This window comes from Lissotriton vulgaris, chromosome 10 (assembly GCF_964263255.1).
Source record: "Lissotriton vulgaris chromosome 10, aLisVul1.2, whole genome shotgun sequence".
NCBI lineage: Eukaryota > Metazoa > Chordata > Amphibia > Caudata > Salamandridae > Lissotriton > Lissotriton vulgaris.
The window spans coordinates 677377659-678531091 of record NC_141698.1 but is presented as its reverse complement, the minus strand read 5'-3'; the positions used below and the strand labels follow the sequence as shown (position 1 = coordinate 678531091).

Below are 1153433 nucleotides of genomic sequence, written 5' to 3'. Positions count from 1 at the left end.
CACCTACAGCTGTGATATTTTTCACCAACAAAATGAAAATGTTGATCTACAGGCCTGGGGACCGGTTGATGCAAGTTGCACCAAAATTGCAAACAGTGCAGGAGTATTAATTAAAAAGATTGCCAGAGCTTGTGTAGTCAATGTAATCTGGTAGCTTGAAGTCGAGTAACACAACCCCTCTCCAGGCTTTACTTCTTATATTGTATAAAACACTGAATGACTCTGTTGTGCTTATCACTTTTTGTGTAGTCAAAGTTCCTTCAACGTGTCAGCCAGCATTTTAGATTTGAGAGTGTTCACTTGAAAACCATCTGTTTCCATGAATCATCTCATTGCTTAAGACAAGTGAGATATTTCATCACACCACCTGCAAAGATTAAGCTTTGTGCATCCATTCACATGCGTCCCCTAGAGATTGTGGCAAGCTGTCTAATCAGTACTGCTGAAATGTAATTACAAGGTCACTTCAGGTCACTGTAGGTCATCAGTTAATCTCTTCTGTGAATAGGTCTTTCAAAGTGACTGCAGGAGATTATTCTTTAGATCCATTCTTGCTCTTTATGATGTCCCAGAGGTGTTTACTCGGAAGATGTCAGGGTCAGGATGTGGGTGTCACTGCAAATGAATGCAGATGACCCTCACATGATTTGTGTGGGCTTTATGGAGCCTTCTGTGGGTGGGCTTGAGAGAGGTTATGCTGCAAATATTAACATTGATCCTACACCTTGACAGCCTCCCCAGAGCCTATGAATTTTGTTCATTAACTTGAGGAAACCTGCAGGTTTGTCAGCTTCCCTCTCCTTATGGTGTAGCCCCCTCTTGTTGTCAGGAAGCTCACTATTACTTAAATGAATTCACAAAAAGCAATTCGCAAAAAAATACGTTGTTTTTCCTTGATTTTGCATTGTTTTGCGCAATTAGTGTACTTTTAGTATGGAAAAAGGGGCCCCGTAAAGACCCATTCTAAGTTTATAAATGCACTCGTACAAATATGAGTCATAATTTGCATTGAAAACATACAGCCCAAGGCAAATCCAGGCTTTGTCTAGTGCACTTGATAGTCTGTAAACTTTATAAATTGAGTGGCATGAAAGAGTAGTCTGCTTGCAAAGAAATGCTGCTTTATGGCTCTTGTTTTACTGAGGTGGGTCAATTCACTGTTTAAAAATTCCAACCACTACTTGAATTTGAATTGAACTGAATTTGCATTTTTCTAAAGCTTGCGAATGTCCTGGCGCAAGAATCCTGAGACCAACTAACCAAGGAACATGTGGGGTTAAAAAGATAAAGAAAACAGCCATGACTTTAACTGTTTATTAAACCTGGAAAGATTCAACTGACTTTTGATATATAATGGAAGATTATTCCATAGCTGACAAGAGGTGTATACAAAGCTGCGGCCGCTCAAAGAGACTTTCTTTATCCTGGAGACAGAAACTGAATATAAAGTAGCAGATCTCAAACTTCTATTGGGTTGAGACCTCCTGCATCTACTTGCAAGCTAGTCAGGTCCTGTACCGTGCAAGGCCTTATGTGCCAGGCAAAGTGCCTTTAATTTGACCCTTTTCTTTACAGGAGGCCAATGAAGTTCCACCAGGGTGTTAGATACCTACTCACGTTTGGGAAGTTTTTTGAGGAGGCGGCGGCAGCATTCTGCAGCGTCTGAAGCTTTTTGAGTGCCAGTTGTTTAATATCCATGTAAAGGGAATTATAATAACCTTCCTTAGAGACCTCAGCATCAAGAAACAAGAAAATGTCACTTTATCAAGTTGTTCCCTGAAGGACAGGTCCGCATCTGTAACTACTTCAAGATCTCTCACCTTAGAGACTGGGTCAGGAAGAGAGCCAAGGGAGTGTGGCCACCATGAAAAGATCCAGAAGCTGTTCTCCTCCCAAAAAATAAGAACCTCTGTTTGGTCTGAATTTAACTTCAGACAGTTAGTGGTCATCCAGTTAACAATTGCATTCATACATTTATTGAATCTCATCAACCTCCTCCAAGTTGCTCAAGATTGATACCACAATCTGGTTATTGGCTGCATAAGCTACTGTGGCAAACCCTTAAGAGTGAATCAGCTTAGCCAGCGGTGGCACATAAATGGTAAAAAGCGTGGGCTAAGTGATGACCCCGGATGGACCCCACAGCGAAGGGAGAAGGGCTTCCATTTGAACTCCCCTAGTGCCACAGTCTACTCCCTGTCCCTCAAAAATGATTAAAAGAGATCATGCAGTGAACCAGTGAGTCAGGCGCTCTTACAGAACAATGTGACTGACCATATCAAAAGCGGTGAAGAGTTCTAGAAGAATGACCGCAGCGCTCCCTCCATAGTCCTTAATGGATTTAATCCCTACTATTTACATTCAACAAAGTTGTTAAGACTGGGGCAAGACTATCTGCATCGTCTTGCACTAACTTAGGCAGGCAGGGATCGGAGGAGGTTCCTGACCTATTAGCTAGTGGAAAATTGCACAGTTCATGCATGCTTGGAGTGAGGGTCGATGAGCCTTGGCTGGGATGGAATGGGGAACAGGTGGAATCAAATTCCCTGAGTACCACTTCAACTTTATTTTGGAAGAATACAGCCAATTTATTGCAAAAAGCTTGACTTGGGGTGGAGCTGGTAGAAGGATTAGAACTCGAAAGAGACTGAACTACTATAAAAAGGTATTTCAAGGAATTAGGTTACATTTTAAGATATTTAAACTGCTTAATTGGGTAATACATTTTTTGTTTGAGAGGTTTGTCATATGGTCCTGTAGATGTCCTACTCTTTGAACTCAGTGCTCAATTGAAATAATGACACAATGAAATAATGTAGCAGTTAGTGTCTGGTGGTGAATTAAAGAGACACTAGGTGGAATCAATTCTAGTTTTGGTATTTGGCATCCTCTGCTATTTCGGCGGATTATGAAATCTGTTAAAGAACATCTCAAGAGCAACTGAATCTTTTAAGGTGGGGAAGAGCTGTTGAAATATGTCTTGGGTTGTTCATGCTGCCCATGGACTTCTGAAGTGGGTCATTGAATGCTGCTATGATGATGCAGTGCTCACAAGACTGGAAAGTTAAATCCGAAGACAAGCTCAAGACTTGTGAAATTGTGCAAGAAGGGGATGTGTAGGCAAACATCCAGAAATAGTGCAAGCAACCACAGAACAGTTGATGTACCGAAGACTTAGCGTCAATGAGCAATAGGGGCAGTGGCGTAGCTAGGGAAGGCGGTGGGTCATCCACCCCGGATGGCATTGTTTTCGGAGGCAGTATTAGTTGTGTCTGTTGACTACCACCTCCCCCGGAAAAACAAACCGTCCATTGGCTGCCACCCTCTCACCCCCGTTTTTACCTGCACCAAACTTAGGAGCTGCCCCGGGCAGCAATACCACTAGCTATATCACTGAATGGAGGACCTTAAAAAGAGCACTTTAGAGTAACAGGAAAAGCTCGATCATGAGTGGTAGTGAAAAGAATAATTTTGTGTATATGGTCCAAGTTAGGTGAGATTCCAGATTAAAAGGGGAGCACGGTGGGGACGTGGGCATATAAAAGGCAAAGTACTAGACAGTGCACTATGCAATGGATTTTTACACATAGTAACTTGGAGATACAATTTTTTGCCAAGAATCTCACAATGCTTTTGGTTTGTTCCTGGAGATTATGAGCACTGTTTTCAAACGCAAGACTGTTTCATCAATCCATTTGGCCAACCACATTGTCTCTTTGCTAAGCAGAGATGCACGAACATCTGTATGTTTAATCTGAAGAAGCAAAGAAGGAGCTACTCCAGTACCGAATTAAACATGTCTGAGATGCAGCAAAAACAAGGAGTTTATTGGCGTATTAAGCAGAAATATAAAGCCTACATTATTTTGACTGACTCCACTGACAATTAGCTGTTTTAATAACTGCTGAACACAAATTCTGTGAACTGTCTCAAACTTGTCTAATTCTGTGCCTAATCGTGTTTGGGCTTATCCCAAGCTTGCTTTGGCACCAAATGCAGGTACAATTATATTTTTAAAAAGTATTTTAAAAAATTGGTAATGAGACCAACTCAGCCCGATAGAATACTCATCTAAATATTGATCAATACTTTTAGAAACATTTTTTATCACAGTCCTTGGTAAAAAAAACACTCCTCCTCAGTAATAATTTGTTAATTGCCTGTTAGGAACCTTGGATGCCGTAGTCCTTAGAGGCCTCAAATTCTTTTTTGTGCATAAGGAAATCAGTATAGATATAAACATCACGGTATTGATATTTTTTCTTCAGGTTCATTAATAAAGGTTGTGTCCAGTCTTGTACACGGACAGTAAAGATGTGTTGCAGGTTTCACGGCATGCGCCTCTGACTAGTGGTACTTTTTCCCTTCCTTTTTCCTTAACATTTTCTTATTAGATGAGATCCATTTGGACTCACTCAACTTTAAGTACCTACCTCTTATCAACTGTCATGCTCTTCAATAAATTGCAATCCTGATACTTTTAGATCTGTCCGCAGCCTTCGACACGGTCGATCATGCCACACTGATCGACCGTGTCGCGGCTATAGGAATAAAAGATAAAGCCAAGGAGCTTCTCGCCTCATTTCTGTCCAACCGCCCACAAACGGTGAAGTTGGGACAATACACTTCCCAGACCTTCTCTTTGCCTTGCGGTGTACCACAGGGATCCTCGCTAAGCCCGACACTGTTTAATATATACGTGTCCGACTTAGCGAGGGTCATCAAATCCCACGGAATCTCCCTCACTACATACGCAGACGACACACAACTGGTGTTGTCCGTATACGATGATGGCAAAGCAGTAGCTGCGAATTTCCAAACTGGTATGAAGGCAATAAGCTCCTGGATGTCATCAAACTGCCTCAAGCTAAATTCTGACAAAACAGAAGTGATGACATTCGGGAGACTTCAACCAATCTGGTCTCCACAATGGTGGCCCCAACAGATGGGACAACCTCCAGAACCAGTAGCCAAGGTACGAAATCTGGGGGTTATCTTTGATAACAAATTGTCCTTCCAGCAGCATGCCAATTCGGTGGTTTCATCCTCCTTCCACATCTTAAAAAAGATCAAAAAACTCATCCCTTACTTACCATCTTCTGCAGGCAAAACTTTAGTCAGCACATTAGTTTTTTCCAAAACTGACTATTGTAATGCCTTGCTTCTAAATGCACAACAAAAGGTCCTCAACAAATTACAGACAGTACAGAATGCAGCAGCCAGGACCCTGCTATCCATTCCCAAATTTGCATCTGTCTCCCCCTACATCCAACAGCTACACTGGCTGCCGGTGAGGAGCCGCATCAAATTTAAAGCTTTATGCATAGCTTACAAAGCTATCCACAACCATGGCCCCCTATTCCTAAAATAAGCCTTCCGCCCGCTCGAACAGCAAAGGACACTACGTTCATCCTCGGCTCACCTGCTAACAGTCCCCCGCACAAGAAGGGCCAACTGGGGAGACAAACGTTTCACTGTTGCCACAGCCAGATTGTGGAACACACTCCCTCTCCACATCAAATGTGCACCAACTCTGCTCAACTTCAGAAAAAAACTGAAAACTTGGTTGTTTCAAGCCTAACTCCCCCCCTTCTCCGACAGAGAGTTCTGCAACAATAGCGCCGAGACACCATCGGGTATTTGCGCGCTCTAAAAATCGATATAATAAATAAATAAATAAATGTAGCAGGCCTGGTGATCACCAGGAGACTTTTCTGTCAAAGAGGATCAAAATGTCAACTAATTGTAGTGAGACAAAGAGCAGTCAATAATCTTGAAGGGGTACTCTTATAGGTGTGTGCACAATTTGAGTAATATGCTGTTGTGTAATTATGCAAAATGTCCTGCAAAATGACATGAAATTACCTGTAATTACATGAAACACTAAGCAGCCATTTGGCTCTGTATTTTAGCATGAAATGCGTACTTACGCCCACTTCGGACGCATGGATGCATTTTGTGCTAAATAGGAAAAAAACACCTGACATAACAGCCATTCGCATTCTGTTATTCATATTGGTTTAATGTATTTGCGGAAAATTTTGCAGTGAATTGGATGTAGTTACAAAATGTGGAAAATAGTGCAATTTCAGGAATTGCGCTAAAAATAAATAACGTAAGATTACTCTAATGACGCCGGCATCATGTACACATGCATACTTGGGCACAGCATCATATCTTTCTATTGAATCAAAACCTTATAAGTAATATTTAAATTAAGTTCGCTATAGTGTCATTCTTATTCATTTATTGTAATACATATTTCTTTTGGGAGATGTACTAAGAGTAACTTGTTCCAGATAAACTAATGTATTTGTTAAAATATTTATAGAGTTTGGAAGCACCCATTGTTTTGTGCACAAAGTTTTAACTTGATTACAGAAATCTGATAGTTCTGCACCACATAGTTATCTTGACATAATCTTGTTAGTCAAGTGCCTTTTTTCAAGGTCAACAGACATTTAAGTTATGAAGAGCCTCACACATGAATAGCTGAAGGACAATAAAATGATCTGTTAATGTATCATAATGGCCTAGTGATGTAGTATTTTTCACCAAATTGAACGTCAGCAAAAGACAACTCTAGGTGTGACCTCTTGAATACTTATCTAGCTAACTAATTCAGTGAGACATCTGATGAAGTGAAAAATGTATTTTCATTTATAGGGGTGCATTATAATCACGCGCTTAGAGCGCATCTGCATATAATCCTTTGTCGTGTTAACCTAAGTGTTAGGATCTTGTAATGTGATAACATAAAACTTGATGTGTTTAGGCCCTTAGGTAAAATACATGAGGAATTAATGTGGAAAATAAAATGTAACCAGCAGAAAACACCAACAGAAGCACTTGTGTTGTGCAAATGACAACAATTCATTATTGAATGTGTTTATTAATTTTGTCATTTTATACGCATATAGGAATATTAATCGAATATGCCTTATTTTCTATGCAATTTCTTTAAGGTCATGCTTAATTTCTCTTATGTTAGCTGAATTTGTAGGCCTGGAATACATTTCTCTGGAAGCTCTTGCATTAGAATTAATAGTTTAAATTTCATGTGCATGTTGGATTTTGTTCCTTCTCACATTTGTGTTGCAAGTGGAAAAAACACCCTTATTAGTTAGTATAATGGCTTTGTTTTAGGTGCTGGGCAAGGATAGTATAAAATACATTGGGAGTTAATGCGAATATGGAGAACTGTTGTATTTTCTCACTGGAGAGGGCCTGGGAATCAAGGTACTCTTGTTGCTGTTCAGGAGCATTGCCTTCCTCTGGAAAACTACCTTTGAGAATGTGGTCTGATTGAATGACTTGACCTGAAAGGAATCCTGGGAAGACACTGGTGATATTAGAACATTGCAAGAAGGAAAAGAGCCCCACCTCTTCTTTGCCTTTGGAGAGAGAGCATCTCAGGACGAGCTCCGTCTCAGTAACTTAGTGCTACTTGACTCATTGAAGTGGATAGGCTTCTAGGGAAGACTCCACATGCTGACACCTTTACCTATCCTGCCCCGAAGAATGCGTAAGTAGGGATGTCACATTAGTGTCAGTGTAGGGATAGATTAATGCTTTATAGCCAACAACCCATGATGCAGGGGAACTTGGACTCATGCTTTTTGATTCTCTGCATCCTATTTCTTGAATTAATAGTCTTGTGCATTCTGCCCCGACTCAACTTTATTCGCAGATTTTGCTTTATGTTTGTTCCAATGTACTTCTACACCACTGTCTTTTTTAGTGTATGTATGCTCAAGTTATTTTTGGATTTGTAATAAATCAACTAAACTTATTTCGTGGTCTGTGGTTACTATGGGTCTAGAGAAACTGCGATTGAATTGATTTACATTGTTAACGACTTCTCTCCCCTCCAAGCTTTTATGCTGAGAAAAAGTACAGTTGACTAGTGGTTCTAGAACAGATCTAGAAAATATGGGCCCGGCACCATCACATGTATTCTGGTATAGCTAGTTTAATATAGCACTAATTGTAGATTAAGTGTTAAGTGAAACTGATTCAGACCCTCTCACAGAAACATTACTCACACAGTGACCAGCTAATGCAGATCTACTCTCAGGATGAGCAGTTCAAGGTATCAAATTGAATGTATGCAATCTCGTAATATCATTAATCTCAGAGCAGCTATAGTCATACTGATAAATTCATGAAAATGAGACCCTAAGCCGGACTAAGTTAGTGAAGAATACATTTGTGAGGAAAATTGACCAGATTTTAGTGCAAAACAGATTTGTTAGATCGACCAAATTTGCAGTACAATTTTGAACCCACATTTTAAATGCCCACCGAGCAAAACCAATATATGCTTAAACTGATATATGAAAAAGTTATAGTTTCATATTGCTTGTCAGTCTAAAGGTTGGTGCAAAATTGTACTGCATTAGTTTTCCAGGTTTTTATTTTGTGTCGTGTCACTGCGGACAGAAGCTAAGTGGCCCTATGTGACAGCATTTTAAGAAAGGTTCTTGGCCCACTTCATAAGTCTGGATTATCCCTGAAATGGTGTTACTTGGTGTTACTACTTCCTTCCCTTTGCCATTATTGGAATATGTTTGACCAGCAGTCCAATCTGCAAGAGATAATTAGTTCAACAGAATCACTATTGAAGGCTGATTGTTGCTGGAGGGTAACAACTGTTTTTCATGGACTGCCGTTTGCTTGGTTGCTACAGAGGATAAAAAACGTTCTCATAGAGGCCAAGGGCCATATTATGTATACGGCACACATTCCCTGATTTCACCCTGGCATGCCTTTCGAATGGTGAGCTGGGTGCTAACAGGAGCAGTGAGCCATGTTAGAAAATATGTGCGTCACCCAGAGTAGTCGCAAACTCGTGCTGCTCAAGTGAAACAGTGGGCGGCTGCTTCAAAGCTGTTCTGTGTTTGACAATGCAGGCTGCATGCCACCTAAATGGTGAAGAGGGAAGAGAGATCCCTTGGCAGGCGGTTGCAGTGAGACACTGCACCAGCCTGCCAGGTGATTGCTCAGAAGTCCGTGGGACCCTGTTTCTACCCTCTAGTAGGCAGTCTTTAGGATGCACACTGAAAGTGCATTACTTTTTTGTGGTGCACTTACAGTGTGTCTCCTAAGGGCATGTTTGCCTCTGCGCCCGTGTCTGTAATACGGTGTGGGTGCAGAGGCAAAGTGATTCTCTAATTTGCATTGTTAAGCTCCCCTATCCAAATGAGGGAATGCATCTCATGATAGTGCTGACAGTACATTGCAACAGCACATTCAGTACCACAGAAGGGATGCACAAGCGTCTGCTGTCCTTCTGTAATACCATTGTGGCCCGGAAGTGCACATAGTGGGTGCACACTACTGTTGTGGCCCTGGGCACAATGTATCGAATTATCCCAGGTGGGCCGAAGAATCTTCATCTACTGAGAAAAACACTGAATCTGCATTGGCTATGTATGCATGTACACAAAGTTTCACACAAACATCTCCTTGAGCACCTTCTACAAAAAGAAAGTTGGTACTGTAATTGGTTCATAGCAACATTTACTTCATTTTAAAGCAGTATTTTCTGTTTACATATTTCAGAACCATACTTGTACATATGACAGCATTTTATTAAGTACAAGCACTCCCTTTAAGCCAGATCTTTACATGTAAACTCTTCAGTTAACAGACATGGGAAACAACATAAGCATGTGTGTGTTTTCACTCCCTACCTGATTCTAAGTTCCAGAAAGATGGAAATTCATACCATAGAATAATGTACAACCTCTGTAGACTACTGATACAACTTCTAACACTTGGACCCATCTCCAGAGTTTCTTAGCAAAAAATAATAGTTAAACATTGGCCTGAAACAAAGATGCACAGTAGCTCTATTTTGGTCCTTTCATTCTGATTTCTCTATCTTTTATCAGTTGGTGGTTTGGCTCCAACAGCTATGACACGCCACATCCCATACTCGTCTACTCTGATGATTCGCTCTCCCAGAATCTAAGGGGGTTGCCATGATGTATAGATGTTACATTTGTTTGTGCAAAAGTAAATGAAAGAACTATACTTTTTTTCCACAAGACGTAAACAGTTGTCATGAGATTTGGATTGAAGTACTTAATGGAAAATGGACCTTAAACTTAGTTAGATTGGAGGAGGTCCCTAAATTGAACTTCCTTGGGAAGCTTTTATGGTGCAGTGGGTGGTGGGGTTTCTATGTAAAGGTGCCAGTGTAAAATAGAATTAAATTTGTCCTAACTGGTACCTAAATCCTAACACAGGCAGAGGAAAAGTTCTATCATAGCCATATTGAGTTTCCACATGGGTAAGGTCTCTTCCGTTGCAATCTATGGCCCTTATTATTTGTGTCCCAGGAAATGGACAGTTTTTTCTTATCCTGAAGAATTACCAATACCAGATGTAATAGTAGCTTCGGGGTTTGGGAAAATCAAGCCTATTACGAGATGAACCGTGAGGGGAAACAAATTAATAATAATTCATGAGAAAATATGTAGTTTGAATCCAATTCTCCTGGAAATTGCTAATTTTTGACCTCACATTAGGCTTTTAGCAGTTGAAGTTACCAGGTGAATGGTAAGAAATCTGTACTGTTCCTGCGGAACTCATAATACTGCTGGGGCCAGTAACTGCTATTACTTACAGTATCGGAATTAAGAGGCCACTCTAGGGGAAAAAGTCTAACAGTCGAAACTATTGAAAAAAGTTCCATCTAATGGACAGATCCTTGTCAGACAGAAGGGGAAGTTTTGGTGGTCAGTCCTGAGCTTGCGAAATGGTATCCCAGCTGTGGCAATTTTCTGCGAGTTCAACTTATGGTCACTCAAAAGCAAGACTTCATACACCACGGTGGTCTTAAAGCCCAAAATATGGTTTTCAAATGACTATTCCTTGCATTGCCCAACTCTTTGAGACAATTCTGTATAAGGCAAAGTATTTTGAGCTTTTGTGATGCTGGGCTAAGCAGGAAACTTGAGCACAAAATTAGTGAAGCCAAGGAACGTCATAATGCAACATCAACAGATTGAGGCATTTTTAAAAGCTGCAATCAAAATCCACCATTGTAAAAGCTAGCCTGAATAAACTCTCTAGTCAGAAAGACTTGGAAGGTTTAGGTAAGCTATCCACCAGGCAAAATAAGCACTATCCCAATGAGCTCCTAAGAATAAGTATGTGCTTTTTGAAAATAGATATCTTATAGGGAAATTTCTGGATTCAAGGTTGGGACAATAAAAGTTGGGGATAGATTCCACAAACTGGGATGGGTGATATAAAAATGTGAGGATGCTTTGTCCTTGCAAATCTGCTGCCAAACTGGAAATCATATTGTGGGGCCTTCTCCATTATATAATAAGTATGGGATAGCATTATGAGCTGGCTATCATCCCCATATTCGGATGCTAAGCAAGAGTAACATGGCTGAGCAATTAAAACAAATATTGGTTCTATTTTATGCTATATTGTTTCCTAAATGTGCTTTCAAGTTACATATAAAATTTGTGCTTTAAACAGTTGTTGTTTTGCCTATGGCTTTAAACTGTCTGCTTTGTTCATATGCTAACTTGCGAACTTGTTCCAGTGGAAAACAACCATACTGGAAAATCAATGGCCTGAATATTCAGAACGTGTGAGCGTATGAATTGTCACCAATGATCTAGGTTGGATAATCAGACTGTGGGCAGTGGCATATCAAAGGGAGAGGGGCAGTCCACCCCGGGTGGCATGAGTTTTGGGGGCGGTGGCCTCCACCTCCCCTTACCTGCGGCAATCGTGGGGCAGCAAACGCAGGAATCGCCAGCACCCTCCAAACCCCCCGGCTCTTACATGTGGCTGTTGAGGGGCAGCAAACACAGGCACTGCTCCTGGGTGGCCTCAGGCCTAGCTATGCCACTGACTGTGGGGCACACATCACATGGTGTCAGGCTGTACAAATGCAATACTCTGGTAGTCACTCGACCTATAATTATTGAAAGCTAATAGTAGAGGCACAGTGGTCATGCTATTGGGCAGCTTGATCTGAACACAGAAACTCACTAGAAGACAAGATGAAGCTCAGAGAGTGGGGCTAGTACCTTCAAAGTGAAAAGAAATCACTGTATTTGAGGATTCCCGTTGTGCGCAGGAGCAACTCTCTACACAAAACCATTAGGATTGTGCTAGTGAATTCTGTTTTGAACACATTTTATTTGAAATGCATATATGACAGATGTGTGTGAAGTCAGGGAGGATTCAGCACTTTTGAAAGAATTTAAAAAATCTCCCTAGCATTTTCCCAACACTGATTCCTCGTCTGTCAGTATCCAGCTGCTTTTTAATGGACCTGATAAATAAGGATACCTTGAGGTACACTGTTTACCAAGTGTGATAACTAGCAGCTATTAGGAGTTTATAGAGAATAATATGTGGATTAAAGCAGCGGTCCATGCAGGTAAGCCCGGCGGGCGGCGGGGATGAGGACAGACGACAGAATAGGAATTATTTAGTTATTTAATCTTTCCTATTCTGTCATCTGTCAACTTCCCCCCACTCCAGTCCCGTCTCACTGCGCTTATCTGCACGGACCTCCACTGATGGATTTTTGGGCTTACTGTACTAAAATCCATATGGTACAATAAATACCATACACATTTCCCCTGTTAAGTTCAGGGTGAGATATTTAACAGAACCTGTATTCAACAGATTAGGTAAATACCACTGAGCAAACGGGGTTATTTAGGGGTCAGAACACAAAGACCCCCTCATAATCAGGGCCACATTTATTTATTTATTCATTCATTTTTTTGTCCTCATTTTTAAGAATTTAGCAGGTAGAACATTCAGTAGATGTGGTGTTTTCCTATGGAAAAACTGCAAGAGCTACTTTTTTCCAAGATAATTCTCTGCAAACTAGTTTTGTTGGAAATATCTCCTTTGAGCCACTAATGTAAGTTTAAGAGGAGAGTGGGAGGAGATGCAGCACCCATTGACAGTGGTGAACATGAAGCTTCAGTGTATTGCTATGTTCACCAAAGTGGCAAATGATGCACATATCAACCATCCTGATTCAGTAGCGGCTCCTAGAGGGAGTGCTGTAGGGCGGCGGGGGCGGGGAGGGGGCAGGGTGGGGGGTAGTAAACTAAAACAAAAAACTCAAACAAATTAAATTGTGCACAATTTGATTTATTTATTTATTTCTTTACCTAACTCCGATCGGCCGAATGCCGGAGTTTACTACCCCCCACCCTGCCCCTTCCCCACCCTTCCCTACAGCCTGCAACACTCCCACCAGGAGCCGCTACTGTCCTGATTTCAATGCCCTTCAAGAGCATCTGCATGTTGCCTCTTGCGTTGCCCCAGTTAGTAGCCTATAGTGATCCTTCTATGCGTTGACGCAGCCTTTTGTTATTTTTTTACTCTCTCCACCAGTAACAATGAAAACGCTGTGGACTCCTATCTGTGCTTTCATGTGTTTTAAGCTCTGTGAGACATATTTTGCTGGACCTCAGATCCTATCTCTTGTAAAATATCCTGCTGTTCTTGAAGCTGACTCTCGCTGTCTACAGCTCTGGGCAGGCTCAGAAGCCAGTTTAGCTGGCACTGTTGAGTCGTAAGGGAAGGCAGTGCTTGGTGCTAACATCTTTTGAAAGTAGGTTTCTGGTGGGGGTCCAGTGTGAGGACAATGTTATGCCTATTTGTTGTGTCATTTTGTTGTGGCAGTGGTATGTTCTGTTATTTTGTGTGCTTTGTTTTTTGTGCTGCATTAATGCACTTTGATGTTGTTGTGGGATGCAGTGCCTGTTGTATTTCGTTCTGTTTTGACAGTCGTATTGTGTTGTGACCAGTTATGTTTTGATTGTGATGTTACATTATTTTGCGTTGTTATTTTCTCTTATTTGGTTTAGATAAGCCAAAAAATACTGCAATGTGTCCAGCCATAAGTAGCAGATGCTTTTAAAGTTCCCATGACAGGCAGCAATGTACCTCTGTCTAAGGCAGAAAAATAGCGCTGCTACAGCTCTTCAAATATTTGACACAAGTCATCCCAAAACTGTGGCCGAGCCTTTGTCTAAAACTAGCACTTGCAGTGCTCACTTTATGTGATACGGCCCCCTAATGTGAAAAATGCATTAACATCGCCGCTTTTATGCTGCATCAGTTCTGTTTCAGGAAAGCAGTTGAGTATAATGTATTTCATGTGGTCATGCTTTGTGAGGTATTGGGGTTACAGCAGAGCTTTTTGGTCTGTTCTGGACAGCATGACCAAATGATAGGCATTAGCTACCCACTGGCCTTGCACAGTGTATTAATCTTTTTTTACTGCTCTGTCACATGAATTGATATCCTCATTTTTCCAGCCCATGGGCTACAGTGCTGCAAAGTGACTCCTATTTTCATTGAGATCCATACAGGGAGAAAAATTACATGCATAATACATTATTGATTTTTGGCTAAAATATATAATATCACATTTGATGGATTGCAGTTGGCTTAACGCCAGAGCAGTGCAGGCAAGCAAGTTGTGGAGCGCCGCCACAGTTACTTGGGCACTATTCTAGGAGTAGGGATTGATTGTGGTGCTAGGGGAGGTGTCCCACCTATCAGCAAATTATAAAATATGATGTTCCAAGGTCTCCTGGGTGGTCTTTAATGTAAGGAATGGTGGGAATCTTGCAATGTTTAATGCAAATTCAAATGTTGTACATCTCAGTCTGCAAATAATCATACTATCTACTCTCATCGCATTACCTGGAGGGTGAAAATTCAGTGGGAATTACCCAAAACACACAATAAGAAAATGTGTTAACCACGTAGCCTAATGAATATATTGCATATTCACATTTAATTTGTAATCATGTAAATGTCGTAATGTTATATTTGGCCATTTAGTTTGTATAAATGCATAGGTCAGGTTTGAAATATGTACCAAATAAAGCTTTGCCACGAAGGGCCTGATCACAAGTGTGCGCTTATGCTGTGGTCGCTTCGAAAATACTTATTTCTGCAGGGATCTCCACTGCAAGTGGTGCAAAGTTTATCACACCTGATAATAATCAGGTGCAATAAAGTTTGCATCTTGCATTAAATTTCGGCATGTCAAACATTTCAGGAATTAATGGGGAGAAAAGTCCCATTATTCACCGGGACATGCATATTTTGGTACTGACTTACAACTCCAACTCTTTTACAACTCTCCAAAAAGTAATGTGATAATCATCACACATGAGTAATTCTGAATCACCTGAAAAGCTACTCCAGGTGCAGGCTTTGTGGTGTACTCCTAGGAAGGTCTGATGACTTTTCCAGCAGGCTCCTGTTGCCGTAGTTCTTCAATTAAGAGAACTCAGCAAAGAGAGAACAGGGTCCCCTGTGCAAATGGACATTTTATCCCACAGAAGGAAAAATATTTATATTGTGGAGAAATCTTGTACTCTAATCCATTTCCCTTTCCTGAAGTAAATCTTCAACCATTTTCCGGATGGAAAAAGGGTCCTATTGGAGTTTTGGAATATATCCCCACAAACCTACGTGAACCACACCTTGTAACCCCCACTTGCCTTCTAGGATCTGTTTGTGAATTGCAGATGTATAAAGGTAACTGGGCTACAAGCTGGACTCTCATGATCAAATTTACTGTTGACTTTAAATATGAGTCTACAAGGAGTAAAAGATTTCTTAGATGAAACAAAAGTTTAATTGTGATGCATTTCCTTTTAGGTTCTTAAAAACATTTCCACGCATTTGTTTTTGCTAATATCCACCTTTGACTTATGTATCAAAATACTACCCCCTCGATTTTGTTTTCTCCAATGACTAGGCATCACCTGAGGTTTTACATCCACTGTCTGAAATCTACAATATTGGCTTGCCATTAAACACAAAGTTCTGCATCACAACTTAGGCTGCAACTCCATCAACTCCACTACATCTGCCAGGTACCACATTGCATCCACTATAATTACACTATTAGGCCATCTAGGGTGCTTAATAAGGTTGGGGAAGAGCTAGAGTTTAGCTTAGGTCGGGATCATGTTTAGGGATGTCGAAGGAGTACAGTAAAGATTAGCGTACAGTTTATTTGTAGGGTGAGATTTAAGTGTAAAATAAAATAAATAGCTTTAGGGATAAGATTAGATGTAACAAATTGGTGTGATTCAGAATTAGTCCTATGGGTAATGTAAGTGAGGAATTTATGGTTAAGGGTAGGGTTAAAATTGGACTTGTTAAGGTTATGGTGAGCGGCAGTGTTAGTGTAATGTTTTGGGCTTGGATGTGGGTATTTAGGTTTAGAATTATGGTTAGGACTAGAGTAAGGGATAAGATTAGGATTCAGTTTAGGTTTAGCATTATGGTGATAGTTAGAGTTAAAATTACGGCATAGGTGCACGGCAAGATGTGGAGGTATGGATATGAGCTAGGGTAGCTTTATAGCAACTGGTAGTCTATGGGTTGGTGTACCTGTTCTCCTGCTGCTATGGTGTTGGAACAGTGTCTAATTAAGTAATATATCTACTGATTCAATGTAGTTGTTGGTGCAACTAGTGGTTTCTATCTACTGGTATATCATTGTAGTAGTAGTTATAATATTATCAAACTATAGGAGGTCACCAGTTACTCTCTTAATAGCAAGAAGCCTATTTCCATCTTTGTTCTTCTTTTGGGGATTACAATTAAAGAGGTTAGGGTCTGGGACTGGAGTAAACAATTTTATGAATGTAGTTTCTTAACATGAAATATTGGACTATAACGGTAACCCTGAAAAGTGGTTTCTTACTCTGTTGACATATTCAAAAATGAATATTGGCAGGATGCTCTTAGTAGTAATTGGGATTTCGGCTGATAAGCATCTTAACTCCCTATCTCTGAATGTTCTCCCTCCCAATCCAATGTTTTCCAATCTATTGTTGTACAGTTCTATAAATTATAGATTTTACTGAATTTCTGTGATATCACATTGACTTAATGTAAGAGATATGAGGCGCTATGACAGGGCAACCACCAGCCCCCATAAATAAGCAGTATTGTCAACAAAGAAGCAAAGCACTTCTAGAGGAAATTGTTCATCATTATGTAGTTGTTAGTAACTGAACATCCCACGTATATCTTTCTCAGGTTTAAACTGTCTACACAAAACATCATCTTGCTTTTCGTGTCTCTTCAAACGTTTCAAAGTGGCAATTTATTATGAATTGTAAGAGTTTTCATGAATAGCATTATTTAGCTTTTTTGTGACAATGTTGACGTGAAAGAAATTGACAAAAAGAATTGCAGTGCGAATGCACTGTGAAAGGCTTCATGCAGCAATGGATCGGTGTAGTATTTTAGTGCTGACAGTCTAGATGCACTGAGCTGATCAGAGACAAAATACACTGGTGATCCATCTCTAGAAACTCTAGAACCACCTGTGAGGTCCCTAATTCACTGTATGTATCCTTGTGCTATTCAGTTGTTATCCATCCACATTCCATTTTTGCTCTTCCCTTGTTTTCCTAAAACTATGATCACATGTATCATTATCAATTGTATACTGTATTTTTCAATATCTTCTCTTTTGGCTGATCGCCCAGTGGCCTATTATCCTTTCTATATCATGGAAGTGGATCCGGTCATATGATTAAAGAAGCACTAAGCTACAGTGTTAGCTTTGAAACGATATTATGTCAACTTGCAATGCCACCCTAACAAGAAATGGAAAAATCATACTAGGAGTCATACTTAGAAATTGCAGGCAGATAGGCAGGATTCATTACCAAGGCAGCTCAATTTCAGTCTTCAGAAGCCTTGGATGGAATAAGCCACCAACTCCTTCTTGTTTAGGTACTAAATATCAGAACTAAGTGGTGTTCTAACACTGTCAGGCTGAAAGCTCCAATGAAAACAATAACGTGGATCAGGGCCAATAATGGCTGGTACAGACCTTTACTCCAATATTTCAATGTTTGTTTTTCTGTTTGTCCCTGTGTGTGTTGAATTTTTTTTTCCTCAGTGGATGGAATGTTCTAATAGCTATATAGCCCTTCTGCCCCGACATATGCTGATTAATAATGGCCCTCACCCTTGTTACAGGACTCACCTGTTGCCCTGGCCAGTTTCAGGACCTTTAAACAGTGGTATAACACTTGGTTCTAATTTATTCTTCTAAAATATATTTTGGTAATCTATCTTCTTGACTGGTTTGTTAACCATACAGAAGACAGTGCTTGTTCATTGTGGAAGGTAGGAAGGTGTTGGGGTCTCTATTTGACAGTGTGTTTTCACCATGTTGACATAGGGTAAGTAAGTTTCACATAAAGATAACCCCTGCTCACCCCCTTGGTAGGTTGGAACAGAGCAGTTAGGCTTATCCCACAGGTAATGTGTAAAGTATTTCTACATACAAACACAGTAACAGAGTGAAAACATTACAAAAGGACTCCACCCCAGTTTAGAATCATAGCCAATATTTTTCTGCATAAAAACAAGACCAAAATGACAAAAATCCAACATACATAAGGCAAGATGTGAATTTTCAAAAAATTAATTAAAGTAGTAGTTCTTAAAAATCAATGGCTGTGCGTGATCAGGACAATGTACCTTAGATGCATAAAACATCAAAGATGATGTGTGACACAAGGGAGATGAGAGGTTGAAAAGCGGGTGATGCTTCTGTTCCTTACTACCACAGGGGAGTTGATGTGTCATTTCCATACTGCTACAGGGGAGGTGATGCTTTGTTTTTGGCCACGATGTCTCGGTTCTTTGCTGTGGTGCGGTGTCAATGAAGAAATATGCTAAATTGATTTTTGCGAATTGCTGCACCGATTTCGGACAATACTTGTAGTCGATGCCTGACTTTTCTTCATTGTGTCACCAGAACTCTTTTTCAAGGGCCCAGGAATTGGATTTGGCCCCACGTGGTAGAGTAGGACTCAGAGCAGCATTGTCCAGGTAATTGCAAGTGAGGTCTTTGATGGCCTTGAGACTTCTTAACAGGAGGAAAGCTCAAATCAAGCCTTTGGAGAAACTGGAAGCAGGATGTGGAAACCAAAGTCCAGTCCTGGTAATTACTGATTTTGTGTTCTGAGACCTTGCAAATGAGAAGGCCTCCAGTCCTCAATCCATTATTTGCCCTACATTAATAAGCTGTTTTGTGTTCAAGACCTTCCAGGACTGGGCAAGGCGAAGACAACATTCACCTGGGACACATTGAGGGCTATCTATTTTATTTATTTGTACAGCATGCAAGTGAACAAAATAGCTTTAAAGCACTTGACAATACTACTAAAACAGAGAAAGTTGCAGCACAGAGATCAAGGTTCATTGACGAGAAAGTGCTTAAGTTGATTAAGTGGGAACAAGTGTGGGCCTTATACTCCAATGCCCGGGATCTTGAACTGCAAACCTCCATACATGGCAATGCTTTATAGCAAAGATAATTTTTAGCAAGTATGCTAAGAGTCTGGCAGTGAGTAAAGGCTCAGGCATACGTTTGATAAGTACCCGCTGAATATAATATGACTGGGATAAATTAATCAATCTTTTGCTCAACATGCCAGCCCAGTTTGGAGCTCATCATATGCAAATCAGTCTTGACCCTGCTCCCCATGGGAGCAGTCCAGCCCGAACTGCCAGCCCATGTCCTCCCTGGACCTGAAAACAAGCATCCTAGGACTGGTCTCACAGTATTAGTGCTCATCAGCCAAGCTAGCTTGAATCCAGTGACACAGCGAGCATTGACCTATGTCTGGGAATACCCTGGTCACTTAGAGCAAACATAGTAACACAAGATGATGGACAGAGTGCTGAAACTTTTCAAACACTCGCTCCATCACAGATCTGGGTTGAAACTATTATTCTTTTGTTCACCATGCCATCCCCGGTTTGGACTGGACTGTTCCCATGGAGAGCAAGGTCAAGAATGATTTGCTGGCTGGGTCCAAACTGGGGTGACTTGGTGAACAAAAAATGATGGATTTAACCCTGATCAGTGACTGGGGGTGAATGTTTGACAATGTTCAGCATTCAGTTCATCTTCTTTTTGTGTTGCTATAAGTTGCCCTGAGTGGGAAGGGTATGCCCAGACATGTGCCCGTGCTTGCTATGAAACTGGATTCAAGCTAGCCTGGCTGATTAGAGGTGATACCCTGAAAATGGTCCCAGTATGCTTGTTTCCAGTCCAGGGAGTACCTGGCTTGGCAGTTCGGCTGGGTCAACACTGGGCAGGGTCAAGACTGATTTCCATATGGTTGGATCCAAACTGGTGTAGCGTGCAAAAAAACCAATGGATTTAACCCAGATCTGTGACTGGGGGTGAGTGATTGGTAATGTTCAGCATTCCGCCCATCATCTTTTTGTGTTGCTACAAAAAGGCATCTATTCCATGGTTTCCATAGAGGCACTTTATTCTCCTAATACAACTGCTGTCTTGTTCCGGGCAGAACTGCCTAGTTAAGAAAAAATTATCTGGGTGATTATGTAAATTCAAGGAATGCTGAAGGTTTCTTTTATCATTAATGAAAGTTTTTCAGTCTGTTTGTTCAAACTTGCATTTAGCACCTCTAAATCTAAGGACATCCAATATGGGGAAAATCATCACTGCTGTGTGTCCCTGAACAACCGAAGTGCACTCTCCTGGGGCACTCATTGGTATGCTTTTCCACAGCGACCTGCAGGAAAGCCATGATGCCGATGCACATGTGCCTAGTGTTACCTTGTCCCACAGGCTCTTTGAGTTTTTTTCACTTATCTGTGCTTACCTAACATGACTGCATACTGCTTGAGATGTTTGTTGCATGTCTGTTTTCTCATGAAAGATGAGAATGCGCGGAGATAGACGCACAGCAACCCGCTGAAGAGCGATGCGTTGACCTCAAAGTACCGTGCCTGCATTATGCAGAGAAGCCCATATTTTGGATTGCCATGCTTTGAAGGTTCCCGCAGATTAGATGAGATGAAGTAAATTGCAGTGCTATCTTCCATCATAATAGAAACTATAAATTTAGCACAGCTCTGATGTGTGAGCCAATAAGTTAACCAGGCGTCCCCTCCCCATAAGTGCTAATGATGAATAAAAGTTCCCAATTACACTAAAGAAAATATTCATACAATTCTGCGGTTCCTTTTGATTAATTTCTGCTGAAGCCTATCATTTCAGAGACGTATTGCATTTCATAATTTAAAGCCTGTCATTTTCTCTCACTGAATAAAGTTTGTGAAGTGTCTCTTTGCCAAACAATCTTAGAAGAGCAAAGATAGTTCTTTATATTAACAGGGGAGGCTATTTTTAGGGTGAAAACAGCATTGAGCTAAACTGTACCAGAAAACCACGCCTTCCACATCTGTATGTGCACTAGTTACTGGTACGATCTGTAAGCATGTGCTAACAGAAAAAAATCTTTAAGATGAAATGAGATATTATTAGCAGTATATTTAGTTGATAGTGTACAAAGAATAACAACAGTGTCTACAAACAGGTTACTTAGTTGCAGGTAATTCTGCAGCTAGGGGAAGAGCAAGGCTGGGGTGCCACTTTGAGGGTGTTAAGGGTCGCACATTGTAACAACAATCTACTAGCTGCCACCTCAGTAGACTTATTTGTTACAAAAGTGATTTCATTAAATGGAATTATTGATCAATTAGAAGTGAGAATTAGGTTACATGTTCCTATCGGTAGTAGCTCATTATTTTAACTCTTAATCATCATTAAAGACTGCAGCCCCTCACTTGGAGAAGCATTATTTAAATTAAATATAACAGTAATTTTTGTGATGTCCTGTCACGTCTGAGGATCAAAGAGTAGATGATGCCACTGCCATTGTCATTATGGGGAACTGATTCCACTGAGTCAGGCAAAAACAGCAACCACAATCCTAGCCAGGGTAAGGGACAAGCAAACAATAAATTAACCTGTGCTTAACTCCCTGGTAGCTTGGCACAGAGCAGTCAAACTTAACTTGGAGGGAATGTCTAAAGTATTTGTGCATCATTTCAAACAGTAAAACAGTGAAAACACCACACACAAAGATGACACACCAGGTTAGAAACATAGAGCAAATTGTAATAAATATAACAATGCCAAACCAACAAAACTCCAATCAGTAGAACTGGAGTTATGCATTTTTAATGATTAAAGTGAAAAGTAGCACCAAAAAGCATAAAGCGCCAACCTCGACTATCTGGTCTCGTTGGACCAAGTCAAGTCAAAATTTCAGGTTGACCACAATGGAGCATGTGTCGGATACATTGCCAGAGTAATCTCAATGAAGATTTACCTTCTCAAGTTTTATGCCAAGAGTCCCATTCGCGTTATAGAGGATTGCAGGGAAAAAGGAGACCATTGGGTGTGGTGTTGGGTGTGGTGCGAATAATAGACCAAGCGTCACGGACAGGCAGGCTGGAGCTTCATGGTGGTGGTCTTCCATGGGAAAACAATGCTTGCTGGGCACATAGAATTGCTGGTGGCAGCTCACACTGAGTTTCGCTGTGAACGGCGTGGTTGCAGTGCAAATGCGCCCATTCACAGTTATGAAGAGCCCAAAAGCTTGATTTCAAGAAATCGAGAGCCACACGAATGTCCAGGACCTGTGAGCCACCACTTGATGATTAGGAACATGCTGAAGATGAACCCAGATGTTGGGAATCCTTCTATGTCCCTGAGGCTTTGATCAGAAGGCCAGCAGGCTAGCCCTTTGAGATACTCTTGTGACATGGGTTTAAGATGAAGTTGCAAGTCCAGTTCTACCTACCTAGGCAAGAGGACAGCAGGCTGTAGGTCGGCACAACAGGGCAGCAATTCCTTCACATCAGAAATCAAGTACAGTACCAGTCCTTACAGCAGCACAGCAGTCCTTCTTCCTGGCAGAGTATCCACAGGTCCAGCAGAGTACTGAGGAGTTTGTATCCAAGGTCCAGTATTTATACCCAGTTGTGCCTTTGAAAGGGGTAGAAGTTTCTAGAGGTTTCCCTTTGAAGTCCCCAGGCATCCTGCATTCCCTGCCCTGGCTCCACACTAACTACAGGGGGTATGCAGCCCTTTGTGTGGAGGTAGGACACAGTCTATTCAGGAGTAATTGGAGATGTGCCCAGCTCCTCCCTGCCATCCTGCCAGTGATGGCCCATCCAGGCACACCTACATTCCCTATTGTGTGTGGCTGTCTACGAGGAGCACGCAAAGCCCAACTCTGAGCTACATCCAGTCATGTGACCAAATATAGGCTACAGGTGCTAAATGATTATGGTAAAAAGAAATGCCAGCTTGCTCACTGTGCCACTGGATTCAAGCTAGCCTGGCTGAAGAAGGGTGGCATACCCTGAAACCGGTCCCAGGATGCTTGTTTCCAGTCCTGGCAGGACCTGGCCTGGCAGTTCGGTCTGGACTGTTCCCATGGGGCACATGGTCAAGACTGATTTGCATATGGCTTGGTCCAAACTGGGGTGGCGTATTGGGCAAATTTGTTTGCTGTAACACATCGCCCTAAGTGGGATGGGTATGCCCAGATGTGGGTCCCTTGCTTACTGTGCCACTGGATTCAAGCTAGCCTGGCTGAAGAAGAGTGACATACCCTGAAACCGGTCCCAAGATGCTTGTTTCCCGTCCAAGGAGGAACTGCCATCGCAGTTCTGTCTGGGCTGTTACTATGGGGCCAGGGTCAAGATGATTTGCATATTGCTTGGTCAAAACTGGGGTGGCGTAGTGGGCAAAAGAACGATGGATTTAAACCAGATCTTTTGACTGCGGGAGAATGTTTGCATTGTCAGCATTCTGTCCATCATTTGCTTGCTTTAAAGGTTTCTAAAAGTGGCATTGTTGTAATTCAACTTCGCCATAAATTAGGATTTGAAATTGTGATTCAAGAGACACCAATCATGAAGTGATTATCTCTTCCCAGTTGGAAATTGCACGTATAAAATGTAATAAGACAATTCTAAAATTATTCTATGGGACAGATAGGCCTTGCAGTCTTGAAAAACAAATGTAAGTGTTTTTCACTACCAGGACACAAAGTTAAAAGTAAATGTTCTACTTTTTAAATACATTGCATCCTGCCCTCTGGGCTGTGTGGGGCTACCCTGGGGGTGACTTATATGTATATAAAGGGAAGCTTTGGGCCTGGCAAAAGTTTTATTTTGCCAGGTAGAAATGACAGTTTGCAACCTGTACACACAGGCTGCACTGGCAGGCTCGAGACATGTTTAAAGGGCTACTTGAGTGGGTGGCAAGTGGTTCCACTTTATTAGGGTCTTAAAATTAATTTAAATATGCCATTTTGGTGTTAGCCAATTGTAACATGCTTTAACAATAGCGCACAAGCACTTAGCACTGGCTAGCAGTGGGAAAGAGAACAGGCCAACACAAAGCATTCAGCAAAAATGGGAGGACTGTTAACCCGAAACCGGTCCCAGGGTGCTTGTTTCTGGTTCAGGGAAGACCTGGCTTGGCAGTTCGGGCTGGACTGTTCCAATGAGGCACAGGGTCAAGACTGATTTGCATAAAGCTATGTTTGAACTGAGGTGGCGAAGTGAGCTAAAGAACGATGACAGATTCAACCCAGATCTGTGACTGGGGGTGAGTGTCTGAAAAGTTTCAGCGCTCTGTCCATCATCGTCGTGTGTTTGTTTTGTTTGCCCTAAGTTGGCAGGGTCTGTTCAGACGTGGGTCCCTTGCTCACTTTGCCACTGCATTCAAGCTAGCCTGGCTGATGAGGGGTGTTACCCCGAAACCGGTCCCAGGATGCATGTTTCTGATTCAGGCAGGACCTGGCTTGGCAGTTCAGGCTGGATTGTTCCCATGAGGCACAGGGTCAAGACTGATTTGCATAAAGCTGGGTCTGAACTGAGGTGGCAAAGTGAGCTAAAGAACGACGATGGACTCAACCCAGATCTGTGACTGGGGATGAGTGTCTGAAAAGTTTTAGTGCTCTGTCCATCATCTTCTTGTGTTTGCATAGTTATGCTCTTCGGCCTTTCTTTCACCCTGAATGTTGGCAGAAGGGATTATGACATTAGAAGTCAAATGTAATATCCAATTACAGTTGACCTGCTATGCAATTACTTTATTACAGGCCACATGATTCATTAGAAGTTGCAAAGAAAATTTGAGACAGGCTTTTATGTACAAATTGCAGGATCACATGAATTATAAAGATATAATACATGGGATTCTGTAATCCCTGTATAAAAACCCTGCTCCTAATTTCTCATGATGCACCCAGTCCCCTATCATAAAGAAATTAAGTTAAAACTTAACAGTAATACCATTACTGTTGAGTTCTTACATCACCATGCCAGAGCCAGCAGCAGAAGGGAAAAGGCAGGTCAGGCCACATAGCATAATGAAAGCAGCCATTTAACAGAACAGAAATGAAACCTGGCTTTTCTTTTCATCTGCTCTGTGTTTCTTGCTGTCCAGTGACATGCAAAAAGGAGATATTTCTGGCAACATGTTTATTTTTTTACACTCCGTAGGTATTTATAGAAAAGTTAGAATCTTTCTGCATGTTTCTACACATTTTGAGCTACTGCTCCTATAAACGAATTCTAATATCTCCTTGGAAGAACTATCTACCTGCTTTTTTGACGTGCTTTCTTTTTCACTGGAGATTCTACTTTTAATCTTCATGTTTGCAAACATACTCTTCCTTTCATATGAAAGAGCTGCACACCAAGGATTTAAGTAGTTTGTGGGAAAGGTGATGGTATAACCATGTATCATAATGGTTAAAGTACTACCTGCCATACATGATAAGAATATTGCAAGTCACCTTAGAGTTCCATATCCTTATGAAGGAACTCACCTTCTGCCTTGTTCCTTGATGTGGCCATGACACTCTGTAGCGACTTGCAATATCCTTACAATGTACAGCAGGGAGTACTTTATGTCATATATCATCACTCGTAGCACTCAGGAGGCAGCATATTAATGTTTAGCATGTTTATGATGTTTATAAAGCCTAACTTATATGTCTCAAAGGCAGTCAAATATACAAGACACTAGATAGATCAGCGTTTTGCTAAGGGCATGTCTGGCACAGCTGATTGGTTGACTGAACATTTCCTGCAGTTAAATGCGGCCAAAACCAAAATCTTGTTGTTTGGTCCTGCATTGACCTCCTGGTCGCCTGCATGGTGGCCGATAGTGCTAGGCCCCGCCCCCTCTCCTACCTTGATGGCAAAAAATCTAGGGGTCTGGCTATCAATGAAAGACCAAATAATGACCACTGCTGGGACCTGTTATTACACCCTGAGCCTTTTGCGCAGAGTGTTCATATGGCCGCCCCTTGCAGTACGCAGAACCCTAGTTTAAGCTCTGATTATAGGTCCCCTCGACTATTGTAATGCCTTACTGGTCTCTGAAAATGTGGCCGCACGCTTAGTCCTTAATAAACCACCTTGTACCACCTCTGGGCCATTATTAAAGACTCTTCATTGGCTTCCTATTCGCCGGAGAACCAAGTCGAAGCTCTGTTGCTTTGCCCACAGAGACGTCTTTGGCAAATGCCCTAGTTATAAGGCGGATAAGTTTAAATTGTATTGCCCGAACCGGTGTCTTAGATCGGAAGGCAAAGGGCTGCTGGCGGTCCCCCGTTTTAAGAAAACTCGAAATGGAGGTAAAACAGTTGCCTTCCTGGCTCAAGGCCTGGGTTATGGAAATATATGTCAGCCTGCTCTATTTTATATGCTTGCGCAGAGATACCCATGCTGGGATGATTCCTGTGCTTTACAAATGCCCTACATACATACATACATACATACATACATACATACATACATACATACATACATACATACATACATACATACATGTAAACAATTCAATTAGTGGGAAAACAATTCTTTCACAATACAATAATGCCTAAAGTAAACTTGATAAATATTTAGATAAAAGTAGAAGCAGTTAGCAGCATTTAAGCAGAAAGAAGGCAACACTAATGGTTTCGATAGAACTGAAATAAACATCTGCAGAAAAAAGAAGAAAATGCAGCAAAATTGCATTTAAAAAATAGCAGCATGCAGTAAAATTAGAAGAAAATAGTCCATCCATCAGCAGCAGAGAGAACAAGCAATGATAAAATGAGGCAAATGTTGCAAAAATATAAATATAAGAGCAATGTTAAAAGGAAAAAGTGAATCTTACACTATTTGGTTGAAGAAAGTACATTAGTACATTGCAAAGGGAGTGGAATACCCGGAGTCTAAGAGGGATGGGAGCTTCCTCAGCCAACTAACCTGGCAGTGACAACCACCCCTTTCTGGGCACCAGCCTTTGAGGATAGCTTGCTCAAGGTGTTGCAAGTCAGAATTATTTAAAGGCTAGTGTTTATGTAAGGCTGGTAAGACCTTGGAAGTGCCAGTCAAATGCTGCTCTGCCTATAGGCCCACCATGCTCTGATACCCATTGATTCTCTTCTTTAAATAGATTCTTTAAAATTGGTCACATGCCTAATAATCTAGATACTTGATACTAGAGGGCATAGGTAGATCCTAAGATATTGAGACTAAGAAATATAGAGGTGTCCTTTTAAGGTGGTGTGGCTAATGCTAAAGATGGAGATGGTGAGAGCAACCCAGAAATTCTACCTAGGCTGGCATCCTGTACTGGGCAGAGAGTCGGAGCCCTGGAGGGCTGTATCCTGGAAGTTCTTAGCTCCATGGTATATCTTTGCTATGATGTCCTACTCAAACATGAGGAACTATACATTTAGAGAAGTTTTTGCTTTCTGCTTGTTCCTTTGCGGTGATTATGTCTGTTTCTAAAATGAACGGTTGGCGATCCCTATTGGGTGAAAGCGGACAGCGCCCACGTGCAGCCCCGCAGTGCTATAGTGCAAGCCTGAATCAGTCTAGAAGAGAAAGAGCGAAGGTGCAGCATTCAGAATGTACCAAGCCCAGGGTGCAAACATATCATAAGGAGACCCTGGGCTTGGCCTTACACCGTACTGTTTATCAACTCTCCTCTATAACTGGCACACATTCAAGATTGTGGTTGTATGTTATGTATGCTGACCTGCAGGCTTGCAGTACTATGCAGGGGATTGGACCAGTCCTAGACAGGCATGTTGCAGGTCAATACAGTACTGAGCTGGCAATTAACAGGAAGTAGCAAAGCAGCGATGCAAAGACAGAGGAATGCGTGTGGTCTCGTGACTGTCTCCCACAACAAAGCTACTGTCTGTTTCACAGTGGCAGCTCCTCTGCTAAGGCGGAGGAACGTTGCCCCACGGCTTTCAGCAGTAGAATTAAAAGAAAATGATAATAACTCGTTGTTTTTATCATTTTTTTTTGTTCCCGCTGCGGCACCTTTGCGAGGGGGGCTGCTCCGCTCTCAGAGCAGAGGGGAGGAGTGGCTGGCACACAGTTAGTGCGCAATGAGTAGTTGGCCTCATGCGTACTTTGCATGTTCTCCACCCAGGCTGCATTACAGTTTGGGTGGAGAACATGTCCGGGTTCCCATTACCCGGCTGAGCGCCGAACCACGGCCGCCACTGCTGTTTCATAGTCCTCTTTCTCTGACTCTGCAAAGAGGCACGCGCTACTCCGTTCTCCAGCAAACAAAAAAGTTAACTCCTGGGATCTGCCACTGTTCACGTTACATCCCAACTGTTTGTTAAACCTCTAATTATCATCTTTCCTCGTGGGTTAAACGGTACTGTTCAATTCTGCATTTTTGTTCACTTGTCAGCTGCAAAAAAAAAAAACATATTAATTATCCCTGCTTTTCAACACAGCAACAATAACAAATATTCTGCAAATTGCTTGCTAAATAGAGTTACTTCAGACCTAATATCTTTCTGCAGACGAGGAACAATTGTGTGTTGCTATGGTGCAGGGAAATTATTGAAGTTAGATATTTCAATTATTTGATTTGCATAATGCCATTTTGTTGTCTGGATTCCCTTGCCTCGGTCGGTGTAGGTGCCTCAGCTTGATAGAATGAGCATCATAGAGCAAAAACATCTTCTCAGCCTCCATAAAACAAAATGCAGCATCACCAAATGGATTATGTATTAAAACTCATATGATAAATGTTTGCCTGAATAGGAGGACATCAATTTTAAGAGGATTAAAGTAAAGATTCTTAAATACGTCAGTGCACAAGCACAACTCATTTGGGCCTGGTTATGAGCATATCAGAATATTGGTGGTTTTAATGCACCCAGTAAATGCCAATACTGCAGGGCAAGGTATAAATCAAGTTCTGTAACGAGCTCCTACTCTCTGTTTTGGGCCTGTTTGGTACTTACTGCACCAAAAATATGAACAGTTTGGCCTTTTACTGGGCCGTCTGCCAGGCTTCATCACACAACTCGGAATTCCAACCCCCTTGGACACACTTGTTTGCGCAGGAATTGAAATTGAACCACACAGTCATAGCCAGGGCATAGTTGTTCTCTTTGTACTCTAACACTGCACTGCCAATTCAAAAATTCGGGCCGCATCATTTATTCACTATGCAGATGCTGTTTTGTACTGTTTGCTTATTGAGTCTGATGGCAAACGACCTCAACATCTGAATTCATGCATCTCCTAAATCCAGTCATTTTGTTGCCAAAGGGGAGGCAGAATGTTAAATAGAAGAAAGCAAAATACCTACAGTAAAATGAACAGGAATTTTGTAACACAAATATGCAGGCAGTGTGCTGAAGATACTGGGGACATTCACTTTTGATTTGTCTGAGATATTTGGTCCTTTTAATTTACCTAGTGAGGTAGCATATGACTAAATTAAGGAAGCTATTAGGAGTTTTTGGGACCAATAACACGTGGTAAATGAGAAATTTTGTGTGTGTGTGTGGCTATGTGTTTGTGGTCTGTCTGTATGTGTGTGTGTGTGTGTGTGTGTGTGTGTGTGTGTGCGCGCGTGCTTGTGCATGTGTGTGTGTCTCTCAAATGACAGTAGGAAAAACACCTGCCATGTGTTTCCTGCTATTACTGAGGAAGGCGCGGTTAAGATCAAACATGCAGCAAGTGGGTAGCTGGCTGATGAAATGCTGAGATTCTGGACTAAACGTTATTATAGAGCCTGCAGGCGGTGCAGAAGATACTGCATCACCATTGGGAGTAAGTTTTAGTACTAGGATGCTGTACAGCACAGTGATGGACTAAAGGTGTTGCTGACACACGTCAAGACTGCTTTTTTGGCCTATTGCGGAATGCGAACCTCCACAGGGCTAAATGATGCAGGACACTAACTAATACAATAGCCAATGATTAATGCAACCAGCACATAAGCATTTGATACCTGTTGATGGCAACAATGGACCTCAGGGTGTCTCTATGCAATGCCTACTAGCTCAAAGTCACTAATTTATATTGGACATTAAAGCAAATGTGGGTTGCAGTGTCGCTCTTGTGCGTGGAAAATCATATTCTGAAGTAATGGTGGCCTACACCTTAAGTGGGCAGTGCTTGTACTTGTAGGTGAATAAAAAAATCCACATTAGCAGTGTCAAGAAATCAATATTTCATATGATTTGACGAAACTTCTTTTGATTCTCTCGTCAGAGAGTAACATGACTGAGCTAAGCAAACATAAATGCAAGTTTACCTCAAAGGAACTGAAACAGCAGAAAGTGCTAAGGGGCAGATGTGGGTCGCCAAATACCGGTCGGTAACGGCCGATTTCGGCCGTTACCGACCGGTATTTGGTGATTGAGATGTAGGGGGCCTAAATCTTACAGAATCTGTAAATTTACCGATTCAGTAAATTTACCGATTCTGTAAAATACAGATTCGGTAAATTTACCGAATCGGTAAATCTATATGTAGGTGGCAGTGCAAACAGTGCCACAAGCCCCTAAGAAATCGTTATTTACCATGTAATACTATTGCATGGTAAATAATGAATTCCTGTGTACATGCACATCTGTGCATGTACACCTGTGCCATGTGGCACACAGACATGCTCTAAGGGTGTCATATGGCACACAAGCCAGAATCAGGGGTGCAACAGGGTGTCAAAGTGACACCCTGTCCCCCTTGTCAATTCGGTAATTTTGCCATAGGTTCCTATGGGCCTCAAAGCCCATAGGAATCAATGGCAATTACCGAATTGGTAAATACCGATTCGGTAATTACCCAATCATTCTGATTTGGTAAAAATTAACGAATAATTACCTACATCTTATTTACCGAATCTAAAATACCGAATCGGTAAAATTCGGTATTTTAGAGTCGGTAAATAAGATTTACCTACATCTGGCCCTAAATATTCTCCCTGCTCTCTATGTACACACATTCTAGTACACTATATTAGAAATAAATAGAACTGTCCAGGGACAGAATCAGTAAGTTTAGAGCAGTGTGTAAGCATAAGGCTTTGTTACTACATTTGGGCACAGTTAAGATGATGCTGATAGCATAAGGCATTATCAAATCATTGAAGCCGTAAATTAAGGGACTGATGCTTGATCCTCCAAGGGCAGAAATAACTGATACATTTGGTGAAAGGTGTTGTGAGGCAAATAGATCTCTTAGCAAATAAACAAACATATAAAAGTGCATCAAAAAGACATATATTCCAGGTCTGATGGAAATTTCTTTACTCCAGTTTATGAAATGCCTAAAGATTGTGGTATAGAGTCAAACTTGTCATATGGGCATAAAACTGACTGTGAATAATAGACACAAGGGGTGGAGATATCAAATGCAGATAAAATCTATCAGGGATGTAATGAATTGAAGGTGTTATCAGGTGTATGCCCGTCCATACCTCAGGTCCACTATGTGGGGTCTCTATCAAGTTGAGCATTGTAATGAGGTTCTTGCGGGCCATATGGTAATAATCATTGAATATAGGGCAATGTAGGATCAAGCATGGCAAATTTACGGAGTTTCAAGGTTTCCTAACTCAAAAACAGACCATAACCAATGAGCAAATTTGCTTGCAGTATCCTCAATGCAAATTTTATTAGGTCCCCTTACTCGGTGGTAAATGTAATGCTCACTAAATTAAATAATGTGACGAAAGACCTCTGTGGCTTACGATTAATGAGCATTGATGTGAACCGTCAGACAGAGTTAGATATAACCCCGTGATGGAATTTGCACAGAAGCCACTGGATTTTGTAGATATCATGCAGATGAATTCAGGTTTCCAACTTTCCACCATGGTACATTTTATATTAAATAGCAGCATATCAGTTCAGCAAGCTTCTTGGCTGTGTACCTCATCAGGGATAGTAAGCGCAATATAAATGCAATGACAGTGCACTACAACTTACAATGATTTCAGTTTTTCAGTCTCAGCCACTCGCTTTCTGCCCTTTCCATGCATTCAAGGTAATTGTGCATGTTCAGTAACTTTTTACAGCAAATGACATGTAATTATATGAAGTGGTTTAATGGCATTATTTTGAAAAATTTGTGTAACGTGAGCAATGAAAAATTGCAGAGATTATGCAACTTACGCTGGTGTTTTTTACATTTTGCCCAGACCTATCTTAAATGTATGCACCTTAGAATGTGCAAACTCATAAAAGCTGGCTTACAGATGGATCCTGCATAAATGCACACCTGTATAAATGCACACCGTCAGCGACGCGGAGTGGGGCGCCTGCTCCGGAGAGCCGACTGCATTGGGCCTCGGTACACCGGCAAAGCGAAGGAGTGCGAGCCTGCAGCTGATATTCCTGACCTGAACAGTCCAGAGAGCTGAAGTGCTGTACCTGAGAGGCCTGTGAGGACCTGGGCACCCTGGGTGAACCCAAGTAGCCCTTGGAGTGAGCGCTGATCCCCTGTTGGAGTGAGAGCTGATCCCAAGACCGAGACCAAGGTAGGGACTACCCTGTCAGAGAAGAGCAGTGGGAGCCGTGAGCATTGGAGGGCCCGATGGCCATGAATAAAAGTGACCCTGGAGGGGTGAGTTGGCTTCTGGAGCCCCCGGGACTCACCAGTGCCGGGCATATTCCACCGTAGTGCAGGGGATAAAACAACACAGCCACAGTAAAGGAGGTTATAGCACATATCTCGGCCCGCCTGACACCAAAATGCGGGCATCATACCTCACTCAGGAGGAGTCCAGGAGGCTTCCCTGTTGTCCCATGGGGACAAGGTGGACGGAATTAAGGCTCCCTGCAATGTCTAGGCCAGATTTGAATTGAATGCACAGGATCACAGATACACGGGAGCCCATAGTCATTGCCTGACCTTAAGGTGGTCGCCATGTTACACTATTACCTCAAAAGGTCTTCCATTTCAGGCACTAATCGTACCTGATAGGCGCTCATTGTTTATCTGCAGCCTTTATCTGCCATACAGCCCTGGGCTGACTCAGACAGGATGGCGCCGATGCGGAGGACCTGTAGCTTCGGAGCTGCTGCAAGACCGTGGCCGTACTCTACCCGCAAGCACGCTTTAGTATGTCACCTGGCCTCCACATCTTAAAGATTTCCCCCCAGGGACCCATTTCAAACAATTTCAAATAAGACGCTGAGATGACCCCAGCACTGTGTTTGAAATTGGCAATAGACCAAGTGACCATATGATCCCACCTGGGTTATGGTCCTGATTACACTAACATGTAGGGCCCCCATGAGGTATTTTTCTTCCACTGCCAGTCTACCAGAATCTGATCTGCTTCACAACCCCCTGTTTCTACTCTACTCCCATATTTCCTCTATCCGCTATTGGGGACCTGTTACTCTATGTTTTATTATGCAACTGTAACTAACTTAACTATGCAAAAAAGTTATTCTTGTTATTTCTGACAGCGGAAACCTGAGCAACATGGCTGATGCCCGGTGGAGCTGCTAGTCAGCTATAGAGGAGATCAGCCCTGGTTCACCCCCTCGGCCTTCACCTACCCAGACGGACATTGGGCACAGTTCTCTTCATCTCCCCGCTATGGATCCTTTCTTCCCCTCCCTACAACAAACTAACGTAACATTGTTTTCTTTGTCCTGTATGTTACATTGCTCTTGTAATGGATGTAAATTGTAACTTGTAACTCAACGATCCTCATGTAAAGCGCTCTGATACCTCCGGGTCTAGCTAGCGCTATATAAAACTCGTCAAATAAATATATAATGTGCAAGCCGCAGCAACGTTAAAGTACATGGAAAGCGTGATGTGAATGGCATTTGCCCCACCAGCCCAGTAAGGGAAAACAAACATTACAATGTGGTCATTACACTGTAATACCTTTTCAACGTGGTCGTTACAACGACCGAGTTGTTAGTACGCGATACATTTATATTGCAAGTCTTCACAACGAATTCCACTAGGGGGCGCTGAGGTATTAGAAATTAATTCCAACACCTTTTCTACTGTTGCGCAAACTGGAGGAGGAATAGTATATAATACTATTCCTAAATTCAGTGTGCCGCCTTTGGGAAGTCGTTGTAAAGACTTGCAATGTAAATGCATTGCGTACTGACAACGCGGTTGTTGTAATGACCGCGTTGTAATACCACGCGATGTAATGCATCGCGTATAAAAGTGCTATATTCATGCAGTAACAAGTGCAAAGTTATTTGGAGCATTCCAGTGTCAAGTGCATTTAGGCCCAGATGTACTAAACTTTTTTGCGTTTGCAAAAGGACTGTTTCACAGAATCAGTCCGTTTATGAATTCAAGAAAGCATTTTGGTTGAATGAAACCCAAACTGCGATTCAGTGATACATTACCAAATCACAATTTCGGTTTGAGGCCAATTACTGATTTAGTATTTGGAAGGGGCATGTTTAGGGCATCCTTTCCCCATACCAAATCAGAATGGTATGTATTAATGTTTTGCGACCGAATTCCAGTCGCAAAACATTAATACCTAATCGACTACAAACATGTAGTGGTAACCCATTCTCAAATGGGAAGGAGTCTTCTTGGGTCACTTCCTCCTTTGAGAATGTGAAAAAAAAATTGTTTAAGAGGAGCCAATGCGTCCTCGTAAACAAGCAAAAAAAAATCCCCCAAAAAATTCTTTTAACACTGAGTTCTGTTTCCTTTGAGGGAAACTAGCTGCAATAAAAAAGTTTCTTTTTTAAAGATAGCTTAATTAAAAAGCAATAGTAGACATGGTGGTCCCCAGCAGACCACCATCTGTTTGATGGCTGTGGCTCAAAGTGGGTTGCAATTTGCAACTTAAATAATTAATATTCATGGGGTAGGCTGAATTGCAAATCAGCAGTTTGCGAACGGACCATATGTATTAAGCCTTTTGCGAATCGCAAAAGGCTTTTTTGCATGTTTTGGTATGTGTGAAATATTCGCAAAATAAGGAATAGCAAAGATTTGCGATTCCCTATTTTGCCATAGCATTTAAGGAATCGCAATTTTGCGATTCCTTAAATGCTATGTATGTAGCATTTTTGGGTTGCTAATTATGGTTAAGAATTCGCAAATTACCACCAACTTGTAGTTGATGGTAACTTCCGAATTCTTCAAAAAATGCACAATTTGGCATTTTTGAAGGTGGCATGTGATGCACACACATGCCCATAGGGCATGTATGTGCGCCATATGCACACTTATGTACATTTCAGGGGTGCAGCAGGGTGTCTTTGAGACACCCCTGCACCCTTGAAATAATTCTCAAATTGCGATTAGCAAATTGCGAATTCGCAATTTGAGAATTATTTCGCAATCATTCCTATGGGCCTCCTGGCCCATAGGAATGCATTGGAAATTATTCCTTAATTGCGAATTTGCAAAATGCAAATTTGCAAATAAGGAAGATTAAGGAATCGCTAAAAAAAAGCGAATTTCTTCATACATACCATTTTGCGATTCCTAAATAGCGAATCCTTAAAAATCGCTCTTTAGGAATCGCAAAAGGGTGTGTTGATACATATGGCCCATAGCTCGGTTCACAAATTACCACACTGGCCGCATTAATAATGGTCACAAATTGCGACCAGTATTTTGCAACCCGTTGTGCGTACATCTGGCCCTTAGTTCTGCACTTTTTGCATGAAAGGTTACACTAACCCATTGCTTTGGGAAAATGTGCTTGGTGTTCTGAGCAAACCATGGGGGAATACAGCAATTTAATGAACAGTCGCTAGAGGAGTGTAAGAGAAAACATCCTCATGTGTCATTTCGAAAAATAACTCGGTAGAGTCTGTTGACCTGTCCTTAGCCACATGACAGATGACGCTCTGATTTATATTGACTGAGAAGAGACAGCGAGGGGTCAGAGACAAGGAGATTCAGTGAGGCCAGCCTGGCAGGAGGCAAGTCACACCTCATTAGCAGGAGAGCAGGTACTGGTTCCAGACCCCTTGCAAAGGTTCCCCGACAGCTTGAGTTATGTTGACAGCTTCCCCTCAAAGGGAAGGAGAGTGTCGTGCCAGTGAGATGAAACATGTTTCACTGTCACCCTCCGCGCAGAATAAATCGACGTCCTAGAATCTTGCTATCAGCGACATCCCCGTCTGGGGAAAAATGGAGGGCCGGAGTTTGATGTTATAAATCACCATAATTTGTTACAATTTCCAAAGACAAATATGACAGGGTGGAATTACTTTGCCGCGCCGAGACAGTCATTTGTAGGAGCCATAAAGTGCCTGTATAAATCTGAGCGCGAGCTCCGTTTAATCTGAGGAAACACCGCACAAGAGCACCCCAGAACCTTGTGTTTACCAAGGGCTTAACGACTGAGATAATTGCACTGGCAGCACAGCGGGTTCATTTCTGCCAATTTTTACCAATCAAACTGCTATTGTGGTATTTAACTACCTTCAGTGCAAGCAAAGAGATATGCTTTTACGTTGCAATAGGAAAGCTTGTCCGTGAGCACTGATTGGAAGAGAGGGGCGATTCAAAACGCTTCACAGAGAGATTATTAGAGTTTGTGTGGCTCTGCGTGGCCAGAAAAACGTCGCCCAGGAGGAGCAACCACAACTGCACAAACCAGAACTGGCCAGACTGCCCACAAACCAAGCAGTTTGGGAGCAGTCCATTGCCTGCATCCCGCCTTTTTTTCATCTGTGACAAAAGGAAGTGAATTGTGGATTCTCACCACTACATATGCTTAATGTGGAATGAGCTTATCCAATGTCTACACAAAGACCTCGAGCCATGCAAAATACTCTATCACTCCTTATTTATTTAAGAACCTTCAGGCGTTTTGGACTCTCGGATGGAATTTCAGGTGAGTCAGATTTCACATATTTACCCTTGTATTCCTGGCAAATCACTCAGGATAGCTGTATCATCGTAAGTATTTTTTTTGGGGGGGAGGGGCTGGCAAAATACATTTTAAGCCCCCCTATGTGGAATAACTTTGAAGTTTATTGCCCACTTTCTGTTTGTTCAAGACTGAAAAATGCAATACCACACTGAATTACAGATTACATTATGTGAAATAGTTTAAAGTAAGAACAGATAACTTATGGATGTGCTGGGGCCCCAAAATGCTTTGAATGACACTGGGTAGAGAGTGATCAAGACTGAGGAAGAGGTAGGCAGACGGAAGGGAAGAGGTTGATAGCAGTCCATCACTTTTTGTGAGATGCCCTAGTACTGCTTGGCAATCCACATTTACTTGGTTATTTTTCTAGAAGTGGTCTATTTTTGTGCTATATGGTTTAACTGGAGGCTGACCTACTTCTAGAGCCCTATTTGCCTCTTGTTCCCTTCTCAGGTCTGTACCTGAGTTCTTGTGGTTTCCCACACTCCTGATTGACACATTTAATTTATTAATAAGGCCTTAGTATACTGTTACAAGTGAACCGAGAGCCTGTAAATGAAGGGCTACCAGAGGGCTGCAGCATTCATTCTGCCACCAACTGCAGTAGCACTGTAAACCTTGTCAACAGGCCTACCATAGTATCCTGGCTGTACAGTTTAAAAACTGCAAATTGAAGCTGTTAAAATAGCTCCTTTTGCCAAGCCTAACGCTTGCTTTTAAATATAAAAAACTCACCCTAAGTATGATGTGTTGCCCATAAGGCAGGGTGCACGTTAGTTAAAAGTAGGACATGTAAAGTTTACCATTAAGCATGTCCTTTCAATAAAAAAGTTGAACAAGTGTTATCTCAGTCTAGGAAACTGCTACAATTTACATTTTTGGAACTTTTTGAAATATTTGTTACGAGCCCAAATCACTAGTGAAGTTGGCTTTGTAATACATATTTTTGGAAGATGACTTTTAGAAAGTTACCTTTGCCCTGCCTGAAGTCCCTGGAAGCGAAATCTGCATTTTGCTTCCCTTCTCTGCCAGCCAGTAATTAGCATTGCAATATGCATGAATGAGGTGTAAACTTGCTCCCAGGAATGGGCCAACAAGTCTAGGGTATGGGGACATATTGTGCCCTTGACAGGGTGGCCTGTGGGCTGGGCCCTAGATATGATTAACTTCAATGAGGCTTACCCTGTCACAAGCAGATGTGCAGATGTAGCTAGCAAGTAGGCTACACCCTTCTTTTGCCCCCGGAGCCAGACAGTCCTCCATGACAGTGGGACTCGTTTTGACATTACAGTGTCACAGCCTGTTTGAGAATACTGCTGAGCCTACATACAGCAGTTGGAGTACACCTCAAAGGACTAAGGCAGAATTCCATAACAGTCCACGTCTGTTTGATAAAAACTCAGCCTTGTTCTACCAGATGTCTATTTCTAATATTGTTGTGAGTACAGGGACTGCCACAAATTGGAATTTGGATTCAAATGTGGGAGGAACTTGGATTGCCATAGAAAACTCATCTCACACATACCCAGCCCTCAAAGCCTAAGATTAGTATGGTTGAAGACTTTGGCCATCTTGAAAATGCTCAACGTTGATAGGGCTAGCCCTGGGAACCTTTACCACATTTGTTCGGGCATCCTCAAGAGTCATTCCCACCCAATAGCTCATATCAAGAATAAATGTGGCACCTGCAGGAACCCACTTCAGAATACTCCTGCACCTGTGACAGTTCAGAAGAGGACTAAACTGGGTGTATAAGAAAAGTATTTGAGGACTGGACCTGCTCTCTCTTCCTCTTGTACCAAGGACAAAGAAGTCAGCTCCAAGGTCATAACGCTGACCCCCTTTCGAGCTACAGGGGCCTTTTCCTGCAACTGCCCAGTTGACCAGTTGCTACTGGATCTGGACTGGACTCTCCTGTTGGTCTCTGCCTGCCATCTTGTGGGATTCTAAGGCTCGCCCCTGGGTTCCTGGGGGGACCTTTGAAGTGTACTCCTGTGGTGGATTGGGACTCAAAGCCCTAAAGTGAGAAAGTAAAATCGTTGACCAGGACAAACCTGGTTGGTGTATCCGACCTGTGCTCTATCATAGTCAGGGTCAAATTGCACCTATGTTCTAATTTACCACCACCAATGACTATCTTTGGCACTCTGTGCTTCTTAGTGCTATTTTTACTTAAAATTAAAAAACTCAAATCTCTGGCTCCCCGCAATACATTTTTGTCATTTTTCTTTCATTGGTGTCATTTTGTTTATTAAATTGTACTCTATTTTTCTGTTTGGGATTTTTATTGTTTTGCATTTTGACTTTATCATTTAGTACTTCATAAATACTTTACACATTACTTCTAAGATAATCCTGTCTGCTTTGTGCCATTGCTACTAGTTCCTTGGCCTCAGGTTAATTTAGTGACTTTGAATATTCACCCTGACAAAGGTTGTGATTATTACTTGAGTGGGCACTTAACCCCCTTAACTATGAATCCACTTTCTTAGAGAAACACTTAGTATTGACCAGCATATGGACTCAATATTACAGATATGGTGTTCAGTGACTTGAATTATAACATGATCTATATATCTAGTAATTTTGAGAGTTTCACATTTGGCACAAAGGTGATGTAGGCATTATACAGGGGTCTAGACTGTCTCAAAGCAAACAAACCACAAAGGTGGCCCATTCTACGTCTGAATAACCTTTGCGCAACATGCCGTTTGTTTTCATCGCAGTGCTATTTTAGAGGAACTATCATTCCATTTTCAGTCATCTCTGTTTATTGATTGACAAAAAGCGCAGTGTGACAGTTTGTGAAGATTAGAATTATAGTACTGAACCTCGGGCACAGCCGTTATGACCTAATTAAGATGAGGTATCCAGCACTCGAAGGCCTTCAAAGACAGTATGGGCAGAAATTGTTGATTAAATCATATCCAGCCCAACAACGAGAAATCTAAAGTGACTTTTCTTTCTAAACCAAAATAGCCTGCTTGGTTTGTATCAGGTTTTCTCAAAATGAAATTTTAAAAAAGTAATGGTCCCAATGCAGGTCTTTTAAGCTGTGAAGCTCGAGGAGAAGAAACCTTTTGACATATATTAGGTGCCAATATATATATGGCCCCAAACAACAACTTTTGGAGGAAGTGGGTATAATGAAAGTGGAGAATTACCTCATTTCCCCAAAGTATCGCCACCACATAAACAAAAGAGGTAAGCTTCTAGACCCACAGATTATCTCATATTGAGGGAAAAGAACCCCTCATTTCTGAATAGTCTAGGATGTTGCCCCTCTTTTTCATGTGATCACAGTATATTTGGACCTGTGTACCATACATTACGGAATGCTTTTTACAAGTTGATTGTCAATCACATATTGTTGACCCACTAAAATATATTGCCTATTTCAGTTAGTTAACAATTGCTGACCGATGAAAAGATGTGTGTCTTGGTTAGTGAAGAATGTTCAGTTGAGAAAAAACAGTTAGGTTTTCTTCAAGCTGTAATAGATATAAAGATTCCTAACAGCTTTCAGTGTTATTTGTGAGAACTATACGCCTCAAAATACCAGTATATTATTTTTCAAAATTCTGTTTCAGTCTCACATCAAATTGTGCTACAGAAGGAGGGTGGCCTTACGTAGGCAATATTGTCAAGAGATTGCAGATGTATCTCATAATATTTCTATATCTGTTGTTACTTGAAGCCAAGAAATACTACTGAAAGGCATTTCTGGCCAAAACAAAGATAGGAACCCAAAGAGAGGGACTAGGGCTTAGGTCCAGCATATGTGTCCCTAAATGTCATTAGCAAGAACAAGTTCCTAATGGTGGCAGGACGATGGGATGTGGTGGGGGAGGTTTTTTTTTCACCGGGTGTACAAAGAAAAGAAGAATAGAGGGGGAGTAGCTCCTTTAGGAGCAAGGGTCCTCACACACCCCAAAACGGGTCATGCTTCATCATTGGGCAGCTCCGCATTGAGCCGGTGCTGCAATGCTCAATGGGCCCCGCGAGGGGGCTCTTTGCCGGAGGTCTTTTCTTTCTGCTGATGTGAGAGGAAAGGGGTGGGGGGTATAATTGTTCGAAGTAGTATGATTCTTCTTCTTCGTACACCTGATAAAGAAAACCCTTCCTTTCCCTCCCCCCACCACATCCCATCGTCCTCCACCTTTAGGAATGGCATACCCTTGTTCTGGCTACAAAACAAAGATAACTCACAGATAGCATCTTTTAGATGTATAGTTTGCTGCACAAACAAAAAGCTCTTGTTTAAGTTGAAAAAATGTCAACCATTTTTTAAACAGTTACTCAATATTTTTTTAAGTATGCACTCCACTAACTTTAAATGTTTGTTATTTTGTTCATAGGATTTCTTGGAAACCAAGAAAAACACAATAAAATCCTGCTCCGTGATTATTGAGCCTTTCTTGGGATATTGTACTCTCTTGCTATTATTTATAGCCTCTATTTTCCCAAACTGAAATTTTGCAATGTGCATATTTGCAGAATTTGACCTGTACTTCAAATTTTTAACAGCTTTAATGAACAGCAGAAATGTTAACATATCCAAAAGCGTCTTGTTGGAAAATCCAATTGTCAATGTTTTTGTGAAGAAATGCGACACTATAGTCTTTTAGCCCGCTGACAAGGGCTATACTGGTTACTAAAGGTCCTGCTCCTGAGTTACAGGCATGAGACACAGACAAGGACCTACAATGAGGCAGAGGACCTTTAACCACAGTTATAGCCCAAGGCAGAAGGGCTATAAGACTGCTAGAACATTCCACCCACTGAGGGTAGAATGTTCTAGATTAAAAATGGTGAAACAGAAAGAAAAACATTGTAATGATACAGGCGAAGGATTAAACCAGTCATTATTAGCCTTGAGCATCTTCAATGGAGCGCCCAACATTCCAATGTTTTAATCAGCGCTATCCCAGAGGGTAATGCCCAGTGTAGGCAAACCAAATTCGTGAACACATTCCTGTGGTACTCAGGAGAAGTTTGCCCTACTCCTAACTTCTCATTCTTTCTAGAAGATATGGGTGATCTACTGAAAGCATGCGGGCTTCCATGCTACAAGCCTAAGAATATGTTATTCTTATTGGAAATCCAAGGTTATGTGAACCTTCAGTTTTTTATTAGTTTTAAGAACAAAGAGCCCGGATGGTCACATTGTGTACAATGCATGTATTAGAGCAATAATAGAGGAATGGGCCCATGTGTATACCTTTACAAGCGGGCCTTCCATTAGCAAATGCATTACTACGGAAATGACCTTCCTCTGTGCTTTTCTGTGCACGATTTCTATTTCTTCAAATCCTTTCATGCTTTTTTCGGTGCCTATGAAAAGCCGCATGTTTAGGAGCCATTCTGTAGAAATGCTTTTATTAGCAATCCAAACATTTATATACAGCCATTATTCCTAAAAGCATGGCTAAAGAAAGACTAGGGAATCATGTAAATAATTTGGTTCATTAAAACATTTACGAATTAGACAGACAATAATATACTTTCCAATGCTAATCACTCAAACGGGAGGGCTTTGCATGGTTATAATATTATATGTATATCTTAGGAGACATCTGTCAAGAAGAGTTTTTGGTGTAACAGTACCTAACTAACATGGAACATTTAAAGAGCCATGCAGATGACGTTTAGCTATGTCCATGGAGTATGATGCGACGTAAACTGGTCCTTGCTCTGAGACAAACTGTGAATAGTAGTGGGGTAATCAAGTTTTAACTGGAACAAAATTTTTATATCTGGTGTCAACTAGGCTGGGTGTAATATTTCAGCTATACCAACATAATATTCCATTCAAAATTCGCAAAATTATCACGTCAATATCAGTTGGCCATTTGCTGTGGGTACATTTCATGATATTATCCTCATGTCATTTTAGGCCGTACTGATGCCAAATCGAACTAATTTTATGCATCAATTAATGGTCGAAGAGTGAGCTATAGAAGGCTAATGTAATTAAATAAACATAATACTAATATTTGAGTAGCACAGCAAAACCCATGAAGCCCCAGTGAGCCAACTCCCTTCAGATTTTAACTTCCCATATTTTTGAAGGTAAGTTTCTAAAACTGAAAGAACAGCACATTAAAGATGTTTAATGTCATTCAAACGAAATACAAATTACATCATAAAGACAATCAGATAGAAAAACAATTTAGGACAACTAGAAACAAGTATATTCATACATGGACATGTAATTCCTTATCAACATTGTGACCCCACAGTTCTTTACATTGAAAGTGAGTAAGCACATGGGCTCAAGACAGCATAATTCCTTTTCCCTATCTCCTACTCTGTAATTTCTAGGTATCGAGTCTATCACAAAATATTTCAAATTCATAACATCCCCCTTGTACAACCCATGGAAGCAACGTGTAATATGATGTCTTCTCTAACCGCTACAAAGCGCTGAAAACTTCTTTTGAGCACCAGCAACATAATACTCCCTATTTATACTTTGCTATACAAATGTACATAAACCACAATGTCACTTCTGCAGTTAGAGTAGAGAGGCCTTCAAGGGATATAATTCAGGAAAGAAATCAGTTATTCAATATACTTTTAGGATAAAGTTAAATAACCTAATGTATGAATCATATAGTTAAATACACACAATCAGTTTGTAAAACACATAAAAACATATAAACATATAAACAACAAAACACAAAAGTGTATCAAAAAAGAATTTTATCAAAAAGTTAATTGAGTCAGCAATAAATCAAAGAAGCAGGTAAGGAGATGCTGGTATGAATAGCCTAGTAGCAAATAATCAATAATACAGCAAAACCTAGAAAAAACATCTATCTCAGAAAGCAAAGTGAATCAAACACTGTAGAGATAAGATGAAGGTCGACGTTTCGGTCTCTCTACAACACAATTATCGAGACCATCCTCAGGACTGTTGTCATTAAAACACTGCTGTAAGCTGTGCTGTGATCCAAATTGAATGAGATACCACAATGTTGGTCTCAAGGCAAAGTTTAGGCGATGGAAACCGGACGGGTGCCTATGAAAAGAACACAATCGTCCACAGGTCAACGCGCCAAGAATACACTGGTCGATCGATTCTGGATGGCAAATGGCTCAAAAAAGTGAAGGATGCTTAAAAATCTCTGTGATATGGAACTTGGGGACCAGAGATCCTTTTTAGCATACAATATCTGTGTCCATGGATATGGAATCTTATGAGCTGGTGCAGTTATCCAAATAGTAGTTACTGGGCGCTTGACAGCTTCGTTTCTATGTTTGCTGGGATACAGAAGTCGGGTCAAAGTTAATTTGACTGGAAACACGGGGAAAGCCGAGTTTCCAGTCAAATTAACTTTGACCCGACTTCTGTATCCCAGCAAACATAGAAACGAAGCTGTCAAGCGCCCAGTAACTACTATTTGGATAACTGCACCAGCTCATAAGATTCCATATCCATGGACACAGATATTGTATGCTAAAAAGGATCTCTGGTCCCCAAGTTCCATATCACAGAGATTTTTAAGCATCCTTCACTTTTTTGAGCCATTTGCCATCCAGAATCGATCGACCAGTGTATTCTTGGCGCGTTGACCTGTGGACGATTGTGTTCTTTTCATAGGCACCCGTCCGGTTTCCATCGCCTAAACTTTGCCTTGAGACCAACATTGTGGTATCTCATTCAATTTGGATCACAGCACAGCTTACAGCAGTGTTTTAATGACAACAGTCCTGAGGATGGTCTCGATAATTGTGTTGTAGAGAGACCGAAACGTCGACCTTCATCTTATCTCTACAGTGTTTGATTCACTTTGCTTTCTGAGATAGATGTTTTTTCTAGGTTTTGCTGTATTATTGATTATTTGCTACTAGGCTATTCATACCAGCATCTCCTTACCTGCTTCTTTGATTTATTGCTGACTCAATGAACTTTTTGATAAAATTCTTTTTTGATACACTTTTGTGTTTTGTTGTTTATATGTTTATATGTTTTTATGTGTTTTACAAACTGATTGTGTGTATTTAACTATATGATTCATACATTAGGTTATTTAACTTTATCCTAAAAGTATATTGAATAACTGATTTCTTTCCTGAATTATATCCCTTGAAGGCCTCTCTACCCTTTCATTTAACTACCCAAGCCCTCAAGGGTTTAACTGGGTTGCTCACTCTCTGTGAACCACTTCTGCAGTTAGAACATCCCCAAATAACCAATAATTTCTTCATTGGGAGTTCTAAACTATTAGTGTTTTTATCAAGTTTGCAAGCTTTGCACTTAACATTTAATAAATCCTTCCTTGGATGTCTACAAAGACATTTATACCTTTTTCACTTCATTCTAACTAAACAGTCCTTCATCAATTGTGCTCCCCTGTTACATTTCTGGGGTCCTCTTGCCATAACTGAGAATATGGTAGGATCACTTTTTATGAGATGCCATTGTCTTCTCACCATCCCTCATATAGCACCATGTTATTTGCTAGAAGTGGTGATAAACCTACAAGTATTGCTTTGTTTAGTTGATGTAGATCTCACAGCTTGGAACAAAATAGTTTATCACTATTTATTCTTTACTCTACTTTTCATTCCCTGAGGATCTGATCGGGAGGCCAGTCAACAAGCTTTTGGAGTCACACTCAAAGTATTGGGTTCAAACAGGAAAGCTGGCCTCAAGCAGTAGGGCAGTCCTCTGAGGACACAGGGCAAGCTTCAGGAAGGAGGGCAGCCCTTGTGGTGCAGTAGGGACATCCTCTGAAGTACACAGAAGGTCACAAGCAGCGGGGCAGTCCTCTGGGAGTCCTCTGCAGGTCCAAAAGTGAATTCAAGAGTGGGTCTGAGAGTCCTATTTTTATACCTGCTGCCAAATTAGAAGTGGAAGAAATTTGTGGAGGTTTCTCCCTATAGGCGTGCCTGAAATTTCTTGCCTCTGTGCGCAAGCACAATAGGCTGGTGTGCAGTTCTTTGTGTGTGTGATGTGGCAGCTGCTTCGAATTGTAAGTGGGACTCTGCACAAATCAGCTTCCCATCTTGACAGGATGGCCCATCCTGCCAGCACCCAGTCCTCCTATTGTGTGGCTGTCTGGGAGGAATACACAAAGGCCAATTGCCAACTAATCCTAGTCATGTGACCCAGGAAACAGGCTGCAGACATCAAATGGGTAAGACAAGAAAATGACACCTTTTTAAAAGTAGCATTTCCTGAATTTGCCTTAAATTCTGACTTTCCCATTAAAGAGGATTTCAAATTACTGTTCTTTAGACACCAAACATGACATCTCTCCCTGTTGGCAAACAACACTTATTACTTGTTAAATGTAAGAAGGTAACTCATTGTTATCCGATGGTAGAGGTAGGCCTCACAGTTGTGAAAAACAATTTTGTGAGTATTCCGCCAACAGGACAAGTAAAACTTAAAACTACATGCCCAACTTTTTAAATACAAAGCACTCTCCTTAAAGTATGTTTAGGGCCTACCCTAGGGGTTACATATGTGCTAAAAAAAGGGATGTTTAGGTGTGGCATGGGGTTTGTTTTTCTAGGTCGAATTGGCATAGTAAAACTGCTCATAAGCTTCAATGGCAGACCTAAGACGTGTTTTATAGGCTACTTAAATGGGTGGCACAATAAGTGCTGCAGGCCCGATAGTACCATTTAATTTACTGGCCCAGGGTATATATGTTATACCACTTTACTATGGATTTATAAGTAAATTAAATAGGCCAATCAAGTGTCACCCAATGTTACCATGCTTAAGGAAATGAGCACAGGCACTTTTGCACTGTTTAGAAGTAGTAAAGTGCACATTGGCAAAACGTTTTACAGAAGACAACCCTGAGACTGACTGGTCTAACAGTAGGTCTTCTAATAATAATAAACAAGTTTAAAACCAACAAATTGTGAAATTCACCAGTTACACCTAAATAACCTAAGTATAACTTGTATTGCCATATATTTCAGAAGTAATTTTTGCTCAGATAGGAATTTGCCGTAAAGAAATTAAAAGACAAGAACGTTTGGCCCAACCGGAACAAGTTGGTTTAATTAAATGCAGCGGCCCGGGAGAGTCTTGACAGAATGCATCTGAGAAAAGTCTTGTATACAAAGTTTGGCTGACATTATATACATCATGTGAGGTCATTTCTGCATTCCTGAAAAGCATCTCAGTCATAAATTTGAAAAGTCTGGGCATCTGTAAAGGATACAGATGGCTCTTGTCCTTGGGGAGAGCTAGGGTGGGCCAGTGTGGATGCGTCCTGATTTCCATCATCAGTAGGCCTGGACAGTAAACTCGGCATCACTTGAAGGAGTTGTGTCGCTTTTCCCCCTCCGCACACAGCGTAAAGTGCAAAATTCTGAAAGAGTTCACATGGCGGCATAAAGCGGAATTTTCCCTCCCTCGCAGCTCGCAAATGTTAAGTTGGCAAACGCAAGTGAGGAAAATCCAACAAGCGACCACCTCCCGACGAGATTTCTCAAAGTGGGCGGTTGCGGCAGGTTGAGAAACCTGCTGTTCGCATTGAGGAAGCTGCCGCTCAAGCAGAACATCTATTCGAGCAGCAGAAAAAAGCTGCACCCTCTTGCGCTTCACGTGGTGCCATTCGCACTGATTTTACAGCATGGGGCAAACACCCAGCACTAATAATCAGGGCAACTTACCTCACTCCGCGGCTTGCAGAACTCCACGGAGCACGGCGGAGTTTTTTGTCACACAGAACTCCGTGAACTCACCTCAGGGCTAGTCATGGGAAGCATGTGATCACTACGTGTGGTGGGCATGTAATGTTCTGATTGGCTGAGTGTTCCTATCTTCATGTGGTATGTAGCTTTGTGGTATTTTAGGGGAATCGCTAGCCTTTGACCAAACTTGTTTTATTAGGCCCAATTTCCTTGAACTTCTTTGTGTAGGTGTGGCTTGACCAGGTATTTCTGATTCAGGGTTGAGGGAGAGGTCACATTGGGTAAATCTGACAGCAATGATATGAGTTCATTGGAACTCCTGAATTTTTTTATGGCAGTCACTGTTATCATTTTATCGTCATTCTCAACATTGTGTGTACAGTTGTCATACCGTACATCAGCATTGTCTTTACTGAAATTGACACAGTTATACTTGCCTGGGTCATAACATACATCGACATTGTTTCTACCGGTAACTAAATTGTCATTTGTGCATGGATTATGGAAATCATTGACATCATTACTGCTGGTATTGGCACTGTTGTGTGGGCATAGATTATGGCATACATTTACATTGCATTTATGGGCATTGATATTAAATAATATTAATAGAATTTGTATAGCGCAACAGCTACCTCAAGCATAGGTGTCCCTGTGCTTCACAGTCACTGCAAGTGAGAGAGGTCCAACCGAGGTGCCAGTCTTGACTGAAAACATTGTTATGCAGGCACCGGTTATGGCATACATTGACATTGCATTTATTGGTATTGGCGTTGCCGGACCTGAACATATCATGTCATTCATTGACATCATATTTACCCATTCCAACATCATCAGTGATGTAATATGTAATGTCATAAGTGGTGTATTCTAGTAGTGCAAATTATATGTGGCTCATTACATATAACTGGACCTAATCAGACCTATAGCCTTTATCGATGGCTTGTCATCATAACCAAACCTGTTTTATTGAGCATAAGTGTTCCTATAAGGCAACTATCAGTCACACAGGAATAAAAGTACAAATATGTACAAAGTTTACAGTTGTGAAGACATATCAAATCCCTCCTCTGAGGTCCTAATGAGGATTATAACATTGCAAATCTTCTCTCCCCTCTGTTTTTTTGAGTAGATCACCAACACCCTTGACTCCCATATTAATCTGTGAGATTTCATGTATCAAAATACCTGTCTACAGCCTGTAACACAGTATAATATCAATCCCCTGTTAAAGGTCTGTTGGCTACTGTAAATGTGTTTCACAATAAATAGGCAAATCCTACTTCCTTTGTCATAAGGAGATCACACCTATAACTTCACATAAAACTTTAACCAGTGGACCAATCAGGCCTTATGAGTCACAAAATGAGAAATGTAAACAATGTTACCATTGGCAAACCTCAATACATGGTCTCCTAAAATGGATTCACAGGGATTATCAAAGTGCAAATCTTCCATATGGCTTGCTAGTGGAGGTAACCAACACTAAAAACTCACGCCGAAAAGAGTAGTCTGTGAGTCCTTGGAACAAAATACATCTTCATAAATTCTAGAAGAATAATAACAATCCACTCAAAAAACCCTGTTGGCTTTAACATTTTTTTCACAATCAACATGTAAGGCCCACTGACTATATTGTAACTTTTCATAATAAACAGATCTAGCTTTTAGCCTTGGTCATTGACTTGCCACCATAACCAACAAAGGGGTCGATTATGATGGCGGACGGACTTGCGTCGGTCCGCCACCCCTGAGGTGAAGGGACTGTCCGCAGGAGCAGCGGCGTTCTCTCCATTAGTATTAGGATGTGACCGCCACCCTGGTGGTCACCTCCCGTATATTTAACATTACGGCGAGTGCTGCTTTATGCAGCACCCGCTGCAAACTTAAAAATGCATGCTGTGCATTTACGTGCACAAAGCAGCAGGCACTGCGCGGTGCCTGCCGCATTGTGCATGCAAATGCAGGGGGGTACCATAGGTACCCCCCATGTGCACCCCCCACATCCTTCACCATGGGGGCCCGCAACAGGCCCCCAAAGCAGGAACAGTATGCCTTTTCGTGGCGGCATTGCTGCCACGGAAAGGCATTCCTCCAAGGCCATCCTAATATGGCTGGCGGTGTCTGATAGACATCGCCACCATATCAGGCCTTTTCCGCCGCGGTCGCAAGGCAACCGTGGCGGAAAAGCGGCGGACGGTATTCCCCTCCGCCACAGTCTATTGTAATATGGCGGGGGGAAGAAAGGTGGCGGACGGGCAAGTATGGCGGACGGATCGCCACCGCCTGCATGGCGGTGGCGATCCGTCCGCCATCCTAATGGACCCCAAAGTCCTGCTGTGTTGAGCATAAGCTTTCATAAATAGCAACCACAGACGAACAAACACCATAAGCATCCAAGTATCTAAGAAAATGTGTTTACTAGCAAATTAGTGGTATTTGGGTGACCTTGTAGGGCAGTCTCTATCTATCCCAGTGACGTGTTTGACCAAAAGGTCAAAATACTATAGCTTTTCTTGATAATTAAATGGCCACATCTGCTTGAAGGAGAACTTCTTTGGAAACACACAGATTTAGACAAATAAAATCTTTTCTCAGATGAATCAAAATCTGGGCAGAGCCACACCCCCTCTCAGAACTCCTTAAAACTCCTGTTGTGAACATATAAGGTCTAGCGACAGTTGCACTGTCAAGTCAGACCTAAAAGTAAGGGCATTTAAAGCACTTCATCATCCAGTACACACCACTTACATTTACTTTGATGACATGGAATCACCTCAATGCGCATGACGCGTTATCAAACACAGAAAAGTATGAGCAATGCAACCCCACTCTTCATAATTTCAAAAGATATACCTATGAACCCACTATCCAGATATACCCCCACCAAAAAACCCAAATACTAATTCTGACAGATTCAGTGATGTTCAATATCTATATGGAAGAGAGTGGAATGTTGTCTGCACCATTGGAGTTAAGGTGGAGCAAAGTAAAATGGAACAATTTGTCTCACTTGCCTCAGGTAATCAACATTAAGCGTTTCTTTCTACTCTTTATTCTTCCTCAGATTGCATCCCACTTTACCATTCCAAAAAACACTGCATCAAATTCAACTGATAGTTAGGGATGATTCTGTCTCCTGCCTTCCTGTTAGAAAGATAATACATTCCATTCTCTGCTTGCCTTAGTGCCTCTGAGTTTGAGCCTGGACATGCCTGCTGCCTTAATCTCTACTAAACTTCAATAAAATATACCCCTCCTTACAAAGTGTAAAGTTGCCTTCGGAATATGTTCCTGCAACACCAAAACATCTATCCCATCCACACATCCCTCCGCCATAGACACAGTGTTCCATTCTGTGTAGCCTCCCGATTGGTATCTCACAGAAATTTAAATCCTTCACCCTATCACCTCACCCCTCTTTTCCACTTACCTTAACCAGTACTTAATTTGAAAAAGAAAGAGTGCCAGTGCTTGAGCTCTTTCAGAAGCCAGCAGTAGGTGCAATTAAACGTCGGGCACAAAATACTGAGACTGGTAGTCTTAAATTCATCTCCTTCCTCTTTAATCCACTGCCATACACCCCCTGCCCCTTCATATCACTCGTGCAGATTCTATCTCCCTTTGTGATAGATATCCATCTTTCTCTTCCTCTGTCTTTTTGAAGTGTGTGTTTTCCATTACTTGCTCTCAGTAAATATTTCATGTGGACAAATATGTGCAAGTCTCCAAAAATAAGGGCCAGTGGCTCCAACTGGCAACTGCCCACTCAAGTTAAGCTCTTAGTTTAATGTACTCGTAATTTACTCTAATAATTACAACTAACTCATATTAAGGTAATATGTCGCAACTTGGAAATAGAGAAGATTCTTCAATTTCCTTAGATCACAAAAGTAGCTCAATAATCAACAAATGTACAACAATAATTAATAACCACCGGATTAGCCACTACCTTTGGGCTACAGAATAGCGTGCTACCCCCATAAAGCACTTTATGACCTCATCAGGAGTAGTATGTACTATTTAAATGCAATGACAGTATAAAAATATCCTTCTCAATCAAAATATCAGACTAACATATCCACTGCTCAAATTACTTTCCTATTTCAACATACTAATTCACCACAAATCCTTTATGGGTTCTGAAGTAGTGTGCTACTCGCCGAAAAAGCGCTTTGACGTCTCTTCAGGGGTAGCAAGTGCTAATTAAATGCAAACCTTTTCCCTCTTCTATCCCTCCACTATCCTTCTCATTCCAAACAACAGACTTATATATTCACCACTCAAATTACTATTTCACTATACTAATTCACCACTAACCCTTTACGGGTTCCGGAGTAGCGTGCTACGTGCTGAAAAAGCGCTTTGACTTCTCTTCAGGGGTAGCGGTATATAAATGCAATTACAATGCAATGCAATACTTGAGGTAGGCTCACGTTTTAGAGTGCAATCAGTGCGATAAAAGTGATTATACATTTTTTTGAACACCCATAAAGTTACAGCTTTGAATGTTAGCTCTATGCTTTGCCACTTGGACCACTCATTTTCTTCGCCCACCAGGAACACGTTTTAAAGTGATGAGTGCCAAATGCGTCATCTAAAAAATGCAGAGCTTCATTCTCTAAATCAAGAGCAGTGACTTCCGGTGGCAGATCTCACTTTTTGTGCACATTATTGTGAACTGCCTTCACAAAAAACAGTTGTAGACTCACGCTGCTATGGAGGCTGTGATTTCGCATGTGCACTGCCTTTGTGAATCAACTTAAGTGAACTTTGGGTCTAGTTAGTGGTAGCTCCGTATGCAAGCCACAAATGTTGGAAAGATCTTACTAAGGTGCGCATTAACCCTTCAGACGCTAATTGGCAGGTTGTTGCTTGACAAGCGGCTCTACCTGCTGCAGCCCGAAATAACAAAGGGCATGATTGCTATGTTTAGGTCCGCGCTGGCTTGTTCCCAATGCCTCCTGCAAATATTAAACAAGCATGTGCATGCGTCTGTGATTGTGACTCCATGTTCCTTCGGTGCTAATGAAAGGGCTTCTCGGGGCCGTAATTGCTGCCTGCCACTGCCCGCCGAGGCCTATAAATTGCAAGAAGCAGCTCCCGTGCACAGGTAATAAGGTGCGTAAGGGGTGCCGTGCCCTCTGCAATTAAATCGGATATCCGGTTCCCTTCTACGCGCTGCGCGAGCGCTGATGGAGACTGATGCGGCCATTAGACGGCCAGCACGATAGTACAGGGCGCAGTTTTGCATACCGTTGTCAGCTAGGCCAAAGTCTGGTCGTAATGAAAAGCTTCTGCAAAATGTACAAAAGGACCAGATGCAGACACACACATTTTTTTCAGGTAAGCACGCGCGCTCAAAATCCTCCAAAGCAGCCCATCGAAAAAAATATATATGCCTGGTACTCACAGGGAAGTGTTTTTACCTTAGGCTGAAATGGAAAGCGAAAATAACGAGATCCTTCCTCACATTGAAAAACGACGTTTGTATTTTTCTGCTCCCTGTGGTATGAAGAGTGAACATTCGAGAAAGAGAAGCATTGAATTATGGAAATATGTTTTTAACTGATTCACTCCAAGCCTTTGATTAAAAAGTCTGCTGTAACGTCAGCACATCCAGGCATGGTTTGTCTTGAAGTAAGTGAAGCCAACACTCACTAACTACAACTATTCACCTTTAAATAATGAACAAATACCGTATTGGATGTTAAGGCCTCACTGACTTTATAGCTGCATTTATCTTTCGCTCCACTATTGCTTCATGCGCTGTTGGGCACCTGCCCCATACCTTGAGGTGGAACATCTTTTGCCCAGTTTTTCATCACTCCACCGGCACTAACTATGTTGTACAAAGGATAGATATCCTGACATGGTCTAACCTATCATTACTTTGACTGATCATTATAGGGTGGGCACATGTTTTGTTTGCAAGCACAATTCCTCTTTATGACCAAGTATTGACTTGCACATAGTCCAGAGAATTTCCTGGTGATCCTATGCCGATGTACCCATGTTGTTTTCTTTTGGGGATGTTGGTTGGTGCTGGTACCTGAAGGACATTTTGCATGAGAGAGCTTGGTTTGTGTGGCTTTTCCTCACAAAGTGCCTCAAACTAAACTATATTTGCATAGAAAATACTGTCAAAAGTTCTGATTGTGACACGAAGACCCAACCCATGTCGATCTTTCCAACCTTCACATATTTTTCAATGTTTTGGTGAGAAACACCCAAGGTTTGTGAGACAGTGAGTTAAGCATTATTTCGCCTATGGGCGTTGCATCAACTCTGAGATTGCTCTAGCTCTCCAGTTGTTATTACTCAAATAATAATAATAATAATAAAGGAATTTCTAAAGCGCCTGGTGACGCCATCTCGGCGTGTCCCCGCGCTGTGGAGAAAGAGTCATAGAGGAGGAGGAACAACTATCCCTCCTTAGCAAACAGATGTGTTTTCAACAGTTTTCGGAACATGGTTTCATTGTTGGCCATTCTAATCCCAAGTGGAAGGCTGTTCCACTGGGTAGTGGCCAGCACCCGAAAAGAGCGGCCTCCCATCCTGGCCTTTCTAACATGAGGAACTTTCAGGAGACCCTTGCCCGCCGAGCGAAGTGCTCTTTGGGGACAATAGGGGATGGCCAGATCCTTCAGATACCCAGGCGCTTCTGCAGAGGTTATTCTGTAACAGAACAGGAGGGCTTTAAAAAGGATTCTTTTCCTTACCGGCAGCCAATGGAGGGCAGCCAAAGTAGGCTTGGAAGCTGTTCTTTTAGGGAGTCTGAGGGCTAACCGGGCCGCCGTATTTTGCAGCACTTGAAGTCTCCTCAGGTTCTTCTCCGTAGTGCCTAATAGCAGCACATTCGCATAGTCCATGCGAGAGGTGACCAGGGCTTGGATCATAATACGTCTGGCCTCCAGAGGCAGTAGGTCCAGAGTGCGATTCAGGGTCTTCATAACCCCAAAGCATTTTCCCACCACCTTGTTCACGTGACTCTCAAGCGAGAGTTTAGGGTCCACCCAGACCCCCAGGTTCTTAGCCTCATTGCAAGGGATGGGCAGGGAGCCAAGGCAAGGCGGCCACCATTCATGAGACCAGCTCGCCCCATCTCCCCCTATCACCAACACCTCCGTTTTAGCCCCATTGAGCTTAAGGCAGTGCTGATTCATCCATCCAGCAAGCTCCTGCATGCAGGTTTTAAAGTTCGCCGCTGCTAGTTTCGGAGACTGAGACAGGGAGATGAGCAGCTGCGTGTCATCGGCATAGGATACAAGATCTATGCCGTATGACTGAACAACCGCTGCCAGTGGAGCCATATACAGGTTAAACAGGGTGGGGCTCAGGGCAGAGCCCTGAGGCACCCCCTGTTCCAAGGCCACACTGTCGGAGAGGAACATACCTCTCTGCACCTGGAAACTACGGCCCAAGAGAAAATCCTTGAGCCATCTCCAAGCAGCCTTTGTAACCCCGGCGCTGCTCAGACACCGTAGCAAGGTGGAGTGTGCTACGGTGTCGAACGCGGCGCTGAGGTCTAGCATGATAAGTGCCATGGTGTTTCCCTCATCGGCACCCATCCGTAAAGTTTCGGTTGCTCTCAGCAGGGCAGTCTCAGTGGAGTAGTTCTTGCGAAAGCCAGACTGAGAGCCATGAAACATGTTGTTAGACTCTAGATATTCCATTAACTGAGTATTTACCAATTTTTCCGTCACTTTAGCTAAGTATGGAAGAAGGGATATTGGGCGGAGATTTTCCATTATATCCTGACTTATATTAGGTTTTTTTTTTATTGGTAAAACTATGGCTTTCTTCCAGTCGCCCGGCAAAGTGGCCGAAGAGAAAGACAGCTGGATAACATATCTGAACAGCGGCTCTAGCGCATCCAGACTGGCATTAAGTATTTTGGGGGGGGCCGGATCACGGGGGGAGCCTGATTTAACTTTCTTGCATATAGTAACAAGTGTTTCCGCAGCAGGGACATAGAAGGTGGGTAATTCAGAATCAGATGATTCTGCCACCCAGCTGCAGGCAAGATCAGGGTCATTGGTCAAATTCCCCGTAAAGCTGGCATAGATGTTCGAAATTTTGCCTGCAAAGTAGTGAGCAATATTGTTACAGGTTTCCACCGAGTCTGCGGACGGCCCACTATTGTTCGAGACTACCGAGATCTCTTTAAAAATTTTAAAAAGTTCCTTCGAAGAATTTTCAGCCTCCACAATACGCTTTTTATAATGTGTGGCTTTAGAGACCCTAATAGCCTTATAATACTCTTTTTGCTTTTCCTTATAATCTGTTTTAATCTTTGGGCAGAATCTGACTCGCCACTCACGTTCCAACTGCTTGCAGACAGATTTCGCAAGCTGAAGTTCCGGAGTAAACCAAGGGGCCGTTTTCCTCACCTTCTTCGTGTTTCTCTCAGTACGCATAGGGGCCGTTTTATCCAGTGCACCTAAAATGCGGTTATGAAGCTCGTGATGGGCTATTTCACAATCCATCCCTCCTAAAGGGCCGCCTGCAGTAATTAGTTCGCTGAAGGTGGACTGCGAAAAGCTTTTCCATTTCCGTCGCTGATACCTTTGCTCAGAATCTCTCTTAGACTCCGCCTCTGAAATCTCAATCCGGAACGGAATCACAAAGTGATCCGACCAGGGGACTGGAATCGGAGTAAGAGGTTGGACCTCAGAGCGATGACCAAAGATGGGGTCTAAAAGGTTACCTAATCTATGCGTAGGGTCCTGATTGATAAGCTCAAGCTGAAGGGAATGGAGATTGGAGCAGATGTCCTTAGCATCCATATCCGTAGGGTCATTGAAATGAGCGTTCATGTCACCGAGCACGAGGAAGCTCCTTTTCCTGATGGCTAGATGAGTAGAAGCCTCCATGAGGCTGGAGCTAAACTCAAACATCCTACCAGGCGGTCTATAAACCAAAATGCCTGAGAGAGAGGTTTGGGGTCCCAAGGTGATGTTAAAAGCACCAGCTTCAGCATTGTTAATGGTGAGGGGTGTTAAGGAGCATTGGAAAGGCAGTCTGGTCGCGATAGCAATCCCACCCCCCCTGCCATTCCTATCCAATCTAACCAAGGAAAAGCCGGTGGGCAGGGATTCTATGACATCAGGGTCAGATGAGCCCCCAAGCCACGTCTCAGTGAAGAACATGATGTCATAATCCTCATCCTCAAGTAGATGGTAAATTTGAGTGCTATGCTTACTGAGCGAGCGACAGTTGACCATACCTGCCTTAATCTGCCGATTGCCCTGCGCCTTCCTAGCCGTGGAATAGGGCTTGAAAGAGCACCATGAGCAGTCCCGTAGGGATAGAACATCCGAGGTGTGTAAACACTGAGGGGCAACCTCGGGACAGAGAGCTACCAACTCCCTACTATCATATTGTATCCTGGGGGCCGTTAAGTGGCCAGAGTCCTTAGCCCCTCGCCCCGTCCTGTCGCGGACGGGCGCAGACGGGCTGGACTTTGGCTCGACTTCGGCGAGCTTCCGGCGCGCCCGCTGCACGCGTCCGCTGCGCGGACGCGGGCCTACACACATTTAAAGTTGACCTAGGGGAAAACTAGAGCGCTGAACTCTCCGACCTAGCCCGGAAGTGCTGGGCTCCTCCTCCACCCTCCGCAGCAAACGCCCACAGAGGACGCGGCGGACCGGGGCGGGAGTGATCAGGTAACTCAAGTTACAATAATATATCTGCTGAGAGCCAGCAAGGGCAGATAAAGGCTATGGCCATCGCCTTTGTAATAGATAAGGTCATACTAATGCTCAGTCGAAGTCATGTCCTTTGAAATGGAAGTCATTGTTGAAGTGATCACATACATCCTTTCAGACAAAGAGCATTGAAAAGATGCTAATGACTTGATTTTTTAGCTTCAAAGTCCAACACTGCACTTCACCATTTTGCCATGTATGGGCCTCCTACCTCTTGAGTGTACCTCTGCTATACCGGAGGCTGATATCTGCTCCTGACTTCACCAGCAGGGAAATGCAACACTGATATTTTGCCAACATTGTTTAACACACAGATATTCAGATATGATTGGTTTGCAATGGTGCTAAAGCAGGAGTAATGCAATGCTGCAGAAACTGCACACTCACAACTGTGCTGTTTGAAATTGTAAAAGTGCTCCTTTCCTCTACCTGGACTGTTAACATTTATCTCTTGGCTTCTGTGCAATCTGTACTTTTAAAACTCGTGACTGTTTACATATCGCTCCTGTTTTTCTCCAAAACTGTGTTAAGGCCACCAGAATTCTACCTTCCACACTCTTTGTGCAAACTAAAACAGCAAAATACACCATTAACCCTAACCAGATTGTGTAAAAGAGATCGCTTTATCTGCTGTGTTGATTGAATTGTGTTTGGAAAGTGTATTTAGCGCTCAGTTTATTTTCTACGCCTGTGAAAACGCAATATTTTAGTGGCTTTAGATGTGGGCCTTACTCGCAAGGTTGAACAGGAACTACAAAGTGTTATTGGGTCTGTCTGTATCCAAGGAGGTTCTGACTTCAGGATCACCTCTTTGCCCCGTGCACTCCAGTTTGTGTTTAAGGTTACATGAGGTTTACATAAGGTGATTAATGGTTGTTGCATCCATGCTCTGACTGGTTCCCAGGGCTATTGGAAGTAGAGCTTAGGGTGTAGTTATGATTGGCTGATAGGAACAGGGTTCTGATTAGTTTCTAGGTCAAGGGTTTCTAATGGACTTTGATTGGCTGATAAGGATAGGTTTTTGATTGGTATCTAGGGCTAGGGAGTCTACTTGACTTAGAACTTAGTGTTTGGGGTTTGTTTGGCTGATAGGGCTAGAGTTCTGATTGGTTCCTCAGGCTAGGGCTAGGGTTTCTATTGGACCTAGGGTTTAGGGTTTGGTGTTTTGCTTGGCTGATAGGGCTGTGATTGGTTAATAGGACCAAGGCTCCCATTGGCTTTAGTGTTTAGGGCTAGGGTTCTAACTGAAGGAAGATCACCTGACCTAGGGCTTTCAAACAATATGGCCACGGGCAGAGAGGACAAAGGCAGTTGCCTGTTCGGGGCGGGTATGATGCTGTAATGTTTTCCATTTGCCAGCTACCACCTTGAGCAATCCATATTCTAAAACAAATATACAGAGCCACAGCAAACAAGCACTGCTCATTTATCACATAAAAACATTAACCACATTTCAATGCCTCAGCAGTCATTACAAAACCCCACATACCACATCTATACTCCCTTCTGCCCCTACTGCCACACAATGGCACCTTCACTCTCACACAAACCACCACTCTGTCCTATTCAACTAGCAAATCCACACAACACCAACAGTGTTCTCACTCACATTATACCTAACCTTAATCTCTTCAAACACACACTCCCTGTCGATTCAAAACTTCAGCTATACTCTCTACTCAGTCCTAACAGATCGCTTCCCATCACCACCAACCCTATACTCAACCCTCTCTCATATCATCCACCAGCAACACCCTCCTCTTCTTTTTTGCCCAAAATACACAACCAAGCAATGCTTACTCTCCACTCCACCACACATATTACCTCTTCCTGCTACCAAATCAAATACAAACACACAACCCCTTTCTATCTCTTCTCACACACCACACTATTGGTACCCTGATACAGTTAGTACCAACTCCAATAATACGCCTGCTATTAGTTCGAAGAGTACTACTCACTCTTCCAGAAAACAAAGACATACAGCCACCAAACCACAATCTCTAGACTGCCTACTAATAAATGCTCGATCGTGCTCTAAAAACAAGTACCACATCTACCTCCTACTCACTGACACACAACCTGACTTACTCTTCATAACTGAATCATGGTTGGGAGAGGATATGGCTACAGTTTTGCATGAAGATGTTCCTCCAGGCTATCAAACTGTTATGCAAAACCGTATAGGCAAAACAGAAGGTGAACTAGATGTTATATTTAAAGAAGCAGTAAATCTCACCAAAGATGACAATGTTCCCATACAATGTAGTGAGACTCTCATCACAACATTCAACCCTACGCCAACTTACTCTTGTAACTTCCTCCTTGTTTACAGGCCTCCACCTAGCAAAGCAGCATTCCCAGATATGTTTCTGGCCACTGAATCAAAACTTATGACACTACATTCCAACCTATGCACCCTTTGCTTCCTTGTATGACAAACCCAATATGCCCCATCCAAGACCTATCATCACTGTCCAAGACACATTGAACCTACAACAGATCGTCCACAAACCCACAAACATCACTGGACATATACTAGAGATAATTTTTGCAAATCAAGAATTAGTTACCATTCAAAGTATTACTCCAGCCACATGGTCGGGCCACCATCGGCTAGCTTTCCAACACAAAACACCACAAATCACCACATCTAAGGCCACTTTACATGCAACCATTTATCGACTGTGAAAACAACCTTCATTTTGAATACTAAGAAACACAACCAACAGCACAGATTAATACATAATAAGGTCCATTCAAAAACTCTCTGTGGCTCCTATTACCACTAAAAACAACAAAACAAGACAAAAGATAACAAGTAACTTAGATGAATACAGAACTAAAAAAGATAAAACAACACATTGCAAAGCTCCAATGCAAAGGCTCCAAACAAATAGCAATCAAAACAAATTTCACCTACCCAAACTTAACAGAATGTACAAGTTAACCATCAAAAAAGCAAAAAAATGTACCACTCAAATAGATTACAAAATGCTAAATTTGTAAATAAAGAATTGGATAACATTTTCACTGAATTTCGTAAGCCTAAATGCACAGAAGGAACTCATTCAATTTCTCAAGAATTAACTGACAAACTGGCTCATCATTAAACAACCAAATCAGACATGTTTGACTCCTATTTAAAAGAAAGGGAAACCAGAAGCACCAACCTATTTCCAACAATCCCCTCCAAGAGTAAGCTAACCCAGCCTGAAAATTAATTTAAACAACTATCAGAAACTGAATTTATGGATCTTGTCCAAGCAAGCGGACCAGCCGGCTGCCCTTTTGAACCTTGTTTACCACAAATCTTTAAGAACATTCTTTTAACCACCTTTGCCTCTACACAGTTAGAACAATCATCAATAATTCTTTAAGTACCTGTGTCATTCCAGAAGACTAAAAAAAGACACATATATGCCCATTATTAAAGAAAACAAACCTGGACCCACAATACCCCAACAACTACATAACGATTACAAATGGACCTTTTGTGGACAAACAGATAGAAAGAGTATCATTCACCCAGATGGCACAATTCAATGAAGACAACTCCACACTTTCTGACTTCCAAATAGTATTCTGTCCAGGAAGAGGCAAAAAGTTTGCCATCATCGTCATCTGGCATAACCTTAAAAACACAGTAGACTGGAACGGGGTCGTGCTCTACTTCTCTTGGACCTTTAAGCTGCCTTCAACACAGTTGCTCATGACACTGTAATCCAAAAACTCCATAGAGGGGACTGCTCACATTCTACCTTCAAAACAGAACAAATATCATCCATACTCCCTCCCTTCCCATCCAAACCGTACTGCACAGCAGAAGGTGTCCCTGAAAGATATAGATTCTCACCTATTCTTTATCTGCATCTACATGAAGTATTTACCAGCAATGATCAATGAATTTTAGCTCACATGCCATGACTATGCAGATGACATACAAATACTTCTTAAACTGGAAAGCCCCAAATACATAGGAAACTCGAAAATCTTCAATTGCATCAAAGCTGTTGGTCAGTGGATGGAATAAAGCTCTCTCAAACTGATTGTGTCCAAAACTGAAATACCCACATGTGGCGATTGGAAAAAGTATGACCCTATATAAACACCATGCTCAAAACACAACTGTTCAGTATATGCCTGTGTATGTAAACATGTATCATCTGATTATATGTATGTAGTAAGATATGGCCATTTCTTGGTACAAATATATATATGTACTACTTTTGGTTTAAAAACATATAGATATTCTTTTATGTCTGCTTAACAAATGCATACATTACTTATGGTTAAAATATATATATATATATATTATTTTATGTTTAACATGTATTTAGAGCACTGCATAGTGTTTTTAGAACTTAAGCTTATAGGTGTCTGTTTTATTGTATTTTATCTATCATAATGTGTAAATATTTGTATCTATAACTGCTTCAGTGTTGAAATATTGGTAAAATATAAAATAGCAATATATAAAAAAAGAAAAAACATATTTCCTAAACAAAATACATTAAAAAATTACTTTATGTTCCACAATACTAGAAAGTCTGAGTTCCTAAATTTGTATCTATACTTGTGCATATGGGAACTTATATAATACAACTTTATATCTGTTTATTATTTTTAATATGCATTCATACCTTTCTATGAAGTAATATATCTATATATTTGTTACTCTACTCCTACTGTCGAAACATAATAAATTAATGGGGAAAAAAATCTTCATCTCTCTCCAATTCACTACTCTGTCTCGTCCTATGCCTCTTTCAATATATCCTCTACCTCCACTTTCTGACTTATCCCAAACCTCATTGTACCACCATGATCTCCCTTACAACCCTTCTAGACTCTTCACTCCTCTATTGCTCCTTTAACTAATCCAAAATCTCACTGTACCACTATGATCTCCCTAATAGTACTTTCTAGACTCTTCCCTCCTCTATCCCTCCTTAGATTATTTCCAAACCTCATTTTACAACAATGATCTCCCAAAAATATCTTCTAGACTTTCCCCTCCTTCATCCTTTCTTTGACTCATTCCGAACCTAATTTCCCTATGATCTCCCTAATAACTCTTTCTAAAGTCTTTCCTCCTCTATCCCTCATTTGACTCATCCCAAACCTCTTTTTACTGCTATGATCTTCCAAATAACAATTTCTAGACTCTTTCTTTCTCTATCCTTTTTTATCCTATTCAATCCAACTAACAGACTCAAATTTCCACTACTCAAATTAACAACTTAGCTTTCTCTATACTAATTCATCACTAATCCACTTTGGGTTCCAGAGTAGCATGCTACTCACTGAAAAGAGCTTCAAAGCTTTGTCAGGAGTAGTAAGCAATATATAAATGCAATTACAATTAAAATTAAAACCACAAATCAGTAAACATAAACAGTACTAGTTATTCACTAATTCCACTGCTCATCATTAGTAAATTTGGAACTTCTCTACGTGTATTGCTATAACACAATGCATACTTTAATGACATTTCTCTGACAAAATTGGGGCAACACTACTTGTTCATACAGGAAGTAACATTTTGCAAAGCAGATGTAGTCTGTGCTTGATTATTCCACTTTGTTTCATGACTGGAGAACTTTTTAATTGTCTACAGGCTGCTTTTCCCTTTCTCCGATATCTGTTTTTCTTGTTCGAATTTCATAAATATTATTAGCTGTTAGCCAATTCTTCTTCAGTAAACCTAAATCCTTTGTTGTCAGTGGCGAGATGGCAGCTTGAGAAAGTATTTAGCTTCTTACTTCATCCACTGTTTGCCCTTTGAGTTGATTTTACTGTGAACGTATTCTTCAAAGCCGATGTCTACTAAGGGGTTCCTCTGAGAATCTTCTTTTAACTGCGTAGATACCAGCAAAGAACCTTCCCCTGTGTTTTCACATTATTGATGTACGAAAAACGGAAAGGTGTCAAACAGCTCATACCATTCACACAGAACTTTGGAACGATTTGAGGGCCACTAATAATGGGATATGTGCCAAAAAGCAGAGGTGCTATATGCCCTCTTCTGTGGTTCCATGACTTGATTTTCGGCTCAGTCACAGGAACTTCCGTTTTGAGGACATGCAATATATTGCATTAACTCATCCCAGTTTGGGTGAGGGATGGTAGTAGGGTGGCTGAATCGTGCCGGAGGAAGCTATAGATAGATGAGCTCTGGAGGAATATGACACTGGGGCTAGCCATGGGGTGCTGAGAGATGGACTGTCTCATTTCCACTGCAGTAGTTGGACTTCTGCATGTGAAAAACATCCACCAGTGTGTCAGGAATGTCTATTATTGGCAGCATGCAAAACAGTAATTATTTATAGATTAGTTCAGGTATTTATTTATGTCTCTATTTATTTACCTATTTGTTAATCTATGTATTTATTTATACCAGCTGTTCCCTACAGCATTGATCTGACCCAATGAATGAGGCCATTAAAGCTGAAGTGATATGCTAATTGGAATTCTTCTTTGTATAAAACTGAAAGACATTATAACTTAGAAATGGGGGTGTCTAGTTGGCGGTGGTGTACACCCTGTCCAAGTAGGGACCCTTCCTTATAGTCAGGAAGAGTAAAGTACACACCTAAGTTTGCCTCTGCTCACCCTCTGGTAGCTTGGCACAGAGCAGGCAGGCTAAACTCCAGAGGTATTGTGTAAAGCATTTGTATATAACCCACAGTAACACAGTGGAAGCACCACAAATGGGCTCCACACCTAATTAGAAAAATAAAGTATCTTCATGTAAACCAAAACAACAAAAACCAATGTACACAACTCAAAATATAATTTGTAAGAGGTTTCTTGCAAAAATAATGCTCTTAGAAAGTGATAGATCCAACTGGGGCCATCTCAACATCGTGGCAGGTACACATCCAAAGTACGGCACTTCCAGAGAGGTGCATAGGCCGGCCAAGGAGTCACAAGGGCCCCCAGAGAAACAGTACATTTTATGGTGATCCAAATAACATTGTCGCACAGTGGTGGGGAGGTGATGCGTTGCCTGTGCTGAGAATTGATTGTTCCATACTGCCGCAGGAAGGTGAGAAGTTGGTTCCTTACTGCCACAGGGGAGGTAATGTCTTGGTTCCTTACTGTTGCAAAGGAGGTGAGGTGTTGGTTCCTAACTTTTGCAAAGGAGGTGAGGTGTTGGTTCCTAACTGTGCAGGGGAGATGATGAGACGTTGGTGCGTCAGTTTCTTATGACGGTGTGGCCTTGGGCAGTCATCCACATTGGTTATTGACTCCGCGATGGTGTGCAAGAGATGCTGGTGTTGGTCACCTTTGAGCAGTGTTTCATGCACTCCACGAATGGTGCCCTTGGCACAGGTGCTGGCAGCGGCCTCGAGGTCGATGCAGGGACAGCGTCGGCAGGCGGCAGGACTGCGGCTTTGTCGCGGCAGTGCTGTGCTCACCCAGTGAGTGGTGACCACCTTGTGGGTTCTGGTAACGGTGTTGGAGAATCTTGGGGTTTGCAGCCCGCAAATACCTCCAGTGGTCCAGAACTAGGAGAGGCACAGCTAGGCAGGTCAGAACTCCCAGCAGTAGAGTTCAGGGATGCAGTGAGTGCAGTCTTTGTGTCCCTGAGACTTTACAACAGGAGGCAAGCTCCACGTGAAACCCTTGGAGAGCTTCTCAAGCAGGATTCACAGCAAAGTTCAGACTTTGCCCTATCCTTGACGGGAGCAGCAACTGCAAGCCAACCAAGCAAAGCAACACACAGCAAAGGGGCATTACTCCTCACAGCTTTTCAGCTCTTCTCCTTGGCAGAGGATCCCCTTGATTCCAGAAGTAATCTAACGTCCTGGGTTTTCAGGTCTACTACTTATGGTCCTTTTTCCCTTTGAAGTCTTTGTTCAGAAATTCTCTCATGCTCCGTAAAACCAGCTCAGTCGTCCCTGGTCCAGCTTCACTACAGGATCTAAATGCAGAAAGGTCTATTCAGCCTGGCTATGAGTCATCCAGGAAAGGCAGGACACACCTCACCCCCCCTTGTGACTGTCTAGAGTGAATGGACATCCCCAACTCCGGTCACTCCAAAACGATACAGTGAATACACAACCATGCAGAGGCACACAGGATGGCTAGGCAAGAAAATGTCCTCTTTCCAAAAATTACATTTTCAAACACACAATTTAAAAAACACATTTATTAAAAGGTGTGTAATTAAATTTTGAGTATAGCAAGCCTAAACTCCATTTCTCCATCTTGTCCTAACGGTTATTTACACTTGTAAGATGGTACAAGGCGGCTTCATTGTTAACCTATGGGACAGACAGCCTTTCACTAGTGAAAAACTAAATACACAGTATTTCACTATCAGGACATGTAACACACACCAGTACATGTCCTACCTTTAACATACACTGCATCCTTCCCATGGGGGTACATTGGATTTACCTTAGAGGTGACTTACATGTAAGAAAAGGGAAGACTACGGCCCGAAAATGGTTGCAGTTGTCAGGCCGACATGGCAGTTAAAAACTGTGTGCATAGACACTACGGTTGCAGGTTGAGACACATTTGCAATCCTACTTGTGTGGGTGGCTCAATCAGTGATGCAGACCCACTAGTAGCATTTGATGTACAGGCCCTGGGCCCATATAGTGCACTTTACTAGGGATTTACCAGTGAATCCAATATGTCGATCGTGGGTAACCAATCACAATTTACACAGAGAGTCCATACACTATAGCACTGATCAGCAGTGGTAAAGTGCCCAGAGTCCTATAGCCAACGAAAACAGGGTAGTAACAAGCATTGGAAATGCAATAGGTCTCGCATTAGAAAAGTTGGAGCTATTGGTCTTGTAAATGACAAATATTTTATTTATTTGTTGGTTTTTAAAATAGCTAAATTGATAGCTTTGTCATTTACAATGCCAATAGTTATAACTTTTGCGAATGTGGCACCTATAGCATTTGGAATGCAACATTGCTAGCCATAAGTGAAGGACTCTAAAGGAGTGCAGGAGTAAGGGACCGTGAGAGAGGCTTACCGGTGGAATGAAGCTGAGAGGAGTTCAGCGCTGTATGCAAAGTATAACAAGTGTCTAAGGGGAAAGGAATTAGACAGTTAATTACGGTCATATTGCCCAAAAAAGGGGCTGCCATTATTGCGGAAAAAACTTACCACGAGGTGGGGCCAAGGGGAGTATTGAAGACGTCTGTGGGGAGAGAGGGGAGAGTGAACTGGGGTATCAATTACCGAGTGTGCAGTGAAAAAAGGGTGCTCTAATAAACGAGCTTACCAGCGGGAACAGTGCCCTTGATGGATAATCTGCGGGAAGGGAAAGTGCACATAAACAATTGACACATAAAAATTGAAGGCGGGTTCAAATAAATAAAGCATGTCTGGAGCCTCGAATATGTCGCGCATCTATAAGGGCTTACCCCACAGGAAGAATTGCAGGCCCGCAATGGGGGTCCTTGCTAGGCGTGAGAGATCTTCACGATACGCCCTCAGGAATGTGTTGTCATAATAAGAAAGCCGCTCGCGGTCACATGGAAGCAAATGACCAATGGGCGCGCGGCAGAAAGTGTCGGCCATTTTGGGTTGGGAGTGTAATGAAACAATATATGGACAGACCAAAGGTGCATGCAGAGCGTCTGCGGCAGCCCTCTTGAGGGAACTGGAGCCAAGGGGTCCACAATATGGATTGAGGGCATACAGAAGAAAGAGCTTGGAAGCTCTGAGAGTAAGAGTGGTGCAATTTGAGATACCGCAGTGCACAATCACGCAGTGAACAATTTCAAATGGGCCAAGCAACATTTAGGCAATGTCATAATTGAGTGACATTAGTAATTTGAAAAAAAACAATTTACAGTGAACCTGATAAGGTGAAATTCGTAGTAGAAATAAAAACCATGAATAAATTGAAAATAACCAGTCAGAGTCATGTACAGCTTTCCAAAAGTCAGTAGTTGTCCAGTTACACCAATGGACATAAAAGAAAAGTTCCAATAAGCAGGACAACGCTGTAGCCTAGATCTGGGAGGTCAAGTCTTCGGTACAATTCAGGCCAGTGTGCAGGGGGCGGAGCGGGGAGAGGGGAGAGGTGCGACACGGCAGGCAGAGTAGGAGGAGGAGGGGGGAGGAGAGTAGGGGAGGCACGGCCTAGCGGCCGTGCAATCAAGAAGTGAGGGGGCGGAGCTGGGGGAGGCAGTGAGAGAGAGAGTAGGCAAGGCAGGCGGCTGGGGGCATGTGCACGCGCTTTTAAGCTCAATGCGCATGCGCATTGAGCTTAAATTTCTCGTGCACTGCAAGGAATCGCCACGATTCCTTGCAAGTTGGTTAAAGAGTGGATAAGCCCCCATAGTCTCGCAAGCTCGATGCGCATGCGCATCGACAGGCGAGACCTAAAAATAGGAGGCAAAAGTCAAATGTTTTGGGGAAACACCTGCAAAAAGGGCCAGGTCTAACAATGACAATGCCATCAAGTACAGTACATGATACATAATGATTGTATTTCACAATAGAATAGAGAAACATGGATGTTTTAACCACCTTTAAAACACAAACCGTGATCTGTGCAAATTTAGGTTACATTGGCATTATACATATGCAAGTATATAACATTTATTTAAGACAATTCCTTCTATAATTTAATAAACAGAAAGTGTCATAATTACCTTCCAAGCAGGCACCAGTAAGGTGTGGCAGGTAGGGCCTTCAAGTTGACTGCAAGAATGAAAGCGCTTTGACCAAAGCCCTATTAGACTGATAAGAAATCTCTAGATGAAAGTATTCCTGTGCAGTTTGTCCTCCTGCCTCTCTCCTAGCCAGAACAAAATGAATTCAAAACAATACATATAACCCCGATAGTAGGAACTGCCACTACAGACACTAGAAATTGGGATGCAAAACACTAGAAATTGGGATGCAAAACACTAGAAATTGGGATGCAAATTATCTCTCAAACATCCTATAAATTTAATAGGGATTACTTCAGGGCATATGTTGCTTTGTCTGTTCTGGCCCATGGTCCCCCATCACTTGTAATTCAACAGCTCACAACATCCCCCACGATATGTAACCCTTATCTTACCATTTCAGAAATTCAACAGCTCAGGATAATCGGGAAAAACATGCTGTGGAAGTGCTTCCTCCGCGCTTTTTCGTGGTATCCTAAAAATGAAATGAGTAATGGATTGGGTGTTTGCTTCCGGTGAAAATTATTTGTCTCGTTTGGCTGACTTGATACCCAGATAATAGGAAGTGCAAATCACCCGCCTAATGTGAAAAAAACTGACTGTGCTGAACGTAAACAACAAGCAATGTCAAAGACAATATGTTAGGCTTGCATTGTGAAGCCCTAAAATGTTTTTTGAAGGCCTGCTGCAGTGAAAGACTGACGCAAACATGAACGTGTTTCGTCTAAAATGCATCTATGAGATAAAGGATTACCAGGTACATGCATCATTGTAGTCATTTGCGATTTCTTAATTGCGATTTTTAAGGAATCGCAAATAAAAAATCACAAATTCCTATGCATGTAGAAATCGCTGAAAATGTGCGATTTCTAAACATTCCTGTATTGCGACTCGCAAATTGCGAGTCGCAATTAAGGAATCCCTCCCCATTCATTCCTATGGGCCTGGAGGCCCATAGGAATGAATGGAATCGCAAATAAAAAAATCACAAATTCCTATGCATGTAGAAATCGCTGAAAATGTGCGATTTCTAAACATTCCTGTATTGCGACTCGCAAATTGCGAGTCGCAATTAAGGAATCCCTCCCCATTCATTCCTATGGGCCTGGAGGCCCATAGGAATGAATGGGAAGACATTCTCATTTTGCGAATCGCAATTAGCGATTCGCAAATGGAGAATGCGATTTCAAGGGTGCAGGGGTTTCCAAAGGACACTCTGTTGCACCCCTGAAATTGATATGTGCACCCATGTTACGCACACACATGCCCCAGGGGCATGTTTGTGCGTAACATGGGACTTTTAAAAATACACTTTGATTTGACTTTTTTCAAGAAAATCGCAATTTACCATCACCTTACATGTGATTGTAAATTGTGATTCTTAATTGCAAAATCGCAAATCTTTTTATTTTCTTGCATTGCATTTAAGGAATCACAAATTACGATTCCTTAAATGCAATTGCAATTTAAGAAATCGCAAATTTTGCGATTTCTTAAATTGCGAGGGGCTTCTTGTTTCATGCATTCCAAAAGCAATTTTTGCGATCGGTAACGGCCGATTTTTGCGATTCGCACCGTTGCGATCGCAAAATGCATTGATGCATGTGCCTGTACATTTGAAAGGTGTCTGTGTATTTTTTGAGTTGTGTTTTAGTACCTCGTGTTTTGCCTTCAAACTCCATCTGAGTCCAAATCATACAGCAAACAATGTGATGAGAGAGAGATATAATGCTCTGGGGGAGCCAAATGTTAACTGTGGACGGAGAGCTCCACTCCGCCCGTGGAGTGTGCGGAGTTTTGCCTACTCTACGTTCCACAAAGTAGGCGGTGTAGGGAAAACTCTGCACGCTCCGCGGGTGGAGCAGAGTTGGCTAGCCCCCGCCTCCCTCCCGCCCGCTTAACAATTACATCAAAGCAGCGCATGCGCGAGCTCCGCAAGCACAGTTTTGATGAAGAAGTTGCAATGAAGGAGGAAAAGGGAGCCCCATGACGCCGCAGCTCAGGTAAGCCGTTTTTTTCCTTACTTTTAAATTGTTTTTAACGCTTATAATTTAATTGTTAAACGGGCGGGAGGGAGGCAGGTGGCTCTTAGTGGTGCTTCGCATAGTGTGCGGAGTTTGTTTTCCACTCCGTGGCACTCCGCGTAGCCCCACTACGCACACTACCCCCACCCATACCAAATATTACATTCTAGTTATATTAATTAATTAGTAACAATAGGTATGCAAAGAAAATGATTATTAAGCAAGACCTAAAAATTTCTATAAACGACTCCAGATTATTACACAGATTTTCTTTATATAAATCAAGTGAATATAAAGAATTCAATTTTAGGAGTTTGCATTCTACTCTTATCAGGTGTGATTCTGCTTGTTATATGTTATACACCGATTACTACATTATAGCACATCGGTCACCACATATAATTTCTGATGAAAACAATTTATAACAAGAGTGTAAAACACAGTTTGCTTTCAAAGCTAGGCAATGTAATGAGTAAATAAAACAAATAAAGCCAGCAAGGATAAAGCAAGTAACTGTGAGTTACAAACCACAAAGCCAATGGTAAGCAATGGGCGGAATGAGAGGCCCCCCTGCATCTAGGGAGAGGGGCCTTTAGTGGCATTTCAGGCGAGAGGCGGCGAGAAAGAGGCTGGGCCAGTGGACATGTGGTCAAGGGGAGTGGGAGGGGTCAACAGGAAATGCGAGGAGGTAGGACGAGCTCTTAGTGCGTCACCTAGGTGCGACCCCCCGCAGGGAAAGGGATAAGAGCACTGTCCACGAGGGAGAAGCCCTCTTTGTCCTCTTGCCCCGGGCGCCACGGGTCACAGCTAGAAGGAAGTTGCGGCGGGCACCGGGGTGAGGGGGCCTCACAGCGTAGCAAGGCAAGGTTCGTATTTAGGGCCGTTTTGTTGTCGCTTAGTAATATTATTTTGATAATGTGGAATTGAGTAGGGGGGCGGGCGGGGGCCTTGAGACAAAAGGTTTTGAAGGCTGTACCCGGCGTAGCTCACCGGGTAGGAGCAGGCGGTATTTCCTTATTGAGTGTGGGGTTCGAGGCCAGGGCCTGACCTGTTTCAAGTATTTTTGGGAATTAGCTATGGAATGGGGAGGGTCCGTTAAAGGTTCCCGAGTAGAGCGTGACGATTTCATGGCATCATGGGAGCAGAGGCTATTAAGGAGTAGGCGTGTTTAGGCAGCGCTTTGTGGGTAAACTTCTTGGCACACAGCTCCACTCAGTGCTATTATCAGTTATGTCTCCGACGAGAAGGTGCAGTAACCCTTTATAGCATTTGGCTTGACACAGCCATTATTTATGACTATTTTAAAACAGATGGCAGGGAAATCCTAATAGAAATAGAGGCTTACTCTCCGATAAAGCGCAGTAAGGGAACACACTGTCAGGGCAGAGGAAGCAAACACAGATAGTTAACATTTCAGACGGGGTCTCTGATGTGGCATATCACTTCACGCGTCATGGGAACGGCGAAAAACATTGTTCACGTTACTAGGAAAATCCCTCTAATTCCTCCTTACACAGGAAGCTCTTCTCACGGCTCACTGACAACTAGACAATTTAGACAATTGCTAATATTTGATGTACGTGAAAACAATGTATGGGGTGATAATCTCCCAAATAACATTGGTGTTCGGGTGTTAGATAATTTTCTCCTCATGTATCATTACTGTCCTATTGTGAAGCGCTTTGACACCTTCAGTAAAGTCCGCGCTATATAAAAACGCATAAAATAAATAAAATAAAAAACCTGTACTGTGCAACATTCAGCCTAAGGGGATATTTTGAACACACTCTGGGGTGGTAGTGGAGCAAAGCGCGCTCTTTAGCATTCAAAAGGAAGCGGGGAACGAAGGCGAATATCTAAGGCGCGATGCACCTGTGAGGAAAAATCAAGGCAAGAATGTGGGAAGCACGGAGGCGGCAGGCAGGGCTGCGAGCGTTCCTGCGGTGTGGTTGGGGACCTTGGATGCATAAGTTGCTGATGCAAATCTTAGGTAACCAGGGGGCGGGGTTTGTGGGTTTTTCCGTTAACAGTGTGCATGCTTCAATATGGGGATGCTTTACTTGTAGTTCATTGGTGGCAAACGGGTTGGGCTTCTCACTTAGAATAACTGCATTGCGAAAGGACTGACGTGGCAGTCCGGGCTGGACTGTTACCAGGTGGGCACAGGGTCAAGACTGATTTACATATGGCAGGGTTCAAAGTGGAATAGCATGGTGAGCAAAAAGAAAACGGAATTATGCCCAGATCTCTGTACTGGGGTGAATGTATGACATTGTTCTGTGTTCTATCCATCAACTGTTGTTGTGCAGTTGCAAAGGAGCAGGGCTTCCGGGAGTGGTCGAAGTAGGCTCTCGGGCTGGCAGCAGGACATGTGATGGGGTGGTGGGGGAGAGATTTCGCAGATTTCCCTTGCGTATGAGAGGGATGGGACATTATTATGTGGAGAAGATGTGGTTTAATGGCCAGAGCTGCAGATGTTGCAACAGGTGTCACCGGTGGTAAACGAGCTTAAAGGTGGCCGGGTTGTTGGCAGTCCAAAATTGGTGTCAGACGATTTCACATTTAATAAACTGTGTGTGAATGAGTCACTGCAGCCTCGTGGTTAAGGTCTCTGACTCTCACTCCAAAGATTATGCGTTCCAATCATGTCATTTTGAGTTCACATTTTCAGTATTACTTCAAAAGGGGTTACTGGTGGCAATTTTTATGAACAAGTAAGATTCCGAAAGAATTGTGTAGAGAGTTAAGGTTTTGGGGATGCACAGTTATATACACATCTGCATGTGCTTGGCTTCAGATGGCAGATGCCCTATGAGATCTGCTGCACTTCTCAGTTGTCTCAATGAATTGGTTGGGAGGTAATTCTGTGATAGCAAGATACTTTATCACTGCCACCAGTGGTAAACGAGTTCAAAGGTTGACTGTTTGGTGGCAGTCATATTGGGGTGGCAGACGAGGGCACAATTAATCAACAGTCTGTTCAAATAAGTCACGGTGGCCTCGTGGTTAAGGTCCCGGATTCTAACTCCAAAGTTATGAGTTCAAATCCTGTCGTTTTGAGGTCACATTTTCAATATTACGTCAAAAGGGGTTGCTGGTTACATTTTTAAGAACAAAGGGAAAATTCCGAAAGGATGGTGTAGCAGACTGAGGTTCGGGGATGCATAGTGATGCACACATCTACATGCTCGGTAGTGCAATAATTGTAAGCGGCGTCAAATTACGGATGCCATTTAGAACCTGCTGCACTCCTCAGTTGTTTCAATGAATTGGTTTTGATGTCATTTGGGATAGCATGACAGTTCATCACTGCCTTTGGAAACGGAGTTGGGGGGTTCTGTTAATAATTGACAAGAATGTGTTTGCATGTTAAGCGGACACCTTTACTGTTCACTCATGGGTATTTTGGAACTGAGTAGCATCGGTTTGTCGTAACCCAACTTAAGGGTACTCATGTTGTCGACCTCAGGTGGATGAAAGGCTGAGGGGACCCGTCGGGATGGCATTGGTTCATGGAGCCTCCAGACCTGGCTTAATGATTGCTCGTGTATCTTGCGGCACAATTAACACCCAAACTGGAGAGGTTTAGGTTCTATTATTTGAGGCGAAGAACAGGGCTGGGCACAAACAGCAGACGTGCCAGCCTTTGCTAGTGGAGCAGCGTGGTAATCCGTGTTACTTCATAGTTAATTGGATTCAGTGTATAAGAAGACGTAGGGCATTTGTGAAAGGGGCACTGTTCCGGTACTTTGGGTGTCAAGAAATCAGTTGGACTGTTTTGCTCTTTAACTTTTGAGCATGGATGGATGTTCATTCACTGGATTCTTCAATAATTAAAAAAAAAAAGACGCGCATTTAGATTTTGATTCTACTTCATTCTCAATAGTAGGAAGCTAAGCAGCAAGTAACATGTCCCTTGTTTGCCAGGAGGGAGCTGAAAGGTTCAGTTGGATTTTTATTTTGCTCGGCAATAACCGTTTGGTTATGTATACATACGCGAGTAAAGGTTTTATAAACCGTTGTTTCTTTCTCAATGCCAAAGGGGGCACTTACATTAAATGGCGGGCTAGTCAGCAGGTTACTCCCAAAAACAAGTTGGGCACTTTCATTAAATGGCTGGCAGGTCGGCAGATTACTCCAAATATCAGTTGGGGCAGTTACATTAAATGGCTGACAGGCCGGCAGGTTAGACTTGGGGCCAATGGCAGTTTTGGAAACAAGTAACTTAATCGCTGCTTTGCAGGAGGCACAATTATTGCAGGGGTTAAGGCATGCCAAACATGCAGGGTGAGGTCTTCAAAGGTGTGATTTAAGCACGGGTGTGGGTGATGCAGAAGGTGCTTACATAGCTCACGCTTGGGGAGGAGCAGCTGCAGAGTGTACTGGAACTGCAGCTTTCTTGCCAGGGAGCTGCTCATGGGTTTATACAAATGTACTGTCTACTATATAAGTGCGCCTTCAAAGGGGTGGATCTCCGAACACTGACTGCTCGTTTTCTTTTTCTCCACATGCTGGTGGGAGGCGCATGGCGCTGACGTGGCGGTAACATGATCTCCGGATGGCAACTGGCAGAACCTTCAGGATAGCCAGCATTCAGTACCGGCATACAAGGGTGGAGGACTTTGTGTTTGGTGCGGTAGTGCTTTAACAGTAATGTGTCCTGTCATGGGTTAGGCTATAGTGCAGCTCACCATCCTAAGGGAGAAAAATAAACAAAGGGTAGCGCTTACCATCAAGGGAGTAAGGATTGTTGCAAGGTAATCGCTCTGGCATAGCCACATGTATGTAGAATTTGGTGGATACGGGACAAAAGTGGAAGCTTCCCCCTGGGCGCTAACACAGTAACGGTTCTGTGCAGGCAATACTGGATGGGGAATCCGCCTTGGGGCCGGGAGAGCGGAGCAGGCTCAGTTAGCCTGGTGTTGGGTATTGGGAATTACCATGGATAGAGCAGGTACCAGTACTACTTGCACTTCAATTGCAATTTCTACCTGGTTTAAGCAGTGCTGCCTATACTGCAGTGTTAATTGTTCAGCTGTGCTGAATTCATGGTCCATGTGGGCGCAGGATGTGGCATAGGCTAGGTATTCTGTCCTGCAGGCCAGATTAAGTTTATTGAGCACTAATTTCCAGGAAAGGTCAGGTATTAGTACAGTGGGTGGAAAGCGCCGTACAGGGGGCTGATATGGTCTGGATCAATTTTGCACATGTTACCTGGTTACATAATTTTCTAGGGGGATGTGATGCCACTGCTTAGTTTAATGAGTGAAAAGGTTACCTATTAGCAACAGGGGGCAGTTTGGGAGCCGGTACCTCCGTCAAGGGATATAAAACATATGCATCGCGTTGCAGCAGGATTGCACTCCCCATAAATAAGCCAACAATAACAGATTGGGGCGAGTACCAAAATGGTTATTTGCAGGAGTCTCCTGTGATCAGGAAGGCAGGGTTGGTATCATCCATCCACACTAAATTGGGGGCCTTAGAGCCAGATCTGGAAGGGAAGCAGTTAATGGGGGGGGGGGGGTGGCGAGAGCGCCAGTTGGCTCCTCGCCCTGTGGCGGGGTCCCGGGCAAGAAAAATGTCAGGGACTCCTTTTTTGGCGAGGACTGGCTCATCCTGGAACAAGGAGGGCAGTCAATGGGGCTCCGGGCTGGCGGGAGAGGGCGCTATTCTGCTGGTGGTCCTGGACTCTCCGGCCCTACCCGAGATGCCGGGGCTTGGAAGAAGCAATTCGGGGAAAGCTGGGGCGCAAGGAAAGGCGCAAAGCAGTAGCCGGTGGCCGCGTCTAGGGGGTAGACGACGGGTAGTTACCTGGAATGGAAGCAATGGAGATAGGTTGTGGCCTGCTGGTACAACCCACATCCAAGGTGGATCTGGAGATCCTGAATTGTAAATACAATTGTAACCTGTGGTGCAAACGAATACTGCACGACCCTATGTTTATCAATGTGTGTTGGATTGGTTTAATAAAGTTGGTCTAATGTTGACAATGCATCAACAAATAAAGAGGGCGTTATCTGAGAGAATTAATAAAGACTACGCAGTGAAGACCAGCCACTTTGTATGGTGCCTTTTGTGGGGGGCAAAGTACGGTGGGACGAATCGCACGTTATATGCCTACTATGGATTCTTAGGTCAGCTTTCAGATTGCCCTCAAGAAGTTGTTAACAATCGGAGGGCTGCTCTCTCCAGTAGACTTCGATCTGAGAAGAGTGGAATCAGCACCAGTGAAGGTGGAGGGTGTATTAGCGGTTTTTCTTTACTTAGAGCTTGTCAAGCAATAATCAAAAGCACTTTTGCAAGAAAGTTGTTAAATAGCAATAAATGGCTAAGTACACATTGATCGTGGCTAAGGGCTGCCAACGGAATGTTTTGTGCACATTTCTGTTCCAACTTAATTCCCTGCTGCGGCACCATGGTATTTAAGGAGCCTCTGTGTATTTGCTCTAATGTTTTAAATTCTCTGATGAGTATAAACCTTTATTCTTATTAATATTCAGCTAGAACGAGGTCCCCGGTGAGTACAAGCATTTATTTCAAATATTTGCAATTAAGAGTCCTCTGATGAAGGGGTCCTACTTCAAATGCATTGTTGCATTATTTTTATTGTCCTGAAAAAATATTCTTTGAAGAGCGATCAGCTACACTAGTAGTGTCGGAATCTAGCTGTGCTCTAGGAGACAAATCTCAGTGTTTGATTTGTCCCATTTGGGTTCGACAGAAGGTCACAAGACAAATCCCCCTTTTAAACACCCCTCCATTTGGACAAACCACATGCTCAATGATCACATGCACACAGGTTTGTTCGGGATTAACATACCTCTCCCACAGTTTGAAGTGTCATCCGGACCCGACACACATTGTATAGTACAATGGCATGTCCAAATCATGCTGACAAAAGTTTACTCCTGCGACTCCGATCAGTGCCAAGTGGTCAAGGAATTGACAAACAGTACTATAAGGCAGATGGACATACAAAATGTTACTACCTGATCCTCTGCATTGCCCTTTGTGAATCAGGTCCCCAGTGATCACCAGTCTTTTCCGCTGTCTTAGGTAGTCAGAAGGTGTCAAATGAGGAGAGGAGTCAATAGGCAACAGATGAGCTCCACTCCTCCCAAACCCAGGGATCTCAAAGGAGTACAGAGAAGATCTTGCTTATTTTCAAGTATTAAGAACACAGCACTTTGCGCTGCTGTCTTTAGGAACACATTAGCATCTGCTGATTGTGGCCTTAATTCATCACTGGTTAAGAGCAATTAGTGATCTAATAAAGGCGCTGGTGAATGCCAGGTGAACCTCTGGTGTCCAGCTGAGCAGAGCTGTTTTCAGTTTCAGTTTGCTGCATTAATGTAAACACCAAGAAACCCATGCTTGGAAGCCCTCAGTTTAACAACACATAACACTACCCAGGGATTTAAGTAGGAGGAAAAAACTTGGGGTCACTCAAAGGGGCACAGCCCAAGTAATTTAGGATACGGCTTAAAACCTTGTAAACTAAACATCTGTGCTTAGCATAGTGTGCCACCCAGCTTGTATTTTGCTATTTCTGTCATTGCATCCAGATGTGATACAACAAGTAACATCATACCTACAACAAGTCAGGACTATTCACTTTGTCAATGGCTGTTAGTTGCATAAGATAAATAGGCAGCAACTATGGCTTGTATATAATATTGAAAAAGCTTCCACTTGAAGCCCTGGTGACACCACGACAATGTTGCTGCTCTTAAGTTTCAAAAAGAGAAAGAGAATTCAGAGAGAAAATGACTCTCTTTAAAGGATTTCCCTCCCTACAATGCTCACCTGGCATTACATCATGCAGTAACTTCTCCACTAGTGAGAAGTAAGCAGCATGTGTAGCGCACATCCATGTGCCTGCTGTCATTGCAGTCTGGAAAAAACTGACAGCCTGTGCCAGGGCACAAAACAAAGCCGGATAAAGACCCGTTTCGTGGCCTCCTTCAAAAAACTACTGGTGCTCAGCACCGGTACGACCCGGCCCACTTAAAGCCCTGACACTACCTGTTAGGACTCCCCTTTGGCTTTGAAACTGTGTGCCCCTCACACGAGCACATTCACAGCCCCCCATCAGGTGCAAGGAGGCAGACTCAGGCCAGCTGAAGGCCCCTCAGAATCCACCTAAATACAGTTTAACAAAAAAACATGCGAAAATAAAGAGTTCCATTGGTCACCACCTCCACCCTTTGAAGGGGTAGAGGAAAAAACTCTTTACTCAGTCTGGCTCCCTCAACAATCGCCAAAAAAAGGCATTCTAGAATGTTCGTTTGACTGATGATGTTAGATTGGGTTTTGAGGTGTCTTGAGCCATCATTCATCGACAGTCCCCTTTAAAAAATATAAAAATAGCATTAATCAATAAGAAGTATAATAACCTAATTTGTCAATGTTATTTCTATACTCTCAATAACATTGACAAATGTATCCTACAGTATGAATAATAATGATGCGCACATAACTCTTTATTACCTGCTGTGCTTCAAGTTTTCCCTGTTTTTGTGTTCTGCTGGTTTGTAATAGCTTCCACATCGCTTACGGGCACTGTTCAGCACCGTAATATTTTCCACGTAATATTCATAACCTTTCCGAAGCACTTCAAAGTGCTCACGCAATAAAAAATCTAAATACGTCAGGTTGAATCGAATGATAGGCACGCCGCCTCGCGCGCAGTTTCGAACGCACGCCGCGGACGTGCATCTCCAAGGCCTCATGCAAAAACAAGCATCAAGCTGATTGTTTGCTTGCAGCACACATTAGGCAGTCCTGTGGACGGCTGAAATATACTGCAGGGAACTCATCTCCGCATAATGTTCAATATTTACCATCTAATGGCGAAATCTCATTCCGGGCAGTGTCTACATGTTTTTAAACCGGCTTCCCAGATTGCCTATGGAGAATCTGGGTGCTTTTGATTTATTTTTTTAGGCACATTTTCGTTTTTTTAGCTTTCTCTGCCGTGTGAGATCTTAAGGCCTGGGCATTTATGCTTTTCCGAAAACGCCAAAGTGCTTGTGTGTGTGTGAGAGAGAGAGTCGATTAGAATCACAACGCATTTCTGGGACGTATTAGGGCTTCAAGGGAGTGGATAATATTTTATGGACCTTTCATAACCTTGATTTCGTAAAGTACAAAACATCCAATCTTAGGTAGGCGGCCATATTAAGGAACTTCAAAGCGACGGCGCTGCTTGCGTGAGCACGCACGCCGTAATAGCGCATGACAGCCATTGTGTCACAGTATATTCAGTACAAAGTCCTGATTTCCGCATAAGAAGCTAAGTCAGCCTGGACTTCAAAAGACACTCGGAAGTGATGGGTTTATAGGCGTGGGTTTTGACAGTCAGCATTGGCCCGGTCTTGGATTAGGAGGCCTGGAGCTGTTTTAGAATGGTGATCAGAGTCTGGTTTAAAAGCCTGCTGTATTTTATGCCAGCACAGTTGATGGCGTACTGAATTCATGCACCTTTTACTTTTGCTAAGCGTACTACAAAGTCCTCTTGTGTGTTGTGTCACATTCAGCATGCAATAATGTGAAGCCTGTTCGCTCTCATTAACTCACCTATGAGCTGACCATGCATTCATTCATTCATCCATTCATATTTTCTTTTAGACTGTATTTCGAATTGGAATTAGCTGAGAAAAAGATAAAATATGACCACCCAAGAAGACAAGTTCCCTGCTCACACTGCGCGATACTGGCGGGGTGGTAAATACACACGAGTTAAAACCGGTAGCGTGCGCTACCATCCCACTAGTACCATGTAATTACAAGCTTATCTTCATGGGCTGAGGAATAACCGTGCAGATTCTGTTTTACCAGGCAGAGTTCTGCACAGCATTTATTTTTCTGTAGAAATTATCGTTCACAATTACCACCTGCTAATGGAGGTCAGCAAGGAAAGAGGTTCGGGTCAATGAGGGGGGTAACTTGGGGAGGGGGTGTTTGGATTGTTACATTCCACTGATAAATGTATTTTCTAGTAAATAGTTGAGTGCAGGTGCTTTCAGTTGGCTATGGTGAGGTGTCTGTCGGATTTCACAAGGAATGTTTACATAAACAGACAAAAATGCACACACACACTCTCCCTCTCTGCTTTAAAAATCGTCAAAAATGCTGTTTTTTCACAAAATATTGTGTTTTCTCTCACTTAAAACCCCTACCAATTCACATTCGTCTCCCTTTCCAGTGCCCCCTTATCCCCTCTCATGTGCCCTGCTTGTCGTATAATATTTTTTGACATTATACACCAGAGAGATTGTTGGAAAATCTGAAGCTCACCCTCCCCGCACCCACCCAAAAAAATCTTTCTATCCAAGGTAGGCCCTTGAACGCAGTCCACACCGAAGCGGTTGGCTGGTTTGTTCAGATTGTAACATCAGATCTGTTGTTACTGCACTAGGTAAAATCTGGGTGCTGGATTAAAAGCCCACTCATGATTGAGTGGAGTAGAATTCTGTAGGGTGTACAGCTCTGCTCAACTCATAATTGGAGCCATAGTGTTGTACCGTGTCTCGAACCCAGGATTATTATTTATTTATTTATTATTTATTATTTATTTTTTTATAAAGCGCAATAGTCACCCGGAGGTATCCCAGCGCTGAAAGAACCCTAATTCACCAGATCTGAGGAGCGGGAGCTGAGAGCAGAAGAGAGGAAGGGTGAAAAATCAACACAGAGGGGGCGCGAAGGCTAGGGAAAAAGATGTGTTTTTAGCAGCTTCCTGAAGCGCAGATATTGTGGTTCAAGCCGTAAGTCATGAGGGAGTGAATTCCAAAGACGGGCGGCTTGTATCGAGAAGCGTCTTCCTCCTGATCGGGTTTTCCTGAATCTTGGGGTATTGATAAGGTTTTCTGCATTGGAACGGAGGGATCTAGAAGTTATGTAAGGGGTGACAAAATTGCTGAGGGCTGGGGGGCCTTGGTTATGCAGAGTTTTGTGGACGAGACACAAGGCCTTGAATTTGACTCTCTCCCTTATGGGGAGCCAATGGAGGAGTTTGAGAGCGGGTTTAGCAGATGATCTGGCCGGGGTGTTTGTGATAATCCGGGCGGCAGTGTTCTGAATTCTCTGCAGTTTATTAAGGGTCGCTTCGGGAGCGCCCAGATAAATCACGTTACTGTAATCTAGTCTCGATATTATGAGACCTTGGATTAGTAGTTTTTGGGATTTAGGGGGGAGAAGGGGCAGGACTTTCCTCAAAGATTTTAAGAGACCAAAGCAGGTCCCTGCCACCTTCTTTGCTTGCGAGGTGAATGAGAGATCGGAATCGATCCATACACCCAGACTTTTCACCTCTGTTTTTGGGTCAGGGGGAGGACCAAGACAGGCTGGCCAACTGTCCAGGGGGAGTGAGGTTCCTTTCGGGCCAAGTATAAGGACCTCGGTTTTTGTCCCATTTAGCTTTAGGGCTGATCTATTCATCCAATGATGGACCTGCGTAAGGCAGTTGAAGAGATCAGCTTTCTGTTGTTTGGGATGGGACAGAGACACCACTAATTGTGTGTCGTCAGCGTAGCTGACGACGCTCACTCCGAATGGGGTGATAACCTCCTCCAATGTGGACATATAGATATTAAATAATGTAGGGCTCAGGGAAGAGCCCTGAGGCACACCACATTGGAGGGGCATTTCGGAGGAGCAGGCGTTCTTCTCCCAAATCTGATAGGACCGTTGGGCCAGGAAAGATGAAAGCCAAGATAAGGCTGTACCTTCCACTCCAACTCTTGCCAATCTTTCGATGAGGAGTTGGTGGTCAACGGTATCGAACGCCGCGCTAAGGTCGAGGAGGATCACAGCCACTGATCCTCCCCCATCCAATAGCGCTCTGGCCTCCTCTACCGCTGCCAGGAGGGCGATGTCCGTGCCCTGTCCTGGTCGGAAACCCGTCTGGGAACTTTTTAATTTGTTATTGGCCTCTAGAAACTGCGAGAGTTTCCTGTTGACTAACTTTTCCGCGATCTTGCTAACTCCTGGGAGTAGGGAAATGGGCCTGTAGTTCGCCAGGTTCTCGGGATCGAGAGCAGGTTTCTTCAGTAGGGCTTTTACCACAGCCTTCTTCCAGCTCGAGGGTACAACTCCTTGTTGGAGTGAAGTATTAATCAGATGGGTAAGGGAGGGGATGATAGTGGGAGCTACCTCCTTAAGGATCCGAAGAGGAGCAGGGTCCCTAGGGGAGCCGCTCTTCATGGAGTTGAACGTATTTCTCACCTCGTCTATCGTGACCTGGCCCCACGTGGACAGACAGGTGGAAGTGTGTGGGAAAGCGATTTCTTCCTCCGGGCTAGAGGGGGGAATAGAGTCCAGAATTAGTCGGATTTTATCATGGAAGAAATTAGCCAATTGTTGGCATTTCTCCTGGTCGGCTTTAGGATCGGAGGGAGGTCCTAGTCCTTGTTCTGGGGGCTTTGAGAGCTCTTTAAGGATGGCGTATGCTTCCTTACTGGAGCATCCCGCTTTCTCTATTCTCTCCAGAAAGAACACGCTTTTGGTTTTGCGAATAGCGGTTTTGTAGGTCAGAAGAGAAATAGAGTAGATGTTCTTATTGGTTCCTGATTTGTCGCGTCTCCAAGAGCGTTCGGTTTTTTTGCACTCTTGACGCAGAGCTTTAAGCTCTGGAGTGTACCATGAAGCGGGGGATATTCTTTTAGGTTGTTTAAAGGTGGTAGTTTTCGGGAGCAACGTATCAAGGGATGAAGTAATCCAATCGCTAAATTGTTTGTCAGCCGTGTTGGAGTCAGAGGAGAGCTCGGGGATGGATTCTGCAAGGGAGGAAGCCCATTTCTCAGGTGACAGTTTGCGCCATTGTCGGTCGGTAACCTGGGTTTTAGGGGTTGAGTGAGTAGGTGTGGGGATTTCCCAGGAAAAAGGGACCAGAAAGTGGTCCGTCCATGGTAGGGTCACAGGTAAGTTGGTGGTCACCGTTGCTATATTGGTAAGGATAGGGTCCAATAGGTGGCCCTTCTCATGGGTAGGCTCGTTGTTCACTAGATGAATCTTTAAAGATGTTAAATCGTGTCTAATGTCCGAGGCTGCTCGATCCGTGGGGTCCAGGAAGTGGAAGTTCAAGTCACCTAGTATAAGGAAGTTGGAGGTGGAGGAAGCTAGTTGTGATACAGATTCGAATACGGCGTTGATAAAATTACCTGGGGCCCCTGGGGGGCGGTAGATCAAAAGCCCTGCGAGGGTAAGAGCTGGGGAGATTTGGATGGAGAATTGGCCGCTCTCGCAATCCTCGATACCAGCGTTGGCCATCCGACAGGTAAATTGTTCCCTGTGAATTATAGCTACCCCGCCTCCTCTCCCTCTGGGTCTATTTAAGGCTTGACAGACATATCCAGTGGGGAGGGCCGCGACGACGTCCGGGTCGGTATTGTCTGATAGCCATGTTTCCGTTATGAACAGTAGGTCAAGCTCCTGATTCTGGATCAAAAGATTTACTTCGGTAGCATGTTTGGGGAGGGAGCGGCAGTTAAGAAGTCCCAGCTTCAAAGCGAGTGTAGTAGATTTCAGGGGGGGAGTCGGATTGCAACGTGGACAGATCGAAAATGCATTACCTGCGGTAAGCGTGTGGTGGCAGGCAAGGATGTTCTTAGGTCGTAGGGCGCGTAATGTATCTGCTGTATACATCACTCGATCCTGAGGGCCACCCGGCAGAGTAACGGGGACTGGGGCCGTCTGGGTCCGGACGGGCCCAGACGGGCTTGCCTTTGGCGCGCCTTCGGCGCGCTGACGGCGCGCCCGCTGCGCCCGTCCGCTGCGCGTCCGGTGATTACACATCCTTATGGGTAGAAAAGGGGGCGGGTGGGCGTGGCCTCAGGTGGGCGTGGCCTCGCTTCCTCGCCGTGAATGGCGGCGAAAAGTGGTTTCCTGGCTATCTTCGTTGCAGCGAAGGGGTCGCTGTTTGAGCGTGACTCTAGCCCGCTGCTGGGGTGCTTGCCGGGTGAGTGCGCTTTTTAAAATACAATTTTACGTTGTGACACAAACAAGTAAGAAAAGTGACAGTTTTTAAAATAATCGTCGGTCTCCCGGCTTCCGCCTCAGGAGATTTCAAGGGTTCTGGTCGCTTAGCGCTGTCAGCAGCGTATTTATACTGTGGGAGTGGGCGTGGCCTCAGGTGGGCGTGGCCTCGCTTCCTCGCCGTGAATGGCGGCGAAAAGTGGTTTCCTGGCTATCTTCGTTGCAGTGAAGGGGTCGCTGTTTGAGCGTGACTCTAGCCCGCTGCTGGGGTGCTTGCCGGGTGAGTGCGCTTTTTAAAATACAATTTTACGTTGTGACACAAACAAGTAAGAAAAGTGACAGTTTTTAAAATAATCGTCGGTCTCCCGGCTTCCGCCTCAGGAGATTTCAAGGGTTCTGGTCGCTTAGCGCTGTCAGCAGCGTATTTATACTGTGGGAGTGGGCGTGGCCTCAGGTGGGCGTGGCCTCGCTTCCTCGCCGTGAATGGCGGCGAAAAGTGGTTTCCTGGCTATCTTCGTTGCAGCGAAGGGGTCGCTGTTTGAGCGTGACTCTAGCCCGCTGCTGGGGTGCTTGCCGGGTGAGTGCGCTTTTTAAAATACAATTTTACGTTGTGACACAAACAAGTAAGAAAAGTGACAGTTTTTAAAATAATCGTCGGTCTCCCGGCTTCCGCCTCAGGAGATTTCAAGGATAAGCTGTATTACCCAATATATCATACAAACCTCTTCCATACAGACCAGTCTTAAAATCTGAAGCTCTGCCCACCAGAGCTCGAGCACAATATTTCCATGAGCACATTTTAAATGATATTAGGGTAGTTCTATTAGGTACCATTTGTTTACACATGCAACATGGTTTGGTTGTTTTCAAGTACTAAAAAAATATGTTTTTGTATCTTGTTCTTGGTGTCCCTGGGAGAAAGGCTGTTTGAATACCACTTATGTTTTTTTCCTATCCCCTTTTCAAATGAGCTAATTGGCACCATTATGAGGGGGCATTGATTATTGATAAGTCTCCCCATGATTCTTGATCCCATTCAGCCATATTGCCTTTCATGCAAGCTAGCAAAGAGACAGCGCCAAAGACGTCATACCGAAAACATTAACAAATATACCAGTAAAGGAAATGTGCCTTGTTTGACATCTGTAACCAGCCTCGCTGACCAATGACGAATGAAGAATGCATATGACTTTCACTGCTCCCATGTTCAGGCACAAATACACAATCCAAGTGTGCATTTCAACCAGACACCTAGTGCATTTAAATGTACAATAATATGCAAAACCTCCAGTTCCCCAACCAGATCATGCCCCGGTGTCTCCCTCCAGCAACCAGTACGTCTACAACCTATAATGTCACTGTTTCGCATTATGCCCCCATATTAGAATCACCAATATCAAAAATAAAAAAAATAATTATACATTTCTTCCTACAGCACATTCCTCTTAATGGTGATACCATACAGAACTCATTGCTACACTTTAAAGGTTTCTGAACTCAATTAAAGGCCAAACTTCCTCGGCCAGGGTCTCAGCAGCAGTCTCACTAAAAGGTTTTCAAGTGGTGCATAGGCAACCTTCCAGCGTGCAATACACCTATGCCATATTGGAGTCGCTATGCTCTCAGACGAACAATCTACATAAAGCATATGTATTCTGTTGTCACACCCTAAACTAGTGTTTCTTCTTTCTATTTAGCTGATGCTTTCTCTCTCCTACCTTCACAGAAGGAACTGCTAAACTCATTTTCAGCTGCACCGCCTCCAAAGAGAAACGTTTGCAGGCACTCTCCTTCATCTGGCCTTTTCTTTGTTAATAAGTCCCCTAAGCCATCTTCTTCTTTGCCCAGAGGCTATATGATCAGCACTTTCCTTCAAGCAACATTCTCTGAATCAACACACTGTCACCTTCACCTACAGGAGACATGGGTGGCATTGAGCTACAGTTTATAACCTCAGGGGCAATGTTCTCTGGAGACTGTGCAAGCTGATCAGGTCTCTTCATCTGCTGTCCTCTTCCCGTCTGGTGAGCATCCTTCTTCTCACACTTCCTGGGTCCTCTGGATCATGCAAGACTTCCACTTGTGTGGAGGAAAAGACAGTTGTGTGGTGCACAGTATGTTCTGCCTCCTCTTGTTCTCAAAATGCATAGTTTCTTTTAGACTCATCATTAGTATAAAAAAGAAGGTTATCTAGAACTTGGTGAATGGAGGGCAACAGCCAAAAAATGGGGGCTGTCCCTTCCACTCTGTTTAGGTTGTATACTCTGCTATACACTCTATACAGGATAGATAAGACATCTGACAATTCTTTGTGGGTATTCCACATCTGCCAAACTCTAAATAACTCCAAAGTGTGCCCTAACAAGTTGTAGTCCGAACATAACAAGTTACATAAAAATATTCTCAAAGTAGATTAGAAGTAGTGAAGGAGATCCGCTGACCCGTATCAGAATCTATCCAAATGATCCATCCCCTCTCCCTGACCTGTAGTTCTCACACTATGCTATTGCCAGCATCCCACAAAAACTCACCCACCCAATGGAGTCTAGCAGTATCAACATACGAGTACGCATATTGGTACACTTTGGTACTGTGAAATTCAATAGCATGCACGCCAACTATGATCACGTTGGAAAGTATCTCCATATGTACTAATGATATATGATTTTGTGAATGCTGCAACATATCAAATTGAAACATGCTGAATTGCTCAGTGTAGTTTTTCGGAATTGTTTGTACATTGAACAATAATTGCCTCTTCAGTCTACATATATATTAAATGTGGTCAGGCCGGTTTAAAAAAAAATGTTTTTGAAAGGTACTGGAAGAGAAAATGGTAATCACCGAATCAGTCAGAGATCTCTCAATTTGACTTTTCAAAAAAACAATATATATTAATTAAACACATGTCTGTGTATTAGTGCTTGTTTGTGTCAGGGGACAATGCTTACATTACCATTGAAAGCTTCCTCACAACCCTTTGCAAATGTTAATTAAGACACCTGTCTAGAGTGATGAAAAAATAGAAAATAAATTACTGATACAAAAGTTGTTAAGTTCTTGACTTCTTGGGTGAGAATTCAAAGCGACTCAGAGATACTCAAAGCAGAGCTTAAATCCAAATGAATCCACATTCTTCACAGAACAACGGCCCGACAACAATGACTTTATATCGCTATTGCGACTTGCTGGTCTTGAGCCTGAGACCAGGAGAGAGGTGAGAGTCTCTCACATAATGTGCCAACCCTGTTGAGCAATAAAAACTAACAATTTTCTTTTGAACTAATGCCCAGTGTCATGATTCCCTCAAGTAAATGCCTGTAGAGCTTTCAACGTAAATGTTCCGCTTTTTTCAAAGGGCTTCATACTAAGTCTGATGCGGAGCTGGCTAATTTCTAAGCACACAGAAATAATAAGAAACTGTGCCTTAAGTTTGATTCAATTCCCTCTTTGGCTCTTGGAAATAGAGCATGTTGAATTGACACAGCTGAACCCATTGAATGCAAACAATCAACCAATGCTGTAAATCCTTTGATACACACTGTTCTGTCTAAATGACATTTAACAGTATTAGAGCTCTAAGCGCAAATAAAACAGTATACGAACAGCTCCTAAACCTTTGTCCCATGGTGGATATCATTTTCAATATCTTGAGCAAATCTTTGGGCATATTTCCACCTATGCTGCCTTGGAGGATCTTCTCAGAATTTGTTAACAGCAAGCATATATCAACAAGAATGTATGCGTTATTAGAACATTGGAAAGTTGGGAGCTCTCTTGAAGACAACGGAGTGGCTCATGGCTTCCAATGCTGGTATAAGCCTGAAGCTCCAACATTCCAATGCTTCTCTTCCTGTTTCTCCCGCTTCAATTTAGAACATTCTACTCTTAGTAGATGGAATGTTCTAATAATCTTATAGCCCTTCTGCCTCGGGCTATACCGCTTATGAAAGGCCCTCTCCCTAGTTTCAGGCCCTCGCCTGCGGCTCTGGCCTATAACTCAGGTTCAGGGCCTTTAGCAATCAGCATGGCCCTCAACAGCGTGCTAAAATGCTTAATTGTCTCCTATGACCACCTAAGAAATGGAACGAAAGGCACCCTCTGAAGCACACTTCACCAGGCTTGGCCTTGGCATTAACTGAGTCAGTAAGGTGATAAAAGCATGTTAGCGATCCCTGACAACACGTGTTTAGCGCGTGGAAGCCCGGGAGATTGAACCCCCTCCCATGAAGCGGTGTATTAGTGTGGCCCACAGTCACCGTAGATGGCAAAAGGTCGGCGAAAAGAATCAGCTGCAAACGATAAATACAATAGAAGCAGAAAACTAACACGACCTGTAACACATGCCTAGCTGCTGAAGGCTGCTGCCTAGCCATGAACAGCCTCGTTGTCAGTAAAAGAGGGACAGGAGGCGTGGCTACCAAGCCAGACAAGTTTCATTACAAGAGACAAGCGTTCAGGATGTATTCAAAGGCGCCATTAACATTCAGGCCGACCAGCACTCCCACATTATTCAACCACAGGAGCAGCGAGCCTCCTCCCCCCAGCATGCTTGGGCTTCACCGGCCTGCGAGGCCTTCCTTTTAAACCTGCCTCCTTCCCCATTTATACACATCTCGTTGCCCGGCCGATGACAGGGGGTCAGTGTGTGTTGTAATGCATTACAAGAACTAAACAGCAGAAAGCGCAAGCAAGCGATAGGGAAGGAATTCTAGTTAGAAAAAAAAGGACAGTGGCAACCGGAAAATAAATGAATCATTGATTCGGAACTTGTTCAGCCAGGAGAGAGCAGCACACAGAGACAGATAAGGGCAGACCAGGAGCTGAGGCTAAGGAGACTTTCGAGTTAACAAATTGGGCTTATTTTCGTCAAGGAGGAAATAGATGATCGGAAATTGCTGAAACACAAGCCGCGGCAGAGGTTTATTTTATAACACTGATCGAATTTTGCTCATGAATTTATTATAGGAAAAAGAGGGTGGGAGAAAGCATGTGAGAAGTGCCTATCTACCACCGAAAGTAGGAAGTTATTATCATTATTTTCTTTAAAAAATATTCATTATCAAATTTTAACACATGGTACACCATTTATATATAGCTATAGTGTGTATAAAAATATAAATAAGTGAAAAATCATATTTAAAAATAAAATAATATTTTGGCATGGATGTAAAGATGGAAGGATGTATAAAACACATTACTTGCCCTTTTTCATAGGAATTAAGCTTCTGTAAAGACCCATATATTATATTGCAATATATCACTCCCTTGTGGTTCAGTCTGTCATGTTCTTGGAAGAAACCTGTCATACCAGTCGCCCTCATTGCTCTCATATCGGTGTGACAGGCTCTATAGTATCAGTGGCAAGTGCACAGGTTGAATAGAAGTTGAGGATTCATCAAAAACTTTTATAAAGCTCAGTCTTACCCAGCGCTAACTGTCACAGGGTTGTATAGAGTGAGGCCATTACCAGGCTGGGTAGCTTGCTTGGTATGTTGTGGTGAAGAGAAAAACAGAGAAAGTTCCAGGCAGGGAAATATGTCTGTCTGCCAGCGGCGGCTAGCACTGATCGGAAGTAAGGAGGTGGAGGCGGGTGGGGAGAGGACACGGAAGGTAGAGTTCGGGGGCAGGGGGGTGGGGACGAAGGGGAAGCAGGAATAAAAAACTTTTTTTAAACTTACCTTCTCGCCTCTTCCTCGCCTCCGTGGTCCTCCCTCGCTCTGCCTTTCCGGAAACACACCCAGGCAACCAGAGAGCAAATCACAATGCTGCCTTAGCAGCATCGTGATTGGTCAGAGCTCAGTGTTTCGGCGCTCAGACGTTGACTGGGGGCCTGGGCATGTTCTCCCTGCAGGCTGTAATGCATGGAGAACATACAAAGTGCGCAAGACAGTTTTGGGTGGCCCGAGAGGGCCGGCCAAGCAGTCACTGCGCACGTTAGGAGGGTGCTACCACTCCTCCCCTGCCCCCGCCCTCAAACGCAAAGCAGGTGGTAGTAGTAGAAAATACAATGATGATAACATGCTTTATTATCATTTTATTTTCCTTTAGTGTCACTGCAATAAAGCAGTGTCGTGACGCTCCTCCGCCACTGCTGCTGCAGCTAGCCTGGACAAAAGACGAAGGGATGTGGTGACTGGGCTCCCTTGGTTACCCCTTCTTTTTACATAGCTGTCAATAATTTCCTCCTCTAGACAGGGCGGTTCACAGGCTAAAACTTGTAACATTTGACAATGGAAAATATTCGAAAAGATGTAAAATTTTTGAGCAGGACCAAGACCTTGTGAAGTTGTGTCCTTCCTAGACTTGTGCTTGAGCTTTGGCTGCTTGTTCTAGTTAATCGGCAGATACATTTGAAAGGACTTAGGCAGTGAAGCTTTACTGTTGGCAGTGTTAGGCGACCTTCAGATTCTGTCCTCCACAATAACAAATCCTTTGTTTTGCAGGATTTATAGTTCAACTAAAATGTGTAGATCTCCTAATAACTGATGACCATGTGGCCAAGCCCTAGCATTGCTTTGCATGACATGTGTACACTAATCTCTTATTACTGCTGACCCTGGCTGGGACAGACTTTGAAAAGGTAAGTTCTTAGCTACCTCTGAAGTCCTGGTGTTGTATTGGAGTTGGACTAGTAAATGCAAACTACCCCCACCCCCCTGTTTACACTTTCTCCCATGTTTGTTACATTTTAATCAGAACAGTCAATCTTCCCCACCCTCCTTCAAAGTGTGGAGATTCTCCTATGTTTTTTGGATTGGAACTAGATTAGTTCATCTGCCCACCCAACCCCATGTTTACACGTTCTCCAATGGTTTTTGGACTGGAGTTACAACAGTAAATCCGACCCTCATCAAAGTTTTCCCTTTTCTCAATATTTGTTAGACTGCAGATAGATTAGTACATCTGCCCCGCACCCCATGTATACCACTCCCCAGGTTTTGTTGGATTGGAGGTTGAATAGTCAACCCCACCCCACCAATGTTTACAGATTGTTTAATGTTTACTAGGCTGGATTTAGAATATTAAATCTGACCATCTCAGTGTTTACACATTCCTATATATTTGCTGGACTTAAGTTTGAATAGTAAATTGCAACCCCCTCAATGTATGCATTTTCTCAACATTTGCTAGAATTGAATTTGAATAATAAATGTGACCACTCTCTAATGTTTACAGTTTTGTAATGTCTGTTGGACCGTAGTTAGAATAGCTTGTTAAAATATATATTACTTACCTATTTATTATGGTATGTATGATAGAGGCACTCATGGCTAAACCATGTGTGCCTGTACACGTCTGCTCTTAACATAAATGCATCTGAACAACACATTCCTTTACCATGCATGCCTTTGCCAGACAATTTTGTGGTAATGGCATGAATGGTAAAGGGATATGTATAGTAAAGTTCATACCTCAGGCCCAAGTCCTAAAAACTACCCCGGTTCCCCCTGAGCTCTAAAAACTACCCTTCCTCCACTGAGAACTAAAATTTAAACCAACCTCCCCAAGCCCTAAAAACCTACCCGACTACCCCAACCTCCTTCCATAAAAAAACTTCCTGATCACCCTGAGCCCTAAAAACTACCCCAACCCCGTCATAGCACCTTTTCTATTTCCATATTATTGAGTTGCAAGTGATAGCCATCCAATTAAGCTTCTTTATTTTTTAGAGCATAAACCCAAAATGGTGTAAAATGAGTTTATGACTGTTAAACTCCATGATGTTCATCAAGCATCCTGGAGGACGTATCATTATTTAGTGAAAATATGAATTTCAGCAACTTGTACCCGTGACTTTATTTTAGTGGGAAATCTCTGCAATAAAGATCAAAATGCTGCTGTGTGCTTAGCAAATTATCCTAAATAAAATCTAATTTATATTGTCTTTTTTCCCTCACATTGGCACCTATATATTTATTTCGAGAATATCTGTTTTCTCCCTTCTGTCATTCCCTATAACATGGGTAAGTAACAGACAGGAGGGGCAGTTATGTGTTGGATTTTCATGATATTCAAATAAGACATATTTTTATGCAATTCTGCGAAATGGAACTGATTTACACAGTCCCTGGATATCTTGAAAATGTGGCTTGGATCCAGTCCTCCTGGGCCTCTGCTAGACATATCCCTTCTACTGGCCCTTTACTCAGATTGAAGCCAGCCATGTCCATTTTGAGAACAGTTGCGTCCCCCATCCTAATTTCTTATATAGTGGCTGCTGCCGTCCTTGAGGGCTGGCTCATAGGCAGATTTTAACCCCTTAGCTGCGGCAGCTATTCCGCCGCAGCGCTAAGGGGGAGGCGGGGCTGCGCGGCGCTCCCGTACTCATGACGGAACCGCTCCGTATACGGTCCTCGGGTGTGCTGTCCTTGTGACGGAACGGTTCCGTCACGGCCCTGCCGGCTCCTTAGAACCTCAGCGTAGGCACAGAATTCGCACCGCGCAGGAGCGGCGAGCAAGCCCTGACGGAACCGTTCCGTCACCAGCACAGCCCACCCGAGGCTCGTGATGGAACGGTTCCGTCACGAGCACGGAAAGGGTAGAGGATATACATATGGGATTTATCTATGCAATTAATGCAAGTAATCTAAAAGCACCCTATTTACATCAGTCCACCTGGACCTATGTTGAATATTCGACATATGCTGGGCTGCCTCTGTGCTATCAAAATAAATGTAAAAATAATAACTTTTTCACTTCCTCCTCCAAACACATCTCTCTCTTGGATCTCTTGAACCCTGAAGCCTTTGCCAACACAGGCCTTTTTTCAGATCAGGTGACACAGCCGTACAAACCCACAGGACGAACAATATTGCACCTAGCATAGGAGCTCAGCAAACTAGACAGGTTCTTAGAGTGACTAAATGTAATACAAAGAATTCTGTCACGCAGCAGGAGAAAACGACTGGCCCTTTTTTTGCTGGGTTTTGTAGGCTATCAATGTTGTTTATTATGCTGCCGGGAGTGTGCAGATGGCTGCCGCAGTGCTATGCAACGCTGTACCCGATGACAGGCCATCACGCGGTAAACAGAGCACATCGGTTATGTGGTATTAACTCAATTCGTGCTGAGTTCATTTTCGTTCTTTCAGCCTCGCCTCTCAGGCAGTTTTTCCATTTGTTCCTCAAGGTACACTACAAGATTGGGCTTAAGGCCGAAGGGAAACAATTAACTGTACACAACTATTTTAATCTGCATAGCTACTAAGATCTTTCTCAAGACTTAAACTCCTGTTTTTATAACTTAGTTTTTTCAGTTTGCTCACTGTTATTTCTATGCCATTCTCTGCAAAGCTCTCTGCCACCCCCTATCAAGGATTCCAATGTACTATATCAAGAACTTAAATAAATATATAAAGAACTGTCATACCTTGGTAAAGAATATTAATTTCCCAAAGGTGAATGACAGTCAAGCGAGGAGTAGTCCAGGGGCCCTATTAGACATAGAGCGCACTTTCCTTGTTTGGGCAAGGGCACACCTTGAAATAGGTGCACCGGACGCAAGCAGGGCAGCTGCTCCCTACTACATTCAATGCGCTGCTCCCAGGGCAACGGCAAAGTCACGCTGCTTTGGTGGCCGAACGTTCAAGTGGAAAACGGAGCAGCTTTGAAACAGCCACTCTGTGTTTCACTGTGCGGACGGCAAACCCGCCTGCACTTTTAAGAGGGGAGAGAGATGCAGGTGGGTGCAGTGAGTCGCTGGACCTGCCTGCAATGGGATCTCTGGGGGGTCCGTAGGATCCACTTCCCCCTCCCTCCAAAGGGCTGCTATCAGGGGGCGCACTGACAGTGAACACCTTTTAGGTGGTGCGCTGTCACTGCATTTCCGGACAGCTTCTTTGCCTCTGCGGCTGTGTCCATAATACGGTGTGGACGCAGAGAAAAGGGATTCCCTCATTTGCATGGGGCGGCACCCCCATTCAAATGAGGGAACACCCTCTGGTATGTGGACCAGCGCTATCTGTATTACAGAAAGGACAGCACAAGCGCCTGCAGACCTTTATATAAATTCAAAGTGCACAGGCACGCAAAGCGGGCAATCATGCCCGTTTGCTCCCCTGGGGCACTTTCCATAATATGCCCCACTGGCGTAACAAAACTTGAGGGGGCCTCCCTGCAAGGTATGTGGATGGGCCCCCTCTGGAATTAATCAGGAGCTCTATGCCAAAGTACTGTGCTGAGGGGGGCCACCTGGAGCTTGCCCTGCATCGCAGGGGCTGCAGGGGCCTGTGTTACACCACTGATACGCCCCCTGGTCTCTATATTGTAACACTTTTTCCCGTAGGGCTTTGTCTTCAGATTTTCATTCAGTGCTCTCAATGGCTAATTATCGAACTTTTGCGGTGACCGATGGGAGCTCACACTTGAGAATATGGCTGGCGCGCAGAGAAAAGTATTAACTGAAAAAAGCAACTCAAAATGTAAAAATGCAACAGAGTCCCTTTTTGTGCAACTGCACTATTTTTAAGTGTGGTAGGTGGAAATGCTAAAATATCTGGGCGAAATGTACATCCTGTGAAACGGGAAGAGTTTTTTTTCTTTTTTGGGGTTAAGGCCTCACTCTCCAGCACATATTTATTTTATTTTCGTTTGCTTACAATCCTTTTGAGTTCTGTACCCCTTAGAAGAAAAATGTACGGTTGCAATTTCGGAGCTAATCTATCCTATTTTTGCCCCTTTTTCAATCACTTGACCAAACGTTGGCCTCGAAGTCATGAATGGTTTACAATGTAATAAATATGCCCTCCTTGCTTATTACTTTTACACACTGGACAGGCATAATACTATTTAACAGTTACACTTTACAGGACTATTTGTGCAGATTTCCAATCAAAGAGAAATAACATAACATGCAAAGAAAACGTATGGGTAAGGGAAAACAGTGAATCAAAAAAAAGAAAATATTGGAAAGAAATGCTTTGGGGGTTTAGTGCACGGTCTAAAGAATGAATGCATGAATTAACTAATTAGTGAATTCAGAAAATAATTGAGCCCAACATCACATCATGAGCATCAACATTCATGTCCTTCAGATGCTCTTAGGACCAGCATTGCTCCATAAGTTTGCATGTGCCACCATTATTGTCAACTTGCCCAATGCCCTGAGGCCACTGCCACTCTACTTCTTGCTCAGTCAGAAGCCCTTTGTATGCTTGAGGCTGTAGTTTTGCTTTTTCCTTTCCTACTGAGATCTAATAAGCCCCAACATGTAAAATGCTGCAAGCCTAACAGTATGCAATGGCAACAGGCAACAATGAAGGAGACCGCCATAATATTGGTCAGTTAGCCACTATGATGCTACAGTGTTGCCAGTAAAATGTTAAAGGGTTTTGCACCCACGGATTAACGTTTGCCAGTCACTGCTCTGTAATTGTAAGAGAAAAAGGAACTATAAATTGCAAAGGTGGACTACAGCTCACTAGTCCCTTAAATAAGGACATTCTTGCAGTGTTGAAAATGTGTACATGGAATTTTAATCAGCGGCTGGCACAGGAAAATGCAGTGCGGCGGTGGAGCAGGGCGGCGCTGGGTGGTTCGTGCTGGGAAGCTGACAGGTGACGGAACAGGTATAAATAAATAAATAAATAACACCTATTCTGTCGTCTGTCGGCTTCCCCTCCTGCCGCACCCAGCCCCGCCTCACTGTGCTTACCTGTGCTGGCCGCCGATGATTATAATTAAGCATAATAGCCCACTGCTCAGTGCAATAACGGCTGTTAAAAATTCCAAATATGAGCAGATCAGGCTTATATTAAGGATAGGGACCTTTAACTACCATTATTTCCTGAGGTGGAATGGCTATAATACTTTCCACACACTTAGGGTAAGATGTTCTAAATTAAAAATGGGGAAACACAGAGACAAACATTGGAATGTTGGAGCTGAAGGCCTGTACCAGACATTATTGTCCCTGGATTCATCCACTCTTCTAAATGGAGTTACCAGCAGTCCACTTTCTAATCTTTTTTGAGGCATCTAATTTCATTTGACTTGTAGATTCTAAAAGGTCTTCCCAGGTGATTTGGTAAACTAGAAGCAGTTTCTAGATTGGTGGTACTTCTTTCAAAATGTATGAGAGTAGTCTCACTCTAAAGCAGAACTTTTAGCTGAGGAGATAGACCTCATCTTGTGAAAGAAAAATGTAGACCGTGGAGAAATTTCAATTACTCCAGAGAAATTGGAGCAATTTTGGTAATTCCACGTTACTCTTTGATGCGAAATTACATGTCATAATAAGAATACGCCCCCTCACAAAATTAAGAGTAATTTGGCGGGGGCATCCTACCATGAGAACACTTTAAGCAAGAGCGAGCAGTTGCTCCCTCTACTGTTTATTTTCTGTTGCATTTAGCACAAAAAGCATCTGCGTGTCTATTTTGTATGTCAGGGGTATTTTTGGGCTAAGAAAATAGCGCTAAGTGTATAATTACTCTTCTCACTTAATTCTGCATAATCTCATGTAACTTTTGGGTAAATCTGCACGACTACGCTACACAGAGTTATGCAAGTTAAGCCCGTCCCTAGTAATGTGTTTTCTCTAGATTTGTTTTGGGATTTTATCTGATCCCATTGTCTTTATTACATTTTCTATTGGTAGAGAGTGCAGTGGTCGTGATGGGTTTGTGAGTGAGTAAACCCCCATCTCTGGTTTCATGGCATTAATCTACTGTCAAAGTTTATTCCAATTTAACCTAATTATGAAAAAGAAGGGAAAATAGACCTGCAGTGCTTTCTTTCTATGCAAACTCAGTTTATAAATGTAACACTATTTTGTAACAAGCGTATTCATTTCATTTCATAAAGCTTTATTCGGAACATTTGAAAACATGTCCATAAAAGCACGGTGATACAGGCAAGTCATACATTACTTAGAGGCAAACATAATATACATAAAAACATCATCTAACATAATACACATATAACACTATATCCAGAGAGGGGTGGAATAAATATTTAAGAAATATACAAAAATATTAATTTAAAAACTCATACTTTTCCTGGCGCTAATCGCTTTATACATAAAAGATGCAGTAAAAAAACAAATGTCGGCATGATTCAGGTTAAAAATCAATTTCATGGCCTCTGTTATGTCTCTCACTCCAAATCTTAAGAATAAAGGCTTCAGATAGAGTTTCCTTAACTCAGTATACAGATCACAGGTTAACAAAAAGTGCTTAGTGCATTGTTTGGACTTGTTGTCACATTTACAGGGGCCAACAGGGCGCGATTTAATGTTAGGCCACGCGACCAAATGGTGTGCTGTACCCATCCTCATTCTAGTCAGTACAAACTGGTGTGAGGATCTAGTCACCTGTGATAAGTAAGGTTTAAAACCAGGGAATTCATCCATGTCATTATATAGTACACAGGTTATTAGTTTGGAATCCTCCAAATGGTGCCTTTCATTACAGTTATTCAAAAAAATAGTTTTGACGTCAGATTTGGAGATTTCAGAAAGTTTATACGGGTCCTTTAGAGCATTAAAGCCAAATAGTTTTTGTACATGATCAATAATGTAGCCAATCCAGGGGATCTTCATGTGTTGGTCCAATAGAAGGCAGTCCTCAATAATTGCTCTGTTCAGAGTAGTACCTTCACTGATCCAGATCGACCGCCACAATAAAATTGGCCTTAACATAATCAAATCATTTAGGGGTTGGGTCCCTGTTTCGTTGTAAACCAAGGAATTGGAAATAGACCTGGGTAGGCATAGGAGCCTCTTCAGGAAGAGGTTTTCCTCTACCTGTAAGCTCTTAGCAGATGTCACACCCCATACTCCTGCCCCATACAGGGCAGCCGAGCGGCATTTAGATTTATAGATGTTTAACATATCTTTGATCCGTCTATTCCCCAGTTTCTTGGCGAACAGAAATACCCCGTTAGCGCTCCTAGTCATCTTGGTTCTAACCGCCTTATGTTCAGTGACCCAGCTCCCATTATGCGAAAAAGTTATTCCTAAATAGCAAAAATTTTCAACTTTTTTCACAGGTTCACCATCAATAACATAGTGCGTTTTCCCTTTTCTTTTAACTTTTCCGGAGCTGCATTCCATTACATAAGTCTTAGCCTTATTGATCACCAGTTTCCTATTATTAATAAAGGATACAAAGCAGTCTATTAAGCGTTGGAGACCCAATGGTGTCCTTGACAGTAGCACGGCGTCGTCCGCATAGAGTAATACTGGTATGTTAAAATTATTAACTCTAGGGGCGTCTGCCGCGACTGCCTGTAGGGCAGAATCAACCTCATTAATAAAAAGGGTAAAAAGCAGGGGGGCGAGAACGCATCCCTGCCTTATTCCCCTTCCTATCCCAAACTTAGTGGAACACTCTCCATTGGGTCCATAACGAACACTGGTGCGAAGTTTTTCATACAAACGTGCTAAGAAGTAAATAATCCCCTCCGGGGCACCCATCTCCAATAATTTGGCCCATAGTATTGCATGATCTACCAGATCAAAGGCACTACTAAGGTCGGCGAAACAGAGATACAGCGACCCATTTTTTGCCTTGGTGTATTTACCCACCAATAGCTCTAAATTCAGACACTGTTCTATGGTTCCACGGCCTTTTCTAAAGCCGAACTGGCAATTACTTAAAATCTCGTTAGATTCAGCCCATTCTTCTAACCTTACAAGGAGGACCCTACTCATGATTTTAACCGACGAATCTAACAGGGATATCGGTCTATAGTTTTTGGCATCCCTGCAATCTCCTTTTTTAAAAATGGGGATGATTATTGACTCTTCCCATGTAGACGGTACATTACCGCTAACAGCAATATTAAAAATTTTGGTGAGCAAAGGCCCCCAAATATCTGGAGCGGTTTTGTACACGTCTATGGGCACGCCATCTGGCCCCTGTGCCTTGCCTCCTTTACTGGCTCTAATGCTAGCCATGGTTTCACTAATAGTTATATCTAATGGAAGGATGGGCCACTTATCCCCATTAGTATTTTTTAAATTACATGAATCGAAGATTTTAGAAAAATGTTGAATCCATGAGTCCATGCTCACGTTAGAAGTGAGTTCAGGAACCCTCTCATCTTTTAGAAATGGGCTGTTTACCGTGGACCAAAAAAGGGTACAATTATTTGTGTCTGCTGCTAAGGTAAGGTTATCCCAAGCCTCTTGCTGTAGCTCAGCTTTCCTACGTTTCAGGGCACAATTGAAACCCTGTCTAAGCTGGACCACCAAAATTTTGTCCCTCGGTTTAGCAGCAAGGGCCTCTTTAAGCTCTTTGCGGGCATTGGTACAGACATGATCAAACCAGCCTCTTGGGCACCTTGAATTGGACCCCGCCTTTTTAGTGAATTTTAGGTTAATAATGGAGTTAATGTTGTTGAAGTGATCAATACTGTCAGATGAGGTTTCTACACACTCTAGGATTGCCGCTATATCCGATACACAACTGGAGATAACTAAATCTGATGTTATAGCGGCTTTATCTTCTTTCCACCTCAATCTATAACCATTCTGTCTATGGGGTTCAATGTTGTTAATAGTACCATTTTCACAAACATGATTTTTTACCCAGAAGGTTAATTCCGTAGTTAAACAGTTATGATCACTCAGCATATTATCAATCACATTAGGCGTTGGACATAACCGGGCGATTGTTGCTGACATACATATAAAATCAATAACGGTGTTAGCGCCCCTTCCTTTAAAAGTTGGAATATTACCACCGGAGTCATTTTTAACATTATCCAAGATTTCCATATCGTACTGAATCATAAAGTTATTCAAAGCTTCCCCATAAGAGTGGTGTGGAAAGTGGGCTTCGGCTTCCCCCTGACGATTGTACACACCACATACTTTCTGGGTGGATAATGGACATACGGATACATTAAAATCCCCCACGAAAATAAATTCGAATACACTATTAAAATTCCTCACAAAATTATTCACTGCCACATCTAATTCATTTATCACCAAGTGCCTAGTGTTGTCGAATACATTATTATAGAAATTTATCAGAAGGATGTTCCTGCCTGGATCTTGTGTAAGCCATAGGATTTGTGAATGCGTACCCACATTTACAAATCTTTTAACAAGAATAGGTAGTTTGACAGAAATTAACACCAACAGACCCCCTTTAGCTCTACCATGGGGGGAGGGTAGTGCTGGTAGCTCGTAGGGCACATACCCATCAATACCATTACATTTTTTACTCCATGTTTCCTGGAAACATAGAATGTCAAACAAATGCACAAAATCTTTCCAGCCTAGGGCATCCTCCTTGGCCACAATTCCCGCAATGTTCCAACTAGCAATGTGGCATGTAATATTCTCTCTTTCATTGCTAGCGTTTGACAGATCCACGCTAGAAATGGACATGTTGTTATCGATATTAAAAAGCTCTATGCTAGGTAAAATGTCTCCCCCATTCATCGTACAATTCAAACTTACATTACTTATTCCATTATTTAACAATACTGCCGCTTCATTAGAATTCCTAAACTCTAAGTCCCTAAATGGTTCAATCTCATGTCAATCATTCTGATCTAGGTGACTCAGGGATTGAAATCTATTTTGAATAGGGACCTGGTACACCATTCTATTGTCAAACAGAGGGGAGTTACAAAATGGGCCATAAGGGTTGGGTGTATGCATTAAAGGTGGATTCCCCCCAAACATAGGGTTCCCCATATGTAGCGACGGGATAAAAGAAGGGCCAGATGGGGGTCCAAAGAAGGGGTTAGGCAACAATGGCCTATTTACCAGATGAGGGAGGGTAGGATTACTCAGGCCTTTTTCCTTGCTGTTAGATAACGGTTGCCTGCCGAGGTGATTATAAAAATACCCCAATGGCCTAGCAATCACTTCAGTCTCGGACTGTGTAATTGAGGCTGCTCTAAGCAGAACCGTTGCCACGTGTTGAGGATGTTTAAAATTTATAATCACGCAGTCCCCACCCCCTATTTTTCTGGTGTTGCCTATCCAGTTTACTCTCCTAATGGAAATTATTTGGTCAGCATAGCCAACTGGATAGCCACAATGAAGATTTAACCAGGAGATGGTTTTATTTCTCAAAGAATCTGGTGCCTCATATTCATTTGGGGACTGAGTAAGACTAGGGACGTTAGTTAAAACCACCACGTAAGGTACACAGTCGGGTGGTAGATCAACAGGGCGTCTACAAATCCTACTAGGCTCCCCATTTAGTCCTCCCGTCGTATCTGTTGGAGTTGACACCGTGGGTGTTGATGTTAACATGGGGGCTTGCATGGGTGTAGATGGTTTAGCACTCGTTGGATTACCTGTAACCCCTTGGTTAGATCGATTTGTGGAACTCCCTCCCACTTGTGGCAAAGTGGGTGGATGCCTTGGTAATATTGTCGTATCTTTATCTCTACTAGAGTGTTTCCTGACCGTAGTAGAGCTGACACTAGTAGAGACTTGTGGCTGCTCCTTGTCTCTGGTTGAGGCAGTGACTGGACCAATAGACTGTTTAATGTCAGCTAGGGACTTTTCCATGTTATCTACGCGGTTACCCACCGTGCCCCTTAATCTAATTATTTCCTCCTGGAGGTCTCCTATCTTGGTTATTAGTGGATCTATAATCGCACTAAGTTTATTAAGAATAACATTTGTTAAGGAGTCGATTTGATCTGGCTTCAGAGAAACATAATTATCAAGGTTCACAGATACTAAATCATTGGTGTTTTCCACTTGAATAGTGTCCTTTTTCTTTCTAGAGGTATGACTATATCTCTTAGGAATTTGTTTTCTGCAGGCACGCATGTATTTAGAAGCCCTCCCAAATTGCTGAGGTGTCCCCTCATGATTGATGCCTTGGTCTTCCGCCCCCGTTATAGACTGGTCTATAGTGTTGGATACTTCAACATTAGTACTAGTGGTGCTATTGTCAAGTTCCACCGGTGCGGCCATCTCATGAACAATATTGTTAGGATTTTCAGGATTGGCTACAACAGTTACAACAGCGGGAGGAGGGTCAACAGTAATACTTTTCCCCAATGACTTCCTCCTATCACTGTTGATTTTAGACACCACTTTCAATAAGTAATTATCCGGTAATGTACTTTGGATTGACATGATAGGGGTTTCAATGACAGTAATCCTTAAAAGTCAAATAAAACTTTTGGGGCAACAATAGCTAGTACGGAATTTGTCCTTCTATCGTACTCACAGTTCAGGCCAAAGGGGGTGGCCCTGCCCGGCCTCCTCTGGCCCCTGATGGCCACAGATGGCCCCGCCCTTGTCCCGGGCTTCTCCCGGTCGCTCCCGCGCGCGCCTCGCGGGGCGAGGGGGGGTGTCAGCGTTTAAACAGCGCCTCCGGCGCTCTCTGCGCGTCACGGGCGCGCCGGTCGCCGAGAATGCTGGGAGGTGTGGTCCTGTGTCGCGGGACGCCTCCCCGCTCTGCTGCTGCTCACGGCCGTTCCCCTCACGGCAATGCCCGATGGCAGGACGCTTCGGTAAGTGAGCCTGTATTCATTTTACTAACAAGGAAATAATTGGGGATTTAGAAGGGAGCAAGCAATCTTATTAGTTGTTTCACAATTCAGGTGTGGTTGTATGTGCTTTAATAAAATAACCTTTGATGTACCGTAGCCTCGTTTTTAAGATAATTTCAATGTCATTTTAATTCCAACAGCCTGATGAAGGAAGTTAACTTTGTATAAATTTATGATAGTTTTAGACTGTCTGGCATCCACACTCTGTGTATGAACACGTGCTCAACAAACATATCAAAGACCAGTGCTTAATTTGAGCCAGTGATTTCCGGTGCTCTGTACTGGCACTTAATTGTCAGCACCAGGACTTTTGACAGTCTGCCACATGGTGGCACTATATATCTCATTTACAGATCAGCACAAGAACAGTTGTTTATTCATTCAATATAATGTAAACATGATTAATACCTGCCACCCATATCATTCTTATAGCAATGGGGGCCTGGAATAGTCTGAATTGTCACACTTGTAACAGTGTGCTGGTGTGCAGTTATGTGGGTACTGTCATTTTGACAGCGCTAGTAACGTTAATAGGTGTTGCAAATTGCAGTTGCTTCCTGTCGATGGCCCTGGCGCTTATTTATTTACAAATTAGGCACTGCCAAAGTCCCTCCTCACAGAGTAAAGGACAATGGAGACACTTTTGTCAACAGATTCCACAAATCAGTACAAACAGACCTGTTTTTTGTGCATTTTCCAGTTGTTCCACCCACTTTGAAGAATCTGGGATGCATATTTGAACTCTGGTATCTGACGTTACGTCCGCACATTAAAGAGCTTGTGTTACACAATAAAAGTTAAAAGTTGCGTACAATAATATAGGGAATGCAGATAAAAGCAGAGAAGCTCAGACACGGACTCAATGAACCATTGCAATGTTTGCATTCTTTAGTCTTACCTATAGTACCAACAGTGTTTACTTGCCACAATATTTCATTGTTATAACGTTGAATATTATATTCAGTTATAACATTCGAAATGTAGTCCTCAAGTCGAGATGTTCAAAAGGGAAAACTGACTGAAACGGACATTTGGTAACATTTCATTTCTTCAAGTAAGTTTGAGGAGGGGCTATCATTTAAAAGCTGGTCTTCTGTGGGTGTGTGGCTGTGATGGGCAGCCGGCTGGCAGGGTGGGGGGTGGAATTGGCGGTTGGGTTCTTGTTTATTACTTACAATGCGCACCTTGGACTCCAATTCTAATGTTGCATCCCAAAACATTTTTTTTCTAAGGGCGATCTTAAATAGAATTATATTGCAAAAGATTACACTAACTCACTACATATATAAATATGATCACAGACACCAAAGTAGACTATTTAGTGCATTCCATAGTAGTAGTCGGTCTTTTTGATGCTGAGGACTCAAAGGGGGTCCCCGCTCTGCCCAAAATATGCGGCAAACCCTGCATCGAAATCCTTTTTGAAATTACTGGGCACAGAGCAGTAATGAGGAATAGGGCAGACACGGGCACTGATGTTGAGGAAGGGATGTAGGCGAAGCAGTGGGGTGAGTTGGTGCTATGCAAAGAGTGCGGTATGCCAAGTTAGTGTCTAAGGGTGGAATAGAGAAGGGAACTGCCAAATGAAACAGTGAAGGGCACTGATATAGGCAGCAATGGGGCAAAGCAATCACATATGTTCATCAATGAATGGAGGGATGAGGAAAAATAGTGTCCGTTTCTTTCCCCTAGGTATGAGACAGATTTAATCAAAAGTGAAAAATGGACACTAGTTACACCTTCTAACCTTCGGTTTGAAAGGTGAAGAGTACCCTCAAAAACTCAATGCATATGGAGGTGCGGTATATATGGTTCATCCGCCCCGCAGTTTCCCCACTATACACAGTTCGAAAATTGACAAACTGATACTGCACAAATAGTGTGAGTATAATCTCTATGTTTGTGTGTCTTTTTTGTGCAAGTCCTGACGAAAGCTCCATAGACCCGCATGGCCCAAGGAGCTGAAACATGTCGACGCTTACTTACCAAATACTTGTAGACCCAGAGCAACTCGTTCTACGTAAAGTACAGACTTTTTTTAAACCATAGTGGAAATATACCCCTTAAATAAATCCTCGGGGTCATTTCCCTTTTTTAAAATAATTTTTTGCACATCACTTTTTTCTTTGTTTGCACTGTGTATAGTGGGGAAACCCTCATATCTCTGGACACTGCACCATATAACCCAGAGGTGCCTCGGGTGAGGCTGGCAGTTCACACAAGGAAGATCAACCCGATGATAACTGCCACAACTACAATGCGGGGCGGATGAACCATATATACCGCACCTCCATATGCATTGAGTTTTTGAGGGTACTCTTCACCTTTCAAACCGAAGGTTAGAAGGTGTAACTAGTGTCCATTTTTCACTTTTGATTAAATCTGCAAAGCAATCACATGCAGGGTGGCCGAAGTACTGGAGGGTAGTCGGCAGAGCAGGTCATAATTGGGAGCTACATGGGGTACAGCACCAGCAGAGAAGAACCCGGAGTGGGACATTGGCATGTGACGATCATCCAATTGATTTCCATGCAAGAGTGTGACAGCCTTTTACCGCCTGGAAAAAACTCTGAATCCTCTACAATTTCTGTTTTTAGATATTCAGCTGATCCAACAAGGCCTGATGTGGTCCCAGACATACAACTCAGTTTTTACACATTGTTCTTATGTGCCCTACCTATATCATCCAGGGTAACATTTATTATAACTTTGGCTAGTGTGGATCTAGACACGTTTATTTATTGGGTAAGTCACTCTAGTAATATCTTATTGGGAAATTATATACCCCCACACTTTCTTTAGTCAAGTGAATAAGTCCATTTTATGGTGGCACGTGCCCACCACATTGTGTAAGACCTTCACCTGCCTGTCGAAGGTCCCTTAAGGGGAAAGTCATTGTCATTGCAGAACACCCCTGTCTCTGAAAAGTTTAGAAGACTGGATTGTTCGCATGATTAACCCAATTTGAATTCAGCTCTCCTATCTCAGTTTAGAAGCTTGATAAATTTGCAGAAAATAAGATGGGTATTTATTCATACCTGGAAAAGAAAACGTGAAAGGGATATGATTGCTTGCCCGTCATTCAGAGGAACAGTATTCAAGCCATTTAATATTTAATATGGTGTGTGGTAAGCTCCATTACACCTTGATTTTTACAAAGTGGTCAGGTAAATATATGCGAATGAGGGTCGCCACTTGGTGACTTAAGTTAAATAACTCTGCATTCTTCTCTTCTGTGACACCAACCAATGTTCTAGAGAGCATAGAAGCATGTTATTCAATGAACAGTGAGGGGCAAAAATAGCGCTATGAAATGAAACTATGGCACTTTTACCTTTAGGAATAATATCCAAGATGGCTTTGCAAATGATCAAGTTATTTATTTTGATAATACTGCAGCAAATCCACATCAGGCATCCTTCAAGATCAGTCTCTGCCCTCATAATTCCGGGAATTATTCATCATAATCTGGCCATGCACTTAGATTTGTAGGATCTGCTCTGGAATACTAATTTTTGAAGTGACATCAGAATATTCTGCCCATAGATTGTATAATAATGATGCCTGGCTTCATAAACCTGTTCAGAATTGTTTTTTAAATTATTTTAAATCGATTATGGAACCTGTATTTTGCTACAGCAACAAGGGCAATTGTGCAAAAATAGAACTTCCAATTTATGCCACTGTGTGTGACACCAAATTGGCACTCTACAGTAAGGCAGATGGTGATTTGTGCTTGTTTTCTTTCTGTGCCCAAGATCGTTTTTCTACTGTTTTTCCCCCGTTTTGACCTGAATTGTTGCCTGTTTTTTCTGTGCCGTTTTCTCTCCGTGTTTTGACCTGTATTATTGCCTGTTTTTTCTGTGCCATTTCCTCTTCGTGTTTTTGACCTCCATTGTGCCTGTCTCCTTCCTGCTTGCCCGCCTACCTCGCCGCCCTCCGCTCTCCCTCCCCGCTCCCGCTTCCCGCCACCGCCATTAGCCCGCCCCTTTTTCTTCTGTACCCTCCCCGCTCCCGCCTCCCAGCTGCTCCGCCCACCCGCGCACTTCGCCTTAAATGGCGACCGTGCGAACGCGCAGCGGTCACGCGCAGCGGGCGCGCCGATTGTGCGCCGAAGGCGCGCCAAAGGTAAGCCCGTCTACGCCCGTCCGCGCCTGGACCGCGCCCAGTGCCAGGACCCCTGGCCCCCGAAGAGCCCGACCGACCCGCCTGACGTACTCCGCCGCCACCCTCACCGCACTCAACACCGGCCGACTCCCAGAATGCCACCTAGCCGCTCCACGAGGTACCCACGGACCTTTCAGCTGCCACGCCTGCAAGTTCTCCTGCATCCGGACCAGCCTCGCACCAGCACCCGCCAAGACGAACACCAGCAGCACCCACCTCAAGTGCATCCTGCTCAACACCCGCTCCGTCCACAGACACGCCATCGAACTCTGGAACCTCCTAGACGCCACAGCCCCTGACGTTGCCTTCCTCACGGAGACCTGGATGAACGCCTCTTCAGCTCCCGACATCGCCATCGCTATCCCAGAGGGCTACAAGATCGTCCGGAGGGACCAAAACGCCAACCAGATGGGAGGAGGCATCGCCATCGTCCACAGGAGCACCATCCGTCTCACGACCAGCACCGACAACACCCTGACCAGCGCCGAACACCTGCATTTCCAGATCCACACCAACCCGAACACCACCCTCAGAGGCACCCTGATCTACCGACCCCCTGGACCACGCACGCAATTCAGCGAGGACATCGCCGACTTCGTCAGCCCGCATGCCCTCCCCTCCGCCGACTACATCCTCCTGGGAGACCTCAACTTCCATCTGGAGAACAACAACGACCGCAACACCAGCACCCTGCTCGACAACCTCGCCAACCTGGGACTCAAGCAACTGGTGTCCACCCCCACCCACCTCGCCGGACACACACTCGACGCAGTCTTCTCTTCCAGCACAGACATCAACTTCAGCCACGCCACAGAGCTTCAATGGACGGACCACAGCTGCGTCCACTTCACCTTCAAGAGAACGACGTCCCACCACCACCAGAAACAGGCCGCCCGCAGATGCTGGAACAAGATCACAGCAGACCAGCTCGCCACCTCCCTGAGCCAGCACCCTCCTGCCAGCTCAGCGAACCCCAGCCAGGCCGCAGACAACCTCACGAAGTGGATCAACAACTGCGCGGACGAACTCGCCCCACTGAGGACCCCGCCCAGCAGACCCGGCAGCAAGAAGGCCCCATGGTTCACCGACGAACTCAAGAGCTCCAAGAAGAACTGCCGAGCCCTCGAGAAAGTCTGGAGAAGGGAACCGACACCGGACAACAGGACCTCCTTCAAACTTGCCACCCGGAAACACCACCAGCTGATCCGCGCCGCCAAGAAAACAGCTTTCAAGGACCGGTTGGACAACAACGCACACAACTGCAAGGAACTCTTCAACATCGTGAAAGAGCTTTCCAACCCCAGCACAGGAAACAACGACATCACCCCATCGCAAGACCTCTGCAACTCCCTCGCTTCATACTTCCACAACAAGATCGCCGACATACACAACAGCTTCAACAACCAACCAACGCACACCATGACCGAACAACCACCCCCCACCACCACCCTCCACGCCTGGACCCCGATCAGCACCGAAGACACCATCCGCACGATGAACTCCATCCACTCCGGATCACCGACCGACCCCTGCCCTCACCACGTCTTCAACAAGGCCGACGCTGTCATCGCACCCCACCTGCGAGACATCATCAACACATCCTTCGACACCGCCACCTTCCCCGAGAGCTGGAAGCACGCCGAACTCAGCGCTCTTCTCAAGAAACCCACAGCGGACCCCACCGAACTCAAGAATTACCGCCCCATCTCGCTCCTCCCGTTTCCAGCCAAAGTCATCGAGAAGACCGTCAACAAGCAGATGGCCGCCTTCCTCGAGACGAACGGATCCCTCGACCCCTCACAGTCCGGCTTCAGAGCCAACCACAGCACCGAGACCGCCCTCATCGCCGCCACCGATGACATCCGAGCCCTGATGGACAATGGAGAAACAGCGGCCCTCATCCTCCTAGACCTCTCCGCGGCATTCGACACGGTCTGCCACCGCACCCTAGTACGGCGCCTCAGCAACATCGGCATCCAGGACAAGGCGCTGGAATGGATCATCTCCTTCCTCGACGGAAGAACACAGAGAGTCCGCCTACCACCGTACAAGTCAGAGGCCTCCGAAGTCATCTGCGGCGTCCCCCAAGGATCATCTCTGAGCCCCACCCTCTTCAACGTCTACATGAGCCCCCTCGCGGCCATCGTACGCAAACACAACCTCAGCATAATCTCCTACGCCGACGACACCCAGCTGATCCTCTCCCTGACCAACGACCCCGCCGCCGCCAGAGCCAACCTGCACGAAGGGATGAAAGAGGTAGCCGAGTGGATGACGACCAGCCGCCTGAAACTGAACTCGGACAAGACGGAGGTCCTCATCCTGGGCTCCTCACCCTCCGCCTGGGACGACTCCTGGTGGCCTCCCGCCCTGGGCACCGCACCCAAACCGACTGACCATGCACGAAACCTGGGCGTCATCCTGGACACCTCCCTCTCCATGACCAGGCAAGTCAACAACGTCTCCTCGGCGTGCTTCAACATCCTACGCATGCTACGGAAGATCTTCTGGTGGATCCCCACCGAGACCAGGAAGACCGTTACCCAGGCCCTCGTCACCAGCCGACTGGACTACGGCAACGCCCTCTACGCCGGTACCACCGCCAAGCTCCAGAAGAGACTCCAGCGGATCCAGAACGCCTCAGCCAGACTCATCCTCGACATCCCACGAACCAGTCACATCTCCGGACATCTGAAAGACCTTCACTGGCTCCCCGTCAACAAAAGAATCACCTTCCGCCTCCTCACCCACGCACACAAAGCCCTACACGACCAAGGCCCGAGCTACCTCAACAGCCGAGTCAACTTCTACGCTCCCAAACGCCACCTCCGATCAGCCAACCACGCCCTCGCCGCCGTCCCCCGCATCCGAAGAGCGACTACAGGAGGAAGGTCCTTCTCCTACCTGGCCGCCAAGACCTGGAACTCCCTCCCGACCGACCTGCGCCTGACCCAAGACCACCTCTCCTTCAGGAAGAAGCTGAAGACCTGGCTGTTCGAGCAGTAGCGGCACCCCCCCCCCCCCCCCAGCGCCTTGAGACCCTACGGGTATGTAGCGCGCTTTATAAGTGTCAATGATTGATTGATTGATTGATTGAACATACAACTGGGTTCATTTAGACCCTGGCAGGAGACCTACCAGGTCAGTAAGTTTTATGGTTTACGCTGACCTTGAAGATGACCTCCGCCACCATATTCAGAGATCCCTGCCTTGAAGGTGGGGATCTCTGTGCCTTAAGCAGAGCTTCTATTCTGGCAGATCTACAATACCAAATGAAGAAATGTTTGATGAGTCCACTCAGCAAAGTTATGGTTTACAATCAACAAACTCCCAAATCCAGAGTTTGTGTCTCAAAAACAAGAAAAGGCCCCAACCTTCAGAAAGCTTGAATGCAAGTGGGTGCAACTTGAGGTTTTTGCTACCTGGGGACATCTATGTCTGGTACGGTGGTCCCTGGCGGGAAAAACAAGTGCTGATCACTCCACCCTACATTGGGAAGGGTGACTGTCACTTTGACAGGGCAAACCTGTGGCAGACTGGCCTTCAGGTCAATGATTTGTGCCAGGGGAGCCAGTGGGGTCTCATCCAGCTTAAACAGGAAGCTTCCAGAACTTCACCCAAATGCGATGCAGCTCGCGCAACAACATTCTTTTTATTTATTTTTTTGTTACTTACCTGAAATCGTCCGTTTCCCGCATTTTACACCGCCCCACGCTGCTCCTCCCCCGCCCCACGTCACCGCCCGGTGGCACGCCCTACACGGGCCGTGCCTGGTACTGTAAAATAATTTCAATTTAAGGCAACTGTTGCATTGCACCGCACCCAAGCCTTGAGATTTTGATGATCAAAATAATCAACTTTTTTCGCAATTTTTATAATTATTTTAAAGTGTCTGTGCTCTGCAGTCGCGAGTTTAAATCTTATTACACAACCGTATTTTTGTAAATTCACAGTTTAATCTTTGAACACTATTATCTATTTAATTACACACTTTCACTTTTATTGAACATGCATTACTTTATAAAGAAATGTGCATTTCATTATTGTTTCCAGTTTGTTCTTGTTTTTCTTTGTGGTACTTTTGTAATTCGTTTTTTTTCCTGATCTCTAATCGTTATTTTTTTTTAGTATAGTTTGTCTTTTCAGCTGAGCTTTTATCAAAAGATGTGGCTTCCAGGACCTCAGATAACATTTTATATATTGTTTTTATCAGAAGATTCTCCAAGAAAGATTTTCCCTTTGAACAGTTTTTTAAAAAATGTGAAAATATTTTACAGCGTGTTTGTTTGTGGGCAGCATGTTCTGCGTTTGCTGCGGAGAGCTAATTCCACGTGCATTTTGCACTTTGGAATTAAAGCTGACCCCACTTCGTATTTCAATCCAGAGACTTACTAAATAGACACAACTCTGTAGGAGGTGCACTAGCCCAATGGTAAGCAGGCAAACCTACGCCCATTGACCAGTATGAAATGGCAATGTTTGAGGTATACACTGCCATCTCCTACACAAAAATTCAGACTCTTAACAGGAGATTTTGTAGCACCCAGGATATTGTGTTGCATGGCTAAACACTTATGAGGTTCCCAAGGCCAGATCTATTGGCTATGCCAATGCTTGTTAACTCTCTCTATGTGTGCTAACATAGAAAGAGGAAAATGCCTCCGAGGATTGTTTTAGCCCCTTCTTGCTAAAAACAATTCTGCCTGCACAAAAATAAACCTGCCTACAATGCAGGCAGCCTTGCACTATAATGCACGGGTGCTTGCGTTGCCGCAAGGCAGCACATTGTCCACTAGCGCAAGGAAAGGACAAGAATGCACCATACAATGACAAATATGGTGCATTCCTGCCCTTTCCTTTTTCGTGCAGCGTAGCAAGGAGCAGTGGCGGCCGGCATGACTCGCAGTGGGGGGCGGGGGTCCCGTGGGGTGAAGGGGTTGGGTGTGGAGGGATGTCGCACGGGGGTGTTAATTTTAAATAAATAAAAAAATAAAAACCTACCATTGGCGGTCAGGTACTGCATCACGTCGTCCTTGCAGGAACCAGCCGCAAGAAGCCTCCCTCCCCTAAGCCAATCACAATGCTGCAATGGCAACGTTGTGATTAGCTGGGCCGCCGGCCGCACAGGCATCTATAGGGAGGCCATTTTCTCCCTGCAGGCTGCATGCAGCCTACATGGAGAAAAAGGAGTGTGTGCATGACTGATAGGCCGGCCTGAGGCCAACCAAATAGTCAGCGCCCACAACATTGGGCAAGCCATTCCTCTCCTGGACTCCAACAGACCCGCCCGCCTCCAACCAAACCCTTCTGCTTTCTCACTTCGTGACGCTCCTCCGCCCATATGGAGGAGCCGCCCCTGACAAGGTGTCTTCCTACGTTGCACTGCGTAAACGTATGATAAATATGCACCCTAATTGACACCAATGCCCATCTATCCACCCCACCCCTCCAAGCACCCAATCTTCCCTGAATTTGACCTGGAACATGTTTTGTAATTAACTTCCAAAACTTAATCCAGAAAAAAAAATGTGTTCCTCATAAAATAAAGTCACTTTGTGATTTGCCTGTAAGTGTATTTTAAGCTATTTCAAAGTCCAAGAAGAAATTGTACAGGATTTTTACACAACCTACTCTGAAGGTGAAATGGCCCTTATGTGCTAACACATTTCCCCATAGAAACAGGATGGGAAATCCCTTTGAAACATCAGACCCTATGCCACAGAAGGCCTTTCGGCCATGAATCTACAGAATGCGCATTACTGGGGGAAGAGCTCTGTTCTGCTGTACTTTCCTCACCAAGTCGCATTGGCAGAAGACAGTTGTCACCTTCGCCGACATCCTGACTGTTCCAGTAAGAAGCGCACACTCTATTTTTGTCTGGCTAAAAGGATTTTACTTTTTATTAAAAAGACCAGAAGACACAACTTTGCAAATCTGTTTTTTTCCAATTCCACCTTAATTTCATACAACAGAATTCAAAAGGCAACATCTGTGCATTGAAATTCTGACAACAAATAAAATCCTGATAAAATTGGACGATATATTTCTTTAAACTTGGTGAATTTACGACAGTCAGAAAATGAGGCCATATTGTACTTAGTCAGTAGGAACCGATTGTATGCAGTAAATGATATGGAAAATGACTTTGTAATCGGTAGCATTCATTTCTAACGCCCGGCTCCACAACTGACATGGAAATATTTTGCATACTATGGAGCGACATTATGCATTTCAATGCAGGGTCCTAACAGTTTGTATTAAGAGCATCAACATGTTCTTGCATTTACAACCCATGCATTGACAGGTCTGCTAAAGATTACCAGCCAACACATGATGCCTTATTCAGCAGCACAGGCCTGTGAAGGTCTATCTAAAGAAAGATATGCACAAGAACCACACATTCATGAACCCAGACCATTTCTTGATTGAATAATTCTGTGGAAAAGCAGTTAATCGTTCCTTTTTGAAAAATAAGGCCTATCTGAGAATCTTAAGAGAGGGGTTAGCTATTCCCAAAGTCTTTATGGCTGAGTTTTAGACATTCGTGCATGCAAACAGAGGGCCCTTGGGGCATATTAACAAGATGAAGTATCACCGCTTTCTCGGCACAATTCGCCGAGAAAGTGGCGATACTTCCAGCGTCCTATTAACAAGGGCTTTGCAACGCCTACCACAAGCCCACTTTGCATGTCAGCGCTAAACATTGCTAATGACATGCGAAGTGGGCGTTCCCACGTCCAACCACATGTAAAATGTGGTTGGAGGTGGGAACACCCTATCACCAAGGCAGGCGTTGGGAGGAAAAGACCCGACTTGTTTATCGCAGGTCTCCCAACACCTGCTGTGACCAGGTGTTAGGCATTGTTAACATGGGGGTGTGGATCATAAAGCTGAATCCACCCCCCATATTAACAAGGCACACATTAGCGTGTGAAAACAACGCTTGTTTTCACTCGCTAATGTTCACTATCGCCGCTATCGCAGGATTTAATATCGCCTATGTGTTGCGAGTTGATAATAACGCACTAACACGGCGAAAAAATCCGGCGATAGTGACATGTGCGTTGTGCGTTTTTTAACGCACATCTTGTTAATATGCCCCCTTGTTCGTTTGACTGCTGTGTCTCATAGATATGGGAAGGACACAATGTCCCTGATTAACAGAGTGCTGTCCTATAAGATACACAGCACAAGGTGGGTCCACAGATCTACATACACAGTGCTCCTGCAAACAGAAAGAGACACATTACAAAATACTTCGAATCCTCTTTCGACCAATGATAAGCTGGAGAGATTGAGTGAAATTCCAAAGGGAGCAGACATAGACAGGGGATAAGGAGTGGCATTTTTATTCCTTGGTAATCCCCTATTTTAATTATTTCCTGCATGATGCACACTTAATACCCAGTTATCCTGCCCTCCTCTGGCGTTATTGACTCCCCCGCAATCAGTAACCCCATAGAGGTGAAGTTATTGGGTGTATCTACAGGGACCTCGGAATGGGGATCTGAGATGTCCTTGTGTATTGTGATTGTGGCTTCTGCCCTACACATGTGGATGATGCAGTCCTCATAATTATTGTGTATTGCTGTAGTGCGTGCCCACAGTGAAAGCATGAAAAAAATCTGGGGGTGTATTTACAAGGGGATAGTGCCACCAGAAAGCCACTCTTAGCGACGTTCTGGTGGCACTAGGCCCTTCTCCAAATTTACAAAGCGGCATTAAGCCACTTTTCATTTCTTAACGCCACCTTGTAAATAGGGCCCTTTTACACGCATCACTTTGCACGAAAGAGGCCTGCAATGAGTGTTGCTGTGGGTGTTCCACTGCAACACCCATTGCTTTTTGTCGCAGCCCCAGATTTACAAGGATGTGTAAATCTGAGGTAGTGCCAAAAACATGCAATAGCAGGCCTGGGTAAGTTGGCGTACACTAACCCTAGATTATAAACAAGGAGGATTCGGGGTGCCGGATATTTTTGGGTATTATTTGTGCGCACACGGGCAATTCGTGCATTTTTGGTTCACTGATCACAACTTCATCCCACATGTGGCGGTGGAACACTGGGCTGCACATCCCATCCCGTTAAGCTCTATTTTAACACACAATAGTACATTCACGCCCGCACTACTTTCAACACTATTAACACGACGATCACAGCCTGGAAGGCACTGGGCAGATTGGCCGGGAAACTATCATTGTACTCTCCGCTACTACCTATTGCCTATCACGAGAACCTGTCGGTGACACATGAGAAGGGAGCTATGCGCATACTGGCTCAGGCAGGCCTTGACAAAATGCAGCATCTCTGCCCTAATGGCACTTTCTTGACATCCACTGACACAGATTATATTCAACATCAGACTGTACTATTCACATTCTCAATACATAGATTTAAGAAAGCAGCAGCCTATTATCCAATGTTCCCGGCGATGCCTCCAGAATCCCTTGCATTACATGCCTTACTTACTAGTCCCACTCGACACAAACTTGTCCCTAAATTATATCGCGCCATTAGAGAAGATAGGGCCTTCCCTGATGATAAAAGTCTGGAAAAATAGAACGAATATTTGGACCCTCCGATCTCGCAGGACGATTGGGTGCGCTGCTGTGGCCTGACTGGGGCCCTCACGTCCAATAGGAATTTGCGCATTATACACTTTAATTTCTGCATCAGGTTTATCATACGCCTCACAGACTTTTTAAGTTCGGACTACGCGACACAGACGCATGTACACGATGTGGCGCATCGAGTGCAGACTTCTGGCACTTATCCTGGGCCTGTAGGCGGGTTTGGGCGTATTGGGCTGTGGTGATTATTCATTATCAAACATCCTTGGGGTGGATGTGCCCTGCTCACCACAGGTGTGCTTATTGGGTTTACTCCCTTTTCTGAAAGGTGCAAGGGCTAAGCTGGCAAGTGTAGCACTACTTATTGCTAAGCGACCTGATATATTGCAGGGAGAACTTAGTCCTATGCCTGTGACCTCTCGTCCGAATGATATTTGGGAGCCTTTACTGACTTATTTGCGCACAGATGTATCACCTCCTACCCCAGATACTGTGTCTACGTAAACAGCGATCAGAGTTAATGTATGTGATGTTGGTAAATTGTAACTATATGGAATCTACCTCTATATTTGTAAGATATGGCCACGGGGTTCTTGATTGTGATGTATTTGTTTTCTATTTTGCCATTTGACATCATGTTTTCATATAACAGACGTGAACTATATGAGACTTTATGAAAAGCCACAATAAATAAAAAAAAAAACAAAAAAAAAAACAACATGCAATAGCAGGTGTTAGAATGGCAAAAGGAGGAGAAATACTTTTATTTCTCCTCGTTTTTGCTTTTTCTATGTGTGCGGCATTCTACAAAATGCCATTAATGATTGTTTATGTGCAGGAAGGTGTCCCTTCCTGCACAAAAACAGTCATTACATAACGAGGTTGTGCTACTTCCATGTCTGCTGCATTCTGAAGCCTACCTAGAAGTAACAAATCACCATTATTGCTTGTTTATGTGCAGGAAGGGACACCTTCCTGTACTTAAACAATCACTCCCTGCAGTGCAGGCACCCTTGCACAATGGCGCAAGGGTGCGTGCGTTGGCGCTAGCTAGCTAATTTTAGAGCCAGCACTAGGGAAAACACAAGGGTGCACCGTATTCTTGTAAATAAGGTGCATCCCTCCGTTTTGGAAATGCCGGGGCACAGCTTTACCAAATTTGGCGCACCTCCGCGCTCTGATATTTCCTTGTAAATATGCCCCCTGGTGTTCTCCTATACTTTCCAAGCACAGAGGCAAGAACCAAGACAACATTTACAATGCACCGGTAATCACTGCCTTGGATCTTGTCTGGGACTCTTTGAGCACTTCTTTACGCTTAACTCTAATGAGGTCCAATAGCCACAGCCATATTAGCATTCAGTGTGTACAGTTCTTTCATCACTCTAAGACTGCACATTACTGCATCACATGGCATTGCAAATGTGCAATATTTCCAAGAAAACAGACCTTAAGGGTAAGCTAAGGTTTGGTGTTCTGCCAAGCTGAAAATAACACTTAACAACCTTTTAATCTACAGCGCAGGCTATTGTCCCCAAGGGTGCTGTAATAGTGCGTAGATAAGAAAAATGAGAACAAAGGGTTATTTGCACTTAGCGAGCACCAGCTGATAATATTATGACCGCGCCATTAGCAGCCGCGCAGAGGTGCACGCGGAACCGCATCCCTGAGCACGGCTGAGCAGTAAATACTGATTGCTTTAAAGTAAACAGGTAGTTTAATTAGAACACCATACTTCAAAATGGAGTTGCAGCATGGGAATAGCTGTCCAACAAATGCATTGCTCTCAGTTGAATGAGGTTGCAAAGTAGCTTGATGAGTCTTAGTGTTGTAAAGGGTCATGTCATTAACATCAGCATAAGCAAGGGGGTGAATGCTTGGTTGATCCAGGGTTAGGGAGGATTCCACTGTCCGATGCAGCTAAAGTGAAAGGTTGAGCATGTATTCGTGGGCTATGCAATGATTTGTTTGGCTCAGTCAATTTAGATCGGGGCAAGGGTCAACAGCTGCTAAATGACGACAATAATTGGAAATCTTGTTAGCCGCCTAATCAGACGGCCATAGAATTGAATTAGTAGGGCCAGGGAAAAAATGCATTGTCAAGAATAATAGATCTGGTCCTGGAACATGAACAATGTTTTAATTCTAGTTTGCTAACATATACAATATGCAATCAATTAGAAATATTTATATGTGTGTCCCAAAAGCTCATGTGCACATCACCCATGGCATTGAGGTGTTCCCATTTTCAAGTGGCTGTACACATGCGTTCATGTACAATAAAATCAGTCATGGTGCAAAACTGCCAGTGGATGAGGTGGGCTGACCCATTGCCCCATGCGGTATGCTGTTTTGGGCAGACACAAAATGTGAATTACACGTGAACAGAACAATGAATAAAGTGGACTCACAAAAAAAACTAATTGCATTTATATTTGTATGTATTTTTAATTAAGATTTTTTTTGCAAAACAGTTCAAACTGTCTGTAGGCCAGAGCTAAAACCTTCTCTGTGCACACATGGATAACTGTAATTGTTCATTGAGTGAACAATAATAACAAACAGAAACTGTGATTATGCTAATCCATTATTTGCATTTGATTTGCCTTGGGTCTGTGAAATCATTATGGAAGGTTCATTGCACAAACACAGTGATAGCACAAACCACTGGATCATAGCCAAATGGGATGCAAACTGCAGCCATTTCCAATCTTTCCAGTGGTGATGGGCACCTGGTAGCTTATCACAGAGAGCTCCTGTAAGAAATATTTGCACTGTGAATTGTTATTGTAGTGCATGTTGTAGTAAAAGTGAGCCCAGTGTCTATCTTTCAGAACAGTGCTTAAATTGAGGAGGCGTTTGTCTGGGCTCAGCAGCAGAACTAAATTGGAAAGCTTGTATTAATCATTTAATCGATCATGCAATGATCAGAAGGTCCCATATTTTGCAAGAAAGAACTGCTTCTGTGCAGCTGTTGCATGCACCAATTTTTTATTTCATGAATGGCTCCAGTACAACAGAAAAGGGGCACTTGCACCAGCGGCTTACAAGGCCTCTCCCAGGCCCTGTCAACTCTCAAGAAGGGTAAGTCACCAGCTCCCTTCCCATTGGTCATCCGTGGACGTCCTAAACCGTTTGCATGCTTCGTGTTGAACAATCCAGCGGTGTAGAATCACAGCTGATTTGGCCTCGGTGTGGCCATATTTTAAGTTCGATTTAGAACCCCAGGAAAACTAAACCAAAGAACTCAAATTAACCCAATATATGTATTTATTATGTATGTTCTTTTATTGAATGCTAGAACTTGTAGCTTCCATTATTAATAATGGACTACAAATACTAGAAAAGAAAAACAAGACTGAACAAGCAACTCACACTAGATATTGAATATCTCATGAACAACTTACCTCTGCCTGGGTGTTGGAAAGAGTCTGAGAATAGACACAGTTGTCATAATTGCAGTTGCTTACCATCAATTCTGGACCACTATCTAGTAGAAAACAAGCATTTGCAATGCAATAGGTCTCGCAGCATTAAAGTTTGAGTTACTGGCATTAATTTTGTTCTTTAATTTGCAATTGGTATATAAACATTGTTTGTGAATGGTTAGCTGTTGCTCATGCTAAGCGAAGTTGGCAGTATTATAGAGTGCTAGTCTTGCTTGTTATAAGCATGCTGATTTAAAGCACTCTGATACCTGCGGGTAAAGTTTGAGCCATATAAAAGTGAAAACTAATAAATAAATTAAAAAAAGCCTACCTGTACCACGTCCACCAGACCATAAATAACGTGCAAAAAGAAAAGACCATTCACCATCTCCTGCTAGGAATGGGGCTGCCAGGCCATAGACAATAAAATCCATTAACACCCAGGCACAAACGCAATTAACTGTAATTGTTTTATTCGTGGTGTCCCAGAGTGATGTGGTGGTGTTCCCAAGTGATGTGGTGGTGTCCCCGAGTGATGTGGTGGTGTCCCCGAGTGATGTGGAGGTGTCCCCGACTGATGTGGTGGTGTTCCCGACTGATGTGGTGGTGTCCCCGAGTGATGATGTGGTGGTGTCCCCAAGTAATGCGGTGGTGCCCCCGAGTGATGCGTGGTATCCCCTAGTGATGCGGTGGAGTCCCTGAGTGATGGGGTGGTGTCCCCGAGTGATGTGGTGGTACCCCTGAGTGATGTGGTGGTGCCCCTGAGTTATGTGGTGGTACCCCTGAGTGGTGCCCCTGAGTGATGTGGGGGTGGCCCTGAGTGATGTGGTGGTGTCCCAGAGTGATGTGGTGGTGTCCCCGAGTGATGTGGTGGTGTCCCAGTGTGATGTGGAGGTGTCCCCGACTGATGTGGTGGTGTTCTTGAGTGATGTGGTGGTGTCCCCGACTGATGTGGTGGTGTCCCCGAGTGATGTGGTGGTGTCCCCGAGTGATGTGGTGGTGTCCCTGAATGGTGCCCCTGAGTGATGTGGTGGTGCCCCTGAGTGATGTGGTGGTGCCCCTGAGTGATGTGCTGGTGTCCCCGAGTGATGAGTGGTGGTGTCCCCGAGTGATGTGGTGGTGTCCCCGAGTGATGAGTGGTGGTGTCCCCGAGTGATGTGGTGGTGTCCCTGAGTGATGTGGTGGTGTCCCCAAGTGATGTGGTGGTGTTCCCGAGTGATGTGGTGGTGTTCCCGAGTGATGTGTTGGTGTCCCGAGTGATGTGGTGGTGTCCCCGAGTGATGTGGTGGTGTCCCCGAGTGATGTGGTGGTGTCCCCGAGTGATGTGGTAGTGCCCCGGAGTGGTGCCCCTGAGTGATGTGGTGGTGTCCCTGAGTGATGTGGTGGTGCCCCTAAGTGATGTGGTGGTGCCCCTGAGTGATGTGGTGGTGTCCCCGAGTGATGTGGTGGTGTCCCCGAGTGATATTGTGGTGCCCCTGAGTGATGTGGTGGTGTCCCCTAGTGATGTGATGGTGACCCCGAGTGATGTGTAAAGAAAAAAAATGTATGAATGTACAAGATGCATGGTTGTAAACGGGTGTAGATGGTGACAGGCAGCATGAGTTTGGCTGCTTAATTTGCTAACGTGTGGCAGGCCTCATGCATGTTTATCACTTAAATAAATAAGGAAATATAAAATGTTACGACTCCATTCCTCCTCAAAACACTAAATAAATATTGAGACCTAGCAATAAGATGGACAGAGAATATAGACGGATAAATGCAGACGGAAAAAAATACCATAAACCTGTGAGCCCTAATTACAAACTCGCTAGTCCCTCCTTCGTTTTCATATACTTACTTATCCCTGTATTTTTTCCGTAAGACTAGGTTATGGTGTATGAAACTCATAGTCCTTCCTTTGTTTTAGTATTTTTCCCATACGAGTATAGAGCCTCTTGCTCAATCGGGTTCGGGAAATGCCGGTCACTGCAGGGCTTCCCAAATCAGATAGAGATTCCGACGGGGGCCTCTCAGGAATGCCGCTTACTTGGGAAAACAAAACCTGCTGTGAACTCTCAACATAGAGCGCAACTCAGAATGCACCGCAAGGGACCTCGCTAACCGCCGTGTCCAGGTAACCACTAAAGCAGTCGGTCATTTTACACCCCCACCCCCTTGTAAATGGTATGCGAGCGCTGCATGCACAAAGACGGTGTTTGAATAACTAAGCAGGACCTTCGTGTGGTCCGTTGATAGAGGTGACGTCGCCGGTCGTTCCTGTTGGCCAAGCATACTCCTCTGTCCCCTATCGCCCCATGTTGTGTGAAATCTGTGCTTTCCATTTACAGGGCGTACAATACAGCTCATGTTCGTTGAATACATGACTACGCACCGCAGCTTCCGGAGTGCGCTGATTCGTTCCATTTAAGCCCGTACCCAGAAACCTGGCGGGCACACGGACGAGCACCCCCTCTCACTCTTATGGCATTGTTCAAGTTCGTGGTGGGCGCAACGTTTAAACACAGTGTGTGTGCAGACAAAATTGGTGTGTGTGTGTGTGTGCGCGGCGGGGGGGAGCGGTGTGTGTGTCTCTGGTGTGCATGCGTGCATGTGCGCTCGTGTGTGTGTGTGTCTCTGTGTGTGCGCAAGCGTGTGCGAAAGCAGGGGGAGGTGGGACTGTGTGTTTTGGAGATTCCCAGGAGACAGAAGATGTGCACACGTGTGCGCGGCCCGCTCCGATCCCATTCTTGAAGATGTGCGTGGCCATCTCTTGTCTCCTGGGAAGCTGAGCCGGTGACTATAGGTCTCTGGGGAGACTGCGCTTTCGCGCGGTAATCGCCACGAGACCTAAAAGTTGATGTGCCACAAAAATATCTCTACACAATACACTGACACATGTTACGAATGCACTGAATGCATACGTACAATTTACGGACATTTAAGTGAGGAAGTAAAATGTATATGCATATATGTTGTTTAGTCTGTGTGTAGCATATGCATGTTCCACTTTTCTTTTTGAATCTAGCTATAAGTGCATTTTGATTTTATGAACATTGAGCTTGTCATGACATCAGATGGAAAGAAAGAGTTCAAGTGAAGAAGTTAAAATGTCTGTTCTCATATATTGGGAACATGATGTATATCGTCAATAGTAATTGCCAAGTTGTAAATTAAGATTCCATATTCTAATTATTTAATCACCATTTCCATAAAAAAACACAACAATGGCAATCGATATTCAATTTGTTAAAATAACATTTCAAATATGGTCTCCTTGAACAAAAGTCATGTGTCTGCTGTGGAAATTCGAGCACTTTGCAATACTCCGGCAAATCTATATTGACATTGAATAAGTGGTGTAAGTTAATTTAAGTTATTCATTTTGTTCACTTATTTTGATTTATTATTTTGATTTATGGATCACACTTATGGAGCATATTATTGATTTATGGAAATCGTGAATTAGAAATACAGTCCTAGACCTCAAGCTTCAAATTACATTTTGCTTACTTCTTGACCACTTAACAGAATTATAGGTTGTGGAAAAAAATATTGTATTTGTTTAGAACTATTGTGAAAAAGCAGTTATCTAAATGAATGAAAGTTCACTTTAAGAGTATATTATCAATCAATCATAATGACTTGTGACTTATTCGGAAAAAGAATCCATAACTTTAGTGCAACATACATAAAAACAAATCGTTCCTAGTCAATAACGCTAAACTATAAATCTATATGAGTTTTTTTTTTAAAAGGACGTGAAAAAAATTAAGATGAAGGTCTGTTTCTCTTAAAAGATCCCAAAATCTCAATACATAACATTCTTCATCTGTCCTAAAGATCAATCTGTAATACAAAGACTATTAAAACTATTAAGGTTTCATTTTATGCAAACATGCATTGCTAATTTAGCAGCAGCTCTTTTTAACATACCCAAATCCAACTATTTACTGATAATTTAATAGCTACACTCATTGAAGATAAGGGCTTAGATTATATGTGCAACCTTACAGCTCGAGCCCTACATGATTTGAAGTAATTACCTTACCAAAGTTACTCTGCAGGCAGGGCTTTGATATGGAAATTCAGCTTTTCACTTCAAACTTTTTGTCTTGATTCCTGAAAAACAAATAACAAGCAACAACAATAGAAACGAAAAGGCTGGAAATTATACTAATATTCATATTACTCTAATGTTATTATTTGAGAAGAATTTTGAAAAATCCAGAAATTCTCATGAGTTTACTAGTACCATTTGCATTGATTTACAGCTCTGAGGGAATTTACAAAATTATTTGAGTGCACGCAGAAATGTCCTGAAGTTGGAGATTTGCATGCACACTCCTACTGCCACATACTTTCCTCATTAATTTGGACTAGGATTTTTTTTGTACACATGCAGAAGTCGTTACCTACTGTCCAGTTTTCACATTTATCCATGTTTTGGAAGGGTGATACCCTGAAACCGGTCCCAGGAAGCTTGTTTCTGGTCCAGGAAGGACCTGGCCTGGCAATTCGGACTGGTTTGTTTCCAGGGGGAGATGGGTCAAAACTGATTTGCATATAGTTGAGTCCAAACTGGGGTGGCATGGTGGGCAAAGAAAATATGGTTTGGTATGCCCTCCAAGCAATTACCAGTGGCTGAGATCAATTTGAGCATTCCATCCATCACCTTGTTGTTTTTGCACGTGCCTCCCTGAGTGCACCAGGTATGCCCAGATGTGGGCCCTGGGCTCACTGAGCAACTGGAGTCATACTAGCCTGGTTGATGTGGGGTGATACCTCGGTCCCAGGATGCTTGTTTTCAGTCCAGGGAGGACCTGGCCTAGCAGTTTGGGCCGGACTGTTCCCATAGGGAGCATGTTCAAGACTGATTTGCACATGCCTGGGTCAAACCTGGGGAGGTATGGGAGGCAACAAAACAATGGATTTGGATGTGGCCCGAGCGCTTGGCAGTGGCTGAGATTAATTCAGGCATTCCATCCATCACCTTGTTGTTTTTGCAATAGTGGACCTGCAGCACTGATTGTGCCACCCATACAAGTAGCCTTTCAAACCTGTCTCAAGCCTGCCACTGCAGTGCCTCTGTGTGCAATTTACTGCCACTTTGACTTTCATTCAAAACTGCTTGCCAAGCCTTAAACACCCCTTTTATTATGTGTAATTCACCCCATAAGGTAGGCCCTACTTACATAGAACCCTGCCTAAGGGCAGGGTGCTATGCAAGTAAAAGTTAGGACATGTACTTTTAAGTTTTGCATATCCTGATAGTGACAAATAGCCTATTTCATTTTTCACTACTATAAGGCCTACCCCTCTTATAGGCCAGCATTGCAAATTCCTTAATATACCTTTAAGCTGTAATTCCTGATTAGAGAGGAATATCTTGTTCATGTTTGATATGTTTGGGGTGGTAATGATAAATCCTCCTTATTGATGAAGTTGGATTTAACAGTACTGTTTTTGAAACATCACTTCTAGAAGGCGGACATTTCTCTGTATTTACTGCTGTTTGTGTCTGACAGCCTGTCTCCAATACACGTCTGGGCTGGGAGGCAGCTACACTTTGTGCATTCCCTCTAGAGAGCCACAAATACTGTAAGGGCTTTGTGTGACTGAGCACTCGTCTGCATTCATCTGCATTCTGAAAGCCTTTCTGGGCAGGAAGGAAGAGATGTGGCTCACACTTATGTCTGAATAGGCTGTGTCTTGTCCTCACACAAACCACTGATTTACCCAGAGGGTTAGATTGGCAGACATGACTGGGATGAAAGGGATCCTTGTGCACTTCAGACAGTTCCTTTGCAATCACCCCTACATCAAAGGGACGATTCAGTATAAGTACTTGGCCTTTGACCCTCTGAAATCAGACACTTCAGTATCTTGATCTGAATCATAGTCAGGAGGACTGCTGAGCTGCTTAAAGCACACAACTGGACTTTGCTGGAAGGACTTCTTTTCAGCGTGATTGCCTGCTGCACCCTGAATCTGTTGAAAGGAGAGCTGAACTCTGAGTTCCCTCCAAGTGATCTCCAAGGGCTTGCTGGCGTGCCTCCTGTTTTCTGAAATCTCAAGGACAAAAGACTTCCTAAAATTCTGCTTGTGCTCCTCGACTCTGCCTTCTGTGAGTCCTACCCTTGCCTGAGGTGTCCCTGCCACTGTCTGGTCCTTGGAAGTGTGTTCTGCAGCTGTTTTCTTCACACACATTTCCTGGGCCCCTGAAATCAACCTTTTGAGATCTTCATGACCACGAATGGGCCCGTTAGCACTGGGACTGCGCCGCTTGTTCGAAGGATCAGCACAAGTTGCAGCATTCTAGTCTCCTCGGACAGAAAGCATCACCACCCATGACTGGGAGGCCCCGTCTGCAACACCCAGCGGATTCTTAACACCTGCAGGATCATCACTGGCGATGCTTTACTTACTCCCAGTACCGTCTCCCCAGCGAACATGGCTCTTCGCTCAGCTTGCGAAGGTAAAACTTCATTGGGACACGTTTGGAACTGTATCTGACCCACGCTCCATCGCTTACGGCTTGAATTTGATTTACCCCAGGCCAGCGCAACCAAAAGTAACCTTATAGTGCTATTGATTTCTAAGAACTGTTTTTGGTTTATTATTTAAAAAATCATAACTCCGGTTCTACCTATTGAATATGTGCTGTTTTGGTCTTGTTTTTTTAATAAAAATGTAATCTGTATTTTTAAACCTGTGTGGACTCTTTTTGTGGTGTATTTAATGTGTTACTGTGTGCGTTGCAATTTACACATTGCCTTTGTAGATACGCCTGACTGCTCTGTGGTAAGATACCAGAGGGGGAGCACAGGTTATCTTATTGTGTATCTAGCTTATCCTGACTAGAGTGATGGTTCCTGCCTGGCCTGGGTGCATATCTCAGCCAATATTGGAATCCCATTTCTGACAGATAGTGAATACCCCGAAAATGACACCTTCTGGGTGTTTACTATCTTTCAGATGACTACCCTACTACCAAATCCTTTGTAACAACTATTTTCCTGTTCCTAAATATGTGTTTACAGAAATTCACCAATACATTAAGGATTTCCCCTCGTTGTAAATGAAGGTTAAAATGAGAAATGTTTGTTAATACATTTTATGTGAGGTAAGATTTGTCGTATGCAACTACAAATTAACATTTGTGTGCATCAAAGTCATATCGGTGGAGAAAAGTGTTGTGTTTCAAGTCGGTCAACCTCAAAGATGAAAGGAATTTCCAAAAAGAGCACTTTTTAAAATCCGTGACTGATCTTTGAAAGAATGATTGATTTGAAATGACCCAGTTATGCATGGTGGTGCAAATGCAACTGAGAAAAGGCAAAATATGTGTTTGCAGAGTTCACATACAGAGGGATTTTCACCCACAAGATTCACTTCAAACTATCACCAAAAAAATGAAGATGTATCATCCATGGTTTTGCGATTATTATATGGCACAAACTCAACCAGAAGTTATTTGAGTAATGTACATGAGCGCCAGTTACATTATGCAAAGCCGCATTAACTTTTTTACGCTTTGGGAGTTTGAGTGAGATGCCCAGAAACATGATGTTGAGCCGACGTGGAGACTCGAACCTGGTTCCCCAGTTCTAAAGTCACCAGCTCTAGACGTACTGAGACAGAGCCCTCCCAAAAAGGGGAAACACATACTCAGAAACATTGTACCCTAACTCTGCCAACAGAAAAAGCTAAACATAGATGTTCAACCCACTTGGAACCCCAAATATAGCCTTAATGCAAAATAAAATGTTAAAAACCTATATAGAGAACCTACAACCTAGAAAAGTACGCTGTTGTAGTAAAAAATCCCAACAGATAGCTAAACATAAAATACAAGTCTGTGATAACAGAGTGGAGGTACAACGCCAGCAGACTATACAGACCTGCAAAGCAATACAAGACTGGATTGATTGATTTTTTCAAAAGGTTTTATATAGTACAAACTTGGCCCTAGAATATCTGAGCACTTCACATGAGCACCAGTTTGTATTACCCAAGATCAAATAATTTTTCCTTTTTTTTGGCGCAGGGAGATTACATGACCACAGGATGTTGAGCCAACTCAGGATGTCAAACCTTGTACCTGAGCTTTGAAGTTGCTTACTTTGGCCTTTATACCACATCTCTTCAAGCAACAATTTGATCTAGGCCTCTTCGTAAAAGTGGTACGTACACTTTTCTTGCATTCCCCCAAATATGAGGAAACCCTTAACTTGCCAACAGGTTTACCAATTTCTTTATGCCTGAAGGCGAGATCCAAATTTACATTCTGGGCATCATTTATAAGGTTTTGACTTAGGGCAGTACTGCAAGGAAATCTTGCAGCACTGCCCTTTGTCAAATCAAGAGGGCAGGAATGCATCCTATTTATGTGATTCGGTGTATTCCTGTCCTTTTCCCTAGCGCTGGTGCTCAATGAGCTGCTATGCGCCAACGCAGGCCCCTTTGCACCACGGTGTAAGGGTGCCTCCATTGCGGGCTGATTGATTTTGTGCAGGGAGGGATACATTCCTGCACAAAATCAATCTTTCAGGCGATTTCCTCTTTCTATGTGTGCTGCATTCTGCAGCGCACATAGAACAAGCATTTGCAATACAATAGGTTTCACATTTGCGAGAGTTTAGGCTCTTGGCATTGTAAATAACAATGCCTTTTATTTATGTGTTTTGATAATAAACACATAAGCAAAAGGCATTGCCATTTACAGTGCCAAAAACTCAAATCTCTTGTCAATGCGAGAACTGTTTCACTTCAAAGAAGCATCCGCCATTGTCCCGGGCTGCTTGGAAAGTGAAAGCATGCATGGTGCACTAAATGTTGCTGGAACGCATGTCGTGCCTACAGTAGGAGAAACTCATTAAAGAAAATATTGCTTACATACTAAATAAGACATACTGTGTAACAACAGAAGTAAAAGGGCCATTCCTCATAGGAGGTTACAAATGAGGACAAGACGGTACTAAGGAGGGACTACCAAGCCTGTGAACGAATCAGAAGCTAGCATTTACAAAGGACAATGACTCAAGCCAATGAAAAATATGGTAGAGAATGCCACTGTATTCAAGTATGTCAAGTCCATACTCCAATACAGCATGCCTCACAGAGCAGCGCATGCGCTGCCCAGGCTCAACCTAAAAAGTAAAAAAACGAGGAGAAATGAAAACAATGCTTCAGATTCCATGGGTATTGCAAGGGAACACCCACAGCAACAACCATGGAACGCCCTTTTCACGCAGTGTTCTGCGTGAAAGAGGCACATATTTACAAGGCCATGAAAAGCCACGTAAAAGTGGCTTTACGTGGCCTTGTAAATATGCCGGGCCACATTGCCCCCAGAACATCAAAAAAGTGACGTTACGTGCTGCTGTTTGCAGAAAATCCAGCGGTAGCATACATAAGGGTAAAATACGAGTTTAGGCCACCATTAGAAACTCGAACATTGATTGGCAAAGTCATTGGAATACCCTTTAAAACATATACATCAGTAACATATTGTCAACACTCTAAACAGCGCAGTTATCGAAAGTCATTGATGGAAAGCAGTGATGAAAGGAAACAGAGACTGAAAGAGAAATTATACTCCAGTTTGGTGGGAAATATTTTCTTTCAGAGAAGGATTTCCTGAGAGAACAGTACCGATATTTCAATGAATAACTCATATGCACTTTTAAAAGTCCCTCCCTGAGGCTGTACTAAAACATTTTAACATTTGGATACAATATAAGAGAGGACGAAAACGCCAAGACAGAGGAACTAACACAATACAAAGCTTTGCACAGGCTGCACAAACTAGAATTAAAGACTTTAAAACAACCCAAGACACCACCAAGACAATAACAGTTATTACTGGAACATCACATACATGGCTTGAAAGAACATTTCGCTTTTGTGATGCTCTGAAAATCTGAGGTGGCGCTCAGCAGCGGAAATTAAGTTCAATTATGGAACCAGAAGAAGTGCAAATAAATATGATTCAGATTTGACTCGTTTTAAATTTCACGCACTGTACATCTGTGAACGTATCAGCGAATACGAATCCACTCTATAAAATGCCTTGTTAATCCATTTTGCTGCTCAGGCAACCTAACAGTAGATGTTACTCAGCACGGATCAGCACTCAGAGGGTTAATGGCTACCACTTGGACTCCCTGCAGAGAAATGTAAAAAAAAAGGTCTGTGATATGTTGAGTTTCAAGTGAGATTAGCCCCCAGACACGTCTTGTTGAACTTTGCAAGAATGAAATAATATTTTCTCAAGGATGAATTGTTCTTGAGAAATTCCTCCGAAGGCGCATTCTTTGGAAGCATGCTGGCTTACAAATGGCAGAACCCAGACACTTCTTTTGAAAAGCAAACTTCAACATCTTGTTTGTGAACTGTACGTGCTTTCTGTGCATTCACAGCATACCAAGGTCTTCTACCTATGTTCCAGAAATGAATATTAATCACAGACATTAAATATCTCGCTTTTGAATTCACTCACAAATCTAGCATAGCTTTGCACTATGCAATATTTTATATCCACACAGTTTGTTCTGGAAGAATTCCAGTGTTTGCTACAGAGCTCTGTGGAATAAAAGAGCGAAGAACCTTCTTCACACTCAGATCTTGTCCATATACTCGCTTGCAAGACTGCAATGCCCCGGAGAGCTCACTACATTATAATTACTAACTGAACCAATGTAATCAGACTGTTGTGTACAGTGATAAGCGTAACAGTGGCTTATTAGAGGCTGCGCTGTCTCATGAGCGTGCAATGCAAACAGCATAATGTAGGGTTGAAGCGTTCTCTTTATTCTTTCTCACCAGTAGAAATTATTTCTACTCATGGCGCAACATTGACAGCAGTCTGACTGATTTTTAATTAACCACACACAAAAGATAAGGGGTAGGAATAAAAAACTCCCCACTTACACACACATGTAGAAGGAGGGCTTTGCACTTGAAATGGCTGGCTTCTAGGGGTGAGAAAACTACCCTCACCCACAGAAATCTGTGACTTGCTTCATCATAGGGCTGCTAACACACCTCCGCGCAGACCAATGCTGAAGGTGGAGCAATAGCGGAGGGGAAGACAATACAACACATAGAGAAACAGTGTGGGATCACAAGTGCATATGGCACAGAAAAACAATTTAAAACTGACCACGGGAATTCCAAATGTAACTTTAATGTTGGATTCCCTAACCAGAGTAAAAGGTCATTAACGGACCAGTAGATGATGGTTTGGTAGGCTATAATGAACCCCCTACCCATCCACTCTGCGAAACGTTGACATGTTTCAGCCGAGTACCGTAAATACCCCAGCTTTTATCAGGACTAACAAGAAAAACATCCCATAGTTATTACCCCTACCCCCTCACTCTTAGGGTAGAGTGTAGACACACACACTTCTGAGTGAAGGCTCAGAGTAAATATGGAAGAGCAACTTGCTCTCCGCGGGAAACTGGGTTTATTAAAATCAAAGCTTGAACTGACGGAGGAGCAAGGACAGCTCCCTAAAGTCACACGTTCGTCCAGGTGAGCAACTGCACGGCGCCGGGAGAGACAATTAGTCTGAAAACAGCTCACCTTGACGAACATGTGACTATAGGGAGCAGTCCTCGCTCCCCCGCCAGTTCAAGCTTTGATTTTAATAAACTTGGTTTCCCTCGGAGAGCAAGTTGCTCATCCATATTTACTCTGAGCATTCACTCAGATGTGTGTCTACACTCTACCCTAAGAGTGAGGAGTTAGGGGTAGTACCTAGCCGGTAGCCGGTTGAAACATGTCGATGTTTTGCAGAGTGGAGGGGTAGGGGGTTCATTATAGCCTACCATACCATCATCCACTGGTCCGTTAACCCCTTTCACGCAGGGCTAATTCCCCCGCGGTGCGGGGGGGAGGGGCCGCACGAGGCGCCGCAGTGCTTGTGACGAGCCCAGCTCGTCATGCTGCACAGAGGACCTGAGCTCGTCACGACTCTGCCCACTCCCATGGAACGTCCGCACAGGCAGGGAATTATCCCAGCGTGGCCCGTCCGCGGCCGTTATGATGAGCTCAGCGCGTTCTGAGCACAGCTCCACTGTGCCTCATGACGAGCTGAGCTCATCATAAGCATGCAAGGGATTAATGACCTTTTACTCTGATCAGGGAATCCAGCATTAAAGTTACATTTGGAATGCCCATAGTCAGTTTTAAATTGTTTTTCTGCACCATATCTACTTGTGATCCCACACTGTTTCTCTATGTGTTGTATTGTCTTCCCCTCCCCTATTGCTCCACCTCCAGCGTTGGTCTGCGCGGAGGTGTGTTAGCAGCCCTATGATGATGGGTGCCACAGATTTCTGTGGGTGAGGGCCGTTTAAAATCTTGGTGTGTTTTCTCATCCCAGATCACAGCGATTTCAAGTGCAAAGCCCCCCATCTGCATGTGTGTGTGACTTTTTTTTAACTCTTCTTTCACTGCTTTTAGTGTTTAACATCATCAGTGGTGGTCCGTGCAGGTAAGCGCAGTGGGGCAGGGTTGCGGGGATGAAAGTGACATATGATGGAATAAGGAATATAACAAATAAAAAAGATTAAAACCACTTACCTTGAGCTCGCCGCATTGCAGTGAAGATGCAATGTTGTTTGCGACACAAACTACTGTAGGTGTGTTTTTTTTTTTGCTAGAGTAGATTGAAAATGGGTTACAGGCCAAAAGAGCGTGCCTTGTAAAAACACTTGAAAAAACACATCTATCTTTCAATGATAGCGTAAGAATGTGGTGTGCAAAGCAGGGCCGAGTTTGCAACAGCTCTACAAAACACAAAAGTATCTGTAACGCTTCTGAAGTCAACACATTTACAAAGTGGTGATGTTGAAAATCTGGTATGGATTGGGCCCTGTCAGTCAATCGTTAGATATGTATCTAACTAAAAGGAAGGGACTTGGAGAAGTAGTTGATCAGATGACCTTCAATTCTAATAAGCGAAAAAGGTTGCCTAGCAGCATTCCATGCTTCCTAATGCTGCAGAAAAAAATCTGTAGCATTGTGAAAAAACTAAACAACTGAGAAAAAACATATCCCATTCACCCACTGGTGACAAAGTACCAGTGGTTAATTTGTAAAATAAAAAGTGCAGAGGCTCTCCTCAGGAGGCAGCACTAACAGGAGAAATGTGGTGGTGTAAACTGCCTCCGAACTAGAGCCCCGGCACTTATTATTCTGGAGAGGACTTTGCCTAATGGCTAGAGCTGCTGATTTTAGAGCTGGGGAACCAGGTTCGAGTCTCAGCGTGGCTCAACATCCTGTGATTCTGTGGAAAACCAGGCTGCCTTCCAAATGAGCGTGTCCCTATCTGGTGCTATAAGCACCGGTGCTGAGGATTCGGTGCCGGTGCTGAGCACCTACTCAAATTAAGCACTACAAAGTACTAGAAATCAGGTCCAGCTTATGAACCTTCGACTCAGCTCCATAATAATACGCATTTCTGTGATCCCAATATAATACAACAATGGTTATCATTGAAACTATTAGTATGTTACTAAAGCAAATCCTAAATCTAAATGTGCTTGCATATAAAGCACATGTCAAAGCTGCATTTAAAAATTGCTGTTTTTAATGGAACATTGAAAAAATATAGTTCTGCACAAAGCGATGTTGGAGCTCCCTGAAAATGAAGAAAAGGCATCAAATAGACAGAAACTTCATTGAAGCCACATTAAAGAAACCCCTTTTTAAAGAATCACCCTACTGGAGAATAACCAAGTCTATAAAAATTACTTATTCACGAAAATAACGTAAAAAAGGCAAGAATTAATTGTTAAAAATTAGCTCGACAAAAAGGGAATTGGTCAGACAGGTTTACATTGAATACGCGTGCAACAGAGGTTTGATATATCATTCTTTTGAACAGTGAATACGTGTTTCAAATTCCGACCTTGATTGATTTCTGAAGGTCAAATGCAACATATTCCATTAAAATATATTTTTTAATATATTTAAAATGACAACTTTTTGAACCTAACAATGTTGCTGTGTAGCCATTTGTCTGTTTCTACCGCAATTCGGTAATGCAGAGCCTGAAGGTCGCTCTTTGGAGACGGCCTTAATTAAGATTTCTGCCTGCAGCAAACTGCAGCAACTCCAATACATCACACTGTAGCAGTCCAGATACAGATCATTGGCTGCCCCGATCTAGTCATGTGCTATGAGCAAATATTACCATTTTCATTTTCCTGAAGATCATTTTGTAATATGATTAAAAATGTAGTGCCAAGGTTTTCTTAAACGCCAATACAGAAAAATTAAGCATGTGAAATGATTTCCTTGTTCCAAGCGAGGCATTCTTTTATGTCCTACAACTTTCAGAAGGGATTGTGGGTGCAATGTAATGATCAAAAATGATAGTGCTAAAATAACTAACTTCTTTGTGCAGAATGTTAATTTTTCTTCTTTCTCTTTTTCCTTACCGTCCCCCTGGAGTTACCATTGCAAGGTCTGTCCTTGTAGTTCCAAGGGCAGACTCCTCATCTCTGACAGACCAGCAGGCTAATGCTTGAAACCTGCACAAATCTTTTTTACCTACCTCATATTCCTTGGTCTATAAAGGCACATTATCATTTGAATACGCCACAGATGTGTGTTAAATAATATTAAAAGAGTATGCTTAACAATTGTGTGTGTGTGTGTTGCGTGTGCATACATATATGTGTTAAAGCGAAATAGGGAACGCTGGGTGGGTCATGATGTTTAGGTGGAGAGCCAATGCTCAATTTGAGCCGATGGTTTCCGGTGCTCGGCACCGGCACTTAATTGTCAGCACCGGCGGTTGTGACAGCCAGCCACAAGGTGGCACTGTCTAGCTAGTTTAGAGATTACCAAAACAACAGTTAATTATTAATACTATCTTCATGAAAAATTAATGTTACTTGCTGCCCAAGCCATTCTTATATCTTTGGGGGCCTGAAATAATCTAAATTATCACACTTGTAGGAGTGTGATAGTTAGCAGTTGTGTTGTTATTACCACTGGCAGCATAGCAGGGCAATGGTGGAAGCTGCAGTGGCCTACTGACGAGAGCCCTGGCACTTCTTTTTTTACAAATTAGGCACTGAGGAGAGCTGGTCTTTTATGTGGAGTTCATCTATAAAACCACTCATACTCTAAATCAGCTCACCTCGTGTCTGTTTTTAGCAGACGTTTTTAAGCATACTGTAAGCCCAATGCCACTCATGCAGAGCTAGAAATCTGATAAAGCCTTATGCAATTTATTTTTAGAAATGTCTTTAAGTGTAGGATTAGCTAGGGCTATCCAAGCTCTGCCAAAAACATCAACACCATTTACCATTCCAGACATAGAAGTACAGCTATGGATTGATAAAATGCCATCCAAGCTAGCCTGGAATATGTAAAAGCATCTCCTGACACATGTGTTTCACTCTTATTAGAGCTCATCAGGGAGGCATTATTTGTCCAGACATGAGGGGGCATCCAGAAAAAGTCCATACCATATCCAAACAATGTAGCACAGAAACACTAACGGAGTGTCTGCTTTCAAGATAAGATCAATGAACAGGAATCATATACACATCTTTGACCTTCTCCTGATAACTGCAATGGACCTCACTTTCATTTCTCAAACCTGGATCTGTAACAGTGGCACCTACAAATGTGTAAAACCACTCCCCTTGAATAATGCATCATCGAAAGAAACCACACCAGTAGGGTAAGAGGAGGTGTAGCGCTCATCTGTAGGAAATCCATGAAAATCATGCACATGGAAGACCTTGTAATGAATGATTGTCGATCCATGCTAGTACTGTGCTACCCACCTCCAAGGAATGGAAAATGTAAGGCTGCCCTACTGGATTCAGTGATGAAAACTCTTTCTGCTAAATTATCCCAACCTGTACATTCAGACATCATAGGAGACTTTACCATCTAGTTTGACAAAAAGTGTGTCCCAAAAAAACAAAATGTGGAGAACTAGGACTGTTGGATGGCCGTCCTCGTCCCTAGAAGTATTTAATAACCAAAGAAGACGTCCAAAAACCTTGTACTGCAAAAACACCAGATATCCACCATCAGTACTGGCAATATTCATGGAATGAATCTAATGTTTTCTTAACTATTGGACTGTACCATATTGTCTTGCCTTACAGGTACTTGACAATTTCTGAGGACGCTCATACGGTCAGTCCTCTACGCATATATAGCACTCTTTAGCTCAAGTGCTAAAAAATGCTTTATACGTGGTAGCTATTTTTACCACTCTCTTTTTCATGTCACTCACCTTTGTTTTGAGAGGTCCTGAAGAAAGCCCCAACATTTTTTCAAGAGGGCTGAAACATGTCGACCACCATAGGGTAATAATAAGCTAGTATCTGTAGCCCATTATCCACTCTCCTGTTTTTAAACGTACCCCAGATCACCTGGAATAAATTAACAGGTAGAATTCTGGATGTATTTTTACATTTACACTCACTTCATCACATTCACTTACACCTCAACCAGCTCAATTGTAAACAGGTGTTGCAGCACAGCTGGGTAGCATTTGGCTACCCGGCTGGGACCCGATGATGAAGCATGACACCAAGCAGGTTGGTGTGTGAGGGCTTTCTTATCAAACCTTTGAGGTGCCAGACACTCTAGTGTCAGACAGTCATTCATTTTGGCCGTCTTCTTTGGTTAATAAAAAGTGTGTCCCAACAACTACGTTCATAACATCAAACTTTGGAGGCCTCACCGTCCAGAGCGAACAAATTGTTGCTAGAGCCACTCATTGCGTGCAACACATGCTAAAAGTCCCTTTCTTCACTATTGGAGATGCCTTGGTAACCAGTAGCTCACCAGTGATCAGGAGCGAACATCATGTAATTGCCTTCGGACCAACGCGCAAAGGGATTTGTCTGCATTTTACAACTGGCCATCCGCAGGTCTACATACCATTAAAGACATCAAGAAAACCTAAATGCAAGAAACAAAAATGACATGGAGCAACTATAATGAAATGAAAACAGAACTTTGCAACATAAAATGCAATTGGAGGACATTGTTGCATGAGAAAGACAAAATTCAACTACATTTTTATAGCAGACCCTATAAAGTCACAATCAGAAGTACAAAAAGCAACACTGCTCTAAATACATAAAGGATTCAGACTGCCCAGTGAAGGGGCTGAGTAACATCCTGACAGAGACCAGACTCTTAGGCCTTCTGTGATAAAATCTCCAAATAGGTCATCCCAAAAATGTAATAACTAGAAGCTCACCTTAAGACAAAAACTGCTTGCACTGCTGTCTAAAGAATAGGACCACAATAGACACAGCCACAAGTGATCAACCATCTTTTAATACCCTGAATATGCTCTCTGAAAAGGAAGTATGTTTACATGTCAAGGCAATTGGGATCACTGTGAGCCCTTGCCCCCAATGGTTATAGATACATCTCTGATAACGGTGGATAAGTAATCAGATGCTTACTAAATAAATCCATCTGAGTTAAAGACCTCCTGCCTCAATACGAAGAATCTTGAATCATTTAACCTAGCAAACTAGAGATCAAATTCCAATGGCACATTAATGGGTGAACTTAATAAGAATGGTCTTTAGCCACCTTTTCAAGGAAAACAACCTGTTATCAGGTCAATAGCCTAGATTCAGATGAGGCACAGTAACAGAATCAGCTATCATATTCATGTAGGATTACCTTAAACATAGGCTTGACAAGATTGTTGTTGTAGCATTACTAATACTGGACTCATCAGCTGAGTTCAACATGTTCCACCACTACACACAGACTACAATACCTTAGCTTATGTGACAATGCTCTAAAATGGATTGCCCCGTAACTCAAATACAGACAATGCCTGGTATTCCTGCCACCCTTAACGTTGGTACCTTGCACTGCAGTGTCCCCTAAGGGTCCATTATCTCTCCTCTTTTATTCAATGTCTACCTAACCCCCTTTCCGGATCTGATTAAATCTCTCACACTGGCGTGCTACAACAATGCAGATTGCACTCGGTCACCCTAAACGTCGGCACTCCACAGGACCTCCAATGTCATATCCTGAGGAATGCCGAATTGCATGTGGCTGATGAATAATTACCTAAAACTCAAAGCAGCAAAAAAAGACAGACCTGTAGACAGTAGCATGAACACCAACATATGACCATATGACTCGACTAACTTGATGCCGCGCCACAAGAGGAATTTTGAGGTAACCATTGACGCACACCTGTCCCTTATTCCACATGTCATTGATTTTACTAGGAGGAGCCTCTATGCAATGGAGCATTGAAATGCATCTTACCATAACTTGCACACCAACAACAGCTGCAAACTAGTGATCTTCATGGGCGACTATACCAAGAGCCTGTATCTAAAGGAGGCCAGCGGATCCCTAGACAGAAACCACAGCTCTCGACAGGCTTTAAATTCTGACCATTTCCAGGATCGGGTAAGGCTGAGAAAAAGTTTGTATGCTTAGACTGACTTACAGGTTTGCAGATGTGCACCTACCTTCCGGGTTATTCCAGCCATAAAACTACACTCCTTGTTCATGGGAGCAGATTTACTGGACTAATCAACACTTATTAGTAAACATGCCTCGGAGTGTAAATTCGTGTTTTGTGAATACATGTGTTAATATTGTCACATAAATCATGTCATTTCCACATGACAGTTAAACATACATGTTTGTATGACATTAGGAATTGGACACTGCACGTTTATTCTTGCCCAACATGCACGCATCCAATAGGCGTACTTTCGACCCTAGATATATTTCACACTAATGCGGTAATTTAAGTACTAAAAAAGGCATGAAAAATGTTCTTCTTCTTCTAAATTACCTCCCCTTTGCCTTTTTGAGATGGAAGTGTTTAACCCCTTAATTAAAATAGAACATGCATGTGCTCATTAGTTCTTGTTCAGTGTACTCTTCATTAACGTGACGTATTTATTCACCCTGTAAAGTGCTTTCATCAAGCACTACTTTGAGAAGTGTCATAACGGTAGTGTAGTTTACCGACGCAGCATTCCTATAAAAGAGGCATGAATATGCCCATGCAAATCCTTCAAAAGATGATTAAAAGCAGTTTTCTGATTTTCCCATGAACAATATTTGATCCACGATTCTACACCTTGTTTTCTCTCTTCCCTTTTATCATATTCAAATTTCCCTGCAAACAAAAGCAAGAGGCATCATCACGCTTTCAGCTGCAAACAAGATGTATTCATGTTTCACATCAGTCAACATTTCAAAGACTTTCGTAGTCTCTGATAAAGAGCATTCCGTCTTCCCCTGACTTCCCCAGACAGGGTTGCCTGAAAAAACATCTCTGCGGCTGAGCCGCTCGGCAAGAGCCCTGCCAGAAGAACAATTAGCCTTTGCGACTGTCAATTTGTCAAACACCAATCATGTCGCAGGGTTTTTGCTCAGTTGTGCAGTGTGACCTTGCTGCTATTCAGCCTGGTTCATTCCGAGTGACATTCAGAAGGCATCTGTAATCTCGCTCTAAAGCGCCTTGGCTAATGTACCCTTGGTCCCTTCTAGGAGACATACAATCGGACCCTGATAACGAACCTACATTAGAAATCTTTAGCTCACTTCTAGAAAAACAAGCATTTGCAATGCAACAGGTTTTGCATTTGTGAGAGTTAGAGCCAATGGTGCTGACAATGATAATGTCTGTTACCCATGTGTTTTGTTTTGGGGTGGGCGGCAATGAAAAAAAACATTACTGCAGGGTAGCATTGCTCACATGTATTTTTTAGAATAATGACGTCACCAGCTGAAGATAATCGCCACAGCACAGGGAAGATGTTTGGTGATTGTATATATATATGCACGTGTAAAGCAGGCACTGGGGATGCCTACTTGCCTTCCTGTGCAGTGATGAGGGAACATGCCCTGAAGTGTGTTTTCTAAACCCTTTATGTCATGACGATTCGGATAGTGTCTTCTGCTTAGTCGTGTTAGAGTGCCAGAGATGTACATGAGATGTTGGTATGTCACAGTTATACATGTCATGTTAGTATGTCTGAGATGTGCATGATATGTAGAGATCTCACAGTTATAAAAATAATGTTAATGTGCCAAAAGTGTGCATGCTTGCTAAGTTGGTGTGTCACAGCTATTTATGTTATATTTTGTATTGATTGAAACAGTCACACAACGTCAACACAGTTTGAGATCAGGGCGTATAAGCCCCCAACAGTGCAATACAGTGCACTAAGGAGGGGGGAGAAGAGAAAAGAAAGATGGGGTATGGAGGGGAATCAAGGTGCAAATGAAACTAGTATCTTATTTTATTGCAAGTGAGCTATTATACCGTGTTGGTGTGTCCCAGTTCTTGTGCCACAGCTAAGCATGCCATGTTTGTGCAATCTGGCTTTCTTTGCACTATGGACGTTGTGTTTCCAATATCCGACCATTGTCTGTCAGTTAGCAAACCAACAAATATCACATGTGTAGAACGTATTATGCATATCTGATTCGCACAAAAATTAGTAGACCAGTAACAATTATTGAAGAACTAAGCGATACCATGAGGTAGTCAGACCCATGGAAGAGGGCAGTTCTCAACAAGAGTAAAAGGCTCTTCAGAGAAAGATTGTTGGTAATGGACAACCCAACAAAATATGTCTGAAGTGTTGCGTATATCATGGTGATCTAAGTAAGCCAGAGAACCCAACAATCTCACTGCTACAGATTTGAGCTTCACATACTCACAATAATTATGTAGTAACCGTAAGATGGTGAATATGTTTACCACAAGTTAGGATATTAGATAAGCGGTCTGATTCATTTATTTGAAACTGCTAATGAGCACTGGCAAAACTAACAGGTGTGGCTTGTTTTAGGCGTGTGTCTGTTGTTGTGTTATAGGTTTAGTTGAATAGCAGAAAACTGACAGAGAAGCATCAACATACTGGATACGTGGCATGCTGGGTGTAGCACAGGATTTCAGTTTACATGTTTAAGCCATGCTCTTAAATATATGTAGCCCATGCCTCTTTGAAGAAATTGCTAGTTACACTACTTTGGCCACGCCCCTTTTAGAGACCCTTTTTCATCCCACCTAAAGCACTGGGTATGACCTATATCGATATATATGAATTAATGACTCCAATAGCATAGAGTTTCGTGCCTACATTAATAAATGCAGCAAGCTGAACTCAGAAATTGTGATGTCATATGGCTTAAGGTCATGTGACATAACCTTGGTGGAAAATTCAGGTTCAAAGGTTATGTGATGTCACACCTGTGATATTATTATGGTCAAATGACGTATAATTTCCCTTCTGCTATCCCTAGCATTTTGGTGAATCACATGCATAGAGCCAAGTAAAATTATCTTGACTTCACAACAAAATGTAACCTGCCTGCATATTAATAACCCCAACTCGAAATCCTGCACGTACTTGGATGTAAATTAACAAATCCACGATTCAAACAATCCTCCACATCACTACAGATCACGTATGTCTAGGCGAAAAAGACTTGCTCTCAGTAGTATTAGCCCATTAAATGGTGCATTGCAATTTTAGGTATGATCTTAATAAACGTATCGGATCCAATCAGTGCTTGAAATAAAATATAAAAGTGTCGGTACTCACTATCCCAGAGCGTCTGTTTGCTATTGAGAAGTGCCAGCATGCTACAGTTAAAAAGTATTGCACCCCTGCTGAGAAGTGCCTTTGAAATTAAAGTGCAGTTACTCTGCCTGACCACTTTAAGCACAGGCTTTGCGATCCTGTGTGCCCTGGAAACGTATTTGCGACTCTGCAGAATTGATCTGAGAAATAGAGAGTAGATACATGCATCATGTGAGTGATCCTGCCAAAGTCTTGTTGCAGTGTCATGTGCCTTCACTCACAGCAGCTGATCTGTCATGGAAATAGTAGTGGTTACTCATAGCAAAAGCCATGTGCCCATGGTGCCCATGCACACTGCAAGGAAGCAAGCAATGGCAGCTCTTTATTTCCCCAGCACTTCTACATATGTTGTAGCAGAGCCTACCTCCGAGGAATACACACAGGTAACTTCCCACCTGCAAGCACAGCTGACAGGAGGCTGCAAACAGACAAAGAAACAGAGACACATCTTGTCCACAGAAGTCCCAGATTCTGTAGCTCACCAAGGGTCTGAAAGTTTGCCTCTTCCCTAGGGGTCTGCTTCACCTTCCGGCAGCCATCCCTATTCCATCTTGCCCCACTGCTGATTCCCCACCCACTACTCGGTGCCTCACCACGCACGGTGCCTCCTGCATCAGAAACCCCTTCACGTTGGGTAACAAAATAACTTTAAAGAATGCCAACCTCAAAATGGCCACCTCTGTCATCCACCCCACACCTATTGCCATGTTGTGGTTGGCAACTCCTGTACGTATATTTAAATGCCCTTTCATGTGCTGAAGTAATGATATTGATGTTGAATTGGGTTGCGTTTGACAGAGAGCAAGAGTTGAGGTAGTTTCATGCTTTTAACATCGCATTTTTTAAATGATTGTACAGGCAAGACTTTTTTCAGGCACCGAAGTACATGCTTGACTTAATGTAATTATGATTTTTACAGCCAATGCAAAAATATTTCAAAATATAAGACATGTTAGGTGATCGATTACAGCCAGATCGCGAGAGAGAAGGATTGCTACCTCACCTGAAATGTTACATATGCAGCATTGAGGGGATTTAGCCTCTCATCATTTCCATGCTATGGTAAATTAAGTTTCAGTGGATCTCATACTTGAAGCGGTGGTGTGGCGGGCAAGCACTGTCGTGCGAAGGGTGTGAGGTGGTTTGGGGAATGGCACAAGGAGATTAAGAGATTAAACAAGAGGGAGGGGGAAGTGTACCGGCACCCCCATCTGCTGAGATGCAAATGCCTTGTGTCACTATAGGAGTGGGAAGTGCAGAGGCGCTCTAGGAAGTATCTGATGAGTCAGGGTTGGAGGGATGTGCCTAATTGTACCTCCTGCTTGGCAAACAGAGCTGCTGGCTTTGGTCCTGGGGCACCGGGTTCGAGTCTCAGCGTCAGCTCTACAAAAAACAAGCCAATACAAATAAATAAAATTAAACTCCTAACAAATAAATTGAAACAGTGTCAAAGTTGAAACAGATTGTGGGAAGAATCCAGCAAGAGCAATTCAAAGTAAACAAGTCAGCCACACAGTAAACATAAATGAGGAGGGCGAAGTGCATGAACAGACGTCCTTGGTCTGATGAGTAGGAAATCAAGAAATGCAAATGCCAAGTTTGTTAGGCAGAAAGCGGCAGCCATTACTGAGGCTGCCATCGCGTGAGTGCTGTGTACATTACTTAAATAAATAGTTCCCGAACTGCTAATAAAAGCTCCCAAGTAAGGACACATGTAAAAGGGCCAGTCCTCATGGAAGATAACAACAGAGTAAAGGGAGGTACTAAGGACGGACTAATAAGCATATTAACAAATCAGAAGCTAACATTTACAAAAGACAATGACACAAGCAAATGAAAAATATGGACAGAGAGTAGGCGGAACTTCAAGTCCATCCCTGAATACAGGATGTCTCAAAGAGACAGCGCAAGCGCTGCCTAGACGAGAGCTAAACAATGGCACTAATAAAATAAATGTGAGCAATGACAGACTGTTCATTACTTTATTTTAAAGTGTGTAGCATTGTGCATATCAGCCCCAACCAATAAAGCGCTTGTTAATATAATACCCAGAGATGCAGTATTTTTTAAATTTTATTTATTGCTTCGGATAAGACATAGTGGGAGGCCCGATGTATAGGAGCCCACAAATCACTGATACTGTAAAGTTCGATGGGATACGCAATGTTTTCAAAGCATACCTTGGGCTGAAAATGTCTAGTTCTGTAATTTTGGTTTTGAAATTAATTATAGGGCACAAGCCATTAACGGCAGTGCAAGTGGGGACAGAGTACCAATGCCCTTTCTCCCACCCACACTTTGGGACATATTTACCAGAAAATGACGGAGTGCGGAGCTGCAGCAAATTTTGCAGTGCCACGCTTCTCCATTTCCAAAATTCAGGAATGCCCCGTATTAACGACAATATGGCGCACCCCTGTGTTTTCCATAGTGCTGGCTCTAAAAGTAGATAGCTGCCTAGTGCCAACACAGACACCCTTGCACCATAGTGAACGGGGCTTGCGTTGCAAGGAATGATTGTACATATGCAAGAAAGTATTCTTTCCTTTCATAAACAATGAATAATGGCAATTTGCTACTTCTATGGTGTGCATTCTGCAGCACACACAGAAGTAGCAAATCGCCATTATTTAATGATTGTTTAAGTGCAGGAAGGGAAACCTTCCTGCACATAAACAGTCATTAATGGTATTTTGCTCTTTCTATGTGTGCTGCAAGATGCTGCACAGATAGAAAAAGAAACACGTATTTCTCCTCGTTGTGCAATACTAATGCCTGCCTTTAAATGGTGTTAGTTTTTGGTGCTGCCTCAGATATACTCCTCCTTGTGAATCTGGGGCAGCGACAAAAAGCAATGGGTGTTGTGGTGAAACGCCAACAGCAACACCCATTGCATGGCCCTTTCATGGAGATACCTGCGCGAAAGGATATCATATTTGGAAAGTTGTGTTAAGCCACAAAAAGTGGCTTAAAGCCCCTTTGTAAATATGGCCCTTTTTTCTTGTCTATGAGATTGTCTTACTTTTATTAAACTGAAATAATCTACTAAGGCCATCATTACAGGGATATCACTATTGAAATAGGGTGGGTGGGGTATTTACCAAACATGGCAAATACCATCACCACAAGGTGAGGTATTTTCCATATGTTGTAAATACCTCTTATTCTGAGTTTTTAACAGGAAATGAGACTTAGCATTAGCCCCGGACAGAGACCTCCGCCTGTGGAGTGTGCAGAGATTTGCCTCCTCAGAGAACGATGCTGAGAAGGCAAATCTCCACATACTCCGCAGCGTAGCGGAGTTGGCCAGCCCCTGCCTCCACCCCCCTATATTAACAATGAATTGTGGCTCAGGGGTTAGAGGCGGCAGACCCAGAAGCTGAGATCGGCCCTGGAGCAGGGTTCAATTCCCCGCCCCGACGGGGGTTGGGCTCAATAATTCCACGGACTCGATAATTCTCGCTCCGGTGCCTACTCGACTCACGGGTTCACACTCTGCAACTCTGGGCAATAGCTTGCTTAATCTCCACAACGGCCCCTCGCGGCGGGATGCCTGGCTTTCACCTTGTGGATACCCTGCCGGGGTATCTCACAGGGGAATACCAGGACGGGTTCCCTAAGCAAGCGCATAGATGCCTGCGATGTGGGCAATTTGCGCTATATAAATACATGTACATTTACATTTACAATTATACAGCTAAAAAGTAAATTTAAACCACTCACCTGAGCTGCGGCGTCCCCGGGCTGGCCTCCTCCTCTTTATCGCCGTTTCTGCTAATTCTTGCAAAAACGGTGCATGTGCTCACGTCCGCGATTGCATCTGTGCATGCCCATTTCTTGTATGCCCTCCTTGCCTCAATGGGGTGCTGGTAGCATGTGTTCAGTGTAGGGGTGATGGTGACTAAGCGATTGAAGAGTTGAGCGTCAACGTCAGAGGGACTAGGTCCATTCTAAGAATGCCCATTGCTAGCACGTTGCTGTAGTGTAGGTCCACACTCAAGGGAGCCCTTGGGGCCAGTGCTCCAAGGCCCTGTGGGGAGAGGTGATCCTCAAGCATACTGGGGACAAACCACACTCTTTCCCCCCTCTCCCTGCCTCAGAGGAGCTGAAAAGCAGGAGGCGGTGGTTTTTACCCATCCAAGATCGGCAGAGTGCTGAGTTAAAGTGGAGAACTGCAATACCATGCAGTCTTGGGCCCACTACATGGTCCTGCAGATGTGAGTGGGCCCAGCTCATTCTTTCTCATTTTTTCCATTTTGGATCTCTTTAACATTCACAACCTCACTTTTAATTCCTTTAGGCATGTTATCCCACTCCCTATCAATTTTGTTACTGTTTTTTTTTATTTTTTTAATCTATTATCAATCTGTCCCATTCACCGTTTTTTTTCACCAATGTCTAGTTGTCCCCGCTTTGTTTTTCTAATATAAATGAAAAAGGAGGGGGTCATGGTGCATACTTCCTAAAGTGGTTATACATTCCAGTCCTTAAGTTCTGTTTAATGCCAAGCCAGGAGTCATGAAAATTCTTTCCTGAATTATTAAATTTTCCCCTTTAAAGTCTGACAACGAGTGTTGTTTACTTGAAAGATTATGCGGAATTATATTTTAATATCACAAATATTGTGCCAGTGTAATACACTTGTATAACGATTATAAAGGGTCTTGCAATTAATTAGTTACTGATAAAAATGGTCAGATTGATTAACCATAACGTGGCTTTTATGACTTTTTAATGTTCAATTAATGTAAAATTTCCGATTGCTGCTTGGATGTTCTAAAAGGACAATATGTTTCGTCTGTATTCACTGCTAAATAACAAAGGAAATAAGGAATCAAGATTTGCAAAGCCGAATGTTCCAGGCAGGCACGTTCATTATCAAAAAAGTAATTGCTCGCCTCTTTCGGCTCTACAGTTAAACTCATCCAATCGGAGCTGACAAAAAAAGAGAACATGCAAATACTCCTCATGATTTTAAATTGTTAAATGGTCCATGTGAACTAGAGAGTCGACTGCTGTGGCGTTTTGTGTAAGAGCCTGGCATCCATCAATGGAAGCTGACAGAGAAGCAATGTACAAGTTAGTGTTTTAGCCTTGTGGGTCACGCGGGGCCAGCTATCAACTCCTGCGAGCAATAGGTTTTGCAGAGTTTAATATTCCACCTTGATGGTGCTGCAATGAATGTGGCCTTGCAGCCCGGAAGTGGCAAAGATCAGGTTCCCTTTTATCTTCCCTCAGAGTAATCTAATGTGCCAATAACGTTCATATTGAATTCAACCGTGCTTCGGCACCACAATCTACTTCCTTTAACAGAGGAAAAGAGATGTGTCTTCCCTTGCCTGCTGCCTCTGGAAGTTTACATGGTCGTAAAATTAGCCTACATAGTAACACGCATTATAGTCTGTGCGTGCGCGCACTTTTTACGCCTCCTCCAAATATAAATGGGATTAAGGCTGATGTGAACAACAATTATATCTGATTTCAGCTTGGTCACAGCTCTTTTTCTCGACTCAGAAAAGATGCAATTTTTTTTTTAGACCAACACGTGGTTATGAAACTTTTGTATTTTTCTTAATTTAAGTGCAGCGGGAGGGGGCGGAAGTGACATGCGCACACATACACACTCACAGCCACACATTCACGCACACATCCATTCACAACACTCATTACCAAACATTCATACATGCACTCACCAAACATTAATAAAAAAAAACATACACACTTACCTGCAGCTCTGCCTCGGAGGTCCCAGGAGGCTTGGGACTGCTGCCTTCCCTCGTTGGCTGACTTAATGAGGGAAGGCAGCAGTCCCAATGCCATCACAGAGTGGGATGGGGTCAGTGAGACTGCTGACCCCACCCCACTCTGTGATAAAGTGTCACTGATTGACACTCGACCCTGGGCATTTCAGGGCTTACAACTGAATCGCCCAGGGCGAGGCAATCAGTGACGCTAAGCCTCGTCACTGAGGGGAGGGCCTCAGGGACCTTTCCTGAGCTGAGGAGGTCATGTCCACAGGAGCTGTGACTTCCTCAGCCCAGCAAAGTTCAGCTCAGGCAGCCAGGAGCCAGACATGCTCAGGCAGCCAGGAGCCTGCGCATTTAGCGTATGTCTGGCTCCTGGCTGCCTGACCTGAAAACAAACAGTGTCTGTCAGGCCGACCTTTGCTCAGCCTGACAGACACTGTTCATGAAGGTCAAAATGTGGGGAAGCGTGGCCCCTCAGCCCCAGTGGATCGGCAGCGGCTGGCAGTATTCAAACATTACATGATACACTGTGAACACACAATTACGTGATATATACGTGCCACTCAGAAGCGTGTTGACAACTTGATGGTGCATACTCTAAGATGCCATCTGCCTATAAGTGGAAACCGTGACCAAGCTTGATCCCCCCACCACCTCCACCCCAGCCCACCAAAGGAAAGTAGAATGCAGGCATATCTTCAGCAGTGAGCAACCCCATGGTAGGGCTAGAAGGCCATGACCGGGACAAGTCTACCCTTTTTAGCCAACTCCAAACCCTTAGTCACAGTCTTTGTAGACACAGTTATAATTCTAGATAAGGCACCAAACATTAGACCATCCTGTTGGTTTTCCAGGCTTTCAGCCCACCACTGCAGTCATAGCCTAGACCTTCAGCTTAAAAATGGGGGATACATGAGTGGCAATTTGCCGGCGTTGCTTGTCGCAGGTGTCAGAGTCAAGTCAAGTCAAGTCATAAAATTTATATAGCGCACTACATACCCAGAGGGTTTCAAGGCGCTAAGGAAGGGGAGGAGGATTATTTGTCAAATATCCACGTTTTAAGCTGCTTTCTGAACGCTAGGTGATTCTGGGTGAGGCGAAGGTAAGCGGGGAGTGAGTTCCATGTTTTGGCAGCCAGGTAAGAGAAGGATCTGCCTCCCATGGTGGTCTTGTTGATGCGAGGTACAGTGGCGAAGGCTTGGCTGGAAGAGCGAAGTTGGCGGGAGGGGGTGTAGAAGGACAGTCGGGAGTTGAGGCAATCTGGTCCGATGTCGTAGAGTGATTTGTGTGCGTGGGTGAGCAGTCGGAAAGTAATCCTCTTATTGACGGGTAGCCAGTGGAGATCTTTAAGGTGACCAGAGATGTGTTCGTTGCGTGGGATGTCTAATATGAGCCTGGCTGAGGCGTTTTGGATTCGTTGTAGTTTCTTCTGGAGTTTAGCGGTGGTACCTGCGTAGAGGGTGTTTCCGTAGTCCAGTCGGCTCGTGACCAGAGCATGGGTTACTGTTTTCCTTGTTTCGGTGGGGATCCAGCGAAATGTTTTTCTGAGCATGCGAAGAATGTTAAAGCAGGAAGAGGATACGGCGCTGACTTGTCTGTTCATAGAGAGTGAAGAATCCAGGATGACGCCAAGGTTCCGTGCGTGGTCTGTCGGGATGGGTGCATTTCCGAGGGCTTCCGGCCACCAGGAGTTGTCCCATGCAGAGGGGGATTTACCTAAGATGAGGACTTCTGTTTTGTCTGAGTTCAGTTTCAGTCGGCTTTGTTTCATCCATTCGGCGACTTCTTTCATTCCTTCGTGAAGGTTAGTTTTGGCGGTGCTGGGGTCCTTGGTGAGAGATAGGATCAGTTGAGTGTCATCCGCGTAAGAGATGATGTTGAGGTTGTGTTGGCGGGCGATGGCCGCGAGGGGGCTCATGTATACGTTGAAGAGGGTGGGACTGAGTGAAGATCCTTGTGGTACGCCGCAGATGATTTCAGAGGCCTCGGACTTGAATGGTGGGAGGCGGACTCTCTGGGTTCTTCCGGTGAGGAACGAGGTGATCCATTCCAGTGCCTTTCCTTGGATTCCGATGTTTCTGAGGCGTTGTAAAAGGGTGCTGTGGCAGACTGTGTCGAAGGCTGCAGAAAGGTCGAGGAGGATGAGGGCGACTGTGTCTCCATTGTCCAGTAGAGTTCGAATGTCGTCTGTTGCTGCGATGAGAGCGGTCTCAGTGCTGTGTTTGGCTCGGAAGCCAGATTGTGAGGGGTCGAGTGAATTGTTGGCTTCGAGGAAGGCGGCGAGCTGGTTGTTGACAGCTTTCTCGATGACTTTGGCCGGGAATGGAAGAAGCGAGATGGGGCGGTAGTTTTTGAGTTCGGTGGGGTCTGCTGTTGGTTTTTTCAGAAGGGCGGTGAGTTCAGCGTGTTTCCAATCTTCTGGGAAGGTAGCGGAGTTGAAGGAGCAGTTGATGACGTCTCGGAGGTGCGGAGCTATGACGGAGTCTGCTTTGTTGAAGATGTGGTGAGGGCATGGGTCTGTGGGGGATCCAGAGTGGATGGAATTCATCAGGCGGATGGTGTCCTCAGTGGAGATTGGGTTCCAGGCGTTAAGGGTGTTAACGGGGGGAAGATGGTCAGCTGATGGTAGGGTGGGTTGGCTTCCGGGTTGGTTGTCAAAGCTGTTGTGGATGTCAGCAATCTTGTTGTGGAAAAAAGAGGCTAGGGAATCGCAGAGGGTTTGAGAGGGGGTGATGTCGTTGGAGTTGGCTGAGGGGTTGGAAAATTCCTTGACGATGTTGAAAAGTTCCTTGCTGTTGTGGGCGTTGTTGTCAAGTCGATCCTTGAATGCTGTTTTCTTGGCTTTTCGGATCAGTTGGTGGTGAGTACGGATGGCGCATTTGAAGGCGTCCTTGTTGCTGGTGGATGGGTCTTTTTTCCAGGCCTTTTCAAGGGAGCGGCACAGTTTCTTGGACTTCTTGAGGTCCTCGTTGAACCATGAGGCCTTCTTGATGCCAAGTTTGTGTTGACGTTTTTTCAGTGGTGCTAAGGTGTCGGCGGTGTTGGATAACCAAAGGGTGAGGTTGGAGGCGGCTTCGTTGGCGTTAGAAGAGAGGGCTGGGGAGGTTTGAAGGAGCGATGTGGAGATCTGCTCCGTGGTGATTTTGTTCCAGTTTCTTTGTAGAGTTGGTTGGAGGTGGATGATGGGTTTCGGTTTGTTGTAGGTGAAGTGAACGCAGCTGTGGTCAGTCCAGAGGAGATCCGTAGTGTGGCTGAAGGAGACATGGTTGCTGGAGGTGAAGATGGGGTCGAGAGTGTGACCTGCGATGTGGGTGGGGGAAGTGACCAGTTGTTTAAGTCCGAGGTTGGCGAGGTTGTCCAGGAGGGTGGCGGTGTTGCGGTCGTTGGTCTTTTCAAGGTGGAAGTTGAGGTCTCCCAGAAGGATGTAGTCTTTGGAGGGGAGCGCGTGTGGGGTGATGAAGTCCGTGATGTCTTCACTGAATTTTGCGCGGGGTCCTGGTGTTCTGTAGAGGAGGGTGCCTCTGAGTGTGGTCTTGGGGTCGATGTGGATCTGGAAGTGAAGGTGTTCGGAGTTGGCGAGGTTGGCGTCAGAGCTGGTTGAGATGCGGATTGATTTCTTATGGACGATAGCGATTCCACCTCCTGTATGGTCGGTGCGGTCCTTGCGAGTGATCTTATAGTCATCAGGGATGGCAATGGCGATGTCAGGGGCGGAGGACGCGTTCATCCATGTTTCCGTTAGGAAGGCGACGTCAGGAGAGATGGTGTCTAGTAGGTTCCAAAGGTCAATGGCGTGCCTGTGGACCGAGCGGGTGTTGAGAAGGATGCATTCTAGGTGGTTGGGGTCGGGAATCTGTGGAGTGGTCGTGGCGGAGATGTTGTCGGTGCCGATGAATGTGCAGGAACGGCAGGAGAACGGTCCATGGGTGCGTCCAGGAGCGACTTGGACGCAGTTGGGGGCGCGACCGGGGTTAAGGGCTAGGAGGGTGGCGGCATCGTAGGTAACGCGGGGGGGCTGGGCAGCGCGAGGGGCAGGGGGTCTGGCGCTGGGCGCGGTCCAGGCGCGGACGGGCGTAGACGGGCTTACCTTTGGCGCACCTTCGGCGTGGCCGAAGCGCGTGGACGCTGCGCGTGGGGGCATGTGGCCATAAATGGAGAGTGGAGGGGGCGGAGCGTGGGAGGGTCAGCTGGGAGGCGGGATCAGAGAGGCGGGTCAGGGGAGAAGAGAACGCAAAATGGAGGGCAAAAGTGAAAGCAAAAGCTGCAGCGAGGGCACAGCACAAAGATCGTCAACAGGCAGCTAAAGGCATACAATTTCACCACAATACCTCTGCCAATGCGCCACTTAGATATTACTGAAAGTTTAAACACAGCGCAGCAATGAGGTGCACGTAATCAACACAGAGCGCCAAATGTGATTATACAATGAGGGTTCTGAAGCGCTAATCAGTTACAGAGCGCTGATACACGCGGTAAGCTTTTAAAAATTGTGTGTTACAGAGCGGGATGCGGAAAATACAATAGCAACAGGCACAGTTCTATAAATGGCAAAAAAGAATTTTAAAGCGCTGCGCGAGTGAAAGTTTCTGAGCGCGATAGCGCTTGTAATGGTAACGATACCAGGCGCAGTCAGGGCTTCAGCTGCGGTGCAGGTGATGGCAATAATAATGGTTCTGGCAGGAGAGTCAGGGGAGCGACCGTTCAGGAAGGAATCCCGGCGGTCACAGCTGGGTACAGGCTGGGGAGAGTCTATTCTTCGTGTGTGGGAGGGTCAGCTGGGAGGCGGGATCAGAGAGGCGGGTCAGGGGAGAAGAGAACGCAAAATGGAGGGCAAAAGTGAAAGCAAAAGCTGCAGCGAGGGCACAGCACAAAGATCGTCAACAGGCAGCTAAAGGCATACAATTTCACCACAATACCTCTGCCAATGCGCCACTTAGATATTACTGAAAGTTTAAACACAGCGCAGCAATGAGGTGCACGTAATCAACACAGAGCGCCAAATGTGATTATACAATGAGGGTTCTGAAGCGCTAATCAGTTACAGAGCGCTGATACACGCGGTAAGCTTTTAAAAATTGTGTGTTACAGAGCGGGATGCGGAAAAATCTATAGATGTGCACTTATGGACCCTTTAAGGTTCCACAATGTGTATGGTGCTAACATGGGTAATGTAGGAGACATGCTTATATTTGCAAAGCTCTGTCCTTATGCAAAATGTGATCTTTAAGTCAATGTACATAGAATAGCGGGCACAAGCCTACTGATTTGTTATACAAAGAGGTCCGGGCCTATAACGAAAGCATGGCTTGTGCACTTGCTTTCTATCCTCTCACTGTCTGAATGGAGACTTGTGGCTAAAGGAAAGAAAATGGGGGCACACATTTTTTGTGGGTGGAATCTTACCCCTGCAAAGGTGCAGATGCCTATTTGTAAATCATGTCCTCTGAATCTTCACTGCAGTCAAATTAACATGTCCATTAACCCACCCCCATTCTCTCATTAGCATCGAAAAGAGAAATTTGCACATCCCTTTCCTGTATTTCATCAAAGCATTTAGGGGCATTAGAGATAGTACTACAAGAGAACATTTTACATACTCCTACATGCCTTTGTGACTTGGCCCAGAAACATCAAGCTCCACACTATTAAAAGTGGAAAGAGGGCAAATTCCTTTCAATCTATACTATTATACTATTTATCTCTGCATATTACATGAATACTCACATTTTATTCCCATTTTAGAGGATTTAGGCCAGTGTACACAGGTATGTAGGAGTACATAAAAGAGTACTGTAGAAGAACTACTTTAAATACTCCAAAATGATTTGGGGATGATAAACTCTTTGTTTTCCATTAGTCAAAATCATTGAACAAAGGTCCTCAAATAGTAGATTTCATTCTGACCTTAGGTAAATGGTGGCTAAGACCAACAACCAGGAAGAAGCCTTTAATATAGTTATGAAGGAGTTACAGCATTATTGGATGGCGATATGTCTCTTAATGGAACAGGCATCGGCTCAGCTTCTCTGCTTTGCAGGTAGCAGAGTAGAGAAGACACTCCAATTTGTACCCTTCTCCTTTATTCCTTATGATATTCTGATTCAATTCAGATTTGAGTGTAAAGCACTTAATAGATAACACATTTGTGGGTTATTGCAAGAAACCATTTTTTGCTATCCTAAGAGGTGTTGTTGCCCTTCATCAGTCATGAATAGTGCATGCAAAAATTCTATTGGATTTCTTATCCTCAGCAGACATTGTTTCTACAGAGGCACCCACCACCAAGGAGATACACCAATTGCATTATTACATGTTTCTTTGCATATCTCCTTTTGAGGACATATATTTCTCCTCTTCAAATTTTTGCCATATGTCTTATCTGTGTGAAGCATTAACATCTCTACAGGCGATTTTTTATTTCTCAAATGCCAATATTAATACTTTCTTTTATATCGACTATTATGTCATATAACAGTTCTTATAGTTTCTAAGTGTTGTAACTAACAGGTGTTACTCTTAGTCAATGTTGTATTGCTCAATATCTTGACCACAGAAGATCTGAAAGGATGAGATGCGAAATTCTCTCTAAAATGGGGTGTACAATTTGAATTTTGGTGCTTTCCACACCAAAATCCACATGTACCGGCATTTGCCAGGCATTTTCTTCTAATGAATAGTGGCAGGTTTATCCTGACAAAATGAATCCCATGGATGAGGACCTTATCACACTCAGTAATTAGCGGGTGAGATAGAATCTGAGCATCTCATAATTCTTACGAACAGGAGCTCGTGCAAGGGTTGAAATTGTTTTAGGCTTCTGGTAATGGAGACCCAGAAACCAGCAGCAAAAACTAAACCAACTGAGCTATTTTGAGGTTTCTTTTTTAAATCTGTTTGAGAATCTACAGAGTTCCTAATCTTGCCTCGCCACATTTCCACTGTACTCTCTGTCTTTTATATGACTCTCAAGGGACCATAAACTCATTCCCTCTTGTCCGCCTCCTATTTTCATGCTCCCTCTGCAAATTATTTCATAAGTGTGCCTCTTGTCAACTCTATACGTCAACAAGCATTCAATGCACTGTGATCCTAAAATGCACCCCACTCATGTTATGTTATGCTATGTTATGTTAAGCAATTTCTGCAGAAAGTTGTAGGTGGGATGGGGATGAAAGTTAGTAGAATCTTCAGGGTTTAGGCTTGGGTTTTTCAGAAGAGGCCGAAATAAAGAAGAGTCGTTTGTTTAAGGTCATCCTGAGTATTTATTTTATGATCATTTGCAGAATGTTTGTAGGTATCTTCCCTAGAGGCTAGATTTTGATTGGTGGCAAACTTCTGATAAATTTGGTCGACCATGTCAAAAACAGAGGGCAAGTGAGTTGCAAAAAAGTTGGCTAGTGCTTGTTCCTTTGTTGCCAGGAAGTTTGATGAGTTTAGTGATCACCTCTAATAATTCCCTGGAGGAATGTTTAGCTCATTCAATCCACTGCATACAGTAGGCCATTTTTCCTCTGTAAGTAGACATTTATACTTGGTTATAGAAAGTGTATATGTTTCTTTCTCACATGCACAGTAATGTGACCTCCATTTTCTTTCAAGCCTTCTATAGTTTTCTTTTTCCTGTCGGAGTGCATCTGTAAACCAAGGCATGGAGGGTTCTTTCCTACTGGCATTGGTTGATTTGAGGGGGACTACCTGAGAAATGGATGAGTTTAACCATACTGAGTGCTCCAGCATGGCTTGTTCAGGATCCTGGGAGAGTGTAGGCTGTGAGCATAACGGTTACCAAGTTAGGTGCCTGATGGCACAGATTTGATGCACATACACATATGGTGTCTAATTTATATCCAGAAGGTTCAAATCCATGGCAGATTTTGAGAGTATCCAAATGTAGAAAAATTCCATACAAAAACTCTAAATCGAATACATTTATCATAGACAGTACTTAACCTGAACATTTGGGATGAATACAATACCCCTGAATCTCATTGGATCCCCACATATGATCAGGGCCTATTCATAAAGGTAAATAAACATTTGTATATTTACTACTACACTTAAGTGTAACTCAACACTTTTGTGTTATTCACAATTTCCAAGTGTAGATTTACACCTAGGCGTAGATCTACATGCCTCCACCTCCGCAAGTAAAGGAGTAGAGCCTCGTATACCAGGATTTACACGTTTTAAGTTACTATTAGAAGCTTTGCACATGCAAATTGAGATGTCCTCCACTGTGGCCGAGATCTCTCTATGGAAATCGACAATGAGAATTATCAAAGTGTATTGCTTTACAAATAAAGTAATTACGATATTTTAATGTACAATATAAATGTAAACTCATTTAAAATATTTAATTTCAACCTAGTATTAAAAAAGTTACAGAACATTAACTTTTCACATTCGATATGTGTTAAATAATTATTCATGTAAATAGTTTAATTTAATTTATTAATCATAATTGTTAAGCCACTTTATTTTGATTATATACTATATTAAGCTAAAAATTGTGTTAAATTTATTTTAATTATTTTTATGTTTAAAAAAGTGTAAACTGTATTTTTATAAATTAAGTGTCTCATTAACTTTTAAAATTAAAAATTAAAAAAAAATTGGAAGTGTGTTGCCGTTCCTGTAAGTGGTCTTGTGCGGTGCTTATGTTATTCCATGGCTAGGCTGCAATACATTTGCTCCTGTTTTTATAGTAACTTTAGAATTTTTTGTTTGTGAATAGCAATGGTCTTACTCTTTTGTGGACATATGTTTGTATTAGCATATCACTCTCTAAAACCCCTCCTTTGATTTCTCTAAACCAATTTCATGCAGGAGGAAGTATTCCCATTTTTTCTGCCACTCCTCCTTGTCCCTCCCATATTTAATACAGAAACGCGTACCTACATTTGCAGAGACCGCCACCAGTGTGGCAAAGATCTCCACACAGAATAGAATAATGGGGTAGAAGTGTAGCTTTCTGCCCAGAGGGTTGTGCACAGCATGCTGTATTACAATAGTAATACTGTATTACTACTTTACGTACTACAAAATGCAATGTGTGAATTGTCCTCAATGTTGTTACTGTCACTGTTTCGAAACAGGTGCCAGAAATAAATGGCACCGGATAAGCACATTAGGAATTCACAGATCCAATTTTCACACTGTAAAATAAAAAGAGGTGAACCAATGAGAATGCTTTTGAATGCCAGTCTCTCCAGGAGTACCCTTCGGTACTGTGACTCTCCTTGTGTGTCACTTTTCAAGCACATTTCCAGGGATTTTGTCTGCTGCAATTGAAAGCGAGGAAGATCGCCTGCACACAGGAGATAATATTGTCATGGGAAATATGGAGTGGATTAATACGTTTCTAGTGAAGCAACCAGTAAATTGTGTTTCAGTTTGTGCTTATGGGCTTATGGAGGATACGTCATGTCAAGAACGATTTGTTAAACAAGAAATTCACAAAGTGCGCCCCAAAAAAAAGGAAACCAGAAAACTGTGATGTTATCTAGGGCTTGATGTGCATCTCAGATTATAAATACATCAAATAAATAAACCGAGCGCATCCCCAGTGCCCATGAGTGTTTGCTGTGTTTAATTTATAAAGCATAAGCTATTCCGGAAGCGGTGATTTGTGGAAAACCAAACAGCAGTTGAATGAAACAGCACTTCATTTAGTTGGATAATGTTCCAGCTATAATTCTGAACATAAATAGCATGTTTGTCCCGATTATTAGAAAACAACTACTTCAAAATCTATGCAAACACTTTTATGAAAAGGTAAGGAGGGGTTTCAAATCGTTTAAAGAGAATTGTGCGATTAAAAATTGCTCTGTTCTTTTCTCTCCCCCTATACCTATTGTGCTCTAAGTCTTTTTGTCTCTTTTGCTCTTTCTCCATCGCTTTGTCTCCATCTCTTGATCTCTGTAGTTTGTATGGGCCAGCTGTTAGAAAGTATTTTGCAATCCCAAACCCTGCATTTGCAAAATAACTGAGTTTGTGACCAGAAAATTATTTTATCTAATGCACAAAACCCATAAGGAACCGCAATTTGGAAGGTGCAAACAAACATTGGCAAGGTCAATAGCTCTCGCATATGCAAGAGCTTTTGGCTTTGGCAATGTGTTTTAGCCATTATCTGCAGTAGTGTGGCTGCTGTTCAGCATAGCCAAAGGTTAGTAGGGTGGCGTAGATTGGGGTAGAGCGGAATGGTGTAGATTGGAGTAGAGTGGAGTGGGGTAGGTTGGTGTAGAGTGGAGTGGGGTAAAGTGGGGTAGAATGGAGTCGGGTTGCTTGGAGTAGATTAGTGTAAATTGGAGAGGGGATATATTGGAGTAGGCGAGTTGAGTAGATTAGCATGGTAGATTAGAGTGAGGTAGATTGAACTGGGGTAGATTGGAGTAGAGTGGGTAAATAGAAGTGGAGAGTAGTAGAATGGAGTGGAGTGGGGTGGGTAGGGTAGGTTAGAGTGGGATAGATTGGGTGGGTTATGGTCGGGTAGACTGAAGTGCAGTGAAATAGATTGGAGTGGAATGTGGTAGATTGGAGTGATTTACATAGCAGTGGGGGGTAGTTTAGAGTTGGGTACATTGGAGTGGAATAGATTGGAGCAGAGCTGGATAGAGTAGAGAGGGGTAGATTGGGTTAGGGTGGGGTAGATTGCAGTGGGGTAGATTGGGAAAGATTGGAGTGGAGTAGATTGGAGTGTGGTGGATTGAATGGGGTAAATTGGAGTTGTGTGCTAGAAAAAGAAAAAACCTATCCTACACCCTCTCCTCTTACATGGATACTAAGCAGGATTGTCACATACGCCGACGACACCCAGCTTCTCTTCACCTGGAAAAAGGAGAACTTGTGCACCTCTGGAGTACGCCAGTGCCTATCCTCTGTATTTGCCTGGCTAGCTAAATCATGCCTCAAATGCAACGAGGAAAAAACAGAAATTCTGCTCTACGGCCAATTCCCCACTGACTTTAAGGAGTCTATTTGGCCCAGCGAATCAACATGCCCGACGGGAGAGAGTGGGATAGCCAAGAACCTGGGTATCTGGTTCGGAGCCGACTTATGTTTCCGCGACCAGATCTCGCGCTTGGCTGGGACGTGTTTTGGAACCCTGACCACTCTGCGCAAATTCTTTCCCCTCCTCCCACAAACGGCCAAAGAAACTGTAGCCAGAGCTCTGGTTCTCTCCCGTCTGGACTACTCAAACGCCCTTTATATAGGGGCTCCTGACTATATGATCAGAAAGTTACAGGTAATCCAGAATGCTACGGTGAGACTCATTTTCAACATCCCCAGGAGACTCAGCGTTCGCAAACAGTTGAAGGAGCTTCACTGGCTTCCTGTGGCACAAAGAGTGCGCTTTAAATCTTTGGTCATCGTCTATAAGGCCCTCAATGGTCCGTGCCCTTCCTATCTAGCCAAAAGATTCACTCTCTACCTCCCGACCCGTCAGTTGCGATCTACCTCCAGAAAGCAGGTGGTCGTCCCCAGATTCAGAAGAGTCCGCCTGGGTGGACAATCTCTAATGGTAAAGGGAGCTCAAATGTGGAACGCCCTACCAGACGCTCTTAGACACGCTCCCAATCTGACCAATTTTAAAAAACTGCTTAAAACTCACCTCTTTCAAGTTCATGATTAGCATACTCCTTTTTTACACTCTGATCCAGTTTCTTCCCCGCGCCAGGACAGTCTTGACTAACGGAGCGCGTTATAAATCCGCATATAACATAACATAACATAACATAAGTTCTCCCACTTTGAAGTCAGAGAAAGAAAAGTAAACACCAAGCTCCCTCTGAAGAGAGAGCTTGACATTTGACCTCTGTCACAGCAAATGTGACAAGATAAGAACAAGGTTTAAAGGCCTGTTTACAGAAAGTGAGTTCATGGAAGAAAACAGTAAACAAGATTGGGGCAACAGGAGGGACAAACTAAAGCTGAACAGCCAAAACAAACAAAGCCAGCGAATAGAAAGCCAGAAAATGTGGCTTATAAATCACACAGCCAAGTGCAAGCAACAGTGGAATGCATTCCTAGGTCAACTTTCTGAACGCCCCCAAGATGTCTTTAGAAAACCAGACTGATCCTTCCAAATTGTGATTTGGTATGCAATGCATCAATTTCAGTCCTCAATCTGTGAACAGTTACTTGCACACCAAAGGAGGTGGTAACTAATTTGCAAAGGGTGAGAAGTCTCATGGGGACCCCTTTGCCTTTGAAAATTGAGTTGGCATCCTCAGGGGTAGCCCTTGCTCCCTTTGAAATATTCCCAAATGGTAAACCTTAATTGTTTTGAAGTAGCACCAGTTCATATAGTAGTAGAACAAAGCTTTATTTCGATATAAAATATCTTTAAAAGCACATCACATTTAAAAAGTACATGTCCTTCCAACAGTAAACAAAGTTTAGAGCCAACAATCAATTATACAGTGCAATAATTAAAAGGGATATTAACTATTGAAAAGTTTTTCTGTACAACAGATATCATTAAAATATATTGGTTAAAAATATAGGAAAAAGTCTAAAACCAGTGACATCTTTACCGTGGAATATCAATACAGAATCATCATAAGGCCTTTGATCTTCTGATCTTAAAGCAGTCAGTTCATATAGGAAACACTGACTGCTTTAAAAAAGTTTCCCATTTAGAAATGCAGACACTGGGATCATAGGGTGCTGTTTCATCGAGGCCACTATCCCTGTGATTAATCATAGCAGGTCATAATTTGAGACATAATTAATATTCAATAGGCAGGTTGTTCTGCCATGCGCTGCAATAGTAATTTTGTGATGCAACCTATGAGTACACAGGCCATTTCCCAAAATCAGAGCCTGTTCTCAAAATATCGGTGTGCAATTTTTTATTATTTTTTTGCAATTTGACTCCTAGTAACTCAGGCCATAAGTCTTTTTAGCCCCACCCCTTACCAGCCATGGCCCATGCAGGTAAGAGCGATGGGGCAGTGGGGCCAGCTGGGGGGGGGGGAGTTTGACAAACGATGACGAGGGAAAATTATATAAATAATTAGTTTTCCCTCGCCATTGTCCGTTGAAATCCCCCCCACCCAGCCCCACCGCCCACTGCTCTTACCTGCATGTGCTGCGGCAGCCAGAAACTATACCACCATACATGTCACTCTGTCTTAATATCTGTCCATCAGTTCTCCTTGGTATAAAATTAAAACAATTTATTAATTTATAATGCTGCAATTGTTCAAGGTTTAGATAATCAGTGGCCACAGACTTAAACAAAGCACTCAAGAATAATAAAATAATAAAATGAAGCTAAGGCAGATAGCTATCCTGAAGGAAAGGTTCATGAACTATTAACATTTCACCCTAGAAAAGGTCTGAGTGAAACTAGTGGAGTGAAAGAAGGCCAACTATTGAGCTCCAACAACCATATCCAAAATAGCAGTTTATCACTGTCAAGTCTCCACACTTGTAGTTTGCCATTTTTTTTAACCTTAAACAGTCAAATCAACCATAACCAAAGACTGTATCAGAAGAAGGCTTAAGGAGGATGGAATGGCTTGGCAGGAGACATTGATGTATACAATTTGCAATAGTTGAAAATCTCTGAGCATAATCACTCAATGTGGCTATCTTAGATTTAGTAAAATGGATCCTCTCGGTTCACTCCAGTATTCCAGAACCCAGATTATGAATCTTGTACCCTTTCACAAGGCACAATACCCTCAATAAATGGTTCTTTAATAAAAATGGAAAGCCGTTTTACTGTTGTTTTTTTAGCGACTGGTCCCGGAGGCCTTAGTGATCGCAAATTAGTTCTAGTCCCCCATAGAACTTATGTATGTCTTTCTAATATTCCCAATGATCTACCAGTTAACAGGAGTACTGGGACGTTCGCAACAATCTTCTCTGTTGCAGGTCTTATCCATTTCAAGCACCTCAGGCTCTCAGGTGGCACATTTCATAGCAGATAGGCAGATGTAACTCCACTGCACAAGGATCCAAATGATGTAGACCTGGTCAACCAACCAGCTACTTTCTTGGAAGTAATCCTAGTGACAATGATTCACGAAGGAGATAGAAACAGCTCTTGTAATGCTTCTCTCTTTAACATCTCATCCGCCATGCCCACTGTTCTTTGTTTTGGAATCCTGATAGGAATGCCTTAGGTCACAGAAGAGATTGAACAAAAACAAAAAATTGCACAACAAAGTAAGCAGATGGAATTCCTCACCATAAGGCTAATAGTCATTTCTTACAAAAAGAGTTTGTTTTATACTATGATAACAAAGGGGGGAAAGATAAAAATGTCACAGACCTTTCCACCTAATGTACTCTACTTGGAGGAAAATGTTGCCCATACTTGCATAAGTGTTCACTGACAATGGCAGGGGTTATGGGGAGTAGACCCGTATTAGATGAAGTTGAACTCGACAGAGATGGAACCAGAGGGAACACTTTCTACAAGAGGCTCATACACCTGTGCTTAATGTTTGAGAAAAATGTAGTTTAGCCAGTGGGTAGACATGGTGGTTAATAACGTAAATATTCTTGCTGCTTTTGGAGACATAGTGAGTCACATGTCTAGCCAGACCAGTAATGCTAATCAAAGCTTGCTAGGTAAAATTCTATTTAAAATGGGGGTTGGAGTCTCTCCATAAAGTTTCAAATGGAAATGTTATGTTACATATACGCAATTGAAATCCTATTAGGTAGATGCAGATCTAAGGACCATAGGATCTAAAGCAGTGATACTCAGAGTAAGGCTCGGGGGCCGCATATGGCCCTCCTGACCTTTACATGACCTTTACATGAGGAAGTAACTAGGGTGTACTGCACCTCAGGTTGTCCAGTTCCATAATGTGCAATTCTGTTCAGCCACTAGATGTACTTGCTTCGCTTCCACTACATGCATTTTACACCTCCCCCACCCCCTCCACCGCCCTGCTGGCATTAGTGCAGCCCTCGGTCACACCAAAGACCAAACCTTTTGGGCCCGGAAAAATGTTTGTGAGTACCCATGATCTAAAGACTACTTCACAATGGGATAAAATAAACAATTCTCTTCCACTCCCAATATGAGCATTTTGCAAACTGCATAAACAGCAAGCAATACACTTGTAAAGTGAATTATCTGTGCATATGGACGTGTAAAACTTTGCCAAATCAGTGATAAAAATGCCAAGAGGTGTGATGCAAGGATAATGCAAGGCCTTAATTGGGATTTACTAAGCCATGCAAAACCACATTGCATGGCTCTGAGTGGTTTAGTAAATCTAAAGTAATGCAAGGCAGTACATTCCTGCGTTATCCTGCCTAAGGGAGGTGTTCCATCAGTGGAGTGTGGGCGTTCTCTAGCATGGTTATTGACACGATCCCAGGTTTACAATGACCTGTAAACATGTGATTACACCAAAACGGTGTGCCCCGCCCACGGCATAACAAGGAGAAATATCTTTATTTCTCCTTATTACTTCCTCTTCGTATGTGTGCTGCATTCAGCAGCACATCTAAAAAGAGGTAAATTCTTTCCAGTATAGTTTTTGTGCAGGAAGGTGTCCATTTCTGCACAAAAACAATCCTGCGTATAATACAGGTGCCCTTGCACCAACACGCAAGGGTTTCTGCACTAGCATTAGGCAGCCGTAACTGCACAAGCACTAGGAGACAGAAGAAATGCACCTTATCTTATTAGATGTGGTGCATTTCTGCTTTCTCCCTTTCACGCAACGCACCACAGTGCAGTAAGTTGTCTTGCTGCATTGCATTGCATAGAATATTGGTAAATCTACCCCCTGCTGCCTTACCAATAGGAAGTGCTTTCCCTCTAGCTACTGCCCTGTTGGAAATTATTTAAAAATTCTTGTGGAAGAGTTTTGAAAGGCGACACCAAGACCTAAGCCACCTAAGAATACATTTTGGGTAGCAAAAGTTCAGGAAGTGGGAATTAGAGGCAGTGAAAAAAACAGAGGCATAGAAGGGTTGTCACACCAATGCCCATAACATTCCCAAACAAGACTAGACTAGACATATGGAAAAGCTTACCCACCAGAAAAAAATAAATTGTACTAATGCCATGTGCAGTGAGACCTCAGCTGGAGTGTTGTTTCTGGTATACGGGGTACAAGACCACATCTGTAGAAATCTGGAGAAAGGATAAACTGATTAAAGATAGACTGTGGTAAAAAAATCCCAAATATAGAGCAAGAGTGCACCATTAATGAAATGAAAAGAGATGCAAAAAACTACATGTTGATAACTTATAAAAAATAGGTTTCACTTTTTAGAAATTTCGGGCAATATTGAAACCAAATTTGAGCATGAGTTGATAGGGAGAGTCAATAACATAAATTTGAAAGCCTAGGAAATGTAAATGTAAATGTAAATGTACAGGAATTTATATAGCGCAAATCACCAACCGGTCTCTAAGCGCTTGCTTAGGGAACCCGTCCTGGTATTCCCCTGTGAGATAACCCCGGCAGGGTATCCGCAAGGTGAAAGCCAGGCATCCCGCCGCGAGGGGCCGTTGTGGAGATTAAGCAAGCTATTGCCCAGAGTCGCAGAGTGTGAACCCGTGAATCGAGTAGGCACCGGAGCGAGAATTGTCGAGTCCATGGACATTGTAGGACTCAAGACCCCGCCGAGCCGGGAATTGAGCCCTGGTCTCGGGCTGACCTCTGCTTCCAGGTCTGCCTCCTCTAACCAGTGAGGCACATTAGACAAAATGTGGCAAAAATACAAAATAGTTGTGAAGTGTGCAAGCTAAATAAATTATTCTGCACACAACAGCAGAATGAGACAGCGAGAGAGAAAGAAGAGACGAGGACAGAACTAGAAAGGATGAATGGAAAACAAAGAGCTAGTAATAAGTGAGGAAGGGAGCAGAGCTGGTTTGAACATTTTTGAGAGGGTTGCTATTGATTCCCTATCCGGCCTCGCACTGTCTAAAGTAATTAATGTGGACCTTTTGAGCATTTATTCTATGATGGCAGGCGGCTAGGTTACTGATTAAGCTACCCAAAATGCTGCCTTGATGTTTATTTTTTCCTAAATGTACATGTAGCTGTGCAACAGATTGATCATTCTCACTACATACACCAGATCCTCCTGAGACCAAGTGTTAGAAAACCAGATATTGAAAATAAAGCAATAACATCGGTTCCAGGGACTGCAGTAATCAGAGAAGCTCAATGTGAAGTAAACATCATAAAAGTCTAATAACGTCAGGAACACATCTTACAACTCGCCTAATACCATCAAATCTTGTGATCCGACATATGTCACACAAGAGACGGGACAGGAGTTGCCGGATCACAGATTTTGATTAAATTAAACTTGTGAGTTATCTTTTGCGTTCCTAGCTTTAATATTGAATAAAATGTACTACATAGCAAGCTTTTAGTATTCTACATGTATATTTACATCTGAAAGTGTACAAATAAGTCCAGATCTCAAAGTTTTTCTTAGGAGCTCTTTGAAACCTAGCCGATACAAAGGCTGTCTAACGTTGATTCCACCTCATGCCTTTTTCTTCCAGCACACTTTATCTCACTCTTGCAGGGTATTTTTCCATACTGCTTTCTCCCTTTGTTCCTGTTTTCCTTTCTTTGTCTTTATTCCTTTTCCCATTTTCTTGCTCTGACTCAAAGTCCTAGTTTAAAAAACGAGCCTAGGTCCACAAAAAAAAAAAAGGGTTCAGGTATTTATAAGGCTTAAGGGGTACTTATGGGTTGTTAGACTACAGTTAAATAAATTAAAGAATGCATGCAATAAAAACGACTTTTAAAATTCAACATGTTTCAAATTGTCATAGGTAATAATGAAGGTCACAGCATTATTACCTCAACAATTTCAACTCTATTTTACTGTAGTCAGCATTTTAAGTTGACTTTATTACATACATACATTTTATGCACAGGTAAAAGTTGCAAACGATAGAAAATCGCATTAGAAAAAAGTGCATTAGTGAAAGTGCTAAAAGGGTGTCAAAAAGCCAAGAGGTTAGCTGCTTTGGGTGAGGTTGAGGCAATTTGGATAAAGAATGTTTGTTTTGATGTCTATTCTAATTTTTTTTGTCACATGCCATTTAAATCTGATGTTTCCTTGTACTTTGGGGTTCTTGAGTCTTTGGGCCTGGTGTTGTTGTTCAATCAATCAATTAATCAGTCAAACCGGATTTGTATAGCACGGCTAATCACTTGTGAGAGTATTCAGGTGCTTATAATCCTGCTGCGGAGGCTCAGTTGAATAGCGAGGTCTCGAGTCCTTTCCTGAATTCCAGCAGATAGGGAGAGGTTCGTAGGTGAAAGGAAAGGCTGTTCCAGGATCTTGCCACCAGGTAGGAGTAGGAACGGCCTCCGCTGTAGCTTTGGCATATCCGAGGGGTGTGAGCGAGTTGAAGGGAGTCAGAGCACAGGTGTCTGGTGGGTTGGTGGAACTTCAGGTGGTAGTTGATGTATTCTGGTCCTTGGTTGTGCTGGGTCGCGTACTTGTGGATCAGCACAAGTGACATCTTTTCTGAATGAGGTGCCAGTGGAGTTTTCTCAGGTGGGAGGTGATGTGGATCGATTTGGGGGGATCGAGGATGAGTCTGGCTGTGGAATTCTGTATGATTTGAAGTCTCTTCAGGAGGTGTGAGGTGATTCCTAAATGGAGTGCCATGCCATAGTCCAGTCTACTGGTGACGAGGGCTTGTGTGACGGTTCATCTGGTGTTGACCGGGAGCCATTTGAAAATCCTGCAGAGCATGCAAAGAATGAGGAAGCAGGTGGAGACCTCATCGATCTGGTTTTTCAATGTGAGCTTACTGTTCAGGATGATGGCGAGGTTGTGGGCATGGTCTGTCGGCATGGGTAAGAATCCTAGTTTGGTGGGCCACGAGGAGTTGTTCCATAGTGAGGTGTTGTTTCGGAAGATCAGTTCTTCTGTTTTGTCACTATTGAGTTTCAGGCAGTTGTCTTTCATCTAGTGCACATTTGGAAGTTGTCCCTCGTGGTGGTGGGCTCTTCTGATAGCGAGAGGATGAGTTAGGTGTCATCAGCATAGGAAATGACGTTCAGTAGATGTGTTCTGATGATATTGGCTAAGGGGGTCATGTAGGTGTTGAACAGGGTAGGGCTGAAGGAAGAGTCATGAGGTAGGCTCATGATGTTTTATTTTTCAGAGGTGAAGGGGGGCAGATTCTCTGAGTTCTTCTGGTGAGGAATGAGTGATCTATCTGAGGGCATCTCCTTGAATTCCGATATGGTGTATCCTCTTGATAAGGGTGTGGTGGGATACGGTGTCAAAAACTGCTGAGCGGTTGAGGAGGATCAGAGCCTCGCATCTCATCATTCAAGGATGGCTCTGATGTCGTCAGGGGCAGAGATGAGGGTGGTCTTGGTGCTGTAGCCGGTGAGGAATCCAGACTTGGAGATGTCCAGGAGGTTGCTGTTTTCCAGGTGTTGCGTGAGTTGGCAGCTGATAGCTTTCTCGGGGCCCTTGGTGAGAAAGGGGAGCAGAGAGATGGGCCAGAAATTCTTGAGTTTGCTGTGGTCCAGGGATTGCTTTTTGAGAAGGGGTTTAACTTCAGCTTGTTTCCATTTATCGGGGAAGGTAACAGTGGAGATGGATTTGTTGTGGATGGTTGTAAGTTCGTTGCTGATCGATTTGTTTCCCAAACTGAAAATGTGGTGGGGACAGGGGTCCATAGGTGCTCCTGAGTGGATGAAGTTCATGATGGCAGTGGTGCTTTAAGTGGTGAGCTGGTCTCAGGTGGTTAGCAGGTGGTCGGGCTTGTATCTGTAGAAGCATCGAGGCTGAGGATGTCGGTGGCAGTGGGTTGGGGCTCAAAGATTTTGTAGAATTGTAGATGTCAGTGATCTTGTTGTGGAAGAAGTTTGCCAGGGTGTTGCAGAGTTCCTGGGAGGCGGTGATGAGGATTTCGGTGGCTGAGGAGTTGGAGAACTTCCTGATTATGTTGAATAGCTCTTTGCTGTGGTTGGGGCTGGCCTCAATGGGTTGGCAAGTGCATTCATACAATTCTAATAGGATTATCCAAGTTCACAATAGGCAATCTTTGGAGGGTGAGGTTCATAGAAATATTCTGAAACTTAGAAGCTTTTTTCCAATCTTAGTTCAAGTGAGATAAAGTTCAAGGTTTAGGCCCGTTTATCAGGAACACTTGAAGGAACTGAGATGCAACTTTTAGTTTTGTTATGGGAGTTTTTGGTTAATATTTTTTGCAGTTAAAAATGTTTTTTTCAAACATAATTTGGTGTGCTATAGTCACTGCTTTGACAGATATATTATGTTTAGCCATTGTTGATTCTTGAAAACCACAGATGCATTAACACACTATGGGGCACATTTATGAAAAAAACATGCAGGGCAAGAATGCACCATATTTAACATAATATGGTGTATTCCTGTCCTTTCCTTGTGCTGGTACACAATGTGCTGCCTAGCACCCACACAGGCACCCTTGCACCATGACGAAAGGGTGCCTGCTTTGTATGCAAAATATTTTTGTGCAGGAAGGGGAACCTTCATACATAAACAAAATCCTCTGAGGAATTTTCCTCTTTCTATTTGTTACGCAAAATGGTGCACACTAAATAACAAGGAGAAATAAAGATATTTCTCCTCGTTACATATCATCTAGAGAGGCATAGCATTTTGATGCATACCCAGGTTTACCGGTAATGGTAAATCTGGGAATGCACCAAAATCTATGGGTGGATGTACGGGAACACCCACGCTCCACCCTTGGAGCACCTCCCGGAGACAAGGTAAAGCAACGCTGCATTGTGTTACTCTAGATCTATCAAGCCATGCAAAGAGGCTGTGCATGGCTAGATAAATCCAACTTGAGATTTGCGTAGCTCTTGCAACATATTGCGTGGCACCAGTGTGACGCAACTCGTTAATAAACATGCCCCTTTGTGTTTACTGTAACGACTCTCAGCACATAGTCTTCAGGTTGTGGGTTATCAGTCCTTCAGATAACATATGTATAGGATTTATTGGTTATAAAAAGGCTCTGACTATGCTGCAATAACCATTCAATATGTCAAGATGCAGTAGACAGGAAATACTGTCAGTACATCTGTAAATACTAAAACAAGCATTGGCAAAACCAATAGGTCTCACTTATACGCGAATTAGAGCTATTGGCGTTGTAATGTCTTTTACCCATGTGTTATGGAGTGGGGTTGATGTATGTGGTGTGGAGTTCAATTATGTGGGTTGGGTTTGAATTGTTATTTGTGGAATTGTGTGGTATGGAATTGTCTAGTGTGGAGTGGATTTGTGTAGTGGAATGGTGTTCAGTGGAATTGTGTGCACAGTAATAATGTGGTATTGAGTGTACTGGAATTATGTGGAGTGGGATTGTGTGTTATGGAGTGTAATTATGTGGAATGGTATTTTGTGTTGTGAAGTGCTATGTAATGGTGTTTAATTATGTGGTATGCTGTAGAATTTTGTGACATGATGTGGAATTCTATGGTGTGGATTGGATGTATTTGGTGTGATGTGTAATGTTGAGTTGAAATATGTGTTTTGGTGTTGAATAATGTGATGTGGAATGGAAATGTGTGGAGCTGAATTGTGTGGCATGGAACTGTGTGGTGTTGAGACTGAAATGATGCTGATTGGCTGGCTGTGCAGGGTCCCAACACCAACATCTGATGCGGATTAAGTAACAGAATGAAAATATGCCAATAAAAATAAAAAATTGACTACCACTTTCTGTTCAATTCATATGCTTTATGAGGACTGACCCAAAGAAAAGTACGTTAGCCCGCCCTCCCTGGGGCCTTCAGTTGCAGGGCTGAATGTCTTGATAATTACAGTAGGGTAGTCAGCAACTAGCGCGTTGTATGGAAAAAGCAGGCTTCATTATAGTAGGGATCCTCTAGTACAGCATATATTTTGCCATACTTATGTCATAGTTGTAGGCATTATTCCTCTCAAGAGATATGTCTAAAAGCCTAGTTGATGTGAAATGCCAGCACTAGGGCACCAACTCAGGGAAGGCATGCACTTGAAAAAGAACATAACATTTTTCTGCCAACACACCAGAATCTCTAAACACCGACCTGAAGAATTCAGACTTGATCGATATTTAATATTAAATATTGAGAATGGATCCCCTTGAAATAGTTATCTTTTTTTCTGCTGTAATTCTCATATATTTATGCCATAAAAGTTCAAATAAAGTGTAACTGTACTATTGAATGCATATTCACCCATTTATTACTTCAGCGCAAAAGTCAAATTACAGTTTATTATGATAGTAGAGTGAGTGTGTTTGCTCCTCACAGATTGCTTATTACAGTTACTTAACACATGGAAGTGATATTTAAATAAATAATGAAACAATTAAATCTATACAATTTTCACACAAGTGCTCCATATGATGGTATTCAATTTTCACAGAATTTAAAAAACTAGTCCTAAATTCACTAAGCTTGCGCAGAGGTCACATGGTGATTTTTGTGCAGCACCTACAGGCTTTTAGTATGGTATGTAAATCAACATAATGGTTTGCGTCGCATTGTGCCTCGCATGTGCCAGTACATAACTTTAATAAATAACCCCTTTAGTGTCTCTTTCTGGTGCTTAAACCTGAGGCACTTTGATTTGTACTTGGTCAGCACTTAGCATTTTAACCAATGGACCCATCACAGTAGGCCCCAAAAATGTTTTAATATCACTGTCTGATCATGACTACAAAAATATTGAACACAGATGGCGTATGTTCTGCATGCAACACTTCTATACCATGTCTAATAAGTATGGTATGTTAAGATAGTATCACACGTGTCTGTAAGTAAATATAGAATTTTAAATCTTTGAAATTCACTGTAGGTGTTTTCCAAGATCCTGTGTGACAGCAGTGAATTATGGACTAGATTACGCCCTATGGCACTTACACATATCAGCTGGAAATATAACAGGGACTTCATTGGCATGTGTGACAGCCAGCAGGATGGATTGCCCTGCTGATGGTGCTTTATGAGCTAATTAACACCGTGGTGACAAAATGCACGGGGAAAACAAACATTTGAAGATCACCGTCCACAGGCATCTTACTAGTGGCTAAGTAAATGCCAGGTGATTACATCGGGTGCAAGTGAAGCAATACCACAGATTACTACATACTGTGCAAGGGCCCTATGTGTCTGTGTAAGAGATGTATAATTACTACCTACGACCAAAGTGCTGTCTTTTTACATGCATGAAAATATTCAGACACAAACTTTATTTGTAGAGCAGTCACCAGTGTCATTCATGTTATCCATTCCCATGCACTGGCATATTGCACAGGATCACACTATGCAGAAAGTTCAGACACGAAGACTCTGCTAGTGGTAAGACAGTAAGACAATAATACAATAAAGACATGTGGCCCGATCACGAGTGTGTTTCAAAAGGAAAGATGTGCACTTATTTTTGTGCCACTTCACTGTCTAAAGCATGTATATTTCTCAAGTTGTGTGCATGAATTGCAGGCAGCACAGGGCAGAAACAGTGAGCAGCGGCTACCTCTTTCTGGGGTATATTTACAAGCCCTTTGCTCCGCCAGTGCATCACTTTTTGTGGCGCATAGGCAGCGCACATTGCTGCCCCATATTTACAAGGACACGTGAAGCCACCCTGCATGGCTTTTCGCGTCCTTATAAATACGGCCCCTTTTTACACTGCACTTTACGTAAAAGGGTCATGCCATGGGTGTTGCTGTGGGTGTACCCACCCAACATCCCTGCTTCTGCCGCATTCCCATAGTTACAACCTTTCGCAAACCAGGGCATGAGTCAGACTGCTAAGCCTCCTCTCCTCGTTTTTTTCCTCTTTCTATGCGTGTTGTATTTTGCAGCACGCATAGAAAGGAAATCACCCCTAGTGATTGTTTTTTTTTGCAGAAAGATATCCCTTCCTTCACAAAAACAACCTCCCCTAAAACGCAGACACCCTTCCACCATGGTGCAAGAGTGCCTGCTTTGGTGCATGGCAGCCAATTGTGCGCCAGCGCTGGGAAAAGCACAGTGATGCGACATATCATTGCAAAGATGATGCATCCCTGTGCTTTGAAAGTGATTCAGAGCAGCGCAGCCAAATGGCTTGCAGTGCCGTGCTAGGTCACTTTCTTGTAGATAAGGCACTCTGTTTATGAGCTATGCTCTCTGCAGCTCATGGACAAATTCAGAGAAGTTCCAAGCAGTGTCCTGCTGGAACAGAAAATATGCCCGGGCATCAAATTAAAAGTGACCCATTAGTGAATTAGACAGTTTAAATAGTGGCCAATGTTTCCAAATTGGGGCAGTTTTAGACAGGCTGCATGCTGCAGGTGATGTTTGTTTTAATATCAGTAAAATCAACAATAACAACCCGCTCAGCAGACCCTATTAAACAGCCCCATAAACAGCCAATAATGTGGCCCACATAATAACCTGTCAGAGAAGCCCTTTGGGTACTGCCTGATCGTCCCATAGGCCAGTCCAAGCCTGATTCATGGCTCAGGGTATGCACTTCATCAAGTTTAATCACATAAAACAGGCTCATAGCTGTATTCTGTGGAAGCTCACAAATTTATGATGTAGTCCAATGGACTCTCGCCCAGTGGCACTTCAGAGTGAGGTATTTAATAATGATACTTGTTAGCATGAAGTGGGCAGAGAGGTGGACAGATGAAATAGAATGTCAAGTTGTTACTTCACAGTGGATTGCAACCAGCCTCGGTCGGCAGGAGAAGTTCCTGCAGGGCGGTGACGTGGGGAGGGGGAGGGGCAGGGTGGGGGTAGTAATGTATGGAATACGGAGTTTAACAGGTAAGTAAACATATAAAAGAATAAAACGAATTTTGTTGCGCGCACTGCATCGCATTTGGTGATGCAGTGCACGCAACGAAATTCGTTTTATTTATTTATATGTTTACTTACCTGTTAAACTCTGTAATCCATACATTACTACCCCCACCCTGCCCCTCTCCCTCCCCACGTCACCGTCCTGCAGGAACGCCTACTGTCGACCGCGGCTGGTTGCAACATTTGGTGACAAGCTGGTAGATCATGGAGGTGTGTGCAGGTCACTGCTTCAAAGGGTATTCAAACTTTGAATTAGTTTAAGCACAAAAATGGTAATTATCTGCCTCTTCCCCGAAGCCTGGCCTTTATTCAGAAGAATATGAAATGTAACAGCAGGATGCTGTCATTATAGGCCAAGGTTTAAAGTACAATGATACATGCTAACAGAGCATAGAGTAGCTTACCAGTATCAATGAGCCATTTGTTTCCCCTTTTGTGCGATTAACATTTTGGGTCTGTGAGCCTTTCACGCTTTTCTGCATTAGTTTTCTTTCTATTCATGCTCAGGTAACAGATTTGTTCTTGGCGTCGCACTCCGACCACAGATGTGATGGTGGAGACATTAACCTAATCATCTATGCCCCTTCCATTAATGGCAAGAGATATAGTGCACAGAGTTAACCGGAGAGAATCATTAGAAAGATAGACTTCAGCCTTACATGTATGAGGGCGATTCATGAAAGCATTTATGAGCACAGGAAGTAGTGCTACAGGAGTGCTGTTTTACATACTACTACACACCTTCGTGAATTGGTGCAAAAACATCAAAATACCTGTTAGTATAATTAGAAATAAAGCACAGTCCCTTGTGGTTAATGAATATGAGGTGAGCTGCCAAAACTGTGCAGACCATACCTCAAGACAAACTGTAGCATGCCTGAGTGCCATCTTGATGGATTCAAAGCTGTAAAATTGATAGCATTTCTTTTAGACATGAACAAAATAAGGGGGTTCTTCTAGTCATAGTAAGCATATTTTGTGCCCTAGAAAACTATTGAGGGGACACATTTTCTGTGAGTTCTTAAATATCTTCCTCATCCATTACGGTAAAACATTCTGACATGCAGACTGAAACATGTACTTTCACCCCAGCAGCATCCTGAGAGTTAACTCCCTGGTGATCAACTGCAGCTTTGCTGCAAATATTCTAAGGAGAAACTGGAGTGCTGACATTCTGAATTTATGACAAAAGTGTGGCACACCTAAACAACATCTTGATAGAATCAAAGCTGTAAAACTGAAAGCATGTCCTAATGACGACACTGCAGTAAATGAAAAAAACAATGGGTTCTTTTCTGTCATAGAAATTATAGTTAGTGCTCTAGAAAGCTAAAATGAGGTCACATTTTCTATGAGTTCTCATCCATTTCAGTAAAGCATTCTGATATGTAGTCAAATATGTATTTCCAATACCAGCAGCAAGGTCAATTAACTCCTTAGTAGTCTCATTTAGCATCACCACAAAGTTCTAATGAACAACTAGAGTTATAACATTGTGTATTCAAGACAAAAGTAAGCACCATTTTATTGGAATAGGAGCTATTGAATATAAAGTCTTACAAGAAGAGCCGGCTGAAGTAAATACTCATTGAGATGTTGATGCATGCATGAAACCAGGGACATTAAAATGAGGGGTGGTGTGGTCCTTTAAATCTTTGAGGCATAACGCATTTTTAAAGTGGTTAAAAATAGTTAAAGAGCGGGACATTTGCATAAGTACAGCTTCCATTTTCTACATGTTTTCTCAGCCTACCCATCTTCTCAGTTGCCTATCAGTTGACTAATTGTAAAGTAATAACATGGCAGACAAATACAAATATGTGTGTGTCGGACCTCGCATATTTAATCACTCATGACATGTTAAATGACACACCATTGATGAAATCACTGATGACATCTCAAATAACATCATTTATGGCATCACTTATGACATGACTGAAAACAACATACTCATATACAACATAGAGTTACTGAGTGTACATGTGTGAGTTGATAGCATTGGAATAGCATATGCCCTGGAGAGAAGGGTAATTTGTAATTGTGCATTTTAAAAGTTATATGGTACACAGTTTACAAATCACTAAAGTTTGTGGTGGAAACAGTACATGTTAAATAAGGTAAAGGTTAAGCATACCTGATGTGGGTTGCAGAGTTATGTCTGAACGCAGGTTATGGGTTAAAGACAAAGCCTGTTCTAAAAAATCTGTGGGAAAGTCTAAATCTGCTATTGATAACACAGTAACCACCAATGTATATCATGGCACTTTACCATGTTAAAAAGTTGTAATGCAGTTCTACAGACACATTCTATGTAGTGAGGACGTTTTTAAGATATGGCTGTTTATATCCAGATGATTTTGATTCATTTAAGTATGTTGGATAATGTAGACTGTAAGTGTGTCCCTTTTAGAGGCGGTTTATCTCACACTAACATTGTAAGCATGGTTCTATAGTGGTATTTTTGTGCCCATCTCAGGAACATGTTCAGTCTATTTTACAACATTATAGAAGGTTGTTCATAGGGTCTGGTAGAAAGGTGTTTTTTTTCAGTTACAAGTGCATACCTGTCAACCTCTTGACTTAAAATTGAGGGTCACTATGAAGTCTATTATGAGGGTAAGGCAATTAAGGTGAATAGAACATTAGTCTCGGTGTAGTGTGGGGAGATATTTCACATCCATAAACCCTACAGGACACTGTCATAATGACTAAATGATGTCATCAATAATGTCATAAAAGATTTCACTTGAAATGTCATCATTGATAGCATCAATGATGTCATTTAACGTCATGAGTGATGCAGTATGTGAGGTCATAAGCAGTGCATAAAGGGAGGACAAGTAATAATTGGTTCACTAAATTATAACTTGCAAATATCTGTGGTTTTCCAGTTTTTAAACTCTAGCTCTTATCTCATTTTAACACCTAATTACTATAACATCACTTAACATTTGTCTTCTCGATATAAAAAAATATATATGATGTATATCCTGATGTAAAAGACCTCGAGGTAACAACTGATATTCTTATATGAACATTACTTGATTATTACCATTTTATTCCCAATTAAATGTTTTGCAGCCATTTTACGAATGCTTTTAAGAGTATTAAAGAAGTTCCTTTTTACAAACCCCCAAATGCCTTTGTGAAACCGTCCCTGAGGAATTATTTCTTCACAGAGTCCCTTTCATTATGATTATTGATGTTGTTTGATTCCATTAGCAAGTATAAGTTTCTTGTGACGTTAGAAAAGCAATCCTATTAAGTATTCTCACTAAGGATTATATTTAAGCTTGGGAAAGAGTCGAAAAAGTTAAGGAAAGAATGAGTAGACAAAGCTAACAAGTTTGGCATTCAAACATAAAAAGATTATGTAATTCTGCAAAAGATCCTACTGTCACTCCTAACCAATTGTTTTCCCTGAATTTCTGCAGAATATCTTTTCTACATCTATGAAGAATCATTCAAGTTTCAACATGGCTACCTCTATGCTTTGCTTTTGTTATTTTGCTGTGTCTTCCAAATTTGATCAAGTGGGAAATAGAGATAAATAAAAGCCAGCATTGACAAAGCCAAAAGGAGTTTGTTTCAAACATAAAACCTGAGAACGATTACCTAAAGTTTCAAATATATTCTTGCAGAAACATATATGTTGTCCGCTTTTCACGTAGGGGATGCTTTCCACAGCTATTTAGAAACATCCCTAGTGCAACTTGACCACTTTATTAGCCATAGGTGTAGTGTTTTTTGTTGTTATGTGTATTTCTAAAAAAGCCAATTTTGTTTATAGCAAAAACATTTTTCAGCAGCCATGGTGTCTAGGGGCACATTGCTCTGAAGCAGAAGCATGAGATCCCCAGAGATACTGGAAGAAAGGTTAGCACAGCCATAACACAGAGCATGTTTGCAGTCACAGAGACAGTACTTGCAGGACTGGAAAAGATAGTTGTAACCTGTGAGGTGGACTAGGAGCAGACAGTTGTCCCTGGCCAATGACAGACTCAAAATGTCCAGCTCTGGCTAGTCACAAACTCACTCTTTAATAGAGCTAACCAGAGGTTCACACTAGAGGGTACTATCATTTTTCTAGAAGCCGGAAGTTACACCATGCAGAAACAGTGAGAGAATTTGAGGATATTGGTACAGAGAATGTGTGGTACTCCCTCCATTAGAGCATCAAAAGCAGACCTGCATGAGATAACCTCCCGCATACTTTTTTAAAGGAGGGGTTTTAAGAAGAACTTCTCAAACCAAGTATTGACACACATTGGACCTCATTTTGAGAGGGCATCAGCATGTGCAGCCTCCTGGGTGTCAATTGTGTTTCTGGTAATTAGTGAGTGTGGTTTGGTATTTATCAGGTGGAAATGATGTGCTCCATTCCCATTTACACACTTCGGAATGAATTATAATTAGGGGTGGGCAGAACTTGCATAATTTGCTGTCAAGTAATTAAACAAAATTATAGCAACATTATGTGGAATTATACAATGAGTGTAACCCAGGATTTATTGCTATTTGCATAATGCAAAATTCACCCTTGCATCCAAAATGGACCCAAGGCTGCATTTTGAGCTAGCAAAATAGTGCAAAATGCAACAGAACATTAACAGAAGCAGCCAGCAGCTAGCTACTTTCATTGGTCCTGTACTCCTGTTGTAGGATTTTGTGCCAAATTGGGTGTAATCTTGTACGTTTCGGTAATTTGGTGTCAAAAGAGTACCGCAAAAAAATAAAAATAAAAAATGTTACCTAAGTCTAATGATAAAGGACCAATTGTGCATGATAAACCACATTCTTAGGTCCACAAACTGTGCATGTGTGCTACATGTGATTTGCAGCAGACCTTATATAATGAAAATAGGGCTGAGAAAAACCCTCTACAATGTGCAACCTCGTTGTGTTCCCAATTCGACTGCAATCATTAACTTACAACTAAATTGAGATTTATGGGCATCTCATAATGAGGGATATTTTCTGTGACAGTGAGCTGAAGAAAATATTTTGTTCCTTTTTATTAAGGCTTTGCTCTATTGTGAAGCAACACAAAGAGATGTCAAATGTCGTAGTAGTATTTAATTTCCAAGGCAAAATTTATTTTCTGCTGGGAAGGTGCCTTTTTCTCATAGCAAATAGTTGTTTGCAATGCTTTGCATCACTTTGCATGAGGGAACATTAGTAGCCCGGATCACTGCAAACCCTTACCTGTCTTGATGCAAAGCCCAGTCTTCAGCATTCACCATTTTCAAAACAATGTGAATCACAAGCATTACCCGTAAATAACATGGGACATGTATTTGTGTGGAAGCAAATAACTGTATATTCATATTTTTGTAGGTTAAAAGGGCGGGTTATAGTTACACTGTCAAGCCAGACCTAAACATGCAAGTAGGTTAATGACTGCCTTCCTCCCATCTTTGCTACCTGAGAAAAACACCATAAATTAACTACTTGTCTAAGACACGTTAATCATATGACAATGGCACGTGGGTGCCCTTCAAATTTCAAATTTAGATGTCTGGATAAATAAAATTGATCACAGCTATGTGGACAGCAAGCACTTATTTGTGGAAGCACCCAACATCAGCCCAATCTAAACATGTAATCCTGGCTCCCAATAAAGGGTGGAGCCAAAACCACACTCTAGAGATGCTCACAAAATTGTCTGGCAACAGCTGCATTGTCAGATCAGACCATAACAAGTTGAACACCTCTTCAAATAACACCACCATTACCCATCCACAACCTAGCTTCCTCTCTTATTCCTTGTTGACTCTAAACTATTCTTTGACCATGTACAATACTCCACTGCCTTTTGGCTATGTTTGTGCTATAGAAATACCACAGACAATCATACAAGTTAACTAGACGTGGCTTTGCATTAAAAGTAAACACTTCCTTGAAGCAAGTGCCAACGAGCAGAACTGTTTTTATTTCTCAAAAAAACATGCACTGTATGTGCGCTGAAGTGCACACCACACACTCAATACATGGGACCATCCAGAGTTTATCTAAGCTTGAGAATTCATAATGGAAGGGCATGCCTCTAATTCAGATACTATGCTAGGCAACTCACACTGATCATTGTGAGTTTGTGCGTCATGCAAGGCGTCCTTTTTGTGCACCAGAGCAAGGGATGACATCAGCAGAAGGCCAGTCTCATTACTTATGGCTCTCAGCTGTGTTTCACCCCTTGAGAAACACAAGGCAGCAAATTTGGTAGCTGCACTGCACGGATATGTACTGAATCTTGCCCTAGGAAATAATAATGTTCATACTGACCCCCAAGTTGTACAATCTCACCCCTATCTCCCAACATATTTTTTTAAATTTGTAACTGATATTAATGTGAATTTTGTATTTTCAGTTGCTTCTCCACGAAGCTCTAGTTTTTGTGTCCACATCTTTGACAACTGAAAACGCCTAATTATTAGTACCCCCATTTTGTTGGAGTTAGTACTTGTGAAGCTGAAAATGGGACAAAACCAATCAACACTGTGCAATATTCTCCCAGATCTGATCTCATTGTAGCTCAGTACAACTGATTGTGATCCTGAGGACCAGAGTCTGATATAATAAACAGACCACAGGCAAGTGAACATAATTGGACAATAAATTCGATCTTGCTCAGTGACATCATGACCAAGTAGACCGAAGGTCAAATTGTTTATCGCTGTCAAGAGATAAACCACTCATCTTGAGTTTGGATTTACAGCGCCATTTTATGTATTCTTGCCCGCGGTGCATTTGTTGCGATTCATCACTCACGGGGTTCTCCTCATTGCAGCCACTCCCGCTCCGCGACTTCTGGCTCAGAGAATGAGTGCTGTTCTCTCCTGTGATGAAAAATACTGGTTTTCATCTCTGCTGCGCCTCCACCACATTTGGAGCAAATCACAGTTTTTGCTCTGTCAAATTCAAAAGATCCAACCGATAAAAGTACAGATTTATAGGACAAATAAATGCCTGAGGCAGTACAAATGCCACTGTACCATGGGAATTGGAAGCTATATCACCAGAACCTTGCTGACTTTTTTCTTTGTAAAGAGCTTTGTAGTTTTTCATCACTTGTTATAAATCAGTACAATAAATCTGAGAATTATTTTAAAACTACAAAGAGCAATGCCGTAGCATTTTCTATTGGGATAAGATTGTATAGTATTGTTTTTGTCATCATATTTTCCTTTTAATTGTTGAAGAAAGCAAGACAATCAACAAATACACATCTATTCTATATCTGCCCAGTACATAAATCTACTAAATTTTTAATTGTACAAAGTTTTTGGGGAGTAAGCATGGGTTTATTAAACATTCCAGTGGACTCCCAATTTTAAACGTTTTTGGTGAATACAAACTTGTCTGATGTCCATATGTGAAAATATCAACATTTCCCTTGTCCCATTAGCACACATACCAAAACCGGCGCTGGCAAAGTGCTTGGCCGGCCCCCCTCCCCAATCGGTGGGGGGAGGGGGGGATAGGGGGGAGGTTGGAGGTGCCGCCGGGCCGGTTTTCAACCGATTTTGGTACAGGGCCGATTTTGCAGGGGCCCAAAACTGGCCCCCACTTGTGTGGCGCACCGGGGGATTTCCCAGTGCCTGCTATAGCCAGTCCGGGCCTGGATTTAGCTCATACAAGAAGGAGGAACATGGTTTTGCCAGCAGGTAAAAAGCATGGTGCATTGTACACACACCTCCTCGTGGTCATGCATCAGGTTAACTGATTAGACTTTTCCAACCCTAGCATCTATTTGGCTGTTCAAGATAATCTTTCACAAATCTTTTGGTCATTCAGCCACCCGACTTTAGCAGATTTAGAGAAAGAGAACTCAATGTTCGAGGCGCCTCCCTCTGGAACAGGCGCGGCTGGTACAGGTAAGAACGGTGAGGCGGGCGGAGTCAACAGACAACGGGATAAGGAAAATTAAATAATAAAATAAATTTTAAAAAATTGATTTTTTCTTTCATTTTCCTGATCGTGTCAACTGTCAACTCCCTCCCTGCCCCCTTGCCCCACAATCAACCGCTCTCAACTGTACCAGCCGCACCTGCTCTGGAACACCATTCTCAATCATTGAGAATGTAAACAGTATTTCGCAAATTTAGAATAGGCCTATACAAGCACCATTTTGTACTTCTAGTGTGGCTTTGACTCCAAAGACCTCATGCAGACCTAAAGCCTACCTCTTCTACGCTTTTATTTTTGTATTCCCACCAACTCCACAGCTGAAGCTCTGAGATGGCATCATGTCGTTTTAGTACTTTACAAAAATGTTAAATTAAATACAATAAATTAATCTGTAACTTCCCTTTCCAGAACCCTTACCAGAATTTGGAGTCTAGACATATGTTTGTTACTACAGAGTCCATTGTAGCATATTTATTTAGGAGTAGTAGTATTCTATTTTAAAGTAGATGCATTACACTATCCCTCAATCAAAGATAGAACAATTTAGTCTAAATTACTTTCCCTTGATCAATGTCAGGGGAAAACACGTTTTTATAGATGGAAGTAGAGCTCAGCCAAATAGAAAAGTACCAGTTACTTCTCCTATTATAAAATAGTGAGGACTACATTGAAATTTGGTTTGCATTTGTGGACACATTTTCACAAAGGTTTAGTAGAATGAAATGAAGCAAATACATAATGCCCAATTTGTTCTTGCTGCCCTAGATCAGTATGTATGTTATTTTTGAAATGCTAGAGGTTTGTAAGACCGTAAAGTTGAGGCTTTTGCTGTGCACATTTGCAATTATAAAATGCAGTATTGCAACAGCATTTAGAATCTCTGTATGTTGGTAAGGAGGTATACAGTTTGCAGTGAACCTACCTCATCTGCAGTATTGAATGTGTTAGTGTGTGTCTGTGTCTGTTTGTGTGTGTGTGTATGTGTGTATGTGTGTGTGTGTGTGTGTGTGTGTGTGTGTGTGTGCACTTGTGCCCACAATTGGAGCCCAATTCCCAAAGGCTTTGTTGCATCTAAGTGACATTGATGTCAGCCAAATGTATTATCTGTTCTCATAAAACAATAGATTCTGAATCACAATCAGGACTGTGGATCCTTCCTGGTGCTTATGGCTGTTCTAACTTTGGAAAATCTGTTAGAAAGGTGCATTTGTCTCCCTTTTAAAAGACCCACAGGTGTAGGTTTATATCTAACAGACATTGAAAGGAAACTAGTCATAGCTTTAGTACACATGGGGTGATATCATGGGAAGAGCCCCGGGTGCGCAAGGAGCATGTGTGCTCTCTACCTGTGCCTGAGTGCATTTTGGTATTACAGATGAGGCCATGGACAGTTTTACAGACCTTTCTGTAATACAGATTGCAGGGCCCCAAATGTATGACTGGCATGATCCTAAAGGGGTATTTTTACATTTCCACTTTGTTCCTGCATCCATTATGCATTATAGAAGCAGGTGCAGAGGCAAAGGAGCTGTCAGGGAGTCTACCGGCTGGGTGCCATAAAGAGTTGGTGCACAATCAGTGTACCCTCACCCCCAGGTCCCACACTGAAAGGGAGAGAAGGGAGTGGTATGTATTGTGACATAGTTTGTCTTGCTAAACTGTGCACCAATGTCCCAATGTATTATTAGCAACTCTCCATAAAATTCCCATCGGTGCAAATGCCACCAAGTCTGCCTATCTCTGTGGTTCAAAGGATACTTTCCAACTGGTAATTTTCAGAGCTCAGCATTGTTCTCTAAGATGAGCCCATTGATAAACGCCTGACATGTACTAAAAACTAAATTTAAGTGTTACCCTTATTCCAGAACCTTCAGTTATAAAATACACAAATCTGAGTTTCTCAGACTCTTTAGCTATAAAAATAAACGTCATTTTCCATGAGACTGCTATGTCATACTCCAATGGCTTAGGACGTTGCCTTCCAATATGGCATTCCTTCAACCATGGTCATTATTTGGCTCATCTGCTATGAACAGGATCTCCTGCTGACAGCTGGATTTACCATCATTGTTAGGTTTAGAATTTTTCTGGTGTATTGTTGGCGTGCTGGGATTTCTTAATTGGCATCTATGCCATTTAATACCATTTTCAAATTGAAAAAAATGTGTGACACATTTCCAAAAGATGTACTCCATACCTGCCTCATGGTAGGTTACCCAATTATTGTACAGTGCTAAATAGCCAATGTGTTGATGTTGTTGGGATTGTCAGTGTTCAGACTGATAGCTGTAGGTGGCATGCATTTCCATGGCATGCAATCTGTGCATAGTGTGACCTTCCAGTGAATCGATGTGAGAGTAATCGCTGGGTCATCCATTTCAGAGGCTCTCTTGGTTACCTGAGAATGTGGTGTTGGTGCGTGCAGTGAGGAGGTTCTTTTCAGTTGGAAGCAATGATTTAGGATATAGATTCAATATTATGTCATGCTGGTGAGAGTGTAGTGCTTCATGCCCCAAGAGGTGGCTTCAAAATGCTGTGAGAAGCAGAATAGAGCAGTGGGTAAGAGAGCATAGATGCCCTCTAGAAAGAGGGAGAGTGTTCAATGCTCCAGGTCCCTTCTAAGCAATAGCCAGGTGCACTTGGAAACATGCTCTCTGCTAGAGTTCAGCACTATATAGTTAATGGGCATTTCAGTGATTTTTCACAGCTGGAAAAAACAATGCCTGACACATAATAAAAATACCAAATGGTGATGGTAGAAATGCTTGAAAGTAATCTGAGTTACTGACAATGGCTGTAGCTAACATTCCAGCCCATCATTTTTCACTCACTGTGTCAGTCTAGACAGAGATCCGCCTTATGCAAATCAGTACTTACACTGCTCCTCATGGGGACAGTCCATCTTGAACTGCTTGACGAGGTCCCCTCCAGAAGGGAACATAAGCAACCCCAGACTGGTTTCAGCCTTATTAGGTCTCATCAGTGAGGTATAGCTTGGATTCTTTAGCACAGCAAACAGGAGACACACATCTGGGCATTCTTCTTAGCCTCTACCTTGGTCTCTAACAAAATTGTTTTCTTCTAATCACTTCTTATCAAGTGCCTAAAATGCTCATTTTGATCACTGGCTAGTTGGCTAGTAAATTTTGCATAGTGAGAGCAACTGACTCCACAGAGTATAACTGGCTTAATATTCTAGGAAGGAGGCATCTGTGTTCCCACAAGAACTCTTTTTATTCAAATATCTGAATGCAGACTTTCTAGACAAGAAAGCCGCAGCCAAGGCGGCCTTGACAGCCGGCGAATTTGACATATTTTTTCAGTTGTACTAAAAACAGCGCAATGTTTACATTTTGGTGTCACGCGGCGTTTAGGGAAGCCATGTAAATGAAAGCTGCCTTTCTGACAGTCGTGCCACAGTGACATATTAAAGAACATATTGGCTGAGAAGTGACAATTGTAAATAGCTGGCGCGGTGGCTCAATACATTAGCGAGCTAGTCTTTTGATTCCGCTATAATTATAGCAGGAGCGCGTCCCTCCCCGCGGTGCTGCGCGCTCTATATTAGGGCCCAGGCAGTAGATGATTGGTACTCCGTGTGCCAGCCAGACAGACTGCTTTCAGATTATGAAGAGAGACTGCAAGCTTTATTGTACTCCCATTCCCATGGCAAGCTTTGTGCCTGTAATGTGAAGGTGCAAGAATTTGTAGAACATCCTTCAGCAGGCGAACACATACCTTTGTTTTATTTCCAGCAAGCACATTGTGCCAACATTGGCGGGGATTTCCTTGCATTATTTATAATGCTTTTAGCTCTTAAAGGGACCATGGGAACAAAGCCTGGCAGCAGATGGCAGGTCTTTTATTACTTTCACTGGACACAATTACAGCAGTAGGGTCAACCCTCGGTAGGACAGACAGGGCCTTTTCTATATGCCCTAGGATGTTTATAGGCCTCTAACTTAAGAGACTTTCTCTTCTCTTGACATACACTTAACGCAGTGGTACTGTTGCACAGAATAAGTACGCAAGCCATGCAATACATTCCTATAGACACAACTGGAAAGGATTGCGTCTTTTTTTAAGGATAGATTTCATTGTCAGAAGCATACAATGTAGTGTTGAAATAGCTCATAGGACACAGAAAGGGCAAAAGGGAAATTGTTGCTACCAAACTCAATGGTCACTGATAGGTTGACTCAAAGCACAGAGGACACGATGTGCGAATGTACCTAATCTCATAGAAAAGCAAATTCATAGAACACGAACTTTGAGAAACAATTTCACTTTAATTGTTTAATTAACATTGTCAAACGGCTTCCCATTTGGTAGACATGAATTCAATGCCCTTTCTGTTGCGAGACATATTGTGGGCTTACCACGAACAACGGGGGCTTGGGTCCCACCTTTACAATTGGTTGGCTTTCCTGTCACTCTCAGTTGTCTGCTTCAGCTTCACATCCCAGATTGTCAATACTATTGCCCCTTTACCATCCCTTATGATTTACTAACTTCTAGGCTTCCACTGCTTGCTTTTCAAGCATGACTTTTTTTCTCTTTTGTTTAAGAACTCAATGGGAATGCATGATTTTTCAAGTAACCCAACCCTCCTCATGTACTTTTCACCCCTTCCATTCTGCGTTGCTCTCTGTCATCTTTGTGCTTCCCAAACCTCCCCTGTGTTGCTCTCTGTAGTTTCCCTGCCGCTCTCTCACCCAGTGCTTTTCCTCACTGACCACTCCCTCTTCTCTTACCCTTTGCTTCTCCTCCCAACACCCAACTCCCCTAGTGTGCTTTTCCCGTGCCCCCTTCAAGTTGCTCTGTCACCCATTGTTTCTCCTCCCCCACTTGCACCCTCTGTCTTGCTTACCCCGCATTGCTTCTGCTTCCCAGGCGTCCCCCCCCGCCCCTGGTGTTTCCATCCCCTGTGCTTCCTTCTCCTGTTTTTTTTTAATAAATTGTTTTCATTTTATTTATTGATCCAACTTGAATCAGTAACTAAACAGAAAAAGTGTGCTCATCATTTTGCAGGCTTACGTGTGCATGGTTCACGTACCAACAAAACTAGTATGGGCGGCCATGGCAAAGGTTTCTTATTAATTTCTTAGCTATGCTACACAGCATAGAGAATGCTTTGCGGCATTGATAAAGACCAATAGCAAAGTCATTGCTTGTTACAGTTAATCTTCTCATTACAATTGTTTCCCTTTTTATGTTGTCAGGCCTCTTTCCATCCTCTCATTCCCCCTCTAATATTTTTCCTCAAAATGCCCACCTTACACTTATCTACTTTCCTCTTTAGTCCACTCCACTTCATTCATTATTCTTGTTTTTTGTTCCCACAAACTTCTGGTTTAAGGTGATGGTAGGCATGGAGACAGGACTATCCTGTTACTAAGCACTCTGCTTGCCTCTTGTTATGTAACACTCGTTTTAGAAACAAATCTGCATAAACTTTAAATTCGTCTTTAGACTTTGCAGAACTTTTAATGTCTGGAGAATTGTATAACTATCTTCCCTAACAAGTACTCCGCATGGGGCTTACAAATATGTTTTTTCTTCAAATTAAAATAATTATTTCGTTTTACTGTCATTTTTTATTTTTTTTGCAAACTATAGTTCTATTTATTTTTTCGTCCTCTACCTGGATTTTCTATCATTTTGTTTCTCATGAGTGGGTTTCCGTTATTTTGTTTTTCTATGATGTAACATACTGCAGTAAGCTGAAGTAAATGCACAGATCTTCATTTGTCAGCACTTGTTCATTTCCCTTAGTAACTAATTATTAGTGACTGGTTAAGGGTGTAGCAATGCAGGGCAGGTACACTGCAAGCAGTGATATGACTAAAAAGTATCATTCTAGGATATTGTGGACTCATGCATGTTTACAGTCTACTCCTATATTTCTAGGGCAAAGTTAATGTCCCGAAAGAACATCATACTCTGAGGAGATAGATACGGAATTGGAAAAAAGACCTTGACATAAGCTATCACAATGGACGTGATTACGTTTCAAAGACACTTTTCTACTGCTGCTCCTTATTTTTACCATTAGAGGTTTTCTCTCAACCGTTACGGCTCATATATTATCAGAGAAAGAAATGGCACCCTGAGATATGCCCCCATTATAAAATTATACAAGTTAGGTGACATTTTGATAAACACTGACAATGGGATATAGATGCCTCTTGACCGCCGCGCAACTGCCAGGGAACGCCGGTTCCCTGGAGGAGTCTGCAGTCCCAAGCCGGCACGACCACTAGGGACGTAATGTGATGGTCGCAAGACCATCACTGCTGAGCCACCACGAGTCTAGCGGTCCTCGGACCACCAGACTCGTAATTAGGCCCATAGTGATCTTAAACTCTTCTTTGCTTCTGGATTGCCATCTGAAGGGAGTATTACCTTTTGCATGAAGAGAGGAACGCTGTGTTCCTTTTTAGGTGCTTGTGAAATGGCTTATACAGATAAACGCTCACCACTGACATCCCTTGTTATCATTCTAAGATATTGTGGACTCATGTATGTTTACAGTTTGCTCTTACATTTCTAGGGCAAAGTTGATGTCCTGAAAGAACATCATACTCTAAGGAGATAGATATGGAACTGGAAAATGGAGCTTGACATAAGCTATCACAACGGACGTGATTATGTTTCAAATACATTTTTCTACCACCGCTCCTTATTTTTTCCTTTGGAGGTTTTCTCTCAACAGTTATGGCTATTATATAATCAGAGAAAGAAGTGACACTATGAGATATGACCCCATTATAAAATTATACAAGTTAGGTGAGATATTGATAGTCACTGAAAATGGGATATAGATGCCTCTTGACTGCAATGCAACTGCCAGGGAACTCTGGTTGCCTGGCGGAGTCGGCGGTCCCTGGCCGGCATGATCACTAGGAACACAATGTGGGAGTGGCAAGACCACCACCACCGAGCCACCATGACTCTGGTGGTCCTCGGACCGACAGACTCGTAATTAGTCCCATAGGGATCTTAAACTGTTCTCTGCTTCTGGATTGCCATCTGAAGGGAGCGCTACCTTTTCCATAAAGAGAGAAACGCGGCATCCATTTTAAGGTGCTTGTGAAATGGCTTATACTGTTAAACGCTAACCTCTGACATCGCTTTTCATCTGCAGGTCATAAGACTGAATACTATCAGGGAATATTCAGCTTTTCATTCTTATGAGTTAGTAGATTGAATGCCGTTATTTGGGAACTATTAATAGCCTTATTTTCAGTGCTAAAAAGCGTTGTAAGAAGCACGATATACATTAAAGCGTGTGCAGTTGAGCATATTATCAAACCCACATGAATATGTCAGCCGACAATATATACTATATAATACATTCATTCAATATATTGTCATCTATATCTCACTTTCTTTTTCAAAGGACGAAATGGGCATATATAACAACTACATTGTTTCGTAAATATATGTTATTTATTGACTACACAAAGGCATAATTATTTGAAACCCGTTGCCTGAGCATCACTATAGATGTCAGCACTGAGCGTTTACGTTGTCTAGTTCAACTTTCCTGCTTTACGGGCCGAAATACTTGCGACCATATATAACATCTAAACTGCCAGACTACACTTTAAAAAAGTCATCTGGATTTGTAATTGTCTGTGACATCTATTTAAGCACAATACCTGCTTAGAGAGCTAAATAGAAAGGTGGTGTACATTGTGAAATAATATTACAGGAATGGACCTATATGCTGTTTTATTATTTAATTATAGATACTTTCTTGATTACCGTTGGCAAATTGATCTCCTAAAAACTGTCTTGTTTGGTTAGCTCTGATATTCAGGGGCAGATTTACTAATGTTTGGTGAAACGCAACTTTGCTGGACAAATTGCTGTGTCAAATGGAGATGGTAGAATTGTGCCATATCTAGTATATGGTGTGTTTCTCCTCTCCCTCTGCACTAGCGCACTTGTGGCTGCCATTGTGCAAGGGTGCCTGTGTCACAGCCAGGATTGTTTTTGGGCGGGAAGGAACACCTTTCTGCACAAAAAAAATCCTCTGAGGCATTTTCCTTTTTCCATGTTTGCTGCAGAATGCTGCACACGTAAAACGAGGAAAGAACTAAGAGAAATAAACATATATCTCTCCTTGTTGCACCTAGCCCCCAGGCGGACCATTTTGACGCATTCCCAGGTTCACTAGTGTTAGTAAATCTGGGAATGCACAAAAAAACATAGGTTGATGCATGGGACACCCACACTCCACCCATGGAATGCCTTCCCAGAGCAGAGTAACACAAGGCTGCAATGCGTGACTCCAGATGTATTACGCCACGCAGACCCACGCAAGGTGGCCCGGCGTGGCATAGTGAATCTCGCTAAAGGCTTGCATTGGTTCTGGCGTCACCTTGCATGCTGCAAGGGCAACTCAAGCCCTTGATCAATTTGGCCCCCAGGCTTTAATATCTGACTTCTGATTATATATTCAGTTCCATAAAATGACTTTACTACAGAACTAACTCTGTTTACTTAGTATGTTTGGATTTTTTTACTTCCCTGTAGGCAAGATTATAAATATAACGTTCCTCAATGGAGCAAAATGGGTCACTACATTAATCATTTCTTCAATCACTTTCCTGGAAACAATGTATCCTTCAAATATTGTGTTTTTGTTGTGACTCATTAGCACGTTAACTAAGAATCTGTTGGTCCATTATGTAATGACTTGTCACTCTGAACTCAAACTGTTACAATGGAGGTCATTAGGATATTTAGCTGTGACTCATTTCTTCTTGGTATCAAACTACAATACATATTTTTGACACTTTCACCAAATAGTTATTTTATAATACATGCACAGTGAACTAATTCAATGACGCCATTGTTGGATTACAAATAATATTCTGTTGCTTCTGAAGGTATCATCATTATATTTAATATGTAAAAGCTCATCATATCTCCCTACTACACACTTGCTCAAAGCAAAGTTATACTTTCATAAATTAATTAATTTCCACCTAATCGATGCATCTGCAAAAAAAAATCATTTTCTTTAATTGCTCTGTTGGGAAAACACTTCTTTTTGAGAGCTCATTATTTTTTTAAATAAAAAAACTTGTCTTTTGTTGTTGAATTTTCTATGCATTGCAAATCTTCAAGCATGATAGTAATATCAATCTTCATTCAAATTGATTGGCTAGTTTATAAGGAATGGAGGAAAATCAAAAATGGAACAGGGCTAAAGCCCCAAACCAGAAGTGAAAGTGAGGAAATCCAAAATACGCCATTTGTACTGACAATATGAACAACGTTGTTGATAATTTTTCTGTTGTTGTTAGGTATCAGCGAACATCTTCAACAATCTGCATCTTGTGAGGTAGAACTTCCTTTCACAAAATGTAGAATTTTCCCAAAGAGTCACTAGGTACTTTTTATGCTGTATCAAAGCTGAAAAGATTTGCTATACAATAGACCACATCTGACTTATGTGCCCAAGTTGCACATTCCCATCATTAAATAGAGAGCCTGATTCACAAAACCTATAAAACAAAAACTTGGAAATGTACTCCTGAAAGCTTACGCATAAATTTAGAAACAATTTGAATTCCACAAGAATTCTCAGAGAATGACTGAGGTGCTTCTGAGGTTGTGCAACAGTTGTAGATTCTGCATTTGGAAATGTACCAGGACATTTCTAAGTTTAAAAAACACGTTACTCTAAAGTGCTTATGCCCTTGAATTAAAAAGAAAAATTATTTTAAACAGGCATATTTTTGTGTAGATGCCATTTCACTTACACCCACTTTATAACATGGTGCTGCCTCCCCATTCCTTTAAACACATTTAATCATGTCACTGAGAGATTTAAATGTGTATACATTTTTAAGGTGGGATTCTCTCTGGAAATGTTTGGCAATTACACATGAACTTGCTTGGTTGTGGGCGTTTACCAAATTTTCTACACATGAACATCCCCTATTTGGTCCTAGGAGCAGATATGCTCTCAAGTAAGTCACACTATACTGGCAAAATATTTTTGTGAGTAAGTATACTTTGCATCATGAATGGGATTTTGCTGTATTAAATTATATGTTAGGCGCACCTCGAGCCCGAAGAAATAGAAGTTCTTTTGTGAGATGGTGACTTTGAGTAATATACATTGATGACTTGGCCTACACTCCTTCTGCAAGGAATGGTTTCTTGCTTGAACAATGTTACATTTGAGTCATATTGGTTCCTCAAATTGAGGTGCTAATTTGCAAACATCCGCCCCGTGTTCTGAGAGACAAAGAATAAGACCTTCTAATCCACCATTTGATGGCGTCAGACTTCTCATATAGTGAAGGAAGTTGTTCCTTGTGGACCAGTAAACCAGCCTACAATTCTTCAGAGGAAGAGAGTTCAAAAGATAATTACAACTCTATAAATAACATGGCTGCTATATTGAGAATTTTAATTTCACCTGCATTGGATTTTATAGAAATGAATGAATCACTTGTGCTTTGATATTCAGAGTAATCCCAATGGACACATTCAGATAAGCAATCTAATGGTCCTGCTGCTGCCTGTTGCCCAGCAACCTTGAACATGATCGAATATAGGTTCTGTTTAGTGTAGATGCTTGAAAAAGTAGCTTTCAAAACATTTTTAATTAATAAAACTTTGTTTTGAAATTTTAGATGAAATTATCTTTAACTGCTAGTCTACCAATCTAGAAATATTTACTTTTAATTACAGAAGGTGTCACAGTCTTAGGAGATCACAAAGGACAAAACATTTATTTTAGGATCATTTCGAATATGACATTTCTGTTATTTTTCCATGTGTTTACACCAAAGAAAAATGAAGATTTTTGTGTATACTGATACATTTGTTCAAATTTAGTGCAATATCAACTGTTCATATTACATAGGAAATGCATGCAAACACCATGGACATTTACCCAATACATTTACCCAATTTTAATATTATTATTATTATTATTATTATTTTCTGAGGCCATGCTAGTGTATACTACAATGGTCCAAATATGCCATTGGTAATGTTCTAGTTGGCTCTTCAAAGTGTTGAGTGGCAGAATGAGGAGCATTATTTGTCAACATCACCTTTTTTACTGAAAACAGTATGCACATTCTACACAGCTGATGCCCATGCAGCGCTGTTTGCACAATCTACAAAGTTATCATGACCAGCACTCTTTGTGTCTGTAACTGGATGGCAAACGGATCATCTCTGGAGTCTTTTAGCTCATCCACAGCCAGAGGCGCAGCTTGGTCAGTTAATTTGGGGTGTGTGGGTTTCAGATTTTCCAACAATCACTCTGTCATAATGTTAAAATACTTTATAGGACAAACAGGGTGCATGAGAGTGGCTAATGGGGTAGTGGAAAGGAAGACAAATGAGGATTGGTAGGGTTACCAACTAAGTTGAGAAAAAACACAATATTTTCTAAAATAAACGAAATATTTGAAGACTTTCAAAACAGAGGGAGAGAGTGCATGTGGTTTGTTTTCTGTATATAGGTAGCAATTCCTGGTGGAATCTGACAGACACCTCACCATACTGACTGAAAGCACCTATACCCAACTATTTACCATAAAATACTTTTATTAGAGAGGTGTAACACTCCAAGCCCCTCGCAACTACACCCCTATCCATAGCCGGGACACCATTAGACTGAAAATGAAGAAGAGCAAAAAATTATAACAGCAAGACAACAGGCTATTTCTACGTATTGATCCAGAAACTGGAATAACAGTTTCAGTTCCTTCAGGAACACTTCAACCTTCTCCAATTTAGGAAATAATATATCACACACTTTTTTTACAAGCACTCTCAGAACACATATACTGTTCCAATCACTCATTAACTGTATATTTGATCATATACAGCGCTCCTACAAAAAACACAGATGCATACTTTCATACTTTAACTTTCTATGGTTCCTGACATAGATGTTGTTTCTTATCAATAAGCGTATAGCTGCTTACTTGCACAGTTCTGTATCTCTTGCCTGATTCATATATTTAAGGCATGCAAGGTGTTACCAATACGGGGTTCATGCACTTGCATGCATGTGTAGTACCATGGTTCTTGCTGGCCAGATGCAATGGCATTTCAATTGATCTTTTAAGAGCATAACTGAGAGTCTGGAGAGGTAGTTCTGTGTTTAATGGACAGTAAAGTAAGTAGTTTAATGGACTGTGTCATTCTTTTTCATAGTGAGTAAAAGGTGATTCGCAGTGCCTGTGTGGCAATGTAAAAGGGAACTTAAAGTGAAACCTCCCCCAAGTAGTAAAACTGAAGCTCTGGCGATACGTGTTAACTAAAAACAAGCACTGGCAACGTCAGTGGGATTGCTGCTTACACTTGAGTGCTGATACGAAAATACTCTTTGTACATAAACTACAGTTATGGGATAAAGAATAAAATGTGTTATGATAGGGTGTAGTTTTCAGATGTGAAATGGTCCTTCCTGCATTCCAACTGAAGCAGAAAGATGCACCTAAACAGCCAATTGGAAGAAGGTGAGATTACAATACCACTGTCGGCTGATCAAAGAAAGGATTGACAATATCTCGAGTCAATGGCTAAATGTCCCTCTGAAAATGTTTGGAATACAATAGCCCTCATTATGAGTGGCCTTGTTTTGTTGAGATAACTATCGCCTGGATACATTCTGACACCGCAAATGTAATAATTATCACCGAATATGGGTTTTTAAACTGAAATAGGGCGTGACATGCAGGTTTGAGACTCACTGCACCAAAATCCACATTTCCCGAAATTACAGAGCACCTTACTCTCTTTACGTTCCAGTCTGATCGGCCACAATATAACATGGGCTGCTTTTTTTATCACATCCGGCATATACTGGGTACAATAAAAATGCAAAACTCCTAATTCCAATGGGCTATAACATAAATTGCCCCACATATCAGTTATTTCTCTCCCACTCAAAAGTAGGGCCTGCATGTTCACAATGAAGCAAGTGTTACTTCTTGGATTTTTTCAGAGTCCAAGATTACAATGTAAATTAATTTGCTATGTAAAGGTACAGAGGACGTGAAACGGAAAGCTCGTGTGCGTGACACTACATTTGAGTGTATATGAATTTGTTGAATCTCAGGTTCCATTTGCTGTCTATTAGTAGTGTCTACAATGGTTACAATCCCAAATGTGCCTGTAATCATACATTCACCATTTATGATGTCAGAAAAAGTGCTTGTTTAAGCTCTAGTAATGCCATTATGCCACTAAAATAGCTATTTGTTAAAGTAAACTTCCACTTTGTGTGTCTCAAATTCACAAGCTAGACTGAGACTCTACTTGTAATGATGTATTTCACAATATCCAGTTCAGTAATTATCTTGAAGGACCTGCATTTATATATAAAAGATGTCAACAAAGCCTCGCTTTATAAAGGGCCTAATTTAGAGTTTGGTGATAGGATTCTCCAACACAAATAAGACAGATATCCAGTCCACCTTATTACAAATGCCAAAGGATACAATGCACTTGTACTGCAGCAGATGGAGTATCCCATACACCATAGTTGTTTGACTGGTGTCTGTATCAGTCAAAGCCTTATAGGTGTAACATTAAAAACACTGCAATGGCCATGTATTTAGTTTGAATCGTCATTTTGTATTCTTTTTTGCATTATTTCATCAAAATTGGTTTCCCCATGATCCAACTGATTTGAAGTCTTAAGCAAATACCGATGTGACAAGATGTTCTGTTCAATCACAGTGTTCTGCTCCAAGATAAACCTCTGACAATTACCATAGATACAGAATAAACATGTTAAGCTCAGATTGCAGATGTGGCCACATTCTATGAAAGTGTCTGCCACAGAGAACAAGCGAGACTAGATTCTAAGTCTGAACTTTCTAACCCTTCTCCAAACCACCACTGCTCATGCCCAAATTCTCTGAAAGTCTCTGCTACAGAGAACAAGTGAGACTAGATTCCAAATCTGAACTTTCTAACCCTTCCCCAAACCACCACTGCTCATGCATTCCCATGGGAAATCACAGCTATAGATGCGAGAAATTCCAGTCCTAGGGGAGACAAAATGCAGCAGTGGTTGGGAGGTGAAAAGCTGTTTCTGTCTTACCACAAAGCCCCACTCTGTGAGCCTTAAATCAATAAATTACATTGAAACTCTTTGCTTTACTCGTGACTATGTATTGACATTGTGAAGTGTATTCTTTATCACCAAGAGGTGCATTATTAATATTATAAGAATTTAATTGTGCTCTCTGGGAACTAAATCTCTCTATTATAACTGACCTCTGATCCCATAAATTGTGTCCTGTTTGTTCTGCACTGCACACACATGAACCCAGCCCCTTTCTTGACATGAAACCACACATTTGTTTTTTAGGGAAAAGACAAATTAGTAGCTTGTGTAAAATGTGCATAGGTATTCCCTGACATTCGTTGCATCCTAGTTAGGATCCAGATCATACAACATCATTGAACTTTGCAAGTTATGATGAGTTAAGCAGCCCTAATCTACTCAAGTGTATGATCCCACAAATTATATCATATACAACCTTATGTATGACCACTTTTAAGGACTTCTCATCTGACATCACTATACAGTATTGCCACTTCTAAGGACCTCTCATATAATATCACTATGCAGTATTAACACTTCCAAGGACCTCTCATATGACATCACTATGCAGTATTTTCACTTCCAAGGACCTCTCATATGACATCACTATGCAGTATTACCACTTCTCTGCAGAGGAATACTTAGACTGATGGGGCCCACCAAAAATAGTGCTAACAATCACATCTTTATGAACGGAAAAACATGAAGAACCTCTGATTATGCAAGTTTTTCTGATTTATAGCTAAATTTGTGGTAATTTCACACTTTTTAGGTGAGGTAACGCAATAACAGAATTGTGATATTAGAGCAAATACTCAAGGAGGCATTAATCTACTTCTACTGTTCAGTATTTGTCCAGTGTACATCATTTCCCCAGTTTCACCGTGAATGATTTCAAGGTCATCCCACCACACTAAAAGATGGCCTCTTCACTGAGTCACTGTGCGCGTACATATATCAAACAAAAAAAATCAGGGTTTTGAAACTTAACATTTGGCAGCTCCTGTCAGTCCAGGTGCATCTGTAAAAGGCACTGAAAAGCATCTGCTGTTTAATAAATAGCATTCTCTTCACCTGCACAACCTCGCTAATAAGCATCTGTTAGTTATATAAAAAAAGCAGGGATTTTTTGTCTTTCTGTTGCTAGACAGTAAATGACACTGGCGGAAACCATACTGCAGAGTAAAAGTACTTTTATCCTTTCAAAGCACTAAACTCCTTGACGGTAGGTTTTCCCAGGTAGTGTTGTGCTTATCGAAGCAACATGCCAGGATTACATTAAATTAGAATAGCAGTATCTGTAGTAAAATAATGTGTTAAACAACACTGCTTGTCAAGAATGGAATCATGTCCCTCAGTGGCGCAGCAGAGACTGGGGGCGGGCAGCCCCAGGCGGCACTTTTTTGGGGTCAGCAGCGAACCCAAGCTACGTTTTCTTCTTTTCAAATGTTATCCGTCTTCGTTATCTATTGACTCTCCCCCTGCCCTTACCTGCACCCCCCCCTCACTGGGTGTCAAATTCAGGGACCGCCCCAGGCGGCAAAAGCTCTTCTACCCCACTGATGCCCATGTGTTTTTGGGACAACAAATCGAAGGTACAGGAGTCTAGAAGATTGTCCCTTTCTGACAATACTTGTGCCCCCCCCCCCCCCCATTCACTAGAAATTGCATTCCACAACTATGTAGCATGGAGCACAGCCCCCTTCTTTCAGCTTCTGAGAAATAAATGAATATTCGTGCCAGAGTGTCTCAAAGATTTATCAAGGATTGTCGCAAACCTCTTAGTACATACTGAAGATTGATAGGACCGAGAAGCAGAGACATTCAAAACAACAAGGAGAAAGATCCTCAAGAAGGAAAAAATGTTCCCCATATATAAGTCCTAGCTTAACCATCCAGCCCTCAAAGTGTGTTTCAAGGTATCAAACCGTGACACCCCCAAAAAACTAAAAATCAAGATAGCATCAGTTTAACAAGCAAATGATTACCAATAGCTCAACTGATAGGACTTCACAAATGATAGGGCAAGAAGCAAAGAGAGGCAACTAAAACACTGGCTTTTAGTATAAATGTTAAGGAAAGCCAGTAAGGTAGGTTTAGTGGTAAGTTCATAGCAAAGTTCCAGGCCTGGGACTACGCAGTGTCGGATATCATACTGCCTACAGCACTTCACCAAAACCCATGGCAATCATTACAATTCACTTTGCCTCCCTATGCCTGAAATTGTAAAGATGGACATAGATTGCTACTATATGTAATGACCAAAGGTATGAGATGAAAGTGAGTTTTGGACATTATTGGCCTAAAGTGTGCAGTTCAAAGTGGATGGTTCATTTGTGGAACATGGGCGACGTGGTCCTATTCACGGGCAGCACTCCTGCTTTGGATGGCCACTACACCAACATTTTTGTTTTTTTACAGATTTGAAAGACTTGGGTACCCCTCCTCGGGATGTTATATGTCAGTAAAAGGTGTAATGTCACCAGGGGAGCTTCGTCACAACCCCATATTAGCTATGGGAGCCAAGACATATGGGCCCGGCTTGTTACATGTTTGTTAGGGAACTAGTATCGCAATCATTGGCGGAATGTCCAAGCACCTTAAAAGACACTAGTGCTTTTTAGTAAATCAGAGACTTGCACGATTATTTAGATGAGTAGATGTCTATGGAAATAGGTGGCACCTCTCTAAAAACAGGAGAGGTGGCTTTGGGTGTTTCTGTGACAAGGCCGCCCCTGACATTAAACATTGCGTGTATCTGTATTTGATGATATTCACCATGTTTATATTCAAAAAAGAGTTCACGCTACTACTAGCACCCTCTTTAAGAATTGGGCCGAAGAGAGTAAGGTAGTTGCCAATTCCTCAGTTTGCTGCATTTATTTGGTGTGGTAAATACCTCCTACTCTGAATTTCCAAACTGGAAATAAAGCATAATATGCAGGAACGCTTTTTTTCAAACTAAAGTTCACGTTTTGTTTTTGTTTCAGGCCTTAACCCAATCTAAATGCTGGCAGGTGTGCCCTGCCAGATTCTATCAGGTGAAAACTACACGATGATTGGCATAACATTGAATTAGTAATGAGGGTCAAGGTACGATTTTCTTCAGACTTCATCAATTTGAAGCTTGATGAGTTAATAATCCACACCACATCATGAGAGTTATTTTTTTCCAAAGTAAAAGTCAGTCAAACACCTCTATCACTAGTCCATGGGGCTCTTGCACTTCAAGGCAGCCATGCAAAATTGATGTTCAGTTCGCGAGTCAAAACATTTATGATAAATTGACATCTTTATGCTGAGCTTTCTGTTAACTTATTTACTATTCACGATAAGAACATGTACGCTAATTTCATTTACATTTGCTCAAAATAAATGTGAATGTTCCTTGTAAAACATGCATATATGATATTATTTATATTCTCACATAATTACCCCGTCTCCGTAAATGCCCTAGAAATGCCTGTCCACAACTGGATTGATTTATCTACTTTGCATATGGATCAAACTAATTAGCCAATGTATGCCCAACAAAAACACATTACATAGAGGAATCAATCTTCGCCATAAGACTATCGGTATTTGCTTTATGCATACCTTATTTTGGCCTTGGTGCGCATCAGGAGATCAGGATACACTTTTGTAAGTAAACAGTTGTTGCCTATGCTTAGTTAGGGCAGAGCCCGAAGGGGAGAGATTATTAGAAGGTGTGGTGCTGATAGATTTATCAGCAACAGGTTTCCATAAGAGTAAATTTACTCCACTAGGTGAAGAGGGGGTGTTCCTTCATAGAAATTAATTGAGAGTTTTCACATAGCCACAAACTCACATATTTGTGGGTTTTTGTGAACAATTTTCTTACCTCTTCAGACGCTGGCAAAGGTTGGAGATTTACTCCTGTCAGGGGTAGGAATGCACCACATTAAGGGTGGCAAAGAGGAAGGAACAGCCCCTAAAATCTCTGAGAGTGTAGGGAAAGAGTTTATATTTTTGATTTACACAAAAATAATAGCAAGCTTCTTTGTGCTTGATCTCTTTTGCTTCTCCAGCAAGACTATAAGCCTATACGCATTTACATTCTCATATGCAAAAACTGCACACACAAAAAGGTTTCCATGATGATGCTTAGAAAGTTGCAACTGCCGTGGGTATGCAGACATCACTAGGAAGATTTTTATAAATTCTTGAAGTCTACACCTACACAAGCCATCATCCATCAGTAACAGGTTTCCTCTTTCCAGAATGAGGGACCTGCATTTCACTTGCCTTGAAGTATGTTTACAACCCCTCAGCTACTGTGAGCTATAAAGTACTGATGTTGATCCATTTTAAGCATTTGGCAGATTTCTCATCTTCCTGATCTTCAAGTTTACTGGACTGCCAGAAAGAGTATGATACACTTGATGAATTATAAATCATTTGATTATGATTTGATATCATCAGAAGGGGCCAAGCTATTAGTGTAAAGCAGCGTTTCTATCATTTATGACAACATGCAAAATAAATGTGCAATGTGCAACATAGCATTTTTATGCTTTAGTGTAAAATTTAAAAGCACACACAGTTAATATAGCGCACACAGTTAATACAACACACACAGCAACATAGCCCCCTGTGTAGTGTTTGGTGCATTATTAATTCACACACATTATAAAAAGAGGTGTTATTAACTGAAAATATTTATCAAAATATGCAACAAGTCAAAGTCTCTTAAGATAGAAATAGTGAATTTAGACTGCAAAGGATGAGCTGGGAAGAGAGAAACACATTCTATTAATCTTGAAAGCTTAAAAGGCCACTTTTCTCTACACTGCAAAAACACATGTTAATTCAGCAAAAGCATTTCAGACTGAATAGGCCTCACTTTAATGTTTTTCATGTGCCATGTTTTTAACTTGCACCAAAATGTGCGTGGCAATTTAAATGCAGTCTGTCTGAAGCACAAAAAATAAAACAATGCCTGACTGCAGATGAAATCTGCTCCATCACACTACATAGGCCGAGAGGTAAGGATTACCTGGATTTCTGTCTCAATACCATCACATGGAATCCAATATAACATTCTTTTCCTATACACACACGTGGCTTTAACTTTTATAGAACTATACGCTCTCAACTTTGAATTTGCGTACATCTTTATTTGTGAAGTCGTTAATCTGTGTTTAACTCCTTAAGATGTTACAAAGCATAGTACAAATGTAAGACAAAATGTAAGTACAAATGTAAAGACGTGTGGATGAACAGAATGTTGACTGAAAAAAATTGTGGACAATGAACTTTACTGAAAAAATATTTTGTGCAGGTAAGTGTAACTTTTGTGCATAATATGGAATCTTGAATCCACAGTCTCAGGTTCTGATTTACAAAATCAAGGTCTGCAGATACTCATGTGCAAAGATTACACCGTATGTTGTGTTTGCTCAAGGGGTCTAGAAATGAGCTCTCCCATGCAAGGTTCAAGGAAGTATGAAATGTGCATGTGAAGTATACAAAAAACGGACTTTGTCAGTATTCACAAATGTTTACAATGTTCTTCCAACAATTACTTTACCATTCCATCGGTATAAAGCAGTTGTATGCTATGTGCTGATGGGTCTGCCCCATTACCCCCATTTTGGTAGAGAAGGCAACTTTTCACTTGTAAATAATGTTTCCCTCTAAAAGAGAAAATAGGGGCATGGCCAGGATGGCGGGCTGAGTGGACGCACTCGAGGTGAGCTCCGCCATCCCTGGACCCCAAGCCTGTTGTAAATGCGCTGCTTCTCCCCCCGGGACACCGCGATTTGCAGAGCGGGGGTGTGTGGCTGCGGAGCGGCTGCTGAGAGGCCGCTGACGCCTCCCGGAGCGCTGGACTGGCTCCGGAAGCGGCACTGTTGTGGAGAGTGAACGTGGCCTGGCACACGGCCTGGTGAGGAGGCGGACCCTGCCCGGCCTTAGACGCCGACCCGGGTACTCGTAGCGGGCTCACTGACCCTGCCCGCCGACCCCGGATCCCTACGCTCCGCACCGCTGCAGGTATCGGAGGCCTGCGCTGCCTGGCCCAGGGCCATAGAGACTCCGGTTCGGGGCCGGTGGCGGACTTCACGCAAGGCCGGGGCTCGGGCCTGGGTCCCGGGCCGCGCCTACCTTGGTGAGCCCTAGGAGGATCGGGAAGAGCTGTGGGCTCTGCCTGCCAGACCTGGACGGGCCGGATTGGTCCTGCGTGGTCCAGCGTTGCCCCATCAGAGTGTGGACCGGCTGGTGCGGTGGTGAGGAAGGAGCGGTACCGGACAAGGGGCCCCGCACTACGCGAGGCCGTGGCTTTGGCCTGCACCCCGGGCCTCGGAGGCGCTGCACGACGGTGGGCCCCCAGCCCAACAGTTGGGACTACGGAGCACGGAGCCGATCCCCTGGGTCGCCTGGGGACCCTGCGGTGAGTCAGGCAACTGGGGGTCGCTGGAGGGGAGAGTCGCGGCCGATGCCCCTGGGCACCACGAGGGGTCGGAAGCTGAGACGCAGAACTATTAGCCGCCATTGACCCTGGCCAATCTAGCACTGGGACGGTCGGTCCCTTAATTCAGGGGGACCTCTGGAGGCGTTTTGGGTCGGACTGTGAGGCGGCGCAGGGACCGGACATTACCGCGACTTCCACACGGTCCCTGAGGGCCTGCTGCGGCCTAGCTCAGAGGGGGATCCCGCAGGAGCGCTGGTGACACCGAACCCGAGGCCGAAGAGCAGCACCGGGCTGATTGGTGTCGTGGACCCCGGAGGGGCGGCCAGTGGGGCGGCTCGGTCCCACAGATCACCGGTGAGACGGCGCCGGAGACCACTAGCTCGGTTCCTGAGCTGCAACGGGGGTTGGTCTATTGACTTTCCGAGAGGCACACCTCGGTGGCAAACATGTCGAACAACAGAGGATCCCGGAAGGGGGACCGCACGCTACCGGAGATGCTGAACCGGGGCAATGCGAGACAGGACCGGGGACAGCCATCCCCTCCCCACCCGAGTGGTTCCCAGGGAGCGAGTGGAGGAGAACCGCCGGTTACAAGATCCTTCCTGGAGTCCCTTTTCAGCACATTGAGGGAAGACTTTCAGACGCTCAAGCAGGAGGTCGCAAGTGAGGTCCGCGAGATACGGAGGGAGGTGGACGGTCTGGGTGACAGGGTGTCCACAGTGGAAGAGGCGGGCCATGCTAGGGACGATGAAATCACACAGTTGCAGCAGGAGGTCATCCGGCTCCGGGAACAACACATTGACCTGCAATCGCACTCGGAGGACCTGGAAAATCGCTCCAGGAGAAACAACATCCGTGTCCGGGGAGTTCCGTCCCGAGAGGAAGGGGACGATGTAGCTGCATACCTTGGGGAACTGTTCCGAGAAGTGCTGGGGGAGCCGGCTGACTTTCCTATCCGGATAGACAGGGCGCACAGAGTAGGCCTACAGCGCCGGACTTCGGCGCCCCCTCCCGATTTCTTGGCCTTCTTGCCTGACTACCCCCTGAAGGAGCGGATACTACGGGAGGCTCGGAGAAGACCAGCCCTGGAGTTCCGGGGCCACCGGGTGGCTCTGTACCAAGATCTGGCTGCGACAACCCTGCAGAAGCGCAAAGCTTTTAAAATTGCGACTGACTTCCTCAGGGAGCATGGAACTCAGTATTCATGGGGTCATCCTTTACGGCTCATTTTTAGGTGGAATGGCACTTTGCACCAATTGCGCTCCCTTCAGGACACGTGTGGGGTTCTGGGAATCACCGCCACTGAGGACGGTACGCACACACCCCGCCGGAGCCGGGTCACCAGAGACGGATGGCAGACGATCCCCGGCCGACAGTCATCTACTTCTTCGACGCGACCGGGCTCTCCTGCGGCCCTAGTGGAGTCTGGCGCCGCGACGCAGGAAAGGGCAGATGATCCTGCAACGATGGTGGTGGCGCTGACAGCTTAAAGTGAACTCCGGGGGGAGACCGACATTGCTATCATGGAGCTACAGGTTTGAGGGACTGGGGGGGAGGGGGGAACGGGGAGGTGCGTAGTGGCTGGACGTCCACTTGTTTGACTTTCCGCAGGCTTGTCCGATAAGGACCGGACTGGGACACTGGGTTTGCAAGGTTCTTGGGGGGGTGAGAAGGGATGGGATTAGGGTTGTTGAACCAGTCCCGGTTGAGGGAGGGGACTGGGGGAGGGGGGTTGTTGGGGAAGACAGGGGACAGTTGGGGGGGCTGGGAGTTGGAAGTGGGGAGGGTGGGTTGTCCAGTGCACATGGGGTTTTTTTAGTCATTCTAGCAATGCCTATGTTTTTTGGTCTGCTTTCGCTTGGTTATGGCATTTGTAGTCTGGCCTGTCCACCTGCTTTGAATGTGGATTGGAATGGTATGGAGAGAAATGTGCGGAATTCCGGGCGGGTGGTGCGTCCCTGGGGGGTCTGTTTGCTCTTTAGTATATACCTCATCTGCGGCTCTTTGTGTCCCTGCTCCTTACTCTGTACTTGGCTGCACACCATGCCGGATAATGCCTCTGTCCTAACGCCTTTGCTGGGTGGGGGCCTTGTAGCTTTTTGCTGTGTTGCTGCTCATGCCTCCTGCTACGTTTAAGGTTGTAACCCTGAATGTTCGGGGTTTGAATAATCCCGTTAAGAGGAGGGCGGTCCTTTCACTCTTGGAGAACACTCAGGCAGATATTTGTCTCCTACAGGAGACGCACTTATTATCACAAGACACACACAGGCTTCGATCGCGTAAATTCCCCTCGCAATTCTTTTCCTCTTGCACTACTTAAGACGGCTGGGGTGGCGATTCTGGTGGCGCGACACTTCAAGGGGGAGATTCTCCACAAATTCACTGAACAAAAAGGTAGATTATTGGCTTATCGGTTTAGGATAGGGGGTCTTCTATTTACGATCGGGTCCCTGTACAGCCCCAATGAACGGCAGGACCGCTTTCTACAGGCGGCAATCGAGGAGGTCACCTCCACCCCAGATCGACACATCATACTCGGGGGGGACTTTAATATTGTCTTTGACTCTGCAATGGACAGGTCGGCGCAACGCTCCCCTCAAGTCGGAGAGCTATTCGCGGACCGCAAGGCCCAGCTAGAGGAGGTGGACCTCCTGGATCTGTGGCGACATCTACACCCGACTGATAGGGAATATTCGTATTATTCCCATGCACATAAGACATACGCACGGTTGGACCATCTTTTAGTTACCGCTCCGGTGAAAGCGCTAGCTTCGGGTTCGGAGATAGGAGTGATCTCCCTCTCTGACCATGCCCCGGTTGAGGTCCTGCTGAGTGTACCTCAGACGGCTCCCCGCCCTCGGACATGGCGCCTCCGAGACACACTGCTGCACAGAAAGGAAGTGGTTGCTCGCATTGAGAAGGTGATTCAAGAGTTTCAATCCCATAACGACAACACGGACACTACCCGGGCCACGCAATGGGCAGCCATGAAGGCTGTTATCAGAGGGGAATTTATTGCGATTTCCTCGGCAGATAATAAATTGCGGCAGGCCAAGAGAGAAGAACTGACGGATCGGGTTAGGGAGCTTGAGCAGATCCATCGCAGGACGGGGGCTCCCCGAATTTGGCGGCAGCTCAAGGAGGCCAGGAAGCTTCTGGCGGCCCTAGACCTTGACCGGGCGGAGTATGCGGCGTTGAGGTTGCGTCACACCTTTTACACCGGGGGGGATCGCTGTGGCAGGTTGTTGGCAAATAGACTACGAGTAGCGAGGCAGTCCCAGCTTGTTAAGGAGGTCTCGGACTCAACGGGGCAACTGGAAACAGAAGACGCTCGAATAGCAGCAGTCTTCCGCGGATTTTACGGGGAGCTCTATACGGGGGACCCCCCGGATGACGTGGCCATGGACGCTTATCTGGACTCTGTCACGTTGCCCTCTTTAGAGCCTTTCCAGGCGGAACATTTAGACAGAGACATTCGGATTGAGGAGGTGGTCTCCGCTATTGCCAGACTTAAGCATGGCAAAGCGCCGGGTCCGGATGGATACATAGCGCTTTACTATAAGACGTTTTGCACGACGTTAGCTCCCATTCTGACACGCCTCTTCAATTCGTTCGCGGAACCTGGAGCCATTCCGCCCGAGCTACTCCGGGCCACGATCTCGGTTATCCCCAAGCCTGGCAAGGACCCGAAACAATGCGGGTCGTATAGGCCGATCTCCCTCCTAAATATTGACCTGAAGCTGTATACGGGATCTTGGCCGCTAGACTGGCTCTCCATTTGCCGGGACTGGTCGATCCGGACCAGGCAGGTTTTGTCCCCGGGAGACAGACAGTGGACAATACAAAACGAATAGTTCACCTATTAGAGAAGGCCTTCCGGATCCCGGGAGAACGGATGATGTTGGCGGTAGATGCAGAAAAAGCATTCGACCGGGTCCATTGGCCTTACTTGGAGCGGGTGCTTAGGAGGGCGGGGATAGGGGAGAAGTTCCTCTCCATGGTCCTTAACTGTTACAGTCGCCCATCGGCAGTGGTCCGTGTCAACGGGCTCGCTTCTGACTCCTTTGCTATCGAACGCGGCACCAGGCAGGGCTGCCCGCTCTCGCCTCTGCTTTTCGCGCTCTACATGGAGCCGTTGGCCCAGCGGATGCGCGATAACCCGATGGTGACTGGCATCCGAATGGGAGGCTTCACTCATGCCATCAGCCTCTATGCTGATGATGTTATCCTGTCCATTGATAGGCCCCGCATGGCTCTACCGGCGTGCATGGAAGAACTGGCCTCTTTTGGCGCGGTTTCAGGGTTCAAGATGAACATGGGGAAGTCGGTGGCGTTGGATATCTCTCTTGAGCCGGACACCAGAGCCTGTCTGCAGCAGCGATTCCCCATGCTCTGGTCTTCAGGGGCGGTCCCATATCTGGGGATCCAGATTGCTCCTACCCTACCAGCTATGGTATCAGCGAACTACCGAGCCCTGGGTGCCAAGATTAAGGAGGAGCTGGGTCGGTGGAACCGGGGCATCCTTTCCGGGCTCGGCAGAATAGCCGCTGTCAAAATGACGATCTTGCCTCAGGTGCTGTACCTTTTTCGGGCCCTCCCACTCCAACCGCCGATGGGTTGGATCTCGCAACTACAGGCCGATGTCTCTCGGTTTGTCTGGCAGGGTAAGAAGCCTAGAATGCGTAGGGCTCTCTCGCTGCTAACTCCGGAGGCTGGTGGGCTGGGTATCCCAGATTTCCGCAAATACTATCAGGCGGCTCAGTTGCGCTATCTTGTGGAGTGGAGTAAGTGGGAATCGGATAAGCACTGGCTCTTTCAGGACCAGGCGGTGGCGGGGAGACCCCTGCAGGAGGTCCCGTTCCTGCGTCGTCAGCATCGGCCCAAAAATCTGTATGCCTCCTTTGTCACGAGGGTGCCCCTGCGGGTGTGGGACGCTACTAGCAGTTTGTGTGGCCTCACTACGTTTCCATCACCGCTTACTCCGCTGGTGGACAATCCAGACTTTACTCCAGGGATGGAGAGGGGGGCGTTCACGAGGTGGCGTCAGGCTGGGTGTAGAGCCTTATGTCACCTTTATGACCCGGAGGGAGTAGTCCCCTTTCACCAACTTCGTCAGGAGTTCTCCCTCCCAGAGACGGAGCGGCTCCATTACATGCAGGCTCGCCACTGGGCACTCCAGCCACAGGTGAGAGAGACGGCCGATCGGCTTTTTCTCCCCTATGAACGTTGGCTTATGACACGGACCTCTGACTCCAAACTAATTACCGACTTGTACAAACTACTACAGCCACCAGCGACACATCTTTATCACCCTGGGAGAGAGCGTTGGGAGAGGGAGTTGGGGAGGACACTGAGCCCTAGAGAATGGGAACACATATCCTACAGAGAGCGGCACTCACCTTACCACATGGGGCTCACAGACACACTGACTAAAGTCTCTACCTACTGGTATTATACACCTGAGCGAGTACATGAGCTTGATCGTAACAAGGATAACACATGCTGGCGGGGATGTGGGCACCGAGGTACTTTAACGCACATACTCTGGGACTGCCCGCTCTTGGGACCTTACTGGAAGGAGGTGTTGGATGAAATTGATTCTCACTTTGAAATTGAATTGCCACGCTTCCCTGCCTATACCTTGTTAGGGCTCCCCAATGATCTAATGTATCCCCTCCGTTCTCGCAGGGGCAGGCAGATAGCGATAGCATTGGGCTCCGCTGTTCAGAATATATTGATTCATTGGCACACTGCTGTAATACCGTCTATCACTGGCTGGCTTCACAGGTTGTGGCATGTGCTAGGTATTGAGAAAATGTCCCTCACCGTGGCGGGTGATGTGGAACAGTTTGGGGAGCTCTGGCAACCGTTTCACTCCCTGTTGCTTACTGAATTTAGGGAACTTACCTGCCCCAAGTACCTCCGCCTTTTGCGGCTCCCGGCCCCGGTGGGGTCTGCCCCGTGATCTCTCTCTGGATTTCTCCCCCTTGATATTGTGACCTGGATATGTGATGCGGCAAGGGATTGTGCACTGGACGGGGGGTGGGTGTGGGGGTGGACGTTGGGGGTTTGGTTGTTGGGAGGGGTTGTTGGGCGGGGTGGTTTCACGGGAAATATCATGACATGCTGAGACGACAGGTGCCTACTGCTATTGAATGGGCGGGATTTGTGGAATGTCGACTGTTGACAGCGCTTTTCGGTGCCGGCTTCTCCGCCCTGCCGTATATTACTGAGATGTCTGTTTGTCCCTCTGTGTTGTGATGAATAAAATACTTTAAACCTAAAAGAGAAAATAGAAACAAGAACTTGAAAATACTTTTTTGTAACTACTTACATATGTGTAACCCTCTGAAAAGAACTAGGGAAATCAGGCTCATGAATGGAAATGTACAGGACTCATAGATTTGCTTGGCGTGCATCAGGAAGCTTTAAGAACTGAACAAAAATGATAAATGTTAACAATTACTAGGCATTAGTTTATGCAGATTTGTATGTGTCTAGGACCCAGAATGTGTAATGTGATAAGAAAAAGTCAGAAAGAACCTGTTCACTGCACCCCAGATGATTTCATTTAGGATGCTTAAACAGTAACTGCAAAACACAATAAATGAAGTGCAACTCTTTCTCCAGCGGTTAAATTGTTGCAGTAGATGTAAATAGTGGGTTCAGGCTAGAAGTGGGCAGTAAACTCCGCTCCGCCAGGCAGAGGTTGTGTAGTTTGCCACTCCGTGCTCTGCTTGGAAAGCGGAGTTCGGCAAAAACTCCAGCAACCTCCTGTGGAGCGGAGTTTACTGGCGTTCTCTTACCTAGACTCCCCCTCCCCACAAGAATAGGGTGCCAATAGGCACATTTGCAGAGTGTTTGAGAAAGGAGGCTGGGCCCCCAACAACCCTCAGCAGCCAAGGGGACTTCATCCCCCAACCAATATTTTGCAATGAGGACCCTTTGCAGAGTGGGTGAGAAAGGGGACATGGCCTCCGATGTAATCTCAGTAATCCGTCTGTGGGGGACTTTTTCGTGGCAAAAATAAGTTCTTGGCCCCCAACGACCCTCAGAAGACAAGAGGACTTCATTCCGCAACCAGTTTTGTGCCAGTATGTCCCTTTGCAGAGTGGTTGGGAATGGGGGCAGGGCCTCCAACAAGGTCTCAGCAATCCGTTATGGGGGACAATAGGTGTTCTTAACCCCCAATGACCCTCATCAGCTAAGGGGAGTTCATCCCCCAGACAGTATTGTGCCAGGAGACCCCTATGCAGAGTCGTTGTGAAAGGGGCGTGGCCTCCAGCAATGTCTCAGCAATCCCCCTGTGCGGCACTTACTGATGGCAACAATAGGGGTTCTTGACCCCCAACGACCCTCAGATGCCAAGGGGAGTTCATCAACCAACCAGTAGTGCCGCATGATGCGTGTTTGCAGAGTGGTTGAGAAAGGGGGTGGGGCTTCCAATGAGGTCTCAGCAATCCCACTGGGACTTACTAATGATAATAGGCGGGGTTCTTGGACCCCAACTACTCTCACCATCCAAGAGGACTTCATTAGGAGTGGCTGAGGAACACTTCGCCTGCTCACGGAACTCCGCAGAATTTGGCGTAGTTATTTGGTAACTACACAGATTTCCGAAGAGTGAAACTCCTCAAGCTCCATCCAGGCCTAGTTCAGACACTCGTTTTTGAGGATCAGGATTTATTTTTTGTTTTCAGGGTTTAAACTAGAGTAGGAAAGAGAAAGACAAAAAGTGAGGTAGGAAAGAGGAACAAAAAGATAGAAATGACAGTGACACCGGGGGGAGGAAAGGCTGAATCATATCCTGCAATAGTGAAATAAGGAGATAGGTAGCATCGAGTGGTGGAAAAAAGAGGCATGAAGTGGAATCCATACTAGGTATCCTTCTTAGTTGGCAACAGCTGTCATTCAGTAGCTCAGCTAGTGGGTTCTTAAGAGCAACTTTGACAGGTCACATGTAATTATTATTATTTTTTTTATAAATAAAGCACTGAACTATCTTGCTCAAATTTTCAGTGGGTGACTGTGCTCAGGCAGTGAAAAGACCTATTAATTTTGAATTAGCACAGTAAATTGGACTCTGTATCGAATCTGTTTCCCTGGAAATTCCTAAAAGTGAAACAAGTTTATACACACTGAATCCGACCCAATCTTCCTTCTTTGTGAATAGTATGCTTTCGCTTAGGAGCACGCAGATTATGTTTCCAGGAATGGGGATGCATTTTTTTATGTTAGCCCTTCCTAACAGAAAGGTTTAACAATGGCTGCTAAGGAGCCATATCAGCAACATATCTGACCTGTGATACGCGACAAGACGAATATCCGCTGCCACTTGGCTCACTAAGTAATATGAGGGATGATGAACCACTTCCTTCGACAGCCAAATTGGAATCATCACATTCGGAAAGGAGGTGGATAACTCAGAGCACTGCATTTGCTAAACTGCGGTTGAACTGAAGAGGCTGCTTCTTAGAATCCAGAGAAGCAGGACATGAATTTAAATGAAGGCCTATTATCTCAGGAGTTCGCAAAAAATGAGCATTGTGCAATGGAGAAATGATACATTACAGAGAAAACAAAAAAAACACCCCCGCTTACACCATCCAGCCCTTATCGCGGAAGTGGTTGTGGAATACATTATTGAGGACTGTTTTTAATCCGATATATTAACAAAGCTTCCAATGCTTGAAAACTGCTTGAAAAAGAAAACTGTTCTGCTGCAAACATTAAACGTACAAGTCGGACAGCCTGGTTCCACATCCCAGCTGTTCGCTGTGTCCACGCGCAACCTACTCTAGCCATACCCGCTGCCAGCACTGCGTTGATGCATGGTCCTGGGATAATTAACTGGGTTATAACAAATGAAACAAGGTAACAAAGGCACGGCTTCAAATGCTTATATCTGTAGGACTTGACAGTCCTACTTAGTAGAGTGATGCACCTGACAGCACAACGAGATCTTAAAAACTACGCTGTCAAACAGCGTAGCAGGACTGTTTAATCATTATAGGCTATGGGAGGCGCATTTGTTACATCCAGGCTTCCCACACTGCACTGTCTTTCCATTTTTCCTGGTCGCACACCCTCAGATTATTAGATCTCTGGGTTTTCATTGCACAACTTTCAAGGGAACTTAGGACATACTTGTAAAAACAGAGTATAAATTGACCAAAACTGGATTTACTCACTCAGACCAGCATGTTGAAAAAAGTCAAATTATTTTTTCATGGTTTGCCTAGATTGCAAAATTCTATTACATTGTTTCCCATTTTAGATCCTGGGGAACCAGTATTAACAACTTATGTCACGGTGGGCTATTCTGATGTGTTGCTATGAAAATAGAAAAACAATTAATTGATGCTAAATATTCGAATAAAATAATCAGTAGCTTGTTCATCATCACTTAGTTAACATGCAGGCTCATAACAGGCATTGCTTACGTCGTATGTAGTATCCTGACTGGTTTCTTTCAAGGTTGATCATTTTTCTGACTTCTTTTGGTTGTTTGTTTGCCACATGGCCGATCACTTCAGCGAATGAATAAAGAATTTATGTCACAGAAAAGAGATGTGAAAACACACATTTGTTAGACATTATTTAAAACATAATGCAGCGTGGAGTACAAGATACTGAACAATTAATAATTTGAGAGTGACTTGCTAGCTGGAATTAACTATTCTTTCCTTTAAAAAAAACATTTCTGCCTGTACTGACAGAATGCCTAACGGGACTGTATGTTACTCCTAACACGTATGGGTTCTATGTCACTGACATTTTGGTTTACAAATTTGACCCACAATGCATTCTGCTATGCCATTTGATCTAGGTTAGTCAGTGTAATCCAAGATGAAGCTATCGTTAGTTAGTGGCAGTGGCTTCTACGGGGATGGGGGTAGACACGCGCATGTAAAATAAAATAAAACTTACCGAACTCGGTGAAGTCCTCGCTCCGAACCTCTTCTTTTGCCAAGACGGGAACTGAATGCTGGAACTCACTTGGCCAATCCTGGCGCTGTTCTCACAAGCATGAGAGCTGTGCTGGGATTGGTGGGAGCAGCCTAATTCGGCGCTCCACAGCGCTCAGGAGGCTTTGGCTTACTCTAACCAGCTGTCTTAAGACAGCTGGCTTAGAGATGTTAAAGTGTGCATGTGTGGCTGGCCGTGGCAAGACGGCTGGCCAAAAAGACATGCACACTTTAAACAGTGAAATACCATCTCACCCTCCTCCATGCTGCTGTCACTTAGCAGCGTCCCCCCCCCCCGTCCTGATGCTCGGCTCGGGATGGGGATTGAAAAATAAAATGGTAATTAATTGACATTTTGTATTTCATCAATGGAGCTTTGGGGGGATTATTAAGTGGGACAAGGCTCTGCCACTCAAATGGAGGAGCCGCCCCTGCTTTAAGTGATGAGAATTAGGGACAATGAGGAGAGGCAAACCAAACCTTCCAACCATACATTGTTTACTCTTAGGCTGCAAAGTTTAGGACGTGGTGCTTACTTACAGTGTTTTTAGGTCTTGCCTGAGCCAATGCGCTTGCGAATTGCTCCGGCGAGATTATAGTAAGCGGAAAAGAACAGTCTACCAAAACGGCTGCGGATCTCATACAGTTCATGTGATCTATGCGCGTGCACACATAATGGCAGTCACATAACATACCACCATTTGTCTGTGCCTCGGCATCAGACTTCAAAGGCTGCTGCTCCCCCGCCCCCCGCGTGTACATCGCGCACCACCATTTGTCGGTGCCTCGGCATCAGACTTCAGAGACTGCCGCTCCCCCGCCCCCCGCCACAGCAATGCCAAGAGCTTGTTTCTGGACGAAAGTGAAAGCCTACAGTGCTTGTTTACAGTAGCCTTGCTCCTCAATACTGCTGCTGTGTTGCCATCTCTCTAGGGACACTCAGATTTGCTAGCTGCAATGCTACATCCGCTATGCTTTGCCTCTAGACACGTTGATCCCTCGCAGACTGTGCTGACTCTGCCCCTCCTGATTCTGAAACTGACCAACGCGGTCACCGCGCAGTCTCTTCTCTATGTGTTATGATGTCTGCCCTGCCACCATTTACTTTGGACCCTCACCCTCAATCCTCTTCACCCTCACACCCCCTCACTCTAACACACCCTCACATTCACACACCCTCACCCCCATCACCCTCACCCCCGTCACCCTCACCCTCCCTCACCCTCACACACCCTCACACCCTCACCCACCCTCACACACCCTCACTCACCCTCACAACCTCACACCCTCACACCCTTACTCACCCTCACCCCTCACACCCCCACACACCCTCACCTTCACACACCACATCACTCAGGAACATCACCATATCACTGAGGGACACCACCACATCACTCAGGGGCACCACTCAGGGGCACCACCACATCACTCAGGGACACCACCACATCACTCAGGGACACCACCACATCACTCAGGAACACCACCACATCACTCAGGGGCACCACCACATCACTCAGGGACACCACCACATCACTCAGGGACACCACCACATCACTCGGGGACACCAACACATCACTCGGGGACACCACCACATCACTCAGGAACACCACCACATCACTCAGGGACACCACCACATCACTCAGGGGCACCACTCAGGGGCACCACCACATCACTCAGGGACACCACCACATCACTCAGGGACACCACCACATCACTCAGAAACACCACCACATATCTCAGGGACACCACCACATCACTCTGGGACACCACCACATCACTCAGGAACACCATCACATCACTCAGGTATACCGCCACATCATTCAGGGGCACCACCACATCACTCAGGGACACCACCAGATCACTCAGGAACACCACCACATCACTCGGGGACACCACCACATCACTCGGGGACACCACCACATCACTCAGGGACACCACCACATCACTCAGGGACACCACCACATCCCTCAGGGGCACCACCACATCACTCTGGGACACCACCATATCACTCAGGGACACCACCACATCACTCAGGGACACCACCACATCACTCAGGAACACCACCACATCACTCAGTGTCACCACCACATCACTCGGGGACACCACCACATCACTCGGGGACACCACCACATCACTCAGGAACACCACCACATCAGTCTGGGACACCACCACATCACTCTGGGACACCACCACATCACTCTGGGACACCACCACATCACTCTCATACACCACCACATCACTCAGCCCAACCACATCATCACTCAGCACCACAACAGCACTGTCCTTGCTTGCTACCAACAAGCATTGCCATAGCCAATAGTACTCGCATTAGGAAAGTGTAAGCTGTTGGCTTTGTGAATAACAATGCTATTAATTTATATATTTTCAAAGCCAACACATATTTAAAAGATTTGTCATTTACAATACCAATAGCTCACACTTTCCTAATGTGAGACCTATTGCATTGCAACTGCTTGTTTCTGTGTGTGGTTGTGCCTTACTCCAGCTTATGTGTGAATTACTCCTACACCTCCAGGCTAGCTTCATAGAGAGTGTTATTCCAGAAGCAGACATTACTTACTACTCCCAACCCTGCCCCTCCCACAGCCCACCGCCTGCACATTCCCTCCAGGAGTCGCTACTAGTTGCCTTTAATGACTAGATCCTTCGAAGAAAGATAATATAAGGTGAACTTACTCATCTTACTGGGTAGCAAATTAAAAATGAGCTTGTGTTGTCGAAATCGGGTCACATAAATATTATCAGCTGTGTCAAAAATGTTGCACATCTGACAACAATTATTGAAGGGTAACTTGCCAAACAGTTTACAGAATGATAAGAAAGAACTGTGGCAGCATTACATATGATGTTACAGCTGCTAAGCATATGTAAAATCACCTTCAACGTCGGTTTTCATGGTATTTATTTGCAGCAGATACATTAAATCAGGGCTTTCTCCATGGAGACACATACAGTAATTTAACTGCCGCTGTCCCCCGCACTGGGGGGAACCTTCTGCCCCCTGCCTAACTGAGATGCAAGTGTGCTTTGACATATACTCATTGGCTATTCTACCACTCATCCTCCTATGAGGCTTTGGTCTCACTGATGGTTCGAAAGCGCATCAGGGGTGGGATCAGTGTCTATAGGAACGGCAACAGACATCATGTGCTCTTTGGCATTCATTAACAGCATTCATAAAGAGCTCTATACCTTAAATATTTATGTGCTAGAAAAATGCATAATTCTTTGTGCATAAATATTCATACTATCTGATTTTAAATATTATTGTCCCTTGTGCTTACACTATGATTTCAAAGATTTCAAAGATGAGCTGTTTATAAAAGCCAACCCACACATGATCACTGTCAACTTTTGCACTGCCTCTTCTTTGAGTGCTAACTGCCTCAGAGATCATCCCTCTAATGGCCAAGGGCAAGAGGACAGAATTAAAGGTCCAAAACGTGCCTATTTCTGATGCACAAAATAGATTGGAATAGCCTTATATGCTTTAATAATTCCAAACTTGAGTCAAACTCTGTGACTGCCATGATTGAAGAGCAGAATTGAGTGTTACAACCTGCTTGAAATATATGCAAACCTTTCTCTTTAACAGTTAATATATAAACAAAACTTCCTAAGGAAATAGCATTTATCAGACGGAACAAAAGGAAAGGTATATTCCTATATGTCACATTTGTGTTATCTCAGGCTTTGCTGATCCCAGTGATGTATGCTGACACAGGCAGCTGCAGGACAATATGGAATTCAACCTATCATCATCAGCAGAAATGGATATAAATGCATGAAATGGTGGTCAGATGCAATCAATAAGAATGCAGTGCAAATAGCCAGTTTTTAATACTTGCTCAGTCCAGTCAATCCAGTGAATGACTGAAAAAGCCAATTACTTTTTCCAGTTCTGCCAAAAGAGCACAACATAGAGAGATTAATGGTAGCATAGTTATTCTCTTCAATGGGGCTTTTCTTTCTTATTTGTTCTCCTTGAAGAAGAAGGGATCAGAAAGGAGTTTGTGACTATCCATAAAGGTGGTATAAATTCACAAGATATTCAAGGCCTTGAATCTTCACTCCCTCCCTCCCCCTACCCCATCCTTGGAATATATTTACTGATGCAAAAACATGTTCAAGTGCGTATATCTTTTTACAAGTGCAAAATCAGCTTATGTGAATTGCACGGATAAAAAGGCTATTTGTATGTGTTACCCAAAACATTTCTGAGAATCATATCCAACCCTCCTGCCTCTACTTTTGTTTGGCATAGAACCCTAACACCTGGTAAGCATGATGATTGTGACTAACCTAAATGTTTTTTTTAAAGAATGAAACTTCAGAAGATCTGGACAAGCGTCTAGACTCATCATTTCCAGTTAACATCACTTCAGTCATTGTAAGAAAGTGAATTATTAGTCCAAAACAAGTAATAAAGTCACTAACTTGTTAGGTACTTCACAACAAGTTATAAAGTCACTATCATTTTAGGTCCAGGTAAAGCTTTCAGTAATTTATTCAAAGCGAGGGGGTGCACTTAAAAACACCCCAAGATATGGCTGAGATGGGCGGACTATCGTTTTCTATATCTGGAGCCCATGCCCCATACAAAAACAAATACAGAACTGTTGAGATAAAATGATGGTGGAGAGTTATATTGCAGCACAATTATACAATCATTTGGCTGGTGTGGCTAGAAACTGCTAATATCAGAGTCCATAATGTGTACACGGCACTGTTTTTCATTTGTTTAATAGTCAAGATATTTTCTGTTCTTAAATTATTCAATTTTGACACTATAAATGTTGACAGCAGTGCTGCAACTCTATTTTATACTGTTTCTCCTAAAACCCTGGGCATACTAGGTTGTGTACGGCTGTTGAGAAATAAAATTAGTTTTGAAAAAAAAAAAAGCTTTCAGTAATTTAAACCTGAGCTCAAACGCCGGTAGCTGTGGCATATAGCAGACAGTCTTAACGTAGAGAAAATCTAGAATTTAGAAGTAAAATATAATAAACAAAATGTCACCAAAAGTGCAAAATGTCAATATGGGGAACCAGAGGTATGGTTTTTTTGAAAGAATTGAGTAGAAAAAGCTCAGAGTGGGAAAAGTTCAAATTTCATGCCAAGTGGATCCGCTCACTGGCCTCATACTTTTCACTCATCTGCCAGGTCAAGCTTTCTATATTCTGACTTAGTTTCTATTTCAGAGCTCAGAATCCTCCATGGAGGCAAGGCTGCAGAATGTACTAAACGATGGATTCCATGAGGCTGGATGCCATGTCATTGAGGGCCACTGAAATGGGTTTGATACTGTTACAAAACTCCAAGCACAAGGAACCAGTCTCTTCAGCCCAGCAAAGTCACACCATGGCAGGATTAGCTCAGGTGGCTAGTTCCGGTACTCAGGAGCTGAAAGTCCAAAATGTTTTCTAAGTCCAAACTTTTCAGAGACTGTAGTAGAAATCCAGTTAGACACATCCAGGCATCCCAGGATCTCTGGGACAGCATGTAGGGGTCAAAACTGTCTACAGCAGGGTCTCATCCAGGTCCACTGGTCAGGTGGGCACTTCAGGGAAAAGGCATTTTGCAACTTGTTGTGTCCCTGTAGCCAGATAGAAGGAGAGTCAACTGACCTCTAGAATTCACTTTTTGTCCTTTTTACAAGTGGGTGCAGGAACAGCCTCACAGGTCTCAAATAGCAGGTGCAGTTCTTCTTCTGTGGTACCATGGGTCCAGAAATTGTTCTGAGGAGGGTGCCTTGCGGTGCCACATTTACAGTTGGCACTTCCTAGTGTCTCCTGGCTCCTTCCTAATCAATGGGGTAGAAGTTACCAGGAGCAAGTCTCCCCACTTTTTAGCGGTTTCACATTGTCCTACTGCAAACAATACCAAAGTCCTTCTTACTCGTTAAATCCAAGTTGGGGAAAAGCTTTCTTCCTTCTGCAGAGTCTGTGTTCCCCCCAGAAGGCACCCAGGCAAATGAGTAGGCCCATCCTTCGTGATCACTGTAAACTAGTCCTGAGGTAGCTTCCCTTCTACCAGGTTTGACGCAAGCCTGATTGGGAGAAAAAAGGTCTGCCTTCCTTTGGTCCCACCGTACATTTACAAGTGAAATGAAAAAGTTCTATACAGGTTAATGACTTCCAGGTCCACCCTAAACTGGTCTCCTGGCAAGGGATAGAAAAAGCCTGCTGCACACCCAGTCCACTGTTTCTGCTCTGGGATCAGTTTTCACATCTTATTAAGGTCAAGCACTAGCTGAGCAGCTGCTCTCAGGTTAATGAAAATTAGCCTCCAGGAGCTTCAGGCAGGAAAAAAGTAACTTTCTAAAAGTTACTTTCCCTAAATATTTATGAAAAATCAGACTTTCCAGTGAATTGAACTTTTGGTAATAATCAAAAACAGAGGTGCATCATTTTTCCAGCTGGTACCAAACCCAAGACAGCAGAACCAATATTTTAATCTGTACTCTAGTTTCCTTTGTAGTACACTGCAGGGACATGATAACATTACATTTCTGCAGTTAAAAAACAATCACCCTACCTTGTGGTCTGCAAGGCCTATGTACGGGTGACTGTTTAATATTTACAAGGAAAGTGTTTTCCCTGTCAAAAGGCTAATTTTGATTACTTGGGCTATTGATTTAAATTGTAGCAGTTAGGCTAAAATTGTAATCTTACTCCATGTTTTCCTATCACTCTAGGAGATGGTACAATATGTGCTGCAGTCCATGGGTGTAATGTAACTTTCCATGCCATGGATGTAGTTTCCACACAATATACTATGGTCTGAAAAGAGAGCTAAATATGCCTATCAGGCATAGCCAATTACCACCATTTTTTAGGTGTCTGAGCACATGCACTGGACATTAATCAATCAATTAATCAGGGAAATTAAAGTGCGCTACTCACCCGCGAGGGTCTCAAGGCACGGGGGTGGAGCAGCTCTGAGCCAGCCAAAAAGCTAGATCTTGAGGCTCTTCCTGAAGGTGTGCTGAGTAGGGGAGCGTCTGATGTTGACCGTGGGATCATTCCAGGCCTTAGCCATGATGTAGGAGAAGGCTCACCGACCTACTCTGGTACAGGCATTGTGCAGGGTTTCTGCTAGGGCGAGTTCGGCGGAGCGGAGGTTTCTTTTGGGTACGTGAAAGGAGACTCTTTTGTTGACATCAGTAGCCCAATGTGCAGAGTCGAAAAGCACCATTAAAATTCAGCAAGAAATGAGGGTGGCCATGCAGAAAGGGGCATTTTTTCACAGTTATGAAGTGAGATTTGAGATCTTTACAGACTATCCCCTAGTAAAAGTGTCACATGCAATACAGGCACTTGTGAATGATCTGAAAATTCATTTAAAGTCACTATTATGTCGAGGGTTACCCCTTCATAGCAAATCCTACAAAACATGATTTGTAACATACTTTTTACAATAAGTGGCCATTTTTCAAGTTATACATGAAATGCATTTCTAATATGAAAATGTAGGCTGCACATATAGTTGGTGCATTACTTACAGAGCATCTTTGTAGCTCTGATTTGGTCGTATTTGAATTGATTTGCTTTAATGTAACCAATGCTTTTGTATTGCAATGAATAGTGCATACCAAGGTTCAATGTTTTCAATAACTGCTGAATTATTATTTTAACCCAAAGGTGTGTTAAGGAAAGAGAACTAGGGGAGAATGTAATTAAACTGCATATAAATTATTAGCCAAATATTTTCACTTATTTAAATGCTATGTAACTTTTACATAAGTTCACAAATTGTTCAAAATTACGCCAACACATATTCAATAATTTATAAATTCCAGAAAAAAAAGTATTCATTCCTTTATGAAAACATACTCAATTCATGATTAATTGATCTGAACATAAACTCCAACACCTGCAAATCATCAAATAGGTGGAATCAGATCCTAAACATATGTCTGATTATAAGTTAGTGGGGGATGTATGTCCAAAACATGAATTATTGTTTACACTACTTTTATGTAAAACCAGCAAATTCCCTTCTCTTAAAGCAAACAGTAAAGTGTGACCAACTGGTCGTTAATTTAGTTAAAAACATGTAAACAAGTGCCAACCCTTAAATCCAGGTAAAACCATTAAAAAAAATTGCATTTTTAATTTTTGATATAAACTAGGGTGGCAACAAGGCTTTCTCTGACAAATATTCTCAATCCTCCTTACAAAACCAAAAGACGTAATTTGCAACCTGAATTTACATATTTTGTTTGAGACCTTAAAGTGTTGTAGTGGGTCTTCCACCTTTCATCTTTGACCATCTCCCAAACAAACATTATGAATGAAAACATTACCCTCAATTCGGAACCAGATTATACTGTCAGAGCCAGAAATATACCTTATCCTGCATGTATATATTCTATGTACTGAGAATTCAAGTTCCGAATCTATATCTTCTCAGAACAAACACCTGCTTAGTTTCCGTTCTCTAAATCTCATTGTATGGAACAATAACCAAGTAATGCAATGTAGGAGGCACCCGACACCCGACAACATATGACTTGTGTATGAAAAGCCTTCCTAGGCAAGGTAGTCACCAGACAAATGAATTCCCGCACTTGGACCATATCAGTGATGGCTCTCTTTACAAGCAAGTCTTCATCCCTCCTCTATCTTTTCTTTTTTCTATCTCATCTTCTAGCTCTCATTCTCTCTCATCTATCCTTTCCTCTCTTCTAACCTTTCCTGTGTCTCTCTTCTTGTATTGTCTCCCTCCTCCCATTGCAATCCTTCCTGTTTTAGCATTTCCCTCCTTATATTACCTCTTTGGTCCATTTCCTACTTCCACCTCCTCTTTTGCCCCCCGTTCATTGTCTCACCCTCTCTTATCCAATCACATTGTTCTCTATATGCCTATCTCTGCATCTCTCATCCATTTCGCTATTTCATTTATGTCTCCTCCCCTTTTCTCTCTTCTAAATCCTCTACCAATTTCTCTCTCTCTCGCTCTCTCCTTCTTATCCTTCCTGTTGTTCCCTCTCACTCCCGTCCTTCTTCTTTTTTTGTCTACCTATTTCACCCCATCTCTCATCTCATTTTTCTCTATTGGACAGTTTTCAATCCAAGAGTACATTTGTTTTGGTTAGCATGTTTTTAGAGTGAACAAAACAATCCATAATCATTTCTGTCACTATTATTGCAAAAGGGGTCAAACATTAATGCATATAATAAAAGAAAGTTAGATAAAAACTGCACGCACCTGAAAAGGGTTCACATCTTCATTCTACAGACACGTTTGGTGTTTTCCATTCTTAAAGTTCAATATTAATATAAACATGGTGTGCTTGAAAAAATTGATTTGACAAACTAGAAATGCTTTTAAAAGCTTTCTACTTTGAGTAAAATGCATTTTAATTTATAAAAATTATTATTTTCTGTAGAATTCAATGTCTACTACGGCGAGCAGTTTTCGGTTTTTGTTTTCTGTTATGTACTTTTAACTTGGAATACAAATTACATCAACATGTAGGAAATGCAGCTTTAGCAGCCTTCCAAAATGGACAAACTCTCCAGCAGAAGCAGATTATTGAAGAAGAGTGGGTAAAGAAAAGCAATTGGGATTTGCTCTACTAAACACAACTTTTGTCCAAACAGTATATGGATGTCTCACCTGCCATGGAACTGCTACGAATGGCAGGTCTCCCTGCCACAGTCTCTCACAGGAGTTGAAGCTCCCTGTAGAGGCCTTCTGAGGATTGTAGTTCAACTCAGGCATGTCACCAGCAAGAGAAACAGTCCTGTGGACTACACCCCCATGAAGATAAGACACTATAACGAACAAACAGAGCTGCTGCTGTAGAGCACACTAATAAGCTCCAGTTAGTTCGTCATCTTGTGCTGTGGGGGTCCAGTAAGGGTGGGCGTAAAATCCGTTTCGCCGGCGAATTTGCGGATTTTCCGCGATTTTGCGATCCGCGAATCTCGCAAAATCGCGGTAAAATCCGCTAATCAGCGGGGACGAATTTTCAGCCAAGCAAGGGTTACAGCAGCAGGTGCAAAAGTTGAACCTAATTTCTTTGTAACCTTTTACAAAAGGGTTACAAACAAATTAACTTCAACTTGGACACCTGCTGCTAATTGCTTCCTGGCGCCTCGTTGCTTACTTGCAACTATTCTCTGACCCTGCTCTGACCCTTGAAGCAGGGTCAGAGAATAGTTACAAGTAGGCAACGAGGCACCTGTCCAAGGAATTAAACCTCATCAGGAAGCACTTACAGATATAAAAAACAGGAAGAAGGGAGAGGAAGGCAAATACACCCATTTGAGTTGTCAGGAGGGGTTAAACTAAAAGAGACCTTTACAGCACAATTTTCATATGCATTTTGCTAAAAATAAAAAGCTGTATGTTCTGTAGGGGAAACTCAGGAATCTGGCCCTTCAGAGATCCGGCCTCTCTTTCTTTCTCTCGTTCTCTCTCTCCCTCTCTCTTTCCCTCTCTTTCTCTCTCTTTCTATCTATCTATCTATCTATCTATCTATCTATCTATCTATCTATCTATCTATATATCTATCTATCTATCTATCTCTCTCTCCCTCTCCCATAAACGACTGCATGGGTAACTTCGCTATGCAAGCAGCTCACGAAGACGCAAAAAGCCCCGCGAACACGCAAAAAACCCTGCAAACACGCAAAAAAGCCCACGAACACGCAAAAAAACAAAAATCCGCAAATTCGCGAATTTTGCGGATCGTGAATTCGCAAATCCGCAAATTCGCGGATCGCGAATTCGCAAAATTCACCCATGCTTAGGGTCCAGTAGCGCGTTCCCCCTCCTCCCCTAGCCCTGCTCAAGCTGCTAAATCTGAAGGTTCAGAGCCCACTGTTCCTAGGTGATGGTGTTGAAGGCCAGAGTAAAAGCCACAAATGCTCAACACAGTTGCACACAGCCAGAAACCAAGGCCCACTTGGCCACCTCCCAAGCATCACAACACTGCATTGTGCACACCTAAAGGAAAAAACTGCTCTCAAATTTGGAAGCCCCTTAACACTTTCTTCCCAGTCAACTAAATGAGAACTTAGACCCTTGGTCAAAAACATAGGAGCATATGTACAAGTCCCTATCGCCACAGGACCGTCACTTTTTGGACATTCACGTGGCGATAGGGGCCTAGCCTTATGTACATGGCAGAGTTAAGCCACTTAACGTGGCTTAACACTGCCTTGCACATAAGGCACCCTTTCCCGCTATATTTGGCGAGAAAGGGGCGTGCTGTGGGTGTTGTGGAGGGCGTTCCACAGCAACCCCAATTGTATTTGAGGGTGCCCCCTATGTACAAGGGTGACATACATAGGAGGAAGCGCCAAATTTAAGACTAGGAAAACCCTGGTCTTAAGGTGGTAAAACGAGGAGAAATGCATTATTTCTCCTCGTTTTTGCTTTTTCCATGCGTGCTGCCTTATGCAGCACACATGGAAAAAGCAAAATGCCATGGTTTGGTTATGTACAGGAAGGTGTCCCTTCCTGTACATAAACAAACGTTTTTGAAAATGCCATTTTGTAACTTCCATGTGTGCTGCATGAAGCAGCACACAAGAAAGTTACAAAATGGCATTTTATGATTGGTTATGTGCAGGAAGGGACACCTTCCTAAACATAACCAATCCTCCCCTGCACACAGACACCCTTGCCCTCTGTTGCGAGGGTGCCTGACTTAGCGCTAAGTTGTGAAACTTAGCGCCATTGCAGGGGGGAAGCGCAAGGCTCCACCACATTCTTGTAAATGTGGTGCGGCCTTGCGTTTCCGAAGTGGTGGAGCGTGTTGTTAAGCCCAGGAGGCTAACGATACGCTCCACCACTTCATCGTACCTACAGCTCATAGTTCCCACGATAGTCAAAAGGGCAGTCAGCTGATGATTAAAGAGATTGTTCATTACATTGTGTGTAGGAATCAGTATGAACATATGCTCATTTCCTAAGAGCTTCATAGTGCATTTAAGGAGGGAGAGTGACAAGAAATGCCTACCACATAGGTAAAGAAGAGCAAGAAAAATTATACTGAGCTTCAGGCCCAAGACTTTGAAAAGCTTCAAGTACTCAATATAAGAAACAATCGAATAGGAATTCCAACATCATTATTCTGACATAATATACCGGAAGCCCCCTCAAATATGGGGTTTCTCTATATGGGAGATACATGCAATCAAATCAGGTTGGTACCAACGTTTTTCTTATTAAGTCTTTATCATGCTCCTCAGGTCCTGTCATGACCTATTGCAAAGAGATAAAAATCTCTTTTTGTAAACAATTTGGAGCCTGAGCTCATAGTTCTCTTCCTTAGTGAGTGATTTCTTTAGTTTTGTCCAATGTTTATAGAACTGTTTATTTTTCTTATTTATACACACTGAATTTTACATGAATACCTAAGGGCACTTTGGAGTTTAAACATAACTCTTGTTAGTACTACCAATTGAACCACAGAGCTGATTTAAGCTTATTTATGGATGGGGTCATTTGATTGTTTTGGAGATTCCTAATAACTTAGTCAAAATGTACTAAATGATCCATATGGCTTAGCCATTGCCATGTCTTTGAACTTGGACAGTTTAACAGTACCAGTCTTGAACCCAGTTAATCTATAGCGTACTTGTCAGTATGCTTACAAGCTAACTGATGACTTCCTTTACATTTAGCTGATACTGAAAAAGGAGACTGAGATTGATCCTCGGTCAATTCATGTAATCAACTATTTTAGATCTAAGGTATTGTAATTGATGAAGATATAGTCAAAAAATTCTTATTTCAGTTCCTAGAGTGCAGCCAAGTGGTAGCCTCAGACGATTGTTAGGTTTGTAATATAGAGGTTAGCTGGTCTTCCCTAATCACACAAATTCATTAAATATTTTGAGTGGATAGAAGTTGGAATGCACATCTCCAGAGAAGCAGCATCAGCTGAACCTCTGACAATGTTGTGTCTAACCTCTTACAACAGACCCTTAGGGTTGATAGTGTTGCTCTATACAACTACTGGTTGATTGATTGAAGTATCTGGAGAGTTTCAACAGGCCATACATTTTGATGGGCAAGTACAAATCTCATTCAGATGTCTACTCTCATTTTCATGCGGTGTCCTTTCCATCGCTATCACTACCTTTGCTTCACACATCCTTTCGCTGCACCCCTCCCCTGTTCCGGCCCCCTTTGTTCCCCTCCTCCGCCATATATGTCACTCCCCTTTTTATAGACAAAAGCCTCAAACAACGGAATCTGAAAAGGCATTTAAATAGAATTGCTATCAAATATTCCACAAAGGGCAAGCATCATAAACTCACATTTCTGCACAATGGAACAATTATACCTGAATGAGAAATTGAGTTTTTTTTTATAAAAAAAAGAAAGATGTGCATGTGCAGCATATCGAAAATAATAGGAATTGTTAAAAGCAAGAAACATAACACTAAAAGCAAAATGCCTTCTGAGAGAATGTTGCTCTTCAAGGAGTGAGTAGATGATCATAAATCAACACGCTCCAGGGTTACATGAGAATCGGCATCTTCATCACAGAACGTAAAAGCGTTTTTTATTTAAATGAAATCGCTTCTTTCAAGCCAGAGTGTAAAACTTGTAATCACAGGCACAGTTCTCCATCCCCGGTGAAACTGCGGTGTATTGGTGCATTAAAAGTTTGCAACTTATTTTATTTTTATGTTGCCTGCACTTTTAGAATGAAGGTATTTTTTCTTAAAAATGTATTACATTTGGAGTGTTTTTAATACTGCTTCTTAATTTTAAGGGGTTGCAGACGGTTTAAGTTCTGTTCAGCCGGACGGAAATGTTAATTTAATTAAAAACAAATGCTAATTTAATCAAAACCACTAGATAATAGCTGCTTACATTGCCTAAGCAGGCAAACCTTCCATTGCACGTGCTGCAGGAATAAATAAGCCAATTACACTTATTCTAGACATGTTTCAAAGCCAGTTAAAGATGCTCCTCTAAAAGGTATGGTTGCTACAATTGTTACCTGAGTTGCAAACATTCAATACATTTATCAACAGTCTATTATTAAATGCTCGGTGTTTCTGAAGAGTTGTTCATATTTGCATAAAAAACTTTGTTCTATTTATAAAAAGGCTAGTTTTTGTAATATATCTATTCTCATCATAAAAAGAATGTTACATTACCAAGCATCATGATTGGTGCACTCAACCTGGTTTATTCTTTTTTTCATTTTTTGAGCTGCTAAATCATTTCAGTCAGTTTTGTTAACACTTATTTAAAATCTGACTCTAGCATTGAAATGTAGAGACCCAATCCTGGGGAAAAAATAAAATACCTGCTAATGAAAAGATATTGCGAAAACTGTATGTGAGAATTTTTGTTTCCCTAAGAACGAACAGTAAGTTCAAAAGTGGAAGCAAAAGTTCATTCAAAAATTGCTTTCAATGTGTTATCGCTAGATGGCTTCAATTGCAAAGTCCTGGATAGGTTCAGACCTTTACCTGTTCTTCAAATTTCCCTTTGTCCCTTGCTAGATTGAAAGGCATTAAGATGACATAGAGGAAAGAACTTAAAACTGGGCTTCCCAGCATGCATTGCGTACTGATACTTTTATCTGTCTTTTTTCACAAAGAGCCGCGCATGCAACAGAAGTGCACAATAGACCATTTCCTTAAATAACACACAGCCCTATTTTGTTCAACAAGCAGAGGATATGAAACCCTTTCTGCAGCTAATTCCCACCACAAGTAATCCCTGAAGGAAAAAGAAGGTTGCAAAATCTGTGTCACATCAAGTTTGCATTAGTGCAAACAGAACCAGACAAGTAGGGAATTTTCAAAGGAGGGCTTCTTTCGGCTGGACCTCCTGGCGTTTGTTCTACCTGACACAAAAATCTTGTGCAGGCGTGCGGTGTCTCCTTGAATATAAGTCAAATTTGTCAAAATTGTCAAAATGTTATATCAAGATCCTAATTTAAATGCATCATCTAACATACATGGGCACATAGAATGCTTTAATGCAAATTTCAAAATGTCTTGCATGATATGCCTCTTTGGGTTCTGACAATTGTTTCTTGTCAAATGAATTATACTAGCAAGCAAACTACATGGCAATGGTGCAATAAACTGAAGAATCTCAGGCCGGGGGTATAATGAAACCTTAGTGGGGTTCCCTGTGAATGAAGTGATGGGTCCCCCACCCACTCACACCAGGTCAGACTTTCAAGGAAAAGATCAACACTGACTTTTGAGGACAAGAGCCGCCCGTGCAGGTAAGAGTAGCTGGGCTAGGTTTGGGGGGATTCGACAGATGAAGGCAAGGGAAAATTAAATAACTAATTTTCCATTGTCATCTGTCAGAGTCCCCCACTGCCCTCCCACTCTTACCTGCATGGGCCGCTGCTGTTTGATGACCATCCAGGACCAGGAGGAAGAGGGACCCCTGCACAGCAATGGATGACAGTCCATGTTATGCCTCGTTCTATACCAAAACAATAGGGACCACATTGAATTACATGCACCAAGGACAAGTCAGAGCAAGGACACCCCTTACAATAGGAGCATGCTCTACAAATCAAATTCATTCATTCAATGATAGCTGGGTGGCACATGAAGCTGGTGTTGGGAGAGAATTCTCGATTTGAGGGGCTTCACTGATGGCTGTGCTTATTCAATGCAGAAAACAATTTGTAGACCATCCTTATGGAGAGCCAAAATCTGTGATTCACTTATTGCACATTCCTGTAGGTCAAGAAGAACAGACAGATCACTTGGGTACACACCTTACAGGGGTTAAGCCACAAAGCAGCGGTAAGAGTTTGTGGCCCTTCTCCAAGAGCTACTCCTCTGATTCTATGTGATGAGGACAAGGAGCATGTTGGATGTTGAGCCCTGATCTAACTCTTTCAATCCTGTCTCTCAGTAGCTATCCTGCTTTACCCGCAACCCAATCAACTATAGCGCCATGATGCTCCTAGGAGTGACAGATGCGCTCTATAAATACCACCTAACATAACATAACATACCCTGACTCTTTGCCATACCTAGGAAGTCAGAAATCTGACACTGGATTCCATGCTGACAAGTCCGGACTGGCCGTTGCAGGCATCGTACATTTGCCCGGGAGGCTGGAACAGTGGGGGCCGATTTTGGAACAGTGTGGGCCAGTTTTGGTACTGGAGGGCCGGTTTTGAACCGATGCTGCAATACTGGCCTCCAGTAACAAAAGCAGCAGTGATGGGAGCTGGTTTAATTTAGCAGTACTGCTTCACGCTGTGCCTCCCTCACCCCCGGTGGTAGGGTGAGGTCCTACAAAATTGCCAGGGCTGCTTTGGGTTCCGAGCCCGGCCCTACATCCTGAAGTATAGGTCTTGCAGAGGTTAGACACGCCATTACATAATATTGCCCAAGGCATTTTCTCTCTCATATGACCCTAAATTATTTTGAGTTAGGTTTTTCACGAGGTAGTGAAATAATTTTTGCTTTAATTTAATTGAAAACAGCTAAGTCCGGAAAATACATGCTGCCTTTTTTTCTGTGCAAGTTTACTTTCTATAAAGTTTTTATTGCAATATTGAATTGCAGTGGAAATGAACACACAGGCCCCTATTATAAAAGGTCAGGCAATCTTCAAAGGTAACTCCACCTGTGTCCCCATCTCCCTCCTCCGTGAAGTCATTGATTTGTGACACATATTCGCTGTATCTCCTACCTACTACAAAAACTATCCACTGACAGTGCCTCACAATTGGACTTTTAGACGGATCCGCAAAGAGATGCATATCGAGGGCCCTATTCCAAATTGGTGCAAAGTGGAAAAATGTTTTAAATGTATTTTTTCATTTTGCGTTATTTAAAATATGTTCAGAATCTGGAAAAGTTAAATTCAGTGATAATGGAAATATGAATATGAAAAAAAGGTGGTAAACAACATTTTCTCAGGTTATTCCTCATTTATTAACTGAAAACAGTTATAACTGGGCACAAAAATACTCCCGGCACCCATCACAAAAGCTATTTCCACAGGATTGTTTTTGTGCCCGTTGTAACTGACAAACAAAGTATGAGTCAGTGAATGTGTTACCCAAAAGAACTGGGTGACAGGGTTTGAGTCTCTGTGTCGGCTCAACAGCATGTAATTCTGGGGAAATCACTTAGGGTCCGATTTCCGATTCCGAGTTCGGAGCCCTTCTGACTGAACCGGAATGTGTGGCCCGGATTCCTTTCCGACCGATACATTCTAATGGGCTTGGTCGGAAAGGAATCCGACTCGCATTTCCGAATTGTGGATGACAGGCTCGGAGAGCCCGTCCGCCATCCGGAAATCCTCCAGTACTCCCCCGGCTTCCTCTTTGCGACCGAGGGAGTATGATGGCAGCTGTCTCTGGAGACCCCCAGCAGGGCCCCCATGGGAGTGAGGCTGCCGGATGGTGGCCTGGGAGCACCTATGATGCCCCTCTGTTGATCCCTGCACCCGGTGGCAGGCACCTTGGGGTGCTGGCCACAGGGTGCAGGGATGAACTGCACCCCTGCTTTCAACAATGCAGGCATCATACTAGCAGGGCTGTAACCGACAACAACAGGTCGGTCGGTTACAGCTCCTGGCCGATCCGTCCGACATCTGAATCGGCCCCTTAATCTCCCTGTGCCTACGAAAAATGAATGTGTCCTTGTGTAATGTAAATGTTGCTCATGTACAGTGCTCCAATACCTTCGAGTCAAGTTCAAGCTATATAAAACACGCCAAAAAAAAGAAAAAGACAATGCTCTGCTTGCTGTGTAGACAGGAGGTTAAAAGAAGTTACAAACTAATCTTACATGTGCTGCCTATGATGTCAGTGTACTAAGGCATAATATACTGCAAAAGGCCACTGTTGTGATGTTTCTTTCGTCGAGGAAAGCAGGAGACACGAGACGGAGGCCTTGTTCAGGTAAGTTTATTGGATGAAAGCAACCTGGCTGTTCCGTGTGGAACATCTGGTACACGACACTCGAGAGTTGACAGTTGTCCTGTGCTGTCGAGGTGGTCGGATGCCAGGTTGCTTTCTTCCAATAAACTTACCTGAACAAGGCCTCCGTCTCATGTCTCCTGCTTTCCTCGACAAAAGAAACATCACAACATTTTTGGCGACGCTTTCCGATGCTTGGATCTACTTTACTCGGCTTCTTCGTGTGAAAAGCAACCTGGTAATTCTGCGACATCTTCTCCAGCGCTGAGTTTGTCTTCGGCTGCCTTCGCCTGCCTTGCTGATTGGTTTTCCTCGATTTCGTCTGTTTGGCCACGTTTAAGGTACTGTTTCAAGTTTTATCCTCCGCGCTTGTTGAAATTCAACGTTCCAAGCTCTTCAGTTTGCCCCACGTCATTGCACCGCATCTGACGTCTTTGAAACGCTTCTGACGCTTTGCGTGTTGACGTTCTGGCATGTTGGCGTGTTGACGTTCTCACGTCTCTTGACACTCCTTCCTCGTCATTGAAACGCATCGTCAGTTTCCTTTGTTACGTCTTTAAGGAGTGAACGTTCTGCTGTCTCCCACGCAGTTCCCTTTGTTCGCTTTGTGACATCAACCCGACTGTCTTTCTGTGATTACGCTGGTCTACTCAACGTCGTGCAGACACTTTCACGGTGATTTGCACACCCTTACTTGCAAGTTTGAAGTTGACATTACTTTTTCATTTGTTTATCCATATCGTTTGCATTTGTTTTTACTATGGCCTCAAATATAGTTATGCCTCCTATGTTTCTGTCCTCTCCAGGCACACCATCAATAGATTGGGAGGACTGGGTTGAAATGTTAGACAATTACATCACTGCGCTTGATGGCAAAAACTTTCACCCTGAAAGGAAAAAAGCGCTCTTGTTAAGCACACTTGGTAATGAAGGCCAAAGAGTATTTAAATATTTACCAGTTGCTTTAGGTCCCAATGGCCAACCCATGGATGACGCATACAAGGAGGCTCTGAATAGACTAGAGACTAGATTTGCCAAGAAGGTCAACCTGGTTATGGCAAGATACCGTTTTTATACTCACCCTCAAGCTGAAAACGAGAGTATTGATGAATTTGTGTCCAGGTTACGTGAACTTTCCATCAAATGTCGCTTCGGTAACATGACTGATGAGTTAGTTCGTGATCAGCTTATAGTACAATGCCGCCATAGAAAAATTCAGGAAAGGTTATGGGCTGCCAAAGATCCCTCCTTAAAAGAGGCAATTGATATGGCGAAGGTTATCGAGGAATCTCAGAAATGTATCAAAGAATTGGAGCGTAGAGATAAATCTTCCTCTCAAATTGGCAGTGTTGAATATGAAGAATGTGTGGAAGGTTATGAAATTAATGCTGTCTCTAAACGCTTTAACAAGAATAACCCTAACAATTTTACTTCTAGGGTCAAGAGCAAAGAATGTTGGCGTTGTGGAAGCCAATTCCATTCAGGTGATTTTAAGAAATGTTATGCCCTTGACCAGATTTGCAGAAAATGTGGTCGCAAGGGTCATTATCTAAGAATGTGTAAACAGGGCGAGGGTTCTGATAAAGCTAAATCCTCTGAGACCTTCGACAAACTCAAATCTAAAGTGAATGTAATTGACAACAGAGTTTTAGTTATTCAACATTTCAATTGTGATTTGGTTAGTACCACAAGCGACTCTCCCAGGTTATCTAGACCTTCCGCAATATTTTCAATTTGTGGTCAAGATGTGTTACTTATGGTTGATTCTGGCTCTTTGTTTACCATAATTCCAGAATCCACCTTTTCTTCCTTGTGGCACAATATTTCTCTCACTGAAAAAGACATTGATCCTGTGGGATACCAAGGCAAACCCATTGATGTTCTGGGGTACATGTTTGGTGTCATCGCATTTAAATCCAGGAGTGTCAATGGGAAAGTGTATATAGCCAGAGAAGGTCCTCCAATCTTGGGGTGGATGCACCAGTTTGATTTGAATATTGTGATCAATCCCTGTTCACCTGATGTAGTTATGACAATTGAGCACGATGTTCAAGTTAAAGACATTTTAAATGCTGCTCATAGAGTATTTGCTGATAGATTAGGATGTGTTAAGGATTATTTCCATAAAATTGTTTTGAAGCCCAATGCTTCTCCTGTGCAACATAAACTAAGGAGGGTACCCCTTTCAGTTAGACAGGGCTTAAAGGATTTGTTGCATGACATGTTGTCTACCAAAGTGATTGAACCTGTTGAAGCTTCGCCCTGGATTTCTCTAGAATACCAGCATTGCAGATATTCTCCTTGATCTGTTGAAAGGAGTCCTCTTGGGCTTTATCCCAAATAAACTTGTTACCCTTCCTCAATAACAATCTCAAAGGTTCAGACAGACAAGCAAAGCCTTGAACAAATTTCGAATAATATTCGACTAAACCCAAGAAAGAGCGAAGCTGGTCTCTGTCACTGGGTGCTGGGGCTTGGCTGATGGCAAGTAAAAGATTCTTTTTTGGAGCAATTCCATCAGCGGAGATAGTATAGCCTAAGTACTCAATCTTTTCAGTTAAGAAAACACACTTATCCTTGTTTACAGTTAAACCGGTGTCTTCTAATTTGAAGAGGACCTGACGCAAAGCTAAATTGTGATCATTCACACTTTTCCCAGACACTAGAATGTCGTCTTGAAAGTAGACAACCCCAGACAGACCTTTAAGCATGTTAGACATCATCCGCTGAAAGACACTAGCAGCCGAGGCGAGGCCAAACGGCATGCGAGTGAACTGGAAGGTACCCTCGGTGGTAATGAAGGCAGTCAATGGTTTGGAGTCAAATCGATCTTTGAGAAGAATCTACCCCCCCCACAGATTGTAACAACTCATTGATATTGGGAAGGGGAAAAGTGTCAGTAATAATCTCTTGGTTGAGGGACCTGAGGTCAATGCAAAATCTCAACCGCCCATCGGATTTCAACGTGATTACGACGGGAGAAATCCAGGGCGAAGCTTCAACAGGTTCAATCACTTTGGTAGACAACATGTCATGCAACAAATCCTTTAAGCCCTGTCTAACTGAAAGGGGTACCCTCCTTAGTTTATGTTGCACAGGAGAAGCATTGGGCTTCAAAACAATTTTATGGAAATAATCCTTAACACATCCTAATCTATCAGCAAATACTCTATGAGCAGCATTTAAAATGTCTTTAACTTGAACATCGTGCTCAATTGTCATAACTACATCAGGTGAACAGGGATTGATCACAATATTCAAATCAAACTGGTGCATCCACCCCAAGATTGGAGGACCTTCTCTGGCTATATACACTTTCCCATTGACACTCCTGGATTTAAATGCGATGACACCAAACATGTACCCCAGAACATCAATGGGTTTGCCTTGGTATCCCACAGGATCAATGTCTTTTTCAGTGAGAGAAATGTTGTGCCACAAGGAAGAAAAGGTGGATTCTGGAATTATGGTAAACAAAGAGCCAGAATCAACCATAAGTAACACATCTTGACCACAAATAGAAAATATTGCGGAAGGTCTAGATAACCTGGCAGAGTCGCTTGTGGTACTAACCAAATCACAATTGAATTGTTGAATAACTAAAACTCTGTTGTCAATTACATTCACTTTAGATTTGAGTTTGTCGAAGGTCTCAATGGATTTAGCTTTATCAGAACCCTCGCCCTGTTTACACATTCTTAGATAATGACCCTTGCGACCACATTTTCTGCAAATCTGGTCAAGGGCATAACATTTCTTAAAATCACCTGAATGGAATTGGCTTTCACAACGCCAACATTCTTTGCTCTTGACCCTAGAAGTAAAATTGTTAGGGTTATTCTTGTTAAAGCGTTTAGAGACAGCATTAATTTCATAACCTTCCACACATTCTTCATATTCAACACTGCCAATTTGAGAGGAAGATTTATCTCTACGCTCCAATTCTTTGATACATTTCTGAGATTCCTCGATAACCTTCGCCATATCAATTGCCTCTTTTAAGGAGGGATCTTTGGCAGCCCATAACCTTTCCTGAATTTTTCTATGGCGGCATTGTACTATAAGCTGATCACGAACTAACTCATCAGTCATGTTACCGAAGCGACATTTGATGGAAAGTTCACGTAACCTGGACACAAATTCATCAATACTCTCGTTTTCAGCTTGAGGGTGAGTATAAAAACGGTATCTTGCCATAACCAGGTTGACCTCCTTGGCAAATCTAGTCTCTAGTCTTTTCAGAGCCTCCTTGTATGCGTCATCCATGGGTTGGCCATTGGGACCTAAAGCAACTGGTAAATATTTAAATACTCTTTGGCCTTCATTACCAAGTGTGCTTAACAAGAGCGCTTTTTTCCTTTCAGGGTGAAAGTTTTTGCCATCAAGCGCAGTGATGTAATTGTCTAACATTTCAACCCAGTCCTCCCAATCTATTGATGGTGTGCCTGGAGAGGACAGTAACATAGGAGGCATAACTATATTTGAGGCCATAGTAAAAACAAATGCAAACGATATGAATAAACAAATGAAAAAGTAATGTCAACTTCAAACTTGCAAGTAAGGGTGTGCAAATCACCGTGAAAGTGTCTGCACGACGTTGAGTAGACCAGCGTAATCATAGAAAGACAGTCGGGTTGATGTCACAAAGCGAACAAAGGGAACTGCGTGGGAGACAGCAGAACGTTCACTCCTTAAAGACGTAACAAAGGAAACTGACGATGCGTTTCAATGACGAGGAAGGAGTGTCAAGAGACGTGAGAACGTCAACACGCCAACATGCCAGAACGTCAACACGCAAAGCGTCAGAAGCGTTTCAAAGACGTCAGATGCGGTGCAATGACGTGGGGCAAACTGAAGAGCTTGGAACGTTGAAGTTCAACAAGCGCGGAGGATAAAACTTGAAACAGTACCTTAAACGTGGCCAAACAGACGAAATCGAGGAAAACCAATCAGCAAGGCAGGCGAAGGCAGCCGAAGACAAACTCAGCGCTGGAGAAGATGTCGCAGAATTACCAGGTTGCTTTTCACACGAAGAAGCCGAGTAAAGTAGATCCAAGCATCGGAAAGCGTCGCCAAAAATGTTGTGATGTTTCTTTCGTCGAGGAAAGCAGGAGACACGAGACGGAGGCCTTGTTCAGGTAAGTTTATTGGAAGAAAGCAACCTGGCATCCGACCACCTCGACAGCGCAGGACAACTGTCAACTCTCGAGTGTCGTGTACCAGATGTTCCACACGGAACACGGAGAAAGAGCAGAGCGAGGAGAGAATCTTAAGAACAGGTAAGATTCCAATATAACAGCCACCTGGGACAACAGATCTTCATTAGGTGCCACAGTGTATGTTTTTCTATTCGAGTCTTGACTAGGAGCAATTAGAGAGTGAGAAAATGAATTGGTGTGAGCTAGACTATAAAATGTATGCAAAGGGTCTCTCATGCCTTACTAAATGAACGGCGTTCGATATTGAGCATAAGCAGCAAAGCCGTTTAATTATGCAGCGGTTTTTAAATTATGAATTCACCCTTTTCCCAAGAATAATCTTTTATTTAAGAAAGTTGCACATTTCCAACCAAGCATATGCCTGCATGGAAGTATGTTTTCATATTACAGTCACTTGTGGAGAAGTGTGGCTCACTGGTTAGAGGAGGCAGACCTGGAAGCAGAGGTCAGCCCGGGACCAGAGTTCAATTCCCGGCTCGGCGGGGTCTTGAGTCCTAAAATGTCCATGGACTCGACAATTCTTGCTCCGGTGCCTACTCGATTCATGGGCTCACACTCTGCGACTCTGGGCAATAGCTTGCTTAATCTCCACAACGGCCCCTCGCGGCAGGATGCATGGCTTTCACCTTGCGGATACCCTGCCGGGGTTATCTCACAGGGGAATACCAGGACGGGTTCCCTAAGCAAGCGCTTAGAAACCGCTCGGTGATTTGCGCTATATAAATTCCTGTACATTTACATTTACTACAAAATATGGAATGCACAGATCGAATGAAGCGTCCTTCATGGAAAGATGCAGTCTCATAGACTCCGTCAGGGTATGCGGGACATACTACCTAGTTTCCCAGAGGAACCGGGAACGGTTCTGCCATTACATATCTTGCTCGTGTCGGATGGCAAACATTTGGTGTCGAAGCTGTACGCTGCAGTCCGTGAGCAGCGCCCACCGGTTCTGTCTGAAGCGAGAGTTGATTGGAGCTCTGAACTCAATACTGAGCTCACTGATGAGCAATGGAAGTATTGCTGCTCGGTCACGCCTAACGTCTCCTCCAGCTGTCGATTGAAAATCATTCACTACAAATTTGTGCAGAGGTATTATTACACACCAGTCAGGAAGCTGCGCTTTCGCCTCTCAGAGGACGATAGATGCGCGCGGTGCCGTGCGGAAGGCACGGGTTTTCTGCATTTGGCCTGGGAATGTGGGGCGATACAGGCATACTGGGTGCAGGTACATGCTGCGCTCCAGGTCATGATTGCTGGCCCTCTTCCTCTGGAACCGGTGGTGATGTTGCTGGGATATACCAGAGATGTACCCAAGTCGGACCGTAGATTTGTTGATCTCGCATTGTTGTTCGCTAAGAGGAGGATCGCTTGCAGATGGGGGAGAGGCAGGGCACCAAAATTTAAGGAATGGCTGGATGACCTCACGTACTGCCAAGACCAACAGGGCGTATATGCGGAATTGTTACCTGCCCGCTGTAAACCCAGTGACTTTTGGTCCCCCTTACAGATATACTGGATGTCTCAGGCGACTCACAGTGACTCCTCTGGAGATGAAGAACAGTTGCCAGGCCCGTGAGCGTATTGATGCTGTACACCACACTAGCCATGTTACATGTTCTACAATGGGTGGGGTCTTTCCCCTCCTTACTTGTATAGGAGGTTAGCTCACTGAAGGGGTGCTGGGGGGGAGTCTGGGATATGTGTGGGTCATGTGCTGCTACTTACAGGGTGTGCCTCTCTGGCCCTTTTGATGTCCTGACGTAGTGGTCCAGTCGGGATGGACATATACACTAGATCCTGCGATTCCACATCGGTAAAGGGGGCGTATGTTTCATTGAGCACTGCGCACCGCTTTCAGCTGTGTTGCATTCTGATGGCTGTTGCACTGGGCACTTGCTGTAGTGACGAGCGGAGCCATGCTCTGTGACACACAGTTGGCACACTACTGCACACGATGACATTACGGGTTGACTGGTGGGGATTGCGGGGGTCGTGGGTCGGGGGGTTCTGTGACACCTTTCCTTTCTACTGCATGCGCTGGCACAATGGTCTCCCTGATGCTTGCTTCCCTGACTATGTGGGGGGAGTGCTCCCTGTTGATGGTCCTCACACTACGGGATGCCTGGGGTTTCGTTGTTTACCAGCCTAACTGCGATGCGATAGCCCTTGTAGGAACTGATGCTTATCTACTGAATGTACCATGATTATTGCTTTATGTGACTGTCAATGCTGTTACTGTCATGAATCTCTGTTGACCGCAACTAATAAAGGTTTAAAAAAAAAAAAAAAGATGCAGTCTCATTTGCAAATGTTGTCAGGGGTAATTGAAGAAAGCTAATAAGTCAGCATGTGGAACGTGAATAGCTGAGTCAGAAACATGTGATATGAAGTGTCATATCCAAACAGCCCACTTCCGGTAAAAATCCTTGTAAACGTCCACTCTGTTACATGGGACATTGCGAATAAATGTCAGAATTTCAAGTAAATCGAGAATTTCTTTTGGGGTATGAAGCTGTTTCTTTCAACTAAACAAAATACTGTATAATTTTTCAACTTCTTTGCCAATTCCTTCAGATCCTAAATCCCACTATCACCAGTGCTTTAAATGGGGGGTACTCATCGGTAGCAAGTACCGGCCCTTCTGAATCTGAATTTTTTGCCCTTGACTACCGGAACTTCTCCTTAGCCAAAGACAGTACCGGTACCAGCCACGGCCCGTGTAGGGCGTGCCACCGGGCGGTGACATGGGGCGGGGGAGGGGCAGGGTGGGGGGTTGTAAAATGCGGGAAACGGACGATTTCAGGTAAGTACCGAAAAAAAATTATGAAACTAATTTTGTTGCACGCACGGCATCGCCAAATGTGATGCAGCGCTCGCAACGATTTTTTTTCGGTACTTACCTGAAATCGCCCGTTTCCCGCATTGTGCAACCCCCCAGCCTGCCCCTCCCCCGCCCCACGTCACCGCCCGGTGGCACGCCCTACACGGGCCGTGGCTGACCGGTACTCATGAGGTAGCAAGAGAAGCTTAGCGGAATGGATATATGCAGTAGCGTAGTTGCTTTTCACTAGCTGACAACAAATGAGTGTGTCCATTTTTATGCGGCACTCCAGACAATTGAGTGCCAATCTACCATTTCCCTGCGCTGCTTCTAACTAATTCAGCAGTGGATTATTTGCTTTTATTCTGAGCTGCCCGGCAGTATGGAATAGGCCTGTGTCACATGGTGTAATGGCGCTGGGTCCAATAATGCCATGAGGAGTCAGTCGCACGGTAGGAGTGTGACAGATCCTGCTGACTATCACATCTTGTGACTTGTATAAGTTGTAAGGGAAGACTACATGACGGTGTAGCAGAGTAAGCCGCAACTTGATTCGAGTCAGGATGAGGTGAAATTGGGCGACAGTGAGGCATGACGGATGGTAATCAAGGTGCATCAGAGCAGACATTAATGAATGTAAGCTTGTGTAGAAACAAATGCTTTAAATGCTGTGTGTGCATGCCTGAGGGCTTGTATATTACTGTGTGTACTTGCATGGGAGTGTGTTGTATGCAGTGTCCATTGATGTTAAACAGATGAGGCTTTTTGTTAAATAAAGTGATATCATGGTGTTTAATTTTGAGGTTTCTTCTTAAAGAGCTGACACTCTTTGCTATTGTGCATAATATAAAAATGTGAAATGTCTTTCAGAGGTAATCTATGCACATGCAAAATTTGAAAGATAATATTAAATTTACCCTTTTGTACACGTAAGGACAAAAAGAACACTCCAGAGATTCCAGAAATTCTTCTGTGTCATCATGCACATTTGCACACCAAGAACATCTCGATCCCATTAAATGTGCTCTCCAAAGACCTGCCTCTAAGCATCACCTGTAGCCCCACCCTTAGCCCCTCCCCAACCCCTACCCATAGTCTATGACTCCGTTTGGAGAGTACATGCACTTATTTTTCCCATTTAAAGCACTGACTATCACTACACCATCTTTCCCATCCCAAGTTTTCCCTGTCCATTTGAGTTTGAAATGACATGCAACCACAGATAATTTTGGAGGGAAATGAGAGGGAGTGTAAATGGGGGAAGTGTTCTTTGGGAAATCTGCAGTTGTGGAATGGGGACGTCATTTTACAGGAAGAGAAATGTCTTATCTGTGTTTTCAATGTCAGTCTTGGCAAACATCATACAGAGCATGTTGGGCCTTCTATACTGAATATCAGTCTTCTGTGCTGGCACCTATGTACTTCAGCTGCACTCCCTATAGAAAGTATTCACAATAATACTAATGTAGAAATGGCAATGAAAAACAGCTATATATTAAAATGAGCTAATATTTCTATTTTGCTATGGACGTATCGGAAGCCAAGGTGGAAAAATAGAGCTTCCGATAAACACGGAGGAGATGGAGAAAATAGATTTTACATTCCAAAGTACATTTATGCTATGTTACATTACAAGTTACATATTGACAATGGTATGGTCTTGAACCACTTCCACCAATCTGGTAACTTTCCATTTGGTTGCAGGTTAACATTGACAACCTAAGGCTGATTCAGATAGTAAAAATTTCAAATGAGTAATTATTGTAGAAAACTGGCTTGTTAAAAGAAGCGATTACTCAGTCTTGTGTGCCTGTGCTCCCACATAGTAAAACTGCTTAATCAAATTCCTAAGAAGTAAATATGCTTCTTTGAGGAATCCCACAGCTTACTTTTGGGAAATTAGCACAAGCAGCAAACCCTTCCCCAGTGAAACTTCCATGTTATATGTGAACAATAACACCGAAACAATATTAAAATTAAGATATATCCAAGTCAAAATTTCTATATCAATTCATTGATTTACTAAAACATCTGTAACTTCTCTCTTGGTGTTTCAAAAAACTAAATGGAAAATCATTTTGGACATCATATAAGTTCAAATGGGAAAAAGGCTTTTCCTCATTTCCCTCCAGATCAGCAGCCAAAGGTCCAGTCCAACAAGTCTTGCTGGCTTTCTTCCATGAAGAAATAGCATTCTCTTTTCATGGAGCTACCCTACACTTTCCCAGTCTCAGGAAAGCAGGCGGGCATGTCCATTCAAAGATTCATACTCATGTCTCTTTGTGGGTCAGTAAGAGGCTAGCTTTGCTAGACATCAAAGCAACATTTCAGGTCCATACTAAGGACGAAGCAGAAGGCAATTTCCACAGCAATTGCCTAGGCAGAAGGAATTCTTTCATCTTGAAATCTCCTTCTCTCTTCGTCTGTCCAAATCAGCTGCCTGCCTTAAAAGCGCAGAACATCTTTTAAAGGTTGCGCTATGCCGTGACTGGTGAAATTCCTCAGGCCACTCTGGCTAGAGCTCCCCAAAATTCTCCTTTTGATCTTTTTATAACACTATTACTCAGAACATGTTTCTAAAACTGACTCACTTAAAAAATCATCAATGTATTACTCCTCAGAACTGAGTGTGGCCTTTATTTCTCCTCCTCTCTCTCCTTGTCTCCTAATACATATCACTCCACACCCCTGAAAACCAAAGCAAAATCCTATTCCTTCTGGGTACATCTGCTTCTGCCCCCTCCTAGGGAAAGTGCTTCCTCCAGGTCTGCAATGTCCATTTTCTTCAAACAGGAAAAGTGCCATGAGATATACTGACCAGTGGAATCTGGAAGAGTTTCAATAGCAAGACATGATTTATTCAGATAGGGATTTGATCAGCGCCTATTGTTCAAGTATCCACAGATTTTATTTTTACTTTCCACTCGCCTTGTTTTTAGTTCAGTAACAGAATTATTCATTTGTGACATATGTAGCTTTATTGGTGAAGGTTGCAAAAAGGGTAATCTCTTTTGTTAGATTAACTTCCGATTTGTTTTTTCTTTTTTGCCTCTTGTGATTCTCGTGAATATACCAATTTAATGAAGACGGTAAAAAGATTCAACATAGAGGATCTTTGGAAACATATACGTAATTGAAAACATCAATAAATGTTGAATATAGAAACAGATTATAAAATAACTGATGAAATAATAAAAAGACTGGAAAAGTGTTAAACAAGTTTTGAAGTTGGCCCCTTATGTGCCTGTGCACAAGTGCAGAATTAAATTGTATGCCCCGCAGGCATTTATATTGCCATTGGAAACATTGTTTAAAGCAGTGCCTCCCAACCTTTTCAGAACCACGACCCAGTTATTAGAATTACAAACTTTCCCGACCCACCTTTCAAGGGACATTAGGCTAGGACAGTTGTTTAATGTAATAACAGCAATTGTTGTAAACATCACAACCTTGACCCCACCCTTGGATATCAGACTCAGGCCAAGATTTTGATCTGCCCATTAAAATGGCAGCTGGTGGTTTGCCTTGGAGTCTGGACCTCAAACGCTTTTCAGAGTAGGGTGCTGGCCTGAGGCATTCCTTCACTAAAATCACATGGCCTTTGACAATTGATTTGAGAAAATCTGGGAAACCCCTTCTGCAGCACAGTATGAGGCAATGCCTCATTCCATTTTATATATATATAGCATGAACATGGTCCAAGGACCTTGTGGAGCGCTTTGCATGAGCACCACTTTACAGTACAGAAGGTCAGATTTAATTTTGTTATGGGTAAAAGAAGGATAGGTCGACAGCATCGACCCCCATTCCAGCCGTACGGCCTTGGGAGCATATTGCGTGGGCAGCTCTTATATCTTGAAAATTAACCACCACGCAATCGCCCTCAAAAAGTTTTTTCCCGTGGCCAATCCAACTCACCCTGCGCACCCCAAGGATCAGGCCGTCTACACCCACTGGAAGAGGTCTATTAGTTTTCATCCAGTGGATGACTGTGATTCTTTTAGGAGGGGGACTTTGGTGAGGACAACAACATAAGGGTGACATTCTGGTGGGAGATTTACCGGAGGGCACTTGCGTGGCGGGATATGCTCAGGGGCCGCTAGGGGAGGATTTTTTGGCAAGGAAGGGATTTTAGACGGAGGCCGATTTTTGGGAGGAGAGGATGGTTTAGTAGCCCTAGCGGTAGGTGCTGCTCCGTTGGTTTTAACAGGCGCAGCAGTTGCCGAATGGGCACTTGGGCCAGTCCCTTTCTTCAGTGGGATCTTTTGAGCAGGGTTCGGCACAAGTGCCGTTGCTGCTGAGGGGGGAGTGCCATGTACCTGAGCTACGTGGGTGAGTTCACTAGTCGTCGGCCGCTTCGCACCAGCCACCGGGACAGGGGTAGTGGCTTTCCCTGAGGCAGGTGTATTTGCCGGCAAAGACGACTGGGCTCTAGTTGTTTGACCTGCTGGGACCTCCTTAACCGTAATCCTATCTGGGATAAATTCAGAAGGTCTAGATTGGACTTTCAACAGGGTTTTCAAAGAGAAAAAGTTATCCCTAGTGGCTTGTTCAAAGTTGTCGAGTCTAACCCCCAGGCTCCTAACTTGGTCAAGTAGCGGATTAAACAAGGATTTTAACAAGTTCTCGAGAGACTCGAGAGAAGTAATCTGATTTACTAGAGCCGGTGTGGCTGGGGGCAGAAGGGACGGTGTTGGGGGCTCGGCTGCATGCTGGGAGGGGCCTGCAGTCCTAAGGGGTTCCAGCTCCCCAGTGCCTTGGTGTGTAGTGCCCCTATTAAACTTTATCCTAGAACGCTTGTGGAGCATGGAATAGTTCCCCCTCCGAGTGTTGGTTCCCCTTTTCCTTTTCCTATGGACCCGCGGAGATGGAGTCTGGGGAAGAGGTGATGTGTGAGGTGAGGGAACAGTGGGATCCGCAATAGGCCTGATGTCGGGAGGACTAGCTGTGTATGAGGATGGGCCAGAAGCAATAGCCTCGATGCAGCGACTACCCGGAGAGGGAAGAGATATGAGGCTTTCTATCCTGTCTATTCCAGCCTCTAGCACTGCAATGTGATGCTCATCAGGTTGGAGCAAGATGGCAGAGGGGATAGGCGGCGATAGAGCATGAGCCACAGTTCCCAAGGAGGAGCGCTTAGATGGAAGGAGGTCAAGTGAAAGGCGGCGTTCCGTCATTGCGATCTCCTTTTCAATGACGTTAGCCACCCGGGTGATGAATTTGTCCATTGTCCCAATCATCGTGGAACCCCCTAAAGCACTTGCTCCGCCACCCCTCAAGGCTTTACCAGATCTGGTGGACATGGTGGATCCGAAGCCTGCAGATAGACTCGGGGGGGTAGAGGACGTGGAGGTCGATGAAAAAGGGGGGTGGCCCAGCCCAGCCTCTGACAGCCCCTGATTGCCACAGACTGCCCGCCCTTTGCTCGGGCTTCGCTCGGCGTCCCGCTCGCGTCCCGCTGAGCGTCAGGCTGATTGTTATGTAGTGGACGTTGCAGGCGGGGGGCGTGTCTCAAGGTGGGCGCGTCCGCTCTCAGGCCTGGGGAAGCAGGGACTCCTGGTCTACTGAGTCCCTGCGAGCGCCTGCGAGTTGTTCCTTCCAGGAGCCTCCCAGCTTTGGCGTGCTGCCTTCACCTCTCCCTCCTCTGTGCCTCCAAGCCGCGAAGCGGCAGAACAAGCAGACCCGGCACACCCCGGCAAGAGGTCAAGCTCGAAGCGCTGGGTCGGCAGCAACCTTCCAAACAAGTCCAGGTGGGTTTTGTTATGAGAAATAAACAGGAGTGTACTTGATTTTCCCAGTCAAAGGGTATTAAGCAAAGAGTAAGTGATTTGCCAAGAATCAAACCATGTCGAGTAGGTGTGGGCATATAACTCACAATATTCAGTGTAGTGTAATCACACAGAATTGTCCAAAAGTTATGTGAAAAGAGTAATTTTGCATTTAGTGCTATTTTCTTAGTACAGAAATGCCCCCTTGCATCCAAAATGGATGAAAGGATGCATTTTGCACTAAGATATATCACTAACGTCAATAGAACATGAATAGAGAGTGCGGACAGACGCTTTCACAAAGTAAATGTGCTCTTGGGTTAGGATTATCGCCTAACTTACTTCTGGCATTTAGCTCTAGTTCCTTGGCACAAAATGCACCCTTGCGCCCAATATGGACGGGAGGATGCATTTTGCTCTAAGTAAATAGCACTAATTATGCTGGGGGACATAAACAACAGTATGAGCAGCTCCTCGTGCTTGGTAAATGTACTCTTGTGGCAGGATTTTCCCCCCCAAATTACTCTTAATAAAGTGAGCGGGCGTAATGGCGGAATTATCGGTAATTCCACACCAAAGAGTAACGTGGCATTACCACAATTACTCCGATTACTCCTGCATAATTAAAATTCCAAGAGCCAACTCCAGGACTCGACTATGTCCAATGTTGGCAGCTTTGGCCTTTAGGCCACGTAAATATTTCTAAAGTTATTTGTGAAAGTCACATTACGTATAGAGATCGTTTTATGAAGGAAAAAAACATGGCAGCAATCAAAACAGAAAGTTTGACCCAGAGTCTTATTTGAGGGTACGTGCAAAGGTTTGTTTTAAAACTGATTTTCGGGACATTGCTCAGCAATTTTGCACTGACGCACAAACAGGGCAAATCTTTTGAAATATTACTTACACTTACATCAGGACTTTAGTGACCCACCAAATATTGCCTCGTTACCCAACAGTGGACCTGGACCCACAGTTTGGAAAATACTACTTTAGAGGGAGGTGGGTGCTGTGAATGACAGAAACTTATGCTTTTAATGCACAATTTGAAATATTCCAATCACATAGCTCATATCCATTTCAAGTCATATTCTTTAATGCCTTAATAATATTTCACTGAAATGCGTACAGAACACAATAAATGATTTTCTGCATGTTGTACATCATTGTTCGTTTCATTTATATTGATATTGCAGCACAGGCACCTATGCAACTTTGCGGCAGGGTGCCAATGCTGGTGCTAGGTAGGTTTTTTTGCTCCAGAACCAGGGGAAACACAGGTGTACGCCGTATTCTTGTGAATATGGCGTATCCCTGCATTTTGAAAAATGTCAGAGCTCTGCGCAGACAATTTATTCTAAATATGCCCCATTGTTTATAAAAAAAATATCGTCCCACTGCAGTTAATAAAGTTAGTAAACAATATTTAGGACACACTAATTATGTCAGCCAACATTTCTGTATTCGAACACGCCCTTTGATAGCTTTGGTTATTTAAGGAACCATGGTTCCTCAAATTCAACGTGGCAACACTTCACTTTTAAAAAAAAATCAGTATTTGTGGTATTTCAATGCCTTTACTAACTCTTCTCTGGCTAAACTCATGTCAGACATTTAGCCTCAAGTGCCCGGAAACATTTTCAGCATTTCAAACCATATGGCAAATTAGAGCAACGAATACATCCCTGACTGGATAAATACTTTGCCAAAAGCACATATCCAAAGTGAGATTTCACAGGACCTGTTTCTTTATTCCAATTATTACATTTATCCTCGATCACACCTTTAAATGCCTGAGGAGTGATTGCGATGCGATTGCAGCTTTTTTGTAAAAAAAAAAGAACTCCCTTTGATGTTAGTTAGAACAGCTGGTGGTTAAACAATTGTTCCCTTGTGGACAACAGTCACCGATTCTGACTCGCCTTGTCTTCAAACATCTCAGGGCAGCCAGCACGCGACAGGATGACAGATAGTCCTCTCGATGGAAACTGACAAACAAATTAGTGCAAAGTTGCTTTTCTTGCCGTACCAGATGTGTTGAGTTTTATCATATGGAACATGCTATGAAAAACTGTCCATGCCCCATCTGTGCTTTTTGTAAACACTGATGCTATAGCTGCGGAATCTGAGGCACAAACAATATGGGGCTCTGTGTTTATTAAACACTTGCATGCACAGTTTCAGGAAAGGACTAAAAAATGTCCTTAGAAAATTTGAAGTGCGTGTGCGACCACACTGCATTGTAAGCCATCAAGGTCCAAAGGTAGGGCAATAATAACTTATTGGTTATAGCTGATATAGCTATGGTGAAGGAGTTCCCAAACGTAATGCTCATAGATTAGCTACATCATGCCAGTGAAACCTCATAGCAGATATAGGCCGAGATTTACTGCCCTTTAACGTGTGTGCTCGCATGTCCCTGAGGCAATACATGCACCGCTGTTGAACTTCTATTCACAAAAGGATTTTTGTACCAAAAGTTGGCACAAACGCAGCATTGGCCTTCATCGTATCACCCCATGCTGAGATAATTCATGCCAATTTGTAATAACCACACGGGGTCCGCACAAACAAATTCTAGGATTCCGCGTAGATCCTATCACCTAAAATCACATGAAGATATAGGACAGGGCTTTGAAGGAACTACTAGCGCCAAATGAAACAAGGTGACCACTTTGGGGTAAAGGACTATCAAGTGATTTCCCTGTTTGTAATCAGTATAATTTCTCTAAATTTTAAGTTACTCAACGTACACTTAGGTAATTATCGGCACATAGAGGTTTCTACTGGAGGGCGTATTGATGGAGTGCAAATCTAATGCAAGACACCATTTCTCTGTTTAGCCCATAGTTCAATGCTAAATCATGTTGGCATCCTGAAAGCAAACAGTTTTTAGAGCAAGCATGATCAATAGCGTCATCGGTGTGTGAAAAGCTAATAATGACAGCACTAACCAATTTCTTTCCATTCTCTATGCACAACCGTGCAGATTTTCACACAATACTGTGCACTCTTTGTAAATCTTGGCAACAGTCTCCTTAAAGGAACATGAAAAAATGTACATGTAAAGGTGTGCCTCTTGATGTAGCCAATTGACAGGCTTAGGCGTATTTCTCTCTAATTTATCACAGAAGAACTAACGTCAAAAAATGACTCTCAAATAAAATTGGCTTTTACAGCATTTACATCTCGAATTTGAGAATTTGAAATGCTATTAGATATATATTTATTCTCTTTTATTACAGTCATATAGAGCATGAACTTGGCCTGAGGGCATCAGAGTGCTTTACGAGAGAATCAGACATAATATGTGATGTAGTGATTTGCTCAAAATCACGAAATGTTGAGCCAAGACAGGGATTTGAACATGCCCCGCTGACCCAAAAGTGGCAGCACTAGTCGTTTAGCCTTATCTCAAAACAAATAAATGTGATTAGGATTTATTAGTTTGAAAAATTAATCCTCTAGTCAATGTTCACAAAACAATGCAAAATGTAAACACTTTTATTGTCAACGATTCCTCCAATTATAGTTATATGCATATTCAGAACATATACACAAATATGTATATTTTTGAAGTAGAGTGGGAAAATAGAATAATAGTTTGAACAATTTACCCTCTAGCCAAAGTTCCTAAACTTTTGCTACTATTAAACAACTCTGGGCATAATTACGATGTTGTGTGGAGTTTCCTCTGCCCAACATCGTCTCGGTCAAGGGACCTTCTGACAGCCGGTCGGTGGTCCCGACCGACTAATTAGGAGCTCTCCTATACTTTACAATGGGAGCCTGCATTCCGGACAGAATGCAGGCTCCCATTGTAAAACTGCGAGGTGCAGTTCATCCCTGCACCCAGTGGCAGGCACCTCCAGGTGCCTGCCACAAGGTGCAGGGATCAACATGTGGGCACCATAGGTGCCCATGCACCTAAGGGAGCCATGCTGGGGGCCCCCAAAGTCGAGTTCCGACATCCTTTCTGTGTCGAAAAGGCCAGCAGGGAAAGGCTGTCTCCACTTGACACCGTAATCCCTCGGGCAGAAAGAGCCGCCCTTGTGATTACTGAAAGCATTCCGAATGGCGGACGAGCACTCCGAGCCCGTCTGAAGCCAGTCGGAATGACCGGTTGCATTCCTTTCCGACCAACTCCGTCCGTATCCCCCAGCATCGTAATCGGGCCCTCTGTTGTCAAATCACTATAGTTACATGCATATTCAAAATATACATTTTAAATTTATGTTTTTTGCAGCAGAATGATAAAATGTAGTGATGAATTTTAGATATTGAAAAATATAAATATGTTAACAATAACTGAGGGTAAAATCTGTGCAAATGCAGAAAATGCAACAATACGACTTAAATGTTTCTACACAAAAGTCGCACATTATGAATAAAGAGCGGATATTGCTTCTTTTGGTAGTATTCGAATAGTATGTAGCTTTGTTTGAATTTTGGGTTTAAAAATTCAAACAAACATTAATTAATAAATTAATATCACGCGTTACACAGAAAAAAAAGTAAAAACAATTCAAAACCTGTGAAAGAATCATCACTTACGATATCATGTAAAATTCAGCATGCCTATTAACCTAAAATGGGCATGTTTTTATTGAGAAGAGTTATGAGCTTGAAATATACTTTGAATATTTTAATACATTTTTGTAGTTCTCCAAAATGAACTACAAAGGCACTTTTGACAAAAGGAGTAAGACTACAATATATTCAGAAAAGTGTACTTTTCAATCATTTTAGTGAGCTAATGTGGGCTTAAATGTGAATATGGAGCATGTTCCAATTTGCTGTGTTACTACACATATGTTTTTAGTCAGCAATCTGGGGATCTGAAGAAGATTTTTTCTGGATGAGTGCAAAGTGCATTTTCCAGATGTAAGTTTAGAAAATGAGCCATTATAGGGGCAGTGAATGGAGTCCCAGGGTTTGCCACCAACTAAAGACTATGCTGCAGTGATTGAACGACCTGGAGATGAGAGACTTCATGTTTTGAAAGGGGAAGTACAGTGAATTGGCATGGCTGAGCTAGGTGATGTTGATGGGTTTCATTATAAGTGGACAGCCCTTAAAGACGAGAATGATAAGTAGGATGCTTTTGCGGAAGTAGTGTAGTCATTGACAGTCATTTCTAAGTTGAAAATGACTTCCAGGATTTTAAAATGGTATCTGTGTTGATTGTTTAACCCAGAATGAGTGGTGGAATATTAATGGATGGGAGTGTGTTGTTTCATTTGTCCTGAGGAACACTAGTTCAGTTTTGTTTCCAATGCCTTTCAGGAAAGCTTCATTCAATCAATAATTCATTGGAAGATAGGCACTTTTCTAGTTGGCTTTTTGTAATGTCTATTTAAAGTTGGTTAACATCAGCCTATGGTACTAGTATAGCTAGTATACGTGGAGAAGCGTGGCTCAGTGGTTAGAGGCGGCAGACCCAGAAGCTGAGATCGACCGTGGACCAGGGTTCGATTCCCCGCCTCGGCGGGTCTCGGGCTCAAAATTCCACGGACTCGACAATTCTCGCTCTGGTGCCTACTCAACTCACGGGGTCACACTCTGCGACTCTGGGCAATAGCTTGCTTAATCTCCACTACGGCCCCTCGTGGCGGGATGCCTGGCTTTCACCTTGTGGACACCCTGCCGTGGTTTCTCACAGGGGAATACCAGGACGGGTTCCCTAAGCAAGCGCCGGGACGCTTACGGGCAGCTGTGCGCTTTACAAGTCCAGCACATTTACATTTACATAGTGGTAATATATATTGTGGCCAGATGCAATCTTCAAGAAGGACAAATGTAGATGATATAGTGGTAATTGTTGTGCAATTGCAAACAAAACCTCATTGGAATTGGAAAAGAAGGATCCCACTCTGAATATTTGAGACTGGCCATAAAGAAAGGAAGAAAACTCATTGACATCGTCTGAGAAGAGATGGAGATTAAAAAGGAGTCTCAGGCAATTAGCACTCAATGATGGATTGAATTTTCTGGTTAACAGTTTTGCAGGCACTGCTTGTGTTAGGATGTACTAGTATAAATGTTCTGCATTGGTCAGATGCTTTATGGGCATTGTCCCAAAATTCCTAGTGGATTTGTTAGTGAAATGTTTTGGAGGAAGTTAGACTGCGGAGTGATGCGTGGATGTAACTGTTGAGTTGAGAATAGACTTGGACAATAAGTATTTTCTCAATGAGCTCAAATGTGTCATGAAGCCCAGAAATGAGCTTGTAGTCTTGGGAGATAGTCAATTTGTTGTTAATTTCTTTGGAATGAGCATAATGATGGCTTGGTCAGGAGTAAGTTAGACTTCTCCAAGGTGCCTGGCTAATACCTAAGGGTTTTTGTGTTTAAGATGTCTGGTGTTGGAACACTTAGGTGTTGACAACTAATGAAGCCTTTGTTGGTGTTTAAGATGATAAGTATGAAAGGAAAACTCGGGTATGAGGTGCCTGTTTGGTTTCTCTGTCAGATCATTTTCTGGGCATTTACTTTTAAAGTTGTTGCCTAGAAGCATCAGGGGATGAGGCTGATTAGGGATGTCTTTAGGCGATTAAGTGCTGTAATGTTTGATTAGTTAAATGAAGGGGCGGAATGTGAAGTTAACATCAGGGAAGACGGAGCAAGTGGAGTAGTTTGGATAGGGGTGAAATATGTGGTGTAATCAGTCGTGGGGCGAGATGAAGGGTGAACTGAGCTAACCACTAGAGAAACTACTAAAATCCACCCAATCCAAGTACAGTTTACTTTGTTAGTTCGTTTATTTTGGTTATTTTAAATTATGCAAACATACCTTATTAAAAATAGTAAATGAATAGCACCTGATCACTTCTCTCTGTTACCCCTGGGGTTGAGATAGTATTCCCCTTCCGAATTGAGAGTTAATGCAGCAGGATGACACAGTAAACACAGACCTTAAAATGCAGTATATTCATTAACTCTGCAGACTGCTAAAGCTTTGGGGCAGAGTTTGATGTTCTATAACTTGATGCCAACAGTGGCAAAAGTCATACTTTTCCAAGAATATCAGAAAGGCACTACTCCTCTCATTTTTTATGCCATTTTTCCTTTGGGGATGTCCTAAAAGATATTATCCGTGGAACACCAATTTTGAAGATGCACAACCAACGACAACCCATAATACTAAAGTTCACAAATACTATGGTGTGCAGGTTTTTGACCGGCACAAAACAGATGGAACTGAAGCTGATCAGATGTCTCGAAAAGTTTCTAAGTCTGAACGTAGAGGGCTTCACCAGGACCAATGCCGAGAAGCATCTGATTGAAGTCAAGGCCTTCCTGTGCATGGACTTCAGACTTCAGCCACTTGGAGGTATCCCGTCTTCATCAGTGACCCCACCAATACCCTGCTGTTCACCAATTATTCATTTACAGACACTTTTTTCCTCATGAAAGTCAGAAGATAAATTTTCCACCAGGAAGAACCTGGACCCTTTATCCTACCGGTGATCCATCATGGCAGCTTAACTTTTGACATTGACCAATTCTAACATGACCAGATACCCCCAAATGGTGCTTGATACTTTTTGGCACTATTTTGACTAATACTCCTTTTTCTGCACTAACATTGTGCTGGGTTAGAGGTAAAGGTTGGACTTTTTGCTCAAAGTATTTGGGGTTGAACCTAAAGTGTAGGCCTTCACTCCTAGAAGAACGTTAAAAACCTGAGTAGACAACAGCACAAAAGTAGTGGAGTGTGGGGTACTTCGCAGGCGGACTGCATCTCTTAAATCATGCTTGTCTGAAATTGAGCCATCACTAAAATTATCAATTCAGCTCCAGGAAAGTAAAAGTCTCCCTTAAAAAATGTATTTCCATAAAATGTACAACAGCCATGAATGTGCGCGAGTAATAGGAAGCGTTATCCCTGTAATATTCCAAAATAATTGCATTTACTTTTCTATTTCTAATCTACATTATGGCAAATACGGTTCATTGTATAATAAAATGTAGAGGAATATTCAGCTCCTCTGACTGCAAGTCTTTGAGGTTTAATGTGGCAATATATTCCGCATGTATACACAGCATATAAAGCATTCCTGTACCGGGCACTAGTACTGGGAGATGATGTGATATATTGTGCAGGTGTTTGCAGACACACTGACCTTTCCCATTTTCTCATTAAGCTCCTAAACATCTCGTGGTATCTGGCCGAATGAATTATGCGGTGGCAGATGATTGCACAGATAACCTCTGGCATCCGCATTTCCAGGTCCTGCACGATTCTAAATGTTAAATAACTGCCTGGTCGTTTTTCAGCACCACACCTGAAATGGTCATCGGATTTTGTATTTCAAAATACACAGTTTAAAACTCTTCAGATGAAACATCAGTCGCAGCAACTCTGCTGCGAATGTGAGGGCGGAGGGACACTTCCCGCCGACCAAATTGAAGTGTAAATTGCTGCGGGATGACTTTTAAGGAATAAAATGATTTTTACAATCCACCCGGCTTAAAAGAGCAATCTGGCTGGGGGAGATAAGTAAAATAAATTCCATAAAATCAATGTTTAACTAATCTGAGGCATGAAATTCAAACACTGTGGGAAGTGCTCACAATAACTCGGGCACACTCTTGCAAATGGCCAAATATCTTTCAGAAGAATAATGAAGGTTATAAAAAATGTAAAATGCGCCGTCATACATGTGTAATAATTCCCTACACTATAAAACACATATTCCTCGCGTGAAATCCTTTTATTCAAAGCTTACGCCGGGAACAATATCCGTGCGGTTCATGCAGGAACGCAGGCCCTCATCCCGGAAGCAGGGGAATCAGGCGTATTATTTCTGAGGGCATTTTCAACAAGCTGCCATCACCCAATTAGCATTAGTATAGTGCTGTCAACAAGTAATCTGGGCAGCGCATCTAATTAATGAGGCAGCGCACACATCTGAGGGGAGGATGATAGTCTGCGAGAGCTTTAGAAAAAAACTCCCATTTCAGCGGTTCTCCCATCTCCTAATACCAAGACCGGGCCTGCTTTCAAGCAACATTGATGCACCAGGCAGGGGAACATCCCTTATGCGTTGTGACAAGCCATCCTCACAAAGGAGTCAAAATGATATGTAAGGCAAATGAAGCATCATGTGACAGACATATGGAGCACGCGTTGCCTATGTATTTGAAGCGCCGTAATATGCTCACAAGCTGCCCGCGCTGTAGCAAGATGAGCGTCATCTGTAAAGAGGGAAGGGTTGGTAGGGAGTGCTGACAGCGGGCTGGCTCGCTCTTTTGCGGTGGCGTGTCGCAAGCAGGGCAGCTAGCCATGCAGTGCTCGAGTCGGTGTACCACGCTGGTGGACGGAGTCCCCCCACTTATTTTACCGGGTGGACGCCGTCCGCCCTGCCAAACAGCTGGACTTCACTGTTTGGCCTCTCTGGGACGAGTTCGGAGCTCACTCAGCAAGCTGCCCACGCGCTGGCTTCTCAGATGCAATCGCATCTAAGGGTTGAGCGAAGGGAGGCAATTAACCCGATGGTGCAAGCCACATTTCGTGACGTCACCTCCTGTCGTGACGTCACTTCCGGTGACAGCGTCCCCCACTTCTTTTTTTAGGACTTGTGCCCTGTAGCCATGACAAGGTGGAGAGTGACGGCTGGGGAGAGGTTTTAGCCTAACGGCTAGGGCAGTCGATCTCTAATCTGGGGAACCGGGTCCAAGACTTGGCAATGATACTCAACATCCGATGATTCTGGGCAAATCACTTAGGGCCAGATATAGGTCGGTCGGTAACGGCCGAAAATCGGTATTTTACCACACAATCCTATTGTGTGGTAAAATACCGATTTCAGGTGTGCATGCACATGTGTGCATGCACACCTAGCCATGTGACAGACAGACATGCCCTTAGGGCATGTCTGTGTGCCACATGGCGCACATGCCTATTTGTGGGGTGCCAGAGGGTGTCAAAGTGACACCCCCTGCACCCTTGCAAAATTCGGTATTTACCGATTCTGTAAATACAGAATCGGTATTTCCCATTGATCCCTATGGGCTTTGAAGCCCATAGGAATCAATGGGAAATACCGATTCTGTATTTACAGAATCGGTAAATACCGAATGTTACAGAATCGGTATTTCCACATCTGGAAATACCTACATGTCAACCACATTGATTTACTGATTTTCAATTACCGAATCGGTAAAATTCGGTAATTAAAAATCGGTAAATCAATATTACCTACATCGGGGCCTTAATCTCCCCATGCCTACTAAAAATGAATGTCTCCTTGTGTAACGCAACTTGAGCTCATGTAAATTGCTCTGATACCTTCGGGTCAAGCTACATAAAACTACGAGAAAAAAAAGGCATGCCAAGCATGCATACATACTAATTTTAACGATAGGGAAAAAACAACAGATCTTTGTCGCATATGTTTCTAAGTAAAATAAATCTACAGGATTTCCAGGAGGTGTAGGCTACAAATGAATCAATGATTTCACTCTCATTAGTAAGACATCACAAGTGTACACAGACACATAATGCTCAGCAAATTAGGCTCAACCTTCTACGCATAAGAACTCAAAAGATGCTCCATCAATGCTACGTTAGGCATTGCGCTCTTGAGTCAGGTGAGTACAGTGAAAAAAGTCTATATGTGTCCTCCCAAAGAAGTCAGTGCAAAGAATTACAATTACGGCCTAAGTTAGAAATGGGAATTCAATTTTATACTCTGCTGTTCATGCGTTTCATGAGCCGTGGAGTATGGAGCTCTGCAGTGATGCAAACAGTGAACATTTCTTAGCCCTGCTGGAGCCAAGTGTCTTCTTCTGAGGTAGTCTGGTACTGGATCCCGATAGCCACAGGGAAGAAGGTATGAGGAATGCACACAAATCTGGACCAACAACGTCGCCTGGCACACCTTCATACACAAAAGTTACACAAGAGCAGATGAATGGGGGGAGGATGAGGCCTAACAGCTAGAGTGGTCGACCTGAAGCTGGTGAACTGGGTTCAAGTCTTGGAAGGGACACTCAACATCCTGTGATTCTGGGCCAATCATTTAATCTCCCAGTGCCTAAAAAATTAATGTGTCCATCTGTAAGACAACTGATGCACATGTAAAGTTCTCTGATACCTTCTGGTGCTGTTCCCGCAATATATAAACACCACCCCAAAAAAATGGATGTAGAAGACAACTTGGCCCTACACAGAGATACAGCTCCATTTTGTTGAAGCACCATTTTTATATGGACTAGAGCAAACAAAAATGTGCAAGCCTTCTTTCTGTACACAGCACTGTTACCCCTGATATCTGTCACATAATCCATACACCTAAATACACCCCACTCACTATGGCGTGTCACAGTGTGTTTAACCCCTTCTGTGTTGCGCGAATTTTGCCCCGGTGCTGAACGTTCCATTAGGCCTATGGAACCATGACGGAACGGTTCCGTCATAAGCACAGGCCACCTTACGCTCATGATGGAACCGTTCCGTCATGAGCATGGAAGGGGTTAAGGCTAAGCCATAAACATTCCAAAGGGTGCGTCATGGAATGAAAAGAAAACAAACTATTCCAATTACGAAGGAAGCAGATTAGGGCATTGGGACCAGTTGACTTGCCCAATATGACCAATTCAAGAGTGTCCTGTGAAAGAGGCAGCTGCAGGGACAGCATCTAGAAGCACATTGCACTATTGATGATTTTTTCTTGATTGTTTTTGTTGATTAATTTGAAGAAACGAATAATGGTTCACTGGGACCCCCTAGTATATACCACATAGCACCCAGGTCCCTAGTGACTCGTTGGGAAAACCCCCCTTATACTTATCTTACCTAATCCTCTGAGTCACTTCTTGGGTCTTGGATTCAAGGCAAGAAGGTTCAGTCTTCCTCTAGGTGCTTCAGACAGCAGGGCAGGCCTTATAATTCTTCTCAGTTCAAGGAGTGTTCTGAGGACAGGTCCATGGGGTCCACATTTATGCCCAGTGCCAGTGTGTGGGTGGAGGGCAATGTTTTCTCCACCCCATACCAGTTATGGTCAGTTCCTTCCCTCCCACTGGGTTTGGAGCTAGCCTCACTAGAGAGACAAATGGAGGAGACCTATGTGTGAGCATTATCTGTCAATGACATAGGAGGCATCCTTTTATGCTCAGTAAGGATCTGGGTACAGCCACCAGGCCCCCTGTCAAGGGAGGAGACCCTCCCTCCCCACACTCAGAACCCTTTGTCCATTGCCAGGGAACATTACTCATCTCACCACAGGAAATGGTCATGGGTTATGTTACAGCTGGACATTGGCAAGATAGCCTTTTGGTCGTAGGCATGAAAACGACAACTTTCTAAAAATGTAATTTTGTAAACAGTAATATAAAATCCAAGTTACCATTACTTTGGCATTTTTATAACTAGTAAAATGAGTCCTTGGAATATTTTTCTAGCTACTCCCAAACTGAATTTAGCATTTATTAAATGTAAAAGTGTGAACCAGTGTTAATATATGGGAGAGCCAGCCATGCAACAATGAAAAACGACTTTTGAGATATATCTCTGCCAGTACATGTAAAGCATTCAAAACAAATTTCTCTTATTTAAATACCACACACTCTGCCTATGGGCTTTTCAGCCCATAGGACAACACTTGTATACTTGACTTGTAAATCATCCCTTAGGGATGAGTTACAAGTATTAAAAAGGTTAGCTTAGGCCTGGTACAAAATGTATTTTGACAGGTCGAAAGAGCAGTTTGTTGGCCAGTCAGGAGACGTGTTTTATAATGTTACTTTTGTGGGTGTTACAATGAGTGCTGCAGCCCATTAGTAGCATTTTGTTTGCAGGCCCTGGGTACAGGTGGTAATATGTACTAAGGACTTACAAACAAATTAAATGTGCCAATCAGGTGTATACCAGTTTTAACATGTTTGAGAGGAACAGAACAAGCACTTTGCCCCTGTTAAGTAGAGGTAAAGTGCACAGAACCATGTGACCAACAAAAACGGGTTTTGAAACAGAAGGCAAAAATCTAGGGGACTGCCAAATGAAAGATGGTCATTTTCAGCAGCTATCATGACGATGGCCGGGATTTTTACCAGGTCAACTAACCTCAAATTTACTAAAATACACCAAATGTTTCTGTGTGAAGCCAAGGGTAGTTCTTTGGCTCCTAACTACATTGCGATTCGAGTTACCGTTGTCTTGTATTCCTGAAAGAAAATGTCCAGAAAAGGACTCTGTGAGATAATCCCAGAGCATGTTGTAAGGTATTTGGCCACTCTCCCCCTTTCCCTCTAGCCCAGCAGGGGGATTTATTTTAGATTATATACTAATTAGGCTACACTGCTCCTCCGATTTGTTTCATACCCAATTCCAAAAACATCACCTGGGCTTTAGAAATACATCTCCTATATTTCTTGTTAGAAATCACCATTGAGTGTGCTGAATTATTCCACAGTGAAGGATATTCACTACTTAAGTGTCTTGTGGGACAATGCTAAAGCACTGTTCCTTTGGACTATGTCTCAGCAGCTTTAACTTGAAGAAAACTGTGAAGCTACTCTGAATAAAATAAATATGTGTTAAAAGCACATAGGCCTCCTAAACATTTATCAAACTAGCATTCTTCAAGTATGTGTTCAATACATTTCCACCTTTTGCTCCTCCGATTACCACCTTCCAAAAAATTGAGGCCATTTGTGTTTGGACGATGAACAAAATATGCATGCTTTTTAATTAATTGTCACATTATACCAAAATGCCATGTTTGCTAGTTATTTCCCCTGAAACATTGCAGAACAGAAAAAATCATTACTACAACCAATATTGTCTATTACAATCCTCCTTTAAAACAAATGCACTTTCTTGGTTTCTCATGGTACATCTTGAGGAGTATTTAATCCACATCCAAGGACTGCAAACCTGTTGAAAACTCTATCGGAGAACTCACTGTCAAAAGGGACAGTTCAAAAGAGTAGGGTCATCTTGTTACTGTACTTCAGTGGAGAGGGAAAATTGGATCTGGTGGGGTTCCACTCACGCTACATGAGTGAGACTCAGATGTATTATGACAGACATATGAATGTGAAGAAAACAGTTATACTATGGCACTAGAAAGGTTGAAACAGTTATATTATCTTAAAAGTAACAAGGTCAAAGTGTGCTAAGCTTTGCAAAGCAATCCCAAAGAACACATCACTATGGGTATAAGGTGAAAAGCAACACAAAAACAGCCAGTCTATGAATAAGTGATGATGTCCTTTTCATCTCCTAGGATTACATCCCTTGGCTCCAAGCTACATTGACTCGTTTTGCTGCATTTGACTTAGCTGACAATGACACCCATCTCAATTTCATTTTGTGTGTAAAAAGTACTCAGTTTAACCTCCGCTAAAAACTGTTCCTTCGTTGCTTGTTTGCAATTTTCTCTGGACTGCTCTAACTAGAGCAGGGTGAAGGCTGATTTGCATATGGCTGGTTCCACAATCAGGTGGCATGTTGTGTAAAATAACAATAGATTGGGATGTGGCCTGAGTAATTACCAGTGGCTTAGATTAATTCAACCATTCCATCCATCGCTTTTTTTGTATACTTTAGCACAATCCATTTCCGCTAACATCTTTTGTACTGTTGTATTCAGCTTTTCACTGCCTTCTGACTTGGCCTGACTTGTTGGTTTTGATTAACCTTTCCAATTGTTCCATCTTAATCCCACCTGTACTAAGTGCAACTTCTTTTCGCTTTAGGACAGTTCCAATTAACCTCTTCCATGCTGATGACGGAACCGCTCCGTCATCAGCTGCGGTGGCGCTGTGCTGATGACGGAGCGGTTCCGTCATGGCCCGCCCGCCGCTCATGCGCGGCGCGAATTCCGCGCCTGCGCTGAGCGTTCTATTGAGCGGGCGGGGCCATGACGGAACCGCTCCGTCATAAGCACAGGTCAACCGACGCTGGTGACGAAGCGGTTCCGTCACCAGCATGCGCCCGCCGCTCTTCCGCCCCGCCCCCTTAGCACTGCGGTGGAATAGCCGCAATGAAGGGGTTAATGGTTTAGACATCTCCTCCCTTGTGTAAACCTCTCTGGGATTTACACAATGTCACCTTCCACCCCAATGTCACCTTCCACCCCTTGCAAAAAGTAGCCAGTTTTTCAACCTTCTCCATGGACAACCTTGCCCGGTTCACTTTTAGCCCACCCATAAAGACATAAAACACAAAATCTTACAGAGTACTAAAGGGCCATAAATACATTACTCCTTCTAGTGTTCAAATCCAAATCACCAATCGCCCAACTCCATTGCCTCCAAACCTGACTTCAATCATACCTTTACACCTATTTGACTCATTCAACCACACCACCAACTCAGTATTCTTAAGCCCAAGCTTTACCTCATTTTAGATCATTTAAACAAATCATATTATATATATATATACACAAGCCAAAATAACAGATAAGGGCAACTAGATTTTCAGAATGTTGACCCTGGATGGCCGCAGACATAGAAATAGGACTAAATGCCATATATTAGGACCTATGAGGTCTTCTGATACAGATAGACATATATATTTTCAAAATTAAACATTTCCTTCCCTTACTCTGAAGAGTTCCAAGGTCAGGCTGATGGTAGGCCCTGACCTACGGGCTCTGCAACCCTGATTCACACCTCATTCAATCATGCTATGCTACTGGAATGAGACAGGGCAGCACAGCAAGTGGTCTAAACAAGTGAACTTCTGCCTTTGCTCTATTCCCAGTATGAGAGCAGCGCTGGGATTGGTCTGAGTGCCGTGGTTTGGCGCTCAGACAAGGACTGGGAGCCTGTGGCTTTTCTCCACCCGGCTGTACAACACAGCAGAGTGGAGAAATTGTAAGCACGCATCACCCCTCCTCCCCACTGCAGTTTCACAAAGTGCATTGACCCAACCTATGACGCGCTTGCTGTCAGCCGGAAGTAAGATGACAGATAAAATGATAATAAAATTGGTTTATTATCATATTATTTTTTAACTGTTGATCTCTGCTGCCACCTAGTGGGGCAGCACTCCTCCGCCATAATGGAGAAGCCGCCCCTGCCCCTGGGGAAGGCGGAACAGTCCTTGAAAAAACAGAGCTGTCCGGGTAAATCAGGGTTGTCTTGTCAACCTATACCAAAGACCCTTGGTTTAAAAAAAAAATGTAAATCAATAAAGAAAATTAAGAAGACTTCAGCAATATTCGAGAAAAAACACAAGCTTCAGTTTTGGGTTCAGTCCTTGCTGTGGTGTTCTAATGGTTTTGTTGACGGACAGTCAAATTATCATCAACAACGCCCTCAATTATTTGTCCTGGACTAAGACAGACACCTGACAGTGATCAGTAATGTTCTGGGTCCTCCATAAAACCATGTTACCTCCTTTCACAGGCTTGTGTTTATCAGAGCTTTAACCATAGGCTTCCCTGACAGCTCAAACATCATGCTCATTATTGTTTTCAATTTTTCATTGTTCTTCTGGAGTAGGAGGGGTTAGTGGAGGTCTCTGTGACATCTGTTTGTGGCTCTCACTGACAAGCCTGGCAATGTTTACCCAGGGCACATGTAGATGCTTTCTCTTAGACCGAGAACGGAGAATATTAATATTTAAAACGTAGGTGCTTACAAGGATTAGCACCAGCTCGCTTTGCATGATATGCAGCCGGCAGCTCCCCGGGCGCTGTTATTGTTTTTGCTGCATCAGATTAATGATTGCTCGTTATACTTCAGAAGTTGTAATTACAGCAGGGTAGAAAAGCACATGGACCTTCACGCGCATTAGACAATGGATGCCGGAGATCAGAAGCCTGTTTAATGTAGGATTTCAAGAAGTTTACTTTTTAATGTTAGCATTCCGCTCTCTGAGTTTAACGATTATGTAGACTTTAATGATTGGCCTGTAGTTTCCTTTCATAATATTTCATTGCAAATCTGAAAATCCAGAAAAATTGGGTTATACCAAATATGCTGACTATTACGGTTTCTGTATCGTGCATTGCAAAATGTATCTCATCTTATGTAGGGAGGGTTGAAATGTTTTCGTGTTTTGAATTCAGGAACAGCTTACGTATCCCTAATTTCGCATATCATATAGTCTTCAAGCTTGTCTGTTTTCCTGCTGCATATGTCAACATGTTAGGTCGCTATCGTGCTTCATCAGCTGTGATGGGATTGCGTAGCCTCCACTTGATTTTGGCGTTGCTTTACGTTTCTTCAATGCACTCAAACTTCCTTTAAGCAACTAATTTCCTCTCATTGCTGTTTTTATTCATTGAGTCGCTGTGTACAATATTTTGGGGCTTATTTACAAGTCCCGTGCACCGCCGCTTCGTCACTTTTTTGATGCAGCAGCGGCACAGTGTTGTGCTCCAAATTTACAAGGCCACGTAAAGCCACCCTGCACAGCTTTTCGTGGCCTTGTAAACATGGCTCCTTTTCACGCAGCACTTAGCTTGAAGAGGCCGTGCCTTGGGTGTCGATGTGGGTGTTCCCAAGAAACACCAATGGCAGGCACGGCCCGTGCAGGGCGTTATACTGGGGCGGTGACGTCAGGCAGGGGAGGGTCAGGGTGGGGAGTTGTAAAATGTGGGATATGGACCATTAGAGGTAAGAAAAAAAAAGAATAAAACGAATTTCGTTGCCCGCGCTGCATCGCCAAATGTGGTGCAGCGTGGGCAACGAAATTCGTTTTATTCATGTTTTTTTGGTACTTACCTCTAATGGTCCATATCCCGCATTTTACAACCCCCCACCCTGACCCTCCCCTGCCTGACGTCACCGCCCCAGTATAACGCCCTGCACGGGCCGTGCCTGACCAATGGATTCTGCCGTATTCCCAGACTTACAACATTTTGTAAACCTGGGAATGCGTCAGAATACTGCGCCTCCCAGGGGAGGCGTAAAGAGGCCCAATGAGGAGAAATACTTATATATTGCCTCGTTTTTTTTTTCTTTCTATGCCTGCTGTATACAGTACACAAAGAAAAAGGAAAACACCTCGTGATTGTTTTTGTGCAGGAAGGGGTCACTTTCTGCACAAAAACAATCTCAACTAAAATGCAGACACCCTTGCACCATGGCGCAAGGGTCCCAGCATTGGCGCATGACAGCCAATTGTGCCCCAGTGCAGGGGAAAGCACAGGGATGGACATATTGTTGTAAATAGGATGCATCCCTGTGCTCTGAAAGTGTAGCAGCGTGGTGCAGCCAAACGGCTTGAGGTGCCGCGCTGCGTCACTTTCTTATAACACCTTAGCAGCGTCGAACGTGCAGCGCCCAGTGCTGAACGTTCGAATAACGGGTGCTGGCCCGTCGGCCAACGGTCGTGCGCAGCACTGGCAAGGTAGTGCTCGCGACGACCTTTGGCCGACGGCAGCACTTAAAGGGCTATATAAGGCCCTTTGTTTTCAGATCTACCTGAATATGGTGTTGGTTTTTAAGTGTTACCTGCATGGCTTTTGTATAACATAAACAGAGGAAGAGATTCGTTGCAAGATAATTTTCGTGACATTAGAATAGCTCCTGAATTTAACTTTGTCAATTACGCTTTCGGCGGGACACCAAGCAGTACATGCAAAAAATTCGCAAATAATTTGCGTTTGGTCCGATCTAATTGTGCAAGTTAATTGCAAGTCTTCAGAAAACATGATCTACAAATGTAAATATCTCAAATGTAAATGAGATGAAGTCGCGCCTAGGTGTTAGGCAATTAAGAAAAGCTTTGCAGGTGTTGTGCAATCTCAGAGCAAAGTATGACATCAATTGCGCTATTTTTCTCTCTCTGTGATTACGAAATTCGTAGCATGATTAGCTTTGAACCCAATGAACAATGTGTCCATTGTGTAGGTTTAAGATGCACATTTTCACCAAAGTAATGAGCGTGAATTATCCCTTGGCCATTAAGCAGGTGTTTTTTAAAAGTCTATATTCATTTTGTAGCTTCGAATTAAGAGTGCGTGGCACCGATGAAAGCAAGGAATCACGTGTTTGCTTCATGTGGGAGAGCTTTATTCTGTTGCATGCGCACAGTAAAGGTAGACTAGCTGTCAAATATGTCTCTGTGCCGCTGCAGCTGCTTTTAGGGAAGACAGACACTGTACATCACACTGATGAGTTCCTAAAGGATGCAGTTTGTCTATGGTTTTTATTGCTGTCTGGGAACCTGGGGGCCTATCATGATTCAGTACAGTGCCTGGACAGAGAGGCATAGTGTGTGTGTGTGTGTGTGTGGGGGGGGGGGGGGTTATATTCACGTTTTTGAATAAATTATGCTGTCTCCAGAGCATGCACTAACTCAGTAACTGTGCAAATTAACAAGTGGTCTTCAGACAGCACAGCAAGGATGTCATTTAGGGGTCGCGGCTGCTGCAACCCCTGGGTTGCCCCCTGAGACCCCTAGCACTGCTTTGCGACCCCTGGTGTTGGAGGTGGGAAGATCAGTGCCAGTAATATAGGGTCAGCTCGTTCTTATCGACATCGGTTGGGGCTCAACTGTCCTTGTTTTCTAATTGTTAATTATACTATAAGAGAATATTAGCTTATTCGCTATTGGTGTAACAGAAATGGAGTAGAAATAGCTGAATCATGACCTTCTCTGGGCAGCTGAGGTTAGTAAAAAAAATGCCTTCAAATGTATGTTGTGTGCGTGCTTGCAGGTTTGAGTGAGTTTCTGTAAGAGTGTGTGTATGCCGGAATGTGTGTGTATGTATGTCTAGGCAGAGGGTGTGGATGTGTAAGCATATGTGTGTGTGTGTGAAAGTGAAGGTCAAAGGGCATATGATGTCACTTCCACTACCTCTGGCAATTTGGTGAATTGACCTCCATGCAGCACAGCTCAGAAACATGGAGCAGTGGTTGATGCTATGCCCAGAACTGGACTGGGCACCAAAAGCTGCCCTTGCAATACAGTTTTAACCTTCCCTAACAGTCCTCACTCCCTCCCTCTCCGTGTGTGTGTGTGTGTGTGTGTCTCTCTCTCGCTCTCTTTCTGGGTGGAGGGGGGCTATAATTCCCACTTAGAAAGCAGGACGTGGGAAAAAACAGCATAGAATCAGTTTGAAAGCACTTTGATGGCTGGGATTGTGCTTACCTTAATATTGACTGCAATAAGATAAATATATTGCCCGGGCCCCTGACGGTGCACTTCACAGGAAATTGCCCAGCAAGAAACTCTCTGTGAAGTGCCTGCCTGCAGTCCTCTTGTAGGCAGGTGGCAAACTCACGCTCCTTGAGTGTTTCTTTCAAGAGCACTGTCATTACCTCAAAGTAATTCCAATTGGTTCATTACAATGGTCAGCCCCTGACAGTGTTGCAGAAGAACTTCCTGTTTCCTTGCGCTCCTCAATGCCCATCATCAAGAATTCTTGTTCTGCACGGCATTTCACCTGCATTCCTCAATTGTTTCAATCCGGGTCAGGCGGATGCAGAAGCAGCAAATTTGCTAACTGTTTTGCGTGAGTTTACCATGGATAGGAAAAGGAGAGGTTCACCCACCCATAATTTGTCTTTCTCTCTCTATCACCTTCTCACACATCCTCCCTTTTCTACTCTTTCTCTTTCCCTTTTTCCCTTTGGTTCCTCCTGCAATAAACCCCAGGGAATTGCTGACCGAGGAAGCCGGACACTGTCAGTAACTGGCATCCAATAATTGCAGACCAAGAGGAAATGCCCAGTGGAATTAATAGACGCTTTTGACCCTGTGTGTTGCAACATCCAGAGCTCATGAACCAACTCATAAAGTTATCCAGTTAGCAAATTAGCAAATGATGCCATGATTTTTATAAAAAACTAAATCATGCCGCTTTTTCAGTAACGAGTGCACTTTCTGTACCTACCTGTCTGTAGATAAAGATAGGGCTCATATGGTCTAAAGTCTGTCAAAAAGTCTGGCTATCCATAAACCAAATATTTATACATTTGAAAAGTTATATGTACAGTTATGTAGTTTCCAAATGGATACACTGAGAAATTGCACTGATGGGAATAAAGATAACCTCTGTGATGCGGCATTTTTGAATTACCATGTACATAAGAATTGTTTTTTGCTTGAACCCACCAAAGTGAGCAAATAGAAATATGGAAAAAGTACTTTGAATGACTATTTATAAACCTAAAGGAGGCTCTAGATAACCTAACTTTAGAATCCTGAGAAACTGAGTTGAAAGCACTAAGAGTGACAAAAAAGATGTATTTTAATACACATTTCATCGGGAAACAGCCATTACAACGAGGCTGTTACTTCGCATGCCGTTATGTCGCATGCGTTATAACGCATGCAACGTAACCATGCGTACAGTTTACGACGCGGGCCATTACATCACATGTGCATTTAAAATACATATGATGTAATGGCGTCGGAGCACAGACAGCAACACAGGAACTGGGAGCAGAGACTCTGTGACGCTGGGAAAAGGACCGGACCACGAGGAAGGAGAGAAGTACGTGGGATTATGGTTTAGGGTAGTCTCAGGTGGTAGTAGTGTAGGTGTTAGGGCTTAGGGTAGTGTAAGGGGGTGGTATTGTATGCTAGTGTTTTAGACATTAGGGCTTAGGGTAGTGTAAGGGGGTTGTAGTGTATGCTAGTGTTTTAGAATTTAGGGCTTAGGGTAGTGTCAGGGGGTTGTAGTGTATGCTAGTGTTTAGACATTAGGGCTTAGGGTAGTGTCCGGGGGTTGTACTGTATGGTATTGGTTTAGGCTTTAGGACTTAGAGTAGTGTAAGGGGGTTGTAGTGTATGCTAGTGTTTTAGAATTTAGGGCTTAGTGTAGTGTAAGGGGGTGGTATTGTATGCTAGTGTTTAGACATTAGGGCTTAGGGTAGTATAAGGGAGTTGTAGTGTATGCTAGTGTTTTAGAATTTAGGGCTTAGGGTAGTGTAAGGGGGTTGTAGTGTATGCTAGTGTTTTAGAATTTAGGGCTTAGGGTAGTGTCAGGGGGTTGTACTGTATGGTATTGGTTTAGGCTTCAGGGCTTAGGGTAGTGTAAGGGGGTTGTAGTGTATGCTAGTGTTTTAGAATTTAGGGCTTAGGGTAGTGTAAGGGGGTTGTAGTGTATGCTAGTGTTTTAGAATTTAGGGCTTAGGGTAGTGTCATGGGGTTGTAATGTATGGTATTGGTTTAGGCTTTAGGGCTTGAGTAGTGTTAGGGGGTTGTAGTGTATGCTACTGTTTTAGAATTTAGGGCTTAGGGTAGTGTAAGGGGGTTGTAGTGTATGCTAGTGTTTTCGAATTTAGGGCTTAGGGTAGTGTCAGGGGTTTGTACTGTATGGTATTGGTTTAGGCTTTAGGGTTGTGTAAGCCGGTCCGGGTCAGACTGTGCGTAGGGGTAGGGTCGTGTTTTGAGTACTGTTTTGAGGTAGTTTTCAATTATTTACTGTAGGGTATTATTGTGGACTGTATGTTTGTAGGGTAGTGTGTTAGTGTTTAGGGGATATTTAGCGATTTAAATAAATGCAGGAAAGTTGGGTCCAATGTAAAGGCCTATAGTATGCATTTCAAAGGAAATGCGAACTAATGCCATGCGTTGAAAAAACATGCGTTGTGACGGTACATGCGAACTAAAAACCGCGTTGTAAAAACATGCGTTGTTTTCGTTTGCGATGTATCGTTATGCATCCCATTCCACCAGTAAGTTAATATAAATACTCTACAAATACACCTGAAATGCCCCCTAATAAATTCATGAACTGTTCAAATCAGCCTTGACATACCCCAGCCATGAAAATAATGTTTTCCCCTGTTTACACAAGGTCCATAATTATGATTTTTAAAGGTATTTAACACATTTGATAATGATCGGATGTATTAAATAACACAAACTCTGTTACATTTCAGCAGGTCAAATCTGCACAAAACGTAACGAGAGAAAAGTAAACAGTGTTTACCGTATGATGCGTATTTTGGTGTTTGTAACGAATCAATCAATCAGAATTTGTAGCGTATCTGGGCGTTGGGGTGCAAGGTCTCTGTCGAAAAGCCAGGTCTTGAGGAAACAGTGGGAAGAGGGAAGAAAAAAGCAGAAAAAGGCAAAACAGAGGGCAGAAAAATGAACGAGCAGAAAAGGCAAAACAGAGGGCAGAAAAACGAGCAGAGAAGGCAAAATTAAGCAGAAGAGGACAAAACAGATGGCAGAAAAGGCAAAACAGGGGGCAGAAAAATGAGCAGAAAAACAAAACCGAGGACAGAAAAACAAGCAGAAAAGGCGCAAAACAGAGGGTAGAAACATGAACAGAAAAGGCAAAACAGCAGAAGAAGCCAGAGATCAAAAAAACTAGCAGAAAAGGCAAAATGGAGGGCAAAAAAACTACAGAATAGGCAAAACAGAGCAGAAGAAGGCAAAACAGAGGGCAAAAAAGTACAGAAAAGACAAAACGGAAGGCAGAAAAGTTAGCAAAAAAGGCAAAACAGAGGGCAGGAAAAAGAGGAGGAAAGTCAAAACAGAGCAAGAAGGCAGCAGAGGAGGCACAAGCAGAGGGCAGCGGCAGACAGGCAGCAGAGGGTAATGGGCTGTGGGCAAGTTGGACAAAAGAACTGTCACAGGGGAGCTGGCATGAGGACCGGAACACCAAAATCTGCATGCTATTCCCCAATATCTTGTTATATATCACACCAATAAATAATGCACCCTGTTGTATTGTTATTTATCAGGTGCAATTAACAGCACCTACAGTCATAATCAAGCCCTAAACGAGTTTTGAAGACCAGCTATCTTAGTCTTCAAAACCAGGAGAAAAGTCTCCATCAAACTTCAAAGGGAATGTGACTCAGCACCCACACCTAATCAATGTTTTTGTTACTCACAGCAGTCATTGGACAGAAAAACGCACAGACTTCCAGAATTTTTTTCTTGATAAAAACAGATTCTTTATTCATCAATTCTTTCATTTAAAACATTTCATTTTCTTCTTGTATTTTGCTGTAGCCAGCCCGTTTTGTCCAATAGGACTTCTTTAGGGCTTGTTCAATGTATTTCCTTGGAGTGTAACTGATAGTTTTCCATTCAAAAGTCAAGAGCGCTGGGTCTGTATGTAAGCAAAAAGTTCCTGCAGACTGATCCTAAAGTGAAAGAAACTGGATGACCAGAGAGTAACCAGCCACCAAGTTCTAAGTTCCCTAATCAGCATTTTCAAACACTGGTTTACTGATCCATATATGGGTGGAGTTTTAGTGATAACACACAAGATGGGCCAAAGTCGGAACCCGTGAATCGTGGAGTATGGTGACTCCAGCAGAAAGTTGGAGCAACCACGAAGATGAAGATGATCTGTTACTGAGATGATGATCTGTTAGTGAGACACCACATAACAAATACCGCACTGCAATGCAGAACAGTCCAGAAGGCGGCGCTCTCAGCAGTCTGGCATTCTGAACACTGCATAAACTCCATGCAAACCTATTTACGGTAGACTCACCTTAACAGAGCGCAATGAAATAAAAATGTTGTATGACACATTTTCGTTGCGTCAAAAAAATTGTCTCCCATACTTGCAGTGAGAAAAAGTAGTAAAATATTTGTCTGTGCAATTTTCCTTGTATACATGCATGGATGTAGTGGGTCCTTATTTATCGTGCTGCATGCACCCTAGTGGCTTCATCAGAGGTTCCTGAAAACACTGAGAGGGATCAGCAGCGAGGGGAATGCCTAAGAAGAAGCGGTTACATCATCAAACGGCGTGGGGAAGAAAATTCTGCAGGAAGATACTGAAAGTAGGTACTTTTCTTTGCTAAATTAAACATTGGGTTTAGAGGAAATTAATTCCCTGAATTAATTCCCTGAACAAATCACATGAATTGATATTACTTTTAAAGTATGTAATTTAAATTGCCTTTTTACATTGAATAATATTCCTCAGGTCTGCCACCTGATTTGATCCTGCAATGCAACATAATTGTAGCACTCCGGGGCACAAACTTTACAAAAAAGATTCTTTTTTTAAACTAAATCCTCTGCTGCTAAGTTTCTCTGCTCATGTCATATGTTAATTTAGGTAAAGAAGAACTAGATTAATACATCCAGAATGGTGTGTGAACATCAGGCCAGTTCTGCGTGTGTGGCATTTTGTGCTATGGGACAGCGGTACTAACCATTTTAACAGTAACAAAAAAATGTAAATGTAAATTGATACTTGTATAGCGCACTACTCACCCGCAAGGGTCTCAAGGCACTTGTACGAATACCGCTGTGGAACCCATCCTGGCTTTCCCTGTGAGGCGTCCACTCCTGGACACCCCCAAGGTGGAGGCCAGGCATCCTTAGCGTTGTGGGGGCCGTTGTGGAGAATAAGCAAGCTATTGCCCAGAGTTGCAGAGTGGGACTCCATGATTGGAATAGGCACCGAGGTGAGAATTATCAGGTCCGTGAAATTTTGAGCCCAAGACCCGCCGAGGCAGGGAATTGAACCCTGGTCCCGGGCTAGACCTCTGCATCAGGGTCTGCCGCTCTAACCATTGAGCCACACTTCTCCACAAACAGTCCGAAACAGCATTTGCACAAGTTAAAATGATTCTTTTTAATGTACTCTTCATATTGTTTGAGTCTGAAAAGTGTTCTCGATTCCTAAATGGAATTCCAAATGGATATCTATTTGTTATTTGGAAGGTTCATGTTGTAGGCATTCCGACGAAATACTCAATCATTATTGTATGAACCAATGTTTTGTGAGCAAAACCAGTCCCTAAACACGGACCTTTTACTGACACCTCAAAGGAGGTAGTAATGCATTCACAATAGGAAAGGGGCCTGTTAATGCCCATTCCGCTTTGGGAATGTAAAAAGTTTTCGGTGAAGAATAGGCAGTAGTCCAAGGCGCCGCTACCTGCTCGTAAACAAACTTTAAAATTGCAGCCCTCTTTCCTTTAAGGGCTGTATTAAAAAAAAGTGTAATTTACTTATAAGCAATCACATACATGATTGTTTCTTACTCCAGCAGGCCACTATACCTGTGACGGCCTACAATTGCAGTAAGTCGCAATTTGAGACCGAGCTCATTAGTATTCATGAGGGAGATAGAATTGCAACCCACTACGATTCAGAACTTTAGGAACGGACCTATTATTTCATACGCTGAATCTTAAAATTCTTTACTGGTCGCAACAATAATGGTCAGAAATTGCAACCTGTATTTTTAACCAGCAAATGCTACATCTGGCCCAAAATGTTAGTGTGTACGTTTTGGCATCAGCAGATCTAGAGTACTTTCTTTCACCATCTGATCTGCTACAACCTTCAGCTGTTTCATCCAATGAAGAAGTTGAATGGCTTTCAAGATCTGCCATCTACACTATCATTGACATGACAAAGTGTCAAAAATCGTTCACGAGCCAGTGCTTTGCAAAACAATTCAATACATAACTGAAAAATTACATTACTACTATTGAACTTGTCCACCATTATTGCCACATGCTGATAATGTGATGCCGCAGCGTCCCTAGGCAGAAATCACTGGAATTCCGCTACCCACTCTCTGAATCAAGGTTACAACACAATCACACTTGCTTCTCAAGATTTGCCCAATATATTTTTGTCTGATCTGGCACTGGCGGTCATGCTCAGCTTCCAGTGTTGCAGGAGGTTAGGCAGGGTTACTTTATATGCAGTGTCTCCAGTTAACTGTTATAAAACGTGTAATTGCAAAGTGAGTGCGCTATTACCCTCAAGGGTTTCCAGGCGTTGAGCAGGTGTGTTTACCTAGCCCTGCCTATGATAGGCATGCAGCTTTTATTGTTTTTAATTGCACTAACATCACTAGAAAACTGATTCAGAGTGCTCAGAGGTCCAAACAGAAAAGTTGCAAGAAGCACAGATCACCGACAAAATATCAGAACCAAAAATATTGTGTGGACAGAATCTCATGTCAAAAATATCGAGAACCAAAATATTGAGAAGGTAAGTGAAAATAGGCAAGTATAGATTTACTATTCTTAACTCGACAGCTACGTGCTTTGAAGATATATATGTCGTCAAGGTTCATATATATATGGAGTTAACTATAGTTCAAACTTGCTTACCCATAGAAACATACCTTCACAATATTTTTGTCCTCGATATTCTTGACTCAATATTTTGTCCTACGATATTGTTGGTTCCGATATTCTGTGTAAACACCAAAAAAAGAACACATTGCCCTGGTACTAAACAGAGCTACTTTGTGTGAGGATGCGCTACTTGTGAATGAGCAGAACACCATCACTCTAAGTGAAGTTGACTTATGGCAGAAGAGCCTGACCCATTACCCCATGCTGTGGGGGAAGGGAGAAGAAAAAAAATGACAACACAACTGACCAATGGATTAAGAGGGGTGGCTAAAAGTCAGGCTAATAATTATGTTATATATATAAAAGCAGTACTGGCAATGAGGTGAATTACTTGCTCTTCGACGTCTGGGGCCCACTAAGGGTGAATAATTACAAGTGCGGGTTGCGCACACAGGACTTACTACAAGGAGAATTATTGTTCTGAACTGGACTACAAGTCCTATCATGCACTCAAATGGCGATGCACTAAGCAAGGTATAAATAAAGATGCATGAAGAACTTCCGGTGTGCCAGATTCATATGATGACCTTTGAGAAAGAGGTTGATCCTCGAAACGCGTCAGGTCTTAATTTCAAACCCAGAATCACAAGAGTGGGATGCCTTAAAGAGAAAACCGGATGGTTCGTTACCCGTGAGTGCGCTCCTGAGCTCAAGGGCAATTTGGTGAATAAAATATATATATAATTTTAATAAAATCAAAATGTCTTTTCTAATAGTAGATTCCAAAAGGGAGGTGATAGAGTGGCTCAGAAGGGAGTGCTTGAACAAGTTCAGTAATTTTGTCCATATGTGGAGTGGAGCAGGTGGGTCATTATCTCTCTTAGGAACAGCGTCACATGGTCTGGTATGAATTAGTGTGGCAGCTGTTGATAACTATGAGGAAAAGTCTTTGAAAGGAGAAATCTGCCACCAAAATACTTCCTCTGAATAATTATAGCTGGTTTTGAGAGGCTGACCTTTGCTGTATGATGTTTTTATGTATTGGGCAAACCTCGCTTTATTTCTCTACACTGGTGGACCCTTTAACTGGGGCATTTGTGTTCATCAAATATTTATGATGGTGCAGCAGAGAACTCACCCACTCTGCTGGTCATGTGCATAGTTCAGGAGAGACTAGTAAGTGAGAGCAAAGCAGTAGGTACATATATGCTGAAGTTTCAACTCATGATGAAAGAAACACATAGATCTTTTTCAAAGAGATTCAAGGGTATTCTTGCGATGTTATAACTGTCACCGCTACAGTGGAGTACTCACAGGAGTAAGCTTTATGAAACTATTAAGCATTTCGAAATAGAATAAGTATACATTATTAGCAAAATTCATAAATGTAATGCATCCATACATTTGCAACAAATAACTTTTTATGGGGAAAATATACCCCATGAAAATATCCTTTCCCTGCACTACTGATAATTTTCAGGCTATTCTCCCTCCCCTCCACCCCTTTTCCCTGTCTGCAAGTAGATGTGAGAGGAATAAAACTGAAAAATCTTTAAGGGTGACAAGTGCAAAATGTTTAGGAACACCAGCGGTGCTCAATTTGAGCCGATGGTTTCGGGTGCACAGCACAGGCACTTAATCATCCACACCCGTGCTTTCCATGAGCATCAGTTAAGGACATATTCATTTATGGTAGGCACGGGGAGATTAAGTGATTTGCCCAGAATCATAGGATTTTGAGCCAACGCCAAGATCCGTACCTGGTTCCCCAGCTCCGACAATACGCCACATCCTCTCCACATTTTCATGGTTAGCAACTTGATTCTGTCATAGGTGGTGCTAACAGGAGATATGGGCTGGTGCAAGCTGCCTCCTGATGAGAGCCCCGGCCCTTTTTTTTTTTTTTTTTTTAACAAATTAACCACTGAGGAGCACCAATAATCCTGTGAGTTGAGCTGGTCTCCCTACTCTGCAACAGCCACAAATCATCCTTTGGTTGAAAACATTTAGAAGTGCAGACTCGCATTTTATGAATCACTAAGACGTATTTTCACTCACAAGAGATGTTACCTGAACACCAAAGTTGTGTTGCACAAATAGCATCGTCCATCTGATCCATAATCTCCTGTCGACATTAGTAAAGGGGTGAATAAACTATTTTCACTCATTATTGATGTCAATTGAGCACTGAAGTGTCATTTAAGTGCAGAAATAGCTTTGTGCATCTGCCACATACCTCCTGCAAATATAAGTAAAGAGGTGAGTAAATCTATACACAAGTGCAGAATCGTGTTTTCACTCATTAATGATGTTACGTGAGCACCAAATATGTATTCAGTTACCCAAATAGTTCATCACCACCCACTTCTCTGAATCGTTTTTGGCCACAATAGGTGTGGCAGGGTATACTCAGACATGAGTCCCTTGCTCACTGCACCATCAGGATTCAAGCAAGCAGGGCCAACGACGGCTGAAATGCCAGAAACCGGTCCCCGGAAGCTTGTCTCCTTTCTGGTGAAGAATTGGCTTGGTAGTTTAGTCTGCCCTGTTCCCATGATGCACTGGGCCAGGGACAGACTGATTTGCATAAAGCCAGGTTCTGAGCTGGGATGGTGCAGTGAGCTAAATAACGGTGATGGATCAAGCCCTGATCTTTGGACTGGGTAAGAGTGGTCGGCTTAATTCAGACACTCTGTTCATCACCACCCCCTTTTTTGAATCGTTTTTGGCCACTATAGGTGTGGGAGGGTATACTCAGACATGAGTCTCTTGCTCACTGCACCATCAGGATTCAAGCAAGCCGGGCCGACGACGGCTGAAATGCCAGAAACCGGTCCCCAGAAGCTTGTCTCCTTTCTGGTGAAGAATTGGCTTGGTAGTTTAGTCTGCCCTGTTCCCATGATGCACTGGGCCAGGTACAGACTGATTTGCATATAGCCAGGTTCTGAGCTGGGATGGTGCAGTGAGCTAAATAACGGTGATGGATCAAGCCCTGATCTTTGGACTGGGTAAGAGTGGTCTGCTTAAGTCAGACACTCTGTTCATCACCACCCCCTTTTCTGAATCGGTTTTGGCCACTATAGGTGTGGGAGGGTATACTCAGACATGAGTCCCTTGCTCACTGCACCATCAGGATTCAAGCAAGCCGGGCCGACGACGGCTGAAATGCCAGAAACCGGTCCCCTGAAGCTTGTCTCCTTTCTGGTGAAGAATTGGCTTGGTAGTTTAGTCTGCCCTGTTCCCATGATGCACTGGGCCAGGGACAGACTGATTTGCATATAGCCAGGTTCTGAGCTGGGATGGTGCAGTGAGCTAAATAACGGTGATGGATCAAGCCCTGATCTTTGGACTGGGTAAGAGTGGTCTGCTTAATTCAGACACTCTGTTCATAACCACCCCCTTTTCTGAATCGTTTTTGGCCACTATAGGTGTGGGAGGGTATACTCAGACATGAGTCCCTTGCTCACTGCACATTCAGGATTCAAGCAAGCCGGGCCGACGACGGCTGAAATGCCAGAAACCGGTCCCCGGAAGCTTGTCTCCTTTCTGGTGAAGAATTGGCTTGGTAGTTTAGTCTGCCCTGTTCCCATGATGCACTGGGCCAGGGACAGACTGATTTGCATATAGCCAGGTTCTGAGCTGGGATGGTGCAGTGAGCTAAATAACGGTGATGGATCAAGCCCTGATCTTTGGACTGGGTAAGAGTGGTCTGCTTAATTCAGACACTCTGTTCATCACCACCCCCTTTTCTGAATCGATTTTGGCCACTATAGGTGTGGGAGGGTATACTCAGACATGAGTCCCTTGCTCACTGCACCATCAGGATTCAAGCAAGCCGGGCCGACGACGGCTGAAATGCCTGAAACCGGTCCCCTGAAGCTTGTCTCCTTTCTGGTGAAGAATTGGCTTGGTAGTTTAGTCTGCCCTGTTCCCATGATGCACTGGGCCAGGGACAGACTGATTTGCATATAGCCAGGTTCTGAGCTGGGATGGTGCAGTGAGCTAAATAACGGTGATGGATCAAGCCCTGATCTTTGGACTGGGTAAGAGTGGTCTGCTTAATTCAGACACTCTGTTCATAACCACCCCCTTTTCTGAATCGTTTTTGGCCACTATAGGTGTGGGAGGGTATACTCAGACATGAGTCCCTTGCTCACTGCACATTCAGGATTCAAGCAAGCCGGGCCGACGACGGCTGAAATGCCAGAAACCGGTCCCCGGAAGCTTGTCTCCTTTCTGGTGAAGAATTGGCTTGGTAGTTTAGTCTGCCCTGTTCCCATGATGCACTGGGCCAGGGACAGACTGATTTGCATATAGCCAGGTTCTGAGCTGGGATGGTGCAGTGAGCTAAATAACGGTGATGGATCAAGCCCTGATCTTTGGACTGGGTAAGAGTGGTCTGCTTAATTCAGACACTCTGTTCATCACCACCCCCTTTTCTGAACCATAATCTCCTGTCGACATTAGTAAAGGGGTGAATAAACTATTTTCACTCATTAATGATGTCAATTGAGCACTGAAGTGTCATTTAAGTGCAGAAATAGCTTTGTGCATCTGCCACATACCTCCTGCAAATATAAGTAAAGAGGTGAGTAAATCTATACACAAGTGCAGAATCGTGTTTTCACTCATTAATGATGTTACGTGAGCACCAAATATGTATTCAGTTACCCAAATAGTCAGTAGCGGCTCCTGGAGGGTGTGCTGCGAGACGGTGGGGCGGGGCGAGGCGGTGCGGGGGAGGGGAGGGGCAAGGTGGGGTGTAGTAAACTCCAGCATATGGCAGATCGGAGTTAGGTAAAGAAATAAAACAAATTAAATTGCGTGCAATGCAACGCATTTGGAGTGGCAGGGTGCGCAATTTAAATTTTTTTTTTTTTTTTTTTTTTTACCTAACTCTGATCTTGCCTTATGCCGGAGTTTACTACCCTCTACTCGGCCCCTCCCCACCCCACCCGAAAGCCCCACAGCACTCCCTCCAGAAGCCGCTACTGCTAATAGTATTGTGCATCTGACCCCTCAATCTTCTTCAGATATGATTAAAGAGCTCAATACATTATTTAAAAGTGCATATTCACATTTTTTGACTCATTAAAATGAATTTTCACTTATTCATGATGTAACTTGACCATTGAAACTTAGGTGCACAGATAAAGCTGTGCATAGGGCTCAAACACCCACATGCATCAAGGTATTTAGGAGTCGCAAACGGTGCGAATCGGTAAATTCGGCCGTTTGCTATTCCTAAATATCTTTTTTGGATGCATCAAACATTTTTTGGAAAATCGCTATTTTTAGCGAATTCCAAAAATGCGATTGCTTCTAAGTAATGGCAAATTTGCGATTCCTTAAAAGCAATGCATGATTGCATTTTAAATTGCGAATTCGCAATTAGGGGGTGCAAATTACCACGAGGTTGAACCTCGTGGTAATTTGCGAAAAAGTTTACAAATGCTCAAAATTGCATTTTAAACACTGTAATGTTACAGACACACATGTCCTTAGGACATGTGTGTGTGAAACATGCACTTAAAAATGCATTTCAGGGGTGCAGGGGGGGTCATTTGGACCCCCCCCTGCACCCATGTAATGCATTAACATTTTGCGAATCGCAAATAGAAATTCGCAAAATGTCAATGCCTTCCCATTGATTCCTATGGGCCTTTTGGCCCATAGGAATCAATGGGAATTGCAAAATCGCAATTTAGAATTCGCATAATCCTTGCAATTCGGTAAAAATTGCGATTTTTACTGAATCGCAAAAATTATGCGAATAAATTAATGCATCCCATTTTGCGATTCCGTATTTGCTTTTCCCTATTTTTCGCAAATAAGGAATCGCAAAATGTCCCGATGATGCATGTGGCCGATAATCTCCTGCAGATATGAGCAATGAGGTAAACTGAGGTAAATGCAAGGAATAAACAAAACACAAGCCCAGATAAGAGAAAAAAACAGTACTTGATTCGCGCAAGCCAAGTCGGGAGCACAGAAGGCTGCGTGGAATGAAAAGACATACAATTCTCTTCTCTAATAGTTATCAATTTGGACAGTTAGCGATGGTGTTTTCGCCTAAAGGGGTAGCTGACAACAGGCCTGTTTATCGCTCAGGCCTGCCCATCCATTTTAGCTTGAACGGTGGCGTCTGTGATCCGAGCGGCGGTAAGGGAGAGTCAACCATAGCAACGAGTTAAGGCTAATATGGGAACTGCTACTTGCAAAAGCACAGTCTGTCTAACTCACAAGTACAAAGGTGCACGCCGGGTAATTCATGGAACACTGCAGACACGCCTTCGGGGGAGCTCTGCTGGCCAAACAGGCAAATCATTTACAGCTTTAATGGAGACCGCTTAAGGGGGAGAGACATCACTTGTAAACCGCTTGTAAGGCCTCAGATTGAAGGTCCCCCTAGACAAGAATGTTGTTGGACTCCACACCGACTGAGATCAGAGGTCGCTACATGCAGAGGGCATTCCGGAAATAAAATGGGCCTAGACGGCGAAGACAGACCGAAAAAAAATGCACGAACACTGCAGGAATTGCTTTGCCGCTAAACTGCTCTGGTGTTGAGAAACAACAGCCCGGCGGGCCAGCTGCAAATCAATATGCAACAGCGGGTGGGGCCGGGGCGCTTATTGTTGCAATGGCAGCTGGAAATGAGGCATTTTTTCCAAATGTGTAAATAGCACATGTAATTTAATCCAATATCATAAATTATATGTGGGTCTTTGCGGAGGGAGGCTACGTTTTAATCATCTGAGATCTGTGTTCTGCAGTGTACAACTGTGACAAGTCTTTAAATACATTTCGAGTTGTTCCACGGAATGCACCAAAAATCCACTAACCATCAATCTGAAAGAATCTATTTTATCCAAAAAGGGTAAAAGAGCGTAACTGTTATATGTTTTCTGTGTATTAGAACCCCTTGCCTATTTCGATTTTTAACAAGCTTCACCACCAAGGGCCCAATTGACCAAACTTTTTGCATTTGTCAGTTTGGTTTACATGTGCAAAAAAGCATTTTTATTGTGGAAACCGCATTTGGAGTTCATGAAAATTCTTTTTTTAAACATTTTTTTATCTCAGCTAAAAACGGTGATGCATTTATGCTTTTTTAAATATGGAATTAAAGGATATTTCTAATATATGTCTTCTGCTCATGCATAGATCAGTAACAAAGCAATAGATTTCACTGCAAGGTAGAGCAGATGTTTTGCATAAAGTGAACTTTCTTTGTGCATTTCCCTCTGTCATGACCTTCAAAGTACATTGGGGATACTCTTTACTCTAATGGATTGCTGATGAACTTTTCATCCATCCAAAAGCAGCCCGCTTGTCCTCAGCCTACTGGTGTTTTCCTGGGTCCCATATGTTCTGTCCATCCCCGATGTCTTGTGATGTGTGGTAACTCACTGACTCCTTATATTTGGTGTATTTGTCACAATCAGAAGTTGTGTGGGGGCACTCTTTTTCTTAACAAGCTTCCCCTCACCATCAGCTTGACCAGATCTGTTCTTTAAATCAGAAAGAAGCTGAAAACCTTGCTTTTCTAATGGGACGTCCTCGGGTGAACCAGACTACACCTTCTGTCTGGCGCTAGGGTACCCTCACAAGTGATAACATAACATAACCAAGTATTATTCCTTGGTACACCATCCCACATTCCTTCTGCATCTGTAAGTTCCCAAGTTCTCCTAAAAAAGCCTTGTGACCAAGAATGACCATGTATTTGTGTTAAGGCTGTTCTGCATAGAGAAGGGTTTGTGTTTCTATAGAAGAGCAGGTGCCACCATGTCTTGCCATAGGATTGACTACAAAATGATACGGTCCCCTTAAACCATAAACATTGGAAAACCCACACCATGGTAAACCTCGAGATGGGCTGAAATGGAGAACTTGCCATTCCATCTTCCTTTAGACTGAGAGAAGCATGAAAGATTCCAAAGAAAAGAGAACATTGGATTGATCCACCTAGTCTCTAATCCAGGGGCCTCCAGCCTTTTCTGTAATAAGAGCTACTTATGTGCAACAAAAATCATTCCGAGCTACTGATGTTAGTGATGTGATAGTGAGCACCCCATCCAAGACTGTCAGCCGTGACGACATCAGTGCATTAGGCAGGATTGCCTGCCATAAAGTAAAACGGCATTATCAATTTTGAATATATATACAAGGGTAATACAAAACATCCATAGCTACAGCCACCCACACCAAAATCTTAACATGAGTAATAAATCTCTCCAACTCAAATTATTTCTTCACATTAATGTTGAAAATTAACTGTTTTTCTCCAATCATCATCTTATGAGGTCTGAAAATATACACATTTTCATCTCAGATACATGCTTTTTAATTTTGGTATACAAATAATAATTCAACCAAGCAAAAGCTTCTAATTTAGTAGTCTGGGCTGCACACAAGAGAACTACTCACAGGTAGCTGGAGAGCTACTGGTAGCTCACGAGCTACTTGTTGGATATGGCTGCTCTAATGCCAATCAGGAAAGTAAGCAGTGTTTAATTAAAGCTTGGTTTAAATGTCAGATAGAGAGTACCCATGGAGGTAACTGGATGGTAATGCAGATAATGCATTGGCTGCAGAGTGCAAAGAGACAGCCGGCAGAATTGTATTTATTTATTTATTTTATTTGCTTCTATAGCGCAAGAATCGAGCCCGGAAAGGTTATCTCCGCGCTTTGACTGCAACAACAGGTGACAAAACTACTATACAGATAGCCTGAGAATGCAAGAGGGGACAGCCATTAATTATATCTCCATAAACAGATTAGTTTTTAACATTTTCCTAAATGTAAGGTGATTGGAGGTCTGTCTGAGGCTGAGCGGCAGGTTATTCCACAAAGTCGGCCCCACTGAGGAGAGGGCTCGGCCGCCTTGTCTGTTTTTTTTAATAAAAGGTGGTTTAAGCAGGAGTTGGTTACTTGACCGTAGATCTCGTTCCGGTTTGTAAGGCTGTAGTAGTTGAGCTAGGTAGTTGGGGCCGTTTCCAAATAGACATTTGTGGACAGTACAGCAGATTTTAAATTTAACCCGTTGGCGTATTGGGAGCCAGTGTAGTTCTCTCAACAGGGGTCCAGAAGATGTTCTTGGGGGGGCATTCAGAATCAGTCTGGCCGCCGTGTTCTGGACCACCTGCAGTCGATTGATGGCATCCTCATTTGCTTGTATCAGAAGCCAATGAGGATGCAACAGAAACAGTTCAAGATCTGTTCAACGAAAGAGGTGCGCTTTGAATATGTGTACTTCTAAACAAATGCATAAAGAAGGATGAACTGAGGGTGAATGAAAGAGCTGAGTAAAGAGGAGCTTTGAGAATGTGTTAGAAGAGGCACTGGAAGTTGGGATATAAAAAGACAAGTATTGCCTGTGTGAACGTAGAGCTTGAGAGAAACTCCAAGTTGACAAGGATCCTTGCTGTAATAGTAGAGGTCAGGTTGAGACTGAGAATGACATCAAATACACCAGGACACACAAAGGCTATGAATTTAGAGAGTGCAACACCAGAATATCGAGTTTTTCGCATCTGCCTACAAAAACATAGACCTCAGAATATCAATGATCACTACATTATAGAGTACATATAGATAGGTAAGTATAGACATTCTATTCATAATGCCACATCTAGGCAGCTTGATGATATATATTTATCAATAGCTTCAAAATGCGTAGGAGTGCCTTATACTCTAAAGGCCTTGTAACTAACAGGAAGTATGCAGCACAAATCTGATGCATAGAATTCTTCTGGGTGTGTCTACACATAAGAATTTGTACTGGAAATGTACGCTTCTAGTCCAAATCCTATGTTAGAGAGCCCACACTCAACTCTGCACCATGGTGCAATGCTTCGAGTAGCACAACACAATGTTGTGTGAGCACCTGCACAGGGGATGACACCACCAGCCCTCTAATCTAAATAGATTTTGTTCTCTGTTGTGTTTTTCCCCTTCGACAACATAGTGGAACAACTTTAGATGTTCTGCTGCATTGCGTGAAAAGTTAGTAAACATGGGCCAGAGTGTCAGGTGACCCACCAATCCATATTTCTGTTACCTCCACCGTAGAGCTAACGAATACTACCTCTTTCTACAGTAACCCAGAGTAGGAACTTATAAGAAGCCTAGGGCCTCATTATGGTTGTATGACGATACAATGCATGCTTTTACCCCGCATGCCATTGCAATGCAATTTTTACCCCAATTTGCTGTCGGGGGTTCTCTGGAGTTTGGAATAGTATAATTTACCATTCCAACTCCAGTCTGTGCAACAGCAGGCAAGGTGTTGTAGTTAAACCCAACACCTTATACACACTAGAGTAAGCCATTTTTGTTGTAATGGCATGCAGGGTAAAAGCATGCGTAGTAATGCATGCGTTGTAATGGTTGTTTCCCCTCATTACGAGTGACGTGGTATTCAAAAATCAACCTGAGAAAAGGGCTGCTAACAGTCTACATTTCCAGGCAAGTTTCCAGGGAAAAACATTCAACAATCATTGAAGAACCACTCGCTATTGCATGTTTTTCCCAAAATCCAATATACAAGAGCACTCCTACCCCTGAAACTATTTATGCAAGCATGTTTGTCGTGGTATTTAAGCCTTAAATTGTTTTACATAGCCACAATCTGTGTTCTTTTTCTGATTATGTCTAAAAAAAGAACATAGGTGTTTTGAGAAATCTGTTCCCTCGATATTTCCTTTCAGCTGAGTATAGAACCAGCAGAAAGAACTAGGGTCTGCTCCTCCATAATGGCGGAGGAGCATCGCCCCACTGGTCAGAGTCCGTCACAGAAAAATAAAATATTTTTTAAAAATCATTTTATTTTTCTGGGTTTTTTTTGTCAGCCCATTTTAATCACAAGCCACCCAACAGTCCAGCCTAGCAACCATTTTCTAAAGCCAATCAGTGAAAACACCACATAAGCCAATCAGCCAAATCACCACAATATGCTTGAGAGCATCGTCCGCAAAAAAGCAAACGAAGTCATCTCAGCCATGATCAACATTCTCCACCCATTGGCAGAGCAAGTGCATAACTACGCTTGATCTTAGCCAAAGGGCCGAGAAGCGATCCATTTTATTTTTCTGCGAGGGGCTCTGGCTGACAGTGCGTGCATGCAGGGCGGGGCCAAGCCATGACAGGCAGGAGTGGTGGGCACCTAGAAGTGCGCATTTACGTTTGGCCTGCAGTATTAGGCCAGCAAAACAGACATGCACACTTCTATTTCTCCACCCACAGCCAGGTTAAAGAAAAGCCACAGGCTCCCAGGCAGTGTCTGAGCGGCAGACTAGACCACTCTGACCAATCCTGGCACTGCTCTCATAAAAGGAGAGCAGCAACTAGATTGGCTGGGCAGCCAGTGCCTTATTCGAGACTGCTGGGAGTGAAGTACTGAGTCAGGCGTCGGCGTTGGGCAGAAAGAGGTAAGTTTTTTTTATTTTTTATTTTAAGCTCAATTCCCCTGACCATAGCCCTCCCACTTTCGTTGTGCGGCGGCCGCCACTGAATAAAACCTGTTTTCATACGACTCACCAATATCCCCGGCAATATGAGTAGTTTCTGAAAGAACATCCAACCACTCTGGCAGGGGTGGCGCGAATACAGCATGAGAAAGGATGAATGCTGCCTCATGCCACAATTTGAGTTAAGTATTCAGCTTTGTCAAAGTGCCACTTGAGCGAGGTCAAACAGAACAAGCCATGCACGGCAGTGGATATGGAATCAGACCAAACGCTTTTGTCATATGTCCCTTAATGCACTCAGCAGTGCTCTGCAGTCATTACACAATTAAACAAACAGCAGCTCCAGCCTGTAGGAGCCCTAGAGTTAAAACATGATTAGAAAAGGAACAATGGAGCAGCTCTTTTGTGCATGGCAGCCACAGAGCGATCCGTAGAACGCGGATACCTGGAAGGAAAGTGCAGCTTTTTCACATGTAACCTGAACCCTGTCATTACCTACTTTACTTAAACAGCTTAATCATTGGTTTCAGCTGCCAGGGTGGACTCCACCGTATTTTGAGCAACAGAAATGGAAAGCATGGACAGCGGCGGTCTCGGAAAAAAGCTGATAAAATAGCGTGTGGTTTTGAAAGAAAACAATTAAAAAGTGGCTGCAATTTGTAATATTTTGCTGATGTGCCAGTCCACACAAAACAAAGAGCATCTGTTAATCCACCATGGTTTCTGTCAGCTGGAGCATTTTGTTTGAGATAATATAATAAATTACGAATGGCTGAGGCAGTGGGCGAAACTGACTGAGCGCAGCAGCCCATAGCTTCTGTGATATTTCTTTTTTCTATGTTTATGATAAATCAGCCGAGGCCCGTGCAAGTTGGGGGTGGGGGAAATTCAACAGACGACCACGAGGGAAAATAAAATAAATAATTAATTTTCCCCCATCGTTGTCGGTCGAAAAGGCCACACCGCCCAACTGCTCTTACCTGTACGGGCCGCGGCTGTGATAAAGTGATTGCCAACTGAGTTTCCGAATGACACTGATCCCTATCTGTAGCCTGGCCTTGCGCATTAGTAGACTGTAGTTCCTCCTACATCACTGATACCAGGCACCTGGAGGCACTTGCCATGATCATGAGCCACAGTCGACCCTCTTCAGATTTTACGAGCACACTTTACATCTTTAATACTAAAATTCTACTTACTGATGAGGGGAAGGATTAAATTATTGGGGGCTGACCAGACAACCTGAACATACCTTTGACACGGTGGATCATACCATCTTGCTTTCCCGTGTCAGAGCGGCCGGGATCGGGGGGACCGCCTTGGTCTGGCTATCATCCTTCCTGAGCGACCGCACCCAGGCCGTTCGCCTGGGTGACTTTACAGCGGACGTCCGAAAAGTCCAGTGCGGGGTTCCCCAAGGCTCCTCCCTTTCCCCCCTCTTGTTCAATCTCTATGTTGCCCCTCTTATCTTTTCTCTTCAACAAATGGAGGTCGCCGTATTTAATTATGCGGATGACCTCCAGCTGGTCTTTAACCTCTCCTCTTCCCCCTCTTCTGTCCTTAATTTTCAATCTGTCATGCTCCACATCCGGGACTGGATGAACCACAATCACCTTAAACTCAACCCCGACAAGACCGAGCTGGTGTTGACGGGTGGTTCATCCAGCCCCTGGTCCCCTCTCTTCTGGCCCCCTTCTCTTGGCCCCTCTCCGGAACCCTCTACCTCTGTTAAAACCCTCGGCATAAAACTCAACTCTCAACTCACCCTTCACTCCCAGGTTAGCTCTGTGGTATCTTCCTCTTTCCTTTCACTGCGCACTATACGCAGGGTGTCCCGTTTTTTCACCTTCTCAGCTCTCAAACTCATCACCTTAGCCATGGTGGTGTCCCGCCTGGACTACGGCAACGCCCTATATGCAGGTATCCCTGCATATAGCTTATGGCGTTTGCAGCAGATACAAAACCAGGCGGCCCGCCTGGTCTTCAATCTTCCCAAATTTCACCGTTCCTCCCCCCTCTTGAAATCCCTGCACTGGCTCCCTGTGCGAGCCCGAATCCAATTCAAGCTCGCCTCCATCACCTTCTTGGCCCGATTGGACCTGGCTCCAGCATTTATCTCCTCAGAGATCACCCCCTATGTACCCACTAGGGAACTTCGCTCGTCCTCCCAGTCCCTCCTCACTATCCCACGCTACCGGACAAAGAAGTGGGGAGGTTCGAAATTTGCTACCCTTGCCCCGATCCTCTGGAACTCCCTTCCCGTGGATCTGCGATCCATCACCCTGTACCCGCAATTTCGCAAACATCTCAAAGCCCATTTGTTCACAAAATCCTTTGATTAAATCCCCAGCAGTCTCCCCCGTTTTTTAGCCCTGGATCTGGTTAGCAGTAGCGCCAAGAAACCGCAGGTGTACGAGCGCTTTACAAGTATTTTAAAACTCAAACTCAAACATACAAGTGCTCACACTACCAACTATCGCCTCCAGAACGTCGTTTTGATTGTTCTGTCATCTGCTTATTCATATCCCTGTGATTCTAGTGGTCCACACTGTGTTTTGAGAGCCCGCATGGACACTGCGAGCTGGTGAGAACTTGTGTTACTAATGGACAGTTGTCCATTCCAACACGCAAACGTCCAGTCCCTTCTTACTCCCGGGTCTAAGTACCATCTCTTCCACACCCCATAGCAAATCAAGAAAAGCATGTATGTGTAAAAAAAGGGGGCAACCCAGTAACCTTGGGACCCGGGTAGTCTACTAATAAAGCAAAACAGTGGTCCCTAAGGGGATAGTGTGAACCTTTACTTCCTTGAAGAGACAAATGTTTATCATCAAGAGATTGGTTCTATTTCTCAATTGTACAGTTTTATTTTACAATCATTCAGTGGGGCTGTTTGCAGGAAAAAAGTTTTATACTTAAGCATGGAACTAAAGGGAAATCACCTGCCCAATGTATAGGATAAATGCAGAGATATTTTCTGAGTGCTATTGATGTATGGGATGCTTCAGAGTAAAATTGATGTATGGGCGACTTTGGAGACATTTTTAATTACATATGTTAATCCAAGCGTCACCAGCAGCAGGGGTTTTTGGCCACAGCGGCTGACCACCTCGGGACAAACAGGCTCCTTCTCTGGGCCGATTTTGGCTCCGCAGACCCGATCTCCTAGGGCCTGCATATTTTGTGTGTGAGGGGGGCACTTGTCCCCCTCCCTGGGCTGATTTTGGCCACGGGGACACCATCCTTTGGGGCCCAGCTTATTTTTGTAAGAGATTGGTATACGTAGCCCTCCTCCCCAGGCCGTTTTTGCCCCTGAGGACCCCTCCCCCATGGCCCATACTGTAATTATGTGATATGGCACGCAGACTGTCCGGGTCGATATCGCCCCAGGGATCCCATCCCCAGGAGCCTGACCAATTAGAAAAGAGGGACCATGGACCCCCTCCCCGGGCAAATTTCGGCCCTGGGGACCCCATCCCATGTGGCCAGGCCAACAAGGTTGGTGGCCTGGTGCCCACCGGGGCACCTACCACCTCCTTGTTGGGAGCTGAGGGGGGAGACCCAAGGTCCTCAAAGCCCCACCGTCGCCTGTCGCATCCTGCTCCCACCCACAGTCAGTATAAAAATACTGCTCCCTGCAGGAGGGAGCAATATTCAGATCTGTTTCCCTGCCTGCATCACTTTGGGCAGGCAAACAGATCTGAAGTCTGCTCTCAGCTGGCAGGAGTATTTTTAAAGGTCCCACCAGCTGGGAGCGGCCTTCATGTTTGCTCTCGCTTGGCAGGAGCTTTGAAATTGCTCCCAGCAAGACAGAGCAAACACTAGTTTCCCTGCCCGCACTTCAGGCAAAGAAAAGGTAACTTTATAAAAATTACTTTTCCTAAATATTTAATACCAATCAATCAATCAATCCATTCTTTCTTTATTCGTCCTTCTGAATACAAATCTAACTTCCCCATTGGATTGGGCTTTTAATAACCAATAAAAAAAATAGCTGTAGGACAATTTCTCTAGCTTGTACCAAACCCAAGACAGCAGAATTCATATTTTAATCTACACTCTAGTTTTTCTTGTTGGACAGCCAGAGTCATCGACAGTGAAAATAGCTTTTGGGGGCTATCATGCCAATATTACATTTCTATATGTCCCTCTTTTAAATGCTAGTCATCCTATCTTGTGGTCTACAAGGTCTACTTATGGCTGACCCATTAATATTTGAAAGGAACGTCAAAGGGTTATTTAACAGGTCGTACTGCTGATTTAAACGACAGTAGTCAAGCTACCTTGTCAGATCTGAAAATGTTTTTCCTTGTCACATTAGTGAATGCACAATAATTGCTGCAGTTTACTTGTGACTTTTAACTTTTCATGCAATGGGTGCATAATATAGCCTCATGGGAAAGTTAAATATACCAATCAGGCATTGGCCAGTTTCTAAATGTTTTATGGGTCAGAGTACATACACTGGACTCTAGATAGCTGTACCCCGGTGTGTACAGTCTAAAAACCAACAATACAATGGAGCAGAAAATGGGGTGACCACAAAAAAGGGACTTTTTTCATGTTAATAAATGCATATTCTTTGTTTGATGGCTTCTTGATAATCATATAGTTTAGTCTTCAGTAAAGTATTATTGTGCAATATTGCTACTGTGAGTACCTTAACCAAGACAGAGGTCATCTAAGGCTTACAGATGACATATGGTCTGTTGAAATCAGTTTGTAGAAAACCAGTTACAGTGCTGAATTGAACCTTTTGCTCCTAGGAGCCAGACACCTCTACAGTGTTTTAAAACCTAAAACATTAAAACGCACATGTCTCTCAGCGGCGGTCTGTGCAAGTAAACGCAGTGGGGCTGTGCGGGGGGGGTGAGTCGACAGATGACAGAAGAGGGATGTTTAAATAAATAAATAAATAAATCCTCTTCAGTTATCTGTCTACATTCCCATCCCCCTGTCCACCCCATCGTGCTTACCTGCACTTACAGCTTCTGATTGCCCTACTCACAAACAAATTAAAAAATACATCAGAGATGTATGCCTCTACCCTAGCATACATATCCATTTTATTCCCGGTTTCTAGGCATACGTCTGGGAACGCCCTGAGAAGTTTTTAAAAAGGCTCCTATTTCCACTGGGTGGCATTCTCAGCAGCAGAGAAGTTTGCATGAGGGCAATAGAGCTTTTCATATTTTTTTCTCTGCAGGGAATCATTTTTCTCATGGAGACATTCCTGTACATTTTTGTGGGTGTTTGTAATCTCAAATTTCAACGATAACTTGAAAAATGCCATGTTCCCATCCGTTGTGTGGGATTTATGAGTTCAGATTTCTCTGCACTTGTGGCAGAGAAATCCCCCATGGAGAAAACCATTGGCACCTGTCAGGTAGCACTTTGAGAATTTCTGCTATGCAAAAAGAAGGTAAAATACAGACAAATTCTGATGTTAACTTACCTTTGCAACTTATTTTGTCAGTTTGCGTAATTATGCGCCATTCACTGCTTTAGTTTAAATGTGTTCTCACATCAAAAGGTGATGCAAGGACGAATTTCGACCTGCAATATAGTGCAAAATGCAGGATTTAAATTTTGCGTACTTATGCGTAATGTCATGTCAATGTACCCTAATGTCACATAAATATGCAAATTACACATATTTGTCACGCCCCTCATGAAAACTTAAACTTGGAGCAACACACGCTGTCAAATTAAAATGACCCTAGAATACACACCATGGGTCACCCTGTGCATGTATTTCCACAGTCTCAGAAAAAAGCAAGATGAGAAATTCCACAATCCCCTGAAGTAACACAATCTACTACCTACTTGAATGGCCTAGAAAGCATTATTCACATTCAACATAAAACACTCTGCATGTGTTAGTGTGAGAACTTGCTGACATACCAAATTACAGCAAGGGAAGGTAGCCTACCCTAAATGGCCTACTTACCTTTGAATGGTTGTGGTAATTGTAAAATACCTTTATTGACATAATAGTACATCTAACTTAAAGAGCAATACAAAACATACTGTGTAGTTATTGTTATTGGGCTGGAATAAGGCGAAGACCTGATATGGTGATTTCGCATTGCGGGGAAGTAGACAGTAGACACACCCCTATGGAAAGCAAATGTATAAATGATGGTGATCAATCAGTGTTTACTTCAGAGACTGCACCCATGCCAGTTAGTTTGCACCAACACTTCTTGATTATGTAGATTGTGTGTGCCCAATTGTGCATCAACAGTTGGACCATGTTACAGTCAGTTCAAAAGGCACCTGTTGCCGCAAAATTTCCCTAGCACAACTGCAGTCTCTGCGAACTAGCCATCATTGCAGAAACACCATTAGAAATGGTGATGGCAGTGGCGGCTGGTGAAATTTCAAAGTGGTGAAGCATAAAACCTGGGGATGAATTTTACATAGTGAGCAAGTCTGGCCGTCATAAGGGCATTCAGCTCATGCATCATTTACTAAATCATCCCCCCATGTCTTCATCCATGTTTCCATCGTACACTGCATTCATCTGTTCATGCATACATACATCCATTCCTCTAAAGACTCTCCCATTCACTCACCCACCCACTCATCCATCCATGTATCCATTCACTAGAAAGTCATCCATTCATTTGTCCATCATATGGAGCATTCATCCATTAATTCATGAATTTACCCACTCATCCTTCAGGACACACTTTCCTGTAACTCTTCCTCAATCCCATCCATCCATGTGTCATTTCACCACTGGTGAATCACAAGAGCTTCTAGCCATCCCCAGCAGATCTCTCATTCATCCATCCATGTATCCACCCATCCATTCATCCATCTTTCCACGCACCAATCTAGGTAGCCTCAACTCATCTACACATGCTCCCCATAAAACCATCTACTCAGCCTACTATATCGAGAGGATAGATGCTTCAAATTGTCTTGCCATGCATCTTTTTTTTTGAGGTCACAAGAACTTTGCAGTTTGAAGAGCACTAATTGAAACCAACCCTTTTATGAGGTGCAGACAGATAGTGAGAACATTCATTATTGGTTCACAATTCCTCCTGCAAGCACGCTATTCGGATAGAATAATTCTAAAAGAGTACTTAAAAAACTGTAATGGCTGTTGTAAATCAAGGGAGAATTAAAACAACAAAATTGTAAATAAGTGCAGCCAAAGTAGACATTATGTTCCCATACCAGTTGTACAAAACAAAATCAGGCCCTAAACATACACAGCACATTGGTTAACAAGGGGCATATTAAACTGGCTTCTCTTCTTATACCCAGAACATGTTGAACTTTGTCTGCAAGAGAAAGATCGACTGCGATTGAAGGCGGACTGCACGACCTCGAGGAGATGAGCGCAGACATTTCCTGAAAATCAAGTTGAAGGGGGCTGTGGGGGCTCAACTGCTCGACGGACCCAGAAAGAGGTTTCACAGAGTCACACAGAGGGCTCTGTTGAGTTGACTGCTGTTAGAGCCTTTGTGAGGGAGTGCAGGAGCGAACCAGTTCTTGCACTGGGAACAGAGCATTAGTGAAAGGCAGACCAGCTGTTTGTAGCGACCGGTTCAAATTTCACTGTTCAGGCTGCAGCCCAGCCTGCATTTTGAAGAGGACAGAGATCTCCGTGTTGGCAGATACAGTAACTAACTGCACACACTTTTAGGGAGATGTCTGGTAAGTCCTCGGGGCCTACTATTCCAGTTCTGAGGGTACGCTCAGGGTGCATCGACTGCAGCGCAGTCAGTGCACCTTATGACAGCCTCTTTTCTTCTGTGCTGGCATTGATAGTATGGCCAGGCACAAGGGCTAATGATTCCCTCACTGCTCTGAAGTCACATATCTATGCAAATGAGGGAACGCCCCTTTGAAATTGTACCCGCACATATGTAGCGCTGGTGTGATCTGTATTGGAAACGGAGTTATACAGGTGGTTACAGACCCTTCTGTAATACCAAAGTGAACGGTACACCGCCAGGCCACTACGGATAATATGGCCCCAGGTTTCCACTGAATATATACTTATTGTTTAATTAATTTCCATTTAAAAAATACAATTATTATGTCTTATAATAAAGCTCCAAATAAAACATTGTCATTTACTGAATGTATAATTATAACAAGATTACAGAGCACAACACTCGTACAGTATTACAACTGACCTTGTAGTCAGTTTGTTTTTTAATAAACCCAAGTTGGTGTAATATTTACAATACAAAAGAAGTATTCATAGAAGTTTTCCAAAAAGCAAATATTCTTTGAAAGTCTTGATTCTGTTGACACGAAGTACGTATAGTAGATGAAGACAGCCGACACGTGTTTCATCGTTTATATGACTTTTTCAAGGCTTAGAAAAATTCCTGTGGCTCAGGATTTGAGAAACTTCTTCGAACTCTCAGATATTCGGAGAGAACTGTAATACGGAGTATGGACGCAAAGTTTAAGTCTTCTAGGACACACAATTCGACATGGAAATATTATTTCCAGCAATGAATATTTCTGTTGTAGGCGGTGTGTTAGAGATTGTAACTGAGATACATTGTAATGTGAGTTCCAAATATTGGTACTCTTATGTAGAAAAAATTGTAGCCCTCACTAACGCACGAATTACAGTTGATGCAGCGCTCCTAGTCCTCTATCAAGTAGTGCTCTATGCCAACATCTCGTACAAACAAACGCGTACCACTACATTGGGGAGATCCAGTTGTAATACGGTACAGTGTTTGTGCGATGTAATCTTTTTATAATTGTACTATATAAGGGCAGATCTTTCTCCATATAAGATAACACTGATAAATGGCACAGTGTTTTACATAGAGCACACCTAGATAACAATTAGATCTTTACAAACACTGAGGGAAGACATAACGGAGGTGCTGACTAAGTCCCTCTTTACCACTGTCATTTGTTCTAGAACCTTTCATTTACTAAATGTATATTTGGCTGTTCATGGCCTCCTACCACATGCCTTTTTAGTACTGATAGGCCACGTTGCTGTTTTGAGTGTGTCAGCCACAGTGCCCACACATAATAAGCTCTGATGGTTTCACGTTATGTCATAATTACATGTGTTGAATTTTAACAACGGGAATACTGTTTTCTTCTCATGTGTGTTGTTCAAAGGCCTAACTTGAAAGCGATACTTCTAAATGAGTTAAAACGGTTTCGCTGAAAGGCACAACAACACTGTGCTCAGCAGAATGCCTCCTCTTTGATTACTGAAGAACGGAGCATGGCCTGCGTCTTTTTCTCTCTCTCTTACTTAATTAGTTGTTTATAAAAAAACACATATGAGAATGCAAATTATTGTCAAAACAGCTCATTGCTCTTCTCAACAAGTTCTGCTTTACTGGCAGAAGCGTGCCTCAAATCATTACATATTTTTGACCTACACATCTTTTTTTCTTCCTTCACAGAACATTTAATTAATTTGTGCATGCCCATGCATCTGGCTAACTATGTGAGTGACTGTCTGACTCGCTCACTGAGTGATTGCATGCTTGAAGGGTTGACCAGGCAGGTGAGGGAAAGAGTGACTGAGGGGGTCTGTGAGTGAGTGGCTGAGCAGATCAGTTAATACGTGCTTAATTGGGTTGCGGAGAAGTTCAGTGAGTGTGTGAGGTATTTATTTATTTATGCATTGCAGTAGTACTCTCAACATTGTGGTATGAGCACGATGTAAAAGGAAACAAGCATTTACAATGCAATGGTTTCGCCTTTGGAAAAGTTAGAGCTATTGGCATTGTAAATGACAAATTTTGTATTTATGTGTTGGTTTTGAAAACAGATAAATAAATGGCATTGTCATTTACATTGCCATTAGCTTAATCTCTCGCAAATGTGAGACCTATTGTACCCTATGGACGAGCTCAGCAGACAGCAATTACTACCACACACACACACCCAGAGCCACACACACACACACACACACACACAGAGCCACACACACACCCAGAGCCACACACACACACCCAGAGCCACACACACACACACACACCCAGAGCCACACACACACCCACACACCCAGAGCCACACACAAACCCACACACCCAGAGCCACACACACACCCACACACCCAGAGTCACACACACACCCACACACCCAGAGCCACACACACACCCACACACTAAGAGCCACACACACCCACACCCAGAGCCACACCCACACCCACACATGCAGAGCTACACACACACCCACACACCCAGAGCCTCACACACACCCACACACCCAGAGCCACACACACTCAGAGCCACACACTCAGAGCCACACACACACACCCAGAGCCACACACACACACACACACCCAGAGCCACACACACCCATAGCCACACACACACACCCAGAGCCACACACACAAAAACGTCCCTAGTTACAGTTTAACTGGCTTGTATATGGCTTTGTACTAATGGAATATGTTAATGTAACAACTCACGGTATGATGTTTCATTGGGTTCTCTGCTTGTGATGCATAATTCTGTCCTCAGTAAAGTTAAGAAAGCCTACTGCCACCCAGAGCCGTCACTCCCGGCAAGCCTCATCCCAGCATATCCTCCTCTCCTGCCAAGGGAATAGTGACAAACATCTGCTGTGTATCGTGCAGCGGTACATCTGGTACAATAACAAAGCTTTTGTAGTGATTCACAAGTTCTTGAGAGTACGCCAGTAACTAAGTGAGCAAATGCATTCGCTGAAGATGTCTGTGTACAGTCAACCCCAAAACATATAAAATCCGGAGGGGTTAACTCCGTATTTAATCTTTGTGAGGATGACACAAGGAAGAACAGGTTGCGTTGGAAGCCAGAGTGCCTGTCCTCTGTGAGTCGGTCTTACATTTAGAAATCAAGAACCCAATTTGAAGGGTAATGCTGACATTCGTTGTGTGGAAAGAGTAACTTGTTAAAGAGCAGGTCGTCGCGTACGGAGGTCAGAGCCGTCCGTGGCAGGATGCGACCGAGTGCCCTTCGCCGAGATCTAGGTTTCCAGGGACCAACCTCCTCCATGGCGTGAACGCCGGCGGTCTGTGGGTGCTGCAAGAACACGTCAGAGGCAGGGACAGACACAAAATGGAGCGCGAGGTGGGCATTCCTTCTCATGGATTTCGCCACAGGCCCAGCTGTCCCTCCCCTCCCGCCGGCGCTCGGCCTCAGTGCGGTGCTTGGCTGGACAGTTGCCAGGTCAGTAGCCCACAGCCACCGCTAGAGTCCTGGGTGTAGTGACTCACCCCTCGGCAGGGTCTTCTACGAATGTTTGTTGTTGTGGTGAGTTGAGTCAAGGCTGGGTAGCAAGTATTTCAAGTTTGACAGCGGGGGAGGGGTACTCGTGTCAGCTTTTCCTGATGGGAAGAGTCCTGGGTGGAACCGTTTGGTTCGGGGCGGCCCAGAGCATTCCATATGCAAGGGCGGAGGTTTATTACAACTAGCCCACACTTCACAGTCGGGTGGCTGTTACATTTGCACTCCAGGCCTCGTCGTAGTTGTGATTGTTACAGTCCTGCGCTTTAGGGTTGCAACATCGAAGCACTGGGAGTCGAAGGGGTGGGGTGACACGAGGCATCGCTGGGAATGCAGGATCGTTACTCCCAGTATTAGAGCAGGCGGGGTAGTGGGTTGTCAGCCCAGAACTTAAGCATGGGGTGAAGGGTTCATTGCTGAACCTGCGGTTGATCACTACAGATCTGGTCTTTGGCACTGGTGGGACCCGCCTAGAGCTGCCAATGCACCGGTACTATGACATTGCACTTGTTACCACAGTACGAGAGCAGTTACTACAGCCCCGCATGAGATGACCGCTGGCTACCACAGCCATCTGCTTCTGGCTGGCGAATGGCCCTATAATCAGCACCCTACAATTATTTATTTATGTATGCGTTTTTTTTATAGCGCTGCGGACTTTACCCGAAGGTGTCAGAGCGCTCAATGATTCCAACATTCTATGCTGCCTCCTTAAACAGATGCCTCTTCACCCTTGAAACACTCTCTCAACACCCCCGCCCCTGCTATTAGTACCCCACATCTAACTTTTAACCCACCCATCTAAGATTCACCAATCACACAAAGAATTAGCTGCAGCTCTACTTGGCAGCCACGGTGGGCAGTACTTCAGGCACCCCCACATTCCATCGAGCGAGAGCACAACAGCTCCCTTTTCAGAAAGACATTCACCTAAGGATGGAATAAACCCTGCCACCACCCCCTTTCCAAAGGAACACCCCAGAAATCTCACGGGAATCTACAATAAACAAGAAAACGGTCTCAGACTCGGACGGGCACACGGACAGCGGGAGGAGGGACGGGGGGACGGGCACACGGACAGCAGGAGGGGGGGCGGGAAGGGGCTCAGGGACAGCGGGAGGGGGTCAGGAACAGACAGCGGGACATCACGCAACCCACCCCTGCAAAGGACACTTCCGAAATGGCGAAAACAAAGCTTAAAAAAAAAACACGCCCACAGCCCCATGACGTGGGCAAAAGCCTAAAGTTCTCGGGAACGCCCACGAATCTGCTCCGGCATTGACGGACAGATCTCTGTTCCAATGGCTAGCCTCCATTTATGGAGATAGCCAATGGAACAGAGGGGCGGGACTACACACACATACTTTAGACAAAAGATTTCGCCTGCGCGAAACGCTGGTTGCGCTAGGTGTAGGTGTAGGCCTCAATTTGCATAATTCTGTGTAGAATAATAATCTGGAATTACCTAAGAATTATGAGATTATGCTCAAATTATGTGAGAAGATTACTTCTGCATTTAGAACTATTTCTTAGTGCACAAAATGCCCCCTCATGTCAAAAATGAATGCTAGGATGATTTTGGTCTATGAAATAGCAACGGAACATGAATAGCAAGCACGAGCATCCACTAAATGTACTTTTGTGGTAGGATTTTTCACCAATTTACTATCAGCATTTAGTGCTATTTTTCTAGCACAAAAATGCATCTTCACGTCCAAAATGGATGTGAGTAATGCATTTAGTGTTAAGAAACAGCGCTAAATGCAGCAGAACATAAATAGGACAAGAGCACAAGCAGCTGCTTAAGCTCACTAAATGTGCTCTCACATTAGGATTTTTTTCCCCAATTTACTCTTAATTACACGAATGCAGGAGTATTTGTGCAATTATCTGTAAATCCACGTTACTCTTTGAAATAAGTCAAATTACTCCAGTGTAATCAAAATTCTACCAAGGCCTAAACAAGGCAAACACATGGAGATGATTGACAGAGTGCTGAACTTTTCAGACACTCGCCCCCAGTCACAGATCTGGGTGGAATCCGTCATCGTTCTTAAGCTCTCTTCACCACCCCCTTTCAGGCCCAGCCATATGCAAATCAGTCTTGAGCTTCTTCCTCATGGGCTCCTCCTAAGTTGGCAGGGTATGCCCAGATGTGGGTCCCTTGCTCACTTTCCTACTGGATTTAAGCTAACCTGGCTTATGAAGGGTGTTACCCGGAAACCGGCCCCAGGATGTTTGTTTCCAGTCCAGGGAAGACCTGGCTCAGCAGTTCAGGCTGGACTCTTCCTATGAGGCACAGGGTCAAGACTGATTTGCATATGGCTGGGGTAGCGAAGTGAGCTAAAGAACGATGATTAATTCAACCCGGATCTGTGACTGGGGGTGAGTGTCTGAAAAGTTTTAGTGCTCCGTCCATCATCTCCATGTGTTTTCTTTGTTCAGCCCTAAACAAAGGTTGACATGCTTCAATGTATATGAAATTAGAGGAAGGAAAACAGTACAAAAGGTGCTGGAACAGAGAATCCGGCAAAGTTCCATTACGTTGATTCCAGAAGTGGCCAAGGATGGGACAAGAAGCAGAGAAAGTCTCGGGTTGGCAAACAGAAGAAAAGAGGATAGAAAGTGAGGACAAAGGTCAGAGATGAAGTAGGTGCCAAGAAAGAGAAAGAGAGAGTTTGAAGGGATCAGGAGAACGTGTAAAGGATAGTAAATAGATAGACAAATCAGCTATAGTAAAGGGGGAATAATAAGACAGGGAAAACTGTGAAAGCAAAGACTTTTAACTGAGTGATTGAGTGGTTCAGCACATCGTCAGGGCCGGTGGGCCTTTTATTCCACCAGGCTGGAGCACTTGAAGGCTTGTTGAGAAAGCCAAGATCCCCTCCAGGTACCTCTGTCACTTTCCTAGGTCCCTGAGGTTAATTGCAGAAGGGAGGGGAAGATTCCAGAGAGAGAGAAAGAGCAGGAGGGTAGTGGACGTTGTAGAGATAATAATCAGAGAGGGTGAAGACCAAGAGAGGGAAGAAGGAGAGAAAGAGAGCTAATTGTTGGAATGAGAGAGATAGACAGAGGAGACAACAGCAGTGTGGCTGGTTTAATTGATTTTGAGAAGATGAATCGAGCGGTGCTGGTTTGAGCATTTTTACCAGGGCGGTTTTTGATTCCCTGATGTTACTAAAGTACTTCAAGGATTAAGCAGGTCAATGAGCGAGTGAGAGTTTTAATTCAAGGAAAACAACGCCTCCAAAGTGGTTTCAGGGTCCTCAACTGTGAAGGATCTCATAAAAGGAATGCAAAGACTCCTTTCTTTCAACTACTGTATTTATATGTATTTCTATGATTGCAATAATTCTTTTGCATAAATAAACTTTCTCTTTAAACTTAGAAATATTCTACTTGCATTTTTCATGCCTGTAATTATACCATCTCTTTCACATTAAAGAGCAAGGTATGAAAAATGTCAGTGGTTTGTGGAAAGGGTGATGGTAAAACCATGTATTATTTGGTATGAAATACGCTATACCTTTTATTGAAAGAGTATTTGCAAGCCACCACAGATTTCCAGGACCTTATGAAGAAACTCAACCTTCAAACCTTCAGGCTCATTCCTCCATACGGTTATGGGGCTTCTCTGTGATTTCTAATATTCTTATGATTACCGAATGGAGTAATTTATCCCATATATAGTATTCTCTAATTTCTGTTTATATCTTTAATACGAACTTATATTGTTGGGCATGTAGGATGATTGTCTGTTCAAGCTGTTCCTGAGGTTTTGTATTTACGCCTTTTTCTACCACTTTGCGGATGCAGGGAAGATTTCCAACCAGACTATAGTTGAACACATTTGAGGGTGTGCCATCTGTGTCTTGAGATGTTTGTTGATGACTACATTTTTCTGTGCGCATTTTAAGAGCAATGTATAGATAGTCTAGTGATGTCATTAGCGATTAACTGAATTATTTTAAGCAGGATTTAATACACAGTCTGTGGAAGTTTTGAATTTTTGAGTCACTATTAATTATCTTGATGACCTTTTAAAATAACTTTTCCACATACTTTGCATCATGTTTTGTCGATTTTGGACAGTAATTTGCTATATGTCCTCAGTTTGCAATTGGCTTGGTTTAGTTCGGCAAGTTCTTCATTAATCCACTTTTTGTTGACTTTTGGATCATGAGTTTTTTTTTTAGGTTTGACAAAAGCAAAAACACTCACTTCGATTTTTGGGTTTTGATGGATATTTTTTGGGTTGTAATGGATGTTTTTGTGAATTAGCTCAACATCTATGGTGTTGTGATAGTTTCGTAGTTTACCTCTAAATAATAACTATTTATGTTGTTCAAACAGTCTTCAATCAGGAATCGCTGTTTGGTTGAGCATGGTATTGAAGGTTATTTTTGGGGGTTTAATCTTGTGGGAGACTTTTATATTGACTGTGTGATCTCCTAGGTGAGCAGGGAAATTCACTATTTAATTAACTCCTTATACCTAGAGATTTGGTTGCTGGTTTGCTCACAGGATTCTTCACCACCAAGCACTGTTATCTATAAATATCAATTACTATGATACTACGTCTAAGTATTGTTGCAAAGTGAAAGTATTATGTGGTATGGGTGGGATGCCTTACCATGTGATACCAGTACAATACACTAAGATGGACCCAGGGTACTCTCTCAGTACACCTTCTCTCAGTCCTGGTAGAGTAGCAAAGAGCAGACAGGCTAATTAGAGGAACATGTTAAGCATTTCACATTCTCCAACATAGACGTTAAATAATTGACACAACTTGAGAGAAATCTGATGCCAATTCATAAAAATAGCTCTGAGTTTTACATATAACTGCAGGTATCAGTTTTCAAGCAATAAATAAATCAATACTTTGCAATGTGAAAAACATTAATGTTGTGGTCAATGGAAAAAACACATATATGCAATCGATACTTTAGAGAGTGAGTTAAGGTCTCGGGGAGACCTTAGATCAGTTCACAACAGAATTTTACCTGGCTCAGGAGAAGGGGGCGCAGAGGTGCACTTTCAGCTGTCAAATAAAGCTTTCAATCAGACTCACGTGTTGAAAAGATTACCTTAGCAAAAAGGTACTTGTAGCGTGAGTTGAGCAAAACCCTTTGGAAATAAAGCAAGGAGCTGGCCCTGGACCAGGATTCTCCAGGCAGATACAATCTACCTGGCCTTGGGAACTCGGGTGCAGAGGTGCTCTTGGCTATCCATGGTGCTGAACCATGGCCAGAGGAGCTGGCAGGAATGTCAAGAGAGGGTAAAAACAAGTACAAGAGTTTTATGATGGAGCAACAGGAGTGGTTGGTCGTTCAAACAGATGAATCTCTTTTCTTGAAGCATCAAATAAAGCAGGGAGTAGTCGGACTGACCACCAACAAGCCTTGGTACCTGAAAGCACTCTGGTTAAGGAGATCTTTATCCAGAAGACGAGGGGAACGTCGTAGGAAGTTGAACCTCACTAAGGGTTGGGACCACAGTTCCCAGAAGCCATATGCACAAGGACTTTGAGTGACCAGAAGCCACCTGCACAAGGACTTTGAAAAGCCATGCAGGGTGACTCAGAGTGTATGGCTTCAAGGTTGTGGGCTTTGTGATTTGCACCTGCCAACTACAGGGGACTAGTTTCTCTAGTCCAAGGGAGTTCTAGTGAATTCTGGAGTTTGCAGAGGGGTTCACCTTCCTTTTGGAACCAGTCTTTTGCCTTAGTCGAGTCGAAAGGCAGGGTGGCTGCCACAGCTGCAGAGATTGGCACCTATCTTCGTGGAGTCCTGCCTTGTCGTGAAAACTGGTATCACATTGAATCTGATGTTCTGGTGTCTGGGGTGTCCCTTAAATCCTAGATTTAGGGGGTGTTAGTTGGTATGAGGACTAGTAGCCAATGGGTATCTATTCATGCGGCTAATCCACCCCAGTAGTGACAACATCCTGTGACTGTATTTCACTAAAACTAGTTAGAAGCCTAAATTCAAGATGGTCAGAACCATCCTCAGCTGTACACCTCAGGTGCAACACCATACAGGTGTGGTCAGCCTTGTGGAGGTGGTTGCCTCCTCCATAGATAATTTCCACCTGCGCATGAAATATAGTGCATGGGGCACGGGAAGGCTTTGGCTTTGAGTAGGGGGCAAGTTCTTTTGTCTAGTGGCACCAGTGAAGACTTTGAGGCTCACCACTGCACCAGTCTAATCGCTAGCCATCCTGTGTGTAGGCGGATGTGTTACCTCACGCTCACACAGTTCTTTGTCTCTGGCCTCTAGGAGTAGCAGGCAGTTCCCAGCATGAGGTCAGACATCTGTTTTGATGGCCAAGCTTCGAAAAAGCCTGCTAAGACACAGGAACACTGGTTAAATTAGGTGGGCACTGTCTAAAGTGTCACTTGGGTACATGCTTGTTAAATCTCGTTACCACCAGTGTGTCAGGGGTTAAAAAGCATGGTGTTTGGCACCAAACATGAAAGAAATTGGCCGGGCCATCATGGAGCTGGACATATAGGTCTAATGCCAGCTCATGGTATCTTATGGACCACCAGTCACTTGTGGTAGAATTATGTTTAGAACATTACCACAGGCCGTATATGTTTGCACATATACTTACACACATGTAATATACTGCATTTTACCTTCTGGGCTGTAGGAGGCCTACCTTAGGGGTGACTGACATATATTAAATGCAGTGAGGTGACCCTGTCATAAATGGTGTGCAGGGTTGAATTCAATCCGGCAAGCTGATCGTGCAGGGCTGACATGGCAGACCTGCAGACTCGGGTCACTCAGGGTAGCACAATAAGCGCTGCAGCCCTGGTAACCCTTTCACCCCCCTGCCCTGGGTACCATTGGTACACTATACTAGGGCCTTACAAGGGTGTGAACGTACTTTGCCAATTAGGTGTACCAATTCACATTTACAGTTTATGTGAAAGAGCACTGGTGCTGGGCCTGGTTAGTAAGACCCAGCACACTCTCAGATCAATTACCACAGCATTTAACAGTCCAGAATAGGGCAAGAAGTGGGGGGCATTTGCAAGCAGCTCAGTTAACAAGTATGAAGCAGGTTTCAGTATTTTGTTTAAGTCAGTGATACGAGAGCTGGGAGGTCGTTAAATAAATGCTATAAGGAATAGGTTACTTAGGATTCTTCAGCATTGAGCAAATATGCACTACAACTGGATGAAACAATGCAGTAGTATTATTGAACGCAGAACGTGCCAATAATTCTAGTTATTGCTCCTTACCTGACTTTTGGGTATGAGTTACAGTTAACGGCACATAAGGAGGTTCAGGGACAATGAATAGCTTTATTAACTGGCTACAAAGTCAAGACACTCTGACTCTGCAGAGATTTCATAGCTGCAGACTACAGCAGCTGTACCGTGGAAATAGTCTGGGGAGCGATAGCAGCGGGTTGTGGCACATAGATTTTACTACTCCACGTATTCTGTGCAACAGAACACAGGATAGAGACCAATAACCTGTGTATATGATGCTTAATCTGTCCAGGAGTAAGGTGTGATGTGCAATGAACGTTGATGGTTACATCTTTAAGCTCACCAATATAGGATTAACAAACCCATGAGAAAATTAGACATTGATTTCCATACGTTTTCGTCCTATGTATGGAACAGATTTCTCACTCGTGTAGAATTCATAAAGAATTCCTGAGGTACTCCTCTATGCAAAGATATCCAGGAGTACTCCAATTCTTGATGTTTAGCCATACATATTTTCTAATATGTGAAATCCCCACAATGATAAATCATGTGAATTGTGTCCTATTTTCTTTCTCTATAAGGAAGACATTTTCCTAGTGTGCAAAGCTCTGTCTCTTAGCTTTGTTCTCTTCCCTTCCCCACCATGAAAAGGTATCTTTTTTTCACTTGAGTAAATTTGCTAGCATTTTGATGGTGGCAAGCTGTGTGTGAACACCCACATAAATAAGAGCTTGTATGTCTTTGCAGGGACTCCTACTGCCTGATGGTAAACTTCCCACTGCTGTACATGCAATTTATGTCTGAAAGAAAGCACAAATCCTAATTCTGTGCATCAGGAATTATACTTTATGATTCCGTTTTTTTTTCCAGCCCTAAGTAGCACAAAGGTGCACAAGCAGGTCTGCCAATGGGGCCCATAATATTTAGCAATTCATTCTATTTGCTCTAGTCAAATGTATCTAAAATGTTATGAAATCTCAGGTATCATGGATTTTCCAACCAACAAAATAATGCTAGCTAATATATAATGAATGGTGCTTATTTTGGAGCAAGGTTGTTAATAGGAGGACACTAACACAGATCAGTATTGATAGAAAAACATGCTCTCTACATTTCTAGCATCCATTACACAATTCTCAATGGATCTTAGAGGTGTCAACCACCTGCAGATGCCCCCAACACTTTATCACTTTGGACCGACAGAGCTACCAGTGAGGACATGTTGCTTTCAAAATCAGACCTGCCCTTTGGTCTGTCACTTCTGTATTCAAAATCAGTATTACCAAGCAACTGGGCACAGGGTAGCCTTTTTCTTGTCTGCTTTGTTTTTTCAGGGCTTCTAGCAGAGCGACAAGAGATGGGCTAGATGAACCTGTGGTTCAAGGACCCTGGGGTCCCTAAGGCCTACTCAGGGGTCTACAACTGTTTACACAATTAAATTAACTATACATAAACAAAGTAGCAAAACTGAACATTTGAAAACCTTTTTACATTTGCTTGTGAATTAAACAAAATATTTAAATATTTAGGCATTTGTTTGGGGCATACTTGCTTCTGTATTTTTGCGTATTGTTTAAGTTTCAAATCATAGAAATTGCTTAACCTTGGTGTCCTCTGCTTCCAATAGTGATTCAGTGGGGATCCCTGGGTGCCAGTGAGGATCCAGTGGGGGTCCTCAGAAGTAAAAAGGTTAAGAACCGCTGGGCTAGTGTTTGGGTGCAGATAGAGACTCTCATCGACTCGAAGTGGAGGACCCACGAGCCCTCCTTTTTGGAGTGGCCACCCCACAGCTCACCTTTGCAAGGCAATGTTGTTTCTGGTCAAATTTTATGTGGGCGGGCAGAATATTAGGCTTGTGTTTCAGGCAGAGCCAGAGATATCGATTACCTCTGGGTCTGCTCAGCCCAACGGTGCCAATCGGAGGAAATAATGGTCAGGCTAGGCTTTTTGTAATAAGTATTAAAGTGGTGAATAAGGTAGGTCAATCCAGTCTCTAAACTCTGCTCTGTAAAATATGTATCTGAAGATTCAAAACTAAGGGCATCATTAGAATCCGCCCGCCACCCTGACGTAGAAAGGGACCTCCCGCCATTAGTGCGAGTCCCGTGGGGTCATTAGGATGCGTCCGCCACACTGGCGGTGGCATCCTGCATTCTTGACATTGCGGCGGGTGGTGCTTTCAGCATCGCCCGCCTCGATGCCAAAAAGGCATGTTGTGCATTTTCATGCACAACGTTGCATGCACCGTGCGGTGCCTGTCATGTTGTGCCTGAAACTGCAGGGGGTACCATAGGTACCCCCCATGTGCACCCCTGACCCGCAAGACCACCCTGGGGGCCCGCAACAGGCCCCCAGAGACAAAACCACTTGCCTTTCCATTGCGGAGTCTCCGCCATGATGATAAGATAGAGGCACCGCCACCATATTCCTGGGCTTTTCCGGATTGCTTACCAGAGGAAAACCGGCCTACTTTCTTCCCTTCCGCCGTGGTCCCCCCCGCCATCGTAATGTGGCAAGGGGTAAAGTCATGAGGGCGGTGGATTTTGGCGGGCCCATATGGCGGTGGCTATCCGACCGCTATCATAATGACCCCCTAAGTATTTTGTTCAGTCAGTCATTCGCTTTCATCCAACACAGAGTGCCTCCCCCAAAAAATATATGTATATTTCAGGTTTCCAAAATATGTTGAATGCAAGGAAAAGAAGAGTCACTTCACTTTGAAATGTAGCAATGCTGATATTGGCAGTTGTGTGTTCACTTAAAAGTACAATAACCACATCTGGAGTAATGTTGTGGTTCAGCAACATCATACTCTTTTTTGTGCCAGAGGGTCTGCTGTTTCTAGGCATGCATAAAATGTGAAATAATAATTTGGTTTTAAAATAAATCAGTAAATCAAATTGCATCTAATCCTACTGGGACTAAAGAACTGTATCTGCCACTTCTAAAGTTGCTCTGTTTTAATTTGTGGTATTCAGCTGCCATCTTCATTGTATGGTTCCTTTTTAAATGAAAAGTGCATAAACGTTCACTTGCCCTAGAGCACTATTTAAGTCCTCTAAATAAATAAATACCGTGGCTGACTTGTTCGCCAAAACGTTTCTGACAGGAGTTTTGAGAGTAGATAAGCAGAAACATATGGAATGCAGCGATGACTGGAAAGAGAGCCATGAAGTAGAGAGAAGAGAATGCGAGAGGGGATAAATGAAAAATATAAGATTCAGGTGGATGAGAAAATGGAATAAGAGAGTGGATAAAAAGAAAAGAGGTCAAGAGAACAAGGGGACAAAGTTAAGAGGGATAAAATGAAGGAGCAAGGCGAGTTAGTCAACTAGTGAGGAGTGGTGAGCATGAGAGGTTTCAGTTAAAAAGTAGAGACAATAAGGCAAACAAATACAATTTATTAAATGAGGAAGGAAATGTGAAGGAATAAAATAAGATGTGAGACGGAAAGATACAGGAAAAGAGACACAGAGAGAAGGCATTCCACAGGGGTGCAAGTGAGAGAGAAAGCAACTTAATGTATTTACATTTAGTAAATGTGGCTTCTGAAGAAAAGATTTCAAAATCTGGGACACATCAATTGCATAAGTAAGATGAGGCATACAAAACCTTTAAAATGACTTATGTGTCAACAGGTAAAAATAGAAGAAAGTGAAATTGTTCCATATGAGGATTTGTGCACAAATCCTAAAGATCTACCCTTAATAGATGGAAATTGAATGACTCTGGTCCAAGGGGGCGAGGCGCTGAGCTCCCTCCAAGCTAACAACTACCCCCATACATTTTCAGCATCCTCCATGGTGCCCCGCCACCACCGTCAAGTGGATTGATAGTGATTCCAAGGAACGCGTTGACAAACATGGCTCCCGCTTGCAAAGTGGCGTATGGTTAGCAATTAGAATGCGAGAATCTAACTAATTCAGTAAAACATCACTAATTCGGCTCTGGCAAACCCATCCTTGGCCATCTGGCTAATCCTTGTTGTGCATTCAGAAGCTGCATTTCTAGCATAATTATTAATAGCGCTCATTAACCGACAAGCAGAGGAGCATACTGTAGGCATCATTGGGAGATTAGATCCCAAATATGTACCAAGATGTTCCCTGAAAAGATTTAATATCATTGGGTGCCTGCCATTCTTCTGCTCCACAGGGGGCGGCGCTTGATTTTTGTCCTTTGTTTATCTCTACTCATATTGCTATTGCCTTTGAAAGGCATTGACAGTAATGTGAATCCCTTGTTCACCATTGCCAGCTCGCTTTGCTGCAGACAGCCAATGAGCATCAAGGATGACCTTGACTTTTCATTAAAGCGATTGAGTCCATCTGCGCAGGATAAGCCTGATTGTGATGTGCATTAGTGTAATAGCCATGAAAGGCAGGTTGCATCAAGTCCACGTGACCCCGCAGGGCTTGAGTAGAGCGATGAAGTGGGCATTGTACAGCGGGCAATGAACTCCACGTCACCGTCTGCGAACTTAAGATACTGACTAAGAGAACTCCACGAGAAACTCCCTCCTGTTCCTTCCAACAATAGAGTCCTGATTCTCAGATTCCCTATTATTCTGCGATAGCTACAGCACGAGTATACTCACCGGCTATTCAATAGTACATCTTTTTTTTTTTTACTTTTTCAGTGCATGAACCATTTCAGTGCCAAACTACGAAAACAAAGCACTGAATATATATTTCGCCAGAAATGTAAAAATCCATGTTATATCTTAGTTATAAACATTGCTCAGTTTTTTTTTTGTCAAAAGTTCTCTTTCTGACCCTTCGGTGTACATATTTCATGTAAAAATGAAATATGCAAATATTAATTATTATCTGCATTTTCCACTCCTAATGAAGAAAATGTCATTCCTTGTTGAGTTTCTGGCGTGCCTCGGGCAGAATTGATTGATGGGATTTTTTGACACATACACTTTACTACTACCATGTAAAGTGCAAAAGAATAGGGATTGTGTCTGAATGAAGGCGAAAAAATGGACTGAATCTGTATATCTGGACACCTGAGTGTTAGCCATCTCAAGTTCTCATGATGTTCAAGCGATAGGGCAGGGATTCGCCATATTTAAACATGATACAGCACATTCCTGTCATTTCCCAGCGCTGGCTCACAATGTGCTGCCTAGCACTAACGCCGGCAACCTTGCACCATGGTACATGGGGGCCTGCCTTGTAAGCAGGATGTTTTTGTGCAGGAAAAGACACCTTCCCGTACAAAAACAATCTCCTGAGGCATTTCCCTCAGGACACATAGTAAGAGGAAAAAACAATGAGAAATAAGGATATTTCCCCTCGTTTCTCCTCCCCTGGGAATGCGTAGCATGTTGACACATTCTCAGGTCTACCACTAATGGTAAATCTGGAAATGAGCCAAAATCCACGGGTGGATGCATGGAAACACCCATGTTCCACCCATGGATCGCTGCCCTGGGGCAGAATAATGCAGTGCATCAATTTGCACTAATCTAGATATAGGGCCACCCAAGATTGGCTTCTGTGGCTTGATAAATCTAATTTATGAGTTGCGTCACTCTTACGCCCCATTGTGTGGTGCAAGGGGGACACAACTCTATGATAAATTTGGCCCTATGAGTTTTCATTTGCCATTGAACTGTGCTTGCTTTTTAAAACAATAAATAAAAGCCTCACTTCATTTTTATTTCACATTTGGTGCTACTAAGTGGTCACCAACTAGAAGCAGTGTGTTAAAAAGGTAAAGGAAGCGCTGACTAGGTGAAGTAGGTGATAAGATTTGTACTTTATTCTTCAGATCTCTTCTTAGTTACAAGTGACCAGATGTAATAAGATCCATAGGGATGTCCCACCAGGAGCAGGCTCCTCACTGCTCAGCCCATCCACACCAACTGACATAGTCATCCAAACCAACACAATCAACATTCCATCTAATGTCATCACTGGCTGAGCAGCAGGGAGAGAACCACAGTAAGGAAGGTGTATTAAGTAAAAGTACATTACAACACAGTGCATCACCGGTACATTTGAGAAGTAAAGTTAAATCTCACTACACAAATAAAAAAAAAATCCATGTTTCCCAGGACCTCAACAACATTTTATTTTTAGCTGCATTTTCAGATGAGGAAAAGCCACTGTCTGCTTAAAGTGTCTACTTCCCAGATGTACTAGTGGGCATGAGTGTGCCAGTGATATCCCTTATGAGTGCATATTCATGTCAGTGATTCAAAAGCGGGCATTTGCATTAATTAATGGAAGTACTCACACTTAAATTAATCCAGTATTTTTGATGTTTCTGAGAGAATAAATCTGCCCACATGGGTCGATCAGGGGTGTTCCATGGTGGGAGTATCTGCCAAAGTATCAAAAGACCCAACTTGAAAGTTAGTGGACATTTTTGCAGACATAATCAAACTCTGAATATGGTCAGCGACTTACTCCTTGTCAAGGGCAGAAGTAAGTTCATATCAAGAAATGAGACGGAGAGAAAACATATCCAAAATTAGTTTGGTACAAGGCAAGGGGAGGTTCTTCATAGGGATATTGTTTCATAAGGTGCAATAAAAAATATTTACACATGCAAATACACTTTAGATTTTATTTTCCGTATCCTATGATTACATTTGCTACATTTACCTAAACATGCATGTGCATTTGAATACTCCTGTAAATCTGAAAGTTACACAGGTTTCCAAGATCACTTTGTAGTTTATTGTTTGTCAATTCCAGGAAATAACGCATTTTACTCAGATCCACGGCATAGATCCAGGATTTCTATTTCCAACTTTCCAGTCAGGACTCTTCTGAATCGGGCAATGAAAGTGATGCGGGGATTCTGTGTGTTTTCTGTAATGTTGCCCATGAGGTCTGATAAAGCCAGTGTGAGCTGATGGCAGCCTATTATGAGAAATGCAACATTGCTTTGTATTGTTCTCATCTGGCAATATGTATGTAAGGCTTTGATTCAGATAAACAGATGCACTGTGATTCCTGTGCTTGTTTTCCTGTCACCAGGTTTTGTTGTACAGCAGAGTTACAGTGTGGGAGTGAGGGTGGTTACAAGTTGAAGGTGTGAATGGTCAGGTAATCCATTTGTCTGAAATAAATCTAGTGGAATCAGAGATTCCTTCCTTTTCATCCTTCCAGTTTCTTTTTTGAAATCAAGGAATGAAACATGAATTGAAAACAACCTTTTGGACCCATAGCTGAATTAATTAATTTCGAATTTTAACGGATAAGGTTGGGTGGATTCCTGGTAGGAGTACTGGGCCTCACTCTCCTGGACCATTCCCACTCATGTCCATCCTCTCCCAAATGTTGCAACTGTCTCTCAGTTTGTTGGAGGTTGTGAAGCGATGGGGAATGCCTGATAATGAAGCATGAGGAAGTGGGATAGTTCTACCCTGCCCTAAACCGCCAGGCCTGTTTAAAGGTATATTCTTCTCCTTCCGACAAGCCCCTTGATAGGCAAGTCACACCAGCAGCGGTCCGTGCAGGTAAGTGCGTTGGGGCGGTGGGGGATGTCGACAGACGACGTTATAGGATTTATTTATTTATTGCATTTTCCCTATTCCGTTGACTGTCGACTACCCCCACCCACTCCGGCCCCACCACACCACGTTTACCTGTACGGACCGTCACTGAGTCACACCCTCATCTATTCCTATCCAACTGACTGTCAGCATACAGTAAAGAAGGCAGTGAGTTTGTAAGCTCCACACCTGTTTAGCTCCGACAGGAATCCAGTGCGCATAAACCAGATCATTGAAATAAAAGTTATTTTTTGTAATTTTGTTTTAGCAGCAACAATCTGTTAGTAGATTGTTTTTCACGTGCAATTATGACTGTTCACTCTTTTGTTTAGGATGTCAGTAGGTTTCCAACTAGAGAATAACACTTTCATTGTGATTGTTTTTAAGAGTGTTTTTGGTGTAGCATTTATAGCTCAAGCAAATTTACCTTAATGGCGACGTGAAAATCTTAACAAACATTAAGAAAACATGTTAATTAGTCCACAAAAATCTATAAAGAAATTTAGTGAAATTGGGAGTAAACTGCATCTCCAATGCCACAGAAGCAAAACACAATTGCGACAGTCTCTTTCATAAAAACCTGATTTTTCTTAGATGATGATTAATTGTAGTATATATGTTTAAAATTTTGTTTTGTCATGTTTTCCAGAAAAAACAAGTGTGTTACCGAACTTCATCGCTTCATTCAAGCATGCAACTACAGGCACAACAAGTTTGGAAGATGAAGACAGTTTAAGTGAGTAATTTCCTTCTGTGTGCAGCAGAAATGTACTATTGCATGATATACAATTGAAAAATAATCAGTGCTAAGTTTGAGCTGGTGATAGAAGAAAGCCTTGGTATTGGATGTGCCAACATTTAATTGCACCGACTGCGGGCTTCCGAGCTGAGTTTTGGAAATGTATTCTTTTGCAAGCACCTAGCATAGTAAGATTTGTACAACTCATAATACTCTAGATATATTTGGGGGTCTACCAGAGAGCATTAACCGAGGCAGTGAATTATCACTTGTTAGAGCCTGGAATGTAGTTAATTTAAAATAATCCATGGTGTTTGTTTTTATTCAAAAACTACAGTTAACAGACTCATAAAGCTTCAAAATGTGGCTGCTTATTGCCTAACAAATGCCCTAATTTAGTCATCCAAATGTCCACAATTTTACTCATATATAAAAAAAACTGCTGTTTATTTTTTCTCCTGTTATCTTGAAAGTGCACCCAATTTGTTAGCAAGTCTCTTTCTCTTCTTCGCACGCCCACCCTTCCTCATATCCGCACTACTGCAGTTATATCATTGGTTGACGGTTTCTAGTGGAAACAACCATATTCAAACCATGAGATCCTGTTTGCTTGCTTACCAGATTGCATTTGCACTCCACATGCACTAGCATCCTGGGTCCTATCACAGAAAGGGAGCACTGCAAGAGCTAATTTAAGACATGAGGCAGGATGCCAAAACATTTTTGACTGGCACTATTTCATGTCCTTAGTGATAAGTTACAATCCTTGGTGCAGTTTTTGAAAAAAGGGGCCCCTGCCTAATGGGATGAACCCTGGCAAGGAAATGACACTTGGGGTAAAGAAGGGGCAAAATTGCACCGGGTTTTGTGCCTGTTGTATTAGAGAGAGAAAACTTAAAGCTAATGACTAAACTCACACTATAATTGTGTTGATATATGCTAATGTTTTATTACTTATTATATCATCTTTTTTTATCGAAGGTATTTTTTAGTCTTGTTATAATTTACTACATACAAAATTCCAATACATATAACATAATATGAAAAAACAGTTAAATAAATTTTTGTAAAATACAGAAGTGCATTCCCATTTCAACGCGTTTCGGCGAAAGCCTTCTTCAGGAAGTCTGTATTCATGCACAATTATATTAACTTATAACCGATGGAGCACAGTTGGCAACTGGAATCAGGGGTTTTATCGGTAATGGAAATCTCCCAACTGCGGTGTAGGATACCTGATATTTACTCTGGTGGAGGCCTATATGATTCCAGAAGGTGAACCCTGCACTTGTGGAGGGCAACGTTGGATAGGAAACTAACAACGCCCACTTGGGAATACTTGATAAAACGATGTGTTCTCGCCGAACAGAAGATAGATGTTGTAGTGTCGGACTGATGGCTGGGTGCATAGCGCGGGCGGCCGTCTGCAAGTCCGTCATGACGGACTTGCAGACGGCCGCCCGCGCTATGCATCCAGCCATCAGTTTTAGGATGGAGTACACTCTCTATTTTTGACGATTCGTAGTCGTCCGACACTACAACAGTATCTTCTGTTCAGCGAGAACACATCGTTTTATCAAGTATTCCCGAGTGGGCATTGTTAGTTTCCTATCCAACGTTGCCAACTGTGCTCCAATGTTATATGTATTGGAATTTTGTATGTAGTAAATTATAATAAGACTAAAAAATACCTTCTATAAAAAAAGATGATATAATAAGTAATAAAACATTAGAATATATCAACACAATTATAGGGTGAGTTTAGTCATTAGCTTTAAGTTTTCTCTCTCTAATACAACAGGCACAAAACCCGGTGCAATTTTGCCCCTTCTTTACCCCAAGTGACAATCCTTGGTGCAAACAGCTTTTAACACTATATTATGGAAAAAGGATTCTGCAGGTGGTAATGTTTTTCATGAATGTTTGTGCATTTTATAATTAGTGTCAGTTTATTATAATGGGGATTTTTTCTGTTTTGCTACATTTTGGTGAAATATTGAAATTTTATATTGTTGCGTTATATTTTTATTGTTGTGTTCTGTTCTGTTTTGAATGTTTTGTTGTGTTGGTCCCTGTTATGTTTACTTTTGTTGTTATCTGGCTTCCTATATGTTATTGTGTAAAGTTCTATTGCTTACTTTCGACATGCCAACAAATGCTACTATATTTTCAATCAAAACAGTAGCACGTGTCTTGAATTAGCACTTGCAGTTCTCATGGTCTCTGACACAGTTTTGGGCTGACTTGTTTCTTAAATAGTTGAACATCTGGAACAGCACAATTTTACCATATTAGTAAGTGGTAAGTGGTTTTTTTCTCACATACATTTTAAAAGCATATGCTGCTTGTGGAAATTTAGCAGCATTTGTTGTCATATCTAAAGTAAAAAACAGAACAAAAAACATAAACAAAGCAAAACAATTCAAACATGAACAGTCACAACATAACAAAACTGTCAACACAGAATGCAACACAACAACCACAAGACAACACAGCAAAATCATGTTGCAATAATGCAGCACAAAGTACAGCAACACAAAAAGCAACAAAACACATCCCCACCCCAACAAAATACCACATGGTAGAAATTGGGTTTCTGGTTGGCAGACTTATGCACCCTGTCCAAGCAGGAACCACAATCATAGTCAGGATAAGTCAGATGCACACCCTAAATTAACCTGTGCTCCCGCTCTGGTAGCTTGGTATAAACCAGTCAGGCTTAATTGAAGACTCAATGTGTAAAGTATTTATGCCAAACATAATACAGAAAAACAGTGAAACACCACACAACAATAAACCACACAAGGTTAGAAAAATAGAGATTAATTTATTGAACAAAACAAGACCAAAATGGCAAACAGCCAAGAAGTAGAACCAGAGTTATTAATTTTTAAAGAATATCTTTAATTACAGTGCTTAGAGTCATAAAGCACCAAACAGGGCTATCTGGTCATGCTGGACCGGGTCAAATCTGAAAAGTGAAGCCAACCGCGATGAAGCGCAGGTTGGATACAGGAGCCACGCAGAGCCTGCTGTAAACAGTTGAGGTTGAGGAGCAGCTGCAAGGAGCAGAGAAGACATTGCATCCTCATCGATCCTTCAGATTGTGGATGATGCGTCCGTTCTGAGTCGCGCAGTTCAGGGATGTATCGCGTCGAGCCCCTAGCAATGAAGGCAACGAGTCGTCGTGAAGCTGCGATGTAGGTGCTGCAGAGTCCTCGAAGTAGTGATGCATTGACATCTAAGGAGAATGCGTCAGCTCTGACCGGCGCAGAGCAGACAATGTGTGGATTCTGCAGGAAAACTGACAGAAAACCAACTTCCAACGGCCCAGGACTGGATTGGCACCTCTTGCCAGGGTAGGTCAGGACTCACAGTTGACAGAGTCCTGAGGCTGTAGCAGGGTTGAAGGAAGTCTTTGATGTCCCTGAGACGACAGAACAGGAAGCAAGCCAACAAACCCTTGTAGTCACTTGGTTCTGAGGATGTAGAGATTCAGGTCCAGTCCAGCATGCAACGTGCAGCAGGGCAGGCACAGCAGTCCAGGAAGTCCTACAGAGTCCAGCATAGTGTCAGTTCTTTCAGAAGCACCGCAGTCTTACCTCCCGGCAGAGTGTCCTCAGGTCCGGAGTGTGTTGAATTGGTGATGTCAGGAGTCCAGTACTTATACTCTGTTGTGTCTTTGAAGTGGGAGAGACTTCAAAGAGAGGCACGAGGTCCCTGCCCTTCCTGTTCTGGCTCCAGACTCACTACAGGGGGGTATGCCGCTCTTTGTGTGGGGACAGGGACAACCCTATTCCGGTACAAGTGTCTGCTCCTCCCTCCTTCTAGCTCAGGAAGACCCATCAGCCTGGTGATGGGGCATTAGGGTGTGAATGACAAAACCCAGCTCCCTTTGAGTGTGGCTGTCTAGAGGAAATACACAAAGCCCAGCTGTTACCCACCCCATTTGTGTATTCAGAGACAGACAGAAGCACAGAATGGGTAAAGTAAGAAAATGCCAACTTTTTAAAAGTGTCATTTTTCAGACTTACAATTTAAAATCTGACTTTACCATGAGTTGTGAGTCTAGAGAAACAAAACTCAAAATATCTATCTTGTCCCAATTGGAATTTACTCTTATAAAATGTAATAAGGTAATCCCTATGTTAACCTATTGGACAGATAGGCCTTGAAGTAGTGAACACAAATTTACTAGTGTTTCACTATCAAGACATGTAAAACTTAAAACTACATGTCCTACATTTTAAATACACAGCATCCTGCCCTTGAGGCCATCTAGGGGCTACCTTATGGGTGACTTATGTGTGTTAAAAAGGAAGGGTTGGACCTAGCAAGACAGCTAACTTGCTGGGTTGACATGGCAGTTTACAACTGCACACACATGCTCCCCAATGGCAGGCCTGAGACATGTTTTAAAGGGCTACTGAAGTGGGTGGCACAAGCAGTCCTGCAGGCCCACTAGTAGCATGTAATTTATAGGTCCTGGTTAATATAATGCATTATACTACGGACTAGTATGTAACTTAAATATGAGATTTGTAGATAGGGCAATGTTACCTTGTTTTAAGGAAAGAGCACATTCACTATAGCAGTAGTCAGTAGTTTTAAAGTGCCCAGAATCCTAAAGCCAGCAAAAATGAAGACAGCAAAGGAGGAGGTCAGAAACCAAAAACGTCAGGGGAAAGAAAGCCAAGAATGCAAGGTATGACACTACACAACGAAAGCACCAACATTCTTGTCAAATGTCGCAACCTTCAGAACCCTGCTTTCATACTACAATGGTAAAACATATTTTTTTAATCCTAAAACAATTGGAGGGCTTCTTATTTGTTGCCTTTTAACCACTTTATCCCAAATCCACATGCTTTCCATCCCAGAAACGTGTGGCTTTACAGTACCAGCACCACTAATGCAACTACATTCCTCACTCACAATAACCATCCTTTACCTTTTTCTTACTACTGCGCCGACATCCCAAATCATCCTTCACTAAAGAAACAACCAGACAACTAATTCCTATCCTTTTATCTATTACTACACTTATTAGCCTTACCTGACAATTCTATTTCAAGCCCTGTACTTGTCTTCCTCGCTTGATGGCTCAAGTGCTGCGTATAAGCTCGAAGTTCCTGCTCATAGGCCTGGCACTGTTTCTGAAATTCATAGTTTTACTAAAATCAATCAGCATAGGGAGCTTAGAGTTCCACAGTGAACAATATAAAGGTACACAAATATTATAGAAAGTGCCTAAGAGGAGTGACAAAATAAAGGAATTGTACTACATGCAGCCAGTGTGAATATAATTTATAAATCCAGTTTCATGCCAGCCACAGTCCCCCAGGCAGAAGCATCAGTAAAGGGTGGACTGTTTTACATTGCTACATTTTGGTTGTATGTAAGAATATTGTTGGCAGAAATATTGTGTGACATAAACTTTGTATCCTTACTATAATTTAAAAACAATTGTCCTGTTGTGGGGGAAGGGTGAAGACAAAGTGCATTGCAGAAATGGAAGGTGGAAGAAGGTACATTACTCACTGTGGTGAAGATAGCCCGAGGAGACATGACCCCTAAACGCAAGGGTGCAAATAATGGTGCAAACAAAGATGGGGCCTTGTAATAACTTTCAAAGAAAAGGCAAACTACGACACAAAATACAATAATTAACCCCTCTATTTCCTGAAAAAAGGTGGAACAAAAAATTAATTGGCATATAATGAGGCTAAAATCTGACCCTCATGGTCATACTTGCAATCAGGGCCGGACTAGGAACCAAAACCGGCCCCTGCAAAGTGCTTGGCTGGTCCCCTGGGGGGAGGTTGGGTGTGCGACCGAGCTCTTTTCCGGGGCCGGTTTTTGGACGATTTTGTTACAGGGACGTTTTTGCAGCTATGCTGCATAAACGGCCCTGTAACGAAAACGGCCCCTTCCCTTGCTGCTCACCGGGGGATTGCCCGGTGCCTGCAACGGCCAGTCCGGCCCTGCTTGCAATACTCTGCAACCACATCTCTTGGGGTTAGAACTAACTCTAGGAGCGGAGTTGACTGGAAGATAACAAGGATGTTGTTTTGAGGCTCAAGGTTTTTCGACGGAAACGTTCTTATTTCATCTCTCCTCGTCACTCCCAGCACAATTCTCCAGAACTGCTCATGTACTAGCAGTAATTATGATGGACTTATGTGGCCTAATCTTCCAAAATAAGGCCTCTCACTCACTATTGAGTAGAGGAATTGAACTGCAGCTAAAAAGAGTATAGGAGCCAGGCCAGGTTACCTTGTCATAATTGAGAGTTATCAGTAGTGGGCCAGACAGAGTTGCTCTCATTCACAGTTAGAGATTAGACGATCAGCTACAAGACTGAGTAGGACAACTGAAATAAAGCTCAGAGTTGGCCATGTTATAAATAAAAAACAATGTTTACCTATGCAAACAAAGTATCAATGCGTTGGCAGCCCCTGCTTTTAGGCTTGCTTGGAAGACTCCAGTACTATCAATGAAATGGATTACCAACTGTGGCAGCTCGTGACTTTAAAAAGTGGTGGGGCCATAATCTTTTGCTCGTGTTCAGTGAGTAAACGGAACTTCTCAGTGAGCTTGGGAGGCTCACTCAATTCAACTCTGACTCACTCTCATTCTCACTCTGACTCACTCATTTAGTCTCACTCCCTCTCAGTTAGTCTAACTCAGTCTCACTCATATAATTAATTCTCACTCTGTCCCACTCATTCTCACTCAATCAGTCTCACTCTAACTCACCTATCACTGAATCTCACTGTCACTGGCCTAGTCTCACTCAGTCTCGCTCGTTTCCACTCAGTCCCACTCATTCAGACTGACTCTGACTCACTCATTTTCTGACTCACTTGTCTCACACATTATTTGACTTATTCAGCCTGTGACTCTCTAAGTCTCACTCATTGTCTGTCAGTCTCTTTTAGTCCCTCTCATTTTGACCTATTCTCATTGAATCTGTCTCACTCATTCACTTTCCCTGACTCACCTAGTCTCAATCATTCTCACTCATTCCTACTCAGTCCCACTCATTCAGACTCTCTCTGACAAAATCTGTCTGACTGATTCTCAGTCTGTTTCACTCATTCTGTGTCAGACTGTGACTCAGTCTCACACACAGTAACACTCACTGCCATTCTCCCTCACAGTAACACTCACTATCATTTCCCTTGCAGCAACACTCACTGTCCTTCTCCCTCACAGGTACTCTCACAGTTGTTATCCCTCTCAGTAAAACTCACTGTCATTCTTCCTCACAGTTATCCTCATTGCCATTATCCCTCACAGTTACACTAACTGTAATTTCCCTTGCAGTAACACTCCTATCATTCTTCCTCTTAGTAACACTCACTATCATTCCAGCTCACAATGACATTCACTGTCATTTTCCCTCAAAGTTACACTCACTGTTATTCTCCCTCACAATAACACTCACTGTCATTCTCCCTCACTGTAACACTCAATGTCATTCTCCCTCACAATTACACTCACTGTCATTCTCCCTCACTGTAACACTCAATGTCATTCTCCCTCACAATTACATTCACTGTCATTCTCCCTCACAGTTACACTCGCTGTTATTCTCCCTCACAATCACAATAACATCCAGGGTCATTCTCCCTCACGGTAACATTCAATGTCATTCTCCCTCACATTTACACTCACTGTCATTCTCCCTCACAGAAAAACTCACAGTCATTGTCTCTTACTTACTAGTATTCGTTCACCCTCATACTCACTCTTCATATCACTCGTTGTCACTCACTGACTCCTTCCACTTATTCTCTCACTTTCTCACACACACCTCACATGCACATGCTATCTCTCTCAGACACACTCTTACCCACAATGACACACACCTACCCATATGCACAATGCAGGACTTTTAAAAGCTTTAAAGCTTTTTTCTTTTAACTTACCATGCTGCAGGTCCCGTTTGGACGCTTGTCCAGCGCGTGGGCATGAACCTGAAACTTCGAACCTGCGCATTGACAGATTTGAGGTTTTACTCTCTACTCTTTCGCCCCACTGTTACCAATTCTGTGACAAGTTGGAAAAGGGTGAGGTGACAGGATGATTGTCATGTAGTCATGGGCACTGCAGGACTTAAGCCAGCAGCATCCATTTCTACTTTTAGCTGTGATGCATAGCACATCACAAATTGGAGAGGCATAGAGGCATGCCAAGGCCACAAGGCCAGGTAGGAGATGTCTCCAGCCCTGTTGATCTCTCTCTGAAGGCTAGTGCAGGTGCCTTCATGCACCTGAGTCAGCCATCAGACAGAGACTGTTCCAGGACCCGAAGGAGGTTGACATTTTTATTAAACCAAGTGTGAACATTAGATAATTATTCACTCTTGGTATAATAAAAACAAAATAATCCAGAAAACAAGAGGGACATAGCCCATGAGCTCATTAGGAGGAGCTGCCACTGTTTAGCAAGCAGTTTTACCTCAGATCATCTTTAAATGTTGATGGGAATTTGCCTGACAAAATAGAGTTTAAGACCTGTGAATGATTCGTGTAAATGTGTACAGAAATATAGTGGTGTTAAAAACATTCCGTGAGAGGTGTTTTCTCATTTGTGTACCCAGGCAATTGAGGTGAGTGACTTTGACTCAGTGTATGCTTTCTATCAGATGTGAAGATCACACCACCTAGAAGGTGTGACATTTTCCCCTCTTCTTTCTACAGAACTCAACTTCGGATGGGGGTGCTTGGTCTGCTTCTTTCACTATCCCCCCTACCCCCCCAGTACACTAATGGTTGCCTCTCTTCCAAAATATGCATAGGTACTACTGTGCACATTTAAATGCTGTGTGCACATGGTGACGGCTGTAATGCCAGAAACCGGCCCCCGGAAGCTTGTTTCCTTTCCAGTAAAAGAATTGGCTTGGTAGTTTGGTCTGCCCTGTTCCCATGATGCACTGGGCCAGGGACAGACTAATTTGCATGTAGCCAGGTTCTGAGCTGGGATGGTGCAGTGAGCTAAAAAACAGTGATGGATCAGCCCGGATCTGTTGACTGGGTAGGAGTGCACTGCTTAATTCAGATACTCTGTCCATCACCACCCCCTTTTCTGAATCGTGTGCACATGGTAGCACAGACTGGCTCTGTGCAAGGTACACTGTTATCCTGCCTTTGAAAGGAGAGTGCTGGAAGTCACCACATGGAAAAGAGCAGTCAAAACTACACCCATCCTCAGGGGTTGCCAAGTCTTGTGGAATTATCTGAGTGGTCACAGGCTCAAAACAAGCATTTGCAATGCAATAGGTCTCGGCATTTGCAAGAGTTTAAGCTATTGGCATTGTAAATGAAAATGCAATTTCATTTATATGTTTTAAAAGCCAACACATAAATAAAAGGCATTGTCATTTGCAATGCCAATAGCTCAAACAATGGCAAATGCACCCCTAAACTCTCATTTTACTTGCGTGCATTTTCAACATTAATACTTACTTGTCTTGATGCCAATCGCATTTTCTCGATGTACAGCCCTGGTAAACACCTGAACTGATGGACGAACAGCTACAGCCATACTTTGCAGCTCATGTGGCAACACGCCATAACAAGACGTGCGACCCGCTATTATTCAATTACATTTTATTTTTACGGGTTGGGCAATCCGCCTGCAACAAGACGTGTGGCCGCCATGATTTATTGTTAAAGTAAAAAAAAACAAGTTGGGCGGCCCGCTTGCAACAAGACGCTTGGCCACCATGATTTAGTGTTAAAGTTAAAAAAACAAACGAGTTGGGCGACCCGCTGCAACAAGATGCGCAGCCGCCATTATTTAATATTTTTTTTAAAAAACAACGATTTGGGCAAGTTGCACACAAGAAGATGCGCGGCCGCTATAATTTAATGTAAATAAAATAATATAACAATATTAAAAGATGGACTTTACCATTAGTTTTTTTGTTTTGTTTTTCATTTTTATATAGCGCTAACTCGACCCAAAGGTGTCAGCGCACTTTACATAAGCACAAGTTTCATTACAGAGAGACACATTTTTCAGCACTGGTAATTGTGATTTCACTACAATCACAGGATGTTTGAGCCCTTCACCAGACTCGAACCTGGTCCCCAGCTTCAAAGTCGGCCGCCCCAACCGTAAACGAAAGTAAAGTGCATACCTGTTATTTCAATGTAGAAAACATGGTTGCATGATTTCATGTGAAGTCAAATACATGGAAACAGGGAATGCAACCTTGGCTTCACAAATCAAAACTGCTCGCCGAATGCAGCGGCCCCCAAGTTACAAATATGAAAGCAGTGCTGTGCTAACATATAAATGCAGAGTCCTTACATGTAAAATGTATGTGCATGGTGGCCCATGAAGCAGGTGCCATGACTAGCAGGAATTTAAAACAATAGTCCCTAAGGGACCACATAAACAGTTTACAGTGTAAGCAAACTGTAGTTGGTCGGTCCTGCTTGGTAAAAAACGGAAATCATGTATTAGGACCACAAACTAAAAGGGAGCCACTAAAGAAAAGCATTGGGAGAATGAACCAATGGCAAGCAGGAGGCAGGATTACTCTGCGTGTAAAGATTACTGCAGGTCTTGCAGACAGCACATGCACGCTGCTTAGGCTCGACCTAAAAAGAGAGATGAGACAGCAGCTTTCGTACTTTGTGCCACCATTTAGAAAGTGTCTGCATTTATGTCACTACTGGGAGCAATCTTGCCCTAGACACGTATTAAGTAGTATTGCCCCTACAACGCAAAACTACAATTACTTAAAACCCAGGATCTCATTAATACACATTACTCACTGAATAACGCACTTGATCGTACAAAAAACCTTTTGCTTTCCCTTTTCATGATGTCACAGGACAGTGAGCACAATGACATTTCCTAGTAATGTTATGTGTAGTGCGGAGAAACCATTAGCCGAAGACTGTTTGCAGGGAGCAGTGGAAGGTGGAAGATAATAGCAGCATGGTGCTTTCTGACCGGAAATTCAGTATGTGCACATATGCCCAATCATGTATATTTTAGAAAATTACATTATGCTGCTTAAAAGCCAGCATTAAGTGATTAGAACTGCTTTAAAGACATCACTGAGAGCTTATATTCAATGATGTGGGTCATTATATTACTTAACGGTGCTCTATCAACGCACTTTCTGTATCAACTGCATTATTTAACTAACAAGATTAGCACTTTTGTCACTGTGGGTGGGTAAAGGTTTAAAATACGAAGCACGTTTTAAAGTTGCAGCGCTGATACATAATATCTGTTTTTTCCCATTCATTTTGCATATGATCTAATTGCAGGAAGTTTCCCTTTGAAATCACTGTATAATCCTGATTCTGACAGTTTTTTTTAATACTAGAATGTGCTCACCTTATGTTCATTCCATATCCCTAGAATTTAAAAGGATCACTCCTTGACTCCACTCTTGTTTGTATCAGCTGCAATTTAACCCCTTCGCTGCAGCGGCTATTCCGCCGCAGCGCTAAGGGGGCGGGGCGGCCGCGCGGCGGGCCCATGCTGATGACGGAACCGCTCCGCCACCAGCCGCGGTTGAGCTGTGCTGATGACGAAGCGGTTCCGTCATGGCCCCGCCCGCTCAATAGAACGCCCAGCGCAGGCGCGGAATCCGCACCGCGCAGGCATGTCGGGCGGGCCATGACCGAACCCCTCCGTCATCTGCACAGTGCCACCGCGGCCGATGACGGAGCGGTTCCATCATCAGCACGGAAAAGGTTAAAGGAGAGTACCTTAAAAGTCAGAGGTGTGTTTCTACAGCCAAGCATTAGAAATCTGGCCACAAAAGATTCAGTTGAGCTACCTCGTGTGCTGCTCACTTCCGTTGACAAAGTAGCAGCTTTAATCTTGTTATGTGCTCTTGATTTTTACTTTATCCTTTCCATTTTATTTGATTCCCTGTAAAATAGCTTACCTGGACTCACTTTGTGTTTTTTTTTTGATACATGTACGATTCCGAAAATATATGAACTCTACCCTATCGTTTTTATTTGTTTTGTCATCCTTGTGTTTTTAAACTATGACTTCGGGTTACAGTAATTCGAAGACGATATTACCCTTTCTTTGATTCTGTGATGTGCATTGAAACTAAAAGGGTTTCTATCCCTTTTCAAAGTACACCTAGCTGGACACACCTATATTGCTCTTTCTACAAATATGTGTGGTGTTATTTTACTTTTTCATTTCAAATTTTCTTTGCAAAGCTACCACATTTAGGTGGCAGCATATTTTATTTTTAGGCCGATCATTCGAGGCCTCTTGTCTATACTTTAGTATATACTTTATATACTTATATGTGTATGTACTTTATGGGCTCTAGAAATCTGCCCTAGGACTTCGTCTGCTTCGGCTTAGGGACTTTTTTTTCTGTTCAACTGCCTCTATTTAACTGTCTTAATAGAAAACGATCAGCAGAGGTCAGTAAAGTAGCAGGATTGCTTTCTGCTTAGGGACATTCTTTTTTAAAATGTTCTTACCAATGCCTCTATTTAACTTTCTTGATAAAAAACCATCAGCAGAGATCAGTAAAATACCAAAATCACTTTAGCATTCTCTAGATTCCTGTCCATAAAAATTGTCTTCCACAAGCACCCGTAGACACTAATATTTTTTTAAAATATTGTATTTTCAGTGGTATGATCACGGAAGGCCCTGATTTTACATTAAAAACAGAGCTTAGGACTATACCATTTCCAGATGAAAGGGAATATTTCCATGTGTTCCCATACCTGGCTTGTCACGCAGTTTGCTGCTTATTTCCCCTACATGTTAAAGAACAGTAGGTGTTTCAGCACCCAGGATGTTGTGCTGCATAGCTTAATAGATATAAGGTCCCAAAGGCGAGACCAATTGCATTGCAAATGCATGTTTATTATTCTCATTCTGCAATAATTTAAAAAAGCACGTGACAGTACCTTACCACAGTCAGGCCTATTGGCTTTGCCAAAGCTTGTTTTACTTCTTGCAGTGTCACTCACATGGGATGGGTGACTTCAGTCTGTGTATCTATGAAGGACGGGGCCAAGCACATTCACCTGCTGACCATCTCGCAATCACTGTTCGAAAAAAAACTTGTGTCTAATTATTTTCAAACGTGGGTTACTGTGGTTCTTTTTATTGTATTTAATTATTTGTGAAATTGTTTTCCAAGGCTACATTTACACCCCATTTTGTTTTCTTTTCTTGTAATACATCAAGCATATCTGAACTCCAACTTATCATATGATCACATGTTTCTTCAAAGGCTTAAGTATCCCTGCATAGTCTACATCGGAGCTTTCCTCCCATATCCTTCTTCTAATGCCATCCTTGGTGAGTAGTCCGTAGACAGCTCCTAGGGGCATTTGCACATCTATATACTCCCAATAGATGCTTTGCATTCCTTATACTTTAGGAAATTAAACAGCTTTTATCTGTGTTAAGTTCTATTTCATTAATTTAGAAATCAACTTCAGAACTGTCCTCATATTCTTGCATCTGGATGATGGCAATACCCTGCTCCAAAGTTTCCCAGACTTTACATTGTTCCCACTAGCTAAGTGACACAGCTCATTAAAGAGGTAAATAAGCATGGCCCTTTCACCCCCTCCATATAGAACTCCAGTGGGTCCCCTTGCTACTCCACAGTATGTTCAAACCCTGCTGCATGATCTCAAAGCCATCGTGACTATCGCCCCAACTTACCTGGCTGACAGGCTCACCATTTTGATGGCTCTTAAGACATATGCAGATAGGGCACCACCAGAATTAAGATGAAGAAGATTAAATGAGAAATAAAATCCAATGACGTGTTTGGAATCTGAAACAACATCCCATTGTGCGACAGGACTGCCTCAACCGGTCTCCATTTTAGGAGTTAGCTGATCCAGACCTCGTTAAAGAACGCTCTATCATGCTGCAGTAGCAGTCAACCTTCACTCTTAGAAACAAGCTTGCCCTGTAAACACTTGTTCATTGCATGTTTGACTTTAACCCTGTACAGCTCTCTGCTGCCTTTCGGACAGGTTCATGCTATATAAATACCACATACATACCACAAACAATAGTTTACTTTACTCTTGCTATTTTAATTATTAATTGAAAAGTGGTCTTCTTAGACCCATTTTTTATTAATCTTTCTTTCTTTATGTAACTTTTTGAGCAACTTGGAGAATGCCTATGTTTTAATGTATTACATTTCATATGGGTGTTTTTAATACTCTTTAATATTGCAGTATGGCCAATCTCTGTGCAGGCCTTCACTTATCTTCTTCCATTGACAACCATGCCGAATGATCCTGCAACTCATGACTTGCTCTTCAGGACTTATTAAAGAAGAAGGTGGGATCATTTAGGCCTCTTAAACATCTTAAGAATCCAATTCTCCATTCAGTAGAGCTATGCAGAAATGTTGCCAATTCTTTCTTTCTTTCTTCCTTCCTTTCTTTCTTTTTCTTTTTTTTTCTTTCCTTCTTCCTTCCTTCCTTCCTTTATTTCTTTCCCATTCTATTTACCTATTAAAAGTATATATATATATATAGTGCTGACCTAGCCATATAGACAGCAGCATACTTTATTATAAGAGCAGGTACTAACATTTGTAGTATAGGACAGCAGTAGAAGGTTTGTCATGGAGCAGTAAGAACAGAATAGTGTTTTGTATGAGTTGAGGCTTGACAGCTTGGATCACACAAACCTTTTGTCTACTTTAGATTTTTTTAAATCTATGTTAATAAAAATCTATCAATGTATTAATAAATAGTAGACCTCTTCTCTCAACACAGATTTATGGCGTGTAAATTATAATTGAATAATAATTGTAAAGTCCTATGCTAGCACATTTCCAAGGACCAACTCACACTCTAGTGAAGGGAAGATAAAGGCTTTGGCTCGTTCCAAAAGTTTGTGGTTAAGCATTATAGAATGGATTTGTAGCCTAATTACCCATATAACACTGCTTCCCAAAAGACTACCTTCATTACTAATACATTTTCGCAATTTTTGCCCCATTTCAATGTTTTCATCAAAGTTCTTGGAAATAAGAGTTGAAATCAGTTACCTTTCTTTGTTGAGATCAATGACATATTGATTCAAGCAAATAATGTTTTCCTATCAGCATGTTCAGCTGGTATAACAGACTATTTTGTATGATCTCAAGATGAAATTATGTGGCAGAGTGAAGACTCTGATTCTGTTTGATGTTTTATAAATCTTCAACACACTTTACCACAATATCCTTTTTGAGTATCTCCTTTCAAGTAGGATATTCAAGGCTCAAGTGACTGACTCTTTTCTCACAGAGATGGCAGATGAAATCTCACTTTTCAGGGTATAAATTGAGCGATCCTGCATGTTTTAATATTATTGCCCCTCATTTCTCTTTTTTTAAATGAGATGCATGTGGCAACGATATTTACATTACTTGTTCATGATTTGAAGTTCAATCTAAAGATCAGTCAGCAACACAATAATCAATTAGCCTTCTTTTCCAAATTAGCACAGTGCCATCCATGCTGAGTTGTAAAATAACAAAAGCCTTTTAACACTCCAGTCACAGTATTACAGCTTTGGATTGGTATACCATCCAAGCCAACATGGAATGAATACAATCAATCCCTGACATGTGTAACATTATAGCACTTTAGAGATGTGTAGCTTTGTCCTGACTCAAGGGAGCATGCAGTATAAATATTCAGCACTCTATGCTTGAAAGGGTATTGTTTTGATTTATACTAGGTGTCATTTTACGGTTCGGCATGGATGGTTAATCTTATGCTTAAAGGCTGCTGTAGAAATGGAAAATATTTACCCCTTTCTAACTCAGTGTGGGCTAATCCTATGCTTAATAACTTTGATAGAAAAGCAGACATTTGAGGTGAGCAAATTCAGAGTGTCGGTGGTGTTGTAGGATGCTCTATACAGGAACTGCTCTCCACCTAAACTTGAGAACTAACCGGAGTTCTCTGCTTCTTTTCTGCATAATTTATCTGGCACTCTAACTGGCAGTCATCTAGAAGCGGGCAAACCACTTGTTTTTGCTGGTGGGCCATCTGGGTCTGCTGGTGGAATCCTTACACTGACTGCCCAATGGACTTTGGGCTGTCAATGTAAGCACCTCATGCTATCCTTGCTATTTAGGACGGATGCTCTCACATATTTTTTTTTAATTATTCTTGACTCCTAGAAAAGCTGGTGTTCCAGAACAGAAAACATATTACCCCAATGACCTGGGACAAATCTTCCATTATAGCAGGATATTTTTTTCCCGAAAAACCTTGCTTTGGTGCTTTATTTTTGAACAATAAATAAGTTTGCAAGTGGCAACATAAAACATGGAGGGTGCTCAGCAACATTTCAGTGCCTTCAGAGTAGCTGGCGGGGAGTTGGCTCCTCTGTAGGCATAGAGAGCTCAGCCAGGCAGGCAAAGATCTTTAACCATAGCAGTTGGAAATCTGTTGGGGTGGTGGAGTTATAACCTCTGCCCCCGGCAGGCCAATGGTCACTTTTCATACTTTAAATAACCCCAATAGTAGCTAAACACTGTCTTATACAAATAAGAAAGACCAGAATATGGCAGATTGCCTGCTTACAAAAGTTCGCAGAATTGAACACATCTTTCTCACTTTTAACTAATTGTTAGTGACATAGTGTATTTAATTATTTGTTTATTTATTTTTGTACAGCACTACACATAGTGGGTGCCATTTTGGGCAACCTGCATGTGATTATGATTAATTCACATTGTGCTCCACATATGAGGCCCTTTGTTTTCTTTCTAAGTGCACTCCGTGGCACATCTAGCTTTGACCTAAAGTTCCTTGCTTCAAGGATGGGTTTTTTCACTCAGTACCAGGGAATTTCATCCATCTTATCATACGTTCAGTGCATGATCACCTTACTATTTTAGAACTCTTAATAAGATTGCATCTCAGTGCTTCGAGTGTATTACTTCTCAATTGCATTTAACACTTTTATTTGTCATTTTATACTTTGTTTCGGCTTAACTTCTAGTTTATCTCTTCGAGTTTTCCCCCTCACCGCTTTAAGTAATTATTTGTAATCCTCTAACATACAGTATATGCACCATTTCCTCCCTTCCCATTTATAATGTGCTATGCCACAACCGAGGAAAATGAGGAAATTGTATGGTAGATAGAGGCATTAAATGCATTATTCCTTTTAATGCTACTAATTATTTACTGGGGAGTAGGAAGGGAGAATGTGTGCATATTTCTGCTCATACTTCCTTTCTCCTGCTGAGCTCACTCGATAAAACTGGTACTTTTGAAGAACAACTCTATGCCATTATTAGGTTGTTGAGAGGCAGGCATACAGAACACCATGGAGCAGTGAGAAATGTAATATGACCGTGTATGGTGAAGGCAATCATTTAATAAAAAACAGTGATAGCTAACACGCTCGTTAAGTGTACTTATAATAATAAAGAGAAACTATTTAAGTCTCAAACTCAGCATTCTCCAAATGCGTTATAGAGCCTTACATACAAGGTTTTTACAAGAAAATGCATTTTACTAAAGCAGTATAATGTTTCATAGTGCTGTGGGATGTTTTATTCTCTCTAAATCGAGGGTAATATACTGGAATACACCGCAGGGTGTTTGAAATATCTTCCTTTCATTTTTGCAGACGGAAGGATCTCTAAATATCATTACCACTACTAAGACATGAGCAGTTTGGGTTAGGTGCTGGGTTGATAGGATGCATTAGCGGTCCTCGCGGGGCAGCACCTGCAGAAGGTGCTGCCCCAGATCATGCAAGGTCACAGGCAGGTGCCCCACCTAAATCACACTGTCCTCTAGGCCAAGAATATGCTAGGGAAAATGGGTGTGGGAGTTGTTTTTCCTTTCTCTGTGTCTCTTCTGCTGGCATTGTTCTGGGAAACAATGTATTTTTCCTCTGCCATTACCCCCCCCACCACCAAGGATTGTTAATGTTAGCCTATTAACTGTGAGATATTTCTATTTACATTTGAAAGCCTATCTCTGCCCTCACAGAAAAAGGCAAAAAGGCAAAAACAAAATTTTATTCTACATTTTACAAGTATATCAAGAGCACAATGACATGTAAGCCATTCCTTGCTTTTCAGCCAACAGCATATTGCATAGCCAGACTTCTAACTTTGCCGTAACTCTTCTTTTATGTGTTCGAAGCCCCAGAATGCAAAGTAATGTTTGCCAAAATGCCCAAACTGGCTTAAAGTGTTATAAAAGACATGGGGCCACTTGTCAAATTTTACAGTCATGCAGTCCATTCCAGAAACTACTTACTGGACACTTGAAGCAACAACTAAACTCTGCTCACATATTTTGTGAGGTTCGCTCTTTCATTCACATCTTGCATTAAAACGAGACTGGCAACACAAATAGTTTTGTCCTTTGTGCAGTGGAAAGATTTATAACGAGCTTCACAACCAGTAGCGGCTGCTGTGCGGGAATATTGGCAGGGCGTGGTGGGGGCTGAGGGAGGACAGATGATACCTGCATGCGTAGATTCTCGGCTCCTGCAATTAGGAGCCCGTCCTGTGGAGTCGGTAGCCCCGAGTAAAACTGAGGATGTTTTCTGGATTTTGGGGCACACCAGTAGGTGATGGGGGATAAGCACTGACACAGACAACCAAAGTAGTGTGAAAAAGGCCGCTTTATTGGAATCAGGTGCACCTACAAAAATGTCCCACCTGGCCTGTGCCGAACAAAACTACTGCTCACTAAATAACAACTGCCTGACAGCCCCCCACCCCCACCCCTAAATTTAACCCCAACATTTCAACTTAAATACAACCATCCGCTCAGCAACCCATCCGCTCAGCAACCTACCCCTCGACTGAATGCCCCAGTGACCTCCATGACCTCACCCCCGCCTACCATACAGTCCCAGGCCTCCAGCAAAACCAACCTATCTCCTTAGGAAAGCGCCACTCGAAAGTCGCCTACGACTTTCAACCCCCCCCTAGGACTCCTGCCTCCTGGGATACCTGAACACCCCCAACGCCCCATCCAAAGCCTCCCTCAGCTGGACTAAGTACAACTCCATGCCATACCTGGACAGGTGAACCCCATACTCCCGGAAAAAATAGACTGCGCCATAGCGCAGTTCCGGGTGCTCCATCCTCCCCACCCCCTCCCTGGCACAGAAGTCACACATCTCCCGATTTATTTTCCTCCGTGCCCTGTCTATGGCTCCCGGGCGCTCCGCCCCCCTCCACACTCGCCTGGGAATAAACTCGGACCAGATGATATGACAGCCCGCCCATTGCTTCTTAACTTCCCTCAGGTCCCGCTTCATCTGTTTGAGCAGCGCCAACCCCTTGCACTGCACCAAATCGTTCTCGCCCAGATGAATCACCACCACATCCGGGCAGACCCCCCCTCTCACCAACGTGTTCAACAAAGGCAATAACTTGTGCCAACGTCTACCCCCTTTCCCCCTCCAATGACAACGGTACAACCCAGCATCCAATCCCAAATTGAGTGTCCGTTGCCTGTCCCACTCTGCCTGTTCTGCCCTCTTGACGAATGAGTGTCCCACAATGTATATATTCAACACCGCCACTTCCGTCCCTGCCACAGCACCTGAAAAAAAAACACATGTCAAACTCGGGAAACACTGTTACAACACCCCCTCCGCCTCCCTCAACCGCACGTACGTCCGGTAACAATCCGACTTCCACCGTCCCAGCTTCTGAATCTCCTCCTTACCCCAACCCCTCCGTGCCGCCTCCGTTGCCGCCCCGATCTGAAAGGAATGCGTCCCGAACGCCAGCGGGTCCTCACCCATGTACCGCAGGGCGCGCCGCAGAACCCACAAAGCCTGAGACGCTGACACTCCGTCCCCCCTCTTGACCAAAAACCTCCCCCTCCTTTTCGCTGCCGCCCGCCATCAACCTCCGCCCCCACGCCGCCGGGCACACCCCCTCCCAGCCGCCCGGGCCCAGTACCACCCAGGTCCCAACCCCCGCTGGTCCGTCTTCGAGCGCTGCAAACGCACCGCCACCTCCTGCGCTCACACCTCTACATCCCCCCACAACACCCCCGCCTCCCCTTTGCGCCCAGCAGCTCCGACACCCGAAACGCTCCAAAGAACAGACAGGACATCAGGGTAGAAAAACGCACCGCCTCGTCCTTGTCCCTGCACACCGCCGGAAGCGCGCCAATGACTCCCCCCAGCAATTCCACCGTGATGGGATGCCGCAGCCGCACATTCGCACCCCTCTCCCTCGCCCACCCCTTCAGCAGCCGGGTCCCCAATTTCCCCGCTGACGGGGGATAGCCCCACCACAACTTTCCCATGAACGCCACCGCCGACAACTTGCCCGCAATTAACACCCGCGACAGCCTTCTATCCATGAGCGCCAGCATAAACCTTACCACCTGTTCCTCGCGCTGCCACCGGTCCCCTTGCCTTACCGCACCTGACCTCAGGAAATCCTCCCACGCTAGCTCGTATGCCTTCCACGTGGACACAGCTACCAACGCTTTCACCAATTGAAAGAACCGGCCTCGCCCACCGACCACAGCTCCTCCGGCACCGGCGTTCTGACTTCCTCCACCGCCGTGGCTAACCCATGGAACCTCTCCCACTGTGAACGAGACAGGGCATCGGCAATGTCATTGTCCACACCTGGAACGTGGCGTGCCTGAAACAGTATGTCATTCTCCAAGCAACGCAAGACAAACACCCTCATCAACTTCAGAACCTGCGGGTCCCGAACCGACTGCCTGTTCACCACCTGCACGACGGCCATGTTGCCCACTCGAAACAGCACGCGCTTATGTGCCAGCGCCCTTGCCCACACCGTGACTGCCACCACCAACAGGAACAACTCCAAGAACGCGATGCTCCTCCCGCCCGCCTGCCACTGCTCCGGCCACTGCTCTGCGCACTATTTTCCGTCCCAATACAGACCGAAACCGAGTACATGGTGACGTCCCACTCCCAGTCCTCCACCGGCGCCATGGGTTAACCATTGAACCGTTCCAGGAACGCCCGCCACATGCGCAGATCCTCCTTCATTCCCGCCAAGAGGCGCACATGGTGATGCGGCAAAGTCAAACCGGACAACGCCAAACCCAAACGCCTGCAAAACGTCCGGCCCGCCCGCACCACGCGGCAAGCAAAATTCAAATGCCCCAACAACACCTGTACCTCTCGCACCATCACCTTGCTCTTGAACAACATTTCATCCACCAGAACCAGCATCGCTGACCTCTTATATTCCGGTAGGCGCGCTTCCATGGCGACCGAGTCGAGCTCGATACCGAGAAAGGACAACACCGTACTGGGACCGCACGTCTTCTCTGGCGCCAGGGGAACCCCAAAGTCCCCCGTCAACCCGGCCAAACCATCCAGCTGCCGCTGACAGTCCGCCGTTCCGGGCCGCCCCACCAGAAAGAAATCATCCAGGTAGTGCGTCACTGACTCCGAGCCTGTGCGCCTGGAAAAAACCCACTGAAGGAATGAGCTGAAACGCTCAAACAGCGCGCATGAAATGGAGCACCCCATCGGCAGCGCCTTGTCGACGAAGATGAGACCTTGAAACTGGATCCCCAGCAACTGGTGATCCGCCGGGTGCACCGGAAGGAGTCGGAAAGCCGACTTGACATCGCATTTCGCCATCAGCACGCCCTGTCCCGCCGCTGCGACGAGCCTCCGCGCCACGTCCACCGACGAGTAAGTCACCGACGCCAAATCTGCCGAAATGTAGGCGTTGACCGACTCCCCTTCCGGCCAAGACAAGTGCTGTCTCAGCCGGAACTGTCCCTCCTCCTTCTTGGGCACCACCCCGATGGGGGAGATGATCAAGCCCGGCAACGGCGGTGCCGTGAAGGGGCCCGCCATCCGACCTTCCCTGACCTCTTTGAACAGTTTCTAAATTCTCTCTTACAATGCCCTTGTGTGCGTTCACTGACTTCAGATTGTCCGCCCAGCGAGCAATCCGAGGGCCCTCGTACCCCAGCCTGAACCCCTCCCGGAAACCACGACGCAGCACTGCAGCATCCTCCGCCCGCGGATATGCCGCCAACCAGGGCTCCATCCGCTCGATCCTAACCGGCGTACGAGCCTTTTCCCATAGCCCCAGCACCACCCCCTCGGCACCCACCCCTCCCTCCAGCTTGTCCCCCTCTGGCTTGCACAGCCCCCTGCCCGGGCTGCTGCCCCGGGGTGCCACCGGGCCCCCAGCAATGCAACACTGGATGCCACCACCCGCATGACAAGCACTCGTGCGGGAATCAGCATGCCGCCCGCCCGCAGGCTCCTCTAATAAAGTCCCAGCAGGCCCCCACTGTGGCCTGGCCTCCAGAGTCCCCCTGCCCCACCCCCCCACGGGTGGGGCGGGCCGCAAAGGGGGGCGGCACCAGCGGCAAACCGCTTGCTGTGTAAATGGTGCGGCCAAACTTGGCTCCTCCCATCGTCTGCTGGTACAGATCCGAGTCCATTTCCCCCCATTGCGCTTCCGGGTCTGCCGCCATGCGCGCCCGGAATTCCTCATCGTAGTGTGACCACGCGAACCCGCCGTAAGTCACCTGTGCCCTCCGCACCACGTCCATATATTTGAAGAGCGCGACGGACCGGTCCGGGAACTTCTCGCAGTACACGCTCGCGTATATTAGGAAAGCCGCCGACCAGTTGTCTAACGTCAGGGGCACCTTTGGGCGCCTGGCTAACTCCTGCTCCTCTTCCTTTGACCCATACTTTGACGTCAAATCCCTGTGTAGCAGCTTCAAGATATCAATGTACTCCCTTTTCCATATCTTTTCTTTTGTCGCCGCCGAAAGGTGGGCCCCCAGCGGCTTGGTCAGCCCCATGTACGGTAACTTACGCACCGGCACCACACAACTCTCCTTCCTCCCCCCCGTCAGCTCCTTCTCTCCCACCGCCAACGACCCGCCGCCCGCGCTCGACCCCTCTCCGCCCGGCGCGATAACGTCCGTGCCCACTCCCGCGTCCTGCACGTACCGCCCCCGCACCAGCCGCCACCCATCTTCTCCATCGCCCTCCGTCCCCACCGACACATGCACACAGCGCCGCTTGCCACTCCCCGCTCCGTCACCCGTCTTACCTGGCGTCAAGGTCGGCGTCCTTGCTGGATCCCGCCACCTAACCAGTGAAGCTGAGGGGGCCGTCACTCTGGGCGCTTCTTGAATTGCTGGCACCTGCAATACACTGCTAACAACATTACAAGCCCCCCGTCCTCCCGAATCTCTCCTTCTTCCTCCGACTCTCCATCAGCCGGCTCCACACCACCCCGGCCCCCCACTTGGGGTTCCAGCCGGCTCAACACCGCACTCTTCCGACCCACCGACTCTCCATCAGCCGGCTCCACACCACCCCGGCCCCCCACTTGGGGTTCCAGCCGGCTCAACCCCGCTCTCTCATGACACACCCGCATCAAATCCATCAAGTCCACACTCGCCCTCCTATCCTCCATACTCCCAATCAAATCAGAAACATTCGCATCCATCCTCATTCCCCCACCCCCGGCGGCCGTAAAGACCCTTCGGGGAGGGGCCGGCGGAGACGCATCCCACCTCCAGTCGCCGTAGTCATGAGTTTGGTCCCTCGCTGGAGCTCGGCCGCCCGCACCAAACAGAGCCGGCCCATCCTCTCGGTGGGTGGGAGCCACATGCTGCTCCCCCGAGCGCCTCACCAACAGCTCCTGCCAAGGGAAAAAGGTGGAGTCCAGCGTGCAAGGGTGAAACCCCCACTTCCCCCCCACGCACCGCCCCCTCCCCCCCTCCCCCATCCCCTGGCCGCTCCCCTCCCCCATCCTGCCGAATGACCTCCTAGATCTCAATCCCCCTCCCCGGCCCAGCCCCCCGGCCCACCCCACCCCCCGAAACCCCAGCTCGGCCCGCACCCCCTCCACGCCCAACACCCCAAGCCCCCCCATGCCGCACCCCCGCTCTCCTCCCCCTCGCTGTAACCCCCCCTCCGACCGCCACTGCCCCCCACTCCCCCACTACCCCCTGCCTCCCCTCCACCCGTCTCCCCGATCCGACCCACCACTCCCGCCTGCCGCACCGCCGCCTCCGCGCACCCCCCCAACACCTTTGACCCGCCGTGCCCCTCCGCCTGGCCCCTCCCCCCACCCCTTCCCCGCTGCCCCAGCGCCGCCGTCCTGCCCCCGCCCCCCACGCCCTCCCCCTCCTCCCCCGAGGAAGAGCCCCAGTCCAGCTCCGTGTCCACCTCCCCTCGCCCCCACCTCCTCCTCCACATCAGTCTCCTCAATCAGCAGTGGGGACCCCGCCTCCCCATCCCCTCCCACCAACTGCCCCCTTGGCTCTACACGACTCGGCCCCCCTCCTCCTCCTGCACCACGCCCCCCCCTCCACCACCGATCCCTCACCACCCTCAGCCCCCCGACCCCCTTCCCCACCCCCCACACCCTTCCCCGGCAACACTACCTGGGCCCCCACCTCGGCCGCCCCCCCCTGCCCTCCCAGCTCAGCCACCACCTCGTGGGCCGCCCCCGGCCCCCCCCTCCCCCCACCTCCTCGACAAACTCCAGGGCCTGCTTCTTCCCCTTCCGCCCGGCCCGCTTGACGCCTCCCTTCGCCCTCCCACGCGGCGCAGCCTCCTTGCGCCATCCTCTGCCCTTTGCTCCTCCGCCCCCCCTCCCACCCCGCTGAGCCGACCACGGCCGCGACCGCGGCGGCTCACACGCCGCCACAGCCGCAGCGTCGCCGTTGGCAGCGCGCCGCTGTGGCCTTACCTTGAGGTCGGGCCGCACGATGTCCAAGCGGCCCGCCTCACTCAGCAGCCTCAACGCCTCGGCCACACGCGGATCGGAGCACTCCTCCATCACGTCTGCTACCATGCCGCCTGAACGACCACGCTCAACCCACACCAGCGACAAGTAGGGATCCACCCGCGGAACCCCGCAAACCGCCTACAGGCCGCCTCGCCACTCCGCAGAAGATCACGAAAAGGCCACGAACTGCCTATGTTAACCTGGCTGCTGTGTCACTGCCACAAACAATGTGCGGTGACACAAAATGGCCGCATTTATAATCAGCCAGCCCAAAACCAGCCCAAGGAGCCCAACCAGCCCAACCAGCCCAAAAACGCCAGCTACGGCGAGCCCTAAGGGTCAAACTTCCTCTCCCCCTCCCCTGGTGCCCCAAACTTCCCGGGGGGGGGAGCCTCCCGCTGGTCGGCCACCCCACAAATCCCCATTATGAAGGGGGCATGTCACGCTCTTTTGCGCTCCAAACAACGGACTGCCACAGGTATTGGTAGCGCTACTGAGAGAAAGGGAATAAGGGAGACGTTTCTCCTCTTGTAAGCTCCGCAGTGCAAACCCTTATCATGGATGGGGGCAGCATTATTGTGCACTTGCTGTAACTTCATTGTATGCACCCTACACTTTGTAATATTGTTGGGACATTGTTAAAATGACACTACTTTGGCAAATATGAACACTGTGCAATGCCTTGTGAATATAAAACAATTCTGGTGCATGCTGGGGCCTGTAGTTGTACCTAAAGACCTTGTGACCACATGGATAAATATTTAACACACCTGTGAGAAAGGCGTGGTGATGCCGAAACCAGTCAGGACTATGAGTTATTTAAATGCTGCCTCAGACTAATAAAGTGTTTTGTTTTGCACAGAAGTCGTAGTGGGGCTCTGTTTCTTTGGAATTCTATGCATGCAGGATTCTCCGCTCCTGCAATTAAGAGCCCGCCCTGTAGAGTCGGTGGTCCCAGTAAAACCGAGGATGTTTTCTGGTTATCTATATATATACATATATGAAGATATTTTCTTTATTCCATAAACAGCATTGGTTCAGAAATGAAGAGGCAGCACACCAGGAAACAGCACAATGATTTATTGTGCAATTAAATTCAAGGACGACACGTTTCGGCGTTAGCCTTTGTCAAGTTACTTCCTGGTCCCCTAATTCCCATAGAAATAGGTTGCTATGTTGTACTACACAGAGAAAAGACTTCCCGCACTCGTGACACATTAACATTCATACACGATAATTGAAAATCATTTCGAGATTGCATTTGCTGCATAAAAAAACTATGTAATTTTCCAGATTATACAATTTAGAATTTCATGATTTGATTTACATCATTACTGCTGTACGCTGCATATTGCCACGGGATAGTGTCTGAGTGGGGTCTTATGTAGGTGCATGAGTCTCTGAGTGGATCTGTGAGTTGATGTGTGATTCCCTGAGTGGGTCTGTGAGTATGTGCATGAGTCTCTGAGTAGGTTTGTCAGTGGGTACATGAGTATCTGAGTAGGCCTGTGCGTGGGCGTATGCGTGTCTAAGTGGGTCTGTGAGTGGGTGTGTGAGTGTCTAAGTGAGTCTGCTACTGGATGCATGAATCTCTGAGTGAATCTGTGACTGGATGTGTCAATCTCTGAGTGGGTCGGTGAGTGGGTGTTTGACTCCCTGAGTGGGTCTATGAGTGGGTGCATGAGTCTTTAACTAGCTCTGTGAGTTTGTGTGTGAGTCTATCAGTGAGTCTGTGAGTGGGTGCATAACTGACTGAATGGGTCTGTGAGTGGGTTTAGATTCTGTGTGGGTCTGTGAGTACATGCATTAGTGTGTCTCTGAATGTATAAATGTATATTTTTTGACAAGGTTTGTGACTCTGTCACAATGTTACACTGGGGCCGCGTTTAGCATCACAACGAGTCCACGACTCCAACCACGTGGAAAAAATACAGTTTGCAGCATTTTAAAACTCATAAGGGGGCCCTCCAGACACCCTTACGATGCACCCATTGGGTTAGGGTCCCTCTACCCTGACCCTTTCTATATTATTTAACCTCAGAACTCAACCCTGGGACACTGCACGTTTTAGAAAATGTCGGCGTAACTTTCTTCACATGATGCAGCCAACCAATAACAGAACATCACAAAGCTCCTCGGAGGTGTCACGAGGGGTTCACACCTCTAGATATCTAAATTTGTATTTCCTTTAATATCTCCAAAACTGCAAATGGATTTACACCAACTTACAAAAAGGTTGCTTTCTGGATCAACTTGTACATTAATTTGGCTGAATAGCTTAGGAAAGCACACCATGATCCTTGACTACCTCGGGGTACCTGAATTGTAGACATCTATTTCCCCTTCTAGGTAGTTAGCCTGGTTATTGTGATACACTGTAATATAGTATTTAGGGTGACCAACTGGCATGGGTGCAAATTCAGGACGGTCAGTGTAAAAATTCAGGACAAAGGGTCAAAATTCAGGACAAACATTCAGGACAGAAGGACAAAATTCAGGACAAACATTTGGGTCAAAACATGTTCTACAGACATATCAGAGGAGGTGGCACAATAATATATAAGTAAGTAAATCAACAACCAAAATAAATACAAGTAAAAATAAGTTTATATGAGGTTGAGACAATCGTGCACTTCACAGTTTTTCAGTATGCGCGCAGCTTTGCAAAGCAACATCAGGCCCTTTCTGCAATCAAGATTTGTGCTAATGTACCAATAAACATTAGCCCCTCTGCTGCGCCGAACTTTCCGCCCCAGTGCGGAACGTTCTATTATGCAGGCGGGCCGGAACGTTCAGAGGACGTGCCCAATACTACTAAGGTAGTGCACGCAATGTCCGCTGAACGTACTCTGCACGGAAGGGGTTAAATAGTATTTTTTATTTGTATGTTGAAATCTGACTTTTAATTGTAAAATGAAAATGCTGTTAATTATTTTATTTTTATTTTCTCCAGCATGGCGCCAAGACAAAAGCAGAATGCCTTGCCCTAGTCTGATGCAGGAGAAGGCACCCCACATGCTGTCACTACAATTGGACCCATTGTCATTCTATAAGTGCCAATCAGCTGCAGTCTCAGAATGACAATGGGCCACTCCAGACTCAGTGCGAGGTCTGGGAGGGGCCGCAGCAGGCAGCCTCTTCCGTTTAACCCCTTCGATGCTCATGACGAGCTCAGCTCGTCATGCAGTACACTGCTCGTTTGCTCATGACGAGCTGAGCTCGTCATGAACAATGGGAGTAAATGAGAGTCAGCACAGAGGGGGAATTGCTGCAGCACTGATGGTGTTAAAAGATAAATGCTAGAGGCCCAGAGTGAAAACCTTTAAACTCATGGGGATTCTCGCAGGGAAACAGCATACCTTATTGAAATTTCCCATTCAAATTTTAGTATGTCTGTAAAGCCAGATTACGGACGCCTGTGGACATCATACTAAAATAACGGACTGTCCGTGAAATTTACGGACGGTTGGTCACCCTATTGATATTGTGCAGCACATGCGCTCTGTGCTCATGCCCGAGCTACCCTGCATCTCTCGTGCCATGTTTGTGTTCGAATATACACATGCTGGCAGATGGAACGGCAGGCGAGGATTCCATCTGACTGTGTCAGATGTATTTGGGATCTGAGCTGGCCGGTCGCTGCCTGTCATGGGTGAGAATGCACGCTACAGTAAATCCTGCTACTACTTTAACTGCCTCTGCTTCATATCTGTCGCAGTTGAGCACAACATGAGCATTTTCCTGTTTTTTCAGCCTCCAGTATATCTTCCTTCGGCCAGGCTACAGAAGATAACCGCTGCTGACTTATCTTTATGCTAACCTCATTCTCCCCTCAGATGAGGAGAAAGAATACCTTCATTCGTAATTACCCACGATTTCTCTGTTTTGCACTTGTCCAAAGAAGGTATGTGCTAGCCAGTCAAGCCATGAGCTTAGTAAATAATGGAAGATAAGTAGAACAGACTCATTAAAAGGGATGTTTACCTGCCAGTGTGGACCTGATTTCCAGAAAATACGGGCGAGAAAAGGGCGAGGAAACCAATGCTTGCCTTGCAGGAATTCAGTAACATCATGGGAATGGAGAGTTGAGGGTAGAGATAAACTAAATCAGGATTGTCTCATAGCCAGTGACCAGGTGAAGCAGGTTAGGCATCATTTTCACACTGAGAGATTGATAGGAAGGGGTGCAAATGTTTAGGTAGGGAAGTAAATGCACAACAACCTGGAGGGTCTATGAGCAGGGTGTTCATGTTAAGCTCATGCAACGGTTACTAGCAGTAAATGTAGAATAAAAAGAAATAAAGCAGAGTAAATGAAACACTGGAACCAGAGGAAATAAATTAAAAAATCATTCCACTCCGCATAATAAAGACAGCATAAGTGATCCGGTGCTTCACACATAGCAAAGCCTGATCAAATGTTTGGAATGGATGTATGACGTTAAAACGCATACTTTTACATCGCATACCATTACAACACAATTTTTACAACGCAGGATCCTTTACAACGAATGCCTTTACAACGCATGACATTACATAGCAGATGCTATTACAACGCATGCCATTACAACGTAAGTATAGGTAAGTATATCATTTTTTTAAAAATTGTAAGTAATAAATATTTAATTAATTTAATTTATTTAAAGTAGTTTTTTTTAAACTGAACCCTTAAAATACCCCTGTACCCCTGTACCCCAAACCTATCCCTAATCCCTAAAGCTACCCCTGTACCCCCAAAACCCAAACCTAGCCCTGAACCCTAAAAATACCCCTGTACCCCATAACCCAAACCTAGTCCTGAACCCTAAAAATACCCCTGTACCGCATAACCCAAACCTAGCCCTGAACCCTAAAAATACCCCTGTACCCCAAAACCCAAACCTAGCCCTGAACCCTAAAAATACCCCTGTACCCCATAACCCAAACCTAGCCCTGAACCCTAAAAATACCCCTGTACCCCATAACCCAAACCTAGCCCTGAACCCTAAAAATACCCCTGTACCCCAAAACTCAAACCTAGCCCTGAACACTAAAAATACCCCTGTACCCCATAACCCAAACTTAGCCCTGAACCCTTAAAATACCCCTGTACCCCAAAACCCAAATTAAATAAATGTTTTAAAAAAGATAAACTTACCTATACTTACATTGTAATGGCATGCGTTGTAATAGCCTCTGCTATGTAATGTCATGCGTTGTAAAAGCATGCGTTGTAAAGGATCCTGCGTTGTAGTAGTTGCGTTGTAAAAGTATTCCGTTGTAATAGTTGTGTTGTAACTGTTGTTTCCCGTTTGGAATGGCTGGAGCTGATGCAGTTTTTTCAACTGGCCAAGTTAAAGTCATTAAGTGGAAGAGTAAACATTTTAATGCAAAAGCTTCCAGAGTTAGAATCCTGTCCTCTTCTGTGCAAGAAAACCTTGGTGTAGAAAGGGACAGTTGAGCTGGAGAGCTAAATATTCTGGTCAACCTAGTGAAAGCCAGCAGCAGCTGCTAACCAATAAAACTGAAGGAGCAAATATTTGAGGTACAGCACAGACAGGCACTCATACAAAATAGCATTGCCCTTAAGCTCAATGCTAAAGCTCTCAGTTGTGGTCCGTTTTTAACAATGTTCATAACAGGTCACTATTGAGAGCTCTGGAGTTGAGGCTGAAGGCACTGTGAGTTTATCATAGTGTCTGTCAATGAGGTAAATTCACTTTAAATTAAAACTAAACTGTTTTACTTACCTACTGACTCAGTGCTCCTCTCCGTCTCGTCGTCAGTTTGTGGCTCCAGCACAGGCTACCAGAGCCTCAGCCAGCTACCAATCCAGACTCTGCTCTCATGCTGCTCAGACTGGGGGCCTGTGCCCTCTCTTCACCCAGCGAGGTTTAAAGGGTGCATGACAGGCTGGCCGTCGCAAGACAGTCAACCAAAGTGGCATGCACACTCTAAACAGGAGTGAGCATCACCTCCCTGCTGCCAGTCATCAGCAGTGGCCCCGCTCCCAACATGGCTCGGCTGGGAGCAGTGAAAAATAAATTCACCTTTCAGTGGGTGGGGGGTGACGCTCCTTCACCCTAATGGAGGGCCACCGCTGGAGAAAGCTAAGGCCAACAAAGGAGTTAGGAGGGGGTTTGCTATTGGGAAAGCCCCTAAATTATGGGCACCTGAACCTTAAAAATCTCACATAGACCTTTCTCTGTTGTGTCTTGCTGAATTCAAATGAGGTTACTTTGTCAACCACAAATGGTACTTCTATAGTACATGTAACATGGGTTTGGTCTCTTGTTCCAGAGTTGGCCAAACCACTATAAAATTGCATTTCTAGGGACAATATTACATTTGCAGACCCTTTTTTACTGCAGACAGGGCACAATCATTAGGTAAGTAGCAATTAGGAGGTGGCATTTCAAATACAAATGTATTGTGTACAGGACCGTCTGTGTTCCTCTGTAGTGCACAATTCATTCTTTATGTCCACTCCTCGTATCTTTATCCCAGTCTACTGCAGGCACAGTAAAACCTGGTTCTCTCCTTGGTCTGTGCCGTGGATGTCAGCCAGGGACTCATCATCCGGATACCAATGCGTTGCTGTTGTTCAAGGGCAGTTCATAATCCTGTGTCCTCTGAGACAGACACATCCTCTCTGTCCCAATTAAGGGCATTGTTTAAGACTCCTACACTGCTCATAAAGAACTATGCCAGCTGATAAGCTTCTCGAGAGAAGTGGGAGGGAGGTGAAGCAACGCTAGCTTCAACGCATATAACACTGAAACATTTATAATAACTGGTTAGGGTCACTTTAATCATTCTGCCAACTTGTCTCTTTGATCCCATAGTGCAAAAAAGCAAAAATGCTCTACAAAATTAGTGATATTGATTCATTGATTTCATGTCCTATCACTTAATGGCCACAGACAGCATTGTGAAGAAAAGAGATTGCTGTAGGAAACTGGGTTACTGGTTGTGGGGGTGAAACCCTACTTAAGCAGCAGCCACAATTCTTGTCAGGGTGAATCACAAGCAAACCCTAAATCAACCTGTGCTTAATCCTCTGTTAACTTGGCACAAAGCAGTCAGACTTAACTTAGAGGCAATGTGTAAATTATTTATGCAGCTCTTCAAACAGTAATAAAGTAAAAACACAACACAAAAAAAATCTCACAACAATTTAGAAAAAAGTAGTACAAAATGTAATACATTATTTGACACCAAGATGACAAACAGAATATATTAAAAAAAACGGAGATATGCAAATAAAACAATTTAATTCAAAATAGTGCTTAAAAGCACAAAGCTTCAACAGCGGTAATCTGGTCACGCCGGACCGGAACAAAGTCACAGGTATAGGCCCACTTCAAAGGAGAACGGGCCAGGTACAAGGACCAAATTAGGCCTACTGAAAAAAGTACCTTTAATCCCGGTTGTGGGGGTTGCAAGATCCTGTGTTGAGGATGTGTCACACAACAGCAGCTCTAATGAGCTGCAGGCTGTGAAGCGAGGTCCTGCATTGAGGATGCACCAGGCAGCAGCATGACTAGTAGCTGCATAAGCTGGATGTGAGGTCCTGCATTGAGGAGGTGGTTCTGAAAAGCTGTGGGGTCCTGTGTTGGGGATGAGGTAGGGATGAATTGACACCGGTGGCTCCGATGTGGAGCTGCAAGAAGATATGTCACGCTGCATCAGTTCTGCCCAAAAAGTCCACAGCTGAACTGGCAGAGTACCTTTAGGCCCACCTACACGGGTCCAGGACTGGGGTATCACCACTTGGAAGGGTAAGACTCATAGCAGGCAGAGCCCAGGTGCAGGGTTTAAGGTGATTGGAGCCTTTTCTGTCCGTGAGACTCTGATCGGCAGGTCAGCCAACCTGCCCTTTGAGTCACTCTGGGGGTCCTGGGTTCAAGATGCAGGTCCAGTCCTTCTCACTCAGCCAGGAAGGCAGAGGAATAGCAGGGAGTTAGAGTAGCAGTCCATCTGGCAGCAGAGCAGAACAGCAGTCCTTTTTAGTCTTCCACAGGTACAGAGATGTACTGAGGAGTTGGGTCTCTGAGTCCAATACTTATACCTAGTGCCCACTTTGAAGCAGGAGGAACTTGTGAAGTCCTCCCCCTAAAGCGATGTTTGGAAAATCATGCCTCCCTACCCTCACCTCAGCTTGTCTGGAGGCACATAAGACTGGTGTGAAAGCCTTTGTGTTTGTGCTGAGGCAGAGCCTTTGTGATATGCAATCCTTGTAGGTGACATATCAGGCCCCCTATCAATTCAGACATTGCCCAACTTGCCAACACCTATTCCCCCTTTGTCTCACTGTCTGGGAGCAATACACAAAGACCAACTGCCATCTACGCCTAGTCATGTGACTCAGGATATCAGCTGCAGACACCAAAAGGTTACAACAAGAAAATGCCAACTTTCTAAAAGTGCAAATTTCAGAATTGTGACTTAAAATCCAACTTTATCCATAAATGAGGGTTTTAACTTGCAATTCTTTATTTACCAAACTCGATATTCCTACCTGCTCCCAATTGAAAGTCATCAAATATTAAATGTAATAAGGTAACACAATGTTATCCTATGGGAGAGGTAGGCCTCACAGTAGTGAGAAACTGATGTAAGCGTGCTTTTTTGCTACCAGGACATATAAAAGTTAGGAGTACATGTCCAACTTTTTAAATACACTAAACTCTGCCCTATGGGCTGCTTAGTGCCTACCCAAGGAGTGACTAATGTATTAAAATGATGGTTTATGCCTGGCAAAAGGAATGGCTGGCTAGGTGAGAATAGCAGTTTAAAATTGCACCCACTGGCTGAAATGGCAGGCCTGAGACATGTTTAAAAGGGCTATTTAAGTCAGTTACACAATCAGTGCTGCAGGACCACTAGTAGCATTTAACATACAGGCACTGGGTACAGGTGGTACCAATTCACTAGGGACTTACAAGTAAATGTAATGTACCAATTGGGTGGAAGCCATTGTTAACAAGTTTTAAATGCACTTTAGAACCGGCTAGTGTAGTAAAGTGTGAAGAGTCCTAAGGCCAGCAGAAATTAGATCAGCAAAAACAGGAGACTTGAAAGAAAAAAGTTGGGGAAAACAATGCCAGGGATGTCAGGTCCAATAATTGCCCTTCAAATAATGAAACCAGCTGCAAAGTCCTGAATTCCATAATGAATTAGGACAGATTTCCCAGAAAGTGAATAAGGAACAGATCTTGAAACTTTTACCAGCTTGTGGGTGACCTTGTATGGGTGCATGTACTGGTGTGAATGTGTTTGTGCATGTTTGGGAAATGAAACAATAAGACACTGATTATGAACATTCCAGAGTGTAATGGGATAAATATGCACCAATAAAATGAGATACCCTGTGGTTCAGAATTTTCAAATGGGGAATAACAGTCAAAAGTAAGTGCTATAGCAGAAACAAATGTGTCAGTATTTACCTGGCCTTTTTGCCAATAAATTTCAGAAGGTATGACCTGCAGAAGTTAATCCAGAGGTAAAAACCTGGTAATCGGAGAGTGCAATAAATTCAGAACTGCACGAAACTGAAATTCCTGAGTAAACAGGTATTTTGGGAGGGATCGTAAAAAAAATCAGTGTCTGGGGGTGTGGGGGTAGGAAGGCAAGAGATAGGTTTGGGCAAATTGGGTCTGTGAGGATCATGAAAGATAGGATGGAGAAAGAAGGGCCAAGAGAGAAGCCTTTGTACTCCATTGGTTTCCAAATGAGGAGATGAGGGAATCCGATTGTGCCTCTTCCCCTAATTAGGGTAGTTTAGAGGTCATGAATTCTTCAAGCAATGACTTGCTTGATTACTATAGGACCCAGAGCCAGCTATGACAACACCCTGAGTTCTATGTACCCTCCAATTGCTAGTATTATGCTTTAGTTCAGTGCCTCGAGTTATCGTCTTTATTATGTGAAGCAGCATAATTAAAAGCTCCACCCCATTAATAAGTATATGTTAATCAGTAAGCTCAATATGTGTTAACATGTCAGAATAATCGTACAATTAAGCCACAGTCATAAAATCAAGGTATGATCAATACATTACTTATGACATAGATGAAATCATAATCAAGATTTTTGACCATTAGCCTGGATGCAAGTACGCTTTAAGCCTGACCAGACCCCTTTAAAAGTCTTTCTTGTATTTAGAATGCAATGTTCTTGAACTGTTCTCGTGTTTTCTTTCAATTTCAGGTGTCATATTGACTTTGATAGTTAGAAAAGCCATTTGTTTATGCTGAAAAACCTTTAATTTAGAGAGCACTTATTGAAACTTGGCCGTGGACACACAGTGCGTGGGCATGGGAAAGAGCCTGCTGGTCCAAGTAGACCGGACTATTGATACTTTCCAAGGTCATGCAGCCTAGGTTTCTTTGTTCGGTGATACGAAAGTGGGGAGCTTTCCTACTGCCAGAAGATAGTGTTTTCTGATTGGCCCTATACAGAAGGAGTTGGTGGGGGGAAGCATCTAGAACCTTCCATTTCACATTAATTGAGTGTTTCCTAAATTAGTTTCAGCAGATCCTGACCTGACTACCCTGAAAGAAGACCCTTCCCCGAACTCTGCTGATATCCCTTAACCGTGGTATTAAACAGTTGTGCATATTTTACCCTGAACCTTAATTTGGTTCAACAGATGCTGAAACCTTCTGTAGTATCCTGCATTTGGTATGTAATGTTTTTAACACCTCCTGCTCAGACAGTGCCTGCGCTCTGCGCTCAATAGAATGTTGCTCCAGTGATGTCTTGGTGGAGAGCAAGACCTGCAGGCCATTCTGCACCATGCGCACTTTTTGTAGATTTGTTTTTTATGATTTTTTAAAACTTTTTCAAAGGTTTCCCCTTGCATCTTTCAATGCTTTATTTAGCTACGGGAAATGTTGTTATGCAATCTATCAATTCCTGTTTGTACTGTTTGTATATCATTATATTTTGCATATTTTTCTTCTTAATATACACATTTAGATTGCATGATCAAATAGACATATATGCTTATTTGATAAATTGATTTACTGTGTGATTAGTCTGTAACTTTGACTATATTTGTTAATAAAACCTTCATAGTTTGGACGCCTTCCTCTCTGTCGTTTCTGTGGAGCCAAATTGGTTTCACTGTAATGGAAATGTTATGCTGATGCTAGCTCCTTTCATACATTTCCAGTCGATAATCACAGGTCCATATGATCAGTGGTGCAACTTGATTGATGACTGCACCAGAGTTTTAAGATTCAGGAAATTACACCAGATCAGATGCAAACAGTAAACCTCACCATACACAATAGCTTTTAGGGACATACATAGTGAGCACCACACCAGCTTAGGGAATTCAAGGCTTTGCTATGCATTTTTCTTCATAGCATTAATGTGTTTATAGAGCATTTTCTGGGGTTATAATAAAAAAGCAAATCTATGTACTGTAACTTACATATTCCATCAGTCATTTTTTGTCTTTCAGCTCTAGGGTGACCACCTCACTCTAGGTCACTACATACACTGTTTCCCATTCCGAACTTTGATGGGATCACCCATTGCATTCTGAGTGTTGTAGGCTTGCTTTGTTTCCATTGAACTCATTAGACTACCAAACCTGAAAGCAGTTTGTAGATGAAAGACCTTAGTCAGTGTACATAATGACATGGACCAGGTGGTCACCCTATTCGCTTAATTGCTGATTTGCATTTTACATACAAATATAACAAACACATAGACATGTACATTTATGAATATAGTCAGAATCTATTGCGAGAAAATGAACTCTACCCAGAGACTTAAGCTAATATAGAGGACAACAGTCCTGGAGACTTCCCTCATTCTTTAAGCCCTGAATTACTTGCGGGGTAACATAAAAGTCAAAAAAAATTCTGTGATGCTCTACTTAATAGTTGTAAATAGTCTTACACATCATTATTTATTGAGTTAATGTTAGAAATGGGGTCGCTGGTTAGCTAGGAAATACACCTAAGCCAGGCAGAACCAACCACTCTAGTCAGGGCAAGGGAGTTACACACCAGAGATAAACCCTGCTCACCCCCTTTTGTAGCTTGGCAGAGCAGTGAGGCTTATCCCAGAGGCAATGTGTAAAGCATTTGCGTAACACACTCGCACAGCAGTGACACTAGGCACACCACAAACAAAACTCCACACAAGGTTACATAGAAATATCCTTTGTATTATCCATAAAAACACATTAGAACATAATCACATATATTACTGTGCCACTAGGCACTTGTCATGACTCACAGGGATTACATAAATCCTTTGGGCAATTGGGCCACTGTCATAAACATTACAGTTAGGGTCACCAAAAACTAGTGGCAGGATTGCACGTAGCATAAAACACTATGTATAAACCACATCTACAGTGTACTATCGTACACCTGTGTAAGATGCACACATTATAGTAACATCATGCCAACAGTAGGTATACCACCATTACTGCACTGTACATCGTATGCGACACATACAAATTGCCAGATGTCCACCAACCATCTAGGAACAACAGTCAGTGCTGCACCTAGGCTTTTGTGAGGGTACCTGGGGTCTTTCCGTAGGCTTCTGGGCCATGTGCCTGCCTACTCCAGGGAATGCAGTAATCCTAGCCAGGGGCCTCCATGGAGGTCTCACCCCGGGCTTCCCAAGACGCAACAATGTCTCTCCCCAAAAGCAAGGGCCCTGAGGATATGTGACGCTCCAGCAGCTGCCAGAAACCATGCGGGGCAGCTCCTGACACTGCCTTTGTATGTGTTCTCGGTGTGAGCAAGGATGGCTTAAGGCCGATCAGGCCTTACGTTGGGGCAATACCCCTTCCCGGGAGATCTTCCTCTAACTCCTGGTTCCACTGACCTGGCATCACACCAGTCATCCCATGGGCTTCCTCTTGGTGGAGACCACCTTCACTGGGGCAGAGCCTTCTGCTTTGGCACCCCGTGCTCCTTGAACGCCGGCTGCCTGGACCTATACATTACCGCCCTGCGGGTCAGGAAAGGGGAATGATGGCTGGCCACACACAAAGCGAAGTCTCCATTGACTCCGCTCTCTTCAGCCCTTTGAGGCTGGAGCAGCTGATGACACCAACACATCTCCAGCTGTTTGTGTTCACGTTGGTTGCAGGCAACGCTTTCCAGGCAGCTCCCTAATGTCGGACCTCAGATCTGCGGCTGATCCCCCCAGCGCAATTGCACTCCCCTGCGCCAGCCGCATTTAGAGAGTGAGCCTGAATCCCGAGGAACAAAAGTCAAAGTGCTCACCAGCGCTCTAGTTTGTGGCGATCCCTCTTGGAAAGGGAAGAGTGCTCCACGTACTGCACGGCATACATTTGGGCCCTCAGCAAAGTGCTTCCCAGGTGCTCCGATCTAGGACTTTACATCGCTCTGCTTGCCTGAGATAAGTAAAACAGGAATATGAAGCGCTCACCAGCGCTATATTTTCTCCAGCACAGAGCACCCCCCAGGGCAGTCCTACAGTATTCCTTTCATGCTGGGCTCCCTTAAGAGCACTGGTGCGGGGACAGGGCACATGCAGGCCAGCATACAGGGTCCCTTAGCAGGGCGGCAGTACCTTCAGCCATCCGGCAGGCAGCAGGTAGTCCCAGACAGCAGTTCCTCCTGGCATACAGCAGTGCTCTGGCAGTCCACACAATATCTTCTCCCTCTCATGGGGTCACAGCCCCTTTACTTATAGTACTCGTGTATTTGTTCTGGAGGCACTTTAAAGACATTTAAAAGTTCACAACACTTCCCATTCACATTGCAAGCCATGGCCCCTGACACACCATAGGGGATGGAGCCAGCATTGTAGAAGGCATGCGCAGCCCAATTCAGGTGCAGGTGCTACTCCTCCCACCATTCTCAATGACCAGGCCTTTTCAGGTGCAAGGGAAAACTCTTCCCACTACTCTAAATTCAATCCAGGTCTATTCAGCCTAGATCTGAGTCACCCAGGAAAGGCTGGACACACTTCAACCCCCCCAAAAGGACTGGCTGACTTGAATGCACATCCCCTCACCCCTGTCAGTCAGAACCAAATGATAAATACAGATCCAGACAGGGCACATAGAGGCAAGGCACAAAAGAATGCACACTTCTAAAAGTGGCATTTCCAAAATAGTAATAATAAATCTGCTTTCACCAATAAGCAGGATATATCACTACTATTCTAAACATACCAAACATGGTCATGTTACCCCTCTCATGTCAAAAATTACCACTGAAGCACATATCAGGGAATCCCCAATGCAACTTTATGAGAGGGCAGCCTCACAGCAGTGAGAAACCAAATAGGCTGTTTGTCACTACTAGGACATGCCACACAGTTAAGGCACATGTGCTACCTTTTACCTGCACCGCACGCTGCTCATAGGGCTAGCTAGGGCCTACCTTAGGGGTGACTGATATGTAGTAAAGGGGGAGTTGCAGACGTGGAAACCACTTTATATGCCACATCATGGCGGCAGTAAACTGCGCACGCAGGCCCTGTAGTGGCAGAGTCCTGAGACAGGTGTGAAAGGCTACTTAGGTGGGTGGTGCAAATAGAGCTGCAAACTCACCAGTAGCATTTAATTTACAGACCCAGGGTATATGGGATATGACTGTACAAGGGCGTTACAGGGCATCAGATAAGCTGAACAGTTGTAGACCAATATTAACAAGTTTACAAAATAGAGTGTGTGCCTTTAAGCACCAGTCAGCAGTGACAAAGTGCCCAGAGTCATACAACCACCAACAATAGATCAGAAAAAATACATGAGGAAGGCAAACATTTCTAGGAAAACCCTGTAAAAAGTGCCCAGTCAAACAGTTAAGACATGTGGTAGAAGTAAATGACCACCAGAGACCATTATTGATGTGTAATGCCACACTTAAAAAACATTGGTCTTGCTTATGCAAGAGCTATTGACATTGGCAATGTATTTTATCCATGTTGTACACCAGTGTGGCTGCTGTTCAGCATGACTAAAAGTGGCCTAGAGGAGAGTGTGTGGAGTTCCAAGTAGTGGAATGGCAAAGAGTGAAGTAGAGTGATGTAGAGTGGGGTGGCATAAAGTGTTGTATATTGGAGTGGTATAGAGTGAAGTTGTGTAGCGTGGCATACAATGGAGTAGTGTAGACTAGAGTGGACTTAAAGTGCATTGGCATAGAGTGTTACAGATTATATTGACGTAGAGTGCAGTGGTGTAGACAGAGTACAGTGGGATAGAATTCAGCGGCATACAATGCAACATCATAGAATGAAGTGGCATAGATTTAAATGTTGCATAGTAGGGTAAAGTGGCGTAGAGTGCACTGGTGCACTGTAGCGTGTCACAGAGATGCAGTGGCGTAGAGTGGTGCAGAGTAGCGTGGGGTAGAGTGATGCAGGGTAGAGTATGTTGCCGTAGAATGCCGTGGCATAGAGTGCAAGTGCGTGGAGTGGAGTGCTGCACAGTAGAGTGGAGTAATGCAGAGTAAAGTGGCATAGAGTTCATAGTCATACAGTGCAGTGTTGCAGAGCAAAGTGTTGTAGAGTGCAGTGGTGCAGAGTGGCATAGCATGCAGTTGCGAAGAGTAGAGTGGTGTAGAGTAGAGTGGCATAGAGTGTAGTGGCATAGAGAGCAGTGGCTTAGAGTGCAGTTGTGTACAGTGCAGTGGCATAGGTTAGAGTAGCATAGAGTGTAGTGTCATAGAGCAGAGAGTAGCATAGAGTGTAGTGTCATAGAGCAGAGAGGTGCAGAGTAGAGTACAGTGCAGTGGCGTGGAGTGGCATATAGTGGAGTGGCATAGAGTAAAGTGGACAGGTGTAGAGTGCAGTGGCATTAAGTGCAGTGGCATAGAGTGCAACAGCATAGAATTCAGTGGTATACAATGCAGCATTGTAGAATGCAGTGGTGTAGATTAGAGTTTTGCATAGTAGAGTACAATGATGTAGATTGCAGTGGTGCAGAATGCATTTGTTCAGAGTAGAGTGGCACACAGTGAAGTGGCATAGAGTGGTGAAGAACATAGTGACTTACAGTAGAGTGGCATTGAGTTGAGTGCTGCAGAGTGAATTGGCATTGAGTGCAGTGATGTAGAGTAGAATGGCATAGAGTGCATTGGCATAGAGTTCAGTGGTGGAGTGTACAGTGTTGGAGGGTAGAGTGTCGTAGAGTGCAGTGATGTAGAGTAGAATGGCATAGAGTGCATTGGCATAGAGTTCAGTGGTGGAGTGTACAGTGTTGGAGGGTAGAGTGTCGTAGAGTGCAGTGATGTAGAGTGGCGTAGAGTGCAGTGACATAGAGTGCATTGGCATCGAGTGCAAGTGGTGCAGAGTGCATTAGAGTAGAGTGGTGTAGAGTGCAGTGGCATAGAGTGGAATGGTGCAGAGTGGAGTAGAGTGGGGTAGATTGCTGTGGCATTGAGTAGATTGTTTCAGAGGAGAGTGAAATGGTGTAGAGAGGAGTGGTGCAGAGTAGAATTCAGTGACATAGAGTAGAGTGACATAAAGTGCAATGGTGTGAAGTAAAGTGGGGTAGAATGCAGTTAACATAGAGTGCAGTGGTGCAGAGTAGGCTGAAGTGGCGTACAGTGGATTAGCTCAGAGTGGAGCGGCATAGAGTAGAGTGATACATATTAGACTGCACCTGCGTCAAGTGTATTGGCTTAGAGTGCAGTGGCGTAGAATGCAGTGTTGCAGAGAGGCGTACAGTGGAATGGTGTAGAGTGAAGTTGTGCAGGGTAGAGAAGAGTGGCCTAGACTGGAGTCGTGTAAAGCGCAGTTGCGAACAGTTCAGTAGTGTAGAATAGAGTGGAGTAGACTGCATTGACATAGAGCAGAGAAGTGCAGAGTAGAGAGACGTTGAAGAAAGTGGCGTAAAGTGAAGTGGCATAGAGTGATGTGGTGTGGAATGCAGTGGCATAGAGTGGAGTAGTGCAGAGTGGAGTAGAGTGCAGTGGCGCAGAGTTCAGTGGCGTGGAGTGGTGTAAAGTGGAGTGGTCCAGAGTAGAGTGCAGTGGGTGGAGTGGAGTGGTGCAGAGTAGAGTGGAGTGTGGTGGAGTGTGGTGGAGCAGAGTAGAGTGGAGTGGCACAAAGTGGAGCAGGAATGGTGTAGTAGCACACTGCCATTACAGACAACACATTTCTAATTGAAATTACCATTACATTTGCACAGACATACAGTTTTACCAATAAAACTATACAGTACTCAAAGAATAATGTGTGGAAATGGCATTATTTTATGTATTGATTTCTTTTGATCAAGTATTTGATTTCAATGTGCTTCACAATTAACAAAGAATGTGCTTCATTTGTGCTCTCTGAATTCTACTATATTCTGAAATACTTGCACGGTTTATTTAAAGGTTGTTGTGTGCTTGAAAAACCCCTTTCTTACCCACTGTATCCAGCAAGAGCGGCACATAAATACTCTCACTTTGAAATCAGAGAAGGAAAAGTAAACACCAAGCTCTCTCGCAGTTGCGGCTGGCATGACTCATGGGTGGGGAGGGGCGGGGATCACACGGGTAAAGGGTCACGCTGGAGGGTGTTTATTTTAAATAAATAAAAACTTTCATTTGGCGGTCTGGTCCCATGTCGCATCGCCGTTCGTCTTTGCAGGAAGCAGCCGCAGGCAGCCTCCCTCTCTACCCCTAAGCCAATCACAACGCTGCAAAGGCAGCGTTGTGATTGGCTGGGATGCAGTCCGCACAGGCTTCTATGGGGAGGCCGTTTTCTCCATGCAGGCTGCATGCAGCCTGCATGGAGAAAACGGGGGAGTGCCCATGACTGGTTTGGTTGGCCCTGGGGCTGACCAAACAGTTAGCGCCCACAACATTGGGCTAGCCGCTCCTCCCGACCCTCCCGCCTCCAACCAAACCCTTCTTCTGCTTTCTTACAGTGTGAGAAGCAGAAACAATAAATGGTATTTATACCATTTTATGTTTCTGCTTCTCGCACTGTGAGAAAGAAGTGGGTCGACGCACCTCCACCCACTTGGAGAAGCCGCCCCTGCTCCCTCGGAAGACAGAGCCTGACATTTGACTTCTGTCTTTGAATGCACAGCAAATGTGACAAGATAAGAGCAAAAGTTATTGGCATTATGAGACCGGTATGGGTGAAGAGGTAGAGTTTCTATTATATGCTTCATCTGAGATAAGTCCTATTTCTTTCCAGACTCTTGAGACATTTACACCAAGAAGGTTTACCGCCAGTCTCATGGACAATATCAGACGTGCTTTGGCTAATTTACTATTAACCCTGCCCACTCTCAGGAAGAGCAGAGTGTTACTTGCCCTTGCTGGCATGTGCTCATATGTCAGACCAGTTATTCCGCAGTTTGATAGCTATTCTGCAGTTTTTTGCTATGTCGGGATATTTTTGACATGATCATAGAAACCTACATTACTGCCAGAAGCTCCTTCAAAGAGCTCTGATCCAAAATCCAATCACTCATCTTCATTAAGTGATGTCTCAAGCTTTTAACATCTCCATCTCTGTGCTGCTAACAACTGCTTCAACACATGCCTGCTCTGGTAATCATTTTAGAATCAGTGGCAGAATCTTAATGTTACTCATTTTAAGAACCTCAGAAAGATGAAAGGCTGAGATAACCCACTTTAATTTTCTTCGGTGACTTATGTTTTTGCATTGGATGCTTTCGTCCACTAAACCAACATTTCTGGCACACTTCTAGTTGAATATGCCGGTGCAGGCAGTCTAGACACTGCACACTCATTGGGAGAAGAGAGAGAGAGAGAGAGAGAGGGAGAGAGAGAGAGAGAGAGAGAGAGAGAGAGAGAGAGAGAGAGAGAGAGAGAGAGAAGGTTGGGGGATAGAGAGAGAGAACAGGGGGCTGAAAGAGAAAGGAGAAGGAGGTAGGAGATAGGAAGCAGAAAGCTAGAGAGAGGTGAAAATAGAGTGTAACGACTAATAAAGAAAGAGAGGAGGCGAAAAGAAAGGAGAGAGAAGCGAGAGAAGAAAAGGTGTACACAGGGAAACAATCATTGAAAAATAGGCAGGAGTCCTGTTTTGTATCTAACTCGGACCGAATTTTACCTAACAATAACCATAATTTTAGTTGTAAAATAGCAGGTGTCTCCTGTTCCACTCAAACTACAATTCCAATGAAGTCCCCCCTCCACGTGGATGGACATCAGTTTCAATATTTTGCACATCTGTTGACGCCTGCACATTTACAAATGATCATGAAGCGACCCTATTGGTGCATTAATCTGTTACATTCCCTCTGACGGCATCAGTGAAGGGCAGCATTGTTGCACCGGTCCTAAAATAACTGTGAGCGTAGGTCTGAACATTTCCATGAACTATTTATATCTGATTCACGTCAAGAAAGCAATGCATCCAGGGCCCAGAGAGGAAGTTTATAATAATGTGTTGTTATTATGTGCTGCCCTTGTTTCGCTCACCTATTCACTTTAGATTGAAAATTGTTGGTATCGGAGTGAAGGAAAGCTGCGCCTCGAACCCCCCTCACTCGATCTCACTCTGTTTCAGTTCCACTCCACTTCTCGCCTCTGAGTCGCTCTCCATTTATCTCCCAGGATTTAAGTTGATTTAATAAATATTTTGAGTGTGAAAAACATCGAACATGACAATACAAAAAAACGAAAATGGTATCTTAAAGACAAAAAACAACGTATACACAGGCAACTGACATTCCTCTTAAAAACAATGCGGTTCGATTTCGGGATCACACTGCTTAAAAAATTGCCAATTTTGGGGACAAAGGGCCAGATGTATCAAAGGGTTTTGCCCATTCTCTGTCTATGGGGAAATGTGTTGATACATATGGCCTATAATCTCTTGTTTTTAATAACTCTACAAAGTTCAAGGGTGCACTTCGTTATGTAAGTTTAATGCCATATTAAAATAAACTGCTTTAGTTCTTCGTTTAATGCTTTGCATGAAAATGAAATATGATTGTGCTTTATTTTCGAGATGCTATTGCATAACCAAAACCACCTCTGAAGGGCAGGAACGGGTGCAAGAACCCGCCCCTTCAATAAGAGGAAACTGATTATGTAGGTCCGCTCAAATCAGGATCCTTTGAAATGATACAGGAGGTAGGCAGTGATGTGGTGGCCTCCTACACTTTTCATCCTCTCTTGAGTGGGATGATGTGTGCGACCTTCTGATTTGGATTCAAGTTTTTAATTGGCTCACTCCCTACAGGCTGTTGGCTTTTCTTGAGTGGGTAGAAGAAATTCTCAATCTGATACTTTCATCCCATCCTATTAGATTTGCTGTTTGCATCAGATTTCACTTATGCCACTGAGAGACTTTGGAAATTAAAGCCCAGCACGTGCTCTTATAGGTAGGCATACACTGGAATACTTTGGCATGGGTATCACATAGGATTTCATGTACTTACTTCAGGGCAGTGAAGATCAGGGGAATAAGTTGTCCACAATGGCAGCTGCTTCTTAGCTAAAGTGTACAATGTGGACTGCTGCCAATTGTGGCGACTCACACATTCGTCAGAATACGAAGCTCGATAGTGGCCTACATCCAAAGGACAGGCCATTCATGGGCAACAAACCTATCTCTCAAAAGCTCGCAAATTATTTCCACTCAGTTACTCTAGTTATGCCCATGCAGTGCACTCTATTCAAATAATGCAGCGATTTAGGTTCATAATTACACTCCAGACTGCCGAAGAGAGGGAATAGTGTGTGATTTTACTCCATACATATCCAAAGAATTGATTTTAAACTCAGACTCAGCAATCAAACTTAGAGTATCTTTTTAATGCCTTAAGTTCCAACTCTACTCTGAATTGTCAGAGCGCATACCAGCGAGTGTGTCCAGCACGTCCAGGGAATCCAGCACAACCCACACGTTCAGTGTGTCCAGCATCCAGTGCATCCAACATGTCCACACTCACCACCCTCCTTTCCCTCAAGTTACAATGCTCACAACCTTCTTCACCTATAAAGGCCCATTTCTTCTGCCACTAATCACCTTGTCTCTTGACTTCTTGACTACATGGGTAATGAAGAAATGAAAAGGAAAGCAGCACACACCAGTAAACTGCACCGACACACCTCACCTCTTCCACTAACCGGGAGGAGCTGCTTGTCTACCCCTGCGTTTTTTCTGACTGTTACAAATTAATTCTAGAAGCTATTAATTCACCCCAGTATTATGCACACCTGTTTATTTCTGAATTCTATGTAATAAGTGGACACTTTCTGAAGGTATCCTGTCCCCTTTACCCTGAATGTCTTGGGCATGATGAACAGGATGGTGTGTTCAATTGAGAGCCAGGCTACTACTTTCAGGGCTTATTTTATGTGCTCTTGTTTATACATATTTAAGATCAATCTAGTCACCTGTTTCTGCTTTTCCAGAAGCCCCATATAGTTAAAATTCCAATAGACTCTACCTGACAAGACAGGGCATCTAACAAGTCCTACCCCTTGGTTGGCTTTGAATTTTTATAGGACCTTTCAGAACAACTATAGTTGGAAACTGGTGTCTTTAACCACTGCTATATACATAATGCATTTAGAACTTGTCTCAATATAGTAATCTTCTTGGCCATATTGCACATGCTCACCAAACTGCTCTCATGGGGTCCACTAACTCTTCACCATGGGTGTTATTTCTGCATCTTCCATAGAAACAAGGAGCGTTTTCCTGTACTGTATTTTGAGAAACAGAAGCAAATAACCCTGTTCCTGCACCTCAGGCTCAAGCACTGAGCAAAATCCACTTTGAAAGTTGTTTCTTCTTGTTCTCTGTAATAATGTGTATCCATGCACAGTCTGACCTTAAGTTCTTGAATCAGTTTGACATGTTTGAGGTACTCATTTACTGAGGCACGTTACATTTATATTTTGACACATAATCTTTCGACGTATATAGAGTATATTCTAACATGTGTAGCTGACCCTACTACGACACTTCTTGAGGTGTGGTGGAAGATTTAGAGGTAGCAGGTGGCACGCAAAAGAAAACAAGGGCGGACATATCCACGAGCAAAAGCAATGGGGTGTTTTTACACCTGTGAGGGTACAATAACTACAATTATTTGTTTTTGTTAAATTATAGGGACTCCCACAGGATACCAGAGGTTAAGAGAGGTTAATTGATTCCCTTCAGACTACAATGTCAAAGCCCAGATACCCAAACAGGGCGGTAATTTGGCCTTCCAAATTCCCCTTGTGTATAACAGTTGGCTCTGGGAGTGGATGGCATTATGAAAAGATGGCCTGCTGGAGACAGGGAAAAGGGCTGAAGTGCCATAGTGATGAGTAGGCAATCCAGCTGGTTTGGGACACCAACACATTCAGTTGACAGCAGTGATTGACAGGATGTCAGTCTTTCTCAGCTGCAGACTTTCACCCCATCTTCTAGTCCTTCATCAGTTTGAACTGACAGCAACAAATCACTGCACAAAACAACAGCAGTAAATAGCAGAGTTCCACTTTTTATCTTCTGCGGTCTTTCCACCCCACCACTGGCACGCCTTCATTTGGACTGGCAAATATGTTATTGTTAGGAGCTTAGACTTCCTGATGGTATCAGAACAGAAAGAAGGTTCGGCATGGCAGATTTACTGCTGATCTGTAAAGGGGGGTGTCGGTGCAGGTCCAAAAAAGAGTCTTTCCATTTTAACTACCCTATGAATCCTTCCTTCCTGATACTGAACAACATGCCCAGATTGAACTATGCCAAACTTGACCTGAAAATAGAACTTTATTCAAGGAAGAACCTTTGCCTAAATTGGTGTAAAAACATATGTTTTGAGAAATTAGCATTTAAAAAATGTTCTAGTAGGGTTGAAATGGTTCATACATTAGAGTTGGACCTTCCATGGGATACGATACAAAACAAATCAAATCTGATTGGATGAGAGAGTTTTTTTCCACCATCTATTTTGGGTCCACGAACTCAAAGCAGAATGTGCGGACCTGAAACATCTAGTTAGCTGCCTACAACCAGGGCCGGCCCTGTGCAATAGTCTTTGTGGGCACCCCCATCAATGACCTTCTGTAGTCTCTGCATCCCTGTCTACCACTCTCCAACTGAGTCTCCCATATTTATATGGCCATTCAATGCAAAGTAGTATGTCAGAGCACTTTACACCACACACACACATATTATACAGAGGTAATGAATCATGCTAGTGTGTTAATCAATGTATTGGAAACGTTACATAAGACATTGAGGGCTGCAAGGTGCAGGAGTTTAAATATCACCCATAATGGTAGCCATTATATGTTAAGAGTGCTTGGTTCGGAGAAACACAAAAACAGACTTTAAAATGTAACACAGTGGTTGGATTGTCTGCACTAGTAATAAGATCAACTATGTGTTACTACCCAAAGGAGTCAATTTAGCAACTTTAGAAAAAGGACCAATTCAGAAAAATAACAACAAAAGTCTCAACCTATACCTTGCAGTTTGCAAGCAGGTCTTTGATGTTGGTTTATTGCAATTTATGACGTGCGAGTAACAAAAATATCTCTGTGGCAAAAGCAGTAGCCCACTGGGCTATGTACATAAAACACACATCTGAAATCTGCATGTTGCATTATGCTTTGCAGCAGGAACATTAGCCTTCTATGCAACTTTATAGTACGTCAAAACTGTGGCTAGAGAAATCGGATCGCTACAGAAAGTACATTAATGACCAGAGATAGATATATATATATTACCTACTGGCGGTCGCCAGTAGGTATATATAGTTAGGATTTTTTCTCTATGGGATTTTTGAAAATTCTATGTCTAATAACTTTGGCGTTTGTGGACGGAATTGGCTGAAATTTTCAGGAAAATGGAACATTTTGTTTCTGAGCAGCCCCTGACAATTTGGGGGGGTTTCATCAAGGGGGGGCCGAGAAAAAAGGGGGGTCCCAAAACGCATTTTTCCCATGTTAATTTCCATAGGGCGGTTGGCCTCACTTTTAGCTCGAACGGCTGAATGGATTTGCACGAAACTTGGCAAAATTGTAGGGACTGTTAGCCTGATGTGCCTTTGCTAGGTCTCAATATATGTGCTCCAGTGGATTTTGAGTAATTTAGGTTCAAAAAAATATATATATCTGGGCGGAGCCTAACCACACATCTGATCTGATTGGCTGTCAGCACTTCATCCAAGAAGTGTTGGCAGCCATCTTGGGACCAATATACATGATAGCACCTCATTAAAAAGCATTGTAGTTAATAGAGGGTTTTAGGACTTTAGTTACATTATAAATCATTTGTTGATGGTACCATACTCGTTTTAGGAATTGTGGTGGGTTCTAAGGTGATTTTACCATGTGAAAAAACCTTCTGCTGTGATATCATGAATATTGTTTGAAAGAAAACTAATATCTCATGATTTTCCCACAGTGGTTTGGAAGGGGATCTATAAGCTAAACTGAAAGCATATTTTCTGTAAATTCACATTATCTTTCTCAGTCATGTGAAAATGAAGTCTGACATTCTCAGTAAAACATGTACATCCAACAAGGACAGAGACTGTCAGTTGATTCCTTTGTGTTCTACTGCAGCCTCCTAGAGTGTTCTAAAGAACAACTAGAGCGCTAACAGTCCTACTTATTACAAAGGTATGGCACACCTGAAGCCATCTTGATTGGAATAAAGTGGTAACTCTTAAAACATTTAATTTAAAAAGAAACAACATGAGGGGGTATATTTTGCCATAGAAAGTATGATTAGTGCTGCAGAATGAAAAATTAGGGCACATTTTGAGTGACTTCTCAAATCCTTTTCTATTTCATTAAAACATTCTGACATGCAGTCTCCCAAAATGGCCACCAGAGACAAAAGAGCCCAAATGTAGCCCAAATATCACCCAGATGTAGCCCAAGTATAGCCCAATGACAGAATGTCCCAGAGTGTTCTAAAGAACAACTAGAGCGCTAACAGTCCTACTTATTACAAAGGTATAGCACACCTGGAGCCATCGTGATGGGAATAAAGTGGTAACTCTTAAGACATTTAATTTAAAAAGGAACAAAATGAGGGGGTATATTATGCAATAGAAGTTATTATTAGTGCTGCAGAAAGAAAAATTAGGGCACATTTTGAGTGACTTTTCAAATCCTCTTCTATTTCATTAAAACATTCTGACATGCAGTCTCCCAAAATGGCCACCAGAGACAAAAGAGCCCAAATGTAGCCCAAATATCACCCAGATGTAGCCCAAGTATAGCCCAATGACAGAATGTCCCAGAGTGTTCTAAAGAACAACTAGAGCGCTAACAGTCCTACTTATTACAAAGGTATGGCACACCTGAAGCCATCTTGATTGGAATAAAGTGGTAACTCTTAAAACATTTAATTTAAAAAGGAACAAAATGAGGGGGTATATTTTGCCATATGAATTATGATTAGTGCTGCAGAAAGAAAAATTAGGGCACATTTTGAGTGACTTCTCAAACCCTCTTCAATTTCATTAAAAAATTCTGACATAGTCTCGCAAGATGGCCACCAGAGACAAAAGAGCCTAAATGTAGCCCAAATATCACCCAGATGTACCCCAAGTATAGCCCAATGACAGAATGTCCCAGAGTGTTCTAAAGAACAACTAGAGCGCTAACAGTCTTACTTATGACAAAAGTATGGCACACCAGAAGCCATCTTGATTGGAATGAAGTGGTAAGTCTGAAAACACTCAATGTAAAAAGGAACAACATGAGGGGGTTAATTTTGCCATAGAAAGTATGATTAGTGCTTCAGAAAGAAAAATTAGGGATAATTTTGAGTGACTTCTCAAATCCTCTTCTATTTCATTAAAAAAATTCTGACATGCAGACTGAAACATGCCCTTTGAATACCAGCAGCAGACGTCCCTGGTGAGCAGTAGCTTTACTACAGTGATCTAATGTGCAACTAGAGTGCTAACATTCAGAATTTATGGCAAATGTGTGACACATCTGAATGCCTTCTTGATGGAACCAAAGTAAACAAGCATTGAAAATGCAATAGATCTCGCCCTCATTTAAGTTAAAGCCATTCTGTTTGTAATGAGGTGGCTTTTTAGCTTTGCTTTTATTAGTGTTTTTTCAACTTTCATGTAAATAACGCACCGTTTTCACCAAATCGACTTTGCCCAAGCACACCCTTCCCTTCGGCCAACAAATCCCAAAAATTCGGCACACCTGCCGATCCAATCTCCCTACAGCTCACCCAAGCCCCGTCCCTCTAGCGCAACTGGAACACCCCAAATTCACCTTCTCCATGCGCACCAAAAACTCCCATTGAATAACATGACAATTCGCTACTCCGCACAAAAATTGCTCTTTAAAGCACTTCCACTGCTCCGATCCGCTTCAAGCTTGGCTGGACACTAGTTCCAGCTATTCCCTAACATCTCACCAAAAATCAGCCCAATCCATCCACTGGAACGGGGACGAATTTCAACCCGAATACGCGCCCCCCGCAAACACAAAAAAAAGCCATAAAACGGCCAAATCTCGACCAAAAACCGCCAAAATCCCTCAAAACCTTGCCAACACCAATACGCACGAAACTGAACCGGCCCCTCAGCCCTAGGCTCCGGGAACCCTACTTAATTGACCCAAAAGCCCTAAAAAAGCAACATAATACACACGAAAACGCCCTAACAACCCTAAAATGCATATAAGTATATGTATGCATGCATTTATGTTTGTATTTATATGTAGATATACAGATGATATATGTTTATATATGTATGTATATATATATATATTCATTGAAAAAACCATAGGCTATAGACCATATATAGTTAGGAATTAGCATTTACAAAACCTTGAAAATTCACTGAAAAAACCATAGGTTATAGACCATATATAGTTAGGAATTCGCATTTACAAAACCTTATTTTACTCACACAAAACCATTGAAATTCCATATATAGTTAGTTGCACTAACTATATATCGCGCACCCGCAATCCACTGCTGATGATGTCACATATTACATCATTCATGACATGGTCAGTGACATCACTGATGACATCACTGATGACATCTCAAATGACATCACTGATGACATCACTGATGACAACATCCAGTGACTGTATGGTTCTGTAAAGTTAAAATATGTCTTACATATTGAAGAATGAGTGGATGTATAAGTGTCTGGATGAAGGATTTAGTAGGTGCATGACTGACTGTATGAGTGAGTGATTAAATGTGTCTCACTGAGTGCATGGGTTAGTGACTAAACTGTCTTAATTTGTGCATCATTATGTCTGTTGTTCTGTAAACTGTTGCATGTGTTGATAAGTAGCTATATGAGTAACTATATGGGTTATTGATTGGTTGCCCAAGTATTTGTATGGGATACTGAGTGTGTGTGTGGGTGGCTGGGAGGTGTATGACTCTGTGCATAGATGTGTGAGCAGTTGATTCACTAGATGTATGGTTTCAAAAGTGCATGTGGAAACAGCTGTATGGGCGGTTGACTGTGTGCATGAGTGTATTGGTGAGTGAATGGATATCTCAGTGCTACATTGCTACATGTCAAAGTAAGTACATATGTAAAACACAGTTCATGTGAGAGTTGACATATATAAATAACTGTGCATAAGAGCCAGTGAATGTGTGAGTGGCTGTATGGATCATTGTGAACTTGTATCAGGGATTGTATAAGAGAGTTAATATGTGTTAGTATATGTTTGAATAAGTAAAGTTTGTATAACTGTATAGTTGAGGAAATGGAGGTGTGATTGATTCTTTGATTGACTGACTAGGTGTGTGAGTAACTCCATGGATGAGTGACAGTCTGTGAGTGTCTGTTTACACTGATTGTATCTAAGGTTATATTAGAGTCTGAAGAGGTTCATCGTATTATCACATGAATGATATCATCAGTGATGTGATCAGTAATGTCAAATGAGATGTCATCAGTGATGTCATCAGTGATGTCATTTGAGATGTCATCAGTGATGTCATTTGAGATGTCATCAGTGATGTCATCAGTGATGTCACTGACCATGTCATGAATGATGTAATATGTGACATCATCAGCAGTGGATTGCGGGTGCGCGATATATAGTTAGTGCAACTAACTATATATGGAATTTCAATGGTTTTGTGTGAGTAAAATAAGGTTTTGTAAATGCGAATTCCTAACTATATATGGTCTATAACCTATGGTTTTTTCAGTGAATATATATATATATATTTTCTTCACCAAGTTAATCCCGTTACCGAAGGCACTCCTTTAAACAGCCGGTGCGAGTTCCAGGGACGGGCTTTCCCTGCTGATTAATTTTTCACCAAGGAACCAATTATACTCGCACTCCACCAGGAAAATAGTTTATAGCAGGTTTATTTCTGTGCCATTACAGCACACAGCTTTACCAACAAAAAAAAAATATATATATAGATAGATAGATAGATAGATAGATAGATAGATAGATAGATAGATAGATTGATTCCTGAGACAGCATTCCCTCTGTGAATCCTTGTGAATGAATGTAAATGCAATGATGGCGCCCTGCCAGGGACAGTAGACCTCCAACCTTGCATTTGATATCACATTGCTGCCCCTTACATTGACAAGGGAAGCAATAACAAAAGCAAACTGTCTCACCATGCAAAGGGACATTGGGGGATTCTGCAGCAGTCTCATAGACAGCTATCAGCTTCCTCTGATGACTGTAGCTTTCATTAAATGTTAAATGTTGTATACTTGTAAAGCGCACAGCTGCCCCAGCAAAGGGGCGTCCCGGCGCTGTATACCGCTGGGGAACCCATCCTGGCTTTCCCTGTGAGATGGTCCCTCCTGGGGATCTCCAAGGTGAAGCCAGGCATCCCCGGCGCTGATGGGGCCGTTAGTAGAGATTAAGCAAGCTATTGCCCAGAGTTGCTGTGTGGGACCCATGGTTGGAGTACACACCGAGGCAAGAATTATCGAGTCCGCTGACCATGGCCCAAGACCCTGCCGCATCGGGAATCGAACCCTGGTCCTGGGCAGACCTCTACTTCCGGGTCTGCCGCCTCTAACCAGTGAGCCACACCACTCCACATTGTGGAAGCTGTCCCTAACCTACAGTTTCCATATAGCAAATGGTTACCAGCCAGTAGCGGGCGGTGTTGTCGAAGAGTATCGGGGTGGAAGGGGAAGAAGTGGTCAGGGGACAATGGATGATAAATGACAAAATTAAAAACACAAATTAAAAAAAAAAACTTACCTGCAGCAGGCTGTGTCACACTCTTCTTCTCCTCTCCTCTGCAGGCACAGGTTCCCAGACTCCACTGCAGCCAATACTGACGCTGCTCTCAGGCAGCTTGAGGCAGAGTCAAGATTGGCATGCGCACTCTGAATTTGCGCTCCCAGTGAGACTGGGAGCCTGTGCCTGCTGTCTCCAACCCAGCAACACAGCTTGGGTTGGAGACAGCTTCAGTATGCATGACGGTTTGGCCGGCCTGAGAAGGCTGGCCAAACCGCCATTCGCATTGATCACAGTGCACCTACCACTCCTACTGCATCCTGTAATCCCACAGGCAACTCCCCCAAGGATTTAGCAGGAAAGGAAAAAAACTGATGATAAAGCGTGTTCATTATCGTTTTATCGTGACGTTTTGATGCAGCTGGCAGGTGGGGCGACACTCCTCTGACCATAGCGGAGGAACCGCTGCTGATACCAGCTGCTTGCAAAAGTTAGTAATATTTCATGAATTTGCAGTCACAAACTTTTGACACATTTCCTTGCAAATTGCAAAGAAGGGGGCACCTTCTTTGCCAACCCTGGTGCTGGTGTTTCGCAGAGAGTCGCATTTTGGATATTGTGATTCGCAAAGCCATTTGCAACTCGCAATGTCACTTATGTACGTTGCAATTTGAAGTTTTGCAATTGCAAAGTTTGCGGAATAGTATGTTTCAGGGTTTGTAAGTTGCAATAAATGTCATACATCTTGGCGCGTGAATCAGTTTTGTCAAAAACACGCATTTCTCTTTTCTTAACGGATTTTTCTCAAATGTAGAAATAAATATGCTTATTGGTATAACAAAAAACAACATTGTTTACAGTGTTATATTCGTCACTGAATCTAAAGCATGCACTTTTTAGGGCTGTAGCCTGTAAAGAGACATTCATTGAAGCTGTAACCCTGCTCTGCAGTGACAGGACACACCTGGGAGAGCTGTTTGTTTCACACAAGTAGTCTGACATTTCCCTAAACGCTTTGACTGCTCTGTGGCTGAATAACCTTCAAGAGAAACAATATTATCTCTTCAAATGTAGCATGGAGTGCCGGATGGCTAGTTCCTCGCACCCCTTATGACCCAGAGATAAGGCGTCATCATTACTCTGGATGCATTATAGGCCTGAAAAGCTCCTGACAATGCAAACTAGTCAGGCTGGCAAAATGGCCGCGAGAGACGCAGAGTGAAATGGAATCGGAAAATGCCCAAGTAAATAAATGCGGTAATTGGCGTCTTCTAGGCTATTAATTTTGTGAGGAAGAAATAGATGGCCATAAGGCATAAAAGCTTCCGCGCTGCTTTCATATCCCACAGAGTGTTGAGAAATTTTATTTAAGGGGTGTAATACTTTTTTTCATGCTGGCATACATTAATACCAATCTTATGCCATCTATTAGTATGGTAATGACCTGCTTTCCTCAGACATGCATGTGTTTTTATCCCCCCTCCCTCTCGCCCACCTTCAATATCTGTTATCTTTCGCGCCTGTAAATCTCGAGTGCTGCATTTGATGACACCGTTTCCTCCAAATAAATGTTAAGCTCTTTGGGGAGTCGCGATAAGATCCGTGTGACAGATAACAAAAGAGAAAAAAAAAATAAAGCGAGCCTGCCGTTCATATTTCTTCTCTTTCTGTCTGACATGAATTCCATTTTGCTGCTCTGCTTTTTAAAATTGCTTATGATTGTTGGTATGCGCGCTTATTACATTTCCACACGGGTAAGCTTCTTGGCCAATCCGTGGCGCACTTCATAAAACCAGGTGTGCGGTCGCGTGCCAGCTTCTCAGATGCATTAAATGATATATTTTAAGTTATTGGATCTTGTTTGAGAAGTGTTCTGACAGCCTCAGCAGCACTTGAAATTTTCTCTGCTACCTATGTGGGTGCAGAGGGAAGATAAACATGGTTGTTTGCAAGATCTGCCATTGCTCCCCCCTTCCTCAGACATATCTTGTTTTTTCACCACCCGCCCCAAAGGTCTTATGTACGAAAACATTTTCCCATAGACACAGAATGGGTAAAACCCTTTGATACATCTGGCCCTAGGTCTGTTGGGATTTGAAGGCAAAATGCATAGAGGGGAAAGTGAAACTACAGCCCCCAGCAGGCTCAGTGCTTTAGCCTGACTTAGTATGACTGGCTGAAAGCTCCTGTCATGGCGCAGTGTCGAATGACCGCTACAATTCAGGGACACCAACACATTATTCTAATAGGAAGATGTATCGTCTCCCTAATTCACATCATCTGACAGCCAGAATTGTTACATATGCAAAAATAAAATATGGCAGCGCTATATCATTTTCATTATTAATACGAAGCCCGCCCTTTTCTCTCCTCACTGTCTTATTCAGTGGCCCGAGCATTCAACTAAACATACACTGACTTAATAGATGATCCTTCCAGTCTGAAAACCTTTTAGAAAAGAGGTCTCTTTGTTCCCCAGCTTCCAGCCTACAGTGTCATTGTGCATGATAATTGAGTGTGTAAGAAATGAACCTCAAGACAGGCGCCCTGTGGAGGCGTTTTCGAAGGTGCTGTGTTTTCTTTTTAAAGTCTATCTCTTGCAGAATCCAAGCCCTTATAAGCCAGTGAATAATTGCTTTTACAGGGAGCGGGAGCAAAATGTGACAGGGTTTGTTCAGCATGAGAGTGAGTGTGCTTGAGCGTCAAAGACAATGAGACAGAAAGAAAGAGAAAGAGAGGAGTCATCGCATGCTGTGGGCAATTGACATGCACACTGGGAGCAGTACACGGCTCACGTTTGGCATCCTCAGATATCTCAAGTGCATTTTGAAAGTATAGATTTCTAATTGTACTTCATCTCTGTTTTTGTAATGAGATGTGGTGTTTTGTGAAATGCTTTACACCACCTTGCAGTAGTCCTAGGCTACCTTGGGCCAAAGGATAAAAGATTTAAGCCCTCATTACAAGTCAGGTGGAACAGAATTACAGTGAAGAACTCTTCTGCAGCCTATCACAGGATGCCTGCTGTTCCCACACCCAGTTTTCTTGGGGTGCGGAAACATCAGACAAGGTTTTACCAGCTGGAAAACTGACTGATAAAATCACTTGAGACTTTGGCTTCCAAGTTTTTTTTTCAGAGGGGAGAGCTACACCACGCTCTTCTCAAGGCACTTTTTTCTCTTCCACGTACACCCTCAACAACCTTCCTTCTACCCCTGCCCTGCACCTTCTCACCAGGCTCAAATTTACAACCCGCTCAGAGTAGGTAATAAATGTGAGCATTAAACCCCAATTTCTATGCAGTTGTATGTCAGGTAAAACCTGGTCTGCACAGCTATTAACTATTCCATGGGTTTTAACAGTACATAAACTGTACTGGCAGGGTGTTTCTGCGCTGAACTGGTAATTATGGGTGCTGAGTTTACACCCCGCTAGTACTGTGCAATGAGTAATGAAGGCCATAGAGCTAGTCCTGGAGACTGAAGATGCCTTGAATTAGCCAGCAGATGTGGTCTGCTTGTGAGAGCTCCCAGATCCATTGGTCAATTATTTTAATAGTGCTAAAGCTTGGATGAGAGCCAAAAAAAGTCATAGCTAGCTTGAACTATAGAAGACAGTAGATAATCCTAGGGGTCTGGCTGGCATGGAAGTGGATGTAGATAGACTTATGGTGCTTTTGCCTCCCACATCGAGTGTGCATTTCAGAAACTGGATAAGCTATCACGGGGGTGAGCAGGGCTTATTTTAGAAGTGTATCCCCCTTACCCTGATTAGGAAGAAGGGTCCTTACGTGGACAAAGGTGCAAACCATTGCCAACTATAGACCCCCATTTCTAACAGACGCATTCAGATGACCTCATAAATTATTTTCTCAAATACCTATAAGTCCGCATTTGAAATCATAATGCACATTTACTAATTTCTGCAAAAATGCTGTACATTGTTATGATCAGTCATGCTAATTTGCACCCAGTCCTCGAAATGGTTATGCCTCAAATTTGGGAGTGAATGTGTACCTCTAAAGGCCAGCTGTGCCCCTCATTCTTTAATCTTGCCAGCCTAATTATTAAGTTGGGTCTAAGCATGCGCCTTACTGCCTCACCGTCATGGGGCGTGGCTTGAACCACAGCTGGTACAGCGGATTGCTGGAGACATCTAACCACAGTGCAGTGGTATAACAACTGGACTGTGAAACGTAGGTTTTATGTGCCTCTCTGTACAGGTTACATGAGCATGAATGAATGTTTACAGAAGCAATAACGTAGATTAGAGTTGTACTACAGTATTACAGGAGTAGTGTTACACCATTCGTTCGAGTTATCGGAAGTTTGTAATGTAGAGTGGGCAAGGCTGGTACATAAAATACATGTTTGCCAAGGTTGGCACTACAGAGTGGGGGACATCAGTAGTAGGGGAGATACACTGAAAAGAGGAGGTTCTAGGTTCCTTCCTTTCGGTCACGAGTGAGAGTGCCTTTCTCAAGAGGAGAGAGTCATTCCAGAGGGAAGGGCAAAAGAGGAGAATGAGGAGAATGTTTTTTTTCTCTTTCTTTGTTTTGGGCCTTCAGTTTTTCAAAGTGTCCGAGTTTAACTAGCAAAGGTAAGGTTGCCATTTATTTGCATTTCACCAAGACACAATCTTTCAATCTTTGCCTTTTCTCTTACAAATTATTATTAATAGTTGTGTCTGTCGAATTAGCTTTATGGAAGCACCCAATGGCAACATTCCCAGTACACATTCTATTGATAAATGTTATGTTATGCTATGCGATTTTAAGGAATTATAATGTCCAGTCCAACACTTGGGTGTCTAGATGGTCAATAATCAAATCCAGGAGAAGGAGAATCAACATTAAGGTAAGAGTCAAGCCTGAAGTTTCTTTCTAAAAGTAAAGGGTTTCATCTAGGCTTTTAATCATATAGGCAAATCACCCCACTCCTTTGCTGCAAAGAGCACTAAATGAATGGCATTCAGCCCTATATTTTTCTAAAAAGAGGACTAAAATAAAGTGTGCAGCTGAGGAATGAAAGCTGTGCGATGGAGAGTGACATACACATTTGGCTTGTAAGTCAGCTGGTCTGCTGTAGCAGGGACGACGAGTGATGAGTATGCTCTTAAATACAAATACAAACCTTTTGTCAATGGGGAGCCAATAAAAAATTATCAAAACCAGGCTCACATGGATCCTTCTAGGTAAAGCCATTGCTGTACAAATGGTGCACATGTCACAGAGAGCTAGGTGGCACCCCAGAAATCAGAGTGAGTTTTTCTGCTAAGTATTCAGGTTTTTCTGTGTAAATGGCATATGTGACGCAATGGAAATTAATTGAGGCGTATATATACAAGGGAAGTCCTTTAGGTTTCTGGGTGCTGTTGTAATATTTTAATTCCCTAGTCAAACCTATCCTTCACATTGTTGCATCTTTTTGGAACAAGAGGCCCAGGTGCTGACCACACCCAACATGTCTGCCTTCTTCAGTACTGTCAAAGCTACAAAAAGGAACATATTTGATGTGCTTAGTTGTAAGATCCCTTGTTTTACAAGTATGTAGCTATTTTGAGACTGGAGAATGGTGTTAGAGGTTCCAATTTGAGCATCTTTAATAAAAACCAGTGTCTGTTTTCTCAGAGATAAAGAAAGTGTTATCAAATATACTTAATCACTGTGACAATTAGTGTATCATTTATAGTTTGGTGAATGGGCGACTTGGCACACACGTGGACGACGTCCTACCCACTATATTACAAGTGCATCATAGCCTATGGCATTTGAAATACAGGGGATGATATATCGATCACATTTTGATGGAGTTTCCATCCACCAAACTATAAACATGGCCCTCATTAGTTAGATGTTTGCCATTTCTTTACTCTGTAAGTTAACTAAACAGAAGATGCACTTTCTTCAGCAACCACTGAAGGTTTGTTATCAACAGAGCAAGCCAACACTCTATACATTTCGAGAGGTTTCAATTTTTGTCAAAAAATGTTCATTGAAGTTTAGCTGCCAAGTGGCCTACTGTGATGTGTTACCACCTTCAGCTCTTCCTGACTTTAAAGCCCAGAGAATATTGCTTTCTGGGACCTGTTGTTTCACTTTCAACATTGTAAGCCTGGCCACTAGAGCCCAAAATGTAGAATAATGCTGGCTTATTTAGCTTGCAATTGTGGAAGGAGTCGGACATGACATGGGGCCCTTGATAGTTATGTTCAGGTTGAAACAATCAACATGCAGAGTTAGAGGCACACAGCAGTATTGGCAGCATGCAACACAACAGGTTATGTGTTATTTGTAAATGATTGATGGCACTGCATCAGAGACAAACCGTTATGTTAGGTCCATTTTTTTCCACTGATAAGATTGTCTCCTCAGGGGTACCTTGGGGCTCATCTTTGAGCCCTTTATTATTTAAGATAAATGTGGCCACCTGATCTTGCTGATCACTTCTTTTGGAATTGAAGTCACATCTTATGCCGATGATACGCAGCTGATCTTAGTGTTAGGCAAAACATCTACAGCCTGATTCATCATTCTCCCGTTTTGCGAGCCCCTAATAGCGATTAATAGCGAATCGCTATTAAGGACTCGCAAAATGGGATTCATGTAGAAATTGCATAAAGAAATGCGATTCCTACATATTCCTTATTTGCGATTCGCAAATTGCTAATCGCAAATAAGGAATAACTCGCCATTCATTCCTATGGGCCAAAAGGCCCATAGGAATGAATGGGGAGTATTCCTTATTTGCGATTAGCAATTTGCTAATCGCAAATAAGATAGCGATTTGAAGGGTGCCAGGGGTGTCCAAAGGACACCCTGTAGCACCCCTCAAATGAAATTTTACACAGGTGTTGCACACACACATGTCCAAAGGACATGTGTGTGTGGAACATGCAACTCAGAAAAATGCATTTAAATGCATTTTTCTGAGTTTTCGCAATTTACCACGAGGTCTGACCTCGCGGTAAATTGCGGCCAGAAATTGCGAATTCTCAAAAAAAAATGGATGATGAATTGCATTTAAGGAATCTCAAATAGAGATTCCTTAAATGTAATTCCTCGCAGAATTGCGAGATCGCAATTAGCGATTTTTTCATTTGGGATGCTGAATCCCAAATGCAAAAATCGCACTCGCAAAGGGCCAGATTCTCAGAATCTGGCCCTTTGCGAGCGCAATTTTGTTTGATGAATCGGGCGGCTAGTGCCTCTGAGCTAAATTAAAAAAACTGAAATGGTCTGGTGGATGCAACTCAATCATTTAAAATGCAACGTGGACAAGACAGAGATCATATTGCTCGGAAAATCCAATACCTTTGACCCTGCTTTATGGTGGCCTAGCTCTCTGCCTCCGGTGCCTGCCACAATATAGGTTGTATAAATATATGGGGACTGAAATTTGATGCTTCTTTGTAATTTTACCCACAAGCTCTTGCAGTGGCAGGAATGTGTTTCAAGTTGATCAAATCACTGGAATGTTCTTTTTTTGAGTACTTCCCTCTAGACGCAATAAAGTCAGTGGCCTTTGCATTAATAACATCTAGATTGGACTACTGTAATAGTTTGTAGGCTCGTTTTTCGAACAAACTATTCAGAAACAGCAGGTAGGACAACATGCTGCTGCCAGATTGGTTTTGGAGCTCCCCCGTAGATCTTTGGCCTCAGCAGCCTCAGCAAAGTATTACACTGATTGCCAGTACATAAGAGGGTCCTCTTCAAACTCTCTTATTTACTTTTAGGGCATGCAGCTCATCGGGGTCTCAATATTTAATCAGCAAATACATTTTCAATAATTCACTGCCCAAACGTTTAGTGAAGTCCTGTTTCCATCCACCAAACTATAAACATGGCCCTCATTAGTTAGATGTTTGCCATTTCTTTACTCTGTAAGTTAACTAAACAGAAGATGCACTTTCTTCAGCAACCACTGAAGGGTTGTTATCAACAGAGCAAACCAACACTGTATAGATTTCAAGAGGTTTCAATTTTTGTCAAAAAGTGTTCATTGAAATGTAGCTGCCAAGTGGCCTACTGTGATGTGTTACCACCTTCAGCTCTTCCTGACTTTAAAGCCCAGAGAATATTGCTTTCTGGGACCTGTTGTTTCACTTTCAACATTGTAAGCCTGGCCACTAGAGCCCAAAATGTACAATAATGCTGGCTTAATTAGCTTGCAATTGTGGAAGGAGTTGGACGTGGCATGGGGCCCTTGATAGTTATGTTCAGGTTGAAGCAATCAACATGCAGAGTTAGAGGCACACAGCAGTATTATCAGCATGCAACAACACAGGTTATGTGTTATTTGTGAATGATTGATGGCACTGCATCACAGACAAACCGTTATGTTAGGTCCATTTATTTCCACTGAAAAGATTGTCTCCTCGGGGGTACCTCGGGGCCCTTAAGTAGCTTGGCACTGAGGAGTCAGGCTTATCCTCAAGGCCTAAGTGTAAAGTTTTGGTACAACATCACTATCGCAACACACTGCATACACATCAAAAAGACTCCACACCATATGTCTAAAATACTTGTCTTTGTAGTATACACACACTGAAATGAAAACAAGATACACAATGTATATACACTTTACAGAACTATGCAATTGCCAAACTTCCCCATTGAAATCAAAAGGAGATACACATTGGAAATACACTTCACAGTTATATGCAATTGTTGAACTTTCCCAATCGCAGAAAGGAAAAATAGTCACAGGTCTACACCACATGACTCAACCCTTCAGTGATTCAGCTACACCCGCCAATGATACACATTCCCCCAGCTGGCGCCCCATTGACTAGACAGTTGGAACCGCCTAACATGGAAAGAAATAGTTACTTAGTTTCGTCCAGCTGGATTAGACCTCCAGGCACCAGACTGCACCTGCACGAGTGCAGGATCATGATCCCCCTCGTAGACAAAAGGTTGTTACCCACGAGGCAGGAGTGCTTCCAAGGGTAGAGAATTATTTCCCCTCCGGTGAAGGTGTAAACTGCCGTAGCCCCACTAAAGTCAGCTGCAGGTGCCCACAAGACATACAAAACCGCTCAGGATTTGTCACAATGTTCTCCACAACAAAGTACCTTGTGGCGTGGGTCCAGGGAAATAGAGCCAATGACCTTGGATAGAGGCAGCGATGTCAGGCCCTGTCATCCTCCCAATCTGGAGGTCGAAGGCAGTCTCAGCTCCTGGCTCAGGTTCCCCCAACATCCCTCGGACACAACACGCTCTGGAGGGCAAACTAGCACAGGTCCCTTAGGTTGCAAGCACAGGTCCCTCGGTCTCTGTAAGCTTTCCACCTCACTCCTTGAACTCCTCGCGTCTCTGCACCTCAGTTGGCTGCTGATCTTTATGAACACACTCTTATGCACAGCGTGATGATGGTGTACTTCAGGACAAACCTTGTCCTAGCCAACAATCACTTCCACCTGTTTTCGCCACACCCAGTGCGGTCCTTACGATTTTGTGGAAACCTGGGATCTTGTGGCCAGGAGGCCAGCTAACCATCATTTAGAGAGAACTTTTGGACCAGGGCCATGACAGTTGGCTCTTAGCTGCAAGCCAGCAACATCCAGGCAAAATCCAATAAGTGATAATCCCCTTCCTGGAGCACAACAAGCCCCAGGCCACCACAAGTCTGCAGATAGTCCAGTTGCAGCCCCACCTGCCCTAATGATTCCTCGTGTCGATGTACCAGGGTCTCTAACTGCTGAAGCGAGAGCTCCAGTAGTTATACCCACAATGGTCTTTGAAGATTCAATCAGTTCAAGGGGCCACCTCTGAAATGCACAGGCCCTCTCTAAATTCTGTCCTGTCTGCCATCCTTTTTTTTTTAAAACATTTTTATTGTTTGCAAGAAGTGACAATATTCATAACAAATCAATTCCATAAGTAACATACAATTACCATTGATACAAACAAAAAAATAAGATTGAGGAATGAAAACATTATAAAGTATTCCGTGAATCATACTTCACATTGATTCTACTATTAAAGTAATAAACTACTAGAACAGAAAAACCAGATTAGGCCTAATCACAGCTCTTGACCATCAAAAAATCTCTTCCATATCTTTTCTTTCCTCTGAAGGGCTTTAGGACCTCTTAGCTTAGCTAGAGAGAACTCCATAGTTCTAATTTCATATACCAATGATAGCCAATCTGCAACCTTGGAGGGTTCTTTAGAAATCCAGACCCTGGCTATAATTAATCTAGCACATGCTAGCAAAATCGTTAAGAGATCTTTATTGGGACAATTCCTATCTTGAATATCTAACAAAACCCATTGTGCCGTAAGATCCATTGAACTTATTTGATTGAATTGAAGATGGTAAGATATACGATTCCAAAAATTGGAAAGTGCGGGGCAGTAAAATAACATATGTTCAATTCCAGCCGCGACAGTATTACATTTAGCGCACTTGGATTTATCTGTCAAAGAGTTATCCTGTGACCAGCTGGATATTCTTTGTGGTGTATAATATAATTCCGTGACTGTCCTATATAGTTGCATTTTCAAGTTGGAAGAATGAACTATATCATTTAAGTGGGTTAGGGCATTACCAATATGGACTGAATTGATATTTTGATCTAATCTGCGAGACCATTTAACTGCGATTTGAGTTGTATTTTCTCCCTTCTCCTTAATGAGCCATTGATATCCCCATTTAATCAGTGATTTAGTTTTTTCTGAATAAATACCCTCAAGCATTTCAGATTGTTTGACTTCCATTATCTTCAATTTGTTACAAAAAAAATCTCTAAGTTGTCTATATTTAAAGTGCATATCATCCGTAAGCCCATTTGTAATTTTTAAAGTCTCAAAATCCATCAAACCATTGATACCATACAGGTCTCCTAGTGTGTTTATATCCAGTCTCATCCACCGATTACCCAAACCATCCGAAGAAATGCCAGGAAGGCCAGGATTATTCCATAACCTAAGCTCAGCGTTGTAAAATGTGCAATTGCTAATGTGCAGGATTTTGTCCCAAATTCTGATAGCATGGTTAGCCGTCTTGAATTTTACTCTTTTAAAGTAATTAGGGTCATGGACACGTAATAGAAATTGGTTGGCATCAGCCCCCAGCATATACTGATGAAAAAATAAAGGAGGAGTATTCTTTAATAAGCTCCTAATGCGCAAAAAAAAAGTAGCTAAAAAGTAGAGATTAAAATCCGGAAAGGTAAGTCCCCCCTTAGAAATAGGTAATGTCAAAAATTTTACCGCCCTTCGTGCCTTTTTATACCCCCAGATAAAGCTGCTACAGATGCCATCCAATTTCTTAAAAAACAGCTTATTTGGCTGTAGCGGTATAGCTCTACACAAATAGAGTAGCTTAGGTAAAATTTTCATTTTGATCAGATTTAATCTCCCTAGTAAACTCAAAGGTATCTTATGCCATTTTTTAAAGCTCGCAGTTGTTTCTTTGAGAAATGACCCATAGTTTATTTCAACAATTTTCTCCACTTTAGCCATGAGCTTTATACCTAAATATACGGCTTCTTTGCAGGTTTTATAGGTGCATGTAACCGGGGTGTAGTTAAGTATAATTTGGGTTTTGTTAACATTTAATTTATACCCAGAGACTTTCCCATACTTGTATGCTTCCTCTATAATTGCAGGCATAGCTTTACAAACATCCGATGTATATATTGCGATATCATCCGCGAAAGCAGTTAATTTAAGGGTTATGTCCCCATGCTGAGCTGGTATTATATTAGTTTGGGCATTTAACGCATTTAAAAAAGGTTCTAAGGATAAAGCAAATAATAATGGTGAGAGGGGGCATCCCTGTCTTGTACCTCTAGCAATCTTAAAATTATTAGAATCTGTGCCTCCATAGCTAATCACGGCCCGTGGTTCATCATAGATTGACTTAACCCAATCTAAGTAAGAGCCATTTATACCCATTTTACTTAATACTGTCCACAGATAATCCCACCCCACTCGGTCGAATGCCTTTTCCGCATCTAACATTATCATACCGAGTGGGGTGTTAGTGGTTTCTGCTACATCCAAAGCGGTTATTGAGGTATTGACATGCATGGTGGTATCTCTACCCATCACAAAGCCATGCTGTTGTGGATTTACAATATCTGGCATATGGGGCGCTAGCCGATTAGCTAGGATTTTAGCAAAAAATTTTACATCGGAATTTAGTAGAGATATGGGCCGATACGAGCCACACTCTTTTTCTGGCTTCCCCTTTTTCAGAAAAAAGGAGCTTGTTTAGAGACAATAATAGAGTTAATAACTGTTTGTAGTAATGGAGCCAACTCTTGATAGCAGAGTTTGTAGAATTCTCCTGGTATACAATCTTCACCAACCGCCTTACCTAAAGGTAAATGATCGATAGCTATTTTAATCTCTTCAATAGTAATGTTTGAATTTAGATGTTGAATTGTTTCATGTTTAAGTTCTCGCGTTGAGCCTAGATGTTGATCAAGATATTTTTCAATCTCTATTTTGCTCGGTAACTCCTCTGGAGTATATAAATGTTGGTAAAATTTAACAAATTGATGTAAAATTTGATCCTCTTGCCCATATACCACTAAATCTGACCCAATTATTTCCTTTATTCTAGTTTTCGCTTTCCTATCTGCAGTTTTAAAGGCTAGTATTTTTCCGATACAGTCGCCGCCTTCGTATTGATCTAATTTGTATTTATGTAATCTAGCTGCATATCTTTCCCTTAGCGTTTTCCTAAGTCCAGCTTGTAGCCCTGCTAATTGTGTTCTAATTAAATCAATATTATTTTTTGATTGCAATGTTGCTTCAGCCAGTTGGAATTCCAGATCTGACAGTTTAGATGTCATATCCTTATTCTTATTGCGATTTTCTGCATTAAGCCTATATACATACTGTTGGACACACCCTCTGATGCTACACTTGCAGGTGTCCCATACAGTATTGATGCTAGCTGAGTTAATATTTAGCACAATAAATTCCTGTATATGGTTTTTGATTAATGTAATGAATGTTGGGTCAACCAATAGGTGTCTAGGAAAAGTGAATTTTCTTAATTTTACATTCTGATTTTCAATAATAATTTCCACAAGAAGAGGATTATGGTCCGATGTTACTTTGGGACAGATTTCAATCATGCAGTTTTCTAAAATACGTTCAGAGGCCCATATCATATCAATCCTAGAACATGATCTGTGCGGGGCAGAATAATAAGTAAAACCTGGCACCTTTGGGTGTTTAGACCGCCATATGTCTCTAATATTATTTAGTCTTGCCAGTTCTAAAATTGCAGTTCTTACTTTGTACATTCTTTTATAATTCATTGGTCCCGTAGAATCCATTTTATAGTTCATCACACAATTAAAGTCTCCAGCAATAATAATTTCCCCTTCCCATTCTAGTAGTTCTAAACTTAAATCTTCATAGACTTTAGGCTTATCAATATTTGGGCCATATACCGCACAGAATACTAGTTTAGTGTTAGCACCTTGAATCTGTGCTATTGCCCATCTACCTCTATTATCTGTGGCAGTTTTCATTATGTCTAATTGAAGTGTTCTTTGTTTTAAAATAGCGACCCCCCTTATGGTCTCATTCAGCGAAGTACAGATAACCAATTCATAACCTAGTTGTGTTAGCAGTTTTCTATCTTGATATTTTATATGAGTTTCTGTCAGCAGCACTATGTTAGGGTTATACATTTTAATCTCTTCCTGTACTAAATTTCTTTTACTTTTATTGTTTAGGCCATCTACATTCCAACATAAGATTCTTAACTTAAGCATTTATTTAATATTGGTCTTATACATAATGTACTCCTATTCCTCCAGGTTTTAACCTTCATTAACATTACATTCCTACTTTTCTTAAACAAAAATAGAACGTCAAATCTTGCAAACACATTTTTCACTTTTATCACCACCCCCCACCCACGACTCCCGTTGCCACCCTTGCCCTTGTGGCAACCCCACCCCCTCCCTTGCACTGCCCCGTTCCTTGGGGGGGAGCTCCCCTCTAGCACTGCTGCCGCTGGAGTGGCAGCTCTGTGAAGAAGCATACATGAGTGGTTGCTCAAACCTATGTTGATTCATGCCTTTTGTATCTATATTTAACTCACATTCAAAATATCGCACTAAAGTAAAGGAGAAAAAAAAAAAAGAAAGAGGACAGAGGGTATACACATATGCCTGTATCTAACCTGCCTTCTTGTACTTAAACAAAAAAAAGAATAAAAGTATAGCACTAATTCTCTTTTTCTTTTTGCTTTCTTCTTTCATTATCACATGAGAATTTTTCCAAACATTGTTCCGCAGATAGAGGATCGGTGAAAAAGGCCACTTGTCCATCCCGAATGACCTTAAGGCGAGCAGGCTCTTGAAGATAGGCCAAACATCCTATATTTTTAAAGGCATCAATTAATTTCCGAAGTTCCCACCGTTTATCCATAGTTGCCTTAGTTAAATCAGACTTCACAAAAAAAGTAGGTTTAGATCATTATCTTTAGTGGGGCCAAGACCCTGCCCCTTGGAATGCAGGTGCCAATTCCTCCCTCACATAACCATCCCAGAAAGACCCCTAAGAGTCGGAGGTCTGCAGTTTCCATTGAGTCCCTACTTTATGGCCTCAATCAGGAATGTACACATATAACTGTCCCCCCAGCACCCAGATGTGAATTGGAGGAAGGCACACAGAGCCACGAGCATCAAAATGCCCACTTTCCCAAAAGTGACAAGTACACACGTGTAATGTTGGATCCTCTCACACTACTGGAGAGGATTAGCCATTACAAACTCATCTATATCAAACACAATACTGCTACTATTCCTGCCAATGAAATACTGCTCAATAGCCTTTCCCTACATTCCCTAATGCTAATCCAATGCGAGAAGCAGTCCCTACAGTCCCAAACACACCACCCGATGCCATTCATGAGCCTTACATGCACGCACACACACATACACTACCTCTTGCCAACACCGCAGCCTGTCACCAGGTGGAACTCTGTTATAGCAAGAGATATGCAGAATCTTGCAACATAGCTTTTTAAATGCCAAACCCAGTAACAGTAACCTGTGCACGCAGGCCCCACCAGGGCAAACCTGTGGCACAATCGATGAGCTAGCTCTGTGGATGCACAACCAGTGCTTCAGACCCAAAGAGGACCATTTGAGACTCATGCCCGGGGTATATGTTTTGCCCTTTGACAAGGGACATGCAGCTAAATCAAATCAGCCAATCATACATATGACGAGCACAGCACTTTGGCACTGAATGGCAGAGCCAAGCACGCTCAAAGTCCTAAGCCAGCAAAACAAGGTCCAAACAGGAGGTTGGCTGCCAAAAAGTTCAGGGGAGACCACACCAAATGATGTCCAGTCTGACAGTTTTCCTACTCAGAAGACATATATCTGGAGTTCACTAGCAATGTACGATAGGTTTTGGAACAGGTTGCTCATCAGCAGAGTAATCAACTCTGCTGGAGATGAAGTTCACTCTAAGTGGGTATTCTTTCAACATGGGTGGCAACAGCAGATGTCCAGGCCATGATATTTCTAACGGATGGTTGGCAGCTTATTAATAATCATGGAGCATAATTGTTTTACATTCACCCCCAGGTTTCATGCCAGCTGACCTTCCATGGTAAATCTGTTTAGTGTGTCATGCCTGGAATCCTTCATGTCTTGCAGATTGATGGGATGCATGTATTTATGTGGCATGCAGGGGAATACATGAGGGGTTGTGATGAAACAGTCTGGGGATCTCCAGTGTATATGTATCTCCATGAATGTGGTTTCTGTGTTAGATAGTAGCAGCCCACCTTGCCCTGTCATTGGTCCTTGCACTGTTTACACATCTATGCACAGTCCATTATAGCTACATTGTTTTATGTCAGGATTGGATCAACAAGGGCTTCGATGAAAAAGTATTACAACACTTCGGGCATTTTAGCCAGTGGCCCACAAAGAAGCAACAACTTGACAAACATTCTGATCAAGGTCATGGCGGATAGTGATATTTCCTGAACAAACAATATGTGCCGATTGCCCATCCCCACCCCTTGTTTTCATCTGTGGCAGAAGAGAGTAGAAGCCCGGTTTGGCTAGAGGACTATATAAGAGAATGACAATTCCCTAAGGGTGTCAAGGGATGTCTGCAATTATTAGGAGGCCATGAGATGTTTCTTAGCTAGCAACAGTCCTGACGAAGGATGTATTTCAACGTGATTGGTTACCACAACATTGCAAGCACTTCACCAGTTCTCAGTGTCTAGTTCAACTGATCCCCAAATGCCACTATTTATTAATATAAGCTGTCCTATGAGTGAGGAATTGAGGTAATCTTGTTCTGCTCTGTGTTCCAGAGACTCTCCGTGATCCTGCCAGAGGAACCAATAGCAGGCCAGAACCAATGGTAGGAAATGCAGCTGCACTCTGACAGAGCTGGAGCCAGACTGTTAGGATTGATTAATCAAAAGGCTGGCTGTTGCTGTGATCCGAAGAAGATGCATACTGTCCTGCTTACATAGAATATTCCTACATCAGCTCATGAATCATAGGTCTCCTCCTTCAAGTACTGATGTGAGGGCCAATACCTGCGCGAGAAGTTGGCCATGACCTGAGACCATCTCCTAGAGATAGATAGGAAAAAAGATTCTGTTGTGCCATAACTTCTAGAGTTAAAGGGAAGAACTAAACTATTATTTTGGGTGAACCAATGCTGTTGTGCCAGTTTCCAAAGCAACTCTTTCTCCAACTTTCAATAGCCCTACTCACCCAAAGGTGTAGATCACAAGGTTGTAGACCTTAGCATGCTCTCTTTGTGGCACCGAGGTTCGGCCCTATTTGATTTTGGAGGTTGTATTGTCTTCTTGAACCCCACTCTCTCCAAGTCAGTCATGTGCTCCTGCAACTAAGGACCACAGCAGCATGTTTATCCCAAGTGACCGGTTCACTTCCTTTCAGCTGCATCCCTATAGTGCACTATCCTCCACAACAACCATTTGAAGGGCTCTGAGTGTGTGCGCAGTGTCCAGTTGCTATACGGGGGCTCTAAAGCAGTGACTTACTTCCCCGTGGAACGCTGTAAGCACCTAAGCAGAACTCCTTGACTCATCCGCCGACATCTGACACTGACTCTATGCTGCATGGGCAGAACCACAGAGAATGTCCGCACAATTGCATGGCTTAGCATGCAGCCCACTAGGGAATCCAGAAGGCCGGATTGGCCAGTCCGGCAATACTACTACTCCAGAGTATATGTTTTCTGCAAATACTTTTTTATCCTTGATGCTAAAACATGCACTTCTAGCTTGATATTTCGTCTTTGTTTTTGTCATTGAGCATCTGGTTCTTATCTGGTTATTGAGAGACTCTGTCCCCCAAAAATTGGAGGGTATTTTAAATTACAAGTTGCAGGATGCAATCAATCATTGAATTGTACTGAACATCAATACTGCATTAAATGCTACATAAAATGCATGCGCCATAGTTTGTGAATTTTGGCCTGGAACAAAGAACAAAGAAGATGTATTTTACCCTATTCCTAGTGCATTTGTTCCATTTTCCACTAGTGCGCAGCTTACATAGTCCGTACCGCGGTGTTTAATTGTGCCTCTGCATTTATAATGTGTAAACAAAGAGACTTAAATACATTTTCAAAATATGCATATTTTGTATTTAAAAAAAGAAAATATGAATGTCCCTGTCTTTTAAAGCAACAGTAAGAACTATAGAGCATTATTCAATACAAAAAAAGATGCAATACATTTGCAAATGCTATGGGCACATTTTTTGCACTTTGCAGGTGGCATGAGAGCTTTATGCTATGGAATTTAAGAAAATTCTTTTGTGTTTTTTTGCACAGGTACAAGCAGCACTGAGGTGAAGGAAAACCGCCATGTTGGCAACATAGAAGATTATACCATGTCATCTGGAGACAGGGCGCGAGGAGGATCAGCCAGCATAAAACGAAAAAGGCCCCTAGAAGAAGGGAATAATGGTCATTTCTGCAAACTTCAACTTATCTGGAAGAAACTCTCCTGGTCAGTAACACCAAAGAATGCACTAGTGCAGCTGCATGAACTCAAACCAGGTTTACAATACAAAATTGTTTCCCAGACGGGCCCGGTGCACGCGCCTGTCTTCGCAGTGGCGGTGGAAGTAAATGGACTCACGTTCGAAGGTGAAGGACCCACAAAAAAGAAAGCAAAAATGAAAGCAGCAGAGCTTGCCCTGAAGTCATTTGTTCAGTTCCCGAATGCCTGCCAGGCTCACTTTGTCATGGGGAGCTGCATTAGCCCATCCACTGACTTCACATCTGACCAGGCAGACTTCCCCGACACGCTATTCAAGGAGTTTGAACCGTCGACACACAGCGAGGACTTCTCGGCCTGTAACCCTGTTAGTAATGAATTGCTTTCCACCGCCTATAGACATGGAAGGTTCCTCTGCCACACGTTGGACCTAATGGGCCGCGCCAAACAAAATAAGCACAAGATGGCGTCGCCAGCTGAGAGTGAGAAGAACCCAGTGGTGATGCTAAATGAGCTGCGACCCGGGCTGAGGTACGTCTGCCTCTCGGAGACCGTGGAGAAGCAGCACGTCAAGAATTTCGTGATGGCGATGAGAGTGGACGGCAGAACGTTCGAAGGCTCGGGGCGCAGCAAGAAGCTGGCAAAAACTCAGGCCGCGCAAGCCGCCCTGCAGGCCATCTTTAACATCCGGTTGACCAGTCACGTTCCCAGCAGGAGTAAATGCAACCAGCTGCCACAGGTGAGAGTGCCCCAGGGAGATGGCAAAAGGTTGAAAGGGCTGAGTGAGGAATGTTGCTTGTCTCATAACATTACCTGCTGGGGAGTCAGGCCAACCTCCTCAAGGTCTAGCAGAGAAGGAAAATCATGCATTAGCAAAAAAAGAAAAGCATGTCATTCTGTTATGTTTTAAAAAGTTCTATACTGTCATCATTTCACTCCTTAGGTACACGCCAGCGAACCTTGTCTTCAGACGAATAGCACAGTGTATAGGAATGGGTCCTGTTTTTATTGACCTTGTTCAAAAACGCCATTTTTAGCCATATTTTCGATATACTCTGCACTGCATTAGACCTACTAGCTTGCTGTCTGCAGACTCAACGCAAGAGCGGCCCGTGCAGGTAAGAGAGGTGGCGCGGCAGGGCCAGGTTGGGGGCGGGGGGATTTTGACTGAAGCCTAAGAGGAAACATTCTTTATTTAATTTTCCCTCTTGTACATCTATCGAAAAAAAACCACCCCCCAGCTGCACCGCCCCACCGCTCTTACCTGCACGGGCCGCTCCTGCTGCAGAGTTGTTTTTGCCTGTGCTTTTTAACTGTGCCTTTGTTAGGCTTGTTTTACTCTTTTGTTGTCCAAATTTATCTGCTTTCTAGGAAGCCACTATTTTCCTCATGAAGGATATTTTCCTTAAATATATTCGATGTCTATGATGTCATACTGTTTTCATAGGTGAAGAGCGAAGGAATACGCCTCCTTACTTCGATGTGAGAGAATTAATGGTGTGCCACTGTTTGTACATTTATTTGTGAGTAGGAGATTATTACAAAAATATGGCAAGGCTGTTAAATTTGTTAGAATACTTTGCCACATTTATTAGGCACATTTATTTTCCCCGCTGTGGCCTGGGGAACAGATAGGAAGATTGATGGAAATGTGCATGCTCATGACAAATGTTTTGAGGCTGGTTCTCCCTTTTTCAATTTACTACACACCAGGCCTCTCTTGATGGCTTGGAGGATTTGTTTATCTGTTGGCTCATCAAGTGACAGTGATGTTTTGACCATGCATAGGAAGAGACCAGGAGGAATAACTTTTATGTTTTTTCAGCCCTTCTCAGAGGCAACTCTTTCTTTCTATCTGTTTGTATTCTTTGTAGATCTTTGTTGGAGACTGGGGGCTTGATTTACAAAGGGCCTTCGCACTCGCGTCGGAGTCCCTGCAGTAGTGAGGGAATCCCTGCACTCGGACATAATCTCCACAATGAGAGCTCTCATTGCGGATATTCTGTCCTGAGTGCAGAGACTTCCCCACGGCAGCGGGGCCCCCACCATGAGTGCAAAGGCCCTTTGTGAATCAGGCCCTTTGACTTGGGCACTGCATGTTCACTGCCAATTTCAGGTTTATAAAGAACTAGCTTACCCGTCGCGCGTTGCTGCGATCTCATAAGAAAGGAAATTTAAGAAAACTTGTTATGATAACATTCAATTTACATTGTGTCATTTTTATTGAACCGTATTTATTTTAATATGGAAAAAATTTTAAAGTGTTTTAATTCTGTTTATTTATTTGAGTGCTTGTGGATACACAGTATTTTTTGTTTTTCCGTCTGGTGCGTACACAAATAAATCAGAAGATTTTCCGACGCGTGAGCTGGCCACATACAGTTGTCCATGTGAGAAGCACGGATTCTCCAAATCTAGTCCACACACTTCCAGCGATTGTCCTTGTGCTTTGTTGATGGTCATTGCAAAAGCGAGTCGCACCGTAAACTGTAAAAGTTCAGTATTGGAAAGATTATGAGGGCCCGGGGGGCGATATTTAATTTTATTTTTTTTTTGCCAGAAATCTTCCCAAAGTTTCATGGCGATCGGATGAATGGTGTAGTAATGCATAAAGGACAAACAGACATACTTTCGTTTTTATATATATAGATAGATGTCTGAACGGCATTTATCACTGCAAGTCAGTAACACCTTATTGAGAGGAAATGGCATTGTGGTTCGCCCACACCAGTGAAAGTGAAAGACTGAAAATCTGGGCCAACCTTGCCAACTTCGTGGTGATATTTAATTGTACATTTCTAGATATGCCACAAACACTGAGTCATCAGTAAAAGGCACTCGTGTTTTGTAATTATTATAGGAGGAGTCATGAAACACTATATTCATAATTTGTGACTCAACAGGCTTATTAGATGAAGTAAAAGAGGGTATGTTCCCAGCTGGCCCAAACTCAAATCATGTTCTAGCTTTGAAGATGCCTCACAGTATCTCTCTTGAAGCATTTTTGCCTTTTGTACCAGCATAAACATTTGCAATGTGGTGTATTAGGTATGACCTCCCACGGGATCAGGACAAGGGGGCCACCTCAGATTCCTTTGTGAGTACAGATGGCAAAGCTCTTTGAAATGTAAGTTTGGGCCAGGTACAGTCCTCCCAGTTATCCTGCCCGTATAGTCCATCCTGTCCACACCTATGCCCCCTTTGTGTGACTGTCTGTGAGCAGTACATAAACCTCAACAGTAGCCATTCACAGTCATGTGACCCAGGACACTGGCAAAAGGCACAAATGGCTAGGACAAAAAACGCCAACTTTTTAAAAGTGGCCTTTTTGAACTGTGACTCAAAATCTGACTTTACCTTTAAAGAGGATTGTAAATCACAATTCATTGGAGTGTAAACAGCATGTCTATATCTGCTCCCGATCTAAAGTTATTACTTTTTAATTGTAATAAGGCAACCCAGTGATAGTCCATTGGAGAGATACAGCTGTGCAAAACTGTTTTAGGAGTTTTTCGCTGGCAAGTCATGTAAAACTTAAGTACAAAGGCCATATCTTTTAAATATTATACACCCTAACTTATGAGCCTTTAACCCTACCTGAGAGGTGACAAATAAGTATTAAGACGGAAGGTTCAGGCTTTGCAAAAGGGTTTTTTTGGCAGGTCAAAATGGCAGTTTAAAACTCCACTGCAGTGGCAGGCCTGAGTCATGTTTTAAATTGATACTGTAGGGTGTGGCACAGAGTGCTGCAAGTTCACTAGTAGCATTTACTTTAGAGGCCCTGGGTACATGTAGTACCATTTACTAGGTACTTAAAAGAAAGTTACATGTGCCAAACAGGTGTAGGACAATTGTTTAATGTTTGAAGGAGAGGGCACAAGCACTTTAGCAGTGGTTGGGATGATGCATTTGGGAATGCTTCATCCCGAATGCAAAAATTGCAATTTAAGAAACCGCAAAATTGCGATTACTTGCATTTAAGGAATCTCAAATTGAGATTCCTTAAATGCAATGCATTAATGTTAAAAAATAGCGATTTCGCTAATAGGGGTCGCAAATTACCATCAAGTTGAACTTCATGCTAATTTGCAAAAGCTTTGAAGAATGCACTAAAGTGCATTTTTCAAAGTTCCATTTTACACACAAACATGCCCATAGGGCATGTGTGTGTGCAAGATGTACCCATATGCAGATTTCAGGGGTGCAACAGGGTGTCCTTTTGACACCCTGGCACCCTAGAAATTGCAATCTCAATTTGCGATTCTCTATTTGAGAATCACAAATTGAGATTGTCTTCCCATTTATTCCTATGGGCCTCTAGGCCCATAGGAATGAATGGGGAGGTATTCCTTAATTGCGACCCGCAATTTGCGAGTCGCAATTAAGGAATTTTAAGAAATCGCTATTTTTTAGTGATTTCTTCATGCATAGCCTTTTGCTATTCCTTATTAGCGAATCCTTATTTTTCGCTAATATGGAATCGCAAAACGGATGCTTGATGCATCTGGGGGTTAGACCTTAGATGTGCATTTATAAAATCGCATTGTGAGAAATGTTTGTATCTGTCAATGTACAGTAGCCCATCCACACAAGCAAACCATTGTCAATGAGCACAAACATGGCGCATCTGTGGAAGCTTTGTCAGAGCAATTAAGCAATTCGCAATTCTCTTTTTAAGTGCATGTAGATATGTAGTTAAAACTGATAAACATGTAATAAGACACAAGAAAAAACAAAAATGTCGAAAAGAGATAAAGCGTTCACATGTCTTCCAAAAGTATAAACCATGACCAGTAAAAATCAAAGGGAAAAAGTGTTGCTCATAGTATAGCATTTCTGTTGCATTTTATTCCATTCTTCAGGACCCAAAGTGCTTCTAGGGTACTTGAGTAAATTTGGTGCATATTTGTAGGGTGTGAGTTTATGTTGTGACTCAGGTGGAAAGCATTAGGTGTCTTGTGTGAGGTTCAGAAAGATATTCCAAAGTAGTGTGATTTACTTTGTGGCTGCACGTGGTCATGGAGTGCTGCCGAAAGGTGTAAAGCAGATAGTCACCTTTGCAGGTATTTACCATTCAATATTTATTATCCTTCTTGTCATATGTTTGAGAATAGCTAGGTTTTGCACCTCTCCTGAACTGGAAGACATGGAGCAATCTTATTCTCTGTATTAATAAATTCTAGAGATTGGCTGCCTGTATGGAAAACTTCACGAGACTGTGAAAGATTGGATGGTCAGGAAGGAGTCCGTCTGGAATGGAGAGTCCTTCTTTGGCAGTAGGTGCAAAGTTTGAGTCGAGGGAAGATTACGCAGCAATGGCTCGTCTGGTGGTTAATGCATAGCAACGGAATGAGATTGGTTTTACCACAGGCAGCTAGCATCAAGCTTGAAGGGCCGCACTGATGTGGGTGTGTTTTTTAGGGGTTATCTGACAGCTGCATTCTGTATTTGTTGGGGTCTGCAGGTTAAGTAGAGGGTGGTCCCAAGTTTCAGTTTGTTGGTATAAAATAGGTATGACATGATATATGTAAATGTATTCCTTGTTTATATCCTAAAACTCTTGCATGTATCAGGCTGTCGTTGACCCCATTGGGCAACACAGCCCAGGAACCATACCCGGAGCATCCATTCCAAGTGGTGCCTATAAAATCAAGTCCATGCCTAGCTTCCAATGCATGTTTTATGAGGAGCATGAGAAGTTTATACGGCACAGTCATACATACACATACATACTTGAGGGATGCTAATGGCTTTTCTTAATGACTGGTAGGTAGTAAATGTCCTAGACCTTGTTTAGAAATTGTTTACTTTCATTGTATGGAAATATGAGGTGTTGTGTGTGTTTATGAAAAGATCACTGCAAAGAAGTATACCTTTATGATCCATTGACCTATATGGACGCAATACAATACTCTGACCTGGCACACCTTATTTACCACTGTCCCATGGTTAAAAATGTTTGGGGTAAAATATTCACCTTCATAAACAAAACACTAGGATGCTCACTAAAAGATGACTTTGCTACACTTACCACCACATTCTTTACAAAGGAGCTAGACTCTCAACATGATAGAGACCTACTTAACCTCCTGCTGACAGCAGCGGTTAAAATTGTACTCACCAATTGGAAGGATACTTCCAAAGCAACCTTCAAGTGCTGGCTCAACTGGGTGACGTACCTCAGAGGAGCGGACAACACAGCTCTAAGTAACCCACCATGGAGACAACCACACAGGGGCATGTGGACGTCCCTGGACAAGATCCTGGACCCATACAAACCACCATGAATAGTCATATCAAACTGTAGACAAAGGGAGCGCAGCCACACCCCCCTCTGGACCAAGACCCCACCGAGATACTACGATATTGCGAGTATGCTACTCTCTTTCCTCTCCATCTTGATTTCCTACTTCTCCCCTTCTCACACCCTCCTTCTCCTCTTTGCGGGACAGTAGACAGGGGGACACCCACACATATATTCTAGAAACCACCAATACCAGTAATGTAACCAGGCTGGGCTGCTACCCTGTACCGATAAAGCGCTGATTGAATTTATGTTACATGTTTTATGTTTTTATGTTGTATGGGAAATAAATCCTATAAAAATATATATATATATATATAAAAACAAATCAGATTCTGAGCCAGAATGTACTACATTTGGAAAACATAGGGCCCCATTTAACAAAGTTTGCCCGTGCCTTGGTACATTACAATGAAATGTAGCACTTTGCATGGAGAACTTTAAAATGTTAAGTACATTGACCCTATCTTTTGCAACTCCGTGGGTCCCACAACACCAGCCAAAACTTTAGTAAATGAGGGTCCTACTATTAGTAAATTTGATTATGTTGCAAAATTCTGAACAATGACTCTCTCAGCACATCAGGCTACAGACCACACTTTAGACAAGGTATTTTGCGACAGTCATTGTATTCCATAGTTAAAGCCCCTTAGACTTTAAAAGACCCTATTCTTGGAACAGATACCATACACAGGACTGTTTTTAAATCCTAAAAGCTAGCCAGAAAACTGGAAATCCTGTTCAATATGTTTGTCAGTTTTTAATTAGCAGACAATATACATTATGTTGGGCGGCTTGAGCAATTCTACGGAAATATGTTACCTATCCGTGAGCTCAGGCTGCCATAAACCAAGGCAGCGTTTCTAAATTAATATGATTTTTCTAGTTTCAGCAGAATTAATGTTTATTGGCTCAGGAGAGGCCCGCAAAGGCTCTGGCAATTGCTTTTAATTGTTGAAGTAATTTTGTTTCCTTAATTACAACAACAGTGCTGAATCCTGTTGACTGTGTTCTTTTATGCCCCGAGGAAACAGGGCTCTGCCGCTCTTCTTTGTCACAGAAGTAAATGAGCGTTCAGATGAACACGCTCTTTCATTTCCAGCCACGCTGGGATTTGACGAGCGAACATGGAGCCGTTCTGTCTTTAGTTACAGGGACTTTATCAAGTCAAAATAATATTTGTGTCGCCCTCTGGATGAGGCAGTCCAAAGCTTGGTCCTGTCACACCAGCTGCTTGGAGCTTTCATGAATCCCAAAGAACACATGACACCTTGAAATGCTGCATAATGTACAGAATCAAATTCCCAGCTGTTACTGCATTTGTTTTTGTTTTGATGGATTTTAATATGTTCTTAAATATCCTGTTTTTGCCCCATGCAGTCAGGCACTAACACCCATTAGAACATTGGAATGTTGGGAGCTCCGTTGCAGACAATGGAGTGCTCCCTGCTTCTACGGGCCGGTAAAGGCCCGCAGAGCAACATCCCAATGTTCTACAAAGGCTTCTCGAAGCTCGAGGGGATTTATATCCCCTCGAGCTTCGAGAACCCTTTGTTTAATTTGTTAGAACATTCTGCCCTCTAGTGGCAGAATGTTCTAATAGCCTTATAGCCCTTCGTAGCAGGGCTATACCGGCAATTAAAGTCCTGCTGTCTCGTTAAAGTCCCTCGCCTTCGGCTCAGGGCCCGTCCAATCATTATATATCCCCTTCTTCAGCTTGGACCCATACATGTGGGCATGTAATTAACAGTAGTTAACTCACTCTATAAAGAGTGTTAAACACTGTTAATGCTTTTCAGCAGAGAGAAGCCTGGTGTAATTATTTTATTGCTATAAGGCACCCCCACGCGAGGTAGCCAAGTGCTGTAATAACAGATGCAACGGTTGCACTGATATTTGGGGGTAGGCTTTAGATTTGTTTCTCTTGTGGTGGCATGGTGGTACCTCTTTAAGAGAAGAGGGAGCAGACTTTTCTCCTGATAGTGGAGGGTGTACCAAGCTCTTTTGACATGTTATATGAGGCATCCCCACACATGAAAGGCATTGCCTCAGGCAGTGTTTCCTGAAAATTAAAGAAAAAAGATTTGTTTGCTTTGCTCTGTACATAATATGATGAAAAAACAAGGGAATTCAAGAGTGAATATGTTATCTCAGAGATAAATGGTTCTCCATCCATATTCATGAGTAACAGCAAGTACAGATGTCCCTCTATGACTATCACTAAGAGTCTCCTGGAAATTCTCATGAGGTCAGTAACATGAGTTGGAAGTGTAAATTCCCCGTCAGAATTACAAGCCGGGGAGGAACGCAGCGGAGTCGTTTTGTTCATTTCAGTATGCCAAAAGCAACTGAAATCCTGGCCTCCAACGCCAATTATAAATGAGGAATAATGGCGAAATTAGATTTGAAAAGATATATTCCCTGGGGAACTCATTTTTAAGGAGACCTTCAGGGTTCCACTAGTAGTCCCCCAGACCCTCCTCCACCAGCCCCTAGAGCTATTGATTATGCGGTATTAGTAAACTCAGGGGTGGGAGGGCAAAGTGACCAAGGGAAATAACAGAGAACTCAGACCGAAGTCCTGTCCATATAACCTCACTACGGAAAGACATTTTAATAGTTTTCATTAACCACTTTCAGCAACCTGGGCCTTTCGTGCACACAAATATTTGCAACAGCCATGTATCAGTGTACGAGTAAACATCAATCTTGCAATCCTTAGTAGCAGTGAAATATGGGAGGCTAAGGGACCCCTTAAATGAATGTACTGCACAATATAGTAGTGTGAAAACTTCAAATGCATAACGTGCAGTGCGTACAAGCACAATAAATGTGCACATGGAAACAATCTGTCAGCAAGTTACTGTGGGGTTGGTGGGTTAGGAACGTATGTTTTTTTACTGTATAAGGTTTCTCTTTCCTCAAACTGACCCCTGTCTTTTACGTTGGCTTCAGTTCTGTGCGGTTCTGTTTGGCTCTACACGCAGAATGACGCCATAGTAGGTTCTTTAATACCTTCTTTGCTTAGAATCAGGGATGCTTTAAGGCATGGGCAGAGTGGAATATTGCCCAGGGTCCCATCTTCCAGGGAGCCCCTTGGGAAAGTTAATTGTGTTTCTATATCAAATCTATTTGTCTATATCTACCTCTTTTGTTCTGTCTGCCTAATTGTACCCCAGAATCTAACTTTCGCTACCCAGTGTCATCTGAAGGATTTTGGAACGTCAGCCAAGGTGTGTTTTAGCTGTTTTTGTTTGACCCTGTTTCTGAAAATGTGCTGTATATTTCGGTACTGTTTGTCATCTAGCAGGCGCGTATTACCGGAAAGTGGGTAATTACATTCATAGTTATTCCAAACAGAGGGCCCCAAAATATATCTTGCCCTGGGCCCCAAAGATACTTAAGAGGACACTGCTTAGAATTGGGAGCAGTGCACTGTCTGGCATTGCCTTTGAAAAGGAAGGGCAGAAAAGAATGAAGCATGATAAGTCTGGGGGAGTAGTTATCATTCATGAAGCAAGTACAGTGCCATCAGCACCCAGGGGTATGAGTGCTCTAATGCACCCCATTTATGGTCGTCTTTTAGTACCCAGCATTTTCCTCATTGGATTCCTTTCTGCACAGGTATGTGCACTCAAACACTCATTTCCTCTGTGCTGGGAGTTCAAATAAGGAAATGCCACTAGCTCTAGGTTGTCTAAAGATTTTCTATCCTTGGTTTGGTCAAAACTATTTGATATGAGGAGGTATATTTTAGGATTTTAAATTACCACAAAATTATGGAATGCCTTCTTAAATGTAATTCTCCATTTGATCATTTGAAGTCAGCTGACATATTATCTCCATGCTCCAGCTGCCAGTTTCTCTTTTTGCTCCATATCTTGCAGAAGAATCTCTCACACCTGTTACAGAAGATTTAGATAGCACCTCTAATTTAAGAACCACAGTTGGAAAGCACTTTGGCAACACCAGAAAACCTTTTTATAAAATTCTCTCTCAGTGTCCCAAGCACTAGATACTTGTTCTTGAAGCCATGTTCCGACTATAAATAAGCTGTCCGAATAGAGTGAAAAGTACACAATCTATCAAGTGGCTAGACAAATGAGTATTTTACGAATTGAATAATACCTGATTCTAGCCCTGAAAGTTTTTCCTTACGGATGTGTACGCTAATTATGACATAGGGTTGTGTGTCTTGTGAGATGTACTCTCTTTCTGTTTTATTTTTATTTTTCCATATTGTTTCTTAACAAAAAGTGCTATTAGGTTTGTCTTTATGTGTTGTCAGAATTGTTTGTTGGACAATAATGCTATCATGTACTATAGTATTTAGGATCATTTGTGTATTTTAACTGTTTTTTAATCAATACACCGATTTTGTTCTTTATTGCATCTGATGTTGTCAGGATTATCTATTGGGAATATATGGTTTTACTTCCAATGAATGCAGGTGGTATGCGTGATTAAGAATGAGTGGAACAAATTGATGTAAGTGCTGATTTTTACAGCCACAGTCTTCTCTGTCACTCTGAGACCAATACTGTCCTCTCTCAGTCACTAAGTGAACTGCAACTACCCGAGCTGCTAACAACTTCTCAGGCACTTTCAATCTTGTGCAAAGTATGAACCAAAGGAATTTAGGGGCACTTTGTCCAATTATATTTCGAATCAACTCATGCATGTTCATTCACTTCACCAATTTAAAAAGAAGTGTCACTGAGAATGCATAGAACCTGCACTCTCCATCAAGGTACAGCAGCAGACATCATAATCCTAGTCATTCTTACATACCCCATGCAGGAAGGCTGCACTGGGACTGTGAGATCACATGTTGCTGCTTAGGTGCCCCATACAGAAACCAGAGCCCTGTTGTGACATTATATGACCAGACCCAAAGAGGAGAAACAAATGACGTGCTGGGCTGGTAAGCCATGCATGCCTACTAAAATAGAAAATAAATAAAAAAGTGTTTAATTAAAAATCAATAAATCTAGCTGTTGAAAAATGACCCACTCTGAAGGGTCATCCCAAGCTTTTTGCCTTCCTCCTCCTCTTTCTGGTCTTCTTTTTATCTTTTTTTAAAGATGGGCGCTGTATCACCGCTGACCAGTGCTAAGTGCATGTGCGCTCTCCTCTAAACATGTTGTAATTGGTTTACACCTGTTTGGCATATTTGATTTACTTGTATGTCTTTTGTAAAGTGGTATACCATATACCCAGGCCCTGCCTGTAAATTAAATGCAACTAGTGGCCCTGCAGCACTGATTGGCCATCCACAGAAGTAGTATTTAAAACCTGTCTGAGGCCTGCCACTGCAGGTCCTCTGTGTGCAGTTTACTGCCACTTCGACTAGGCATTTAAAACTACTTGGCAAACTTGAAGCTCCCCGTCTCTTACACATAAGATACCCCTAAGGTAGGTCCTAGGTAGGCCTAAGGGCAGGGGCTGTGTAAATGAAAGGTAGGATATGTGCTGGTATGTTTTGCATGTTCTGTTAGTTGCAAACAGCCTATTTCATTTTTCACTACTGTGAGGCCTACTCCTCTCATAGGTTAGCATTGGGAATTCCTTAATACACGTTTAAGCTGATCAGAGATGAGTAGCTTTTTCATGTTTCATTTGCTTGGAATGGTAATTTACAAATGCCACTTTTAGAAAGTGGACATTTATCTGTGCTTATAACTCTCTGTGTTTTGCATCCTGTCTCCAATACACATCTGGGCTGGGTGACACTACACTTTGTGCATTCCCTCCAGACAGCCACAACACAGGAAGGATTGGTGTGTCTGAGTACCCATCTCCATACATCTGCATTCTGATGGCCTTGCTTGGGCAGGACGGAATAGAAGGGCTAACACTTCACTTGAATAGGCTGTGTCCTGTTCCCACACAGAGGACTGATTACCCCACAGACTGCCTGGCAGACAGGACTGGGTTGAAAGGGATACTTGTGCACTTCCAAGAGTTGCTTTGAAGTCATGCCCACATGAAAAGCACTAATGGGTATATGTACTGGTCTCTGACCCCATCAAATCAGACAGTATTGGACTTGTAAATGAAGCTCTGCCAGAAGAACTGCTGTGTTGCTTAAATGACTCAACTGGAGTGCTGCTCTGAAGGGCCAACTTTTCTGTTTCTTGCCCTGGTGCCTGCTGCTCTCTGACTCTGCTGAAGGAGAGCTGGAATCTGACATCCCTCCAGGCGATCACCAAGGGCTTGTTGGCTTGCCTCATGTTGCTTGAGACTCAGGGATATCAAAACTCTACCCCTGAGCCTGGCTCACTAAAGAGGCCCAGATACTTGCAAAACAGATTTCAACATCCCTCCTGTCTGTGTGTAGCTGAACCGGTGCATCAACCTGGTTGCAGGAGTAAAATTGACACCTCACCTCAGAACCAGCGCTTTGCCTCCAGAGATTGATGCACTGGACACTGTATTGCCGCTGCTGCAGCTTGATGAGACAGACGCATCCCCTCAACTGCATAGCAGAATCCAGCGCATTGCTCAACACCTCTTGACTCTGGCACCCATCTTCAGAACTGATGCATCACCTTCACTTCATGGAGAAAATTCAAAGTATCCTGCATCTGCTGGCCTCGACACCAACACATCTTTCTGTTTGCAACCAGAAAAGGTACTTTGTTCAGTGGGGACTACATGGATCCTGTAGTCAGCTGGCGTTCCTTCGCGGTCAGCCAGAACTTTGATTTTGCCCCGATCCAGAGTGACCTAAATTAACCTTTTTAGAGCTACTTGCTTCTAAGCACTATACTGCATTTATTCCTTTAAAATTCTATATCCCAACTTCCATACGTTGGAGTTTTGTAACTTGGGGGTTGTTTTTTTCAGAATATAACAATCTATTTTTCTAAACCTGTATGGATGGAGTCTTTTTGCGGTCTATTCATTGTGTTACTGTGTGAGTATGTTGCGCAAATTGCCTTTTAGATAAATCTGTCTGCTCTGTGCCAAGGTACCAGTGGGTGAGCACCTGTTATCTTTTAGTGCGTATCTAGATTACCCTGACTAGGTTGGTGGTTTCAGCCTGGACTGGGTGCATACCGATTTCTAACACTAGCTGATAACATTTTGATTGTCCAAGTCAGTGTAACCAAATGAATCATTTTTTTAAGCGATAAAATGATGAGCTTGACAGAAAGGATTTTAAATTATAACATCCAGATAACAAAAAATTGTTAAACAGTGTATTTACAAACTGAGCTCTCTTTCTCAAAATATATTGACATGACCAAGTTATCGATTTCATTTCAAAGTAATGCAGCTTTTCTCTCAACACCCTTCACTTCATGAAACCACAAAGAGGAGTTTATGGTGGATAGAAAGTGTGTAAGTGCATCCTGTCTATTTGGAAAGTCTTTGTTGGTGTTTGAGTGTGGCAGAGGCTTCTCAATTCTAGTTCAGTAAGTATGGAGTTGCACCTATACATGAATGTAGAAGAATAAAATGACAAATGATGCGGTTGAGCGCGCCGAATAGGACGCCTAGCATACCACAGGCTCCTGGACTTATCAAGGTCTGATGGGCTATTTATGAGCCAACTATGGATTATGTGTTTTTCTTACACTGCCTCGACTACTTCTTTTCTACGCCTATATTTCAACACTGAGGATTAACTTCTGCCTTTACATGGGATGATGAGTTTTTTGAAATGAACATATGAATAATTTACAGAATTATATTTGGCAGTCACCATAATACTTGATACCATATTTTCTTTGAGCCTTGAAAAAGCCCTGTGGGCGAAACGCGCGTCGGCTGCTGCTTTGTCAAGATATATGTATTTGAAAATAAAGCACACAAGACCTGATTGAAAAGTGTGATTGAAGCAATTCTTGGAGGTGAATCTTGGGAAATTGGACTTAAAGATTTCTCTGGGATCTGTATTGTGTTGGAAAAGGACTTTCTGTGCCATTTGCTATTATGTGATATATGCCACAATTGGATTATAGGAATAATGATTGGGTGTGCCCGGGTGTAGTGTATAAAATATTGGGTCAGGATCTTTCAGATCTATAGACTGATTGACACCCCAGTGGGTGGGTGTAAAACAACTTTCAAGAGCACCTCTTACTAAGTGATGGATATAAAAATAATTTCTTCATGGACTTAGAGAGTCAGTAGATGTGTGGATCAAATTGAGCAAACCCACTTTTTTGTGTTTATAGTTTGGAGGGGTCTGTATCATACATTATGAAACCTCACTGCATGTGGAGCAATGGAAGTGCTCGGAGGGGAAGGGCTTTAGCTACCCATGGGAGATGCAATTCTGCATCTACTACATTAAATGCTCCGAAGTCTATACAGGAGTAGCAGAGCGACAACCCCTGGGAAAAGTGCATTTATACACCCATTTGTAGTACATGCTCTAATGAGTCCACTGCGAGGAGACAAAAGAGCAATCATTATATGACCATCATCATATACGTCGGCAGAGTCCATACAGGTATAGGGGAGGAGAAACCCATGACAGTGGGCAGTATGTAACCAATCAAATACTTGAATCTGTGAAGTCCCCCCAATAGGGATAGCAGTGCAACCTACTAGTGTGAATGACTTTAAAAAAGAGTGGTGTGATGTTAAAAGAGAACAGAGGTATACGATTCTGTAAGCAGAATGCATTTAATTTACACAATGAGAGGGTAGAGGCAAGGGGTGTGCATCAAGTAAGGATGGACACAAACTAGTGGGTCTTTCAAAATCCAAGCAGCACAATGTTATTTCCTAGAGGCTCATTCTAAAATGCTGAACAGGGGTTACTGTATGCACTGGACTCTTTCAGATGTACTTCTTTGTCAACCCTTCTTCACTGGGAATCAGTATAGAGGGGCTGTAGTGCTCAAGCTGAGAAGAGGAGGTTATATGGGAGCTGTGGAGGCCAAATCATGTGACCATGGAGTGGACCCCAGAGATCTGGAAAATAATGTTGTAGTTTTAGGAGGTGATCAAGGACAGGACTATCTGAGAAGGAGGAAGGTAAATGGAGGCACACCCTAAAAGGCAAGGAGGCAAAGCACAACGAGGCCCCGAATAATGAGAGTTGAAAGATACACTCACATGTAAAGTACAGAAATATGCATCTCAAAAAACACATTAAAACCATGCTGTTGTAGCAGGAATAATGTAATGTAAAATTAGCGGATGTAAAAATGTGCTCCTCTTGTTTTTTGTAAGGATTGGCTGCGGATGTGGTGAATCTTCATTCATCCAAAACTAGGCCGTTGCAAAGGGATATGATGGAGTTACCCAGAACCCCAACTTTAGCACTTGTAATATACTCAATACAAGGCTGTGCATTTGGCCAATGAACTCCATAGATGTAAACAACCCCATGCTCACTTTTCCACTTTCGTACTCTCGTTTACCGTTCTTAGTCTCTCTCCCTTTTCCACGTGTCTCTCCCTAATTCACTCTTTCCCTCTTTCAGTGATATCTGCCTTTCTAACTCACCCCCTTTCCTACTCTCTTTCTTGCTCTCTCATTCACCACTCTAACCTATATCCAGTCCCTCGCTCTCTCCTCTTGTCTCCCCTCAGTTTACTTCTGTTTCTGTCACTCTCTCCACAACTTCTGACACCACCTCCTTTTCCTTCTTTCCCATCTTTACATTTATCTTCCTTTCTCACTTTGACACTTTCACCTCACTCTCCCTTGCGCACGTTATGTCCATATCTCTTGCTCTTCATCTTCACCCTCTCCGACCTCTCACCTGTCTTACTCCTTTTCTCTCTCTGCACCCCACCTGTCTTCTCTCTCTAGTGTTAGGCCATACTTTCTCTGTCCTCTCTCAGTTCACTCTTTCACCCCTCTCTCTTTAATCCTCTCATCCACGTTATATCTCCGTTAGTCCCATTTGATGCAGTAATACTTCATTGACATGACTGTCAACATAAAGTTGTTACCAACTCTCAATGAGTTCACATTTATTAAAACAACACCACATGTGAGCCTGACAAATATTCTGTTGCCTTTTCAGCCAGCTTTAGGTTTTCACCCAACAAGATGCAAATCTTGTTGTCTGTCAAGCTGTGAGAAGTTAGTGGGATTCCAGATCAGTTCCACCTGCACACATCCCAAACTTACTCAGATTTGAGGCAGTGTCTAGTAGGCATATGTTGCATTTTTAACCAATCATTTTTATTACCCTGCTTTCCAATTATGAACTCTTTGTTATGATAACTCTGTATTTGTCTATTATTTTTTACATTGGTCTTCGCCAAAAATAGATTTTTGGTTATGATGTAGTTCCTGCCTACATTTTGCTTTGTTTCTGTGTTGGCCAGTTGGTTTTGGTTATTCCTTTATACCTCTCCTCTTATTTTAGCCACTTGAAGTCACTTCAAAAAGCCGGAAATCACTTACAGAGAACATTTTTATCACTCTAGAAACATCTTATCAGGTCATGTACAGAGAACCATATGGTAGATGCTGGTCAGGGTGAAACTAGATCACAGAAAACAGAAGGTGATGAGCAGGAGATAAGTAACATATAATTTGAAAGTTTTACATCATACATTTATGTTACATCTACAAACTAAGGCACTGGGAGATGAAGGGATTTGCCCATAATTTGTTGAACCCACAATTTTGCAACTGTTCTTTGTCAGGTAGTGTTAGGTGTCTTCTTACTTTTGCTGCACAGGCTTTGTTGAGTCACTTCTGTAAATTTTCAGCACTTGATTGCAGAACAGCAGAATATTTTTAGCTTGATTATTGTCCTACCTCTCATAATCCTTGTTGTGTGTCATACTCTTGATTTCTCTGCGATTGAGGAGCATTGGTCTAATAGCCTGGTGAAATATTGTTATCTGTAGTTTCTCTAGGTGGTTTCAACCTTGGAGGTTTGATTAATAGCATTGGATGCTGGCAGGGTCTTTCTTTTCAACATTTCATGGCTTGAGTGAATTGTTGCTAGGTATGGATATTGGGTTGTGTGTTCAGAATGTCTCCTGGTTTACATTACACTGACATTACCTGGTGCCTACTTTGATTTTTTTTGCAGGTCATTGTATTTTTTTGCTTGTTCATTTTCAAGGCCTATGCATTGCAATCGTTTTGAAAACTGTTAAAGTTATGCTGTAGGGGTTAATCTGTGGGGAACAGAAGAACCAGATCTTCTGCAAAGAACATTGTTTTAGTCTTTGCATCATTTAAAAGTAATCCAACAGTTTGGGGATTCTCTGTGTTGACTGCGCTGTCGTTCAAGTACATCTTGAGTAGACTGCGAATTGGGCACCATGACCATCTCATTCCTTGCTCTTGTTGAAGGAACCTATTTTTGAGCTGTGTTTTCATACTTGATGGAGTCAAACTCCTTCGGGAATAACTCAAGACATGTAACTATTTTCTTTTCTGTACTCTGTGGGCAATTTCACTTATTAATATTTGTGATTTCTATATATGGTTGGTTGATCTGCTATTTAGTTTTTGTGTTGGATCTCTTTCTCTCGGATGGAGTAGCTTCACAGTGAAGCTGCTTGTGTAGATACAGCTGTAGGAATTTGGCTCACTCAGACATCATTTTTTGCATGAAGGAGAAATAAATCCTTATGAGCAAAATTTAGAGAAGCACTGCTGATTGGAGTCTGAGAGTTTTGTATTTGAGGACTTCTGATTCTACATTTAGTGCATTTGTAATTCTGTTTTTGTCACTGGTGTAACTCGTGGTCTTTTAACATTACTAAGTATATGTTCCACTGTGTGTATCCAGTTAATAGTGTCAGTTTGGACTGGTTTGACTTGCTTCTTTGTCTTTGTTTTTAGAGGTTGAGAGCTGTTGTCTCTGAATACTTCCATCTGCAATAACAAGCTATTTTATTCCCTATACTTTATGTATATTCTTTCATTTTTTCAATAAAGTGCTTAAAAAGAATGCTTCTCTTAATTCATTAATTTCTCTTTTTTTCTGCAATTTATTTTTCGTCCATGTCAATGCCATATTTATTTATAGGTTTCCATTTGTAACTTCTTAAAACTGGTCATTAGGCTATATTTTTTGGGGGTTAGACAGTTTCCAAAGTTCACTGTGAATATGTTTCCATCAGCACTGGACCAGATACTCTGTGTTATCCTTCTGTTTTTTTAATGTTTCCCTCTGCTGGGTTTACTGATGATCTGATGGCTTTCTTTAACAGATTATGTATGGTGTTCATAGAGTCTTGACAGATCCTCTCTGAACTTTTACTGCTTTCTTTCAGGATTAGGAATTGTACTTGTTCCTGTATTGCAGTTGTTGCTGTTTTCTCAATTTCGCTGCAGTGATTCGTCTGTTTGTAATAGGCAGAGACTATGCAGGTTGTTTGATATTTTACTCATGTGTTGTCTACTGCAGGTTTTTCTAGGTATATGTTGCTTTTATCATGGTCAACCAGTGATTGCATTTTTTATCACACTGTTGCCTAAACAGGAGGTATGTGGAATTGTCCAAGTGAACCCCCTTTCGCTCTGGCATCAAGAATTTTAGACTCTCCGGTCTCTCTCAGGTCAGTCCTATCGTTTTATGTGTGGACACTCTGCAGTCATAAAGATACTACTAGTAAAATACATTTGTAAAAAGCAAACAATCGTAAACTTATACAAAAGTGTACTTTTACCTTGTGAATCAGGCTTTCAATCGCTGTGTCTTTCTATTTCTGTCTCTGTAGTTTTCACACATTCCTTCACTTTCATGCACACTCTTTTTCTCTCTCATCCATCCTTAAACGTCTCTTTCTCTCAGTCACTTTGACTCTTTGGTCCTCTCTATCTTCAACTTGTTTCCTCTCATACACACACTCACCCACACACACAGTCATGCAGACATACACTAACACAATCACACAGTCTTTCATTTCCCTCTAGTCATTTCTCTCTTTCTCCTTCCTCTAATTTACCTATGCTTCTAAAGTCTCTCACCTTCTTTCTCCTTCATATTTCTTTACTCGGTTAATAATTATGTCCTTCTTCGTCCCTTCTTTTGTATCCTGCCTTGTTTCTCACTCTTCCCACGTGCTCAAGAGCCCCCACCGCACCCCCCACAAACAACCTTCATCTCTAATATGCTTGTGATGCACAGAAGAGGACTGATATTGTTTTTTCTGAAGTTGGCTCATTTGAGAAATAACAAGGTGACCCCAACTGCTTCTGACCGGTTTACAAATTGTTTTTCTAATCTTGGACTCCTACTAATCCATCTCACTCTCTTTAAGCAGCATTGCAACTACTGTAAAGTAAAACCACTTAATTAATATTGGCATAGCAAATTAGTAATAGAGGGATGCTCACAATTTAAAGGGGCATAAATTAGAAACGAATAGGTGTAACATTCACATTAGTTCTGCTTGAGGATTGCTTAACACTGCTTATGCTGGCTCGCTTCATGCATTTAAAGCATGCTTTGATGTTCTTCCCAGTCCAAATTGATATTCAGCGTAGTGCAGAATTTCCAAAATTTCGGTAAATGGCGAAATGATGAGCAGGCACTGCTCCCAATGAGTGGGTCAGCCATTTAAATAATTGCAAATGGGGCCAGGCTATGTTCTAATTTTCGCTGAAAAACATACAAAGGATTGCCTTTATGATAAGGTCATATTATTTTCGACAATAGACATTAATGTCTATTTGTCAGATTCACGATGAATAGATAGTGGCAGTTGTTGGAGAAAAACAGAATTTGCGGGTTTTTTTGTGCTTTATTCCTATTGCACTTTTCCTCCAAGATTAGACTGCATTTGGAAATAGAGTTTTTTATTTTTTATTTTAGTTCTCCATGGCTCCTACTTTTGGCAGAGAGATGTGATGGTCTCTTTTTAGCATTGTCCCATCTCCCACCTTCCAGCCGCCATTTATAAGGCAGGGCCAGATCGGATGGGAGCATCAACTCCTCTGCTCCCCCACTAGCAGCCTGTCAAATGCTCACCATGTATGTTTCATAGGGATGGATTTTCACATGGGTAGATGGGGTGTAGTGACAGTGTTAGCATGATTGTTGAAAGTCACCAACTCTGAACTTGTGGTAGCCTCCCATATGTATCTCACCAGGTCTTTCGTAATCCCACCTAGCCCGGTGTGTACAAAAGGGAGTTGCCTTCCATCTCCTGAAACAGCCCAAGCCAATGTGGTTAAAAAGCACTGGCAAAACACAAATGTGCACAGCACCTGCGCTGAAGCTTAGAATATCATGCACTCTGAGTGCAACAAATGTTGACCTTCTACTGGGCCATAGGATAATTCTCAAAGTAAGCTTCAAGTTTGATGAAAATTGTCAGGCCTATATAGAAAGCATGGCCTAACAACTTTAAACAGGGATCCCTAACATGACGTGAGGGCTATGTTACTATGGGTGTGACAGAAGACTTGTGGACTATAATTGTGTCTGTGATGAATCCAGCGACGGCCCCTCCATTAGGGCGGAGGAGTCCCGGCCCCCTGCTACCACCTGCAAATAAAACGATAATAAACGAGTTTCTAACCCGTTTTATTATAATTTTAGTTTAATCTACCTGAACCTACCCTCAGGACTCTGACGAGTTTTGGGGCGGGTCGTGGGGGATGACACTATGGAGGGGGAGTGCTGGTGCACCCTTTTCCCTTCACTGCACATGAGGTGTTTGGCCGGCTGTTTCAGGCCAATCAAACACCTCATGCACAGTGAAGCTTTCTCCAGCCCCAGCCCAGCTGCGTTGCTGGGGCTGGAGAAAGCAGGCACGTTCTCCCAGTCAACCTGGGAGCGCAATGTTATAGCGCTCAGGCCAATCCTGACACTGCTTTCCTGCACCGTCATGATTGGCCGCAGTTCAGTCTGGGAGCGGGTCCCAGAAGCAGGAAGGAGTGGACGGTGGAGGCGGTCAGGTAAGTTATTTTTTTATTTTTCCTCGAAGCCCCCACCTCCCTAGCACCCTTCTCCGCCACCCCCCCATTGGCAGGGGAAAGGCCACGACTAGATGAATCCCTTGGTAAAAATGCTCCTTCACTGTAATAGTTACACATTTCTCCATGAACATACTGCATCCTCTTTCCACAACTGCATCCTAAAATATTCAATGTGTCCATGACTTAATTATAAAATCGTGAAAGTGGAACATTTGTGAAACACAACTAGTATATTTTCAGTTATCCATGTAAAGTAATTCAGTGCATTTGGCAAAGGGCAAGAAAGCTATTTGTGAAAATGACCAGTTTTGTAAATAAAGTGGTGGGATGGACAGTTCCTTCAAAAGACAAGGTATTTGGAGGTATTTCATTTTTCCTCCTTTCATCTCTCCTTCCAACTCTTTTATTCACCAACTTTTTTCCACACAGATGTGACTTACTCCTAGAAATGCATAAGTAAGGAAGGAATAATTCACGCCTATTCACAGAAAAAACCTTTGTGAATCATACCCTTTCTTTTTTCATTTTCACCCACAACCTTGAAAATGCAGTGACTAAAATATTTTGTTGTGGTAATAAACAATGGGGACAGAATGTTTAGGAACTGCATGAAATGATTTATGTAATTTCTAATTTCCATTCTGACAGAGGGTGGATATACTTCACTGTACAATGGTAACTACGCACATAGCAGTGCCCATCCAAAACATAACCAGTCTTGTAAGTCCTTCTTTAGGCTTTTACAAAATGGTGGCTTCCTATTTTGATAACATGCATTATCACAAGCTCACTTGCCACTCTATACCTAGTAATAAGTGCTCTTTCTACTGCTTGCATAATATATACAATATTCAGATCACTCGCGGGAACAACACTGCTTCCCAAAACACAATAACTAATCAAGTAATTAAATTCATGAGCAAATATGAAAAATATTCTTTAGTATTGTCACAAGCACAATGAATACTCTGCTGGAATTCAGAGTTTTAAGTACTTTTAAACACTTTCAACATTTACGACTCGGCGTGGAAAGCGAAGAATGTGTTGTGTCCTCTTCTACTGCTGATAGCACCTTGGAGCAGATCTTTGGGGAAGTGAAGGATTATAAAGCTACTTTCTCCAGCAGCATTTAAGAACCGGGATTTAAACCCAGCGGCGCCAGGGGCACGCCCAAAGTCTTCGGGTTCACCTGTCTTAGAATACAGAGACACAGGATACTTCTTGGTGGCGTCAAAGATCAAATGTATTGGCTGCAGCCAGTAACAGAGGTCCTAGAAGTACAACACGGTGTATGTTCTCAGGAGACTGCTCAACTTTACAAAGCAAGCCATCCCTTTTTATACAAAAAATTATGCTTCAGGCAAACATTCCTTATTTACAGTTTGACCACTCACATGTTTCCATGACAAAAAGCATTGCAAGATGACAAACCCATTTTTCAGTTTGTCCAGCCCATAATTAATCATCAAAGAAACCCAAGATAAACATTCTTCTTTTAGACAAGCCTGACAAACCCATAATAAAAGGACCACAACCCACATCATAAATAGACCATAAAGGAAGAAACACAAACAGATAGAAGTAGGATAAGGCATGTTTGTGTGTAGTAAAACTTTTCGATGTCCTGTGCTCTGATCCTTAATCTTGATCAGCTAAAGGGCAAGAACTGGTTTGGCAAGGTCAGCTTCAGGCAACAGGGTCAGTTAACTCAGGTCAAACAGAAGTCAGCACAAACTCAAGCTAAGGTGTACGTGTCCTAAAGACTTGTTCAGCCACAGTCATCGGCCTATGTGAGGGCAACCACAAAATGGCTGCCATGCACAAAATGGAACCCGAGGGTTCAGAACGAAATCTTCAAATACACAGTGAATCCATCGGTGTAACATTACGAAAACACTCATACTTGCTGAACTCACTGTTTACGGTTCGCTGTTACCAAAATCGTAACAGAACCACGACCTTTATGACCCAGGTTCAGAATTCACGGAACCTCAGCATGGCACTCTGGGCTAACCCATTCTCCCATCAATGTTGGTACTTTAATGGTTTCTTAGAACTCTGTTAGGTGGGGGCGACAGTTTAGGTGCTAGGGCAGCCTAGAAGGTCCTTGGTGCAGAAGTCTCATGATCCCTGGCGCCGATTCCCGAAAAAGCCACGAGATGCAAGAGTGGCATTATGCCACCTTTCACCCCATTGAGATAACAGGATTGGCTCCTTGTGCCCCCCTCAGCCCCTCAATAGTCTCCTATTTGCTGCTGAGGGGCTATAAGGAAGGGCACCGGGGTGGGTGGCGTGACGAAAGTAAAAATGGCTGTTTCACTTTTGTTCCTGCTGTTCCCTTCTGGACCCTTGAGTCTAGGGGTTTCAGTGGCAGAGTCCAAGGTACCAAAGGGCAAGCCAGGATTAGCAGCTGCAATCACTTTGCATCATAAGGGCCATCTCTTCTCAGATGAATGATGTCTATGTATCTTAGACTTGATAAATATGCTGAAAGTGTTTCTGTTTTGACCCCGTAGCTATGTACAATCATTTCAACCTGCACTGTCAATATGCCCTCAAAATACTTGGATCTAAAGACCTTTCATGCTTGCAAAATTAATAAACTGTAACATAGAAAGTAGAGAAGTTTTTGTCCCAGAGTGAGCAATGCTTTAACTGTAGCACCCCTATCTTGCCATTGCCTAGCTCTGAATGGTTTTACCCGTTTGTGAGCAGTGCATCAAGAGATGCCAAGGGCGTTCCAATATTAAACATATGATCCTGGGAAGCAAAAGAGGAGAAGGGAGCGTCATTTACCTGAGGAAAGGGTGATATGAACTCATTATTATCCATATGACAACCTATAATTGAACCTGTGTTTATACATATCAGGCTGTCACTCTTTTATGTACGTGCACATGTCTCCACTTTGCATACAGATCTAATGCAAATGTAATTTTTAAGGACGAACAAAGTCATCAGTGCAACCATTGGTCTCATATATTAATCATAAGCAATAACAACCAGCTTAAACCTGGATTATATTCTAACTTTTTATTACCTTTTAAACATAAAGCTATTAGTCTTTTCATGTAGGCAACCCTGCTTGACCTGTCCAAAGTTTAAATTGAAATGTTTTAAAAGCGTAAACTTTGGGCAAGTTGTTGCTTCAACTTGCTGTCACTTTACTTCAGAATAATATAAAGTATCCCTTTGGGTATAACTCCAAACCATTCACTTATATGGGGCAAAACCGAAATCTCAAAAGTGTTAATAAGGCATTGCTGTATATAACAAATAAATAAATCTTGGTGATTTCTAAGTAAGAATTCTACACAAAAACATAATTTTCATTTCCCTTAGGGTATATTCTGTGACTGAATCCCTTCCATATCTCGTAGTGTCCTTTCCATGCGGCGTGTATCCTTCTGCATCTGCTTCTGGAGTTAATTTAAGCACCTTCCAATCCGTCAGGAGAAATTCCCTTCTGTCCATTCTCTTCTCACTCTCTCTTAGCCCTACCTGTACATCCTCAGATTCAGCCATGTTACCAACTCTGTACCTAAACCCTACCAAAATATGGCATGCTGATGGTTCACCGAAGTTCTAGGTATCACAGGGCCCCCCCTCAACACGTCACTCTTAAAATGAGGAAATGAACTTGGCTCAGAGATGCTTTGGACATCTCCCCAGAGAGCCTGACAGCACTCCAAATATAAGAGCCACCCGGAAGCCACATGAAGGACCATTTCTTCAAGGACACTGAAAAGAATGCAGCTTCTGGCCTTAATCCCTTTGAGAGGTTAGAAACAAATCTTCGTTCTCGCTTATCTCCCTCACTTTGAATTCCTGTCGTGCTTACTTCCAAATCCTAGAGAATTTGATTTCTCTTTCACCCCATAGCATCAGCCTCAACATTCCATTGATAACGTTGCAGCTCTAACTTGCATCAGAACATATGGCAGAGCAGACCACATTCTGTACATAGAAACAGAGTTAACATTTACACATGATCTCCCTCGCCTGTTACAACTAAGGTCAATGTGCAGTGCCCTAGCCTCACTTCTTCTAAACATATATTCCTATGCAATAATCAGAATTATCAACCTTGCAGGTGCTGTGGAATAACCTTGGATTGCTATTGAATGGCAGAGAACGTTTCACCATCTATACATGAAACACTGTTCGGCTTGCAGAGCAGGAAAACTGTCAGATGAGCCCTACTTACTTCTTTCTATTTCTCACAGTTGGTTTGCGAAACACAGCACAACTGTTTCATAAGAGCATCTGTTCAGCCTAGGGCATGTTGTGTAGTCACTCAAATTTGTACTTTTTGTTTAATATCAGAAGTCACAATACTATGCGAAGTGACAAAGTCAGATAAAAAGATAATAATAACAAGTTATATTTTTTAGAGCTGCAAGAACCATGCACAACAGAAGTACTAAACAATGTATGGGGCCAATTTTGGCCTCAGAAAGATGGAATTAAGGTTAAGGCGACCCAGGATTCAACCCCGTGACCTTCAGATAACGTTCTGTGTCACCGAGGGTCATGTAACCCACCGAGCCACCCTGCTTGGTCCGTCTGCTGGCTTGTGTTTCACAATATGCTAGCTCTCTTCGACTTTTACCGTGAGTGTTCAGTTCTTTGCGGGGCCAGTGTTTATTCCAACAGTATTTCTCCCCTTAGATTGCAAAATAGCTTAATGGGCGACCTAAGAGCAGCTTTTAATGACTGCGAGCTCCCCCTAGTGGGCACTAAAGTGCAAATGCAGCGGAAACAGCAAGCCCGGGGGCTTATCAGGCACTATAACACTGAAAAGCAGGGCCTTCCGGAAGGTATCCCTGCAGTCACTCGCTGTTCTCAAGTTAAAAGGTTTTGCATACAAAAGCGCGCGCGTGGTGTGTGGCAGTGCCTGAGGGAAACACATTTTGAAGGGAAATGAAACGTTTTTTTGATATAATAATTTGCAATTAATTTACACTTACAATGTGCTACAGTTGCCAGAAGAAAATTGTTAACACGGCAGAGAATGAATACTGAGATTCCCCATTTCAACTGCTCACATCTGAAGTTTGAGAAGGTGCATAATATGAAGCAATTCTTAAAACAGTAAATTGATGAACGAAAACAAATTTGGCTACAGGTGTATTAGCTATGAGGCCTTACACTGTGCTATTAAATGTACAGAAAACCAACATTATTCAAACCCATTCCTCGGTACCAAAATATTTAAAAAAGGACGAGATTGGGAGGAGGTGAAAATGTTCTAACTTTAAAAATGTGTGAATGAACTTGATTGGGCCCCCCACCCAAAAAAAGGAAGGGATGGGGAGAAGAGGGTCAAAGAGAACAGGAGGGAAAAATCGCTGGATAGAAGAAATGGGGTCCAGTGCCCGCCCCTTGAACAGCAACTTTTTTATTAAAAAAAGATGAAATGTCAACCCGTGGCAGGACTTGGGAAAGAAGGAGGTGAAAGGAAAACGGATTTATGGCATTCTTGTAGCAAAACCACCCGAGAGAGCCCACTTTCAAGACTCACAGCTTTCGAACTTAAAAAATAAAGTATGTGAACAGCAGTTTTGAAAAGAAAACAAATTATATAAACCAAAATACAAGGAAAGTTGTGGACGTCATTATGAGAAGTGTTGCAGCAACAGCAGTAGTGGTACCGCTGGGACTGTTCTGTCTCCTACTTTCAAAGCACAATGTTGGGAATACATACCCCACATCTTATAAAAGCAAAATATTTAAGAAAAATGCAATTGGCAAGTGGTGGTAATTTAAAGTGACATTAATTGCAATATTTAGAGAAGGGCAGTCACTTAAATCCTCCAAAAATCAGCTGTAGCATAATTTTCTCCATTGACCGTAATGTTCATCTGGATATTATTTTCCAGAAGAATACCACTCCAAAGCTGTAGCACTGTAATGGTAAATACCTCAGCATACAATCGCTGAGACTTGCATTTTTAGGGGAAATTAAGGCAGCACTGCGTTTTGGGTGTTTATTGTTCACCGCCCTTCATCTCCTGTCTGGTTTTAAATAGGTTTAGAAACATTCCAGTTTTTGAGTCAAACAATGTAGCAAACGCAGCTCAGAGCTAAAGACAGAAATACGGTCAGGAGGAATGGGACATGCGCTACTCGGATGCAAAGGTGTAGTACAGTGCCCAGGATAAGGGTGACTCTTTTGGCATATGGTCAAGAAGACACCTTGCCCCACTTATAAACCAAGTGTTGTCTTAAAATCCCAAAGAAGATACATGGAAACCCCAAACTAAATGCAAAAGAGGGGGGGGGGTAACCCATCATCAACACAGGATGCTCTGATTGCTTCCAAAGTGCAGTTACATAGGGGTAAGCCTAATGCTATAGGCGGCATAGACTCTGGCAACACCCACATCCCGGCTCCTTAAGCAATGCCTACATGTTCATCAAATGGCAGGGCACGAGTACCATTCATGTTCAATTTATCTGCTTTTACTTCTATATTATTAGCAAAATGAGTGATAGATGCAAGGGTCAGCAGTGAGCACCTTACTCATATATAATTGACATCTCCTTACAGAAGGCACAGCTGTCGGCATACCACTATAGAGAATTATGGTTACATGAAGACAGGGTATCAAGCCTAGGTTCCAGGAAGGCAGGGTCTGGACTATATTTTCAGTAGGGCCAAATAAAATCAATTTATACACAGTGGATTTAAAAGGAACTCATTTTTATAGAAATTATCCTCACACTTTGGCTTGGACCTAGCCTCCAGAATCTCAATGAGGCATCTCTGCATTAAAGGTATGTAGACAAAAAAATGCCACATTAGTGAAGCAGTTAATTAAACCAATATTATAGTCCATCTTCTTGGGACTATACCAAATGTCAATGGCCCTTTCCTCGTTTTAGGCCTTAACCTTGGCCTATAATTCAGGCCAAGGACCTTTTGTCAATGTCATAAATTATATAGGAGAAGGAGAAAGACAATTATAGGAATGTTGGAGCAGAAGCTCTGTCCCTCTATCAGACCTTGCTTGTTCTCTGTCACTCCTCGTCTTCAGTGGAGCTCTCAACATTCTAATATAAAAATATATGCTACAAGAGATCTTTAAACTAGACATTTTCACTTTATTTGGGAACTCTAGTAATTTCATTATATCTGTAGAGTATAAGCGATGAAAATTATGTATCACTGATAGTGTAGAAAAGAAATCAGAGATCCGAAAGATTGAAAATACTGATTTTTTTTAAATTAATAGCAGCATCTGGTTTTTACCATGCCTAGAAAATGCAGGCTTGTGGTCTGAAGTACCATACCAAATAATGCCTTATTATAAAGATTGATTAAATGAGAAGTCATGAGGTATTTATTAATGAGCAAATGCTATAGCATGGTTAATAATAGAAAATGTATTCTAGAATCCAGGGCACAGTATTTAGGGCGTACTATATGTTTTTTTTAACATTAATTAAACTCGGAAGCCTGGAAAGTTTGAACCATTTTGGACATTTCAGGGTGAGTTGCGTTAACGACTCTAACATTGGAGCAAGTGAGGGCAAGATAGAACACATTTCCTCCACAGTATACACACAGCACATATTGCAATAGTGAGACACAACAATAGTGGCCATTGCAATATTAGAGAAGACGATCAAAGGATTTCATTTAGGCTACACACAGATCTCCACAATGGGTGAAAATGTGCCAACCTGTTAGCAAAAACACAAACATATGACAAAGTAACACTGAAAGTGGCGTGACGTCAGTTACCTTCAGAAGCATTGCCTCTTGACATCCATTCTGAGTCCATGTTACCACCTGGAGTTGATATGATGTCATAGTCAAGCAAAAGTTCACGCTGTGTTTCTGTCAGCGCGCGAATCCCCTCTATGGAAGGCATGGAAGCATATGCCCACAAAGGCGATTCCGTTCTGTAAAATTATCTCCTGTCATATGAACAAAATGGCGTCTCATAATTCTTGCTGATGCAGCAGTATTTCATAATAGTAGTTGACTCGGAGATATAGGTGGTACGTCAGGCTGATCTCTCATTGGGGCACTTTCCACCCATGCTTTCTTTGAGGGACTCAGTGCTCTTATACGTGAATTCCTAGAGAGGTGAAAGACAAGGGTGGCACTCGTGGGACTTCAGATGAGTGGAAGATACTCGGGGGATTCCGATGCCATTGGTGTGATGCTGTAGTGGTGTGCGTACATGTTTTTGTGGATACGAAGATAGAAAACAGTGCCCGCGGAAGTGCTCCTTAGGAAATTACAGCAGGCCTCAATGCAATGGCATTCATATCTCAAACACCCTGTTAGCTCCTCACTGAATGATAGAATATGAGTGCAGAATGTAAACTTTTGACTGTGGTACACAATGCCATGTACCATATGATGCTAGAATCTTTATCAGCCACTGGTTGGCGGGACCAGCGCGGGGAGGGGCGATGGGTGGGGTGTGACGAGGGGGACTGGTGGGGGTTGTGGGGGATGTCACACAGGTCACAACTAAAACAAAACACACTTACTTTCACGCCAGGTTCCGCATCTATGCTTCTGCGCTCATCTTCCAGGAACAGGTAGTACCCGGAACACAGGGCCCCCTGACCAATCACAACGCTGAAATGCTTGCAGCGTTGTGATTGGTATGAGTGAGGGGCTGTAGGGGTGGGCATGTTCTCCATGCTGGCTGTAACACAGCCTGGGTGGAGAACAGGGATAGTGTGCATGACTGTTTTGGGTAGCCCGAGAGGGCCAACAAAACAGTAATTCAGTGGCGGCTGGTGACATTTGAAAGTGGTGAGGCGAAAAATAATTTACATACTGCACTGTTGCGAGCGAGCCCCAACAACATAAGAGAGGAAAAATTGTGCATTTTCAAGCAAATTTGAGAAAGCAGGAAGGTTAATAAAGCAATTGCGAAAGTGCAGTTAGGCTCAGCTTGAAGGGAAAGGATGAGAGCGGTGTGTTGCCAGTGAAATTTCAGGATGAGCTGAGCAGTGGAATCGGCGTGAAAGGGAAGGGAACCATATGAAAGGGATTGGCACAGTCAGGGTAGTACAATTATAATAAAAGTGAGATAATAATAATGAAGGTCAGGGCATGGCTGAGAAGGCAGAGGAAGACGGCCGTGCAAGGAAGCAAGAAGCATGGCAGTGAGGTGGACTGAAGGGCAGTTAGTGATGGCAGAGCAAGATAGTGACGGTGGGCAGTGAAGGCCACTGAAGAGCTGTGCAAACAGAACAGTGAAAGGCAAGGCAGGATAGTTTAGGACAGTGAAGGGTAGGGCATTAAGGGACTGTCACAGGGTAGTGTGCTGTTGAGACTTGTAGGCAGCAGAATTGAGGGCTTGTGCTTTAGGTTATACGAGTAGGACAGGGCAACAAACCGGAAAGCCTTAAATGAAGACAAGAGAAATGAGTCAAACTGCAGAGGACAAGTGCAGGAGGTGGACTAACAATACTGTTATTGGGCAGAGACATCTGTTCTCAATATCTATAGGGGCAAATGATAAATGAACAGGCCCTGTCCGTTTAAACAAAGCTACAGTTTCTGGTAACACAAGAGAAAGCGTTTGCACTTCCTTGCTGCAAAAATGGATTTGCTCAAAGAAAGCAATAATTCCGGTTAGAAAGGAGATTCTACTACTCTCTTCTACCTGGAGTTTTCACCAGGACAATCAAGGAGTGTCAAAAAAGACTACTGCCCGTCACCTTCAGAGACTAGCAAGCAACTCTGTAAGCAAGGGCACCTATAGGCCAGGGCCCGTTGCATGTAATTACCCCTCAAAACTTACACAGAACACAACAGTTTCAATCTGAAGGCCCTTGCATACATATTCCATGCCTGAAATGCACCATCAAATTCAAAGTAAGTAAGTCACCCCAGAGTTATTTGATATACTGGTCTTAGATAAGTAGCTAACTCACCGAAATTAAATAACTAAAAAATCTCCCAAACATGACGTGGTACTTCCACAAATATGGCATCTCAGATACTGCAAGTCCCAAAAACTTTTCATCATGAATTATACATCAGCAACTCTTGCTCCTCAACAATTGTAGCATGAAGAATAAATAGTGCAATCAGAGAAGACAAAATACGCTGGAGCGTGTCACATACAACCCGCTTTAAAAACAAGGAGCATAGTCAGATAATGAATGCAGAACGTATGTACCTATATTTTTACAGCACAGCGTGCCTCTATGGGTTTCAGTTTATGTTAATTGATTTTACATGACCGTGTGATTAGGACCCAAAGCCGCACAGTTCTTTTATTTGAAATGGCATGCATGCCTTACTCACCTAAATGAAGAGCCATAGAGTGTCCAATGCTACACTGGCTTTGTGCGGTAATGTCACATTAAGCTTAATTGCAGTTGAAGGGACTTCCGACTTACAATACGCATCCGAGTCTGATCAGCGCTTGAGATTGGACCCTCACCCCCGTGGTACCTGGGCCAGGCCCATTATTCCAATTTACAACACACACTGCTGATATCGGGGCCTCTGCCCCAGGTGCATCACAAAGAGAAAACGCATGCACGTGACGTGTGATCCTCTGCACCCGAACCTGTGGCTCCGCGGCATGTCTTCCAGGAATCCTGGCTCCTCAGTCCTCAGTTGCACTTGCAGCTCGCAATACACGCAGGGGGGTCGCACGAGTTTGGGGCCGAGAGGGTGGGGGGTTAAAATAAAGTAAAAAAAATTAACTGACCGCAGTGACCGGGTCCGAGCCACCTCTGCTGTCTTCAATGGCGCCTTCGTCTTCTGTTCTGCTGGTGATTGGCCATACAGTGCGGGCCGACATCCTGCTGCAGTAGCCAATCCTGGTGCAGTGTTAACAGCGCCACTGCGCCAGAATTGGCTACGAGCAGGTACTAATCTGCCCATAATGAGGCCGAGGCCCCGGACCCTGCCACAGTCTCTCTTTTGCCATTAGGGGGGTGGGGAGGAGGTCTACCAGTCTACGCATGCGCGGGCCTGTCGAAATAATTAGTACTCCTGGATTTCACATGCGCAGGCTGCTCGCTGCTTCTACGCTACTCTGCTTTGGTTGCCTGTCATTCTCTGCCACAGCCCCGCCCCCAACGGCCCACTTTCTTGTGTAATGCCCGATTCTGTCAGGCTTGTCCCGGGGCGGTAGCGCACAGTGCGAGAGCCTGAGTCACTGCGCGCCGCTCAAATTTGATTATTTCAAAACCTTTTTTAATTCTTGACTGTGCGGTCGTCCAGCTAGTGGGGCAACGCCCCAACGCCCCCAATGGACGGACCGCCACTGCAGTAATTGCATGCTTAGGAGGGTTGCATCCTCCTCCCCTGCTCTTCAGCCCCTCCCCATCCACTCACACAAGCTGCCACAGCAGGAGAACAAAATAAAATGATAACTACAGTACATTATTATCATTTTATTTTTTCCTTTCTTTTCCTGCTTGATGGCAGTGGGGTGACGCTCCTCCGCCATAGCGGAGGAGCCATCACTGGATACCATTCCTTATTCTCTACAGAGGTGACCCTTGTTTTTCAAGTTTGCAAAGGCCCTGAACACGGTTTTGTTCCCAATGCAATGGAAAGATCGATAGATTTTATTGAGTTTCCTGTTTGTCGCATTTAGCACCAAGATACTTCAGTCACAGCGTGCTCTATAAATAGCAAATGACCCTACGTAATATCCCTCTTAATTAACCTACTGTGAGAATATATCATAATAGGGGATTCATGATTCACCATATCACCTTGTCTTCCCAATGCTACTAATTATGTTTGCCTCCTCCCAAAATCAGTGGCTAATTTGTAAAAAAAAGGTAAGTGCTGGGGCACTCGTCAGGAGGCAACTTGCACCAGCCCATTTCTCCTGTTAGCTCGGCCTCAAACAGAACCAACTACTAACCATGAAGCTGGGGAGAGGATGTGGCATAATGGCCAGAGCTATTCACTTCGGAGCCAGAGAACCAGGTTGGAGTTTTGATGTCTGCTGTGATTCTGGGCAAATCACTTAATCTCCCAGTGCCTACCATAAACAAATGTGTTATTTTCTGATGCTGTTGAAAAGTGCCAGTTTTGATGATTAAGTGCCAGTGCTGAACACCGGAGACCACCAGCTCAAATAATACATATTCCTGTATTTGGCAAGAGACATTTTTGCAGCCAGTAGTAGGCTAGGGCAGAATACCCCCCCCCCCCAATTAACGAGATTGCGCTGAATGCATTTTCTTAACGTACATGCTTCATCGGCACACTTCCTGTTTGAGTTTCATGTAACTGCAATTCTTCTCAGACAAAATTTCACAGTTGTGTGTTGGCATGAATGTGGCAGTCCAGGTACACGGATGTTTTACGCGGGGCCAGCAAGCATAGTATATTAGGATGTGTACACTTTAATGTAGGATGCTGGTTCACTCCAAACTCGTGATTGCAAGTAATGGCGGAGATTCTGACTGGAATTGTTAACTTCCACCCCCTTGAAATCATTGGTCACATACCTGCCAACCTGAACAAAAATCTTGCAGTGTGAGGAGAAGGTGGGGCCTTGGAGGGGTGTGGCCTAGCGCCACTGGATTCAAGCTAGCCTGGCTGATGAGGGGTGTTACCCCGAAACCAGTTCCAGGATGCTTTTTTCCAGTCCAGGGAAGACCTGGCTTGGCAGATCGCGCTGGACTGTTACCATAAGGAGCAGGGTCAAGACTGATTTGCATATAGCTGGGTCTGAACTGGGTTGGCAAAGTGAGCTAAAGAACAATGATGGACTCAACCAAGATCTGTGACTAGGGGTGAGTGTCTGAAAAGTTTCAACACTCCGTCCATCATCTCCTTGTGTTCGAGAAGTACCTAAGAGGCACTTTTGAATCCCACCCACCCCTATGTCCCTTCCTACTCTCCCCCCCCCAAAAAAAATCTTGCTACGGCTGGTGCCGATGTCCTGGTATGTTTTCACACCCCTTAATGGACACTGGCTGTTCAAAGCCTGGGAAAACGAGCTTGAAAACCGCTATTTGCAGCAGTTTTCAGCTTGTTTTCCCTGCCACTGTGTGAGATCGGCTCCTCGCGAGGTGACCGTGTGATGGGAGCTGATATTGTGTGTCACATAGTGAAACTGTGTGAGTTGGCAGGTATTGCATTGTGGGGTAATGTAATTGTATTTATATAGCGCGTACTATGGTCCTAAGTTACTAAGGCCCCAGGCTACACAATCTCAGAATTCAAAGTTATGTGTATTCGACGTCTGAAAGAAAGTACGTGCATGCTCACAGACCAAGATGCACCATTTATCGCTCATCAAACACGTGAGCATGGCACGCTCTTCCTCTCTTCTAGGTCACTGCTGTCTAAGGTTAAATACAATGGAGGACGCGCATCTCCGGGGTTTTCAAGCGAAGCGCGCATCCGCGTGCCCGATCCCAGCGAATGCACTGAAGAATAATTAGTTTTCATCTATATTAACTTTTTCACAGTCGCTCAGCTGATTCCACACAGGAATATTGTAAATATGCATTATCTATTCCCAGGCCTGGGCTCTCAAATAAATGCACCGGCTTCCAATTTAGTGAGGCATTAAGACAATAATATGGAACAATAGTTTGTAACAATAGAAGTGCAATTAACGAAATTAACAAAAGAGCTTTTCTAAATGTATGTTCTCGTGGGGAATTGAGAATTTACAGATGTCCTAAATCTGAGAGGGAACAGAATTGGCGTTACCATGGTGATAACAAGCATAAGGAAGGCGTGATTTTTGGAATACATTGCTGGATTTGGACTCAGTACGAACAATTACTTATGTAGGTGGTTGACAATTGTTTAAAAAATATATTTTTAGTTTCTGTATCCTATTGTTAAACTGTGCTGTTTTCAGTGCTGAGCAAATAGAATTGGGCCAGCTCCATCGGAAACTAGACGCAGCAAGCAAGAACTGAACATAAATTCCAGCCTTATGAAAGTACTAACAATATCTCCATGCACGTGCATGTTTATTGAGAACCTCCTAACTTAATACCTAGTGACAATACTTCTCATAGTTGTTGCCTTTTAATTGAAAAAAAATGTCCACTTTTAATTTATTCCGATTTCCACGGATCAAAAAAGGATATGATAAATATTTAGCAAGAATATAGTTAGAATCTCTCATGGTATGATTTTTGTAGGAATCTAATTGCACTATATGACTTGCATGTCCCGTTGGACTCAAGGTGTGCCAGTTGAACTTTAAAGAACATGGAAGAAGGCAGTGGCGTTACTTCCATCTGATCTTTTTCGGGTTTGGGCAGGGACATCAGTAATGACTCATAGAGTGAATGTGGAAGAGAGCACAGTTTGATACAGATTCAAGAGTTTAGGGACTAAAAGTGACTTATAAGCTTCATAGAATTCAACAGGTAATCCATCAAGGCCCGGAGTCCTTTGCATGGCTGCACCTCTGATGGCCCCTTGGATACCCTGTAGTGTGAGAGGGGTATTTATAGACTCTCTATCCAGAGGATCCAGGAGGGGCAACCCTATGTTGTGTAGGAACTCGTCATTATGTGCCTGCAGATCAGTGGGGGGAGGGTCATACCGAACACTCTAGTGCGCTATGTATTTCTGCTTGGGTTGTGAGTGTATGACTTAGGGATTCCCTGATCATAGCAATGAAAACTGCAGGTGTCCTGCTTTGCAGGAGCCACACCAACAACCGGCCTGACTTGACCCCCTCAGCATGCATTGTGGCTTGATATGCCTTAAAGTCCAGGTTGCACAGCTGTTCTATGAGGCGAGCATGATGCTCAAGAGCCACAGTCAGTGTTTGTTGTTCTGCAGGGTCGGAGTGGGCCGCTACTTCAAGTGGCCCCAGTGATGCCTCAGTGTGTACTCGGTCACTATGCAGTGCAGCTCGTGCCCCCACCACTGCCCAAATGCAATGGCCCTTGATTACCACCTTGAGCGCCTCCCATTCAAGTTGCTTGGAAGTGGCCCTACCCCAATTTTCCTCAAAATAATGTGTGATCATCTCTCTCATCTCTTCTATAAAGACCTGGTCTTCCAGTATAGTCGGTTGTAGCTGTCATGTGGGGAATGGGGCCTTGGCGTTCCCCCATCCTAGATGTATTTACAGTGGTTTATGGTCAGAGAATGTTTTCCTGAGGTACTCAGCATCTGCGACCTGCTTTTGGAGGGTGGAGTGGAGTGACATAGGTTATGGTCTAACCGCACTTGCAGGTTGTGTGGGGCAGAATAGTAGGAGTATTCCCAAACAATGGGATTCAGGACTCTCCAACTATTGTGTAGGGACCAATGATTTAGCCACTGAGTAAGGCAAGTGGCGGCTGTCATCACCAGTGAAGTTGGTAATGAAGGGTGTGATCGGTCCTTCTGTGGATCAAGGACACAGTTAAATTCATCCCACAGAATCAAGAGTATAGAAGACCAAAGTGTAGGAATTAGAGATAGATATGCTAAAAAAAACAACTGCGCCATGTTTGGTGCATAAATGCTCCCCAGCAACAATGGTTGGCCATGCAGTAGGTCTCCACCACTACATATCGCCTATCTGGGTCTCCCTCCATAGCCGTGTAATGATACAGGACCCCCAGTCGGATCCAAATGAGTGCCGCCCTCACTAATCCAGAATAAGTAGTGCTATAACATTGTCTTCGCCAGTGCATCTGTAAGTGGCTCTCCTTACGTTTGGCAATGTGGGTTTTCTGGAGAAGTGCTATTTGCACTCCTCATCGTCATATGTAGTGTTGCACTGTGTGTGGTTTAAGCGCTGTCCCCATTCCTTGCACATTTCATGTTAATATGCCAACTGCATCTGTATCCAAATACAATAGGAGGAGAGTGGGGGAAACAAGTCTGGGCAGTATCTTTGGGAAGCGTGGAAAGCAGTATGGGTGCTTTGTGTCTCACGGGGAAGCACCAGCATATAGCAGGTCCCCGCTCACTGTTCAACCGGAGTAATATGCACTAAAAAAAACCTCAACTCCCAACCCAGGGCAGTCTCCAAACATGGGACCACCAAAACAGTGAACCAAAAGACTAGCAATTGGGGAACTCTAAATCAGCCGCACATACACCAGTGTCGTTTCTGATGCGAAGGTGGGGGGCAAAAGAGTGTGGCCTTGTATAAGCCAATTCACACAGTCTGGGGTATGAGAGTGAACCAAACTAATGAAAGAAAAGTTGGGGGAAGATGTGCTAGACCTATTTCTACGATGCAAAAATGTTCATGTAAAAGAGACAAAGAATTAAGTCACACTCAGAATCACTTGTGAATGGCAGATAGGGTGCAGCAGCACAGCACTATTCCAATGGTGATATGAGTGGAGCATCCAGGTGTGGAGGAGACGTGTAAAGTGCGTCTACAGTTCCTCCAACAGTAGTTCCCATTTATGGGTTAATTCGGCCGCACCCGTTAGAGTCTATGAGCTTATATCAGAGTGTCAGCCGTCTGCGGAAGAACAATTGAGTCCGTCCTGTTGGCTGAAAACACAGGAGTCTGTCTCTGACCAGACGGTGGGGAGCACCTCTCTGCCCACCAGAAGATGGCTGTGGACAGTGCCAGAGCTTGGTTCTCCTTCGCCTTGGCCGGTGTGGGGGCACCATTCATCTGCACAGCACAACACCCCTTGTCCTGACACCTACCTCCTCTCCTGAGGCTGTCCACCCATGAGTTCTCTGACAATGAAGTTGGTATGCCTATGTCATATCGGTGCTGTCGTTCCCAGTCACAGGCATCTGTGGGTTTGGGAAAAAAATAGTTGGCCATAACTTTTAGCTTTGCTGGGAAAAGCAGAGCATAACGAAGACCAACTTGTTGGAGCTCTGCTTCACTACCAAGGAAAAGATCCTACGATGCTGCACTGCCACTGTGTAGTCCAGAAACAGAAATATTTGTGCATTGAGAGATGGATTTTGTTTTCTAAGTCTATGCTGTCCTGCATGTATCCAACACTCCCCCTTTTTACTGCTGGCATCAGATGTCTATTGGCAAAGTCGCTTTATCCACTAGCAGCAGGAGAAACGGCTTTGGGGTTATTAAAATGTAGCAAGGCCTCCATTAGGAGTTCACCCCGAATCAGCTCAGGTCCGCACCTCCCTTAAGGTCCAACTCAGGTCTCTCATCGCAGCCAGTGCCCATTATGCCTGCTCACTTTACAAATGCAAAGCTTTTAACTCTCTCCAGGCATGGCACAGGGGGCGTGGGTCACCCTCCGCAACGCCTGCGATCAACAGGACCTCAATGCCACCTAAAGACAGGGTGTAGCCCTCCCAGATCCCATGATCACAACAGGAACATTTGCACAGCAGGCACAGAAAAAAATCCCCCCTGTCCTGTCACCTCTTACCTATAGGCCGGGAGTAGGGAGCCAGCGCTGCAATCCACTTACCCTTGTCATCTCGGGGGGTTCCTTCCACCCCCCCCCCCCCCCCCCGGTACACCACCAGTGACAATCAGGATCCAGGAGTCTCACAGGGCGACTGCCAGGGGATGTGGGTTACTCAATGCATATATATATAACACAAGGGGGAGGTAAAATATTGTCTCTCATCCCAGCACAGTTCACCCTATTGCATTCTGGTAAATGCAGTAAGCTTACGTCAAATTTGCTGTAGTTTTTCATCACAATTGGAAGCAGATAGTGCTGTTATCTCTGGCCAAGTTTTTTTGGGTTTAGCCCTTCCTCAGTAGAGAGCAGAAGTAGTAGAGAGCAGAGAAAAGTCATCTGGGGTTGCTGAAATGTTGTCCAAGTCTTCACAGGTCACAGTACCACTCTACAGGCACCCAGGTGAATCCCAGGTGAACACAAAGGGGAGGGAACATACTCCCTCTCATCCCTGCACTGTTCGCCCCATTGCATTCTGACAAATGAGTATGTATATATAAATATATATATATATATATATATATATATATATATATATATATATATATATATATATATATATATATATATATATATATATATATATATATATATATATATATATTTACGAACTCCGTTCCCCACACGCTGCAGTTTCCCCAGACGTGGGGCAAGAACAGACACGGACCACAAGGTAGTAGATGCCGGTTTATTGCAGTGCTGTCGCCATAACGTTTCTGCTCTCAACGAGCCTTGATCACATGACAACGTGATAATGGTGTTGATTTCTTTTAAAGTGCTAGTGCCACATCATAAATACGTCACATGGGCTGGACATAGATAACAGACTAGTAAAATACATATAACGTCATTGATAAAAAGCAAATAAATACTTTAAAACATGACAGTTAAATAAGGCTTTCATGGGGATATAAATATATGTTAAAATAAATTCATACATATATAAATATCAACACTGTTTTTCCCAATAAATTGCTAAAAATATATGTGCAATATACAGCCAACCTGTAAACATAGACTCCTTATGTAAACATTTAAATCGCGTGGTATATAAATAAGTACCATTGAATTACTAGTCCTGAGACCAAATTAATCATCAATCACGGGATAAATCCCTATGAATGGATGCCAACCTAAGGGACATGTACCCAAACTTGTGCTTGAAAATAAAGTGCAAAAGTGTTTTGTGCTATGAAGTGAAAATCTAAGAATAAGAATGGATCAGGACTTGTTCCACTGGATCAAACTGAGCCCAGAATTGATCACAGAGGAACCGACCACACTGCTGGTTTTTATGTCAAAATAGCAACTAAATACCCGGATAATAATGGCATAGACTAATACTTGAGATTCAGAGACATATGTTAGCTTCAACTAGATACCAGAATGTACATCACTTTAGCAGCATAGATAATTTATACAGTACAGTGAGAATATGTGCAAATTGATATTCAAAGTTTATAAAACCATCCTGAAAGATAAAACAATAAATAACTAGTAAAAGTTAAAAACCGTTTAAGATTCATATATTACAACAATATATTTTGGCATTGTGACTGGGAAGCTTTAAATTTTATACCTGGAGGCCTTAGTGTAAACACGTATACATATCTTCCGTAAGATTTAAACCGTTAGGTTGTTTACTGTCTAATTGGAGAATGTATTTGGTCTCAAGTTTCCTTAATTGGGCCTCTCTGTTGCCTCCTCTTCTGCTTGCACATATCGAATCAATCACATAATACTGTAGCTGATTGCTATTACTTTGGTGGAATTCTTTAAAATGCCTTGCTACAGGATACGTGTTATCCTGGTTTGTGATGGCCCTAAGATGCTGTAGTATTCGTTTGTGTACCGGGAGTTTGGTACTCCCGATGTATCGCAGAGCACATGGACACTCGAGAATGTATATGGCAAATTCTGTTTTACATGTAAGGACCTTATTGATAGTATGATCCTTATTGCCAAAACCATCTCTAAAGGTCTTTTTGTTAATGCCATGTGCACAGGCCTTGCAAGTTTTGCATTTAAAGAAACCTTTGTTCGTCTGCCACCAAGAAGTTTTGTCAAGTACTTCAGGACTAGTATCTATTAATTTGTCCTTCATTGAGGGTGCACGGCTATATGTAATGGAAGCCTTACTGGGAAGCAAATCTCCTATTACGGCATCCTTCAATACAGTAGGCCAATTTCTATTGATAATCTTACGCAGTTCTGTATGTTGATTGCAAAAGCCCATTATGATTCTAAATGGCTCTATTGGTAAAGCACTGGAACTTGTAGATACCATCTGGAGATTAGTAGTATCCTGTGTAGTGCAATATTTACTAAGCAACTGGGATCGAGTTGTTAACATCGATTTTTGGATAGCCTTCTTGATAGTTTTTTTGGAATAGCCTCTTTCCAAGAATCTAGCCATGCTGGATTCCTGTGCCAATTGAAGCTCTTTGTCATTGCTACATAACCTTCTTAACCGGATCATTTCCCCATAGGGAATGCTTGCAATTAAATGAGCCGGATGTGCACTGCCTGCATGTAGCGTGGTATTACCTGCAGTGCTTTTTCTATATTGGCGTGTTTCAAGACCATTCGTAGTTACAAACACTTCTGTATCTAAAAAGGCTATTTTTTCTTGACTTAAAGTTGCTGTAAACTTAAGGTTACAGGAATTTATATTGATATTGGACACAAATTGTAGTGCATCTATTTCGCTGCCTCTCCAAATTACGAATAAATCATCAATATACCTGTACCAAGTAATCACATTGTCAGCCATGATTTCTTTGTGCTCAACCAAGAGGACCAGTTCCTCCCAAGCTCCCATGTGTAAACATGCGTAGCTTGGTGAGAAACTGGCCCCCATGGCTACTCCCTGGAGCTGTTTGTACAATAAATTATTATACATAAATACATTGTGATGTAGACAGTATTCCAGCATAGCAATCAACATTCCATTGTGATTTTCAAACATTTTGTCTCTGCGTGATAGGTAATATTTAATTGCCGCTATACCGTCTTGATGTATAATGCTAGTATATAGCGATGAGACGTCTAGCGCCATCAGCCAATCCCCCTCCTGCCATTCAACATTGCGTAATTTTGATAGAAAATCCCCAGTATCCTGGATATAAGAATCCAACAATTTTACAAAGCCTTGTAAAAAATAATCAATATAGACCGAGGTATTTTCCATCAGACCACCCCTGGCTGAAATAATAGGCCTGCCAGGAGGATTAGTACAGTCTTTGTGTATCTTGGGGATGTGATATAATTTCGGAATCACTGGATAGTCATTACAAAGAAATTTGAACTCTGCCTCCGAGAGTAATTTTTTATTTTGCCAACCCCACAGTTTCTGGTGATATTCAATTTGCATGGCTTTGGTGGAGGATGCATTGATGCGTTCATAATGTTCCCGATTGTTCAGTTGAGCATAGGCTTCCTTATCATATGCCGCTTTAGTCTGTAATACAATATTGCCTCCCTTGTCACTAGGGCGTATTACAATATTTTTATCATTACTCAACTTGTTAATCAGCGCTTCATAATCCATAGTCATTTTATCATATTTAAATTTTTTCATGCAGGTTTTACTGTGTAACCTTTTGATTTCATTAGTTACATTTTCATGAAAAATGTCCAAATTGTCTCTTGGCATAATGGGGATAAATGTAGATGGTGGCCTAAAGGGAGTGATTGAATTTGTTATTCTATTTTCACCTCTGCCAGTTGATGCTACATTATCAATTCCTTCATTATTCCACAGCTCTTCCATTTCTTGTGTCAGGGATTCCCCACTTGAATCTGAGGTATTCGACCGGGGTATGTCATTAGTCGCTTTTAGCAGATGGAATTTTTTTAATTTCAACTTACGAACAGCTTTATAAATATCAGTTCTAGTGGCAGCATAGTTCATATTTGTTTTAGGTGCATATGACAGGCCTAATTTTAAAATGTTTTCTTCATCTGGTGTCAAAGGTACGGTGGTTAGGTTCACAATAGTAAGTTGGGTCTTATTGTTAGCGTTTATTTCTTGGACCATTGTCCCCTGCCCCTTTTCCCATTTTGTCCTCCTCTGCCTTGCCCTGTACCTCTTCCTCCCCTTGTAGTTCCTGTATTTTCTTTGTAGTTCCGATGCACCAGCGGTCTTAAAGACGCCATGCGATTTTGGCATATAAAACTGATCTCTTCCCCCGGGGAGGGAACTTTTTGAATGTTAGTTGCTGCTATGTTTCGCATTTCTGATTCAGACTCACTCCCAGGACCGGAGCTGACATCAGAAATTGTAGAATCCGTCTGGTTTGCATTTTTCTTTTTGTTTCTCCATCCACCTGTTGAATTGGGTTGTTTGCCCCCAGTCGCTCCCCTCCAAGAATCATATTTTTTAGCAAAAGTAAATATTTGTCCAAGTTCATAATCCTGCCTATCGCGCTGAAACTTATAAGTTTTACGCTCTATGATTTTCTCTTCCACTTTCTTAAGTCTTGCTTTCATTTCATTGGTAAGTTTAAGCTTTTCATCCACCGAGCCCATTGCTTCTATTTCCTCATAGATAGTTGCAATTTCCGTGAGTAATTGGGCTCGATCTATATCTGCATATTTAATGAGGATTAACACCAGGCGCCTAGAAGCCTCCAGGTTGCTCTCTGCCCATTCCCTCATTAACTCGGGGTTGGGGTTTTCATAACTCGGCGCTGTGAGGATCCTTAAGCCACGGGGAATTCTGTTTACGTCAATATACTTTTGAAGTGACGTCGACTCCCACCATTTACTTTGTTCTGCTCGTGACTTTTTTTCTAATAGCTTAAACTTTTCTTGTAGTGTGCTATTTTTAGAACCAGCAGTGTCCAATCTATCACGGATGTTATTGGGTATAGGGAGGCTGTCGGAAAACATTGTGCTCGCCCGCGCCTCCCTTTCTCTCACGTTGTCGGCAGACATGTCAATTATGCACTTAATTATTTCTTGCACAGGTTTTCAAAATGCAATGTCCCAAAGTTCGTTTTGAGGTGAAGTCCTATGCGCATCCCAATTTCTCCCGACCCTTGAAATACCTGGTGTGTTGTTGGGTCCTGTAAATCGTCCCCGGCTTCTCGGCGTTTTGGTGCTCCGGTACAGCCGTCACGGAGCTTCGCCTTCGCCTCTTACGAAACACTACCAGGTCAGGGGGGTCAAGCGCCGTTCTTCCTGCCGGAAGTATCGAAATCCAAGCGTACCTGGATGTGGTTTCACCAAATGACGCTGACCTTGCTGAAAGTCTTCTTTGCTTGGGAGGGTCCCGTGTACAGCCAGGCAAAACCAAACTGCTGAAAATATTTACGAACTCCGTTCCCCACACGCTGCAGTTTCCCCAGACGTGGGGCAAGAACAGACACGGACCACAAGGTAGTAGATGCCGGTTTATTGCAGTGCTGTCGCCATAACGTTTCTGCTCTCAACGAGCCTTGATCACATGACAACGTGATAATGGTGTTGATTTCTTTACAGGCACCCAGGTGAATCCCAGGTGAACACAAAGGGGAGGGAACATACTCCCTCTCATCCCTGCACTGTTCGCCCCATTGCATTCTGACAAATGAGTATGTATATATAAATATATATATATATATATATATATATATATATATATATATATATATATATATATACAGAAACAGCAGTCTTTCACCACGCCGCCACCCAACAGGTAGAGATAGGAAGACCACGCAAGTCCAAACGTATTTTCGGCAAGATTTATTTCAAAGAGAGTTTACCAAATGTAATATATATATATATATATATATATATATATATATATATATATATATATATATATATATATATATATATATATATATATATATATATATATATATATATATATATATATATATATATATGTGTGTGTGTGTGTCTGTGTCTGTGTGTGTATATATATATATATATATATATATATATATAAATACATATATATATATGTATATATATATGTATATAGATAGATAGATAGATAGATAGATAGATAGATAGATAGATAGATAGATAGATAGATAGATAGATAGATAGATAGATAGATAGATAGATAGATAGATAGGTTTAGGGGTGGGTATGGGTATAGTGTGATGAGGTTTGGTTAATTAGGGTTGGGTACAAATTATGGGTTGCAAGGGTGTTTTGTGTTTTTAGGGTTAAGGGGTTGTTAGGGATATAGGGTGGTAAGGATATTTTAGTGTTTATGGGTAGGTAAGGGCATAGGGTAATAAAGGATTTTTAGGATTTAGGGATGGCCAGGGGTATATGGTTTTAAGGGTATTGTTGAGGTTTAGGGGAGGGTAGATGTATAAGGTGATATGGGTATTTTAGGGGTGGGTAGTGGCATAGGGTGGTGAGGTGGTAAGGATATTTTTAGGGGTTATGGGTGGTAGGGGCATATGGTGATAAAGGAATTTATAGGGCTTAGGGGTGGGAGGGCCATAGGATGGTTAGGGTAATTAATAAAGGGGTTTTGTGTGGTTTCCCCCAATATTAATGAGAATGTATTAGTATTTTTTAAGTGGGATGGCTTGGGCGGGTCTCCCCTACAAGAAAGCAATTTAAAATCTTATACACACACACATATATATATACTTACCTTATTACTACTTGCCTCCATGATAAAGGCATGCGTGGTAAAGGCATGCGTTGTCATGTCGTACAACCGCTATAGTTGCTCACTGTATAATAGCCATGGAATCTACTTCACAACAAATTCTAAATTATGATTTGAAGTTTCATCTCTACTGACATCTGCAAAATAAGTTCTCAAGATGTCTATTCTGTACCTCAGACTCCACAGAATTTCTCAGAAAGCAGTGGACGGATTTACACCAAATAGCAAAAAAAAAGCACACAAGAGATGGTCCTTTGTCTCTAAGTTTAATATTGGTCGGTTGCGTGTTTTTTCAGTACCGTTGAATAAAACAGCTATACAGTAATTTAGATTACACCGGGACAAAATGTAAACTATGCATGCAAAATGTAAAACAAAATCAGGAATTTCACTTTATGTGAATTTTTTTTTAAATATTGCATTACAGAATTTTAGAGCAGTTTACTAGTTCATGAAGGAAAATCTCACAGGCAGACATTTTCTGCTTGAACTAGTCTCCTGCCTGTATCTTGTGTGACTTTTAAATGCAAGGTATTCCTTAGCGTAAATAAAGTCACGCAAGATACTGTCAAACAGCATATCATTCTAAAAGTGTAGTCCAGCATTATTTCACATAATTTTGTGGAATTTTCATAGGATGTGAAATCATGTCACAGGAAAAATAGACACTTTTTCGCACACCCCTAAAATGGGAAAAGTAAGTTCTGGAATCCCTTTATAATTGCCCTCTGTCTTGCCCAATTTATGTGAAACCTTCTAGGATCATTCAAAAGTGTTGAATTGTTTGAGACCATTTTTGCGGATTCCACGAACAGGAGCAATGTCATTAGCAAAACAACAACATCATTTTTCCATGTACAGACCATCTGAGCCATAACTAGAGAGGCGATAGTTCTCCTTAGATAATGTATTCAGCGATAAATGAACTTGTTTTCAAAATGCTTAATTATAACCTACTGGCAATCACAAAGATATGCAGAGATGTACTATCGAAAATCCATAGAACATTCTGCCTTAGAGCTTTGTTCCAGATCTAAAGTAAATCATGTATCACCAAAGATGTCTGCAGGGCCCAAGGGGGTAATTTAACAATTAGCTCACTAGTGTTCTGTCAGAGTGCTTAGCCAGTAATTTGCTCTCAGAACACCGTGGCTTACATTTCAATGTGGAAAAAATTGCTGATAACATTTTTGTAGGGATCATGAATGCAACCCCTTGTACCAGAGTGCATTAATGACTGTTTAGAAATTATTTTCTTATTCTTGTCACATTCCTCTGATTCCTGTTCAACAGAATTTATTTTAGCGCATGTGTGGACTGCCTGCTATAAGCTATTGCAGAGGCAGAGTACTAGAATAAATTGACAGAAGATTTAGACAGCAACCAGAAAGAACAGACATGTTGTACAAAGTGCAGCAGATGTTATTTATGGAGAAGAGTAATATAGATGTATTTCCCACATTTATAATGTTAATGTTTATTGAATCATAACTTCACGTTTTCAGATTCTGGTGTCACCTTTATTTAGGCACTCATGGCGAGTTGTGATACTTCACCCGGAAGGATCATAATGCCGGCCCTTGTGTCCTACACCCTGCTAAACTTCGCTGTCTGGGAGAAACCAGTCCGCCTTCTCACTCCTTTCTGCGCCCCCTCTCGCCGCCACACAAAGGGATAATGTATACCACTCACCAGCTAAGGACATGCAAGAATCAGTGCCTTCATGAACCAGGCTGTCTTTTTGTTCACCCATTCAGGGTGGATTGTTGCGGTGTCATCATTTCGTGCCCATGTGAGGAGCAACTACCCGATGTGTTCTTGGGGTGTGCAGGTGACATTGCACTGGAACGCTTCTAGGAGCAATTTTCAAAAACATCTGTCCTTGCTCTCCAGCAAATGTTCACCAAATCTAGGGCAAAATCCAATTGCCCCATTCATGGGCATCACAAAAGATTCTGACTGGGACCCTTGCATGTTGCTAGTGTTGGATTTTTGCTTCCCCCATGGGATGGCAGGAGTGAAAAGTATGGAGAAGCCGCCACTATATCCATGAAGTACTGAGATTACATCAAACATTCAAAGGGATGTGTATTCTCTGACAGAAAAATTGAAAAATATGTCTTTAATGTATAGCTTTTCAAAAGAGCCAAAATAAGAATGTTTAAATACCAGACAGGTCCTTCCTTTTAGTAACTGTCACCATGCCTACACACTGATCTACTGATCTATACACTCCTTTATCTATTTGCAAAGTTAAAATAATCCCACCAGCACTAAGCTTTCAGCAGATCTCTTAAATGTAACTTCTTCAAAATGGCTGTATTGCCTGTAACTATTCATCAGACACCCCTTCTGCCAACCATGTCCACCACGTTACAATACTAGCGCATTAAAGGCTTCTGTCCTTACAGGCGTCCCCTGATGCAGAGGTCTAGCCCGGGACCAGGGTTCAATTCCCCGCCTCGGCGGGTCTTGGGCTCAAAATTCCACGGACCTGATAATTCTCGCCTCGGTGCCTATTCCAATCACGGGCCCCACTCTGCAACTCTGGGAAATAGGTTGCTTAATCTCCACAACTGCCCCCACAACGCTAAGAATGCCTGGCCTCCACCTTGGGGGTGCCCAGGAGTGGACGCCTCACAGGGAAAGCCAGGATGGGTTCCACAGCGGTATTTGTACAAGCGCCTTGAGACCCTTGCGGGTGAGTAGTGCGCTATACAAGTATCAATTTACATTTACATTTACACTACCTAAGGGAAGTGTAAGACCCTCTGTCACCCAAACTGAGCAAGCTGTCTAGATCCTATTTACACTAAGATAGGATCCAGCTTTCCCCAGGCATATGGGAGGACATAGCTAAGGTGTTTCCATTGGCACCAGGAGATACTAGTGTAGCCTGCAAAAAAGTCACCTGAGTTTACCTTGATTCCTTTAACACATATCTTGCCAACTGTGTTAACCCAGCATTCCCTTTCACACCATCCTATTCTTACATTGGTTTGACATGGGCAAACAGCATTAGAGAGTCACCCACTAGCACCAACCGGATGATCTCAATACCCTTTGAAGCAACAAATATGCTAGAATGTCGCCATTTGTTAATTTATATGCATTATAGTGAGTACCAAGGTGAAGGGAGTATACAGTGCAAATATATATCCCACCATATTGTGAGGACACAAACACTATTAGAGAACCTTGGACACCCCATGGGAAACAGATGTCATATCATCATAATCAACCTTGGCCTCAGACCAGTGTGATAAAACATGCCAGACTGGTAGCTCGATGTATAAAACCATTATGGGCACTACAAAATCAATCAATCAATCAATCAATCAATCAATCAATCAACCTGGGTTGGTAAAGTACAACTACCACCCGTGAGGGTCTCAAGGTGCTGGGGTAGGAGAGGCGGCTCTGTTGAGTGCTGGGGAAACCTGAAAAGCCAGGTCTTGAGGTCCTTCCTGAACTGGGGCATGTGGGAGATTGACAGAGGTGTCGGGAGGGTATTCCAGGCTTTTGCTGTGAGGTAAAAGAAGGACTTTTCTCCCATTCTAGTCTTGCTGAAACGTAGGAAAGTGTCCTGCGATGGGGGATGTTGACGATTAGTCTGGCTGTGATGTTCTGGACAGTCTGGAGTTTGCGAAGGAGTTCCTTCTTGATTTGGTGTAGAGAGTGTTGCCGTAGACCAGTCTGCTGCGGATGAGTGCATACGTGACAGTTTTTCTGGATTCAGTTGGGATCCATCTGAAGGTATTTCGAAGCATGTGAAGGGTGGTGAAGCAGGTCGAGGAGCTGGTGTTAATCTGGAGGTTCATTGTGAGTGATGAGTGAAGTATGATGCAGAGGTTCTGTAGGTGGTCCGTCGGGGTAGGGGAATTTCCGAGGGTGGAGGGCCACCAGGAGTCGTTCCATGCTGAGAGGCAGCCTCTGGCCTTTCTGCAGACAAAATCATTCATAGAACAATGCCTGAGACTTTTACAACACCAAGGAGAGACCTGACCTTGAGTACCCATTCTGGATGTAAGGACAGTTTCTGAACAGGGATACTCCTAAAGTCAAAGCCTGAAAAGGTGATAAGTATGAATGCTTCATACTAGCCAAATGTCTGCATCCATGCCACTGGCAACCAGGCATTCAGCTACCCCATAGGGTAAAATAATACAAGTACTAGTTAATCATTGAGCAGCACCCACTCATATCAACTGCACAGGCCCATCAGTAGAACAATACAGTCAAAAACATAATGAATGGTGAGAGATCAAACAGAAGTCTTCTCAACTGATAATGTTACTTCAACAGACAACATGTTTGGAACCTACAATGTCCTGGAAACACTGATACATGTTAATAAGCATCTTGCAAACTAATTCATACCAACCAATCTCTTGGCTATACCAAAAGTATTTCCTAAAGCTATACCATTTTGAGGTGATATTGGACTATACGGAGGTTAAAGCCCTTGAGGTTCAACACTGATTTCTTATGGGTTTCTTTATGAGAATGAAGGTTGAATGGATTTTCAACCTCATTTTTCTCTTGATTACTGGAACCACGCCTGTTAGGTCAGTAGATACAAGATTATTTTGTTTAATGTTATCAATTATATCTTGGCATTAACGCCTGGGGAAAAATATTAAAAGAAAAAACCCACATATCTAGATAATGGCTCTCATTCACTAATTCATCCATCCATAGATTGGCAATCTGAGAGTCTTGTTTATATCTGAAGGAAAAAGTCCCACTCATTCCCTCCCTCCAGACTCCAGACTCCAGACTCCCTCCAGCAGGAACAGACCTATTTATGCTTTGAGCTGACCTTAATAGAGGAAGAGGTGTGGCGCCGCGGCTAAGGCGACTGACTCCGGAATCTGGGATCACAGTTCGCTCCCCGGCTCCGGCGGCAGATTAGCCCAGCACCATGTGACTCTGGGCAATAGCTTGCTTAATCTTCCCGACGGCCCCCAGCGCCTAGAGACACTTACGGGTGATTGTGCGCTTTACAAATGTGGATTATTATTAATAGTAATACTCGGGCCTATGCAGTGCCATCTTAATGTATGGGCACGCTGGGCAGTTGCCTCTGGCCCCATGAGCATAGGGGTCCCCTGCAGACCAGAATTTAACACTAATTGTTCGGCAACATTTTTTTGTTCCTGTGAGTGGTTGTGTAGGCAGGACTCAGTGCACTGCCTTGCCCAGGGGCCTATAATGCTGTTAAGACAGCCCTGGGCCTATGATACTTCCACAATAAGAATGACATCTGCTGGGGAGGAGCTACGTGATGAGCTAAGATGGCCGCATAGACTCTCGGCTCTGCCAAGTCCGTCCGCCGGCCCTAACATCCTGAACAGTATTCTGTAAGCGAGCCCTGAAAACTGCACCGGAGGTCACGCAGAGCAAGTGGGGCTAACTCTGAGAACCGGGGGCCGCCGAATGCCGTAGCTGTGCCCATTTCAAATCCGGGCCTGCAGCGAGCTGAAACCAGGGACCAGAGTTATCGCGTCACCCGCTCTCGAATTGAACAGCAATGGTGGCCCATTCCGGAAGTTGCCGGTTTGGTCCGCCGAAGAAGCCGATTTTCCGGGTGCAGTGGCAGCGCATGGAGCCAGTGTGACCACGGAGACATCTTGCCTCCCCCCCTCCCTCCTTGACTCGCTAATGCCCCGTTGTATTGGGGAGCCCTGGACCCTGCGAGATTCCTACCGCCGGCAGAGGCTAACAGATTAAATCCTGAGCTTGGTGGAGGGTGCATGTAGATCAGGGCTTCGCTGTGCCCCCCTCCCCTGAATTCTTCACTGGGGCATTGGTGTCGCTGGCAAGGGGGAATCAACATAATTTGAAGACAGATCCCGTAATTGTCGAGTTTCGGGCCCCGTATCCGCAGGTGGGGACAGACTCCTCGGGCATTGAGTGCTTGAATGGCATGGCTGATCGCCCGAGGTGTTGAGAGCGGTGCAGTGTCTACCCTGGAACTGCCCTGCAAAGCGGCCCCAGAAGGAGACGTGGGAGGTGCGGAGCGTTTGGGGCAAGTGGCGGCCGACTTGGCTGAGTGGTTGATGGAGTGACGGCCCCCCCACTGGTGAGAAACCAGCCCTGAGACTCTCCTTGAAAGCAACTGAGCCTGAACATTGGAGTCCACTAGCGTCCGTTGTGGTGTGCTTGACCACAAGATTGTACCGGGAACTACACAACACGTGGGATGGCGTCCAAGCAGGATGGTGAGACGCATTCCTCCAGGTGACAGAGGGCCTCGAAACCAGTGCAGTCCAACAAGTGGGACTAGTATACCTTGCCTAAAGGCTCACCGACTGGAACGGGATCTCCTGCCATAGTTTCTGGTGTACTCCTGGACCGGGGGGAGGGGAATTATGCTGCATGATGTCATGGGAGCTATAGATGGCGTGAAATCCTCCCTGGGACAGCAAATGGTGACACTGGATACCAAACTGGATACAGTATCTATCGAAGTAAACCTCATACGAACAGACCTTACTAAAGTCAACGAGAAGGTCCAGTCGCTGGATATTAAGACGTCCAGCCTGGTGGATGATGTGGCCCAGCTTCAGCAGGACGTGCGTGTGCTCAAATCCTCACATGAACTGGCGGAACGCAGCTGGATGATTATGAAAGCAGGGCCCGGCAAAACAACGTCAGTATTCTGGGTGTACCCGAGAGGTCGGAGTGGCCCGCCCCTGATTTTTTTGTGGAGGATCTCATCCTTAAACACCTCAAGCCTAAAGGCCTCAGTAATTATTTTACAGTTGAACGGGCACACAGAGTTCCCGGGGGGAAACCGAAGCCTGGGGCCCGCCCCACCCTATGATTGCCAGAGTCTTAAATTTTAGGGATAGAGACATCATCCTGCAAACGGCAAGAGTTGGAGGCCCCATCCAGTTTGAGAATGCTACTCTTTACTTTTTCACGGATTTTACGCAGGCGGTACAGAAACAGCTTTGTAACTTTTTGGCAGTTAAGAAGAAACTGAGAGACAGGGGATTGAAATATGCTATGATGTTCCCCTCACAATTGAGGCTGGAGGTACGTGGGAAGGTCTGGTTCTTTGATAATCCGGATGTTGTGGCTGGTTGGCTTGACACTACCTCGCGATGGAGCGGAATCACAGAGCCGGTCGGAGGAGGAGGCGGCATTGGAACGGGAATGAGACTGTCTCTAATCCCTTCAGTGTAACTTTAATTTGTGAGTTATTGGGGATTGTGTGCACTTTGGGCTGCTGCGTGGCCTTCCGGAAGTTTGGTTGTTGACGTGATCACGGGCTCGGGGTGGGATTTGGGTATTTTTGGGGTTCAGGGCGGGGGGGTGAAGCGGGAACCTCTTCCAGTTTTTCTTTCTTTGAAGTGTTAGGGGCGACAGGCACTCTGCAGTTTTTGGTGGGCAGTTTTGAACCCAATGGGCAGGGCAGCGGGGTGGGGGGGATTTGGGGGGAAATGTTCATTTTTTATGTTCAGAGGTTTGTAGGTCTCATCAGCACTGTATATTGGTTTAATAGACGACATGTAGGGGTATGCAGACAGTACCGGGTAGATGATGGGGGGGTAGTGAAATAAAGGTATTGAGTTGGAACGTTAACGAGTTGGGGGATAAAATCAAACGGGGTGTTGTTCTTCAATTTCTCAAAAGGTAGGCGCCAGACGTGGTTCTGCTTCAGGAGACTCATCTAGTTGGTAACTCATGTAACGCACTACACAGAATGGGATATAACTTGTTCGTGCACAACAGGTTTACATCGGGTTCCAGAGGTGTAGGGGTTCTGGTTCGTAAGGCATTTCCACTGGCAGTTACCTCCACTTGGGAAGACGGGAGGGGCAGATATATCAGAGTCACGGGCACATGAGAGGGTCACCACATAACCTTCCTTTCCATTTATGTCCTTCCAGGACTAGAAGGCACAACCTTAGCAGATTTGGGGTTGGTCCTCCTCTGGCTCCCTGAAGGTCTTTTACTTTTGGGAGGCGACTTTATTGCGGTCGTCTCTGGACTGATGGACAGGCATCCCCCTCGAGAAATGGGGCGGGCGATGCGATGGCTACCTAACTTTATAGATACAATGGTCCTGGTTGAATGCTGGAGATTGCTCCACCCTGATCGGAAGGAATTTACTTTCCATTTTGGGGCCCATAATAGTCTCTCGCGACTGGACTACTGTTTGGTCCCGGCTGTACAGGCTTCATATGTAACAAAGGTTGCTTATTTGGCTAGAGGTATCTCGGACCATTCTCCACTGTGGATCCATATAGTTGTAAATCGTGGCCCAGCGGGGCGGGTGGCCCCGATAAACCCATGGTATCTACGCAATCCCAAGATTCGAAAAGACCTTATCGCCAGATTAGAAGAATATTTTGTTACTAATGTGGGTTCTGTCTCCTCTTTGGGGTTCCTTTGGAAGGCTTTTAAAACAGTCGTCAGGGGTCATGCCCTATCACCGATAGCGGGCTCTAAGAAGAATAGGAGGGAGGTGATAGAGTAGGAGGCTGAAATCGGGGGGTTGGAGATGGACTTGGAATGGGAAGTGACGCAGTGTAAGCTTCACCAGTTGCTCTGAAACAGCATGACTACAAAGCGATGGTCACGGACAGGGCCAGAGCTCTTGGTAGGGAGCAGCAGGGTAGGCTTTACGATTTGGGAGATAAGGCAGGAAAACTCATCGCATGGTTGTATAAGAAAGAATGGGTCTGCCGGCTGGTCCCTGAGCTTCTAACTGAGGAAGGGGAAAGACTCAGAGACCCACAGGATATTGTAGATGAATTTGCCAAACACTTCCAGGCGGTTTATACTTCGGTCTCTTCTTGCCCAGAAGCTGACTCTCGTCTGTTACTCCAAGACATACAACTTCCGCGTCTCTCCCTTGAAGATCAACATTTTATGGACAGTGAGCTGATGGCTAATGAGATTGCTCTGGCTATCGTTCTTTAAACTCTATCAAGGCTTTAGCCCCCAATGGACTCCCTATAGAACTCTATAAGCTTAAGCTGGATCGCCTTGCGACTTACCTGAAGGAAATGTTTTAGGAATCCGGAGAAAGAGGGACTCTCCCCAGAGAACAGAGGGTCGCATTGATACTCGTTATAAACAAGGAGGGCAAGATCAAAACTGATTGTGCCTCGTACAGACCTATCTCTCTGCTCAATGCAGAGCCCAAGATTTTGGCCAAACTTTGGCAAATAGACTGATCAAGGTCATCGCTGATCTAGTACACCCCGACCAGTCGGGCTTTATGCCCCATAGAAATACGACTTTAAATTTACGTAGACTACACAGAGTTTTGGCCAGGGCTCAGACATTGCTGGAGCCGGCTATAATTGCGTCACTCGATGAGACAATGGCATTTGACACGATTGAATGGACTTATTTATGGGCGGTGTTGGCTAAGTTTGGGTTTGGCCCCGGGTTTATTGGCTGGATTTGTCTGCTGTACTCTGAGCCACTTGCTCAGGTGGTGGTAAACAACAGAGTCTCACCTTCCTTCTTGTTGGGATTGGGTACCCAATAGGGTTGCCCGCTGCGCTGTCCCCCTTTCTTTTCTCTCTGGCTATAGAGCCCCTTGCAGCTTGGATACGTTGGGAGCCTTCGATCAGGGGTTTGCGGTGGTCCCCTGACTGGGAGGACCGCATATCTCTATGTGCGGATGACATTTTGCTTTATTTGTCCTTTATTTGTGGTTTTTGATGTCCTGGCCTCCTTCGGGAGAAATTCAGGACTTTCGATTAACTGGAAGAAATCTGTGTTGTTTGTATTAAATGGTGACCCCCCCCAGTACCTCCTAGAAACTGTCCTATACAGTTTAGTGTAGAAGGGTTTAAATATTTGGGGATTTTCGTGTCCCTAGAACCTTCGATTGGGTACTCTTGAAATCTTCTTCCCCCTCTTCAACAGCTTAGGAGTGAGTTCTCCAACTGGAAGAAGCTTCCTCTTTCATTATTGGGCAGAGCGGCCCTCTTTAAAAAGATGGCTCTCCCACGTTTTATTTATTCTCTGCAAAATACCTTGGATGTGGTACCATCAAGTTATTTCCGTGAAATTGAGAGTCTACAGCGGAGTCTGTTGTGGGAGGACAGGCCTTGCATTGCATTACACAAACTGACTCTTTCTTGGTACTACGGTGCCATTTCCCTCCCTGCTATCAAAAGATATTATTGGGCCGCCCAACTGGCGGTAATTAACCACTGCACCTATGGCTGGGTCGATGATCCTGGCTATGCCATGGATAAATGGCTTCTTCCCGGTAACAATTATAACAGAGCCCTATATTCTCGACCTAAAAGGGTGACATTAACAGGTCCCACTAAACACTCCGTACATGTCTGGCATGTGGCCACTGCCTCATTGGGTTGGAGAAATAGATTGGCGATGGCTACGCCGCTATGGGACTCCAAGCAGCTTGGCAAGCTGTGGAAGACGAAAGGCTTCGACAAGTGGGAACTCGTAGGCATCTCCACGGTTAAGGATGTCTGGGGAAAGGGGAGGATCAAATCATTTGAAGAAATGCAGATGGAATATAAACTCGCACACTCCGAGTACTTTGGGTATGGGCAGGTTCGGCATTCCCTCCTTTCATTATTGCCAAGTGAGACGGAACGTTCAGAAGCTTTTCCTCTGGAAGATAGAATACTGGACGGACACCTACCTGACAAAACGATCTCTCTGATATATAAAAAGCTCATTAATCATAGGACTGACTCCCTTGAGGCGATTAGAGACAAGTGGGCACAAGACGGCATAGAGCTAGATGAGGAAGATTGGCAGACAGCTGTTTCCTCACCTAGGGAAGTTGCAATCCCAGCTCGCCTTCGACTGGTTCAACTCAAGATTTTACATAGGATGTGCCTTACGGGACCCAGATTGGTGCATATGGGGCTTTCAGGCTCGGGCTGTGCAACAGACAATGTGGTCTAGTTGGCACCTTTATGCATATTATCTGGGAGTGTGAGCACGTCACCACATACTGGCGCAGCATACATAACACCATACATAGAGTACTTAGAGTTTCCCTGTCTCCGGAGGCAAGTAGATGTTTACTTAACATATGGGAACCAACTGACTTAAACACTTCGCAGACGCAATGGGTCACTCTATGTTATATGATCGCCAAGCGGAATATCGCTCAATTGTGGGGAGCGGAGAAGCCCCTCTCCCTGGAAGGGTGGGAAAAAATTTAGATTGGTGAATGTTTAGGGAGAAAACTACTTATCTTGCGAGGGGACGCCCTCGGAAATGGTAATTGATTTGGGGGCCTTGGAACGGTGCACAGACATAATATCGAGTCCAAAATATCGTTTGGACATAATATCGAATAAATAATATAGACTGGACAAAATATCGACTGGACAGAATATCGACTACAAGAATATCGTTTTTAAGGTAAGTGAAGTAATATCGACTGTAAAAAACTATAGATAGCAAAAATATCGATTTTTTAATAATATATAATATTTTATAGTGTATTTTTATGTAATAATATGTGTGAAAAGTGTGTATTTATGTTATAAATAATTTTATTAAATGATTTTTGTTTTTATAATTATTGCGTAATGTAATTCTGTAGCGGGTTGTGGGTTTATAGGGGAATAGGGTGGAAATTTACATATTTAATTATAATTAATTAAATATGTAAATGTATTAATTGATATTAATTTGTAATTAATTGTTAATTAATTTATATGTTTTAATTAATTTAATAGTAATTGCAAAATAATTATTAATAATTGATTAATTGGTAAATATGTAAATTTTACTAATTTAATGCAGTAGCGGGTTGTGGGATTATAGGGGAATAGGGTGGGAAGTAATTTAATTAATAATAATTAAATATGTAAATATATTTATTGATAGTAATTAGTAATAAATTGATAATTAAGTTATATGTGTTAATTTAATAATAATTGTTAATTATTTTATATTAATTGATTAATTGGTTATTATGTGATTTTTACTAATTTAATTTCTGTAGTGGGTTGTGAGTTTATAGGGGCATAGGGTGGAAAGTAATATATTAATAATTAATTAAATAATAAAATAAAATACACGTTATTTATTTGGAAATAATAGTGAAATAATTTTTAATTATTAAAAAATTAATTGGTTATGTTTAATTAATTAGTATTAATAGGTGAATAATTAAAAGAATTATTGTTAATTAGTAAATGTCAATTATTATTTATTCTATTACATAAAATTTTAATTTTCTTTTTAATAATTATTATTAGTTATTTCTTGTTAGATTTTTGATTTATATATGAAAGATTTACTTTCCCTAATGTTGTAGTCTCTGGAGTGTGAATTGTAATTTTTACAACTACGCTTTCCAACGCTTTCCTTACTGTTGCATCCAATGGAGTTGGAATAGTAATTTTAACCCCTACGCTATCCAACGCTTTCCCTACTGTTGCACCCACTGGAGTGGGAATAGTAATTTTAACCCCTACGCTATCCAATGCTTTCCCTAATGTTGCACCCACTGGAATGGGAATAGTAATTTTAACCCCTACGCTATCCAACACTTTCCCTACTGTTGCACTCTTTGGAGTGGGAATAGTAATTTTAACCCCTACGCTCTCCAACGCTTTCCCTACTGTTGCACCCACTGGAGTGGGAATAGTAATTTTAACCCCTACGCTATCCAACGCTTTCCCTACTTTTGCACCCACTGGAGTGGGAATAGTAATTTTAACCCCTACGCTATCCAACGCTTTCCCTACTGTAGCACCCACTGGAGTGGGAATAGTAATTGTAACCCCTTCGCTATCCAACGCTTTTCCTACTGTTGCACTCTTTGGAGTGGGAATAGTAATTTTAACCCCTACGCTATCCAACGCTTTCCCTACTGTTGCACCCACTGGAGTGGGAATAGTAATTTTAACCCCTACGCTATCCAACGCTTTCCCTACTTTTGCACCCACTGGAGTGGGAATAGTAATTTTAACCCCTACGCTATCCAACGCATTCCCTACTGTAGCACCCACTGGAGTGGGAATAGTAATTTTAACCCCTACGCTATCCAACCCTTTCCCTACTGTTGCACCCACTGGAGTGGGAATAGTAATTTTTACCCCTACGCTATCCAGCGCTTTCCCTACTGTTGCACCCACTGGAGTGGGAATAGTAAATTTAACCCCTACGCTATCCAACGCTTTCTCTACTGTTGCACCCACTGGAGGGGGAATAGTAAATTTTACCTCTACGCTATCCAACGCTTTAGCTATTGTAGAATTCACTACAGTTGTTACAATAATTGTTAACTATTTTGTTATGCTACGGTAAAATTATTATATATGTTTATTTAATATAAAAAAATTATATAAATATATATGTATTATTTTTTTAGATTTATTTTTATTTTAAAATAAATAATTATTAATATAACATTATTTTAATAATTTAAAGTAAGTTTAGACTAAACATATTTATTACTAAATTAGTATTAACTTAATTTAAAGACATTTAAAAAAAACGATATTTTTTACAGTCTATATTTTAGTAACTCGATATTTTAGAGTCGATATTTTTGTACTTACCTGTTTAAAAATAGCCAGTCGATATTTTGTCCATCGATATTTTGTCAACGATATTTTGTCACCTCGATATTTGTGAGGTCGATATTATTTCAGTGATCCCCTTGGAACTGCTACAGAGGAGAAATTTGTTCTCCACCCATGAACGCTGTCCCTGACGATTCCCCCTCTCCGTGAAGTTCCAATATAATTTCGAGTTTTGCTTATCCTGTGAACCCCACGATGTATGCTCGGCTGCCGTAATTGACCCTCTGAAATGTATATTTTTTTGCTTATGTTTTTTTCAATAAAAAGAAATATTAAAAAAAAGAATGACATCTGCTATCTGACCCAAGAATCCCTCAAAACCTGACAAGTTTAAAACTTCTTCTCCACTAGCAACAAAAGATCTTTGTTCAGATCCCTGATAGAATCCATCATAAACGTCTTTAAATCTATGAGCTGAAATATGCCAAAATGATCATAGTGCAATGCTTCTTCTTCACTTTCACATCACCCTTTATGTCCACCTAAGGGGTTCTCTGACATCATTGTCATCAGCCTTATCATGATGAACAGGGGCAAATCAACTTTCATCCGCTTTGTTCTACTAACCAGCACACAACTCTTCTGAAGTGTTTCTCATGCTTTACATATTGAAGCTGAAAACCAAGTCTTATGTATACAAGATCTGGCTTCAAGTGGCACGGGGTGCTTTTATTTGTCCTTTTTGGACCCAATACTATAGTCTTCAGATTTAATATTGCCATTGGAATGATAGCAACAAACTAAAACGTTAGCTCTCCTCTTGCTAAATTACTTTCCAGAGGTCCTCTCTGTTAATTGGCTATGTTTTCCTACAATGCCCATCTTCTACTGGGCCAGCTAAGCCCATTCAGGCCTTTCTGTCTTCTGCTCCCAAATCTAAGGGAAACAGCACATATCTTAGATTAAGAATTAGGCCTTGAAAAAAAAGAAAACAGTGGGGTATGCGCTCACGAACCTCAAAACCCGCAGGCTTAGCCTGAGCTTTGATTCCCTTAAAGGGCCATGCTGTCCTGCCTGCCAGCCCCTGCAAATACAACCCTTGGCCAGCCACAGCGATACTGCACCACACAACAGATGACTCATTGTTCTTTGACCTCATTGACATAAGCAGATGCCAACTCTGGAGGGTAAAAGGAAGGACAGGGTAAACCTTAATGGCTGTGACATTGTGCCAGCACCACAAGAACAAGCGAGGAAAGAAATGTCTGTTCCTTGCCCAGCACAGCTGTGGGACTCTGGCTGGGCTCAAGCAAAGCTTCTGTAAATATGTTGGAAAATGATGAGGGTGCTCTAAACAAGTGTGAGTGTGATGGGCAGTATAGAGGTAAATGTTAATTTAGTAAGCGGCTGGAGGTTATTGTACTGTCTGCTGAGCATGGGAGGGGAACTGAGGCTATTGCATTTTTGCTTTGTTTTGTGGCAATCACATAGGTAGAACCTTTGCTAACTTATCCTTGAGCGGGACCAGATTCTTACTTTGAGTTTATCAAGATAGTAGTTTTCTGGCAGGGCAGCTAGTAGAAGGTCTTTGTAGACTCAACATGCATCATAGGCAACTTTGTTTGTTGTGACATGCAGAAGATTTGCTTCTGAGTGTATTGATTTGATTGCAGTGTAGATAGTGACTACTGCACTTCAATGCTGAGTAAAGGCAGGATCAACAGTTATAATTCCACCCGCAATGTGTCCTTTTAGAATACGCTGCCAAATCTATGGAGATCATGAAATTCCCATCTGCTCCTCCAGTGGTATAGAAATGATGAGTATGCCCAAGGTTGAACAAGCGACACTCTCCAGATTACCTGCTGTGGTATCTTCATGTCTTTGCCATGCATTCTCTCCTTAGTTATATGTCCCCTGCTGCTCAGCCCTCGCATTACAACTGACTCTCAATCAAACCAGGCACACATCAGCATTCTATTACCTCACAGTCGCACTGCGCTCCACCGTTTTCCTCTCACTGCTTCAGACAAAGGGTAATTTTACATAATTCTAGGTAGAACCCCATGGAAGCCTCCTGTGCCTGCACTACGGCGTGGGTAAAAGCGCATGCGTCAAAGATGGAATTCACGCGCAGCACAAAACTCAACGTAGCTCTCATTTTTTATTACTTGGATGCAATGAATTACACTCAGTTGAGATGTAACACAAGTGAAAACTACAGCGGGGAATTGATGCGGTTTATAAGCATGTCACGCCATTTTGTTTGTAATAAGGTTGCAGAAGGGAAAAGTTTCAACAAAAAGAGATTTAATGTGAAAGGGAGGTATTGGACTAGGCTACATTAAAGGAATCAATTAAGTAATCATGGATTAGTGGCAAGACATACAGTAAACACAAACAGAGGCCAAGATTGATCAGCGGGATAAAAATAAAACTTTACAAGACAAGTCCAAGAGCTTCCTGCAAGCATTTCGCAAGCTATGATTTAGTGCATTACGATGTATTACCACAATGGCTTGTAAGATACGAACTTGAGTATGTAAACAGTGCTGTAAGAATATGCAGTAAAAAACCTGACTCAAAATATAGTTATGATGGAAACGATTTATCTTTTTCACTTTTAGACACAAACACACACACATAGATGTCTGTAAATAGATTTATATGTGTAGGTATATTGCATTTTGGTGCTATTGTTGCATACAATTCCTTGGTGTAAACCCCATATTTCAGTGGAGAGTATATCAAAGGTCTCAGTCAAACATTCGAAAATATTTTGCAGGTACCTTTGAAATATGGCATCCCTAACCACTCTACACAGCTTTACCATTCTCCATTATTTAACCAATATTCTGTTCATGAAAGGTAAAATGTGAACATTCTAGTTTCAATCAGTGCCCGTTGATAGCTGCACCTTGTAGAGAAAAGCGTCAATAATCTTATTTCACCGACAAAATGGATCATTTGCACAAAGGTCCTTTCAACTGTAAGCATAGGGTTACATCTAAAAATGCAACCATTTATGCCTGCCTCGAATTCACAAAATGACTCATGACTGGCATAAATGCATTTACTGCTGTGGATGTCTCTACCATGAATACAGAAGAATCCACTTTAGTACATCCCACTCAAGGCGCGGGAATGGGGTGTTTCAAGGCATAGTTTGTCTTCTTTGGGCCTGACTTAGAGTTTGGCAGATGGGTTACTACTTCACAAACTTGACTGTAATCCTGTCCGCCTTATATCCCATTTTACTTATAGTAATGCAGACGGGACATCCGTCACACTTGTGGCAGTGTACCCTTCCATCAAATTCTAAATCAGGCCCTTAGTTTAGATACACCTACCCAAATTAATTTTTGTGGGCGTTCTAAAACTCTGATATGACCCTTTCCCACCCTGGAAATTGTTGGAGACTTGCAACATCCAAGGGCTGGAGTAAATCCTCTCCAGGATGGGTACAGGAGTAGTTCACTCCCCATGTTTGTTGGTTTCGAAGGGGAAGAGGTTTCACCATGAAGAAAAATATTCTTCTTGTGCAGAATTGTGTGCTATGTAGAAGTAGAATTTTGCTCAAGAGAAATATGAACCCTCAGGATAAGTCATATGACATTTTCTAAGTCGTTTCCTGACAACCCTACACCAGGCACGGCTTTCCAAGAGTACATCTCTGAATCTTTATGAATAGGAAAAAACCCATAAAATGATGCTTAGTTAAAGATGTAAATCTCTGCCCAAACCTTTGCAGATTTGTTCCTGAATGGAGACCAATATTTTTTTAATAAAAAACAAAAAGTGCCCTTTTCTAAAATTCTACTTTCTAGAGAAAATGTATTTTCCACAAGAATCTAAAATGATCAGAAGATGGCCATTTTTAATTACTAAAGGCCATTCTCTCCAAAGGCAGGGAGACCACGCAGTGAACTGTTCTAAATCTCCCTGATTAAACAATATGCTTGAGATGCTACCAGGAAATTCAAAACACTTAATATGAAAGATTTTGCCAGTTTTTAGTAGCAGATATTTTGTACTATACAACAGATGGCCAGGGTCCACCGGGCCCCAATGTAGATGATTCATAAGCAGCAATGTGATGGATTCTTACTTGCTAGCTCAACAATTACAGGCGTGCACTTTTTTGCACCTCTTGCAACCTCTAGAACCGACTGACCGGTGGTTCCGCCCGCAAAGGTCTTGTGGAACCAAGGTGGGAGTTTCTAGGCCACTGAGGCATGGTTCTCTGTAGGGATAAAAGAAATAATATTTCTCAAAAACGTTATTCAGAAAAAAAAGGCTTGACCACCTCTCTCACATGAAAGGTGCTTCTGGGGCTCCTGTACTACTGAAACCTGAGACTTCAAAACATCTTTGAAATGGGAAAAATGATAGGAAAAGGTTGAAGCAGAAGCTAACTTTTTCAGTGAAGAATGATTTAATCTCCAAAACCTGCTTGAAATGGAATTGAACGATCGCTTAGATCACGCGGTCAGTATAACTTCAGAAATCAGATAAGTAGCATGGTGTAGCACTGAGTGCAATTTTTCTCTCGCTTTCATTTTGAACTGGCTTCTTTGTGAACTAGTATTATGGTTGAACGTCTATCATTGCTCACTGTGATGCTTAATGGGGACAAAAAACGAATCCACAACATGATAGAGCCTACAGACCTCACTAGAGATGCTGCCACCTAGAATCTGATTGCATAGCATGTCCTTGGTCACCTAAAATTTTGCCTGTCTTGATAGAACTGGCCCAAGAGGCTAGTAAAGTCTGTCCTCTCCGAGTGTGCATCGCTGCACCATGATCTACAAACAGTAGGCTGAAAAGGTAAAAGTGTGATGGGGTCAGCCAATGGAAGGCTCCAAAGGTACTTATCGAGCCCAGATTCGCTAATGCCCGTACATGCACAGACAGAAGGCTGAGAAGGGAAAGGGATGATTGTAGTAAGCCAAGGGAAGGGTAAAAGATGCATTGGTAGGCTCCCTCTCCACATGTGCATTAGGGCACCATGTGTGCACAGACAGATAGCTAAGGATGCAAAAAGCATGTTTGGCAAAGCCAATAAAAGAGTTCCAACGTTCCTCAGGAGGCCTCCCACTCCACATGTGCATCCACGCACCGTGCATGCACAGGCAGAATGCTCAGGAATAGAAACATATATTTGTAGTTATCCAGTAACTGGCCCAAGGGCTTTAGAAGGCACCCCACTGTTCACCTGTGCAGCAGTGCACTGTGCCCTGTGCATGCACAGAGAGCAGGCTGAGGAGCCTACGTGAACAAACACTACACCTGACGGTCTTAGTTATCCACTTAACTGCGCCACCATATGCAGACTATTGGGCGAAGCTGCAGTGAGCATTGAAAGCCTGTGCCTCCCGCCCATACACCTGTGCCCCTTGAGAAGCCAGTGTAGTATGATGGCCATCTACCAAAAAAACTGTAAAGATCTGTTCATGTGTATAACTTTGGAAACGTTCTTCTAACTCAGATCCACACCAATGCTACCCTGGTGTAGAAATCAATAAAATACCTCTTTTCTTACTGCCATTTGGATTTTCTATATCTATGTGCTAGTGAGAACATATTGAAGGAATACAGTTTTGGCAATGATTTTTCTGAGAATTATACCAAAAGAGATATATAGTGGTGTGCTAACTTTATCTAAAAATGAGCTGCTATTCTCACTTTACGTAATTCTGTGTAGCGTGGAATTATACGCATGGGAATGAATGCAGCTCTATCTGTCAATGTACATGTTTTTCCTTTTTTTTATTATCCAAAGAAAAGATTTTCCCTCCTGGAGAAAACTCCTGTCATACAGCCTTGAAAATCAGGAGGTCATCTGTTTCCCCATCCTACCTTAGAAGGGGAGTTGCTGCAGCCCTTTGATGGAGTCAATCTCTGAAAATTTTCAGGATGGCAACGGGTTAGATTTCAGTTGGTGAATGCCCAAAAATTTATGTTTTACCCACAATTTCAGTAGAAAAAAACTGGTGAAATGAGCAGCAGAGAAAGGCCTATTATTGAGGAAAAAATACCGGTTTTGGTGCAAAAACTAAATTCTTAATCATACCTTAGGGGAAAACTCATAACTGCACTGTAATACCACACCTCAGAATTCTGGGCCCCTACCATATCTGGAATTCCGGGTGTGGAACACTGTCTAAATGCAGGATGAGGTTTATGAGTGAGCTACTGTACAACTAAATATATGTTAACATTAATAGGTACTCTGAGTCCTAAGTGTGTCTGGAGGAAGTTACATGTGTGTGTGTGTTGTGTGCGTGTGTGCGCGCATGTGTGCGCATGTTTGTATGCATACATGTGGCGTGTTTGTGTTCGAATGAAGACCCTTAAAATATAATAATATTTATTGTGTTAACAAATTAATCACATAAATTACATTTTTGGCTGCATTCCTAAAAAAAAATAGCAAATGCATTCGTAAGGCCCTGTAGTATTTTTGATATCAAATGAGAAAATAAGAAGAAAACAAACCTGTCAGCCTTTTCTCTTTCCCATTATGCAGTTACTATTAATTAGACAATCCAGGCTCAATTCTATACATTTAATTTAAACAGCGGAAAAGTTTAGCTGCAGTATCTTCAACTGCTCTTTCCAATTGAATCACCAGTTCATTGCTTCTGCTTCTTAATAGCAACTGTTCAGATAAAGTCAGTTTTATTATACTTTTTGACATCCCTCATTTCTTTTCGTTCAAATCTGAATAAATCCTATTATTTCTTCAAAGGGAGAATAAGTTGGGTCTAACACGTGGAAATAGCTCATTCTTCGCACTTAGAATATTTTATCGGTCATACATTGGGAAACGTTTATGTCCCATAGGTATTATGCATGTGCAGCGCCTAAGCACTGGTAAATATGATTGCATGTGGCGGATGATAGCGGAATAGGAGCTTCTATTATTCAAAATTACACTCTTGCACTGACAACAAGAAAGCATCAGTTTCACCTCTGTGTGACCTTGCCGTTTAATGTGAATTTAAACTTGACTTGGCTAATGAAATGCCAAGCTGAGCGATAGAGCCGCTATGTTAAATGTACAATTGCCAGGTCTGTGTGCATAGCGCCTGTATAGAAACATGATCCTCTCATTGCGCTTTTCGGGATGTACCAGTCCAGCATATCCCAAGGCACTGGTCGTGTGGATTCACGGAAGTCCCTTCTCATCAATATTCATGAAGGGGATTCGTTTGTAGAATCTTTGTAAACAACTGTAAATACAGAGATGGAAGCCTCCAAGGGTCAGAAGACTGGGAACTCAAACAGTGGCATAGCAAGGGGAGTTTTGGGGGTGGCGGCCTCCACCCAGCTCCTACCTGCCGTCTCGGGCGGCATTCAACAGCACCCCCTCCCCCCAGCTCTTCAGTTCGGCTGTCAGGGAGCGGTAAAGGCCGAGGAATCCGCCAGCCCCGTTCCCCCCGCGCTTGAATACAGCCGCAGCGAGGCAGCAAACATAGGGACCACCCTGGGCGGTGTAAGGTCTACCTACGCCACTGAACTCAAAGCATCTATGGCAATTTTGTTGCGCCAGCTCCCCAGGGGGCTGCATGTGTGATGCACTGTTACTTTTGTTACTGGGGACCGATATTGCAGCACCACTGCAAAATCAGCCCCTAGTGACAAAACCGGCCCCCACCGCTGAAAAACCAGCCCCGCCCTTCCCGCCTCCTAGGGAAACGTTCGATGCCTGCTACAAGACCTATGGAACTTGACTGGCCCTGGGTGTTAGCGTATATATTGATCAGCAACTACGAACTAGTATCAATATCTAGTGAATTTGCATTTCATGAAACCCCTGGATGCATATTTACAGTGAGCTCCTAAGAGTAATGATACCAGATGCTGAACATATTGATATCACTGAGGTTTTGTTTTCTATCTGTGGATGGCCCAAGTTTTCACGGACAGTCTCATAGACTACTTAGAGCTCTTTGTCCTTGAAATGGCAGACCAGGACTGTCACAAACATAACAAAACTGGAGTTTCCAGCTTTTTCTTCCCTACCAAGCTATTGATTGGTGCAAGATTTGTTCTTCCTAGTTTTAATTTCCATGAGGTCATGAGGTCATGATATTTTCCACAAACATTTACATATCATGACATTTTCATCTTCCTCCCATGAAATGAAACCTGTATATTAATGGATGGCTGTATCTATGCATTTGCTGGGACCTATGAAATCACAGGTTTCTGACAAGCAGAGCCAATATCAAAGCAGTTAAAGTACAAAGACAGTAGTAACAATTATGTTCAACCATTTATTTATGGTAAGCATAAATAATCAGATTAGTGAAACTAAAAAATCAAAATATACACCTAATTGTAGATTTGCATTTCTCAACTCCCTCTGCTCAGGGATTGAAAACATCTAAGACTGAATTAACACATGTAAAGTTACTAGCAGTAACCTTTCACACCTAGTTGGAGATGTCCGCAAAGAGAAGATAAGTGAAGCAGAGGCCTCAGCCAACTGGGTTGTGAATGGCACTTTGTAGTGTATGAGCTGTACCTCTCTAGTACTATTTCAAAAACGTAAAAAATGAAGTTTGTGAATATGTCCCTATGAAGTGATTAACAAAATGAAATTAGATGTTAATTCATGTCAAAATTATGATCCATGACGCATGTTGGTACGAGGCAGCAAATTGTAGACCCCTAATAAAACATACAATGTGCAATACGATAATGCCCACAGATATTAAAGTGAAGTTGTTTGGAAGAATCTCCGGACATCCAACCTTTCACTTGGTCTGGTACATGGGGACTACCAGAAGTTTTTTTGTATGGGGTCTACAGCACTAATTCAACTGTCACAACTGGATGGATGGACCTCATATATTAACATTCAACCACAGAATCAATGTATGATGTCTGGCGACTCTTCCAAATAGCTACACTTTATTGTCTGTGGAAGGTATCATATTTCACATCGTCTATGATTTGCTGACATGTACCGACATGCGCCTTGGATCATAACTGATATTGTGTTCATGAAAATCATCTGATGAGATTATATTTGAGACCATTTTGCCCTGAAGAAGGCTATTGTCGTGAACAAAACGTGTTGACTGTTTCTGCTGTAAATTTGACGAAATACATTTTTTACAAAAATAAAAGAGAAGAATTGTATACACCTTGGAATTCCATTCTGAAATGTGTTTATATTGTTTTCATTGATGGTGCACCTTTACTTGGTTTCGATTTGAAATGTCCTTTCTTTAAGGCTGCACCAAGGTAGCAGGTGTTGATATTGTGTGCACACATAGGCTTGAATTTTGATATTAGGAATTGTTCAGAGACACAGGATAGGTGCAGTGAGCTGGGGTCCGCTGTCTTTATCTTGTTTCTAGTCATGTCAACATTATTTCAACAGTGAGTTCCTTTTGAAGGGTATGCTATGTAACCAATATGGTCTGGTTCAAATATTATGTCCTAAATATTTTTTTAAAAATGTAGCTCCACTGGAGTTAATAATATAAATTCTACATCCAAAGGGGGGATATTGTTGTAAATGCTTCATGCACCCCTTTCTAAACAATGTTATACTCCCACACAGAGATGTATGTGACTGCATATTCACAAAATATTATTTTAGCTTCCCCACCAGAACAGAAAGTAAGGATGGACCCCTCTGTAATTTCTATAGTTTTCATGCACTAGTCCTTTTCATAGCTACATGGCAGCTTATCAGATGGGCTGAAAGAGGAACGATGGATCAAACCTGTGATATCACCTGGTACAAACGTTGTGTGATGCCACTTCCTCTATCACTTCCAATTTGGTGAACCAACGTTCATGGGTGATACTATAAATGAGACCCACGTCCAAGTAAAACATTTATGTGGTGATTTTTCCTATCACTGACAACTTGCACCTCAACAAAGTGAATGAATAGTGTTAATAGTGGATACAAGTATATGTCTTACATGCAGCCGTCCACTTCCATACACGCTGTTTAGGCACATGAAATTAGTAGCAATTTTCAAGATCTTTAGACTCATCTAAGGCATCATCTCAAAATATATCAAATGTAGATTGCATTGCTAACTAAAGAGCGTTGCCATTCTTATTCAGGGAATGAGTTTCATGCTGTTAGGATAGTAGGCATTTCAGAGTCTAGTCGTGGGGAGCACCAGTATTTTTTATTCTGACAAAGCAGTTATTCTCATTTGGAAAAGGAGAATAGCAAGATCCAAGTGCGTGGTAGGAACTGAGTGTTTTCACTGTTGGTGAGAAAGACAAGTTTACATCTGAATAAATAAGAGTGTGTCTCAAATTTGGTGGGAAAAAAGCGAACCTCAGTTTGGGTAAGTTTGTGCTTCCAAGTATGAAGTTCACAGGTGTGTTAAGTTCAGTCCTGTTTACATGTGAATAACACACAAACTATCTATAACAACCTGTAGGTAAAATCCTCACTACAGTGTAAAATCTACCATTCTACAGCTCAAAGTTGCCATGTTATAATGCAAGTGCCAATGGCCTGTTTTGACAAATTCACGTCAGCACTCATCACCCTGTCATGTGATATTAGTGTGTTCTGATTTTGAAGGAACAGTTTATCAAATGTTTATCTTGATTGAGGGACTATGTACCATATATTTTAAGAAACACATTACCCCAAATCTCGTGCAAGATCAGGATATGTCACGCAAACGTGCAGTTCCACTCCTTATAGTGCTTTTACAATTCATTTTCAATCTCAACCCAATTAATTAACAGGTAGATTCATCAGAGACCCGTTTTGCGAGTCTTTAATAGCGATTCATAAGGAATCGCTATTACAGCCTCGCAAAACGGGATTCATGTAGGAATCGCAAAATAAATTGCGATTCCTACACATTCCTTATTTGCGATTAGCAAATTGCTAATCGCAAATAAGGAATAACTCCCCATTCATTCCTATGGGCCTAAAGGAATGAATGGGGAGTATTCCTTATTTGCGATTAGCAATTAGCCAATCGCAAATAAGATAGCAATTTCAAGGGTGCCAGGGGTGTCCAAAGGACACCCTCTAGCACCCCTGAAATGCAAATTTAAACAGGTGTTGCGCACACACATGTCCAAAGGACATGTTTGTGTGTAACATGCAACAGAAAAAAATGCACTAAAGTGCTTTTTACTATTTTTTCGCTATTTACCACGAAGTCAGACTTCGTGGTAAATAGCGACCAAATATTGCGAATTCCCAATTTCCAATTGGTTAATGAATTGCATTTAAGGAATCTCTAATAGAGATTCCTTAAATCCAATTCCTCGCAAATATGCAATTTCGCTGATAGCGATTTTTGCATTTGGGATGATGAATCCCAAATGCAAAAATCGCACTCGCAAAGGGCCTTTGCGAGCGCTATTTAGCTTCATGAATCGGGCTGTAAATTTGGAATTCTCAACTTGTTTGCACCTTCATTTCTTAAACCGCTCTTGCACTCATTCTTTTTATTATCATTTACACCACAGTTATTCTATTTTTCACACTGTTCACTGGTACACTTTTGTACTTTTCACGCTGATTTTCATTATCTCTTCATGTCAGCTCTATTATTTATCTGTTTTGAATGTGTTAATTTATGTATTCATATGTTGTAGCTCAGCTTGTTACCATCCTGCTGTTTTTTCTGTAATATTTCCCTTCATTGCATATTGATGCTGTGGCAGAAACATACTTTCATAATGACAAATACCTTCATTGATTACGTGCAACTAATTTCATATGTTGGCTGGAGACTTTTTCTTTCCTTGTTATCCAGCCCGTCATGATTCATAGTATTTGAATCGTACCTCTTTTCAGTGCTTTTAAGTCCTTTTTGGCTGCTTTATGTCATAGCCGCTGTGTGGAATATACAGACAATAGTCACTGGCCCATTAGGTCTGTACACTTTCCTGCTGTGGATGAAAGAAAATGATAGAATGGTGTTTTTCCCTCACTAGCTGCCTGATTATTCCTGAATTAAGCAGCTGTTCTGATGCTCCAATCTGCAGTTCTGCACAAACGTAAAACTTCGCAAGCTATTTTTTTTTTGTTAGAGGTTTTGTAAATAACGTTTGTAATTTGTGGTCGCTTAAAACGCAAACACACTGAAGTGTTGCACTGTCCTCTAATGTGTAATATTTATCATCAAAAGGCTGAAATAGGTGCCTTCTCACATCAGACTTCATTGATTGGATTTGGATGACCCAGAAAGGCTGGGCGGCCCAAGAGAGGCATACTTAGCAACACACACAGTTGGTTCAACAGTTACCCAACCACTCTGCAGGGCTCCTCCAGTGGCAGGACAATTATAATTATATGGTAAGAGGACCAAAAATGAAGCATGATTATCTAAAATATGTGCTGCATTCTCCTGCAATATTATTTTCATCCATTTCAGATAGAAACAACATTCTAGTGAACTTCTTTAAATATATGTTGTAAGAAATTGGGATACTGGTTTAGGGAGGTGAAACCCTTCTCAAACAGCAACCACAATCCTTCTAAGGGTGAAGTCAAAAGCAAACCCCAAATTAACCTGTGCTCAACCCCCTGGTAGCTTGGCACAGAGCAGTCAGGCTTAACTTAGACGCAATGTGTAATGTATTTGTGCAACTAATAGTAAAACTATGCTAACACCACACAAAAGACCCCACACCAGGTTAAAAGATTAGAGCTTAATTTAATTAATAAAAAAGACCAAAATGACCAAAACACAATCAGTAGAAACTGAAATATTCTTTTTGAAAGATTTTAGTAGAAATAGCACCAAAAAGCACAAAGCGCCACCTGTGGGTATTTGGTTGTGCTGGACCAGGACAAAGCCACAAGTTCAGGCCAACCACAATGGAGCGCAGGCCGGACTCAGGAACCCCGGTAGACTTGTTGAACAAAGCACCATAAAACCTGGTTTGCTGTGAGTTATGTGGATCTGTGACAAAGATGTTGTGCAGCCAAAGTAATACTTCGGTTCCAAGATGCGACGAGACAGCAATGCAAGGGCCTGCATAGTCCTCAAGAATCCCATCACCAGGGCTTGTGATGCAAAGTTCGGCTTCGAGAATGCAGAATGCATTTGAGGTGATAAATCAGTTCCGAATAGATGCGGGCCTTTGCAATGTGTCCAATCCATGCACAACAACGATGTATAGGTTCAGCTCAGGTTTGTGCTGCACAGCAGAGGAGAGGCATCAGTTCTGCTGGATCCACAGCGTCTAACAGAGCACCTTAAGCCCTCTTCCAAGGATCCAGGACAAGGATGGCCCCGGTTGGCAGGGTAGACTCACAGATGGCAAATGGCAGGGCAGATGCAAGGTTGTTGGAAGCCTTTCATGTCCCTGAGACTTCAGCTCAGGAGGCCAGCCAACTAGCCCTTGGTGTCATTCTGGGTTCAAGAGATGCAGGTCGAGTCTTTCTCACCCAGTCAAGAGGGCAGCATGCATCAATTCAGATTAGCAGGCAGCTGTTCCTTCAGAGCAGCACCAGAAGCGTACTGAAGTAGTAGTGTCTGAGGACCAGTAGTTATACCCTGCTGTGCCTTTGAAGTGGGGGAGAAGCTTCTAGAGCATGGGTATTCACAAACAGTTTCCCTAGGGCCACAAAGTTTGGTTTGTGATGTGACAGAGGGCTGCATCGATAACAGCAGCGTGGCAATCCGAGAGGTGGGGGCGGGGTGGAAGGGTGAGGCACTCAGTAAGGTGGGGATAGGGGAAGCAAAGCATAAACATCTAGTGGCTGAAATGCACAATGTGAAACCAGAAAACCTGGTATTAATCCCAGCTTCCCCACTTTACCAAATAGTGTGATCCTAGGCAATTGTTCATTTCACTTTCCCTCCTTTTCCTTGTATTATCACATAAACGAGGACCTCAACATAAATGACTTCAGGATGTGCACTGTACAAAACCTTCTCCTGTGTTTGATTTAATAAACTATAATGTTGTTCATGTATAATAGGAGGCCACCTTAAGAGTGCACATAACAATCGACTTACCTCTTAGTTCACTATTGGCATTGTTGTCAGGCAGTGTGGGGAAAGAATGTATGTTTCTAAAATCATATTTGAAAACTATCACTTAAAAATACTTCTCAATGCACTGATATAATCTGATATACTGAGGTGAAATGGTTCTTCATGTAAATGAAATACACTTTTTGAACTTTTGAGGAAACCGTATAATTTTACGTCTTTGCTGCTAGATGACTTTGAAAATAAAGGTCTTCCTAAAGTTTAGTGGTGCAGGACAACCTTGTTACTTCCATTCTTTAACTTGAATTAACCTTTAAATAAAGGCTTGCCTATATATTTAACATCATTGTAATGTTAATGCTGAGTGGCGTGAACAGCAGCCCAGTGATGCAGTTGATCAGGGGGCCGTGTGTAAAGGTCAGGAGGGCCCCAAGTGGCCCCCTGGCTGTACTTTGAGTACCACTGTTTTATAGTTTTCCTTCGGAGGTCCCCAGGCATCCTGCCTTACCTGTCCTTGCTCCAGACTAACTACAGGGGCTATGCAGCCCTTTGTGTGGAGGCACGACACAGCCTGTTCAGGTGTAAGTGGGGCTGTGCCCAGCTCCTCACTCCCATCCTACCAGTTATGGCCCATACAGGCACACCTAATCTCCCTATTGTCTGTGACTTTCTAGAAGGAATACACAAAGGCCAACTGTCAGCTACACCCTTTTGTGTGACCAGAGACAGGCTACAGGCACTAAATAGATAAGGAAGAAAAATGCCAACTTCCTAAAAGTTTGAGAGTGATTTTTTTGTTCAAATCAAAGGGACAGCCATGGGTTGTCCCTATGCACCGGAGTTGGCTGTGCTATACATGGCACAATATGAGGAGAGATTTGTCTTGAATGACAACCCGTTCTCAGGCCATATAATTCAATGGCTGAGATATATCGATGACGTCTGGCTCCTGTGGCAGGGGAGCCGGACGGACCTCGAGCACTTCCATCTGTGGTTGAACTCTAGGCACCCAGATATTCAATTCACTTTAAACTCCAGCCCCAAAGAAATGACATTCCTGGACGTTACCGTAGGCATCAGTGAGGCTAAGTTAATCACCTCCCTGCACAAAAAGGCAACTGACCGTAATACAATTTTGCATTATACCAGTTCTCATCCTCAATCATTAAAAAACAACTTGCCCTACGGGCAATTATTGAGGATCAGGCGAAATTGCACCAATCTATGTGACTTTGACTGCCATGCTACAAGATTCTGTAGTGAGATGGTAGAGAGAGGATACCCGAAAAAGCTGTTGAAACATTCCAAAAACAGAGCCAAATTCACCCCTAGGGAAACATTGTTTGAGAAAAAAGAAAAGAAAGACTTGGAACAATTGGTTTGTGTCACAACATTTGGGCAACATACAAACCAATTCAAGAATATAATCCGGAACAATTGGCACCTATTGGAGTCTTTGGACCATCCTCTCTCTAAACCCATCTTTGCTATGCGCAAAAATAGAAGCATAGGCCAACACTTAATCAAAGCAGACAGTCACATTAATGTACCCAAAAGCGACCTGGTTGCGCAGTGGAAGCTCAAACCTATTTGTGGGCACCACAAATGTGGCAACTGTGTGTCATGTTCTAATACGCTAGAAGGCGACACATTCATCAACAATGGTATCAGATGGAAGCATGAGTGCTTCACAAATTGCAAAACTCGGAATGTCGTTTATGCGGTGGTCTGCCCGTGTAATAGAGTTTATATAGGCAAAACTAATCAGCCCATCAGTGCGCGGATTACCCAGCATCGATCCCGCCTAAAGAGAAAAGTTCTGACTGCTCCCATGGTGGAACATTTTATCAGCAATGGCCACACTGAGAACGATTTTAAATGGACCACACTAGCATGGATTGATCACAAACGCTTCCAAGACGTGGACGCGATGTTGCTGCGTAAGGAAGCGTATTTAATCCTTAAATTTGACAGTGTGACTAAAGGTCTCAATAGTCTCAGCGAAATTAACAGGGCATAAACCCCCTTTTTTCTGTTCAGAGACTACATGCCCCAGAATGCAGTTTTAAGTCGTTCGAAAAACTGGAGCAGGTAGTCTCAAACTACAAGTCCCACAAAGCACCTCATGACGGGCAGTTGGTGTGATTGGTCCGTCAAGAACCACATGGTCTAGGATCCCCAAACCGGCTTAGCCAGGGACATTCAGATCTCTCTGCTGTTCTGTAGCGAGTACGCTCAGCGAAGGATTGGAGTAATTGCGGTAAGCAAGGAAACCAAAAACTATTATCTCTGCCGTCCCAAAGCATGGGAAGATAGCGCCCTAATAAACCCACATGTCCCCTTGTTTTTAACCCCATAGATCCACCAAACGGGTCACTATTGTGGACAAAAAATTAGCGGAACTAGAACCCCATCTACGGTCTTCGCGGACCGATGTCCAAGTAAGTGAACGCAGTCACGCTGGTTTTAATCCTTAACGCATTACTGCTCTACACGCGCTCAGTGTGTGCAACTGACTTACACGCGCACTGTTTACTTGTTGCAGAAAATGAAAATAATTCCTCCAGTGAACTAAGAAATCGCGCATATCCTTAAAGCGATCAAAGGTAAACAGATAGCAATTTGACAATCATGCTTCTGGCAGTACGCCTTGTGTTTACGCATAGGACTCAATATAGCTATTACTCTGTTACATTGCAGACCACAAAGCACAGACGACATTCCCTCCTAAACAAGACTGACCGTGGGCAGATTAAACATAAGGTATGCTTTATTCTGGCACTCGAGTCGGCTTAAGAGTAGTGGCTAGAGGACCCCCCCTTGTAACAAACATTTTTTGCTTTGTTCTTCATTTTTAAACAGTTCCCATGGACTAGACTAACACTGCCCTGAAGAGAATCCTGAAAATCCTTAATCAGGATTCGAAACGCGTCGGCACCCTCCTTCTTTCCTGGCCAGTGGGCCATTATTAGTGACGCAGAAATGGGCTCTATTCCTGATATTTTGTTGATTATATCTTGTTCAGGTTCTGGGAGTTGATTTAATGTTGGTAACAATTTGATTGTTCTTTGTTCTCCCCTTGTTTCAGCAATTGGTTGCAAAAAGTGCTCCTTCATTTATAAATGCATAAGGCTATTTAAGTCCATTTGCTCGAATTTGTTGTGTTGTTAAAAAGTCATTATTTTTTTGTCAAATGTCAAATGTGGAATACATGTTTGATTTACTGTTTGTTTTTCTCTAAATGTTTGTGAAATATATATGGCTAAGACGTAAAGTTGATAGCGATCTTGGCTCTGCTTATCTTGAACTTTTCCTTTGTGTTTACGAAGTAAATGTTATTGAAAAACATTAATTGTTTAGAGTAAACTAATAAATTGTGGTTTACTTGTATCTAAACTTGTGTGTACTTGAACTCAGCTGTGAGGCATAGGCAATTCTTTCTTATTCACAATAGTGTGGCCCTGCCTACCCTCCTTCCCATTGGGCCCAGCCACCCCTGTTTCTTTTGATTAACTTCCTAAAAGTGGCATTTTCAGTAAAATTCAAAATCCAACTTCACCATGAATTAGGATTTTAAATTGTGATTCCAGAGACACCAAACATGAATTGGTTATCTCTTATCCTTTGGAAATTACACGTATAAAATGTAATAAGGCAATCTCTAATGTTATCTTATGGGAGAGATAGACTTTGCAGTAGTGAAAAATGGATTTAAGTGTTTTTTACTACCAAGACATGTAAAACTTTAATTTGCATGCCCTACTTTTTAAATACATTCCCCTGCCTTCTGAGCTGTCCAGGGCCTACCCTAGGGGTGACTTATATGTACTAAAAAGGGCGGTTTGGGCCTGGAACATGGGTTATTTTGACAGGTCTTATTGGCAGTTTAAAACTGCACACAGTCAATCTGTAATGGCAAGCCTTAAACATATTTAATGTGCTACCTAAGTGGGTGGCACAATCAGTGATGCAGGCCACTAGTGTTACTGGTGGGACTTATAAGTAAATTAAATATGCCAATTGTGGATAAGGCAATATTACTATGCTTTGATGAGTGAGCATATGCACTATAGCACTGGTTAGCAGTGATAAAGTGCACAGAGTACTAAGGCCAGAAAAAAAAGGTCTGAAATAATGAAGGATGAAAACAAAATGTTTGGGGGAAGACCACCCTAAGGCTGGCAGTTCTAACATGTGGCAAATTAACAGGCAAATGTATGAAATACATAATTATGTGGTACATACCATTGCTACAGAAATACATAAATCTACTAGTCCTCACCATTGTCCATTCTTTTATCAACAGTTTATTCACAAAAGGTCAGCAAAATGGAAACATGCTATTGTTTGCCTCTTGCGGGTCGTGTTGCCCCTGCCCCTTCAGCGAAACTTATAAATATCATATATCTCTATGCACATCTGTGTCAATACACCATATATGCTATTTCAACGAAAATAACTTTTTTTTTAAATACGTATACTAATAAATGATCATTCACAGATTTATTTCGACTTTTTATTACCACACTACAGTATAGCTGACAGGGAATGTGAGTTAGAATGATTTACCAAAGGAAGAGAGTTCTACTAACAGATACACTGACTAATCAGTATAATTTTATCTTGATGCATGGATTTAACTCTTGGTATCCTGGTTATGGTTAAATTCATTTTCTTATATGATATATCCTATATATCACAAATAGATAAGTCATGAAAACTTTGAAACGAGCAACAGTATGTCTCCTTATCAGAAGTTTCCCATTGAGGTAATAACTGATATATTGCTGTACTGAAGAACTATAATACAGTTTCGATTGACTTTAGACACAGATATAATCCAAAATAATTGTCGAATTATGCACCTGGCTTCCTATTACAAACATGCAGGTGTCATCACTAAGTGTTTGAAGAAACAGGAGTATTTGAAAGAGAGAGTGTGGAATAGCACGTGTTAATGTTTAGTAGACTTTGGGAAATGCAAATCTTTTCGACAGAGTAATAAACTGTTAAGCAGTTGCTAGAAAGTGGCTGTTAAAGGCATTTGTAAGGGGGGTTTCTCTTCATTGTTTTTAATTTGCAAGAGCACAGATTCATACATGCACATAGTTAAGTATAAGCAGTGCTTAATTGCAAAAGAAAAATAAGTGCCAGGGCCCTCGGAGGCCACTATAGCTTTCCCCATCCATTGCCTCGGACAGTGCTACTAGTGACACCACAAGCACAATTACTAAACATCACACTCCTACAAGTGTAACAGTTCAGACTATTACAGGCCCCGAAAGCTATAACAATGGCTTGGAAGGCAGGTATTAGTCAGTTGTAATATATATTGAATGAATAAACAACTCTCATTGTCCTCATCATGTTTATTCTCTATATAGGATAAACAGTGCCACCATGTGGCAGACTGTCATAAGTGCCGGTGTTGAAAATTAAGTGCCAGTGCTAAGCACCAGAAACCACAGGCTCAAATTAAGCGCTGAGTATAAGAATAAAAAGGCTGGTCTGCAAGACAGGCAACTCCTCTCAGTCACACAGATCACCGAAACATGGTGCTCAGACACAATTACACCGCTGCATTGCAGAGCTTTGATTGGTTTTGGGAAGCTTGAGAGCCCGGGTGCTTCCTGTTGCTTCCTGCTGCCGTCAGAGACAGGAAGAAGGAAGAGGACTGAGGAGAGAGGGCGGCCGGCCCAGGTACGTTTTTTTTTTTTATTTCCTCCCTCCGCTCCTGCCTCACCACTCCTGTCTGGTAGCAGCCGCTGTATAATATAATGGATAAAGTTAAGCAGGAGACATCCTAGTTAAGCAGGAGACATCCTTACAGTCAATAGCTCAATCATTATGATGGTTCATTGTGATGGCATGAAGCATAGTACTGCTCCCCTTCAGAGAATCTGAAGCTGTTAACTGACTCAAAAACTATACTTACCTATATATACTTACCTTTATCATATTTGTATTGCTGATAGTGTTGTTATGATATTTTGAAGCACAATATTTTTGTGGTCAATATTCTAATATACAACACCACTATAAATATATAGTCTCCTTCCCCCCAAAAAATCACAGCTACCCTGCCACATTTAGAACAGGAGAGCCGCCTGCAGGGGTAGTTCCTCCATTGGAGCGGAGGAGTGTCGCCCCACTTAAGTGCCCCCCCAAGTCCCAGAGGTGAGAAATAAAATGGTAATCCATTACCATTTTATTTTTCATCGTCGCTTCCTGAACCAAGCGTCAGGATGGGTCGGGCCTGCTCAGTGACAGCATAGAGGAGTGATGGACAGACGGCGCTGTTTAAAATGCGCATATCTCTTTGGCCAGCCATCTTGCAACAGCCATCCAGACATGCACACTTTAAGCCTCTCAACCCAGCTGTCTTAAGACAACTGGGTTGAGAGCAAGTGCAGCTCTCAATGCACTAGGGAGCACCAAGGGAGGTCATTTCCTGCTCACGTCTTTTTCTTTTAAACACTTAATTGTGCCAGTGCAAATTTTTTATGCATTTTAATATGCTCACAATGTACAATTGGCAAAGTTAAACTCTTACTCTGTGATTTGAAAATACTGAAAAATTGCTGATAAATAATTGCTGTTCTTTTGTTTGCTTTTCGATTCACTCTTGTTACATACTTTAAAATGGATTTTTAAAAGACAGCTTGGAGGTTAGTTATAGAAGGGGGCCCAATTCCCAAAGGTAAACTTAGACTGAAAGTCTAAGTTTATGACTTTCGGTATTGACAAAGGTAAGTTACGAACAGTATGTTTACATTCGCACTCAGGGCAGAGATCTGCTACCAGAGTGAAATCTCCACACTGGGGGATCTCTGTCCCCAGTGCGGAGATTCCGCCCAGAGTGCGTGAATACCGAAAAGTAGTATAGCTAGACTTTTGGTCTAACTTTTGACCAAAAGTCTAACTTTACCTCTATGAATGAGGCCCAGGGTCACTGGATTTATACCACAGGGGGTGCACCAAATTATGTGCCGCTCGCTTAGAGGTTTGTGTTGTTTCCAGCATTCCAGCGTGATCCCAGCCCTACCTGACCTCGCTACAGGAGTAGCTGCCTGCTGACAAGAACTCTGTGTCCCTGAGGGAGGAGACGTGTGGCCGCAGAGGAGGTGAGAGGCGCGGCCCCGGGACTGCGAGGCACAGCGTTTCCAACACCAGCTGTTTCCTCTTCCCGCGTGAGCCGCGCCCCCTCCCAGTGCCCCGCCCCCTGCAAGGCGTACTTAACCTCTCGCGGCCCCCACTTCGCGGGTGCCGCTCGCTTAGAGGTTTGTGTTGTTTCCAGCATTCCAGCGTGATCCCAGCCCTACCTGACCTCGCTACAGGAGTAGCTGCCTGCTGACAAGAACTCTGTGTCCCTGAGGGAGGAGACGTGTGGCCGCAGAGGAGGTGAGAGGCGCGGCCCCGGGACTGCGAGGCACAGCGTTTCCAACACCAGCTGTTTCCTCTTCCCGCGTGAGCCGCGCCCCCTCCCAGTGCCCCGCCCCCTGCAAGGCGTACTTAACCTCTCGCGGCCCCCGCTTCGCGGGTGCCGCTCGCTTAGAGGTTTGTGTTGTTTCCAGCATTCCAGCGTGATCCCAGCCCTACCTGACCTCGCTACAGGAGTAGCTGCCTGCTGACAAGAACTCTGTGTCCCTGAGGGAGGAGACGTGTGGCCGCAGAGGAGGTGAGAGGCGCGGCCCCGGGACTGCGAGGCACAGCGTTTCCAACACCAGCTGTTTCCTCTTCCCGCGTGAGCCGCGCCCCCTCCCAGTGCCCTGCCCCTTCCTTACACTTCACTACAATTATAAAAACAGGGATAACTACGCGCACCGCGGGACGGGCGCGGGTCGACGCCCGGGCGAAGCCCGGGCCAAGGGCGGGCCCGTTTAAGCCCGTTCAAGCCAGGGCAAGTCTGGTCTGGGCCAACCCTCTTTCAACCGTATCTTCCCGCCTTGTACATTACCATCCGCACTGGGAGTCATCCACCACTATTGTTTTAGCTTTACACCCTAAGGGTGTTTCTCTGCTAACATGACTACCAGGGCTATGAGGAACAAAACGGCCCATGGAGTGGGTGAAGTAATTGGCCCAATCGACCAATTTATTACCAAAGCTAACGATGCTATCAATCAGGGAATTGTTTTGCTTGAAAGACGCGTCTCCCAGGACCTTGCTGCAGCACGGAGGTCTTCTATGGGCCTTCTCGCTCTAGCCAAAACACCCATCCACCAGGAAACCAACGCTCCTTTATTACAAGAAATTCGTGCTGAACTTCACACCATCCCAATGAGCGTCGACTTATCAGTCACTCATCTCTCACTAGGGGAAGCCTCTATGGATGACCTGGAGAAAACTCCTACTCTGGTGATCAGCCCCACTCAAACCGTGTCTTCAATTTTGATAGAGTCACAACCTCAGCCTTCACCCTTAGCTGTAGCCTCACCCCCGAAACCCGAGAAGGTGTCCAAGGAGGGAGCCATTCCCAAACAAACCAGTGTAAGGTCAATACCCAAGTCTAAGTTGCACTGTCCACCGAAGCGCACTAGGTCTAAAAAACCTCCACGTACTAACCTTCCAAAGATCTCTAGACAGTCATTGCCTGACAACGTGGATGACTCTTCTCTTTTGGCCGCCTCGACGGAGGAGACTCACAGGGGTCATGACACTGTTAAATCTAATCATCTAGAACTCACTGTACAAGTTTTTGACTCAATTAAGGATTTTATAAAATTGCAACTACTCCCAATCGAGCGAACGCTAAATAATATTGAGAAGCAGCTCGCTAGACTAACAAACCAGGTTAACCATCTCAAACCTTCTGTTACCACCGCAGTGCCACTAGCCTCTACGACCACCAAACATGTCCAGGCTGTTACTTTACAGAAACCAGCGCCTCAACCTACAATGCATAAAGCTCCCCCACCTATAGAAAAAAAAAAAAAAACTCCAACTATTAACCAAACTACTTCTACAGACACTAAGGGTTCCACCAAACAAGTACAGGGAAAACCAGCAACAAGTGTAGATCCCACCAGTAAGAACTCTAAGCCCCCATCACCTAAACCCTCGGCCACTCAACAGGCTGCTGAAGCACCCAATAAACCAGCTGGCCCAAAGAGACCAGTCCATCTTCCCCCTGAAGCAAGCCCCTACACCGTGATCCTTACAGGGGTACCAGAACTGGAAGAAAACATGAGTGAATCCACCTGGTCATTAAAAAACAAAGTCATGCAGTGGCTCCAGATTAAACAGACCCCTTCCTTCACACTGCAAAAGTAGACTGTCCATGGTACGAAGAGTCCCGTGGATAGGGGATACAAGGAAAAGAATAAAAGGGGATTGTATCATCATCAATTTTGATAACCCAGAGACAGTGAGTTATATATGTTCCTGGTCAACCCTGGAGAGAAAGGGAAGCATAGACACCAACCGTCTGTCCTTCTTTTACCCACCAAGGTTTCCACGTGAACAAGATTTCCCCCAAAATTGGGGCCAATCCCCAGGCTGGAGTTGGTCTCAAGTCGAAACACGTAATAGGAGGAGGGACTGGGATTACCCGCCCTGGAACCCAAGAAGAGATCATCCATACGAAGAGGGGTGGAGAGGGGTCCCAACTAGTAACTACTTTTCAACTTTAGAAATGGTCGACTGACCATTAAAAAATTACTTACCGTTTAACAACAAGCCAAGGTCCCCCAGGTCTCCTGCTAGCCCAGGGATGACCCCAAGCAAACATGGAAACCTTGCCCCTCCCCAACCCACTGAGGACTCCCTTAACCTGGCTCTGTCACACGGCCCTTCTGAACCGGAAAGCTCACAAACCAATGACTCCCAGATTTCTTTTTCAACCCCAACTTCTGACCTGAATCACCCAAACTGCACCCCAACACATTCCATCGAGGACAAATATCTCTCTATTTTATCTTGGAATATAGCCGGGCTTTCAAATAAAATAAATGACCCAACCTTCCTGAATTACATACACACTTTCGACATCTTAGCGTTCCAGGAATGTTGGGATCTGACGCCCGTAAATCTGGATGGTTATAGCACACATTTCACTCCCTCTACTCAGTCCCATAGAGGCAGATCCTCTGGAGGTCTTTGCTTGTACGTTTCAAATAGATTAAACGCATCATTAGAACGCGTTGACCTCCCGCAAACTGATCATAGCCCAAAGTCCTTTGGCCGCCTACTTCAGGCCTTTAAAATATCTGGGAAAGAGGTTGTCAACTCTCTCATAATTAATCTATACAACGGTGCACAGAGAGATGATCAAACAAAATTCATGGAGTTTCTTTCTACAGTAATAAAGAAGGGTATGGGAGGGTCCTCCTCAGACCAGCGCTTGATCATTCTAGGTGATTTCAACTGTCACTTATGCCCATATAGTGGAACTAGGGTTTGTGATCAAAGAGCCCCAAATGGAGAACACACCACCCATTTCGAACATTCAACCATGGGTACCCAACTGAACAACTTATTACACGAGTGGGATCTGGGTTTCTTCAACGATCTAACTGTGCCCCCGACTGATTTTTTACCCACATTCCATGGAAGGGGATCGCTCACGACAATAGACTTTTTCCTCTTGTCCCACACTCATCATGGAGACGCTTTAGAACTTAATAGAGAGGAGTTGGTTCTGAGCGATCACTACCCCATCAGCATTAAAATATATTCCCCCTCCAGTGGTACTAAGTCTAGGAGCATCGTGGAAAACCTTTTTTCACACATCATCTCACTTTCGTCAAGAAACGGATACACCTTAAAATGGGCTAAAATTGACACCTCGAAATTTCTTGAAAATCTGATCAAAACGGCTCCTGACCTTTTCCGGACCTGTTTAGAACTCCCATCCAACCCTTTGGAAATTATTTCTGCCTTCGATCAAATCGCCTCACAAATTAGAAAAAACTTGACCAGAAACAACAACAAAACCAACGCTCCTAAGAGCCAAAGTTGGTTCGATCACGAGTGTTCTAACACTCGCGACATCTTGAAGGCCAGCCTCAACAAAACTCCAACAAACCAGGTGGAAATCAGATCCGCCCGTGCCGCTTACAAACAGGCAATTAAGAACAGAAAAAAGGAACTGAAAAACGCGGCCTGGGAAGCTCTGTTGAAAGCCAGTACTTTAAGGGACAACACGGCATTCTGGAGGGAGGTGAACGCCCCTTTCTTTAGTGACAGGACAACCGACTGCATAGAAATTGCCATCACCGAAGATGTCTGGATAAACCACTTCACTGATCTCTATAAACTAGATGACCGAATTGAACCAATGGAGAGCAATGAATCGCTAATCAATAACCCAGAGCCGTTTCCACTCTCCATCTATTTTAACTACTCGGAAGTGGAACTGGCTATTCTTGAAAGTTCAAATGCCAAAGCGCCCGGCCCAGATGGAATCCCCATAGATTTATTTAAAGACAACATCCAATTATGGGCACCTATTCTTACCAACGTCCTTAATTCCTATGCCCGTAAAGGATTCCCTACAACATGGCAAGAAGCGATTATAATACCCATTTTCAAAAAAGGAGAAAGAACGGACCCAAAATGTTATAGACCTATCTCTTTATTGGACTCCATGATGAAGGTGGCCGGGAGAGTCCTTTTAAATCAACTACAAACATGGGCACAGGAGAATAACATTTTATCTAAATTTCAATATGGGTTCGTTTCTGGTCTCGGGACAGTGGAACAATGTTTAAATCTAGCTCTGATTATTGACAAACATGTGCTGGCAAAAAGAGGCAACCTATATATGACTTTTGTGGACTTAAGCTCTGCTTTTGATTGCCTCAACCATAGCTTACTCTGGTCTACCCTCAACAACATGGGCGTTGATCCAAACATCTTATCATTCATAAAAGAACTCTATCGTGGAGCTGGGGCCAAGGTTCGATATGGGAAGGACGGAGCATGCACCAACAAGTTCCCTATTAGAAAGGGGGTCAGGCAGGGCTGTATCCTTGCCCCCTTTCTTTTTAATCTGTATATCAACAGCGTCGCCGACTGCCTGGCCAAATTAGATGTGGATTACCCAAAAATAAACGGCCTTGCGGTTCCAATTCTTTTATACGCGGACGACGCCGTGATTATGTCCAGGACCCAACTAGGGCTTCAAAAAGCGCTGTCCGCCTTTTCTACCTTTATGGACATGAGAGGTCTCAAGATCAATGTAAGCAAAACTTTTACAATGTGTTGCAGCAACAAAAAAAACATCACTTGCAATACATACATTGATGCTAAAAAGATCAGTCTCACAAAAACTTTCACCTATTTAGGTATACTTTTTAGCAGGATAGGCACTTGGAAGAATGCTGTACACACCCGAAACCTGGCCTTTACCAGACAAATCGGAGCCTTAAAAAAATTTGCGACCAAATTAGGTGGGAAACCAGTAAGAATCCTGCTGGACATATATGCTGCCAAATGCGTCTCCACCGCAACATACGGAGCAGGTATCTGGGGCATGGCGGACTGCGGAGAGATCCAAATCAGTGAGAACGCGTTTTTAAGATTTCTGTTGGCTGTTCCCCGATCTATTTCAACCACAGTCTGCCACAATGAGTTAGCACGAGTATATATCTCTGACATAATTAAAACCGCTCCAATCCTGCTATGGCACAAAGTCTGGTCCTCGGATAAAACGGTGTTAAACCAGGATATAATTAAGGACTGTATGGCCCTAACCAACTCAAGGAAAATACCCTGGCTCGCCTATGTACAGAAATTTTTAACCTCCCTGGATCTAGCTGATATGTTTACCAACCCCACAACGTGCCAAACGATTTCCAAAAAAGACCTTAAAGCTCGCTGTTTAGGCTTACTTACAGACAGACGTTCCTATCTTGAAGGTAACAAACAATCGATTGCTAACCACAACCTCTTACTACATGATGACGGCATCCCATCCTATCTTTCCCCCTTCATCACCCCCTATACGAGAATGCTGCTGACAAGGATGAGGACAGACTGCTTCTTCCGCCTACTAACATTTCCCACTGTAAACGATTGGTCGGTTACACCGGCGGTCTGTCCTTGTGACAATGTCTCCAAACAATCCAACATTCACGTTATTTTATTCTGTAAATTCTATGACTGGGGTAGAAGGAAACATCTTCTCCCGCTTCTCAAATTGTGGGGCTTAAGACAGTGCCGGCCAGCCTTACTTAAGCTATATATGCTGGAAGACGAACTTGCAATCAATGCAGCTAGTAGCTTCTTGAAATTTGCAGTAAGGTGCAGAACATCAATGAATTAACTGTCTTCTGTTCCCCACCAGCCAAAAAACTTTACATGATTCTTTATAAACCTAAACTTTTAACCTGTTTTTAATATGTAGCATGTTTTTCGATCGTATTTCATAGTCATTTTATATTGTATTATATGTGCTTTTATGGTTTTCTCTGCAAAAATCGAATAAAGCTTTATTTGACTGACTGATGTGGCAGAAATTATGCGGCATATTGCTGCACATTTTTTCATAGTATTACTTCATTTTTTGTAATGTTTACACAGGCTAATACTGTCTCCTCATTAGTACCAGTTTAACAACCAAAAACAGAAATAAACAGCTGAAAGATGACCAGCTAACCTTTGCGAAGTGCCTTCCACTGCATACGGACACATCGCCACATTTTAGGTACATGTGATCCATTTGAGCTAGAAACAAAAAATAAATTTGCAAAAATCTGCAGATTGTGCAGCAGATGATGAATTATGTGGCAAATCCATACTTATGCAACAAAAAAAACCCTGGCTGCAGAATTGCAGTATTTAATTGGCCCTAGTTATAGAAGAGATGCTTGTTAGGTGGACCATGAGAAGATAAACACTGCAGCAACACAGAGAATGGTGTGAGTGTGCAATGCAGACACTTGGTTAATTAGATTAAACTAATGAAGACTGTTTTCTACAATGAGCGTTAACAGCTTACACTGTGATTGTGTCTGGCTGGGAACAGTGTTGCTGTGTCAGGGTTCAGGGGCACCTCTGTTTACCGGATTTCTTCTGTGTCAATGAAGATATTTCTGTTGCGGAAATGGTGCTATTGTGTTTGGGCGGATGTCGTGTTTTTCTCTCTTCTGCACTTGTGGCATGCGGAAGACAGTGGCGCTGAACGGCACAAAGCTTATGTACCAGCTGAAATTTAATTAGAGGCACCCTTTGACACTTCTTGAGAAGCTGTTTCATTCACCGATATGCCATGCTGCGAAGGACCCGCGAGACAGTCAAATGGGAGCACAGAAGGCGGGAGGAACCTAAGAGGGGGGTTGGCGGATGCGTTCCCCTACCTCCTGTTTCTTATGAAAAAATCTGCAAATTTCAAAGTCTGCGATGAGCTCGCGGATGGTGACAGGTTCAGGATTCCTCCAGCTGTGCAGCAATAATTTAGATCAGTCTTTTTTTTCCACATTGTTTCATTTGCACCCGGCTCAGCAGAATGTCTTCAAAGGGCGCCTTACACATGCTTGCACATCATAAAAATAACTTGAATACTGTAGCTGGAACTAGGGATATGCTAAAGGATTATGCTTTCTCTACACAAGAGGCCTTATGAGCAAGCGCAGCACCTTTCGATTCTACAATTTCCTACCACTAAAAAGCCAGCACCAATTTTTTCGGCACGTCAAAGTCCTATAAAGGGGGGGGGGGGCTGATGTTCAGAGAAGTCTGCTGTCCCTCAAAGTAACCTGTAAACTCAACATTTCCTTGGCCATTTTGACCATGGCATGTATATTTTGGCACATGGCATTTATGGTGAGTGAGAGAAAATAACCATCTTAAAAGGTACTCAGCACCTTTGACTTGGCCAAATCAAGTTCTTGCACTACTAACACTGGAGTATCCCGCTAGATCAAGAGACACTTACGGAAGGTGTACCGCGTACGTGTGTTTTGCAAGGATTCTGCATTATACGCCAGTCTGAGATGCATGATTGAAGTAGAGACAACACCAATGAGTGACAAGAATTGCTCACAAAGTGTAGCATGTGATTAGACACACACGTTTGGGAGGTGTGCAAGTCACATTTGAGAAGCCACTCGGTGGCACATTATCTTATGCCATGTAATTTGGATTTACTGCAATAATTCAGAGTGGCAAGTATTACTCTGCCTCACATGCTTTGAGTGAGTTTGCATGTCGCACAAAATCATGTAAAAAGTAGTCGCTGTTCTAACCACCAAACCATTGTTTTGAGAAAATCAAGTTCCTGCCTTAACCTCATGCCATCTCTTAAACCTCTCGCTCAGAAACTATCCCCTATAAACAGCTCTCTCCATACTCCTCCACACCCCACTACATCTCTGGCTGGTCTCACTGCCAGTGGCATGAAATTCTGTTTTTCCTCCAAACTATCTCAGATTAGAGCCACTGAATGCCATTCTCACTCACTCGCCTCCTCACTCATTCAACCCATTACTCCTCGGCAACCACTTCAGCCAACTTGACCTCTTTGCCTTGACGTCTCCCACAGAAGAGATGCCCATAATTCATTTCGGCACCTCATTCCACACTACATTAAAATCATTCACACTCCAGATCTTTAATTTAGTATCTGACTACCCTTCCTTTAGTCTTATCCCGAGTCCTTTAAATCTACAGCTGATCAGCCTTTGCTAAAAAACAAAGAAGACTTTTGACCACTTCCCTCTATCCATTTGCCACCCACTATCTCAGCGTTCCCTTTTTACAAATACTTGAAGTGGAGGATGTTTCCCAAACCGATTCGATTCGATTCGATTTCGATTTATACGTCTTTATTCAAATATTTCCTCATAAAAGACAGCCAATTAAAAAACACAAACATTAACATCATCAACATCCTGTGGCATTATTATGCATATTTATCAAAAGTAAGTAACCAATATGCCATAATAACATTACATACTGCATCATGTCATATTAAAACCATTGAGAAGTACAGCAATTAAAAGACTTGAAGTATAAATGTTAATTAAAAACATATATACAATCGTAATTCATGAGTATGGATTAACCTATATCTACTTTCTTGGATCTGATTATCCATGACCATCCCAAAAACTTTGCTACAGCGATTACTATATAATTCGTTGTGTCTGTCCTCATAATCCGCAGTGCCTCTAACCCCTCTCGTGTTCCCATATTTATACATTTACAGATTGGTTTGAGCCATTTGTTTCTTTTAGATCAGGATGGGCTGCCATGACCCACTCATGAAAGCTGCTATGGTCCCATTCTAGTCACAACCACCTGTGGGTTGGGGTGGGGCTGATTTGAACATTTTTGGCAGGAATGCTTTTGGTTTCCAGTTTGGTCTGCTCATTGCCTTCCTTTCAACTCAATACTTTATTTTGTCTTTTCATGGCCTCATTTTCTTCTCAGCAGTGTGGGATAATACCGTCTGCTAGTCCATTTTAATAATAACCGAACCTATCGGGCATTATTGCCAAAGAAACAGAACGGGGATCTCTTTCACAACCGCTTGTTCTCAGTCACCTGGTGTTCTTCACTTTCAATACCAAGTCTCCTAATGTTCACTGTGCACCCATGTTTAGTCCAGTGACCCCTCCTTCGTTTCCTTTGCACCTCTCCCCTCATTAACATCATCTACACCTTTGAGATTTCATTTAATCTAGACACCAGTGACACGAACATGTATTTTTGTGGTATTTGTATAGTACAACCTACCTAAAAAGGCAATACTGCGTCAAAGGCAAAACATTCAACAAGTGTTTGAATGGGTGGCTGGGTTCTGAGAGGGAAATGGACTGACACTTCACCAGGATCTAGTGTTCGTTAAGATGTGCGCCTTCAGCGCTTACCTAAAAAGGAACATGGTTGGGACTGGGCTCATGGACACTGGAATGTTGTTCTATGTCATGTATGTATAGACCGAGAACCTCTGTTGTCTAGTTTTTTTTTTCATTTTCTTCTCATTCCCTACTCCCACACCCACCCTTTAGCTGAATCTCAAAGTAGCTCACAGCCAACTGATGCTGGATAACCCCGCTTTCCCTAGTGCTTTACTCTTGTAAGATAGAAATCAGTGCTTAATTTGAGCCAGTGATTTCCGGTGCTCATCACCTGCACTTAATTGTTTTCAGGTGCTCGGTGCCGGCATTTAATTGTCAACTGCGCACTTAGGACAGTCTGCCACATGGTGGCGCTGCTCATCTACGGGAAACCTCCTTTACATTGCGGTGATTACACCGCAACGCATTTAGAACGCTGCCATTACAACGCAAGCGTTACACCGGCTTGCACTGGAGGGAACTATAATCTAAGGAATAGTAAGATGTACTATTCCAACACCTTCCCTAAATGTATGTAGAATGGTGTTGGAATAGTAAATCTTACTACTCCTAAGTCCAGCGCCCTCCAACGCAAGTATTGTAACGACATACGTTGTAAAAACTGTGATGTTACAGACCGCGATCATTTTGATCACGTTGTAACTTCACATATTCTAATCTACTTGGTCGTTTATGAATACAAAATACACTAAAATTACTAATACCTGCCTCCCCAGCCATTCCTTTAGCTTTGAGGGCCTGCATTAATCTGAACCGTCACACTTGCAGGTGATAGAGATGGTTAGTAGTTGTTTTGGCAGTGATGACAGGTGCGATGGGTGGTGCAAGCTACAGTGACCTCCAGGTCAGGGACCTAGCACTTAATATTTGACAAATTAAGCACTGATAGAAATGAATCTATATCCAAATTCAGTGGCTCTGACAATCTTCCTATCGCCTTCCTCTTAGACGTAATAACACCTTTACACTCTATCAGGAACCAAAGGATATAGCTCAATTTGAATACAAACTTCGATTCTTTCATCACCTCGACTACCACGGCAGCCAGGTTCCAGCTGAGGATATTTGGAATATGTGCCCGCTCCTTCTTTTGCAGGAACCAAAATCACTTTTCAACCAAACTGTCACAAGCAACTACTGTAATGGCATGCTGGTGGGGCCTGCCCATACACATTCTAACCCGGGCCGGACTAGCCATAGAGGGCATCAGGGGTTTCCCAGGGAAGCTGGAAGAGTGGGGACCGATTTTGCAGTGGTGGGGGCCGTTTTTGTTACTGGAGCACGTTTAGCAGCGGTGCTGCTATATCAGCCCTCAGTAACAAAAGCTGCAAGGGGGCTAGTACATCAAAATTGCCAGGGCTGGTTTGGTTTCAGTCCGGCCCTGATTCTAACCCCTTGACAAAGTCATTAACTGTGTCATATTGACCAGGGCCGGACTGAGAACAGCAACTGGCCCTGGGAGCACGAGGCAGGGGGGTGTAGCCGTGAAGCACCGCTCCCGCTTTTCTTACTGGGGGCCGATATTGCACCACTGCTGCAAAACCGGCACCCTGTAAGAAAAGCACCCCTGCTGCCACAAAACCACCCCCCACCCCCAGGCCCGAACAGGCCGTTGCGGGCACCGGGCAATCCCCCGGTGGGCCGCATGTTTGGGGGCCGGTTTTGGGCCCCTGGGGGCCGTTTTTGTTACAGGGCCGTTTTGGCAGCAAAAACGGCCCTGTAACAAAAACGGCCGAAAACCGGCCCTGGCACAGAGCGCTGTCGCGCCCCCCTTCCCCCTCCTCCTCCCGGAGGGGGGTGGGGGGGCTGGCCGAGCACTGTGCCAGGGCCGGTTCTGGTTCCCAGTCCGGCCCTGCCCACCCCTCCGGCCCACCGGGGAAATGCCTGCTGCCCACTACGGCCAGTCCGGCTCTGATTTTGACTTTTTGCAGTGTCCAAATTATTGCCTGCTGTGGGCCATTAGCGGCAAGCTGAAAGGCAATCACGTAAATACACAGTGTGTTACAGAATATTCACCCTAGTTATCAAAGGCATGCATGGCAAAGGCACCTCTGGTGTCCCTCTTTTAGCCATCACTGCATCCTTGCCAACTCCATAAGGCCTGTTAACGACGACCTCTACACCGTAGCCCGGTCTGCGACGGACCATCGAGATCCTATGCCTCCCCTGATAAGGTCAGTGCCACCCTCTTTCCTGAAAATGCCTAATTATGGCTACTTTGTGGTCATTTGTTTGAGGTTCATTTGAAGTTTCAAGAATAATTTGAGTTTCAATCCATGCTTTGTGCCTCTAAAGCTGATAATTTTAGTTACATCCTTTTTAAATTTGTATGCTACTTTACCAATGGAATTGATAAGGTCGCCCTAACACATTTCAAGAATAATTTGAGTTTCAATCCATGCTTTTTGCCTCTAAAGCTAATCATTTTAGTTGCATCCTATTTTAATTTGTATGCTTCCTTGCCAATGGATTTTTTGAGGTTGCCCTTACACTTTGCAATAATCCCATTGCCTAGTTCCACGCCTCATATAACTCCGCAGCGAATCCTAAAAAAATGGATTCGAAGACCCTTTCATTAACTGTAGCGATTTAGTTCCCCAGAGACTCCCCTTATCAATAACAGCATTGATTTTGTGCCTGGCAAATTGTACGACCAGCCCTGCAGCCGTTCAGTCCCGTTTTGCTGAGTTGTGAAGGAGACAGGTCCTTAAAACATGTTGCCCACGGAAAGCGAAGGATGCCGCATCCTTTAACAAAAGAAAAATGATGGTTGAGGGAAAGATAATTCTTGTCTCCTGTTTGGGTAATGCCGCCCATTTAACAACTGTCTGGGAAGAAGGTGTTTTTGGCCGTGAGTTATTCCGTAGCGACGCCATCTTGGGAATAACTGTCATCCCCGAGGGAGAATTCGAGCTATGATTTGCCGTCAGTTTGTCGCAGGCTGTAAAAGTCCATTCATTTCTTTCTTCAGCAGGCAAAGATAATGGAGGGATACAGTGGAAGAGATGAATGATCAAACAGCTTCTTTTCAAATAAAACAAAATAGCGAGACAGTGTCAGGAATGTATGATTAAATGTTCCATTTCCATTTTTTTAAGTACTATAATAAAGCATTTTTGAAGGGAAATGTGGCTTATGTATAGTAACTTGTAAAATATGGTTCTGATTCGGCGCACATTTGTTGCAAGGCAGGCAAGCCCGGGAACGCATTCTGCTGCTCTCAAGTGTTCAGGGTATCTGTCATTTTTCTTATCACCAGAAGTATTTACTGATAGGCAATTGGCATCATGGGAATATTTCTGTCACATTTTGAGCACAGTCCCCTCATCATCCAGTTATCTATTCCTTAACATTTGTAGAAATTGGATTAAAAGTCTGAAATGGGGAGTATATCTGCTTGCGAAAAATTATGGAACAACACTAATTTATCGAATGATCCACATCATTTTAGTTTCATTATTTCTCTTCAAACCGAAAAACAGGGTTATGTTGTCAGTCTTTGTGTTGCTTTATATAGTTGCATCAGCTAAATTCACGTTTTGAAACATTTGACGGACAATGATTGGCCTAAATAAAGATGAGTGCACATAAGAGGTTCAAATACCCAATTTTCGTATAACATTGGAGCCCTATTTACAGTGGTGGCCCTTAATGTGCAGGAGCAGTGGTGGGGCAGGCACACACAAGCACACACACGCACAGATCTACCGAAACTCAACCGCATGCACACTCACTCACTCACACAAATCCATTCTGTGCACACACCCATTCACAGCATGCATGTGCACACTTATATAGATTCATATAGTTACACATCTAACATTCAAAAAAAGACTTACCGGCCGCTGCTGTGACATCGGGTGGCAGAAGGGAGAAGCAGAAAGGACTTGGAGAATTCAGGAGGCTTCTGGGAAGGAAGGGACTTCCAGAAGATCCTAGTGCCTCCTTTAATTGGATGAACTTGCATTGGGTCAGCCAATGACAGGAGGACCTTTCCTACCTCCTCTCAATTGGCCCGCCCCACACTGTGATGAGGTATCATAATAGACAGCCCGGGGCTGTTCAAGGCTTAAATCTGTAGGTCCCAGGTTTGAGTCTCACAGTGATGTTCCCCCTCGTGATGAGGGCATGCCCTCAGGGCTGTGAAACTTCAGCCCGGTAAGGCTTGTCTCAGGCTGCTGGGCACCGTTACATTTTGTGCATGTAAATCGCCTGGATGCCTTACACAGTGAGTGTCTATCAGGCTGACATTTGCTCAGCCTGACAGACACTCATCATGCTTTGGAAAAAGCATGGGGGTCAGTCCCCTCCACCTTAATGACAAGCTGCTGCTGCTGCAAGTTACATCAAGTCCATATGAATGAGGAATAACATGCTCAAGTGGCAATTGTGTATGGATGTGTTGGTATGCAGCTGCGATTTACCTGGAGGTGCCCGGATTTGGACACTAACACCGCCCAGTCGTGCCTAGCATCGGTTTTCTGCTGGCTGGTCCAGACCTCTCTGAAGTGCAACGAGGACAAATCTGAGGTTCTCCTGTGCGGTCAGTTTCCCTTGGATTTCAGACAATGTCTATGGCCGCCTAACTTCCCCTGCCCTCGCTCAGAGGGGGGACCTGTAAAAAATTTGGGGGTGTGGTTTAGTGAGGACCTTCGGTTTACCGACCACGTTAAAAAACTGACAGGGGTCTGCTTTGGTACCCTCAAAACACTCAGAAGGATCTTCCCTCTGCTCCCGAGAGTGGCCAAAGAGACAGTTGCTCGTGCTCTGATCCTCTCTCGGCTAGACTATGCCAACGCCCTGTTTATAGGCATGCCTGGCTACCTGCTGCAAAAACTACAAAGTATAATGAATGCCGCAGCTAGACTTCTAATGCCGTGAGGAGATCCAGCGCTCGGCAATTTCTACGGGAGCTGCACTGGCTGCCGGTGGCGCAGCGTGTACAGTTTAAAGCCATTACCCTGACCCATCGGGCCCTCAATGGACACCATCACATCTATCTTAGGAAGTGTTTTGCCTTCTATGTGCCGAATTGACCTCTGTGGCCTGCTTCCTTCCGCCGGATGATTATCCCGCGCTTCCACAGAGTGCGTATGGGAGGCCAGTCGCTTTCTGTCAAAGCAGCAGCTTATCCAAGATCTTCAACCTTTTAAAAAACACCTTAAAACACATCTTTTTCGTCTGACCGTCTAACTGCCTTATACCTCTACCCCAGCACATATCCGCGCCAGGACACTCTAGAGTATTAGTGTGCGATATAAATTCTCTATAACATAACATAACATTGGTATGGACATAGCATAAACCCTACTAGAAAGCAACAATGTGTTGTACCTTAATGGGGGCTGGAGAGTGTGAGACAACACAGGACCATATGTAGAAAGTGGGAGTTATACATTTTGTAAATATTAATTAGATTTTATAATTACATTCAAGCTACACATATTTACGTTTTCTACACATGAAGATAAAGTAATTTGTTCAGATTCAGTCAAGTTCCAAAGCCAAGATTAGAACCGCAATCACTTGGTTCCAAAGTTGGCAAATTAAATTAGCTACTGGACTGCATCTCTGCATATTTGGATGTGCTATTATTTGTACATGACGTTACCTAAAGAAGTACCAGGTGACACAAATTGGTGGGACATGGTCATGCAAATACAAGAGTTAGCGAAATCTGCGCTCATCTCCTGATAGCCATTGGTACTAGAACGGGCACTAATTGAGTTTATGTGCATATTAGCACAAGAGCCTGGGTCTAAATGACCCATCAGTTCCCTTTCTCTTGTCTTTTTATAGTTGACCATTGCTGACATAGCTTCCAACCACCATTCTACCTGGAAGCACCATCTTGGCATTATGTTCACACCAGTGACTGAGAACAATATCTTGGATTGGTTTTGTTTCTTGACAGAGTCGGCAGAAGGCAGGCCCTTAGCTGTAAGGAGTGTCCGGTGCAGGTCTTGATGAAAGCTACAAGACCATCATGCCTGTTGGATTTTGGCATCCAGCAGCAGACCCGTACTGCACCAGCAGTAGTCAGAGAATTACACTTCCTACATGAGTAGTCTATGAAGCTGGTTTGTTCAGCACTGGCTGAAACAACTGGTCAAAGGCTAGAAAAAAGGGAATGCTTTTTTCTGCTTTTATGTCCAGCTTATTAATAATTTCTTCTTTATCTTATGGGTTTTAGGGGCCAAGCTTGGCACTGTATAAGCAAATTACTAATCAAATGGATGCAATTTTCAAGCCATCAATGCATTAATCGTGGCCTTTCTGTAGCCTGATCCCCTGCAACTTTTACTTCAGGGTGGCATACACTTATGTTGAGTTTTCGGTCTCTGCTTTCTACCAAGAGACACTTCTCACCTTTGAACATCTTACCTATTTCAAATGAAATGTCACTGGTGAGTCAGAACTGGCTTTGAGACAGCATTATGATGTGCCTGCTGTGACAAAAATAGGCATACCTCTCGATTTAATGCACAGGTTGATGGACCTTCCTAGGTTGCTCATCTCTGTCAAGCAAGACAAGGTAGGCAAGGCAACTAAGATGCAATGGCTTTCTGTAAACCGTACACAAGGCTGTGTGTATTGGACTCAACTGCCTAAATGAAAGCACAATTATTAACCGCGGTCACAATTAGAATTAAAAAAAGAAAAACACTAACTAATGTTAGATTCGCTAGTCTCATAAAATGATATATATACGAATTTTACTCCATATTTTAGCTTCATTTGACATAACTGTTGTGTTCTAAATGTCATTTACAACAAGTATTGGCAAAGCAGAAGATCTGGCCTTGGCAAGCTGTGTGATGGTTTACAGAAAAAACACAATTTAAAAACACAAAAAAATCTCTTGTATGCTAGAATTAAAAAAAAAAGAAGAGCATTAATCAATGTGGTATTTTTACTAGTGATTTTTATTAAATAACAAGTCTTTCAGTTGTGTCATTCATTTTTTTATTATCTGTGAAAAAGATAAGAATAAATAACCACATACCCAAGCACCCAAACAGGAGGCAGCTACAATGTTAACTGAACAATGCGTGACTCTAGCAACTAAAGAAGAGACAACAAATACATCTCCACATAACAAGGTAACTAAATTGCTGGCAGAATAAAATACTGATATTTAAAGTTAAAATAACAAATCAATAAAATAAAAAGCACACTTCAAAGAAGCTTTGCCACTGGCGAGAAAGGAACACTTTTTAGGCAGATAGAAACAATGCACATGTTTAAGCCAGTAATTAAAGAGGGGTAACTCAAGTCAAGTCAAAACTCATTACAACATGCTGTGGTGGGCGGAGGCAAAGTACGACAGACAATTTAACAGACCAATGAATGAAGCTTTCTGACTAAAAAGCCCCTCCAAGTATTTCAATTACGCTTGACTTTTTTCGGAAATCAGTAGTCTGACGAGACTGAGAAAACTGTCTAAAAGGCAAGACTTAAAGTATCGTACCACTGAATGTAGATGTTTTCTTTTATTAACTCCAATAGAATGACGTTTTTGTAGACAAAACCTAGGATACAATATTTAGGTCAGACAATACTCTGACAACATTATTACGATACCACACTTTACAGTGTCTGTGGAGACAAGCCTGTCAGTATCTTTGTAATGTAGCTAAATGCCATAATAAGGACTATATGTATATTTCTATACAAGTCCACTGTAAAAGTAGCACTATGTGCTACAAATGTTCCCGCCCAATGTTAAGAAACACATCCACTGGCGCATTTATACTAAAAGCAACATACTCATGTATAAAGCAATAGGCCTTACAGTCAAACTCCTCACTCTTGTTACCCGCGCAGCTCTGCAACATAAGAGAGCTTTGCACTTTTAACAGGGCATGCAGGATAGTGCAAACATATAGGCCTCAGTTCTCCAAGGAGATTCAAAATTTAATTTTTTAAGGATTCATCAACAGCAGATGGAATTCTTCCATGCACAATTTACAAAGAATCTGTCTAGAAAAAACTAGAAGATGCCCAGAGCATCCCAGAGTTTCATCAGCCTTTTATATTGCTTTCATAAGTAACTGTACGAGAGTAAATTCTGAGGAGGCCTGGATCATTTTTGGAGGCTGATGTGTAAATTAAAATAACAAACAATTGCTCAAGTGTATCTTGAAGATGTTCCAGGTGGCCCTAGATTCGCTCCAGTGTAGACATTTGTGAATTTGACCCATTGTTGTTGCCCTTTAAATGTTACATTTCAAGAGCTAACGAATATTCAGCCTCTAAGTGAAATCTCACTTGATAGAGATGCAAGGTTTTGGGTACATCATCAAGCCAGATTGCAAAAAAATGCATTGAATGTACATTACAACTGTATCCTCGAAAATGCTTCTGACCATGGTTAGCAGTACGCACCAGGTGGAAGACATAATTTTGAAATAACTAGCAGGACTCAGCAAACCCAAAAGAAAGGCTTGACTTTTGAGCCCTTGCTAAACCACTTAAAATAGTTCCTGATGCAGTGCAATGAAAGCACTAATATGAATCGAAATGACACACCAAACAGCCAATAGCATAAAGTGAGAGGGGAATCTACCTATATAGGCTGGAGCCAAAGCCCACTCTGTGTATAAATTAATTAGTAACAATAGGTTTTGCAAACAGCTTCATTTTGCAGCCAGACCTGTAAGCAACTTTTCCCTCAAGAACTTGCTTAGGATTCTGCTCAGGTTCAAAGGAAGCAGAAGAATGTAATCTCACACCACTGCTTAAAGCTAACCTGTTCTTATTTTCTGTCGCCTGAATATGATATTCTTTTAAGACCTTGAACTGAAAGCCTAGTGAGAGAGGAAAGGAAGGTGAGAGATAACTTCCTGTGATGCTAACTAATTTCCCCAAGAACAATGTGAGTGTTTCTGAGAGCAGGCGGATTTTGAATCTTTAGAGTGACTGCTGAAGAACAGAGGAGCCCTTTTCATTTTGCAAGCACATGCCTGGTCAATCAACTTCCAATGGAAAGTGGTGACCTTTACATGTACTGAATTTTACATGCACTGATCCCTTCACAGCATATCAAACGGTGCACTGCGGATCCTATTGAAACACCTGACACAGATGGTTAGAAGCGCTGTAAATAGCTCTGGGGAAAATGTACTTCTTTCCTTATGAATTGCAGCAATTCTGACATTTTATCTAAAGGGTGCAAGAGAATTCTTACTTGCTAACATTATACTTCAACATATAAAGGCATCATCTTGCATTTGTGAATGAATTATATCCCCTCAACTCCAGATGTTCCAAGGTTATGTTCAAAGTCACCTCAAATTTTCGATTGTTCATACTACATGCTCCTCTTAATAAATCAGTGTTTCTTCCAGCTGTATGGAAATCAACAGAGGTGCTGCTGGTTGTCAGAGGGAACAATAAGACCAGTGCTTAATTGGAGCCGGTGGTTTCCAGTGCTCGGCACCCGCACTTAATTGTCAGCACCAACGCCTGTGACAGTCTGCCACAAGGTGGCACTGTCTGTCTAATAAATAAATGACACAACAACAGTTAATTAGTAACTCAATATACATAAAAAATGAATATGACCTGCCTCCCGAGCCATTCTTATAGGGTTGGGGGCCTGAAATAGTCCAAACTGTCGCACTTGTAGGAATGTGAATGTCAGTACTTGTGTTGTTACTGTCATTGGCAGCATGGCTGGGACAATGTGTGGTAAATGCTGCAGTGGCCGCCGACCAGAGCCCTGGCACCTATTTTCTTGAAAATTAAGCACTGGATAAGACCATACTCTTTACATAGCCCTGATCCCTGAAAAACCACCTGACACTAACACAAGATTATAGCTATCAATAACGCAGCAACTGCAGTGGCGCTACACTCCAATTACAGATGCTTCTTACTACCTAACCTGAAAATATTGTGATTATTTATGTTGGTTCTATAGGGGCCCCTCGTAGCCATGGCATGCCCTTGCAGTGATACAAATGAAAAGACATGTGCCTCTTGCTCCAGTTGTGGAATTCCTTGGCCAGTATTGCGTAACAGTGGCAGGAAAAAAAATATCCACTAAAGATCTTAGAAAAGTTCTGACTTTCATTTCAAGACCCACATGAAGTGATGTTACAGGTGGGTTTCACCACCAACCCCTTACAGGAACTGTTTCAACACTAGCTATGGTCATTACTGTAAGTTTCTGCACGTTCTATCCATAACTGTGGGGCTCTGCTTGGCTAAGCGTGCAAACCCAACCTGCAGGAGAAAGACAATGTTATTAAAGTTGTAAAATGAGAACCAGTTGAGAAAAGCCATCAAGAGCATCTTACATCCTTGTGTCAACCATGCCCAAAGGCGAACGCCTTCCACGGGCTGAAAACCTTTTTGAGATTGGTTTTCTTCACTGGTATGTCCTAAACAGTATGTTCAACCTAATGGCAGCGATGCCAAAGATTCTCATTTTGCTTCAGAAAAGACATGAACAGACTTATGTAAAGCTGTGTTGGTAGAACTACCATACACCAGTGTGTAAGATCTAAGTTATTTGCCAGTGCTTAATTTGAGCCAGTGTTTTCCAGTGATCGGTACCATCACTTAATTGTCAACAGTAGCACTTATGACAGTCTGCCACAAGGTGACTCTGTCTGTCTATGTTAGAGATGAGCGCAACAACGGTTGTTTATTAACTAAATATGCATTAAAAAGACTAATGCCGGCTACCCAAGTTATTCTTATACCCTTGGGGAGCGAGGAATAGTATAAATTGTCACATATGTAGGCGTGTGATGGTCAATAGTTGTGGTGGTATGATGTTGGCACTGCTGGCAAGGGCAGTGAGTAGTGCGCGCTGCAGTGGCCTCCTGACGAGGGCCCCAGCACTAATTCTTTTTACAAATTAAGCACTGCATCTGCCCCATTTTCTGTGGAAGATCATTTGCTCAGGCAGTGGAGGTCTCCCAAGCAAAGTGGTTGTCTCCACTATGCAATAACTCACTTTAGGTGGGAGAAACTAACCTCTAGAAAAAAACTACATTGAGTACCATTAGCGAAATTTCTGCCACTTATTGGGGGGACTCCAAATGTTCCACCAAAGTGGGGTACGCTTTGAGTACCAACGTATCTTGTCTACATACCATGTTGTGGGGCTGGGATGGACAGAATGTTAGAGAAGCAATAGACATCTTTCTTGAAAGTCTACCAATCTTTTGTTTGTGGCCTTTCAGGTGCTAACTCTTTCAACCAGTGGGGTGAGTCTACCCCCTAGATGAGGCACCTGAGCACGCCCATCTTTGGTAGAGTTAGCATTGTACCATGATGAACCTGTTGTCAAGTAGAGTGGTGTATTTATGAGTAGGAAAACCTGCCACATGCAGTGCTCGAAACTGATTGGCTAAGCCACCAGAGGCACGAAAGAGGCTCCACCCTATTTGGATCGATTCAAAGTTACCAACTTTGGCTTAATCGCCGCCAAGTAACTTTGTTCAACGATTCTAAGGCTTCAGGCTATTTGACCAACTGCACTCTGGAGATGAACTGCAATTTACCCTGATCCATCTGTGAGGCCCCATGGAGGCAAAGTATTTATTTCCCCATCTTTATGTTTTCACATAGATTTTCATCGTGTTTTATAGCAGCCCATATTAATAGCCGCTCCTGTTGACTTTCACTGAACGGTAAATTCTGTTGTCCCTGGTGCCTTTTTATCGTTTTTCTTTGAAACTGACCTTCCACAGAGAAAAGTGCTATCACATTAAGGACCAACGAAAAGTTGCAGGAGTGTTGATTACTCACAGTACCTCTCATGGGTCACGGTCCTCCAATAATGCAGAGATGAAACAAACAATCCTACTTTCTTACTCAAAGCTGAACAGAAGCATCTTCCAAGGACTTACCTAGCAAGTTGACCTTGTCTTACTTCTGACAGAAATCGCTGTATTCATAAATCGGTGTTCAATGACTGACAGTTTAGTGTAAATCTTAAGGTGCATTATAAGATCTAGCTTTTTTTTAAATCACTGGACAGACTGTAGAGCTATATGTGTGTGATATACCAACTGTATATATTAATGTGACATAGTGTGCTTGATGTGGCAAACCATTTCTGAAAACAGTTCAAATTTGTGCTGTTTTTGAGGAGCATTCTGGGAAAGACATTGGCCGAGCAAATAGGACCACTTAATGTGTACCTCATTACCAGGGCCTACCTTTATTTATTTATTTATTTATTTATTTACAAGCTTATATAGCGCTGGAATCGACTCCTTCAGGAGTATCTCTGCGCTTTTGGGCCAGTCAACAAATACAGAAAAGAACACTAATAAGGGTTAGATCTCATTTTTAAATAAGACAGTTTTGAGAAGTTTTCTAAACTGTATGTGAGAGGTGCAGATCCTGAGATTTAAGGGGAGTCGATTCCATAGCTTGGGTCCCGCTATGGACAGTGCTTTGCCTCCGTGTCTGGTCTTTTTGACACGAGGAACCACCAGTTGGTGGTTTGTGCTGGATCTAAGTGGCCTGGACGGGATGTAGGGAATGAATTTCTGTTGCAGGTAGGTAGGGCCTTGTCCATTTATGTTTTTATGTATTATACAGCAGATTTTAAATTTTACTCGCTGTCGAATGGAGAGCCAATGGAGTTTTTGTAAAAGAGGTTTGGATGCTGTTCTTGGAGGGGCATTCAGAACCAGGCGCGCCGCTGTGTTCTGGACTACCTGAAGTCTGGCCAACACTCCCTCGTTGGCAGATAGGAGCAGGCCGTTGCAGTAGTCAATACGACTTAGAACCAGGGCTTGCACTAAGGTCTTCCTAAACGTGTCAGGCAGCAGAGGGAAAATTTTTCGTAGCATGCTGATGACATGAAAACATGAACCTGCAACAGTGTTAGTGTGTTGCTTTAATGACAAATCCTGATCGAGGCGGATCCCCAGGTTTTTCACGACCTGTTTAGGTTCTGGGACCGCACCAAGATCAGAAGGCCACCAGTCTGGAGCCCATAGAAGCTTGGCTTCGCCAAATAGCATGAGTTCTGTTTTGCTAACGTTGCACTGCAGATAGTTAGTGGACATCCACTGTGCGACGGCCTTCATACCAGCAGAAAAGGAGTTTTTTATTTCAGTAGTGAGAGTTTCAAAAGGGAAGAGGAGCTGCGTGTCGTCCGCGTAGGATACGGGGATGAAACCAAATCTTCGCATCACTCTTGCCAGGGGAGCCACATAGATGTTGAAGAGTGTTGGGCTCAAACAGGAGCCCTGTGGCACCCCTTTTGAAATCTCCACCTCTGCTGAGCGGTGAGCACCCATGGTGACAGTCTGGGTGCGCTCAGTTAGAAAACTCCTTATCCAATCAAGGGCTCTGTTCTTAACTCCTACGTTCGACAACCGGTCAATAAGGATGTTGTGTGACACGGTGTCGAACGCTGCCGACAGATCTAGTAACACTAGGATCACGGAGTAGCCTTTGTCTTGAAGTATATGTAAGTCATCGGTGACAGACAAGAGGGCAGATTCCGTGCTGTGTTTCGGCCTAAACCCAGATTGGGAATAATCAAGGCCTCCATTGTTTTCCACACACTGTGAAAGATGTTGATTTACATGTTTTTCAGTCAGCTTGCTCAAAAACGGAAGCAGAGAAATGGGCCTAAGGTTTGTTAGTTCCGTCCATGGAATAGCGGCATTTTTTCTATGAGGCCTGACTAACGCCTGTTTCCATTGTCTTGGGACAGTGCCTGATTCAAGGGAAAGATTAATACGTTTTTCCATAGTGGGGCCTAATACCTCCAGCAAAGAGGGCATAAGTCTGGCAGGGATAGTATCATTAGGACTACCACTTTTAATTTGAATGGTGAGTGCTGACAGCTCCTTGGAAGTTATAGGGGGAAAAATATCCAAAGAATGGTCATTATGGTTACTCTCTATGTCATATGAAGCAAAGTCTGCCTCACAAGTCATGATTTTGTTAGAGTGCATGATTTTCGTGTAGATCAGATCTATCTTGTTAGAGAAGAATTGGGATATCTCATCACAAAGTTTTTGAGATGAAATGTCAGGACTTTCGCTAGCTGTAGGTTTGACAAAGGACTGTAATATTTGGTACAAAACCCTGGGGGAATTATCTGCTTCAGAGATAAGAGATGTTATGTGGGTTTTCCTTGCAGTGCGAATAGCTTTGTGGTATGTGCTTAAAGATTCCCAATAGATGCTCCTATCGATATCTAAGTGAGAGCTTCTCCACTTTTTCTCTAACTTCCTAGCTGTTAGTTTTAATTTCCTAAGATTGTCAGAGAACCACACTTCCTGTTTTTTTGCTGGCCGTGGATTACACTTTTTCATGGGGGCTACAGCATCTATGGCAGATGTTAAGGCTTTTTCGAATTTATTAAGGGCATTTTCTATATGATCCATTGAGGTGAGGGATGGTTCAATGTATTTATTCGAAAAGGCAGTTTTGTTGACTTTGTGCCATTGTCTTCGTACACTAGGAAGAGACATTGACCCATGAGAGACAGGTTTTGGGTAAGGGGTATGGAACTCAATAATAAAGTGGTCGGTCCAACTGACTTGGGTGGGAGGGGAACAAATAACAGAAGAAAAATTAGCTAAAATAAGGTCTAAGGTATGCCCGGCTAAGTGAGTTGGGCCCTCATTGCATTGTTTCAGTCCTAATAGAAGAAGATCATTAAGAATAGATTGTGCTTCTGTGCAATCTTTCAGCTCACTATGTATGTTAAAATCTCCAATTAAAAGGAAATCTCTGTCATTACAGACATAAGGTGCGAGAGTCTCAAGTAAAATATTCGAGAAGTTAGTAGTGGGTCCAGGAGGGCGATATACTAGAGCACCCATTCTTGTATGTTTAGGGGATAAGGCAGATTTAAAAATAAGTATTTCAATATCCTGCGTACATAGTTCTGCCACTATAGTGCAATTGATTTCTTGTTTGTGAATTATCGCAATCCCCCCACCAATTTTAATGGGGCGATCTAATCGTAGAATTTTATATCCCATAGGTATGGCCAGAGCAATAGCAGGGGTTGAGTGGGGCTTGAGCCATGTCTCAGTGCAAAAGCAGAAGTCTGGCTGGATAGTGGAAATGAGATCCCACACCTCAGAAGTATGTCTAGGTAGGGATCTTAGGTTGCAGAGAATATTTTTCCCTCCAGTGAGACTGTCGGTATATACAGTTTTATCCTTCACTCTAGGGAGGTAAGGACATGCAGAAGCGTTTTCCTCAACCTTGACTTCCTGACATTGGGTGGTAAATACCGCTCTGCATTGAGTGCAAGCGAAAGGACCCTCAAGCGAGTAATTTGTGTCCACAATACAGGCATGTGTAGGACTCACTTGTAAGCTCCGAAGCGTTGTTGAAGAGTAGGTTATTCTGGAGGACTGTAGGTTGTGCATGATGTGCCAGAGTTTCGCCAAGCCCCTGGTCCCGTCCTGTCGCGGACGGGCGCAGACGGGCAGGTCTTTGGCTGGTCTTAGGCGCAGACTTAGGCGCCACCCTGCGTGCTAACGCTGCGCGCTAGAGCCGACGAGTGGCTAAATAGCCCTGTGTCCTAGAAGGCTAGAGCGCTAACCGCTCGCCTCGAGCTTTCAGGAAGTGCCTGGGCGTGTCACTCTGGCTCTTACCTGTCCCGCCCTCCGCTCAACGGTATTGGCTACCGAGTCGGACCGGGGCGGGCAGGCTGCAACATTGAGCAGAGACTGAAAAACGAGCCTGAATGACCCTTGCAGCTTCAGAGATCGTAACTGCGCAGTAAGTGCGTGTTTAAAAGAATTATTAAATCGATTTTTACACAAGTAACAGGTTTTAAAATCCGGTGTCAATTTTAAAAAAGAAGCATAACAGAGCTAAATTAGGAGAGAACAAAGCCAGCAGAGTCTTCAGCTCTGCAAATGTTTACCTGGCGCCAAGCGGGGTAGGGAGACACTGCCACTGTCTACCTTTACCGCGAAGCTCCTCGCCTCCTCGCAGCCTAAATAGCCCTGTGTCCTAGAAGGCTAGAGCGCTAACCGCTCGCCTCGAGCTTTCAGGAAGTGCCTGGGCGTGTCACTCTGGCTCTTACCTGTCCCGCCCTCCACTCAACGGTATTGGCTACCGAGTCGGACCGGGGCGGGCAGGCTGCAACATTGAGCAGAGACTGAAAAACGAGCCTGAATGACCCTTGCAGCTTCAGAGATCGTAACTGCGCAGTAAGTGCGTGTTTAAAAGAATTATTAAATCGATTTTTACACAAGTAACAGGTTTTAAAATCCGGTGTCAATTTTAAAAAAGAAGCATAACAGAGCTAAATTAGGAGAGAACAAAGCCAGCAGAGTCTTCAGCTCTGCAAATGTTTACCTGGCGCCAAGCGGGGTAGGGAGACACTGCCACTGTCTACCTTTACCGCGAAGCTCCTCGCCTCCTCGCAGCCTAAATAGCCCTGTGTCCTAGAAGGCTAGAGCGCTAACCGCTCGCCTCGAGCTTTCAGGAAGTGCCTGGGCGTGTCACTCTGGCTCTTACCTGTCCCGCCCTCCGCTCAACGGTATTGGCTACCGAGTCGGACCGGGGCGGGCAGGCTGCAACATTGAGCAGAGACTGAAAAACGAGCCTGAATGACCCTTGCAGCTTCAGAGATCGTAACTGCGCAGTAAGTGCGTGTTTAAAAGAATTATTAAATCGATTTTTACACAAGTAACAGGTTTTAAAATCCGGTGTCAATTTTAAAAAAGAAGCATAACAGAGCTAAATTAGGAGAGAACAAAGCCAGCAGAGTCTTCAGCTCTGCAAATGTTTACCTGGCGCCAAGCGGGGTAGGGAGACACTGCCACTGTCTACCTTTACCTTTGCTACTATAGCGCCCTGGGCGTGGTCGGAGAGAAATTTGGTGCCCTTGCTGATGGTAGTAAATTAAATGAGGCAGAAGGGGTCCCTTTTGTGCTCACTAGTCAGTGGCTGGATGAGCAGGGACTGGCCCCTGAACACAAGCATCCCGGCACACCCCCAGCTCATCATCATAGTGCACCAAGAATTTGGCATTCCATGCCACCTGAAATAAAACTGAATAATTCCACAGCTTCCTTCAAAAGGGATGTTAAAGAGATTCTGCTGAAGAAATTTCTGGGCTAGATCCCCAGTCACCCTAGGACTCCATATTTTACACTTGTCTTTATTGAAGTTATGATTGTTATGATCTGTTTTGTTCGTCTCTTGTCTGATTGTGCTATTGTATCCACTTCCTGTATCTTCATAACTACCAATCTGTACAGCGCTCTGATACCCCATTTTGTCTTGTTTATAAAGAAAACTTTTAAATAAATTCATTAATAAATCACCTAAACCACTGATAGCTTAGCTGCCTCGCGCAGATGATGGTTTTGTTGATGTGTGCCAGCAGGGGTGAGAGGGTGAAGAGAGGGCAAGGAAGGGGACTAAAGGGGTGCTAAAAACATCGCTGGGCCTCTGAAATTGACGGACTAAAGCCACTTTAACCCCTCCCATGCTCATGACGAGCTGAGCTCGTCATGACCGTTGGAACTCTCACACGTGGGGCTAATTCCCCTGCTGTGCTGAGCGTTCCACTAAACGAGCGTGGTCGTGATGAGCTCAGCTCGTCATGAGCACACGAGAACCGTGGCTCATGACGAGTTGAGCTCGTCATGAGCACCGGGGCGCTGTGCGCGCCCCCCCTTCCCCCAGCACAGCAGGGGAATGTGCCCCGCAGCCAAGGGGTTAAACTGGCAAACCAGACAGAAACAAACAGGCATGGACAAGTGCAAGTCTGGAGCAAGATGGGGAAGGTGCTGCTATTTGCATGCCCTTAATGCACCCAGCTCCATGCGCCTCTCAAAAAATGTGCACCCGGGCCTGGGCCCAGGTCGCCCATGCTAAAGGCAGGCCCTCATTACACCTGGCTTACAATCTGAGGTGGTAAAAGCGCACTATTGATACCACTGGGTGCGGTATTTAGAGGTGATATAATTCTGCACCACTCTGAATTTTTCTGCTCAGAGTGAGACATCAGTCGGAGTTTGGGCACTTGATGTGTGCATGCTTCACCACTATTTGAGCGTTTTTTCCCTTTCAGATTAAACAAGATCTAACCTGGTGCAATGTAAAATGGAAGCATTTCAGATGTGCGGTAATTATTACTATGAAACTCCGAATCCTAATTTGGGCCCATATGGGAATTTGCGTCCAAATGGAGATTTGCAGGCCAGCTGGGGTGAGGTCCTACGTTTCTATGCAAACCCCTGTCGTGTAACTTCAAACAGAATCAAAACAAAACCTGGTCTCCTAAAGAAAACAACTTCGCGCTACTTCTATTTCCCTTTTCGCTGCTGGCAGCATTGTTCATGATGACATGTGTGTGAAATTTTAATTCTGCTGCGAATCTTTGCGAAAGTGACAAACTTCACAACTCCATTAAATTGAGAAGTTTATCACCGATCACCCGTGAATAATGTTTCCTGTCCCAATTTTTTTTTCTTTCGAAGTGATCCTTACCTCTTGGAGGATATTACATCCGTTTTTTTCATACAATTATCAAAACTTTTGCACATGCATTTGCATCTACGGTGATGGAAGGCGGTACTTCTGTTATAAAATATCAGCTTCATGTGTGTAAGGGAGTCAGGGGGGCATACCTATGCTAATGGGGCACGCTGCAGAAGGGGACACAGTGAAATAACTCAGACTACACACTCTGGATACTAAGGTGGACCAGAAGCCACAAGCGATTTCCCTCCATTTATTTATAGCCTTCTGGCCACGCCTGGCCAGAAGGTGCTACATTGTGTGTGGGTGCTTCCGGGTCCCAGCCGAAACCCGTGAAGCACTAGACCGTCACATCCCTTCCCAACTTGGTATTTTAAATCAAACATAACCAACAGTCAACATGCAAAGTCTGCCAGTCTTTGGCTCGGCTGGGGGTTTGGCCTGAGGTTGTGATAACTCCTCCCTCTGGTTGGTATGGGCTCTGGTTCTCCTCTCGCCGGAGAAGACGGCACGATGACAGAGTCTATCCAAGACACCTGGCCAGTCGCATCTTCAGACTGATCAGCAGCTCCAGCTGTTGACTCGTCAACAGCCGTCGGGGCTTCAGGCACTGAAGGGATGCGCTTGAACCATGATATGTTCCTGGTTACTTCTTCTCCATTCCGCTGTACCGTTACCACAGTGCCATTCGTCGTCTTGATTGTCCATGGCTCTGCTTCATATGGGGTACGGAATTTTCCTCCAGGTCTTCGCGCTCGAATCAGCACTGCATCTCCTGGGGCTAGCTCCCTCTCTCGTGCCCGCCTTTTCCGGCTCACCCTATCATTGGTCTTTCTTCTTCTCTCTTGGGTGGCTGCAGGCATATACGGTTCCGGCGCCCAGTTATCTGACATGGGTAGCAGATCTCTCCAGGGCCCCATGAACATCAACGACCACGGGGATCTCTGGGTGGTGCTGTGTGGTGTGCTCCGATACTCCCTCAGGAAGTGTTGGAGGGCTCCTTCCGGGTCTGCGCCCTCTACCATGGCTATCCTCAGGGTCTTATTGACGGTCCTCATAGATCTTTCAGCCACACGGTTAGCCTGAGGCCACTGAGGTGTAATTCGATGGTGTTTCACTCTTAGGGTTTGTAAGAATTCTTTAAATTCGCTTCCTTGAAACGGTGGCCCATTGCCTGTTTTAATCATTTGTGGAATGCCAAACATCGCAAAGGTCTTGCTGAGGATCGGCTGCACATTTGCAAAACTGGTGGACGGCGCCACTTTGACCACTGGGTATTTGGTGTAACTCTCTATCAGTACCACCGTCACTCTTCCATCAGGAAAACTGCCAAAATCCAAACTGACCCAGGCCCAGGGTGATGGAGCAGGGTCTTCAGTAATAACTGGTGTGGGGGTATCCGGCAGGCTGGTCAGCTGGCATGCTCGGCAGTTCCGTACGATATTGTCCACTTTTTATTCCATGTTGGGAAACCACACCTTTTCCCTCATTCTGGCCTTCATCCTTCTCGTTCCTTGGTGTCCCTCATGGGCCAGTAAGGTTGCTTGGTCTTGAAGAGTCACAGGAATCACCACTCGGGATCCTCGAAGTATGAGGCCATTGTCCGCTCTGCTGAGCTCGTTGTGTACCTTCCAGAACTATGCTAATCACCCCGGTCTGCCTCATTCCATCCACTGACATTGCGCAGGAAGCTCTCCCACGATCCCACTTCTATCGACTCCTTGACTCTTTGAACCACTGCATCGTTATCATACTAGGCCACAATGTCTTCTGTGGCTAGCGCTTGGGGACAGGCCATCTGGGACAACATATTCACAAATTCTTCTGTTTGCGTCTCTTGCTCCAGCGCCACATTTTCTTCCACCGGTGGATGTTGTGACAAGAAATCCGCAGGGTTCCTTGCCCCCGGTCTGTACACCAGATCCATTTGGTAATGCTGGATCTGGATGGCCCATCTTTCAATTCGAGGCGGCGGATGTGGTGCAGTGCCTTTAAACAGGGGTATCAACGGCTGCTGATCCGTTACCATCCGGAATGGATGTTCAGTAATGTATAGGTGAAAGTGATTGCAGGCCCATTTCACCACTAACGCCTCTCTCTCTATCTGCGAATACCTCGCCTCTGTCGCTGTAAGGGCCTTGCTTGCGAAGGCTAGGGGAACCCACACTCCTGGCTCCGCTTCCTGTGTAAGCAGCGCACCTAGACCAACCAGGCTTGCATCCACCAATATCTCCGTCTGTCTTGCCGTGTCGAAATAGGCCATTGTTGTTCCGTCCAATAAGGCTGCTTTCACTATGTCGAATGCCTCGGACTCCGTATTGGACCACTTCCAGGGATTTTCTTTTTTCGTCAGATTCCGCAATGGCTCCGCAATGGTGGCTAGCTGAGGGATAAACCTGGCACAGTACTGCGCCATGCCCATGAAACTTCTTACTTCTGATGCTGTTGTTGGGGCTGGAGCACACTTGATGGCTGATGACTTCCGGGGATACACTTTGACTCCGTCCGAGTCAAACACATATCCAAAGAACTCTATTGATTGCTTAAAGAACTGGCATTTCTCTTTGTGTAATGTGACTCCATATTTCGCTAGCCTCCGAAGCGTAGCTTTCAGCCTCCGATGGTCTTCTTCACTCGTCTTGGCGTGTATGAGAATGTCATCGCTGACATTTAGCACCCCTTGCAACCCCGACAAGATCTCCATAATGGTGTTTTGAAATATTTCCGCGGCCGAGGTGATACCAAAATTTAGTCTCTTATATCTTCTCAAACCAAAATGCGTTGAAAATGTCGTGATGTAACGACTATCTTCAGCCAACCTCAGCTGGTGGTAACCCGCGTTTAGATCTAATTAGGAAAACCACTGGGCTCCATTCAGGTCTGTCAATATATCATCCACAGTGGGCGTGAGGTGCCTCTCTCTTTTTATCGCTTTGTTGGGCATCCACATATCAATACAGATCCGTATTTTGCCTGGCTGTCGGGGCTTCTCGGCGATCACCATCGGAGAGACCCACGGTGTCGGGCCCGTTACCTTCTCTATTACCCCTTGTTCTACTAGTTGCATCAGCTCTTGCTCGACTGCTGCTCAGAGGTGGAACGGAATCCTTCGATGCCTCAGTGCTATGGGCTGTATAGCCTTATCGATGTGTAGTTTGACTGGCGGTCTTTTGATGGTTCCCAGACCTTTAAATAGGGACGGAAACATCTGAAGTATTTCCTCCGTGTGGAGCGCTCTGACTGTGTTAGCAAAAGCAATTAGCTTGAGGTCTTCAGCCGTGTGACTTCCTACTAGCAGATCTGCCTCTTTGTCGACTACATGGAACGTTGTCGTCACCTCCTGATCTTCTGCTTTGACCTGTACTGTCATTTTTCCCCGTAGGGGTAACGGTTTTTGGCTACCATACGTTAGAATACGAACTTTGGAGGGTACCAGCTGCGGTCTTGGTTTTAGTGCCTTGTAGTGTTGAATGCCCATCACATTGATTGTGGCTCCCGTGTCTATGACTCCAGTCACTGTGGATCCAGCAATCTGACTTTGACATTTAGGTTGCGGTCTCCGCCTTCTCTTGAGCTCATTTGTAAACGAGACGTAGTAGCACTCCTCTTCGTCCTCGGTGGATGAGTCATCTAGCCACTGCTGATAGCGGGATTGTGGTTTGTCTACCCTTGAGGGTTGCATGTCATTTAGGGCGAGCTGCCTGATGGCTTTGGTTGCTGTCTTCCTTCCTGCTGCACCTTGTCCTCGGAAACTTCCTCGAGAACCGCCCCTGAAGACACTGGCAAAATGGTTTTGTCCTCCGCATTTGGCGCACGCCTTGCCACGTGCTTGGCAGCCATCTTGACTGTGTTCTTCATACCCGCAGTAACCACATGGTGCATGGCTCGGCGTTCTGGTCGGCCATCTTCCTCGTCCCCCTCGGCCACTGCTACGTACTGCATCTACTTTCTCGGTTTTTACTGTGACTCCAGTGGTCGCCATCGGATTGAGGGCAGCCTCCATCGCTGTCGCTCACGCATCTGACAACTCATGTGACCTCGCTAATATTATTATCTCATCTAATGTGATTCGGGGTTGTCTCAATATCAGTGTCCTTAGGTGTTTAGTTTCGACACCCTTGAATCAACTGCGCCGTCACCTCTTTTGTTTGGTCATCATCCGGGCATGGGCTTATCAACTCCCTTAGGCGCGCATGGAAGGCATCCATTGTCTCCCCTTCCTTTTGTCTTGACTGCCTAAATTTGAAACGCTCACAATGGGGATTTAATTGCGGGGCAAAGTGTGCTTTTAATGCTTGTATCGCAGCATTATAGTTTGTCGCAGCTCCAGTGTTCGGCAGGTGTGCAAAACAGTTTGTAAAGCTCATCACCACCAAATTGTAATAGCAAGGACCTTTATACCTCGTCATCCTTTTCTCTTGTCGTAGTAAAGTAGTTGTTCAACTGGCCCAACCACACTGTCCATCTCGGTGCCGCCATCCCCGGGTCAATCAGCTCACTAAATGGCGGTATTGGATGAATTTGTGAGTGGGGTGACTGCTGCACTACAGGCCCCGCTGCCTGCTGCACCACAGACCCTGCTAGCGGCGCCGGGGCTGCTGCCTGCTGTGCCCCTCCTGCAGCTGCATTGTTTGGTGGATTCGACATTGTTTTCCTTGCTCAACCTGTCGTGTGTCGGAATCTTCTCACACCTCTCACTTGCTGGTGCCAATGCTTCTTTCCTGCTCTGTTCTGTGCTCTATATCCTCAATTCACCCACTCTCATTCGTGACTTGCTCACTGCAATCATGAATCCGGGTCCCTTATTGTTTGTTGGCCAATGTTTATTTACTTTTCCCAGTTATTTGTGTGAACTCCACTCCTGAGTCTGTATACAATCTTGTGTGGGCCAATGCTTGTTTGCTCTTCCACTCGGTTGCGCCAGTTCTCTGCCGTCTCCTTGCATACGGCTGGCCCACTTATACGTTCCGGGGCTCTTCTCCACCCCTTGCTGGTGCCTCTGCCTCTGCGAAGCAGGGAGGCCTCTTCGCGCGTCTCTGGCGCTAGGGCTGGCCTCGCACTCCACTGCGCATACGCGCGCCTTGCCTTCCGTCAACCGGGCCTCTTTGGCGCTCTGCCTGTTCTTCGCCGCGTCTTCTCCTAGTATGGGCTTCACACTCGCCGGTTTCTCGTGCAGCTTCCCTCACGCTGCTTACCGGCCTACGATGACGCGACGGCTTCCGTTGGGGTAGTCACCAGCTTCACTCCCTCGTCGGCCCTCTCACAGATCGGCGGCCGCACTGCAGACGGCTCCGGTAAGGATTTCCCACTTCTCCTGCAGGGCTCACAATCGAAGTCCCAGCCTCGTCGCCAGTGTAAGGGAGTCAGTGGGGCATACCTATGCTAATGGGGCACGCTGCACAAGGGGACACAGTGAAATAACTCAGACTACACACTCTGGATACTAAGGTGGACCGGAAGCCTCCAGCGACTTCCCTCCATTTATTTATAGCCTTCTGGCCACGCCTGGCCAGAAGGTGCTACATTGTGTGTGGGTGCTTCCGGGTCCCAGTCGAGACCCGCGAAGCTCTAGACCGTCACAATGTGCAGCTGAAAGGATGCCATCGACTCTGTCTTCCTTTCTCATCTTAACCTTTTTATTCCTCTACCCCTCTTGGGTAACCTTCTGATGTTACTCGTTATTCGTTTTTCGACATGTGTGCTGTAAGCATCTTGTGTGTGTTCCGATATTTCCTTCTTCCCTGTACGCAAATCCTGCAGCTATACACTCACTTTTAATCACATATCACAATTGGCTGTGTAAAACACAACACAAACCCGAAGCCAAACTGTGGGTTTGTGTGTTGTTTAATCTGGAACCAGGATTAAAATACAAGATAGTAGTGGGTGAGTGAGTTCAGCCATAAAAAAAGAGAGAACACATAAGTGTACCAGCTTCGTAGGAGCCTATAGCAATATTGGAAAAAATAATGTCAACTTTTGTGCACTTATTCATTTGAGTGTGTTATATGTGTTCGCAGTGCTTTAAATGGGCCGGTACTGAGTAATGGCACTTTTTTACTTTGAGAGGGAGAGTACCTGCACTTCTCAAGAAAAACCTAATACTTTTAATTGAAGAGTGCTGGCAATTCTCAGAAACAAGCAGGTACTCTGCTACAGAGTAACTGCACTTTTATATCTCCCTTTTCACTGCTCGTATGGATGTAGTATGTGTATAGTACGAAACTAGCCAAAAAGCAGTGGAAGCAGATTAGGGTCAAACGCCAAAACCTATTTTGACAAGTGCTGGGAGAAGTGAGTGGAAGCGGCTGTTACTTCATTGAGATGTAGCGTTCTAATAAGAGGAGTGTCTTCAGCTCTCTCCCACATTGGAGCAGGACTTGAGTGGTCCTGGTGGACATGGAGGAGTTCTTCCAGAACCTGATTCATAAATGGAAAAGGCCTGCTGCTTTGCTTTTTTGTTTTTTGCACTTCCTCGTCTCCAGTCTGTTGGTGGCCTGGTTGTAGGTGTGACGAGAGCTACCAGAGACAGCGAGCTTGTCAGCGAGAAAGATGTAATGTTGGTCGCAATGGCTGTAGATGAAGCTGTGTTTTATTGGGCCCACAAGTTATTTTGTGTCATTTTCATTGCAATAGCAAACTATCAGGAAGAAGGGAATAGAGTGCCCTGATGCTGGATTTCAATTTTTGCACTAGAATGACAAATGTCGGCCATCGAGAAAATCACTATATTGTCATGATAGGTGAGTGTGATCACTGCCTGGTCAGCCATGGGACCCTATAGTAGTAAAGAGGCCTTTCCCCTTTGTCGTGGGGAGGAGGGTTTCACTATCCGTTGGGTGCCTCAGTAAGGCGTCCTTGAACAATCGGGTCTTAAGGGACATTTCTAAGGCCAGGAGTCTGGGGATTGCCCTTAGCTGGTGTTCAATTGATTTCAGAGGCTTGTGCACTGTGAGTATATAGTTTTCCACAAGTATTTCCTCTTTCTGAATATGGGTGGTTGGCCATCTTTAACCTGCCTGTTCTTAGATTCAACATAGGACGTGCTATTTCTGGAGGTATTACAGGCTGGTAAAAAATGGCCCTGTTGATTATGTCTAGAGTATTAAGTAAAGTAGGATAATGTGCTGCCCTAGGAGCTGGAAGAAAGTTGAACTCTTTTGGGACTAGAGTGAGAATTGTTTTCACTCAAAGCATAGCATTGCAGCTAACTCTGAATCCTTTGTACTGTATGGATGCCTTTTCATGCACCAGCATAGTTGATGTTCCAATATTCTACTCATGATAGTACTTTAATGCTGGCACAGCAGTGACAGGAACCTCTAGAGCATCATGAACTGGAAATGTGTGGTTTGCTGAGGGCTGAAGGGAGATTGGCAAATCACCATTGAAGCAGATGCCATTCATTGAGCCACAGAAAAAGGGAAGGGATGGAATGACAGATTCCTGGCAGCATGGGCAGTTAGTACTGAATCATTGGAGAGAGATATTGAATAGAAAAGATGCTCATTGAGAGGCCGAGGAATGAAAAAGCACTACAATGGCAAGATCCCTGAGAGTTCTATGGTAAATTGTTGTGGATATGGTTGTGCTTCAGACCTTTGGAAGCATGAGGTCATATAAATAGAATTACATCTAAAATGCCAAAGTCTCATACATTTCCTTAATTAGAGCAACAAGATGATCCATAAAAACTAAATGATTTACACGTTAACAGCACAGATGGATAGAAAAAAGAATGGCATCTCCCAGCAGTCAATCACCTGAGACACAGGGAAATGGATATTGGGGTGGAGCAGTATACTGCAAGGCACCATGGTGTACAGTTTGCTCCCTGTCACTGAGCCGTGACTCATGCTGAATCTATTGCTACTGCTGTCCTCCAGCCACCCCAAAGTCTACCTTTGGTCGTTGTCATGGGAACAGCCTAAGGGAGATGTAGTGTGTGACTGCACGTGCTGTGGCGGGCTCACAAGATCCAAATCAAACTCCGACATGTTACCCACCATGCTGTTAGGGTATGTTATTGTATGTAAATGGCACTGGATGCTGTTATAATGAAGTGATGTATCTGTGTGATTCAAGTAATGTGTTTTATTACAAAAAGACAAAAATTACGTGCACAAACCAAAGCACAAAGTTACTTTTTTTGGAGCCCTTTTTCGTAAAACAGCCAGGAGATTGCTAGCACAGGCTCCCAGCCAGGGCTGGACTGGGTACCACAACCGGCTATGGCAAAGTGCTCGGCCGGCTCCTCCCCTCCCCACTGGGGAGGGGGTTGGAGGTGCCGCTGAGCTCTTTGCTAGGGACGTTTTTTGGCCGATTTTGGTACAGGACCGATTTTGCAGCTGTGCTGCAAAAATGGCCTTGTAACAAAAACGGCCCCCATGGACCCAAAACCGGCCCCCACCCGTACGGTGCACCGGGTGATTGCTCTGTGCCCGCTATGGCCAGTCCGGTTCTGCTCCCAGCCTCAAAATGAGCGCTTTTGTAGCCTGCTCCCACCAATCCTGGAGCATGAGAGCAGCTCTAGGATTGGTTGGATTTGCATCAACAAGCAGGAAGGAAGTCCCTTTCCTGCTCGTGGGCACTATTGGGGTTAGTGGTGTTACACTGGTGGAAGCAGTGCTGGTGAGTCTGGGGCCATCGTGCCCCACCACATTTTTTTATTGGTAACCGCTACTGGATCCCACCACATTCTTTGAAATTCTGTCTTTTTTGAAATCACGATATATAATATTGTGTCACTGTCAAATGCAGAGAAAGATGATGGTATAAATATGGCAGAGGCGCAACTATAGTCAAATTTCGGGGGGCTAAGAAAACATTTCGGGGGGGCTGAATCTTTAGGCAATCGGCAGAGTCGAGCTGCAGGGGCTCTTAGAAGGAGTGAAACAACAACAAAGCCCCATTAACATGCACAAGGTCTATTAAAGACCTGTGAAGTGCTCGGGTGAGCAGGCCCGGGAAGTGTCTCATCCCGGGCTGCCACACACGACGGGGGGGGGCTGAAGCCCTTTGAGGCCAATGGGTTTTGCACGCCTGAAATAAGGTATGCCAATCATCTTGCATAAACTTCACTTACTATTTCGATTATACTATCAGAATGGATCTCTTTGTTACTCTATTCCGCATCCTCCTGAGTGGTCTTTTTTCTCACAGCAAAAACACAATATTTTTTACTTTGACTTAGATATTCACTCATTGTTACTGTGACGTTGCTCTGGGAGAATATATGTATGCCTCTCTTGACCTAAATAGTAAATAAGGATCCGTACCAGCAGGTGTTGGTGTTGCAGCCTGCTCAGAAAAACCACGAGGGCCCCCCTGTTCCTTGCTGTTCTATTTACTCCCAGGGGCGGCTCCACTACTTGAGCGGAGGAGTGTCGCCCACAAGCCCCAGAACTGAAAAATAAAATGTTAATAAAGTTTATTTATCACCGTTTTATTTTTCAGCTACCCGTACTGAACCAAGTATCAGGACGGGGTGGGGCCAGTGCTGCCGAGTAGCAGTAGCAGAGAGCTATGCGCTTTAAAATGCCCATGTCTCTTTGGACGGCTGTCTTGTGCCGGCCAGCTAGACATGCACATTTTAAAGTTCTCTAACCTAGCTGTCTTAGACAGCTGAATTCGAGAAAGCGCAGGCCTCAAGTGCTCCTAGGAGCGCAGAGAGAGGCCGCTCTATCCAATCCTGGCGCTGCTTTCATGCTGTGAAAGCAACTACAGGATTGGGTAGTGCAGTTTCCTGCTTCCGGGGACTACAGAAGACGCCGTAGGGAGGAGGACGTCGCGCTGCAAAGAAAGAAGGTACGTTCATTTTATTATTATTTTTTTGTTCTGCCCCCCGCACCCTCACCCTCGGTACATGCCAGATGCTGCTGGTAACTCCCCACACGTCACGGGCTGCAACCACTAGGCAAGTCATATACAGAGGGGGAAACAAACATGGACTCAAACACGACCGGCACGCATGTGCGACATCACATGTGTGAGAAATATTCAACTAGACCTTTTGCATTTTATACGTGTCCTCTGGGTGAAAACTGCGACTCTCGTGAATACTGCGGAGAATGTGCATTTGAAGACAGAAGTCATGCCACGAATTTATCCTTTTTACCTCTTTCCGGGGAAAAGCTTTTTTATTTTTTTATTTTAAGGCCAGGTCTGAAGAGCATCCTCACACCTCAGCGACGTGGCCATGTATTAGTTTAATAGCACATTATCTCCTGCACATCAGTGAACATTGAATCATCCGTGACATTTGCTGTCTGCCAGCCATGCACCAGTACACACAGCTCAGCTCTGAATATATCAAATAAAATTTAATTTAGCTATACCATCCCCAATATCCTGCTCAAAGGGTCTTTGCATGTTGTTTATAAAATCCCACACATTTTAAGGTTTCTACTCCTTGAGACAGCAATTTCCATTAAATGTAGCCTCCCTTAAGGAGCTTCAACGTGGAAATCTGCATATTAAAGACATTTCATAAATATGTTTACCTTTCAAATGATGCCTAGCTGAGCCCGTAAAATAAATGCTATTAAGTACACACATGGTACAGTAAAACCTTCTGCATTAATTGCTCCTGAACATTTGTGACTCTGAGTACCCAAAATCTTAACATAAAAGCTTTAATTTCTATGCAAAGTAGATAGGATGATTGAGGTGTAATTAAAATGGTAATTATACCCTTAATGCTCTATATTTGACTTTTCAAAAAATGTTATGCTCCAAGAAAAGCTATTTGAAGATCAGAAGCAAATGTTTGAAAATGAATGCATTCAAGATGCCTTAAATCTTTTTTAAAAATCCAGTTATTGATTCTTTCATGCTTTCATGTGCAGTCTGAAACATTTTCTTCATTTATTTCCGTCGATGGAAATAATAAAAAGGCATTGGAACGTGAACGGTTCCAAGGAAGGCAATATTCTGAAGGTTGATGCTTAATGTGATAAACTTTCGGAAACGCGAAGGAAAACCGCCGCCAAATGACTTCTCGCGTGGGCCTGGCACGCGGGAGAAACTTGGATTTACAGACGGAAATGAGGGGGAGTTAGTCCCCTCCCTCTCTCGTTTTTTTTTGTTTTTTTTTTACTTTTAAGGACATGTCACTGCTGTACTCAGAGCTCTGCAAATATGACATTTTCCTTTTGATCCCTCGTTGACTGTTTAGAATTAAAAAGGATGCCTGGAGCTATATATCAAATGTCAGGTGCGATAGTCTGGTGGAGCCGTATCAATATTTCATGATGTATGGCTTGCTTGGAGGCTTAGGAAACAGTGGCCGTGCCAAATTTGACACCCAGGGTGCTTTGCGCTCGCTCGGCCTGGATGCGTGCCTATGACTTCAGTAAATCACTGTGAGGATGATTTAGGTTTGGTAAGCCTTTACTTCAAAACTTAGAGCAGCTTCAACTAGTCCAAAGAGTAGACAGGATCCAGGAGATTTCCATAGTGGAAATTGATCTTTACTGTATTTTTAACTACTTCGACGCTACCGAACCGTTCCGTCACGCCCCTCGGGTGGGCTGTGCTCATGGCGGAACGGATCCGTCACTGCCTGGCCGCCGCGCCTGCGCGGCGCTGATTTCGCGCCTGCGCGGCGGGTTTCATTAAGCGGGCGGGGCCGTGACGGAACCGTTCCGTCACAAGCACAGCTCACCAGCGAGCCGTGACGGAACGGTTCTGTTACCAGCGCAGGTGAGCTGCTCGCCGGCCCGCGACTGTTAGCGCTGCGGCGGAATAGCCGCCGCAGCGAAGGAGTTAAAAGAACAGTGATTACTTCACTGAAAACTGATCAGAATGTTTGTGCTAAATGAAGATGGAAAATGCAAGGATTCTATCCACCACAATGCCTTCAGAAGGCACACACCATTGGGAAGTTCTCTGCTACTTTGCTGGAGCATTGCCACAAGTTGTGTTTATATAGTAAGATGGGAAGCTTGACCAATGTCTGCACCCAATGACTGGCCAAAAGTGCAACTAATGTATCTCATGAAGAATGAGTTGAAACCCTGATTAGGAAACTCTTAACTCCATAATGGATTTCATTCTCTGATCTCTCCACGGCTGGGGTGTAAGTGCTCTTCTTGTGGAGCAAATGCACAATCAGTGAGTAGTAGTGGAGTATAATTCAGTTGGCTTGACACTTTTGAGGCTTTAGTGAACATTTCCTAACCCTGTTGAAACCACTCATTATAAACAGTTATGATGGTAGAAGGTATTCAATTAGGAGTAGAAGTGGTGAAATGTTTGAAGTAACTTAATTTGTTCTTTTTTATCACTGCGTATGGCTAGGCACCGGATGTTTTCTATTGACAAATCTTTATTCTGTTCCCTTAATCAACTGTTCGTGTGCTGTTTCTGTTTTGTGGTTGATTCTTATTAAGAAGGCAGGTGAGCATGCCATGTAGCTGAATTGCCTTAGAATGTGTATACAGAGATAAAGGAAGGTAGTCTGGCAACAATGTTAATGTTAAATCTTTTTGTATAGTGCGCAGCTGCCTCAGCGAAGAGGCGTCCCAGCGCTGGTAGCAGTGTCAATAGAGAGGCTAGGGACTAAACTGAGGGAAAAAAGGTAGGTCATGGTGGCCTTGCGAAAGGACAACAAGCAATCCAGGCTGCGGATATGGGTAGGCAGAGAGTTCCACAGTTTAGCTTCTAGACACCGAAAGGACCGTCCCCCAACTCGGAGGCACTTCACTCGAGGGACCATAGCCAAATATTGCTCAGCCGAGCGTAACTGGCGGGTAGGTACATAAGGTACCAACAGATTGGACAGAATTCAGGGGCTGAGAGTTTTAGCAGTTTGAAAATCAGGTATAGGGTTTTAAATTCAATCCTTTTGGACATGGGTAACCAGTGTAGACGTTGAATAACCCCCATCGCGGAGCAGTTTCTAGGGAGCCTCAAAAGGACTCGGGCAGCTTCATTCTGGACTCGCTGTAAACGAATTACGTCTGCCTTGTTAACACCTCAAAGGAGCGAATTTGCATAGTCCTGTCTGGATAAAATAGCCGACTGGACTATCAACTGGCGGGTGGATGGATCAAAGAAACCCAGCAAAGGCCTCAATCCCCGGAGTAGGCCAAAGCAGGTGCCTGCAACCTTCTTAGTGTGCTCCTGAAACCCAAGAGTGGAGTCAAACCAGCCCCAAGATTATTAACAACCAACTTAGGGGTGGTGCGCAGCTCAAATTCACAGGCCACCATTGCTCACTCCAGAGCCCCTTATCTCTCCCCACCAACAACACCTCTGACTTATTGCAATTAAGCTGAAGACAGTTGGTGATTATCCACCACCCGACCGCCACTAGGCAGCTCCGAAATTTGGCGGCACCCCGCGTAGGGTCATCGGAGAGGGCCACCACCAACTGCGTATTGTCAGCATACGAGACCATGGTAAGGCCATAGTCCCTCGCCACCGCAGCTAGGGGTAGGATGTACAGATTGAAAAGTGCGGGATACAAGGCCGAGCTTTGGGGAACACCCTGCCAGATGGACTGGGCGGAGGAAAGAAAGGGGGGGCAGTTACTTGGAATGTTCTGTCAGACCATTCTAAGGCTAAACCTACCACCCTGGCCTCATCTAGACAATGTAGAAGGATCCAGTGAGAGACCATTTCCAACGTGGCGCTTAGAATGAGCAATATCAGGGTCGCGGTATGTCCCTCATCCAGAATGGTCTACAGATGATCGGTCACAGCTAAGAGCGCAGTCTCAGTGCTGTGACCAGGGTTGAAGCCATTCTGGGACTGATCAAAGACACCAGTGTTATTCAGAAAGCCTGAGAGGATGTTGTTGGTGTCTGCCTCAGCAACTTTAGCTACCCATGGCAATGGAGATATAGGGCGGACGTTTTCCAGTTTAGTCGCGTCCAGTGAGGGTTTTTTCAGCCGAGGGACTACCCTTGCTGGCTTCCATAGCAAAGGAACACTGCTGTGGTAAAAGAGGAGTTAATTACCTGGCACAATGGCGCAAGAAGTACAGGTAGAGAGTCCCTATATTGAGCAGGCCTCAGGGTATCCACAGGGGAGCCCGATTTAACGTTCTTGCTCAGCATGGGAAACTCATCCTGGGAAATGGGGGGATAGCTGCCAAGGTGAGAGGTGGGGAGGACCATGCGAAGCTGCAAGATCAATAGGGAACATAGGGAAGGACTTATAAATGGCCTTCACCTTCTTAACAAGGAAGGTGGCCAGGTCCTCGCATCGCTGCCCAGACGGGATCACCAGGGTAGAGGAGACTTTCCTGCTCTTAAGATCGTTAAGTATTGTAAAAATACATTTGGCTGGGTTCTTACTAGACTGGATTTCATTAGTAAAGTAGGCAGCTCGTGCCGAATGTATGCCTTGTGATAGCACTTGATCGCATCCTGGTAGGACTTCTTAGCCCCAAGGTCGTAGTCCCTTCTCCAGACCCGTTCCAGTTTTTTGCAAGTTCTGTGCATGGGGGCCAGAGAATAATTGAACCATGGATTAGAATTTGAGCAGCGGCCCTTGGACCATTTAGCTGGAATGGGAACGTCTAGGGCATGTAGGGTCCAGTCGCAAAGTGATTTATACGCCAAATCAGGGTTGGTGGCCAGAATAAGGGGACAAAGTGCCAGGATGGCATGTAAGTTCTCCAGTTTAAGTTTATGCCAGCGTCGTCGAAAGGAGGCCTTAGGATCAGCTCTATGAACAGGCTCTGACAAGGGAAAGAAGATGGCAACCATAAATTGGTCAGACCAACACACAGGGCTAGGTGTCTTGACTAAAAAGGAGGGAATGTTGAAAAAGATAGGGTCAAGCAGGTGGCCGGCAATATGGGTAGGGCCCACCACGAGCTGACTTAATTGGCAAGCGGCAAAATCCGCAAGCAAGCTGCTAATTTCAGGATCAGAGGAATGATGGAAGTGTAGATTTAAATCACCTATGATACTAAAGTTAGTGGCCGTCAACGCCAGGGAGCCAGCGGCCTCGATGATAGCAGATTTAAATTCCAAGGCCAGCCCCGGGGGGTAATAGACTAACAATCCTGTCATAGTGGAGTGAGCGCTAAAGGAAATTCTAAAACGGGCGCATTCGCAACCAGCCACATCCTCTTTGACAAATGAACAACAGTAGCAGGATTTAAAAATTACAGCTATGCCCCCACCCTTAGTCTCCCTGTTCACAGTCAAAATGCTGAAGCCCGGGGGAGCGCTAATCTCAGTTCAGCCACCATGACATCAGTCAACCAGGATTTGGTTAGAAAGAACACATCAGGTGATTTGTCCTCTATTAGGTCATAGATCTCCATGTAATTCTTAGCCAGAGAGCAGACATTGAGATATAGAATTTTCATGGAGGGCTTGGGTGGGGATAAGGGGTGACATGGGGGCAGCACGGAAAGGGAATCATAGCCGCAACTAGAGCAGCAAAAAGGCTCTTCCACAACATCCACCGAAAGCTGGCTGCATGGGCTTACCCGCCGGCTAATGGACAGCAAGGCCTCTCTGGTGTATAATGGCATACCTGACTTGATACTTCCAGTATTTCTGGTGTCGTCCAGGCACAGGCGGGCTTGCCTTTGGCACGCCGCCGGAGCGCCCGCAACGCACGTCCACTGAGTGCGTCTGTGGTGCTCCCGCGCCATGGGTAGCTTAAGTAGTGTGTCCGAAAGAAAAGGAGGTGGAAGACTAGCAAGATGGAGGCAGAGAACCGGCAACCGGAAATAGATTTCCACCGACTGGGGCTGTGCAGTACTCCCTCCACAACAAACAGCCCGCTAATGGCTGCGGTGGACCGGGGAGGTGCACAACCAAGCAAAACACCGTCTTCTCAATTAAGGTTAATTGGACCAGAAAGATACAACTAAGTGCCTCCGAATACAATTAGTTTTAAAATGTGCATCCCCATACAATTAAATAAAAAAATGTACAGTAAGGGTTAAAACACAATGCGAGCAGCTCACAAAGCATAAGTTTAACCGTCCGCTTCTTAAAGCTCATCAATTGCACTCCCGCGCCATGGGCAGCTTAAGTAGTGTGTCCGAAAGAAAAGGAGGTGGAAGACTAGACCGCCTCCCTTAACAAGATGGGGGCAGAGAACCGGCAACCGGAAGTAGATTTCCTCCAACAGTGGTACATTCACAAAAAAAGGTCATTGCTTTTCACCCTCTTGAGACGATATATGAAAAACAACAGTGAGAGGGAATGATTTTCTTGGTGTTCTATTTTTCAACTACTGCCCAGAATTTGTCTTGTTCATCAAATAGACTGCATTTGTGTAGTTGTATGTAAAACAAAGTAATCCTACTGATAGTATCACAACACCCTAACACATGCACTTCATTTCTGCCATTCAAGGGGAAGCCTTAGGAAGAGGATGGAAGTTCGATAGAGCCTTGTATCACACATATTCTTTAACCACTTGGCTGCTAAGGCTTTTCCCCCGTGCTGGATCCTTTGTTTTCCCATTGTTTCATGACGAGCTCAGCTCGTCATCAGCACAGCTCCAGTTTGCCACATGACGAGCTGAGCTCGTCATGAGCATGGAAGGGGTTAATTCTAAATGCAGTGCTTTGAATGGATTAAAAAGATGAGAGCTTCTAAAGGATACACAGCCTAAGAATTGTTAATAAGTGCTATCTGTAACAGGAGTGGTCTCTGTAAATAAGTGCCAAACCTAATACATGTGTCCTAGAATCATACAAGCCTTATCTTCCTCTTCTTCTTCTTGGTCTTTCCCTTCCTTCTATTCCTGCTTACGGTTCTCCTACATCTGGGCCAGATCCTCATCCTCCTGGTTTTTTGCCTTCCTCCTGCTAGCAATGTTCTTTATCTATCTAGTCCTGGCACTTCTGATCCTCCTTTTCTTCCTGGTGGTCCCCCTCATGCCTTTCTGATCCTGATATTTCTGGTCCTCGTCTGGCTGTTTCAGGTCTTCCAGGTTGTAGATCTCTTCATCATGGTACTTCTGGTTCTCCTCTGGGTTCTGCCCCTCCTGGTCCTCCTCTGGGTCTTGGTACACTTGTTTGTTCTTGGTCCTAGTCACACCTGTTTTGGTATTCCTGATGCTGGTAATCATGGTCTTGATCCTTTGATTCCTCCTGATCCAAGGTCTTCTAGTCCTCTGGACCTCTATCTTGTCCTCCACTACCTCCTCCTGCTCGTCCAATTCTTGGTCTTTCTACTCTTGGTCTTCCAAATACTCCAGGTCTTGATGCTCTTTGTCTTTCTTTCAGTCTAGGTGTTTTCACTCTTTCCTGCCTCTATTCCTCTGGGTCCTGGTTCTAGTCCTTCTGGCCTTCTTTGTCATCCTGGTTGAGGTCCTAATGCTACTGGTCCTCCTAGTGTTTTTTTGGTTCTACGTGTCCTCTGGTCATGGTTCTCCTGGTCATTATTCACCCAGTCTTTGTTGTTTTGTGCTGGTACTCTGCCTAGTCTTCATTCCCCTGATTCGCCTCCTAGTGCTGCTCCTCCCCTTCATTCACCTGGTTCTCCTCCTTCTCAACCTGATCCTCTATTTAACCTTCCTCGTCCTCTATCTCCCAAACACCCCCCCCCCCCCTAAATTCAGGAAGGTATGGTCTTCAAGCAGGAATTAATTGGGAAGCATCAAGTGCCTGGAGAGATGTCCCTCTTACAGATCTGCACACTGTGAACACTGTAAGCGGTGCAAAGATGCTGTAGAGCGGACCAGCATTTGTTTATAAGCCAACTGTTTGGGTATGGATGCAGCACAGAAGGTATCATGCACAATTTACCTCTAGCGGGACAGCTTCATCTTTTGAGATGCTAGTAAGGAGGAAAGTGAAGCAACCCTTAACCAGCAGGGAAAGGATATAAACCAGCATGCAACGAGCCACAGAAAGGTATTGGACAGAGTCTAAACACGCTTGTGGTCAAAATTCCCATTAAGATTTTTTGTTGGTTTTTCCCATTTTTGGATTTTATTATGAGAGTGTTGAGAGTGCTCGTCTCAGCACTCATTTCGTTATATCTTTGCCAGTACTGAACACTAGCAAGTGCTGGCACAAATGAAACACTAGCTAAAGTGTTGTCACTAAACTATAGTTGTGGAGTCGGTTTATTTCTCTATAATTAGACAGGACATCTATGAAGTTTTTTAATTAAGCATATGGTTCTGCAATTTAAATGTCTGCTATTTAAAAGTACTATTACATTATTGAACTCTTTAAACAGATGAGCAACATGTAATTTTGAACCATCCCTCAAAGCGTATCACTTTATGGAACACTCATTTTAACAATATCAGAAAGTCTTGTCTTCATTTTTATTTGGTATTCTTGTCAGTTTCTTCACCAAATCCCCGCCACCCAAAAGAGATTATACTCAGCAGTCATCATTATGTTTTTCAAACGAGCATGCTACCAATACAAATAAATACAAAATTAATCCTCAGTGGCAGTAAATGACATATTGTGAGATGTAGATTGGTTGGCACACACAGGCGCGGCCGGTACATGTAAGAGCTGGGGGGCAGGATGGGGAAGGGGCGGGGGGAAGTCGAGATACGAGATAGGGAAAATAAATAAATACAACCACTTACCTTGCGCTCGCCACAAAGCTGACTCGGCTAGTTGACTTAGTGGTTTTATTCATTTTATTTCCCCAAACCCGTCGCATGTCGACTCCCCCGCTGCCCCGGCCCGTCCCACCGCTCTTACCTATACCGGGCACACCTGGGCACACAACACAAAAGATCATGTGAACATTTATTTTTCAAAGAAGTGTGTTGCCCTCAAAGGCCATTTTCAAAACAGAAATCATGCATATTTTTTGACTCGAAGTAAGAATTTAAAATAACTAAGGATTTCTCCGTATTGTACGTGCTATGGGATATAATGCAATGTGTAATACGGCGAACTTTATATGCGTCACATCCATGACGAGTATCCCATATTCAAACTCTAAATCTGGCCCACAAGTTTAATACGGACCACAACACTAAAAACATTTGTAGGCATACGTCAGACGTACACCTGGACAAATTAAAACACTTATGTAAATGTAGTAAAGTACACTGAATATCGGTTGTTGAAATGTTTTTATGAAAGTGTGGATTTGTTCGTAAAAATGTCATTATATTTTATTGACTCTTTTAAAAGATTAGGGGCCCGATGTAGGTAGCCCTTTACCGATCGGAATCGGCCGAAAATACCGATTTTCGGCCGTTTCCGATCGGTAAAGGGCTATCGAGATGTAGGGGCACATTTTCGGTAATTTTACCGAATCGTTATCATTACCGAATCGGTAAATTTACCGAATCGGTAATATTTACCGATTCGGTAATGATACCGATTCAGTAAAATTACAGAAAATGCAATGTAGGTAGGCAATGTTCCATCAGCACATGGCTTACAGAATCGGTATTTTACCATGGAATACAAATCCATGGTAAAATACCGATTCCTGTGTACATGCACATCTGTGCATGTACACATGTGCCATGTGACAGACAGACGTGCCCTTAGGGCATGTCTGTGTGCCACATTGCACACATGCCCGTTTTGGGGGTGCTAGAGGGTGTCAAAGTGACACCCCCTGCACCCTTGTGAATTCTGTAATTACCGATTCGGAAAATACCGAATCAGTAATGCCTAATCATTCCTATGGGCTTCAAAGCCCATAGGAATGAATGGCCATTACCGATTCGGTATTTACCGAATCGGTAATTAAAGAATTGTTAAGGATTCGGTAACGAATCCAGATGTTGGGACCTACATCCCATTTACCGATTTTGAAATACCGATTCGGTAAAATTCGGTATTTCAAATTCGGTAAATGGGATTTACCTACATCGGGCCCTAAGAAACCAAAGAAGCAAGTATCTGTAGATGTCTTTATTAAAGCTGTTTTTATTGTTTAGCAGTACAAGAAAAGAAGGCTTCTTTCAAATATGTTGCTAATATCTTGTAAAACGCACAATTGCCTGGATGAAAAATTGATTTTCAAATTCACAACTCTGGGGACTGCTAACTAGTACCGCAGTGAAACACGTGAAAGCGTGTCTACCTCTGCGTTCAGTGGAGCCTCTCTGAAAAACAGGACAGGAGTAAATGTACTGAAATTTACAGGGAAAGACCCAAAAATATTGGGATTGTCCTGGCAAATGTTGGGTACCTAGTAACCCTTACAATGCCACTTTAAATACTTGTCCTGCATTCCTGGGTTTCTATTTTATGACGGCCTTCACATCATTGCAACTTCACTTGTGTAGGTTCTAGCAGTTTATCCTATTGCAGCTTGGGCCAATCAGTGAGATTTGAGCAGTTATTTTAATTTACTTGCCTACTAACAAATCACTGTAAATGAAGGTTAAGTGGTTGCTATTTGCCCAACTAACCTGTCTCCAATGCATTAAATTATGCTGGAAATGTGCCCTTTCTGCAAGATAGTCCCAGACAAAAAAATGTTTGCCTTTTTGCTGAACTCTTGTTGTGCTGGCTATAGAACTCTACACACTTTACTCCTGCTAACCAGTGGTAAAGTGCTTGTGCTTTTCCTTTCAACATGGTCACATTGGTGTGCACTTGATTAGTTTATTTAATTTGCCTAAAACTCCCTACTATATGGTATTACATGCACCCATGGCCTGTAAACTAAATGCTACCAGTGAACTGCAGCATTCACTATGCCATCCACTCCAGTGGCACTGTTAGGCACATGTCTTGGTCTGCCATTGTAGCCAAGCTGTGTACGTTTAAGCTTCAAATTCGGCCTCTCAAAATAACCCTTTTGATAGGTTTAAAACATTTTGGGAAATATTTCTGTCACCCGGAAGTAGTCCTTAGCTCCCATGAGGCAGGGCACATGGTATTTTAAAGTAGGACATGTAATCATTTAATGTTAGATATGTTCTTACAGTGACTAATACACCTAAGCTATTTTCACTGTAGCAAGGCTATCTATTCCATAGGAAAACAAGGAGATATATTAATAAATACTGGTTTTGTATCTTGGGAATGGGACTTGCTAGAAAAATAATTAATCATCTGTTTTTAATAAATATTAAAAATCTGATTTAATGATGAAGTCAGATCTTTTCTAACTATTACAGAAAAGTAACTTTTTGATAGTCCCTGGAAGCTAAATCTTCGTTTTGCCCTCCCACTCTTCCAGCCAGTAATTAGAATTTGAATAAGTGTGAACGAGGTTTGAACTTGGTCCCAGGATAAGGATTTGGTTGTGTGGGACTTGTTGTTGTGCTCTTAAATGGATGGCCCGTGGGCTGTCCCAAAAACTTGGTGAACTTCAAAGTGACCTATTCTGTCACAAGCAGGTGTAGAGGTGTAGCTAATACAGAGACTTATTTTGTCCCACCAGCTGGACAGGGCCAACCACAGTGGGCCTGTTGTTGATATCACATTGCCCAAATCTTGCTGGAGTGTCAAAACCTGCTTGACCGGTCAGTTGGGTTTTACGAATCCCACTTGGGACTTGCTTTAAAGGACGAGAGCTACATGTCAAAACAAATCTTGTGTACCCACTACCTGGTTGCTGATGTACCCTGCTCTGTTTTATCAGATTTCCATCTTTATATTTCTTGAAAGGATAGAGACTGCCTCAAATTGGATTTTAATGTTCGATGTGGGTAGACACTAGGACTACCACAGTACACATCCCACACACTCCCCAGCCCAGGGAGCACAAGTTCAGTGCAGTTGAAGACATCTTTGAACTGCCCAGAGTGGGTAAAGCTAGCTCCAGTAACTTTCATCCTATTGGTTAGGGTATGTCCAGGGGTGATTCCAGCAAAAAACAAAAGGAGGTACCCTCGAGATCCAATAGGGACGGGGTCAGGTATTTCAAATTTAACTGAGTCCCTACACTACTGACACATTATCATTATTTGCATATTGCTACTTCTCTAGGCGCAGACACATTTGATAATTAATGTAATACAAATCAACAGATCCAGCATGAATTAAACAATTCAAAAAAGTTACTTAAAAACATCAATTTATTAAATAAAAAACAGAGGATCAACCTCTACAAACAAAACCAGACAGTCGACGCAGCGTTTCTGTGATTCTATTGATGTAACACCTTCTTCAGGACGGTTTGTTCTACTTAAAAGAAATTATTTGAATTATTTACAGGTTCTATAACAACTGACGTACTCATGTCCACAATTCTGTTGTGGAAAAAATTACATATACATTCCAGGGGTGATTCCAGCCCGCTAACTCAGGCCTGGCATTAATGTGGAATCTCAGAGTACTGCTCATGGTCCGGAGCTCACAGCCCTCCTACTCATACTCTGGAGCTAACTACCCTACCTTTCACGTCTTCGTTTCTAACTCAGTATTATCGAACACATAAGGTGCTTCTCACATCCTTCCCCTTACCTCCAGGTTCTCTTTTACCTTTTACTCATTCTCTGGTGCTCTCTTACATTCACACCATGGACCCTACTTTTGTTCTAGACACCCTACAGAGCTCGCCTGTCCTCTGCTCATCTTCCAGAGTGCCCTTTCTCTGGTGTTCTTGCTTTTTTTTTACCTCTCATAGCCTGTGTTCCAATTGCACATGTTCCCAGTTTCCACCAGGCTATTATAGAAGCGGGCACTAGGACCCTGACGGGGAGCTCCACCAGCAGGAAGGGACGCAGGTTATCGGGCATGGCTGAAGGCAGAAGGCAAGTGACGTGGGAACAGGGGAAGCAGACTCAGTGAATACTTTAAGGAGGTATTTAGTTGGTTGCTTCTCAGGTGCTGTGTCTGTGTCGTCATTCACCAGTCAGCCGTCAGCCTTCGTGACAGTCATGAGATTTTACTGATTTCTCTCCACCGACCCTGCATTTCAACAAAGGAAAGAATAAACGCCAGATTGTATGTGCCATTAAGTTCCTCACATTAGCATATTATGCGACAGAATGGTGCAAACAAGTACAAATCGATGTTATTTAATTCTATATCATCAACACAGTCTTCTAAATGATGGCACCATATTGTCCCTGTTTTGATAAATGGTGGTGTTACCCCAACTCTGTTCTAAATATGCTCACTTTTGTAATGAAAAAGTAAGTATTGTACTTAGTATTTTATGACAAATAAAATGATTGCCCGAAATATTATTGCAAGTACACGAGTCAGATGAGCTTCTAATGCTAGGTGAAATTACGCATGAAAATAAAATAGTGACTCTGTCAGGCCCTCTTTAACTACAGGGCGGATCGACGTTCACCAACTGATGTCACTGAGACACTTTTCTATAAAAATTATGCATCCAGGCCCAGAATAAAAGCATATCTACATAAGAGGCCTTTTTTTGCATAAAGCTTTGTGAACTACAGGAAGTAAATGTCTGGTGTATGCAAAAACTATGGAAACTTCACATTTTCCAAGGATCAGGCTGGCATATAATGTTTAAATACTTTATAGACAAGCAGGATGAATGAGAGGGGACTATATGACCATGGAAAGGGAAAGGAATGTGGATTTGTAGGAGTACCAAGGGAAAAAAAAACAATATTTTGAGAACTTTCAAAATAGAGAGGGAGTGTGTCCCTCTACGCAGGAATCAACAGAACTCTCCTACACAAGCTCCAAACCATCCAGAACACCGCAGCCTGACTCGTCCTCGAAACCCCACAGCACGAACACATGACCCAACACCTACAAGGCCTCCAGTGGCTCCCCATCGAGAAGAGAGTAATCTTCAAGCTACTCACCCACGCCTACAAATCCCTCCACAACATCAGACCCAAATACCTCAACGAGAGAGTCTCCTTCCACGTAGCCAAAAGGAACCTCCACTCCACTGACCTCGCCCTGGCAGAGACCCCAAGCATTCGCAGAACCAGAGCAGATGGAAGAGCCTTCTCCTAAATCACAGCCAAGGCCTGGAATGAGCTCCCTGTCAACATCAGATGCTCCCCCTACTCTGCACACCTTCAGGAAGAACCTTAAGACCTGCCTCTATGGCTGAACCGGAGCTGTACCCCTACCAGCGCCTTGAGACCCTCACGGGTGAGTAGCACGCTTTATTAAACCCTGATTGATTGATTGATTGATTGATTGTGTATATGTTAAAAAACCTAATACAATCCGACTGACATCTTACAATACCCAAATAAAACCACCTGTAACCAACTATTTATCAGAAATACACCCTGCACACACCTGACTTTTTCTATTTCCGCATTTTCATCTGTTGGACTGACTTGCTTTTTCTAGTATGCCTGATTTACTCTTCATCCCTATGATATGCTTTTCATGTCCACTTCCTCTGTGTGTTTCGTCTCACTGGCTGACATGCATGGATGCCGCTCCTTCATCATACCCAACTGTCTAATTGTCTCTACCTTGCAATATCTTTCAGTGCTTCTCACTTCCTCTGCGGGTTCAAAGTCCCTCCTTCCCTATTCCCCGGTGTTGCAACTCCCCTCTTTCCCGTTTGTCTGATTGTCTGTCTTTCCTTGCCTCTTCTCCCCCTTCCCCGATGAAACTCCGTCCCCCACTTCTTTTAGTATATAGGTCGCCTTGCAAAGTGCATACCTAGCAGCAAACCAGTTGGTGTGAAAATGCACATCCCTGGTTTGTGAATGGGAATATACTATTCTGAATAGTACATCACAGACCTGCCAACTCACACAATGCCTCGTGTGTAACACGATTTCGGCTCCTTCACATGGTCATCCGGTGAGGAGCGGACACCACATGGTGGCAAGGAAAAGGAGCTGAAAACCACAATAAACAGTGGATTTCCAGCTTGTATTTGGTGGCAGTAACTAGCCGAAGTCCATGAAGATGTGTGAAAACACCCCAGCATACATTGGTGATAGGCTTAATGACCCTTTGATTTTATTTTTTGGGAAGGGGTTTGGGGAGTTGGTGAGGGCAGGGTGCCTCTTAGGTAGCTCTCAGTATGATGCCCAGCACCCTCCAAGGCCCGCCCCCTCCTCACATGATGGCATTACATTTGCAAATTGGCAGGTATGCATCAGACCCTTTTTTCAGTTAAGTCCATGGCATTTACCATGTTCGGACATGTTCACCATGAGTGCGTCAGATAGTTAAAATAGTGGCCCATGTTTAGAAATTGGGCCAATTTTGAACACGTGAAGATTGCTGGATAAGTGTTTTTCAAGATATGGTAGACTGCTGGTTGGCTTTGAACTTGCTGCAGGCAATGTTTGTTTTAATGTACAGTAAAACCAGTCCAGCAGCCCATAAAACAGGCCCACAAACAGCCAAAAAACGCCCCCCACACTACACTTTCTCACACTGCTTAGTTTAAAAAAAGCGGCTCCCTTTGGGTGTTTAATGAAATCTTGCCATTACCCTACCGGTGATTGGAATTTCGAGGCCTAAAATGTACTTTCTTCCTTGTGCCGTAACACAGAGCTGCAAATTGTCTTTGCTGTTGCTTTTTTTTCTTTCTAAAGGCACCTTTTTGTTGCACATTTCGCTGGCAGGCAGTGCCACGCTGACACGCCGGGAAGCATCAGTGAGCCGAGACTGCTCTGCAGTCTGCTGAGCCATCTGGACTTTCCGCGGGAAAGGTTGGACATGGTTTTAGGCAAGCTTTTGTCACAATGGGGAAAAAAAACACACACACACAATGTTCATCCTAGGACGGCGTCCGACGTCTTTTACCCTCACCCTCCTTCGCTCTCCATCCGTAGCAAAACACCTAACATGACAAACAGCTGGAAGCAGTAGGGCTGCAGATATAAATCTCTGGAGGAGGGGGGAGCAGCTATGCCAAGGGAGAAAAGTATAAACAAAAAAAAACGAGTTCTACTTTTATCAGAAAGTAGACGGGCAAATTTCCTTCTTCTTTTTTGTATTGTACTTGTTCTTTTTCATTTTGTCTTAAAACTTAATAAAATCTTTCTGAACAGAAAGTAGACGGGCTTGGATTTGTAGGACAGCTGGCCCTGGATTTCTGAGCCCTACTCAAGCCGCTCTTTGGTGAAAGGACATTCATTATAAAGAAAGCGAAAGCGCAGATTTCCTTTTTCAGTAGCTAAGATCTAGCAAGAAAGAATTGGGGAGAAATAAAAAAATATCACCAGGGACCATGATAATGAAAATCGTGCTGTTTTGAAATCCATATGGGATTTGTTTCAGAGGTCAGGGACCGGATCTCTGTTTTTCTTCAGGCAGTCTCAGGATAGCGCTTGTGGCATAAAAAAATATTTTACAGTGTGCTTGTGTACATGGAGCAAAATAAATCCGTGAAATAATTCCTTAACAATGAGTGTTGTGATAACAAGTGGTGAGTTGAGATGTAGGGCTTTTCATAGCTGCATTATTTGGTTCTTTGCTTTGAACATATGTAGATGTTGAAAAATAGTAACTGAAGCAGCCGCAAGCAGGCGTCATGTTATGTATTAGGGCGCACTTTCCCGGGTTGCGGCTGGCGCACCTTAAAACAGGTGCGTCGGGCACAAACCGAGAAAGTGCGCCCTATTAGAATGAGCTGCCCCCAGAGCAGCAACTAACTAGTGCTGCCTTGGGGCATCGCATTCAAGTGAAATATGCAGCGGATTTGAAGCAACCGCTCCTTGTTTCACTGTGCAGGCAGCACCCGCCTGCACTTTGAAGCGGGATTTGAAATCCCCTTGCAGGCGGGTGCAGTCATTGACTCCACCTGCCTGCAAGGGGATGTCTGGGGGTTCCATAGGACCCCCTTTAAATCCTGCAGCGGGCTTCTCTCAGGGGGTGCACTGACAGTGTGACACCTTTTAGTGCACGCCACAGCTTCTTTGCGTCTGCGCTCGCGTATGTAATTTGGCGCGGGCGATGAGGCAAAGGGATTCCCTCATAAGCATGGCGCAAATGAGGAAACTTCCTCTGCAGATAGCTATGGCACTTTATGTGCGCCAGCGCTATCGGTATTACAAATTACAGATTCTGTAATAGCAAAGTGCCTCGGGGTGCGCAAAGCGGACGCAAATGTCCGTTGACCCCCGGGGCACTCTCTCTAATATGGCTCCTTGTATATTATCACTTAGAGCTCTTTTAGGCCTTTAGTATGAGGGGACTGTTAATGCCATTCTGTATTGGAACATGTTTCTGCCCAAAATACTCTTATGAGATTTGTGGTATTTCCATATGTGTACGAATTGCAATGATTTTAATTAATTCTGCAAATAAAACACTTACTTACTTACTTACTTACTCATGTAGGGTGACGCGGCAACTAGCTGTGTTCCTCCCTTGGCTCTGGTCCCCGTTAGTTGTGTTTGCATATTGATATATTTGGAATACCACGTTCTGGCATCTGAGCACAACGACGCTAGAACATCAAATGAGGTGGCCATATTGGGGATAAACTTTATTGAGGATGACTTAACGCTACAGGCAGGCTTAGTGATTGCTCATGCTTGTTCATTTCACATGAAATGTTTGTATGATGCATAGTGGCTAGTGGCTAGTGGTTTTTAATACAGCAAAACCAATATTAAACAGCTTCTCTGATGTTGTTGTGCCCCCAACATAATTGAGATTATAAAAACGATAAAGGGAATGTCCGTTTGCTGAATAATGTCTAGTGGTTTTTGACAGTCATAGTCTATATTGAACAGCTTCTCTTATGTGATGTGGCCCTTAACCTTGTTGGGATTAATTAGATGCTAAAGGTGGGCATGGTGATTCTTAGTATAGCCCTTTAAAAATGTCCACTTGCTTGTCAAAACACAGACCACCCTGTGGCTGATGGTATAGGCTTTAACACAAATGATGGTACTCCACCAATTACATGTTCTAGCCACTCATATTACATTAAACCCCCTCCTATGTGACATACCGTCCCCAATTAAGGGGTGGGTGTATTGGGGCAAGCTGGGAAGGCGGGGCTGTGTGATATGCCACCACTGGTATGCAGTCAGGCGAGTGACAGGTTGAGTCCCCATAATCATCAAGCACAAGTACTTCCCCTTTGCTTCATAATTTGGCACCAAATGTGTATTATTACAAACTCCAATGCTTTATACTTTCTATAGCTTTTTTATGGAAATAGCAATGAAAAACTGTGATGATTTTCTGAATAATATGCCCTTAGCGGGAGTGCACTCCTACTGACAATAGGGTGTATGCAGAGTCCAACTGTTGCTCTTGTCTTGTGTTGTTTTCATGTAGACTCTGGGAGGAAAATGTAAGGACGTATATTTCCATTTGTTTCATAGATGTTCGTGAAGGTAGCTGGCAGCACCCGGATGGTGGACATGCTAGCTTGGCTTACTTACCAAGTGCCACAGTAGTCACAGTGTTCTGAACAGTGGCATAACACAAAATGATGGGACCCCACAGCAGAATGTGATGAGGGTCCCCCAAGTCTTCAATATCTTAAAGATTTTAATTGGCCCTGGGCTAAAAGGTTTCCCCTTGAAGGGTTGGGGGGCCCCAGGAGGGATAGGGGTTCCCCTGCTCCTTAGGGTCCTGTTTTACACATTTGGTTCTAAGGCCATTTTAGTTCCATGCAACTACATCGTAATGTAGCACTGGCACACAGCTAAAGGTGTTACTTCAATTACATGGGTCACACCCCTTGTAAAAAAAGGGAAAACCCACTTTGCATTGCACAGGCGCATTGCACAATAATCTTCTGACCAAAGTGTTCCATTGCTTTATACCATCAAATTAAATCATATGCACCAAAACCAGGACCTGCCTTACCTTATAAACACACAGACCCACACACACAGCATGGGGATCAGATTTGAACGTGTCTTCTCAGAGACTAGTAGCTGTGAAGCGGCTCAATTCCAGGTGTTACAACTTCAGCCCCCATCACTTTCGATCCATCACTTTCCATGCTAGGATTTTACCCAGCTCTTCTAATGGCAACATGAAAATAGATGTCCCAAAACACGAAGTGGCTAAAAAGCCAGGACTTGCAGGAGGTTAAAAAACTGAACAGCCTGGAAATTGCGGAGGCTTGAGTACCCAGTGTATTTCTCTGTATGTGCCTGTTCTTCCTTTTTTTATAAAGAAGAGTACCAGCACTTCTTAGCAGAAGTGCAATACGTATTATTAATTGAAAGATATCAGTGATTCTTTGTAGCGAGATGCTACTCTGCCATAGTGAGTACCTGCACATCTGTATTTATATTAAAAACACTGCCCCACTTCTTTAATGTTTTTAAGATGGACACAGGATGAAAATGTGTGTGTTAAACCTGTCAGCCTTAGGGAGGTCTTCCCCCAAACGTTTTGCCTTCTTCCCTCCTGTTTTGTTGACTTCAGTTTTATTGGCCCTAGGACTCTATACACCTTACCACTGCTAACCATGCTAAAGTGTTTGTGCCCACTCCCTAAAACATGGTAAGATTGGTTTAAATCTGGTCAGCATGTTTAATTTACTTATATGTTCCTAGTAAAGTGGTATACTATATGCAGGGCCGGTACATTAAATGCTACTAGTGGGCCTGCAGCACTTATTGTGCTACACACTTAAGTAGCCCTTTAAAGCATGTCTCAGGCCTCCCATCGCAGCCTGTCTGCAGTTTTAAACTGGCAATTCGATCTGACAAAATAAACCCCTTACCAGACCTAAACCTCTCTTTTTAATATATATGTTACCCCTAAAATAAACCCTAAACACCACATAGGGCAAGGTGCATTGAATTAAAAAAGTTAGAGACATGTACTTGTAAGTTTTACATGTCCTGGTAGCATTAAACTCACAAATTCGTTTTTCACTACTTTGAGGTCTACCTCTCTTACAGGAAAATATTGGGTCATCCTATTACATTTAATAAGTAATAACATTTGTTTGGAAACAGGTAGAAATATCATGTTTGGTGTCTAAGGAACTGCAATTTAAAACCTTCATGTTGGCATTTTAATGCCCTAACCATTTGGTGCCTTCCGTCTGGTTCCTGGGTCACATGACTAGATGTAGTTGGCAGTTGGCCTTTGTGTATTCCTCTCAGACAGTCACACATTAGGGGGACTAAGGGTTGGCAGGATGAGCCATTTTGTCAGGATGGCAGGGCCTGACCTGTGCACAGCCCCAATTGCACTTCAAAGAAGCTGGCTCAGTCCACACACAAAGAATTTCACACTAGTCTTTTTGAATCCCTAGACATCCCGGGACCAGGGCAGTGAGGAAGAAAATTCCAGCAGGCGCTAGGTATGAAATTCAGAGCCTCAATCCTACTCTTCAGTTAACTTATTGATCTGCTGTCTGTGGCCTTCTGTGTATTACAGAGGACTGCTTTGCTGTTCTAAGAGGACTGCCCTGCGGCCTGAAGCCTGTCTAATGCCCTCAGAAGACTGCCCCGCTGTTTGAAACCTGCTTTTCTGCTTGCACGTAGGACTTCCAGAGTGACTCCCAGCGCTAGTTGACTTGCCTCCCAATCAAAGCTTCTGGGACAGAGAAGGCTTCAACCATTTTGAACCCACAACTCGACTCAGCCTGATTGAGTTCTGACCCTCAAGGGGGCTCCTCCAGTCCCGGGCCCTTGGATATGCTGCTAAAGGTGCCCAAATAGCCCAAATCAAAAAAACATGGGTCTCAAAATTTTCAGTCAAAAAGTACCCTGAGAACTGAGAGACTGTGCTCTATCTGCTCACTGATCCGCCCAAGGTGCATCGCCAGTCAGCCGGACTTCACAGTAGCTCCTGCTGCGTTCTTGTCTGCAGGAGCAAACCTGGTTCAGCAACTCCACGCAGAAGGGCTATCCGGCCTCTTGAAGCCTTCGTCAGCCATAGACTGCAGCTTTGTCCTGCTGGAGATTTTCGACTTCCAAAAAAGAGATTAAGTTTGAACATAGAAATCACTGCAATTTCGTCCATCCACTTTGTGTATCTAAACCGTGCTCCATCGAAGTCAGACATAACTCTGCCACAGTCTTGCGTGGCTAGATGTCTGCGTTTTGCACTTTGATCTTTTAGGCGCTATTTTGCATTTTACACTTTAACAATTTATAACTCTTATTCTACTGATTAGATTTTTGTTGTTTTGGTGTCAAATAGTTTATTAGAATTTACAAATTGGTGTGGGATTTTTCTTGTGTTGTTTTTTTCACTTTATAGCTGTTTAATTGTTGTATAAATACTTTACACATTCCCTATAAGTTAAGCCTGACCGCTTTTGCGCCAAGATACCAGAGGGTTAAGCACCAGTTTTGTGACTTTTTGTGGTTCACCTTTAAAAGGATTGTGGCTGTTGCTTGAGTAGTGTTTCACCACCCTCAACCAACAAGCAATTTCTCACTGCATGTCAAATCAAATGTTTGGGTCCCAAAAGTGAGGCATCACTTTCTTAAAGAAGAATTTTCAGGATATAGCTTGCCAAATCAGCTGCTACTAATTAACATGCTTATGCTCAATCTCTGAAAACCAAGCATAATGTCAAACCCTGTACTGTGTGAGACTTTGCCACTTCTGTATCAAGGACACTTCAATAGGATAACAACGTTTATTACATAATACCTTGTTTTGATACAGATTTAAACCCACAAGTCTGCCTTTTTTAAGTACAGTAAATAACACTGTTACTGTTTGTAGATTTAATGGCATTCAGTTTACTGCAGTGAAGCTCTATGTTGTGATTGAAATGTCAACCTACAAAAGCATCACATCCACAATAGTAAATCTATTCTTACCTACTATATACTTATCTTGTTGACATAGTGGATGGCTTTCATAAAGAGGATAACCCTGCCATGCTACAATGATGCAGGTAATGGAAGAGCTGTGTTACAGGAATGCAGGAAGTGGTAGGGCTAGGATCCAGTGGTGTAACCAGAGGACCTCCTGCTTCCTCATATGGAAACACCAGAGCATCACATTGCCCCCAAGTGTTGCTAAGGCACACCAACACAGTAATATATGACAAGCATTGACAAAGCCAATAGGTCTTGCCCTTGCAACATATTGGCACTGCCAGTGCTTTTTTTTCCCTCCTGGATGACAGCCACAAATGTGCACACATCTGCAGCAGCCATCTTGGAATTATTTTCTTATATTTTTAGAGTCCACATTTAAAACTGGCTGCTGCGGAAGATCATGCATTCATGGTGCCCATCACTGAATGGGGTTTATTGAATACATTCAACGATGTCTGTCACACATGCATGCACAGGCAACCATCTTAGAACGGTTAAGGCAGCAGTGCACCAATAGTGCGGTGCATCGTGTGCAGAGTGCAAAAGGACTGAGGGACCTGGGGGGAAGTGGATGATGGGTGGGTGAATAATATTGAGCCTGAGTGGGAGAAGCATGGAGGAATGGAGAGGGAGAGAAAATAGTCCCTCATTTGCACTGCATTTCAAGCTCTGATCTCAACAGTGGATGGATACATGCCATGCCCCTGGGTGGGACAAACACATGAACAGGGAGGAAAGCCACTCAGTCCGAAGCAGGGATGGGCTAGGACAAAGCCCGCTCTATGTATTTTATTGTTCACAGTAAATCATCCACAACAGACATCTAAGGCTGTCTTTAGGCAAGACCTAGCAAATGTGATGTAAGAAGGAACATTTTTTCACCTAAAATGTGTGAAGCTCTGTCAGTTGCTGGCACCGGCCTGAGTACTGTTAAGAAACCTAAAACAGTTGTATATGGCCAATCTGAGTTACAAGACTTCCAGTTTACTAGGTTTGTGAGTCACATTTACATACTGTTGCTCAATACAAGATGCAGGGGACAGTTTACTGTAAGCTGTTTACACAGAGCAAGTGTGAATGCTTATATGGTGGAATTTACAAGTACATTCTTTATTTACAGACCAGATGAGAAAAGCAACTTGGAATCCACTCAGTGTGTAACGAGGGTTGCCTCCTATTGTAAAATCAACAATGAGACGTTGTCTCTGAATAAAGCCCCTACACTACCATAGTAGATTGTTTTCCTGCACTTCATCTGTCGAATTTGCTCATTAGCAGGACTGGAGAGGAACCACAAGCGTCATTAACCTGCCACTTTAGCAGCTTAAGCCGGGGTGGATGTCATTAGTCAATGCTATGTAAAATGAAACTTTTACGTTGTATTTATGGCTCCATTATCTATGATCGGGCTTTATGGTGTCCAAGGAGCTGATATAAAAATACCTCTTGCAGTCTGTGGACGGAAGGGTGAGGAGAGGAGAGGGAGAGAGAGATGATGAGAAAGAGAGAGGATGGATGAATGAAATAATGATTGGATGAAAAGCAGGATGGATAATGGACGGAATAATGGAGAGGAGGATGGATATGGATGGAATGAATGGAGAAAAGAATGAATGCATAGAAAGATGCGACTGACTGACTGATGGAAAGAGGGAAGGTAAGAAATGGATGGATGGATGGATGGATGGATGGATGGATGGATGGATGGATGGATGGATGGATGGATGGATGGATGGATGGATTGATGGATGGATGGATGGATGGATTATGGATGGAACAACGGATGGCTGATGGGTTAAGAATGAAGAAAAATGACAAAGAAGGACGTAGAGAAGAAATGATGGGTGAAAATAAAGAAAGATGGAGAGAGGTAAGGATGGGTGGATGGAAAAGACAGAAAGAAAGTTAATGGATGGATAGATGTATAGCTGTATGAGTCATTGGATGAATAAATGGATGTATGGATGGAGGGATGAAAGAAAGCACATAAAGGATGGAAAAAGAGAGAAAGGCAAGATGGAAAAAGACATGAAGAGTGACAGAGAGAGAGAGAGAGAGGAAGAAGGACTAGAAACGGAGCGAAGAATGAAAGGAAATTAGAGAATTTCAGAATTCCCTCCGGGCAGCAATTTCCTGAATTACTGCAGGATTCACTAGCCTCGCCCCTTCACTCAGATATATTTGGGAGATGGTTAAAAGTGTGTGTGTGTGTGGGTGGAGGGTGTGGGGGGATAATGTATTTTTCTGGATGCTCCCTTGAGAGGGACATTCACATTCACCAGACAAATGATAGGCCTTGATAGCACTAGTGCAGAAAGTTTGCAAGTAGGATTGTAGGATTTCAATCTTATTTTAAAATTGAAGAGTGTGCGTCATGATGCCTTATCAGGTGCATTGGTTTAGGTTAGATAAAAAGCATCATAGGCATTGATTGATACCCTAGCACATACTGGAAATCTGATGTAATACAGCAGGCATGTTATCCTTTACAGGAGAATCATGAGAATAAATTGATTCTTTTTCTGCATTCATTATTGACGTCCTACAGAATACTGACTACATGCTAGTCATATATTAATTCATATATTAATGATGGGAAACATCCATTACTATGAAGGCTTAAGCTCGAGAAGCCTTTTCATACGAATCCGGAAGTACGAGGGAGTCATTACAGCACCAGTTTTAACAACCAGTCTGCCATTATAACAAATGGCATTACTTCGGATCCACCCACCGAAACTGTTTGTAATTCCTCAAACTGACCCACCAGTTCCTGGGTGTGACTGTTATGATAAATATGAAAATCAATAAAAAAAGAATTAAAAAGTGACGCTTTTAGCACAAACCAGTATGAGAAATTTAAACGGAAAGAAGTTACCAAATATTTGATTAAGGGCCTCATATCATCTTGCATTAGGTGTAGAGTGGATTTCGTCTCACACTAAGGTGAGAGATGCAAATGTGAGCCTGTAAAGTAGCTGTAGAGAGCCTCAGGTGCTGCAGAGTGTGGGCAAATTACCTCTATCGTTGGGCAGGCAGGGTCAGAGGCTCGGCTGGACTGCAAAGGTGTGTGGTAGGCGAGTCAAAAGCCAAGCCTCCATTAGTTTGAATGTCCACCATCAGAAATATTCCACCCCACGTGACTTGAATTGAGACAGAGGGCATTTCTGGATATCGCCAAAAGGAGCTTGTGGGTGTGGAGGTGAACATAGGGCCCCATGGAAAGACAACAGGGTCGGGGGCTTCGCCGCTCACCCAGAGCTTTTCCTGGACACTCGTGTGGGTGGAGTGCTTGATGATCTGGTCCCGTATGAGGTTGTCGTGCAAGGTGCCAAACTTGCATTTGATGGCCAGTTTCTTGAGGGCTGCCACGTAGTCCTCCACTGACTCCGCTTCCACTTGTTTCCATTGGAAGAAGTTGTAATGGTCGATGGCCGTGCATATCACAGGCTGGTAGTGACTGCCAGATCTTCAAGGGTGTGTTGGAAGACATCGTCATCCATCGAGGCCCTGGTTTTCTTTACCATTTGGTCGTAGAAGTTCAGACCCTCCGGTCCTAGATTATGTAGCAGTGTCTTCTTCCGACGCTCACTGGAAAATTCCTCTTCGTCCTCCAGTGCTGAGAGGTAATTCAAAAAGTATCCTTTCCAATCAGCCCACTTCATGGCTGGTTCCCCCGGCTTGGGTAGGAAGGGCACGGGGTTGGTTAAAGAGAAGGTCTGGGGACACATGGTGTGTGTGGCGAGGACTGCTATGGCGTAGTGTGGTTCCAGTGGAGCTCCGGGTCACTCGCTGGCTGGGAGGATGGGGTCCTCCTTAATGGGCTGAGGAGGGTCCACTACTGAGGATGCAGGTCGCCTTGTGTGGGTAGTGACAGCAGCTGTGTGGCCTTGTGGTACCCTGGGTGGCAGGATGGCAGATCGTAGTCCCTCTGTGTAGGTAGGCATTGAGGAACCCTATCCTCTGGGAGTGCTGGCATGGTCGGCTGTGCACGCCGATATGCGCGGCGAGCTCTGCGACTGGCCAAATGCAGAGGCGAATGCCACGCAGAGGTTAGCTTGGGGCAGTTCCCTCATGCCCTGCTTCACACAGTAGGTTGTGGCTTTTTAAATGCCCAGGCCTGGTGATGGGTGCCTTTGGTGTGTACACTGTGTGGCTGGTTCATCTGACACTGGCCAGGAGGTGGCTGCTTGTGACCTCAGCTGCTCAGGGCAAGCTTGTTGATGCCCAGGTCTAGTGGTAGGTGCCTTTGGCGCCTACCTTGTGTGTGGCAGGTGCCCCCGACACTGGGGCCAGGAGGTGGCTGCACGTAATGCCAGCAGCGCAGGACAGGGCTTTGTAAGGCGTGCTTGGTGCCCCTCTCCTCCACAGGCCAAAATGCGCGCCGATGATCACGCAGTGGGGGAGGTGCGCTCAGTGCCTGCATACATTTTCACGCCACGAGGCGGAAAGGCTGCCTCAATGTGGAGTTTGCTGGCTGGAACGGGTGCCAGGAGGGGTGCAGAGGGTGGTACGTCACCCCTCCTCGCCACGAGCGCCGGCTCTCCTCTACCTTGCTTCAATTGCTGTGCCCCGGTCTGACCTCCTCGTCGCCACTGTGGAGGTGAACATAGGGCCCCATGGAAAGACAACAGGGTCGTGGAGGGTTCAATACTTTATTCCGATTACAATCTCCTTACAAGGGGAGAGCCGAGTCTCTCGCGATGCCATGCCCCTGCATCACGACCACTCACGATAGCAAGTGCAAGGTCACGTGACTCGAGGAGCTAGACCCCACACTACAGTGGGTCTCAGATTAATAACTGAAAAGGAGGTTGCCAAACAATGAAAGCCATTTACAATCAGGTAGCACGGAAAATAAATGGTAAAAAAAAGGTAGGACTAAAGGATAAAAAGATTAACTAGGGTAGTGTATTTGAAATGTTTTCACAGTTTAACTTGGAGAAATATAATTTCCATAGTTTTAATATTTCAGATTACTAAGACTGCTTATTTTTTCTTAAAATTGGCGTTTTACCCGTTTGGGTAGGAAAACTATGGGTGATATTTACATTTGTGATTACGTTAGTTTACATGATAACCTATGTGGCATGATAATGGCTTTCGTTATGTAAACTGGCTTTGTATGGTAATGTCGTTCTTCAGCAGCCGCTGTAGAAGCCTTTGCTGTGAAGGCTTTCTGTAGAAATCAATGAAGTCTGGTAGACAACTCTTGTAGTTGTAGTTTATTCTTCAAGTTACAGCTTAGTAAATTCCAATGTAAGTCTTAATATAAGCCCCACCAGGAGCAGCTCCACCTTCAAGTACAAACATCCATAACATTCCAAATAACATCATACATATAGCTAGAGCATCAGGCAGAGAACCAGTGCCAGGGAGATGCATTACATAAGAAGCAGATTACTACACATTCGTTGTTCTGTCATACATTCATTAACGTAACAACGCAAATACAGTCAATGCACTCATTGCGTACAAATAAGAGCCTGATTACGAGTGGTCCCTGTTGGATGCAATAAAGATCACCACCTTCATCAAAATCCAACACTGGGGGAGGTATAATCACAAGAACGTGTGATAACTACCGCAAGAGTAACGTAATGCAACTTTGAATAACGCAGCCTATCGTGGAAAACTAACCCCATGTCAACATGGAATTCACAACATGGCGGCAGCATGTGATAGTCTGCCGAAACCGTGGACAACGTCCGTGATACAACCACCTCGATGGCGACAAAAACACAAACCACAACACCAAAAAACCTGCAATGGGCCAAAGTGAGATGAGCAGTGCCAGGCCTGCAACACACACCTGGCAGGTCGGAAAAATCAACATAAAAGTAGAAAAAACCCCAAAATACAAACTGACCAACACCCTGGCACCCCCACACGCACCGTGGACGACCAGGCTGGGACAATGGGGACAGGGAAGGGCAAGGACAAGAAGAAGAGGAAGACGAAGTTCAGTCCACAGGCGAACAGGATCATAGTCACGGAGGTGATGGAACACCACCAACAACTGTTTGTCACCACTGGGCACAATGTGTCATTGGGCACCAAAAATGGAATATGGCGGGACATCGTGGACAAGGTGAATGCCGTCGGGGGGCACAAGAGGACAATGGACAAGGTCAAGAGGCGATGGAATGACATCAAGCGGCAGACCAAGGAGAAAATCTCCGGCAACCGGAAGGCAGCAACGCAGACTGGAGGTGCGGGTCCAGCGCCACAGCTCGAGCTGGATGACATGAAGAAGCTGGTGTCGACAGTCATCAGTGTGGAGACTGTGGCAGGAGTCAGGGGATCGGACACTGCTCAACAGGACACAACACAATCGCGACAGGGTGAGTGACCACAAGGTACTGGGGGGTTGGGAGGAGATGGGCACAATGGCACATATGCACAATCAAGCACAGCACAGTGCACACCCACAATGACTGGGTTCTCGCCCGGATCTACAGACTGTCACAATGTACAATGCCATGCTGTCTGAATGTCAACATGTGCCATGTGACTACATACATGTGGACACTTCATAATACACCATCTCCCCTTCACATCGCAGGGACACTGTCAACACCACCTGCAGAGCAGTCCCAGCCACTCTTCACTGATGATGAGGAGGACAACACCACCATCGACACCCAAGCCATCCAAGACATCATGGACCTCATCAGCAACTCACCTCCAGGATCAGGGCAGGCCAGCTGCATCGAGGAGACCCCACCCACTACCCAAACCACCATTCAGGTGCCTCCCACAGCCCTGCCCCCCCCCCAAGACCCCCAGGAACAACGCATGGTCTTACAACTCCGTGTGCTGGAGGGCCAGAGGGACACCACAGAGCAGGTGCAGTTGGGCTTTGGCAACATGGCAACCAAACTTGACGCCATCCTTGGGTGTGTAGCCCCGCTCCATGGTCTCCAATGAGCCCTGACTGACATCGCTGGAGTCATGACGCGGAGAGAAGAACACCTGTCCGCTCAGAGTGGCACCAGCGATAACAGCCATGAGCTGGCACACATGCTGAGTGTAGGAAGGTGGATATCTGACTATGGTTACCCCCAAACTTTTTGCCTGGTGTTTAGCTGGTTTTTGACTTAGTTGGCCTGGGATCCTGCTATTCAGGGACCCAGGCCGATTGCTCTCTCCTTAAAATGGACTCCATGTACCTTAGGTGCAGAAAACAATTGGAATTGGTTCACCTTATAGGCCCCTGTAACAGTGTACCATAGGTACCCAGGGCATAGGTGTAGCCAAGGCCTACCAGGGGCTGCAGCATGTATTGTGCCACCCCTGGCCTGGCCTCCATATTTGACACAACTGGCTGATCACTCAGCTGGGGTAAGTTGGTGTAATCACCTCTTGCTTAGATATAGTATCCCTATATCTAACCCTAAATTGGACACATATGTTCCTATCAGCCACTCCTATGGAAGGCCTCATCAATCCTGGAGGCAGAGTGCTTGGAAATATGTGAGATGGTGCTCTAGCGTGAGCTGAGCCTGTCTGCAGCTGTCGGGAACCACTCCCTAAGCTGTTCCGGGATATTGCCATACCATATACTCTTAAGTGCATTATAATCCTCGCGGTTATTTGCTATCTTTGGTTTGGCTTTATCAAAACATGTCGAGTAAGGTGTCATACGAATTGGAATACTAACCCCTCGCCAATTCTGGCGACGGGGATAGCATTCCACCCTTCTAGAGGGACACGACATGTGTGTAGCCTTAACCCCGGTTAAAGTTAAACAGAGCCTCAGCATCACAAAATGGATGCTGCCACCACAGACACGAGTCTGGCCTCCTGCTGCTGACCGAAACTCGGGAGATGGTGGCCTGGACAAAGGGTTTCCTGCCTTGGGAGGTGCGAGCACCACCCCAGACAGGATTTTGTGTATTGGGTAGGACAGGGCTGAATAGAATCAGACATGCCCGGGGCACACAAGGTGTCCCCGTGCATAGGCCAGTCCAAACCGGTTCTGGGGCCTTCCAGCCCCAGTCCTGGCGAGGAGCTGGACAAAGGAAAGGGGGTGTAGCCGCCCCCCTTCCTGGTTCCTCCCAGAGGAGGGACCTAGTAGGTGATCCACCCCTCAGATTGGGAATAAGAGTGGGAGCAGTGCCATTGCACAGCAGATCATCCTGAAATCAACTTTAAACAAGAAGAAGACTGGACTTCGACATTCTGCTGCACAGAAGACGGAAGAGAATCTCCCTTGTGGCCTAGGAGTGGCCACCCTGTGAACACAGGTACCAACCAGCAACTCAACGTCTGCTTTGCCGCCGCCTCCCGCCGGAGACCGAGCCCAGAGCCCGACAAGAACCAGACTCCCAGACCTCTCAGAGCCCGATCCACAGTCCCTGCAAAGAAGGGACCCGTGGAGGCACCGAGTGACGTGGGACCGGACCTCTTGGAAGACACTCGAAAAGCTGACTGCGCAGCTTCTGAGGCATTCTCGACGTTGTGCTTTGGGGACTGAGAACCCCCACCACCAAGCAGCCCTTGCACCGAAGATCAGCCCTCCAGCATCTCCACGATCTGCGTGGGGCCCTTTTGCATTGTGCCACTCGACGCGCCATCCCGGCCACTAGCCACGTGGTCAGCGGCCATCTTGGCGACGAAACCGAAGATTTACACAGCAGGTCTGGTTGCTCCAGACCTACCCAAGCTCCTGTGAAAAGGAGCACCCGCTCTGACCTTGCTGGTCCAAGTGTTAAGCATCTTTCAACTTCTGCCTGGCTTGCCTTTGCCAAGGCCTGTTTGCTCCGATCGAGGTGCCGACACCGCCAACAGCGAGAAGCCTGCGTGGGACAGCTCGTGACCGACTCCTGGACGTCCTCGACCCCGGGTATCCACGTGGCTGCAGAAAGAAGCTACCCGACAACGCCTGTTTGCACCCGACATCGGCTGGTTCCAATCTGGTTCCACGGTAGTCACTGGCTAGTGACTTTGAACACTGTCCCCTCTGCTTTCAGGTCTTCACATCTTCAGATCCACCCTTGGATCCACCGGAACTCTTCTCATCGAGCCGCCTGCAGCATCTTCAGCTCCAAGCACCATCGACCAGCGTGACGAAACCCGACACAACTTCGACCCTGTGCACCCGCTTCCTGTGGGTGAGGTAACTCAGCTCCGCCGGTGCTCCTGCACTGGTACACATCCCAAGGGCCTGTGGTTTAAGTTTCAGCTCCGTAGGTCACTCGGAAGGTTCCTAACTTTCTAACTTTGTACTTTTTACGCACCATAGACTTTGTATTGGAAAGTGCGTGCACTTTGAACACTGCACCCGAGTCCCGTGGGCCTCTCCCGACTTAGTCACAGCTAGTCTCGAATAGCTCCAGCGATTCCCAAGGCCCTAGGCCTCTTCACTTCCCTCCTGGTATCTCTTATACCACTTTCTTAGTATATGGTTTAGGTGGCCCCTAGGGCTCATCCATATTGTGCAACTTTTGTGTATTTTAAATTGTCTTGTGATTTAACGCTTGTGCTTCTGTGCTCATAAAGAGTCCAGGGGATTTTATAGTTAATAAATCAATATATATTTTCAATATATATCTGTGTGGTGTCCCTTTCATTTGGTATTCAAGGGGGTTGTGTATGGTATAACAGCTGGCTTCACATGCCTTTCAGAGTTTAGCCTAAGACTGCTTTGTCCACGTTACCACTAGGATAACTGGTCTACAAGGTTGAATTACAACCATCATCATAAGGGTTGCTTGGCATGGTACAAAGTGATCACTAGAATTAGTGAGCATTATATACCAGGCCAACTTCTCACATTGGTGGCAGCGGTGGGATCTGAGCTTGCTGTTGTTTTACCATTACAATCTTTGAGATTATCATTTGAAAGATCATACAGGTACCTGCTAGGTACATATAAAACAAGACTAGTATACTTAAGTTCTACTGAACTTAGTTGTTGTAGAGCAAAGGGAGTAGCACACCCTAGCTACAACTACTAGATAGGTTTAGTAGGTAAACACCAGTGTAGGTAGATTGCAACACATCCACCCACACTAGAGCAATGTCTGGAACAGAGGGGTCCAGTGGACTTACTCCTGTTGATAGTGACCCTCCAAGGGCACCATCCAAATTTGCTATTTTTTCCTTTAAGGAATTAAGACAGCTTTGTGTCTTAAGGGGTCTGAAGACAGGGCCTTCCCCTACTACAGACCACCTAAGAGAGCTCTTAGACCAGTCTGAGACTCTAAAGCCCTCTAAGGTAAACCCCACAGGGGATACTGAAGGAGGCCATCCTTCAGAGGATGACACTGTAGACACCCCTGCCCCTATCATCCTGGTAGATGAGGAAGCCGCCACCACTGGAGCTCCTCAGGTAGATGTAGAGGAAGAGGAGGAAGAGGAGGAGGTGGAAAGCAGTGAGTCAGATGATGACAGAGATAGTCAGGTGCTGGTCAGTAGACTGAACCAGGCTAACTTAAGCCAACTTGGGAATGAATCAGGTAACAACCCATTCAGACCCCCAGGTGGACTTAACCAGGAGCCTAGGAGGAGAAGGACTCACTCAGGTGACTCTGACAACTCCCATGCTTCTAGAGGTTCTCATGGTCACTCCAGAAGGAGGATGACTAGCCCTCAGAGAAGAGAACATGAGACCAAATTGAGAGAATCTCAAATTAGAGAGGCTGAATTGAGAGTCCAGAGACAAGAGTTAGAAATTGCCCTGGCCCAAGAGAAACTTGCTAGAGCAAGACAGCCTAGAGAGAGTGGATTAGGATCCACTGGTGGCAGCAATATCCAGAAGGATAAAGACAGGTCCTTTGATACAAGAAACCTGAGTAAGATTGTGCCCCCCTACAAAGCTGGGGATGATATCCACAAATGGATGACTGCACTTGAGAGAGCCTGCATGGTACAGCAGATCCCTCAGGAGCAGTGGGCAGCAATCTTGTGGCTCTCCTTTGAAGGTAGAGGCAGAGACAGACTCCTCACAGTTAGTGATGAGGATTCTAGAAACTACATGGTCCTGAAGAGTGCTCTGATTGATGGGTTAGGCTTAACCACTGAACAGTACAGGTTAATGTTCAGAGATACCCAGAAGACACAGACTCAGGACTGGTCTGAATTTGTTGAGTGTGCCACTAAGGCTCTGGAGGGCTGGTTGCTGGGAAGTAAGGTTACTGACTATACAGGATTGTATAATTTAATTATGAGAGAGCAAATCTTAAGTAATTGTCAAAATCAGCTTCTACATCAGCACCTGGTTGACTCTGATCTGACCTCCCCACAAGAATTGGGTAGGAGGGCAGACAAATGGGTCAGAACCAGGATCAGGCCTAAGAACCAGGGTGGTGACCAAAAGAAAGAGACTACCAAGCCTCAAGAGAAGGGTGGGGATAAAAGTAAGGAAAAGACTTCCCCAGGGCCCCAAAACTCCAAGAATGGGGGTGGGTCCCAAGACACTTCTACATCCCAGAAAAAGCCTTATTGTCATACCTGTAAACAGGTGGGGCATTACAAAACAGATAGCTGTTGTCCCAAGAATGGCAATAAGGAGAATATACCTCCAGGTAAGGCTCCAACACCTCCTGTCACTGTTAGCAGTGGTCCCCCAGGTGGTGGGAGCACCCCCAAGAATTTGGGTGGGTTTACTTTTGGAGGACAGGTGGACTCTGGCCTATCCAGGTCCCCTAACTCAGATACTCTTGTCTATGAGACTGGCATGGGGTTTGCCAATTTCACAGCTTGCCCAAACACTTTGAGCAAGTATAGACAGGAGCCCCTCATCAATGGCTTGAAAGTTGAGGCCTTCAGATACACAGGGGCTAGCATCACCATGGTGGCTGAATGTCTAGTCCCCTCAAGGCAACTTTTACCTGATGCCAGATATCAGGTGACAAACATTGATGGCATAGAAACCAATCATCCCATGGCAGTAGTCAATCTTAGCTGGGGAGGTGTCACTGGCCCAAAGAGAGTGGCAGTGTCAGCAAACTTGCCTGTAGATTGCCTACTGGGTAATGATTTGGAAATCTCAGCCTGGGCTGAGGTTGAACAGCAAACCCATTCTAGAATGGTAAATCTCCATGGAAAGGTTAGTGGGGCTGTAATGGCTATAGCCCCAATTCAAGATGTCCTTCCTGAAAAGGTTGGGAGGGCTGAGCAAACCTCAGCCCCATCTTTAGATAACTTCCCTCCAGGAAAGAGTAGCAGGGCTGTACTAGTAACAGCCCATACCCAAACTGAGTCTCCTCCTGAAAAGGTTGGTGGGGCTGTGATGGCCACAGCCCAAACTCAAACTGATACATGGGTAGTGAAGCCTGAAATGATGGATCACTCCACCCAAACAGAGAGCATTGAGGAGGAAGAGAAATCTCCCTCCCACCAGACTTTAGGAAAGGATCAGCCTCCTCAGGGAACTGATCTTACCCCTGATGAAGGAACTGTCCCAGAGGTTGTTAGGCCTGGCCTAACAGAGCCTCTGATGGCAGTGGACCCTTCTCAGGTGAGACCCAGTCTGGAGCAGGTAACCTGCCCCTCTCTACCTTGCCTTACTCAGCCCAGGGCTGCAGAGGACAAGAAGGACAGTGAGACCCAAAGGGCCCCCTGTCAAATAAAGCACCCCCATCAACAGATTAGGGGCACCGAAACTAGTAGCCCTAGTGAGGTGCAAGCTTTAAAAACTCCTGAAGGATCCCCCTTAAAAGTAGTTAGGGACCTCCCCCAGATGGATATTGTTGGGCACAGCCAAACCTGGGACCCTAAGGGCCCAAACCTGAACTGTCCCTCCAGTAAGCCAAACAGAGGGACTCAGCCTCCAGCTTTAGGTAGCCAGAGGTTGACCCTGAGAGCACAGTGCAACTCAGTCAAAGAAAGAAAGGCACACATGGTGGAGAGTGATTGGAGGAAGCTGAGTCCTACAGAGGAATCTCACTTCAGTACTCCATCCCAACACCAGCCTTTAACTTTGCAAAGACACACCACAGGTAGAGATTCCCTATGGTGGAGACCCTCAGATGCCCTTAGGGTGAGGGATTGCTTAGTGGACCATGAGACAGGGGGTTACCAAGCCAGAGCTGGTACTTCCTTATATGGCCACTTAGGCAATATAGGCTTACCTGGTCAAGGATAGCCTTATCTCCTTTCGTTTGGGGGGGGGGGGGGGTTATGTAGGAAGGTGGATATCTGACTATGGTTACCCCCAAACTTTTTGCCTGGTGTTTAGCTGGTTTTTGACTTAGTTGGCCTGGGATCCTGCTATTCAGGGCCCCAGGCCGATTGCTCTCTCCTTAAAATGGACTCCATGTACCTTAGGTGCATAAAACAATTGGAATTGGTTCACCTTATAGGCCCCTGTAACAGTGTACCATAGGTACCCAGGGCATAGGTGTAGCCAAGGCCTACCAGGGGCTGCAGCATGTATTGTGCCACCCCTGGCCTGGCCTCCATATTTGACACAACTGGCTGATCACTCAGCTGGGGTAAGTTGGTGTAATCACCTCTTGCTTAGATATAGTATCCCTATATCTAACCCTAAACTGGACACATATGTTCCTATCAGCCACTCCTATGGAAGGCCTCATCAATCCTGGAGGCAGAGTGCTTGGAAATATGTGAGATGGTGCTCTAGCGTGAGCTGAGCTTGTCTGCAGCTGTTGGGAACCACTCCCTAAGCTGTTCCGGGATATTGCCATACCATATACTCTTAAGTGCATTATAATCCTCGCGGTTATTTGCTATCTTTGGTTTGGCTTTATCAAAACATGTCGAGTAAGGTGTCATACGAATTGGAATACTAACCCCTCGCCAATTCTGGCGACGGGGATAGCATTCCACCCTTCTAGAGGGACACGACATGTGTGTAGCCTTAACCCCGGTTAAAGTTAAACAGAGCCTCAGCATCACAAAATGGATGCTGCCACCACAGACACGAGTCTGGCCTCCTGCTGCTGACCGAAACTCGGCAGATGGTGGCCTGGACAAAGGGTTTCCTGCCTTGGGAGGTGCGAGCACCACCCCAGACAGGATTTTGTGTATTGGGTAGGACAGGGCTGAATAGAATCAGACATGCCCGGGGCACACAAGGTGTCCCCGTGCATAGGCCAGTCCAAACCGGTTCTGGGGCCTTCCAGCCCCAGTCCTGGCAAGGAGCTGGACAAAGGAAAGGGGGTGTAGCCGCCCCCCTTCCTGGTTCCTCCCAGAGGAGGGACCTAGTAGGTGATCCACCCCTCAGATTGGGAATAAGAGTGGGAGCAGTGCCATTGCACAGCAGATCATCCTGAAATCAACTTTAAACAAGAAGAAGACTGGACTTCGACATTCTGCTGCACAGAAGACGGAAGAGAATCTCCCTTGTGGCCTAGGAGTGGCCACCCTGTGAACACAGGTACCAACCAGCAACTCGACGTCTGCTTTGCCGCCGCCTCCCGCCGGAGACCGAGCCCAGAGCCCAACAAGAACCAGACTCCCAGACCTCTCAGAGCCCGATCCACAGTCCCTGCAAAGAAGGGACCCGTGGAGGCACCGAGTGACGTGGGACCAGACCTCTTGGAAGACACTCGAAAAGCTGACTGCGCAGCTTCTGAGGCATCCTCGACGTTGTGCTTTGGGGACTGAGAACCCCCACCACCGAGCAGCCCTTGCACCGAAGATCAGCCCTCCAGCATCTCCACGATCTGCGTGGGGCCCTTTTGCATTGTGCCACTCGACGCGCCATCCCGGCCACTAGCCACGTGGTCAGCGGCCATCTTGGCGACGAAACCGAAGATTTACACAGCAGGTCTGGTTGCTCCAGACCTACCCAAGCTCCTGTGAAAAGGAGTTTCCGCTCTGACCTTGCTGGTCCGAGTGTTAAGCATCTTTCAACTTCTGCCTGGCTTGCCTTTGCCAAGGCCTGTTTGCTCCGATCGAGGTGCCGACACCGCCAACAGCGAGAAGCCTGCGTGGGACAGCTCGTGACCGACTCCTGGACGTCCTCGACCCCGGGTATCCACGTGGCTGCAGAAAGAAGCTACCCAACAACGCCTGTTTGCACCCGACATTGCCTGGTTCCAATCTGGTTCCACGGTAGTCACTGGCTAGTGACTTTGAACACTGTCCCCTCTGCTTTCAGGTCTTCACATCTTCAGATCCACCCTTGGATCCACCGGAACTCTTCTCATCGAGCCGCCTGCAGCATCTTCAGCTCCAAGCACCATCGACCAGCGTGACGAAACCCAACACGACTTCGACCCTGTGCACCCGCTTCCTGTGGGTGAGGTAACTCAGCTCCGCCGGTGCTCCTGCACTGGTACACATCCCAAGGGCCTGTGTTTTAAGTTTCAGCTCCGTAGGTCACTCGGAAGGTTCCTAACTTTCTAACTTTGTACTTTTTACGCACCATAGACTTTGTATTGGAAAGTGCGTGCACTTTGAACACTGCACCCGAGTCCCGTGGGCCTCTCCCGACTTAGTCACAGCTAGTCTCGAATAGCTCCAGCGATTCCCAAGGCCCTAGGCCTCTTCACTTTCCTCCTGGTATCTCTTATACCACTTTCTTAGTATATGGTTTAGGTGGCCCCTAGGGCTCATCCATATTGTGCAACTTTTGTGTATTTTAAATTGTCTTGTGATTTAACGTGTGTGCTTCTGTGCTCATAAAGAGTCCAGGGGATTTTATAGTTAATAAATCAATATATATTTTCAATATATATCTGTGTGGTGTCCCTTTCATTTGGTATTCAAGGGGGTTGTGTATGGTATAACAGCTGGCTTCACATGCCTTTCAGAGTTTAGCCTAAGACTGCTTTGTCCACGTTACCACTAGGATAACTGGTCTACAAGGTTGAATTACAACCATCATCATAAGGGTTGCTTGGCATGGTACAAAGTGATCACTAGAATTAGTGAGCATTATATACCAGGCCAACTTCTCACACTGAGGCTCATGGAGAACAGGATGCGGATGGAGGCGGAAAGGATGGCAGCCACTGCTGCACATCAGGGGAATGTAGCAAGAATCTACCATGCCCTGAAGATCCTTATCATGGCATTGCTGCCACAAGGCATGGCGATGTTGAATGCTGCTGCCCCTACACCATTCACATTTCCGCCCCCTGGTGTGGCTAGGCTTCCCTGTGTGGCAGGCCTAACTACTCCGGCTCCTGAGGTGTCTGTGCCCCACAGTGTGGCAGAAAGACGACCTCCGGCACCTGAGATGTCTGTGCCACACAGTGTGGCAGAAATACCACCTCCAGCACCTGAGGTGTCTGGTGTCTATGCCACACAGTGCCACAGCCTGCACAGCAACACCCACAGGTGGTGCAGGGCACATACCCGGGGACGAGGACGTGGATTGGCCTGTGATCTGAAGGGCTCAGTAGCATTCATTTCCGCCATCTGGCCTGTTTCTGCCTGGTCCCACACATGGCCTCATGACCTTCCACTGACCCTGATTCACTCAGATGCACTCACCTTGGACAGCGACATGGGCCGCCACATCCTGTTGGATGACCAATTACACGGCTACCAGACTGCGTACTGCACCTCTCCTCTTGCGCAGTACTTGTCTCCCACGGATGGACTCTGGCTGGCCCCCCACAGGCCCATGTAGTGTGGTGTATTCGCAGTGCCATGTACCACTCCAGCTGCGGAAAAGCACTGGATGTGCAATAAACATCCAGTGACGCACTGCTGTGTCATGTCTTTCATCATTCATGTATGTATGTGTAGATGAATGTAGGGACAGTGATTTCCCTTGCGTCAATGATGCTCATCATGTGGGATGCCAGTAAGAGGGTGCTAAATTGCAAATTGTGTCACGGGTCCCGTGGACACAACAACAGGGACACACGCAGCAGCCACTTTCTTGTCCGGACTTGGACTGAACCACTCCCAGTGCCCACAAGTCATTTTTGCAAGCCCTGCCCTGTTCCGGCAAATGGCAGGCCAGACCACTCCGCTCATGCTCCCAGTGGGGGGCTTCATCGCTACCCGTCGCAGGCGTACTCGCTGGTGGTGTGCAGGTCACTGGTCTAGCTGTCAGCATATCACAGCCACTCTCTGAGGGCAGGTTTGCACGCACACCACACCCACCCGGCACAGGCGTCACAGGCCATGTGACCCCGCAAATATAAGGGGCCGACGACGTCAGATACCCCTCTGTCGGTGGTGACTGGATGACAGACCCGAGGCCTTGAGACTGGCATGGGCCTACCTCCACGTGGAGCTGACTGGAGGTAGACAGGGTTTGTGGCAGATGCCGCATTGCGGCCTGCACAGGCCTACCACCACGTGGGGCCAACTGGGGTTATACAGGGTTTGTGGCAGATGCTGCATTGCGGCTGGCAAAGGCATCCCGCCACGGGACGCTGAATGGGGTTGGACAGGGTTTGTGGCAGACGCTGCATTGTGGCCGGCACAGGCACCCCGCCACGGGACGGTGACTTAGGGTGCACTGAGTCATTGGCACCTTGAGCTGCTGAGCGGGTGTGCTGCCTGCTATGATGGCCCGTCCTTGTGGTCCAGACTGCTCAGGATTTGTGTGCCTTGCTGGACCGCAGTGCAGGCCGCGCCAGTGGTCACAGAGTTAGTAACACCCATTGGGCTGAGCAGCTGTGCAGGCTGCAATGTTGCCGGGTGCCCTGGTATGTTCTATGCCATTGTGTGATCAAGTCCCAGCACCAGACATGTGACCTGGTTGCCTGCGCAATGTGGATGCATGGTGTGGAGGGTGCCATGTCTGCGGGCCCCGGGCTTGTGGCTTGCTGCTGCACATGGTGGGACCTGCAGTCTACACGCCGGTGGCAGAAGGTGAGCAGTGTTGCCCGGGTGTGCATGGAGGGACATGCTCCGATGGGTGGTGGGAGGGGCTGGAGGGCAGGTATGCTTCGATGGCCGGCGGGATGCGCTGGGGAGCCTCTGCCTGAGTGTGCATGGGCGGGCGATGTTGTCTGGTGCAACTGTGTGTACTGTGCCAGTCATGTCTCTGGACTCTGTTTCAGATGATGGCTCTGCCTCAGTCGTGGGACCTGGTGAGCTGCTATGCGTACTGGAAAGTGGTTGGAGACACACCGGTTGGAGCTCCTTCGTTCTATCTCTGTCCTTTGATGTGCGCAGGACACACCTTCTCATCATGTCTTTTTGCCGTGCAGGCTGTGACCTACGGATTGTGTCGAGTGGAGCCACCATGTAACTTCATTTAATTTCTGTTTTGTTTCAATAAAGTTTCATTGTTTGGTTCGAAAGTGAATGTGTGATGCTCATTTCTGTGACGACAGATACATGTCACCAGTTGTGATTGTGCGACATAATGCGGATTATTTCGTACATGTTTGGGTGTAGCTGATGTGGCATGTCTTTGCCGGGGGGATCCGGGGGTGATCCCGGGGGTGATCCTGGGGGTGGCGGTGGGTGTTGTGGCCCTCTTGGGTGTCTGACATGCATAATCAGTTGCTCCATGGCATCTTTTGCCCTTCTGATGACGCCCTGGGCTGGGGTCCCTTTTGTGGGGCAGGCTGCCGTCCGACTTTACACCAGGTCAGATCAGGTGTAAAATTCCTGCTGCTAACACGCACTATCGCGTGTTTTGTGTTCTTATCGCCGATCTTTTTGGTCATTGTGAATGTTGAGGTGTGGTGTTGTTGTGGCTTTTTGCATAGGAACGCCTACTTTGCATCTCATTAGCGATAGTTGCGAGGGTCCTATGTAGGAATGTTTTTTGTGGCTGCTATAGCTGGAAAACTGGTGCTGTGGGCTGTTAGCACCTGCTTGTGAATGGTGGGGTAATTCTACCACTACTTTGGCTGCAATAAAGTGCCGTTAATTCGGCAATAGCTCCTTGTGAATATGCCCCTGAGATGTTTGAAATTTATCAAATGCCATAATTAACACCTCTTCTGACTTTTTGTGAATTAACAGGTGTTGGTTGGTTACCACACAGAAATTTGCTTGCCCAGTAAATACTGCACCCTTTTCGCCTGTTAAATTCAGGTACATTTGACCTGCTGAAATTTAACGAAGGGTGCAGACTTCAAAGCACCTGGTAATAAGCGATTGCAGGAAACATGTGACCACTTATATCTGCAATCACAGGAATCGCAGTGTGGGCCGGGCCGTGGTACACTCCTTGATTAACCTCTCGCTGGAGTCGGGCACGGTACCCGCTAGCTGGAAGCGGGTGGTGGTCTCTCCCATTTTAAAGAAGCCTTCGCTGGATCCAGAGAAACCCGAGAACTATCGACCCATCTCCCTGCTCCCGTGGCCGACCAAAGTGTTGGAGGCCCATGTCAACAAAGTTCTATCGGCCCACCTCATCCAGGCTAACATCTTGGATCCCACCCAGAATGGGTTCCGTGCTGGCCACAGCACGGAGACCGCCCTTCTCTCCATGGCTGAACATCTTCGCACAGTGATGGATGCGGGGCAGACAGCGGCGCTCGTGTTATTAGATCTGAGCGCCGCATTCGATACCGTCTTGCATCCTATCCTGTTGCATCGCCTGGAGGAGATTGGGCTGGGTGGCCCTGCCCTCCAGTGGTTCCGGTCTTTCCTAGACGATCGTTTTTTTAGCGTTGCCATCCCACCGTTCCAGTCCCAATTCCATCCTCTGAAACAGGGGGTTCCGCAAGGCTCCTCGCTGAGTCCCACGTTGTTCAATCTTTACGTGAGACCGCTGGCTGAGGTCGTCAAGCAATGGGGCATGACCATGGTCTCATATGCTGACGACACTCAGCTAGCGGTTACGATCAGCGGGGATGCGGACCGGGATGCCCCCAGGTTTCAGAGTGGACTTAGAGCGGTGGCGAGCTGGATGAAGAACAACTGTCTCCAGCTCAACGCTAAGAAAATGGAGATCATGATCGTCGGAAGGAGGTCGGACCTTTGGGGGGACAGGTGGTGGCCTACGGAGCTGGGACCGGCCCCCATTCCGGTCACAGAACTAAAGAACTTGGGAGTATGGATGGATCCTGCTCTTAGTTTCGTGGGTCATACGAAGAGAACTGCGGCCTGCTGCTTTGGCATACTACGGTCACTGCGTTCCGTTCTGAAGTTTTTTGACCATCGTACCAGGCAGCTGATAGTCCAGGCTACAGTGTTATCTCGCCTGGACTATGCCAGCTCGCTTCTGGTAGGGACCAACTTAGCGGAGGTTACCCGCCTACAACGCGTCCAGAACGCCGCGGCGAGAGCCATTGTTGGCTTACCGCGTACCTGCTCTATCTCCGGCACTTTGAGATCTCTGCATTGGTTGCCTATCAGGGCAAGAATTCAGTTCAAAGTGCTGTGTCTGGCGTTCAAAATTTTGAGGGGTGTGGGCCCTCAAATTCTTGCAGACCTTTTGTCCTGGTATGTGCCTACCCGGTCCTTGAGATCGTTCGGTCAAGCACTCACAGTGATCCCCCGATACAGGCTGTGTCGGGTGGGTGGTCGATCTTTCCGGGTTAGAGCGGCCGAGCTCTGGAACTCCCTTCCAGTAGAGATGCGGTTGTTAGATATTCTTTTAGCTTTTCGCAAAGTTTTAAAAACTTTTCTGTTTTAATTAAATTGCCACTATCTTTTCATCTGTTGTGTTTCCTGTAGGTGTTGCATATTACCTGCCATGCGCCAGGACGCCCCTTAGCTGGGGCAGCTGTGCGCACTACAAATGTATGTAACATAACATAACATAACAATTGTCCACCTGTAATCAAGCCGTTCAACTTATGCAAAATGACTCAAGTCAAGGGTATGTCAATTCTACAGATCGCGGATGGCCAGACTAGATTGCTGGAGCCAGCCAACCATTAACTTGAGCAAACCTTCCTCTGTGCTCTGTTTACATGGTTGTTAAGTGTCCAAACTGTTTGATGCATCAGACTATAGGAGGAGTAACAGCTGTCTTGATCAGATATCAAAATGAGTTGACTTATTTTTGTGTCCAAAAAGAAAACATTTGTAGACCCACCTCTGTTGGTGTACACCAGGCCGGACTAACTGGGAACCATAATCAGCCCTGGCTAGCTAAATATTCACATCATCCACACACTGCAAGAGGCCACAACTAGTATGGGACGAATGTTGGGTCATGGCAGCCCTTCAGGGTCATATAGCATGTCCAGTAATGTAGTGTTGTCGCAGGGGTGGTTGCCCCGGGAGCAAAAATTCTTAGGGGCGCAAAATTTAAAAAGAAAAAAGTCTGAACACTAGATTGGTGGAAGAGCTAAAGGTCCATGGGTTAGGGGGCGCAATACTTGCTATGCCCAGGGTGTTGGTAAACCCATGCTACGCCGCTGAGCAGGTCCCCTGTTGGAAGACTATTGGGGAAACATCAGAGCGACAGAATGGCTAGGCCAGTCCCGGTGCACACTGCCAGGTAAATTCTCCTTTATGTGATTGTGTGTTTACCTTGGAGATGTTATGACAACTAAGGCACATGGCATCTAAAGAAGGCTACTTCATCCTGTTCTTTCACCTAAAAATAAATGTACCTACCTCTCTGTCTGGGCAATGGCTTTACCTTGCATAGCCATTTAAGCTCCCAAGGTTTCTTCACTGCCAATATGTCACCCATACACATTCACATTGTCTTTGAGAGAAACATCAGCGCAGTACAGTGAAGATACTTCCACGAAATAATCACATTTCTCCTAAAGAAGGCGCCCACCACGTTTTGAAATCAAATGTTTTAACCTGCACACAAGACTTTTATCATGTTGGATATTCACACTTGTCGGCGTCTACACAGAACTTTTACACAGTTAAAGAAAATGCGTCCCTTCTAATTTAATGCATGCAACCGTACAACAGCTTTTGACACCTGCGGCTTTGCTAGCAGCGGCCACAGGGCTGCGAACTGCGCGCGTGGCCTCGGCTATTTGAATTATTCAGCACGCGCAGCCGTCCTTACACACGCCTCCGCAGGAAACGGTTTTGGGGTTGAAGGATCAGTAAAGAACTTTCCTTTTTGGCATTCGCTACCAAGTGCAATATTGACTTTGAGAAGGATTCTGCAAAATTGCCATTGACGTTTTTTTTCATTACCTCAGCAATAAAACAGGAGTGGTATTTGAATTTAGCTTGAGCTGGGAAACAGAAGCCGCTGTACCTCAGGTTTTACATGGAATGCAATAAACTACTTTTTAATGCATTTTTATAGACTTAGATAATTCAACCAACCATAAATCAAATCCATCTGGGATGACTGGTGTGTTTATAGCCTAACTAGGTGTCTCAAACAGAGCACAAATACACAGAACACTTTGGTTTTTCTTATTTAAATGGAGGCATATTGACTCTAAAATATTATAAATCAAGATTTTCATGTCTGTAGAGTTAAATATTTGAAGCATTCGCGCCAGAAGCTCCCAGGGTACATATGTACAACTACTTGCACAGCTCTACACTATCTGGCTCAAAAAATACTATGGTGTTCCTGCAAAGACAATTCAGACAGTGAACTGAGTTTTAGATTTTGTATTTATTGAAGAAACCAATGAGATAAGAATACAATTTTAGGAGTATTGTTACAATTTGTATGGGTCCAGAAAAGCATTCCATCTGTAAGCAAAGCATTTTGTTAACAATGAAAATATATAACGACTAAAGAAAGGCTATTTGCTACACTGTACGTGGGCTCCTAATATTGGGTGTAAGGTGTAAAGACGTAGAAGTAGATTCTGGCACTGAGGGACACATTAGGAGTGTGCTTTAATCAGCCGTCGAAGTGCATAAAAAATATGGGAACTGTGTTCCTAAGTACAGTGTGGGCGGGGTCAGTAAGTGCAGGGATTGGGCGGAGATGTGGCTAAAATGACCAAAATATTCTCTATTTTTTTGGCCTTTCTCCTCCAGGTAATTGTATATAAAATATAATGCCCACACCTTAAAAGGATGTTATTACATCATGATGTAGTGTTTGCCAAAGGGGTCCTAAATTATCCCCTAGCTGGGGTAGTTCTTAAGGACACAGGGATGCCAGTTCAGATCCTGGGGGCATAAATTAAGAAGGCCTGTTTTCTTGGGAAGTTTTCTGTTTTGTTTTTTGCAGTTCTCCCTCTTCGGTCCGAAGCAAGCAGTAAAGGATCCTGATCCTATAACATCATGTACAATGATAGCGAGAACATTTTAACATCCTATTACTTGAAGATGTGCTGCTGCACTGTGTACAAAAGGTCTTCTTAAGATGCTAAGGCAGAACTTCATAGCTTGGAAGTTACACTGACGTGTTCATTTTTTCTTTCTTTTTTGCCAGAGGATGAGTAGTTCAAATGCATGAATACCATTAAAGTACCAACAAGGAATGAAAGGTGGACCACCCAGTTTACGCATACAGAAGACAGTCTTGATATTCATTTTGGCAGTAGCATGGGCTGTTTTACAACTGCCTCTAAGGATTCGTGGTAGCAACAAAGAAATTGGGTCATGTGGGGAAATGGAAACACTCATCAGCTTCCTGTCCTTCAAATAAATTGGATTGTCAGTATACTTCCTTTCACAGCACTCTCTTCCATCAGAACCGAATTCTCATTTATACTTTATCAAGGGCCCACATATTGTAAGCATCCACGCTGCAGTTATGGATGCAGATAACAGTGAATGCATTTGGTGACGTGATTTTTGTTTCAAATCGCAGATTCTCACATTTTCACGACTTCTCCCTTTTGCGTCAATTCATTTTTTAACTTGCTCCATCGGTGACCAGAGTCTTTTCTGGCACATCCAACCATTCACTGTTACTAATCTCCATATCAAGGTTATTTACCTAATAATGCACTAAATTCTGAGGGGTGGTTAATGATAAATTCAAACAAAGCAGAACACGTCACACTAGTCCTGAGATTTCTAAACTGACAACCACACAGACAAACACTACAGTGGGACATTTACTACGATTTTGCATGTAGTTGTGCCACTTTTGTAGCGCAGCCCTGATGCAAAATTATTTTTGTCATTTACTAAATCACACAAAGCCACCTGGCATGGCCTTGCTTGGTTTGGTAAATACAAAGTAGTGCTAAGCAGCGCTCAGGGCTGCCTTGCATCACTTTGCGTTGGGTGGGTGTAACACAAGTGGAGCATGGGCATTCCAATGCATCCACCCATAGCCCAGATTCACAAAGAGCTCTAAACCTGGATTTGTGCCAAAATGGTGTGCTTACCCCACAGAGGCAGAACGAGAATATATATCTTTATTTCTTCTCATTACTTCATCTCTCCAAGTGGGCTGCATTCTGCAGTAAACATAGACAAGCATTTGCAATGCAATAGGTCTCAAATTTACGCAAGTTTAGGCTATTGACATTGCGAATAACAATGCCTTTTATTTTTCTTTACGTTTTTAAAACAAATAAAAGGCATTGTCATTTGCAATGCCAATAGCTTAAACTTACGTAAATGCGAAACCTATTGCATTGGAAATGCTTGTTGAGACTGTGCACTACAGCCCCTCTTGTGCATTGAGGCAGAAAGGCGCAGAAAAAGTAGAACGGTCTCCTATACTCTGTCACCATCAGTTTAGCCTTAATAGCTGTTGTGAAGGACATGTGCTGTCTATGTGCACCACTGCCACATACTGCATAAGATGCAAACACTTTAGGCAGGCTCTTAAATCATCCTAGCACAAAGATTACAAGATCTAATGTTCCAAACCAAGAAGTAGCGTTTCAAAGCAGAGTGTGACACTGCTTGCATAGGTGAGCACCAACAACTCCAGACCATCAATTAACAGCAGTTGGGCTGGTGTGAACAACTTATTTACCTCTTCACACTATTTGTCGCAGATGAATCAGGATTTAGAGCCGATCTCAGAGCTTTTACTAGAAAGAACAATGGAGGGTCTCAAAACATTTAACAGAATAATGTTTGCTATACAAAAGCAGAATTTAAGATCCATTCACTGTTGAATAATATAGTGTCCAGCAGGTAATCTCACAATACAAAGAACATGCTGTCGCCATTGCGAGAATGAAAAAAAGAAAGTGCTTACTGACTTAATGAAGGAGACAGTGTAACGCTGCAAGTAAAAGATCCAGTCCTGATGGGCAGTCACAAAAGGAGACAGGGTGGTAATAAGGCATGACTAAGAAGCCTCATTATCAATCAGAAGCCAGCATTTACCATGGACGGGACGCCAGCCAATAAACAAAATATGGGCGGAGCTTCCCCTGAGCTTCCACATCTGTCCCTACTACAATATGACTCACAGAGCGTTCAGCGCATGCGCTGCAACGCTAGGCTCGACCTAAGGAATGTGCCTCTAAGGATTGTTTTTGTATGTTATGTCCTGTCCATAGTACAAGCACACGCACTATGGTGCAAGGGTTTTCGTATTGGTACTAAGCAGCTCAACTGTGCCAGCACAGTGAGAGAGCTGTAGAGCCTCATATCTTAGTAGATATGGTGCTTTTCAGCAGTCTCCATTCATAATGTGGCGCAGCAACTTGCCTTGCTGCACTGCGTTGGCCGAATACTAAGTACATTTGTCCCTATGTTCTTAGGACATCACTTATCTACAAAGCTGTAGACTACAAGAGACTAAGTTATTTAGTGCAAAATCTACATATGGAAGCGGAGTAGAGAAATTTCAGTGGCAAAGATGGACTGATGCTTGAAATTCGAAAATTCAAAAACCAAGGAAAGCAGTTACACAGAGTTGCAACGCAAGATCTGGAATAATATTCTTCCGGCCCTAAGGAAGGCCCTTCATACACTGTATTCAAAAGAGGAATTAAAGAACTTCTATTTCAACACTCTTGGTCACATTTACTTAGTCCTTGCATCACACAAGGCAATACAAGGTAACACAAGGGCCTAAGTGAAATTTACTTAGCCATGTAAAGCCCTCTTGTGTGACTCAGCTTGGCTTCGTAAATCCACAGTAACGCAAGGGATGCACAAACAGCAACCTTTCTTTATTCTGCATTTGGAAGGCGTTCCATGGGTGGAGCATGGGCATTGCAAACACAAGGAGATTCCCAGATTCCCATGCATCCATCCATGGATTCTGACACAAACCCACAATAACTAAGGGTAGTAAACCTGGGGCTGCGTCAAAATGGTACGCCTTCCCAACAGAGGTATAATGGGACAAATATCTTTATTTCTCCTTGTTATTTCCTCTTTCTACGTGTGCGGCACTTTGCAACATACAAAGAAAGAGGAAATTGCCTCTAAGGATTGGTTTTGTGCAGGAAAGTGCCTCTTCCTGCACAAAAACAATCCATCCTATAATGTAGGTACCCTTACACCATGGCACAAGGGTGCCTAAGTTGGCGCTAGGCAGCACTCAGTGCACAAGTGCAGGGAGAGAGCAGGAATGCGTCATATTTGAGCAGATATGGTGCAGTAGTCCCGCTTTCTTACTGTCATGCAGCGCAGCAGTTGTCTTGCTGCGTTGAGTGACATTTTGATAATTCTGACCTGAAATTTCCACTTTACTCCTTGTACATGGCATCTTATTAACTGTTGTCAAATTATACCCTACACAACTATTGTCATACTCACACCACATTTATAGATTAAACCGTAGCATGCAGGGACATCTTAAGTGCTTTGGGGATGAGGGCCAACCATATTTTGGAGGGGCCTGTTCAGAACAGATTTGAATTATGATCCATTTTCAGCTCTTTCATGATCTTTTTTGTTAGGCCACAGGCACACACTTCCTGATTCTAAATGTGTTTACATTTAATATTCAGAGATGGTGTCATGTGTTTTCAATATTATAACACAGAACCAGCTCATTAATATTATTACAAATGATCTCTGTGACACCCACCCATTTCTCATATCCGAGGTCCTGTTTTGATCAAAAAGAAACTTTTTTATGGTGGTTGCATGAAAGATGAACACAACATCTCTCTGCAAAATATTTGCAATACACTCCCACACATCACCCACATTAAAAATAAAGTAAAGGAAAAAGGTATTTAAAACAATCAGTTTAAGAAAAAATAAAGCCTATCAGTCTCTCTGATTATCAGAGTTATGGGGCCCCCTGAATGACTAGAGCCCTGTGCCAGAGCCCACGTGGCCCATGCCTTAAAACCTTTCTGCCAGCGTGAACACCTACACATATGTATGGGGGGAGTTTTGGGAGAAGCCAAGTTTTCCTTCTTGTACACTCGAGCAAAGGGCTCTTATTATTGCCTGCGCCAACGTAAAGCACTCTGACGTCAAATCGATGCTGTACGCTCTGCAAAAAAATCGAAAATGCGATTCATAAGTTTGTATGTTTCCTTAAAATATATCGGTATTAAAAACAACTGTGGGAGAATCCGACACAATTGAATTCACTGGTGCGGGAGTGTCAGTGGCAGCCCACCATAATGTTATTATGGTTATTGTAACATTTTTATAAGATGCTCATGCCCCAGCAAGGTTTCAGAACGCATAGCTGTGTCCCCACATGGAAAAACACAGTCACAGACTGAGAAACAAAAGCCAATTAAACCGAGCGTACAAAAACAACAATTATAGGGGAAACGCACAACTGCGAACAGGAGATCACGCTGGGAATTGAAGAAATATTTACCAATTTCGGCCATCAAATGACAGTGAGTGGAGAGCAACGTAATTTGAATAGAGCGCGGGGGGAACCGCGGAGAGCCGCGAGTGGGACAGGCGACGAGGAAATGCTAATCAGCGGGGAAAGCCATTGACATGGTAAAAGGCGGGAAGCGAAATGAGTCCGCGTGGCAGCGCCTGGATCTCGATGCCCGCGTGGGCTTTTAGGGACTCTTTTATGCAATCAGAGCATCAGTGGGGAATTCTGACATTAACATCTTGGGCCTCTGAGGTGTCACGTTCTCCCAGCATCCAATTCGAAACACAGTTTTCGGCTCCAACAATGGGAAGCCTCCCGACTGGGCAGCAGATGTCTAAACTGCATTAGCAGCCATTATGCAAACTCGTAAAATATGGTCTAGGCCGCTCTTCAGAACGCGTCTTCCTGCAATAAGAATATGCGTCAGATGAACGGTATTTTACATACAGCAAACGAGAACGTAAAAAGTCAAATTGGGTTGGTTTTCACCTGTGTTATTTTACATTGTTTCATCACGTTACCTGACTAATTAAATCCCCCAAATAAAAATAATTAAACAAAGCGGTAGTTTTAAATACCCCGAGTGCCAGCTGTTTTCAGCACTAATTTTCTGAATAATGAAAATAAATAAGGTGCACTCAGTTCCTTGCTGGCAGTCTTCTGGGTAAAACTGACATTCAGCAGCATTCGTGAAGATATTAAAATCAATATATTATAAAAGGGAAAGCGTTTAGTAAACATAATCTATTGAACTTCTGTCTTTGGGTTCCTGGGAAAGGAATATCAGAAAGGTTAGTTTTGCATATGGGTGGAGCGTCATATAATCCCACAGAACAGATGCCAGCAGGCTTCCGTTTTTCTCTTCCTGTTGTACTGTAAAGTGTGCTTTATATCAGTTGGCTCACTTTTCATTAAGAAAGAAAAATAGAGCTTTCTTACAGCACCCATTCATTAAAAAGAGTAGCTGTATGATAAGGGTAAATTATCAATCTATCTTAAACAAATTTGAATTTGAACAGTCTCTTCTTAATATTCACACATTGCTATCAGGGCCGGACTGGGACCAAAAACCGGCCCTGGCAAAGTGCTCGGCCGGCCCCCCCTCCCCACACGGGGGGTTGGAGGTGCTGCTGAGCGCTTTGCTAGGGCCGGTTTTCGGCCGATTTTGTTGCAGGGCCCTGTAACAAAATCGGCCCACAGGGGCTCAAAACCGGCCCCCACCCTTGCGGCACACCGGGGGATTGCCCGGTGCCCGCTATGGCCAGTCCGGGCATGATTGCTATGGATTTGCAGGCAGCAGGCGGGAGTCCTGGCAGTGTGCGATCGGATCACTTATCAAACGGCAGACTGAGCAAGTGCCGGATAAACCCCACTAAGATCCTCAGAGGCCATCTCACCTGCTTTGCCCTGCGAAACCCTGATTAATACAGACCTCCCAAGACGATCCCACATCACCTGGTGAGAGTGCCCCCATCATTCATAGGTACTATGGCTGCCCTCAATTCCGGAGGACACCTTGGCTACATAGATTAGGCTGACTCCCCTTCAGGTCCTGATGAAGACCCGTTTGATAACTTAACTGTGCGTTGTAAGGGTCGAAACGTCGACAATTCCACATGGTCCAAACCTACCAAGACTCTGGCTGAAAATCATTGAATAACTGCTCTATCTGCCAGAACCATTGCGTCCCTTTAGCTCTGACCATCTTCATTTCATTCTCTCTCCTCTGTATAAATTTTACATATTTCCACTGTACATATATGAGCACTGAGCACCCAAATGTCACCTTGAATATACACCTTGTTACACTGTACACTGTTTTGACAGCCTTATTGACAAATTTGCATTTGTATATGAATACTGAAATCTAAATAAATATTACCTATTTCAAGCATCTTTCTGTCTTGTGTTCCATTGCTTCCATGTTTTCATTTGAGGCTTGATTCAATTTATTATTTAAAGCAAATGTTCTTTCTAACGAAGTTGCTGTTTGCAAAGGTATTGTGTATTTCCGACAGAACCATTGTTGTTGTGCGTAAATCACTATTGAGGGCAACTTTTACTTTGGTGCCTGCGCATAATTTCTGTCGCAGTCTGACTCTAAATTCTGCATATTCTTGATTCCACTTTATGCCTTTTTCAATACTGAGTTGTAGGACGGGAGGTGTTATACCCTGGCTGACTCTTTACCAGCTCTTCTAGCTTTTCAGAGGTGCTGGCTGTAGGAAAGCCGTCATATTTCCCCAGGGGCCTCTGGATGACAGAGGGAAAGCAGACAGAGAGGACAGAGCGCTGTGTACATTAGGAGCAAAAGGAGTACATAACTCTTCGAATTAACCTCAAGAGAGGAGGCGAGCAGCAAGCAGGCACTTGCATTGAAAACCCTATGTACATTTTGGCTGCTCTGTGCTCGTCAGTGGGTAATTCTTTATCGATCCCAGTCAGACATTGCTGTTTCACGTTTTGTGAAACGCTTCACAGTGTGGGATTCACTGAATACGTTGCGGCTCTTTAAGCGGGAGACGGGATTGTGGGCATTTCTAATCCCAGAGAAGTAGAGAGGGCCATCTCGACCCCCAACCCTGCCCAGCTCCCTTTCCCAAAATGCTTTTATTTTCCAAATACCCCAAAATTAGCTCTACAGTTAGTGCCTATTACGAAATCATTACTTACCTACTGAAATTTGGTTTAAAACAGAGGCCTGCTGCTACGTGACACACTGCTTGCTTGTTCAGTCGACTAAGCGCTGCAGCTGCGCAATACGCTGGGTGAGTGAAATGTGGGGACACAGCTCTGCATTGGTCCAACTCTGGAGGCAACACTTGACGATTCAACGCTGTCAACGAGGAACGGGGTGGGCTAAAAATCCATTTTCAAGCAGTCTTTGGTAGCGCACTAGTGCTACTATGATTGCTGTTATGCTGAGGCAGGGACTTCAACATGCAGTTTCTGGCAGTGGGAGGGTGCCGTCCATGTGTCTCTTGCTAAGGCAGGCAGCGTCCAAATGTAAATATCTTACTCACCAATCCCCATCAGGCAACACTGAACCCAGGCAGGAATGGATTTATATGCAATATCAGCTCTACGTCGGGAGACAGTGTGACCTTAGTGAGCTGATATCACATTTAGACCCAGCCCTGAGAAATAAGTGATGGTGCTAAGCACCACCAAGCACCTGCACAAATTAAGCACTAAAGTGCGCATGACTGATTGGCTGGCCAAAACAGTCGGCCAAGCAGTCATGCGTACGTAGTGTGCATAGGCCACTCCTTTTCCCACCCTTAGCCTCCAGCCTGCCCTAACCCAGCCCACAGAAACCAAAAATAAATTGCTAATAACCTTGTTATTATCGTTTTATTTTATCCCTTTTACTGCTCTAAAAGCAGTAGGGCAAAGCTCCTCCGCCTTAGTGGAGGAGCCAGCACTCCATATGAGTTCTAGGTATGGAACCGGAATGTCAAGTTATAAAATACTAGCAGCCCGTCCCGACCTTGTCCGGGAGCAATCATGCTTCAGGACCCCCGCCCGCCCCGACGTTGTTCGTGGGTCCCCCAGATCCTTCCTTCATATATTGCAGTATTATTCCTCTATGTTTCCTTTGTACGCTTTTGTAACCTGCACACGTCACATTTTGCTTATGTAATGCACCGTTTGCTAGCTGTTGTATTTTGTTGGCTCACGATTCTCACTTTTGTAGTGCACTCACTTTTGTAATGCACGGTTTGCTACCTCTTTTGCTTCATTTAATGCTTACTGCTCCTCCCCGCCTGTATTTCACCTACGCTCACTGCTCCTACCCGCCACTTTCTCCTCATGTAATGCACTGTTTGTTACCTCTTGTATGTTGTTGGCTCACGATTCTAACTTTTGTACGATTCTCACATTTCTAATGCACTCACTTTTGTAATGTCCGTGGGTCCCCCGGAGCCTTCCTTCATATATTGCAGTAGTATACCTCTATGTTTCGTTTGTACGCTTTTGTAACCTGCACGTGTCATTTTTTCCTCATGTAATGCACCGTTTGCTAGCTCTTGTATTTTGTTGGCTCACAATTCTCACTTTTGTAATGCACGGTTTGCTACCTCCTTTGCTTCATTTAATGCTGAACGCTCCTCCCCGCCTGTATTTCACCTACGCTCACCGCTCCTCCCCGCATGTATTTCACCTACGCTGACCGCTCCTCTCCGCCTGTATGTCACCTACGCTCACCACTCCTCCTTGCCTGTAGCTTTTGTATTTCACCTACCTCATCCGCCGCTCACCGCTCCTCCCCGCCTGTCCGCCGCTCCTCACCGCCTGTCCGCCGCTCCTCCCCGGGCTGATGTCCGCCACTCCTCCCTGGCTCCTGATGTCAGCACGCACGTCAAGGCCGGCCGGCGCTACTTCCAAGGGACTACTTTTTTTTTTAGGTAAATATTTTAAATAACGTACATTTTTTTATTTTATATAGCATATGTCCATCTACAGACCCTGCCAATTACAACGATGTATCTGGTGTTTGGATTGGCGCTGTGGTTCCCGAGTTTACCCGCCTCAAAGGTTCAAAGTTCTTCCTTTATAATAGTAGTATAGATCTTGCTACAAAAATATGGCAACATTAACAAGGTGACGGATGGAATGCTTGAATAAGACACTGGCTACAGAAAGGTGCCACATCCCATCCTTTCGTTTTTCACCCAGCATTGCATCTCAGTTTGGACCCAGCAATATGCAAATCAGTCTTGACCCTGCTCCAATGGGACCAATCCAAATGAAACTGCCAAACCAGGTCCTCCCTGATCTGGAACACAAGCAACCGAGGACCTCTTTTGCCCTTATTAGGGATCATCTGCCTGGTATAGGTAACAAAAGTGCTCGGAGTAGTAAAAAGGGGTTAAGAAAAGGCATATATAGAATGTAGTTGTCCAGATATGCTCTGATTGGCTACTTTAATGGCATGCTAATCAATCCTGATTGGCAGGGCACTACATGAACACTATAAAAACATGGTTCCTGCATCCTGAAAATGCATGAAAAATATATGAGGGGAAGGATGAGGACTCCTGACACCCCCTTGTTTGCCTGACCACAACATCGACAAAATGTTTTAGCAGCCATTACAGGACTCCGAGCGTGGTCCTCATTGAAATGCATTGTAGTGAATTCCATCATTAGTTAGTGGTGTTCTACTCACTTTAGGAATTCTTGACCGGCTACGGGATTTGATTAACCATGTGGAGAAGTGTGGCTCAGTGGTTAGAGGCGGCAGACCCAGATGCTGGGATCGACCGTGGACCAGGGTTCGATTCCCCGCCTCAGCGGGTCTCGGGCTCAAAAATTCCACGGCCTCGACAATTCTCGCTCCGGTGCCTACTAGACTCACGGGGTCTCACTCTGCAACTCTGGGCAATAGCTTGCTTAATCTCTACAACGGTCCCTCGCGGCGGGATGCCTGGCTTTCACCCTGTGGACACCCTGCCGGGGCCTCTCACAGGGGAATACCAGGACGGGTTCCCTAAGCAAGCGCCAGGATGCCCTTTGGGTGACAGGTTGCGCTATATAAGTACATTTACATTTTACATTTACATGTTTAACCCCTTCACTGCGGCGGCTATTCCGCTGCAGTGCAAAGGGGGAGGGGGGGGCCGCGCGTGGTCCCGTGCTCGTGACGGAACCGCTCCTTCACGGCACGCGGGTGAGCTGTGCTTGTGACGGAACGGTTCCGTCACGGCCCCGCCAGCGCTAGAGAACGTTAGCGCAGGCGCTAAATTTGCGCCGCGCAGGCACGGAATTTGCGCCGCTCAGGTGCGGCGAGAGGGCCGTGACGGAACCGTTCCGTCACCAGCACAGCCCACCCGAGGCTCGTGACGGAACGGTTCCGTCACAAGCATGGGAGGGGTTAAGAAAATATGGTTTGTTTTCTCTTACGATGTTCTCATAGACGTCATGGAAGGTGCTCCAGAAGCTAAAATGATAGCACATTTTATATAAATTCAGATTATCTTCACCTGCCATGTGATATTATAGTCTGTTATTCTGGGTGAAACGTACTTCCAACAGCAGAATGTGATTTGTGCTGGAAAAAGGGACTCTCTGAAGGGTCAGCCCAAACGTTTTATCTTCCTACTCCTCTTTTCTGGACTTGTTTTTGTTGGCTTTAGGACTCAGAGCACTTTACCACTGAGCACGTTACCACTGCTATTCACTGCTGCAGTATATGTGTTCTCTCCTCTAAACTTAGGGGTCGATTAGGATCGCGGACGGACTTGCGTCCGTCCGCGACCCCAGAGCAGGAGGGAACCTCCGCATGGCATGCGGAGTTCCCTCCTGTGCAATTAGGATGTGACCGCCACCCTGGCGGTCACATCCTCTATTTTTAACATTGCCGTGGGTGCAGCTTCAAGCTGCACCCGCGGCAATGTTAAAAATGCACGCATTGCATTTGCATGCAGAAAGAGGCAGGCACCGCGCGGTGCCTGCCGCTTTCTGCATGCAAATGCAGGGGGGTACCACAGGTACCCCCCATGTGCACCCCCACCCCCCCTTCACCTAGGGAGCCCGCAACGGGCCCCGCAGTGAAGTTCCGTATGCTTTTCCACGGCGGAAAACCCGCCGCGGAAAAGCATAACTCACTGGCCATCCTAATATGGTGGACGGTGTCTGGAAGACACGTCACCATATTAGAGCTTTTCCGCCGTGGTTGTAATCCGACCGTGGCGGAAAAGCTGCGGACGGAAACCAGGACCCACCAGCCATCCTAATGTGGCGGTGGGTCTTGGTCAGTCCGCTGCGGTTTTTCCGCATCCTCGGGGCCGGCGGTGGCTTCCGCCGGCCCCGAGGATGCGGAAAAACCGCAATCGTAATGACCCCCATAGTTTGGTTGATCTATCCACCTGTTTGGAATATTTAATTTACCTATAAGTCCTTAGTAGCATACACTGCATGTGCCCAGGGCCTGTAAATTAAATGCTACTAGTGAGCCTACAGCAGTGATTGTGCCACCGCCACAAGTAGCACTTTAAATATGTCTCAGGCCTGCCACTGCACAGCCTGTGTGTGCAGTTTACATTGCTATGTCGACTTGGCATTTAAATGACCTTGCCAAGCCTTAAACTCTCCTTTTATTACATATGGGTCACCCCTTAGGTAGGCCCTAAGTAACCCATAGGACCGGGTGATGCGTAATTAAAAGTTAGGACATGTTCTTTTAAGTTTTACATGTTCTGGTTGTGAAAAATACCGAAATTTGTTTTTACTGATGTGAGGCCTACCCCTCTCATAGGTTAACATTGAGAATTCCTTATTACACTTATAGACTGTAATTCCTGTTGAGAAGGAGTAGCTCTGTCATGTTTCATATCACTGGAATGGTAATGATAAATCTTCTTTACTGGTTAAGATGATCACTACCCTTTTAAAAATTCCACATGCCAAGATTGAACTTTTCTGCTCTTATCCCTGTGTGCCAGCAATGTGTCTCCAATGCATGTCTGGGGTGGGTGACAGCTGGACTTTTTGTACATTCCCCCTGTACAGCCACACACAAAGGGAGAATAGGTGTGACTGATTGGCCATCCACATCCTGAGAGCTGATGAGCTAGGAGGGGAACCTCTGTGCACTACAAAGCCCCTCTTTGAAGTCATCTACACTTCCAAGGCACAACTATTTATAAATACTGTGTCTCTGAACCCACCAAATCAGACACTACTGGACCTGCAAAGAACTCTGCCAGTAGGAAGGAGTGTTGTGCTGCTCCAAAGACTGACACTCTACTGTACTGCTGCTCTGGAAGAACTGCTTTTCTGCTGTTTTACTCTGCTGCCTGCTACCCTCTTCCCAGCTGAGGAAAATCTGGACTAACTTACTTGAACCCAGAGTGATGTCCAAGGGCATACTGATGTGCCTCCTGTTTTAAGACTCAGGGATCTCAAAGTCTTACCCACTTATCAGGTGCCTGCTCCATAAGAAGGGGATCCAGGTGCTTGCTCGAGTGGAACTAATGCATCCTCTGCTCCTTGAGCAGAATCGATGCTTGGCAGCTGTTAGAAGAAGAGAACCAGCGCATCAGTCTTGGAACCAGCACATCACCATCAGACCTGACTCATCGGAACCACCCCATCAGCACCCCTGCAGAGAGATGATCGCTGCATCCGCTGCATCTCCTCAACTGTGTGGAGAAACTCAGGTGCATCAGCTTTGGAACTAATGCTTTTCTGAACCGGCACCTGGTCTTCGGAACCACATCATCACCATCATTACATGGAAAAAATCAGAGCATCACATCGACTGTGGGATTGACACCGATGCATCACTCGGCTGCAGCCCACATCTCGCTGTTGGTTTTATGATCAAGGTACTTTTGTTCAGGGGACCTTGCGTGGTGCATGTACCCGGCCTGCACTCCATCGCAGTAGGTCTGAACTCTGGACTTTGTCCCGGTTCAATGCGACCAGATAAACCTATAGGCACTCATTGTTTGCAAGTGCTATTTTTTACTTTTATTCTTTAAAAAATTCATATTTTGACTCCTACTTATTTGATGTTTGTCATTTTGGTCTTGTTTTATTTATAAAATCATAATATGATCTATTTTTCTATACTAGTGCGGAGTCGTTTTGTGGTGTTTTCACTGTGTTACTGTTTGAAGTCTTGCACAAATACTTTACACATTGCCTCTTACGTTAAGTCTGCCTGCTCTGTGCCAAGCTACCAGAGGGTGAGCATAGGTTAATTTATAATGTGTATCTGACTTACCCTAGTTTCCCCAGTGTTCTACTGCACCATGCCACAGTGTTCTAATGAACAAATAGATCACTAACGTTCCGTAATTATGAACAATATGTGGCATACCTAAAGCCATCTGGATGAAATGAAACCTATGAACCATAAATCATTTTCTTAAGAAATCAACAACATGAAGGTATTATTCTTTTAATAGAAATTATGGTTAGCACTCTGAAAAGCTAAAATGATGACACATTTTCAATGGTTTCTCAAATATCTTCCTCATTCATTTCAGTAAAACATTCTGAAATGTGAAAAGAAACGTACTTCCAACACTAGCAGCAGTCTGTCAGTTAACTCCCTAGTAATCAACTGAATCACAACAGAGTTCTAATAAATAACTGGAGAGCTAACATTCCGGATTCATGACAAGAATGAAGCATACCTGAAGCCAACTTGATGGATTAAAATCTGTAAAACCGCAAGCATTTTCTTTGGAAATTAACAAAATAAGAGGGTTCTTTTTGTCATAGAAAGTAGGGTTATTGCTATAGAAAACTAAAATGAAGACACATTTTCTATGATTTCTCAAATATCTTCTACATCCATTTCAGTAAAACATTCTGAACGGCAGAGAGAAGAATGTACTTCCAGCAGCAGCCTTAAAGTGAAATATGAGCTGTTGATTTAAAGCCTTTCAGGAAGAGCAGATTGAAATAAATGTGCATAGGGATGTTAAGGCATGCATGAAATCTGAGGGTTAAAAATGTGAAGGAAGGTATAGGTTTTCAGTTAACTTGAGACATAATATATTTTGAAAGGCGATTAAAATTGTGAAAGAGATAGATATTTGCATAGGTACAGCATTGCAGTTCCATATCTGTTTAGTCTGCCTACCCATCTTCTCAGTCGCTTAACAGCTCCATAGTTTTAAAAAGGTAACGTTTTCGTAGCTAAATATGAATATATATTTGTAGTTAGCTGTTGCGATGAGACTCAAGATAACATTAAAAAACTGAAAAAACACTCAATTATGCTGTAGCAAATGACTCTGCCCATTTAGTCCCTCGCGATTTTTCACCTGCCACTATTCATTTCTTTGAACTTTTACTGTGCATGAGTCTAGCTAAGTTTCACTCATGATAAACTCATGGTAAGATACGGCCGCTGCTGCACAGCTAGAGTAAGCGGCTCTGTCATAAATGTTTTCTCCCACAAGACGGTGAAAACTGACAAAACTTGCAACACTCTGCAATGCCATGAAGGCATGAGAGACAGTCAGACTTATTCATAAAGAAAAACAGAGGAGTTTCCTGTCATGTACTGCCATGCTATGCATTGTCTCCCTGGTTAAGAAAAAACATGGCGGATGTGGCTCTAAGTAAGGGTGGCCTTCTGATACCATGATAGGTGGTGGTTGAGCTGTGCACAGGGTGTTGCAAAAGTTAACATTTGCTTGGTTTGTAGCCTTTGAATGTGTGCTTTCAGTTTGAACAAACACCAGCAGGGATTTAAACTTCTGTTTATAAATGTTCCTAAATCTACTTTTTATAATGAGTCACGTCATGTTTAGAAAATAACAACACATATATGTAACATGTATTTTGTACTCCATAAACTTTGGAAATGCCATCCAGTACACATAATGAGTGATTGTAGCCAACTTCTTAGTTATTGACTCATACCTTTGCATCTGACTGCACAAAGCAGCAGCAGGATATGCAAATCAATTTTACTGTACTCTTTGCAGTTTTGCATCCCTGAGATCCTGTACTTTGACATCGGCACTGATACAATTCATTTAGCTAATGAATGTTTGATAAGGCTTTGACACCATTACTTTGACTGTAGGATTCTAATTTAGATATTGAATATTTTTGTATTTTCAGGATTTTGCAGATTCTGTCTATCAGCTGGTCACGCAGAAGTTCCAGCAACTAACAGAAAATATGACTTCCATGCACACGTGTCACAAAGCCCTTGCAGGAATTGTAATGACCAGAGGTAAGTTGTTTTTTGTTCATTTGTCTTGAATCTTATTGGACACAGAAGTGTTTACAGAGTCCAACAAATGAAAGATTCTTAGGGCTTCATTTAGAGTTTGGTGATCTGGCAGTCAAACGGCTGGCGCCCCTTCCGCCAACTGTCAGACTCCAAGTCGAGATTTCTCACTATCCGAACATGCATTTGTCTGCAACACAACTCACAACTCTATGGTGGGAGCCATTTTGTTAAAAAAAAAGAGTAAGGGCTTGCCTGCGATGCAGTGTTAGTAGCAGACCAGTCAGCACTTCAAAAACATTTCTGAAGACAAAGTCACAAAGTGGAAGGTTTTTTTCGGAAAATTAAAAATATGTGCTGTTGATGCACTGGGGGTTTTCTCCCAAGAAACATTTGAGAATTTACCACACCCTTGCGGTGAAGGCAAACTAACGGTTCAAATGGAAAAATGTGAGTGAGAATCAATGGATTGGCATAATGCTACCCAAGAGCAGCGGTGGCCGGCACAGGTAAGCACAGCGGGGCGGGCGGGGTGGGAGTGGGGGGAATTCGACAGACGACGGAATAGATATAATCAAATAAATAAATAACACCTATTCCGTCGTCTGTCAGCTTCCCCCCTGCCTTGCCCTTCCCTTCCCCTACTGCGCTTACCTGTGCCTGCCACTGCTGCCCAACAGAAAGCTCAGAGTGACATACTAGTTAGGCTGCTTGGCCTAATATTGGTTCCTCTTACTCACTTACCACCATAGTTCAAATTTCAATAGGAGGAGTTATAGTTTAAGTATATAAATCAATAATTAGATAGTGATGTAGTCTCAATTATCACCTGAGAAGAAATAAGGAAACATTACACATTTATTTTGCTGCTTGTGCAAACAGATTTTGGTTTCGTTCATAATACAAATAGATTTTACACCTAGGTATAGATGCAGGAGACACGTTTTACGACCATGTGTAGCACCGATATTATCAACATAAATGAATTATAGCGATGTTACCACTTGAATTCTATTTCAAGAATACATTTTAAGAAGAAAAATGGCGTTAAATGAGTTTGTATACAATTCCCATCACAGATTTGTGGGATTTCACAGGCTCTCAAGGCAAACCACGCCTTGATCCGCCCACCCCACAACCCCATATGAGGATTGACTACTGTAAACTTGTATACAGTTGTGGTGTACTATTCGTACTAGTAACCTATATATGGCAATCTGATATCCTTGTGTGGATTTCTGACAGGAGTAAATGGAGCTATTTCCATCCATAAACGTAGGCTGACGGCCATATGTGACTTTGTGTCAGTCAGTCAAACAAAACTTTATTTGATTTGTTAAAACCTTAAAAGTACATTCCACATTCCGTGATAAGAGAAAGGACAACAGCAAAACATGGTAATATTCAACAAGAAAAAGAGCAGCAGCATAACAAGATAATATTAAAACCACAATTAAACCTCAAGATACTTGAAATTAACTTCTCTTGTTCCTTTTAAAACGGAGTATTATAACATTTATTTGTTAAAATCGCTAAAATTTCCTATATATACCTTCTTCAGAATACAGTTTTTACTACTATTGTCCCTTAGTATCTCTACCTTTATTCAGGGATAAGGGCTACACTATACATGTTCTTCTGCGCATTTGAGGAACCACCTAACTTTATTCATATATTTCCCCAACGCGCAGGCTATATCTAAAGTCTCCATTTCCACCAAAAGAGTGGCAGCTTGCATTCTGTGCGTAATCTTATATTTTTTAAAAATCGGACATAAAAACTCCTTTCGAAAGTCTAAAAATCTCGTAAAATCTAATAAAATATGTGACATATCACAGGTGGTTCCTAAAGTGCAAGTGCATTTCCCATTACTTCCTATCATTAAATTTCGAACCCCGTTATTTGCATAGCATGGGTTTATGCCAATTCGCATTTTCAGGACTTCTCGCCTCAGACTATGGCTGGGTAACCGGTCCACGTAAGGGAAGTGTTGACTGCTCTCCCAAGCCACTTTCATGTGTGCTACCGAGGTCTTTTGAGCAAGGTATTCCCGGTCATAACTACGGGACATATTGACCCCCTGAGTCTTTAATTCTTTTTTCCCAAATATTATGGGGTCTTGCGGCAAACATACCTTCAAATCTAGCACCCCATAAGCCTTGCTTATTGAGGCTCTTACCTCTTTTGCCCAGGGGAGCTAACTATTGATAATTTCCTCCTTAGCCCATTGGGAGATTTTAGCAATTTCCCCTACTCCCAACCATTGCCAGAAGTGTACAAGGCTCATACAAACTGTAATAGCCCAGGAGGTTATGCCCAGCTTCAGTCGTGCTGCCTGCACCATAGAGGATTTTGGCAGAGCGAATAAGCTTTTTAATATATTTCCCTCTTCACTATCCCAGGAGGTCTTGCCACTGAGATAAGTAACCTCGGCTCCATACAGAAATTGTGGGGGGACCATTGCTTGATAAGCTTTTAAGACCGGTCTATCTGACCTTTCACCATAGGTGTTATTAAAGCTTTTTAGGCCTTTGAACGATGCCAGTGCCCTTATTTTTAATGCTTGCAGGTGTGTATGCCATTTCAGGTTACCTGAGAACCACATTTCCAAATATCTATAGTTGGTCACCCTCTCAAGCAAGGTTGTGCCAAGATACCACGAGAACTTCACTTTCCTTCTGTGGAAAATTAAAACAAACTTGGTGAACATTATCGGCGCCATCTTGCCCCTTTTCAAGCCCATTCGTGCGCGTAAGCGGCAGCCATTTTGAACACCATGGCCTCCCTGCCCCTCGCTGATAGCCAGCGCGTCTCTCTCTCTCTCTCTCTTAGCCTCGCAAGCATTCCCCCCCGCACACTGACAACCCCCGCTCTCTCATGCTTTGGGTCATAAACCCCTTCAGCGCAGCCTCACCACGGAATCCCATCCTGTTCCCAGCGCGACACCTCCCCTCATTCCTTTCATGGCCTCAGATCCTTTTGATGCAAACCCCTTTTTCCTGTGTCCCCGTTTGTCTTCCTTGTTCCCAGGCCGCCACCTGGCCCTGCGGATACTGTTTATTACCCCGTACAGTAGGAAGCTTCCCCTCCCCATCAAAAGACCCACGAACCGATCAAAGCCCCCACCCTATGAGATCCGATCAACCCCATGCATTCCGTGAATCGGTGGAATGCCCTGCTGTGCGGCAACCATCACCTGTTGTGACCGGGGTGGGGAATCCGACTGTAAATGTATGTGGGAACGGGCCTGAAGGGGAGATTCCGAGGATGTTCTTTCAACTATCGACGTGTTGCGAGAATGTGTTATGTGCAATAAAGGTCATAAACCCTAGTATAAGAGGCCAGGCCTCAGAGATGTGGTTAGAGCACCTCGTGACGATACTTGCTGTCTGAATTGATGTGTTCTCCTCCGGAGAGAATAAAATCCTCGTTTCCTGCCTTCCAGTCTCCAGCGCCTGCTTCTTCATTGATTAACATTGGTGGGTCATAGAGGCGATACCGCCGGGCAACATAAAAAGGGTCTTTGGTTACTGGTTGTCTTTGGAACCCTTTTTTACAATTGGCGTCCCAAACGTGGGGCCCATCAGCGACTCGTGGATCCAGTGGGAGAGGTCCTGACGACAGAGTGAACGACTGCAACGATCGGAAGGTACCCTGTCCGATAGACCCTCGTCTGACAGCCGATCATCCGAACTTCACTGGTTCCGAACAGACCTCTCTCGAGTGATCTGCGGTCCTGACTGGGAATCATCAGGAGTGCCACGAGAAGTACGAAGAAAAGAGGACGATCGGGCGCTGGATTCGGAAGACAAGAAACTGTCCATGCGGTCCGGGTAAGGTCGTGTAAACACGACGAATTGCGAAAGTGATAGATAATTGAAAGTGATTGATAATTGTTGAGAAAATACTAGTATTACTTTTTGTTAATTTATTGGAGATTCACTGTCTACAAACGGAGAAACAACAGGCTCTCCCTTTATAAACAGCGAAGGATAGGTACGCACCCGTCGGACCTATCTTTCTCCCCCACTGAACAATTGCCCCTTCCCCCCATTGATTAACTGTTATAGATTGTTTTCTGGAGATTCTCTGTCTGCAAACAGGGAAAAATAGGTCCCCTCTTTACAGATAGTGAAAGGGTAGGTGACGCGAACCTTTGCGAGCCTTCTTATTCTCCCCATTGACCATATTGATTTTTTATTTTTGACCTAACATTGATTGCTCAAGATTGGTTCATGAGGTATTCACTACGTGCAAACAACGTAGAATAGAAATATTCTGTCTAGTCTTTGCGCGCAGTGATAAGATAGGTAGTGCTGACTATTATCCCATTGTGATCCGTCATGCCTGTCTTCTCCCCACTGGTTAGTAGCCTGTTTAGCCCGGACCGCTTATTAGAGATGAACCATCCGGCTCCGCTGGAAGGCACCCCTAATAAGGACATGTTCATGAAGCATGGATTGATCGCTATAGCCTATAGTGAGCTGTGGCATAAATATACGAAAAAGGATCGAGAAAGTCAGTGGCCACTGAGAGGATCCTTTGATCTTGACAAAATAGAAACGGTAGAAATAGCCCTTCGTAGGAATGAAACAACACCTATTATGCTCGATAGTCTCGGTATGTGGCGCAAAGAAGCCACGCGACGAAGGGAAGGCGACGAATTCAGAAAAGGTGAAGGGACACGACGGACAACCCTCCAAACGTCTAGTAGGCAAAGGGAAGGGCCAGCGATGGCACAGTCCCGAGGAGTAGACATGGAAAGAGAACGGTGTAGAGGGATGTGCCGACAAGTCAACCCCGGGACACAACGACCCGAAGGTAATCCCACGACACTGCGCACAGGACGAATAGATTTAAAACAGAACCAATGTGCTTTCTGTAAATGCCTCGGGCACTGGAAAGCCCAATGCCCGACTTTGCAGAGCATAGGTAAGAACGGAGGGTCGACAGAAGGGACAGGCCGACAGAAAGGGAAAAGACGCGAAATAAAAACCAATCAGACTAGTGCGGACAGGACAGATAGAACCACCCCGTTTGATTATGCTCGATGGCACAGATTTCGTCAGACCAATTTTAACGACATGTTAGAGTTCTGGGACTGATTGCTCTCTGTTGCTCCCCCACTCTGAAAAGCAAACACAATTACAGACCAGTGTAAACAACCCCCGTTAGAGGAAAGACTCAAGGAAGCCAAGCATCTATTATATAACTTAGGATTTAATTACGGTAAAGAAAACACACAACTAACGGTAAATAGAATAACTAGTAGAACTCTCTCTAAAACAAACTTTACTAATAGGAAAAATACAAAACATATTATGCTCACTCCGGAAGTCCTCCAATGTAACAGTTCGATGGTTCCGCCCATCCGAAACACATAGCACGTGTGGGGCGGGGCCTGCCAGCAACCATGGGCCAAAAAGAGATCGCTGGCGAGAAGGTCCTGGAGGCTCCACCAAGCAGGCAATGAAATGGTCTTTCCATACTACCCTTCCAGGGATGGCGTCCCCCGGGCCGCGAGTAGGGAGGGGGCGGATGAAAATGACCCCCTCCCTTGTATCTCCTGGTCCGGCCATCACGAATTCCTCCATCGAACGGATGCAGGGTGGGCAGGGAGGAAGAGGCGACGCGGACGAGCCTCTTCCACCTCCACAGGTAGGAGGCTTCCCTGCCCTGGTCCGGCCCCGATGTCCTCCAGCCGGGCGACGGCCATATACCTACGCTGCACAGGAAATATAATGCCCGGCTGGTATATTTCCGCAACACAGGACATACAATGCCCGACTGGTATACTTGCATAGTACAGGACATACAATGTCCGAAGGGCATATTTACGGAGCACCGGATGTACAATGGTCCCCCAAGAGTCGGAATCAGGGGTGTAGGGTGGTCATCATGTGCGCCCCTGATTCAAAGGGACGGCGTAGGATGCGCCGGGAGAGGAAGGCGGCACGGACGAGCCTCCCTCACCTCCCCAGATGAAGGCTCCACTGCTGCACCCTGGCGCCCCGAACCAAAATGTCCTGCTCCAGCAGCATGATGCTCTGTCCTTCGCCATCACAAGAAGTTTCTTCCACTCCTGATGGATACGACGAAGGTGGCTGCCACAGGGTCTCAAAATGGCGTCTGGGCCCTCAAAAGGCGGGTCTAGGCCGCTGGAGTAACTTTGTCCGAAATTGCAACTCGGGCACTTGCCCACCTGGGCGCAAGCCCCCACCATCGACAAACGTCCCCTCGACTTTGAAGATTCTACCAAAGTCCCAAGAGCCCTCAGCCCCTTCAGGCTTCCGGTGAGGAACAGCTGCATTGATCTCAAATGAAATAACCACGGCACAGCAACAAGATGGCGGTGCTCTCGTGTCTGCTTCAGCTTCCGTCTGAACCACCCAGGAACATTATGGGCTAACGAACTCGAGTAAGTTCCGGCTGAACATCAACATGACCCGGTAAGAAAGACTCTACCCCCTCCCTCTCTTGATTGACGGTCCACACCACCAGCCCCTCTGTTAGCACAGTTTTCTTTTGAACTGCCGAAAGGGACCCTGGTCCAACCGCCAATCGTCGAGGATATTTTTTCCTCTGGTGCTACTTCCGGACTAAACCAGCCTCGCCCAAAATGGCGCCGGTATCAATGGAAACTAACGGACGCCTCGTGGTGTTCCTTAACTAATGAAACTTGATGTACTAAGATATATATATACGAACCATTGTGCATTCAATGGGAAAGGGAGGAGGGTTCACTTGGCGAACGTTTGAGAAGGGGTTCCGTAAAAATGTTGATTTCAATGAACGATTTATTTTTGATATTTATTGTAACTGGTTCATAACGTCGCTTATGATGCACACCCATGGTTTACATCTAGGAAATGTGATTCAAATGAGCTTGACTGTGTTTCCATTTATGAACTAAAATGCCCCCGATTCCCTCGTCATGCAATGAAATGTTTTTAGTTACTTGCAAATAATAAATTAGGCCTTTTTCTACATGTTCTTGTGCTACGAAATAACCCCCTACTGTATGTGCTTCCATCGACGACATGTCAGGCCAAATTATGATTGTGCTCTCACATTTTACGTACTGAATGATTATGCAAATAAAAGTCTTAAAAACTGTGAATAGGCATCGCATACTTTTGTAAATACGGGTATCGGTGGGAGGGTTTTTCTGTGCGCAACCGTTCTGCTCTTTTTTTCAAGGTTATCCGAGAAATGGTTGTTCGGCCCCGGATTGATGATCGGATCCCAGGTATGGTACGTTGCCTCCAAAATATGCGACTAAGCTCAGGAACTAACGTATGAAGAAGGACCTCGACTTCTGAGAATGGGTAAAGTAAAGCGGGGTGATTGATAAAATGTTATTAAGATATGGTGGTCGAAGGTACTAAGGTACCGGGTTAAACGAAGAACTGATATGCCTTAGAACCTCACAGCTTTGAGAATGATTTAAGGATCCCGAAGGCCGGATACATCTACAAAACCGGGTACCTCACGCTAGGCACCTCTGATTCCTTTTTAAGCGTTTCTCTACACACGATCCTTAATGCCATCCTCGAACCTCCCCATGAACCACCTATCACATTGCCCGCCCCCTTGACTTTCGGAAACCAAAACCCTAAGGGATTATATCCCGAAGAGATAAGTACGAGTATGCGGTAAGTAAAGGACTTTCGTGCCCGTACATTTGATGTGTTCGAATGTTGTCCCCCCACCTCCCCCTTTCCCTCCTTTTTCCCTCTGCAGGTTACATTAGAATCCCGATTTAGAGTGTCGTAAGGGATCTGGAACCACGCCACGCCCGATGCATGAAAACGGACTAGCGCTGCAAGACGACACAAAAAGGACGCCCTACCCAATGCACGACCTTTTTGTACCTGATCTAATGCTCTTCTGTCCCAAAACTGCATGCTTTCTACATCCTAACACAGACCCGAAACGTCTAACGTTGGGTAACGCACTGAATAGCCCAAACAATACACGGTCATTCTCCATGTCCCACGTGTACTGTTTGGCCTATTGTCTCTCTCTCTCTCCCTCTCTCTCTCTCTCTCCCTCTCTCTCTCTCTCTCTCTCTCTCTCTCTCTCTCTCACTCTTTCACCCCTCCACACTTTCCCTCTTCCTAGCGACTGGCACCTAATTGACGAACCTGGTGCACCTCTCGATTGGCCCCAAATACCACAAGTATTTGCACAAATTTGTCCTAAATAAAATTGTATCGGTACCACGTTACTACCTCTCCTTTTCTGCTAAATATGAATGAAATTTAAATTGGCCATTAGGAAAGGGACAGGTAAGACGACTGAGGTTCCCTAAATTTGACCCACAGCCAGGGAACTATTTGTCAGTGGCTTCTATGATAAAATATGTCTGTGGTAATGCGACCATCCCCATTCCAAATTGTCCCCATACCCCAAACAGTAAGATATGATCAAGACACCCCCGTCCTCCCAAAATGCCCCCAGTTTGGTGTCAGCTGCCCTGAACGAGAGCCTGAAAAACGTCCCCTGCTCTAATTCACTGTGTTCCCAATTGTTTTCCATAAGATCCCACCTTCCCCGAGGATAAGTTTACTAATTATCGCAAACCCCCCCCCCCCCCCGAGTTTTTGTAGTAACCAGGTTGCGAGGATTTATATAGAAAGTTAGAAAGGTGTGTGCGAAGTTGAAAATTAGATCGAAAATCGAAAGAACTTGTTGCAGTAAGCCTTGTTGAAAATAAGATGTTTTTATGTAATGCAGACTTGTTTAGCCTATGTTCACCCCTCAGAAGGATGCCTATCAGACTGTGGTGAATAGCACGTTGCACTTTTTTGTAAAATACAAGGCCCTGAAGGCCAGCCTGGCCTTGCAAGACTCGTACTAGGGAAATGGGTCTCTACCAGAAGAACTGACATCTACTATAATAGACGTATGCAATAAATGAGTACCAGACCTCGTACCTATTACAAATGAACGTAATAATCATCAAAGCGCCAAAGAATTAGCCAACAAAAGGAGGTTGTAAGGAATCCGGCAAACCCATCATCAATTGTTTATACGTTAGCCGCAAAAATCTCGAATGTAGCGAGTGCTTACCCCAGTTGCTTGGTGTTGGGAGAAAAATAGACTTATGTAATTACCTTCTTCTGCAATATCTCTAAAGACTGTCTTTTCAAAACTCATTTAAGGGTATCACTGTCGGAGGAGAAAGAGACCGGATGTGGGAGCACGCGGCCTGACTGCGGATTGTGGAACATCAACGATGGAGGCCGAGGCGAGACCACAGCAGTGAGGAGTCGCAGGACGGGGCACTGTTTCAGACAAAGCTAAGGAAAGGGCTGACCTGAAGCCCCTGCTCTATGATCAACGTGTGCCAAAAAGTCCCCGCTCTCTGAACGTGGTTACGGACCCGCCTGTCGCAAACTCTCCGCCCCCCTGATCTGTTCCCGACTTGGCCTTGCTCCATCCCCTCCTCCTCCGACCTACCATAAGGACTGTTCACACCCGCACCTTTCCACCCGAACTCCCAAGTTCCTCCAAATCCTACTGAGCTACCCAGAGAAGAGTACTCCCTGCGTCAGAAGGGAGGGAGCTCCGACTAAGTAGACCACGAACTATGTTAATCTTAGAACGGTGACCTAGAACTCCACCAAGGGTCGCCTCTAAAGAGAAGATGAACGAAGTATGTGGTTCTACCCGCTGCTGAACTCCTCGAAGATGATGGAAGCAACAGGAAATGCCCACCACACAGACTCAAGAAACAAACAGATCTCACAATTCTGGAACAATTGCATTTTCCATTGCAAATCTATGCTCTGCATTACGGAAGAAGGTGCACCTGCTCCAAAACCATAACGCATTTCTCCTATGAGGTCTGGCGAAACAAAACGAAATGTACCCCTGCCCGCAGACCTCCAACGACTCGATCCACATGAACATTCCTGTTGACAGACCGAGTTGTAATCCAGATACTTAACAGTGCCAACAGAAGACGACAAAAGACAACGAGAACTCTGATATTTTTACTGTATCTCCTTTCTCTCCCAATCACCATTGGACTAACTATGCACCCGCCGAATGCAAAAAGGACTTACTTATATAATAACTTACCAGTTCTTATTCCAAATGACTATAAGTATCAATGATCTGTACCCAACGCCCTCGCTACGTAATTCTAGTCTGATATTGCATTACGATGACTTTTTTTCTGCAAACAACTTAACGATGAACCCGCCCACTAGATGATGGGATTTTTCAATACGATGTTTATAATGTGATGTTTATGTACAGTTCTTTTGCCTAAGTCCCTTCTCCCTTACTTATGATCGCTGCATATCGGTATAGATAGGAAATAGGCCAGCAAGATGTCTTGGAAATGTTAAAGGGAGGACTGTGGAAAATTAAAGCAAACTTGGTGAACATTATCGGCGCCATCTTGCCCCTTTTCAAGCCCATTCGTGCGCGTAAGCGGCAGCCATTTTGAACACAATGGCCTCCCTGCCCCTCGCTGATAGCCAGCGCGTCTCTCTCTCTCTCTCTCTTAGCCTCGCAAGCATTCCCCCCCGCACACTGACAACCCCCGCTCTCTCATGCTTTGGGTCATAAACCCCTTCAGCGCAGCCTCACCACGGAATCCCATCCTGTTCCCAGCGCGACACCTCCCCTCATTCCTTTCATGGCCTCAGATCCTTTTGATGCAAACCCCTTTTTCCTGTGTCCCCGTTTGTCTTCCTTGTTCCCAGGCCGCCACCTGGCCCTGCGGATACTGTTTATTACCCCGTACAGTAGGAAGCTTCCCCTCCCCATCAAAAGACCCACGAACCGATCAAAGCCCCCACCCTATGAGATCCGATCAACCCCATGCATTCCGTGAATCGGCGGAATGCCCTGCTGTGCGGCAACCATCACCTGTTGTGACCGGGGTGGGGAATCCGACTGTAAATGTATGTGGGAACGGGCCTGAAGGGGAGATTCCGAGGATGTTCTTTCAACTATCGACGTGTTGCGAGAATGTGTTATGTGCAATAAAGGTCATAAACCCTAGTATAAGAGGCCAGGCCTCAGAGATGTGGTTAGAGCACCTCGTGACGATACTTGCTGTCTGAATTGATGTGTTCTCCTCCGGAGAGAATAAAATCCTCGTTTCCTGCCTTCCAGTCTCCAGCGCCTGCTTCTTCATTGATTAACATTGGTGGGTCATAGAGGCGATACCGCCGGGCAACATAAAAAGGGTCTTTGGTTACTGGTTGTCTTTGGAACCCTTTTTTACACTTCTCCCAAAACATACTATTTTGGTTTTATCCATATTTACCACTAGTTTTTTACTCGTACAGTAATCTTTAAACCTATTGAGTTTTCTCTGGAGGCCTATCTCCGTTTGATCCATTATTACTAGGTCATCGGCATAAAGGAGGCACGATATGTGCCTTCCTCCCAACTTCGGGTTCGCCCCTCTGACATCTCTTAATACTTGGGGTAGGTCAGCTAAAAACAGGGCGAACAGCAGGGGGGCTAGAACGCACTTTGTGAATCCTGAAGTAATTTTGCCTCTCACTTACAGCTATATTTAGAGCTTGGCAGACAAAGTACTCAGTACGACTTGTCAGATGTCCTGCCCGCCACATTTAGAGTGACATCGGCTGTAATGCACTTATAATGCAGCAGACGACGGGACATCCACCACCTTTGACGATGTACTCTGTCTGTTAAAGTCTAAACGAGTCCTATAGTCTTATCTTTCACATAGGAAAAGTGAAGAACATACGTGTTCCACTTCTTATTATGAAAAAAAAATGTGAATTCTCTTTCTTTTATATTCATCCTGTTACAAATATCGTTTTCTCTGTTCAGTATTACACAGCCAGCAAAAAAAAATGCATATGGATTTGTCCCATGTTTTTTAATCAGTCCAGTGTTTCTATAACGTGGTTCGTGGTTTGCATGTGATTGCTGCTGCAGTCTGCACGGGAGAAACAGTTCAGGTTGATTTTCTTTTTAGTACTGCCTTCCACACAACAAAGACTTTGATGATGGACTGTTTCCCTGCCAGCCACATGCCCCGTCTGATTCCATTTGATTGCTAACAAAGAGGTACCACTGTCAAGCAACATATGCGAGGAGGCCACAGTTTAAACACACAAGAAAATGTACCCAGTAACCCTTCACCCTGCATCACTGCAATGATGCTGCTAGGAGGTAATCGTTTGGATCATGTTGTTTTTAAAAACGATTAACCCCTTCTATGCTGATGACGGCCCCCGTCCGTCATGCACTGCGGTGGGCGTGTGCTGATGACGGCTGGGGGCCGTCATGAACCCGCCCACTTATTAAAAGCGCCGCAAAGGGCGCAGAATCGCGGCCGCGTCCAAGGGGTTATTATTGAAATATTTTTTTATATTTTCCGACAATAGCTTGCTATCTTTTATTGACTCATTGCCACATACATGGTCGGTGTGTGAAAAGAAGGGGGTATCCCCGACTACAGTTCCTAATTCGGGATATCTATATTATTTGGAAAGACAGGAAATTAGGAACAAGGGTATCACATAGACATAAACTGACATCAGACATAAACGACTATATATTGACAATATGCATGGTACAAAAAATATATATATATTTATTTTATTTGGAAACAGTCTTAAAAATGTTTTTTACTTCTTTTTTCATGTATATATGATATGTGGTCTATAAATACAGAATATTGTACACATTTGTTATTTGGAATCAACTGCGAATATTTTGATATACAATTTATAGTTTTTTTTTCTCCTTTTAGGTCACAGTATGTTATCATTCATTGTACAATAAAGAGTTAATCAAAAAAGTGCAAAAAATATACTAAATCTTAATCTGAAAGCATGGCTAGAAATTATTGGTAATGCTACCAATAATTTCTAGCCATGTTTTCAGATTAACTCTTCGCAGTTGATTCCAAATAACAAATGTGTACAATATTATGTATTTATAGACCACATATCATATATACATGAAAAAAGAAGAAAAAAAAATTTTTAAGACTGTGTCCAAATAAAATAAATATATATATATATTTTTCGTACCATGCATATTGTCAATATATAGTCGTTTATGTCTGATGTCAGTTTATGTCCATATGATACCCTTGTTCCTAATTTCCTGTCTTTCCACATACATGGCCGGATCATCATTTAGTGATGTTTAAAATCAAAATTGCAGCCCTTCCTGCGAAGCACGCAGTCCCACCTAAATCAAGAAAAATTCATCCATGGCACAAAATAGACTCCACTAACTTAGCAGAGATTATTATGACCTCTACACTGACCCCCTCCACAAGCCTTGATCACACCACCAGCAACTACCTCTCCTGGCTAGATCTGGCTATTGGACAGCTAGTCCCAGCAAAAATCACAACGAACCGGAAAGCCTCTTTGCCACAGCCCTGGCTCTCGGACAAACTGAGAGAATGTAAACAGGCCTATAGGAAGCAAAAGCGGAAATGGAGAGAACAGAAAAAGTAACAAAATAAACATTTGTGAATATAATGCCCTAATGCTCTAGAACGCTCAAATTAAGACAAATTTTATATGAGTTCTCAAATATCTTCCACATCCATTTGTAAAGAAAAAATCAGCCTACATTACTCACCAAATAAAAATGGCAAAAACTCGACCAAGGAGCTATTTACCATGACAAAAAACTATCAAACATTCAAGTCTCAAAAAAAGATCGAAAGTCATCAAGCTTTGAGTGACTCAATCATATCCTTCTTTGTTGCAAAGGTGGAAGACATTTATTTTATTTTAACATCATTTTTATTGCATCACCATTATAAATGTACAGACAATATATTCAGCAAAAAATAAATTAGCATGACATGAACCGATTCGATTGAAGACATTCGATCTTCATCCGGAGGGATCACCCCGCTCTTGACGCGGGTGGCTTCAGTTCCGTTCTGGTCCCGTACTTCTTACATTGTCTGACCTCTTTATTTTGCACATAACCCTGGAATGCTTTTGTGATTTACGCCCCTCCCCCTCCCCCAATTTCGGTACCCCAACATCCCTCCAAACCAGCTTCCCACCCGCCCTCCCCCGTGGTCGCGCTGCGCTTGAGTAACCATGTATTAGTGCCCGGTGTGTTGTAGGAGGAAGCAAACAATCGCTAAGGTGTGTTCTCCTGTATAGTGTTGGGGTCTGCTCCAGCTAGTTCGCTCTCGCCTTCCTGCCCCTCACCGTCCACTTCCCTGGGCGCCTGCACCATCACCTCCCATGCAGTCGCCCTTTCCAGTGCTTTCTCGTCATTCGACCTCCAAGCCATCTGGTACCGTAGGGTACTATCACACGCTGCCCATCTCAGACACTCCCCATACCATCTTTTATACGTGGGCCCCACTCTGGACTTCCAATTTCGTGTGATCTCCCGCTTGGCCAAGATAAGCCCTAAATCTATAAATTTACTTGACATCGTATTTCTAGGTGTATGTGGGAACCAGTGAAGGATGCCAACTGCTTTAGTATACTGGATATCCCTGTCCGTCGCGCCGTTAAGGGCCCGCCCAACTTCCTGCCAATAGTCGCCTAAAGAGGGGCAATCCCATAGCATATGACATAGATCGGCCCCCGCTGTATTACATCTGGGACAAGCAGCGTCGGTCGCCCCGAAGTACTGTTGGATTTTCCCGGGCGTGAGGTATGCCCTGTGGATAACATAAAAGTGGATCAATTGGAACCTGGCATTCCTCGAGCTCTTGCGCGCCCTCCTCAGCAGTTGGCCCCAGGTCGTGTCTGGTATCTCCACCTGGAGGTCCAGCTCCCACTTGGTCTTCAGGGCTGCCAAAGGTTGCAAGGCCTCCCGCTGCATCCTCGAGTACAGGCACGTGACGGCCTTAAAGGTTCCCGCCGCCATCATGGCGTACTGGCAAGCCATCGAGGTGCCTGGTTCCTGCAGCCCTTCCCCCCAGTGGGCTCGCATGGCGCCCGTGACTGCCGCGTGCAGCAGGTAGTCACCCCTCGGTAGGTCAAATCTCTCCTGCAGGTCCCGAAACGGCAGCAACACCCCATCTTCGTAGAGGTCACCCAGCACGTGCACTCCCGCCTCCTCCCATCCTAGCAAGCGTGACCAATCACCTCCATGTGGGAGGGCAGTGATCATTCCCAGCGGTATTTCGGGGGCATACATAAGGCGGACACCCGCCCGCTTACGGGCCCGGTCCCAACATAACCGGAAAGTCTGTTCCTCGACCGTCAGGTCTCCCACTCGGAGTTTCTGGTGCAGCGTAATATAAGCCAGAACGTGTCGCGGGGTGCCTTCGGCTCTCGCGTCCTCGGGACCTCTATAAACTCTCGCCACCTCCTGAGTAAAAGTCTGCAGCTGCGCGGCGAGGTAATATCCTTCGAAGTCCGGCACTGCCATACCTCCCTCATCTTTGGGGCGTAACAGCGTGTCGAGCGCTATGCGTCTCCTACCCGTGCCCCACAGGAACGCTATAGTCAGTGACCTCAGGCGTTTGAAAACCGAACTCGGGATCCATACCGGCAGTGTCCTAAAATAATACAAAAGCCTGGGCAGGGCTATCATTTTAAGCAGGGAAATTCTACCAGCCAGGGAGAGCGGTAGAGTCGCCCAGAAGTCCATAGATCCACGCAGGGCGTTAATACAGCGAATTATGTTGCCATCCAGCAGGTCGGACGGGGCGTGGTAAACATAAACCCCTAGATAATGTAGGCAGCGCGGCTCCCACCGGAGTTCCTGAGCGGTGAGTGGGCACTGCTCTCCCGGCCTCAGGGGAAACAGACAGGATTTAGGCCAGTTGACCCTCAGGCCCGATAACCTACCGAACTGCTCCAGTAGCCTCCGCGCCCCCTGAAGTTCGGCGCCGGCCAAAAACATCAACAAGTCATCCGCATATAGGGAGATGAGGTGTGGCCTCCCCCTAAAAGGCAAGCCTGCGTAGTGGCGGCCCAGCCTGGCTACCGCAGCAAAGGGTTCCATTGCCAACGCAAACAGTAGCGGAGAAAGGGAACAACCCTGTCTAGTGCCACGCCTAATCGGGTATTGTCTTGAGATCAGTGCGCCCACCCGGACCCTTGCTACCGCCTCAGTATAGAGGACCTTGGTCCACTGTATATATCCGTCTCCCAACCCGAAGCGACGCATCACCTCATACAGGTATCCCCATTCGAGGCTGTCAAATGCCTTCTCAATGTCGATGGACAGGACAAATGGGGAGACGGTGTCTGGCCAGTCCGCACCCATCAGTCTCGTAAGTCTACGGATGTTATGAGTGGTATTGCGCGTCGGTATGAAACCGCACTGGTCACCATGAACCAGGCCCGTCATGTGCACTAGTAATCTGTTGGCCAGAATTTTACTGAGGATCTTGTAGTCCGTCGTCAACATAGACAACGGGCGATACGAGGACAGCGCCGCACCCTCCCTGCCCGGCTTCAAAAGTGGGATCATAAGGGCCTCGCACATAGAGCCCGGGAGTCGGCCCTTCTCCTGCGCCTCATTGTATACCTCGCGCAGCCGCGGAGCAAGATGTTCTAGGTATTTGCTATAAAATTCGATCGGTAGACCGTCAAGGCCCGGGGTCTTGTTTCTAGCCATCTGTTTTATAGCACAACCTATTTCTCCTAGGGAGATGGGCCGCCCTAACTCTTCTGCCTCCGAGTCCTCCACTCGCGGCAACTCTAGCCCGTCTAAGAACTCCTCAAGCTCCTCCGTCCCTCCCGTATCACCACTCAGATAGAGCCCTTCATAATAAGCTCGAAACTTGTTCAGGATCCCGGGTTGGGAGTGGCAAGGCTCCTCCCCTGGCTCCTGGATCCTCATGATCGGCCCTCCCCCCCGGATAGGGTTAGCAAGCCAAGCCAACATCGCCCCCGCCTTCCGCATGCGCCCTCGTCACGTACGCCTTGTGGTCGAAGCTACGCAGCCGCTCCAGCTCCACCGCCAGCCCCTCCCGCGCCCCGCTAAGCCCCTCCTGCAGTTCAGGGTGATTCGGGCGCCTCTTCTCAAGATCCCTCAGCCGTGTCTCAGCCTTGTCCAAGTCATCCAACAGTGTCTTCCGCGCCCCTGCCGTGTGCCCAATACAGTGTCCCCGCACCACCACCTTGAAAGCATCCCATTCAACCGCCCTCGTGGAAGCCGAGCCACTGTTCTCCTCAAAATACCTCTCAATACGTTCACTCAGGGCCTCCCTGAACAACAAGTCGTCCAGGGTGTCAGGTTGCAGGCGCCATGTTGGCACGCAGTTAACAGTCACCATCCATTCCAGAGACATCAACAAGGGGTTGTGGTCCGATATCGTCCTGGCCAAGTATTCCGCCCCTCCCACCGCGGGGAGCACACATTCCGAACAAAGAAACGCATCCAGCCTCACATGTAAATCATGCAGGTGCGAGTGAAAGGAGTAGTCCCTGGTGGTGGGGTGCAACGCCCTCCATGCATCCGTGAGGGCCCAGCTCTCCTGCCATTCTGATCTACGCTTGGCGATCCTATGTGCTGGGGACGCGCGCAGCGGGGGATGGGACCTATCTAGTAGCACATCCTCAACTGAGTTGAAGTCCCCTCCCAAGAGGACCGGCCCTGCCAAATAACCCGCCAATTTGCCCGAGATGTTAGACAAGAAAGCGGGCAGATCTACATTAGGAGCATACACATTACAGAGAGAAATCATCCTGCCTCTCAGCCTTCCTTCCACCGCCACATATCTGCCCTCTGGGTCTATCGACGACTTCGAGACCTGGAAGGGGACCCCCGCCCGTATCCAAATCAATGTCCCCCTCGCAAATGCTGAAAATGTCGTATAGAATAATTGCCCCCTCCAGCGCCTTTGTAGAGCCGCCCCTTCCTGCTTGTTGAGGTGCGTCTCCTGCAAAAACGCTATGTGAACCCCCCTACGCTTGAGGTACGCCTGAACCTTATGTCTGCGCGTCATGGATTGCATACCCCGCACGTTCCAGGTCACACATTTCAACGCTCCAGTACTAGCCATTCCCCCCTACACAACCGGACCCCACAGCAAAGAACAGTGTTCGTATAAGTCCCGCGACCACGGGCCCCCCCCCCCACCCTCTCCAAACAGGAAGCCAAACCCCTCCAACAACTACAACCCCCTGAGCAACCCCAACTGCTCGCAACTCCCACCCCCCCAGGACAGGCCCCCCCGCAACTGGAAGTACCCCCATCCAAACCAACACTCCCGACCACCCCTCAAGGAAAGGTGGTAATATTCGCAGTCCCCACTGCGATGACCTTAGGGGCCAGTAAGGCGCGGCTCAATGCTATAAGACCTCCAACAAATCAGCCCCGCGCGCTCCACCCCACAATCCCCACATTACAGCTCCCCAAAACCTCAATCAATATCTTTCCACTGCTGCGGGTCCATCGCCCCGGTGTCCAACCAGCGAGTCCATTCCGCCATACCAGTTCAACACGCCTCCAGTATCTCTCCCGAGGTCTGCGGCGTCACAATAGGGCCCCGGGCTCCACCAAATTCCGATTGTCCTGTCTCTGAGCCCGTGCCCGGGGCCTCCGAATCCGTACCCTTCCCAGACTGAGTCCTGGCGGCTCTAGATAAGTCCACCACCGCCTGTAGGGCCGCCTGCCTCTCCGCCTCCGTCTGCGACATCGAAGGTTTCCCGGTCCTCTTGCGGTTCCTTCTGATCCGTTGGGACTGCCTGATCGGCTTTTCCACCTTAGCTTCTTCCTCCCTGGCCTTAGCACCGTCCGTTCCTGCCTTATAAGTGTCCCACCAGTCCCATGCGTCCGCGGAAGTCGTGAAGAATAAAGACTTCTCATCCACCACCACTCTTAGCTTGGCAGGAAACAACAGGGAATACTTGATGCCTTCCTGGCGGAGCTCCCGTTTGAGGGACAGGAAGTTTGCCCTGAGTCGCTGAGTCTCAAACGTGTAGTCCGGGAACATGGTGACTCTGTTGTTTTCCACTTGAAAGGGCCCTGCCTCTCTCGCCCTCTGCAAAAGCCAGTCTCTGTCCCGGTAATGGAGCAACTTGAACACCACCGGGCGAGGAGGAAGGCCCAAGGCTGGCGGACGCGCCGGAACTCTATGTGCCCGCTCCAGGGAGAAGAAGGGGGACAGACCTTCTGGTGCTACCTCCGTCCGCAGCCAGTTATCCAAATAGCCCACCATGTCGTCGCCTTCAATTTTCTCCGGCAGGCCCACTAGGCGTACGTTGTTGCGCCTGTTCCTGTTTTCTGCATCCTCGGCCCTCCTTTCCAGCACCTTCAGACGGTCCACCACGTCGGCCATCAGGGCCTTCACCGTTGCCTGGGCCGGGGCTAAGTCCTTAACCGTGGACTCCACTGATTTCACCATGTCCTTGAGTTTGTCGTGGTCGGCCTTCAGGAGGCCCAAGCCCGTTGCCACCTGAGCTATATCTTGCTGCAGGGCATCCTTTGTGGTGGCGATGGCTTCCAGGATACGATCCTGCATCCGCTGTAACGCCGCTTGGTCTCTCTCCGCTCCTTCCGCCGCCTCAGTGTCGGTCGCGCCATCTCCCTTCCCCTTCGGCTTCCCCATCTGGGCCGGGGTGGGCGGTGGTCCTCAAGTGTGTACCTGGTCGCCCTCCGAGCGTCGCCGGGCACCGTCCTCCGGCCGGGTTCTCAGGCCTAGAAATGTCACCAAGAAGCAGGAAGCACCGAGCGGTCGTGGCCCGGCCAGCGCCAGTTGCGCCAGATGTCTGGGGTCCTCGTCTCCGGGTCCCTGTCGCACCGTTGTTGCCCCAATCAGGAGACGGTCCTCAACCACCGCCCAAGGGCGCGCCAAAAGTCCATCTGGCACCTGGGGAGAGGCGCGACTCGGCCGCCAACACCTCTAGCGGGTCCGGGAGTGGTCTACAGTGGGTCTCCGGGCAGATGTCGCCGTCACAAGCTATCCCATGTTCTCGCCGCCATTTTGGGGTCCGCGACTTCTTGGCCGAGTTCAGCTTTCAAAGTTGAGTTACTGCTGTGGGAAGGCTCGGTGTCGTCCTCCGTGGGACCCGGACCCTCCGCAGTACCGTCCAGTACCGGATAGTGTCCTTTGTCTCGGGGTTCAAATGAGTTTTCAGGATATTTTCCGGGATCGGGCACGGAGCTCCGAGCTCACGCTGCCTACCTCCTCGGCATCCAAGCCACGCCCCCTTGTGGAAGACATTTATAATGTCTTCCCTGCAAAGAGTACACCAACACCGTCACCTTTGGGGTCAGATGATCGTGAGGGAAAATCAGAAGGCCCATCCGGGTCCCAAAATAGGAATGGTGACATCAGTTCTGATTCAGCACTCCTCTCATAATTTTCAACCCTATCGGTTGATCAAGTTCTGGACCTTTTCTTATCAATAAAGTCAGGTTCCCCTCCGGACCTCTGTCCTCCTAAGTTTGCGCAGATAGTTCTCAATGTATTAGCTAACCAACTGCGAGTAGTTTTCAACGAAATGATCAGCCAAGGCTACTTTCTGAAGGCATGAAATATAGCATCCTTCTTGTCACTACTTAAGAAACTGATTTTGTCTCCTTCGGGTCCAAAAATTATCGATCCAAGTCACGTCTCCCTTTCCCTGATTAGATTATAGAGAAGGCACTGAACTAAGAATTGGTAACAGTCCTTGAGTCTAACCATTTTCTGTTCCACTCACAGTGTGGCTTTAGGGGTGAACACAGTATGGAGTCTGCCTTGAAAGTTGAAGTTGCCTCGGAAGAGTTGAGAACTATTCTAGACTAAGGATCCAATGCAGCCTTGCTTCTGCTGGATTTTTCAGCTTCATTTGAAATGGGCAACCGTGTTATATTGATTGACTGGCTTCATTCTCTTGGCATCAGGGGTTCTGCATTGCCCATTTTAAAATCTTTCTCTCTGAGAGAAACAATTTGTGGCCCTGGATGTTTTCTCCTCCAACACCTTCTCTCTTCCATATGGGGTTCCACATGGCTCATTGTTGAGCCCTACGCTTTTTTATCTATATGCTACCACTCTGGTAATGCTAATAAAAAAGTTAGGATTCTGATGGTTAGCTATGCAAACGACACTCTGATAGTCGTATCAGTGGCTGGCAACCCGGAAGATACAGCAAGAAGATTCCATGGCTGCATGCTGGAGATTAGTCATTTGATATCCAATAATTTCCTAAAACTAAATCAAGGTGCTCCTGCTAGGCAACAATACATACTTCTGGTCCCCCAAATGGTGGCCACAGGAACTACAAGCCCTACCAACACCAGGTTATGAAGCTAAAAACCTTGGTATCATTTTCGATGACAAATTGTCATTAGACAAAAACATCAATGCAGTGACCTCCTCATCTTTTTTCGTTCCTAACATTCTGAGGAAGATCTTTCCAAAAATTCGACAGACGACGGAATAGGTATAATCAAATAAATAAATAACACCTATTCCGTCGTCTGTCAGCTTCCCCCCCCGCCGTGTCCTTCCCCTCCCATACTGCGCTTACCTGTGCCTGCCACTGCTGCCTAACAGAAAGCTCAGAGTGACATACTAGTTAGGTTGCTTGGCTTAATATTGGTTCCTCCTACTCACATACCACCATAGTTCAAATTTCAATAGGAGGAGTTATAGTTTAAGTATAGAAATCAATAATTAGATTGTGGTGTAGTCTCAATTATCACCTGAGAAGAAATAGGATGACATCACAGACATTTTGCACTAATGTAAAAAAGGAAACATTACAAATTTATTTTGCTGCTTGTGTAATACAGATTTGTGCAAACAGATTTTGGTTTTGTCCATAATACAAATAGATTTTACACCTAGGTATAGATGCAGGAGACACGTTTTACGACCATGTGTAGCACCGATATTATCAACATAAATGAATTATAGCGATGTTACCACTTGAATTCTATTTCAAGGATACATTTTAAGCAGAAAAATAGCGTTAAATGAGTTTGTATCCAATTCCCATCACAGATCTGTGGGATTTCACAGGCTCTCAAGGCAAACCACGCCTTGATCCGCCCACCCCACAACCCCAAATGAGGATTGACTACTGTATACTTGTATGCAGTTGTGGTGTACTATTCGTACTAGTAACCTATATATGGCAGTCAGATATCCTTGTGTGGATTTCTGACAGGAGTAAATGGAGCTATTTCCATCCATAAACGTAGGCTGACGGCCATATGTGACTTTGTGAATCCTGAAGTAATTTTGCCTCTCACTTACAGCTATATTTAGAGCTTGGCAGACAAAGTACTCGGTACGACTTGTCAGATGTCCTGCCCGCCACATTTAGAGTGACATCGGCTGTAATGCACTTATAATGCAGTAGACGACGCGAGACTTCCACCACTTTTTGACGATGTACTCTGTCTGTTAAACTCTAAACGAGCCCTATAGTCTTATCTTCCACATAGGAAAAGTGAAGAACATACACTTCTTATTATGAAAAAAAATATGTGAATTATCTTTCTTTTATATTCATCCTGTTGCAAATATCGTTTTCTCTATTCAGTGTTACACAGCCAGCAAAAAAAATGCATATGGATTTGTCCCATGTTTTTTAATCAGTCCAGTGTTTCTATAACATGGTTCATGGTTTGCATGTGATTCTGCTGCTGCAGTCTGCACGGGAGAAACGGTTCAGGTTGATTTTCTTTTTAGTACTGCCTTCCACACAACAAAGACTTTGATGATGGACTGTTTCCCTGCCAGCCACATGCCCCGTCTGATTCCATTTGATTGCTAACAAAGAGGTACCACTGTCAAGCAACATATGCGAGGAGGCCACAGTTTAAACACACAAGAAAATGTACCCAGTAATCCTTTACCCTACATCACTGCAATGATGCTGCTAGGAGGTAATTTTTTGGATCATGTTGTTTTTAAAAACGATTAACCCCTTCTATGCTGATGACGGCCCCCGTCCGTCATGCACTGCGGTGGGCGAGTGCTGATGACGGCTGGGGGCCGTCATGAGCCCGCCCACTTATTAAAAGCGCCGCATAGGCGCAGAATCGCGGCCGCTCCCAAGGGGTTAATATTGAATTTTTTTTTATATTTTCCGACAATAGCTTGCTATCTTCTATTGATTCATTGCCACATACATGGTCGGATCATCATACAGTGATGTTTAAAATCAAAATTGCAGCCCTTCCCGCGAAGTCCGCAGTCACACCTAAATCAAGAAAAATTCTTCCATAGCACAAAATAAACTACCCTAACTTAGCAGGGATTCTTACGACCTCTACACTGACCCCCTCCACAAGCCTTGATCACACCACCAGCAACTACCTCTCCTGGCTAGATCTGGCTATTGGACAGCTAGTCCCAGCAAAAATCACAACGAACAGGAAAGCCTCTTTGCCACAGCCCTGGCTCTCGGACAAACGGAGAGAATGTAAACAGGCCTATAGGAAGCAAAAGCGGAAATGGAGAGAACAGAAAAAGTAACAAAATAAACATTTGTGAATATAATGCCCTAATGCTCTAGAAAGCTCAAATTAAGACACATTTTATATGAGTTCTCACATATCTTCCACATCCATTTGTAAAGAAAAAATCAGCCTACATTACTCACCTAATAAAAATGGCAAAAACTCGACCATGGATCTATTTACCTTGACAAAAAAACTATCAAACATTCAAGTCTCAAAAAAGATCAAAAGTCATCAAGCTTTGAGTGACTCAATCATATCCTTCTTTGTTGCAAAGGTGGAAGACATTTATAATGTCTTCACTGCAAAGAGTATACCAACACCGTCACATTTGGGGTCAGATGATCGTGAGGGAAAATCAGAAGACCCATCCGGGTCTCAAAATAAGAATGGTGACATCAGTTCTGAGTCAGCACTCCTCTCATCATTTTCAACCCTATCGGTTGATCAAGTTCTGAACCTTTTCTTATCAATAAAGTCAGGTTCTCCTCCGGACCTCTGTCCTCCTAAGTTTGCGCAGCTAGTTCTCAATGCATTAGCTAACCAACTGCGAGTTGTTTCAGCGAAATGATCAGCCAAGGCTACTTTCTGAAGGCATGAAATATAGCATCTTTCTTGTCACTACTTAAGAAACTGAATTTGTCTCCTTCCGGTCCAAATCATTATTGGTCCATGTCACGTCTCCCTTTCCCTGATTAGATTATAGAGAAGGCACTGAACTAAGAATTGGTAACAGTCATTGAGTCTAACCATTTTCTGGACCACTCACAGTGTGGCATTAGGGGTGAACACAGTATGGAGTCTGCCTTGAAAGTTGCGTCGGAAGAGTTGAGAACTATTCTAGACTAAGGATCAAATGTAGCCTTGCTCCTGCTGGATTTTTCAGCTTCATTTGAAATGGGCAACTGTGTTATATTGATTGACTGGCTTCATTCTCTTGGCATCAGGGGTTCTGCATTGGCCATTTTAAAATATTTCTCTCTGAGAGAAATAATTTGTGGCCTGGATGTTTTCTCCTCCAACACCTTCTCTCTTCCATTTGGGGTTCCACAGGGCTCATTGTTGAACCCTACGCTTTTTTATCTATATGCTACCAGTCTGGTAATGCTAATAAAAAAGTTAGGATTCTCAGTGGTTAGCTATGCAAACGACACTCTGATAGTCGTATTAGTGGCTGGAAACCCGGAAGATACAGAAAGAAGATTCCATGGCTGCATGCTGGAGATTAGTAATTTGATGTCTAATAATTGCCTAAAACTAAATCAAGGTGCTCCTGCTAGGCAACAATACATACTTCTGGTCCCCCACATGGTGGCCACAGGAACTACAAGCCCTACCAACACCAGGTTATGAAGCTAAAAACCTTGGTATCATTTTCGATGACAAATTGTCATTAGACAAAAACATCAATGCAGTGACCTCCTCACCTTTTTTTTCGTTCCTAACATTCTGAGGAAGATCTTTCTATTAATTCCACAAGACATGCAGAAACTGGTGGTTGCCGCACTCGTGCTTTCGATGACGAGGGAAAATGTATTATTTATTTTGTTTTCCCTTGTCATCGTCCGTCGAAGTCACCCCATTTCCCACCCATACCCCCCACCGGACCCCACCGCACCACCGTTCTTATCTACACGGGCTACGGCTGACTCCTAGAACAGAAACAAACAACCGCTTGGGCCTAGGCCTAGGCCTATTAGTCCTTCAAAAAATCGGTATGCTACTACCACTGTTTCGTTTCAACACCCCAGAGCATGGGCAGTAGGCCCATGACATCAAAGAGGACGTGTGATGTGCCCTACCAGATGGCAGAAAAGGGTTCTGGACCTTGGTTTTACTATGGACAGGCATAGGCTTCCACACACGCTTGATTAGTGCAATACCGTTGGTGAATAAAAAGTCAGCCGATAAGTTTCACATGTAGCCGGGTCACTCTGGGCAGGGGCACAGACCTATATACCATGCGAGGGACATTCCTGTCCACACAACATGTGTTCTAACTTTTATACTGTTTGTGAGGTAGCCAATATAGTTCAGCACAATAAAGACTAACTACCCTCCTTGCAGTCAAGGACCTGAGCAGCTGGTGAAAGTGCATATCACCAGGCCGGGGGCTGATAAACAGCCATTATGGTCCTGTTGGTAAAGGCAACAAAGCTATTAGCACTCCTCCAACCAATCCCAAAACAGGAAATGCAGTAGGAGCAGAAGCTTCCTCTTGCCTGAAACACAGGGTGAAAAAACTGCTCCATTCTCCAGTGGCACTCACTCAGCCTCTTGCTCTGAAGTAGCCCTTTCAGACACACTGGGCCAGGCTATTGTCCTTGGTGTGCTGAGGAGGAGTATATGCCCAATCAGCCAAAGAAAAGTAGAAACAAATAAACAAGCATGCACGTGTGTTCATTTTATGCCCCATATTGAGCCTACTTCAAGTGATTCAGAACTCGGCAGCCAGAGCCATTTTCTTGACTGGTTCTAGAACCCATACGGCCCAGCTCTTGTCTTCTCTTCATTGGCTTCCAGTACGGAAAATAATTCTGTTAAAAGCCCTGGTCCTGGTTTTTAAGGCTTTCCATAAGATCGGAGCCCCGTATCTTAATGATAGATTTCAGCCTTATCTCCCTCAGCGCACTTTGAGGCCTTCTTCCCAACCCCTGATCATCACTCCTCTCCTAGAGTGGTACGTGCCCGGATAGGAGTCAGATCTTTTCATCCAACTGCCTCACAGCTGTGGAACAGCCTTCTGTTTGCGATCAGACAGAGTCCGGATCTTCTTTCCTTTAGGAAAAGTCTTAAGAGATGGGTCTTTCAGCTGTGAGTCAGTAGCAGTGGATCGGTTGTGTTTTATGTGACGTGACATCTGGATGTTTTAGCGCCGGGACACTCCTGGGAGTAGCCACGCGCTTATTAAATAAACGTTAACATAACATATTTAAGGTGAGAGTAAAGCTCCTGCTGTGCTCCCTATTTTCCCCACCACTTGTTTTTATGCTGGATGGGTCCAAAGGCACACAATAAGACAGGGAGGAACAGAACACTGTGCCCTATTACTTTGCCAGTAGCAGTTGTAATATCCCACAAAGGGTGCATCATGATTGGCTGGTCAGCTCTCAGTGTTCCTTCCAGGGTGCTAATATAAGATAACCTATGTGCAAGTATAAGAATTCCATGATTCATGATGCTGTGAACTCTGTTTGGGCCTATTACATAGGAAGCAGCAACAACTCATAATATCAAAATTATTGCAGTGATGAATCTGTAAAGCAGTCTATTTACTATTTCATTATGTTTGAAGTGGCCTGGCCTGAGTGGCAATTACTACCTAGGTAACCTACATGGCATAGTGGCCCCCTCCCTCTCTGCATACCTTCCTTCCTCATTCCCTCTCAACCCCTTCCATAGCTGCCAGGTTTCCCAGGTAAACGCATGATGTGATGCTCCAGTCCAGGTTTATTTTCTTTGAATTCAGAGACTTTTAGTCCTGTTATAAAAAGAAATACACAAGACTACAAGTCCCAGAATTCAAAGAATAAACCTGAACTGGAGCAGCAGATTGCGTGTGAACCTGGGAACCTTGACGGGCTGCCCTTCCATCTTCGCTGCTTCCTTCCTCTCCTGCACCACTTAATGGCACCATCTGATGTCTGAGAGACCTACATGCAATCCAGTTACATTAAGCACCTGAGCAGTGCACATATTTAAATCATGTTAATCTTTAAAATCAAAGAAGAATAAGCCTTATTCATCCCATCACAAGAGTACAAGGGTGTGTAGCTGCTATTGTGATGATGTTTATTTGTGATGTTCATCGCTTCTAGGGAGGTAGTGTGGGATTGCACTTACATATGATATATGTCCTACCCTTAATTAGTCTTTGACAGGTCCAATGGATCAAATTTACATCCTTGTTCCCTTATAGGATATATTACATTCATAGAAGGCGAATTATACGAGAAATAGGCATGAAATAAATAGGATGCATAACTATAATAGATCAAGGGGTTTTGCTGACATGATAATTAACCAAGAGGCCAAAGGCAAAACCATTAGTAAATGTCAGCAGAACCAGGAGTGGGTTAGATCCACTTGTGCCATGTCTTTGCCTCACCCTCTTACTCCAGGGCCACGCTGTTCAAATGCACGTTACCCGGATCAGAACACCAGCTATAGGAAGAAGAGTAAAATAATACTAAGATTAATGTTATCATTAGAATTGTTACTATCACTAAGAGAAGTGTAGTAATTGTGGTAGCTGCACTAGTATTATTATTAATTTCATGATTACAAATGTATTATTAACCCCTTCAGTGCAGATGACGATCCCAGGCTCGTCATGCAGCACGGGGCTCGTGTGCTCATGACGAGCCTGGGCTCGTCATGAGCCGTGGAACGCTCACACGCGGGGCTAATTCCCCCGCTGTGCTGAGCGTTCCATTGCGCGGGCGGGTTCATGACGAGCCCAGGCTCGTCATGAGCACACGAGCACCGTGCTGCATGACGAGCCTGGGCTCGTCATCAGCACAGCGGCGCCATGCGCGGCCTCCCTCCCCCCCGGCACCGCAGGGAAATTAGCCCCGCAGTGAAGGGGTTAATACTATGCTTAGTGTATTATTGTTATTATTATTATTGTTATTATTATTATTATTATTATTATTATTATTATTAGTATTATTAGTATTATTATTGTTGTTATTATTAATATTATTATTGTTGTTATCATTAATATTATTATTATTATTATTACTACTATTTTACCAATATTGTTGTTGTTATGAATATTGTTGTTATTTACATCAGCATTATTATTGTTATTATTAATAATGATAAAAATATAACAACAAATATAGAATCATGATAATGACCATGATAGTAAAAATAACAAAAATAAGAATAATGATACTACTGGTGCTACCACTACAAGTAGTAATATTATTACTATTATGATCAGTAGTATAATGATGCTAATAGAATAGTAATAATGACATCAATAATAAAAAAAATCATACTTACATTTATTATGATGATGATGATGATTATGGATATGATAATAATAATAATAATAATAATAATAATTATTATTATTATTATTTATTATTTATTATTTATTATTGTTGTTATTGTTAATAATGCTAATATTTAGGCCCAGGTTCGACGAGCATTATAGCACTTCACAGACCTATTTTAGGGTTGTGTAAAATAAAAAAAATAACGCAAGAGATGAAGTTCGCTTATTTCCAGTTAGCAAATCTGATAGGCAGGAGGATGTAAATCGCCAGACCTTGTAAGGGTTTAGGGTACATATTTACATTCAGGGTGAAAACTGACTTGTTTAAATGATTAGAAGGAAACCTTTTTTAGCTGGAGCTGACTTGTTGGGGTGAAGGCGTGTTTTGGCAGGTGTAGTTAAAGAGTAGTGCAACAGGAGTCGGAGTTAAGGGCTGAGGGTGAATTGTCGCTGGTAGAAGTTGATTGAGAGTTCCTTTCTGAACTGATGAGTGATGGAGTGATGGAGCCAGAGTCTCAGCTCCCTTCAGAGCGTAGATGCAGTGTTAGCATCATCTCCCACTCACCAGTAAATAATCCACACTCAGGCAGTGCAGAATGAGGATGGAATCATTTTCCCAGCTGATTATAATTACATTTTTACTGTAATATTTGGAATATAGCAACCTTCTTCCCATTCCCAATCTTACCCTCAACTTCAGTCAAGATTTGATTTGTGCCTCTTCGGTGCTGATGTGCCAGTTATACTGCCTCCACTTTTGGGCAGCCCGGGGCCAGGGCTGGACTGGGAACCCAAAGCAGCCCAGGCAAATTTCTGCAGACCAGCCCCCGCACGGTGCATAGCGTGCGAACGCAGAAAGCAAATCTGTCCACTGCAAAGAGGGTTTGGGGGGAGGGACTCTATCCCCAAGAAAATGTAGGAAAAAAATTACAAAAATGGTGCATTCAACAACACATTTTCATTATATATTCAATTGTATTAGCTTTTAGAGCACAGTAAATGATGACCTTACAGTGCACCAATAGATGACAATCTTCTTGGGGCCCTTCAATGATTCCCTCACTATCGTCCTCCAACAGTACCCCTCATCTCTCCATAGCCCCTCGCACATGTATTTCATTTGCTTTATAGGGCCTCTTATAGCAGTGTAGGGAGTCGGAGCACTTTACATCACACACACAGAGAGAGACAATGAATCATACGTGTGTAAATCAGTGTATAGAAAATGTAACATAAGTCAAAGGGGACTACAAGGTGTAGGATTCACATGTCATCCATACTGGTAAGCATTTTTGGAGTTCTTGGTCTGGAAAAGCACAAACTCAGAATTCAAACCTTAACACAGTGGTTGGATTTACTTATAAGAATGTATTTCTACCCAAACAACCCATTTTAGCAACATTAGGATATTGAAAGGCTTGGGACAAAACATAACTTTCGAACCTGTACCATGCAGTTTACATGCAGCTCTTTGATGGCAGTTCATAGTTCACTGTGCTAGTTTTATTACGATTGTAAGTTATGTATTGCAAGTAACTAAACGACCCCTGTGGTAAAAGCAGGAATCCACTAATCTATGCACATTAAATACAGTTTTGTGAACTGTATGGTACACTTTCTTTTCAGCAGGCATGTTAACCCTCTGCACTAAATCAGATGAGTCAAAGCTTCCAATAGACAATAACTCTGATCACTCTCTGGCAGAAAGAATAAACCACCACAGATATCAATCTTGACCCTTTTATTGTTGCCTGAAAACTGCTGGGTATACAAGGAACTCTGCAGTGAGAGTGAGAAGTGAGTCATTATGCCGGAAAGTCATGCTGATTTTGTTACTGGGGGGTCGACATTGGAACGCTGCTGCAAAACCAGCTTTCAGTAACAAAACCAGCCTCCCAGGGAAACGCCTGATGCTGTGTATAGCCAGTCCGGCCTTGCCTGGGGTGGTCACTGAATTTTGTGGTAATACTGTAGCAAGTCATCCCATTAACCTATTTGCTATTTCCAATTGTTTTACCTTTCTATCTCAATCCCTGACCGCCAGTGCTGAATATGACTGATTTTCTGTGCAAAATTAAGGGCACTGGATTAAAAACAGAAAAACATGGTTTATGGCCGGATGAACTTCCATAATGCACAACATTATTTCTAAATACACGTCGTTTGGGTCAGTGTCTGTCTGCATACACTGAGCATGGCTTGGGATACCAAATTGTAATTTTTTTACATGAATTCTGATTTTTTTCCACAATAATTGTCATTATTATGGCATAAGTGAACTGAATGCAGAATGCAGCTGGCATGCTCAATTGATTTTATACAAATTAGGAAAGGTAGCTCCAAAGTACGAAATAGAATAATAATGGCAAAATTAGAAGGACCATTAATCAGTTAAGGGCAGATTTTGCCTGTAGGTTTTTCCAACCACATCATGCTCCTTATCGGCCTGTTAGCATTCGACTTCGCTAGCACTTAAGTATGCAGGCGTTTTCAATTTATTCTGCATACTGAATTATGCATCAGTGTGAACTTCTCTGGATTACACTGTGGTATATAATGTGTGTTGTGTTCAGTAAAGTGATCTGCCACAAAACCTCGATTTAAGGAGATCAGTTATAGCCTATGTTCATTACAAAATCATGTCTACATGTATGCAGCTATCTATGTATATATAGTGCTGCGTATTTTTGGGTAGAAATCGGTTGGATTGGTGCACCAAGATCAGTGCCAGTTGAATTAGGCACCCAGATTGTACCAAATTATGCAACAGAGTTGACTAAATTTGAAAGAAAATGGAATTTATGCAGCGTAATGCAGAACATTTTGCAATAGTAGTACATTATTTTGACATATGTTAATACTGTCTGGGCAAAGGTGTAACCTCATTAATTCTAGTTCACCACCGGATCCAACAATAAGTAATTGAGAGGTGACTGTCTGTTCGACCTTTGCAAAGGGCCTTTGATTGCAGGGTAACACATATCTCAGTGATGTTAGTTACTTTTGATCTTTCTGAGTTTGAAACTTTTTTTTTTTATTCTGCCGATTATGCAGAAGATGACGGATTATGTGGTAAATGTGTCAAATCCATAATTATGTGGAAATGCTGCAGCCACAGAATGGTATCATTCCAGTGGCCCTGAACGAGCTACAAATATAGTTTCTTTACGGCTGGGAACAACTAGTGTTCTGCTTTTCAACCACCAAAGGAGAAAATCCGATCAGATTTTCAGGATATCCTCAAAGAATATGTAGTACAAAAATGTGCACAACAAGAACTAGTGTGGGGATTATTTGCTCACTCTGACAACTGGACTGAGTTTTGCAATTTGGTTGGTCCACATGCCTAGATTTAGAAAGAACAGTGGACAGGGCTTCTGGGATTCGTTGGCTGCCTCTTTAAGTCCTATACAGTTGGCTGTCAAATAATGCTAATATTGAGAAAGTCGATGCCAATATGAATAACGATACATTCAAGTATAAAAATAAAATGTGCCCGCCACAATTCCACGTCAATCCCGACTCAGAAATACGTAGTCGGGCAGGCTCTGAGACCTAAGCCGGAGGTCACTGATTGACAGGTCACAGGTGGGGCAGCACGTAACCGGCAGACAAATGCATGAACAGGAAATTCCAGATCAATTCCACAGATAGGCACAGTGACACCACAATGATCCAGGGAGATTGGCCCCAATAAAGCACAAATGGCCAGAAGGGTACGCACACTTCCCAAACACCATAAAGTCAGATGCTACATATGTTAGGAACATATAGCCAATCAGGACACAGCACACACCATACACACAGTGATCATGAGCTCCCCATGGCAGACGTCTGGACACAGTACTCACTGGTCGCATTGTGTCCACGTGAAGATCGAAACCTACCTGGATTCACCATCGAGTAGATTTATTTATTAATCCAAAGACAACGGTTCACATTCCTCACCAATTGGGAATCACTAGAACTGTTAATAGCAATAAAAAAATTGTATATAAACCCATTTTAGATTGATTGTAAGTTGAGACAGTCCTCATACACTATGCCTGTAACTGTTCTCTCTGCTGCATTGCTTAATTAAATGAACTGTTCCTGTTTTGCCAAACGCCTTTTGTGTTTTTCAAGGTATTTCATGTTCAAACAACAGTAATATATTTAGTGACAGGATACTCCTGATCTACTGAGCTTTTGGGGAAATGTAATTGGGTGAGCCCCACTGTTCCACCACAGAAAGTGCATTAGCACCCAGCTCTACACGCATTATTGTTATATATAGAAGGCGATGATCCGACCATGGAGCAGAATTTGCTTGAAAGCAATTTCCACACAGTGACGAAGATCCTGTTCTTGAGTCTCCAGTCTCCAGTGATGTCTCAATTGCAATTTTACCATACTCCTATAGCCTTCTAAAAAGTAAGATGAGGACACACTTTTAGAGTTTGCTCCGGGATACGCTAGGGGTCATCAGTTTAACCCCTCCCACGCTTGTGACGGAACCGTTCCGTCACGCCCCTCAGGTGGGCTGTGCTGGTGACAGGACGGTTCCGTCACGGCCCGCTCGCCGCGCCTGTGTGGCGCTGATTTTGCGCCTGCGCAGCGTGTTCTGTTGAGTGGACGGGGCCGTGACGGAACCGTTCCGTCACAAGCACAGCTCACCCAAGGGGCGTGACGAAGCTGTTCCATCACCAGCGCGGGAGTGCCGCACGGCCCCCCGCCCCTTAGCACTGCGGCGGAATAGCGCCGCAGTGAAATGGTTAAGGACAAAGTCATGAGCTAATCTTGATATGTTTGGACTAAATTGGGAATTCAGTGTCTTATTGTGGAATCAATAGACCCCAGGGCTAACGCCTATTAGAAGCACCGCCAGACAGCCATATCAGCACAACTGCCAGCCAGTGGGCTCTTGCTGATTACCATTATCTTGAGCATTTGTATTCTGTGTTTTCTACTGTGGTGGGATCAGAAAACATTCAACTTTCCCTATAGAGTATGGTATGAACTGTCAATACTGCATCTAACAGGCCTTGTGAAGCTAAACGTCAGTGTGGGGCTCAGGTTGCCCTCCCCACAGAAATTGGTCCTGCGATAATCCATAGAGTACTCGTTAGGCTGAGGTTTTCTTTTCTAATCTATTTTAGACTAAGGTTTTCAGGCCCAATGTATTCTTTTGGTCTTCATTGAAATGTTCTTCAGCATGAGACCTAAGGTGCGATTCTACTCTCTGATAGGATTATGGTTTTCTATATTCAGTTGTTGCTAAAGCTTTAAATATACTCAATCCATCCATCCTGCAGCATCTTTTATCATTTTAAATATTCTCTGTCTGCTTCAAGTAGGAGTCTCTCTCCAAAATTCATGCCTGTGAGAAGGCTGCAAAGAAACCTAAAATCTTTCCACCATTGTCAATAAGTGTACTAACACCGCGAGGTGCCGAAAGAGGGGAGTCAGAGGTGACTGTACTTCATACAAATATGCGGGGATGCTGTATAATTCCCATACAAACTGGTTGCCCAGTTTGTCTGGCAAAGTGCACGGATGACTTGTGATTGCCAAATTTGTGCCTTGAAGTATGGCAGTTTTATCTCACTTGCTTCTTTTTCCCTTTATTCAATGTAAGGGAGAGTTAATAAATCCAGGTTCTAGTTGCCACAATAGAGCTCTGGGTTATAATTGTGTCTGACAGTTTTGTAAGATTTTTTAAAACTGCTAAAATATTGTATCACGTTGTATTGCTATTTGTTCAGTGCTTTGCATAGCACTTGCGACAAACAGCGTCGTAGTTGTTTGATAATCTTTACACAGTCTCTAGTGTTATCCGTCTGTGGTTGATGCCAAATGGTTAAACATTCCTGCTAGGACCTTCGTCTCAAGTGAAGTAATTTTCCCACAGTAGTAGTTCAATGATTGGTGTAAAATTACCAATATCAGAGGGATCAGTAATTTTGGGATTCGAAATTACACAGCCATCAGTAGTTTCCTCACACATTTGCCAGGTTTTTCCTAGTAAAATGTACATGGGTATAAGAAATCAGGAGTGTGGCTTTTCCACACAACTTGGAATTACAATTCGATCGCAAACACGTTTATGCAGAATCTTAATTACTGCAAATCTCATAATAGGGTTCTAGTAGTACCTAAGTGCTCTTAGTTTATTTGCTCATTGATTCCCTGATGTATTAAATTTACTAAGCATCATCACATCTGCACTTTTGTGGACCATATGTACCCATTCTGGGCCTTGTATTCTTTGTTTAAGTTGAACTCAACAAACTAGACTAATGGATAGATAATGATATGTGAAAGGAACTTCAGAACTGCCTACCTGAGAAATGTCCAGCACTGTTCCAGGCGGGACAAATCTCTTCTAGATTTTCAGTAATACTGGCTGCATTATAGGATTGAATCACCCAGTTTTGGTTGCAGTAATATTAGCCAGCCACGGCCCGTGGAGGGAGTTCCGTGGGGCAGGAAGGCGGGGCGGGGGAGGGGCAGGGTGGGGGGTGCTAAACACCGGAAACTGGATAATTGGAGGTAAGTAAACAATTTAATAAATAAAACACATTTCGTAGCGTGCCCTGCATCGCATTTTGCAATGCAGGGCAAATCCAGTGTTTAGCACCCCCCACCCTGCCCCTCCCCCGCCCCGCCTTCCTGCCCCACGGAACTCCCTCCGGGGGCCGCGGCTGATATTAGCGAAAGATTCCTGATTTTCTTGGACTATAGAAGATGTAGATTATGATGATGAGTCGGAGTTGCAGAGTGCACAGCTGCTCCTAGTAGTGTCCCTGCACAGGTCTTCTAGTAATTCGATTAAGTCAGAGTGAAAAGTTATGTTTTCAGCTTCTTTTTGAAAAATTCCTCCGAGCTCACCAGCCCAAGGTGCAAGAGAAGTTAATTCCACTCGGATGGACCAAAAAAGGAGAAAGAGCGCACCCCGGTCCTAGCCCGGAGAATTCTTGGTACCTTGGCTAAGGCCCTATTTGAGGACCGAAGGTTTCTGGCAGAGCAATAGAAATGGATTCTGGTGGGCAAGTGAATTTGGGCCAATCTGGCGTGGAGCTTGGTAAATTAGCACCAGAGTCTTAAACAAAATTAATTTCCTCATGGGGAGCCAATACAAAGTATAAAGATGATTTGAGACACGCGCTCTCTGCAGAAGATTAAGTATTAATCATACCACTGCATTTTGAACCACCTGTAATCTGTGAATGACGTAGTCCGGCAGTTCGAGTTACAAAGCATTGGCATAGTCAAACTGAGAGGTAATGAGGGCCTGAATCAAAGTTTTTGTGGCTGGATCAGACAAGAACACAGAAACATCTTCAGTGCACGGAGGAGTCCAAAACCGGTTCCAACCACAGATCTAACTTGCAGCTGGAATGATTATCAGTTGTCAAATTTAACTCTCTAGATACCCTCTAGGGTCATGTTTGCGCTATACAAAACTTTTTTAATAAATAAACTCCTAAATTCTGAACCACCTCAGATTGAGAAGCCGGAAAAGGAGCTCCCTCTGGCCAACTAGCTGACTAATTAGTAGGTGCTGGTGTACCAAAGAAGAGTATTTCCGTCTTGTCGTCAATACAGCTGAATCTGATGCATCCAGGAGAACATTGCTGCCAGACAAGGCCTAAGTGAGTCAAGGGCAATGTCTTCACCTTTATGAACAAACTACCCCTCCGCCCCCCGTCACCCACACCCCTGTAAACATGTTTTGCTTTAGGAAGCCTTGGGAGCCTTATAGGCTGAAGCCGGGGTACAGGAGGACCGAACATCTGGGAAACGTGTGTTGCTAACTCAGGGGCTCATAGCGGGGGATGCAAGAGACTGCTGCTGGGCAGCACCAGTCCTCCCACTGCCCTGTCGTCACCACTGATTCTGCCCTTCATTTTGTGTAGGAGCTATGCATTATACGAAAATCTCCAAATTAAAAATGTTTTGAGTCTACAGACCTCCTAACTTTACCCATCCATAAATTTAAGGCGTAACAGATTTTCAATAAAACCTTGCATGGATCCAGTCCTCCTAAACCCACGGTGAACACCGATGGGCAATATGGTAGTGACATGTGGAAATATGGCAACCATACAATAATGTGCCCTCTTTATAATTGACCCCGACCACTAGGTGAACTAAACCCACGGTGAACACCGATGGGCAATATGGTAGTGACATGTGGAAATATGGCAACCCTACAATAATGTGCCCTCTTTATAATTGACCCCGACCACTAGGAATGCTACGTATACAGCCATGCTTCTGATCAGGGGATTAAGTGGGATCAAAAAACTGGGTTTAGAGCCTGGCTTAAAAGCACGTAAGCTAAAAATCTGTGCTTAGCATAGTGTGCCGCCCCACTAGTATGTTGTTGCTTCTGTCATTGCCTGCAGATATATAATACAACAAGTAACAATACAGCTACAACAAGCCAGGACTATTGGCTTTGTCAATGCTTGTTAGTTGCATAAGATCAATAAGCAACAACTATGACTTTGTTGTACATAACATTGAAAATGCTTCAGTTGTGACATGGTGAGACTGTGAAAGAAACATAACAAGTATCTTTGAAGTTACATCAATGGCAGTGAAGGGTGTTAATGCTGCAGAATTAAGAATTTATTTTTTCACGCTGAGGATGAGGCCAAAAATGGAGAGCCCGATAGAGACGGGTCTCGGCACTTACTTTTCAGAACTGCCGGTACTGAGCACTGGCAGGAGCCGGCACACTTAAAGCCCTGCTTTTGATTAGCCCAACGAACTAACACAACACATGATGCCTTTGGCCACCACGGCGGGCTATTTAGAGACAGGTCGAGGGAAGTGGAAACAATGGCTTGACAAAAGCTATTTGCTCCGAAACATTTTCTCACTTGATAGCAGGAGAAAGGGAGTCTGCTCTGAGAAATCGTTCCCCCTTTTTATTCAGACGCTAATAGATTTTCTGCTCAGGCATGTTTTAGAAATAATTAACAGCTATGTGCATCCATTTACCGCGCACCGAAATTACCGGAAACAATAGAGCGCGGCTGTCACCCGTCCCATTTATTCGCTTCCATTTCCAAAGCCCCTCGCACATGCACAAATCGCATTATCAATGTGAAAAAGATGAGGGGCTGATATTTAAACACTATTTTCCCATTTGCTCTTGATATATCTTGACAGTTTAAACGCAGGCAGCAATTGTTTCCTCCCTTTCTATTCTGTTTAAAGAGCATCATTGAAGTGTCCATTTTCCGGATATCAGATGGGAAAGCGGGTGGCGGCGCGTGGCTCGACGTTTGCATTTATCTTTTTGCATCTCCTTCAAATTTAGTATTTTCTGCACGTAGCTAAAAAATTAGGTGGGTGTTTAAAAACAACAACGCCAGAAAAATTTAAATATCAATTGTGTCTGTATGAGTTTGAGAAATTCAGGCCATATTTCCCAATGTGTTGCGTCGCGCTTGCGCCAAGCAAGGTAACTCAATGCCGACGCAGAACCTAGATAAGTTTGGCAAAGCCACGCAAGGCCATCTTGAGTAGTCCTGCGGGGCTTGGTAACTCTGGAATAACGCAAGGTGGAGCAAATTGCTGCCTTGCTCCTCTGCCCCGGGGAGGTGTTCTGTGGGTGGAGTGGGGGAGTTCTCACGCCATCCACCCTTTGAATTTTGGTGGTTAACCTGGGAACGTGTCAAAATGATATGCCTCCTCAGGGGAGGTTTAACAATGAGAAATATCTTTATTTCTCCTTGTTTTCCCTCTTTCTAGGTGTGCTGTATTCTGCAGTAAGAGGAAAAAAACCTAAGAGGTTTGTTTTGTGCAGGAAGGCATCCCTTCCTGCACAAAAAAAATCCTGTCTGCAATGCCGGCACCTTTGCACCATGGTGCATTGGTGCCTGGGTTGGCATTACGTAATAGATATTGTGCATTCCTGCCCTCTCCCTTTCATGCAGTGCAGCAACGTGTCTTACTGGGTTGCGTTGCATGAAATAATGATAAATATGGCCCAAAATACGGATTAGTCATTCTTGCGTATCTTTTTTAGCGCCATGATAGACTGAGCTCTATAATTGCTGGTAGTATGACAGAAAAGTAAGAGTTCCATAGTGTGTGCAGAGACTGAAAACCATCACTGTGTAGAACGCTTTTGACTAAGCAGTTCATTGAGCAGACCTTTGTTTTGACACTGTTGGGTTGAATTGAATTGAAATAAGTGGCTCAGTCTATGATTTCTGGTTAGTGGCCTGCAATTATGCAAGGACATTTCGAGTGCCCGTGTGCTGGTTTATCCTTAAAGAAGAGGTGGTTGACAGCAGTGCTTAAATAAAAAAATATAAGAGCGGGCCCAAGGTTTTACATATGAAGCCACCGCAAGTGCTGCTGAATGCCTGTGTTGCCAAGAATGCCTAGTCTTGATTCCACTTCCCGCCTCATTCGTGCACCACCCTCATTGCCTGTCTCTTAATTTCACTCTTTCATCCCTTGTTTGCCTTTTATTACACCCTCCCACTGAGCCTACGACAGACCCAAGACCTGCTGACCTTCAGGAGGACACGAAAGATCTGGCTGTTTGATCAGTAGCGGCCCCCACCTCCCCCTCCCCCCCCCCCCCCAGCACCTTGAGACCCTCACGGGTATGTAGGGGGCTTAAAAAATGACTGATTGATTGATTGATGCCCCCTATTTTTCTGTCCTCTTTCCTACCACCCTTTTTTGTCTTTCTCTTTCAAAATTTGAAAAAGAACTCCTGGTGCCCAAAAATGAGTGATGGAGCCTTCCGCCTGCAACCACTTGCACATTTTGGCCACTGAGTGAAGCACATCTTTCTGAAGATCTTCCTCATATTTCATTTTTACAGTTAATTCTCCCCAAGTACTAAGATCAGCTTCAACAGGGACCCCTAAAACAGAAATGAAAAACACAAGACATAGTTTCCCTGCCAGAACAAAGTATGACAATCATAAAAGCAGGACACTTTTCATAGGGCCATGAAACCTCCATTTCATAACAACCACCAAATATCGTGTGAAACATCCTTGACTGTGCGACTATCTGTCCTTGAGGATTTAAGGGGCGTGCGTATTAGGATCTGGAAAGTGGCTTGCTATTAGAGATGTTGAGACCATGCAATGCCTTATGGGCTGTATGAGATCTGAACCTTCACTGGCAGCTATTGCATATTTGGGACAGTGGGTTTTATTTACCCAGAGCAAATGACACATTACACTATTAAAGCAGTCTAGGGGAGTGCTACCTAAAGCTTTGTCACCTTTCCCAGGTGGCTGGCTTTTGATTAGCCGCCGAGATTCCGAATTCCATATTTATTTATATATTTACATTTTTATAGAGCACGGTGAGCGTGTTCCTTCAAAGTCCTTCTTTCTCTGACATCAAACCAGGAAACGCTGTGTAACTGGTCCTCGAACAACAAATATGATCATTGCCAGGGCCGCTGGAATTCTGCATTAGGTGAGGACCAACTTATGCAGCAGCATTGACTAAATTATGCTGTAAGAAAAGCCAAATTATGTGGTCATTTGCCCTACTGTTGCAAAACGATTCTAGGACATGGAATCGGATTTTGAGGCAAAGCTGCTGCCAAGCCAGTTCACCCAAATGAGTGGACTGACTAATGATAAAGGCATGCTTTCTGTAGTTCTAAATAATACTCCTCCAGCCAATCAGGACGTGGCAACTTCGGCTGTTGTTATATAACTCATTCGAAAGCACATTTTACAGTGTCACATCACATCCCCTGACAATTGGAGTTCTTAGCAAGAATATTAGGCAATAGAACACAGTTTACCTTCTACTTGTAAACTTAAGATTTTTTTTAAAAAAGAGTACTTTTTCTCTTCTAGCATAATCAAATAAGACTAAATGACCATCTTGAGCGGCAGATGATTGAGATAATTGAGCCTGTACCTGCTTTATGCTTCTGCAGGTTCAGCTCAACATAAATAACTTGGAGTGGGCTGTTATCTTCTGATAATGCCCTCTGAAACGCCCATTGATGCAACATTAGTAATTCGTCAATGTCATGCTGAGAGAGAAGGGTATTCAGTGCCGCTTTGAAATAGACTCACACCTCAATATTCCTCGGTTCCTTGCCCCACCCAGGTCCTCTCCATGCTCGTTACCGTATGCACCGCATGATTACAAAGCCGGCCGTTTTCACATTGTTCATGCTTGCTTGAAAAGAATGCCTCTGTTACGGATAGTCCTTTTACCCGAAGTTGCCCACACTAAATGAAAAGGAAGGAATACTTCTTATTTTCCTCCTTTTTTCCACAGCTTTTCAAGATCCTACCAGCAAGTACGTTCCTCACCCCATTTGTCACGTGGCCTTGTGCAAAACGGCATTCTCGGTCTCCTAAGTCACATTCGATAAAAACAAGACCACTGGCAGCATGGTGAGAATATTTTAGAAAATCAAGCTAATGGCCAAGGATATTCATAAAAGTTGTTCAAAGTTCAAAAATACTGTATTGCGTTCATTATACCCTAAAGTCCATTTAGCAGAGAGGTGTTTATTTTGGGGAGAATCACGCATTGAGCATCTTTGGCTTTATTGAGTGAAACAGCAAACCATCTCCAGAAAAAGAGCCCAGCACCACTCTTTTTATTTCAATTATGTCTGGCTGCGTAAACTTATATTTTGATAATTTACGTGCTGTCTCACACATTTCTCGAAAAATATTCCATAGATCAGGTATGCACGAGTGGATCCTGGAATATGCTGCTCTTAACACTACAATGTATTACATAACTAAATGTGACCCTTGCTATTAAATTTATTACAGAAAAAAAATCAATGCAGTGGCAGGCACCAGCCACCACCTCTCCTTGCCCTACAAGAGGCAACAGTAAGGGAGCGCACAAACAGGCAAAGTCAACTGAAGCAGGAACAATGCTAGCAGAGAACAGCATGCAGATTGCATACTTCAGGCTAGAGGCGTTTAGCCCAGGGCATCATTGTCTTGTTATAGAGCATTTAGAACATATGGATGCATGAAACCTACCGCTAATCTTTGACCGCTTCTGCTACCACATATTTTCATAGCAGCCTCCAACTTGCATGCATGACATAGAGTTGGTGATTGCCTACTGAAAGCCATGGGCGAATTGTTTCGAATGTTTACAATGTTGTACAATGCAGAATCACATGGCTATTTCAATGTAGCCAAACTGGCACGAGTTAATGCAAAAAACGACTGGAGATGGGTTTAGCATCCTCGACACTGCTCGCCCCCCTTGAGCCGCAGGCTTTAGAGCGGCCGCTGCATTTTCAAAAAGTGTGAACAAGGCGCAAATGTCAGCTTGCGCGAGGAGTCCTGTCCCTTGTCAGCTCATCTGAACCACCCAACCTTGAATTCTGAGATTCAGAGGTTGTTATACACTCCAGGCCAAAGCACAGTTAAGCCCTGTGAGTTGTCACACAATCGCCTCAACGGCCTGGAAATCCTGCTACAGTAGGGTGGAGTTTACTGTGTCAGGAAGAGGGAAGCCTACAGCACCCTTTGGAGAAGGCCGTCTCACTCCAGGATACAATTACAATCTCCTCAAAAGACACTTTACATTTCGCAAAACATGAAATATGAATGTATCCCAGGGGTACCACTATATAGATGCATAGTAATCCCTATGTAAGTGTATTATCTATGTTAACTTTGAATATCTCTAAAAAAAACATGAAGTAGGCATAGTAGAATTTTTTTTTTTATTATTTCAGTAATTTTTTATTGAAAATAAAGAGCATATTTACATGGTACAGGGTGAATCACATGGGGAAAAGTAAAATTTATGGCCCAGAGATTATTGGATATCATTTTTTTTCCCCCTGGTGCCCTCTTTAACCGGTATCTCGTAAAGCAAGAAGTCGTTGAGCGGCGCAATGCGAGATGTTTATGGCCTCTTACAGCAGTGGTTCTCTCGCAATGTTCTTATTGATTGGACAAGTAAACTTTGTAGGAGGCTATTCTATGTAGGAATTACTGTAGTATGTGTGCGCTGCAACAGTACACCATAGATCCATCGTCGCACTAATAGCGCTAATACCCAAACTGGCAGCAGCGGAAGGCAATTTGGTCAATACAAGGACATTACTATGATCAACTGCCACAGCGTGCACTGTGGTGGTAAATGCAAGACTATATCAATTCGCAAATCCCTACTATATCCAAGGCATTTCTTTATGGTTACATTTGTCTGTCTTTTCTTTACACAGGTTTGGACCTTAGGCAAGCGCAAGTAATTGCTTTGTCGTCGGGCACCAAGTGTATAAATGGCGAATACCTTAACGACCAGGGGCTCGTGGTCAACGACTGCCACGCCGAAGCGGTGGCGAGGAGAGCGCTGGTTCATTTCCTCTACTCGCAGCTGGAGCTCCATCTAAGGTAAATTGAATTCTCCTGGTGTCTATGAAATGCTGAATGATCACTGGTGGAACAAATCTGTCATCTAGGCATCAGGGGCAGGGGAGTGCTATGGAACCGTTTCAGAGTCTTCTAAGTGGGCCCTAGGCTCAGGATAGAAAAGAGCAGTAATTCGGCACAGCTGGGGCTTTCGCTTTTTATTTCACACCAGGAAATTTTCTTTCAGTAAAGATTAGATTATCTAGGATCCACAGACGTTGTTTATTTTTTTTTTGCGTGTGAATCATAAAAACAGTCCTCAGAACTAGCATTGCCGGAGGCGCATAATACACTGGGGGACCGCGTTTTACCATTACTCAGAAGCACATTCGGCTGCATTTTCAGTCATGTAATGTTGCACAATGTGTCTGAGCAATACCAGCTCATCCCACTTCCTCGTCGCAGTCCTTTATTGGTGAGAGTCAATCCATGTTCAGGGGGCAGGCAAAGCCCCTTACCTTTTGCAGTGTATAGCCACCCTTAGTCCATCCGCCAGACCTGGCATGGAAAGACCTGCCCCACCCTCGGCCCACCATTTAAACTTTCCTACCTGTGGACACATAGAGACCAAGACTATTCACTGAACTTGTACATTTGGTGGTTTTACTCCTGAACGTCGAGCTAGGTCTCCATGTTCTTATGTGCCATTCTGAAATACTTGGAGCTGTGGCTTACAGTAGATGGTATGCACATACTTGTTAAGGAGCTATCTTATATATTTGTATTTTTCCTGTTGTTGATCGACTAACATGCTTAGAAAAACTAATACCCAACTCTATGTTTTAGGTCCTTTGGTGGCGTGATGTTAGTTTAGAAATGCACTGTGTATACCCACACACTAGGGGCAAACTCGGACGGGTTCCTCTTTTCCTGACACTAATACATTTTCAACTCAGAGATAGCAGGTGGTCATGCTTAAGTCACGAGAAATCAGACAGGTATGGTGCATATAATTGCCAACAATATTTTGGTATATTTTGTGGGTGGACGGTGACTGTGCTTTATTTTGGTTAGGACAGTGCTGCAGTTAACAGAGAGATTGTGTCATCTGCCCTTAAACCACTGACAATGTTAAATATGCCCAAATCATAAACATAATAATGTTTTTCGTAAAGTGCACCCAATATGGCTATTGGTGGTCTTTGAATTATGTAGGTTGGTAATGAATGATTTGTATGGCCAAAGACTGACAACATTAAAACATTTTTGACCCTGTTTACCACTGACAATCATGACTATCAAGTCACATTTTCACTTCGCAAATGTAAACCAGTATCCTGCAAGGCAGAGATATATGAATGAATTGGAATACACCCCTATTTGCATTAGTGAGATGATAATGTTTCTATTAACTTGATAGTCCAAACGCCTATAATGATATTATCATGATAAATTAAATTATACGGCAAGCATCTGTAATGAGACTGATTTCCATTCATTCAACGTTAGCAGCTTCTCTAAATTATTGTTCTTGCCCATCTGTGATTAGTGACAATAGGATTAAGAGGAGATACTCTTGTGGCAAAGCTTGTGGGGCGAAATTGGAGCCATTCCTGTCTGAGGATGAAACCGTTAATACTGAACTTGATGACAATTTATGTCTCAGTGCATGTCTGTGTTTGAGTGTATCACCTCTATGGATGTTCCCTTTCTCTAGTGCACTGCATTCTCCACAGTTTAGTTCATCTGGTTTCGGATGTATGACGGTACGACGCGGGCTATTGCCACGCGTACCGTTACAACGCGTGTTTTACAACGCAAGTCTTTACCACGACTTGTGCTGTAGGGTGCGGATTTGGGAATAGTTTAATTTACTATTCCAACACCAGTCCCCGTGGATAGTAGGGAAGGTGTTGGAATAGTAAATTAACTATTCCTTGTCCTTGAGCGCCCTCCAGCGCAAGTCGTGGTTACGACTTGCGTTGTAAGAGATGCGTCGTAATGGTAGCGCGGGGTAACATCCGCGTCGTAAAGGATGTTTCCCTCTGGTTTCATCACAATGGTTCTGCTTTTGGTTGCTCTATATACTGCAATGGTTTACATTAGTTCCAGTTTGAGATCTTGTGTCACTGTGGGTTGATTCACTGTTCCTTATTCTGGTCCAATTATGTTTTTGTTTGTTACTCCAGTGTACCCCTCAGTTCAATTATACTGGTAGAGTTCAATGTGGTACAGGTATTGATCGTCTAGGTACTGGCCTCTACACTCATGAGGCTTGGTACTCTTTCCTGCTTCACTTGTCTGTGGAACCTGTGTAGTTGGTCCTGTACCTGCCTCTTCTTTTTTGTTTCCGTCGTGCATAGGGCCTGATTACGAGATGGTCCGTGCATTGCGACCCCTGCGTAAACCCCTGTTTTCACATGGCCTGGAATTACAAGTTTGGTTGTATTTAACGCATGTGTTAAATACCACAACCTGTGTTAAATTTCGGCAGGTCAAACCTGCCAACATTTAACAAGGGAAAAACATACAGTATGTATCATAGCATGCATATGTTTGTGTGTTAAACACTGTTAGAACTGTCAGTCTTACAGTGGTCTTCCCCCACATTTTTTGTCTTACTCTTCCACATTTTTCTGATCTCGTTTTTGTTGGCCTTAGTACTCTGTGCACTATACCACTGCTAGCCAGTGCAAAAGTGTGTGTGCTCACTCGTTAAAAAAATTGGCAACACTGGCCTATTCCTAACTGGCATATTTAATTTATGTTAGAACTGGGGGTCTCTAGTTGGCAGAGGTAGGTACCTTTGACCAAATAGGGACCCTTGCTTTTAGTCACGGTAAGGTGGAAGCACACTGTAGATAACCCCTGCTCACCCCCTTGGTAGCTTGGCACAAGTAGACAGGCTTTTCCCCAAGGCAATGTTTAAAGTAGTTGCACCAACACCCACAGTAACACTGTGAAACACCACAAATGGACACCACACAGGTTATTTATAAAAATATAAATATCTTTATCTAATTTTCAGGCAAGACCAAAGCAACAAAAATTCCACAACTTTGTGGGATCACCAGTTCAGTCTCAGAACTATAAAGAAAACTTGTGCAGGGACTGCATTCCTCTTTGCCCTCAGATAAGAATCTCTAGCGCAGGACTCCCACGGACTTCCCCGCTGGTTATGGACTCCGTGAGCAGTAGTTGTAACTCGTAAAACAACACGAGCTCCGATGAGATGCAGTTATAAAATAAAGGTGCCCCTTGAATACTTGTAAACAACACCAGCTCCGATGAGCAGCAGTGGTAAAATAAAGGTGCCCCTTGAATACTTGTAAACAACACCAGCTCCGATGAGCAGCAGTGGTAAAATAAAGGTGCCCCTTGAATACTTGTAAACAACACCAGCTCCGATGAGCAGCAGTGGTAAAATAAAGGTGCCCCTTGAATACTTGTAAACAACACCAGCTCAGATAAGCAGCAGTTGTAAAATAAAGGTGCACCTTGAATATTTGTAAAGTACGCATGCTCCGATGTGTGTTAAAGAAAAGGGGAACTCTCAGCTCTGGGTAAAACCCCTTGTGCAGTTAGTTGCAGTGCTGACTAAATTGTCAGTGATTGAAAGAAATATGCCCCTGATATACTCTCAGGAGGCCCAGATCGACTTGGGGCAAAGACCCTGGTACTGCCGCTCCACCAGGGGTAAGTACGGGCCCTCACGCTCCCCTGACTTACTCAGCTAAGGCCAGAGGCCGAGAGAGCTCTCTTGGTGACCTGCACCACGCCCTAGACGGTAACATAACATGCTCCCGGTCTCTTTCCTTCCTTCGCCGGCAGTAGTTGGTCGCAGGGACGGGGTCGAGACTCCTAGCGCTTCCTTGGATTCAGTGTGGGTCCTCTAGATGACGAGCCCCTCATTGCCTGGCAACATCCCACGCTGGCACCAATCCCAGCGTGGCTCCCCTCTGACGTCGGCGGGGAAATCAGCACAGTGCTCCCGAGGCTCCTGGGCAGGCGGCAGTGAATCACAGGTACACAGCGCTTCTCTCTGGTCACGGGCTGGCAGGCACACAGCGCTTTCAGGCTCCTGGGCTGGCGGCGGTGAAATTGGCACACAACGCCTTCCTCCGGTCATGGGCCGGCAGGCATACACAGCGCTTTCAGGCTCACTGGCCAGCGGCAGTGAAATGGACACACAGTGCTTTGCAGAACATGAAGAAAAAGCCCTTCTCAGCAACACAGGCTCCATGTAGCACACCAGCTGGATACAAGCGCATGCACACAACGCCTCTGGGAATCTTTGAAACCTCATGACCCTGTGTTACAGTAACAGGAAGCCAGCTCTCCTCAGACCCTTGGAGACTCTTTAACTTCTGGACCAGCACACAGCAAAGTCCTTAGCAAACAGGGGGGACACAGCACACATCAAAGTCCCTTGTCCTCTCCTCAGTTAAATCAGCAAACTGCAGGCCAGCCTCAGAGCACACAGCAAGGGCAGAACTTCTCATCAGTATTCTTCAGCTGTTCTTCTTTGACAGAAGTTCCTCTTGATCACGAAGTAGTCTGATTTTACAGGGGGTTCAGCTCTTACTTTTATACCCCAAAAGTCTTAGTTCTTCATGTGTTAGGGGTCCTGGACCCAGTTCAAACCAGTTCTGGGTGCACTCTGCCAGTGCACAACTTCTTCCTTTGTGAAGGTGGGCCAGGGTCTTCAGATGCACCGCAGGAGGTGGAGCCAGCATTGTGGAAGGCAGGCACAGCCCTATTCAGGCCCAATGTGCTACTCCTCCCACCACTCCAAATGCAGATAGATCTATTCAGCCTAGTGCTGACTCACCCAGACTCCTGGAGCCACCCCAGCCCCTGTTACTCTCAAACCAGACAGTCAATCCACAACTAGGCAGAGGCACACAGAAAGATTGAACAAGAAAATAGCCACTTTCTAAAAGTGCTATTTTCAAACCCAGAATTTAAAAAACACCTTTACTAAAAGATGTGTTATTAAATTCTGAGTTCAGGGATACTAGACTCCAATGGGCTATCTCACTCCTATGGGAAGATATCAGGTACACATGTTACACATCATTTCCCATTCTGTCCTATGGGCAAGATGGCTTCTCAATTGTGAAAAACAAAATTGGCAGTATTTCACAATGAGGACATGGTACACACATCAGTACATGTCCTACCATCCACATACTCCGCACCCTGCCCGGGGGGGTAACTTGGGCCTGTTATAGGGGTGTCCCTTGTGCAGAAAAAAAGGGAGAGGTAGGGCCTGGCAAGTGGGTGCACTTGTCAGGTCAATATGGCAGTTAGCAACTGTGCACAGGCACTGTGGTGGCAGGCCAGAGACATCTCTTTTAGGGCTACTTATGTGGGTAGTCAATAGAGTGAGCAACCCAGTAAACCTTTGGGGGCTTGGGTAAAACGTAATGGGATGGGTAAAGTTGCCTCCAAAGGAGTTTGTTTTGATAGACCAATTCAATGATTTGTGTAAATTAATTTACTGCAGGTAACTTAATTGTCCTGAACCAAGTTGATTAAAAAATCAAATGCATACATATATAACAACACTAAATAGATGTAACAATACTCAACATAAACAATAACCAATAGACATGTGTATAGGCAAAGTGTTAGATTTTATCAAATTTAAATCAAAGCGGGAAAGTACAATACAAAAAAATTATACACAGGAATACAGGACAAATGTATGAAATTAAATCACAAAATCTCTGTAGAGCCTGTTGTCTGCCTATCCAAAAATAGATGACTGAATTATCCTTTGGATCAAGCAGGAAGTCGACGTTTCGGTCTTGTCTGAGTAATTCTATAAGACCATCATCAGGACAGAAGAGTTATAATATTGTAACTCCCCAGAAACGAGGGGATCACAGAGGATCGAGTGCATTAGATTCAATGAGCATCAAAAGGGTCGCTTCATGTCAGATCTTAGTTGTATGACCGTCATTCACTATGGTCAGAACGAGTTTTTAGAAAGATCGGACGAAACGAGGATTAATCTTAAAGGATGTGACAGGGTGAATAAATAAAGTTCCTCTCTTGACACGTTATTAAGTGCACACTCGTCTAACAAGATCGTAGTGCGTTTGTAGGTCGTCACAGGTATCAAATCTGCGTGAATGTTGAATTGGAGCCGCGGGGAGTCAGTCGTCACTCAGCGAGCAAGAGACGCTCGCTGAGTGACGACTGACTCCCCGCGGCTCCAATTCAACATTCACGCAGATTTGATACCTGTGACGACCTACAAACGCACTATGATCTTGTTAGACGAGTGTGCACTTAATCACGTGTCAAGAGAGGAACTTTATTTATTCACCCTGTCACATCCTTTAAGATGAATCCTCGTTTCGTCCGATCTTTCTAAAAACTCGTTCTGACCATAGTGAATGACGGTCATACAACTAAGATCTGACATGAAGCGACCCTTTTGATGCTCATTGAATCTAATGCACTCGATCCTCTGTGATCCCCTCGTTTCTGGGGAGTTACAATATTATAACTCTTCTGTCCTGATGATGGTCTTATAGAATTACTCAGACAAGACCGAAACGTCGACTTCCTGCTTGATCCAAAGGATAATTCAGTCATCTATTTTTGGATAGGCAGACAACAGGCTCTACAGAGATTTTGTGATTTAATTTCATACATTTGTCCTGTATTCCTGTGTATAATTTTTTTGTATTGTACTTTCCCGCTTTGATTTAAATTTGATAAAATCTAACACTTTGCCTATACACATGTCTATTGGTTATTGTTTATGTTGAGTATTGTTACGTCTATTTAGTGTTGTTATATATGTATGCATTTGATTTTTTAATCAACTTGGTTCAGGACAATTAAGTTACCTGAAGTAAATTAATTTACACAAATCATTGAATTGATCTATCAAAACAAACTCCTTTGGAGGCAACTTATGTGGGTGGCACAATCAGTGCTGCGGGCCCACTAGTAGCACTTGACTTACCAGCCCTGGCACACTTAGTGCACTGTACTAGGGACCTATTGGTAAGACAAATATACCAATAATGGATAACCAATCATCATAATAATTTCTACAGGGAGCACTTGCACTTTGACAATGATCAGCAGTAGCAAAGTGCCCTAAGCATCTAAACCAGCAAAAAAGAAATCCAGCATAGCATCAAAAATATCGGGGTTAGAGGCAAAAGATCAGGGAAAAAAACACACCTTGGATGCCAGGTCTAATAATTTACGTATAAGTCCCTAGTAAAGTGCCTGTAAATTAAGTGCTACTAGTGGGTTTGCAGCACTGATTGTGCCACCCAATTAAGTAAATCTTTAAACATGTTTCAGACCTGCCTTTGCAGCCTATGGGTTCAGTTGTACACTGCCATGTCGACCAGGCACCTTTTTACCAAACCCAATACTTTCTTTTTAGTAAAAATAAGTCACCTCTTGGGTAGGCCCTGCAGGGTGCAGTGTATTTAAAAAGTAGGGCATGTAATTTTATCTTTTACATGCCCTGGTAGTGAAAAACCCTAAATTAATTTTTCACTGTGGCAATGCCTGATTCTCTTATATGATAACATTGGAGGTACCTTATTACATTTAATAAGCTGTAACTTCCAAATGGGAACAGGTAACCAGTTCTTGTTTGGTGTCTTTGGAATTATAAGGAAAAAGCCTAACTTACAATGAAGTCGCATTATAACTTTTTAAAAGTTGGCATTTTCTTACGTTAACCATTTATTGCCTGCAGCGTATCTCTGTGTTACATGACTGGGTGTAATTGACAGTTGGACTTTGTGTATTCCTCCTTAACAGCTGCACACACTAGAGAGTTTAGGTGTTCCTGAATGTGCCATCACTTGCAGGATTGGAGGGAAGAGTTAGTCACAGCCCCACTTGCTCCTGAATAGGCTGTGGCCTGCCTTCCCACAAAGGATTGCATACCCCTGTAGTTAGTCTGGAGCCAGGGCACGGGAGACAAGAAACCTATGCCCTTCAAAGGGAAACCTCTAGAATCTTCTCCCACCTCAAAGGAGGCAACAGGTATACATATTGGACCTCAGACACCATATCTTCTGTACACTTCTGGACCTGTGAAAGACTCTGTAAATGAAGAAGGACTGCTGTGCTGCTGAAACAGCTGCCACTCTGCTGGACTACTGCCCTGAAGGACCGCTGCCTGCTGTGCTGACCTGCTGTCTGCTGCCTTCTTGTCTGGGTGAAAAGATGTGAACCTGCTACGATTACCCAGGATCACCAGAATGACTCCAAAAGGCCAAGTCTCTTGTTACTCGCACCTGGACTCTGCAACTGTTAGTCTGTCCATGCCAGTGGAGCCACCCCAGTCCTGGACCGTTAGAGGAGGGCCTGTAGATGCTCTGCCAGCCCATCTGTGGATCCAGCAGAACCAACACATCTCCTCTGCTGTGCAGTGCAACCCCAAGCAGAACTGATGCATTGCTCTCCTGCATAGATTGTTCCCAGCACCAGGACTCTGCTGTGTAGCCTCGAAGTTCTTCAGAACCAATGCATCTCCTCTGCTTTATGGCACACGCTCGAGTAGAACCAACACATAATCTCTGGTGCTTGGCATCGCAGCGGGAAACTCCTCAGGAACCAACGCGTCACCTCTGCTATGTGACTCATCCTTGGCACCGGACTTTGCATCACAAGTCCTCATTGATGGATCCTCAATGATGACGCAGAACCTCACATCACAGCCTCACAGCTCCTCAGAACCGCAGCATCACCTTGGCTGCATGACTCATCCTTGACGCGGGACCTCGCACTGCTCTGCAACCTGTATTTAAGGTATTCTTGTTCAGCTGGTCTAACTGAGTTCCTGTCGCCATACCTCGTTTCATTGCAGTCAGCCTTGAACTTGTGACTTTGTCCCGGTCCACAGCAACCAGATATCCCCAGTTGGCGCTTTGTACTTTTTGATGCAATTATCACTTAAAGCTTTAAAATTCCATATCTGCCACTGTACTGATTGATTCTACTGTTTAGATTTTTGTTGATCTGGTCTTGTGTAATTTAGTGAAAATGACTCTATTTTGTCTAATCTGGTGTGGGATCCCTTTTGAGGTGTGTTTTCATTGTGTTCCTGCTTGACATGTTGCACAAATACTTTACACATTGCCTCTGAGTTAAGCATGACTGATCTGTGGCAGAATACCTCAGGGCTGAGCACAGGTTAATTTAGGGTTTGCTTGAGATTCACCTTGGTTCCTGCTTGAGTATGATTTCACTCCCGTCAACTAGTAACCCAATTTCTTACAAATAGCCAACTATGCATGGTATTCCCCACACACTCATAATAGGTGCTATTTATCGCACCTGATATCCCGTGGTATCATTATTTATCGGGTGCGATATATAAAACCTGTGCTTTAATCAGGGCCACTGACTTGATTATTTAAAGATACATACTGGGTTAAACAGTTTATGCTGGGAATTGGCTATTACATGCCACAGCCACTATTTTTAATTCCTTGATTTTTGAAGCCTGAAAGATTTAAAATATGCTGATCTCTATCCCAATTATATAGATGGAGCTTGTCACATGAATGAATGACTCGTAATGACGACATAAGACTCTAATGCACAGAATTGAAGAAGGGAAAGTATATATTAAATGCACATCCCATTGTTCCACCTCACATGAATAATTTGTGTTTTGTATTGTATGGTCATTTAACTGGCTCTTGTATGGAATGCACCAGCAACTTGAACTTTCTTATAGTAATTTGACTGCCTCATATATGTCAGCACATAAGGATTTGGTTAATGACAGCTCAGATCCTGGTGAATTTAATTTTGTGTGTATTGTATAGCACAGGAAGGCATTTCGGTTGGGTTTCCCAGTCGAGCTAATGTGTTTGCCATTGCCCAGTGGTTTGTGCACAGACTTCTCAGATTTTGGCAATGTGCGGCTTGTGTGTTTGAAAGCAACGCGTTGCCTTTGACACTGTGCTTGTTTTGAAAAAGAATATGCATCTAGTATGCACTGTTGTGTTTTTTGCTTGATAGAGATTCATGACAACTGTGTTGTTTGGTGGAATTTGTTTAAATTTCACACTCGCTTAGTGATAGCTATTTATGTAGCACATACCTAGCCCGGGGCAATGGAGCAGTGTTTGGCACTTCCTTATGCTTTGTTTGTATTGTTCAGGGCAACTTTGGGCGAGGTATGGAAGATGGGAAGCATACTGAATGAAAAAGTAAAATGCTCAGCATTCACTGTAACGCAGCAGGTGTAGGGCATCCGTTTGTAAAAGCTGACAAGAAAAGTGTGTTTAATATCTCTTTTTTTGTAAGCTGAAGTGTTATGTTGCTAGCCTACATTAGCTTCAATTCATCACGATCACAAACAGAATCATTTACAACTTTAGAACATACGAAGGATATGTTTCAGCACCAAAAAAGCCAACAGGAGTCCAAAAAGCTACTGAAACAAGGATTGGCAAAGCATCCATTGTCAGCCAGCCGTTTGGCTTTGTCAATGCTTCTTTTGTTTTATCATGGTTTTTGCAAAACGTTGTTGTTAGGGGCTCAAAAAGGCCCTACCAAATATAAAAACAAATGAGCTAAAAGCAAAGGTATTTTTGGCCTCCAAAAGCACACGTTGCCATAGCAGTACCCGGCACTGAAAATAACAATTGTGTATGCAGATGTGCTCCTTGTGAAAGAGCAGAATTCCGGCACTCATAGGAAAGTTAGCCAGTGGCTGGACTAGCGCCGCCAGGATCCCAGATTTGCAGCTGCGCTCGTACTGTGCTGCCCGCTAGCTGGCGCGTATAAGATTTTTAGTGGACCTGTAAGGCTGCTGCCAGAGAGTGGTCCTCTGGTGCAGCCATGAGCGAGTCACTGAGTCCTGGACTGTGAAGCTGCAAAGACAGGTGGACCATCGGATGTAATGGCGCTCGCTGACTGAGAGTTAGTGTCACAAGTGAACCAGGCTGGTCCGCCAGGCTCGGCTTTCCCCTGCTGCACTGCCTGAGGACCCAGCCATCCTCACTGTGCTGTCAAATTGCCCTTAACTTCACCTTCTTGACTCCATGCTTGGCTTTAACGCCTCCTTCCATATTATTAGAACTCCATGTTTCCAGTCCTGGACTTTCATTGGACACGCTAAGGCATTGGGAGTTGTAGTTTTCAGAATATATTTACTAACATTAGCCTGTAAACTTACGCAGTGCAACTCTATTTTGCCCTTTTTAGGTCTCGCCTAGCGTTGCTGCGCACATGCGCAGTTCGCCTGGCCAGATTATTGTAAATGAGGAGTTTGAGAAATGGCCTTTAAGCCCCGCCCCTGATTTCCATTGGCTGGCGTCACCATTTCTGTTAAAGGGTGGCCTGCCATTGGAAATTAGGTGTTTGGGTTGCCTCCCTTTCGGTTTTTGTGCCGGCCCACCCGGACTGGCTTGCCTGCTTTGCGTCTGTCGTAAAGCACTTTCTTATCTTTATGGGGGCCTTGTGTTTCTAATCAGAAACACATGGCTCCATAAAGACAAGAGATCGATGCTTGTTAGTTTGGTTTTTAGTTTTATTTAGAGCAAACTGGTCCCGGAGGTATTGGCGAGTGAACAGGGGTTTTAGGCACGGGGAGATTAAGTGATTTGACCTGAATCACACGATGTTTAGCCGATGCCGAGACTCAAGCCGGTGATTCCCGAGTTCCTAAACGGCCGTAACGCCACATCACATACTCCGCCTCACTACTCCAGGTGAGCATATCCTAGTGTTTACTGGAAAAGCTTCACCTTCTGAAGCAGCTACACGGCTGGAAGAGTGTGCGGCGCACCCCTGTGGTTGTCTCTACGGAGCCTTTGAGCCCGAACCTTCTCCACAACTCCGTCCGTAGGCCTCTGGGATTAAAAATTAATAGGCGTCAATATACTGAATGTAAACAACGCATCAAAGGCGGAAATAAAACAGAAGGCGCAGTGCTTGCGAACCCTCGATACCAGATAAGTAAACAGCGCCAACGCCCTTGCATCTGGAGTACACACGCACATAAACACATAGTAGGACACACTGCCGCAAACTCAGCGATATATCCTTCATATGCTGCCGTGGCCGCTCTTGCTGAAGATGAGCGCTTTGGTCCACTGATTGTTATTTAGGAGCTGAAAACAGGAATATTATTGTGCAGATGTTGACAGAAAATAGATTTTTTGGTTTCCGTATTTTCTTAGCAGGAATGTAAAATGCCCTTGCATAGTTGCGTGGGTCTCACGTGTACAAGACCATCTGTAATAGGCTAAATAAATAACACAGCCAGTTCCTCCTGCAGAGTACGGCCTCCCCTTCCTTGTCATGCTTTGACCCCTCTCCCTCGGCCCACTCCCTCCTCTTGACACCCCTCCTGATGCCTTCACATTGTCTCGGCTTACTCCTGGCTAATTGAAGCATATGATTTTCACAGTTTATGAGCTGGGTCCCCAGAGACAGCCAGGCCCGCTGCATAGGAGGCATTTTAAAAGCTTGAGTTTCTCCAAACCCCTGTTTACATTGGTGTGTTGTACCACCAACTAAAATAGGTGGCACAAATACCAACATATGCATGCATGCAAGTTTGCACCAGTGCCTCGAGGTATGTTGTGCTGTGTGACAGTGAGAAGAGTGGGGTTGAAGCTGGTATATCTGCTCCTCACACTAGTCAGAATCTCACCTCCGGAGGGCGGAGCTGAGTTCTGTATCCATTCTTCCCTTGGCCTCTCAGACTGACAACGGAGGGGGAGTGCCCATTGTATGACAAATGTGATGCTGGTTTGTTGAAGTCCCAAGACTGGAAAGATTATACCCCAACAACATGAAACGAGATGGCTGTCCTTGATCCACTGTACAGTACAGAGGCGCAAAACTCATCCTGGGCCACGTAACTATCTCATGCCAGATGGAAACACTTAATCTTAGCCACAACCCTGGTCATCATGGCATTAGAATTATTGCTGCTGTTCTAAGGCCGTATTATACATTCATCTCTTTTTCCTTCATTGCACTGGGTGCCCCTTTTAAAAGGTATTATAGCGAATGTGCTGCTCCAAGGGCAGCCACAAACTCGCGCTACCCTGGGGACAGCGCATTCATGTAAAAAATAGAGCAGCTTTGAAGCAGCAGCTCCGTGTTTCATAGTGCAGACAGCAACCTGCCTGCACCTTTAAGAGGGGAAAGAGATCCTCTTGCAGGCGGATGCAGTGAGTGTCTGCACCTGCCTGCAAGGGGATGTCTTGGGGGGTCCATGGAACCCCGTTTCCCCCCTCCAGAAGGCTGTAATCAGAGGGCGCACTTATGGAGCTCCATCTTTTAGGTAGGCACCATCAGTGCCCGCCCTGTCAGCTTCTTTGCCTCTGGGCTCGCGTCTGTAATACGGTGCTGGCGCAGAGGCAAATGGATTCCATCATTTGCATGGGGAACGCCCCCATTTACATGAGGGAACATCCTCTGATGATAGCGCTGGCGCTTTATGTGCGCCAGCGCTATCAGTATGACAGAAGGGGAAGCACAAGCGTCTGCAGCCCCTGCTGTAATACCAAAGTGCCCCAGGGGTACGCAAAGCAGGGGCAAACACCTGTTGCGCCCAAGGAGCTCTTATATAATACGGCAGCTAGTTGGCAAAATCTTTGGCCTAAAGGTTTAGTTAAGGCACCAGTAACATGCTAGTTCAGGATCCCAGCACCTCAAAGATCACTTCTCTTGTGACTTTGCACTCAGTCATTAGTGATGAGGCCTCTAACATCCTGTTTGGTACAGTTGGGTCCCACAGTGCCCTTCCAATTTTTGTTGCTTTTCAGAAGTTTTAAGATCTTCTTAGAGTCTTCTTAGAGTCTATTGTTGGTGAAATGGGTGTAATTTCTGATATTTATATGTTTTCCACATCTTTATTGCTTCATTTTGCTCATAAGAAAGTGTCACTCATAGTCATTGAATGTCACTCAGTTCAGTTCACAAACTTTATTCGGATAAACAATGTATCCATAAAAGTGTAACACTAATTAAAAAGAGAACATTTAGCAATATATAATAGCAAGAATTACAGTTGTATGAACACAATAACATGAGATTTTTTAGATGGCAATTTAAAACAAAGATTCATCATAAATAGGTCGCTAGTGTATAAACCAATCCATTAGTTAATTAGGAACTGTCTGTACATTGTTAAAACTCAATCCATAAGCATTGACTGTGTGCCCTGGAAGCAATTCTCAGGAATGTGCTTAAGCGAAAGACCAACTCTTCGTTTTCTAAGGCAAGCATATATGAATAGGCAGAGGCCAAGCTAATAGGCCTACTCTTAGTAAAGAATGGAAGAAGAAGCCACTTATTATATTTCATGTAAAATTTGCAGAAAAACAAAAAATGCTGGGTTGAATGACCACTCACCCTGTCACATGGGCAGGGTAGTGAATCAAGCTTCGAGTGATAACCCATGGGGAAACACAATGCAAATTTCATATTTATATGTTTTCCACATCTTTATTGCTTCATTTTGCTCGTAAGAAAGTGTCCCTCATAGTCATTGAATGTCACTCATAATTACAATGAATTTATGAACATTTCACACATAAGCAATCTGAAACCTTGGCAGCTATGGACGTGGGTCACCCATTGCCATAAGCTACCTGCTGTAATGGGTGGCACAAACCATTGAATGCCAAAGCAGACTAATGGATGAAGAGGGCTGACTGAAAGCCCCAATTCGTAACTACATTATGCATTACTGTAATTTTCAAAATATCAAAAGGGCTTGGCAAATGTCATATCTAAAAAGCAATTGCTTTTAGCATTCACAACACCAGGGGTCCTGTCATGAAAAACGTGCTCCTATGCAAAAATTGATTTGAGTGCCTCCTTTTGCCCGCATGCAGCCACACTTTTTGTCTTTTTTATGCGTAATCCTTAGAGTGCGCATCTGCAAACTTTTGTGATTAGTGCAGATGCACGTTACATTTTTCATCAGTTAGTACATGTTTTATGAAATGGTGCCTAACTTACAATATGTCAAAAAAACGTTTTAGCCATATTCTCAGTCAGACACAACTTAATAAAGCAGGCAACAACTGATAGAAAATGTTATATGCACATCTCTGTCATCACAAATAAAGACAAGTGCACATTTGCAGAAATATATAAGCAGGCATGAAAAGGGAAACGCAGCTGCACTTGTGCAAAAGAAGTTGCGCACATCAGTGTTTGCATACGTGCGCGATTGTCCATGATTGAATAACGGAGACTGTGCACCTAGGGCCGGATATATCAAGATACCCTTTAGCGATTCTCAAATAGTGCTTTTTGCGAATCGCTATTTGAGAATTGCTAAATGGTATGTATCTAGAAATTCGCTATTTTTTAGTGATTTCTTAAAGTTCCTTAATTGCGATTAGCAAATTGCTATTCGCAATTAAGGAATAATTTCCCATTCATTTCTATGGGCCAGGAGGCCCATAGAATGAATGGAAAGTTATTCTCAATTTGCGATTCGTAATTTGCAAATCGCAAATTGAGAATAATTTCAAGGGTGTCGTAAGGACACCCTGCTGCACCCCTGTAATTTACATGTGTGCGCATATGGCGCACATACATGCCCTAAGGGGATGTATGAGCGTCACATGGCACCTTTAAAAATGTCAAAAAGTGAATTTTTTAAAGAATTCGCAAATTACCACCATCTACAAGTTGGTGGTAATTTGCGATTTCTTAGAGGGAAATCACAAAACTTTCTTCTTTATTACGTACCATTTAATGGTAGCGCAAAATTAAGGAATCGCAAATTTTGCGATTCCTTAATTTTGCGATGCAATTTTTTTTAATACATCGCATTTCCCGTTTTTTTTTGTCCCAAGCGCTGCTATTTTGCGATTCGCAGTGTTTGCTTAAAAAAAACGCTTGATACATCTGCCCCTTAATTACGTAAAAGAAAGCACTTTATGCAGCCCGTGAACGAACTCTCCAAGCTGACGGATGCGCTGGATAGGGGGCAGAAGTGACACAGAGCAGCAGGTCAAACCGTTGTCTCTGTTTCACCGCTGGGAGAAACATTTTGGAGGGAGTTTAGGGAAATCCCACAGGATATTAACTGTAAGGCAAATGGAGACAAACCTGTCTTGCCAAAAAGACTAAGCAGCTGCCTCTCTGATCTCACGTATGAGCAGATAGAGATGTTTTTGACGCATGCAACCAATCCGTGCTGGCACAAGGCTCAAAGTCATGTGTGACACGTTGCTTCCTATTATGGAACATGGGGAGCCACGTTTCAAATTTTATGCATGGTGCTTCGAGTGCAGGTATGGAATGTTCGGATTGCAAACATCCAAAAGACAAAACTGGTCAATTTACCAAGGTGATTTTTGCCATCTTATGTATGTATATAAGATACAAATGAAATGGTGACAGGAACTTTTTCTTCAACATGGCAGCCATCCGCAAACATTTTATGGGAACATGTAAATCTAGGACAAAGGGCTGTACTTTGTGCACACCAGAGTCGATTCTGCGTTTTTTGACCAAATTTCACTTCTAAAGCATAAAATATTGTCATGTTGCATTGTGATTTAAAAATATTAAGCTCTGTAATCTCTTTATGTTGCAGCAAGTGGCAGGAAGACTGGGAGAGGTCCATCTTTGTCCGTTTAAAAGAAGGGAGCTACAGGCTGAAGGAGAACGTCTTATTCCATCTGTACGTGAGCACGTCACCGTGCGGAGATGCGCGCCTTAACTCCCCCTACGAAATCACAGCTGATTGTAAGACACCCCAACTTTAAACAAAATGTGTGTGATTCCTTCAAAATGAACTGTGCATTCTATTTTAGTAGAAATGGGGCTGCCTTGTACAGCTGTCTTCAAAAGTTCCTCCCCCTGTCTTCTTTCGTAAATTTGTGTGGGATATATTTGAATTGTTTTGCAACAGTTTGCCAAAAAGAGCTAAATATTACGTCTATCAAAAGTAAAAATATGTTGATGGTCCACAACTAATTGAATTGCATCATAATGATAGGTGGAAACTAGATTTGTAGAGCATGACACAGATTCTTTTATGAGCAGAAATGTGCTATTCCACTACCTGAGTCTGCAATAAAACGCAAAGGAACACACCAGATAATAAAGAGAATGAAGGGAATAGCAGTCAACTGGTCAATACAAAACTCCTGCACCACTAACACCCAGTGTATTTTATTCTTCCGTAAGCTGTTTTTTTTCTTCTTCAAAACACTTGAAAGGTTATCTATTAAATTATATTTTGATCTAGAGATTTGCTAAAATGAAGAGAGTGGTGTCACAAGAGCAAGTAAGTGGCAAAGTGATTTATCTTTAGGTGCCCACAGCAGCATGTACACTTGCAACCCTCTCCTAGCACCAGTTGCCTCCCTGCACCAACAGTTGCAGACAACAGGTTGTGACAATGAATAATACATAAGACTGTGCGGTCTACCAAGCCATTGGGATAGGACTCAACATTCTCTCACTCTCTGAACAATCATGTCCTTCAGCCAATACCACTTCAATACTGTAATCAGATTTCAGAGTCCTAGAACAATCACTCACGCCTTTGTCAGAGCTGTCACATTTCGATTCACTACATTCCATACACGCCAACACACTCGTCACTAATGACAGGACTCTTCTGTAACTTATCTATTTAACTTAAGCAGTCAGCCCCTGTTTCACAACTATAACAAAGCCACCTTTTCTGTGTGGTCCCCAGGTTTTCTGCACACTAATTTTAAGTCTGGGTTAATAGTGCAGCTGTCGCTAGACCTTATGTGATCACAAAATTAGCCTTCAGGAGACCTACAGAGAGGGGATGTAGCTCTGACCAGATGCTCGTTCACCTGAATATAGCTTTTGATTTCTTAAAAGCTGTGTGCTTCCACAGAATGAGTGCCTACCCTTCAAACAGCTGAGATATTTTATTTATCCAGCTGCTTGAGCCAGGCTATTAATGGCCTGTATTAAAGGCAAAATCCCCTTAATTGTGGATGTTTTTACACTGTGGTCAAAGCCTGTAGGCAGGTATTTTGTTAAATGGAATCTCACAGATGATCGTCGTAGGCAAGGGTTTTGGTGTTGGTGACCCACTCAAATAAACCCTGGGGACAGAAAATGTAGAATGTTATACTCCTTTTTATGCCCTCTTTATAGAGATTTTATATAATTTTGACAACTGTAATTTTGTAAATATTTGTAATTTTAGTATTGTGTACCAGATCTTTACCTTGTGGAAAGCCTATACCGAAAAGAGTAGGTCTGAGTTGGTTATGGTGACAAGCAGATGATAAAGATTTTAGGCCTTTTTGACCTAAAATATTTTGTTCACTGGAAAACTGTATGTAGGAGGCCATAGTTTTGATCTGTTTTTATAACAGTTACAACAGTGGAAATAGGCCCTATTTATTTATTATGAAGCACATATTTTAAAACCAATAAGTATTTAAGGGTGTGTTGGTATTGTACCATATTAAGCCTGCAGACATGTTTTTTATTACATGAAATTTCACTGATTACCTTTGTAGACAAATACTTTGGTGTTGATTATCCCTCTGTGCAAATACTAGGGGTGTAATCATTCTTGCTAGAATCTTTAGGAAAGGTCTGACATGCTTACTTGTAAGTCAGGATATTGTAATAAAAACAACATGCATAATATATTGAATATTTATAATAGAGGGTAACATCGTCCAAATGTGGGTGATTTGACAGATGTGCTGTGCATCCGGTTTGTGGTCAAAAGTTCTGTACATTAGCAGGTGATTTGTGATAGAAATTTGGCCACAGGTGTAGCATGTTGAATTACTTCAAATACAGAAACCCTATAGGACCATTTCACAACTTTACATTTGTTAGAAGTGGGTTATTTTGACTGCACATCCAATGGAATGTAAGGCACTGCTAAAGAGAACACAAAATGAAATAATGAAGAACCATAAGTGAATTGTTACTACGTAAGGCCATACTCCAGCTACATATGGGGTACGAATCAGAGGGTAGACAGATGCCGCACGCAATGTAATTATAAGAGGGCTCAGAGCACACCTTAGTAATTCATTAAAAGTCCACATGGAGCATACGTTTAGTCTATATTTCAAGTCCTCAATAGACCCTTGTTTTCAAATAAGTTCAGTGCCTTTAGGTGATGTAGCTGTATTTAGAGTGCCGATGGTTTGCAGACGGAAACAGTAATATAATACTGTGACCAGATGTCATCGAAGACTCCTCAAAAGACAGTGTGCAGTTCTGTGACCAGATATATATATAGTCAAACACCATACAGAGTAAACCTAGTGTAGCCTACAGAAGCAGCACTACCTTGAGCGACAAACTATGCTATGGATTTTTCCAACCACTTGCTAATCCAAAGCAAATTCTCTGGATAAAAACTAGACATGAGGGTTTTTACAAATGTGACAACTGCAAGGTATGTCAATATGTATTGGACATACAACAGTGGCAAAAAGTACAAAATACAAAACTTAATCAATTATCTAATGTCCCCGGTACTGCAGAACAGGGGGTTGGCTGCAGGGCTGGCTTCAGGCCCTATTTCCAATCTCACCATGGCTGGCTATCGCCACACTGTACACAGCCTTCTGCCATGTGCAGAGTACGGTTGGCCATATGACCTGGCCAGAGGCCAGGCAATGCACCTTACACATCCCGGCTGTCCAACACCCCTGTGCACATGGCCTTCGGCCATGAGTAGCAGCTGATTGGCCAAAGGTCCTGGGTTCTAGCACTCAACAATGCTACAGCCGTCCAATCTTCTGCTGTTGTGTGGGCTGCAAAGCCTTGCCTCCAGCCAGTCCCTATATCCAACCTTGCTGCGGCCATCCAATCACGCCACAGGTGTCTCTCACTGCCACCAGCCATGTGCAGGAAGCGTTGGCCATAGGGCATGGCCTCCCACGACAAGTGTCCTACCTGCATTTATTTCTCCTTGTTTAAAATTTGTTTTGGGGGACCACACTACTCCTACAGTAACCATAACACAAGCATCCACCCATAGTACCACAGTGCAGTGCAAGCTTCCCAGAGGAAGCTTGCATGGTGTTTCTGTACTATAGGGTGGAAGCTTGTACATTGGCAGTAGCAGTGTGGCTTCTCACTGGAGTTCCATGCTGGGTCTGTGCGAGCACCAAGGTATGTGGCCCAATTTTTCATTTTATTTTATCATTCTGGGTCTCTCCCATAAGTATCAGGGCGTCCCTCTCCCCTTATGCCCTTTCTAAAAAGCGTTCAGGACATGGGGACCAAGTGCCAGAGTCCTATAATGGAAGCTGCAACATTTTATCATCATGGTACCTCCAGCTATAATGGATCTTCTCTTTCGCTTTATTTTTTTTTTTTATTCCACATGCGTACACCTGTTTACTGTATTATCTTCCTTTTTTTGTTTGTTTGTTTCCCAATTGATGTTTATACTACCCCCTTGTCCTTTCGACCTGCCTATTGTTAAGCGCTCTAATATCCTTCAGGTTCTTGTTCGCACTATATAAAACTCTATAAATAAATAAAATAAATACATTTTCTTCAAAGTTACGGCCAGCTGATCCGATTGCTTATTCCCCCTGTACACGGGGCTGATCCCACAGAACCAAAATGGCGGATTGGAGAAAACCTCCTTCAGTCATTCATAAGGCATTTTTTTCAAATTTTCTGTACAGACATACTCCTGCTGGAACAAATGTCCAGAATACACTTAACTTTTTAACCCCTTCATGCACATCTTAAGCACCTCTTCAAATGCAAATTTCTCAGTAACTGCTGAACCGATTCACACCAAATCACATAAAACACACTTTCTGAATAAAGTTCAAACTTTCTGACAAATCTGGTTTAATTCCATTAAGCAGTTCTTTTCTTTATCAGAGAGAGCAAAGTTTCCCATGGGAAATACCATGGTATATCAACATTTGTAACCCCCCTCCCCATTTATCTGGGTCAGTCATTTCAAACATTGTCTTTCTTACTCTATGAGCAGAGCGACTAAATTATGCAGCAGCGAGAATCAAATGATATGGCATTGTTAAGTAAATTATGCATATTAGCTCCATATTTTATCTTTTTTTATTCGTGTTAACATAATCTGGGTGAAGGTTTTACCTCAATAGTACAGCTTGACACCCAAGTACAACAATAAATAACAGAAAGGTAATCAGTCAATATTTGCAAAGGGCTGCCACTGCACAGCAGCACATTGAAGAAGAGCCCCTAAGATCTGACTCCATCTTGTATAGGACTCGACTCCATCTTGACTAATGGAGGCCGCCATTTTTTCCTCTCAAACAATGGAAGTCACCATCTTCCCCATTCATGCAGAATCATTGTCATGCTTATTTTTAGACACAGATGTTGTCTGCCCTTATATTTCTAAGAACTGTGAAAGTGTCAAGCCATTCAGTTGATGGCACAGATACAACCATCAATGCAACAGTTGTCTGGGTCATGTGTTTACTTTCCCAATGTCAAGGTTAAGAATGCAAACAGAAATAACCAAAATAGTGTAGACTGAATTGACATCATTTTACCTTATATGTTCATAAGTAAACATCCAGGACACATACTTTGATGCACATAATCTATGTCAGATATTCTTGAACTTAAATTAGAAATTCCAATTCCTGATAAACTTTAGTATATAGGGACAACCACTTTTATAGAGAGGTCCTTCACCCTGAGTATCGCTTGAGCTGCCAGAGACCGCCTCACCTACTGCGACACACTTTGCAGATGCTACATCTCGCATAAAGCTGAGTCTTGGTGGAAGACTGACTGACTTCTACCATAGCGTGTATTTCCCTTTCATGAGGAACACTGGCTTTGAGCTTCCACTGACAAAGACAGCCTTTATGCAGTGTGTCTCTTCTTGCTAAGAAACTCTAGTCTGCAAGTTCTCTCCCTTCAATCCTGTCTTAGTATAGCACATAAGAAGTAGACATTACGAGGTCAGGTTCTAGATGTCATTTCAATGACAATTTACAGTGCTAGAAATGTTTGTTGTATTCTCATTATTTATAACATGCCTTCTTGCTATTTTTATAGCATTCTGTGTAGGTATTATAGATATACTGGAAAAAAACATTTTCCTATAGCAATAAATACTTTTAACTTAAAAGTGTTAATTCTTCTTAGTACAGTGTATGTGATACAGTGAACAATGACATTAGGTTTGTTACTGTTTCAAAGGTGCCCCAGATCCCTTTTTTGGGATTGTTAAAAACCCAAAACCAATGCTTTTATGTCAATTACACATTGAATAGTGTTTTGCAGGGCTGCAATAATTTGTCTTTCACATTCATCGCTAGTGCATTGAACCGAGTTCACCCACGGCACCAGTGGGTAGAAAATCACACATTATAGAGTAACACCAAAGTTGTAATATCCGCATCAACATGTCACTGCGTTTCTAGTAACTTTGACCTGTCAGAGCTGGAACAAGTACAGCAGGAGATGATGGATTATGTGTCAAATGCACCAATTACATAATTATGTGGAAAATGATGCAGCCACTAAATCACATAATTCTAGTTTCCCTGCCTGTGAGTGATGATATTTTTCTGATCACATGCACATCCACCAACATCAGTGCGCTTCAGTGCGTGGACATGTGCACTAGGCATACAGTCTTCCTTTTTTCCTCTTGTTTGTTTCTTTTACCTCTTTTTATTTTCTTTATTTTTAGATTATACTACATCTCCCAGAGAGTGCTAACAGAATGGTTGCTTGCCATGCATTTAATCTGCAGTGGACTGAATCCCGTGATGCCCCAGCCTGTCGATCAGGCCACCTTCATGGAATGGTTTTGTTCAGAGTTCAAAACCATAAAACATCATGTACAATACCATTGTAAGGCAACCACTTGCTGCTATGTTTCATTCCAATTGCTCTCCGAGCATGTGCCTGACATGTTCGCCTGGCAGCACGTTTTCTTTTTCTACCTTTTTCTTTAATTTATCTTGCATATTTTATTAAGTTTGAGTGTGAGTTTATTGTGGTTTGGTGAGTGGATGAACGAAAGAATTAGTTAATGGGTGGATGAATGGGCATGCGTGCTAACATGAGTGACAAAGGTCATGTATGATGACCTATTTAATGCCTAAACCTAGAACTGACTGATGAGGCACTTTAAAAGTTAGGCCTATTTGTATTTCCAATGCTTGTTGCTAGTATTAGGACTTTGTGTGCCAATGCCACTATGTATGTACCTGCGACTAAAATGGTACTACTATAGAATTTGTTTCATCTCATTGGTGTATTTAACATTCCAGTAAGGCCACTGTACATGCAGAAATTGCTGCAGTGGCACTGAGGTTAAATGTCATATGTGGACTTTTGGGTGTATTTGCACCACCCATATATATGACAAAAATCTCTATTGTTGTGCTCTAGCGGGTCTACACCAATGGCAGGGAAAAGTGACTTTCGCATGTAAGAAGACCAATTTGTATATATTAAGTAAATTATTTAAAAAGTGTGCCCTGTTAGTCCTCTGGGCTGGGTGACTAAAATGTAAAATGTGACATAATATGTTTTGGGAATAGTATGCCCTTACAATGACTGAGGGTCCTAAAGCTGTTTCACTGTAGTGAAGTTCCTATAGTACTTATGCAGGACCTGCGTGTTTGGATAACATATGCTGTAGGATTGGTGGCAGACTAACTATGAGCACCCCCACCGAATATGTTAGCCTGTTTGCATTAGCTAAGCAAGAACAACAACCAAGCTACTGAGATGACTGCAACGCAGCCAGAACGCCTCGGCACAACTGGTCCTCGACATCCCCCGACGCAACCACATCACCCCCCACCTGAGAGACCTTCACTGGCTCCCCATCAACAAGAGGACAACCTTCAAACTCCTCATCCACGCACACAAAGCCCTACACAACACCAGACCAGCATACCTTAATGGACGACTCAGCTTTTACACCCCCACCCGCAGCGTCCGCTCAGCCAGCCTCGCCCTCCCCATGGTCCCACGAATACGGAAAACAAACGTCGGCGGCAGATCCTTCTCCCACCTCGCCGCCAAGACCTGGAACACCCACCCCACCAACCTACGACAGACCCAGGACCTGCTCACCTTCAGAAGACTTCTCATTACCTGGCTCTTTGATCAGTAGCGGCCCCTCCCCCCCACCCCAGTGCCTTGAAACCCTCACAGGTATGTAGCGCGCTCTACAAATTCCTTGATTGATTGATTGATTGATTGAGGTGATGTAGATGAAAGGGTACAATGTTACCCGGGCCTATATTAGCGTACCTATATGAAACATAACATCACTATGTAGAAAAGGCTAACTTGGCCAAGAATAGTACAAGATTGGATAAAAATCCTCATCATTTTATCTGCAAAGTTATTTTTGCTAAGTTTAAATTCAGTAGTAAAAGTAGATTGTCCATAGCTTTAGCTGAAACGTGACGTTATGTAAGTCTAATTTGTACAGTCCATGAGAAGGCTGGGTTTGATCAAGTATGTATATCAGCTCTATTCCAAACGCTAAATACACATTTGTGGCTGGGTGTTAAAAGTCTTGCTCCCCAAGGACAATGACTTGGCACTGTACCCTGGAAGACTGGGGTGTTTTCAACAATTTACCACTTTAACTTGAATTAGCCATCTGTACGGTGGCAAGAAACAGTTACTAAGGACTGCCTGAGCACTTTTCCGTGTGACTTGGTGATGCCAAATGTGGTTAGAGGGGACACTCATTCCCACAACCATCCTAAACTATCTGGCTTAAGCCCAACAGGAGGGAAACCCGGGTTAGACCCTGAAAGAGGAAAGGATATGGGATGGTATGGGAGAGCTAGCGATCCTTCGTGAATTTAATTTGCTGGGAATTTTTGCAGTAAACCATAGAGAAATTGTTGAAAGAGGAGGCTTAAATAATATGAGAGAGTAGCTAGGATTGGGTGCAGGAAGTTCTCCAATAATATCTATTGCACAGGATAAGACTGACACCTCACCACCACCTCCTCGAAACCTCCCCAGACCTAGGAAAAAACATCCTAAAGAAAAAAACATCTCTGTCTGAAAACTGCTGGCACACAGGGATTGAAACTGCTTACCAAAGATCAAGTGGTTGGTCTCCTGTTCGTGTGCTCCAGTGAAAAAAAATCAGACTGACTCCTGACTCTAAGAGAGTTAAATGGACCACAGAGGCACCCTGGCTGGAGAGAAACCTGGTGCCTAAAAGTCTGCACAGAGGACCTGATGGCAGACCTTGCCTAGGAGTTGGGGGAACGTGGAACTGAGTAATTTTCCTCCTCCACAGGACTTGGACAAGGTGCCGGGGCTTACCCAGGGAGCCTTTGTTGGAAAGAAAAAAACGTTTTTTACAACTCAGAGCTTTTTTGCTGTATTGAAATTGAGTTCAGTGTGCCCTCATCAGAAAGGTATCTGGCTTAATGGATCCCTCCCCAGGTTCATCTTTCAGTCTTGCACCACTGATGGATTTATAGAACCAAAAAAGTGACTAAATCCAGAAGTTGAACTTTGGACAAGAGTGAGGCAGCAAATCTATCCCAGCAGCGAATCTACTTCAGTGGCTACGAGATCCAGTTCTGACCAACTCAGAGCTTTTGGTGTCAAAGCCACCGCTCTTTAGCTGGAGTTCTATACTGATGTATTGGCCCTCATCGGCTTCAGCCTTGGACCTTGCCCTTGTGGAAGACTTTGAGAACAAAAAAGTACCAGAGTGAAAATGTGGACCAGTGTGACATGTTTGCCTTACTCAATCTTCGCTCTCTCACAGGCAGCCTGAAATCAAACCTAGTTCCAGCTGAACCACAAACTGATATTTTTAGGGGCACTTTACTTTTTTCAAGGCACTTTTGGCTTACAATTAAAAAAAATGATCTCAGTTTCCCTGATCACATTTTGTTTGTTTTGGTGTCCTTTTACTGTAATTTTTTTTAAATAGGGTTTCAGAATTTTGTTGTGTGGATTTATTGACTTTAAAATTATTGGTACTGATTGCGTAACACAGATAATTGCATGCTTCATGTACCACAACTAAAGGGGTATAGACAGAAACTCTCTAATAACTGTGTTTTAGTCTAACCAGGGTGTCATTATCTAGTTTGTCAGGGTACTCCCTTCTTATATTAATAACCAACTTTCTGGTATCCACCTACCATCATCGGTCTCATCATTCCTTTACCAACAATTCCAATAATCTTGGGAAGACCAAACCTCTGTAGGGCCTCTTCAACATATCAGCCAACATAGCCTTTACAGAAGTACCTATATAGAACACAGAAGACTTGGCCCCATTTCCTGGCATTGTGCTACCCACTGCAAGACATATGATGAGCACAGACCCTGTCCTCTACTTCCTACATGGTATAATTTGACATCAATGCATAATGATGCTTACCCCAGAGACAAATCTGTGATGGACACAACTATCTTTCACCCCCTTAACAAGAACTAAAAGAGTCCACATATTACTGAGTATGGGGTCATTCTTTACAACCACAACACTACATGATTTGTATGTTCAATGAGGTCATTACCTCTGACTCATATAAGAGGTGGGGTAAAGGGAAAAAAAAACATTATCAACGAAGTAAATTGCACCACTTTTTACTAACAAGACTAGGAAGATACAATTAGCAGCTTACAAGTTTCCAAAACAACTTAATAATGGACACAGTTGGAGGGTGCATTACAAACATCACCACAAACCATTTTGTTAGTTGATAAGCATAATAGAATAGAATTAACAGCGAAATGTTAAACTGCACCTAAATATCAATAGCCAACTTCTCATGTTGACCATGAGGAACATTCATGGGCATTAAAAGCACAGCTCTAGTCATATTATTGTCCTCCAGAATTACAGAGTACATTATTGCAATACATCCTATATTGGTGCTATGGCGTACCACCAGAACCCATCCTCAGACCTCTATTTTGCTTCTGTCTTCTCAGGATAATATTCATATGCCATTAACAAGACTCTATCCTGAATCACAGCCTTCACAAATATATTCTACCCCTTAATATGAAATCAGAGTTAGCAAGCATTGTCATTGCCTGAAATAGATCTCCCCTCACCAACAAATCCCTTGATGACAAATACCCAGGCCCTATGCAGTATGTCATCTCAGAACATTTCTTGATCATCCTAACTATACACCCTTCTGAAGTTTGGTTACTTCAAACATATGGCATACCGCAAAAATCATAATGACCCTCTTCAGTCACAGACATTGTCTCCTGTCAGTTCATCCTTGTCACAGACCTAAACAAGCGAGGATAAGTCCTCACCCACGAGACAGGCTGTACTATTGCCCTTGGCCAGCATATATAAATATTTTTTTCACTTTATGGAAGCAAAACTTGCCTGTTCTCAATGACGGGGGTGAAGTGAAAGACAAATACAAGTCACGTTTGGGGACAATTGGGTCACCCAGATAAAATGTATATGCTGCTTCAGGAGCGGAGATATTTGTATATGGCCTGCAGAAATATAGAGATAAGATATGAAACTTGTGTTTTTTTACATTACTCATTTTTGAGGAGGGAGCACATCAATGTAATATCACATGATCTCACTATATCAAACTTACTGAAAGAATCTGTGCTTAAGCCTGGTAGTTATGGCACAAAGTAGCAGGGTTCTCCCCAGAAAAATGAGCTAGATCAGTGGTTCCCAAACTTTTAGGAATCACAACCTACTTTTTAGAACAACATACTTTTGTGACCCATCTACCTTTAATGATCATGAAGAAGGGCAATTTTCAAAAGTAACTAAAGCATTGTGTGGTAGCGCTTTGTCATTTACGGACAGCATATTTTCCATTGGAATAGCCACTAACTTTGCAAAGCAATTCCTTTTAATGATCAAACTATATAGCATATAGCACTTGCTGGAAATGACCCGTTTTGCAGGGTTATCCCCAAACCTTTTGCTTCTTCCTCCTATTTTTTCCTGACCTGTTGTGGTTGGCTTTAGGACTCTGGGCACTTTACCACTGCTAAGCAGTGCTAAAGTGAATATGCTCTCTGTGTAAATTGTTATTATGATTTGTTATCCATGATTGGCATATTTGATTTACTGATAAGCCCCTAGTAAAGTGAGCTGAGTGTGCCACATGGTAGCCCTGAAAGGATGTCTCAGGCCTGCCACTGCAGTGCATGCTCACAGTTTGTTAACTGCCATGTCAACTTCGCAAGTGCACCCACTTACCTGGCCCTAACCTTCCCTTTTCTCACATGTAAGGCACCCCTATGGTAGGCCCAAGGTACCGCCCTGGAAAGGGTGCAGTGTACATTAAAGTTAGGGCATGCACTGGTGTGTGTGACATGTACTGATAGTGAAATACTGCCAATTTCGTTTTTCACTATTGAAAGGCTATCTTGCCCCATAGGATAGAATGGGAGTTTATTTATAACATCTTTAAAATATAACTTCCCATTGGGACAAGATAGAGGAATAAAGTTTAGGCACTCTGAGCTCAAAATTTAATAACGCATCTTTTAGTACAGATCGTTTTTAAATTGTGTGTTTGAAAAGTCCACTTTTAGAAAGTAGGCATTTTCTTGTTTAACCATTCTGTGTGTCTCTGCCTGTTTGTGTATTGCCTGTCTGGTTTTGGAGTGTGAGGGGCTGGGGGGGTGCATTCTCTCAGACAGCTACCTGGGGGTGTGCTGATGTGTGTCCAGCCTTTACTGAATGAGTCAGGGCTGGGCTGAATCGACCTTGGCTGCATTCAGAGTAGGGGAGGAGTACTTACTAGCACCTGAATAGGCCCGGTCTGCATTAGGGTGGTGAGAGGAGATTTCCCTTGCACCTGAATAGGGCCTGTCTGCCTTACGCAATGCTGTCTCCACCTCCTGCCGGGCAGCTGCACCAGAGAGGACAGACCTGGTTTGGACTGGGCTCAGAGATCCTTGCACAAAGAGAGCAAAGACAATTTGGGGTATAAGTATTAGACCTAAAACCCCTGAACTTTAGATTATTCCTGGAATTCAAGTGGACCCTTTGCAAAGGAGAAGAGCTGGAGAGACTGATGAGGAGTACTGCCCCTTTGCTGTGTGCTGTGTGGGGTTAGCCTGCATTTCCTGTTTCTGCCAAGGTAAGGAGAAGGACTTTGCTGTGTGAGGTGTCCCCTGCTTGAAAGAGATCTCCAAGGGCCTGTGTGTGCTGGCCTCCTGTTCTGAAGTCTCAGGGACACAAAGACTTCACCCCCAGCTCTCCTGAACTCTGCTGCTGTGAGTTCTGACCTGCCAAGAGGTGCCTGTGCCAGTATTGAACCTCTGGAGGTTGTTGCTGCTGTTTGGGTGCTGGAAAAGTGAAGGAACTTGAACTACAAAAATGACACATCGCTCTTCTTCCGGCTATTTTCCCCATGCATCTTCACGGCAGGAGGAGAATTTCCATGCATTACCGTGTCAATGCGAAAACCGATGCAGCGCATGTCGCCACTGCAAGATTCGACGCATCGAGGGATCATGGCTGAAGAAAACCGCGGCAGCGCCGCTTCCTACCGCCACATCGGTTACCAACGCTTCTCGGATTTCCATTCATCGCACCTGTCCAGCAAGTTTTCCCAACGCATCACCTGCGGACTGGAACTTTCACGAAGAATCATCGCATAACTTCCCCCTACAGACCGGATTCAATGCATCACTTCTCCTGCGTGCAGCAGAACTGTTGCATCGACTTCCCAAGGTCTCAGGAACTGATGCATCTCTTTGTTTTCAACGCTTTTTCACTTTGCGGCCGTTTGGCCTTGTGAATTTTGCGCAACTACAGGTACTTTGTGTAAAAGTCACGCTCCCATAGTTTTCTATGGTACAAGTTCCTGAAACCTTTTGAAAGTCATATTTTTAACTGTGTATGTTGGATTTTTGTCGTTTCGGTCTTGTTAAATTTAGATAAAGATATTTCATTTTTCTAAACTGGTGTGGTGTCCATTTGTGATGTTTTCACTGTGTTACTGTGAGTGTTGGTACAAATACTTTACACATTGCCTTTGGGATAAGCCTGTCTGCTTGTGCCAAGCTACCAAGGGGGTGATCAGGGGTTATCTAAAGTGTTTATCCCCCTTACCCTGGCTAGAAGCAAGGGTCACTATTTGGAAAATGGCACCTACCACTGCCAACTAGAGATCCCCATTTCTAACAGCACTCAAATAATAATGTGTTGAAATTGGGTTTCTGTGTATAGTTATCATTTGTGCATCACCAAGTAAAGTGTCTTGATTTGCTGTGATCCTTTTCAAGTCTCTGTTCCCAGCACAATTAAGAATTACAGCTTACTATATGCTTTCTTAACTGCAGCGTGCATACAAAAGGGCATCATACAGCCTTTCTTTTCACACTTCCTGTACTCCAGCACAATTGTCAGATAATTCACTTTAAAAACTCCTCTCACTTTGCAGTCAGAGGACGAGAAGCAAACACCAATCCCTTGTTAACAGAATAAGCAGCAGTTTTCAGAAGACATAGCCTGACATTTGACCTCTGACTTTGCAGCACTGGCAAATGTGCTGTGTTAGATATTTAGGGAGCACAAAAACAACATTAAAGTCAAGAAAGAGCAATACCATTTGGAAGCACGTTTAGCTAAAAGGAGAACTGTTTAATAATATAATTGACACCAAAATGGGTAGAATTAGGTTAAAGGAAACAGAGATATGATTTTTAGAAATTACAAAGCACCAATACAAGGCAATGGTTGCCCTTGACCAGGATTTGGGGATGCTTTGATGCTGCCCATTATAGAGCCTATGGGTGTGAACGAATATACACAAATGCACAAAAGTAATCATACAGCGATCAAAGGTCATTTTTATGGAGGTCAATGTCCTCTAGCAGAGTAACACAAGATGCAATAGCTAGCAAGTATCCCTAAAGGCTGAGAACATTGTGTGTGAGTTCCCATTTGAGCCTTCTTCTTTGACCTGTAGCTCCAAGTGGGACAAACGTGGAAACTGTTGCTGCTGAGCTTTCTTTCAAATGATCCTATGGGGCATAGCTTTATGCTGTACCCAGGATCGGCCGGGGAACCCAAAGCAGCCGCAGCAATTTTCTAGTAGCAGCCCCTGCCTGGTCCCGGGAGGGTGGAAACGCTTGCTTGCAGCTTTTGTTACTAGGGACCTATATTACAGCACCATTGCAAAACAGGACCCAATGACAAAACCGGCACCCACCTCAGCAAAATCAGCCCCCACCCTTCCAGCCTTCTGGGGAAATACCGGTTGTACTGTACGGTCAGTCCGGCCCTGGTTGTACCTGAGCAAAAATTAATAATCCAAAATATCACAGTATGCCACTTCAAAAGGGCTGTCATATATGTGGGCCCATTACTACTGGACATTTCTCCTTCCATCTACTGTGAAACGTCTCCCCTGTGCCTGATGAGTTCTGAAGGTATTGTAGTCAGAGCAAGCATGGTGAAGAGAAATCCCTGGAGCAATTTGGAATTGAGCATTTTGCAGTAATCCTGAGCTAGAGTTGGGAGGACCTCTACTGCAACTTTAGCACAAGTATCAGTGTCAGTTTCCTATCCTGAACATTTGGATCTTCTGACACCAACGATATAAAGCTGTGGATGTTCTCCTAAAAGTTTGAATGTTTAGGAAAACTAATCCTTGGCAGATTGGCAGATTGTGCCAATCCTTTCCGAAAAGGAGAGACCTTGACAGATTCTTCTTTGAAGACTATCCCACTGGGCATTTTTAGCAAGAAGGTCGAGGCTACAGTAGGACTACTCAATAGATGTGTTTGACTTTATGGAACCCTTCCTGAATCCAGATTACAAGCTTGCTCAACAAAGGTTTTTGACCTTCAGAAATAGAGTGAAGATAAAGCTTCCTTGTCCCAATCTCCCACATCTCATAAACTAACATTGGGGCATATTACTAACGAGTAGCAATATTTATCGCTAACTAGGCTTTGCAACGATTTTTTTTATCGCTAAGCATCGCCGGAAATTATCGCTGAGATAACGTGCTATTAGCAACGTTTATCTCAGAAGTGATAAAAATCCTCACGCTAACTGCCAAATGAGAGATTATGGCTGGAAAAACAACGATAATCTCTCGAAGTTTGGCGTTAGCTTGATGATAGGGGCTCACAAACTGAGCCATGATATCCACCTTCCATAGGATATCAAGGCTAAGTCAGGAAAATGCCAGGTGTAAAAAAAGCAGCGCTAACCGCGGTTAGCGCTGCTTTTTTATAACTAACAGGGTTAGCGAGTTCCTTGATAATAGGAGAAATGTCGCTTAACAACATTTCTCCTATTATTTTTCTCTGTAACGCCCCCTTTGCATCTTATTAGAGATGCAAGGGGAAGCGTAGAGAAAAAGGGTGCTAACATGCGAATTTGCGTGTTAGCACCCTGTTGCTGATAGGGAGATAATTTTATCTCCGCTTTCTTGGCTTTTAAAGCCAAAAAAGCAGAGATAAATCCCTTGATAATATGCCCCATTGTTTTTTGTTATGTTGCACTTCCTGATGTCTAGATTTAATTGTCTCTTTTGTTTCATTTTCCAAATAAAAGTTTTCTTTTATAAGTTACCTGGTTAAAAAAGCGTAATTAATTATTTATTAATTGTATTGTTGTTTAGGGCTCGCCTGCTGTGCGCATGCGCACAGCTGGCAAGCTCTATAGAGGCTTAAACAGCCTTTAACTAAGCACGATTCCGCTGGCGATTCCACAGAGTGCATGTGCTTTTTAAGGTCATTGCGCAAGCGCAAGCCCTAAAAAGCGCGTGCACAATGCCACCAGCCGCCTGCCTGCCTGCCTCGCATTATCACATCAAAGGCAGCCCAGCCCCCCTCCCACAAGCTTCGCCCCCCTCCCACAAGCTTCTCAGCGTGCGCTCATCCCCTAATTATTCACGGCCGGCCGGCCGTACTTTCAGTTTCACGGCCGCCGGCCGTGTCTCCTTTCATGCATCTACTTTGGTTTGTTAGTGTATGCCTTAAATGCGTACCTGCCTGAATGCCTTTCTCGTTTTAATACCGGTGTCCCTCAGTTCTCTCAACACGTTTTGGTGTCAGTATTTATCCCAGGCTTTGCTATCAATTATTTTTTTCAACATCTGTTGTGCCTATCTAAAGCAATCTCTCCCGTCACTGTTTCTTTACGTGTCTAATTATCTCTTCCTCTGGCTGTACTTCATGGTGTGTTCTGATTAGTAGTTGTAAGTATCTGTTTATATGTGTGTGTGTGTGCTTCAGTCTGTCTTTTGGTCTGCCAGTTCTGTCCGTATGTTTTAAGCTCTCTCACTGTGTCTGCTGTTAAGCTGACCTTTGGTCTTTCCTTGTAGGTTTATTATTGCTTCAGTGGATAAGAGTATTTATTCTAAGGACTGTCTGTCTGTGATTGCCACTCTGTCCGCTGCTGTCTAGGACTGTGCAGCTGTCCTGCGCTCACCCTGACCGGCTACCAGCCAGTCATCTCATTTGAGGGATTGTCTGCTGTCTTCCCCTCAGAGATCCCCCATGTCTGCTGCTCGTACAGACCGCACGTCCGCTGCCTTCAGTGGCTGCCTTTCTTTCTTCTGCCGGCGTCAAGGCCATCTGCATCCCTTTGGTCTGCACTCCAAGGCTGCCTGCCCCCCTCGGCTCTCCAGAGAAGTCTTTGTCTGCACTCTGGTCTTCATGTCTGGTGTCTCTCTGCGTGTACTCTTCCACTTTCCTCTGCTCTCCATGACTGTCTCTCTGCCGGCCCTCTGCTCGTTATGCCTATGTCTCTGTCTGATCTCAGTGCCCGTCTATCTGAGTGCCCTATGCTCACCAGGGCTGCCTCTCTCTGTCTGTCCTCTTCCTCTCCGTGACTGTCTGTTTGAGTGCCCTGTGCTCTCCAGGGCTGTCTCTCTTTCTGACTTCTGCTCTTCATCTCTGACTTTCTCTGCCTATACTCTCACTCATTGCCCGTCTGTCTGAGTGCCCTCTACTCTCCAGTACTGTCTCTCTATCTTCGCTCTGCTCCTCGTGTCTACCTGTCTCTTTGTTTGTCCCCTTCCTCGCCTCTCATAACAGTCTGTCTGACTGCCTTCTGCTCTCCAGGGCTGTCTCTGTTTGCCCTCTGCTCTTCATGTATGGCTGTCTCTTTGTCTCCTTTCTCTCCACTCAGTGACCACCTGTCCCAGTGCCCTCTGCTCTCCAATATCTGTCTGTCCTCTGATGTTCATATCTGGCTGTCTCTTTCCCTGCTCTGTCCTCTCAGTGGCCGTCTGTCTGAGTGTCCTCTGCTTTCAAGGGCATTCTCTCTGTCTGCCATCTGCTCCTAATATCTGGCTGTCTCTCTGCCTGTCCTCTTCCTCAGTGACCGTCTGTCTGAATGCCCTCTCCTCTCCTCCAGGACTGTCTCTGTTTGCCTTCTGCTATTCATGTCTGACTGTCACTTTGTCTGTTCTCTTTCTCTTCTCTCAGTGACAGTCTATCTGAGTGCCCCCTCCTCTCCAGGACTGTCTCTCTGTTTGCTCTCTGCTTTTCGTGCCTGGCTGTCTCATTGTCTGTCCTCTTTCTCTTCTCTCAGCGGGCGTCTGCCTGCCTTCTGCTCTCTATCGTCGCCGTTGCTTCATTGTCTCTCGACAGCTTGACAGGGCCTACTCATTGACACTGTCCCATCATTCACCGTTCCCCTACCACCCAGCTCCACCGATGCACCCACCACACAGCTCCACTGATGCACCCACCACACAGCTCCACTGATGCACCCACCACACAGCTCCACCGACACAGCTCCACCGATGCACCCACATCCACTGATGCAACCACCACACAGCTCCACCGACACAGCTCCACCGATGCACCCACCACACAGCTCCACCGAGGCACCCACCATACAGCTCCACTGAGGCACCCACCACACAGCTCCACCGAGGCACCCACCACACAGCTCCACCAATGCACCCACCACACAGCTCCACCGATGCACCCACCACACAGCTCCACAGAGGCACCCACCACACAGCTCCACCGATGCACCCACCACACAGTTCCACCGATGCACCCACCACACAGCTCCACCAATGCACCCACCACACAGCTCCACCGAGGCACCCACCACACAGCTCCACCGAGGCACCCACCACACAGCTCCACCGAGGCAGTCACCACACAGCTCCACCGAGGCACCCACCACACAGCTCCACCGAGGCACCCACCACACAGCTCCACCGAGGCACCCACCACACAGCTCCACCGATGCACCCACCACACAGCTCCACCGAGGCACCCACCACACAGCTCCACCGATGCACCCACCACACAGCTCCACCGATGCACCCACCACACAGCTCCACCGATGCACCCACCACACAGCTCCACCGATGCACCCACCATACAGCTCCACCGAGGCACCCACCACACAGCTCCACCGAGGCACCCACCACACAGCTCCACCGAGGCACCCACCACACAGCTCCACCAAGGTAGTCACCACACAGCTCCACCGAGGCACCCACCACACAGCTCCACCGAGGCACCCACCACACAGCTCCACCGAGGCACCCACCACACAGCTCCACCGAGGCACTCACCACACAGCTCCACCGATGCACCCACCACACAGCTCCACCGATGCACCCACCACACAGCTCCACCGATGCACCCACCACACAGCTCCACCGATGCAGCCACCAGACAGCTCCACCGATGCAGCCACCAGACAGCTCCACCGATGCAGCCACCACACAGCTCCACCGATGCAGCCACCACACAGCTCCACCGATGCACCCACCACACAGCTCCACCAATGCTCCAACTAAGCTCCACCAATGCACCCACCACACAGCTCCACCAATGCACCGACTAAGCTCCACCGATGCACACACCACTAAGCGGAACCACAGCATCACTCAGCGGAACTACAGCATCACTCAGCGCAACCACAGCATCACTCAGCACCACCACAGCATCACTCAGCGCAACCACAGCATCACTCAGCGCAACCACAGCATCACTCAGCGCAACCACAGCATCACTGGTTCAAATATGTTCTTTCAATGTTTCAAACCTGTTTTCAAGCTTTCATGCTTTATTACAAATCGCAAAAAGATGTTAATATTTCACTTCTGTTCTTGGATTTTCGTCACCATAAAAAACTAACATAATCTTCACAAAATTATTTACAAAAGTTTAAACTATTGCCATTACAAATTAAATAAATTATTTAAGTATTAATTATTTTTAAAAATTAAAAGCCATTGTTATTTGTAATATCAATACATCTAAGTCACGTAAATACAAAACATGTTGCATTACAAATGCTATAGGTGTTTGCGAAAGTTATATCTATTGGCATTGTAAATGACAAAGCTAATAATTTAGCTATTTTAAAAAATAACACATAAATACAAAAAAAATTCATTTATAAGACCAATAGCTCAAACTTTCCTAATGCGAGCCCTATTGCATTTCCAATGCTTGTTTTGCTTTTGTAGCGGAATGTACCTTTCACTACGTTCTCCCCAGCTTGTTGGCTTTCATTGGGCTGGTGTTAATAGCCTGTTTCGTCTCAGAACACTGTGGACAGCTAGGCATCTCACTGTGGATGTTCCCTAAATTTTAACATTCGTAATAATGATTATTTCAAATTTTCATTCTGGACTCTTATAGGATGCATCAGTATTAGAGTGCAGAAAATCATAAGCGACATCAAGGTCAGATGTAGGCTGCAGTGTCCCCGTAGACCACCCACTACTCTGACTTGGCTACACGACTGCCATTGGAGGCCTGGGCAACTGAAGGCAAAAACTGCAGTTAAACTAAATATGCAGTTTTTAACATTTGTAAAATAATGTTTACATTACCTAAGCCACCCAGTACGAGTGCCCTGAAGTTCCCAATGCCTGCTTAAATAAAAATAAATGTTTGTTATACTTTGCTTTGGGAAGGCCTAGAGAAAAATATCAGCGTGTAGCTGTAACATTTAGCAAACATCTCATTCATTTGCGAGTATGGGTTTTGGGAGGCAAATACACAAAAATGGTTTATTAAAAGGTTTTTCCTCCCGCTTGAACCTGTGTAGTCAGCAGGTCAATTCTGGAAGTGCCCTCCCTCTTCTGGTGTCAGTAAATACATTGGCCCGCTCTGGTGATTAGATGTAGCTCTTGCAGAAGTACAAAGTATCTCTGTGAGCAGCTGACTTACTGGCAGAACTCTGGCAGGAAAGCCAAAGAAAGTTAATTGCAGAGTTTCCATCCCTGGCTGTCTAGGAAACCGAAGGGAAGGGAATGGAATGCACAGATGGGCATAAAGAGTCATACAGGAACCCTGATAGTGGCATGCCTATATCATAGAAGGCTCTGGGGTAAGCTCACCTTTTTATGAAGGCCGGCATTATAGGCAACAAGGGTCAAATTACTGCTGGAATTTACCATGGACAAGACCGGGTGCAAGTAGTTGTCTCGATGGGGAAGGGGTGGAGTATCTCATTTCCACAGGCCAGCCCCAGGAATGACGGGTGCGAGCTACACATGGTTTCCCATGGTCTCCGCAATTTAGAATTATTTAAGATTGTTTGCTGTAAAACCAGAGGAACATCTGAAAAACAGAAAAAGGTTCAAGTGAAGTGTGGAAGCCTAATTCGGATAGGCTGCTGTCTTACCAACAATTACTAGTCTGTGGTTGCTGTAGGAAGGGCTACCTCCTCAGAGGCTCTGAAAAAACGACTTGGAGAAGATCAAAAGGGGAGTATTCTACTGTCTGTCTGCCTTCACCCTTGTATTCAAGAGCGGAATGTGTTCTCAGGGCCAGACCAGCTGACCTCATGTAGTTGCAGGAACCTAAAGGGCAAGAAAGACATCTTTCTGAAGAAGCATCTCACCAGAGGACTGGAGTCTGGCTCGGCCCAAGGTGAATAGATGGTGCAGCTTGCCCCGTGGTGCTGTTGTGCCCTGGCATCCTGGAAGTCATCCATTGCACTCTGGGAGTTTGAGAAGTGGTCAGGGGAAAGACGTTAAGCATACTCATCCATTGGGCATAAGCTTCTGATGCTGACAAAGTCAGCAATTAAAGTTAGCTGCTTTGTCCCACTCACACCTTCTTCAATGATAGAAGAAGCTTCAATTGGGCCTCATGTATATAATATCTTGCTGGCCTTGCGGACCTCTGCCTGGATACAGATGTTTACCTCATCTCGCTGGAAACATTTTAGCATCATCATTTCATCTGCGTTCTGGAGGTAAAGCTTGAGAACAAGAAAGGTAGCAAAGTGAGCCTAGCCATGAGGCAGCACTTCTCACTGCCAAAACTCAAGACTTCTCTCTGACCGCTAATTCCTCACACCATGTCTTGTGGTCAAGACTTCTCTCTGACCGCTAATTCCTCACACTTGTCTTGTGGTCAAGACTTCTCTCTGACCGCTAATTCCTCACACTTGTCTTGTGGTCAAGACTTCTCTCGTACCACTATTTCCTCACACCATGTCTTGTGGTCACGACTTCTCTCTGACCACTAATTCCTCACACATTGTCTTGTGGTCAAGACTTCTCTCTGACCCATAATTCCTCACACTGTGTCTTGTGGTCAAGACTTCTCTCTGACCACTAATTCCTCACACTTGTCTTGTGATCAAGACTTCTCTCGTACCACTAATTACTCACACCGTGTCTTGTGGAATTCTTGTCAGTCATAGCATCTTGCTTTGCCTCCCTCGAAATTTCACTTCCACAATTTCTTCAAAATCAGAAGGTGAAACTGTTCTGTGAGGTGAACCACTGGGCTATTTAGCCTGTTAAGGCTGCCATGACCTAGTCACCCATGCCCTTTGATTAGCAGTGGGACTTTGATGAATCTTGGAACTTCTTGACATTTAGGGGCATACGTATAAGAGGGTTGCATTGCGTTTGCACCATACAAAGTGGTACATGTATGGCACAACGTCTATGACAGATTTATTAAGCTAAGCAAAGCCACATTGGGCCGTATTATGATGGCGGTTTTCCCGCATCCTCCGGGCCGGCGGAAGCCACCTCCGGCCCGGAGGATGAGAATAAACCGCAGCGGACTGAAAAAGACCCCCCACCAGATTAGGATCTCTGGGGGATCATTTTTCAGTCCGCAGCTTTTCCGCCGCGGTCACCTCCTGTCCGCGGCGGAAAAGCTCTAACATGGCTGACGGTGTCTATCAGACACCACCAGCCATATTAGGATGTCTGGAGGAACATGCCTTTACACGGCGGCATTTCCGCCGTGCAAAGGCATACGGATCTTCTCTTCGGGGGCCCGTTGCAGGCCCCCTGGGTGATGGTTGGGTGGGGGGTGCACATGGGGGGTACCTATGGTACCTCCCTGCATTTGCCTGCCCAAAGCGGCAGGCACTGCGCGGTGCCTGCCGCTTTGTGCATGCAAATGCACAACTTACATTTTTATCATTGCGGCGGATGCTGCTTCAAGCAGCACCCGCCGCAATGATAAAAATACAGGATGTGACCGCCAGGGTGGGGGTCACATCCTAATTTGCACGGAGGGACCGCCGCTGCCCCTGCGGACGGTCCCTCCTACTCTTTGGTGGCGGACGGACTCAGGTCCGTCCGCCATTATAATCGGCCCCTTTGTGTGGATCTAAGTGGCTTCATAAACCCGAAGTAGCACAATGCAGTACAGATTGCTACATTGCGCTACTCTCTCCTGTGTAGGCATTGCATGGGTGTTCACATGCAACTCCCATGGATTTTGACACATTCACAGATTTACAAGAACATGTAAACATGGGAATGCCCCGAAATCTTACACCTTCCCAGGGGAGGGAAAACAAGGAGGAATAATTTGTGTGCTGCATAATGCAGCACACATAGATAGAGGACTATGCCTACAATAGAGGGTCCCTGCCTTGGAGCTAGGCTTCCTAAAGTATGCCAGCGCAAGGGAAAAGGCAAGAATACACTGTATTTCCTAAAATACGGCACACTCCTGCCCTTTCCCTATGGCGCAACGCAGCACAGAAAGATGACTTGCAGAATTGCTCCATAGTTTCATAAATATGCCTCCTAATCTCCCACCAGTTCCTTCGAAATTCAGTTTTGTACTTTGGTCTCGTTTTGTTCCACTAAATTGATTTGGAAATGTTACTGATTGGTTTCTTGGCTTTCATGATATTTTGGTGGTGGTTAAATACTTGTCATGCATTTCTCTGCTCTGAAGAAAACCATTTTCTTGTGTGTAGTAGGTACCAGCAGTAAGACAAAATGTTTACATGAAAACTGTGTTTCCATCACATAGCACGGATTTATCTGTTTTATGAGAGTTCGTAGCGTGCGTTCTGCAAGTTCATACATTAGCATCTGGCAATGTAATTGCACTAGCACCAGATTAATTTCCTTAAGGAAAGTCTTGCTGCTTGATCCGAGCTATCAGCCAGGTTGCCCTCCTAGAAAACAGTATACCAGATTGTTTGGGTCTCATAAGAGTTTAGACACAGCTCAGTTCAAGAAGGTGGACTCTCTCCCATTGCTTAACAATCAGATTTTCTACATGCCAGTTGTCAAGTCATTCTTCTAAAGGTATAGCCAGTAGTTATAGGGACAAGAGTGCTAAACATAAGCAGAAAGCCAATAGGGCAAGTTAGTGGCCAGGGCTGTAAAATAAAAAAAAACAATTAACAACTACTTTATTTTTCCCCATTGGGGGGTGCTTTAAAAGCTTCTTGGCTCTTATCAATGCCACTGCTGTCCTACTGACTTTGCAAAAGTTTGAGGTAATTTGTGATTTTAACGTTAGACCCTCTCTTGAAATTTCCACAGTTAGTAGTTCCGATTAAACCCTATCTTGTGCATGAGCCTTTAATTTGTTTTTGATGGCACAGTTTTCAACACACCGGTTTGTGTTCAAAGGTTTCTGTTGCTATTTTTTCAACTTAGTTCGAGATAGGCTTCCCAGACCGTGCCGGTCCACACCATCATCATAATGCAACACAGCACTTTAGAAAGTGCTACATAAACACTACAATTCAATGTAATATGATATAATATAATATAATATAATATAATATAATATAATATAATATAATATAATATAATATAATATAATATAATATATAAAAATATACAATAATGCATATTTTTCTTTTTGGAAAAATTTCATTTATGCTTTTGAAAGCAAAGTGAGAGAGAGTCACATGTATGGCTCTATGCCAGTGCCGTAAGCCATCATCTTTACTTGCTGCCATTATAGTCAGCTCTAAAGCGGTTTTAAATACGTAACAGCGTGGCATTTTAGCCAATTCTTAAAATACGTTATAAAGTGAATCGTACACATCCACTAGACCAGAAAAGAGCAAGAGAAGGAATTCCAGTTAGGTTTATTCAGGTCTCGCCTGAAATGGGCATGCGCTGTCCATATGAGTCTATTGTTCTTTAATAAAAAAAGAAAGGCTTAGATCCTGCACATTATTTACCATTGGTTTGCATCAATGTAACTCTCATTTTCTTGGTTCTCATTGAATCAGTGGGTCCTAGATTGACTTCCTTTTTGTGCGATTCTCCTTTGATGGAACATGGACGAAGTCTGATTGATTTCTTTATTGGTTCCCTTCCATTGATTGCACTCAGATATGCGTACTTTTTTTAATTGTTGTTTTCAATGTCGTCATTGCTGCTTGTCAATTGTTATTCCTTGCCCGTCCAATCTTCTCCTCAGTGGAGTGAAGATGTACCAGCAATGAACAGACCAGCGTGCTGCTTAGGTTATGGCCTTGTTACTTACCAGTAATCTTCATTAAACCAATTAGGGAGTTCCTCCTTGTCCCAGTCCTAACACCTGAGGGGTATGCCTCTCCCATGACAGCTAAAGCATGTAAGTACTTTATTTTATTTTTATTAACTTCCCTTTTTTTATTTATGACTCCTCACCCCTCATCTCTTCCTGTTATGTAACCAATCTGTAGACCCCAAGGTGCAACCGGGGGGGACGAGGAGGATATGGACTAGGAAGACCCCTACTTGGGGTAAGGAAGGTTACCGGTATGAAACAAGTTCATTTCCCCCTCATGGGGTCTTCCCCATCCCAGTCCCAACAACAGAGGCTATAACAAGCCCAGAAAGGATAAAGGACAAAGATGCACCAATAGAATAAATGCAGAACATGTTTTATTCAGAATAGAAAACATCCATCATTTCACTGCAGTAGCCAAAACTGTTGCACCACAATGGCCATCCAAATCATGACAAACTAAGAGATGATAATGATTAAGTATGGTGGGAAGACCAATTGGCAGCCTGGCAAATTTCCAAAAGGGACACATCACCAGCTTCAGCCCAGAAAGTGGAAACTGCCCCAGTCAATCTACCTTGGACATCAGGTGGAAGAGACTCCCATACCACAGAATATGCACTGGCAATGGGCTGAAGGACCACTGACTTAGGGTTTGAGCAGAGACCTTCTTACCCATCAAACGCCAGAGCAAATCATGCCACCACTCACTCTAGAGATGCAGCAAGCAACAACGCTTCAATACGAGGAAAGCTGCCTTCACCAATGTAGTGAAAACTTAAGAAGGTACAAAAATTGTACATAATGAAGGTAACACAAAGCTCAAATTAACTCACATGAAGCAGATGAACGTGCATGCCGCCGCAACAGGAACAAATATAGGAAGAGGTGGGGGGGGGGGAGTCTTAAATAAAAATAAAAAAAGGGAATTTGATAAAAATTAAAGAAAGGTTTTTATGTGATATAGCTGCTGTGGGATGGGCACTCCTTAGGACTGGGACGAGGAGGACTCCATGAGGAGATAATTCAGCTGTGCAACTGCTGCTGCGCTCAGATCTTCACCCAAACCCCAATCCTCAGACATGATCCTGCAGCTTAATCTGAATGAAACTCAACTGCTCTGCCCGTAAGATATGTTGTGATGAGCAGCATTTGGATTGTTGAGAAATCCTCGTTTTTGTATTCTGACTGCAGCTACAAAGTTATCCCTCCTGCTGCTTACAATATTGCGAATTTGGCCAGTAGTGCCTTTCTTGTCATACCTTCTTACCAAATGCAGATCCTATGCTCAAAACATTGTTAAGGGGCTCCAAATCAGGCTGGCTGACTAAGTAGTTTAGGAGCTGTGTTTTTCTGTTTTTTTTTCTTTAGGTTTCATATCCAATGGCACTTTTGCTAGTCGGGGAAACATCGTTTAACTTACATAAAGAAAAGGAGCAAAACATCAGTGCCTTGTGCTAATGGATGTAATGTGTGACAGTCAAGTGTTAGACAGCCAGCATTCTTCACTCTTTGCCTATTGCACGGTCAGTTATAAAGTAAGACATTTAGCAAGTTTACTCCTAATGTGAATGATAGACCAATTGTAAACATGTACATGCACCACATCACAAAGAAGTACACAATTCTTATCTGGATGGGCCACACATGTGTTCAGGTGGGCTAATGCAGGCCCAATTGATGTGATTCTGGAGGTAGCCTACAAGACCTAGGTTTACACATAGGCTTTGATTCACCAAAATTCCAGGAGTAGTAGAAATGACATCACACATCCTTGACCTCAATGGCATCATGGGAAGTGACATCATATGACCTTCGACCGTCAGTCTTAATACGAAGTAATGTGACGTGACCTTAACCTTGATAACATCACAATAATTGGCATCACTCAATTTATAATGAAAGCCACAAAAAAAATGTACATGATATAACACAACATAGAGAAATGTCATGGGGTTTATTAATAATTTCTCTTAGTATTACATGAAAACTTGTGTGTTCATCTGAAGAGAATGTAGTGCCACAAAATACACCACAAGATTGGGAACCTACATGTTTTATTCCATATACTGTCATTATTTAGTAGTTTCCCTACTGAATACTGCAATGAGAAATGTATTGATAAATCAAAGGGAGAGAAAAGAGGGATTTAAATAAAACAATAGTGTTAGAAATAAGATTCCTGACTGGCTGAGGTATGCACCCAGGCCAAGCAGGGACCACCACTTTAGTCAGGATAACTAAAATTTACACTAAACAATAACCTGGGCTCACCCTCTGGTGGCTTGGCAAAGAGCAGTCACGCTTATCTAAAGAGACCATAAGAAAACTATTTGTGCAACACACACACAGTAACACAATGAAAACACCACAAAAAGACTTCACACATATTTAGAAAAATTTATTATTATATTCTGAACAAAACAAGACCAAAGCAACACACATCAAATGTATCAAAGTTAAGATGTTGAATTTTAGAGGAATAAATGCAGTAAAGTGCTTAGAAGCAAATAGCACTAAAAAGGTTACTTTAGGTTGCGCTGGACTGGAGCAAAGTGAAAGTTCAGGTCAAACACAATGGAGCATGCAGGATCTGGTCGCAAAAAATTAGATGAGTCGATCTTCTCCACGCAGTGAAGGCGATGCATCAGTTTCAAGGACGGGTGTCGGAGTTGAGAGGCATCAAGCAACGTGCCGTATTCTGTTACGCAGTTGAGGGGATGCATCGATCTCACCAAGCTGCAGTGGCGGTGATACGTTGTCTGATGTGTCAATCTCCTGGAGGCAATGCGCTGGTTCTAATGGGATACATCGTTTTTTCTACCAAAACCGGGTCGATGCACCGGTTCCACTACACGCATACAGGAGATGCGTCGAAATCCACGTTGCAAGTATCTGGGACACTTCCAGTGAACCAGGCACAGGAGCAAGGGCAGACACTTTGATATCCCTGAGTCTCAAGCAACAAGAGGCAAGCCAACAAGCCTTTGGAGACCATTTGGACTGAAGGCATAGTCCAGCTTTCCTTCAGCAGATTCAGAGGGCAGCAGGCAGCAGGGCTACACAAGAGAAAAGCAGGCCTTCCAAGTCTGCAGTCCAAAGATGAGTCCTTTAAGCAGAACAGCAATCCTTCTGACAGAGGCTCAGTTCGTTCAAGAACCAGAAGTGTCTAATTTTAGGGGGTCAGAGACACTACCTATTCAAGTGAAGTGTTAGCCCCACCGTTCCTTCCTGCCCAGGCAAGGCCATCAGAATTTAGATGTATATAGATGGGTACTCAGACACACCTATCCCTACTGTGTTGTGGCTGTCTAGAGGGAATACACAAAGTGTAGCTGTCACCCACCCCAGCCGTGTATTGGTGACAGGCTGTCAAACAGAGCAGTAAGTGCAGGGAAATATCCACTTTGTAAAAGTGGCATTTCTAAAACAATAATGTTAAATACCGTTTCACCAGTACGGAGGATTTTTCATTACCATTCCAACCATATGAAATATGAAAAAGCTAATCCTCTCTGATCAGGAATTACAACTTACAAGTGTATTGAGGAATTCCCAATGCTAGCCCGTGAGAGAAGTAGGCCTCACAGTAGTGAAAAACAAAATAAGCTGTTTATCACTACCAGGACATGTAGAACATAAAGGTGCATGTTCTACATTTTTCTTAAAAAGCACCCTGCCCTTAGGGTAACTTAAGGCCTACTTTAGGGTGATTTATATGTAATTAAAGGTGATTTGAGGCTTGGCAAGTAGTTTTAAATGCCTAGACGAAGTGGCAGTAAACTGCAAAAACAGGCACTGCAATGGCAGGCGTAAGACAGGCTTGAAAGGCTACTTCTGTGGGTGGCCCAATTAGTGCTGCAGCCCACTAGTAGCATTTAAAGGACACGACTTGGGAATATGGTAGACCACTTTACAAGGTAGTTACCAGTACAACAAATATGCCAGTCAGGTATACACCAATGTCATCGTGTTTAGGTGAGAAGCACAATTACTTAAGCACTGGTTAGCGTTGGTAAAGTGCTCAAAGTCCTAAAGCCAACAAAAAGGATAAGCAAAAGGCAAAAAGTCTGAGGAAATACCACCCTAACAAATAATAGTTATGTTCACATTTACTAATTGATGTAGAGCTGACTATATAGTGAATATAAACTATATTATTGGCCTAAATTATTCTTTGCTGTTAATACATTTTGATTTAGTATCACCTGCAAGGTTCTATCACTCATGTGAAGCACAGAAGTGAAGGTATTAATCAGACATTTAATTTTTCATGTATTCTCAATAATGACACATCGCAACAAATTGTTAAAAAAGTTTATTTCATCGTTCATATTTTTTACTTAATCAGAAAAGTGCACATTTCACTGCTGAATGTATTCATTTGACAAAATGTAACGTGTAATGTCCCATTCCCAGTGGAAGCTGCAAAAAGTAAACATTGCTCACGAAGAAACTGTTTGCCTGCTGCTCTTGGAGTCACAGCTATTGATTTTTTAAAGTGGTGTAGCAAATCAGGCTGGCATCCTCTAGGGAAGGTTCCAAGGGGTCTCCCCCAATGAATATTTGGACCAGATAGTGCATTTTAAAAAAGTTTTTTCACATACATTTACTAAAAAGACATAGGCTCTGCTTGCATTAAATATTCGAGCCTTTCTTGATATGCCAGGCAAAGGTAACCTGATGCTCCCAAGAGTTCTATTCAATTTTTCATTAGTCTGTGTATAGCATTTTTTCTAAAATGTGCTAGAGGTGCTCCCATATGTCATAAATTGCCTCTAGTTTGCGATATACACCATATTGTCATGGGTGATCCACGTATGCCACATGTGACATTTAACTCTAAAAATTACTTACGATATGCCACTGCCAGAATTTTGCCATTAGTGCCAGCCATAAACCATGGGTGATCCTAACATCAAAACTATCTCTAGGATGTCAGGACTTGCACTTTGTCATAATTGCCCCCTCCTATATACCTTGGTTGTCCTCCTTTTTTCCCAAAAATTACCTTCAATGTGCCAGTATGTTGGCCCCCATTCCAAGTACACCAGCAATTTTCCAAAGTTACTCCTATGTCCCGAAGTGCATCCCGTATGCCGATGCCAGCATAGGTGTCCCCATTTGCTAAGTTTTGCATCTAGTGTGCCCTTGTTTGCTAGCATTTTGTCACAGGTGGTTGTCATATAAAGAACTGTCTCCAGTGTGCTAGTGCCAGAATTTTGCCATTGGTGCCTCTTTAAATCAAGAATAAACTTCGCTATGCCAGGGTCAAGGGCATACTCACAAGAATAACACCTTAGTCTCACTCATGCTCACTTATATTCACTCATTGACAATCACACTCTCATTCATTCTCGCTAACTTGCGCACATTCATTTTCATTCACAGTTGTGCTTGCTTACTGCCACTCACTCTCACTCATTCACAATCACACCTATTCTCACCACATGCTCTCACTTTTTTGCACTGACTCACACATACTCATTGACACTTAAGGGCGCATTTACAAAAAAAAGCAACATGCAGTGCAGCAACCAAACTTGCTATGCTGCACTGTGCTAGGGGAAGAGTGCATTGTAGAGCCATATCTACTAAGATAAGGCATTGCTGCTCTCTTCTGCGGCACTTGTGCACAGACTGCCTAGCACCATGCATAAATTCCTTTGTACCATGGTGCAAAGGTGTGCACATCAATTCTAGCATAGGCTTTAGCCTGGAAGGCAAGTCCATAATTATGTGGAAATCTCAACCGCAAAATTACATAATTCCAATGGCCCTGACTATGATCTGGGAATGTGCAATGTACTGGAATAAGATGTCAGAATATGAAATGCTCACATTTGTAACCCTGCTGTACTGGTGAGAATAAATTTAGCCTAGCACAACATCTTAAATGAGATAGTACAATGTATGTTCAAACCTACAGTACATTACTGCACACATCATACACAGGCTAAAATACATAAAAACTCTCAGAACTCCCTTCACTGGAACAGATATAATTGAGGTTCAGAAGGACACTCACAGCCCTGGTGCCATTGCACCTGCTGCATAATTGGCAGGTAACACCCTGTCATCACTCCCCCAGTGCATACTGCCCAACTGCAGCCTGCCTCAGACACGAGGTAGACTAGCAACAGGGAAAATCAGCTAAAAGCGTTAATTTTTCCCCTTCTCAGTGCATACGTAAAACAGTCTTTAAAAAAACAATGGGGCATATTCTCAAGGAGCCATCGCCGAGTTATCGGCACTTTACCGCAGCCAAAGTCGCGATAAATTTAACTCCCCATTCACAAACAGGTTCTAACAGCTCATATCACCAGTTTACCTGCGATAGCAGCCGCAAAAAACATCGCCACTGATGACCCCGGAAACTATCGCTAATGAGATGCAGAGTATGCGTTCCCGTGCAAAAAGCCACAACAAAACCACTTCACAACATTCTCAACGACCAGCCAGATCTGCGATAAGATCACAAAATAAATTGTAAATTGATACTTGTATAGCGCACTACTCACCCGCAAGGGTCTCAAGGCGCTTGTACGAATACCGCTGTGGAACCCATCCTGGCTTTCCCTGTAAGAGACGTCCACTCCTGGGTACCCCCAAGGTGGAGGCCAGGCATCCTTAGCGTTGTGGGGGCCATTGTGGAGATTAAGCAAGCTATTGCCCAGAGTTGCAGAGTGGGACTCCATGATTGGAATAGGCACCGAGGCGAGAATTATCAGGCCCGTGGAATTTTGAGCCCAAGACCCGCCGAGGCGGGGAATTGAACTCTGGTCCCGGGCTAGACCTCTGCATCAGGGCCTGCCGCTCTAATCATTGAACCACACTTCTCCAGGCGATAAGGCATGATAGCAGCAGGAAATTAACACTTGCTTTGATGTGCTGTAAAGCCGGACTACAACCTGCACCAGAAAAGGGAGCCCAGCCCAGAGCCACACCTGAAGAACAACAGATGCCATGGAGCCACAGACCATGCAGGCCAGACACCCAAGAGGGGCATAACACCCACCCCCACCACCCCCAGGACCCCCCATCCCCGGACCCCAACCACACCCCCCAGACCAACACTGAGTCAGCAAAGACAAAGACAGCGACCTTCAGAAAGCGCATCATCCTCACAGACCCAACTCCAAAGAATGTCATTGCCCACCACAGGCTCAAAGGGACAACCATCCTCTGCATCCTGACCACCATTGCCCACAGGCTGACGGTACCAACACAGTGTACAACCAACATCCCAACTCAGACAAAGCTGCTGGCCGTGCTGCACATGTTGGCCTCTGGTACCTTCCAAACAACAACTGCCAGAGTCGGAGGAGTCTCGTTGCCAGCCCTATCCAAGTTCCTCACAAGGGTCGTGGATAACATCATTAGCTTGGTACCCCACTATCTATACTTCCCCCACACTGCTCAGGAACAACTGGAGGCGAAGCTCTGGGCGTGGTTCCCTTCCAGAATGCCCAATGTCTCTACGGGGGCGGCACCCCTCAGCCGGTCTCGAGGCATATGCTGTTGCCGTGAGTGGTGTTGCCTGTGATCCTGTGCGCCTGCTGCACCCTGGGCCACTGGGCCGGAACCCAATTTGCCCGCCCCTTTGCACCCAGGCCTCACTGCTCACCTGCCGACACCGGCGGGTGTCGAAGAGGGCCCAGCATGTGCCAGTGCAAGCTCCAAGCCCGAGGCCCGCAACCCTGGCAGCCTGCTCAGACCATCACGGCCTCCGCGACACAGGCCCGCAGCACTCCTTTCTTGTTGACATACTTCACCGGCGTACACAGCGGACTAATAGATCACACATTTGGAACTGAGTCAGGATTACACTATGGCAGAGAACATTATTAATGGCAGATTTTATGTCACTATACTCATTTCGATGTGGTGCCATCAAGTCTGTGCATAGCATTCGACCACACATGTGTGTGGGCCCACACAGACCACTGCCCTCGGGCACACTAAGCTCGAGTAGGTCACACATTTGGAACTGAGTCTTGATTACACTATGGCAGAGGACAGTGTTTATGGCTGAGTTGAAGTCACTATAATCCCTTCGATGTTGTGCCACTAAGTCTGTGCAAAGCATTCCGACCACAAACAACTACTGCCCTCGGGGCACACTGAGCGCGAGTAGATCACACATTTGGAACTTTTCAATGGCAGAGTACATATCATTGCATGCAAGGAGAGGTGTAAGAGGATGACGCATTTCAGTCAGGAGGAATAAAGGATCATCGTTATGGAGGTGATCGAACACTACCTACAACTGCCCAGGTGTCACTTACTCTGTGCACCGCGACCCAACAACACATGGCTGTAGACCACTGCTTACCACTGCCGCCGGTCTACACGGCAGTCGAGTAGGTCACACATTTGGGACTGGGTCTTGATTAAGCAATGGCTGAGTTCATATCATTGCACCGGCATCATCGCTAACTGCATCCCCTCTCAGCCCCCGCGCCACTAAATCTGTTCCCTGACATTCATGGATACTCTCTGATTGAACTTTAGTGGCGTATGAGTCTAAAGACTGGGGGTTGTCTTCATCCTCATGTAGCTGATACCGATGTGCTGGTAATGACGAGGCTGTAGAATTCTACTCCTCCATTTTTCTGCTTCCAGATTGTTTCTGCCCTCTGCATCATGCCCTGGAGTAGACCTTCCACTGTCCCCCGCAGCCCTCCGACACATTCCCCTGGGACATCGACGAGGACCCGCTCAGTCCATGTGGCCCCTACCTCAGAGCGCACACAAGTCACCGTTCCATGGCGGTGTGCCTGTGCCGGTCACTGTGCATCCTGGATCCCTAACTCTGTGCAGCTCAAGTCAGGGACCCTGTCTTCTGAGATATTAGATGGCCTCTGAGACGATGGCCTTGGGGAGTGCAATAGGCCAACCTCTTCCTTTTTATGAAATCACTTGGGGTCATCGACGCCGTGTGTATGTGGCCCTGCACTGTCCGCTGCCTCCTATCTCCACTGCGTTTCACCAGGGCTCACACATCAAATTGAGTCCTGACTGGCCCAGATGTCGCATCACCGCAGGAGGCACATGCCGCCACCACCACCAGGACCCCCTCCAACTGCCAATTGCCAGAGTCAAAACAGTCATACTGGCAGACTAACAGAGTTGCTCACATCTGTCGTGGATGCCAACATCTGTCTGAAACCCTGCTCAGCACTCCAGGTGCCACTAACTCAGTGCACCGCAACCCATGGTTTGTTACTGATTTAGTTTTGTGCTGTGAGGAGGTTACACAGCAATGTCACCTCAGGCAGTGTGGGAGACCTGGGACGATGATGAGGAAGATGATGCAGGTGTAACACACCCCACAGCTGCTGCATCAGGTATGTCACGAAGGGGCAAAATCCTAAACAATTTCTTGTCCAACCTCAGTACCCTGCAACTCACGGACACTTCTGTTTGCATATTGGGTGACCTCTGTACATGCTCCGGCTACCTCCATGATGCTCTGTAGTTGTCTCTGTTATGCTGGTGTTTTCATTTTTAGTTCTAATGTTCAAGTTGTTGCCAGCACCAACCACTCTGTGAGGGCTGTCTTACTCTCACCACATTAACAAAAAAGGGGGGGACAAGTAGGGCTTAGATAGGTCCAACGTACAAGCCCTATGTGCAATTCACAAAAAAGAGGGTACGCAGTTCCTAAGTGATGTATTAATCACTTATGATTTGCGATTTTAAAGGAAAGTTCTACAGGTTGTGAGGAGGGAAAATCCTCCTTTGGGAACTAGGGCCCTCACACACCCAGCAAACTAGGTGTCATGCTTCATCATATGGACCTGCTCCTCGTCGGGCCAGCTCTGCAATGCCTGACGGGCACCCTTAAAGGGGCTCTTTATCGGTGTGAGGGGCCTACGTGAGTGTAGATGTGCAAAGTGGTGATAAAACAGGTAAGGGATTCCTCTGTGGTTAATTTATTCTGCGAGGGACCTCACCTCGTTAAAAGTAAATTGGGAGGGGTGACTCTTTTGTTTATAATGTGACAAAAAACGTCCTCAACTCCCAGAAGGTCAACATGTTTCTCGCCCTATACTGTCAAGGAGTGAGCACTGGCGATTTTTCATGACCATGTGAATTAAAAATAAATATCTACACATGAGTGGCAAGGTGCAACGCTACCTACCACTAGTTAACATCTGGAATATTACCCCTGGGAAAGAGGGAATGACCTGTCGTACGAACAAGAAGAACACAACAGTCTAGTTAAATTTTCACGAAGGATGTTGGTGCTGTTGTGCGTTCAAGTAACTAAGTTAAAATCACAATCCTGATCATGCACAATATTTGAGCAATCAATGTGACATAAAAGAAACAGTGACATAAAGAAGCCCTTTTCTTATAGATTCAGCACACAAGGGACAGAAACACATAAGGTGAGTATTGCTTGGACTCACCTAGTTAGGTTTTGTGTGCTGCCTCATCAGTTGCAGCAGAGTCTTAAAAGACACAGTGAGTGGTGTCTCTATATAGTGGTGGAAGGAGACATACATAGAGATGTCAGGGGTTAGAGTCTTGATAATAGCGTTTTGTTTAGGCCAAATACAAAAACCAGCGACATGGGGATCCTAAGGCAGCCTGGGTATGACCTGCGTAGGTGCAGTCGCATCCTCTCCAAAATGCAGTTTTAGAAGGGAACCAAGGCCACATGCTATGAACCCAGGCCCATCACAACCCGAATGGATACATGAAGAATCAACTGTAATAGTCGCTCATGGTACCCCCCCCCCCCCCCCTCCGTGAACCTGCCATGTCCAGGGTTATTCCCCAAGATTGGTCTCAGGGTAAGGGATGCTAACGTTCCAAAGGCGGGTACAATGCAGGTGCTGGCATTGTATCCCCCCGTATCACCATTCGTAGTAGGCGTAAGGAGTCGCCTGTGATCAGTCATTCTAGCTCACCTGCTCCTACTAGGAGCGCAGCTCTTCGGCCGACCTGCCTCGCTCAGCTGCATCTAGGATGGTAACTAAGCCCCAAAGGTGGACGCATTATATACTATCCTTGATTGACGCTGGGGTGCGCGCGGGAGAAAGCCGAGTGGCTTCAGCTGGAGTAACTGGTTATCTTATGATGGGAAAGACGTGCTCATAATGCTATGTGAACACGGCGTCCATCTTGGAGTGGACTAAAAAAGCATTGCTATAGTATATGGTTTGTGTCTCGCATATAGATTGCGATGAACACTGATTGTACCATAATTAAAAAAGGGGGGGGGGGGTTCTTGGGAGTGGAATCCCTCAGTTGTTTTGCCAAATTAGGAATAGGAATCGGAAAAGGGGGGGGGGGGTTGAGAGATCGATTTTTATCCACAGGTCCTGCGTTTATTATTGACCTATGAGAACGGGGTAGTGTCCAGTGCAGATGTTGGCTGGATGCACATCCCTTACGGTCACTGATGTCAAGCCCATGTAGTGAGAGTCTGGCAACATAAACGACAAGATGTGTTAGACGGGTATCTGTATGGTAGCCTCTATATGTCAATCAGTGGATCAATGCAATGTGACAGACATCCACACTGACGTGGTGAGGATATTATAACAAATGTCAAGTGTCGTCACTTTGATGTGGAATATAGGTGTCAATATCCCAATTGTTCCGCATGCAGTAGGTGTACCTCGTGATGACTGAGTCAAGGACAACCCAGGGTTAGAGTCCATGCTTAATGCTACATCCCCAGGTGGTACTGGAGAGGGAAATAATGAATCAGTGGTTCAGGGAGCCCCAAGGATTTCATCATTCAGGCCACAATTAGCAGCGTCCAACCAGTAGACCCATCTCTGTTCCATCCTGAAGAGGGCCATTTGTGTAATCTGTTGGCGTGCTTCTAATACCACCCAGCTCAAGCTCTCAGGAAAATGTTGTTGTTCTGTGAAATGGGTGTAGAGTTTCGTGTTTGGTCTTTTACAATGGATGGTGCTTTTGTGCTCTTTTATTCTTGTTTTTATGCGTCTCATGGTCATGCCCGCATTTTGTTTTTCACAGGGACATTTCAAAAGATATATGCAACACATTGTGTTGCAATTGGTGTGTCTCATGATTCTCCATGTGAATCTGTCTGTAAGTTTAAGTTCCTTAGTTGGTCTTGTCTGGGGGCATATGGCACACGATCCGCAGGGGAAAGTGTCCTATGATTGGTGGGAGATGCCATAAGCGCCTCTGGTTAGATGTGGATTTATGTTTGCGTCTTGTATTTATTAACATGTCCTTCAGATTATTCGTTCTTTTGAAGGCAAATCTAGGTTAGGTATATCCGAAAGGAGGATATCCCCTCATCACAATCTGTAGTACTTTCCTTTAAAATCTCAAATCACGAGTGATTAATACATCACTTTGGAACTGTGAACCCTCTTTTGTGAATTGCACTCACCACACACACATCCAGCACAGGCCTCACTGTCGATGTGACCCTGCCAATAAAGGGTCCGGGAGCACAGGCCTGTAGCCAGTTCCACAAACTATCTAAGTGTGTCCGTGTGGTCATAATGTATACATGAGGGCCCTAGGCCCCCACAACATTACACTGTGCTGTGTACAGCAGACGAACACATGTCACTGCAGGCAGCGGGTTAGAACTTGGACATGTAGCTTTGTCGTCACCCACTCAGTACATAAGAGTGGACTTGGCCATCGTACGCAGGTCCAGTGTGGGTGTTTGAATGATAATTGCGTGCCTATGGGTGTGGTTCAGTACTGGAAATGTGCAAATGCATATGTCTCTGTCGCAGTGTGGGTCTCCTTTGTGGGGTGTAGGTGGTCCCTGAAGGTAATTAGATACCCACGTATGTGATCTAGTTAGGCTTCCATGGGTTCGGACCCCACCCGCACATGTTCGGCCACCTCCTTTTGACAATCTGACACCTGGCATTGGAATGTCATGTGTGGCTCCGTGAAGTGTTGGGAGCCAGCCGTTTTGGTGGGTGCTTCCTGCTGTGTGGTCTGTGCAGGGACTGGGTTCTCCTCTATGTAGCTTGGCTGCCCTGGTCCTACTGGTGGGTTGCCTGGGATGTCCATGAGCTGTTGTAGGGCGTTGGTGTCAAAGGTGTGGTGTTCCTCTCCAGCATCACTGATGAGTTGTCTGGTCTGCTCTGCTGGAGGTGTTGTTTGTCCCTCTGTAATGTGAAGGGGAGATGCATGTTGACATTGTGTTGACATGTATGTTGGAAGCAGCATCGCTCCTGCGGTGTATGGCTGTTACACCGCAGGAGCGATGCTGCTTCCATGATCATGCGATTTCGGACGACAGTTGTACCCGACTGCCCCTGATATATCCTATCCAGATAAGCACTTAACGCGGAACACTCCCGTCGTACTCAATCACTCTACCGTTTCAGTTGATGACCCTGCCACGCCAATTAAAGCCCTGATGAATCACAGGCTTCGTCCTGCTTGATGAAACACGTGTCGGCTGGCGTCTATACTCTCTAAAGAGAATTACATAAAGTTTTCATCAAAACAACAGCTTCAGTTCCTTTTGTCCTGTACCATATGTATACAAAATTGCTCATCTGACGTGTGCACAGTTTTTGTCTGTGCGTTGTCGTGGGCCTATCGCATGGTACCGCCGTGTTGTGAATACTTAGTTATCACAGCATTATTTTCACGCGATAGACTGCGATATGAAGAGTTACATTAAGCTAATTTTGCGGTAATTATCACGTTCTTGAGAATATCCCCAATGACCTTTAAATAGAGGTTCCTTAATGACACCTGATTAGAGTTGTCACCTGGCCTGATTAGAGTTGTCACCTCACCTTGCTGGTACAAAAATAAGAACAATCACATAAAGTCTGTATTTTTGGCAGTTATCAGTACATACTTCAAAACAGCAAATATAAATATAAAACACTTAAATGCACTCTAGAGCTGCAAAGATTCGTGACTAATAAATAAAGTAAAAACAGACAGAAAAATCATGTTACAAATTAATACATTCGATTTTATTCATAGTCCATATCACATCCAGGCCGGTATTTTTTCTTTTGGAAGGGTGGCAGGTAAACAAAGTGAAAAAACATCACAATGTTTGGCTGTCCACATGGAGGAAGCACTTCACAGGCCAACTGAGAGGACCAAAGGTCATGCTTGGGTGGGCCTGGCCCACCCACTAGAACCGGGATTGTGAGCAACCATCCCCTTAATGCATGGTGAAGAGAGTAAAATGTTTGGTGTTTTCCAGCACCTACGGGCACCCATCTTCTATGTGTGTCACTGCCTGTAGAGGCCTCACAGACTAAAGTCAGTGTCATATGAAGGAAGCTGCTGATGTCCTAGGGTTGCAGAAATCAGGGGCTACCACAATCGGGGAGGTCTACAGGGCGATCCGGCAGTGCCTAGTAGGCTGCTCTCACATGACAGTGAGTGGGCAACTTTGTTTAGCAGTTTATGAGCCTGTGTATGGCCAGAGGGACACTATTTTTTCTTTTGATTTTACTGATATTAAAACAAGCATTGCCAGCAGCAAACACAAATGCACGTAGTTTTCCACACCTTGCAAAACACCTAGGCAGCATGTCTTCACAAGTACAAAATTGGCTTGATTTGCAGATTTTTTTTTTTGATATCTGGAACGCATTTGTTGAACACTTTTATTTTGGTGCCCGGGCCTGTTTTTTGCCCCAGTCCAACTCTGGGAACTATGGTGATTGGCATGCTCCAGGGGGCTGTGTGCACCAGCAGTCATTGTCAGTGATACCCAGTGCCTAATTTGAGCCTGAGGTTTCCGGTGCTCAACACTGGCACTTAATTGTCAGACCCTGCCCTTATGACAGCTGCCACATGGTTGTGCTGTTTGTGTAATTTAAAAATGAGAATATGTTTGTTAGTTCAATATACATTAAAAACAACTAATGCCTGCCACCCAAGCCATTCCTAAAGCACTGGCGGCCTCGAACAGTTTGAATTGTCACACTTGTAGCAGTGTGATGGTTAGTAGTTGTGTAAGTACAGTGGCAATTTGTGGTGCAAACTGCGGTGATCTCCTGAGGAGGGCCCCGGCACTTTTTTCACAAATTAAGCACTTGTGCTACCAGATCCGTCACGGAGGATGAAGGAAGAAACATCCTTGGCATGTTCCAGCACTGATTACCATCCATCATATACATGTGTTATTGTAATCCAGTTTTTAACACAAGCATTAGCAAAGCCAATAGGTCTCGCCTACATAATAGCTTTTGGCTTTGTCAATGTTTTATTTAGCCATGTTGTATAGCATGGCCGAAAGTTTAAAAAAAAGCTTGATGAAGTGGCCTGCACTGGCCACATCATAACCCTTCTTTTCTTTACTTTCAGCTATGCTGCAAAGCCTAAACACATTGACAAAGGCAATATCCTTGGCATAGGCAAGAACTATTTGCTTTGCCAATGCTTCTTTTTTCCTTTACATTTATATAATTCTTCATGCCCTGCCGGACTGCTACCTTGGTTGCATTGACTTGTACTGTACCACGTGTTTACAGGTGCCGCCGCTGCTGCCACAGTTTTCCTAATTTCATACTGATGCAACTTCCAAGAGAGCATTTCTGACTTAATTTTCCTTATTCATGTTTTTTTACGCAGTTTTTTTGGGCAGAGGGGCATGAGAGCAGGCTTTCAATAAGCATTTGAAATTGCCATGGGAAGGCTTGCGTAGGCTTTGCTTGATTTCCTCTGAGAAAGTAATTTGCAAATCTCTTCCTTGTTTCCCAGGTGATCTCTGACAGTAGCTTTGATATGAACAAAACTCCTTCTTTCAGCTCCATTACTTAAGAGCAGCGCGCCTCACGGCTCAGCGACGGGAGCCATTCGCGCATTCGAATGGAGGCATCAACTGGTGCATCAGAGGAGATGCATTTACCTGCAGCACCCCCTCTTCCTAATGCACTCATCTCAGATGAGACCTTTAGTATCCCAGAGTTCGTCTGAAGCACTGATGACATGGGATGTTCTCTGTGCAAATAAGGTGAAGCGGTGGGGGGGGGGGGGGGGGTGGGGGGGGGGGCGATACAAACACTGACATTCCAGCAGTGGCTGGAGTCAGGGAAATGCCAGGGCAGCACAGGGGGAATGTAACAAAACAAACAACAACAAAAAAACATACCTGCTGGTCTTTTGGTCGCCTGCTCCCCTGGGCACAGGCTGAAGCTCCCAGTCTCTCTTACGGCCAATCCAAATGCTGGTCTCATATCTATGAGAGCAGTGTCAGGATTGGGCAGAGACAGCTTGTTTTGCACTCTATCTGGAGCTGGGGCTTCTCAAACAAATGATGGACGGAATGCTGAATAAATCATACATTCACCCCCAGTCAAGAGATCTGGGTTAAATCCATCATTCTTTTGCTCACCATGCCACACCAGTTTAGACCCAGCCATATGTAAATCAGTCTTGACCCTGTGCCTCATGGAAACAAGTCCAGACCGAACTGCCAGGCCAGGTCCTCCCTGGACCTGAAACAAGCATCCTGGGACCGGTTTCTGGGTATTTCCCTTCATCAGCCAGGCAAGCTTGAATCCAGTGGCACAGTGAGCAAGGGACCCACGTCTGGGCATATCCATCCCACTTAGGGTGAAAAGTGCTACGCAAACAAATGATGGATGGAATGCTGAATAAATCATACACTCACCCCCAGTCAAGAGATCTTGGTTAAATCCATTGTTCTTTTGCCCACCATGCTACCCCAGTTTAGACCTAGCCATATGCAAACAAGCCTTGACCTTGTGCATCATGGGAACAGTCCAGACCGAACTGCCAAGCCAGGTCCTCCCTGGACCGTAAACAAGCATCCTGGGACCTGTTTCTGGGTATTACGCTTCATCAGTCTGATGATGGCTTAAAGCCCGAAAACGGTCCTAGGATGCTTGTTTCCAGTCCGGGGAGGACCTGGCCTGGCAGTTCGGGCTGGACTGTTTACACTGGGCGCAGGGCCAAGACTGATTTGCATATGGCCGGGTCCAAACTGGAATGGCATGGTGAGCAAAAAAACAATGGATTTAGGCCCAGATCTCTGTACTGGGGTGAATGTATGACATTGTTCTGCATTCTGTCCATCAATTGTTCTTTTTGAATTTGTCACCATGAGTGGGACGGGTATGCCCAGACATGGGTTCCGTGCTCTCCATGCCACTGGAGTGAATCTATCGAGGCTGATGAGGGCTAAAAGCCCAAAACCTGTCCTATTAAGCTTGTTACCAGTCCAGGGAGGAACTGGCCTGGCAGTTCGGGCTGGACTGTTCCCATTGGGTGCAGGGTCAAGACTAATTTGCATATGGATGGGTCCAAACTGGAATGGCATGGTGAGCAAAAAAACAATGGATTTAGGCCCAGATATCTGTACTGGGGTGAATGTATGATATTGTTCTGCATTCTGTCCATCAATTATTCTTTTTGCATTTGTCACCCTGAGTGGGACGAGTATGCCCAGAAGTGGGTCCTGTGCTCTCCGTGCCACTGGAGTCAAGCTATTCAGGCTGATGAGGGCTGAAAGCCCAAAACTGGTCCTAGGATGCTTGTTTCCAGTCCAGGGAGGACCTGGCCTGGCAGTTCGGGCTGGACTGTTCCCATTGGGTGCAGGGTCAAAACTGATTTGCATATGGCGGGGTCCAAACTGGAATGACATGTTGAACAAAATATCGATGGATTTAGGCCCAGATGTCTGTACTGGGGTGAATGCATGACATTGTTCTGCATTCTGTCCATCAATTGTTCTTTTTGCATTTGTCACCCTGAGTGGGACAGGTATGCCCAGACGTGGGTCCCATGCTCTCCATGCCACTGGAGTCAAGCTATCCTGGCAGATGAGGGCTGAAAGCCCAAAACCGGTCCTAGGATGCTTGTTTCCAGTCCAGTGAGGACCTTGCCTGGCAGTTTGGGCTGGACTGTGCCCATTGGGCGCAGGGTCAAGACTGATTTGCATACGGCTGGGTCCAAACTGGAATGGCATGGTGAGCATAAAATCGATGGATTTAGGCCCATATCTCTGTACTGGGGTGAATGTATTACATTGTTCTGCATTCTGTCCATCAGTTGTTCTTTTTCCATCTGGAGCTGGAAGCCTGTGCCTGATGGTCTCTCCGCCCAGCAACTCACTTGGGATGAAGAGATGTAGGTGCGCATGGTGGTTTGACCATCCTAAAATGGCCAGCCAAACCATCATGTGCACTGATGGCCCACCGCTCCTACTCCCCCAGCTGCGGCCACGCTCCAAGACACGGCTGCAGGATGGCAACGTGAAAATGGGCAGCCCCTTCCGAGGAGTGTTCACAGATCTTACGGCAAAGCTAAGTATATTTTCCCATTAGCTTATCTGCGGATAGGGGCGGGGTGACGCTCCTCCGCCATAGCGGAGGAGCCCCTTCTGTGACACTCATTTTGCATAGTCTTGGAAGTACATCAGCATTTACCCATTGCCGTAGTTGCTGGTACAGTGGGCACCATAAATAGACCTGACAGTCTTTACGAAAATAATCATCTGGTGAGAGAGGCTGATCTGCCATAAAGGGCGCAGGTCCTGATGAATAGGGTTGGGCTATTGTGAGAAAGTGCCAACTTTCTTGCATTGGTATGCCCCCACTTTTTGCTGAATTGCTGGTGTACTTTGACTGAGTGTGCCCTGGGCTCCTGCCAATCAGGTGCCCAGGGTCTGTGTTCCTTCCCTAAAACTGTATTGAAACTAAAACCCAATTGGTATCTCTGGCAACATGTCAGCCCCTAGTAAATGGTACCCTAGGTACCCAGGGCATTGTGACCAGAGAAGACACCTAAGGGCTGCAGCACTTATTGTGCCAACCCTTAGGGGCCCTGCACCTTGACACCCACACTCTGCCTTTGCAGACTGAGTATCCTGGTGCAGAACTAAACAAAGAGTCGACATGGCACACATCCCTGTGTGTCATGCCCACAAACCCACTGCCCTGGCATATATCAGCCATCCCTCTAGCTGGGTGCCCTAAGCCAGTGGTGTGGGCACAGGTGCATGCGCCCTGTGCCCCTACATTACCCAGGGCCATTCCTGGGCACTGTAAGTGCAGTGATGCCATTGAGAGTAGTGGGAGGTTGTCATTACGAACTCCACAGCACCATAATGGCTACACTGAAGACTGGAAAGTTTGATATCAAACTTCTCAGCACATTAAACCCACACTGATGCCAGTGTGGGATTTAATGTAAAATGCACTATTGAGGGCATCTTAGAGATGCCCTTTAACACCTAACCTACAATCCACGTCTTGGCTGAGAGGCTGGCTAGGCTGCCACACAGCAGACGTGTTGCTGGGCCCCTGGGTGGCGAGCCCCCCGCTCTCCTGGGCCTGCAACAATGCACATCCTGGGTGAGGTGCTAGGTCTCCTCCCCCAGGATGGGCATGGGGAAGCTTCAAAGACACACCACCTCTCTGAGCTTCTCCAGGCCACTTGCTGTACTCAGCAACTGCCCCCCACCGGTTCTGACCTCACCCTGGCGGGAAGACTGGGAGGAAACCTTAGGGGAGGGACGGGGTGTGCCAGCCTCTGCCTACCCCACCCCTCAGGTGGGGGAGGTGAGGTGAAGCACATCTCAAGGCTCCCCCATCTTGAAGATGGGGAGCTCTGCCCAATCATGACCAGGCTACTGCCCCCCTCCCACAGGAGAGGAGCAGGATAGGGGGTGTACTCACCCCAGGACAGGGACCCATTGATCCCTGCCCTTACCCTACCTATAACGCCCCTAAACTTAGTATTTAGGGGCACCCTGAACCTTACTTCAACAGATCCCAGTTTGACGACCTGCCGTGCAGCTGCTAACAAAAGGACGACGACAACTGACTTGGCCCCAACCCTACCGCCTGTTGATCCCTGAACCTGCTCCTGCTTAATCCCGGCGTCTCCTGCTGACAGCAACCTCAGGAACCCCAGAGGACCTGCCTGCCTTGACCCCTTTAGAGACTGGGACTCCCATGAACAGCGGCTCTGCTCCAACAGCAATACCCCTGGTGCCAGCCAGGAACCACAAACCCAGCCCACTCTGCACCCGCCGAGCCCAGCCTGTGCCCGAGTGAACAAAAACCACGAGGACGTACCCCCGGCAACTGGGATCCAAAGTACTGGGCCCAAAGACCCTCCTCGATGAACCAGACAACGCCTGCAGCCTTAGAACCAGGGACCACCCCAACCGCGACCAGCAGAGGGTAAGATTTCCCCACGCCAAAATACACCCCTGCACCCGGCGCCCCCTGGCCCCTTATGCCCAACTACAGGGTGCCTACCTACCCTCCAAGATCCCAACTTACCCCTTAAAGTGTTGGTCGCACCAGAAGATCCTCCGTCCCCGAGCCTGCAGCCTTTTTCCCCTTTTCAAGATCTCCATTGGATAACATTGAGCACCCGACGGCTCAAAAGCACCCTGCACCCAGCCGCCCGAGCGCCCCTGGCTCTGCACCCTTTCTCCTGTCCCACTTCCCCATTTGCCCTGAGCAAGTGACCTGGAGCCCAGCTCCCACAGCTGCGTGGCCTGCTAGCCAGCAGCCCCCAACCGAAGGCCCCATGCCTCTCATTGGATAACATTGGGCCTAACTACCTCTGCACCCGGCTGCCCCTGTGCCGCTGAGGATGTACCAGCTGTACCTACCTGAATCTGGGAGACCTCTGAGTCTATGCCCAGGACCTTAACTCTGCCAGTCGAGTACTTACCTAAAAGCCAATAACTCACTTTTCTTCCACAGGCTAACATTGACTGGTTTCACTCAGAAATTCTTCTAAGTGTGGAGTTTTGGAACTATGCACCTAAAATCAGCCGAACAACGAATTCCGATTTACTCACCTGTTATCAGGAGAGACCACAGGGCTGCATCTTTTAGCCTAGCACCAACCCTGAAGAGTAATTTTAACCAAACTTACCAGTAACCTGAATTTTCATCCATAGGAAATCATTGACTGTTTTCTGTGAAAATTCTTCTAAGTGTCGATTTTTGCAAACTACAAATGTTCTTTAAAAATCGTACCAACTTCCAAACCGTAATTACTTATCTGTGCTAGGTAGAGGTCCCAGCACTGAACCTAGGAGTCCAGTACTGGATTACAAAAGTAACGTAGACATACTTTACCTGTAACTTGAATTTTCTTCCATAGGAAACCATTGACTGTTTTTCTGTGAAATTTCTTCCAAGTGTGGAGTTTTGAAACTTTGAAATATTCCTCTAAAATCAGCCGAATAACAAATTCCGAATTGCTCACCTGTAATCAGGAGAGAGGCCAGTACTGTACCTTTCAGCCCAGTACTGAACCGCAAACGTAATTATAACTACTTACCAGAACTTGAGTTTCCTCCCATAGGATAACATTGCTTAATTTGCACTGAAAAGTTTTTAAGTGTCAACTTTGAAAATACATTTATATTCCTTAAAAATCAATACTGTAACCAAAACGTTTTTACTTTAGTGTTTACAGCATAGGTCCCAGGACTGAATCCAGGATCGAGTCCTGTGGTACGAAAAGTAATCCATAAAGTAATCAACTGCATTTATGTGGCAAAACCCAATGAGCTCAATGTTAAATTGTGTTTGAATATGTGTTGTCTATTGCAACCACTGTAGCTATTGTACTTACAAAGTCTATTGCCTATTTGAAAAGTAATTACCTAAGTCACTCATATTGAGAAAAGTATATTTTGATACCTTGTTGGTTCTAAAAATAAAATAACTATATCTTTTGATATAAAACAATTGGCCTAGAATTCAATTCCTGAGTGTGTGAGACCATTTTCTGACTGAGTGTGTACAATAAATGCTTTACACTGTCCTCTGATACTGCCTTACTGCTCGACCAAGCTACCACTTTGGAGAGTAAGATTATATCTAACTTTAACCTCTTCCATACCTCTGGAGACTGAGGACTCTATACACACTGAACCTTACTTTGGTCTAGTATATATAGAGCCACTTTCTTACAGCTATTCACTGCCTAAGAACCTATATAGCGAGAAGCCTATAGAGGAGGAGTGTTTTTTTACAAGACACTGTCTCAGCACCCACTCCTACCCACTTTACAGAACACAAAAAAACGCTTCCGAAGCCACAGCCCACGTCCTCGTGAAAGTAGACAGATCTGCAGTATTCCAACATCTCCCATATTTCTGATGGGTCTGACTCCATCAGTATTAAGCAGGCTCTCATAATAAGGGCCAGGGTGTTTACTGCAGCAGCCTTGAGCACCAAACTCTGGTGTTTGAGCCCAACTACTTCAAAATGTTTACAGGTGGGTCTGTACTGTTCGCAGCAATGTACTGCCTCCACCAGTACTGCCCGATTACCCGTTTTGTGGTGTGTGTGTCAAATGGTCAGATGTTTCAGATCTGTAACTCTTCATTTTTAGAATCCTCACGGGGCAACTCTAGGTTAACACAAGACACACCGCTCAACATATGAGAACATTTCTAAAAGTTTAACCTTCATAGTGAAGTAGGTTATTTCGCTTTCTTGTGGTAATTTAACCCTATGCAAGAGAATCTTCCCTGGCAGTCCTCTTGAAAGATGATAATCAAAAAGAGGGTTAGGTGATGTGAGGTCTACAATAGTGTGTAGTAAATGAATGATGACCGTAGGGGAGTTTTTCTCTGGGGTTTCCATCATAACGTACAATAAAATGTATAAGTCTTCCTTGCCCTTTCTGTCAGATTGACCTGAGGTACATTGAGGACCAGGAGGTAATTTTGGCCACGAGCAGCGCATTTCCACAACAAAAACAAATCTGCTCTTGCCATAAAACAACCTGCATAAAAGTTGAACTATATCAAACAATTATAACACCCTAAATAAAAGAGAGGGGAGAAGGGAATTCCTGATTTCACACTTCCAGCTTTCTCTTAGGGAATTGGGAGTGCACTCCCGGCTGCACACTTAGGGCTTGGTGGCAACACAAAAGTGATGGTGTGGTGTGATGAGCTGTTGTCTGTGGTGTGGAGTGGACTCCCAGAAAGCTGAAGTGAAACAGAAGGGCAAGGGCTCCCATTGGAAGTTATACCATTTAAGAAACTGAAAAGAGAACAGTCTTGTTTGATCTGCCTCAGGACAAAGTCTAGCTTATTATCTAGCATGGGCTGCAGTCGGTCTGACTTACTTCTCTAATAACACATTGGAGGTTCAAACACTAAAACCAGGCGACAGATACAATTAGAAAATTCTATTTGTTTCGATATTTTGAATATTCCCAGATGTGGAAACCAACAGTTTCCAACCAAAGTCAAAGATCCGATTCACATAGAATTTGCTGTGATATAGTCATGGGGTACTCCAGGCTTATTGCTGAATTCAAGGACATACCTACAAACACTCCTGGCTTACTCCTGGAATTCAAGAGTAAGTTGAGAATATTTCTATTACTACAGTAACACCTTGTTGGACTTGGCCCTTTTTGCAGGGTCATCCCTGAACTTTTAGCCTTCCTCCAAGCCTTTTTTCTGACATGGTGTTGGTGGTTTTAGGACTCTGGGCACATTAGCACTGCTGTTCAGTGTAAAGTGCATAAGCTCTCTGTGGTAGGTATGGTAAGATTGGTCTACACCTGTTTGGCATATTTAATTTACCTCTCAGTCCCTTGTAAAGTGGTATATCATATATCAGGGGCTGGGAAATTAAATGCTACTGGTAGGCTTGCAGTGCTGATTGCGCCACCCACCGAAGTAGCCTTTCAAACCTGTCTCAGGCCTCTGCCATTGAAGGGCCTGTGCGCAAAGTGTTACTGTCGCTATGAAGTGGTGTGTGCCACCTCTTTGACCGCCCTTCTACTACATGTCAGTCACCCCTAAGGTAGGCCCTAGCTAGCCCTTTGGGCATGGTGCATTGTAGGTAAAAGGTAGGACATATACCTTAGTGTGTGACATGTCCTGGTAGTGAAAAACACCCATTTTGGTTTCTCACTGCAGTGAGGCTGCCCTCTCATAGGAATGCATTGGGGATTCTGTGATAAGTGTTTCAGTGGTAATTCCTGATATGAGAGGAGCAGTGTGGTCAAGTTTGGTATGGTTGGAATAGTAATAATAAACGCTGCGCAATGGTGTTCACAGATTTATTATCACTATTTTAGAAATGCCACTTCTAGAAGTTGGCATTTCTGTGTGCTATGTGTCTGCTTGCCCGATGTGGATTGCATGTCTGGCTTTGGAGTGTCGGGGGCTGGTGAAGTGTGTGTGGCCCCAGGGAGGGCAGGATGAGTCAGCGCTAGGCTGAATGGGACATCTGCATTTGGAGTAGTGAGAAGATTAGTCCCCTGAACCTGAATAGTTCTGTGCCTGCCTAGGTAAATGCTGGCTCCGCCCGCGTGTGGTGTGTCTGATGACGAGCCCTTACCTGACAAAGGGGAAGAGGAGCCTTGTCAACAAAGTGCTCCAAAACCCCTCAGAACCAGCTCAGGCTGGTTCTCCAAGCCCTGTGCCAAGTGCAGACAAAGGAGAAATGGGGTACTGGGGCTGGGACCCCATGAAAATGTTGTGCTGTTCCTGTGCTTCCTTGTGACGTGGGGCTTGCTGTTGCTGGGCCCCAGGAGGAACCGCCACAAGGTACTGCCTCCCTGCTAGAGGGCCCTGTGTGCTGGCCTGCCTGAGCCCCTTGAACTTTATGGACTTTTTGCGCCTCGTGTACGCTATATTTTTATTGCCAAAGAGAAGAGAAGCGCGTGGTCTCTGCAGGTCTGAGCTGCAACTTACTTCGAGGAAATCCCGACGTGGGGATTCCACCACCTGGATGCAAGAGAAGGGGAAGCCCACCCCGCATTTTGCCAATCAGAGCAAAAGTCCACCCTGCTTTCATGCATATTTAAAAAGCGGTTGCCCACCTGCATTGTGGTCTGCTTGTCGGCGGGAGTCCACCACGCATTGGTACCTTTTAAGCAGGAGCCCACCCCGCAGTTGCCCGGAATAACCGCCGCGACCAGGAATGAAGGGAAGCCACAGAGGAAGCAGCACGGCCGACCTGGATGCTAGGCAAGCTGCCTGACTGTGGGCGGGGCCGGGAAAAGGAAATGGATGGACTGCCGGCCAATAGCAGCATGGCTGGAGGCAGAGCTCCCACAGCCGTGGTGCGAGCCCTGCGTGTGGTCCGGAGCCTCGTGAGCTCCATCAGGCTTTTACGGTTCCCGGAAGCCTCAGCAAAGAGGACCGGAGGAGTTCCCGGACAGCCCGGTGAGTGATGGGGGCTGAATCTACGCTTTGCAGGTGCCGAGATTGGCACCCAAAAGAGCCCTGATAAAGTGGGGCTCCTGAGGCACATTGTCGGTGCCTGGAGCCATGTCGCTGCTCCCAATTTGTGTATAGTACCGTAGTGATCTTCACAGCTGCTCTTTAGTTGCGGGCAGCTGCTACGTTTGGGGGCAAGTTTATCATCATAGTCTCGGAGTGGGGCTCCCCCGGCCCAGTTGGTGCCAGTGCCATTTTCCTTTGGGGGCAATTTTGTTGATAGAGTTCCCGAGTGGGGCTCTCCAGGCACAGTGGTGCCAGTGCTCTTTCTACATCAGCTGCACTGCGAGAGCACGGGCAGCTGCAACGTTTGGGGGCCACTTCTTTTATTAAGGAAGGGGTGAGTTGCACCCCACGTACCAGTGCATCTGCACACTGTGTTTTCGCTGCCGAGGCAGCCAGGGGGCCATTCGAGAGGCCTCATTTCGCGTCCTGACTTTGCTGGACATAGGGCATTGGAGCCCCAGTGAAAGGCCAGTTGGCCTGGGGTCATTTCAGTGTTTAGGCCAAATGTCCTACTTTGTTTTAGGCTAATCTGAATTATCTGATATTTATGCGTAATGTGTTTATGCCTAATGCAAATGTCATGCTATGATGTTTAGGCCTAATGAGATTGCATAATGTGTTTATGCTAGTGATAATGCTGAGTACAGTATTTTGCCAGTAGTTACTGGTGGTGATATTTTTACTGCTTTTGCTTGTGATAGTTCTGACTGTGGCTGGATTGGCCCTGCCAGGTGTATATATTCCCTGTGAATATTGCCCAATGCCAGTTGGCACAGTGTATATTGTGCGATTATGACTCTAATGTGTTTTGGATAATACAAAGGCATTTTTAGGTCTCGCGCCTAGCGTTGCAGTGCACAGCACTGCTCGCGCAGCACGAGACCTCTTGTATGGGCTTCAGAAAGCTCACCACACCCTTGTGCGTGTGGTTTTGCTTTTGCAGGCAGCAATTGGTTGTAGCGTGCTTTTTTTATAAAATACAGCACGCAATTGGGCAAAGGCAGGCGCATGTCCCGCCTTTGCTCCGCCCATTCCCGCCGGTGTCTAGCACGCGCATCAGCGCAGCACAGACAACGGGCTCCCTCGCCCCCGCTCCTCTGTGGTGCGCGCGCACCACAAGTTTCGATTCCATGCTTGTTCTTTTAGCGGATATCATGTACTCTGGAACAATCGACTGCTGGAAAAAGATTGCTCGTGAAGAAGGTTCCAAGGCTTTCTTCAAGGGTGCCTGGTGTAATGTTCTCCAAGGGATGGGTGGTGCTTTTGTGCTGGTCATTTACGACGAGTTGAAGAACGTCATCTAAAACTCCATCTGGCTTGGCATGCTGTAAAATGTAATATACTGAGAAATTCATGGACTCTAAGTGCATACCACCTTTTATTTATGAAATTCAACTGGTACACTTTACTGGTTGAAAAAGGGGTCCCAACCTTTATCTGACCAACTCTCAGAAATCATTCCCATACGGTGGGACTCAATTATATATTTTTTATTTGTCTCCCTCGTTTTTAATATCCTGGGTTTGGAGGAATAAAAAATATTGAATTTACTATGTGTGTTCGTATTAAGTGCCTCGTTTAACTTTCTCCCTGGTAATATCACTGTATGTTTTTGTATTCATGCTTTTTATTTACAGTCCAAATGTTAAGTTTTTTTAGGTTTAGCTGTAAAGCTCCCTTTTTGCCTGAGGCAATTTGTCACCCTGTGTAAGAATAAACATGATAAACATTTGCTGCCAGTGCGTCCTTTTACTGGCAGTGACCGCTAATCAACTGCGACTTTACTGTTGACTGGCATCGCATATTTGGCAGCAGTGCTGCATACATGGAATCAGACATGTGGAGATGGACAGGGGGACCCCAAAACCTCAGGATAGCATAGGCCTGTTGCCAAATGTGCGTTTGGGGGAGGCACACAGGGCACAAACCGTACCTGCCCCACTCAAGGGGTTATTTACAGTGGGGGGAGGATAGGCTGGGCTGGGGCCGCTCGGTTGAGTCGTATACCCACAACACCTACACCTGAAGCTGGTGCACTGGCGAAAAGGCTCATTCTGAACCTCACCCTGCATCTACGAAAGCATATTGCGGGGGCATGAAGGATAGCGTCTGCCACCGCACCCTAATAACCCGCCTCTACGACACTGGGATCCAAGGAAAGGCCCTGGACTGGATCACATCGTTCCTCTCCGACAGAACCCAGAGAGTCCGCCTCCCTCCCTTCCGCTCCGAGGCCACCAAGATCATCTGTGGCGTACCCCAAGTCTCCTCACTCAGCCCAACCCTCTTCAATATCTATATGAGCCCCCTCGCCACCATCGCACGCAAACACAACATCAACATCATCTCCTAAGCCGACAACACCCAACTGATACTCTCCCTCACCAAAGACCCTCTCACCGCCAAAGCCAACCTCCAGGACGGAATGAAAGACGTCGCAGAATGGATGAAGCACAGCCGTCTAAAGCTCAACTCGGACAAGACGGAGGTCCTCATCCTCGGACAATCCCCATCTGCTTGGGACGACTCCTGGTGGCCCACCACGCTGGGCTCCGCACCGACACCCGCAGACCATGCACAAAACCTGGGATTCATCCTGGACTCCTCCCTCACGATGACCAAGCAAGTCAACGCAGTCTCATCCTCCTGTTTCAACACCCTGCGCATGCTCCGAAAGATCTTCCGGTGGATCCCCACCGACACCAGAAAGACGGTCACCCAGGCCCTCGTCACCAGCCAATTGGACTATGGAAAGACCCTGTACACAGGAACCACAGCCAAACTTCAGAAACGACTTCAACGCATACAGAACGCCTCCGCATGACTCATCCTCGACATCCCTCACCACAGCCACATATCCGCCCACCTGAGTAAACTACACTGGCTCCCTGTCCACAAGAGGATCACGTTCAGGCTGCTCACCCACGCACACAAAGCACTCCACAACATGGGCCCCGAATACCTCAACAGCCACCTCTCGTTCTACACTCCCACCCGAGAGCTCCGATCCACCAGCCTCGCCCTCGCCAGCGTCACACGGATTCGCAGAACCACCACCGGAGGAAGATCGTTCTCCTACCTAGCAGCTAGAACATGGAACGCCCTCCCCGCACACCTACAACTGACCCAAGACCATCTCACCTTCAGGAAACACCTCAAGACCTGGCTATTTGAGCAGTAGTAGGCACCCCCCCCCCTTCCCTCAGTGCCTTGAGACCCTCACGGGTGAGTAGAGCGCTTTACAAATGTATTGATTGATTGATTGATTGATTGATTGATTGATTGATAGCGAGGGGCAGAGGGGCACGCCTTCAGGTTCAGTAATAGTTATTGCACTCAGAAATCCAGCCACATCTAATACCGGGGAAGCCCACATTGGGAGAAAAACCTGCTGCACACTTCTCACCTGACAAGCTGATACCCGTTTCTCATGCGAGAAAGTAAGGCCAAAACATGGTGATAGTGGGTGCTGCCACCTCCACAGCACCAAAGCCACCGTTCCTCGAAGGCTAAAACCAGGTGGTAGTGAGCTACGCCATCTCAATGAACAGACCCATGCAGCCAAACAAACCAAGCTGCTTCTGCTCATTGCCAAATGCCTGCAAAAGAGGATGTGGAGCTGCAGGTACCAGGCATTTATTCCCAGCACAGCCCTTCCCCAAAGGTGTGCTCTGCCCCAGTAGTGACCACTGCGACCCCGGGAATGGCCTGGTCACTTTCTGACCTGCAGGTTCCGCCCCAAACCGGTTAGTCATGGGACTATAACATCTTGATCAACCGTGTCGAGCAGGCCGGCCTCAGGGGCCCCGCTCTGAATTGGATTGCCTCTTTTATCACAAATCGCACACAATCGGTGCGTTTGGGATCATTTACAGCCCCCAAGATGTCATCGACCTGTGGTGTTCCCCAAGGTTCGTCACTTTCCCCCTTATTATTTAACCTTTACCTTCGCCCACTGATTTATTCTTTAAAAAATTACAAAATAACCCTATTTAATTATGCTGACGATCTTCAGCTAATTATTCCTCTAAATTCCCCAAATTCTGCCGCCGAATGCTCAGCCATAATGTCACACATACAAAAGTGGATGACCTTAAACCATCTTAAACTGAACCCAGGCAAGACAGAACAGATTTTGCCAGGGGAAAGTGGACTGAGCTGGGGGCAACTGTGCTGCCCAACAGACATGGGATCCCCCCCTACAAAGACCCAATCGGTAAAAAGCCTGGGGATTACACTTAATGAGGATCTATCCCTCAAAGGACAGGTGGGAACGGTAGTTTCCGCTAGTTTTTATCAACTTAGGAAGATTAGGAAAATTGCCCATCTTCTAACACACTCTGCACTTATTCAAGTGGTGATTGCCCTTGTTCTCTCCCGGTTAGATTTTTCAAACAGTCTTTATTTAGGTCTCCCGGCGGGACTACTAAAACGTTTACAGATGGTCCAAAATCAGGCGGCAAGACTGATTTGGAAACAACCAAAGTGGCAATCAATCAGAGCTGGGTTAGAAAAACTTCACTGGCTGCCAGTGGCCCAGCGGATTGCCTTCAAAACAGGATGTATCACCTTTAGGGCGCTCCATGACTATGGCCCTAGATTTATCAGGCAATCTATCACCAACTACACACCTTCGCGCAACCTACGCTCTAAACATCTATTTCTTGCAAATGTCTCCTCATTTAAGAAAAAACGCCAGGGCGGCAGCTGCTTTCTCCATCTGGCTGCCTCCTTCTGGAATGCTCTCCCCCTTTCTATCAGACAGAGCAAAGATCTACTGACGTTTCGAAAATCTTTAAAAACTTGGCTATTCCAACAGGCTTATGCTTAAGAGCGGTGTTGATTGTCTTGACTCTATAGCGCCAAGAAACCCAAGGGTGTATGTGCGCTCAAGAAATGGTTATTAAGATAAGACAAGGGAAGAGTCAATGGGGCAGGGGAAATGAAATGCTAGACCAAAGTGTTTGCGCTGTGTGACATTCAGGCAGCCCCAGAACAGGTACATCACTGACACAAGCCATGAAAGTGCTTTGTTTCTTTTTTGGTACTCCAATCAATCAATCAGTCAATCATTTGTAAATTGCACTACATACCCTTGAGGGTCTCAAGGCGCTGGGGGGGTGGGGGGCTACTGATCGAAAGCCAGGTCTTGAGTATCCTCCTGAAGGTCAGCAGGTCTTGGGTCTGTCGAAGGCTCAGTGGAGGCTGTTCCATGTCTTGGCGGCGAGGTGGGAGAAGGATCTCCCGCCGGTGGTTGTTCTTCAGATGTGCGGGATGGTGGTGAGTGATAGGTTGGCGGAGCATACCTGGTAGTTGGGGATGTAGAAGGAGAGCCGTCTGTTGAAGTAGGCTAGGCCGGACTTGTGGAGTGCTTTGTGTGCGTGGATGAGGAGCTTGCAGGATATCCTCTTGTTGACGGGTAGCCAAGTCAGGTTTCTCAAGTGGGGGGGTGATGTGGCTGTGTCGTGGTACGTCGAGGATCAGTCGTGGGGAGGTGTTTTGGCTGCGTTGTAGTTGTTTGATGAGCGAGGTCGGGGCTCCCGCATAGAGGGCATTTCCGTAGTCGAGTCTGCTGCTGACGAGGGTCTGGGGGACTGTCTTTCTTGTATCTGTCGGGATCCATCTGTAAATCTTGCGGAGCATGCAGAGGGTGTTGAAGCACGAGGAGGAGACGGTGTTGACTTGCTTGGTCATTGAGAGCATTGAGTCGAGGATGATTCCCAGGTTGCGTGCATGGTTGGTGGGTGTCGGGCTGCCCCTAGTGCCGAGGGCCACCCGGAGTCGTCCCAGGCTGAAGGGTTGGAGTCGAGGATGAGGACCTCTGTCTTGTCCGAGTTCAGCTTCAGACAGCTGATCTCAATCCAGTCGGCGACAGCCTTCTTCCCTTCGTGGAGGTTGGCTTTGGCGGTGATGGGGTCCTTGGTGAGGAAGAGGATCAGTTGAGTGTCATCGGGGTAGGAGATTATGTTGAGGTCATGCTGTCGGGCGACATGTGCGAGTGGGGACTTGTAAATACCCCGAGAAGTTTAAACATTCTGCCCAGGATCACAGAAGGTTGATCTTCTGAAACCCGACCCTTATTCCCCCTCCGTCTCTCACACTCCAAAATTGGCAACTTTGAGCACAAGGCCATGTTCCGTCCCCCTTGGTCCTCGATATTGCCTACAGTTGACTCTCGTAATAACCTTGTGCTCCTAAGCCCCATTTATTAATCTGCCACTCCCAAACCGAGCATCCAGTAGCCCAAGCAACCGCCCCCCTTCACAAGCGTTATCCCTGCACCCAAGCCTTTTGTACCCAGACGTCCCTACACCCCACCTGCTGTCCATTGAACATTATTGTTGTACACCTAATCTCCCACAAATTGTAACATGTTAGTGGCCTGAGCCCCCAACCCTCCATCACCTCTGCAATAGTATAGGGCACCCAGACAGTTTCGGAACTACACGTACAAAGATCAGATTAACTGCCCCTTCAGCACGCCCATCAGTACCTTTAACTTTGGACAGATGTAACAAAGAACTACTGTAAATGGTTATTTTGCAAATAAGAATTTCGTGCAGGGAGTGTCACAATGTAACAATAACAGAAAAAGTAATAAAGAGGGCAGGGTTTTAAGTACAATGAAAAATTTGGGTGTTAGGGTTCTCTAAAGAGCTGCGGCCGAAAAGTGTGTCTTTTACAATTAGCTGTAAAATGTGAACTAAAAACACGTTTGATACAGCATATAACCACACTGGTGTTTGGGTGCCTCCGTGTTTTCGTTAATCCTTCCAAATATATGGCACACAAGGAAATCATGCCACTGTTGGCTTTACCAATGTTTGTTAGCACTGAATTGTGTTCAATAATGTGGTCTTCCCCTTCATTTCCTTCTGCTAGTCTCTCTCTGTTTGTCACCTACCCCCTTTTTTGTCCACCACTATGGTGTAAAACAAACAGTTGCGCTCCCATAGAATGTGATGGGACCCCAGAGTTTTCCTTACCTCACAGATATCCATAGCCTTGGGCAGAATGAGGGCCCTAAAAGGTTGGGCGCTAACTCCAAGGCACCCCACCCCCATCCGCAAGGGCTTGTATTATGCTACTGTTCCACAAATCTTTTCCTGCAGTTTTCTATCTACACGGCTCATCCTTCACCTCTTCCTCTATCACAGTACTTTTGCTCACTTTTCTGGACATACTTTCTTTTATCTCCTCCATTTCACCATCCTCTCTCATTCCTTCTCATACATATCCACAAAAGCTGCACTGTCTTTTCCTTTGGGTCTGTCAATATTTCAAGAGCTGTTTTCCTCCTTCATACACTTTTTGACAGAATCCTAATTACCAGTACCCTGTGCTCTCTGCAGAGAGGCCAAGGACTGGATGAACATGTTGTCTGAACATCATTATGACTAGGGTTCCCGGTTTTATGGTATTTATTTTTGTACATTTCCGTATGTATTTATCCATATTTTTTTCCCTCATTTTATTTGTATTTATCCATATTTTTGGGGGGTTTTCTGAAGAAATGAAGCTGAAATTTGTATATTTCCACATTTATTTAAACGATAAATATGCACTCATGCTTGAATGCCTGCCAAGTTTTAATGCTGTGAACATCCGTAGAAGATAACTCAATGCACTTATACAACAAGCATTTGCAATGCAATAGGTCTCGCATTTGCAAGAGTTTAAGCTATTGGCATTGTAAACAACAATGCCTTTTATTTATGTTTTAAAAACCAACCCGTAAATAAAAGGCATTGTCATTTTCAATGGCAACAGCTCAAACTCTTGCAACTGCGAGACCTATTGCATTGCAAGTGCTTGTTTATATAACCTGGTGTGGAGTTTCTTTTGTAGTGTACCTAGTGTGTTGCTGCTCTGTGTGTGTATTGCACAAACTGTTTACACATTGCCCCTGGGATAAGCCTGACTGCTCGTGCCAAGCTACCAAGGGGGTGAGCAGGGGTTATCTTCAGCGTGTAACTCCCTTGCCCAGACTAGAGTGGTGGTTTCTGCCTGGCTTTGTCGCAAGCCTTAGCCAACCAGAAATCCCATTTCTAACACACCTCATAGCAAACTCGTTGTAAATCGGGTCCACATTGTTTAAATTACACGTATATTGAGTTCTTGTTTCACAATTTAGTATTATTCATTTTTATTGTGTAACAACACATATAAACCCAAGGTGTATGCAATGGTCCTGTTTTCATATCCAAGAGGTGATACTATAGTAGATTTGAGAAATATAATTGATAATTTCCACATAATTCCAAAAGTATCTATATGCCTGTTTATATTATCGTTTGCATAATCTATGAGACACTTTCTGAATGTTTTGTATTGTCTCTATGCTAAAGCAGCTCATGGAAACTCCTTTTTCCTACAGTAAACAGCAATAAGAAGGTAGTGAGGAGATTCCGGGGCCACCTCCGCACAAAGATAGAGTCGGGAGAAGGAACCATCCCTGTCCGGTCTCACCCTACGGTGCAAACGTGGGACGGTGTGTTATTGGGAGAGCAGCTTGTTACAATGTCCTGCACAGACAAAATCTCCAGGTACTGCTTCTTTTTAAATACCTTCCTTTCAGAGAACTATGGTAATCCGTATTCATAATGCAATGGTAATGCTTACTGCCTCCGTGCCTTGACAGTATTCAGCAACATGTTATATTGTGTCACAACAGTGCAGTCACGTGTCAATAATCCTCCCTGTCTTGAATATAATAGTTTGTCATATATATGTGGCAACAATTTCATCTGGTACTCCTTGCCGTAAAACAGGTGGTAAGAAGAATTCATGTATTGCCCAATCTTTATCAGTATGCAAGACATGTTGGATAAATGTGTAAATTAATAGATAGCAGTTAAAACTGAAAAAACTCTTCAGTAATATTGCTGATAAGAGCAGTATAACCTTGTTATAGTCTGTAGGCCTTTGCGGTCATAATCTTATGTCATTATTTGCCAACCTACATTTATCACTTTGGGGCCAATTACGATGACAGTGAGACTTACAGCCTGTTGGTGGCAGTCTCACCGCCATCAGTGACTTTCTCACTACCATACTATAATGTAGCTAAACACCACTGGGTATGGGCTCCCAAGCAGCAAGGCCAAACCCTGCCTTATATGTACCACAAAAAAAGATGCCAATACTGCTAATATCAATCCATCAATTGTTTGTCCTACTCACACATGAATGAAACACTATGTGAGAAGTGTCTGATTTTTTAAATCAATCTATTAGATTTTCATTTTATTTCAAATTTTCATTTTTGCATTTAATTTTTCCACATTGTAAATATTTTAACGAGACATTTCAAAAACATATCACATAAACAAACATTAAATCATTTACTTTTAAACCTCCCCTTTTGTCTCATTCATACCCACTAACACTAAAGGTCTTTTTCAAACATACTTAGCACACATTCATACTCATAACACACCAATATCAAAAAAGCTATATTTTGTACAATTTTATATACAGTTTTTCAAAAGGAAACCATAGGTTTAATTTTCAAAGTATAAATCATTATAATACAAGTATCATTGGGTATTCCGATGGTTTCGACATAACAAGATCATATGCCAAGGTACTATAATGTAGGGAGAAGGATGACATGCATCGAGCTGACGTGGCGGAGGAGCTTGTAGTCCCTACAATGGTGGCTGTACCTACCAGGCACCACTCTAGGGATTACGATCTCCCTTTACGCGTTCCTGTTGGTTATCCCACCATGAACAGGCAGGCAGAAAAGGACTTTGGGGTCCAGAGTGGGCCCCAGTTCCCCCCTGTCCATAAGCTGTGGGCACTGGGGGGCACCCATTATATTGGACAGATAGAAACAGCGCAAGACTCCAGCAAACATCTCTATCAGTTAGCAGTCAAACTATCAGGACAGACATCGAACTCTAACCCAGCTACCTCACAGGTCTTATGTGACTCCCTGGCTAATTATTTTTTTGAAAGGGTGAATGATATATACACTAACTTTTAATCTCAAACTAAAACGAATGACCAGCCCTTAAACCTTGGCACTACTGAACATTCTCCCTCCCTATTGCAATTTGACAGGACATCACCCGATCAGATTTTAAATTTAATCTCTACTATTAAGGCAGGTTCCGCCACTGACCCTTGTCCTCCAGCTGTACTTAAACCTGTTGTTTATCTGGTTGATCCGACTTCATCTAATATCTGTAACACGATGTTTACATCAGGCGTATACCCCAGGATATGGAAAAAAATGATCATCAAACCTTTGTTAAAAAAAACTAACGATGCGAAGAATTATAGACCCTAGCTAGTCTGCCTTTTCCGGCTAAAATTTTCGAAAAAGTTATGAACATCCAGCTATCCAAGTATATTGAAGATCATCAACTCCTGGATGACACATAATTTGGCTCTCATTAAAGCAACTGAAGATATCTGGATCATTCTTGATTAGGGGGGACGTCTGTCCTCACACTGTTGGCTCTTTCAGCATCTTTTGACACGGTCGATCATGCCATTCTGATCGACGGTGTGTCACAAAAATAGGTATCAAACATACAGCTAGAGCCTTGCTGACCTCTTTTCTCACGAACCGTACTCAGTCGGTGAATCTCTGCACTTTTAATTCCTCTCAACTGGCCCTCCCATGTGGCGTTCCCCAAGGATTATCATTAAGTCCGACACTCTTTAATATCTATGTGTCGGACCAAGCTAAAGTCATCAAAGCACAAAGGATGGGCCTCACATCTTACGCCGATGATACTCAACAGGTGCTCACTGTTCACAATGATGGTGATAAAGTAGCAGCGAATTTTCAGAATGGCATTCTGGCCATCAGCAGCTGGATGGCCAACAATTGCCTTAAACTGAACTCTGAGAAAACAGGTTATGACATTTGGCAAATTGTCACCCATCTGGTCTTCTTCCTGGTGGCCTTCCTCCTTGGGTCCCCTACCACTGCCAGTCACCAAGGTCAGGATTTTGGGCGTCATATTTGACGACAGGCTGTCCTTCGTTCCCCATGCCAACTCTGCGGTTTCATCATCATTCCATAAGTTGCGAATAATAAAAAAGCTTCTACCTTTTTTACCCCTTAATGCGGGAAAAACATTAGTAAGTACTCTAGTCATGTCTACCATTGACTATTGTAATGGTGTTCTCATTAATGCTCAAAGTAAGGTCATCCACAAACTCCAATTAGCTCAAAACTCAGCAGCCAAAATGTTAGAAACTCCTAAATATAAGCCCATCTCGTATATACTTCAACAGTATCACTAGCTCCCTGTGAGGAACGACATAAAGTTTAAAGCCCTACGTATTGCTTACAAAACCTCCTGCAACTCTGGACCACTGTTTCTTAACAGAGCCCTAGATGCTTACATTCCTAACCGGGCTTTACGCACTTCTACAGCACATCTGCTAAAGGTCCCACGTACTAAAACCGCATCATAGGGTGACAAGCGCTTCACAATTGCCACAGAAAAACTTTGAAATTCCCTTCCAATTGATATCAGAGCCAGCCAGTCTTTACTAGTTTTTATAAAATTGACAAAAACCTGGTTGTTCAATCAATAAGTTCTTCTGTTGTCTGGCTTATGCTCGCTGTCCCCAGCGCTGAGACGCCCACGGGTATTTGCGCGCTTTACAAATCTTATAAATAAATAAATATGCTACCCCCATACATATCCCTGCACCATGTGACTAGCACTGCACGGTGTCTGCCACGTAGTGCAGGGATATGCACGGTGTCACTTTTTGGCATTACAGTGGGTGCTGCAGCCAGAAGCACCCGCCGCAATGCAAAATATTGGTATTGCGACCGCCATGGTGGCGGTCGCATCCTAATGCTTACTGCAGGACCACCGACAGCCTGTCGGGTGGTCCAGTCTGAGAAAGGGTGCCCGCCAGCCATACTAATCGAGCCCTCTGTTCCTTGACAAATATGTGGTAGTTTACGTTGTTTATGATCTTGTGATGCTTTGGAAAATGTGATCTTCTTATAAACAACTGGCAAAAATGTTGTGATTACACGTGTGTTCTGACACCAGAAAGTACTTGTAATAGTAGGAATAGGTCACTAGTTGTCTGTGATAGGAGGATGCAGGTCACCTGTCTGGATTTGTGTTCTAAATTCGAGTCTGACTTGCTGCAACCCATACCAGACGCATCGTGTCCCTTTTCATGCAAGCATGCCAGGCAGAGTCAGCAAGTCAATAGCTGGCCAAACTAAGGCTTTACACTACTTCATTCATCCCCTTCATTAGGGGTGTGCAAAATTTGCATAATTTGCTTTTGTGAAGTTACAAGAAATTTCGAGAAAATCATGCAAAACTATGCATAAATATGTAAAATGCAAATCAAGCACTATATTTTAGCACAAAATTCGCCCCTGTGTCAATTTTTGACATGATTATGCATTTTGCCTAAAAAAAATATATTTAAAAAATATAATTGCTGGGAACAAATTCAACTCACGTTTTAGTTGTTCTTGGTGTTACTGCATTCCGGTGCCATAATGTTGCTGGTAGCAAAATTAAAAGATGTAGTGTAATGGCGTAATTTCAGAAATTTCACCTAACAAGTGTAATGCAAAATCTAATGAATTCCTTCAGTGTCATTTACATTTTGTTAGGGCCTGCTTTTCATCCTTTGCCCTGTTGGGTGTTCCAGACAGCACACTGTTGCTTTAGTGCTTTCACTCCCACTGACCGGCACATACAAAATCAAGGAGGTGTAGGGTGGTTTGAAGCTACCCAACCTGAGTTTATTTATTTTTATTTTTTTCATTTTTATATAGCGCGGACTTTATCCAAAGGTGTCAGAGCTCTTCACAATAGGAACAGTAGCATTACATGAGGAGAAAATTACAAGTGGTCATGTTACAAAAGCAAACGGTACATTACTTGAGGCAAAGGTGACAATTGTGCATGTATCAAACGCAAACAATACAAGAAGAGGTAGCAAACCATACCTTACAAGAAGAAAAAGTGACGTGTGCAAATTACATAAGCGTACAAGATACAAGTAGAGGTATAAAACTGCAATAAATGGCAGACACTCAAAACACAAGAGCACACTGGGAAGGCACTTCTACAGGCATGGAGTACAGAATTTCCTATAGTGGAAGAATTTCCTTCAGGGAATAGAGAGGGCGTGAATTAGGGATGTATGACATTACAACGCATGCTTTTACCATGCATGCCTTTACAACGCGGTTTTTACAACGAAAACCTTTACAACGCATAGCACTTTGGGGTGCTGGATAGTGAATAGTTTCATTTACTATTCCAACTCCAGTCCCCGTGGACACTAGGGAAGGTGTTGGATAGTAAATTAAACGTATTCCCTATCCTAGAGCGCCCGCCAGCGCAATGCGTTGCAATGGTTTGCGTCGTAAAAGTTGCGTGGTAAAGGCACTGCGTGGTAAAAGTTGCGTTGTAGAGGATGTTTCCCGTGAATTAGATTTGGAAGTGTCTTTGAAGGAGGAGAACTTTGTGGTCAGTTTTGAAGGACCGGGAAGAGGTAGTGGTCCGGAGCTGAGGGGGAAGTGAGTTCCAGATTCTCACTGCGTTGCCTAAAAAGGATTGGTCCATCTATCTTTCCTTTTTGAAAGTGGGAGGTTCAAGCAATTTTCCGCATTACGTGATGGTCTAGAGCCTCCAGTTTCATATCGAGTGTGAAAGGTGTGAAACGTTGTGGAGTCCACATCCCACTACAATGGGATCCATCACACATTGGGTGAAGGATCTAGCTTTCAGCTAGAATTGTTTTAAAAGTACCTACCCCTAGAGATCACTGGGCGTATCCATTGGAATGATGCTATTCTGTGGTAACAATGATTTACGCATATTTATAGATTCACTTGACACTTTGCACCATGTGCATTATAATTTGCAAAATGGAACAAAAATGTTTCTAACTCAACAAGTTCAAAAGGTAGTTCAATTTTGGCATGTATGGTGAAACGCAGTGGCAGACACTGCAAACCTTAACTGGTCACTTTTCAGTTGTTGATTACTGTTTTCGGGCATTAAACTGATAGAAAAGTGGTGGCACCTTTCCGAATCAGCATTAATTCCCACCGTTAATGGACTATGGAGAGCTTTTTTCTACAGCAAGAAAAAGTCTGCACACATTTAAATAAAATTCAAACAGACCCCTTCCGTATTATAAAGATGTTTTGTTTTCTTATTTGCAGTTTCAAGCTACTTCACAGACACTCTTCTCTAAGAAGGATTTTTTTCAACTGATCACTTACAGTACACTTTTTAGATACTATTTTAAGGTCTGATGTGTTGAATCTTAATGCGCCCACTGGCAAGATACTGGCATTATACATGTATAATGTAGTCTATTGCTTGATGGAATGAGGTGTTGCTAGACACCTGTAGTGTGAACACAGCAAGCTCAAAATGGAGAACTGTTTTAAAAACTGACTTTGATAAGCATAAAGAAGTGTGTAAGTAGAGGATTGTTTTCAGCAGAGTGCAACATGGCAAGTTTTACACAAACTTTTATTCTAGAGTGAGAAAGGATAGTGTTAATAAGATGGTGGTCCTCTGTTTACAGCTAGACCAATATTCATTGGTAACTAACATTTTCAATGGAATCTTACTAAGGTGTGTACTTTTCTTTCTTAAATATGTTATTACTTTGCAAAGCATGAGAATCCCTTTCCTAACAATAGGTTTTAAAATGACAAACCAGTAAACGAATACTGCTACTGAATCTGCCACGTAATGCTGTATAATTTTCCTTCCTTTTCTTGCCGCATAATTTAGACAACATTGATGCATAATTTGGTGCTCCAAACAAATCCTTCCACCCTGCATATGGCCGGGCCCAATGTGTTTTTTCATATGTGAGGTCATGAGCAGTGCATAGGACGAAGTTGTGGGTTTGCAGTTCAGTATGATTGGTGAATAATTTTTTGGGGCGTTGCACAATGACCATAACATCCCATTAACTGAAGGCACTGCCTTGGACCAGAGGGAATTCTACTGCTAGTTTTTGATGTCCTGCCCTTGAGCTGGGTAGTTTAATTCTACTGTATAAGGTCCTAGACCCCTTGAAGGTCCTTAGTGTTGCTCATGGGCTTCAGAACACCAACCTGTCACATTAGAATCCCTAGGGCCCTTTTAACCTTTACAGCCGTGTCTACTCTCCATGGACATTACAAGCCCCAAAGCCCTCGCAGGAGACTAACCCACCCTGCAATGGCAATATCCCCTCTCCAGCTTATATGGTCTCTAGCTTTGTCCGAAGATATGGGAGCAAAACAGTGTATCCCTCATTTCAGGCTTTCATATCATGCAGCAGCTGCAGCTGTTAACGACCCCGTACGCATGTCCCCCATGTGATGGTGGAGTAGACATGGGCCTCTGATACCTGCTTGTGGCTCCTACATAGCTGAAAGTCAGAAATGCTTTCCATGGCCAGAGGTGGTGCGCCATCGAGGGAGGTGAGAACACATGAGTGATCAGTAGCAGAAGGGCTGGCTGCTAACATTGTTAGGCTCGAGATTGTATTCAATGGAAGTGCAACAATGCAAAGGTGCAAAAATGCAAAGGTCTCTATCGGCCTTGAAGAACAGTCTTGTGCAAGTCTAGTAGGTGTGGTGCACGCCTGCATGTAGAGGCCTTGATGTGGCCCAGCGCGTGGTCACAGCAGTACTGTACATCAGACATGGCTGGGGGAAGGGGCGAACCTACAGAAAGGATGTGGGATTGGGTTGCAGCTGTAGGCTGGATTTGGGAGCGAGGCTACCCTTATATTCCTGTTTTCTTCATTGGTTGGGTGTTGTGCGGCACTTGGGAGGAGTCACCGCCTGTCTGGATTTCCAGGATTAGTTCTGTGTACCTGAGCGGTATACGGAGTGCCAGACTGACAGAGAGTCACTCACTTGTACTGTGCTGGTGAGTGCTCTTAGTCCTTTCTTTATGCCTACTTCTTTTTTTTTTATTTCCTTTGTCTGGAATCACCGTGGACAGGGCTTTAAGTGGGATGAAAAAAAAAAGTGAAGAGCCTCTAAAAGGTGTGTGGCCTATGAAGTTACAGGCGTGGCTTAAATTCGTAAACTAAACTTCAATCATTCCCACAGTGTGCCACCCAACTGGAATTGCAGTGTCTCTCTGAGCTTTCTGTCATTGCCTCAAGATATAATAACATCACTGACATACACCTAAAACCAGCTTGGACTATTGTCTTTGTCAATAGTTTTCTTTGTGCGGTCTGGAGAGAGGCTAAGGATTGGATGACAATGTATTCTGAACACCTTTTTGACTTGTCATAGCACAGTTGCAGAGACTCCATAACCATGCAAGCGCCTCCAGCAGCACAGTGCCCCGAATTGGAGAATGTCTGTTACCAAAGTAGGGCAGATTGCAACATGAAACCTGCACTTTCTGATATCAGACAACCTGTGTGTGCGGTGTAGCAAGAGGCTGGTGGAGGCGGCAGCAGGGGTTGGGAGCATATAAAAGATGCAGAAACAAGAAAATGTGTACATGTATTTATATAGCAAATCACCGACCCGGTATCTAAGCGCTTGTTTAGGGAACCCGCCCTGGTATTCCCCTGTGAGATAACCCCAGGAGGGTATCAACAAGGTGAAAGCCAGGCATCCCACGGCGAGGGGCTGTTGTGGAGATTAAGCAAGCTATTGCCGAGAGTCTCAGAGTGTGAGCCCGTGAATTGAGTAGGCACCGGAGCGAGAATTGTCGAGTCCGTGGACATTTTAGGACTCAAGACCCCGCCGAGCTGGGAATTGAACCCTGGTCCCAGGCTGATCTCTGCTTCCAGGTCTGCCTCCTCTAACCAGTGAGCCACACTTCTCCCCAAGATATTGGGGTAGGGGTAACAGGAACCAACAGAGGGGGCAGAGGAAGAGGAGTGCAGTGGAGGGTGGGTGGGCAGGAGTGCTTTTCAACAGCCTGCAGAGTTCACAGGGGGCACATTGAAATGTGTGAGGCAGGCTGCAGACTAAATGCGCAGGAGGGGGCTCTGTGCATTTGAAAGGCCTGTGATAGAGGATGTTAACACCTCGGCTGCCTGCTAGCCAGTTGCTCATCCTCCTGCTATTGGCTAGGTGGCAGCACAGAGCCAGTAAAGAAAGGGTCAACCCCATGATTTTTTTTACAACACAAATGTTGCTGAACTTTTGTAATACTCTCTGGATTTTTATAAAAGTGTCAAATTGACAGGTATTTTTCATCAAATCACGAAATTGCCATATCCTGGAGTTCTGTATTTGTGTGTGGACAGTTGTAGAGTGGGGAGCTGTTAAAGAGAGAAAAAGAGGCTCTGGGCCAAGGCACTAAAGACATCTGCATGATAGGTAGCCCCCATTGAAACAAAAATATTAATATTGTAAGGGCACCAATGGAGCCCTAATGTAGGAGCGGTGTTTTTCAGAGAAAACGTGAACGTTGAATGTTTCTATCTTAGAGGATACTGACGTGTAGGGTCAATTTGTTCAACCTCACTCCACTCACACAGCTAAAATGAAACATAACATATCAGCATACAATTGGCAAATACACTAAAGCCCAATGTGCCTGCCTGGAAAATTAGAAAACCGTGTCCCTTTTTTTTGGACGCAGTGTGATGTGGTTTCTTCACACTATCTACTGGCCATGAACTAGTGCTTTCTGCTGACAAAAATGCCTTTTTCCGCAATGCCTCTTAATCATTCATTCTTCTGTAACCTACACCTGAATCAGCCACTTATTATGTGTATACCGTTGTAATGCATGGCTTCGGTGACCATGTTGTGTGCAATAAATGTACAAGTTAATGGTTAGGCAGAACCCCACGCATGCAGTAACTGGGTGAATTATGGCTAGTTGTTACAGTATTTACTTTTTAATGGTGTGTACCATAGCATTGGTGATTTGCCTACCAGTAACTTCAAAGCGCAGGTTTACAGTTAGAAATTACTGGGTTTATGCTAATGTAAAACAGGCAGAATGTATGCTTCATCACTTTCTGAAGTTATCAGCTTCCACTGTCTATGACACTGCCCTTCCCCCGAAGAGGGAAGAGAAATAAAGAGGTTCTGCAGAGACCTCTACCTTCACTCAACAGAGTGTGAATACAAAAACAAAATAAAACCTATAGAGGCCTGTACATGACAGCAGAGTGGAAAAGAAAAGCTGAATATCCCGGCCTGTTACATCTTACAAATATCATGTAAGCGCAAACTGGTTGATCCCATGCGGCTGTTTGGCAAGCGCAGGTATGGAGCAACTTGCCAATTCTGCGCTGAGGGAACAGGCAAGTTGTGGCAGACGTATCTCCCTCAATTTACCTGGAGATAATCCATGTCGGGCATGTAATAATGCCAGGGACTGTCAACATCTTCATTAATTGTTTTCGTGAGTTCTGGCATTCTTTTGCCACAAGAACACACACAAGAAATCCACACTTGTTAAGGATTGATGGCATGATGCATACAACATGTATGTAATTTTTGAAGTGCAAATACAAAGTTTATTAAAAAAAAAAAGAAATCCACACTTATTTTTACAGGCTTAATTTTAAGCCTTAATTTTAAGCCAGTTCTTGTGAAGAATAAATGAAGCAAAATAATTGCGGAAGTCAGTAATATAGTAACAACAGCATGAGCAATAAATGTAAATAAGAAAAAAGGCAGGATGTTATATACTCTGCATTTATGGAATCCCTACATGCGTGATGTTCAAGCATCAAAGTAGTGCCATAGGGAGAGTCAGTATTTCAAAATAATAAATACATATAATTTTCTATACCTCGCTTATGATTGTGCAGTTTGCAAAGTTGTCTGCAAAACATGGCTAAGTTATGTATCTGCTAGGAAATATGTTACGAGACAAATAGCCTTAGATGGCCTTGGATGGCTAACCTCGGAGGCAATGGTGTGCGAGCTGGAGACGTCCCCACCTCTCTCACTGAAAGGGCAGTGAACAGCTAATATATACCACTATGGACATTTATTTGGAGAAAAATAAATCTTGTGCTGGTAATGCGAGATGAGAGAAATAACACGAGAAGTCCCTTGCACACACAAATGAAAATGTAAAGCTATTCTGCTTTCTCCTACGCGCTATCTATCCAAATAAGTATGGGTATGTAAACTAGAAGCGTACTATCAAAACGCACAAAGATATATTGCATTTAGTGAACACTGTTGTACAACAAGTAAATTAGCAAAAGAATGATATGGGGGGCCCTAAAAGGCATATAAGGCAAAATATATGACATGCCCTCCACTTAAAACTCTGAACAAAAAAGTGAAAAAGCCTTGGGTGTGTCTCTATGCCCTCACAGTAAAAGAAAGTATTCTAAATATAACAGGTGCACTACAAACGCCCATTTCTATATGTTCCTTTGGAGTCATATCAAGGCTTTTGACTCTACAGGTAGAGCTAATAGCCTGTGGAACAGCAGTCTTGTGCTTTCAGGTCTCGCCTAGGGAGCGCTTGCATTGTCTCTTCAAGACATGCTGTATTCAGGATATGGGCATGAAGCTCCACCCAATTTCCGCTCATTTTTTAATTGGCTCCTGTCACTGTCTTTTGTAAATTGTGGCTTTTCAGTGGTCAATAGGCTTAGTAGTCCCTCCATAGTACCGCCTTTTCTCTTCATGTATCCTCCCATGAGGTCACCCCTTGTTACATGTGCTGTTACTCAGGCCGTTTTAATTACAGCCTCCCAGTACTATTTTCTTAAATAGTTTTATCCGGCCTGCAAAACCAGGCAGGACACACTCTCCTGCAATGCTTTTTTTCTATCAGCCAGCACAGCACGCCTTTGTTTTATTAGTTGCATGGCTGAAATGCAAACATGCTTTTTTTACTCTTTATGTACTTTTGTTACAATGGCGGAAATAGAGAAAAACATTTGTTTTCTATTTCTTTACTTGTGAAGCAATGGAGGCCCCTCCGCTTTAGCTTAAGATGTTTAACGCTAAAGCGCGGGTGCCGCCATTGTAGCAAAAGTAAATAAATAGAAACAAAAGCGTGCGGACGCCATTTCTCTATTTGTTTAGTTTTGTTACAATCACTGCTCCCGCGCTTTAGCTGTTAACATCTTAAGCTAAAGCGCGGGTGCGGCGATTTGTTCAAAAGTAAAGAAATAGAGTAAAAAAATTATAATTCTTTACTTTTGCTTAAGATGTTTACAGCTAAAGGGGGGGGTGCCACAACTGATTTCTAGTGCATGAGCTGCTCTACAGTAGATTTCCAACTGCACGTTTTTCAGAGAGTGGTTGGTATGACGGAATGTTTCTACTGTGCCCAACAAAACACTAAGTTTCCTTACAGAGGATAGTACTCGATGAACGGCCGCAAAGTCAGACTTATAAAATGTGTAACAGGAGTTACAACTTAAGGAAAGAGGGAGGGGGTTACAGTGCTGACAAGTGAGGATTGGCTTAGCGCGTGACTAATTGATATTGCATTCAGAGGGTCGCCCTGCCCTCATTGGACTGTGTCGAAGGCCCTCCCCTTCTGAGCACAATGATTACTAGGCTGTAAAGTGACCCATGTGCACTGATCAGTAGCACGACCTGCTACTCACTTGTGAGGGAGAACCAATGAGGGGAGACTCCTGCAATGCCCCATGCCCCATCAGGTAAGCTAAATAATGTGTCTGTTGTCATAGCCATGGAGCCTGACTCTTGCAGGTGGGAGAGTCAGGCTCCCCAGGAGCTGTAAGGGCGACCAGCGTAGACCAGCCTTCCGCCAATGCGATCACCCATGACCTGAGATTGGCTCTGTCCCTTCAAGGTAAAAAAATCAGCTACTGTAGTGCAATAAATAGCGGTAGGGAACAGCACAACTTGGAATATCCTGTATAAAATGTCCATGCTGAGAAAAGGGGAGTGGATGTCTTGATTGAAGTTGAATCAACCCCTGCTTTTATCGCCCAGTAGCACCGCTGCCTGTCTGTGATGAAGAGACGGCGTTTGTAGACAGAGAGAGCATGTGAAAGCAGGGGGCACAGATGTGCTGCGGATCAGGAAAAAGAAAACCTTTCTTGCGTACAAAAGACTTAAATCACAGCCTGCCTGGTATGCAGGATACTACGACTGGGGCACCTCAGCTGCACGGCTCCTTGCTTGAAAGCGTCATTTACATTACAATTTACAGGGTGGGATTGCAATCCAAACTTCCTTAGACTGTGTGTGTCTGGACTGAGGCAATGGTGAGGAGTAGGCAGTGATGAGCCCTAATGTCCTGTAGCTTCAAGTGTGTCATTATCATTACGATAGCACTGCTGCCTTTCTGTCTCAAATGTCTTTGCATGTTCCCCAAAGCTGGGCATATCTGTTTTAGGAGCCAGCACCATTTACTTTCATGTAGGGACTCAGCAGCACGCCTTTCTTGGGTTAAGAAAAACGAGGTGTCCTAAAATTGCTTTTTTTAAAAAGTCAGAACTACGTAGTGTCACATGTAACATGAGTCACTTAGAAACTATACATTGACATTGGCCAAACAAAGCAGATTGATTTTACACTAAGTTTAAAGAATGATTGACCATGGAGAGGTGTGGTGCAGCAGCCAGGGCAGCTGACTTCAGAGCGCAGTGCTCACGGTTTGATCACCGGCTCGGGCACCAACTCAGCACGGCACCGTGTGACTCTGGGCAATAGCTCAATTGATTTCCATGACGGCCCCCAGCTCCTTGAGACCCATAAGGGTGAGTAGTTTGCGCTTTACAAATACAGATTTATATATTTTTTTACATTAATGTTACAAAACTTGAATCAGGAACAACTGAATCGTTCAATAACTTACATCATATGTGAATGCCTATATGTGCTCCTTATTCTTGAAATATTAGTGTCTCTTTTAGGGGAATTTCTAATAATGTTAACAACTTGAGCAAGATTTTGAGAGATGCTGTTCAATTTTATCGGTTTATACTTCGACCCTATGCTTGGCTGTCGTAGATTACAGTCGGAATGGGACTATTCGACCTTTCAACGGCAGTCACGAAAATTAATAGATTTTATTCCTAAAGAATTGGCCAGATTGTTTCATTGACAATTGAATGTCGTACACATGAGTGTCCTTAGAATGACGGTATAGAGTCAAAATATCGAGTTTTTATTATCGACTAGACATAATATCGAGTAAAAAATATAGAATAGACATAATATCGACTAGACATAATATAGACTACCAAAATATCGACTAGAAAATGTTAATATCGAATAGAATGGACATAATATCGAATCAAAAATATAGAATGGACATAATATCGACTAGACAGAATATAGACAACAAAAATATCGAATTTAAGGTAAGTTAATATTAATTTTAAATTTTTGTGTAATATAATTCTGTAGCGGGTTGTGGGTTTATAGGGGAATAGGGTGGGAAGTACTTTATTTATAATTAAATAAATATGTTATTTTATGTATTGGTATTTATTTAGAATTAATTGTTAATTAATTATTAATTGTAACTAATTAAAATATAATTGGTAAATAATTTAATTGATTAATTGATAAATATGTTAATTTTAGTAATTTATTTTCTGTAGCGGGTTGTGGGTATATAGGGGAATAGGGTGGGAAGTAATTTAAATATAATTCATTAAATATGTTATTTTATTTATTGGTATTTATTTAGAATTAATAGTTAATTAATTATTAATTGGTAATTAATTAAAATATAATTGGTAATTCATTTTATTTGATTAATTGATAAATATGTTTATTTTAGTAATGTATTTTCTGTAGCAGGTTGTGGTTTTTTTTTAATAGTAATTTTTACTCCTACGCTATCCAACACTTTCCCTACTGTTGCACTCACTGGAGTTGGAATAGTAAATTTTACCCCTACGCTATCCAATGCTTTCCCTACTGTTGCACTCACTGGAGTGGGAATAGCAATTTTTACCCTTTCGCTATCCAACGCTTTCCCTACTGTTGCACTCACTGGAGTGGGAATAGTGATTTTTATCCCCACGCTTTCCAACGCTTTCCCTACTGTTGCACTCTCTGGAGTAGGAATAGTAATTTTTATCCCTACGCTATCCAACGCTTTCCCTACTATTGCACTCACTGGAGTGGGAATAGTAATTTTTACTCCTATGCTATCCAACACTTTCCCTACTGTTGCACTCACCTGAGTGGGAATAGTAATTTTTACCCCTACGCTATCCAACGCTTTCCCTACTGATGCACTCTCTGGAGTTGGAATAGTAATTTTTACCCCTACGCTATCCAATGCTTTCCCTACTGTTGCACTCACTGGAGTGGGAATAGTAATTTTTACCCCTACGCTATCCAACGCTTTCCCTACTGTTGCACTCACTGGAGTGGGAATAGTAATTTTTACCCCTACGCTATCCAACGCTTTCCCTACTGTTGCGCTCACTGGAGTGGGAATGGTAATTTTTAACCTTACGCTATCCAACGCTTTCCCTACTGTTGCTTTCTCTGGAGGGGGAATAGTAATTTTTACCCCTACGCTATCCAACGCTTTCCCTACTGTTGCACTCTCTGGAGAGTGAATAGTAAATGTAACCCTCTCGCTATCCTACGTAAAAAATATTGTATATGTTTTGTTAATAATATGTGAACCTGATCATAGCTTAACCGCCGAAACGCGTTGTTTGTTGCCGCAATAAATCGCTTTTTGCAGAAGGAAGGTGTCCGAGTATCTTTGGATATAGTAAAAGATTGCTTAAGAATATATATATATATATATATATATATATATATATATATATATATATATATATATATATATATATATATGTTTTCAATTTTTTTTTATTTAAGTTACATTAATTATTAATTAATTTTTAAGTTTATTTAAGTATTTTAAGTATGTTTAAATAATTATATTTATTATTATATTAGTTTTAAATTACTTTTAAGATATTTAAAAAATTCGATATTTTGACTCTCTATATTTTTTCCTATCGATATTTTGGAGTCGATATTTTTGTACTTACCTGTTTGTAGATAGGAAGTCGATATTCTGGCATTCTATATTTTTACCTCGATATTTTGGCAAGTCGATATTTTGGCTGTCGATATTCTGTCAGTGATCCTAGAATGACATAATGTAATCTGTGAATTTCAACTTGCACTTTCGGTTCTGTCCAATAGTCCTAAGGTGCCATATAACAGTGCCTTGCTGACAGTAAAATGATAGTTACAAGTCTCTGACTATTCAGTAACATTCTAAATAGAGCAATTAGCATTTCCCTTTGCCTGTGTGTGGTTGTGTGGTGGGGGGGGGGGGGGTGGAGCGAAGCAACTGAGAGGATAAGGTCTGAGTAAGTGGCAAACTCAGCCACATCTGTAAGCATCCACTTGGGATGTTAAACATACATCTTCCACCAGATTTGATATTTTTTTCACAGAGAATAGGTTACATTATGGGATGTCAATTATATAACCAAAAAAGGTTCATTTCTAATATTTATCTAATGATATGAGCATAGAGCCTTAGTTTTCTTGAAATTAAATATATGAGGAACTGAAATGTCACACATAAGTACACCAAAAATATAGAAATGACACACATGTGCAAAAAGAAACTTGGCAACTATGCGGATAAAGTCAGTGCAGAGAAAGCTTTTTGGAGACGGGGGAGAGTTTTCAAGAACAGTGACCCCACCAAAATCCATGGGAGGCATTAAACACACCGAAGGATGAAAGTGATTCCAGGGTCAAAGAGGGCGAGCTGAAGGGCATACAGCTAAGAAGATACCTTATACTTCTTGCAGCCCACCGAAAACACAAGTGTCACTCCAAGTGTCATGCATTTGGTCATTGAATGTCACTCTCAAACCATGGATCTGTCACAGATAAGCATTATGAAACCTTGGCAGCTATGGCTTACGAGAAGCAAGGCTGGTAGTAATTGCGCCTCTTTTACTGCCAGCCTTGCTTCTCGGAAGCAAGGACTATCAGTGCAAAGTGCATGTTTATGCACCGATTGCAGGTTTTCAAAACACATAAATAAAAGGCATTGTCATTTACAATGACAATAGCCAAACTCTCACAAATGGATTGCAAATGCTTGTTTTTACTACAGAGAGACATAATAGCAATATGCTTTTCTACTGTATCTCCTGGAGTCTGCAGCAAACGTGTGCATTAACACAGTTTCCTAGATGTGCCTAAAGAGGGAGCATAAGGCAACTGTTGGCTTTTACTTGAAGTTTGCGGTTGACCCCACAGGTACATCTCTTATGGGTTTGTGCTACACTACTACATTTTCCAATGGAATATCTGCAAAATGGTGCAATTCTACATGCTATCTGTAAATGTTCCTTTAATGTTAGTAGTCTTTTACCGACTAGCAGCATCTAGGTACAACCTACATAAATGCATTAAAATTAACTTCCATAGGTGTTTAAAAAATACGCAACAAATTAAATTGCTAAACTCAGTGACATTTAATCCATGTTATAATTTTGAAATATAAAATGACAATGATTTAAGAAAATCTTAACAATATTCTCAGGAGTCAGTCAATAAATAATGTTGGTGTGTACTATATTAATAAGGAATAATAACATTGTATATCTGCCAATTTTAAAGTATATTAAACCATATTAAACCTCATAATATTAACTTTTTATATATCGAACATAATGAAACATAGGTGCTCTGGTATAGTGCAGTTTACGAACTCCACCCGCTGCACGTTCCCAATGCAGATCTAAGACCCTTTGCTGCCTCCATTTTTTTTCACTTTACCATCTTCACAGTTCACAAAGCTAACAGTGTGTAAAAATGTAAAATTGCGGGGCCAGAGACTTTGCAACTTTGTCGCCACTACTCTGAATGCAGGGAGGCTAGCCAAATTACACGTCATTTGACTGCACTCTAAGGCAGGAGCTCATTCAGCATGGTGAATATGTGTGTCCTGTGGACTCTGAGGGCAGGGGGAGTAGGTGGGCTTGTCAAAGGCAACACCCTGTATCCACAGTTCTCTAGATCAGCTGAAAGGCCCTACCTTGAGTGCTTTGGAGGACAGGGATATCCTGCTCGTGATGCCATCTTCAGCCACACCGTTGGCCAGACATTCCTGGACAACAGCAGTGAACAGTGGTCTCTGGAGCAAGGATTGGTAGTGTTGCATTGCAGTGCTAAAAGAGTATCTCAAAACATAATGGCTGGAGTATTTGAGGGAAGACAGACAAGGTGCAGAGTGTGGCTGAAAGGCTGTGCCCCTCAAGCTTGTGAGGCAGGGTGAATGGGTGCAGGATAAATGGCACATTTTTCACAAACATTCCACTAGACATATTAGCAGGCTATACCACTGAATACTACTCTAAGACCAAACTACACCATATAAAAACTAAAAAAGACTGAAAAACCTTAGTTAAGGAAAAATGTGGTTATTTACTAGGATCAGTAACAACAAATTGAGAGAGAGGGAGTTGTAAAGGACACTCTTGGTCCCCCTGGTCGATCTTTTCAAACAACAAAAGAGTGTTGTGAAAGACAAATGTATGAGCACAGAAAGCAGAGAAGGAAAAATCAACCTGAATAAGTCACATTGGAAATCAGTAGGGATTTTTCAAGAAGCCCTCACTCACCACCCTGGGTGGTGACATGCTTCATCATCGGGCCTACCAGGAGAAGCCGAATGCCTCCCTGGTGTGCTACAATGCCAGATTACTGCTGAGCTGGTTATATGTGGCAATAGTGTCAAAAGAAATGTGATTTAAAATGTCAAAGGCTGTACCATACAAAAAGTTTATTTAATGGTCAGTCTGACATAGATAAAATATATGTGTGGGAAATCTACCAAATAATGGTTTGGTTGTTTCCACTTAAAGTGGGGTAGACATGTTTCTGCCCATCTATGTGTAACTTACTGGGCTTTCATCAGGACCGTAAGTAGTGTACCTCGGTGGCATTGGCACTCTAAGGCCCACCCTTACCAGAGGACGTGAAAGTTAAAATCAGGTGTGAAAATAAGAGTGTGCAAAAAACATACCATCAAGTTGTGGGTATTCCCTCAATTGAGAGTAACCTGTATAGTTTGTAAATTAAAAGATCCACTCCCAATAGGTCTCGGGAGGGGGTGGAGGCGACAATGGCACACCGCCCACAACGCCTGACACCCGCTCGGCACCTAGCGTCTCCTACTACCGGACCTTGTGGATCACGAGGTCCGGTAGTAGGAGACGCTAGGTGCCGAGCGGGTGTCAGGCGTTGCGGGCGGTGCACCCGCTCGGCACCTAGCGTGCACATTGACAGGCCTAAACCATACTTTTAAATGTTAGTATATCACCCCTTAGTAACACTTATAGTCCAAAAAAGGCAAGGTGTATAATATTTAAAAGTAGAGCATGTAAACGTTTAATGCAAAACATGTCCTTATACTGACAAGGCCCTCCCATGAAGCTATTTTCACAGCAGCAATTTTAGATGTTCCGTAGGAATACATTGGGAGTTAATATTAAATGAAATTATGTTATCTCCACCTAGGACTCAGCTAAAAAGTGAATCCTTGGACTCTAAAAAAATATTTATTACAAATACAATTTACTATTTTACCAAAGGCACTTTTTAAAAGTCAGCGTTTAACTGCCTCAAGCCTCGAGAGGCCCATTGCATGAGCTTCCAAAGGTCACCCAGGAGCTGAAAAGCTCCTTAATGAGGTGTGAACTTGCTCTCAGAGCTGGGAAAAAGGTTTGGGAATGGGGAGATTTTGTGTTCCTCAAACAGAATGACCATCTGGACAGTGCACAGGATCCTAATTACCTTCAACGAGACCTACCTTGTTATAGGCAGATGTAGCTAACATCAGGGCACCCTCCCTCTTTATGTCCTCCTAATAATTCAGACAACCATCCCAGTGGGAGAGGAGCTTCCCCCAGAACCAGTTTTGAGTGACCACGGAGGAGGGGTTGCTCATTTCCCTGGCCACACCTCTAGGGTAGGCACATGAGCTCTTTACAAGGGAAGAACGCTTCTGCCATGTTAGTTTTAGGTAGAGAGGCACAGTGATAGATTGTTTGCAGTAGGGCACACAGGGACTGCTGCAACGTGGGTAGCTTACCCCTCAGAACGTTTTTTCTATTGGTGAGGGTGGGGCCAGGAGTCACCCCCCCACACACACACGCTAGTGCCAGGCATACATTTGGCACTCCTGGGTAGGCACTCTCTTCAGATTACTACTGAACCTGTGGAAGACAGAAGAAGGACTGCATCTGCTGTTGAGACATGTGAAGAGAACCCTATGGGATGGACCTTCTATCACTTGCAACTTGTACCCATGGAAAAGAAGTGGTCAGTAAGCTGAGGTCCTGTTAATCTACAGGGGTAGAAAAGCTGTAAGAAACCCACTTTCCTGAAAAAGTCCAGCTGTCCAGTTTCAACTGGTCTTTCCTTGGATCCTACTGGTGGCTTCTGAGGTGTGAGTCCTCACCCCCAACTCATGCTCCTGAGGTCGTAGAGCCATTGGCTGACGTCGGAGTGTACTCCTGCAGCCCAATCCTAAAAAAATTGGTTTAGAAACATTTTGCTAACTTTTTGCCTGTAGAACCGGGACCAACCTGCCAGCCAATCTGCTGAGGGTGCATCACCAATGGACCTGAGTTTGCCAGAGCTCCCGCTCTGTTCTTCTCACCAGCAGCAAATCTGATTCCATGAGCCCAATGCCGACCAGCATCCCATGATGCTGAACCCTCTACAGCAACAACCTGCAGACTTGCCCCTCTGAGAAAATCCGACTTAATAAAAAAGTCTAAGTCATACGGAATAAATCAACAGTAGGTGCAGCACCGAGCACTATCCGATCGGCATTGACAGCCTCCTGGGCTTTTCCTGCTCAGAGCTTTTCCCGCCTTCATAAGCTGCTTCTCCGAGTCCTCGTCCTTGCTCAACCCGCCTTCAACAAGCCAGTCTTTAGATACAGTCTGCAGCCTCACTACTCAATACCTTATCAGACCGGCACTTTATTGCTTTTTAGAGCTATTTTTCACTTTAACCTTTAAAACTTTAAAACAACATGTCTACAAATAACCTTATTGTATTTTTGTTGTTTAGATGTCATTTTGATCATTCTGTAGTTATATAAAGCGGAGTGGGACTTTCATTCTCTTGCATTTTTGTATTTGAATTGTTTTGTTACTTCTAAATGCTTTACACATTTTCTTAAGTTAAGCCTTTCTGTTTTGTGCCAGCAAACAGTAATCTTGTATAGTGTGACTACTCACCCATGACCGTCTCAGGCGCTGGGTGAGGGGTCTTCGGTTCAATGAAAGAGCCAGGTCTTGAGGTCCTTCCTGAATTGCCATAGTTACCTCGGTTGAGCTCATGTTTAAATGACTTACTTGAGCTAAAAATAATAGTGACATTATTGTGGTGGATTAATGTCCACCACAACTAATAATCCACCTTATCACAGAAATGTTTTCCTTTCTCAAATGAATTCACGATTTTCATTTCTGCTGAAGTGCACAGCACATATCCAGTGCAAGGGATCCTTCTGAGTTTGTCTCGGCATGGCCAGTCCTAAACTAGAAAGCACACATTCACCTCTCCACAGTGGGTTGAGTCTGTGCACTGTGCAAGGTAACCTAATTAAAGGTCCAGTGCAGGAAATGACGGCAACAACAGGCACATCTTGGAATATATGTCTCTACGCTATGATTCTCCCATGTGCAACAGAACCCAGCAACTTTGGTTGCTGCCCTTTGTTGTATGAAAAATGAGTCAATCTGCCTCCAAGTCTGCAAGGACTGACGTGTGATTTGTAACAATCCGTAAACTGAATGGATTTCCCTGAGCTCATATTCAGCTGGCCACATCCACACAAGCATCATGCAACTATGCTTCCGGACACAATGTTCTCATGTCCTCTGCCACCAGGCACCTGCTCTCCTTTTCCAAAGGACCATGCCCAGTTCAGAGGTTCTTCTGCCACTTTGTTATCGTAGTCAGTGTGTTTGTACACATCTACAGTGCTTTCGGCTATTCTATTTCACCAGCACTCTGACAAACTGCAATATAAAGACATATCGCGTTGCTGTCAGAATCCTCTAGCTATGCCGAAAGACACGTAGGTGCTATGTCCATCAAGGGTGTAGCTCCGATTGATGCAGCAGGTGCAGTGGCACCAGGGCTCAGCAGCCTGAGTGTGGCACAGAACCCTGATTATTGCTATATTTTATCATTTAAACAGCTGCCAGGGAGCCCATTTCCTTCTTTGCACTAGGACCTCTGACACACTGGCTACGCTACCGATGTCCGCATATGTTTTACTGTTTTTACAATAAACTGATAATTGATTGAGCATCAGGATTTGAAAACTTTCTAAATTTAAAAACAAATATTAACATGCTTATAGATTTGGTAAGATGCAGCTAGGCAGTTAGGCTACACTGAAGGGCAGCAAGAGACTTTTGCTAACAGAGTCAGAAAAAAAGAAAGCACATCAACATCTCGAGCCCCAGATCAATAGGCTTGTTGACTGACCACAGAGAAGCCAAGGTCATCTCTGGGAGGAAAGGAAGATAATTAAGAAACGTGTAGCTCCAGGGTGGTGATGATTGCTTGTTCCCCGGCTCGGCCTTGATAGGAGACTTCTCCCCTAGACATATTACAGAGGGGCACGAAATAAACCTATAATTCCAAATCAGAGCGTCCCGCGAGGGCTCAGAATTACATCCGAGCTAGGAACATGTGCAATGCAAGCTGGCAGGGACATCAGAATTTAATGCTGAAATATTGCTAAACAGCATTTGTACACGACCCGCGCAGCTGTGGCATGAGCAGCATCCTGTCTCGAGGCGGGATTGATACGAACCGTTGGGGGTGTGATGCCATAGAACGGAGACAGGGTTTACTGATTTAGGACTTACCACAGGGGATGCCAGATATTAATCTGTGGCACGCTCAGGACAAATTGTGATGCATGCAACATTTTCATCAGAGGGCAGACGGATCTGCTTTCCTTTAGAACGCCATTTCATTATTTGTTTACTGCAAGATGAATTTAAGAAACACACTCTTCCCGTCCACGGATCGTGTAGTGCATCAAATGTTAGCAAGCTTTATCATCAATAAGCTCAAGTACATATGGATGCACCTACTATGTGGTGTGAGTGATCGATTTATACACAGTCCTTCACGTTCCACTGGACAAACAGACCCATGCAACATATATAGTTTTATTTTAATGTTAAATGTAGCTTTGACATGTCGCCTCCACATCCACTTCCGAAGTCAATTAAACATGAGAACTTTTGTTGTGAGTGAGTGCTTTTTTTATACAAAAAATGTGCAAAAGTACATGTGTAGGTAAGATGTGGCAATGATCTAGTTCGCCGTTTGTGTTCCACATAGAGGCAAAGGTGTGGCCCTTGGAAACAAAATATCATGACCAGAATATGGAGGCCGAAATATAGATTGGTTAGGAAGTAAATACCTATCTCCACATGTATATATATATTTTAACAATATACATATTTTCAAGGTGCATAAATGTGGAGTTAAGAACAGAAAATCTATATTTCTATGTGCGCTCAATGTTCGACATTTTGTCCAGCGATATTTTGATACCATGATTTTCCTATGCTTGATGTTCAGTAGTATAATTAGAGACAAACTGTATTCTGAGCCCCAAATTCTGTTCTGTTAATCAGTATATATTACTATTGCATATTATGAGTGTAAGAAATGTGGTTACTGGTTGAAGGGGGTGAAGCTTTACTCAAAAAGCAACCATAAATCTTGTTAGGGTGAAGTCAAAAGCAAACCCAAAATTAACCTGTGCTCAACCCTTTGGTAGCTTTGCATGGAGCAGCCAGGATTAACTTCAAGCCAATGTGTAAAGAATGTATGCAGCACTTAAAACAGTAATAAAGTGAAATCACAACACAAGAAAAATCCCACACCAATTTAGGAAAAAGGAGTTTATGCTAATAAGTATATAGCAACCAAAACAACAAAAATACAATCAATAGAACCAGAGATTTGCAAGTTTAAAGATTTATTAAAAAAATAACAACAAAAAGCACAAAATGTCAACTGTAGGTATCTGGTAGTGCTGGGCCGGGACAAAGTCACAAGCTCAGGTTTACCTCGGTGGAGCATGGGCCAGTTACAGGGACCCACTTAGGTTCACTGAACACAATGCCTAATCCTGATTTCGAAGAGATGCGTAGACCCCGGTTGAGGATGCATTATACAACAGAGGCAATGCAAGGTCCAAGCGAGGAAATGCATCACGCAGCAGCGCCTCAGGGGAGCTGCGAAGTGAGATGCAATATCCTTGTGTGGAGATGTGTTGCACCACGGTTGTTCACATGGGTTGTGTAGGGCGAGGCGCTCTTGTGCATGGGTGTTATGTGCAGCTGCAGTTCCAATGGGCTGCAGTGAGCAATGCAAAGTCTTTGCGCCAGGGAAGTCCACACAGCACAGCTTATGTGTCGGTTCCGAAGGTGATGCGTCGAGCAGCAGAAGTGATGTGCCAGTTCCGTGGGGGGTGCATCGCACTGCAGAGAAGTTGCTTCGGTTCTGCTGAATCTACAGATGAGTTGGCTGAGCACCTTCAAACCCATTTACAAGGGTCCAGGATAGGGGTGGCACCACTTATGAGGGCAGGACGCACAGATGGCAGAATCCAGGTGCTGAGCTCAAGGCTGTTGGAAGCCTGTTCTGTGCCTGAGGCTTCTGATCAGTAGGTCAGCCAACTAGCCCTTGGAGTCACTCTGGCGTCTTGGGGTTAGAAATACAGGTCAAGACCTTCTCACCCACGCCGGGGAACAGAAGGGCAGCAAGTCAACACAGCTCCTTCAGAGTAGCAGTCCAGCGAAGTGTGAGGCTTTTTAGCAGCACAACATGTAGAAAACGAGCCCATAATCCTATCGATGCCCAGGCCGCTGGCGCAAACCGCCTCTTAGCTCCCATGTTGATCAGTTACCAAAATAAAGAGACGGGCGCTGGGAGCAGGAATCAAGAGCAGAGTTTATTTCTCATGAGGAGAGCATGTCATTTCGGACACGAAACACAGTGTCTTTCGGGAGGTGCTCTGACGAGTGAGCTGAGACTCTTGCTTTTATATCCTACAAAACACTTGATAATACAATCAGGTCAGTATGACGCAAAATAAAGACATCCCTATAATCCTCGTGGTGATCCTACCCCACATACATTCACAATGGGAACCCTTGACCTGCTGATAAGAGGGGAGGGCAATCACGCAGCTGCGTGTTTCGTAGGATGTGTACGCCTGATCATAGCCCAAGGGGTGGGGTGGCTAAGACCAATAGAGGATCCTTTGAAGAGGAGTGACTTCATACAATAAGGGCAGTAAATGGTATCTCCTGGCTCAGGCGATGGCCTCGGACATGTGTGGTCAGCTGGACTAGGGGGAAGGGGTCATCAAAGGAGTGGTATTCATGCCGCATGGACAATCAGGCGCAGAGGGAAGGTTTGTCAACAGAGGGGCATTCATGGAAGGGAAGGAGGTGTTGGTCAGGCGCGGCCGCGACTCTCAAGGACAGGGTCTTGCAAAAGAAGGTTTATGACTTGCCTGTGTGAGGAGAAGGGAGGGGGAGCCAGGGTGGACACAGGGACAGAGTCACACAGAGAGAGAGAGAGATAGATCTTATGACCCGTACATGAGAGAGCGGGGGCAGTCGGGTGCAGCTGGGGAGGGCTATGTCCGCTAAGGCGAAGGATGCCTCTTCAAGAGGGAATGGGGGGTTTGCGTGGGTCGAGCAAAAGGGGCTGCCTTTCAGGGCAGGGTCGTGTAAAAGGGAGAGGGTTTCATGGTTTATGCATGTGAGGGAGAGAGATTTCGAATACACGCAGAAGGGGAGCCGGTGATTCTAATCTTAGGCGGGCAAAAGGGCCAGGGTGCCTAAAATGGCTGTCATGTATACATGGGTACAGGCCTTTGCTGGCAGTAGGATGTAGTTAATGCTTTACGGTATTCATGGTACGCGCAGGGAGAGGAGTGGGAAAAGGGAAATGAACGTTGCTTATGTACATCAATATTTCTAATTTTCTACAGTCGCCCCTTTTTACATAGCAAAAGTTCATTTTCGTGATCGATGGTGGTACATATAAACAGGCATGGTCGCAGAATTAGCATTGTCAATATTAGCATATGGTATATAATCATGGACAGTTGATGTGTTTGGTAGAATACGGCACATAGGAGATTGCATTTGTCGAGTTCCTACCATTTCAAAGCACTACATAGCATAAATGTTTCTGACTAAAAAATGTAACCAATGAACAGTTTTGACCAGGTAGTTGAGTGCGGAATTCAGTTCAATATACAATATTTCTTCGTCCCAGTGTCTTTTTGTCAGTGAGCCATCACTGGTAGGCTCTAGTCCGAGTACTTTCGTTGGCGCTGTTGAGCACCGGCGGTGGAGCTATAGGTCCAGCTCTGTTCTATCCTTTCGCGTTGCAGGGTGCGGTCAGTCCTCTGCTGTTAGACCACAGTCCTGTTCCCTAAACAATCCGGTTGGTGGCGCCTTATGCTCGGCACCCACAGTTCTATGGCAGCACCCTATTCCCAGTGGAATGCAGTTCTTTCCCTTGGCAAAAAGTCACGTGGAAAAGAGGGTGAGCGTGGTTCAAAATGTCGATGGGTGAGAGGGCGGAGTTGGGTCAGAGTTCCTGGGACACGCAAAAGGGACCAAGGGAGCAAAGGATAACAAGCAGGCAGGCCCATCAATCGGGCCCAAAGAAGGGGGACGGAGACTCCAGGCACGCGTGGGTTCAGCAGACGGAGGGCTTCAAGGCGGCCCGTCATTTTTCATTTTCCACGTTGAAATTGCGGTCTCGTCCCGTATCTTGTCGCTCGGTGGCTCCACCTTTGGTCGAGGTCACGCGTGTCCCAAGATCTGCAGTCAGGCTGTACGTCACATCTGACCCATCTCCTTCGGTGATCGTGAATCTTTGAATAGGTACAAAACAGGGTTTTAGAGAAATGGCAGAAGAAGATATCTACACATGTGAATTCCTCCCCCAATTCTACGCATTTGGGAGATACGCTCATTGGTCACAGTCAGAGGTCCTATTACCAAGCAGTGCATGTGTCAATATTCCTACTGGGTCCATGGCAGGTCTATCCATTGTCTTATTTATAAATCAAGTGTGGTAAATGGGGTTCCCATTAATTGTGTATTATATCATATTCAGCATTTACAGAGCATTTCCCATCAGGACTGGCTAACCCATTTGAACAGGGCGGGGGTGCCATTTTCGAGAGTCAGGCAAAACAGGGTCTTTTCGAGGGTCAACAGCTACTCATGTGCATCAAGTTTATATTCGGGACAGCAATTGGGGTTTATCAAAATGAGGCGGGGATGCTTCGGGCGCTTGCGCTTGGGTGCAAAAAAAAGGGGGGGGGGGGCAATCCGGGCGTTGGGGGTTCAATCTGGACGTTGGCGTTTGTCTCTGAAGAACAGACATAAGGTGCCATTGACTTACAGTTCCCCTATAAATGGCCAGATTTGGGGGACCTTAGTCGTCTTACCTGTCCTTTCCTTCTCAGCCAATTCAAGTTCATTCATTTTGCAGAAAGGAGAGGCAGTAATATGGCAAGGTACAATCATTTTAGTTTCAGTCAATTTCGCTGAACACCTTCGCGTTCAATAAATATCCAATCAGACTGGTGCCGGTGGGGCACAATTTTACCAAAAGAGAGAGAGAGAAAATAGGAAGACTCTCATAGAGAGTGAGAGTCGTCCGCAATCTAAACGAGCCATTCGGTACACGTATGACATGTAGGGAGAGAGAGAGAGAGAGAGAGAGAGAGAGAGAGAGAGAGGGAGAGAGAGAGAGAGAGAGACGTGTACAAAAATAGGTCATTTAGTGCGCTCACAACACAGAACAGCAAAGGTTAGGTAACATGCAGATACAGACAGAGGGAAGACATAAATCCGTACATTATACACAAACTCAGACAGGGAAGACGGCACATGTATTACACATATATAAGACATTCACGACAAGACAGGAAACAATTGTTAGCCTACAAGATCTGTTTTTATATATATATATATATATATCCCACGTATCTTTACTATCCTATTTATTTATGTGCCTAGTTCTTTCTACCCTTCCCCCTTTTTCCCTTCTCGCTTGTCACGCCTGCGAGCGTTCCCTATTACCAATACTCACACCTCGGTTGGTCGATCAGTAATTAACCTGGTCGTGCTAGTTACCCATGGTTGGACCTTAAGCCATCTTTCTGTTTCCTCCTTTGGTGGGAAGTTCTTCAGGCTGAGGCAACGGCTAGTATTGATCGGGAAAACAGTCGGACAGCTTGGCTATATCTATAAGAGTGTGAGAAAAGGGGGTAGCGCATTTTGAACATCAGCAACATTTCTAACTTCCTAGACGGGTGGTGCTGTGGCAACCCTTGCCCGTATAATTTTTCTTTGTCCTTTCCCTACGTAGTCAAACGTCCAGTTACATTATTTAACACGTCATTTCTAGTCAATTTTTCGTCATTCAGTACCTGTCCAGTTTCTATGTCAGTCCATCCTCTCAGTCGCTATTGTCCTAAGGAGGAACAGTCATGTTAAGCCTACGTCTTTTAAAAACTTATTGTTATAACGACTAAACACATATTTCCCCTTTCCCCTTTTTCGTCGGTGGTCCGACCGTCGCTCTTCCTCACTTCAGCCGACGTTCTGACGTGACCTGCAGCAGGGAGGAGAAAGAAGGGGGTGGGGGGGGGGCAGCATTCAAAGTACATCAGCATGTAGTAGTCCAAAAATGTTTTTTACCTACCACCTACTCGACCTATCTCCGCGTACTGCATTTCTTTACCATCTCGGCGTTTAAGCCTAGAGGGACCAGTAATGTCAGATAGATGATCGTTGACGATCTACATATCTACATGAGTTACTCGGTCGTAACCCTCTCTGTCGGGTGCAAGGGTGACGGCCAGGTGACATTTCTGTGGTGACGTTTTAAGGGTGTCTAAAACACTTTTCCTGGCTGCCTGCTATACATAATGTAGCTGCTAAATATCTGATCCCTTTTGATCTACATCCTTCATCATGCTTATTCTTCACTCACAGTAGTAAGGCATCCAAAACTCATTAATGCAACTGCTACGACCATTCTTTCTTCTTCAAAATACTTTTAATAAACGAAATTGGTGGCAGTTCATTGCATAAAGTGCAGCAGTGCAAATGAAATCGTATTAAAATTTCCTTACAGAGCAAGCATGATGCATGTTCAAGAATTCATTTTTAATTAATTCAAAAATTCATTATCCAATACTCGTTCGTTATCTAAGTTACACCAATTCATTTTCCAAATCATAATCAGTACCCACCCTGAGTCAATTCATTATCCAAGCACATACTCAACGCCCTTCATATCTACTTTCATTATCCAAAAAAAAACTGCACATAGATCTCGGGACAACAAGCTGCGTAATCTGGGTGCAACAGAGTTTATTCAAAGTACGTTTCATTTTGCGGCGGCGCCATTTTAGGTGGGGTCAGGCAAGTTCCAGTACAGTCAGAGAGTCTCTAGTCTCGCGTGGTTGGCCCAGAACTTTCCGTTGGTAGTTCAAAAAGTTTTGCGCTATGTGGTTAATAGTTTAGCAAATGTGGACCATGAGTCAAAAGAGTGGGAAGGGCGGCAATAATTTTCCTACCGGGTCATCCTGGCGTTCCTCCGGAACTGAACAAGCCCGTGCCGTGACTTCATTTTAGCCATTTCCAATCCGAGGCTGGTGCCGGCAGGAGTTGCACCGGTGTCGTGGTTCCCAGTGAAGGGGGCGGGGGCACCCATGCGGAGGGATCGAGGTGCCCCCCCGGCTCTTATAGAATCTTCAAGGTTGAGGGGAGAAGGCATGGAGCGTGTGCCCGTCCTGGGCAGAAGACCACTTTATGATGTTGACCCTCTTTAAGTAAGAGCATTGGGGTGTCGCTGGAAGCCTCCACCTGGAGGGAGGTGGGGGAGGCTCGTTCGCGTCACCTCCCCCTTCCAGCGACCCCGCGCCGTTATTCGGCTCCGTCGTTTCGATATTGGCCGTGCTGGCTATTGAAGATGGGGGGGGTGGTCGGCGGCTCAGGCAAGACAGCCCCCCCCTTTCTCTTGACACATGGCGGGACTATCTGCAACTGTCCAGACGTCGACATGTAGCGGCACTACCTGTAACTATCCAGGAATTTGACATGTGGCGGGACTACTTGATTTGCCGCCGTTCTCGCCCCTGGCTTCAGCCTTCTTCGTGGGTCGGACCAGGCGAGAGACAGAAGGGGGGGGGGGTGGTCGGTGGCTGAGGCAAGACAGGCCCCCCCCCCGTGGCCTGCAGGGCAGCGGAAGAGGAGAGAAGGAGAGGACTCTGCCATTCTTTGGACCACCTGCCCAACATCATCTCCTCCCGACCGTGGTCAGGCGAGCCCCTCGTGCCACGAGGCCTCACCTTCCGGATGGGCGTAACCGCGGACCTGTTGCATTTTGGGAGCTTCCGGAATGGGGGTAGGTACCTATTGGATTGTTTCTATTTCATGTGATCGTTATTTGGGCGTGGCGGGTAATGAGGCAGGCATGTTGGGAGCAGGAACAGGCGTTGAAGCCTAGCTACCTCGTGGCTATCTTTGCTGCCAAACTTTTCGCCATTTTATATTTCTTATTATGAACTATTTCTAATGTTTCTTATTTTTAGTGAAGTCAAAAGCTCATCAGGGGGTTACTGACTTAGCCTGATTTCCTTTTAGTTTTCTTTCTCTTCCTTAGCGTGTTTCGAGCTAAGGCTTTCTGTTAGTAGGGAACGGTGATCACTTCATATTTTTATGTGTCCTTTTCACTAGGGGGTACTTCTGGGCGGACCAGACGAGTTCCCTCCAATAAATGGTCCGGGGTGGAACGAGATTATCGATCAAAAGGGGAACATATATTCCTTCATTGGGGTATCATCCTGGACAGACCGAGCGATGTACTTCCATCTACTAGGGTAGCCTCCTGGACGGACCAGATGGTCTACCTCCACTAAATGGCCCATGAGCGGGGAGTATATGTCCTCCATAAGGGTAGTCTCCTGGGCGGACCATGCGAGCTACCCCCCAAACAGTGGGGAGTGGGTAGGACTGACGAATTCACAAAGGGGCATAACCTACCCTTTACTACTTGCAAAGACTAGATAGAATATTTCTATTCCACGTTGTTTGCAGGCAGAAAATACCTCAAACGAAACAATTCCTGGAACAACAATGTCCAGGCAACCAACCAATCAGTGGGGAGAAAAACAGGCATGACGGATTACAACGGGGACAAATGTCTGCATTACCTGCCCTTCGCTATCCAAAAAGGAAGACAGAATATTTCTACTCGTCTCAGTTTGTAGACAGGGAAGATCTCAAAGAACAACAATCGACTATCAACCGACTTCAAACAATTCTCAAAGAACAACAATCGATTATTAATCGACTTCAACAATTCTTAAAGAACAACAATCGATTATCAATCGACTTCAAACAATTCAGTGGGGAGAAAAGTAGGCATGACGGATTAATACCGGGGACAAAAGTCTGTATTACCCACCCTTCTCTATCTGCAAAGAGGGACGACGTTCCTATTCGCCGCTGTTTGAAAATAGAGAATGTCTCGTTCTCAGAAGAGAACCAATATGTCAAGTAGCTCTCAAAGCTAAATGAACCAATACCAACAATTTCGGTATACAAATACCGATTTTCAATACAAACAATCAATCAATCAGGTGGATAGAACCACCCTACCAATCAGGCGTAAAAACGCCCTACTTAATCTTACCCGGACCGGACCATACGGACAGTTCTTCGATTTCCTCCTCCAGCGCCTGTTCGTTCTCTTACTCCATGTAGCATTCCTGTGGGATTCCAGTCAGGACAATAGGTCACTTCAAGAGAGGTCCGTTCAGAATTGGTGAAGCTCTGTCGATCGGCAGCCGGGCGAGAGCCCTCTCAAGGCAGGCATGCTCCGATCATTTAGATGTTCACTTCTTCGTCTGGATCTCTCTTACCGCACCCCATGTCACTGATGGACCCCGCGTTGGGACGCCAATTGTAGAAAACGAGCCCATAATCCTATCGATGCCCAGGCCGCTGGCGCAAACCGCCTCTTAGCTCCCATGTTGATCAGTTACCAAAATAAAGAGACGGGCGCTGGGAGCAGGAATCAAGAGCAGAGTTTATTTCTCATGAGGAGAGCATGTCATTTCGGACACGAAACACAGTGTCTTTCGGGAGGTGCTCTGACGAGTGAGCTGAGACTCTTGCTTTTATATCCTACAAAACACTTGATAATACAATCAGGTCAGTATGACGCAAAAGAAAGACATCCCTATAATCCTCGTGGTGATCCTACCCCACATACATTCACAATGGGAACCCTTGACCTGCTGATAAGAGGGGAGGGCAATCACGCAGCTGCGTGTTTCGTAGGATGTGTACGCCTGATCATAGCCCAAGGGGTGGGGTGGCTAAGACCAATAGAGGATCCTTTGAAGAGGAGTGACTTCATACAATAAGGGCAGTAAATGGTATCTCCTGGCTCAGGCGATGGCCTCGGACATGTGTGGTCAGCTGGACTAGGGGGAAGGGGTCATCAAAGGAGTGGTATTCATGCCGCATGGACAATCAGGCGCAGAGGGAAGGTTTGTCAACAGAGGGGCATTCATGGAAGGGAAGGAGGTGTTGGTCAGGCGCGGCCGCGACTCTCAAGGACAGGGTCTTGCAAAAGAAGGTTTATGACTTGCCTGTGTGAGGAGAAGGGAGGGGGAGCCAGGGTGGACACAGGGACAGAGTCACACAGAGAGAGAGAGAGATAGATCTTATGACCCGTACATGAGAGAGCGGGGGCAGTCGGGTGCAGCTGGGGAGGGCTATGTCCGCTAAGGCGAAGGATGCCTCTTCAAGAGGGAATGGGGGGTTTGCGTGGGTCGAGCAAAAGGGGCTGCCTTTCAGGGCAGGGTCGTGTAAAAGGGAGAGGGTTTCATGGTTTATGCATGTGAGGGAGAGAGATTTCGAATACACGCAGAAGGGGAGCCGGTGATTCTAATCTTAGGCGGGCAAAAGGGCCAGGGTGCCTAAAATGGCTGTCATGTATACATGGGTACAGGCCTTTGCTGGCAGTAGGATGTAGTTAATGCTTTACGGTATTCATGGTACGCGCAGGGAGAGGAGTGGGAAAAGGGAAATGAACGTTGCTTATGTACATCAATATTTCTAATTTTCTACAAACAGGGGAGGAAGAGGTGTGGCACCGAGGCTAGGGTGACTGAATCCGGAATCTGGGGATCACGGTTCGATCCCCGGCACTGGCGGCAGATTAGCCCAGCCCCATTTGACTCTGGGCAATAGCTTGCTTAATCTTCCCGACGGCCTACAGCGCCTAGAGACCCTTACGGGTGATTGTGTGCTTTACAAACGTGGATTATTATTAACTAACAGTCTTTCTTCCTGGCAGAGTCCACAAGTACAGAAGTGTACTGAAGTGTTGGGTCTAAAGGTCCAATAGTTATACCTGGTACCCATTTTGAAGTACAGGAAACTTCTAGCTGATTCCACTCTCCTGAGATGCCAGGCATTCCTCGCCACAGCTAATCACAAAAGACCAGTGTCAAACCCTTTGTGAGAGTACTCAGGCATGATCTTTATGATACACAAGTGCGGTAGGGGACAGCGCATCCCCCTTGTTAACTCTGAGTGGCCCATCCTGCCAACACCTATCTTCCCTTTATCTCAATGTCTAGGAGCAATAGACAAAGATCAACTGCCAGCTACACCTAGTAATGTGACCCAGGATCAGGTTGCTTGCACCAAATAGTTAGGACAAGAAAATGCCAACTTTCTAAAGGTGGCATTTTCAGAATTGTGATTACAAATCTGACTTTACCGTTGAAGAGGGCTTTTGTGGGGCGAAGCCATGCTGTTGACCAAAATTGCTGCATGGCAGTGAATCTCCGGCACCAATAGCCCTCCAGCTTTCAGTTACTGGCATTTAGGCGATCCCTCACCATCCTAGCAACGAGATGACAACTCCCAATGCCAGCTTAGCTGATTACCATTGTCTTTTGCCCTGATGGGATGCTGAGGAGCCAGAACATGAAAGTGGGTAGGAGAGTACTAACTGAGCCTCAGAGGTCCCGAGGCGACAGGGGCCGATCCTCACTGGGCCCTCCACCCGTGCCCCACATCTACAATAATGGTGTCTGCTCCAGTCCCCACCCTCGATTATAACATTGCTGAAGACTGCGTTGGTCTGGAGGCATCAGCAGCAGATTGTGTGCCTCTGTGGCCTAAGCTGAGGGTCCAATCGTGGCCTACTGTTGAAACTAATCTGGGTGGGACGTAGGCCCCGGATAAAATTTCCTACCCTTCCATTGTGGAGAGTCCACAGTCCCTGACTTCCTACCATCTGGATGCTCGCTTACCATACGCTAAACCTGAACTGATTTAGTGTGAACAACTCCCCGAACATTTCTATTACCACAGAGTCTTAAACTAGACCCCTCCAATATTCACACTCTATCTACCATATGCTGGGCCTGGAGGAAACTCTGTAGTGTAATAGGTTGTGACTTTCTGTACTCCCCTACGCCCCCCCTTGCACAGAACCCCTGGCTCCCCCTAACATTAGAAAAAATGCTCCAGCATACATTATCACAGCACAAACTCCACACAATGGGTGACCTATTCCCAGATGGGCACATGGTTACCCATGCAGATGACACCAGGTTCACTAATGCCACGTATATGGACTGTTTTATTTTTCGCCGTATGCATGGGACCTTATGAACATGCATCCCCTCTTATCCACTAGCCCCAGGCAACTTCACCCCCCTGAATTTGTTAATAGAAGAAACGGAAGGGAAACAACTGATCTCTAAACTCTATCATGCATACGTGGCCCACAGACTTACACATGATGGCAATGTTTTGTCAAAATGGGAACATGACCTAGGCTGTCCTATTTCTGACTGAGAATGGTTTTACTGCTGTTCACAAATGAAACTGGTCTCTTCTAACCACCGTCATAAATTCCTCAATTTCAGGTTCCTACATTGGACCAACACAACCTTAGTGGGCTGGCCAAGCTCGACCCCGACTGATCCTCCCTATGTGCTAAATGTAGATCCCAAAGGCAGACTTCCTACATCTGATCCGGTCCTGCCCCCGATTTCAAAATTCTGGACTGACGAGATTGACAGACTCTCCTGTATAATTTTGATGACAATCAAGCCAACCCCCTTGGTTGCACTTTTTGGGGTATGTAGCTGATGTCCAGAGTGCCCCCAGATTTACTGCAATTGCCTGCTACTGGCAAAGAGAGAAATAGCACTGTATTGGGGCAGCAGGATCTGTCCCACTATTAAAGCGTGACTACGAAGCACAGTGTATACCATGTTGCAGCACCCCACTGTAAGGCCGAAAAACATTGGGCATCCTCTCTGTGACTATTTGCTGTCTTTAGAATCAGACACCAGAAGCCAGGATTCTGTACCACATTTTATCGAACACTCCCCACAACCTGCTGGCCATAGCCCTACTCCATGAACTGGAGTTCCATTATATAGCCTTGTTTGAAACTGTTTATACCCTGTCCGAGGGGTCTCTGATCTGTGCATATCCGCGTCCCATACTATTGTTGCAGTCTCTTCTGTATCAATCTGTTGTGATAACATTCACTATGTGATGTGCCATGTTGTGTGGTTCTTGATGGCCTTGTCCGCTTTGTTGCAGAAAATGATAAATAAAGTAAATTTCCAACAACCTGCCAGGGTACTCAGTTCCGGATCTCTCCACCTGACAGCCACCCAATGCATCTGCCAAGCAAACAGTGGAAGCTGCTCCTTCTCCCACTTGGCTGCTAAGACCTGGAACACCCTACTCCTGCACCGCAGAGCCTCATCATTGCTCCAACAGTTCAGGAAAGACCTCAAGACATGGATATTCAATCAATAAGTAAAGGCAGCATGAATCAGTAGCAGGACCCTACAGCACCTCGAGACCCTCACGGGTGAAGTAGCCATGCTCAACAAATTCTAAATGACTGATTGATTGATTGATTAAAAAAGAGGGCTTTTAATTGCAATTCATTAGATACCAAACTCGATATGACCACCTGCTCCCAATCGGAAGTTGCATCTTATTAAATACAATAAGGATACCCCAAAGTTATTCTATTGGGAGTGATAGGCTTTGCAATAGTGAAAAACTGATTTAGGAGTTTTTCTGTACTAGGGAGGCATGTAAAGACTAACGTACATGTCCTACTTTTTAAATTTAAATTACACTGCACCCTGCCATCTGGGCTTTCCAGGGCCTACCCCAGGGGTTACTTATGTGTATTAAAAATGAAGGTTTGGGCCTATAAAAAAGTTTATTTTGCTAGGAGGAAATGTAAGTTTAAAACTGCACACACAGGCCGCACTGACAGGTCTGAGGCATGTTTAAAGGGCTACTTAAGTGGATGGCACAATCAGTGCTGCAGGCCCACTACACGCATTCAATTTACGGGCCCCAGGCACATGCAGTACCACTTTACTAGGGACCTACAAGTAAATAAATAGGCTAGCTGATGGTAAACCTATTGTACCATGTTCAAGGAGAGAACACAAGCACTTTATCACTGGTTAGCAGTGGCAAAATGCGCAGAGTCCTAAAAGCCAACAAAATGGGATTAAAAAACAGGAGAGTGAAGGCAGAAATTTGGGGATTACCCTGCAGAAAGAGCCAAATCCAACAGTGAGGTATTTCTGGAATTTAGCAGCAGTGGAAAAAAGAGGTTGTACTACTTTTGTATTTCAGTTTGAGTTTACTGTACTGTTTTCAATTTGCTGATCTATTCCCAGATGACCACATGCTTATCCATGCAGATGACACCAGGTTCACTAATGCCACGTAAATGGACCAGGCAATTTGAATTTTTTTTGGGGGGGGGAACAAAGCACATACATCACAAACAACTGATCTGCCTACAATCAGTATTACAATATGATTTGCATCTGGCCCCACAATCGACAATATTTTCAAAATCATGACACTGTTACTAATTAGCATATGTGACAATTGTTTGCTCTGCATACAAGATTTACATTTTTCAAGAGAATAACAAGTTATCCCCCAAGAAAAGCTAGACGTTTCAACTGGGTGCATAACACCTTTGGAATCAATTCCAAATTGAATGTGTGGCAAAGGGTATCTGTGTGAATGACTTTGCAGTCACATTGCGGCTGATAAAATAGGCAAATATAGCATCACAGCACACAGCAGCCAAGTAGAAGCACTACTTAAATTTCAACCTCTAAGCCAACGACAATGCAAAGCCCTCTTCCAAATCTGTCGACCATAACATCAACATTCTTCTCCTTTGGTTCATACAAAATACATTTATATAAACTGCTACTTCATCAGCAAAATAGATACAACATTGATACTGCAAGCAATCATACAAAGAAACCAAACATGCTGTTGTAACTCTGAGAATATCAGTTGGAATTCACTAGAGGTCCTGTGTGGGTCCAATAGGAGGGACATCGGTCTAAACTGACATACTGCATGGTCTAAGGAACAGCTCTCAGTGTGCTGCCAAGCAACCAAGTCTCCTGAAACACCCTGGTATCTCCATGCTTGTGGCCACCCAGAGGGCTGTTCTCCTAGCCAGATACCACTTGTGGATAGCAGAGGCACTGGTTGGGCTTCTTCTTCATCTACCTGGTGAACACCATGATTTCCAGAAAGTGTGCTGGCCGAGCCATGTAACCTGTGCTCCCCAAGATGGTGGGTTGCATATAGAGATTTAACAGAGGCTACCAATTTAAATTGGTATTGATGTCAGTTACTAGTAATACCATATTTAAAGAGAAATGTAGATGGCATGCATGTGTCACAATGCTATTGGTCCCTTATTTTCCATTGTGTTCATCAGCTCTTGGTACTACTGATGTCCCTGATTTTTTTTTCTTTTGTTTTGACCTTCTACTAGACTTACATACCTGGATTCTGCTTGGCTCTTTCATCCTACTTTATGTTTGTAAGAGATGGGTGCCTGTGCAGATTTCTCCAATGCTGATCTCCATATTCAATCATATTCTACTATAAGTTTTTTCCCCTTTGTTAGTTTTTCCTCTTATCTGGGACACTGTTAAGGAGACACTTGACACCTTTCACATATACTGTGTTATGCAGGGTAGCACTGTGGCTGTTGGGAGAAGTTGCCTTTCCTTCTTTCAATGAAGAAGGCAGCTCGACAAATTCAGGGACGGACTGGGAACCAAAACCGGCCATGGCAAAGTGCCCGGCCGCCCCCCTACCGGGGAGGGGGGTTGTGAGTGGCGCCGAGCTCTTTGCCAGGTCCGGTTTTCGGCCGATTTTGTTATTTGCTAGGCTGCAAAAACGGCCCTGTAACAAAAACGGCCCCAAAGCAGCCCCAACCCGTGCGGCCCACCGGGGTATTGCCCGGTGCCCGCTACGGCCAGTCCGGCCCTGGACAAATGTTCTCAGCATCTAGTCCTTGAAACATATCTAGATGCCCCAACTGCCTTTGTACTGCTTCCAGCGTTTGACAATCGACCAGCCAGACAACATAATGGACCCTCCAAAAACAAATATTGCAGATTCCCATCTCACTCATCTACATCATCTCTTCTGATGCCCTCATGCTTAATCTCCTCATCATTATTAATTTTCTCCCAATAACACCTTTTGATCCCCCACCAACCTGTCCAGATCGACCCTTGACAACATTTCTTGTTAAAACTGGTGAACACTCAAAATATCATCCCACCATCCTGCGTCCCTTTCTGACAGTTAACCCCACAGAAGATTGGAATTTACCTGTCCCCTCTTCTCCTGCACGGATGTGAGGAAATTCTTCTGCTTTATGGTGTACACCCTGATCTGAAATCTATATTTCTGCTGTGGGCTTGCCTCAGTCCCATGTGCTGCTAAATTGGTGTACATTAATCTTCCTAATACAAATTAGCCCCATTTGCATGGCCTAACTCCATATCAGGCTCTGGGCTAGGTAGAGAAATGTCAAATAATAATGACAACCACCTTGAGAATACCTTGAATACAAAAGTATTGGTACACACAGCCTGTCTAGTTGCCCACAGATCAGAAATCACCGTTGTGGAGCTGGATAGTTCATCCTCAAAGTTTAAAAGCAAGCCATTTAATTTAAAGGATGCACTGACCACTGTGCTGCACTCCAACGTCTCTTTCATTTAAACGTGACTATTAATTTGGTTCTACGGTTTGGTAAACACATTTAACACCACCATTACAATTTATACAAACTTGGCCAAAAGTATACTTAATATATATTTAAGCTACCTCTTGCCATCCATTCAAAATGAGATATTAGGATTGTGTGTAAGCTAGGGGTGGGAGGAATTTGCTAAACTGACTTTCGCAAACTATTGCAAAATTGCTCAAAATTTCCGCGAGCATGCGGACCTTTCGCGAATATGCGGAGATTGCTTTTCACGCCTGTTCACAATGTGTTTTTTGCGTGCTCGTGGGGAAATGTACTTCTAACTTGCCCATGCGGTCGCTAATGGGAGCGGCCATCTTCCTTGCGATGCTTATTTCCTCTTCCGGGTCGAATGACGTGTTCGCTATTGCAAACTCACACGGGATAGATAGCGCGACCGGTTACCAATAATTCAACATCTCATGGCGCATGCGAACGGATAGGAAAACTCGTCGGCGAATGCAGGGACCCGGTAAGTCGCTACCGCGCGAGCAAGAGCGCATTTTTATTGCAAATGACGCGAGCGTAACAAAATTTACCACCCAGGCCTAGTGTCAGTCAGAAAAACGGAATTACTGAGATTGCTGCAATTGTGTGTTAAAAGCAAGCCAAATGCACATATTTGGGCTGGAGGAATCCGCCTAGATCCAGGAGAATGAAGAGTCCCTGCTTCAAGAAGGCTTTATACTGCTTGACAGAATACTGAAGTGTCTCTTTCTCCCCCACCTAAATTTCTGCTTCAAGAACTTGGGCTAGAAAAAAGGAAGCCAATGTTATGACCCGAGTCCACGTGGATATTTGGCCTGTCATCTGCTCAGGGAGACCGCCTCCTGGAGATCTTGGGTCTGGGAGCTGATTTGCTGAGAAGGTCTTAGGACAAGAAGGAGCTACTGGCCATGGATAACTGGTTTTGTTGTGAAGACATTGCCCTGAGTGGAATGTTGGTAACACTGCCTTTCTTCATACCTACAGCATCTTTGACATCAAACCAGAAACCACTTTGAAATGCCTACAATGACAGCCTTCATGTTGTCGTGTGAACATCTGAATGTGTAGCCAAATGTGTAGCCACTCCAAATCCTTTCCACAAGATGCATCAATGCCATGGAGCTTTAAGTTCTACATGTTTGAGATGGAGGTACCGCCGAGTATTGGTTCAACCTTTGAAAGGAACACGACCAACATTACTTACAGTTTTCACATTTGCAGAACACGGGGATGATGTTCTTTTGTCCTCTGTTTACAGTTATATAATAAGAAATGAAGCAAACAGATTTAGCTCCGTTTACTTAGCATGTATATTTTCGCACTAGATGAAGAAACGAGGAAAACGGATTGTTGAAAAATTGCAAATCTCTTCGGTACATCTTTTGCTCATATGCTTTTATAGAACGATTTTTAACAACTGAAAGATCTGAACCTTGAATCATGCTTCTTAAAAATGATTAAGAAACTGGTTTTGCAGAACACAGGCTGCATTCATATTTTGAAACCAACAAAAATGATGTTGCCTTAAACTTCATCTCATATTTTATAGTTGAAAAAATGTATGTGTTGAATTCTTTAATATTTGAACATAATAAAAATAGTGCAATTTAATGTTGTCCGATTTTTTAATTTGGTCCAAATATTTTTATTTTATATGCATCTAAAAAACTCTTTTTTTTAATAATAATCAAGGATTAAACCAATACTGAAAAGATTTTGCTCCATTTTTGCACCAAATTGCACGACTTTGTCATTTTTCCTGTATCCCATCTCACCTTTTTTTGCTTATTAAAGAATAAGGCATGTGAAAGCATCGATTTCAGAAACTTGACATGTTGGAGACAACGGGGCGCAAAAACAATATCAACCTTCATGACAAATAGAGGCAGCTGAACATCCGTGACTAAAAAGGTAAGGCTGCTTCAAAGAAAGCGACACTCAAAACTAAAAAAGTGGACCTCCTACCGCGGAAATAAACACAAAACGAATTCGCCAGTTCCAGCTTTCAAAATAATAATAACCAAGTTTTAGCAGAAATGGAAAAAACGGAGTATTTTGTCCTCATTTCTGACCTCCATAAATAGCAATTTATTCGGTGTGTCGAAATCAGAGGAAACCATGCTAATCGACCCAGCTGTAGGTTAACATGGCGGACAGAAGCGCTATCTACTGTCGCTTATGGATTGCAGGTAGGAATATGGATCTGATGGCTAGTAGCAAACGCGGCATCATTTCTACTGTCTAAAAGTATTTTCACCTTAGGCATAAACGTGGTCATGCCTGTTCTGTCTGAGTGATAAAAAGACAATATCGTATCTACAAAATGGGCGCATGTCTCACATTAATACAATTCAGATTTTTTAGCTAACAGCACTTGTTATGTCAAGATTTGTATTTCCACTTGTCCCATTATCAATATGGGGCCCTCAAGTTCCACAATGTACATAGCTGTGACTGGAAAACTCCAGCTGAAGAAAAGTCACTCTCATAACTAGTGGTGGGCGAATTTTTTTGCAGACATACACTCTTCGCAAAATCAGCCTGTAGAGCAATTTCATTTGTGGAACAGATTCGCCACATTGCGTGAGTCTGTTCCACTGGCAGATTTTGCGGATTTTTGCGTTTTTTGCAGGAAATGAATCATCGTAGTGACGTGAACCATTGAGAGCCAGTACAGACTGGCAAAATTAGGAGGAAGAAAAGAAATGCAGAAAAAACATTTATAAATCACCCAAGACTTAATGGCATGGGCTGAGTGAACATCGATTTTTAATTTTTTTTTTAAATTTTCAGCAATTCAGACAATCACTGTGATCATGAATATAGTGCCCAAGACTTAGGGACTGATTTAGATTTTAACAGACGATATACTGGCCGCCAGAATATAAATCACATTATATCCTAGGGGATTTACATTTCGGTGGATGGGATATTCGTCACTGTTGTGACCGAGTAACCTGTCTGCCAAGATCTAAATCAGGCCCTAAGACTGGTAATAGTGATGCAGTTACATTAAATGGAATATAGAGAATAGTGTGTTTATAATACATGAGCTTCTGTAATCCCTGCATACATGCCAGTCTCTACTTTCTTTATAATCTGTGACTTGTGACGCACCCATTTACCGATTAAAGAGAAAAGAGATCACAACATTGACTATTATAAGTTATTACAATCGAGTTCTGACGTCACAATGTCTGCTGAAGCATCTGTTTAGCAACGAAAACTGAACGTTGCTTTTCTTTCTTCTAATCTGCTTTTTAAATTTACAATGATAAGAAGAGAGAACATGTTTATTTTTGTCGCTCCTTAGATAGAGAAAAGCTACATTTTTTAGGTTTTGACTAGCGATGCATGCGTACGAAGTACGCATGCGCTAGGAAAAAACCTAATGAGTATGGTATGGGGGCTGGGAATCCGCCCCTGTCTTTCATTGGGTAGCTCCATAAATGGAGGCTAGCCATTGAAAGACTTCTCTGTCCGTCAATCCCGGACCAGATTCGGGGGCTTTCCCGAGAATTTTTGGCTTTTGGCGACGTCACGCTAAGGCAGCCAAAAGCCGAGAACGCCCCCGAATCTGGTCCGGCATTGCCGGCACCTCCCTTGCTGCTCGGGACGGGTCTCCTCTTTTGTTCCTTGCTGCCCAGGTCTGGAGGTGAGTGACCCCCCCCCTTCCTGCTCGATCTCCGGTCGGGGGTTTCTTCGGGCCTTGTGGCTCGCTGTCTGGAGCGCTGTTGTGTTGCTTGTTGAAGTTTACTTGTAGAAGGATTCAGTTTGAGGTTTGCGTCGCCGAGACAAACGCAATGCTTTTTTTTCTCACTAGAACTTGTTGAACAGCGCTCATTCACGCGGTCGCCAGAGCCTAAACTAGAGAGCTTTGCCGTCGCTCACATCAAGGACAAAACACTCGCTCGCCATCTCCCTCCTGCACGGATACGCCGAGTCAGGATTCCGGGGTTGATGGGGGCCTTTATCTCGAGCCATTTGAGTGAATTGTTCCGGGGAGTGGGTGGAGATGATTACCCCCTGGATCAATCCAGACCGATTTTAGATAACGCTTGTCTGAAACTATTTGTTACTCGTAACATTGGAGGAGGGTGGTGAGTGGTAAGAGGTCGCGATGGCACATCAAAAGTAAACTGGTAGACTTTTGCCCGGCTATAGTACTCAAAAGTGATCAAAATGTAATATGCGGCGCTATGTACAAATACTTTGGCCACCTATCACCGGCAACGTGTGGTGCCCGGCGCCTCGAAACGACAGAACTGCGACCTGCAGCGCTAAATAAAAAACTGATTAGCACTTGGACCATCTTTCCAAAAACTTTTTTTATATGTGTAGGGGGCAGAAAATCAGAAAGTGTTGCGAGTGACTGTACCCCGCCTGCTGTTATCGGCTCCAGGGGGCCTAAAGCGCAGTACTGGGAGCTCCGTGTACTCATTGTCATATAGCGCCTCTCTTTACGGTTACTTTGCATAAAGAGCAGACGCGTCTGCATTTTTTTGTTTCGTAAGGATTGTGTCTGTCGGGAAGTGTGAGGAGGGAACTTTCTTTAAGTGCAGTTTCCGGAGATTCTTGGGACTTCCCAAGCCAGGGGGGATCCCTGCCCTTTCGGGATCCACTTAACGAGCGCTCATTTCTTGGAGTTGACCCACTGTATGAGGGGGCGCTTCCCGCCTCTACCTCTCAAGGTGCCTGGGCTCCCTTTTAATGTACCTGTGCCCCCCCCCCCCCAGCCACTGGAGACAGAGGCGCTGTGTGCGCTGCCTGCTGGGCTGGGGGCGGGGCTCCCCACGGCCCCCAGGCAGAAGGTTCAGGTATCACGGCTAGGTTACTTTGCATAAAGAGCAGACGCGTCTGCATTTTTTTGTTTCGTAAGGATTGTGTCTGTCGGGAAGTGTGAGGAGGGAACTTTCTTTAAGTGCAGTTTCCGGAGATTCTTGGGACTTCCCAAGCCAGGGGGATCCCTGCCCTTTCGGGATCCACTTAACGAGCGCTCATTTCTTGGAGTTGACCCACTGTATGAGGGGGCGCTTCCCGCCTCTACCTCTCAAGGTGCCTGGACTCCCTTTTAATGTACCTGTGCCGCCCCCCCCCCAGCCACTGGAGACAGAGGCGCTGTGTGCGCTGCCTGCTGGGCTGGGGGCGGGGCTCCCCACGGCCCCCAGGCAGAAGGTTCAGGTATCACGGCTGTAAACAAAGCGCCAAGTGTCCCCGGCGCTGCACAATGGGCAGCTCTGATTGCGCCATTTGTTTAAAATCAGAGCGCTCCCTGCTCAGCAGCTGTTGCTATTTTTTCCCACGAGCTCGGGAGAGAAGACAGCGTATGTTTGCTGGAGAGACACAAACACCCTATTTATTCCTTCGAGAGGGCAGCAGTGATTACTGCCTCTAGGCTTGATATATTCAGGGATCCTCTCTACTTTGTCACACAGAATGAAAACATGTTACATAGAGTGAACACCATTTAGCAAGCTGAAGATTAGATATTAAAACTTTAATTCTATGCTGCGCTTTGTCACCAATAATGAAGGCATTCTTGCTGTGGTTGACAAAATGCATCAGCCAGTATCCTAATTGGTGCCTGCCTCCTAAATCACCAAAAAGGATTATAGATACTCCCAAAATGTTATGTACTTCTGATCAATGCAATTAATTTCTCTTTTTTCACTCAATATATTGACATGTTTTGCACTGCTGGTGGTGCCCACTCCCAGCCTGGCCACTCCCAGCCTGGCCACTCCCAGCCTGCCCACTCCCGGCCTGCCCTCTCCCGGCCTGCCCTCTCCCAGCCTGTCCTCTCCCAGCCTGTCCACTTCCAGCCTGCCCTTTCCCAGCCTGTCCCCTCCATGCCCTTTCCCAGCCTTTCCTCTCCCAGCCTGTCCACTTCCAGCCTGCCTTCTCCCAACCTACCCTCTCCCAGCCTGTCCCCTCCCTGCCCTCTCCCAGCCTGCCCTCTCCCAGCCTGTCCCCTCCCTGCTCTTTCCCAGCCTGTCCTCTCCCTGCCTGTTGTCGTGTCCCGGCGGCAGCAGGCAGGAGCGTGCACTGCGTCCCCGAAGTAACAGCCCTAAAGCAAGCAAGCAAGAAGTACACCCCCCTCCCACCAATCCCTGTTAGGTAGTGGAAACTGTCCAAACTGGGGTGCAGACAGCCCCTCTCACCTTTCGGCCTGGTACCACTGCACCAGCCGCACTACTTCCCTACTGACCATTCTCCTCTTAAGCCCCGTCTAAATTACAATTCCTGCTTGTGACCCTTTTGCCTGCTTGTGCTTGTTTTCATGGCCCTGTTGCCTGCTTGTGCCTCCGTGTGCCCCTGTTGCCTGCTTGTGCCTCCGTGTGCCCCTGTTGCCTGCTTGTGCCTCCGTTTTCGTGCCCCTGTCGCCTGCTTGTGCCTCAGTTTTCGTGCCCCTCTTGCCTGCTTGTGCCTCAGTTATCGTGACCCTGTTGCCTGCTTGTGCCTCCGTAAGTGCCCCTGTTGCCTGCTTGTGCCTCCGTGTGTCCCTGTTGCCTGCTTGTGCCCCTGTTGCCTGCTTGTGCCTCCGTGTGCCCCTGTTGCCTGCTTGTGCCTCCGTGTGCCCCTGTTGCCTGCTTGTGCCTACTTGTGCCCCTGTTGCCTGCTTGTGCCCCTGTTGCCTGCTTGTGCCCCTGTTGCCTGCTTGTGCTGTGTGGGTGTGTGTGGAAGGCTCTGTGTGGGTGTGTGTGGGGGGCTCTGTGTGGCTGTGTGTGTGGGAAGCTTTGTGTGGCTGTGTGTGTGGGAAGCTTTGTGTGGCTGTGTGTGTGGGAAGCTTTGTGTGGCTGTGTGTGTGGGAAGCTTTGTGTGGCTGTGTGTGTGGGGGGCTCTGTGTGGCTGTGTGTGTGGGGGGCTCTGTGTGGCTGTGTGTGGGGGGCTCTGTGTGGCTGTGTGTGTGGGGCTCTGTGTGGGTGTGTGTGGGAGGGCTCTGTGTGTGTTTGTGTGTGTCATTTGCAAGAGATAAAGCTAGTGGCAATGACAATGCCATTTATTTATGTTAAAAAACATACATAAAAATAATGTCAAGAGCAATGCCAATAGCTCTAACTTTAACAAAGGCAAAACCATTGCATTGTAAATGCTTGTTCTGTATGTTTCTGCACATTTTGAGCTACTGCCGCTTTTTTAAAAAGAAAACACACACTTGTATTGAACTGTTTCTAATATCTGTTTCCAACAAATATCTAACAGGTTTTTGATGTGTTTAATTTTGCATTAAAAATTAATTTAAATTTTTCGTGTTTGCAAATATTCTTACTCTTTCATGTGAAAGAGCTGTGCACCAATGTTTTAAGTGGTTTGTGAGAAAGGTGATGGTGTGACCATGTATTATAAGAGATAAAGTACCCCCCGGCATACATGATAAGGATATTACAAGTCACCTTGGAGTTCCAAAATCTTATAAGGCTATAGAATTCCTCAGTGACTTGCAATATCTTTATACTGTGCGGCAGAGGGTACTTTATCCCTTATATAAAGAAATAGAGCGATAAGATGAGAAGAAAAAGTGAGGTGAGGGGAGATCCCTAATAACTGATTACAAACCTGCAGTGTTTGTGTTTTCTGCCTCAGTCAAGACACAGTTGGGTATGTATTTCCTTTCTTTGCAAAGGGTAAACAAGGAGAGGCTGGAACGCTGTTTCACATGCCGGCTGTCCCTCAGTAACTAGAATTTGATATTATGGAAAGATAGCTAGAGAAATAGAAGTACCCCATGCTGTTTAGTTCCCGGCCACTGTTATGTTAATAGAATGGTGAGGGAGTAGGGAATGGATGCGATTGTTAATTATTTATTTATTTGCGGTATTTTCTATCGTATTGTACACATGAACCCTTCAGAAAGCTTTAGAAAATATTTTTTAAAAAGTAAATAAATGTATAGTGGTATAAAATAATCAGCTCAAGAAACATTATGCTCTGAAGCATTGGTAGCATACGTCATGCAATAATGACATTACCACAGACGAGCTGTAAAATATTACTGAAAACAGAATTTTATTTTTGCTTTTTTAACATATTACACACATCGACTTTTTATCAGCATTTTAGCTGTGTGATCTGAGTTTCGATGTATTTTGGTAGACCTTTTTAACAAAAGATTTTTCTGTATATACTGTTCTTGGACTTTTATGGTTTTTATGCAAAAAACGAATACAGTGATTTGATTACTTCAAATCTCACATTTTACACAAAAAGGACATTGCTTTTAAAAATACCATTCTGTAACTCCTTGCATATTTATTGATGCTTAGGAGTTTTATGGGACTCTGCTCCTGCTCATGGGGATCCTGGAGTTCAGCAGATCATATGAAGATACCAGCAACATTTAGGTGCTGTAAATTGACGTTTTGGCGTTATTTAGAGATTGGGGAATGTGTGACATCAGCCACAATGTGGCGAATGAGAGGTCCACCTAATTAGAGTGACTAGCAATGAAAACAGTCCAAAAAGGGCTGACAGGGGGGCGTGACCAAGATGGCGGTGGAGTGAGACGTCTTTCTCGGTCCCTCCGTCGCCGTTTCTTTCATAGCATTGTTGTTGCCTTGCAGGGGGCCCTATCGGCAGCTGGTGGCGGCCACGGACCCTCTAGACACCGTCTGGAGTACGCTGGAGCAGTTTCCCGACGCTTGGTCCGAGGAACTGGACGCGGCGCCTTGCGGAGGTGGGACCGGGAGCTGGACCTGGAGCGCGTGGTCCTCCCCGCCGGCGGGCGATCACTGTGGGCCCCGGCGTTGAGGCCTAGCACTGCCGCGCTGTACGCCGACCACCATTGCTGTCGCGGCCCTAGCGGCGGCCAGTGGAGCTCCAGAGGACTCCAAGGAGCGGGGAACCGGGGGCGCCGGAAGGCCCCCGCCCGCACGAAGACGGGCGGGGAGGCAGAGTCGGCTCCCGCGCTGCCCCTGAGGCCGTCTGTGTGGGCTCGCACTGGGTCCGGGCCTAGTGGGCCCTGCAGCAAGTAGCCTGTCATGGGGGCCCCCCAGAGACTTGGCAGTGGTGAACGGTGAGGCAGCGGCCTGACGGGGGGTGCCCTCGGCCCGGCCTGCAGCGACCTGGACGGCCTGCCACGCGGCGGCGCCAGTCCCCCCTCCCCCCTCCCCCCCCCCTTTGCCCGGGCCTACAGCGTTGCAGAGCACTGAAGCAGCGGGAGGCCTGGCATTGCGGCACCGCTCCCCTTGGGCCAGGGCTCGGACCTCTCACAGCACCTCCTCCGACCCCCCCCCCCCCTCCGGCTCGGCTCTGGACCTGCTGACCAACTCCTGTGACCGCTAAGGATCCCACTCGAAGGAGCCCGGCCGGGGGCTTGCAGCAGGGGGCCCTCGATTTGGCGAGGCCTGTTAGGCGGAGCGGCACGTGCTTTGCGGGGGCCCTGAGGGGTGTGTGCGGTGGTGGCGCCACGGACATAGCCAGCGAGTGCAGCCCTTTTGGTGCCGGAGCTGCTAGGGGTACCCTGCCCCGGGTGTGCAGCGACCTGCGACATCATGGCGGCCAACAGGACGAAGAAGGAAAAGGAGAAGGCATTGAAGGAGGGCATGCAGAAAAGCTTGCCGTTGCGAGCAGCAGCGGCGGCGGACAAACCCTCGGCGCAGGACGACAGCGACGCACCAGCCACCAAAGCTTTCATGCGGGAGCTTTTCACGGCCATAAAGGAAGACATTCAGGAACTGCGCTCGCAGCTGGCCTCGGATCTCAGGGAGGTGAGGAGAGACGTCGACGCCATTGGTGATAGGGTGGCAACCCTCGAGGACCACGACTTGGAGACCGCCGGGGACATACACCAGCTCCAGCAGGATGTCCTCTGCCTCACCGAGCAGAATCTCGATCTGCAGATCCACGCTGAGGACCTGGAGAACAGATCCAGGCGCAATAACATTTGTATCCGGGCGGTCCCATGGAAGGGTGAGGGATCGGACTTTCGTGACTACGTTGATGGCCTCTTCCGCCACATCTTGCAAGACGAGGATCTCCGCGAGATTCAGCTGGACAGAGCCCACAGGGTTGGCCTGCCGCATGGAGCCAATGCACCCCCGCCGGACATCCTGGTGTGTGTCCACGATTTTCAGCTTAAAGAAAGGATCCTGAAGAAAGCACGTGAGCACAACCCCCTCGTTTTCCGTGACCATCGACCGGTGCTCTACCAGGACTTGGCGGCCTCTACCCTGGCCAAACGGAGGGGCTTCCGTCCGATCACTGCCTTCCTGCGAGAACAGGGTGTCCCCTATACCTGGGGACACCCTTTCGGACTGGTCTTTCGATGGAAAGGGAAGCTGGTCCAGGTACGATCTGTGGAGGTAGCCCGTGAGCTGTTAGGGCTGGAGGGTGCGGAGCCTGGTGCTGAGTCTTCATCCCCTCCTCCGAGGACTCGTCGTCGCTCTGCAGAATGGCAAACCGTAGGTAAGCCACCGAAGCCTTCGGGTCAGATTTGTCTGTCAGTCTGCAGGAGCAAGATGCAGCAGTGGCGTCAGTGGCTAAGGTGACGGAGACGCCAGAGGGGTCCTGAATGCTGTGCCCGGACGCCTCCCCTCTGCAAGTTATCTGCTGGCGGCGGAGGGACCAGTTCGTTGGACTTTGATGGGTAATGTACTGTCACGTTCCCCGTGTATATTGTCCTGTATCAGGACCTGGGTGGCTGGTGGGGTTAAGTCCATGCCCCCAGCCCTTGGGACTTTTCTGACGAACTCTCGTTTCCTCCTGTTGTCTTTTACATGGGAGGGCTTTGTCAGTCTGTTGTCGTTGTGGGTTTAGGTTGAGGGGAGGGTTTGGGTGGGATGGGTTCGGGGTGGTGGGTTGGGGAGGAGCTGGGTGGGGGGGCTCTCCGCATCAGCTGCTGGGTCCTGTTAGCGAGGTTCATGTTTCACCCTCGCGATGGGTAAGGCCTTGAAAATTGTCAGTTTGAATGTTCGAGGCCTCAACAGCCCCGTTAAGCATGCAGCAATCTTATCACTGTTGGAGGGGGCAGAACGTGACATTTGCCTATTGCAGGAGACGCACCTCCTTACCAAGGACACTAAAAGAATGAGAGACAGGCGCTTCCCCACCCAGTTATGGTCCTCTTGTGGCGCTAAGAAGCAGGGAGTAGCGATACTGATCAGCGCGAAGGCGCAATGTAAAGTGCTGTCCCAGGTGGTGGAAATCAAGGGTAGATTTTTAGCGGTCAGGATTCAATGGGGCGACTCTTGCTTCACTGTAGGCTCCCTTTATGCCCCCAATGTGCAGCAAGAACCCTTTCTAACCTCAGCGCTTGCAGATGTCTTGGCCTCCCCTGATCCCCGGGTGTTGGTGGGAGGTGATCTGAATATGGTGATGGACCCGGCCCTTGATAGATCTGAAGCGCGTTCCCACCCGACAGGCGCTGTCTCCAAGGGGGGCTTGCTCTGGCTACAGGAGGGGGGACTTCATGATGTGTGGCGCTCCCTACACCCATTAGAGCGCGATTACACCTACTATTCTGCGGCCCATAAGACCTACGCAAGCCTGGACCACTTTCTCGCCTCCACTTCCCTGCTGCCTCAGCTTTCCTCAGCGGAGATTGCGCCGCGCTCTCTATCTGACCATGCGCTTATTTCTGTGATGGTGTCCGGGGGAAGCGGCGGACGGGCCCGCGGGGGCTGGCGCCTGCGCGACTCTCTTCTTAACTCCGCTTCCGTAGTAGACCGCTTACAAGACACAATCACGCACCACCTCGCCACCAACGATGTCGACGGCATGTCCCTTAGCTCAGTTTGGGAAGCGCTTAAGCTGGTCGTGCGGGGCGAATGCATCGCGATCTCGGCCTCACTGGTGAAGCTGCGCAGGGAAAAGCGCGAGGAACTCGAACACGATGTGCGCAGGCTAGAGGCTATCCATAAGCGGACGGGGGCACAGCGGATTTGGCGGGAGCTGGAGACGAAGAGACGCATACTGAAACATTTAGACCTTGACAGGGCAGAGTACGCGCTTCTACGCTTACGCCACAAATTTTATCTTAGCGGCGATAAAGGGGGCAGGATGCTAGCACATCGTTTGAGGGCACAGACACAGCTGATGACGGTCTCGGTCATCAGGGACGCGCACGCCGTAGAACAGGCGGCCGACGCGCGCATCGCGGATAGCTTCCAGCATTTCTATTGTGCGCTCTATACGTGTGACCCCCCGGACCCCGAGCGGGTCCAGGCATACCTGGCAACTTGCGACGTCACACCCCTTTCTCAGAGCTCGGCAGCGTCTCTAGACGCGGAGATACACATTGAAGAGGTTGTCTCGGCGATAGCACGCTTGAAGGTCGCTAAATCGCCGGGCCCGGATGGCTTCTCGGCCTCCTTCTACAAGAAGTACCGTGGTGTCCTGGCCCCCTTCCTGACGCGTCTCTTTAACTCCTTCAGGGACTCCGGGAACGTGACTCCGTCCATGGCCGAGGCGGTAGTCACTGTCATTCACAAGGCGGGCAAAGACGCCACGGAATGCGGCTCGTACCGCCCCATCTCGCTTCTTAATATAGATATGAAATTGTTCTCTGGCATCCTAGCTGCCCGCCTCAGCCCGTTTATGGACGGCATCATTGAACCTGACCCGGTGGGCTTTGTTCCGACGCGACAGGGTGGCGAGAATACCAAACGGCTACTCCATCTAATGGACTTGGTGCATCGGTCCCGTACGCAGGCTTGCTTTCTCTATATAGATGCCGAGAAGGCATTCGACCGAGTCGACTGGGCGTACATGTTCGCAGTCCTGAAGAAGTTCGGTCTGGGTGACACCTATGTCAACTGGGTCCGCTGCCTCTATGTTTCCCCCCGGGCCACAGTGCGTGTGAACGGTTGCCGGTCTGAATATTTTCCGATCACTCGCGGGACGCGGCAGGGCTGTCCACTCTCGCCCCTGCTATTTGCGCTCTACATGGAGCCGTTCGCGCAACGTCTTCGGGACAATGCCGCTGTGCAGGGGATCCGCTTCGGTGCGGAGGAACACAAAGTGAGCCTCTACGCCGACAACGTGATTCTGTCCCTCACTCAACCGCGCTCCTCTTTGAGACATCTTTCCCAAGAGCTCGAAGAGTTCGGAGCAGTGGCCGGCTTCAAAGTCAACTATTCGAAATCCCAAATCCTGAATCTCTCGGTGCCAGAGGAGGAGGTCCGGGATCTTCGGAAAGACTTTGCGTTCCAGTGGGTCCGGGAGGCCATCCCGTACCTGGGGATCCAATTGCCGGCCACGATTGCCCAAACAGTTGCCCTCAACTACAAGCTCCTTCTGGACCAAACGGCCAAGTCTGTCTCGGACTGGTCCCGGCTGCATCTGGCCTGGTTTGGCCGCCTGGCTGCGATAAAGATGACGATCCTCCCTCGTATCCTCTATCTGTTCCAGATGCTACCCCTGTGCCCTCCCCCCCCCGGGAGCCTTAAGGAAACTACAGAGATTGCTGACCACATTCCTGTGGAACCATAAACGCCCCCGCATTGCGCCCGCCCGAATAACAGCGCCCCGGGACGAGGGTGGCCTAAACTTCCCGTGTGTGGAGGCATACTACCAAGCGCCGTGCCTGCGCTTTATCCTTGAGTGGAACAGGCCCATGTCTAGCAAGCACTGGCTCTTTATGGACCAGACGGTGGCGGGTTGTAACATCTGGCGTGAACTCTGGCTCCCGCGTAAACATCGGGCCTGGGGCCTTTACTCTTCCCCGGTGACCTCACCGACAGTGGCGGTATGGGACCGACTGGCGTACAGGCGCGGCTGGACCACCTTCCCATCGCCACTGATGCCTATCGTTGACAATCCGGAGTTTCCCCCGGGATGCGCCCCGCCGGTCTTCCAGCGCTGGCGGGAACTGGGCTGTAAGAGAGTGGGGCACCTCTTTCAACCGGAGGGACTGATACCGTTTTCCACTCTTCGCCGGGAATACTTCGAGCTGAGCGCCGTGGATGCTTTCCATTATTCGCAGGTTGCGCACTGGGTCACCCTTCCCTCTAACATTGCAGACATGTCCCGTCCCATGACACCCCTAGAACGATGGGTTGCCTTTAAGAAGGATGATCGCACACTCATCTCTGAACTCTAAGCTTTCATTATGAAGCGCCAGCACACTCAGCGCTCCAAGGCGCAGGTGAGATGGGAGACAGAGCTGGGCCGCCCGTTGACACGTAGGGAGTGGGACAGGGTACACTACCGCGCACATCACACTGCAGCGAATGTGGCTGGGGCTGAGGCGGCCTTCAAAATAGTTGCATATTGGTATCACACACCGGCGAGGATTCACGGGTGGGACCCTAAGTGTTCGAGCCTTTGTTGGAGGGGCTGTGGCGCGGCAGGTACCTTGACACATCTGCTTTGGCACTTTCCCAAGCTAGTGCGTTACTGGAGGGCCGTTCTAGATGACATAGACAACGCCTTCGGCATCACCTTTCCCAGAGCTCCTGAGCATGTACTGTTGGGCCTCCCTCATCCTAAGGCATTTCCCCTGTGCTCCCCGCGGGGTCGACAAATAGCCCTGGCTCTTCTGGCAGCACGCCTGGTCATCCTTGCACAGTGGCGCTCACCAGACGCCCCTGACCCGAGGGACAAGATCAGACGCCTTTGGTTGCTGTTGGGCATGGAGAGGCTTTCCCTGTGTGTGGATGGTAAAGGGGACACGTATGCGAAACTTTGGGCGCCCTTCATACATCTGCTATCTCGGGACTTACGGGAGGTGACATGCCCCAAATTCTTGCAGGTGTTGCAACTTATCCCGCTGGAGCCGCCAGGGGCGAGCATGTGAGGAACCACGGTTCAACCTTGGAGTGTGGCGGGGTCCCCAGGAGTGTGGGCTTGATCGGAGTCCTGGGTCATGCTGATGCGGAGGGGGTGGGTGGGCGGGAGGGAGGGGGGTCCTGGGCACGTGGGAGGTGGGGGGGTGGGTAGGCTTTTGTTTCCTCTATGGTGTTTTTGTTTTCTCTGGTTTTATAAAAAGCAGCATCGACACCCGACTTGTTTGCACAACTTGGCTGACAGTCCGCCCTCGCCGGGTCGCCCTCCGGGTTGTAGACCTTGTGGCTGTGTTTCTGTGTTGTTTTCCTACGCCCTGCCGGCCGGTGGATGTAGGCAGCCTGGCTGTGTTCACTGCTATATGTCTGCTGAATAAAAATTTTTGATTCCAAAAAGGGCTGACAGGACATCTACTACTTTTTGATGGAAGTCCTGCGCCCGCTACACTCTAAATATCAGCCCTTTTTTCCAAGCTGTGATGCAGTATTACCACACTTAAATGAGTTAATTGCACTCTACAAAGGCTATGATATCACATACCTGTACTTTGATATTTATTTTGATATTTATAAATTTTTCTGGAGCCCGAATCAGCTTGTCAGGGGTATCTCCGCGCTGGGTCAGCGTGCTTCAGCCAGACAAACACACATCAGAAGAGATAGGTTTTTAACAGTTTCCCGAAATGTTGGAGGTTCTGGCATTCACATAGTTGGCAGCGAAGTTTGTTCCAGAAAGAAGGGGCACGGTGAGTAAACGCCCTGCCTCCCATGGGAGCTTAACATCAGATGAATGTCAATACATGTTCTAATTAAAACACGTATATCGCATTTTTTGGGCACTCTAAAATGAGTGACAATTTTCCTATCTCCGTCCAGCTAGACAGACACACCATACACACCTCTAGGCAATGTGTATTCCAGGACCATGATCAGGATACTTTCAAAATAGCAGCTGTTCCTTTAGGGGCAAAAGGAGAATGGGCCTGAGTAGACAACAATCTCTAATACATAAATATATGAGTGCCATTTCATCATAATTAGTATACACTGTAATACGCAAAACTCCCCTCAACATGTGTTCCCATTTGATTTCAATTTGATGCTCATTAATGGGTGCAAGAAAAGGCAAAATAAGTCAGTCAAGAAGGTACGTTTTGTTTATTTTCATAGAATTCTCTTGGGAACCTAAGCTATATATGCAATACAGTCTATGTTTTTCTTAAGTTTAGTTTCAAGTACTGTTCAAAGTTACACAAATACCATTGTCAAACAGAATGAGAAAAATGTGGTTCAATCAATGGGTATTGTTGTATTGTTGGGATGGAAATGTCCCCTGTATGGAGATAGATGTGCCCCAGCTGCATGGATATCTGGATCCAAAGTACTGATTTTTGGTTATGGACGAACACAGGCTATGTGTGTGCTCCATGGCCTAGGCCTGTATCACTGTAAAGTGTTCTGCTTAGACTCCAAGTGCTACCCTAATGAAGGCAGGCAGCTACTGCCCCTACCTGGAGGTTATGGACACAAGTACGGTGGCAGTAGCATACCCACTTTTGGTTCAGTAGCTTCAGTAATGTTTCTTGTCACTTGAGTAGGTCCTACTGGCCCACTCATGTAAAGTTCTGCAGCTGTGTGCTTAACTCATCCTTGGCATGGAAGCGCCTTATACTTGTGGGTGCATGCTGGGTTACATGTGTGAGCCTATGGACAATACATAAAATGGATGCCTGCAAGTTTCCTTTTCTAAGTCCAGGGCCTTGTGAGGCTGGAGAGATAGAGATTGCAATCCCCGTACACAAGATGTGTATTTCAGACATTTCTGAGGGATGGAGTGGGGCACACATACTTAAGGGAGAGTAGTAGAGCATCCTCTGTGCGCATCAATGGGCTGTTTAATTCCAGGAAGAATTACTGGTCAGCGGTGCTTGGACTCATTGTCTAGTAGATGGTGGGACTAATGTTATGTTATGTTAAAAAAGATTTGTAGAGCGCATGGCTGCCCCAGCAATGGGGCGTCCTAGCGCTAGAACCAGAAACCACATTAAGGGTGGAGACAGGGAGTCACAGGCTAGACTAGAAAGAGACAGGATTTTATAGCTTTTCTAAAAGCCACTTGATTCTGTATGCACCTGATGGTCATAGGGAGGGTGTTCCAAAGGGCTGACACCATTGCCCTGAAGGAGCACCCCCCAACTCTTGCTCTTTTGATTCGGGTAGCACATGGCAGCTGCTGATCCGCAGAGCGCAACTTATGGCATGGTATACACAGTGAAAGAAGATCGGACAATATAGGAGGCGCTTGATGGGTGAAGATTTTGTGGGCTATGCACAAGGTCTTGAAATGGGTCTCTTGTCCACCTGCAGCCAGTGTAATTTAGGTATGAGTTTTGACACTGAACTGAATTTAGGGAGAGCAAAGAAAGTATGTGCTGCTGCATTTTGCACTCTCAGCAGATGATGTATCCCAGATGTATTATCACCCAGATACAGAGAATTGCAATAATCCAATCTGGACAGAATCATTGATTGGATAATTATCTGGTGTGTTTGTGGGTCAAAAAACCCTAGCAGCAGCGGCTTAAGTCCGCACAAAAGTCCAAAGCAAAGCCCTGTCACTGCTTTTGTCTGTGCTTCAAAGGAGAAGGCGTTATCAACTGAAACTCCCAGATTTTTCATAGCCTGCTTGGGTGAGGGAGCAGACCCAGGCATGTCGGGCCACCACTGGACGACCCATAAATTAGTATCTTTTCCTAGCAGCTGAATTTTGGATTTGCTGGCATTGAGCTGCAGGCAGTTGGCCTAAATCTATTGCGCCACAGCCAGCATATCTTCATGAAATTTGATAAAGTTCTGGTTAGCATTGTTGGAGAAGGGGATTACCAGCTGTGTGTCATCAGCATAGGATTCTAATGACAGTCCACAGTTTTTTGCCACCATTGCAAGGGGTTGAATAGATATTGAAAAGTATCGGGCTCAGCGTCAATCCCTGAGGTACTCCATAGCGGACGGCATATTCCTGAGAGGAGTGTGGGTAGCAATAACCTGAAATGGACTGCCTTCCAGAAATGATGTGCTCATAATAATAAGGTTGGCACTACCAGAAAATATGATAGAGAAAACGTCGTCCTTTGAACCTTTATAGGACATATTTTTAGTGAAGGTAGGCAGCCAGGTGTGATTGTGCTCCCCGGTTACTCCCGTGACCATTATTGTGGGTCACTAAGAATTGGATGTACTCCTTCTGAAGTAGAATGTCTCTGACAGTCTACAGTAGTGCAGAGAAGTGAGCATTTCGAAGAGGCTGACACCCCCAACATTAATTTCAAAGGACAGATACTATGGGCCTGAAGTCGAGGACCCACCGCCATCCAGCCCATTGGATCCGACCGTCGCATTAGGATACAGGCGGTCAGAGCTCGGCTGACGGGGAGAAAGACCACCACGTCCATCAGGATAAAGGATCCCATCTGTGCGGCGGTCAGACTCCTATTCCCTACAATGGGGCAGTGCCTGCTCAGGTCCCATTGTAGGGCTAGGATGTCCCTTTTCCCCGGCCCTTTCATGGTGATTAACCCACCATGAAATGCCAGACGGACAGTGACTTTGGGGCCCCCTACAAGGGCCCCCTTCCCCCGGGCCTTCCGTAATGGGCCCTAAAATCCCTCCATATGGTGCCTGTCACATAGGGCAGGGATGCTTAAAATGTGTATATTTTGTACTGCGTCGTGTACAGCAGCCCGCAGCACATGCCACAATGCAAAGTATACAGATTGTGACCTCCATGAAGGCCGGTTGCATCGTAATGTGGGCAGTGGAACCGCCAACTTCTAGTCGGGCGGTCCTGCTTCTGCGTCAGTGTCAGGCGGACGTGAGTCTGCCCGACTTCGTAATCAGGCCCTAAATGACATATGTGTCTGGATTTGGACTATAAAGGTGGGTATATGTGACCCATACTTTGTTGAACAGGCACATCTCAGAGAGGGAAGATCGCCCACACTTCTTGCTGCTGGAAACATCAGGGTGAACTGCTGGACTGCATTCGGCTTGTGCTTCATCACAGGCAACCTGAAGATGTGTTGGTCAGCCGCACCCATTGTTTAACATTGGTACTTTGTTGTTGGACATTTAAATTTAAAAAAATCATATATCCAGTTTCCTTGTTCTGCTTTTTGTCTTTTTGGTCTCACTTTTTCATTAAAGCTCTCTTATTCTTACTAAATTATTTTAACAATCTTACTGATTTGTTTCTTGACTTTAACTTTGTTTGGGTGCTGCTTAAATACTTTACTGCCATTTCTCCTAAATCCAGCAATTTGAACTCTTAAATCTGATTGACATGTGGTAAGTTGTAATGGTTCCATGATCTTTTGATTTGTTGTAAGAATGGAAATATTTTCAAAATCCCAAAACCCAACAATATTTTTACTGCATTTCAGCGTACAACAAATATTGCACTTCGTCAAAAGCTGTTCATAATACATTTTCACCTTAAAATATAAGACTACTGCTATGGGTTATACAATTGGGTGCATTAGGAAAGAAGTAAATGTAGTATCATGACATAAACCTCAATGGTTTGTGGGGTATTAGTTGGCAGATCTTGTAACATAGTTGTGTCTCTGTGGCTCATTCCAAAATACTTACTTGGGAGCTACAGTTCTTATACATGAAATGTGAAAGTGTCTCAATGTAGAGGAGAAGGAATGGGACTGGATGGACGTTAGTTAGAGAAGTAACAGTTTTGCTAGGAACAGCCAGACTGGTAAACGTTTCTCCTCTCTCTACAGTGTTAGTGGCCCTTGAAATTCTGGGTATGTGAAGCAAAGTAGGGAGTGGAAACCTGGGTTGTCACTTGCAGTTACCACTAGGAATGGTAAGAAATTTGCAAAATACGATAGGGGAGGTGGTCTAGTTCCTACTTGTCAACGTTAGTTTTTTCTAGGGAATGCAAGACTATAGCATTCAATCTTATAACTTCAAAACGCCACGTGGATTATTTTATTTTTAGAACAAAATCCCTTTGGATATTATTACAACGCTGAATGCCCAAGCTGCAATTTCTGTATACAAAAATAGAGATTTGTAACAAAAATCTTCGATAGGTACTGTTATGCCATAACTGCAATTGTTCATTTGAAAACATGTAATAGCGTAAACAATAAGGCCTTGCTTTTGAATCATTTTGTGAATTACATATGTATGAGACTAAAAGAGACTTTCTTTATTTTTTTTATTCAGACTATTGCTGTCTCCCAACTCATCTTCTGCCTTTCTATAAATGGCACACAAGAGCGAGACTTGAGTTAAAGATTACATATATTGAAAAGTGGACATGGGACTTTCCCTCTGTAAACACAAAAGTAATATCTCCTGTTTGAACAAAACCAAGGTGCTTTTTTCCAGTTAGTCCGAAGAACAAAAAACGTCCCCGGTTAACATTTAGGAGAATTGCTTCTATTGATCTGCTTGGAGGGCAAACATGTTTCATGACCCTGCAGTGAGTTAACATTTTTCAAGCAAGGCAAAAACGTGTGCTCTGAAAAATATTTCACATTGTAGTTTATAATGAAAAATATCTGCTACGCCTGAGTGCTGTGATTTGTGCCAGTTATTTTTAAACACATCCCTATATTAACCTCAAAATCTAAATAAAATATCTAATGTACTGTAAAAATCAAGAAACTAGGGATAAATCAGTTCCATAGTTATTAAGTAAAGCTCTTGTTAATAATTTCAGAATTCACAATAGATTCTTGTCGTAAGTACTTTGCTGTGTACATGAAATAAAAACATGCCTTTAGAATGACACATTTTCCAATTAGTGGTGCCACAAGGGCTCTGTGCAAGAGTTATTGAGAACCCTACCTCCTGTGCTGGCGTTCAGCAGGAACTGGCCTGACCCTGATTTGCACAGCTATTAATAAGTTGGAACAGGTTAAAGATTGGCCTCAGTAAATCCTGCCACGTGTATACTGTTGTAGAGTGCTGACACTGGAACCCATGCCGTTGTATGTGTCAGCGGCACTTTGCAGGAGTTTAAAAGGTTCTTTTTCCCCGTCTCTTTTCACTATGAGCATAGCTGGAGACTCACAACTTGCCTCCTGATGCAGCAATACACCACGGAGATAAAAACACAGTTTATCACTTCATAATGTGTCAGATAAAGTGAAAATGTTTTTCATTTTCTCAAGCTCTGTATTTGTCTCTGTCAAAGCATGATCATTAGGAACATCAGGTATGTCAACCTATGTGTGTAGATAAAGAAAGCCATAAACCTACACACATAAAAGAAATCCTAAAAACGGATGCAGGTTTACTAGTTTTACAATTCACATTCTCAACAGTATGCCTGTAAATCCGTGCCAAAAGGAAAACAAGGGAACCCTACTCACAACGGAACCAGGGTGATTAAGTATTTCAAGAAAACAATGGTTCCTGTGGCGAAAGATACTTAATTTGAATTGATAATATAAGAGCGAAAAATTGCATGTATAGACAGGGTTTAGGTGGGATGTCAGATAGAAAGGGAATCAAAACACTGATCAGTATGTATAATAATTGTATTGAAAAACACAAACATTTGTGAAACAATTTTACAAGTATTTACAATTGTGGATTGTGTCCCAAGTGAAATTATGAACCAAGGCATGTGAGTAGCATTTGTGAAACAATATGTGCAGGTTTCAAATAAAGTTTGTTATCTACAAAAGCGACCTGTTTCTTGTTTTGGAATACATAACATCTATAGGATGATAGAATGTCAGTTTATATAGGTTAGTTTTTTCTCAATTGTCGACAGCGTTTCGACCCTAGCATGGGTATAGGGTCTCTTCAGGACTTATGATGAAGGGGACATCCGGAAAGACAGAGATATGTGTTTAGGATCTATGACTAATTTGTAGTTTAAGACTTGGTCTTAGAGTGATTGCTGGAGGAATTACCTGATGTTGGAATTGCTCAAGGAAGAAAAAAAGTGTGTGAAACCCGTGTACAGGTGAAAATAAAAAATTAAAAATTACTCACTAGGAAACCCAGCCGGGTTCTATTAGGGAGACAAAATAAGTAGTACATGTTTATACATGCAAATTTTCGCTCTTACATTATCAATTCAAATTAAGTATCTTTCGCCACAGGAACCATTGTAATCCGTGCCAGGCACATTACTGGGAATGTCTTGTGACATATCCCCAGACACTATAGCATATGTTTAAGCTCTGGTGTTTCCTTTTTCCTCCTCCTGCACACCATTTTCAACCATTTAGAAACTGTATCTCCTACATCTCATCCTAATGTGGAGGTGGTCCTTTCCCTTCCTAAACATGATGTTACTTCAGACCTTTGCTTGACTAAATATCTGACCATCTGAAGGTCTGTGATCAAGAGTGTGGGTGGAATGATGCAATATAATTCAAATGCAATACTTCATCTAAAAAGTGAATAGTACAGTAATGTTGAGATTGCAAGATGGTTCTCTTAACTCCGGTATATACGTATTACCTCCTGGTACCTGGCAAAATATAATTTAAAAATATTGTGAGGCACAAATATCTTGTCAAAAATAACCCGTCAAAACTGCTGTTGGACAGGATACAGAAGATAAGACTATCATTTATGTCTTTTCTCTAATTTTGTTTAAATGTAATATAGTAGTACAAAATACTTTTTTTAATGTGGTTTAGTTTTTGTTTTATAAGTTGTTAATAATTAATCTCAAATGTGCTTAGTAACTTTTTAGGTTTTCTTTAGTTTTTTTCTGAATTGGCAATATATTTTAAGGATTTATATTTTATTCCAGACAATTTTTATGGTGAGTCGTTGTGTTTGTTGTGGAACAGGGTGGGGAGTTTTACAAATATTTACTTTTAATTTGTTAATTAGATAATTATGTAAAGGTGTTTTAGTTATCTAATACGTAATTTAAAAAATATGATAATTATTTTGTATTTGTTGATTGGTTGATTAGATAATTGTGTGAAATGTATAATCAATTTGAAAAAATGGATATCAATTAAATATATTACAATTAAGGTCTTTTGTAATATAATTCATTTTTAATGTTAATAGGATATATTATTGTTAGATTTTCCGGAAATCATGGTGTGAAGTATTGTAAAGCTATATTTTAATTTTGTAATTGAAATAACTTTTTTTTATAACTCATTATGTATATTTTTAGTACATTATTTTGTTTTTAATTTCTAAAGAATTATATAAATAATTTATTGTTGAAAATATTTCGAATAGGTTTGTGGAAATATGTTTTACTTTTAAATATCATATGAATATATATTTAATTTATTTTGTGTTTTGGATAGGGGAAATTTCAATCACGGCTTTCTAGATGTTAAAATTGTATTGTTGCTTATTATGGAGCAGGAATAGTAGTTCTGACTCCTCCAAAATCCACTGTTTTACCTACTGTTGCTTATGTTGGAGTGGCAATATTAAATCTAATCACTCCAAAGTCCAATACGTCCCCTATGTTTGTAGTGAAAATAGTAAATTTAAACCCTCCATAGTCCTACACGTTCCCTACTATTGCCCAGGTTGAATTGGAAATAGTAAACCTGACTCCTCCAAAGTCCAAGACGGTTCCTACTGTTACTCACGTTGAAGTGGGAATAGTAAATCTGAACTCTTCAATGTTCAGCGCGTTCCTAATGTTGCTTACATTGGAGTTGGAATAGTTAGTCTAATTTCTCCAAAAGATCCCACCAAAGTCCAACACTTTCCCTGGTGTTGCTGAGGTTGGAGTGGGAACAGTAAATCTGACCCCTCCAAAGTCCACCACTTTCTATACTGTTGGTCCATGTCAAATTCTTTTCAATCTGATTTGTTTAATTGTTTTAATGCATTTTTTGAATTTTAAAAGACAGTAGTAATTTTTCTTAATTTATTTTTAATTGTAATGTTTTTTTATATGTTGTAAATTGTTTAATATCTAGTGTTTGTAATTATAATACATTTTACTAATATTTTTAATGGCTTATGTATAAATAATAATTGCATGTTTTAAATGTAATAATTATGATGTGAAAATATTTGAAAGTATAGTTATGTTTGTAAGTTATATATTTTTGTAATATATTTTTCTATTATGAGTATTGTTTTTTTTAAAAAGTTTGATTACGTTTAATGTTCATATATTTTTGAAAGTTAATACATTGTATAATAGTTAAAGTTCAATAAACCTACTTATTTTTTGATGTTATTGTTGTCTTCTACATTTCTGGTGTCAATATTTTTGACTTTGCATACTAACTATGTAAAGTTTACATTTGGGCCACAAACATTTTTTGACAATACTTTTGTTGCAGATATTTTTGTTGCTGATTTTTCTTTATACAAACCTCTAAACAAATTAAGCTTTATCATCAGCTGCACCTGTAATTTATTTGATTGATCAAGCTAAAAGAGGTAATTTAATAATAAATTAATTTAGAAAATCTTAGACCATTATCATAACAAACTACAAAAGATTTGCATTGATCTCAAATTCCTTAAACCCACAAAAGACCTTCTTAAGAATAACCTAGATTCCTGTCAAACTTCACAATCTGATCTTCAAAGTTGACTCCTTCGGTTGGAGATGTACCCAAAATAATGCAGAAGACATGCAGCTTTTCATCCACTAACGTATTCTGAAGTTGTGGATCGAAATCAAAAAGGGAAATGATGTAGCTGTAGGTGTTTATTTCTTCTCAAAACTTCAGCCATTATTTCTAAATTACTTAATCTTACTGTAAAATGTTAAAAAGCATATCACTATATGCATTTAAAAAATCCACTTTATTGCTTAAAGCATCATCTGTAGAAACCCATTTTAGATCTAGCATCCTTGGCGTGGTTTACCCCCTCTCTTTGTTGCCTCTACCTCCTGTATTTGTTACTGTGCCGAATTTAGTTTTTGCTGGTTTAGGTGCTCTGGGCACTTTGCCACTGCTGATCAGTGTCAAAGTTCAAGTGCTCCCTGTGTAAATTGTAATTATGATTGGTTATCCCTGATTGGCATATTTGATTTACTAATAGGTCCTTAGTAGTGTGCACCATGTGTTCCCAGGGCCTGTAAATAAAATGCTACGAGTTGGCCTGCAGCACTGATTGTGCCAGCAACATAAGTAGCCTTTTAAATGTGTCTTAGACCAGCCACTGCAGTCTTTGCATGCACAGTTTTGAACTGCCATGTCGACGTGGCAAGTGCACCCACTTGCCAGGCCTAACTTTTCCCTTTTACTATATGTAAGGCACCCCTAAGGTAGCCCAAGATACCCCCATGGGTAAGGTGCAGTGTTTGTGAAAGGTAGGACGTGTGCTGGTGTGTTTTACATGTCCTGATAGTGAAATACTGCCAACTTAATGTATCACTATTAAAAGGCTAGCTCTACAGTAGGTTACCATTGAACCTGCCTTGTAATATCTAACAGCTGTAACTTTCAATTGGAAAGTGATTGAGATTTAGAGTTTGGGTTTCCTGAACTCAGAATTTAAAAATACATCATAGGCATTTTCTGGTTTAACCATTTTGTGTCATTGCCTGACTGTGGAATCAATGTCTGGTTTAGCCTAACAGGGTCTGTTTGTGCATTCACTCTAGACAGTCACACAAAGGGAACTGAGGTGTGCCTCCCATATCCTGATGGGTCTTCCTGAGCTAGAGTGGTGGGAGGAGTTGTCACTGACACCTGAATAGGCTGTGGCTACCTTTCACAATGCTGCCTGCCTCTCCTGTAGTGTGCCTGGCCAGGGCAGGACAGAACAGAACTGGTTCTGGCGAGTAAGAGATACTTTCATTGTGGTGTGCCTACTTCAAAGGCCAAAAGTAGTACAGGTTTTGAGGCACTGATCCCAGAGCTTTAGAACATCTCTGGATCAAGAGGAACCTCTGCCAGTACCTGAAGTACTGAATAGCTGTGAGGAGGAGTACAGCCCCTGCATTGTGTGTTGCTTTGCAGGGTTGGTCAGTCGTTGCTGATTCCGCTGGAGAGGACAAAAACTGGACAAAAGCTATGCATCCTGCTTGAGAAGTTTCTCCAAGGGCTTGATGTAGAGCTTGCCTCCTGTTAAGAAGTCTCAGAGACACAATGACTTCACCTACAGCATCCTGGTACTCCACTGCTGGGAGTTCTGACCTTCCTTGTGGTACCAATTCCAGTTTTTGGCCCTTGGAGATTGTTTGGCTGTTTCCCCTGGTGAAAATAAACATATCGCCTTCCAGCGCCGTTTTTCCCATTGCAGAGTGCTTTGTGGCTGAAAAACACACTCATCACCGAGGTGCACCAGAAAAGATTGACGCAGTGCCTGTTCGCAGCCCGAAATACTGCAGCAGCCCAAGTCCCAAGCACTGAGTCTCCGAAGTCCGCAACCTCTGCTCCGACTCTGACTCTGCAGTATACCAGGAAGGATCAACGCCTCACCTGTCTGCAGCTGCAGAAATCAACGCTGCACCTGGATTGCCGTGTGCAGCAAGTTCAAACCTGCAGACTCGAGCAATCCGGATTTGACACATGCTTCCCCTTACAGTCTGGAGCTGACTCAACCTTTCTCCTGCGTGCAGTAGATTTGACGCATCACCTCTCCAAGGACTCAGGAACTGATGCATCCCTGTGATTTCCCTTGCCTTGCACACCTGTGGCTGCTTTGTTTGGTGAATTTTGCCGCAGCATAAGGTACTTTGTGAAAAATACATACATTCATAGTTTTCTATGGACAGAAGTTCTGAAACCTTTAAAAGTGATAGTTTGGATTGTGTATGTTGAATTTTTGTCTTTTTAGTCTTGGTTTGTTTTGATAAAGATACTTTATCTTTCTAAACTGGTGTGATATTCATTTGTAGTGTGCTGAAAGTGTAACTGTGGTTTGGGTACAAATGCTTTACACATTGCCTCTGAGATGCTTGTGCAAAGCTACCAATGGAGTGATCAGGGGCTGTCTTGGTGTGTAACTACATTATCCTGACTAGAAGGAAGACGTAGACAGGGTCAAATGTCTTCCAACTAGAGACCCCCATTTCTAAAAAACCCTAAAAAAGGTCAGGTTGAAATGTGTTGATTCTCTGCATGACTCAAAACCAAGCCAAATTTGAAGATCGTGAAGCATAAACTGAAAGCTGACTAGCTCACACTTGTCATCATTTTCTTAAAATAGAACTTGAGATCAGCCCTTTCAGACTATGCTAGTACACTATAATTTGGATCTAGTTAAGAGCTATAAATCAATGTATTGCAATGGAAGGTACTCATCTATAGGCTTCATTTAATTTCCCACTTTTGCCCTGTTAGGAATTTTACTTGCTGAACTTTCTATCCAGTTCCACCTGGGAGGGCTTCCCATTAAGGTCTCAGCTTCACTCTCTTCCCCATCAGAATGTAGTCTTTTTTCCAATTACGTTGATCAAAAAGAGGCTCATAGGTGAGTGACTGGGTGTATCATAAGCTGTGTTGGTGAGTGAGTGACTGTATGGGTGAGTGAATAGCTGTGTGGGTGGATGTATAGTTGAGTGTGTGGCTGTGTGAGTGGCTGTATAGGCAAGTGAGTGTGCGAGTGGGTATATGAGTGAGTGAGTGGGTGTGTGATTAGCTGTGTGGGAAAGTGAGTAGGTGTGTGTGTGGCTGTGTAAGTGCCTGAGTAGGTGTGTAAATGGCTCTATGAGTGAGTGAGTGGGTCTGTGGGGGGCTGTATGGGTGAGTGGTTGTATGGGTGAGTGAGTAAGTATGTGAGTGGGTGTATAGGTTAGTGAGTAAGTATGTGAGTGACTGTATGGGTGACTGAATTGACATCTGAGTGCCTGTATGAGTGTTTGAGTAGCTATGTGATTGTCTGTATAGCTGAGTGTGTAGCTGTGTGAGTACCTGTATGAGTGAGTGAGTTAGTGTATAAGTGAGTGGGTGTGTGAGTGACTGAATGGGTGAGTGAGTGGGTATATAAGTGGCTGTGCAGGTGAGTGAATAGTTATGTGATTGGCAGTATAGTTGAGTGTGTGGCTGTGTGAGTATCTGTATGGGTGAGTGAGTAGATGTGTGAGGGAGTGGCTGTATGGATGAGTGACCAGCTATATGAGTGACTGTATGAGTGATCGAATGGACATGTGAGTGGCGTTGGCGTTGTGTGTCTGGGTGTGTGAGAACATATAGTTACAGAACAACACTCAAAGAAGTAATTAATAAACCAGATTACTCCAACAGATTGTCCCAATATCTGTATAAAAAGAGAAAAAAATAAATCTTAATTAGTATTACAATGTAAAAAATTTCAACTGTACAAATCATAAATTTACAATTTATCAACTTTATAAGTACAACAAATCACTGCACATTTTTATGATGTAATGCTATGTCATCATAAAAATAAGCATTCATTTTCCCTTTTTTACTGTTCTATATTTTTACAGCATAAATGATGTCCTGTAAAAAGAATAATCAGTAAATAGTGGGGAAAAGTCTATCATAAAGATTGTAGAAAGAAACTGCACTATGGCCCATATGTACGAACACAGTTTCCCATAGACACAGAATGGGTAAAACCCTTTGATACACCTGGCCCTATGTCACTGCAATTAAGCAACATTGTGCATTGTACTCAGTACAATTTTTGTGTCAATAATTTTACCTAAACTTCCTCTATGAATGTAAATAAATATATCCTGAAAATGAGACCTTTATCATTAGAACTAGGACTAGAAATATAAGACACACTAATATATAAAAATCCTGATAAAGAAATCATTCCTGGTAGGCTGCATGATGTCATAAATCCTCATAATGTATCTATTATAATTAGACTCTTCAACTTTTAGAACTGTATTCCTACTTAGAACTTCGGTTCTGGAAACAAAAGGTAAGAATTTGGTAGTTTATAAGACAGTCTTTATTTGAATTTGAGGTTACTATCATTACATTCTGTCCTACCACCTTTACCTTTTACATAGACAGTGTACTGACCAGATTTGTCACTAAAACCTTCATGAAATATAATAGCCATGGTAGTACATGTTTCTCCATAAATTGATTGTTGTCCTGCTTTGAAGTTTGTAATCTCTGTTTCCAATTAACTTCTATCTATTCAGCTTCGTTGTATCATTAAAATATGATAATTCCCACTTTCTCATACACATACTGTTGACATAAGATCTGATAGACAGTTTGGGCAGGTATTGGTTTGCTTAACTTCTTTGAACAATCTGTCAAAAGACACAGTTTTGCAGTCTGTTAGTGTGAACGAAAGAAGTTGCTTCAAATCTATTTCTGTACTTGATATGAATGTGCAATCTTCACACTCATGGTTCCATGAGTAAGTTAGTCCAAATAACTCATCAATACATATATCATCTTCTTCTAAATCTCCAAAAAAACACCATTAGAAACTCCTGTGCATCCTGTTGAGTGTATGGAGTAAACTGTACAGATCCACTACACATATCTACAAGGCCTCGAATATGTGAAGCATAATGTCTTATAGTGCTATCACTAAGTAAATGTATCAATAAAGCACAAAGTGAGGAACACAATCTTTTCTGTGGTTTCTTTTTTTCAATTGCATATACAAGGTAAGGGCATTAAAAGAGCATCTTTAAAACAATATTTGCATAGTAGTTGACACCAGAGTGGTTTAACAACTGGTAACCAAGAAAATCTCCTTCATTGTCATTTTTTTTTCTTAACAACTTCCTTCTTACCTATCATTTCCTTCCTTCCAACAACATCACTAAACTCCTTTGAAAGTTTTCGATTTGGATAGATGGTCCGATTTTTATAAATGGGATACTGCCCTAAATGAGGAGCATCAACACTTCTTAATCGATTGTCTTCTTTCACACAACTTGGATCAGCACTGACATTACTCTCATCAAATGCAAGTAGATACAAACAAGACTCGGCTAGAGGCTACAAATGGCATTCCTTCCTTACATACTGTACTCCGAACATTAGGAAATGTTGCATCTGCAATTAAACCTTGAGAGTTATGAATAGTTGCAGTGTATACTAGAGAAACTGGAAACTGTTCAGTCGCACGTATAAGTCTTTCACAAGCAAAAAGTGTACAATGGATCTTCCAAACTATTTTATGCTATCAATCTGGTCAAATTTAATAACTAGGAACTCTATCTTTGTCCTGTTAGGAAATCTATTGAAATCAATACTTTTTCCCATAGCACCATTAACTAATCCTTCCTCAACATTTAAAAAATACTCTACAGTTCTTGCACACACTTAAACATTGCTCCAATCCTGCAAATCTTGAAACATATGTTTCCAATGAATCCAATTTTGTTTGCAATTCTTCATTTAGGAATTCTGTGACTGCCTAGTGTTCCATTTTGTCTATTGCCATCAGTTCCAAAATGTCTTCTTTCTACAAATCCAGCTATTGATTTTTGAAAGAGGTGCACTCTGCTAGTGTAGGCAGTAAGCACACAATTGGTTTTCATTCTTGAATAAGAGTTTTCAATATTTCTGCTGCTGTCTTGTTCATTGGAAACAGTTTTATAAGAAGATTAGTTTATAGCAGATGCTTTCCCTCTTTCAAAAGAAAACCTACTCTAAAATCCTTCAGAATATATTTCCATATTCAATATCAGATTCTGGTCGCATATTCCCAAATAACTCTTCAAATTCAATAGTTTCCTGTCTTGCTTGTTGCATTGCAGTCTCCACCTCCTTCATAGCAATGGTAGCTTCATTTTCAATTATTGTCTGTCCAAGAGGATCTTGACTTAGAGGACATGAACTATGGTTGCTTTATGAAATTCTCTTTAGAGATCTCAGCAGCAATTGTTTCTTTCTGTTCAATTTCATCATGTAACATTTTAGGAAATACTGAATACTCAATGATTACTTTGAAGCACTGAAAGAGTCTTCATAGCAGTCACACTCTCCTAGTAAATATAATTCAGAACACCAAGGCTTAAATAGCTACAGAAGTGCCAAATAGAAAACCTCTCTTTTATCAGCAGTCTTGCAACCCAGTTTATCTATGATTAATTAGACTTACTTTGCTATGTTGTGCCAAACAACGATTGCAACCAACTACTGCAAATTTACCTTCATTTATTTTTTCTGTGACATTTGTAGTTTTGAAGTATTCATAAAGACATATTTTCATTAAGTCAACTCACATTTAGATAATATGTGTCCAACATATTTGTTTTGACATTATCTGTACTTTCTGGATCAAATTTTGGAAGGTAATGAATTTCAGGAAAAAATGTCAACAGTCTATTTCAGGTGCATGCTAGGGCCTAGACTTATCTAAACAATTCCTCTTGATTTAGCGTATAAACTAGCTGAACCCAACCAATCACAGCATTTATAGGATTTAAGTTTCCTGTGTGAAAGCATCTTCGAGCTGAAGCTGTACAGTTTCTTTGTTGAAGATTTTTCAGTAGAAATCTCTTCCCACATATCCTTCATCTCCGTCTTTTCCGATTTTATTATTTGTGAACTAACATAACGAGCAACAGCTATGGAGTTGTCAACCACAAACTGAATATCCATATTGTCAATCCACATTTTCAGAATGATAGGATTGTAGTAGTTAATATACCTTCAAGCTTCTGTTCTCCTCAGGTTGTGTGTGTTTTGGGTGATTTTTGAGTAAGCATATGTCTGACTGCAGACAAAAAAATGTTGATTCTTCCTTTGGAAATAACAGGTCTTGGAAATCTAAAATGATATTTAGTGTAAAAATGTTATTTTGCCCTGTACTTCTGTCAATAGTACTCCCACACTTATGTGATTGAAAGTGCAGAATTTACTGTTTTAGGCCTTTCTCATCACTGTCTTTTGGGGTGGTACATGTTACATATTGCTCTGTGAAAGAAAGTGCAGGCTCATGTGTCTGTTCCAAATGTTGGTGCATCTTTAATCCACAATAACTTATGAATATGAGGAGCACCTCTTGCTTGGTACTCTTTATGCCAAATGAAATCAGAAACTTCTCCAAGAGGTGGATTTGTTTTGTTACATATGAAGGAGAGCATGGCTTGAAATCTGTGGTTAAAATACCTGCAAACATTTGAAGGATCTAAAGACCAAAGTTCTCCTGGTGTCTTGAATTCGATGTCTTTAATGTTACAGTTTGTCTCTATCAAAAAGTCATGTAAGGCATCCCATGTGTACTCTGCACAAGTTATGGTGGCAAACCAAGTTGGTGCTCCTAAATTTCGTAACATACATTTTAGTCCATCCTTCCACTCAACCAGCGGTGAGGGCTTTGAAGCGTCACACTGCTGTACAATACTGGCTAACACTCTAATTGGTTCCACCGTGCTCTACTCTCAATGGCCCCACCGCCACTGGGCCATCAATGATCTAAAACCACCTATACAGAAAGGAGCGCTTATTCATAATGTTCACAAGCTAATTGCTTCAATGTTCATATCCTTCAAGAAAAGTCCATGCGCAGTCTTTATTTAAACAACCAATTTGTGTTTTAATTCAAATCTTGCAATTATTGTATCTAGAAACCATTACAATGCACAATTATGCCAATGTGTTTCATTCACATTGGACATCATCTGGGCTGTAGATTGATTGAAAACAAGTGCACCAATGAACAATTCTATGGTGTTACCCTTTATAAGCGCTAGACAATTTGTTTTATATATAAACATCCCCAACAGTTATGTCTTTATGTTATTGCATCCATGGTGATACCTGCCTATATCCAATCATGAAATCCTAACTAGTCTTTGTGCAAAAAAGATTGCCTTCCCAGAACACCTTATTATTCAGTATAATTACTCCATTTTGAGAACACAAAATAATTTACATCATATCCACCTCATTTTTACTGATGGCCCTAAGTCAAGCCCATGTCCACGGTCTGGAATTAATTGTTTAACTTAAAAAATGCTTGTAATCCACATACCGCCATACCTTCCCATCTTCAGTATCTATATTATTATAGGGTTCAGTGTTTGGGAGGCAGCTTGAAACATTGAACCCCATAATAATATAGATACTGAAGATGGGAACTATGGAGGTATGCTGATTACAAGCATTTTTTTTAAGTTAAACAATTAATTCCAGACAGTGGATATGGGTTTGACTTAGGACCATCAGTAAAAAGGAGGTGGATGTGATGTAAATTATATTGTGTTCTCCCGATGGAGTCATTATACTGAATAATAAGGTGTTCTGAGCAGGCAATCTTTTTTGCACAAAGACTTGTTAGGATTTTAAGATTGGACATAGGCAGGTATCACTGTGGATGTAATAACATAATAACATAACTGATAAGGATGTTTACATATAAAAATGTGTCTAGCGCTTGTAAAGGGTAACGACATAGAATTGTTTATTGATACATTTGCTTTCTTTCAATCTACAGCCCTGCTGATGTTCAATATGGATGAAACACATTGGCTGGATTGTTGATTGTAAAGGCTTCCAGATGCAATAATTTGAAGATTGAAATAAAACACAAATTGGTTGTTTAATAAAGACTGCCTATGGACATTTCTTGAAGGATACGAACATTGAAGCAATTAGCTTGTTAACATTATGAATAAGCGTTCCTTTCTGTATAGGTGGTTTTACATTTTAGTTCACCATGGCGACGATACAACTATTCATTTATGCCATGTTGGCATGCCATCAAATGTATCAAATTGTATTCCAATTTCTCACTCCTTCCATGAATTTTGTTGACAAAGCGATTTGCGGACATATTTTGTACATTAACTTGTGTCTTAAGAATATGATTAACAGCCTATGATTGGCCAGACAAATCTCTTTCAAATAACAAGTGGAATATATATGGAATACTTTGACTAAATCTAGGGTCCTCTGCATATAAGCTGGTTGACCTATATATTCAGCTGCTGGTATTTGCACTCAGTTGTCATCATAGCATCCGCCTATTCCAGTTTGAAATAGTTGTGGAAAACAGCAAGCTTCTAATCGTTTCTCACACACACTCATTGGAGCTCTTTTAGCTCGTTTTACATCTCGGAATGCAATGGAAACCCATAACTTCTTTTTAATGCAGTGGATGGATGCTGTAGTGCTCATATAATTCTACATGTTTAGTTGTATCCACTTTGTCAAACTTTGCACTTGAAGGTAACATTTCATCCTTCTTGGATCCTCCATCTGTGAGAACATCTACATCTTTCTAATACAAATTTATTTTGCTTGAGATAGAATGTAGCTTTTTTTTACCTTATTCGTATCCACTAGTTCTTGACAGATTCTACATTTTGTGTGGGCATGCATTCACTAGAATAATACGTGATTCTTCTATATCTCTCTGTACACCGGTGTTAGTTTTCCCGGCTTTGTTACCATACAAACTATCGCTTGAAAAGGGTGTATAGATTGTATCAATATTGTTTCATAAATATGTAGATGTCTAAGTTCCTCTGGAATTTCAATACACTCTAACTTATTATGTATTGTATTGCTCTTGCAGGCATTTTGTTGTCCTCAAATTTGTCATAGCAGTATTTAAATATGATCTCCTGTGTTGACAAATCAAACTGTTCAACCACAAATAAATACAGAGCAAGTTCTCGCTACTTATCCTTGTTTTTTTGCTCAGTTTTAGAGAACAAATCTACATTTCGAATTTGGCTGTTGTAGTGAATGCATCAACAAGATAAACAAACAAGGTTTGGTTTCTCTATAGAAACCGCATTGAAATTTGCTATTTCTTGTGTAAACATATCGATAGTAATGTTAGTGTTCTGTTCTCAACTTTTTAACTCTGTATCAGTTCAAATCTCTTGTCAGCGAAACTCTGAAGTCAGAAGCCCAGCAAAGGTATACCACTGTCAGTACAAAGGAACCATTAATAGCAACCCTTCCCACTCTCTTTTCATTAATACTGATGTAGTTTGTGAACCATAACCTTCGTTTCAGATTTTATCTTTTTGATACTACTTCTCAATGGTGAGTCTTTAGTCAGTGCGACCCTCCTCCAGTATAACACCGTGGCAGATTCACAAATCCACATGGGAGCCAGTAAACCCATTTACCAATCTGCTGTTGAAGCATGCAATTTATAATTTACTTTGTAAACACTACTACATTTCAATTCAAACAGTCCCTAATGAGCAAGATATCCATAACAATCTGCTTTTTCAGATTCATAGTCTACACTTTTTTGTAACCTCCCCCATGCAGTTTTAGCTCTGTTTCCCTAGTAACCATGTTTGGAACACTGACTGCTAGCAGTAGGTCAAAGGTTCAGTATACTTTTGGTGAGCTACATACTAGCTTCAAATTGAACTGTACTGGTTGACTGCTTGGACTTATAAATGTATCCCAAACAGCATATTTATTTTTCCAAATCCAATCACAGATGTAATTCGTTTTTTCCCAAAATCACTACCTAATTTTAGCTTACTGCATATTTACACCATCCAATCAAATATGTTATTTTTTAATTTAGGTGCCGTCCACCATTTTAACAGTCTTTATTTTGAAAACTGTCTCCTTCTGCTTCAGCCTTCTCCTTTGTGCTACTCCTGTTTGTCTCCAAAATGGTCAGAGTGTGGATTGAGGGTCATAGTTTTGTGTTTTGGGCCAGAGACTAGAAGGTATGGCATTGATAGGGACCTCGGTTTATCTAATGTAGACATTAAGACCTTTTTATTTGTTTAGCTCTTTTGCTGTGGTCTATTCTTCTGAGTTTCTTTAGTGTTGTGTTGTGCTTGCCTTGTCAAAGCGCCAGGATGCCCCTTTGCTGGGGCAGCTGTGCGCGGTATAAGTAAAAGTAACATAACATAACATAACATTACTTGGGATAGCCCAAGAGGTTTAAAGTGGCATCAATTACTGCCTTTGGTTGAAAGCAATGTGGATTGGCAACATCCAGATCGCATGATTGTGCACTGCTGTGGCAATGACCTAGAAACACTTACTGGGGTAGGACTGGAAATTCTAATGAAGGATACCTTTGGGAAATTAATGGCACATTTCCCTCACACTGCCTTGGTATTTTCCAACATTTGCCAAAGGCAGAATGAAAATGGTTAACTGAATTTTCTCTGCAGATAGACAAATCAAGGAACAATGTCGATAAAACTGTTTCTGCATTCCTCTGAGATCACAAAATGGGCTTTATATACCACAATAATTTACGCTTTGATATGGATCGTATATATAGAAAAGATGGAGTTCATTTCACAGACAAAGGCTACTGGGTGCTCCTCAACAACTTAAAAGATGCTTCCTGCTTTGTGTGTAGTCTCTACACATCAGAAAGTCAAAGGCTCTTTTCAGAGCCATTCCTTTTCCCAAGCATTAATTCATTTTCATTTTCAATCATTTAAAAAAAAATATCTTTGTTCAGCGAATCTGTTGCATATCCACAAACAAGAATCACACATTCAATACAAAACAGCAAGTGCATATGAGAGTGATTGTATGGGTCTATAGCTGGGTATATGACTGTGTGAGTAAGACTCTGAGTGGGTGGGTAAATGTGTGACTTGGTCTGTTAGTGGATGTGTGAATGTATATTTGGATCTGTAAGTGGATCTGTGAGTGGGTCTCAAAATGGGTCTGTAATTATATTGTCTGTCAGTGGGAATGTGAGTGACACTGCGAGTGGGTGTGGGAGTATGTGACTGGGTCTGTGAGTGGGAGTGGGAGTGTCTGTGTGAGTCTGTGAGTGTATGTGAGTGTCTGGATCTGTGAGTGGGTATGGTAGTGAGTGTGTGGGCATGTGAGTGGGTATATGAGTGGGTCTGTGAGTACATGTGCAAGTGTCTGTATGGATCTCTGAGTGGGTCTATGACTGTGTGACTGGGTGTATGAGTTTCTGTTTGGGTGGGTGTGTCTGTGGATCTGTGAATGGGTCTATGAGTGTGTGAGTGGGTATGTGAGTGTGTGAGTGGGTCTGTGAGTGGATGGCTAAGTGTATGTGTGGGTAAGGGAGTGAGTGTGTGCATGGGTCTGTCAGTGGGTGTGTGAGTGTCTCTGTGGGTCTGTGAGTGGGGTGTGTGAGTAGGTCTGAGTGTGTGTAAGAGTCCGTGTGGATGTGAGTGTGAGTGGGTCAGTGAGTGGGTCTGTGAGTAAGGTTGTGAGTTCCTGTGTGGGTCTGTAAGTGGGTGTGTGAGTGTCTGTTAGATTCTCTGAGTGGATCAGTGATTGGCTGTGTGAATGTGTGTGTGGGTCTGTGAGTGCGTTGTTAGTGCCTCAGTTGGTCTATAAATCGAAGTGTGAGTATCTGTTTGGGTCTGTAAGTGGGTGTGTGAGTTGTTGTGTGGGCCTGTGAGTGGCTATGTGAGTGTCTGTGTGGGTCTATCAGTGGGTGGGTGAGTGTGTAAGTGGTTGTGTGAGTGGATGTGTGAGTGTCTGTGTGGGTCTGTAAATGAGTGTGTGAGTGTCTCTGAATCTGTGAGTGGGTGTGTGCATGTGTGAGTGGGACTGTGAGTGTGTGTCTGTGTGGGTCTGTGAGTGGGTGTTTGAGTATCTGTGTGAGTCTCTGAGTCTGTGCATGAGTGCCTGTGTGGGTCTGTGAGTGGGCCTGGGAGTATGTTTTTTTCTCCAAGTTACTGCTCCCCACAGGGCCACTTTGAGTGCCATGGCGGATCCACTAATCTCCGTGTGTGTAAAACAAATATGTTATAACAGTTGCGTCAGCTTTAGAGTCCCCACTTTCACCCCCTATGATACACTCATTGAGTCAGGGTACCTCTACCCTGACCCCAACAATTAGTTTACACATTAAATCTTATCCCCATGACCGTGCTCCAATCGATAAAACAGTGACTGCAACTTTCTTTTTTGTTAAGTTATGGCAGGATTCATGGATCCACTGAGGAACCACACAGAAGCAATTCTGAGTGGATCCATGAATCCCTGCACCTGTAAAAACAAATACACATTTCCCCCTTTTTATTTGCCCCCACTTTATGTATCTTCCCAAAACTTTCCATGGAGAACTAGACAGAGCAGTACACTTTTTGGGGGAATTTGTTTTGAAGATTCGTCAAAACTGTGACCCAGAGAAAGAGAAAGACAAAAATAGACAGAAGGAACGAGGAAGAGAGAGGGGTAAACAGTAATAAAGGGAGACAGCAGTGATGAAAAGGACTAGGCATCAATCAATCAGGAGTTTGTTAAATGCAACTACTGACCCGAAAGGGTCTCAGGGCACTGGGGGGGTGGCGGGGGAGCAGCTCTAGGTAGTTCACGGTGATTCATCGAAGAGCCAGGTCTTGGAGTCCTTGGTGAAACATGGGGAGTGTTGGTGTCTGCCGGAGGTGGAGATGAAGGGGTTTTCCATGCCTTGGCCGTGAGGAAGGAGAAGGAGCGACCTCCTGTTTTGGTCTTCTTGATGCGCGGCATCAATGATATAAAAAGACAGGAATAGTACAATGGTGGAAGTAAGAGACTTGAGGTGAAATCAAAACTGGGCAGCCTTAGTGTTCAGTAACCACAACATTCAGCAGTACCAGCTGTGGCGCCTAAAATATTTGATGAACCCTGCATTTAATATTTTTCACAAATCTAACAATATCTATAAGATAGGCCTGCCTGTATAGAATTTGTATTGTTCTGCCATTTTTATAACGCATTGGAACACAGTTACACTTTCATCTAATAGACCTTTGTGGTTGATTCAGAGGTAAAGGGATTAGCATTCAATAAACAATTTAAAGTTTGCGTACCACATTTGGCCACACAATAAGGACCAGGAATCAGTAACTAAACATAAGTGGATTTATTACACATTAATAACCAATCCAGTGCGTACGAAAAGTAAGAATGTACTATCAACATGAAGAATTACAAAAAGTCTATTAATGTGACTATATGGATTCAGGCCAAAAAAGACTGCAGTTAGAATAATAAAGATACAGAAGAATATAACTTGGTGTTCCTCCAAGAAACTCTGCTCTTCCTTCCTAAACATGTATAGTTTTAAAGTAGTTAACCACTTCCATGCTCATGAAAAGCCCAGCTCGTCATGAGTCACAGTAGAGATGTGCTCATGACGAGCTGGGCTCGTCTTAACAGCCGTGGCCCTCCCATGCGTGATTGATTCCCCGCCTGTGCGGGAGAATTAATCAGTGGGCGGTGTTGTTATGAGCCCAGCTCGTCATGAGCACAGCTCCACTGTGACTCATGACCAGCTGGGCTCATCACGAGCACCACAGCGCCGCGCCCCCCTCCCCCGCACCATCAGGGGAATTACCTCTGCGGCACAGGGGTTAACCTAAGTTTGACTCTTACTTCGAAAGGGTCATAGGGGAAAGATCAGCTGGGAATTTTGAAACGCAGGAAAGTGTCATCCTAGTGAATATTTCGGTAGAAATCTTCTAAAGGGGACAAATGTTTAGCATATAGCTCTCACAAGAACAGGGCAAGCCAAGATGTCTGTACCTCTCAAAGTCCAAAGTGATCTGCTCTAAACTCTAACAGTGTATACATTAATTAAAGCATACAGACACTCCATCATCACCCAATGGACCAACAGTGTTGAACTCCACATTAAGCAGTGGCAACTTTTCCAGATTGTCTCATCCCACGGAACCTAGACACTCACACTGCCTTGGGTACTCCACCGTTCCTGATATGTGATGAATAGGAGACTTCTCTGCTTGTTAGCTCTTAAGATCTCTGACAAAACATCACTCCCAGGCCTGACTATCACTAATACATAGTACTCCATTCTCTAGCTAACTAAGCCTTGAAAACACACCTGCACAGAAGGCAACATGCAAGGCAAAATGCATTTCGAAATTAAGGCCTAGTCGAATTATCTTTCGTTAAACACTACAATGTGCACCTTGAACACATGATTATATGTGTAGGTAAATGAGGTAAAATAAATGGAACCACAGATCATGATCACATATGAAATGCACATTCAAATAAATGCAAAATAACAAGACATATATGTAAATATGTATTAGAACTGCATTTCTTCATGGTTAAGCTAAACATTAGTGTGCACATGTTATGAGTCACTAGTTTTCTACACTGAATGCACTTCAGCAGTATGACTAATGTTCCACTTCACAATAATAAAGTTAAGACACGCAGAGTATATGATGCTAAGTGCACGTATATATATTGCGCTTTGGTGTAAGGGTGGAGCTAAAATTGTGCTGCTCCAATGTCTTCATTACATGTAGATTTTCTCTCGGTCTATTTTGAAATTCTACTTTTAAATAAAAAACTTTATAGTGTGTATGAGGTTGATGTACATTCGGATTTCAAACAAACAGCTTTTGAAGATTCCTAAGTCGTATGTCATGTTGCTATGGTGACTTGATCCATGCATTATTTATCGTTCTGCTTGACATTAACAAATGGATGAGCATAAATATATCAAGCTGACCTGTCAAATAACAGCATTTGCTATCTCTCAAGCCTTTATTATCTTTATTCTGATCACACAGGCAACTTGTTCAATAATTTTCTATCAACATATACTAAATTTAGAAATTCAGGACTGAGCTAGAAAATTGAGATAGCTGTGGAGATTAGCCTGTTCTAGAAGCAACTAAGGTTTGGAACTGGAGATATTGACCAATGACCCAGGGAATCGGAACGTGTACAGGCTTGCTTTATAATCTATACAGAACGAGACAAATGAGGGGAATTAGTACTTTCAAATTCGCCGTTCATAGACCACACAGTGACCACTGTGGGTGGATTGTGTAAGTATTTTACAGAAACTGTTGGGGAAATTCCTGCATTTACTGTAAATAAACTCGATATTTTACCATAAAAAAGATTAAAATTAAAAACCCACCAACAAAAACAAAAAGTAAGCATGAGAACAGGGAAAATCTAAATGTAAAGTCTGCCTAGACTGTCCTTTAAGGATTTGGGTTCCATGCACCTGTAGACAGATAGAAATATCGCATGGCACATTATCAGAAACAGTTCTTCTATTTGTGGGTTTAAAAATGTTTGTAACTGCTCCATTGTCAAGAGCAAAATGCTTGCCTAGTACTGCTACTATCAAAATGGAGGACAGTGCCATCAATTGAGACTCAACGTCCTTCTACAATGGGTAAATTGCGACATATGTAATGTCTCAAGTTACCTAAAGTGTAGTGCAAATAGTTATACATCTTTAATATTCCATTGCCTTTGGCTAGAGCCATTACTTGTGGGAAGTTTTCTTAATGGAAGGAAAAACCCACTGTGCGTTATCTACCAGCTTTGTTAGCTCTCAATTGTTCAGCCATGTTTCACATTGGGATGTTTTCTGCCTCTGATGGTACATGCGCCCATGTCCGTCCAGCCTATGTTTTAGAGCTGTACTTAATAAACTACTCTTAAGATAAGGGAACAAGGGAGCATAGCTGAGTGGTTCGCTATGGAGCTGGGTCAATGCTCGAGTAGGGGGTGGTGTCGTTATCTCTCTATCGTATGGGGTCTTTGGCACTCTATATTAATATGGTGAGGACACAACAGATCCACCCACACCCAGTGAACCTTATGAAGTCCCACAAGTTCCCCAACACTGCTCAATTTCAGTGTACCCGCATCCACCCTGAGTTCTTTAGTGGCAATTTAGACTTCTGGGTTGGTAGTGAAGAAGCTTAGAACCGATTTGTGTTGGAAAGTTGATGCAAATGAACTCTACCTGTCACTGCAAGTTACCAGCTATTCCGAGGGATATCTCTCATCATTGTGATATACTGCTCATGAGCATCAGGGTATCATTAAAGGTGGAGACTGGTGACATAAATCATCTTCTTTCATTTGCACTTAATAATACATTACTTTACAATAATCTTAACCATTACTTCTATGTGTACACACATTACTTTACACTTAGGTTTAGTGAACTGAATAATTCATATGTTTTCAATTGAACTATAGTTGAGATATGTGCAGCTTAACCTCATAGCTGCTGCCGTTGGCCGCCGAACGTTCGGAGCACTACCTGGATGGTGCTGCGAACGTTCAACGGCCGACGCGGCCCCGCCCACTCTTTGGAAAGCCCAGCACTGCGCCAAAATAACAGCCGTAGCTAAGGCGTTAGCCTTTGAAATGAGTGACCACCTTTAATTTAAAGTAAACATCGTATTTTCGCTTGCTGTATATAACTCTCTCTTTCAGGCATAAGAGTCATTGTGCTTTCATTAAAAATTATTTTCTATTAGCTTGTTGTGTGAAGGTCATTATTGTTGTAATTAAATTGTTAGACGATGATTATCAGCATCTGCATGGGATGGGAGAAAGGGGAGGTGAATGCTCCTTTTTGAGATATCGTGAAGGCCATTGTATTATTCGTGAGAAAGAGGCTGACACCAAGTACAGCTGGAACACTGGTTTTTGAGTGGTTCTTAGGCGGTGACAAGCCTGTGAAATGTATCTCTTACAACTGATTTCATACTTCAACTGTGTAAAGCTGATTTTAGTTAATCAGATTCGCCCCTGTCCACCTTTGCAGGAAGACACCCCCTTTCTATCTCTTAAACCCCAATAATCCTTATGTTTCTGCTAATAGACTTACTTTCTAAAAGAAGTACATTTCTCCTTTTCTTGTTTGCAAACTCACCTGGTTCTACTTTTGATGTTATCTTTGCTGACACCTACTGCTTCACATTTCTCACTTACCTTCAACGTTAGCTTAGCATTACGGAGTTTCCCTCAGTGGTAAGGGAATTTTAGCTTACTTTGCATCACTGTCATTATTACTGTGTCCTTGCATTTGTCAGATTGAATTGCCCAGATAATATTCAAATAATGCATTACTCGGGTGTCTACTAATTTATGCTTAATTGACACAGTTTGAGACTGTAACTTTACAAACTTGTTAATAAATCTTCATGGTTTGCTAAATACTTTTTTCTGTCATTCCTGTGGGGCAAATTGTGGTTCACAGTTACTGATATCTCACTGAAATGTATGATTTTAGACTCAATTCGAGAAAAAGATCCATCCCAGTAAACATAGCAGAGTTTCGAGTTTGAATCAAGTTTGCGCAGTGTAAACATCATTCTTAGCTCTCACGCTATCAAGGCTACCATGAGACTTCTAGCGTGCCTACCACTGAGGTGTAGTCTCAATCACTTTTTACAAAAAACATTCCAGATATTTGTGGTCGAGAGAATGCATTACAGATATCTAAAACATGATATAAAAATGCCTGCTTTTTTTTACAACAAGGGAACCCAAACAGTTTGCTGAGGACCGTGGGTGAGTACTGCTATTGAAGACAAAGGTCCTCAGCTTTCCAGAATCAAACAAACAAATAAAATATAGGCCATAATAGGAGACTATATTCAATCACTGCCCAGCCGGACAGGATATTTATTTTCAACAGTGTAAGAAAAGTAGTGGCAAAGTAATAACAAGGCACAATCCTGTACCAAATTAGTGGCAGCCCACAGATGGACACCGTTCCCTTGGCTCCCGTAACGCAGATTGTTGCACCGTGAGGCCACCCCGCCCAAAGTGAAGACTATCCGGTATCCCAAGTGGTCTCCCGATATTCATTGTGTTGTGCGGACCCTATCATTATCCAAAAAGAAGTCTTTACAGGCGGGCGCCAACCACTCAACCACCCTCACCCTTAAGGGCCCCTGAATCGTTGATCAGGGCGGTTGTTCAATTTTAATAATTAATCTGGCAGGAAAATGCTGTAAATATGTCAGTCCTGATGATGGTCCCGTATAATTGAGCATAAGGGATCAAAACGTCGACTATGTACAGTGCTTTCACAACCTAACTATTACGTTAAATCCTGTTGTGTCTGGCACTTATTTGGCATAACTTTAACACTGATTGAAAAGTGGCCAATATATGCTCATTCTTTGCCTGTAAAACTCTTCTGAATTTTCGTTCGAATTTTTGTTTGTTTTTTCTAATTTGGTACAGGATTGTGCCTTGTTATTACTTTGCCACTACTTTTCTTACACTGTTGAAAATAAATATCCTGTCCGGCTGGGCAGTGATTGAGTATAGTCTCCTATTATGGCCTATATTTTATTCTTTTGTTTGATTCTGGAAAGCTAAGGACCTTTGTCTTCAATAGCATAAAAATGCCTGCAGCAAAGGACTGGAGAATGACCTATTTTTGGGGATACTATTCAAGAGAAAAGATTGCAGATTACAACAGTATTTTTAAACAGTTAAATTAGTGGACATGTACTGTACCCGTCACAAATTTAGTAAAAAAACAGGTAAATTAGTTGTCCTGTGCTATACCCTCACAACTTCAGTAACCACCATATGTAATTTATCTGCAGCATGTACTAACATAATGAAGGATACAGTATAGTGGTTGAATCATCAGAACCTAATATATCCCTAAACCTCCTTTCAGTAGTGGTAATACCGCTGATTCAAGAAAATTTCGGGGCTTATTTAGAAGCCCCTTGTGCCACTTTTGCATAATTTTTAACATGGGAAAAGTGACGTAGGGTGGCGCAAGGAGCTTGTAAATAAGCCTGTTCATTTGTTTTCTTCTCTCTTTTTGTATTTTTCTAAAATATTTTGTGTAAAAACTTTCCATCTAAAACTTCCTTACAGACAAAATGCATCATGTTACTACTCCTGGTTGCCAACATTCTGAAATCCCTGCTGATAAAGGCTGTAAATCTATATGTTATTTAGTGAGCGCACAAGTTACCAATTTGGCTTATCACTGTGTGCTGTGTAATCACAGAAGCTTACAATCGTTTGTTTGCTCATGTAGTTGGGCTGCCACATGGAGAGAGGATACCTGCCAAAGTGAAATATTTAATGTCAGCATACTGTACGAATCAGGCAGCTTTTACTGTCACTGAAGTGCAACAGGAGCTGAATAGAAATAATTTATAAATTAAGTTGAAGTAAGGAGCTGCTGCTGTCTATGCAGATATCTGGCCGTGTTTGTTCTGTTCTAGTTTCAGGTTTTGCCAGGTGACGCTTAATCCTCTTACAGTGATTGCACTGTTAATCAATTATGGATGTATGAAATCCTGCAGAGAAGCAGCAAGATGGCCGCTGTTTAGGTTAGGCTACACGCGGAGAAAGGCGGGCTTCACGTGAGGCAGGACAGTGCTGTTTGTGAAGAATTTCAATTTAAGATGATTAATATGTGGCTTCCTGCGGTGAGCAGAACCTCGTAATGAGAGGTCCTTTCTCATTGAAGTGTTTTCGTTTTCGAGGTTCCTACCGGCTGAAGTATTCTTGCTTTGCATATGCATAGCTTTCTCTATTATTTGTGTGTGTTTCTCCTGTGCCTGTGCGCGTAGGTGGTTTGGTGGTTAAGCCTTTAAGACACGGCCCATGGCATATCTTAAAACATAACATGAACTGCACATGAAGGGATTCGTGATAAATTCAAGTGGCACACTGAAGCCTGAGAGAGTCTTTTATCGTTGAGCCGCACTTGCTGAAACACAAGTGCCAACGTATGCAAAGTTTATTCTTTCAAGAAGCCTTTTTTACTTAAATTGTTAAGATGCAGTCACAGAGTTAAACTGTTTATCATGGGTTTGTCATCCAGGTTGACGCCGAGGTTTCTGGCGTGGTCTGTGCGGGTGGGCGTGGGATCTAGTTCGGATGGCCATCAGGAGGAGTCAGATGGGAAGTTCTTGTTTCCAAAGATCAGGTTAACCATTCAAACGTGTTAAGTTTAAGGCAGTTCTCTCTTATCCAGTTGGCCACTATGGTCATGCAGGAGATGGAGTTAGTCCTGTGGTGCTGTTTTGCATCAGCGAGGGAGAGCATGAGCTGAGAGTCATCTGCACAGGAGACAATGTTGATGCTGTGGGCTTTTATGATGTGGATGAGGGGTGCCATGTGCAGGTTAAACAGGGTTGGACCTAGAAAGAACCCAGGGGAACTCTGCATATGAGCTTTATGTGTTCTGAGATGTAAGAATGGAGTCTGACTCATTGAGTACTGTTGGAGTGGAAAGGGGAGATCCATCTCAGAGACTGAACTTGAACTCCTGAGACCCAGAGTCTGGCAATGAGGGTACCATAGGAGATGGTATCGAAGGCCGCAAGAGGTCAAGCAGGATGAGAGCGACAGTTTCACCTCTGTCTGTGATGGACCGGATATTGTCTGTTGCTGCCAGGAGGGTTGTTTTGGTGCTGTGGTTGCCTCAGATCCCTGGCTGAGTGGAGTCCAGGGGGTGGTGCTGATCTAGATGGGTGAGAGAATGGTCTGTTGATCTCTTTCTTCATGAGTTTGGACTGGAAAGTGAGGAGCAAGATGGTTCTCTAGTTGCTGCGCTCTTTAGGTACGCCAGGGGTTTCCTCAGAAGAGCTGTGACTTCGGCATGTTTCCAGCTATCCGGGAAGAATGGAGGAGTTGATGATGGTGGTATGAATGGTGCTGATCACTGTTCTTCCTAGGTTCTACATGAGGTGAGGGCAGGGGTCTTTGAGAGATCCTGAATGGATGGTCTGCATAATACTGGCAGTGTCTCCTGTGGTGAGGGGGCTTTAGTTCATTGGATGGTGGAGGTAGGTTGCATGATTTTGTCTTCTACATTGAGTCAGGTGTTCAGTTGGTGTAGTTCCATGCCTTTGTCATTTTTGACATCTCATACTGGTCCCTCCTAACCAAGTGGTGTAATATAATTTGAGGAGGCCACCCTGCAAAGGACATGGAGGGGGACCCCCCCACACTCTGGACTCAGTCAGGAGCTCTTAGGCCAGGGGACCACTACCTGTGTACAGTTCTGGACGGGGCCATCTGGAGCTTGGTGCCCCCCACACTGATGGGGTTGCGGAGGCTAATATTACACCACTTTCCAAACCAACAAACATAAACTAAAGGAGCAGTGCAGTCTTTCTTTTGAATTGTGTTATTTCATCGAAACATATAAACATATATGCTAGTGGGTCAATGAAATCTTCATCTCATTCATATCCAAAGTAAAACACAACTGAAACGTAAATCACTTTCATTAATATCTAAAAAGTAAGTATTTCTGTCAGGGGCCCTGCAGAGATCGGCGAAAAGCTAACTAAAATGGAGTGCTTTCTCTGTGCAGGGACTAGAGAATTCAGGCAGAGTGGACAAACACACAAGAAAGCAGCTGAAAGCTGAGAAGAACAGGACAGAAGCTGATGACTGGGGCAGATTTGGATGACTGTAATCAGGAGACAGGACATGAACATGCAAAGTTTGCAAAAGAGAAAGTAGGAAGACAATGCAAATTACAAACAGCAGGATAGCACAAGCAAGAAAATGATAGAGAAAAAAATATAGTTTTTATATTCCTTTGAAAGTGATCGAAATATGTGAGGTAAAATGATTTTACATTAAGGCAAAAAGCACTTAATTTCACAGACTCTTATTAGTTTCCCAGCAGCTCTAATGGAAAAAGAGTGCTGGGTGAGTCTCTGTGGGTAGAGGAACCAAGCCTCAGAATCTCACTTGCACTCTTAGTCAAAATTATTAAGGATTCACCACAGACACTTGAAAGGATTAGAGCAGGAAACTATGAATGTAGATCTGGGCTCAGGGGAAAGCAAGAGAGGAATCAAAGACCTGGACTAGGGCCCAGAGGTAAAGACAGAGAGCCATGGACGGAAGACTGGAATGTCTGCACACTAAAGAGGGCGGGGCTATAGTTTCAGACTGAACATGGTACGTGGGCAGGCGAGGATGTATGTAGGCAAAGGTAGAAATTAGGACAACCACAGAGACAGTAATAACAAGGAACATAAACAGATAAGACCAGTAGCAAAACACGGGGAAATGGGAACAAGAAATAAGGGAAACAGAATCAAAGAGCAAGACTTGGAGTAGATCCGCCTGGGGGCTTTGGATCACAAAGGGCCTTAGCAGTGAGGGCTGTTGTGAGGCACCGTACATTAAGCTTACAGGGAAGAAATAGCTGGAAGCTTAGGAGAGGAGCACAGTGTCAGGGAAAGAGCAGATGTAATTTCCCTATTTCTAGCAGTGAGGCAAACATCAATGAAGCTGAGGTAGCACTGGGACTTGGAAAGGTAAAGACCACAAAAAGCTGAAAGTGAAAGATTGCACAGGAAAGAATTGATTGGAGTGTGGATTGGAGACGAGAAAGAGAAAAGTTCAGAATACATGTATTGTCGTATGGTTTCCACTTTCTCATTAGGAACTGTTCGTTTGTTGGACAACATAAACATTGGGATGGTGCCAGACTGATGCTATGCACCCCTTGAGGGTATGTTGGCATATAGTCCTGCTTGCTCACAGAACCACCATAAGTACCCCTAAACCTAATAAGGTAACACATGGTTTGGGCAACCGCAGAACATGACAACCTTCACTCCCAAAGGAAACGTGGTAACAGATCACCAACCTTTTTGCTGAGTCACTTGTGTATCCAGAGAGAAAAATAAAAAATACACAAAGGAGCAATTCAATATTTATTGAACCTTTGTGATTCTTGTATAAAATATATGTGCTGCAATGACTAATAGACAGGAGCACATAAAAGTGATTAGCAATATGTGAACAGTTAAAAGCAAAAACAATTCCACCATTGTGCTAAAACAGTGAATATATGTTGGCATGTAAGTACCGTGTATAGTGTATTCCTACCATGCGCTCTCTAACCTAGTTGTCTAAGGCGGGTGATCTGCCAAGAATCCCCTACTAGATGATCTAACTCCCCATTACCTATGAGTGAATGTGTTTGGGTCCCCGTCTTGGTCACAAGTTGGAAATCCATCCTTGCAGAGGGAACACAGGAATCAGCTGGGCTGAGACTCCGACAACAGCAACCTTGCAATGACAGCAGAGTGCTTCTCATATTTAAACACAGAAATGAATGTGCATTTACAGTATCCATGCTTCCGTGTAGATATTTCAGCCGGGCTGAAATTTTTATCGTCTTGTGATAGCTATGTTGCCTTATGGACGAATAACAAACAACATTTGCACAGTGTATGTTTAGGCCTTGTACTAAATGTTCTAAGCGTCTTGATGGTGTACTTGCAAAGTGAAATTGTAAGCAATGTGGTTTCAGAGAAACCAATCCTGCACTGTTGCGCAAGTAAATGTGTGTCAAAAGTCTTTGTGCAAAAAAGAAGGCAATTCAAGAAACGTATGCATGTAAAATGACAGTGTTTCTCCCCGACCTAACCTAGCGATGTGAAAGTATGAAAGTGTCAGATTAACTTTAGGATCCAAGAACCAAGATACAAACCAAAACTCCACCACCAGGATATGACCTAGGCAGGGTTTGGAGATGAAGAAAACTATATAGACAATGTTGCATCAGGATAGTGGTGTGAAAACGTGGACTGTAGTATGATGTAGAGCTAGGAATGCAAGGGTTCATATAGTGTTCTGTAATATTCTGATGTAAAGGCTGACCTCCCTGGGACCCTTGTCAGTGCAACCTACCAGCCGGATGGTATAATCCTGATTGTTTCACTCAGATATCATACGTCCACCTTGGACACATTTTTATTAAAAGTACTATCACAGCTAAAACAAAAGCCTTATCCCTGATTAATATTTTGCATGTGACTGCACCTCCGTTTCACATGTCCAATCCAAGCTTTAGCCATACTTGAGCCATAAAGGACTTACTTTTTTGACACCTATCTGGCTTGCAAGTACACCACCTTCTGTGGATCTATGCACACCCGCCACCAAGCTGTCACCAGACTGGAGATAAAGAAATGTCAAAAGAAGAAGCAAAGTACCAGGACTACTCCATCTCTGCACCCAATATCTGTAATTACATACCTGTATCCATCAGGACTGTCCAAAGACTGCTCCAGTTTAGGAAAACTTCAAGACCACCTATTTGTAGAATGTTAAATCAAAATGCAGTGACAGTCCACTATAGTTCGTAAAAACCAACTGCCCCTCCAAAATCTTGTTGACTTGATGTTAACCTTTGACTCTCCACAGCACTCTGCTGCCTTTTGGCAGGGTCCACGCTATACATTTGACCCATTTCTTGATGCCAAAAGGGCTGTGGACATTGTTAGTCAGCGCATTCCTGAGGGGGCATTCCATAATTTGCATTGGGCCTTCCCATACACAAATCATTTAAATATTATCACTGCCTGTATTTATCCTTTTACAGAGAAGGTGTGGTGGGGTCCATCTTCAGGAAGTGCACTTATAGACCACACTTGGTCCTAGAAAAGGGGCCCCTTAACAAAGGTACAGGGAGGTCCCTTGTGTAAATAAGGATTAGAGAGAAGAGGGAATATAAATCTTAAAACACTTTTTTCAGTCAAGATGTAGAGTTACCATTAAACTTTATGCTTTGAAGTGAGGCTGCATATAGCTAAAGATGAATACGTGTTTCCACATTGATTGATCATTATAGGCCTGCTTTGAAAAGTACCACTTTGTTGCGCCCGCAAATGAGTTGACGGTGAATAAGTAATTCAACTGATCATCAGTTCCAGCTATTTATATATTTCACATTGCATTTGTGCCATTTCCAAGTACAATAAAATCAACACTTCGCTGTTACCTAAAGTAAGCATACTTAATTGACCAACTTTGAAAAGATGAAAGTCAGAGTGTGCCTTCCCAAAACTCAAACACATGACCTTCAAATCACAGCAGATGCCAGGCATATGCTCTAACTCACTGAGCCATCTTGTGAGCTTAGAGCTAATATTTAGTTCCTGCTGCATGTGGAAGAGAAGTGTAACTGAGGACTGTTGTTGATCCCTTGAATGCCCAACCATTTCCTCCATTATTCGCACTTTCCAGAATCAGTGCTCCTGTTCAAAACGGACTTTTTCACTGTCTATTTGACTTTTTGTCTGCCTACAAAATACGGGGCTGTCTCGTCAAGATACAGAAAAATCAGGTTTTAATCATTCAGGGCTCCCTATAGAGACCTCTTGAATATTCTATTTAATGGATGTTTTGCTTATTTCATGAATTTGCTGTATCGCAAAATGTAGAAGGCTTTCCATAATTGGCAAATGCCTACCACATGCCATTGGAAATAAAGTTGCACTCTTTGCTTCTTTCTGGAAGACCGTCCTGCAGCGGTGGATGCTTCTTCGACCTGAACATTCATTGTTGGTGTAGGATTATCCTGGCGTTCCATCATCAAGTCACTTTTTCTCCATCTCTACTGGATTACAAAACGTGCCCCTGCCAGGGCCTATGCCACTTTTTCACTAACAAATGTCAACGAGAACAAAATATGGCAACTTAGATGAGATCCAAAAGAAGGTCTACATATGAAAAACATTTTTACGTCTGTTGACCTTACGCTGGCTTCCAACTAAGAAAAGAGTGATGTTCAAGGCATTCTATTGGCCATTTTGTTTCACAACAAGAAGTTCTCAGAGGTCACTGAGAAACCTCCCCCGACTGTTTTCTACTCCAAAAAGTTTGCTGAATGTAGGGCTTTTGCGGTCTTAAGGGAAACAGCAATGGGTTGTGACACATCCCACAGATACGGAAAATGGGAATGTGCAACAAGTCCTGTTTTTTTTTTTTTAGCTCTCAACAACAAGTGAGCCAGAGTTCTAGTGTGAGGTAGCCAATCCAGTGGCAAGGTATGTTTCATAAGCTCTATACATCTACAAAGGGAGGAACGTACACTGTTTGGCTTCGTATTGTATTGTATTGTAAAATCACTTATATAGCGCATGGCTACCCGTAGGCATCCCAGCGCTCTTGGCAACGGTGACCCTAGGCTAGTCCGATCTACATTCCTACTGCAAGCTAATTTCTGGGGAATAGGAAGGTTTTGAGTTTCTTCCTAAACTGAAGGAAGGTCTGTTCCTGCCTCAGGTTACATGGGAGGGCTTTCTGGAGAGTAAAAAAATGGGAAAGTATATGCCACTGTTGTCCTCATTGTGCGTGGCCCAGTAACGTTTGTGCTATTTATTTATTGCACCTGATAAAAACTCGAGTCCACCAAGTGAGAATTTATTGGGTCTAATAAATCCCACCGTTTACAAGATTTGGGGGAATAAAATACTGATTTTGGTGGTTACTGATTAAAAATTTGCATTATCTGTTAAACCCCACATTTTTTCCCTGATAAAAAAATGCCAGCACTTGAGATGGCGATATTTATCACAAAACTCATAATTACGATAAGTTCTGTTGCCAGAGTTATATCACTTATTGCAAGTAACTGGACCACTCGTAATGAGAGTCTATGAAAACGTAATTTGGCTTCAGAACTTAAACATAACATAACATGAAAAAAATGTATTTACATATAAATCCTCCAATATGATACCATGGGAACTCTGTACTGTCCAGACAAAGGGCCTTAGCTTCATAAATGTGAACTACCAGTTGGCTTTATGATGAAAACACGTATTGAACAGAACAACTGACTCCTCCCTTTAAAAGTAGTAACTTGAGGAATCTGTGTATATTTCCCCCAAATGAAGTTATGCAAATCTGGCCCAGTAAAGTAAATGTTTCATAAAATCAATGACTGCTTAAATCGCGGGACTAAATTGTTTGTATATAAATATTACCTTTTATATTCCATCTGAGTTTTATGTAGATGAACACATTACTTTAATGGCCCGCTTTTTACGGAGTGCGAGAGACAGAGAGTCTCTGAATCCTCAGCAACCAGATGGCTGCCTCTTCTTGCATGAGATTAAAAGATGTTTCTAATTCACAGCACCGCTTCGGAGGCAAATTAATATAGCCGGCTAAATTGGTTGTGTTTTTGGAATGAAATTTAAAGAGAACTTTTCGAAGCAAATGGTGTCACAGGTTCCTGGAGCAGATTGCTCTCCAGGTAGAGCCTGCCGGTTTAAGTCCTTCAGTAATTAATGGAAAGGATCCCGCGTTAATTGACTGCTTCAGGAAAAGGAAGTGTAATGCCTCCTTATTAATCACGGGAAGGAAACGTGGAACGCGGAGGCACCGAAATAATTGCGTTACCGATTGAGAGATGTTAATTACTGAAAAGGACAATGGAGGAAGAAATTAGCCGCATCATGAATTGCGTGATGGAGGAGGGTGTCACAGCGTCTTACCCAGAGTGCCTTCTCCATGGCCTCAACCAGTCCTCTGGGTCCTGGAGTTTGTGGAGCACCTGGATTTAAAAGCAGTTCCAAAGTTCGGATCTCGTGCAAACTCTAGAGAACAAGGGCCTCGTGATTTTCAAATTATTTTCCAATAATTAATTTTATTTTATACATTTGATTTTTAAAATTTCGAAGGTGCCCTCACACAATCATAGAGGAGAGGAGTTGGCCTAACAGCTAGGGCGGTTGACCTCAAATCTTGATACCCGGGTTCCACTCTCGGCAAGGATGCGCAACATGCTGTGATTCTGGGCAGATCTCTTAATCTCCCCCTGCCTAACAAAATGAATGTGTATCCTCATGTAATGCAACTGGTGCTCGTGTAAAGCGCTCTGATACTCAATACCTTCGGGTCAAGTTTGCCCTATATAAAACTCCGCAAACATTTAAAAAAAAAATCAAAGGCCTCTGTAGAGCACCTGGCATAAAAGCAATGAAAAGCTGATGGAGAGCCTTTCAGGGCCGAAAGGTTGATGGAACAGGTGGAGCTTCTGTTGTTTCCAGAAAGACCTGATTTTTAATTGTGAGGATGTAGTGCAAACAGTTCCAGATGGATGAGCCTTTAAGAGATCGTCCCCCAAACCATTTTTGTCATGACAGAAAAAGTAAGCAGACACCCAGAGTCCCCCTGACCATTTAACTAGATAGGACTTTCCGACTGCTACTTGGAATAGTGTTTCCAACATCCATCATTCGCAGCTGCGTGGTGGTAGCCCCATCCGGCCCCACTCTCCTTGTGCACAACATCACAGCTGGGGAGTGAGGATGGATGATGCCACCATGTTCCTTCATATTTTTTTTATATTTTGTATCTTTTCTTATTTTTCTTTTCTTGGAACACAAGCATTTGCAGAATGCAACAATTGAAATTTGACAGGAGCAATACAAGGTGGCACTGGGATGTTGACTTTTGTTGTTTGGTCATGCAGTGTGGTGTGAATAATTTTGAGAGGAGGGGAGGGGTAGCCATTTATTTTCTTATTTATTCATTTCCAATTTCTCTTCAGCACAAATCAGGTCAGTTCATACATTGGTGGATAGGTCTTCTACATACCATGTACATTTTCCAGCTTATGCTTAAATTCCAGACAGATACAGAAGTAGTCAATTTATTACATTAGAGAATGTGAACATCACATGCCATGCAATTTTCTGACAAATATAAACGTAAGTTTTCTCTTCTCTGGAACACAGTACACATGTATACTATATACATTGTCCATATGGATATAGAAGTAGTCAATGTGGTACAATAGTTCAAATGACTGCATACAGGATACACAATTTTCGGATCAATATAGAGATCAAAGGTCCGGTACAATGATACATGTTGCTACATAGTTCATATAACATTTTCAAATAGATTTGGAAGTCTTCGGACTAGTACATTATTGCATACATTGTGCATTATGCATACACGATTTCTGAAAGGTAATATGGCTGTTACATAAACGCATAACTAGGTAGCAACGTTAGTTTGACTGGAGGGCTCAATTTGCATTCTTATAAAGAGTTGTCATCCAAACATATTGAACATGCATAATAACCATGGAAGTTAGAAAGTTATCGCTACAAGATTGATGTGCTCTGAAGGGCTATTGTCAACTTCCCCTCTCACACCAGCGGGCAATGTTTGCTAAGGACAGCGAATTGGGGTAAGGCCTTAAACTTTTGTTAGTTAAAATGAAAGTAAAGTTTTGTTCGTCCCTATAAGTACAGTTATATTCTCAGTTCACACAAATAGTTTAGGAAAACATAGTTCAGTTCAGTTCATCAACTTTATTTCGGTTTACAAAAACCATAAAAGTGCATATGCATTAAAATAATTAAAACACATACACTGTAAACACATTTCATAAAGTGCCATAAGTTAAAAAGTACAGGAATACATATCTTTCTCGAGCAGGCCCATTTTGGCACGAACATACCTTAACCTCTATGCAATCCTAGTGGTGAAGGAGTTAAACACTGCACTTCGATGTGCCATAAGAGCCTATTACCAGCATGAGCTCCGTTCCCAACTGCGAGTCAGTCCTCACTGCAAATGAACATTTCAATTTGAGGAAATGGGGCACGAGAGAGGGTTTAGAATCCCGAGCAGGGGCCATGCTGGGTCACAGAGCCTGGTTCATCCAGGCCCTACGAGACGCTCATCAGGAACCAGAAAAACATGTTCCAGGGTCATGAACCCACTACGCACAAACGCGTAAAAGTCCTGGAGCTGTATTAGGTAGGGCTGCTCTCCATTCCCCCAAAGCAGAGAGCCTGTTTTTTAATGCACTTGCAGTGTCTAAAATGAATTAATTTAGCATATTTCTCCCAAGTTAGAGCTTGATTTTCAAATAGTACTGGTCAGACACACTGCACAGGGTTTGCTGACTTCCGTTTTTGAGCTGTGCAGCCTAGAATAATGCATTAATTTGAAGAAAAACAGATTAAATGAATGAATAGCACTTTCAACAGCGCCAGCCCATAAAAACAGGCGCTAGGCTCTGTGTCTGTGCTGACACAGAACATATGTTCAATGTACAGACCCTGTTCCAGCTATGTTTTTTTTAACAGCGTCATTACTTTCAAGGCACAAAATCAGAACTTATGCCAATTTTAAACAGTAGGAATCCACAACGTAGCATTTCTCTTCACATGGAAATATATAGACTTTTTTTCAAAAGGTTTCCTGCATTCTGCCCTTCTGAGACAAATTCTTGGAAATAGCATGGTGATTATATTTAGATAAAAGTTTATGATCAGTTGCTACCAAATCCTTTATCAACGGTCATATACATGTAAGATATTTGACAAACTTTGCAAATGAGCTGCTGGTGGTGGCTGCTTCACAATGATCTTCCTGATCTCGCAGCTCGGTACCTGCTCAAACCCTCTTCCTAGCTCACAATATTTCGAGATCATTAGTCATATGCTCCTCGCAACATTGTATTTTTTTTTCTTTTTAATTATGAGTGATAGGTGATTTGTTCAAATGTAATCTGCCTTGTCTGCTGGGAGATAATTACCGAGAAACAAAGACATCCGGCTTCAAAGGTGAGCACGTCTAATGTCGGGGCCAGGGGATTAGCACGGCAGAGCCAAACAAATGAAAGGGCAAGTGCATTAAATGATACATTTACAGCCCAGCAGCATTTTATCCTGCCTTTCTTTGAATGCACAGACCCTTTATAGGCAAATTCATAGTCCCACAATGCCCATCACGAGGACTCAGAGCAGGTGGCCTTGTCTATTGAAATTCATTAGCCTTGTCCCAGTGTGTTGACTTGAGTTTTTTTTAAAGAGGGCCACTTATAAATGAAAGGATGTGTTAGTGACCAAAAAAAAAAAAACATTAGAAGACTTAGTAAAAAGGGGGAAGAAGTCAGGGAGCTTGATGGACTAGTTCTAGAGAAGTTGAGGGGAGGGTCTCGTAAAACGTGATTCTGTTATTGCAATACACATGCTCCCTGGCTCAGGATTGTACTGTGCAAACTGTTCTATACTTGAAACCTTTGTGTTGTTTTGGTATTGTTTATGCTGTATACTTAAAAAAAAAAAAAAAAGAATTTGAAAAACGAATAGAAACCAGGGAATGCCAGGATACTGGGTCACAATTCAGTTCCACTACTGCTGGTAATATTCATCGAAATCTGGAGAACCCGAGTTCAACAGAAATACAGAAACTAATTGATTATTTTTGCATTGTAAATATAATCACTTGTTCAGCAGAGGCCGTGCAGTTTTCCGAAGCTCCCTGTCATAGCTCTTTATATACCGTACATTAAATGAGAAGGACTGAACAGGGGCGGCTCTAGGTTCATGGTGGCCCTGGGCAGGGAGCGCAGGTAGGGGGCCCCGGAAGAGGGGGTCTTGGTGGGGCGGAGCGCGGAGGCCAGTGAAGAGGGGTGGTCAGGGTGTTTGGAAGTGGAATAGAGCCAGAGGCCACCAAATCCCTGCCAGGGGCCGCCACACAAATATGTATCCATCCTCAGAGGATTATTATATTAAGGATGTATATTGATGTGGTGGCCCCTGGGGTTTGGTGGCCCTGTGTAGGAGCACAGCTTGCAGATGCCTAAGGCCTCCCCTGGACTGAAGGGGAAATCAGTGGCCCTTTGCTTCAGCTTACTAATTGCCATGGGCGTTGACACATTCTGGATGGTCTTTGCAAGAGTGTAAAGCTTTGTACTTTGATAGCACCTCCCTGGCGTGGACTCAAAACATTTACATATGCCTTTGAGACTTTCAGTAAACTGTCTTGTGTATCACTTCCTCAGAATTACACCTCCATTTGATTCAGTATTTTTATGGTGTTAAATTAAAGTATGGATCCTATCTGTTCCCTCACAATCCAAAGACCTGTATATTGTTCTGCACTCCGCGTGCTTCTGCTGGGTTAGACAGCCCTTGATCCCAGTACAGATGGCACTGGTAAGATGATTGAGGCATAATGCATGTCACACCTTTTGGTTTGTACATACAATCTTATGTTTCATTAAAAGGTCATTAGAAAAGATTTCATATGTACGTGGGCATAACCTCCTGCAAAGCACTGATTGTGTTATTTAAAACTTTTTCTGTGGTAGAAATGAACTTCGTTTATGAAGTACATGTCATTCTATTATGCGATCAGCCTTTTAATTTCTACAAGAAATTGAAAGGATTATGGAACAGGTGAAAAATATTTGAATTTAATATGATCTTTTTAGGCTGCCTGCAGACTATGTCACGGTCACCGGGCTCCTCAGGATCAGGGCGATGCTCAACTGGGGTCCACCTCCTGACTTCCCCACACTCTGACTAAACAAAGGCACAGAGTATAGAGGCGATCAAGCGAGGGATAGGGATAGGGAAGGTGCAGCAGTGGAAAGGGAAAACCTGAAACAAAAAGCAGAATATTAGTACATAGCATGTATCCTGACTACACTCGTTATGGTCTCACTAGATTCAAAGTAATACCTTTAGAAGTTCCTCCCTGTGGATCTATTCTGGAACACCGCGTAAGATACTCCTCTTACTGACCAGAAATATGCTCCACCTAGAATTCAAACGTTTAACATGAATACACAACAATTCAACTATTCCCCTGGGTTTACTCAATATATATTTCAAGCATTCCTCCGTACTCACATCTGCACTCCTGTAAACCCCAAAAGAAAATAATTCAGATGTCAGGAAATATAGTCATGAACGATAGTCATTTTCAAAGTAATAAAGTTTCGTATTGAAGAGAATAAAGTTCCTACTCCAGGACATAATCCAGCAGGCCTCAGAGCAGTATAACCCTTGTGCTCCTCAATGAAGTCAAGTCAAGTCAAGTCAGATAATTTATATAGCGCGCTACATACCCAGAGGGTCTCAAGGCGTTTGGAGAAGGGTGGGGAATTACTGGTCGAATATCCAAGTTTTAAGTTGCTTTCTGAATGCTAGGTGGTTCTGAGTGAGGCGAAGGTGAGTGGGAAGTGAGTTCCAGGTTTTAGCTGCCAGGTAGGAGAAGGATCTTCCTCCCATGGTGGTTTTGTTGATGCGAGGTAAAGCAGCAAGGGCTTGGTTGGAGGAGCGTAGCTGGCGGGAGGGGGTGTAGAAGGAAAGTCGTGTGTTGAGGCATTCGGGTCCAAGTTCGTAGAGTGCTTAGTGAGCGTGGGTTAGGAGGCGGAATGTTATCCTCTTATTAACGGGGAGCCAGTGGAGGTTTTTCAGGTGACTAGAGATGTGGTCTTTACGCGGGATGTCTAGTATGAGTCTGGCTGATGCGTTCTGGATGCGTTGGAGTTTTTTCTGAAGTTTAGCGGTGGTACCGGCGTAAAGGGTGTTTCCGTAGTCCAGGTGGCTCGTGACCAGTGCGTGGGTGACCGTTTTTCTAGTTTCGGTGGGAATCCAGCGAAATGTTTTTTTGAGCATGCGAAGAATGTTGAAGCAAGATGATGAGACGGCGTTGACTTGTCTGTTCATCAAGAGTGAGGAGTCCAGGATGACGCCCAGGTTCCTTGCGTGGTCCGTCGGGATGGGTGCTTTTCCAAGGGCCTCTGGCCACCAAGAGTCATCCCAGGCGGAGGGGGAGGTACCTAAGATAAGGACTTCTGTTTTGTCTGAGTTCAGTTTCAGGCGGCTGTGCTTCATCCACTCGGCTACTTCTTTCATTCCTTCATGTAGGTTGGTTTTGGCGGTGTTCGGGTCTTTGGTGAGTGAGAGGATCAGTTGAGTATCATCAGCATAGGAGATGATGTTGAGGTTGTGTTGGCGTGCGATGGTCGCGAGGGGGCTCATGTATACGTTGAAGAGGGTGGGGCTGAGTGAAGATCCTTGTGGCACGCCGCAAATGACTTCTGTGGCCTCTGATTTGAATGGTGGAAGGCGGACTTTCTGAGTTCTTCCGGTAAGGAACGAGGTGATCCATTCCAATGCTTTTCCTTGGATTCCGATGTTTCTGAGGCGTTGTAGCAGGGTGCTATGGCAGACTGTGTCGAAGGCGGCGGAGAGGTCAAGAAGGATGAGGGCGACTGTGTCTCCATTGTCCAGTAGGGTTCGAATGTCGTCTGTAGCTGCGATGAGTGCGGTCTCAGTGCTGTGTTTTGCTCTGAATCCGGACTGTGAGGAGTCGAGGGATTTGTTGGTTTCGAGAAAGGCGGCGAGCTGGTTGTTGACAGTTAATGACAAGAAAACTAGAGTTGAAAGCACTCCCAAGTAATCGTGAAAGTTATAGGCACAAAAGAATAAGCACAAAACTAGAGTTGAAAGCACTTTCAAGTAATCGTGAAAGTTATAGGCACAAAAGAATAAGCACAGACTTCCTACCAGGATAGGTTGCTTTGTAATTCTCGAGCAAATCCTCATGAAGACTTCTCCCGAAATGAGAAGAAGTCCACTTTAGTCCTGAGACCCTCAGGAGTAAAGTGGAAGTCATTCCCCAACTAGTAGTGCACCATGAGGCGCTTTTGCAGAGTGGTGTAGAAGGTGGGCGTGGCCTCTGACAACCTCTCTGCAATCCCACTTTGTGGGACTTACTGGAGATAACAGGAGGTCTTGTTGGTCCCCAAGGACCCTCATCCGCCATGAGGACTTCATCCCCAACCAGCAGCGCACTAGGAGATGCGGTTGCAGAGTGGTGTAGAAATGGGCGGAACCTCCAGCATTGTGCTGGTAGCTTTTCTTTTTTTTTATTATGAAGGAAGGGGGGCATGCAGATCGCTCTGTCCCGAATCAATTATGCTCTGTTTCTAGTAACCAAGAGCATTTTTTCCTGCTTTTGCTCACAATAAGTGGAGCAGAGTTTGCTGTGGCTTGGCGGGAGCCGTGAAGCACCTGCCAAGCCATAGCAAACAGCAATGTCCTGGGGCTGGGCACCCAGAGACATTGCAGGAGCCCGCCCTAGGGGGTGGGGGACCCCAGCATTATCTATGGCTCCAGGAGGTGGACTGCATGGCCCCCCTCCATTACAGAATGCACCCCGGGGAGGTGGTGGTCCAGGGCTGAGGGGGAGCTGTGCACCCCCACAGTCAATGTAAAAAAGCCCCACAGGTGGCGTCCCCAGGACTGTGGGGGGATCTGCGCCCCCCATTTTTCAAATCACAGACCCTGGGAGGTGGCTGTCCCCGGGGCTGCAGGGGGTTCAATTTGCCCGCCACATTGATTTACAATAAAGCCCCAGGGAGGTAGTGGTTCCCGGTGCTGGGAGGTTCTGAGAGGCCCCCCATTTCAAAAGAAATGAGCCCCGAGGAGGCCATATAGTCCTCACCCATATTAATACTCCAAGAAGCCCCAGGGCGGTGGGGTGCGCGGCTCCCTGCACTCAATATAATAAAAGCCTCAGGGAGATCGCAATGGTGGGGTCCATACAGCCCCCTCTATGTTCTTTAAATGAAAGCCCCAGGGAGGTGGCAGCATCCAGGACTGTGGGGGGTCCATGCGCCCCCACATTGATTTAAAATAATGCAGTGGGAAGTTAGCGGTCCAGAGGCTGGGGGCTTCAAAGAACGCCCCCCCATTTATAAAGAAATAAGACCCAGGGAGGCGGTGATCCCCGGGGCTGTGGGGGAAACATATTGGCCTCTCCCGCATTAATATTGAAAGAAACCCTAGGGAGGTGGTGGACCCTGGGGCACAATAAGCCCCAAAAGCTTTACCCGTGCGTCCTCGTCCTTTTTTGCATAATGTCCCTGGGACCTTCCCACCCGGATGCCAATAATGAATGAAGCACAGAAGCCTGTGCTTCATTTAAAAAAAAAATATACATTTTTGCCCAGATACCCAGATAAGGCCCAATGTTTTTTGATAAATGTTTTTTATGGCCCTGCATGTCCCAGTGGGACCCCTACCCTACCCCACCCCAAGACGCCTAGGGGAACAGGGTGTTTCTACCCTTTCCCCTTTTCTTTTTTACATTTATTGTGAGACTCGGTTCAAACAAGTCAAAAGGTGGCTGCCAAAAAGCACGCTTTGCGGACCAACATCTAGCTTTCTGCCAAATTTGGTGTAATTTCGTTCAGCGGTTCGGGCTGTTGTCATGTTCAAAAACAGTAAAATCCCCATAGACATAACATGGGGAACACTTGTTTTGGGACCCTCCTTTTTTCTCAGCCCCCACTTGAAGAATCACCCTGAAACTTTCAACATAGCAACTGAACCAAAAAGGGGAATTTTTAAAAAAATCTGGTGACGATTCTCTTCGTAAATTAGCCAGTAGATACAGTTTAGTTCCTCATCTGTATCTAATCAGCCCGGGTATCTACTGTACGATTCCAAAATGTTCCTTGATCCCATCGTATGGATAGTCCTCTCAAAATCCCCTCCTCTGATGGTCCTCGAACCTTTATCAATTCTAAAACAAGCAACTATACAGAATTTCTTTTATGATGATCCCTAAAATGCCTGACAGCAATTGTAGGTTAACTTGTTTTAAAATTGTTGTGCAAACCGAAAAAATTGTGCTCTCTGTATTCCTTTATTTTTAGGGATATTCAAGAACAAATGTTTGATAGTATACTTTACGAGATACGTGTTTCAAAATTCATTTGTTAGTGTCCATGTGAAGCTCAAAGTTTAACTAATTGGTACTTTGCAGGCTTTACATTTGCCATATTAAAGCCCTGTTTTTGCAAAAATTGCTATGTACAAGCATGTCCTGTAGTGATCTGTCTTTTGTGTAAGTTACAGAAGATTTATCATCCAGCTCATTTCCAATATAATTGTTGCAGTTCAGTATAGGAATGGATGAAATCACTTGCAAGCTTCTTGCAATAGCCCTTATGGCCTTTTCGCAACAAGTCTCATTTGAGCCTTTAGCAAGAAGCAATACCTCATGCCTTGTTCTAGTCCCTGCCGTTTTGGAGGCTTCAAGTAACTTTCATTGGGTGTCCTCTTTTCAGGAATCTCTGTGCTATTGACGTTTTATCTTCCTTGTGTTCCATATTAGTGTTGCAATCGTGCTGTTATTGCATCTCTAAATGTATTAATGCAAAGGACTGGCTTGAACCTGATGGTCATAGAGTTGAACCTCAGTGGAGGTAGCTCTGCCCTTGCCTTTCTGAGGTTGATAAATTGAGTATCATAAAATAAGAGTTATTTATGGTACTACAAAACATGAGAATGGTCTTTTACAAGTGGTATATGAAAACAAAAGTTATTGTATATCTGTGTACATACCCACATGATAAGTGTGCATGTGCGTGTGTCTGTGTATGTGTGTGTGTATATATATTAACACGTAAGTACTAACATATCAGTTATGCCCACTTCTGCAGACTTTCAGTGATTTGTATGTCAATTAAACATTTTTAGATGTGTTCAGCTATTGCTATTTGAAGGATGTTATACAATAATAAACTCAAATAGTTAAGTGCTAACAAATCAAATGACATCAAAAAGCACAAGTCTCTCTTTAGTGCAGAAAATTAGGCAAGCATTGTCCTCGGTTCTGGCCCTACACTTTCCTGTAAATGGCTATACATAGACAGAAGCACACCAACAGTAAGATTTCAACAATCAAGTTCTCCCTGAAGTGACCACATTTGTTCTTAAATAGTTTGAAATTATGGGAAACGATAATGATGGCAAATATTATGAGTACTTTTGAACTTCTGGGAGATGCGAGGGTTGGAACATATTGCATGCATTTGTGTGATGAACAGGATGGAGAAGAGTGAGGAACTGAGCCCTTGTCGGAAAAGGAAAAAGTGCTGCCCTGTGAAAGACTTTCCCTGATTCATCCATGCTGGAAGAACATCCGATCTACACTCTTCACGGCAATACACATTAGTTCTGAACAGGGGCGTAGCTACATTCGTGCAGCAGGTGCAGTGGCACCGGGCCAACGCCTTGCAGGCCGATTAAAGCCACACAATGCTGTATTTTGCTAACAAACAGCCGTCAAAGGGGTAAATGCCCTTGTTTGTACCTTAGCATTCTTGCAACACTACTGGTTCAGAAATGATCTGAATTTCAAGTAGTTTGGAAATTAGATGAATTTAGGAAACAATGGTGATCATTCAGACTCTGACATAGTACAAACACTGGTGCAAGATACACTCTGTGCACATTTTGGCACTCCTGAAGTGCAAACTGTCCTTGCTTCTGTTTTGCAGTCTCTTTTATCCTCTGAATTTTCTGGTTCTAAAAGTGAATGCAGTATTAAATGTGAGCAAAACTGGCATATAAACCTTTTGTGCTTGGCATCCACCTTTTGTGTTTACCAAGGTGAATAAAGCACAAAAACACCTTGAACACCAGATGCAAATGTTATTACTGACTTGACTGAAAATTTGAACATAAGGAAATGAAGGGCTTTCCTAGCATAAATTGCCAGGTCGTCAACAAATTACTTTCCTCCTAACCCTGTGTACCCAGAGTAACATCACGTTTTCCAATCCTATTATGAGGCTTGCTTGATGACACAATACTACTGAAGCTTGCAGAGTTCTTTGTGACAATGTTTTCTTGTTTTATCTTCCCGTAGATGGAACACCCTCGGAATGCAAGGCGCTCTCCTCAGCCATTTCATTGAACCAGTCTATTTGCACAGCATCATCGTGGGCAGCCTCCATCACACTGGTCACCTATCGCGGGTTATGAGCCATAGAATAGAAGACTGTGGAAAACTCCCAACTCCATACCGACATAATCAACCCCTCCTCAGTGGTAAGCGCATGCTTGATTTACCAAAAGATTGACAATTTTCCTATGTCTTCACCATCTTGGTTACATTTATAAAGCAATATATGTTAAGCAGAAGAAAATACTCCTGTTTGTCAATGGTCATTGGTTTCCCTACCAGATGCTGTCTCCTTTCTGAAGAGATGTGTTTCTCTGTGTGAGTCCTGTGCCTTTAAGACAAGCCCTCCTCCGGAATGACAGGCAGTGTGCATGTCTAAATAATAATCAATTGCGCCATTCCACTAAATTTCCGCAGTGACACAAGGTCAGCAGTAGGGCATGCTCAGAGCTTATCTCCTTTCTCCTGAAATCAGGATTTAGATATAGTGTGCCTCATGGCAACCTGACGCGCGTGCACACGCACCCTTATCCCGGATGAGTACATTCCTTCAGGACACACACAATAATAAAAAATGATAAAGAGGAGGGTGTAAGAGCAATGAATGGCTCTGCAAAGAGAAATACATGATTACTGTTCTGCAGCATGGCCCAAGTACATTTTGAACGCTTTTTGGTTTCAGCCATTTCTTATCCTGTTGACGAGTTCTGTTTGTGTGTGTGTATATATATATATATATATATATATATATATATATATATATATATATATATATATATAAACGCGTAGACATTTGTCTGTCTACTCGCAATTTTATAGTATATATATATGTATATGTATATACACGTATATATATATATATATATATATATATATATATATATATATATATATATATATATATATATATATATATATATATATATATATATATATATATATATTTGCCACTGTTCCCTCTCAAAGGGACAAAATGGGTCGCACTCCACGGGCCAATTTTACAATTTTTTTATTTTTTCATATTCCACAAACTCAGGCAGATGTTAAGACCTACGCGTTTCGGTATTACAAATACCTTGTTCACGACAAAATTGTAAAATTGGCCCGTGGAGTGCGACCCATTTTGTCCCTTTGAGAGGGAACAGTGGCAAATAGATTAGCAGCGTGGTTCAGCTGCAGGGCGCCGCACCCATTCCGAGCGCTGCATGAGTGGGAACAAGGAACCAGCAATGGAGAATATATATATATATATATATATATATATATATATATATATATATATATATATATATATATATATATATATATTCACAACGAAATCCCAAAGCTTTAACCATCTATCAGAACGGCCCAACACGAGGATACAGACTCCATGGGCAATGTGCAAAGAAGAGTGTTGTTTATTCACACATCAGAGGTCCAAATAACGCGTTTCGGCTACCAGACATGCGGCCTTGTTCACATAGCACGCTGATAGTAAATGGTGCATTTAAATACATGTGGCAGTGGTAGTGTTTTTTCTATGTTACTCAAAGTGAGTAGGCATTTTACAGCATGTAGTGACTAATGGTGAAACGTTGCTTTACTGCTCAATCAATCAATCAATCAAATCATTTATATAGCGCACTACTCACCCGGAGGGTCTCAAGGCGCTAGGGGAGGGGGGTCCGCTACTGCTCGAACAGCCAGGTCTTGAGCTGCTTCCTGAAGGCAAGCTGGTCCTGGGTCAGGCGGAGGTGGGTCGGGAGGGAGGTCCAAGTCTTGGCGGCCAGGTAGGAGAAGGACCTTCCTCCTGTGGTGGCTCTTCGGATGCGAGGGACGGTGGCGAGGGCGTGGCCGGTCGATCGAAGCTGGCGTGTGGGAGCGTAGAAGTTGTGGCGGCTGTTGAGGTATCCTGGGCCTTGGTTGTGCAGGGCTTTGTGTGTGTGGGTGAGGAGACGGAAGGTGATTCTCTTGTTGACCCGGAGCCAGTGCAGATCCCTCAGGTGTCCAGAGATGTGGCTGCGGCGGGGATGTCCAGGATGAGTCGTGCTGAGGCGTTCTGAATCCGCTGGAGTCTCTTCTGGAGTTTGGCGGTGGTTCCGGCGTAGAGGGAGTTGCCGTAGTCCAGACGGCTGATGACGAGGGCCTGGGTGACCGTCTTCCTGGTCTCGGTGGGGATCCACCGGAAGATCTTACGTAGCATGCGCAGGATGTTGAAGCACGACGAGGAGACGGCGTTGACTTGTCTGGTCATGGAGAGGGAGGAGTCCAGGATGAAGCCCAGGTTGCGTGCGTGGTCTGTTGGTTTGGGTGCGCTGCCCAGGGCGGGGGGCCACCAGGAGTCGTCCCAGGCGGAGGGTGAGGATCCCAGGATGAGGACTTCCGTCTTGTCCGAGTTCAGTTTCAGGCGGCTGTTCGTCATCCACTTGGCTACGTCTGTCATCCCTTCGTGTAGGTTGGCTCTGGCGGTGGTGGGGTCGTTGGTGAGGGAGAGGATCATCTGGGTGTCGTCGGCGTAGGAGATGATGTTGAGGTTGTGTTGGTGTGCGATGGCTGCGAGGGGGCTCATGTAGACGTTGAAGAGGGTTGGGCTGAGCGAGGAGCCTTGAGGAACGCCGCAGATGACTTTGGTGGCTTCTAATCTGAACGGGGGGAGGCGGACTCTCTGTGTCCTTCAAGCGAGGAACGAGATGATCCATTCCAGTGCCTTCTCCTGGATTCCGACGTTGCTGAGGCGCCGCACTAGGGTATGGTGGCAGACAGTGTCGAAGGCCGCGGAGAGGTCTAGGAGGATGAGGTCCGCTGTTTCTCCGTTGTCGAGCAGGGCTCGGATGTCATCGGTGGCTGCGATCAGGGCGGTCTCTGTGCTGTGGTTGGCCCGGAAGCCAGACTGCGAGAGGTCGAGGGATCCGTTCGTCTCGAGGAAGGCGGCCAGCTGCTTGTTGATGATCTTCTCGATGACTTTTGCAGGAAACGGGAGCAGTGAGATGGGGCGGTAGTTCTTGAGGTCGGTGGGGTCGACTGATGGCTTCTTTAGTAGAGCGCTGAGTTCGGCGTGCTTCCAGCTTTCCGGGAAGGTAGCGGTGTCGAAGGAGGTGTTGATGATGTCCCGCAGGTGGGGTGCAATGACAACGGCTGCCTTGTTGAAGACGTGGTGAGGGCAGGGGTCGGTCAGAGATCCGGAGTGGATGGAGTTCATCGTGCGGATGGTGTCTTCGGTGCTGATCGGGGTCCAGGCGCCGTGGGTGGTGGTGGGGGGTGGTGGTTCAGCCGTGGCGTGCGTCGGTTGAGTGCTGAAGCTGTTGTGTATGTCCGCGATCTTGTTGTGGAAGTAGGAGGCGAGGGATTTGCAGAGGTCTTGCGAAGGGGTGATGTCGTTGTTTCCGGCGTTGGGGTTGGAGAGCTCTTTAACGATGTTGAAGAGTTCCTTGTTGTTGTGTGCTGACAGGCAAAATTACATCACAGTTACTTCAATATGCATTAACATGGTGAACAAACTACGTTCATAGTCAGTGGCTGCTTGTGACGTTCTGCGTGTACATTGTGGCAGTAAGTGTGGAATCTTAAAATGTTTGAACTATCAAAAGCAGATTGTGTGAGTCATAAAGGTCACACAATTAAGATGCCCGCATGGATGAGCGAGTAACCTGCCCTCCGCTTAATGTCTTAATCCGTGCCTAGAAGCACAGTGCCAACGGTGCGTAGGACAGACAGAGAAATGTAGTCACAGGTGTGAAGTGGGTAGAGATCAAATATGTGTTGACATACCCGCAATTAGCAGCGTTAGCAGGAGGTATCTTTATAAATCGTGTGATGCCAATCTGCGCGCGTCATACCATAATAGAGCCTAGATGATATAAGAAATTAAAATGCATGAATGCAAAGCTAACCACCATGGTCGATAAACATAATGAATGTGAGTGAGGGTGAGGCTTAAAAAATGGTGTTTATATACATCTTGAGGCAGGCGTGCTTGCATAGTGCACAAATATACAGTGAATGTCCGTGCAGTGGTGCTACCTCCTCAAGGGCATGGAAAAAGTGACATACAATGCATTACAAGTACATGCGAAAAAGGCATGTAGAATACCAAATTAGAACCATGTATTCTCCATGTCTATCCAAAATGATTGTATCTGTAAATGCATTATAGATAGGTTCAATCCTGTGTCAAATTCATGCATATGCAAGGAGTATAAACAAATAATAAAAATGAAGGCGCGGCATGATGCTAATGCAACACATACAAGTGATTCTATACAAAATGTTGTAAAAAAAACTGAAGGTACAAGTAACCAGGATCACATTGAATCAATGCCCCAGATGTGTGAATGACTCAACGTGGTTAATAGGAACGCTCCTCACGTGCGTAATGAAGTAGTGAGGCTGCGGTGTGCTCAAACTATGTACACTGGTGATAGGGGCCAACCCTCCCCAGTGGAACTGTATGGCATGAAGTGTTGTTGTACAAATACGGGTAATTCTCACAGGAAATGGTGCAGATCCTCACTGGTGTTAAGGCCGGCGAGCGTTTTTGTTTTAAACTGTAAGATATATTTACTCTCAAGTTGCCTCAATAGCCTCTCCCTGTTGCCTCCACGCCTCAGTGGTGGGACGCAGTCAATGACTGAATATTGGAGGTGCTCTAACTTGTTATTATGCACCTCCTTAAAATGTCTGGCTACGGGGTATGCTGGGTCACTATTGACGATCGCCCTAAGGTGCTGGAGGATTCGACAGTGTACCTGTAGCATAGTGCTACCGATGTAGCTAACCCACAAATGGTAGCGTGGGTAATTCTGGACAATTTTTAAAAAGCAGCATCAATACCAGCATCATCCACCACGGAACGCAGCCAACACTGGACTACGAGAAGCAGCATGCTCATAGCGCTGACCAACCCGTTTGAAGAGACCACCAGGGGGCGAGCAGCTATTGGGAGCAACAATATGGCGAGTAAGTGTTTGGCTGCGTAGATGCTGAGGCGACTTTCCCCGAAGAAGGTCAAGGTTTTGACAGATACCTTCACAATATTTTTGTAGTTGACATTCTTATACTTAACTTCTCACATATGTAACTATACAACATATATATATATTCAAGGTACTTATTTAAATATACTTACCTTCACAATATGTTGGTATTCTTTGTCCTGGTTCTCATATATGTACCTTGTCAACATATATTTTCACAGCACCTCGATGTGGAGTTAATAAAAATAAATCTATTCTTACCTACATATACTTAGATGTGGATTTAAGAATACTAAATCCATACTTACTTTTGGCAGTTTATGTTCTGGTTTTTATATATGTACCCAGAAAACATACGTATCTTCAAGGTGCTTACGAGTATGGAGTTAAGAATAGAAATTCTATTCTTAACTCTATTTTCTTATCTTCACAATATTTTGGGAGCCTTTATTCTGGCTATGATATTTAAGCAATAATTTATTTTTCAACTAAATATTCTGATATAGAAAGATGGGAGAAGTGCATACATCACTGTGTGCCTGCATGCATCACTTACCCCCAGATTCATCATGGTCATGTTTTGCGAGTCCTTAATAGCGAATTTTAAGGGTTCGCTATTAAAGACTCGCAAAACGGGATGCAAGTAGAAATCGCAATATTTTATGCGATTTCTACTGCTTCCTTATTTGCGATTCGCTAATTGCAAATCGCAAATAAGGAATGGCTTTCTCATTCATTCCTATGGGCCTAGAGGCCCATAGGAATGCATGGGGAGTCATTCCTTATTTGCGATTAGCAATTAGCGAATCGCAAATAAGGAAGCAATTTCAAGGGTGCCAGGGTGTCCAAAGGACACCCTGTAGCACCCCTGAAATAGTAATGTATACTGGTGTTGCGCACACACATGTCCAAAGGACCGTGTGTGTGTAACATACAACTTAGAAAAATGCACTAAAGTGCATTTATCTAAGTTTTTGCTATTTACCACGTAGTTAGACTTCGTGGTAAATAGCGGCCCCAGATTGCGAATTTGCAATTTTAAAATGGTTCATGAATTGCATTTAAGGAATCTCAAATTGAGATTCCTTAAATGCAATTAATCGCAATTTAGCGATTTCTAGAATTGCGATTTTTGCATTTGGGATGATGAATCCCAAATGCAACAATAGCGCTCGCAAAGGGCCAGATTCTCAGAATCTGGCTCTTTGCGAGCCAATTTCGGTTTAATGAATCTGGCTGTTAATGTATAGAATCGAAGTCACTAATGGGCAGCAAAGCAATTATGAGCTTTGTCCTTATTTTCCTCTGTTTTTAAGTTGTATTGCACTCTATGCATAGTATTCTCCTGATCTATGAAGTAGTTCTGAGGTTGCAAAGATTGTGATACTCAAAATCTCAGACTTTGACAGGAAAAGCACAAGTGGTATGTACAAAAGCCATTTTGCGAGTCAGAAAAGCACTATACAAAGAAGTCACTGGAATGATACTGGCACTACCTAGAAGTAATGTTCTAAACTTTGTTCTCATTCAACCTGATGAAAAATGCAACCCTCAGCCCTCCTAATGTGGGTGAAACCCACTGATGTCTCTTCTACGCCGTACGCACAGCAGCCTTTGGCTGTCGTAATATTACACTCTATTTTGCATTGCTGTTGGAAGCAAAAAAAACATAATAAGGTGGTAAACAAAATCTGGGTACAAAAGGAACTTAACTTGGTTAACAGGACAACCAGAAGTAGTTTCCACATGAAAAACTGGCCATGAACAGGGAGTGCACAAGATAAAGAAGAGCAAACTGCTTGAATGGCTCATTTACCCTCATACAAAATGGCTTTGTGTTTATGAATCAGCAGTGCCTACAAATGTCAGCTGTTTCTCCTCTTGTGTACTAGTCAGAAGCAATCACTGGAAGAGTTGCACTTCAGCAGTTAAACGATGCATTTATACAAGTATAGTATAGTGCTTTTAAAAAGATCACACAATAAATGGTTGCTCTTGACCAAAAAGACCACCTTTCAATGTTTTAGTCAAGTAAACTATTCCAGAGGTAGCCACCACTGTGACATTTTGCGGTACACCTACGCCATTTGCAAGAACAGCACCCCTTCACAATCTAATATGCAGACCTTCCAATTCACACGATGCCACGTGTATCACACAATATTGGCTCCCATCAAACAGTCACTCAGTGAGGAGTTGAGATCCTTCTCCTATTTGGGGCCCAAGTTGTGGAATTCTCTTCATCTGGCCATTCGGTCTGAGGACAGCATCATACGTTTTCGTAAAGCCGTCAAGACCTGGCTTTTTGATCTATAACTATTTGGTCAACCATCTTTTGTTAGTTGCAGTATCTTAGCGCCGGGAGACCCTCACGGGTATCTGTTGCGCTCTATAAGCCTAAATAATACTAATAATAATAATAATATCACACAGTGTGCACTTAGTTAGCTGGAAAAAGAGCAGTTTTGCAGCTAATTGGAGGGTCTTTGCAACTGATCTCCCTAACGGGGTGTGGACCTCAGCAGTGTTGTGTCTTGTGAGTTAACAATGGAGGAACCCTTTTGGCTCCTGATGAACTCCATAAAGCTATGACATATGACTAGAGTGTATTGTAGGGAAGGATGCTTTAGAATCTTGAGTTCACAGTTACATGCAGATGAATAAAGCCATGTAATACAAAGCTCTGTATGTGGCATAGTCTTTGGCAGGTACCCCAGCTGGGAAGACATTACAAATGGTGATGAGATAGGGGACAAGTAACCTGAAGATTGACATTGTTCTCGCTGAGAGTTTGCAGTATCCCAGGTAACATGCTAATGCATGCCAAGTGTGCCATCATCCAAATGCATGTGGAATCAAAGCGCAATTCCAGCCACTGTGATGAAGTTGAAAAGAAAAGCATTTACAAAGATTCTAAATGTTGTTGGTCAAGAAATTGTTGGTAAGGCCATACATAAAAGTACATTGCTACTACACAACATAGAGCCATACCTGGTACGCAGTGATAACACTGTGATTACAAGTGCTGCCAAGCAGAAATAAACCCAGTGTCAAAAAGTTCAAAGCGACAGCCAAGCGCAAGACAACGCTGTGATTATTAGTGATGCAAGGCAGAGATCAACCAGTTGTTAAAAAAGTACAAAGTGGAGGGCTTGGCCAACCGTCATGGCCGCACGGACATGATCCGGACCGGCTACGCTTCGTGCCCCATAACTAAGGGCATTACAGCGTGACAAATGCCATGAAATCCCTGGCCCGCCATGTGGTTCTGAACCCCTCCCCCACAGTGATGGGGCCTAAAGGGAAAGTGGGATCTCGGCTAAGTCTGGCCTTTTGCTGTGCCCGAGGTTGGGCTTCTGCGATTGGAGTAGTCCCAATGGAAGAGGACCCACAGCGGAAGAAGCTATTCAGTTGGGAGCGCGCACTTGGTCCTGCGGGGTGGGGTGCTCCCTGGGAACCCACCACAAACTCATCACTGCGCCCCACGAGAGCGGAATTGGGGGATCCTCCCCAGGTCTACATGAAGATGCCTGACCCTAAGATGGCGCCTGGTGGCCTGCAGTGAAATCAGAGACTCCTGCTTGTGGCTGACTCTGCGGCGAGAGCTGACTAGCATGTGGGGTGCTGAACCTGAAGTGGTGATGTCATGGAAGAGACCCTGTCATAAGTTTGTCAAAGAGGTGTTGTAGTAGGAGAAAGAGTGCTACACAGTGGGATTCCCTAGCATTATGTTACAGGCCATGTCACATGGTTCTCTGAGACCCCACTATTGCAGTCCCCCTTAGCTGATAGTGAGCAGCCTCCCCCGCTTTAGACTGTAACGCCCTAGCTGAGTGATTGACCTGCCAGGGGGTGGAAATATGCTAATCGGGGACATAGTCTACATGCCACCGAAAAATATTCAAACTAACAGAGAGCTATTTTGGCCCAACCGAGTCCCCTGGGTAGAAAGCGTACACACAAAGAGGAGTAAATCGCTGCCCAGGATTACACAGGAAGTCAGAGGAGAAAAGGGAGCCAAAGGGGAAGCCTGTACAAGTGAACAAGATGGCTAAGACTGAAAGGATGGGCACTCAAGAGGCAATTTGGCATTCATAATAACTACACCCAGGATGGATGTGCAGACATATACACATATATACACACACAACAACATTAACCTTAAACCTTTCTTACTTAACCTGACAATGCCCCTAGAGATGATGACAGCCATCATGGAGGCATCGCCCTTCCGATGTGAACATAAAGAAAATACCTATTTGGGCATCAAAATCGCCCCCAACCCAAAAGACCTCTACAAAGCTAACTTCCCCCTCTTACTGCAGCAACTTAAATCATATTTAAAAAAATGAGCCTGCTGCCTCGCCTTCTCTACATATTTCAGGGTCTCCCAATCACGGTAGCTAGAGAGCTGTTCACCGAGCTGAAAGGGATTATAAAATGTATCTATCAGGGGTGCAGGGCCAGTCTATCTCAGCAACTCCTGACCATACTGCTCCTAATGGAAGGGCAATGTCTCCCAGACTGCCCTCTTTACTACAGAGCTGCACAACTCTGTGTCCTGGTAGAGCGGTCCCTTAAAGCCTCAAACATTGGCTCCTTATGGACAGGCAAGTTGCTGGAAGAACCATATGAGACCTGCCTTTGAAACCAAAACAAGACAGGCCAAAACATTTCTATCTTAGCATCCCTACAGACACTACTCTTAAAGCATGGGACACCAGCACCAAGAGATTACCCTTGAAGACCTTTCCATCCCCTTACACCCGCATCCATTTTAATCTCACTTTCCTGCAGCGGTAATAGAGGGTCCCTTTGACGGGTGGAGGGAGGATGCGTGCCTCATGTTGGCTTATCTTTTCACACGAGGAGAACTGTGCTCCTTTTCAGACTGTGCCTCTACCTTTAAGCTGCAACCCACAGAAGAATACAATTATTTCCAGTTAAAACACTGGGTGCAACAACCCCAGATGCGGATGGCCGCGACCAGGGACCTGCTCCCAATAGAGATGCGTACGGGCAGGCAGCATGACTAAGGGCTGCATCTCGTTTCATTACTCTCTCCTTCTCATGGTGCGTCCCTCTCAGGTCCCACGACATAGAGGGTTTTGGGACGTCCTTCTGCATTCCCGTATAACAGAGAAACAATGGAGCTCCCTATATAAAGATATTGCTAAATACAACCGTTCAATGTTTCTGAGGCAAGGCCATTACAAAATCATCTTTGATTGGTACCTGCACCCCTTAAAGCTTCACACTCTTTTCCCAAACACTCCAGACAGCTGTTGGCGGCATTAAAAGACTGGACATAGTAGTAAGAATCGCACACAATATGAGTACTCACATTAGGATCAGCAAACTAGAGAGTTAGGACAAGAGCACACAGCTCTGCCAATTGCAACATACAGTCCCCCAGTGCCTGTGTATGCACAATAGAAAACTTAAATTTTCCATTCACAATTGAACCAGCTACAAGAGCGCAAGCTGCCGAATAAACGTGTTTGGACCCGAAGGCCGGTTAAGCCGAGCCATTGGTATAAATGATACATTTGTACTCATCCAAAGGAAGCAACTACAATAGGGGAGGATGAACATGTTCACACTGTAAAAACTCCTGTGTCTTAAGAGCAGGATCTAAAATAAATGTGACATCATCCGATGTCAAAGAATTAGCCCATTGTATCCAATGGGGATGTAAAGCTTTAGAGTTTCGTACACTTGCCTCAGTCACTGGTTCTAAAGCAGAGATAGGTAAAATCATAAGAATGCTCTTCCCCTGCTCCAGTGAGCGTTCTTTCAGAATCGCCATTTGAACCACAGTCAAAATCTGTTCAACATGTTAGAACTGCATTTCAGCAGCTTTGTAGAAATGTGATTTGTATGCAGTAGGCACTGTCACCCTTGTTGAACATCAAGTAAGTGAAACCCACCGTCCCCTGTACTATATGTATTACCAGGTTTGTGGTATTGTCAAGTGTCAGCAAGTAATTAGTTACTAGCAGGTCTGACTGCAAAGATCGCAGAATAGAGGTACGTTCCGGAAGCCAGCAGGCAAATTAATGTGTTTTTTGCATCAAAGCATAAAGCGGTTTGATATGCTGGGGTGTAAGTCCTCCCGAAATTCACAAATCCCAGGAAAGATTGAAGCTTTTTCAGTGTAGACGGAGGTTGCAATTGAACATATTTCTCCAGAAAGTGGGGGGCTAACCCCCTACCTTCATTATTGAGCTCATAGCCCTAAAAGAGCACTGCAAAATGAGCAATGTGTGATTTAGCAAAATGTAATTTGTATCCATAGTCGGCAAACAATAGAATGATAAGGTCGACGCAGACAAGATGCGGGTTCAGTTTGTCATCTGTCAGATAAATATCATCCTCGTATAAGAACACATCTGGATTCATGCTGTGCAACAAAGACACAACACGTGCAGCAAAAGCCCGGGGGCTGTTCTTCTATCCCATAGACACACACGTAAATTGTTTCTGATTTCCGATGGCGGTAAATGCTGTCAAGTCACGGCTCTCAGTAGCCAAGTTATGACTGTAGACACCATTGGATATATCCAGGGAAGTTTTGTATTTTTTATGAATAAGGCTGTTCACTAGCGCAGAGCTGTGTGTGTTCTGTACTGCAAATGTACGACAATGACTATTCAAATTTCGATAATCTAATACAATGCGATATGACCCATCAGGTTTTGATACCGAAAAAAGAGAATTATTCATCGCTGATAAACAGGATTTATTACTCCCTGATATTCCAACTGAGTGAAAATGTCCTAAACGGGAGCTTTAGTCTCACATCTGATTGGATATTGCGGCTGTGGCATGGACTGTAATGGTATCCCATGTGCCTGTGAATCTCTATCCCAGCCCACCTGATTACGGTACAACGCGGGGGCAAGGGCCAGTGCCCACTCTGATGCGTAAACCTGTTTAGCTTTCTCAGGGGCGTAACCTGAAAAACTCGGAACAAGCTTGAAAATCCCCAATCTTTATAATATAGGAGGCTACACCATCACAACTGTCTCCGGACACAGATGTGAGAAGATTGTGGACAAGCACAAGCACTACTGAGAAGTCTCAAAGATAAGTACTAGACCAAACGTTGGTGGCGCCATATTGCAGGGATTCTGCACATGCACAGAACTATGCACAGGAAAACAGGACCTCGGTGTATAGGGGCTAAACCTTCATACCACCTTAGTACCAAAATTCCCAAAACCGACTAGCTGTACTGTCTCATTCGTTCTTCTACAAAATCATGAAGCTCCAAATGATTAGACAACCCAGAACACAACACTCCCGACTCTCTCAGGAATCGCGGTAGCAAGACACACCCTTTTGATCACTCACTCGTACACGTCCACAATAAGAATTGACAGTCACTGTTATAGTTCAAAATGTTTATTTTAATTACTGTGCTCTATAGTGCAGTATATAAGCCACTACCAGCAGCAAAACACATAAACCTAAAACAGTTAGCATTATTGCAAACCCATAGATTATAAAGGGGGAAGTCATCATATACAGACTGTGGATAAAAGACTATAAGGTCTAACCACCCTTCCCTTGGTAAGAAGAAGTTTTATTATATAAATAAATATCTCTGGGCTTTCTCAGCAGACCACATACCTTTGTGCCTAGATGGAAGTTTTACATCACAGAACAGAATAGTTCTTCTCCCTGGAAAGGTCCCTCTCCAAGTGTGTGTTTAGAACAACATGCATACCCGTAATATCAAAGCACCAGTTTCCAGCAGCGCAGCTGTGTTAGTGTGTTTTGTCTAGGTGCTAGGGACTGACCAGAACAGAATAACAAGGGGAATTGTTTTTTACCTTGCACATCATGTTCAGAATAAACAGTTCTCATGTGAAAGGCTCTAACAGAGTCTTGCAAAATAAAGTAATGCAGTAACGTGTGCAAAAGCAGCATCATGGCAGCAAAGCTCATGCTAACTTAGCAATGCCGACAATTACCCTAACAGCCATATAACAGGGTTGTGCTCAGTACTAAGCACCACCCCCGTCAAGACCCTGCCCCACACCTCACATGACAAACTGTTTTTGTAAGTTGGCAGGTCTGACTCTGGCCTGCACAGGCATAACCTATCAGCCCTAACATATAAGCTGACAGGACCTGCACAAAATAGAAGTCACTACTATTGTGACTTGTAAAATTACACGAAAGCAGTGGTTCTTAACCTATGATCTGAACACCCCTCGTGGTCGACGAGGGCTACTCAGGAGGTCTGTGACTGTGTTACCAAATTTAATAATATTAAAATTAATATGGTAAAATAATAAAATATATACAAATAAAGAAGCAGAATTAAAAATGAGAATACATTTTTTGTATTTGATTATAGATTAAACAAAATATTTCAATATTTGAGCATTTATTTGATGTATACTTGTTTTTTTATTTTTGTTTATTTCTTTGATCATAGAAATTGCTGAGACCAGGGGTCCCAAGCTTCCAATATTGACTAAGTGGGGGTCCGCTGGTTCCAGTAATATTTCAGTGGGTGTTCTCAGAAGTCAAAAGGTGAAGAACCGCTGCAGTAAAGGACACGGGTTGGCTGTAACAGAAAATGGCAAGGAAGCTTATCAGTGCTGTGTGCCACCATTGGATCATGCAATACAAAAGGGGACGATGGACGGAGCGTTTGAGCAAATCAAATACTCACCCCAGTCAACTGATCTGGGGTTATTCCATCACCATTCTTTAGCTCACTCCACCACCCCAGTTCAGACATGGCCTTATGCAAATCAGTCTGACCCTTTGCCTCATGGGAACAGTCCAGCCCAAACTGCCAAGCCATGTCTTCCCTGGACCGGAAACAAGCTTCCGAGGACCGGTTTCTGGCATTCCAGCCATCTTCAGCCCGGCTTGCTAGAATCTAGTGGCAAAGTGAGCAAGGGATTCATGTCCGAGCATACCCTGCCACACTTATGGCGGCCAAAAGCGGTACAAAAGGGGGTGGTGATGGACGGAGCATCTGAATCAATCAAACACTCACACTCAGTCAAAAGATCAGTTGACTGGAGGTGAGTGTTTGATTTGCTCAAACGCTCCGTCCATCATCCCCTTTTGTATCGCTTTGTTCGCCCTAAGTTGGCAAGTTATGCTTAGATGTGAGTCCCTTGCTCACTTTGCCACTGGATTCAAGATAGCCTGGCTGATGAGGGTTATGAACCCAAAACTGGTCCCAGGATGCTTGTTTCCGGTCTAGTGAAGACATGGCTTGGCAGTTCGGGCTGGACTGTTCCCACGAGGCACAGGGTCAGACTGATTTGCACATGGCCATGTCTGAACTGGGGTGGCGGAGTGAGCTAAAGAATTGTGATGGATTAAACCCAGATCAGTTGACTGGGGGTGAGTGTTTGATTTGCTCAAACGCTCCGTCCATCATCCCCTTTTGTATCCATTGGATCATGAGCACGCGCTCATTAGTTACGACCACTTCCAGTAGTTAGCACAGCACAAACTTTTGGGTTTAAACAGCAGGACATGGTGCTATACTACAGAGAGCATCGAAAACGTTGCATGTTCCACTGTTAAGAGGTGAATGCATTACGTAGCAAATATTTGCACATTTTCTTGCCCTTCCGCCAAACCCTGGTGAGTGTCTACTCCCTACTTTCCCCCATGGCAGAGCATTACTTGTAATGTGTCAGGGTATTATTTTTGCAATTATCCGGGTTATTGTTAAGAGGCATGTATTTTCATCCACCCTGTCTGTAAGCTCCCTATCCCTTTGACTTTTGTCTACAGACTGTGGGCCATTCAAGCAGATGTCTCAAAAGATGGGCTGTCTTTGCGAGCATAAAGTGTATGGTACACAAAGATGTTTGTGTATTGTATAGTGTACATAACATAGCTGTGTAGTTAATGCCACATCTAACTTCAGAGAAATATACAGTAAAATCTTTGTGTGTACAAAAAAATTCCCTCACAGGTGCTCTTTTCGTCTTTTATCAAAGGGTCGGGACTGGTTTCATAGATTTGCTTCCTCAATAAACCTACTCAATTTCCTTGATGTTGGCGTTAATCACTCCTTTCGGAAATTAATTTTCCTCTCGCCTTGATGGAGGCAGTCAGCCCAAACTGACTTGAGCCTTGTTACTGTGGCGATTAAACACATTTGCTCGTCTCTTGCCTCGCTTGCAGTGCAGGCTGAAGTCGGGGCAGCTCAGCCTGCACGCCTTGATGGCTTGCAGAGCACAGTTAGTGCCTCATTTTCTACAAGTCAGAGTTCTGCATTCATTATCTGACTGTCGGCGGCCATGAATGTAAAAAGGAACACTACTTGTCAGCTCAGCTAACATACACTACTTTCCTGAGTTGTATAATTCAGGATACAATGTTTGCATTTATACACAGGCACATTCATTCTTTTTCATTTAAATCACTTAGAAATAAACGTAGAAATTGTTCTCATTGTGTGGTTTCAAATTGAAAGAATACATATTTAATGTATGTTAATAATTGTGTGATAATAATGACATTACATAACTTCATATTCATAATTTCATATTCGAGTGTAACATTCAAACCTTAACAAAGCTAAACTTAGAGCGGAAGCTGAGCTCAAATCAAAACAATCACAAAGTGATGCTGCCTTCAGCACCTGAGCATTATGTCACTCCAAGCAATATGTAAATCTGTCTTTATCCTGCTCAGATTGGAACAGTCCAGCCAAGCTGTCCAGACAAGGCCCCTCTACATGGAAACTCAAGTACCCCCAGACTTTGATTAGTTGCTAGTATTACCCAATTTAATGATAGCCAGTGTACCTAACTTAGAAATATGGAAAGCTGGGATGGCTTGAAAAGATTCGAATTTGTGACTTGGAGATCACCACATATCTCAGCAGTACTAACGCAAATATTGTTATTTACAAAATGCTTTAAAAATGTAATGTGCAGAATTGACGTTTAATGGTATACAGTCATAATATCGAATAAAAATTATCGATTGGCCAAAATATCGAGTTAAAAATATAGAATGGACACAATATCGAATGGACAGAATATAGACTACAAAAATATCGAATAGAATAGAAAAATATCGAATAGAATAGCATTAATATCGAATCCAAAATATAGAATGGACAAAATATCGAATGGACAGAATATAGACAACGAAAATATCGAATTTGAGGTAAGTAAGTTAAAATGAATTTTTTAAAGTGTTTTTTATGTTACTATATGTGTAAAAAGTGTATATTTATTTTAAAATTCATTTTAATTAATTAATTTAATTGTATTTAATTTTTGCGTAATATAATTCTGTAGCGGGTTGTGGGTTTATAGGGGAATAGGGTGGGAAGTAATTTAAATATAATTAAATAAATATGTTAATTTATTTATTGGTATTTATGTTGAATTAATTGGTAATTAATTATTAATTGGTAATTCATTAAAATATAATTGGTAATTAATTTTAATTAATTGATTCATTGATAATTATGTTAATTAAATTAATGTATTTTCTGCAGCGGGTTGTGGGTTTATAGGGGAATAGGGTGGAAAGTAATTTAAATATAATTAATTAAATATGTTATTTATTTATTGGTATTTATTTTGAATTAATTGTTAATTAATTATTAATTGGTGATTAATTAAAATATAATTGGTCAATAGTTTTAATTAATTGATTAATTGATAATTATATTAATTTTATTAATTTCTTTTCAGTAGTGGGTTGTGCGTTTATAGGGCAATAGTGTGGGAAGTAATTCAATTATAAATAATTAAATTTCTAAATGTATTTATTGCTTATTTTTGTTGTAAGATTTAATTTTGTATTATTTGTTTATTAATTTAGTGTTAATTGGTAAATAATTTGTATTAGTAGGTAATTTTTTTTCAATAATTAAATTTCATTTGTATTTTTAATTGACTAATTAATATTTTATATACAATTCTTAATTATGTTACATATTTGTAATTGATATTAATATTTAATTTAATTTAATTCATATATGAAGTATTTACTTTCCCTACTGTTGCACTCACTGGAGTGGGAATAGTAATTTTTACCCCTACGCTATCCAACGCTTTCCCTACTGTTGCACTTTCTGGAGTGGGAATAGTAATTTGTACCTCTACGCTATCCAACGCTTTCCCTACTGTTGCACTCTCTGTAGTGGGAATAGTAATTTTTACCCTCCCGCTATCCAACGCTTTCCCTACTGTTGCACTCACTGGAGTGGGACTAGTAATTTTTACCCCTACGCTATCCAACGCTTTCCCTCCTGTTGCACTCTCTGGAGTGGGAATAGTAATTTGTACCTCTACGCTATCCAACACTTTCCCTACTGTTGCACTCTCTGGAGTGGGAATTAGTAATGTTTACCCTCCCGCTATCCAACGCTTTCCCTACTGTTGCACTCACTGGAGTGGGAATAGTAATTTTTACCCCTACGCTATCCAACTCTTTCCCGACTGTTGCACTCTCTGGAGTGGGAATAGTAATTTTTACCCCTACGCTATCCAACGCTTTCCCTACTGTTGCACTCTCTGGAGTTGGAATAGTAATTTTTACCTCAACGCTATCCAATGCTTTCCCTACTGTTGCACTCTCTGGAGTTGAAATAGTATTTTTACCCTCCCTCTATCCAATGCTTTCCCTACTGTTGCACTCCCTGGAGTGGGAATAGTAATTTTTACTCTCCCGCTATCAAATCCTTTCCTTACTGTTGCACTCATTGGAGTGGGAATAGTAATTTTTACCCTCCCGCTAGCCAACGCTTTCCCTACTGTTGCACTCACTGGAGTGGGATTAGTAATTTTTACCCCTACGCTACCCAACGCTTTCCCTACTGTTGCACTCTCTGGAGTGGGAATAGTAATTTTTACCCCTACGCTATCCAACGCTTTCCCTACTGTTGCACTCTCTGGAGTTGGAATAGTAATTTTTACCTCTACGCTATCCAATGCTTTCCCTACTGTTGCACTCTCTGGAGTTGAAATAGTATTTTTACCCTCCCGCTATCCAATGCTTTCCCTACTGTTGCACTCACTGGAGTGGGAATAGTAAATTTTATGCCTATGCTATCCAACGCTTTCCCTACTGTTGCACTCTCTGGAGTGGGAATAGTAATTTTTACCCCTACGCTATCCAATGCTTTCCCTACTGTTGCACTCACTGGAGTGGGAATAGTAATTTTTAATCTCCCGCTTTCCAACGCTTTCCCTACTGTTGCCCTCACTGGAGTGGGAATAGTAATTTTTACCCCTACGCTATCCAATGCTTTCTCTACTGTTGCACTCTCTGGAGTGGGAATAGTAATTTTTACCCCTACGCTATCCAATGTTTTCTCTACTGTTGCACTCACTGGAGTGGTAATAGTAAATTTAACCCTCTCGCTATCCTACGTTGAAAATATTGTATGTTTTGTTAATAATATGTATATATATATATATATATACATATATATATATATATATATATATATATGTGTATTAAAATTATATATATTTTTTTAAGTTACATTAATTATTTATTAATTTTAAGTTCATGTAAGTATTTTAAGTATGTTTAAATTAATTATATTTATTGATATATTCATTTTAAATTACTTTTAAGACATTTAAAAAATTAGATATTTTGACTGTCTATATTTTTTACAACGATAGTTTGAAGATAGGAATTCGATATTCTGGCATTCTACATTTTCTCCACGATATTTTTGGCAGGTCGATATTTTGCTCCTCGATATTTTGACGGTGATCCACGTTTAATAGTTAGATTTGTTGTATTAGATGACTGATAGTGAGGTTCTCACAACAAAAGATGTAGATAACAGGAAGGATGATTTGTGAGAAGACGTTTTTAAAAACAAGAATGCTGAAATGTTCAAAGACACATGGTTAAAAGACGATTGCACTCTGGTGAGGAGGGGAGTAGATCTGTTCCCAGTAGCATGCTGAAATCTAATTTGTCAAATGAAGAAGGAAGAATATTAATGTTGCAAAATAGGAAAGTGTGTTTATATTAGTGCGTGTTCCTAGACGTGGGAAAGGAGATGGTGATTTCCAGCAGTTGGTGCATGTCGCCTGCCCCAGACTCTCTGAGAGGAGACTCTTCACTGAGTTTTCATGATCATCTTTTTATGAGAAGTCTTAGTTTATTTCTTGATCTGCTGTTATTAGAGCTGAGAATGCTTGCCAGCTTACTTTGCTAAAGCTTTATGCTTATGCTTGATTCTCTATCAGACAGTTCCAGATAAGTAGTGAAGAAAATATAGACTAGATAGTTTCTATATTTTTTGTCCAGCCGGACAGAATTTAATATTTTATGAATTAGCAGTGAGTTTCTATACAGATTCAAGTGGAACACAACCAGCGTCCTACTACCACATTAAACAAAACGACATACAAGAAAAGGGAATTCAGGCAAGGGAGAACGGTCTGCGAGCCATACAATATTGCAGACTGATATAACAAGAGTACAGAAGGCTCCAACAACCTTATACCTGAACTCTGCCATTTGTGAGGCTATCTTGCCAAAGGGTGGAATCCCAGTCCTGGTCACTTGGAAGTGGGCCTAAGGCATCATGCCAGCCTCTGTAGACCCAGCAGAACCAAAGCATCTCCTCTGCAGCTCAACCCAAAGCAGAACCGCTGCATCGCTGCTGCTAAATGGATCAGAACTGTTGCAAAGACCTGCATACCATCGCAGTCAGTTGCTGCATCAAAACTGCTGCTACATGAATCATTCCTCAGCATAGCCCTCGCATCCCTCGTCGGCAGAAATGTCAACGACAACGTTAATTCCACATTACAGCCTCACAGCTCCTCTGATCGGGTACATCGCCTTGACTGTGTGGCGCATTTTCAACTCCAGACTTTGCATAGTAACTCCTGGTTGATTGAGTCCTCAAAGACAATGAAGGTTCTTGCAGGGCAGTCTAGCTGCATCTCGGAACCAATGCATCACTTTGGCTGTGCAACGCATCTTCGACTTGGATCCTCGCAATGCTCACCCTAAACCAGGATTTAAGGTAGTTTGTTCGGTGGGCCTAATTGGGTCCCTGTAGCTAGCCCGCTCTCCATCATAACAGCTTAAACTTGTGACTTTGTCCTAGTACAGCACAATCAGATATCCATAGTTGGCACTTTATGCCTTTTGGTGCCATTTTTCCTAAAATCTTTCAAACGGAATATCTCCGATTCTACTAATGTACTGCTTTTCGTTTTGGTATTGTTTTATTTATTTAAAGATTCTCTATTGTTCTAAACCTGTTGTGGACCCCTTTTGTGGTGTGTTGTCATTGTGTTACGGTTTGAAATGTTGCAAAAAATACTTTACACATTGACTCTGAGTGAAGCTTTACTACTCTTTGGCAGGCAACGCCCTAAGCTTAAGCGTAGGTTCATTTAGGGATTGCTTGTGAGTTCACCCAGAGAAGAATTGTGGTTGGTGCTTGGGAAGGGTTTCACCCCCCTTAACCAGTAAACCGATTTCTTACATCACTAGTAAAGGTAGTAACACACCACTGGTTCAGCTTGTTGTGAGAAAGTAACATTTTAGTTGTGGAAGATGGTTGTTCACCACAACTAATAATGTCACTATTCTTCATAAGTCCACTAAAGGCTTCAGTAAATTAATTTTATTTATTCATTTATTTAAGGTTTTATAGAGCACGAACCAGACCCTTGAGGGTATCAGAGCGCTTTACAGGTATACAAGAGGCATAGGAGGGGAGGATATCAAAGGGATACAAGGGTCATGTACATTATGTAGGAAAAAAAATCAAACCAAGCAGTCTCAACTTCGAGGTACATTTAGGGATAAAAACAGGCAGAGTTATTATACAGGTAGAGTTATTAAAAAAGAGAGTAGGTAGTTTCAGCTCCCAGATGGGAACCCCAGAGGGCCGGGAGGTATCATCCGGGAAAGTCAAGGATAAAGCCATCATGGCGCGTGGTGCAAGGTCGTCGAGTAGATTGAAATGCGGTCGTTAGGCAAGGAATTTGCCCATAAGGAAAATTTTGGTCTCCTTTTTGAAGCGTGCAAAAGATGACAGTCTTCTGATGGTGGGCAGGGGAGAGTTCCATATTCTGGGAGCGGCCCCAGAGAAGGCTCGGTTGTAAGTTTTCTTTTTCCGGAAACGAGCTGGTTGGAGGAGAAGGTCTCTGGCAGACCATGAGTTTCTGGTCCCTCCAGATATTACGAGTTTCTGGGCAAGGAAAGCAGGGGAATTAGAGTATAAAGCCTTGTGAATAATGCAGGCCGAATTAAGTTGGATTCTGGCCGTGAGGGGAAGCCAATTCAGGGCTTTCAGGTGGGGGAGATGTGGTTGAATTTCCTAGAACCAGTTAGGAGTCTGGCGGCGGCGTTGAGGCAGGCTTTCAGTGGGGCCAGAGAGTTCTTAGGAAGACCTGCAAGAGTAGAGCAACCGTATTCTAGTCTAGAGATGATTAGTGTCTGGGTTGCCATTTTTAGGTAGGTGGGGTCGAGAAAGGGTTTCAAGTTTCTTAGGTAACTCAGGTGAAATCTGGCAGCTTTGACCATTGAATTGATATGGCCAGACATGTTCAAGCTACCGTCTAGAGTTATTCCCAGGGATTTAGCAGAGTCCACAATGGTAGGAGAGCAGTTTAGTGCTGTGATGGCCTTGATCCATTCTTGGATGTCTGGATTAGTTTTGGGTGGGGAGATAAGAAGAAACCAATTTTTTTGCGTTAAGTTTGAGCTGGTTAAAGGTGAGCCAGTGGACAGTCAGCTTCAAGGCCTCATTCAGAGAGAGAATGTCCTTAGGAGACGAGATTTTTATGTAGATCTGTGTGTCGTCAGCATACATGTGGTAGGCAGTATTGGCGGTGCGTAGCACCCCTGCGAGTGGTTCCAGGTAAATATTGAAGAGGGTGGGGGACAGGGTTGAGCCTTGAGGAACTCCCACCGTGATCGGGGAGGGAGCAGATACTTTGCCGTTAATTAGGATTCTCTGTGAGCAAATCTGGAGGAAGGACCTGAACCATTCAAGAACGGTCCCATCCAAACCCATCCTGAGTTTGAGGCGTTCAAGGAGTGTTTCGTGGTTGACCCTATCGAAGGCCAATGATAGATCTAGGAGGATCAGGAGACAGGTATTTCCTTGGTCCAGAGCTAGAAGAGCATCATCCACAATGTGGAGGAGGGTGGTTTCGGTGCTGTGTCCAGGTCTGAACCCAGATTGGAAGTCGTCAAGTAAGTGGAAGTTAGAGATGTGTAAGCTCAGCTGCTGTTGCACACATTTTTCCAGAACTTTGGCTAGGAGTGGGATGTTGGATATAGGTCTATAGTTGTCAAGGGAGGAAGGGTCCAGCATGGGTTTTTTTAAAATGGGGCGACTTGGCCAGCTTTGAGAGAGTCAGATATCGATCCCTGTAGGAGGGAGGCGTTGATTATTGCAGTCCAGGAAGGGAGGATAGCCTGAGAGGCGGCGGCTAGGCAGGTAGAGGGGAGAGGATCTTTGAAGTGATTGTTCGGGTTTAGGGAGGAAAGAAGTTTTGAGATGGAGTGGTCGTCATAGACTTTGAAGCTGGACCAATGGGCATGATTTTTGGGTGATGTCTTGGAGGGCAGCGCAAAAGGAGCCAACGGAGTTAGGGAGAGAGTTGCGGATTCAAGTTCGTTTCCTAAGGCAGAGATTTTGTTGCAGAAGTAGGAGGAGACATCTGTGCAAGAAATTAGCGATTTAGGGGTTTCTTTAGAGGTTTTTGCTAGTTTGTTGGATTGGTGTTTGACCAAGTCGAATAATTTGCGAGGTCTATTTTTGGCGTTATCTAGTTCTGTTCTGAAGAACTCTTTTTTAGAGTTGAGGATTTTCCTATTGTAGGCATTTCTGGCCTGTCAGAGAAGTTTTAGGTGGACTGCTGACGGGTGCTGTTTCCAGTTACGTTCTGCCTGCCGAAGGGATCTCCTCTCCTTATTGAGGGATTCGTTGAACCAGGGATTCCGGTCTTTAATCTGGGTTCTTTTGAGTTTGAGTGGAGCAAGGTCATCAAGAATGTTGGCTATGGTAGAGGAGTAATGTTCAGTGAGGCTGTGGACCGAGGTGAGATGAGGGGAGGGTGGGAGGTCAGTCTCACAGCGCGCAGCCAATTGTCCGTGATCTAGGTTCTTGGTGTCTCTAACCCATTGTTTGGGGATTACGGGTTGTGGTGTCCATGTCTTGTGGGTACCGGGCAGAAGGAAGGAAATAGCCTGGTGGTCGGACCAGACACATGGGTCTATAGAGATAAGTTTGACTTCTGATTCCTTGGCGATGATCCAGTCTAGAGTGGCGCCTTTCGTGTGAGTAGGGAGTGTGCAGGCTTGGAGTCGTTCCAGTGCAAGTTGAAATCACCAAGGAAATTGTCATTAGAGTTAAGGGAAGCCTTGGTTGTGATGATTTCCATAAGTTGGTCAGTGAATGTGTCATTTTTGCCTGGGGGGTGGTAAAACATATGTAGTCGGCACAGTTGAGTGTTGTTGTTGCAAATAGAGAGTGCAAGGTATTCAAAGGAGTCTGTAGGATCACCCAGAATTTCTGTAACAAGGAGGGAAGAATGATAGATGCAGGCAATGCCACCTCCTTTTTTTTGATTGCCTGTCTAGTCTTACAATGTTGTAATTGGGTGGGACTAGGAGGTCTAGGCAGGGCAAAGAGGATTCAGTGAGACAAGATTCCGTCAAGATCGCTAAGTCCGATTTATGGCTCAGGATGAGATCAGCGACATCTGAGGTGTGCTCTACTGCAGAACAGCAGTTAATTAGGAGCCTGGATAGATGGGGGTCAGAGTGTGTGTCGTGAGTAGGGGCAGAGATGTGTACTATCGCTAGGTTGCTATTGACCACTCCTCTGATACGGATGGTAGAGGGTCTGTTGGGGTTGGCTGCAATGGTGCGGATAGGGTGTTCGTCATTCGGTACTGGGGGGCAAGAGGTTGTCGGGTCAGATTCGTAGCTAGAGAGGAGGGCTGCAACTTCATCCTCTGTGAGGTCTAGAGGGCTAGTCGTGATAGAGGTAGGATTCTAGGAAAGGAGGAGGGCCAGAACTTCGTCCTCCGATAGGTGGCAGGGCTGCTTGCGAGGGCGCAGGTGTCTCAGGGATAACGGTAAAGGGTGAAGGAGGGGCTCAGTGTAAGGGGGGAGTATAGAACTCTGCGAGAGCTTGAGATTAGAGCATGAGAGTTTGGTGAGGTGCAGGAGTTTCTTTAGATCCAGGATGGCGTTGTGGATGCTCAGGGTTAGTTTGGTGGCTCTGCGCTGGAGGGTATCAACATCCCTAAAAGAAGGAAACACTTGTGGGCAGGGAGCTGATGGGATGGGAGTGATTCTGGCGGGGTGAGCTGGTAGCCTAGTGGTGTGACTAAGACGACCAGTGTTGTGAGCCCTAGCAGGAGTTTCAATAATCAGATGGGGGGAAAGAGTTTGCGGGCAGGCGGTTATGTGTTTGCGAGTGTTTCTGTTGGCAAGTAATGGGAGCATGGTAGTGGGGCTAGGACTGTTAGAGGCATAAGCAGCAGGGGGCGCTATAGAAGCCAAAGGAGAGGTGGGAGCTAGCAGGCCTGAGATCGGTGGTATAGGCACACAGTTATTAGTATGCACTGGTAGCGTGGTAGTGGGGCTAGGTCGACCCGTGTCGCGACCTACAGCATAGGAGTTTAGAGAAAGGCTAGGCACCCTTGGAGGATTGGGCTTCAGTAAATTAAGACTGAGCTCAACCCCTGGTAGTATGGCAAAGCATACACAGGCTTAACTTAGGAAAATATGTAAAGCATTTAAAGTAGCAAAATAGTAAAATAAATTGAAAACACAGCACTGTACAAATCCCAATCCAATTGATATAAATAGAGAATATTTAATGAACAAAATTACACCAAAATGACAAAATCCTATAAGGGAACAGGCAATATTGATTTTTTAAGCTTTAAATAAAAATAGCACCCAAAAGTGCAAAGCCCCAACCGGGAACAACTGGTCATGCTAAGGCAAAGGTAAGTTTTAAGGTTGACTGCGATGGAAGACCAAAATGCAAGGACCAACTTGGTCCCAGTCAAAGAGTTACCTTCTAACTTAGAAGATTTTTGAGAAGGTTGAGTCCTCAGTGAGGCAAGGTTGCAGGCTAAATCCGAAGATGGGATCATTTGCGGGAAAAGCTCAGAGCAGGTAAAGAGTACCGTTCACGCCGAGGAAGCTGTCAACATCGATCAAATGCTGCATGATGACGTGTGCAATGAAGATTTCTACCTTCGGACTTGAACTCTTAGAATTTTGATTTCCTCACAGGGCCAGAATTGCAGGCTGCAGCCTGAGAGGGCTTGATGTCGTTGGATGCGGCTCAGTGTCAGGCCCGCTGGGTCAGATTTGATTCTGTGGAGAAAAATGTAGCAGGGGCTGTGTTGAAGTCAGGCCCACTTGCGATGCACACTTGTTGGATCAGCTGGCAAGTAGGTTGCATTCCCACTACTCAGCTCTGGGAACCACCTCACACTTAATAAAGGAGCTATTTAGCTCCTGGATGACAGATGGAAGCTCAGGCAAATGGGCTTCTAGAGGCTTTCGTGAGGCTAAAGAAGACTTAGGAAAATATCTGTTACAAAACTGGCTTCACCAATTAACTGGATTTGTAATAATATTAAGTACAAGAAGTAACTTTTTATCTGATTCCTAGGTGGGGATAGCATTATTTACTTTTAATGTTAACTCCCAATACCTTCCTATTAACCAGCTAACCCTGCTACAGTGAAAATAGGTTTTTAGACTTTTTCACTGTAAGGGCATGTTTAACGTTAAATGTTTACATGCCTTATGCTTACATATCAAGCACCCTGCCTAATGGGCACTAAAGGCTAACTTAGGGGTTACTAATTCATATTTAATAGGAGGGTTTATGTCTGTCAAAAGGGGTTATTTTTTTATTTTATTTCAGTTTAGACCTGCACAGCCAAATTACTGGCAGCAGGCCTGTCCCAGGTTTTGCATTGTCACTTTAATGTTGGCACAATACGTGCTGTAGCCCTATAGTGACATTGAACTTACAGGCCCTGTGTACACTTGGTACCATAAACTAGGGATTTATAGGTAAGTTAAATATGCCAACTAGGAGTATAGCAAAATTCAACATGTTTTAGAGGTCAGAACACGCGCATGTACTGGGCCTGGTTAGCAGAGTTCCAGTTCACAAAGTCAAAAAGCCAGCAGTAACAGTCTAAAAACAATGGAAGTGATTCGCCAAAATTAGGTATTTCCCTATACTTCTCAACTATATAAGACACCAATCCCTCCAAAGTTTTTCCAGAGACCATGCCATAAATTAGCACTTGCACTTCTTGTGCTCACATTAGGTGATCTGTCCCTTCTAAAGGCATAAGTTTCTTCATCAAAGCAAAAGTCATTCAGTCCCAAGGTTTAGAGCTAAGTTGTCCAAAATGTGCAATTGTTAAACTCACAGACAGCTGCTTGTTGCATAATATGTTTAGACCAACAACCTTCAAATGGTTGAGGCACAGCTCCACTGAATTTGTGGGAATGATCAATAGGCTCCCATTTCCTTCCTCTCAATATTCCTATTGCTCAACCATAAAAGTGAATTATAAGAGAATACCATACATAATTATTGCTTCAAGTTTGCTGTTAACAACTTTTATCATTATTAATACAGCCTGCAAAATATGAGTTGTACAATCTCTACAAGATGCTTTCCACAACTTTCACAGATTTCACTATTTATCCTTCAAATATTATCAAAGATAACCCCATAGTATTTGTACATTTTATGTGCAAGAGGCATCATACTCCAAAAATCAAGAGCCCTTATATTTGGGGAAGTAATCTGTCAGATTAATCATCACTACTAGGCCTGGGCGGAGTTCACGGAGTTCGGCAAAGTGACCCAAAAACTCTGCCACACTTTGCGGAGTTCCGCAAGCAGCAGAGTTCATTATGCCCTGCTGTTGGCACTGATTTTTAGCACTGGGTGTTTGTCCCCCACTGTAAAATCAGTGCAAAAGGCACCATGAGCAGTGCAAGAGGGTGCAACTTCTCTCTGCTGCTCGAGTAGATGTTCTACTTGTGCAGCAGTTCCACAACGTAAACAAAAAGTTTCTCAACACAAGCGGTCGCGACCATCCATGACCGCCCGCGTTGAGAAATTTCCCCGGGAGGTGGCCTGGTGTAAGATTTTCCTCTCTTGCACTCGCCAAACTTCCATTTTTTGGAACTCAGCATGCTACACAGAGCTCAGAGTGGGAAAAACTCTTCAAACTCCGTGAGAGGAGAGGAATTTCATGTCCAGGCGTAATCAATACATTGACCATTGTACATTTAATGCATGTTCATGTGCACAAGAGTTTGGCAACAATGAATGGCTGAAACAATCTTATCACGAATTTTAAGAGAAAGCAGGCCAGCCTTGCTGAGTTCACAATCTAGATTACACATATATTAAAAGAAAAGAAGTGGAGAAACTATGCTTCCCAGTTATTCTCCTCTCACTTACCAAACCATGCCCACTGGCAAGCTGTTAGCGGTGGGCAGGGTGTCATTCATTGATGTGAATGATCACTTCTTTTGGTTATCCATCCCAAATTCAGGAACTTCAGCCATGGGCTTGTTTGGCCTATAGTGTCAGGGATTGGCTAACATTCACAATGAGGTGACACAGTAGCCTAACTTAGGGTTTGTTTAGCCGTAAACATAAGAGTGACCACATTGTGGTAAAAGTATTTCTTTTCTGAAGCCAGTCTACAAATAAGAATTGTCACTGCATCTCAGCCCAGTGCAATAGTTCCTCAGTCAATTATCTGATGCAGAGATTTGAGGACAGGCACAACTTATATATAGCTGTTGGTGGTTCTTAGGATCTTCAATGTTAACTTTCTTAAAGATTACTAACAAATATGGCCCCAGCCAATAGTAGAATGACTGACAATTCTTTCCAATAGCCTTAAACACTACTTTTAGAAGGGAGGCCCACCAACGAAGTTCTGCTTTTAGATTTATACTACAGTCCTCTAACCCCAGAAGTCCCACTTCCTTGTCAGAGCACTAAAATAAGCTTCGTATTTTTTTACACTATCCATGGGAACTATCTCATCGTTTAATCTTTCCTTCCGAACTGAAACTTCAGGTAAATGTTTAATGTTATTGATTCAGGTAACTAATGTGATGAATCACATACAGGTTTCCTAACATAAACACATCAAAATCGCAAACCCTGGCTTATTTAACTTCGAAAATTAATGGAGCGTTGTTGGACCCGATTGCTCGTTTGAGTCATGCCCTGTCTCTTTTACATCCATCCATTTTTACCTCAATTAAGAATGTTATATTTCTGCTACAGTAGCCTCATATGAAACAGCAAATGCTTTCACGTCCATTTAGTAGTAAAGTATTATTATCTGATGGGAGCATTGGTTTTTCTTTTCAACCATATCATGCCCTGGCTTCACGACCCTAATGCATAGGCACATGCTCACATTCTCATGGTTTCCACCATCCAAGACAGTATGAGAATAGCTATTAGTTTTTTTTAGAGTTGTGCCAGCTATATTATTTTTGGACACAGTTGTAACCCAATCTGGCCCGGGGGTAGGTGTACGACCCTAAATTAGTACGGGTTAGCGACCCGTATGCTCATGCAAAAAAGAATAGGGCCATGTACAATTAATTTGCGACTCGCTAAATTGGAATTGCGACTTGCTGTTAGGAATGGACATTTCAAGGTCGTCTCTTCCTAATAGCGACTCTCTACCCCATGTATGAATGTTTTGTGACCGCAATTGCAGTCACAAAACACTCGCAATTTACCGCCCTCTTCAAGAGGGTGGTAATGCACGCGCAAATGGGAAGGGATCCCCAGGGGAAAACATTTTTTAGGGGCAGGCAGTGGTCCTAGGAAACACTACCTGCCCTTAAAAAAATTAAACGAAAACGTTTCATTTTCTTTTTTAAATGCATGCCCTTTGCTGTATCTTGCATGAATATTGAAATAAAGGGTATCGCTCATGTTCAAGCCATGAGAGATACAGGTAGGAGACTGGTTCAATGGCAAGTAGTCTTGCGGCTGTGATTACTCTGTTCCCGATAGATGTTTTCTGCTTGGCAAGTGACGTGCTGGAGAAAATGACACCAAATGTTGCACCTTTTAAATCTCACCGAGTTTTGCAAATTCACATAGTGCGAAATATGAACATAACAAAAATTGCAATTAGTTATTTTGTAGTGTTGTGTGACACAATATTCACTTAATCGAGATTGCTCCCAGGTGAAGGGTATCAGTGTATAAAACTTGGCTCCTCAGCTAAATTATTTTAATTGACATATGAAGCAGATAGCATGTAAATGTGCGGTCCCTCAAACTAGTTGGCAGCCTTAATAAAAGGTAATTAGAAGACAATTAATAGCGAGCCGAATTGCAGGGCGTACAACATTATAATTCCCTTATAGCAAGATTTTATCAGCTGTCCAAGACCCCATGAACACAACAGCAAAACTAGATGGCTACTCAAAATCATTGATGTTGCATGGTGAAAACACCCTGCCAATTGCAGGATTTTTCCAAGATCAAGGATGCTTTCCCAATGCTAAATAATTCTAGGGGGAGGACAACTGTTGGCTGTAGCCATAGCATCACATAACATACCGTCATTGAATTCCTCCCTTCACCACCCCTTAACATGGCACGCTTCTTTGTAACCATTGTCAGGCCTATTATATCATATGTCCCTGTGAGTTTAAAATTGTTTTAATGGTGCTTGAGTAGCATTTAAAAGTCAGTTTAGATTTTAATTAAACACATAAAAATAGACTCCTAGAGTTCATACGGTTTTCCTTTAAAGTTACTCTTTTAGGAGCAGTGTTCCCTTTGTGAATCTTGTAATCAATAGTCCTAATTTTAGGTGGATAACTGTCACAGTGAACTCCAGGTACTGGAAATAGAGCGTAAGTAAGTACATGAAGATGCCATGTGTACACTATTATCAAATTGACTATATCTTCTAATTGCAAAAGCACTCTGTTTCATTCTGATGGGTACCTGCAATACTCTCAGATGAGATTAGGGACCTGATTTACTAACATTTCACGCAACACAATATAGCAAAGGAACTTGCTGCACTCAACTGCATGAGATAGGGAGAGCAGAAATGTGCCACATCTACTTTAACCCCTTGCATGCTGATGACGGCCGGGAGCTGTCATGGCACACAGTGCTCGTGTGCTGATGACGGCTCCCGGCCGTCATGACCGCATCCGCGATGGGAATGTGCCGCACAGGCGCAGAATCGCGGCAGCATGCAAGGGGTTAATACTGCACACTTTGACTCCCTTGTTGTGTCAACACAGGCTCCCTTGGGCCATGGTGCAAGGGTGACACATTACAATCAGGTTTGTATTGTACAAGAAGGGATATTATCCTGTACAAAAACAATCCTGAGAGGCAATTTCCTCATTTTATGTGTGAGTCTGAATGTATCACACATAGAAAGAAGAGGTAACATGGAAATATAAAAATTATTTCTCCTTGATGTGCTATTCTCAGGAGGCACATCAGTGTGGGTCTACCCCAGGTTTACTGATTTTAGTAAATCTGAGATCGCTTCATATCGAAAGGATGGTTGTACAGGAACACCCATTCTCCACCCATGGAACGCCTACCACTACGAAATGTAATGCAATGCAGTTCAAGCCCTATTTTGATTTTGTTTTGTTTACAAAGTCATCCCATGCAGAGCAAATCATCCCTTTCGTGGATTAGTAAAAATCACAACGCAAGGATAGCGCAACTCCTTAGTAAATCTGGGCCAGCATGTACATTCCTGTACTGATAACCTCTAGTAGTGAATGGCATGTAAAATCAATGACCTGCCTCTTATATTTTATATCGATGTAGTATACTGTATTGAAAAATTAGAATGCAGAGGTAGCGCTAAAGGGATAATCCTGTGTTCACCAAATCAAAATTCACACTTTTCAGGTGCTGTTGGGCTACCTGCTGACCCAGGTTCATGCTCCTTTCATCATAATTCTTAAATTGTATATTGTACGTCAGTTTTGAAATAATTGATCTTCTTGGTAACGGCTTTCTTTCTGTGCCCTGCCAATTCACTACTGTCACCTGATGTGCACTCTCTTAGAGAAAGTAGAAACTTACTAGTGTCAATGATGTTGCAAATGCAAAATTCTGTGTTTAACACTCACTTGTTTCTTCTCATGTACAAAGCTGTGTTTTTTCTATTCTGGGATTCATGAATTAAAACACCAGCATTTACAACATTAGCTTTAAATGTGGGGATGGGGAATATTGCCTGTTGGGGTTTCATTGTGAATGGTCTCTAAATTCTGTAATTATGATATTTGGGAGAACATTGCGCTTTTGTGTTGCTTCTGGTATTGTCTCATTTCTTGGGACAACTTCAGGGTTACACCTGTAATCCCTGGAGTTACCATTATTGCGTGTATTGTTAACCCAGGGGGTATGGGTTGAGGTTGGGTTTGGACTAAATGGGGAAGGTCCAGGCAGGCCGCTTATAATGCATATCTTAATCTTTTTTTACGTTAACTATACCCATGAGGGCATAAAGTAGAGACACCTTTTTTGTTTCCTTTGGTGTTTCCTCAGGCAGGCAAATTACAGGATAGGAAGAGGGCAATAGGTTGAGTTCACCCCCTGTGTGACCCAGGTACCCCCACAGGAGCACAATCCTTAGTCTTCTGTGTATTTGTTTTACCAAGGAAGGAGGCACACTTATTAGATATACTAGGTCCTTCAGCTCCGGTCCACTGGTGTATGGTCATGAGCAGTGTCCTGACTCAGCCCCTTCCTAAATGCTTCCTAAAGCTAAGCCCTCCTCTGGACTTTTATACCCAGGGTTGTAGAGGAAAAAGTGTTCCCATGTACTCTGCAAGCTCACTTTGCCAGAGTCTTGTTGCTTTTATGTGCAGTCAAAGGATTTTCTGGAAATGAATTCAAAACGTTCAATGTAGATTCCATTATATCCACTTTTTCTGCAACAGGAACATTTCTATGTAATGTTTCGCTAACATGTCTCTCTGTCCAGTACACTGAATACACTGAGGCTCTTAGGCTACCACCAAGTATGTTAGTGAAAAATTCAGCGGTTAAAAGGTAATAAAGGTTTACAATATTCATTTTCTCTGTCAGCATCCACTTCCCAATAGTTACTTTTGTGAATTACAATTTCTGAAAGATGGGTAAACATTTTTCCAAGTCATCCATGATTGCAAGTAACTTTATTTATGTTTATATTATTTTTAGTGTCACTGTTGAGACATTTACATTCAGTATTATTGGTACAATGTTACAGTTTATGCCGCTACTTTAATTACCTTGGGTGTTTATTTTAATGTTTACACATGCCAATTCAAAGTTTGACCTCCAATGTCGCATTTTTCATTTTTTTTGTAGTAACAATTGTATCGAGTAACTAGGGCAGCTGTAACATATTCTTTTCTAATTCTGCTGTTATCAAAAAGCCATGTGATATTTTGTACGTCAATATAGTTCAGCTATTAAGAGTAGCAATGCTAATATTACGAAGTATTGTGGACAAAAGCTTTCTCTACAGAGCACACTATCGCCAAATAAGGATGCCACATTCTGCTACACTCACACTATCGGCCAACAAGGGTGCCACACTATGCTACACTTACACTAGTAGCCAACAAGGGTGCCACACTATGCTACACTTACACTAGCAGCCAACAAGGGTGCCACACTATGCTACACTCACACTATCGGCCAACAAGGGTGCCACACTTTGCTACACTTACACTAGTAGCCAACAAGGGTGCCACACTATGCTACACTTACACTAGCAGCCAACAAGGGTGCCACACTATGGTAAACTTACACTAGCAGCCAACAAGGGTGCCACACTATGCTACACTCACACTATCAGCCATCAAGGGTGCCACACTATGCTACACTCACACTAGCAGCCAACAAGGGTGCCACACTATGCTACACTCACACTAGCAGCCAACAAGGGTGCCGCACTATGCTACACTCACACTAGCAGCCAACAAGGGTGCCACACTATGCTACACTCACACTATCAGCCATCAAGGGAGCCGCACGATGCTACACTCACACTATCGTCCTACAAGGGAACTAAGCTACGCCACACTCACACTATGAGCTGCCAAGGGAGACACAATATGCTACACTCACACTATTAGCTAACAATGGAGCCACGCTTTGCTACACTCACATTATGAGCTGCTAACAAGAGAGCCATTCTATGCTACACTCACACTATGAACTAACAAGGACGCTGCACTCTGCTACATTCACACTCTTGACCAACAAGGGAGCCACATTCTGCTACACACACACTATCGGCCAACGCGGGAGCCACATTCTGCTACACTCACACTCTCAACCAACTAGAGAGCCACATTGTGCTACACTCACACTATCGGCCAAAAGGAAGACACACTATGCTAAACTCACAATGGAGTTACACTATGCTGCACTGAGCCTAATACTATGATCTTTTCTTCTGGCAGGAGTGAGTAACGCCGAGGTCCGGGAACCAGGAAAGTCTCCAAATTTCAGTGTGAACTGGATTGTGGGTAACACCGATCTCGAGGTGATCAATGCCACTACTGGGAAGAAGAATTGTGGGAGTTCCTCAAGGCTTTGCAAACACCTACTCTACACTCGCTGGGCGAAGCTATATGACAAGGTGCGTTAAGCCTTACTTTAATTTCTGCCATTTCAACAAGCATACAATTGAGAAAGCATCCTCTTGGATCCTTTGCTGCTTGTAGGAGCAATTTGGCAGGTGGTGTTCTGAGTAGTCACCTCTGCCTTTGGATGTATGACACAATCACGCATGCTTTTACAACGCATGCCATCACAACAAGGGTAATACAACGAACACATTATTACCACGCGTTCCATTCCCACGCTTGTCTTTACAATGACTTGCCTTATGGAAGCGCTTGACTTTGGAATAGTATAAATTTCTATTCCAACTCCAGTCTGTGCAATAGTAAGGAGTGTGATGGATTCAAAATCAAACAACACTTTCCCTAATGCTAGTCGTTATAACAAGTTTCGTGGTAATGGATCAGTATTCTGAGAGATAGTAGATACCGTCATTGTATGAGAGATGTTTAAAACACTAAATACATGCTAGTTACCTATTAATCTGACCTTGCCTAATAAAATAGTGTCTAAACTCTACTCTTAGAAAGATTGAATTGTAGATACTTGGTAATTATATGATTTCCGTGTATCTGTCATTATGAATACTACCATTTGGTAGTTATGATGAAAAATACAGTGTTAAAAGCTACCCAAAACCTTCCAAAATAAATTCTTACATCGAAATGTAGGTCCAGTGTCGCCTAGTGCAGCAAGGGTACCTACATTCTGAGGAGCAGTTCATGATGGGAGGTAAAACTCTAAAGGTAAAGGAGCAGGAGAGGGCTCTAGAGATAATCACATGGCATGATGTCAGTTGTCATGACCTAGGTGGAAGCAAGCAGAATTTTGTGATGAGTAGATGGAAAGGTAATCAGAGAGAAAAGAGACATTGTGATATTAATGCACACAACAGGCAAGTTTAATTTGGAGTAAATTGTCAAGTTTTGGTGGCCTTCTCTCCGGAAGGATAACACGCGTCAGGAGGCAGTTCAAGGCTACCAAAATGGTGACTGGGTAAACTATATAAGTCCTGTGAGGGGAGGGTCATTGAATTTAAAAGTGCATTTTAGACAGGAGGAAATAAGGGCGTATTTAAAATATTTATAAATAATAAGGAGACTAAAAACATTACACTTTGTTATGCTAAGGTTTAATGTAAGAAAGAACTATTCTCTTGCAGAAAATTTTGTGAACATGGGGATATACCTCCAAACAGAGGGAGAGAGTTAAAACTATACATTAATTAAAAATTGGGTGAGGCGCAGGGGAAAAACAGCACCATGTAAACAAGAGTTAATTGTGAGACTGTTATTGGGTCTATTTGCCATGAAGAGACTACACACAAGATAATAGCATCGGTTATTCATACCTTTTTTGCTATTTCTTTTCTAAATGGTCTGTAAGTATCCCTTGAAAGCTGAACTGGAAGTTTTGTAACTACTTTTCAACAGGCATATCAGCAACTCTTCAGGCAACAAGTTTTCTTGAAAATAGCAAAACGTTGCTGTACGAGCAAACAAAAGTCTGATCGCTGTAACTGAGAATGTAAATGCAATAAATAAATTACTTCCGGCCGCTACAAATGGAATAACAAACATTGGCAAAACCTATAGGTAGTGCCTTTTAGGATCCATCGGTTATACCAATGGTTTTTAGCAATACTGAATAGCATCCTCGAGTGTTGGGCAGTACGGCTAAGTAGGATTTTAAAAAATGCCTGTGACATCCTGTTGTAGGTACGCACATCAAGTATGAACTCATATATAAAATAACGCAGCATTTTTTTCTTTTTATTTACTGAGCTGCAACTGGGAAACAGCACAAAGGGTGTAGGTGGGAGGAACCAACATAGAGGTGTGGATGGGGTGAAGCAACAACGAGGGTCCATGTAGGAGACGTAACATGAAAGGGTAAGAAGCAACACACATTGTGTGTTTGGAAGAAGCAACACAAATGGTAGGCAGGCTGTAAGCAACTTGGGTGGCAGCAAGAATATACATGGCAAAGGTGAGTGAGAGGAACGTCGAGCATGGTAGGGGAAGCGAGCACATGGATGAGAAAGAAGTTAGTGGAGCTTGGAGGAGAAGCACACAGGTGAGAAAGCAACATGGGGAAGCACTGAGGGGAGTGGGGGAGAAGCACACAGGTGAAACTGAACAACATTGAGTGTGGCAGGGAGAAGAGAAGTGCTTAAGCGAGACAGCTGGAAAACATATACACTCTCATGGAGTGCTTAAACAAATACAAAAAGTAGTTACAGAAAAGTAAGCAGTGGAAGGACACAAGTAATGAGGCCATGCTTCAAGTGAAGGAAAATATAAGAAGTTAAAAAAAGCCCATGCAACTAATGGATAAAATGCACTGGTAAAGCCAATAGATCTCACCTTTGAAAACCAATAACCAACCCCTCTGGCTTGGCCAATGCATTTTGCTGATCAGCATCAGCAAACAAGAAAACCATGGTTATTGCTGATGCTAGCCTGTATAACCAAGAAAAAAAAGTATAATGACGTGTGCATGCGTCATTAAATAGCCACCATTATTCTATTTTTCACAGTTACAAGATAGCAGATGCGTATTTTGGAGTGTAAATAAAAAAAGATATAATTTGATTGTGCACACATATGTCTTTTTGTAAAGTAGTGACTCAGCAGAAAATTGCAGCTGCCAGGCCATTACAAAAAATAAACAATAGGTGAGTGGGCCTAAGATAGAGACAAAAGTAAGAGAGTAAAAATGAACCAAAAGCAATAGCTGATACATGATCGGATACCTTTTGCAAAGCATTAAATGTGGTGCTCCACCACTTTTTGTAGCGTTTGATCTTGGCATATTATGCAAATTGTTACAATGGTGAATTATGTGGTGCATGGTTGATATTTTCATAGAAAAGGCTTTGCAGGGGCAATAGTCTGATATAATTGGCACTCCACATAATTGCACAAATTAACACATTGAAACATTTACATTGTGTCATGAGATCATCAGAATCACAAGTTTTTTGGGCAACAGCCAAAGCCAGGCTTGGAAGTCAAGGACCATATCCATATCACAAAGAATTTGCCTGGTTGGCTACATATGGGAGGTTTGGGTTAGTTTGTCTGCGTACTAGAAGCAGCAGACATTGGTGATTGGTCAGTGTGTGTTCTGCTGGAAGAATGTGTCCTTTAAGGAAGGCTCTGTTTATTCTGGTATGCAGCTGGGTCCTTTTCCACTTGGTAGTACATCAGTTTATCGGTGTGCTTTTCAGTGCATTTGCTTTATAAAATGTCTGCATGTAACTGTGTATATTGATGTGCGTTTGTAACTGTGTGTCCATCTTTGTAAGTGTACAAAAACATATGCACAAATCCTTGTTTACGTGTATGTATATTTGTGATAATTGTGTATACATCTGTGTACAGCAATGGGTGCTCTCTGTGTGTATTCTTGTATCCATCTTGGTAGGTGTATTTTGTGTGCATTTATGAATACCTGTATGTGTGTTTGAGAAACTTCATATATGTGTGTACGCATGTGCATCTAAGTATACGAATACAGGTAGATCACGATTTGAATCTGTATATATTCTCGCTATCTGCTTGAGTGTGTAATTCATGTATATGTGTGTGTTTGTGTGTGAATTCGTTTGTGTCTATCTGGGTTTAGATTTGCCTGTGTTCGTGACTATCTGTGTGCAGCTGTATGTGTCAGTGCTGTGTGCAGCGCTTTATGTTTATACCTATATGTATAAGAGTGCAGCTAATGTGTATTCCATAGTGTGGACATGTGTGACAGTGAAGCATGGTGAAAATGTCAGGCACACAACAGCCATTGGCTGAAAGAGTTTCCAAATCTCTACCCCATCACTGTTTTGAGGTCCCAGCCTGTGACTGACAGCCCTGCGAATATGCAAGTTATTATTTTTTAATTATATTACACATTATAAGGCTTTCACAATATGTGCAGACGTTTATGGGAATATTTACTAACTTTTCACACAGTGAAGCAGGCACTGTGTTGCGTGAAAAAGAGAGAGCAGAACATTGCCACATCCAATAAGAATTGGTGCTGTTTCCTTCTCTCCCTCGGCTGGCACACTTTAAGCAGGGGTGTCTGTGAGCTGTCACGCATAGGTTTTGTACTGGAAGAATATTCCTCTGGTACACAATACTATGCTTAGCCATAGTTTAACACTTCTCCCACTGTGCAAATGTGCAGTGCAGTACACAAGAAAAGTTGGAAAAGTCTGGAAAAATAAAAACATGTCTTTAAGTTATAACCAGCCAATTAAACAGTATGCATTGATTTGCTTTACTGTACTTGCCAGGTACACATTGTTAGTAAAACTTTCCCTACGTGCCTTAAAAAGCTATATTTTTAGTAACCACTTAATGGACGTCAGCCGCTCAACGCTTCTAAGGAAAAGCTTGAAAGCCACTTTGTTTAGTGGTTTCCCCTAATTTTCTCTGCCACCATTAGATTTCAGTTCCTCGCTGGGTAACATTGTGGAGGGAGCCAATATCGTGTGACACACTGTGGCAATGTGTGAGTTGTCAGGTCTGCATCTAATTTATGTCTAATCAAAGCCATATTTATGCCCCCCTCAAAGTAAACATGCCTATGATTAGTTTCTCAAGAGTGCATTGTAAGACAGATCCAGAATTTTGCTCTACTTTATGCCTTGTGTTTTTTCTCTGGGTGTTGTCTATACGCAAGCATCACAACAGCATTTCCTTTGAGTAGGCTTTGTATTCCTGTGTCTTGCCTGTTTAAAGTAGTGTAGTTGGCAGCACAATGCTTGTGAAAACGTTATTCTGCTATCAAACTAAGCCTGCCTCTGTCAAAAGCAAAATAATTATAATAATGTTAATAATATGGTGCCAATGCAAAAGTTTTGCACAATGAAAGCTCTACTGTGTGCGTTGCTTGTTCCAGAGTTACACTGACAAACTGGTTGCCATGTTGTCTATGTTGTGTATCTCTTGTGGTCCACCTCTACCCAGGCCAGGCTAATTGCCATAATTAGTATAAACATGTGGGATAATTTTGTTTACCCTGGCTGCTTTGTGCCAAGCTACCAGAGGGTGAGCATAGGTAAACTTTAGTGTGTTCTACACTTACCATGACCAGAGTGTGGGTCCCTACTTGGACAGGGTGAATACCTCTGCAAAACAAGAGACCCCATTTCTAACACGACTTAAAGGAAATCTATGACACACATATATTGCTACTCCTTTGCTTATTTCTTCTCCTCCTGAACATTTCTGATAATTTGTTGCACTCTTTTTGACTCCGTCGCTTTCCTAGAACACATTTTTCCATGAGGTGCCACCATCCACTCCACTCAACCCCTAGCCTTGATATTGCCATCATTTTACCACCCATCTACATAGTACTTATAGGTAGCAGGTAGGGGCAAAGAGGTCTGGGTGGTCGCATTTGTTTCAGGCTAATTGCCTGCCATGATAACTGTACTGACACAGGAGTCTGTCTGTGTCAACCGGCCCCAGATGTAACTGGAACAGCTGTAGTGGTTTATCACCTTTGCTGGACTGTCAAAGCTTCCTACGACAAACTTGTCGACACCATAGCACAAATTATCTTACGTCACCCGAAGATAATTATTGTTGGCTGCACATTGAAGATGCCAATGATACTCTTGTCATCTACTTCTTAAACACCAGGAGGGAAATTTACTAACACTTTGCTTCTGGCCTGTGTCCCAGAAGGGAGTCATACTGCACAAAGTGCTGTTTTTGGATATACTTGCCAGTGCAAATCATTATGTGGCGCTGCTTAAAGTAACACAAAGTAGTGCTATGCACTACTTTGTGTTATGCACTTCTTTGCTCTACTTTTCTTCAAGGGGGCATTCCATGGGTGGTACCTAGGTGTTCCCAGACAACTACTCATGAGTTTTGAAGTAAACCCCTACTTGCTATCGTTTTTAGACAGCGATGTGTGCCCAAAAAACTACACCATCTCAAAGCAGAGGTAATGGTGGAGCAAGTTCAGAAAATCTCTGCATTTGCCCTATTGTGCATTACCGCTATGCTGTACAACACACATACAAAATTGGGAAAAATATTAAAGCATGGCTTTTGTATTGAAACGGTTCCCTTCCAGCACTAACCTTATGCCCGAAAGAACACATGATCCATTACACTATGGTATGAGGGTGTGCATTGGTGCATGGCATTTTGTGCCAACTGTACGTCCTAATTATTTGGATACCCAAACAGAATTATTGCGGTTTTTTAGGAAAACTGAGACTACATGCCTTTTTCCTACTCCATCCTAAACCTACACCAATATCTAACACCCCCTTCAGACCATCCTCCATTTTTTCACCTACCAGCAGCATGGTACCGCCAGAAATTTCTACTTTTGAAAAACTGGTTTTGAATGATCTCTCAGCCATTGAGAAGCGCCACTCGTTTATCCCCTACAACATCTCATTAGATGAAAAAAGAGCAATAACAAACCTTAAATCCAATTCTGCACTTGTCATTAAGGCCGCTGACAAAGGCGGAGGTATTGTCTTACAAAATCTTGATACATACAAAACAGAAATCCTCCGTCAACTAAATAACCCCGCTCACTATGTGAAACTTCCCAGAAACCCTATCACAGAGATAAAAAACTTGATACAATTGGTCACAAAAGAGGGACTTGACTCTGGCTTCGTCAGCAAGAAAGAATATCTTTTTCTAAACGCACAATCACCGCGCACCCCGGTGATATACACGCTCCCTAAGGTGCACAAGAATATGGAACATCCCCCGGGCCGACCAATTGTGTCGGGATGTGGTTCAGTTCTCGAGCCACTTGGTTTGTTTGTAGACTATTTCATCAGGGAATTTGTGCCTACTACCCAATGCTATATACGGAATAGTATGCATATGATTAATTTGATAGAGGAATGTCCCTTTGATTCCACGTCCAGTGTGCTTTGCACTCTGGACGTCGAGTCACTGTATACCAACATACCACAGAACGATTCTATGTTGGTCATTCAAGACATCTTGAATACACGCCCCAGACCGCACCGTATACCCACGACATTCATTTTACAACTCCTCGAGATTTGTCTATCCAAGAATTATTTTCTGTTCGATGGCCAATACTACGGCCAGATCAAAGGTACCTCTATGGGGGCTGTTTTTGCCCCCAACCTAGCGGTATTATACATGGATAGCCTTGAGTCTGGACGCATTCTGACCACGTCAAATCCCTTCCATAGTGGCATAGCCCTATGGAAGCGTTATATATTGACGATATCTTCATGATCTGGAGTGACTCTGAAGAATTGTTACCCCAATTTTTACACTGGTTAAACTGTAATTGCAGTGGGCTCACTTACACCTTGACCACCAGCCACAGCAGCATTCCCTTCTTAGACCTCACGATACAGGACAGAGAAGGACTTCTGATCACTAGCCTATATAGGAAGCCAACTGAGCACAATACTTTGTTGAGTTACACGAGCAACCATCCTAGAGCTCTCCGTGACTCCCTTCCCTACTCACAATTTTTGAGGCTAAGGAGAAATTGTTTCCTAAAAGAGGATTACTTCAAAGAGGCTACTGTACTTGGCACCAAATTGAGTGCCAGGGGCTATCCACGCAGACTCATAAGGTCCTCACTAAAAAGAGCCTGGTTCTGCCCCAGAGAAGTATTGTTAGAGCCTAAAGTTAAAAAAACACAGGACCGGCTGGTCTGTGTAACAACTTTCTCTCCAGCAACCAATGCACTCACTAAGAGCATTAAAAAACACTGGCCAGTGGTTAATGCAGGTCTACTTAAATTGGACAAACCAATGTTTGCTTTTAAAAAATCAAAACATTTAAAAGACCATTTGGTGCGTGCAGCATTACCCTCCCCACCCCAAGCAACAACCATTGACAATCTTTGGGGCCTTCCACGGCTGACAGGGCATGTTATATGTGGAAACTGTTCCATGTGTGGTAGTACCATGGAGGGCAAAGAGTTTACGCATAATGACATTAAGTACACCCGTAGGGATTTCTCGAATTGTAACAGCACAAATGTCATTTATGCTATTGTGTGCCCATGTTCTATGATTTACATAGGGCAAACTACGCAGAAAGTGCGCACAAGACTGTGCCAACACAGGAGCAGAATACGTTGCAGAACGTTGAACGCACCCCTGGTGGATCATTTCACAGAACTGTCTGAAATGGACTTTAAATGGACTGTCATTGATGTGATTAAACTCCCTAACGGTGGAGGCAACTTACAGCAGCTACTGAACAAACAAGAACTGCGCTGGATTTTGAAGACCCGAAGCCTACACACTGGGTTGAACCGCACGGAAGACTGGACTTCCTTAACCTAGTGTACAGCTAATCAGTTATGTCCTATGTCATTCAATGTATGCTGTTTCTTGGATATAATATCTGACCTTTCTAAATTAGGATTATGACCCTGATGGGAATCTGTCATTAGATCTGTGGTCTAAGATGCAGTGCTGCATGTTGTAATTGTGATGGTTACACGGCTAAATTCATTGTATCCAATAAGTTCTATACATGTAATTGTGTCAAATATCTATTTTCACGTTTTTTTCACTTTCCGAGTATTTTCACTAATTTCGTAGGCTCCCTCACTGCCCCCTCGAACCCCCTTCTTGTAGCAAGACTTCCAAAAGGGTCGCCGTTTTTATAACATGTCCCTTTTCACTTTTCAGCTTCCTAACGTGGAGCTCTGTAATTCATGCTACTGAAGGACCGGTAATAAGTCCTTCCTTTACCTTTATTCCCCTGACTCGATGCCCTACCCAAAATGGCCGCTCCGCCGAGTCGCGCTCTGATTGGCCAATCACCTCACGTGACCGCACTCGAGCACAACAATACCGGCACTTGGGACGCCTTTCCCCCTGTGAAGGTATCCTCACGCTGTGCAAGGACCCCCATTGTGGACCTGCAATCTCCGGTTTCCAGGTAAGCGCTCTGCAATTATGGCGCTCCTCGTTACCAGTACTTTGGTGGCAGGCTAGCAACACTCGGCCCTACAATTGAGTGTTTTTTCCGTCAGGCTCTTTCTGGGCATATTACCCGGTCGGCACCCTTGACCAGCTAACTGAATGGTCCTAATTTGTCTTTCCCCTTGCAGACTCTTGGACCAGGGCATCTTTTTCCCCCCGGTAAGCGACGCTTTTATTGACCACATTTTATTAATCTTTTTGTCCCCAGTCACAATTTAGTAAATTTCTGTTTCATATTCCACAGACTCCCTAGTAACTTGGCAGACTATATACCTAGGTAAGTTCACTACTCCAGGGGCATCAGTAAGGTCGCGCCCCTCTATGAACTTGAGCAAACTATACCCTCCTCCTTTGCCCCTAGAAAGCTGCCAGGATCTATACTCTCTCCAAAGCGACCCTTAGCTTATCCGGAATGGTAAGCTGTTTACCTATAGCTGCCCCACTTCCCTCACAAGTTTGCATGCTTTGTCCACAATCATGATCTCACTTATGCGACGGGCACACCTTCAATTGACGCAAGTCACATTTTTGCGGGCACTTTTTGCGTGGTACCGGTTCCTTTTCTTATCACAGTCAACATGGTTACTGCCGTTAGTCACAATAAATGCTACTCTGTCATCCCAATTATAAGAAAATTCACTGTGTGTCAATGGCATGTACCGTACCGCTCCACCTTGAACACCTTGGTATATGACGAGTGTGGTACTATTTATGCAATTGAGACAAGCGAGCAACTAATTGACATGTTCAAACCCTTTTTTGTCTCCTCTTTTCCTCACCCTATTTTGTATTATGTTTGTTCTTTGTTTTAATGTACAACAAACTTATGTATGTATAGGGGTTCAAGCATAATTATTAATTCTTTAGGCAATTATTTTTTGTCCTGAGGATGAACCAATAATATGTGTGGTTCGAAACGTCGTCGACAATAAGTACACTAAATGCAGAGTTAACATATTATTTCAACATGCATATGTGTATAATGTGGATTATCATTTTGCAATTTTAATTGTTTGATAACCTATTGTTGCCTGAATATTCCCTCCCTTCTGTTTGTTCCCCAAGTGTGTTGGTTCGACATCGGCTGGTGTCCCACTTCCATCGCACTTTGTGCTTCATTCCCTTATTTTATATTACTTTCATCAAGAAATTAAAGTGTCCGGCTGGGCATTCCTAACAATATAGTTCTATTAAGTCTATATTTATTGTCTTAATTCCCTTCCTTTTCTAAGGACCGTTGTCTTTTGAAAATAAGTTTAAAGTGCACCAGCACTGGCAAAGAAAAAAAAGGCAGCAACTTTGACACTGCAGTCTTGTTGATAAAATAAAGTCTACTCAGTTTCATACATCTTTTATTATGTAAATGTTACCTTTCCTGCCAAAAATCCACCTTACCCCCATTGTCACCTCTTGCGTACACTCCAGGCTTGATTACTGAAACAGCCATTCCCGGTGCCAGCTCAAATGCTTGTGTGTTCGAAACTTTGCAAATATTTGATCACTTGCCAGCTGCATGCTGGGAATTGTATTGGATTGTCATAACGTAAAGAATCTACTTGAAATACATATTTAAATGCCTCTTTATGACACATCAAATCTTTTATAGAGAGGAGAAGTCTGAACTTCCTAGCCTCATCAGCATTATACTACAGGTCACACCCTGCACCCAGTGTTCTATCCCCAGCTCTCCTTCCACCAAATGCAAGGAAAACCATAGTGCAGGCGTTGGTAACATCCCAATTGGACTATGGTAATGTACTGTACTTGGGAGCTCCCAAAAATGGGGGTTAGCCAAATTACAGGTGGTGCAGAATGCGGCTGCACGGCTTATACTGAATCTCCCTAGAAGAGCATCCGCAAGAAAAGCTCTGAAAGAACTGCACTGGCTGCCAGTGGAAGAAAGGGTCCTTATTAAGTCCATTTGCTACTGCCACAAAATACTTGCAAAAAAAGGTCCACGATACCTGCAACCCCTAATTTCTCAATATGTTCCAAGGCGCAATCTACGATCAGAAGGTACGTCACTAGTGAAAGTTCTGAGAATCCGGAGCGTGAGAATGGGGGCCCGGTCCTTCAGCTGTCTTGCAGCAAAATACTGGAATGGACTTCCAGAAACTATAAGAATGGAACCATGCGAAGGCCAATTTAGGAAGAAGCTTAAAACCTGGCTTTTTTCCTCCGCATACTAAAGCAGAGGAGAATTATAAGATTGCATTAGTTGGCATATTGCTGCTGAAGTGCTGAATGCAGGTCCTAGGTGTGAGTCTGCTAGCGCGGGGACACACCAGATGGCGTAACCATGCGCTTTAGAAATGCTAAAATAAAAAATAAATAAATTAATAGGTCTGCTAGATTATAAGAGAGCGGGCTTAGGGTTCACCCCTTTCAAGAACTTGGCACCTAAGATCTGTAATAATCTGACCATTGAGCTCAAGGGAATTCAGAACTATATTTATTTTAGAACTTGTGGGGTTTTCTTGTGCTGTAATTCCTGAAGTTCTTATTTAGGTCCCGCCTACTCACCTATTTTATCCAATATAGACAGAGAGTGAACTTTGTGTCCACCCTTGCTCATGATTTGATGGATGTCTTTCCTGTCTCAATTCCCTGCCCCTGATTTGATAGTCCATTTTCTTAGTCGTTTGAATGGATTACTTGCAATCTACCACCGCTGACAACAGGCATTACATTAAAGTGCATGACGGACTATTTTCTCTCCTCTCTTTATTATTTCCTGTTCTGCAACTCCTTTATATAACCCTCCGTCTCTTCGTTAAAAAAAACTAGACCCTCCCCCCACCCCACAGTGCCTGCTTTGCCCTAGTCTCTCCTGCACTCTGAGTGACACCCACAATGGCAGGTGGCCATTCTAAAATGGTTTCTAAACCGTTCCATTATGGCCACCTACGGGCACGCATGTGGGACAGTCTTCTTGGAATAGTTTTTCTTATGCTTTAAAAAATCATTCCAAAATTGCCCCTTGTGGTGTCCTGGGCTAAGGCTGGCCTAGGGCCTAGAAATTAGTATTGCAGGACACACGTGCTACGTTTGTGGCTAGTAGCTAACTGACCACGCCCAGGGCCCTGGGCTCTTTATTAACAGGGGGACGTTCACGCTCACGTATGGGCTCTACCAAAGCCCCTTCACGCCTGAGGGGCGAAGCATGCAGAGACAGTGGGAGGGGGCGTGTGCTGCAGTGGTACACCTCACTGGCAGCAACACTACATTCCTCCTTTACCTAGGGATAAAAGAAAAGGAACAGGAAACAACACACAAAAGTTCAATAGTCTATCAGGTCAGCAAACATGCTGTGAGGGTTGGTTGCGGAACGCAAACAAGTTCACCAAATGTCTCTGGCTCAGTCTCTGCTCAAAAGGTGGCAAATATAACATTTCAAAAATCAAAAACAGGACAGTCTTACTTTAATCTCGGCGGGGTCAGCCATCTTGATCAGCTCAACGCCAGCACTGTGCCACAAAGTCACGATACCTCTGGGAAGGCTTTAGACACGGACGCAGGCTGTATCTTGTTTGGCTTCGGCCTTCTCCTGTAGCTGGGGGTGGCTCTTCTGTGTTCCTGTTGTCATTGACGTTGGACTCGTCCTCTGTTCTCCCCGTGTCTGGATACTCGGGTGGTGTCTTCGGCTCGATCCGTTGCGGCGTCTGTTTCATCTGGTCCTGATGGTCGCATCTGGGGGGTTGGTTGCCACTCGTCCTGGTCAGGGTCAGGGTCTGGTACTTGCTTGAAAAACTAGATGTTTCTTGTAACAGACTTCCCGTTCCTGACAGCGGTGACCATGGTTCCATTGATCTCTGTCACAGTCCATGGGTTTAACTCGAAGGGCAGACGGAACTTTCCTCCGGGGTGGCGGTCTTTCACTAGAACCTTGTCTCCGACTTGTATCGGGCTGTCCGATGCTCTTCTCCGCCTGGATGCTTCTTGGTTGGTTCTGGTGCGTTGCTCCATGGACCGGTTTCTCAGGTTTGGGGCGAGCTCCCATGCTGGGTGATGCGGGATGGTGTCTGCCATGACACGATTGAATGAAAGTCGGCTCGGGGAGACTCCTGTGGTGCAATGTGGGGTCAGGCGGTATTCTCGGAGGAATTGGTAGATGGCTAGCTCCAGGCACTGGCCATCAGCAATTGCAATTTGTATTGTTTTGTTCAATGTTCTCATTACTCTCTCGACCTCTCCATTGGCCTGAGGCCACCTTGGCGTGATTCGTCTGTGTTTCACGCTTTGGCTCTGGAGATATTCTGTGAATTCGTTGCTGTTGAATGGCGGACCATTGTCGGTACGGACTTCCTTCATGAGCCCATGGGTGGCAATTATCTTTTCAAATTTTGGTATCACTTCTGAGGCTGCTGTCGACGATACCATTTCTACTTCCGGGTAGCGGGAGAAATCGTCCACCACAACGAGCATGTACTTGCCCCCAGGGAGGCTGCCGAAGTCTGCACTCACCCGCACCCACGGGGACGTGGGGCCTTCTTCGGTTGCCACGGGCGCCGGAGGGTTAGGAAGGCTTGTCGCAAGACACACCGGACACCTATGGACTACTTCTTCAACTGCTCTGTCGAGCCCGGGGAACCACACCTTGCTCCGGAGCCTGCTTTTGGATTTGACGATCCCTTGGTGTGATCCGTGTGCCAGCAAGGCGGCTTGTTGGGTCAGGCTGCTGGGTAGTACCAGGCGGGGGCCTCTCAGGAGACATCCTTCCGTGGAGACTGACAGTTCATTTCGGATCTGGTACAGGGCCTTCAGGATGGCTTGGGCATCAGAGGTGCGAAAGGACGCAGGGCTCTGGAGCGCCTTCCAGTCCCCGCATTCCACGGCATGGATCGCAATCTGGAGGCAGTCATCATCCTTAGTGGCTCTGGAAACTTCTTCTAGGGACATGGGATGTGGCTTTGACCTCTCGATGATTAGCCGAACGTACTCCTCTGTGGCTGCTGCCTCGGCGGCTTCCGCGTCGGTGACAGGTCGGGCGTGTCTGGACAGGTAATCGGCAGGATTGCGTGTGCCGGGCCGGTATTCCACAGAGAACTGGAACTCTTGCAGCTGCAACACCCACTTTTCTATCCTCGGGGGTGGGCGGGGGGAAGAGCCTTGGAAGAGTGGTAGGAGGGGTTTGTGGTCGGTAATTACTGAGAAAGGGTGGCCTTAGAGGTAAATGTGGAAATGGCGGCACCCCCACAGAATGGCAATGGCCTCCCGCTCAATTTGGGAGTAGCGTTGTTCGGTAGGTGTGAGGGTACGGCTGGCGTACGCCACGGGGGCCCATTCTCCGCATGACTGCCGTTGTGACAGGACGGCTCCCAGACCGGTGGGGCTGGCATCCACCAGCAGTTGTGACTCGTTCCGTGGGTTGAAATACGCCAGTGTCGTGTCAGCTGACAGGGCTGCTTTCGTGTTCATGAAGGATTCTTGTTGCTCCGGGCCCCATTTCCAGGTGGCGTTTGACTTAGTGAGGTCGCGGAGTGGTCCCGTCAGGTCGGACAGGTCCTTTATGAAACGCCCGCAGTATGTCACCATGCCCAAGAAGCTGCGGACTGCGGTTATGGAGGTAGGCGCCGGCGCGTTGTGGATGTCTCTTACTTTTTCTGGGTCAGGTCCCACTCCTTGGTCGGAGAACTTGTATCCGAAGAAACTTATGTCCTTGCGCAAGAATTCGCATTTGTCTTTGTGGAGCGTCAGCCCTCTCTCTTTTAGACGGTTGAAGACAGCTTGGAGCCGTCTGATGTGTTCTTCCAGAGTTGGGGCATGCACCAGGATATCGTCGCTCACATTCAGTACTCCGTCGAGGCCTTGGAGGACGTTGTGGATGATATTTTGAAACACCTCGGCGGCGCTTGAGATGCCGAAGTTGAGCCTCGTGTACCTCCACAGGCCGGCGTGTGTGGAGAAGGTCGTGATTGGGCGCGAGTCCGGGTGCAGCGGGATCTGATGGTACCCTGACCTCAGGTCCATCTTGGAGAACCACTTGGATCCTGCGAGCTCCCCGATGATGTCATCGATGGTCGGCGTCAGATGACGTTCTCTTTTGATGGCCAGGTTGGGGAGGCGCATATCCACACATATCCTTACTGCTTCAGGTTGCTTCGGCTTCTTGGCCACGACAATGGGGGATACCCACGGGGTGGGTCCAGTCACCCGCTCGATGATTCCGGCTTGCTCTAACATCTTAAGTTCGGCTTCCACTTTGGGTCGGAGGTGGAATGCAATCCGCCTGTGTCGGAGGGCTACGGGGGCCACTGACTGGTCGATATGGAGTCGGACGGGAGGGCCTCGTAGACATCCAATGCCTTCGAACAATGAGGAGTGTTCTGCGACCAGGTGATCTAGACCTTGAGCTTGTATGGTTAGGGCAAAGTGAATGAGTCCAAGTTCACGTGCGGTCTTGCAGCCGAGGAGGAATCCTGATCCTTCTTGGGATTCATAGATTTTTGTCTGCAGCTGTGTGGAGTTGTGAGACACGGTTGTTCGGAACACACCGCACAGGCGCAATGGGCGCCGGGTCCCGTAGGCGAACACTTGCACTCTGGTGGGGTGAAGCGTGGGGGCATCCTCCAGGCACTGGTACACACTGGCAGCCATGAGGTTTATCGTCGCGCCGGTGTCGATGAGGGCTCTGACTGCTTGGCTGTGGACCTGGACGGTGCACATTGGTTCGTTTGATGACGTGGCCGCCAGGGTGTTGAGCATGCGTACCACGTGGACCGACGCGGCGTCTTCCTCATCGTCGTCCATGTCACTGCTGTTTGATGTGTTTGGTAGTGGCGCTACCTGTCGCGCCTTCCTAGGCGGGCCGCTTTGCTTCTTTCGCTGCGATGACAAACAGACGCTTGCAAAGTGGTTGGCCTTCCCACACGCGCTGCAGATTTTACCTTGGGCAGGGCAGGCGCCTTTGTGTGGGGTGGCACCTCCGCACCAAATGCATGATCGGTCGCGGGAGGACTGGGGCTGATGAGGTTGGTCCTTCTTCTGAGGCCTCGTCCGGTTGTCTGGACGTTGTGACTTGACCGCGCACACTGGCTCAGTCTTGACCTTAACAGCTGGGCCTGGCTCCATGTGGGCTGCTCGAGCCTTGGAGAGCTCTTTAGAGCGTCCTAAAGCGAGGATGTCGCGCATGGGCATGGTGTCCATTTCCAGCACTCTCTCTCTCAGCTTCAGAGAGGAACACCCCTGTATGAATTGGGCGCGAATTTCGTCTTCCGCGTCCGGGAGCCTGCACGTGCTGGCTAGTTTCTTTAGACGCGCGTAGAATACATCAACTGACTCTTCAGGGAGCTGGCGAGCTTGTCGGAGCAGGAAGCGTTCATAATCCACGCTAGTGAAGGGTTCGAAATATCTTGTAATGGCGTCTCGCAGGGTGGCGTAGGTGTGTGGTGGGTCTCCCTCTGTGATGTCCTTGGAGATGTCGTGAATAGCTTCTCCTCCTAGGTGTAGCAACATGGCGCGACGCCGCGCCACTGCGATGTCTGCTGCGATAAAGTAGTTTTCCAAGCGTTCGACCCACTTGCGCCACCGTGTAGCCTGTGAGGGGGGCGTCCCCGTGATGGAGAAGGGCTTCAGGGGGGGTACATTGGCCATGGCGGCTGAAGCAGGCACGAGGGACGTCCGGGCACCCCTAGCAGGCAGGGGAGAGGCTGTGTGGCTTCCACAATACTGTCGGGTGGAGTTCAGGAGTCAGCAGGACGTCTGGGCGCTCCTTGCAGGCAGGGGGAGACTGTGTGGTATCCACGATACAGTGGGATGAAACCGGCACTTTGTAGACGCACCCTGGCGCTGGTCCGCTGGAAGCGTGAGGGTTAATAGGGTCCGCGGGGCCGAGGACACGCGAGATGCGTGAGGAAACGCAGTGCCGTCGGAAGCGTGTGGCTTGGTGCACGCTGCGCATGCGCGGGACCACCGGGGGGGTCGCGCTGGGCCGGCGTCTCCAGGGGGTGTGAAGGCAGTGGCGCTGGGGCTGCTGGAGCCTATGGGGCACACCGCTGCAGGTACCTGGGGTGACTCTCCGGTCACGTCGACGAGGGCGGCTGCTGGACGGCTCCGGAGGCAGGCGGGAGCCGGGCAGGAATGCCGGAGGGCAGCGCGGGCTGCTGCACACACGCAGGCGGGCCGCTTCCACTGCAAGGCGGACTGGGTGAGTCTGGGCGGCGCGGCCGGGCAGGTGATCCTGGGCGCCGGGGCAGAGTGCCGTGAGCGGGGGCCGCTCGTAGTTGGGCTGCAGGGCAGCGGGGGCGCCGATGACAGGGCGCGCTGGTGTAGGGCACGCGGTGGGGGCTGATGAGACCACCGCCTCGTCGCCAATGTGGTGTCCTGGGCTAAGGCTGTACTAGGGCCTAGAAATTAGTATTGCAGGACACACGTGCTACGTTTGTGGCTAGTAGCTAACTGACCACGCCCAGGGCCCTGGGCTCTTTATTAACAGGGGGACGTTCACGCTCACGTATGGGCTCTACCAAAGCCCCTTCACGCCTGAGGGGCGAAGCATGCAGAGACAGTGGGAGGGGGCGTGTGCTGCAGTGGTACACCCCACTGGCAGCAACACTACACCCCTGTCAGGCAGAGGTACTCATTGACTTTGCCAACACTTGTTCTTTTATGTTCTGTAGTGAATGTTTGTGGTTTTGTTTATTTATGTGGCTCGGTGTCATTAAGCCTTATGGTATAAATAATGTGGTAAACAAATAATTAAACCAATGTCCCAGTCCTCTTTCTTCCTCCCTGCCACCTTCTCCCCCCTCCGCACACGTTGTCCCCTGGTTCTTGGGCCCCTCTTCTTCTACCTCGCCACCTTGATTATGCTTTTCTCATTAGACAAATTACTCGCTCCGAATAGTTCCTGCTGTTTTCCGGTGACAGTCTCCAAACGAGCACTTCCACCATGTAATAAGCCTTCAGCGAAAATCCGCTCGAAGGCTTTTATTAAACAGAGTAATAAATAACTGCTGATTCTCCATGCTGGAAAACACACACGACTTCAACTCGGTAGTTGCAAACAAGCATTCAAACAGCAGAATTTAACAACCTTTCCCTGCTTTATTTATGAGCGTTTTTAGAGCTTTCCATTAGACACTCCTCAGTGAAAGAGCTAATTGAATTTCGGCGCAGACTTTTTTCATCCATCGAAATGAGTTAGATATTAACACCAATATTGACTAAGCCATTGCTTTTTATGGAGGTAAATGGGATTTATTGATGCATTATTTGGCTTTTTAAATCTGTCTGGTCAGGCATTGAATTATATCTCTCGAAGAACCCTCCACCAAGCAAACTCTCTCATCCCGAATGTAATAAAACTGAAACCGAATGTTTTTTTTTTCTTTGGGAGGCGCGTGCTCTGATTTGGCAGTCATTTGCATTTTGCAGTTTCCTTTTTTTATTAGCAGAGCTGTGCATTTCTGCATTGTTAGCTTTTAGGCACTCGCACTGTGGTAAATGTGTTGAATTCATTTCCTGACATAGGGCCCTTAGGCGAAGTAAGGCAATAAACGTCGATTTTGTTGACAACAAAGTACGTTAAGTGGAAGTGCTTGTGTACAAGCACGTTTTTTGTATATGACAAAAAAGGACGGGTACATTAGAGGAAGGAGGGTGAGCGGTGCATGGGTGATGTATCGTAATGGGTGTCAATTTCAGTATTAGTACATGCGAACTTCAGAAATGGATTTTTTGGTGAATAGGGGAGTGTGTGTTTGTGAGGTGCATATTGGGGCATGGATATGTGTAGGTGAGTATGTGTGTGTGTTTAGTGTGTATTACGGCATGCGTGCATCACGTACATATTTGGGCATGAATGTGTGTGTATATGTAGGGTACTAGGTCATGAGTGTGTGATGCATTCTTAAGCATATATATGTGTTTCTTCTGTATATGTGTCAAGCGCATAATAGAGCATTAATGTGTGTGTATGTTTGTGCATGTGAAATGTATCTTAGGTTATGAATGTAAGTGTATATGTGAGTGAATTTTTGTGTTTCTTGAAATTAGGGCTTGATGACTCGAAGGATGTGTACAAGGTAAAGTTTCCAATGGAATGAGATTCCATAATGGTATTTGCTGTGTGTAATAAGTAGGTGACTTCAGAGCATACATGCCTGTGTCTTTCTGAGGATAATAGGATAAGATCATGATAGATGAGTTAGCGAGTGCACGTATGGTTAAGTGAGCCGATAGACAGTGGCCTGTTCTTGTGCTTTGTCTCTTTTGCTGGGTGGTGATAAAAGAGGTGAGCTACCCGAACTAGCGCCTTGAGACCCTCACAGTTGAGTAATGCGCTCTATAAATCCCTGATTGATTAATTGATAAAATAATTTTATCGATTGCATATCTGAATATAGGTATGACCTTTATCGTCTGAAATGCCTCAGTGCTGATTCAGAGGGTGTGAAATGTTACCTAATCCCCTGTATACCAATTTGAGGTGAGTGGACTGGAAGTTGTTGCTGTTGGCTCTAATGCCTTATCCTTTCTGAGTTATTTTCACACCTAAAATGACTGCCCTGAATAACCATCTCGGAGAGGACAGAGATGTATAGCTCCTCACAGAGTGTACAGGTGGTGTCAAGCCTAGACATGCATCTTTTCTTCACCATCCATCATGGTACCTGCTGTGTTGAACTGAGTTTAGATTAGAGGTTTTTCCCTTACAACGCCTGACATACACTTATCATAAACCATAAACCATAGAAAGAGGAACAAGACACTAGTGTGAGTCATGATTATCTCGATGTAAATGTAGGAAATTGGGTTACTGGTTGAGAGGGGAAAAACCCTACTCTATCAGCAACCGCAGTTGCTAGGGTGAAACACAAACAAACCCAAATTAACCAGTACTTAACAATATGGTAGCTTGGCAAAAAAGCAGTCAGGCTTAACTTAGAAACAATGTGTAAAGTATGTCTGCAGCACTTGAACCACTAATAAAGTTAAAAGAAATGAAAAATCCTTCACCAATTTAGGAAAAGAGAGTAAACTTTAATAAATTATTTGATGACAAAATGACAATAATCCAATCAGTAGAACCGTAGATATGCAGTTTCAACATTTTTAACAATAGGGCCTAGAATCACAAAGCACCAACTGTGGTTATCTGGTCGCCGGGAAAAAAATCACAAGTTCAGGCCGACTACAATGAAGCACAAGCCGGGTGTACAGGGACCAAGTTACCCGCTGAACAAAATACCTTACATCCGGGTTGCCGGACATTGTGGGATCCCTCATTGAGGATGCTTTGTACAGCGCCGGTTCCGAAGAAGCTCCGGGGCTGCGGTGTTGAGTGCTGCATCATCATCGAGGATGCCGTCAAAGAGGGGCGTGCAATGCAACGGCCTGTGTTGAAGGATGCATCGCGCATCAGCTGTTCCCATGAAGCTGAGGGCTGCATTGCGAGGTTCCTGTGTTGGGGATGGAGTCGTGCATTTGTGGTTCTGGTGTGGCTGTAAGGATATGCATAGCTCAAAAGACCAAAACTGCGCTGGTAGAGCACCTTGAGACATACATCCGTGTGTCCAGGATTGGGGTGGTACCACTTGGGGGGTAGGACTCCGAACAGTGAGAGTCCAGGTGCTGCGTTCAAGGTGTTTGGAGCATTTTATGTCCCTGAGACTCTGATCAGGAGGCCAGCAAACTAGACCTCAGTGTCAATCTGGTGGTCCTGAGTTCAAGATGCAGTTCCAGTCCCTCTCACTCAGGCGCCAGTGCAGCAGGGCAACAGGGAAAGAGAGTAGCTGTCCTTCTTGCAGAGCAGCACAGAAGTCCTTCTGAGTCTTGCACCGTTCCAGAGGTGAATGTACTAAATGGTTGGGTCTGAGAGTCCATTATTTAAGAGAAGTTTCTGGAGGCTTCCAACCTAAGGGTGCTTGGAATTTCATGTCTTCCTGCCCTGGCCCAGCTTGTGTGGGGTCACAAAACACTACTGTCAAACCCTTGATAAGTGTACTCAGACAGAGACCTTGTGATGTGCATGTTTGGAAGGTGACTGCTCCTCCCCGTCATTGAGTCAGAGATGGCCCATCTTGCCAACATCTATACCACCTTTGTCTCACTGTCTGGGAGAGCAATATACAAAGCCCCACTGCCAGCTACACCTAGTCATGTGACCCAAGGTAAAGGCTGCAGGCACCAAATGGTTAGGAACTGAAAATGTCAATTTTCTAAAAGTGGCATTTTCAGAATTGAGACTCCAAATCTGCCTTTACCATTCAAGAGGGTTATAAATTACAATTCGTTAGACACCAAACAGGACAGGTAAAAGTTAGAAATACATGTCCAACATTTTCAATTCCATGAACCCTACCATAAGGACTGTTTAGAGCCTGCAATAGGGGTGATTTATGTGTATTAAAAAGGAAGGTTGTGGCCTGGTAAAAGGTTTATTTTGCAAGGTCGATATGGCAGTTTAAACTACACACCCAGGCTGCAATGTCAGGCGCAGGACTTGAGACATGTTTAAAGGGCTTCTTACGTGAGTGGCACAGTCAGTGCTGCAGGCCCGTTAGTAGTATTTAATTTACAGACCCTGGGTACATGTAGTACTGCCTTACTAGGGACTTACAAGTAATTGAAATATGGCATTAAGTGTAGATAATTTTACCACGTTTAAAGGAGGGAGTACAAGCACTTTAGCAATGCCAGAAGTGGTAAAGTGTGCAAAGTTGTAAGGCCAGCAAAAACAAAGTATGAAAAACCAGGAAGTTTGAAGGTAAAAAGTTGGAGGAAAACGACTTCAAGGATGTCAGGTCCAACAGTTAACTAGGACGGTTTCCAGCAAGAACATTAGATCATCAAAGAGCCCACCTCTGACATGCTCCAGACATCTTGAATGATCTTAGAAATATGAAGTTATCCACTATGCCAACAGTACCTTGCTCTCCCTCGAGGCCAGTCCAACCCTAGAAACAGTGGAAGGCGACTCCTAATTCAGTCCTTTTTACCAGCCGCGGTTGGTAATGGGTGTACCTGCAGGGCGGTGACATGGGGAGGGGCATGGTGGGGGGTAGTAATCTATGGATTACGGAGCTTTACAGGTAAGTAAACATTTAAATAAATCAAATGAATTTTGTTGCGTGCACTGCATCCCCAAATGCGATGCAGTGCGCGCAATGAAAATATTTTATTTATTTAAATGTTTACTTACCTGAAAAGCTCCGTAATCCATAGACTACTATCCCCCACCCTGTCCCTCACCCTCCCAACGTCACCGAAGGAAGTAATTACCATAATTGGGTGGCAAAGAGAAGGTATTTTCAAGCCTAATAAGAAGCATCACAAAGACAGAATTGCTCAATTTCTTTTAAAGTTGGAAACACTTCAAAGCCAAGGGTCAAGGGTCACAATCATCAGCGCAGAGGAAAATAAGGCTCACTGCAGCTGCCCCCAACAGTTCCATCAAGGCCAGAAAAGTGAAAGACAGTAGTTTTCTCCATCATTTGTCAACTTATTTTGAAAACTTCGATTTAGGGCCTGGTACCACCATTTGTTAAGTTACTTTACCTGATGTGACTAGTTTTAATAGTGTGTCATACTTTGTAATATTATCCAATTATGACGGCCGTTCTCTTTTTCATTTTTTCATCCCTTATTTTATACTATATTTTATTTAAAAATAAGTCCTTGTATCAATTTGGCATGAGGATGCATTTAAACAGAAACAATACGAACAACCGTTGCTTGCATTCTATTCCTATGCATTCACAATAATTGTACACTCGCAGTACATTTTTAACATGAATGGCATGTAATTATGCAAAGTGGCGTGATAGCACAATTTTGGTAATTTCGCATAACAAGCATGATGTGAAAAGCCTGAAAGTACATAAATTATGTCAATTTGAATTTCGCCCAAGCCAAATAAACTTCAAAACAGCCCTGAAAAAACCGAGGCCTTGCTTTTGAGCTATCTGCTCATGCACTGCGGAATCTACTGTCCTTTCCTGTTTTTCCACCTCCAGGATTTTGAAGCAGCATACGCTCTACAGAAAAGCCCCAAAAACATAAAAAATAAAATACCATGAAACAAAAACACTTTTTTTTGGGGGTGGGGGGGATGTTAAGACATATCTTCGTTTTGGGAGGTTATGATTTCGTCTGACCTTCTAGGGAGAACCAAAACATGCCCTAACTCTGAGTTTTAGGCCCTGATTATTCGGGGCAGCACACTGTGGGTGGAAATTGCTCATCCAATAATTATATTTTTGTTGTAAGTAGCTGTTGATAGATGACAGGATACTTCTAGTTGAGTGCATGTAGATTTATTTCAAGACACAGCTGAGTGCAAGCCTCGACAGCTGACCAGACCATCAACTGACACAGGTAGAACACTCTGGTACAGGTTAGAACACTCACAGGTATTCTGGGAGGCTGAGAAGGTGAAAACACTAAGGAAGGGCTAATGACTACTGTCAGCCATATTACAAGAAGAATCAATATACAACAATTTTGCATGAGGTGTGGTAAATAAATGATCTGCTGTCCGCACCCGATTCCGAGTTTGACACCTCTTAGGCCCTGATAATGAGTTTGTGTGTTATTTATCACACCTGATAAATAACGATACAACAGCGTACCACATTAATTAGGTGCGATATACAACACTTATTACAAGTTGGTTGGGAATACCATGCAGATTTTGGCGTTTCGTGGGCCAAAGTCCGCATGACACGGTAAATACCTTAAATATGCTTTTCCCCAGTTAAATTTGAGCAGGTTTGACCTGCCAGAATTTAACTAAGGTTGAGGTATTTAGTGCATTCAGTAATTATCGAATGCATTAAAAACTTAACAACTTCTCATTCCGACCCATGCGTGTTAGATGGGTTTATGCACGGGTCGAAATATACCGACCAACTGGTAATCATGGCTAATAGGGAATTTATGTGCCCAATTTATCTGAAGTCACCCATTCTTCAATGGTAAATGGGCATTGTGTGCAAGTTGCCCCTTAAAATTTGCAGCACTTTTTAACTGCTGCAAATTGCATGGGCAAATTCCTGCATCAAGCGCAATGTATCATATCATATCAGGCACAATGCTACTTTGCATCTGAAACAGAGTGAACTGCCCCTCGTAATAAGGGCATTTGTATGTTATGGTCAGTGGCAAATCAGTAGCCACCACAGCCCCCGCAGTGTCGGGGGAGGGGGGAGGCGAGCTTGATGAGGCCCCCTCCGCGACTGTGCATGGGTGGTGGTTGACATGTACCTTGCTTGGGGGCCCCCTCAAGTTTCGTTATGTCACTGGTTATAGTTTGAGAAGTAAAAGTAATGCCTGTGCTGGTTTTCATTTAGTATATTTTTTTTCTCTCTTCGCAGCTGAGCACGCGAGCGCAAGACCGTGGGGAAATGCCATCAGTGTACTGTGATGCCAAGCTGGTGGCGGTGATGTACCAGTCTGTCAAGCAGCAGCTGTTTAAAGCCTTCCAGAAAGCAGGACTGGGCACCTGGGTGAAGAAGCCCCCAGAGCAAGATCAGTTTTTACTCACTGTATAAACCATCAAACAAATTTGCTACATGGCCGGTCAAATGCAACTGGGAATGGACAAGACGTGTTTGTCAGCTCACAGAAGGGAGGCAGTGCCAGTTCAGCACAATAAAACCCCTCAGATGCCAACGTGAACTTTTAAGCATCTTTTGCAGATCAGAAAATGCACTGAGCTAACCATAGACAACTGTTTTTTAAATTAGTATCTTGTCTAATTTAGCCATACAGTATCTATCACATTCCAGCAAATTGTGCAACTTGTCATGGAAAACTCCTTACCGACTTATACAGCGAAATAACCCTTAAGAAAGTACTTCTACCTAAAGTAAATAGCATGTAAAGTAGCAGCGTGTTACCAAAAAGTCCGAAGTTATTAATTGCTGTTTCGTGTCCCTTAAAAATATGCATAAACTTATGGCATGTGAGGTTTGCCAGCATCTTCAGATCTGTCCATTTCCGAGGCCACAACACGTCAAACCTCGCTGAGGGCACATTTTAATTTTGGTTTCACATTTGTATCTTTCAAGGGGTCCTATCATGATGGGCTTCACTGGCTCAGTGCAGAGAGCGTCTGTTTTTATGCTCAGGTAGATTGTAAAGTGAATTAATTTAACCCAACAATAAAGACAGCACAGCTCAGGCACAGAGAAAGACAACCCTTACTCTCTGTTTCCTAACTGTACTTTCAGAAAATCAAACCCTAACGTGAAGAATTAACAGGTTAAAGGAATTCTTCTTACACACTGTAGGTGCATCAAAACATGTGTGCGGCTTTCATCTGAGCCTGTCTATGTGGAACTTGCTCAGTGAGTGTGCGATTCAGACAGTCAACATTGTGTCTTACCCTTCGATAATTACGCAGTGAAAAATTAATCAATATCTTTGTTTGACCTCAATATTGTGTCCGGTAAAGGGTCTTGTGAATTGTGGAGCTTCACTATTGAAATCTATCCTTCCAGCTATTCAAGGGTTACCACCTGAGGTCCTGTTACTGTTACAGTTGATTTAATTTTACAAACCCTTCAGATCTTTTTAAGCCAAATTTACAAAGCAGCGCCCCCAGGAGCATGGACTGGTCTGGTTAAACTTACTGAGGCATATTACCAAGTGGGGCGATAGGCAATTATCACCGGTTTAGCTGCCGTTTTTGGCCGCTAAGCGGCGATAATTCTAATGCTATATTAGCAAGCTGTTGCTAACTGATGTTAGCGATAGCTTTTAGGCGATAGCGAGCGGTTTGGAGCCCGCTTTGCATGTCAGCGATATTTATCGCTATCGCTAATGACATGCAAAGTGGGCGTACCCAACCTGTTAGCGACTGAAAGCAGTCGCTAACGTCGCTATCGCCTATTAGCAAGGCTGGCGTAGCTATGGAAATATTCCTGCTATCTCTAAAAACTAACTCCTGCTCAGACCAGTTCTTAGCCATGATATTTAATGGGAGGTGGATAGCATGGCTAAGAGCATTTCATCGCTAATGCGTGAATATTGCTGTATTCTCAGCGATATTCACTCTATCGCCGGAAAATTATCTCTTTGGAGATAAACGTTGCTAATAGCATGTTATCTCGGCGATAATTTCTGGCGATGCTTAGCGATAAAAAAAATCGTTGCTAAGCCTAGTTAGCGATAATATCGCTACTCGTTGGTAATATGCCCCACTGAACAAAATAACTTTCACGTGGATCCAGAAGATAATTGTTGGTAGAGCAATGACTGTGCATTATTGACTGTATGGAAAGTTCCTTAACACTTGCGGCCATCACAACCAATCGCCTCTCTTTGTTACCACACACTTTTGTGATTTGTACCTGGATATATTAGGAATTCAATGTTGTTACAACAATCACATAATTCTGTCAGGCAACCATGAAAGCCTCTCAGTTTGTTGAGTAATCCATCAATTTACAGTTATCGGGTCAATTCCTGATCCCAAAATCCAGTTCCGAGATTTCCACTTACAAATCACTGTAATCTGATACTTTAATCCAATTGGTTCTAATGATGGGAACCAAGACCAGAACTCTCAGAATACAGCCAGTTGTTGACCAGGACTGGAATACAGAGTTCTCAGGAAGATTGTGTCATCCGGAAACCCTAGTATTGATATATTCACCTATTTAGGTGTTTGCTCAGGAGACAAACCCCATTGACCACATTATGAGTGGTCCCTTAGTTGAGAAGGGACCGGTAAAAGTCCCCATCAGAATTATGTGATCTCCATGAAAACTGTGGATCTTTCAATTTTCACTCAGAGATTTTGGTGTGTAAAAATTTGGGGAGAAAATAAGAACTAACGAGAATCAGATCCAGAATTACCAATTTCTTGGTGATTTCTCATCTCGAAGAGTCCCACTTGTAATTCCACAGCAACTCTGGGAGACCCAAACATCTGTAGCTCTGGGGGAGATGTAACATGGAGGATTACCGGGACAATTGTCAGAAGGGCCTTTGTGACAAATAAAGCATGGTACCTCACTGTGAATAAATACATTCATGCCTTGGCAATCAATAATAATGTGACCCAATAACACGTCATTTAGAACAACTGTACTAGTAACACACATTAGCAGATTAACACTACACTGTAATGGTCAAACTTTGATTTATTACCAAAGTTCAGTATAGGAAACACTGTTTACTGCCTCACAGATTGCATATTGTAATGACTTTACAAAGGGAACAACTCTCCTAATAGTCAGAAGTTCCCTATAATGTTATTTTACCTTACTGCGCACATTTGACCTCTTGCATCCTGGTTATGCTTAAATACTTTATTAAATCAAATACACAAGAAAAAATGCCATGGCATAAACTGTATATGCGGATGCACGCAGGGTAATAAGCTACACATTACCATTGATGAGAGAGGGGAGGAACTTCGCAACAGGTGAGCGTTGGCCCCTCCCCACCCTCCACAAGTTTTTATGCACCATGTCACAGTTTCAAACCAGTAAAAAGAACATGCCTGAGCATTAATAGTGAAGTTCGAGTAGACAAGTTAATGCCATGTTCAGAGCGGAAACTGTTGGCATTTTCTATCCCACTTAGGACCAATGGCAATAGTAGTATGTTTGTACACCTGTACAAAATGCACATCTTTGTATATGTGTATTATGACCTGTGCGGATTTAAAAACAGTGTTCTTCTTTAATAGGGACGCAAATAGCCACATAGTCACATTTTATTTCCACAATACATAGGTTAATCCAAAAGCAGCTGAGATTAATTGTGACCTGACAAAGTGTTATGATGTCCGAGATCATTTAAGACCCACCCAGAAGGAACTGGTCTGGCACCACTGCACACCTTCAGTGCCTAATTACTGGCTTCCACTAAATCAATATTTGCTCCCCTCGCACAGGAAGAAAGATGAGCTTAAGAGTTGACCGTCAGCATGCTTATATGTTATGGGAAGATAGGCCAAGATCTTTCCAAGACATAGAATGGGATGGGTCTCAAACATTACAGAAAAATAGAGCCTTTTGATTTTAGGCAAAATATATATTTAGAGTATATCTGCTCTCTATTTATGCACCATATTTTCCCTGAATAAAATGCTTTTTTTGAAAAATAGCATGCAATATGTAGGCTTGAATTATGAAAATATCAATTTTACCTACCCCAACTGTTAGAGAGTGATCTATAATAGGAGTAATGGTATATTCGTATCCCTAGGAATTTCCTTTACCTGTACATAGTAGGCTGAAATGCTATTGATTTATCCTCAAGAAATTAGGATTTTTCGGTGGAACAGTGCTAAAACCCCAACTTATTTTCAAATCTTCCAACTGTAAATCTCTAGAGGTTAGTTCTGTAGCATTTACAGGCCTTCTCATGGTGTGTCTTTAGGTCCTACTCAATCACGCCTGGAATCCTTAACATTTCAAGATATCTACAGTGAGTTGAACTACCCCCTAATTCTGCCACCCATGTTTCTGACTTGTGGCCTTGCCTCGATTTTTCTTCCTTTCTACTTCCCTATAGTTTCGAGAAATAAAAGACGCCAATCACTGAGCAGAGTCCCAATGTCATTTGTGATGTTGCTTCCAGGTGAACAAATTAAATCACGGCAACACTGGCTTGTGCACCCACAGCCGTTCACCTTCATTCTAGCGCCCCCAGAATGGCAAGATCTAGAAATGCTCCTCTCATGCTCCCATTTACATTCCCTTATATTTTACTATATTTGGTTCTCCCACTTATCCTTTCTCACCTTGACCTACATAGGCTATTCCCATCTGTTGTGCCCTGTCCCATTTCTGCAGCTCTAGAGGAAGAAATTCATTTGCCAAAGAGCCTAAGAAAATGGGAAATGCACAACATAGTACAACAAAGTATTTGATCCCATTCTACCCCTGCATTCCTCAATGTTAACTTCTAGGCCTATGTAGAATGAGTATGTGGCTGCTGACGCACGCGAACAGTTTGTGAGTAGCATATTGGCACAGTTCCTTAACTGCACACATGATCCACCATCCCCTCATCTAAACAGAACTTAGGACACCCTGAGTAGTTTGCTGGTACACAGTTAAAGCTGAAAGCATCTTGTTACAATTCTGTGGCAAAGCTCCCTAGCTTCCTCTGGCTTTCTCTGAGGAGAAGCAAGTTATGCTTCATTTACAGCTCCTCCCCAGAGGAGCACACAAACTGCTGCACTTTCTTCTAGATACAAAACAGACATAAACTCATGGGAGTTACAAAAAGCATAAAGTTGCTCACAGCTGCCTGGTCACACATTCAAACCCATTTATTGACATAGTGCTCTGAGGGAGTAATGATATCAGTCCCACACAGACATAACTCCAATCAATCAATAAAAAGTGGGATTCAGGTATTTAACTCATCCATTCTATCTGTTCCAAGAGAGAAGATGGATCTTTGAGACATGGACTGATGTGTCAAATGATACTAAGTGGATTGTGGCCTACACAGTCAATGTGTGCCGGTCTGTGATTTCATTTTTTGTTGCATTGCTATTACTGTAAGAAATACTAGTCAACGAGAACAGAAATGCATCAGCAGGGAGGGCAGAACAGGAAGGCACCTCAACATGATCTTGATGGCACGTGGTCAATGATCAATTAAAAATAGAGGAACCTGGGTTATACTTTGCCCTTGGGGAAGACTTTACCCTGGAACATCAACACATTTAGCACCTTCAAAAAGTAAGTCTCGGCTGTAAATCTTAATAGTTCTGCAAACTCTCCAACAGTGATTGTTCATGAGGGCTAAACTTTTAACAGCATGGGCTCCCGCATCCCTGCGCAGAACTGTCAAGTCAAATTAATTTTGAAGACTACTTGCATGTCAGAAGTTTGCCATATCATAATTTGCATTGACAGGTACTAACGAGCCAATTAGCATCCCCTGCGCATTTAATGCCAGCATCGCCGGCAGCACCAAGTGCTATGCTTGAAGCAGTATGTCTCCCTTTAATAAGTGTGCCCTTTCGACCTCACCCTGCCACTGATGCCTAATTGAATATTAAACATGCAACATTTTAATATATTCCACCGTAGGAGGAAATCACCATCTTGTGATATTAGCACATCGAGTCTCATGTGCAGTTCAAGAGTAAACCTATTATGTTGTGGGGACGCTCTCTCTCTCTCTCTCCACACACCACACACACACACACATATATATATATATATATATATATATATATATATATATATATATATAGATATATATATATATATCTATATATATATATATATATAAAATCAAATTTGTGTCTCTACATTTCTGTTTATATATATATATATATATATATATATATATATATATATATATATATATATATATATATATATATTTATATATGTGTGTATATATACACACAAACACATACATCAAATCTGAGAGCTAGAAGATATACACCTTATTCAATTCTTTGATGCTGCAATTAAAGCCCCCCAGCCGAGTTTTCCCCTTAAAGTTTATGCAAGCAAAAACTGGCGAAATTTACCAGAGTACAATTTCTGAGAAAAAGACACAACCTATATGATTTGGTATAGTAAATACCACTTCGTCATGTTATACACTATATTCCCATTAAAAAAATCTCTGAATATGAGATATTTACTACACCCACTAAATAGCCCACCGCTGAGTATTGGTATTTAAAGGGTGCAGTAAATACCACCCTACACCATACAGCTCTGAATTAGAGCCATAGTGATACTTTAGATCTTCGTAAAATAAAGATCTTTCTTCCCCTGACATTGAAGCATAGTTGGTATAAATCATCATCTACTTGTGCTGTGGTTTGTCAACCCTTTGTGGGAGAATTTAAAATAGGTTTTAACAAATCGTTCATGTCCCTGCATTTTGCTCAAAGTTTTCACGAAATACCTTTTCATCAACACAAGTATTCAGGCCTGCACTGCCTGCATGTAAAGTAATGTTTCTATAGAGCTTGTTAAAACCAGTTTTGGTAATGTTTGGATTAAATTATAGAGAACAATGTCTCACAAAGGCTCTATTCAATCTGCTGAAGTCATAATACCTAGCTATTTGTTTTAGCAACATTCAGTGTTGCAAGCGTTTGCTAAGACAGTACACACTTACAGCTTACTTAGTGTATGTAGTTTTAGGTCATTTTCAACAGAAGCTATAAAATATTTCACCGTTAAATTGACATTGAAAATAAATCAATACATTGTGCTCAGTGATCATGGAGATCACACAGTGAAAGAACATGACATACAACTGTGCATATGCAAAGCTGGCAACTGACCCTGGGACATGACATTGTAAAGGCATGCTCAGGGTTCTAAAATGAAGACACAAAAATGTAAAGAGATACAATGAGAACTATACATGAACGTATTTACGTGTTGGTAGAAAATAACATATTGTTAACCACTCTTCTAGGGTATACACAATATATTGAATAGATCAACAGTAAAGTTCATAGAATTGCTTGTGTGTCTACAATGTTTCAGTCTTTCCAGTCATTTAGAGAGTCATCATCAGGACTAGTGGAATTGGGAGCACCTTGCAGCAGTCGGTATTTCAAGCGAAAGTGTGTAGAGTGGGCCCCACACTCACATCCGTATACTCACCCATTTACAGGCACAATCACTCCCACCCATGCATTCACAAGCATTCACACATACACCCACAATTCACAAACACGTACACATCCATTCACAGCACACATGCACAAACACACATGTATTCCCTGTCATAGTGTGGGAAGGGGTCAGTAAAACTGATGACCACACCCACTCTGTGACGAGCACCTGATGGACAGTCAGCCCTGGACACTTCAGGCTTTAAAACAAAAGTGGCCAGGTCTAATTCTAAGCACTTTGCTGGGCTTAGGTGGTCACATTCACAGGGTTGTGAAATGTTCGGTTGGCAAAGTGCAGCTCATACAGCCAGGTGTCTGCTCATTTAGCACATGCATAGCTCCTGGCTACCTGACCTGAACATAAAGAGTGATTGTCAGGCCGACCTTTGCTCAGCCTGGCAGACTATCTTTATGTCTGCAAAAAGGTGTGGGCTGGGGCCCCTTTTTCCATTAAGGACAGGCTGCTGCTGTATTTTAGTCTGTGTTCTGTACATCAGCCAACTTTAGACAGACTTGAAGCAGATCCAAAAGGCGTAAAATAGTGTCCTTTATCAACTTAGTGAATAATTTAGGAATCTTATCCATTGAAATCTGCCCAAACTCAAACGGGCACAACCAAGGAATGAGTTAATTTTTATTAGGGTAATCACCAATGACCACAAATAATTTTTCTTTGACTAGTTGCAGTGGGAGGCTTAGAGGCAGCTACGTCCTTGGCAGGGAGATCATCACTACTTTACTACCAAGGTCAATAATGGTGAAATCCATTTGTTGTTTCTTTAGACAAGTGATTACAACTATATATGATGTCAGGTGTTAGTTTATGCAGTCGGTGTAAGAGTTTGTAGCACCAAATTCTGCTAAGACAAATAAATAAGTCTCATGAATGTTAAGCAGATTGAACTGAGTGCTTTGTGAATAATTGTAGTCTACGATATTGATATGATATTGAGGCCCTCTCTCAAACCAAATATTATTATAAGAGCCAATCACTTTTTTGGGATCAGAGAACCATTGATTGACTATTTGTGTACAGCGCCTACTACCCCATGGGGTCTTGTCGAAACATACAATTACCCATCTCTACAAGAGTGTGAGATATCTGGTCTCCTAACTACTTTTCTATACAAAGAAAATATAATTAAAACTCAAATGAAAAAATGAAAGATAGTATTTTTTTTAAACAAATATTTCTTCAAACACACACCAATTCCAGGCTATTTATTTAACAAGAGCATGCCATCTTAACAAAACAAAACGTAGCCCAGAAAAAAACTTTGGAAGCAACATGCACTAACAACACTTTTCAGTAAAAAATAAAGTACATTTATTTTTGTAAGTATTATAAAGAGTTAGATTTATTTAACATATAATTAAGTCAATAGACTAAGCCAATTAAAAAAATTATCAAAAGGAAATGGTATATGCATGTATTTTTTAGATTGTCATTAGAGCCCAGCATCAATAAAGGGCCATCTGATCTGCCTCATCAAGAAATGTAACATCAGTTTATGTAATAAAATAACAATTGTATTGTACATTATTCTGGTCCAGGATGCTCAATGTGTGAAAAACATACAATCTTTAATTCTTTGGTTGGTCCCAAGATGGCTGCATCCATGTACAATGGTCCTATGGAATCCCAGGGTCATCGTACTGCATTACATATCCTTGATTCAAAATGGGGCCTTCGTCTTGGCCCAATGTTTTCTAACCTGGGGACTCATGCTGAACAAAAACCCTTAAATGAAGATATGTATATACGAGAAGCATGACTGAATGGCAATACTGTACTAATGGATGTATATTTGTAATATTTGTAAAATAAATATACATTTACAAATGTGAATTTGCTGCTACAGTCTGTATATTGCACTTAAGTGATATCCTTTCAGTTGATAAGTAAATGTTTCTGTTCAGTGAATAAAAATACTAAGTACCTTTGTTTCTTTATTACATGACGAAAGTTCGTAAGTATATTAGGGAGTCAACATTTTGGTATTTTAGCGACAACCGTAACCTTGATTTAAGCGATATACGATGTGTAAGCCTCTGTGTGTACTCGCCTCAATTGTTGGTTTCTTTACCTTTCATTGATGGTATGTGGAAAGAATCATGGTTTTTAAAGCGCAATATAAAGCAAAAGGCATATACTTTTCTATTCACTTTATTTCAGCAGCAGCCCCCCGCCAGCCCCCCCCCACGATAAGAAAACGGGTTTAAAACCTGTTTTATTATTGTTTTATTTCAATCCTCTGGACCCGTCCCTCAACTCTGACGAATCTTGAGGGCGGGCTCAGGAGATCACAGTGCTGGTGGGGGAGTGGTAGTTCACTCCCTTCATTGCGCATATGGGTTTTGGCCAGCCGCCTCAGGCAAGTCAAACCTTCAGGCGCAGTGAAGCTCTTTCCATCCCCAGCTGCGTTGCTGGTGATCAGGCCCGGACTGGCCGTTGAGGGCACCAGGCAATCCCCCGGTGGGCCGCATGGTTGGGGGCCGGTTTGGGCCCCTGGGGCCGTTTTTGTTACAGGGCCGTTATGCTGCAAAAACGGCCCTGTAACAAAAACGAGCGAAAACCGGCCCTGTCACAGAGCGCGGTCGCACCTCTCCCCCCTCCCCTCTCCTCCCGGAGGGGGGGAGGGGGGCCGGCCGAGCACTTTGCCAGGGCCGGTTTTGGTTCCCAGTCCGGCCCTGCTGGTGATGTAGAAACCAGGCACAGGCTCCCAGTCTGCCTGGGAGCGTTAGGTGCCAGCGTTCAGGTTAATCCCAATGCTGCATCAGGATTGACTGCAGTGGGGTCTGAGAGCCTGTGCCGAGAAGCAGGAAGTGCGTGATGCGGCGGGAGATGGCAGCAGCGCTCAGGTAATATTTTTTTTCTCCCCTAATCCCCCTCTTTTACCCTCCTCACCACCCTCCCTCCTCCGGCCTGCCCCGACACTTTGGCAGGGTACAGGCCGCTACTGGTCTATATATATTATCATGTTCAATAAGTTTTAGCTTAATTTAAGAACATTATTAGAATCAGAAATTACTTTATTCGGGTGCAAAAAGCAACCATAAAAGTGCATTATTCCAAACGAAACCATGATTAAGATATCAAACAAGTAACAATACATGTAAGATCTTGTGACAATACAGATTCAATTACAATATTTACAACAAGAAAGCTATTAATACAATCACTCAAAGTGTATAGTGCTAAGTGACCATACAGCAAGTCTCAGGAAGGATTCTACAAAAACAGCATTCATGATCCGCCAGTTTCTGTAGGAAGCATGTGGCTGGTCTACATTGGCTAGAATTGCGTGAATTGATAATTGGGATTAAAAAGTATTTTGTGTATTTTACATAGAATTTACAGATTTTTTAATTTTTATTGTTTGAGTGGATTTTCCATCACAAGGACATGGCAAAGTAGATACATGATAATACCAGCCCTGCAGTGAAACAATAGTTATCTTTTCCAGTACCCATGCTCATAAAACAAATATTGGGCTTACGCATCATATATACAAAACAAAGACATGAGGCAGGCAACCCAATCTCATGATTTCTTTTTTTTTACATATGAGAGCCATGGGATATTAAGGCCCTTATGGTTCACTGACAAAATATCACCATACCAAAATGTATTCACATAAATATCTTTGTCAAAATATTTTCATCCTATATTCATTATGTAAATGACAAAAATATTGATTTAAAATTATAGTTGTCATTAATACAGTTGTACAAAATATAGTTTTTAAAAATACATATATACAAATAAATATTAAGCATTACATTTATTAAAAAGTAACACTAATATAATACAAATTAAATGCATTTAATTTTGAAATACACATACCTATTTTACATATTCACAAAATTAAAAAAACATATATATTACTATATATATTAAATTACATAAATATATTTCAAAATAGTATTAAACTAATATTTTTAATTTATATTTTATTTAACAAATATTTTAAATTGTATAAATATATATATACATATACCCAATTTAATTACATAAAAAAGTAAACATAAAAAACGATCAATTTACTAAAAAAATATTATTATTACTAAATATTAACAATATTTTTAATTATGAATATTATATTTTTGCATACATAAAAACATAATAATTTAATTTGAAATAAACTCAACTATATAATTCTATAAATTAATCACCAGTAGGAAAAATATTTGATTCAGGAGGGGTAACATTTATTACTCACACTCCATGCATTGCAACAGTATGGAAAATGTATAATTGCGGACAGGTAAAGTTTTCTATTCTCACTCCAGTCAGTGCAACAGTAGGGAAATGTTGAACTCATGAGGGGTAAATGTAACTATTTGCGCTTCACACAGTACAACAGTAGGGAACGTGCTAGATTGCAAAGGGGTAACATTTATTATTCTCACTCCAGTGTATGCAACAGTAGGGAAAGTGCTGGATTCTGGAGCTGTAGCATTTACTATTCCCCCTCCAAACAGTGCAACAGTAGGGAAAGTGTTGGATTGCGGCGGGGTAACGTTTACTATTCACACACCAGCCAATGCATCCCCTCTACCCCTGCAAAACTGGAAAGGGGCGACCACTCGGTCCCCCCGAACGTATGGCAGAGTACCACGATCCCCCCGGGAAGCCATCTTGGGCGGGAGGCGAGTCTCGGCTGGTATGCCCGAAGCGGTGTAGCCGGGGCGCGCTTTTTTCCCGCCCTAGAGTGGGCTGGCCTAGACACTGACGCGGCTGGCCACGCCCTCGGGGCAGGCAGGGGCGGGTTTACGCCCGCCCTGAAGACGGATAAAAGGGGACGCAAGACCAGAAGGCATCCTCTTGTTCCTGTGCTCTGAAGCTGCACCTCCTCGCTGCACGTGAGCTCGAGACGGAACGAAGAGCCAATTTTGAGCGTTGTAATCTTTCTTTTGTCTTACAGATACTCTGTCGGAGAAATGCCCAAGAAAGGCGGGAAGAGAATGACGACTGAACAGATGGTTCGGGTCCTCATGAAGGAGATGACTGAGCTGAAGAAGCGGGTGGCGGAGAGAGACGGGGAAGGGGGGCCGGAACGTCCGTCGGCTGGAGCAGCTCCAGGAGGGATAGCCAAGAGGCCAAGGAGGGGACCAGCTGGGGGAGACGTCCCGGTTCCCTGTACCCCGCTCGAAGCGCCAACCCCAGTACCGGCGGAGGGGAATCCGATTCCCGTGGTGGTCACCCCGGTGTCCAATGAAGATATGCCGCCCGAGCTAGCAGCACAACTTGCAGCGTGGTTGGGCGAAAGTAGTGAGGGCGCCACGGCTGTCGAGGCGCAGGCGCTGATGAAGCAATTGCGCGAGAAACGAGATGCAGCCAAGGTGTCCGCGCCGGTGGCAGTAGTTGACAAGCCACAAGGGACGATTACGACCGCAGAGGCAGCGTCCGGTGCAGGTAAGCGGCCATTGCCGATTGCGAGGGATGAGTCAGCACCCTCTCGTAGAGAAAGGTTGGGTCAACATGTGCCTTTGGCAATTAAGGAGAAGATTTGGGCGGGGGAATATGTGAACATCTTCTCGTTGCTTGTTGATCATTATGAGGTGGAGCATGTTAAGGGTCAGAAAGACCTCATGCATCCGAGTGTTTGGCGCGCAAAAATGGCCGCCTTTAAAGTGAATGAAAATATTGGCAATTGGGGCAAAGCATGGGGAATTTTTACGTTGATCTTGGGGGAACGTAGGCCCGAGTTGCTTTCCGAGTTGCCGACCTATCAGTCGCGAATCATGGGGTACTCGACATCACACCGGGGTAACCATTGGTTCTGCTACGATAATCTTTTTAGAAAGGCTAAAGAGCATAATAAAAGCTTAACCTGGGATTGTTATGATTCTTTGACATGGGATAAAATGAAGGAGACAGGTATGTTGAAAATGCCATTGGTAGGAAGTAATGTTGGCGAATACTCCCGCCAATATGGGGGGACGCCCTTTCGTTCAGGTACGGGTACCGACGATTACTCGAGACCTGCCGGCAATACAGGAAAAAGGGGGTTCTGCTTTAATTTCAACAGAGGTAAATGTACTAGGCCCCAGGGATCGTGTAAATTTAAACATGAATGTAGTGGGTGCGGGTCGTCCCATCCTGAGTCCACGTGCAGAGCCAAAACGGGTGATAACGGGGGGAGAGGAGGCGCCAAACAGGTCTAACATAGTCCGAGGGGCGCCTTTACCTACCCCGATTGATACCTTGGCGATGATTCCCTGGCTCAGTGAATACCCGGATCGTACTTCTGCTGGGGTGCTGCGGAACGGATTTTCGTATGGTTTCCGCATCCCGGTAGGGGACTTTCAGGGTGTGGAGAAGTGTAAAAATCAACTGTCGGTCCTGCAGCATACGACCGTGGTACAGGATAAGATCCGGAAAGAGGTTAGTCGAGGTCGGGTCGCCGGCCCGTTTAGTGTACCCCCGGTGCAGGATTTTGTTTGTTCTCCTTTAGGGGTGGTCCCCAAGAAGGACCCGGGTGAGTTCCGACTGATTCATAATTTATCAGCTCCACGTGGTTTTTCTGTAAATGATGCAATAGATCCGGAAGTATGTTCGGTGCGGTACGCATCCTTCGATGAGGCCGTAGCCATTTTGAATCGCCTGGGGCCCGGGGCGCTGATGGCGAAGTCAGATATCGAGTCAGCGTTCCGATTGCTCCCGGTACACCCAGACGACCAGCGTCTCCTGGGTTTCATGTTTCAGGGTTATTATTACATGGATAGGTGTATGCCGATGGGGTGCTCTATATCTTGTGCCTATTTCGAGAAATTCAGTAGTTTTCTACAATGGGTCTTCACAAAGAAGACGGGTTTCCAACATGTAATGCATTACCTTGATGATTTTCTGTTCCTTGGGGCAGCCGGGGATCTCGAATGTGGCCGGGCCTTGGCCGAATTTTGTGTGTTAATGAGGCAGTTTGGTGTGCCATTGGCACCAGGTAAGACGGTGGGTCCTGCGACTTGCCTCGAGTTTCTGGGGATCGAGTTAGACTCCAGCGAGGGTTGTTTTCGTTTGCCAGCTGACAAAGTGTGGAAGTTCAGGGCAGCCCTGCGAGTGTGTATAAATGGATCTAAAGTTACGCTGCATCAATTACAGCAGTTGGTGGGACAGTTGAATTTTGCCCTGAGGGTTATACCAATGGCCCGCCCCTTTTCCCGTTCAATTGCCCAAGCTATGGTCGGCCTAAAGGAGGGCCATCATCGCACGAGACTATCGGCTGAGGTCCGCCAGGACATGCGCATTTGGTTAGCATTCCTGGCGGACTTTAATGGTCGAGTCGTCTGGAACAAACCAGCCGTGTCCTCGGAAGAGCTGGGGCTATGGACAGATTCAGCAGGTAGCATAGGTTTTGGTGCCATCTTCGGCACAAAATGGTCGGCACAAAGGTGGCCGGCATGGTGGCATGACAATGGTCTGACAAGTAATATTGCTTTCCTGGAACTTTTCCCCATTTTGGTGGCCCTGAGAACCTGGCCCGAAGGGTTCAAAGATCACTCTGTGATATTTTGGTCTGACAATATGACCGTGGTCGAGTGCATCAATAGCCAGGCAGCTCGATGTAAACTGATTTTAAGGCTGCTCAAAGAAATTGTTTTACTGTGTATGCAACTGAATGTGCTATTCAGAGCAAAACATGTCCCGGGGGTAATGAATCAGGCGGCTGATGCACTGTCTCGTTTTCATATGCAGGCTTTCTCGGGTTTCCTTCCCACAGCGGACCCAGAGCCGGCACCCTTTCCCGAAGCTCTCTGGTCTCTCGGTGCCCCGAACTTCGTCACCTCGTGGGAGAGAGTCTAGCACCAAGGACGAGGAAGGCATATGAAGGGGCGTTTCGGTCCTATTTAGCCTTTTTGGGGATTGATAGAGAGGGGCTTTGGGGCCATGAGGAATGGGTAGTGAATTTTCTGATGTCCTTACGTAGGGCCGGGAAATCGGTGGCTACGGCCCAGAGGCATCGTGCTGCCATTTCCTTTGTTGCCAGGGCTCATGGTATCCAGGACCCGACAGCGTCTTTCGTTGTACAGAAAGCGCTTCGTGGGTGGCAACGCCTTGAGGGTCGCAGAGTAGATGAGAGGCGCCCGATAGGTTTGGATAGGTTGGCCCAGTTGTTGGCCACACTCCCTTCCACATGTTCATCTCAGTTTGAGACAGTGTTGTTCCGAGCCGCTTTTACGCTGGCATTTCATGGGGCGATGCGGGTAAGCGAACTGGTGGCAAGGAACAAACAGGATGTGACAGGGGGTTTGTGCCAGGAACACGTTCAGATCAGAGGAGAGACAATGACTGTCTCCTTTGTCAGGTCCAAGACCGATCAAGATGGGATGGGTGACTGCATAATCATACGCAGGATTCCCGGGTCCTCCATGTGTCCGGTAAAGTGTTTAGAAGACTACCTAGCACGAAGGGTGGCATCATGGGGGGGGACCTTGTTGAGACACGCGGACGCCACCCCATTGACGAAAATTTCAGTTTCAGCGGGTGCTTGCGATGTCAATTGCCGCTGCGGGCTTGAACCCGGGCGAGTTTGGGACCCATTCCTTTCGGATAGGGGCTGCTACAGAAGCTACAGCTAGGGGTCTTAATGTTGAACAAGTGAAACGAGTGGGGCGTTGGTCCTCCAATTGTTATAAGAGGTATGTGCGGTTGCACATGTTGTGAAGCTGTAATGATGTACTCACGCCTCTTGTTTTTGTTTGGTTTTCAGTTGCGCAAGCCTACGAGGCGGGGCGGACTATGCAGTCGACCCAACACCGGGCCAGCGGTCAGACATCACCGGCTGTGAAAAAGGAGGTGTGGGTCGTGGGCCACTCATACGTGAGGCGTGCCGCGGACGTATTCAAAGCAGGTGACATGATTCACGTAGCTGGGGAATACGGGTACAGGGTGTCCTTCTACGGAAGAGGCGGTCTCTGTATTGACCAGTTTCAAACATTTTTCGAGGGTTTGTTAGGGCGGACGAGGTCACCGCCGTCTATAGTCATAGTACATTTAGGGGGCAATGATTTGGTCACCACCGGTAGACGACTTCTCCTGGAGGCAATGCTTTCCACTGTAAGTTGGTTGGCGAGGAGAGTTCCGGGGTGCACAATTGCGTGGTCCCATATGATCCCACGAAAGGTGTGGCGAGGGGCTATTTCTATTCCTGCTTTGAATCATTCTGTTAGAAAGCTTAATAACAAAGTGAGTAGGTTGTTCCGTTCCAGGACATTGCATTCTATTTCGCATGGCTGTATTAATGATGACAGTATGTATTTGGGGGATGGTGTGCATTTGTCTCGGGTGGGGAATGAGTTACTCATAGGAGACTTCTTAGCATGGTTGAAAACGTTAAAACATGACCTTTAGGTAGGAGCTTTGTGGGGGGTCCGGATAGCCGGTCAACTATCCGGCCTGTGGCGGTAAGGTCATGATCGGTGAGCACTAATTGGAAGATCCCTATGAGTGGGCGTCACCCAACATGGATGGGAGCGCTCGGGAGAGGTGGCCATTGGCCCCTCAACGGGGAGGCGGTCCCTTCTAAGGATGGGTCGCCGAAAGAAAAGGAAAGGCGGTCAAGGCCCCTTCCTGTGTAGGAGGGGTTACAGCCCCCTCCTGGGGAATTTCCCGGGGCCAGTGACGTCTGCGACGGCAGATGTGGTAAGTTGTGCGGGGTTTGGGGGGAGGTCTACGCTACCTTCTAGATACCTCACACGAGTCCTCGAACGACCTTTAAATGGCGTCGAGTTTATTGGTGCCCCCGTCAAGTCAAGGGAAATTGGTAGTTGCACTTGAGGTACGCCTCGGTGCTGTCGCCCCTCCAAGTGGGGGGGGGTATTTCTGGTTAGGGATCTTGACACCGGTTACGACCTTGCCGTTGGCCCTTAAACGTTAGGATGTACAATTTCAAAATTTCAAGTCAATGTTTTGTAGGATGTTAGTTCGGCTAGGAGAACCTCTGTATTAGAGAATCTGTTAAGGTTAGCCAAACATCGCAATGTGGTAATGAAATTGTACATAATATGAAACTGTTGATTTAATGTTTTAATTTTGTTTTAATAAATACGGCCGGGAGGGTCACTCCCTCCCTCTTCCAAAAACTTCAAGAACTGTTTCCGGTTTCCCTCCTTTGGGGATTATGTTGAGAGGGGGTGGCGGGTATCTCAGCCATATGGAAAGGGGCGACCACTCGGTCCCCCCGAACGTATGGCAGAGTACCACGATCCCCCCGGGAAGCCATCTTGGGCGGGAGGCGAGTCTCGGCTGGTATGCCCGAAGCGGTGTAGCCGGGGCGCGCTTTTTTCCCGCCCTAGAGTGGGCTGGCCTAGACACTGACGCGGCTGGCCACGCCCTCAGGGCAGGCAGGGGCGGGTTTACGCCCGCCCTGAAGACGGATAAAAGGGGACGCAAGACCAGAAGGCATCCTCTTGTTCCTGTGCTCTGAAGCTGCACCTCCTCGCTGCACGTGAGCTCGAGACGGAACGAAGAGCCAATTTTGACCCACCCACCAGCCCCTGAGGACAGCATGTGGTTTTGAATAAAGTTGATGGATAACTCTGATTTTCGTTTACAGGTTGTGGTATTATCGTGATGATTTTGAGTATGTAATAAAGAATGGTCGATTTGTGTTATGTTTCGCAAATAAAGAAATTCTGCTTTAGTGTTCATTGGTAAGCATGCTTTTAATAAAGTTGTAGTTGCTACTGTCTTTTTTAGTTTAGTCATCGGTAATTTAGTTAGCATTGTCGTATTTATTTTGGTCGGGCGGTAAGGTCATGATCGGTGAGCACTAATTGGAAGATCCCTATGAGTGGGCGTCACCCAACATGGATGGGAGCGCTCGGGAGAGGTGGCCATTGGCCCCTCAACGGGGAGGCGGTCCCTTCTAAGGATGGGTCGCCGAAAGAAAAGGAAAGGCGGTCAAGGCCCCTTCCTGTGTAGGAGGGGTTACAGCCCCCTCCTGGGGAATTTCCCGGGGCCAGTGACGTCTGCGACGGCAGATGTGGTAAGTTGTGCGGGGTTTGGGGGGAGGTCTACGCTACCTTCTAGATACCTCATACGAGTCCTCGAACGACCTTTAAATGGCGTCGAGTTTATTGGTGCCCCCGTCAAGTCAAGGGAAATTGGTAGTTGCACTTGAGGTACGCCTCGGTGCTGTCGCCCCTCCCAAGTGGGGGGGGTATTTCTGGTTAGGGATCTTGACACCGGTTACGACCTTGCCGTTGGCCCTTAAACGTTAGGATGTACAATTTCAAAATTTCAAGTCAATGTTTTGTAGGATGTTAGTTCGGCTAGGAGAACCTCTGTATTAGAGAATCTGTTAAGGTTAGCCAAACATCGCAATGTGGTAATGAAATTGTACATAATATGAAACTGTTGATTTAATGTTTTAATTTTTTTTTAATAAATACGGCCGGGAGGGTCACTCCCTCCCTCTTCCAAAAACTTCAAGAACTGTTTCCGGTTTCCCTCCTTTGGGGATTATGTTGAGAGGGGGTGGCGGGTATCTCAGCCATACTACAAACCGCACCTAAAACTTAAAATTCAAAAATATTAATAACTCAATTAGCATAACTAATTATAAATTACCTAATATTGATTATAAATTAATTTTCTTCCCACTTCCCACCCTATACCCCTACAAAACCCCAAACCTGCACCTGAAACGTAACTATTAAGAAAAAGTAATTATACAACTAACACAAATATTTATCAATTAAAGTAATAATATTATTTAAAAATTAATTATTAACTAATTACAATAAATGTACTTTCAACCCCATACCCCTACAAAACGCACCACCCGCACCTAAAAATTAACATAACAAAACAATTACACAGTTAACATTATTATTATACATTAAATAATTAATATTAATATATATATATATATATATATATATATATATATATATATTAATTACAACTCATTTACTTTCCACCTTTTACCCCTACAAATCACACAATCCACACTTAAAATGTAATATAAAAAAATTAATTACACAATTCACATAATCAATTATTAATTCAATAATGAATATTCATTAAAAATGAATCAATACATAATTATATTTAAATTATTTCCCACCTGTAACCCTATAAATCTCACAACCTACTACAGTACTAAAAATCACAAAAATGCATTAAACTAAATGTAATAACTACTAAAAAATGTACAACTATATTAAAAAATAAACAATAATCTTAAAAAACATTTATTACATATATAAGTTTAAAATAGAAACTAAAATACATAACATTGATTACAAAACGATATCATAAACAACAATTTTTTTGTAAACGATATTACTGATCTCGATAGTTTAAAAATGTATATTACTTACCTTAAAAATCGAAATTATTGACAACGATATTCATGTAAGACGATATTTCTATAACACAATATTTTAGACACAATATTTTAGTAGGACGATATTTTGTTTTCGATACTAGACAATCTTTAATAATGGCTTGATTCAGAGGTACCTCCTCTGTTTACCGTATAGATAACCACAACAGTAGGGGGCTAGCTCTGATACTATCCACCATATAGCTCATGCCCAGTTCCTTATGATAAATAAAATGGGAGGTGGATGGAGGGACTACAAAACCTTTCGTCAAACTCAATTTTCCTCCACTTAAATAGCTGCACGATTAGTAAAGCCCCAGATGTCAGCTCGATACATTGCCACTAGCACACACTGTTTTGTATAAATCTACAAAAGTGGAGAAAGTGCCCTCCCCCATAGGCTGTGGCATGCTAAAGAGGAAGTCAACTGCTCTAGATATCTTGAGCATACAATGTGTAATGTAAGGTATCCAGGAACCTGTTGGAGTCAAATATAACCTCAATATAAGAACAAGTACTGGTTCTACCTAAGTAATTGATACCAAGTGCAACATTAGAAACTTGAATTTGTTTGGGGTGGCAGGCCATGATGTATGAATTTGAGAAGTTTGTAAGAAGATCAAGATCGGCCATAAATTGGGTGAAAGAAGTCATTAGCAGATGCAAAGCTTTCGGCATACTGGCCATCCACAATGCATCAGCGGAGTACAGCAGCTATGGAAGTAATACACCATTAACGTTGGGAACATCAGAGGTAATAGTAGACAAACAGTGGCTTAGCTTATTAATATAGAATATAAAAAGGAAAGGTGCCACTGTACACCCCTGCCTGCCACCTTGATAGATTTTGATCTCACTGGAGAGTTCACCATTTGCCCCAAATCTTGGTCTGGCTTTCATATTCTCATGTAGGTTTGCTGAAAAGTGTATGAGCGCCAATGCAAACCCATGGACGGAAGTAGTCTCCACAGCTTTGAGCAATTTACGCAATCAAATGCAGAGGACAGATCTATAAAGGCAGGGTATATTGGGCATTGTTTGGCTATTGTGTACTTGCAGTTCATTACATTTAAAATCTGACATTGCTCAATTATTCCCACACGATTCCTGAAGCCGTACTGGCAGCTATATAAGGTGGCATTTTCTGAAGCTCACTCCTTGATTCTATTATAAATAATTCTGCCTAATATTTTCACAGAAGTATCAATACGTGAAATGGGATGATACCAGCTAGGATCAGACCGATTACTTTTTTGAACATCAGAACAATGTAAAAAAAGGACCATGAATTCAGTAATGGAGAGCATGCAAGGTCGCTAAAAGCATTAGTCAATAATGGCACCCGCAAATCAATATTGCACTTTATCAAGTCTATTGAGACTCTATTCGACCCAGGTGCCTTCTTGCTGACACTCTGCCGGATATACTCAACCACTTCGTACAGTGGGATCAATATGCCCTGAAGCTTGCTGCTAATGGTAGTAAACTGGTTTAAGCATTGCATTGTAGTCACTACCAACTAGAAAGACTTAAAGTCCTTCACATACGCTGTTTAAACGAATGTTTTGCATTGCTGAGCGGTGATTTCATTCTGCATCTTTGTAACAAAAGCTTTATACTGCTTACATTTAGTGGTGACAATGACTGGATCCCTAGGGTGGCAGTGAGAGCCATACACAGCTGTTGATTGGCTTTTGAGCATTCATTGTTGATCCACCTTGGTACACCATGGTTGGATTTACTTGGTTTTATGAAAGTTTTTTAATGCAAGCACAAAGGGCAACAAAAGAACAGACTACTAAGTCTCTACCTACCTCATTCTCCAAACATCGCATAATCAGCTCCCGGTTTTCTCTTATTAAGGATTCATGGAACTGGATCGGGTATGGAGTTTTACATACAAACCTGAGGCCATCAGAAGATGGTTGAGGTTTGCTAGTCCCAACAACTGTATTTGATACCTTCCCCAGTGATACAGAGACTACTGCTTCTACGGGATTATGGTAGCCAACATTTGAGGCTTTAATGACTCCATACACTAGTGTGGGAGACTTGTAAATGTTAATGTGGGCAACTTGTAAAGCGCTCTGTTACCAAACGGTGTCCTGGCACTAACCCACTGACCGGACCAAGAGAGATTCAGGGATCTTACCAGAAGTCTGAATGTGCTGAAAAGCCAGGTTTTCAGCTCCCATCTGAAATTCAGTAGGGAAGTGGCCGATCGGATTGATAGCAGGAATTTATTCCCGATTTTTATAGTGTCCAGGTAGAAACTTCTGCTACCCCAATTAATTCTTTTGAATGTAGGTACCACCAAAGTTCTGAAGTTAGAGGATCTAAGGGATCAACTAGGTGTGTACCATCTGAATTTCTGGCCTAATTCATGTGGTCCTTGCTTCTACAGTTCTTTGTACGTGAAGCACAACGCTTTGAATTGGATACCCTCCTTCACCGGCAGCCAGTGTAGTTCTTTGATTGTTTTCCTAACTGATACATACTTAGGGATACGGGAGAGAACTCTGTCGGCTGCGTTATGCAATACCTGAAATTTACTAAGGTGCTGGGACCGCAGGTTAATGTATAGGCCATTACAATAATCTTATCTGGCCAATATCCCTCTGATATGACCAGTTATTGATAATTTACTGGGATGAAATGCTGTATCTTTCTCATTTGCCTCAGAATAAAATATGTGGAAGATGTCAGGGCACTGATCTGCTGAGCAAAGGTAAGCCTGTTGTCTATGATTATACCAAGATTTTTAGCAATGCATCTATGTAGATATTAAAAAGAGTAGGGCTAATTTAGAAGCCCTGTGGCACTCCACAAGGGAGCTGAAAAGGGTTAGATTTGACCGGGTCCATAGACACAAACTGCATCCTATCTTCCAAAAAAAGATTTAAGCAGATGAAGGGCTGATCCCTGCACCTGTATTGCTGCTAATCTGTCCACCAAAATAGTATGGTGGACAGTGTCAAAGGGCACCGATAAATCCAACAAATTAAGTGCAGTCTTCACTCCATTGCCTATAGCTATCCATATTTTCTCCACTGATTTGACCAGGGCCTATTCAGTGCTGTGGCCGGTTCTAAACCCATGTTGAGTATCATCTAAACAGCTATGCGAGTTGATGTACTCAGAGCCGGACTGGCCATAGCGGGCACGGGGAGTTTCCCCGGTGGGACGCTAGCGCGGGGGCCGGTTTTGGGCCCCAGGAGGGCCGTTTTTGTTACCGGGGGTCGGTAATATCGGCCCCCTGTAACAAAATCGGCCGAAACCGGTGCCCGCAAACTGCTCGGCTGCGTTCCCCTTACACCAGGGGGGCCGGCTGAGCAGTGTGCCAAGGCCGGTTTCTGTTCCCAGTCCGGCCCTGGATGTACTCCACAAGCTGTTTGTTCATGGCCCTCTCTAGAAGTAAGCCACTAGAGATAAACATGTAATCAACTGCTAAGGTGCAACCTCTACCCCTATAAGTGGGAAATACAGGTTCACTTGTGCCTCCTAAATCCATAACGAAACTCAAGACCCCGGATTCTACAAAGGTCTCTAACTGCTTTCCTCTATGGTCTTCACCACCTGCAACACATTCTAGGTCATGTGACATAGGTACTGACCCAGTCTGGCATTAAAAATGACCACCTAGGATTAAGTGTACCTAGCGTCCCTTAACATTGGACTTTGATATAAGTGAATCGATGAACTCAAACAAAATCGGGAACTTCACATTTGGGATATTTACTAAATCATTTTTATAAAAATGTATCATATACAGACTTGGCTTCCCCTTGATAAGTATAGCTTCAAAATCCTTTCCGGGTGTTTCCATGGCTGGACACCGACACAAAGCAATAGGTTAGGTTAATCCAAATGGTTAGGACCCCGGAAGCACACCCATACCATGATGGTTTTGCATGCACACTGAAACACTCATACTCCTCAAATGCCAGTGGCTGTGAGTTCCAGGACACCTGGAACAACAAAATGTCATAATCTCTTATAAACAGTTGCCAATCAGAAAGGTGTTTCTTAGTACGAAGGCCAGCTATGTTCCATCTCAAAATCCTTAACAGGTATGGTTGTGAATTAAGGTTTGCTAAAGATGGGGTATGATTGGGTGGGTGGGGAGTGTGCATAGCATGCTTAAACACTGTATCCTGGCTTGCGGCCACAGTACCAGTCAGTCATCAATCAATACCAGTGAGCTAAAGCAGCATTGAAAATCTATCCTTCATCTTCAACACTGGCCTAGCTGGTTAGTAACCTTGAGTGGGAAGAGGCAGCGGTGGTTTATAAAAACAAAAAACAAAGGTAAGATGACAACCTCTGAACGGGGAAGCTTGTCCCCAGCCTGTAAATTACAATTTTGTGCACAAGCCGAATATTGAAAATAAAACACAATGCAATCTCCCTCTATGATTTTTTTTGAGGGACCCACCTAGCTCCTCTATTTATCATTAGGATCTTATTGTACTCCATCACATTAAAACCCTTATCCCTGCAAAGCCAATTAATTACTTTTTGTCAGAGTTGTTCTCAAGATTTAGATTGTGCCTTTAAGGCGGTACTCCAGCTAATACCACCACATAAGGGCATGATGTTGGGGTAAGTTTAAAATTATATTGTTGGGCGTGGCCAAGATGGCGACGGAGTGAGGCGCGTTTTGCTGTCCCTCCGGCGCCGATTACTACAAAGCCTCGTTTAGCACCCCGGAGCAGTGAGTTTACTTCGGAGCTCCCACCCCAGGACCGCTCTCGCCATCCAGGAGAGCAAATTGGCTGAGTGGCCCGGTTCCGAGAGGCGGCAGGAAGGAGCGGGACCGCCGCGGCGGTGGCGGCAGAGAGCGGCCTAGAAATCCCCGCCCTCGCGTAGGGGGCCGACGCCGGGGAGCAGGCCGACGGCTGGAGAGTTGCGACGAAGGGTTCGGGCTCCATTGGGACCCGCGGTGCCCGGCGAGAGTCATCAGCACTGCCGCGAGGCGACCCCCCCCGTAACTTGCGGAGCGGAGCCCTACCTGACCTTGGGCCCGCGCCGGGGGGGACTGGCATGATGGAGTGGAGACGCTGGGCCAACTGAGGAGGTGAGCAGCCTGGAGGTCCCCGAACCCAGAATCGCACCGGGGCCAGAGCTTGGGGGTAGCCCTGTGGAGGACGAGTGGCGCAGGTGGGTCGGACCCTGCAGTGACCCGCCGCATTCGTGCAGCGCCCTTCCCCCCTCTTGAACCTGCGCTATCTGCCGCCGCGGTTCTATGCGAGGCGGGGGGAAGGAGGGAAGGATTTGCCTTGACCGGCGGTACGGGTTGCTCCGCAGTGTCCCGTTCGGACTTTGGCTACGTCTGAGGGTGCCTGGAGCGGGGTGCCACACGGCTCGCTGGGGCCTTGGACTTGGAGGGGACGCCCTTCCCCCCGCTTGGCTGGTGTGAGTGCTGCGGCGAGGGAACGCCATTGAGGACTGGAGGCCTGGGCGCAGGTATCGGCCTGCGGAGCACCGCGGATTCTGAACTGCGGCTGGGACCGGCGGGGTGCCCTTGGCCTGGAATAAACTTTGGGGAGACCCGGCACCAGCACCCATCTAGCTCACGGAGGGTCAAGAGCTGGTGGTTGAACTCGGACGGCTCGGGCCTGATCACGACGGGGGGTGGCCAGTCGTGGAGATCTACCTTCCTGTGGGCCGCGGCGGAGCACAGAGGCACCTAACTTGTGCAGAGTATAGTATGTGGCCTGGACAAGGGGTTCCCTCCTGGTGATCCAGCGATCAGAAACATCGGCCAGGTTGAGCATTGGGGTGGACACGCACGACAACCAGGAGCGGCTTTCAGCGGCCAGGAGGGTTGAGATGGCGGCCAACCAGTGGAGAGGGAAGCCTGGCAAGGACGGCCTGTCCAAGGGGTCCCAGCAGCCGCCGTCTCCTAGGACGAGCGCCTCGTCTGCGTCAAAAGACAATGAGGCTCCGGCCACCAAGGCGTTCATGACGGAGCTTTTCGCCTCCATTAAGGAAGATATATCCGAACTGCGTGCCCAGCTGGCGTCAGACCTCCGCGAGTTGAGGAGGGACGTGGACGGTATCGGCGAGAGGGTGGCCACCTTGGAAGATCATGATTTGAATGTGGCGAACGATGTGCACCAGTTGCAGCAAGATGTGCTTCGGCTCACAGAGCAAAACCTGGACCTTCAATCGCATGCGGAGGATCTGGAGAATCGCTCCCGAAGGAACAACATCCGCATACGGTCGGTGCCCTGGGACGGGGAGTCTGGCGATCTGAGGGGCTATGTCCTGGCGCTGTTTCTACAGATTTTGGACGATGAGGAACTCAGCGAGATCAAGATGGACAGGGCGCATAGGGTCGGGCTGCCCAGGCATGGGGGGGCCCTCCGCCGGACATCTTGGTCTGTGTCCACGATTTTCAGTTGAAGGAGCGCATCCTACGGAAGGCCCGGGAGACTCCATCATTGCAGTTCCGGGGTCATCATCCTCAATTGTATCAGGATTTGGCAGCGTCCACTCTTCGGAAGAAGCGTGAGTTTCGACCTGTGACTGCCTTCTTGAGGGAACGTAACATTGCTTACTCTTGGGGCCATCCGTTCCGCATCATTTTCTGATGGCAAAATAGGCTTGCGCAGATCAGGTCATTGCAGGTGGCGAAGGACCTCTTGGGCATTGACGACACGGACCCTCCCCCTGGAAGCGGTGGCTCTCCTTCGCGGAGACGGCGGCGGTCCTCCTCTTGGCAGAGAGTGGGCGGAGAGGTGGAGCGGAGAATACCGGACCGAGCGACCAGTCTCCAAGGAAGAGGTGAGACGGTGGCTTCTGTCGCATCGGCCACCCTGGCGGCCTCACAGCTTGGCTCGGGGGCGGCATGAGCTGCGGAGTGTGAACTGACTGGCGCCGGAGGGACATGATCATGCAGGTACCGTGGGTTTATTTTTACTTTGTGGGAAGACACCCCGGTATGTGGTCAATGGGACGCACCAACAGGTGTCCCCTCCTCGCCCCCTGGAGGACTTCCTGGACTTCTTGGACTGCCACCTTCGCGGGTGGTTTGGTCTTTACACCTTTTGCTTGTTCTGTTGGGTGTGTATCTGTGTTGGAGTTCCTTTTGGGGGGGTGGTTCTGTGGGGAGGGGTTGGGGAGTTGAAGGGGGGAAGGGGAGGGGGGACGGTGGTGGTGACATGGATGAGTGGTGGAGTGTGTGGTGGGAACGCGTACGGGAGGTTGTGGGGTGCATGGGATGGATGAGATCTGACTCGAGATCGCTGACGAACTCCTATCTGACTGGTGGGGGTTGGGAGGGCTCTCTGGGACGTTATCCTGCATTTTCTGTTGTTGGTGGACTTGGAGGCATGGGAGGGAGGACTCATGAGGTGATTGTAGAGAGGGCGGGTTTGTTGTTTCAAAATGCCTGTTAGTATTGGAACATGGAACGTTAAGGGCTTGAATTCCCCGCAAAAGCGTCAGAAGGTATCGAAATATGTGAATGACCATCAGTTGGATGTTGTGGGTCTTCAGGACACTCATTCGGTACGCAAGGATGAGCTGCGCCTTCGGCATAGGGCCTTTCCCCTTATATACAGGTCTTAGGCATCCACGAAACATAGGGGGGTGGCTCTCCTCTTCCGCGCAGCGCTGCACTTTCAACCTCTGGAGGTGCGCAGTGATAAGGAGGGCCGCTGGCTGATGGTGAAAGGTCTTATTCAAGGGAGGCTGTGTACATTTGTGGTGGTGTATCTCCCCAATGCCGGTCAGAATGGGTTCCTACAAAGCTTGTTGCAGAAGGTGGGAGACTTTGCTGAGGGACACTTGTTCTTAATGGGGGACTTAAATTTGGTGTGGGATAGAGAGGTAGACAGCTCTGGTGCCAACAGGGCTGACACGGGTGTGTTTTCTGCTTCAACGCAGCAGTTGGTGGGGGAACTGGGGTTATTTGATAGCTGGCGTTCCACACATCCTATGTCCCGGGACTACACATTCTTTTCGCATGTTCACCACTCCTATTCACGATTGGACCATATCTTCCTCAGTCAAGCCCTTAGGGGAGATGTCCTCAATTCTACCATTCTTTCGTTATCGGTTTCTGATCACAGTCTGCTTGTGCTCAACCTACGCTGGTCACCGGCTGGCGACGGGCAGCGGAAATGGTATTTCCTGGCCTCGTGGTCAGGGACGACACCTCTAACAAGGCATTGCGAAGGGCCATCAGGGACTTTCTTGATCTCAACCCGGTGTCTGATACTTTGGTCTCCACTACCTGGGACGCCTTTAAAGCGTCGATCAGGGGCACTTGCCTGGCCCTCAATGCGCATCTCAATCGCCTGCGGCGCCGGGAGCGGTAGGAATTGGAAGCAGAGCTGGCAGTCCTCGAACAGGCCCACAAGCTTAACCCCTCGAGGTTGACCCTCCGGCCATTAACGGCGGTTTGGGGGAATTGAGGGCCAATTACAATAAAAGGGCAGAATTTACATTATTGAGGCTGGGAAGACAATCATATTCCAATGACACCTGGCTCGCCAATTGCGTGATAGGAGGGAGCGAGAGTATATCGGAGGGATCCGCGATGCGACGGGCGATTTGCAGCACCGAGATGAAACGAAAGCGGCCATTTTTGGCCGCTTCTATGCGAATCTTTATGCGGGGGAAGGGCTCAACACGGATGATCAACGGGAGTACTTGCGGCGCCTACCCATTCCACAGGTATCTAAGGAATGGAACGAACTGTTGGAGGCCCCGATTACCAGAGAGGAGGTACTTGAATCCATCAAAGACTTGAAACTTCACAAGTCGCCCGGGCATGATGGCTACACCGCCCTTTTTTACAAATCGTATGCCGCGGAGATCTGCGATTTTCTCGTCTCCCTTTTTAATGACATGGCCAGTACCGGTTCTTCAACCGGCTCCCTTGCTGAGGCCGTGATATCGGTTTTGCCTAAACCAGGGAAGGACCTTGCCCATTGCTCCTCATTCCGCCCCATAGCTCTTCTTAACATCGACGCCAAATTATACTCCGCGATCCTAGCACATAGGCTACAGGATTTAATGCCGGCGATTATACACCCAGACCAATCAGGGTTTATTAAGGGGCGCCAGACCCATGACAACACACGAAGGGTGATTCACTTAATAGAAAAGGCAGACAGGTTTCGAATCCCGGCGGTCCTCGTGGGTCTAGATGCTGAGAAGGCCTTTGACCGTGTGGATTGGGGCTTCTTGTTCAATACTCTGACGGCTTTCGGTTTCTCGGATAAGTTCATCACTATGGTGAAGGCGAATTTTTGCAGTCCCCGGTCTCGGGTAGCGGTGAATGGCCATCTGTCGGCGTTCTTCCCGCATTCTCGCGGCACTAGACAGGGCTGTCCTCTTTCCCCCCTGCTCTTCGCGCTGAGCATTGAGCCGCTGGCGATGGCGGTGCGGGAGCACGAGGGGATCCGGGGCCTTCCGTTCACAGGGGAGCAACAAAAAATGACGCTCTTTGCGGATGACATCTTGTTCTCTGTCGCAGATCCGGTACAATCGCTAACGTGTATCAGGGAGGCCTTGCTGCGTTATGAAGAGGTGGCCGGCTTCAAAGTCAACTACGACAAGTCATATGTCCTGAACCTTACGCTTTCACAGTCGGAGGTGGACCGAGTATGTCCCTTGACGCCTTTGGCCTGGGCCACCGGCTCGATCGTCTACCTAGGGGTCCATCTGACGCCGACGGTGGGGAAATTGTTCTCGGCTAACTTCCCACCCTTATTAGCGAAGACTCGAGTGGACTTAGAACGGTGGAAACCTAAATTCTTATCGTGGCTGGGCAGAATCCATGCCATTAAGATGGTCCTTCTACCTAAATATCTTTACCTCTTCCAAGCATTGCCCATTCCACTCGACAGTGACTTTTTTCAACGCCTTAAGACCCAGATGTTACGGTTTGCATGGCAAGGGGGTCGGGCGCGATTCTCCTTTGCGGTCTTGCGACGTTCAAGGAAGGAGGGAGACGTGGGCCTTCCTGATTTGCAGCTTTATTACAAAGCGGCACAACTAAGAGTGCTGGTGGAGTGGTGCCAACAAACGTCAGAGAAACACTGGCTGCACATGGACCGGAGTGTTGCTGGCAGATCGGTCTGGGACTTGGCCTGGAAGCCCAAGAGGGACCGACCCCTGAACGCTTACATTAGTACCCCGACGAGTACCACTCTGAAGGTTTGGGATACGCTGGCTGCTGATGAGCACTGGACCACATTTCCTTCTCCGTTCACGCCCTTACACTTTAACCCAGCCTTCCCGCCGGCGCTGCGATAGGGGACTTTCGATGTATGGAGGGAGGGTGGTTGCAGGGCTTTGACTCATCTATTTCACGGCCAGGAACCCCTCTCCTTTGCTTACTGCATGAGGGACTACAGGGTTCCCCCGTCGGAACGATATCGCCATATCCAGTTACTCCACTGGGCCACATCACCTGGGGTTCCGGAGGCGGCTACGAGACCCCCGTCTCCCTTTGAGGCCTTCATACTTTGGACATCTGCCATGAAAGGGGTCATCTCCTTTATTTACCAGCTCTTGCTCACCTCAGTGGTGACGCCTCGTCCTCGTTACATGGGACACTGGGAAGAGATCTTGGGGAGCGATATCTCCGATAAAGAATGGTCGGCATTGTGGAGGGATTTAGCAGCGTTTAATCACTCGTTACATCTGAGGGAAGCCCACCTCAAGACGCTCATGAACTGGTACCTATGCCCGGCCAGACTCCACCGCATATACCCGGCCACCTCTGACAGGTGCTGGAGGGGGTGTGGCCTACTTGGGGATTTTCGCCACATTTGGTGGGATTGCCCGGTAATTCGACCGTACTGGGAGGAGATTCTCTCGCATATCAGGGATATGCTTGGCTACCCTGTGGAGGATTCTATGGCTTCTGTCCTGTTGGGCCTTCGTGAGCCGGACCTTGAGTATCAGACACGCGCTGACAAACAGATCCTGTGGCTCTGCCTTGGAGCAGACAAGCTTACTCTAGCCGCCGCATGGAAAAAGACGGAGGCGCCAGCAATCTCCTTGTGGCACGCACGGCTCTGGAGGCTGCTTAGCATGGAGAGAGTGGCGGACATCTTGCTGGGTAATTTCAAGAATTTCCAGTTCCGGTGGGGCCCCTTGGTTAACTATCTCTCTAAAGGTTTGCCTTCTGCGGTCTGCCCAACCTCATTGCGGTCACTGCACCTCTTTCAGGTCTAGTGTGAGTTCTGTGTGTTTGCATGGTATGTCTGGAGTCACCACCTTGGGGGGAGGGAGGAGGGGGGAGGAATGTTTAGTTTTTTGGTTCTTGGGTTTGTTGTGGTGCCCACAGGGGAGTCCAAGGCTTCTCAATCTAGATACGAGGATTCATGGGCAAGGAAGATTTTCCATCTTTGGCTTTCTTTAGCGTACATTGCCCTGTAGCAGCTGCTCCGGCACTATTGCACTACTGCTTATGGCATTGATTGACTTCGGATTCGATGCACATCCGCTACCATAGAATGCCGCTGCTCTTTATTTCCTGATTGTGCCCCCTGCGTGGGGAATTGTGCGGGGTCTCCGCTGTTTTTCTTTGTACTCCTAACCATAAATAAAGATTTTACAAAAAAAAAAAGTGTATTGTTGGTAGTGGATGAAACCCTCAAATCATCTAAATGTGTTGGGATCCCAAGTGATCAATTATACCATAGATTTGAAGCACAGTTTTCATTTGAACAGGGGTGTGAGACAGCTACAGGTGTCATGCAAGGCAGTAGCTAACAGAGACCTGCTGGGGATACTTCACTTGGAACATGTACATGGGTGGTTATATTTTCGGTGGTCCAACTTCCTTAAAGGTTTTTACTGAACACTGCGTCGGGGAGAGACACTGGCATTTGAATTGGGACAACACCTGCTTAAATCAGCCATTTGAAGACTAGCCAACTGCATCTCAATGAGGTCCAGGCATTCCAGGAGAAAACGTAGTTGTTACCGCGGAATGTCAGAAATTTGACTGCAATATTCCTAAATGCAGGGCAAGTCCATGTTAGGTGGGGAACCTGTCATACTCAGATGCAACTGAGAGGGTGGTAGACTTTTCATTTTGCATTTAGCTGCTGGTTCATGAGGCTATAGAAGAACCAAAGGGCTTAATGAAGCCGGGATGATATCAACGTTATTAATAGATCTATCACAAGTGTTGAAGTGAGTGATTCACTGCTGACCCTCTCTAGCTTCTAATCTACCACTATTAGCAGTAACTCCAACAGGTGTATTGCCAGGTGCAGGCCTCTGCCTAAGGGACATTCTGTGCTCTGTTAGAGTGATTTCCTGCGTTATCACCCTCACTGCTCTTTCTAACATGCTGTCAATCATAGATACTCTGCATGGGGCACTGTTGGGACATGACTCCTTTAATTTGCCCGTAATAAATAATAATGGTGGCACTCACCCAAACCACATCACAGAAACCACCCCTATAGCCGTCACGGATGATGTAGGAGCCATGGCAAGTCAAAAGCCCTGATCCTCCTCGATCTGTCAGCAGCCTTTGACACTGTCTCAAACCACCTCCTCATACAAATACTTCACCACATCAGCATCCATGACAGTGCCCTCAAGCTGCTATCCTCTTCTCTCACTGGACGCACTCAGAGATTCCAGCTCCCACCGTACACCTCTGAACCCGAGCATCATCTGTGTTGTACTCTAAGGTTCTTCACTCAGCCCCTCACTGTTCAACATTTACATGTCTTCAATGGTACCCATCGCTTGCAGACACAGCCTCAAAATCATCTCCTATGCCGCCTCTCCCTCACCAAAGACACGGTCACCAGCAGAGCAAACTTCCAGTACACCATGAAAGACGTCGCCAATTGCCCCGATTGCCTCAAGCGCCCCCCTCACCGTAGGACGACTCCTTGTGGCCTTCCACCCTCAGACCAGCTCCCACACCCACCACCCACTCTCGCAATCTCGAAATCGTCCTCAACAGGAAACTCTCCATGGGGTTTCAGATCAACTTGGTTGCTCCACCTGCTTTAGTACACTCAGAATGTTCCTTAAAGTCTTCAGATAAATCCCAACCAACCCCAGAAGAACAGTCACTAACTGACACCAGAAGAATAGTCACTCAATCCCTCATCACCAGTCGACTTGACTACAGAAACGCCCTTTACGCCAGAACCAGCACCCTCCTCCTCGAGTGCCTCCAAGCAATACAGAAAGCAGGAAGTAAGAATCATCTTGGACCTGCCTGGACGAGCCCACACCAACAGCCTACAAAACCCTCCACAACACGGGACCAGAATACTTGAACAACCACCAGACCTTCCACTAGCCCACCATGCACCTGTAGTCTGCCTCCCTGGCCATCGCCACTGTCCCCCGCATACTTCGTAACCGAACCAAGGACGCTCCTTCTCCCGCATCACAGCCAAAGCCGAGAACGACCTCCCCATCCACATCAAAAATCTCGCTCCCTCCCTGACTTCAGTCTAGACTCAAGACCTGGCTGTTTGAGTAGATCAATCTCACGCAATCCCCTGGATACCTTTCGGGTTGATAAATGTTCTACAAATCTCTGATTAATTGATTGACTGATTGATTGATTGATTGATTGATTGATTGATTGATTGATTGATAGATAAATACAGTTTATGATACTGTAATCAAATAGAAAAAAACATTTGTTTGGAAAAACATTTTGACAAATAATATTTAGCAAAACAACTCCATCGCAAAAATGTATGGGATATTTACCAATAGCAAAAGTTACTATGTGTGAGTAGAACTGAAATCCCAAAGAAAAAATAATTCAATAAAAACGTGACTTCATAATTGTATAAATCATGAGATGACGGGCTATTCTGAAGAAAATGTACTTTTCAAATAAAGCTTAAAAGTAAAGTAGTGTACTGCTCTATACCCGTAACCACAACAAACCTAGAGAAAGAGAGGGCACACAGGGGCACATGCATCGATGTAAGGAATTGCGATTCCGTAATAGCGATTTTTAACGAATCGCTATTAAGGACTCGCAATTCCCTATGCATGTAGGAATAGCTAAATAAATTGTGATTACTACACATTCCCTATTAGCGAATCACAAATTGCGATTCGCTAATATGAAATATCTCTAGGCTCATAGGAATGAGTGGGAAACCACTCGCACCAAAAAGGTAATCACAAATTGTGCATGCAATTTCAAGGATAATAGTGGCCCAAAAGACTACCCTGATTTACTCCCAAAACTGACATGTGTGCACATGTGGACATGGCACTTAGAAAAATTCAATTTCTAGCATTTTTCTAAGGAATTGCAGATTAGAACTGTTAGAACTGGCTATTTCTGGTTGGCTAAGGCTGACGCCGAAGCTAGGCAGAAACCACCATTCTAGTCAGGGCAAGGGAGTCACACGCCAAGATAACCCCTGCTCACCCCCTTGGTGGCTTGGCATGAGCAGACAGGCTTATCCCGGAGGCAATGTGTAAAGCATTTGCGCCAGCACACAACAGCAACAACCTCCTAGGCACACCACAAAAGGAACTCCACACAAGGTTATATAAAAATAACTTCTGTATTGTAAAAACACATCAGATAGAAGTCACACGTGTACATTGTGCCAACTGGCACGGGCAATATTCACAAGGGATTATTTACAGGACAGGGCCACATGGGCCACTGTCAGAATCAACACTTTTAGAAATAGCACTTCTAGAACTTAGAATAAGTATAGCACAAAATAACAGTTATAAATCACAACCAGTAACTACTGGTAAAGGTAGGTACACACTACACAATACTAATAACCATAGGCCTAGATCACGCATGGAGACATAACCTCTCTAGTATAACTATACTAGGCAAAGCACCACCACCTAAGAATAAAATACATCTAGGGGTATAGGCAAGAACACATTACACATGATGCATCACAACATTCAGAGGTGTAAGGAAAGAAAACACATGATGCATAAACCAACACATTCAGAGGTGTAAAATCAAGGAAGACACATGATGCATAAAAACATTCAGAGGTACCAGGACATAACTCAGTAGCGCAAAAACACATGATGCCTAAAAACATTCAGAGGTGTAAGATCAAGGTGCGTAATCATATTAAATGCATTACATTTCCTAGCACCACATCACATTGCGCAAAACTCACATTAGGCAATTACCATCACATAGATAATCACATTGCGCCTAAATGAAATAACATACCAGCCCCCATCTAATAAAGGGACTAAAGAGCCCTGTGTCCAGAATGTCAGGGCGCGCTGCCATTGCAGCGCCAGTCAGGGGTGCGCCACTGGCGCAAAACCTAAACGTTGCAGGTGCCCACTACTTGCTGGGCACCTGGCAACAATCACAAGACCTAAACGGTGCAGCTGCCCACTAATTGCTGGGCAGCTGGGAAACAAACTGCGACAGGGGCTGTCACTAGCCCCTAGAATAAATCTGCGCCCTCTGTTGGAGCCCCACAGGCTCTGGACATCACACATGCCCCAAACGTTGGAGCCACACAGGCTCTGAAACTCAACAGGTCACCCCTGAGCCTCTCTAGAACAAAGAACTGGCCCTCGGGCCTCTCAGGGCTCATAAATACACAAGATGCGGGCGTGGAGCCTCGTGGGCTCAGGAACAGTGAAATGCCCCTCTGAGCCTCGCAGGCTCGTAAACACGAATGTGGCACTGCGGAGCCTCTCTGGGCTCTAAACAAACAACCTGGCCCACTGAGCCTCTCTAGGCTCTTAAATCAAAAATGTGCTCCACTGACAAAATGCCCCTAACGCGGGGTAATCACGGGCCTACTAGCCCTGGGAACAACTCTTGCCATGTTGGAGCGGCCCACTGAGCACACGGGCCGCTCTGACTTCATCTCTCCCCCGGCACCACTACCACGGAGAGCCCCACACTTACCGGGCTCTTCAGGTGCAGGGAGCTGTCTCCGCTAGGCAGGGCAGCAGTGTCGCGCTGCCATCTCTGGAGCCGGTCTCTTCACGCTGGCAGGCGGGCGGGCACGCAGACATATCCGGTCTCCCTCCCTCGGCGGCGGGCATCTCCGGCCTCCATCTCCTCACGGGAGACCAGAAGGACACAGCATGGCTTCCCTGGGCTTGAGGAGGTGGGTGGGCTCCCGACCTCCTCTCTCTCTCTCTCGTGGCACCCAGGCTTCCAGCGCGGGCTCTACTAGGCAGACCGGGGCTCTCACTCACTCACTGGAGCCCCGGTGATGACGCGTCTCTCTCCTTCCGTTGGGCAGCCAATGGCAGCGCGGCCCACCGAGACGAGCCCCCAACAGCGGCCCAATCACCTCGCGGCTCAGAGGACGAGCCTCCCGCAGCCCGCCAATGAGAGCGCGGCGCCTTCGGTTCTTCTGGCCATTAAGCCCCGGGCAGCGGCGGTGAATTGGAGGCAAATGACGGGTGGGCACCGGCTTCTTTAAAATAATAAATCAAGGTGGGCACTCGATCGGGCCACCAACGAAGCGCTCCCCAGCGCTATAGGACCAACCAAGGTCCAGAAGTAACCATAAAGCGCTCCCAGGCGCTTAGAGCAGGAATAAAGCGCTCCCAGCACTTAACAGTGAAAGTATAGCGCTCCTAGCGCTAAAGAAGCAAAAAGTCCAGGCACAAGGTCCTCCAAGGAATGCAGGACATCACAGGACAAGTCCATCAGGTATCAGGGGCTGGGCAGGGCCCAGGGATTCCCCTGGGCCCAAGCAGCAGCACGCCCCTGGCAGGATTCAAGTCAGAAACAAGAACCTTTTTAGAGTGTCACAGCACCCTTTTTATACCCAAAATCCTTTGTCTAAAGGGTGCAGGCAGTGTGAGAACCAGCTAGAACTGGTTATAGGGAATTCCTTTCACTGACCAGGCTAGGGACATCAGACGCACCCCAGGGGGTGGAGCCAGCATTGTGTGGGGAAAACCCAGCCTCACTCAGGACCCTCAATCCAGACGGTCAATCCACAAGCAGGCCCAGGCTCACTCCTCCCCTCACATCAGCATGCTAAACACTCCATTCACCACCGGGGCAGACCCTCCCAGACTCTTGGAGCCAGGCTCACCAACCAGCCTCAGCCAATCACACGCCAGACACAAATTACACAAATATGCCAACTTCTAAAAGTGGCACTTCTACACTAGACACAATCATGCCGCATATACCATTACGCAGAATTCAATCTCACGAGTTCGCATATACCAAACTCGACCCTGCACTCCCCACACATCAGGAACTGCCATGGGCATACATATTCCCCATGTATTCCTATGGGAGGGCAGGTCACTCACCACTCATACACAGAGAGCCCACGCACTTTACACTGTACCGCAGTGAAAAAGTGCGCAGAGGCCTAAAATCGCCACCAACAGGTTCCAGAAACAGGCTAGGAAAAAGCAAAAAAGTCTTGGGGTGAACCTGCCAAAAGGGCCGGGTCCAACAAGAACCAACTTGAAGTTGGTGGTAATTTGCGATTCCTTAATGCTAAATCGCAATCTCAGATTGCTTCTTTAATTGCATTTAAGGAATCGCAAATTGCGAATTCCTAAATGCATTTGCAAAATAAGTAATCGCAAATTTTGCGATTACCTATTTTGTGATTGGGTTTGGGCTTGATGCATCCCAAATGGCTAATCGGTCCCTTTGCAACCGGTAATGAGCTTGATACATGTGCCCCATTGGCCCAACCATTTATCCTTTACTGTTGCCTCTCGGTCACCACTGCCTGGCATCCCAAGCTGTTTTCAGAAGGGTCTCCTCTTATTATGTCATTGAAACTTATAGGTAGTGTTTTTTTGTTCCCAAATATTTTGTTTTTGCATCTTCTTATACAACCCCTGTAATCTCACCATTTTATCTGTTCCTCCTCTCCAACAGCTCTTTGGTCTCTGCCCTCTATCCTCCCCACCAACCCTTTTCACCATGCCCACTATCTATACATCCAACTCCTATCTCACATTACTGTTTATAGTTATCTTTGCCTCACACTATAACACTCTCTCTCCTGTTTAACTTTTCCGTGCATCTAGCTCTCATCCCTGAAAGAGCAGTTTAGCATTAAAGAATTCTGCTCTCACTTTCCTTTTAAAGTTCCACACTCATGCCCTTCACCTTCCTCCAATTGATTAGAGAGAATATTAAGGAACTCAACATTATAAGCAGGCCCATATGTGGTTGACAAGTGGACACAAAATGTAAGAATGTTCTTCTTTCTGCATTCCTCCCCTTCTCAGCATAAGCACCCATCATCCGTCATCGTCTACGCCTATCTATTGCAAAGTTGCCTAAAATAGGATAAGAAGGCAATCATTACTTCAGGGGTTTTCAGTATAGTCAATGAGAATGCATGTGCATGAAACGAATCCACATAGTTTGCCAAGATATAAAGCTTTTTTGACCCTATAATTATCAACCTTGCTATATTCAGCATTTAATGTCGTAAAAGTCTGAAGTGTTGCAGTGAGTATCCTTCCAATCCTTCCCCTTATTCATTATTCATCTCACTCACCTCTTACCCAATACAAACATCTCTCTGTACGTCCTTTTGCCTCCTTCCAATAGAGAATTGTTAGGAATGGGCTCTCAAGTTGGCAGAGGTGTGCACCCTGTGCAAGTGGGGACCACAACACTAGTCAGGGTAAGTCAAATACACACCATAAACAGAGCAGGCAGGCTTAACCTAAGTGGCAATGTGTAAAGTATTTGAGTAACACTTAAATTACAGTAATTCAATGAAAACACCACAAAAAGACCCCACATAGGTTTAGAAACATAGAGAATATGAATGTGAGTAAAACAAGACCAAAATGACAAAAACCCAATCAGTAGAAGTCTAGATATACATTTTTAGAGTAAATGCAAAAACAGTGCTTAGAAGTCAATATCTCTAAAGGTTACTTGAGGTCGACCTAATCTGAACAGTCAAGCTGACTGCGATGGAGTGCAGGTCGGATACATTCCCAGACAGGTCCTGCTAAAGTTTACCTTCTTACGTTGGGCCAAGAGTCCCGTTCACAGAGAAGAGGTTCACCGGAAGCACAGTAAGCGCTGCCGGCGATGGTGCGTGAAGACCCACAGAGCATCACAGACTGATGGACGGGGGCCTTGCAGACAGCTATGCTGCTGTGTGAAGAGAGGAAGTTGCACCCTTTTGCACTTATCCTTCATGCAAGCGACATGTTTCCAGAGTGAACAGGCCCGTTTGCGGTCACCAAGGGCCCAACAGTTTGCTTTAAAGGGAGAGATCTGCCTGTAATTTTCCTTAAAATGGTCTTGCTGCGCTCCGCTCCTTCCCTGAAAGTATCGGGGGGATTCGTGAAGTGGGGGCTGAGAAAAAAGGGGCGTCCCAAGACGTGTTTTCTCCATGTTCATTTCCATAGGACGGTCTGACAAGTCTACAGCCCGAACCGCTGAACGGAATTACACCAAACTTGGCAAAATTGTAGGGACTGGTACGCAGATGTGATGTCATCAGTGATGTCATTTGAGATGTCATCAGTGATGTCAACAGTGATGTCACTGACCTTGTCATGAATGATGTAATATGTGACATCATCAGCAGTGGATTGCGGCCGCGCGAGTTATAGTGAGTCCAACTAACTATAACGTGGGAATTTCAATGGTTTTGTATGAGTAAACTGTTCAGCTAACTATAACTGGTGTGAAACCTATGGTTTTTTCAGTGAATATATATATATATATATATATATATATATATATATATATATATATATATATATATATATATATATATATCGTCACAGGGCATATTTACAGAGTTGGGTATAGAAAATCTATACTTGCTTACCTTTCAATATTTTGTCCTTTGATATTGTGTCCAGGATATTTGGTTCCATCAAGATCCTTATCTTGATATTCTTGGGGGTCATCACTGTGATTTAGTGTTCAACAAGTCACCTTTTAAGTCCATAACCCAATTTTGAAAGAGTCCTTGTGGTATTGATTTCTGCTCACACACCCTGTGATCTCCTGTTGATTAAGCCCTTTGTTATATCACTTACTCCTGGATTATGTTTTAGGGACGCATCTGGAATTATGACAAATTCTTTACTGATATGAGGAGATTACAGATTTCACTATTCGTTAATGAAATGTCTTCCTTTATATTCTCATTAGTTATGTAATGAGTTTTCATTTAGTGGACCTTCTTTAAATGTACATTAAGTTTGTTCAAAATCTCATAAATGTGCATTTGCCAAAACATTTTGTCAAGGTAGAAAATACTCTTGGGGAAGTCTCATGATCACGGTCTCTACACTGCGTGGATGCAGAAGGTGACTGTGCGTTTCTTTTTCCCATCTACAGGGCAGTAACTGCCACTTTGCGTTTTCAAGCCCTGCTGCCTACAGCTCATGCACTAACTTACATATGTTTTTGAATAAACGTATGCTCTGTAGTTTAAACAAAAATGCACAGACCAGGGACATCTTAGGGATTTCGGGGGCCCTGGCCAAACGTATTTTGATGGACCCTGCTAGGAAAAGCTTTGAATTTATGATCTAATTTCAGCTCTTTCATGCCCTCTTTGGCCAGGTCACTGACAGTGTACAGGCACACTCATCCAAATTTTAAATGTGTTTACATATAATATTCAGGGATTGTGACGTGTAATGTTGCTGAGAATAATCACTGTGACACCCTCCTGTTTCTTATTATGTGAAGTCTTGTCTTGATCTAAAAGAAACTTTTTTATGGATGTTCCATTAAACATAAACACATTTATCTTCAAAATCTCTGTAATAGACTCTCACATAACATCCACTTTAAAAAATAAATGAAAGGAAAACAGTATTATTCAAGGACATCATGGCAAGGTTCTCTTCAGAACATAGCTGGCTATATCAGGGGGTCCCTTGAAAGGCTGGGACTCTGGGCCAAAGCCCACTTTGCCCATTCCTTAAAACATCTCTGGCACAGCCCCCGCCCCCTTCTGTGGCGGCACAGCTCTACAAATGTCATCATGATGCAGTCTCATAACTCCTATACAAAATAGGAAATGAAAGACTTGTAAGTTGAATAGATCTCAGAGGTGGGGCTCCTTGTTTGAGGATTCATGGCTAGGATGGCACCCGGAAAACTTTTAAGTATAGTACATTCTCAAATAAGGCAAAACAAGCAATCATCCCCAATAACTGTGTGACTTACCTTAATTATTGAAGAAAGACCACAAAGGTGCTCAGTACTGGCACTCAACAGAGAGCAGGAAAAGAGCATATAGGAGTGAGATTTGGTGCCTTTGTTCGTTTAGATACAAAGGCACTTTTTGCACAAGTGTCACGCCATCATGATGAGCAATCATCTGCAATCTATATATATAAAAACGAAAGTATGTCTGTCTTTTTGTCCTTTATGCATTACTACACCATTCATCCGATCAACATGAAACTTTGGGAAGTTGTTGAGTACACTCCCGCGAAGATATCTGTCAAAAAAAACAAAAAATATATTTTTAAAGAAAAGAAAAAAACAATGTGTTAAAAGTTGTTGAGTACACTCCCACGAAGGTTTCTGTAAAAAAAAAAAAAAAATTATTACATTTCGGCGCCCCCTCCCCCCCAGGGTCCTCATAATCTTTCCAAAACTGAGCGTTTACAGTTTCCGGTGCGACTCGCTTTTGCAATGACCATCAACAAAGCACAAGGACAATCACTGCAAGTGTGTGGAGTAGATTTGGAGAATCCGTGCTTTTCACATGGACAACTGCATGTGGCCAGCTCACGCATCAGAAAACCTTCTGATTAATTTGTGTACGCAACAGACGGAAAAACAAAAAATACCATGTATCCACAAGCACTCGAATAAATAAACAGAATTAAAACAACACTGTAAAATGTTTTCCAATATAAAAATAAATAAGTTTCAATAAAAATGACACAATGTAAATTGAATGTTATTATAGACAAGTTTTCTTAAATTTCCTTTCTTCTGAGATCGCAGCAACGCGCAACGGGTAAGATAGTCATTTATATAATATCAGATAGGCAGTAGTATCAAAAGTCATAGACCAGTTCAGATTAATCAAAATGGAAAGATGTCCCAACTACATATGTTGAATCAATGTCCACAGATGGTAAATCCCTTCTCCCCCGTTTTGCAGGTATTTTACATAAATTTGCCTATACATCCAAGTCACACTTTTGTTTTGGGTGTGGAACTGTCTTAATGTGCCCACTTCGAGTCTTCTGGGCCTATGACCCACCAGGGCAATTTTCAGAAAACAACTCACTGAAGTATCTTCCAACACTCAAAGCAACCGATAGCCACTTCAATTCAGCAATGCAATGTTGGAAGCTCCACTGAGCACAAAGGGGTGGCTCTGGGTCAGTAATGGCTGGCATAGACCTTCTGCTCCAAATGTCCAATGTTTGCCTTTCTGTTTCTCCCTATATATTTTGGAGCATCCTATCTTGAGTGAGTGGAATATTCTAACAGCGTTACAGCTCTTCTGCCTTGGCAAATACAAGTTCTTAAAGCCTTTCACCTTTGCTAAAAGTCTTTGTCTGCAGCTTAGGCCTTTAACTTGGGTTCAGGGCTTTTAACAAGTTTTATTGTCCTGGGCAGCGGGCTATAACGTGTAATTAGCATTGTTTTCGGGCAGCACAGAGGTGTAAGACATTGGCCTGCACGTTCATGGCTTCTCAGTAGCTGTGAGCTCTCATTTTTTACTGGCTGCTCTGTTTTAACAAATCCAGTATAAAGAGAGCACCCCCTTAAGGCCAAGGTGATTGGGTTATAAAACCAAACTATGATCATTTCCCCTTAGTACACTTTTAGTACTAAATAAAACAATCCCAAACACTTCTGACACATTCACTGGATAATGTAAACCCACACTCCCATGACCAAAGACAAACTATTAAGAGAACCAAACATCTAGAAAAATAAGAATTTTAATCACAACATACACCATAAATTACTTCACATAAATATGAAAGAAAATGAAACCTTTTCTAAGATGGATACATCTGCCTTTAGACAAAAATATACCCAACGTTTATATCACTGAGCATTTCTGAAATTCATCAATCATATACAATTAATCGTTGATGTGTTTTGGTGGGAGGAAGATACCATTTCCACCTCTTCAGGACAAAAACAATGTATTCTCTTCCATTAGTTAAAAGTGGGATTTAAAAAAAGAAAGTCATCTCATTTGAGTCCGATAGTGATCTCAAATGGTACTTGCCAACATTCTGACACAATTAAAACCTTATTAGGCAACCATCATTTAAAACAGGGCACCACCCTAATGCCATAACTCCATGTTCGGTAAAATCTCAATATTTATATTTATCTCACTAATCAGTGGTGGACGTAGGCTACTAGACTCTGTTGGATCATGTCGATATCCAGGTTCAATGATCGACAAAGCTCCTTCATCAATACCAGCTCCTCTAGTAAAAATTACCTATATTCCCACCATTAGGGGCACCGGGACTGTAAACTCCCTCCGCCTCAGAGTGTCCGAGTGACTAAATTCAGTTTAATGGGTATAGACATGATCCAATACCAATACAATATTCCAATACAAAAGCTGAAAATAAGCAACCTAAGACTGTTGCTTGTCTCATTGTTTAAATATAAATGTTTGATATTAAATCAATAAATCTGGATTAAGGAAGTCTGCCATAAGTTTGTCTTGAAACATCAAAGTATTGATGTATACTATCCAGATTTAAAGCATGTACATTGTGCTTGGGTTGAAGGAGGCCCTGATTTCATGAAAATGACACAGCTTCTGCAGTGTAAGATCGAACTGTTTCAAAAGTCACCTTTTCATAATTCTGGCTTAGAAACAGCAATGAATTGTTTGGAAAGTGGTGTTGCTTACCATGTACCTCTGATCCTCCTAACCAAAGTTTTGTGGTACCTCAAGTTCAACGAGACTGAGGGCCAGATTTATCAAGGTTTTGTGTCGCCCTTGGTCCTCTCAAGGGGGCACAAGGGCAACGTAAACCCTAAGTGAGATTTTATTAAGGCATGCAAGGTCACCTTGTGTGACCCTGCATGGCTTGATAAGTCAAGAGTAACGCAAGGCAGTGCAAATCGCTGCCTTGCGTTACTCTGCAACAGGAAGCAGTTTCCATGGATGGAGTGTGGGTGTTCCCACCCATTCACCCATTAATATTGATGCATTCCCCGATTTACCATTAGTGGTAGACCTGGGAATGCGTTAAAATGCTGCACCTCCCTAGGGGAGGGATAACGAGGAGAAATATCTCCTCGTTTTTTCCTCTTTCTATGTGTGCCACATTCTGCAGCACACAAACAAGGAGGAAAATGCCTCAGAGGATTGTTTTTATGAAGGTGTCCCTTCTTGCACAAAGACAATCCTGGCTACACCGCAGGCACCCTTGCACCATGATGTAATGGTGTCTGCGTTGGCCAAAAGTGCACCAGTGCTCAGAAAGGACAGTAATGCACTGTATAAAGGACTAGTCCAATGGAAAGCCCAATGTCAGCCCATGTATTTCCACTTGTCAAAGCTCGGGTCGGGACAGATGTGGCCAGTGGTACTCTTTTATCTTGGAATATCGCCGGGTTGGCTAGTAAGTTGGATTCCCAACTTTGGGTGGAGTTCATAAGTGGTTTTGACATCTGTTGCTTTCAAGAAACCTGGGCTTGTGATCCACTCTTTTGCCTAGGGTACTTGAATTACTGTATACCGGCCTCAAAAGGGGGAAGAGGGCGGCCCAAGGGTGGCCTAACTGTTTGGGTTAGACAAGGTTTGGACATTGATATAAAAATCCTAGACGTGGGAAATATTGATCTACAAGCTCTCAGACTCTCCTTCGTAAAAGGCCAACCAATAGACTTATACAATGTTTATGTGAGAGGAGATAAAGTAACAAGTCTACCCACTATTGAGTTGTTGTCTGATGTCATGGAGGTCAATTCCCGGGAAAATGTAAAGATAATTGTTGGGGACTTAAACAGAACCTTTGAACCCTTGGACTGTACAAATGACTTTATGGAGAGTGAAGAGGATAATCTCTGGGGAGTACCATCTCTAAACTTAAAACCCGTGAAGCGATGGACAAAAGAGATTGTATTGCTAAATGGAATTTGCTTGGAACATGGCCTAAGAGCTCTTAACGGCAGGACACCCGGTGACAAGGAGGGCAGCTACACTTTTGATAATGGTATTAATAGGAGCCGAATTGATTATATATTGTGTAGTCTCCAACTGTGGAATGGGGTTGTCGACATGGCTGTTAGGCCCCGGGTTGAAAGTGACCACAACCCCCTATGTGTGTCACATAAGTGGTGGAATACAGGTCTAGGAAACCCTACTGAGACACACGACGAAACCCCTCTTTTAAGCAACGATGAGCGAAGGTTAAAATGGCCCAAGGTACTAGCAAATGAGGCCATTCTGACATATATTACCAATGAGGTTGATCGTGCAATTTCAGAAATTGAAGCAGTAGTCCCAGTGGTGCCAGGGGACAACGGTATCACTGAAATCCACAATAGGTTATTCCCCCTCTTAAGACCATGTTTTTTCATTAGGAAAAGTAAAGGGAAGAAAACCAAGGTAGTGGGCAGGTGGTTCGATAACCACTGTAGAGTAGCACGTCTAGATTTGGGGCATGCAATAAGGAACAGGGATCGTGCCGCAGTGACAAAAAATAGAAAACTCTATAAATCAGCCATCTATCGCGCTAAAAAGAAATGGGACGAAGACCATTGGGCCCAATTAAAAGAAGCCTCTGATAATAAAGACTCAATGTTATTCTGGAAAATTATCAAGTGGGGTAGTGGTGCGGGCCCAGCTAAACCCGACAACAATGTACCAGTGGAATCCTGGGTCGATTACTTCGGGCCACAGTACGCGGAAAGTAATAAATCCGTGGTTGCTGACAATATAATACTGGTTTATGCAACCGAAGATTTATTCTCCCTTAGTGAAGCAGAAATTGCCATCTGTTCCACGAAATGTGGGAGGGCGCCAGGTCCAGATGGCATTCCCCCTGACATCTTCAAACATGATGTGACCAGATGGGCGAGATATACCCTCCTTGTGGCAAATGCCCTAGCAAAGGGGGCAGTGGTTCCAGATATTTGGAAGGGTGCAACCATTATCCCCATCCACAAGAAGGGCGATCGCTCATTGCCTGCTAATTACAGGCCTATAAGTCTAATAGCCACCATGCAGAAAATAGTCGGGAGAATGGTAACAAACCAGCTAATGGACTGGGTAGAAGATAATAGCGCCCTTTCCCCATACCAAGCGGGATTCAGGCGAGCAACTAGTACCATCGACCAGGTCTTCCGCTTCACCATATTGCGGTGGAAGACTGTCGAACTGGGTAGGGGCAGCCTGTACGTCGCCTTTGTCGACCTGCGGGCGGCGTTCGATCTAGTCCCCCGGTACAAGCTATGGTCGGTTCTCCAAAAGCTGGGGATTCCTGCAGAACTGCTAACATTAATCATGCGACTGCATGAATCCAACTTTGCCAGAGTCCAGTGGGGAGGTAGTAGGGAGATAACATCGGACTTCCCTGTGGAAAGGGGTGTTAGGCAAGGCTGTTCCATGGCCCCTCTACTTTTCTCGTTATTCATTAACGGGATAGTCGAGAGAATGTTGAGGGCTAGTGTAGATGCCCCATCGTTAGCGGACACCAGGGTTCCGATCCTGATGTTCGCTGACGACACTCTTATTTTGTCTAAGACCCCCATGGGGCTGCAACGTGCATTAAGCATTTTCGATGCTTTTTGCCTGGAGCACGGGCTAGAGGTAAACGTTGGAAAAACCAAACTAATGGCCTTTTCTGCAGGACGTAGAAGCTATCCTAAAATAACTCTAAACAACAGCAGGCTCGACATAGTTAATGAATTCACGTATCTGGGAGTGCAGATCGCGGGGGGGACTGGCTGGACGCATCATGTGAACAAAGTAGTCCTGAAACACCAGCAGCTCTCAGGTGCCCTAAGGGGGGAACACCGTAAATCAAAAACAAAACCTATAAAACCCGCAATGACAGTGTATGATGCGAAGGTTTTGGGTGCCACCCTATATGGCGCGGAACTATGGGCTTGGAATAGTCTGGTGGCTCTCCAGAATTCCGAGAACAAGTTCATGCGAGGGATTACTGGACTTCCACAGAGCACCCCCCTAATCCCATTGTTCCTGGAGTTAGGCAGACGAACGATTGTCGACAGAGCTCGACTGCGACCAGTTCTTTACTGGAGACGTCTTTGGACGACTCCAGAAATAAGACAGTACGTGGAGGGCTTTCTGTGGATAATCAAGGAAGATATCTTCCATAAGATAAAATGGTTAAAACACCTGAAAACCATGTTGGTAAATCTGGGGTTTTCGAATCTCTGGAATAACCCCGAGGGAGAAATCTTCCCAAGCAAAGAAGCCCTCAAAGAGCAATATTGGGAATGGGTGGGAGGCAAGATGCTAAATAACACCAGGACAGATTCTATGTCTGGTCGTTTTCTGGAGACCAAAATCTTTCCTGTCCTAGAAAACTACTGGTCCAACATTACGGTACCGATGGACAGGAAACTTGTCTTCCAGTTAAGGTCAGGATCTATCCCCCTTAAGAAATTAACATCTGGCTGGCACAGAGCCACTAACAATCTATGTCCTGCTTGTGAAAATGCCGAGGAGAGCCTAGGCCATTTTCTCTTCGCATGCCCAGCCTATGCAAACCCGAGGAGAAAATGGCTCTCGCCGGTATGTAAAAATTTGGGGACACGCGTGCAATGGCCTTAAGAATCCTACGCACAACAAACCAGGATTCGTTAGTGACGGGGGTAGCCAAATTCATGGGTTGGGCTTGGGCGATAAGACGACGGTCTTTGGGGGGTAGTAGGTAATCAGGGATTCCCTTTAATAATTTTTGTGTAATTGGTATAAATTGTTTTATCTGTGATGTTGTATGTGCTGCACTGTGTTTAATGAAGTTTTTTATCCTGTGATTATGTATTTTGAGTAAATTGTCTTGATTTTATGTGCTTTTATGAGAATTGTCTCGAATAAAGCTTATACAACAACACTGTATAAAGGTAAATTCAGTCCATTCCTTTCCTTTCCCTTTCATGCAGTGCAGCACAGCAATGTTGCTTGCTGCGTTGCACTGCATGAAAGAAAGTATGTGGAAGCTGAGTGACCAACTGCAGAAAATAAGACAGGATTCTGTTAGGCTGTTCATAACATGTTAGGCATTTTATTTGCAATCTCTATCTTATTATTTGTCTATGATAATACTTTAATTATCATCACAATAATTCTTGCCATATCTACCACAGTAAAATAGTGAATAATGAAGATTTGTAAAGACAATCACAACCCCCAGGTTGCCGGTTCCATTATGGTTCCACTGAAAAGCATCTTGCTTGTTACCAAACCACTTGTCTCATCAAACCCAACCTTTTTTTAAAGTCGGATTTAATGTGACATGCATCCAGGTGGCTACTTTAGAGGTTGAAAATAAGCAAAACAACAGGATAGAGAGGGCAAAGCAGTAGGAGCCACTCTTAGTCCCCCTAGACCGTCAATATCAAACAACAAAAGAGTGTATCCATTCTAGAAAAAGAAGAAGAGTTTGTGGAAAGAGTCCCTCTAGTTAGAAAGAAGAACCCTCACTCACCAACCTAGAAGGTGACATGCTTCATCAAAGGGTTCCCACCAAAGATGCAGACTGCATCTCTGGTGTGCTACGACGCATGGTTACAACAGAGCAGATTGTTTTTGTATGCCTTTAAAGAGTGTGATAAGTGCAAAGAGTGATTAAAAGTGCCAATGTTTTATCCGGAAAGATTTTTAATGCCGTAAAACTAGGTACTATTAACAAGTGAAACAGATGTCCCTAACTGGTTTTAATTGACCAAAACAAAAATACACGTTTGGTCAACATGTTTCAGCTTCTGGGTATGTTACTTGAAGCTTTTGTCAGGACCAGCTACACCACGGCGGTATAAGCACGCTAAGGCTTACCCTAACCTGTGGTGGAATCAACCGAAAAAACTCAGGGTTATGTAGCAGCCTTCAAGCATCTCTCAAAAACTGTGAATGTCTGAAAAACAAGAACAAAAGACAGTTTTGCAAAACATATATTGTACTTGCATATATGCATTCAGAAACCTTACAGTGATTAATCCCAGGCTAGAGCTCTTTGTAGAAAGGCCTCAATTGCAAGCAGTACTATTTGTTAATAGTGCAACAAATATGCCAGTTGACATATAATATTTAAATGTCAATATCAAACGCAAGAAAAGCATATGTAATTCTCTGCCCTCACAAGTATTTACCAAATGCCAGGTGTATTAGCCTGCAAAACCAGCACAAGTGGCACTGGCGGTAATTATATTTAGAGAACATGACTAATCAACCAACATCGAGAATGCTGGTCGATAAGGCACACAGCACACACCAAATTGAATATTTGTTATTTAAAATCATAAAGAGCACAGAACTTACATTAAAATTCGATTAACACCACTACTTAGGTTCTGGTGGGTGAGGAGACTCAGAATCAAAATCTGTGGCGGAGGAGAGAAAGGGTTTCGTTCTAAAGCCTCCAAGCATATGCATCGCCATAACGTGTCAGCCGACATAAAAACAAAGACAAAAGTTACTCACTTAGCAAGAATCAACCGACCATGGGGTACCTATTTGGCCCCAAGAGACCTGGAGATACCAGAAGCACCATTGCGAGAGAATATATACAGTGAGTGTTTATCCGGGAAAAGAGTTGTCCGCGTCATGCAAGTTTTCCACATTACATGACCTTCCGAGGTCACGTGACCTACTTAACTGGTTTATTTTTGTTTTAGGATGCATCTGGTCAATTAAAACCAGTTAGGGACATCCGTTTCACTTGTTTTTAATAGTGCCTAGTTTTCCGCCATTAAAAAAAATAGATAAGTAGAACCAGTAGTGGGCAAGATGGCGGCCGCTACTGCGGCCGAGTGAGTTGTATGTGCAAGGTCTCCTATGGCTCCCCATCTGACCTGACAGCATAGCGGCAAGAAGCAGTGGTCCGAGACATCGGCTCTTGGTGTTTTCCTGATCCCTCGCGAGGGAGAGGTGAGGTGGCAGAACGTGGAACAGTTGTTGTTGCGAGGCTGCTAGTGGAGGAGCGAAGGAGAGGAGCGGAGCTCCGGCAGTCAAAGTGACTACACCTGCAGCGGATTGGGCTGTTCGACTCAGCTCGGCTCGACTCCACTGCACGTAGTGGCAGCTAGCGGGGCTAGCAGCAATAGTGGTGTGGAGTCTGTGGGAGCGAGAAAGCGCCTCAGTTCCAGTGTGTGCAGTGATGGCTCCGAAAGGGAGAGGCTGTGCTAGAGCCAGCGGAGGCACAGCGGCAAGTACTACAGGTACCAGGGTGGCTGGTGTAGCTATGTTGGAGGGAGGTAGCGCAGTGATAACACCGCAGACACATACAGAACTTTCTGACAGTACAGTGCATAGGGTGACCAACTGGCATGGGTGCAAATTCAGGACGGTGAGTGTAAAAATTCAGGACAAAGGGTCAAAATTCAGGACAGAAATTCAGGACAAAAGGTCAAAATTCAGGACAAAAATATTGGGACAAAAAGTAAGTTTTACAGACACATCAGAGGAGGTCGCGCAATAGTAAATAATTCAAATGAGGATGAACTCCAAAATGGCATCATCAGCCCATGGATTCCGACTGAGGGAGAGAAAATCTGTGTGAACTAGTGTGAATTTCTGTCTGGACGAGCACTGACTATGCCAGCGGCAGGAAACCTCCGGTGTCAGTGCACTCTATAAATGTCACATAACATAACATAACATAACATAACATAACATAACATAACATAACAGAGATACAAAAGAGGACATATGAGGAAAAGGCCAGAGAGTGCTGCGAGACCATAGCAGCCATTCAGGATGAGTGCCACCCAAAGTCAGCAGCAATGTACTGCAAGGGGCTAGGATGTGTGTACCTCTTATGACACTTCAACAAAAAGGACATATCGCCCCTCACCACAGAGGGCATATCAATACATATGAGATTGTATTCCACTGTATGTAATATACATGGGCTCTCTGCCCAAGGGGGACACCGAGGTACCATCTCACGAAGCCTAGTCTAAACCAAATTAAGGGCAATCTGTCTCGGTTTATCCACCCACTCAAGATACGGCTCCAAGGCTGGTGAGGTTTGTAACATAACATACTCCCTAATAGTAGTTTTTGAGATTTCGGGTTCCTCCCTTTGGCAGTCCCCAGTGCGTTAACAAATTTTTTGTTGCCCAGACTATATCTGATTTAGTCATGGTGGTTGGATTAGAGAAGAGGGCCGGCCTTCCCAGATTCGTCTGTTCCAGCTTGATATATTTAAGTCAGGGAATCTTCAATCCTTTTTAATATACCAATCTATGTACTGATCCTTTTTTTTGGCTCCCTCCATCTTAGGACCTAGCTTTCGCTTAGCCATCCAACAATGCTAGCGGGCAGAAAACAAGATAAGCTAGGGTACTTTTAACAGACAATTACATATGATTAAAGTCGCAGGTCACGCTAATTACAGGCTTGTAGTCCAAAATTACAATTCCCCTAGCAGCAAAACCACGGGTCGATGGCGTAGCGCAGCCTCTTCCAGGCGCAAACATGCCCACTTTTGGGCCAGTCTTTGCCTGGGAGTATCCTGCGCAGCGGGTGAAAGATCCGTTGTTTATGCGCCCGACTGGTGTAAATTTCAGGACCCTGCTTTCTAGCCTCAAGTGTGCTAGTGCCAGCTGAAGCTTCCAGTCCTGCCCCCACCAAAATCTGGCGTGTCAGCCACTTCAGCAACTACAGCAAAGAGCAACAAAGAAAGCACATGAGAACGCAACAAAAACAAATGTGAGGTCTAAGTAGTAGGCCAGAACTTGATGGACAAGATGGCTCCTCAGGTTGTAGGAAAAAAAATCAAATACTTCTGCTTTCAGGTGGCACTATTACGAGATGACCAAAATTAAATGGTAATGTGGTACATAAATGAAAATGTACACCTTCATGTCAAAGGGTGGCAATGCCAGATGTAGGAATCAGAGGAGATACAAAAAGCTGGTAAAAAAAATACTGCAGAAGAAAGTTTACGTTTCTAAACAAATTGTTGAAGTTCCTAATCAAACAAAGGAAAACATCAGAATATCCAAGAAATAATGTATGCTGAAGTGACACAAAACTGTACTCACTCAAACCTTTATGGTGCTATTGCACACTTTTGCATACTGTGCCATAAAGTAGGATAAAAAACTTGAAGGACTATATGCTCTTTGCCAAACTTCTAAGTGGTTATCCAACGCTTGCCACCCAGCAGTTGAAAGTAAATTAGACAGCACCTAGTATTGAGGTGTTTGATCTTGGTGCCCTTTTCTTTCTCTAAGTTTGCAGTATACCTCTCTGGGTGTCCCGAAATCCCCTTCCACAGCTTGCTTTGCCCTAATCCAGTGGGTCCCAAACTTTTTCGACCCATGGCTCCCTTGACCTATTGGCTGTTAGCTACGGCTCCCCATTATGTCACTTTTCTTGACGTGTGGGGGAATGTAAGCCTGGCCTCAGGTGACTTCATTTTTCTTCCTGAAAATAATTGTGATGATGCTTTTATAATCACAGATGTAATCCTATCTTATCCACTGCAGAGCCCCATGGAGTGTCAATGACTTATTGGAGGGATACCGGGTACTTAGATAAGGGAACTGTGAAGGAATGCTTGATGCTAGGCCCCACCCCTTACAATACTTAATTCTAAAATGTATATGCATGGGTGCTACATGTTATGGCTGCTGGTAAACTGTTTTGTGAGCCAGATGCTAGAATCATGGAAGGAGGTTTATGCAAAAGTTTTTGAGTGAAATTATCGATTCTGCCTTTCCATAGGAGTGGTTTTAGAGCTGATCTCCTTTAAAGAGTTTGTTTTCACTCCTCCCAAGCCCCTCTCGTGGCTTATCCTGTCACTGTGCAATACACTCAGAAAACCCACCCATGCAAATGCACTGTCACTTTCATCCCATAAGATCCCAATACAACAGCTAAGGAAATAGCTTACAGCCAATGCGTTTTAACGTGCTACTTATTTACCATGATATATAGGAAGGCCAGCCACAAAAAACATAAATGCCAAATACCTTTAAATGCCCTGTGTAGCATTTATTGTGTCACCGTACTGGTGCCGTAATCAAGCACTTCCTTTATCAGCAACAAATACTCACCTAACCTCTTCTACTTTTAAACTCCAGGCCTTGAAGCCTTCAATGGCAGCATCTTGCATCATACCCTGTATATCACTGAATGAAACTGAATGCAAATCCCTGCCAATCCTTAACAACAAAACAGATACACAACCTGAGCATGTGCAGCCACTTTAAACATTTATTTTAATGTTAAAGGCCAGAAGTAAAATAACAGAACCACCATTCTTTCCAGCACTTCTGATTATGGTGGGACACTGTTTAACCCAACAATCAGACTGTTTTACATGTCCCCCAGCCAAAAAGATCCCTCACTTCAATAAAAGCCAAACAGAGACAATACCTTCCCGGGATTTTATCTAAACCTCCCTCTTATCTCTTCCCAGATATTGGCATGTACGGACTTGAATTTTATAGTCAGATTAACCAGCGGTTCCACCTGCTATTCAGTGGAAAAAAAATAGAAGATTTTTAAAAAGCAGACATTTCCTAAGAACATAGGGGTTTCAGCAGATTCCAAAACCTGCATGCCCCTCTCCCCTGCCCCCCACAGCACACCTCAGTACGAGGATTGGAAAATTTTTTATTTGCCACGTATGGCATACCTGGCTCAAAAGACAGCCTGTGGCATTACACCGTCAATCCTACCTTCGTGCGTTTTAAATAGCTCTGGCAGACAGAGAGAGGATAAACATAATGCAGACCTCAGTGAGGAACGTAGTGAACGTGGTCTTGGTGCTGGTTATGCACATCACCCTGGAACTGGAAGATGGTTTGGTAACACTTCCAAGTTCAGCAAGTGTCTGTAGTGAAGTCGAAACTGCCTGCGCTTTGTTCAAAGTCATTGCCTTTTTGAGCGAAACATTTTTTTCCTCAGCTAAGCTTTCATTTTTTGCATCGAGCTCCATGCAGTGGTTCACGAACTGTATGCTTGGTGCGCGGCGCCCCAGGCTACTTTCTATCAGCAATTAGCGCCTCTCAAGCGGCCTTTACATTTGCCACCTACCCATTTACACACATTTGCATTTCTTTGGGGAAGCAGACACCCTGGGCTTATTTCTTTTCACCGTCTGCCCCTCCCTCCGGAATGCAGCAGAGGAGGCTCCCTTGCAGGTCAGCTGGAGAATCTGAATTGTGCAAATCAACTTGTGTTATTTATCCGAGTAGCTAAAATTACAGACAAATGCCGTCCGTTAAGACATTCATCACGGACAACGGACACAAGCCCTAATTTACGGACTGTCCGTGAAATTTACGGAAGGTTGGTCACCCTAACAGTGCACCCCCGGACCCCCAGAAGCGGCAATAGCAGTAATAGCAGGAATTGTAATACTGTTGACACTATTGTGAATACCACACACCACCAAATAACATGCCTTCCTAATTCCATGACTGTGAATGGATGCAAGGATGCCGATATGCTAAACTCTCCGGTACCGCAGGAACAGCAAGATAATGTAGCCAGGCCCCGAACAGTACCTGCAATATTTACAAAGCGGCCGGCGCAGAAAGCCAAAATATGTGAAGACATGATTATTGTCGACCAGCATGTATTGACAATGGCAAATGTTGCGCCGGATAATATAGCAGCGGCCACTGTCAGTGCCCTAAATTCTGAACATGAACATGACCCAACAAAAGCAATATCCAGCAGCTTAACTCCAGCAGGCCTGGCCCTGGTTATGGAAAAGGGGAATGAGGTGGTACTCGAAGGCGATGGGTCAGAAGCCCCCGCTATTGATAAGGAAAGCGAAGCTGAATATGCTGGGTCAGAAGGCAAGTTCTACTCCATGTCCGACCTGTCAATAGCTTCAGGAAAGGATAACGACGATGATGAGGACAATGACAACTTCAGTAATGTGGGGGACTGGGGTGATGTGCCGGATGAGGAGGAAGGTAACGACTCGGAACATTCCCCTTCTCAAGAGACTGTGAGGAAACCTATTGAGTCCGAGGAATGTCCCCCTCGTGCACTAAATGTGCCTTTCGAATAGCCGAATTTGGAGAATGATGACATTGATGAAGATGCAATTACTCTAAGTACAATTTATAAAAGCATCATGGCACATCGGGCTGAGAAAAAAGGCAGAGGGGCTGCGTACGCAGGGGGCTGTTCGTAAGCTACAAAATACAGTTCGGCGTATGGCTAAAACCTGTGCTGAGATAACTACCCGTGTAGTTGAGGTCGAAGAACGTGTGTCCTGCGCTGAGGATTCTTTCGTAAAGCAACAGTCAGCTATAGATACTCTTCAAAAGTCTAGAGCAGATGCGGCCAGGAAACTTACTGATTTGGAAAACCATGCTAGACGAAACAATCTTCGCTTTTTGGGCATTGCTGAATCTAAGGAGGGGCAGGACACAAGGAAATTCATCGTTGAGATGTTTAAGGAGGCTTTTCCAGAGTTAAAAGACTGGAAATGGGACACTGAGGTGATCGGGCGCACTTTGATCAGATGATTCCAATTTATATTACGGAAGCGAAAGAATTATCTTAGAGCAGATACGAATATATATCCAAGGGCAATTTTAATCTGTCTAAATAATTATCTGTTGCGCGAGGCACTTTTTGATCTGGCACACCCAGATAGGAGACGAGCTGGTATGGAGTGTGAGTTTTTTGTGCGCCCCGATTTCTGTCCTGCCACGGTACAACAGTGGTGGCATATGAGGAAGTTAATTTTGCCTTTTCAATCGAAAGGTGCTCAGGTATTCCTTCTTAACCCGGCAAAATTAAAGGTTATATATAAGGATAAACACGCTACTTCACTTCAGAGAATTTCCTGAATGCTTTGGGTACTGGTTAAAAATGCGATACCTGTTTCTCTGTACGCTATAGTATTTTTTTTTATGTTAGGTGTCTTCCAGTGATGGTTCTTTCTTTGCTTGGTTCCAGAAGTGTGTGCATGCTGGGGTTTTTCTGTCAGCGCTAAATATGACTGTAATATTTGGATGTTATAGGAATTGAGCTAATATTGTTTGTATTTGTAAAATGGTGACACTGGAAGAGAGGTGGTTATCCAGGGTCATGGTGGATGGGCGGGCCATGGGGAGGGGACAATGCACATTTCACTCTCCATCGCAGTGGACATGGTCCTTAAGACCCAGATTGGGTGCTGGGGGTTTGGGGGTGGGCTGGTGTGGGGGGGTGGGGAGTGGCGGGGGCTGGGTTGGGGGTGTGGGGATAAACAGAAAATCAATTCATGAGTACAATTTTCTTTTGCAGTGTTTGAAAGTTTGGGTTATTAGGCAAATACGTCCCTCTTTTGGTGTCATATTGGAAGGTGATGTTGGCTAAGGGTATTAGAGTTGGTACACTTAATGTCAGGGGTTTGAATTCTCTCAATAAAAGGCAGCGGGTTGTTCGGGAGCTTCAGATGCTTCATTGTGATGTTATTTGTCTTCAAGAGACTCATATACCGTGGTCTAAAAGGAAACTCCTAAATGAGCTGGATTATGAGCTGGTGGTATGTACTAAACAAAGTTGTACATCTAGGGGGGTTTGCCAATGGGGTAAAAAAACACATAGGCAATACCGGCCGGACCCTGATGGATGGACTGGGGAGATGGGCAATAGCCGAGCTTATGGCAGGGGCAATGACATTTACACTATGTTCAATATACGGTTCTAACTTAGATGAAGCAGCAATTTTGGAATTTTGGAATATTGAACTAGCAACATGGCCTACTCTTGTCATTATATGTGGTGACATTAATATTATTTTACCTCCTGATACATTATGTAATAGCTTTAGGTATATGTGCAGGAAACCAAAGGTGTTCAAGGCATTAGAATCATTGATTTTGGCACATGGGTTGGTTGATGCTTGGGCTTCTTGAAGGGGTTCTGAAGCTGGATACACCTTTTTCTCGTGTCCTCATCAAAAGCTAGTCAGGCTTGATTATTTTTTTGCCCCACAGCACCTTCTGAACGCTGCACTTATTCAGGTATATCCACAGGTGACGTCGGATCATGGCCCAGTGGTGATAACCATGTTAGGAATTGAGGTTGTTAATAAACCTAGGGTGTTTTCTTTCGACCGGAAGCTTCTCTTGGATGAAAAATTTCTTGCACATATGAATGGGTGGATTGTTGAGTTTTTCTGTATTAATCGAGGAAGCACTGACCCCGGTTATGTTTGGGACGCCTTTAAGGCTGCCTTAAGGGGAGAAATCCTTAGTTATGGGTTACATATTCAAAAGCAGCTGGGACTCAAGCTACAGGCGTTGTATCAGGGTCTTGTAATGGCTGAAGAGATGTTAGCTCGGGGCATACTGGCCGGTATAGATATTGCGGAAGCAGCAACGGAAGTGGCACACGCTAAGGCAAAAATAAACCACTGATGGAGTCAAAAGGCCGCTAAAAAATAAGTTGTTAAACGGCAGCTTAATTATGAATATGGGGAGGCAAGTGGCAGATGCCTGGCCCAAAAATTAAGGATGAAAGAAGCGGCTGCAAGAATTAATACCATACAAGATCCTAGTGGCCGCCGTATCGAGAATGAGACTGGAATATTGGAGGTATTTAAGAATTTCTATGAAACACTTTATGCGGATGAAAAATATGACATTCCAAAAGTTAAAGCATTTATATGTCAATATTGTGAACAAGATCATGGGGAGAAGGAGGCAGTGAGACTAGACACTCCTATTACAATGCTGGAGCTTGAGCAAGCTATAAATGGGTTGGCAGCCGGCAAGACAGCTGGCCCTGACAAATTGCCGTTGGAAATATATAAATCTTTTTTTGGGTCTCTAAAGGAGGATATGCTAGCTATATTCAGAAAAGCCCAAAGCGGGGTATCCCCTAAATCATGGGACGAAGCTAGCATTGCCGTATTCAGGAAAAAAGATAAAGTTTTGGACTTGCCGGCATCATATCTCCCCATTTCTTTATTAAACGGGGATGGCAAAATGTATTCCAAGATCTTGGCCACTAGGTTAGCCTCTGTGATTACTCCACGTGTGTCTATAAGACAGCATGGCTTTATGCCTAATCGGGGTACTACAAATCACGTGAACAGAATTATAATTTTATTAGACCATGCTAATTGCACTGGAGATGCTTTTTTGCATAATTCTCTTAGATGCCGAGAAGGCTTTTGATCGAGTCTCTTGGTGTTTCTTATGGGAGGTGATGCGATATCGTGGGTTTGGTCAACAATATATCACCTCAATTCAAACGTTATATCGCCAACCTATTGCTAGGGTATGCATCATGAGGCTCGAATCAAAAGAAGTGTTAATCCGGCGTGGTACTAGACAGGGCTGCCCCTGCTCCCCATTATTATCTTCGTTATATATCGACCCATTCCTGAAAATGCTTGAGCATAGCTTACAGATACAACCTGTTATTATACATCAGCAACAATATCGGGTCTTCGCCTATGCGGATGATGTTGCCGTTGTATCTCCTAAGCCAGCAGCAGCAATGCATGAAATAGAACAGTTAGTATCAGACTATGGGATCATCTCGGACTATAAGCTGAACACAGCTAAAACTCAAATTCTGTGCCACAATGTAGGCGGTTTTAATAATCCAAGGGTGCTACAGGAGGTAACGTAACCTTGGAGTTCAAATTAGGACTCCCGTATCTACATTGGTTGATTCTAACTGGGGGAATTTGATGAAGGTGGCACGCAGGTAATTAGATCACTGTGAATGTTTGCAACATTCTTAAGATGATGAATTTGCCAAAAATATTATATTTCTTTAGATGCGTTCCATTGGAGATATCGCGCACTCATTTGGCACAATGACAGTTCCTATGTATGAATTTTATATGGGCATGTGGGAAAGCTCGTAGAGCAATGCGATATATGGTGTTACCTAGAGCCGTAGGTGGGTGGGGTGTTCCGGACTTTACTCTTTATTACTACTCATGTATGCTACAACATATGAATATATTGCTTACTGGGGAAGGGCCATCAGATGTTGCTGAGTCCCCCTCTATATATCAGATGTTGCTCAGCTCGAATGCAAAAAATTGCCTATTTATAAACTTAGACTGGAGTTACTAAAAGCGTACAAGATTCAAGATAGTGACAGCTGCTTACAAAGTTTGGACAGCCACTAAGAAAATGTTTGTGGTAGAAAAAGCTCATGGTATACCCCATTAACAGCTACGGCCGTCTTCCCGAGTGTATTCTGGGATTGCATTGCATATAATTATTATTATTATTATTATTTATTTTTATAAAGCGCGATAGTCACCCGGAGGTATCCCAGCGCTGAGGAACCCTGAATTCACCAAATCAGCGGGGCAAGAAACTGAGATAGGAAGGAAGGAAGGATGAAGGATCAGAAACATTTAATTGGCGCAGTAAATGCATAATAGTGGTTGGGGATTTGTATAGGGATGGGGGACTGAAATCGTTCGATCAGATCCAGGAGCAATATCATGTACCCCGGGTGGACTTTTTAAAATATTTACAAATTAGAGATTGTTTGCTCACAACCCGGTGGCATATCCAGACCAACCCCCTCATAGAAGCTAACAGAAAGGCATCAAGAATCGGGACATTGTATACTCTCATGCTAGGGACAAAACCTAACGATTCGGAGGAGCACAGCCAGAAATGGGAGAGAAGGCTAGGCTGCCAAGGGATACATTTGGAGACTTCCATTGAATTAGCTAGTCTATTATTTACGTCTGCTAATTTGTCTGCCCAACACTATAAAACTATGGAGCATATTACCAACAACTAGTGATAATTATCGCTATGTTGGCTTAGCGGGAATATTCCTATCCCGCCCTTCACCTGTTTTTATCGCTGAGATACCTTGCTAATATCAAGGTTTATCTCAGAAGCGATAAAAAACGGGCGAAATGCGTGAATATCGCTGTCAATACAGCGATATTCAGGCATTACTGTGACAATGCTCTTAGCCATGTTATCCACCTCTCATTGGATAACATGGCTAGGAACTGGTCAGGGCAGGCATTAGCTTTTGGAGATAATTGCGCTTAGCGCGAATATTTCCAAAACTAAGCCATTGTTGGTAATAGGAGATAGCGATATTAGCGACAACATCTTGGCACGCCCACTTTGCATGTCATTAGCGATAATTATCTATTAACTAGTGTTAGCGACAGCTAGGTAATAGGGCGATAAAATTATCGCTGCTGTAGCGGGAAAAAGTCCAGCTAAGGCGACGATAATGGCCCTTGGTAATATGTCCCTATGTTTTATTTGTATCTTACACCCAATAAAATTGCTAAATGGGGTTGGGAACAGGAGGGGAAATGCTTTCGTTGCGCTAATCCAGGCACAGATTTGGTACATATTTTTTATGCATGTCCACAATTGAATAAATTATTGGAGCATGTGGATACATTTTTAACCGAGATTCTGGGATCGGATATACATCTATCACCTATGCAGATTTTGCTGGGTGTAGAGATGGGCGCAAATGCAGATATAGTACCTAGTAAGGCTGTATATTTAATCTTCTTAGCCTCGGCGGTGTTAAGGCTGTGTATAGCTTCATGTTGGTTACAAAAGGATGCCCCATCCTTCGATGCTTGGAGGGCTAGGTTTTTGGCTAAGTTCAACATTGAGTGTAGCTTACATGCTCTTAAAGGCAGGCGCAAACGGAAATTAGGTATGCAAATTTGGGGACCTGTTTTGGCTTACCTGGACATGGAAATATAAATACAGTTTGGTGTTCTCTGCTTTATTTTTATTTATTTTCCTTTTTTTTCTAATTTCTTGTCTATGATTTTAATGTATCATCCCTTGTACATGTTCAACTTGATTATATACTACCTGCAATGTGTAATGTGATTCTAAGATTCTAAGTTCGTTATATGATTACGACGCATGTGCTGTGTCCCTTTTTCTTGCTATGTTTTGTGCTACTCATGTATTGTCAATAAAAATGTACTTTTTTAAAAATAAAATCTGGATAAAACAACAGCACTTTTTAATCACTCTTTGCACTTATCTCACTCTTGAAAGGCATACAAAAACAACCTGCTCCTCTATAACCAGGCGTCGTAGCACACCAGAGATGCAGTCGGCATCTCTAGTGGGAACCCTTTGATGAAGCATGTCACCAACTAGGTTGGTAAGTGAGGGTTCTTCTTTCTAACTAGAGTGACTCTTTCCACAAACTCTTTTTCTTTTTATAGAATGGATACACTCTTTTGTTGTTTGATACTTTAGAGGTTGCCCACCTGGTTGCGCCAGCCTTTCCTGTGCCCAAGCTGACAGCCTGCTAGTTCTGCCACCAAGACAAGATTCTGTGAACTCTGTGAACACCCTCAGGAGGCAGAATCAAAGGCCTGCTTTGGTGGGAGGTGTCACCCCCTCCATGTAGGATGGCTAGTGAAGAGACACATCAAGGCGGTGAGCTCCAAAGCCCTCACCACCTCTGATATGCAACCAGCTTTCTTCCCAGTGGAGACAAAAGCCAACCCCAGACACTTTGCAACCCGGGCAGGAGGGAAGGCGTACACCCCCAGAAAGCTAGCCACACACCTATGGTGAGGTATCTGATCTGTACAGCCGAAGAACGGTTCTGCCATTTTTAAATGTTGAAGACGGGAGGCTTCTTGGTTTTACCCATGGTGGAAATTGAGCGGCGTCTGTAGAACCAATGATGTTAGAAAGGGGCGCAACTCAGCCTCCTCTAGGCTCTGATGGGCACAGGCCAGCCTGCTCTTGGCCCGGGCATGCGCCCAGGTATATCCTGCACGTCAGGAGTACAGAGCAACTGAAATAGCCACCTCCGGGCGTCAAAGGAGCGTCGTGGGTGGCGGCCTGCCGCAGGTGAATTTGAGGGCTGTAGTGCTGTCCCCCGCTGTATCCAACAATGAGCGCCACCCAGAATATTCATTTTCTACCCGTGTATACAACAATACTAGTATGTAGGCAGCCCAGTAGATTGTGTTATCCGCCCTCGGTTTACATCCAACGAACTTTCAGACAGACACTCTGCTTGTGAACTGCAGGGCAGACCGTTGGTGAGGTACCACACATTCACAAGGTTTCCATGTATGTCATGGTCGGATGTCAGCCGGCAGCTCAGCACTCCTGTACACGTTTTTGTTGTGAACTTGATTAGACATTAGTGTTTGAGGGACAGCCATTCCACATAGACATGTATGGATCTGGGGTTATAAATAGGGGTGTGTTCGCGTGCAGCAGGCAGCTCACCACATCTCACGCCCGCCTTCTATGAGGTATCACTTAGGCTTCACCATCAGCAGCCCAGGAGTGGAGAGTGGGAGCCCAATTAACTGTGCTCAGATGACATATACCAAGGTGTAGTTTGCACCATCTACTGGTATGGTGATTTAAGTTGCCTCTTTATTAACAAAGATGGAGGGCTTGCTTTAATTTAATAATCTATAAATAACCTTGGCTGAAGCATTTTGGGGCCCTGGAAAGCGTGGGGCTGGGTCATATTGCCCCTCCTCCCCTCCCCTAACCTTACAATGACCATGTGAGATCAGCACTTTGGGGCAGATTTACAAGCCCCTTGCGCCCCTTTTACGATGCGTGACGCATCTGTGCCATTTATGCCCCTTGGTGCGCCGCATTGTAAATGCGGTGCATCAAATGTGTCGGAGGCATGGCGCACAATAACTGGTGCATCCCTGCTAATATGCAGATATGCGCCAGTTATTGTAAATCTGCCCCTTAGTTTTTCCTCGTCACACATTGACCCAGAGCAAGAGAGAGAAATAGAGAAAAGATAGAAAGAAGGATGAAGAAAAAGATAGGAAAAGTCACCAGGGGAGAAATCACAAATGAAAAGTAACCCAAAGAGTGAAACAGAGGCAGGAAATGAAGAGTGGTGGAAAACAGAGGTATGGAGCGGAAGCTAAATGAGGCAGCTTTGGTGATTGGCAACCCTGGCATGTGGAACGACAAATGGGCTCCTGTGAAAACCTTTGGGCACCTGCATATATATGTATACATTGCAGTGTAGTATTTGTTTGTAGAAGTGGATGTAAGTGATGGAGCAAGGATTCGCACGTTAAGCGACTTGCTTGCATCATGAACCTCAAATAATGTTAATAAAAGTAATCAACATTTTTCGTCTTACTAGTTTTGCACATTTTTCATTACATGGGGTGTCCAAGAGACACTTGCCTATGTGTTTATTAATCCTAATACGCTTGCACTACAAAATGGACGCTGCTACCCAGGAATTTAAACTGCACATGCGTCAGTCATACCCATGTGACATGACGTACTCGCAGTTCTGGTGGGAAAGTGTTTGCTCATGAGCAATAAAGCTAAAATGGCTGCCCTATGTTCTCACATGCTACAAGCTTGCATTGCTGCTTTCGCTAAGCTGTTCGTTCTGCATAATCCAACCGAAGCTGCAGGTGTTGGTCGTACCCTTTGGTGAACCCGGTCCTGATCCAAATTCTGGGGTTATCCTGTCCTGACTGTCCATGAGCTGTACCCGCTTGCCTACTGGCACCTAAGTCCTTGAGGGTTCCTTCCCGTCTTTCCAAACTGACCCGTGGCCAGGGTTGGTCTTCACTCCATCCTAGGTAAATATATAGTCTGTGTGGGTGATTGCTTATCTATACTTGCATTTCTAAAATCTCGAATATTGTAAAGCGCAATTGCATATGTTCCTTTTTCTTCCCTGTCCCTTTATAAATGAGATTTTCATGCATTACTCATCTATTAGCATGTTCCACTTTTTTGACCTACCTTTAGTTAATGCTAAATCGTTTCTAATTTAGTATAGGTTCCTTATCTTACCCTCCCTCTAGGAGATGAGCTGAAGTGAATAGTATGTTCCAATCTTACCTACCTATTAGTATTTGAGCTAAATTTGAAATTTTGAATTACAATAAGTTTCTTTAAACTGCTCTAAAGACTCTTAAATATAGCATGTTCCATTTCTTTACCCTCATTTAATCAATGTTGCATAAGCCTGGTATCTAAAATTAGTGTATTGCTTGTTTTCACCTATCCTTCAATTTAAAATTCTAGATGCTAAGCATACTCTGTCTTATTCATAGCTATATACTGTTTCTGATTCTAGGTATTGATAGCCTTATCACCTTCAATTTTCTGCTCATGACATATGATGATGATGATGATTAGATAAAGTTTTGAACCTACCCAGAGTCTGTGGTTATTTCATATTTCTCAAATGTTTATAAATGTTCTTGACTACCTAATATTTTGACTTAACTCCCTGATCCTAGGTGACTGGGTTCCTAATATCTACATTGCTAGGTAATAGATACAGGAATCAAAATAAGTAGAAGAATCTCAAGATATACTGATAGTAGAGCGTGAGTTACCCAAAGTGAATGTTAAGGGTGCAATTTGAAAATTATGGGCCCAGGTGAGTATTTAGTAAAAATATCCTAGCCGGGTGACCTCCGCAGTATACTTTTCTGGTAAGCAGAGGATGGTTAGGGATTAATTTAAAAGTAAGGTAGCTAGTTAGTTAGTAAGTTAAGATTCATATTTCATTGATCGATCAAATGTGTTATTATCAAGTGTGTTATTATTGAAAAAGTGCTATGTTATTGAAAGGTTTATTTGATGCTGCTATATTGATGTAAATGTATTAACAACAATTGTGCGTACCTGTTATTTGTTTTGTTTGGAATCCCCGGGGGCAGAATAACGGGTGGTAGAATAGAAGCTACATCGCGGTGAGGTCACTTATTCGAGGAAAATTAGTGCATGGTTGCGCAATCCTGGAAGCACTGATTAGGGTTTTCTGTATGAATGATTGAATAAATGAAAGCAACGAGTTCGCTAGCAAAACTTCTTTTGTGATATAACTTAGTAAGGGTCACACGGAAGTAGTAGCAGGTTCGTCGGAGCTTGATTGATAGCAAAAGGGTTCGTTGGTGAAACTTTAGACCTAGTATATATCCCTAAGTGGATGAGTCAAGGGAGGAGCAGGTTCTCTAATGCTTGTATGAAGGATAGGCAGAAGGGATCTATCCGCAGTATATGAAAAGTAGACAGAAGAAGTTTACTTGCAGTAAAACAAATCTTTCCTTTCTAGACACTCGAGTACAGTGGCGAATGTTTTATGTTGTAAATTATATAAAGCACTTGCACTTTAAGAAAGAAATTGAATTTCAGTTACCTTGTGAAGGAGGGAGTCAGTTGCGGAGCTGCGCTGATGTCACTCTGTGCCGCGCTGGTATTGGTCGAAACAGCGGGCGTGTAGCTGAGATAGTACTGTAAAGGAGGGGTGAGCGCAGGAGAGTGAGAACTTGTCTCATGGGAAAAGCAGCGCATCCATTGGTGGAACTTATTTGTAACCACAGTGTTGATTGGTTGTCGAAAAGTAAAAGACATGCTAGCATTGGAAGAATTTAGTAAACAGAAGTACGTATTTTTTCCACGATTTAAGTTTTTGTGAAGTATATGTGGTATCCGAGATATCCAGAAACTATACCTGATCCGAGATACTTTGGGTTTGCTAAGGAACAGATGTTAAAAGGCAGACCTTACAATATGTATGGAAGCAAGAGAAAAATGACTCTTGTAGACAAAGTTAAAAATTATTTCAAGAAAGACAAGCCGATTAAGACTAGAGAAGGAGTTATTATTCCCTCACCAAACTCTCCCGCTTCATTTATGATGTTTGACAGAGGGGACAATGCTTGTGTATGGTTGGAAAATTGGGTGGAATATACCAAAGATGACGGAATTTCTAGCATTCCCCCTAAACGGTACCTTCAATGGAAGAATTTTGTTCAATTTGAGAAACCGAATGAATGACTTACATCCCAGACCTAGATTGACGCAATATGAGGCTTTAGAAGAATGGGAGATTGAGGCCTTTGAGCGAGACAGACCCAGGATTGACAAAGGAATAAGTAAATGGTACCCGAAAATGCACCGAGAAGCAAAAGAGAAAAAAATGAAACAGTGGAGACAGAATATGATAGTGGAAGGACTTTACCCAGTGCTAACCATAGAGGAGCCTATGGGAGGTAAAAGGACTGAGAAAACTAGACATTTGATGACTACTGGTGATTCTGATGATGAATACCTGGAGGATTTATTAATGAAAAATCCACCACCATATAGTGAAGTAACAAGAATAGTAAACCCGAAAAATCCGTTCTTTAGGCCTCCCTGTAATGAGGGGTCGAGCACATCTGATCCAACTGTTCCATTTTATAGGCCTTCCTGTAATGAGGGGACAAGCTCCTCAAATCCGACTGCTCTATTCTTTAATCCACCTTTAGTTCCGCAAGTGATTCAGGAGACCTCCCTTGAACGGTTATTACAAGAAAGAGAAAACGAAGCTTTAAATAAACAGAGAAGCAAATTAATTCAGAAGATATCCCAGTTAAATACGAGTCCTGAGGCTTTGACAATTCCAGTGACCATTGGCCCAGTTGTTCCATTGTACGGAGATAAACAAACTAGTCCGAAAGCTCCAGTTATAACAACATCAGTAGTACAGCCAAGGAAAGAAACCCCGATAGTAGATGATCGGTCAAGCGAATGTGAATCAGTGATTTCCTTGATAGATTTGCCCATACTAGAGCCTGAAAGTGGTTCCATGAGAAAACCTACACCTATACCCGCAAGAGAAGTACAGATAGAGACTTCATCAGGTACGAGAAGTGCCACTGCAGTGACTCCTGAAGAAATAGAGAGATGGACCCGAGAAATAGAGAGACCAAAAATGCAGCCCAAGCCATTAGATATATTTAAATTAAGAATTGAAATAGAAGAATTGATGAATAGAAATGTGGGATTGGAAAGATTGAATGTCCTTAGTGAAGATGAATTGCAGTTTGTCTGTAAAAGCATCACTAGAAATACAAGGGTGTTTCACGAAAAATTTATGGATATGGCAGCTAGCCCTGGAATTGACATTGGCAAATCTAGTGTTGCAGAAGCCCTATCGAGTAGAATTTTCTGACAAAGATTTAGAAAACATGAATGTGTCAGGGAAAAAGGTTCAGATTAAAGAGCTGATGAATTGATGCAAAAATGGGGTGATCTAGAGAAATGGAGAGCAAGATGGGCAAAGAAAAAGGAAGAGGTGCCGTCAAGACAATTGGCTTCAGAATTTGTCCTAAAAGAAGCAGACAAGGTAGAAAAATTATGTCCCATGAGAGAAGTACCAGGTGGAGGATATGTAAATGTGCCATGGTCCAGACAAGATATTGTATCATTTACAAATGACTTCCCAAAATTACGAGAGAAACCTGTAGAGTGGTACAGACAGGTCGAGAGATTTGTGAAAGTTTTAAAATGCCTCCTGAAAGATCTAGATGGTTTCTTTGACATTGTAATTCCCGTGGATCTGTGGACAGAATGTAAAATTGCTGTTGATTGGCCAAATGAGGAATACCCTAGAGACCCAAAAACAGGGGCTCCTTCCGAAGACGTTATGAGAAAATACAATCAGGTGATGTTGTACCTAAAAGGAAAGGTGCCTGCAAAAGAGACAGACTGGACCAGAATAGATAGAACTACTCAGAATCGCGATGAAACTGTACATTCATATTATGAGCGTCTGTTACAAGTGTTCAAAACGTACAGTGGGCTAGATAATATTGAAATGAAGGATATGACCCACTTCATTTACCGATTTGTGTTAAGATTAAGGCCTGAAATCTCACAGTGGATCAAAGACAATAACATTTGTTGGCAAGCTAAGCCCATTGATGAGGTCCTGAAATATGCCAAGTACTGTGAGGATGAACTAGAAAATAAGAAAAAGGAATTGAAAGAAAAAGTCATGTGGGCACAGGTAAAATTGGCAGAACACCAAGAACAGCAGTTAAGTAAAATGACAAATACTCAGAATCAGAGCCCTGGGGCTGGAGGAAAACCTAGGGTAAAGATGAGTAGAGAAGAGGCCAGGAAGAAATTTCCCTGCCACGGGTACGGAAAGATGGGGCACTGGAGGGACGAGTGTAAGGCTGTGCAGAAGGATAATGTGCAAATTAATGATTTAAATCCACAGGTGCAGAATGAGGGACCACGGAAGACAGAGCAACAGGTAAAACAGAATCAGTTGCCTCGTGCACCTAGGCCAAACTATAGGAGCAAAGCACAACAGGGTGAAGAAGCCGAAGTTTGGGAAGGAAGGGAGGATAGAAATGCAGCAACTTCGCAATTCCTGTTAAATGATACATTCCTCTGTGATGAACCTTACTGACGGTGCCTGAGGAGGGAGGATGAGGTGTGCGTGCTTGGCACCTCCTTGCCGGTAGACCAGTCAGGACCATACATTGAAGGAAAGGTTGAAGGAATTATGTCACCTTTCTGTTGGACACTGGTGCTACCCGTTCTACTGTGAGAACAGCAGACCTACCCCTCTCAGGAGAAGCGATCCAAGTAGTGGGCGTTTCAAATAAATTAATTAGTACCCCAGTTACAGAACTCATGGAAATTAAAATAGGGAATTTCAAAGAGATGCATAGATTTGTTGTTTGTGATTCAAGTCCTGTGAACTTACTAGGACAAAATTTGCTGTGCAAAATGAACTGTGCCATCTTTTGCACTCCAAATGGTGTTGAGATTCAGACCCCAGATGAAGACGGAATTTACAAATTAATGTTGATAAGACCTGACTCAGAAATTAAAAGACTGACAATACAAGACTTACCTGATGAACTCCAACAGACAGTGAAACCAGAAGTATGGGATTTTACTGGAAAAGATGTAGGATCAATGGCAAATGTTGACCCAATTAAAATAGCCATAAAAGAAGATGCAATTTTCCTCAATTACTCGACAGTATAAAATGAGTGCAGAAGTAAAAGCAGGGGTTGCTATTGAAAATAAAAAGGTTGTTGGAAGCAGATATCATACAAGAGGAGTTGAGCAGTCCTTTTAATTTGCCCATAATTGGAATAAAGAAACCAAGTGGTAAGTACAGGGTAGTACAGGACCTGCGCAAGGTTAATAAAATCGTTGTCCCTTGCTGTCCTATTGTGCCAAACCCTGCAGTGATCTTGTACCAAATATCATGAAATGCTGGATGGTTTACTGTCATCGACTTATGCCATGCATTTTTTTCGATTACATTGCATTCAGACAGCAAATTTCTTTTCTCATTTGAATTCGACAGTCATGTTTCCATCTGGAATCGTGTTCCTCAGGGGTACACAGAGAGTCCTTCGATTTTCAATCAAATTCTGAAAAAATTTCTTGAAACCCTGGTATTGCCTGGAGAATCAGTCCTTGTGCATTACATAGACAACCTCTTGGTGGTGTCTAAAAGCAGGATAGACTGTGTCGTTGACACCATTGCCTTACTGAACCATTTAGGTGAAGGGGGACATAAAGTGTCACTAGACAAACTACAGTTCTGTATCTCTTCAGTGAAATATCTGGGGCACCAGATAGAGAGAGGTATCAGGAAGGTTACCACAGAAAGGATTAGAACAATTCGAAACATGGAGCTGCCCAATACCCAGAAAGAAATCAGAATGTTTCTTGGAGTTGTAGGATACTGTAGGCAGTGGATTGTGGGATTTGCAAACCATTGATAAAAATGACAAAGAAAGGAGCAAAAGACCCAGTGGAGTGGGATGATGAAAGCATGACAGCTTTTACAAAATTACGGGAATGTCTGTGTACAGCTCCCGCATTAGGAATGCCTGACTACTCAAAGGAGTTTGCACTGTTTTGTGACACACGAGACAATTGTGCACTTTCAGTCCTGACCCAAATTCATGGTTTAACCAGACGTCCTGTAGCATATTTTTCCTTTACTTTGGATCCAGTGGCTGCTGGATTACCGGGATGTCTGAAAGCAGTGACTGCAACTTGCATGAGTCTTGAACAAAGTGAGTCCATTATTATGGGACATCCTGCAACTGTGTATGTTCCACATGCAGTTGTAATTTTGTTGACCAGAACCAAAACTCAGTATCTCACACCTAGTCGGCTGACTAAGTATGAGAGAATACTTGTAGTTGCAGGAAATGTAACCATTGCCCGATGAAATATTTTGAATCCAGCTACCCTGTTACCAAATTCACTCATGGCAGAAGTGAAAGGAGAAGTTGAGCATGACTGCCTTGATCTGACTGAGTATAGCACAAAACCACGCACAGACATAAAAGAAGTGCCCCTAACTGATGAAGATTATGAACTGTTTGTAGATGGTTCATGCATGAGACATGAGGACAGAGGCTTAAGTGCTGCCTATGCGGTATGCACTTTAGAAGGTCTAGTGGCAGCATCCTATTTACATGGAGTTAAGTCTGCACAAATAGCTGAATTGGTTGCATTGGCAAAAGCCTGTAAATTTGGGAGGAACATGAAAGTAACCATATACACTGTCAGCCAGTATGGTTATGGGGTTGTGCATGGCTTTGGCCAATTGTGGCTGCAAAGGGAGTTTATGACTTCTTCAGGTACTCCTATCAGAAATGGAAATTTTGTGCAAGAATTACTGGAAGCAATCCAGTTACCCAAAGAATTGGCAGTGGTCAAGTGTGCTGCTCACAAATCTGGCGATGACAAAGTGACAGCAGGTAATCGATATGCTGACCAACTGGCCCAACATTGTGCAAAATACAAAATGGCGATTAATAAAAAGATGGGGGTAAACGGAAGCAGCTGCCCACTTCTGGTGCTTGAAGGAATAAAAACATGGGAAGAAGTGAGAGATTTGCAGAATGCAGCAGAACCAAAGGAAAAGGAAAGATGGCGAAAATTTGGTTGTCAGAGAAGGAATGAGGTTGGTGTCATTGTTTACCTTGATGATATGCATGTGTTGCCAGACTGCCTGCTTGCTCCTATGGCTAGATTGATACATGGAGATACACATTTAGGAAGAGATGCCATGATACGCATCTTTATGCAGACATGGTTTAATTCGAAATTCAGTAACATAGCAGAAGCACTCTGCCAAAGGTGCCTAGTTTGTCAGCAATTCAATCCCGGAAAGAAAACTGTAGTTTTGCCAGGAAAGATTGGGAAGGCAAAAGGCCCTTTCATACGATTACAACTTGACTTTATACAGTTACCCCCCTGTCGAGGAATGAAGTACGTCCTTGTCATTGTCTGCCTGTTTTCAAAATGGGTAGAGGCTTACCGTGCTCGCAGAAATGATAGCATCACTGTAGCCAAATTGTTACTTAGGGAACTGATACCAAGGTACGGTTTTCCAGTCACAATTGAATCAGACAGAGGTGGGCACTTCCATAGTGAAGTGATAAGACAAATCTGTGAAGCATTCAAAATTACGCAGAAACTGCACTGTGCATATCGCCCAGAGGCTTCTGTAGTGGTAGAACAACTGAATGGCACAATCAAATCAAGATTGGGAAAAATGTGTGAATCTACTCAAATGGAATGGCCAGATGCTTTGCCACTTGTTTTGATGGGACTCAGAAGTATTCCAGATCAGAACACAGGCTTGAGTCCACATGAGATATTGATGGGAAGAGCAATGCGGCAAGCATGGGTGCCAGGATACAAACTGATAAGCATATCTGATGATTTGGTAGTGGAAAGCTGCAAGCAACTGGGTGACCAAGTGTGTTCTATCTCTCACCAGATTGGGGAAGACGCCGTCGCCAGACCAACAACTCCAGCACATGACTTGAACCCAGGTGATTGGGTCGTAATAAAGAAACATACTCGGAAGAGTTGCCTCGCACCGAAGTGGGGAAAAGACAAGTAATCCTGGTTACCACAACAGCTGTGAAGTGTGCAGGGGTGCCACTGTGGATCCATGCCAGCCATACGAAGAAAGTGACTGAACCTGAAGAAACTGAGGCTGGAGGTTGTGCAGCTGAGGGGTCGTCTGAAATTGGTCCTGAAGTAGCTGAAGAAGAACAACCGAGCTCCAGTCAAGATGATTAGGTCCCAGTAATCGACCTGACTCTCGATCCAATAAGAACAAGAAGACAAACCTACTTAGATAGAGAGTGGGATAGTAAGGAAGAGACAGGAATAGAAGAAGACGATCAGATTATCGAAATTCAAATCAAATCTGATGATGAGGAAGACCAGATAGGGAAAGAACAGATTATTGATACTCCTCCAAGAACTCCAGAGCCTGAAAAGGGACAGATAGAAATTAGAACAGAAGTTCAAGCGGAAGAAAATCAAACGTTCGAAGTGCTTGAACAGGACCAGATAGAAGTAGATAAATGTGTTCAGGAAGAAGAAGTTGAAACAAAGCAAAGCCCAATCCAGCTTATACCTGAACAAGGACAGCTTAGCAACCAGGCAGAAGAAGCTGAAATAAGACCTGGAACTAGTCAGACAGGAAGAGAAAAAGAAGAAAATGAAGTAGATGTGCCACAACTGAACGAGAACAAAATAGCACTTGAAGAAAACCAAATTACAGTGCCAGTTAAAAGATTCAGAAAAGGAGATAAAGTACCTAGATTTGTCAAAAGACTAAGACTGAGATTAAAGACTATCGACAAAGAACTTGAGCAAGAGAATCAAGACTCCAGTAAAACTGATCAGTCTGTGATAAAGCCTAAAAGAAGAAGTGCCCGAATAAAGAGACTAAACAACAAGTATCAGAGTCCTGAATGGACTTATCTGGTGTTGGAAGACTTTGAAAACCTTGAAATAAGTGACGAAAGTGATGAAGAATTAATTGCTGACCAGACTGACGAAGAAGTGAAACCAACCTGAAAGTTGCCCTGTTTAAGCAACCTGGGAAAAGTTACAAAGAGGGGTTGAAGCTTCTTTAGAGTCAAAATGTCTGATTCCACTGTGAATTGAAGATCGAAACGAAATTGTTGTAAAATATGCTGCAAAGTGTGTTTATGTAGTGTAGCATTAGTACTTATATTATGGATAGGACTAACAATTACTATCCCTTACATGATGAGTAAAGATACTAATCTGTACCCTACTAAACCCGTGACAAAAGACACAGAAGAGCTGCAAATGAAAGATACACCACAAAGAGTAGAGACACAAGAGAAAGCATTTAGTCTTAGACAAACTAGAATGGACTTAGAGGCACCAGATGAGGAAGGACTGCATTATCATAAAATCAAGAATAGAACTAATTTAAATGTATGTTCAAACCTTTTAGTACATTACATAGAAGTAATGGAGATAGAAGACTGTTATGTCTGTATGAAGCTACCTACTTCAGTAGCTGAGGGTGTGACCTACCATCACTTGCCACTAACATATGGATTTTCCTGTAGTATTTTAGCTAGTTTATTCTATAACAGAGGACCTTTACAGTATTATTACTCTGACTCGGATGTGATATTTTCTGAACTTCCTATACGTGGAAATCTGAATCCTGTACATACTAAGAGTGATGTAACACGTTATATGGGAGAATACTTTCTAACTATAGGTACAATAGATTTAGGTGAAGCACAGAGAGATAACTTAACATGTTCATTACATGAACAAGAGAAGATGTTTCTAAATATGGCAGAGAAAAGAAGAGAACGTTTTCAAAGGAAGGCGAATGACAAAAGGCAGAAAACTCCTAAATGGGCTGAAAATATGGGGAGCACCTCAAATGGTGGAGCTAATGCTGCTTTGCTGCTGGATTTCGAGAAGAAGGGGAAACTTTGTCTTCACAGAGAAAAGACTAGTTATTATAATAACATATTCATTGGTTCCAGGGAATGCGAACACAATTACAAGGTAATTAGAGGTTGGGGTTTCAAAAATGGGTCAGAACCTGTGTTTCCCGGAATTTATTACATATGTGGAAACAAGGCTTATTTCAAATTGCCAGATCACTGGTATGGAAGCTGTTAATTCGGTATTGTCTTCCCAAAAATATACCATGTAAATGAAGTCGCTGGAAGCAATGAAAACACTAATGGATTAGTGCGTAGTAAAAGAGAAAGTGTAGGAGAAATAATAAGTGATATATTTAGTGCATTGATACCTACAGTGGGAGTAGCTCTGAATACACACAGAATCTGCAAATTGTCAACAGTAGTAGATCGGTTATCAACTGACACTGCTGGAGGTTTCCTGATTGTCAATACCGAATTGGTTGCGATCAGATCTATGGTTTTACAAAATCGACTTGCTCTTGACACCTTATTGGCAAAAGAGGGCGGAGTCTGTAGAATGTTGAAAGCGCAACATTGTTGCACTTATGTTCCAGACAAAAGTGTTGAAATTAAGAAATATGTGAAAAACATAACTAATTTGGGAAAAAAGAGCTCAAACCACTGGAGGTTGATAGTGCCTGGAAGAGACTAACTGATGGTCTCTCCTCAGTAGGTACTTGGTCTTCTAACCTAGGTAAAAGTCTTGTGAGTAAAATACTGATGCCAATAGCGGGAATAGGTTTATTGGTGTTTACTATATTAATTTGCTGTAAATGTCGAAAGCACAAAAAGAAATATACTGTCAATAGGAGAGGAATGAAAAGAAATGTTGAAGAACTCGAACTAGAAGAAATGAATAATCCAATTTATAAAAGAGTGAAAAATTCTCATCCTAATAAAGAGGCAGAGAAAAAGCTGAATAGAAAGTTTAAAGAGATTGAAATGGGTGAAATGTGAAAAGTTGGCATCTGGTTCCATTAATAGTGAGGATAGTAAATATCATCAAAGAGGGGATTGATGTAGCAAGGATTCGCACGTTAAGCGGCTTGCTTGCATCATGAACCTCAAATAATGTTAATAAAAGTAATCAACATGTTTCGTCTTACTAATTTTGCAAATTTTTCATTATATGGGGTGTCCAAGAGACGCTTGCCTATGTGTTTATGCACTATAAAATGGTCGCTGCGACGCGGGAATTTAAACTGTGCATGTGTCGGTCATACCCATGTGACGTGACGTACTTGCAGTTCTGGTGGGAAAGTGTTTGCTCATGCGCAATAAAGCTAAAATGGCTGCTCTATGTTCTCACATGCTACAAGCTTGCATTGCTGCTTTCGCTAAGCTGTTCGTTCTGCATAATCCTAATGCTATACTTTTTATTATAAAGACTACCTAGTATTTTGACTTAACTCCCTGATCCTAGGTGATTGGGTTCCTAATATCTACATTGCTAGGTTATAGATACAGGAATCAAAATAAGTAGAAGAATCTCAAGATATACTGATAGTAGAGCGTGAGTTACCCAAAGTGAATGTTAAGGGTGCAATTTGAAAATTATGGGCCCAGGTGAGTATTTAGTAAAAATATCCTGCGCGCTCTATCATAAGCAGTGCGCTTGACCAAGCCTTAAATAAAACATGGCAAGAACAGGAATGTTACATTTGCCACTTTATAGAGATGAATAACAACAACAGGTGATAGGAACCTTGTAAATGAACAAAGGAATTAATCTGACTGGGAAATAATTACATTAGCTCCCCCAATTGTTTTACAAATGCGAATGTCTGCATCCACTACTAATCGGAATGTCACATAAGAGAATTTTAATTAAAGACTTCAGAATCTCATTCGTTCCAGCTGGAAACACACTAACACGGGCTCCTATTTTGAAAAACTACATTATAGCAAGCAGTTTTCCCTGACAAATCACAGCAGGTGATTCCCCTTAACTGAACACAAATATTTTTCAACTTTAGATGACAAGTAGAAATCACATTACTGCCTCATCTACTTCGTTTCCTTCCTTACTAAAAATGAGTCAATGGATCTAATGCAGCACTCATATATTATTTGTAATCCTAACAATAACCCGGTATTTGTATAGCCGAAACTAGTCGCCCCTAAAGGTCTCAAGGCGCTCAGGAGATTAAGCGAGCTATTGCCCAGAGTCACAGGGTGCTGGGCTGAGTTGCCGCGGCGCCGGGAATCGAACCCTGTGCTCCGGCGTCAACCGGCCTGGCCTCTGCGCCACACTTCTTCCCGACCCTTTCGTCTCCCTTTTACCCCACGGTAAGGGCAATTTCTGCCCCCTCACCTGTCCCCCTTTCTTTTTCTGTGCACAAGATTTCTCTCGGCGCTCTACTCTGTTCATTATTTATGCTGGCTGGGCGGGCTCTTGCAGTCTTGTATAAGAGATGGGGCGAGGCCCACAAATAAGGTGAGAAGTCTATTTCTTTCTTACTTCATAAGCATATGTCTGCACTGATAATGCGGAGGCAAGAGTACTATTGAAATGTAGTTGTGATACTGTTTAGCAGTGGATTGGGCCCACCAAAAGTACATTTATAATTTTTATCTGATGTGGCATCTCACAAAAATGATGAAGACGCGGTGCATGGGTAGCGGCAACACAGACTATGCCTATACGGTAAGATGAAATTGGCTAGCTGCCTTTACGCTCTATCTTATTACATTTTGCTCTGTAAGTGGTGTGGTGCCACTTTCCTGAGTTCTTCTTTGTTTATCTGCAAACATTTTAAAATATTTTAAAAAGCTAAATGTTCGAAGAAAAGGGCAGACAGAAGGATATCTGCTAAAAAGAAATACAGCCGGATTCATCAAAGAACCGTTTTGCGAGTCTCTAATAGAGATTCATAAGGAATCGCTATTAGAGACTCGCAAAACGGTATTCATGTAGGAATCGCAAAATAAAATGCGATTCCTACACATTCCTTATTTGCGATTAGCAAATTGCTAATCGCAAATAAGGAAAAACTCCCTATCCACTCCTATGGGCCAAAATGCCCATAGGAATGAATGGGGAGTATTCCTTATTTGCGATTAGTAATTTGCTAATCGCAAATAATATAGCGATTTGAAGGGTGCCAGGGGTGTCCAAAGGACACATTGTAGCACCCCTTAAATGCACATTTGAACAGGTGTTGCGCACACACATGTCCAAAGGACATGTGTGTGTGCAACATGCAAAAAAAAAAAATGCACTAAAGTGCTTTTTACTCTTTTTTCGCAATTTACCACCAAGTCAGACTTGGTGGTAAATTGCGACCAAATATTGCGATTTCGCAATTTCTAATTGGTTGATGAATTTCATTTAAGGAATCTTTATTAGAGATTCCTTAAATCCAATTCCTCGCAAATATGCGATTTCGGTAATAGCGATTTTTGCATTTGGGATGATGAATCCCAAATGCAAAAATCGCACTCGCAAAGGGCCAGATTCTCAGAATCTGGCCCTTTGCGAGCGCAATTCAGCTTGATGAATCAGGCTGATAGTCTCTTCTTTTCTGGCATTATCATGTTCACCTGCCTCGAGGTCCCTGGTCAAATATCCAATGCAAAGTGAGCTCCTTCAGCATTGTTGATTGGTGACTCTTTGTGGGATTGTAAAATGCCCACAGAGGCATTTTTCTCTTCTCAGATATTTCTTCTGTTGCTTCATCATGGCCATCTCTTGATTATGATAATGAGAATGTGGGAAATATTGGTGACTCATCTACCTTGATAGGATAATCCATCCAGAAATAAGAGATATGTGGAGTAGAGGTATCTTACTTACTGTCCAATCTACACTTGCCACCTGATGAAGAGCATCTCAGTACGAGCAGTGAAGGGTTTCGACAATTCTGCAAAACAGCAGTCTCAAAATTGTTTTGCAATGCTGCAGTCCAAGGTCTTTTGAAACGGGGGATAGAAAGACCTGCATATATCTTTAGTATCTCATTTCATAGGTATACTTTATCCCTTAGCAACAGGATTTTGGAGGTACTTCAGTCTTTGATAGTGGGCCCAATACCGGAAAGTCTGTCAGCTAAAACAGTTACTTCGTCAGAGGATGCAGTGATATCAGATCCTGTGGACAGAAATGTGAAACTGAATTAAAGAAGGTGTAAGTCTATCTACGAGAGAAGAAATCTAGTTATTGTATGCTTCTAAGCCCCCTGTTCAAAGATATTCAGTCACAGGTTTCGTGCAATCAGGAAGAAGGCAACAAATGGCCAAGATGGCCGCACAGAGTAGAGCTCCGTGGACCGAGTAAATAAATCCCCAAAATCCGACCCAATCATCCGTTTTTGCCACCTACCAAACCATCCCCTGTGATACCTGCGTCGCCAGGGAAGGACATGCTGAAAACAGTGAAATTCTGCTGCCGGTGGACTGAGAACCGGGCTGTGAGCAGAATCCCATTGGACATCAGCAGGGAGCCCGCGTGCACCGATAGCTGTGGAGGCGGCAGCCGGTGAAGCAGGAACGGCAGTGGGGCTCGGTGGAGGTGGAGATTGGTCTTCTCTCTCTCGCCCCCTCCCTCCCCCCCAGATCAGATTGCAAATGCTGGCGATATCGTGGCTAAGCGGCCGATACCGAGAGAGAGGCTGGAGCGGCAACAATAGGTGAGGAGGGCCCGCTGCACAGGATTCTCCCATGACCGTCCGGATGTCCACTTAACTTGAGAGCACTCCGACGATAACGCCCACCATATATCACCCGCTCTTACCTGTTTACCTGAAGATCTTTCGGTAGGGCTCTGACCGCATCCAAACTCCCTAAGACCCACAGTGGCGTTTCCAGTGGCGGCAGTCTGGTGCATCAAGATGGTGGACGCCCCGGTCTGACTCTGTGATGGACCCGTGAGGTTCAAGCCGCCAGTGCACCAGCCCCCAATTGAAGCACCCCTGTAAAACGGCAAGAGAATCCCCTGCGCTGCACTGACTGGACGGCGCCGGGCAGACCAGCCAACACTGCGCATAGAACTCCCCAAAATCACCGGAGGCCACAAGGTGAGCACGAGCGGCAGACCCTACGGGGGGCCCCAGAGCTGGGGTGACCGCTGGCCGCCGCTCAGGACATCCCCACATTGACAAGGCCAGCAAAACCAAGAGGTAACAAATAAAAGATGACTCTAGCTATGGGCGAGAGATAATAAGAAGGAGCTCCTAGCCCACACCATTAAGCTATCTGCCCTGTGCACTCAAAGAGGCCCATATAAAAGAGGCCAAATAAATACCATTACAGTGGGACTCTTAAGTGAGGCTGGAGAATGCTGGCCTTTGTTAGGCCTGTCATGGGAACCCCGTGCCTGACCTCAATATTGCGCAGATCTGGTGCAGACCGTGGAGGAAACTATGATGTCACAAACAATTATGCTGCATGAGGGAGCACTTGGGGCTGAGCCGCACTCCTCAATGAACCTATCCTGACCAGCAAAGCTAGGGTGCTGACTTCTTGGGCTTAAGGACACCAACACATTGCAGGTGCCTGACCCTCAGGATGTACCCACAGTGTGAGCTATTTCACAAGCCAGACTCCCTGGGAGCACACTACCCACTTGTCTCAACAGTTCCTGGGAGGGTTTCATCCAGATGGGTGGCTTGCGACCCAGTAGAGAAAGATGAGTTTCTCCACCCCTATGCGTCCTCGTCAAACCCCCTTCCATCCCCGGATGAGGGCAACAGTGAGACCTAGTGTCTTGTTTAGGAACCATTGGAAGTCTCACCCTTCCTTCCCTGTTAACCTCTGTCACTCTCTGCACACTCACAGTGTGGAAAAGGGTCCCAGGATGCCCGACCCCAACATGGCTGACTGTGGTGACCTTTTTCCCCCTTGCTGATTTTTTACTTTTACTTACAAAACCCTGCCAGGACTTTGCCTGACCTCAAGAGGATGTTTGGAATTTCCTCGGACCATGGCTCCCCCCGCACTACTTCAGAGATGGTTACCTTCATTTAGTTTGGTGTTAGGAATATATTTGTGTCTTCTGAATTACTATGATTATTATTATTATTATTTTAGCGTCTTCTAAAGTGCTCAGCTACCCAAAAGGGTTTCCCAGTGCTAGGCAAAGGTAGGGCAAACCAGACTGATAGGTTAATGCATCCAGGACTTCAAGTTCTTATGGAACACGGACAGTGAGGTGAAGTTTCTCGAGGATTTAAGGAGGGCGTTGCATACCTTGAGGCCCAAGTATACGAAGGAACCGCCTCCTATACGAGCCTGTCCGATTCTGGGCACTTTGCACAGGGCCTGATTAAGTGACCGCAACAGGCACGTGGCCTGATAAGCCACTATCAGGTCTTAACTATATCGTGGGTCTCTGCCAGATTTAGCTTTGTGCATATAGCACAAGGTTTTGAACTGTATTTCTTTTTCTGCAGCAAGTAGCACTTATTCTACTTGATTTATCAGCAGCGTTTGACATGGTCGATCACAGGCTGTTGATCAATCATCTCAGTGTTCTGGTAATTAAGGATAATGCCCTAACCCTACTCACCTCTTTTCTCTCAGGTAGAATACTATCAGTAGCTCTGGGTCATTTTGAATATTCCCCTTTTTCTCTCCTGTGTGTGGTTCCACAGGGATCTTCACTCAGTCCTACACTATTTAATATTTACATTACAGAACTTGCTTTGCTAGTCAAATCCTTCGGCCTTTCCTTAACCTATGCTGACAATACATAAATCATTCTTGGTAGTCACACATTTCAATGACTGCATGCTGGCAATCAATTCCTGGATGAACAGACACTGCCTGGAAGTTCATTTGAATAAAACCGAGGATGTGCTTTTCGGGAATCTCTCTCTGACGTGGTCCCTACATGATGGGCAGAAGAACTGGGCCTTCCCCCTAACCCAGTGTCCAAGGCAAAAAATGTAAGTATTTTGATACACGAAAATGTAACCCTTGGCCATCAAGTGAACGCTACGGTTTCCTACTGCTTCTCTCTGTTCAGGGTGATTAAGAAGATCATTCCCATTATCCCAGCACATTCCAAAAAAACAGTGATCACTGCCTTAGTTTTATCTAAATTAGATTATTGTAATAGGATATATGTAATATGAAGGAAAAGCTGCTCAATAAGCAGCAAATTGTGCAGAACAGAGCAGCTTGGCTTCTTTTAGGGATTCATAAATTCAAATCGGTTCCCAAGGATATTAGGCAACTACACTGGCTCCCAGTGAGAAGCTGTATCACATATAAAGCACTCAGCACCGCCGTCAAGGCATTACATAATATTGACCCTGAATTCTATAAGCACTCCATTGAGTGGTATGTCCCCAGCAGACAGTTGCACTGCTCTGGAGCCAAGTTAATGAGGCACCGTGTGTCCATAAGGCAAACTGGGGAGTCAGAAGCTTTATTACAGGAACCACCAAGCTGTGGAATAACCTCCCTTCCCACATCAGAGCCCTGCCCACACTGATATCCTTTAGGAAGGAGCTCAAAACTTGGTTTGTTAACAAATAGGCTTCCTTTCGTATTCGGCTGACGCTAGCGCCAAGACACCCTTGGGTAGACGTGTTGCTATAGTTGCTATAAAATAACATAACTTATAACATAGTTATGTTATAGTTAACTTATAACATAGTTATGTTATAAAATAACATACCGTAACAAAACTATGAAGCTCATGGAGGCGGTTGGATACAAGTAATTTTTTTGGCAGGCAATATACAGAGTTTTGTACTACTTGTAGGCATCCGATAGATGCTTTATCTACTCTTGAATTTAAAATGTTTCCGTGATCTATTTTAGGGAGTTACCAAGCATGCATCACAGTCCTTTGGGCTGACTGTGGTATCATCCAGATGATTTTTAATATCCACTTAAACATTGCAAAGCTAATCATTTTTACCAACTGTTTGGGTGGGGGCCAAAATTGGTCACAAATCAGCTCTGAACCAGCATCCTTGCAGGAAAGGAGTCTTTCATCCAATTGGAAAGACATGAAAGCTCTATGGCTAGCTCTTCAAGTGTTTGCTTGGAGACTTCAGGGTTCAGCACCGGTCATTCTGATAGACAGCACTGTGACAAATCCTATCTAAATTGCCAGTTTGGGACAGGGTCTCAATTATTAAATCAGTTAGTGTTTCAGATACTGTTCTTGAAAGAGAAAAGTCTTCTAGTGAGCAGGGGAGTTCATACCAGGGAGTTGGATAATTACCAAGCAGATCACCTGAGTCAGACATTTCAGTCCTCACAGAAGTGTACTCTGGGCCATCCAGTTTTTCAGAAGATTTGTCACCACTTCAGTTCCCCTCAAATAGATGTTTTGGCCATTTGGCACAATTCTGTACTACCTCACTTCTCTTCAAGATTTCTAGATTCAGTGACTCTAGTGATAAATGATCTCCAGAATCCATGATCAAAAGTATTCTTTTTTGCATTCTTTCTCATCCCTTCATTCAGTGATTATTACCAAAAATTCAGAGGGCGGGGGTAAAAATTATCCTTCCAGATTTACTAAGAAGACCATGGCTTTCTCTTCATCAATTTGTAGTGGTCACGGAATGGGTTCTCCTCTGGTACCTTGTCCTATACCTCACCCTCCTCTTGCTTCTGCCTCTAACCAGCATCAGAGGTTGTTATTTTGGGGGTTTCAAGGAGAGGACTTTAAATTTCAGGCTTAGATCTTCCTGTTTCTCTTTTCATTCCGGCACCCAAAAGACAGACCACCAAGAAGTCTTATAATCATTTTTGAACTTCCTTTAGTAAGTGGTATGCTCAAAATGGTGTTTTCCCGTTCAAATTGCTCCTCATGTCATTTTACAGGTTTTTATTGAAAGACTTTGATGAACGTTAAACTGTCTCTGCATTGAAGCTTGAATGGGCAGCTATTAAGGCTTATATACTGACTGAATTGGTAACATGGACAAAGGGCGCACAGCTGCGAGTATGGCAGATGTTAAGGTTCAAGAATATTCAGAGTGACTGCTACTAGGCAGGAAAGGAAGGTTACCAGACTTCCTTAATTGTCCTGGACTAATCCAAGATGTAAATTAATTCTAGATTCCTGCCGAGCAGTCTAATTCAAATTATTGTATTAAAAAAACATACAGTGTGATATTTATCAAAGAATAAATCACAGGTATAAGAGCAAAAAGTCCCAATTCTCATCCAATGAACATTCAGACACCCGAATCTTGAAATGCGTTCGATCCGTGTTTAATTTCCAAGTTTCAAAGTTCAATCCAAATTGTCCTTAATTCAATCAAAAAGTGTATTGGATTTCAAAGTTCATTCCAAATGTTTCACAAGGTTCAAAGAACATCCACTGCAGCCAACACGTGTTTCGTTGGGCATTTATCTCATGCCTACCAACTTCCTTAGGGCTGCAAGCCAAATTAACAAAAGATATAAGCTTATATGAAGACATATATCAACAATAGTAGTGATCCATTTGTTTGTAAAAGTATTAAGTATTACTAATTAAAAATCACCACCTAGGTGAATAAGAAAACATAGTACCCTCATTTAGGTGACAATTATTATCCAAAATAGCTTAATGTGGATCCCGGTGTCAAGTCAAAGACAAGAGCATGAACAATCAGGTTTTTCGCCAAATTCATGTTGATAATAAAAAAGGAATTCTTTTTTACCTAAATCATGAACCAATATTCTTCAATCTCAAAATTCCTTTCAGCGAAAGTTTGTCCAAAGACTCTACAATATCTAGAATAACACAGGAGGGCTCTTAGTTCTGTCACCACAAAATATCATTTATTTAATTAAACACGAACGCATTTCAAGATTCGGGTGTCTGAATGTTCATTGGATGAGAATTGGGACTTTTTGCTCTTATACCTGTGATTTATTCTTTGATAAATATCACACTGTATGTTTTTTTAATACAATAATTTGAATTAGACTGCTCGGCAGGAAACTAGAATTAGCTATTAAGGCTTGTTGTGCCCTTCGGGGCTATTTACCATCAAGTCAGTCACTTTCTAAACATTTATTTTGAGGTTTTGAGTTGTTGAGACCAAATGTTGTCTTCTCCATCGGATCTTCACATGCTATAGTTAGCTTTACACAGTCCTCTATTTGAACCACTGAATGAGGAGTCTGAACAAAACTTTTCTCTTAAGGTCTTATTGACAATTACAAATGCAAGACATATGTGAGAATGAAATGATCTTCTTTGTCATCATCCATATTTGAAGATTTTTAATAACAGGATAGTGCTAGGAAAGGGCGCTGGTTTTATTCCCAAAATGTATTTGAAGTTTCTTAGGGAACAGGGGGTGGCGCTACGAGTGCTCAGTCCTAATCCTTGCAGAGAATCTGATTTGAAAACACATCTAATTGATGTGTATTGTGCTGGTTTTCTTGCACAGGTCAATGGAATATAAAGCAAGTGACAGGTTATTATTTAATTATTATGCTCAGTCCTAATCCTTGCAGAGAATCTGATTTGAAAACACATCTAATTGATGTGTATTGTGCTGGTTTTCTTGCACAGGTCAATGGAATATAAAGCAAGTGACAGGTTATTATTTAATTATTATGCTCAGTCCTAATCCTTGCAGAGAATCTGATTTGAAAACACATCTAATTGATGTGTTTTGTGCTGGTTTTCTTGCACAGGTCAATGGAATATAAAGCAAGTGACAGGTTATTATTTAATTATTTTTGAGTTGCCCGACCAGGTTACAAGTCTTCCAAACTAACTCAATAGTTAGGCAAAGACTATTAACACTTTACCTTACGGAACAGTAGGACTGAACATTCCTGGGTCAATTCAAGCTTGCTTTTCGGGAACATGGTAGCACCATGAGTAGAGTGGACTAGAGTGGCCACCACTGATATTTGCCGGGTGACTAATTGGGCTTCCTCTTCTATATTTATTTCTCACTATAGATTGAACGCAGCAAAGATAATGAATTACGGTTCTCTCAAAAGCTGCGAGTATGGCAGATGTTAAGGTTCAAGAATATTCAGAGTGACTGCTACTAGGCAGGAAAGGAAGGTTACCAGACTTCCTTAATTGTCCTGGACTAATCCAAGATGTAAATTAATTCTAGATTCCTGCCGAGCAGTCTAATTCAAATTATTGTATTAAAAAAACATACAGTGTGATATTTATCAAAGAATAAATCACAGGTATAAGAGCAAAAAGTCCCAATTCTCATCCAATGAACATTCAGACACCCGAATCTTGAAATGCGTTCGATCCGTGTTTAATTTCCAAGTTTCAAAGTTCAATCCAAATTGTCCTTAATTCAATCAAAAAGTGTATTGGATTTCAAAGTTCATTCCAAATGTTTCACAAGGTTCAAAGAACATCCACTGCAGCCAACACGTGTTTCGTTGGGCATTTATCTCATGCCTACCAACTTCCTCAGGGCTGCAAGCCAAATTAACAAAAGATATAAGCTTATATGAAGACATATATCAACAATAGTAGTGATCCATTTGTTTGTAAAAGTATTAAGTATTACTAATTAAAAATCACCACCTAGGTGAATAAGAAAACATAGTACCCTCATTTAGGTGACAATTATTATCCAAAATAGCTTAATGTGGATCCCGGTGTCAAGTCAAAGACAAGAGCATGAACAATCAGGTTTTTCGCCAAATTCATGTTGATAATAAAAAAGGAATTCTTTTTTACCTAAATCATGAACCAATATTCTTCAATCTCAAAATTCCTTTCAGCGAAAGTTTGTCCAAAGACTCTACAATATCTAGAATAACACAGGAGGGCTCTTAGTTCTGTCACCACAAAATATCATTTATTTAATTAAACACGAACGCATTTCAAGATTCGGGTGTCTGAATGTTCATTGGATGAGAATTGGGACTTTTTGCTCTTATACCTGTGATTTATTCTTTGATAAATATCACACTGTATGTTTTTTTAATACAATAATTTGAATTAGACTGCTCGGCAGGAAACTAGAATTAGCTATTAAGGCTTGTTGTGCCCTTCGGGGCTATTTACCATCAAGTCAGTCACTTTCTAAACATTTATTTTGAGGTTTTGAGTTGTTGAGACCAAATGTTGTCTTCTCCATCGGATCTTCACATGCTATAGTTAGCTTTACACAGTCCTCTATTTGAACCACTGAATGAGGAGTCTGAACAAAACTTTTCTCTTAAGGTCTTATTGACAATTACAAATGCAAGACATATGTGAGAATGAAATGATCTTCTTTGTCATCATCCATATTTGAAGATTTTTAATAACAGGATAGTGCTAGGAAAGGGCGCTGGTTTTATTCCCAAAATGTATTTGAAGTTTCTTAGGGAACAGGGGGTGGCGCTACGAGTGCTCAGTCCTAATCCTTGCAGAGAATCTGATTTGAAAACACATCTAATTGATGTGTATTGTGCTGGTTTTCTTGCACAGGTCAATGGAATATAAAGCAAGTGACAGGTTATTATTTAATTATTATGCTCAGTCCTAATCCTTGCAGAGAATCTGATTTGAAAACACATCTAATTGATGTGTATTGTGCTGGTTTTCTTGCACAGGTCAATGGAATATAAAGCAAGTGACAGGTTATTATTTAATTATTATGCTCAGTCCTAATCCTTGCAGAGAATCTGATTTGAAAACACATCTAATTGATGTGTTTTGTGCTGGTTTTCTTGCACAGGTCAATGGAATATAAAGCAAGTGACAGGTTATTATTTAATTATTTTTGAGTTGCCCGACCAGGTTACAAGTCTTCCAAACTAACTCAATAGTTAGGCAAAGACTATTAACACTTTACCTTACGGAACAGTAGGACTGAACATTCCTGGGTCAATTCAAGCTTGCTTTTCGGGAACATGGTAGCACCATGAGTAGAGTGGACTAGAGTGGCCACCACTGATATTTGCCGGGTGACTAATTGGGCTTCCTCTTCTATATTTATTTCTCACTATAGATTGAACGCAGCAAAGATAATGAATTACGGTTCTCTCAAAAGTTGTATGCAACAAGTTGAGTAAGTTGAAAGGGTTTGTCTTTGGTAATTGCTGCAATAAAATGGGTGTAGCTTTACTCCTGTTTTTGTGGTATGTCTGCTTAACCGATATTTGTAGATCGTGATGAAGCGTGGGTATATCCTATTTCGATTACTTACTGATCATTTTTATTAATCAGATTTTTACTTTCTCATTTCTCTAAGGTATTCTTCCTCCATACCCCTCTTGATATCTGACATATTTTGGGCTTTGAATTGAGGGCCGGAAGTGACATTTAGCTTTGAGAAGAAGGGTGGGGCAGGGACAAAGATTAGGATTAGAAATGGAAAAAGGCTTGATAAAGGAGAAATGGAATAGAGTGGCAGAGCCTCATTGACTGAAGTGAGTAAGTATACTGGGTGGTACATGGAAGGAATAATCAGAGTAACAGAGTAGTGGTCAGTACTCCAAATATTATGCTTTTCTCTTTCCATTACTAAACTCAGTAACCATAGTTACAAATGTTATCAATAATAATAATAACTTCACTAATGTAGTTCACACTCTCATTTGTCTGGTCTTTAGGCGTTGATAACAAATGTTAGTTATTACTCAATCCAATAGTACTCATATTATCAACCTCAGCGAAATACCGGTTGAGATTCAAACCTGTGACTTTAAGGTGAACAACAAAATATACAATGGATGCATTTGAGCCGCGTTACTGCTAAAAGCTTCATTTCCCAAAACCTTGGAAATATTAATTGCAAACAAAATCACTTGTCATCAATCAGCCAGTCTTTCAGTCCTGTCGCTGAATGTCTCCTGTCTAGTTGTATTCACATGTCTCTGCTGCTCAGTAGAAATATGTGTGTATTTGTAGCCCCCACAAAGAAAGCTGTTATTGCAAAGCTGTTATTGCAAAGATTTTCCCTACCTAAGGTGTAGATTTACTAAGATTTTGCGCTGTGTTTGCATCACAACCGTGACGCAAATCGGCACAATTTTTTTTTCCAATTTACTTTCCAGCGCTAAACTTGTTTAGAGCTGGAAATAACGGAAAAGTAACACAAAGCAGCGCTATAGCTCCTTTGCATTACTTTGCACCATGGGGGCATACCAAGAGTGGCGCATGAGCATTCCCATGCAGCCACCCAAGGTTTCTCATGCTAAACCCAATTTACTAAGTAAAGTAGATTGGGTTTAGCGTGAGAAAACTGTGCCCTTTTCAAGTAGGTGCAAGGAAGGAGAAATGCTTTCATTTCTCTTTCCTTTTTCGACTTAAAAAAAAATTAAAAATGATTTATTCAAGTCAGCAGAAAAAAAGACAATGCAAACATGCGCAATAATGATGTCAGCAATCCACAACTGACAGCGTGCACTGATATTTCACTGGTGAACATACACATGAGCTCCATGAAAATGTTCCCAAATACATTACTTATCTAGACACCTAGGGCCTCATTAGGATGGCGGGCGGACTTTGCCCGCCCGCCTTAAGGGCGTGGTCCCGTCACCAGCATTAGGATGCGCCCGCCACTGTGGCGGGCGCATCCCGCATTCCTACCATTGTGGCAGGCGGTGCACTCAGCACCGCCCGCCACAATGGCAGGAAAGCATGCTGTGCACTTCCATGCATAGCATGGCAGGCACTGCGCGGTGCCTGCCATGCTGTGCATGGAACTGCTGGGGGGTACCATAGGTACCCCCCATGTGCACCCCCCACCACCCAGAGTCCCTGGGGGCCCGCAACGGGCCCCTGCAGGGATTCTCTGCATGCCTTTCCGTGGCGGCATTGCCGCCATGGAAAGGCATACACAATTGCCCATCCTAATATGGCTGGCGGTGTCTGATAGACACCGCCACCATATTATTCATTTTCCGCCCCGACATCGTCATGGGCCCCTTAGTGGCTACACCCATCAAGTTCCATGTCTCCCGGGATAACAAGCGCCGCACCTCAACATCCCTCATTCCACACTTTGCCTCTCATCCCATCTGGTTCAGAGAAATTAAACAGCTGAATACTACTAATCAACTGCAATATACAGTCAAACATAATTTTGTGTAGAGCGTATATATTGCACAAACGGATCCCAAAAAACCCTAGGTCTGGAGGCTTGTGGCAGTTCTTCGGCATATGTCTCGAGCATCTCTTTGCAATATGTCAGCCACCCAATTTTGATACATTTGCCAAAAACATATGTCTCGAGCATCTCTTTGCAATATGTCAGCCACCCAATTTTGATACATTTGCCAAAAACCCACTGTCTGCTGCTTAATTTGAGAATCAAAATTTAACGTGACGCATGATGCCGCGCAGTGGCAGACTGCTTGTAAAGTTTAACTGTTCACCTTTGAGCTGCTCATTACTATATCACAGGTGTAAAAATGGTGCTAATGAGGTGAAACATGCCCGCACAGTATTACCGTGTGTTAAACCGACCATACAGCCAAATGAGACCGACACAATACGTGCTACATAAATTATATCATATAATTTGTATTTTTTTAAGTTCAATTTCTGCCTCATAATTTGTTCCTAAATTACCGCATAATCCAGCGTCCCTTATTTTTGTTGCTTTTGGCATATAGCAGTGCAACACAAAAGATCTCTGTGCCCAAAAACTGCCGTGCTGGTGCGCCCGTCCTTTGAGGGTTAGGTGGAATGATTGACGGACTGCGCCATGTAGGCAGTCAGTCAGGTGGACTTGAAGCTTCACCGCCTTTGGTAAGTATACAGCCTGCGTTTGCAAAGCATGCAGAGTGCGGATTCACTCCCTCGATCTCTCCTCCGGAGCCATTAAACCTGATTGCATCTGCTTGTTTAAAGTTGATAATGGATACGCTAATCACTGAACTGAACTGGGAAATAAAACAGTAATTCAGCTCAATGGTGCATGTAAATGTATTATAATATACCACTGATGTCCTCGCTCACATATTTATGGGGAAATATGACGCCGAGAAGGCTCTCACTGAAACATTCAAAGCTGCTAGGTCAGACAGCAAAACATACAGCTTGATATATTCTGTAAATCGATGATATTTTGTAATATAATAATAGCAAAATTAAATTGAGCACGGTAACATTTTACTACTTTTTAAATATGTTTTAGCTACACGTGTGCCCTTTTTATTATTAAGTTGTAGTTCATTTTTTTTCTGGTCGAATTTTTTCATTCTTTGGTGTATTAGCTTACCAATAAAGAAGCCTGCGTCGTCTTAGATACCACATATATTTTATCTTTTTATAATATACTGAACAATGCTGAACACGGATTAATTTTTTTGTGACAGGCAGGTCTCAGATAACACCTTGAAAGGTGTGTTTTCGATCTGGGTGCACCGGTCGGATCCTTTCCCCAAAGCACGGGGGTATAAATAAGAAGTTAAATGACGGCTTTTTTCCTGCCATCACCCCCTCCTCCAACAACCTCGCCCCAACCAAAGTACGGGGATCCATGGCACCTTTTCACTGAAAAATCTTCTAGGAAATTTGAGGCATGGCAAAAGTCAGAGACATGAGGTCCAAGATCTCCCAGGGAATCTGCAGGAGAGAATGAGCAATTACTAGGGGAATCAAAGCCCTCATTCTCTGGGTTCAGACCAGAATTGGAGTTAATTCCACATGCCAAGATTTAACTGGAACTCCAGTTTCATTAATTTCGGGGTAACAGTCCCTCAACCGGTAACCTTGTAATGAGGTCTGTAGTCTGTGCTCTGTTCAATAAATCAGACACACACAGTAACTTAACACACAATATTACTGTGAAGGTTGACACAATGCATAGAGCTAGTTTTCACATAGGAATGCAATCCTACTTTAGATTTGTGTAACTAAAACAGCTGACAACCAGTTCTGATGGAAATCACCAAGGTTATAGTTAATAGATGGTGAAAGCAAGGAATGCAGTTTGATTACCCACAGAACCGTGCCGGTCAATCAGATGTTACGACTGGCACGTACCAGCTGTGCAAACCAACTAGTAAAGTTTAGAATCTCCCTCCTAGCCACGATCCCTCCCCGAGGGTGTCACGTGGCCCTGGATCTCCTCCTGCGACAATGGGGCCTATGTTATGTTAGGGTATGTTACGTTACGCTACGCTACGTTAAGTTACATACTACGCTACGCTACTTTGTGCTATGCTGTGTTATGTTTTAAGATATTTATATGGTGAACTATAACCAGTTGTTATCTAGGCACACATAGGCAAACAGAAATGTCACGTTCAGACTGGACTAAGGTGACTATTTTGCAACTAGGTGGCTCAAGGGCTGCCATATGAGTTGTCAAGCGTTATCCTTCAGGATCCTTCAACATCCTGATTGGTTCGGTGGCGTGCTGACCAATAACAAACACACTGCAATGCCATGCTAACATCAACACTGCAACTATAGCTATCACTGTTGCACACCACACACTATACACATGCATTTCATACTGGAATATCCTTGCCAGAATATTGTGTGATATAAATACTGTGTCCTAATTATAGTTTATAAAAATATTGTCCAGGTGGAACTAATAATATAAAACCTACACCCGTTGCGATGATGCTTTTGTAGAGTATATTTAGAGCACAATATATGTGTTAGACGATATTTCTGTACAAATATTATGACAAACAACCCCACATAAATTTGACTGTTCTCATGCCTGCTACAGCAACTGGGTGTCTGTTGCAGGCTGCCTCTCACACTTGAATTTGAACACGAAAATAAAGAAAACTACCAATACTTCCATCGGGTCATCTTGTCTTGCTATGATTGGAAAATTGTCAATTCATCGTATTAATATTACAATCCTATTCTTTGTACAGTCCTGAAATGCATAGGATATTGCAATAGTTTCAATTTGGCTGTGCTGTATTGACTATCTCAAATAAGCTTTGTGTCGGCAGGTCCTTTGGATGTGCTTTAGTCACTTTTGGTAGTGTGTGGCATTAGTCTCCTTAGCACTGCGCTGGATTCACAGCAATTTACTTATTAGTTACACCTAACTATCAGGTTCTTTTATTCATGCTTTTGTTTTGAGGTGCGGTTATTCCCCTATAGGGAACACCACTACCAACTTGGCTTAACGTGTCTGTTGCAGTACTCTCCCCCACACTTTTTGCCTGGTTTTGGATGCAACTTTGACTGATGTGTACTGGGTCCCTGCCAAACAGGTTCCCAGTACCAACGCTCTTTCCCTAAAATGTACCACAATTGGCACCACTTCAGCAACCCCTACAAGTCCCTAGTAAATGGTACCCCTGGTACCTAGGGCATTGGGACTAAAGAGGGTCCACTAGGGCTGCAGCACAAATTGTGTCACCCTAGGGACCCTTCACCAAGACCATGCAAACTGCCATTGTGTCTTGGTGCAGAGAAAATTGAAGAGTCAACATTGCACACAGCCCTGTGTGCCATGCCCCTATACACTGCATGAGGTATAGGTGAGTCACCCATACTGCAGGCCTTACAGCCATAAGGCAGGGTGAACTATATCCCAAGTGTGGACATATCTGCATGAGCAGACATGACCCAACAATGTCAAGGCAATTCTTGAATATTGTAAGTGCACAGGGAAACCATAGAGAGCACATGGGCTGGACACTTGTCATTATGAGTTTCCTAGCTCCATGGTGGCTTGACTGTACCAAATATCTTGTCTTAATAAATCCTCACTGACGCCAGTGTTAGATTTATTGATAAACGCCCACAGGAGACCCTTTTAGAGGGTCCCCTGAAAACCTACAAAGCAGAGGTGTGTTCTCTGACTAGTCTTAGCCAGCCTGCCACCATCAAACATGTTTCTGGTCTTATGAGGTGAGGGCCAGCGTTCTCAGAGACCAGGAACAAAGCCTGCTCTGGGCAGAGGTGCATTACACCTTCCCCAAGACAGGATGGCCTTCCAAGGTGGGAAGCTTCAAGGGCAAAGCCATCTTAGAAATGCAATACAGGCATCTCCTGATAGTGGAGTTTGCCAACCCCCCTTTTCTGCTCCACATTTGGGAGAAAGATAGGCGGGAACATTTTTTAAGTTAGGAGCTGTGCCCACATTCAGCCAGCACCACGCCTACAGTGGGACAGATTATGTGGACACAACTTTTCCAATTCCTTCATCTTGGAATGGTAGGAATTAACCTATCAGTGTGGTTCCATGTTTAAATATCGATGTAACAAATATTGATGAAAAAAATATAGATGTAAAAATATCGATAACTAAAATATCGGCTCCCCATACTTAAACAAGTAAGTACAATAATATTGACTCAAAAATATTGATGTAAAAAATATAGATGTAAAAAATATCGACTTAAAAAATTACATAACTTAAATAAAATGTATTAAATAATATTAATATTATTAACTAAATACATTACATTTTCAATATATATTTTAACTAATTATAACAAATGAATTTAATTTAATAATTATAAACACAACACATGTGTACATATACATATATTTACTTAAATACATTTTATTAACAATTATTTTTAATTTATAAACTTTTAATTATATAAAAATAAAATAAACACACATAAAAAAATTCAAATAAAATAAAATATTCTATATTTAATTAACACATTAAACTATTTAAAAAAAATAATACATACATTTAATAACAAAATCAAAACATTAGTAGTTAAAATGTGACATAGGGATGGGGTAAAAATTACTATTCCCACTCCAGTGAGTGCAACAGTAGGGAAAGTGCTGTATAGTAGGGCGGTAAAATTTACTATACCCACTCCAGTGAGTGCAACAGTAGGGAAAGCGCTGGATAGCGGAGTAGTAAAAATTACTATTCTGACTCTACTGAGTGCAACAGTCAACATTTTTATTAAATTAAATTTACAATATTAACATCATTAATATACATATATATATATATATATATATATATATATATTTAAATATAATATTATTAACACAGATAACAAAAAATAATTAATTACACAACACATTTAATAATTACTAATTAATTAATTAAAATTAATTTATATTTATTTATTAATTAATCAATAAAAAATTCATTACTTACCACCTTTCACACCATTTACACATATAAACACTACAACACACACCTAAAATTAATTACACAATTACAATAACTAATTACTAATTAATTAATGGAAATTAATCTATATATATAAAAACGAATGTATGTCTGTCTGTTTGTCCTTCATGCATTACTACACCATTCATCCGATCGGCATGAAACTTTGTGAAGTTGTTGAGTACACTCCCGCAAAGATTTCTGACAAAAAAAAATTGCTAAATATCGGCCCCCCCGGCACACCAGGACCCTCATAATCTTTCCAATACTGAACGTTTACAGTTTCCGCTGTGACTCGCTTTTGCAATGGCCATCAACAAAGCACAAGGACAATCGCTGCAAGTGTGTGGACTAGATTTAGAGAATCCATGCTTCTCACATGGACAACTGTATGTGGCCAGCTCACGCGTCGGAAAACCTTCTGATTTATTCGTGTACGCACCAGACGGAAAAACAAAAAATACCGTGTATCCACAAGCACACAAATAAATAAACAGAATTAAAACAGCACTTTAAAATGTTATCCATATTAAAATGAATACGTTTCGATAAAAATAACACAATGTAAATTGAATGTTATCATAACAAGTTTCCTTAAATTTCCTTTCTTCTGAGATCGCAGCAACGCGCAACGGGTAAGCTAGTTTATAAATATTGAACAATTAATCAATAACAAATTAATTTCTTACCACCCTTCACACCATTTACACATATAAATCCAGGAATCCTGTTATATAGGCCACCAGGGCTGAGAAAATCATTCATTGATCTAGTGGGTAATCTGATGGAGGAAGGCATAATTGACAGATCTTTTTCCATAATGGGCGACTTCAACTTCCATCTAGAAGACACTGTTGACTTAGACACACAGGAATTACTAGACCTCATGAATGGACTAGACCTTTCACAAATAGTTAAAGGGGCCACCCATACAGCAGGACATACGCTGGATGGGATCTTTTCGAATTACCCACAGCTATCTGTTATCGAGGTGTATCCAGTTGTATGGTCGGAACATGCGGCCATTCCATTTGAGATAGCCTGTTTAGATAAACAGAATCCTGTGAAAGCTATAACAAAGGCCAGCTACACACGTGCCTGGAATAAGATTGAAGCCAAAGATTTGTCAGACCTCCTAGAAGCCACCTTGCCCTCTTTAGCTGGTGAGGTACATACGGCTACTACCAGATTTAATGATTGGGTTAATGAAGCTTGTGATAAGTTCGCCCCAAAAAAACCCTTCTACCCTAAAAGGACTTCTCCTTCTGCCCCTTGGTATACCCCTAATCTAAAAGTTCAGACATTTATCTGTAAGCACTCTGAACGTGAATAGAGGAAGGGTTATAAGGCAGAGGACAAAATAAAACATAAAGAGAGTATACGGGCATATAAGCAGCTGTTGCTTACGACTAAGCAAGAATACTTTGCTAATCAAATTGAACTAGCGGAAAACTCAGCAAAATAACTTTTCAAGATTGTCTGCAAATTGGCCAATCCACATACGCCACAAGTGGCAGAAAGCCAGGAACTTTGTGATAAAATCACCAGGTACTTTTTAGATAAAGTTGAGGATATCTCCTCAACTTTCAACAATGCCAATAATGGTCTCTCTCATGAACCAGGCATGAACAATAACACAGCCTCACAAACGCAGAACGTTTTGACTGAATTTCCTCTGCTAGCTAACACCGATACTGCCATACTCTTGCAAAATTTGAAATCAGGCTCCCCTTATGACCCCTGTCCTGTTAAAACAGCTAAATTGATCCCTCAAATCTTCACCACGGCTCTGACTCCCCTTTTAATACGGTATTGGGGGCAGGCAGCTTTCCGGCATATTGGAAAACGGCCTCCTTGATCCCTTTGCTAAAAAAACCTAACCTTGATTCAACAGATGTTCGCAACTTCAGACCCATTTCTCGTCTACCTTTTCCAACCAAAATGTTGGAGAAATGGATTAATAAACATTTGAGCAGATTTCTGCATGACGCTGAGGTGCTTGACTGTACTCAATATGGCTTCCGGGAAGGCCACAGTACAGAAACCACCCTCTTAAAATCTACTGACGAGATTAGGAAAACTCTGGATCAGGGTGGTAAAGCAGCAATGATTATGCTGGATCTCTCTGCAGCGTTTGACACGGTCCATCATGATCTTCTGATGGACCTTTTGTCAGCCTGCGGAGTAAAGAGCTCTGCCTGGAAGGTCATAAAGTCTTTCCTCTCTGATCGTAGGCAGATAGTAGCCTTTGGAGAATTTTGCTCGTCCCGTTTTTTAACTTCCCTGCAGGGTCCCACAGGGATCATCATTAAGTCCAACTCTTTTTAACGTGTACGTATCGTCCCTGGCTCCATTGATAAGATCTTTTGGGTTCCATCTTACCTCCTATGCGGACGATACACAGATAGTGGTATCCCTCTTTCCAGGACTAGAAGGGTCTGTTAGCCACAAGCTACATGATTGTATGGAAGCCGTTGGATCATGGATGGCCAGTAATTGTCCTAAATTAAACTCAGACAAGACTGAGGTCATGCTATTTGGGAACAACATTAACATGTGGACCCCAGAATGCTGGCCTGACTCTTTGGGACCTCTGCCTGTACCCTCCACACATGTGAAAAACTTGGGAGTGTATTTGGATGACAGATTGGACATGAAAAAATAGGTCAACGCCATGGTGTCATCCACGATCTTCACCATTAGAACCACCAAGAAAATCCTCCCTTTTCTGCCTAAGGAGAGTCGACAGACAGTGATTACGGCACTGGTCATGTCAAGATTGGACTATTGCAACAGCCTCTATTTAAACATCCAAGAGAGGCTTTTGCATAGGCTACAGATGCTGCAGAACACAGCTGCCAGGCTGATTTCAGGCATACCTAAATTTTCCCCTATTTCTAGCGAAATCCGCAGACTCCACTGGCTGCCAGTGAGACGAGTACACTTCAAATCCATGTGCCTCATTTTTAAGTCACTTCAGAACCATGGACCACACCATCTACAGGGCCAACTCCAATGGTATTTACCAACTATGCCTTTATTCTCATCAGCTCAAAAACTGGTGAGAGTACCACCAGTGAAAAAAGCCCGCTGGGGCGGGAAAAGCTTTGTGGTGGGCGCGGAAAAACTGAGGAATCAGCTTCCCTTTCATCTGAGGAGTTGCACGAAGCTGTTGCCTTTTAGAAAAATGCTTAAAACTTGGTTGTTTTAGAACCATCTCTTCTCCGTACAACTCTTTTCTCCTTTCCTCAGGATAGCAGATAGCGCCAGGACACCCTTGGATAACAGACCCGCTCTATAAATTAATTAACATGACATAACATAACATAACACAACACACACCTAAAATTAATTAAACAATTAACATAATTAATTATTAATTGACTAATTGAAATTAATTAACAACTAATTATTAAACTATTATTAATTAATCAATTAACAAATTAATTATTCAATACATTTTATATCATGAAATTACTTCCCACTCTATTATCCTATAAACCCACAACCCACTACGGAACTAAAAACGCAAAATTCAAATTGAAAAAAACTAAATTAACTACTATAAACTATTATTTAAATCTATATAATTAAATTACTTCCCACCTTATTCCCCTATAAACCCACAACCAGCTACAGAACTAAAATGAAGAATTAAACTTTAAATAAATTAATAACTAGTAAAATTCTAAAACATATAATAAAATAACAAACAATTCTTATTAAAAACACTAGAAAAATATATACCATTATTAATAAATTGATATTTTTGTCAACTATATTTTTGTAAACAATATTTATTACAACAATATTTTTGTAATCAATATTACTTACCTGTCAGTCGATATTCTTGTCAACTATATTTTTGTTGTCGATATTTCTTCCCCACGATATTTTTGCGTCGATATTAATGTCCAACAATATTTCTCCGTCAATAGTCCTGCTCTGCACCATCAGGGCTAGGGTAGTATCCCCTTCCCACAGGAACTGTTCACTTAGAGGTTGTAGACACCTTAAACATAGGTAGCCCATAGGCTATTACCTGTCTCCCCCTTACACACCCCTAAATTTAGTATTTAGGTGGCATCCCTGGACCTTGCAACTTAGATTCAACAGACCTAAGAAGAGCAACAGACAAATAAGAGCTGCTGACCGGAGAACCAAAGAACTGCTGGAGAAAATTGGTGCCAAACCTGCTGGCTTCTCCCAGGATTCAACAATTGTGGCCTGCTGTCTCACCCTGCAACTGTGAGGCATCCAAGAACCTTAGAGCACCTCCAGTCATCAACAAATGCAGAGAACCTCCCTTGGAGTAGACAAGCTGCTACCCTGAAGCCTGCAGGCACAGAACCACAATATACTGCTACCGAGTGAGTCCGATGCAGGACCCAAGCAAGAAGAGGTACAGCAGCTCAGAAGGGTCAAATCTGTCTCCTCACCAAGTGAGAGGACATCAGAACCTACTGGAGCAGTGCCAATACCCGGGGTACAAGATCCCCTACACGGAAGACAAAGGAGAAAAAGTTCAATCAGGACTCTGATTGCACAGGACACAGACACCCATCGAGGGACTTTGAGACCCCTGAGACCCACTCCGTGCGTGGCCCAGGAGTCCTGGAATCACCTCTACAACCCACCTGCCCCTGACCGTGAACGCCATCTCAACGCACGACGCTTGGCTGCCCTATCTGCACCAAGCCCACCCAGCCTGGGTAATGGCAAACCAGATGTGTTCCCATGGTCCTGAGGCCCTTGTGACCTGCTCCTTTTAGTGGGACCCCTCGCACTTAACTTTAAGTCCTCCTGTTTAGTGTGTTTTCAGGTGGCCCCCTTCTTCGTACGGTGCCTACTACGAATGACCTCAGCACCCTGTTCCCGACCAAATCCAGGATACCCCTGAACTTCCACTGCTGAAGCATTAGACCTGGCCTTGCTACTTACCGGGATCCAAAAGCTGAAATCCAAGAAACCATTGTGTGATTTTATATGCTTTTTCCAATTTTCTCCCATTCACTTCTATTTTGTGTAATTGCACACAACAGTGATTTATTTTCAAACTTTAAAAATTCATAACTTTTAAAGTACTTACCTTAGAGTGAAGTTCTTGGTCTGAAAAATTATATAAAAATTGATGTTATTTTACAAATTGGTCTCAGATTTATTCTTGAGTGTGTGTCTCATTTACTACCTCTGTGAGTACAACAAATGCTTAGCACTACCCTCTGATAAGCCTAACTGCACGTGCACACTACCACAAATAGAACATTGGCATTATCTACTTTTACCTGTGTATACCAATAAAGGATCCACTGAACTCTCTGCACAGTGTACCTCATTTTAGTTCACTATATAGAGAGCCAGCTTCCTACAGGACTGGATACAATAGTTGCATTTAAGAAGGACAGCTATCATGCTGCTTAGCCTTGTGTGCCATTTGGAGAAAAAACAATCTTGATGCATTTTCTTATTACGTCTAAATGGCTTCTTTTTCCGACCTTTACACACTCTACAGCCCACTGATAGACATGAATCTTTACTTTTGAAAAATATAAATTTTTTGAGCATAACACAATATCTCCAATAGCATGAATGAGTGTCTTCGATGCCAAAAATAAAACAAAATGCTCAACTATTTGTCACATTGTGTGCAGATATCCCATGTCCACCGTTCCCTGACGTCAGCGCGCACCACCTCGCTTGGAGCGCGCACACAGGATGTAGCTAGAGAGAGTCGCGTCGCCGGCCGCTTTAAAGAAGCGAGCAGTGCGAACATGAGGCACGTGAGGTGTGCAGGTAAGGAGGCGGGTGGACTGGTGGGGCTTGTGGGGCTTCTGGCTATGTGGGAGCGCGGGCTGACTGTGCCCTTTTGTTTAAGTATTGCTGTTAATCAGAGCCCCTTCACGGGCTCCGATTAACAGCAATACTTAAACAAAAGGCCACAGTCTGCCCGCGCTTTACTAACAAAAGCGTAGTCAGTTTCCAAACACAGCGCGCACTTTAGCACACGCTGTGTTTCGAAACTGTCTCCACGCTTTTGTTAGTAATGCGTGGGACAGACTGTGGCCCTTTCTTTGTTTAAGTATTGCTGGTAATCGGAGCCCGTGAAGGGGTTCTGAATAACAACAATACTTAAACAAAAGGCCACAGTGGCTATGGAAACGAGCAGAACAGAAGGCAAAAGGGGCACAAAAACAAGGAAAAAACAAGTGGCACAGAGGGCAGAAAGGCAAAAAAAACGAGTGGAACAGAGGACGCAAAAAACGAGGGGAAAACGAGTGGAACAGAGGGCAGAAAGGCACAAAAAACGAGTGGAACAGAGGGCAGAAAGGCACAAAAAACGAGTGGATCAGAGGGCAGAAGGTCACAAAAAACGAGGGAAAAACAAGTGGAAGACAGGACAGAAAGGCACAAAAACGAGTGGAACAGAGGGCAGAAAGGCACAAAAACGAGTGGAACAGAGGGCAGAAGGGCACAAAAAACGAGGGGAAAACGAGTGGAACAGATGGCAGAAAGGCACAAAACACGAGTGGAACAGAGGGCAGAAGGGCACAAAAAACGAGGGAAAAACAAGCGGAAGACAGGACAGATAGGCACAAAAAACTAGTGGAACAGAGGGTAGAAAGGCACAAAAAACGAGTGGAACAGAGGGCAGAAGGGCACAAAAAACGAGTGGAACAGAGGACACAAAACAAACAAAAAACAAGTGGAACAGAGGGCAGAACGGCACAAAAAACAAGGGAAAAATTAAGTGGAACAGAGGGCAGACAGGCACAAAATACGAGGGAAAAATGAGTGGAACACAGGACAGAAAGGCACAAAAAACAAGTGGAACAGAGGGCAGAAGGGCACAAAAAACGAGGGAAAAACGAGTGGAATAGAAGGCAAAAGGGGCACAAAAACGAGTGGCACAGAGGGCAGACGGGCACAAAAAACTAATGGCACAGAGGCAAAATACAGAATACAGAAATATAGGGGCAGCTAAGAACCGAAGGAAAGACCGGGCAGAGAGCACGCGGACAGCAAGGGGAACAGAGGGAAGAAAAAGGGGCACGGACCACGTACAGGCAGCGGGGAAGACAGACAACAGCAGTCAGAGACACAACAATGATAATACAGGCAATACAATAAATTCTCAAACTGCCCTTCAGACCCTTATTGCGGGTCTGTATGTGTAAAAATGCACCATCTTTTCACTTTTTAAAGTAAACGTTTTAAGTGCCATTTGGCACCGCAGACACGCGCAGTTTGGTTCCTGGAGCACATAGCCATGGTTGCAGCGCAGAGAGACCCTCCACACAGAGGAAAAAAATTAGAGGGAACATTGCCCATGTGCCCTTTATCCCCCCTCACTCAGCCACCTATTGCTGAGGCAGAACGAGCCACATGGTCTGATATTTAAGAAACCTTCTGTACATAAATCTATGTGTCTTTCCCTTCATTTGCCATCTCAGGGGTTTGTCCTGCAGGATAACTCATCAATGGTCCCCCTATGTCCTTGTGCCGAGGCATCCTGGGCAATAATGTATGGTATACCTACAAGTTCATGATACATAATGCCAAATCATTCAGCCACTTATCCACTGTGGAGGAGCACCACTTCACCACGACATGGCCACAGACCTTTTACCCAACTGCAATGCTAATCCGACAAAGTTTCTGCTATGGTTGGGAACAATTTTGACAAAGCCCAGGAGGGCAAAAGGGGTCTCCAGCTGCAGCGGCAGACCCACCATATCATTCAGTATGCAAAACAAGCAGCTCCAATAGTCCACTATGGCTCGACACTAAATAGATAAAAAATGCAGCTGGTCTAGCACATCCCTCACAGTCATCATTGTCCCTCCCACCATTTACAGATTTTTACAGTAGTGTAGCAAACTTAATGTAGATTTTTATAATGAACTCATCTATGTCAACAGCAGTATTCCCACTGAACATCTGTTAGTGTACCCCAAGTCATGTGACCAGTTAGCTTTGGAACAGGTCCCCACCTTCAGCATATCTTTAAGAACCATGGTGTACATCACAGTGATGGTCTTGCTTACCAATGAGCCAGCTGCAGCATGACTGAGTAATCTTCAATCCGCTAGTTACTGTGGGTATTGTGCCCATGTCCATATCATGCACGCTACCACATATATCAGATTAAGGGCGCATCAGCAGCTTCAAAATAACATTTGTAGGCCTGTGGCGGTCCGTCAAACCCAGTTACTGTGTGGTACGTTTGCTATTATGAAACCAGTGCATGGCAAACTATGCTTGCACAATATAGTGTCAAACCTCAAAGTGCTGTGCGGTGAAGCCTTCTTGTTCATTTAATCCCTGTAATAAATTCCAACTGATTCGTGGGTGTTTCCCTACCCAAGTTAGCCTGATATGTGATAACTTCAATTGGTCAATAAAGCCCCTGGATATCAGAATGTTTTGGAACAGTGAAAGTAACTTTGGAAGAATCGCCATTTTGTAAGGACAATGCGACCTGCCAGTGTAATGGGCAACATAATCCACCTATCTCTATTAGTCTCTAGCTTGTCCATGAGGTTTCCATTATTCTCCCTCAGAATCACCTCCTGATCTCTACTGACTTGTATAATGAGATAGTAAACCTGTTTTTTCTTGCCATTGCAAAGGATAGACCAAGGGGGCTGAAGTCATTGTGTCCGTGAGTGGCATCATTAATGATTTGGACCCATTTAAGGTCAGTATGACCATCGACCGAAGGAAGTGATCTCCGAGGGGATGAGGTCCAGGTTAGTCTCAGGGCCTTTCACAAGGAGCAATATATCATTGGAATGCAAGGTTGCCAAAATCTTAAGCACCCTGAATTGGAAACCTTTATCACTAAGCAACTCTCTCAGCATGCTAATCAAAGGTTCCCTGGCTAATGCAAAAATGATTGGGGACAGTGGGAAGTCCTGCCTACTCCGCTCTGGATAGAGATAGGGTCAGAGATATGGTCAATCATGAATCTTTACTAGGGGCAGTCTTTCTCCCAACCAAACGTCTATTGGATCAATATTTGGGGGGGGGGGTCAATTGGGATTCTTAATGGAGAGTGTCCTACTGGAGTCATACCACTTCAAACAGATCATCCCTACTGTACATCAAGTAGGTGTTGTGTTCAGCAAAATGTATTTGAACACATCTACACATTACAGAACGCTCTATGCAATGGTACTTCCAGTATGAAAGTGTGAAAGTTCTGGTGCAATGAGTCTCTGACCAAACCACACTTGGCCAACACAATCATGAACACGCTACTGTACATACCATCAAATGTTCTGAAACTTTAGGTTTAATATTCAGATAGAGGAGTGTAGCAAATTCCCACAGTCTCTCTGGTGTGGGGGTGGCCCACCGCCTGTAGTTAAGAGGAGGACACCAAATTCCCAGCTGGCCAGCGAGTCATCTGTGAAGAAATGAAAAAAGGAACAAAGAAGTTGCAATGAGGTTGGTGCAGATATCAATGTCAATGATAGATGAAGCTTCCAGTCAAGCAGTGCAAATAAGAAGTAATCCTTTTCACCATTCTGCCCCAGGAGGAAGGCCAAACTAGCACAGGTGTTGGTGCAGAATAGAGAGAGGCCCTAGGGTGAGTCCCAGGCACTAACAAGCTACCCAGCTTTCGCTTCCCTTTTTAATTTGAAATGGTTTCTTGTGCTCATTCGACAGAATGAGAGGCTGAGCAGGAAATGTTTGTCAAATATTAGGTTCTTTTGTCAGAATGGTGGAGGTGTGCTGAAATAAAGGGTGGGAACCAGCGCTGGGAGTCTGGGGAAAAGGTGCAAAGAATTATTTCAAAAGGTATTAAATATCCAGGTCGCTGTATCTGAATACAGGAAAGACTGCGCTGAGGCTTCATCAGTCTGCAAAGAGGCTTCAGCAGGCTGCAAAGCTGTTAACACAACCACATAACACTGAAAATGCACTTCTTCTCTGACATGTGTTGCAGAAAGAAAGAGAGAGAGAGACAAAAATGAGTTAGTGAGTAAATGACTGAGTGGTTGAGTGAGTGAATGAGATTGGGTGAGAGTGAGATTGAGAGTGTGTGTCTGTGGTTGTGGGTGTGTGTGAGTGTGTGTGCATGTGTGTGTGTGTGTGTGTCTGTCTGTCTTTCTGTCTGTCTCCCTGGTTTGAATACCAACTGGTGAGTGCAACCTATCATACTTCCTTGGTCGAAAAAACAAGTACCACTGAATTGGGTAATAGTTACAGCTATTGCAATACAACATTAATAGGCACAGGGTTTAGTTTAAGAGAGTCCACACTGGGTTCTTTTTAGCCGTTGAGTATTTAACCTGCTCCTCTTTTTGAAAATAATGTTTATATTCCACATGAGAAAAAAAGGAGAAGAAAAAGACACCCAGTAGGGTGCATATTAGTTGAGAATGGTGAGAGCCCACCTCAACAAATGATCACAATCCTTGTCAGGGTAAACCACTGAAGTCCTTAAAGTAACCTGTGCTTAACCCTGGGAGGGTGGAGGGGTGGAGTCGACAGACGGCGGAATAGGGAAAATTCTATAAATAAACAATTGCTATTTTGTTGTCATCAACATGCCACCCCACCGCGCTTACCTACACGGACAGCTGCTGCCAGGAAGTGGGGTGTATAACTTGGGGGTTAGGACTCACTCCAACAGAAGGAATCTGTAAGGTCCAGGGCAGGCCCAGTTAGAACTGCTGAGCTGGCCAGTTGCACTGAGAGAGTCCTCTGGAAGCTTGTTGTATGCCAATAGCTGAAACAGGAGGTCAACAACTGACCTTTGGAGTCACATCTGAGGTCTTGGTTCAAGGCAAGCAAGTCCAATCTTCCTTCAGGTTTTAGGCAGCTTGGCAATCCTTTTTCCAAACTTCACAGGTCTAGGAATGTTCTGAGGAGAGATCTGTGGGGTTCCCTTTTATGTCCAGTGCTAGCTTGTGGATGAAGAGCAAGCATTTGTACAACCTCTAAACCAGTCTTAGTCAGTTTGTCTTCTCCCACTGGGTTTGGGACCAGCCTGACTAGAGAGATAATATGAAGGCATGCTTAGGTCACATATAAAGCTTAGTGAGGGACTGGGCACAGCCCACAGGCTTTCCTGACAGGGAAGGGGCTACCCTCTCATACTTAGATACCTTTGCTCACTGCCTAGGAGCACCAAACATCTATCCACAGGCGAGCCTTCAGGGGTCAGGTGACAGCTGCACCCTTTCGAAAAAGCCTTTTGGTTTTAGGCAGGAAAATGACAACTTTCTAAAAGTGTAATTTCCAAAATAATATAAAATGTGGCCTAACCATTAAGTTGGATTTTAAATAACTATTAAAATGAGTCCTTGAACCACTTTTATCGCGACTGCTGAGCTGAAGTTAGCATTTATTAAAGGTAATCGTGTAAACCAGTTTTAACCTATGGAAGGGCCAGACTTGCCACAGCGAAAAAGGACTAGCAAACCAGGACAGGACATGTAAAACATTAAATATACATGTCCTACATTTGAAATACCATGCATACTTCCCTGCGGGGTTTTAAGGCCTAGCTTTGGGGTGACTTCTAAGTATTAAAAAAAACGATTTGGGCCTGGAAAAGGGTTTATTTTGCTAGTTAAAAATGGCAGTTTAAAACTACTGCACACCCAGGCTGCAAGGGCAAGCCTGGAGACATCTTTTGCGGTGCTACTTTAGTGAGGGGAACAAAGACTGCTGCAGCCCACTAGTAGCATTTAATTTGCAGGTCCTGGTTACATGTGGTACCATATACTAAGGACTTACAAATAAATTAACTGTGCCAATTAGGTGTATGCCATTTCTAACACGTTTAGAGAGGCGAGCAAAAGCACTTTATGGCTGGTTAGCAGGAGTAAAGTACACAGAGTCCTATGACCAGCAAAAATGGATTCAGCAAAAGATGGCAAAAATCTGGGGGAGTGCCAGGTAAAAGATGGTAATTTCCTACATGCAGCAGAAAACAGCGAGAACAACCCACACTCAAGGGAGTTCTCATCATTAAGGTGAAAAAATCTGGAAAGACCATCAGCATTGGCATGGTCTGTCACAGGGTGATGTTCCACTATATAGTCCATTCGCTGTATGGAGTTGGACACCAGAAATATTTTTGCATACTCACCCCTCATTTGCTTAAGCCATCTGTGAGATCCGTGGTCTGTCGGAACGTGGAAGTGAGCCCCAAACAAGTATGTTCTCAACTTCTTCAGTGCCCAGACCACTGCAGATACTCTTAATTTTACTCTACCTCTGTTTTCTGGGAAGCAGCCACCTGCTGATGAAGGCCACAGGTTGGTTCAAACCCTCATCATTTAGCTGTGGCGAGACAGCTCCAGTATCATGCTCTGAAGCATCTGTCTGAACTGCCAACTTCTTGGGTAGGGTACTTAGAGCACAGGTACTGTACACATGACCTCTTTCAGGCTTTCAAAAGATTTCCAGTACACCTCTGCCCAGATCACCTTTTTGGGCTATTTCTTGGAAGTCAGTTCAGTTAGGGGGAAAGCTAGTGTACCAAATTCGTTACCAAATTTCCTGTAGTAGTCAGCAAGGCACAAGAAGCCTCTCACCTGGGTCTCAGTCTTGGGAGGCTGTCCAGCCATGATGGTCTGTCTCTTGGGCTTGAGAGGCTGAACTTAGCCTACACTGACTTGGTAGCCCAAGTGCACCACCGATCCCTGCCCTATCTAAACTTACTGGTCCTGATAGTCCAGACCACCTGTTGCCTGAAGAACTTCCTGGAGGTGGCACAGGTGGTTAACCCAGTTGGAACATAAAGCAGACCGGGTCGGCATCACTGATGTTTTCTAGCCCAGCTAGGACTTGGTTGACCTGGTTGACCAACCTCTGGAAGGTGGAATGGGCATTCTTTAGCCCAAAGGGCATCACTCTGAACTGAAAATGGGGCAGAGAATACTGACCTCTTCTTGGGTCCCTTAGTCAGGGCAATCTGCCAATATCTTGACATCAAGTCAAAGGTAATAAGGAACTTGGCAGCCACCAACCGATCAATGAGTTAATTATCTCAGAGTTGTAGGGTGAGCAAGTTCTTGGTTACTAAGTTGAGGCTGCTGTAATCCACATAGAACCTAAGTTCTGGGTTGATGCCCCGTGGGGCAGCCTTGGATACCAGCAACACTGGGCTAGACCAGGGACAACCGGAGGCCCCAATTGTAGGAAAGTATGATCTGCTTCTTATGGTTACCCCCACTTTTTGCTTCATGGATACTGTTTTTGACTAGTCTGACTGGGATCCTGCTAATCAGTACCCGTCTATTAGCTTTCTCCCTAAACTGTTATGCCATGTACTTAGGTACACTCCAGATTGCATACTGGGGTACCCTTGTCAGTCCCTAGTATATGGTACCCATGTACCCAGAGCATATGTACCCAGAGGCCTCCCATGAGCTGTAGCATGTATTATGCCACCCAAGCGAGGCCATGGAAAATTGAACTACAGGCCTGCCATTGCAGCCTGTGTAAGATGGTGTATGCACCTCTTACTTTAGATATAGGTTTCCTATATCTAACGGTCATTGCACTTAAAACCTATAAGTCACCCCATTAGCACGCCTAAACAATCCTGAAGGCGGGGTGCTTGGTACTAAGTGAAAGAGTACCCCTGCATGAGCAAGACACCCCTGCATCCTATGGAGTCCATTCTCTCAGCTTGTCAGTGTATCATGCCTTTAGGACATTTAGAGTGCCATAATACAACCGCTTAATGACAAACTCTAAAACGGCTGAAAGTAACCCTATTGTGTTTGGTATCAAACATTGTGGAACCATACTTCCACACTGGTAACCGGTGTGGGAGGTATGATTCCACCCATCAGAAACGAGCTTTGTGAGGTCCCTGGTGTTCCCGCTAGCTGCCTTCTAGTCCCAGGCAGCCCAAAAGGGTTGCTACCAACCAGAGACACATTTCTGCCCTCCTGCTGCTGAGCCAAGCTGGAGCAGGGGAAGGCAGAACAATAGGCATCCTGTCACAGTGAGGTGTGACCACCTCCTGTTATATTTCATACCAGTACCCTGAAATAGATCCAGGGAACATTGTACACTTTATCCACATCATATCCCGTCATTTCATATGAACGAGCCTTATAGGGACATAACTCCAAATAAGGACAGAATGCCTTATATGGACATGATGCCTTATAAGGACTGCAGCCTTTTATGGACTAAACTTTTTACCTAGTTCCATGCCGAGAGTGGGTTTTTCCCAATCGATATTGGTAAGACGTCATCCTTAGCACATATGAATAATTTATGGGTACACTCTCCAGGAGGTACACTTCCCCTCTCCGATCGACGCACAAGGTTTAATCCCCAACGTCATCCTCATACTGAACAATGGGGAACACATGCACATAGACTGTATAGATGCAGCACCTCTTGCTATCAGTAGGCAGGAGGGAACTGAGACTGCAAGGCTGACACACTGACCAGAGACACCAAGGCTCCAACTTGCAATCGCTCCTGCAGACAGTGGTCCGAATATTCCATGTGGGGTGTCCAACACAAGTGCAGGACAAAGTCTCACAATCTCACTATTCAGGTATAGGGGTTCGACTAAATCCTAGCTGGATTCTTGGCTCTTAGTGCCAGATGTAGGTCACCAAATACCGGTCGGTAACGGCTGATTTTGGCAGTTACTGACCGGTATTTGGTGATTGAGATGTAGGGGGCCAAAATTGTACAGACCCTGTAAATTTACAGATTCGGTAAATTTACTGAATCTGTAAAATACTGATTCGGTAAATTTACCGAATCGGTAAATCAATATGTAGGTGGCACTGCAAACAGTGCCACAGGCCCCTAAGAATTCGTTATTTACCATGTAATACTATTGCATGGTAAATAACGAATTCCTGTGTACATGCACATCTGTGCATGTACACCTGTGCCATGTGGCATGTATGTGTGTCACATGGCACACAAGCCTGAATCAGGGGTGCAACAGGGCGTCAAAGTGACACCCTGCCCCCCTTGTCGATTCGGTAATTGCTATTGGTTCCTATGGGCCCAAGGCCCATAGGAATTAAAGGCAATTACCGAATCGGTAAATACCGATTCGGTAATTACCGAATTCTACAGATTCGGTAAATTAATCGGTAAAAATACCTACATAGCATTTACCGATTTGTAAATACCGAAACGGTAAAATTTGGTATTTACGAATCGGTAAATGCCATTTACCTACATCTGGCCCGTAGACTCTTAGGCTCTTAGGCATAGGCTCTTTCGCACCTACTCACATGCTAGGTACATTTAGGTACATCTAGACAGGCATTTTAGGAGTATGCACTTTATTTTATAAATACATTTTATATTCATGCATGTCTTCATGACTGTTGCAAAATGGTAGAACAATACTATTCCTTTTTATTCACTGTACTGCTTATTATATTTCTCTGCCACTGTGTCACAGTTGTAGCAACCCATTTGTTTTATATGAGAAGAACAACAGTACAATAAATTCGTATTGTAAACACGCCAAACTGTTTCTTCTGTGTTTCTCTCTGAGAGTAAAACAAGCAGGCACGAGTGACTGGGTGAAAAATAATATATTGTTTACACGAGTCTGAGGAATCAGGGTTTGTTGTGTTCTGAGTTACCAAATCATCTCTGATAATAGGAGATACTAGTGGCACTGCAAACTAACTAAGGCAAAACATAGGCTAACATATTCAGCAGGGTGTACAGAGTCAGTCTACCACCAGACCCACAGTATATGTCATTCATAAACAGCGCAGGTCCTGCATGAAGGGTACAATAGGAACTACACTACAGGATTTAGTGAATTAGGCCTGGGTGGGTGTGCTTGTCAGCAACCAAAAGTCTGCATGAGGGGTACATTTGGTGTCCCTGTGCATAGTCCAGTTGAAGCCAATCCTGGGAGTTGTTGGCTCCTGCTCTGGTGCAAAACTGGACAAAGGACATGGGAGTAACCTCCCCACTGTCCTGACCCTACCCTGGGAGGGTCACCTGAATCTGTCCAACTCTCTCCCATGGGTACAAAATGGCTTACCTGACTGTAGGGCCCTAGATTCAATGTGGACAAGATTCTGAACCAGAAACCTCTGAACCTCGACCATCTGGACACTCTGGACTTCGCTGGACTTTGTATGGGCCCAACTTAGTCTCCCTCTCATTCTAAAACATCGTCTGTGCCCGTGCACCATACAGGCTCTGTACAGGACTGTGCCGTCCTACACTGCGGGGCTCCTGGAAAGAAGTTTTTAGACTCATTCCTGCTTATTTTTAAAACATATTTTATTCCATTTTTTAAAATTGCGCACTTGCACTCACTCTCTTTTGCTGCTAGCAGGTCTCCTGTTGCAGGGGTGTTTAGCAGTGCTGCCTCATCATTCCGCCGCAAGCTTTCCTTGCTCGATTGATGCGAAGGGCGGCAGGCACCATTTTGCTTTATTTTCCACACTTCTAGTTTCCCAGTTAGGAGGAGCCAGGGGACAGTTAGCTGTCTAGTGCTTCTGCTAGCACCGCTATTTAATGTGCATGGTGATGCAGACGCACCTGGAGACTGTGCCGTCCTGCACTGCGGGACTCCTGGAAAAAGGTTTTTAGACTCATTCCTGCCTGTATTTTAAAACATATTTTATTCAGATTTTAAAATTGAGCAATTGCACTCACTCTCTTTTGTTGCTAGCGGGGCTCCTGTTTAGCAGTGCTGCCTCCTCGTTCTGCCACAAGCTTTCCTTGCTCGATTGATGCGGAGAGAGGCAGACACCATTTTTCTTTGTTTTGCACACTTCCGGTTTCCCAGTTGGGAGGAGCCAGGGGACAGTTAGCGGTCTAGTTCTACTGCTAATACCGCTATTTAATGTGCATGGTGACGCGGACGCGCAGCGGATGTGCACAGTGGGCACGCTACTGGCGTGCCAAAGGCAAGGTCGTCTGCACCCGTCCGCGTCCGGACAGAGCCTAGCGCACGGCATGCTAAGTGTTTCAGTATAGATATTCCTAAGTCCATTGCATACTCTGTGAAAGCACTATTAGAAATCAGAAATGGTGAGAGCTATAATCACTGTGTATGTGCTATGTTTCCTTCGGAGAGTGGTCGGGATCATCTACATCACGCTTGCATGTCATGCGGCTACTCCATGCCTCTCTGTGCAAACACATCTACTGCTTTCAGAAAGGGAAAACTCAAAAACCTATTGGTCACTACCTTAGGCAAAACATAGGGCTACAAGGGGTTACTGCTCAACGCTCACTTCCTCATTAACCCCTTCGCTTCGGCCGCGATTTTACCGCTGTGTGGTAAACAAAAGAACAGGGCGGGGCCGTGACGAACCCCAGCCGTCATCAGCACACGCCCACCACGGGGCGTGATGGCTGGGGTTCGTCACCAGCATGGGAGGGGTTAAACATAGAGTTTAGTTTGCAACATTAATTGAGGACTTTGAACCTGACTGGGTCTTCATAACTGAAACCTGTGCTAATGGAGCCTCAGGACCAACCTAATTGATGCTATCCCGGATAGTTATTCTATACAAAGGGTAGGGTAGATAGGGTGGGTCACATGGGGGGGACTAGCTATTGTTTTAAAATCTCAATTTAAATGCATTATTGAGTCAGACTTGAATACCCACACGTGTGCGGCCACTAATTTCAATCTTATTCTCTCAGCCATTTGCACTTTTGGAGGCTTATTGGTTTACAGAACCCCAAGACCCAGGCCGCCTTTTCTTCAAGAACTTAAGCAAATTTTAGAGCCAGTTATAGCTGAGAATTCTCTAATGATTATAGGTGTTTTTAATTTTCATCTAGCAGAGAGGGACAACCAAGTTTCTAATATTCTTATAGATATGCTTGCTAGCATTAGTATGGCTCAACTAGTAACAGCTCTGACTCACAAAGCAGGACACACATTAGATGGGATTTTCTCCAATGATTTACAAATTACTTTCCAACATACTATACCTATTCGCTGGTCGGACCACAGTGCAGTACTGTTTGATTTCCTCCCCCTGGCTATAGGTGCGGATTTGAGATCTCCTCATTTGCCTAATAAAACTAGAAACTGGAAAGGTATCTCAGCCGGCACCTTTACCAACACCTTAAAAATATTCCTTGAATAATTCCAGAGTATTCTAATCTTGGGGCTGAGGCTTTTGCGACATGGCTAGAATCCGTATCTAATATATTGGCACCTTTGAAATCCTATACTCTGAAAAAATGCCATCTCTTTGCTCCCTGATATGATGACAAACTCAGACTATTAATACAAGCCTGTCGTCGCGCTGAGCGAGCCTGCAGATTAACTCTAGAGGAACCTGATATAACTTTATACAAAGCTAGCATTAAGGAATATAAATATGCATTAGTGGAAGAAAGATCCAAATACTACACACACAAAATTAAAAATTCTACATCTACAAAAGATTTATTTAAGCTGGTACAACAGCTCTCATCCTCCCAACCCATAGCATAACCAAAAACCTCACAAGCATTCAGCGACCAACTGGCCGCTTTCTTTCAAACCAAAATCATGGATTTATATACCGGCTTCGATCCACACCCTGGTCCATCATAACACCAGTATTTAGCAGCCTTATCGAGGGGGCACCTCTGAAGCCCTGTAATGAAAATAGAGGTCTTTCAAAATGTTCTGCTCTCACGCCCATCCTTGTATCTTTTGAGAACACATACAGGTTCTCCCATGGAGGCGTGTCCACCAGCAATTCTCCATATGGCTGCTAACACCATAGTAGTAGAACCTCTCTATAAACTAATGAATAATATCGTTCTATCTGGAATTTATCCCCAGAGTTTGAAACAGTCCATCATTAGATCACGTCTAAAAAAAACTAACTTAGATCCAGGGGACAGCAAGAACTACCATCCCATATCTTTGCTTCCAGCCCCAGCTAAAATCCTGGTGCTGCTTCTTAACAAGCTCTGTTCATCACCACCCCCTTTTCTAAATCGTTTTTGGCCACTATAGGTGTGGCAGGGTATACTCAGACATGAGTCCCTTTCTCACTGCTCCATCAGGATTCAAGCAAGCCGGGCCGAAGACGGCTGAAATGCCAGAAACCGGTCCCCGGTAGCTTGTCTCCTTTCTGGTGAAGAATTGGCTTGGTAGTTTAGTCTGCCCTGTTCCCATGATGCACTGGGCCAGGGACAGACTGATTTGCATATAGCCAGGTTCTGAGCTGGGATGGGGCAGTGAGATAAATAACGGTGATGGATCAAGCCCTGATCTTTGGACTGGGTAAGAGTGGTCTGTTTAATTCAGACACTCTGTTCATCACCACCCCCTTTTCTAAATCGTTTTTGGCCACTATAGGTGTGGCAGGGTATACTCAGACATGAGTCCCTTTCTCACTGCTCCATCAGGATTCAAGCAAGCCGGGCCGAAGACGGCTGAAATGCCAGAAACCGGTCCCCGGTAGCTTGTCTCCTTTCTGGTGAAGAATTGGCTTGGTAGTTTAGTCTGCCCTGTTCCCATGATGCACTGGGCCAGGGACAGACTGATTTGCATATAGCCAGGTTCTGAGCTGGGATGGGGCAGTGAGATAAATAACGGTGATGGATCAAGCCCTGATCTTTGGACTGGGTAAGAGTGGTCTGTTTAATTCAGACACTCTGTTCATCACCACCCCCTTTTCTAAATCGTTTTTGGCCACTATAGGTGTGGCAGGGTATACTCAGACATGAGTCCCTTTCTCACTGCTCCATCAGGATTCAAGCAAGCCGGGCCGAAGACGGCTGAAATGCCAGAAACCGGTCCCCGGTAGCTTGTCTCCTTTCTGGTGAAGAATTGGCTTGGTAGTTTAGTCTGCCCTGTTCCCATGATGCACTGGGCCAGGGACAGACTGATTTGCATATAGCCAGGTTCTGAGCTGGGATGGGGCAGTGAGATAAATAACGGTGATGGATCAAGCCCTGATCTTTGGACTGGGTAAGAGTGGTCTGTTTAATTCAGACACTCTGTTCATCACCACCCCCTTTTCTAAATCGTTTTTGGCCACTATAGGTGTGGCAGGGTATACTCAGACATGAGTCCCTTTCTCACTGCTCCATCAGGATTCAAGCAAGCCGGGCCGAAGACGGCTGAAATGCCAGAAACCGGTCCCCGGTAGCTTGTCTCCTTTCTGGTGAAGAATTGGCTTGGTAGTTTAGTCTGCCCTGTTCCCATGATGCACTGGGCCAGGGAAAGACTGATTTGCATATAGCCAGGTTCTGAGCTGGGATGGGGCAGTGAGATAAATAACGGTGATGGATCAAGCCCTGATCTTTGGACTGGGTAAGAGTGGTCTGTTTAATTCAGACACTCTGTTCATCACCACCCCCTTTTCTAAATCGTTTTTGGCCACTATAGGTGTGGCAGGGTATACTCAGACATGAGTCCCTTTCTCACTGCTCCATCAGGATTCAAGCAAGCCGGGCCGAAGACGGCTGAAATGCCAGAAACCGGTCCCCGGTAGCTTGTCTCCTTTCTGGTGAAGAATTGGCTTGGTAGTTTAGTCTGCCCTGTTCCCATGATGCACTGGGCCAGGGACAGACTGATTTGCATATAGCCAGGTTCTGAGCTGGGATGGGGCAGTGAGATAAATAACGGTGATGGATCAAGCCCTGATCTTTGGACTGGGTAAGAGTGGTCTGTTTAATTCAGACACTCTGTTCATCACCACCCCCTTTTCTAAATCGTTTTTGGCCACTATAGGTGTGGCAGGGTATACTCAGACATGAGTCCCTTTCTCACTGCTCCATCAGGATTCAAGCAAGTCGGGCCGAAGACGGCTGAAATGCCAGAAACCGGTCCCCGGTAGCTTGTCTCCTTTCTGGTGAAGAATTGGCTTGGTAGTTTAGTCTGCCCTGTTCCCATGATGCACTGGGCCAGGGACAGACTGATTTGCATATAGCCAGGTTCTGAGCTGGGATGGGGCAGTGAGATAAATAACGGTGATGGATCAAGCCCTGATCTTTGGACTGGGTAAGAGTGGTCTGTTTAATTCAGACACTCTGTTCATCACCACCCCCTTTTCTAAATCGCTTCTTAACAAGCAGCTCATGGAAACTGCAGAACAACAATCATGGCTCAATGTGGAGAAGTGTGGCTCACTGGTTAGAGCAGGCAGACCCTGAAGCAGAGGTCAGACCCAGGACCAGGGTTCAATTCCCGACGCGGCAGGGTCTTGAGCTCAAATGTCCATGGACTCGATAATTCTCGCTTCGGTGCCTGACCTAATCATGGGTTCACACTCTGCAACTCTGGGCATTAAGCTTGCTTAATCTCCACAACGGCCCCCCCGCGGCGGGATGCCTGGCTTTCACCTTGGGGATGCCCTGTAGGGGCTATCTCACAGGGAAAAAGCCAGGACGGGTTCCCAAGGCAAGCGCGGAGATACCCCTTCGGGGGTCGATTCAGGCGCTATATAAGAAACATAATAATGATTCTCAGTTTGGAATTAGGAGGCATCATGGAACAGAAACTGCTTTAATATCAGCCACTGACTATATCAGGCGTACTGTGGATGAAGGACAGGGGGTAGTGCTGATTCTCTTGAATCTGTCAGTAGCATTTTATACTATTTCACCTATTCTGCTGCAGGACATACTCCGGAGTCTCGGTATCTTGCATCGCGCACAAGCCCTCCAGTCCTCATTCCTGACAGTGAGATCTCAAATGGTGAATTTAAAATCTTTTCACTCAGACTCCTATGTTCTACCCTGTGGAGTACTGCAGGGATCGTCTCTGAGCCCTACTCTTTTTAATCTGTATGTGACACCCTTAGCAACCGTGATCCACTCATTTGGACTGGAGGTGTTGTCATATGCAGATGACACACAGATTATGGTTACTATCCCTAAATGGCCATGCTCATCGTCCGAAAATATTCTTGAATGCATGACCAAAGTGGCAGAATGGATGTCTGCTAACTTTTTGAAACTCAATGGGAAGCAAACCAAAGTGACGATATTTGGATCAGGGTCATCTAAGTGAAACAGTAACTGCTGGCCTCAATCCTTAGGATGCTGTCCTGCCCCGAGCAAAAAGGCTAAGAACCTTGGTGTTCAGATGAATATTGAACTTAGTTTTAATATCCAAATGAACCGCACCATCTCGACATGCTCCTGGCTCATAAGGATGTTAATAAAATCTTCCCTCTTATCCAACGACCAGCTCGTAAACAGGTAACACTGGCCTTGGTAATGTCCAGACTCGGCAACTGCAACGCATTATAACTGGCCGCCAATAAGAGTATGAAGTACAAACTGCAGGTGCTACAGAACGCACCGGCAAGACTCGTTCTGGACATTCCCAGGAAACAATCCGCCAGGAAGGGACTAGAGTTCCTGCACTGGCTCCCTATTGAAAAACGCATTATTTTAAATCACTTTGTATGGTTCACAAATCAATGCATGCTGCCTATCCGTCAAGGCTAAAGACAATGTTCACTTGGCATTCCCCCAGCAGACCATTGCATTCTTCAGTCCAAATGCAACTGGTTGTACCAAGTACCAAGAAGAGGAAGTGGGAGGACAGAGCATTCTCAGTGGCAGCAAGCAAGCTTTGGAACTCCCTACCCCTTGCCCTTAGGAGAGAGAGAGAGATGCGCCAAAGCTCACTCGGCGGTCCCTCAAGGCACGTTAGTTGTGTGTGCTTGTAATTACTGCTTTATAATCGCTAACGCTTTTAAATCAATTAAAACATTTTTTTACATCATTTCTTAACTGGTCAACTGATGCTAACACTGTACATGAATCTGAACTTGCTTTTTTAAATCGCTTTTCAAATTGGTTTTATAACTCAACGCTTGCTGCTAAGACCTGCACTTGAATTTATACTTGCACTATGACGCTCACTTCCCTTACCAATTGCACCCTCCTCAGGTCACCAGCACTTACGCTCCGCTAACGAGGTCTAGTGCTTAGGAGGAGATCAGCTGTAGCATCACAAAGCTGATTGGTGGGCGGGCAGGAAGGAACACCATAACTGCCACGCTGGAGCGGACGAGCAGTGGAAGTGCGCAGCGGGCATGCCGCTGGCGGAACAAAGGCGGGCCTAAGGCAAGTCCGTCTGCGCCCGCCTGCTCCCGACCAGGACCAGGACCCCTTCCCAATCGCTGATTTACTCAGCGGTAGTACTCCGGGCCTTAGCCACAGGGAACTATGCTCTAGGAATGAGCATATTAGACATGCTGAGAGCTGAAAAAATACTGGGTAATAATGGGGAGGGCGGATCCTTGACGCCGCGACCAGCCCTCCCCGAAAACACTGTGCCCAGTAACCACCTGGACTTAAGGTGGCAGTTCTCAAAACACGCTCATTACAAAAGCACTACCTTGAAATCTTCTCAATCCTCCAGAATGGAGATACAGATATCCTGGCGATCACAGAAACTGGCTCGGAGACACCTCAGTACCAGACATTATTGCAACTCTCCCTGGGGACTTTGACGCATTATGGCACAACAGACAAGATAAGACGAGAGGTGGGGGAGTGGCCATCCTCTACAACAAACGGCTACTGGTAGCTAAGTTAGTGGCAGGGAGCATTGAAAATGTGGACATTTTAGGGGTAAAAATCTCGCTTAAAGCCACCTGCCTGTGATCAACCCCCAGGTTCAATTAATCATTCTCAGAGAATGTCAGTGATCTCTGCTCACGTTATCAACAAATCCTTGTAATTGGCGATTTCAATTACCACTGGGATATAGCTCCTTGAGAGCCGCTTGTCAGCCAACTTGAGATAGCTATAAGCTCGATGGAGCTCCAACAATTGGTAGATGCCCTAACCCACATCAAGGACCTCATACATGTCCTCATTTGGACTTCCCAGCCACAGGTTAGTCTAACAGACCTCAGCCCTTGTGTCTGGTCTGACCACTCGCTGATCAGTTGTTGGGTCCCACTGGGCAGCCAACTGTCACAACCACCCCCTGAGTGGAGAATGGTGCGAAGCTGGAACAAAATTAAGGGAAACAATCTTGTGGGCACATTACTCAGGCTCCCCCCAAAAATAATTCACAATAGGTAACCTTGACCAGGAGTGTGAGGCCCTTACCGACACTCTTAGAAGAGCTATAGATCAGGTGGCACCAGCACGGAGGGATAGAGTTAGAGACAAGGGCAAGGGGGCCCCCCCGGTTCAATGAGGACCTGAAGGGAAGGAAGCAAACTCTCCGCCAAGCCAAGAGGCGGTGGCAGAAATCCAGTAACGAAGCCGTGCTTGTAACCTACAAACTCCTGTTAACCTTATATAAAAAAGACATTATGACTAGAAAGGCTGAATACTATGAGGCAAGAATTGCAGCCACTCTAAAGAAACAGAAAGAGACCTTTAGAATTTTAAAAGGACTCAGCCAGAAGTAAGAGTTGAAACCTACAGACTGCAACATATTCCAGACCTTCTTTCTGCATCAGTTCAGGGACATCCTTGCTGAGATTGACAGCACTCTGATCAACCAGGGTCCCATAGACCAGAACCCTGCCCCCTTACTACCGGCAAACAGCTCTCCTCCCTACCTAATTTAGATCTGGCCTCCTTGTCACTTCTGATGAGTCAGATCAAATCGGGCTCTCCAGCAGACCTCTGCCCCGCAAGGGTCTTTCGCAAGGCCCTCCCTTGTCTAGAGAGGCAAATCCTTTCGTTGCTAAACTACTCTCTGGAGACAGGTTACATACCCTCTGGCCTAAAGGAAGCCAGGCTTATCCCCCTGCTGAAGAGACCAGGGGCAAATGTCACCATTCTAAAGAACTATAGGCCAACCTCCCAGCGTCCCTTCTTGGCGAAAGTTGTGGAACAACATGTCCTAAAAACACTTTCGCCCTTCCTGGAGGAACAGTAGTTACTCCAGGTATGGCAGGCTGGCTTCAGGGCCCACCACAGCACTGAGCTGGTGATGTTGTCTGTACTCGACGAGCTCAGAGTCCTGGCAGACAATAAAAAACCGAGCACCCTGGTTCTGTTAGATCTATCAGGGGCGTTCAATACGGTCAATCAATCACAGCTCTTGCCCGTATCACTCACCTGGGCATCTGCGGGTTGGCACATCAGTGGCTTGAGTCCTTCCTGTCAGGACGGTCCCAGAGGGTCCAGTTGGGCGAGCAGGTGTCAGGCAGAGGCACCCTCACTTGCGGCGTCCCCCAGGGCTCAGCACTGTCCCCGCTCCTCTTTAACATATATCTCTAGCCATTGATAGCTGCTCTAGCGTGCATGGACTGCCAAGTTTTTAACTAAGCAGACGATACACAACTTGTCCTACAGATTGATATCTCCCCTCAGGCCCACTCAAAGGTGTAAAACATACTCAGATTTACTGTGAACTGGATGACAGTTAATTCACTAAAAGTCAACCCCGATAAAACAGAGGTCCTTGTTATTCCCTCGAAAATCAATCCCTGGAGCGATCTTTTCTAGCCCCAAGAGCTCAGCATCACCCCCATGCCAGTAACGGTCATAAAAAGCCTGGGCATCAAGATTGATGCTGATCTCCCCATGGCTAATCAAGTTGCTACCCTGGTTGGAACCTGCACTGGACTATTGAGCCAGCTGCGGAAACTCGCCCCCTTCCTCAACAGCAGAGCTACAGATGATTGTGTCAGCCACAAATGTGTCCAGACTGGACTATGTGAATGCCTTATACATCGGCCTCCCTGAGAAGCTCATTAAAAAACTACAGGTGACTATGAATGATGCAGCTTGGCTGATCTTCAGGATTCACAGAAGGACTCATGCCACCCCCTTGCTGTGAAGGTTGCACTGGCTCCCTATTAAGCAGCGAGCAAAGTTTAAGGGCCTCTGCATTGCCCATAAACCCATCTAGGGCCCGGCTCCAGTCTAAATTAAGGAACGTCCTAGGAATTATGTGCCAGACCGTACACTCCGCTCATCCGAGGCCTGCCTCTTGACCTTCCGACAGTTCAAAACAGTATCCAAGGGTGGCAGAACTTTCTTTGTCCTACTCCCAGAGCTCTGGAATCAACTACCTGATTACCTCCGCAAGTAATCCGCACTCTTCCCTTTCAGGAAACATCTCAAAACGTTCCTGTTCAGGGAGGCCTTGGCCACAGTTTTATCCTCTGCCATGTGTGATACTGGTAGCTGCCGGTGGTTTCGGCCACTCTCTCTAAGCGCTAAGAAACCTGTTGGTGATAACGCGCTACAGAAATAACAGTTAACATAACATATTCCCCTTTTACTCCCTTTCAGAAAGGCTCTTAAGACCTGGCTTTTCTCAGTCTAGTATCTATCTGGATTTTCCTTTCCCCTTCCTTCCTGTTTTTGGATGGCCGATCTCTAGTGTCCTGATGCCTTAGGGTAATTGCTGCCCTTTATACATTACAAATCAAAATCAAATCAAAAATCATCAAAGACAACTGAAGATATCTCCATTGAAGTGAAGGAGTCACTCCCCTGCTACCGGTCTGCTGCTCCTGAGCTCCTATGAAGCTCCAGCAACACAGGAGGTGGGTTTCCGAGTCCCTTGAGGTCTGAGCTGCCCTCTCACCAAATTTCAGGTCAGAATCCCTCGTGATGGCTTCAACACCTGTACCCATGTGCACTGCATACTTTTGCAAGTGCATATGCTTCTTGGCATTTGCAAAACAAGTGCACAGGGATCAGAGTAGCCTCGACTTCTGGCACCATTTCCAACAAAGAACTCCGGCCGCCTCGCACCGAGTGCTCGGTGGGCTGCTGCTTTGTAAAACTGCTCAGGTCCCCTCGCGACTCCTTTGCCTCTGGCCTGTGGGTCCTCTTGAGGGTCAACACTGCTTTTCTTGGGCTCCTTGGTTGCTCCAGGCTTGCCCTGACTCCCCTGTGTTTGGTGAGTCTCCTGGACCTTGCTGGTTTGAACCGTAACATTTCTTGATCTTCTTTGTGGGTTGCCACTACCAAGGCTTGTTGGAGCTCCAGCCACACGCTAACCCCTCAGCACTCGACATCCGTTGCGGGACAGCTTCCATCCAGCTCCTGGTTGTCCTCAACATCTCCTGATCCCTGTGGCTGCAGAGTCAAGAACCCCCTCTTCGCAACTGAAGCACCCGACATTGTTGGGCATTCATCTACCGAGCCCGCGGTCACTTCTTAGTGACCCAGACTCTGTCCCCTCTGCTTTCAGGTACTCTTCATCAAGAGTCCACATTTGGATTCCAACTGCACTTTCCTTCTTCGCTGCAGTGGCTCTTCTTCGAAGTCCTCCATTGAGTTCAATGGCGGTTTACAACACTACTTCTACCCTATGCACCGGATTAACCTGGGATAGGTAACTCTGGTATGATGGTATCCACGGGTGGAGTGCTTCTCCAACATCCTAAGTTCCACTGGGTTTCTTCGAAGTCCACTCAGAAGGTTCCTTAAACTTTAAAGCTGCAACCATGAATTTCACATAGAATTTTCGAAACACGCAGTTGTGTTCCCACACTGCACCCATCGTCCGTGGGGTCCCTACTTACTCACCTTGGATGGTTCCTTGGGGTCCAAGCGATTCTACATCCTCTAGACACTGTCTTGACTTGAGTCATGGTTCTTATACCACTATGTTAGGTTTGGTCTCCTCCTGGAGCCCACTGTGTATTAGTGTTACTTACAATTGTTTCTGTGCTGCAGTATTGTGTGCTTTGCTTTATCTGTGTGTAGAAGATAATGTAAAGTATTTGGAGTGTGTTATAATAATAAATACATATTTTTATAACTACTGTGTAGTTCTTCTTTTAATTAACGAATACAATAAGGTTGCATTCTGGTAAAACAAGTTGCTAAACATTCCTTCAAGACTAAGCCTGAAGGCTGCTCTCCACAGCTGCCACTTCAATAGCTTTCTAAGGTTATCTTTGACCTCTTAAATTACCATAATGGTTGTTTGGACTGGTACAAGGTGCCCACTTTAATTAGTGGACAACATATACCAGGCAAACTTCTCACACCAATCACTCCCAAATGCAACATTTTGGAAACCTCGTCCTTGATACTGACTCTCACTTTGTCAGACAGCCTGTGGATCTTTTTCTTGACAGGCATGTTGTCATTCGTGTCTATGTCATGATTACACCAATTAGTGGGTCCTTAGGTAAGTAAGCATAAAGAGGTGAATTGCCAAAGCAGATGGCAGAAATCCCTATGTTGCTCAGGAGCAGGGTAGGGAACAGTGCGAGTTCTTCAACTGTCCCATTTTGATCCTTTGAAGACTGAAAGTATGGGAGAGTATCACTCTACTCTTCCTCAGCATCATCTGCCACCAGCAGCATAGTGACGTCAGACCTCCTAAAGTAGGGCTTGAGGCTGTTCACATGCAGGTTCCTTAAGGAGTTCCTAGATGTTGAGGTCCACAGGTTGGTGGCCTTGCTTTTATGATCCTTCACCTCATAGGGCCTGGTCCACTGGTCCTCCGAGGCCCAGTTCTCCATAGGGTTCACCATCCACACATTTTGGCCAGGGATACTCCACCAGAGCAGCCTTCTGGTTGTACCAGTGCTTCATGACTTTGTGGCTAACCTCCAGGTTCTCTGTGGCTTCTTTCCAGAAGCGCTTCATCTGAGACCTGAGGGCTAACAGACAGCTCACTGCATCTTGAGGGTGTTTCCTGAGAACTTCCTCCCATCACTCTTACACAAGTCTGAGAGGTCCACGCGAAGAGTGGTCAAACAGAAAATCCAAGGGACTAAACCCCACTCCTGTCTGTTTCAGTGTCCTGTAGGCAAATAAGGCACAGAAACCAGACATCCCTCTTATACCTTATGGGTTCTGGCCTACAATCATGCCTTTTTAGGTTCTTATTGAATCTTTCAACAGCCCATTAGTTTGGGGGTGATAGCGTGGGGAGAACTTGTAGTTTGCCCATGCCACATGCCCTTTATATACACAGAGCTCAAGTCCTCTGCCTCTTTCAGACTCAACCTCCTTGGGGAAACTCACATGGGTAAAGAACCCCATCAGTGCCCTTTCCACCACGGGGGCAATCACTGACTTCAGAGGAAGGGCCTCAGTGTCGCAGTGGCAATGTCCACCAAGACCATAATATATTTGTTGCCTAGAAAGGTCTTGGGGTCCAGAGGGCCAACAATATCAATGCCTACCAATGTCGTATAAATGTTGTATACTTGTAAAGTGCACAGCTGCCCCAGAAAAGGGGCGTCCGGCACTGTATACTGCTGGGGAACCCATCCTGGTTTTCCCTGTGAGATGGTCCCTCCTGGCCATCTCCAAGGTGAAGACAAGCATCCCCGGCGCTGATGGGGCCGTTAGTAGAGATTAAGCAAGCTATTGCCCAGAGTTGCTGAGTGGGACCCTGGTTGGAGTAGTCACCAAGGCGAGAATTATCGAGTCCGCTGACCATGGCCCAAGACCCTGCTGCGTCGGGAATCGAACCCTGGTCCCGGGTCGACCTCTGCTTCCGGGTCTGCCGCCTCTAACCAGTGAGCCACACCACTTTACTTCCAATTCAAAGGGGGCTTTCACTACAGGGAATAGAAACAGGTGACCCTTTTGCTTTACCCTTGAATTCCCACTGGCCTGCCAGGTTATAGAGGGCCTGCAGAATGCATCTGACTGAATCTTTAACTGAAGCTAATAAATGTGGGTGACCAGTTGGTGAAGGGTCTTGGCCTGCCTTAAATGTCCTGCCAGGGGGATATTGTTAGAAATGGGATTCCTGATTGGCTGAGGTATGCACCCAGACCCAGCCGGAACCACCACTCTAGTCAGGAAAGCTAGATACACACTAAAAGATAACCTGTGTTCACCTTCTGGTAGCTTGGCACAGAGCAGTCAGGTTTAACTAAAGAAGCAATGCGTATAGTATTTGTGCAACACACATACAGAAACACAATGAATACACCACAAACAGTCTCCACTCAGGTTTCAAAAAATAGATTATTATATTCTGAACAAAACAAGACGTAAGCAACATAAATCCAATATATATAAGTTGAGATATTGAACTTTAAAGGAAGAAATACAGTAACACGCTTAGAAGCAAGGTTACTTTAGGTCGCACTGGACTGGGTCAAATTCAAAATGTGGGCTGACTGCCTTTGAGCGCCTTCCAGTTAAAGACCCAACACAGGCACCGGTGAACAAAGAACCTTTCTTGATCGCAAACAGCGAGATGCGTTGATGTGGAGGCTCACAGGTGCAGGATGCGTTGATCTTGGCCATTCAGTGTAGTTGATGCATCAGTTGCATAGACAGGTGCAAGAGTCGAGAGGCATCTGGCGATGCGCCAGGTTCTGCCACGCAATCGAGGGGATACGTTAATATCAACTAGCAGCATCGATCTCTGGGGAGAAAACGCCGGTTCTGAGACAATGTGCCGATATTTCTCCTGTAACTGCGTCAATGCGTCAGTTCTGCTACACCCAGACAGGAGATATGTCAAAATCCTTGTTGCAAGTATCTGGGTCACTTCCAGTGAGCCAAACATAGGAACAGGGGTAGATACTTTGATATCCTTGAGTCTCAATCAACAGGAGGCCAGCCAACAAGCCCTTGGAGATCACTTGTAGTGGCAGCAAAGTCCAGCTCTCTTTTAGCAGAGTCATAAAGCAGCAGACAGTGGGGAAACGAACAGAAAAGCAGGCCTTCCAGATCAGCAGCCCATCTGAGTCCTTTAAACAGCACAACAGTTCTTCCATCAGAGCTTCAGTTACAAGTTCAGTAGTGTCTGATTTTAGGGGGTCAGAGGCCCAGTACTTAACCCCACAAATTATTTCAATGTGGGGGTGACATCAAAGCCGGTCTCTGAATGGCAAAAGTATCCCTTTCAGCCCAGTCTTGTCTGCCATACTATCTGTGGGGGTAATCAGTCCTGTGTGTCATGAAAGGACACAACCTATTCAAGTGAAATGTTAGCCCCTCCCTTCCATCCTGCCCAGGCAAGGCCATCAGAATGCAGTTGTATGTAGACGGGTACTCAGACACCCCTATTCTTCCTGTGTGTGGCTCTCTAGAGGAAATGCCCAAAGTGTAACTGTCATCTACCCCACACATGTATTTGAGACAGGCTGTAATGCACACAGAGATGCAAGTGCTGAAAGATGTCCACTTTCTAAAGTCGCATTTCTAAAACAGTAATGTTAAATCCAACATCATCAGTAAGGAGAATTTATCAGTGCCATTCCAAAGATATAAAACATGAAAAAGCTACTCTGCTCTGATCAGGAATGACATCTTAAAAGTGTATTAAGGAATTCCCAATGCTAGCCTATGAGAGGGGTAGGCCTCACAGTAGTGCCAAATGAATTTGGGTGTTTGTCAGTACAAGGACATGTAAAGATTAAACAAACATGCCCTACCTTTCACTTGCATGGCACCCTGCTCTTAGGGTTACTTAGGGCCTACCTTAGGGGTGACAAATATATAATATGGAGGGGGTGTTAAGGCTTGGCAAATAGTTTTAAATGCCAAGTTGAAGGGTCAGTAATCAGCACACAAAAGCACTGCAGTGGCAGGCCTGCGACAGGTGTGAAAGGCTACTTCTATGGGTTGCACAATCAGTGCTGCAGCCCACTAGTAGCATTTAAATTACAGGTCCTGCATATATGGAATACCACTTTACATGGGACTTACAAGTAAATTAAATATGCCAATCCGTTATACACCAATGTCACCATGCTTAGGGGAGAATCAGATACACTTGAGCACTGATTAGCAGTGGTAAAATGCTTAGAGTCCTAAGGCCAACAAAAAGAATAAGGACAAATAGGAAGTGATAGGTAAAAGGTCTGGGTGAAGACCACCGTAAGGATGACAGGTCTAACAGAGATCATGAGTCAACTCCAGTAGGAAGGTTTGATGGCACTGGGGGACCACCTACACATGCATTAACTCAGGTTCAGGAACCTTTGGCTCAGTATACAGGAGACCATTCTCCTAATAAATGAAGGGATTGACTTTCGGGGGCGTGGCCAAGATGGCGGTGTGAGCGGACGTGCCTCACTGAGCTCCCGCCGCCGGTCACTGAATTCAGCACTGCATCAGCACTTACCCGGCCGAGAGTGGTCCCGAGAGACTCTTGGCACCAGCGCCGCAGCAGCGGTGACCTTCTGGACCGGTTCTGAGCCCGGAGGCAGCCTGACCCGGGAAATATTTGGCCGCGGAGACAGCGGCCGTTGGGGCCTAGCGCGCTCATCGAGACGGGAGCGCGGCCGAGAGCGAGGCCGAGGAGGGCGGAGCCTCAGAGCCGCCTAAGAGCGCCCGAGGCAGGCATCGGCTGAGGCGGCGGGTCCGGCCCGCGCGGAAACGTGCGAGGCTTCCCACGGTACCACGTGGAAGCTACTGCGGACCTGCCGACCCCATCGGAGATCGGAGCGGACACTGCCCGGGCTGCCGCCGGCTCCCATCACCGGACCTGGTGGCGCCACTTGGAGGACACGCACAGGCCTTGAGTCCCGGCCCGCAACACAGTGGCACAGAGGTACGGGGGGATGCGACAGTGACACCAGCCCCCCCCCCCCTCGCTGACCACCCGCGACCCGACCCGCCTGGCCGGGGTAGTATTGGCGCGAGAGGCGCGATCCCCAGCAGCACCCCGCCATCTTAGGCGTACAAGCGCTGAAGCTGCGTGGGAGCGCGACGGCGACCTAGCCTGCACCCGGCGACCGCTGACTCCGTGGGTGGCGTCTGGGACCGACCACCTTCCTGCCCACTCTCTTGAGCCCCTGACCGGCGCACCAGCACAGGACCGCTTGGGGGCCACGTCGAGAGTGGAGCCATCGCGCGGGGGTGAGAGGAACCTGACAACGAGCCCTGCGTTGCTCCCGCGCCCACACCGCGGGCCCCTGTGTCGACCCCAGCACTAGCTCAGACGCCGGCCGGAGGACGCTCCTAAACTCCACGGCAAGGGGAGGGCCCCCGCCCCCGACTTGCCCCTACCTGCGTGGTGCTCCTCTGGCGGAGCCCTCACACCCAGGCCCACACTGCGGAGGCCGCACTGCGACGCCAACACCCGGCTGGACTCACAGCGGGCACGCAGGGCGCACCACCTCCCCGCTATCCACGTGCCAGACCCCAGGAGACACAGCAGCATCTGCGGCCTGGGCCAACAGTACCAGTAGCGGCCTGTTGCTGGGCAGGAGGCACCGCACGCGCCATGTCCACCGCCAGGACGAGGAAAGACCGCTCCATCGCTGACCTCTTCACCCCCGGCGCTGTGGGGAAGAAGGCGGACGCCGCAACGGCCAGCCATCGCGTGGGCTCAGAGAAGAAAAGCCAGGCCGCGCCAACCCAGGGACAGACAGACTCAGAGGGCCCAGTCACGCGCTCCTTCCTGGAGTCGCTCTTCATGGGGCTGCGCGAAGACATCCAGGAGCTGAAGAAAGAACTCCAGGACGAGATAAAGGAGGTGCGCCGCGATACCGACGCCATTGGTGAGAGGGTGGCGGAACTAGAGACGAAGAGCGACGCACGGGACATAGAAATTGAGGCACTGCGGCAGGAACTGGTGCGCATACACGACCAGCAAGTGGACCTCCAGACACACGCCGAGGATTTGGAGAACCGCTCCAGGCGGCATAACATCAGGATCCGGGGGGTGAAGCACTCCCCTGACACGGAGGACCTCTTCCGATTTACCCAGGGCCTGTTCAATCATATCCTAGGCCGACCGTCGGACGCCCCCCTGGGCCTAGACAGAGTGCACAGAACGGGCCCACCTAGAGCGGCTACAGCCCATCCAGCGGACATCCTTGTGTGCGTGCAGGACTTTCGGACCAAGGAGGAGATCCTCAACAAAGCGCGCCAGATGGCGCCGGTGTCCTTTGGCGCACACTCCCCTGCTCTTTATCAGGACCTTGCAGAGCTGAACCTGGAAAAGAGAGTCATCTTCCGACCTATCACAGCGGAATTGCGGAAACGCAACATCTCCTACAGCTGGGGACACCCCTTTAGGCTTGTGTTCAAGATGGGCAATAACCTCCACCAGATTCGCTCCCTCAGGGAGGCCTGCACCCTCCTGAACATTGAGGAACCGACTGAGGCCGAGAACCCTGGGGTGGGGGGCACCCCCAGCGAGGAAGCACCGGGACGGTGGCGGCAGCAGCGACGGCGACACAGACCGCGACGTCCCGCCACCAAAGAAATAGCAGAAGGCCAACGGGCGGCAGTGGAGACCGTCGCGCAAGGCCTGGTGAATAAAGAAAACGACTGACCTCTGGCCACAGTCTCACAGTGCTACCGGGTCACGGCCCGGCCGGAACTGCTCACTCCGGCGGCGGGAGCGAAGCCTCGCTACCCCGCGCGATGTTTACACCATCCCTTTGATGGCTGACCCACATGGAGACGTGCAGTGTCCGACGTCACCGTCGCCATCGCCCACACTCCAAATGTTTCCCTTACCACGGGTCCAGAGGACATTCACCTGGATCTGGGACTATGATGGTTCAGACTTCTTTATGGTTGAGTTGGCAGGGGCAGAGGGTGGGGGTGGGGGGGGAATTGCTTCGGTGCTTGCACCCTTCTTAGGGATCGAACACTGCACTACCGGGGGTTGGGGGGAGGGGGGTGTTGTACCAGTTGGGGTCGGGGGGGAGTTGGGGGAAGAAGGGGAGAGTTGGGGGGGTTCTCCTTGTCCAAGGGATTCTACCACCACTAACGGAGTTGGTTTGACTTCCGGCGCAGTGTCATCCACGGACCATCGGCCAGCGCCCGCCACCTACAGGTGGGACCCAGCGTTTCCCCTATTGCCTTAGCCATGACAAGACACATAACAGTACTCTCACTTAATGTGCGGGGGCTCAACAGCCCGAACAAACGCAAGGCCATACTGTCCTTCCTCGAGCGTTCCGGGGCGGACATCTGCCTCCTCCAAGAAACACACCTGGTCCGTAACGACCAGCACAGACTCAAAACACGCGCCTTTCCATGGCAGTTCTTCTCCCCATCCCTGAAGAAGGCAGCGGGGGTAGCGATTCTGGTAGCTAAGTCATTTGAGGGGAGGGTCCTCCAGAAGGAAGCTGAGATTAAAGGGCGACTCCTGCTTTACAGCTTCCAGATTGCGGGTCATACTCTACTCGTGGGTTCGGTCTACGCCCCGAATGAAGGGCAGGAACGGTTCTTGCACACAGCATTGGAGGCCTCGACATCCACCACACACGCGCACTTACTTCTGGGGGGGGACCTCAACATTGTATTTCATAACACAGCTGACCGCTCAGGCCAGAGATCCGGGCAAGTAGGGGCACTAACTGCTGCAGGACACGCACACATAGCGGACTTAGGCCTCCTAGACCTGTGGAGACATACCCATCCCCAGTCGACGGCCTACACTTATTATTCGGCGGCGTGTAAGACCTACGCGAGGCTGGACTATTTTTTATGCTCCTCTCAACTTGCGATGCAGGTCAAAGCAGTGGAGATAATGCCAGCCGCGCTATCAGATCATTCCCCAGTGGTGGCGACATTTCTCATGGGGGCTACGCCAGCTCCGCAACGACACTGGCGGCTGCGGGATGGCCTTCTGCAGCTGCCTGATACCCAAACGCGGCTCAAGACCGCGATTGACCACTATTTGGAACACAACGCCAACGACGACACCACCAAAGCCACTCAGTGGGCGGCCCTCAAAGCGGTCCTGCGCGGTGAACTTATCTCCATTGCCACAGCCAACAACAAAGAAAGGGCTCTAAAACGTGCTGAGCTCACCCAACGGGTGGCGGAACTGGAACAGATGCACCAGCGCACGGGAGCAGTGAGGGCTTGGCGCCAATTATGCGCCGAGCGGAAAATGTTGGCCGCTCTAGACCAGGATGTAGCGGAATATGCCGCTATGTGCCTGAAGCACGCCTATTACACCGGAGGCGACCGCTGCGGGAAGCTTCTGGCGAGCAGACTGCGGGCGCAAACCCAACGACAACAGGTGCGCTCCCTCCAATCTGCTGGTGGCAGCCAGATCACAGAGGACGCGGCGATCGCAGCGGCCTTTGGCAATTTTTACGCGGCGCTATACGATGCGGACCACTTGGACCCTAACGCCGGGCCGACTTATTTACGGAGCGCGGAACTCCCCGCCCTCAGTCAAGCCCAAGCGGACTTTCTGGAACGGCCCATAGGCCTGGAGGAAGTCATCTCTGCCATTGCCCGCCTCAAAGTAGGGAAATCCCCAGGCCCTGACGGCTTTACTGCTGCCTTCTATAAGGCCTTTTGTCAGCAGCTTGCCCCACTTTTGCGCGACCTGTTTAACACCTTTGACACGCCTGGTGCCATACACCCAGACCTGCTAGAGGCCTCAATCTCTGTAATTCCCAAACCGGGCCGCGACCCAACGGCTTGCAGCTCGTACAGGCCCATTTCGTTGCTGAATGTAGACTTGAAACTCTACACCGGAATACTGGCGGGCCGCATTGCGCCATACATGCAGCAGTTGATTGACCCAGACCAGGCAGGCTTTATCCCACAGAGGCAGACAAGCGACAACACCAAGCGAGTGCTGCACCTCATTGAGGCCGGGTCGCGCACAAAACCGGACTGCATGCTCCTCACCATCGATGCGGAGAAAGCATTCGACAGGGTGCATTGGCCCTACCTCGACCAGGTTCTTCGCCATTTCGGGTTCGGGGAGAAACTCCGCCACCGCATCTTCAATTGTTATCGCCGACCCAACGCCACCGTGAGGGTGAACGGCCATACTTTCCCGAGATTCGATATCGGCAGAGGCACGCGCCAGGGCTGTCCACTATCGCCGCTCCTATTCGCACTGTACATGGAACCAATGGCCCAGAGAGTGCGACAACCTACGCTCATCTCCGGCATAAAATTTGGTGCTGACACGCACAAAATTAGCCTGTACGCTGACGACATTCTGCTGTCACTCACCGACCCGATGCAATCCCTGCGCGCTCTCTTTGTGGAGCTCCATACCTTTGCCCTGGCCTCGGGGTTTAAGATCAATGAAGCTAAGTCTGAAGCCCTGAACATCTCCCTGCGCCCGGAAGTGGTGGCCGAGATTAAGTCCGAATTCAAGATACTGTGGTCAGATGCGGCCGTCCCGTACCTGGGTGTGCGCTTGGCTCCGACTGTGCGGGGTACTGCGCGAATCAATTATGAGGCGCTCACAGCCAAAATCCGGGAACAACTCCGGCGATGGAAGCCGCTTACACTCTCGTGGCTAGGCAGAATCGCCGCAGTCAAAATGACACTGCTACCTCAGATTTTATATCTCTTTCAGACGCTCCCCCTGAATCCTCCGGCCGGCTGGCTGCAGCAGACCCAATCGGAACTGTCAAGATTCATTTGGAACGGCCGCCGACCGCGGTTTAAGCATACCCTCGCCACTTTGCCCCCAGCGAACGGGGGGGTGGGTGTGCCCGACCTCACCCTGCACTTCCAGGCGGCGCAACTGCGCACCTTCGTGGAGTGGTTTCAACTGGAGTCCAGCAAACACTGGCTCTTCCTGGACCAGGCAGTGGCAGGCCGCACTCTCCAGGGCGTGCCTTTCCTGCCACGCCAGCATCGGCCCCCTAATCTGTACGCCTCTGAAATCACCAGCACCGCTCTGAGAGTGTGGGACAGAGTGGCCGTGACCAGGGGACTAACCACCTTTCCCTCGCCTATGACCCCCATTTTCGAAAATCCTGACTTCACGCCAGGCTTGGATGCCGGAGCGTTTACGACCTGGCGTTCGACGACCTGTAGAGCGGCGGGCCACATATTCGACCTCAATGGGATCCTCCCGTTCCAACAGGTCAAGGCGGACTACGGTGTGGCCGAATCGGAACGCCTACAGTACCTGCAGGTGCGCCACTGGGTGCTCCACCCCTCGATCCGGCCTGGTGCCCAACGACTCCTCACGCCTTATGAAAAATGGCTGCTGACACGCACTTCGGATAAAAAGTTGATTTCAGACCTCTATCAGCAGCTGCTCCTCACCCACGCACACACATACAACGCGGGACAGGTCAGGTGGGAAAGGGACCTGGGGCGGCAGCTCACAAGGAAAGAATGGGAGGGGGTGTACCATAGGGCCAGACATTCGGCACACCACACCGGGCTCACCGAGACACTAACTAAAGTAGCCACGTACTGGTACCATCCCCCTGAGAGAATACACCAGTGGGATGCCCGAGTTAGCGATAGGTGCTGGAGAGGGTGCGGGGAGCTAGGGACACAGGAACACCTGCTATGGAGCTGCAAAGCACTTCGCCCCTACTGGGACCCTATCCTGGACCTTATAGACGCACATCTAGACACACAGCTGCCGCGCTTCCCAGCATACATTATACTAGGCCTCCCGAACGCCCTCATGTATCCTCTGAAGTCCTGGAGGGGGCGGCTGATCGCACTGGCCCTGGGGGCAGCAGTCCAGAACATTGTGGCCCATTGGCGAGCAGCACAGGCTCCGCAACAACTGGGGTGGCTCCACCGGCTCTGGGCGATCCTGGGAACGGAGAAATTGTCCCTGGCCGCAGCAGGGAAGGGGGCGGAATTTGCAGAGCTCTGGCGACCATTCCTCGCCCTACTTACGGGGGAATTCCGTGAGGTGAGCTGCCCACGCTACCTGCGCCTGCTACGCCTTGCGGAGACGCCTCTCCCAGAACCCAAGACACGCTCCCACAAGCGCAAAGGTCAGGCGAGCGCAGTACCACCAGGCCATTAGTGGAAGACAGTAGCCAACCGATTATTCCCAGACATGGACAAGGAGAGGGGAGGGTAAGGGTGGGAAGGGTGGGGGGTTGTTAACAGTTTGATGGTTCTTTCATGTTGCACTAGTACTACTCAGCTTGCACCTTTGTAGCACCTCTTATGACGCGGCCGGCCCGGTTGGGTAGTAGGCGGCTTGCTGTGTTAATGAACAGTGTGGCCCGATGGCCAGGCCATGGGTGTCAGTGTAATCTCCGCCTTTGGCTTCCCCGGAGTGGGGTCGGCCCACATCACAGATTGAGGTGCATATTTTTTGCCTGTGCTCAATAAAAGATTTAATACATAAATGAAGGGATTGCCAGAGGTGTCACCAGCTGCTTGGACCTTGGCCTGCCGTTGTCGTCCCTCAAGAGTGGTGCACTCCTTCTGCACTTTGCAGAACTCTGCCCACAATGACTCATCTTCAGTTTGCCGCCCGTCTAAATCAGCTAGATCTCCCAGCGCATCGATGTCTTCCCATGTAGGATTCAGGGCAACACCCTCAGGATCAGCCTCCTTCGGGCTGTGGGATGGGGCAAATTTCCCATGCTGCAGGACATTCCTCTTCTCTGCATGCACCTGGGTAACTCTTTTAGGTTCCAGGTCCTTCTGACTCCCCTGACTGGCTGTCATGGACCATGTGGTCAGGCACTCCAACTCAGGTAACCTTAAAATCTCCAAGTGGGACCTAAGACCCACCCCTTTCCACGTGGTGAGCTCTAGGTCATTAGCTAGCAGAAAGTCAACAGGCAGATCTGGACACCTACCTTTAAGAAACATTAGACTCCTCCCATTCAAAGGGAACTAGAGCCACTGGATTGTGACTCACCCAGTTGTCTACAATCATAACCTGGTGAACTACATCAGGGACTACCTGCTCTGAGGACACTAGATAACAGATAGCAGTCGTCATACTGTTACATGTATCTCTCAGAGCCTATGCTCTCTGCCCATTGATTGTGAACCGCTGCCTATACTTTGTAGTATTGTCAGGCATGTGAGAATTAGGCAGACAGCAATACTTTTTATGTGTTCGTGCTGGTAGCACTCATAGCACTTGTGCCGGAAAAAGTCCTGCAGGTTCTTCCCATAAAACCCTCCCGGTAATCTGCTCTGGATTATCTGGGATTCCTTCTCCTGAAAACACTTTTGAAGGCTTTTGGAGAATTCCTTTTGTTTTACCCTGTTTTCTCCTCTGTCTGTTGGTGGGGACCCTGTCCACCTTTCCATAAGATACCTTCTTTGACACTCTGCTTCTAACCCAGATGTTCCTCAACTTCACAAGCTCTCTGAGTACACTAAGCTTTGAAACAATAAGGTGTGTGTGCAACTTTGCAAAGAAAATACTGAACATGTGCTCACCTCATGACTATATCGTACAGTCTATCATAGTCACTCCCTTTTCTGCCCTTCACCTAACCATCTAGTGCTTTACTGGAGTAATCCACAAGTTAGGCAGTTTCTGGCGTTACTAAATGATTAGCAGTATTTCTCTGGGGTAATACCAAAATTGACAACAATGGATTCTTTCATGGGGGCATACATCATCCTGTCAGCTTTATCTAAGGTCTGTATGATATCCCGCCATGTGACCAGCATATTCTTCCGGAGACTAGCCCCCAATCCTCCTCCGGGACTCTGTGCATACAAAAATCTACCTCATAGGCTTCAAACAATTTTGTCGATATTATACCCCACCACAAAGCTAGGCACCAAGTCTTCGGGGATGTGGACCCTTTTACCTCTCCTATGCACCAAGGCTCTGTGACCCTTCTGTCTTTCAAGTCCAGTTTTTCTGGCTTATCTCATGCACCAGCAGAACTTTCTTATCCTCTAGAGCAAGACTCTTTTCCGCTAAGGCTCTCTTAGCTTATGCCTTTTTCTCCTCAAGGGTCCTTCCTGCAGCTGCTTCACTTTTCCTCTCTTCCTTTCTCCTCTCTAGCCTCAGTGGCCAGCTGTAGCCTCAGCTCTTTCTCAGCTTGCCTGTCCTCCACCTCTGCTGGGGTCAGGCCGCAGAACACACAGCTCTCGGGCCTAGATAAAGTAAGGGACCTCATTCCTGGGAACCCTTCTATAAACTGTGGCACTGGGACCACTACCAGGTCATTCTCTTCCTCTTCCTCTACCTCATACTCATCCTTTGAACCATCATTCTCCTGTCCATGTGATGTAGACATCAGCTTGCGAACCTCTTTCTTTTTTTAGCTTCAGCCCCCTCTTCATACACAACTTTTCAGCTCTGCCACAATGAAGCGTTCAATGTTGCTGAGATCCAGCTCCATTTTTGCAATGTATGTAGATAGGAGTGAAATGTAGGAAAAAGTAAAAAATGACCGCTTAAAAATAATGGAGAACTTAAAAATCAAAAATCTATTTTGATGTCAGATTATAACAATGGGTATTTAGTTTTTATATAAATCACTGAGTGGTACTGCAAAAACACAAGTACTGGATCTCACCACTGAATACCAACGTACAAAATTAGGTTATTTGTTGAGAGCGGTGAGAGTTCCACTCAAATAATAACCACAATCCTAGATAGGGTGACTCAGAAAAGTCACTAAAATGCCTGTGCTTAACCCTCTGGTAGCTTGGCACAAGTGCAATCAGGCTTAATTTAGAGGGAATATGTAAAGAATCTATGCAACACACAAACATTAATGTAGTGAAAACTCAACACAAAACAAATTTCAAACCAATTTATAAAAATAGAGAACATTCTAATAAATAAAATGGCACAAACATGACAAAAATCCAATAAATAAAACTAGACATATGAATTTTTCAACACCAATGTGATAAACTGGAGTACAGTTGAAGGAGAGATGAAAACACACCTCAAATAATCACAATCCTTGTCAGGGAGTCATTAAAGTAATCTGTGCTTAACTCTCTTGTAACCTGCCACAAAGCATGTAGGCTTAATTTAGAGATAATGTGGAAAGTTGTTATGCATTACTGACAGTGAAAACACAACAAAAGAAAAATCGCAAATCAGTTGAGAAATATTGAGAATACTTTAATTAATAAAATGAAACTAAACAACAAAAATCCAATCAGCAGAACCGGAGATATTCATTTTTTAAGTTTGAAATAAAAATAGTATCAAAAAGCACAAAGCACTGGCTCTAGTTAGCTGGTCGCTCAGGATTGGGTCAAAGTCAAAAGTTAAGGCCGGCCAGTGGATCAATGGTCGGATAGAGAGACCGGGTTTGTCACAGCAAAGAGATTTAAAAACATCTTAGGTTCTGATAGGGTGTGCATGGATGTAGGATCGCACCTCCTCAGCTGTTCACATAAATAAACAAAAGAGAACAACATTATTTCTTCCCAGGAAGGAAATGTAGCTAGTTCTTCTTTAACTTCACAAAGGCGTTCAACCACCGCCCGACCGAGTAATGTTTTTCAACTCACAGGAATGTCAGGCTTTATTTAATGTATTACTTCATTACATTGATTTTAAGGATACAGCTTTCCAAATAGGTTAGTCTATTGGGGTGGTGTGGGAAGGATACGCATGAATGGGGTCAGTGCAGTGAGTGGAATCAGGGTGTGGGGAGATGGCAGGGTCCCTCATCTTGCCTTTCCGGGTCCCCTGTCTGGTTAGGCCACTGTGCTGCTAGTCTTCACTTTCTACACTGATTATGTCAACCCTCTAATATTCGTTTTCAGGCTTTTTCAGATACCTTTACTATTTTTGCGTGTTTTAGAAATGTGTATGTAAAAATCCATTCTATATTTCTCCGTTAAAGAGGTTTCCCGCTGTACCACCCTACGTGTTTCTCTATTCCTCCTTACCACTGTCATCTCACTAAAATTTCGAGTCGCAAACAAAGTCAGCGGCAACATACATAAAAATAGTTCTCCCTCAAGTAATCTCGCGCATTTGGGGCAAGAGCCTACCACTTTTAGTGCAGTCATACAATGAGTCTCTTTTTTTTTGTTTTGATTTAACATTTTTTTTGGCTACATCCAATTATCGTCCAACAACCAGGACCAGAGGGACAGGAAGGACTCCTACTGTTGTACATGTTATGGCTCCAAAATTTACGTAAGCTGCCTGGAGAGCAGCCCAGACTTTAGCCTAACCTTTGCTAAGTTGTGTGAAGCTCACCTCCCGCTTCTTTCTTTGTTAATACAGAGGCCTAGTTTCAAGTTGCTCATAATATTGCGACCCATGCTTAAACTTCTATTTATCCATTGTTCGGAATTACGAGTTTGAACGCCTTTAATGCATCTGATAAGCATCAGATGCATTAAATTATTATTATTATTAAAAAAATTTATAAAGCGCGTAGTCACCCGTGAGTATCCCAGCGCTAAGATCTGTACAACTGCAGGTCAGTGGGGGGAGGGGGGCGGAGGTTAGGATTTTAAGGGAAAAGGTGGGTTTTCAGCCGCTTTCTGAATCGTAGATAGTTCGATTCTGTTCTCAGGTCGCGGGGTAAAGCGTTCCAGAGGCGTGCGGTGTGGACCGAGAAGCGCCTTCCACCTGTGCGTGCCTTTTTGACTCTGGGGATGATGATGAGATGTTCCTGGTCGGCTGACTCAACATTAGTTACATTTTGGCAGGTCCACATTTAACAGGGGAAACCATACGGTATTTACTGTATCATGCAGATTTCTGAGCATTAAACACCAAAATCCACACGTTATGCCACAGGAACTCATAATAGGTGTGATTTATCGCACCTTGTGGTATTATTTTTTATCTGGGGCAGTAAATAACATCTTCGCTCGTAATCAGGCCCTGAGTATTCCTTTTCCCATACCTAGAATGTATGCTTCTGTACCTAATAGTACCTCTATCTCCTATCTGGCACACCTAAACATGGGGGACCATGTAAACCCAGAAGCACAGTCTGTGGGACCGAGGCCCTGGCCTCCACCACCCTGACAGAGGACTACCCTCCCTTGGCAGGAGTTGCTGTGCTGTAAGAGAAAACACTGTTGCTGTGGCTTCCTGACAAGCACTGAATGTTTGGCAAGCAGGTACAGCTTGTTCTAAGTGCCTACTCTAATAACTTTGTGTATTAAGAAAAAAACTGCCTAATGGGAGTACACAAAAATGTCCCCAACACGCAGGGGGTTTTCCCACGGTACAAATGGATCATTCTGTAGTTTCCATGCCTGCATCCACCATGCATTGCATAGCGCAGACAAGCATGGAAAATTAATGATCCCCCCCTTTAATAGGGCACAGTGACTGTTAGTGGCAGCATACCTAGCATATAGTTGATCATGGGTGCTATCATCATTTTGATCGTCTCCACCCTTCCCCACCAGCTGATGAATTTGGGAGACCAGGAGTCCAGTTTCGTTTTTACTTTGTTTAAGATGGCTTCTTCGTTATGGTCAAGGGTTGACCTCAGATCCCTGCCAAATAGGAGGCCAAGATGCTTTAAAGGTTTCTTTTGCCAAGTTAGTCCAGATGTGCCTAGGACCGCACTTGTTGTGTGGCAGTTTATGGGTTTGCATTCTGACTTCTCCCTGTTAAGTTTGTATCCTGAAACTAGCGCGTACTCTTCTATGGTGTGCATCAGCGCTGCTATTGAGGTGGTCGGGTTTTTCGTTGTGATTAGTATGTCGTCTGCATAGGCTGCTAATTTCACTGTGTTGTCCCTGACACAAACGCCTGTTATATGTGGGTTATTCCTGATCATGACTAGCAGTGGCTCCAGAGCTAGCAGGAATACTGCTGGGGATAGTGGGCATCCCTGCCTCGTGCCTCTCTCTAGGGTGAATGCTTTTGATATTCCCCCGTTAACTGCCCCTCGGGCCCTAGGATTGTTGTATAGCGACATCACCATGCTTCGGTACCTGACACCCCCCCTCCACTTAATGAGGCACTTAGCCAATACTCCATGTCGGAACTCATGGCTTTTAGACCATAGGAGCAGCGATGCTCTCACCGCTTCTCACCTAAAGGAATCTTGCATTCTCAGCGATGCATGACATGTAAGGTTTCCTTTTGCTGTCCTGCTCCCAGCCCTATTAGACCCCATTCGCGCTTGGGATGCCTTTCTGTCTCGCAGCTTAAAACTGGTTTCCTAATTAATGCGCGATCGCTGATCAAGCATAATATTGCCTTCCACGAATTTGTTGAAGAAAGACAGCCGGACTGGGTTTTTATTACGGAGACCTGGGCCTCGGATTCATCCGGTCATGGTTTACTCTTGGACATTCCTGATGGATATTCTCTCCATAGGCAGGATAGACCGTTGCGTAGAGGTGGAGGAATCGCCGTTCTTTTTAAATCTTCTATTCTTTGCACTGCTAAATCTTTATCAATGCCTGGAGATCGCTTCGAGGCACTTTATTTTTGTATTTTGTGTGCCCCATCTATCTCTTTCACTGGGATACTCATATACAGGCCACCTGGCTCTAGGGCTAGTTTTTCTTCAGATCTACTCAGAATCCTAGAACCCTATTTCGGAAAATCCAATCTTTCCGTCTTGGGTGATTTCAATTTCCATCTTGATGAAATCAACTCAAAGGATACCCTGACATTAATTGAGTCACTTCGAGCTTGTGACCTCGTTCAGTTGGTTAGCAGCCCAACACACAAGGCTGGCCATATTCTCGATGGGGTATTTTCTAGTGATTCTAGGCTTTCTACTGGTCCGCCTTTGCCGTTGGTCTGGACTGATCATTTTGCAGTACCTCTGGAATTTGCTCTTCCTGCCCTGCCTTTAGCTAACCATGTCGCTACTTCATTTACCCTCAGGAGAAACTTTAGAAATATTACCGATGACTCCATCGCTTCTCATATTCGGATCTCGGAGTCTCCCTCCCTAAAGGATGCGGATGAGGCAGCTCAAGAACTTATGGACTCTATTACTAATGCCGTGGAAAAGCTTGCCGCTGCCTCCCTTCGATATGTAGCCCGGCAGAAACCCACTGCACCCTGGTTCTCTGAACATCTGAGACTCTTAAGACAAGGGTGCAGGAGCAGCGAGAGAAGATGGAGGAAATCCTGGGATCCGAAAGATCGAGAGGTTCATAAGTCCGCTTTACGGGACTACAAACAGAGAGCTGTAGTGGAAAAGCAGAAGTATTTTTCCAATCTTACTGGTTCCCTCACTTCATCTAGGGAACTCTTTAAAATTGCTGATTCACTATGCTCTCTCCAACTCCCTGATCCTGTAGTTAGTTCTCAGGATCTATGCAATAACATCTCCGACTTCTTTCACAGCAAAATCTCGGACAGTCACATCGCTTTAGAAGCCCAATGCCACTCCTTGGATAAGGATATCCCTGCTGCTATAGCCAGTTTGGATACTTTGGGTGAAGGCCCTTCCAAACTATTTATGCAATTTCCCTTATTGTCTTTGGAAGGACTGAACCTCCTACTCGATAGGACTAAATCTTCCTCCCCTATGGATCCCTTGCCGCTAAAAATACTTAAGGAGTGTAGAAACAGCATTCTTCCGCCCATGTTGGAAGTTATGAATAGGGCTATTGTCCAGAGTTCCTTTCCACCAGTGTGGAAGAAGGCTATTGTGAAGCCTCTCCTTAAGAAACCGTCTTTGGATCCTGGCCTTCTTAAAAACTTCAGGCCAATCTCTCTGTTCCCGGCTCCTGCAAAAATTTTGGAGGCACACCTCAATTCTCACCTCTCCACTTTTCTCGAGACCAGTGAGTATCTTGATAACACACAGCACGGATTCAGAAAGTACCACAGTACTGAATCCGCACTCACTGTTGTAGTAGACAACATCCGACGTAAAGTGGATAGTGGCCAAACTACAGTACTGGTCCTATAAGATCTCACAGCCGCGTTCGATACCCTGTCTCCCGCCATTTTAACATCTCGGCTTAGGGAGGCAGGGGTCACTGGGCCGGCTTTGAATCTCCTTAACTCCTTTCTCCTTGGTAGAGAACAGAGAGTAAAGCTTGGAAATTTCCTCTACCCTGCTAAGTCATTGCAATGTGGGGTGCCACAGGGGTCGGCCCTTAGACCGACCCCGTTCAACATCTATGTGGCCCCCCCTTGCTAGACTAGTAAGATCGCAGGGGATGGAGGTGGTGTCCTACGCCGACGACACCCAGATCATGGTGTCACTGGCTCACTCCTCTGTCCATAAATCCGCCAATAGCTTTAGGTCATGCATGCAGCATGTGGCAGATCATCAATTCCCTAAAGCTAAATGGCGACAAGACAGAGGTCTTGGTCTTTGGGAAAAACCAAGATGTTTGGTCGAGCGAGTGGTGGCCTTCATCTCTTGGCACCTGCCCCACTCCCTCCCAATCAGCCAGAAATCTCGGCGTGGTTTTTGACACTTCACTTTCTATGACGTTCCAAGTAAATAGGACTGTGGCCACATGCTGGGGTGTTATCAGGATTCTAAATAGGATCCGTAACTATCTTTCTCTACAGGCTCGGAAGCAGATTGCAGTCGCTCTTGTTGGCTCCAGGCTTGATTATTGAAACTCCCTTTATGTGGCGTCCAACAAGGGCCTTATCCATCGACTGCAAATCGTGCAGAATGCTGCAGCACGCTTTGTTCTGGCCCTCCCTTTGGCATCTTCAGCCACGACTGCCAGGAGAGATCTGCATTGGCTCCCTGTTCAGCATAGAGTCTCTTTTAAGATTCTATGCCTTACATACAGAGCTCTTGCGGCCGGCACGGACGATGCACTTGGGTCCCTGCTTACCCGCTATATCCCATCCAGATCTCTTCGATCTGCTGGGTTATTTCAACTGGTAGTGCCCCGCACAAGGCTAGCCAGATGGAGAGCGAGAGCTTTTTCTGTCGCCGCTCCTAAGCTCTGGAATTCTCTCCCAATTGAGGTTAAAACCCTACCCTCAATTGATCTGTTTAAAAAGGCCCTTAAGACGTGGTGCTTTACCAAAGCCTACCAATAAGAGAATGCTGGTTGATCTGCGAGCTGTACTATTTGAATTAGGCGCCTTGACGCCCATTGGGCAAAGTTTGCGCATGATAAAACTCATTTCATTCATTCATTCATACCTTGTCCCCAGCCCAAACTTTTCCATGCATAGGTCTAAGAAAGGCCATGAGACTCTGTCGAAGGCCTTCTCTGCGTCTAGCGCGATCATGACCGTCTTGTCTTGACTGTTGGCTGTGAGGTGGATAAGGTGGCATAGGAGTCTGGTGTTGTCTTGAGACAACCTGTTACTAAGGTATCCTACCTGCGAGTTATGGATGAGATGGGGCGGGAACGTATTAAGTCTCGCCGCCATGATTTTGGCATATATTTTACAGTTGACGTTTATGAGGGAGATTGGGCGGTAGTTTTGTGGGTACTGAGAGTCTTTGCCCTCCTTGGGTATGACTATGATGTTTGCCTCAGCCATCGAGTCTGTCATTCTACCCTTTTGGGCACAAAGTGAGAAGACTTCGACCATAGTGGGTTTCAGCTGCTGTAGGAATTGTTTGTAAAACGCGGCCGTGTAACCGTCTGGTCCTGGCGCTTTGTTCGCTTTGAGGGAGGTTACCGCTTTTTCCACCTCTGCTCCATTTATATCCCCCTCAAGGGATTCTCTTTGTTGGTCTGAGAGTTTGGGTAGGCTTAGTTTCTCAAGCAGACCTGCCCCCCCATCTGTCGCTAGGCCTTTATCTGCTGTGTATAGCTCCTTGTAGAAGTCTTTGAACACCTCTAGGATTTTTTTGTTGGACGTTTGTGTCCCGTTCGCTGTGTCTGTTATCGCTGCGATTGTGTGTTGTCTTTGTTTTGCTTTCAGGTAGGCCGCTAGTGCTTTCCCTGCCTTGTTAGCTGAGCATAGGTTGATGGATTTGTATTTGTTGATTCATGTGCCTGCTCTTACGCTCAAAATTTTGTTGAGCTCATACTTCCTCTTAGTTAGGTCAGTCAGAGTGTTTTTGTCTGCTAGATTTGCGCAGTGGCCTCTTTCTAGATCTTTGATCTGGTTCTCCAGATCTGTTAGGTCCTGTTCCTGTTCCTATTCATTCTGGACTTGATGTTCAAGAGTTTGCCTCTTATCCTGACCTTTAGGGTTTCCCACAGGGAGCCCTTGTCCATCTCTGCTGTGTTGTTGAAGGCAAGGTATTCTTTGATTGCCTCCTCAATTTCTACTATGTTGGCCGGGATTTCCAGGATGCCGCTATTTAGTCGCCAGCTGCCACTGGGCTTCTCATTGTGTTTACCGCTAACACTCACTGAAGACTTCCACAAGAAGCTAGACAATACTATCAACAAGTTCTTATGGAAAGGGAAGAAACCCAGGATCAGCCTGCAAAAACTAAGACTGCGCAAGGAATTAGGGGGTCTAAATGTCACGAACTTCAAGGTATTCCAAACGGCCTGCCTGGCAAAACAGGGAATATTCTGGCTCATCCCAAACCAGGAGTATACACCAGTATGGCTCGAGCTAGAGAGGGACATCCTGGAATGTGCCGACCCCGTAGCCATACTCACAGCCAATAAGCACCCTGAGGCAAACAACGCCGTCCTCAAAAACACTAGGATAGCACTATTGAAGATAGACAGAAGGATGGAACACAGCATCAGTAGATCGAGCTGGGAATCAATCTGGTTCAACTCAAAAATAAAATACAGGGGTAGAACACTAGCTAACATGGCGTGGTACGGGAGAGGGATCACCACACCTGCTCAGCTGGGGAAGGAAGGCACACCACTCACATTCGACATTCGACACGCTGAAACGGGTCCACAACCTACCCAACATTGAATTCTATGAATTCCTAAAGATCAGAGCTGCTATCACAAGAGCAAACCTGACCAAAGAGACACCCTCCATCGTACAATACATGCAAAACCTGAACAAGATCGGACACCAAACCGCCCACCTATACAAACTCCTAAGCCCACACACGTCAAAACACTTAACACCAAAACGATGGCGTTCTGGGAAACACTGCATAACAAACACTTTAGCGAAGATGAGAAATCCCGGCTTTGGGTCTCAGCCTCCAAGAACAAAGTCTCCCCCCAACTAGCGAAACAAAGTTCTGGCTACTCCACAGAATGTTCTGGACGCCGACCCGCCTAGCTGCAGTAGGTGCCACAGAGAGCGACACATGCTGGAACTGCCATAAAGAAAAGGGAGAACTGGCCCAACTCATTTATGAATGCCCGATGGTCAGGTCTTTTTGGAGCAAAGTAAACAACTTCATCAACACAGTAGTGGGGGGTACCACACAGCAAGGTCTCGACGGACTAGCCACCGCATTCATGGCCCCAGACCTAAAATCCGGGGAGGACAGGGAACTAGTGGACCTCCTACTCACAGGGGCAGTTAAAACAATTTTAGCGAACTGGAAGTGTACTAGCAAGGCGACTTTAAGAGATGGGTCAACTGGGTAACCTTTCTGAGAGGGGCGGACAACATCACGGCAAGGTACTCAGCCAGTCATACAGCAATAAGCGAGATGTGGGCCACCCTAGATGCACACTTAGGGTCACACAAACCCCCGTAGACTAACAACAGGCCAGTTCCCATGGGAGGCAATCAGCCGCAGGTTAGAGGAAACCACCCTGCAGGTGGTCTGTCCCCCCCCTTTTTCTCTTCTTTTCCTCCTTTCACACTTCCTTTCCAGTCTCTCGGGCCTACAGATACGTCGACTACCAATATCAGCCACCATGCCTATATGCCGTATGTTTACCACAATATGCCTGTATCTCATCTGTATGTGCCCCTGCATAACAACTGTACTGTATCTGTATCATATCACAAAATATCCTCAATAAAAACCCTTGAAATATAATAGGGCACACTGACCATCACTGTTACCTCGCAGCTGTTCGGCAGACAAGACATCATTTCATAGGTTTTTACTGGGAGAACCAATAGAAGTACTGCAGTTAAAAAGCTGGCACTTCCTACAGCCATAAATAGAGCCAGGTAACAGCAAGTTTGGTGGGATGGGAACACTGCAAATTTGACAACAATGCCCCCACTCTGCCAAATTGCTAATAAGTCCCTTGGTGTCCCTTCATCCTGATTCAGTATATTTCTGAAAGACCGTGTAATGCCCTCATCATGCATTGCTCTCTTTTAAATTGTTAGGAGATACTTTTATTGCTTGGATTATCCTTGCTCGATATCTTCTAGCTCATGAGTTGCGAGCACTTCTAAGTGGCATGGAAAGTTGTTCTCAGCATCCATCCAATAACTCATGCAAGGATTTCCTCAAATGTGTAATAGAGGCTTCTCCTTATATTTCAGAATGTCTAAAAGTATTTCATCATAGTAGCATATTTCATGGGGTTGCATCCCACATAGGTTCTCCCTTTCTGAACTTTTCTGTACCATCTGAATCCTGATTGCCCCAATCATGGTGTTCCAAAAAAGCACAGGAATCGGAATTTATTGTATGATAAATAGCATACACTTACTATTATTGTCCGAGAAATTGGACATTGCTGTCAACATCCAATAATCTGCATGACCTCCTATTGACCAGCCATTTTCCCCCAGTAAATTTGAACCAGCACAAATCACAATTAATCTAATTTTCTGATAATTTGAAAGTTGTCTCATCAACTTTGTTTCTTTAATCTATTTTGTCATCCGTAGAAAACCCTTAAATCTCAGTGACTTTCATTGTTGGCTACGGACATTCTGCTCCCACCCTCACCCGCCCAAAGTCTTTCTTTTAGAAAGCTCTTCCATCCTGCTATTCAGCCTGTCTGACATCAACGTTTCCAATCTCTTCACCCTTCTACTTTTGCATTTTTTATGTTTTTTTACGGCTTTTAGACACAGGGGCTTTTGCATACAAGTGCATACAATTATATAAAATTGTATAGTAGAGGCATAGGAATCAATGGCATGAAAGGATGTGTTTATTGGAATGTAGGGGGAAAGAATACCCCTCTTTAACTCTTCAAGCCGTTTACTTATTTCACTGTTGCCAGTCCTTTAACTTAAATGCATTGCTAAAAATAATCCGAAACACATCTAAACAGCTTCACACCTCTTATGGAAAAACAATATACAGCTAGAGGGATAGAGAAGGTGGGGTGAGTGGCGGGGATCGTGGGGGGAGGGAGGGACAATGGGGTGTTGTGGCAGTGTGCCATAGGACTCAGAAGGCTCTTTTCCATTTCAGGCTTCTGCATCCCGGTTGGCTGTGTGGCCTGAGGAGTATCTGTTTGTTCTTCCATTATTTAATATTTAGCTGTTTAGACTAAACACCTTGCTGTGTTATTGGTCAAAGCATGGCTTATGTGGATGAATTATATTTACAGCTGGTAGTGTAATGTTATGATCAAATACAAGCACAGATGGTGTTTGCTAGACTATCACCTGACTGCTTCATCTGGGTGACCTCTGGTGATCCAGTGAGCAGAAAGTCTAAAAACAGAATTGTCCTGATATGCAGTGAATGTTCTCTTGGGTTCTAAGGCACTTACCTCAGCCTCCAGAGACCAAGCCCTCTGGTTGGCCTCCTTATTGCTCAAAAGTATTTTGTTTAGTATTAGTCATAACAAATGATAGTCTTCGTTAACCTTGAGAACCTTTGAACAAGCCCAGTTGCCAAGTGAATTAACAATAGATTCTTTGATTGATGACAAACACATAGGGAACCAAACCCTTGCAAAGTCTTACCTAGTGATTTAAGAGATGGGCTAGTCTTGTGAGTGTCCATGCAGTCCTAAAAGGCTGATTCTCCACTCCTCGATCTGTCATATGATCGGAAGCAGATGAGGGCTCTTATAGTGAGCATGCACAGTCCGCCAATGTGTGCCACAGTGCTCACAATGTGCTGACTTTACATGTACAATGACAGGCAGGGTCGGCATACTTTTAAATGAATAGCAAGAGTACCGCACACTCATACAAGATAATATATCATGTAGACAAATGTTGAAAGCAAATGGAACCAATCCAACGTTGAGATCTTTGTTTTCTTTAATCGGTCATCCAACACAAAAAACACACAGCCAGCCGACACGTGTTTCGTCAGAGAAACAGTGCACTCCAGACGCCAGGACGCAGGCACCATTACAGAGCCAAGTAAGTGACATGGCCCCCGACAGGGGCTCGCTTAGTTTTATGGCACCGTCTGTAATCGCTTAGCATACTTATATGCCCCCGCTTATTCTATCCACAGAATATCAGGAAGCACGTACTTGTGCTTTACCGGGATGGTTCCGGAAGTTATATTCTCTCTATGTTTCAAGTAAGTTCTATCACATTGCTATGCACGTTTTTGGTGGGTATATTTGACCACTTCTTACATCTAGGTAGCTATTTGTCAAGTCTACCTTTGCTGCTCTTTTAATATTGGTGGAGCGAGCAAAAGACAGAATAAACTTTCATTCTTCCTCCCTCACCCAATTTTATTTTCACTAGCACTCAGTTTTCTTTCTCACAAGCACTGCAAATCAGTTACCCTTGTACCTACCAACTGGTACCACTGAGATTTAAACCACACTGGTCACTACCAGGTTCTCAGGAGGTTATGAGATCTGACTTTCTAAACTTACCGGTAGTGGTCCAAGCAGATGGTTCACAGGAATCCCAAATGATGAAGGGCGGGTCCGAGTGGTGACTGATGGGTATCCTGATAGGTCTTACAGGGATCACAGGACACTTTTCTATGTCATTTCTATCAAGTGGGTTGTTACAGACAGTATCAGTGTAATGTGTCACACATAGATTTCTATTTCAGACCCTTTGACACTTTTGTGTTTCATATGGGTATATCTGATGGCCATATTTCGGTCTTATTAAATTTTTTTTGTACTTCATTCTTTCTTTTACCATTCAGGTGATTTATTGATTGTGATTATTGTATTTCCCCTATTTATCTTCACTGGTGTCACATTTGACACTAACTTCGATTAGATGAGGTACTCTTTTGTTCGGATTATAATTTAGAGCTTCAGCAATTTAGAAATAGCGGGTATTTTAAGCGGCCAATATTGTTAGATTGATGCATCTGCTTGGCCAGTACCACGGTCGCTGAAAGCTAATTGTGTGAGAGGTTGGCTTTATATTTGAGAGAATAAGCTTACTTTGTCCCCCCTATCTGAGGATAGACATAGGTACCTCTCCTGACTTACGCTATATTAGGTTTTGGAGTATTGATGCATTTAAAATACCCGGGGACTGCTCCCTTTGCAGAACTTTTGGTCTTTACTGTCCTCCCCATTCTTGTCTGTCTACCCCTTTCCTTGATAGAGGTAGTTACTTAATTTACATTCCCCTTTCCTAGGGGCCGATTAGGATGGCGGACAGATCGCCACCGCCATGCAGGCGGTGGCGATCCGTCCACCATCATTGCCCATCCTCCACCTATTTCCCCCCCGCCATATTACAATGGTGGGGGGGACCGTGGCGGACGGGAAGACAGTCCACCGCTATTCCGTCGTGGTCCCCTTTCGACCACGGCTGAAATGGTCTAATATGGTGGCGGTGTCTATCAGACACCGACAGCCATATTAGGATGGGCTGAGGGAAATGCGTTTCCGTGGCGGCAATGCCGGCACGAAAAGGCATACGGTCCTTGCTTTGGGGACCCTTTGCGGGCCCCCAGGGTGAAGGTGGGGTGGGGTGGGGGGTGCACACGGGGCGTGCCTATGGTACCCCCCTGCGTTTCACAGTACAACATGGCAGGCACCGCGTGGTGCCTGTAATGTTGTGCTGTGAAACGCACAACATGCATTTTTGACATTGCGGCGGACAGTACTTGCAGCACAGTCGGCCGCAATGTTAAAAATGCAGAATGCACCCGCCACTGTTGCCGGTGTATCCTAATTCGGGGCACGGTACCTCCGCCCTTGACTTTGTCCGTCCGCCATCCTAATCGACCCCTTAGTTTTTATTATTATGAGGTAATTACAATTTCTTGGGACTGCTCCCAAAAATAAATGTGAATATTTCACCATTTTGAGATGTTAACCAGGCTTCCTATACTCTCAATTAATAGACGCAACTAGGATTATCCATTTTCCATGACATACTTTCTCTTATTTCTCTCTACTTTCTACAGCGTGTATTTTCACTCTTGAATTACTATTCTTTTGGTCGAGATTTAGCATACCCTACCGGGTTGGAATTATCACCGGCTTTGGGGTAAGGATAGCAGCATCTGCTATCTTCCTTTTAACTTCAAATTTGAATCTCATGAGAGATCTGGTTGGTCAGTCTTGCACTGATTTATTTTCCCCCTATTTTTCTTTATTTTTCTACTTCTCTATCAGATATCACAGTTTCGAAGCTAGCCATAGAGGTATTTCATTTCTTCCGTTCAAAATGGTGTTATAACAGAATAAACTATGAACACACTGGTTCTCACTATCAATAAGGCCCCCTTGTCCAGATGTATTAACTCACGGGTATACGGGTGTTTTATTATCTTAATATGACTTTTTTACATAAACAACAGTACTGGTATAAGAGAGGGGCGGTCAGTGTTTTCAATTTAGAATTTCCTTCTAATGTACTGATATTCCATTATAAACATAGAACTTCATGGTCATTTCACCACACAAACTGTTGTGGGCTTTTGTTGTTAGTTTAAGAGCTTTCTTAAACTTTTGGATTCCACGTGTGATGGGTGACGTTCTAATGTCCACAAATGTGGGAAATTGTGTTGGGCCGACATTGTCTTTCTATGCCTTATTCTTAGGTCATCTTTTGTATCTTTCCCAGCCCTGAAGAAACGGAGTGCACTGTTTCTCAGACAAAACACTTGTCGGCTGGCTGTGTGTGTTTTGTGTTGGATAACCGATTAAAGAAAACAAAGATCTCAACGTTGGATAGGTTCCATTTACTTTCAACATTTGTCTACATGATATATTATCTTGTATGAGTGCGCGGGACTCTTGCTATTTGTAATTGTGCTTGGTTCTCCTTCACAGATTGAGGGGTTTTTAGGGTCTCTCCTTCCTGACTGCACCATACCTAATTCCTTTGCACTTATAGTTGACGTAAATACTGCTTGAGCGCCATCACTTCCTGTTTACGAAAACCCAGGTCGAACCACCCATACTTTTAAATGATCAGGACTCTCATTGCAGAAATAGCAGAAATACCATACCACCAGAAGTAATTGGAAATGAATGAATCAGTAAATACTGTCCATTATAGGACAAAGTACTCCCAGCAGTAAATTCTCCTTCTCTCTGCTATTGCCGTAGGTCATTTGTCTTTGTCAAAGATATGTTAATTATAGTGTCCAAAATGGTGAGAGTTACAAGCCAAACATTATAACCTCCAAGATGACCTTGCAATGGATGAAATGCAGGACCTGCTCTGTATATGTAACCCTTCTCAGAGAGGTGATATTAGATTCAAATAAAAACATGCACATATTCAGTTGATTATGATGCAAGGGATGATGAGTCCCAACTCGAGGTCCCAAATGTCTCTTTTTAGAGATGCTAACTTTGGAATATCTTTTCCATTCTGAGACACTTAATAGATCACTGGAAACAAAGTTCCTTTTTTACTTCCATAGTTTGATGCACAGTGTTTCATTTAATAGACACTTTTATGGAGACTGTGCATGCCACAGAAACTACCTGAAACATAGGCGGAAGTACCTAGAAAGTAATCTATAAAGCACCAGCTTCAAATAATTGGCTTCAAATGTGAAAGACTAAACTGATGGGACAAGTAGGCTCTACTATTTTGATCACATTCTGGAGCAACCTGAATTTCCCTTATACCCACAAGAGTCATGTTATTTTGTTGGTGTAGATCACTGGTACTATAGTACTATAGTACGGCCCGCGGGCCGCTAGCGGCCCCGCAAGCCTTCCTCGGTGGCCCGCGGACCTTTCAGACATCGTACCCGTGGTTAAAAAAAGTGTCTTCAAACACTGCACCGGTTGCAACAGCACGATTCTGAGAGACTCTGCTGCTCTGTGGGGGCCGGGCGACCAGTGATAGTCAAAGTGGAGCTCCAGGGGTGAAGAGGTGAGCCTCCCCTGACTCAGTCACAGTTCGAGACAACGACGGACAGAGCGGGGTCTCACATATCCTGAGCCAGGTCCAGGAAGAGGTGAGGTATACTCCCCTGACACACTGGACAGTACTAAGACACCAGGTTTTTTTTTTTGTATGTTCTTATATAGCGCTCGACTACCCGGAGGCATCTCGGCGCTTGCCTTGGGAACCCGTCCTGGCTTTTCCCTGTGAGATAGCCCCTAACGGGCATCCCCAAGGTGAAAGCCAGGCATCCCGCCGCGGGGGGCCGTTGTGGAGATTAAGCAAGCTTAATGCCCAGAGTTGCAGAGTGTGAACCCATGATTAGGTCAGGCACCGAAGCGAGAATTATCGAGTCCGTGGACATTTGAGTTTAAGACCCTGCCGCGTCGGGAATTGAACCCTGGTCCCGGGTCTGACCTCTGCTTCAGGGTCTGCCTGCTCTAACCAGTGAGCCACACTTCTCCAGGTGCCGAAGAGGAGTTCGTACAGACGAAGGAACATTATATCCTTTACTGTTATACTTCACTTGTGTGTTTTTTCATATAGTTTTTCACACTTTATTCATCACTCAAAAGCAGTAGCATTAGTAAAGAACAGAGACCCTGACGAAAGCCTGGGGAACCTCCCTCTAAGGCTGAAACATGTTGGTCTCTCCGCAGCTATTTGTGTGTACTGCGATGATTATGCTAAACTGTTCTTGTTTTTAAACAGGAAGGGGCTAACGTTCATTAAAACAAGTTTTTGTTAAGTTCCCTATCCCTTTTTAATCACCACATATATCATTTTTGCACTGCACATTCCCATCATGTCAACATCATGTGGTTTATCCGAATGATTGTGGGTCGCTACCCCGAACCGGCTATCAGGGTATGCAAGTGGTCTCAATGATCAAGAGACACAATACCCGATAAGGATTACCAGATGAGAATATTGATCCATACAAGACTTTGATGGGAATCCTCAACCAGGGATGACTCACGGTTACCGGTGTCTCACATTTTGGCAATATGGTTTGTTATTTCTATCTATAATTGTTGGTTCCTACGCACACTAGTTGGCATAGGTACAGCATTAGAGAATCACTATTGGATTCTGATTAAGACCCCTAAGTTTGTTGTTTACAAGTTCAAATGTGAAAGACCAAACTGATGGGACAAGTAGGCTCTACTATTTTGATCACATTCTGGAGCAACCTGAATTTCCCTTATACCCACAAGAGTCATGTTATTTTGTTGGTGTAGATCACTGGTACTATAGCACGGCCCGCGGGCCGCCAGCGGCCCCGCAAGCCTTCCTCGGTGGCCCGCGGACCTTTCAGACATCGTACCCGTGGTTAAAAAAAGTGTCTTCAAACACTGCACCGGTTGCAGCAGCACGATTCTGAGAGACTCTGCTGCTCTGTGGGGGCCGGGCGACCAGTGATAGTCAAAGTGGAGCTCCAGAGGTGAAGAGGTGAAATACAACAAAGCCTCATTAACATGTAAATGGTCTTGTAAAGACTTTTGAAGTAATCAGGTGAGGCTGTGTATGCCCGGGAAGCTGTCTCAGCCCGGGCACACACAGGCAGGGTGAGATGATAGAGGGTGACAGAGGGAGGTAGAGGGAGGGAGGGAAACAGAGGGATACGGAGGGAGGGAAATGGAGGGAGACAGAGGGAGGGAGGGAAATGGAGAGAGACAGAGGGAGGGAGGGAAATGGAGGGAGGGAGGGGAAGGGAGGAAGGGATAGGGAGGGAGAAGGAGGGAGGGAGGGAAATGGAGGGAGAGGGAGGGAGGGAAATGGAGGGAGACAGGGGGAGGGAAATGGAGGGAGACAGAGGGAGGGAGAGAAAGGGAGGGAGGGAGGAAAATGGAGGGAGGCAGAGGGAGGGAGAGAAAGGGAGGGAGGGAGGAAAATGGAGGGAGACAGAGGGGGAGGGAGGGAAAGGGAGGGAGACAGAGGGAGAGGGAGGGAAGGAAAGGGAGGGAGGCAGAGGGGGGGAGTGAACTGGAGGGAGACAGAGGGAGAGGGAGGGAGGGATAGGGAGGGAGACAGAGAGAGGGAGGGAAATGGAGGGAGAGGGAGGGAGGGAAATGGAGGGAGGCAGAGGGAGGGAGAGAAAGGGAGGGAGGGAGGAAAATGAAGAGAGACTGAGGGAGGGTGGGAAAGGGAGGGAGACAGAGGGAGGGAAGGAAATGGAGGGAGGGAGGGAAATGGAGGGAGGGAAAGGGGGAGACAGAGAAAGGGAGACAGAGAAAGGGGGAGGGAGGGAGACAGAGGGTGACAGACAGAAGGAGGAGGGAGACAGGGGGAGGAGGGAGACAGAGGGAGGAGGGAGACAGAGAGGGAGAGGGAAACAGAGAGGGAGAGGGAGGGAGGGAGGGAGAGGGAGATAGACAGAGGGAGACATGGGAAGGAGGAAGACAGAGAGAGGAGGGAGACAGAGAGGGAGGAAGACAGCCAGAGGGAGGAGGGGGAAGGGAGGAAGACAGAGGGAGGAAGGAGACAGACAGAGGGAGGAGGGAGACAGACAGAGGGAGGAAGACAGAAAGGGAGGAGGGAGACAGAGAGGGAGGAGGGAGACAGACAGAGGGAGGAGGGAGACAGACAGAGAGAGAGGAGGGAGATAGACAGAGGGAGGAGGGAGACAGACAGTGGGAGGAGGGAGAAAGAGAGGGAGGAGGGAGACAGACAGAGGGAGGAGGGAGACAGACAGAGGGAGGAGGGGGACAGACAGAGGGAGGAGGGGGCAGACAGAGGGAGGAGGGAGATCTGTTCCTGAGGCTCAGCCAGGAACTTGCACGCACATTCACTTTTAAATAACGCTTGTGTCTGGATACTTTTTTATGCTCTTTTAACAGTGTGAATGGCAACTACTGTTAGAAATTTTATTTTCGGGGCCTAGTGTGTCTCTTTGCTACTGCCTCAGTTGATTTTGGGCGTGGATGCTACAGCGTGTGTTTTTCTCTCCCCTACCTGACTCCATGCTGTGGTTTGGACGCTGCTTGCAGCGCGGCCGCCATCTCGGGGGGAATCAGGTTGGCACGCTAGTGGTTAGCGTCCTATGACCTACTTCCTCTCCCTATATAACTCTAATGCCTCTGAGGACATGCAGCGGATGAGTGCAGCGGGCGAAGGTGCGCCAAAGGTAAGCCCGTCTGCACCCGTCCGCGTCCCGGAGGCGCCCGGGCTCGGCCACGCTAATGATTGCCTAACTTGCACCCCTGTTATCACACATAGATATGACTCTGTATTTCTTAACAGCCTAAGGGGAAATATTGGCTGCGACTGCCCGGAGCCCCTGTGCGACCCCTCTGCCGCTGTCTTAAACTGTGCGTTGTGCGGATGGGTGACTTTGACCGCATCCGTCAGTCAGGACACTGTACGTGCGGCTAATTCCCCTGATCTGGCGTCGATCAGGGGAAACTCTCACTCTTGCATGCTACTTAACACTCGGTCCCTGGGCAAACATGCCCTGGATCTTTTTAATCTTTTAACCGAGTTTAAGCCGGCATGCCTTTTTCTGACAGAGACCTGGCTTGGCGACTCTTCTAGCCCTGATATCGCTACCGCTCTACCCCCGAACTACTATATGGTGAGGAAAGATCGAGCTGTAGGTAGGGGAGGGGGAGTTGCCATTGTGGTAGACAGGCGATACTCTTGCTCAGTGGTTGAGACAGAGGACATCTCAGGGGTGGAGTCACTTGGTTTTTGTCTGTCTTTCTCCCCCCACCACTCGTGTGCTGGTCTGTTGCTGTACAGGCCACCCGGCCACCCCAGCACTTTTTATATATGTATATAAGCATGGCATATTTATATAGCGCTGACTGTCACCCAAAGGGTATCCTGGCTCTTTGACTCTTCTAGACCATACACGATGTTACACTGTCACGATGTTACACTGCCCTAGGAAAAAGGTGGGATTTCAATCCTTTTTTAAAGGAGGTAAGTTCCCCAGCGCTTCTTAAGAGCAAAGGTAAGGAGTTCCAAAGTTTGGCCGCAGTAAATCCAAAGGAACGGCCTCCCATCCGAATCCTCTGAATTCTAGGGACTGCCGCCAAACATGCCGACGAAGATCGCAAAGGTCTGGCTGGCATGTACCAAGAAAAAAGCTCTTGCAGCGGAACAGGCCCCTGACCATGAAGGGCCCTGAAAAATATGCAAGAAGCTTTAAAACAGATGCGCTGGTGGATAGGCAACCAGTGGAGATCTATTAACGCTAAAGAGGAGGAAGCAGAGCGTAACCGAGAGAGGGCCAACTTGGCTGCCATATTCTGTATTCGCTGCAGCTTAGCAATCAAGGTGCCAGGAGCGCCCAGAAGTAGTGCATTGCAGTAATCAAGCCTGCTTAAAATGATACTGCGCACTACCTCTGGTCTGGCTTGGACCGGAAGCATGGGAAGGATCTTGCGCAGCGTGCGAAGCAGCATCATGCATGTGGCAACTGTTTTATTTACGAACGCGTCCAGCTGTAAATTTGGTCCGAACATAACACCCAGGTTACGGGCGGACTCTGCCGCCGCAACTGTACCCTGGGAGGAAGTGGGCCAAAAGTCCGTCGGCAGAGAACGGGGGGTACGATCCATGGAACAATGCCGCACCTCGGTTTTAGAGCTGTTAAACTGAAGAGAGTTTCGACGCAGCCAGTCCGCAGTGGCTGTCATGCAGCGATGGAAAGTCTCCTGAGACACGGCATCACTACCTTCAAAGGAAAAAATGAGCTGCGTGTCGTCAGCGTAGTTGATGACCGAGATACCAAAAGTTTTGATCAGCCTGACCAGAGGGCGGAGATAAATATTAAATAAAATAGGGCTAATAACCGACCCCTGAGGCACCCCTTGCCCCACTTTTATGATGCATGCCGGATCTGTAAGGCGGCAAGGCCACTACCTGGTGTCTATCATAAAGATAGGAAACCAGCCAGTCCCGAGCCAGGCCGGCCACCCCAATTTCTTCCAGTCTACTAACGAGGATAGCGTGGCTGACCGTATCAAACGTGGCCGACATATTGAGCAGCACTAAGAAGGCTGCCCGACCAGAGTCGACTCGCGAGCAAAGATCATCCAGGACGACCACTAGTGCGGACTCAGTGCCATGAGCTGGCCTGAAGCCAAATTGTGCCACGTCCAGACAGATATTGGTTTCCAGGAAGCTGGACAGATGTTTGGTAACCAATTTCTCCAGGATCTTAATGGGAAAGGGAAGCAGCGAAATTGGCCGATAATTTGCCGAACATGTAGGGTCCAGCGTTGCCTTCTTCAGAAGAGGAGAGACCACAGCCAATTTCCAGCATTCGGGAACCGTGGCGGTGCTAAGGGACTGGCAGCAGATAGCATAGAGAGGGGGAAAAAGTTCCTCGTTGAACTCCTTCCAAAGTCTATGAGGCAGCGGGTCCATGGGAGATCCCGAGGACACGCCTTTAGCCAAGGAGGCAGAAATCCTCATAGGAAGGGGGAGGAAAACTATACAGCCGTACCTGCCTCCCGGCTTCCTTGTAGGCCCCAGAAATAGATAAAGGTGCCGAGTCAGACAGAGGCTGAGAGCGAGGAGTAGCTGGATCACAAAGACTGCTCAAAATAGTGGCAATCTTATCCTCAAAGGCCATTGCCAAGGAGTCACATAAGGACTGAGAGACCGGGATGTTATTAGTGGCACAGGCAGGATGAGAGAAGTCCTTAACGATTTTAAACAGGGTCTGAGACTTATTCACTGCCTGCATCAACGTCTCCTCAAGAAACTTGGCTTTGGCGCACTTGATTTGCGCTTTGTATTCCAGAAGTGCCTGTTTGAAAAAGGCTTTGTCAGGCTCGAGATACTGTTTCCTCCAGGCTCTTTCCGCCTGCTTACACCGTAGTTTCAACTGGAGGAGGTCTTTATAATACCAAGGCATGGCAGGTTTGGACCTGTCCCTTGCTGTCCGCAAGGGGCCACTTTATCCAGAGTTTCTGTGATTTGTTGGCAGAGGCTCGCATAACTCTCTTCCGCATTTCTGTAGTGTAGTTCCTAGTTTCCCACTAGGCCCTGCGCATTGGAATAACATAAACAGTAGTATCGACGTAGAAGTGCGGATCTTCCAGGCCTCCACTGACTATGCTAAACTTAATTGGGTGTGTTACCAACTAGCTCAGAGGTCACTGGAAACTTTCTTCTCTGCATGGGAAGTGATCAGCTTCCCTGGCACAGATAAGAAGGGATTCAGCTTTCCAACAACCGTGCAACATGACAACTTTGCTCCTCAGATCAAGAGTCAATCTCTAGGGTCGTGTGAAACAATAGACATGTATTTCACTCAGTCAGGTTAGTGCAGTTTACTTTCACAATATGTAGAGAATAGAGAGACGGGCGTTTGTCAATAAAGGGTTAACATTTATTGAACAGTCTTTCTTCTCGTACAAGAGAAATGTATTGCCACAATTGCAAGACTTGTTATTATAAAAAGGTACGTACAGTAAGATAAGTATTGCAAGATAATACTGTAAAAGCATTGATATGGTTTACATTAGGCTAAAATACTCAACTGGTGTTTCTAGCTAAGCCTACCCCCGTGTGCCTGACCTAAGCCTAACACGTGGAAGGGGAGTAAGTAAGTAGCTTTAAGTTAAGTTGGTTTTGCCAAGGTTTGCTTCAAGAATTCTCTTCTAAGGGTTTAGTCAACACCATACCTCTGAATAGAATGATGGAAGTCTGGTATTTCCTTCAGGGGGAACTCGGTATCCCAGTCACCCGCGAGGGCAGACTAGAAGCGCTGGAGCTGGATTTCTCTGTTCAGCGCGTCGAGGAGGAGGAGGGGGGACAGCGTCCGCGGGCAGCTTGGCATCTGCTGGGCTCTTCGCAGAGGGACGGCTGTTCAGCTCCTAAGCTTACCACACCATCGTTCGCGCTTTAGCAGCGATAATGGTATCAGTAGCTTCACCAACAGCAGCGGGGCAGCAGGCTGCAGCAGCAGGGTGCATACAGCATACAACAGCTAGCAACAGGGTAGCAGGCTGCAGCAACAGGCTATTGCTTAAGGCAACGTTGGTAATATTTATATCTGACAGGTGCCTGGTTTGACGCAAGTTTGCTGGACATAAGACATCAATTAAAGATGTCACTAGGAAGTGATAGCTATCAGTTGCTCATTAGAGTTCCATTACTAATCAAAACACAGCAAGCGGAGATTTCCAGGTTTGCTGAGTTGTTATCTTGTTGAAGAACTCGGAGTGTTAATCTAGGAATATCAGATAGTGACTTCTGCTCTGTCATTGCACTAATTGGTTGCAAAGGAAGTGGCAGAAAACTATTCTGGAATGTGGCTCTGTTCGTGTGAGGCCAGAGATGACTTTCTGAATATCGCACTTGAACGGTTATGCCAATATAGGGAATAAATGGATTTATAGCCGAATAGGGGCATAAGGTCGCAGTATCGATCAGGAACCTAGATAAACACGCAACACCCACTCCACGTTTTCATGTCCATCAAATTACTAAAACTAGAGCAATAGGATGCATGTGTAACATTGCCCACCCCAAAATACATAAAAGCATTCGAAATAGGCGTATATTGTAATACGTGAAATTTAGGTACTGTACGTTTTTTGAAGCATAGAAATCATTCAAAAATGATTGCATATGAAATCAATGAACGATTATGCAAAAAGAATTACACATGAAGTATCTCTGAAACTGAAGAAGGGTGAGATAAATCATCACATATAAATGCATTGCAATAATGTGCTAGAGGCTGATGTAAGTTTGTTATGTCTCTAGATGTGTTTAGAAATAGAAGTTTGAAGCTTCTGTTCTCTAAGAATAGTTTTTACCTTAAGCAAAGAATTGTTCGTGCCAAAAAAGGTCAATATTAAAAAATGTCCAATTCAAAAGAATTAATGCTTGAACGGGGAAATAGAGTTCCAACGCTTTTAGCAGTTTTTGTTGATCAAAACTGAAGGCCGAATTCAGAGTTCATGGGAACGCTGTGTGTCGGAAAGCTTCTCCAAAGTTATTGTTTCTGTACGGGTGAGAACATCGTATCAGACAGGCTCTCAAAGAATTGGTCTACAAAATCAGGTGACAGTTCAACCAAATTCGATAGCGCTGTAACTTGGCAGGTATGAGAATGATTGCTGTCATCATAGTCAGGATCAGCAAAGCTCACAGAAGGTCGTACCTGGGTGATGTTGCTTTTGTCACTCGCTCCACTGTTACCACCTAGTCGTAGTACAGGAGTCTCAACGAATGCCGTCATCAGGATTGGTAGCCACTGGGGACAACACAATGCGTGAGCCGTTATTTGACTGAGCAAAGTATCGACGTCCATTGGTACTGCTGATGGAAGTGAAAGACAGATGTCCAACACGCACTCATCTCCGCATAGCATACATCGAAGTACCGGTAAGATACAGTTCTGCCATATAGGTCTGAATGAAAGGAACCAGGTCATGTTTAGATCTCTCAGCCTGGCCAATCCGAGGACGTTAGTTATCCTGTCCCGGTAGCGCATTGCTAGGATTGTCTCTTCCATTCCCATGGGAGCTATGTCTGAGTTTCGGTTTGCCATAACGAAGCAGGAGGGTCAAAAATAAAATCCCTGCAACAAGTCCCAAAAATAATGGTATGCCGCCAAAAACAGAGTGAACAAAATTAGGAACGATTCCCAAAATTGCCTGAAAAGGTGTTAGCAGTCCCGTAAAGACCGTCTTAAATATGCCTGGGATGCTTGTGGCACTAGACATGTTAAGGAGTTGGCTGAGCATTTCTACGAAATGCACGGGCAATTTGTTGATAAAAGTTCATGAACTTCAGTAGCTGTCCTTGCAACTAGAAGATCATACATCTCTTTTGATGACGTTATAGGCACTGTTGTCTGCAAAAGCACAGACTTCATTTTGCTGAAAGTATCAATTCGTATAGAATAGAGATTCAGACGAGGCCAGATGGGAGTCACTGTGTCTGCAGGCCCACTCGGGAACAATGCTTGCATACAGCATTTGACCATGGATGTTACGCTTACTAGATAACTTTTCCCTGGCACAAGGCCACAACATCTGTGATCCGTTCTAAGAATGTAACTCCCGTTTGCGAGTTGCATAAAGAAGGGCTCTATCTGAGTTGCAGGTGTGACTAGCTGGTGGCATGAAAGGTTGTTAGAATTTCCATCACATGCTCCGTGTAAATTAATACCCTGACACAAAAGTATACCTCTTAGTGAATGTTTACAATTTTCACCACTAAGAAATACATTTTTGTCGCTGTCACTATAGCAAGAATGTGTGTATGGTAATTTCCATTCTGATTTTACATATCCTTTACCCAATCGTTCATACTGGCCAGTAGGTATGTATTCAAGGCACTTTTTAAATCGGAAAGTTGTTATCGGAATAGTGATAATTCCGGTATTATCCATTCAATGACAGGACTCTCTGACATTGTCAATGGTAATCTCTCAAATTTTTCGATGCTCAGGATTGTATAGTCTGCTCCTTTCTGTGCCAAACTGATCTGTTTATCAGTAAGGTTAAAAATGGAAAATAATGACGTTGTGTTGATTAAACGCTAAGGCACATAGCCTGAACGAAGATTTTGCAGCGTCCAGCCTAATTCTATAATAGAACGTAATTGAGATTGGCCATGTTGTAACATTACCAAGTCTCTATCTATCACATCAAAGGCAGAGGATACAATATTGTCCAACGAATATATTCTGGAAGACAGAGTCATTAACCCATTGTCTACTACAGAAAGTGATTTTTCCAAATTAATACGATCAATTTCTCGTATTTTTTCAGCTGTTTCAATTTGTGTGACTTTCCAAGCCTCGTTGTACGCAGCATAGATACTGGTCGCTATGAAACGCTTTTGACGCTGTTTGCGTGGTCCAAGAATGAAATCGCGCAAATCAGCACCATCTTTTAGTAAAGACAAGTGTTGCTTAATTTCAGCCAGTGTGGATGATGTTAGCCATTCAAGGCAGAGTTTCCCTACACTGTATGTCGTTATTATCCCTGGATGTTGTCTCTGGGAATATCTCGGGTCTAGTCTGGTCATTTTTAACCCCTGTGTTTTATTCAGGAATCTATCTTGACAGCTGTTTGTGTCAGTAGGCCAGATTAACCACTTTTTCCAATCAGGATGTGTTCTGTTAAAATGTAAAATTTTTGACACGTCTAACTCAATATCTGCAGTTGTATTTTCAGGTATTGGCTTTGGTATAGACGGTGTTTTAAGGTCTTTGATCTTAGCTAGGCCAAGACAGGATGTTTGGTGTATTGTGTCATTTAAAAACAACATTTGTTCTGGTATCATGCAGGTTCTAAATAGTGCTTCAATGCCTTGTACCTGCCAATCTTTTGTACCCCAAATTGTTTTCGTTTCAATGTTATCTTTCCAATAATCAAAACCAAATGTCATCATTTTGTCATAAAATGCTTCTGAATATATCAATTTAGAATTTGTCAGCATTGTTTTCATCCCTGTTTTATCTAACAGTTTGTAATAAAACGTTTCTGCATTACTGGTGTTAAACCCTGAGAAGTATTTGAATTTCTCAAAAAATGCTTTAGAACTGCTTTTAGGTGGTGTAGCACAATGTTCCCATTGATTATACATAAAAACATTTCTAGGCTGTGCAGATTTATGCAAGTAGTGATCACCATAGTGTGTGTAACAGAATAACTGCTCATAACTAGATGAACCTTGTAAATAATCATGATCTGTGAATCTAGCTGACATTACTAAATCAGACATCATGTCATTAATACTGTTAAAGTCCCAATCATCAGAGAATGTACTAGGTGTTACAAAGTCACTTAAGGAAACCTTCAGTTGATGAGGATACTTCGGGATTTCGACCGGACCATATATTTCATAGTCTGTTTTCTCCCATACTACCCCACCAGGTACTGGAATTGCTGTGACATTTACTGTTGACAGTTCTCTTTTCTTCACATGGGATGATCTGTGTGGTTTCAGGACTAGGTTGATGTTCTGACTTGCTGTGTCCATTCAATTGTAATAAACTTTCCTAAAATTAAAACTAAAATTAGGCATAGTAGGAGTATGAATACCCCTGAAATTATCCAATGCTCAATCAACGGTGAATCCAGATATAATTCTTTGATTTGTTGAAGGAGTCCTGTTGTATTTTCTTTAGAATACTTTTTTGTTTCTGGCATCACTTCGGGGTCATTTTGATCTTCAGAGAAGTTGTCGAAGTTGATGAAATAACCAGAGGCAGTTCTGTCAATTGATGGGATTGTTCTTTCAATCTGTCTCTCGGTAGCATTTTCTGATGCCACATTAGTGTAGACTGGTGTTGTTTCTTGACAAACTGTTTCAATCTGTGTTTCAAGAGGCACGAGTTCCATGGCATTATTGCATAGTCCTTCACCGTGCACTCCAGGCTGATCGAATGTGATTAGTCTTTCAGTTTGAACTTCTTGGATTGTTGCAAGTTTGGGTATTCTGTTGTTTCTTGGGAGCCCACTGGGCCTACTGTTGGTTATAGGCCACATGCTTGTGGTTTTACCAGGTCGATAGACACGACTCTGTTCTCCTTTTTACCAGCAAGGGGCGGTAGTACAACTGATCTTGTTCCGGTGACTGCTAAGACAGGTACTGCTTTTCTGTAAGAAGGCCCAAATTCCTTCTTCACCGCGATCTTTTCTCTGATTAGATCCCCAATCTTTGGAATCCAGACAGGCCTTGCTGGGGCTGTTGCTTGTGGTGCCTCGTCAGTGGTATCTGGCTGTTGCTTTAACTTTATGTTGCTTAAGGATTTTCTTGTTTCATTCAGTTCCTGTAAAACAGCCAAACGATCTTTTATGTCAAAGTCTGTTGTTTTTTCTTGTACCACTGACATCTGACTATCAAGGTCCTGAATGTTCATTCTAATTCCGAACAATAGTTCGTATGGGCTGAAACCTTTTAGAGAATTTCTTGGCAAGTTATTAAGACTAGTCTGGACACTTATTAAATGTTTGACCCACCCAGCGCCTGAACCTAATACCTTCGCTGTTATAGATCGCTTTATGTCCCGGTTTTTTCTTTCAACCACACTATTCCCTTTGGGGTGCGACGGACAAGAATACTGCAACCCAATTCCCATGCTGGCCATGGCCTCCTTATAAGCTCGAGAGCTAAAAGCAGGACCCTGGTCAGAATGGAACGTGGTAATTGCGTATATGCCGATATGGACTCGCAAATCTCTCTTATAACAGTTCTAGCGTCAGCCGAGCGCAGGAGGCTACATTATTTAAGTGTGTTTAGCCTTAACTGTGTACAATGGGACGCGCTTCTCGTCTTTGATTGCGCAGATAGACCGCCTTATGCTGTCTAGCAGGGATCCTGAAACTACACTGGCCTGTTCATTACTGCGATCTCTGTTGCAGTTTTCACAATTTTGAGCAAAACATTGAATATCTATACTCATTCCTGGCCACCAGTACTCTGATTGTAATTCTTTCAGAGAAACCTTGATTATTTGGTGTCTCAGACCCAACCCCATGTGTGCTTCCAGTAAGAGGAAGCCCCTCCTGCTCCTGTTTGGAATTACTCTGTCCCCCACTCCAGGGATTCGAGCAAAAGGAACGGAGTTTGCATCGATTATGTATGCATAATTGAGTGGATAGTTCACGGGTAGCGCTGCACAGTCGCCTTTTACGGTCGTTTTTACTGCCAGCATGGTTTCCCCGTCTATGTATTTTTCTGTATGCTTTTTTGTGGCTACGGAAGCCGGTTTAGTTGCTTCCGCTGTGGCTGTATTAGCCAATGAATTCCCTGCAACGTGAACGCCATCACGTTGAAGACTCTGTGCGTGAATCACGTGAGTCTTTTGCAGTTCTTTGTGTAAAAGAGCTACCTGTTTCCAGAGCAATTTATGCTTTATTGTGGCACCTGTGTCATCTTTGTAATCATTTTCAATCCACCTCTGCAGTTTATTGTTGTAAGAGTTGACGCAAAAATGAGAATCGCACACGATAAGTGTCGGGAATTCACGTTCTGCATTTTCGAGCGCCATCTTTAAACATCTGATTTCAGTTCTCTGAACCGAACAGTTTCTTACAGATTCAGTTTTTGTTACTTTTGGTCTGAATTTACCGCACAGCCAACGACCTTTAATGATCGCACATGCTGCATCATAGGATTTTCTCTCTACGTTGAAATGCTGTACAAATCCATCTGTATAGATTATACAGGCGTATTGTGGGAGAGGCAGAAGTTCGATTGGCAGAGGATATTCTTCTTCATACTCTAAATCATTCAGTTCTTCGAATTGCGGGGCGAAATAGTATTTCATTTCTTCCGCTCCTAGAGAATCTACACACTGTATCCATTTCGGATTCAGTGACACTGTAGGCAGGTTTACTGGGCTGAATAGCGCCTCGAAGACGGATTCCGCTGTAAGGATATTAATCCGTTTGCCGTGTGCTAGTTCTCGTTCATTTGCTAATGCGATTTGCACTGCTTTCACAGTTCTTTCTGTGTGACTGAATGTTTTTTCTGCTTGTGTATACTAGTGAGATTTAATTGAAATTGGTAACTTTTCTCCCTCATTATAGGTCAGGTATGTGAATCTGCATCTTCCTGAGATGACTCGGATTACAAGATCACGTGTGTTGTCACGTGTATCTAATTTTGTTTTTGCTAACATGTCTGTTTGCAGTGATCTCAAAATGTCTGTGTGTTTTTGAGTCTAATTGATTTGTTTAAAATCAGGTTTAATTAGTTCGTAGAGAGGTTTAACCCTCTCTGCGTAATTTAGAATGTATGTTCTTCCGAAATTCAGAAAACCTAGAATGGATTGTAAATTCTTCAGCGTTTTTGGAGCTTGGAGTACAGCGCACTTCTCTAAGAAGTTGTCCGCTAGGCTTTTCCCTTCACTTGATAATTCGTACCCTAAAAATAGTACCGTCAGATGGGCAATTCGAGACTTTTTAAAGTTGAATTTGTAACCCTCTGCTGCGAACCCAAGTATAATGGTGTTCACTCTTTTCAAGTGAGTATCCAAGTCGTCGTCTGTGAGATAGATATCATCTACGTAAGATAATGCCTCATCATCATATATTTGTAGTAACTCTGTTACTCTAGCTGAGAATAGTCCTGGGCTGTTCTTGAACACCTGTGGGGGTCGACAGAATTTTTTCTGCGACCCAAATGCAGAGAAAGCGGTCAAATATCTGCTTTCTGGTGCAATGTTTTGACAAAAGAAACCATTAGATATGTCTAATGTCGTTTTATATTTTTTCCTAACTATGTTATTCATTAGGGCTGCACTATGCAAGTTTTGTACTGCAAAAGTTTTGCAACATGTATTAAGGTGTCTGTAGTCCAAAACTAGACGATATGAATTGTCTGGCTTGGAGACAGGAAACAAAGGATTGTTCATTTGAGAGGTGCATATTTCAATCACCCCCTGGTATTCAAGTTGATCTAAGATCTCCCTGACTTGTTTTTTAGCTTCTTGCTTAATGGGATACTGCCGTTGGGCAGTTGGTTCACTTTTTAATTGGATTTTGTGAGGAGTTGAGTCCTCATCCCATCCAACATGATTTTTATATAATGCAGGTGCCTGGGCTACTGCCCATTTCCTTGCATATGTATATTTTTTGTGAATCGGAATGTGATTCGAGAAGGCAGGCATAATCATTTCTTCGCCACGAGGGCACTCCCTGACAAACTCAGGGGGCCAATCTTTTTCAGCTAACAGAATATCATAGCCTTTTGAGAGCTTATCCCAAAATAGACCTCTTATTTTCCTAGTCTTATCACCCTCTATACGCAATGTTATTTCGTATATTTTATGGGGCTCGCTAAGTCTGGTGTCGACAGTTTCAACCTGAATGTATTCATTCGTGTCCACTGTCTCCAGATGACTCATCAAGATCTTGCGCGCTATACTGATTTCTGCTGCACTGTCCAACATTGTCATTGCCCACTCCCCGTTTTTCAACTGTGTCCTCAGTATTTTCGGCATGGTTGATTACTCTAATACTGGCTACCTTCTTTTTCTGAAATTGAGATTTTTTACTCTGAGCAGGTTCCTTGTCTTTGGACTTGGTGTGCTCTCCTGGGTCTGACCGTCCTCTTCTTTCCGAATTCTGTGGAAAAGATCGAGAGGGACGTGTATCAATACTTTGATATCTATCAGGTTTTTTCAGATTATCCCTATTTCTAAGGTTATATCTTTTCTCAGAGGGCTCCCTCTGGGGAGACTGGCGTTCTCGAGTCGGAGTTCTTTCCCTCCGTCGAGGAGACCTTCCTCTGGACTGGAAAACTTTTTCCTTGGGAGTGGATTGTTTATTTCCATCCCAGCTCTTTTTAGGAGTGTTTAAATTATTTTTAATAAATAATTTTTCAGGATTTTCGAGCAGTTGGGGCTTTACTGGTTTCCCACCCAACCTGTCTCTACCTAATTCTTCATAGCATTTTTCTATGATTTTGGCAAGCTCAACAGGATCTTTTATATCTATTTCCTTCAACTTCTGGCGGATCGCCACAGATGCTGCTTCTCCTTTTATATTGGCTAATAATATAGCCGAGACCTGCTTGAAGTCTTTCAGTAATTTCATACCTAGATTTAAAGCGGGCTCTGGACCGTATTCATTTTGAATCTGTTTTAGCACTTCTGGTATCACCGCCATAGACGGAACACCGTATGTTTTTGTGTAAATGGAAGCAAAGACTGTACCCCAAGTGTCACAGTCCTCCACGTGTGGTGCGATTCCCATAGGAAGGCAGATGGTCAAGATTCTGTGTTTCTCTATAGGGGTAGTATCAGGAAATACTGCCTCTATTTGGGTGATTTTCTGTGCTAACCAGAAAGGAATTTGTTCCCGTTTTACGGGTGTTTTACCAAGACATGACTGTATGTTCTGTGGTGTAATTTTATTAGTGTTCCCCTGATGGGGGGTCAGCTGTGGTACATTAACAGCTGGCTGGACTGTTGCAGTCCGCATTACATATTGGACTAATTGCCTATGTATTTTTATTAATGTTTTTAGCTGTACTAACAGCTCTTCCTTTGACATTTTTACAATGTCCGGATGTGGTGTATAGCTGGCTAGAACCGGCCACGTTGCTCCTGGTCTACCTAGTGGACCGAGCCTGGTAATGTGATCATTATGTTTTAGGGCGCCATTAAACCAGAGCAGGTGCTCTTGAAATTTAAGTGGAATTTCAATCTCCTCGAAAGGAGCGTACTCTTCCGGAGGTTCCTCTATTTTGTAATAGTGAAACTCTTTTGTTGTAGCGTTTGCCGCTGGAAAGTTTATCCATGAATAGAATACCTCTGTCTGCCGATATTCGTGAGCCTCTATCACGAAAATTACTGTACCACCTTGAGGTGTCAGTCCGTTCTCTATAAGTTTTAAAGTTATAGATTTTCTTAAGTGGACCGGGATGATAATTGCATCCGGGTCTGTGTGTTCGGGACCCTGCTGAGTCGCATCTGCTGCGGCCCCAGTGGTTCCGTTTTCTCCTGGCATTTAAAATGCAAGGTTTGCAGAGTTGGCGTCCAAGGAGACAAAGATTAGGTGCACAATATTTTGGAACACTGTATCCTTCAACGTTGAATAAACCAGAGCTTTACATAGGAATCTCTTCCTACTAAGGTCGGGCGGATTTTAACCTTTCACACACTCCAGACGTCTATTGGAGTATTTACGGGAGAAAGGGGTCTGTGTGAAATATGCACGACTGAGTTACTCTAACGTCTTGCGTTACTTTATCGCCTTACCAAACGTTGGGCGCCATGTAGTGTAGTTCCTAGTTTCCCACTAGGCCCGGCGCATTGGAATAACATAAACAGTAGTATCGACGTAGAAGTGCGGATCTTCCAGGCCTCCAATGACTATGCTAAACTTAATTGGGTGTGTTACCAACTAGCTCAGAGGTCACTGGAAACTTTCTTCTCTGCATGGGAAGTGATCAGCTTCCCTGGCACAGATAAGAAGGGATTCAGCTTTCCAACAACCGTGCAACATGACAACTTTGCTCCTCAGATCAAGAGTCAATCTCTAGGGTCGTGTGAAACAATAGACATGTATTTCACTCAGTCAGGTTAGTGCAGTTTACTTTCACAATATGTAGAGAATAGAGAGACGGGCGTTTGTCAATAAAGGGTTAACATTTATTGAACAGTCTTTCTTCTCGTACAAGAGAAATGTATTGCCACAATTGCAAGACTTGTTATTATAAAAAGTACGTACAGTAAGATAAGTATTGCAAGATAATACTGTAAAAGCATTGATATGGTTTCTTAGCCATACAATGGTTTAAAAGTTCTAAAACATATATACAGTCATATATACATTAGGCTAAAATACTCAACTGGTGTTTCTAGCTAAGCCTACCCCCATGTGCCTGACCTAAGCCTAACACGTGGAAGGGGAGTAAGTAAGTAGCTTTAAGTTAAGTTGGTTTTGCCAAGGTTTGCTTCAAGAATTCTCTTCTAAGGGTTTAGTCAACACCATACCTCTGAATAGAATGATGGAAGTCTGGTATTTCCTTCAGGGGGAACACGGTATCCCAGTCACCCGCGAGGGCAGACTAGAAGCGCTGGAGCTGGATTTCTCTGTTCAGCGCGTCGAGGAGGAGGAGGGGGGACAGCGTCCGCGGGCAGCTTGGCATCTGCTGGGCTCTTCGCAGAGGGACGGCTGTTCAGCTCCTAAGCTTACCACACCATCGTTCGCGCTTTAGCATTGATAATGGTATCAGTAGCTTCACCAACAGCAGCGGGGCAGCAGGCTGCAGCAGCAGGGTGCATACAGCATACAACAGCTAGCAACAGGGTAGCAGGCTGCAGCAACAGGCTATTGCTTAAGGCAACGTTGGTAATATTTATACCTGACAGGTGCCTGGTTTAACGCAAGTTTGCTTGGCATAAGACGTCAATTAAAGATGTCACTAGGAAGTGATAGCTATCAGTTGCTCATTAGAGTTCCATTACTAATCAAAACACAGCAAGCGGGGATTTCCAGGTTTGCTGAGTTTTTATCTTGTTGAAGAACTCGGAGTGTTAATCTAGGAATATCAGATAGTGACTTCTGCTCTGTCATTGCACTAATTGGTTGCAAAGGAAGTGGCAGAAAACTATTCTGGAATGTGGCTCTGTTCGTGTGAGGCCAGAGATGACTTTCTGAATATCGCACTTGAACGGTTATGCCAATATAGGGAATAAATGGATTTATAGCCGAATAGGGGCATAAGGTCGCAGTATCGATCAGGAACCTAGATAAACACGCAACATTTCCTCCCAAGGTAAATCCCCCTGATAGCAGGATTGGTAGGCTAGAATATTTCAAAAGCCTGGACCATTGCCTACTAAGTTTGGGAGTGGCTCCCGTGTTGCCACTCCTCAAAGTGTCAGCAGGGAGGAGTAGGGTGAAAAGAATAACAGCATGGTCCGTCCAACATTGGGGAATTATGTCCCTAATCATAACCTGATTAGCATCCGCAAAAACTAAATCTAGAACATGACCCTTTAAATGAGTCTCACCCTTCTCACCCTGACCCTTATCACCGGGTCAAGGCTGATATGTTGGAGCAATCTCTTGCTATGCATCCTTGCCAGCTCACGGGTGAGCTGGTGAATAACCTAGCCCTTTTTCAGTCTTGGCTTACGCAGCGCCTTGATAAGTTAGCACCCATCCCCACTCAGTCTAAATCTGTCCAACGTACATCAGCTCCCTGGTTCACTCCTGCGCTGCATGAGACCAGAAGGAGTTGAAGAAAGCCGAAAGAAAGTGGCGCAAATGCTATGATGCGTCATCTAAAGTGACGTACAAAAATCTCATTAAAGGCTATCATAGGGCTATCGTTGCAGAGAAGAAACTGTACTTCTCTAGAAGAATTGACGCGGCGGGTAACATTAGCAAAGACATTTTTTAAATTGTCAAGGAGTTTACTTCCCCTTCTGCCTTAATCCCAAAATCCTCCCCCTCAGAATCCTGGGTCAAGCAATTGGCTAGTTTCTTTACCAACAAGATTCTAAGCATCCAGGCCTCGTTTTTGCCTACTGTTTCTACAAGTGATCCTGGCTCAAATCCTTCTGTAATGTGTTCCCTCCTTGAAAATCATATGCTCTTAACTTTTCCCCCTCTATCTCCCCAAATGTCACTGGATCTGCTATTAAAATTAAAATCCGGCTCACCGTCTGATCCTTGCCCTGCTAAAATCCTGGCCAAAATGGCACATGTTATCAACCCTATTGTTAACCCGCTCCTCAATGCCTCTCTCGAAACTGGCACATCGTTCCACTGCTAAAAAAACCTAATTTGGACCCCTTAGAGCACTCTAACTATAAACCGATCTTGCTGCTCCCTGCTTTGGCTAAAATTGTGGAAAAGCACGTTCACTCCAATCTGTCCAACTTCCTTGAAACACGAGATATCCTGCACCATACTCAGTCCGGTTTCCGCTCAAATTTGAGCACTGAGACTGCGTTATTGGAAGTCACCGAGTCTATTAAGGAGGTGTTGGATAGTGGAGGGAAGGCGATGTTGGTGCTATTGGATTTGTCGGCGGCCTTTGATACCGTCCCTCACGGACGTCTTCTCTCAAGACTCCAGGAGATCGGACTGAGAGGGACGGTATTCAATTGTTTCGTGTGTTTTCTGTCTGGCCGCCAACAAGCGATCTGGGCCCCTCCCTTTTCGGCTACTGTTCCCCATTTGGATGTGGGAGTTCCACAGGGTTCAGTATTGAGCCCCACTCTTTTTAATATTTATCTGTCTCCCCTGGCTGACCTGGTGGAATCTCATGGAGCCCGAATTGTGTCCTACGCCGACGATTCGCAGCTTCTCTTTACCTGCGACAAGAACACTGAGTTTGCCGGTAATTCCATCAGGAGCTGCCTTGAGGCCGTCTTTTCTTGGTTTCAACAGAACCAGCTAAGATGCAACTCGGATAAGTCCAAGATTATTTTCTTTGGCTGCCCCCCTGACGCCCATTGGAAATCCTGATGGCCTGCTGATATGCACCCTCCATCATCAGCCACCTCGTTGGCAAAGAATCTGGGTGTAAAAATTGATAACGGCTTAACCCTCAAACCCCAGATCCTTAATTTAGTCGTCCAGTGTTTTTCCCTGTTACGAACCCTCAGGAAATTCCTTCCCTTTCTCTCTCATAGCCACAGGAGAATCACGGTTCAGGCATTGATCGGCTCTCAGCTTGATTACGCCAATGTACTCTATTTGGGCCTTCCGGATTACCTTTTGCACGCCTCCAATCGGTTCAGAACTCGGCGGCGAGGGCCATTTTTGGCCTCAGCCGTAGGGCCCATACCTCAGCTCTCCTGAAGTCGCTAAATTGGTTGCCGGTGCGGAAACGCATCTATTTTAAGACTCTCACTATGACCTTTAAATCCTTGCATGGTATTGGTGCTGTCTACTTAAGGAAAAGAGTCCAGTTCTATTTTCCCTCTAGATCTCTTCGCTCGGCCTCACAAGCATTGGCTATTGTCCCAGCCACCAAACGCGCGCGCATTGGTGGTCGTTCATACAGATTGCTGGCCCCTCAACTTTGGAACAAACTTCCCCTTTCCCTTAGGAAACTAGATAATCTGTTGTCCTATAGGAAAGGACTGAAGACTTGGCTTTTTGGCCTATAGTCTGTCCGCGTTTCTCTGGCCACTCCTCGACAGATCTGTATAGCGCCGGGACACTCTGCCCGAGTAGCCGAGCGCTTTATAAGACACCCAATAACATAACATAACATAACAGACAGAGAGGGAGGGAGACAGAGTGAGGGAGACACAGTGAGGGAGAGGGAGACAGAGAGAGGGAGCGAGAGGGAAGGAGACAGAGGGAGGGAGGGAGGAGGGAGACAGAGTGAGGGAGACAGAGAAAGGGAGAGGGAGACAGAGAGAGGGAGCAAAAGAGAAGTAGACAGGGAGGAGGGTGACAGAGTGAGGGAGACATAGTGAGGGAGAGGGAGACAGAGAGAGGGAGCGAGAGGGAAGGAGACAGAGGGAGGGAGGGAGGGAGAGGGAAGGAGACAGAGGGAGGGAGGGAGACTGGGAGCGAGAGGGAAGGAGACAGAGGGAGACAGAGGAAAGGAGACAGAGGGAAGGAGACAGAGGGGAGAGAGAGGGATTCAGAGGGAAGGAGGGAGAGAGAGAGGGAGACACAGAGAACAAGAGAGATAGAGAGAGAAAGAGAGAGAGAGAAAGAGAAAGCGTGAGAGAGATGTGTGTATGCCGGGTCTGGTGGCTTAGTGGAAGAAGGCGTCGGCTGCAGAGATCTGTGTTCAACCTCATGGTCACAGTTTTTTTTGTTGCTCTAACCCCGCACCCTCCCCCACTGACGCCGCCCCCACCGGTGTGGCCCTCGGACACAAAACACACTGTACATTTGGCCCCTGAGAGAAAGTTTGTGAGTACCCATGGTGTAGATGGTCATATTGTAAAACATGTCTCAAGCCTGACACTGTTGCCTATAGTGCAGTTTAAAAACTGCCATTTTGACCTGGCACAATAACACTTTGACAGGCCTAAACGTTCCTTTTTAATATTTATAATTGCTATTTGCTGACGATACGATTCTGATATCCCAAACGAAAAATGGCCTACAGACTTTATTGAATACCTTCAATGAATACTGTAGCCAAAAAGGGTTGGAGATCAATGGCAAGAAGACCAAATGTATGGCCCTAAATCCAATTAAACCGGATAAGGGCTGTTTAACATTAAATGGAATCAAGTTGGAATCAGTGCCTTATTTCTCCTACCTAGGGGTGACTATCGATTCTAAATTTACTTGGAAAGCCCAAATTGATAAAAGCAAATTAATCTATGCCCAGAATGTAAAACCAATTCTTAGGGAGCATAGTATGAGCACAAGTAAAGCGGTGTCCCCAGTGACGGAACTATTTAAATTTAAGGTCCAAGCATCTGTCCTTTACGGTGCCGAAATATGGGGCACCGGGTCCAGGGAGACTTTTGGAGTTTTGGATAATAATTTCATGCGTAGCCTTGTAAGGGTTCCTCGAGGCACCCCACTAGTTCCCCTGGAGCTTGACTTAAATTTCAAAAGGACAGATTACCATGTGTTGATCCGTCCCCTAATGCTGTGGGTAAGACTATGGCATGTACCCGAACTCCAGGATTACCGAGACGGGTTGAAGGAGATCATGATTCTGGATAGCCAGAGTAATACCCCATGGCTAAGACATATCAAGACATGGTTGAACAATATAGGATTACAGCATTTTTGGGAGAAACCAGAGCAATTACCAGCAAACCCCAAAAAAATCCTAAAAAGGGCCTTCTGGAGTTTTATGTTAAGTAAGACTGTAAACAATATGACCAATGGTACCTTGGTTGCAAGATTCCTAAACTTTAAGGATGAACCGCTCTACGAGACATTTATGGACGAGATAGAGCCGCCACTTGCCAAAACCTTGTTTTTAAAATTTCGGTATGGGAATTTATTCATTAAAACGACGTTGGCAAGATGGGCTAGGAATCGTGAATCAGAAGCTGCAGTATTGAATGAAACTTGTTCTATGTGTGACCTCAACCAGACTGAAAATGAACAGCATATTCTATTTTTTTGTCCCCTCTATCTTCAGGCCAGGAAGAAGTGGATCAAACCAATATGCCTACTTTTAGGTTTGAGGTCATGCTCGCAGGCTCTGAGAATCCTAACCACAAATACATCTCAGAACATAATATTTAGTGTTAGTAGATTTTTACTTTCCATCTTTTATCAAAGGAAAAAAATAGGGCTACAATTGTAACTGAACTGATTGCTTGGGAATGACATGATGGTCTACCCCATGTTCTAAGAATGTATGTTTCCGCTCATTTTATCCTCCAACTTGTATTGTACTGTACTGTATTGTACTTTTTATGTACTGTGTTTCTGTATCTTAGTGATAACATGTTTTAATAACTTTTAATGAAATGCAATGTAATGTATAAACTGTCTTTTATGGCATTTTAGCCGAAATAAAGAATTTAAATGAAATGAATATTTATAATTCACCCCTAATGTAACCCCGAAAGGCTCTTAGGCAGGGTGCATGGTATTTAAAACATAGAGCATGTGTACTTAACTTTTACATGTCCTGACAATGAAAAATTCCCAAAGTCAGTTTTCAATGCAGCAAGGCTATCTCTCACTAGGCTGACACTGGGTTATCTTGTTACATTTAATAGGTGATAACTTCAGTTTGGGAACAGCTAGAAAAATACTTGTTTCACTGCTGTTGAATTGTAAGTTAATATGTTCTTTAATGGTAAAGTAGGATTTTAAATTACTATTTTGAAAATGCCCCTTTTAGAAAGATGCCAATTTTCTGCCTAAACAAAATGCTCCTTTCTGCACGTGTCCAGGGCCACATGACTGTTACTGGCTCTCATGTTGTGTTATGTATATTCCTTCCAGACAGGAAAAAAAGGGCAGTGGGTGCGGGGAAGGTTGTTCTTCTCCTGGGCTGTATGGCGTAGAGGAGGGTACCCAACCCATCCTGAGCTTTAAATTGTAGCTGTGGGGCTGTACCCACCCCTTCCTGTCTTTAAAAGATGCCTGTCCTGTCACTAGTAAATGTAGATCACACCTGGGCCTACTTGTTCTTTGTTTTCCTAGACAAACTGGAGCCAAACCCAGGGAAAATGGAACAACTGGCCAGAACATTGGATAAAGGTGGAGTCCATGATACACAGGCTGGCACTGGGAATAAAAGTGGCACCCTGAGAACCTCTCATAAGAACATTCCTGGACCTGTGGAGACTCAAAAAAGGACTACCTTGCTTTCTGAAACGTGAACGAAGACTGGACCTGCTTGCCTTGAGCCCAGCACCGCAGAAGTGACTCAAAAGGTCAGGTGGCTGACCTCATGTTTGAGCTACAGGGACACAACAAGAGGCCTTTCCCTGAACTGCCCAGCTGATCACTACCATCTGGGTCTGTCTGAACCCTGCTGCTGACCTCTGCTGTGAGTGAGACTTAACTCACAAGAGGTGCCTCCAGGTCCTGGACCCTTAGCTGTAGTTTGAGTGTACTTCTTCAACCCAAAACTGCTAGAACTGTACCCCAAAGTGAAACATCAGAAGATCTCGGCTCTTCATGTGGAAAAGAATCATCCCCATTCACCTTGCAAATGTTTCCAATGCAGGAAATGCATCCAACTGCTGACGAGCCCTTCCCATATACAGCCCCAATTTCATCACCCGGAACGCTTATCGTCAACAACTACCCCACGTTTCCCGCCAAAGTGAAGTTCTGATCATTAACCAGCTCTTCACACTGACAATGACCACACCGCCAACACGAGGTTCCTACCAAGGTCTGGGACTTCATCATCCCACTGTCAACAAACCCCTCTTTGGATACAGCCTGCAGTCCAACCGCTGACAACCTCGTTGGCATATGCTTCTCACGTGAAACTGGACTAAGTTACAAGATAAACATTCCAATGGAACAAACCTGGTCAATGTCTCCAACACGTGTTCCACCGCGGTGAGCCTTAACTTTTTACTTTTCCCCGGTCCAGCACAACTAAATAGCGGAGAATAGCGCTTTGTGCCTCTTGGCGCTATTTCTGCTGAAATTTTTTACAATTAGTTTGTCCAATTCTACTTATTGGATTTTGAATTTTTAGTGTCATTTTATTAATTAAAATATTCTCTATTTTTCTAAATTGTGTTGTGTTTTCATTTCATTAATGTTTGAGTGCTGCATTAAAACTTTGCACAATGCTTCTAAGTTAAGCCTGGCTGCTTAGTGCCAAGTTACCAGACGGTTAACCGCAGGTTTATTTACTGACTTTTGTAGTTGTTCCTGACAAGGATTGTGCTTATTACTTCAGTGCGGCTCTCAATTAATAACCCCATTTCTTACAGAACTTGTGTGGTAAACAGTCATTAATTTACATTCCCCAAAGTCTGAAAAATAGGAGAAAAACTAACAAAAAAGATGGATTAGTTTAGGTACGCCTGTCCAAACTCTGGATATCTAAAAGAAACGAACAAATGGTTGTAGTAGCTAGTTGTGACAGCAACCCGAGAGAATTGACTGCAATAGTGTTTGTTATTGGAGTTCAATGTGATTCAATAACACTAGATATTATTAGATTAATCTCAAATAAACCACTCCTTTGCAGATTGTACAAAGTAAATCAAAATAGATACTGGTGGGGCAGTTGATGATTCAATCATATTGGTTTTATAAATAGAGGTTGCAACGCGATTTCCATTATGAAGGAAACATAAACGGTTTATCTTGGTCCTTGCTTGATGTAGTTTCTTGAGGGTCCCTGGACCATGTGGGATGAAGATTGGATCTCAGACAGATGGAAGATAGAGAATATAAGATTGCAAAATAAAGCACAACCATAAATGTGCACCGTGGCTTCTTCTTAAATATATATACTCCCACACTGTACAAAAAAAGAGGCGCAATAGGTGAGGCCCTCGCGCCACCTACGCCTGTCACAAAAGATATAACCACGCACGAATACAAACTTTGAGGGAGGGTGTAAAGGGGGACGGCACGTGAGAAGCATTATTAATGTAACCAAGAAAGGGGAAACGCCAGTTTCCGTCCTTGAGTCCAAATTCGCCGCATGTCCTGAAATTTAATGGTCTCCTTGACGCGGCAGATCACCGTGCGCATGCGCGTTAGGCTGAGATCAGCGCTAACCTGCTTCCATTTTGTGACACACCTACACGCAGCACGTCAGGCGCGAGGAGAAGATTCTGGCATAATTTAGCCAGCAGAAATAGAAGCAAATATGTATAAAACAAAAAATGCTAATGCAAAGATGTGTTGTGACTGGATGACCTTGGGCCTCCTTGGGCGACAGACCCGGCCTGCTTTTCTCAGTGATTTAGGTTTATCCTATAAGTATACAAGCAAACACAGGAGAACAAACAAAAGCCACCTTATCGTGTTTGTCTCCGAATCATGCCGTTTGGTTTTACATATTTAGAGCACTGAAAGAACAAAAGTAGAAAAATGGGACCTGACAAAGAAGGGAAGCACACATTTTAAAACAATTCTGCAGTTCTGTATAAATTTGGAATGCGCAGGTCACATTGTAATTTGATCAGGTTTACAGTTAGAAGCATTAATGTGGTGAAACATGCCAAAATATGCAGCTGCTGTCTCTAATTTGGTCGCTTATTGGCTGTTTATGGTGTCCTTGAATGAGGTGAAAGGTAAAACCGCTCAAAGTCGGATTGTATGTCACACAATATCGAGTGACAAGATACCATCCTTCAAAAATACTGACTACCACTATATATCGTCAAGAAAAGTATAAATAGGTAAGTAGAGATGTTTATTTTTAGCTCCACATCTACGTAATGGGAACATATATATTGTCATGGTACATACATGACATGTGAAGCTAAGAATAAATAGTACATTTCAACTTTTTTTTATAAACTTACCTTGATGATATAGTGGTATGTAGTGTTAGGGGATATATTAGACTACCACTAATTTGTCAGCTCGCCTATCAAAGCTTTACCATCAATCTAGAGTCAACATTTTTGCAGAACGATATCCCACACTCAATACTGCAGCAGAATAACTAAAGGTGCACAGTTTCTCGACTACTTCTTGAACAGCACTTGAACAAACTACTAGCTGCTAAAGTTAATTTGAAAACTGGACTTTTTGGAGTGAGCATTTTGCACTTGCAGGCTAATGCTGCACATTATTGTCTACTATGGACTTTAAAATGTAGCGACTGATTTAGAGTTTGATGGAGAGGGTATTTTTCCAGAAGCGTGGCAGAGTACGCTGTCTGTCAAACTGATGGTTTGACCGCTCTACTTTGAGCCCCTGTCTCTGAAGCCAGCACCCCTGATGACTCGGGCGTTGGAAACCCTACACCGACTGCCAGGCATGATACCTACACCGGCAAGTGGGGAAGTCCGTGTAGGTACATCGGACCATCTGCCCTATTTAGAATTGGCATTGTGGTGTACTTTTTCCATTTGGGATTATGAACAGAAAAACTAGAAAAATTACCTCCATATCCTGGGAGAAAACATTCAATGAGGCCACATTATTTATTTTTTGTGTTTCAAAATAAAACTCCCAGTGTGGGAGTATGTTTTTGAAAACAAAAACTTCGATGAGTGGCCACCTAAAACATTTTGGAAGGAACACAGCCCACTGTGGAGCCCCAGAGATCTCTTAATTGTGTGGGTAGTAGTCCGGCGTGGGTGGCAGAGAAAGTCCTCCACCACCATGGTGGACAGCCATCTGCCCGCCAAAGTAAAAATCAGGCCCTTGGCCTGCTCTACATTTCTTAATTTATCCACAAGTTTTACAACTGTTAACTAAAGTAATTTCACATTGGCAGTCAGTAGTGTCTGCCTGTGAGTTTCAAGACTCACTTGATAAACTGTGCCTCTTCGCCCTGATGAAGGCTCCAATAAACAGCAGATAAGGGGCCGAAATGTGTTAGCCACCACTAATGCATGTGAACTTTGATACATTTTGTCTCCTGTCTTCAAATGAAATGTGGATTTACCGTATCCATATTCTGAGCAATCAAATGTTACATAGACTTTAAAGTGTGAGTTAAATTAAAGGCTGAAACATTTTGTGTGCGCATGTTTCACAATGCTGAAACTAGCTAATGATGTAAACAGTGCTTAATTTGCAAAAAAATAAGTGCCAGGACCCTCGTCTGCAGGCCACACCAGTTTGCACCACCGATTGCCCCTGCCAGCACTGCCAGTGACAGAACCAATATATCCAAAGAACAATGGTTCCTGTGGCATACCAATTTATAGAATATACAATGCTAAACAGCTTAAATAAGCAATATTAACTTGTAGCAGAGAAGGGTTTGGCAAGGAAAGAAGCACACGTATGCAAACATTTATAAGAAAGACTTCTTATATTTCAACTCATGGAAGTGTCCATATTTACAACAGCAACACATATACAAAAAGTTATATGTACATGAAAGTGCAGTGCGTCCCAAGTGATTTCGTGAACAAAAACAAAACAAACACAAATAATAAATGATCTGTACAGTTTTGCGTTATGGGTATTAACACAGGGAAATGACCAAGCAATGTGATACAATAATTGCTAACAGTGACTATATGAAATCATAAATCACTGTGCTAAAAGGGTTCCTTCCCTATAGCGTCGACGGCGTTTCGACCTGCTTGATGGAGGTCTCGTCAGGACTAAACAGTGAGGGACATCTAGGGAAAAGGTGAGAGTGATTGTTAATATGTGTGGTTGCTGTACTCTTTAATAGTGTGTGGACTTAAAATTGGGGAATATAATACCTCCTAGTGTCTCAACTTAACGCAACCCATGCGTGATAAAATGAATTAAATTGGACTTACAGTGTACCCAGCCGGGCACTGTTGAAGATAGAACATTTATTAAGACTCACGAACGCTGTGGGACAACGCTACAATTGGGCCAGTGATGGTATAGAAAAACCACTTACCACTGTGATTGCTCGTGGTAATGGACTCAGGTTGCAAATGGAGAGGCAGGGTAATACCTGGTGACAAGGGGCCATTTGGTTAGAATGGTATTATATCGCGGGAGAGGGTGGTGTGGGGCAAGGTGTCTCAGAGCTTACCTGCTCATAGGACGCGGAATCGCTCGATCGCACTTTCGCGGTCGGCTGTTTGGTAAACAGTGGAGTTCCGGGTTTAGTGCGTCAGTACGTATTTAACGTGACATGTGCGCGCGCATCCAGAGGGGCGGGTGTTGTGTTAGCGCATCATTGTTGTGATGTGAACTAGCGTATTTACATGAGAGGCGGGTGTCTGCCGATGCGCAATCAAGTAGCAAGGTCGTGTGCTATGTACCAATTCCCAAGGCAATTCGCCACGCACTTAACATTGGTAATGAGGTATGCCTTTATGTGTGTATTAGGATATTGTATCGTAAATACAAAACCTATGTCAACTATTAGTTGGTGGTAAATAAGGAATTCCTATGTAAATGCATAAATGTGCATTTACACCTGTGCCCTGTGACAGACATACATGCCATTAGGGCATGTATGTATGCCACATGTGCACACCAGCACTAATCAGGGATGCAACAGGGTGTCAAAGTGACACCATGCCACTCTTGACTTTTTCCCAATTTTACCGAATCTGTAATTGCCGATTTGGTAATTCTCATTCATTCCTATGGGCCTGGAGACCCATAGGAATGAATGGGAAATACAGAATCGGTAAATACTGATTCGGTATTTACCGAATCTTACCGATTCAGTAAAATTTACTGAATCATTAGCTACATATCATTTACCGATTCTAAAATATCGAATCTGTAAAATTCGGTATTTTAGAATCTGTAAATTATATGTACCTACATCTAGCCCTAGGTCCTCAATTGATATCAAGCCAGAAGGGTACGAAGATTTGAGGCTCAGATCTAATAGAAAAAAACAGGGTAATGCCACAGGGATCCCAAATGGTTAAACTGTATCAAAATGGTAAAGTGCCGAAGATACAGAATGCATCGTCCTCAAGTGAAATCAAGCCAGAAAGATAAGCAGTTTTGGCGATGGGTATGGACTCCCGAATCAACGAACCGCCGGTGTAGCCATAGTTCGGGCTGGTCAATGACCTCCAACCACTCATGTGAATCTTTGAGTCTTTGTGGGCAATAATACATGTGCAGTTTTGGTCTAAACACACCGACTGCGGCAGTATGTTCACTTTGGGAACAATAGTTCTTTGACGATTGGCAAGGTAGGGGTGGAAAAAAGCGTGTTTCCTATAAGAACATTGGCCACAGACTCCACAACAGGTGCTCTTTGACAAATGAGATTTTTCTAATTGCTCCTGGGAGTGGACTGTAGAACGAAAATGTGGAGAGTGAAATTATTTATCTGGTGCATAACTGGGTGAAGTAAAACGTAGAAGCTATGAGGCATCAACATGCTGACTCTTTGATAAAAGGTTCTTTAATATACTTATGCCAAATGAGCTAGTAACACTGGAGAAAGCAAAGAAAGAAAGCAAGAAAAATTGTATGCGGTGCATACGGGACCTCATTTATGAAAAGTGACACATCGCTGCGTGAAAACAGCGATACGTCACTTTTCATTGCGCCCTCCTTGCCACACCAATGATGTGTCATATTTACAGTATGAAGCATCATTGCGCAAGGAGTTACAGATACGTCAGTATTTCTGACGTATCTGTATGCCGCAAAAGTGACGCATTGCTGGAGTGTGACACAAAACTGACACAACTCCTGCAATGTGTCCTTTCACATGGGGCAAGCTCCATGTGAAAGGGCCTGCGTCAATCTTACGCCTGCTGTGAGGCAGGCGTAAGAAATTGACGTATTTGCGTCCTAGAAATGGCGCAGCGAAAACTTATACATTTCACTGCGTCACTTCTATGACTCTGTCTTGCGTCAGAACGCCCCCCTGCATACATTATACCTGGCGCAGGTATAATGTAGCCCAGGGGTTTACAAAGTGACGCATCTGCCTAGATGCGTCACTTTGTAAATATGGTGCAACAAGGCACATTTTTTCCGCTGCCGGTGCGTCACAAAAAAGTGATGCACCGGCAGCGTAAAAGTGACGCACGGCTTCATAAATGAGGCTCACGATTCTTTGGCATGCGAATGTATGGTCCAAAATCCAGCAACTAGAAACGGAAAGTTATAACAGTAAAGGAAGGATTTGATAAATATTTGTGACTTTTCAGCAAATTACTTTTCTGTGCACAGTTCATAAGGAAGAAGTAGCCACGGTGTAATACACTCTGGCCACATATATTCAGTATAAAGGGAAGACACTATTGATATCTAATTTTCGGTATTCTTAATGTAACAAATCAATAAATGTACATTATATACAATTAGTTATCGGGCACAAGAAAATCAACATACAAGAATATTGTGTACAGAATGTAAAGGGTACCTAGAAGTATTGAAAGGTGGGAAGTATTGATCTACTGTTCCTAAATCCTGTGGAGAAGTGTGGCTCAGGGGTTAGAGGCGGCAGACCCGGAAGCTGAGAGCGGCCCTGGACCAGGGTTCAATTCCCCGCCTCGGCGGGTCTTGGGCTCAAAAATTCCACGGACTCGATAATTCTCGCTCCGGTGCCTTCTCAACTCACGGGTTCACACTCTGCGACTCTGGGCAATAGCTTGCTTAATCTCCACAACGGCCCCTCGCGGCGGGATGCCTGGCTTTCACCTTGTGGATACCCTGCCGGGGTTATCTCACAGGGGAATACCAGGACGGGTTCCCTAAGCAAGCGCCGGGAAACCCTTTGTGGGTAGCTGTGCGCTATATAAGCTCAAATACATTTACATTTACATCCCAGCTTGTAGTCAGGACCTCAGTGTCCAAGGGGCAATCATTGAGTTTAAGAGAAGATTTGAAGCAACCACATTCTCTTGATGACTGAACTCAAGAAAGCTACAGGTAAAGATCTTGATTCATGGTGCACTTCAGTTAGACTCTTTGGGCATTCATTCATATTCAAGCTGCATTTGAAGGACAACAAGGCAGTGCACAACGATCCACAATAACCAAGAAGTGGGTCAAAAATGTAGTCATTCCACTCAATTTGAGGTGGTGGTTGCAGGTTGGGGGGCACCAGCTCTTCTTTTTGGAGACCGACACTTATTTCGCAACGTCAGACATTTCCCCAGGTCAACAGAGGGGGAAAAAACAAAATGAAAAGGTGGAGGAAAAGAAACACAGAAATTTCATCACCAAGTGAGAATGCAGACACCTTTAAGAGTGAGATAACGGGGCAAGGAGTAACATGCAGTGAATTAAAGAGACCTGTGGTAGATTTTGGACTGTGCCCCCTTGCTATTTCCACTCTGACATTTTATAGCGCCAGCCGCAGGTCTCTGAGCAGAGCTTTGAGCACCGACACCTATTATTTTACAAATAAAGCACTGCAGTAATCCAGTCAACCCCAAATCACACTGGCACTTATAGGCATTAATTCTATTTCACCAATCATGTATGCATGAGATTAAGATATCTTGAAGCTAACATGAGCCCATTATGATTGTTAGTTTATCCTTACTTACTGTGAGAGCATAGGCATGGTTGCATATTGACTGACCAATACAAACTATCAATGCCGCCCGCACACTGGAAAAAGTGGCAAGCAGAGGGGCGCAGCTATCATTTGCGGTGGATGCAGTGGTACCAGGGCCAAGGTTTTAGGTGTTCGCCTGCACCCCAAATGTGGATTTTATTACCAACTAAGATGCACAGGAGTCCATTTTCCTTGCTTACACTGAATCTCCCAGAGCCCTATCTACACCATTGAGCAGGTGCATTGCATAGCAGGCCTTTCAAAGGCAAAAAGCACTGACAAAGCCAGTACGAAGGTTTTTGAAGTGTAAATGTGTGAATGAGTAGGATAAAGGGGCCCAATTCAAAAACCACATTTTTGAAAGAATTGGATATGTACTCTTACGGTATCACTCCTCAGCTTGGAGTATGTTTATCATTTTTATGCGGTTCCTAACCCTAGAAATATTTTAGGAAATCTCCTTCACTCATAGATTTCCAGGAGTACTCCAGGGTACACAACTTATTCACGAAGAATTCGACGAGGTACAAAAGTCTACATGGGCAACCGAAGCACAACTGTACAATAGCAAGTAGCATGTTTTTATCTTCAGATGTATTTTTCCATGGCAGAATCTCTTCCAATGCACTCATATGACATATGGTCGTCTCCCCTTCTTTTTCCCACCTTGGATAACAGTGCTTAATTTGTGCCAGTGATTTCCGGTGCTCAGGACCGGCACTTAATTGTCAGCGCCGGCTCTAGTGACAGCCCACCACATGGTGGCGCTGTCTTTTTAATTTTGAGATGAGCACAGTAGCCGTGTTTATTAAGTCAATATACACTGAAAACGAATAATACCAGCCTCTCATGTTAATATTTTAGCTTTGTGTGGCCGGAAATCGTCTGAATTGTTACATTTGTAGTATTTCACTGCTCAGGGCTCATGCTGGTACTGTCATTGGCAGCGGAGGCAGGGTATGAGTGGTGCAGACTGCAGTAGACTTCCAAGCAGGGCCCTGGCACTTAATGTTTTTACAAAATAAGCACTGTTGGATACATATAAATATATATCATTCTTTGTGATGGAGTAACAGTGAATGCTGTTTGTGATTACGCAAAAACCTATGGGTTTTGTGAGCGTTCTCTACATTAGCCTGGCTTTCATCCCCAGGCTCACTCCTCTTGGTCCTTCACGTTCCATTAATTTGTATTCATAAATGTGGAAAAGTCTCCATACTGACAGGTCTGAAATATTTCTAAAGTTACTTTACAAGAGTTAAGTTCAATACACTCTTGATTCTGTAAATTAGGACGTCCAATTCACTGCAATAAAATTATACAATTCAGCCCAGAATTAGTTGTGTTTTTGACTTATCGTTCGAGATAAGACATCGTTAGTAGTGAGTGACTGCATTGACGACGCAAGCATCTGGTAAAGCCTCAGGCTGCCGAACTAATTTTTGGGCAAATAAGGCAAAGAAGAAGAGGCACCAACCTCCTTTTCTGCTACAACACAGCCAACAACCCCAGTGTTTAAGGGAATGACCAAAAGTTCGAATGAAGCAGTAATCCCATCTTAACATCCTCCAGTGAAGAAGAGGAAGCGTAAGGGACGCCACTCGATTATATACTATGGACGGTTATTTGAATGGACCTCCAGGCTGACCCCCGACTTCTTTGAATGAGGCGACGGCCAGGCGTGACGATATTGCGAGACCCGAGCAACATACGGAGATCCTGAACATTTAACGCTGGTGGATATCGCGCTTCTATCAGGATATCCAAACTGAGAGAGACGATCGTATTAGACATAGATAAAGAAATAGAAGATGGTTTTCCTCTGATCTATCGAGGTAACAAACTCCGTCGGCCTTGAGCCTCGAGGATTTCCCTTCTTCATTCACACCCACAGGAATCGCCACCCTGAGATGACCATATCGACCCCCTCTATCTATCCCAACCCAGCCGCCCGTGATACCAACTAGTGAATATCCCAGGAGGGTACCCAACCTGCGGAAGGACACCTATAAACCTGCCTGGGCAAAGAAGCATAGTGAATTTCAACTTACTTCAACACTACTCCTCCTGGCGTTGAGATCAAGACCCCTTATATCTTAGTGTTGTTCCCCCTCCCCACGGTACCTTCTGGCCCTGATGAAGGTGTGGCCTGACCTGGCCGCTTCAGTTTGAAGACTGTGATCCTTGTCATCTGTTGGATCGGCCCTTTTTTCTCCATCTGATCAAGCCCCCCTGTATTTACAGTGTATTCTCACCTGACCTTCTATTCAGGCATTTGTGTACCATGATTTGGTTTTTAACTAGAGCAATGAAGTATGAATGATGTTGTATGACTGTGTTTTGATTGAGGAGTGTTGAGGTATGTGCGGTTTTGTGTGGAACTTCACGGTGGATTATGAACTATTTATGAATTGTCATTTTGTATGATTAACTTGTCTATTCACTGCACCATTGTATGAACTAAATGATAAAAATATATAAAAATAAAGAGAAAAATGGACTCTATACTAATGCTGTAATTGTCTAACTCAGGCAACTCGGCATTGCTCTCTGGTCCATAGAGGCATTTAAGTAATTGGGACCCTAGTATAGGGCCTTTCTATCCACGGCAGGGTCCTTTCTTTCTCACATTATTTCCCCCCCCCCCCTCCTGCCTGCTTCGTTGCATCCCCTGGGGAACCCCCTTCTTTTTGTAGTGATCCCACTGTAGCGACGGCCGCACTTGGCTCAGATTCTATTTTTGTCTGGTCTGCGGTGTAGGAGACCAGACTTTTTAAGTAGACTCACCGGTCTCTTTGTTTTCCTGTTGGACGGGAGCCCTTTGCTGTCTTGCACAATCGCGCTTGGAGTGCGCCGGGACCTGGTTGCTTGTTCCCCCCCCACCGCCGCTATTTACAACAAGCGGCCGCAGAGAGGGGGGACTACAAGCCCCACAATTCCTGCTGGTTCCTCCACGCCCACCCACGACGACTTCCGTGCCTGGAGGCGCTAAAACACTGCGGCTCCCTCGGTGGAGCGGGTTGCTGACTCACCGGTCTCTTTGTGTTCCTGTCGGGCGGGAGCCCTTTGCTGTCTTGCACAATCGCGCTTGGAGTGCGCCGGGACCTGGATGCTTGTTCCCCCCACCGCCGCTATTTACAGCAAGCGGCCGCAGAGAGGGGGGACTACAAGCCCCACAATTCCTGCTGGTTCCTCCACGCCCACCCACGACGACTTCCGCGCCTGGAGGCGCTAAAACACTGCGGCTCTCTCCGCGTCGCGGGACGCGCGCGGGCGAAGCCCGGGCAAAGGGCGGGCCCTCTTAGGCCCTCAGAGGCCGAAGGAGGCACGGGTGGGCCCACTCACTTTCCATTGGCGTATTGATGTCCACGATTGCACAAGGACTTCCACTACAATCACTGAGTAAGCAGACCCACTCAAAAAACTGGAAATGGTTCCTCGGACTAAAATGTTTTACTAGAGATTGGTCTGAGATCACTGTAAGAGTTGAAGCGTGTTTTAAGCAGGCCTTCCCAGCCATTACTGACAGTTATAATGTCGTCCCTTCAAAAGGAAAAACCACAATTGCCTGGAGGAACCAATCGAGGTACACTCGATAATTACATTTTCAGGGTTGGCACAGAAATTGACAGGGAAACTATGCTTGTAGAGCGACGGGCCGAGAGACGCCGCTCAGTGGAGCTCATTGAGAACAAGCGTTTGTCTTTGGGCACGTTACAGCTAGCTATTTCGCCCGTCCCTAGTCTCATTTGTGAAAAGGAGGGCCGTGCCGACTCCCTTAATGACAGTATCCCATTACTTTTCCAGGATAGATCCCCTACATTAGCTGAATTTAGTCACCCGACAATAAATGTCTCAACACCATCTTCTAACCCGATCCCAGAGGTCGAAGTTCTGTTAGATACTCCTCTACCAAAAGCTAAGTCAATTCAAAAAGCGAAAAAGACTCATAAATCCACTTAAGCCCAAGGTCCGCCCCCGAAAAAAAGGAGAAAGAGGGGCAGCGGTCCACACAAAAATAAGACCACCCATACTAATTTTGGGAACACCAAAAGTTCTTTAGATAATCCATTCCTAACACCTGTAGCAGTTGCACCACCACATGTACCATTAAAAGACTCATCCACCACTGATCTAGTGGGCAATATGGAACATCTAATTAGATCCCTCATATTACCACTAGCAGAGAGGATGAAAAGAATAGCCCTGCAATTGGGAAACCTGGAACAAGCCATTGGGGAAATCAAAGAGGCCACTAAGGACCTACAAAAGTTTACACCAGCTCCCCCAATATTTGTCCCAGCCCCAAATATTACAATTCAAAAAGAAATAAAAACTGCGAATCCAACCAAAATAAAAGCGACAAAATTAATCCCCCCTAAAACAACAGAGCCAAACATAAACATAAAAAGGAAAGACAAGGAGGCCCTAGTGAGTGGGAAATCGAACCCTCCTCAAAGTGTTCCAAAAGTGAATGACCAAGAAAATGTTGTGAGGGAAATCCCACCTGAAAAAGGCTCATAGTGGAATTGCCGCCGGAAGCAGTCCCATACGTGGTGGTTCTTACTGGTGTGCCACCTTTAGAGGAGGGTAGTACAGAAGCTGAATACCAACTAAGGAACAAAGTCATATTTTGGCTAAGACAGAATCGCCCACTCCCTCCAAATATAAACGGCAAAATTCTGTATGTCAGACGTCTTCCCTGGCTAGGAAAAAGGAAAAAAGACATAAAGGGAGATATTATAGTAATACATTTTAGAGACGAAAGAGCTGTTGGGCACATTATTAATTGGATTCCCCAAAATGGCAGTAATGTTATTACTGCACGTGATTTGACATACTTCTATCCTAGAGGTTCAATGGCCCCTGTAAGCAATGTCAGGCCCCTGTTTCATCCCCAAAGTAATTACACAGGGCCCCCTTTTCGAAACCAGAATGACTGGTTCAGGCCTCCACTCTTAAATCTCGAAGGTTGTCTTAGGTCCTTTTCCCATCAGCAATTTAACCATCCCATTCCCGTGTACAATCATTATGCCATTTTTTCAGGCATGGAGGGAGTTGACTGACTTGATTCTGGGATCTTACCTAACAATACTTCTGACAATACTTCTGACAGTCCACAAAAGGTGTCGTTTACGACTATAGAACAATCCCCTAATGGCATCTCATTAACCCAATGTCCAAAGCAAATATGTTCGCAGGATATAGTGATTGATCCCGCGACTTTGATCGCGGGTCGAAACCAATCTTCCGTAGTTTCCACCTTTGAACAGGACCGAAACCCTAAAATTACTAATAGACTGACATTGGACAATGGGGTACATAAAGGGGCTGAGAAAAAACATTGTGTCTCAGTTCTATTTTGGAATGTGGCAGGGCAGCGGGCCAAAGTGACTAATGATAAATGGGTGGACTTCATTCCTAAATTTGACATCATAGCAATACAGGAGACCTGGGCATGTGATGTGATACATATGGAGGGATTTAAGACTTATTTTTCACCTGCCCAACCATCTATTTCAGGCAGAGCGAAAGGAGGCTTAACAATTTACGTTGCAAACCTCCTCAATACAACTGAAGTTGTGCCCATTAAATTAGATCCAAATTTCCAGATTCTAAGGCTATGCTTCAATAACAAGGATAACTTCCTTGTAATAAATTTCTACAACAACCTGACAGATCTTGAAGCACTGATCTTGGGATCCCTGATTCGCTCTACACTATTAGCTCGTAAGAGAAAGGCAGTCAAGGAGGAGATAATTATTTGGGGGGGGGGGGGGGGGGACTTTAACCTGGGTCCATGTATTTCCGAAAGAAATGATATTTTTGGTATCCTAGATGAAGCCAGTAACCCAATCACACACTTCAGGCATTCCACCTTAGGTAACCTCCTCAATGAAATAATGTTTGAATTAGATCTAGTTGTAGCAAATAATCTTAACAAGGCAGATTTGTTACTTACTCCAACATTTCACGGGAGGGGACACCAAACAGTCATAGATTATATCCTGGTCTCAAATGGCGAAATGTCGGTAGAAGCAGTGTTCACTTCACATAAAACTGCTTTAAGCGACCACACCCCAATTAGCATCTCAATGCCATTGTTCCAGAATCCAAGGAGCGGTTATAGTTCCATTTTAGCACAAAACAACTTGGCCTTAAATAGAATAAATGGTTACGCTTTGAAATGGGGGAAAATAGACCCCACAGAAATAACAAAGCAAGTGGTAGCAAGGGCCTTCCCTTACCTCATAAAATGTCTCAGCTTGGATGTAACAGATCAAGAAATCATCACCAACTTTGAGGCAGTTATAAAAGTAATTAATGAGGCTTTGTGGATCGAAGTAAAACAAAAATCCAGACAGAAAAAGGGTTGGTTTAACCATGCCTGTACGGTTGCCTACTCTAATTTAAAAACTGCCTTGAGGAAATCAGTTAGGATCCCACAAGAGGTAAAAGATTTACGGAAGAAATACAACTTAGCTCTTAAAATTAGGAAAAAGGAATTAAAAAACCAACTTTGGGACCAATTGTACGAAAGCTGCACTTACAAGAATTCGGCTGCCTTCTGGCAAGTGGTCAAATCCCCTTTTTTTACTGACAACAACAAGCTCCCAAAAATAGAGGTAGCAATAGAAGAGAAAGACTGGGTTCAACACTTCTCTAAGATTTTTTCTCTTAGTCCGGATTCCCATAACCCACAGGACCCCAGACCCAATGATCCACCCAGTTCTTATCCTATTGACCTACAGTTTACACCAATGCAAATTGCACAGGCTCTGAAAGTTAGCAAAAATGGGAAGGCGCCGGGTCCCGATGGTGTCCCAATCGATCTGTTCAAAGCCCAAATGGACCTTTGGACGCCCCTTCTAACCAGAGTCCTGAATGCAACTTGCAACGTTGGTCTATTGGAATCCTGGTCGAGGTCTGTGTTAGTTCCCATATTCAAAAAAGGGGACAGAGGGTCGGTCTCTTGCTATCGCCCAATCTCTCTTTTAGACTCTCTTGGTAAAGTGGCTGGTCGAGTCATTCTAGAACTATTACAAGATTGGGCAGATGATGGCAGAATTATTTCAGACCTACAATACGGGTTTCATCAAGGCTTAGGGACTACTGAGCAGGCCCTAAACCTCTCCCTCCTGATTGATGAATATGTTTCCATCAAAGGAGGAGACCTGTATATGGTCTATGTGGACTTATCGTCCGCGTTCGATTGCGTCTTCCACTCCAAACTTTGGTCTTTATTGATCGACATGGGGGCACCATCGAACGAAGTAAAATTCCAGAGAGAACTTTACTCAAACGCCACAGCAAAAGTCCGCTATGGGATGGGGGGGAGTTGACGGCGGAGTTTCCAGTAGAAAGAGGGGTGAGGCAAGGGTGTGTCCTGACACCCTTCCTCTTTACTTTGTATACGAATGGGCTGGAAAGAGAGATGCTGAAGGGGTGCCAGGACCTTCCAATGGTGAACAATTGCCCAATTCCCACACTCCTCTATGCGGACGACACAGTCATATTAGCCCTTATCCCCCTCGAACTTCAAAAGAACCTGGACAGATACTCCATGTTTATGGCAGGTCTGGATCTGAAAATAAATATCAGTAAAACCTTTGTTATGAGGGTAGGATCAGGTCGTAAAAATAAAATGAGGGGGATCTACCTCAACAAGGAAAAAATTGCGATTACTGATAAATACTCTTACTTGGGTATAACAATAGACCACAAACTCTCGTGGACAGCAGCCGTGGAAACACGTAAACTGCTTTTTTTAAGAACCACAGCAGCCCTAATTAATTTCACCAGAAAGCTGGGAAAGAGAGCTCCCCCAGAAATGATCATGATATACAAAGCCAAATGTCCATCTGTGGCCTTGTATGGGGTTGGTCTTTGGGGCTTCGTTGCCCTTGATAGTATCCAAAGAGTAGAAAACTCAGTTTTAAGGTTTCTTCTTGGAGTGCCTGGCAGCTCGGGTACTTTTGCTTGTCACACTGAGCTGGGTCTCGCATATGTAACGGACCTAGCAAAAATTGAACCTTTGTTACTGTGGCATAGTATTTGGACTTCAGACAAGGAAACCTTCACCCAACTCATTCTTTCTGACTGCTTGAAAATGGATAACGCTAATAACTCAAGATGGTTGCGGTATATAGCGAGGTTTTTCAATGATTTGGGGTGGGATCAATATTACTTAAACCCCTCCCTAATTCGCGAGATACCGAGAAAGGTTTTAAAAAAGAAATGCCTGGCTCATCTAGAGGACTTGAGATTGATGAGTGAGATCACCAAACCTTCTGTTATTCACACCTTGCTTATACAAATGGTACCCACTATACAGCCGTACCTCACCTATAACACCACGAGTTATGAGCGTCATCTTCTTGTAAGGTTCAGGATGAATTCCTTTTATAGATTGGTTGCATTTCCCTCTAGAAACAATTGGGCAAAAGTGCTGTCGCCCTGTCCTTGTGATGGCGTTTCGCCCCAATCTACTTCCACACCATTTTTTTCTGTAACTTTTATCATAATCTCAGGAAAAAATGGCTTATACCTCTTCTAAGGAGTACTGGCTTTAGACAATATCATCCAGCATTGCTTTTTTTACAACTGCTACAGGGTGAGCGGCTGGTATTTTTAGTGGCTAGCTTCTCAAATGTCTTGTTCGCCACCGCTTGACTTTAAATTGTACATTGTATAATACTTAAATCTGAATTTTAATACTGTAACAAGCAACGCCAAGTCTTTTTTAACTGAATTTAATTTGTTGGTTGCCAATCGTTCAACATTTTATTCTGTAAATATCGTATTATAAATGGTTATTCAATTGTATTTATTTATGTACACATATATGTTTATTTTTTCTTTTTGTATGCTTTTATGATTTGCAACAAAAATCGAAATAAAGCAATATTGAATTGAATTGAATTGACTTATTTTAGTAACATATTGAAATTCATCAAAAGAAGTGTCTCTCTATTTCTGAATCTTGTGACAAACTATTGAGAAGCAGCATCCCCTGTATCAAGTTTCTATAGAAATTCAAACATGTATACATTGTTAAACTGATAAAATGCCTATTCTTTTTGTTTCCTGTCTGTTAAAATCTTTTTGCAAATATCACAGTTGAAGCAACCTAGAGTGGGTGTTGTAAGGAGCGCTTCTAAACCAGTTTAACATTAGCAGAAGCCTTCACGTTTCTATTGCTATCCAGCAAGCATGTCAGAATATTTTCTATAAAGTTTCAATGCTTACCCCCTGTTTCAGGTTTATACATGCTAAGCTGAGTGCTGTCTGGAAAAACGGCAACCTTTCAAAAGATCCTTGGGCGCACAAAGAAGCCAATAACCAAGTGGCATATTTATCAAAAAATCACGCAGCACAGAAAGCCATCTTGCTGTGCTGCCTAGGTCCAGCGCATGCATCCCTGCACCGTGGTACAAGGCTGCCTGCGTTGTAAGCAGGATTGTTAACAACATTCCCGTGGGGCATTATCCTTTTTCGGTGTGTACTGCTGAATGCAGCACACATAGAAAGAGGAAAAACGAGGAGAAATAAAGATATTTATTCTTGTTGCGCCTCACCCGTGGAAGAGTAACATTTTGATGCATTTCCAGGTCTATCGGTAATAGTTAATCTAGGAATGAGCAAAAAACTATGGGTGGATGGGTGGCAACACCCATGCGCCACCCATGGCGTCTGGGGCAGAGTAACGCAATGCAGCGATTTGCGCTGTGTTGCGTTACACCAAATTTATCAAGCCACTCAGCAGGCACGGCCTTATACCGGGCGGTGATGTCAAGCGGGGGAGGGCCAGGGTGAGGGGGTGGAGGGGGGTGTAAAATGCGGCATATGGACCATTACAGGTAAGTACCGAAAAGCAAAAAAAAATTGTTGTCCGCGCTGCATCACATTTGGCGATGCCGCGCGGGCAACAAAATTCGTTTTATTCATTTTTTTCTGTGCTTACCTGTAATGGTCCAAATCCCGCATTTTACAACCCCCCACCCTGACCCTCCCCCGCCTGACATCACCGCCCAGTATAACGCCCTGCACAGGCCGTGCCTGCACTCAGGGCCACGCAATGTGGGCGTGCATGGCTTTATACATCTAATTTGAGATTTGCTTCACTCTTGGGTCCTGTTGCATGGCACAAGAGTGACGCAACTCTTTGATGAATTTGGCCTTAAGTATATAAGGGTAACGTAGGGCCTGTGCTCCATGATCAGGCAGGAAAAATGGTATGTGCAGAGTTTTTAGGTTCCTAACTCTTAGATGATGTTATGCTTCATGGAACTCCACCTAAAGTCAGCATTTAAAGTCAGGAATGAAGAAGTAATAATGCATCATCGCTGTCTTAATCTGGTCAGTGTTTGCTCGTAGTGTAACTGTTGTAGTTTCATGAGCATCCCTGGGATGCAGAGAAATGCAATTGGTTAGTGTTCCTGGGATGTAGTGAAGTGTTGAGGATTAGTTAGGTTTCTGTCATTACTCCAATTATTTATATTCTGTCCCAGCCACTCTGATAGATACTGGGACTAGTTCTTATCTGTAATCTCTAGGATTAATGTTAAGGAGTAAGGTGCATGATGATGTGCTTCATAGTTTTAATTTAAGTAAACATGGTACCTTATAAATTAAAGTCTCTTGGCCCTGGGACCTTTGCCAGGGACCATGTAGCATTGGTATTCCCAGCGATTTGTCTGGGAGCAGCAGCATACCATGAAAGATTAAGCACTATGAGGGGGGTAAGGCGCAGTTCCCTAGGAGTGAAACCACCTCCACTCGTCAGAAATATAACAATAAAGTCCAGTACTGTTCAAATTAAGGGTGTGCTTTCTCTGCAGGCTTATATAAGGGGTTCAAGAGAATCATTGATAAGTAAGGCGTCTTACTGAAGAAGGCAGTGTTTCTCAAACTGTGGGTCAGGTCACAAGATGATTTTTGGAGCGACACGAAAGGGCAAGCAATTAATAAAGATGCCTTTAAAGTCTGGATTTATCTCCTTACATTTGCTGCCCTACAAAGGAAGAGGTTTAAAAATCAGGCTATGTCTTCTGACAATCTTGCCTGGGTATGGGGAGTGTGAAAGGAAAGGCTGAAAGATGTACTTTTTTTCTAACACACACCAAAATGTAAATGAACTGTACACATCAGAGGTTTGGAAAGCAAAAATGAAGCACGTTTTCGAAATTCTGGAATGTAATAGAAACAAAGATTTGATTAGGGTAAAAAAAAATCAAGACATTTTACTTGATGATGCTCAACTGATAAATATTCACTGAAACTCCATTTCCACACATTATTATTTGTGTGCAATATAGTTAGTAATGGGGGAGGAGGAGGTTCTGTGTTCCTCATGTTTTTATTTGTTTATGTTTATGACCACAGAAAAATTTAAAGGGCATTGCAAATATATTGTGACCCACTATGTTGTGGAGAAAGCAGTACATCGACAAGTAGCTACTGCAATGTAAGAATGTATACGATAAAGGTACATGATGTGATGTGATGCAATGCTATCAATAAAAGCAGTTTTCCCCTCCCCAAAAAAATAGGGCAAGATGTACGACCTTTGACTTTTGCGAGTCGCAATTTGCAGCAAATTGGGAGTTGCAATGTGGGAATCGCAAAAGTAAATGTACAACAGTGTCTGAGACACTCTTTGTGATTCCCAATGGGGTTGCAAATTGCAAGCCTCATGAAAATTAATGAGGCTGTCGCAATTTGCCACCCTATTGGGAATGGCTGGTACTCCACCCTATTGGGAATGGGTGGCCTGTTGTGGTCAGCAGACCTCCATGCCTGGGACTGCTTTTAAACAAAGCAGTTTTTTAAAAAAATGCAGCCCATTTTCCTTAATGGAAAATGGGATGCAATAAAAAAATACAAATGTAAACCTTTAATTTTCATTATGTAAGGGGCACCTACCAGCCCTTAAAAAATGTTTGCACACTCATTCCCAAAGCGGAAGGGGTCCAGAGGGGACCCCTTGCTGTTTGCGAGTGCTTTACCACCCTTCTGAGAAGGGTGGTAAACTGCTAATGTTTTGCAACCTCAATTGCGGTTGCAAAACATTCTAACATAGCATTTGGGGTCGCTATTAGGAGGGGAATGCACCTTCCTAATAACAAGTCGCTAAACTCTATTTTGCGAGTCGCAAATTATTTGTGACTCGCAAAGTAGGGTTAGTAAATGGCCCACAGGTTTTTTGCGTGCACAAACAGGTCTAAAACCCATTTGAAGAAAACAACAGAGAAGTGTATCAGTAATAAGAGAAGAGCACGCATGTATCCACATTCACTGTAAAATGTACTTGTGAATGAAACCACTTTAGGTTGTTCCGAAGGCCCTTACTCTTAACCTAGTTGGTGACATGCTTCATGTTCGGTCCCCACCTGGAGTGGCCGAATGCCACTCAAGTGTGCTGCGATGCTAATTTACTGTGGAACTGGTTAGGTGATTGGTGAAGGGTGAGATGATTGAATTTGAAAATGGCCAAATTGTGTCAAAAAAATTGTTTATTAGTTTTGCCAATTAGACATGAATAAAAACAAGAGTGTAGGATAAAGGATCAAATTAAAAGTCAGTTTTTATCCCCGAGATGTGGTCAACATGTTTCTGCCTTTAAATGAACAATTCGTCAGGCTTTCGTCAGGACCAGTGTAGTGTAGGGGAGAACCCCGGCGGTATGAGCGCACTAAGGCCAACCAAAACGTGGGGTTACAAGTGTTAAAAATAGTAAATAAACACTAGAATGATTCCTTCACATTAGGAGAGGACTGAATTTATTCTGAAAGAGTGTGAAATTGACAAACAAACATATAGGAGACAAGGAAAAAAACAAAGAAATTATTTCAGTATGCCCTGAAGGAATGTCAACAAAGAAGGTAACGCTGAGTGCTCTACGGGGTGCTCTGGTAATCATAACAAGGACACAAATGTCAAAAATAGTGAACTTGTGCACCTACTTGATTAACATGGTCCCTGTGAGAAGACAAAGGACAACCGTCCCTTGTCACCCCCAATGGCGTGAAATATAATAATCCGAATCGTGGGCAAAAGAGTGTCTAAATGCCCATCTAGAGTTACTGACTTATACGTGGACTATATCTAGTCGGTCAAATGAGCAAGCTGGTGCTTATAGGGCAAAAAGATGAACAGTAGTAAGTAACAGTGAAGGGTTCTTATAAACGGTGCTCACACACGGTGCACCATGGGTCTCGGGAGGGGGGTGATAGCGATTTGGCACACCCTAGGAGACAAAATACAATGCCCTATCCGCCAGGCACCCATTTGGAACCTGCAAGTAATCTCACTTTCCGGACCCCAAAGTATGTCCAGTGTGATGAGGACAGTGTTAATAAAGCCCAAAGAAGAAAAAAAGGCGCCCATCACAAAGCGAGCGCGAGGCTCGAGGTAGTCGTGGTTGCTGCAGAGAGATCACGGTCAACCAATCATCCGCGATCGACGTCACGAGCTACGCTGAATCATGGAGCGTCTAAAAAGGTGCTTAAGCATAAGCCAATCCACAGTCTCTATAGATAGGCTAGTCAACAACTCACCAAACATATGGGGCACATTATGATGGCGGACGGACCTGAGTCCGTCCGCCACCATAGAGCAGGAGGGAACCTCCGCATGGGCTGCAGAGTTCCCTCCTGTGCAATTAGGATGTGACCGCCACCCTGGCGGTCACATCCTCTATTTTTAACATTGCGGCAGGTGCGGCTTCAAGCTGCACCCGCAGCAATGTTAAAAATGCACTCATTGCATTTGTATGCAGAAAGAGGCAGGCACCGCGCGGTGAAGTTACACATGCTTTTCCACGGCGGAAAAGCTGCAGCGGAAAAGCATGTGTCAGTGCCCATCCTAATCTGGCTGACGGTGTCCGAGAGACACCGTCACCATATTAGTGCTTTTCCGCCGCGGTTGTAAGCCAACCGCGGGGGAAAAGCTGCGGACAGAAACCAGGACCCACCAGCCATCCTAATGTGGCGGTGGGTCTTTGGTGGGTCCGCAGAGGATTTTCCGCATCCTCCGGGCCGGCGATGGCTTACGCCGGCCCGGAGGATGCGGAAAATCCTCCATCCTAATGAGGCCCAAAGTGTGGAAAAGCCAACATGTGATCAGGCGTTGTCGTGGTAATGGTAATGATAGTCACACGAATCAATAATAATAAAAAGGCCTGAACTCACATGAATGGCCAGCGAAGTTGTGACTAAAAAGGGGGAGGCAACTATTTACTATGCTGATAATATGTTCCAAAGGAGGCATAAAAAGACAACTAAAGAAACATTAAAGGAGCAAATAAAATGACGGAAACACGATAAACAAACTGCTAGGTTTGTATAAAAGGCAGCAGTTGGCTCTTGCTTCAGTATAATCCAACAGACAGATTAGTGTGCATCTGGGGCCCAGATGATCTTATAAGATGGTATCACACTATAGTTAGCCTCCCAGAGAGAAGGAAAATATGTACAGCTCAGTACATAAATCAACTGTCAGATGGGTTATGTGTGGTAATGTGAGAAAGATGATATCTGAAGAGGGGGTAGCTCAAATATTCATGATAACCCCCCAATGTCATGGTCACGGTTGAGGACCCACATGAAATTAATTCTGCGTGACAGTAGCCCAGTAGATATTAATATTTAAGCCATGTGTGTTTGTCCTAAGGCGATAAACCCACCTTTGCTCTTTTTCAAAGAGATTTTTGAGTATTCCTCTTACTGGTGACCTGCTCTATCACAGTCCACCTCACATCATTAGTAGTACGGTTGCATTGTAGAAAGTGCTCGCTCAGTTTGGTTGTCACCCGGTCACACCTAATTGTTAGACCTGGCACCTTGGCGTGAGTTTCCCTTCCACTTTTTGCTGATGTGCCTCCGATGTTTTGCTGGTTTTCCGATACTCAGGGCACTGCGCCACGGCCGACCCATGCCGCAGTGCAAGTGCTCCCTACTGTAAATTGTACATGCGATTGGTATCCATGATTGGTTCATTGGATTTACTGTTAGTCCCTAGTAAAGTGCACTAGGAGTGCCGGGGCTTGTAGATGCCAATACTGCTAGTGGGCCTGCAGCGCTGGTTGCGCCACCCACCGAAGCAGCCGTAAAGATGTGTCTGGGGACTGCGACCGCAGAACCCGAGTGCGGTCTCGTACTGTCACGCTAGCTGGGCAAGTGCACCCACTTGCCAGCCCCTGAACCTTCCCTTGACTACATATTAGTCACCCCTATGGTAGGCCTGCGGGCAGGGTGCGTTGTAAGGTAGGACAGGCCCTGATGTGTGTGGCATGTCCTAGTAGTGACTTACAACCAAAATCGTATTTCACTATTGAAGGCTACCTGCTTCCATTAGGCCAGACTGAGCTGTTGGAATTATTACACCCTATAATCCCAGCAGGCTCAAGGAGCAGGGTAGCGAGTCGTGTTTAGTATGCCTGAACTCAGGATGATAAAATATTTCTTGTAGTCAAGTTTATTTTAGTATCCTGTGTTTGCAAAAGCTACTTTTAGAAAGTTAGCATTTGCTTGCCTAACCATTTCAGCCCGCCTCTGCTGGTATGTGTATCTGACTGTCTGGGATGTGTGAGTGACAGGGCTGGGGGGATGACAGGTGGTGAATGTGCAGATTACACCTTAGTGGGAGGTAGGAGTGGCTCTTGACTCTGGATCTTGCTGTGCTCTGCCACCACAATGCTGGCTCCACCCTCCTGGGGAGCGACTGATGACTCAGCCGACATCTGGCCCAGGAAGGGCGAAGCCCCATCAAAAAGGTACTCTGGCTGCCCCTGTCCGCACAATGCTGGCTCCACCTCCTGTGGGGCGTCTGATGCGCCTGCCCCTCACACTGAAAGTAGAAGCCGGATTACGCCACCCGAGTACTCAAGGACTGAAAGTGGCTATGCAAAGGCCCCCCTTGCCTGCGAGAACAAAAGAAATACCGTATAAAAGAAGGAGCCCTGCTCCTTGAAAGTTAGATCCGGTTTGGGCTACAGAAGGAACTCTGCTCGACGAGAAGGACCGTGAAGGACAAGGAAGAGTGCTGTCTCTTGCCTGTGTCTGTTGCCTTGCTCCCGAAGGAGAGGAAAAAGGAAAGACTGCGAGAAGACTTTTGCTTTACAAGACTTTGTGCCAAACTCTGCTGAAACGATCTCCAAGGGCTTGCTGCTGAACTTGCCCCCTGACCAGCGCCCTAGGACCAGTGGGCGCTACACCTTGAAGAAAGCGACTGTGTGTGCTGCTATCGCTGCAGTACTGACAGAGGAGTCTGGGAGCGCTGGGCATCCCTGCCACGCTCCCCGTAATCCAAGGCATCGACATCCTCCCGAACACTGTGACTGGCGCCCCAAAGCAACAGCGAGAGCAAAGTGAGGTCCAGCCGCCGCTGGCCTGAACACCGTGACCGCCTCTGCACCGGGAAACCTAGAGCAAAGTAAAGGAGGACCCGTCCGGTCTAAGCTCCCGAATTGACTGTGCCTCGAGCCGTCAATCCACCTGCGAAGACGGACAACTGCCTGTGAGAACCCCCCCTCTGGTCGGTATCCTGCCCGACAGCCCAGCTGTGAGCGCATAGCTACAACCGGCCCTTGGCTGGGTACGTCCTGCACTTGGGGACCGTACTGCCACCGGCCGCCACCGCAACAATCGTCACCTCCAGGGTTGGAGAGAACGCCGAAGGAAGGACCCTGCCACAGAACACCGCTGCCCCGGATGACCCGTGAACTGCTCGGCTGAGAGCCGCAACGAACAGCGACCCCGGGAAGGCAACGCGACGTGGGACAGCTCCCCTGGAAGCCGCCTGCTCCACAAGAACTTTGTTGAACTGGGCAGAAGGCCCTAAAGAACGCTTATTGCTGGAAAGAACTGTGGCAACTTGAACTAAGTAACTTGGAACCGCTATTTGAAAGTTTGATAACTGTATTCACAAGCCTGCTTGAAATTTATATAAAGATATATATTTTTACAGAATACAGTTTGGTCTCATTGTGTGGTGGGTTGGTTGTGAGGGTGTAATATTGCAAGTGTTTAACCCTATGTGCCCCAAAGATTAGCCTACGACTGCTTAAGCCACACTACCTAGAGGGTAAGCAGAGGTTGTCTGGAAGGTAACCCTCAGCCCTGACGAGGAAGAGAGAGTCCCTGCTTGTCGCTAGTGTCGCCACTGCGCCAACTAGAGCCTCCCCCTTCCTACATTGGACGCAGCGGTGAGGATTTTCGAATCTACATTTTCAGTATCTATACCTGAGCTTCTGACCATTGCACAGTGATTACAGTCCAGTTACTTAGCCACAGACTTTGCTTTTGAATTTTGCCGAAAGAAGATTCCGAGTGTAAGAACCATGCCGGGCACGAAGAGCCTGGATGGAGCGGAATCCACGACCTCTGAGGTGTTGGAGGTGGAGTGGGACGCCTCGAAGCTGGATAAATACACCAGAGCTGAACTGAAGTTTTTTTGCAAGAAACTCAAGGTTCCGCACGTTGGTTGCAAGAACAAGCCAGAGCTCTACAAGGCCCTGAAAGCCTGGATAGAGTCCAGAAAGGCCCCGGAGGATCAAGATGCCCTCGCAGAGCAAGATGCAACTGAGGAGCAGAATGCACTTGGGGATCTGGTGGATCTCGAAAGGCAAGACAGCGTGCACAGCTTTGGTAAAGGCCTGTCGCCAGAGGAGCTGGCAGATAGGAAAGAAACAGGGAATCACGAGAGGAAGCTGGCAGAATTAAAAATCCAACTGGAGCTTGAAACAAAAAGAATGGCGCTGGAAGAGCGAAAGCACCAAATGGATTACGAAGTGAAAATGAGGGAGATGAGTCTGAAGGAGAGAGGCTTGGATCATCCTCCCTCTGGTGGCAGCACATCACCAGTGCAGGTAGAGTCAAGAGTGCACATCCCTAAGGACGTAGTTAAAGAGTTCTTTAAGGGGGATGACATAGGACAGTGGTTTAGGGCATACGAGGTAGCCATGTCCTCCCACCGGGTCCCTGACAAGGATTGGGGAGCGGGGTTGTGGGGAAGGTTCCTTAGCGAAGGGCGAGATACCTTGCTAGATTTGCCCGCTGAAAATCAGAGATCCTATTCCCACATGAAAGAAGCTTTAATGAACAGGTACGGGCTTACCCCTGAAATGTATAGACAGAAGTTTAGGGGATGAACTAAGCGGCCTGGGAATACGTATGTGGAGTATGTGACTTATTTTTGCAGAGCACTGGATGGTTGGGTGAAGGGTAGCAAGGTGAATGATTCTCAAGGTCTCTTTGATTTGATTGCATGGGAGCACTTGTCTGATCACTGTTTTCCTGAGTTACGCCAAACACCTGATCGATAGCAAGCTGTCCAACCCTAGGAAGCTTGCTGAGGAGGCGGACCGCTGGCTCAGCACCAGGGTCCACAAGGGTCCCGTGGGAGACTCCGCCAAGAGGGGGCAGGGTCCCCAGCAGAAGAGTGGGGGGGACAAGGGGGGAAAACAGAAAGGGTTCCAAAAAGGCCCCCAAAGTAGTTCCCAGGGGAACCAGCAGCAAGGTTCTCAGCCTCCCCCACCCCCGAAGCAGAATGGGGCCTGACAGGTAAACCTGTTCCAAAGGGGCCCTTCAATTGTTACAAATGTGGCGAGCCTGGGCACATATCCAGTGACCCCAAGTGTCGCCTGTTTGGAAAACCCGCACCCACTGGTGCTCCGCCCCGTCAAGTGGCTAGTGTTCACTTAGGAGAAGAAGTGATGGTCCCGGGGGGTGGAGATCCCGTTCACATGACCCTAGTCTCGCTAGGAGACAGTGAGATGATCCCTACGAACTACCTGCCCTCTAACACTAAGAAATATGGGCAGGTGGTGATCATCAATGGCAAGGAAGCTGAGGCTCTTAGAGACACAGGAGCCAGTGTGACTGCAGTGAGGCAGCACCTGGTGTCTCAAGAGCAGGTTGTGCCCCATGCCTACTGTAGGGTTATCAACGCTGATAATTCAGAGAGTCAGTGTCCGATGGCTCAAGTTCCCTTCGAGTGGGGGGGGGTCTCTGGTACTCTGCAGGTCTGTGTAAGGAAAACCATGCCTGTTGACTGTTTGCTAGGGAATGACTTGGAGCACTCCCCTTGGGAAAAGGTGGAGAAGACGACTCACCTGCGGATGGTGGGTCTGCCTGACTGGGCGTGCGTGACCACCCGGTCAATGGCAGCCAGTAGGGGTGATCAAGATGTCCTGGGGCCTGAAGGAGAGGCCCAGGAACCGGCCTTAGGGAGAAGGCGCAGGGGGCGCGGGAAACCGGTCCCTGAAGTTCCCACGGTCCAGGAGGAAGCAGACCTTGAGGGGGATGCCCTGGAGCCTACAGGGGAACAGATCGCCGAACTGGGGGACCTGCCTGAGCTGACCCATTGGCAGCAAGAAGGAGGACCCTCCAGGGAGCAATTCTGCAAGGAGCAGAAAGAATGCCCTTCTCTCGTGGGTATGCGGCAGCAGGCTGCAGACCAGGCCAATGGTGTTCAGGCCAAAACACATTATGTGTACTGGGAGAACGACCTCCTGTATTCAGAGCCTAAGGCTGCTGCACCTGGGTCAGCCCGTGTGCTGGTGGTACCCCAGAAGTTCAGAGCCTTCCTACTGGGTCTGGCTCACGATGTGCCTTTAGCAGGACTTTTGGGGATGGACAAGACCTATGACAGGCTTGTCACCCACTTTTACTGGCCCCAAATGCACAAGAGCTCAGACGCTCATTGTTGAACCTGTCCGACTTGCCAGGCAAGTGGGAAGACCGGAGGGAAGAACAAGGCTCCCCTCCAACCCTTCCCTGTGGTTGGTACGCCATTCCAGCGAGTGGGTATTGACATCGTTGGGCCTCTGGACCCCAAGACAGCCATGGGCAACAGGTTCATCCTGGTCTTGGTGGATCATGCCACCCGGTACCCTGAAGCCATCCCTCTGAGGACAGTGACGGCCCCCGTGGTGGGACGTGCACTGATGGGAATTTTCTCACGAGTAGGATTCCCTCTAGAGGTGGTGAGCGACAGGGGGACCAACTTCATATCCAAGTATATGAAGTCCCTTTGGCAAGAGTGTGGCGTAACGTACAAGTTCACCACACCTTACCATCCCCAAGGTAACGGGTTGGTTGAGAGATTCAACCGAACCCTGAAAGGCATGATCATGGGCCTAGAAGGTCCAATGAGGCGTAAGTGGGACATCCTCTTACCATGCCTGCTCTTTGCATATCGCGAGGTACCACAGAAGTCCCTAGGGTTCAGCCCCTTTGAGCTACTGTACGGTCACCCCGTGAGAGGACCGCTGAGTTTGGTAAAGGAAGGCTGGGAGTAAGCATGGGCGGAAAATCCGTTTCACTCGCGGATTTTGCGGATTTTCGGTAAATTCGCAATCCGCGAGATTCGCGAATCTCCCGCAAAATCCGCAAATCCGCGAGCAGCGGATTTTGCTCGCACTGCTCGCACTGTTCGCGTGAGTTCGCGGCTTCCCAGTACAACTTCGCGCCCCGCGAATAAGTGCAAAATTGCAGAAATACGATCTTAGCAAAACTGAAACTACTTACCAGGTTCAAAAGTTCAGGCTCATCATTAGTAGCCATTTCCTGTAGTGCTTCCTGAGGGGCCCCTCCAGAGTTCAGTTGCCAGTTGCAACTATTATGTGACCCTGCTCTGAACCTCAGAATAGTTACACATATGCCACAAAGGTCCTGAATTACAGCTAAGGGAGACAAGCAGGAGCCAGGCTGGAAGTTCAAATCCATTAGTCAGCCCCTAATTCATTATTGTCAGTTGGGGCAGGGCAGGTGTTGTAACTAATTTTGCAACAATGAAAGCACTTAGCAAGTGCAAAAGATCACTAATCAGGAAGCACTAAGGAAGCAGGTGCCAGCTAAAAAAATATTCTGTGACACATTATTCAGCCCCAAATTAATTCAGGTCACTTGAGGCAGGGAAGGTGTGCTTGCGTTGCCACAATAATGTACACTGACTGGACAACCAGAGGGTGCTGTGATGAAACAGAGGGTGGCATGGGTGGGCCAGAGGGTGGCATGAGTAGTCAGAGAGTGGCAGTGGTGACAGAGAGTGGCAGTGATGAAGAAGAGTGTCCCAAACAGGCTGGACACGTAGAAACAACAAGTTCGCGAAACTTGCGACCCGACAGGTAAGTTCGCAATTTGCGAAAGTGTACAAAACCCTCGCGAACTGGCAGAAACCCGCGCAAACACAAAAAAAAATCCGCAAATTCGCGAGAATTCGCGGATTTTGCGGATTGCGAGTTCGCAAATCCGCAAAATTCGCGAACGTGAGATTCGCAAAATTCGGCCACTTAGCTGGGAGCAATCTCCCAGGAAACCTCCCCAGAATGTATATAGCTACATGCTGGCCTTCAGAAACCAAACCAGACGCTTCAGACAACTTGCCGAGGCAAATCTGGAAGCGAGCCAGGAGGAGATGAAGCGGTGGTACGACCAGAATGCCACTCTGGTCGAGCTTCAGCCTAGACAAGAGGTGTATGTCCTGGCCCCAGTGGAGCCCTGTGCCCTTCAGGATAAGTGGACAGGCCCATTTGAGGTTGTGGAGCGCAAGAGCCCAGTGACATACTTGGTGGACATGAAGACGCCCAGGAACCCTTTGAGGGTCCTACATGTCAACCGCCTCAAGCCCCACTTGCGAAGGTCCGAAGTGGGCATGTTGTTGGCAACTGATGACGGAATGGAGGAGGAGTCGGAGCCTCTTCCTGACCTCTTAGTGGCCTGTGAGAAGGACGGGTCAGTGGATGGAGTTAACCTCTCACCCACCCTGACCCCCGAACAACAGGAAGACTGCCGCCAGTTGCTGGGGCAGTTTCCAGATCTGTTCTCCCTGGTTCCAAGTGTCACAGATTGGTGCGTCCATGATGTGGACACTGGAGACAGCTTACCTGTGAAGCATAAGGCTTACAGAGTGACTGACAGGGTCCGGGCCTGCATCAAGGAGGAGGTCTCCAAGATGCTTGCCCTTGGGGTGGTTGAGTCTTCCAGCAGTCCTTGGTCCAGCCCCGTGGTCTTGGTCCCAAAGGCTGCTGCACCGGGAGCCACACCCGAACTACGGTTCTGTGTGGACTACAGAGGACTCAATTCAGTCACGAAGACTGACGTGCACCCCATCCCCAGAGCTGATGAGCTCATTGATCGGCTGGGGGCTGCCCGGTTCCTCAGTACGTTTGATTTGACGTCTGGGTACTGCTAGATCGCCTTGACCGATGGGGCAAAGGAGAGATCGGCATTCTCTACACCAGATGGGCATTTCCAGTTCCGGGTTATGCCATTTGGAATGAAGAATGCCCCTGCCACCTTTCAGAGATTGGTCAACCAGGTGTTGGCTGGGCTGGACGAGTTCAGTGCCGCCTACCTGGATGACATCGCGGTGTTCAGTGGCACATGGCCAGAACACCTGCGACACGTCTGGGAAGTGTTGATGGCCCTGCGCAGAGCAGGCCTCACAATCAAGGCAAGCAAGTGCCAGATTGGGCAGGGTTCGGTGGTGTACTTGGGACACCAAGTGGGGAGTGGCAAGGTAGCACCCTTGCAACCCAAAATTGAGACCATCCTGGCTTGGGAACCCCCCAAGACCCAGACTGCAGTGAGAGCCTTCCTGGGGCTCACTGGGTATTACAGGAGGTTTGTCAAGGGCTATGGCACGATTGTGACCCCCTTGACAGAGCTGACTTTGAAGAAGCAGCCCAGGAATGTGATTTGGACTGACACCTGTCAGAAGGCTTTTGACACCCTGAAGACTGCCATGTGCACGGCGCCCGTGCTCCTGGCTCCTGATTTCTCCAAGGAATTCATAGTGCAAACAGACGCTTCAGAGCATGGTGTAGGGGCTGTTCTTTCACAGATGACTGAGGAGGGCTTTGACCAACCAGTAGCCTTCATAAGTAGGAGGTTACTTCCACGGGAAAGTAGGTGGAGTGCAATAGAGCGTGAAGCATTTGCTGTGGTCTGGGCGCTGAAGAAGCTAAGACCCTACTTGTTTGGGTCTCACTTCCGAGTTCAGACGGACCACAGGCCCCTCAGATGGTTGATGCAAATGAGGGGTGAGAACCCGAAACTGTTGAGGTGGTCCACTTCTCTACAGAGCATGGACTTTACGGTGGAACACCGCCCTGGTACCGATCACGCCAACGCTGACGGTCTGTCCAGATTTTTCCGCCTTAGTGATGTGGAACTCCCTGGGGAAGGGTAGTTCCCCCCACATTGCAGCTGGAGGGGACACATGTTAGACCTGGCACCTTGGCGTGAGTTTCCCTTCCACTTTTTGCTGATGTGCCTCCGATGTTTTGCTGGTTTTCCGATACTCAGGGTACTGCGCCACGGCCGACCCGTGCCGCAGTGCAAGTGCTCCCTACTGTAAATTGTACATGCGATTGGTATCCATGATTGGTTCATTGGATTTACTGTCCCTAGTAAAGTGCACTAGGAGTGCCGGGGCTTGTAGATGCCAATACTGCTAGTGGGCCTGCAGCGCTGGTTGCGCCACCCACCGAAGCAGTCGTAAAGATGTGTCTGGGGACTGCGACCGCAGAACCCGCGTGCAGTCTCGTACTGTCACGCTAGCTGGGCAAGTGCACCCACTTGCCAGCCCCTGAACCTTCCCTTGACTACATATTAGTCACCCCTATGGTAGGCCTGCGGGCAGGGTGCGTTGTAGGTGTAAGGTAGGACAGGCCCTGATGTGTGTGGCATGTCCTAGTAGTGACTTACAACCAAAATCGTATTTCACTATTGAAGGCTACCTGCTTCCATTAGGCCAGACTGAGCTGCTGGAATTATTACACCCTATAATCCCAGGAGGCTCAAGGAGCATGGTAGCGAGTCGTGTTTAGTATGCCTGAACTCAGGATGATAAAATATTTCTTGTAGTCAAGTTTATTTTAGTATCCTGTGTTTGCAAAAGCTACTTTTAGAAAGTTAGCATTTGCTTGCCTAACCATTTCAGCCCGCCTCTGCTGGTATGTGTATCTGACTGTCTGGGATGTGTGAGTGACAGGGCTGGGGGGATGACAGGTGGTGAATGTGCAGATTACACCTTAGTGGGAGGTAGGAGTGGCTCTTGACTCTGGATCTTGCTGTGCTCTGCCACCACAATGCTGGCTCCACCCTCCTGGGGAGCGACTGATGACTCAGCCGACATCTGGCCCAGGAAGGGCGAAGCCCCATCAACAAGGTACTCTGGCTGCCCCTGTCCGCACAATGCTGGCTCCACCTCCTGTGGGGCGTCTGATGCGCCTGCCCCTCACACTGAAAGCAGAAGCCGGATTACGCCACCCGAGTACTCAAGGACTGAAAGTGGCTATGCAAAGGCCCCCCTGGCCTGCGAGAACAAAAGAAATACCGTATAAAAGAAGGAGCCCTGCTCCTTGAAAGTTAGATCCGGTTTGGGCTACAGAAGGAACTCTGCCCGACGAGAAGGACCGTGAAGGACAAGGAAGAGTGCTGTCTCTTGCCTGTGTCTGGTGCCTTGCTGCCGAAGGAGAGGAAAAAGGAAAGACTGCGAGAAGACTTTTGCTTTACAAGACTTTGTGCCAAACTCTGCTGAAACGATCTCCAAGGGCTTGCTGCTGAACTTGCCCCCTGACCAGCGCCCCAGGACCAGTGGGCGCTACACCCTGAAGAAAGCGACTGTGTGTGCTGCTATCGCTGCAGTACTGACAGAGGAGTCTGGGAGCGCTGGGCATCCCTGCCACGCTCCCCGTAATCCAAGGCATCGACATCCTCCCGAACACCGTGACTGGTGCCCCAAAGCAACAGCGAGAGCAAAGGGAGGTCCAGCCGCCGCTGGCCTGAACACCGTGACCGCCTCTGCACCGGGAAACCTAGAGCAAAGTAAAGGAGGACCCGTCCGGTCCAAGCTCCCGAATTGACTGTGCCTCGAGCCGTCAATCCACCTGCGAAGACGGACAACCGCCTGTGAGAACCCCCCCTCTGGTCGGTATCCTGCCCGACAGCCCAGCTGTGAGCGCATAGCTACAACCGGCCCTTGGCTGGGTACGTCCTGCACTTGGGGACCGTACTGCCACCGGCCGCCACCGCAACAATCGTCACCTCCAGGGTTGGAGAGAACGCCGAAGGAAGGACCCTGTCACAGAACACCGCTGCCCCGGATGACCCGTGAACTGCTCGGCTGAGAGCCGCAACGAACAGCGACCCCGGGAAGGCAACGCGACGTGGGACAGCTCCCCTGGAAGCCGCCTGCTCCACAAGAACTTTGTTGAACTGGGCAGAAGGCCCTAAAGAACGCTTATGGCTGGAAAGAACTGTGGCAACTTGAACTAAGTAACTTGGAACCGCTATTTGAAAGTTTGATAACTGTATTCACAAGCCTGCTTGAAATTTATATAAAGATATATATTTTTACAGAATACAGTTTGGTCTCATTGTGTGGTGAGTTGGTTGTGAGGGTGTAATATTGCAAGTGTTTAACCCTATGTGCCCCAAAGATTAGCCTACGACTGCTTAAGCCACACTACCTAGAGGGTAAGCAGAGGTTGTCTGGAAGGTAACCCTCAGCCCTGACGAGGAAGAGAGAGTCCCTGCTTGTCGCTAGTGTCGCCACTGCGCCAACTAGAGCCTCCCCCTTCCTACACTAATGTTGCTGCGATGTTCTCATATGCGCAATTTCACTTTGCGCGTGGTCATTCCAACGTACCGCAACCCACACGGGCAAGTTATTAAATATACCACATTAGTGGAGTTGCAGTTTGTGTGTGCTCTATGTGTCCACACCTTATTTGGTTCAAGATCTAGAGTTTTGTAGTGTAAGGTGGCAAATGCTGCAGTTGGAGCATGGGTAATGACCTGTTACTTTCGGTAGACCCCAAGCATCAGTAACAGATGGAAAACCTCCCACTGTTGTTTCTCTTGGGCGTGTTTTGACCAATGTGTCTCTTAGGCTACTGCCTCTCTTAAAGAAAAACATTGGATTTTCACATCTTCTGTTATTGCTGTTTATTATACACCAGTGTTTGTTCATAGTCTTGTTCACAGCGTTGGACTGTAAGTGGGGACACATGTTAAAGGTATTGCACTAGGTTCTTTTGGAATTTCCTCCAGGAGCACTTCTCTGGGTTGGTTCCTTGCTCTTTTGTAACCCTTGGTGAGTATCATATCAGGGTAACCATGGTTCTTAAGTCTGGTAGTTAAGTTAGTTGCCTGCTGTCGGAAGTCTCCCAGCTGACTACAATTTCTCCTTAGACACAGAAATTGTCCATAAGGGAGGTTCTCCCACAGAGCCCTTGGATCAAAGCTAGTAAAATCCAAGAGGTTGTTCCTGGCTGTCGGTTTATAGTGTGTTTTTGTGGAGAAGTGTCCGTTGGGTTTTGAAATCACCACATCCAGGAAGATGACTTCTTGTCTATCAATTGTGTGAGTAAACTTTAGATTCAGGTCAAGAGTGTTGATCCAGAGGAGAAAGGAATGTACTGACTTCTCTGGATCAACACATTTGACCTGAACGTTCCTCTTGGATTATATTTTTGTCACTACCACATTAATAAGGTGTATAATTTCTTTTAATATCCAATATAGTGGGTTTAGTGACCATAACCCGCTGATTTTATGTCTGACCGTTGCACAACACGATATAGTACCATATAGATTAACAGGGGGGACAAAGATTGCTGCAACGGATCAAGGCAGGAGATTGCGATGGGCCCAGGTCGATTCCCGTTGCTTTTGATTTCTCTTTGTTTCACAGAGCTAAGCAGGATATCTGGACATGTTTAGATTTAGATGTGCCAGGAGTGGAATTAATAGAGGCCTTCAGGAATATTGCTCAGGTAGCGGATAGTCTTTTGAGAGCCCCTGCTCAGTCGTCCACCTTGGGAGCCCCCAGATGGTTTGTTAGCCTGTGCTCAAGGGCCTTAAGAGAGCTGAAAGCGGCCCTTAAGCAGTCCACGAGGGATAGGGATTGGGTGGCGGCCTCTCGTATAAACTATAAGCAAGCTGTCAAGGAGAGAATGGTGCTACTTCAACAAAACGCCTGGGAGGAGCTCACAGAGGCAGAAGAGCCGAAGGACTCGACCAGCTTCTGGAAAGTTATTAATAACCCATGCTTGAAAGACGCAAATTGTCCTGGACTAAGTAACAATATTCTACCAGAGCAATGGCACCATCACTTTCAGGGTCTGTATAATCAGCCCCATAGTCCGGAAGATCCGCAGACCCCAACCTAGTGCAAAACTCTCCCCCTATTATATTCTTTTTTGACAAGATAAGAACAGGAATGGAGAGACTCATGAGGAACAAGGTGCCGGCCCAGATGGGATCCCTCCAGACCTCTTTCGTAGTAATATAGAGGCCTCGGCACCGCTTTTAACCAGGGTGCTAAATGAGGCAGTGAGCTCAGTAATGCCAGCATCCTGGGCTACTGCCACAATTGTGCCTGTTTTCAAGAAAGGCGGCAGTGATAGCCCACATTGTTATTGCCCCATATCCCTTATTAATGTTTCAGTGAAGATTTTGGGGCCGGTAATTTTAAATAGACTGATGGAATGGGCAGAGGAAAATCAAATTATAACGGTGTCCAATATGGGTTTTGCCCTGGGAAGTCCAGTCCAGATCATTGTCTTCATCTGTATCTTATCACCGCAAAATACACAGTAGCGAAGTCAGGGGCAATGTATCTTGCATTTATTATTATTATTATTATTATTATTAATAAATTTTGTAGAGCGCGTAGTCACCCGTGAGTATCCCAGCGCTAGGAACAGTTAACCTGAGGGGAGTGAGGGGCAAGGAGGGGTAGTGGGGGTTTATGGAAATAGGAAGGTTTTCAGCCTCTTTCCGAAACGTAGGTAGTTGGGTTCTGTTCTTAACTCGCGGGGTAGGGCATTCCAGAGACGCGCTGTATGAACCGATAAGCGCCTTCCGCCCGTGCGGGCCTTCTTGACTCTGGGGATGGTGATAAGGTTTTCCTGATCGGAACGGACAGATCTTGAGGCTCTGTAAGGCGTGATGAATTTAGCTAGGATCGGAGGTCCTTTGTTTTGCAGCGATTTGTGGGCCAGGCAAAGGGCTTTGAACTGGACTCGTTCCCTAACCGGGAGCCAGTGAAGGAGCCTGAGCGCCGGTTTGGCTGAGGCTCTGGCAGGTGTGTTGGTGACGATCCGGGCCGCCGCATTTTGGATCCTCTGTAGCCGGTTCAGGGTGGCCTCAGGAGCACCCAGGTAGATGGAATTGCTGTAGTCGATCCTGGAGAGTATTAGGCCTTGGACCAGTAGTTTTTTTGCGGTAGGAGGGAGTAAGGGCAGGATTTTTCGGATTGATTTAAGGAGTCCAAAGCATGTCCCGGCTACTTTTTTAGCCTGTGTGGCGAACGAAAGGTCTTTTTCGAGCCAGACGCCCAAGCTCTTAATCTCGGGTTTAGGGCGTGGGGGCGGGCCTAAGCAGGGTGGCCAGATGTTCTGTGACCAGATGTTCGGTGGCAGGGAGAGTCCCTTCTGACCCAGGAGGAGGATGTCGGTTTTTGAGCCGTTAAGTTTGAGATGGGACCGGTTCATCCATCCTTGTACCTGCGTGAGACAGTTGTAGAGGTCCGCAGGTTGTTGAGTTGGGTGAGATAGGGAGACCACTAGTTGTGTGTCGTCAGCATAGCTGACGATGCTCACTCCGAAAGGAGTGACGACCTCCTCCAGCGGGGACATGTAGATGTTAAACAATGTGGGGCTCAGGGAGGAGCCCTGAGGTACGCCACACTGGAGGGGTCTTTCGGAGGAGCGGGTGTTGTTCTCCCAGATTCGAAAGGACCGATGACCTAGGAAGGAGGATAGCCAAGATAGTGCTTTTCCTTCCACGCCGACCCTCCTAAGGCGATGAATCAGGAGTTGGTGGTTGACGGTGTCGAAGGCCGCACTGAGGTCGAGGAGGATCACTGCCACTGATTCTCCAGCGTCGAGCAGTGCTCTGGCCTCTTCCACCGCCACCAGGAGAGCGATGTCGGTGCCCTGCCCTGGGCGGAATCCCGTTTGCGATCTTTTAAACCGATCATTGGTTTCCAGAAATTGTGATAGTTTTCTGTTTACCAGCTTTTCGGCGATTTTGCTAGTTCCCGGGAGAAGGGAGATAGGCCTATAGTTGGCCAGATCAGCGGGGTCAAGGGAGGGTTTCTTCAATAGCGCCTTGACAACTGCCGCTTTCCAGTTGGGGGGGACGACTCCCTGTTCAAGCGAAGCGTTGATGAGCTGGGTGAGGGGGGGGACGATCGTGGGTGCTACACTTTTAAGGAAGCGTAGCGGTGCAGGGTCCCTGGGGGAGCCGCTTTTGATGTTGTTGAGCGTGCTTTCGACCTCCTCAACGGTCACTTGTCCCCAAGAGGTAAGACAGGGGGCACTAGGGGTGTTGTTGATCTCTATATCCTCGCACGTGTTGGTGGTTGGGATTGAATCGAGGATTTTCTGGATCTTGTCTGTGAAGAAATTGGCTAGTTTATGGCATTTTTCCTCGTCGGCCTTGGGATCTGGTGGGCTTCTGGGTCCTGAGTAGGGGACTTTAAGGAGCTCTTTTAGTATGGTGAAAGATTCCTTGCTGGAGCACGCGGAGTGTTCTATTCTTTTTTGAAAGAATAGACTTTTGTTTTTTTGGAGGGAGGTTTTATAGGTTTGGAGAGCGGTTTGGTAGGCGTCCTTTTTGTCCTGACCCTTATCCTTCCTCCAGAAGCGTTCTGTTTTCTTGCATTCCTGTCGTAGAGCTTTAAGCTCTGGAGTGTACCAGGGGGCAGGGGTGACTCGTTTGGAATGCTTGAGAGTGTTTGTTTTGGGGAGGAGTTGGTCCAGTGAGGATGTGATCCACAGATTAAGCTAATCATCAGCGACGATGGGGTCCCCGGAGAGAGTCGGTGTAGAATTAGCAAGGGTGTTGGCCCATTCCTCTGGGACAAGTTTGTGCCAGCGTCGATCGGTGATTCGAGTTTTGGAGGGTTGTGGGGGGGCTGTGAGTAGATGGCAAGAGAAAGGGATTAAGAAATGATCTGTCCAAGGGAGAGGAAGAGAGGGTTCAGTAATAATGTCCGAGATATTGGTAAGAACGGGGTCCAGAAGATGTCCCTTGTCGTGGGTGGGTCCCTTATTGACCAGCCGAATGTTAAATGACCGCAGGTCATGCAGTAGGTCGAGTGCTATGGGGTCTGTTGGATCTTCGAGGTGGAGATTAAGGTCGCCAACCAGAAGGAAGTTGGGGGCGGAGGAAGCTAGTTGTGCCACTGTTTCCGTAAGGGAGTTGGTGAATTTTCCTGGTAGGCCCGGAGGTCGATATATCAGCAGACCCGTAATGGAGTGAGCTGGGGAAGTTTGGAGAGTGAAGCGGCAGCTTTCGCAGTTGTCGATGTTAGCATTACTGGTTCTGCAGATGAGGCGTTCTTTATGAATTATTGCCAGTCCACCCCCTCTCCCTTTGGGTCTATGCAGGGTTTGGATCAGGTAGCCCGGAGGGAGAGAGTTGACGATGTCGGAGTCAGAAGTAGGCGAGAGCCAGGTTTCTGTAAGAAACAGTACATCCAGGCTGTGATCTAATATTATTAAATTGGTTTCGTGCGCATGCTTGGGGAGGGAACGGCAATTAAGAAGGCCCATCAGTAGCTCTGGTCTGACCGGAGTATTAGTGCCTGGATTACAGTGTGCGCAGTTGATGTAAGGTTTGCCTTCTGCTTGAATGTAGGGACATTCCGGCTTTTTTTCCAGGTAAAGAGCCCGGAGCGTATCACTTGTATATACCAGGCGCTTGGGTGGCGAAACCGGCAGAGTTCCTGGGCCTGGGTCCGGCTGGGCCCGGACGGGCCCAGACGGGCTTGCCTTAGGCGCGCCTTCGGCGCGCAAACGGCGCTCCCGCTGCGCTTGCTTGGGACACACATTTATGGTGAGAGGAGGTGGGTGTTGCCTATCGGGTGGGCGTGGCCTCGCGTTCCCGGCGATGGTGTCCGAGTAATGTTTCCCCTTCCCAGTGCTGGTTCCGCTGATTATGGGTGCCTGCTTGGCGGTAGAGTGATAGCAGTAGCTAGGGGTAGGTGCAGGATTTTAAAAACAGAGTTATCACAATTCAACAGTATTTACAAAAACAAAAACGAGCGTGAAATGGCACCTCCGGCTTCCGCCTCAGAGGTTAAACTAATCCAATGTAACGCGCTCTAGGTCAGCGCTTACATATGATTGGGGGTGGGCGTGGCCTATCGGGTGGGCGTGGCCTCGCGTTCCCGGCGATGGCGTCCGAGTAATGTTTCCCCTTCCCAGCGCTGGTTCCGCTGATTATGGGTGCCTGCTTGGCGGTAGAGTGATAGCAGTAGCTAGGGGTAGGTGCAGGATTTTAAAAACAGAGTTATCACAATTCAACAATATTTTTTTAAAAAACGAGCGTGAAATGGCACCTCCGGCTTCCGCCTCAGAGGTTAAACTAATCCAATGTAACGCGCTCTAGGTCAGTGCTTACATATGATTGGGGGTGGGCGTGGCCTATCGGGTGGGCGTGGCCTCGCGTTCCCGGCGATGGCGTCCGAGTAATGTTTCCCCTTCCCAGCGCTGGTTCCGCTGATTATGGGTGCCTGCTTGGCGGTAGAGTGATAGCAGTAGCTAGGGGTAGGTGCAGGATTTTAAAAACAGAGTTATCACAATTCAACAATATTTTTTAAAAAAACGAGCGTGAAATGGCACCTCCGGCTTCCGCCTCAGAGGTTAAACTAATTATGGATCTCAGTGCAGCCTTTGACCGAGTGAACCATTGCAAACTTTGGATAATTTTGTTTGAGCTTGGGGTGGGACATGGAATAATCAATATTTTAAAGTCATTATATTCTAATACCACCGCGACAGTAAGATACACGCAGGAGGGGAAGGTAACACACCAATTTAAGTGCTCCAGTGGAGTTAGACAGGGCTGCATACTAGCACCGGTTTTATTCACATTATATATCAATGGTCTAGATGCCACCCTGTCCTTGTTACACGCAGACACCCCGAGGATAGGAACAAGAGTGGTTCCTGTTCTGCTTTACACAGACGATGCAGTATTACTCGCTCGTACGTCAAAGGGTTTGCAGCTGCTAATAGATGGCAATTTAGACATGTCACCCAATATCATAAAAACGTATATCATGGAAATTGGAGAAAAGCCTAGCAATTCCAATAATTATACAATAGGGACACACAGCTTAGAGAAAGTTCCGGCCTTTGCCTATTTGGGTATATTATTTGATGGACACTGGAATTTTTAATATTTATTAGAGGAGAAGTGTCTTGCCCTGAGTAGGTCCATAGGAGCAATTGCCAATTTTGCACACAGATTAGGACGTTGGTCCCCAGGAACGATTTTAAAATTATATAACTCTATCTGTTGTTCAAAGGTTTTATATGGAAGCGAGGTTTGGGGTTTTATTGAGGCTAATAAACTTCAAACAGAAGAGAATAAATATTTGAGACGTATGTTGAAAATACCGCAAAGCACCCCTGCATACATTGTTCACGATGAACTTGAGCTTAAATACATCTCTGATATGGTGGCAGTTAAGCCATTACTAGGATGGGCAAAAGTTTGGACAAATGAAGAGGCAGGCTTCAGTAGGAGGGTTATCCACGATTGTCTCTCGCTCGAGCAAGGGCTCAAAATTCCCTGGCTAAAATATGTGAAGGACTCTCTATCGAGACTAGAACGTGTAGAATTCTTCCTAAACCCTGATAACGCGAGAACCCAGGATAAGGCACTCATTAAATACCTGTATTTTAAGTTTGATATGGGGCATCGTGCGGCTGTAGAACTCTCCAAGCCCACGGTGAGAGAACATCTATTAGTGAAATCAGCACAGGGAATAGAACCTTATTTATTGTTCACAATCAGTTCACACAACAGATTTTTATTCACGCGTTTTAGATTAAACTTATTTCATTATTTATTGGCCGTTCCTGAGGATTTTATATTGAACATAGAAGATAGAGGACCCCGTGACTGCAACAATAGGTCTCCACAGGATACCCTACACTTCGTCCTACATTGCCCGTTTTATGCATATCCTAGAAAAATGTTTCTGAAGGGCCTTTTAAAAAGGTCCAGATTTAGACAAGCACGCGTAGCCTAGTTGTTTTTAAAATTGTCCTCAGATGTTTTTACGCTTTTTTGTATTTCCAATTTCCTAAGAGCTTCTTTAAAGTTAAGAAATAAGAGGGGTGTCTGAACGCTAGAGGAATTCTTTGCGACTTTGCACTATGACTTGCTGCTGTTTAAGTTTTAACGGGATAGTACAAATAATAATTTTAAATTAGAATCAGAATGGGTTGGATGTAACATGATAATATGTGAGATAGGAGGGTAATGAAAGTGTATATACTTGGTCTTTGTCTGGTATGTGGTAACCTCTCCAGAGATTTTTTGTTTACCTGATGTGGTATTTAAAAAAATATATATGTATCATTTATGGTATTATTTTATATGCCGAATACAGATAATTATTATTATCAAATACCTAACAACTCGGAATTCCAACCTGTGCATAAACAGGTTGACGTACAGGACAGAATTTAACGAGCAACTCATAATCAGGCCGTAAGTGTAGCAGAAATCTCGCCAGGGCCTCTTCATGGGTTACTGTCGCTAGGGTGCAGAGCAGCAAGCTATGTTAGCTCTCTTAGGAGGATGTACAGAGAGAGAGATTTTAGCACCTCCTCTACAGTGCACATTGGTGGACCTGTACCCTTAGGTGTTCGATATGATGTAAATATCAGACACACGAGCTGCAACCAACACCTTCCCAGTGTACGTGCTGCAATCTAATGAGATGCATAGAAGGCCTATTCCATTTGTGCATCACTCATGTACCCATGGGTTTCAATGCGATGAATGAACAGCAAGAGAACTTCAGTCCATCCTAGACCTGCTTCCTTCAGAATGGGCATTTACATCATTTTCCTTTTGCTGCCTGTGCATTACTCTGGCAGCAGGATTTGAAACTCTATTCAACCAGATATAAAACACATTTGCTGGATATAATGGTTCAGCCATATTACTGTAAAAAAGCCTGCTGAAAGGCACAAGTTGAAGGGAAAGCAGACATTTTTATATTGTGTTCATGCCCTTTTCTGCTGGGAACTCTAATAAAGAAGCTGAAAAGGCTGAAAAAGCACCCTGACTCGCGTACACATGTAAAATGCATAGCAGGGAAATGTAGAAACATGTATTTAACGTTATATCGGTGGGAATAGCTGCACGGTATGCCTGTGCTTTTCCTCTCGTTGATTGCTTTAGGGACTCGGCATCTGGAAATTTCAAACCCCTCTTAACCATGCTTGCGTCCCTGTGTGCATTTCAAGCAGTGCATTGGTGACAGCTTATTTTGCGTGCTGTCAGTATCCTCAATCACGCTTTGTTTCATTTGTGGCACCCGTATTCATGCTGTCCGCAGCTGTATTTTTTGCTAATTGTGTTTGCACAGAAATGGAGGGCGATTACGACTGGAATGAGCATCTATGTGACAACGTGAAGCAATAATTGAAAGTTTGCTTGATGGAATAATCACCAAATTCAAGCAATTATACATTCTATTTTATGTAAGTGACACTCCCCATTTTGGTGATGTAATCCTATCTCCACCTTTTTTTCATTCCAAGTGGGTCACTGCATTGGATGAGTTGTTGATGAATAGATTGGACACCCCCTTTAAAGATGGGAGGTAACTGGACAACAGCCAAAATATGTTGGCTGCCCTATCCACCCACCTCTCAAATGGCCATCTCACAGAGAGGGTGGGGGTGGTGCTTTTCCTAACAGTAAAAGCTGCAGTCAGTTCCCTTGCTGTGAAAACTCTCTAGGCCCAGACTCGATGCAGTGATAATGGCAACCTCCTAACAAACCAATCAGGAGCTTCAGGATCTGATCCCGTTGGATCCGTGCAAGTTTGGACATTTTTGTAACTTTCTCCTCTCTGTTTGGACTAGTGCAGGTGTACCTTTATTAAAGTCACTTCCCAATGGAAGGAAGATCCTTCTCCTACCTTGCTGCAAAGACCTGAAATGTCCTGCCTCTACATCTCAGGTAATCACTGTCTCTGCCTCAATTCAGGAAGGTCCTCAAGACCTGGCTCTTTGAGTAAACTGCTGATCCCCCAAACCCTTAACAGCGCCTTGAGACCCTTACGGGTGAGTAGTTGTGATTTACAAGAAACCTGATTGCTTGAATGGAGTGTTTGCCTGAAGTCACAACATCTCTCTTGGCAGGGCTACCAGGCAGCTGAGAGTGCGATGTAGACTCTCTATTGCAAAGGTGCAAGGCTTCTCAGTGAGTTTCCTGGACAATAGAGATAGCCCATGCTTGCAGAAAGCATTGAAAGTGAGTGCTGAGAACACGAAGGATGTTAAGCAACCTGAGTTCAACAAATGCATTGTTGGAGACATAAAATGCAAAAGCGATCAACACTGGGTCGATCAAATTGGCTATGGCAGAAACTCCGCACACCTACAAAAGTAAGTGTGCAGGTTCCCTGCCCCCATAAGATAGCGAAGAAATCTCATAATATGCTCCGGGAAATAAGGTTTGAAGATGGGCCCTACATCTGATTTGTGTAAAAGCAGGTATATGCTTCAAAGTAAGGAGCTTCTTAAAAGTGTTCACTGTACAATATCAGATGGCCACCAGGTTGCAGCTGTTTTAGACTATATTGCTACAGGCATTACGTCGCTGAAAGAGGGTGAAAGTAAAGTTATCCCAGTAAAAGACATAAAGTCAAGTTGCAAAGCAAAGTCCCTCCTAGAGGACTTGGGAAACAGCACGTCAGGTCTTGTTATAAAGCCAATGAGCCATCCATCTAAAGCTGGAAACATTACTATCCCAGATGTTAACACCAATACCAGCATAGACAACACAGACAATAGTTAATTTACTTTACCTATGCCATGCATTGACTACATGAGTCAGGAGCCTCCAGAGAACTGGAGTCATCTGACCTAATAATAAAGCTATTTGTTGAGCGCCCGGTTACTCCAGACGGAGTGTCCCCGGGCTAAGAAGACAACCACAGTGCAGACCCCATCATAACATTCTTGACAGGCCCTAGTTTTGCCTAAAGAACAAGGTCTTAAGTTTCTTGTGTAAAGCTGGTTCTGACCTTTCCTGTCTCAGGTCTAAAAGCAAGGTATTCCATAGTTTGGGAGCCAAAAAGCTGAAAGCGCTCCCTCCCAACAAAACATGGTCCACAAACATGGTCTACAAACAGGAACAACAGCTAAATTTGAGAATCATCAAATGTATCACAATCCTAACCTCTAATTGTTTTGCAGGTCTAGCTTTTACTAAGATAGGAACACAGGAGGTTTGGGGGGGAGGGATGGCAAGCAAGACTTAAATAGTCCAGAAACATCTGGACATGAAAAATTAAGAACAGTAAAAATATTGAAGGAAACATCAGATGCCAATGTTCTCAAGCAAATTTTCTGATAACCAAGTAAACAATGAAGAACAGATTCAGGATCTCTAAGATGAATCACAAGGTAAACAGGCACGATGATTGCTCTTAGACAGAATCTTCAAAGATTTGTTGGTTAGCATAAAATATCTAATTTCTATGGAGACAGGGACGTCTAAGGTGATATAAAACTCCCAGGTAATAACACACCTAAAATCACAGTTTCAAATAATGTTTAAAACACTTAAGAGGGAAAAGAATAATGCCAAATGTAAGGATTTTAAGTTTCCCAGTTTTCCCAGTAGGGATATGTATGTGTGTTTGTGCTATTTCTATAGCATGAACCCAAAAGGCAGCAGAGTGCTGTACAGTGTCAAAGTTAAACACAATGTCAATGAATTAAAGGAGAGGTAGCTAGTTTCTAGACTGTTAATGTATTTTAATGTAGTGTTCTTGAATGAGGTGCTTCGCCATCTCTTTCCTAAATTAGAGCAGCATTAGGTCCTGATGAATACAGAGACATTATTCCAGATCCGGGTGCAAGGATGGAAAATACCTGTTGTCTTTTTTCTCTTTTTTACACTTCCTATTTTGCAGTTTGATGGAGTAGCGCTGGTGGGCGTGCAAGAGTCACTAGTGAAGGAGAGCTTGTTTGCAAGATATATGGGGTTGCTGGTCGTGATGGCTATGCAAACGACACAGTTGGTTTTGAAGATGATGCAGGCTGGAAAAGGGCAGGCAGAGTAACTCTATCAGAAGGGTATGATGGATGATGCGATGATATTTCTTTCAGGCCTGGATGACATGCTGTGGCATATAGGATGCCCCTAAACGGTTTCAGTGTGGAGTCTGGGGGGCAATGTTGCGACCATATACAATGGAAAATGTTTATCTATCAACCTCTTGACTTGAAATTGTGGGTCATGTGAAGTATTTAGGTGGCTAATCCCATTAGGGTGAATAAAAAAATGTCCACGCCTGTAGTGTGTTGAATTACTTCAAGGTCCCAAACCCGGTAGGACAGTGTCACAATGATTGCATGATGTCATCAGTGATAACATTTCAGGTGTCATGAATGATGTCTTCAATAATAACATTTAACATGTTACGAGTGATGTATTTGGTGAGATCATAAGCAGTGTATGGTGGGGCACAAGTTATAGCTAGCTCAGTAATCTATATCTGATTATAATGTAAAGTAAGCTAATATTACCGTACATAACTATAATGTCAATTTAACCTTTGTTTTTCAGTAAATTTCTAGATTTCATTTAAAGTAAATTAAGATTTTAGTAAATTAAGAACTTATTGCCATACCTAACTATGCCATCAGTATACTCTTTGTTTTTATCTGTGAATTTTAGGGCTTTTTGATCAAATTCACCTGGCTCCCTCATTGAGCATAGCTTTTAACCATGTGAGGTGTAGAGTTTGATACAGATTTTGGCCCAAGGACAGACCCTGCATCCAACCAAATACAGGTGGCTAAACCCCTGCTGTAAATGTATATTCAGATGTGCCCAACTGGGGGTTAGCCACTGGGTGTGTACTGTAATCAGGCCCTGTACCCAACTCCCACATATGACCAAACCTCTGCTGCACACAGCTTTGAGCTGTGTGCAGCATGATGTTGGCTAAAAGGCCTCGCCTGTGGGCAGGCCTGCACCCAACACCTTGCTCCATGGGCGGCCAACCTCCAGCCAGGAGCAGCCTTCAGCCTAGCACAGCAGGTATTTGGCCGTAGGGCCTGGCCTCTGGCCAGGCATTACGTCCAACCCCTAATGGGCAATCAACCCTTGGTGCACACTGAAATCATGCCCTGCACCCAACCCTGCATGAGCGGCCAACACCCACGCCACACCCATGGCCAGGTCTGTACCCAACCCCAGTGAATAACAAACCCCAATGTGGGCTAGCCCTACAACCAACCACCTGTGGGTGTCAATCTCCAGTTGTGCACAGACTTCAACCTAGCGTGGCAGGCAGTTGGCCTCAGGGCCTGGCCTGTGGCCTGGGCCTACACTCAACATCATGTGGCAGTAAACCCCTTGCCACACACTGAGGACAGTCCTTTCATCCAATCCCTGTAGGTAGGCAATGCCCACACTAAACTCATGGCCATGCCTTATGCCCTATGCCCAACCCACCATTGACAAATGTCACCCATGCTGCACCTTGCACTGTGGCCTGGCCCAGCACACAACCCCCTTGAGAGGCCCCATTGCCGGCTAACCCCCCCCCCCCCCCATGATCAGGCAACCCCCCACAGACACCCACCTTACACTTTCTATTATTTTATTTTTCGCTGTGCTGCTGTACTCTTTCAGTTCTGTAGTACAATCAGCACCCCGAGGGGCTGAGGGATATTGCAAGCTTCACTTTTTAGTGCATGCAGTATTCCAGCAGGACCAGCCTGGTGGGCCATACTGGGTTCTGCAGTAGCTCAGGGGACAAGCGGCACATATTTTTTTGTATTGGTTCCAGGAAAACCCTAACAAGGGCAAGTGGTCAGGGTACCCCTACCCTGCCCTTGTATGTCCCTTTTTTGTTTAAACACAGGATTTAGGGACTGAGTTTCTGAGTTCTGAAATGCTGGCCACAACCCTTCCCTTCATGTTAAAGATTGTCAATCAGATCCTTCTGCCTTTACCCCACCACAGCTCTAATGCTCTTGGGTTTGGTCGTCCGTAGATATTACTATATTTTAAAGCTTAATTTCTCTAAAAGAACTCAAGGAATTGGCATCAAATCACAAAAAGCACATGTTTTGAGTAAAGATCTAGTTTTATGTCAAAACTGGTTTAATTCTGTTCAACCATTTTTTCTGTACCGTTTTCCAAAATTCCTAGGGGAAATTGAAAGTGCAAAACACATTTTGTAAACCCCGCTTTATTTCTTGGCCACATTTGACAGATTATCCCAAAACTGAGCTGAGATGAATTAACTTGTTTCAAAAAGTTTTGTGAAGATTTTCAAACAGACCCTAAAGATATTGGAAAAACAAAAGAAACTCTGACCTAACTACAACAACACTATAACTACCAAATGTAATATATTCACTGAAAAAATCATTGAAATTCAGCAGTTATAGTTACCTGACCTAACTATAACTGATGCCTCCGCAATGCGCTGCTTATGACCTTGCATATTACATCACTCATGACATGGTCAGTGACATCACTCAAGACATAACCATTCCTTAGCATCAAGAACGCCTCACAAAATTTCGGCAGGAGATGTGCTGGAGAGCCTCTTGTTAAGCTGTCCATCATCCTAGCAACAGGCGGGAAGACCTTTGCATACTACTAAGGTGGGCTGGGCCAAATGGGCAAAAGTTCCAAGAGACTAGTACATTTGCATGCTCATAGCACTGCAATGGGAGAACCATGGATTCTGGTCTCACCAGGAGAGGCACAGAAAGAACCCAATTGTCACAGTTACCACAGATTGCCTCCAATGGATCAACGATGCATTCACCTTTACCAAGGATTTCAGGTCATTTTTTAATGTGGTGCTGCCAAGAATACATACTTGCTTTCGTCAAGCCCAGGAAGTTAGGATCAATTGTCCTTTATAGAAGCGGAGCTTCAACTGGAGCACCTGTTATGTTTATATTTGTAAGTGTTTGCCGTTGAGATTTAATTTCTGTGAAATGAGCATCAGGACCAGAACGCAACATCACCTTTCCATTTGCCCAACAAGAATCAGCAGTTTTGCACCCAATGGAGATGGTAGGGAAGCCTCAAAGCCCCCGCAGTCCCTGCCTGCTCCCCTCCTCCAGTGGGAGCCAGCATTGCTTCTGCATGCAGAGAGCAGCAAAATGTTCAGTTCAAGGAGTCAGGGTAGTCCAACACTGCCCCTCTTTATTTTGTATGCTTTTTGTGGGACTCAGCTCAAGCTAAGTTCCAAGATGGCTGCCAAAACTTCTTCGTTGAAGTGTTGGCAGTCAATAAGATTTCAAGACGGGGCTGTTGGATCCGCGGTGGATCTGCGTCCCAACTTATACAAATGTGTTTTTCAGTTAATACCTCCCGAACTACTGAACAGATTTACACTAAATAACAGAAAGCACAATCTGCGTACCAAGATCTAGCTTCCTGCCAAATCTGGTGTGATTCTGTCCAGCTGTAGTTGTGTTTAAAGGTCCTATTGGAATTAAGATGGGGTAAAAAGCGTTCTTGGACCCCCCTTTTTTGTCAGTCCCCACTTGACAAGCCACCCCAAAACTTTTCCAGACAGCACCTGAAGTACCAGGCAAATTGTTTTGGAAAATTTCATGAAGATTAATCAACCAACGCCAAAGAAATAGGCAACTGTAAATCACCTTTTTGATAGAAACGCTGTCTTACTATAACTACCTACTGGTGACCACCAGTCGGTTATATATGTATATATAAGCAAAATGTAAGGCTTTGTTATAGTTAGGAGCACTTTATGTATTCTTTCTGTACATATCAAACCTAAACTACACAAATTCTAAAGTGAAATTCATAATGTCACACCACCTTATTACCTCACACTATATTAGCCTGTCAGGCTATTCATAGAAGTATCCTCAATGTGCCAGACGTCACAGCCGGAGGACGAAGAAAAGACGGCTGTGATATTACCCTTAATGCTATGTGTACCCAGCTATCTACAGGCTCCTTTTCTATGTTGAGAATGATTTTTTCCCCAAATATTAAGCGCCCTGAAGAAGTTCGCCTCAAGGACGAAACGCTTTGGCTGTGCCGTTGTGAACAAGCGATGCTCATGGCCTTGTTTTTAAAAAAGTAATTAATTTTGGAATAAAGGGAATTTTGGAAGAACGCTTGTGAAGGAAATAGACTTTATAATTGTTCTTCCCTGACATTGATATGTAGTGCACCTGTGCTTTGGTTTTAAATTGTTAAATTACATTTGGGACTAGCATTGTGACAGTGGGTGCAATCCAGTGTGCACACATAAATTCGCAGGTATAGATGGGGTCAGAAAAACAGAGGGATAGCAGCTCAGGTGCTGTCGATCAGAGGGTTCCAATGCCAGGCGCATTTCTCTACTAATAACAATTATTATTAGCATTTATCAAACATAATAAACACAAGGGAACTATAAATAAAAATAATACATAACTCAAATAATTAAAATATTTAAAACATTTACAAAACAGCTACATGCACATTAAGCATTCCCAAAATAATTTGAAATGATGTCCATATTTATTAAACAAAATAATGGATTAAAAATTAAAATATAAAAATATACCATAACATCCGACCTACAAACCGAATATCTCAGCTACAAAACATAATATTGATGACATATAAAATATACACAAGCATTACACAAAATATAATAATGAATGAAAAACTATAAATGTAATAATTAAAAAAATCCAAAATAAATATTAGTTAATTAAAATGAAAAATATAAATAACCTACTAAAATGTAGTAAATTAACAGTGTAAGAAATATTGTAAAATATATATTTTAAAACACTTCATACCTTATTCTGCTATAAACCCAATAATATGCCAATAAATAAAATATTTTTTAAATCTTTAATTCTTTAAATATAATACCAAAACCAAACAAGCATTTGCAATGCAATAGGTCTCGCATTAAGAAAGTTTGAGCTGGGGGAGGAGCTACGACACCAACCAAGATGGCCGCATAGTCTCCCGGCTCCGCTGACCTCGGTCCTACGCTCTTCTATCCCGTCACCTATCCTGATTTCCTGCCCCGGATCCGTGTGTGTGACCCGATTTGCACTCTGATGATGTGATCCCAGAGTTTCTCCGACATCGTGGAGCGGAGTAACGTCGAGGACCGATTTGAGGCCTAACCCAGCCGAGAAGCCGGGGTCTCGAGTGCTGGCCTAGCCGGGTCCGAGTTGAACAACAACAGACGGTTGAATGCAGTTGGGTCCGGTCTCTGGAACATTGGAAATTTTGGGATTGCCCTGCTACCATCTGCTGCCTGGTGTTCTATAGGAGGTGAGGTGACGAGTGACGCACGGTGCTGTGTTGCGGGGGTCCCGTGCCAGGGGTCCGGAATTCATATCGCCGGTGCCCCTTGGGTTGGAATCTCACTGCACGCTACTGCACGCTAACAGTCTGTCCCTCATGGCTCATCCCTGCTCCGCCTAATATTCCCCCGGAGAAGGCGCCTCTCCGTGGGGAACACCATGCCTGAGGACAAATGGAGGCTGACGGAGCAGGCTCAAAGTGGCCCGTCATTGCGGACGGTGCTGGAAGCCCTTGTGGCACTCAAGGAGACTGTTAACGCCCAGACCTGCAGCCTGTTGTTGGCGGCGGATGGAATCGAAGGATTGAGACCGGATCCTGACTTGACGCCCGAGACCCGGCGGCCAGCTCGCCTTTCGATTGACGCCCTGGTGGCGTACTTAGACCCGGCGCTGGAAGCTGTATTTGCCCCTATCACAGTGGAGCTACCCGAAAGTACTGTGCTTGGTGACTCAATTAACCCGTTGGAATCCCCGGTTTTGCCACTGTCGGAACATTTACATGCTGTCCCCACTTTGGATCCTTTTAATTGGTACTGTGAACTGTTTTGGACTGTGTCGACCCTCCTCCCCAGTCGGTCTATCAAGATGGCGGATGGGATAAAGCCTGGCTTCGGAGACGGGGAGGGGCATTGTTGGTAACAGCCGACTACTTTGGGACCTGCGTTTCTTTTTTCATCTGTGGACCCCTCTTCTGTCAACTTCTGTGTACCTTTTGACATTGTGAGGACGGGGCTTTCTTCCCCTGATGGACTCAGCGAATTTACTCGACGGGGCCAAGGCTGAGATTGTTGTCTGGGTTGTTCTTTGTGGTATTATGGTTAACGGGATTGTTTTATTGAATTAACGGAGTCCGGGGCGGGGTTGGTTACGACAGGGGCGAGGGACCGGGAGTGCGTTGGATAAAGCCCTCCTCCATTTTCCCTCTTCGGGTGGTGTTTAAATTCTTTTTCACTTTTTCCCTGTTCCTTCTATATTTCGGGTTTTGGTTCTTGGGCGACAGGCACGCTGCTAGGGGGGTAGGCCGTAGTCATCTGCAGGGGTGCAGGGTGGGGGGTTGGGGGATGGGAGTTTTGTTTTCTCTTTGTTCTATGGCCTTTTTTCTCTTCTTATCTTTCTTTGGCCTTTTCTTTTCTCCTTTTCTGGGTCAGTGTAGTGGGTCCATTGTTCGGTCCATCTTTGCTTTCACATCTGTGCCTCAACTCTCGTGATGTTTCGGGGCCACGGGGCGGGCATTAATGTTGGCGCGAACCGTAATAGTATGCTTTTTTATCCGGCATGTCGTCGGCTTTAACGCCACTGACCTACATGAAAACGAACTAACTGTGGACACACTGCTATTTAGCTTGCCCCCTCTTCATAACTTGAGATATTGTATGGCACCTGATCCTTCTATTTTATATTATAAAATGAAACCTTTTGTATCCTGTTCCCAATTTGATATGTCATCCAACCAGTACGCATTGTGGATGTAGCGACTATGCTCCCCGGGAGGCTGGGTCTGAAGTTTTGATCGTAATATTGTGTTGCAATTGCTTAGCGGCCAGCCCTGGGGGTTGTAGGCCCGTGTTTGTATCTGGTTGAAAATGTCAAATAAAGGTTTTCAACAAAAAAAAAAAAGAAAGAAAGTTTGAGCTATTGGTATTGTAAATGACAAATTTTTTGTTTATGTTTTATTTTTGAAAATAGCGAAATTAATAGCTTTGTCATTTACAATGCCAATAGTTATAACTTTCGCAAATGTGACACTTATTGCATTTGTAATGCAATATGTGTTGTATTTACGTGATTTACATGTATTGATATTACAAATAACAATGGCTTTTAATTTTTTTTCAATAATTAATACTTAAATAAAAGTTATTGTAATTTATAATGGCAATAGCTTAACATTTTGTAAATAACCTTTGTGAAGATTATGTTCAGTGTATTTTATTGTAACGATAATCCAAGAACAGAAGTGAAATATTAACATCTTTTTGTTGCATTTGTAATAAAGCTTGAAACATTGAGAGAACATATTTGAACCAGGTGTTGTTGAATGGTTGCACAGAGTGATGCTGTGTTGGCGCTGAGTGATGTTGTAATGGCAAATGAGTGATGCTGTGGCGTTCAGTGATGCTGTGGTAGCGCATAGTGATGTTGTGGTGCCCCTGAGTGATGCTGTGGTGGTGCAGAGTGATGCTGTATGCTATGCTATGTTTTGTTTTTCTTACCTATGTTTTGTTTTGTTATGCTATGCTATGTTTTGCTATCCTATGCTTTGATTTATTATGCTATGCTGTGTTTTGTTATGCTATGCTATTTTTTTATACTATGCTATGTTTTGTTGCGCTTTATTATGCTGTGCTTTGTTTTGCTATGCTATGTTTTGTTATGCTATGCTATGCTATGTTTTGTTGTGTTTGATATGCTATGTTTTGCTATGCTATTATATGTTTTGTTTTGCTATTCTATGTGTTGTTGTGTGTTGTTAAGCTATGCTATGTTTTGTTGTGTTTTGCTATCTTTTGTTATGCTATGTGTTGTTGTGTTTTGTTATGCTATGTTTTGTTATGCTATGCTATGTTTTGTTTTGCTATCCTATGCTTTGTTTTGTTTTGTTATGCTATGCTAGGTTTAGTTTTACTATCCTATGCTTTGTTTTGTTATGCTATGCTATGTTTTGTTGTAGTTTGGTATGCTATGTTTTGTTATGCTTTGCGTTGTTATGCTATGCTTTGTTATGCTATGTTTTGTTATGCTATGCTAAGCTTTGTTTTGTTATGCTATGCTATGTTTTGTTTTGTTATGCTATGCTAGGTTGTGTTTTGTTATGCTATGCTATGTTTTGTTGTGTTTTGTTATGCTATGCTATTTTTTGTTATGTATGCTATGTTTTGTTTTGTATTGCTATGCTATGTTTTTTGTGTTTTGCTATGTTTTGTTATGCTATGCTTTGTTTTATGTTCTTTTATGCTATGTTTTGTTATGTTATGCTATGTTTTGTACTGCTATGTGTTGTTGTATTTTGTTATGCTATGTTTTGTTATGTTATGCTATGTTTTGTTATGCTATGCTATGTTTTGTTTTGCTATCCTATGCTTTGTTTTTTTATGTTATGCTATGCTATGTTTAGTTTTGCTATCCTATGCTTTGTTTTGGTATGCTATGTTATGTTTGGTGCTATGTTTTGTTGTGTTTTGTTATACTATGATATGTTTTTGTGTTTTGTTATGCTTTGTTATGCTATGCTATGTTTTGTTCTGTTTTATTATGCTATGCTTTGTTTTGCTACGCTATGTTTTGTTATGCTATGCTATGCTTTGTTATGCTATGTTTTGTAATGTAATGTAATGTATTTGTACTTGTAAAGTGCACTTATACCCCAACCGGGGTTTCCTGGCGCTGTACGCATACCGCTGTGGAACCCTTCCTGGCTTTTCCCTGTAAAATGTCCACTCCTGGGCACCCCCAAGGTGAAGCCAGGCATCCCAGCACTGTTGGGGCCATTGTGGAGATTAAGCAAGCTATTGCCCAGAGTTGCAGAGTGGGACCCATGATTAGAATAGGCACCGAGGTGAGAATTATCAGGTCTGAAGAAATTGAGCCCAAGACCCGCCGAGGCAGGAATTGAACCCTGGTCCTGGGCCAGACCTCTGCAACAGGGTCTGCCGCTCTAACCATTGAGCCACACTTCTAAGCTAAGCTTTGTTTTGTTATGCTATGCTATGTTGTGTTTTGTTACGCTATGCTATGTTTTGTTGTGTTTTGTTATGCTACGCTATGCTATGTTTTGCTATGCTTTGCAATGCTATGTTTTGTTATGTATGCTATGTTTTGTTGTGTTTTGTTATGCTATGCTATGTTTTGTTGTGTTTTGCTATGTTTGTTATGCTATGTTTTGTTATGCTTTGCCTTGTTTTATGTTATATTATGCTATATTTTGTTATGTTATGCTATGTTTTGTTCTGCTATGTATTGTTGTGTTATGGTATGCTATGCTATGTTTTGTTTTACTATGCTTTGTTTTGTTATGCTATGCTTTGTTATGCTATTCTATGTTTTGTTGTGTTTTGTTATGTTATGCTATGCTTTGGTGTCTTTTGCTATATTATATTTTGTTATACTATGTTTTGTTTTGCTATCCTATGCTTTGTTTTGTTATGCTATGCTATGTTTTGCTACCCTATGCCTTTTTTTGATATTCTATGCTAGGCTGTGTTTTGTTATGCTATGCTATGTTTTGTTATGCTATGCTGGTGAGGGTGTGCAAGTGTGTGTGAGGGTGAGTGAGGGTGAGGGGTGTGAGGGTGAGGGGGTGTGATGGAGAGAGCGTGTGAGAGGGTGAGGGGGTGTGAGGGTGTGAGGGTGTGTGAGGGTGAGTGAGGGTGTGTGAGGGTGAGAGGGGGTGAGGGGGTGTGAGGGTGAGGGGGTGAGGGGATGTGAGAGTGAGGGGATGTGAGGGTGAGGGGGTGTGAGGGTGAGTGAGGGTGTGTGAGGGGGTGTGAGGGCGAGAGGGGGTGTGAGGGGGTGTGAGGGTGTATGAGGGTGAGGGGGTGTGAGGGTGAGGGTGTGTGAAAGTGAGAGTGTGTGATGGTGTGTGAGGGTGAGGGGGTGTAAGGGTGTGGGGGTGTGAGGGTGAGGGGGAGTGAGGGTGATGGGTGTGAGGGGGTAATCAGACATAATATCGAAAATATTATATCGAAATGACATATTATCAAAGATTAAATATCGTAAGTAAAAAATATCGCAATAATAAATATTGTATACAAAAGTATTGTTAATGATATGTGTATTATAATATCGTAAGTAATAACATCGGAAGACAAAATATCGACTCCAAAAAATATCGTATAATCACAAATAATAGTATAAAAATTTAATTTTAAGGTAATGTTGTATTGTAATGTATAAATGTTATTTTGAATTTAAAAAAATATATATATTTTTTTATAGTAATTAAAAAAACATATATATTTTTAGGAGCGGGTTATTGGGTTTATAGGGGATAAGGGTGGGGAGTGTTTTAAAAAAATATGTATAAAATAAAAAATTAAATAGAATATATATTGATAAATCATTATATAATGTATAAAAATTTAAAAAAATGTACAAAATGTTTTTGTAAATTTCGCAAATTGAAATTCGAAATTTGAAATTTAAAAATTAAATATAAAAATGTTGCTACTATATATATATTAATTATGCTAATATATTATTCTGATCTGTTAATCTAATTTAGTTAAAAAAATATATATATATTTTAATCTAATGAATATAAATACATTTATATCTTTAGGAGCGGGTTATTGGGTTTATAGGGGATAAGGGTGGGGAGTGTATAAAAAAATAACTATAAAATTAAAAAAATTAAATAGAATATTTATTTAAAATTCATTATATAATGAATAGAAAATAAAACAAAAAAAAAAAACATTGTAAATTTCGAAAATTGGAAATCCAAATCTTAAATTTAAAAATAAAATATAAAAATGTGCTACTATATATATATATTAATTATGTTAATATATTATTCTGATCTGTTAATGTAATTTAGTGTAAAAAAATTAAATATACAGTATGATCTACTTAATATAAATAATTTTATATTTTTAGGAGTGGGTTTTAGAGTATATAGGGGATAAGGGTAGGGAGTGTTCGGAAAAAATTGTTTAAATTTTTTTAAAAATAATTATAAAATTAAATATAATAAAAAAAATTGATAGATAGGAAAAAATATTATGGACAATATAAAATTTAATTAATTTTAAAAAAAAATCCAATTTAGAAATTATAAATATGTTAAAAATATAGATTTTAAAATGTATTTTTTTTTAGAAATTTATAGAAATTAAGAATAATGATAAATATTGTATAGAGAATATAAAAAATTTAGTTTTAGAAACTTAATTTCGAAAATCAAATTTTAAATAATTAAAAAAAAAAAAAATTTAAATATTATAAAGAAAAAATGTGTATAAAATTATAAAAACAATCAATTATATGTAGACTGGAGTGGGAATAGTAAATTATATTTAATTAGTGTCCAGCACCTACTTCAATTTTATGTAGAATGGAGTGGGAATATTACATTATATTTAATTAGTGTCCCGCACTTATATTATTTTTATGTAGATTGGAGTGGGAATAATACATTTTATTTAATTACTGTCCAGCACCTACTTCAATTTTATGTAGACTGGAGTGGGAATAGTAAATTATTTTTAATTAGTGTCCAGCACCTATTTCAATTTTATGTAGACTGGAGTGGGAATAGTAAATTATATTAATTAGTGTCCAGCACCTACTTCAATTTTATGTAGACTGGAGTGCGAATAGTAAATTATATTTAATTTGTGTCCAGCACCTACTTCAATTTTATGTAGATTGGAGTGGGAATATTAAATTATATTTAATTAGTGTCCAGCACTTATATTAATTTTATGTAGATTGGAGTGGGAATATTAAATTATATTTAATTAGTGTCCAGCACTTATATTAATTTTATGTAGACTGTAGTGGGAATGTTAAATTTTATTTAATTACTGTCAAGCACCCACTGTAATTTTATGTAGACTGGAGGGAATAGTAAATTATTTTTAATTAGTGTCCAGCACCTACTTCAATTTTATGTAGACTGGAGTGGGAATAGTAAATTATATTTAATTAGTGTCCAGCACGTATATTAATTTTATATAGAATGGACTGGGAATATAAAATATTTTTTAATTACTGTCCAGCACCTACTTCAATTTTATGAAGACTGGAGTGGGAATAGTAAATTATTTTTAATTAGTGTCCAGCACCTACTTAAATTTTATGTAGACTGGAGTGGGAATAGTAAATTATATTTAATTTGTGTCCAGCACCTACTTCAATTATTTTATGTTGACTGGAGTGGGAATAGTAAATTATATTTATTTTGTGTCCAGCACCTACTTCAATTTTATGTAGACTGGAGTGGGAATATAAAATTATATTTAATTAGTGTCCAGCACTTACATTAATTTTATGTAGACTGGAGTGGGAATATTAAATTATATTTAATTAGTATCCAGCACTTATATTAATTTTATGTAGACTGGAGTGGGAATAGTAAATTATATTTAATTAGTGTCCAGCACCTACTTCAATTTTATGTAGACTGGAGTGGGATTATTACATTATATTTAATTAGTGTCCAGCACTTATATTAGTTTTATGTAGACTGGAGTGGGAATATTAAATTTTATTTAATTACTGTCCAGCACCTACTTCAATTTTATGTAGACTGGAGTGTGAATAGTAAATTATTTTTAATTAGTGTCCAGCACCTACTTCAATTTTATGTAGACTGGAGTGGGAATAGTAAATTATATTTAATTAGTGTCCAGCACCTACTTCAATTTTATGTAGACTGGAGTGGGAATATTAAATTATATTTCATTAGTGTCCAGCACTTATATTAATTTTATGTAGACTGGAGTGGGAATATTAATTTTTATTTGATTACTGTCCAGCACCTACTTCAATTTTATGTAGACTGGAGTGGGAATACTAAATTATGTTTAATTAGTGTCCAGCAACTACTTCAATTTTATGTAGACTGGAGTGGGAATAGTAAATTATAATTAATTAGTGTCCAGCACCTACTTCAATTTTATGTAGACTGGAGTTAAATATTAAATTATATTTAATTAGTGTCCAGCACTTATATTAATTTTATGTAGACTGGAGTGGGAATATTAAATTATATTTAATTAGTGTCCAGCACTTATAATAATTTTATGTAGATTGGAGTGGGAATAGTAAATTATATTTAATTAGTGTCCAGCACCTACTTCAATTTTATGTAGATTGGAGTGGGAATAGTAAATTATATTTAATTAGTGTCCAGCACCTACTTCAATTTTATGTAGACTGGAGTGGGAATAGTAAATTACATTTAATTAGTGTCCAGCACTTCTATTCATTTTATGTAGACTGGAGTGGGAATATTACATTTTATTTAATTACTGTCCAGCACCTACTTCAATTTTATGTAGACTGGAGGGGGAAAAGTAAATAATTTTTAATTAGTGTCCAGCACCTACTTCAATTTTATGTAGACTGGAGTGGGAATAGTAAATTATATTTAATTAGTGTCCAGCACCTACTTCAATTTTATGTAGACTGGAGTGGGAATAGTAAATTATATTTAATTTGTGTCCAGCACCTACTTCAATTTTATGTAGAATGGAGTGGGAATATCAAATTATATTTAATTAGTGTCCAGCACTTATATTAATTTTATGTAGACTGGAGTGGGAATGTTAAATTTTATTTAATTAGTGTCCAGCACGTATATAAATTTTATGTAGACTGGAGTGGGAATATTAAATATATTTGAATAGTGTCCAGCAACTAATTGATATTTATGTGTGTTAGTTAGGGAATAGTTGTATTTTTTATGTATAATAATAAATATATATTATTTTTGTGTATGGGAAATCACAATGTTTTATGATAATAATAGTAAAAACACAGAATCTCCATACATTTTTTTCAACAACAAAAATTTATTAAGTATTGTATATTTTGCATACATAATTTTTTTTTCAATTATATTATTGACTTTTGTGAAAAATGTATAATTTATAAACAGAAATATTATACACAAGTATGATTTTTTTAAATGAGAAAAATAAAATTTAGTATTGTTTAATGTCATATCACATATTTACAGTGTTGCATATTTTGTTAGTAAATAACATTTTTATATTAATATTATTATTTAAAATATTAATATTTAGGGCTCCATTAGGATGGCGGGCGGATTGCCCCCGCCAGGCTGGCGGTAGCCACCGCCAGCCTGGCGGGGGAAATCCGCCCGCCATCCTAATGGGGCCCTAAGTATTTAAACAATATTTTTGTATACATTTTTTTGGAAAAATAGGTTTTTATATATACACATTGAAAATAGAAATAACAAAATTTTGTAACATTTTCTAACATTTTAAATAATGTGAAAATAAATATTATTTGTTTTATAATATTTATTTGTACAGTTGTACTACATATTTGACTAATATTTAATATAAGGAATAAACAAACATTGTAGAAAATACAGTACAAGTTTTAAAATTATTGTACCTAATTTTACACAGAATTAGTAATATATTTGTTATAAAGGACTATTTTGTTGCTTTTGGGTCTTTTATTTTGTAACCGGGTTAGGTCGTTTTGTGTTATTTGGATGGAGAGCAGGTCGCGGTTGGGAGAGACTTCACGTCGCTTAAGGTAAGGTTTGTTTTATATGTTTTAGGTGTGTTTAATTTAATTTTTGAGACTAGTGTCCTGCTATTTAATGTTGTTAGATGTAAGGGAGTTGCATTACAGTGTTTAGGATCGTTTATTTACGTGTGGTAGGTACTCGTAGTTTTACGTTGTTTTAGGCTTGTTTGGAGAGTTGATATATACATGTTTAAAGTATATGTATTAGGAATATAATGGTAATACTAATGTTAATAGTTGTTTATGTGTATGTTTATGTGGGTGGGAATGTATGTTTTATACGTTTCTGTTCTAGGTGTTCGCCATTTCGGAAGGAGCGTTTTTTTTTAAGGAAGTGTTTGTTAGTTTTACTAACTAATGCATTTCAAACACTTCTTTATATTTTTCGGTTTTCCTGGAGCGTTTATTTTATTTTAGAACAATTTTCGGGTTTTTCATGGTTTTCCTAAGGATCTTCTTTGGATGGATTATCGATTTTTGGAACAGTTGTATTTTTGCATTTTTTTTGGGGACTATTTTTCACTAACTGGATTATTTTGGTGGAGAAGGATATTCTGGATTTTTGACATGCTTGGTAAGTCAATTTTTTTTTTCTATTTTGTGGGTGGGTAATGTATTTATTATTATTGTTCTGTTTTATAGTAATGAACTGTAAGTAATGTGTGCATATATATGTAAAAAAATAATATATATATAACATACATTAAAGAGTATTGAAATTTATGATTTATTTGGTGTTTAGATTGTTTAGGTTTCATTTGTATGTACTGCTTTGGTGTTCAGATTTATTTAGAGTAGTGTGTTTGCAATTATGTTTAGGCATTCAATGCCTTTAGTACTAGGGTATAACTTTCCTTGTTGTTCTAGGTATTTGTGCATTTGTTTGGTTTGTTTAGATGTTTTAGGGACTAGTTCAGTAATGGATTGTTCCATTCTAAACTCCTGGTAGCTTTGTTCTTTTTGCAGACATTTTATGAATTTTTCTAAACTTGGTTTAGTTCTGCCAGTTGATTATATAAAGGCATTGTGCCAACCTTCCACAGTGTTATTTGTTTTGGATTCTCCGTTTAAGGTGCTTCTGTAGACGTTCCACCAGGGTATTAGGAATTTAGAGTTTCTTCTGTGGCCAGATCTATGGAGTCTGCCTACCCAGGTGTCTTCAAAGTAGTCCAAAAATGGACTCGGTTTTGCCTCATTTTGTTTATAAAAGGTGCTATCTATTAGAATGTTGTAGTGTTCAGCTACGTCTGTTTCTGGAACATAAGCCAGTGCTATGAGTGTTTTTATTTGATATGCAAAAGATGAGTTTGTTGCATATTCTATGCTTAAGGTTGTTTTTTGTAGATGCCTCCATAGACACTGGTTTAAATGATAGTAGCAGCCTTGAATGCAGGTATGTGGGTGTATTTTCAAGATGGTTGAAAGCATTGCTTGCTCAAAATCTAGTATTATTTTATCTGTGGAATAGTCATTAGTTTTTTGTTTGATTATATTTATTAATTCCATATATGTGGAATTAGTTTTATTTGGTAGTAGTGCATAAAGTAGAGGTATGTTGCAATTTTGATATAGGCCATGTATGGTGTATAATTGGTAAAAGGGTTTGGGACAGATGTTAAAAGTCCCATCCATCATCCAATATTGGGTTTGCTGAAGTTTTATTGAGTTCAGATTTGTTCCAAAAATTATAAGTCTTTTATCATTGCTTTCAGTGTCGTAAATGATAAATGGTTGTTTGTTTAGAGTTATGGTTTGGTTGGCATTGAAACATATATCACTATGGGCTCGATTCCGATCCGGTAAAATAAATCCCCTGTATGATTCGTATTCGTAGCCGAATCGGTACGACTCGTAAACACACCGTACGACCCGGCGAGTACGATCCGGACCGGGTGATCAGGACGCTATTCGTACGGTCCGCGTCAGGTAAGGGCGATTCGTACGGAAAAGTGCTCCATCACATACACACCATAGGCTGCGTACCCCCCATGATCGCCGGGGTACGCGCCGTACCCCTGCGATCATGTGGGGTACGCGCCATACGCCCAGCGTACATGGGATGCGCACCGTACACCCACCGTACATGGGGTACGGTGCATACCCCATGTACGCTGGGTGTACGGCACGTACCCCACATGATCGCAGGGGTACGGCGCGTACCCCGGCGATCATGGTGGGTACGCGGCGTCCCCGGGGGGGGGGGAGTTCTGTACTTGTTTCAGCGCAAACTATGCGTTTACGGTTTCCAGCTCCCGTAAAAAAAGGGTCGTACGGTGCGTACCCGACACGAATCGTACTTGCTGGGTCGTAAAAACCAGCCACGAACCGTAGCGATGTCACGTACAGCGGGTTCCGAGTGAGACCCATACGGATATTTTAGTCGTACGGAGTCCTGTATGACTCGTACGGTCTTTGGCTCCTGGTACGGATCGTACTTCGTCGTACGTACGGGGACGTTTATAGGTACGATTCGTATGGGGAAAATTGCTCCGTGCGACGATTCGGAGCGCATTTTACCGGATCGGAATCGACGCCAATATGTTCTTGGAAGTGGTGTGGTAGTAGTAGTAGTTGTTCGTGCTATAGTTCTTTTTAGTGCAAGAATATTTGGCATCTGTGTTGTTGCTGTTTTGGGAATTTTGAGAATTGCTTCTTTTAATATTACACTGGTTGGTTTTTGGGAACCTGTGCTAGCCTCTTTTATGTTTTCTAATGCTGTTCTACCTAAGCATGGGCGAATTTTGCGAATCTCGCGTTCGCGAATTTTGCGGATTTACGAACTCGCAATCCGCAAAATCCGCAAATTCTCGCGAATTTGCGGATTTTTTTTTTTTGTGTTTGCGCGGGTTTCTGCCAGTTCGCGAGGGTTTTGTACAATTTCGCAAATTGCGAACTTACCTGTCGGGTCGCAATTTTTGCGAACTTGTTGTTTCTACGTGTCCAGCCTGTTTGGGACACTCTTCTTCATCACTGCCACTCTCTGTCACCACTGCCACTCTCTGACTACTCATGCCACCCTCTGGCCCACCCATGCCACCCTCTGTTTCATCACAGCACCCTCTGGCTGTCCAGTCAGTGTACATTATTGTGGCAACGCAAGCACACCTTCCCTGCCTCAAGTGACCTGAATTAATTTGGGGCTGATTAATGTGTCACAGAATATTTTTTTAGCTGGCACCTGCTTCCTTAGTGCTTCCTGATTAGTGATCTTTTGCACTTGCTAAGTGCTTTCATTGTTGCAAAATTAGTTACAACACCTGCCCTGCCCCAACTGACAATAATGAATTAGGGGCTGATTAATGTATTTGAACTTCCAGCCTGGCTCCTGCTTGTCCCCCTTAGCTGTAATTCAGGACCTTTGTGGCATATGTGTAACTATTCTGAGGTTCAGAGCAGGGTCACATAATAGTTGCAACTGGCAACTGAACTCTGGAGGGGCCCCTCAGGAAGCACTACAGGAAATGGCTACTAATGATGAGCCTGAACTTTTGAACCTGGTAAGTAGTTTCAGTTTTGCTAAGATTGTATTTCTGCAATTTTGCACTTATTCGCGGGGCGCGAAGTTGTACTGGGAAGCCGTGAACTCACGCGAACAGTACGAGCAAAATCCGCTGATCGCGGATTTGCGGATTTTGCGGGAGATTCGCGAATCTCGCGGATTGCGAATTTACCGAAAATCCGCAAAATCCGCGAGCGAAACGGATTTTCCGCCCATGCTTAGTTCTAACTTCTATTTCTGTTATGTTTGGTGGGTGGTTGTGTTCTCTAGTATAAAGTACAGTTGCTTCTCTAGTTGTTGCCTTCCATAACTCTTATTAGAATAATATTTGCAACATTTCCAATTTACTTTCATCCCATATTGTTTCTCCTGGGTATAAGTGTAACCCATGTAGCATAGTAATAGCTTTCCTTTCTGTCTGGTCACAAATTCTGCACCCTCAGTCATTTTGTTGTTTGTAAATCTACAAGAAATATATATATAATATTTATGTAAATGGTAATAATTTTGTATAAAATTAACTAATTCAAGAAATGATTAGTATATACTTACAATTGGTCCAAATCTGTGAAATATTTTGATATGCTTTATTCTTCAGTTGTTGACTGTGTTTTCTGATAGTCTTTGATCTGTTAGGTAAAAAGCAGAGTAATTTTAATGATTTGCTTTAGTATATTGTCAGAGTTTCAGTGCCAATTTTTTCTATAAAATTGGCTGCAAATAACTATAGCTAATTTAAAAGAAATTCTGATTATACTTACTTGGTTACTTTTAGACAGGACTTTGGAGTAGAGTTGTCTGTTATTTCTTAGTAGAGTATTCTGTAGTAGAATCTAAAAATGAAAAGTATATATCTGTTAAAAATGTTAACATGTATTTTTTTAACATTTTATCTGTTACTTTAGTCCTTTAATATACTTACTTAGTTAGTTATATCTTTAGTATTCGGTTATGTAATTTCTGTATTTTGGCAGTAGAGGTTTCTGTAGTTTTAGGAGGAAAAAAAATATTAGTAATTAATTAGAACAAGTGCTATTTTTGGCGTTTTAACCCTTAGTTTAGTGTTAGGAAGTACTTAGTTAGTTTTATTTTTGAATGTATGAATTTCTTATTTGTTCTTTTGTAGTATAGTTTTCTTTAGTTGTTTCTGAAATACAAAATTAGATATGTATTAGAAAAGAAAACCAGTGTTCCGTTTTAAACTTATTACTAGTTCATGAAGTTTTTGAAGATACTTACTTCTCTTGTTGTATCTTTTGTTTTTTGAGTTTTTTCTCTGTTTCTTGTCTGTACAATAGTCTGTAGTGGTAGTACTAAATAAAAAGTAGATATGTATAATTAGGTACAAAATGTGCTCATTTATTTGGATTTTAGCTTTTATTTTAGTGTTTCATTATACTTACTTTGTTAGTTGTATCTTTATGTTTGAGTTCTGTGTTCTTGTCTTCGATATGTATGTGGTCGATATTATTGATATCGGTGTTAATGTATGTCGATATAGTGTTCCCGATATTTTTGTATGTTTATGTTAAATATAGGAGGTCGATATTAATGCTTTCGATATATTTGTGCCGATATTTTAGTATGTCGATATTGTGTCTTTCGATTTTATGTCAGTGATTCGTGTGAGGGTGAGGGGTGTGAGGGTGAGGGTGTGTGAGGGTGAGGGTGTGAGGGGGTGAGGGGTGTGAGGGTGAGGGGGTGTGAGGGTAAGAGGGTTAGAGGGTGAGTGAGGGTGAGGGTGTGTGAGGGGTGTGAGGGTGAGAGGGTGTGTGAGGATGAGAGGGTGAGTGAGGGTATGTGAGGGTAAGGGTGTGTGAGAGTGAGGGGGTGTGAGGGTGAGGAGGTGTGTGAGGGTGAGGGGGTGAGGGTGAGGGGGTTTGAGTGGGTGAGGGTGAGTGAGGGGGTGAGGGTGATGGTGACAGGGTGATTGAGGGGGTGTGAGGGTGGGTGAGTGACAGTGCGTGAGGGTGTGAGGGTGTGTGAAGGCGTGGGGCTGTGAGGGTGAGGAGTGAGGGAGTGTGAGGGTGAGGGGTATGAGGGTGTGTGGGGGTGAGGGTGAGTGAGTGTGAGAGGGTGTGAGGGTGAGGATGTGAGGGTGTGTGAGGGTGGGTGAGGGTGTGAGGGTGGGTGAGGGTGTGAGGGGGGGTGAGAGGGTGGGTGAGGGGTTGTGTGAGGGTGAGTGAGGGTGCGTGAGGGTGAGAGAGGGGGTGAGAGGGGGTGAGGGGGTGAGGGTGAGAGGGTTGTGAGGGTAAGGGGTGTGGGTGAGTGAAGGTGTGTGAGGGTGGGTGAGTGGGTGAGGGTGAGAGGGTGAGAGGGTGGGGGTGTGAGGGTGTGTGAGGGTGAGTGAGGGTGAGTGAGGGTGTGTGATGATGAGGGTGTGTGAGGGTGAGAGTGAGGGTGTGTGAGGGTGAGATGGTGTGAGAGTGTAGGGATGTGAGGGTGAGGAGTTGTGTGAGGGTGAGAGGGTGTGAGGGTGAGGGGGTGTGAGGGTGAGGGTGTGTGGGGATGTGAGGGTGTGTTAGGGTGAGGAGGGTTGAGGGTCCGAAGTAAATGGTGGCAGGGCAGACATCATAAGACAGAGAGAAGAGACTAGTGGTGACTGCCTTGGTCAGTTTCAGAATCAGGAGAGGCAGAGTCAGCACAGTCTGCGAGGGATCAACATGTCTAGAGGCAAAGCATAGCGGATGTAGCATTGCAGCTAGAAAGTGGAGTGTTTTCAAGCTGAGTGTCCCTAGAGAGATGTCAACACAGCAACAGCATTTGAGGAGCAAGGCTACTGTAAACAAGCACGGTGGGCTTTCACTTTCGTCCAGAAACAAGCTCTCGGCATTGCTGTGGTGGAGGGCGGGGGAGTGGGAGTGCATTCCTTTGAAGTCTGATGTGGGTCGGGGGATCGGCAGCCTTTGAACTCTGTTGCGAGGCACAGACAAATGGTGGTGTGTGACGTGGCTGGCGTGCACGCGCATAGATCATATGAACTGTGTCTAATCTACAGTTTTGGTAGACTTTTTGTACTGCTTACTAGAATCTCGCCACAATGCTTACACATTGCTTCAGCGAGACCTAAAAATGAAATGTTGCTTACAAAAAACATTAAAATATAATAACATACAATACTAAAACTATTAAAATATCACAAAAACTCAAAAAAAATCTTATATATTATATAAACATTCTTTTCTGTGATACCAGTGTACCATGATATCCTTAAAATGATATTACGGTTGAACACCATTATGTGATGTCACAATGGCACCCACTACTTAAACAAAATAATATTAAAGGTGTTCCAAGTTTTATAGGCTGTCATTGCACTGCTACTACTCAACCAGGTTGTACAGCGCACCCACAAACTAAATAATGCACCTAGATTGTTAACATTTGATGGTGCATGTTTAATGGAACAACAGATCATGTTGAAGGTAAAGGAGACGTACACACATTTGCTAATATTTGAGCTCACTGCTGCAACATGTACATTTAAAGTTTCTTATGCATAATTCTTTAGAACTTCACATGCACCTTAGCATTATATATAGATTTAGGCAGACATCTATAACAGAGTAAAGTCGTGCCAATCGAGAAAGTAAAATCATCTCATCACAAATATAAACCATTAGTCAGTTCATACATTACCCAATCACTGTTTGATGCTAAACGTACTCAATGCATTAATTAACAACATCTAAACGCACACCAAAGTCAGCATTCATACCTAACAGACTGGCATATTCTAACATTCTGAAATGAATGCACCTGTAACACACAATGATTACAGAGCACATCAAAAGCACGCCTGTGCAACTATAGAATACATTGTGCATAACTAAATGTCTCAAGAATGGCTCGTGCTAAGCTAACTAAACTAATGCCAGCTAAGGACCATTAAGAATAACAAGTATCTACAAAGGCAAGAAACAAAAATCTTCATCCCAGCAACAAACCTCACATCTGTTGCAATGGTATACCAACTCCTATATGAAATTACAACACAACACACTTGTTTCAGTTCAACAATCACAGCATTATTTGCCTTCTTATGTAACTAACACACACCTACATCTTGAATTATATTTTTCATTAATAAGATTATTTTTACAGTATATTCTTAAACCTGAATGCATTGTGCTTACATAGTTCAACATAAACATATGTTTTGAAACGTTTAACATGTTTGAAACAGGCGTCACCATTATTCAAACCATAACTCATATAATTGTGGCATATATTACAATAATACAGCTCCCTTCCCATATCAACATAGTGTCCAAGCTATAATAATTGCAACATAATGGACCTACAACACATTTAGCGATTAGAAGGATCCTCAAACAAAAACTTGTTATAAATAAATCACCCATGTTTGAATGTAAATGAATTGAATGAGACATGCCTTGTGGACGTAGTAATGCTTGATAAGTAATGTGTGGGCATTGTGGCCAAAATAACATAATATAAAGAACAAGAACTTAAGTGATCATTTACTGACATGGCAACTCACATATATCTAGCCACTCCTCCATTCAAGGTGCCAACCCAGGACAACAAACAAACACAGCCACATTGAATGCCTTCGGTGTGAGCAACATATCTCCCAATGAAACTAAAAATGAAGCTGAAGCACCAGGCCCATCACATTGCTCATACCCACATCCAGTCCCTCATCCAGAACACAATAGTACAACAGCACCCAGTAGTTCCTTGTCTCATCTTTCCACCACCAGCACTGGACGTACTGCAACAACAGTGGCCTAACTTCTATAACTGTATCCTGCCCGAACAATATTACAGTGCATCCAAACATCTGTGTTGGCAGGACAGGAGCAATTTGTGGCCACAATACCTGGATCCCAAAGCCCTGGCCAATCTGCTGTGAAAAGACTGCAGTTGGAAGGGAGGTTAGGGGGACCTGAATGGATGCCAATAGCATCCAACAACACCTGGAGGGTTCAACTATGTGGCAGGAAGAAGAGCTGGATAAGAATAACTACCAGCATGAGGCACAGAATGTCCTCTTGAAAGACAAACAAAAGGTCAGGAGACTGCGGGGTAACTTGCTGCAAGATGGCTATTGTTCACTCTTGGCATAGTGTGTGACCTAACAGCTGCTTTCTGTGGCCAATCCTGATTTACTACCATCCCATACAACAACACTGGGTAGGAGGGCCATTTAAACAACTACATTGTCATGACCCTTTTAAATCTAACCCACTGTTTCTGCTTGGGCCCCTCCGCTGGCAGTTGTCATTCTGCTACCCAAGTTGATCCCAGCATCAAAAAGTCCAACAAGAGAAATTCACCCTATCCATCAATTAATTTCTCATCCTACTCTGTACTTTGATGACTGTACTTCGCTCCAAACTTTTTTTCTTCCTACTCTCACAAATGCTATCACCATACTACCACTTCATTCTCTCAGAAGTTCAATACGAGCAAACTAGCACACGATTGGGAAGTAAAAAATAGCATCACAAACTGAAAATAAATGCACATAATCACAAAACTAAATTTGCATTGTATACCATCTCCTCTGTCTCACTTTTATTAATTTATACGAAGGTCTCCTTATATTTTTGTCAATTGTTAAAAACATGAAAAAATGACACCAGTATACATAGATGTTCTCTAAATACATTCAATGAACAATAATCATGTGATAGAAACTTGATATTCTCAAAAGAAACTTATCTAATGTGCAGGTAGCAGGAGCATCTCCTCATGGGCGCACAAAACGGCCTTGAGGAGAAGATACTCATATATACAGTACTAGCTTTATAATCTCACAAACTCTCACTTCCCTTGCCAAATTTGAAAAAACAAACAAAGCAATAGTTAGAAAATCTGCAAAGTACAATGCTGAGCCCTTCTGGGTCTACTGTAGCCATCCATATTTGATTAAATGATTGATACATTCAGGATTGAATATGCAGTTACTAACAATGCATTACATAAGAGTATATAAACATGACACAGACAGATTGTACGTTTTTTTTTCACAGCCTTTTTTTGAGAGAGGAAAGATTTTGTTTTTCAATAGTTTAATATGCGCACAATTTCATCATTGATCTCATTGTTATCACTTTCTTCACCATTATGAGAACTAGCAAGCATAAAGTATTGGTACTGCCTGTATTTTTGCAGGAGCGCTCGATGATGCAAACAATCAATCTAATAGCAAAATAGATAGCAGCCACAATTGGCATGATACCAATAATGGATTCAAAGATCTTCATAGCCCAAAGGTCAAGAACATCACCATATCATACCAAGACATCACTGGGAGTCAGGACAGAGACGCTTTATATCTCAAGTAATTTATTGACGCTCTCCTTAATGTGATCTATCTTCTAGTGTATCCTAAGAGAAGTGTTGTTAAAAAGAGTGCAACATTGGGCCCCTACAATTGCCCAGATCCCCCCCTTTTTGATTAGACCGCTAAGAGATAATTTAAAGCCATTCTATTTTGAATCAGCACCTTGGCATGGGCATCTACCTGTTCTGTTACTAATCCCAAAGCTATTGCAGCGGAATTTGCTATTGCTTACTTTAGGCATTCCTCTTTATCTCATCTACAGTCACAGTCATTCCATACAAGGGAGTTAGAGCGGAGAGGAACTTGGAGGTAGATGAAACCGTCCACCTATTCTTCTTCATTGTAAGGGATGACCATCAAAATGTTTTGTGGCTGGACAATATACAGTGGATAGCAAGTTCCAGCCACAAGTTTAAAGCAGCATAGAAGATAGCATGCCAGACTCATAGAGGGATCAGATATCTAGAAGAAGAAGGTTCTTCTCCTCGGACAAAGGCAGTTAAAATGAGAAGCTGCCAGGCAACATTACGTGGTGATAGAGCAGGCAAAGAAGGTTTGCATGGAGACTTTGACTCAGCAACAGGTGACAAGGGTGCATCAGAACCAGTTTCATCAGATAATCTGAGGACAGGACCAGGCCTTGAAGTCGCTGCAAGAGCACCGTTGTCTCTCGGAGGTTCGACTCATGTACAGTGAGAAGCATGGATCCTAGTCACCAGGCCTCTGCATTTGACAGCCATGTTCTTGATGAGCGGGATATGATAGGGTCCATGCTTTTGAGGTTGTAGGGCAGAATTCATCTGGCAAATAGGGATATATACCCAGTCACCAGGCTGTAGCGAGTGGCAGGCCTGAGTTTTAAGCTCAGGTGAGATAGTTCACACCTGAGAATTAAAACTGCAGAGAAATTGTATAAGCTTTCTACAATATTGTAAAACAGCATAATTATTTAATTCCAGTTTCAACTTGGTGGAGAAGACAGAGTGATTAGAGGGGAGCTTCATGGGTTGTCTATGACTATCTCATACAGGCAATATTTTGTCTTCTGGGGAGGGATCATCCCCCCTCCCCCAGTACCATAAAACTAAGGAAAGAGCATCAAGCCAGACCATTTTAACTGTATCTCTGACCAAATCTTAGTTATCTTATTATCAGGGTCCCAATATTCCTTTGCACTTTACCCAATGACTCTGGGTAATAGGAACAATGGAAATGTTGATCTATTCCTGAGCCTTACAAACTGCCTGCACTACTGCAGATTTAAAGTGTGTCCCCCAGGCACTACTTATTCCGCTTGGTACCCCAAACCTAGGGATACAATACTGAATAATAGCTTAGCTACAATAATGGCATTGTGTGGTTACAGGAGTACCTTCCCACCTATCCTGAAAGAATGCACACCTTGATGAGGACAGAAAAGTAGTGTGCACATTTAGATAGTTAAATAAAGTCTATCTGAATCTGAACAAAGGGGCCCTAAAGGGAAAGGTAAGCAGTGGAGGTTGCCAAAACCCCTTTTCCAGCAATGAATGACAGCAAATTATAGTGCAATCCCATGCCCTGTGCTGTCTCCCTACACCCCCTAAGGATCTCAAATAATGGTGGTGTGATCTATGATCGCATTTTCCTTTCAGGGGCTTACTCCTGCAATTGAGGCAAAACTTTTAACATCGGTACAAGAAATTAATCTGTTTTCACAATATACCTGACAACATCAGAAGTTTCAGACAAAGCGGCATTCTTAGCAACTGAATATGCTAGGGCATTGCCCGTTAAACATCGTGATGACAGTGCTGGTAAGCACACTTTGGAATTGACAGCAACAGTTACTGGAGAACTTAACACAAATTTTTTCAGAGGCTTCAATAAGATTTGCGTCAGCTGCACAGACTGTAAAAAAGGCAGGAGTCCAGATGAGTATGGGCCAAAGATAACGAGTAATAGGGGAAACGACCTTTATATTGCAGTGATTACACCGCAATGCCATTACAACGCGGTCGTTACAACAACTGCGTTGTTAGCACACAATGCCATTACTACGTAAGTCATTACATCGACTTGGAGTAGATGGCACGCTAATTAGGAATACTATAGTTTACTATTCCAACACCTACCCTACTGTTGTGTAGACTGGATTTGAAATAGTAAATTATATATTTCTAATGTCAGCATGCCATCTACTGCAAGTCGATGTAATGAATTGCGTAGTAATGGCATTGTGTGGTAACAACGCGGTCGTTGTAACCACCAGGTTGTAATGCCACGCGATGTAATGACTAGCGTAGTAACGAGTCATATTTGAGTAATAGGCAATGGGCTACGGGCTTTTTCTGATCCGCATGGCTTTGCGGCAACATCCCAAGTGCAAAACTGTTTCATTCATAAGAATACAGGGTAAATGGTTTAGAATAATCAGGGAGCCCTGAGGCAGGAGCAAAGTCAGCAGTTGATTTATGTTTACAATGCATTCTTAGCTTAATTACACCATTTCTAGGGTTCAGGGGTGTCTTTTAAAAACAAGCCTCTGTAAAGGTGTGGCCATTTCAGCATACCCTAAAATCGATTGTCGGCGCTACCTCACTATTCCCACAAAGGAACATACCTAGGAAATAGTTATGGGGACAAAATACAGATGGCTTCATCTCTTTCAAAGGACAGATGGCTCCTGCCAGAAGAAATATCGTAACCAAGGTATCACACTTGGGGGAGGCAGAACAGCAGCTTTCCATTTGAAGCCTTATGCTACTTCTTAGCCAATTTAGTGAGCAAAACAGACTGAATCCTCCAATCACTGATCGACAGTAACAGATTCCAGCAATAAATCAGTAACATATTGGATTAGAGTAGCCCCTCCAATGAAAACCAGTGTGTTCAAATCCTTCTTAAGAGCTCGTGAGAAGATTGTTGAGAGTGAGAGAGTGCAAAACTGTGTTAGAATTTGTAGGGGTGCATCACATTTACAAGTAATCTGCACTCGCATATATAGAGGATTATAATCATGTTTAAGTGTGACACAAATGTGAAACCATGTACCCGAATTTACATTGCTATAACGTAAAGTGTTTCTCTGAAATACAAATGCCATGTTAACCCAGAAATGTATTTGTGAAGTAATGCTAATTCAGTTAAAGGATGCTTAAGGAGGCATTGATGTACTCTAAGGCATGTTTAGTAATTCATTATTGTATTCATGTAACGACATAGAAGTGTTTAGTTGGAAAATATATTCTTTCTTTTGCTATAATGATGTAGGCCTAACGAGTAAAACTGTTTGCCAATGTTAGGGGGTGACATCTCGAAATGTGCAGAGGCCCAGGTGGGGATAGCGGACTGTGTAGGCCGAGCTAGGAATGTGTCTGTTAACGTTAAATCATGGAACTGCCTTTTTCCTAGAAGGTTGCCTTAAAGAATTAATTGCAAGTAGCATGTTGTTGCGAATCGATTTATGTGCGTTCCTTTGCAGGTGCAAGGTTAACCAAAGATAGTAGAGAAGGGCCCATTATGTATCAAAGTTAGGATGGTAGTTACAGACCCGGAGGAGTGGCTGTGGAATTTTAGGGAAGCAACTTCAAGAGGAGACGACTGTGGGACCCAAGGCCGTTTTTCAACGAACAAGGATGAAGACATCAAGAAGACCCTTTGAAAACTAATACTTTGAGAGGGGCGTCCCTTGGGGCGTGTCAACTGAATTGTGGGTTTCGTATTAGGGACAGCACCCCGGGAAGGAGAGCAGAGTAGAACCGCACAAGGGCGAAGAAAGATGCTGGGTAGGCAGAGAGAGCTGGAGTGCGAGATGAATCTCAGAGACTAAGTCCGAACTGAGTGAGTGAACTTCTTTGGAAGTCACCACGGCTGACACCTTGTTAGGAGAGGACATGGTCGTAGGGATGTCATTTAGTATAGTGTAGGGACAGACTTGTCTTGATGTATTTCTTCTTTTCTTCCATGCCTGCCAAGACCCAAATTATAGCAATTCTTGCAAGCCTGGTGGTCTTGGAGATTATATTAGTGTTGTTTCTCAGTCGATTGAGACTTTTCCGTAGGATTATGTTTGTATTAGTACCTGTATATCTGCTGAACCTTTTACTGAGGTGTTTATATAAACAATTGCTTTTGGCTTTATAATGACTTGACTTGACATGTTGAAAAGATTATCTTCTACACTCTATGACAGGTACAAAGATCAAATCGACCTGTGACGGGATTCTAGAGATCTGGTTCAAATTCTAGATTAAGTTTCCCGCTTTTCCAGCTGGTAGCAGAGTAGGATGGTTTATCTTCTAGAGTGAAGGTAATCCATATAGGTCAAGATTCTCCCCAAGGCCCATAGAGATCTGAAGATGTGCGTCCATAGAACTGCGGAAGGAGAATGGCGATCCTCGGAAGATGACGGAGAGTGACGGTGCGGCAGAAAGCAGCAGGTCGTAAGAGCGTGAGTATAAAAAGGGTCATGCGTGTTAGATTGCGGTGTGTATTGTCTTGCCGTATTGTATTGTCTAGCGGAGTTGAATGCCTGTAGTGTGAAAGGAGAACAGGTTGTGAGCGCGCGCAACCGGTGAAAATCTCAAGCTCAAGGAGAACTTAAGTGGTTCGGGTGTATCGAACACCTACAGTAATTGTCGACCATTGAAAGGGGATCATGAGGTACCATTGATCGCCCGCAGGACCGAGATAGGGGGAACGAATGTGTGAATGCGTGGGTAACAGACGCTGATCGGAAGTTACCGTGTGTATCAGAGAGGCGATTGTTTGATCGTTAAGCGGACAGACATTTGCCAGTCGGTGACAATTACAGTCAGACTGTGGACGTACAGTCAGAGAGGTGATTGCTTGGTCGGAAGTGATCATTTCAAAGTGTATGATTGGGACGCATGCATGACCGAGAGACGAGCGGAGAAAGAAGGGGAACTGCTGCAAACGGAGGAGAGTGACATCAGGAAGCGCCGCGCTGAGATAGGGCGGTTAGCGGGAAGTGAGTGACGTCAGCGAAGAGTCGCGCTAGGATAGGACGGCCAGAGGGAAGCCGCGCTGGGATTGGTGGATTGTCATTGGGAAACGAACGAAAGTAGTAAGCAAGTAAATTGTTGCGGGTATCATCATGAAATGTTTAAAAGGATTGCAAAGTTGTTTTTCTGGAGAGAAGAGTCTAGAACCTCGGGGTGGGGAAGAGGCTCCACCCGAGGACACGCCAGCTCATTACATGGCCACGAACGTTGGGTTACAAACTATGTTGTGGCTTGAGAACTGGTGTAAGATGACTGAGGGGAATGAGGAATTGACGTTTCCTAAGTACGGGACATTCAGATTAGAGGTGTTGTACCAGCTGAAAGCGATTATGTCTTCTTTGCGACCTTTGCCTAGACCAACACAGTTTGAGGCTTTGAATGCGTGGATCAGGGCAGCTCACGAGAAGAATAGGGACAGAAGACAAGAAAGAGTGAACAGATCAGTCAGAGCAGTGCAGGACGCGAGGTGGGACGCACTAGCCAAGAGATGGAGAGTACAGACCATAGAAGGGGATAGGTTGTACCCATTGTTGGTTAGTGAAAAGGAAGCACAGAAAAGGAATACAGAAGACGATGACAGTGAAACGGAAGATAGCCTGATAGAGAGGCTGTTGTCAGACAGACCACCTCCATATAACCCAGAAATGGAAGGGACCTCACCACCGCCAACAAAAAGGGGAACATCGACAGTGGACGGTAGCATCCTAAGAGAGAGTGACTTAGGTCCGGTAGGGAACAGGGCTGTCTCAGTGGAAAGTGAGGAACCTCAACTGGCCCCGGAAGCAAGAGTAGTGGGAAGATTCACTGTACAGAAAGTGCACTGTGAAGAGGGGGCCAATGCTCAGAGGTTACCAGATGCCCTTACGGTACCTGTTACCATAGGTCCGATAGTGTCAGTATACAATCCAGAGCAAACACAAACAGAGGGTCTGCCACAGATGGACAGAGAAAGAAATACCAGTGAAGGTAGGAGTAATGTTGCAGACGAGTGGAATCAAAGGTCCAGACCAATAGAAAGGAGCACCCCTTTGGCAGCATCAGCGGATTCCTCAAGAGAAAAGGGGGGCTTAAGAGGACCGATGGATCTGAGAGGACCACGGCCCCGGTCGATTAGAGAATTGAGGCCAGATTTGAGGACCTGGGAGACAGTTGCGGATAACCAGAGTGACAGGTCAAGAGACGATTGCAAACAGTGGGGTTCGGAGAATAGGGAAGTATCCCATTGCAGGTCTAATGGAAGTAGACAAGAAGGGGATCGTGGGAGTGAGGAAAATAGGGGTACGCTTACCCCTGGAACTGTAGAAAGACGACAAGAGTGGGACAGTGAAAGATGGGAGAGAGGGAGTGTTCCCCATAACACCCCTGAGGAAGGCAGAAGGGTGAGTCAGGAATGTAAAGGGAAAGACCCAAGCGGGACTTCTAGCCAAGGCACATTGAGAGCAGTGATAAAGGCAAGGAGAATAGATGTACTAAGACTGAAGTCAAAGTAGAAGAGATAGTGGAAGGTACAATCCCTCTAGAAAGAATAGAACTTTACGAACCAGATGAACTGCTGTTTGTAGCAAAAGATGTTACTCGCAGAGCTAGGACAGCTCATGAGAAATTAGCGAACAAATATTCAGTGGATTTGACCAGGACAAAGGTGTTGCAGGGTGGCCATAGACTACAGTACTCAGATCAAGAACTAGACGAAAAGAGGGCGATCGGATTAAAAACCCACATTAGAGAGCTAATAGTGGGTATCCGAACGTGGATACAATTGGATAAGTGGGAGGAAAGGTGGTCCAAAAAGAAGAGTATTAGGCGGAGCACTATAGAGACTTCTCCAGGAACAGGGCTGATGCATGCAGAAGCCTACCCCTCAGAGAGAGGTTGCCCACGGAGGATATGTGCACGTACCGTGGAGTAGGGAAGACTTGGCTGCCTTTACTAACACATTTCCGAAATTGAGGGAAAACCCGGTAGAATGGTACAAGCAGGTAGAGAGGTTTGTCAAAATTTCAAAAGTACTGTGGGTTGATCTGAACACACTGTTTGACATTGTGGTTCCGGGAGATCTGTGGGTAGCGTGTAAGGTCAGTGTCGAGTGGCCCACAGAGGAGCCAGAACGGGATGCACACACGAATGGACCTTCAGCAAGAGTGATGGCAAAATATGAGCAAGTGAGTACATGGTTGAAAACCAAGGTGCCACCACAAGACATAGATTGGGTAAAAATAGATTGAACTAGACAAGAACCAAAGGAGACAGTTCATGAATATTACGAGAGATTGTTACAGATATTTAAGCAGTGCAGTGGCCTGGATGTGATGGATCCAAAGGACATGGGACAATTTGTGTCCAAGTTTGTTTTGGAATGTATGTGGCCTGGTGTAATGATTCACCAGGACTCTAGTACGCACTACAAAAATACTAATTCTCCTGTATTCCGTTTGATTTATTTACATCAATATTTTAGCTTCATGAGAATATCACATTTACATTTTATGTTCATACATTTTTACTTGCAAAATCAATAGTTATTTCATTATTGTAACATTGTGAATACAATCAAGCATACATTTTCCAAAGCACAAAAATAAAAAACCCAATGCATTTCGGGGCTTTGGACCCTTCGTCGGGGGTCTGTTTGAAAAAGACACAAACAAGGAAAATATGTTACTTTTGTTGCTTACGGAGGTGTTTAAATCAACGAACTGTGCTTACTCAACTAGTTCTTACCAAGAGTGCGTGGAAATAATAAGATTCTTTATTAACTTGCTTTAATTGTTTGGCAGTGTTCTAAAAAAGAAAATTAAGCGTGATTAAGGAGAGGGAAATTTATTGATACCGAGGCTAAGCTACACAGTGAGGGAAACAGAGCCGGGTTACCTGTAGTTTTATGCACACTGAATTATCTGCAACAGAAAAAAAGGGGGGGCGAATGTCATTTAAAAGCATTTCTTGGGTGAACCCAAATCAGGTATAGCGTTTATTTAGACTCAAGTGGTAAGCTCACCTGCAGGTTTTCAGAGTCTCGCATGCATGAAAAAGACCTGAATGGAACAAGAATCGCCCATCAGTATGATATTCTATTTAAAGATATTAGCGAGTTGTGAATGAAAAACAACGCGCTTTTACCTGCGAGCCTTGTGGGTTAGACTTCGGTCTCGCTGTAGTCTCAATTCACGGTACTATAAATGTAAAGGATAAATCCATTGTAAAACTTGCTACTCCAGCTCAACATAACGCTTAATATATGCGTCATTTCCTCGAGAGAGCTTACCGTTCGACTTGAGTTATTTCTGTTTGGACAAACGACCATCGCCTAGCTTGCCGGCTGGAAACTCAGCGATAAACAAAAGTCCTTTCTTTATTGTGGCTTCCATGCTACTGAATGTGTAGACAATAGACAGGGGATATGAGACGATAGTCGCCATTAAGTGGTTTTTACTTCTCACTCGATAGTAATAACTTTATGTGCTGAGAATTTTAGTATAAAGATGACGTATTTGAATTAAAAGCGAAACTTCGCTTTTTATACGAGACTACCCTATTATTTCAAATCGACTTTGTGTTATTTATTAAATTGTAGCCATTTTATTTTAATTTTAAAGAAGAATACGGTGATTTTAACGTGCTATTTAAATCTGGGTGGTCTATTGTTTAATGGATTGTTTTCATTTTCAACAAGGGTGTGTTGAAATATATTGGATTAAACATACTGTTTAAAACGCCATGAATAGGGATGTTAACCAGACATTCATTATTAGTGAAGTGATGAACTGTTTGGATTTTTAACCCTTTGGATAGTACCCCTATGGTAAAAGAATCGCAATCAAGTTGGGCTGAGGGACATATCCACATGAAATTCACACTTACTGCTATAGCCACTTCGTGAATAATAAACAGACATTCCTGCCTATTTACAATCTATGAATAATCCACTCTCTATGGAAAATATAATGGTAAGCTATGTATACAACTGCCTATTTACAATCTATGTGAATTAATATTATGAATTTCAACTCATTTTGATAAAAAACCTTATTTGACTACATGTTTGATGGTATAAATGGTATTGTGTATATATATATCACTGTGTGTTAGAATCCCTAGAGATGTACTGAACCCTTAAAGGAAACATGCCATCTCTATCTTATCATTTAACCCATTTGGGATCAGTGTCTGCAATTTTCGTATCCAGAAAGCTTCTCTCTGGTGGAGGATTTTAGCATTATCTATTCCTAGTCTCTGCGGTACTAACTCAATGATTTGGAATCGAAGTTGAGCTATAGAATGGCTTTTTTCAATCCAATGTTTCGCCAACGGCGAAGTATGGTTTTTGTTGCGAATTTGACTTTTATGTTCAGAAAGTCTCAGTTTTAGTTTCCTGTCAGTCTTCCCAATATATAATAGCCCGCACGGGCATTTAATGGAGTAGACCACGTGTTCAGAATCACAATTAGTTGTATGCCTAAGTGCTATTTTTTCACCAGTGCGTGGATTTGATAAAACCTTTCCTGGTATGGCATTATTGCAATTTTTACAGTTGAAGCACCGGGTTGTGCCTTTGAAGACCACTTGTTGTTGCGAAATTTCCTTCATTGGCTTACTTAAAAGCTCTTTCAAATTTTGGGCTCTTTTATAGGCGAATAATGGCCTCTCAACAAATAGTGTCCAGAAGTCCTTTTCTGCTAGTAAAATCTCCCATCTTTTTAGGATTACTTTCTTTATATCCCTGGATGCAGTCGAATATTTAGACACAAAGACCATTCTTGTGTTCACTGTCTTGGGTTTCTTTTTCAAGAGTTCCGTCCTTGGTATTGTTTTGATCTTTTCCAGATGCGCCGCCAATAATTTTTGGGGATACCCTCTGTCTAGATATCTCTGTTTCTGCTCCTCCAAACTTTTATCACATTGTTCTTTGTTTGAAGATATTAGTTTAATCCTCATAAACTGCGATACAGGAAGATTATTTATCAAATTTGCCGGATGAAAGCTGCCATACAGCAATGCTGTGTTTTTGCCCGTTGCTTTCTTATGCAATTTTGTTTGGATAGAATCATTTTTAATTTCAACAAGAACATCCAGAAAGGGTAATGATGTTGTACTTATATTGTGCGTGAACTGGATTCTTGAATCCATTAGGTTCAGACTGTTGATATTGTGAAGTAGTTCAGAAGTTGGACGATTCCATATTATGAATATGTCGTCAATATAGCGTCTGTAATATACTATGCCTTGTTTCCAAGTAGGATCTTCAAGAATATAATCAAGCTCAAATTTCGCCATGTAGATGTTGACATATATACATGCCCCCGGAATTCCCATTGCCATGCCTATAAGTTGACTATAGTATCCATCCTGCCAAAGAAGATAAGTATTTAGAAGACAAAATTCCAATAGTTGTAATAACAAGATTTTAAGCTCTTCTGGTTTATCTGTTCTGAGTAGAGCCCACTCCATGGCTTCTAGTCCTTGTTTATGCGGAATAGACATGTACAAGGAAGTAACGTCAATAGTGCAAAGTGTCCATCCCATGCATCCTGTTGTTGTGATGTTTGCAAGACTTCTAAGGAAATCTGACGTGTCCTCTAGGTGGCCAATTTTGAATGAACGATTGCATGTGTGCGTCAATAAAGGTTCCAAGATTTTCAAAAATTGATAAGCACCCCGATACTATCGGCCTGAATGAAGGGTTGTCTATGCTTTTATGCACCTTTGGCAAAAAATACATTTTCGGTCTTCTTGGGTATATTTGCTTTAGATACCGTTTGGTGGTGTTATCAATCCAAGTCAATTCCTCGGCTTTATTGAGTATGATATCCAAATTTTGAGAAATGTTAGTTGTCGGGTCCTGTTCTAGCTTAGCATAAGTATTTGTGTCCTGAACATGTTCATCACCTTTTTGTCTGTAGAAGTCTGAATCCATTACAACAAGTCCTCCACCCTTGTCGCTTTCTGAATCATTATGGTGTTGTTCCTTGCCAATCTTTGGAGGGCGCTATACTCTGCTCTTGTCAAATTATTGAGTTTTCTTTTATAGTGAATTTTATTCAGATCTGCTTTCACCAAGATCTCAAACGTGTCCAGACTCTTGTGAGATATGGGTGCCATGAAATTGCTTTTGGGTTTGAATTGTCTCTCCGTTTCATCCAATGTATCAGTCGGATTCAAAAGTGTGAAGAAATGTTTTAACCTCAGAACTCTCATAAATTTGAAAAATGCTACCTCCGTCTCCAATTCATTTGTCTGGTATGTACTAACAAAGGAGATTCCTTTGTTTAGCAGCTTTTCTTCAAAATTCGACAGTGGGTAACTTGAAATGTTGATTACGAGTTTTTGGTCTGACTCTGCAATCCCGTCTTCTTTGCTTGTTCCTTTTCTTTCTCTTTTTTTTTCTTGTCATCTTCTCGTCTTTTGTCTCCTGGTTGTGTTGTTGGTAAATCCGGTGGTTTGCTCGGTGGTAGGTCCTTCTCTAAAAAAACATTTGACGATGTTCCAGGTGTAATATCTGTCAAATCAGGAGCTTGAGAACCTGTTTTTTGGGACTGTTGAGATGTTATTGGTTGTCTTGCAGTGCTTAAATCACTATCCGAACCTTCACTTTCATCTGATGAAGCTGGTTGTTGTTTCTTGCTGGTAAATCTCCTTTTTGCATAGACTTCCGCCCAAGTATATGCTTCATTCAGCTTATAATCAATAGTGTCACGCTTAAACTTGCGTAGTTTCGTTTCTTGTAGCTCCTTTCCATACTTGTCTAATCTTATGTTAATATCCTCCAAGATTTTGGCCCATTGTTCTTCCTCCAATCTTTCCGACAATCCTCGTTTGACATTAAAAATGTCTTCCTCTAGATCTCGTATAGTTTTTGCAAGCTCTTCAATTAACAACAAAATTAAATCCAAGGAACACTTGTTCAGAATTTCGAACCATTTTTCCATAAATTTTGGGTTGTTGTTTAGTCTATATAGCATCGGTCGAATAGCTAATCTGAGACCTCTGGGGTTCCGTTTCACCCGGTGATATTGGATTAGCGTTGTTGCGTGTAATCGCTGATTTAGTTCCCGTCTAGTTCAGTATTCAAGCTGTTTTAGTTGCTGTGCCACAGATCCTCCTTGAGCATCAAATGTTTTCGCCTCCTTGATGAGTTTGTATATTTGACTGGCTTCATCTGCTGTATAAGCCTTAGTATTTGCTCTGTTATCAGTGATTGCCGCGATTGAATCAAAAGACATTTTCAATTTGGTGCTAGTTCCCTTAGATTGCAGTAGAAATAAACAATGAATGAAGAAGGGTGCTGCAACTCACAAAAACACAGCATTGCTGTATGGCAGCTTTCATCCGGCAAATTTGATAAATAATCTTCCTGTATCGCAGTTTATGAGGATTAAACTAATATCTTCAAACAAAGAACAATGTGATAAAAGTTTGGAGGAGCAGAAACAGAGATATCTAGACAGAGGGTATCCCCAAAAATTATTGGCGGCGCATCTGGAAAAGATCAAAACAATACCAAGGACGGAACTCTTGAAAAAGAAACCAAAGACAGTGAACACAAGAATGGTCTTTGTGTCTAAATATTCGACTGCATCCAGGGATATAAAGAAAGTAATCCTAAAAAGATGGGAGATTTTACTAGCAGAAAAGGACTTCTGGACACTATTTGTTGAGAGGCCATTATTCGCCTATAAAAGAGCCCAAAATTTGAAAGAGCTTTTAAGTAAGCCAATGAAGAAAATTTCGCAAAAACAAGTGGTCTTCAAAGGCACAACCCGGTGCTTCAACTGTAAAAATTGCAATAATGCCATACCAGGAAATGTTTTATCACATCCACGCACTGGTGAAAAAATAGCACTTAGGCATACAACTAATTGTGATTCTGAATACGTGGTCTACTCCATTAAATGCCCGTACGGGCTATTATATATTGGGAAGACTGACAGGAAACTAAAACTGAAACTTTCTGAACATAAAAGTCGAATTCGCAACAAAAACCATACTTCGCCATTGGCGAAACATTGGATTGAAAAAAAGCCATTCTATAGCTCAACTTCGATTCCAAATCATTGAGTTAGTACCGCAGAGACTAGGAATAGATAATGCTAAAATCCTCCTCCAGAGAGAAGCTTTCTGGATACGAAAATTGCAGACACTGATCCCAAATGGGTTAAATGATAAGATGGAGATGGCATGTTTCCTTTAAGGGTTCAGTACATCTCTAGGGATTCTAACACACAGTGATATATATATATATACACAATACCATTTATACCATCAAACATGTGGTTAAATAAGGTTTTTTTATCAAAATGAGTTGTAATTCATAATATTAATTCACATAGATTGTAAATAGGCAGTTGTACACATAGCTTACCATTATATTTGCCATAGAGAGTGGATTATTCATAGATTGTAAATAGGCAGGAATGTCTGTTTATTATTCACGAAGTGGCTATAGCAGTAAGTGTGAATTTCATGTGGATATGTCCCTCAGCCCAACTTGATTGCGATTCCTTTACCATAGGGGTACTATCCAAAGGGTTAAAAATCCAAATAGTTCATCATTTCACTAATAATGAATGTCTGGTTAACATCCCCATTCATGGCGTTTTAAACAGTATGTTTAATCCAATATATTTCAACACACCCTAGTTGAAAATGAAAACAATCCATTAAACAATAGACCACCCAGATATAAATAGCACGTTAAAATCACCGTATTCTTCTTTAAAATTAAAATAAAATGGCTTCAATTTAATAAATAACACAAAGTCGATTTGAAATAATAGGGTAGTCTCATATAAAAAGCGAAGTTTCGCTTTTAATTCAAATACGTCATCTTTATACTAAAATTATCAGCACATAAAGTTATTACTATCGAGTGAGAAGTAAAAACCACTTAATTGCGACTATCGTCTCATATCCCCTGTCTATGTCTACACATTCAGTAGCATGGCAGCCACAATAAAGAAAGGACTTTTGTTTATCGCTGAGTTTCCAGCCGGCAAGCAAGGCGATGGTCGTTTGTCCAAACAGAAATAACTCAAGTCAAACGGTAAGCTCTCTCGAGGAAATTACGCATATATTAAGCGTTATGTTGAGCTGGAGTAGCAAGTTTTACAATGGATTTATCCTTTACATTTATAGTACCGTGAATTGAGACTACAGCGAGACCGAAGTCTAACCCACAAGGCTCGCAGGTAAAAGCGCGTCGTTTTTCATTCCCAACTCGCTAATATCTTTAAATAGAATATCATACTGATGGGCGATTCTTGTTCCATTCAGGTCTTTTTCATGCATGCGAGACTCTGAAAACCTGCAGGTGAGCTTACCACTTGAGTCTAAATACACGCTATACCTGATTTGGGTTCACCCAAGGAATGCTTTTAAATGACATTCGCCCCCCCCTTTTTTTCTGTTGCAGATAATTCAGTGTGCATAAAACTACAGGTAACCCGACTCTGTTTCCCTCACTGCGTAGCTTAGCCTCGATATCAATAAATTTCCCTCTCCTTAATCACGCTTAACTTTCTTTTTTAGAACACTGCCAAACAATTAAAGCAAGTTAATAAAGAATCTTATTATTTCCATGCACTCTTGGTAAGAACTAGTTGAGTAAGCACAGTTCGTTGATTTAAACACCTCCGTAAGCAACAAAAGTAACATATTTTCCTTGTTTGTGTCTTTTTCAAACAGACCCCCGACAAAGGGGCCAAAGCCCCGAAATGCATTGGGTTTTTTATTTTTGTGCTTTGGAAAAAGTATGCTTGATTGTATTCACAATGTTACAATAATGAAATAACTATTGATTTTGCAAGTAAAAATGTATGAACATAAAATGTAAATGTGATATTCTCATGAAGCTAAAATATTGATGAAAATAAATCAAACGGAATACAGGAGAATTAGTACTTTTTGTAGTGCGTACTAGAGTCCTGGTGACCCATTACACCAGGCCACATACATTCTTTACACAAGTGGGCAGGCACTAATCTAGTACAGCACACGTATCGAAATAATATTTCTAAAAATAAGTTGAAACTGAGTGCAGCACCCTTCTTCATTCAAGTTTGTTTTGGGCCGGAGACCCGAGATCTGTCTAATGATTCAACAACATTTGATCTGTTGGCAGAACAAGCCTCTAGACCAGATCCTGAGGTATGAGAGATACTGCAGTGATGAGATAGATTCTAAGACTAAGAAACTTAAAGATAAGCTGATGCTAGTCCAAATGCAATCGGGAGGACAGGGTCAGTCAGGAAGTGGAACATTGGGGAGAAGATCGAACAGCCAGAAGAGAGACAGTGAGGATGGCCCAAGACTAAGGGTGGATCTGGCGACTCTGAAAAAGACAACCAGGTGCCATCAGTGTCACGAGATCGGGCACTGGAGGCGTGAGTGTCCCCATAAGCCAGAGAATCAAGTACAGGAGGAGGAAGAGGAGAGTCAGGCTCCCCAAGTTCCGAAATCAACAGTGGTCAAGCTCAAGGTGGCCAAAGGGGGGACTTCCACTCCTAGAGCTCCCGTTCCCCAGCCACCGAAGATCGGAGCAGGGAACAAGATATACCAACAGATGCCTCTTTTGATAGATGGAGACGAGTATTATGCCTTTAAAAGAGAATGGGAGGTGCACAGCTGGAATGTTTAGAAAAAGTTCACGAAGTATTTATGAAGTGCTGGGTGCACTCGTGGGCGGTGTTTCCGTCAAAACACCAAATCTTGACAACCAAAGTAGTGTAGGCACGAAGGTGCTAGTACATCCCCACGTTAGGCACTCCTGATTGGGTCATAAAGATGAATCCAAAAGTTTTGACTTAAATGTTTTTTATTCTTAGAAGGTTGTTTTCATCATTATTTTCATGATATTAGCGTCATATCAATCCAAAGGTGTAGTAATTCATTAAGAACATAAACTCCTCCTATGCATTTCGGGCGGGTAGCCCTTGATCACGGAGCGCTGAAAGGAAGATGAAACTGGGGTCAGGGTGGGGGCCAAGTTGGGGTATCGGCAACTAATCTTAAAAGTGCTGATCAATGGGAAATGTGATGGAATCAAAAAGGGAAGGAGTGAGTCCGTCTTGTGTGCTAATGAGCAGGGGGTACCATCGGCGGGATGGTGTTTGGGAAATTAACTCGCGTGCGGGTAACGGGTCAGGGTGCAGATATGCGCCGCGAACGCATTTAAAAAAAGAAGACTTACTTCATATTCTACGTAGCCGGTCGCTACTACAAAAGCTGGAGAACTGCTCGGCGTCCTGGTATAGCCGGCGAGGGTTAGCGAGGGAGTGTGGGCGTATACTAATGAAGCTGGGATGGTGACATAAAGAAAGGACTAGGCTAAGAAAAGGAAGGGCCATGTTGGAAAGGGGTCTAGAAACGGGAAACATGAGGTGCGGGATACAGGGTAAAGTGGAAATGAGTGAAATCATGCATGATGGCAATAAAGAGCAAAACATAGATACATCAATATTTACAAATGACAACTGTATTCAATCCGGTCGTTGAGGCCATGTGGTCGAAGAGTTTGTAGACGGTATATCCATTCGAGTTCACGTTTCAAGAGGAGCTTGCGGTTATCGACTCCTTCAGTTTTAGAAATGATTTCCAAAACAATGTACTGTAGTTGTGCGATGGTGTGGCGGGCTTCCAGAAAGTGCATGGCGACATTGGACTTGTCATATTTCAAACAATGTTAGATTTATGTTCATTCAATCTAGTCTTGATTTTACGTTCTGTCTTCCCTACGTAAAGTTTACCGCAGGGGCATTTTAGGGCGTAAATCAAGTTGGTAGAATCACATGTGGCGTCAACGTGCAGTTTAATGGCATTGCCTTTCATGGGATGTTTGATGATGTTCCCCTTAATAACAGAGTTACAGTGATTGCAATTAAGGCATGGTTGTGTTCCTTTGTATTGTTGAGGTGTTGGTGTGGGTTTAGAAAGAATTTCCTTGATGTTTCTGCTTCTAGTGTAAGCAAATAGGGGTGGATTTTTGAAAATTTCTTGGAAATCGGATTCCATCCGTAGGATTGGCCAGTGTTTTAGGATGATTTTCTTGAAAACTGTACTGGTGGATGAAAATTTAGAGATTAGGACCATGCGTTGCTCATCTTTTTTGAAGGTTTTTGACAGACTTTCCTGTCGAGAGATCTTAGATACCCGTGTTTGAGCCTCCTTTAAGATGTATTCAGGGTAACCTCTGATCTTGAAGCGGTCATGCATTTCCTGCATACGTAAATCAAGTGCGTGTTCTTCTGATACAATACGTTTGACGCGTAACATTTGGGAAAATGGCAAGTGTTTCTTCAGCGAGCCCTGATGGAAACTGGCAAAGTGTAAAGAGTTGTAATTGTCTGAAATTCAAATCAACGCTCAAGATTCAGCGATACTTTGCACGGCCGATGTCAGCTCTCTCTATACTTCGATACCCCGCCAAGGAGGCATTGAAGCCATAGAACAAGCCCTTCTCAACAGCAACATCGATACACGGATGCAATCGTTCCTTATCGAGTTAATGATGTATACTCTTTACCACAGTTATTTCCAACACAACAGTCAATGGTACCTTCAGCTGTCTGGAATGGCTATGGGAAACTGTGCTGCTCCTACATACGCCAATATCTACATGGAACAATTTGAAAATGCACACATATACCAGAACCCTACTTTTCACAACAAAACTAAAATGTATGTCAGATACATTGATGACTTATTTTTAATCTGGATTGACACAAGAGAATCTCTCATTCAAGCCCTTCACGATCTCAACTCTAAAGATGAACGCATCAATCTTACTTGGCAAACAAGTAAGACAGAAATAACATTCCTTGATGTCAACATAAAAATCACCCAAAACGGATAGATAACTGACCTTCAGAGAAAAAGCACTGACAGCAACAACTCTTTACACTTTGCCAGTTTCCATCAGGGCTCGCTGAAGAAACACTTGCCATTGTCCCAAATGTTACGCGTCAAACGTATTGTATCAGAAGAACACACACTTGATTTACGTATGCAGGAAATGCATGACCGCTTCAAGATCAGAGGTTACCCTGAATACATCTTAAAGGAGGCTCAAACACGGGTATCTAAGATCTCTCGACAGGAAAGTCTGTCAAAAACCTTCAAAAAAGATGAGCAACGCATGGTCCTAATCTCTAAATGTTCATCCACCAGTACAGTTTTCAAGAAAATCATCCTAAAACACTGGCCAATCCTACGGATGGAATCCGATTTCCAAGAAATTTTCAAAAATCCACCCCTATTTGCTTACACTAGAAGCAGAAACATCAAGGAAATTCTTTCTAAACCCACACCAACACCTCAACAATACAAAGGAACACAACCATGCCTTAATTGCAATCACTGTACCTCTCTTATTAAGGGGAACATCATCAAACATCCCATGAAAGGCAATGCCATTAAACTGCACGTTGACGCCACATGTGATTCTACCAACTTGATTTACGCCCTAAAATGCCCCTGCGGTAAACTTTACGTAGGGAAGACAGAACGTAAAATCAAGACTAGATTGAATGAACATAAATCTAACATTTGTTTGAAATATGACAAGTCCAATGTCGCCATGCACTTTCTGGAAGCCCGCCACACCATCGCACAACTACAGTACATTGTTTTGGAAATCATTTCTAAAACTGAAGGAGTCGATAACCGCAAGCTCCTCTTGAAACGTGAACTCGAATGGATATACCGTCTACAAACTCTTCGGCCACATGGCCTCAACGACCGGATTGAATACAGTTGTCATTTGTAAATATTGATGTATCTATGTTTTGCTCTTTATTGCCATCATGCATGATTTCACTCATTTCCACTTTACCCTGTATCCCGCACCTCATGTTTCCCGTTTCTAGACCCCTTTCCAACATGGCCCTTCCTTTTCTTAGCCTAGTCCTTTCTTTATGTCACCGTCCCAGCTTCATTAGTATACGCCCACACTCCCTCGCTAACCCTCGCCGGCTATACCAGGACGCCGAGCAGTTCTCCAGCTTTTGTAGTAGCAACCGGCTACGTAGAATATGAAGTAAGTCTTCTTTTTTTTAAATGCGTTCGCGGCGCATATCTGCACCCTGACCCGTTACCCGCACGCGAGTTAATTTCCCACACACCATCCCGCCGATGGTACCCCCTGCTCATTAGCACACAAGACGGACTCACTCCTTCCCTTTTTGATTCCATCACATTTCCCATTGATCAGCACTTTTAAGATTAGTTGACGATACCCCAACATGGCCTCCACCCTGACCCCAGTTTCATCTTCCTTTCAGCGCTCCGTGATCAAGGGCTACCCGCCCGAAATGCATAGGAGGAGTTTATGTTCTTAATGAATTACTACACCTTTGGATTGATATGACGCTAATATCATGAAAATAATGATGAAAACAACCTTCTAAGAATAAAAAACATTTAAGTCAAAACTTTTGGATTCATCTTTATGACCCAATCAGGAGTGCCTAACGTGGGGATGTACTAGCACCTTCGTGCCTACACTACTTTGGTTATTATGCCTTTAACCCAGTGACAGGAAGGTGTCTGGATGGAGAGGAGGAATGCACCTTAGGAGCAGCATTAGAGATAGACCAGAGAGGACCCTTTGTAGAAGCGGATGTAGCCGGACACCCCACTACCTTTCTGGTGGACACGGGTGCGACTCGTTCTACTGTACGGTCCGCAGTGGTCCCTAACCTGCCTCTGTCAGGACAGACCATCCAAGTTGTGGGTGTAGCAAATAGGAAAATGACAAATCCACTGACCGAGCCAGTTCCAGTGAAAATAGGAAACTTCAGGGACAACCATCAATTTGTGGTTTGTGACTCTAGTCCTGTGTGTCTGCTAGGAAGGGACCTGTTGTGTAAACTCAACTGCACCATCTACTGTACACCAAAGGGAGTAGAGTTGGAAAAAAATGATGATGATGCCGCCTTTAAGGTTGCAAACACACGTCTGTGCATAGAATTGTATCCTGCACTACCAGTGGAGGAACTCCCCTGGGACTTGAGGGAGACAGTCAGACAGGAGGTTTGGGATTTTACAGGAGAAGAGATTGGATTGATCAAGGGTGTTGAACCAGTCAAAATACAAGTAAGACACGATGCGGAATTTCCGAGAACACCTCAGTACAAACTGACCCCAGAAACGATCGCGGGAATAAAACCTGTGATTGAGTCCATGATTAAACAGGGAATCCTAAAAGAAATAATGGGGAGTCTGTGTAACTCTCCGATTATGGGCTTGCAAAAGCCTAGCGGGAAGTACAGGATTGTGCAGGATTTACGAAAAGTGAATGACATTGTTATTCCATGCTGTCCAGTGGTACAGAATCCATCAGTAATACTGTTTCAGATCCCAGCACAGGCTGAGTGGTTTACCGTGATTGATTTATGTCAGGCATTTTTCTCAATACCGTTACACGAAGAGAGCCAATTTCTTTTCACTTTTAAGCTGGAAAACCGTGTATTAACATGGTGTCGTATCCCACAGGGGTATACAGAAAGTCCATCGATCTTTAATCAATTATTGAAGAAGAATCTTGAAGGTCTAGTACTGCCCCAGAACTCGGTTCTTGTACAGTACATAGACGACCTCCTTGTTGCGTCAGAGACAGAGGATGCCTGTAGAATAGACACCATTGCCTTGTTAAACCATCTGGCTGAAAATGGGCACAAGGTGTCTCCTAGCAAGCTACAGTACTGTCTTCCTGAAGTACAGTACTTGGGGCACAGAATAGAGAAGGGAATAAGGAAAGTGTCCCCAGACAGAATAGAGGCAATAATGAAAATGATGGTGCCTACCACACAAAGGGAGGTTAGAATGTTTTTGGGAATGGTTGGCTACTGTCGCCAGTGGATTGCCAATTTCTCACTAAAAGCGAAGCCTTTACAGAAACTGACGCTCAAGGACGTGACTGATCCGGTATCATGGGACACAGACTGCATGATGGCTTTCCTAGTGTTGAGAGAAGACTTGTGTCAGGCTCCGGCCCTGGGAATGCCTGATTACACCAAATTGTTTTCATTGTTCTGCTGCGAGCAAGAGGGCTGCGCGTTAGCAGTTTTGACCCAAGATCACGGAGGTGCCCGTAGGCCAGTTGCGTATTTCTCGGCTACCTTAGATCCAGTAGCCGCAGCATTGCCCGGATGTCTCAAATCCGTTGCTGCAACAGGTGTCAGCATTGAGCGTTGTGAGAGCATTGTAATGGGGCATCCATTGGTGGTACACGTTCCACATTCAGTAGAATTGTTAATGACAAGGACCAAAACGCAGCACCTGACTAACAACAGGCTCACACATTACGAGCAGGTTATATATTTGCCGCAGAGAATGTGACCCTAAAGAGGTGCTCAGTTTTGAACCCTGCTACGTTGATGCCATTGCCAAATGTTTTAGATGATGATTGTGAAGACCATGACTGCCTTGAAGTGACTTAACTATGCACCAAACCAAGACCAGACATTGTTGATGAGCCTTTAGAAGACCCAGATGAAATTCTCTTTGTAGATGGCTCATGTATAAGAGACAATGCTGGACAGTTGAGAGCGGCTTTTGCCGTTTGTACGATCCATGGGATAGTCGAAGCCACCTGCCTAGAAGGAGTAGACTCCGCTCAGGTGGCTGAGATAGTTGCGTTGACGCGTGCCTGTTTGGCAGCCAACAAGATTCGAGTCACCATATACACCGACTGCAGATATGGGTTCGGTGTGGTTCATGACTTCGGTCAGTTATGGTCTCAAAGGGGTTACATGACATCATCAGGGTCCCCTATCAGGAATGGAGAATTTGTCAGGTTACTGCTGGAAGCTCTGCAGGGACCAGCAGAAATTGCAGTGGTGAAATGCACAGCACATAGTAAGGGTGCTGATTTTGTGTCCCTGGGTAACAGATATGCGGATGAGGTAGCACGTTATTGTGCCGAGCAAGCTTACTCCTTTACTGACCAGGTTGTTGAGGGAATACACAGAGGGACCGAGCTAAACATGGTACTTGAAGTGGCAGACACTTGGGATGAATTGAGAAAGATGCAGGAGCAGGCGTCAGATTTCGAGAAAAGAGTGTGGGTGACTTCTGGCTGTACTAAAGGAGATCTGGATTTGAGGATCTCGGCAGATGGGAGAGCGGTGTTACCGAATGAACTGGTGAGCCCAATGGCTCGTCAGATACATGGTTCTGTACACTTGGGAAGAGATGCAATGATACGAGTGTTCAGGCAGACTTGGTATAACCCAAAGTTCAGAATGGCTGCAGAAGCGGTGTGTCAGAGGTGTGTTACCTGTCAACAGATGAATGTTGGAAAGAGGACACCAGTTACGTTGAGCCATGTGGGGAGGTCTGGAGGGCCTTTCAACAGAATGCAATTGGATTTCATTGAGATGCCAAAGTGTACCAGCCTCAGATATGTCTTGGTAATTGTATGTGTGTTCTCCAGGTGGGTCGAGGCATATCCCATAGGTGCGATACACTCACAGTAGCTAAATTATTGTTGAGGGAGTTAGTACCTAGATTCGGGGTCCCGACCTCTTTGGAATCGGACAGAGGAACCCATTTCAACAGTGAAGTTGTGAAGATGCTCTGTTCTGCATTAAATATTGATCAGAGATTGCATTGTAGTTATCGGCCGGAGGCTTCTGGCATAGTGGAACAAATAAATGGAACTCTCAAAGCATGAATGGCGAAAGTGTGTTCATCCATGTCCCTGAAATGGCCAGATGCTTTGCCGTTGGTGTTAATGAGCATGCGTAGTACACCAGACAGGAGAACAGGACTTTCACCTCATGAGGTGCTGATGGGAAGAGCTATGAGGTTGCCCTCCGTCCCCTCAGCGGCCTTGCTGAATATCACAGATGATCTGATTCTTGATTACTGCAAAGGACTATCTGACGTCATCCATTTTGTGTCCCTTCAGGTGCAGACGGCAGAAATCCCAACTTCTAGAGACCTCTGTCACGACCTGTGTCCCGGAGACTGGGTTCTAGTGCGGAAGCACGTGAGGAAGAGCTGCCTGGACGTCCGCTGGCGAGGGCCATTCCAAGTCATCCTGGTGACGAACACTGCTGTGAAGTGTGGTGGACTGCCAAATTGGATCCACGCTTCTCATACCCGAAGAGTCCCAGCGCCCCTGGAAGAAACAGCTCCTCTCGTTGAAGGAAATCCAGCTGTGCAGGAAGAACCACAAGAGGGGACAAGCCAAGCTGTGGGGGCGTCTGAAGAGGCTGGTAACTCATCCGACAGAGCTGAAGGAGATCACAGCGGCAGTGTCACTGAAACTGCCACTGAATGGGAAAGCTGCTGTGAAGGTGATCCCAACTCTGAAAGAGCTGGAGGCAGGGATGAGCAGGTGGTGCCGACAAGGAGCAGAGGAGTGAAAGGCACAGAGGCAAGCTGGCCTGAAAGACGGAAAATGCTGAATGTGAGGCTGACCTCTGAAAAAGATCTTGCACCTGTATCTGAAGAATCAGACCCGGAAGGAGAAGGCCAGGAGTCAGAGGAAAAGGGTCCAAGGAGATCAAGGAGGGTGAGGGTACCTTGCAGAAGATACGCCACTCCGGAGTGGACCTACCCTTTGACAAATGCCAGGTGTACTGAGATCCGGGAGGGTGAGGTCGGTGCTGGTGACCGATACAGCCCCGAATTATAAGTTGGAAGTGATATTGTTAGTGCCTGGACTAAAAATCGAAGGCTTACTGACAATCGCTGTTCCTAACCCCCCTCTCCTAAGCAAGATAAATGATTTGATCTTAAATAGATTGACCTTTCCTACCTTTGGCCCTGAAATACCTGCTTATGAATCAATAGTCCTTCATATGTAACTCTTGGATTACGTACTCTGTGCACTTGGAGAGAATCTCATCATTGATGCGCAGTAAAAGACTTTGTAAATAGCTACAGAAGATACTTAGAGCCGAGTGGAAGAAGAAGAAACTCAGGGACATCCCTTAGAGGACGGAGAAGGGTAGGGTCACCTGAACACGAAATGGACAATGAAAAACTGAAAGGGGATCTCTGCTTCTAGGTGTGGTTCGAGAATTTCATAAAGCCAAGCAAGAGACTTTTGCATTACTTCGACTTTGTGTTGCTGCTAGAATCGAATCATACTGTCTGAGACCATGGAGGCTGGGAACCCGACTCGTAGGGCAAAATGTATTATAGGTACACTATTAGGGTTAGTGATTTTCTTTATATTTGTAGTAGTTTTAGTTTCCTATTTAGCACCACAAGAGCAGGAAGCAGAGGTAAGGGGAACACCTACCCCTCCTAGCCACAAAGAGGTAAACATAGGAGCCGAGAAAGCTTTGCTAGCAGAAGAAAGCTGTAGATTACATGCTGACTTGTCCAAAGGAAACTTTGGGAAGAATGCTTATGCTAAATTGCTGTATGAGTATATTGATGCGATGGATGCGAAAGATTGTTATGTGTGCATGCAATTGCCAGCTTCAGTAGACGAGGGTATTAGATACCATCACCTGCCATTAACGTATGGAATTTCATGTAGTTTGCTGCTTAGCATATTTTATGGGAGATCCCATTTTGAATATTTCTTTTCGAATTATGATGCTGTGTTACCAGAAGTCCCAAATTATAAGCATTTGAACAAGTGGGATTATTATAAATCTGAGGATAGACTTAGATATTTTTTCATTCACGAAAACCATAGATACCTCATATGCACACCGACACAACTTGACCTGCTCATTAACAGAGGTAGAGAAGAAGTTTGTAGAACAGGTTGAGGACAGGTACAAAAAACAGAAGCAGTTACAGACGTCAGGTCAGGGTAAGGTAGATTGGACGGATGAAGAGCTTGGACACAAGTCAAAGGGAAGTTATGGTCCAATAGCCTTAGACGTTGTTCAGAAGGGAAAGTTATGTTTACATAGGCCAAAGACATACTACGAAAATGTGTATGTGGGTGAGACAACGTGTGAACACACTTTCAAATTAGAATATTATACCAAAGACTTTCTGAAGAGTGTGGTGCAAGTGATCCCTACGGTGTATTTTGTTTGAGGAAGAAATGCATACGTGAGGTTGCCGGATAAGTGGTATGGGACATGTTATCTGGCGATTATCTTTCCTAAGATATATCACACTGAGGATTTCGCTCAGATGGAGGGTGGCAAGTTGACAAGGGTGAAGAGAGGAGAAAGTGCTGCTGCAATAGTAGGAGATGTGTTTGGAGCTGCCATACCAATGCTGGGAGTGATTTTAAATGATGTAAAGATACGAAGATTAGCAACGGTGGTGGATGAATTATCGATGAGTACGGCAAATTCACTGGTGTTGATTCATGGTGAGATGTTGTCGATACGGGCGATGGTTTTACAAAACCGACTTGCCTTAGACGTCCTATTAGCAAAAGAGGGCGGAGTCTGTAAACTTTTGAAGGTCCAGAAATTTTGCACGTATAGTCCAGATAATTCTAAAGATCTGAAGAAATGTATACGCAACATTACTGCAATCCACTATGATATCAACGATTTGACACAAGAAAACATGTGGGAAAAGGTTGGCAAGGGTCTTGGAGGCGTTGGAAATTGGTTTGCAAACCTGGGAAGGAGTTTTCTTGAATACATTTTGGAGCCTCTCCTCATCATAGTGGCCTGTGTGGTTGGAATATGGGGTTTGTTGAGATTGTACAAATGCTATAGGTCCCATAGGTTAGATAGATCAGTGAGGGGACAGGCACAGAGAATGGAGGAGTTGCAGGACAATCAATACCGAAGCTTAAGAGCTTTAGAAATGCTCAGGCGAGGGAATGTTGCAACAAGCGCTGTTTAGAATTGGTCCCTACCCTAAAGGAATGTGGGATGGTGGTGATGACACAGGTCATCAAAGGGGAGGACTGAGAGAGCGCAAAACTGTGTTAGAATTTGTAGGGGTGCATCATATTTACAAGTAATCTGCACTCGCATATATAGAGGATTATAATCATGTTTAAGTGTGACACAAATGTGAAACCATCTACCCGAATTTACATTGCTATAACGTAAAGTGTTTCTCTGAAATACAAATGCCATGTTAACCCAGAAATGTATTTGTGAAGTAATGCTAATTCAGTTAAAGGATGCTTAAGGAGGCATTGATGTACTCTAAGGCATGTTTAGTAATTCATTATTGTATTCATGTAACGACATAGAAGTGTTTAGTTGGAAAATATATTCTTTCTTTTGCTATTATGATGTAGGCCTAACGAGTAAAACTGTTTGCCAATGTTAGGGGGTGACATCTCGAAATGTGCAGAGGCCCAGGTGGGGATAGCGGTCTGTGTAGGCCGAGCTAGGAATGTGTCTGTTAACGTTAAATCATGGAACTGCCTTTTTCTTAGAAGGTTGCCTTAAAGAATTAATTGCAAGTAGCATGTTGTTGCGAATCGATTTATGTGCGTTCCTTTGCAGGTGCAAGGTTAACCAAAGATAGTAGAGAAGGGCCCATTGTGTATCAGAGTTAGGATGGTAGTTACAGACCCGGAGGAGTGGGTGTGGAATTTTAGGGAAGCAACATCAAGAGGAGACGACTGTGGGACCCAAGGCCGTTTTTCAACGAACAAGGATGAAGACATCAAGAAGAAGACCCTTTGAAAACTAATACTTTGAGAGGGGCGTCCCTTGGGGCGTGTCAACTGAATTGTGGGTTTCGTATTAGGGACAGCACCCCGGGAAGGAGAGCAGAGTAGAAGCGCACAAGGGCGAAGAAAGATGCTGGGTAGGCAGAGAGAGCTGGAGTGCGAGATGAATCTCAGAGACTAAGTCCGAACTGAGTGAGTGAACTTCTTTGGAAGTCACCACGGCTGACACCTTGTTAGGAGAGGACATGGTCGTAGGGATGTCATTTAGTATAGTGTAGGGACAGACTTGTCTTGATGTATTTCTTCTTTTCTTCCATGCCTGCCAAGACCCAAATTATAGCAATTCTTGCAAGCCTGGTGGTCTTGGAGATTATATTAGTGTTGTTTCTCAGTCGATTGAGACTTTTCCGTAGGATTATGTTTGTATTAGTACCTGTATATCTGCTGAAGCTTTTACTGAGCTGTTTATATACACAATTGCTTTTGGCTTTATAATAAATTTTCAAACATGACCTTTTGTCAGTGGTTCTTTGGGGAAGGAGATGGAAGTGGTTCGAATTGACATGTTGAAAAGATTATCTTCTACACTCTATGACAGGTACAATGATCTAATCGACCTGTGACGGGATTCTAGAGATCTGGTTCAAATTCTAGATTAAGTTTCCCGCTTTTCCAAGAGTATGTAAATCATTATGGGAGATGAGTCCACAAACGTTGGGGCCCTCAGAATGTGAACAAGAAGAGATACCGACTCTCCTCATGTATGAGAATGCAACAGAAAGTGGAACAAAGATCATCCATAGTGAACTGGTGGGCATTCATGGGATGCAGTAAAGGATGGTGCTAGGGCCGTGGACCACAACGGAACTCAGAATCACAACAATATTAATTGCTCTAAAATCTTTACTAAATCTGTATACATTGGCTTATCCCTCGCCTTGCATATCTGTATAATCAGGATATTACATCTATTAACAATACATACTCGAATGCTTTGCTTAATCACGGTTGATCCACAAAATAAACTAGAAGAATTAGCCTCCAAGAATAGTTTTTGTGCAGGAAGGTATCTTTTCTGACCACAATAGAAGCACCCTTGGGTCATGGATGCCTGCACTGGTGTTAGGCAGCTAGAGTGTGGCAGCACTACGCGAGAGCAGACCTGTACCATAGCTTAAAATAGATATGGCACATTTCAGCTCTCTTGCTTGCTGCATTGTGATGTGTCTATGTTTAGTTAACCTGGGGCCAGATTTACTCAGTTTATGTAAATGTATGTGAATGTATGTGTCTTGTAAAGCGCACTGCTGCCCTGAGGCGTCGTGGCTCTGTAGACCGCTGGGGAACCTGTCCTGGCTATCCCTGTGAGATGGTCCCTACTGGGTATCTCCAAGGTGAAACCAGGCATCCCCGGCGAATGTGGGGTGCCGTTGTAGAGTTGAGGCAAGCTAATGCCCAGAGTTGCCGTGTGTGATCCCTGGTTAGAGTAGGCACCAAGGCGAGAATTATCGAGTCCGCTGACCCTGGTCCACGACCCTGCCGCGTCGGGAATTGAACCCTGGTCCCAGGCCGTTCTTTGCTTCCGGGTCTGCAGCTTCTAACCAGTGAGCCACACCACTCCACTGTGCCAGGGATTGTTGTACTTGCCCCGTTCTGCACAGTCACCCCAGATTTTTACCTTCCTTTGATGAACCCAATATTGTTGGCTTTTAGGACTCTGCACACTTTACTCCTGCTAACAAATAGTAAAGTCTGTGCTCTCCCTTCTAAACATGGTAAAATTGGTCTGTTTGATTTACATATAAGTCCCAAGCATATGTGTGAGAAATTGGGTTACTGTTTGTACTCAATCAGCAGTCACAATCCTTGTCAGGGGAGGAATAAGCAAACCCCAAACTAACCTGTACTCAACCCTTTCACAGCTTGCGACAGAGCAGTCAGGCTTAACTTAGAGGCAAAATATGTATGGAGCACTTAAACCACAACTGAAGAAAGATCCCACACTAATTTAGAAAAAGTGATCAAACTTAATAAATAAATCTGGACCAAAAGGACATAAACCACCAGTAGAATCGGAGATATGCAATTTTAAGGATTCAATTGAAAATAGCGGAAAAGAAGCCCAAGGCGCCTCTGGCGCCTATCTGGTAATGCGAGACCGAGAGAAACTCCAGTTCAGGCTGACCTCGGTGGAGCGCTGGTCGGGCACAGGGACCAGGTTAGTCCTATTGAAAATGACCTTCTCAGTCCAGTGCAAAGAGTGCCATTCACAGTGGAAGGGGCCACAAGAAGTATCATGGACGTTCATTTATGTAGCGTGAAGAGCCTGTTTTTGTTATGGGCAGGCTGCAGCTTCATGGTGGCACTCTCCACAAACGGCCAATGCAGCAGCATTAAGGGTCAGATTGGCAGTACTTTGTGTGGGAGGGCTGTGCGAATGAGAACGTTTTGGTGGCAATGGGCCTGTTCAAGGGTGTGTAGAGCCCAAATGCTTCAATTTAGCCTCTCTGAGCCCACACGAGAGGTCCAGGACCTGGGGGACACCAACTGGGGAAGAGGGGATTGCTGCCACTGGATCTGGGTTCTAGTTCAGGTGGTTGTGAGCTTGTTATGTCCCTGGAGGCTAGCTCTTGAAGTCACTCTGGAAGTCCTTGGTGTAGATGAAAGTCCAATCCCTCTGTCTCAGGCAGAAGGGCGGTAGGGCAGGAATCAAATGAGGCAATATTCCAGCAGAGTGACAATCCTTTCAGCAGCACAGCAGTCCTTCTTCTGAGCAGAGTCTCCACAGGTCCAGAAGTGTATTGAAGAGTTGGTGTCTGAGGTCCAATATTTATACCTGGTGACTCCTTTGAAATGGGAGAAGCTTCTAGAGGTTTCCTTTTAAAGGGCACAGGTCTCCTGCCTCCCCGCTCTGCCTCCAGACTAACTACAGGGGGTATGCAGCACTTTATATGGAGGTAGGACACAGACTATTCAAGCATAAGTAGGGCTGTGCCTTGCTCCTCCCTCCCATCCTGCCAGTGATGGCCCATCCAGGCACACCTAAACACTCTATTGTGTGTGGCTATATGTCACAATGCCAGTAGCACTAGGTAATGGAATGACCACTAACCTCGGAAGATCACCAGCAGGAACGATGGTGCACAGAATGCCCCCCTACTCCCCTGGGCACGACCCCACACAGAGCGAAGAGAACACTACTATGTGCAAAAGCACCCCAAGGAAAAGTAAAATGGAGAAAACAAGAAAAAACTGCTGGCCAGATGGGTTTCTCATAGTCCTACTTCTGTTCTCGGGTTTCAGCACAGATGCATAAGGAGTCCCCTGGGCATAGAACTATGCAAAAGAAACAAAAACAAGAAGCCATGAGTTCAGCACTGACCCAGAAAAGACCTTGCATACCAAACATATGTTAGGAGATAGTGCCCCTCTACTAACATAAAACAGCAGTGCTAGAAGGATAGGGACAGAGGCTGGAGTTTACTCAGGCCACATTGGTTTGCCTCTGGTAATGTCTTCCTCTATTTTCAGGAGTATTGCTCTGATCCCATAGGCAAGAAAAGCATACTTCGGAGGAACACTCCAATCGCTGTTAAATCACAGCAACGGAACCCTCCGAGAGCGAGCAAGTAATAGAAAACCAAAATTTTGTCAAATCGAGGAACGTGGATCCTGGAAGAGGGCTCCTGCGCGACTCCTCCTTTCCTCTACCGTAATACCTGTGTTCTGTCGAGCAATGCAAGGCGCCTTGATTCTTCGATCTCCACAAGATGTCACGCACCTCGCAGAGCACTCGCAGGGAACAGCGTCTGGAAATCCTTGCTAGCGAGAGGGGAGACTCGTTAGACTGTGAACCACTCGGGTCCAGGCTCACGAGTCCAACACACAGGAAACTCTGTAATACACCAGCGAATGCACGGGAGGTCGGACAATCCGCTTGCAGGGGTCCGCTTCATAAACCGTAAAGTTTGTCAAACCCTGATCCCGAGAAAGGGAGGGGCTTTGTAGCAGCGAATCGGGCGGCAACACCGGATTCGACTTCCGGTTTGGGAGCCATAAGGTTTCTGGGATGCGTAGTGCCTTATGCTTATGACGCCCCCTGGTGGTCCCTTACACGCCACACATACATTCATGCTCTTGGTTTCTAGTTAGTGAGAAGGGGGAATCGCCCTGCATGCACCGTGCCCTCGCGCCCGAACAGTAATCACCACAGAAACCCCTCTCAAGGACCGCCGTCTCGGCGGTTGTCCTGGTTTCCAGGATACTTAGCATGAAAGCGTTCCAACAGGAGAGGGCACTGTAGGTTGCTGGAGGGTTCCCAGGTTCGGTCCTCCACACCATACCCCTTCCAGTCCACTAGATACTGTACTCCACCCGCACCGCTCAGGAGTCTAGTACTTCCCTTACTTCATATTCTTCCTGCCCATCTATTTCAAAGGGAATAGGTCTCAAAGGTAATCTCATTGTCGTGGTGCATGGTCTGAGCATAGATATGTGAAACACAGGGTGTATGTGCCATGACTGGGGTTATGATAGTCTCAGTGCAAAAGGGTTAATAATCTCCTCGACTCCATAAGGTCCTATGTATTCAGGTGCAGATTTTTGGTGGACAACCACACCCTATCTCCCACCCGATACACAGGTTCTGGAGCCCTCTTTGTGTCAGCAAAGCATTTTTTATGTAGTTTGGGCGGCTACAAACTGGCGCTTGGCATCAATCAGTACTGCTCGTAAATGGGTGTGGTGTTCCTGTATGGTGGGATGTTTTGAAACAACAGGCCATTCGAAGGGGAGCATGTTTTGATGGAGTCCGTAAAGACAAAAGAAGGGCGAACAACCCAATGTGGTATGTTCCGCATTGTTGTAAGCAAACTCCGCCATCCAAATCAGAGGGTACCAGTCAGAGGTGTTTTGGAGGGTAAAACATTGTAGGTATTGCTCTACTGTTTGATTGGGCCTTTCCTTTTTGCCGTCCATCTGAGGATGGTAACTGGTGCACAAACGGGCCTCCACGCTCATAGTCTTGTAGAGCTCTCTCCAGAAACGAGATGTGAACTGTGTGCCACGAGCCGTAATAAGCACTCTGGGGATTCCATGTGCTCTGACAACGTGGTGGAGGAAGACTACTGCTAGTTCAGAAGAGGTAGGAAGTCTTTTCAACGGAATGAAGTGTCCCATTTTTGTCAAATGGTCGACGACCACCAGCATGGTGGTATAGCCTCCACAGGGGGGCATTTCGACTATAAAATCCATAGACACAGTGTGCCAAGGGAGAGGAGGAATGGGTATAGGCCGCAATAATCCCACAGGTTTGGAATGGCTGGTCTTGCCTTGGGCACAGATGGCGCAGTTCCTTAGATATTCTTTGGTATCTTTGCATAGAGTGGGCCACTAAAAGGATCTCTCCATATTGGCTATGGTCTTGTATTCTTGTGGATGACCTCCTAGAGTTGAGTCATGAGCCCAAGCCAACACTTGTGATTGCAGAGCCACCTAGGGAATATACAAGGCGTGGTCGTGGTATGACAGGTCCCCGTTAGTTCTTCTGTTTTCAGGGTCTTCTTGTATCCATATTTGGACGCCTGTATATGCTAAGGACACTTTGACGACCTCGAGGAAATCCGGAGATATGATCAGTGCAAGGGTGTTGTCCTGGAAGGCAGAATCAGGGAGGATGGGAGGTGGTTCAGTTGAGACGTCCACCACGTGTTCTGTGGGCTCCTGTCTGGACAGTGCGACGGCCTTACCATTCTAAGGTCCGGGTTTGTATTTGATGACAAAATAGTAGTCGGAGAAGAACAGAGACCATCAGAGCTGACGTGGAGTTAGGGCCTTAGCGATCTTCAGAAACAGAATATTTTGATGGTCTGTGTATATTTCGATAGTGTGATATGCTACTAGGAGGTAATGTCTCCATTCTTCGCAGGCTCATTTGATAGCCAACAGCTCTTTGTCAGAGATGGAATAGTTCACCTCGCAGGGAGTGAGTTTCTTGGAGTAGAATGCAACAGGATGCATCTGTCCTGTGGCAGGATGCTGTTGCGACAATACACCTCCTAGAGTGTACTGAGATGCATCCGTTTCTAGAACAAAAGGTAAGCGTGGGTCTGGATGACGCAGGATGGGAGCTTGAGTAAACCGTTCCTTCAGATCCTCAAATGCTTGGTCTGCTTCCTCATTCCAAACAAACGGGGAGTTTTTCCGTAACAGACGGGATATGGGGTGTATTACCTTGGAAAAGTCATTGATAAAATACCAGAAATAATTAGCAAACCCCAGAAATCTCTGTACGGATTTCACATGATGTGGTGCCTGTCCATTGTGTTATCGCCTTGACCTTACCCAAATCCATCTGAAAGCCTTGAGCGTTGATGACGTATCTTAGGAAGGCGACTTCTTCAACGTGAAAAAGGCATTTCTCCAGTTTGGCGTATAACTAGTGCCTTTGAAGGCGTTTTAGTCCTTCTTTTAAGTGAGTAATATGGTCTCAGAGTTTGCTGAATAGACAAGAATATCTTCGATGTAGACAATACAAACGGTTTTCAAAAGCCCTTGTAGTACCTCGTCCATAAAGTACTGGAACGCCGCAGGGGCGTTGCACAACCCGAAAGGCATCACTTGGTACTTGTAGAGTCCGAGTTTGGTTGTAAAGGCTAACTTCTCGTCCCCTGTCTTGACTCGTACCAAGTGATAAGCACCACGCAGCTCCAGCTTAGTGTGCTTTCTTCAGCTGATCCAACAGCACTGGTATCAGAGGCAAAGGGTATCTGTTCTTGATAGTAACTTTGTTGATCACTCTGTAGTCAATGCATGTTCTTAGCTCATCACAATCCTTCTTGATAATGAAAAAGAGAGGGGATGAGGCTGGAGATGTAGAATGCCTTTTACAGCCGGACACTAGGTTTTCTTCCAGGTAGTTCTTAAGGTAGTGTGTCTCGGGTTCCGTAAGGGCGTAAACTCTACTACAAGAGATGTCGGCTCCCGGCAGGAGATCGATGCAGCAGTCGTTAGGCCGATGGGGTAGTAACTGGGTAGCTTTTTGTTTGTAAAAAAAATGTTTAAAAGTCGCTGTATACATCCGGTCGTGTGGTGGAGCAGCAATACCCATGTTCTTCCCATCCTCAGGAGTATTGCTCTGATCCCATAGGCAAGAAAAGCATACTTCGGAGGAACACTCCAATCGCTGTTACATCACATCACAGCAACGGAACCCTCCATGAGCGAGCAAGTAATAGAAAACCAAAATGTAGTCAAAGCGAGAAACGTGGATCCTTGAAAAGCGCTCCTGCGCATCTCCTCTTTTCCTCCACCGAAATACCTGTGTTCCGTTGAGCGTTGCAAGGCACCTTGACTCCACAAGATGTCACGCACCTCGCAGAGCACTCACAGGGAACAGCGTCTGGAAATCCTTGCTAGCGAGAGGGGAGACACGTTAGACTGTGAACCACTCGGGTCCAGGCTCACGAGTCCAACACACAGGAAACTCTGTAATACACCAGGGAATGCACGGGAGGTCGGACAATCCAGCGGGGAATACCATCCGCTTGCAGGGCTCCGCTTCATAAACCGTAAAGTTTGTCAAGTCCCGATCCCGAGAAAGGGAGGGGCTTTTTAGCAGCAAATCGGGCGGCAACGCCGGATTCGACTGCTGGTTTGGTAGTAATAAGGTTTCTGAGATACGTAGTGCCTTATGCTTATGATACCCACTGGTGGTCCCTTAAGCGCCACACATGCATTCATGCTCTTTGTCTCTAGGGAGTGAGAAGGCTGAATTGCCCTGTATGCGCCGTGTCCTCGCGCCCGAACAGTAATTGGACACTGTCTAGGAGGAATACACAAAGCTGAACTATCTGCTAAATGCTGTTATGTAACCCAGAGACAGGTGTAAGCACTAACTTTCTAAGGCAGGAAATTGCCAAATTTCTAAAAGTGGCATTTTCAAAATTGAAATAAAAAATCCGACTTCACCATAAAAGAGGAGTTTTTTATTACAATTCCAAAGGCACCAAGCATGAACTGGTTGCCTACTTCCATTTGAAAGTTATCACTTATTAAATGTAAAAATAGTAACTCCAATGTTATCCTACTGGAGAGGTATGCCTTGCAGTAGTAAAAAGCTCATTTGAAAGTTTTTTACCACCAGGACACGTAAAGCTTAAAAGCACATGTCCTGCTTTTTACCCTTAGGGTGACTTATATGTATTAAAAAGTAGGGTGAAACCGCGGTATGGCAGACACAGATCCCAGTCAAACATCTTAGCTTCCTTTATCTTGGTGTGCATGTTCATTTGGTCCCTTAACCTTCCCCCACTTCTGACCAAAATGAAAGAAGACTTTAAGTCCTGGGAACGCTACCATCTTTCTGATCCTTGGTAGAGTGGCCTTCTTTAAATTGATCATTCTGACAAGGTTTTGTATGTCCTGCTAAAATGTTCATTATTTTACAGTGGTGTGGTTCTGGGTCTATTGAATCCTTCCTCTGGATGGGGCACCCTCCTCCCATTGCTAGGGCAAATATTGCCAGTTGACCTTTGATGGGAGCATGGACATGGCTGAAATTCATCTGTATTACTCTGCTTCGCTAGTTATTAACGACTGGATGAATGGAGGTTGGAGGAACTCGGCCTATACACTGGAGCTTTCCCTGCTGTGTCCGGATAATGTCCATCATTTGCTCCACGGGGCCTCTCCCCCGTTTCTTCCCTGAGCCTACTAGGGTGGTGTTCTCCACATGGCACACTGTGCTGAAACGAATGGGGTGGGAAAAGCGAATCACACGAAAGACCCCAGTGTGGAGGAGGTGACGACTTGCCTAAGTGTTTCATCTTGAAGCAATATTTGGAGGAGATTGTCCATTATAACATGACAAGATTTGCAAGCACAGCTCTCAATTTCCAATACACAGTTTCACATGTAATTAAAGCTGCGGCATTCACTTCATTCTCATAGGGTCCCCTAGGCAAAGGAAGGATTTCAAAACTATATAAACCATTGGTCATTAACTTCCCTGACAAATGTGATCTTCTGAAACAAAAATGGGAAGCATTCAGTTGTTCCAGTCATGTATTTACACGATCAAACAGTAGTAACTACATTTCATTTGTTTAAACATGGTTCCATACTACTGTTGATAATACTTGGGAACTGCGACTCAATTACTGGGGTTGTAAATTCATGCGCTTTTCCCTAGATCGTCGTATCATTAAAGTTGCTTTTCCCAAGTTGGTATGCTGTGCCAAGGTCCACTAGTAGCATTTCATTTACAAGACCTGGGCACACATAGTTCAACTTTACTATGGACTTACAAGTAAATTAAATATGCCAATTGGGTATGAGCCAATTCTACCATGTTTTAAGGAGAGAGCACAAGCACTTTAGCACTGGTTAGCAGTGGTAAAGCGCACAGAGTCCTAAAGCCAGCAAAAATGAAGTCAGCAAAACAGAAGGTTTGAAGGCAAAAGGTTAAGGGGAAAACCATGCACACACTATCAAAGGTAGCCCTTATGGATTATTTTGAGGTCTGGTAGAAAGGGGAGACAGTAATGAATAAGCACAAAGAACTCCCACTAGACCCTAGACCTATATTACTTTTTTATAGGTTGCTACGGCTCTAAGGGGCTATTCGCAGTGACAACATAACAAACTTACAATTTCTACATCTTATGTATTTTTTATAGAATTTTTTTTATTTATTCAAAATCGGGAAACAGCCATACCAAGGCATGCCTTACATCGCATGCCTTTACAACGCAAACTATTACATCGCAAGTTGTTTCAACGACTTGCTGTAGGGGCGCACTGGTGTTGGATTTAGAATCCAACACCTTTCCTACTGTTGCACAAACTGGAATAGGAATAGTAAATTATACTATTCCTAAGTCCAGTGCGCCCCCTACAGCAAGTCGTTGAAATGACTTGCAATGTAATAGTTTGCGTTGTAACAATGCAGTTGTTGTAACAACCGTGTTGTAAAGGCATGCGATGTAACGCATGCAAAGTAAAAGTATATATTCTTCAAAATCATTATTTCATCAGTTACATAAAAAAAGAGTAAAAACATTTAACGTTTTTCATTTCTGAGTTGTATTGGTGGTAGATACCTATTTTACTTATGACAAGTTGGCAACTCTACGAATCTGTTTAGTTCTTGCAAACCAATGGAGCATTGTTCAAAAATTATTCTTAGAAAAAACAATGATTGTTCCTTACTGGGGCATTTTCAAAGTATTTTTTCTCTTTGACTTTTCAGATACCCTAACCACTCGCCTTTATTATTTTTTGTATTTGGGGTCCTGAAGAAGGTGGCCCTAAAGTACTAACAACCACTGAAACGTGTGTTGACCTGGATGTTTAATACCAAACCCACAACACTGTAACGAAGACTGTTGTACATCTGTCTTTATGGTGACCACTGTAGTGTATGAAATCTTGGGAGGGTATGATATGGTGTGTTGAACGAAAGAGTATATATGTTGGAGTGAGAGGCCAGTATGCAAGTGTGGTCAATTAGTAGGGGTTACAGAAACATAAGGAAATGAAATTTCCATGTTGAATAATTATGTCAAAGAATTATGTACATGTTGACTTTTTGTAACAGATGAAATTGTTGGATATTCATATAAAAGAAATGTGGAAGGAAAAAAGTTTTACACAAAAAAATCAATGTTTTTTACTCTTTTTTATATAAATGATGAAATAATGATTTTGAATAAATGAAAAACAATTCTATAAAAAAACATAAGATGTAAAAATTGTTAGTTTGTTATGTAGTCATTGCGAATAGCCCCTTAGAGCCGTAGCCAACCTATAAAAAAGTAATATAGGTCTACTGGGAGTTCTTTGTGCTTATTCATTAGGGCGAAAACAATGCCAAGGATGCCAGGTCTAATAATATATAGTACTACATGTATCAAGGGCCTGTGTAATTTAAATGCTACTAGTGTGCTACAGGACTCATTGTGTCACCCATTAAAGTAGCCCTGTAATAAAAATCTACAGGGCTTCCCACTGCAGCCTGTAGGGTAGTTTAAAACTGTCATTTTGTCCTGGCAAAATAAACCTTTTGCCCAGTCCAACACTTCCTTTTTAATACTTATAAGTCACCCCTGATATAGGCCCTAAAGTCTCACGGTACAGAGTGCATTATATTTAAAAGGTACGACATGTAGGACTCCGTTTCACAAGTCCTGGCAGTGAACAACAAGTCATATTTAACCGTAGCACGGCTAGCTATTCCATAGACTAACACAGGTTCACCTAATTACACTTAATAAGTGATAACTCCAGTTTGGGAGCGGATGGAGAAATAATCTTCCACCCATTTGAAATGTCATTTAAAAGCACCTATAACTCGTTGACTCCAGCGCAAATTCTGCAGTGGTGCAGGTGAATTTGGAACGCCCCCTGCTGTCCTCCGCACACGCCGACTGTGACGTGGGACGGCCGGGGGCCGTCCGAAGTTGGAACGGGTTAAAGGCAATGTGAGGTTTTAAATTTCTATTCCAAAAGTTGTCATTTTTCTACAGAAACCAATGTGCTTTTTGCCTGGTGTCCAGGTTTGTATGATCGTTAATGGCTTTCCTGAGGTGTGATGTTTATTCTTTCCAGACAGGGGATAAAAGAAGCCTGGGAGTAGGAGTGGCTCTTCCTAACAGGATGTTTGTGTAGAAATTGTGCCCTGTCCTGATTACACTTGAAAGGAATCTCCTTTAGCACACACCAATGAACCTAACGGAAGGCCTGCCCTTTTCCTTTGTCCCCTAGCTAGCTTGAAGCCAAACTCAGAGAAGGGGGATGACCTAGCCAGAACTAGTTCTGGAGTAGGCCAGCGATTGCCTACCACACACAGGTAGGCTCTGGGTACAAATGTGGCACCCTCAGAACCTAGATGCAGAACACTCTAGGACCTGAGAAGATTCAAAAGAAGACCTTTCCTGCTGGACACACTTGCCTTGAACCCAGGATCCTAGGAAGTGACTCCAAGGGTCAGTTGGCTGACCTCCTGTTTGGCCTACAGGGCCACAGCAAGCTTTCAGAGGTCTTGACTGCATCTGCCCTGCTGGCCAGCATCAACTGGTCCTCCCTAGATCCTGCTTCTGGCCTCTGCTAATTGGAGCCCAGACCTTAAAAATGTGCCACCTAAGGTCCTGATCCCTTGACTGGTGTCAGATGTTACTACTACAACCTGCAAAGTACAAGAACTGGCCTCCGGGTGAAAATTAAGAGGTTCTGGGCTCCTTGCAATGAAAAAGAACCATCCATTTTAACCTTGTGGACACAAGTGGACTTAACTAAGACCGGCAAAGGACCTGCATCAGACTGTTGATGCGACCTCCCTATAGACTCTGGATCTCATCCACAGGGTGTTCTTCACATCGAGAACAAACGGTCCTCACATCCCATCAACTTGACGCTCAGCTATTTGCACCAACAATGACCACACCGTCAATGCGAAATCTATATGAAATCAATTTTTGTATTTATAAAGCCACCCAAAGTCCAGTTTGTGTGGCTTTGCCCAATTTGGTTTAAAAAAAAGTATTGCAAGGCAGCACATGGCAGTGCCATTGTCTTACCCTGTGTCGAGGAGACGTAACATAGGTGGAGCATGGGCGTTCCCATGCATCCACCCATGTATTTTGATGCAAACCCAGATTTACTCAAATCTGTAAACCTAGGTTAGCACCAAAATGGTGCACCCACCAAAGGCTGGCATAATGAGGAAAAATTCATTATTTCTCCTTGTTACTTCCTCTTTGCATCTGTGCTGCATTCTGCAGCGCATAGGCACAGAGAAATATGCTTTGATGGTTAGTTTTTGTGCAGGAAGATATCCCCTCCTGCACAAAGACTATCCTGCTCCTGCCCTCAACTCAAACAGTCTTGTACTATGGTGAAAAGGTGCCTGCAGTGATGCTAGGCAGTCACAAGTGCGCCATTACGGGTAGTGCGGAACAGTAAAGATGGCGCAGTTCTGCTCTCTTCTACTCATGCAAAACTAAGCAGCAACTTGCAGTGCAGATTAGAAAATCTGGGCACCGGTGTTTATGGTGACATGGCATTTTGTGGCATCCTCAGTTACATCTAATATGATGAACAGGCTACAGATGGTATTTGGGTGTACTTACATGTGAGAATCGTTTTATATATAAAGGATATATTTTTCACATTTTCAAATGTTTTAAAAGATTTCCTAAGTTTATAAAATCTAGACACATCAAGACACACAAATATGTTTTGACCCGAGGTATTGTGGGATCAGCAGAGGGGCAGAGTGTGGACAGAAGTCACAGGGTAACATTAACAAAGGTTTGGATTTCTTGTGTTTCACATGGTTAGGTTGTTAATAGGAATAGAATAGAAACACGTTGATAGATATTTCTTTTAGCAGAGTCTAATTTTAACTAGTTTGACATGGTATGCTGTGTGTACGCTTTCCTTTGGTTTTGAAGAGCAGCTGACAGTGGATCCAAACTAGTTTAAAATGCATGCCATTGGCCTGCAGGAACAGGGACTTCTTGTTTCTTTGGTGTGAGAGTGGGGTGGGTTAGGTAGTTTATATTTTTTCCTCTGCTGGAGGTATGGAGTATTGTCTGCCAAGTCAATATTCCAGACTCTCAGTATGGAGGACAATAAGTAATTTTGCGGATTTGTTACTGTTCCTCCGGTTCCATCACTCTCTAAACAAGACCAAAGGGCCACATGTACAAGCATTTCTCTGGTCTCCAACAGCCCGATTTGCAGAAAAATGCTTTTTCTGATGTCCAAAATGTGATTCGGTAACTTGTTACCAAATTGCAATTTGCATTTGCGATTTGGTATGTGTAAATGGTGTGTTTTGGGCATCCCTTACAAATACTAAATCACTATGGTATGTATTACTGTTTTGCGACCAAATCTCTGTCAAAAATCTTTACCACCATGTAAAAAGTGTTGGTGACCCATTAGCAAATGGGAAGGGGTTCCTTTGAGACACCCCTTTACTAATGATAAAAAAAATATTTTTTAACAGCAGGCTGTGGTCCCAAAGCCCCCTCTTAAAAAATGAAACTTCAACATTCCATTTTTTTTCTTTTAAAACGCATCCCATTTTCCTTCAAGGAAAACAGGATGCATTTAAAAAAAAGATTGCTCTATATAAATGCAATCACAGACATGGTGGTCTGCTGACTCTTGCAGGCCACCATCCCTGTGATGGCAGCAAATCCTAGTGGGTCGCAAAAGGCAACCTACTTCATTAATTTTCATGAGGTAGGTCTATTTGTGAACCATCAGGAATCACTAATAAATCTCAAAAGAGTTTCATACATTAGGACTAGCGATTTCCAAATTCGCAGGAAATCACAATTGGGAAATTGCTATTCCTAATCTTCGTACATCTGGCCCTTGGTCTCTTTAAAAAACAAACCCTGTGTAGAGTAAGCAGATAGGATAAAAGGTATATTTTCATTCCAGAAGACAAGGGAAGTGTGAAGCATAGGAAAGGAAATAGTCACTAAACTATAATGCATCATACTGACAAATATAATAAAATGTGACATTTTTGAAAATGCAACACTTAAAAAATGTGAATATAATAGCACACCAACATATGCAACTAACATTTCAATAGCAGATTTGTTAAAGCTATGGAATCAAAAGAATGATTTGTAGAGGGTTATCGCAATTCGCTAGTATTTCCGTGTTGCAGTGTATTTGTTTTGCTAAAAACCTATCCAACCATATTTTCTCGGAAGCCTTGAAGTTGCGACTTTTACTGAACTGTAAAATGAAAGGTTTCCCTGAGGGGAAAATAATTCAAAAACCACTCGAGTGTTGTTTGTGATGGAGACACTGTGACTGAGAACTACATTTCTCCAAATCGAACATGTGAGCATTTTCAACTACTCATTTATTTTGTAGTAATGCCTCCTACTAAATGTTGTTTATCATCAGCAAATTAACAATAAGACAAAAGCAAGAATTTTTTTTCTGGAGGATCACAAAGCCTTTGCCAAGCATAGGGTTGGCCTACGCTTCTGAAAGTATTTCCAGGCACATGCATCAATAATGCTTCTTGCTATTCCTTAATTGCGAAAAATAAGGAATCGCAATTAAGGAATTGCAAAATGCAGTGCATCAAGAAATCGCTAAATAAATTGTGATTTCTTAATATTCCTTAATTGCGACTTGCAAATCGCAAGTCGCAATTAAGGAATACCTCCCCATTCATTCCTATGGGCCAATTTGCGATTAGCAATTAGCGAATCGCAAATTGAGAATGAGATTTCAAGGTTGCAGGGGTGTCCAAAGGACACCCTGTTGCACACCTGAAATCAATCTGTGCACATATGTTGTGCACACACATGCCTTTATGGCATGTGTGTACACAACATAAAACTTTGAAAAATGAACAAAAGTGCATTTTTCAAAGTTTTCGCAAATTACCATGAGGTTCAACCTCATGGTAATTTGCTCCCCATAATTAAGAAGTCGCATTTTTTTTAAAGTTTCATGCATTGCATTTAAGGAATCGCAAAATGCGATTCCTTAATGCAATTGCATTTTGAGAATTCGGAAATATTTGCGAATTCTCAAATTGCGAGGGCCTTCACCCATCATGCATTCCAAAAGCAGATTTTGCGATCGCTAACGGACGATTTTTGCGATCCGCACCGTTTACGATTGCAAAATCCTTTGATGCATGTACCTGATTGTGCTTTATTTAAAGACTGTGACAAAAGAGACTTACCCACCTTTGGCGCAACGAAACCTGAGGGGGCCCCCCTGCAATGTACATGGAGGGGGCCCCCGACTCACCACTTACCACTTTGCCCCATCATCAAAAAATCTGGTATATCCTGAATTGAAACCTCCAAAATTTAATGAAATGCCTCTATAGTCGTGTGCTCAAAGTTCAAATAAGAAAGTGAGAAAGATTCTCAACATATTAACTACGCCATTTGTAACATTATTGTCAAGAGCAGATTATTTAACTGAGACAGCAATCAGAACAATGCAAAGGAGCAGTATTATGTATTAGGACCTACCTATCATTGAAGAACAAAGAACAGCTATGTATGTTCTGAATTAGAACTTACATTGATGGGAAATAACTTGAAACTTTGAAAAACAAATCCAAATCTGCAATTTTACAGTCTCCATTGACCATATTCACCAGTAGTATTCAAGATATAACCCAGTATCCTGCCAGCTCCAAGAGAAATAAACTGGTGTGAATTACCTGCATGCCACACACTGGCGTCTGTCAGGGGTAGTGTATGATATTAACCACTCTATAGTATTTAAAATGAACTGAGGAAGCAATTTCAATGTCTACCATCATGGATTTATTAGTAATCAGGACATAAACAGGTAGGCAAACAAGACTGAGGAGGGAAACCTCTTGGATGCATCAGAACATTGATGCAGATGCTTGTCTGTATTTATCATTTCTGTATTGTAAACAATGCTAATGACACGTTTTAAGGTGCACATGTAATAGACAAGTGCGAACAACACCATCAATAACACATCATGTAGGATAAAAACAAACCATATCAGCAAGTACCTAATGACAGAATCTATACTAACTGTAGCTGGTGGAGCAAAGGAAAAAGTGAAAATACTTTCAAAGTGCATCTCCTGCGCAGCAATGCATATCTACCTGAAGTAGGCCAAGGGTGAGCCAAGCACACAGCAACTGAACTTTTAAAAAAGTGAGTGAGACTGTAGGCCTCCCTGCAGTGACACAGCAGCTGAAATGACCCCTATAAATGAAGGAAGATTACCCAGACACTAAGGCAAACAGCAGCTGTAATACACATCTGGACATTTCCATAGCACGGTCCAGCTTTGTCTTTGGCAACACCTAGATTAAGCCTGGATTTTCAGCCAACATTTACTAAAGCAGTTAAGTCTGAAAGGACAATCTTTGTGTGTAGGGTTAGTTAATAGTTCAAATAAAGTTTTTATTCAACGTGTAATAGTGCAAGGTGCCATGCGGAGCTGCATGTAGGATAGACATGATGCTTGCACAATAAATATTGTGTCAAGTTGTGTACCACAACAAAAAGCGATCTCTATATTCATATGCAGTTTAGAAATATACATTAACATTGTTTTAATTGTAGAGTTTTTTTGTCTTTTTGTCGGTGCATTTTCTACAAATATGCAATTCTATTTGCTCACAATTTTCAAAGTACACGATTTGTACTTTTTACTTGCAATGCAATGAGTAATATGTGCAGGGTTGGCATAAATCAGTACCAGTTTTGATGGGAAACAGAAGTGGCTTCCGTACCCACGCTGCGGGTGTGGCACATCAGTGAAGAATAAGAAGTGAGGCCTGAACAGGCCTGGGCCTTTGATGATGTAATAAATGGTGAAGAATCGAGGTAGTGTGACCTTTGTGTGTGTTCACTCTCAGGGACACACTGGGACAGATTTACAAGTCCCTTGCGTAACTTTTGAGCAGTCGTTGAGTCACTTTTGTGACGCAGCGGCAGCGTAAAAGTTGCGGCTCATTTACAACGTAATGCATCTAGGGAGATGCATCACTTTGTAACGCCCTGCGTGACATTATACCTGCGTCAGGTATAATGTATGCAGGGTAGGCATTTCCACGCAGGAAAGCCTCATAAAAGTGACACAGTGAAATCTACAAGATTTCACTGCGTGACTTTTAGGATGTCACTGCGTCAAAACCTTACGCCTGCTTGAAGCAGGTGTAAGGAGTGATGCAGTGTATTGGGAATAGGTCGCAACATGCATTGCTGAAGTTGCGTCATGCTTGCAACATGACTCCAGCATTGCGTGACTTTTCCGTCTACATATGCGTCAGAATTTCTGACACATCTGTCAATCCTTGCGCCACGGTGAGCCGTATTGTAAATATGGTGCATCCATGGTGACGCAAGGGTTTTGCATGGTGGCGCATGGAAAGAGACGCATCTCTACAGATGCGTCACTTTCTTGTAGATCTGCCCCTAAGGGTGCACTGGAGATGAACAGAACGTGCAGCTATCCAACCTAGTCTCACAGACTCACAGCATTGAATGGTAAATGGTAATCCGCATAAGTCTTAGCGGAAACCTGTGCTTTCACTGCACGTTTCACTGAATGTTATTCCCATTTTCTATTACTCATTGAATCCTTGTCGTAAGCTACCTCTGGTGAGGGAGAGGCAGGCGTCACGGGGGAGATACAGCTCAGCAGATAGATCAAGTCAAAACACAGCATATCCCCGCCCCTACTGGAGCAGCACAGGTCATCACTACGATAAGAAAGACTCTCTTTTCCTGTGCAGGTGTCAGGTAAATAAATCCAACAGCGGAAGCGCATGGGGTTTAAAGATAGATAGGCTGGCTCATGCTGCGACTTTTCAAACAAAACAGGTGATGGACCGAATGTGGATCAATGTCACACATTCACCCCAGTCCGAAGATCTGGGCTCAAATCCATCGTTTTTTTGCACTCCACACCACCCTGGGTTAGACAATGGCGATATGCAAATCAGCTCTGACCCTGTGCCCCATGGGAACAGTCCAGTCCGAACTACAAAAGCCATGTCCTTCCCAGAACGGAATCAAGCATCCGAGGACCGGACCGGTTTCGAGGTAACACCTCTCATCAGCCCGGCTAGCTTGACTCCAGTGGTGTGGAGTGCCTGGGACCCACGTCTGAGCATCCCCAGCGCACTTAGGGCGGAATTTGCAAACAAAACAGGTGATGGACCGAATGTGGATCAATGTCACACATTCACCCCAGTCCGAAGATCTGGGCTCAAATCCATCGTTTTTTTGCACTCCACACCACCCTGGGTTAGACAATGGCGATATGCAAATCAGCTCTGACCCTGTGCCCCATGGGAACAGTCCAGTCCGAACTACAAAAGCCATGTCCTTCCCAGAACGGAATCAAGCATCCGAGGACCGGACCGGTTTCGAGGTAACACCTCTCATCAGCCCGGCTAGCTTGACTCCAGTGGTGTGGAGTGCCTGGGACCCACGTCTGAGCATCCCCAGCGCACTTAGGGCGGAATTTGCAAACAAAACAGCCTGTATTGTGCTGAAGGGGCCCCCTGGACCTTGGGGGCCCCGCAGTGTGGGGGCCTTCGTTACGCCCCTGTTACCCACACATGTAAGGCAGCTATATGTGTCTGGGCAAGATAACTAGCAACTCAGATATACACTGCAATCGTGTACTTCTGAAGTTTAATTATAGTAGCTGACATTCACCAGGGATTATCAGAGGGCTGTTAAGTATACATTTGTGAATATTCACAAATCTTTTTTAATTAATTTGTCACACTGAAGTATCTACGTTCCATGTGTATATTTAGAAAAGTGTTGCACCTAAGTGTATACTTTCAGGATGAGTGTAACAAGGGGAAATGTACTATTGTAGCCATAGGTATGAATGCAATTTCGGAATGGATGAGAAACAACTTTCTCCAATTAAATGCCAGTAAAACAGAAATCATGCTCTTTGGAGAGGCACCCTTACTATGTTCCCCAGATTGGTGGCCCACCAATTTAGGTCCCGTTCCTACTCCTAAGGAAGTGGTGAGAAATGTAGATGTGCATTTAGATTTGAAACTGTCGATGGAAACACAAGTTTCAGCCACAGTGGGCACCTGATGCTTTACATTAAGTCTTTTGAGAAAGGCTGTTCCTTTTCTCCCTCTAACAGTCAGGAAAACTCTGCTACAGGCCCTTGTGGCAAGTCGTCTTCACTACAGTAATGCCCTCCTGATTGCAGCCTCTGTACCATCTCTCAGTAGACTTCAGGTCGTTCAAAATACTGCTGCACGTCTGGTGTCCAATTCCCAGCCAGAACTGCTTCCTTACCTCTACTCCAGGGACTCCATTGGCTGCCTGTTCGGAAATGGATCCGCTTTAAAATCTGCTGTTTAGTACATAAGGCACTCCACGGCAAAGCCCCCAGGTATCTTAGTAATAGTCTCACACACCATCAGCCCTCCAGAACACTCCGGTCTGGATCGAAATCTCTCCTTGTTGTTCCCCGGATAAAGAAATCACGCAGTAGGGGAAGGCATTTTACTATCATTACCCCTCATACTGGAATCAACTTCCACGTCACCTTCGTGAATGTAAAAACTATCGACAATTTCAACGACTTCTCAAAACCGCGCTTTTTCAATCCCCTTCCATGACTCTGTAATCCCTCATTTACCCGACGCTGACCCCTAGGCACTACTATAATACAGAGATATCCCTTTTGGGGTGATCCGGGCGCTCTATAAGACACATAAATAAAAAATAAATAAATAGTTAGCATTGTGCCATGTTACATGTATCCAGCGGAAGAGGACATATGTTGATGCTACCTGAAATTGAATGATGCATTCAATTGAGGCCCACTCTCACGGGTTACAATGGGCCACACTTAAATGGGTGTGCCATGCGCAGATCGGAGCACTGAACCTAATGACACTAAAAAAATCTGTCTTCAGCACCGGCACGCTTACTGAAATTTTGCTCCTATGTTGAGAAGAGCGCATTACTGAAAGACAGCGATGGGGTTTAAAATGGACCTCTGGGCGAAAAGTGGGAAAAGCAGGAGTTTGAATTCCGACTCTGCACTCGTTTGCATGGGGACTCCTGGGAGCTTCCTCTGATCATGGTTTGTCCTTTGCTAGGTATGGTCTTGGGATGTGCACTGACTGTTTGTCACCTATATGTGACACACAATCAGTGCTTCTCCCAATGACGTCTTTGCTTTTACCCCATGTGAGCACAAAACCAAGGGTGTTGTAACTTTACCCAGACCTAGGGCCTAAACCTCTTTCCCTTCCCATTGTCACTGCCTCGTGTCCCCCCTTCCTCTGCGCCCCACTTGGTATCACCTTTGGAATCTTAAATGAGAGTTCAGCTTAGAATGTTGATGACGAACTGGCTGGCTCTCAGAACGAGAGAAAGTTGTGCCTGAAGACTCACAAACGATTCCTGAATAAATATTGGACTTACCTCATCATTTGTGTCCTATCTCAGATTACAATATCTAGCAACGAGGATGGGCTTATGTGTAACATAATATAAGTATTTCTAAAGCGCACGTTCACTCATAAGGGTATATTGGCGCTGAATAACAGATGTCTATTGTCACCCAACTCAATGGTACTCATTTTATCAACCTCAGAAGGGTGAAAGGCTGAGAGGACTGGCCTGAATTTAAACCTGAGACCATGAGATCGAACACAGGCCCCTACAGTGGACAAATTAGTCCACTAAGCCACCAGTCCCAGCTAATGTATAGGGGTAGAGGTGAGTCTCCATCCCTGTGAAGTGATTCTCACTTGTCATTCTTTCCATCCTGTCTGTGTGGAGCAAATCAAATTGAGAATCATTGTTTTTCCTGGAGTTGAATGATCAAATTATGAGCCTAGGTAGCCTCAGCTAAATAATTGCTTTACTGTGGCGAGGTAGCCATCAAGGTTGTTGTGACAAGGGATTCTTCCTGCATAGCTCCTGACCATGCGCTGCTCTCTCTGGTAAGGTCTGTCATGTCGACCAGCTCTTTCCACATAAGTAATTGGAGATGTTTCAATATTTTACAATTTAGTCATGTGGATTAACAGTTGGTTGGAGTCAGAGCAGATGGTTGGAGTAGGCACAGACGGCTCCGCTCTGTTACTCCAAGCTTTGCATCGATATGTCCCCACCCCTCTTCTGTTGGCATAAAGAGAGAGAGAGACCAGCTTTGCCAAAGACAGTAGAAGAGGACTGTGTAGTCTTCCTGGTGCATCAGAGGGTATTTCCACTCGAAATCCAGGAGAAAGAAAAGTAGACTGAGGCAGCTCAGGCGTTCCCAGAGACATTAAGAGGTCACCACTCTCAGTCCAGTTGTTTTAAGCCTGCAAGCATTTTCCATGTAGCTGAAGCAAGATGATTATCATAGTAAGAGTGCTAAGAGGTGTACTTCTAGAATAGCTGGCGGAGGTAGGCTGTGTGACTGATCATACCATCTGTGCCTAATGTAATGGTCAGAGAAGGGCAGTAATGGTTACCTGCTGTGTGAGAAGGTGGTTATGGACAACAGCAAAGGACATATCACATCATAGGGGGCTTATTTACGAGCGCCCTGTGTCACTTTTGCACCATGTAAAGTGGTACAATCTTGACACAGGGCTCTCATTCCGATTATGAAGCCGCGCAAAACCACTGAGGGGCTTTGAGAGGCCTCATTAATCATGAGTAACGCAATACAGCATAGCCTACCTAATTAGGCAAAGGTGCCACATGTAAATATATTTTTTATATATATATATATCTTTTTACTGGTTGTCCAACCACTCCAGAATAAAGTCTTTGAGTGGGTAGTGTTGAGACAACTTTTAATGACATTTTCTTACTCGTATCACATATAAACAAAAATAACCAGTTCCACTGTAATCAGGTGTCGCAGCACACCTGGATGGCATTCGGCTATCCGGGTGGGACCCCGATGATGAAACATGTCACCAACTAGGTTGGTGAGTGAGCGGTCTTTTAAGGACAAAGGATTGTCCCAGATCGGGTTGCAGGGCTTGCACCTCAATACCGTACTAATGTATAGGTATTTAGTACCCTCAGTGGTTACTCCTTCTTTTGTTTAATTATTAATAATATGTCTAAAGCATTATCCTGCCTTGTTAAAAGTAGGAGGAAAGATATGATGATTCTGTTGGCCGGTGATTTTAATTGTACATTATGTAGTAATGCTGAAGATAACCGATGTGGTGCATTGTGGGAAGAGGGTACGTGTCCCTCTCACTTTAGTCATACTGCCTTGGGTGAACAACTGAATGAATTACTCAATAGTTTTGATCTTGGTTTTGTAAATGAATTATGTGCACTGCCATCCCCCCGCCCTCCAACATTTAATGGTGGGGGATGTTGCTCTACTATTGATTATGTTCTTGCTACTAGTAACAATGCTCACAGAATCCGTTCTTTCAAAGTCTCTGATAATCCACTAAGTGATCATTTTCCACTTTGCCTGGCCATCATACTGCCTACGAAGAACACTGTAAGGAGTAATAAAAGAGATCGAGTCCTAGAGAATTTATCTATTGGCAGTACTAATGGTTATTCCTTACGATGGGCCATGGTTGACCAATCGGAAATATTTAAACTAGTAATTGATAAATGCAAGTCAGAGTTTGCGATTTGTTTGAGGAAGATATCGACCCTGTAACTCTTTTAGCCTCTTTTTTTTTAACAATTACCAATACAATAAGGAATTCCCTTAATAAGCAACATAAAAATAATAGAGTTCAGGGAGGATGGTTTGACTCTAGATGCGCCCAAGCTTACGCACTCTTAAAGAAAGTACTACATAAAAATCCAAGAAGTACTTCTGAGGTGAGGAGACTGAGGAATTTATATAAATTAGCGGTCAGAGACAGGAAGAAAACGATAAAACAAGAGGCTTGGGAGGCCTTGCACGTAGCCTCAGTAAATAACAATAGTGCAGGCTTCTGGAAGGCCATTAGAACTCCATTCCTAGCCGAGGAGACTAGTCCTAAAATCGAGATAGCTATCCCAGAAACGGACTGGATTAAGCACTTTGCTCAGGTCTATGAGGGTGATGAACCCTCACTTGCTCCTTGTCCCACTAATCATCATTCTAAATCAAGGGACTTGGGGCCCGATGTAGGTAAATTTTTTTTACCGGTTCTTAAATACCGAATGATATCGAATCGGTATTTATGAACCGGAAAACCACATGTAGGTAAAAAGTCGGTAAAAAATACCGATTCGGTAACAATCGGTATCCACACTCGGTAAATACCGAATCAGTAATCACCAATTCGGAAATCTCCGAATCGGTAACACCCATTCACCCCTATGGGCCTCCAGTCCCATAGGAATGAATGGGAGACACCGAATTGGAGATTACCGAATCGGTATTTACCGAATCGGCATTTACCGAATCGGAAAAATCCGATCTCGAAAATTCGAATACATGACATGTGACCCAGTGATCCAATCAGGGAGACACCCCACACCCCACAACAAAGCCTCAGAGAAACCAACCAATCAGATGCAAGTACCACACCCCAGTACCTAGAGATGGCCACACCCATGCAGGTGCAGAGCAACAGAACTGCAGAGAGAGCTGGAGGAGAGACAGAGGAGCAGGCTGCACTGAGACCAGCATAGCTAAACCATGGAGTCCCAGGAGCCACAAAAGGATGGAGGTGACAGAAAGAGAAAGGTGAAACTCAGCCCAACAGAGCTCCAGGTGCTGGTGGAGGGGGTTGTGCAGCACTACAGTCAGCTGTTTAGGAGACAGTCCCCGTAAGTAGCAGAGTCTGTAAAGAGGAACACCTGGCTGGCAATACAGAGCAAAGTCAATGCCCTGGGAGTGACTCATCGCGAAATTGACGACATGAAGAAAAGGTGGTATGATCTGAGGATCACCACCAAAAAGAAGCTTGCCACCCATAGGAAGGAATCAGCAGCCAACGCCAACATCTGTCAGGCCCTGGTGCTTCTGGATTTGTCGGCCGCCTTCGACACCATCGACCATGGTATCCTTGTCGACCGTGTCAGAGAGGCCGGCATCCAGGGCACCGCCCTTGACTGGATCCACTCCTTCCTGTCTTGCCGCCAACAGGCAGTCAGACTGTCCCAATTCTCAGCAGACCAGGTCGGGTTGACCTGCGGTGTCCCGCAGGGTTCCTCCTTGTCCCCACTCCTTTTTAATTTGTACCTGGCTCCCTTGATCCGCTCTCTCCGTAGGTTGAATGTCACCGCGTTTAACTACGCGGATGACATTCAACTGGTCTTTACCATCGACTCCTCAGATGAATCAATTTCCACTTTTCAAACCACCCTTTGCTTCATCAGTGACTGGATGAGCTCAAACCATCTTAAGCTCAACCCCGACAAGACCGAGCTAGTTCTTGTCGGGGGGCCCTCTAATCCCTGGCAACCCTCTTTTTGGCCGTCAAGCTTAGGCAGCCCCCCTTCCCAGTGAATTCAGCTAAAAACTTGGGGGTTATCATAAGCAGCGATCTTTCTATGAAACCCCAGATTAGCGCGGTAGTGTCTTCCAACCACTTTCAGCTAAGGAAGATTCGTAAAATCTCCCGCCTCCTCACTACCGAGGCCCTCACCTGGCCCTGTTAGCGTTAGTCATTTCAAGACTTGACTACGCAAACGCGCTTTACGTAGGCATACCTGACTACCAAGCCAAGAGACTCCAGCTGATTCAAAACCAGGCCGCCCGTCTCATCTTCCGCCAACCCAGACACCAACATGTCCGCCCCCTTCTAAAAAGTCTTCATTGGCTCCCGGTCACTGCACGCTGCAAGTTTAAATTAGGCTGTATAATCTTTAAATCCCTTGCAGGCGGAGGCCCCTCTTTCATATCTTCTCTCCTTCTCCCATATGTCCCTTCACGCAACCTTCGCTCGTCTCAACTGGCTCTGCTATCAGTCCCGAGATTCAAGAGGAAGAAACATGGTGGCCTTAGGTTTTCTTTTTTAGCCCCTTCTTTCTGGAATGCCCTCCCTCTCCCTCTAAGGCTGTCCTCCTCCTATTCTAGGTTCAGATCCCTCCTCAAAACCTTTTTGTTTACTGAGGCCTTCAATTAGCTTTGTCCCTCACTTTTTTTCTGCTCCCTCAGCACAAGCGCCAAGAAACCTTCAGGTGTTAGCAGCGCTATATAAATTGTTTTAACATAACATAACATAACATAACATAACAGTTGCTGCAGGTGGGCATATTGGGATGTGCGTCCCCTCGATACAGCCTATGATGTGCGGAAACTGGGCAAGTTGATAGAAATCGGTTTTCGTCCTTGCAAGTTCTGCAGGTGTGTCAGGGAACTCGATGTAGTGTTCCATCCTCTGCATCATGGCGTCTAGGAATTTTCTGAAAAACCGTGACAGGCAGCTCTGAGACACCCCACCTACTGTGGCTATCACGTGCTGGTAGCTACCTGAGGCAAGAAGTTGTAGGCAGCACAGCACCTGCACATGGGGTGGGATGGCGTGTGCTCTTGGGGTTGGGTGTTTCAGATATGGGTGGAGGTCCCCAATCAAGTCCAGGATGGTTCTGGGGTGGAGTCGGTACCTTTGCAGGATCTCAGCTTCAGTCAGTTGGAAAAGGGTGATCCTCTGCCTATACACCTGCTCCTCCCTTAGCCAGACCCTCTCTCCTGCTGCCTGTACCCGTAGCCGCCTTGCAATAACGTAAAAAGCCGCCATTGTGGTTGCACTGTTGCATTTTGGGGCCTTCTTATATATCCTGTTCCTGGTTACCACCTGATCCCAATCCATGGTAAATACCGATTCTTAAATACCGATTTCATGAAATTCTGTATTTTTAGAATTAGCTACATCTCAACAGGCCATTTTTACCATTTCTTATTTACCGACTCGGTAAATATGAATTCGGTATTTTCCGATTCGGATATGTACCATTTCTTATTTACCGAATCGGTAAATATGATTTCGGTAAATTCCGATTCGTTTAATACCGAATCGGTGTTTTACCGACTGGTATTTACCGAATCGGTACGTTTTTGGTCACATACATCTCGTTTATCATATACCGGTCGGTAATTGCCGAAATTACCGAATTTCGGCCGTTACCGACCGGTATTTGGCTTTCTACATCGGGCCCTTGGTGTTTACTTTGGAGGAAGTTGAAAGGGCCCTTCATGCTAGCCAGGGTGGTGAGGCTCCTGGCCCTGACGGTGTCCCATAGATATATTTAAGGCAAGTGTCCCTCTGTGTGGTCCCCTTCTGGTCCAGGTGCTTAATGCAAGTTGTAATACTGGTTTTCTATCTACCTGGGTGGAGTCTATTATCATGCCCATCTTCAAAAAGGGGGATAGACATGATCCGGGATGCTACAGACCGATCTCCTTGTTGGATTCTTTTACAAAGGTAGCTGGGCGGATAATCTTGGAACGCCTCCTGGATTGAGCTGACGAAAATAAAATGTTATCTGATATACAATATGGATTTCGGGCCGGTCTAGGAACTGTAGAGCAAGGCCCAAATCTTTTAATGCTGGTGGGGAAATACATGAGGGCTAAGAAAGGAAACCTGTTTTTAGCTTTTGTGGACCTCTCGGCTGCATTTGACTGCGTGGTCCACTCAAAATTATGGAGTTTGCTGGGAGACTTAGGAGTTGATGAAAATATTATTTATTTTCTTAAGCGTTTTTATAGTGACGCTTCAGCTCGGGTCCGCTACGGCCTGAAAGGTGAACGCACAGCCGCAATTCCGATTATGAGTGGAGTCAGGCAGGTCTGTGTCCTGGCTACATTCCTTTTTAATTTGTACATAAATCAGTTCGAGGTGGCCCTGTGCAGAGATAATTTAGATTCCCCATATGTATCAGGCCGTCCGATTCCAGTACTTTTATATGCTGTCGATGCCGTGCTGATGTCACATACACAAGTGGGCCTACAACGCGTGGTGGATAGTTTTACCCTTTTCATGAATGACCTTGGATTAAGGGTAAACTCCTCCAAAACATTCATTATGCGCTATGGCAGGGGTTTTAAGGCTGACAGAGCTGTTTTTATTGCAGGACAGAAGCTTGAGGCCACCAAACAATTTTCTTATTTAGGCATACTGTTTGCACAGAATGACTCTTGGGCCTACGCTGTAGCAGCGAAGAAATTGGCGATATTACGCTCTACTTCTGCCCTCACCATTTTTGCCAAAAAAATTGGGCAAAAGACCACCCGTTGATCTAATCAAAATATACATGGCAAAATGTGTATCTGCTGCTACCTATGGGAGTGGTGTATGGGGGTTTGCCGACTCTACACCAATCCAGGTATTTGAAAACTCCTTTTTAAAGTATATTTTAGCTGTCCCAAGCAGTACCTCAGGATATATCTGCCATGCAGAACTAGGCCTTCCTTTCATATCTGATCTAATTAAGCTTGAGCCTGTGCTATTATGGCACAGGCTATGGACAAAAGAGGAAACAAAGCTGAATAGGGATATCCACTCAGATATTTTGAAACTGGATGGAGTAATGAGGATTCCTTGGTTGAGATACATGTATAATTTCTGTAAGGATCTCGGTAAACCAGAGTACTTTCTAAATCCTCTCACTATCTTGGCAGTAACTAGAAAGGACCTGAGGAAAGAGGGCTTGGTATTGTTGGATACTTTAAGAATGTCAGCAGAGATTACAAAGCCAACTGTTCTGCAACATCAAATGTTATTAGCCACTTTTAATATTCAACCCTATTTGATTCTTGTTCCCGGCAATTATGATAGATTTTTATTGACTCGTTTCAGGCTGGGGATCTTTCATAGATTAGTTCGTTTTCCAGTTATCAATGATTGGTCGCGAGATCTCCAACCTTGTCCCTGTGATAATGTGTCTTCCCAAACCACGATTCATGTTATTTTATTTTGAAAATTTTATGCTACCATTAGGTGTGGGATACTGGTGCCTTTTCTGAAACAGATGGGATTATGTCAATGTCGTCCAGCTTTGTTATGTTTACAATATTTGGATAATGAAAGAGGCGTTTTAACAACTATAGCTTTCTTGAAAAAAGTGGTATACTGGAGAAAAAGCAGGTTTACTTAGTTGAACCTTTTGTATGGTGATGATGATTTGAGCTGAAACTAGTTTATAATGAAATACTGTGTATGGGTTTAATGTGTTTTACCTATACTTTTGTGATTTTATAATATGAAAGAAAATCTGGAAATTTTAATTGTATGCTTTTATGATTGCTATTTAACAATCGAAGAAAGCTATTTTTGATTGATTGATACCTGCTACCATTTGGAAATGATCACTTATTAGATGTATTAAGGTAACTCCAATGCTAGAATATGGGAGTTGTAGGCTTTGCAGCAGTGAAAAAAAAGAATTCAAGAGTGTTTAACTATCAGGACATGTAAACTAAAAATGACGTCCCACCTTTTAAACACACTGCACCCTGCACAGTGGGCTGTGCAGGGCCTACCATGGGGGTGCCTTTCAGGTGTTAAAAAGGAAGATTTGGCCTGGCAAAAGGTTTAATTTGCCAGGTTGACATATCAGTTTAAAATCTGCACACACCTGTTGCAATGACAGACCTGAGACATGCTTAAAGGGCTACTTAAGTGGGTGATACAATCAGTGCTGCAGACCCACTAGCAGCATTTAATTTACAGGCCCTGGGCACAGGCAGTACCATAGGTATGTCAATGCTACCATGTTTTAAGGAGAGAGCACAAGCACTTTAGAACTGGTTAGCAGTGGTAAAGTGTGCAAAGTCCTAAGGACAACAAAAACATAGTCAGAAAACAGAAGGGTTGAAGGCAAAAAGGTAGGGGGGAAACCACACCAAGGATTCCAGGTGTAACACATGTCCCATCCCAGCCCAATTTGGGGAGAAATACATATCCCCATGGAGGTTCTCTTCACTAAGGCTGAAAAACCTGGAGAGACCATCAGCATTAGTGTAGTCTGTTCCAGGATGGTGTTCCACAATAATGGCCATTCCCTGAAGGAAGATAGACCACCTCCACAGTTTGGGATTATCACCCCTCATCTGCATTACCCACTTGTGGGGTCTGTGGTTTGGCTTAACCTGTAAGTGAGCACCAAGCAAGTATGGCCTCAGCTTCTTCAGTCCCCAGACCACTGCAAAGGCTTCCCGTTCTATTGCACTCCATCTCTGTTCCCGGGAAAGTAACCTCCTACTAATGAGGACTACAGTTTGATCCAGGCCCTCTTCATTCAGCTGTGAGAGCATGACCCCTCTGCCATGCTCTGAGGTGTCTGTCTGTGCAATTAATTCCTTGGATAAGTCAGGGGGTTTGAGCAAAGGTGCTGTGCACATGGTCTCCTTCAGAGTGACAAAAGCGTACTGGCATGCCTCCGTCCAGATTACCTTTCTGAGTTGCTTCTTAGAAGTCAGCCCTGTCAAGAGAGCAACAATGGTGCCATACCTCTTTATGAATCTCCTGTAGTATCCGGTGAGGCCTAGGAAGGCTCACACCTCTTTCTGGGTCTTGGGGTTCCCAGGCCAGAATTATTTCAATCTTGGACTGGAGGGTCTGCACCTTGCCCCTCCCACTTGGTGTCTCAACTACTACTGAACCCTGCCCGATCTGGCACTTACTGGCCTTGATAGTCAAGCCTGCCCTCTGCAAAGCTTGAATCACTTCTCTTAGGTGGTTCAAATGGCCCTTCCAGCTGGAACTGAAGACTACAATGTCTTCTAGTTAGATTGCACTGAAGTTCTTCAACCCAGCCAGGACCTCGTTGAGCAACCTCTGGAAGGTGGCAGGAGATTCTTCAACCCGAATGGCATTACCCAGAACTGGAGGTGCCCTTCTGGGGTATAGAGTCCAGATCTCTCTTTGGCCCCCTCGGTCTTAGCAACCTGCCAGTACCCCAGCATTAAGTGAAATGTGCTGAGGAACTTGGCAGCTTCCAACCAATCTATCAGCTTGGGGGATGGGGTGTGCATCTTGGTGGGGGCACTGAGCCCCCAATAATCCTGTCTTGGGGACCAAAATCACTGGGCTGGATTTGGTGTTGTTTGAGGCCTCAATGATCTTCAAGCTCCAACATATTGGAGACTTCCTTCTTAATCCTGGCTCTCACCTTGACAAATAGCCTTTAGGTTTTACGCTTTACAGGCATAATGTCCCTTGCATCAATATCATGTTCACCAAGACCAGGATGAACCTGTTGTCAAGTGCTTTCTTTGGGTCAAGAATTCCAACACTATTGATGCTCATCCATTCATAGGAAGTGGCAATGACAGGAAATGACTGCATGGGAGTCTTGCATTTCCCTCCTGACCTGCCCTGGCCAGGCAGGAAGGGCATGTTCTGCAGAATGCATCTGAGGCCATCCTCATTAGGGACCAATAAAAGTGGGTACCAAGCCTTTCAAAGGTCTTTCAGGCGAACATCATGAGCCAGCTCCAGTAGGGAAACCCTGTGCCACTGGAAGACCACCAGCATAAGGGTTGCACCAGGCTCAGAAACCGTATTCTTGCTACTCAAGAGACAATTCTACCAATAGATCAGGTGATTACCAGAGGTGTTGCCAGCTGCCTGGGCCTCAGTCTACCGCCGTAAGCCCTCAAGAGTAGGGCACTCCCTCTGCACCTTGCATACCTTCTCCCTGGTGGGACCTCCTCCTTCTTTCTGGCAGTTGGTCAGTTCAGGTAGTCTCCCCAGGGTGGCAATGTCCTCCCCTGCAGGCTTCAGGTATCAACGCTAAGCCTAGTCTCCACTCAGACCATGGAAGTTTCAGAAACCGGTTTCTCACACCCCTTGCCCTTTCTATTTTTGGAAGGCACCTGGGCCAGTCTTCCAGGCTCCAGGTCCTCCAGACTACCCTCTCAGGCTGCCATGGATGGTGTGGTCAGACACGCCCACTCAGTTAACGCTAAAATCTCTAGGTGCGACATGAGCTCCACCTCTTTCCAGATGGTGTGATCTAGGTCATTGCCAAGCAATCAACAGGCATGGATGGACTCACTGCTACTCTCAAGGAACTTGAAACCCCTCCCCCACTCAAAGGAAACCAGAGCCACTGGGGAGTGACTCTTATAGTTGTCAACAGCAATAATCTGGTGGAATTCATTAGGGACTACCTGCTCCGATGTCACCAGATGACATCTGAAAGATGTCACACTGGCTCCAATGTCTTTCAGAGCCTCCACTCGCTGCTCATTGATGGTACCGCTGCCTGTAGTTCCTAGTGTTACTAGACATGTGAGTTCTCTGCACTACCTCTCTGTTACCCAGGGACTCCATAGTAAGCTCTATTCTACCCCCCATACTATCAGGGGCAAACTCCTCCCCCAAGCGCTACACTAACCAACCCTGTGCCTGGCCACCATTGGGGGCTGTGCCCACTTAGGACACTTGGCATCCCCCTTGTAGTATCCAATCTGTTGGCACTCACAGCATTTAATGGGTGCCTTCCCTGAGGACCTACAATCAGGGTACCACTTCTTTTTCTGTTCAGTCGGAGAATAAAAGTCTTGGCCCTTAGAATCAATCAATCAATCAAAGACATTTATAGAGCGCACTACTTACCCGTAGGGTCTCAAGGCGCTGGGGGGAGGGGGGTGCTGCTACTGCTCGAACAGCCATGTCTTCAGCTTCTTCCTGAAGGAGAGGTGGTCTTGGGTCAGGCGCAGGTCGGTCGGGAGGGAGTTCAAGGTCTTGGCGGCCAGGTAGGAGAAGGACCTTCCTCCTGTAGTCGCTCTTCGGATGCGGGGGACGGCGGCGAGGGCGTGGTTGGCTGATCGGAGGTGGCGTTTGGGAGCGTAGAAGTTGATTCGGTTGTTGAGGTAGCTCGGGCCTTGGTCGTGTAGGGCTTTGTGTGCGTGGTGAGGAGGCGGAAGGTGATTCTTTTGTTGACGGGGAGCCAATGTAGGTCTCTCAGATGTCCGGAGATGTGGCTGGTTCGTGGGATGTCGAGGATGAGTCTGGCTGAGGCGTTCTGGATCCGCTGGAGTCTCTTCTGGAGCTTGGCGGTGGTACCGGCGTAGAGGACGTTGCCGTAGTCCAGTCGACTAGTGACGAGGGCCTGGGTGACGGTCTTCCTGGTCCCGGTGGGGATCCACCAGAAGATCTTCCGTAGCATGCGTAGGATGTTGAAGCACGCCGAGGAGACGTTGTTGACTTGTCTGGTCATGGAGAGGGAGGAGTCCAGGATGAAGCCCAGGTTTCATGCGTGGTCTGTCGGTTTGGGTGCGGTGACCAGGGCGGGAGGCCACCAGGAGTCATCCTAGGCGGAGGGTGAGGAGCCCAGGATGAGGACCTCCGTCTTGTCCGAGTTCAGTTTCAGGCAGCTGGTCGTCATCCACTCGGCTACCTCTTTCATCCCTTCGTGCAGGTTGGCTCTGGCGGCGGCGGGGTCGTTGGTCAGGGAGAGGATCAGCTGGGTGTCGTCGGCGTAGGAGATTATGCTGAGGTTGTGTTGTCATGCGATGGCCGCGAGGGGGCTCATGTAGACGTTGAAGAGGGTGGGGCTCAGCGAGGATCCTTGAGGGACGCCGCAGATGACTTCGGTGGCCTCTGACTTGTACGGTGGTAGGCGGACTCTCTGTGTTCTTCCGTCGAGGAAGGAGATGATCCATTCCAGAGCCTTCTCCTGGATTCCGACGTTGCTGAGGCGCTGTACTAGGGTGCGGTGGCAGACAGTGTCGAATGCCGCGGAGAGGTCTAGGAGGATGAGGGCCGCTGTTTCTCCCTTGTCCATCAGGGCTCGGATGTCATCGGTGGCGGCGATGAGGGCGGTCTCGGTGCTGTGGTTGGCTCGGAAGCCAGACTGTGAGGGGTCGAGGGATCCATTCGTCTCAAGAAAGGCGGCCAGCTGCTTGTTGACGGTCTTCTCGAGTTTGGGGACCTTTAGAGAACTCTGTGTTTTTATGTTTGGATCCCCCTCCATCTTATAGTGGGGACCATGCCCACCCATGTGGTGATCCTGATTAGATACTGTCTTGTGGACCCTGGTGCTGAGCTGGCGGTCTGCTTCCATAGCAAGCTCCCTGTGGTCAGTGACCTTACTATTAATGAGGTGTTGGCACAGACCTGCAAAACAAAGACTGAACATGTGCTCTCTAGCAATCAAATTGTACAGCCCCTGGTAATCATGTACTTCACTGCCCTTCACCCAGCTATTCAGTACAATTGCAAAAGGTTTTCACACAGTCCACCCAGGACTGCTGGGGCAGATTCTGGCAGTCCCTAAACATCTGCCTGCATTTCTAGGAGGTAGGTCATATTTCCTCATAAAGGTTTCCTTCATGGGGGATAACTCATCCTGGCCCCCTTCTCTAGGGCCAGTAGAGAGCCCTCCCTTTGCTAGGGATATGCTTCCAGAGGCTGGACCCCCAATCCTCCTAAAGGATCCTATGCATTTGTAAAATCACTCATGAGCTTCAAACCACTTGTCAACAGTTGTTGTGCACGTATCTAGGACCCTAATTAAATATTCCCGATTTATGCCCTTGTGTGGTTATAACAAATCATATCCTTATAAAGGCATAAGAATCATATCCATATTTAGTCATAGCCAATGCAGTCCAAATACGGCAAGGCTATTTCTTTAGACTCCTAGAAAGTACAACGAGTTCTTTCAACAAACCAAACCTCCAGCAACCTGGGAATTCCCCATGCTTTTGTTTTGATTTGTCCTAGAACTCCTGCGAGTCCTAAAGAATGGCTAGTTCTTAGTGACATCTTTTATTGACGTCTTATGTCCAACCTTACGTCAAACACGGCACCTTCCAGGTATAAATATACAAGCATTTGCCTTAAGCAACACGCGGTGGTTTGGAGCAGAGCGGCTATCTACTTATCCGAAGCCCAGCTGATGCGAGTGCCGAAGGAAGCCGTCCCTCCCATTTGACGCACTGAGAAAGACGCTGTCTTTTTCTCCTGCCGAGAAAATCCAGCTCCAGTGTTTCCAGTCACCCTTGCGGGTTACTGGGAGATCGAGTCCTGAGAGCGAGATACAAGACCTCCTTCATTCTAAAACCAAGGTACGGAGCTGATTAGATCCTTAGAGAATTCTTGAGTCAGATTTTTAGCAAAACTAACTTAACTCAACACTCCTTTACTCCTTCCCACATACTAGGCTTTGGTTAGGTACACTGGGGTAGGTGTATTTAGAAACATCAGTTGAGTACGTTTAGTCAACTTTTATCATTGTATGTATTTTATCCATTTTAAGTATCATATGGCTCAGAAACCATATCAATGCTTTTACAGTATTATTTTATAATACTCCTTTTACTGTACGCACTTTACTTTATGACAAGTATTGCAATTATAGCAATTCACTTCTCTTGCATGAGAAAGAAGACTGCTCAATAAATAACACCTTTTATTGAAAACGCCTGTCTCTCTATTTCTCTGCACTCTGGTGAAACTAAGTATGCACGATTGACTGAGTGAAATAGCTATCTATTGTTTTCACACGACTCTGGAGATATACTCCTTATTCTGGGGGAGCAAAGTTGTCATGTTTATACGGTTGTCAGAAGCTAATTCCTTCTTGTCTAATCAGGGAAGTTAACTCCTCCCTGTTCATTCGAGAAAGTTTCTAGTGGCCTCTGAGCTAGCTGGCAAACCTAATTAAGTCTAACATATTCAATAGAGACCTAGTCGACCTCAGTCCTACGTTTAAACTATCGTTTATGTTTTTCCAATGCGCAGAGCCTATTGGGAAAATAGGAACTACACTACACAGTGTCAGCTGATACCTGGAAGCAGCAGTGGGGCAGGGTGGGGGGAAGGGGCGTCGGTGGATCAGGTTAAAAAAAGAACAATCACTTACATCCTGGCTGGCCGGCTGTCTTCTTGGGGGAAATAGGAAGCAGGAAGCACCAGGGCTCCCAAGCTCCCCACAATCACAATGCTGTAATGCAATGCTGTTATTGGTCTGAGCCCCATGTCACGGTGCTCAGCCAGGGGCTGGGCATGTTCTCTACGCAGGCTGTAATGCAGCCTGCATGGAGAACATGCTATGTGCGCATGACTGTTTGTCCAACCCTCTCTGTTTTGCCGGCCCGAGAGGGCCGGACACTCACTGACGCTCACATAGGGACTGCAAACCACTCCTCCCTCTGCTCTGAGAGCAGCCCCGCCCCACAAAGATGCTGCAGTGGGCAAAAATAAAATGATAATAACCTTGAGTTATTATCATTTTAGTTTACCTTTTTTTTTACACTGAATAAAGCAGTGGGCGATGCTCCTCCACCTTAGCAGAGGAGCCGTCACTGCTTGTCAATGTCATCTCCTGCAACAAAGTCAGGCACAAGCCATTTAGAACCATGAACCCTCTTGTCTCCAGAGGGCACTGCAGGTACACTGCCACCAATATTGCTCGACTCTGCTTTTCTAGACCTTACATTCAGCTCTCTAAGGATCCCCTGGTGAGACATTTTTCTTTCCTCTGCCATATGGCCATTGTTTTTCCTCCATTCTTAACTGGGCCATCAGCAGATGAAACTCCCTCTCTGCCTTCCTGTCCACCAGCTCCTTTGGGGACAGGCCTCGAAATGACACACTCCTCTGTGCGCTGGCAGGGAGTTCCAACTCGGGGCCAGTTATCCCCCCCAGCTGGATGCTGCATCTCAGGAAGGTCCTCCCCTTGCCTTTCCATCTAATCCCCTGCTGTGGCTTTAACCAGTGGCTGGTGGGCCTACGCCAAGGCACTCAGGGCCTTTTGGAGTACCACCTTCCTGGTGTTGCTCTTTGCTGGAAGTCCCCTGTCATTGCAGATCTACTTGAGCTGGGCCGTAATGTAGGCCAGCTCAAATTTCTTCAATGCAGGTGTGGTTTCAGACACAACAGTCAGAGACAATTTTGAAAAAATCAAAAATGACAATCAAAGTTTAAAACTTGAATTGGTCTCCAGTTATTTATCTGGGATTTTTAGTGTAACACAAAGTCACTGTATGGCACTGTACAAACATAAGCCCTAATCGTCACTTCTGATCAATAATGTGAGAAATTGGGCTACTGTTTGGGGGAGATGAAACAATTTTCATGCAGCAACCACAATCCTTGTCAGGATGAGACACACACCCCCCAATTTAACCTATGCTGAACCCTCTGGTAGCATGGCACAGAGCAATCAGGCTTAACTTAGAGGCAATGTATAAGAAATTGTGCAACACTTCAAACTATAATAAAGTTAAAACACAACATAAGAAAACTCCTACATCAATTTATAATATTTGAGTAATATTTAACAAATAAATGAATGGTCAAAATGACAACAACCCAATCAGTAGAACCAGAAATATACAGACTTAAAGATGTCAGTAATTATAGCGCCAAAAAGCACAAAGTGCCAACTGTGGATATCTGATCACGCCGGACCAGAACAAAGTCACAAGTTCAAGCCGACAGTGATGAAGCATGGGCTGGCTACAGGGACACAGGGAGACCTGCTGAAGGAGAGTACCGTAAATCCTGGATGCATTGGACAGTTGAGGGGATGCATCAGGGTAGCATGGTCAAGGCAATGTGTCGGTTCTGAAGAGATGTGAGGCATTTATTGCTTGAACATGAAACACCTTGAAAAAAAAGAGACAAGAGGCATCTGGCAAAACAGGAATAGTTTGCTAAATCAAACAGGGTGGCCGGAAGAACAGTTACAGGTGCAGGGTCTGAGGAGTGTCTCAATTAACAATTGGTCTGAAGCTTTTTTTTATATAGTTCATCATGAACAGTAAAGTATTTACAGTAGTCCATGTACATTAAGAAATGCAAGCTGCTGCTTTTGGAGTCATACATTATTTGTCTAATAGAAAGTACAGGTGGGCCTCGACTGTGTGTGGACACAATGTGGCCAGTGGGTAATGTGTCCAGATGAGCGGCATGGGAAGCAAGTGATCGCTGCGTGTGCTGTGTCCTGATTGGCTATGTGTTCCTAACTCATGTGGCATTTAGCTTTATGGTGTTTAATGAGCGCTCATACAACTCCGGCCATGTGTTCTTTATTGCGGCCAATCTCCTTGGGGCATTGTAGTGTCACTGCGCCTATCTGTGAGATTGATATAGGGTTTCCTGTTTGTGTATTTGTGTGTTGGCTATGTGCCCCACCCCACCTTTGACCTATCAATCAGTAACCTCTGGCCTAGGTCTCAGAGCCTGCCTCACTATGAATTTGCGAGTTGGGGTTGATGTGGAGTTCACAACAGGTGAATTTGTTAATAAAGATGCGATTTAGTTCTCATACATGAATGTATCATTTTCGAGGGCCTGCATCTGGAAAGCTTCACCCTGAAGGTAGTTCCAATGCAGGCTGTGAGGCCAATCCGGAGTCTTTGCATCAGGTGAATCCTTGCAGCAGAGATGGTGTGTCTGTTCTGCATGGGATTGCGCCGCTCAGCAGAGGTGATGCGTCAGCTTCTTGGGTCCACATATGGGCTGGCAGAGCACCTTCAGGCCCACTTCCAGGGGTCCAGGACCGGGGTGGCACCACTTGGCAAGGTAGAACTCCGAGATGGCAGAGTCGCACCCAGGCAAGAGGGTAGCAGGCAGCAGATCAACACAGGAGGGCAGCAGTCCTTTAGAGCTGCAGTCGAGCAGAGTAGTAGTCCTTTCAGCAGTACAGCAGTCCTTCTAACTGTTAAAGTATCCACATGTCCAGAAGTGTACTGAATAGATGGTGTTTGTGGTCCAATATTTATGGCTTCCTTTGCAATGGGAGAAGCTTCTGGAGGTTTCCCTTTCAAGTCCCCAGGCATCCTACCATCCCTGCCCTGACTTCGGACTAACTACAAGGGGGCATGCAGCCCGTTGTATAGAGGCAGGACACAGACTTTTCAAGTGTAAGCAGTGCTTTGCCCAGCTCCGCCCTCCCATCCTGCCAGCGATGGTGCATCCAGGCACACCTTAGCTTTCTATTGTATGTGGCTGTCTAGGAGGAATACACAAAGCCCAATTGCAAGCTATACCCAGTCATGTGACCCAGAGATTGGCTGCAGGCACTAAATGGCCAAGGCAGGAAAATGGCAACTTTCTAAACGTGGCATTCCTAAAATTGTAATTTAAAACTCTACTTGAGAGAGGATGTTCATTACAATTTCAATGACAGCAAACACATACTAGTTATCTATTACGATTTGAAAATGATAAGTTGTGAGATGTAATAATGTAACTGCACTTTTAGCCTATGTGAGAGGTAGGCCTTGCAGTAGTGAAGAACTAATTTCGTTTTTCACTACCAGGTCATGTAAAACTAAAAAGTAAGTATCCCACTTTTTAAAGACACTTCAAAGCAGGAGGGTTGAGGACAAAAAGTTAGGGGAAAAACATCACCAAGAATGTCAGGTCTAACAATCTGTCTTTGACACATGCAGAAAAATGTGCATAGCAATTACAATTGGATTTATTTTTAATGTGAGCTCACCCCATTCCTTGTTACTGCAGCATGAAATGTAACGTTTTAACTTTAAAGAGGGATCTATCCAATTACAACACAAAGCGCAGTACCGTGGCTCCCAACACAGATAAAAACTAACATGAGACCAAAAGTCAATGTCTATCCACTACTTGCTTCTTTGAAACCAGTTGGAATCTAATCAATTGCAACAAAAAGCGCGGTCCTGTGGCTCTGTCCCCAACACCAATGAAAATTAACCTGAGACCAAAACGTCAATGTTTATCCACTACTTGCTTCTTTGAAACCAGTTGGCTTTTGTCAACATAAAAATCATTTTCTTATTAACGGATTGGATCCCGGTCGAGCTATCTTCTTGTCAGAGTTGACCAACAGTGGGTTTCGCGCTATTTAATGATTTGATGGGACAATTCTTGGTCATTAGTCTGTTGGATGATGGAATCTGATTAACCCCTTTTTTCTTCGGTTTCCCCCTTTAAGTAAAAGTATGTTTGATTTCTTGTATGCACCAGTGTTGAATCACTTTCTAAAACTCTTTGATGCTTAGTACTAAGAGATATCTCTATGTGCATATTGTAGATCAAGTCTATTTATATTTCATGAATTAGAGTTTGAATAATCCCCTTGTCAGCCTTGTTATTTGGTGTGTCCCAGTCAGGAGTCACCAGATAACCCCATTTGGCCCTTAGTGCTTTTATGAACTGTTTTTACTAACATCTTTAAAATTGTATATCTCCAGTTCTTCTATGATTTTTTGCCATTTTGGCCTCAAATAATGTATTACATTTTGCTCTGTTTTTCTACAACCTGGGATTTTTCTTGTTCTGTGTTTTTCACTTTATTATTGTTTAAAGTGCTGCTTTAATGCTTTACGCGTAGCCTCTAAGTTCAGCCTGCCTGCGTTTGTGCCAAGCTACCAGAGGGTTAATCACATGTAAATTTGGGGTTTGCTTGTGTTTCACCTAACAGAGATTGTTGTTGCTGCTTGAGTAGGGTTTCACCCCCCTCAACCAGCAACCTGATTTCCAACATTGGTGGCAGGATTTGGACTTGTGTTTGTACAGGGCCATAGAGTGATATTGAGTAATGCTAGAATCTCAGAACATTTCAAACCAATTAGAGTTTTTAAATTCTCCTTGATTGGTTCTTTTTCTTTTTTTAAATCTACTCTCATTTTTACCTGAATGTCTGTGACCACACCAGCAATAATGAAATTAGTCCTGGCCAGCCTTGAAAGTTGCACTGTGTTTGAGCTCAAACATTTCTGTAAGGAAAGGGAACTGCAAAGCAAGAAAGGCACCAAGAAGATAGGGCTTCAAAAAGCTCTGAGGACCTGGATAGAGGTCTCGCAGTTGTTGTCAGCAATAGAGGATGGTAATGAGGAGGATGATATGGAGGAGCAGGGCAATTGTGCGGCATATTCCATTCTGCCGCAGAATTGGCAACATTTTGGGGTCTCCATGTTACTCTTGTAATGCGGAGATCCAGTCCAATTCTGCCAATCACTGCATGGTGGACTTTGTTCTCGCACCTGGTTCCAGAACGGTAAGTTGCAGAGCATGAGTGCAATTTGCCATCCCTTAGCATGATTTCCAGTCATTAGGAAGACAGCCAGTGAGATTTTTCTAATGAGGAGAGTAGCGAGCAGTCATGAAACTGCCACTCGAGTAGAAAACCTACTTGCCATTTTGCCCTCAAATAATTTACTACAGTTTGCTCTATTTTTCTACAACCTTAAATTTTTCTTGTGCTGCATAAATACTTTACACATTGCATCTAAGTTAAGCCTGCCTGTGTTTGTGCCAAGTTACCAGAGGATTAAGCATAAGTAAATTTGGGGTTTGCTTGTGTTTCACCCTGGCAAAGATTGTTGTTGCTGCTTGAGTAGGGTTTCAGATTATAGGCTTTAGGCCAAAGAAACAGTCTCAAGATACCACCCCCGGACTGGTGGGAGGTAGAGTGGAATGAGGGTGCTGTTACAAGCCATCCCACTCTGAGACATCTCAAAGGTCAGACAATCCTCAGGAGCCCATAGGGAACTCCTTGCCAGCCCCCTGGCTGGAATGGAGAAGCCTACCCAATGTCCCAGCTTGGAGCCTCCACCTAGCAGTAGATGGTCTGGGGCCTGGCTCTTAACACTGACAGCTGTCAGTGGCCTCTGTTGTTTGCTGTCCATAGGGGCAGAATTTCCCTTTGGTTTGGGTCTGAAGTCTGATCCAAGCAGCGGAATGGGCCACATCATTTTGTTGGAGATGGTGGTACTATCTGCTCACTGGAAAGCATCTGTGAGCAAGTTAAGCTTAAGAGCGACATAGATGGGGTTCCCCATGGGTCAGTTCAGTGACTTAGCAGAGTGTAGACAGAGGTATCCAACTGAGTTCAGTAGGGCGGAGAACCTATCAAGTGCCTCTGCATTAGAAGGCCTTTGAGGTTCCGTGGCAATCGTAAGTGGTGTTTTCGACTCGCACGAATATGGTCGAGCCTGGTATCTATGAACCGCAAATGACGAGTTTAGTAAGTGTGCGCAGTTTCGCTATGCTAACTTAAACCGTTCGTTTGTTACGTGGGTTTTTCATCTGTACCCACGGGTTCCATCTTAGATACGGCATCCATTTTGTCTCTTGCCCTCAAGTAGCCAGCGAACGGACGTTGTCCGCTTCGCGACCCTGGGACTCCCAAGATATTTTGCGGAAGATACATGTCCTTTGTAAGTGTCTTTATGACGAGGGGGATGACACTGTAAGGCAGATGGCCCCGCTCGAGGCTCGTCTTGCCGTGCCGGTTTATTGTCTCAGCCGTGCATCTCATTAGGCACGTCCCTTTGAAGCCTGTAGCTCGTGTTTCCCGATACCTTCCCCTTTTACACCCCTTCCAATCTCCCCACTGTTTCCATCTTCCTCCACACCTGTTCTTGTTCCTTCTTCGATCTGTTTTACTGCTGATTGGAATGTACTAATGGTGGGAAGATGGGTTTTTACAGTTGGGAACCGCCAAATGTCTCCGCACTTATGTTCCGGACCTTGTATGTATCAAAGTGACCAAAGCGACCCCTCTGGGGGATGATTATGGGAACCGGCTTGTAAACCTTTGTGTGGTATGCAAACCTATGGGAGAATTCTGTATAAAAGGAGCGATCCACAGAACCAATTTGAAGCAGTCTCCCCGAACTACACTCGTTGTACTTCCTGTGACTTCTGTGTTTCCCTGCAGTAAATAAACCTTGAATCTTTGACGCCGAAGGAAGTGTCCCGTGTCTCTGTCATTCGTACGCCGGAGCAGGTTACCCACGAAGGTTTCAGGCGTTGTCCCCTGGCACCGCTGGGTCTGAAAGAACCCAGTCCTTCAGTTGGCGCCCAACGTGGGGCTGCATCAGTGGTACCGGTCCAAGCCCGACGATCGTGAGGAACTTCGTGTGAAATCTCCGAGGGAAGGTGCACTCCGCTTCATCGATCCTGTTGTCGAAACAAGTGGCCCGAAGTCTTTTCCCGCGAAGATTCCCGCCTCCTGACGGCTGCGACTGACTGCTGCCCTGACTGTAGACCTGTTTTGGCGCCTGGCGTAGACCTTGGTAGAGCGAGACGACTGACGGGCCTTCCTGGTGACGCTATCGATCTTTGAGTTAAGTATTTGTGGGTCGCTCCCAGAGTTCTTGGTTGTGGTTGCTTAGTGGTTGCATGGTTCCATTGCATTTGTGGTTCTTGGTACTTTGTTGTGTTGTTTGACGACTGCAGCCGCCAAAACCGAGGGTTTTTGCTCTTTGCTGGGACTTGGTAAATCCCGTAACCCTTGACGTTTGTGAAACTCGGCTAGTGTGCAAGATGCCTGGTCGCAGTACTTTGTTTAGTTGTTTCAGACGTTGTGGTGCGGATTCCCGACTGGAGGACTCGTGTCCGATACCTCCGGTTGGAACTCCGACTTATGAACTGTACAGCAAACACGGGCTAGGCCCGATTACTTTTAATGATTATTGGATTCGCTATACTAAGAAGGATGGTGTCCTTAGTTGGCCACCTCATGGTAGCTTTGAGACCCCGATCTTAGATAACCTAGAGGCTAAATTGTTCGAGAAAAAGTCAAGGCCGGCCATGTTTGACGCCTTTCGGTTGTGGCGTAAAGAAGCCCGACAGAAAGAGATCAGACAGACTAAACGAAATCAGAGGGATGGTGTTGCTGCTATTGTAAAGAAAGCAGAGCAATTTCAGCGTGACAAGGAGGTTAAGGAAAAGGAAGTGTTTGATAGGCTACAGCGTATGACTATAGATAAATGCTATCCTGCTTTGCCTACGGAGTCAGAAAAGAAGGAAGAAATAGTTGAGGATCCTTTAATGTTCTATCTTATGAAGCCGCCACCACCGTATGTGCAGGGTGCCGCAGCTCCTGTGGTTCCCCCTGTACCTATTCTTCCACCTATTCCTCCGCCTGTTCCTCAACCTGCACCCGTTCTTCCGACTGTTCCTGCTCCTTTGCCTGTTGCTATCCCTACTGCTCCTCCGCTTCCACATACTCCTGCTCCCGCTACTGCTTCTGCTCTGTTAACTCCTGCTGTTGCTTCTGTCTCTACTCCTTCGCTTGTTAGTCCTGTGTGTTATACTTCTCCCTCTACTCGTAGTCGTACTTCTCCTCTTGCGGCTAGCTTCTTTCATTCTCTCGGACCTGTTCTTGGGTCCGCTGGTTCAGATGGTCCTCAGAGACGTAGTCAGCTTCCCGGTAACAGGGAACGTGCTTCGTTATATAATATGGCGATGGGTTGGATGACGCATCCTCTTCGAAATCCACCACGTAGTGTACTTGATACGTTTTGCCAATTCAATGAACCTACACAAAGATACGTGTTTGAAGAAATGTGCAAGGTATTGGGTGATCAGATATCGGCCGATGCACCTGACGAGGTGCTGACCGCCTTGTCTGATCTACAGCTTCAGTTCTCGAATGGACTGATAGTGGATACTAATGTTCGACGTGCTGTTGAACGGTTGTTATCTTTCCGTCCCACTCCTATACCTCAAGCTCTGTTTGTTGAGGATGTTGAGAGGCAGTTAGATGCACCTGGTCAATTTCCCATGCGTGAAGTTCCACCAGTGTGGATGCCAGGCGACGCTACTGCTGCTCCACCGATCTTGCCACATTTCCAGAGAGTATGGATACATCTCCCATGGAAACGCTCTGAAGTGTTACAGGTGAAGCAATCTTTGCCTGACCCTCGCAAAAATCCTGCAGGGTATTATAAAGAATTGTCGCAGCTTGTAGACGCTACGATAATGAATCTTGCCGATATCGATATGCTGTTCGGCAATATCGTACCGCAACCGGTATGGGCTAAGATTCGGCACGAAGATCACGCGAACGAATTAGGTGGCGATTGGGCTGCTCTTACTGCGGCCGATACGCGACAAGTTGGCGGGGCTAAGCCTGAACAACTCATTACTGCTCTCCCTCAAAGAATAATTACGCTAATGAAAACTCTTATGCCAGCTATGAGGGTGAATTGGGACAAATTGTCAGCTTGCAAACAGAAAAAGGACGAGAGTGTCTCTGATTTCTTCACGAGATTTGAGGAGGCATTCATTGATCACAGTGGTCAGGATATGAGCACTGAGGGTGGTCAACGGTTATTTGTGGACAAATTTGTCTCTAATTTATTGCCCGATTTGAGCAATAAACTGAAAAATTCTGAGAGTGCGTGGGCCGTTTCTACCTCGGCTCAAATATTGGCTACGGCACAGTATTATGAGAACAGAAAAAAAGAGGAGAACGACCGCGCCGATAAAAAGACGAAAGAACTCAAAACTAGAGTGTTGTTACAGCAGGCCTATTCCCCGCGCTCGAATCAGAATACTTCGCAACAAAATAGGCCGCAGTCGCAATCAAATAGGTCGCAACCTCGAAATGACTCCTCTTCTCCAAGATCTTCGTTGGGGTACAATCAATGTGCCTATTGTAGACAGGAGGGTCATTTAAAATTTAACTGTCCCGTTTTAAACGATCGTAACAGTGGTAACTCATCTAGAGGAGGTCGTGGTGGTTCACAGCAGACATCACGCGGTAGGGGTCGTGGTGCTCAAAATGATCGTTCAGATAACTCATCCAATTCCGATAATTGTTTTGATCAACGTGGATCATCGCATGGACGGTCTGCGCAGTACAATGTAGACGATTATTACGTCGATCAGGGAACTGACGACAGTAATTACTAGGACAGCCATAGACAAGGAGAGGGAGTGGTATCAGTTCCGGTTGATCAGAGAGGGCTTTACGTTGCAGTTGCTACATCGGGCGTCGTTGAGCCTTTTCTGTTGGACACTGGTGCAGCGAAAAGTTCTATTATGCATTCGAAACTCCCTGGCGCACCTTTGTCTGGCTTAAAAAATGTTTCCGTTGGATTCTCTGGCGCCCCCGTTAGCAATCCAGTTTCGCGCCCTTTGCCCCTTACAATTGGGCCTCGTGAGCTTCAAGCTCCGTTGATTTTAACTACTGGTTGTGGTGAAAATCTTTTGGGCCTGGATTTGCTAAAACGTTTGTATGCAACTCTGTATTGTTCTCCTGCGGGTGTAAAGCTTACTTTAGGAGAGAGGGTTGTCTCTCCTATGTACTTGTCTCTCGATAAGCTTCCACCGGAATTGAGTTCTCTTCCTGCATCTTTGTGGGCAACAGGTCCCAATGATGTGAGCCTGCTTGACATCTCCCCTTATGTTGTTCAGTTGAAATCTAATGTGCGGTTGCCACGTATTCCCCAGTATCGTATCTCTCTTGATGGTGAACGAGCATTGTTAGCGATCATTTATGATTTGATCGAGAAAGACGTAATTGAAGAAACACGGGGAAACGTGTGCAACAGCCCTGTACTGCCCATTCTAAAACGTACTGATCCTTCGAAACCACCTGTTTATCGTTTTGTTATCGATTTACGGGAGGTAAATAAAATTGTGATTCCTCAGTTTCCTGTTGTGCCTGACATCACGTCGCTACTGACTCTGATTCCAGCTTCTGCATCGTGGTTTTCGGTGATCGATTTGAAGAATGCGTTTTTCAGCATTCCCATTGCAGAAGAGAGCAGAGACCTTTTCGGTTTCTCTCTTGGTGGACGCAGCTTCCGGTTCAAACGCGCTCCTCAGGGCTACTGTGAGAGTCCATCGATTTACAGTCAAGCCTTGAAGGGTCAACTGGATGCGTTTTCATTGCCGGCTGGTGCGGCCTTAATCCAATACGTTGATGACTTATTGGTAGCTGCAGACACTCAGCACATTTGCAAACTTGCTACAGTGTCGTTGCTGCAACATCTCTGCGATTTACATCACAAGGTGTCACCTTCTAAACTCCAATATTGTTGTCAAGAAGTAACCTATCTAGGTCACTTATTGTCAAAGGAGGGAAGGCGGTTGACCCCAGAGAGAATTGCAGCAATTGCGCGAATGGCTGTGCCAACAACCCAAAGAGATGTGCGTGCCTTTCTAGGTATCACGTCGTATTGCAGGCAATGGATTCCAAATTTTTCATTGCTAGCGAAACCATTGGTGGCTCTTACGTGCAAGGATGTTTCAACTCCTTTACCATGGACGGAAGAATGTCAGAAAAGTTTTTCTGAATTACGTGACTCATTATGTTCGGCTCCTGTGTTAGGTACTCCTGACTACAGTAAGCCGTTTACATTATATGTTCACGAGAGGGAAGGTTGTGCTTTGAGTGTCTTAACGCAACCTTTTGGTGGTAAGCAACGTCCATGTGCATATTTTTCCTCGACCTTGGACCCGGTAGCTAGAGCATTGCCGAGTTGTTTGAGAGCAACAGCGGCAGCTGCGGTGTCCATCCGACAATCAGCAGGACTGGTCATGGATAATATGCTTACGGTGATGGTTCCGCATGCAGTCGATACTCTTTTGAATCGAACGAAAACCCAGCACTTGACGAGTGCGAGATTGTCTGGGTATGAGTTGACGTTGTTGGCAAGCCACATTCAGATAAAACGTTGTAATGTCCTGAACCCGGCAACTTTGTTACCCATTAGCACAGAGTCAGATGAAATGGCAGCCCATGACTGCTATTTGAGAACGGAAGAGGAAACAAAAGGTCGAGTGGACCTTAAAAACACTCCTTTGGAAGATCCAGATGGAACGTTGTATGTGGATGGTTCATGTTTTAAATTACCGAATGGCGATGTGACTACTGCGTATGCTGTTGTAACGTTGAATACTGTTGTTGAGGCTGCAAGATTAAATCAGAATTCTGCCCAGGCTGCAGAGCTGATCGCTCTAACTAGAGCGTGTGTGTTAGCGAAAGGGAAACGTGTGAATGTGTTTACCGACAGCCAATATGCTTTTGGCGTCGCCCATAGCTTTGGACGGTTGTGGAGAGAAAGAGGTTTTATGACATCGCATGGTACGAAGATTCAGCATGGACAGCTCGTGAATGATCTTTTGGATGCACTTACGTTGCCTAAGCAAGTAGCGATTGTTAAATGTAGTGCGCATCGTAAGGTGACGGATGATGTTGGTCGCGGTAATGCCTTTGCGGATGAGATTGCTAAGGAGACTGCACGGGATCTTAGCACTAGAATGTATGTGATGAGTTCGGTTAGGTGGCCTACCGAATCGAGTATGTGTGAGGACACTATCGAGAGTGTGAAAGCAATTCAGAATGAGGCCACCGAGACTGAAAAGACGAAGTGGAAAGAAAGTATGGGAAAGTTGGATGTGAATGGTTGTTGGGTTGAGTTGTCGGAACATAAGAGATGGATGTTACCGGATGCATATGTGCTAGCTGTTGTGACAATGGCGCATGGGTTAGCACATATTAGCGTGAAAGGTATTTGTAAGTTGTTGTCTCCTGTGTGGAAGAATGATGGTATCACGAAATGTGCTGAACGCTTGGTTAAGAACTGTATGGTATGTATGTTGTACAATCCTGGTAAGGGAACCCCAACTCCTCCTGGTAGTTTTGCTCCCCCTTCATATCCCTTTGATGTGATCCAATTAGACTTCATCCATATGGAGCGATGCAATAACCTGAAATACGTTTTAGTTGTGGTTTGCGCGTTCTCCCGATGGATTGAAGCCTATCCCCTCAAGGACAACACTGCTTTGTCAACTACAAAAATCCTACTGAAGGAATACTTTCCTCGGTATGGAATGCCTTGGATTGTATGGTCGGATAACGGAAGTGAGTTTGTGGGGAGTGTGATGAAGAGTGTGTGTAAGGGCATTGGAATTAATCAAAAATTCCACAGCGCCAATCATCCCCAGTCAGCTGGTTTGGTTGAAGGGTACAATGGCACCCTTAAACTGAAGCTAGCGAAGATTCAGGCTACGACTGGTCTCTCGTGGCCTGTTGCTTTACCCTTAGCATTACTGTCAACAAGGGCAACCGTACACTCCCGAGTAGGGCTCAGTCCCTATGAAATAGTGTTCGGTCGTCCTGCAAATGTTTGGGGGGTCCCTAGGCCGGGTGTGTTCTCTGATCTTGAGTACCCAATGTTGATTGATTATCTCCATGACTTGACTGCTAAACTGAGGTTAATTCACCAACAGGTTTACAAAGCATTGCCGACGCAGACGGAGGGTCCAGGCCACCAGCTCCAGCCCGGAGACTGGGTGGTGACGCGCAATTTTATGCGCAAGAAGAATTTGGAGCCCAGATTCACTGGACCCTACCAGGTTCTCCTTTCCACGAGAACTGCTGTTCGTCTAGAGGGTCGGAAAAACTGGGTGCACGCCACCCATACAAAAAAAGTCCCTATTCCGTTGCCGGCAGACTCGTGGGTGAGGAGAGGCATTGCATCAACTGAAACCGAAGGATTGCCGGCGTTTGTACCTTTCAGCGACGCACAACTTGTCGGAGAATCCTCAGTGCAGCAGAAAGACACTGTTGAACATTTGTCATCAAAAGACTCAAGACCAGAACATTCAACTGATCAACAGGACGCTGCCTCTTCAACGGATCCTCTGTTTGACGAACAGACACGTCCTGGGAAAACCCGATACTTTTTGCGATCCAGCACTAAAGACTAATAAAAGATCCTGTTTTGTCCCTTGACAATTGCATTATCCCGTTTTCCACGATCAGTTTGAACACTCGTATCGTTGTAATTATTCTTGTATATATACATTGAGTTTCGTTCCTCATATTATTGTTTCCACAGCTGAAAGACATTTTGCATACACATAATTGTGAATAAAGGCCGTAGGGCCGCGCGTGTACTTCCTTCTGGTTAGTAGGTCTTGACACTAGGTTAAAGACCGTCGGTTCCTGGGAACTCCTAGGGATTGACTACTGCTACACAGAACGAAGTGCGTCAAGAAACGTTGCGGACGGTCGTAGGGGATGGCATTCTCGAAGCTGATGGACTTGGAAGAAGCTCAGGCGCAAAGGTTCAAGCTACAACAACTTAGTCGTACCAAATGTTTTATGTTTCAAATTTTCGTATTGCTTTTGACTGTTTCTGCATTATTGGCGGGTGGGGTGTATTACATGATGTCTTGTTTCTTATCTCCTGCCATACCTACTCCTACCCCTGACCCTAAACTTACCACCGTTGCATCTCCCCATTCTTTTCATATCTTACCCGAACACGAGCAGGCTAGACGTGCAGAATTCCGCAACAATTCCTTTATTCAGCTCCTTCACCAGCACCAGTTAGTGGTTAACACTACTAATTGTTGGGTGTGTGGGTTGATGCCACATACCACGGATAAGGGAATTCCATATCTGGTGTTACCGTATAGTTCCCAAGGGTCTGCTCAGCATTTCAAACAATGTTTCAAAGCGCACTAGATTCTCACCCCAGTCGAGAGCCACGTTCTCCCTACCTTGGCCCTGGCTCGTACTATAAGCCTTTGTCTATAGCGATAGAAGACTTAGATAGAGATATCTATGAGCCGTCGCTCATTCCAGTGGAAGAGGTACAAGCCTATAGGGTCCTGAGTAAGGTTGAGTATAGTGCGCTCACGAGTGATAAACAGCTTAAAAGCTCACCTCCGATATGGGTCGTACCCCACATTGGTAATTTTTGTCT

The 1153433-nt window shown here is 44.1% G+C and overlaps 1 protein-coding gene across 1 annotated transcript; it reads left to right on the top strand.

Moving 5' to 3' along the window:
* The first annotated feature begins 305956 nt into the window (after nucleotides 1–305956).
* On the top strand, nucleotides 305957–835417 carry ADARB2 (adenosine deaminase RNA specific B2 (inactive)). The gene is made up of 10 exons (XM_086939814.1): nucleotides 305957–306005; nucleotides 306138–306224; nucleotides 377901–378808; nucleotides 555541–555655; nucleotides 598225–598393; nucleotides 614937–615088; nucleotides 673606–673774; nucleotides 775970–776151; nucleotides 809473–809651; nucleotides 833924–835417. Exons 1-10 carry the CDS (start codon nucleotides 305957–305959, stop codon nucleotides 834098–834100), a joined length of 2187 nt encoding a protein of 728 aa, XP_086795940.1. The 3' UTR covers nucleotides 834101–835417.
* The last annotated feature ends 318016 nt before the right edge of the window (nucleotides 835418–1153433 follow it).

Coding starts and splice junctions, on each gene's coding strand:
- ADARB2 (XM_086939814.1), top strand. CDS start 305,957: ATGTTAATTAGTCCACAAAAATCTATAAAGAAATTTAGTGAAATTGGG. Junction 306,006..306,137: donor GAAATTTAGTGAAATTGGGA/GTAAACTGCATC, acceptor CATGTTTTCCAG/AAAAAACAAGTGTGTTACCG. Junction 673,775..775,969: donor TGCACAGACAAAATCTCCAG/GTACTGCTTCTT, acceptor ATCTTCCCGTAG/ATGGAACACCCTCGGAATGC.